This window comes from Artibeus jamaicensis, unplaced genomic scaffold, assembly GCF_021234435.1.
Source record: "Artibeus jamaicensis isolate MK-2021 breed Jamaican fruit bat unplaced genomic scaffold, CSHL_Jam_final contig_233, whole genome shotgun sequence".
NCBI classification, from domain to species: domain Eukaryota; kingdom Metazoa; phylum Chordata; class Mammalia; order Chiroptera; family Phyllostomidae; genus Artibeus; species Artibeus jamaicensis.
The window spans coordinates 16,532,540-17,685,972 of NW_026521486.1; the positions used below are offsets into that span (position 1 = coordinate 16,532,540).

Sequence of the window (1,153,433 nt, forward strand, 5' to 3'; positions counted from 1 at the left end):
AACATCTTTGCTTGGATGCTTCACAGACATGTCACACTTACAAGTTTCAAAATAGAGCTTTTGGTCCTGCTTTCCCTTCTCCTCTGCCCGTGTTAACATCAAACATGATCACCTTCCGGTGTTTCTCATTTTAGTAAATGGCACTACCATCCACGTAGCCAAAAGCTCGGATCTTTGTACAGTTTCTCTCAAACTCGTGGACATGCAATCCACCAACTTGTCCTATTGAGTCTCTGTACATGTATTTTCAATATATAAATTGCTCACCGTTTTCACACTCCCTCCCAGTCCAAGCGACATAATTTCTTACCTTCAGTAGCCGCTTAACTTCCATCCTGGCTCCCCTCCCATCTGTCTTTTTAAAGAGCAACCAGGATGATCTTCTTAAAATAGAATGCAGATATATCACTTTACTTAAAATACATCAATTGCTTTTCAATATACTTAAAATAGAACTCCAAATCCCTAACACGTCTCATAAGGCTCAGCACCATCTGACTTCTGCCTAAGCTATCTTGTGCTTACCTCTACTCCAGCCTTAAGCAAGTGCTCACGTGTTGTACCTTCTATTTGTAATGCTCTTCTCCCAGTTCTTCACCGTCTAAATATGTCTCAGATTCAGGTCCCTGCTTAAATGTCACTTAAGTGTTTGGTTTTTAACATAGTACACAGATATTAAAAACAAGTAGACTTAACTTTGTTTTACTGGTTTCATTGATTACTACTGGCTCTTTTATAACATGACTTAGTCCATTTGGAGTTGTTTGGATTCTCCTTTCAGTTATCTGTTCTATTTTTAAGAGAAATTTTCAGGAAGGATATATGGGCGATATAACATTTATTTTTAGTATTTTTATGTCTGAGAATATGTCCTCACAAAAAAAATGCTAGTGTAGTGGGTGTTCTCAGGTTATATATATATTTTTTGTCCTCTCATGAAAGAGGCACTGTTGGTTGCCTATGCAACAGCCATTTCCCCTTCTTACTAAGGGGACTCCGGTTTTGTTTGGTAATTCACCCTTCTCCACCCAGGCATGCACTTTATTAAGCCAGTTGCATTCTCCTTAAAAGTGTCTGGCTTTGGCATGGGCATGTGACATAAGTCTAGCCGGTGAGAGCTTTCTTCTGCTTAATATTGTCATTTCTACTTGCAGTGACTGCAACTGTGGGGTGACCTTATGAATAAAATAATGAGTAACTCAGGACAAGACTAGTCCCCTGAGCTTGGCAAAACGACATGATGGAAGGAACTCAGGTCCTTGAGCCACTAAGCTAACCAGTCTCGGAGTCAATTTAGAAATTCTTATGTGAGATAATACATCTGCTTTATTGCTTGTACCAGTCATGTTGGGTTTTTTATTTCTTGGAACTAAAAATCTCCTGGTATACAACTTTTAATTCTGCATGTTTTTCCATTGCTTCACTGGGGAAATATAAGGCCAGTGTGGTTCTTGTTCAGTTAACATATAACTTGTTTTTGTCAACTGTTTGCTAGCATATTTTAAAAAATATTTAAAGTTTAAAAATTCCTATAGTATGTATGACCATTGGTCTCTATTTTTCTTGACACTTGGCTTTTTAATTTGGCATATTCAAGTCTCATATTAAAAGTTTTCTTCATTTTTTTCAGCAATTCTTGCTTGTCCTGATCCTTCTCCTGATGCTCTTGCTTTAAATCAATGACTATCAAACATGACTAAATCTAGGGCTGTCCAGTAATATTTTTATACACACAGTCATACTCTTCAAGTCAACTCTTTTAGGATTTCTCTTTTTTCCACAAACCTTCAACACTCCTCCTTCTCTCCCCCAGCTCAAGTTCAGGACTTTGCTTAGTATTTCACTGGCAAGATGGAAGTAGTCAAAAGAGAATTTCTGTATCTTCTTACCCTAGGCCAGATGTATACCCACTCTTTATATCTGCTGTAGTTCCTTCAAGAAAGAACTAGCTGCTGAGTTGCTAGGTGTATGGTTGGCTGATAGCTTCCAACTATTAATGCTTTTAGGGTCCATTTCAACTTTCCAGCTGAGGCCATGGGCTTCTTGAGTGGCGTCCAGCCAATGACAAAGCAAGGTGGTGTGCAAGGATATGTACATTTCTGTTCAATGTGGGACTCCTCTAATGGGCAATGGTGACCTTGGACTTGGGCTGGCAGCGACTGCTTGGACAGCACTGCAGAAGTGAGGTTTACATCATGATGTAATGGCTTCTCTGACCCACGTTTTTTTCTTCCGTAGGTGTTACTTCCCAACCATCATTTTAGGCTCCTCGCTCTGTGTCAGTGTCTGCTTCTTGGAAAACTTACACACCCTCTGAACCTGAAACACCCCCAGATCCATTGACCTAACAATGTCTGTGCCTATATATATACAACCCTCCATGAGTGAAGTGGAGGACTGCTAACTCAGGCCAAATCCTCAATTTGTGTGAACAATATTGATTCTACATCACTCAAGGCTCTTCCTTCTGATATCTTTTCCTCTGTCTTCTATATCATCAGTTTTCCTCTTTCGATAGGATTATTTTTACCAGTGTGCAAACATGTTGTGAAATCTCTCAACCTAAGAAACAAAACATCTTCCCTTGACCGTACATTCCCCTTTGGGTTCTAATTTTTTGTTGTTGTTCACATCTCTTATTAAGCCATATACAATGACTTGTCCTCTGGTTTGTTGAAGCAATAGGTCGGACAGCGTTTGCCACAGTAATGTCTGTCCAAGTGGCTGGCCGTGAAAACTCCAGCTCCACGGTCATCCGAAGGGCACTCCCGACTGAGTTTTGCTCATCCGCTTTGTAGTATTAGTACAGCCAGCTTAACTTCTTTCTCTCACACTCATTCCTCTGGGGCATAGTGTAAGACTTCATCCTTTTCTTAGCACCACCACGAAGTCTCAACACAACATAAAGAGTGGACTTTTTTTGAATGTTGAAGTCAGAAAAAGTAGGCCAATCTTCTAGTTGCTTCCCAGCAAAGATCAGCATTTGCCGATCAGGAGGAATCCCTCCCTTATCCTGGCTCCTGGACTTTACGTTTTTTATTGTATCCAAGGGTTCAGCCTCAAGAGTGATGGTCTTCCCTGCAAGGGTTTTCATGAAAATCTGCATCTTGGCGGTGATTCCACTGCAGATGGTGGATGGGAAAAGCCAGCGTCTATTTTTTTCTGCTCCTCTCTGTAGAAAAATATTCAAAGTATTGTCTCTTGGTGTTTTTGTCCCTTCCCATTTTATCCGGAACCAACTCAATTAGATTTTATCCCTACCGTTCCACTGAACTGCTCTATCTTCAGTTTGCTTTAGCTCCCAGTCCTCATTATATCTGGTCTCAGAAGCAATTGACACAGTTGATCATGTCCTTGTTCTGCAACCACTTGCTTCATTTGGTTTTCAGGATTCACTCTCCCGTGTTTTTCTCCTACCCCACTAGCTGCCCCAGCTCACTCTTATTTTTTAATGAATCCTCCTCATATTCTTAAGTGTCCCAAGACTCAGTTTTCGGTCTTCTTGCTCCACACTTATTTCCTACATGGTCTCTTCCAGTCTCATGGCTTTAAATGCCACAAACACATTAACCAGTCCTAAATCCATATCTTCAGTTCTGACTTCTTACCTGCACTCAGACTCATGGATTTGACCCCTACCTCAGTATTTCTCAGTTTATACTTGGTGTCACTAGGCTTGCCATGCACGGGGGGGGGGGGAGGACATCGATTTTAATCATTTGAGATGAGTCTATTTCATCAAGATTTTTTTCACATGTGGATACATGGTATGAAAAAATAATTTTGTTTAGGTTTCATTGTTTTTTTACTTTATTTGTTTTATTTCTTTCCCTTCTATGTTTTCTCAGAGAAAGTTTTGAGGTTGTTTATTAAAAAAAAAACTATTTACTAATCACCATAAATCAGAATCTATGTTAGTCATTTTCAGGTGTATAATTTAAGTAATTTAGTTTGGTGAAAATTTGTATTTTCTAGTGATCACTTGAAAAGATGTTGATAAACTGTATGCTTCGTCTGTTCTCTAATTCTACCAGCTTTCAATATCATGCATATTAGCATTTACTTTCTGGGATTTGTTTTTTTATATTTCAGAAATGCAAACATCTGTGCATCTTCAGTCTCCTGGCAACTGTTGTGTTCTTCCCCATTTCTCAAAATTAGTGACAACGATTCTATCATTACATCACTTAATATTATGTTTTATATGCACGGATGTCATTCATCTGTGGCTAAAGACTTGAACCAGTTTAAAGGAAATATGTATATTCTTACCATGCTTCAATTATCTCTGAATCATGGCCATTTAACCCTCTTAAATTTGAATATAATGAATACAAGCAACATAGTATTTAATAATAGTTTACTACCTCACACATTAGGCTTTTACCTATCATTTTTTCAGATCCAGTAAAAAAAAATCCGAATGATCTAATTACCACTTTTGCTTTAAACTGTAAAGAATGCATTTTAAGAAAGATCAATCATTCTTGTTTGCCTATTACTGTATTTAAATTTTGATAAATTGTGTGCTTCCATGGAAGGTATTGAACATGATTATTTTTCTCTAAATGTTATCCTGTTCTACAGGATTAAAATGAAAGGATTCATGAGAATAGACATATAGATCAATGAAACAAAATTAAGAATCCAGAAGTGAACCCACGCTTAGGTGGTCAATTGATTTTCAGTAAAGGTGTCAAATTTAATAGAAGAAGAGTCTTTTTAAGAAATGTTTTTGGAACAACTGTATATCCACATGGAATAGAAATAAACTTTGATCCTTTAAAATAATATATACTAAAATTAATTAAAAATTATCATAGGCCTAAATGTAAGGGCAAGAACATAACATCCTATGGAACAAAGCACCAGAGAAAAATCCTTGTCACCTAGGGATAAGGTACAAAAAGCATGAACTGAGAATGAAAGAGCTGATAAAGTTTAAAAAAATTAAAATCTTTTGCTTGTTGAAACCATTCAGAAAATGAAAAGATGAGCTACAGCTTGGGAAAAAAATATTTGCAAAACATCTGACAAGATGTATCCAGATGTCATTAAAAACTTGCCACATAATAAGATAACTCAATATTAAGAAACAGGAAACCAATCTGTACAGGTACTTAAAAAATGCTCAATTTCATTGGTAATTAGGGAAAGGCAAATTAAAACCACAATGAGATACATACCTATTAGAATATCTTAAAAAGACTAAAATGCCAAGTGTTGGTGAATTGAAAAACAATTCGTCAGTGTCTTTCAAGTGGAAAAACACACCTTCGACACAGCCCAGCAATGCCACTCCTTGGTGTTTACCCATAAATGAAAATATATGTCCACACAAAGATCTGTACACAAATGCTCACAGCAGCATTATTCATAATAACCAAACAATAGAAACAAATATCCATCAGCTGGTCAATGTATAAACAAAATGTGGCATATGCATTCAACAGTATAATTTAGCAAATAAAACAATAAACTATTGATACACAGAACACTGTGGAAGAATTCCAAAAGCATCATTGTAAGTGAAGGAACCAGACACAAAAGACACAATATAAAGATGAAGTTCTGGAAAGAGCAAAAATACAGCAGCAGAAAGCAGGTCAGCGCTTGCTTTGTGGCTGGGGATGAAGGTCAGCGTGACTGCAAAGGGGCATAAGGGAATTTGCGAGTGAGTCCAGTGTTCTAAAGCTTGACTCTCGTGGTGGTGCAACCCTATATATTCACTGAAACTCATGTAAATTTAAAATGGGTGAATTTCATTGTATAACTACGCTTCAGTAATGATTTTAAGGGTGTGTACATTAAACCTCAAGGTGGTTTTTCTTAAAAAAGGGATTGCTATTCAGCAAATAAATCTTTGCTGACAAACATCAGTTTAAGATGCCTAACAGTCGCGGGCCTGCGAACCAGACAATCGCGGTTCGATTCCCAGTCAGGGCATATGCTGGGGTTGCAGGCAGGTTCCCTGCAGGCCAATTCCCAGCAGGGGACGCATAAAAGGCAACCATACATTGATGTTTCTCTCCCTCTCTCCTTCCCTTCCCCTCTAAAGATAAAATAAATAAAATCTTAAAAAAAAAAAAGATGCCTAACAGTTATAATATTAAAAGTCCTAATCATATTATAGATATTTTGATAGCAATCATGATTTGAGTTACAGAATTGTGAGATTATAAATTTAACATAATAGTAAAGTTTTCAGTAATACTCCATTGATTTTAAGTTAATTGACTGTAACAAATTCAGGAGTGTGTAAATAATCAAAAATATATTTTACAGCTGATTTTGAGAACACAAAGTCCACGCAACAATTTTAGACATTTTAAAGGTCAGTGAAGTCACTGTGAAAAATACAGTATATTACTTGCCAAAATAAACAGAATAATTTACATGGGGAATGAAAATGTATGAATGAATAAATATAATTATTATTTTTATTTTTTATTTATTTTAGCTAGATAGAGAGTAATGGAGAGAGAGAGAAAAAAACATCTATTTCTTGTTCTACTTATTTATGCATTCATTGGTTGATTCTTGTATGTGCCGTGACTGGGGATTGAACTCACAACCGTGACACATCAGGATGAGGCTCTACCCAACTGCATGGCCAGGGCCTTATTTTTCATCATTTTTTGCCACCACTGTTATCATCTACTATTAGAAGAAGGATACATTTTTTTATTTATTGTGATTTTGGACCAGAAGACTGTAGGAACTGTCCAAAGGAAGAGCAGAATGTTAATAAAGAAATGAACACATTGCCAACCATCAATACTGCATTTCACAAATAATTTTCTGGAATAATAGTTTATTACAGTGACAGTCATTTAGGAGGAAATGTAACAAACACAATTTAAAATAACAATTTTCAGGGCTGTACCCATAAAAACCATTTTCCCCTTTTAGCTAAATGTAACATAGATTAATATAAAATTAAATCTTATCTTCAAAATGCCATTTATTCTATGAGTATTGTCTTAAAGTCATTCGCCTCTTAGATCAAAGTATAAAACAAAGTTTAAAAATTAGTAAGATGATGGGAGGAAGATGGGAAGATGAAATACATCTACATTTAGTCCTGTAAGATACAAAGATGCTCAACATTTCTACTCATCAGAAAAATGCAATTTAAAGGCATGATGAAATATCACCTCTGAAAGGATATCATTGATAAATCAGCACACAGGTGTCTGCGAGAATGTGGAGAAAAAGGAACCCTGGTGCACTGATGGAAATGCAGATTGGCAGAGCCATTAAGGGAAACAGTGTGGAGATTTCTCAAAAAATTAAAAGTGAAACTGCCTGATGACCCTTGCCTTGATTCCACGACTGGCTATATTCTGAAGAACCCAAAACACTAATCTGAAAGAACATATGCACCCCTGTGTTCACTGCAGCATTAATTACAACGGCCAAGAAATGGAAGCAAGCCACCTGCCCATCAATAGGTGGAGAAGAAAAGACCTACAGCTCATCTATACAATGGAATATTACCTGACCATAAAAAAGAATAAAATCTATAAAATCTTACAGTTTGTGACAGCATGGATGGACCTCGTGAGTACTATGCTAAAAAAAATAAGCCACCCAGAAAAAGACAAGCACCCTGTGATTTCACTTATATGTGGAATCTAAAAGTGGAAACAGATATATCATAGATACATACAGAGAACAGATTAATGGATGCCAGACGGGAGTGGGGCTTGCGGGCTGAGTGAAAAAGGTGGAAGGATTAAGAAGTACTAATTAGTAGTTACAAAATAGTCCTGGGAATATAAAGTACTGCATAGGAAATATAGTCAATAATATTGTAATAGCTATGTGGGGTGCCAGGTGGGTACTTGAAATATTAGAAGCAACACTTTGTCAAGTATATGACTGACTAAAATCTAGTAAGTCAAATGCCTTTACTTCTTTTGTCTCATTTAATCTGGTCCCCAAAACATCCATCAACCCTGTCATTAGGGACTGACTTGTGTCCTCCCCAAATACATATGTTGAAGTTATTAGCCCTTATTACTAACCCCCAATACCTAAGAATGGGATTGTATTGGGGTGGCCAAAGTTCATTTGGTTTTTTCCATATGATGACTCTAGTAGTGCTTAGTTGTCTTTAATTTCATTCGCAACAATTTCTGTTAGACTGTGTTGTGACAGATGTCATATCAGCGTGCATTAAAAAAGCCTTACCAAAATTGGTGAATTTTTGTGCAGCCATTTTAATATTGAAGACAGAAGAAGATACATAACATGTTTGGCTTTATTTTTTCAAGAAAGGTAAATAGTGAAATGCAAAAAAATATTTGGGCAGTGTATGGAGAAAGTGCTATGACCGAATGTGCCAAAAGTGGTTTGCAAAGTTTCTTGGCACTATTGACATTTTGGCCAAATAATTCTTTGCTGTGGGGCTGGCTGATGCACTGGAAGATGTTTAGCAGCACCCTGGCCTCTACCCAATACGAAGCCAATAGCAGGAGATAGATGACATACTCGAAATATCCAAATTAATAAAATGATTGGTGAAAATGAAAACTCTGTCTTTTATTTTATGGAAAAAACATACATACCTTTTGGCCAACCCATTATTTGGACAGGGGATCTTTACAGATGTAGTTAAGTTAAAATGAGGTCATTAGAATCGGCCACAATCCATACAACTGGTGTCCTTATAACAAGGGAAAATTAGGCCACACGTGTGCATGTGAAGGAAGGACAAAGACCAGGCAAAGACGTTGGGAGAAGACAGTGGTCTACCACCAAGGAGAGAGGCCTCAAAAAAATAACCCCCCAAAATTCAAAAACCCAACCCTGCTGACGCCTTGATCTTAGACTGCTAGCCTCCAGAATTTTGAGGAAATAAATTTCTGCTGTTTAAGCCACTCAGTCTGTGGCACCGTGTTGTGGCAGCCCTAGCAATCTAATAGACCTGTAAAGGTGGGTGTCACACTTCTCTGTTGACCCTGATGGTTTCTGCAGGTTTTTTAAGTTAAAAGGAGGCTACACAAAGTCTTTTCAACACAATGCTAGTGCCTTTTCTTTTACAAAACCATAAGTTATGGTATAATGGAAAGAGTGCTTTGGAAAGCATTTACTTCCCAGTGTAGAAGATGACACATACATTTCAACAGATAATGTTAGCTACTCAGTCCAGGAAAATCTCACAATTAGTCCCCTTCAGTTCTTGGCTGCAGATCCAGCCCAGCTTGGTCCCCTGATTGGCAGGCCTGGACCTCAGCTGGGTGACAGGAAGAAGCAGGCCCATGAATATGAAAGGTGGGGGTGCTTTGGATTGTGGCAAATAAATAATTAGTTGCACGTGTTTCTTTGTGACCATATGAGAATTAAAAATCATATGTATGCTAGGCAGTTATAGTTAGAATTAACTATTTAATTTTTCATATTCAATGTAGCTTTGTTTTCATGTTGTTTTAAGCAATGAATTCCCTTTCCTATTCATTGATCCACAAAGTATACACAGACATTGAAAAAAGGTACAAGGTGTGGTTTACTTATTTGGGTTTTCTTCATATGGAGAAAGAGAGCTACTTCTCTGACATGGACTGCTATTAATTAAAAAAGGAACCAGAGGCCATATACAAGTGCAAAAGCAACTTTCTTTTTAGAAAGAGCATTTGTATAATACTTTACATAATTGAAATTAAGAACACTCAACAATAACAATAAACTTAAATTCCATAAAAACACAAACATGATCGGGAGATGTGTGTGAAGGAAAGAAAGCAGAAGGAAAGGTAAAGAAGAGATGGCAGGAGACGACGTGGGAATTTAGTTATGAGCCTGTGATTCCCAACTACCCCCGAAAGAGCAAAGTGTGGTGATTCCCAAACAGCTCTCTGCATGGAACATTCTCTCTCCATCTCCTGCTTCTCTTTGCCACTTATCTCTCAGGACTCAGTTTCATATCTCCTTTGGAGACAAATCTGCTCACCTCTGAGACTTAGGTGTCCCTGACATTCACACCTATAGCCCTTATGGTATCTTCTTTATAACACTTGGCACATTTGTGAGTACTTGTTCTATGTCTCCTTTCCTGAATAAAATGTGAGCTCCATCGCAGCTGTGACCCCATTTGCCTCATTCACTACTGAATCGCTGGCACCCACTGAGCTTCCTGGCATGTAGCAGACACTCAGCAAGTGTTGAGAGCAGGAAAAGATGAGAAACGTATACTTTATTTGTATCCGGAAAGCCCAAATAAATTGATTTCTTATCGTACTCTGTGGAGGAGAAACTAAGCTCCAAGATACTGTCTTTCCCTGATTGCATGTGAGAATAAGTGAAATAATTACAAAAAGAAATAGAGAATGGGGTACTTTTTTCCCTTAATTTCTGAAATGTTTTATCACTTTCGACTGAAGTTCCACGAGGAGGGAGAACATGTTTGTTTTGACTCATTATTCTACTGCCTAAAGCTATATCTGGCATATAGCAAATTCAATAATACAGCTACAAGCTCAATGACACAGATGCATATATATCTTGTAACAAAAACATATTGAACAAAGTACAACCGAATAGCAAAAAACATCAAAGCAAAACTATGTAAAGAGTAATGACCAGGATGCAAAAAGATCACAGATATGTCAAATCTTAAATTTGGCTTAGTTTCCTGAAAGCTGAAGTGGAAAGTCAATTTATTAGTATTATCAGAACATGAATGCCTTAAATGTAGCACAACTTTCTTGTATCGTTTAGTTACTTTGTAAATATTTGGTTCAATACAGAATTCGCTAAATAAGTAGTGGACAAAACTTCCAAGAACATCTCTACATCCCATTGATACCAGAAGTCATAACTGCTGATAAAAGTCAAGGACTTTGCATTACAATTCGATTCAATGAAAACATCTGCAAGGGGCAGAATTGGTCAAATGTATAGCCAGCTGGTTGCCCAAGGTTACCAAATGCAAATACTCTGAAGTTCCCTCCTGGAAGATACATGTGGGTGGGGTTATCTTGCTGTCTAAACAAGATTCTGGTTCAACTCTGGCTTTCTTTCTGTCTAGCTGTATCGTGAATCCCTAAGAAGGGCAGCACGCTTTCTTCCACTTCCTGCCCCAAGATGGTGGGCACACTTGGGTCAGGACCCGGGCACCTATCACTCTCTCCAGTCCTCTGACCCACTGTAGTCTGGCTGGGTATATATTTGTAGGTCTAACTCTCTCCATAGGTAGGTCTCGGGGTGCACATTTACAGAAAGGTAGGCCCTCGTCTCCTTTTCAGTCTAGTTTTAGTAGGGATACCTGCCTTTTGTGGGATATGAGATATTAACCTGACCTAGTAATAAAGAGGTTGCTCTAACGAGATGCTCATTAGGTTCCTGCGTCTATTCTCAGTTGGTTAGAACCCGGAGAGGATGGGCGATTGGCCTTCCATGGCCTTCAGCACTCACGGCCGTAAACTCAGAAAGACTGCAGACGTCGTGACATGCTGCATTTCTGGGTTTCCTTGGGAAGACGGCGACAGGCATGAGGAGACAAGTAAATGAACTGCAGCAGGCAAAATCTTGGTCTTCTATGTAGATGTTTAGTGTCTTCATATTCTCTAACCCGAAGCTGTTCACTTCCGTCCCCCAGCCTAGCATAGCCCCAGTTATGCAGAGTAACTGCAGAGCCCGAGACAAAGAAAGGAGGTATTTTCCAAACCCACTCCCTAAACCACAGGGTTATCCTATCTTAGCTCAGTTGGTAACTTGATGCTGTAGAAAATAATCTTTTGCTGTTTCTCACTGAAAAAGTCATGCAGACCTGGGTATATAGTTCTAAGATTGATGTAGATGCCTCTTCCTTTAATTTATGTCTCCAAAGGCTATTCTGTGGGTTTGCAAACACTTCTGTATTTGTTTTGTCTTTTGTTTTACCTCCCATTTGTAGTCTCAACCCCTAGTACCTTCTTCTTGTTTTTTTCATTGCTTTTAGAGAGAGAGGAAGGGATAGGGGGAAAGAGACAGACAGACAGACAGACATTGACTGATTAACTGCCATCTCATAAGTGCCCTGACCCGGGATCCAACATTCCACCTGGGTATGTGCCCTGAACAGAAATTGAACCCACGACCTGTTGGTCCATGGGATGATGCTCCGTTCAACTGAGCCACACCAGCCAGGCAGGACCCTTGTACTTCCTTTCATTAATCAACCCCAAGAGCAGTGACTTGCAATATGTGTGTATTGGAGCAATAACTCTCAACTTGCCCCAAAGTGTACACAATTAGGTGTGTGCACATCAGCATTAAAAATAGGGGATCCAGGGGTGCTTTGGGAATTATATCTGCCCCAAGGGTAGACAGCATATGGTTACATGTAATTTGCAGTGTGCATATATAAATATAATGCATATTATGTTTTTATGTCCCAGGAATGATACAAGATTCTTCACTTTGTCTCATTTCATCCTGACTGGGGTGTGTGTGTGTGTGTGTGTGTGTGTGTGTAATACAACAATAGATAATATATACACAATGATATACCTATATTATATGTACAGTATATATAAAATGAGGGAAAGAGTCTAGTATCATTCCTGGAATACGAGTATAACATAAACCTATAACTATTATTAATACTGTAAATTCAGAATAGCAAAGATAGATTTGATAAAAATATTCAATTAGCCATGGCTGATGAGGCTCAGTGGTTGAGCACCTGCCTGTGAATCAAAGGGTTGCTGGTTTGATTCCCAGTCTAGGGCCCATGCCTGGGTTGCAGGCCAGGTCGCCAGTAGGGGTATGTGAGAGGCAACCACACATTGATGTTTCTCCCCTTTTCTTTCTCTCTCCCTTCCCCTCTCTAAAAAATAAAATAAAATCTTTTTAAAAAGAATTATAAAAATTCGATATAACATTAAAAAATATTCAATCAGCAAAATATGGAGAAGAGCTAATCCATTTTTATTTTTGTAATTAAAAACAGAATAGAAATTGATCACACCTGGACCAGGGATTGAACCTGCAACCTGTAACCTCTTTGTTATGGGATGATGCTCCAACCATCTGAGCCACACCCCCCCAGGCATATGTTTACTTTTAATTTGCCTATTTGTTCCTCTGCAGCCAAACCTTTCTCCTTTCAATAAGAAGCTATGATGGAACTAAACACAATGAGTTTGGAGTTGAAAACTGGCTTTGAGTACCATATACCACTAGAGCTCCTGGAACTGTGGAACTGATTCTTAGAGTGAGTCCTTACTCATGGTTATCCCTTTGGGAGGCGATTCTGATAAGATGACTGAGGAGCCCCCCAGTCACTAAGTCAGTCACAAATAAAGGTGTGTTTGCTTAGGTGGCAACGTTAGGAAAACGGAAGTAAGGTTTCTGTATGGAATTTTCAAAATGAATTCAATAGCTTACTTCTTTAACTTGTCTGGTTATGTGATCCAGTAGGCCTAGGGTCATATTATTCTCACATCTAATATCATCTTATCATTACAACAGGTTGTAAAACATAAGCAAAACAAACAAAAACCACAGTAGCTCAAAAGCTACTTCCTTTAGGAAACCTCTCATGAGTAACCATAATTTACCTAATACTTTGAACCTTCCAAATGAAATCTCAGGATACTGAATTTCATAAAATTAAAAAAATATATACTTGTGCTGTTACTTACCTCTAAATGTCTTTTAAGTTTTCTCCAGTTATTTATTTTTAAATCCCTGCCCATAGCAGGCAGTCCTGGATTTGAGCCTTGGCTAACTTCCTTGAAATAGTTTCCTCATGTGCAAAATAGGGATAAGTATACTATGGTTCTCAGGGGGTGGTCACGAGGGTTGAGATAACAAACGGAAAGCACTTAGCATGGTGTCTGGCACCCAGTAATTGCTCATCAAATGACCGTGATCTTTACTGTCTATCCATTGTACTTTTTTTCACGGAGGCAGCATGGTATATTAGGAAGATCATAGGCTGTGCAGTGAGTCAGTTCTGGGGTTCAGTTGTCACCACTAGCTGGGAAATTTAATTGACTCTTTGTGCCACTACTTTCTCATCCCCCAAATGGATATAGCGCAATAATATCCAGATCACTGGGTTGCTGAGAGTGCCTCTCCGGTCCCTTTACTCCCAAGACATTTATGAAGTGTATCCCAAGGGCAAGGCAAAGCACAAGGTGTCACGGGAAGTTTCGAAAGAATCGCAGGTTCTCCACCACGGGCAAGGAGAGCGTGTAGCACAGTGCAGCCAGCCATGCACAGTGAGTTGGTGGTGGTATCTGCAAATTACAGCGCGCCTCTAGTCCATGCCCACTCGGACTGTCCCCGGCGTTCAGCGAGAGCCTTCTTTCCTGGTATTTCTACAAGTCAGCAGATGCTCAGACCCCTAGAAAAAACTGGAACAGCCGCAAACTGTTCAGTGCCACGGCAACTAGGATAAAGCAATTCTCTTCTTTCTAACCAAAGGCAGATTTCAGCCTCCTTAGGGCGAAACGAGGGTCGAGTTGCCCGGACGCTGAGGGGCCGCTTCCCGGCATCGCCGGCCTCCCCGCGCCCGTCATGGAGGATTTTCCTCGGGCGTCGTGACTGACCCGAGGTGTGGCGCCTGTCGGGCCGAGGAGGAGGTGCGGCGGCCGGGAGAACGCCAGTCATCACACGGTTAAGCCTCTCCCAAGGAGACTGGAGGAGGGAGGGTCCCCGCTCGCGAAAACGCGGATCGCGCCGTCCCGGGGCCCCGCCCCCACCCGGCCCGGCCTCCTCCCTCCGCGCCCCCCGCCCGACTCCGGACCCGCGGCGCCGCACCTGCCCGCGCGCACACGCCCCCCGCGCGCCGGCCCCCCGCGCGCCAGGCCTCCGAGCCGCCGCGGGCGCACCCGGGCGCCCGCCCGCCCTGCCCCGGCCCCTGCGCCGCCGCCCTCGGCACGCGCCCGCCGCGGCTCGTCCGCAGCGCCCTGCCTCTGCACGGCCACGGCCGCGGGAGCCTCCGCCGCCGCCGCGCTGCCCTTCGCAGCCCCTCCGCGGGGCCCGCGAGGCGAGACCCAGCCGGGGCGCTGGCGCGCGAGGGCCCTCGCCGTCGCGGTCGTGCACTGCGCTCCGCTCCGGCTCCAGCGTGGAAGCTCCTCGCCTCCTCCCGCTGCGACCTCTCAGAGCTCACCATCCAACGCCCGCTCCTCCAAAGCACCCGGGTCGCATTATTTTAGGGTGGGGCGGGAGGGCCCAGGATTTGGGGGTGTGAGGGTGGGCGGGGAGCAGGACCCGGAGGGGGAAAGGACTCTGCGAGGGAATCGGTGAGAGACTATGGGGAAGGACCAGGAGCTGCTGGAAGCTGCTCGCACTGGCAATGTGGCTCTGGTGGAGAAACTCCTGTCTGGCAGGAAAGGAGGGATCCTGGGCGGTGGATCCGGACCCCTGCCCCTGTCTAATCTGCTAAGGTAAGGACGGGCACCTGCTCTGGGATTGCATGCCTCCTTATGCATTGTGATGGGTACCTGCTGCTCCTCATGGTAATTGCACCTGCTGGCTGCCAGGGATTCATTCTTAAATGAGGCAGGAAAACAGCGTGTATGGAAAGGAGGCTTGAGCCTCTCAGTCAGATGGACGCCTCCAATTCTTGGAGTAATTTTAAAATAGCCTTCCATCCGTGCGTCAATAGATACTTTTCTCAGGGCTGTGGTGCAGAACTTGGACCTGTGCTAGTGTTGCTAGAGGAAAATCGGCGTTCCACATCCTTCCCTTCCATCAGTGTTTGTTATATATTTGCAGCCTCGAACCCAGCCTTTTTTTGTGTCTATTTAAATGAAATTGGCAGAGAGGCTATTGCGTGCATGCAATTACCCCGCAAGAGCCACTGCCTTTGGTTGCCGCTACCTTCTCTTGCAGAAGACATTTGCTCTGCTGTAGGTTATGATCCCACAGAATGAAGAAAGTGAATCTTCTGATGAGGTGGCATTAGTGCAGGGTGTGTATAAAACTTGATGAGGCGGCCCAGCAGCACTTTCAGTTACCTGGACATAGCCGAGTGAAAACTTATTTTGTGTCTTAGGATAAACGATGCCAGGTCAGGACTGGGATACCATATTTGGAGTATGGTAGAGGCCTTTCGATGGGAAGATGTTGCAGGTGAGACTGATATTGCTGAGAGACTCTAAGATGACATTTGTGAAAATTGTCAAGGTCCTTATTCAGCCAACAGTACCGTAGAAATAGCAGGGTTGGTTTGCGTATTTCAAAAACTATGCCTTTAAAGTTGAATTATGGACAAATGAAATCAGGCGGGAGGGAGGAGTCCTGAAGCATCTTCACTAGCTAAAATTCAAGGGAATTTCTTTAGTTTCTAAAGTCATGGCTTTCCCAATTATCCTGGATATTTTGGGAGGCATTATTCATGTCTTCTCCCTAAAACATCTCTTAGGCAACTCAGCTGTACTTGTGAAAAAAAAAAAAAAAAAAACAACGAAAAAGGCCCAGTGAGGCCCTGGCCAGGTAGCTGAGTTGGTTAGCACGCCTTGGTACACCTAGGTTGCGGGTTGGATCCCAAATCAGGGTACATGCAAGAAGCGACCAACGAGGGGAACAACATATTGATGTTTCCTTCTCTCTTTCTCTCTCTATCCCTTCCTCTCTGTCCCTCTCTCAAATTAATAAAAATTTTTAAAAAGTCCAAGTGACTTTGATTGTGTTAAAAAGCTGTTCTGTTCTAGTCTTAACGAGTGCTTAATACAAACTTTTGGAAGATGACATGTTCTTTACACAGTTCTCATGTTGTAGTGGTCAGACAATGCAGTTAATTACAGTCCTGGCTAATAGGGTTCATTCAAATATTTGTATTACAGTGAAATGAATTTGGTTGGAAATTAGTTGCTGGGATTTAAAAAAGCCTCCATATGTGATCATCTGTACTTGTGACAGTGATAGTTTATTGGAATGACAGTTGACTTGAGAACAATGAATATTTATGGGACTTTTTTTCAGTAGGTCTTAAAGTGATGACTGTTGGTGTACTCCCTTGTTAAATAATTTTCACTTCCATATACAAATAGACAAGTGTAGATATTTCAGATTATAGCTCCAGTAATTGCCCTTAGTCACAGGTAATTTATACAAAAGCAGTTTCTCTGTTTACAGTTTTAAGTTGAAGGTACAAGGTATATTTGCCAGCATATCCTATGTGATAAAAATGATTATGACCAGAAGCCCTTTTTTAAAAGAGGTTTCTAAAAATAATCAATTCCCTTGGAATAACATTAAATAATTATTTGAGAACAGTTCATTTCATTGAGCTATATAGTATTTTTTTTAAAAAACCTATTCTCGTGATAGACAAATATCTATTAAATACTTCCTCAGTTGCGCCATTTTAAAAATAGTGGTCCAATATTAGGAATAAAATATCAACTGTTTAATGTGAGTAAACATTAAATATCAAAATCATGCCCCGCTGTGTACTTCTTGAATGGGAGGTTTTCTCTGGCTGGTTTTATCAGAGGCAGCAGCAGTGGCTCTGCAAGAAGAATGCACATAGAAAACAATGAAACTAAAAAAGCATGTGTTTATGAGAGTAGTCTGAGCAGAGTTGTCAAAAGTCAAAGTCAAAACCAGTAACCTTAAAATTTGCATTTATATATCTCATACTGAATAAACAACTACAGCAGTGCCTTTGAAGAAAGTGGGAGTTGAAGTTGTGTTCTTTGGATGATCGTTTGCATAAAATGAAATTCCTAAGAGAAGGCACATTTTATTTAGTTGTCACTTTATTTCATCAATGACTGTCATCAGAAATTTATCTGCTGATAATGTGACCCTGTCCCCCCAAACATAACACCTCAAAATTTTAAAATCAATTGTGGAAAGTTTTATCGGTCCTGTAAACCCTTCCCCCAATTATTACTTGTGTTGAGTAATAATAATAGTATTAGATCCTGTGCTAAATGCTTACATGTATCATCTCATTCAATTCTCTGTATACAACAAAGCCCTGCCCGGTGTGGCCTGTGAACCAAAAGATTATGGGTTCAATTCCCAGTCAGGGTGTGCAGCAGGGTTGGGGGCCAGGGCCTGAGTTGGAGGCATGTGAGAGGCAACTGATTGATGTTTCTCTCCCTCTCTTTCTCTCTTCCTTCCCCTGTATCTAAAATAAATAAGTAAAATCTTAAAAAAAAACCTGTGTGGACCTTAAGTAGGTCGGTCCTCATCTCACAGATGAAGAACCAAAAAGACAGGAAGACTAAGAACTTGCCCAAAGTCACATGATTAGTACTGGCGAACATGTGAAGTTACGTGATTCACATGAATGCTACCACATCTTATGTCTTATTCATTGAATGTTGATTCTCCAAAGTTTAAGGTATATGGTTGAGAAAGTCTAATCTGAACATTTAGTTTTGCTATGAATAATTTGATTTAAAAATTCTTAATTCTTTTCTAATTAAAAAAAATATCTTACAACTGCCCTTTCAGGGATCACTAGTGGAGACATTTTGGGAAGATGCCTTTGATTACATATCACCCACTAAGTGAGCAGTGGCGATATGGTGGGGTGTGCCTGGCTGGCACTGCACATTTCTGCACAAGTAAGAATGGCCTTGAATAACTGTAAAGATCTCTCTGAGTCTCACTGTTCTTTTCTATAGAATGGAAATGGTAATAATAGCACCTACCATACAGGGTGGCTGTGTTCAATGAGGTGGTAAGCAGCGAATGCAAAGCATTCAGCACATTGGTGTTCACCATTAGTGTCATTATAATTTCTCATGAATATGTAAAGCCCTGGACTTGGTTTCTTAAGACCTTAATGACTATGGATTTGCTTCCTAGTGGACTGGGAGGAAACTTCTGTAGTAAGTTTTTCGTTAGAATCACAGAATCTTCAAATAGAATGCGACCTTCTACTTCAGCATCTCACCTAGAGGAATTACCTCTAACATCTTTTACCTGTTACTTGTTCCATCCCTGTTAAGCCACCCTCCAGTGACTAGACCCATTCCATTTTTTGACAGCTCTAATTATTTTAAAAGTCCTCTTTATTGAGTTGAAGTCCACCTCCCTTTAATTTCCAGAAACTGGTGTCGGTTTGGTGACATGGGTCAATACAAAGTAATTCATCTGCCAGGACAGTTCTTCAAGTGCATGCATTTAGCTACATTGTTTTTGTTATACATCTCCTATATTTTTTTTCATGGAAGTACCATTATTTCCATCAACCTTTTGTTATATGGCATTACAGATTAGATGAACCTAGATTTTCATATTTTTCACTACTCTACTTTTCCTTCTTTGTATACTATCAAATTTTACAATGACTCTCTTAAAGTGTAGTGAGCAGAAATGAACGAAATGCACTCCCTCTTGTTGGACCAGTGTAGAATGTACTGGCACTTGATGTACTGTTGAATCAAAAAGCGGAAACAAACAAACAAAAGAAACCAGTTACAAAATAGTCTTTGTAGTATGGTCCTATTTTTTTTTGAGAGAAAATAAGTGTGTGAACATTTATAATATGCATTAAGAAGTCTGGAATGATAGACTCCTAAATATAAATTGTATTCATTTTTTGAGTGGTAGAATTGTGGGTAACTGTAATTTTCTTCTTGTTCACGTACACTTCCCAGTATTCTCCAATGAACATGTATTATCTAAGTTAAAATAAAATAGCTATTTAAAACATGGTGCAGTGAAATTATCACTGTATTATTACTGATCTAAGACCTACCTTAACTCAAGTCAGTTTTTTCTAAGCTGTATAATGGCGTTGGTTCACATTGATCTGGTACTCAGAACTTCTGTGTATTTTTTTTTTTTTTCCGGTAATTTTTGGAGCCATGGTTCCCCGATCTGGTACTCGTAAATGTGTTGCTTGGACTTCAGTTCTTCCTATTACATTTAATCTTACTTGTTTTAGCCTATATTTATCATCTGTCTAGAACTTTGTGGCTCTTGCGTCTGCCTTCCATCATATCCGCTTCTCTCTGCTGCATCATCTGTAGATTTGATAGGCATGTTTTCTATAGCTGGAATTCAACACACCATGATATCTCTCTAAAGAACCTCTCTCCAGCTTACCATAGATTTAAAAGTAGCAGTCTTTGTGTGTGGTATTTCTACCAATATTGAAGCCACTTGATAGAACTGTCAGCTACTTTTTTCCAATATACTGGTGAGATTATTATGGGGTATTTTATCCACTGCCTTTCTAAATTCACTCTATATTCTGTTTGTAGCATTCTTTTAATCTACCCCTGTAGTAGGGAGTCTACAGTTTCCACCCAAATCAGGCTACTTTATTATAGCTCGTTTCTGGGAGTGAACCATTGATGATGCCTAGTATTCATGCATCTAATTCTTCTGGATTTGGATACTTACACTCATTTGAAGTAGCTAAGTGTCCCTTAGGATCTGTCTGTTTGGTGCTTCAGAAATCTCCTAACATTGTTTATCCTTTCTGGTTTGAAAATGATTCTCACTAGGGAAGATAGAAGCAATGTAGAAGTTGGGAAGAATCAGATTCTTGGCATCGTTCAATGTCAGAGGAAATACTCTTGTGGTCTAAAACCATCCATGGTTTTTTTTATTGTAACTCTGTAAGAGCTCAAGGTTACAGTAGCTGTCATAGCAGTGAACTTTTCTACTTTCCTTCTCTTTTTCAAACTTAGCTGAAAGGGACATTAGCATTTTCCAGGACAAGTATATACTGCTTTTTCTGCGTGTGTTTTCTGTTATACTCCTCACCACTCCCTTTCGTTCTTGTACTCATCAGGGTGCTGAAATTGAGTTGCCTTCCTCCTTTTTCTTCATCCACAATATATGAGAAATTTCATTCTATATAATGGAACTTTCATGAGATAGCTGCAAAACCTTTTAAAATCCATTCCTTTGGCACAACTGCCCTTTAAGCCAAATAAAAGTAATTCCCATTTAAAGTGTGTATTAAATTATTTCTTTTTTAGTGTGTCTAGATTAAGAGTTATTTGTATTTTAATAAAACAATTAAAAGTTTGTTAATGCTTCAAATTTACTAGATTTTCTTAATGCCTCAAAATGCTAAACACTATATAAAGAGTATTTAGTAAATTCTTGTTGAATGTCACGAATCGGGTTCTGAAGACCCCTAAGTAGATCAATAAATCAGATAGCTTATCCATTTTTTTTTCAGATTTGGCATACAGCTCTTGAAGTTTTCTGTTGATGGGCATGAGGAGATAAGAGACAACCTGGAAGCACTGTAATTTTCACAACTGTTTGGACAATTGTAGTCATTGGGACTCAGATATAAGATACTTCTAGGGAAACTGCATTGGTTAAGTGGAATAAATCACAAACAGAGCAGTTAAACTGCATGAAAAATGTTGTATCTATAAAAATAGTCAACTTGCAAGTGGGTTATCTATTTTAGATAGTAATGATGTTTGAAGTGGTGATTACACCATTATGTTCAGGGAGCCGTGTCTGCCAGAGAACAGTGCCAGCTGTGTGGTGGGGCGTGAGGAGGGAGGGGAGGGGATTTTGGTGCTGACCTCTTTCTCTACTGAGCAGGGTTTTCAGCTCCATCTTCAAAACAGGGAGGTGAGGCTGGTGTGTAGCAGGGAATTAGGACAGCCAGCCGGTGACCACTACGCATCTTGTCCATTCTTACGTTGCCCAATACCTCGCATGTCTCAGTGAGGAAGGGTGGAGCGGGCCTTCACTGACGTTAATGCAGAAGCTTGCAATATTCAGTAGTGAGGCTACTGACTTCAGCAATTTAACCTCTCAGGTGATGGTAAACAATCTGATTAGTTCTGTTGTTTACTGAAATAGTTTAATTATGCATTTGAGATAATTTTGGGAAATTCTTTCAAGGAGTCTGTTATAGAACTTTCTTCCTAAGTATTTAACTAGAAATGGAAGCTGACTGAAACTCAAATCAAGGATCAGAAAAGACTAATTTCATCCCGCAGAACCTGAAGATATTTAACATTTAATGCATTTTAGTCTGCCATCAGTTTCCATTTTGAACATACCGCAGCATAGTTTTAGTTCATTAAAATATGATGAGTTTTAGTTATTCATCATACGTTGATATGTGAGAATATTTAAATCTGAAAAAGCAGGCATTTGCACAGAAGAGTCATCTGTGTTCCAGTCCTTTCCTGTGTATGTAATGACGTGGTCAGGTAACGCACGTGGCAGGCAGAGGCGTAACGCCAGGTGAAGACCCGGCAACTTTCCTTGTGTAGTACATACAGGTCTGGGGATCTTTGCAGACTCCAGTTTTCTTCTTCCCCATCAGTAGGGCAGCAGGTGATCTCTACATTTGTGTTAAGCCTGGGCGAGGATGGAAACTGGGTGATCTATTTAACAGGACATCTTCATGAATCTATGAATCTGTCTGGAACTCGAACTTTGATTCAGTTGTGCTGTGGAGTTGTTGGGTTCCACGGCACTGTGAGAGCAGCTTTATTTAATGTGGCTAATTACTTCTGGTTAAGTGAGCTGAAACAATCGGCCTAGACTTGTCACTATTCTTTGAGCAAGTGCTATCAAATCTTAGGTGAAGGATGTGGGCATCAATGGCCAACCTCATTTCTTTCTGCCTGCTTGATGTTTCTGTTCCCCAGACCACATTCCCTTCGACTCTTCCTGCCCAAATCTTTTTCTAGAGAGAAAGCCTCGTCTTCATTCTGATTATTACAAGTTCACCTGGACTCTGTCTCCTGCAGGGAGGCAGGTTCTGTGTGACGTGTAGAGCTGGAATGGGCTGTGTAGTGAGAAGCAGATTAGGAAGAACTGATATTGAACCTTCAAACTTGAGTTTACAGAGTTTGCTTTCATCATCTCCGGTTTCCTGCCTCCGTTCATTTTAACTTTTAACTGCACGGACTCAGTATCATTTTTTTTCCAGCTTTACACCTCTACCAAAAACTACTTGTGGTAGCCGACAGTTAATTCATACTGAAACGTGACTTATTAGTAAATGCATTGAGGAAGAGGAAGCTCTTTTCATATTTTCATTGAAAGAGGAAACAAAACTTGAGGCTAAAATAGTTCAGCTTTGGAGCTCTGGCCAAAGAGCTGAGGGCCACCTCACGCTCAGCTGCCCCCGGGACGGACATTCCTCCCTGCTGGCTTGGTCTCTGATATTTCACTCTTTCCTCTAGTGAGGATGCCTACCTTTCTTTGCCCTACTTTATGGATTTAGGAACTGAATTGTGCAGGAAGAGAAAGGAAGGAGAAGAGGAAAAGAGAGTGGGAGCGGAAGCAGAAGAGGAGAGTAACAAAATGCTCTTATTCGCTAATGATGATGAAGATCGTGATGGTGGTGATGGTAACGGTGATGGGGAGAAATCTCTCCAAGTCAGTCACGCCTCTACTTTTGTGTTGGGCAATTAGGAATTCCAGGTGACATGAAGATTATGACCAAAGCTTGGACACTATGTGGCAGTTCTTTGTGGACACTGTTTCTCTTTGTGTTTTGGAGGAGAGATGATGATAATTTGATAGGCTGGTCTGCACTTAAATTTTTTATGAGCTTTTCCTTCATGTGTATTGTTGTGGATATGTATGTAGTCAGCCTCTAGAATGACTGAAAGACAAAGAAACCTTTATATAATTTTTGCTGTTTAGCTGAAAGTCTTTATCATAATTGTCAGTGAAATGCCTTCTCAAGATTTTTACTAAAATGATGATAATGCAGAAGAAGAGTTATAAAAGCACTGAGACAGTAACTGTCATTCACTGAGGACGTTGAGTTTGCAGAATGTGATAGAGACAAGGATTTCGGCAAGTAGGTTTTTCTTGTTATATGATATTCCCACTATGATTCGTTTTAATGTCACAAATACATTATGTCAGGAAATTGACCAAGTGTGTTATAAAATATGGTAAACCTGCACAGTTATTATAAAAATCATGATTGGTCCAAATGAACCAGGACAGTAAGTAATTTATCCCGGGGGGTTCCCAGACTTTAAGTTATTATCAAGAATCAATAATTTCTAGCAACAAATCTAAGAAAAGAAACTTCCTGGGAGCTCTTTAGTAAGCATTTGATATCGCTGAAAAACACCCGTTTTACTTGAAAAAAATTGGGAAAAATAGGATGGGAGCATTGCCACAAAAATTTATTGCAGTTGCAGTCTGTACTTTAAAAGACCATTCAGCTTTTCCTGACAAGTTGAAGAAAAAATAAACAGCAGGCAGTATTATCAATTGCTGCTGTCCTTTTCTGGGTCGAGAAAACAAGCTCAGTGGAAAGATGATGAAAATTTTGGTTTCACTACCTAAGGAGGGAATGAAATGGGCCTGGATTTAAACAGCACGCTTTATGTACAAGGTACCATCTAGGGGTCTAAGGGACTGTGGTTCCTACTCTCTTACCTCCTTACCTTTTCATCATCCACACTTCTGATGTGACCTCTTCACATGTGACCTCTTCAGGGTATTTATATTGTATCTTGTCTTTCTATATCTATGGAATCCTTGGGCTTTCGTAGAAATGGTTCTTAAACTTGGCAGTTGTTGTATTTGATAATGATTCGCAGAACAAGGGACCACACCGTATCAGTGCAACCCATTCCCTGTTCCCTTGAGTATCCTTCTAAAAGTCTTGATTGTGGGATTGGCAGTTACTGTTTTCTCAGAAATATATTCCACATGCTGTTTCTCTGATGGGAAAAGAGTACGTGACTCATGTCCGATGCGACCTTCCTCGGAAGTGTTGCTTGCTTGCTCTTTACCGGGAAATGGGGTTTTATAAGCCTACACAGATCTCATAGAATCAGGGAGAAGATGAATTGCCAGGAGTTGCAAAGACCAGGAACCAAGGCAGTGAGGATCGGGGGACAGGATCCTGTGGCATCTGTTAGGGGCTGCTGGATTGCTTTGGGCCCAACTTCATGGGTAGGGGAGAAAAGGGGACAAAAGTCTCAGAAAAGGGGCATGTGGAAAAATATAAAAAAAAGAAAAATATTTTTTGTGAACTTCATGAGAGAATACCCAAACCATAAGTCTTTCCTTTTCTTTCCCCACTTCCTCGTTGGTAGGCTTCTCTGAACCCCTTTAAAGAGCCAAACTATGCTGGGGTACAACTGAGCACCTCATCTGAGGTTACAGTGGTGTTGGTAGCACAGTTATAATTGTTGGGTTGTTTTCACTAGCAAAGTCCCTCAGAACGAATGCCTCCCCTCCCCTTTTCCCTGGTTACTGGCTATAAACATTTAGCCTCCTATCATTCTGTTTTTTTTTTTTTAAGAAATATGTATTTATTTTAGATCAGTGAGGAGCTCATTTAGAAAACCCTGGTGACCCTTACTTGACTGTGGGCCCTGATCTGAACTGAGGACATTAATGCAAGGTTACAAGTTTATAAAGATGCAGATGAAGTCCAAGCGTTTTCTGTTCCCTATCTAGTGAACATTTCTAGGCCCCCTTCTTCTTTACTCTCTGATCGCCTTCTTAAACGTTCAGCTGTTTTCCCTCGGCAACTCAGCTGTGTCAGCTTGTACTAGCAAACCCTGTGGTCAGGAAACTGGAAAATGCTCTGTGGCAAGAGAGGAATAGCGAGGTCAGGAAGCAACAAAACAAAAGTTAAAAGAAAGAAACACAGGTTGACAGTGGCTTTCTCAAAGTAATTTACGTGGCTAATTCAGGTAAATATCTATGAGGTCAGACACCTGCCTCCGAAGTGCGAAAGGGAACCTTACCCTGGGTAGGTGGTCACAGCCTTGAAAGAAGAGGGTCGAATTTGTCCTCAGGGACTCAGAGGGCTCTACCTTCGGCTTTCAGAGCTCGTTAGATGGATGGGCCTGTGCTTTTAATCTATGTCTTAGAAAGGTTATTTCCAAACACCCATACATGCGAATCTTAAAAGAATTCTCCACATTCCACATTTATACATCACACGTTTTGCTAATATTTCAAGAGTCTCCTGTTCTTTTTGCAAATAAAGTGCTCATTTTGGCTGTTTTCCAGATATGACAGTTGGTGGACATGCTTCAGTAGAGAAAAGGAAATTTTCCCTGCTTATCTGCTCTCTTCCGTCTGCCCAAGATAGTGTGTCTGTCTATTGTGACCTGATTTTGAAATAATTTATTACATAGAGGGATGCATGATGTTATTTAAAATTTTGGTATGACATTGACTTTTAGTCCTTTATGATAAGCTCTTCACTAGATTCTCTGGGTGAGGTTTATTGCTCCTGGGGCTTTAGAAATTTCTTAACTCCTTCAGTGACTTTGGACTCTGTTCAGTGTCAAGTATGAGTAATGTTTACTCAGGAAATTAAACATGCTGTTTATTCAGAAGATGAAGTGTGCAGTATTTTTTGGCTGTGAAACAGTGTTTTGGAAATATATTATTAGTTAGTAGACTGCTTAAGAAAACTGATAAATAAGTGATGGTAAAATATTTGTCTTTGGTAAGTATTTATATTTTTCATTAAATATGTTGATATCTTTTTTATGTTAACATTTAACATATGTGCAGTGGTGAGTAAATTAAGGTTTTTAATTTGTAATCTTTTCAGTTGAAGTTGGGAGAGAAGTCCAAACAAATCTCATTTCTTTTAAAAAGTATGTTTCTTTTTTTAAATAAAGATTTTTATTTATTTTTAGAGAGAGGGGAAGGGAGGGATAACGGGAGGGAAAGAAACAGCAGTGTGTTGCCCCCCCCAACTGGAGACCTGGCTGGCAACTCAGGCATGTGCCCTGACTGCGGATCGAACCCATGACCTTTTGGTTCATGGGCTGGCACTGCATCCACTGAGCCACATGAGCCAGGGCCCATCTTTTAAATTATTTCTGGTATTACGGTCGTTCCTGCTTTGAGAGTTAAAAAGATTGTTGCTCTTACATATCTATGTAGATATGTCTCTGTAATTCCGTCCTCTCTCCTGTGCTCTAGACGTGTTATTCCCGGTCACCCCCTCAGTGGAGATATTAAAGTTGCAACATTCATTGTTTTACCCACAGTTCTGCTCTGCCTCATGTATCACTCCTTTGCGTTAGTGGAACTACAGCGTCCCCTTCATCTAAACTAGAAACCCTAGTGCATCCTTGGCTGTTCCTTCTCATATACATCCACTCAGTATCCCACTTTTGTATCAGCCCTTCCAACTCCTTCCCCTGCCATTCAGGAATCATTCTAAAACATGTTACTTTCTGACTAGAAATCAGTGGCTTTTTAGTTCTTGAAGAATAAAGCCCAAACTCATTGGAATATTGTTTGAGATCTTTTGGGATGTAGCTCCTTCCCACCTGCCTCATTTTCTGCTAGTGTGCCACAACAGCATCCTCCAACCGTATAAGAACAACAAGGTGTTGTTGGCAGGCATCGTAGACTTCTACTACTGCTCCCCCTGGAATACCCATCTTCCCTTTGCGTGTTCCTTAAAGGCCTGTTTATCCCTTTAGTCTCATTTCAGCACCATCATATCTTTTGGGAAGCTTTGCCTGAGCTCTCTCTTCTGTGCATCCCTGTATCCCTTGTACATACCTTGATTTTTAGCACTTCAGATACTGCATTGTAATGATTTGTTTGTGTGTTTGCCTCCCCACTAGACCCTGAATTCCGTGAGGTCTGGAACCTTGGCTTGGTTATCTTTTAAAGTGCTGTACGAATGCCTAGAGTATGTAAGAACATATCATAAAACTCTTTGTTGAATAACTAAATGAGTGAATAACTGTGAAGCAGGGCGTACTAATGGTACCTAGTTTAGACTATGTATATCTTTTTGGATGACAGCTTTGAGAGCAATTGTTGACGGAGAACAGAAGTTTGATTAGCAACCTTGGTGTCGAGAAATATTAAATAATTTTTAGAGCATCTGCTATGTGCTCGTCACTGTGCTCATTTTCATACATGTATTAGTTTATAGGACATTAAGACTCAGAGCGATTTAGTAACTGGACCAAGTTAGTAACTTGACTAAGTAAGTAAGCGACATAGTTGGATTAGAATCCATGGCTTGACTCAAAGCCATTGTTTTTTTTATCAGTGCTAGAAAATTATCAGAGAAAGGGGCAGGGGAAAACACTTTAAAGTGTTTAAACACCAGGCAAAGAAGTGTTTTCAGAGTCAAGGCTAGTGTGGAGCCATAACTTTTACTTTTTACTATGAATTCAAGAGATGTTTGGACGATGTTTTGGGTGAGGCAGGGGCTCATGCTCTTTGTAGCTCTGAATAAATGAAATAATGATGGTTGATAAAGTGGAGGAAACTAAAGAAAATTAAGCAAAAAGAGATAAAAGAGGTAAGATAATCTGCTTGGGAAATTTAGATTAGATGACAGACAGGGAAGGCTAGGATTCACTGAGCACCTAGAATACCTCCTAGTCTTGTAGATTATCACCTTCTTACCAACTCTGACAGCAAGTCTCTAAAGTAAGTATTATTTTGCACATCTGCATGTGATGAAAGTCCCATACACACTGTGGTCTTAACATAGGTTAAACATCTTGTCGAAGGCCATGTAGACAGAGCCCACTGGAGCGAGGGTTCAAACCCGGCTCTGTACGACTCCATCTAATGAATGACGGAGGTCATACGGAGGTCATCTCAGCTGCAGCATCAGGTGTATCAGTGCAGCTGCAACGGAAATTGTCGTGATGAGCTAAGACGTCGTTCTACAGAGACAAAGTCAGTCCGTCCAGGTGGATCCTTCGTGCTGGCTCAGTTGGTAACTGGTATTCTTATACTTTTTGAGGGAAAAGAATGTAATAATGATCTTTTTTTTTTGAAAACCCTGTCTGCTGCTCTAAAACTGAGAGAATTACCAGTCAAACATGATGTTAAAACTGTTGAACAACTGATAAGACACGGACACTGACCAATTAGATGGAGGCCGGCTCTGAACTCACAGAGAGGGTGCATTCCAGCCCCGCATCCGTCTCGTCAGCACACAGACTGGAGGCTGCATCAGTTCAGAAGCTCCGTGTCTAGAAAGCTGAGCTACAAAGATTTTTTTTTAGCATGGATTATTTTATAGAATTATTCTACCACTAGATTAATTTGTTATACATGCTAGACCAATTAGCATTTGTAGCAAGAATGACATTTAAGGAAAGCGAAAGGAGGGGCAGTAGAATAATGATACTCTTGGTGGTGTGCTCTATCCACCACCTTGCCTGAGACCCCCAGAAAGCTTCAGTTGTTTGGCATTTAGTTCCTCATTTATCCATCTGCTTGTTCATTTGCTCTTTCACTCATTCTGCGTACATTTATTTTAAGACTGTTATTTCTGTCAATTCTGAGAAAGGATTTTTCTCTTTTTAAGCTATAGAATAGGATAATCTGGTTATAATCAGTCCAACTATGGATTATGTATTTAACTACCTGACTTATATTAAGCTTTAAGCTATTTAAGGACTGGGACTATAAATTATTTTATCCTTTCAACCCCCAATTCCTAATACAGTACTTCAGTAAATATTTTTGTAACTGAATGAAAGAATGCACAATTCAGTCAGTCTAAATGTATGTTTTGTGATTCAAGCCTGCAGGTTATTGGTCCATGTATTTCTTCAGTGACCATGTAATGAGCTCTTAAAACCTATAGTGGCTGTTCTAGGCATAGGCAGCAGCCCCTCAGGTAACTATAGAAACAAGAGATTAAATGCCCGAACTCCAGCGTTAGACAGGAGAAGACCTTTTAAAGGCCGCTCTGATGTGTCATGTCAAACCATATTGTCACCCTGGGATGTAGGGAAGTGATTAAGATTAGTCAGGTTGGACTGGAGACCAGACTGGGTAGAGATCCATATTCACAAAACCAGGGGTGAAAGTCTTCTCATTTTCCATAATGAGAAACAAGTCAGGGCGTTTTGGAACTAGATGGGAGGCAAGTGTCTTCTGGGTTAGATATCAGGAGGATCAGTATGTCATAGCATTGCTGGCACAAAAGCAAAGTCTCAATGGTCAAAGCAGACACAGGACCTGGGAACACAGCAAGTCAGGGAGTTCTATGGATCCTAACATAGGTTTTGATTGATTGTTGAGCTATTTGAAGGTCTTAGAATAAGAATGAAGTAGCTTTTGAGCAGGATTTCTCAACATTGACACAAGTGACATTTAGTTCTTTACTTGAGGTAGGGATGGGCCAAATAGTTCTTTACTTGAGATAGGGATGGGTTGTCCTTTGCATTGTAGGTTGCTGCACCCTTGGCCTATACCTGCTAGATGCCAAAAAATGTCTATAGACATTGCTAAGTGTTCCCTGGGAGGCAAAATTGCTCCTGGTTGAGAAGCAGTGTTTTAGAGGCATATGAACCAAGTGGCTGCTGTTGACTGAAGAAAGGGGAGGGGGACAGTGATTATCGTGACTCTAAATGTTACATCTTTTCATATGAATTCCAAAAGGAATCATGACTAAAATTAAACCCTAATCATGAACACAAATTTGCAGAGATGACATAAATACTAAAAAGAAAAAAAGCCTTTGTAATTGCAAATGCATGGAAATGTGAAGTATTTTAGATTGTAGTGGAGAAATAGTGTTTGGAGGAAGGGAATTGGAGTTGATATAGTTAGCCACAGTTTTGGGTGAACTTTGAAGATCATTTATAAGGTTTAATTAGCGTGGAATTAGGTTTGTTTAGTCTGAGATTAGCCAGGAATAATGTTAAAAGGCCTTTTGTATTAAACAAGTTCTTTTTTTAAAAAAAATTATTAGTTTTTGATTTTTGTTTTTGAAAGTAAAATAAGACAAGAAATCCATTAATTAAAATAATTTCAGACTCTGGAGACTTCCTGTCAAGATGGAGGCGTAGGTAAACATACCTTGCCTCTGTGCACAGCTACAGCAAAATATACAACTAGACTACAGAAAGAAATATTACCCAGGATTGTCAGAAAATTGAGTTGCATGGAAGACCAACATTTAAAGAGTTAAAGAAGCCACATTCACCCAGACTGGTAGAAGAGGCTGAGATGCAGAGGGGCGGACAAGGGTCCGGAGGGGTGGCGACAGGAATGGGTGGTCCCACATCCACGTGTGGTAGATAAAAACAGGGAGGGATCCTCAGGAGCAATGGATCCCAGCTCCAGGCCAGACCACCCATCCCAGGGTTCCAGTGCTAGGAAGGTAAGTCCCCATAACTTCTGGCTGTAAAAACCAGTGGGGCTAAGGGCAATGGAAGAAACCACAGGATTCTCAAGACACTCCTCTTAAAGGACCCACAATAAACATAGGACTTATGTAGAACACCCCCCCTCATCCCACCCTGGGATTCATCATTAATGCAATAGCTGGAAGGGCACCAGTGGCATGTGGGCAGAAATTGAAGTGATTGGCAACAGGGTAAATGCCAGGAGGCAGCTTCCTCCTGAGCAAAACTCCAGAGGCCAGGCAGTGGCATTGCCTCCTTTCTGAGCCCTGCCTACACAGAGCCACAGAGTGGTCACACAGGGCCAGAGTGGTGAAACAGGTTGCCTCACCCTGGTGATTACCTAAGGCTCTGCCCCATACAACTTAACAGGTACGCTTTTCTACAATAGGCTACACTACTAAGCAGGGAGTCAGAGCAGCTCTACCTAACATACAAAAGCACATGCAGGGAGGCTGACAAAACAAGGAGACAAAGAAATATGGCCCAAATGAAAGAACAGAGCAAAACTCCAGAAAAAGAACTAAGAGAAATGGAGATAAACGACTTATCAGATGCTCAGTTCAAAACACTGGTTATCAGAATGTTCCAGGAACTCATTGGGTACTTCAACAGCATAAAAAAGACCCAGGTAGAAATGAAGGATACACTAAGTGAAATAAAGGAAAATATATAGGGAACTAACAGGAGAGGATGAAGCCGAGAATCAAATCAAAGATTTGGAACACAAGCAAGGGAAAAGCATTGAATCAGAACATCAGGAAGAAAAAGAATTCAAAAGAACAAGGAAAGGCTTAGAAACCTCTGGGACAACTTTATTTTTATTATTTTTAAAACCATTTCATTCTTTCTAAAAAATATTTATTTATTTATTTATTTATTTATTTATTTATTTATTTATGTTGGGAGGTAAGGGTGGGAGAAAGAGAGGGAAAGAAACATCAATGTATGGTTGCTTCTCACATGTCCCCTACTAGTGACCTGGCCTGTAACCCAGGCATGTGTCCTGACTGGGAATTGAATCAGCTTCCCTCTGGTTTGGAGGCCGATGCTCAATCCTCTGAGCCACACCAGCCAGGGCTCCACTGGGACAACTTTAAATGTACCAACATCTGAATCAGAAGTTGATTCTGGGTGCCAGAAGGAGAAGAGGAAGAGCAAGAAATTGAAAACTTATTTGAAACAAAAATGAAAGAAAACTTTCCTAATTTGGCTTAGGAAATAGACATACAAGTCCAGAAAGCACAGAGAGTCTCATACAAGTTAGACCAATGGAGGACCAAACCAAGGCACATCATAATTAAAGTGCCAAAGATTAAAGATAAAGAGAGAACCTTAAAAGTAGCAAAAAAAAAAAAAAGCAGAGAGTTACCTACAAACGCTTTCCTGTTAAGACTGTCAGCTAATTTCTCAAAAAAAAAAACAAACAAAAAAACGCAAAACTTTGCAGGCTAGAAGGAACTGTCAAGAAGTATTCAAAGTGGTGAAAGGCAAGGACCTACAATTTAGATTACTCTATCTACCAAAGTTACCATTTAGCATTGAGTGTCAGATAAGGTGCTTCCCAGACAAGGTAAAACTAAATTACTTCATCGTCACCAAGCCATGATTATATGAAATGCTAAAGGGAATTGTATAAGAAAAAAAAGATCAAAATGATCATTAAAATGGCAATAAATTAATAACTATCAATAACTGAATCCAAATAACTAAGCAAACAAGCAGAACAGGAACAGAGTCATAGGTATGGAGATCATTTGGAGGGCCAATCAAATGGGATAGGGAAGGGGGAAAATGGGGAAAGAGGTGCAGGGATTAAGAAGCATAATTGGTAGGAACAAAATAGACGGGGGGGTGTCGAGAACAGTATAGGTGATGGGGAAGCCAAAGAACTTACATGCACGCCCCATGGACACAAACTAAGGGGTGGGGGTTGCTGGAGGGAAGGAGGGGGTACCAGGCAGAGGGGGACAGAGGGGGAAAACTGGGACAACTGTAATAGCCTAATCAATAAAATGTATTTTAAAAACATTTCAGGTTTTTAAAATTTGAGGGTATTTCGTGGTGACCACTTGACATTATCTACATCACAATTCAGCACACTCAAGATCTGACTAATAGGAGTTCCACTCATGAATCTGTGTATCCAAACCCTTTGTTTGTTTTTTAAAAATTTATTGGGACGACATTATTCAAGTCCTTTGGTGGGACATTTACTTTGGACTTGGCTCTGTGACTAAATTTGGCCAATGGGGCCATAGAAAATTTGATAAAAACAGAAGCTTAAATATATACTTCTGCTTTATCTCTGAAACCTCTGTGGTTATCATGAGAACATACTCTGGCTATTCTGCTAGTAGAGAATGAGACTCATGGAATAAGGGCCTATCTTTCCCAGGGATGTTTTATTTATTTTATTTTAATAAATTTAAAATTTCAATTATAGGTGATACACAATCTTTCATTAGTTTCAGGTGTACAACACAGTGATTAGACATTAGGTGTACAACCCAGTGATTGGAAGCGATCCAGTCACTTCCGGTAAGTCCAGTACCCATCTGACACCATACATGGTTATTACAATATTATTGACTATATTCCCTATGCTGTGCTTTATATCCCTATGTCCCGGTGCCACTTTAATTCAGCTAGTGTCCAGCCTCCCACGAATATGTGTGTGATGCTCAGCAAGGTCAGAAAGAACTGTCTAAACAAAGCAGCCAAGCGCAGCAGAAGTGCTTAGCTGACTGGTAAAATCCCGAGCAATCGTCAATGGTTATTGTTTAAGACACTGAGTTTTAAGATGGTTTCCTATGCATCGCTATTGTGGCAGTAGACAACTGATACCAATAGAGAAGAAAACATTTTGAAGGAAATTACCAAAGGAATATTATAAGAAAAATTTCTAGTACCAGCATATACAAGTCTCTAAACTGAAAAGGCCCCCTAAGTATCCGGCATAATGAATGAAAGAAGTCACTGGAGACACATAATTTTGAAATTTAAGAACATCTTGGATTAAAATAAAATCCTAAAATGTTTGTGGGGAGTGTAAAGGAAAGGGAAAAGAAACAAAGGAAAAGAAAACCTAAAAACAAGTCCCAGAGATGAATGGGAATCCAGATGACATTGAACTTGTTATAGCAATATTAGATTGTAGATGGCAGCGGGGCCATGCTTCCAAAATTATCAGGAAAAATCATTTTCAGCTTAGCTCTCTCTGTTCAGCCAAACTATCAATTGGATATGAGGATAGAATAAAGAAGTTCTAAGACATTGAAGTTCAAAGACATTTTATGTTTCTGTGTTTTTTGATAGGAAGCTCTGGAGGATGAACATGCATAAAACAAGGGAGGGAATCAATGAAGAGAAAGTCTATAGGATGCAGGGAAACAAAAGATTCAATATGGGAGCGCAGAGCAAAGAGGTTTCCTGGAAATAGCTGTTCCGGAGGCCTCGTGAGCAGCCAGTCCAGATTGTAGAAAAAGAATGGAGATTTCTGGGAGAGTTTTGGGAGAAACAAACAGAAACAATGAAGTATTTAGTATGTTTGAACATTTGGAAAAAAGTGACAGTTGACAAATTTGTTGCACTTGGAAAAAAATCAGTGATAGTCAATAGAAAACTAAACAAATGAGACAAATATTATTAACTTCAAAAGGACATCTTTTATAAGTATAGAAGCATAATCACATTATAGTACCTGGCTCCGGGAGCAAGAATATTTAGGTAGTCAAATGATGTTGTAAACACTGACTATTGATTAAATATATATCACTGCGTTGGGAGAGAAAAGTATGGGCGTGTGGGCAGGGGTCAGGAGAATGGGGAGGAAGAGAGTCCAATTCTCAATTGCTATAATAAGTATTAAAATGACAATCTTGGAAATTGATCAATCAAGAAATATCCCTATGTTTCATATTTATTTTTTTACTGTTATGCCATAATTTCTTTTTTATTGTTCAATGTTTTGCAGTTACAGTTTACATAAAATATTATTTTGTATTAGTTTCAGGTATATGGCCTAGCAGTTAGATAATCACTCTCTTTACAGGGTGTTCCCCCTGATATTTTTGGTTCCCAGCTGGTCCCACACATAGTTATTACAATGGCATTAAGAATATTCTCTATGCTGTACTTTTACAGCCCTATGACTGTTCTGTAATCACCAATCTGTACTTCTCAATCCCTTCGCCTTTTCCTCCCGGTCTTCCCAACCCCTCTCTGCCTTCTGGCATCCATCAATCTGTTCTCTGTATGTTAAGTTTGATATTTAGACCAGAACAAACTACTTAAAAAGTTGGAACAGTAGCTTATAAGATGCGGGACTAGAGCAAATGTTGGCAACTTTCTTTTTCTGTTAAGGGCTAGAAGGTAAATATCTTCAGTTTTGTGGGCCATATGTTTCTTGGCCATGGTACGGTGAAAGCAGTTGTGACAATTCATGAATGACTGGACATGGCCGTGTTCCAACAGCAATTTACAAAACCATATGGTGTTCTGAATTTGGCCTGTGGGCCGTGGTTGGCCACCCTCTTGACTGTAAGGTGAAGGGAAGTGGGACAAGGATATTTTTCCCTGCCTAACGCAAGCTCATTTTTTTTTTTTTAACTTTTCTTTCTTTTTTCCCTTTAAATATAGAGTAATTTCACCTCATCTCTCACATTCTCATAACAGTCCCCCTTCTCCCTTTATAACTGCGGAGATCATAGATTACACACCTGGACGGATACACTAATCTCTTCACCCCAATATTTGGCCCCTAAAGTGTGCATTCAGCTAAATATTTATTTGTAGAGACTTTATACTGTAGATTATCTGAGCGACTTACTGTTCTCCAAATGTTGACCCAGATTTCTTTCTACTTGTTTTATCCTCTTTCTCTGGAATTGTTCTCCTTCCTCAACATCTCAGCTTTTCAATAATAGTGTGTGTATCATTCCAAGTTCTACTGAAATGACTGCCTCTACAGTTTCTCTCCACTAGCCTCCAACTCCGCATGCAAGCAGCCAACCAGAGATGATTTTTCCCTCCTTTGGGAGAGACTGGGTTTTGGGGTCAGTCAGTCCTGAATTTGAATCTGTACCCTACCCCATACTTGCTACATGACCTGAAAAGATGCTTTTAATTTAGCTGAACATTTGTTTTTCTCCTCTGTAAATACTTCATTTGGTTCTCCCAGGGTGAAAAGTATTAATTTGATGTTGAATTCTTTCCTTCTAACACTTAGCATCACTCAACCTCACATTATAATCATTGTTGTACTTTACTTGCCCTTCACCCCTTTCTGATCTGAGCTCAGAGAGTGGCTTCCTCACCCTACATTTCTCTAAGCAGTGCCCGGTAAGCATCAGTGTGATTCACTTGAAATGAAAAAGGAAACAGCCCATTGTTGATCCTTAGCAGAAGTATTTCCATGTTATGATAAAAATCACAGAAATTTTGTATTCTGTAGTTTGTTCCCTTTGTTACACGGCCTATTTTTATTAGTTCACTTATGTTTTCTCCCACGTTACAGAGATGAATACAGAGACTCCATCTTTCCTTTGATAGGGAGCTGAGCCGTATGTTTGTACTGAGTCAGCTACTCCAGACTGTGGATTCTCAATCAGATGGTCAGCAGCGTGTAATTGAATCCCCGACATGCAAGGCTGTACTGGGTGTTGTCACTCCAGGGAGGTGTAACCATCTGGAAGAACTTTTTTAAAGAATTCAGAATATGAGAATATGTCTCGTTGTATCTAAATTAAAATGATGCTAATTTTGGCCAAGTAAATAGCTGGCATAAGTGCTGTCTTTTGCTTCCTCCCCCTCTCTTTTATATTTTTTTCTTCCAAAGTCCAAGAAAAGGCATTCTTATTTTTTTGCTATGACTAAGATCCTGTACTTTTTCCTTGATTTTTTTTCCTTCCTAATTATTAGTAATTTGTGTAATACGAGATTCTGATACTTAAAATATTCTTCAAGGTCGTCTTTTAGCTTTTGGACCCCTTTCTAACTTTAGATGTGTGTATGTGAAAGGCAGAATCCTAAAATGCCCCCCCAAAGATTTCCTCCCATAACCCCTAGGACTGTGCATATACTGGTTGTTACTCCCTCGATTACATTAGGTTATATAACAGAAGGGATTTTGAGTTGTAATTAAGGCCACTCATCAGCTGACCTTAAGATAGGAAGATTATCTAGATAGGACTGACACAGTCACAGGAGTTGTCTCTAGCTGGCACTGGATGAGGAAGCCAGAGAATCAAAACATGAGAAGGAACCATTGTGTTGTTGTTGGTTCGAACATGGGGGGAGTAGGAGCAGGACCTGGAGAGCAGCCTCCAGTTGACAGCAGCCCCCAGCCAATAGCCAACAGGGGAATGAGACCTCAGCTCTGCAGCTGCAGGAAACTGGATTCTGCCGGCAACCAGAATTAGCAAGGAAGTGGATTCTTCCCTAGCGCCTCCTGACAAGCGCTCAGCCTGGTGGACACCTGGATTTTGTCTTTGTGAGACTCTAAGCAGGGAACCTGGCTAAGCCCATGAGGACTTCTGGCCTATAGAATGGAGATAACAAGGTTGTGGTAATTTGTCACATAGCAACAGAATACTAATGCAGCCTAGGTCTTTCTTATTGAGATGAGTTTCAGTTCCTGCTCCACTAGTTGTTGCCCTGTTTCTTCTTTGCGTTATTAAGCAAAGTGATGGAAAGTCACTATCTCAGTTTACATGTAACTTACTCCTTTCTGAATTCTGTACCTCTGTCTCTCTAGGGTCCAAAATGACTTTCTGATGAACCAGCAACTTCTTCCTTACCAAACCGAGTATTTCTCCATTCTCATTTTTTGATGTTTTCTACTGCACTTGATTTTGATTTTCTCTCTTGAAATTGTTTTATTTTTATAACACTATCTGATTCTTTTTCCCCTCTCTTCTGTTTTTCCTTTTTTTTTAAGCAAATCTTACCGACCAGTATTGTAATTGAATTCAATAGCTATTGTAAGGAACCAAAAGAGGTGAATAAAGAAAGAAGGATTTGAAGAGAATAGTTGGGGCAGTTCAATTTAATTTTCCTGGGCATCTTTGTTAGCATAAGGCCCTTCCTGAAGAGCTAGGTGTTTCCTTTGGCCTGTGGATATTGTATGGGTGTTTTATCAAAACATGAGAAGTTAACTATTTTCCACAATAATGCTTTCTAACAAGCAACCCCCAAGCTCAGTGGCTTAAAAACATAGTCGTTTATTATCATTCAAGCATCTGCTGATTTAGGGGGGCCCAACGTGGTGGTCCGGGCTTGGTGGCTAGGTGGCTCTGCTCCTCATTGCAGAGCGTTACGGTGTGGGTTGGCTGTGCTGGTTGTGCACCTGATGTTTCTGTGCTCCTTGGTGGGGTGGTTCAGCCGTAGCCTGCTCTCCTCCTGGCTGTGACAGAGACGGGGAGGGCAAGTAGAAATGTGTCAGGGCGTTTTCAGGCCTGGCCTTGGAACCGGCACACACTGTCACCTCCACCTCATTTTGTTAGTCAAAGCATGTCACATGGCCAAAGCACAAACCGAAGGGTAGGAGGATATACATTGCCTTGGACCGAAAATCATGTCCTCTGGCCTAATCCATATATTGAAGCTCTAACCTCCATCATGATGGCATTTGGAGGTGGGCCTTTGGGAAATAACTAGGTTTAGGTGATGTCATGAAGGTAGGGCCCTCCTGCGGGATTAGTGCCCTATGAGAAGAGCTACTTACTGGAGGGCCCTGCTCTCTGACTGCTGTGTGAGAACACAGTGAGAGGGTGGCCATCCACAAGCCAGAAAGAGACTCCTGCCAGGATCCACCATGCTGGCACCCTGTTCTTGGGCTTCCAGCCTCCAGAACTGAGATAATACATTTCTTTGTTTAAGCTACCCAGTCTATGGTATTTTGTTATGGTAGCCCAAGTCGACTAATATATACTTCCTCCCGTTAGGAGGAGGAGCTGCAGTGTTACATATCTGATAGGGTCATTGATACAGGAAGAGATAGGGGATTGCAGTCTACCACGTGTAGAGATGTCCCTTATTCCAGTAAATCAAAGTCCCAGGTGTCATTCGGATAGGACCAACTTGGGTTCTCTGTCCATTCCCAAATCAAACACCCTGAAAAGGCAGATGATGATTTTGTTGGTTTTTGAGGCCACCCAGGATCAACCCCAGTTACTAGTGGTGGATTTGGTTCTGTCCAAACTGCATGGCTGTTACCGGAGAGGGAAGGGCTGGAGCGGATGTTAGGGAGGCATTGTACCGTGTGCACTGTGTCACTGTTTCCTCTGGGAGCTCAGGAGACGAACTGAGCTCCGTGAGGTCAGGACCGCAACTGACCTGTTCTCCAGTATGTATTCTGCAGTTTTGAGTTCTTGATGGGCACTCCGTAAATAGTTATTGAATGAATAAATGAAATAGTTTTATACATCTTTATCTCTTTACCAACTCCTCTTTGTGTCTCTCTAGTTATTTCCTATACCCCCCCCCCAAAAAAAAAACAGTTGCTCTTATTTTTTTGTCCACTTAATCCTTTTCCTCTAACTAAAGACATGGAAGTCGGTCATCTTTCCCTACCTAAAAGATCTTTCTCCTTCTTCTGAGATTTCCTTCACACTACTATCCCAAAATTTGCTTTTTCTTCACTGTCAGACTTCAAGAGAGAAGCTGGCTTTTGCTATCTCTATCGCCTCATCACTCACTAACACCTTAACTCCTTGCAAACAGAATCATCCCTTAACACTCTGCTACTCTCAGATGTCACGAGTACATTTCTTTTGTTCCCAAAGCCAGTGAGTGGCCTTTGCTGGTCCTAATTTTCCATGATTTCTTAGCAAATACTAATGCTGTTGATGGTCCATACCTCTGCAAACACTTCTTTGTCTTGACCATCCTTCTGCCTCTCCTCTAGCTTGTTTCTCTTCTTGGATTTGCACATCATGCTTCCTCTTCCTCTTACCCTCCATCCCTTTGAATGTAGATAAGTCTCCACGGTTCTACCTGTGCCATCCTACCTTATCTCTTCCAGCTCTGGACTTCAACTCTCATTTATGCTAGGTTTCCCAAACTATAAGACGCTACCTCTCTTCTGTTCTCCAGTCTTGAATTTGCAGCTGCCGTTTGAACATGCTCACTCGATTATTCCACCCAAAGCCAGAGCTGTCCGTAACTCCTACCCGCTTCCTTCTGATGTTTTCTGTTCCCTGAACGGTGTGATCATCCTCTTAGTCACCTAGACTGAAAACTGAAGAGTCTTTGATTTCTCCTTTCTGCATTCATCGTATCTGCCATCAGTTTTCCCTACTGCAATGACTCAGAGAAAGTGTGTGCTTTTGGAGGAAAAGGTCTGTGGCTTATTTATTTTCCCTGTCTCTAGCTCCTAGCACAGTGTCTGATAGACACCTAGCCTAGAGGTGTTTAAAAGATGTTTGAATGGATGACTGCCGGCCCTCTTGATATTATCTGTGTAATATCCCTGTGGTTATTATTTATTTATATTTTACCTTTCATTCCACTGCTTTTAATTTTAGTTCAGGTTGCTGTTATCTGTGGCCTGGGCTCCTGCAGTTGTCCCCTGATGGCCTTCACTGCCTCTGTTTTGGTTACTGGCTTCCAGACACACTTTCTCTGCGCAGCCCCGTCTGTGTCGCCGTGGTCCTCACAACCCTCGGGACTCCTTGCTGCCAGCCAGGTCAAGTGAAAATTCCTCAGTTTGAGTTTCCAGCTCTTCTGTGGTTTGGCCCTAAATAATCTTTTGATCTCTAGGTCCCCTTTTTCTTGATTTTCTAGGTGAGTTGTTACTTTCCTGCCTTTCTTTGTTATTCATTTGTTTAACAAATGTTTACTGAATGTTTACTATGTACCATAGATAGTTTACTAGGCACTGGAGAGATGATGGAAAAGTGAGTCTCAGCTCTCTCAGAACTCAGAGTCTAGTTGGGGAGAGAAATGTTAAAGGCATAATTGCACATATAATTATTTCATTGCAGTTACGAAGGCATATACGTTGCCTTTTTTTTAAAAAATGAAGCCCGCCATACTGCTGCATATTCTAAGGCTGTCCTTAAAACTCAGCTCACAGGCCCCTTCCTTGATAATGTCTTTCCTCATCTCAGCTGGAATTATTGTTCAAGCTCTGGTTCCACTTTATCTGTATCTTCTCATGACTCACCTCATTTTTTTGCTTTTTGTTATGTGTGAGTATTCTTTCTCTTACAAGCTCTTTAAACCATTACTGGGGAATATGAGCCACTTGAAGTCAATCTTGAATTTCTCAATATATTTTTCAGTACAAGTTGGTTGCATTAAGTAAGTTGTGTTGTGGATCAATCTGCTCAAGTTTTATTCTAAGTAGCACTTTTTAAGAGAAATGATAAAACTTATTTAGGACAAATCTAGTAGTATTAGAAAATTTAGCTTTCATTCAGGTTTGTCTATAGTCACATTATAACTTCAGTCTAACTATTGTATTTTAAGTGACTAATTTAAGTTTCTTTTATTTACTACATCATCTCATTTAACCTTCACAACAGGCCTACCAGGTGGAGTTGGGAGTCTTAATATTAATATGCAGGTTGCTGGAGTGGGGAAGGCAGAAGAATACAATCTAAATGTAAAAAACACAAAGAAAATCTGAATAGTCTCACAGAGACAGAGTTCTTGGATTATCAGTGTGGCCCATTTCTCTGTTAGCTGTTCTTCCTTCTACATTTTAATAACCCGAATCTAATTTTAGTTTCTATATGGCATCCTGCTGATTTTGTCATACGGAATCAGGGAGAGTTCATACATTTATTTAGTGATATTAACAATAATCGCGGTAACCAGTATGATGTAAATCATTATGCTTTTAGTGGTTATGCAATCCCAGCTTACCTTCCTGTCTCTTTTCTTCTCTCTCTGGAGTTTGTACCAGAAGCTATCAGATAAGGGGCGGCATTGCTATGCCTGTATTGGAAGGGCCATGGTTTTCTGCATGGACTCTACTCCTGCCAGGCTGGGCCCTACAGTGTTGCTCCCTTTGCTTCTCTGTGATTACCACTCACCTAACCTAACTGCATAGATAGACCCACGCAGTTCACGTGGCTTTAGTCTTTTATATAATTCCAGGGTATTGACTTTAAGTGTTGAGTGTCAAATAATTAAAGGATAATTATATTTTGGTGTCTTTAAAAAAAATCCAAGCCTTTACTATTTCACATGTGATAAGGTAGTAACATAAATGACGAAAGTATTATTCCTACAGGCCTATTCACTTTTAGCTTCATGTACGTGGCTTAGCTATTTTGGGTACCAGCCGAAGTGGGCTCTGGAGCAGTCGTTACCCATGGCCGATCCCTGTACACCTGCATCTCGGCTGCCTCTGGATCTGTTATTACCAGAGGTCAGAGGAGGTCCAGTGGCAGTGTTTTTTTTGCTTTTATGTAGGTTGTGGCACTTTTGCTCTCTGTATTGTATCTGTGTCATTAGAACTTTTTTAGGACATTTAAACAATTTTTAATAAGGTATAGCATATAGTGAAGTACCTACATTTTGCGAAGCCAGATCAAAATAGGGAACATTTCTAACACCAAAGAAAACTGCCTCATGCCCTTTCCCAGTCGCTGGGGAACCGTGGGGTGGTAACTACTGTTGTGACTTCTGTCTTCATGGTGGTTTGACTTAGTCTGTTCTCGAAGTTTATGTAAATGAAGTAGAATCACTGCGGGTCAGTTGGCTGCAGTCAGATCTTGGCTGTGGCCGTGGTCATCTGAAGGCTCAGCTGGGCTGGTTCACCCAGGTGGCTTCCTCGCATGGCTGTCCGCAGATGCGGACAGGTGGGTGCTTAGCTAAGCTGCTGATGGGAGTGCTTACCTGTCATTTGTGTAACGTGACACTATTGGAGTACTTGGATTTCCTCTGTGGCCCCAGAATGAGCATCTCAAGGGACACTGAAGTTGTTGCTCCTTTTCTGACTTAGCCTGAAATCATACACTGTCACCTCTGCTTCATTCTCATGATTATAAGCGACGTACTAAAGCTGACGCAGATCCGAGGCAAGGACACACAGCTTCTTCCTGTCCGGGGGAAGAATGTAAAAGAATTTGCAGATGTGTTTCAAAACCCACACAGTTACCATAATAGCCAGTTACTGAATGATTGTAATGTGTCACGTATTGTGATAAGCACTTTACATGGATTCCCTTATCTCTGCCTCACCACAACTTTATGATTTTTTTTTTTACTATTTTATAATCATTTTGTAGATAAGGAAGTAAAACTTGGAGAGGTTAAATCACTTGCCCAGTTACACAACTAATATGTGATGGAGTCTGGACTCACACTAAGTTCTCTGACCTCAGAGTCCACAGGCTTAACCATTGTTAAACCGGCAACTTATTTTAAGCAGAACAGAATTGTGTTTCAGAGCACTCATTGCCGGAAGCAGGGAGACTAATTAGGAAGCTATTACTACTGTCAGGTGCTTGTTTTATTAAATTTTACACAAGATAACACAGGGAGTGAAAAAGTAGGAGAAAGAAGGGGTATGTATTATTAAGTATTTGCAGAGAAAATATAACATTTTTAGGTCAGATAGATTTTCTATGGGTCTAATGATTTTCAACAACTATTTGCTTTTGGTTAAAATTACTGACCACATCCACTCTTCGTGTACCACGATGTTTTAGCTTGTTCACTCCGGGAGTCACACAGATCCCCAGGTCTGTGGCATAGCTAGTTTGTGCTTTTGGCCATTTAAAGGCCGAATAAAAATTATTTGGTTTCCTCTCTTCTTTATTTGCAGCTACTTACTAGACTTGAGGAAGATTTGAGGTGTGGGATGCTCTGAGAGTCCCTGTAGCTTGCTCTTTGTAGACAGAGTTTTACCAGAACACAGTCTTACCCACGAGCATACACTTTCTCTAAGGCTGCTTTAATGCCAGGTTGCTGGCTAGTGCTCGCAGAGGTTGCGTGGTCGTCAAAGCTTACCATGTTTACTGTGTGACACTTCACAGGAAAAGCCCGTAGCCCCTGTTCTACGTAATGTGACACCTGTTCAGGTTACTGTTTGATGTGCGAGATGCTGACTGCAGGTCAGGACACAGTCGGGAGGCAGACTGGGCATGTGTGTTATTGTTATGTCTTAGCAGGTATCACTGATTAAGTCAATTATCAGCATGTATCACAGGTCTTAAAAAAACAGATGTTCAGAGGCCTCTTAAAGGGATTCCAGCAAATATGGTAGAGCAGCTATTTTAGGATGAGGCCAGTGTCTCTACTTCTTTTGTACTGTGGGCTGGATGCTCACGAGTTTGGGTCACCAGGTTATCACTGACACTGGGAACCAGCAGGGGAAAGACCAGTCTGCAACTCTTGCCCCTCCCCGAGGCAAGAATAGATATCTGTAGGTCATCCTTCACTTCCTCTGCCTGTTTTTTTTTTCTTTCCTGGAAAGCCTTAGAAATATTTCTATGTTGTTTTGTTTTGGCTTCTGCGTGCTGGCTTTTAACATTGTTACAGTTAATGCCTCACTGTATCTGGGAAATGTGTTGGTTTACATTACTGTGTATTTCATTCACTCTCATGCGCCCTGTTTAGGACATTGTTGTTTCAGCCACTGGACTGACCCAGGTGTTCACACACAGGGCGTTGGGAGAGACGCCTTGAGGCACTGTGGGAGCGTGGAGCAGGTTATGCTTTGCACACTCACCTCAGGTCATGTCGTCAAGTTTTATTTAGAGAAAATGTTCATTCTTTCCAATTATTTTGCTTTAATTTCCTGCAATTTTGGAACTGTGATTATTCATTTACTAGTGTTATAGGGATGGTTTTCTCAGACAGCTGTGACGATAGTCAATGAAAATACTTCTAAACTATTAATGATTTGCAAAAAAGCCTTTTTTATTGTGTGTAATTAAAAGAGGTTAAAATAACTCTTAGATGTGCAGTAAACGTTAATTTTAGTAGCTGCCCATTTGATTAACTTTTCCTATGCATAGAAAAAATTACATGCAATAATGTAGCGAGTCTCCTTTTACGAAGAAAACTCCATTACTCTAAGTGTTTATTTTGCCACATAATTTGTGTTTTACAAGTAACCGGCTTTATTCTTTTAAACGTGAGCACTAAATAACTGCCGTAACAGTTGAATTCTTTTTCTCCATCTCCCTGTTGAAGAATGAAAAGAACTTGGGAGGGTGAACACACACTACAGTGGATGGATGATGGGTGTGGACCGTGCACCTGAAACCTGGACAATTTTGTTAACCGGTGTCACTCCAGTAAGTTCAATAAAAAGGAAAGAAATCTTAAAAATAACTCTGGTTACTGTTTGTTTTAGTTGAATTTATGGTCCTGACAAAATTATGCTAATACATCACTTCCACTCTGGGTTACATATCTGTGCCGCAGTGAACTCGTAATGGTGGGACGTCTCAGGGAATGATGGTGAGGACCTGCAGATGGTCAAGTGTCACTCTGGTTCTTTATAATGAATGCAGGTCCCCAAATGGGTTCCAATTGCCACTTAAGAAGAGATGGTTTTTTTTTTTTAGAAAAAGGTTAATATGTGAAGTGATGAATATGTTTATTAACTCATTTGTTCCCACAATACATTCTTTTAAAATGTATACACACATCAAATTATCATGCTTTATCATATATATACATCATACTATCATGAGTACCCTGTACATATAGTATAATTTTATTTGTCAGTTATACCTCAATAAAGCTGAAACAAAAATGGTGGCTTTCGAATACGAAAGAAGACAGCTGTATTTTACTGGGAGGCATACATTCTTTTCTTTCTTTGAGTAAGTGGGAATGAGATGTCTTCCATACTTTAAGCTTGTCATCTCTACCGGCCTCTGTGGAGTTTTCATTCATACTTAATAGGCGTGATGGCTCATTCTGATCATTTAGTCAGGAAATAAAAGCTGCTCGTTCTCTCAGAATAAGCAGCTGATCTTTAGTTTTTGATCTCTTAATCAATCAAACAGTCTGGTGCTTCTGGCAATGCTGGCAACAAATTGGAGCTTTGTGGGGGCGACTTTGCCTGCAAGCCCCCCACGTCCACTACGGATGAAAGTAAACACTTCCAAGACATGATCTGCTTGGGGAGGAGAGGTGGCCAGTTTCTCAAAGGAAAAAGGCCTAGAGCCACTTCCTCAAGGGGCTTTTATTGGGTTCCTTTGCGCAAGAATACAGGTAAGGATCAAACAACAGATAGCATTCAAAGAACTATGAGGGCTTATTCTCAGTCAGGGTCAGATAGCTAAAGAACCATAAAACTTCAAGGAACAATCTTCTTGCTTGGACCCTTATCATTTAAGTGAGACACATCCCAAACAAAGCAGGTTTCACAGGATTTTACCTATTCTTTCTTAGGCCTGATCACCCAGGGAACCTGCCCTTTCCAGCACAGGACTGCACCACCTTCCCCATCATAGGTTTTTAGGCTTAAGTGGATTAGAGCCAGGAAGCACTTCTCCCTGAGGACATGGGGACTTGGGCTATGTCAGAATAGCTGGCATGGGGTGGGGTGCAGGTGAGGGTTCATCACTCACTCTTTGTCGCAGCCCCCCAAGTCCTTCCATGATGGCCTCCCAAATGATTGTGTCTGGCTTAGGTTGTCCCTCCTCTGAGGAGTCATACCTGTTTCTCACTATCTGACCGTACATTGGGGGCAGGGGATGAAGCTGAGGCAGCGTTTGCTACCAGAGACAAGCTTTGTCTCCTGTGGCTCGCATTCTGGAGGTCGCTCACTCATCCTCAGCCATGGCAGGCAGTTACAATTCCTGAAACCAGGCAGAGTGGTTCCAACAGAGCTTAAGTCTTACAAGAGTGTGAGTGTGTGACTGATTCTGGTGTGTTGGCTAGGATTTCATGCCAGCAGTGAGCTGGTGTTTAGAATACTTAAGAAGAGTATTGAGATGATATTCTCCTCTTAGGATATATGAGCATATTAACATAAATTTAGTGGTTAAAGGAATCATTATTGTCTCATAGTTTGGGGGACAGCTTATCTGAGTCCTCTGCTAAAAGTCGCACAAAACTTCAGTCAGGGTTTTTTCTGGAACACAGTTTTCAACTGAGGTTTGACTGGCAAAGGAGCTGTTTCCAAACTTACTTTGGTTGTTGGCAGAATTCAGTTCCTTGTGGTTGCAGGACTGAAGGTTCCAGTTTCCTGCTGGCCATCCGCTGGGGCCAGGTTCAGCTCCTAGAAGCCTCTTGCAGTGAACTTGATAGAGGACCCCCCACTCCAGATGAAACCACACCCTGGCAGAAACTTTGATTTCAGACTAGTGACACAGCTCACCCAGACTCCTGAGCATAGAAACCGGGAGGTGATGAATTTGTGTTGATTTAAGCTGCTAACTGTATGGTAGTTTGTTATGCTATCTTAGAAAAAAGAATACGGCATCTTACCTGTAGCCTAAGCTTCTACATTAACACTGTCCTATCCCTTCCCAACTTCTTATCTACACTCAGGTCTTCTCTTTCCTGGAGCGATTTCGGTTATATGTCTGTGCTAGACACCATTCATGGCCCATCCCATGCGCTGTCTCCTTGTCGATAGTTTTCCTGTTTCCATGGGTAAATGATAGCTCTCTATCCTCCGAAACTCCAGTACATTTTGTATCTCTTTCATGTAACTGACATATTTTCCTTGCATAAGAATGATTTGTATTCATGGTTTATACTTTTTATTTTAAATTTGTTTATTGATTTGAACGGGAAATATATATTCAAATATTCCAAGTGTGGGAAAGAATATATCATGGAAAATAAATATTCTTAGCCTAGTTTACCAGCCCCCCTACTCTTCTGGTGCAGAGGTGACCATTATTTTAAACTATTCACGTGTCTGTCTACACAGAGTCTAATAGGCAAATGTATATGTATATACCTCCTCTCACTTTTATATACAAAACTGACATAGTTTTTACCTTTTCTCCTTCATTATAAATGTGAAGAACCCATGCCTTTTTCTTTCTTGTATTAATATTTCAAAGTACTATCTAAGTATGTAAGATCTACTGAATTAAATCTTTTCCATCAAACATTTCATTGATATTACTTATATTAACTCTAATATCATTTTGACAGACACTAGGATTAACATGCTTTCCGTAATTTGGACTCAAAACCTTTCTGAACATTTCACCATTTTGGGTGAACACTGTGTAGCAAAACGTGCTGAAGGCTCAGAAGTATAGCACCTGCTTTTTGGATTAGAACCACAAGGACAGATACTTAAGTGGATGTTGATATTAGCAGGTGCACCCTTTCTATCATCACTTACTTGTCCCTCTGTCCCTCTCTTGGCAGAGTGGTTGCAGTGTAACGGGTCTTAACAGGGATAGGACTGGGAACAGTGCAATGAGAAGAGAGGTTTTCAGTTATAAACAGATTTGTGAATCCTGGCTGGTGTGGCTCAGCTGGTTGGAGCATCGGCCTGTAACCAAAAGGTTGCAGGTTCCATCCCTGGTCGGGGAGCCTCCAAAAGGCCACCAGTCAGCGTTTCTCTCTCCCCACTCCCCTTCCTCTCTCTATAAAAACAATGAAAACATGTCCTCAGGTGAGGAATTGTGAAAAAGTAGTTCTTTGAACTGTACCTGAAATATTGCATTTATTACCTGTTGCCATGTTGCTGTTGGGCAAATGAAGCTCATAACATTTCCTGAAATTCTATAAAATTAAAACACTAGAACACCTAATCTTTCTGATCAGTGAGTATGATTCTGGTCCTTATATTTTGTTAAAGCTTTTACTAATGCGTTTACCTCTTAGCACCTAGCTGTTTTAAGAGCCTTATTAAAAGTATTGACTACTCCCAAGCTTGCTTTTCCTCTCTCGCCCATTCTGGGAGTATTGGATTCCCTTTCCTAATTGGTGAAATTAGAAGAAAAACGCTACCTGGAACTATGATCTTTGGAGGGTGTAAACCCCTCGGGACTAGGTTCTTATCAAGTTTGTTTTCGACATGTGTTCGTGTGTTGGCTTCTTCTTTCTTTCATGTTCTCACTCTTCACAGTTGCCCCGTTTAACACACCATTCAGGGAGATATATGGGGATAATAAGATTAGAGAAATCAGCCATTAAACCACTGTTAGCAACTGTAGAAAAGAGTAGATGGTTAGAAATGAATTTAGTACCAAACATTGCATGCTTATCTCTGAATTTTAGTTATCCACAACGCTGTCTTTCCTATTTTATAAGATGCCATTGATCTTGTGGAAGAGGAAATTCAGGATGAGAGTTTATTCTTCATATGACCTGTGTATTAATAACCATTTTATGATTAAATGCTTCCTCTGCACCAGGGATTCTGTGATCTATAAGAAGATAAGTTCAACCTCTAACCAAATCAGTACGAAAAACAATTAATTAATTAATTTTTAGTTTAAAGAACAGAAATTTATTTTTTTGACAGTTCTAGAGGCTGGAAGTCCAAGGTCAAGATGTCAGTACGTGAGGTTTCCTTAGAGACCTCTCTCCTTGGCTTGTAGATGGCTGCCCTTGCTCCCTTCTTCACATAATCTTCCTTCCGAGAAAGCACTGAGTTTAAAACTTTAAGTACCAAGAAAATATTTATTGATGACATCAATTGGTAAATATGTATGTTTTTTTTGAAAGATTCAGTGATTGTAGAATTTGTATAGTATTTTAAATTATAGTATTATGTTTGTGTAGTATTTTTAATGAGATTGCATAGTGTCCATCAGAGAGTATGGTGCTCTATGGTTTCTAACTGTGATTAATCATTTGGTAAGTCCTTTACATATGAAAGTAAGCAAACAGAGATTCTTCTTGGGAAACCTTTGCATTTTAAGTGGCTCCATTGTTAATGATATTTTAGGGCAAATATTGAACCCATTTAAATTTTTGAGCACTGAAAGACACTTGAAGTTAGTTTGATTCTGTTCAGTGCAATTACATACATTTCCATAGTGATTTGCACACACTAGGGATTTACTGTGTTTCCTCTGGTTGCAATGGACTGAAGCCTAATTCAAACCAGCTTAAGCCAAAAGGGAATTCACTGACGGTTGTAACGGAGACCTAGAGAGCAGGGGAGGCTGAGCTTCAGGAGGGGAGGGAACAAGGGAATTGGGTACCAACAGCAGGTCTCTTTGTTTTCGCTCCTACCTCTTTAGAGTTCGGTTCACTCTCTTAGGCCTGATTTCTACACATGGCGGTGGGCACAAAGGGACTTTAATAAATTCTCTTTTAGCTTCTAAATTTAAAAAAATATCTCATATACAGGTATGACCTCTGATTGGCCTGGTGTGGATCAGATGTTCCTGCTTCCCCCTTGGCCAAACCACTGTGGGCTGGAGAGCAGGCAGGGTTTTCAGGAGGATGCCAGCTCATGTTCCAACTACGACCCTGCAGAGGTGGGGCGGGAGGAGGGGGGAGATGCAAACGGGACAACAAACACAGCACCTTCAAAGCGGAGCCGTGTAGCTCTTTAGGAGGGTCTTCAGCAGGAGTCAGGAGGTGGTCATTTGGGATGTGTATTAACTGAGGTTCTCCAGAGAAGCAGGGCCAATGGGACAATATACACCTATGTATCCATATGAGGTTATGAGTTTAAAAAACACATCTGCTGAGTTAAGCAGCTAAAAATCTGCTCAAATGTTAGATGTAACTGGGGAGTACTTTCGTCTCTGAAAAATGAAGCTTGGCTTCAAACCAGCTCTACCACGGGAAGAAAGGGTACCTGTGAGGTGACAGTTTTGTGTTTCAACTTCCTATTAGGTTTTCAGAAGCAGATATTTTGTTTTATTATACTTAGTGAGTAAAAGCGGTTGTTTGAAATCATTGACCTTTTTTCTCAATGGGCTGATCAGCCTGGCCTCTTCAGGACTCTTTTGTAACACTTAACCTTGATTCATCAGGCACAAGAGAAGTGTTTATAGGGTCTGATTTATAGGATCTAATGCCACAACATAGGATGAAGAAGGGTAGATTTGGAGCTGAGAGTCAATACATTGATAACATAATACCCCAGCACCGATATTAATTTCAGTTTTTTGGCTTGAGATTCCTAGACCATGTAGGTAGTGTATGTTTAGAGCCAAAAGATTTGAGGGAAGTTTATATTAGGAATTCTCGGAGATCTACCAGTGGACACTTGGGCTGCTTCCAAATCTTGGCTATTAAAAACAGTGCTGTAATGAACATAGGGGTGCATATATTCTTTTGAGATAGTGTTTTGGTTTCTTCAGATAAATTCCCAGAAGTGGAAATGCTGGGTCACAAAGCTGTTCCTTTTAGATGAGTGGATTTAAAAAGCAGTGGTACATTTACACAGTGGAATAGTACTCAGCCATAAAAAAGAAGGGAATCTTACCTTTTTTCGACAGTATGGGTGGACCTGGAGAGCATTATGCCACATAAAATAAGCCAGTCAGAGAAAGACAAGTACCATATGGTTTTACTCATATGTGGAATCCAATAAACAAAGTGAACTAAAAAGGAAAATAGAGACTCATAGATTGAGAGCAGGAAAACAGCTGTCAGGCAGGGGGGTGGGTGTTGGAGCACTGGGTTGGGGGCAGTCAAGGAATTGAACAGAAAAGGAAAAAAAAAAGAAAACTCACAGACACGGACAACAGTGTGGTGATTGCTGGGGTGGGGGTGTGAGGTGGAAGAGGGTAAAGGGGTAAGTGGTGATGGTGGGAGACTTGACTTGGGGTGGTGAACACACAACACAGTGTACAGATGACAGTTGTGTGCCTGAAACCTCTATAATTTTTGTTAACCAGTGTTCCCCCAATATATTCAATGAAAAATGAATTCTCAGAGAAACTTTTCCGTGTTTCCAAGGCAAGTTTTCTCCCCCTCTTCTTGTATGTCAGTGGTACCTAAGCAAGTAGCCCTTTGAAGGTACCAGCTTTCTAAAGAGGTTTGGGTCTCATCTGTGTTCATCAAAGGCTGAAACACCCAAGCGCACTGGTTGCCTAACTGTAAAACCTCCCAAGGTGACCGCTCTGGTTAGTGATTGCATCTTTGTTTTTGGTCCCCAGGGGTTTTGGTTACATTCTTTTGAGCTGCTAGCTCCAGTGTGCTGTCCACACAGGGCATTGTTTCTTTTCTTTGTCCTCTTTCCGCACCAGTACAGTCTTCTTACAGCCATCCTTCCACCTCTGTCGTGGCTTTCAGGGGCATTTATTCTAAGTGCCGAGGATACAACCAGGAAAAACAAACAAACCAGTAGCCCCCCCCCCAAAAAAAACCCCAAAACCGAATCCTGTGTTCTAACAGATCTTATGTTTTAGAAAGGGGAAAGAAAAATAATAAGTATATACCATATCAGATGATACGAATTTGATGAGGAAGAATGGGCAGGGATAATGAAGTAAAGTAATGAGGTGTGTTTCTCACAGAGTGGTGAGATTAGGCCTCACCGATAAGAGTATTTGGTAGATAATGTCAAAGAACACAGGTATTATTGATACATTTGGATAAAGGACAGCTCATCATAGTGTCCTAAGTAGTGTGAACTCATACTCTGAGTTTAGAAATTGGATATTGCTGCAATATCTCAAATATTAATGTAAGGTTAAATGGATAATGGGGAAATATCCTGAGGACAATTCCTTAAGTACTGTCAGTCTTTACTGTAATTTCCTATTATAAATGCTGCCAGTGTTGAATAATGAATGAGTCTATAAGATAATACACCATGCAGTACCTCTGACATGCATTACAAACTCATCTTTTTCCAGTGTCTGTTGCTCCTCCCGCCTCCACCGGCTCTGTAAATGGCCACCACCATCTGTCTTGTTGCTCATGCCACTTGTTTGCTTTCCCTTCATTCAGTGGGCGCTTAGGTGCCTGCTTGTGTTGGCACTGAGAACTGGGGCAGGAACAAGGGCGAGTTAAGTGAGGCCCTTGCTTTGGGTAAGAGGGTGGCAAAAACCCAGTGATGCAAGTGAATATTTTAATGCAATATTTTATTTTATTTATTTTTAAATATATTTTATTGATTATAGCATTACAGTTGTTCTATTCCCCCCTTCATTCCCCTCCACCCTGCACACCCCTCCCCCACCATTCCCTCCCTTTAGTTTATGACCACGTGTCTCAAGTTCTTTAGATTCTATATTTCCCCTACTATTCTTACCCTCCCCCCATCTATTTTCTATCTACTGTACCTTCTGTACCTTCTTTTCTGTACCTTCTCCCCTCTTCTCCTTCTCCCACTCCCCTGTTGCTAACCCTCCATGTGATCTTCATTTCTATGGTTCTGCTCATGATCTAGCTGTCCTCTTAGTTTGCTTTTGTTTTAGGTGTGGTTGTTAATAACTGAGTTTGCTGTCCTTTCACTGTTCATCTTTTTTATCTTCTTTCTCTTAGGTAAGTCCCTTTAACATTTCATATAGTAAGGGCATGGTGATGATGAACTCCTTGAATTTGGTCTTATCTGAGAAGCACTTTATCTGTCCTTCCATTCTAAATGAAAGCTTTGCTGGGTAGAGCAATCTTGGTTGTAGGTCTTTGGTTTTCATGACTTGGAGTATTTCTTTCCAGCCCCTTCTTGCCTGTAAGGTCTCTTTTGAGAAATCCGCTAACAGTCTGATGGGAACTCCTTTGTAGGTGACTGTCCCCTTATCTCTTGCTGCTTTTAGGATGCTCTCCTTCATTTTAATCTTGGCTAATGTCATGATGATGTGTCTTGGTGTGTTTCTTCTTGGGTCCAACTTCTTTGGGACTCTCTGAGCTTCCTGGATTTCCTGGAAGTCTATTGCCTTTGCCAGATTGGGGAAGTTCTCCTTTATTATTTGTTCAAATAAGTTTTCCACTCATGGCTGTTCCTCTTCCCCTTCTGGTACCCCTATAATTCAGATGTTGGAGCATTTAAAGATGTCCTGGAAGTTCCTAAGCTTCTCCTCATTTTTTTGAATTCTTGTTTCTTCATCCTTTTCTGTTTGGTCATTTTTTACTTCCTTCTGGTCCACTCCCTTGATTTGAGTCCCAGTTTCCTTTCCATCACTATTGGTTTCCTGTGCATTTCCATTCACTTCAATTAGTTTAGCCTTCATATGTTCCTCTAATTTGTGGCTAAAATCAACCAGTTCTGTGAGCATCCTGATCACCAGTGTTTTGAACTGTGCCTTTGATAGGTTGGTAATTTCTTGGTTGCTTAGAGTTATGGGCTCTGGGACTTTGAGTTCCTGAGCCATGTTTGGTCTGCTCATGCCTGTTATGTATGAGGAGTGAGTGGAGCCTTAGTTCACCAGGGCGGGGCCACCCAGGTCACTGGTTTGTGATACTGTATGTGGGGGAGGGAGCAGTGGTGGTCCCCTCTGCTCCTTCCTGCTGCTGGGGCCCGCCTGGTCTGTCTCACTGCTCGCTCCTTTGCTGGTTTATCTGCACACAAATTGTGACCATGGTCAGCCAGCTGCCTTGCACCTTCACTGGGTCTGCCCGTCTCACTACCCCACACCTGGGATTCACCCTTGGCTGCCTGGGTCAGGGGATCTTTTTTGCCTGGCCTGCTCTGCTGCTGGCTCCCCCGCTCTTACCAGTCTAGCGGAGTGGTCCGTTGTTGTTGGACTCCATGTCTTTCGATTTTCTGTGGCTTGGCTGAGTTTATTGTTGCTAAAACTTTATTGTTTTTAGATTTGGTTGTGCAAGAAGGCAAAGTGTTTCCACCTATGCCTTCATCTTGATGGAAGTCTCAATGCAATATTTTTAAAAAATCAGAATGTATAAAAAATATCTATGATGAATGAAGTAGCAAACTTTTAAGTAAAGGAGGGATTCAGACTTGCACTGGCATGCACCCAACACGAGTGCTGATTTTCCTCATCTTATTCCTGTCCCTGCTGGTGATGGGAGGGGTGTAAGGTGCAATGTCTGCCCACAGTGAGTTTTACCAATAGAGGGAGAGAGACATGTGAAATAAAGAACCACAAAAAAAAGTTCATTAAGGTACAAATAAAATAGGGGTTCAAAGGAGATGTTTCTACTCAGGGGACATAGGGATTGGGAAAGGACCCAAGTCATCCTAGGTGTCTCTTTTTTTTTCCTTGCTTTGACCAAGTGTTAACCTCTTTCCAAAATCCCTGTTGCATTTATCCCTTCTTATTCTCTCTCCCCATAATTAATGCCATTTCTGTAGCTTTGTTTTTTCTTCTCCTGGATTATTCCTAACTGGCCTAATGTCAGAAAGGTTTTGCTAAGACACAGACCTGCTCATGACCCTCTCCTATTTATAATCCTTTTATTATAAAAGCCTTGCATCTGAAGTGTTTGATGACCCAGCCTCTGCCTTGATCTGGGCATCCTCCCATGAATTTAGACTTACCAAACTTTGTGTGATTCTCCAAATGGCTTTGCATATGCCACCTTCTCTTCCCTCCCCAGCTGACTCCTATTCATACATCAATACTCAGAACAGACATTGCCTCCCAGGGCTGTGGTTTCCATGTCTGTGTCTTTGGTGCATAACACATACAGGCAGTTAATATATCTAAAATAGCTCGACTTGCCTCAGTGAGTGAAAGTGCGTGTCCTCCATCCCTGCTACCACGGCCATTCTGTCCCCAGGCTCACTGTGTAAGTATTGAAGTGGCCAGGACTAGGGGCTGGCTGACATTCATTGGGTGAGTCAGCTTTTCTACCTGCATCAGTGCTGCTTCTGCTATAGACTCTCTGTCGAGTGTTTACACTCTGTGTCCACTTCTACAGTCATCCATATGCCTTCTTCTTCAGAGCTACTTGTGTCTGACCGCCCATTATTGTTTGTTACAGGCCCCTGATCAATTGGCAGAGCCATTAGCCACTGCCCAAGAACTCATATATATCCTTACCTCAAACCACTTCTTTCATACAAATTTGATGAAGCTCTGCCCGATGGTAGGATTTCCTTTCACTGCTGCCCTTTAGGACGTTGGTCCTCACACTGACCCATGAAGGACCTTTTTTGCTTTTTCATTTTCAGTTCATTACAACTGATCCTTTTGTAGAATGGAAAATTTCACGCTCAGTTATGGCAACAGCGTTAAACTGTTTCCAAATGTATACTCTTGCTTCCTATACTTGTTTTTGTATCTTGTGCAATGATAACAAAAACAGTTTGTGAACTTGCTCTAGTCTGTGGACTGCCTTTCCAGTAACAGTGGGTGAGTTCACTCCTGCGTGGGGCTACAGCGTGACTGCGGTGTTCACTTGCACCACGTATTGAGCTGACCCACCCAGGAGCTGCATGGTTTGGGAGGAGCCGCTCTTTGAGAGTTGCACAAATATGTGTTTGTTATTCCACCTGGCTGCAACGTTCCCTCTGCATGTTATCTGGGCCAGGAGACAGAGGAAGCAATAACTGAGGCTTCCTCTGTCCCTTTCTATCATAATGACCCTTCTTTCACAGGTCAGAAAACCAGGGTTTGTGTTCTGGCTGCTGCTAAGTATATCCACAGCAATGGTTTACTCAGGAACAAGGTCCATGACCAGATACTGAGTCTGTAGACATGTTGGGCCAGGCCTCCATAGGCCTCCACTCCACCTGGGAGGCCATGAAGGTACTTTGGGTACCAACATCATCCCAAACGTCAGCTTAGATTCAATATCCAACAGTCCCTGGAAGGGTTAGGTATTATTCTTTCATCAGTGTTGATTTACTTGGTTGGATGGCCACACATTCCCTTGGAGAATGATTGGAGCGACGTTGACTTTTTTGCTCAGGAGAACCCAGCTTGCCCTTACATCAGTGGATTCTATGTCTCTGAACTGGCTTACATCTGGAAACTGCACACAAATCTCATACACTCCAGTTCTTGGCCTTTTTAGGCCCCATAAGTCAAGAAATAGCCTCATTCACTGCTTGTTATGGGTTGAATTTTGTCCCCTCCGCAAATTCATATCTTGAAGTACTAAAACCTAATACTTCAGACGGTGACCTCATTAGGAAATAAGGTCAATGCAGATATAATTAGTTAAGATGAAGCCATACTGGAGTAGGGTGGGCCCCTAATTCACTATAATTGGTATTCTTATAAAAAAGGAGAAATTTGGGCACAAAAAACACATAGGGAGAATGCTAGGTGAAGATGAAGACATTGATCAGATGATGATTCTACAAGCCAATAAATGCTAAAGATTGCCAGCAAACCACCAGAAGATAAGAGAAGAGCGTGGAACAGATTCTTGCAGCTTCAGAAGGGACCAGCCCTGCTGTCACCTTGATCTTGGACTTCTAGTCTCCGGAATGCATTCCTTTAGTCTCTCAGCTTGTGGTACTTCGTTATAGCAGCCCTAGTAAACTAATATTCTAACCCACCTCTTTTGCCTCTACAAAACACAATGCTAATGATTTATTAGCTGTAGCTACAGATGCTTGCAGGTCCAAGTTCTCTGGTCGCTTCTTTGACCTTACTGCCTAGTATAGCAAATACACTCACCTTGTTTCCAATAGTTAAGTGCAACCTCTGGGCCTGCTCTTTTGAAATGCTGTGTTTTAGGACCTCCTTAAAGGTTCCTTGCTAGAAGTTAAATTCTGTGTCAGAAGAGTGCCTCCATATTGGTGCATTTTCCTCTCTCTACTGTTCCCGCCCCTGCCTCAGCTGAACACTCTCACAGTCCACTTTCATGTGTGTGCCCTCCGGTCTTGATGACACGCCAGAGGGGCTCAGCAGCTCTTCTGGTGCATAACTTGTTTCTTCTCATAGCAGGGACTGTACCTCACAACTGGAGCTGTTATGTGTAGATTGACCCTAGTTTTGGGTCTAGAGGCAATGAAGGGAGGCAGAGCAGATCTTGAAGAGGAGGTCTTCCTCAGGTATGGCCTTTGCAAAGTCTCCAGGCATCTGCGAGCTGCTGGTATTTATAAAAGGGATGGGGATGGATCCTTCCAGGTTAGAGGGTCGGCAGAAACTGAGCATTCATGTGCTTATGGACACCCACCCAAATATCGTCATCCTGCATCTCACTCCTACTCTCTCCCTATCGGAGCCCTAATGGCAGTGTGGGAGACCTGCTGGGGCAGTGCATTCAGTGTCCTTTGAACTCAGCTACTCAGTTGAGTTGTAGACCTGATTTTAAGTATTGCCTGCTCTCTGGAGGCAGGTTCACTTAAATGCTGACATGGACTTTCTCTGGTTTGCCCTAAATAAATAGATGGCTTACCCAAGCCTGCCAGTTCCATACTTCAAAGCTCCAAGAGTAGTTAACCAGTACTAAATCCAAAATCTTTATAGTCATGATTAGCCCCTATCTTTCAAGTATAAGCTTGTTTTTAACTCCTTCTGCCCGGACCAGTTCCAGTGCACCTCGGGTAAAAGTTTTAGTGATGATACTGCTATTACATGTTATGGGTTATTGCTACTCATTTATCATTAGACATTGAATCCTTTGCTGCCCCTTGACCAGCAAGTGAGAGAATTCCGGCATTGCATTCTGAGCATCTGTTTTCTAATACCATGTTTATTACCAACACTCCTGATTAGAGTTTTCTCCAAAAGAAGGCCCTGAAATAAGGATTTAGGTGCAGGTAATGTATTTGTGAGGTAATCTCAGGAAGCGTTGGTAGGAAGTGGGGAAAGAGCTGTGGGTCCTTTCGGTGGGAAGCTGCCAGCATCACTGAGACTATCCAAAGGAACGCAGATGAGTCAAGGGCATGTGGTGTGGACATGGACAGTCGCCTACATGGCCAAATACGGTTGGAATGAGAAGTACAGATGTAAGGCAAGAGCATAGAAACCAGCACATAATAAGCACCTAGTCAATTTAGCTATTATTTTTTATTGGTGCTTAATTATAATACACATAGTTTTTATATGTTATGTTTGCTTTTGCACTATGAGAGGATTCATTTCTGGGTCCCTTTAATTGGTGGACTCGCCTAATATATTTGAAGTATGATCTGATTTGTGAATGTTTGCAAACGTTTCCAACTTCCCCAAATCCATCCACTTTGTGAAGTGAGGGTCTGCGTGAGTCCTGGCTCGTGACTGAACTACGACAGTGAGGGTGACCAACGCTTATTTCGTTTTGTTGAGCTGCATGTGCAGCACTTGGGTCCTGCAGTGCAGTTATTTTGAAGCTAATCTCTTCACCCCAGCTTTTGTAATCTCTTTCACGTCTCGTTAACATGATGAAAGAAAATGAAAATTTCTATTCTTTTCTATTTCAGAAGAAACTGTGTTATTTATGGGTCTCTTAGACCTCAGGAAAATCCTTACTTAAGGTGAAAGTGGTAATTATAGCTCTTTCTCAGAGGATATGTCTATTGTGCGAGTGAAACACTGATGTAAATTTAGAACATGAAATATATCTTCTGTTTTGGAATTATTTTCTTTCTACTTTGTTTGACTTCATCATGATTTTATCATCAGCTAGATTGAGGAAATGAAATTAATTTTTTATTTTTTTCAATAAATTTTTCAAAGAAGCACTTTAAGGTGTAGAACTCTTAAGGAGTTCCATAAAACTATCAGCTGATTTCTCAAAAGAAAACTTACAGGCAAGAAGAGGCTGGAAAGAAATATTCAGTCATGAAAGGCAAAGACTTACATCCAAGACTGCTCTATCCAGCAAAGCTATCATTTGGAATGGAAGGGCAGAAAAAGTGCTTCCCAGACAAGGTAAAACAAAAGGATTTCATCATCACCAAAGCCTTATTGTATGAAATATTAAAAGAACTTATGTAAGAAAAAGAGGAAGATCAAAAACTATGAACAGTAAAATGACAACAAACTCACAACTATCAACAACTGAACCTAAAACAGAAACAAAAACAAACTGAGCAAATGACTAGAACAGGAACAGAATTGCAAAAATGGAGATCGTATGGAGGGTTATCAGTGGGGAAAGGGAGATGGGAGAAAGGGGAATAATGGTACAGGGAGTAAGAAGCATAGACGGTAGGTAGAAAATAGACAGGGGAGGTTAAGAATAGTATGGCAAATGGAGAAGCCAAAGAACTTACATGTAAGACCCATGGACATGAACTAAGATGGTGGAATGCTGATGGGAGGTGGGGTGCAGGGCAGAAGGGAATAAAGGGGAGGAAAAATGGAACAACCGTAATAGCATAATCAATAAGATATATTTGAAGAAGAAGAAGGGAGTCAGCCTCAGCTGGTGTGGTTCAATTGGCTGGGCAACTTTCCATGAACCAAAAGGTTTCCAGTTCGATTCCTGGTTGGGACACCTGCCTGGGACATCAACCAATGAATATTTCTCTCACACATTAATGTTTCTTGCCCTCTCTAAAATAAAAAAATATATATAATGAAATGTTAAAAAAAGTATGGAGTCCTTGTCTTTTAAACATACATACTGAAATATTTACAAAACTGCTTTGATATCAGGGATTTCCTTCAAAGTGGAGGGGTATATAGATTAAACAAAATTGGCCATGAGTTAGTGATTTTTGAAGATGGGTGTATGTACTGTTCTCTCTACTTTTGAATATGTTTAACATTGCTTCAAATTAAAACCACAATGAGATACCACTTTACACCAGTCAGGATGGCTATAATAGACAAAGCAACAAACAACAAATGTTGGAGAGGGTGTGGGGAAAAGGGGACCTTAGTACACTGTTGGTGGGATTGTAGACTGGTACAACCATTATGGAAAACAGTATGGAATTTTCTCAGAAAAATAAAAATTGACCTGCCTTTTGACCCAGCAATTCCACTGCTAGGATTATACCCCAAGAATCCTAAAACGTCAATTTCAAAGAACCTATGCACCACAATGTTCATAGCAGCACAATTTACAATAGCCAAGAGTTGGAAGCAACCTAGGTGCCCATCAGTAAATGAATGGATCCAAAAATTGTGGTACATATACACCATGGAATTTTATGCAGCAGAGAGAAAGAAGGAGCTACTACCTTTTTGCAACAACATGGATGGAACTGGAAAGCATTATGCTGAGTGAAATAGGCCAGGCATTGAAGGACAAATACCATATGATCTCACCTTTGACAGGAAGCTAAAGAATAAAACAAACAAGCAAACAGAATAAAAACAAAGACGCTGAAATAGAGAACAAGTGGGCAGTGACCAGAGGGGAGAGGGAAGGGAACTTAAGGGGAAAAAGGGGGAGGGATTTTGAGAAACAAGTATGAAAGACACAGAGATGAGGACTGGGGGGGGGGAATGGGAGGGAGGGGGGAGATCGGGAGGGGGGGGAGAGAAAAAAAATGTACTTGAAAAGTAACCAAATAATAAAAAAAAATAATAATAAAAAAATATTTTTAAGAAAAAACAATGATCATTCTACAAAACATAATTCTTGTTTCAATAAACTTTACTATTCCAAAAATAAAAAAAATATTGCTTCATAATAAAAAAGTTAATAAATCATGAGATTTATTGCTAATTTATAGTATCAAACTTCATAAATAGATTTTAATTATGCCTTCTTTTCCCAGTGACAGTCATAAAGACACAGGGAAGGAAATAAACCATTTATTTTGGCAAAATTGTGGGCAGAAGACTCGATTTTAAGTATTTCATGGACTAAATGGATTTTTAAGCTAAAAGGACCTAGAAAGCTCTCTGGTCCAATTTTTAAACTCACAGACGAAGCAGTTGGAATTTGGGTGTCCTGGTTAGTTTGTGTTGTGACTCATACTGGGTCTGGTTGTCAGCTATTGTTGTAGTGGGAATTTTTCCCACTACACCAGATGTCTGTCCACAAATGTAAGGTTAATTGCTTTCCATTAAATTATATTTAATTTTTAAAATCTTTTCGAGTCACTTGACACTTTCCTATCTTTCTAATCTGGGTGAATGGGAGAATTCTACACTGTTTTCAGGGATTGTAATTGTAGCCTGAATCATCCACAGTAACCCATTGTGATTTACCTTGAGAAGCATAGATGAAGGAGAGCAGAAAGAGAGAAAGAGTAAGGGAATTAAGATGTGGGAAGAAAGAAAAAGAGGCAGTGGGAATATTTCAGCAGAGGCTAAACAGTTAAGCTTTAGGGAAGCTCTTAGAAATTCCTGCAGTAGGTGAGAGAATAGCATTAACTCCTTACCATCTTGAAAAATTGAAACATCTATTAAATCATACTTTAATTTGGTCATGTTTGCTACATGTTTTTGAGCATTTGCACAGATTTTGTCCTTAACTGACACAGAAGAAATAAAATACAGTTCTCAGGAATTTAATAACTCTACATTCATTGAATTGCAAAATTTTTACAACTTCAAAACTATTCCTTCACAACTATTTTTTAAATGATTTGGGGAGTATGAGAATGATATTACTCTGATTTCAACTTTCAGGGTTATAATTCTACTCTTTGCTACATTTTTACCTGGGATACAGATAATTAGTACCAGCAGGTCCTTATTAATCTGAACTTTAAAGGAACCATGACTTTTTAAACACACCACTGAATTCTCTCTTGAGGCCTTTCGAGTCTAAATTTCTATGATTTTCTATTATGTTGCTTTACTTGTTATTCTTTGGGGTGAGCTTTAAGGCTAAAACCCTATTAACTAAACAAAGTGTATAGAAGGAAAATCGGGTGTTTTAAGTTTCCATTTAAGAGTGTCTGCAGAGAAAAGAAAAATTATTGCTATGAGGCATCAAAAGCAAGATGGGATGTTTTACCAACTCTCTCCTTAAAATTAAAGTTTGGTTTTAAAAGGAAGAAATCTAAATAAAACAAAAATAGCAAAGAACACCATTTAAAATGTTATCACATTCCACCCAACTTCTCCTGGAAAGTGGATGGAAAGTGTCCTTCCCTGCTCGTGGTTACAAGGATGTACCAGATGTACAACAAACACGTTAAACTTCTCTTTGAGACAACAGGGCAGTAAGTGAAAATTTTAGTTTGTTTTTTTTTGGGGGGGGGTTGCCTCCAGAACACAGGTGTCATGAAAACCACCACTAAATTAAAACCAAAATGGAAAAGGAAAAGACTCACATCAACATTGAGGTCATCGGACACATAGATTCTGACAAGTCCACCACTACTGGCCATCTGATCTACAAATGTTATGAGATCGACAAAAGAACCATTGAAAAATTTGAGAAGGAGGCTGCTGAGATGGGGGCGGGCTCTTTTAAGTGTGCCTGGGTCTTGGATAAACTGAAAGCTGAACATGACTGTGGTATCACCATTGATATCTCCCTGTGGAAATTTGAAAGCAGCCAAGTATTGTGTGACCATCATTGATACTCTGGGACACAGAGACTTCATCAAAAACATGATGACAGGGACATCTCAGGCTGAACTGTGCTGTCCTGATTGTTGCTGCTGGTGTGAGCGTGCCCTCTGGCTTACACACTGGGTTTAAAACAGCTGGTTGTTGGTGTTAACAAAAACGAAATCCACTGGGCTGCTCTACAGCAAGAAGAGATACAAGGAAATTGTTAAGGAAGTCAGCACATGCACTAAGAAAATTGGCTTCAACCCTGACACAGTAGCATTTGTGCCAATTTCTAGTTGGAATGGCGACAGCGTGCTGGAGCCAAGTGCTAACATGCCTTGGTTTAAGGGATGGAAAGCTCAGTAAATATGGCAGTACCAGTGGGACCACGCTGCTTGAAGCTCTGGAGTGCATTCTGCCACCAGCTCATCCAACTCATAAGCCCCTGCTTTTGCCCCTCCAAAATGTATACAAAATGGGTGGCATTGGTACTGTCCCTGTGGGCCGGATGGAGACTGGGGTTCTCAAACCCTGCATGGTCATCACCTTTGCTCCAGTCAACGTTACAACTTTAGTAAAGTCTGTTGAAATGCACCATGAAGCTTCAAGTGAAGTGCTTCCTGGGGACAATGTGGGCTTCAATGTCAAGAACGTGTCTGTCAAAGATGTTTGTTGTGGCACTGTGGCTGGTGACAGCAAAAATGACCCACCAATGGAAGCAGCTGGCTTCACAGCTTAGGGGATTATCCTGAACCATCCAGGCCAAATCAGTGCTGGATGTGCACCTGTGCTGGACTGTCACACAGTTCACACTGCTTGTAGATTTGCTGAGCTCAGGGAGAAGATTGATCGTTGTTCTGGGAAAAGGCTGGAAGATGGCCCAAAGTTTTTGAAATCTGGTGATGCTGCCATCGTTGATATGGTTCCTGGCAGGCACATGTGTGTTGAGAGCTTCTCTGACCATCCTCTTCTAGTCCACTTCACTGTGACGTGAGACAGACAGTCGCTGTTGGTGTCATCAAAGCAGGGGACAGGAAGGCAGCTGGAGCTGGCAAAGTCACCAAGTCTGCCCAGAAAGCTCAGAAGGCTAAATGAATATTATCCCCAACACCTGCCACCCCAGTCTTAATCAGTGGTGGGAAAACAGTCTCAGAACTGTTTGTCTCAAATGGCCACTTAAGTTTAATAGCAAAGGACTGGTTAGGGATTACAATGCATCGTAATGGCTTCAAAAGGAAAGGAGACTGTGTGTGTGTGTGTGTGGCAGTGTTTCTGTTACTAGTTTTTAAAATCAGTACTTTTTAATGGAAACAACTTGACCAAAAATCTGTCACAGAATTTTGAGATCCATTAAAACAAAGTTTAATAGAGGGTGGGGGGAGAAAAAATTTAGAGAACATGAATGGTCCAGTATTTCTCTTAATTGTTGGTAATTCCGTCATCGAGCTGCTGTCACTGGACTTTCCACACCTTCTGATGTTCCTCAGTTCACATGGTTGACATTAGCAGCCCTGAGAACAAACACGGCATATTTAGAGAACAGCAAGTACCTCTGACTGCTGCAGCACAGGCAGCATGGGGCTGGGGGGGCAGGGCTGGGGGCTTTGGAGAGGAGAATAGCTGCGTGGAAAGGTGGGAGCAGAGGCAAGTCTTGGGAGAATTTTACACCTTGGGGAACTTAAACACAGTACTGATGATGCTTAAAAAAACTCAATGACTTCCTTGGATAGATTATTTAGCATAGCATAGAAGGCCCACCGTAATTCCCACCGCTGTTATTAACAGCCACCATCGTATTTTCTGTTTCCTAAGTGTGTCTTGCATTTTCTCGGTTTTATGCCTGTGCTTTACTGTATCCTTGCCAGGATACTCGACTATACCCTTCGTTCTATATTTGGAAGCTCTGCCTTCAGGCAATATTGGTTTTCTTCTCTGTGCTCCGTAGCACCTTGCGGATATCTTGCTATGTGGACATATAGCATATTCCCTTGTGGTTATTGTTTACACAATTATTCCCTAGACTTTGCTGCCCTGAATGGTGGGGATTATGTTTTATTTATTGTTATATTTTACATTCCTAGCACTGTTTGTGGCCTATAAAAATATTTGGTAGATGGAAGGCAGAGATAGAATATTCAATTGCATGAAGGATTAAATATAAAAATAAAGTATGTTATTTTATTTATTTTTTTTTGAGGTAAGTTATTTTAAAAACAATTGCACCACATTGTTTTGCTGGGTTTTACTTTGAATCCAGTACTGTTGAATGATGTAAAGAAATATAATTCTGCAGATATTATTAGTGAACTATAAGACTAGAGATTTATGACAATGTATAGCAGGCTCTTCCAGAGGCAGCTTGAAGCAGAGGGAAAGAAGATGAGATGAACATGGCCCAGGTCTTTGAATCCATAGGTATGAAGCCAATGATCAGCATCTGTGAGTCACTCCAGCCCTCCCCTTAACCACACATTTCTGCTCATTATGCATTACTTCTCTAGAAAGGCTTTGTTTGGACGGAAGTCACAACAGTAATGTCGTATCAGAGTGAATTTTTAATAATAATTATTAGTAATATTAATCTTTATCAATATCATTAATTTTAAATATTTTATTTATCATTTTTAGGGAGAGGGGGAAGGAGAGAAAGAGAGAGGGAGAGAAATATCAATGTATGGCTGCCTCTCACATGCCCCCTACTGGGGACCTGGCCTGCAACCCAGGCATGTGCTCTGAATGGGAATAGAACTGGTGATCCTTTGGTTCACAGGCTGGCACTCAATCCACTGAGCCACACCAGCGAGGGCTAATAATATTTATTATTTATAATCTTTAATGATAAAGAGAACATAGTGATGCACATATTTATTGTAGATAATTTACTTAAGTTCTCTTCTCCTTCTTTGCCAATCCTGTTCTGCCACATTTCTGGCTCTCTGGATGGACATGCCCTTCAGGCTGAGACATGACAGGTTCATTCCAGGCTACAAAAAATTTATGAAACTGTTCATCCAGGTTGTAGTCCAGTTGTTGTCAATTGGTGTATGCAATAATCCTTAAGAAGCTTGATAAAAAATAATATGGATGTCTGGACTACTCTTAAGAATTCTGAGGAGGGACTTCTGGCCAAGATGGAGGTGTAAGTAAATACAGTTTGCTTCCTTGCACAACCAAAAGAAGGGCAACAACCAATTCAAAAACAAACAAACAAAAAACCAACCAGAACTGCCAGAAAATGGACTGTATGGGAGTTGGACAACCAAGGAGTTAAAGAAACATTCATCCAGACCGGTAGGAGGGACACAGAGGATGAGCGGCAAGGTGCTGGACCAGGCAAGCAGCAGAGTGGACTATCGCACATTCGCATGTGGATAAGCTGCAAGGAGCAACCGGGGAGTGAAATGGGCTGTGCAACCCAGGGTTCCAGCACAGGGAAATAAAGCCTCAAAAATTCTGGCTGTAAAAAGCTGTGGGAATTGCAGTGGTGGGAAAAACCACCAGCCTCACAGAGAGTTTGTTGAAGAGACCCATGCAGTCCTAGAATATACACAAACACACCTTCCTGGAAATCAGCACCAGAATGGCCCAATTTGCTGTGGTTAGCGGGGGAGGTGACTGAAAGCGGGACAAGAATTGAGCAACTAGCATTGTTCCCTCTCTTTCCCCTCTCCCAGCATACGTAGGACGTTCAATTCTGTGTTTAAAAAGTTTCCTTCTGGTTTGAGTTTACACGTCTCATGCTCACCAAGGCTGGAACAGAGAGGTCTAATGGCTTTTAACTGTAGTGTGTGTGCAAAGTGGAAGTTGACACCGAAATTGGAAGACAGGTGATAGTTCATGTGCTAAGCATTGCCGAATCAGTTTTCAGAGTACAATGTACTCTGTGACTTTAAACATATTATTAGTGTCTCAAGACGTAAATGGAGTAAATGAAATAATGTTGTTAGTCAAACTAAGGACTCTCAGAGGTAAGTGACAGAAACCCAGCTCAAATTAGCATAATCCTAGAAGGACACACATTGGCTCATGGCACAAGAAGGGGTGGAGTAGGGCCTCCAAACCAGGACTTATTCAATACAGTAACCACTAGTCCAATATGGCTATTGGTCCCTGGATTTTAAAGACTTACACATACAAAAATATACTCTATCTTATTAATTTTACACCAAATACATTTTGACATGACGATATTTGGATAGATTGAGTTAAACAAAAATGAAAATTTTATGTTTTCTTCTTTGTAATATGGCCATGTATGTGGCTCACGTGTTTCCGTTGGACAGCACTGCTCTGCAATCTTTGGAAACAGAAGCTCTGTTCCTCCAGGACTGTCTTTCGTCTCTGCTTCTCTCTCTGGGTGTCGGCCTCATTCCCTCCAATTACAGAGGGGAGAGCTCTGTGTCTGCTAAATGGGGTATGGAAAATGCTGGGGAAGAATTTCAAGTGGCACAGCTGAAATCATGAACCAATCTCTGTAGCTAAAAGAATGGGCTGTTATGACTGGCTGAATCTGGGCCAGGGGCCAAGACAAAGTTGTCAGTTATTACAAGAACCACACAGGTAGTCTAGGGATGAAATTTCTATTTTCCCAAACAGCAATATTAACTAACTTATTGAGTGCTTACTATGCGCTAGGCATTGTATTAAGCATTTTTATGTAGATTACCTCATTTAATATGTATAACAGTTGTTTTGAGGTAGTTTGATAGGCATCTCAGATATAATAAATCTTGAAACCCAATCTTCTACTGTTCTTTCCAATCTTAAGAAATGGACCAACATTCACTCACCTAGTTACTCAAGCCAAATAACCCAGGAATCAGGCCTGATTCACTCCCTCTTCTTTTCATTTATTTATCCTTCTTAGTTAATTCTACCATAGCCATTCTTACATATGAGCCAGAATAATCTATTTTAAGTGTATTGTATTGATTATGCTATTACAGCTGTCCCATTTTCTTCTCTCCCTCCACTCTGCAACTCCCTCCCATCAGCATTCCCTCCCCTGCCACATTAGTTCATGTCCATGGGTCATACATATAAGTTCTTTGGCTTCTCCATTTTCAATACTATACTTAACTACCCCCTGTCTATTTTGTACCTACTATTATGCTTCTTATTCCCTGTACCTTTTCCCCCATTCTCTCCCCTCCATTTCCCTGCTGATAACCCTCCATGTGATCTTCATTTCTGTGATTCTGTTCCTAGTCTAGTTGTTTGCTTAGTTTGTTTTTCTTTTTAGGTTCGGTTGTTGATAGTTGTGAGCTCATTGTCATTTTATTGTTCATAGTTTTGATCTTCTTTTTCTTAGGTAATTCCCTTTAACATTTCATATAATAAGGGATTGGTGATGACCAACTTCTTTAACTGTACCGTATCTGGGAAGCACTTTATCTGCCCTCCCATTCTAAATGAGAGCTTTGCTAAATAGAGTAATCATGGATGTAAATCCTTGCCTTTCATGACTAGGAATATTTCTTTTCAGCCCCTTCTTGTCTGCAAGGTTTCTTTTGAGAAATCAGCTGGTAGTCTTATGGGCACTCCTTTGTAGGTAACTGTCTCCTCTTCTCTTGCTGTTTTTAAGATTCTCTCTTTATCTTTAACATTGGGTAATTTAATAATGATGTGCCTTGGTGTGTTCCTCTTTGGGTCCAACTTCTTTGGGACTCTCTTAGCTTCCTGGACTCCCTGGAAGTCTATTTCCTTTGCCAGATTGGGGAAGTTCTTCATTATTTTTTCAATAAGTTTTCGATTTCTTGTTCTTCTTCTCCTTCTGGCACCCTTATGATTTGTGTGTTGGAACATTTTAAGTTGTCCCAGAGGTGCCTAAGCCTCTCCTCATTTTTTTTGAATTCTTTTTTCTTTATTCTGTTCCAGTTGAATGTTTATTTCTTCCTTCTATTCCAAATCATTGATTTGAATCCAGGATTCCTTCACTGTTGATTCCCTGTATATTTTTCTTTATTTCATTTTGCATAGCCTTCACATCTTTCTTTATTTTGCATCCATACCCAATCATTTCTGTGAGCATCCTGATTACCAGTGTTTTGAACTCTGCATTAGGTAGGTTGTCTATCTCGTCGCTTAGTTCTTTTTCTGGAGTTTTGCTCTCTTGTTTCATTTGGGCCATATTTCTTTGTCTTGGTGTACCTGTTACACTGTAAGTGGTGGAGCCTTAGGTATTCACCAGGGTGGGGCAACCCACTTTTCTGCATTGTGGCATTGTGTGTGGGGGAGGGTCAGAGAGGAAACAATGTCACTTGCTTAGCTCTTACTGGCTTTCAGTCACTTCTCCCACTACCCACAAGCAAACTGGTCCCTTCTGGCGCTGATTCCCAGGTGAGTGGGCATGTGTACATTCTAGGACCCCATGGGTCTCTCCCACAAACTCTCTGTGAGGCTGGGAGTTTCTCCCACTGTACACCCCCCATAGGTTTTTACAGTAAGAGGTTTTGAGGCTTTAGGTTTCCATGCTGGAACCCTGGTTGGGCATTGTGTCTCACTCCCTTGTTCCTACGGGCTTATCCACACACGAATGTGGGACTGCCCAGTCTTCCAGCTGCTGCCTCACCCAGCTCAGTGGCCTTCCCGCATGTCCTCTCTGCCCCTGCTGCCCGTCTCTGCCCCTCCTACCAGGCTGGATGAATGTTTCTTCTTTAACTTCTTGGTTGTCAGACTTCCTGACAGTTCAGTTTATTCACAGTTATGGTTGTTTTCAGTACATTTAAATTGGTTGTTATCCTTCTTTTGGTTGTGCAAGGAAGCAAAGCATATCTACCTATGCCTCCATCATAGCTGGACCAGAATACTCTTTTAGAAGCATAAAGCATAAATAAATCACTTCAATGAATGAAATTCAAACTCCCTGCGGTAACCTGCAAGGCCCAGCATGATCTGTTTGTTTAGTTTTCCACCTTTATCTTGTGCTGTACCCCTGCTCACTCACTAGGCTTCAGTTACTTACGTCTCTGTTCATGCCAAGCTCTAATCCATCTCTGGTGTTCCCCTTTGCTGGAATGCTTTTCTAGTTCTCCCAATGGCTAGCTTATTCTTCTCCTTTTTGTCTGAGTTTAAATGTCACCTCTTCACAGAGGCTTCATTCTGAACACTCTTTAGAAAGTGGATTTTCACTGTAGCTTTTGCTACCTCATCACACTGTTTCTTTTATAGCACTTATCATAATCCGTCCTTCTCTTGTTTATTTATCATCCGATTCCTTTCCCGCAATATATAAGCCTCATGATCGCATCAGCCTTTTTTTATCTTATTTACACTGTTCTATCTCAAGCACCTGTGTAATGTCTGGGAACATAGTAAGTGTTCAACAAATAGTCACTGAATATGTGAGTGAATCTTTATTTTTCAGATGAGAGAACTGAGGCTGAGAGAAGGTAAATAACTGACTCGAGTCATGTTGTATGCAATGGTAGAAACAGGTGTCAAACTCGGGCAGTTTGATTGAAGAGCCCCCACTCTGAAATGCCACGCCAGAAGAAGGGAATGTTGTAGTGGGCAGAGAAAACAATAAAAGTCTGGTAGACACCCTAATGTACTACAAGCACTGGTCTTGGTATCGGAAGTCTTGTGTTCATTTCTGGCTCTGTTGACTGGGGTGAGGAGATTCCATCCAGTCCACATGACTCAGAGTGGAGGAGGGATGTTACCCAACAGTAATTGGGAGCTGTATGTGAGAACTGGAATAATGTGGTAGTGGTAAAGGAAAGTAAGAAGAGGCCACCACAGGATTCTAGAATGTTCCCACTGTCCACTGAGAGGCTACCCATACTTTTTCTTCGGAGGCTGTTTCTCTCGTCACTGTCCTTTGCAGGTCACTTGAAGTTTTGAAATGTAGTAATTTCTAAGGGATGTTAAATTCAGAATGAAATTGTGGGGACAGCTGGCATTAAGATACTTGCTAAATGTGAAATCTCACAGCACAGACTGACAGTTGTGAGCATATGATAATATTTTCTTCTTTAATAGATGCAAAATCCTGGATGGACTGGATGTTGGGATTTTTTTCTCTCAGTATAATTGACTTTTCCCCATTCATTTCCAAATGTATGTAGGATGTACAGAAATCATTCTCCAGCTATACTGTACACTAGCATTTGGTTTTCTTGGTGCAAGATATTTTTAAGAACATCTGTTTTTTAATTTGTGATTTTTATCTAGATAAAAATAATAAGGATATTTGTCCACCAGCTGTCTATCATCTTACGGGCTCAAAGATAATTTACTTTTTCCAGAAGATAATTATGCTTTAGAAGGGAAAACCTCATTATTTAGAAATAGAGGGAAAATTATATGTAATGGTAAAATGTGGGCCTGGAACTTAGAGATTCAGCATTTCTTTCTGATGAGATCTGATTTACTCATTCATTATATACATTCATTTGTCAAACATTAACTGAATGTTTCTTTTACATGAAAAATAAGGGTCAAGTATCAAGTAGGGTATAAAGTATACAGGACCCAGGAGTCAGAGGACCAAAGCTCTAACCCTGGCTCTTACTGTTGGTAACTATGATTTCTGTGGAGGCAAGTATCCTTTATGAGCCATGGTTCCTCTTTGACTCTAGGGTGGTGATAATACAATCTGACTGGCTTGCCTTTCAGGATTATGGTAAGGACTGAAAGAGTTCTGTAAATTATAGCTCTCTGAATAAGTGTTAAATATTTTTGCCATTATTTGTATACATGGGACGACTTCATCAAGAAGATTTTTTAAAATTAAAAAAAATTTTACTATACTTTGATTTACTAATCCATTTCCTGGAATCATTTCTTAAAAGTCTTTACTTTTTTAGAGTAGTTTTAGATTTACAACAAAATTGAGAGGGAGCTACGGCAATTTTCCAGATACCCCCGGCTTCTACACATGCAGAAACTCCCCCATTATCAATATCGTTCACCAGAATGGATTTTTTTCTTACCAAGGATGAGCCTACACTGATAATTCATAATCACCCAAAGTCCATGGTTTTACCTTAATTGGGGTTCACTTGGTGTTGCACATTCTATGAAAGCGGACAAATATATGATGATATATGTCCATTGTTACAGTATCACACAGAATATTTTCCTTGCCCCAAGACTCCTCAGTGTTCTGCCTTCCTCACCCTTCTCCCTCAGCAACCACTGGTCTTATCACCCTGATAGTTTTGCCTTTCCCAGAATGTTATGTAGTTGAAATCATAAAGTAAGTAGCCTTTTCATGTTGGCTTCTTTCACTTAGTAATATGCCCTTAAGGTTACTCTGTCTTTTCATGGTTGGTAGCTCATTTCTTTTTAGGTGCTGAATAATATTCCATTATCAGGAGGCACTACAGTTTATCTGTTCACCCACTAAAGGATGTCTTGGTTACTTCCAAGTTTTGGCAATTATGAATAAAGCTGCCATAAACAACCATGTGCAGGTTTCTTGTGGATGTAAGTTTTTAGTTCCTTTGGGCAAATGCTGAGGAGTGATTGCTGAACCTTATGCCAAGAGTATGTTTAGTTTTGTCAGATTGCCAAGCAAACATCTTCCAAGGTGGCTGTACCATTTAACCTCAACACTGGCAATGCATGAGAGTTCCTGTTACCTACATACTTGTCAGCATTTGGTGTTGTCAGTGTTCTGAATTTGGCCATTCTGGGAGATGTGTAGGGGGGTCGCATTGTTGTTTTAATTTGCACTTCCTGATGACATATGGTGTGGACCATCTTTTCATATGCTTATTTGCCATTTCTACATCTTCTTTGGTGAGGTGTCTGTTAGAGCCTCTGGCCCAGTTTTTAATTGGATTGTGTTTCCTTATTGTTGAGTTTCAAGACTTCTTTGTATATGTTGGGCAACAGTTCTTTATCACATGCTTCTTTTGCAAATGTTTTTTTTTTCCCAGTCCGAGCTTGTCTTCTCATTCTCTTGACATTGCCTTTCACAGAGTTGTAGATTTTAATTTTAATGAAGTCTACTCTAAAGTAGTTACTTCTTCCATGCATCATGTTTTCGGGTGATGTAACAGGCATCACCAGACCTAAGTTCAGCTATGTTTCCTCCTATGCTCTTTTCTAGGAGTTTTATAGTTTTGCATTTTGCATTTATGTCTGTGATCCGTTTTGAGTTGATTTTTGTGAAGGGTGTAAGTTCTGTGTCTAGATTTGCTTTTTCACTCAGGGATTTCCAATTGGTTTAGCACCACCTGTTAGAGACTACCTTTGCTACATTGTATTGCATTTATTCCTTTATCAAAGATTAGTTGTCTATTTTTATAGAGCTTTATGTCTAGGCTTTCTATTCTGTTCTATCGATTTATTTGTCTATTCTTTTGCCAATGCCACACTGTCTTGATTAGTGTAGCTTTATAGTAGGTCTTGAAGTCAGATAGTATCAGTCCTCCAACTTTTTTCTCATTTGGTACTGTGTTGGCTACTCTGCATCTTTTGCCTCTTCATTAAACTTTAGGATTGGCTTAATGACATCTACAAAATTGCCTGTCGGGATTTTGATTTTGATTGTGTTAAATCTGTAGATCAAGTTAGGAAGAGCTGACATCTTGACAACATTGAATCTTTCTATCCATGAACATAATGTCTAATTACTTAGCTCTAATTTGATTCCATTCACCAGAGTTTTGTTGTTTTTTTCATATAGCTCTTGCACATGTTTTCTTAGATTTATACCTAAGTATCTCATTTGGGCAGTACTATCATAAATGGCATTGTGTGTTTAATTTCAAGTTCTATTTGTTTATCATTGGTATACAGGAAAACAATTTACTTTTGTATATCAATCTTGTATCCTGCAATCTTGGTATAATAATTTAGTGGTAACAGGATATTTTCTAGTTGGTTGTTCTGTATTTTCTTTGTAGATTATTATGTCATCTGCAAACAAAATTAGTTTTTTAAACATATATAGTCATCTTTATTATAATTCATAAATACAATAGAAATGGACATATTTAATAAAATACATTTAGGTCCTTATGGGCTTCTGCTTTTAAAAAATGATTTTATTTATCTATCTATAGAGAGAAGGGAAGAAAGAGAGAAAGAGAGGGAGAAAATCTTTCATGTGTGATGGATATATTGATTGGTTGCCTTTCTCATGCCCCAAATGGGAACCTGTCCCACAGCCCAGGCATGTGCCCTGAGTGGGAATTGAACCTGCAGCCTTTCGGTTTGCAGGCTGGCACTCAGTCCAGTGAACCACACCAGCCAGGGCAGGCTTCTGGTTTCTGTTCATTCAGTTATGAAATTAGAATCCCCAATTTACTTGAAAATGGTGAAAAATGCCAAGTAACATCTTAGTTTTATTATGGCAATTTTTTGCCTCATAGGCATTCTGAAAGGGTCTTTGGGCTTCCTAGGTTCAAGGACCATGCTGTCTTAATAGATCTGCCTGTACTTAGTGCTCTCTACAATTCCTTATAAATTTCAGTGGGCTACCTGGCCAATGAAGCATTTTGTTTCTCAGCTGGTTCTTAATTCGGTTCTTGGTCTGTGCCTGTGAATTTGTATTTTCATCTTGCTATTCCCCTTTGATTTACTCTAATGGCAGTTACTTATCTTCTAAAAATAGTACTATTATTGACTTTACCAATTCCTTGTCAAATAAAGGTCTCAAAAGCATTGATGGTTTCCAAAAAGTTAGGTGAGGCTCCTCTTTTCTCCTAAAAGAAAACAAACAAAAAAAGGATTTGACTCATAGTTATCATCATATTAAAATTTCAGATTTCAGTATATCAGATGTTTTCTGCTTGGTTTGTCCCTTTAGTCATTGTCCATAAGACTCTGAGAAATTGCAGAATTATGCAGGTGCTACAAAGACAGTTTTATTTCTTCCTTCCCAATAAGCACCATTTACTTACTTTTCTTATCTTATTGCATCAGCCAGGACTCCTAGTACACTGTAGGAAAGGAGTGGTAAGAAGGGGCATCCTTGACTTGTATGTGATCTTAGTGGCAAAGCTTTGAGTTACTCACTATCAAGTATGATGTTACCTGTAGGTTTTTTGTAGACTTTTTCCATGAAGTTGAGAATGATTTCATCTGTTTCTAGTTTACAGAGCATGTTCATCATGGTGTTGGATTTTGTCACATGCTTTTTCTGTATCTGTTGATCATGTGATTTTTCTTTTTAGCCTGTTGATAATGATAGATTACATCAATTGTACCTGATCTGAATAAGACTATATGTTAAAGAAACTGAATCATGTTTTAAAGCAGGAGAACAAGTATTATAAAATATACTACATCTTTTTAAGATGTGTGATTTTATTGAGGAACATAAATTGTTTTGTATTAAATGACTTTTGAGAGCCCGCATCAGATTTTATGAGTCTTTTGCCAAGTTTTGAAATTTTTTCATGTACTGTGGATGGAACTTGAGCTATGAGTGAAGGGGTGTAAATAAGACTTGCTGTATCTAAATTGTAGATATGAAGATTTGAAATCTTTTGTACTTTGATTATTTTTATTCCTTATATACTTTTAAAAATATTGCTATCCTGCCTACAATTTAAAAAAATGTACTTTGGAACTTAAAAAAAAAAGAAATTCAATCAATAACTAATAACTTTCCAAAACAGAAAGCACCTGGTTCACATAGGTTCACTGGTAAATTCTACCAAACATTTAAGGAAGAGATTATACCAATTTTCTACCATCTATTTCATAATAAAAGTAAAGAAAATCCTTCCCAGTTCATTTTATGAGGCCAGCATTATGCTGTTACATAGTCTGCATTTAAATAAATGATATCTGTACTGAGAATCAGAATTGATAGGACATACACACAGGGAGAGGGTGAGAGATTTTTTTTAAGGAATTGGCTCATGCAACTGTGGGGGCTGGCAAGTAACTTGTAGGGTGGGTAGGCATATGGGAAATTAGGTAAGTGTTGATGTCTGAAATTTGAAATGTATGGAGCACACCAGGTAGGCTGGGGATTCAGGCAGGGTTTCTATGGCACAGTCCAGAGGCTGACTTTCTTCTTCCAGAAACCTCAAATTTTCCTCTTAAGGCCTTCACTTCTATTGGATGAGCACCACCCACATTTTCGAGGGTTAACTGCTTTATTAGTGTCTACTGACTTAAATGTTAATAACATTTAAAAATATTATCCCTGGGACATGTAGACTCAGCACATTAGAATCATCTGGGAAGATTTTAAAACTATGAGATTGGGCTTTATCATGAGCCAGCCAACACACAAGTGATTTTTATTGGATTGAGCTGAGAACCTCTGGGCTAGATACAACCTGGTCCTTTGCTGCTCATGCATCACCTGGAAGCCTGGCATAATGCATTCTCAGTCCCCCCAGAGTAAGATTCTGGAAGAGTTAATGACGTGCCATACTTCCATTCTGATATTTGGGTTCCAGTTTTAATGTTTGGTAAGATACTAAAATATAAAATGTTTGGTAAGATACTACGGTGAACTTTGGTTCATTGTAGACTATTAGTGATTTTATCAGTAAGTTTCTTTCTTTTAACATGTCATGGCAGTATAAAGAATTGAGCACAAATTTATATTGTTTTGGATTATTTCTTTTTAAAAAAGATTTTATTTATTTATCTCTTAGAGAGGGGATGGGAGGGAAAAAGAGAGGGAGAGAAACATTGATGTGTGGTTGCCTTTCGTACGCCCTCCCTCCTGGGAACCTGGCTTGCAACCCAGGCATGTGCCCTGACTGGAAACTGAACCAGCCCACCTTTGGTTCACAGGCCCGTGCTCAGTCCACTGAGCTACACCAGCCAGGGCTGTGTTGGATTTTTTCTGAAATGAAATATTGTTAGTGTTTTGGTCAGTACTTTGCCTTTACTTATGGACTTTTTCAGCAAGCAGAGTCATCATATGGATTTGGGGGAAATGAGTGTTTAACTATTCTTAGACCTTCCTTAATTGATAGAAATTGTATTTAGAATTTATACTGTTAGAAAAATAAATGTTGGTTGATTTTGGATCCTAGATCAGAAGGTCTTTCTTGAAATAAGAAAGTCAGTGAGACATATACAGGAAAGACTAATTTTTCTAAAGCTTACTTCTTCTTTTAAAAAAATTTTAATTGTATTTTTCCATTATGATTTAACCCCCTTAAACTCCATTCCCCCCTTGCAATCACCACAGTGTTGTCCATGTCCATGAATCCATTTTTTTATGGTAGAAATATTTTTAAATTTTTATTTATTATTTTTTTCTACTTTTCATTAACAAATATTTTGCCTCTTTAAAAAATTTATTTAATTATTGTTCAAGTACAGTTTTCTGTTTTTTGCTCCCATTCCAGCCTAGCCCCCAGCCTTCCCCACCTCCCTCCCATTTCCACCCCCCCTAGTTATTGTCCATGTGTCCTTTATACTTGTCCCTGTAGACCCTTCCCCTTTTCCCCTGAAATTCCCTCCCCTCTCCCCTCTGGTCACTGCCAACCTGTTCTCTATTTTAGTGTCTTTGGTTATATTTTGTTTGCTTGTTTGTTTTGTGGTTTAGGTTATGAATCCTTTTTTTATTGTTTGATCCCTCTACCCCTAGCCCCCACCCCCATAGCTGTCATCCTGTTCTCTATCTGTGAATGTCTCTATTGTGCCTGTTAGTTCAGTTTTTCCATCAGATTCCGCATTTGAGTGAAATAATATGGTATTTATCTTTCTATGACTGGCTTATTTCACTTAGCATAATATTCTCCATGTTCATTCATGCTGTTGCAAAAGGTAAATTTTTCTTTTCTTCTTTTTTTTTACTGAATAGTATTCCATTTTGTAATTGTCCCATAGTAGTTTTACTCATTTATCTACTGATGGGCACTTGGGCTGCTTCCATATCTTGATGATTGTAAATAATGCAGCAACGAATGTAAGGTTGCTTATGTTCTTTTGACTTAGTTCCTTTGGATAAAGTCCCAGAAGTGGAATCACTCAGTCATAAGGCAGTTCCATTTTTAATTTTTTTGAGCTATCTCCACATTGCTTTCCACAGTGGCTGCACCCGTCTGCATTCCCTCCAACAGTGCAGAGGGGCTCCCCTTTCTCCACAGCCTTGCCAGCACTCGTTTGTTAATTTATTGATGATAGACATTCTGACTGGTGTAAAGTGGTATCATTGTGATTTTAATTTGCGTTTCTCTGATGATTACTGACATTGAGCATCTTTTCACATGTCTATTGGCCATCTGAATGTCCTTTTGGAGAAATGTCTATTCAGGTGCTTTGCCCATTTTTTAAAATTGGGTATTTTGGGTATTTTTGGTGTTGAGTTTTATAAATTCTTTATAAATTTTGGATATTAACCCCTTATCATATGTATTGGTAAATATGTTCTTCCATTCAGTGGGTTGTCTTTTTATTTTGTTGATGGTTTCCTTTGCTGTGCAAGATCTTTTTAGTTTGATGTGGTCCCAGTTGTTTATTTTTTCTTAGAGACTTGAATAGACCTGGAAATGTAGTGCTGGGTCCTCACTGATAAGGGTCAGGCTGCCCTAGGTCAGATCCCATACTTCGGCATTTGCTTGCTTGAGAATCTTGAACAAATAAATTACTTTTCTGATATTCAGTTGTCGTACTTTAAAGTAGGATCTTACAACCTACTTCACATGATTTTTCATAGGGATGAAAATAATAACCTATTCAAAGTGCTTGGTACAGAGTAAGTGCTTAGCAGTGCTTCCTTAGAGTGAGTGCGACGATGTGGCTGGCGAGAATAATCGTTTGTGGTGACAAAAACCAGCATTGTGTGCTTAGTGTGCTGATTCTTGCATATAATTATAAAGCAAATTTACTTTTTAATAAGTAAATACATTTTGGTTTACCATTAGTCTCTTGTGCCTTTTGCCAAGAGGAACCATTTCCAAGTGCTGGAACTTTGGAGCTAAGAAACCAAATCCTGTACACCTGCCGAAATCACTGAGATATTGTATCCAAAAAAAAGGTGCAATTAAAAAAGAACTACTTGCTCAGCAAAGTGGGAGTAGAGGGAATATACCTAAATATAATAAAGCTATATATGGCAAACCCACTGCCACCATTATTCTACATTAAGGCCATAGTAATCCAAACAGTGTAGATAGAGAGCAGGATGACAGCTAAGGGCAGTGGGAAACTAGGGGGTGGAGGGATTGAGCAAAAAGGAAAAAGCGCTTATAGACATGGACAACAGTGTGGTGATTGTGGGGGGGAGGCTGGGTATAAGGGGATGAAATGGTAATAGGAAAAATACAATTAAGAATATAATTAAACAAAATAAAAATAAAAACAACTAGTTGTTCTCGCCTATTACATAACTACAGTTCTGGCCTGGACTTCAAGCCTGTTCCATGATATATTGCAGTGAAGAAACATCTACCTCCCTTGCCTTACAATCCCAAATTATTTTAGTGAGGTCCATACACTCCCCTGCAGAAAGTGGTCAGGGACTCTGATGCAGTGAATTACATTTGTGTTAGTGAAAAAGTCTTTTGTGAGAACTGATAGTCTGTATTTGTAGTTGGCAGACATTTTTTTCTTTTTCTGGCCTACGTGTTTCTATGCAGTGGAGGAAAGATACTTAAAAGCATATTTCTGGTGGTGATTGTTACATAAAAGAAAATTTAGGGTCAGTGCTCCTTCCCATTCCCTCTCGTCATTTTCCGTTGTGTCTACCAGTTTTAGGGAAAGATATAACACACTTTGAGGAGGAACCTTTTTTCATTTGAGCTATTACCTAGGGCAAGACATTTATCTTTAAAAAAGAAAAACTAACAAAAAGCCACTTTTGTGTGCCTTCCCTTGTGAAATGGTGTCAGATCATTTTGGTTTCAAGGAACAGAGAGCTTTAACCCATCCATCTTAAGACAGAAAAAAAGAGAAATTATAGAGAGAAATATGTACTGAAAGTAGAAGGGTCTCTTAAAGCTCCAGGAATTCATCCCTGTCTTAATGACTCTAGAATCACATAGCATGTAATAAATAGACAATCTGTATCTTTTGGAATGAACGAATGGCTTTACTCTTGTTCTGCCTCTTTCTCCATGTCTGCTTCATGATCCTCTTGTTACTAACTGGTCTGTGTCTATTGCTAGGATGAATTTCATATAGAGAAAATATTACTGATTTAGCAAATTATCATTGATCCACTATTTGGGTCCATTGTATCATACTACGCATTTGCTAGACTTTAGAGGGTCATACTTGAGTTAAATGTCCATCTTGGACTAATTAGTGATCACCAGACAGTATCAGCTTTTCTGGTCATGGGGTCTGTGTTAACCCCAATCAAGACACTGGGGAGGATAAGCATTGGGACTGACGTGTCCACCACAGATGTTTAACTCCAGCTTAAATTAATAGGGAAATGGGCTGGGAAAGAGGAGGAAAAAAAATGAACATAGAGTGGCTGTTAATTGGAGGACACATTATTAGACCTTTATGTATCATTTAAACTCTTAATAGTACTGTATTACCAATTTAGTATTTGAAGATTAAATGCAAGAAAATTCATTTCAGGGATGTTAACTAATCTTCTGCAAAGTCACTCTGTAAGTACGTGGTGAAGTCTGAGATACAAATTTAAGCCTCTTGCCTCCAAATATCTCATACTGTTCAGCCACACTGCTCTAGGAGTGCTGTGTCCAATGCCAGCGAAAACATGATGCAAACAGCATAATATAAACTTTTCAAGTAATTACATTAAAAATAAAAAGAAACAGGTGAAATTAGTTTTAGTACAGTTTATTTAATCTAACATATGTAAAATACTTGTATTGAATTTATTGGGTTGGCATTGGTTAATAAAATTATATAGGATTTAGGGGTACAATTCTATAATACCTCATCTGTATATGGTGTGATGTGTTCACCACCCAAGTCAAGTCTCCTTCTATCACTGTTTATCCCCCCCTTACCCTAACCTACTTCCCCCACACACCTTTCCCTATGGTAATTGCCATAAAATATCTCAACATGTAATCAGTATAAACAATTGCTAATGATGTGTTATACATTCTTTACATCAGACCAAAATTCAATATCTGGTATATATTGGGTTGGTCAAAAAGTTTGTTTGTTTGTTTTCTGTAAGGTGTCTCTAGTAGCATTTAGTTGTCTTTAACTTCATTCAGAACATTTTTATTAGATTGTATTGTGACAGCTGTCATATCAGCATGCATTAAAAATTATCAAAATTGGTAAATTTTTGCGTAGTCATTTTAATATTGAAGATGGAATAAAATATATAATATTTTTGGCATATTATGCTTTATTACTTCAAGAAATATAAAAATACACCTGAAAGGCAAAAAAAAAAAAAGATTTGTGCAATGTATGGAGAAGGTGCTGTGACTGACAGAACATGTCAAAAGTGATTTGTGAAGTTTGGTACGGGAAATTTCTCACTGGACGATGCTCCACAGTCAGGTAGACTAGTTGAAGTTGATAGCAATCAAATAAAGACATTAATGGAAAATAATCATTGTTATATATACCACACAGGAGATAGCTGACATACTCAAAATATCCAAATCAATAAAGTTATTGGTGAAAATGAAAACTGTGTCTTTCATTGCACGGGAAAAAAACATATGGACTTTTTGGCCAACCCGATATGTTATGCCTACGGTATAGTCCCACTCTGGGTGCTCAGTAGCCACATGTGGCTAGTGGCTACCATATTGGACAGCATGGCAGTAGTTGAGCCATTTGTTGAGCCATTTGCTCATGTTGTGGTTTGCATTAAGCCTTTCAGGGTATCAGTTACTGAGTTACTAAATGGGGGATATTAATACCTTACACGCCTGGATTTTAAAGGTGCTACACTAGATAATTTATATAAGGCCAAGTATAAAGATGTAAAATGGCTTCTGGGGATTTATTTTGAGGAGTATAAAAAACTGAGATCCAGCTAATTATTAATACTGCAAAGCCACTCTAGAATGGCTATGTATACTCTATATACACTCTATAGTGTCTATAAGGTAATCTATAAGTAAAGATTTGAGTTTCTTGAATATCACATTTTTAACATTTTTGACAGCTTCTATAATAAACAGGTTTGGTTCCCAAGTGCTTTTTTTTCATGTATATTTGGATGTGTGTGCAACAATGATCTGCAAATTAGTGTGTGTGCCTCATGATGTATGCCTGGCAGTTATCTGATATATATAATATACATTTACAAGGTCTGTCCAGAGTATCCAGCTTTGCACTATGAAAAAGAGAGACATTTATTGAAGAAGATAGAAGATACAAAAAAAATTGTACATAGGACAATGATGCCTCAGTCCCCTTCAAAGTAGGCACCTTGGGACCTCATACAGTTCTCCAAATTGCCATCAGCTGCCTTGTTGTATTTTCCTGAATCTCATCAAAGGGTCTGAAATCTCTTCCCTTTCAGAAGTGATTTCACTTTTGGAAAAGCCAGATTTGCAGGGTGCCGAATCTGGGCTGTTGCGGAGCTGAGTCATCTGAGCAATTTGATGTTTCATCAAAAAACTCTGCCTGAGACATAATGCATGAGCGGGTGCGTTGTCATGATGAAGCTGCAAATCAACAGTTGCCCATATCTGCGGCCTTTTGAATCATCTGAATAGTTTCCGTGGAGGAATGTTCAAGCTTACTGCAAAATCTGATACAGATTCTACTTTACTTGCTCAGTCATTTTGAATGCAAATGCTACACGGTGCACATGTCTACTCAGCCGTCATCTACTGCTCCCACTGACTAGTACAGTGGGATCATCATAGTTCACTTATGCACATTCCAGTCCACTCTCCTTGGCCGCCAGGTTACATTGACGTAGCACAAACCATTCTTGTTACATTAACAATGACTGGATTTTTTCTGGACGGACCTCAGTGTCCAAGTAATTTGTTAATTTAACTTAGGCATATATAGTAGGTCAGTCACATTGTCATTTTTGTCAGTTTCAGTTAATGCTAATAATTACAAATAAGGAAAAGTTAGTAAAAATATTAGCCTAGGTATAATCATATATTTCTTCTGGTGAAAATTCACTAGGAGCTTTGTTGATGGTATATATGTTATATACCATATGTATATGTATGTAGAGGGAGAAAGAGAAAAACTAAGATATGTTTGCAGGTAAATATATACATATATAATGAGAAAGATAAAAATATTAAGAAGGATTAAGAAGAAAACAGAAAATGCTCTTTGTATTGATCTTTGCACATTGGTCTTAAAGTATTTATGGAACACAAACCAGTGTTCTAGGCACTCTGGTTGCATGGATTCTGATAAAAGCAATTCAAACAGTCCTCTTTCTTATGGAGTTAACCATTTTGTGAAAGAGACATTGATAACAATTATTTAAATATAGATGTGAGGTATTATGAAATAAAAGTACACTCTGCTAGTATGAGGAATAATATTTAAATTGAGACCTAAAGGATCAATAGGAATTAGCCATGCAAAGTAGGAAAGAGAGGAAGGGAAGAGACATTCAGAAAGAAGGCATAGGAAATGCAGGATCTCAGAACCTTCAAAGAACTGCACATAACAAAGACCAGTGAGATGTGAATAATAATTTTTCATTTTAAAAATTAGAGAACTGAAGCTCTTTGATATTGAGTCACAGTCTTAAGATCACATATTAAATAATGGAGGCATAGAGGAACCTAAGTTGCCCCTATCTTTGTTTTTTTTTTAAATAGAAAAAAATTAACATACAATAAAATGTACCATTTTTGGTGTACAGCTGTATGAGTTTGGACAAATGCATATCATGTAACCACTACAGTCAAAATATGGAAGAGTTTCATCACCTCTCAAAATACCTTCATTCTGCTTTTTTTGTTGGCCAGCCCTTCTCCCCAGCCCTAACCCCGGCAACTAGTGATCTTTCTTTCTCCCTGTATTTTTGCTTTTGTTAGAATGTCATGTAATGGAATCATACAGTATATGATGTTTTGTGTTTGGCATCTTTGACTTAACATAACCATTGTAATTCATTCTTATTGGATCAATAGTTCACTCATTTTCATTGGCAAATGGTATTCTTTTGTACCAATGTTACAGGGTTTATTTATTCACCTGTTTAAGGACATTTGCTTTTTTTTTTGTATGTTTTGATATTTATGAATAAAGCCACTATAAATATTTCTATACAGACTTATGTGAAAATATTTATTTCTCTTGGTTAAATACCTAAAAGTGGAATTACTGGGTCATACGTGAGTATATGTTTATCATAAGGTATGTTTCACATTATTAGACACTTCCAAACTGGTTTTCTTTTTTTTAATATATTTTATTGATTATGCCATTACAGTTCTATTCCCCCCTTCATTCCCCTCCACCCTGCACACCCCCTCCCCCACCATTCCCCCCCCTTTAGTTTATGACCATGTGTTTCAAGTTCTTTAGATTCTATATCTCCCCTACTATTCTTGCCCTCCCCCTATCTATTTTCTACCTACCATCTATGCTACTTATCCTCTGTACCTTCTTCCCCCTTCTCCTACTCCCACTCCCCTGTTGCTAACCCTCCATGAGATCTTCATTTCTATGGTTCTGCTCCTGATCTAACTATCCTCTTAGTTTACTTTTGTTTTAGGTGTGGTTGTTAATAACTGAGTTTGCTGTCCTTTCACTGTTCATCTTTTTTATCTTCTTTTTCTTAGGTAAGTCCCTTTAACATTTCATATAGTAAGGGCTTGGTGATGATGAACTCCTTGAATTTTTTTTTTTTTTAATTTATTTTTTAATTTTATTTAGTTATTTTTCAAGTACAGTTTTTTGTCTATTTTTCCCATCCCAGCCTCCCCTGCCCCTTGCTCCCCACCTCCCTCCCATTTCCTCCCGAACTCCTTGAATTTGATCTTATCTGAGAAGCACTTTATCTGGCCTTCCATTCTAAATGAAAGCTTTGCTGGGTAGAGCAATCTTGGTTGTAGGTCTTTGGATTTCATGAGTTGGAATACTTCTTTCCAGCCCCTTCTTGCATGTAAGGTGTCTTTTGAGAAATCCTCTGACAGTCTGATGGGAAGTCCTTTGTAGGTGACTGTCCCCCTATCTCTTGCTGCTTCTAGGATTCTCTCCTTCATTTTAATCTTGGCTAATGTAATGATGATGTGCCTTGGTGTGTTCCTTCTTGGGTCCAACTTCTTTGGGACTCTCTGAGCTTCTTGGACTTCCTGGAAGTCTATTTCCTTTGCCAGATTGGGGAAGTTCTCTTTTATTATTTGTTCAGATAAGTTTTCCACTCGTGGCTGTTCCTCTTCCCCTTCTGGTACCCCTATAATTCAGATGTTGGAACATTTAAAGATGTCCTGGAGGTTCTTAAGCCTCTCCTCATTTTTTTGAATTCTTGTTTCTACATTCTTTTTTGTTTGGTCATTTTTTTCCTTTTTTTTTAAATTTGATTTGATTTGAGTCCCAGTTTCCTTTCCATTACTATTGGTTTCCTGTGCATTTCCATTCATTTTGATTAGTTTAGCCTTCATATGTTCCTCTAATTTGTGACTAAAATCAACCAGTTCTGTGAGCATCCTGATCACCAGTGTTTTGAACTGTGCATCTGAAAGTTTGGCTATTTCTTGGTTACTTAGATTTACTGGCTCTGGGGCTCTGAGTTGTTTTTGAGCCATGTTTTGATCTGTTTGTGCCTGTTAGGTATGAGGAGCGGAGCCGTAGTTGTTCACCAGGGCGGGGCCACCCAGGTCCCTGGTTTGTGACGCTGTAGGTGGGGGCGGGGTCAGAGAGGGACAATGGCGGTCCCCTCTGCTGTTTCCTGCCATTGGGGCCTGCATGGTCTGTCTCACCGCTTCTTCCTTCACCGGTTTATCTGCACACAAATGTGTGACCGTGGTCAGCCTTCAGTGAGTCCACCGCCTTGCGCCCTCAGTGGGTCTGCCCGCTTCCCCACACCTGGGATCCACCTATGGCTGCAGGCGCACCTGGGTCGCGCGCCTGGGTCGGTCTGGTGGATCTTTCCTGCCTGACCTGCTCTGCTGCTGGCTCTGCCCCTCTTACCAGTTTGGCTGAAGGGTTCATTGTTGTCAGACTTCCGTGAAGTTCAATTTTCCGTGGTTTTGGCTGTGTTTTTGTTGCTAAAACTTTGTTGTTTTTAAATTTGGTTGTGGGAGGAGGCACAGTGCTTCCACCTATGCCTCCATCTTGGCAGAAGTCCCCCAAACTGGTTTTCAAAGTGTCTGTACTAGTTTGCATTCCCACCAGCCGTGTCTGAGTGTTTTCAGTTGCTCTGTATCCTTGTTAGCACTTTGAAATATTAGGTTTGTTTTTCTCATTCTAATAGGTGTGTAATGGCTTCTCAATGTGAATTTATTTTCATTTGCATTTTTTTCAGTGACTAATAATGTTGAGCATCTTTTCATGTGCTTATTTACCATCTGTGTATCATCTTTTGTGAAGTTATCTCTTCAAATCTTTGTCCATTTTTAAAGTGAATTTTTCATTTTTTAAATTAAGTTATGGAAGTTTTAAAAATTCTGAATACAAGTCTTTTCTCTGATATAGGATATACAGATTTTTTTCTTCTCAGTCCATGGCTTATCCTTTCACTGTCTTAATAGTGTCTTGGCAGAGCAAAAGTTTCTCATTTTGATTAAGTTTGGTTTATTAAAAATATTTATGGATCATGTTTTTGATGTCTTATCTCTACCTAAAGCAATGTTATAAAGATTGTTTCCAATGTTTTCTCTAAAAACTGTATAACAGTTTTATGTTTTACATTCAGGTCTATGATGTACTTTTAGTTACCTTTTTGTATAAGGAATGAACCATGGTTTGAGGTTCTTTTGTTTGTTTTTTGCTTAGAGATGTTTATTTTTTGTCCCAGCATCTCTTATGAAAAAGACTGTCATCTCTCCATTGATTTGCCTTTGCACCTTTGTCAAAAGTCAGTTGATCATACTGATGTGAGTCTTTTTGTGGACTCTATTTAAACGTTGAAAACTCCATCAGACAATACTATATTTTTTTTAATTTTAATTCTCACATATATTTTAAAGAGCTGAAGATTGAAAAATAGTCTAGTATATTTACTTAGAATTTGCCATTTCTTTTGTTCTTTATTTCTGATGTTTCAAGTTTTCTTCTGATATCATCTCCTCTGTCTCAAAACTTCCTTTTTAGCAGTTCTTTTAGAGAAGTCATTTGTTAGTGGATTCTTTTAGTTTCTCTTCATAAGAATGTTGAGAGAGAGAGAGAGAGACAGACAGAGAGAGGGAGAGAGGGAGAGGTTTGTTCCATGTATTTATGCATTCATTGGTTGCTTCTTACATGTGCCCCAACCGGAGCTCAAACCACAACCTTGATACACTGGGACGACATTAACCAACCGAGCTCCCTGGCCAGGGCTCATTGTGGGTATTTTGAATCCTGATCTTTTTTCTAATCCCTGTTATTGTTTACTCTTTGGAGCTCTCAAATACCTGCTCTATGTATTCTGTTCAGGCTTTATATCTGCACTCAGTAGGAGAGACAGGGTGGAATATACTTCATCTGACTCAGAACCAGACCCAGAGGATGCTCACTATAAATTCCAGCTAGTGGTTTTGGTGGAAGAAAAACAATCACAAAAATAAATAAAATTATTTTAGCTGTCACTTGTCCTGACTAATTGCTTGGTTAAGAACCTTTTTTTTTTTTTGATGGGGGCTCTTGGCAGAGGAAGGTGAGTTTTCACTTTTATAAATCTTCCAATTCATACAAAGAAGATAGACTTAGAAAACACATTTCCATATCATAAAGGGTATAATCACAGTGAATAATTTGGAAACAATAGGTTTAAAATCTGCATGGTATTTTTATATTTGTGTTCTTTACAAATTATGGAAGTGAGTATCACATATACACAACCATTGCTACTGCCTTTACATAGGAGGTAGTTTAATGGAGAAATAATTTGACTCAGATTTTGCAGTGTTATTTGTAATATGTCTTTAAGTCTGTGGTACCAAAGATAATGTAACTGCCATTCCATAGAGAACTAAGGAGACCCTGGGGACTCAAATTTGAATGATGCTGTCCATGGGCTGCATAGTATAAGTTATTAAGATAATGTTTCTAGGACCAGTTTCCTTGAAATTAAACCCCAGTTATGGACCTTTGACTGTGTGATTTTGGGCAAGTTATCTATGTATGCATCATTTTCATCCTTGGTAAAACTGGCCTGGCAATACTACCTATCTCATAGTATTGCTTCCACGATTTAGTAATTTAATACCTGCAAGGCACTTAGAACAGTGCTGGTCATTCTAACTAATTTGGACAGTTGGATCTGTTGGCGTTATAATAGTAACTAGTATTTATCGATTATTTATGTGCTGAGTACTTTCTTCATTAAATTCTCACCACCACTCCACATTATTCAGATTAGGAGCTTGATGGAAAGAGAATTTGTCCAAGACCATATGGAGAGTAAAATGAAGACAGAATTTAAAGCTAGGTGGTTTGACCTCAGAGCTTATGCTCCTATATCATATTAACAGAAATGGAAAATCAACAGTATAATAGCCTTTCTAAGCTGATACTGTAGGATCACCAATACTATCTGTTATTAGCAGGTAGAGTTTTGCTATGGGACATGTTTTGTTTATATCTATAAATGTTTTTAAGTTTTAAATTCATAACTGGAGATTTACCTGTTTAAAAATGGCAAGAAAAAAATACTTCTGTCCTTTATCAGAAATTGCTTTAAAACAAACAGTAATGATAGATATACATATTTCATATTTAGTAAAATTATGAGGCATCTCTAATGCCTACCTACAGGATAGGAAGATGGAGAGAAGAATTTTGAAAATTTATCATTCCTTTTTATTAATGGCCCTAACATTGTGATTTAAAACTATGTATAAAGACTATTGCTCATATATTTTATCCTTCCTAGCTCTTACTGCAGTTTGTAATTATTCTGTGTCTTCACTTTTTCTTTTTACATTTAAAAAAAATTTTTATTTATTTATTTTTAGACAGAGGGGAAGGGAGGGAAAAAAAGAGTGAGAGAAACATCAGTGTGTGGTTGCCTCTCATGCGCCCCCCCCCCCCCCCCCACTGGGGACCTGGCCTGCAACCCAGGCATGTGCCCCAACTAAATTGATCTGGCGACCTTTGGTTGCAAGCTGGCGCCCAATCCACTGAGCCACACCAGCCAGGGCACTGTATTTTAAATCTATTTTCTCTATAGATTGAAGCTTTCAGCAGACAAGGCCATGTCTGTCCTGTCCAACATTGTGTCTCAGTGTTTGTTAGAGAAACTTGCATGTGGAGATGCATGGTGACATTTGTTTGCACCCTGACAGTAAATTTGCAGATGCTCCGAAGATCCGGTTGTTCTTCCAGACATTTTAAGAAAAAAATATTTAAGTCAAAATCCAATAACTGAGACTTGCATGTGGTCCTTGTCGCCCATTATGTAACACCACTTTTGTCTGCATACTTGGAGTGGCTTTCCATTTCCCGTGTGTTCCGAGCTATTCTACCCCTTTAATTACCTCTTCAAAATTTCTTTCTTTCATAAGGCCTTTCTGAGTTAATCTTTTTTTCCAAGTCTCAGCAATTTAGTGTATGAGAGCTGCGGTTTATGTAAGGCTTTCTTTTCTCTGAATTAAACTGTAAATGATTTGGGGCAGAGTTTCTGTGGCTTGATAAAGCACACTATACATTTTAATGAGTCACATCTCAATGATTCAAATCTACAAGCTGGCTTTCCCTTTAATACATGCAAGTAGAAAAAGTCTAGGACTTGGCAAAATTTATTTTAGAATTTGCTAAATCCAACATTTTGAAATGCAATTTAAATATTTAACCAAATTCTAAACATCACAGCTTTTATGCCTCTCTGGCTAGAAGTTGTAATTTGCCAAGAGACTAAACAAAAGTATTTTTCGAAACTATTGGATATCTTCTAAAGAATCTGAAGCCTTTAACTGTAGTTACTTATTTGCCCTGGCCAGGTGGCTCAGTTGGTTGGAGCATCATTCTGTGCGCCAAAAGTTGCAGGTTCGATTCCCAGTTAGGGCACAGACCTCGGTTGCAGTTTCTGTCTCTGGTTGGGGCACACATGGGGCCACCGATTCATGTTTCTTACACTGATGTTTCTCTCTTTCTCCCCACCCCCTTGCTGTCTCTCTAAAATCAACAAACACATATCCTTGGGTGAGGATTAAAAAAAACCCCAAAACAGTAGTCACCTATTTCTTTGGAGGTATGTCTAAATTCCAAAGGATTCATTGTCGTTATTCCAACTTTGCGTGGCAACTTGAAATCATTCATCCGTCTGAATCTCCTTCCCTCTCTCTTCCTCCTTCAGTGCCCGGAGTGGCTAAGCGCTTGAGGCTACAGGCTGATCCAAGGCCGTGTGAACCTGGGAAGGATCTGACTGGTTCTGAGTACTTACTCTGTGTTTAAAAGGAGACACGTCAAATACTTGGTGTGTGCTAGGCATTGAGTGAAGTACCCTGCGTGTATTTTCATCCTCACAGCAATCCTGTGATGTGAGCTTTATTCCTCCCATTTCACTGAAAAGGAAATGGACACTCTTTGAAGAATAAGCCGTGTGTCGTGTCCAGTTACAGAACTCGTGAGCTTAGTGGCAGCTCTCGGAACCAGGCCTTTCGGAGCAATGCACTCTGCTTTCCTAGCACATCACTCTCCGAGAACCCCAATAGTAGCTTATTTATGTCAGAACTATTTGGATTAAGGCTTCATTTAAGGGTGACGATGTCAAGGACTTCTCTTGATCTCAGCTATGTCTTTTTTTAGCTTGATAAAGACCAGTAGTTTATTAATATTAATATAAAGGTAAGTATTTATAAATATATTGAATGAGAGAATAAAGTTTCTAAAAGTATTCGACGGCATTTAGTGAAATACTAAACTTCAAAGAATAAAATTCAGTAGGAACAAATGTTAGGTGTTGTGTGTCACACCCCCTCCCCCCCAATAATTGCACAAATGCAGAAATTGTGGGATGTGGCTTGGCAACAGTTCTTATGGGAAGCTGACATGGTGTTTTATCACCGTGTGCTCACTGTAGGTAATGATGCACCTAGGCTGCTCTTTGGGTGCGTGAAAGAAACAGTAGTAACTAGAATTAGGGAGGTGAAAATCTGTTTCTCTTGTTCTAACTTCTTGTCTAACTGCATTTGAAATAGTTGGCATGGTTTAGGCAGAATTAAAGAGCTACATGGGCATTATGAAGTGAATTTAGATTGGGAGATTCACAAAGCTGGGTAGTGTGTCCTACTGATGGTCCTGGAACATAACTGTATTAGTCAAGGCTCTTTAGAAAAACAGAACTAACAGGATGTATGAATATAGAGAGAGAAGTTTATTTTAAGAAATCGGTGCTTGTGAAGGCTTGGCAAGACCAAAATCTTCAGGATAGACCAGCGTGCTGGAGACTCAGAGAGGAGTTGGTTTGCTGAAAGAATTCCCATTTCTTCCTGGGAGGTCAGTCTTTTTCTATTAAGGCCTTCCGTTGATTGGAGGAGACCTCCCCACATTGAGAAGGGTAATCTGCTTCACTTAAAGACTACTGATTTAAATGCTAATGTCATCTAAAAAATACATTCACGAAACATCTAGAATACTCTGACAAAATATGGCTTAGTCAATACATAGTATTAACTGTCACAAGAAATATCTCTATCTCTTGAATGAAATCATTAATTAAAAAATGAATGAACGGTATGTAGACAGTTAAAGGAGATGGCTATGTCCAGCTGGAGAAGTTAAGCCTCACAAAGAAAATAATCACTACCTTTAAGTCTGAAGGGCTTAGAGATAGACACCAGATATACCTGAGGGGAGGGGATGAGTCTCGGGCCAGAAAACAAGGGGAGAGAGACAGTTCATATACAGAACAATTGAACCCTCCTTTCCATTTCTTTGCATAACATCAACAACCAGACGGCTACATTCAAGGTAGGAGATCAATATATTCTTCTCTGAAAGAATTGAATGACCAGAGAAAAGCTTTTAGATACCAATATCTGGAAGTCCTTTAATGCAAAGTTGCCTCTCAAACCAGTCACCTAAAGTGAAGCCCTTGCATCATCCATTTCCCTATGCTCACAAAGCATCTAATCAGCATTATTAGTGTTTCATTAAAAAGATAAGCAGATGGGCAAAGATAAGTTATCCAACATTTAGACATAGTGCCAAGGGATTCACTTATGTATTGTGATACTAACGTATTACTGCATTTATATGAGGTAGGTTACTAGTAACATCATCTCCATTTTCCAGATGTAGAAACTGAAGCACAGATTCAGAAACTTGCCCACGGTCACACAGTGTGTATGTGATTAAGCTAAGGTTTCAATCCTGACAGATGGACTAACAAGGAACATGGATTGGGAGTTAGGTGGGAAAAACTTCAGATTATAATATATCCTCTGTTAGGAAGGATTGAAAATAAGATCTTAATGGTTTTCTTTTAAAGTGTTACTTCGGTGTGGTATACTTATTTTCCTAAAGAGGTAATTTTCAATATAAGACTAACAAATAGTTTACCAAGAGGCAAAATTTATGAATTTTTTGGCCAGTAATTGGATTTCTTTTCAGACTAGAGCACTGATTTCAAATCCAGGATCTGTGAATGCCAAGGGGTAACAAATAAAATGAACCTTTTAAAATTGTTTTCAGTATTCCAGAAAGTCTAATGAAATTACATATGTACCTGTTTACTAAGGGGATAAAGATGAATTGAAACATCAAATTGTTGCTTTTGCCTAAATATGAGCTCCCTATTTTATTACTAGATGGTTTATGCCAAGAAAGATGTTTATGAGGTTGCTGTTGTATGGATATTTCTGATTTTTTTCACATTGGTGATTTTTCTCCTCCCAATTTCCTCCCACCTTCTTTTTTCTTCTCCTGATTTATTTAAGTTGAATTATATTATACATATAGAAAAGGGTCCTCATCATACATGTACAAGTTTATGAATTACGATGAAGGAAAAAAAAACTCATGCAACTACCACCCAGAATAAGAACCAGAACATTGCCAGAACTCAGAATCACCTCTCATGCTTCCTTTCAGTAGGTTCCAAATACATATATATGTGTATATGTGTGTGTGTGTGTATGTATGTAAGACACACCCATACACATACCTACAGTTCACCCTTCAATAACACAGGCTTGAACTGTGCAGGTCCACTTATATGGAGAATTTTACAGTAAGTTCTTTAAATGTGCTGTCTTTTTTCTCTAGCTTGCTTTACTGTAAGAATACAGTATATAATACATCCAACATACAAAATACATGTTAATCAACTCTGTTATCAGATGTCAGGTTATTTCTTTTTCTGCTTTGCCTAAAAAGGATTACTGAACATATTTGATTATTGTCTTCTTCCTTAAACCACCTTTAATGAAAGAAGAACTACAAAAACAAAAATAAATTAATGGTGATGTTGGAAATCAAGGAGAATGGCTTAAGGAGACCATAATTTTCTTATCCGTATAATAATAGACTTACATTAGATGATCACGACATTTTTCAGATTTCTAAACTTATATTAATTACATACACCAAATTACAAATGTAGTTATTCTTATGGTAATTTATTTCATAGAAGAGACTTGAGAGAGCAAGTACTATTATATCTTTGACAGTCTTTTTCACAAATAAGTCTTTTTTTTATTGTTGTTCAAGTACAGTTGTCTCCATTTCCCCCACCACTCCCCCTGCCCCATCTATCACCACCTCCCATCCTTGATCCCACCCCCTTTGGTTTTGTCCCTGTGTCCTTTAAACATGTTCCTTGATGACCCTTCCCCACTTTTTCCGCATAATCTCCCTCCCCTCTGGTTACTGTCAGTTTGTTCTTTATTCCAATGTCTCTTGTTCTATTTTGCTCACTTGTTTGTTTTGTTTATTATGTTCCACTTATAGGTGAGATTATATGGTATTTGTCTTTCACTGCCTGGCTTATTTCACTTAGCATAATGCTCTCTACATTAATCTTAATACAATACTGCATTTTGGGAAATATTATTGTACAAAGTGGCAATGGTATTAAAAATACTAAGAAAATGATCAACATGAAACGAGAATATGAGCCACTTAAATTACTTAACTGCTCGGGAGAGCAAATGCCAAACAAATCAATGCAGCTAACTTTGATAGTGTAAATCTTGGCCCAAATGTGAAGAAATTGAATACTAGAGAAATATGGCAGGGAAGAGTGGGAACAAATGAACTCTGGTAAAAGTGAGTAAGAGTAGGTAAGCAAAAAAAAAAACCCTCCTATAAATTTTATATGTTTGATACATGTACGCTAGGTACTTCTGTAATAGAGCCATTAAAAAAAACTAGTACAGGCTAGTTTCCTTGAAAATATTTGTATTTTTCAGTTGGGAAGATTAGGCACAAAGGTCAGCAAAATGGCTTCAACTCCACATTAAGTGTTCTTAGGTTGCCAGCAATAGAAACCAGCTTTGGCTGCAGAAGGAGAAAAGGAATGTATTGGGGTGGTGGTGTGTGTTTCACAGAACTCAGGGAAGAGCTAGAGAGCAGGCTCAGGGCAGCCGGGTCTCCCCAATGGTCTGGTCAGAGCCCCAGTTCTGGGAATTCGTCTTCTCATTCTTAAGCCACTCTACTTTCGATCTAAATTTTGGAGGGAGTTTCATTGGCATAGCAAGCTTGCATTTAGGTGGAAGGCAGGGCATGTTGACTTATTGCCCCACGAAGAGTGCATGCACTAGAGGGGGTTCCCTCCAAAACAAGCTGAGATGAAGCGAGGGCACCGTTACCAACAGAAGGAAGCAATGGATTCTAAGCAGCCAGGTCTCTATAAACGTTCACTATGTAGCCCAAGTTAAGGTGTAGGTCTAAGTAAAAGAATTTCTGACTTAAGTTTGGATAAAGATGAAAAAAACTCTCCTTTTTTAGATGGTTACTAAACTAAATTTTGCCTTTTTTGAGCTTTTACTGATTAAATAGTTGAGTTCAAAAGTGGCTTTACACAAAGCCCATTTCCTCTGCTTCTTACTTCCCTTCAGAGCTACAGTTAAATGCAAATAAATTTTCCCAAACTATGGCTCTCAGCCTTCTCTTGGATTCTGAGCGTTCATAGCTGCCAGACTGTACCAACTCCTCTTCTCCACTGTGTCCAGGGGGTCTTGTCATTCACTGCTTCTGGAATTACGACCGACACTATTGGACATCTTCAACACTAGATAAAGTAACCCATATTTTTCTGGACTGACTTTACATATACAGACTTGAATGAAGGGCAGTGAGGAGTTCAGGAGGCCAGTCTGTGAAGGGTGCTAACACATCAATGGAGTAGGTTAGAAAGATGGCACTAGTCAGCTCAGTTTTCTATAATGTGGCAAAAATCTAAAAATGTCCCTTTTTCACCAAAGTAGACAATATCTTGGAGTGGAAAAAACATTCATTGGGCCGTGTCCTTCCATTATGAAGTAAGCTTTGAACCTTATTTAAAGAATATAGGTTTGAAGGGGGAAACCAAATTATTTGCCTAAGATATCCCTGTACAATCTGGCTCTGCCAACCAGTTTCTCAGGGCAATTGCTAATTTCCTTGCCTGAAACTGTCTGGTGTTGGATGGTGTGAAAAAAACCACAGAACTAAGAATCAAGAGGTGTATACTGTGGGCTTTGCCTTAGTTGTCTCTGCAGATTCCATATTTGTAGAAAAGATATATAGGAAAGCCACAGTTGCTCTCTATGTGCAGTAAGTCAGGATCTGGGCAGGTCAGAGCTACAATTAGTGACTCCTATGCATTCTGCTTTGGGAAGCTAATGATGATAGCTAAGGATGGAGACTTTCCTATGTGCAACATACTACTTCAGGCTTTTAAAATATGTCATTTAAATCTCCTCACCACCCTCCGAGGTAAATAATGTTTCTCTCATTTCACATGTCAAGAAGCAGTCGCAAAGGTTAAGAACTTGCCCAAAGTTATACAGTGAGTCACTGCAAAAATCTAAATTCACCCCACTGAGCAGTTCTGTCTAACTCCAAAGCCCAGGCTTCGTCTTTCTCCAAGAAGCTTAGAATTTGTGTAAGATCTTTGTATCTTACTGACTCACTAAGAGGGAAGATTAATGCAGGAAACTATGGACAAAGGCACAAGGTATGAAGGCTCCAGTAGAGTTCACTTAATACTATGTGGTCCAGCGGTTTGAACAGGCCTGTACAGAGGAGATTATGTGGTGCCATTTTGAAAGTTAGACTGAGGGTGGATCATGAAACCCTTTGATGATTAAGTCCAAGGACTTTAAATATTTTCATTAATCAGCGTGACACTCCTGAGGACGTTTTAGCTTGGGTTGGCAGGATCCCTGCTGTGCTGTAGTGGATAGGATGAATTTGGGGTAAGAGATTAAAGGGAGGGGGGACGGTTAGATATTTTAAACTAATTAAGTGAGAGGTCTTGGGAATCCAGAGTTGGGGATGCATTAGAGTGGAAAAAAGGGGATAAACACTTGATAAATCTTTTGCTATTAGACTTTGTGTAATTTAATTATACCATGGTATGATGGCAGGGAGAGAGGGAAACTTAGTGATCGCTTTGAAATTTAAAGCTCAAAGGACTGGGAGTATGTCGTTGCCAGCCACAGGAAAAAAGTAAAGTAGTGGACCGCTTTTTCCAGGTTAGGGGAACATGAGTTTTGTTTTGGGGGATGTTGAGTCAGATGGGTCAAGGAAATCGTTGGCAGTGCCTGGAAATGCATGATTGGCATTTGGGGAGAGGTCAAGGATTGATACAGAAATCTGAGAGGCATCCACATATAAAACCACAAAAGAAAAAAAATTACCATCAAGAGGTCAGCCTACATATGAATGAATGATATAGCCCATGTGAAAGATGGTATTAAGTGTCAGTTTCTAACAAAGATTGCCTCTTCTTTCCTTATGATAGCTGGGTCTAGGGATAGAGAGTACGAGAGTACTGTACTGCATGCTCTGTCCTTTGCCTCTGGTCTAGGATTCCTAGGTGAACTCTCTGGACACATGAGTTAAGAATTGATAACTGAGCCCCAGCTGGTGTAGCTCAGTGGATTGAGCATGGGCCTACAAACCAGAGGATCGTGGTTTGATTCCCAGTCAGGGCACATCCCTGGGTTGCGATCCAGTTCCCAGCAGGAGACGCATGAGAGGCAACCGTACATTGATATTTCTCTCCCCCTCCCCTTCCCTTCCCCTCTAAAGATAAATAAACAAAATACCTAAAATAAATAATAAAAGCTTTTTTAAAAAAAAGAATTGATCACTGAATCAAAAGGAGAGGAATCCTATTTTACTTCTGCACCTTTACACTATCTCTCACTCCTCTCTCTTCCCTGACTGGATTCTGTAGTCTCACCCTCACTGCTGCAATAAAAAAAATTTGGTGCTATGCTGTAAACAAAAAATAAAATGGACTGTAGCAGTTAGATGTTAGTGGTAGGATGAAAGCAATGCATGGAGATGATTTGTTATTATTTTGACATTTGCCTATGCTTGAACGGTACTTTATATCTTTGGTAACTGAATAACATTCATAGTATTTTTAGATGCGTGTTGAGCAAGACATATGAACAAGCTGGACTAGTCAGCATCACAGAAAACAGGAGACAATTTTTAGGACACATTTGCCTTGGCAGAAATACAGTACCCTTGCTCAGGTGATTGTTAGACAAAAAAAAAAAAACAACAAAAAGTATTTCATAGCATAGTAGCTGGGTTCTTTAGCTGTCTTAAGTATACCTTTGTGCTTTTTCTTATTGTTGATACTGTGGGAATAACACAGATGCCCTGCTTTAAATGTTGCTTTAGAAAAAAACCCAGTGCTGATTTTGGCTATAGGAGAGCCTTTCATAATTTTCCATTCTGAAACTTGCTCTGTGTTTTTTTAATAATCCTTCTGAAATGCTTTGTTTCCTTTTTAAGCACAAGAGCAGACTCATTGGAAGCATATTGTACGTGAAGATTGTCACTTGTTCAATTTTGTGCACCGATGGTGAGCACAAAATCTTTTTAGCTTCCTTTTTGTAAAAATGATTTATAAAACACCACTCTAAAAATTCAGTGTTAACAGTGAAATTACTTCTTGAGCTATTACAGTGAAGAATAACAGAAAACCTACTATGTTAAAAATGAATAATGCATTTTTTCCATCTTTGGCTTTACTCCCCACCAGCTTCCTATTTGGCTACTAAAAGGGATGCAGTAAAAATCCCCCCAAATGTTAATTTTTTTTCTGGAGCTACTCCAGTAGTATGTCAAAAGGAGTTTGAAAAGAACATTCACTTATGTGTAACGAGCTTGAGAATACACAATAGGATACATTAGTGTGCTTTTAAAATGGGTAGGGGGAGATAAAGGAGGACATAAAAGAAGTGTGTGAACTTCTTCATTGTCAGTCATGATCAAACCGAAGTTGTTTGCCTGTCAGCAGATTTAATTGTTCACAAAATCTGCATTACACCGTCTACAGAGTGGGGTGGTAGGGGAGGGAGATCATGATTCATAGAGGTTCCTCTAATAAATAGCTTTCACCAAATATAATCGGGAAGAAACATGGAAGTGAAAACAATTAGTTACTTATGCACAACTAAGAATAATTCTATGGAGTCCATTTTTTAAAAAAATTTTATTTTTAGAGAGAGGGGATGGGAAGGAGAAAGAGTGGGAGAGAAACATCAATACGTGGTTGCCTCTAATGTATCCCCTACTGGGGACCTGGCCTGCAACCCAGGCATATGCCCCGACTAGAAATCGAACCAGTGACCCTTTGCTTCACAGGCCAGTACTCAACAACTGAGCTACATGAGCCAGGGTGAGACCTCTTTTTCAAGGAAATTATGCTTCTTAACGATGACTTATTAGTCAAAGGATTTTAAAAAAACATTGATTTTATTTTTTTTATTTTAACTGATTAATAAAGAAATAGGATTTTGTTTGTTTGTTTTTGGTCACGGCAGCTCAGCTGCAGACAGTTGAGTTTATCACACTTCTCAGTTTAGCTACAATCAACATCATTATTCTGTTTGTCTTTTAAAAAAATCTGTCGGTTGTTACTTTATCCTTTACAACTTCCCACTTCTGTTCAGTTCCTCTCACCGGTTTTCACTGTGCAGCGGTTGGATATGCCTGGGTCTTTAACACACATGCAGGGTCCAGCGGAAGTACCACCACCGAATGTGGTTGGTAGGGCACATGAATGTCTCACTCGAGATGGACAGCAGTTGAACATTTCACCCAAAATGTCATGTAGTGTGCTTGAGTGTGACATTGCTATGTTACACAATTCCATGCTTATGATTTTGTGATAGAAGATTTTGATGTGATAAAAAGGGGTGTTGTTGTACTGGACCCTGTTGGTGGTCTTGTTTAGGGATGTGCCTGACTCCTGTGGTGGTCTGAGAGCTGCACTGATCGCCAGTCTCGCACACTTTGAAACGACTCTCCATGTGTCCTCTGGGGGGATTTTTTCTAAAGTGTAAATCAGATCATGTAGTCAACTAGGTAAGATTCTTGAGGGGCTTTTTTGTTCATTGACTCTCCATAAGTTACATCCCTTTCTCACTGAATTTTTGCTGAACAGCCTGAGTGCTGCTGCATGAGGCCAGCCTTTGCACAAAGGCTTCTCTCTGTATTGCCTGTTAGCAAGCCCATCCTGAGACAGGAGAGTAAGAAGCTATAGGAAAATTCCTGGGCAAGTGGGATGGGGAAACAGACCAGGAAATTAAACAAGGCCAAACAGTTTTAGCAACTTACACCCAGCCGGTGAATCGAAAGACCTTATCTCCCCTAACCAAGGACTTTTGAGAGCAAAAGGTTTATACCTTTTCTCCCCATCCAGAGAATATGTAGTTTAGCTGGCTATACACCACAGGTATCAGGAAGAGAATGATATTGCAAACGAGGACAGAGAACACCGGAACAAAGGGAGCCAGCTTGGGAAGAAGCTGCATGACTCCCCTTTCAGCTCCCCCCACCCTTTCTCCCAGGGTAAGCAGCACGTCTGCCCCCCCCCAGGAGTTTCCCCTCCCAGATTCCTGCATTTCCTCTATATAACTTGCTTCTGAAAGCTCAACGGAAGGTGGATGTTAAGGTTTTTACCCATCACCTTTTCAGATTGCAGGTCTCCAATGTTCATAAAAGCGCAATTATAATCCAATCTCTGTCTGGTTTTTGGCTGAGTGGTGACAGGCAGCATGAGCCCTGGACTTGGATGCCCTCCAGTTTCAATGCCTCCTTGTGCTGTACCTGAAAAATACATTTCTTTTTGTCTTCAGGACACAGTTCAGGGCTTCTAACTTCTACGGGCCATCTTTTGCCTTTGTGCCTTCCCTCTTTCTTAAATAGAATTTTATCATAACACCTGTAATATTGTTCTTGATTTCCATGTTTTTGACCCTGTCTAAGCTCTGAACTTCAAAGACAGGAAACTCTCTTAGTCAACTTTAAAAAAAAAGATTTTATTTATTTATTTTTAGACAGAAGGAAAGGGAAGGAGAAAGAGAGGGAGAGACATGTCAGTGTGTGGTTGCCTCTTGCACACCCTTACTGGAGACCTGGCCTGCAACCCAGGCACATTGTGCCCTGACTGGGAATTGAACTGGCAACCCTATGGTTCAGAGGTTGGCGCTCAATACACTGAGCCACACCAACCAGGGCTCTTAGTCAACTTTTTAATCCCAGTACTATTTCCAAATCCTCAATAAATATTAATCTTTGAGAATCAGAAACAAGAAATAATAATTCCTAGAAATTTGGGGGGATTCCCGAAATCATGTTAGTCTTAAAAATACTTCTGACAGTTTTTATATGCTATATTCATTATTATAAATATCTAAAAAATTTTAATATATAACAAATATTAATACAGTAGTATGTATAAAGAACTGTAGCCTATATTCAAACACGAGAAAACACCGGTGAGTAGTTACTGGGCAGTATTTGAATTACATAACATTCAGACCTCTTGAAAGGCCAGTAGCACCACACAGGATTATGTACCAGAACTGCCAATGGAAGCACTGTTTTGCATCCCAAACCTCTTATTTATTGAAACATCACTCATAGGATTTGTATAAAGTACATTACATATATAATCATGCTAATATATAGTTTATTTGCAAGAGTGATTCACTGTTAGCAGCAGACAGGGCTGTGAACACACATTTGTAACTTGACAACTTCAAACAAGAGCAACTGATTAAATTGTGACTACTTTGTTCCTTCCCTGCTATCCTGGTTGCTGGAAATGTTGACCTTGGCCTTCCACTCCACGTGTTGTGTCAGCACTTCCTGCTCTTGCTTTCAGTTTGCCATCAGTACATTCCTCTGAACCAGTAATGTTTCCGTATTGTTAAGCTTTCATTCTCACAGAAGAATGACAGTATTTTCCTGTTTTTGATTTTCTTTATTTCTTACCTAATTTTTCTTAGGACTTGGAATTTAGAAAATTTAGAAAATTTTCTGAGAAGAACTAGAAACTAACTCTCGTATGGAAACAATCCCCAATGCCTAGCATATTGGACATTCAAGAAAATATCTTGGAATATTTCTTAAATGAATATTTCTTTGTAGTCCCGAAGCATCTGAAATAGTGTCTGGTACATAGAGATACTTAAGTTACTTTAATGATTGAATTTGTGGTTCTTTTGAATAAATGTTGTGATAAAGTAGGGCATGAGAGTTTAGATTTTTGTTGTTAACACCAAGAATGCCAGGTTAACTTACATGATTTTGGTGACTTGTAACCTGTATTTAGCTAAAAATCTATGAGAAAGCCTGTAAAATGACTAAAACTCATCAAAGACCCCCGTTACATGCTTTTGTAGCACTCTATGCCTATATTTTATCATGTTTATACCTATGGACATTAATTACTTTTATGATTATTTGCTAGATGTTTCTCTTCTTGACTAAACTCCCTGAGGGCAGAAATTATTTCTGTTTTCACAGGTGGGATCCCAGAAGGTGCTAGTTAACCACAGGGCAAGCATGCAATGGGAAGCTTGATAAGTATTGATAGTATACGTAAGTGAGTGAATAGCAACCGGAATGAACCAGAGTATCACTGAATGTGAGCCTGCTTGACCTGAGGTCTCTGGGAGGTTCTGAAGAACATAGTCTAAAAACCAGTACTGTATTCCTTGATGCAGACTCCATAGTTAATTATGTCACATGGTCTTGCAAAAGATTTTTTATCTATATGACTGGTAGTAAAACATTATTACTCCAGCTGTATGTCTGGTAGCCTGTCTGGGTGAGCAACATCATTGTTCATTATGAGAGTAGTACCTTATGAACACTGTTATTATTTATCCCATTATTTACTTCCTCATGGCCTCTTTAGAAAGGACATTCCACTGCTTCCAACTTACTAAATATTTTTGCTTGAATAATTCCCAGGATATCATATGTTCTAAATTCTGAAGATTAAACAAAGGCCTTACATTTTGGTATCTCCTCCTTAATTAATATGCCTACATTTATGAAATGGAGTAGTAGATCTATTAGTTCTTGGGACATTTTACTCCCATCCTAGTTTCATTGTGGCGACTGGGTACAGGTAAGGCGAGTGCCGAAAACTTAATTTGGAAGAATGGAACTAGAAAGGACGGTGATGTTGCAGGGCACAAGAGGGCATCAAGTCTTCCAAACAAATATTTTAGATAAGAATTCCATGCCCTTGCTGGTGTAGCTCACTGGATTGAGCACATGCCTGTGAAACTAAGGATTGCCAGTTCGATTCCCAGCCAGGGCATATGCCTGGGTTGCAGGCCAGGTCCCCAGTAGGGGACACATGAGAGGCAACCACACATTGATGTTTCTCTCCCACTCTTTCTCCTTCCCTTCCCCTCTCTCTAAAAATAAATAAATAAAATATTTTAAAAAAAGAATTCCCCGAACATGTTCTTTCCTCAAATTGTTTTCAATATTTCTGTTATAGAAGACCAAGCCAACATAGTAGTTTTCTGTATGTTGATGATTTCCAGGGTTTCAGAAGGTTGGGGTCCAAAAGCCCCACAGTCCAGTTCTACACAGGACTAGTCCATGGAGACGGGAACTATGCGGTTGGAGAGTGGCTACCGAGACAGAACATTTGGTCATTGTCCTGCCACAGGGAACTAAAACATACTTAGTGCCAAAACACAGATGTCTCCTATTAGTGTAGATTTTTATGGAAAGTCAGACGGAAAGGAAATAGAAAGGAGGAGCATATTATTGAGTTTTCTTGTACCCTTTCATTTCTATCACACTAGTTCTCAGATTTTTATAAGGTGTTTTTAACTATTTTTAGTTGTGGGAAACTTGGACTAATTTTTATATTTGTGGCTGACTTGGAGTGTATTGAACTAGCTGAGGAAAATTTCTCCCATATGTCTTTGTCAAAGGCAAATAAAGCTATCGGTTTGAAATTTGATGTTACCACCATCTTCACTGAAAAAGAGCAATCAAGCAAATTTAATCTATTCATACAAAATTAACTCTATCCCTTGAGTCACTTAACATAATTGAGGTATTTCTGCTTGGGATTGAAATGTTTCCAACCATTTTGTAGGGATATAAAAGGAGGACAAAAATAGCTATCTTATGTTTATAAGAACCTGGAATTATTGTTGTGTTTAAGATATTGAACATTTGAGTTAGATGCAAATGGTTTACTTTGAATTTAGCAAATATAATAAAGGCTACAGCAAGAGGATGGAACTTTCAAGTAGCTAGAAAATTTAGCAAGTTACAAAAAAGTTTATAAAAATAAGTAAATCAGAGACAATGAATAAGTAGACATTAAAAAAAATTAAACAATGAGAAGTTCTGGCCAAGATGGAGGCATGGGTAGAAATGCTTTGCTACCCTGAACAATCAGAAGAAGGATAACAACCAATTAAAAAAAATAACCAGAACTGCCAGAAAATTAAACTGCATGGAAGTCCAACAACCAAGGAATTAAAGAAACATTCATCTAGACAGACAGCATAATAACACAGTGAAGAGGATTGCCTCACCTTGGCGAATACCTAAGGCTCTGCCCCTACAATGTAACAGATGAGTCAAGATAAAGAAATATTGCCCAAATGAAAGAACAGATCAAAACTCCAGAAAAAGAACCAAGCAATGAGGAGATAGACAACCTGTTGGATGCACAGTTTAAAACACTGATAATCGACTTCCGCCAAGATGGAGGCATAGGTGGATGTGCCGTGCCTTCTCACACAACCAAGATTAGAGAAAACTAAATATTAGCAACAGAAAACACAGCCAGAACACGGAAAATTGAACTTTTCGGAAGTCCGTTAACAACAAATTCTTCAGCCTGACCGGTAAGGGGCGAAACCAGCAGCTGGCGGAGCAGGGTTGCACAGGAGGACTCGGCCAGACACACTCAGGCCGGCGAAATCCAGGTGCAGGGTCAGACCTAGTGAGCGACCCAGCGAGCAACCAGGCGAGCGATTGCGGGGGAGACAGCCGGGCCCGGGGCTGCGTGTTGACTGAGGTCGCGCATTTGTGCGAGGGTGGACAGGCGAGGGAGTGGGCGGTTGGACCGGGCCGGCAGGTCCCCACAGCAAGCGGCAGTGGAGGGCGCCGCCATTTCCCTGCTCTGACCCCACCTCCACATACAGCGTCATAACCCAGCGACTCTGAGCGGCCCGGCCCAGGTGAACCACCTAAGGCTCTGCTCCTCCGCACCCAGCTGTGAGAAGCGGCAGAGGGGGTCGCCATTTCCCCGCTCGGGCCACGCCCCCACATACAGCGTCACAACCCAGCGACCTGGGAATCCAAGGCACCACTTCTTAAAGGGCCCGAACAGACCAAGAATGGTGCAGGAGGATCTCAGAGCCCCAGAGCCAATAAATCTAAGCGATGAAGAAATAGCAAAACTCACAGATGCACAGTTTAAAACACTGGTCATCAGGATCCTCACAGAACTGGTTGATTATACCGACAAATTAGACAAACATATGAAGGCGAAACTAATTGAAATGAATGGAATTACACAGGACACCAATAGCAATGAAAAGGAAACTGGGACTCAAATCAATGGAGTGGACCAGAAGAAAGCAAATAATGGCCAAACAGAAAAGAGTGAAGAAGCAAGAATTCAAAGAAATGAGGAGAGTCTTAGGAACCTCCAGGACATCTTTAAACGCTCCAACATCCGAATTATAGGGGTTCCAGAAGGGGGAAAGGCACAGCCACCAGTGGAAAACTTATTTGAACAAATAATAAAGGAGAATTTCCCCAAGCTGGCAAAGGAAATAGACTTCCAGGAAATCCAGGAAGCTCAGAGAGTACCAAAGAAGTTGGACCCAAGAAGGAACACACCAAGGCACATCGTAATTACATTAGCCAAAATTAAAATGAAGGAGAGAATCCTAGAAGCAGCAAGAGCTAAGGGGACAGTCACCTACAAAGGAGTCCCCATCAGACTGTCAGCGGATTTTTCAAAAGAGACCTTACAGGCAAGAAGGGGCTGGAAAGAGGTATTCCAAGTCATGAAAACCGAAGACCTACAACCAAGATTGCTCTATCCAGCAAAACTTTCATTTAAAATGGAAGGACAGATAAGGTGCTTCTCAGATAAGATCAAATTCAAGGAGTTCATCATCACCAAGCCCTTATTATATGAAATGTTAAAGGGACTTATCTAAGAAAAAGAAGTTAAAGAAACATGAACAGTGAAAGGACAACAAACTCACAGTTATTAACAACCACACCTAAAATGAAAGCAAACTAAAAGGACAGCTAGATCAGGAGTGGAAACAGAGAAATGAAGATCTCAAGGAGGGTTAGCAACAGGGGAGCGGGAGGAGGAGAAGGGGGGAGAAGGTACAGAAAATAAGTAGCATAGACAGTAGATAGAAAATAGAAGGGGGGCAAGAATAGCATGGGAAATATAGAATCTAAAGGACTTGAGACACATGGTCATAAACTAAAGGGGGGGTGATGGTGGGGATGAGGGGTAGGGTGGAGGGGAATAAAGGGGGAATAGAACAACTGTAACAGCATAATCAATAAAAAAAATTTTAAAAAAAAAATAAAACACTGATAATCAGGATGCTCACAGAATTGGCTGAGTTTGGTCACAAAATGAAGGAAGATATGAAGGCTATACAAAGTGAAATGAAAGAAAATATACAGGGAACCAATAGTGAAGGGAAGAGAACCAGGACTCAAATTAAATATTTGGAACAAAAGGAAGAAATAATCATCCATTAGAAAAAAATGAAGAAATAAGAATTTGAAACAAATGAGGAGAGGCTTAGGCAACTACTCTTAGGCAACTACTCTTGTACAACTTTAAATGCTCCAACATCCAAATCATAGGGGTGCCAGAGAGAGAAGAGGAAGAGCAAGAAATTGAAAACTTATTTGAACAAATAATTAAGGAAAACTTCCCCAATCTGGCAAAGGAATTAGACTTCTGGGGAGTCCAGGAAATCCAGAGAGTCCCAAATAAATTTGATCCAAGAAGAAACTCACAAAGATACATCACAATTACCTTACCCAATATTAAAGATAAGGAGAGAATCTTAAAAGCAGCAAGAGGAAAGGAGAGAGTTACCTACAAAGAAGTACCCATAAGGCTATTAGCTGATTTCTCAAAAGAAACCTTACAAGCAAGAGGGGGCTGGAAAGAGGTATTCAAAGTCATGAAAGGAAAGGACCTACATCCAAGATTGCTCTATCCAGCAAAGCTATCATTTGGAATGGAAGGGCAGATAAAATGCTTCCCACATAAGGTCAAATCGAAGGAGTTGATCATCACCAAGGCTTATTATATGAAATGTTAAAGGGACTTACCTAAGAAAAAGAAGATTGAAACCTGTGAACAGTAAAATGACAACAAATTCACAACTATCAACAACTAAACCTAAAAAACACAAATAAAAACTAAGCAAACAACTAGAACAGTAACAAAATCACGGAAATGGAGATCACGTGGAGGGTCATTGGGAGGGGAGAATGCAGGGGAAGGTGCAGGGAATAAGAAGCATAACGGGTAGGCACAAAATAGACAGGGGAGGTTAAGAATAGTATAGGAAATGGAGAAACCAAAGAACTTAAAGTACAACCCATGGACATGAACTAAGAGGTGGGGTGGATGCTGGAAGTGAGTGCAGGGTGGAGGGGGATAAAGAGGAGAAAGGCAATGGGACAACTGTAATTACATAATCAATAAAATATACTTAAAAATCAGTGATTAGAATACAATCGAAAGAGCCCTGGCTGGTGTGGCTCAGAGAATTGAGTGCTGGTCCGTGAACCAAAGGGTTGCCAGTTTGAGTCCCAGTCAAAACACATGTGTGGGTTGTGGGCCAAGTCCCCAGTAGTGGGTACTTGTGAGGCAACCACACATTGATACTTCTCTCCCTCTCTTCCTCCCTTCCTCTCTGTCTAAAAATAAAGAAATAAGATCTTTAAGAAAAAAATACATTGCAAAGAATTATTTCAGACAATAGGGAAAAAATACAGAGAGAGAAAACTGAGGAGAAAAAAAGATGATATGGTATATCCAGGGGCTCTAATATTCTAGTAATGTATGTTCTAGGAAGGGAAATTAAGTAGTTACAGGAAACAACAATAAAAACAAAATAAAATAACATTTCTCTGAGAAGACAAATTTAAATCTTTCTATTGAGAAAGCAGAGAACGTGGTGACTAAAACTATTGAGGGGAAAAAGATCTGCAGTTAGATAAATCCTGGCAGAATTTCTGAATTCCATGGACCATGACCATTTTACAAGATTCTAGGGAGACAAAGCAGGTGTTGTCCAAAAGGAGAGAGAATGAAATTGACATGGGTCTTCTTGTCCATGTGGTTTCTAGATGATGATGGAGCAGTGTATTCCAAGTTCCAAGGGGAAAAATTTCTACTGTTATATATGCATTCAACTTACAGATGTGCGGCTATTCCTTGTGGCACCAAGACAGATATTTCCTCAAGGAAGTTCTCTGGATGAAAGAAGTTGAATCAGAATTAATATCTGAAGTAAATATTAATATAACCAAAATGAGGTATAAACCTCATGTCATGAGGTGTAAACACAAAACAATTGTTTTTTTCAATTTCTACTACCACCGTGTTTTATAGAAATTTTCTTTCTTACTGAATAGCATATTCTTTAATGACATCTAGATCTAATTCAATAAGTTTAATTTCTATTATTAAAATAGTCATATTTTAGCTATTAAGACTCATTCTTGCTCATTTTGTTTAAATAAACCCATATAAATAAGTGTAAAAACACAATGAATTTTTAGTCATTACACTTCTGTAGCCAGAATCTAAATAAAGAAATAGAATATTGCTAACACTCCAGAAACACTAGTTTTACCTGTTACTATTACCTTCCTCCAAGGGCATTTCTTGTCTTGACTTTAACTTAGTAGTAGATTAGTTTTCTTCTTTCTGAAGCTGTTTAGATAGAACTTAGTGTATATATTTTTTTGTATATGACTTCTTTTGTCTAACTTTATGTTTGTAAAACTTTTTTATTTTAGTTAGATAAAAATTTGCTGTTTTTCTGGCTGCATAGTATTCTACTTTGGAAATATACTACATTTTATTCTTTCTGCTATTGTTGAACAATTTTTGGCTATTATGAATAGTGCATTTCTTGCTTGTACAAGTCTGTTGCTGAACACAGATAAGAATACCTGAATTTCTGGTCATAGTATATGCATATGATTTAATAAACATATGAAGTTTTAGCAAATACTGCTAAATAGCTTTTCCATGTTCTTACCAGTTTACATTTCCACTCATAGTATAGAGGATTTTCTAGTTGCTTCATGTCTTTGCCCATACTTGGTATTTTTTTTTTCATTATGGTAAATTTGTAGTAGTATTTCCTTCTGATATTAATTTGCATTTTTTAAAACTTTTTACTTTATTGATTATGCCATTACAGTTGTTCTATTTCCCCCCCTTCATTCCCCTCCACCCTGCACCCCTTCACCATTCCCCCCCTTTATGACCACTTGTCTCAAGTTCTTTAGATTCTATACTTCCCATACTATTCTTGCCCTCCCCCCTATCTATTTTCTACCTACCACCTATGCTACTTATTTTCTGTACCTTCTCCCCCCTTCTCCTCCTCCCACTCCCCTGTTGCTAACCCTCCATGAGATCTTCATTTCTATGGTTCTGCTCCTGATCTAGCTGTCCTCTTAGTTTGCTTTTGTTTTAGGTGTGGTTGTTAATAACTGTGAGTTTGCTGTCCTTTCACTGTTCATCTTTTTTATCTTCTTTTTCTTAGGTAAGTCCCTTTAACATTTCATATAATAAGGGCTTGGTGGTGAGGAACTCCTTGAATTTGATCTTATCTGAGAAGCACTCTATCTGGCCTTCCATTGTAAATGAAAGCTTTGCTGGGTAGATCAATCTTGGTTGTAGGTCTTTGGATTTCCTGACTTGGAATACTTCTTTTCAGCCCCTTCTTGCCTGTAAGGTCTCTTTTGAGAAATGAGCTGACAGTCTAATGGGAACTCCTTTGTAGGTGACTGTCCCCTTATCTCTTGCTGCTTCTAGGATTCTCTCCTTCATTTTCATCTTGGCTAATGTAATGATGATGTGCCTTGGTGTGTTTCTTCATGGGTCCAACTTCTTTGGAACTCTCTGAGCTTCCTGGATTTCCTGGAAGTCTATTTCCTTTGCCAGATTGGGGAAGTTCTCCTTAATTATTTGTTCAAATAAGTTTTCCACTCGTGGCTGTTCCTCTTCCCCTTCTGGTACCCCTATAATTCAAATGTTGGAACATTTAAAGATGTCCTGGAGGTTCCTAAGCCTCTCCTCATTTTTTAAAAATTCTTGTTTCTTCATATTCTTCTGTTTGGTCACTTTTTTCTTCCTTCTGGTCCACTCCGTTGATTTGAGTCCCAGTTTCCTTTCCATCACTGTTGGTTTCCTGTGCATTTCCCTTCATTTCAATTAGTTTCACCTTCATTTGTTCCTCTAATGTGTGACTAAAATCAACCAGTTCTGTGAGCATCCTGATCACCAGTGTTTTGAACTGTGCATGTGAAAGTTTAGCTATTGGTGCTTAGAGTTATGGGCTCTGGGGTTTGAGTTCTTCTTGAGCCATGTTTTGGTCTGTTCGCGCTTGTTACATATGAGGAGTGAAGTCTTAGGTGTTCACCAGGGTGGGGCCACCCAGATTGCTGTTTTGTGATGCTGTATGTAGGGGGCAGGGTCAGAGAGGGAGCAGTAGTGGTCCCCTCTGCTGCTTCCTGCTGCTGGGGCCTGTGAGGTCTGTCTCAATGCTGCTCCTTTGCTGGTTTATCTGTGTGCGCAAATGTGTCACTGCAGTCAGCCTGCTGCCTTGCACACTCACTGGGTCTGCCCTTTGTAACCGCACGCCTGGGATCCGCCAACTGCCACTTGAGTGCCTGGATCGGTCCAGCAGTTTTCCTGCCTGACCCCACTCTGCCAGTTGCTGGCTCCACTCCTCTTACTGGTCTAGCTGAAGGGTTTGTTGTTGTCGGACTTCCATATAGTTCAATTTTTCTGTGTTTTGGCTGCGTTTTTTGTTACTGAAACTTTGTTGTCTTTAAACTTGGTTGTACAAGAAGGCAGTGTTTCCACCTATGCCCCCATCCTGGCGGAAGTCCTAATTTACATTTTTCTTAATGACTAATGAAGTTGAGCAACTATTACTGATTTTGCTGTGTATAATGTACACTCCTGTTTTTGTGCACATTATGCATGGGATTGTTATGCCCATTACTATACCAATGGTATGTAATCATTATACCCATGTATACTATGCATCCTTATTTTCCCCTCAAAAATTTAGGCAAAAAAGTGCTCATTATATACTGCAAAATACAGTATGTATGTTTGTGTGTGTGTGTGTGTGTGTGTGTGTGTACATATATGTTTATTATATAACTAACAGGGAAACTCAAGAGTTAAAAATTTTGGCTGTAGTTATGGTTGGTAGGCTTAAGTGGTTAATATGTGTGGAAAGCTGTTATTCCAAGAACTGGAATACATGACCCGTGTGACTCCAGGAGGTCCACAAGCAATTCAACCTTAGAGCCTCCGTGGGTGGAAGCAATCCATCGAGATGGTGTCTGAGCCATTGTTTTCCAGGGATTATCAGTGATGCAGGTAAAGGGTTGTTGATTAGTAGATTCTTCCTAAAGAAGTATTAGGAAACTCACTGTGGACTGCAGCTCTTACTTGATTAACCATTTTTCCAACCCCCTCAGTTACCCTTTCTTCTCCTTATAAAAACATTTGTTTAGAAGGTGTTTGAAGGTACATAACCTGCTGTCTACTCGGATCTCTGGCATCTGAATAAAGCTCCCATAAAGACTTATTCCTTGTCTCTACTTGGTTCTGGTAGTGATAGGTGGCACAAATGCTGACTTTTCTGGTTTTATAACTGTTTTTTTAAAATTTTTGTTCAAATATTTGCCCATTTTTATATTGGGTTAAATGCCTTGATATTTTTCAACATCGATTGGTAGGAGTTCTTTTATGTGTACTCTTTACAAGTGGCTTGTCAGATAACACACACACTGAATCTTCTCTTACTCCTCTGTTTTTTTATTGTTAATGGTGTCTATTGATGTAAAACAGTTTTTCCTTTCAGTATTGTTTGGTTGATCAAATCTTTTTCTTTTTTTAAATTATTTAGTTATCTTTAGAGGGGAAGGGAAGGGGATAGGGAGAAAAATATCAATGTATGATTGCCTCTCGTATGTTCCCTGCTGGGAACTGGCTTGCAACCCAAGCATGTACCCTGACTGGGAATTGAACCATGATACTCTGGTTTGCAGGCCCGTGCTCAATCCACTGAGCTACACCAGCCAGGGCTCAAATCTTTATCTTAATGGTGCTTTTTGTACATTAAATATTTGCCTACTTGAAGGTCATGAATATATTCTATTTTCTTATGAAAGTTTTATCTTTCATATTTATACCTGTAATCCATCTAGACCTTAGTTTTACACATGGCAGGAGTTGAGATTCATTTTCTTTCATGTGGATATCAGATTGACTCTGCATCATTTAATAAAGAGACCATCTTTGTCCCACTGTACTTTCACACCACCTTTGTCATGAATAAAGGGGCCATGTAGATTAGGATCTGTTTATGAGCTCTATTCTATTCCATGGATATATTTATGTATTTTTGCGTCAGTATCTCACTGTCTGAGCTATGCTTCTTTCCCACTGAGTCTTGAGATATGCTAGCTGAAGTCTTCCCATTTCGCTGGTCTTGTTCATTTGAAAACTTTATCCTCATGTTGTTACAGAAACACACACTGGGACAAGGGGGGTCACGGTATACTATTACCGAAAGGACCCCCTATAAGGTTTGTTATGTCCACCACCAGACAGGAAAGACGTCTCTCAATGCCAGAGATTTGTGAAAAGGAAAGGAAATGTTTATTTAATGCTACACGACTTAAAGTAGTGACCTGATGTCTTCATTAAAACATCAAAGTCCTTTTGGATACCCACAGATGCCCACAGTGTATCCTTATTCCCCTGCTCTAATTCAGGGTACTGTAACTCCGGAAAAGAAGTAAATGTCTGTGTCTCAGGCCACTGGCACCATCAGCTGTGTTGCCATCCAGGCAGGATCTCTAATTAATTCAAAGCCATGTGGCACATTCTCATGACCTACTGGCAGGAGTTCTTTCACCCTTCTTACAGGGAAAGTCTCCCCTGCTTCCCAGGCCACTTGGCCAAAGGGAGCACCCCAAAGCCACGTGGTCCTCTTCTACCAAAGCTGCATGGTTCCCCACTCTGGCCAAAACAGCATGGTTCTTCTCTTGGCAAAGCTGCAGGAAGGGGAGGGGTCACCACTCTGCCAAAGCCAAGTGGCGGTTCTCTGCTAAAGCCGTATGGTGACTCTCTCCACCCAGGCTACTGGGGTCCCTACTCTGAACAAAACCATGTGGTTCCCTCAGCACTGTCACAGCTACATGGCTTTCTTCCCTACCAAAGCTGTGCATGGCTCTCTCCCTTACATGGCTGTGGGGGTCCCCACTGTGCCAGAAGTGTGTGGCCCTCTCCACAAAGCTATGCACGGCTTTCTCCGCACTGCCACAGCCATGTGATCCTCTCCCTTACCAAAGCTGCAGGGGTCTGCACTCTGGAGAAACCACATGGCTCTCCCATTCACTGCCACAGCTGTGCGCTCCTCTGTCTCTCAGTGGCTGCTTTGTCTGAGTTTAAATCCCCGCGCCAGTCTTCCTCTATACCACATTTCCAACTCCTCCCACAATCAGCTACACTTGCCAGCATTCCTGTATTATTCCAAGTTTACTGAGCTGCCATCGTGAGTCTGGGCAGGTGTGTCCCCATGTCACGGGGCCAATCTTCTCCAAGCTCTCATGCAGCTCAGGGGGAACCTGCCCCCCAGTTACATCTTGTGGGGAAGTCCCTTAACATCCCCCTGGCTCAGAGCAAGGCCACAGCTATTTAACATATCTATGCAATCAGTTAAAGGTTATAGATATGTTAAATGACCATGTCAAAGGTTAGTTGCAAAGCCGTCAATGACCCTGCTTCATTTGTCTCTTTCCCCAACTCACAACCTGTTGGGGGGAAGGGGTAAGGACATCTTATATGTCTTTCTAATATTTCCTAGACACCCCGAGTTCTGGACCCCATTCCAAATCCCTATTTGGACCCCCCTCTTAGCTGCATCCTGTTTCAATGTTTTGTTCAAAATTAGATTTTCCCATTTCATAAACAGCCTGGTGTAGAGTGGAATACATAGGCTGCTCCAATCTACCCATGTCCTGGCCTTCCCATTTTCTCTGCCTCTGACTCCCTCTCCCACCTTGCAGGGAGGAGGGCAAAGGGCAAAAAGATGCCTTTTTATACAAACTGACAGCCCTGGGCCAGGTTGCTGACCCTTTTCTTTTTATCCTTTCTCCTAAACTGGTTTGTCACCAGCCTTCCACAGATAGACGCTGTCACACCCAACAGGCTGCCTCAGGCTGTATTCCTCTGGTGCCTTTTTACCTCCTGCTGAAGTGACAGCTACCCTTCATGCTGCCCCCTGGGTCTGACAGATTCCATACTCCACAGTTTCAGAAAATACGCTTTCCAAGGAACAATTTGCCATTGTAGTCTCTCCTCATCTCTCTTCCTCCCCTCCCCCCTGGCCTCAACTCCCGTAGCTCTGGAGTAGGCCAGCAAAACGAATGTCTGGCCATGGAGGAATTTGTCAGTCTTTTCTGCAGATCCTCCACATCTGCTTCTTGGCCCCCATTTCCCAGGGCTTTGGGGAGCGAAATCAGGAAGTCTGTCTACACAAAGGTTGCCTTCCTCTACACGTGACCTCATCACATCCTTAGTTCTTCTTTCTTATCCCTCAAAGCTGCCTGGAAGCTCTGGGGTGGGAGAATTTTATTCCAGTACCTACGCCTTGTATGAACACAGCTATCTTTGTTGTCATTTCTGTGACTTTTGGTTATATCAAGGCAGGAAACGTGATCAGTCATATCTCATATAATTCTGTTACATATATAAGAAATCATGGTGAGCAGTAAAATTAGTAAAACCTAAATCACTTTTACCCTGACCAGTGTGGCTCTGTTGATTGGGTATCATCTCACAAACCGAAAGGTCGCCAGTTCATCATCAGTTCAACTCCTGATCAGGGAATGTGCCTGGGTTGCAGGTTTGGTCCATGGGCGGAGTACATATGAGAGGCAACCCATACATTTTCTCTCCCTCTCTTGCCCTTCCTTCCCCATCTCTAAAAATAAATTAAAAAAATTTAAAAAACTGAATCACTTTTTATAATATGGCTGTAAAATATAACACTAAAATTAAGAAATGGTTCTGAAATAAAAGTCATAAAGTGAAATAATAATAATACAACATTAAAATTTCACAAAATGATCAAGCCTGTGGAGCAAAAGTAAGAAAAGATAGATGGAAATGATATTTCATTAAGAATGGACATAGTTGGAATTTAATTTTTTACCTTAACAAAACATATTGGTATTTGTAAAAAGGAAAGTGTTGTAGACGATCGGCGGGTAAATACACACTCTCGGAGTCCGGAACCGAATTGATAAAAATTTTAATGGCCAAAGATTTTCCTGCACAGGGGCGAACTTCCCCAACTGTGACCGGAGTCACGTAGCTACTCAGAGCTACAAAATGGAAGTCGCCTCTGGCTTACAGACTACTGGGCATTTATATTTTCTAGCAAGCAAGCAAAGGCATACAGAAGCAGAGGTGGCGGTTAGCTATTGGCTTATTTAAAAACGGCGAGGGTCCCTGATTGGTGGGTGCTGCTGCTGGCGGGCACTTTCTGGCGGCCGGTTAGTTACCTTATTTGGCTAGAATTTTAAACCCAATTGTTCCCGGATGTTTGTTCATTACCCTGTTCCAGGAACTGCAGATTTAGGGTTGGGTAATGCCCTAGCTGTAATTTTCCTAGCTGGGTATAACAGAAAGGACTAATAGTAATAAAACATGAAGGGAAAATGTCTAGAGAGGAATAAAGAAATGAAGAACACTTGATCATGAAAACAGAAGAAGATAAAGAAGACAAAAAAAAGAGCAGTAATAAAGACACTACATAAAATTCAGAAATAATACCAAATGTGAACACATTGAAAGACAAAGCTTCTAAGGTTATAAAACAAAAAAATGCCAACTGCAGCTATGGCAGTTTCTAGGAGATATAGCCAAGATAAAAAGACAGAAATAGAAGGAAAAAATTGATAGTCAAAACTATGCCAGTTAAATGTAAACATAGTAAGAGAAAGTTGAAGTGGTGATCTAACAGACAAAATGTAATTAAAGATGAAGAGCATTATATGGAATTAAGCTGAATTTTTTTGATAATAAAATATATACTCCTTACAGATGATAGATTTTGCTTAACATAATGACAAAACACATGAAGCACATTTAGGTATACAAAGAAAATTTGATAATATTTCAGTCACAACGATACCCAGGTATATGGTAGTATCTTTCAGAATTTGATGATGAAGCAGACAAACTAAATAGGGTTATAGATGATGGTATTGAGGAGGAGAAACAAACTTTCCTTTACCCTCAAGTTTTTCCAAATAAATATAAGACAGGTCAGCAAGAGAAAATAACCAAACTTAATACACACATATGTATGGGACCACCACAAACGTGAGAGAGTCAAGAGACCGCACATGTGTGAGAGGTTCAGAGATGAAAAGATAACACTGACACCTAAGACATCCTGACCTAGGGATGGGGTACGGTGCCTTGGGGGCTTGAAAGGGTCACTATGGGATGATAAGAAGACCAAATGCTTAGTACAGAGGAGTTTGTCCTGTCCTACAGATAGGTCAAAAGAGGTTATTGATGATAATTACTGATTTTGGGCAAGGTCCCTAATTCAGGTTCTTCTAGGTAGTTGAGGGAGGGGCAGAAGTTTCTCTTGAGCCTGCAGCTAAAGTTGCCTTTAGCTCAAAACAATCTGCATGCCAGCGTGGCACATCTTGGGGTGACTTTTAAACCCTCACAGTATGAATTATGCAGTTAATAAGCTTGAAAAATAGGCAGTTCACCTTTGAACACAGAGAGTACACTTTTCAGTGCTTGCGTAATATAACTACATACTAGTTTTCAAAGAAAATCTAAAGAAATTATTTGAGGTTAAATAATTATTTTTTGATTATAATGTGGTAAAACTAGAAAGGTGTCATTAGGAGACAACAAACCTAAGCACTTAAAAATTTAAAAACAAGTACTAATTTTTATGGTACAAATGAAATCAAAACTGAATTACAGACTGTATATATAACGATTGAAATGAAAATAGGACTTGTCGAAACCTAAGTGATGTGGACAAAATCATACTCAGTAAAAATGTCATAGCTTGTAATGCTCTTAACTTTTAAATAAGAAAGAATATAATTAAATGACTTGAGCATTCAACTCAAAGAGCTAGGAAAATGAATGTAACAGATGATTGAATTTTTATAGTTAAGAACAGAAAGCAACAAATTAGAAAGTAAACAAATAGATGAATAGATAACACATCCAATAAATATTTGATAAAACTAAAGTTAACTGAATCTTTGAATATGAGAATAAAACAGAACCACTTAGGCAAAACCAAGAAGATAAACATAATATGGAACATTATGAATGAAAATGGCGATAGATCTGCAAATACAGAAGGTAATAATTATAATAAAATATGTATAGTGTTTGTTCAATAAGTTAGAGAATGAAAATGGAAATAATTGACTTCCTGGAAAACATAAATTACAGCAATATAAATTTGGTGCAAGACAAAGCCAACTATTGATAGGTCAGTAATCACAGAATAAAAGTCAAATAGGACATTTTAAGGATTTATTGCACTAAAGTGTTAGTCCTAGATGATTTTATATGTTTGCTTTTTCAGATATTCAAATAATAGCAAATATCTATGTAAATTGATTGATTCTGGAAATTAGAAAAAGGCATAAAGCTCTTCAGTTTACGTAACTCTGACACTAAAACTGAAATAAATGAGAAAACTGGAGACTGATTTTACTTATGACTATGGATGCCAAATTCCATATTCCAAGTAGCAATCCAGGATTATATTTAAAAATATAATCCAAACATAGACAAATTTACCTCCATGAGTATAAATGTTATTCTCATCAGGAATTAAGTATATTAATGTATGAAAAGGGGAAGCTGTTTGATCATCCTGAATGATGTCCTAGGTAACCTGAACATGCCAGAGGAACATTCTGGATTGCTCTTCTGCAGAATTAATGATGATGCTGGGTGTCAGCACTGTGCTAGCACTTTGCATGGACTGTCTGATGTAATCTTCATAACAACCCTACAAAGTAGCTATTACTGGTATGTTCAGTTTATAGATGAGGAAACTGCGGTACAGATAGAATTTTCTCAAGGTCATGCAGCCAGAGATGGAACCAGCATTTGGACTTAGGCGGTTTGAATCCTGACTCTGTGCTTTTATTCATTATGCTATTCTGCCTATTTTTGTTGATTACTGAAGGAATAAAAACCTATTTAATTTGGTGAAAAAGGAAGGTATCTATGGGAGTCTACTAGCAAACATCATACTAAATAGTGAAGATGACCAGGCTTGTCATCAAATTCATCTAGACAAGAACTATCCCCTCATTATTTTAGTGGTTCTAGCCAATGCAGGTGTGTAAGAAAAAAATGCAGGATAAGGTCAGGTGATTAGCAATTTAATTCCATCTGCAACCATAATACCCCCTTGCTGTGCAATATAACATATTCACAGATTGCAGGGATTAGGATGTGACTGACTATTTTTGGGATACCATTGTTCTGCTTACCACAGTACCCTTGGAAATACTGTTACTAAGCAAAGAATATGTGGATAAGAAGAATTGCTACCAAAATCAGTATTTGCATAATAATGCAACATTAATCTGCCTTGCCTTTGGTTTATTTTTCAGGAATTATATCCAGGTAGAGAAGAAAAGATGAGGCTGGGAGGAATATGTTCTACGCTTTTAGCACTAGCAACAAAGTTGAAACTGGGTTGAAATTAGATGCTCTAGTTTTCCTCTTATGTTTTCTTAATTCTGTCATTCCCTGCACAGTTACAAATTCCTTCTCATAGTCTAAAATTCTGTTTTGCAGCATGTACTGCATATATTGTAGAGAGATTTTAAGTTGTATGATTATAATTTAAGAAGTTATTTCACAGTTATTCAGTTCTGGTTTGCTGTGTGAGCCCATGTTATGGGCATTGTATGAGGCAACTCGTGTGTGTGTGTGTGTGTGTGTGTGTGTGTGTGTGTATTTAACAATTTTATTTATTTTTAGACAGAGGGTAAGGGTGGGAGAAAGAGAAGGAGAGAAACATCAATGTGTGGTTGCTTCTCGTGTGCCCCCTACTGGGGACCTGGCACACAACCCAGGCATGTGCCCTGACTGGGAATGCAACCAGTGACCCTTTGGTTTCCAGGCTGGTGCTCAATCCACTGAGCCACACCCGCCAGGGCAAGATGTTGTCTTCAGCCTGGCAGAGATCTACCCTGTGACCATTAGTTAGGTCTGCCTACTGTCTTCTGTGGCCTTTGGATTGCTGATTTTGGGGGAAAGGCTAGGTATCTAAGGGGTTTATATAGAGAGGTATGAATGATTTCTAGAGCCAGGATTTAAAACTAAATTTAATCAAAGCCATAAGGACCCTTGGTTTTACTTACAGTAATCAATAGCTTATGCATGTCTGTTCAGTCCTGCAAACACAGAGAAGCCAACAATGAAAGTTCAAATAGAAAAGAATAGGGACTTTGCTTTGCATTGCTTGAAATTATCAATTTGTCAGAAGACCATTCCTACATACTCTGACCCTGCCTGGGGCACTTGATGCACCTTCTGCATGAGCTTTTGTATCTGGAGCCCTGAAGGGATCTCAAGTGTCAAGAGTCGGATGAGAATCAAGAGCTGAAACACTCTTGTGTTGCTCCTGATGGTTATTGCACATAGGTTGGTAGAAGGCATAAAGGTGATCCATTGTGGAGTAGCTGTGCCTCAGTCTTATTTTCTCTACATGTGAGTATAGAAACTCAAGTTTACAATTTAAATAAATGTAAATTGTAAATTTACATTTATTGAAATTTATAATTTAAATAAATTTGAGGAACAATCTTTAATATGTGAAAACTCAGGAAATCATGTCCTGGTTATTTGAAAGTTTTATGGAAAACCTGTTTTGTTTATATCTGTTCTAAAACAAAGTCGATTTGTCATATTAGTATAAATAGTATAACAAAATTGAATTTTGGGTAATTACGGATCTCAGACTATCTCAGAGCATTCATTCTTGGAAAGAATTCTTAATAGAGTTTAAAAACATTGACAAGTAGGTATAAGAGGTGAGATTGAGTGTATGTTAGAATAAAATTAGGGATCTAAAAATTGCCTTTTTTGGATAAATAGGTAATTAATCAGTTAAAACTTCTTTGAGATGTCCTTTAAAGTTACTTAGAACTCTGACATTTTATACAACAATCTTTTAAGTTGACAGAGACCAGCCTTTTAAGTTGACAGAGACCCTCCTTTTAAGTTTGAAGACTATCAAAAATGAGAGGCAAGCAGTGCAAAAAGTTGGAATGAAATAGAACGTTAGCTCACACATTGAGCTTTTAAACAGCAAGGTTTATTTTTTAGATTAAGTTTTTGATTGGAAGGTTTGGGTCTGGCTTATTTATAGTGTTTCGAATGTGTGCGGATGTTCTATGAATATGTGGATTCTGCCTAGAGCTTCTGTCAATAGGTGCAGTCAAATGTATTTATATATATGTGTTGAATTTCTATTCTAAACCTCCTTGTTTAAAAAAAGATATATCTGCTTCAATTCTGTTTAGGAAAGGAGATGTACATTGGAGATTTTTTCATGCTGTTATAATTAATTCCTTTTTTTTTCTAATAATGGCGAATTGAAATGGTATAGGTAAGGGAAATCTCTCGACCCTGAATCTATTTTAGTTATGAATATCAATATCTTTCCTTACTAAATATTTATAAGGTCTAATAATGTACAGGAAAATTTTTAAATCACCTGAGTTAATTTACAGTATTTTCTTCTTTTCTGTCCTGTGCCTGAGGTATTCCCAAGCAACCCAGTGTTCTAGTCAGTTTTGGTGGAAACTTGGCTTTCCTCATAGGACATCACTGGTCTGAGGGAGCTATCCCATCATCCATGCATTTCATTTATGGCAGAAACCTTGGTCATTCTTGTACTCTTACCTTACCGTATGGGTACCATTTTTCTACAGATTTTCTTTTAAGCATATCTGTTTGAGTGTTTTGTTCTTCTTTATCCACCACTGTGTCTTCATGTTCAAATTTCTTTGTTTCTTGTCGAGACTGTTAAAGCAGACTATGAACCTGACCCCCTGCCACCATTCTGTTCCCTGTTTCCCTTCCAACTGTCGCTGGAGCTCTCACCTGAACCACTGACCTCACCGTGTCAGAAACACGTTTAATATCTTTGTCATAAACCTCTCAATCCAAGTTGCCTACAGAATAAAGATAAAGTTTCCCGGCATGTTACAGGCTCTTCACAACCTGGAGCAGACCTGCACTTTCTCCCCTTGTGATTTATTGTCATTTTGGTTTTTCCTTGAAGAATTACATGACAATTTTACTATTCAGACATTATAGAGGTAAATAACATATTTTCTCTATTAATGCAAACCTTTCTCATCTATATACTTGGAATAAGAATAGTACCTGTTTTATAGTTGTGTGGATATGAGTTAATAGATGTACATAAAACATTTAGAATAGTAACACATATAGTATTCTGCAGTTTACTTTTTTAACTTAATATGTTTTGATTAACTTTCAAGGTCACTACATATAGATCAAACTTATTTTTTATAATAGTTCCATAATATCCATGGTCTAGGTGAGTCCTAATTAAATTTTTCTCTTAAAAAAGATTTCATTTATTTATTTATTTATTTTTAGAGAGAGGGTAAGGGAGGAAGAAAGAGGGAGAGAAATATCAATGTGTGGTTGCCTCTTGTACACCCCGCACTAGGGACCTGGCCTGCAACCCGGGCATGTGCCTTGACTGGGAATTGAACTGGCCATCCTCTGGTTCACAGGCTGGCACTCAATCCACTGAGCCACACCAGCCAGGGCCAATTTTTCCTTTTTTGGAATTTTTCCTTTTTGATGGCCATTCCTGAGCTTTCTCTTTTTATACTATTAAATTTATACAATAAATAATTTGTGTCTAGAGTCTATCACCAGTTATAAACTGTGCTAAAAAAATATGGTTCCAGAGCCAGAATAGAGAAATCAGTGAATACAAGAGAACTCCTAAATCGACTAGCAGTACAACACTAATTGACTTTTAGTGTAAGATAAAGTTGACATTTGAAATAAGCAGCAAATGAAAAACACAATTCAATATATAGTCCTGAAAAATTGCTTCAATTATTGTGTATGGAGGGAGTTCAGTCCTCTACCTCATACCATTTAATGCCCTTGTCTTCCACTTTGCTTGTTATCCTCTGGTGCAGTGATTTTTAACCAGTGCACAGAAAGAATTTTTAAAATGTGCACTACTTGACTATTTAGTCAGGGCACCGACTGTTTTCTTGTTATCACATAGAAAAATGACAACAGCCAACTCAGCAATGGTTATGTAGTACAAATGAATCAAAGTTATAGCTAATTTTTTGTCAGATTGGCCAAAAGTATAATGTGTTTCTTGATGTGCTGCAGAATTTTAGTAAGTAGTTTATGTGTGCCATGAGTTGAAAAAAACTTGAAAATTGCTGCTCTAGTCTAGAGACCATGCATTTCATCCATTCCAGAAAATGTGTCTCCCAAGAGATAGCATAATTCTCTTGGAATTATGCTATTCCAAGAAGAGGAAGAGGGATCTGAGAGTCTGATTTAGATATTCTAGTGATGCTGTTGGAAACTTCAGTATCCCATTCCTTTTTCCTTCTGAGTAGTACTCCATTGCATGGATATATAGACAGTTTGTTTATCCATTTGCCCACGAAGGGATATTTGGGTTGTTTCAGTTTGGGGCTATGATAAATAACGCTGTAATGAGTATTTTCTGTATAAGTCTTGATGTGGACATATGCTGTCATGTCTCTTGACTTGAATACCTAGAGCGACATGGCTGGATTGCAGGGTAGGTGTGTATTTAACTTTTTAAGAAATGGCTGAACTTTTTCCCAACATGGTCGTACTATTTTATGTATGCACCTGCAGTGTGTGAGTTGTAGTTGATCTGTATGGCCGTGAACATTGGTGTTTGCAGTCTTTTTAATTGCATTCTCATGGTAGTGTCTCATGATTTTAATTTCCATTTCTCTAAAGACAAATGATGTGAGCACCTTTTCGTGTTCCTACTTGCCATCTGTATGTCTGCTTTGTTATATCTGTTCAAATCTTTGCTCACTTTTAAATTAGATTGCTGATTTTCTTATTAATGGAATTGAGGATTTAAAATTCTATTCTGGATGAAAGAATATGTTAGAAAATGTGATTTGCAATTTTTTTCTTCCAGTTCAGCTCCTTTTCATTCTCTTAATAGCATCTTCCAAGAGCAGACACTGTTCGTTTTGATGAAGTCTAATTTGTCAGATTTTCTTATGGAGTCTGTGCTTTTGGTGTCATATCTAAGAAATCTTTACTTAACTCAAGGTCACAAAAATTTTTCTCTTACATTTTCTTTGTAGAAGTTTTACAGTGTCAGGTTTTACTTTTTAAATCTATGATACACTTCAAAGTTATTTTTTTGTATATGATATGACTGGATATGGATCAAGACACTTTTTACTTATTGTGGCCTGAGGGCATTCATTTGTCCCAGAACACTTTTTTGACCATTCATTTCTTTAATGAATTGCCATTGCGCCTTTGTCAACATCGACTAGATGTGTGTGTAGGTCTAAATTGACTTTCTATTTCTTTATCTGCTCTGTTGATCTATTTTAACTCTAAGACCGTACTATCTGTTTTGTTTACTAGAGCTTTATCATAGTCTTACAGTCAGGTAGTGCCCATTCACAATAATGTGGATGGACCCAGAGGGTACTATGCTAAGGAAATAAGTCAGGCAGAGAAAGACAAATACCATATGATTTCACTTGTATGTGGAATCTAAAGAACAAAATAAATAAAAGAAAACAGGAACAGGCTCATAGATATAAAGAACAAAGTGAGGGTTGACAGATAGCACAGGTTGCGGGTGTTGGGTGGAAAAGGTGAAGGATTAAGAAGCTACAGAATAGTCATAGGAATGTAAAGTACATCACAGGGAATGCGGTCAGTAATATTATAGTAACTGTGTATGGGACCAGGTGGGTACTGGAATTATCAGGGGGATCACTTCATAAATTATATAATTGTCTAACCACTATCCTGGACATTTGAAACAAATATAAAATAATATTGAATGTCAACTTGAAAAAATAAAAAAAGTTTATCTTTTCAATTAACATTTGAATAAGCACATTCCACTCATTTTTATTGCCTGTCCCACCTTAATTTAAGTCAGTTATGATCTCTCATTCAGAATGGCTACTTATATCTTCTCGGAGAACCTGTGTGTTCTCTGGCACTTCAATCATCTGACCACTTTGTAATTGTTGTTGTATGTCCATCTTCCCCATTAGACTCTGTTCTTGTAAAGAAGTTTGAGTTACGATTTTGTACTCTCAGTGTTTAGCTTACCAATGTGACATGCATTTGGGGTACAATAAATATTTTGTGAATACATGAATTAGCTTATCACTAGATGTTAGTTTTGATGGCTTTAGTATCATCAGGAACATTAGATAAAGTCATTTTTTTGGCCTACTTCTAGAAAAGGGTCTTTCAATGACTTATTTATTCAAAAGCTACAAATAGTTTCTGCAATTTTAGTCATGAAGGATAAAATGGGCTTTTGTATAGTTACATATTATCTCCAGAGAATTCTTCCTATCATGTAAAAATATCCTAAAAATTCTTCAAATCGCTGCTGTCTCAGTGAATGAGTGTTAATAGGGAAGAAACAGATGTCATAAATCTTTATTCTTTAGTATATAATATACTAAAGTACATACTGTAGTAGCTGAATATACTAAAGTAGCTGAATTTTAATTGCTCCCAATAATTAAGTAACGACATAAATAGGGAAGTGTTGGATCCAGCTTTTAATATATGGCAGGGGGCCTGTATTTGCTAATAATTTCTGAAGTTAGTTATATTCTCTAATAATTTCCCTGCATCGAATAAATGAAGTTTTTGTTCCGAGGGTGGGGTGTGTGAAAGATGGCGACCGTTTTTTACAGGACGGGAATCTTCCTACGTGACCTGCTGCTGGTGGTGGGACCATCAGGTGTCTGTGTGTGTAAAGCACTGTCCTGCTTAACGTTAACTCTGCGCTTGTGCTCTGTTTGCAGCATCTGGCGAGGCCCCAATGTGAACTGCACAGACAGTTCGGGTTACACTGCTTTACACCATGCGGCCTTAAATGGACATAAGTAAGTGCCACTTATTTGGACTGGAATCCTTGTATTTAGTTACATGTGATGAAGTTAATTGTGTCTGATGATAGTTGTCTCTTGTTGCCCTACGTCCCCTGAGCTTCCAACAAGTTTGGAGCAGCATTAGGTAGCAACACCTGCAAGTTCAACGCCGTAGCAGTGTTGCTGAGGATGATTATGTGCAGACTATGAACTGAGAGAATTGCTCTGAGATCATCAGATGTCACCCAGGGAGTGTGAAGGAAGTGACAGGACATGTCACTCCTGTGTAGCTTTGGGGAGGGGTGGGATAAAGCCATTTGATACCACCCGACCTTTGATGTCCTCACCTCACATGGAATTATTCTCTAGGAGTAAAATCTTAATTGATTCCTATTATGAGCTATTATGAGCCATGGGTGCTTTTATGAACCACTTCAGAATCCTTCAAATTGAGATAAAATGCCTTTTTTTTTTTTTTTTTTGCATTCATGATAGCCTTTCTGTTTTTAATCTTGTTTAACCTATGGGATTATGTTTCAAATAATGTGATAGTATACAGTATGAAGAGTGAAGGAATGTGTAACCATAGCAACCATTTCATTTCCAGTGTTTTAGCTGGGTAACCTTGTGGCTTAGTGACAGAGTCGAAGTGGGAGGTGTCCTCTGGATGATTCAGATGTCCTGTCCTTCCCCTTCAGAAAAAAGGGACACTTTTCAAGTGTCTCTTCCTCCTATATTTTCTTTGTTCTAATAACCCAATTTGGTCCTTCCAGATCAGGATTATTTCATTTCACTTCAGTTTTTCACATGTGGTAATTACTGCCTTGACAATGCTACTTGTCTTTTGCCCTGACCGGTGTGATGTGGTTGGGCGTTGTCCAGCAAAGCAAAGGGTCACTGGTTGGATTCCCGGTCAGGGCACATGCCTGGGTTGCAGGACCTCCCCTTTGGGCGCGTGCAAGAGGCGACAGATCTGTTTCTCACATCGATGTTTCTGTCCCTCTCTCTCTCCCTCCCTTCCTCTCTCTCTAACAATAAAAACATAAAATCTAAAAGAAAGTAATGTAAGAAATGCTTCTTACCTTTTGCTTTCCCATGTAAAATTTTATTTTACTTTGAATTGAGACGCAAGGGACTTAATCATACTTGATCACCTTTTATGACCCTAAAGTTCTCACTCCAGAAACTTATCATATTTGTTGTTATTTATCACTATACCTTTTCAATCTTAAACCTTACTGCATAAATCTAAAATTATTATTCTCTTTAAAGAGCCATCTGAATTACATAAACTTAATGTTTCATCCCATGGATTCTTAGTATCAGAATTTCCAAATTACATGTTTTTTCATCCACTTCCTATTCTGTATCACCTCATGTCATCTGACTTAGAACGATTTTGTTTTGCCAGGTCTTTTTCAACTAGCAGAGTGGAAAATGTGTACAGACCCCTACCATCTGAACATTTTTCCTTGTGCCTGGGTCATCAGGAGCAAAGCCAAATTAGATCAGTCCGAGGTTTACAACGCTGATGGCTCTGGCATCTTAGGTTTGATTCCCTGAAGCTCCAGTTGGGATCATGAGCCAGCAAATAACGGACAAAAGATCTCAGGCCTGACCATTTGACTTACATTACTTTGCTTTTTTCCTCTCAGAGTGGCAATATAAGCACTTCTTAAAATAATGTTGTCCCAAAATGGATTAGCATTCATATCCCTCCTTGATCTGAAATGCTTAGTAAATGTTATTGATTTATCCATAATGGCTTAAGAAGTTCTAGCCATTGAGGTATGTTTCCCTGTGGCCTAATTATGGCCTAATGCACAATTTTTAGTTTCTGTTGGTTACATACAAGGTGAAGCTAATTTAAGTGAATTGAAGGGCATTCATTAAGATCATCACAAAGAGATTGGGGATTTTACTGGATACTTTTTTAAGATCACTTTAATTGCAGATACTCCCTGAGAATTCTGTATTCTCTGCTTTGCCTATCTGAAGATCTCATTTATCTTTTTAACACTTTCTAGAGAGATTTTACTTGGTGTCATTCTATAGGCATTAAAAAAAAAGCAGGAAGTTTCTAATCTTGTTTCATCTCTGCTAGTTATATGACCTCAAGCCATTTAATTAACTTCTCTAGGCCTCAGTTTAATGCACTGTATATAGAGACTGAATATTTTTCTTTGTTTCTCCCAGTTGTACTATTTTCTACTGTACTGTTTTAGTACTGTTTGTGGGTCAGTTATGCACTAAGGTGCTACAACTCTGAAATCTGGATTTTCATCTAGAGTATGAGATTGTTTTATTATAAATCATTGAAACTACCCATGGACTTTAAAAATCAGAGATAATCTGTTCTATCCTACCGTCCTCACTTCTTTCATTTATAGATGGAGAAACAAGGTCATTCTGGATAAGTGACTGAGTGGCCACTTAGACATGAGGTGGGGGGGATGTCTAGACTCCGGAGTGTTCTAGTTCAAAGTGTATGACTTTGACAATGCTCTGCATTCTCTCCCTTTTGTGGCTGCTTGCACATCAGTTTCCAAAACTCTTGCTGGCTTTTCTCTGTCACATTATGTATTTCTGGGCTGCCTCCCTTTGTCATCAACTGCTGTTTTCAATAGTAAAATTAATGGAATGCTAATTTTACTGTTGTCTTAAGAAAAGATACTTGAAGGAGGAAAAAAATGTGATAGAATATATCTCAGAGCAAGAGAAGAATGGTTTTTCTTTTTTTTTTTGTCTTCGCTATTTTTGCTTAGCATAGGTAATGAACAATTTATTGTGTTGTATTCTTTCCAAAGAAGCCTTAGCAGTCAGCATAGAAACACATCATTTCCATGTTTGTTGCTATTATTGTAGCTATTGGCTCTAGATTGTTTCCATAAGCATTATGATTTCTAGGTTAAAGTTTATGGAATCATAGAGCTAGAAGCAATGTTACAGTTCCCGTAGTTAATTCTTTTGCTTTGAACACAGGCTTCTTTTTTAAGAAAATTTTATTTAGTTATTTTTCAAGTACAGTTTTTTGTCTATTTCTCCCATCCAGCCCCCCCCAGCCCCGTGCTCCCCCCCTGCCCATTACCCCTCCCCCCCCCCCGCCCCAGTCCTCATCCCTGTGTCTTTCATACTTGTTCCTCCAAATCCCTCCCCTTTTTCCCCCCTTAAATTCCCTTCCCTATCCCATCTGGTCACTGACCACTTGTTCTCTATTTCAGTGTCTTTTTTTTTATTCTGCTTGCTTGTTTGTTTTGTTGTTTAGCTTCCTGTTAAAGGTGAGATCATATGGTATTTGTCTTTCAACACCTGGCCTATTTCACTCAGCATAATGCTTTCCAGTTCCATCCATGTTGTTGCAAAGGGTAGTAACTCCTTTTTTCTCTCTGCTGCATAGAATTCTATTGTGTATATGTACCACAATTTTTGGATCCATTCATTTACTGATGGGCACCTAGGTTGCTTCCAACTCTTGGCTATTGTAAATTGTGCTGCTATGAACATTGTGGTGCACAGGTTCTTTGATATTGATGTTTTAGGAGTCTTAGGATATAATCCTAGCAATGGAATTGCTGGGTCAAAAGGCAGGTCGATTTTTATTTTTCTGAGAAAATTCCATATTGTTTTCCATAATGGTTGTACCAGTCTGCAGTCCCACCAACAGTGAACTAAGGCCCCCTTTTCCCCACACCCTCTCCAACATTTGTTGTTTGTTGCTTTGTTTATGATAGCCATCCTGACTGGTGTAAAGTGGTATCTCACTGTGGTTTTAATTTGCATCTCTCTGATAGCTAGTGATATTGAGCATCTCTTCATGTGTCTCTGGATCCTCTGTATGTCCTCCTTGGAGAAGTGTCTGTTCAAGCCCTTTGTCCATTTTTTAATTGGGTTAGATGTCTTCTGAGAGTGGAGTCATGTAAGTGCTTTGTATATTTTGGAGATTAAAGCTTTGTCTGAGGTATCATTGGCAAATATGTTTTCCCATACAGTTGGTTGTCTTGCTAATTTAATACTGTTTTCTTTAGCCATGCAGAAGCTTTATATTTTGATGAGATCCCATTTGTTTATTCTTTCCTTTATATTCCTTGGTCTAGGGGACATATCAGTAAATATGCTGCTGTGTGAATTATCTGAGATTTTCCTGCCAATATTGTCCTCTAGGACTTTAATGGTTTCAAGGCTTATATTTAAGTCTTTTATCCACCTTGAATTTATTTTGGTGTATGGTGTAAGTTGGTGCTCAAGTTTCATTTTTTTGCATGTAGCTGTCCAGTTCTCCCAACACCATTTGTTGAAGAGGCTATCTTGACTCCATTTTATGTTACTGCCCCCTTTGTTGAATATTAATTGACTGTAGAGAGTTGGGTTGATTTCTGGGCTCTCTGTTCTGTTCCATTGGTCTATGTGCCTGTTTTTATGCCAGTACCAGGCTGTTTTGATTACAGTGGCCTTGTAATACAGTTTGATATCAGGTATTGTGATCCCTCCTACTTTGTTCTTCTTTCTCAAAAGTGAAGCTGCTATTCGGGGTTATTTATGGTTCCATATAAATTTTTGAAGTGTTTGTTCTATGTCTGTGAAATATGCCATTGGTACTTTAATAGGTATTGCATTGAATCTGTATATTGCTTTGGGTAGTATGGACATTTTGATGATGTTAATTCTTCCAATCCATGAACACGGTATATATTTCCATTTGTTTGTGTCTTCCCTGATTTCTTTCTTCAGTGCTGTGTAGTTTTCTGCATACAGATCTTTTACCTCCTTGGTTAGGTTTATTCCCAGATATTTTATTTTTCTTTTTGCTATATTGAATGGGATTTTTTCCTCAATTTCTGCTTCTGCTGATTCATTGTTGGTATACAAAAATGCCTTTGATTTCTGGATATTGACTTTGTAACCCGCTGTTTTGCCAAATTCATTAATTAATTCGAGCAGTTTTTTTGGTAGAGTCTATAGGATTTTCCATGTACACTATTATGTCATCTGCAAACAGTGACAGTTTTGAACACAGGCTTCTTTCCTGCTGCCAACCTATTGTCTAAATACTTCATATTGTATATTAAGCCCATTTTCTCTTATTTTATATGTTTTATTGGGAGTATTTCTTTATTAACACTAATTAATCCACAGTGAAGCAGCATTTGATACCCAAAATACATTATTTTAAATTGGACAATTCATTTCTGCTTAGCCATATCAATACACAGTAGAAAATATACTCTATTGATGATTTCTTGCGTTAATTGTAATTGCATATTAGAATATTATTACCTTTAAATGATACAAAAATCATGGTCAGTGGAGCGAAGTCCACTAGCAACAATTATAGATAGGTCATTTCAGTAGATAGGTTGCAGACCTATCTATTATCGGCTCTCTCTTTTACTATGGAGAATCCATTGTCTGTCTCATGTATTTCTACATTCTCTTCTGAACAGTAATTCATTAACCAGCATCGGGGAGGAAGAAATTTTACTCTACCATTCTATATTCTTCTGGCTCGTCTAATAATCAAATCAACATGAGACAAAGGATTAACGAGAGAAAATAGCCAAATTTACTGCACAAATACATATGGGAACCCCACATATGTGAGAGGCTCGAAGACAGAAGGTTAAAGTGAGGTCTGTGTGACTTTGAGCTAAGGCTGATGCAAGGTGCCTGGGGCTTCAGAGGGGGGTTGTAGGCAGGATGATAAGAAGAGCAGATATCTCAGTAGGTAGAAGTTTGCTCTGCCTTATTGATAGATCATAAGTTATTTCTGGTAATAATTCTTATTACAGATACATCCCCTAATTTAAATTTTTAAAATTTGCCACTTGATTACTGTTAGGAAGAAGTAAATCTTCAAGAAAGTTTGAAATCAGCAGAGCCTTCATGAATTTGAGAATTTCATTAGTTTTATTAATATTGTATCTATATAATGGTGATTTGCACTTACTTCAAAGTTCTTTTGACTACCAATGAGCAAGGGAGGATGGGACAAAATAAATATGTTTGGTAGTGATTTAATTGTAGGGAAACTTGCTGTTGTGGTAAAAGAAAATTGAATTTTGAATTTTCTCAATTAGTTTAATTTCACTCAGACCATATATTGAAACTTCTTAAAAAACACTTAATATTAATCAGCAGTATATTTATACCTGTCAGAAAATGAAACAAATTAAATATAGTAGCAAAAATCAATACTTTTTAAATTCCTATTTTTACCCAAACTTATATATATTAGCCTCAATCTGTAAAATGTTGCAATGATTTAAATTGGATTATTATTAAATTTATTTGATATTTTATTTAGCTTCTGGGAAATGAAATTGTTTTTCCTATGATCCCATCAATCACATTTACTTTAGAATTTTACATCATTTCTTACTTATCAAATGCTGCAGGTAAGAAAAAGTTCCAGCCCTGGCTGGTGTGGTTCAGTGGATTGAGTGCTGGCCTGCAAACCAAAAGATAGCCAGTTTGATTCTCAGTTGGGGCACATGCCTGGGTTGTGGGCCAGGTCCCCAGTTGGGGGCATTTGAGAAGCAACCACACACTGATGTTTCTGTCCCTCTCTTTCTTTCTCCCTTCCCCTCTCTCTAAAAATAAATACCTAAGAAAAATCTTTTTTAAAAAAGAAAAAGTACCATTTTATATTTAAGATAAATAGGGATTACTTCTCTGCTTGCTATTCTATAGGCATTGTTTTTCTTTTTTTAAATTTATTTTATTTTATTTTTTAAATTTTATTTAGTTATTTTTCAAGTACAGTTTTTTTTGGTCTATTTTTCCCATCCCAGCCTCCCCTGCCCCTTGCTCCCCACCTCCCTCCCATTTCCACCCCCCTTAGTTCTCGTCCCTGTGTCCTTCCTATTTGTTCCTCCAAATCCCTCCCCCTTTTTCCCCTAAACTTCCCTTCCTTCTCCCCTCTGGTCACTGTCCCCTTGTTCTCTATTTCAGTGTCTTTATTTTCTTTTTTCTGCTTGCATTGTTTTTCAATATAACTTAATATTTTATACCAGATAGCCAAGCATACTCAACATGTTTATTTGTTGGTACTTCCAAAGTATATAACGTGCAACTTAAATAAAAATTAAGAAAATATGTATTTCGTGGGGTCCTAGTGTTAAGTACTCCTCTAGTGTAGATGTTACCAAACAACAGGTCCGAGGGGGCAGCAGTATTTGGCCCACCTAGGGATGCCAAAAACTGCTACAGAACAACAGGGGTCCCTCCCAAGGATGAATACTAATATCTACTGGGCTCTTCTGTCTGCCACCAATTGGAAAGAGATATCTCAGTGCCAGAGATTTGTGAAAAGGAAACAAAATGTTTATTTAATGCTATTCAGGCTTAACGCCTCCACTAAAATATCAAAGTCGTTTAGGGTATACACCTACACACACACAGCTCTCCCTTCTCCCACTGTCCCAACTCCGGGTACCATAAATCAGGAAAAGAGCACACGTCCGTTTTTCAGGCCACTGGTATTGTCAGCTGTGTTTCTGTCCGGGCAGAATCTCTAATTAATTCAAAGTCATGTAGTACCCTCTCATGGTCCACTGGCAAGAGTTCTTTGTACCAAGTTCCAGTCAAAGTCTCTTCTGCTTTCCAGGCCATGCAGCCAAAGGGGGCACCCCAAAGCCATGTGGGCCTCTTCTACCAAAGCTGCAGGGGTCCGCACTCCACCAAAAGCATGTGTCTTTCTTCTTCACCTGGCTGCAGGGATCTCCATTCTGGCAAAGCGGTGTGGTTTTCCCTTTCATCTGGGAAAGAGGGGGTCTGCACTCTGGCCAAAACCACATGGTTCTCTCTTTCATGGCTGCCTCATCTGGGTTTAAATCTCTGTGCCCATCCTCCTTTGCAGCCCCATTTCTGACTCCTTCTACAATCAGTTACACTTGCCAGTATTTCTGTATTATTACAAATTTACTGGGCTGCCATCATTAGTCTGGGCAGGTATGGCCCCATGTCCAGGAGCCAATCAACTCCAGGCTCCCACGCAGGCACTGTAACTTGGGGGGACCTGCCCCCAGTTACATCCTGGGTAGAAGCCACTCCCTTCTCCCTGGCTCAAAGCATGGCCACAGCTATTTAACATATCTATGAAACCAGTTAAAGGTTATAGATATGTTAAATGACCATGCCAGAGGTCAGCTGTGAAACTGTTGCTATGCAAAATAACTCTCATAGCCTTGCTCTATTTGTCCCTTTCCCCAACTGACACCTGGAGGGGGGTGTGAAGACATCTTAATATTTCCCGGACACCCTGAGTTCTGCTCCCCATTCCTAATTCATTTTGGGGACCTTCCTCTTGGCTGCGCCCTGTTACATAGATACTATATGAAGAACCTGAAATTTAATTTGAATGATTCTATATAAAAAAGCCTGTATAATTCATTTTACATGGGGTACACATAGATACAGCAGAAGAAAGATTAATGACAACTTGTTGTTATGATTCAGTAAGCCCAGCACTTACTTAATTAGAGCTATAACTTTATATTTCATACATACATTTTCACATTAGAAATCTGAGACCAGCCAGTTCATTGCCTTATATCTCTGAGTAAGATGAAAAGCTGAACTTAAATAAAAATTTAAAAATAGGTTTATACTTAAAGACGAACAAATTTAATAAAGTGAATAAATTTTTAAAAACTTAAAATAAAAATAATAGTATTTAATTAGAATCTAAATACCATTAAATAGTATTTAATTAGAATCATTATTTAATTAGAATCTAATTAAATAGTATTTAATATGAAATCTAATTATAATATTTAATTTAAAAAATTAAATAGTATTTAATAATATTAAATAGAATCATTGTTTACCAAAGGCCATTACATAAACATACATGTCTTTTTTTTAAATTTAGATATTAGATAGTGGTATAGGTATGGAGAAATATTTTTTCTTCCTTTCTAGGTTATTTGGCTTGTCTAAGAATTAAGTTGATGTAAGAGAGATTAACAGGAAGAAAAACAAATTTAATGACATAGGTACAGGAGCTCCATAAAAATATGAGATGCAAAAGGCAGCCAGGTAATTGAGGCTTGTATAACACCTTGTGCTACATAAGGGGTGGAGATACGTGGGGAGGAAGGACCTTTATAGGAAGGTGAGAGGAGATGTTTGGAAAACAAAGGTTGCCCTGTTATGCAGAAAAAGATTCTTAGGTCAGAAGGTATCTTTGCTAATAGCTCTCTTTCTGGTGTAAGCCCCCTTTCCAATTCAGATTTGGGCAGTTGAGAGGTTTTCCTGAATCTGTTGGGCTTTAATAGCCTTTAACTCAAAATAATGCACAATAGAATACACATATATACAAAGTAATGCACAATATAAATGATCGGTAAGTTAGCTTTTTCACTATATCTTAAATCTTTCTGACAAAGAATGAATGCATATCACATACATTATTTGGAAAGGCCTACAAAAAAATGAGCGAAAGAACAAATGAAATTCTGAATGAGAATGAAGGAAAATAGGATTGGTGATCTTGTGAAATGTTCCTCTTCACCCTTTGAATGGAAATACTTTTAGAAGTTTCAGAGTATATATACTTTAGTTTTCTTAGGCATAAGAATTCAAACCCGCCCTGACTGGTGTAGCTCAGTGGGTTGAGCGCGGGCCTGCAGACTACACACAATTGGGAGTCAGTTCCCAGTCAGGGCACATGCCTGGGTTGCAGGCCAGTTCCCAGCAGGGGACTCATGAGAGGCAACCATACATTGATATTTCTCTCCTTCTCTCCTTCCCTTCCTCTCTAAAAATGAACAAACAAATAAATAAATAAATAGAATCTTAAAAAAATTCAAACCCTTCACATAATTATATTTCTCTAATACATAAATTTAGAGAAGGCTCTTTTGTGGTAGGAAAAAGTCTATCTTTCGGATCCAGGTCTATAATTTAACTGTGCTTCCTTTGGTATTATTTTATCTTTTATTTAAATTCTGAAATATGTCTGTTAAAAAAAGTTGCTTGATATTGCAGTAGTCTGCTTTGAGAATAGTGATCGATTGTGTGAGATTTTACAGTCATATCTGTTTCTCATTTAATTCACGCCACAACCACTTGAAACTGGCAAAGAGATGTAGAATTTAAATCCCATTTCAACAATATCTGAGAGACAGGTAGACATTATTCGATTTGCCCAAAGAAACCAAGGTAGTAAGTAATAGAGAGCTGGTACTTCAAACCAGACCTTCTGATTTTTGTCTGCTTTTACTATTCATAGGTATTGAATTCTTTTATCTCATTACAGTTATTTATCTCAGAATGCAAGGCCCTATATAATAGCTCTTACATGGCCCAGGCCAGGAGAAGTATATGAATTGGACAACCTTCAAGTGCCCTTCTGATTTGCAGATTCTTTTCTGTGAAGGTGATTTCCGGGAAGGCATTTTCACTTTTACAGGATTTTAATTTTACTTGGGGCAAGAACTAATATTTGTAAAGTGCTTTACTATTTATCAAGTGGCTTCTGTTCTATTGATCTTATTTAAAAATCTCAACCAGTCTTGATTAGTAGGCATTATCATTATGGCAATATCCCCCACAGAAAAGAAGAAAAATTAGGCTAAATAATTTTTTAGGGTCATATTATTAGATAGTTTGTAGAGATGGGACTCAAATTCAGATTTTCTAAAATGAGATTTAAAATAATACTGGTTTTTAAATAGAATTTAAGAAAACTTATTTTCTCTGAAATCTTAATAGAAAAAATTGAGGACTCCTTGAAACTTCCTAAATATTTTAACCACATATTCTTGATTATTTCCTCATGACTGCATGCATTTATCAATTAAGTCTAATGTTCTAAGTGTGTGGAAGAAAAAATAATTTTCACTCTATCTTTCTACGTTCTTGGCTAAGACTTCCTCTTTCACACCCCTCCCCCCCAATAAAAAGACAGAGTAACAGGAGGGAGAGAAAACAGAAGCCTAACAGCATGTATATTTCCTGTGTATGTGGTAGAGACCCAGGGAGACTGGGTAACTCCCCCCACATGTCCAAGCCACCAGCTCAAATACCATTCCCAGCTAAGGGCAAAAGAAGGTGTTGGGAGTGAGGGGGAGGCCAGTTACAGGCGGTTGTCAGAAAAAGCACAGTACAAACAAGGTGTGGGTTGCCTTCTCCATTGATAAACAATTTCTAGAGACTGAGTTATCTTTCTCCTCTTAGTACACAGAGGGAGGCACCCTGACAAATAGAGATTTCCCGTGTAAATGTCAAGTCTCTTACAAAAGAGCAACTTACAAGTTTTCAGAGCCCCTCCCCATTCTTAAAAGTGATCAGCCTAAAATAATCCTTATGTCAAACAGGCATATTCTGGGGCCATATATTCTGTTCCCTTTCACAAGATTAGGCCACGTTCAAGGCAATGTCTTATCATTCACTGTAATTCGGTGTTGTATCATGTCATGTGTGTGTGTGGTATGGGGGAGGAAGAAATGCTTTCCTACCATCATACGTTCTTTCAACGGATCTAATCAAATTTACATGAGACAGATTAACAAGAGAAAATAACCAAATTTAATTATAGATGTATGTATGGAAACCTGACATACAGGAGAGTCGGAGACTCCACACACAGGAGAGGTTTAGCAACAGACAGGCAAAATGAAGTATATGTGACATCCTGGGCTGAGGAATGTGGTGAGACTCCTGAGGCTTTAGAAGGGAAGAGGGACATTGGCTGGTCCGAAAAGCAGACCAGATGTTCAGTGATGAGATGTTTGTCCTGTTGTATAGACAGGTCAAAATAATAACTCTCATTATGGGAAAGGCCCCTCATTTAAATTCCTCTAGTTAGGTGGGGGCGTGGTGGGGCAGTAGTTCCTCTTAGGCCCACAGGGTCTCGATTAATCTTAGGTCCAAACAATACACACGCCACAAAGGCACATCTTGGGTGACTTGTTCTAAATGCCTACAGTGGGCTGTCAGAATTCTAACTTAACTTTTATTCAAACTTCCTCCACCTATTCTCACTTGTTACATTTAAAGCCTGGCCTTATGAAATACTGAAATTTTGCTCTTTTGTTACATTCGTTTTCACCACTGGTAATTTAATATATATAAAAAACAACTTTTGAATATATTGTAATTTTCTATATGTACATATGTATGAGTTTGTTTATTTATCTAGAATTTCTTTTAGAAAGTAATACAATTTGCTTTTTAAATGTATCCAAGTGAAAATAAAGTTTTTCAGAATGATTGTTTTTGATTGTTACAAAGTTCGATATACTAGTAATTATGAATTAATTCATCTGGAGCTTGAGTATTATAATTCACAATTTCTACTTTGAAAACCTAGTGGGGATTGAGCACAAAATCCTGTAGGTAGGATATATTGAGTATGCACTGAAATTGTGTCAGAGGTGGAACTTTCTCTTAAACGAATTTCCCTCTTGAAGTGATTTCTTAGGCTTCAGAGGACAGAGGGGAAGGAGCAGAGAAGTGTGAACAGTACACGTTCAACGTACTGTGTGCCATGGCTGAAAAGTCGTGAAACCTTTTTTTAACCTTGGCCTGTACTGAAGATAGACTGTAAGGGTCCCTTTTGTATTGTGCCATCTGCTCTGTCTGCACCCTCATTTTTGTATTCCACTTTTCAATAGGAAGCAGGCATAAACTTTCTAAAGGTCTTTTGGTAGTATAATAACTTTTTTATATAAAAATAAAGCAGTTGTGCCTCTCAAATTTTTCTCTAGGCTAAATCTCAAATATGAGATATCTGAAAAGAAGTACTTTTTAAAAATTGGGAAGAGGTAGGCTTTAAAAGTTTTTACTTAATTCATTCAGTTATATATATATCTATGTATATATATATGTATATTTATATATGTGTCTATGTGCATATATATGTGTATATGTGTAATTTTTCCCAAGTGAATTCTATTAAGTACTTTCATTGGTTAGTCAGTGCTGTATTTGTGTGTCTGAGGTGGTGCTGATTTTTCAGGTAAGTTAGCAAAATGAGTAAGCAGATCTTTAAACCCAGTTTTACATCTCAGTACATTGAAAGATTACTCTAAACTGCCAGCCAGCATCTAGTGTAGTTTTACAATGATCTATTTAATAAAATCTGTGTTGTTCAGCCTCTTTTCTTTTCTGTATGTGTTTTTAAAATTTTTCTCTTTTTTTTCCTTCTTAGAGAAATAGTGGTCAAACTACTTCAGTATGAGGCATCTACAAATGTAGCAGACAACAAAGGTTATTTTCCCATTCACCTGGCTGCCTGGAAGGGAGATGAGGAAATTGTGAAGATTCTTATTCATCACGGACCATCACATTCCCGAGTCAATGAACAGGTGCACTTGTGAAATGTTTGTTCATGCTCCAATTTTTCTAGATTTTTGAAAATGCAAAGCTACAGTGAAAAATTGATTATATCTGTCTTTACTCTGCCAAGGACCTTTCCACTGCTGAATTTCCTGCAGGAAATTTTGAAAAATGCTTTGGCATTTGTATGCAGTACAGAGGCACTAAGTTGGGCATTTGTAAAGATACTTGTTAGCTAGAAAATCCCACTTAAAGGAAGTAGTTGTGATATTTTTTTTGCCTGCCTTACCTAAGCAACCATTTTGTAGTTGCTGAATGTTTAAAGATAGAATGGAATTCACATTTGGAATGTGAATGAGAGCTTTTCTTAATAAAATTTTAAATGCTAAGGAAAGATAGTAGCTATTATTTGTTATAGTGCTTTAACATTTACATAGCCCTTTCACATTAAGTACAATTCTGTGAATCAAAATGCAAAATACAGTATATACAGTTGCTAGTCACAAACTAAGTTAAAAATTTTGTGTATGTGTATATGCTCAGAGTAAGTTGAGTAAAGCACAGTAGCAGTTGATACTGACAAAAGTCATAATATTTGCAAGTAGATAATATCCACATTACACATGACAGACATATTAAAAAAGGAAAGCTATTGTCAGTATTCTAAATAAATAAGGCCACAGATTCCATAAATAAAATAAGGTCCCCTAAACAGTGTGATAACAAACATCTTGAGCTCTGCATGCCCCCTACTGTTCCCATTTTGTAAAACTGTATTTGAAAACCAGCATGCAGTCCAGCAATTGAATTTCAGCCAGGGCATTAAGCCGCAGGTTGGCAGTGGTCCAATGTCAATGCAAGTAGGTTACTCTAGGGCAAGCACATCTAATAAAGTATAATTAGCATGTTGTTCAAATAGATACAGACTTCGCAGGCCTCTCGCTGAAATTCAGACTACAGAATAAAAAGGAATAGTAGCACTAGCTATAAAAGAGCAAAGGGAAGAAAAATATTTGTTTTCCAAAAATGCAGTTGTAGAAATAACTCATTAAGAAAGATATTTTATTACTTGGAAGTCTTATTGATATTTATCACAATAAAATGCCTGTACAGGTTATAAAATGCAGAATATTTTTATGAGAGTAAACTTATAAATTTGATCTTTAAAAAAGGACAGATGTGACTATTTTTATCAGCATAGTGTGGTAAAAGGAAATTTACGAGAAGGCTGTTCTATTCTTCAGAACACCAAAAGTTAACAAATCATTTGTGGTTTGAGCCATCTGGTGGCTATTCTTAAAACTGACTGAGTGCCCCAGAGCAAACCTGAAATAATAAAGATGGGAAAACAATCCAAGGTTAAACAAGATGTCAGCTTTTTTTTTTTCCTTAAGATTTTATTTACTTATTTTTAGAGAGAGGAGAAGGGAGGGAGAAAGAGATGGAGAGAAGCACTGATGCCAGAGAGAAACATCAATCAGTTGCCTCTAGCATCCGCCCCAGGACCTGAAAAGGAACCAGAGTATCCAAATATTTTTTAAGTGACATGAAAACAAAAAAATTTTAAAAACCGTCTACAATTTATTCAAATTTGAAACAAAGGTTTTTAGTGGCATTAAGACTGTAATGGTATGTCTTAAACAGAAATACTTTGTTTTTGATGCTGAACAGTCAATTAAAATTTTAAAAAAGGTCTTTTGTAAAGAGATTCTTTTTTCATTTCTATTACTTTGTGTTTTGGTTTCTATTTGCTTTCTTCTTAGGGCACCAGTCTGTCTTCATGCTCTTACTTATATGGAAAATGAAACAAACTTAATTTGGGAGACCTCTCTTCAAGTCTGTCATTGTCAAGAATTTACTAATTAGTGGGGGACACAGGTCAGTGTGGCAGAGTAGGTAAATGCTGTCCTGTGACCACATCAAAATTACAACTACATTATATAGAACAGTCCACCTGGAGAGCCATCTGAAACTAGCTGAACAGAAGAAGTCTTAAAACTAAGGATATAAAGAAGTGGCCACGTTGAAACTTCATCCGTGTACCTAAGAAAAATAAAGAAAGAATTCACGAATCATTTGTCTTTTGGGAAGCCAGTCTGTCGAGAATGTGTTGTTGTAATTGTTATTAATCTCTCTTATTAACGGATACCTTGGAGGCGTGGTATGCAGTGCAGATGGCATTAACCGTCTGGGCCCAGCAGGGCCGGCGACTAACATGGCAAAGTGATTTATCACTCTTGAAAAATGGGATGAATAATGTAGGGAAAAGTTAGATATTTGTTTTCCTATCGAAGTGATAACAATCAAATGTGATATTTTTGGTGTAATAAATGATACATACTTTTTATCAGATATAAAATTCTACGAGGAATACTTATCAAAATCGGTAAACTCATATTTTCAAAGCGTGCCAGGTCTAGAACTGTTCAGTTTTAAAGGTTGCTATCTGACTGAATTTCTGAAAACTTGCATTTTCCATGTCTCTCTTAACAGAACAACGAAAACGAAACCGCCCTGCACTGTGCGGCTCAGTACGGACACTCGGAGGTAGTCGCGGTTCTCCTAGAGGAGCTCACTGACCCCACCATCAGGAACAGCAAGCTGGAAACACCTCTGGACCTGGCTGCGCTCTACGGACGGCTCCGCGTGGTCAAGATGATCATCAGCGCGCACCCTAACTTAATGAGCTGCAACACTCGCAAGCACACACCTCTGCACCTGGCTGCGCGCAACGGCCACAAAGCGGTGGTTCAAGTGCTGCTGGAGGCGGGGATGGATGTGAGCTGTCAGGTGCGTATTCTTTGAGCTCGGCTTTCAAAGGGACGTTGTCCTTGCTTTGCTTTGAGGTACACACGTGAAAAGTTACATGTAGAAATCTAATCACTTTTTGATTAGTCAAATTGTCCACAAGTATTTTCGTAACTACCTAAGTTCAAGGTGCTGTGTCACACACTGTTGGGTAATATGTGTATAGCTATAAGGCATAATCTCTAACTTCATTCTAACTCAAAGGCTATACACAGGAAAAATTATTACCTGTTGGCAGTTGTGCGTGGTATCATTAGTAACTGCTGCCTTTATTCCAGTAGCCAGCACACACTAGGAATCCAAAGTTGAATGAATGAATGAATGAATGAATGAAACAAGATTCTCTTGAACACATGAGTGTGTACCTTGTATTTAATATGTCATCACATTAGAATCCAATTCTCACAAATGTCTGTGGGATTGAGGGCTACTAAGTTCCAATTAAGAGATGATGAAGTGGGCAAAGATTTAAGAAGCTTGCCAAAGGACACATAGCTGATAAACCCAGAATATGAATTTAGACTTACTGATTAAGGTCCAGGCCTCTTTCCACAGTAATGAGCTGTATTTACACGACTAATAAAGGAACAATCACTATAGCTAAGGGCTATTAGAAAGAAGTTATTGTGGACATGTGGTTTGAGTTGAACTTTGAAGGATAGATAATATTAGGATAATAGATTTTGTTTCTTCACAAGGAAAAAGCAACCTGCTTTTATCTGTCTCAAGTTAGCCACATTTTTAAAAGCTATTTTATTTTTTTTTAATTTTTATTTTCTGTAGTTTTTTTCTATTACCATTTAGTCCCCTTATTGCCCTCTCTGCAATTATCACCACAGTGCTGTCCATTTTCCTCTTTGCTCAATCCCTCTGTCCTTCCAGTCACCCGCTTAGCTGTCATCTTGTTCTCTATGAGTCTGTCTGTTTTGCTGTCAGTTCAATTTGTTCATTAGATTCCACATATGAGTGAAATCATAGGGTATTTGTCTTTCTCTGACTGGCTTATTTCACTTAGCATAATGTTCTCCAGGTCCATCCATACTGTGGCAAAGGGTAAAACTTTCTTCTTTTTTATGGCCAAGTAGTATTCCATTGTGTAAATGTCCCATAGTTGTTTTATCCATTCATCTGCTTATGGACACTTGGGCTGTTTTCATATCTTTTTAAAAAATATTTTATTGATTATGCCATTACAGTTGTCCAATTTCCCCCCATTCCCCCCACCCTGCACACCTCCTTCCCTACTATTCGTCCTTCTTTAGTTTATGTCCACGTGTTTCAAGTTCTTTAGATTCTATATTTCCCCTACTATTCTTGCCCTCCCCCTATCTATTTTCTACCTACCATCTATGCTACTTATCCTCTGTACCTTCTTCCCACTTTTCATCCTCCCACTCCCCTGTTGCTAACCCTCCATGTGATCTTCATTTCTATGGTTCTGCTCCTGATCTAGCTGTCCTCTTAGTTTGCTTTTGTTTTAGGTGTGGTTCTTAGTAACTGTGAGTTTGCTGTCCTTTCACTGTTCATCTTTTTTATCTTCTTTTTCCTAGATAAGTCCCTTTAACCTTTCATGTAATAAGGGCTTGGTGGTGAGGAACTCCTTGAATTTGATCTTATCTGAGAAGCACTTTATCTGGCCTTCCATTCTAAATGAAAGCTTTGCTGGATAGATCAATCTTGGTTGTAGGTCTTTGGATTTCATGACTTGGAATACTTCTTTCCAGCCCCTTCTTGCCTGTAAGGTCTCTTTTGAGAAATCAGCTGACAGTCTAATGGGAACTCCTTTGTAGGTGACTATCCCCTTATCTCTTGCTGCTTCTAGGATTCTCTCCTTCATTTTAATCTTGGCTAATGTAATGATGATGTGCCTTGGTGTGTTCCTTCTTGGGTCCAACTTCTTTGGGTTTCTCTGAGCTTCCTGGATTTTCTGGAAGTCTATTTCCTTTGCCAGATTATGGAAATTCTCCTTTATTATTTGTTCAAATAAGTTTTTCACTGGTGGCTGTTCCTCTTTCCCTTCTGGTACCCCTATAATTCAGATGTTGGAACATTTAAAGATGTCCTGGAGGTTCCTAAGCCTCTCCTCTTTTTTTTGAATTCTTGTTTCTTCATTCTTTTCTGTTTGGTCACTTTTTTCTTCCTTCTGGTCTACTCCCTTGATTTGAGTCCCAGTTTCCTTTCCATCACTATTGGTTTCCTGTGCATTTCCCTTCATTTCAATTAGTTTCGCCTTCATTTGTTCCTCTAATGTGTGACTAAAATCAGCCAGTTCTGTGAGCATCCTGATCACCAGTGTTTTGAACTGTGCATGTGAAAGTTTAGCTATGGGTGCTTAGAGTTATGGGCTCTGGGGTTTGAGTTCTTCTTGAGCCATGTTTTGGTCTGTTTCCACCTGTTACATTTGAGGAGTGGAGCCTTAGATGTTCACCAGGGCAGGGCTACCCAGGTCGCTGGGTTGTGACGCTGTATGTGGGGGCGGGGTCAGAGAGGGGCAGTAGCGGTCCCTTCTGCTGCTTCCTGCTGCTGGGGCCTGTGAGGTCTGTCTCACTGCTGCTCCTTTGCTGGTTTATCTGTGTGCGCAAATGTGTGATTGCAGTCAGCCTGCCACCTTGCGCCCTCACTGGGTCCGCCTGTTGCCATCTCACACCTGGGATCTGCCAACGGCTGCCTGCGAGCCTGGGTTGGTCCGGTGGATCGTTCGTGCCCGACCCGGCTCCGCCGCTGGCTCTGCCCTTTTTACCGGTCTGGCTAAATAGTTCCTTGTTGTTGGACTTCCATATAGTTCAATTTTCTGTGTTTTGGCTGCGTTTTTGTTACTAAAACTTTGTTGTCTTTAAACTTAATTGTGCAAGGAGGCACAGTGTTTCTACCTACACCTCCATCTTGGCCGGAAGTCACCTGCTTTCATATCTTAACAATTATAAATAATGCTGCAATAAATGTAGGGGTGCTTATGTTCTTTCAAATTAGTGTTTTGGATTCCTTCTCACATATTCTCAGAAGTGGGACTGCTGGTTCAAAACAGAGATCCATTTTTAATTTTTTGAGGTTTCCCCATACTGCTTTCCACAGTGGCTGTGTCAGTCCCCATTCCCACCGACAGTGCACAGGGGCTCCCCTTTCTCCACATCCTTGCCAGCACTTGTTGTTTGTTGATTTATTGACGGTAGCTCTTCTGAAAGGTATGAGATGATACCTCTTTGTGGTTTTAATTTGCATTTCTCTGATGATTGGTGATGTTGAGCATCTTTTCATATGTCTGTTGACCATCTGTATGTCCCCTTTGGCAAAGTGTGTATTCAGGTCCTTTGCCAATTTTTTAATTGTTTTTTTTGTTTGTTTGTTTTTTGGGGGTATTGAGTTTTATACGTTTTTAAAAAATATATTTTATTTATTTATTTTTCGAGACAGGGGAAGGGAAGGAGAAAGAGTGGGAGAGAAATATCAATGTATGGTTACCTCTCGTGCGTCCCCTGCTGGGAACTGGCCTGCAACCCCAGCATGTGCCCTGACTGGGAATCGAACCTCAATACTCTGGTTCGCAGGCCCGCGCTCAATCCACTGAGCTACATCAGCCAGGGATGAGTTTTATAAGTTCTTTATAAATTTTGTATATTAACCCCTTCTCAGATGTGTTGTTGAATATGTTTTCCCATTCTCTAGGTTGTTTTTTAATTTTGTTGATGTTTTCCTTTGCTCTACAAAACCTTTTTAGTTTGATGTAGGCCCATTTGTCTATTTTTTCTTTTGTTTCCCTTGCCTGGGGAGATATATCTGATAAATTATTGCTATGTGCTATGTCTGAGATTTTGCTGCCTGTGTTTTCTTCTATGATTTTTATGGTTTGGGGCTTATCATTTAAGTCTTTAATCCATTTCGCACTCATTATTGTCTGTGGTGTAAGAAGGTGGTTGGGGGCTGGTGATTTAATCTGAACTTAGCTAGGTAGTTCTTCCGTCTGGGCTGGATTCTCTCATGCATCTGGGGTCAACTCTAGGTCAGGTAGGTGGCTGTGCATCCAGGATTGACTGGATGTCGCTTGGTATAATGGGCGAGACTGGACTGTTTTCTTTAGTCTGCACTATCTTTCTCTCAAGGAGTGCTGATATCACAGAGAATATGTATGGATGTGTAAAATGACAGAATTTTGTTGACCTGTTCCTAACGCACCTGTGCTTTCTTCCTTTTTCTTTTTTTCCAGACAGAAAAGGGGAGTGCACTCCACGAAGCAGCTTTGTTTGGGAAGGTGGACGTTGTGCGAGTTCTGTTAGAAACAGGTAACCGTCCTGGCCTCCCGCGGAGGCCGTTCTGCCAAGTTCTACTCGTATTTCAGGAGGGAAGGAGTGAAAAGAAATCTCTACCTTTTACAAGAGGAAGGAACTGATCCCATGAAGTTATGACAGTGGCTTTGTTTACTAAAGAACACAACACTTCCCTAGGTTTTTGTATTGTGAACTATGGTAAACAGAAATGAGAATTGCCTGCCCTTAGGCAGATCCTCCTGGTTATTTTGACAACTGAGTCACTGTGTCCGTCAGCTGCAGTGACGTAAAAGGGACCTTTCAGAGGGATTGCTTTGAAGGAACAAAGTACAGTTATTTGTGTTCATATGTATATTGTGATTAAAATGAAATCAAATTGGAACTGAGGTTTGATTTTCTTTTAGGTTGAAAGGAATGAGTTCAAATTCATACTTGGAAATGATTTTTGATGTTATGGGTATATTTGCTATATTTCTTTTCCTCTGCAAAGAACAAAGTAAAACAATGGCAAAGTATTGCATTTTGATTGTGTTTATGCAAAGTTAAAATTTCATGTATATTGAACCTGACATGTAACACAGTGATGTAATGAATGATTTGAGGCAACCAATGAAATATTTGCTAGTCACACACCCCTACACAAATGAAAAAAATAATATAAATAATACACGATCTTACTATGGTAAACTAACATTTAAGGCCAGATCCTGAAAAGTGGCTTTGTTTGTGATGTTTGAAAATTTATAAACTTTTTCGTGGTGATGAAAGCTATTTGCTACATTATAGTAAGTTTTTTAATACAATATATATTTTCAGAATTAAAATAATTTCAAAAGTGTTTCAGATATACAGTTCAAGAAGTTTGCTCACCAGGTAGGTGATGAGTGTTGCCGACACTGATTATAAACTTGCATAAATAAGTATGATGTGTTTGACTTTGGTATTTGGACTAAAGTTCAAAACAATCATGCTCTTTCAACTTTTGTGAATATTCAACTATCTTAAGACTTCTTACATTCCTCACATAGTACATTATTATAATTTTAAAAGTATTTTTATGACATTATCCAGAATCTATAAATCACATGACCACTATGCTTTAGGAATTCATATTCTAAATCAATATTTTCAGCTTTTGCTATTTAGTTTACAAGCCAAAATAGCTATAATCCTAAAACATATTCTTAAGAGATAATTCACTATCAACATTGTTCCTACTATTTGGTAGCAGTAAACCCCACCTTTTGCTTTACTAAAGTCCTGTGTGTGATCACACACACGTGTAACTTAATTTTTAAAAAGTGACCGTCAGCACTGAGGCTGCGTAAGTGGAAGTAGTTGTATGTGAACTGTGTCTTCCAGTGGCACTCCGGTGCTGTGCATACAGAGGGTTTTCTCTTTCTTTCAGGAATTGATGCCAACATAAAGGATAGCTTAGGGAGAACTGTCTTAGATGTTCTGAAAGAACATCCATCTCAGAAGTCTCTCCAGATTGCGACACTCCTACAAGGTAAACAATACAGAATGACGGATGAGTGTGCCTTCCGGTTAAGACTAAATGAAAACCATTCTAGTTTTTTCTTAGGGTTTGAGTTAATGTTTACCTTTGAATGAACTTTTTGCATTTGTTTTTCTGGTAAACTTTTAAGCTAACTAAAATACTTTTTAATGTTTTATTTTGATTTTTCAATTACTGGGTATTTTAAGAAAAGCTCAAATATTTTTTCATGCCGTTGATATTAGTCTTTTAATGTGCACTTATGAACTTGAAGGTAATAAGGCTGTAAAGTGATGATGTTTAAGTATTATCTTACATTTGAATAATTCTTTAAGAGTTTTCAGGGAATTTCTATGGTTTTTTTCTTATTTTTACATGTTTCTGAAACTCTGAGAGTCTAAGTGACTTGCTCCAACTCATGTGTACTATTCTAAGTGGTAGAACTGGTACGTAAATGCTGATTAACAATAACTTATAATTATTTCCTTTCTAATCTAGTTGTACAAAATAGTTTAGTCTTTCCAGAATTTTTTAAATGTTTTATTTTTTATTTTTATTTTCTTAGAGAGAGGGGAAGGGGGGAGAAAGAGAGGAAGAGAAACATCAGTTGGTTGCCTCTCGCACACCCACAACCAGGAACCTGGCCTGCAACCCAGGCATGTGCCCTGACCTGGAATTGAACTGGCAACCCTTCCGTTCATAGGCTGGCACTCAAGCCACTGAGCCACACCAGCCAGGGCACTGGCCTTTGTTTTTGATAAAAGTCATCTAGGTACCTTTACAGATGGTTGCAGTCATTAGGTATACTGAAGGCGTGACAACCATTTAAGTGCTGCTTTTTTTGTTTGCAGAATTACATACTTCCCCATTTGATCTCTAAAACTTTTATGGAAAATTTAGATTTAAATGTTTTCTCCTTTTCTACTTGGTGACTAGGCCCGGCATGTAGCACGTTCCCTTAAAAACCCATGTAGCTCATTTCCTTTTTAACCCATTCCATTGAGCTCAGACACCAGCAGTAGTGGTTTCTCCCTATAATTGTTACAGATTGGCCGCAAGGGTAATGGAGGAGGGAGGGAGATGGGTTCCACTGGGTATCAGCTGGGAAGCTGAAAACAGATTTGTCCTGCGGGGAGATAAATGAATTAAAACCAAGTGGGCAGGAGACGTGTAGATACAGGAATCAGAAAGGCCAAAGAGGGATAAAGAGAATAGATCATTAGGCTCTTTTCTCTCAGCATTTCTGACACCTCTCAGGGAGGTTCAGGCCTCTACACCTTTCTTCTCAGTAAAGGAGTTAATTTTATGTCAAGTGCTTATAGAGACAAGTCAAAAGAGAATACAAGAGTGGCCCTTCATCTCAATTCAAATTAAAATCAAGCTGATTAAAAGCTAAAGCATAAAAGTAGTACACAGCATTTGTATAAGGCTTTTCCCTCTCAGTGCTGTGTATTTCATATTGCGTTTTTGCCTCTACCTGGACTTGAAAAAAAAAGAAAAAATGCAGGCTTTTGCATAATGTCTGTTGGACAAAGCAAATTGATATCATCTACTCAAAAGCGGGCATGACATAATTACAGACACTTTTCATGATATCCTGCATTAGTTCAACATAGGTAAAAATATTATTATGGAGGAGCAACTACCTGTGTGCTTTTAAATGATCAAGATTCATGAGGCAAGACAGTTTGTAATAGGGTATATGGGACATCTTTGAATTTTTTACAGTACTGGAAAATTTTAGAATGTGAGCATGTTATCTATATTCTTTACATTCCTGGATTTCAAGTCACTGGTGCATTTTAAATCGTATGGAAAAGTTTGCTACAGCAATAAAGCCAGTTTATAGTAGATACAATTACTATTTGTGTCCCGAGGGGGAGGAATTCCATTTACATAATTACTGCCTGGCTCCAAACTTTTAATGATAGAAGCCCATAGGTTGTCTTCTTTTTCAGCAGAGTCCTCGGAGTAGAATTGCCCGTAGGTAGAAACTGTGGGAGTCCAATGAGGACACAAGTGGTTGGCAGGATTTCTTAACTGGACTGTAAGAAAAAGGTTCCTTCTGAATAAAGAAATGCAAGGAAAAGATCCCCGTGGGGAGGGGCCTGTTGATTTAACCCTGACACATACTGCCAAAATGCTTGTAGCAGATAATAAATAGCAGGTATGTTTTGTTTACATGACACGTTTTTGGCCCACATTTGTTTCCACAAAAAATGAAATTGAGTTAGCTTTCAACATCGAAAAATCTAGTATTTCAGTTAAAACTCCGGGGTTTTGGTTTCTCAACAATGCAGGCCTTCGTTCCGCTCCATTTCCTAACTCTGGATGGGGTGCCCGCTGTCTGGGAACTCGGGGTCCATGCTTTGTGTTCTGTCTGCAGCCTTGAGGCTGAATAGTGATGGACATTTATCCCTGCTTTCAGGGGCTGTGTTCTTCATGCTTACAAGTGAGGCGTTTTCTTGTCCGAGGCCTGTTTGGCTCTGCACTTAGCAGCTGTATCAACAGTGCCAAGTTGAACTCCTCCTCCTTTGGCCATCATCTTTAACACTGAGATAGGAATAGTGCCTGGGCATAGATTTGGGAGGACTAAGTGAACTCATTTATATTAAATACTTGGAGCACCAGTGCGCACATAGGAAGCAAAATTTTCATTTTTAGCTCCTGTTCCTATTTATGATACCTTCAAAGTTGGAAAAATGAGAGATAGATGGAGTGTGGACATTGCTTTAAGAATAACGGGAAAGAACGTTATTTTTGTGTAATTAAAGTTTATGCAATTATCCTTATCTTACAAGATGATGACACCACTGTATCCTAAACTTGTCCTGTTTCATTCATCGTGTTACCTGACTGGTTGTTGTGCATTGAATTTGACTTTCCTCTTTAGGGACCAAGTCTATGCAAAGCATCTTTCAGTTTCAAATCTTCAGGTAGAATAAATTTAAGGGACTATGGGTGCTATTGTCTTTTCAACAGGTGAGTTCATTTTTAAGGAAAGAATGGGTCAACTTTAGTTGTCAGAGAAGGGGTTCATGAATCCCTTCTAACATATCTTTTTTCATTTTAACTAAAAAGCTTTAAATGAATAGCTCATCATGAAGTTCTTTGGGTTTCTTGGTTTTATGAAGTTCTTTTCAAAACTTAGCGTCTGTTGAGGCTATGAGGAAATAAACGAAAGGTGATTGCCAGAGGTGAAACAAAGTTCAGTTACATGTTTTAAAATAAATGAATTCAAGTAAGTAATTTTAAAAACTTATACACACAGAATATTTAGAAGGCGTGGGAAGACCAACTGTCCTTGAAGAACGTGTACCGGAGGATACAACGCAGGAAACACACATTTCATCTCTGGAGTCTCCTCTGGAGTCTCCTTCCCAAATTACCAAGAGTGAGTAGCTACCTAGGAATCCCTTGAAACGATGGTGGACTTTCTGTACAAATTTTTCCTATAGGTACAAAATTGCAAAGGCTTATGAAAATTTCAAGTCCAGTAAGTTGTCTTCTGCTCTTCTATTTTATCTGTTTGTACAACCAACAGTCCCAGAGCCCCACTCTCTGCCAGGCCGGCTCTTGGCCCAGCCTCACAGAGAGCGGTCCCTGCTGCCACAGAGTTGCATGCAGTGTCTATTTCATAGTAGGTTTCTTTCCTAAAATGTGTTTTTAATGCACCATAAAAATACTGATATCTGGATTGCAACTGCTGGATTTTTTTTCCAGAATTAATTAGAATGATTAGAAAAATAAATATTTGTATGCAACCTACAAAAATACCCTTGTTTGTTTTTTTTTTAAGATTTTATTTATTTATTTTTAGAGGACAAGGGAAGGTGAAAGAGAGGGAGAGAAATATCAGTGTGTGGTTGCCTCTTGTGCACCCCCTACAGGGGCCCTGGCCTGCAACCTAGGCATGTGCCCTGACTGGGAATTAAACTGGCAACCCTTTGCTTTGCAGTCCAGTGCTCAATTCACTGAGCCACACCAGCCAGGGCAAATATCCTTGTTTTGACAGATGATGCATATTATTTATTTGTTCCTTCTGTGTCTTCCTTTGATATCGCATGATAATTCTAATTCGGTCGTAACTTATATAATTATATGTTTAAATACATTCTAGTAGTTTTTTAAATTAAACTTAGGAAGTACTCTCCTAGTGCCATTTTAAATTTGCTAAAGAATTGTTGAATGAATGCTATCAGCGAAGTTTATCACTACCATCTTTTAAAATTAAAAGATAGTAGTGATAAAAGTTTGTGGTAGAGTAAATGCTATAATAAATAAAGTTTTAGAAATCGTAATTTCAGATGCTTTTGTGTACTATGTACATGTAAACCTTCACTACTTAGTTACATTTTGAAAAAAAGAATTACAGGCAAAATTGGAATCTCTATTGTACTAAAAGTCTTGTACTAATTATAGTTTAGTATTTTGTCTTCGGCAGAATATTTTTTAAATACTTTGACTTCTGTTACCATGCTAGTCATATTTTTATTATTTAACATTATGTTTTATCAGTGGCCTGTCTTGAAACTTTGAAAAAATTCCCTGTCTTCTCACAGATGAAACCGTAACTGGAGAATTATCAAAACTCTTGGACGAAATAAAACTCTGTCAAGAAAAGGATTATTCTTTTGAAGATTTGTGCCACACCATATCAGACCACTACTTAGATAATCTGAGCAAGATTTCAGAAGAAGAACTTGGGAAAAATGGAAGCCAGAGTGTAGTAAGTAAGGGGGGAAGAAGACACTTTGTTGTCTTTGCCAGTTCCCTCTGTACCTAGGGGGCATTTGTGGGTGGTCTTACCTTCAGACCCTGCCCGTGTCGAATGTCAAGCTCCCTATTGCTCTTCTCCTGACCGTTCACTGTGTTTTAGTCTCTGTGTGTGTAGGGGAAGTGATGCTTTGATAAAACACCTGTAGTTTGTGATGATCTTGTCGCTTAGTCTTTTGTAGTTTCATACTTTCTTCGATTGTGTTCTTTTAGTTATCCTGGGCATGATGATACCGGTGTCCACAGAAAGCAGAAAACTTCCCTTGTGTCTTCTTCCCCATTTTGTCTGTGGACCGAGGCTAACCCATCTCGAAGAAGAAAGACTGAGCTGTGTGTGTGTAGTCACTTCGTCTGTCGTTGTAGGAGAGAGATGTTGTGGGAAGTCCAACCTCCGTATTTTTACAATCCCAGGGGCTTTGCCTGTCACTGCTAAGCTGAGAACGTAAATCATGAGTTAGGGAGTCTGGCTCATTGGATCGTTACATCAACACAATAGCAAGAAAAACTGTTGAGAATCGAGCAACTTACAATCAAGGTTTAGGTCCCTATTGTGTGTCCCATAGAAGAAGGTTTATAGGCTACTCTGGCATGAAAGGAAAGATATTGTTGTGACACGTTTATACGTGTAACTTAATTCATTTTGGAAATATTTTTTTCTGAAGTCAGTAATAGAGTGGATTGTGTTAAAGGTATGTCATATTATTTATGAAAACAAAAGATAGCTAAGTATAGTGACTGCTAGGAGAACATTTGCTCCGTTTCATTACTGGACGTGAGCTGCGACCCTTTCCAGGGCCGGGCACGCCCGTCTGAAGTGCTGTGGCCCGTCTCACCACACAGGCCGGGTTTTGTTTTTTGTGCTGCGCTGTCTTTTGTAAAATGTCATTTTTGGCCCCCTTAAAAGGTCTTTATGAATAATGATTAATTATACATATGCTGAAGTAAATACTTGTTGGTTTTACCAAAAGAAACTTTTATATTAATGAAATACTTATGCTGGGTGACGCAATTTGGGGAAATGATGGCCCCCCATTTTTTGGAAAGCTAAAGACTGTATTGTGATAGTAGCATGAGGGAAATTAATGCTCATCAATTGAAATGAAGTTCTTCAAATTTGAGTTCACATTTTCACATAAGCAATCACTCTTTGTTCCTGTGACAGACCTTTATATTTTATTTCTTAAAAATATTGTCATTTTAAATACTAAAGGTCACATGAGGCAGAAAAGCAGATTGTATGGATGAGTAGGAGCAAGTAGTTCTTTATTGGAATCATAGAGTTTATAAGGGGGGAAGATGGGAGGTGAGATTAGGGGAGGTGGAGGCCAGGACATGGATGATTTTGAATGTCAGGCTGAGAATTTTGGTATTTATTTGTTAGGAAATGTGAAAACTAAATGAATTTGGGCCGGTAAGACATCGATGGAAGTGGCCTTTCAGAAGAGTAATCTAATAGCAGTTGTTATTGAATGTTTAAAAAGTAATCCAATTGTTCTGGCCCTCCTCTGCAGCCTGTATTTTATTTGGGTTCATTCCCTGTTCTCTTGAATATTTGTTTCTATTTATCAAAAATGCTTTTCCAGAACTTTGTTATGCATTATACTCTCAAATTATGCAAAATTTAGTCAGGTACTTACAGATCACCTAATACAGATGGCCATGACCAGGCTGTGAGCTTCAGCATTTATAATAGCAATAAGGAGAGATACTTCCCAACTTCAAGGAATTCAAAACACTTTTTCCAAGGAGTCTTTAGTCACACAGTGCGCAGACAGTGCTAACATATAAAACGACAGATGTGGATCATTAGGGCTGCATTACTAGGCGCTTCCTATTTGCTGTTCCAATGTTTTCTATAATTTAAGCTGCTTTAATCCTCCTAGTCATCCTCATGAGTTAGAGACTTGGGAAATGACTCAGTAAGTGGCAGATCGAGAATTCAAGCTTAGAGCCAATGTCTAGAATTCCCCACTGCATTTCTCATAAGAAACTATCCTGTGGTCCCAAAACAAATTTTTTAATAAAGGAAAAATTAGTGAAGATTTATTGGCATTCATTAAAGACTTTACGGAGGTAGGAGCAGACCGGGCCCTGGAGGAAGAGATGCACCTGTACTTGTGTCGGAATGAGTGGGTGCATAGGAGAGAGCTCCAGCCTGCAGAAACACGACGTGCGAAGCAATGAGGTGCAACACAGCATCTCGTTTAAGGAGAGTGGTTCCCCCTGAAAGTCGATGTGAGAAAGTAATGGGAAACAAGTTTACCTGAGTAATGGTCATACCTGACTGGGCACTTTATTCCTATTAACTGATTTAATCCTCACTAGAACCCTACGAGATAGGTTGTATTGTTCCTCCTGTTCTACTGCTGAGAACTCAGGGGTGCAGAGAACCTTCATGGTTTTCTCAAGTATACACAGCAGATACCAGAACCAGGCTTTGAACAGAGACAGTTGTGGGCTGACTCATACATCCCCCTACCACTTCACACTTTGGTAGGGGCAGATAATGGGATTTGGAAAGCCAGTCAGAAGTTTAGTATTGAAGCTGAGGAGAATAAACCCTTGAGAAGAGGAGTTGTATTATAAAGTGACATTTTTGGGAAGCCGAGAGTGGTAACTGAATGTCAGATGTTCTGGGGAAAAGTGTAAATATGAATCTATGTTAGACTTACCTGTTGAGGCTTCAGGAAATGCTGAGGCCCTCAGATGCCTTCTTGGACCCACCAGATCAGGACCGCTTCGGGGGGGCTGTAAGCACTCTTCTTCTAAAAAGATTATTCTAACATGCACACTATTGGTCTAGAGGACCACAGGTCTGCCAGGACCTTACTGAGGTACTTCAGGCCTGAGATGTGGATCCTGAATCGAGGTTTTGAAAACACCACAAACCCACAGACATTTAGAGGTGGACTAAATCTTGCAGATCTTCTGGTATCCAGCCTCATTCTGCCACTCTCCGGCGCAAGAGCTCTAAAAAGCTCTCGATTTAGGGGCATTTTAAGGTTCTCATCAAACAAGATTCCAGCTATAGTTCAGCAGTAATCCTAAATTAAAATTATTTCTTTTATTTTGGGATGTTAAATGTGGACAAACATGTTTGTTTATTATTCATATCACTGGCCAAAGGACAGACATTTGGGTTCAGTTTAAATTTAATTTTAGATGATATGAAACATCTCATTTGCTCATTGTAATATGAAAGATAAATCCAAAAGTAATTTAGGATGCATTAAAATATAAGGAAATATGTTGTGTGGCATTCATATTATTGATAAATATATTTACCTATTAATGACATAGCTTGAATTTGGGGTTGTTTGAACTACTTAGTTCAGTTTAGCTTTTATTGCCTTTTTCTTCCAATAGAGGGCACTCTAATTCAGTAATTTAAAATACAAAGTCCGTCATCTTATGTAAGGACTTTTATTTTTGAATTGGAGGTTTTTGGTTTTATTAAAACATAGAATTAGCCTTGAGGTGGTAGTTTGAACAATTTTACTAATCTAAGTGATTAAAGTCTTATTAAATTTTTAGTGCAATTGAATGTATTCAATTGAAGATTTTGCATTTAATGTGAAAATCAGCTCAAGTTAAAATTACATTTTCTCTTGCATAAATTTTAATTCAAAAGTTAGTCTGTTTTAAATGCTTTTATATTATGCATGTGGAGCCATTTTCCAAGTGGAATTAGAATATTATATAATCTGGAGTGTAAATTTTGAAGAAATATAAATATCTTCACATTCTTTCCAACCCACAAGATTTAGGTTTTTGAAAGAATATAAAATAACCTGAAAAAAATTATATTCTTTTCACTTATTTTTCCAACTCCTATATTCAGTTTCTTTCTTCCATGTGTATAAACACTGTAAACAAGTCTTGAATGTGAATGTATCACAACACAGAGAAATTTGGGGATGACCTAAAGATCATTGCAGTAGATTTCAGAGTCTACAGTTCAGCAGTGCATGTTTTTAAGATTTAAAATGGAAAAAGCATTATTACCTTATCAGCCTATGTCTCTAAGAGATAAATAGGAAGCTTCAGGGATGTGTTTATATATTTTTTCTTCTGAGGAGGAAAAAACCTAAAAATAAGCAGCATCTAAGACTAATTATTTGAAAGTGGTTGTGCAATTTCAGGTTTTATGTGATTTTTCTCAGTCAGTACACCTCTTTTCTGTTATTTCACTTTATTTTTCAAGGCAAAATTCTAAATTACACGTAAACCTTCTGAAGTGTGAGATATTTTACTTTAGTATTTCATGATTTCAAGATTCAACTTCTCTGTTTTTAATACCAAGCTTCTATATACTGTTTGAGAACACTCTTGGTGGCGGGGTGGGGGTAAGGAGTCTCTATAGGAAAATATACTTATTTTGGTGCCAGAGTTCAATTCTTAAGAGTCAGGAGAATCAAATTAGGTTGCCTCAAATCCGAATGGTTTTTTGAAACAAAGTTTACTTTCAAACCCATTTAATGCAGTATCTAGCCCTCAAGATCAAGAATGCACCAATTTCATAATTGTGAGAAACTTGACTGGCTGTCTCATCCAATTCCCATGAGATTCAGAACACTCTGGGAAATGAATTTTCTGAAACACAAACTGGTTCTTCTTATAGGATTATAACTGATGCTTTAGCATATATGAGTTTTGGGGTGTTTTTTTTTAAATAATGGAGCTGAGTCTTAAGCAGTGGTAACTATTGTCTTATTGGCACGATAGTGTTCAGAGAGTACTCTAACTTCAGTAATTTATTTCTTACATAGTTGAACAAATTTGGGGGAAGTAGTGACTCAGGCCTGCTGTATTCTAAGCCCAGGTTTGAATCGTCCTAATCGATTTTTCAGGATTTAGGGAATGTGTAGATCCTGTTGACCTATATTAACATTTTAAAACTGATATCCTTCACTACGTCTATGTACTATATGTACATGCCAGGAAAAATCCAGAATCCAAACAGGGAAATTCTTGTCCCTTCTGTCCCCTGAGAAAGAACTTTTGGCACCTGTAGTGAATCTAGGAGGATCCTTGAGATAAATAGCTGCTGGGAGAAGAGCGTCGTTATCTGAACTTGCAGCACAGTTGCTTTTACCTTTCATGACACATCTCTATTCTGCGCTATCTGGTAGGCATGCACATTTTTATATTACTTCTTACAGACTCCTGGATGGCAGACTCTGTATTTGATTGATCTCTGTAAATCACATCCTACCTAGCACAGTGCCTCGCTTGTAGTGATCTCTCGTGAAAGTTCACTGAAGGAATAAATGCATAAAAAGACAAACACTGCACGGAAGAGTGCATGCAAACAATTGCTGTAATTAAACCATTTCCAGGGAAACACATGTTTAATTATTTGGAGATGAAGCACAGAGTCTAAGACAGGTTTTTCTCATCAAGCATGGAGTCTCAACCATCTCTCAGGGAAGCAACTTAGTCTGGTCGTTACGGGCGTGGGACTGGGAGTTACACAGGCGTGGGGTTGGGTCCCTGTTCTGCCACTTACTAGTAGGTGGCTTTTGGAAGTTGCTTGATATTTCCAAGAATTATTTTCCTCATTAGTTAAAAAGAGTTTAATATGGCTTTCTGTCAGTCACAGAAAGAGAGCTGTTCTCTTTTGCATTGCTGAAGATAGGTCATCTTGAATTTTTTTGTTTCATAGATTTTGTTCACCTTTGTCCAGACTTTCAATAATCACTCAATGTAGAAGTGGAAGGGATTTCTCTAGTGAGATACTAAATAATCGGTTCTAGGATTGCTCTTAGTCAATGTTTTCCTTTGTGAAAAACAGTCATGTGTTACAGTCAGGTTTGCCACATATCAGGGAGAGAAAACATGGCAAATCATTGAACTCACATGAAAAATTTCTCAATAAACTAAGACTCTTGGTACAAAGAAAAAACACAAAATTCAATGGAAGTTATAATAAAATCTTATATTTAGATTCCTAAAAATTCAATGGTATAAACATAAGATGGGAGAGATTTAACTGGCCGAGTAGTTCACGCAGAAAAGTCTGGGCTATTGAAATGATCACAACTGCAGTGCCAGCCAACAGTGGGAGGTGGCTTCTGAAAAGGAATCAACAGTTGTCAAACTACGGTCTCTGGAAATAATTATAATCCTAGAAGCTAGATTAGTATTATACTATGAGTTAATTATGTGCTAGATATTGTGGTAAGCATTTCAAAATCATTCTCTCTTGTATTTCTCACGACAGTGCCATGAGACGGGTTTTAGCACCCTCGGTGTAGAAATCGAGGGTAGAATGGCTTGCCCAGTGTCAGAGAGATACCAGAAGGGAAAGCTGATCTAAACTTAGGTCTGATGTCTCACAAGGTCATGATCCTAACCTTTAGGTCATTCTGTCTGTCATTAAATGTCTTCCAGATTAATCCCCTCCTCTCTTCATCATTTCTGTCATTTTACAGCTTCAGACTCTCACTACTTTTCACCTGAATGATTGCAGGAGCCTCTTACCATGTTTACCTGCTCCTAGTCTCTCCTCTTCACCTTCTACAGTTCCTTCTTAACACTGCTGCCCAGTGTGCCCTACATGTAATTCTGCTCACGTCACTCTCCTTCTCAGAACCAGACTGGTCCTAGGTGTAAAAATCCGACACAGACTTTCAGTGCTGCCATTCAAAGCCTTTCATGTTCTTGTTTCATCATGTATTTCCAGCTTCCTTCCATAAATGCCTCAGATGGATACATTTTGGTAAAATGGATCACTCTCAAGTATACCTGTTTTTCTTGATCTCTGCCCATGTTCCCAAGATTAGTGGACATTTGGTCCTGTCCACAATGTCAACAGAGACATTTAACCCAAAATGCCTGTGGAGACATTCGGTCCACAGTTAATAAAATCTCGCTTCTGCAGTATTTGAACCTGCTTAACCCCATGTGTCATTACGCAGCTAGGCCACCAAGGCAAGAGGGGTTTTTGTTGCCAACGCAGTCACAACACAGTTATAGCACCAATAAAGCATGATAGTATTTTTAATATATTAATTCTGTAAACCAAAAGTGAAGTAAATGTTATGAACTAGTTGAACTCAGGGACATCTTCTGAGGCCGGAGGTTTTGGATAAGGTTAAATATCAAGGACCCTCCCACACGGACCAGATATCTCTGGCACATTTTGGACAGGACCAGATGTCTTGCCATGGTTCACCATGTCTTATTCATATACAATTATTTTCCCTGTTGTCTCTACTGGTGAAAACCATTATTTAAAATACCTTCGTTTCTCCTATTTAGATGCAACTATTGAAATCAGATAGCATCTTAAACTTTAAATATTATTATATAATTTCATAGTCTGTTCTGTAGTTTTTACGCATGTATTTTTGGTTTTGGTTTTGCTTGGAAGCCCCCTGATGACATGGGATCACTATAATGATCTCTCTGTCTGTGTCCTTAGCATAGTGTCCTCACTCACAGGCTTAATAAACATTTGTTGGATGGATTCGATAGGCCATGGACATGAAAAAGTCTGGTAACTGAGCTTGGGTGCAAACCTATGGGAAGAGCTCAAAGGTAGAGTCATTCTAGTTCCAGAAGAACTTCCTCTCTTGGTCAGTGTTTCAAATAATGCATGTCTCACCTTTTGTTTTGAAAATGAAATATCTCACTTCATCCTCAAGTGAATTGAGGATGAAATGAAATTGAGGATTCATTAAATTTATTAAATTAATTGAGGATTAATTTAAAATATATTGTAAACTTCCCCACAACCTAAAATCATCAACATCTTAGGTCAAATTATATCTTTTTTAGGTAGTAATACATTTCTTTCAGTGATAATTAGGAAATCTTATATTAAAAATACTATGTTTGCCCTGACCAGTGTAGCTCGGTTGGTTGGGCATTGTTCTACAAAGTGAAAGATCACCGGTTCGATTCCGGGTTGGGGCACGTGGCTAGGTTATGGGTTTGGTCCCCAGTCAGGGCACATACAAGAGGCAACCAATCGGTGTTTTGTTCCCTCTCTCTCTCCTTTCCCCTCTCTTTAAAAAAATAAAGTATTTTAAAAAATACTGTGTTTGCCCTGTGGCTCAGTGTGGCTTAGTTGGTTGGAGCATAGCCCCATAGAGAGAAGGGTCGTGGGTTTGATTCCCTGTCAGGGGTGGGTTTCAGGTTCTGTCCCTGGTCCTGGTGTGTGCGAGAGGCGACTGGCCAAAGTTTGTCTTTCACACTGATGTTTCTCCTCTTCTCTCTCTCCCTCCCTTCCCCTCTTCCTAAAATCAATAAGCATGTCCTTGGGTGAGGATAAAAAAATGTTTGATTCCTGATAACACATATAATGGAAATCTACTGTAAGGATATAGGAACATGTTGCGTATCATTCATTTTCAAATTCTTCACTGTTTTGTGATAAACATTTTAAGTGAATCCATTATTTCTGTACAAGTTGAGTTTTGAAGTAGGTTTCTTTTTTCAGTTAATCATAAAGAAAATGGGCCTCAGCCAACACCCTGTTTCTTTGTCCCGATTGCTAAAGATTGTTGATGGTGATGATGTGTCCAGGTGGTGCACTGTGCTGTTATGGGCATGTCCTTAAACTGCGTTTGACACTGTGACGTCTCTCAGCATGATGAGCATTCTGTACGTTATCCAAGGGCAGTAAGCTTCCCTTCCAAAAATGTTTAAACTTTTATGTATTTGAATTTTCTGAAGTTTGGGATGCTATTATTTTATCTACTCTGCAGCTATAACATCAGCCAGTTTTTGTTTTGATATTTTCATTCTCCCTGATCTCTGTAATTTCTAACCTGAATTGAATTCCTAACAGAAGAACACAGAAATTATGATTTCCCCAAGAAGCCAGGCTTTACACTCAGGAACTAATTTTGATCTCTCTTTGAAAGCTGAGTAAGAATTCTGTGTTCTTCTAGCCATGCTTTTCAGGTAATGGTGAAGTTCATTTTTGACAGCTTTCAGCCTCCTGCCACATTTACCCTGTTCATTTGCCATAAAGCGCCTGATTTGTAATTCTGTGTCAAGGTACACATTTGACAATTGTTGATTCTCTTTTGGAGTGGAGGCCTTGGGCAGCCTGCTATCATAAAAGAATCCCATTTTGCTTCCTAAGGCCAGAGTAAATCAGTCTGGAGCCTGAGCTTAAAGGAGCATGTCAGTGGCAGTAATCACTTATCTCTGTGTTCAGGGAAATGTTTTCACCTTGAAGAGCAAATTGATTCTAATGCAACTGTGCACTAGTAACCCAGAAAAAATTACTGAAGTCCTCACACATCTACCATTTTTTATTGTGAGATCACTAGGGACATGACTACTGAATATTGGCATTCATTTAGCCTCTTACTGGTGAAGAATTAGGATTCCCTATGACACAGTCAAAGTCACTAACAGCAGATGGAAAAGGTGCTAATGCGGCCTGCTTCAATCTCAGGCTTAGATTTTAAAAGTTTTCTGGCTTTATTTTCACTTTCCTTTGCCAACATTTTTTAAAAAGATTTTATTTATTTATCTGTAGAGAGAGGGGAGGGAGGGAGAAAGAGAGGGAGAGAAACATCAATGTGTGGTTGCCTCTTGTGCATCCCCTACTGGGGACCTGGCCCACAAATCAGGCATGTGCCTTGACTGGGAATTGAACCAGCGAGTCTTTGGTTCACAAGCTCAATCTGCTGCACCACACCAGTCAGGACCCTTTGCCAGAATTTTTATTTCAACCATCTATGCTTTTTAACACTCAAATGTTTTGCTTCCAGTTTCACAACAGTTCCCGTTTAGTTGATGGCTGCCAGTTCATGCTATCAAATAACTAATAATGGGAAACAAAGTCTTAATCTGGAGAAAGGATGAGGTAGTCAAAAAGATGCATTCGACAGGAAATGAAAAGCTCTGCAATGAAAAATGATAATGAACCAGTGAGAAGTGTGTATCAGTAAAGTGGAAATAGCTTTCCCCCAAAATAAATGAGACAAACATTGGCATGTTATACTTTTTCTTATAATCATCCATTCTGTGTTGCTGAAATAAATCTATTCCAGCCTTGAATAAGATTTTTTAACCCTAAAATACTACTTTTTCTTAGCCTGGAGCCAGTTTTCTAAACATTTAAAGTATCTTTAGTGTCATGTTATTATCATCTTCACCAATTTACCAAGTCACCCTGCATTAAAGAATTATACTAATTGTTTCAGTACCATGCGTTTGTAACTTGGAGTGCTATTATGGTACAGAGAATCAGGGTTTTGAAGTCGAACAGACTTGTTTGGATCCCGGTTCTACTCCTTAGAGAAATACTACTCCGATCTTTATATTTCTCATCTGAGGAATAGTTTCTAAAAAGTCTGACCTTGACCTATTGAGCCAGAATAATAAACTCCCCAGGTAATTAATGCTTATTTCTACTCAATCATTTATACTCACTGCAATGGAAAATTTAAAAGATATTAATTTCATAGGTACTCAAATACTCAGACCTGCTTTCTTTTTGCCCACACACACAGATCTGTGGATCTCAGGTTCCAGTGATTTGACCCTCATTTGCCTTTGCCTTTCTTTTGTGCTCTCATGGATGCAAATTTGATTGGTCATTAAGGCAAAATAACTTATATTTTAAGGGTGTTTTTTCCATTTCTGTGAAAAATGCCATTGGAATTTTGCTAGGAATTGCATTGAATCTGTAGATGGCTTTGCATAGTGTGGAACTGTTTCTGTTTGGTAGCTACATGCCTGGGTTAGTTGCTTGCTTTCTCTGATCGTAAGTTTCCTCCTCTGTAAAATGACATAGCAATTCCTGCCTGAAAGAGTTGTTGTGAGGACCAATGGGAAGATGTGTAAAAAGTGTTTAGCAGTGTGTCGGACACAGAATGTGCCAAACCAATTTCTTTCTTTCTTCGTAGTCAGTCTTTTTAAATTTTGACCCATACCTGTATCACACTGCCAGATAAGCCTTCCTGTAATGGGGTTTTTCTTCCATGACATCTATGGTCAAAAAATAGATGGGAACCTTAGTTTGACTACTATATCACAGCCAAGTTTATGCTCTTGCATTTCAAGAATGTCAAGATCTTCCCACTCTGCTCCTGCCCTTCCTTATTTGATGGTATTTCTTACTATTCTCCCACCTCCTACCAAAATACTCTATTCTTTGTCATTTACCTAAATTTCTTCTTTGGTGCCGTTGCTTGTTCTCTTATCTTTCCTGTTTGTTTAAATGCTGTTCATTTTACAGGATGTAGTTTAAGAGTTTATCGGTATAGTTAATCTCCTTGCTTAATCCAGCTCAGACCAATTTCTTTTTGAACAAATGGAGAATCTTAGAGGAGAAATGGGAACCATTACTTAGAAATAGGATGTCGAGTGTCATTATTTTTTACCACGGGGTCTGACTAGGGCTTAAATTGAGGCATATTTTACTTATTACATAATTATTATCATTTTCATAACACTGATGTATAAATGGTACGCAATTCACATAGTATTTGGCCTTGCAAATAACAAATGTTCAGTAAATATTTTTTGTGTGGACAAGAATTCTATTCATATCTTTTAGTAACACTGAGTGAGGTTTAAATACAAATATGTGTTTAGAGATTATCAAAATTATAAGTCATGACTACAAAGGTATTGGGAAAGGTAAATGCTACAGTAGGAAAATATTTACCAATAAATTAGTGTAAATATTCTGAAAAATATAAAATACACATTTTCATATTCTTGAAAAGCCTCATCATATAAAAAAGTAAGATGATAGCATTTTGTTTTCATTACTTCAGTTCATTCACTAAAACATAAACATTTATTATGCCTTTACTGTGCACCAGCTACTGCCTTAGGGCAGATAAAAAAATGAATGAGGCATTTGTCTTGTTTTTAGGAGCTTGCAGTTTGGCGGAGAAAACAAACACCTCACTAAATGATAGAACTATGGAGTGATAAATTATTTTATGGAACAATCTAGTTACAGGGATGTCTAACCTGTGGCCCACGGGCTACGCGTAGCCCAGGGGCTGTGTTCAGCCCAACACAAAATCGTAAATTTTCTTAAAACCTTATGAGATTTTTTTGTGATTACGTGTTGCATTGTATTTAACATGTGGCCCAAGATAACTCTCTTCTTGCAGTGTGGCCCAGAGATGCCAAAAGGATGGGCACCCCTGAAGGTGATAGAAGAACTATTTATTTTTATAACCTCGGAATTTAGTATCTTTCTTGACACACTTCAGCTGTTCAGTAAAAGTGTATTGAAAACAGAAATAGCTGGGTTTTAGCCAGTGACAGTGAAGAGGTGATTCTGAGTGTGGGGGACGTTACAGAGTGGACGACAATGACTGTTTGGTTCTGCAGTAGGAGGGTGTATCATGAGCTGACTCCAGTGTGGTTCTGTGTTTTCCTCTCTCATGACTGTCCCTACTAGTCAGTGCTTCTATGAGTTTTCTATGCTCCTTCCCACCTGTCTTTGCCTGTCTGAAGTTCTCACCTTCTCCTTCACTCTGCATTAATTTCATTATTTTTACAGACATCAAAACCTGAATCTGCTGTGACCTTCTTCCAGTGTCAGCCCGTCCCTGACCTCTGGCCTGGTCTGGGGCAGACTCTCCTTCGGTGCTCCCCAGTGCGCTGCAGTGGTTCTTATTGTGATTGCAAGTGTAGCGAGTAATTCTACATTTTGTTGGTTTCTTGTTTTTGAAATCACTAGGATATGCATTCTTCAAGGACATTATATATGTATGGATATTTCATCTTTATATTAGCAAATTCTAATACAATGCCTGTCACATAAGAGGAGACCAGTATAGTTTAATTGAATCAGTGAGGAAAAGAATGAATAAATCCATGGATGGATGGATAGATAGAGAAATGTTAGAAGGGTGAGCACTAATGCTTGCGTGAAACTTCCTCTACTTCAAAATCTTGTTTAAGATTTTTGTTGTTTTTGTTGGTTTGTTTTGAACAAATGCACACTTGTCCTTACCAAATGAGAGCTAGTCTGGTGGGACCATTTTTACTTCTTTTAAAGTTCTGTAAAGTTATTTCGGGGTAGTGTTCTCAGAGCATTTTGTTCCTTTTCAGATGCTTTAGAGGAATGTGATGAAACTGTTAAGACTGGTTCTTGTTTTTTTTAGGATTTTATTTATTTATTTTTAGAGAACATAAAAGGAGAAAAAGGGAGAGAAACATCAATGTACAAGAGATACTATCACCTCTCACATGCCCCCAACCGTGGTTCCACCTCGCAACCCAGGCATGTGCCCTGACCGCGAGTTGAACTGGTGACCTGCTGGTTCACAGGTTGGCACTCAGTGCACTAAGCCACACCAGCCAGGGTTGGTTCTTGTTTTTATTTTTTGTTTTAGTAGAAGAGGTTACATTATCTGATTTTTTAAAAAGAAGACAATTTTCTTGGCTAAAGACTTAATTGCTCACTAAAGCCATTCATAAAGTTAATGATAATTAAATGTTCAAGAAAGTTTAGGATTTGCTGAGATTAAACAAAGAATAAACTTTGAAAAACAATTTTACTTAAAATGTAGACTGCTCATGAAAATTAAAATATTTCTCAATTGAATTTAATATATGTGTATTGTGTTTTTGAGATACTAAAATTTTAAACTAGTAGGATAACAAAACAAATCACCCATGTTAATGATCCTATGTTAGTGATATAATAAGTCATATTAAGCTAGCTCTCTTAGAAAAAATTAAGACAAATCATATAGTAATAGCTAAAATATAATCCACATAAATTTGTCACTCCTTCAAAATCCATAGTAGGTGTTCCTGATCAGCAAGAGGCTGTCTTCCTGGGAATTCAGGAACCTAGATTCCTTCTTTCTAGTGGCTCTGCCATCTTGAGCACAGGGCTCCAAGATCACCTGGCTCATCTGTAAAAAATTGCAAAGGGCAAACGTAATGGAGGATGCGGGCAGGAGGTGTTAGGGGATGGATCTAGGGACAGTAACATCACTTCTATTAGTACCCAGTCATATGGTCACATGGCCATTTTAATCAGCATGGGAAGTTAAAAAGTATAGTCTAGTTATGTGTCCAAGTAGGAAAAACAGGTTGGTAATTGCCTAACCAGATTTGGCTGCATGAGGTCTCTTATAATTTAAATAATTTTCTCTATATACATACTGATTTTTGTAGTTCTAATTCATAGAATTTTTCTATAGTTATAGGTAGTTTCATAAATCTAAGTGATGAAGAAATAGCAAAACTCTCAGACGCACAGTTTAAAACACTGGTGATCAGGATGCTCACAGATCTGGTTGATTATAGCCACAAATTAGAGAAACATATGAAGGTGAAACTAATTGAAATGAATGGAATTGCACAGGAAACCAATAGCGATGAAAAGGAAACTAGGACTCAAATCAATGGAGTGGACCAGAAGAAAGCAAATAATGGCCAAACAGAAAAGAGTGAAGAAGCAAGAATTCAAAGAAATGAGGAGAGTCTTAGGAACCTCCAGGACATCTTTAAACGCTCCAACATCCAAATTATAGGGGTACCAGAAGGGGGAAAGGCACAGCCACCAGTGGAAAACTTATTTGAACAAATAATTAAGGACAATTTCCCCAATCTGGCAAAGGCAATAGACTTCCAGGAAATCCAGGAAGCTCAGAGAGTCCCAAAGAAGTTGGACCCATGAAGAAATACACCAAGGCACATCATCATTACATTAGCCAAGATTACAATGAAGGAGAGAATCCTAGAAGCAGCAAGAGCTAAGGGGACAGTCGCCTACAAAGGAGTTCCCATCAGACTGTCAGCAGATTTCTCAAAAGAGACCTTACAGGCAAGAAGGGGCTGGAAAGAGGTGTTCCAAGTCATGAAATCCAAAGACCTACATCCAAGATTGATCTATCCAGCAAAGCTTTCATTTAGAATGGAAGGGCAGATAAAGTGCTTCTCAGATAAGGTCAAATTCAAGGAGTTCATCATCACCAAGCCCTTATTATATGAAATGTTAAAGGGACTTACCTAAGAAAAAGAAGTTAAAGAAACATGAACAGTGAAAGGACAGCAAACTCACAGTTACTAAGAACCACACCTAAAACAAAAGCAAACTAAAAGGACAGCTAGATCAGGAGTGGAAACATAGAAACGAAGATCATGTGGACGATTAGCAACAGGGGAGTGGGAGGAGGAGAAGGGGGGAGAAGGTACAGAAAATAAGTAGCATAGACAGTAGATAGAAAATAGATGGGGGGGCAGGAATAGTATGGGAAATATAGAATCTAAAGAACTTGAGACACATGGTCATAAACTAAAGGGGGGTAATGGTGGGGACGGGGGGGGTAGGGTGGAGGGGAATGAAGGGGGGAATAGAACAACTGTAATGGCATAATCAATAAAAATAAATTAAATTTAAAAAAATTATATTGTTTTTCAAGTACAGTTTTCTACCTTTTCCTTCCACCTCTCCCCCCCACCCTAGCCATCCCCACCTCCCTCTCCTGATTCTACTTCCCCTCCGCTTGGTTTTGTCCTCGTGTCCTTTATAGTTGTTCCTGAAAACTCTTCTAAGAAAAATGGATCTGCCTTTTGACCTGGTAATTCCACTGCTAGGATTATATTCTAAGGGAAAGGGAACTTTTAAGCAACATCGTATAAGTGGGACTGCATGCTGTGTTGATTGGATTGGATGGCTGATATATGGGAGGTGAGGAGAAAAAGGGTTGGAGAGGAGGGTCCAATGTGAACTTTGAATATTTGGTTAAGTGGTGTGAGTGATATTTTATAGATAGTAGGGAGTCATTAAAGTCATTTTTGAACAAGAAGTTAAGTGTGATGTAGTTTGGACTGAGGGAGAGAGAGATATAGTTTGCATAGAAATCAGTTAGGCAACAATTGCATTTTTCTGTGTAGGAGGGGCCAGGCAAGAGTGGGAGTGGTCAGGAAAGAAATTTATGAAGCCCGATGTGGATACAGGAGGGTGGGGGAAGAGAGGTTTCAGGGATTAACTCTTGCAGCTCAGGAAAAAACGAAAAAGAAAGAAAGAGAGAGAGAGAGGGAGGGAGGAAGGGAGGGAGTAAGAGAGGAAGGAAGGAAGGAAGGAAGGAAGGAAGGAAGGAAGGAAGGAAGGAAGGAAGGAAGGAAGGGAAGAAAGAAAGAAAAAAGAGGAGAGGAGAGAAAGAAAAGAAAAGAAAAAAGAAAAGAAAAGAAAAGAAAAGAAAAGAAAAGAAAAGAAAAGAAAAGAAAAGAAAAGAAAAAATAGGAGGCCAAAGAGGAAACTGGCTTTTTTGCAGAAGAGCAAGTCCAATTTCAGACACGCAAACCCTGAGGTGGCTGCAGCATTTCAAGGTGGTGACACCTGGTGCAGGTAGAATTTCCAGAAGGAAGCTTGGTAAAGAAAATTGACTTTGGAATTAAAAACACAAGAGTAAAAGCTCGATATTTTGGAGGAACAAGAGAAGGGAGCTGAGACATGAACCTTTTAAGAGCCCCACCATTAGGGAATATGAGGAATACAGTGAATATGGAACATATATGGAAGAGATTAAAACTGATTATGTAGCATCACTCGCTGAGATGTCTTGTTCCAGGTCCATGACGCTGAATTTAGGAATTTACATGGCTAGGCTTTACTAAACTATTGAGTCTGAGGATGAGAACTAAGGATTTTTAAGAAATGCTTGATTGTATCATATGTAGTACTCTTGCAGTCATGATAAATGTTTCATGACTTGGAGACTGAAGAGATGGACCTGTCTCAGACTGTGGGTGGAACACTACTGCTTCCTCAGGGTCTGAGCCATTGCGACCATCTCTAGTAGAGTCATCCATAATGGTGCGTCTCTTCCTGAGAAACTTGGGGCCTGGAGTTCACACCTCTTTCTGCCTTGGGTAATGTTGCCGACTGCCACATTTTTGCTGCAGTGATATCTTCCATAACACTTATATTCCATTTAACGAGCAGTGTCTGCACCTGGGGTTTCTGTCAGTCTGACTTTGACTAATACTATTTGTGACTGATACAAAGAAATAAAGAGGTAGGGGAAAGTGCAGGATGGTTTAATATGACAGGAACCAAATAAGAACATTCCAGGGGAGATGACCCACTGCTGAAGTCAAAAGCAATGAAAACTAAAAGTTCTTCAAAGGTGATGTTGGGTGGCATCAGGAAAGGAAATTTTAGTTTTGATTTTTGGGTGTGATGTGGATAGTGATTAGAGACAATATTAACTACACTGAATTATTTATTATATGATTATCATTATTTGATGATAGCTCAATAAAGCTCTCTGCTGACTATGGAAGTAATTTATTCAGAAACCTTAGGAATATAGAAATTACTCATTGATCTCATGATTTTATAAAATAAACCTAGAGTCTCATAGCCCTGATTTATATCCTAAAACTAGTTTTGCCACTCACCAGCTATGTTGCCTCCTAGAAAATTACTTCTATTTCTGAGTCTTTTTGTCATTACTGGTAGAATGGAAAGAATCATGCTTGTTTGAAAGTGGACTTTTCCAACCTTATATTCCTTGTGAACTTCTATTATGCTTCTGCGTGGTTTCTTGAACACCATTAAGTATTTAGAAAATTCAAAAATAGGAATGGATGTATGTTCGATCAGTAGTTAAATCTTATATATCATGAAGTTAATTTAAGTATAATTATGAGTATTAAAGGTAAATTTATATATTTTTGATATGACATATGATACATGCAGTTACTTTAAATTAGATTTTTGAAGGCTGAAATGACAGGTCATTTATTATTAAAATGTAAATTATAATTTTGTTTTTACTTATAGCATCAAAATACTTTTGCAATCTGATGCTTACATCTTGTGCATACCAAATGAACAGTTAAAAAATTATTCTAGTGTGTTTTTCTGTGTGACAAGACAGAAAATTGAGACTGCTATTTTGTACTCGTCTGCAAATTGCAAGCATGGAGAAACTTTATTCTCATTAAGTGAAAAGCCACATGGATGGAGTACCCACCATATATTTCTTTTCAAAATATTTTTTTAGGTGTTAGAGATACCTTTTATATACCGTTAATGACTTCTGAGCAGAACAGTGTATCCTAAATTATGGTGAAGTTGAGCTTATGACAAATTTGTACGATGTTTATTGTTATTTACTTACTTATTTGTTTTTCATTTTTTATTGAGTTTATGGGGGTGTCATTGATTCAAAAAACCATACAAGTTTCAAGTGTACAACTCATAAAACATCAATAGAAGGTGAAGGGACTGAAAAAACAAAAACATTATTTATTGTTTTTATGCTTCTCTTTGTTATATTTCAACATAAATGTTGCATAAGCTTTTGTCTTTAATAATTGGCTCTTTATGGTATAAGTTAGCTAATAGTACTTACTTGAAACACACTTAGAAACTACCTAAAAGTGAAAAGTTCTGCAGTGAGTAGCAGGGTTCTAGTGAGAAATGAATCAACTGAGTGGCAGAGTCACAAGTTCACTTGTCAGATCTCAACAACATAGTGCATGCTCCTTCGATATACCCTATAGGATTTTTCAATTTCCACTTTAAAGTGGAAAGTTACTCATATAATTGTTTCATTAATTAATTATTATGCAAATAAAACACAAAACAGACATATTCATTTTTAAGTGTATTTTATTGATTATGCTGTTACAGTTGTCCCATTTTTCCCCCCATTACCCCTCTGCTTGGTTCCCCATTTCCCTCCAGCAATCTCCCCTTTAGTTCATGTCCATGGGTCATGCATGTAAGTTCTCTGGCTTCTCCATTTCCTACACTGTTCTTATTCCCCTGTCTATTCTGTACTTACCCAATTATTCTTCTAAATCCCTATACCTTTTCTCCCATTCTCCCTCTTCTCCCTCCCAGCTGATAACCCTCCATGTGATCTCCGTATCTATGATTCATATTCCTGTTCTAGTTGTTTGCTTAGTTTTTTTGTTTGTTTTTTTGATTCACTTGTTGATAGTTGTGAATTTGTTGCCATGTAATGTTCATAGTTTTGATATTCTTTTTCCTAAATAAGTTCCTTTAATGTTTCATATAATAAGGGCTTTGTGATGATGAGCTCCTTTAACTTTGCCTTGTCTGGGGAGCTCTTTATCTACCCTTCAATTCTGAATGACAGTTTTGCTGAATAGAGTAATCTTGGATATAGGTCACTGCTTCTCATCACTTGGAATACTTCTTGCCAGTCCCTTGCAGCCTACAAAGTTTTTTTTGAGAAATCAGCTTGCAGTCTTATGGGAACTTCTTTGTAAGAACTCTCTGCTTTTCCCTTGATGCTTTTAAGATTCTCTCTTTATCTTTAATCTTTGACATTTTAATTATGATGTGTCTTGGTGTGGACCTCTTTGGGTTCAACTTGTTGGGGACTCTCTGTGCTTCCTGGACTTGTATGAAAACAGACATATTCATTTTAACAATATAACCCCCTTTGAACTCCTTTGGGCATCTGTGGAATTAATAAATCTATGTTATTGGATTGTTACAGATTATCACAATGCTGGCATATATTAAGCATGCTAATTATTAATTATTATTCCTTAATAAATATTAATATTTGAATCTCACTGCATTTCATTATAATTACTTATTGTGTCAACTACACATAAGGCATATACAGCTTCTCTATGTAAAGGCTTCTCTGTATAATTCTATATACTGAGTAATATTGAGTACTATACCAGAGACTTCTGGTTGAAAATGGTGGATTGAGTACAGATGTTTATGTATATTAACTCATTAACCTTCACGTTATCTCTATGAGAGAAGTACTATGATTATTCCATCTTGTAGGTGAAAATTGGAGTACAGAGAAGTTACTTAATTTGCCAAAGTCAAAAAGCTGGCAAATTGAAGCGCTGAGATGCAAACTCTGGCTCCAGCCCTTGACCATTACGCTAAATCACTTTTCATGCCCTTGAGGCCCTTTATAGGCTTGAAGTTCTAAAAATATATAATGTTAATATTGTTACTGTTTGTATATTGATGTACGTTTATTACACGATAAGTTCCATTATATTATACTTTGGTTATAAATGGAGAAAATGATCTTGTTTCGTTAGGACATATCATGGACATGGTTCTCTTTACCAAATTTATGGGATGATCACTGACTTTAGTTTTTAGTAATTTTCCTTATGATTCCAAAAGTACAGTGTATATATCAAAGAATTGAATAGAGTTTTACTTATTTTCCTGTAGGAAATCCCAAGTTCATCAACAACAAGTTATCAGACAGAAGTGTTACAATAGATGGTAATAGAGGATGCCATGTTGAGGACACTTTCCGAAGATTAAAGGAAAATTAGAAAACAAAGAAAACTTCATAAATTCCATTACTCTGACACAGCTGTTTGTTTGTGTGTTCTATTCTGAGCCCTGTGTCTCTGTGCATTTGTACTCATACACAATTGCAATGACCATTTATCTAACTTATGTTCTCTTTGTTTATTTAATTAGACATTAGACGTTAGTAATACTTTAATGTTAAAAAAATGTTTCAAATGTTTGAAAATCCTAACTTTCTGCAAAGACCTTCTTCATAAATGGCTGTGCGTTTTCTTTAGAAGAGCTCTTTGGGTTCTTAAGGGAGCTTTTTAAGCATCTTCTTAACTTATTGTTTTATTTATACTATTTTTCCATTTGGGATTTCTAGTTTTTCAAGGATAGAGCATTTACTTGGGATATGAAGCGGTTCTATAGCTTTAATTATAGTAGTGAAAACAGAGGAACTGAGCACAGTGAGAAGGGAATACCTGCAGCCGTAGTGGTATATTTAATGAATCCAGGTTGCCTTCAGGAGTTAATCGGAATGTAGAGGGAGAGGGGACACAGGGACTTACAGATGACAATGTGAAGAATGCAGCAGAGTTTGCCTTGTGTTGCTGTGGCTTGGGGTCGCAGTTGGTAGTGAAATTTTTACTTTAAGTTGACCAAGTCCAGGGAATTTGTGCCTTATATCAAATTCTATACTATTTGGTGTGTGCTGAGAAATCTTATGCTGAGGGTATCATATGATTGACTCTCAAAATGGAGAAATTAGTCTATTCATGTGGATTTTTGAAAGTAAAAATCCACTTAAAACATCACCCCCACCTTCTTTTGCTTTTGTCACTTCCACTGTATTTTTTTCTATTGTATTTTTTCCAGATGTTTTAATATTTTTTCCAGTGTCACCATTTTGCTCATTAGGATTGTTAATGACATACCTTTCTGAATAAACATAATTAAAACTAGGGAAGTTATCAAGATGCAGGAAGTGTTTCTAAAACGCATTATGTGAATGAAGATGCATTGGTGGACACATTTCTCTCTAAGACATCCTTCACTCTGGAGAACTTCAGTTGAGATTAACACTGCTTTGGGCTCACCTCAACAGCACATAGATTAAAATGGAATAATATAGAGTGGATTAGCATGGCCCCTGTGCAAGGATGACACGCAAATTCGTGAAACATTCCACATTTTTTTTTAAAAGAAATGAACACTGCTTTATTTTCTAATGGCCGTCATCTTGGGAAATGCCCACCAAATACATCTATTTGATACCAGTTTAGTGTTTGTGCTATTACTATTTTAATCATTTTTATATTGATGACAAATACTTTAACTGCTGTCAGAGTCTCACAGAGGTAGAAAATTGCAGGAAAAGTTACAGAAAACTTGAAAATTATTCAGCACAAATGTACTGCTAGAGCCACACACAGATCCTCATTTGCATGGTAATAAGATTTACTTAATTAATCCTCTTCCTCTGCATGTCATAAAAGGTTAAAGTTATATTTTGAATTGCATTCTGAGAGAAAAGATCACATGTCTTTCCAAAAAAAGTGATTTTAGAAATAGACCTGCACAAATCTACTCACGCCCTGACTGATGAGGCTCAGCGGGGTGGGCATCGTCCCACCAACTGGAAGTTGCTGGTTCTGTTCCTGGTTGGAGCGCATGCCAGGGTTGTGGGCCAGGTCCTCAGTCGGAGGTGTGTGAGAAACAACTGATTGATGATTCTCTTCCTCTCTGTCCCCCTCCCTTCTCCTCTCTCTAAAAATAAATAAAGTTTTGAAATATATATTCATAATGAAGATGAATATTATACTTAGAAAAATGTCCTTACTACCCAAAGCAGTTTACAGATTCAATGCAATACCTATTAAAGTACCAATGGCATATTTCACAGACATAAAATAAACACTTCAAAAATTTATATGGAACCATAAATGACCCTGAATAGCAGCTGCACTCTTGAGGAAGAAGAACAAAGTAGGAGGAATCACAATACCTGATATCAAATTGTATTACAAAGCCTGGTCCTGGCATAAAAACAGGCACATAGACCAGTGGAACAGAACAGAGAGCCCAGAAATCAACCCAACTCTCTACAGTCAATTAATATTCGAAAAAGGGGGCAGTAACATAAAATGGAGTAAAGATAGCTTCTTCAACAAATGGTGTTGGGAGAACTGGACAGCTACATGCAAAAAAATGAAACTTGAGCACCGACTTACACCATACACCAAAATGAATTCAAGGTGGATAAAAGACTTAAATATAAGCCTTGAAACCATTAAAGTCCCTGAGGACAATATTGGCAGGAAAATCTCAGATATTTCACACAGCAGCATATTTACTGATATGTCCCCTAGAGCAAGGAATATAAAGAAAAGAATAAACAAATGGGATCTCATCAAAATAAAAAGCTTCTGCCTGGCTAAAGAAAGCAGTATTAAATTAGCAAGACAACCAACTGTATGGGAAAACATATTTGCCAATGATACCACAGACAAAGGTTTAATCTCCAAAATATACAAAGAACTTACACGACTCCACTCTAAGACAACCAACCCAGTTAAAAAATGGGCAAAGGACTTGAACAGACACTTCATCAAGGAGGACACACAGAGAATCCAGAGACACATGAAGAGATGCTCAATATCGCTAGCTATCAGAGAGATGCAAATTAAAACCATAATGAGATACCACTTTACACCAGTCAGGATGGCTATCATAAACAAAGCAACAAACAACAAATGTTGGAGAGGTTGTGGGGAAAAGGGGTCCTTAGTTCACTGCTGGTGGGATTGCAGACTGGTACAACCATTATGGAAAACAGTATGGAATTTTCTCAGAAAAATAAAAATTGACCTGCCTTTTGAACCAGCAATTCCACTGCTAGGATTATATCCTAAGAATCCTAAAACATCAATATCAAAGAAACTATGCACCACAATGTTCATAGCAGCACAATTTACAATAGCCAAGAGTTGGAAGCAACCTAGGTGCCCATCAGTAAAGGGATGGATCAAAAAAATTGTGGTACATATACACAATGGAATTCTATGCAGCAGAGAGAAAGGAGGAGCTCCTACCCTTTGCAACAACATGGTTGGAACTAGAAAGCATTATGCTGAGTGAAGTAGGCCAGGTGTTGAAAAACAAATACCACATAATCTTACCTTTAACAGGAAGCTAAACAACAAAACAAACAAGCAAGCAGAGTAAAAACCAAGACACTGAAATAGAGAACAAGGGGACAGTGACCAGAGGGGCGAGGGAATGGAATTTAAGGGGAAAAAGGGGGAGGGATTTGGAGGAACAACTATGAAGGACACAAGGACAAGAACTAAGGGAGGTGGAAATGGGAGAGAAGTGGGGAGCACGAGGTGGGGTGGGCTGGGATGGGAGAAATAGACAGAAAACTGTACTTGAAAAATAACTAAATAAAAATTTTTCAAAAACTACCAAAAAACCCCCACTTTATAAAGAATGAATGCCTATAGTAAGTTATGTAATACCTAATCACTGTGGTATACACCTGAAACTAATATAATAATGTGTCTCAACTGTAATTGAAAGTGAAAAAAATGATAAATGAAGTGAAACAAAAAAATGAGTGACTAGATTAGTGGTAAATTGCATATACATTATAGTTCACGAAATGTACCCATAGGGCCTAAGAGGTGTCCTGTTACTGTAGGCTTCCAGTAACAAGACCCTCTGTAGAGAGATTTTGACAAATCACCACTTATTATAATTAAGTACCTGCTCAGAAGAGGTTGTTTAAATCAGATACTATCTGAACAATGAAGGCAGAGTTTCTACCAGCAAGGCTGTAAATGAAGGGAAGCACTTACAGGAAGCCGATACGTTATCCTGAGGTCAAAGATTTGTTAGCAAGGCTTGGCCAGTTTGGATGAAGGAAGACACTGATAGCTATTGCCTGGAAAAGTTCAAGGATGTGAAGATATGCTTGAAAATAGGTCCTAATATCTCATTGAAAAAAGAAAAAGCAGTTTGAGGATAAGAACTTAAACACTGATGCATTTTAATGTATATTTTTCAGGGGTGTTTTTTTTTGCCAATTTAGTAAACAGCAAAATACTTAGACTTTATTATGCAGCCTCCATAACACAGATCTTGTCATATTGCCCCCTCCATCAATTGACAAAAATCTCATTTTTTAAAAAGATTTTATTTATCTTTAGAGGGGAAGGGAAGGAGAGGGGGAGGTAGGGAGAGAAATATCAATGTATGGTTGCCTCTCACGGGTTCCCTGCTGGGACCTGACCTGCAACCCAGGCATGTGCCCTGACTGGGAACCTAACTGCAGTTATTTGGTTTGCAGGTCCACACTCAATCCACTGAGCTACAACAGCCAGGGTGACAAAATCTCATTTTTAATGCACTCAGTTTGTTTTAACATTTTTCTCTCCTACACCAGCCTGCAAATCTATGGTTTATCTTCTAAACAATCAAATCTATAATAAAACACATAAATTCTCATCACAATTTGTAGAGCCTTGGGCTTCTGACATTTAAAAATCAATTTTTAGATTTGCTCAAATATCTATTTAGAAAATATACACACTGCTCAATATTTAAAACTTGAACTTGATCAATTACTTTCTTCAATTAGAAAAATATAGGGAAGAAATGAGCTCAACATAAATTGATAGGCTTCAAGAAAATTTTTTTCTGCCTGCCATATAATTTCTGGCTCCTCTAATTTTGAGATAAAAACTTCATAAATTCACCATTTTTGTGACTTTATTGCTTCATTAAAAGTAAACATGTTTCTCTGGAAAAATGCCAGTACATGTTAGACACTTTGGAAATGCAAACATATGTTAGATACAGCCTCTGGCTCAAAGAAACTTAAATTCTCAGTACAAGTAATGACATATATCCAAATAAATATTTGTGGCCATGTTTGTTAGTTCAAAGATTCTATTTCCAAGTAGCTGTAGTCTTTTGGGGATGACCTGGTTATAATAGAGACTGGGGTAGTTAATGCTTCTTTGAGTATTTCTGTAAATATTTTTAAAAAACAACCCTTTCCATAGTGGGTACCTCTGACAAAGAGGATAAGTTTCATTACATGCATTTTTTTAAAAAATCACATTCATATATTACCTTTTAAAAGAAAAATTATCTTAAGTAAAAGGGAGAAATTGTATCCACGCAGCCTCCATCGCCACTTGAATCAGTGTGGTAGAAAGATCGTGCCAGAGGCATATGATGTCTGCTCGGCCTCTCCCTCTTCGCAGTATCACGGTGTGCTCTCTGCCACCCACTGGCTAGTCGTGCCCAGCCTCCTCAGTTACCGCTCCAGCCAGATCCTGCAGTGTGCTCACAAAGCCTGTGTGTACCACTCACGTTTAGATGTTCTGTGATATTTTCATGATGTCATCTAAACTTCAAGGGAAATTTAGATGCACTCTTTGTCATCTTTAGTTTCTAATTTTCCTCCTTTCTCCTAGTCTATGTATCTGTATTGAGATTGAGGTTTTAGAGGTAATACATCACCCTTGAGACACTCTTTTCATCTTCTTGGAACAAATTCTTACCCCTAGAAAAATAAACCTACGAAACTGTGTGTGGGAGGAAAGTACTAGAACTGGGTCTTGAATAATGGCCATAAAGAACTGGAGAAAATTAGGGGGAGACAGTCCACTTGGAGGAAATAAACAAAGAAAAAGAACATGTTGTATGTGGATAATCACGAGTGGTTTTCTGGAACAGAGAAGGTAAATGTAGGGATATGTGGGCATTAATCTCTCTAGTAGTTATCTAACTGTGCTAATATTTGTTGCTGTTTCATTTTTTTAATTTTTAAGTTTTTAAAATTGTTGACCCTGTTAATGATCTCCCCATTTTCTCCCCCTTTTCCCACCTCCACTGGAAGGCATTTCCTCTGGAAACATTTTCCTCCATTCTTGTATCTGATACCAGGCTTCCTTCTCTCCTTTATCAAACTGTGTACTTTTTGTTGAATTACCCTTTAAACTTAGATGGTTTAGCTTGGTGATTTCTCTACTGCTGTGGCTTGGACGACTACTTCTGTATCAAATATCCCACTTCTGTATCACTAGCCACAGCCTTCTCATTCACACTTCCAAGTCTACGCTGGACCTGCTGACCTGGATGCTTTGCAGGCATCCAGCATTTCTGAAACCCAGCTCAACCTGTCCTGCTTTTCCTCGTTTGATTCTAGTTCAGACAAGGTTTTGTCCAAGCTGGAACTCTGACAGTAATTCTCTAGTTTCTCCTTTCCCATGTGCAGTCATCTTGCTAAGTCTTACTGGGTTTAAAACTGTGTTGTACTTCACATATTTAGTTTTGTTTGGAAAAAGGCCTGTGATTTTCCCTGCGATTTCTGTGTGATAGTCATCTTTTTGTCATAATTTAGTGTGGTGTTTATTTTTTGTTCCCAATTGTTATTGCTTGTCTTTGCTTCACAAAACAGTTTCCTCTTCAATCAGGCTGAGAGCACATTATTTTATGTGTTCAAATGTTTTTTCCTATTTCTTAAATGACCTTGATTCGGGGGGACAATGTTTATCTTACTCGCACACTGACTCTTTCCTTGTGAATTACAGTGTGCTCTCGTGTTGGCCAGTAATCTGCTTGTCTGGCACGCCTTTTAATCTGGTGTTTTATGTGCAAGTCAGGAACAGCACTGCTGTGGGACCCGGTTCCTGAAATATTTCCTAAAGGCTCTGCATTATAGTGTTTATTGTCACAACAAGAGCCAATAGTTATTGATAATATTCTTCATGTTATTGGAGAATATTCATCATAATCTTCTTTAGTCACACTTAAGTTGTAGGAGACAGAAAAGAAACAAAATAAAAATGTGGAATAGTATGACAGAAGATGGTAAGTGCTGTGGGGGACCATAAAGCAGGGAAGGGGCCGAAGGAGGTGGAGTGAGGGGTTGAAGCTCACTCTGCCTACTCAGGGATGGGTGTCACCGAGAGAGTGACGTGCGTCACAGACCCGAAGGAGTTGGAGAAGTGAGCCATCCAATTCCTGAGGGGTGAATTGGAGGTGAAAGAGTGAAGGGAGCTGATGCAGATGGCTTTTTCCAGAAGTTTGATGGTGACAGCAAGGGGAAATAGGAGTTGGTTGTTTGTTGGGGAATAGAGTTGGTGGGGAGGTTGGTCTAAGATATGGGAGAAATGAGTGTGTAGGTTTCCCAGTAGAAAGACAAACAGAAACATGTTAAATAGATACAGCAAGGTAGAGATAGGGAGACAGAGAATCAAGGATATGGGTGTGGAATTAGTCACCTGAGACAGGAGAGTAAGGGGTAATGAGAGGGAAGACGATATAAGGGCGAGAGGAAAAAAGTTGATACATTTAGGGCCTCATGAAATATTCTTTCTCTGTGCAATCGAAGGCAGGTTTTCTAAGAGGAAGAAATAATACTGAAGTTAGGGGTTATGCTAGTGATTAAAGTTAGGAATGGATATTGTGGGGAATGAAAAAGGGAGTGGACGTGGATAAATATAACATGGGCAAAGCAATATGGAGATTCCCTTTGACACTTTGAATGATAACTCTTTAGTGAAGTCAAGGCAGGGCAGTCTTCTTCCCAGGCACCTCCAACCCGGGACCTGGGGTACAGTCAACACATGGTCATTTAGCTGCAGATATGAAGACTGGAGGGTTAAGTGAAGGAAAGAGTGTGGGGATTGAAAAGCATTATTAACCATTAGTTTAAAATGTTACTGACTATTAGCTAGAAGGATAGAATTTTTAAACCCATTTTTTGTACACAAAAACCCTTTTTTCCAAAAAAACACTTTCCCTCAACGCCCCCCACAATTCCTCCACAACCCTCTCTCACCCCCCCCCATTTGCATCATCCCCCACCCATCCTCGGCCGCTCCCCCCCACTCTCGCGGGCGCCGCCCGCCCGCTCTCACAGGGGAGCTGCCCCCCCGCACCCCCTGTGCGCCCCCCCCCCCCCCCCGCCCCTCCCACCTTCTTGCCACCATTTCTTGAAAATTAGTGCATTCACTACAGTCTGATAATTAGCTCTTTTCTTATGTATGGAAAATACCATCTTGAAAATATAATTTGGTTTCCAAATGACTGATGACACTCACTCTGCGGTACATTTTGGGCACTGATTAAATGATTCATCAAGCTTATGGAGCACAGAGAATAGGAGAGTAAGTACTAGAGTTATAATGTCCTAGGTTTAAATCCTTCTTGGTGAGTTACTAGCTCTGAGACTTTGGGTAATGAATTTATCTTCTTTGTGCTTCAGTGTTTTATCATGGGTTTAAAAAAGACAATCAAAAATATGTTGCCTTGCAGATTCTTTGTGATGATGAAATGGGTAGTGCATCTAAAGTTTTTAGCTCAGTGCTCATTGTACATTCTCCACAATGTTAGCTACTGCGTTAGTCAGCTGGTGCCACACAAATGTGTAACAAACCTCCACCAAACTCATCATCATACCAAGCCAAACTTAACTTTCTCATAAGTAACTCTGCTTTAGGCTGTGGTTCAGTTCCAAGTTTTGAGGCAAGGTCAGGTTTGTTCCTGGTGCCTCATTCTGAGGGTCAATGCAAAGGGGCCTGCGGGATGCCTGAGTTGTGTCCATATGTTGTTGTATGAGTTCAAGAGCATACTCTGCAGGCACCTTTAAATCCTGCACACATCCTACTTTATATTCTAGTGTCCAAATGGCCAAACACAAAGGCAGTGGTGGTGGGAAGTGTACTCTATTTTGTGGTGGGGGTGGCGGTGGGGGAGTAAGTGGGAGTAAGTAACTTTTATCTGCTGAATAAAACTTAACTTTCTTTCTTAGTTTTGACATTTCAATACCTTTTTTTTAATCTGCAAGGAAAAAATAACACTCAGCTGAAATAATATGATTATTTTTAAACCTAATTTTCACAAATCTTTTTAAGTGAAATGTTGTTCTTATAACTGGAAGAAAATGACTGACAAAAGAAAATTTACTTATCTGCTAACATAATTGCCGAATCTTTAGTATGTTAGTTTATTCAGTGTATGGGGACTGAGTGTTTCAATCTTGCTGGTCTTTTTCCACTTAGCTATTCAGCCTTCTGTTGTTCTTTTTTAAAAAAATGTATTGAGATATAATTTACATACAATAACATTTATCCACTTAAAGGGTACAGTGAGGGAGTTTGACAGATAAGTATTAATATACCCAGAAATATAATAATGACATAGAGTATTTCCATCTCACCAAAGATCCTTTGTCTCTCTTTGCAACCAATTTCTACCCAACAGCCCCACCCTAGGTAGCCATCAGTTTGCTTCCTATTACTTCGTCTTTTCTAGAATTTTATATAAATAGAAATGTGCACTCCTTTATGTCTGGATTCTCTCACTTATATACTTTTCCTTTTTATTGCTGATTAATATTCAATTATATAGATATACCACCATATATTTATACATTCATCTGTTGGGAGGCATTTGGCTACAATTACTATACTCAATAAAGTTATGAACAGCAGCATGCAAGTTTTCATATTGTTTTTTGTTATGTAGGAGTGGTAAACATGTGAGAGTTGGATTGTTATGTCAGATGGTACATATATGTTTAACGTTTAAAGAACTTTCCAAATTGCTTTCCAAAATGGCTGTGACTTCTTAATCTCCTACCAATAGTGTATAAATATTCCAGTTGCTCCACATCCTTGCATGAATGGTATCACCATTTTTTAAATTTATAATCATTCTAGTTGGTATATATGGGTATCTCATTTTGGTTTTAATTTGCATTTCTCTGGAGATAAATGATATTAAGCATCATTTCATTTGCTTACTTGCCATTTATATGTTTTCTTTGAAGTATCTGTTCAAACTTTTGCCCATTTCAGTTGTTTATGTTCTTAATATTGAGTTGAAATTGTTCTTTATATATTTTGAAAACAAGTTTCTATCATATTTACAGTTCGAAAATTATTTTCACAATCTTTGGCTTGCTCTTTTAGTTTTTCTAACACTGCCTTTTGAAGGACATGCTCTAATAAATTTTGGTGAAGTCCCTATTAACAGTTTTGGGGTGTATGATTCATGCTTTCTGTGTTCTAATTAAGAACTTTTTGCTTATCCCAAAGTCACAGTCACAAAGAATTTTTCCTATGTTTCATTCTAGAGGTTTTACTGTTTTACACTTTGGGATATAATTTATTTAAAATTATTTTGTATGTGATTTGAGAAAGGTTGAATTTAATTTTTTTCCATCTCTACTGTCCAGCTCATACTTCGAAAAAGACTCTGGTTTCCTCACTGAATTACTTCACCACTTTTGTTAATTAGTTGACCAGAGACACTTCTGGCATGACTGCCTGGGGAACTCAGTGGACCTATGCCCCAGCAAAACTAGGGGAAATCATTTATTTAAAAAAATGATGTCTCTGTGAATGGTCCTAAGGGTATACAGTAAATAAAGGAATGTTTATTCAAGAGCAATATCTATATTTTGGTAAGACTAGTGAGACTCTGTGGTATCTGAACGGAGACCCACTGTCTTCCTCCTCCTTCTCAACTTGGTACGATGGAAATCAACACTGGTGAAACCAAAAACCCAGGCCTCCCTCTCCATCCAGCTCCCAGTCAGAGGTCTATTTTCTGGCAGAGGCAGGAGTATCACCCTTTCTCACCCTTCTCCAACTGCCTGCTGAGGCTAAATTCTGTGTATGTAGCCAGAAGTGTGGGTCCCTTCTTCTGCTCAGTCCCCACTCATGGGGTGAACTTCTTGTCCTGGATGTGGCACTGCTGTGAATACTGGGGTCCTGATCACTCTTGCCATGGCCTATAAGGTGATGGTTTCCTTCTGGGAGAAGTAACTCAAGAAGATTGGAAGCTACTGTCCACCCAGACCTCTCTCTGCCCATGCCCCATCCCTACCCCCAGTGACTGCTCAGCTTCTAAAGTAGAACTGCCACACAGATGTGAGCCATTGTCCATATCCCCAGCTCCATGACCTAGGCTCAGAGAGTTTTCCTGGGAGGAGAAACAGATAACCTGGGAGATAAATAGTCTGGGAGAGCCTGCATGGGGCCAGAGCAAGTCTTAACCACTGATTTTGGGAATTACTCCTTTAAGGAGTCTGAATTTAATGACTCCTTCAAGAGCAATTTAGGCATCAGGGCGTTTTTGGAAACAGCTGGGTGTCGTAAAAAAAAGACAGTCAAAAAGAATTTTGTCAAAATCACAGTCATACCAGAGTGAGTGTGGGCATACATATGCAAAGCTGTACCTCCTTCGGGAGCAGCATCTGACACTTAACTCTCTAGGGGTGAGATAAACTTCACTAATCCATCCAGTCACTAAAAAATCATGCAAATGACAGTTTTACAAGCACAGGGGTAGAACAGTGCTTAGAAGTTTCACTATATATTATCTAAAATGTCCAGTTCCAAATGAAAAATTATAAGCCATGCAAAGAAGCAGGAAAACATGACCCATATACTGTAAATCAGATGGGCAAAATGTAATATCTGTGGAAAAGATTAGATGTCATATTAATGGACAAAGACTTCAAAGTGGCCTTGCGAATAGGTTCGAAGAACCAAAGGAAACTATTACGTAATTAAAGGAAGGTATGATGACAATTTCACAACAAATAGAGACTATCTAAGGAAATAGAAATAGTAAACAATCAAATGGAAATCCTGGAATTGAAAAGTAAAAATAAACTGCAATAAAAATTTCACTAGAGGGGCTGTTCAGTAGATGGGAACTATCAGAAGAAAGAACTAGTGAATCTGAAGATTGATCAATAGATTATGCAGTCTGAAGAGCAGAGAGAAGAGGAATGAAGAAAAGTGAATAGACCCTCAGAGAAATGTGGAATACCATTAACTACACCAACATACATCGGCATACCAGAAGGAGAGGAGAGAAAAGAGCAGAAGAATATTTGAAAACTGAGTGTCCGAAATTCCCCAAATGTCTTAATAATCATCTACATATCCAGAAAACTCAAAAATCCCAAGTAGGACAAACACGCGGTTGTCCACGGACATATCATAGTAAAAATGCTGAACACCAAAGGCAAGGAGATTGTGAAAGAAGCAAGAGAGAAATGACTTGTTACTATAACTAATATAACAAAAAGTATAAATATATAATTTTTCTCCTCTCGACTTCTTTAAAAGACATAAAATTATAAAAAATAATAATTAGAATAGTGTCTTGATGGATCTATACTATTATAGCTAACATATATGTAATCATATCACAAAAATGGGAGGAAAGAAATAGGAGCATTATTTTCACATAGGAGAGACCTTTCTGTATCTCACTGGTATTTAATACAAATTGAAGTTGATTTCCATAAGTTAAGATGTATATGGTAAGCCTTAAAGCAACCAGTAGGAAATATTTTTTCAAATATAGTGAAAAAATCATTAAAGACATTAAAATGCTTCATCAGAAAATATTTGCTCAATGCAAAAAAAAAATCCATAGAGGCAGAATAAAGAAACAAAAAACATGAGTCATATAAGAAAAAAGTAAATGGCAGTAATGAATATACTTGCAATGAACATTTGAAGAAAATAATTTTATTAATGGTAGCTTCAAAAGGATAAAATACTTAGAAATAAATTGTGAGAATATTTAAATCTACAAATTTAAGTACTTTTATAGGTACAGAACTATACATTTTATCTATTTTCCACTTGAGTAGTTATTTCCTCTTGAAATTCTCTGTAGACACCGCCTTAGCTATAGACCTGCAGATTTGACACACTGTGTTTTTTATTTTTATTAAGTACACAATCATTTCTAACTTCTTCTGTGATTTCTTCTCTAACCTATGGCTTATTTAAAAGCATGTTGTTTAATTTTTATGTGTTTTGTGATTTCTGAAATACTTTTTTGTTGGTTTGTGTTGTCAGAGAGCACACCCTGTAGAATATCAGTGGTTTTAAATCTTAGGTGTGTTGTATTGAATTACCGTATGGCTCCCTTCAGTGAACACTACCTGTGCACTTGAGCAGATATATCTTCGTTTGTTGGGTAGAATGCTATGTAAATGGTGTAACATACATATAATTGACGTCCCAGTGGGATGGGAAACAAAAATACTATTTGAAGAAATAGTGGCTCAAGCTTTTCAGATTTGATGAAAATTATAAATCCATAGATTCAAGAGGCTCAGTAAATCATAAGTAGAAGAGGTAGAAAGAAAAATGTCCCAAGGTACAACATATTCAATGGTCTGAAAACTAGTGATACAGTGAAAAACTTAAATGCAAAAAGAGAAAAATACTCATTGGTTAGAGAAAGGAAACTAAGTGGCCTTCTCTTAAAAACTGTGTAAGCCAGAAGTTAATGGGATGTCTTTAAATGCTAAAAAAACCCAAAACAAAAAAAAAACTGTTGATCTATAATTTTATATTCAGAAAAAAATATTTCAAAGATAAAGACAAAAATAAAAACTATTTCATAATAAAAAGTGAGGGATTTCTTTATATTTCCTTCCCAAATATGTCCATACCCCAAGCCCCAGAGAATTTACTACTTTCTATAGTAAAAGATGTGATTAAGGTTCTTGAAATGTGGTGATTATCCTGGATTACCTGGGTAGGCTCAGTGTAATCACAGGGTCCTTGGAGAAGGAGGCAGGAGGGGCGGTGTGTGAAAGGCGAGGTGGTGCCAAGCACAGATCTGAGCGATGTGGCTCCAGCTGAGAACGTGGTCAGCCTTTTGCAGCTGGGAAAAGCAAGAGATGGATTCTCTCCTGCATCCAGAGGAATGCCTGCCTTTGGAAACCCCTGTGTTAGCCTGGTAAGATTTATGAATATCATTATGTCTTCAAATTCATTTTGCTGTTTTAAGCTTCAGAAAAGTCAGCTAAATTTGCGTTGTTTTAAGTCAAGTTTGTGATGATTTCATCAGAGCAGAAATAAGAAATGCATGTAAATTTTGGTACCAGGTGGTGAGATGCTGCTCTGAAGAAATGCCTAGAACCATGAATGGGGTTTGGCCAGTGGGGAGAGGCTGGATGAACTTTGAGGAGCGTGATAGGAGGAGCCTAGATTTCCTTGAGAAGTACGGATATTAAAGCTTGTACCAGTGAGGGCTCAGAAGGGAGTGAGAAACATGGTAGGAAAACTTACATTGTCTTAGAGAACACTTAAGTAACTATAAGCAAACTGTTGGTATAAATATAGGCGTTGAAGGAACGCTAATGAGGGCTCAGAAGGCAGCAGGGGTCTCTGTTATCTAGTGGCAGAAAGCATAGTAGATTTCGTCCTAGGATTATGTGGAAAATAGGACTTGTAAGCCACGAATTTAGATATTTAGCTGAAATTTCCAAGCAAAGTGTTGAAGGTGTGGCCTGGTGTCTTCTTGCTGCTTAAAGTAAACTGTGAGAGTAAAGAGATATATCGAGGGAAGAACTGTGAAACAAAAAGGAACCAGGACTTGAAGGTTTGGGAAATTCTCTGTCTATCCAGCTTTCAAAAGATGCTCAAGTTAGAGGATTTAATGTCAGGAAAGTATGCTCTGGAGAGAAAGCCAAGGGTGTGGCTAAACAGTGCCTTGGAAGGTAAAGGTCAGAGTTTTAATCACAAAGAGGGGTGTTGGGAGAGATTAACCGTAAACCTAATGGATCTCTGGGCACATCTCGGTGGAAACCAGGAGTAAAGCTGGGATTATCTTGCAAGTGTCTGTGGAAGAGCCTCTTGTTTAATGGAGTGAATCCTGGTCACAAACCCTGAAGGCCCACAAGGTTGTTGAGAATGGCAGTATCAGCAGAAATACTGCCAGTGTGGACTAAAAGGGGCAAAGAAGGAACGAAATGAAAAAAGGCTGTTGGACTTCCAAAATCCAACGGGCAGTAAACAGACTAACAAAACTACTCAGCCAAAAACACAAGCTACCCTTCATGAACAGAGATGACTCTGAGGTCAGAGCCATGGGCCTGGAAGGTCCAGCCTTCAGCTACAGATTATTCTTACGTCTTGAAACCCAAAATGGCTTGGAACTAGTGACCCCCTTTCTTTCTTCCTCTTTTCTCCCTGTCTGAATAGAAATGACCACATTGATTATCCTTTGCCTGAGCTACCAGGGAGAGATGACTTGTAGTTTCACAGAGCACAGCCGGAGAGGTAATTCGTCCCAGGAAGGATTATATCTAGAGCCACACTCATAGATAATTTAGATGATGAGATTTGTGTCTTTTGATCTGATAAAATTTTGATCTAGATACGATTTTGGACTTGATGCTGTAATTGGTTGAGGCTTTTGGGGTGCTCACCTTCTCATTACCTTCTTTGACTGGGACCCTTCTTTCTCCCTTTTATATAAGGACCTGATTATATTGCACCTCCCCAGCTCATCTAAATAACCTCAAAATCCTAATCTTAACTTGAAAAAGTCCTTTTGCCATGTAAGGTAAAATATTTACAGGGTAGGTAAATATTCAGATATGGACATTCTCAGAGGGTTGTTATTCAGCCCATCACCGGCCCCAAAGTGGAAGCAACCCAAATGTCCATCAACAGATGAATGGATAAATTATTGTGATACTCTATCAACAATCAAAAAGAATGAACTATCGATACATATAACAGCATGGGTGAACCTCAAAATAATGTTTTATTTTCAAAATTAGAAGGCAAAGAGGAGTCCATAGTATATAATGTCATTTATGTAAAATTCTAGAAAACAGAAAGTCACCTACACTGACAGTCAATCAGTGATTGTGGACGCAGAGTTGAAAGAGGAGCTGGGAGGGAGAGAGGAAGAGATCACAAGGAGACACAGGAAACTCGGGGGGGTGGTATGTTTATTAAGTTGATTGTAGTAGTGGTTTGCACCCAATGTCAACGCTTATCAAATTGAACACTTCACACCTGTGCTATTCCTGGGTGTCAGTTATGTCTTAGTAAAACTATTAATAACAGAGAAACACAACATGTGCATGTATTGGCTAGCTTTGGTTAGAGAATTTGGCATTGTTTTATCTCTAGTTAGAAGATATGCATAAATATACATGGTATGTCTAAATTTCAGACACATCGTATCATTTGGCAGATACCACTTATTCATTATATTCTCTAACTTGGTCTTTCAAACAAGAGCTTCTTCTCTAAAAAGTCCTTATAAAATGCAGATACTATTGAATTTTCCATTTTATCTGTACCTCCAAATCCTGTATTTTATTTTTGGGGGTATTTAAATGAACTAATTTATGTATGCTTTTATTTTATTTGTATTGTTGACACTATGACAGATGTCCTCAACCCCGCCCCCACCCCGCTTTGCCCACTGCTGCCCAACTCTCACCCCCGGTCCCTCTGGCCATCACCCCACTATTGTCTATGTCTGTGGGTTATGCATATATGCTCTTTGGCTAATAGCTTCACCTTTTTCCAGTCAGTTCCCCTGCCCCCTCCCCTCTGACAGCTGTCAGTCTGTTCAATGTATCTATGTCTCTGGTTTTACAAATCTGGTATGTTACACTGAGGAGATCAATGAATACTTTTCAAGTAAAGATAAGAACATTAGCACAGTGCTCTCCAGTTTATCAGATTATTTCTTTCTTTTTTTTTTTTTGTGCTGTGGAGAAAAAAATCTTTATTATTAATGTCAACATGTGTCACACTTGTTCCTGTGTTATTTACTAATCTCAAAAGTGTAGTGGGCACTGTAGTTATTCATTCACTCCGGAACATACCATATGCCAGAGACTGTTTTAGGTGTATAGGAGGAGGCTTTAGTGGATAAATTCTGTCCTTGTGGAGCTTATATTCTAGGAATATAATTCTATATTATATTGCTGATTCTATATTAGATTGCTTAGTATTCTGTTGTATGGGCGTTTATCCATTCAGTAGCTGATAGACATTTGGGTTGTTTCCAGTTTTTAACTATATATATGTATATATATATGATATATATATATATATATATATATATATATATGATATATATATATATCATTATTGTACAGGTTTTGTGTGTAGACATTTGTCTTAATTTTTCTTGGGTCAATGCCTAGAAGTCGAACTTCTGGGTCTTAGGGTAAGTGTTTACTTTTGTAAGAAACTGGAAACTGTTCCTAAGTGGCTGTAACATTTTGCATTCCTATCAACAATACATGACAGTTCTGGTTGTTCCACATCTTTTCCAGCACTTGGTATTGTACTGTACATTTTTTTAATTCAAGCCATTCTAATAGAGGTATACAGTAGTGGGATCTCACTGTGGTTTTAATATGCCTTTCCCTAATGGTTAATGATGTTGAGCATCTTTTCATGAATTTATTTAAGCATCCCGATCTTTTCCCCATTTTAAAATTGAGCTGTTTTCTTATTATTGAGTTTTGAAAGTTATTTATATATTCTAATTACTAGTCTTTTTTTAATTTTTTTATTTTTTATTTTATTTTTTTTAAATTTATTTTTTTAAATTGATTATGCTGTTACAGTTGTTCTATTCCCCCTTCATTCCCCTCCACCCTGCCCCCCATCCCCACCATTACCCCCCTTTAGTTTATGTCCATGTGTCTCAAGTCCTTTAGGTTCTATATTTCCCATGCTATTCTTGCCCCCCCCCCCATCTATTTTCTATCTACTGTCTATGCTACTTATTTTCTGTACCTTCTCCCCCCCATCTCCTCCTCCCACTCCCCTGTTGCTAACCCTCCTTGAGATCTTCATTTCTATGTTTCCACTCCTGATCTACCTGTCCTTTTAGTTTGCTTTCGTTTTAGGTGTGGTTGTTAATAACTGTGAGCTTGTTGTCCTTTCACTGTTTATGTTTCTTTAACTCTTTTTCTTAGATAAGTCCCTTTAACATTTCATATAATAAGGGCTTGGTAATGATGAACTCCTTGAATTTGATCTTTTCTGAGAAGCACCTTATCTGTCCTTCCATTCTAAATGAAAGTTTTGCTGGGTAGAGCAATCTTGGTTGTAGGTCTTTAGATTTCATGACTTGGAATATTTCTTTCCAGCCCCTTCTTGCCTGTAAGGTCTCTTTTGAGAAATCTGCTGACAGTCTGATGGGGACTCCTTTGTAGGTGATTGTCCCCTTAGCTCTTGCTGCTTCTAGGATTCTCTCCTTCATTTTAATTTTAGCTAATGTAATTATGATGTGCCTTGGTGTGTTTCTTCTTGAGTCCAACTTTTTTGGTACTCTCTGAGCTTCTTGGATTTCTTGGAAGTCTATTTCCTTTGCCAGATTGGGGAAATTTTCTTTTATTATTTGTTCAAATAAGTTTTCCACTGGTGGCTGTGCCTTTCCCCCTTCTGGTACCCCTATAATTCGGACATTGGAGCATTTAAAGATGTCCTGGAGGTTCCTCAGACTCTCCTCATTTCTTTGAATTCTTGCTCATTGACTCTTTTCTGTTTGGCCATTATTTGCTTTCTTCTGGTCCACTCCATTGATTTGAGTCCCAGTTTCCTTTTCATCGCTATGGCTTTCCTGTGGAATTCCATTCATTTCCCTTAGTTTAGCCTTCATATGTTTCTCTAATTTGTGGCTATAATCAACCAGATCTGTGAGGATCCTGATGACCAGTGTTTTAAACTGTGTGTCTGAGAGTTTTGCTATTTCTTCGTCGCTTAGATTTATCTCTGGGGCTTTGAGGTCTTCCTGCGACATTTTTGGTCTGTTCTGGCCCTTTAAATGTGAGAAGCGGCGCCTTGGACTCCCAGGTCGCTGGGTTTTGACGCTGTATGTGGGGGCGTGGTCAGAGCGGGGAAATGGCAGCCCCCTCTATGCCGAGGTCGGTCCAACCGCCCACTCCCTCGCCTGTCCGCTTGCACGCAAATAGGCGACCGCAGTCAACATGCAGCACCGCCTCCCCACTGTCTTCTCAGCAGTCGCTCACCCGGTGGGTTGCTCGGTCGCTCACTAGGTCCAATCCTGCGTTTGGAACCCGTGCGGCTGGATTCGTGCATCTGGATTCCACGCCCGGGTCCGACTGAGTCCTCCTGTGCAACCCCTCACCAGACGCCGGTTTCGCCCCTTACCGGTCAGGCTGAAGAATTTGTTGTTAACGGAGTTCCGAAAAGTTCAATTTTCCGTGTTCTGGTTGTGTTTTCTGATGCTAATATTTAGTTGTCTCTAAACTTGGTTGTGTGAGAAGGCACGGCACATCCACCTATACCTCCATCTTGGCGGAAGTCCTCTCAGATTATTTCATTATAACAATATTAGCTTGTTTCTTGGCTTTATGATAGATACAACTCCATGAAGACCTGAGAAAGAAGGGTAAGGAAGTTGTAGATTCTGTTGGACCAGTCATTGCTTTGTCGATTTCTGGAGTGTTCAGCCTGGGTGGTTTGGGCAGTGGTGATATCATTCACATAGGAATTAGGAGGTTATAAAAATGGTGATTAACATAAAGCCAGCTGAATTACAATAGAAGGACATGGGAGAAAGATGGAGATTAATCAGCAAAGCTCCAATAAATGGGCTCTTGTTGATTGTGATGCACCCTGGAGGCCTGCGGGTACGAGTGACATTTATCTCAGATTGCTTTTCGTCTGTGTGAGTCTAAAGGCACACCTGCAAATAACATGACATTGAACAGGGATTATGGGAAGCAATTCAACTTGCATTGGGTTTTCAGCTCTTATGAGGTGTTGACTGAAAGGACCATAGTTGTATTCTTCCTTACGACTACGCAGAGTATGAAAGGTCCCTTCTTTGTAAGGGGGGTGACTTTTGCTATTGGGGCATTATAAAGAAAGAAAAATTGTTCTGCATTCTTGTTTTCCATTCTGAAATGAATGTAGTTCATGTCTTCATTCCAAAATGAAATCCTTCTTCATCCGAGGAGGTTGGATGCCTTAACTAACCCATTCCTAATGAAACACATACCCACAGGTACCTAAACTTGAGGTCTCAGTCAAGGCTTCGCTTGGATTTGCCCCCTGAGTCTGTCTCTTCTCTCCAATAAAGTTTAGATTAGTCAAGCAGAATACAAATTCAGTCACTTCTTTAATTGCTTCTGGAGGGATGGACCCTAAAGCTTTGTTTGCACCAAGAAATTAGTTATCTGTATATTGATGGTTTTATCTTCACTGTTCCTGCAGTTAATGAGTTGCAAATATTTCGTCAAAGCATGCTGGGTCTAAAGTCAAAGGGTGGTCCGATGAAGCGACCGTAAGGATGAGGCCTTACCTTCTTCCTGGCTCATGCCAGCATCATGAGTAAAGTGCGTTCTTATTGTGGCAATGGCTCAGATTCCTGTCGATCAAGTTTTGAGCCATCCTCTCTATAGTAGCCTGATCTGGACTAGCAGATCTCAGTTAAATAAGCTTTAGAAAGTAGATACTGTAGTAGGGAAAAATGCAGGGACTCCACTATGGAAAACCCGTGCAGTTCATCTCCGTTCAATGCAAGGTGTAAGTTAAGAGAGGGTGGGTCAGAACCGGGACACTGGGACCACTGGGACCCAGGAGTGGGAAACACTCTTTAGAGGTGTGTGTTGTGCTGTTATGAGCACATGGGGTCCGACGCATGGTCATGCAGCCATTCTGAGCTGCTGTTGTCAGCTCGCGGAGTGTGTGACAATATTTCTTTTTTCAGCCGGGAGGCTCTTCTGATACAATCAGTATTGTTTTCTTGACTCCTGACCTCTTCTGTGTGTAAAATAAAGTGTGCCGACAAAGCCCACGATGGACTTTTAGATGTCAACAAACGTAAGTTTGGATATAGGTATACCAGCTTGCAAACTTGAGAAAGTTACCTAATTCTTTCTAGGAATTACTTCTCTCTTCTTTAAAAACCCACCTCATCTGGCGTTTCGACCCTCAACTGTGTTAACATTAACCTTTGTAAAGCCTGTGGCTTTGTGCTGCAGACATAGTAGCCATTTAATAAAAGTTACTTCCTTCTCCTCTCCACATCCCACACAACTTTAAACATAGTTACATCCTCAGGTGTTGGAGCAACTGCCTTCAGAATCTGCCAAAAGTATTTATTTTGGGCTAAAAATGCCTCCCAGCACCAACAGTGGTTATTATGGTGTGAATCACATGAATCATTCCATGCATGCAGCTCACAGGTATCATTGGAATCCTTCAAGTATTCATCTCTAAAGTAATACTGACCCTTAATTTGCACTTGTTTAGTTTTCTACATTGTGCTTACCAAGAGGAATGAATCATAAAGTTTCCAGAACGATTTATTAAAGAGTTTGGGAGACTAAGTAATATGGATTCAGAAGTTTCAATCAATGTAAATTTGCTGTATTTTGGATGGCTTTGTATGGAGTAACAAGTCACTTTATGATAGACAAACAGCTTCTTAGTAAGACATTTATAAGACGAGGACCTCGGATAGGCCGAATAATGACTCTCGAAAATATCCAGGTCTGAGTTCCTAGAGGCTGTGAATGCTACTTTATACTTTATATTAAAAGCAAAAGGGGTTTGCAGGTGTGATGTACATACATTAAGGATATTAGTACATGGCGATTAGGTTGTATTTTGTGACTGGCTTTAAATGTCATCCCAACTGTTTTAAGCAGGGGGTGCAGAGGGAGAGTAGACCATGGAAGGAAGGATGCAGTGTGATGATTGGTGGACAGAGATTAGGAGGGACCAAGAGCCACAGACGGCAAGGAATTCCTAGAGCCTCTCGAAGTTGGAAGAGGCAAGGGACAGGTTCTCCCTTGAAGCCCCCAATGGAAGCAGTCTCGCTGCTTGACCTTAGCCCAGGGAAACCAATGGTGGATTTCCGACCTCCAGGACAGTAAGAGAGTAAATTTTCTGTTTTAAGCCAACAAGTTTGTGGTGATTTATTACAGTAGCAAAGTAAAGCAGGGTCTCAATTGTCCCTGTTGAGAACAACGGAAGCCTGAGAGAAGAACAATATGTTTACTTACTTGCTCCTTATGCTCCACGACGTGAAGTCATTAAAGAGAGACTTCCACCCTGATGTATTCTGTCATTTCCAGCTTGTTGCCACCGACTTGATCATATAGCCATGCAGAGAGCAAGGCTGCTGCTGTCGGATTTCAGATTCTCCTTATGAGTCCCACTCAGCTGGATGTGACTCACAGGCATTGTGATGGAGACGGCTCATCCAGTTGTGACAGCTGCAAGAACCCGGGGGCTGACAGATCCAGACCCCCATGTTCACCTTCGCATCCCTCCCTGGAGTCTCCAGAAGTGACATTCTGCCAGTGACTGCCCGTTCAGTGCATTGTTCTTCAGGTGAATGATTCACAGCCGTGCAGGGAGCCTCTTTGGAGCATTTTAACACTCACACATGCAGTTTCTGAGTCAGTGTGATACGGTTTTTCTTGAACAATGTGGTTGTGACAACTCGGTAGCAAGAATGTCCCGGGGAGCTCGTAGGTGGACTCCCAGGGCCACCTCTCCAGCCTTGTTGTCACACCAAGCTCCCTGCTCGGATTGCAGCCCCCTGCCCTGGGTGTTCCCGTGCAACAATGCACGCTCTGTCGGCCTCACCTTTTTGCAACCCACATGCCACCTTTTATTCTAGATTAAAAGCAAAGGAAATTTCACTTCCATTTACCCTGAAACCAGATCTTGTGAAATATTCAACATCTTAGAATTCGAGTGTATACTTTTTGGACAGTGAAAAACTTGAGTTTTGTTTTTTTTTTAATGGTACATTTTATTAAATAGAAGATTTCTACCGGTGTGTCACCTCTTAAGGCCTTCCCCTGTAAAACACTGCAGTGGATATTACTTTGTGACATTTGACTGGCACTGCTAAAAATCACAATTTGCTCAAATGCTCTAGTAGTTGGGAGATGGTTTTATGACTTGCTGATGATTAGATGACCGTCGTCCAGAAGGGAGCCAGCCGGGGTGGCGGTGCTGATCCTGCCGGCCACGGGTTCTGCTCATCAGGCTGGATGCTGCACACTGGCTGGAGCTCAGGCCTCTGCAGTCAAGGCTCATGCCTCTGGGACAAGCAGAAGTCAACAGTCCTCGTTTTCTATCACTTAAGAGTCCATGAGGCGCAGAAGTCACGGTCTCTTCCGGTGGGTCCTTTATTAATCTACTGTTGGGAGTATTACCACAAACCTAGTGCCTTAAAGCAAAACAAAATTATGGTGTCACAGTTTTGGGGTCTCAGGAATGTAATTGGAGGGTCTCTCACAAGGCTGTGATCACCGTGTCAGATGAGACCAGCATCTTATCCACGGCCCCGCTGGGGAAGGGTCCACTGGGGAAGGGTCCGCGTCCAAGGGCTAGTTTGTTGGCAGGATTCAGTTCTCTGTGGTTGGTCAGTGGAGGGTCTGGGTTCCTGGCTGGCTGCTGCCTTTGAGGAAAGAGTGCAGATTGGAGGCTTCTTTCCACTTCTTGCCATGTGGATCTCTCCCTAAGGTGGTTTACTTCCTCAAAGCCAGGAAGGAGGAGAAATACTACCCAAAACAGAAGTTACAATTAGGTGTAACCTGCCAGGGAGGTGATGTCCCATCAGCTTTGCCAGATTCTGTTGGTCAGAAGCACATCACAAGTTTTGCCTACACTGCAGGGGATGGATTTGCACAAGGACCCGAATACTGCGAGTCAGGGACAACAAGGGGTCGCCTTAGACTCTAAGGCTTGGAGTCTCCCTGCCACTGGTCCCCCAAACAGAAGGGAGTTTGGGGGGATGGCCAAGTACTCAATATTTTAGCTTACCCAAGAGTATTCATGAACACGAATCGACACTTTAAATTTAGGCAAATTGTATAACAATGTATGAAGGGAAATAATAATGTTAACCACGCCTGATACGGGGTAGGGACTCAATAAGTAGTTGAGGGGTAAAACGTATGCTATCTTCACAAATCTGTTTATACATGAAGAGTTTTCACGGACATTATTTTATTTCTTCTTCACAAGAGCTCAGTGAGAGAGGTAAAGCAGGCATTTCTGTGTTAGAGAAGTAGATAACACCGGTAACAACGCTAGTGCGTGTTAACCCTTTCACCGTAGGTTTTTTCCCTTGAATTCTTTGGAGATGTGAGAGACCGATGTGAATTTTCAGTGGGCTCGAACCAGGCTGGATGTCTCAGGCCCTCTCTGCCATGACAGTTATAGAATACTTTTTGTTAAGTCAAAATGATGAGTTTTAAAGGATATGTCAAATACATCTATAAAATTTAGTATTATTAAAACAGCTTTCTCTTGACCATCTTCCTCTCATCTCCCAATCACGTTACCTCTTTTATCTGATTATCCCAGTATTTATTCTTTATGTTCTAACCTGGTTGTTTTGCTTTTTAGCTTTTTCAGTTTTGCGTATGATCCGTAGACCTCCCCCTATAGGATATGAACATTCATCTCCCTTCCCACACACCACACAAGCCACATATGTGTGCACATGTGCCCGATTACTATCTCTGCAATGTTAATTGCATAATTTCATTTAGATTGATTTTCTCCATTTACCTTATTATGGTTGTTGACAAGCACTATAGTGTTTGCTGATTCATGATTCCTTTTTCTTTCCTTTACAATTTCTTTGTTTTCCCTACAGTTAATGAATGTCCTTTTTTAATTGTGGTTTTCTATGCATATGCAAGGCTGGGCAAAACTAGGTTTACAGTTGTTCGTGAGGGAAAAGACATGCAGGTTACGATTGTCACCACAGCTTTCGTCAATCGAGAAAGCATCACAGTGCAACGGCAAACCTGCTTTTGCCTGTCCCTGCGTAGTCAGTACAGTTCCAGTCTCATCTTCCCAGTATATTCAGATCCATCTAGTATTCTTACATGTTATATCTTTGAAGAATGTCACCCAAGACATTCTATTTGCTCAAATCTGCGCTAATCACCTTCTCCTCCTGCACAGGGATCAGACAGGGGGCCTCGTCACCGCCACGTGGGGGCTCCTGGTGCCTCTCCCGTATGCTGGACCCCAGCTTTCTGTGTCCCCTGCCTTCGTGATGGGGCACATCTCCCAGTCATTTCCTGAAAATATCTTTATTCTACTCCTACCTCTGATTGGGAGTTAGACTGGGCACATGATTTTAAAATTGGAAATAGGTTTCCTGCAGAAACTGAAGGTGATTACTGGGTGATCACTGTCTTGTCTTCCAGATACTGTTGCCACGCGAGCCTTGCTTCAAGAACAGAGCTGTTTTGTTCGGGGGACTTCGATGCCAGTGTCATTAGATCTTTACCTTTGAGCTCGACAGACATCCTAGAAGATTGCTCTTTCAAAGTCCTAATGGGGTGTTATTAGGGCCAGTTAGGGAAAGTGGGCTCCGCAGGCCTGTGTGTCCTCAGATGCCTGTTTTCAGTATGTCGCCTTACCCTAAACTTCGACTGGTGTAGACACCGAGTTTACTCTTTCCAGGGAGTAAAGCGACAGTCTTCCGCACGACTGAGGGAGAAATAGTCATCTGGCTGTAAAACAGTGGGGAAAGCAGCTGGGAATCTGACTGCCATTTAAATGTTCTTTCAAATTAGTTCTACGGTGTTTTGCCCTTTTCTACACTGTTGCTTTTAGACATATCCCCCAGACATGTCTGGGAGGAAGTTGGTGGGACTTTCGTGGCGCCGTCAGGTTGAGTGTTAATTTTGCCCACAGCCTGCTCTGAACTGTTTTCTCCTGTTCGTTTACTCATTTGTCGCATGGGCAGCCTTCAGAATTTTGCCGCTGCAGTTTCCTCTCGTTCTCCTTGTATCATGTGCTTGTGCCTGTACACGTGCATTTCTGTTATTTTAATGGCAGTTTGGGAGACAAGGGAGGTAGGTGAGTGTGTGTGTGTGTGTGTGTGTGTGTGTGTGCATGTGTTCAATCTGCCATTTCCCCCCCTATCAAGTCATGGAAATGTCCTCTCATGTGAAGAAATGTCAGACATATATTATGCTTCTAGGGATTTAACTGGAGAGATTCCAGACAGCTTCTTAGTTTCCAGTGTCTGGCCTGGGCTTGGGAATGCCAATCTTAAGCTAGAGAACTTCATTTCCTTATTAGAGGAGCCAGAATTGAAATCTAATTTGACTTTATTTAGAAACTGGCACCATTTCAATTAGAAAATATATGTGTATACATATTTGATATTTATATTTACATATCCATGTTAGTACCTGTGGTGTGCATAGTAACAGGGAAATGAATTTAGCAACGAAAATGTCTTGTCGTGGGTTAGTTCTCCCTGGGGATACGCATTTAATTCTGTTTTTTTAATCGAAGCCAAATACTATGCTTGTCCCACACAAGCACCCCGATCACCCCTCCTCACTGCATTCTCAGAGACGATGCAGGGGAAAAATGCCTCCATCTGCCTACGGAGAGGGGAAGCCAAATTATCCCTCCACATTAGCCCAGAGAGGACTTTCCTTTCTGTTTTGTACATCCCAGCCTCCAGCCCACCTGCCAGAGAATTGGGCTGGTTATGATCACACTTGCTGTTCTTATTTACATATCTATTTTGCTATTACTTGACATCGGTTTAGGAGCAAGTAATAAACTTTGGGTTGGCCTACAATAAAGTAAAGCTTGAAATTAACTCCTTTAAAGGCCCAAATTGTGCTGCTGAGTTGAGCAATTATTTTTCTTGATTCATTATCCTTTGTAATTTAAATGTTAATACACTTTGCCAAATGAAATGGCTGTTATTCAGAGACTAATCACAGAAATAATAGTACACAATACTTTATGCCTGAAGCCAAGTTAAAAATATTTCTACTTTAGCTTTCTCATTCAATTTATCAAACTTTTAGGGTGGGCTTACCCTGTGCCTGGCTTTGTTAACAACAGGAAATACAAATATGTGGCTTCTCTACCTTTTGGGATAGCAAGGAGACACACTTGTAAAGAAGTTATTATAGGACAGGATTAATGAGGTAAAGGGAAAAATATATCCTGGGAATAGAGCACCAAACAGGGGATTTCCTAGTTGAGGACAGGGTTCAGAATGACCTCACAAAAGTGGCGACGGAGCTGAGTTCAAGTGACATGTGAACAAGGGGGGGCCAGGGGGAATAGAACGTGCAAAGACATGAGGCATAAACAGGATATATATTTTGGGAACATTGAAGCTAAAAGGAGGTACTTATAACACTTGGTAAACACCAGTTAAAATAGAGAAACATTTTGAGAAGAGTAATAGAAGCCAGTTAGTTAGCCGTTCTATTTGAAAAGATTCTAAGCACTCTGAAAACATTAGACACTATGTTACGTTACATTCCCTAATGCAAGTAACCAACTGCAATGTGTAACATACTCCCCTATATTTTGTTTAAAACAGCAACCATTTTTAAGCTTCCTTTCTGCAGTTTGTTCATCGAGGCTAAGATAAGCTGGGTAGTTCTTCAAGTGTGGGCTGATCGAGCAGATCTTGGCTGGACTCATTCGTGTGACATTAGCCAGCGGGTGCATCGGCTGGGGCTGCCAAATCAATGATAGCCTCAGCAGAGCGGGGGTGCCTAGGATTGCGCTCACACAGCCTTGTGCCCTCCAGTGGGTTGACCAGGGATGGCTCACACTGTAGGCTCAGGTCTTGAGACAGTGATAAATGTATCAAAGCCTTCAAGGGGACTGGCTTGGAACTAACACAGCGTTGCTTTGGGCCAAACCATGTCCTAAGGCTAACCTGCCCTTTAGGGTAGAGAAATAGGTTCTACCTCTTAATTACAGTAAACCCAAAGAACTGTGGCCAATTTTGTAATCTACCACAGCCCATCAATAGAATTTGAAATTAGTGAATATCTATAGCCTCGTCTGTCTCATTGTAGCAATTTCTCACTACCCTACCTCTCCCTCCCTTATAACAGAAACATCAACCTCAGTACCTGACTTAGGGTGACCCACCGTGTACCCACTAACGTTCAGCTTTGCAGGAAAAAACTCAGAATAGTGGAGTTTGTAGGTTTCTTGCATTATTCATAGATACTGCAAGTAAACGATAAGCATGAATTCAGCAGATAGAGAATGGCAGAGTGCTCTGTAGTTTCCTAAGGAAATCTCTTTCTGCCTCAAGCCAATGGTCTGAGACTGTCAGGGCTGGGTTTTACCAACCACAAGAGATAAATTCTCTGGTCTACTCTGACGTTAATTTCTGATTAGGAGCTATGACTCTTAGCAATTAGAATGGCAATATCTTGGAAATACCAGGATTATCAGGGATTTCCTAAATTCATTCCAAGACTCCTTTTGTGAAATGTCCTTTTTGGACAGTATTAAAAAATCAAACAATAAAATATTGTAACATTAAAAATTATTTTTTGTACAAACTTTGGTAAACTCACAATATATTAAAAAATAGACCTGGGTAACATAGCTCAGTGGATTGAGTGCGGGCTGTGAACCAAAGTGTCGCTGGTTCGATTCCTAGTCAGGGCACATGCCTGGTTTGCAGGCAAGTAAGTCCCCACTTGGGGGTACACAAGAGGCAACCACACACTGATGTTTCTCTCCTTCCCTCCCCCCTCTCTCTAAATATAAATAAAAATAAAATCTTAAAAAATAAATAAATAAAAATAAAAGAAAATAAAACATGAATTATTGAGTCAGGAGGCAGTGTAGCCCTGTAGGCAGAAAATAATTCTTTTTTTAAAATTTTTTATTGATTATGCTGTTACAGTTGTTCTATTCCCCCCCTTCATTCCCCTCCACCCTACCCCCCCGTCCCCACCATTACCCCCCTTTAGTTTATGACCATGTGTGCCAAGTTCTTTAGATTCTATATTTCCCATACTATTCTTGCCCCCCCATCTATTTTCTATCTACTGTCTATGCTACTTATTTTCTGTACCTTCTCCCCCCTTCTCCTCCTTCCACTCCCCTGTTGCTAACCCTCCTTGAGATCTTCATTTCTATGTTTCCACTCCTGCTCTAGCTGTCCTCTTAGTTTGCTTTTGTTTTAGGTGTGGTTATTAATAACTGTGAGTTTGCTGTCCTTTCACTGTCCATATTTTTTAAACTTCTTTTTCTTGGATAAGTCCCTTTAACATTTCATATAATAAGGGCTTGGTGATGATGAACTCCTTGAATTTGATCTTATCTGAGAAGCACTTTATCTGGCCTTCCATTCTAAATGAAAGTTTTGCTGGATAGAGCAATCTTGGTTGTAGGTCTTTGGATTTCATGACTTGGAATACCTCTTTCCAGCCCCTTCTTGCCTGTAAGGTCTCTTTTGAGAAATCTGCTGACAGTCTGATGGGGACTCCTTTGTAGGTGACTGTCCCCTTAGCTCTTGCTGCTTCTAGGATTCTCTCCTTCATTTTAATCTTGGCTAATGTAATGATGATGTGCCTTGGTGTGTTCCTTCTTGGGTCCAACTTCTTTGGGACTCTCTGAGCTTCCTGGATTTCCTGGAAGTCTATTGCCTTTGCCAGATTGGGGAAATTCCCCTTAATTATTTGTTCAAATAAGTTTTCCAGTGGTGGCTGTGCCTTTCCCCCTTCTGGTACCCCTATAATTTGGATGTTGGAGCGTTTAAAGATGTCCTGCAGGTTCCTAAGACTCTCCTCATTTTTTTGAATTCTTGCTTCTTGACTCTTTTCTGTTTGGCCATTATTTGCTTTCTTCTGGTCCACTCCATTGATTTGAGTCCTAGTTTCCTTTTCATCGCTTTTGGTTTCCTGTGTAATTCCATTCATTTCAATTAGTTTCACCTTTATATGTTTGTCTAATTTGTGGCTATAATCAACCAGATCTGTGAGGAAGCTGATGACCAGTGTTTTAAACTGTGCGTCTGAGAGTTTTGCTATTTCTGCATCACTTAAATTTATAGGCTCTGGGGCTTTGAGATCTTCTTGAGCCATTTTTGGTCTGTTTGCACCCGTTAAGTGTGAGGAGCAGAGCCTTGGACTCCCAGGTCGCTGGGTTGTGACTCTGTATGTGGATGCGGGGTCAGAGCAGGGAAATGGCGGCCCCCTCTGCTGTTTCTCACCGCTGGGTGAAGAGCAGAGCCTTAGGTTGTTCACCGGGGCGGGGCCACTTAGGTCGCTGGATTATGACGCTGTATGTGGAGGCGGGGTTAGAGCGGGAAATGGCGGCGCCCTCCGCTGCTGATTGCCACTGGGGCTGCTGGCTTTCGTCCAATTGCTCATTCCCTCGCTTGTCTATCCGCGCACAAGTGGGCGACCACAGTCAACCCGCAGCCCTGCTCCCTCGCTGTTTCCCCGCGGTTGCTGGTTGCTCGCTGAGTTGCCCACCAGGTCCAACCCTGCGCACCTGAGGGGGGATTCCGAGCACCTGAGTCCGTCTGACCGAGTTTTCCTGTGCAACCCCGCTCTGCCAGCTGCTGGTTTCGCCCCTCTTACCGGTCAGGCTGAAGAATTTGTTGTTATCAGACTTCCGAAAAGTTCAATTTTCTGTGTTCTGGCTATGTTTTCTGTTGCTATTATTTAGTTGTCTCTAAACTTGGTTGTGTGAGGAAGCACAGCATCTCCACCTATGCCTCCATCTTGGCGGAAGTCCAGAAAATAATTCTATTACCTCAGTTTCTTATTTACTAAAGACTGGGGGAAAAACTCTTTCAGTTTCATTTTAAAGCAGCTGGATTTATAATTCACATTTAAAAGGTGCTTTCGGGGTTAGAATAATCATATGCAGAAAAATGCAAGCAGCTTCTTTTAAATACGCCTGAAGGAGAAGATTTCCCTGAATTAAATCTCCAGGTTACATTTATCAGTGCCTGCACCTGTGTGTTGAAATTAAAATGGAATAACTTGATCCAAATCCTTTCATTTTACTGGATGATGTTTCGGTTACTTGCACTGATGAATATACACTCTCTTCCCCAAAGTACAAAATCACGAGCAAGTCGTGCCAGTTATTTCTTTTGCATCTTATAGCAAGGGAAGGAATTTGACCAGATGTTATAGGGCATTTAAAACTGCAGTACAAGAAGGCCCACCCTTCCGCATTTATCAAGGGTATTATTTCCATTCTGTCAGTCAGCTTTTATTGTGCTATCCCTGTGCACAGTGTTGCAATATCATTATTGTCAAGTATTGACGAAAGTCTTCCCAGTGGTGGGGTAAAGACTAAGGGGATAGAAAGGCATATTTTTTATTGTCTAGGATTTTGTTGTTTAAGACGGGCCGTCCTGAGGAGACAAAGTCAGCAATCCTAGATGAGTATATGAATTAAATAAGTAATTTAAATACTGATCAAAGGAATGTCGGAGAGTTAGAGTCAAGGGTGATGCAGTGTTAGAAGAAAGCACATGGGAAAGACGTGGTTTCATTAATCAGAGAAGATTTTCTGGGCGGAGTGGAATTTTAGAAGGTGCATGTACATACGTTCTGTCTGTTGTATGTGGACACCCAAGCATGTGTGTGTCCATGGTGAATGGGGGGCATTGGTGCATTTCCAGTGGATGAAACTGGGGAGAGTCACGAGCATGCTGCCTGTGTTGTTGAATGAATTTGAATTAACAAAGGAGCCAATAAATAAACTTTGAAGAATAAGCAACTATGTTTGGGACAGTAAAAAGAACAAAGGCAGCAGGGAAACGAGCTATGGACCAGCGTAGTCTCATGAAACGCTGGGCAGAACGTGTGTCTCTGGAGACCTATGGAGTAGTTAAGAAACCATCATGAGGCCTCGAAACTATAAACGGATGGTCATTTATTATATCCAGAAGCAGTCATACTTAGCTGAGACATTAAGAATGAGTAAGCATCAAACAGGTTAAAAAAAAAAAAAAGAAAAGAATTTCTTTTTCAAGGAACAGTGTCTCACTGCAGGTAGAGGAGCCCCATGTTATCCAGCTTCTGTCTGGAGGAAGTTTATAGGCAACAGGGAGTTGCAAACTAAAGCTCATTGTTCTCTGCTCCATGAGTGGCAAAGATGGAGTTTAGTTTTCAGGTCGGTCAAAGGTGCTGGGGTTTGTAGGACAGAGTACTGGAGATGCAGGAAGTGCGTACAGTGAGAGACCTAAAGATGTGTCCAGAAGGTCCATCAACTCTTTTACTCAAAGTGAACAAGATATTTATCTTCCAAAAAAACATAATAAAGTTACCTAGTTATTTAAAAAAAGAGTGTATTAAGTACTATTCTATCATTCTTGCACAAGTACTACATAGTGTTTTGCTTTTTATAGTACTTATCTTTTTCATAATTTCCTTAAAAATTTTCTTTAAAAATTTTTTCCTAGTGGATTTTTAATTTATTTTGCTTTTTCCTTAGACCCAGCTAAAATCAATTTATTGATTTAACCATTCATCAAAAAAATTTGTTGTTCAACTACTGTCTTTTATGTACAATTCTCATCTTATGTAATTACATACTATACGACTCAGTTGTCAACTTACTTATAATCTACAAAAAAAGTCTATGGAGATTTTAATTTTGATTGTAACTAACACTTTTATCTGAAGATGACTTACCATCTCTGGAACATTCAACCTCCTTGATGAAGATTTTCTCTATTTCTCTATTTAAACCTAGTCTTCCTTTGTTTCCCATACATGTGCTTTTATAGTTTACAATCTTCCAGTTTTATTTACCTAGGGACCCCACATGTCTCAGTAAGTTTATTGCCAGCTGTTTTGATTATGATTTTAATATTTTGATTATAATTTTAATATCTTTATATTCTATTTTCTATTCTAGCAACTTTTGATTACATATAGACTGTTTTTATGTTTATTTTGTAATCAGTAGCCATATTTTACCCTTCTAAATCATTGAGTTTTATAACTATGTAATTTTTTTCACTTGAAAAAATGATAATGTGATTTTTTTATTATACATCTATCATTTAGAATACAATTTTATTATTTTTTTGTCTTTTGCATTGGCTAGAATTTTCAAGATATTAGATAATAGTGATGAACATTGTTTTCTAACTTTCATCTTATTATATATTGTTGAGTCTTTATATTGAGTATGCTTCTTTTCCTATTTTACTATAGATTCTATATATTTTTGTGAAGAGGTTTTTTTCTTTTTTAGTTTTAAATATTTCCTTTATTCTCACCCAGGGCTTTTAGAGAGAGAAGAAGGTGGGGGAGAGGAAGAGGGAGAAAGAGAAACATTGATGTAAGAAACAATGACTGGTTGTCTTCTCACCTGATCAAAACTGTAACCTGGGTACGTGCCCTGACTGGAAATTGTATGCACAACCTTTGGGTCTATGGAATGATACTCCAACCAGCTGAGCCACAATGGCTACAACTTTTTTTTTTAGTTTTATTAAATAACTTTTTGACATCTATTGAAACAGTTCACATTTTATTTGACCTACTGCATTCTTAGCTTATATTTCTGTTCCTCACTATTATTACTTAAACATGCTGTTGGATTTTTCATATTATTATTTTATTTAGGGTTTTTGAATGTGCAGTCATTTTACACTTTGTTGTTTAATAACAAAGATGCTTTTAACATAAATTTATCATTGAGCTTTTCTTTAGCAGTTTATTATAGGTTATAACATAAGTTTCTCTTATATGTAATTCTTAAAAACTACTTAATCAGTGCCAGTTTTATTCTTCCTCCTATGCTCAACAGTTACCACATAGGTATTTTTAAAAGTGTTTTAGAATCTGTGGTTGGTAGGGTCTTTTCAATTTTAAGTTTTATTATTAATTGTAGGGCTCTTATTTTGTTTTGCTTTGGCATTATAATGAGAGAATATAAAATTTATCCTCTTAAGAAATGAAGTCTTGCCCTGGCTGGTGTAGCTCAGTGGATTGAGCGCGGGCCTGCGAACCACACGATCGCGGTTCGATTCCCAGTCAGGGCACATGCCTGGGTTGCAGGCCGGTTCCCTGCAGGCCAGTTCCCAGCAGGCCAGTTCCCAGCAGGGGACGCACAAAAGGCAACCATACATTGATGTTTCTCTCCCTCTCTCCTTCCCCCCCTTCCCCTCTAAAGATAAATAAATAATAAAATATTTAAAAAAAAAAAAAAAAAAGAGGACCCAAAAAGAAAACACAACGACACGGAAACTTTGACCCGCCCGCGAGGGGCGCGGACGCAACGGGGGGGCGGGCCGGGGGCGGGCAGTACGCCGGGGGGGGGACGCGGGCGCAGCGACCTGGGACTCCAAGGCGCCGCTTCTCTCACTTAAAGGGCCAGAACAGACCAAAAATGTCGCAGGGGGACCTCAAAGTCCCGGAGATAAATCTAAGTGACGAAGAAATAGCAAATCTCTCAGCCGCACAGTTTAAAACACTGGTCGTCAGCTTCCTCACAGATCTGGTGGACTATAGCCACAAATTAGAGAAATATATGAAGGCTAAATTAAGGGAAATGAATGGAATTCCACAGGAAACCCATAGAGATGAAAAAAAAACTGGGACTCAACTCAATGGAGTGAACCAGAAGGAAGAAAAAAATGATCAATCAGAAAGGAATGAAGAAATAAGAATTCAGAAAAATGAGGAGAAGCTTAGGAACTTCCAGGACATCTATAAACGCTCCAATATCCGAATTATAGGGGGTACCAGAAGGGGGAAAGACACAACCACCAGTGGAAAAACTATTTGAACAAATAATAAAAGAAAATTTCCCCAATCTGGCAAAGGAAACAGACTTCCAAGAAATCCAAGAAGCTCAGAGAGTACCAAAAAAGTTGGACTCAAGAAGAAACACACCAAGGCATATCATAATTACATTAGCCAAAATTAAAACGAAGGAGAGAATCCTGGAAGCAGCAAGAGCTAAGGGGACAATCACCTACAAAGGAGTCCCCATCAGGCTGTCAGCAGATTTCTCAAAAGAGACCTTACAGGCAAGAAGGGGCTGGAAAGAAATATTCCAAGTCATGAAAACTAAAGACCTACAACCAAGATTGCTCTACCCAGCAAAACTTTCATTTAGAACAAGAAGGACAGATAAGGTGCTTCTCAGATAAGACCAAATTCAAGGAGTTCATCATCACCAAGCCCTTATTATATGAAATGTTAAAGGGACTTATCTAAGAAAAAGAAGTTAAAGAAACATGAACAGTGAAAGGACAACAAGCTCACAGTTATTAACAACCACACCTAAAACGAAAGCAAACTAAAAGAACAGCTAGATCAGGAGTGGAAACATAGAAATGAAGATCTCAAGTAGGGGTTAGCAACAGGGGAGTGGGAGGAGGTAGAAAAAAGAAATGAAGTCTTTAATAGTATATTCTAAGGTAAATTTTGTAAGCATTCCATAAATTTTGAAAAAGAGGTTTTGATCTTTGCAACATATATTTTTATAAATGTGGTTAAGTTTTATTATTAATCTACAACTATGGTTATTTCTCTCTGTTATATCTATGTATTTCACAGTTTTGCTTTATATTTTGATGTTGTGTTATTTGACTAAGAGGACAATTTTTAGTTAAACTTGTAACAGAGGTAAGAGAATCTGAGTCTTAGTTTCTTCATCCTTAAACGCAAGCATCATGTTTCTATAATATAATATGTGGCTTTTTTAAGATTAAATATGACAACAAACTTAAAGAATTTAAGCCCTGGCTGGTGTGGCCCAGTCGATTGAGTGCCAGCCTATAAACAAAAGGATTATCTGGTTTGATTCCCAGTCAGGCCACATGCCTGGGTTGTGAGCCAGGTCCCCAGTTGGGGACATGCAAGAGGCAACCACATATTGATGTTTCTCTCCCTTTCTTTCTCCCTCCCTTTCTCTACAAATAAATAAAATCTTTTTTAAAAAGCACTTAGCACATGTCTTATACATGTTAATCAGTCATAAGCAGTAGCTTTGGAGCCTGATGTTCAGGATTGCTCTTTATAATTTTTAACCGTTACTAGCATGCAATAATTATTTCTTTATTTAAGTCTTTTTAAAAAAAACTGTGATTTCTACTTGATTTATTTTTATTCTCACCTGAGGAGAGGCTTATTGATTTTAGAGATAGGAAGAGAGGGGGAGAGAGAGGGAGAAACACTGATGTGAGAGAGAAACATTGATCGGTTGTTTTTTGCAGGCACCCCAACCGGGGACTAAACCCACAATCCAGGCATGTGCCCTGGCTGGGAATTGAACCTGCAGCCTTTCATTTCATAGATGATGCTCCAACCAATTGACCCTCGCTGGCCAGGGCTCTGCTTCATTTTTAATTAATATGCACAAAATATTTTTGCTGTTTTGGTTCCTATTGTAATTTGTGAGTTTTAATGCTGCCTGACTTTTTTTTTTTGCCTCTCACTACATAGGGTGTTTTATTTATTTTGTTTTTATAGTGAACAAGAATATAGAAAATTACTGTTTTAACTTAAATTGTTATCGGCTTAAAGTTTATCTAATTTTCTCTTCAAACTATGTTTTCCAGTTATTAAGTTTATAAACAAAACTATAAATTTGATTATGATGAGAAATTTAGTTTCCTTTAACTTGCCTTATTTGTAGTCCCTAGTTACTGTTAATCAGATCTGAGGCTACAGTTTTTAAAATATAAATGTTATTTTAATCTTATACACCTTTCCTTTTTGGCTTTCATATTTAATATTATAACTGTCATAACAAACATTATTATACTTAGAACTTTGTATTAAATTCATTTAAATATTCACTGTTGCATGTTTTTAAATCTCCAATTTGTATCTTGGTGGACAGAATTTATCCTGAAATAGAATAAATTTGTCCTCTCAAGAATTATTTATGAGAGCTGTATTTTGTAAATCTTGCTTTCAAACATAATTAGTAACTTTGCTAGTATAAAATTCTTGAATTATAGCTGTGCATCATGAATAATCTGTTGATATTTTAAAGTATTTTATGCTTTTATTGTGGCAAATAGTGCAAAAATATGTCAGCATGATGTGTTCCATGTATGGTAGATGTGGTAGATGTTGGGTTCTTAAATTTTCTTTGTTTTCTGAGTGCTTAGGATGTGAAACCCTTCCTACTGGCAGAGACTTCCGGTTTACATGCTACAGTTTTAGCAGAGTTGAGATCTCAGTGGTGCGTTCTCAGTGCCTGAGTTTTAGGCCCCTTACTGATTCTGAGAGCTACTTCATACTTACGTTAATGTTTTTGCTGCTTTACCTATCAGAGTCAGTTTCTGTTATTTGCATTCAAAATTTTGATGAAAAGGTAATCTGAATGCTCATTCTAGAAATTTGAAGTTTATTCTTTTTCCTTAGAATTAAAAGATTTTGCCAGAATGTATCTAGATATGAACCCTTTCCATTACTTTTTCCAGGCATTTGCTGGAGACCTGCTTTTTCTTGATTCTAGAAAGTTTTCTTCTATTTATTATTATTTTTTCTGTATCCACTGCTCAGGTTTATTTGTCTAGGATTATCTGTTCTTGGATCTGCATCTGTTGCTGCACCAAATTTCCTGACATACTTTTATCTTTGTGTGTGAATTTGGGCTAGTTTTTTCAGTTTGGTGATGAAAAACATTCATTTGATTTTATGTAACATCACTTTGGCTCTTGGAGACTTCCAAAAAGAATTTAAACTTTATACTGCATTATTCTCCGATTTCAACAAATTTGACTTGCGTTGTTGCCTCATCCTTAGCCTCTTCGTTCCTTACCACTTCCTGCCTGTGTGTTTGTGTTGAAGATCCCCACGTCCACGTCCAGGTTTGATGATTTACTAGGAAGACTTGCAGGATTCAGCAAATAGTTGTACCCAGAGATGTGACATTACAATGAAAGGATAGAAAGCAAAAGAAAGTGGATGGAGGGGAGTCTGGAGTAAGCAGGGACATGCTTCTGAGGGCCCTTTCCGGTGAAGTCAGGCCGGAGGCACTTAATTGTGTCAACAGCGAGTTGCCACGGCACTTTGGAAGTATTGCTGGTCCAGGAAGCTCATTGAAGACTCATGTCCCAGATTTTTATTGGGGGCTAGTCATGTAGACACCCATTGCATAGTGTGTATGAAGTTCCAGGCTCCCGGGAAGGAAATCGGGTGGTCAGCATACACCATTGTTCTCACTAACGACTTAGGCACAGCGAACCAGTCACGTCAGAGTGAGAGGAATTCTTCAGAAATCCAGGTCCCCAGATGCCAGCCAAGGGCTGCACTCGTAAGCGGACCTTTCAAAGGACAGGCAGGCACACTGTGAGAGCTCTTTTCTGCAGTTTCATATTGGCTATTTTTAAACTCTTTTTGAAAATACCAAACAGAGCTAAAATTTCCTTTTGTTATATAAAATTAATTTTAGAGCTAAGCATGTATCCTAGAAACTATTTCCCTTTCCTTGTGCTGAAGCATCTTGTAATAGTCTTGTATTTGAGAACTTTTTGCTGTTTGCTTATTGTTAAATGGAGTCTATATAGGCCTTGTATTTCCAAGAGGTTATTAATTTTCTTAATACTCTCTTACTTTTGTATCTGATAGGTTCCCACTCTCCCATCTAAACTTTAAAAATAGGTTCATATGAGCACTCAATTTGTGATGCCAAGCAAGCCTCCGTTCATGGAGATATCTAGAATGAAGTGTGACCTCTTACTCTGACTTTTGTGTTTTTCTGGCCAAGCTAGGGAATCAAATACAGTTGTATGTCCTTTGAAAAATGTCGTGCCTTAAGTAATATATCCCTTGGTGTGAAACGCTCTAGTTACTCAGCCTACTTTTCAGTAGCCGACTACACTTTCTAGGATTCAGCACCATTCGCTGCTTTCTGCTTTCAGCCATGTGCATTCTTGGCTCTGTCCTTCCAAAAGGTATTGCTTCAGTCTGGATCAGGTGGAAGACAGATGCCACCTAGTAATTCAAGAAGGCAAAGCTTGAAATAAAGGATTTTAGAACTCTGAAAGGAGAGTCATCATGAAGATGTAAACTAAAATATAATAGTATTTATTTTATTTTGGTTATTGACACCATTACAGATGTCCCTATGTCCTTCCCCACCTTCGCCCACCTCCACTCAGGCCCTGCCTCCTCTTCCCTCTGGCCATCACCACACTGTTGTCTGTGTCAGCGAAAATACACAAGTATTCTATGGCTGAGGGAGGGCACCCAAGGAAGGACAAACTTGGAGCAGAGACCCTTCCCACAGGGTTGTGATGCAGACTTCACTGGAGAAGGTGTTAGTTGCTGCCCGCTAAAAGGTCCCTCTCTGCTCGGCGAGGTGGCCCTTCAGAATTGTCATAGACTGGGAGGAGGCGGCTGGACGTCAGTGACCAGATTTTACATGCAGGCTGCTCCAGGAAGAGGCTGTGACTTTTGGCAATGACAGGACAGAACTTCTGATGATGTCAGAGACAGATTCACTGGTACGGGGTCAGATCTGCTTGGAGTGGTTCTTTTTGGTCAGAGCTGTGTCTACGGATGGGGTTTTCAGGTGATGGAAATCCATGGCTTGGGAGCAAAGCAATTTTGTTTCTTCCAGATGAAATTAGTTTTCTATTAGGATGATTGAGGTGGAGGACTGGGGAAGGCATCCGGGGCAGCAGCTGGTAAATCAGAAATTGCGGATGATTTGATTGTCCTGGGTACCTCCCAATTTAGTATCTCAGACAAATGGCCTGTCCAGCACGGGTCTGATGCCTCAGCTAGACAGGATGTGGCTCAGGTGTTGGATGTTGGATTTGGGAGAGTTTATTAAATATTGGCAAGTGGCAAGAGCATGGCACAGGCTAAAGGCTATTGCCCTGCTTTTCAACTTGTCTTGGTGCATCTGGAAGGTTACTTTCTACTTTAAAAAGTTATCTCAAATAAGTGAAAGGTTTTTAAAAATACTCAGCATTGCTATGCTGGTTATTAATTAATGGTAGTTTTTGGGGGGAGAAAATATTATCAGTTTCGATTTCCTTTGCTAGTGTAAAGTAGCAAAATATTTCAATCAGAAACATTTATTGGTGCTGCTAAGTATATAAAAGAAGCATATTAAACTCAGCATGCCACACATCACTGTAGATGCCAGGGATGCGGGCATATAGGCGAGATACAGACCCCCCCTTTACCAGCTGCTACTGCACGGAAAGAATACTACACGTTTTTTTTATTCTCACTGGACATCTTTTTTTTTCATTGTGTTTAAGGAAGGAAGAGGGGAGGGAAGGAGAGAGAGAGAGAAACATCAGTGTCAGAAAGAAACATTGACTTGGTGGACTTCTCGTACACCCCTCCCCCTACTAGAGAGCAAACTCACAGCCTTGGTATGTGCCCTGACCTGGAATTGAACCCACAGTCTTTTGATCTACAGGACAGTGCTTCAACCCATGCAGCCACCGTGGCCAGGGCAGAAAGAATACTATTTTAGACAGTGTTGTTTATTTATTTAAATCAGTTCAGAGTTGGACTTTGAAGTGAGAAGTTATCCTCCGAGATTTGCCCTTGAAGTTTTCATTTCGACCCTCTCCTCCTCTCCCTATGCATGCTCTCATGTTCATTGTGACAGACAAAATTTGTGAAGGTGCTTTTAGGATCAGAAATTAACCTAAATCTGAACTTATTCTGGTTATAAGTCAAGTACAAGCCAAGACCAAAGACCTGGAAAATTTCTGTCAGGACACAACAGCTTTTAAAACTTAGTAAACAATTGAACTTCTCTTCATTGGAAAACAAACTCACCAGGCATACTTAACATACACAAGTAAGTTTTATATACTTAGCAGGTACACAAAACTAGCAATAAAAATACCTTCTGTGGAGACCTAATTTCTTATATTGCAATGTTGTGTATATTCTAAAAGAAAGTTCATATCTTTTAAAAAATGAATTTGAGTATTTTTAAATATTCAAAAATTCCTCAATTTTTTTCCTCCTAGTTTTCACCTCTTGAGCCATGGTTACTAAAATGTGATCTAGATCCCAGTTTTGTTTGCATTTATGACCTTCATGTACCATGGACCATGTACATACTTCACTCTGTGGCTTAGTGTGACCAGGCTTTGTGTGTGTGAACTGGGGGAGATGGAGATCACAGCTATGCTTGAGGAGGCCTTGAGATTTATTTTGTTAGTGCTTGTAAAAGCCATTAAGGTTCAGCAGAATGCTCTGATTGGGAAGGGGTCATTTAGACATATGGTTGTTGCAATCCTGTTGTTACAAAGAAAATTTGACTTGTTCTTTTGCAATTATTTAAATTTTAATTTTATTCATTCTTTATGCAAATTGACACATTAGTTCTAAAGTTATGTAAGTTAAAGCAATGGTTGTTTTTAAAATCAAAAGTGCCATAGGTGAATAACACATCAATACATAGCAATTTGTAGCACACACACCTTATCAGGGTTTTTATGATTTCACTTCATTAGGTTAAAAATATTTAGTAATTGTTAATGAAAGTACTTGCGAATAAGAAACATTTAAAATCTTATTTTATTTTTAATTAAAGTTGACATTTAATATTACTTTATATTACTTTCAGATATATAGCAAAGTGTTTCCCTTGATATTTCCAGTACCCACCCAGCTCCATACATGGTTATTACAATATTATTGACTGTATTCCCTATGCTGTACTTGACATCCTGATGACTATTCTGTAACCACCAACTTGTACTTCTTAATCCCTTCATCTTTTTCATAAGATAATACCCAATCCACTGAGCTACCTCAGCCACGGCAAATTTCTTTCTTTTTTATGGTTGAGTGATACTCCATTGTATATCTGTACCCCTACTTTTTTATCCACTTGTCTGTTGATTCACACTTGGGTTGCTCCCATATGTTGGCTACTGTACATTATGCTGCAGTGAACATAGGGGTGCATGCAGGGTGGGACAGAAGTAGGTTTATGGTTGTTCATATGGAAAAATCATACAATAATTAACAAGTGGGGATATAAGACTAAACTATCCTAGTACTCACAACTGTAAACCTATTTTGGTATCCCCCTGTGTATCTTTTGGAATTAGTGTTTTGGGTGTCTTTGGAGATATACCCAGAAGTGGAATGGCTGGGTCATCAGGCAGTTCCATTTTTAATTTTCTGAAGAAACTGCATACTGTTTTCCACAGTGGCTGCACCAGTCTGCATTCCCACCAACAGTGCACCAGGGTTCCCTTTTTCTCCATACCCTTCCCAACACTTGTTTGTTGATTTACTGATGAAGTGATTCTCACAGGTGTGAGGCGATACTTCATTGTGGTTTTAGTTTACGTTTCTCTATGATCAGTGATGTTGGGCATCTTTTCAGATCTCTGTTGGCCATTTGTATGTCCTCTTTGGAAAATTGTCCCTTCGGGTCGTCTGCCCTTTTTTAAATTGGATTGTTTTTTTCAGTGTTGAGTTGTGTGATATTAACCCTTTGTTGGATGTATCATTGGCAAATATCTTTTCCCATTCATTAGGTTGTCTTTTCCTTTTGTTTTTGCTTGCATTTGCTGTGCAAAAAACTTCATTTAATGTAGTTTGATTTGTTCATTTTTTCTTTTGTTTCCTTTGTCTAGGGATATAGCAAATAAAATATTACTAAGAAAAATATCTGGCCCTGGCTGGTGTAGCTCAGTGGATTGCACACAGGCCTGCAAACCTGAAAATCGCAGTTCAAATCCCAGTCAGGGCACATGCTTGGGTTGCAGGCCGGTTCCCTGCAGGCCAGTTCCCTGCAGGGGATGCACAAAAGGCAACCATACATTGATGTTCCTCTCCCTCTCTCCTTCCCCTCTAAAGATAAATAAATAAATAAAATCTTTTAAAAAATATTTGAAATTTTACTGCTTATGTTTTCTTTGATGAGTTTTTTGGGTTTTGAGTCTTAATATTTGTCTTTAATCCATTTTGAGTTTATTTTTGTCATGATGTAAAAAATGTTTTAATTGGGTACATTTAAAACATTCTGTATCAGTTGTTTTGACCACATACAGTTTTCCTTTACTATGTTCTCCATGCATTTTTTAAACTTACTAGTTTTTTTTCCTTGGACTTTGTCCACTGTTGTTAAGAGACTGTTTTGATCCTGCAGTAAAATTTGCAAATACTAACATATCTAACATCTGCTGTAATTTTAAAGTGGGATTTAATATTTTAGTCTTACTTCTTTGGCTTTATTGTTTTTATGAACTCAAGCTGATTGTATTAGTTCTTTATTTCTATCCTCCTTTGAGATTATAAAGTTAAGAATTTATATTCTCCTGTAGACTTGTAGTAAAATATATTTCCTCATTAAAAAAACCTGAGGACCCTTTCTTATTGTGTAATTTTCTCGATCAAATAATGTGAATCATGGAAGTTACCCCAAAGTGTCAAATCATTAGCCTAAACCATCCATTTCACATCTCTTATGTCTTATGTCCTTAACATACCCTTGGCTCTATTAATATTAATAGACTGTGCAAAATCCCTATTTCTACTTCTATTTTATTTATTCTACTTTGATTTCATGTCAGTATGACCTACCTCGAATTAATCAGTTTCGTGCTAATCTAACAGACTTAATTTCCAATTTGTATTCATTTACTTTTCAATATAAAATGCTTCCATTGTTACTTTTTGATGTTTTAATTATTATACCTTTCAATCACATTCATTGCTATTCCAAAATGTTATTTTCATGTAACTGAACAATTGCTTCTCCTGAAAATGGATGAAAATATAGTATAATAGAAATGACTATATGTAATATAAAGAGGAGTAATGCAAGCAATATGCTGCTATGTATTGAATGGTAAAATAATGCCATTTAAGAAGGATAATTTTTATTTTTTGATTGTGGAGTTATCAAAGGTTTTTTTCCACAGGTTTTTCTGATCAAGCATACCTTTTATTTTCTGTTTTTTGGTCACATACACACACAAACATATAACTCTTTGCATGCACACCGGCACTGAGGGCCTTTCTACTTTGTAACTGGTAAAAGAGGATATAGAAAATGAGAACAGACCAGGGATGGCTAGTAAAAAATATATGTGTATAATGTGCCTAGAACAGTGCTAGTCATTTTAAAGTTTATACAAATAGAAAACGCAGCAGGGCGCAACAAGCCGATCCCTCCAAAAAAAAAAAAAGAAAAAGAAAATACTGTCCCTAAATCATGAAGATAACGTATACTTCAGTGACAAGTAGCAAATAGTTCAAAACCATAGATTTGAGTTGCCAAGCCCATCTGTACTATGGGAGTTTGGAGAAGAGAAGCACTGTCCAATTCACTGTGCCAAGATGCACGGGAGCTTCTTGTTCGTAATCATTACAAAATTAACAGGAGAAAATCATGCCTGGGCAAATGGTGAATCGGCCCCAACCCATCCATTTTCCATGGTAGAGCCCCAACTTAATGGTGTCCCTCTCATCTTCTCACTGTTCCTTCCTGACCCCAATTTGCCACGCACAATAAGCACATCTGCACAGCCGCAATCGCATGATCCCCCCACCTTGTTCTCTTCCCCCGCTTTCCCGCAGAACTTTTTTTTAATGAGGGGCTGTTGCTTAGATGCAGGTGCTTCTCTGAATTCTCTCCTTTTCAAACCTCAGTTGGAAGTAATTGATCCATCTTTATGTTTTCCCAACACCTAAATTCTGAATCTCTGTAATGCTCATAACTTTGGCCTAGTTTTACTGTCTAATTACTTAACTATACAACTCTTCCTACCTTGAGTTCAGAGTTCATGACATGTTTATCATTCTTTTCCCACACCCTCAAGTTTAGTCTTCTAGACAGCAGTTGTTGATCAATAGATAACTAAAAATTTTTAATGAGTTTGTTTGGAATAGTGGCTATAAACAACATAGTTTTAATTAGGTTAGGAGGGGATTAATTAATTTTATATTAACGAAAATCTTCCCCACAAGGGAACTTCAAGCCCAGATGGTTTACTGTTGAAGACCCTTTTTTAAAGTCAAGAGTGAGGGCTGTTTCCAAGTTATTACAAGACATCAGCATTACTATATTATTAAAGACATTTTACATGCTTATAAACTATACATCAGTACCACTCATAAAAACGGTATCAAAAATCCTTAACAAAATAGTAGTAAACCAAGACCTGCAATGCATTAAAATATTATACATAATAACCAAATGGTATATATGCCAGAAAGGCAAGGTTATTTTAACAACTGAAAATCAATTAAGTGTAATTCACCATATTAATAGAATAAAGAAGTAAAAATATCATATAAATAGTTGTAGGAAAAGCTTTTATTCATGATACTAATTCTAGGCAATCAGAATAGAAGGAACTTCCTCAGCTACAAAATGGGCCACTACAAAAATGCTTCAGCTTCCCTGGCTGGGTTGCTCAGTTGGTTGGAGTGCCGTCCCGTATACCAGAAGGTTGTGGGTTTGATCCCTGGTCAGGCTGCGTACCTGCATCGCGGGACCCATCCCCAGTCTGCTCGTATGGGAGGGAACTGACTGATGTTTCTCTGTCAAATTGATGCCTCTCTCTCTGTCTATCTCTCTCCCTCTTCCTTGCTCTCTCTCTAAAATCAATAAACATGTCCCTGAGTGAGGATTAAACAAGTAAAGGATACTTGTGACTTTTTATTTTCATGAGGCTTCTTTCTCATATATAATTGAAGATTATGTTTAATTTGATAAAACCTTTCTCAGGCATCTTTAATTGTAAAGCAGCGAAGTGGAAAATTATGGTTTTAAACAGCTAATTTACATACTATCTTTAGGGGGCAGTACTAAACCACTGAAAAATCTGTTATTTCTGCTAATGCTATTGGTAATGGCTACCATAAAATAAAATTAAAATAACAAAATGAGATTTGTGATGCAATTATGTATACCGCTTAATATTTGCACAAATTTCTAGGTTGTCAAATGAGAATGATAGTTTGCAATTCATTTAATAATTCATTCAACAATTATTAAATTCCATTATGCTCAACAACACATTGTAAAATGTACAAGTGTGAATAAGTCCATGTCGGCTTTCAGATAACTTACAATTACTGAGGATAAGTAAGCCATACTTGCGTGTGTGTGTGCTACATACATATACACTCCTCTTTTAGGATAAAGATAATAATAATTAAAATAGCAGTATTTATTGATTATTTTTTACATGTCCATCACTAACAAGCAATTCATTCTGTCCTCATACAGCCCTATTGAATAGTGATTGCTTTTAGGCATACTTTGCAGGTAAGGAAGCAGAGTATTAATAAGATTATGTGACATAATGGGAGATTTATGAATAGGGAAGAGACATAGAGTTTTTCTTTGGGAAGGAGAAAGAGCCAGAGGAAGAGAAGAGCTGGTTAAACCCGTGAAATGTGGACAGTTTCTCACCAGGAACACAGTGGTCGGTAGCGCCACGCCCTGTCAACCTTGCCGGTCCCCCCAACAACTGATCAGGAGGTGGTGGACCAGACGCCTCGCTGATCATTCCATTCATTTGTGTAGACAGCTTTGATCACATCGATGCTCTTGCTATATTAAAGTTTTACACATCTCCCAATTTTCTCACCCAGGCGATCTGCAGGATCAAAAATCCCAGTGATAATCATCTTCTGTTACTGATTTGAGAAATGTGTACTTAAGCGAGAATGGGCTGCTGTGTACCAAACTACAGAAGTTTTCACTGGCTGTCACAGATAACAAAATGCTTTTGGATTATCATCAGACAGTAGAACTACATTAACAAATGTGCTTCTTCAATTTAGACTGCAATTGCATCAGCTTGGTTGTTCGGTATACTGCCTCTGACAGATTATTGTGCTGAATGAGAGCCCATGTAACACAATGGTTAAGGGGGAAAGCTCTTGAGTCAGGCAGTTTGGGTGGGAATCCTTCTGCCACGTATTAGCTCTGTGAACTTGGATTTTACATGACCCCTTTCTCTGTGCCTTAGTTTAGTATTTGCCTCAGGAAGTGATTGTATGAATTAAAATAGCATAAGGTTGTAGCAATTATTATGTTGTATTTTACAGACAGTAACTAATTGGGAGGCTATTTAATTTCATAATTTCTCAGCTATTGAAAATTTATAAGGGGAAATTCAAGATGGGAATGCCAAGAATAGTTTTATATTATAGTTTTAAAAGCAATGACTTTGGGGGGAAGTACAATTCAATATATGAAATATTTTTGCTAACTTTAGTAGTCATGATCTGTCAGTATTGTGCTGAACATTACATTCTAAAGATTTTTAGATGAGCTGGTTTTCTTTTTTTTTTCCCTAGGAAAAAAGATTCACCTAGCCGAGCTTTCAGCAGGCTCTTTGAATTAAGAATTTTTCTCTAGTTCTGAAAAAATTTTTTGCATTATTTCTTTCATAATGTCCTACCACCTCTATATGGAACTCTTAGTTTGATCTTCTACTTTTAACTTCTTTTCATCTTTGGTTCTATCTTCTGGGAAATTTCCTTACACTTATTTTCCAACTGGTCTATTGGATTTTATGCATTTGTTTCATAGCACTCTGTTCTTATTTCAGGGATGCAAATATCTTCTCTTTCTCTGAGGCAACTATTTATAACTTTTTTCTATATATTTTTATCTGTGTTAAAGGCTTTGTTTAGCTACGTGGTGATCTTTGGGTTCTTGCTCAAATTTAAAAAAATTAGAAACCGTTTATGTGGGTGGAGTTTGTTGAGATATGGGCTTCATAGTAGGTGTTAAGGTATAGAACCCCACAATTTTCCTAGGTACTTACAAATCTTTTTGCATATCAGGTTAGTTTTGTAGAGAGGAATATAGTCTACTTTCCTATCTGCAGGGACATAACCCTAGCTGCCATATTCTCTCAGGTAGATATGAGTAGGCACTGGGGTGGGGTGGAAATCTTCATGTCTCACACAGATATTCACTTAGGTCCTTTGTTTTTAGAGATACCTCTCTGCTCCCTGTGCATGGTTTCTTAGAATTCATAATCCCTCTCCTTCAGCCTCACCAGAAAGTAAACCTCCAGTTTCTTATCAGGTTTAGTCTCTTAACTGGGTGAGGAGGAGACAGTCTAGGATGGGGTGTCAAACTCATTTCACTAGGGGCCACCCTCATGGTTGCGTTCAAAGGGCCGAATGTAATTTTAGAACTGCATAAATGTAACTACTCCGTAACAGTTAAGCGAGAGCTCACACTGCTGCTGGCTAGAAACAAGGTGGAGGGCCGGATTCGGCCTGCGGGCCTTTTTGTTTGCCATCAATGCTCTAGGAGGTCTGACGGTCTCTGAAATACAGGGTCCCTCCTGTTTTAGCCCCATCTGCACCTGTACTTTCAGGGGCAGTGAGTCTCTCCAGCTGAGAAGCCCCTCTGAGGATGCTGAGTTATGAACAGGCCTGCCTCTTATTCTTTCCTCATGTGGTACTTTGTTTTCCGTTTTCTCAAATTTGCTAAATCAGGTAACATCTACGCATCTGTTTTTTATTATCCAATACTTGTCTTGATATTGCTCATCTGCTTTTAATCTCTCTCCTTTTGTCCGTGTTCTGATGGTTAAACCATGTTCAAAGGGAAGTCCTATGATTAACTTGAAAAGTATCACCCCTCCTTATGTGTATAATATAAAATTTTATGAATCATTTTTTTCCAAAAAGAAGGCTACATTTTGGTGATAGTGTGAAAAATGGGTTTTTTACTAATTTCAAAAAAAGAATTTGCATATTGTTCCTCTGGTTTACATTTAGAAATCATAAGATTTTTTCCTCATTTGTTGCTGTTCAGCTATTTCTTGGGTCATTTTCATGTCCTAATGCTTGTTACAAATTTTGTATCTTATCAATCTTCCTCACCCACTTTTTTCACTTTCAACTCAAAAATTGAATTACACATGTTTTCTGGCTAATGGCATGTATACATGGCTACAGCCCCATGGCTGTGGCTAGACTTAAGCTAACTTGCTTGCTAAAGTACACCATAGAAACTTAAATTTAATTCATGTTCAGATACCTAAATAACATGGATATAATATATTGGTATAATATAAATTTAATTTCAGAGAACTTCATCTACAATAAATTTGTCACCAGGAGAAGTGGAAGAAGAGGATGACGATGAGAACACCTGCGGGCCCTCCGGACTCTGGGAAGCGCTGACCCCCTGTAATGGATGCAGGAACCTCGGCTTCCCCATTCTGGCACAGGTAACGGTTCGCTTCCCTTCAGGTATAATGTGACCTGAAGAGGGCTGCCTGTATTTTGCAGCAAATCCTTTTTTCCCCTCTGGCATTCCAATTACTCTCTTCTTCACTTTGTAGTTTTCCTTTGGTTAAGGTCAGTAATATATTTATGTAACTTGCTCTCCATATATGCATATGCAAACACATACTTTACATAATTTTATGTGGTTGTTTTATTTTGGTCATAATGCCAGTTCCAGAAAACTTGAGTTGCTTATGTGATTTTAATTTTATGATTCACAAATATTTCATTAAAAAATGCTATTTTGAAATCAAATCACAATTTTTATGAAAATAGTAGTAATAGCCCTGGCTGGTGTAGCTCAGTGGATTGAACATGGGCTGCAAACCAAAGGGTCGCCAGTTTGATTTCTAGTCAGGGCGCATACCTGGGTTGCGGGCCAGGTCCCCAGTCGGGGCCATGTGAGAGGCAACCACACACTGATGTTTAACTCTCTCTTTCTTCCTCCCGCCCCCTCTCTCTAAAAATAAATAAATAAATCTTTTTAAAAAAGAAAATGATAGTAATAAATGATTTACAGAGAAATATATTAGGACTCTTTGAAAGCATACCAATTTTTTTTTCTTGGCACAATGGAACATTGTAGAATAATGTGTGGTATTATTCAGTACAACCCCAATATGAGAGGTGAACACTAAAGCTTTGACTATACCTTTGAAACCAATTTGCTATTAAGTCAATTTTAATTCTATTGTCTGACTTTCAAATTCCTGTTGTATGCTGTGGACCACAAGCCCTTAGGGGAGTTTCAGAAATAAGCAAAATAGGCCAAACAGAGTTAGGATATTAGAAATACAATGAAATATTTCTACACAAAAATGAAAAAGCACCTAATAATAATTAAAAAATACAGTGTAATGGCAAAGGTATGTATGTGTACCTCCATAAAGCATGGGTGGAAAAGTAGCCCAGGATAGGAAATAATTCACAGTGATTGTCAAGAATAGTGTTATATCTCAAAAATATTATTTTCTGTTTTGTAACAAATATGAAGCAATTGTGTCTAAGTAAGCATATTTTTTATGCCCACGCATATTTTTTATGCCTAAGCATATTTTTTATGCCCACGTCATGGATAATTTGATGATGTCTACTCTAATTCCAATATTAATTTATTGTGGAGAGCTAAATAGAATAATCAAATCAGCATGTAGTACTTAAAGAATCTCTTCACCTTAATATGAACTGTTTATAGGACTTTAGGATAATTTATCATGACCATTACATAGTTGTTATCAATATGTACTTGACCCTGAGTTCCATAAAGGTAGAAACCTTGTATTGCTCCCCATCCCTGGTATAATGCCAATGTAGTTCCTGGTGTGTTGTCAGAATTGAGTAATAGTTAGATAAAGCAGTGTACAAATGTATGTATTCTGGGGTTTCATTTCTTCACTTATGGTTTTTGCATACAGGGTTTTACTTCACATCTTTAAGCATATAGGAGAAAGGAAATTAAGAAACATAGATTTTATTTTAGTAACAGACCCTCATCTGCTTAAACGTTTGGTGATAATTGAATACCTTTACTTACATATTTTTTGTTTCATAAAATTAACTTGTTTATATTTTATATTAAAGAATAGAATTCTTGAAAAGTATTAGGGCTGTAACCCATCAATGATATATGAGCATATTTGGTTCTTCACCACTTTACTAACAATTAATTTTAATTTTAATTTATTTTATTTTCTTAGACTTGGTAGTAAGATTGGTAGTAACCTAGTTTTGGTTTAAAAATCTTTGGCCATTTTTCTGTGAAGACTGGTATTGCTTCAATCAATGCTGTATATTCATATTGAAGTAGTTATATTTGGTACAAAATGCTTCCCAGACTGCAGTGTTTTTCTCTTAATTTGTATGTATGTATGTATGTATGTATGTGTATGTTGTGTCATTTTTAAACTAGCAAATTCATTAAACTCTTTCAGTGTCTTCTGTTTAATTCATCTCATCTAGAAGTCCTTTTAACAAATTCCACACCTGGCTCTACATTTGTTCTCCTTGTTGATGCCTAGTTTTTCTGTGACTTTCCTTTGGACACATTCCCCATTGCACTTCATCCACTTTGGGTTGTGTTTTCCTGAGTCTCTTGTCTCCACTTTTCTACTTTCAAAACCCCATGACTCAGTTATGATATTTTTTATATATAATGTGGGATGGAAGAAATCATTATTACATTAAAACTATAAGCTGGCATGACTGTTTGCTTTAAAAAATTTGTTTATAATTGCTATGTCAAATTAAAAAATTTTAATTAAAACCTCTTGTTGGGATTTTAATTGTTAATGCATTAGATCTATACATTTACTTGGGGTGCAGTATCCTTTTTTATTTTTTTTACTGTATTTAATCTAACAAACAAGTTTCGGATGCTTGACCGATATTCTCATCTAGTCTTCTTTTACTAATGATCAGTTTGTGGATTTTCTTTGAACATTTATACATGTTTATATGTATATGTATGTATATATAGTTATAATAAAATTGTTCAATGTGTGATGGAACTAAATTATAAAAATACTTTTACATTTCACAATAGAATTAATTAATGGCTAATTCCTTTAATATAGTTTTTTTATTTGTTATGACCTGGGAGGTATGATATCAACTGTGATTTATCCTATAACTGTCAACAGCTTTGAACTCAGGATTTTCTAGACATCTGATTTTGTTATTTATGAAATTTAAAAAAAATTTTGTCTTAAGGGCATTTTTTTTCAGATCTAAAGTATTTTGTGAGGCCACCGACAATCACTAAAGCCATAAGCACTGTGCATAGTGGGCCACTGCCTTACAGTGTGTGCAGGAGACTTGGGGGTGAGTGGAGTTAGTGCAGTGCTGTGCAGACTTCTGTGTGCTCAGGTTTGCTGGATTGGAAGAAATTGGATTTATTTCACATTTATGACTCTTAACTGAATTGGACCCAGCACACATGTGTCAAATGTCTTCTGTATGCAAAGCCCAGTGTTGAGCTTCTGAAGCATGAGGGTTGTGAAAATCCAATCATCATGGGGGCCCAGTTACCCATGCCCTCTGCTTCTGGCTTGGAAAACTATATGGTGTATCACTTCTAGACTCTTCTATTTTTTTTCAAATGAACTGGTTTAATTCCAGATGGTACAGAATTCTGAGTAGAACAGAGACTGGAGAACACACTTTGACAGGATTCTGGGCTGGGTGCACTCTGACCTCACAGCCAAGGCTGAGATGGCAGAGTGAGAAGAGCTAAGATGATGAGCCACTGCATGACTGTTGTTGTGATTACTTTTTATAAGAGTTTGTTCTTAAACGTACAACAGACTCCCAGACAATACTTCATTCTATCTATAGGTGCCAAGAGATGTTATGACAGGGAGTCTAGATGTTAAAACGGAAATGGAGTGAAGGATCACCAGTGCCCCAGTCCCGAGAACAGCTCACTTTTTGCCAGATTTCTTAACTCCACCCATGGCCAGGGGGCCCTTCCCCACGGCCTTCACTTTTAGCTCCTCAAGTTTCTTCTGCTTCTCTTTTTGCTTCTGCTTCAATGCCGTATCTTTCTTGTCCATTTCCTTGGCCTGCTTCTTGGGCTGTTTCAAGGGCTTCTCCTTGCCACCATTGTGGCCAGACATAGCGCCTCTAGACTCTTAAATAGATTTTTTACTTGCAATTATCTTATACTTCTAAGACTTAATTTCCATTTTTTTGCCTAGATACTGAATTGATCTCATATTCAGGTTTTATCCAACGTTTCATGTTTTTCTAGTTTTTATATGACATTTTATGCTTCCACTGTGACTGGATTATTGAAGTTTTTACAGGAAGCAATTCCTTTTAAATCCATGAAAATTTAGAATTCTAAGTAACATCAAGAGATTAAAATTAATAGAATATGTTGAGAACTTTAGTTTAATTTCAAAGCAGTTTAGCAAGATTAAGTTAGGCAAAGAATTAGAGGAGAATTCAAGAATGAAGAGACTGGGAGAATGAAGCCTTTTCCAGAAAGTATAATTTGACTCAAATTTGCTTTTCAACACCCCTGACAATGGTAATCACTAACATTTCCACAGTGCCTATTATGTGCCAGAGATTTCACACATATCATGTCTAATTCTCAAAGTAACCACTGAAAAAAGGAAACAGGTGATCTGTTTGAGGCCATAATGTTAAAATAGTAAAAAAGCTATTTGTCATGTTGCTTTCCTGGCTTCATGTACATCATTCTGCTTCCTGTTGGTTGCTTCTGTCCCTGGGGATGTATTTTGGGATTTTTAGAGTTTTATTTGGCTAATAGATATAGATCATAAATGAATGAGGACCTTTGAGAGGGAGCAGTCTTTAGCATTTTATTATCATCTGCTATTTAATTACAAATATCAAGTTAAGATACTTCAGAGCCTGAAGTTCTTGCCAGTCGTCTCTGCCCCTGCAGCCACCATGCTCCCGCTGCCCCAAGGGGAGAGGCCGGCAGCTCTTAAGGATGTGCTGGGAGCACCCTCTGAGGACAAGAAGAGTTGAAAGCACCCAGGTTGGCCGTGCTGGCTGCACTTCTTCCAGATCCCGGAAGGCTGCTCCTGTTAGTGCTGTGGTTCTCTTCTGAGTCTGCCAACTGCCTCTTGTAACCCCTGCTCCTGCTGCCAGTCCTGCCCTCTCCCCAGGCACTACAGGCTTTGGGACTAAAGAATGGGAAGTCTTGAATGCCATATTATGTGGGAGGCAGACGTTGAATTCCTTCCTCCCCAGCATAACCACACTAGGTGGTCCCAAACACTTAACGGTTCATGTGAAGGTTCCTGGTGCTGACTTGATCTTGATCTTTTCCATAGAAATGAAAGGCGTTTGCCTAGGAAGAAGACAAAGATGTGAGATACAGTGAGACCAGGAAGGTCTGCTCCCTTCAATTCCTACAGCTAAACAAGGGCTTATAATAAGAGTTTTGAAGCCATTTGATGCAGGAATCCCTTCTCCAGCTTTGCTCGAACCCTGCTAGTACCAGAGAGAGCACTATTATAATCCACCAGGGAATATCCTCACACACTTTAAAAATACACTTGTGTTACTATTTCTGCTGGTACACGGCAGTCCTGGAGGGACGTGACATCCCCCAGCATGTCAGCCAGCCTGTCAGCTTGGAGTTGTGCATGTTCAAGAAGAGATTGGATGGTGAGGATGCGGCAGTGGCGATACAATGTTGACTATGAAATTAAGAGTTGCCAAGAGCTAAGAAATCTCTGAAATATGGCCTTGGGGAACACTTTGGAAAAGCATTAGGAACCTCTCCAATGCAGCCTGGCCTCCAGACTGAGGCTCATTTGGCCTTGAACATTTCCAAACAGAATGCATTTTCAAATGAGCCTCAGTACTGAAAACTCTGTGGGAACTTCAGCTGGTCTCGCAAAGCACCCTGGCCCTTCAGAGATTCTGCAAAGGCTTACCTCTGGGCTGTTTTCTTCTTCAAAGTATGTCCGTGTACCATCGGCCAGAATGGTGTGGGTACTGCTATAAACCTCCACTGGTGGTTTTAATGTGTAAACGAGGTCTTCCCACTGAGCAAGAAGATCTCATATGTGAACAGGGACACAGTTGAAAGTAAAAAGAGTTGCCAGTGGTGAGCTTCAGGTGGAGCTGTTGTTTTTGTTGTTATGAATGGATACCTTTACAAATGTCAAGGGAAGCAGCCTCATTAGCTCTCAGATCTGTGTAGGCTTGTTACTTCTCTTCTGGGTGGCCAGAGGCATGATTTCAAGTAGTACGAGGTAGGGGCTGGTGCAAATGGTGCCCACTGTCACCATTTGGACACCATTGTGCACATCAGTCACTTCTCTTTTGCTCACCTGCATGGAGTTGCTCCCAGATATCGGTGCATACTTGAGCATAGCATGTACTCCCCCTTGTACAGTGTCGCTGCAGTTCCCCCGTGGGGGCATTAGACATGCCCTGTGCCGGGCTGCTTTTGGCTGTGTGATACAGTAGCAGGGGTGGGCTGTCCATGGCTCTCTTTTATCAGGACAGCTCCCAGGGGCCCCTCCATACCTTCCTTACCATGCGTCACAGAGCATCCTGTTCCCCACAGCTCTGTAGCAGGTGGGCTAGTGGTGGTCTTCTATACTATTTTTATTGGAATTATTATTTCTGTTAATACAAAGAATAAAACTGTTTTTATTAGCAATGTCTATTTTTATAGCCATGATAATTTTGATACTTTGACACATCTTGAATTGCTGATGAAATTTTTAACCTTTTTCCTAACCTTTTAACCTTTAACCTGTACTGTATGCAGAGGAAGAAACCTCAAACATCAGTGCTATGCTCTATTCTTTTTTAAAAAAAATTTATTGTATTTTTTCATTATTATTTAGCCCCTTATATCCCTCTTCCCCCTGCAACCAACACACTGTTGTCCATGAGTCCCTTTTCCTTTTTGCTCAGTCCCTTCCCCCCCAACACCTGCTCCCTGATAGCTGTCATCCTGCTCTTCATCTATGGGTCTGTCTCTGTTTTGCTTGTTAGTTCAGTGTGTTCATTAGATTCCACATATGAGTGAGATCATATGGTACTTGTCTTTCTATGGTACTGGCTTATTTCACTTAGCATAATGTTCTCCAGGTCCATCCATGCTGTTGCATATGTTCTATTCTTCACTCACTTTCAGATTTTATATATAAAAAAAGGTCTGAAAAATTTTGCCAACTGTTATAAACATTATTAATTCAATAAGACTAAAATATCTTTATTGGCACAACAATGTACCCAACACATACACACATACATAAGGCCATAGTTTTAAATTTGTTGAGGTGACATTGGTTAATAAAAAGATCAGTTGAAAGTCAATTCTATAATTATCATCAGTATATTGCATTGTATGTTCACCCCCCCCAAATCAAATCTCCTTCATCACCATATATTTGACCCCCTTTACCTTTGACTAACTTCCCTCCTTTACCTTTGACTAACTTCCCTCCTACCCATTTCCCTCTGGTCATCACCTTACTGTTGTCTGTGCCTATGAGTTTGTGTTTGTTTGTTTGTTCATGTGTTGCTTTCAGCTTTGTATTTTACATATAAGTGAAGTCATCTGGTTCTTGATTTTTTTCTGTCTGACTTATGTTGCTTAGCACATGGAGATTCTCAAGATCTCTCCATGTTTTTACAAATTACAGTATTTCATCTTTTTTATGGCTGTGCAGTACTCCATATGTGGACCCCATCTTCTTTATCCAATCATCTATTGAAAGACACTTTGGTTGTTTCCGTGTCTTGGCCCCCATGAATAATGCTGCAATGAACATAGGGATTTGAGTTGTCAACAGAACTTTATTCACTGAAAACTGGCCAGAAGACCCCTCAGGGGTCTGCATGTCCCTAGTCTCTGGCCCCTGCTGTGTTCAGAACCTAAGGAGGGTACATATATTTTTATGACTAAATGTTTTCAAATTATCTGGGTAGAAACCCAGGAGAGGGGTTACTTGATCATGTGGTAACTCTGTTCTTAATTTTTTCAGGGACCTCTATGCTGTTTTCCACAGGGGCTGTGCCGGTGTACGTTCCCACCACCACTGAATGACAATTCTTTCTTCTCCACAATCTTCCCTGCACTTGTTATTATTACTTGACTTGTTGAGAATAGTTACTCTAACAGGTGTGAGGTGGTATCTCATTATGGTTTGGATTTGCATTTCCCTAATGGCTAGTGAAGTTGAGCATCTTTTCATATGTCTGTTGCTCATTTGTCTTCTTGGGAGAAGTGTCTGTTCAGGTCCTCTGCCCATTTTTAACCTAGGTTGTTTGTTTTTTGTTGTTCTTAGGTTGTATGCGTTTTATATAGTTTGAATATGAACCTTTACCCAAGGTATTGTTTGCAAAATGTCGTCTCCCATTCAGTTGGTTGGCTTTTTGTTTTGTTTGAAGTTTCTTCTGCTATGCAGAAGATTTTTAGTTCCATATAGTCCCATTCATTTATTTTGTTTTTACTTTCCTTGCTTTTGAGGTCAAATTCGTAAAATACTTTCAAGGTTCATAAGTTTAGTGCCCATGCACCCATCTCCACTCCTGTCCCTCTCCCCCTGTTCACTCCGACTCACCCACATTCAACTGTTGCAGTGCACAGACATTTCTGCCAGGTTTTTGTGTTGAGCAGGAAGTCCTTTGTCGAATTATAGCTGTTCCACTTGTTGCAACTCAAAGGGGAGAGACCAGGGAACCTCTCATGCCACCTTCTTCTAATGGCAGCCTAAAGTTACAGTTTCCGAGTCTTCAGTGTGTTCTAGAGGTCAAAATGAACATATTTTTTCCCTTCATATTATTTCTGGTTATTTATGGTAATGTGAGTATTTTTCCTTTATTTATTGAAAGGCCTATTCACACATCAATAGTAATTCTTACTGGCCTGTTTAAAATCCTTTAAGTAAAAAAAAAGTCCTTGTTAACTTCATTTTCACTATATATATATATATATATATATATATATATATATATATATATATATATTTTTTTTTGATTATGCCACTACAGTTGTCCTAGTCCCCCCTTCATTTCCCTCCACCCTATACACCCCTCCCCCACCTTCCCCCCTTTCATTTATGTCCATGTGTCATAAGTTCTTTAGATTCTATATTTCCCATACTGCTCTTGCCCTCCCCCCTATCTATTTTCTATCTACTGTCTATGCTACTTATTTTCTGTACCTTCTCCCCCCTCTCCTCCTCCCACTCCCCTGTTGCTAACCCTCCATGTGATCTCCATTTCTATGGTTCTGCTCCTGATCTAGCTGTCCTCTTAGTTTGCTTTTGTTTTAGGTGTGGTTGTTAATAACTGTGAGTTTGCTGTCCTTTCACTGTCATGCTTTTTTTGACTTCTTTTTCTTAGATAAGTCCCTTTAACATTTCATATAATAAGGGCTTGGTGGTGATGAACTCCTTGAATTTGATCTTATTTGAGAAGCACTTTATCTGTCCTTCCATTCTAAATGAAAGTTTTGCTAGATAGAGCAATCTTGGATGTAGGTCTTTAAATTTCATGACTTGGAATACTTCTTTTCAGCCCCTTCTTGCCTGTAAGGTCTCTTTTGAGAAATCCGCTGACAGTCTGATGGGAAGTCCTTTGTAGGTGACTGTCCCCTTATCTCTTGCTGCTTCTAGGATTCTCTCCTTCATTTTCATCTTGGCTAATGTAATGATGATGTGCCTTGGTGTGTTTCTTCTTGGGTCCAACTTCTTTGGGACCCTCTGAGCTTCCTGGATTTCCTGGAAGTCTATTGCCTTTTCCAGATTGTGGAAATTCTTCTTTATTATTTGTTCAAATAAGTTTTCCACTCATGGCTGTTCTTCTTCCCCTTCTGGTACCCCTATAATTCAGATGTTGGAGTGTTTAAAGATGTCCTGGAGGTTCCTAAGCTTCTCCTCATTTTTTTGAATTCTTGTTTCTTCATCTTTTTCTGTTTGGTCATTTTTTCCTTCCTTCTGGTCCACTCAATTGATTTGAGTCCCAGTTTCCTTTCCATCACTATTGGTCCTCATCATTTCAATTAGTTTAGCCCTCATTTGTTCCTCTAATTTGTGACAAAAATCAACCAGTTCTGTGAGTATCCTGATCACCAGTGTTTTGAACTGTGCATCTGAAAGATTAGCTATCTCTTGGTCGCTTAGATTTATTGGCTCTGGGGCTTTGAGTTTTTCTTAAGCCATAACATTTTGGTCTGTTCGCACCTGTTATATATGAGGGGTGGAGCCTTAGATGTTCACCTGGGCGGGGCAACCCAGGTCGCTGAGTTGTGATGCTGTATGTGGGGGCAAAGTCAGAGAAGGGCAATGGCATTTGTTCCACTGTCTCTCAGATTTTGGTCCCCTCTGCCACTTCCCACAAACAAATTGGATCCTTCTGATGCTGGTTCCCAGGTGTGTGGGCTTATGCACCTTCCAGGACCCTGTGGGTCTCTCCCATGAACTCTCTATGAGCCTGGGAGCTTCTCCCAGCACCTCGACCCTGAAAGTTTTCCCAATTGGTGCTTTCAGGCTCTAATTCACGTCACTGGGGCCCTGGTCTGAGTGGTCTGTCTCACTGCTTGCTCCCTCGCTTGCTTTATCTACGTGTGAATATGTGACCATGGTCAGCCAGCCGCCTTGCACCCTCACTGGGTCTACCCGTTGCCATCCCACACCTGGGGTCTGCCAACTGCCACCTGCACACTGTGCTCCTGGATGAGTCTGGCTGATCTTTCCTGCCTTATCTGCTCCACCTCTGACTCTGCCCCTCTTACCCGTCTGGATGAACTGTTTGTTGTCATCGAACTTCCATACAGTTCAATTTTCTGTGTTTTGTTACTAAAACTTTGTTGTCTTTAAACTTGGTTGTGCGAGGAGGTACAGTGTTTCCACCTACGCCTCCATCTTGGCCGGAAGTCGTTCCACTTTATATTACTTATTTTTACCAAAAGCTAATATTTTAATCAAAGTAACATCTTAAAAGTATTCAAGTGGTTTTGTTTCTTTTTCTCTTTGAAAGAAATAGCATTGGGCACAGTTTAATTTAATTTAGGTGCTTTTTTAACAAATGAAGTGACAATAAACCAATTTGCTTTAAAACACTCTTATTCCACACACATTTATTACCAGAAGTTTATCTTAGGTTTCCATTAAAGCACCGAATTAATTGCCTTGTATCCAAGGAAACCAGAAACTATTTTACTTGTAGGGCCTATGGACTTTCAGAATTTTTTTCCAGTCTAGTCATTAGGCCAACAGCAGCAGAACCCCTGTTATTTGGCTTGATAACCATCATGTGCAGCTTTCTAGGCGAGTATATCTCTATTCATGAATCTTATCTGAATTCGTCTAGCTGTTCAGAAAACTATCTTATTAGTATTTGCCTCAACACTTAAGGAGCTCAGGTGGCTAAATAAAAGTCTACTTTAACCTGAGATTAAGAAATTCTTTTTATGTAAACACAGCAGTTTTCTTTCTGTATGATTGCTCTTAGAACAGATTTCTCTACAGTCAGTCATTAGACAGTATAAAGTGTGTTACCTTCCTCTGCATTAGAGTTTAAGTCACTGGGTAAGTCATTTTACCTCCCTAGGTCCCATTTTCATCATTCTTGACATTGAGATGATTCTTGAGGTATCTTTTAACTGCAGAATAGTTATGGTTTTGTGAGAGGGGTCTAAATGCTCCAAACAATAATTATGAGTCAAGGAATTATTCAGATATTAACCACTTTAGGAATTGTGATTCAACATCTAGTCTTATTTTATTGCTGTATTTCTTCTTGCTGAAACTTTTTAAAAGAACCAGCATTTGAAATGTGGAAATGACAGAAATGGTACTTTAGTAAGCTTGGCAGTCAGTGGGGACAGTGCTCAAAACTATGTAATTGAAAATATATGTTAAATATTTTAAACAGAACTCAGTGAACAACAAATGTGGCTGTGGCAGGCAGATAAATCCCCCTCAAATTGTCCCCATCCTCATTTTCACAGTCTGTGGATAGGTGACCTTTCAAAGCAAAGGGATTTTATAGGGGTGATTAACTTAAGGATCCTGAGATGGGGAGATATCCTGGGTTATCAGGAGGACCCAATTTAGTCATTATGGTCCTTGCAAGAGAAAAGCAGGAGGGCCAGAGTCAGAGAAGGATGTGGGATGATGGGAGCAGAGGCTGAAGTGATGCATCCCTGAACCAAGGGGATGGAGCTGGCTCAAAATTAGGAAATGGATTCTTCCCTAGGATCTCTAGAAGGAACCAACCCTGCCAGCTCCTTGATTTTAACCCAGTGAGAATCCTTTTGAACTTTTGACATGTGGAACTATAAGAGAACAGATCTGTGGGTTTTTTTGTAGGTATCGACATAGTTTATTTTTATTTTAATTGTTGTTCAGGTACAGTTTTCTGCTTTTTACCCCTATCCCAGGCTACCCCCCCAGACCTCCCGACCTCCCTCCCATTTCCACTACCCCCCTTGTTATTGTCCATGTGTTGTTTTAAGCTGTTAAGTTTGTGGTAATTTGTTTCAGCAGCCCTGGAAAGCTAACACAGATTTTGGCACCAGGAAGTGGGATACTGCCATAACAAATGCATTCAAATGTGGAAGTTGCTTTGGAATTGTGCAGTGGGTAGAGGATGGGAGAATTTTGAGGAGTGTGGTAGAACAGGACTAGACTTCCTCTTAAAGATACTGCCAGTGAGGGATCAGAAGGAGGTGACGTGGAAGAGAAAACCCATTTTGTCTTAGAGAGCACCTAAATTGTCATAAACAGAATGTTTGTAAAAATATGGATATGAAAGGTGTTGCTGACTGTGAGTTTGCTGTCCTTTCACTGTTCAACTTTTTTATCTTCTTTTTCTTAGCTAAGTCCCTTTAACATTTCATATAATAAGGGCTTGGTGATGATGAACTCCCTGAACTTGACCTTATCTGAGAAGCACTTTATCGGTCCTTCCATTCTAAATGAAAGCTTTGCTGGATCTATCAATCTTGGATGTAGGTCTTTGGATTTCATGACTTGGAATACCTCTTTCCAGCACCTTCTTGCTTGCAAGGTCTCTTTTGAGAAATCTGCTGACAGTCTGATGGGAACTCCTTTGTAGGTGACTGTCCCCTTATCTCTTGCTGCTTCTAGGATTCTCTCCTTCATTTTCATCTTGGCTAATGTAATTATGATATGCCTTGGTGTGTTCCTTCTTGGGTCCAACAAACCACACCTAAAACAAAAGCAAATTAAGAGGACAGCTAGATCAGGAGTGAATCATAGAAATGAAGATCACGTGGAGGATTAGCAAGAGGGGAGTGGGAGAAGGAGAAGGTACAGAAAATAAGTAGCATAGACAGTAGAGAGAAAATAGATGGGGGGAGGGCAAGAATAGTAGGGGAAATACAGAATCTGAAGAACTTGAGACACGTGTTCATGAACTAAAGGGGGGAATGGTGGGGGAGGGGTATGCAGGGTGGAGGGGAACGGAGGGGGGGAATAGAACAAATGTAATGGCATAATCAATAAAAAATGTTAAAAAAAAAAAGAAAAATAACATAAAAAAATAAAGGTGTTGCTGTGCAGGTTCAAAGAAAGTGAGAATGGTCAAAAACCTGTAGTAGCTTAGAGAATAGCTAAACAGTCATAGAGAGAATGCTAAAGATGCTTCTGGTAAGGACCGAAAAGTAAAAGAGGGACATGTCATAGAAAACTGAAGGAAAGGAGATACTTGTTATACAACAGCAGAAAGCCTAACAGAATCATGTCCCATACTGATGTGGAAAGCAGAACTAGTTAGTGATGGACTTGGATATTTAGCTCAGTAGACTTCCAAACAAAATTTTGAAGGTTTGGCTTGGTGGTTCTTCTTCTGGCAAAACATGAGAGGGAAGATAAATTGAATGAAGAACTTTTGAGCAAAAAGGAACAAGGACTTGATGATTTGGGATTTCATTAGCCTATCCAGACTAAAAAAGGATGTTGAAATTTCTATGTTAACTGTCAAGAAAGTGTGTTCTAGAGAAGACCAGTGTTGCTGGATGACTTTTTTCTAGTGAAAAAAGTCATCAAAATAGCAGATTATTCAGTCACATGGAGGGCTCTTCGGAGAGAGTAGGCATGTGTCCCATAGGCCTCTTCATTCATTTTAGCACAGTTTAGGGATGGGGTTAACCAGGCATGACCTGCGGAGGTATTTTGTTCACTGGAATGAATTCCTGTGACATGCACGAGGTGCCCACAAGGTTTTCGAATTTGGTGTGATTAGTAAAGCACTGGCAGCTTGGAATCAGAGGAATAGGAAAAAGACAAAATAAAAGAAGGCAATTAGATTCCTAAAGGAATGGATTCTTACAGACAAGAAATAGGTTTATAAAACCTATTCGCTACTCAGTAGCGAAGGTACATGCTCTGGCATAAGTAACGCCTGCTTGAGCGTGGTGCGTAAATGTCTCGCGTGAGATGGACAGCAATTTGAACATTTCATCTACAGTGGCATATGGTGTGCTTGAGTGTGATATAGTTATGTTTAAGAATTACATGCTTATGATTTTGTAATAAAAGATTTTGTAATAAAAAGGAGCTTTATTTGTGCCACATTCTGCACATTAACCTTTACAAAATAGGAAGTGAGACTCAGAGGATGGAGCTGAGAACTACAGAGGGTCATCCCTAGGCCTGGAACCTGAAAGGGTGTGCCCAGTTTGTGTTCTAAATTTCTCATGACTGTTGACTCCCCTTTTCCCTATTATTTCTCCCACTTTGAAGGGAGGGTCCGTAATTGCTTTCCTATTCCTACCATTGTGTTTTGGGAGCACATAACTTGATTTCTAGTCTCAAAGATCTATAGATGAAGAGGAATTTTATCTCAGGATAACATGGAGTTTCATCCTGATTGAGATGATGAGATTTTGGACTTCTGAGCTGATGAAATCTAGTTGAGAATTTCAGTTTAATTGATGTTGTATTCTCAATATCGTGTCAACCCTGGGGGGATGTTGAGATGGGTGGATAGATGTGAATCTTGGGGGAACAGAGGGAGGGTGGGCCATGAGAGACAGAATAATGTCTTCCTCCTTCCCTCCATAAATGTCTGATGTTATGGTTTCAAGAACCTGTGAATAATGTTGGCAAAAGGGACTTTGCAGATGCAATTAATATACAGATATTGAGATGGAGAGATTTTCCTGGGTTGTGTAGATGGACCCAATGTAATCATTGGGGTCCTTATAATAATAGGAGATGACTTGATCGGGAAAGCCAAGAGAAATGTTAAAATGTTATGTTGCTGGCTTTGAAGACAGGGAAAGGAGCTATGAGCCAAGGTATGTGGGTGGTCTCTTGAATATGGAAAAGGCAGGAAACAGTTTCTCTCCTAGAACCTCTGGAAGTAGTCAATTTTGCTGACACCTTGATTTTAGCTGTTTAAAACTCCTTTCCAACTTCTGATCTCGATAACCGTCAGCATTTAAATTCTTGTTGTGTTTAGCCTGCTAAGTTCATGGTGATTGGTTACAGTGGCGAAAGGAAGCTCATGCACTGGCTCTGGCCATTAGGTCTGTGGACATTTTATTATGTAGTCATTCAGGGAGCAGATGCCGGTCGGCTGATCCAGGCGGATACAGGCATTCACCGAAGAATGCATTTTTGCTTTGCTGTCAAGCATTCATTGGATCTAGGTTTTTATGCGGGTATTTTTTAGAGCTTGTGAAGTAACAACTCAAACTTTATCATTGGAAAGGGTCCATTTCATGTACTTTAGCAGAGTATTATGATAATGATAATAATGTTAACAATGATATCTACCATTTATTGAGTCCCTAGCATATGTCAGGTATAGCGATAAACACTTAGCTGTCCTTACCTCACTTTAATTTCACCACAACCCTGTGAAATATTTTCACTTGACCTTGAGAAAATTGAGTTTCAACAGATTAATTTGCCCAAGTTTGCCTACAATGTTTGATCCAAAACTCATGTGAATGCTTTTCTATGAAATTAAAAGAAACTTTTTTGAAGAGGGCCCACTTTCTCACAGTAAGGTAAACTTTTATATTGTCTACTGTATAAAATTATGTTTCACTGTAGCATTTCTTTGTTAAAGAGGATAAAAATCACTCAGGTCAAGTGTGTTTTCAATTTTACATTGTGCTTCCAGGATGGTTGAATATATTATTTATCCTACAGGTTAAAAAAAAAAAGCGATGGCCTGATAAGAATCTCAATTCATTTAGAATCCTTCCACATTTCCCTATTCTATGCATTCACCCACCCATTTGTACCACAAATATTTTCTGACTATTTGTTATATGTAGGGTACAGAGCAGAAAACAGTGTGAGCATTCATCATACCCTTATATGTCTTATAACATTGTGCCAGGTACTGTGAATGACTTAAAACAAGAATTATACTATATGTTTTTTTCTCTGATGAGCCTTTACTTTATTTGAAATAATTGTTCTGACTGCTTATTTGTTTTCTGTATAAGCCTGGGCAAGTAATTTACCCTCTGCTTCCTATTTTTTAACAAGAAGAAGCTGGCTCTTATTTCTAGGATTGTGATGAAGATCTTACAATATGAATGCAACTTTCTATATAAATTCCTTGCTATGCGAATTGATCTTTTTTCTCTTAGGTTTTGTTGGCCTCTGGAAATTTTGGTAGTATTCACAGGTTAAAGAACACTGTGCATAGTACAAACCAACCTCATGTAAGTGCCTTAAATTCCATGTAATATTTATTTGTGTGTGTTTGGAAAATCTGTAAGTGTATATATTATGATGTTAATAACTGATATCTAAGGCTCAATATTCCAGGGAATTGTAACTTCCTACTGCATTTACTTACACATTGTTTGAATTATTTAAAACAGGTCTAATTTTGTAATAAAGATTTTATATTTTGTGCAAACAATAAATGCCGTGAGTTATAAAAAACCATGGTGACTTATTTTGTGAGTTGAATTAACCCCTTATCAGATACGTGATTTGTGAGTATATTTTCCTACTCTGTAGGTACCATTTCACTTCCAACTGTGTCCTTTGATGCCCAGAGGTTTTTTATTTTGATTCAGCACAAATTATCTATTTTTATATTTGTTGCCAGTGCTTTTGGCAAGAAATTATTATCAATTGATTGTCATAAAGATTTTCCCTTATGTTTTCTTCTAAGATTTTTATACTTTTACACCTCACCTATCGAGCTTTTTACATTAGAGCAATGTCAAATTTGAGATCAATTAGGAGAAAATTGTCTATTATTATAATATTGATTCTTTTCACTCAGGAGCACGATGTAAGTTTGTATGTTTTCAAGTCCCTTTTTTGGTTGTCAAGTAGTTGTATAGTTACTTAAAATACACACTTATCTATATTTGTATTTTTTCTGATTTCACAATATTTGTTTCTCTTGTGAACAGATATTTTTCCTATTGTATTTTCTAACTGGTTCTTGCTGGTACATAAGAAAGTTGTTGACTTTTGTATACTTACCCCATGCTTTGTTATCTGATGAATTATATTGCAGTTTATAAAAATGCTCAAGATGCCTTTTTAGTTAGGCTATTATATTATCTGGAAAGATGAGTTATCATGCCTCTGACTTTTCAATGCTCATAATCATTTGGTTTTTCTCTCCTATTGAATTGGTTGGATCTACCATTACACTGTTGCGTATTGGCAGTGTGGACTTAGCAGTCTGAAGACTGGTGATCTTCAGACATATTTAAATAGTGTCTCTAATATCACTTCTAAATTCTCTTCTATCTCTGTTCTTCTACATGGGTTTTGGGTTTTAGAACATAAGTTTCAGAATCTCAGTTCTTTTTCCCTCTACGCTGTGTATTTAGTTTGTATGATAACAGCACCCTTTAACGTCCTTGCTAATTTGTTGCTTAATGAATTATGTTAATTCTCTGATTGGAAGACTAAGCGTTCTACATTACGCAATGTTTTATAGTTACCTATCAGTCTATGAGCCCATCACTGAGCCTGTGTTACAGTGCACAGTGTCACACCTTGCAGTGAGTCTCGGGCTTGTCAGACCTGCAAATACACGTGTCTGCATTCTTGGTTCATCAACTTCATTTTCTTGTATTGTTTAAAAATTATTTTCCTATTACAGTTTACATTTAATATTATTTTGTATTAGTTTCAAGTGTCCAACACAGTGTTTAATTTAGACAATGAGACACTTTACAGAGTGGTCCCCCCGTATTTCACATACTCACCCAGCACCTTGCATCATTATATCTTACTTCTCTGAGAGTAAGGATAATTCACTTACATTATCTTTATCTCTCTTCTCATCTCCTCTAAGTGTTGGTTATTTTTATGATAAGTTTTAGTTTTTACTGGTTAGCTAGGTGGCTTTCAATAATATTATAATGAAATAAACTTACATTGTGTTTTTATAGCTTTATGTTATGTTGCATCATTTTCAGACAGTACCTCTTGACTTCCTGTTTTGGAAAATGAGGATATTGGCTCCTGGGCTCTTTCTTCTTGTTCTCATTCCCCACTTTACCCACTGTCTTCTTTTAGCTTCACTTCTACTGGTACTTGTTAAGCTAGTAGACATTTATTTTTGTTCTATTCTGTGACATTGACCACGTGGTTCATAGGTTGGCCCTGTACAATATGACCAGTGAGTCACATTTAATATTTATGTATATAGATGGTATGTGGCTATTAATTATTTTTGGTATTAAGACCCTGTGCCAGTGGAAAGAGAATGGAAAGTCTTCTATTATTTTACACTCCATTAATTGCTTAATACCTTTTCACTGTGTATTTTTCTATTTGGATCATGGTATTGGTTAGATTAACCTCAATGGCTCTGTAGCTGTCCTAATAATCTTTTTTTTTTCTGCTCTGAACTTTGCTCTGAAGCCTTGTGGTTCAAATTCCCAGGCCATGAAGACTGTCATATGGCTCATGTTCTTGAGATGCTCTAGAGACCAAACGCTTCTTAGATCCTAATTTTTAAAAATTTCAGTGGCTATGCAGGCTGAGATGTGTAAGCCATCATTTGGTTTCACAAACTGATGCTGGAGAGGCCAGCTGGGACCAGAGCCAGTGATAAGAGAGGGAGGGAACCAGAAAGTTTCAGACTCACATTTGGAGTCTTACTAATATCATCACACACGGTTCGTTAAAACCCTAAAGATGATTTGTTTGATACTAATACTCAGGTCCTAAGCAGCTCCTCCCCTTTTCCTCTAGATTATACATTAATTAAATTTTCTTATCCCATTACATGGACATATCGTATTTATACTTCGCAGAGACATGTTTCCAGGATACCACTGACAGATCAGCCTGGGGGAACACACCACCATGACCATTACCTGGTAGCACAACCAGGAAGGTATGTAAGGATGCGGGAGAACATCTCTCTTCCTAATGCAGATAGACACTTAAAACCATGTGGATGGGATGATGGCCCTGTGATTGTTTTGTTTCTTTCATTTTAATCAACCTGCTTGTTTAACATTTTCATGAAGATTTTCAACCTAACAACTTTCTACTCAGAATTTTGGGGGGAGAGTTTTTAGTTGCCTTTCCTTTTATTATATCCTCATTACATTTCTAAATTCCACTTCCCATCCATGGAGTCCCTGTCTTTTAAATTTTTTTCCTGGATATCTCAATACAAACATTGTCAGTTCCTCTGCTTCAGCCTCTGCCCTTTGCTCTCTGGCCTTGCTGGAAGAATCTTTCACTGTTTTCCTCATGATAGGATCTCTTGTTCTTGGCTTCATATCCTGTGCTTGCTTTATTTCTTGAGTGCACTTATTGTTGAGTAATTTATCAAGGCCAAGCTTTTTCAGTCTTTGAGTGATGGAAACGTGTATCTTTCTCTTATTTGTCAGTTTAACTGATTATAGACTTCTAGGTTAAATTATATTTCCCCGCATGAATTGGAAAGCTTTGGACAGCTTTCTTTTAGTATCTATTACTATTATGCCTCAGCATGGTTTTTGTTTTTTCTCTCTTGATGTTTTTAAAGTCTGATATTTACATTTTTAGCGTTCTAAAATTTTATGTCTAATTATAGGATTGAAAAAGGCATCATGGTGCATATAAGTTGTCCCTTTTAATGTCAAGATTTATTTTCAGCTGTGGGGAAATCCTTTTTTATTTTTTAAAAATTTGTTTCTTCCTTTCATCTTCATCCTTCTCTTTCCAGAGTATCTATTAATTAACTGCTGAGGCTCTTACAATCATCTTTTTCATCTTTTAACTTTTTCCATGTTTTTGGTTTTTTATTCTCCAATTTATTTTTCAGTCCATTGATTTTTATGTTTTAGCAATCATAATTTTACTTTCAAAGAGCTTTTTTTCTTATTCCCTGATTGTGTCATTCTGAAGGCATTCCATTCTGTACTTTTCTGACTATGTGAAATAGCTACTTGTAAGAAGTATTGTTAGACTCTATTTCAAATCTCATAAAATTAGTCCTATTGCAGAAAGGGATGCTTTCATGTCTACCAGGGAAAGCCAAGCCATGAAGTGAAGTCAGGAGGACTCTGGTCAGTCAGCTGGTAAAGGAAGAAACCGTTTGGTTAGGTTAGAGGTGACAAGTGCATGACCACAGAATAATTTTTGACAGGGTAGAATACTGCAAGTTCTTAGTTATATTCAGGATGTGGTCATTTTTACCAAGGTCCTGATTCATTACCAGGGTGTTTGAGACTTGTCCACCATCTGGCTCCTGTTACTCCCCGCCTCTGCCATACTGCATCTAGTGTGATTGCCAAGACTGGAACACACATTTATTTTCCAGATGTTAAGTGCTACCATAGGTCCTTTTGGGTACCTGCAATGCCCTCCCTTATTTCAGCATCTGTGAGCCCACCCATTCATAGCAGGTAAAAATATTCCTTCTCAAACCTTTCAAACCACAGAGACATCTGGGGTTTATATGCATAGTGGCAGAGGGCATAAGTGACAAAATAATATTTTCTCTTGAAGCCTTTCCTTCAGGAAAAAGGATGATAACTGAAAGAATACTAATTCCCCGGGCTGGATGTGTTTTAAGGGGGCAGAATGTCCCTGCAGCATCTCTCACAAGCAGCCATTTAGATGAGGAAACAGGTGCAGAGAGGTCAATTAGCTTGTGTGCGGTGACAGTTCTGAAGTAGCTGAGATGAGTTATTCCAACTCAGATCTGTTTGGACTTATTGTCTAGGGCCCTGTGTTTTGTTTTGTTTTAACACTGAGTCATGCCTCCTAAGAGAAAAGTGTTGTTCACATTCACATCTTCAGATGTTTCTTCAACAATAGTGTGTAAATGGGTCGACCAGGCACCTCTCCCTTGGGAAAAGGGATATTAATCATGTCAGAGACATATGCTAAATTTGAATGCATCATCATTTGTATTAGAAGAAATAATGAAGGTTTCCAGTTCTTTTAGTGATTCCAGCAAATTATGTTGTGGCTTATTCTGAATTTGATCTTAGCTGCAATTAGGAACAGATTCTTTATTTACATTTAGAAATGTATTTTTTATTTTTCTCATTGCCATTTTAATTGCAGAGCTTATTTCTTACCTGCCCCTGCCTGATACTTCATTGTTTAGCTATTGAATATCTGTTGCTTTTGTTTTTAAATGTGGTTCCTTTTCATGCACTGTAGAGGTACACCTAGGAGTTTTTTTTTAAAATGAAAATAGTTTGGTATAATTGAAAGTCAGGTAGACCTCATTTTAATCTTAGCTTTGCAACTTACACATATGCCTTTGGTAAATCAAATAACCTGTCTATATTATTTAATCATTTGTACCAGAGGTAATTTATTCCTGCATTGTTTGGTGATATGAAAATTAGAGAATGTATTTAAAACAAATAGAACAATGGCAAACCCATATTAGCTTCTAAGTAAATGATAGGCATTTTTTTGCTCCCTTTTCAAAGTATAAACCATTATAGCTTTGCAGAAATCATTCAGTCTCTGCCTGAATATTTCACCGAGGATGAAAGCATGTTCTGTTAAGTCCCAGCTGTGGGACCTTAGAAATAATTCACTTTGACTCTAAATTTCATCATTTGTAAAATGAGGATTGATATTAGTACCTACATCCTAGGGTTGTAATGAGGAATTACTGGTATATACTGTTATGCTGTGCTTATGGCATTGTCTAGCACTACTAGTAAATGCTCACTAAATGTTCACTAGCAGTAGAAGTAGTAAGGGTAGAGAATTTCCTAAAAATGCTGTATTTTGTCACCTGCTGTGTTTTTCCTACAGCAAAAGTTGTTTCAGTTTTTCCTTATCTGTGATAACTAATCATAATGAAGAATACAATGCATTGTGCATTAATTTTTAACTTGGTTTAATGGGGCTACAGTCTTTAGCTAGCAATGCACTCTAGCTGCCTACCAGCCACCTACCTTGTAAGTCTTTAAATATTTGTTGAACAAATTATCTATGGCAGGGGTCTGCAAACTCTCTCTTGTGAAGTGTCAGATAGTAAATATTTTAGGTTTGATGCCATATGGTCTTTGTTGCAATTACTCAACATAGCATGAAAGCAGCTATATAAAATATGAAAATGAGTGGGCAGGGCTGTGTTTTAAGAAAGCCTTATTTATGAAAATGGGCAGTAGGTTAGATTACTGCTGAAGTTTACTGACCTTGGGTCTAGAGAGTACAGAAATTAGACCCCTCATGCTTACAGTGAAATCCACATCAATGTGGATCTAATCGGAAATATTTTCAGGTGTGAAAATGTTTAATCCTGCACAGAAAAAATTGGAAGATTAGAGAAAAATCCATTCTCCATGTGTAACAAGACTCCAAAGTGCCAGTTTCTGAACTTTCATGCTCAAAGCATAATTTCACGGAAATCATTTTAGATGTTCAGCTTAAACACATTTCTAAGCAACTGAAACCAGATGAGAGTTCACATAGAGCCACTCTGGATTTTTAAGAGCTCAGTTCTAAATGAGATGGATACCCTCTGTGGCATGTGAGATGGGTACTCCTTCTAAATGTTAGTGAGCATCTAGCTGGTACAAAACTACTAAATCTGTAGGATTTAAGGCCTCAAATGCTACATCCTTCCTGAGGTCTTTTTCAGTCCTCCTATGCCAGAAGCAGTCTCCTTTCTCTGATAGTCAAGTAACTTATTTTTTACCTCTGTGGATTTTTTTCTTATATTATAGTCACATAGTTATGGAATACCTAGTCTTTGAGCCTGCAAGGTGCCTGAGGGCAGTGTCTCTCCAATAGATGCGTGTGTTTGGTCTGGTACACCCTGCTCATGTCTTGTACACAGTAGGCACTTGGGCTGTGCTTGCTGATTTCTGAATTTTTCTTTCACTCTCATCATAAGGAAAGCAGCTGGAAGGGTGTAAAAACCATTCTGTTTGGCAATCTGAGTTCTAATTCTGACTTGATCACTGGCTGACAATATACTCAAACTATGAATCGGCCTCAGTTTCCTCATCTCTAGAATGAGGGTAATTCCAACATTGCATTGTTTAGTGAGGATTAAATGAGTTGAGATATGTCAAGTGCCCAACAGAAAACCTAATACATGAACAGTGGCCTTTATTATATCTAAAGGATGTATTCAATTTCTTTTTGTTTTACCCATTATATGATGTAATTGGTTTTAAAATGACTAATTAATAGCCTGTTCAAAAGTAGACGTCATCAATATTTAAAAGGCAAGTAACATCTCCTTTGAGTATGAATTAGTGAAATATTATGTTTTCTGCATCTCTCAACTAGTATTTCATCCATTGCATTGTAGAAGTTACCATAGTAGTGAAAAACAAAGCTATGTTTAATTTGAATGAACTTCTAGAAGGAATTCTATTTCTTGCTTTGATCCTATGGCTAAACTGAGATTTGGTTCTACTTATTAGGTTTCTTCATTCTGAAAACAGGAAGCATGAATAGGAACTATAACAGACTTGTTGGAGAAAAGAGAGAGTGGTGTCTATGTTCCTTTCATATACTAATAATGACCAGTACATATTATATATACTGGAAGGAAGAAACAACCATAAAGAGATGAAATAAGGAACAAAGTTCCTTATTTCTGGCACTTCTGTGTCTCTAGATATGGTACTACAACACGACTCTTCTGTGGGACTCTGCGACCCAGCGCTGCTCTCACTGGGTCATGGATCCCCCCTTTTCTGTGCCTCTTTCCCTGCTCCTTACCACACCCAGCCTGCTACGATGGTTTTCCATTCACCCCAGGCTGTGTCAGTCAGTCCCTGGGCCTCCTAGCTTAAGCTATTAAAAAAGTGAGTAAAAAAAATTCTTGTTGGAAACCTTGCAGGCAAGAGGAGGCTGGAAAGAAGTATTCAGGGTCATGAAAGGCAAGGACCTACATCCAAGGTTACTCTATCCAGCAAAGCTTTCATTTAGAATGGAAGGGCAGATAAAGCGCCTCTCAGATAAGTTCAAGTTAAAAGAGTTCATCATCACCAAGCTCTTATTACATGAAATGTTAAAGGGACTTTTCTAAGAAAAAGATGATAAAAAATATGAACAGTAAAGTGGTATCTCATTGTGGTTTTAATTTGCATCTCTCTGATAGCTAATGATATTGAGCATCTCTTCATGTGTCTCTGAATGTTCTGTATGTCCTCCTTGGAGAAGTGTTTGTTCAAGTCCTTTTCTCATTTTTTAATTGGGTTGGGTGTCTTCTTAGAGTGGAGTCGTGTAAGTTCTTTGTATATTTTGGAGATTAAACCTTTGTCTGAGGTATCATTGGCAAATATGTATAGCCAAGAGTTGGAAGCAACCTAGGTGCCCATCAGTAAATGAATGGATAAAAAAAACTGTGGTACATATACACAATGGAATTCTATGCTGCAGAGAGAAAGAAGGAGCTACTACCCTTTGCAACAACATGGATGGAACTGGAAAGCATTATGCTGAGTGAAATAGGCCAGGTGCTGAAAGACAAATACCATATGATCTTACCTTTAACAGGAAGCTAAACAACAAAACAAACAAGCAAGCAGAAAAAAAAAAAAGACACTGAAATAGAGAACAAGGAGATAGTGACCAGAGGGGAGAAGGGGGAAGTTAAGGGGAAAAAGGGGGAGGGATTTGGAGGAACAAATAGGAAGGACACAGGGATGAGCACTAAGGGGGGTGGAAATGGGAGGGAGGTGGGGAGCAAGGGGCGGGGGAGGCTGGGATGGGAAAAATAGACAAAAAACTGTACTTGAAAAATAACTAAGTAAAATTAATTTTAAAAATATGAACAGTAAAATGACAACAAACTGACAACTATCAACAACTGAACCTAAAAAACCAAAAACAAAAATAAACTAAGCAAAAACTGGAACAATAACAGAATCACAGAAACAGAGATCACATAGAGGGTTATCAGTGGGGAGGTGGGGGGGAGAGAGAGGAGGAGAAGGTAAGAGAATAAGTAGCATAAATGGTAGGTAGAAAATAGACGGGGGGGGTATTAAATAGTATAGCAAATGGAGAAGCCAAAGAACTTATATGTATGACCCATGCACATGAATTAAAGGGGGGCAATGCAGGTGAGAGGGGGTATGCTGGGCAGAGGGACATACAGGGAAGAAAAAAATGGGACAACTGTAATAGCATAATCATTAAAATATATTTTAAAAATCACACACAAAACATTTCTTGTTGGGTACAAGGGTGAGGACTTGGGGGTGGTCATTCAGGTGACACATACAGATTTAGGGAAAGAACAAATGAAAAGGGAGAGGAAAAATGGGTGGATAATACTGAGAGGGGAATGGTAGGATCGATGGAGAAGAAAACAGAGAAATGAAAAGGAAGCACGTGGGTTGCATTTGTAATCTTTGCCTACAAGTGAGGTATCAGTTTTTCAAACATGTAATGATGATGGGAATACAAGGCAGAAACTTGAGCAATTTGTCATCGTCACCTGAATGTATAGAAGAAATTACAGAATGTTGTATACCTTTGGTGAGCCATTTTTCCAAAAATGCCACTTTTGCGAAAAGTGGAGAGTTGGCTACCTAAAATACATTGAAAAAGTACTATTTTAGTGGCTGATCACTTTATGATAATTAAGTTTATAATTTACTCTTAAATTGTTTTATACTTTAGCAACATATATTTAGCTTAGAAACCAAAAATATATATTTCAGTTCTTAATTTAACCTGATTTTCTCAGGTCAAAGTATTTCAAAGACTATTCATACAGCTTCTCAGACACAGTAAGGCTGATTTGTTTTAATGCCTCAGTTTCTTCATCTGTATGCAGTGAGGATTATACCTACTCAGGCAGTTCTTGTGTATTTAAACTCCTCTCCTAAAGAGCTTGGCATCTTATAAGAGTTTTTATTGAGGGTGGTTTTGTTTTCTGCCTCAAAAGAATGAACAGTAGACAATATTACATTTTTGCTGGGTTTCTTAAATGATTTCATTTTTACCAGTTTCAAATACCTCCCTGAAGCCTTGCTTTTAGGGCACCGGACAAGATTAATTCTGGGAACCTTAAGCATCATCTAACTCTGGGAAAGACCTATCTTGTGAACTATAAGAAATAAGTTATATCATTTTTTACTGTGTTGTTCTGTTTAATGACATGTTTATATAGAAGAAAATAGATCATTATATAGTCATAAACCTTAAGGAAGGAATCCTTTAATTGGGATCCTAAATGTCCCCACTTCAGCCATTCCTCTGGGAGGCATCTGAGCAGGAGGCTGCCTGCAGCATGGGTGACTGGCACTGGCGTTCCTCCACAAAGAGACACCCCCCCCTCCTCTTACTGTCCTTCAGTGACCACGTAAGCCTGTTACCTCAGGTTACCAGCCTCTGCCCAGCTGGCATCTCTGATGTAAAAGGACTGAATCTTCTAAATGCATGTTTCAAATTAGGATGCTTTATTGTTTTTGTGTAAAGCAAATTGTATTTGTAAAATACCACAAAAGCAATCTTTTAGTTACTTTGGGGGTTTTCCTTTAATGTATTAATATAATGAAATACTGTGTAAATTAATCTGGAGGTACAATCTTATTCTGGAAAATCATCCTTTTTTTGGGTGGTATTAAAATTGGACAGATGGAGTAGAGTCATTAAGGGAAATACAGCAAGGAAATCTCATTTATGAAAATAAAGCTATTTGTTAGAAGGAGGTGGAAATTTTAATTGGTAAAGTTTAGACAGAATAAAACATTTGGTAAAGAATTAAAAAGTTATATTCGTAGCCTAGAGTGGAAGGCTGACATATGACATTTTGGAGTCTGCTTTTAGGTGACCTTTATCATTATCATCCCCTCAGCCCCACTGGACCCTGGTACCACAATGCGATGTTCTATGCTGACTCTGCCCAAAGAGCTTGTGATCTAACTAGAGGGATAGAACGGATACAGAAAAGAAATGCAGGACAACATTTGCTAAGTTCTAGATTTTACAGTTATAGCAGAAACATGGAAGAGATATTATGGTCTCAACAAATTTCCGTAAATTAAGTAGAACCCAATCTGAAGGCTAAACTTTAAAAGCAGCAAAAAAGGAAGACTTTCCCAGGTAGAAGGAGTGATGAGAGGAGATGAGCAGGACTTCTTATGTTATATTGGGAGCAATCCATAAATTATTTACGTTGAGACTAGATCTGTACCTGAAACATATAAGTGGTGAAAATAGGACTGGAGATGCAGAGAGGGAAGTGGGAAAACTCTTGTTCCCAACCATAAAGCTGCCATTACATTAGTAAGAGCAGAGGGCCAGCCTTCAAGTATTATAACACGCTCTGCTTCTTCACAGAGGCTCTTTGGAAATGTGGACCTATTGTCAGTCCAGTTGAGTGCTAGTTGAAATAAGTATACACATTTTTTATTTGTTTATGAAATGTCATTGTAGATATGAGGGTCTCTATGCCATTTGCATAGAGACTCTCTGCCTCTTTGTCCCAGAGAACCCTTGTCAAATTTGTGCCACCATTCACATCTGGGCCTGGAATGGTACAGCCAAGAACTATTCCTCACCCTTAAGGATGGAGAAAAGAATGTTAAAAGGGTTTTATGATCTTAATATTGACCAAAATAACAATCCTAATTGCTTTGGAGACAGGGCACTTACACTCTGTTAAGAGAGCTCCATACTCAGGAAAAATAATTACTCTTAGAAGCTCATTGCTGTTGGATTGATAAATAATTTTAAATATTTTGTTGCAGTATGAAAGGAAGGTTAATGAAAACCAGATTTTATTTATAAGGATAGGTTATTATTTTAACCAACACAAAGAGTGTGAAAATAACACTTGTTATGTACTGAAAATGGTAGTCATGGTTACTTAGAGATCGTCCAAATTTTTTTCTTCCTCTATATCCTGGAAAGAACTCAAAACATCTGTTTCTGAGATTTTAGAATAATGAATAGTATTGATTTTTTTCAATTCAAGTATAAACTATGTACATCAAATGAAATAATTTTTCAACAAAGATATGTAAAAGGAAATTTAGTAATTCTTTTTATCTAGTTCTGCAAAGTCATTGTAACAATAACTAGCCACCATATAATACCAGAATTGTAGGTTTCATAGGTTCAGTTACTATCTATTTCCATGTGTATAAATTATTTAACTAGGGTTTAAGTACATATTGGGTACACAGCATGGTACCAGTGCTATAGAATAGGGGCCCCAAACTTCTGAGCCACAGGAGGAGATCACCCAATAAGTCAGAGGTTTTATATCTACTGTGTTCAGAACATTGTTTTGTTTTTTTTTACCACCACAAAAACATATGTTCACTGAAAAAAATGTGAGAAGGAAATTGCCTGTATACCCTTTCCCTGAAATAACCCTTGTTTGCTTTTATGAATTGAGCTACCACTTTTTTCTTTTACCTGTAGCAATTTTCTACATGGAACAATCTTCCCAACCCTCTTCACCTGGCTAATTCTTATTCATCCTTCAGGACCTTATTTTAAATGACCTTATTTTAAATTCTTATTCATCCTTCAGGACCTTATTTTTGCCTCAAGAAACTTTTGAAACTTCCCGAGTTATTTCAGGTCTTCCTGCTAATATGCTCCTGTGTAGTCTGTGAGTTTCCTCTACATTCATCATGTATTTATAATCCTGGGCTCTGGCAAAGGCTGGGAATACAGTGACAAACATACACAGGATCACTGCCATCATGGAGTTGACAATAACAGTGCACAAATAAGAAACAAACAAACAGAGTGTATATATATAATTTTGCTGTAATTACTTATAAATATATCATCTCTACTAGACCATTATCTCCATAAAGTAAGGACCATTTCTGTTTTGTTTAGACAAGTTAGGTAGTAAATAAATGTGTATGTGTTTTAAATGAATGAACAAAGGAGTGAACAAATAACTGTGCATTTTTTCATATTCATATATATAACATACAGTTTTCATATATAATACCTAAAATTGGAATCTTTCTATATGCATATTGTATTTTTTTATTTAACATTATGTCTTGAACACTTTCCAGTATGACTAGATGTTTTAATGGTTGTGTAATATTCCATTACAAGAATGTATTAGGATAACTATTTAACCATCCCCTATTGTAATTCTTATTTTTTAAAAAATTTTTAAAAGATTTTATTTATTTATCTTTAGAGAGGAAGGGAAGGAAAGAAGGAGAGAAATATCAATGTATGGTTGCCTCTCACGAGTCCCCTGCTGGGAACTGGCCCGCAACCCAGGCATGTGCCCTGATTGGGAATTGAACTGTGATCGTGTGGTTCGCAGGCCCGCGCTCAATCCACTGAGCTACACCAGCCAGGGTGCAATTCTTTTTTTTACTATAATCCTGAATCAGAACTACACATTCATTTAGATTGTTTCCAGTCATTTAGTGTTATGAATTATGTTTGGATGAAAAATTTTAGAATAAGTCTTTATATTTTTTATTATATTTGCTTAGAAAAATTGAATCTCTGAACAGAGGTATTATCTTTTTTAAGGCTTGTGTGTACATAGTCAAATTGAATTCCAGTAAAGTAAGTTATCCTTCATTAAGAGACTAGTTTGGGACTTCCAGCCAAGATGGAGGCATAGGTAGATACACTTTGTTTCCTTGTACAACCAAAAGAAGGACAACAACAGAGTTAAAAATAAAAACCAACCAGAACTTCCAGGAAATCAAACTATTAAGGAAGTCTAACAACCAAGGAGTTAAAGAAGAAACATTCATCCAGACTGGTAGGAGGGGCAGAGATGGGAAGCAAGGGCAGAGAGGATTGACAGCAAGGCAGTGACTGGAGGACGAGCCAGGTGATGCAGCAGCTGCTGGTCCCACATTTGTGTACAGATAAACTGGGAGGAACAACTGGGAAGCAAGACAGACTGTATAACCCAGGGTTCCAGTGCAGGAAAATAAAACCTGAAAACCTCTGGCTGTAAAAACTGGTAGAGGTTTTGGCAGTGGGAGAAACTCTCAGCCTCACAGGAGAGTTAATTGGGGAGACCCACAGGGTCCTAGAACCTACACAAGCCCACCCATCCAGGTATCAGCACCAGAAGGGCCCAATGTGCTTGTGGTTAGCAGGAGAAGTGACTGAAGGCCTTAGAGAGCTGAGCAGGTGGCATTATTCTCTCTCTGACACCTCCCCCACATACCATGCCACAACCCAGAGATGTGGGTTGCCACACCCTGGCACATACCTAAGACTCTGCCCTTTATGAAGTAACAGGTGTGCTGAGACAAAGAAGTATGCCCCAAATGAAAGAACAGATCAAAATTCCAAAAATAGACTAAGCAATGAAGAGATAGCCAGCATATCAGATGTGGAGTTCAAAACACTGGTAATCAGGATGCTCATAGAAGTGGTTGAGTATGGTTGCAAAATGGAGGAAAAAATGAAGGCTATGACAAGTGAAGTAAAGAAAAATATATAGGGAACCAGAGAATGGAAGGAAACTGGGACTCAAATCAATGGTTTGGAGCAGAAGGAAGATATAAACATTCAACCAGGACAAAAATGAAGAAACAAGAGTTCAAAAAAATTAGGAGAGGCTTAGGAACTTCTGTGACAACTTTAAACATTCCAATATCCAAATCATAGGGGTGCCAGAAGGAGAAGAGAAAGAGCAAGAAATTGAAAACTTATTTGAAAAAATAGTGAAGGAGAACTTCCCTAATCTGGCAAAGGAAACAGCCTTCCAGAAAGTCCAGGAAGCTCAGAGAGTTCCAAAGAAGTTGGACCCAAGGAAGAACACACCAAGGCACAATCACATTATCCAAGTGTAAAGATAAAGAGAGAATCTTAAAAGCAGCAAGAGAAAAGGAGACAGTTACTTACAAAGGCATTCCCATAAAACTGTCAACTGATTTCTCAAAATTAACCTTCCAGGCAAGAAAGGGCTGGAAAGAAGTATTCAAGGTCAGGAAAGGCAAGGAACTACATCCAAGATGATTCTATCCAGCAAAGCTATCATTTAGCATGGAAGGGCAGATAAAATGCTTCCTAGATAAGGTCAAGTGAAAGGAATTCATCATCACCAAGCCCTTATTATATGAAATGTCAAAGGGGCTTTTCCAAGAAAAAGATGATGAAAAATGTGAACAGTAAAATAATAACAAACTGACAACTATCAACAACTGAACTTAAAACAAAAACAAAAACACACTAAGCAAACAATTAGAACAAGAACAGGATCACAGAAATGGAGATCACATGTAGGGTTATCAGCAGGGGAGTGGGAGGGGGAGAGAGGGGGAAAAGGTACAAAGAATAAGTAGCATAAATGGTAGGTAGAAAATAGACAGGGGAAGGTTAAGAATAGTGTAGGAAACAGAGAATCTAAGGAACTTATACATATGACCCCTGGGTATGAACTAAAGGGGGGTGAATGCTGGTAGGATGGAGGGGAATAAAGGGGAGAAAAAAATGGAACAGCTGTAATGGAATAATCAATAAAATATATTAAGAAAAATAGACAAGTTAGGTAATTTCATTAGGTTTTGAAACTAGAAATGCATATGACCTAATCCAAAGAAGGCCAGTAGGACCAAAGGGCATTGAAGCTATCAAATGTTGAACAACAATTGAGGAAAGAAGTAGTCCATGTGTTTTGCTGTGGAGTGAAGCATTCTTTATTTGTTTGCTTTTACTATAGTTTTGATTTTCCAGATTTTCGTATTAATAGAATCATACAGCATGCATTCTTTTGTGCCTTGGCTTTATTCACTTAGCATAATGCTTTTGAAATCTATCCATGTAACAGTTGTTTGTTCTTTTTATTGCTCAGTAGCATTGCTTTTTGTGGATATAGTACACTTTGTTTTTGTGTGGACCTGCGTTTTGAAGTCCCTTGGGCAAATACCAAGAAGCATGATTGCTTAATCATATGGTAAGAATATGTTTTATTTTGTGAGAAGCTACCAAACTGTCTTCAAAAGTGGCTGTACCATTTTGCATTCCCACCAGTGATGAATGAGAGATCCTATGTGTTACATATCCTCCTCACCTCTTGGTATTGTCAGTCTTCTGCATGCTATTAGGTATTTCATTCTAAATTTTAATAAAGTCAGTTTATCGATTCTTTCTTTCTTGGATTGTGCCTTTCATGTTATTTTTAACTTGTAGGTGTTTAATAGTTTTGTGTTTCATATTTAGATCTATCCATTTTGATTTAATTTTTGTGAAGGGTATAGGATCTGTGCCTAGATTTATTTTTTTGCATAGGGATGTCCAGTTGTTCCAACATCATTTGTTGAAGAGACTGTCTTTGCACCATTGTATTAACTGTGTTCCTTTGTCAATAGGAACAGTTGACTATATTTACATGGGTCTATTTCTGTACTTTCTCTTCTGTTCCATTGACATATTTACCTATTATTATTACCATACTTTCTTTTTCTTTTTTATCTTAAATATATGACCTTTATATTATTTTTTCCATTACCATTTAGTCCCCTTATACTCCCCTCCCCCAGAAATCACCAACCATACTGTCTTGATTACCATAAGTTTGCAGTAATTTTTAACATCAGGTAGTGTCAGCTCTTCAACTACGGTAGTTCTCTCAATATTGTGTAGATTATTCTGGGTCTTTTGAATCTGCATATAAACTTATGATCAGTATCAATATCCACAAAATAACTTGCTGCAATTTTGAGTTGGAAATATTAAATCTACAGGTCAAGTTAGGAAGAGTTATCTTGATAATATTGAGTCTTTCTATATATGAAAGTGATCTCCATTTATTTCTTTTTTATTCCTTTCATCAAAATTTAGTATTTTCCCCATATAAGTATTATATATTTTATTAGATTTATATCTAAGTTATTTTTAGTATTTAGTCTAGTATTTCAAGGTTTATATCTAGTATTTTGGGGATTGCTAACATAAATGGTATTGTGTTTTTAATTTCAAATTCCACTGTTCATTGCTGTTTTATAAGAAAAGCAATTAACTTTTGCATGTTAACCTTGCATCCTGCAACCTTGCCATAATCACTTGTTAGTTTCAGGAGTTTGTGTTGCTTCTTTTATATTTCCTACATAGACAAATATGTCATCCACAAATAAAGACAGTTTTAATTCTTCCTTTTCCCCCAAATAGCTTTTGTTTCCTTTTCTTGCCTAATTACATTAGTAAGAACTTCCAGTTCGATGCTGATGATATGAGAATCATTCTTGCCTTGTTCCTTATACTAATGGGAAAGGTTTATGTATTTTCACTGTTAAATATAGGTCTTTTATAGATATTCTATATAAGAAGTTGAGGAAGTTGCTTTCTAGTCCTAGGTTACTGAGAGTACTAATCATGATTAGATGCTTCATTGCTTTTCATTTCAGGTTCACTAAATCTTATTTATATAAAGAATACCTGGATATAATAATAACTTGGCTACGGAAAGACCTTAGGGTATCTCTCTGATTTTTGAAAAGATCATGTTTTTTTAAGCAGAATCATTTTCTGAATGAAGGTATTCCCCAAAGTGTTGGATCAAATCACCTCAAATGAATGAGACCTCAGACCTCAAAATTCAGAAAGACATTGGATGTAGAAGAATGCAAAGATGGGAAATGGATTTGTGTAGAAAACACCTTGTGGGTTTTCTCATCACAGCATACATCAACATTTGAGAGTTAGGCAAAAAGTACCACTTTACACAAACTGAGTACTTGCCTCAGGCACTACCTTCTTTTATTGTGATTCTTACTTGTTAATCATTATTATATATAAATATAGAACAGAATTATTTTGACCAAAATTTAAATAGCATAGGTAGCACCATTTGTTGAGCCTTCAAGGTATTTTTAGGCTAAATTTATAAATGTTATAATAATTCACATTTAAAACAACACATGGAAAGTTGAGCATTTTAAAATTGAAATAATTTGCATGATAAAGTCTTTATAATCTAAAAGTCTGTATAATTGCAGAACAGCTTTAGGTTATATAATACTTTAATAAAAAGTAAATCTCTTAAAATATAAATTTAGTTTGAAATGCCTTGTGGGTTTGGTTTTAAGTAAAGCCTCAGCAATTTTTTAAAAAGAAATCTGAAAACTCGTTAGTGAGATGCTTAACAAGCTCTATTTTTATCTGCTTTGGAAAATATAAAATTTTCCCACATTTTGATGAATTTAGATGTTATTAAACCCATCTTAAAATTGATTATCAAAGTACATTATTTGTACATACAGTGCATTATATGTAGTTTAATAATGTATATGCATGTACTTTTGTTAAGGCATGTTAATATCCAGTTCTTTTTATTACTGACAAGTTCAGAGCACACTTTCCACCAAAGACTACATTTCCCCAGTTAGACCTGAAATAGTGAAGATGTCTCACGGGAGCAGAGTGGGGCAGTTGGCTGTCATGGCGGAGCTCAGAGCACAGAGCAGACCACTGACTGATGAGCAGAACTCTCTGGCTGGAAAGGGCCGTGTTGCCCCCGGAGCTTTTCCACGGCCGCACTGTTTTCACAGCCACGCGGCGCTGCAGCGCTGTTGAGCTGTCCCACAGCTGTGTTTTCACAGCCACGCTGTATCACTGCGCTGAGTCAAGTTTCCTTCTCCACTGCACCCTCAAACAGGGGGTTCTGGTTGGCAGTTGACTTGGTGCTTACAACCTCAGTGGCACCATGTTTGGGGAATTACCAGCTCAGGTGGATCAGTCCTTGTCAGGAAAGGAATCGGAAAAGACAAACATGTTTGATATCTTAAAAGGGAAGAGAAGGCAGAAAAAGAATGCAGCATGGTGGTAAAAAAAAAAAAAACACCTCATTTTCAAAGAAGATTTAATTAAGTAAAGTAAGCCCAGTTAAATTTAAAATATTTCATAAACCTTTTGAATTACAGGCAGGAGAGGGAGTAGGAGGAGGGCCACAAAAACAAAAAGGACACTTTAAAAGGAAATATATTTATAATGACAATAAATGTGGTTAAATTTTTTTAAAAGTTCAAACCCATACAAAAGAGAATAGTATAATGAGCTCATGTACTAATCACCCAGCTTCATCAGTGATTAATACTTTGCCAGTCTTGTTTCATTTATCCTCTATTGTTTTCTGGGTTATTTTAAAGCAAACCTCAGACAACGATATTAATAATTATTAATTAATATAATTCACTACAGAAATAATATTAAAATTTTCTCAGTTGTGAGATTAGCAACATTTCTGATGTTAACAGGCTGCATCTTCATACAAACTGGTGACTGAACCATGTTCAGAAGGTGTAAATAGAGCCAGGGCAAAGGGTTCATATTTATTTTGGCTTCTTGGTAAACAACAGTAGAAGTAATGTCCAAGCCTTAAGAATCCTTCTTCTGCAATTCCTGTGAAAACAGCGCAAGGATGCTTGCATGTGTCACGTGCACTGGTGTTTTCGTGGGGAATGATGACAGGGAGGTCCACAAGAGAGGCTTAGCACCATCCCCTCCAACATTGTTCCTGGATGGGTTTCCCTGGGAAACTGACTTCCAGCTCTAGGGTAGAAGAGGCTTCTAGGGAGTGCTGTTGAGATCAATGCCTATGAAGGGAAAGTGAAAGAAGAAAGCATGAGGGAGGAGATGAGCTGGTAAGTAGTCTCAACAGAGGTCTCTGCCAACCCTATGGCAAATTCTGCTCAGAGCTGACGGACCTCTGATCTGTCCCGGAAGGGGTGGACATTAGATGAGGAGGCTCTCTGCAGCTAGGGCAGTCCTCATGGGGGCTGGCAACAAACAGCTGCCCTTCAGGGCCACTTGCAGCACCTTGGAGCATAAACCCTTCCTCCCCAAGTGGAATCTGGGCAGCACATGGAGCATCACTCCAATTATTTTTAGTGGGAAAATCTGATCCTACATTTTTTGGCTTTTCCTAAGTTGGAAACTTATTAAATGCTTTTGCATACTAGGTATTTTATATACATAATCTTTCATCTTCACATCAGCTCTGTAAAATAGCTTTATTTTTGAGATGGGGGATCTGAGAGGGCAGGTAGCTCATCCAGGGTTACACAGCTGGTGTGCGTGGAAGAACCGAGATTTCAACCCAGTTCTGTCTCACTCTCCTGCTCTCTCCTCCAGCACAGCCATTCTCCATGACTGTGTTGGTCTGCTAGGAATTAAAGCTCTCAGACAGCACACCCATTGTTCCTTTACTTTTCATTCTTGTCTATCAGTTAGATTAGCATTGTATGTTTTAAACATTTAAAGCCATGTTTATTAAAGGCTTTCTGACCTTACTTGAAATTCAAGTGAGATGATGGGTTGGAACATGATCTCTCTACTTCTTTAGAGCTTTGTTGAAACTGTGAGGTTAGAGAAAAATAAATTAACCAAAGGCATGTTAATGTCTCTGTGATGATTTTTCTTTTAGATTTTCTGTGCTTTGAAGAAGAGACCCTAGATAATCAGTATGAATCATTGTAACTATTATTTATTCCTAACCTTTTTAGCTACTGAATGGGAATGGGAGAAACTGAGTTCTATTCATAACTCCTCCAGCATTCCTCCCTGAGTGATCTGGAGAAAACCACTTAACCACTGTGGGCTCTAGTTTCCTTACTTGAAAATTACTGTAACGATACCCACCTTTCTCTTACTTTAAATGACAATTGTAAGAATAGCATAGATGCTTTGTGCATGCTTTAAAACAGCTCCTCAAGAACATGATGTTTTTGAATACTTTCAGTAAGCTAATCAAATGTGTTCATTACAGTTCTTCTATTAACTTTTGTAGAGAATATTAAAAAATCTATAGAAAGATATTGCAAATGAACTTAAACTCATTCATATATTACTGGGTATTTTTGTCAGCAGCCAAATGAACTGATTGAATTTGAGTGTTAGACATACATTCGACAGGTATGGTAAGCAGAATAATAGCCCCCAGAGATGCCCACATCTTAATCTCCCAAACCTGTGAAATATTACCTTACGTGACCGAAGGGACTTTGTAGATGTGAATAAGCTAAGGATTTTGAGATGGGAATATTATCCTGGGTGAGCCCAATGTAATTATAAATGTTCCTGTAGAATGGAGATAGGAATATCAGAGTAGAAGAGAGATTTTAAGATGCAGTGTTGCTGGTTTTGAAGGCAGAGGAAGGGACCATGAGCCAAAAAATGTAGTGTACCTCTAGAAGCTTGAAAAGGCAAGAAAATAAAATCTCCTAGAGCATCTGGAAGGGATGGAGTCTTGATGACACCATTTTAGTCCAGTCAGAGTTCTGACTTACCAAACGATAAAAACACAATACATGTGCATTTTTTAAGCCAATAAATTGTGGTAATTTATCACAGCAGTAATAGTCATTTCATTTAACCCCTGGATCTTGGTCCATGTGAAATAACAAATTGTCCTGTTGTCAAGTCTAAGAACCACACCTGCATGGTGGCGTGGGCGTGCCTTGGGATGCCTCTGTCCATCTCCAGATGAAGTGCAGTCTGTTGGTGAGCTCTTCCCTAGGTTTGTCCGAATACCACTTCTTGGCAACCAGTCCAGGTGCAGGGTATGAGCAGTTACACTCCTCTAAGAACTTCTTAGGAAAGCCTTCCCGTTGAGATTTCTGTTCCACTTACACTGCAGGATGATTGGCTGCCCATTAGTGTCCTTGTCTTGGTCCCAGTGTTTTTAACTACTCAGTGTCTGAGGGAGACCTCGCTTCCTCCTTTCAGTATCTCCTGCTGCTTCACACTGAGAATCCTTTAGGGACTTTTTATCCACTTTCCTTGAATTAGTTCTACTATCAGCATCTACTGCTGCTAAACCAAGGCTGTTTAGCACCATGGGAAAAAAATCATACAATTGAATGGGTGTATTTTAGGAAAACTTAATAATCTACAACTAGGTGTGTGTTTGTGTATGTATGTATGTATGTATAGGTATGTCATGATAGGAGAGTGGGAGGATAGTAATATTTTTTAACTCAATGGAATATATACATTTAAAAGGATTTTCAGAAGTAATTAAAGACACTAATCAGTTGACTTTGAGTTAATCAAAGGAGAGATTTTACTAGATGTACTTGACCTAATCAATAAGCCCTTTAAAGAGAAATGTTCTCCTTCTGACCTAGAAGAAATGAGTCAGATTGTAAATTGCCTATGACTAGGAGAAGGGAACCTATAGAGACTGAGAGCCTCAGTCCTACAGCCACAAGGAACTGAATTCTTCCAAAGACCTGGGTGAGCTTGGAAGAGAACCCTATGCTCCAGATGATAATCACAGAGCTGTTACCCACACTTTGAAGGGAGCCTTGGAGTCCCTGAGCAGAAGATTGATCTTAGTCATGCCCAACTTCCTGAGTCACAAAAACTGGGAGAAAGTAACTGGGTGTTGTTTTAAGCTGCTAAGTTAGTGATAATTTGTTATGCAGTAATAGAAAAGTAATACAGAAATGAAAGGAAATAGAAAAGAGAGAAAGAAGGGAGGGAGGGACAGAAGGAGGAAAGAAGGGAGGGCGAGAAGAAGAAGGAAATATGTTATGTTAACATGATTTAGCAAATTCCATTGGTTTTCATGAATACCTATTTATTTACTAAGACCTCAAAATCCATCTGCTTAACTCAAAGAATTTTGGCAGGGACTGATCACAAACTTCCTACTCTTTTTGTCTCAATTTCTATTTTAAAAATTGGAGTAAAGATTTTCCCATATCTAGTCTTCTGTCATCTATCACATTCACTGTGATTTTTGATGTATCACAGAAAATTCACAATGCTCAGTTCTTTTAGTGCCATGAGGCATATAGTGTGTATAAGCTAGAGTCTTGGACTTCATTTATGTGGGCTGATGCTTTCAAATTATTGTATGACCATCTCGGGTTTTAGTTTCTTCTTTATAGCAAATGATATTCTGTTTCCAGTTTGAAGAGCATTCTTCTCATTGGAACAGATAGAAGCATAATTGAATATGGTTGATTCTGCCTGCTGCGTGTCATTTGTTAAAATCAAATTATTTTTCATTTCCCCTGGGTGAGGAATATCTGAGAGTAAGAAATACTGGGTGGATATATGCTAAATTCTTTTTTATTTTAAAGAGTTTTCTTGAAATGTAAGGTACTGTCATAAATTCACTCATTTAATGTGCAATTTGTTGATTTTTTTTTGGAAACGTGCTGTCGTGTGACTGTCACAGTCCCCTGTAGGGTAACTCCACCACTGTGCCATGTCCCTCGATCTTCACTCTGTCAGCTGCATTGGACAAAGTCAGGCCCTCCTCCTGACCTGCTTTCAGACCTAGTTTCTAATTCAGTAATTTCTACGCTCTTTATAGTAGTTTTGTTGTTAGTTTGTGTATTTTCCTGGTGTCAGAGGCCTTTTCTTCTCTGTCTCCATTGCCGATTTCTATTTTTCTCTCAACCTTCTCACCATTAGTTTTGACCAGGATTATAGTACTTGCACTGCTTGTGACCTCAGCACCTCGTCGAGTTGGAACAAAATTGTTTTGTTCCAACAGTTGGGTGGTCAATACAAGCCTCTCCTGTTCCGATAGCTGTGGTTATAGCCAGGGTAACAGTGGCATTTGTCACTCCTGTTATTTTTTTGTCAGTTATATAAATAGCACGGAGGTTTCAGATGCTTGAAGAAAATAGTTTGGGAGGCAGAATATAGCATTAAACTCTGTTTTCAGAATATTTTATAAAACAACCTTAAGTTTTATCTGTCTCACCTCCTAAAAGTCATCTACCGCCTTTGTTAATATAATGATTCTTGCACTGGACACATTGCTGAAAATTTACGTGTCACTTTTCTTGAAGAAGTCATATTTAACTATGTAATGGTAACTTTTTATCTGAAAGATATTTCTAAATAAAAATTTCCACATAATATGGCTAATAAATCTGGATTTTTATATATTTAATTTTACATATTATGTCACGCAGTTTGGGTATGGGCATCTGATAACCTGTTATGTGAACTAGAAACTCAGATACTGTGGGGCAAAAGGAGAAAAAGAAATAGTCCATTGGGGCTGGAGGGCATGTTAGGCAAGGACTGAAGGGTTTGCACTGATAGACATGACATAGGAACAATATCTGGTAAAGAAGACGCAGGTAAACTGTTACCTACGCGTGATCGCTAAGCTCCACCCTCAGGTCTGCTTTTCTGCTGCCGATCCCTTCATGACTTGTTCCCCTGTCAGTTCTCCATTACTGTCATCACACCTGGAATTATTTTTGGAGTGTGCTTGTAATTCTGGCGAGGCAGTGTTGTTCCCTACACAGATGTGTCTGGCCTGTCATGGGAATCCAATAACGTGTAGAATGAGTAGTTTCCCAGCATCTAATAATCAGAATCTGTATTCCTACTATGTGTGGGAACTGATGAATGGGCGCCTGTTAGCAAGGACAGAGGCGAAGGGCACTATTTTTCTCAGAGCCCTTTTATTTTCTTTCTCTGCTACTTTTTCTTTTCACACATTTGCTTCCCTTCTCTTGTTCTGGCTCCAAAATTTCTTTTTTGGAGAGTATTGATGAGGTCCTTGCTTTGCTAATATCAACCCTCCAAGAATATTTATGTTTTTAAGGATGTTACTGCCAGAAAGATGGTATATCATTCATGAAAAAATTCCATCTACTCATCAGAGATGGAAAAGGTATTGTGTGCAATGGAGAGGGGATTCCTATATTACCCAGCAGCACAGTTACAGCTTTGCCTCTCCCTCTCTTTTCTCCTTATTTCCACAGATACTCCTGGAGCATCTAATGTGCTAACCTGTTGGGGATTAGAAAGCAGACCACTAAGAGGGGGAGGGAGTGGGCCACCTGGTGGAGGGCTTTCCAGACAGGGCAGAGGAGTTTGCATTGGATGTTCTGTGCCAAGGAGGTACTGCCCTTGTCAGTGAGAGGGCGATAACAAAATTTTCAGGTTATTTAGCCAAAGTCAATGGGACAGATTCTGATGACATGCTTTTATATATTTAGTGCTTAACTTTTAGAAGACAAAAGCTAGACCAATTGTTTTAGCTAAACAGTAGGAAGTTCAGTATTGTTTTGCACAATCAACCTGATGCTTTGATTATTTAAGGCAAACTTTGTGGCTGTTACAGATTCATAGTCCATAATATTTAACTATGATTGTTGTTTTAGGTTTTCGCAGCCTAGGAAAACATCAGACAAGGGCATAAGATTATAAATCTAAAAATAAAACCAAACTCTCCTACAAACATTTTTGCAATTTGTAATTCCTTATTTATTTTGCATGAAGGTAGTCATTATAATAAATATAGAATAACCTCTTCTGCCTTCTACTTTTAAGGCCTGCATCTGGAATGGGATTCTGAGAGATACAGGTGTTAGGGTAAAGAGAAAGGAAGTACTTTATATTTTAGAATATGAACGATGTATTTCTAATAGATTCTTTATGCACACAGGACATGAGGATTATTCACTTACTCGACACTTAGCTCAATTCAACCTGACACTGAAGTGTTAGTATATTGAACTTAGTATGTTAGTATGTTGAGCATAAAATGCTCTCTGCCAGGGATATGCTTTCAGAGTCCCAGCACCCCATGTGGAGTCTCTGAACAGACTAGGGAAAGGAGCTCCACTTTGCATGAATCCAACCCCTGGCCAGTATTATTGCCTGGTTTGGAATTAGGGCAAGAATTGCAGCCCCAAATTGCCTTTGAGGCCTGGTACCTCATGATCAGACACAGCCCCTCTGGGTGTTTAAGTTCCTATGTTCTTCCTGTTTTTGCTTTTGCTTTTGTTTTTGTTTTTAATGAACTGGAAGTTGGGTCATACATAACTCCTGGGCAGAAAGATACATTTTGTAAGTATTTTACATAAGAAGAAAGGAAAAGAAAAATGGTATGAATAATTGAACAGTAGCAGTCATTTTTCATGTGTTATCTTAAATAATCCTTATTAGAGTCCTTTGATGTAAATATTACCATGTTGATGCAAAGTTAATGCTTAAGAAAATGATATTTAGTGTTTAGAAGGCTTGCTTAAAGTAGCAAAGCTGGAAAGCAAATGGACAAATGCAGATGCAAGGATCCTGCCTGTGGTTTAATTCTGTCATCAAACAGCAAACAACCTTCAACAGCCCACTGGCCCCTTTGCCTGCAAGTCATACGGTTCCCTAAAAAAACACCCTAAACCCATCCAGCTGCACGAGGCACCCACCAGGAGGAGGAGGAGCACGGGGAGAGGAAGGCTAGGGGTTGGCTATTCGAATAATTTAAGGGAACATTTCCTGTATTTTGTTTCCCTTTCTAAGTTGTTTATATCCTGAGGGGAAAAATTCAAGAAACAAAAGATAGGAAAAATTCTGGCCTTCCTTTAGTCCCTTCTAAAATAGAGGAATCAATAAATGTTGGTTGAATGTTGAATACATTTGCTATGTTCCATCAGAACTCAAGCATGTGATATAACACTTTTCCTGGGAAAGAGAAAAGTCCAGTTGCTCCTTCAGATGGAGAAATGAGGCTAGTTCATGGGAGCCTAGTGCGACCTGTTTTTGTCCTTTCAAGAAGACAGGATCAAATAATTAAAGTGTCCTGTGCATTAACAGTATCTTAGGAGTACATCAATAACTCCATGAACTACAGTAACCTTCTCTCTCACTTCCAGTAAGTTCACCCGATGATAAATGGACCCACTTTACCAAAGAGACAGCCAGATAATTTAGCTAAGGCTCAAAGGAGAACAAGAATAAACAAATACTTAGACAGTATTTTGCAGAGGAAGGGTTAACAATGCAGGCTTTTTCAACCTGAGGAAGAAAACAACAGTTTTATAAAGAGTATTACTGAAAAGTAGAAAAGACTTTCATGCAGTAGGGAGGTTAGCAGCACGGGCCCATAGCGCATCGATATCAGATGTGGAGCTTTGCAAACATACAGATGTTTTGGTTTCCACCTCACCGCAGAGCTCCTGAGTTAGAATTTCAGTGGGGGTCGAGGGTGGGTGGGGCTCCGAGGCTACACTTTGTAAAAGCTTCCCTAATGTTCCAGACTCACAGCTAGAGCTGGGAACAGTTGCTCTTGTCACTTAGTCTCCCATCACGGCCGACTAAGTATGTAGGTGTTTTTGAGTCCTTGTATTCCAGGGTCTCTTGTCATGCAGTGATGAATACGGCTCATACGTAGGTAGTGGTAATGACGCTTTCCTAGAGGGGAGGTCATGCCGTGTTCCAGGAGAGCTATTAGATCTTTCACATGAGATATTTTATCTCATTCTCAAAACAACCTTTTCAGAAAGGTATTGTCGTCTCCAGTTAATTAAAGAAGAAAAGAAGCTCACAGGGTTTCAGTGATTTGTGACACATACTAACACCATAGTAACCAGGACTTTGATACAGGGCTGTTGGACTTCAAAGCCTGCTCCAGAAAGTGGGTGTGGAAAAAAATTTAAAGCAGATTGGAATTTTAAAAAATGAATCTGATGGAGTGTAACTGATATCAGAATTGAGAAGAGAGAATTGAAGTAATTGATAACTGACATTATTTACTGATTTCAATATTTTGCCATGGCAACAGACTATATATACTTTTATATATTATCCACATTTATTCTGACATTGTTATGCAGTGGGTGGCACAATCCAAATACAAAGTAGTTTAAGGAAAGAATTTGCTTCTTTTTCTTTTTTCTTAACATTTAAAATTTTATAGTCATTATTTTACACACACACACACACACACACACACACACACACGCCCATGCACGCAGTGGCAGCATCTTTAACTTCAACTACCAAAGCTTGAGGCCTAGTGAAGTTCTGGTTTTACTTTTCTTTTCATGTCATTTGATTTTGGCCTCGCTAATGCTATAGGCTCCTCCTGTGTTTACTAGACTGATCATTTTATTTTACTGTCGCTTATCAGCTTGGGTAGCCCGTGTTGGTGGTTTTTTTCCCCACCCAGGAGGTTGGCCTTTGCCTTTACATGGTCCAGGAAAAAGTGATTTCGTGCCCTGAGACTGTTTTTGACTGGACTGCCATGCCTGCTATAGTCCTCACCTGAGGGTATCTTTTATTATTCATTTTAAAGTGGTAGGAAAGGAAGAAAGAGACAGAGGAGAGAGGGGAGAAACAGAGAGAGAGAGACATAGATGTGAGAGAGAAATGCTGATTGCCTCTCGTGCACACCCCAGGTGGGGATTGAACCTGCAACCTAGGTATGTGCTCTGACTGGGGATTGAACCCATAAACTGTTGGTGTGTTAGGATGACATTCCAAACAACTGAGCCACCAGGCCAGGTCTAGCCATTTTGTTGATTACTCACATATATATACATTTACAGAAATACATTGGAGAAGAACCACTTTATATAATGCTTTTGATTAATTAAATCTATCTTTTGAAATTTTCTTGGGACTGGGGCCTATACATTATAGTTGCTCTTGAGTATATATAGTTTAGTGATCAATTTATCCTCTCGGTGCCATGCTTTTTCTTAAGGGGGATATTCTTACTTGTTAGTGATTTATGGAAGACTGTGCTGTTCAGGTGAGGGGGCATGGCGATAAGTGTGGTTTTTGTTACCAGGGAGAAGATTTAACTCTGTGACTATAGCAGTGGAGATTTGTATCCTGCTCTTAACGTTCTTCTAGTTTTTGATAGTTTTACCATTTTAATTTTTAGTGTTCAGCCTTCAGGAACGTAATATAGATTTTTGAAGGAATCCATCTATAATACCTGTTCTCTGCCTCCTAAGGAGTTATTTCACACAGATTCTTAACTGAATTTTTAAGTATCTTTTTTTCTCATAAGCCAAAGCTAAGGTCAGTAATCACTTACACAGCTCATTGTCCATGAGTAGCTTGAAAATGAATGTCCCTGTGTTCATAAATCTGGGATGGAATAGTTGTAAATTGCTGAAAATGACTCCTAAGCAGAGGTAGATGCTGCTTTTTTTTTTTTTACTGAAATCTACCTTCAGAAAGAAAACGTGCATTTATGACAGTATAATTCTGGTTATTCTGTTGCATGTATGAATGATTCTCAGGTCACTGAGACAATGATTCCAGAGACAATAAAACAACTCAGGGATTCTAGGTCTTGTGAGAGGAAAGTTAACTCTTTCACAGAAGTGTGTGGGAGTTCTAAAACTATTCACTTTAACAAATTACATGATTTTCTGGCATGAACACAGTATAATTCTTAATTTCTAAATTTTAATAGTTCATTATTTCATGGTTTTGGGCAAGAAAAGCACATTTTGCTCATATCAGATATATATATATATATTAGATGTATTAGGTATGTCTAATACATTAGATTCCTCTAGTAACTCAGTTATGCCAATTTACTCCTTATTTCTATTAGTTTTTTAGATTCCATATATATAAGTGAGATCAAACAGTACTTGTTTCTCTCTGACTTATCTCACTTAGCATGACATCCTCAAGCTTCACCCATGTTGTTGCAGGATTGCCTTCTTTTTCTGTGGCAGCACAGTTGTGAGCATGCAGATGCAAAACACAGAATGTATTCTTGTATTATGCTTATGAAATGATTGTATTATTTTCCATACAAACAACTGTGAACCTAGTTGTGCCCCATGCTTTGTGTGGTGTGTGTATATGTGTGTGTGGTGTATATTCACACACATACATACATACACATACATGTACACACATATATAATAAATCTAAATTAATTTAAGTTAGCCTTGGCTGTCGTGGCTCAGTGGATTGAGTGCTGGCCTACAAATCAAGGGGTTGTCAGTTCAGTTCCCAGTCAGGGCACATGCCTTGGTTGCGGCCCAGGTTCCCTGTGGGGGGTGTGTGAGAGGCAATCACACATTGGTGTTTCTCTCCCTTTCCCTTCTCTCCTTTCCCCTCTCTAGAAAAAAATTTAAAAATCACTAAAAAACCTCAAAAGACAACAAAAAAATTAAATTAATTAAACAAGGAGGCAAATAGACTGAGGAGGCTCTAATGTCCTGGCAGCCTAAATAAGAAAACAAAAATCTAAGCCTGTAAATGCCTCAAGGTTATGAGATTGAACACTAAGGGCATCAAAGGGCAAGAAGCCAACAAGGCTTGTTTCTATAGCCAATTAGTCATCCCATTATTCCTGGAAGTCTTTTCTTAGCATTTTAGTATTTCTTTTCGGGCACATCTACTAGCAATAAATTCTCTCAATTTCTACTTATTCGGGAATGCCTTATTTTATAGTTTCTGAAGGATAGTTTTGCTGAATATAGAACTCTTGGTTGATGTTTTTTCCTTTTAGCACTTTGAATATTCCGCTCACTGCCTTCTGGGCTGCAAGATGTCCAAAAAGTGAGGTGTGATCATCCTTCTCTTTCTACTGTCATGATTCTCTCTTTGTCTTTGTTTTTAACACTGTGTGTGTCCATGTGTGGTGGATTCCTCTGAATTTGCCTCCATGGAGTTTGTCGAGTTTTTTTGGTATGCAGATTAAATGTTTCTTTCATCAAATTTAGGAAGTTTTTGGCCATCATTTCTTCAGATATTACTTTTTCCTTTATCTTTCTCTTCCCTTCTAAAACTCCCAGAATGCATATGTTGGTGTACTTGTTGGTGCCGAACAATTTTCTAATGCTCTGTTATTTTTATTTGCTTTCTCTTTTTTCTGTTTATTAGACTGAAAAATTTCAATGGACTTATCTTTAAGTTTGCCGACTCACTTTTTTTGCCAGTTTAAATCTAATATTGAGTCCCTCTAGCAAATGTTTCATATAATTATTATATTTACAACTCAGAATGTTTGCTTTTTTATTTTATAATTTATATCTATTATAAATTGATGTTCTCTATTTTTAAAATCCATTCTCTTACTTTTAATTTTTACACATAGTTCATTTCATTATTTGAACATATTTATAGTATATGACTTAGAATCTTTAGTTAGCTGAAAATCTTTATATCATGAGGGATGGTTGCTATTGACTTTTTTTCTATAAATGGGCTAGAGTTTTATATTTCTTTATATGTCTTGTAATTTTTGTTGAAAATTAGACTTTTGAAATAAAATAAAATGGCAACTCTAGAAATCAGATTCTTCTCTTCCCAGGGTTTTGTTGTTATTTTTGTTGTTTTGCTCTTTATTTGGTTTGTGACTCTCCTGACTTAATTCTGTCAAGTCTGAATTGTTTTTTATTTGTGGCAAGTCAAATATCTGCTTGGTTTCCTTATGATTTCACAGAGTTTTCCTTAAATATCTTGAGACAATAAACCCCCCTATGCCAGGGACTTTGTGTGTCAAGACATGTCATTGAGTTCTGACAGTTTACCTGTTTGCCATAGCCTCATTTTCTCCTTTACAGAGCCTCAAGTTTAAGCAGTCGTGAGAGATTAGAATGTTTTCAGATATTTCCTGGGCCTGCACATGTATGCGATCTTTCTGGTCTGTAGAAGTATATTGAAACTTTTCAGAGACCTATGTGGATATATCATTTTGCGGATTTTCTTTTTAAGCTTTTTAGACAACCTTTTTTACAAAAGTTTATTGATTGGTGTTAGAGAGAGAGAATGAATCATCTATTTGTTGTTCCACTTATTTATGCATTCATTGGTTAATATGCATTTTTCTCTTTAACATCTTTATTTAAATTGCCTAGGAATGGAATGCTGCTTAGGTTGAAATAGAGCCTTTACTTCGGAGGCAGAGTAACGTACCCCGAAGATGTCAATGCCTTAACCCCTGAAATTTGTGAGCATGTGTGCCTGACTGGGGGTGGAACATACATTCTTTGTGTATCAGGACAGTGCTTTAACCAACTCAGCTACCCAGCCCAGATGGACAACCTTTTGTTTGCTGCTACTGTTATCACTGACTCTGGCTGCTATGATATGAAATGGCTGGAACATTAAGCAATTGCTGCTTATTCATTTTAACAAACATCTAGAGGATAAGGCCTTACTCACTGAGTGAGCTCTGCTTGAGGTCAAATAAAAACAAGCCCTGTAAATGGGCCTTTCCAGTGGCCCGCTGAACACGTTAATTCATGAGAATTTTTCATGGGTGCGATGTTTTCAGTGCTCAAGACCCACTCATCCCCACCCTACCCCACCCCAGGAGCTTCCAGGCTGCAGTTTTTAAGATTCATTCCCGTCGTGAGGCTGCTAGTTTTCTTCATGTGGAACTAGAGAGTGGGAATGGAAATGGGGTGAGTTAAAGTGCCACGATGCTTACTCTTGGAGCAAAGATGCTGCTGATTTTCTGGAATACATTCCACACAGATTGTTGCACACCTTTGTCTAACTTTTAAAGTTCTGAAAAAGTTGACTTAGACCATTTTTTTGTGGCTGTTCTTGTCGCTTTTATGGATCAATGGGTTTTCAGCGATGCTTACAATTTCCAGAAGTGCTTCTTCACCATTCTTTAAAGAGGTGGAGAGAAAGTCATGTTCAAATTCACTGTGAAGTTGAACCAGTGAGCAGATGAACTCATGTGAAGCAGATTGCTGGCATAGGGTTGACTTCTGAAAAGTGACATAAAATAGTTTTGAATAAAAAGTGTTTAGAAGGCACTTGAGTTCTTGGACCATGAATAATGTGAGAATAATGATGTTTGAGATTATTCTAATGGTTATGATAGAATGAAATAAAGCTGTATGAGAAGGAAAATGCATTCATAGGCAGCAGTAATATCTACATGGGTGATGCTGAGGCCTAGCTTAACATGGCAGCTATGGATACAGAAATGTAAGGGTGAATCAATCATGGGACAGGGTGATAGACTGGATCCGAGGAATAAGGGTATAGAGTAGTTTCAAAAGGCATAAGTGTTGCTGTTCTGCTTTGCAGAGATGCTGGTAGAGTAATGATAATGTTAACGAGCAGACTGGGCCTGTCCACTTGGCACCTTGGTGAATGAGCCAACAATGAATGCTCTAAGAAGCAGATCTTTATTTACAGCATCCCAACCTCGGGGGGCAGGGCTCAGAGCACCTCAGCCCAGAGCCTTCCTTTCCCAGAAGACCCAGAACTTCATAGGCTCCCTACCAGGCTACAAGCCAGAAGCATCCCTCAAAGTTTCCCATGTCCTTATCTGTGCAGGATCTGGAATATGTTGCCATCAGCCTCTATATAATAGTCCAGAAAGGAATGCACCCTGTTATTCTGGATCATGGTGAAACTCAGGAAAGGCACAGGTCTTAAAAGTCCAGGTAAAATCCAGGTGCAGGGGGACAGGATCTTGCAAGGAAGTCCTTTGCAGCTCCAGAGTCAGCTAGAGCAGGCAGGACCACAGCAGCAGAATCTCCTTTCTTACTTGTCCAGGCTGCATGGCCTCCTTCCTTACTATAAGCTACATAGCTGCTAGTTTACTTCTCTCTTCCAACTGCTCTCTTTCAAACCACAAGGCAAAAATCCTTTACTACAGGCAGCATGTCTCTTCCCTCACTACTACTCCCTGCATGGCCAAGAGCATGAATGGCTGTCACACTTGAGTGTGAATCGCAGCCTGAATCTTCCTTCGAAACTCCATTTCTGACTCCACCCACAACTGGGTGCATCTGCATTCCTCTGGTATCTTCTGCTTTTCTCCAGCTGGCATTGCTACTCTGGGCAGGCGTGGCCTGGAGACCCCAGCTGCCTTCCTGCTTCCTGCCCAGGCTCAGCGAGCTCCTCCAGTTTCATCACCAGTCAAAGTCATGCCCATCTCCCCATTCCCAGTGGGCAGACTCAGCTATTTAGCATAACTATAACACTGGCCAGCTGCTATTGATATGCAAAGTAGCTTTCAACAGGCTCACATGCTTCCTCATCCCCAGCCATGGCTGTGGAGGCTTTGGAATTTTTCTTCTTTTTTCTATATTGGGGGAGGGGTTGGGGGAACTTCTTGGCCTGCACCCCATCGTGAACCTTGTTCCACACCCGTTACAATAATGAAGATGATGGAAGGCATGTGGCAGACTTTTATTTCGATATCTTAGAGATTCCTTCATTTAACTAAGTCTCTTCTTAATCTCTTTGCAGACATGTGATCATAAAGTTCAAATGAATAGGTGTTGGTTATTAAAACCAGGGTTTCATGCTATTGAAAGCTAAATAGCATCAAGAGGCCTCCTAAATCACATTAATTTAGAAACAGAAGGACAAGGAAAGGGCTTTTTTTTCAAGACTAAAGATATTCCAAAATGTTAATTATGTTAATTTCTAATATGTGGTTCTCTGGAAAAGCAGCTGTCAGAATGTTGAGGTTTTGTATTCAAGGGATTTAATTAATGTGTGTGGCAGTGGTAGGTTCACAGCCCTGAATGCACGTTAATAGAATGTGTATTAGTAGTGTATCGTTTATAAGTAAAAGAGTCCTGTGTTTAAGCACTTCTTGTTTTTTAGAACAGTGTTCTGTCAGTCAGCATTTAGAGTCATCATTTTTCAAATCATTTCCCTCCTTTATCTTTCCATAGTCCTTGAAGAAAGAAAGCAGTAAATTAAAAATAAGGTAATGATCAATGATACCACTTTAATTCACATTATTGAGAATCAAATTCGTATGTTGGATCAAAGTCAGATTTCTGGACTCTTCTTAACCTATGAACATTCAATCGTTTACTTCTGTGAGTAATTCTAACAAGGCCAAAACCAGAGACAACAGTACACATTTCCACATTACCATTGCATCATAGTCTTCAATATTTTAATATCAACGTTGGTATTTCTCCAGATTTTTTTAAAGCATTGACTCACAGATTTGTATCATTTACCTTTATTTAGAAGCTAATAGAACAAAACTCAATCATGGTATTATCTTACTTGTCTTTATGGATAGACAAGTAAATGATTACAAAGGAGTCTTTGTATAATTAATGTTTTTGTTAAAGTAGCACAGGGATGGGAAAGCTTTGGGAGGCCATTCAAGTTGTTTTCTGTATTCTGAAGGTTTAATTTTTCTTAATCATTATTTATTTATTCGACCCTTTAATTCACTGACTCAAACCATTAATATAAACGATTTTTGAGACTGCAAGGACTACTGTGTCGGGTTCTGTGAACATATGAGGAAGCACTATAGAGGGCACGAGTGCTCTGAGAAGACTGAATTTGGAAGGAGCTCACAATAGAAATATTGAGTATGAATATTGGCTCTGAAAAATCTAGTGTGTTGTGAGATACTGAATTATTAATACAGAGTATTCTTTTTGTATTTCAATCAGAGAGGAAAGGAAACCATGTAAGCAAGCATGGTCATTAAATGCGCCATTGGCTAAGTGGAATTTGTGATTGGTTGTGAAAGAAAAGAAGGATGTCGATATCCCTAGAAGAGCCTCCTGATGCCTGAAGGGATGGAGACACTGTAAGAAAAAGACATTTGGGATGGGGACCACTGAGTACATTAGTCTTATGGGAGCGGAGTGTTGAGAGGTATTCTTGGGGAGGCATCAGAATTTGAAAAATTGGATAATAATTATCAAATTTGTATTTTATTCAACAAATATTTATTGAATGATTATTATTATCTTCTAATATTACTATAATCTGAGGCCGTAATACACCCTTTTTAGGAATGGGATGAAGCTATAGACCTGACACTGGCCCACTCTCTAGAGGGATGGCTCGTAAAGGGCTTGTGATTTCATACCAGCACCAAGCCTTGGCCTTAGATTACATCAATAATAGATCTTTCATTTCCATATCCATATTTATTATTTTCAAATGTGCGTGAGTTTTGCTATGATTAATAAAATAGTAATTTATCATTGCTTTTTTTTTTCTCATGCATTTTTTTTAAGCAACAAATTCAAAACATGTAACCTCTGCATTGGAGCTTGGTAGAGAGTGCAGGGTTCTTTTTTGGGTATCATATTTTCACGTGGAGAGATACTAATTACTTTAACTGAGCTTCTTTCTGATCATACTCACACCTATGGGAGTTAACTGATGTGTAAATTTGGAAGCAGGAACTTAGCATGTGTCGCTAATATTCTTTATGCTCTTCTCACCTGCAGAGAGTATGATCCTTACATTTAGCACTGAAGGACCTGCTCAGGCTTGGGAGACCTGATGCTAGTGCTCTCCATTTAATCCTGGAATAAAGTCGTAGGAAGTCTATATTCCCTTCCACTAGAGAACCACATTTTCTAGTATCTGCTCTGTCACTCACCTCATTGACATTTTAATCCATTTGCTTGAACCTTTTGTTTTATTCATGGGCTGGCTACAGTGGGAGCATTGACTAGTTCCAACAGAGGGAATCAGGGATGGGAGCTTGGAGGCTAGTCAATCAAGAGTATGAGCCAATGAGGTTGGAACTAGTGTGGTAATTATGGAAATAGAAAAGTAATACAGGGTCTAGCAATTATCATGAAGTGCAAATTTTACAGAAGTTGATGACTGCTCCTTCACTAAGAGTAAGCATGATGGGATAGGAGGAAAGCAAAGTGTCTCCAGGAGTTCAAGCCTCATTCGCTGGGAGCAGTTGATAATGTGCTTGTTATTCTGTCAGCCTTGCCTCTGCCCCTTCAGGTCACACATTCACCGACATCAGGAATAAAGGCTCCAGGACTAGTTCCATTATCACCCAGGACCTCTCACTGTCACTAGACCTACCAACCCAGGACAGTTGTCTGTGGAACTTCATCCGTCTAGCATTTTGTTCTTATGAACTTGGCAATGCCCTTTGTCTTACCAATTATTAAGTTACATCTCAGTATTTTTCTAATAGACACACAGTTGACCACTTAGCTCTCTATACCTAGCTGTGAAGTCTGTTTATACAAATGTTTGAATATTCAAGTGTTTAGTTTATTTATTTGTGCAGTATTAATCCATACTTTCTTTTCCAATAAAGAATATGAGGCATTGGACTCCTCAAATTATAAAGAACTTTATTTAAAATTCAGTTTATTTTAAAACATCACTTTATTTCAAATTCATATAAGCAATCTTTGTGTCTTTTTCTTCTCTTCTCTTTTTGACTCTCACTTCTTTGTTCTTTAGCCTCGAGGTTGTTTCCCATTATTTAGTCTTCCTCTTTGTCACCTTGTTATTGTCAAACTATATTTCATTTCTTTTGGCTTCTTATGTAGTTTATCTAGATCTTTTCTTGAGGATTTGCGCTGAGCTGATTCCTGTTTAGTTTCACTTCGCATTTGGCATATATTGTGTTGCATTTGTGTGATTTATTAAGGAGATTATCTCTGGCATTTTACCATTAAGTTTCACCTGGGGTATGCAAATTCCCACACAATAGTATACCAGAAATAAAAATCAAAGTTCATTTATATTTGAAATGGTATCATCACTCTCCCCAGGTGGTATTTAGACATGTAGAACTTTTCCCCTGAAAGTAACATGTATATATAGTTCTAAAAAAAGTCAAATAAAACAAAGGAGGATCTTGTCTCATTCCCTGATGGTGATCACCAAGTTTTTCATCATTCCTTTCCAAAATAGTGCATGCAAATATTATAACCATACATACTTTCTTTTCACACAGACGTGAACATCACATTATATATGGTTTCTCCCTTTGTTTTAGCTTCACCATATCAATTCCTACGCGTGTATCTCATTTAGGGGGGAAATGACTGAATAGTAGTAATGGCTACATTTCTTAGTTAGGAAATAGGTACTACACTAAGCACTTTGTAACATTTATTTCACTTTATTTTGAATTCGTCTCATTGATTTTGTTCTGTCCATCATAACCAACAACAACCTTTGAAATAGATACTGTTGGTATTCTGATCCTGCGGATGAGGATACTGAGACTTACCCAAGGCAGCTTTGCCGAAATGGCAGAGCTCGGGTTCTGAAGCCATGCTCTTTACTGTCTTCTTCAAGTGCATTTCGCCAGTCATTGCCATCAACGTGGTCTGGGGTATTTGTGAAACATAGACCTTCAGGTTCCATCTCAGAGATTCTGATTTAGTAAATATTTGGGTGGGGGCGGTGGTTACAGATCTCAATTATTAACCAATAAGCCAAGTAGTTTTACGCAGTGTAAAATTTGTGGACTTCTATGTTATACTATTATATTGCGCCTCCTTGTATGAATGCTAGTTGTTTATTAAACATTCTCTTAATGATAAATCTGAGAAATAATGTATAGTCCTTTGCTATTATAGTCAATGCCCCAATACACATCCTTACAGGTACATTTTTATTTACATTTGTGAGTAATGTGGGAAAGCTTTCTAAAAGTAGAATTCCTGGATAAAAGAGTATGTGCACTTAAAATTTGGAAAAATTTTGGAAATTTTATCAAGAACAGAGACAATCCTCTTTTCCTTGCTAGTCCTTGGTTAATTATTACGTATTTTCCAAGGAGAAAGATTGTAGAACACTAAAAGAAATTAGTCAAAGGTATTTTTCAGCCAGTTCATTTTATTTATTTATCTTTTACCCTGTGCTAGGCTGCTGGGTTGTCTCAATAAAGTACCAGCACCCGGGTGGTTTACACCACACAGATTCATTGTCTCAACGGTTCTGGAGGTAGGAAGTCGAAAATCGAGGTGCAGACAGGGCTGGTTGTTTCTTCCTAAGGGCTGAGAGAAGGAATCTGTTCTGTGCCTTTGCCCTGACTTCCAGTGTTTGCGCCAGCCTTCGGCGATCCTTAGCTTCTGTCAGCGTGACTTCAGTCTTCACCATATATACAGGTCTGTGGATATGCCTGTCTCCGGATTTCCCCTCTTTTTCAGGATACCAGTCATTGAGTTAGAGGCTCACCCTTATGACTTCCTCTTAATTTCGCTAATTACATCTGCAACCTTATTTCCAAGTGAGATCACATTTTGAGGAAGTGGGGATAGGACTCTGTCACATGGATTTTGGGGAGACACAACTCAACCCATAATATACCCAAAGTAAAGTTTCTTGGGTAGTACTTACACAAGTTTCTCACTGCTCTGCTGTGAGAGTTCTGCTGTGGTTTTAAGTGTGTAAGTGACACCTCCAAGTTTGAAGTGGCCAATCCAGAAAGGATTCACTAAGAATCAAGCTCTGTGGACACTAATTGGTAACCTTTCCCAGAGGGGGAAATATCCTGACACCCATTCAGATCTCAGGTGATTGACATTGGTAAGATCTGACTACAACCTTTCTCATTCATGGTGGTAAGAGGCAAGCTTCCCTCCATGGACCTTCCCCCCATTTCATTATTTAATAGAAGATTTAAAAGATCTTGGAGTATCATCTAAACAAAATAAGTCAGGTGGAAAAAGTCAAGAACCATGTGACTTCACTCTTATGTGAGATATAAAAGTGAAGGCAACAAATATATGGACAAGACAAATAAGCAAACGGAAATTCATGGACACAGTGAAAAGTGTGGTGGGCACCAGAGGGGGTGGGAGAGGGGAGGAGGTGGTAAAAGGCACAGGGGCTCAAATATGTGGTGACGCAGAGAGGCTTCACTGTGGGTGATAAACATGCAATGCAATATACAGATGATGTATCATAGAATTGTACACTTCAGACCTATCTAATTTTATCAACCAATGACACCCCAATAAATGTAATAAAATACTTTCAAGTAGCAAGTGTACATAATTTTCTAGGAAGAGTGATGATTGTGCAATGCATATATAAATAGTGCCTCACAGTACTGTGTTCCTGGAATAATGGTGACAGTTTATTGATCCCATCTGTTTCCAGGTGAGGGAAGAACATTTTTATCATGGGAAAGTCCTAAAATTTCTTGCAATCTAAAGACCTGCTTTCTAAAAGTCTCCTGTAACCAGCAAATTAGCCTAAAAGGAGCTCAGACCAATTCACACTTCCCCTAATGGTACCCATTTTTCCAAATCGTCTCTAACACTGTCTTTATCTACAGCAACTTGATCAAGAATGCTGTATCATGTGTTATTTTAATTTGCATATATTTAATTATAAATGAGATCAAGCATCTGTTCACATGAGAAAATTCTAGCTCTTCATCGTGAACTGCTTCTATCCTTTGTTCACCTTTTCCCTTACTGATTTCTTTCATTTCAGTTTTTAATTCTCTTTATATGATACACTCACCTTTTGTCATATGTGTCAGAGAATTTCCCCAAATCTGTCATTTGTCTCCATATTTGATATCTTGGCAGCTTTATAGAAATTTAATATTCATATGTACTCCAATTCAGCAGCTCTTTTCTCTGCACAGTTCTGGCTACGTGTCTGGTTATACCTCCTGGTCAAAGGTCATTTCTAATATAAGATGATTATTAAAAGCATATTTCTTTATTATTTAAATATTATTCTGTAATTTTCTTTGAGGTAAGAAATGACATATTTACTCGGCTTTGTCATTTTTTCTCAAATGACTAGTCGGTTACCTCACTGGCAGCTGTTACATAATCGATGGTTCCTCTACTTGCTGGAAATGCCACCTTTGTAATGTAATAAATTTCCACAAGCATTGAGCTTTATTTTTTTAATTTCTCTCTTTTATTCCATTGCCTTTCAATTATTTTACCACAGCCATTTATAATTTATTTAAATGTTTGGTAAAGGCTGATCCATATCACCTGTTACTTTTCTCTTTTCTAATTGATAACCTGACTATTGCAGGCATATATTTCTCCAAATTCATTTCAGGAATACTTGTCAAGATCCAAGATGGAGTGCGAGGGAAACTCCCTGGCATTACTACTGCATTAAATTCAAGTCCAAGTGCAAGTGAAAGAATTACTATCTTTAAAATACTGAGTCACATCAGAACAAGGTGTATTTTTTCAGTTGGACTTGAATTTTCATGTCCCTCACTCAACCATTAATAGTCTTTCTTGCCTCCTTCTGTGATGCCTTCTGTTGATATTACTGTGTTAGTTTTCTATTGCTGCAGTAACCAGTCACCACAACCTAGTGGCTTAAAAACACATGCCTTCATTATTTTACGGTTCTGGAAGTACAGAGTGGGTCCCACTAAACTAAAGTCAGGGTGTTCTAAGGGAGAATTCACCTTCTTGATTCTCTAACTTCCAGGACCCGCACCCCTTCCTCAGCTCATGGTGTTTTCTGTCCTCAAAGCCAGCCATGGCCAGTCAAATCCCTGCCTCTCCTGTTCTCTGTCACTTGTAAGTGGATACTCCAGGGTGATCTTTTCGTCTCAAGATCCCTAACATAGTCACCTCTGCAAAGTCCCTTTGGCCATGTGACATAACATATTCACCTGTTCCAGGGTGGGGCCTCAGACATCTTTGAGAGGCCATCATTCTGCCTCCCACTGTGATCGATGTGTCTTCCCCCGGGACTGTCCTGCTGCCTCTCAGTCTTCTTGTCCCCTTAAAGACTCGCCTGATAATTTTCTTATTTTTCCTAGTATTTCTTATTTTTCTTAGTATTTCCTTAAATGTCATTGTAAATCTTTAGGGTGTCCTTTTCTTGATATTGAAGGACATGTCAGTGTAGTCAGACCACTCCCCCAGAACTTGCACCTATTTTGAGTCATCACTGACTGGAACTGTGAGTCATCACTGACTTCAAAAGTGTGATAAACCCACACTCCTTTGTGTTAGTATTATTTTTCTCATTGTTGGAAGAAGAATTCGAGAAGCAGCGAAATGATGCAGGTAGCTTGCATCTCATTCTGTCACATTACTTCTATTCCTACCTTCTTATTCAACTACCATCTTAAAATCCATCTAAGTCAAACCACCATCTTCTATCCTCAGGAGATGCCTTGTGTTGATTACACTGGGCTCGAACTTGCCACCTGCTAAGGAGCCAATTTCATACTGCAAAGCTCTAATTTTTGGAAAGCTCATCTCGAGCTAAAGTCCTCCTCCTTGTTACCATCTCTCCGTCTGCACTATCTACACTCACTTAGAGACAGAGCACAGTTCACATCACCTGTTTACTTCTCAAATACTCGGGATACATGTTTCCCTGCACCTTTCCTACTTCATTCTTTTCTCACATGACACAGGTTGGATACTCAACACTTTCCTTACCCACGTCCAGAGAAAATGGTCCATTTCACCTTTGTGCCTCCTCAGATGGGGTACTTGTGCCCCAGTACCTGCATGCTGAGGGTGCAGGTGCGTCTCACTGTGGTGGTGATTAAGCCACTTTGGTTCTCCCCGGTGGTCAGTAAAACAGCTGTGTTGGAGGGCAATTTCACAGAGGTGCCCTGTCAAAGTGGTCTCAGTCACCTTACTGATCAGAAAAGAAACAAAACAAAACCCACATCACTGGTACTTTTGAGAAATAGCTGTGCCCATACCTGGATCCCTGATTGTGGCTAAGGTTTTTCATGAGTCAGAAGAAGGCCAAGTATCCTTCAGCCCCTTTGAGGGATAAAATCTTGCACTACCTTACACAGGGTGGTCAAGCCTGTGTTTGTGAAAATCAGATCATTGCCAGCTCTAATTAGCACAGAGGAAAGGAGGCCTATCACGTTCCCTAGTGCAATGATCATACCTGCATTCAGTTAGCCTGTGTAACATTATGTCCTTCACTGGTGTATTACACTCTGATTCATTCTGTCAGCTGTAACTCTTAATTTTTTTCCAGGATATTGCTAATCTGTATACTCCCATACCAAATTTTTATCACTCATTTTAGTTTTGAATGATAGAACCTCATGTTTAGTCACTAATAAACTTTGACTTGTTTGATTTAGCCTAGCCTTGAAAATCTTAAACTTTTATAAGAGCACAGTATAAACAACATGGGAGAACATATTTAACTGCTAATATTTATTTTTGGGCGGGAGCATAATGTTCTTTTGATTTATTCAGTGCTTTCAGTGTCATCTTTTTGAAGAAGTGCTATTTGATCCATGCATTGCATGATCAACTACACCAGGTAGGGTGAAGCCAACTCAGTTAAGGTTAAGTCTATGTCTCTAAGATGAACGTTCCCCCAGGAACTGGGAAGTTAGGCATTCAGGGCCTTGGGAACCAGTTGAAGATTCAAAAACAGGATTATTAGTCCCTTAGAAGAGAGCTGGCAAAGGCCAAGGCAGAGAACACAACCTCGGGCATGCTACTGTTTAAATTAATCAAGCACAGAGACACATCTGAGATCCTGGAATCAGGCCTTAACCTGCAAACCAAAATCCAAGACTTCTACTATAAGGAAGAGGGCTAAATTTTAACAACAATCCAGGGAGTTATAAACTAACTTTAGAACAGGATTTAGCTCTGTCTGTGGGGAGCGGGTGAGGGGGCTGGAATGGGGAACATGGGTGGGAGGGGGGCCAATTTCGATGCTAATGTTCTGTCTCTTAAACTGAGTAGTGGACACATGTAATCCAAATAATAAAATAGGTACATTTTATTATTTGAATGAGCTCACGTATCCATCCTCTTTTGAGAGATACTTGTCAGGTATTTGGTTGAATGCCCTCCTTTTTGACAATATGATTACAAAAGCATAGTTTCTCTATTTTCATTTTACCATCTCTTTCCTTAGGGTTCTCACCCTTTCTGAAGAAACCATGCACTACAGACTTTTATTCCAATGAGAAATGATGGCCCTCCTATTGGAAGCAGAAGAGGGTGCACTTCATTCTTGTTCAAAACCTTTTTTCTCTGTTGTTCACACATCTCCGCACACACTCACACATCCACACACACTTACAGAGAAAAGCTGTCAGAGGACATTGCCACCAAGATGTTGAAAGTAGTTATCTGAGCATGCTGGGTATAATGCAACTTTTTTCTCTTTCTCTATAGTTTCTAATATTTCTCTAGTAAGTGTATATACTTTCTCGTCAAAGGGAAAGCAAACCAATTCATTCTATATGGTTTGATTTCAGAGTCTTTTTCAAGACCTTTAAAAAGGTACTCATAATTCTTTATAACCATAGTAGAATTCCAACTTAACTAAATTCATGAACGGTGAGTTGCTCTAACTAATTTAATTTTTAGGATGAACTAGGGTTTGAACTGGAAACTCTCTTCTTCATAGACTTGATCATTTTATTGTAGTCTCAGTTTTTTACTTTTGATATATGATAACAGTAAGCAATAAACAATAACAGTAAATAATAACAATAACCCAACAGAAGAGCCAAGAAATGTGCATGTTAAAGAGGCATAATCATTTCCCTAGCTGGTAGTTAGATTTGTTGAAGAGGACATAGGGACTTCAGTTGGTTAGTAAATGTTTATTGAGCCTCCACTATGTGGTGGCCCCTCTATTAGATTCTGGGGGCCGACTGGTGAACAAGACAAAATCAAGCCTTCACGGAGCTTATAGTCTTCTGGTGTGTGCCCTGTACAATATATTTTATATGTGATTTTATCAATGTGTAGTTCTGCTGAAAGATTTCTAGTAATGAGAAGTTCCTTCTGTTGCCTTCTAATGCTATTTTTAGCTAATTATTATATTAGTGAACTTTTATTTTAAGAGATTAGCATTATTATTAATTCACAGAAAGTTGGATTTTTGTATTGACCCAAATTTGCCCTTCTCGACTTAGAACCATGGGTACCTTTAAAAACTTAAGAATAAATCTACCACAGCAGCCTCTCTTCTCGCCCACTCCGTGGGGTGGTTCTTGAGGGGAGCCTTTCACATAAGCTGAGAACACCATTACCCCACCTGCTGCCAGGCGTCTCTGGACTGGAACACTGCAGTTCCTTTCATCAAATCTTCTGTGACATGGTTTTTCAGTCCTATATCATCCTGATGGCTTTCCTTGGGATGCTTTCTCTTTTGTCACCCTTTGTTGTTAAAAATAAATTACTCCCAATTTCCTGCTTTCAGTGGAGTAGAGTGAACATAATTGACTCTTTGATGTGTGAGGGTCTGGTATGATGTGAAAGCAATTGCACTGACCTTGAATACTTATTCTCTGTACTGTAAATATCATTATGGGGAAAATGGAAGCTTGTACTAAATCTTCAGTAACCTTTGAATAGATCTTGGAAGACTTTTTGAAAATGAGTTTTATTTCCCTTGTCTTTTCCCTTTGATAGTGAATTATAATTTAAATTCATCAAGCAGTTAATCAGTTTTTCTTCGCTAGTAAACTGAACTTTCTGAGGGCAAGAATTATTTCGTATTAGTTTTAAAAATCTTCAGCACTTAGCACAGTCCTAAATGGATGTGATGATGCCCAACAAATGGCTGTTGCTCAGTTAATGCCTGGCCAAGAAGTTAAGATATTTCAAAATACAATAAATCCTAACTTTTTATGTATATTAAAGAATCAGTAGTCTGGAATTGGACCTTGATTTTTATCCTAAGTTGAAAAGTTAACCTGAGCATATTAGTTAATGGTATTTACAAAGAAAAATACTAGTGGGTTATGTGGGAATACTTTTACCTCTCAATGACAGAAAACCCAAATTGTAATGGCTGTAACAATAAGAACTTTATCATTTAATTAAGAAGCCTGGAGAAAATGGCCCTGGAGCTGTGTGAGTAGCTCAATGATGCCATCCAGGTCCCAGGCTCTTTTTATCCTTCTGTTGCCTGTCTTGGCCTGTTAATCATTTTGACTTTAGGCTATTGCCTTATGGTTACATCATGCCTGTCCTATCTCTAGACATCAAAACTGTCTCTGAGAGGGACCTGAAGGCCAAGGTTCTGAAACAGCCTCCTCGCCTTCTCTGGGGAAGAATTATTTTTTCAGAAGCCTTCTAACAGACTTACCCTTGTATCTTACCAAAATTAAGTCTAGTGGCTATCTCAAGAAAGCAGGCAAAGCAGAAGGGTCCTGGGAATGACCATTGATTAAACACTTGTTTAGGCTGTGACTAGAAAATAGACACATTATAAAAATAGATCATGGCAAGAGATAATGAACTTTAGTAGTTCAGTGATAAATTCAAGAGAACCAAATTGTAAAGACCCTTCTAGAAAGATCACTGATAAAATGGAAGTAACATGACGCATGGCTTATTCAAACAGATGAATCATAACCTGTCGATCACTTTTGGGTGTACTGATGAACCTGGTTGTCTGTGCTAGTTTTTATAAATGAAATGAGTTGTGTCTTTACCACAAAGCTATTTTTATTTTCCCTCCTTCCTTTAAGGAATCCTATCCAAAGAAGAGGAATTACGCTATGGAAATTTTACCATCTGCTTCTCTGGATACATTTCCTTCAGAAAATGAGAACTTCCTATGTGATCTCACGGACACAGCAGTTACAAAGAAACCTTGCTCCTTAGAAATTGCAAGAGCCCCTTCCCCAAGAACTGGTAATATTTCTTAAAATTTGATTTCCATGCTTGTATATGTGAAGATGTATCATTAATATTTTGATTTGCCACAGCATTTTCAGAATGAAAATTCCCCGATATAGTCACAATAATCTTTTTTCCTCCCCATTTTGAAGTAAGTCCAGGTAAGTCAGATACAAAGCTTTGGGTCCTTCAGAACATCATAGCAGATTTGGTAGCAAGAGTCTTTCAATATGCTTTTCTGTCTCCTATCTGTTTTCATGGTATCAAAGTGTACTCAGCTACTTTTGTGTAGTTTATATCTTTGATGCTGGTTGATCCTTATTTTATTTATATGTTGTGTAAACTGGTGAACAAAGCAAGCAAAAATTACATCCATTTACTGATGAAGAAATTGGAGCTAAGTGTCTTATTTAAGATCCATACTTGGTGGAGCCTTTTCTCGAACATGAGTGACTGACGACCATCATATTTGCTGATGTCACTGCACCACTGTGTCCAGGAAAGGCTGCAGGGTAGTTATACAAAAGCTCATGAGGGAGGGAAGTTACAAGTGGATGGCCAACATGTTCACTGCTGCAGAGGAGTCGTAACAGAAGTCCTGAAGAGAGGTTTTTGGACAATCTAATTGCTGCTTACTTTTGAAAAGTAAGGTTTAGCAATGATGGGATAACACCAGATATCTGGAAGTTAATAGGAAATAAGAAAATGGGACTGGAGAGTACAGATCACCTTTCAAGAAGATTAGAAGAAGAGACATAGTCATAACCTGAGAAGTAACAGGTACAAGGGAGAAATGGCTAGTTTATTTTAGGATAAGTAATCCTTGTTCAAGTTTACATTTTGGAGGAATTTGCTGATGGAGAGCAAGAGGCTAAAGGTAAAGAATAAAAGAGAGAACAGCATGAGGAGAAGTTAAGACTGAGCAAACCTAAGGAAACAGGCATCGCTGCCCCTTTGGAGAAGAGGTCGTAGAGCATGGTCATGAATATACAGAATTCTTACATGTGTGTTTCCAAATGGATCGAATTTCTGCATTAAGAGAAAAGGCCACTGGCTGAAAAGAAGAGCTATATCTTGAGAAGTGTTAAAATAAAAGTCAGAAATGCCATCTTAGAGAAAAAGCTAGGGGATTTTATAGAAGTGAACACATAGGTTTTCGAGCAACATTGAGCAATACTGAGGTGTTGTATGAATAATAAGCCTGTAGAAGGAAGATTTTTAAGATGAGGTAAGAGCATAATGAAAGTAGTTAAATTTCGTTGAGCATTTACTATGTGCCAGATACTGTTCTGAGTGCTCTATAGACATTATTTCATACAATCCTTACCATGCTGTGTGGTACTAGTATCATCATTTCCACTTCACCGATGGAGAAACTGAGGCCGTGAAATATTAGGTAACTTCCCAGGTGTACATATTAATAAGGAGTGGATCTGGGGCTTGAACTTGGTTTGTTCAACTGTGCTCCTAAGTACTCTTGTTATACTGCTGAATTATTTTAGGGGATGAAGTAGAGTAGAAATTGTGAACCAAGGACTGAAACTCCCAAGAAATGTAGAGCCATGACTGAAAGTCCACTTTTGATAGTAATAAAATCAGAAAAAGGATGTTAGGATAGGATAGCATAGTCTTCAGAAGAGCAGCAGATTTCGGGGGAGGGCAGAAGGAGAGTGAACAATCCTGAAGCAGCCGCTGAGAGTGAAGACAATGCTGATCCCAAACTGTGGGGGTTGATGGGAACAAAGAATCCTCCACAAGAGAGGGAATGAGGACATAAAGGGAAGATAGGAAGAAAGGTCCATTATTGTAGGAAAATAGAAAGCATATATGTATGAAAACGTAAAAGAGCTTTAATTAAGGCCCAGGGGGTAGAGATGTGCCAGGGGTGATGGACACAGGAATTAAAAGGTCAGATATATTCATCAAACAATAAGAAAGTAATTGAGTTCATGTGCCAGTCACTGTGCTGTATGTGGAGGACACAGAGATGAAAACCAACAATGACGACAACAACAATGAAAAAAACATGGGTAGGGTGACGGAGGATTCGGCTCTGAGCAACTCTCCCGCTTAAAGTAAGTAAATGTGGTGGATAAAAATACAGAAAAGGAAGACTTTGTAAGCGCAGCAAAAAGATGACAGGAAAATTATATAAACTGAATAACATTCAAATTAGGAAGTTTTTAAAATCAGTGGGTAAGGAAGAAATAATCAAGCCAAAACATTGGTGAGGATGGGAAACCAGTAGAGCATCAAAGCCACTTTTGTCTGGAGGGAATTGTTTGAACCTTCTGTTGAACTTTGGTGCCTTTGTGGGTTTGTTTGTAGAATACGTTTCTCTGTGCCTGCCCAGCATTAAGGTTCAAAAAAGAATCCTTCCTCCATAGAACTGGGACTACAAGGGCTATACCTCAGAGTTATCAGAAATAGTTCTGCCCCACAACCAGCAACCCAAGGAGACTGCAAGGGAGAATAATTTGCTGTGAACAGAACAATGGGGAAAATTTCTGAGACGTTATGACCACAAACTAGTCTTCATATAGGTTTGCACCCAAAATTTATATCACTTTAGACCAGGGGTGTCAAACTCATTTTTGCCAGGGGCCACATCAGCTGCGTGGTTACCTTCAAAGGGACGAATGTAATTTGAGGAGTGTATGGATGTAACTACTCCTTGACTAAGGGCAGGGAGCTTGGTGCTGCTGCTGGGTAGAAACAAGGTGCCAGGCGAGATAAAACAAGGTGGAGGGCTGTGTTTGGTCCTCAGGCCTTGTGTTTGCTGCCTGTGCCTTAGATGGTCCAAAAAAAAAATCAGTCTGTGAATTTAGTTTAAAGCAGTATACTCTCAGACATCGAGTAGAAGCCACTATGATCCCTGTAAAGGGGCATGACCCTCTTTCTAGGCCCAGATAACTCCTATAAATAATCTTCCAATTAAAATGAGCAGTTTACAATCATTAAGCGCACTAGGAAAGAAACCCCCAGCAGGAATCAACAGAAACAAGAAAGAACAGATCCACACCTGCAAAGACTTCAAATTTAGAATTACCAGATGGACACTATAAAATGACTATGCTATTGTAAGTAAAAAAAAAATCTTGAAGGTATTTTGAGAAATAGAAACTATATAAAATTACCTAGCATCTACGAGAGGGGGAAAGCCCTAATACCTCACACATGCACATCCAAAAAAAAACAACCCCAGATCCGAATGGGACAGCAGACGAGATTCAGTTAAAGAGATACTTAGTGAGCTGAAAATTAGATCAGAAGAAATTTTTCAGAACATTGCACAGAGAGGTAAAGAGATGGAAACCAGGAAAGAGAAGCTAAGAGACTTGGAGGATGCACTAAAAAATTCTAACTTGCCTAACCAAAGTTCCAGAGTAGAGGGGAGAGAGAATGGGGCAAAAGTTATATATATGGCTGATTTCCCAGAAATCACAAGCCTGCCTTGTGTCCATAGGGAGACAGACAAATGAACGGCTAATTTCAACAGAGTGTAGTAAGTGCTAAGATGATGCTCCACAGAGTGCTTTGGAAGCAGAAAAGAAGGGAATTTTACCCAACTTGGGACCTTGAGGAACACTTCATAAAGGAGAGGTCTGTGTCACCTATCTCTTGCTATTTAACAAGCTGCCCCTAATCATATTGAGTTAGAGGAACACCAGTCATATATTTCGCTGACAATCTGCAAGTTTGGCAGAGTTTATTGGACAAGGCAGCTTGTTGGGGCCACACTGCATGAGCTGGGGGTGCTCAACGATGGAGTATAGGGCTTGCTTTCAAGATGGCCCACTCCATGGCTGTTGGTGATGGCTGAGGGCATGAGCTGGGGACCATTCATTCTCAGTGGACTATCTGAGTTTCTTCATGAAATGCTGGCTTGGTTCTGAGAGTGAAAATCCCCAATAAGAGCCAGGTAAAAGCTGTTTCATTTTTACTACATAGCCTTAGAAGTCCCTTCTGCTTTTTTTACTGGCCCACTCAGATTCAAGGGGAAGGAACATGGACCCCAGCTCTTTAAGAAAAGAGTATCAGTTACTTTGTAATAAGAGAATATAGGATGGGAGATGCTTTGCTGTCATTTTTGGAAAGTACAGTTTGCCACCGTCTGCCCTCTGCACACAGTGATTTATATCCTCTCCTATGCAAATACACCCATTTCTTCTTTCAGGGTCCCCAAACATCAACCCATTCCAGCGTGAGCTCCAAGTCTAAGTTCAGGCGTGCAGGAGCCTCTGGTGCAGTTCTCACGGTCCAGGCCCTTGATTACCTTCGTTCTCAGCAGCGGTGACCTGTGAACTAAAGAGATGATCTGTCCTCTCCTACACACCCAGCATGGAAGAGTGGAAGGAGCATAGGAAAGCCACTGTTGTCATTCCTCTTCAAAGGCAGCAAAAACAGGGCACACAGCAGTCACGGCCTGTGGCAATTATGCACCTAAATCAGGCACAGCTCCTTGAGTGATGGTCAGCCCTGTGACATAGGAATTGTTCTCTGGGGCTCCCGGTTCCAGCTTCTGAGTCATACTTTCTCTTCCATAAAAAGTAACCCATCTTTACAGCCGGGTTTCTTTCTCACCTGTTTTCTGCCTATAAAATCTGAGAGATCAAAAGATCTCGTTTCATTGTGTCCCATCTCTGTTCCTTCCAGGTCAAGCTGATATAATTTCTTTTAAAACTTTGTAGACTTTTTGTGTTCCAATTTATATAACACTCCATTATTTTGCGTAAGCTCTTCTGAATATTGGGTGACTTCTGTGACACACTGTCCTTGGCATCCTTAGAAATCCTGTCACTAAACAGGGAGGATCTGAGTTGTTCCCTTAAAAATCCTTATAGGGTCTTCTTGTTTGGCTTAAAGTTTCTATGCGGCTCCACATGAGTGCTTGCTTAGGTGTTAATGGATGATCCTGTGGTGCCACCCAGATCTGAACCTTGGCCTTCCTAATTTTATAATTTCTTTGTTGCCATTTGGAGCAGCTGGAAATAAGAAACCCATTTTGTTTTTATGCCCAGAAATTTCTGGCTTCTTCTAATGCAACAGGCCATTCTTCAGTTCTCGCTGCATTTTATCATAGGCAGCCAGATGAAGCTAAGTTGCACTTTAAATATTCTGCCTGGAATCTCCTTAGCTAGATCACAGAGTTCATTTGGTTCATTTTCCATTTGCCACGTTACTGCAGATGTCAACGTTGCCAAATTTTCCCCTACTACACGACAAAGGATTCCTTGCTCTGAGCTGCCAATTTCATTTGCTGCCCTTTAAGTCTTTACCAACAGCTTTCTCGTGCGCTTTGGGCTTCCACGAATCCTCGCCTACAGGCCATTTAGCTTTCACAGTCGCTCACTTTGATGCCCTTCCAGCCTCTGCCTGCTGTCCAATGACTAAGTTAATGTGGTTGTGTTTAGATGTTTGTAAGGGCAGCACCCCATTTCTAAGTACCCGAATCTGTTCTGGTTACTGACTGCAACATTTAGTGACTTAAAACAACAGTCAGTTATTTTGCTCATCAATCTGAAATTTAGAGAAGGCTCAGAGAGGGTGACTTCTTTCTGCCCTAAATGATAGCAACTGGAGCAAGTTCTCCAGGGGCTGGAGGATTCATTCTCAAGGCCAATCCTTATTCATATGGCTGATGACATGGCCTATTTTGGACTTCCTTGTGGTGTGTGATGCAAACTAAGAGTGAGCACCCTTAGAGGTTGAGGCAGAGCTCTGCTACTTTGTATGACTTAGCTCGGAAGTCAACATCACTTCCAGTGTAGTCAACAAGCTGCCTTTACCTAACTGGAAGGAATTTAATTCACCTCCAAAAGTGCTACCAAAGTTGCATTATAAGAACATATTCTTGCAACAACATTTGGAAAATACAAAATCCCCACAATGACTGAGTTGTTCATTGTTGTGGAGCAAGAATTAATTTTCATGAATATGTGATTTTCCCCAATTGTGTTCAGTCATCTGGATTCAGTGCAAAAGAAGCCAGTTGGCTCAAATGACCCAGGCTTAGTTCATAATTATTGGTCATCTTTGCACTTTGGGCTGTGATGGTGAATTCTAGGGGTGAGGAAACCCAGTATTAAAATGGAAGAAAATGTTTTTTAATGTTAGGAATAGAAATGAATACAAGTCAGAGCAGTTTCTGGTCCAATTACATGTAGAACCTTTCTGGAATTTCATAGAATTTGCCTCCTCGAGTGCCATAGCAAGGAGAAGAGCATCAGTACAACTGTCTTCTGGCTGGATGGGACACAGTTTGGGTCTTTTCCTCCATTGATTCCATTAACCTATAGCTTAGGTTTTACATGAATTCAATGATTAATCCTTCCAAGTCTTTCACTCTGCTGTGCCTACTCCCTCGATTTTCCTTGTACCCTCAGGACCAACAAAGTAAGCTGATGAACTCAGGGAACTTACCTCTCTCAGAATTAACTGATGTTTTTCCTTTGCTACCAAGTCCTCTATTGACTCAAAGTAGGACTTTTGTTTACGGAGACATCTCTTGATGCGCCTGAGTCTTTTACAAGCACTCAAATTGAGCTGGGTGGGTAACCATCCTGCAGTTCCTCATTCACTCAGTTACATTTACTGCGTGCCTCTCGTGTTCTAGACATTGTGCTACTACACGTCATAGAAGAAACAGAGTGAAAGCTTCAGCCTTGATATTTAGAGCTTAGAATGTGTTAAAGTTAAGGGTAATAAGTGCAATGAGAAAGGTGAACATGAGGTGCTCTGGGAGGGCGAACAAGTGAAAGCTTATTGGAGGACGTGCTATCTGATCCGAGCCTCAAAGGAGGAATCGAGGGGGTGAATGGGATTGCGTGGCTCTCTAGGCTATGGAACAGCGTGTCCCATGGAAGAGCATAATCATTTAGGGACTACGCCCCACCTAGCCTGGTTAGAGCTTAGAAGGCTTTTGTAGAAAATACATAACACAACAAGAAATGGCATGCAGGAGTTTGGATTTTACTGGACAGCAGGAGTGAACCGCTGATAGACTCTGAGTGGGGATGCGACATGATAGGTTTGTGTTTTGCAATGATCTGTCTGGAAGCAATGTGACGAAACTGAACAGAGATGAGGCTAGAGGGCAGGAAGATTAGTGAGGAGATCAGTGTGCAGTCTCAGCCAGAAATGATGGTGGCCAGGACAACCGCAATGCTGGCCAGAGAGGGAAGGGGGGAACAAAGCTGAGAGTGGTGCTCATCCCATTCCTCCTTAAGGATTCTGACTTTTGGGAAACAAGTAGTCAAGGGGACTAAAGAAGCTGTATTTTAAGGAATGTGGTTTATAGTTTTTGCTTAGCTGTGTTGGACGACACCACTTAGGTTTACAGATAAAATGGAGATTTGTACATTCATAGTAATTGCATTCCAACGCTTATGGCGGGGGGAGAGAGAGAGAAGGGAAGAGAAGAGAAGAGACAGGGTATGGGTATGATGAAGGGATGATCAGATCGTCAGAGGGACTGTTGTGGTTGAACTGTGACTTCCTGTTTTACTTTTGGACTCCTAACTCCAGTACTTCAGAATGTGACCTTAAGTGGAGAATTTGGGGCTAGGTCCTTACTGAGATAATCAAGTTAAAATAAAGTCATCGATGAGCCCTAATCCAGCATGGCTGGCGTCCTTATAAAAAGGGGCAAATTTGTACACAAGGGATATTCAGAGAGGAAAGATGATGCAGAGAGACACAGGGAAAAGGTGGCCACTTGCAAGCCAAGGAGAGAGCCTAGAACAGAGTCGTCTCTCCCAGCCCTCAGGGGGAATGAATCCTGCCAAAAAAAAACCCCCTTGATTTTAGATGTAGCATCTAGATACTATTCTGTGAGATAATGTCTGTTGTTTAAGATACACAGTTAGTAGTACTTTGTGACAGCAGCTGCAGGGAATGACCAAAACCAAGCACACAAACTCAGCACTACATAGAAGGGAGGGGTGAGAGAGGATGCTGGACCCAGGAGCACAGACTGCCTGTCCTGCTTATCTCAGAGGCTGAGCAGCTTGAGGGTCTCTGCTGTGACCCAGTGCCATTCACTGGTAAAGACTATGTAGTTTCTCAGAAAAATCACAGTTACATATGCATGTTAGTTACCTTTCTGTGGGCTCTCCTACTTATTAACTAGATGAGCGATCACAAAACATATTTCATCCCGACCACGAAAAACACAAAACAATTCCACATATCCACTGGTTTGATTTAAATATGAAGGAACTTATTAGCAAATCTGTATTCAACAAGATTTTGCAATTCAGCCAGAAAATGAGGGATATTTTTTCGAAGGAGTAACTTAACTAACACCTCAGTGACTACAGATTTCACACGGAGTAAAAATGAAATTGCTCAAGTACTAGGCTCATTAAATAAAGATCAAGAGAAGTATCTATAGTACTTCCTTGGTAATTTGCTGTCTAAGAGTCATTTTTATTCAGTCAGTGTTGAATCATATTTTTCCCTTATTGTATCAGGAAAAAGACCTGTATATAATCATAAAGGTGACTCAGTTGCATGTAAGAATGAATAATTAAATGAGTGAATGAATGAATGAAAAGTATCTTTAAAATAAAATGGCCATAATGGCAGAAAAAGCCCTTATGAAATAGTCACGCCATCAAAAATAATGTGTTCTTATCTGTCTTTCCTTTAATTTTAACCTTCACAGGGGAATTTTTCCATTTCATGGTAACTAGGCAACCTGTTATTTTGAGTCACTTAGTACAGGCTTTGCACACCATGGATGCTCAATAAATCCATTTTGATTAATGAGCAATTTATAACAACACTAGCGAAGACTGCATCCAATCTTGTTGGAAGAGAGGAAATGATCTCTGATCAGAAGGACTCCATCGCAGTTCCGTGCCAGGATAGTGTGAGTCTGGTCACCTGTGTTCGAGTGGCCAATGTGCTTACTGGCTGTGGTCAACCTTAAATGGGAAGGTCACCTGGTGAACGATGCTCCACGCCCCCACTACACTTCCCCCAGTGTCCTGAAGTAGGGTGTTGTGATGGTGACTCTGTAACTTTTTTATACCGAAATATTTCTGGAAATGGTGAAGCTTTTTGAATTCCAGTGCCAAAATTTTAAAATTAAAAGAATTCAGACTGAACCAGGAGTAATGTTTATCTCTGCTTAGCTAGTGGGTAATGTCAACATAATTTCTGTGGGTATGTTTAACTCATCTGAGAGAGCAAATATTTTTAAGCCCCTTGGAATCATTCTCTTATATACAAATACTGGCTTTGCTGATAAGAACCATTTTTATCAAACAGCAATTATTTATTTGGCATTTGTTCTTGCTCAGTGCTGTCTTTGCCATTTATCAGAGCAGACTGGGACTTGGTAAAAATCGTAACCCAGGGTTAGTTTATAGAAAGGCAAAGAGAGGAGTCTTGAGGGTTGCAGTACCCGCAGTGAAATCCTGGTAAATTTGCCATTTCACCCATGTGGACAATTTACCTATTTGAAAATGAATCATCTCAGTTTGCTCAAATTGGTGGAATTTGGCTATCTGTGGAAAATAACATCCTGGACAAAGGAAAATTATACTCTTTTTCTCTCAGATCAATTTTACTTATATATGAATAATATGAATTGTAGAATATTTCAAAATATACAACAAACTCATTAAAGTGATTATGTTGGGGATGTAGGCTTCTTATGATGACATTTATGGCATCCTGTGGAACAGAGCTTCTCCTACAATGTCAGACTGTGTGTAATAACGAGGTTAACATTCATTAATTCATAAATCCATGCTCACCAAATTCAAGCAGGCCCTCCACTGTCCCTCCCCTTTACTCTTCTCAAACCCCACATACTTTCTCCTACCTTGTCTCTCACTCTCAGCATATGGTCTCATATTTTAATTAATAAAGAAAAGGGCAGCCACCAGATGGAACTTTATTAGCATCCTCCATGACAGCTGACATTTTTCTGCAAGTTCTAGAAGTTGGGAGTTCCTTGAGGCTCCAAGTTCTCCCTATTCTTTTTACTTTTGTCTCTTCATAACTGATCTCATCCATAGTACGGCTTCTGTTACAATCAACATGCTAAGGACTCCCAAATACTTTTTTCTGGTCCAGACCATTTATCTAGTCCAGCCTAATCCATTCTTCATTTTATCTATCCATCTGTTCCTTTATCCATCCACCCATCCATCCATCCATCCATCCATCCATCCATTCATCCATCCACTGAATATCTTTACCTGTATGTCTCAAAAGGCACCCTGTCCCTAACATATCCTAAACTAAAGTCATCTATCCCCTCAAACTTATTCTTCATGCAGGGTTTATCTCAGTAAATGATTTAACCACTCATCTGATTTCAGAAACCCAGGTGTTCTTGCCATCTCCATCTCCATCTCCATGAACTCCTATATGCGATCAATCACCAGGTCTTGTGATTCTTAACTGTAGCAGGTAGGAGGATGAGGGTAATTCTGTAACTTATTATATATCCCCAACTATTTCTCAAATCTGTCTTCTCTTCTGGACCATTTTGATAATAAAATATTAACTGTCCTATTTGCCTTCCTTACATGTATTATTTATGTTGCAGCCAAAGTAATCTTAAAAATCACAAATCTGAGTGCATCACTGCTCTCAATGAAAACTTTGGTGATTTGTTGTTTTGTCATTGTTCTTAGAAGAAAGACCCAAATCTGTAATAAGATTCAAAAGGCTCTGGGTGATGTGCTTTTGCTTTTCTTTTCATATTCAGCCTCATCTCTCCCCAGTCTCCACCTCCCCAACTGGCTCTCTCTACTCCTCCATTCCTTTTAGTTCTGTAATAGGGGCAAGCGCCTTTCTACCTGTGGGCCTTTACATACCTGAACAGATAATCTGCTCCTTCTACCTTCATTCCTTTTACTTTCTCCAAATAGTTTAATTTGCACTCTTCCTCACGGAAACCCACTTTGTGGACATGCACGCACCATGCCCCAGAGTAAGTATATGGATGGATGCCCCTGTTTTCCACTCTTTTAGCACCTGCTAATATTACTTTTCTTTGTAACCCTTATTATGATTGAAACGATATAATTATTTGGGGGTTATTTTAATATCAGTTCCAGTTGTTTTGTGGAGGTAAAAATCTTGCTTGTCTGTTTACATTTGTAACCATAACTTCTAGCAAAATCTCTGCCACATGAAAAACACTAAATAAATATTCATGAAAAATAATAGTTAATGTTATTAAATACTTTCTTTATGCATATTAATTGATTTAATCTTAAGCTATTTATGAAGTAGCTGGTATTATCAGACAAATTTACAGATAAAGGAAACAAGCCAGAAAGGGGTCTAGCGCTTGCTAAACAGTGGCAGTGCTGAACCTTGAAGCCATGTTATTTAGATCTAGAGACCATAATCTTTTTTTTTTATCCTCATCAAAAGACATGCTTATTGATTTTGAGAGAGAGAGGAATAAAGGGACAGAGAGAAAAACATCACTGTGAGAGAGAAACGTTGATCTGCCCTCACACAGCCCCCAACTGGGGACTGGACCCACAACCTAAATATGTTCCCTGCCCAGAAATCAAACCTGTGACCTTATGGGATGATGCTCCCACCAACTGAGCCGCACCAGCCAGGGCAAAAAATCATATAAGCTGGGTTTTTTTTTTTAGAGACATATTCTTAGCTACATTCACAATTCATGAACTAATTATTTAATTATATAAGATACAATTTTGAGATGTTGATTTTGACAGGCTAAATCTTGATTTTTTTTCCTTTCAAACAAAATAGGAAGAGTTGGAAACTTGTGTAGTGGATTGTAATAAGTCTGTATTGTGCTTGCCTATCTTTGGAGAAATACTGGGGGGTGGTCTAACCAATCTAAACTCAGTGGATGAATTGGAGACAACCCAAAAGACAACATGCATGAATGGTTAAGTAGTATTGTTATGCAAAGGTTAGAATCACCTACAATCATTAAAAACAGTATTTTCAAATTATATCTAATTATTCAAATTCTCATAATGGCATATAGCTATCCTTTGATAAATATCTGTTGAATGAATGAATATATGTTTACCATTTGATATAAATTTGGTTGAAAACTAATATTATATGTAGCTGCATAGGATAAAAGACCAGAAAGATGTATTAATAGTGCTATCCTTAGATGCTGGGGTTACATGTGATTTTTTTCATACTTTTCTGTTTTGCCTAAACTTTCTACAGTTAATGTATATTGCTTTTATAATTTGAAAAAAATTAAAAATATCCATCAAAATAATTTACATCTAATTAATTAATGTTAAATATTAAGTGATTTCCCTCTTTGAAGAAAGCCAAATAGGCCAAAGATAGATATTATCTATAAAATACTGAAACTTCTCCTGGAATAAAAATCTATGAAAAATATAGGATTTTAACTTCTGTTTTTGCTTGTACTTCAGCATATTTTAATTTAGATTACTTTGTTTCATGTACTAGTTGAACACTTGACAAGAGTCATTCTCAATGTTCCTAAAGAGACGCAATATCAGCTCTGGCTGGTGTAGCTCAGTGGACTGAGCACCAGCCTATGAACCAAATGGTCATCGGTTCCATTCCCAGCACAGGGCACATGCCTGGTTCGTGGCCCAGGTCCCTAGTAAGGGGTGTGCATGATGCAACCACACATTGAGTTTTCTCTCCCTCTTTTTCTCCCTCCCTCCCTTCCCCTCTCTAAAAATAAATAAAATCTTTTAAAAAAGAGACAATATCATTAAAGCTCATGGTTATGTACACTTGTGTAACTTCAGGCCGTGCTAGTGATTAAGCTGTTATTTCATGGACTCATTAATTTTCTTATGCTTAGGAGTTGCTACATATAGCATTAAAGTGGAAGTAACCATATCCTAAAAATGCAGTCCTAAAGAAACCTTTCACAATGCTGTAGTCTCCTGTTTACCACCCTGTTCCCCCTCATTGCACTACCTGGCCCTGTCACATGTACCTACTGGTGCGCTCACTAATTCATTGTATGTTCTTTTCCACAGATACTGCATTATTAATGTAATATTGTACTAAGACTACTAATTCTCCCTTTAGGCACTCCTCTGCTCTTAATTACGTAATGTTCAAAAATTAACTAACACTCAACTACAGTTACACTATACATTTGAAAATAATATCTTTACACGAATATACTTTATTGTAGATTTTATATAATTTTACACACTACATTTTGCATTTATATTAGATTACACAAATTCAAGGATCTCATAATAGATTGTCTTTCCACTGGGCTCACAGAGATAATTTGTTAGAAATGGCAAAGATAAGAGTAACTTATTCATAGGTATGACTTTTGGATATTAATAGATTAGGTTTGAATAGTTAAAAAATAGAGAATTAAAAGTAATTTCAACATTTAATTTCAGCATAGAATTAATGCACAAAAATTTCTAGATCTATCATTTTATCACACTTATCATTATGTCTTCTATGGTAATCAAGAAAACTAAATAAATATAGATGAATAGGTTGTTGAAAGAGATGAGAAGTCAAAAGCCTCAGTGCTTCATTGTGCTGTTTCAAGCTGTTTCTTTCATCCATTCACATATTCATTCACTTGTTCCACAACTGTTTGTTGACAATTTACTATTTCCCCGGTCCTTAGGTACATGAGACATAAGAAAAAGAAAACATATTAGACATAAGGTAATAGAGGTTTTATCCACTGTACTTTGCTAAATAGAAGTTTAAAGCATTCCAGATATTGGGAGTCGAGAGGGCTCATGTAGACCAGAGTCATGTATTGTACTGACACTTGGCCACATTCATTCTCCATGGGAGATCCTATTTGGCTATTTCTACACAGAACCCAGAGAAGGAACAGCAGGTGTTATTTAATCGCATGGGTTTTCTCATGCTTTTAAATTCTATGGAACATTTCAATTCATTACCAAAGAGCCATCTAGTATCTTCTGTGTCTCTCACCTGTGAATAGAGAAAATGAAAACAGAATAATGAAAGGCTAAAAACAAGGCCATAAACAAGTCAAGAGCAGTGAGCGAGCTAGTATTTCTTTCCTTAGGAAACTTAGAAGTAAGTAGACATTAAGTCACAGAAAATATGAGAATCCTGGATCATTTCAACTGAAGTATATGTAGTCTGTCCAGAAGGTACCCAGCCATGTAATATGAAAAATAGAGGCATTTATTGAGGAAGATACAAGAAACATTGTAAATGGGACAAGTCACCTGAGTCTTCTTCAGAGTTGGCAACTTGGGACTTCACATAGTTCTCCCAATCACCCTCAGCTACCCCATTGTATTTTCCTGAATCTCACTGAGAGTGTGAAATCTCTTCTCTTTCAAGGGTGATTTTAGTTTTGGGAAAAGCCAGAAGTCACAGGGCACCAAATCTGAGCTGTAGGGGGGCTGAGTCACCTCTATAACTGTGTGATTTGATGTTTCACCAAAAAATTCTGCATGGGACGTGATGTATGAGTGGGCGCATTGTCACGATGAAGCTGCCGATCACCAGTTGCCCATAGCTGTGGCCTTCTGAATCATCTGACTGGTTTGGGCAGATGAACATTGAAGCTTAACACAAAATTTGATGCAGATTCATTGCTCTACTCCATTGTTTGCTTTTAATGCAATAGTCACACTGTTCACATGCTCACTCAACAGTGTCTACTGCCCCCCCCCCGACTAGTACAGTGAAGTCATCACACTTCACACATGTGCATTCCAGTCCACTCCCCTTGGCTGGCAGATTACATTGGTGTCACACAAACTGTTCTTGTTATATTAACAATGGCTGGACTTTTTCTGGACAGACTTTGCGCTTCAATTACTCTGACCAAGTGTAGAAAACAGTGATTTGTCTAAAATCTGAGACATTGTAACACAGAAAACTTTCTGAATGGATGAGTTCATTTTTAATATCTTTTAACTAACTGTATCCCTTAGGAAACCCTGTTGGATTGGTATAATTTTGTAGTATAACAATAATTAATATAGCAACTTATATAATTTACTTTTACTTGTAGTAGCTTTAAAAAATAGGTTTATATTCTCATAGACATGAATAAATTATTTTAGTAAAAAATTACAAAATATTTTTTCCAAATTCTATCAGAGAAATTAATGTGGTTTATTTCTACCCCCACACTCTTTTTATTTTTTGCCATACATAGCTTTTACATAACTGAGAATGAATATTTGGTGTACATACATTTATATTATATTTATTTTTAAATCAATTATATATTTTTCTGATTATAGAAGTATAATATGACATCATCTTGGCAAGGTCTGTGAGGTTTATTATAAAGCGATGATTGCCCTGTTTTTCCATGCATCAAAAAAATGCCGAGGGATAAAATGCAAAATAAGAAAATGATAAATTCTGGCTACACTGAAAAACAAAGACAATTATCTTCATGCTCAACTGTATCAGAAACACATAATTGGAAGAGGAATCTGAATGGCAGTCTGGCTGGTGACTGGGCCCTGAAAGGGCAGTGTCCGCAGGGGATGGCACCCTTCTGGATGGCGGAGTCTCGGAGACCTTCACCGGAAGTGGGAGCCCGAGGCAGGCATAGTGCTGGAAATGTACAACCGAGGGGGCTTACATTTCCAGACAACAAAAATGGGCTAGAGAGAGGTTTGCATCCAGAGACAAAACTAGAGAAACAAAGGTACTCACTGACTTTTCTTTTTTTTATTATTAAAAATGTTTCTAGTATATTTTTGTGAGAAGTCACTAAAAATTAGAAACGTAATTTATATCTTCCATAACGTACATCTTTTATTTTTCTTCAGTAATGGAAAATAAAGAATAAAGGAATCTTTCATGAAAATGTATCTAAGTCTGTAGAAGAAAGAAGCGCAGCAAAGAATAAGCATGAAAAGTCAAAAATACAAAATAGGAAATAATTAATGAAAGACCAAATGAATCATATTGGATGCGATTTGTAAGAATCATGCTGTGTGCTTTTGACAGGAGTCGAACCTGAATCAAAATAACATCAGGGGGTCAAAAACTCAACACCAAGCAAAATGAACCTAGAGAAAAGCATTGAGGCAACATCATTAATCAAAATATAACTGAAAGTTAAAAACCTTCAAAGCTATAAAGAGGGACACTAGGCAATGATAAGGGGTAAAACACAATACCAAGAAGACATGAAAGTCATACATTCTTCCACACACAACAATGCCTTGATATATTAAAAGCCCCAAACTGATTGTACTTTGAAGGAAAACTGAAATTCACAATTTGTACAAGATTGTACTATAATGTATTTCATTGAGAACGTTGCCAAATGAAGAAACAATATTAAACCTGTAGAATGTTGAATAATACAATTAACAACCTTGATTAGTAGACATCTAGAACTCTGTACCCATCAATCAGGAGTGTATATGTTTTTTTCTCCAGATAGATAGATAGAGTTGTAGTTAGATAGGTATAGTTTGGTATATAGTTTGATTGGTTTTTTCATTGTTAATCACTATTTTTCCCTTTTATACATCATCTATCTTGAAGTCCCTGTTCAATTCTGAGTTCTTTCTTAAGTATTTTCCTCAGATAATAATTCATTATCTTTTAGTTTTCACCGTTGCAGATGAAAACTTTAATCAGTGTCTCAGTTCTCTTGAAAGGATGTGTGACTTCCCTCTGGAAGCTCGTGTGATAACCCTTTTATCCTCGGCACACAGAGGTTTCTCCAGTGTATGATTATGTATGTGTATCTTTTTATTAATCTCGCCTGGAACTTCAACATGCAGACGAAAGATTTTAATTCACTAAGGGAATTTTTAACTGTGCTTTTTAATCATTGCTTTGTCTCCATCTGTTTCTTTTTCTTTTTCTGGAATTTCTATTATTTGCATAATAGATCTCCTGGGTCTCTGCCTTCGTAAATGCCTTTTTCTTTTTCTTTTTCTTTGTGGCTTGAGACACTTCTTTCACTTTGCATTCTAGGACACTAATTCGATTTTCAACAATAAACCAATCTCACTTTCAAGTCATTCTCATTTTTTTATTGGTTAATTTTTTCCACAAAGTTTTTTATATGCTGACTTTTAGTATTTTTAAGCTCTCTTATTATTATTTGCATTAAAAATTCTTTTGTCTCTATGAGCATCTCCATGTTTTGTAGAGATTAATTCTCAATTTTTTGTTTGTTTTTTTCTAGTTGCTAGGCTCTCTTAAGTCCTTGTTTGTTTTGTGTTTGCTTGTTTGTTCGTTTCTTGGTCTGCTCCTTAAGGCTCAGTTGCTTCATGCCTTAAGGAGTGGCAGTGTCTAGTACTGTGGGAGTTAGAACTCGGTCATGGTCAGCAGCATAGCAACAGGCAGACACCGGAAGAAAGCCTGCGTGTCGGCTTCCCAGCACTTCAGGTGAACACAATGTAGAACGCCTGTTCCACGTGTCCTTGGCCCCTTGGGGTCATGGACATGCTGCACACATTCCTGTGCCCTGTGTAGGCCAATGCCACCATTTCCCGTGGGGTACCACAGTCTCTGCTGGGCAAATTCTCTCTGGAATTAGGGCATTCTGTGCCTTGCTGACGGGCCTTTCTACACTAGTTCTGAGACTCTCACTGATCCCAGAGAGAAAACGGCCCTGTGACAGCTTTCTTGTTCTTCTCTCCTGACACCATTTGTGTCCAGTCGGCTGCAGGAGCCGCAGGGCTTGGCCTACCTGAACGGGCTGCAGGAAACTAAGGGAGTACAGAAAGACAGAAATTAAGCTACTCTCTTTCCAGAACCCTCAGCCATGTATTTGGAAAGGAAAAAGGAATACATTTCAAAGTAACTCAGGGATTAAAACAAAATCATAATGGAAATTAATATTTTAAAAGGTAATTCTATAAATACATTCCTAGCAAGGCTGATCAAGAGAAGATAGAAATAATTATTGTTGAGAAAAATGGAGGATACGACTGAAGACTCAAGAGAAGTTTTAAGGCAACATAAGATAATATTATGAACAATTTTGTTATAGAAAATTTTGACATAGATCAAATACACAAGTTTGTGGAAAAATACACATGACCAATCGTAACTCAACACACTGGTACACATTGACAGAAGAGCAGTGATATCAAAAACAGATGGTCAGGATGGCTTGGTAGCAGAGCTGTACTGAACCGGAACGAACAGAGAACATCAAGGCCGGCCAGTTGCTCCCCAGAGCTCACAAAGAGGCACACGTCCAGCTGCATGCTTATACGACTTGGATAAGAAAACTGGACAGAGAGTGCACAAAAAATATGTGGATTAATCTTTGGTGTGGAAATAATGTGCAGTTTCTAAACAAAATATTGCCACATTGAATCCAACAATGTATTAAAAAGTACACCTTGACTAAGTAGGATTTACCTCACTTTTCGAGGGTATTTCAGCCATCAGAAAAATCTTTCAATATTTCCTCAATTTAACAAATTAGGAGGGACAATTTGCATGACTATTTTAGTATAAGGGGAGGATATCTTTTTTTAAAATTTTAATTGTTGTTCAAGTACAGTTTTCTGTCTTTTACTCCCATCCCATCCCAGCCAAGCCCCCAGCCCTCCCATTTCCACCCCCCGCCCCCAGTTTTTGTCCATGTGTCCTTTATACTTATTCCTGTAAACTCTTCCCCTTTTCCCCTGAAATTCCCTCCCCTCTCCCCTCTGGACACTGTCAGCCTATTCTCTATTTCAGTGTCTTTCGTTATATTTTGATTGTTTTGTTGTTTAGGTTCCTGTTAAAGGTGAGATCATGTGGTATTTGTCTTTTACCACCTGGTTTATTTCCCTTAGCATAATGCTTTCCAGTTCCATAAGGGAAGATATCTTAAGACAGAAATATATACCATTAAGAAAAAGACTGGTAACACTGACTACATTAAATTTAAAAATAAAATCCATGCTTACCGTAAGATGCCACAAAATATATTTAAAAGGATGACGGACTAGGAGAGATGTTTACAATTCACTATGTGTTTACAGCACTGAAAAGGAAATGGTATTACAAATAAGAAAAAGACAAAAACACAAAGAACAAACAAAAACACTGAAACAATCAGCAAAGCCAATTAACTGAAGGCAAACTTTGAATGGACAATAAACATAGTTAATACCAGTAACAGAAAAATTTAAAATAAGACCACTGTGGAATTCCAGTTTATAACCATCCACAGGGATGATGCAAACATTCTGACAATGTCAAGTATCGCAAAGATACAGAAAAACAGGGACGCTCGTACACAGCTAATAGGATTGCAAATCAGTAGCTCACAGTGGAGGACAAGGGAAGAACATTTTTAAAGGTTTGAAATGCACATACAGTCCTATCCAGCAAATGTACTAGGTGTAGTTCTTTAAAACAAAACTCTTAAGACTCTGATGGATGTTCATTGCCACATTGTTTGTGAGAAAAAAAATTGGAAAAAATAAAATCTCCGTAAGAAAACCAAAGAGTAAATTTTAGTAAAATGAAACACTGTGCATCGACTAAAATGAAAGCCCTAGGTTTACAAACATCTACATGGATGTATCTGGAAAACAATGTTAAGTGAAAAAACCAAGATTCAGCATTGTACACATAATATATTATTTATGTAAATGTAAAATAACATAACATATTGTAATACATAATGAACAGAGAGGTAAGTATGCACATCAGTAGTAGAATTATAAAGGCATAAATGGAGGATTCATATGAACTTGGAGAGGATGATTAACTCTCAAAAGGGCAGCAGGGGAACAGGTTTCCCGACAGGCTAAAGTGAGATTTTAGATGCACCCGTAATGCTTTTTTAAAAAAGTATTCAATATGTGAAACAATATAAAGTAGATAAAAGTAATATATGCTTATTGAAGAATATTTGAGAAATAGAAAAATATTTTTAAAATAAAAATAATCCATAATCTCACCAGCCAGAGATGAACATTATTAATAGCCTTCTAGGGTGAGGGTGTTTTTTTTTTTCATGCACAATTTTATATGGTTAAAACCAAATGTATATCTCAATCATGTTAATGCAGAAACCTTCATAAATATTACCAGAAAGCTGGCTTTAGGGGAGCTTGGTAATAACAGCATGATTGCTATAATGCTCAGTGACTTGTTGATATCTGGATATCTTTTTTAAAAATTCTAAAATGGGATTGAAATTCTTTTCACTTAAAATATGCAATTAAGATTATTTACTGCTTCACTATTCTGAGGTATCTAATCAATCGATAGGGTACCTTGTATACATTTATTAATTTAACCCTAGTACTTAGGTCTGAGGACATTTTTATGGGGAGACTGATACGTGGATAATTATAATGTGAGGAGCAGAAGCTTAGACAGATGGGGAAATGAGGTGGGGGATTTTGGAGGGTTACTGACTGCTGACAGTCAGTAACCCTCAGACAGATGACTGATGACTGAGAGAAGACAGACCTCACTGAGAAGGCCGCATTTGAGTTGAGTGTGGCAGTATATTCAGTGAATGGTCCTACAAGGGGAAAAAGGACCTCCACGTCAGAGGAAAGGTAGGTGTTGTCTAGGAACTGGCGTGCTGTATGCAGAGGAAAGGATGAGCGAGAGGCAGTGGGACAAGGTGAGGGAGCGTAGTTGTGTATAAGTTACGATGAGTCCTGCCTACCAGCCGGCAGAGTGAAAGGCCAGGAGTACAGGAATCAGACACCTACTTTGGAAAAATAACAGGAAATATCACTTTATGCTTTTTCAATAGATCCATAAAGAAGGGAGAAGAGAGACTTTTTAAAAAAAAGAATAAGCTCCTCATTTTTTAGGGGCAAAGACAAATTTATCTCAGCTCATGACATATTATAAAGTCCAATTATAATATACTATGATGACCATGCTTGTGCATTTAGTTGAATTAATGGCACTAAAATTTGTTATATAGCACCCCCCTTTACAGAAAAATTTTGCACTTTGTACTATCTATTCTAAGGGCATTTATTGTAGGGACTATGAAATATTTTACCAATAGATTGTGGGAACACGAAAAGCAGAGGACTTCACACTGGTCCATTTTCTACGTAAGTTTGTCTCCACTTTTAGTAGAATGATAGTTGTTTATTTTTTTAGAAAAGCAGGGATTTCACAGATTTTAGCAAAACCTATATTATATCATAGAGTTTTAAGTATATGGGAACATCAATATATTGCTCCAAAAGGGTACTCGCTTTAAAATGTGTGTGTGTGTGTGTGTGTGTATGAGTGTGGTGTCTGTGTATATGTTTTTTGTGTCTACCCAATGCTAATCTGTGCTTTGACACACACATTCACACATCAGTTCAGACATGCCAGCCGTGCATGAACTGGGAACATCCCTCATCCTGGCGCTGCAGGCCAGAAACAGGGATGAGCATGAGCAATTACAAGAGAACTTCTGGTTGCTTGTGAAAGGATCCCTAAGATGAATATTCAATTTATAACATGTTCATTAGAAGCCCTGAGACCTTTTGTGACACCTATTTTTTTCTTAAAGACAAGAATACAAGACTTCTGGCCTTCTGAAGTGCCAATCATTAGATACTTTTGCACCTATAAATAGATATGACTTTGTAGCTAGTAGTTAGGCAGTATATTATTAACAAGAAAAATAATGTCCTTAAGTCTCAAATGAAAATTGTGTATAATGTGTAGCAAATGGATCACTGATTTTACGGGGGCATATTAATAATTTACTGAATATTAGGAGCTAGGGATTGATAGTATTTGAAAGTATCTTTAGGCAATGGGACTGAAGAACATTCGTCTGTCTTTAGTGATGCTGATCTGGCCAGAGAGAGTCTTCAGTGAGGGAGAAATGAAGAGAATGGTGTGAACACTGAAGTATCTCTAGAATAGGAAAAATTGGAAATCCTGGCTCCCAGTTAAGTTTTATTCCTACTGTGAGTCTAAAAGAGAAGGAGACATGAGTTAGGATTAAATAATACTTGGGTTCCAATTTATTATCTGGGAATCTAGAGACATTTGAATCTGATGTATGAAAGCATATGAAATGGAATCTAACTTTTTCCAAAGTTGATCTAAACAAATTATAATCGGATACAATGTATTTCTCCCTAAAATGTGAAGTCTGTCATCATGAAGATTCCCATAATGTGAAGGGCATAATAACACACCAGAGGAATATAAACTCAGATGTTAGTAATAGAGTGAGCTGATTCGTGGCTACATATTCTACCAAAATACCAGATAACCAAAGTAGGTACGGTTTCCTGACTGATGTAGCTATCACACAAAACTCTGTCTGTATAGGTGGTGATTTCCATCTGGTTTTCCTATAACCTGCTGACATTAGTGTGTTTTGAGTAAAACTCACTAATTCCTGAAATACTCCACACATATTTAATTTACATGAAAATATATTTTCAGAACTATACTGTATGTGTGCACACAGGGCAAGTTACTCCACAACTTGTGGCTGAAAACAATAAATATTTATTATCTCAGTTGTTGTGGGACAGGAATCCAGAAGGGACTCAGGGGGTGGTTCTAGGTTCAGGCTCCTCTGTGGCCGGAACTGCAGTCACTTCAAGGCTTGACTGGCCTCAAAGATCTATGCCTAAGCTGATGCACTTGGCTGTTCACAAATTCCGGTCCCAGGTGGGTTACCAAACTGGGGGTTTCGGTTCCTTGCCATGCAGCGGGGCCCCTCCAAAAGGCTGTTCACGGTGCAGTTTACTGGCTTTCCTCAGTGCACGGTATCTCTGAGAGGGAGAGCACAGGGTTCACACCCAAGACAGGAGCCGCAGTCTGTTCATAACTGACTCCCAGAAGCGATGTCTCTTCTCTTCTTATTTGTCAGAAGCTCATCAACATGTTCTCTCACTCTAGGGGTGGGGCTTTATTGAAAATGTGGATGCCCTGAGGTAGGGAGGGATCAGTCAGGACCATCTTAGAAGCTGCTGCTAGGTTATGCCTGTGGAATGCGAAGAGCTGCTGCCGTGGGTGATAGTAATGAAGGTTCAAGTGTTTTCCGTTTTTCAGCACATTTAAAAGAATCGCTAATTCTTAACCCATTGCTAGGAGAAAGTAAACATGTAGTAACTATCTGGAATATGAAATAATACTCTAAAACAATTGTTAATTTAACTCCCTCGACTAGTACATAGTAAACGCTTTTTCACTGAAAATATTGAAACAGAAGATATTTGGACTATTTTACTTGTGATTTTTATACTGTTGTCCCAGAGATGATGGCCATGCTCCATGACTAAAAGTTACTTTAAAATACAAAGATTCAATTGGTTGTTCATTTATTTATGTCCCCATCCAATGAGCATCTGTTGAACACTTCTTGTGGACAAGGTACAGCCCTTGTGTTAGATATAATGGTATCTTTTTGAATAAATTATAAATACGTTTCTACTTTTATAATGAAACCCTTAGTTTTCAGTTACATAGTGAGGAGAACGTTCATTAATGTGAATATGGAAAAGTAAATGTACGATGTAGCATTGTTCTAGGTCTGTCCACAAGAGAGGAAACATTTCTGTAGGAAGTATGGTGACAGGGGTCTACAAACTGTCTGGTCCACACTCGTGTTGGTCAAGTTTTCTTGGAACACAGCCACACACGTTTGCTTACGTGTTGTCTGTGGCTGCTGTAGGGCTACACCAGCAGGGCTGAGTGGTTATGGAAGAGACCACATGGTTGATAGAGCTTAAGATATTAACTACGTAGCCCTTGCAAAAAAAAGTTTGCCAACTTCTGACTTAAGGCCCATAATTAAAATTATACTTCATGAATTGCTAGACTAATAATTATGAAATACCTACTTGATTATTACTTAGTGTTACATTCAAGACTTCCCACAATAACACTTCAAGCCATCTCTCTAGTTATATTTATTATTATGATACATGATAATAATAGCAAAAGCTACTTTTATTTGAGCACCTACTACGTGCCAGGCAATAGCTTAAGCACACATACATACACAGGTGCTTTGTTTTTATACAACACTGTGAGAACACACTTTCACAGGTGAGGAAACTGAGGTTAAATATGCCAGAATTGCAGTTTAGGTTTGTCTAACTCCAAAGCCTGAATCTGTAGCATATGTCTCCCCCATTTTGTAGTGTTACTTCCATGACCACTATATTTTATTCCAACTGAACTCTTTCTTATTCCTCCGATGTGCCTAACTCTTTCCAGTCACTCTGCTCTTTTACTTACTCCATTTCCAACTCTTGAAATCCTCTTCCCACCCATTTCTTCATGTCTAAATTTTACTCATGTCAGAGACCTCCTGAATCACTGCCTCTTCCATGACACCTCTCCTGGGTCTCCAGCCAGAAGAGACCTCAGTCCTGTTTTCAGCTACACAGCAGCTAACGAGGTCTCTGGTGTACTTACACTGTTCAGTACATGGTAGAGAATTATGTCAAAATTCTACACAGTAACACGGTTCATGAATTGTCTTGTAGTCACAGAATGCTTTTCTTTTAAAAGCTCAAGCGAACTTAGAAGGTTTGTTTTTTTTTTGCCCCTAAGCTTATTATTATAGAAGAAGCTGATGATCATAATGCATAACCTAATGCATAGTAATGAAATCTGACTAGAAATAAGTTTCCTATTTCAATCTAAAATTACAATATATTCAGTAATTTTCTCTAAGCAGTTTTTACACACCTCATTTCACTTTCATCAGCAATGTTTTGTAGCTGCAGGTGTGAAATGTAGGTTGATCATATAAAACTACCTTCAGCACAGGCTGTCATTTTACAAAGTCCACTGGATAATTGGTACTTTATAAAAATAATATAATAAAGGCTATTTTAGGAATGAATCAGTTTCCTAAGACTCTTATGTATGTTCTATGCTTTTCACTTGGATTTTCTCTCAAAGGGGAAAAACCAGATCACCTTGCTCAGTGTAATTAAGGGTATTGTGATGGTTGCCATTGACACACAGGTTTGGCTTTATTCACTTTATTTCACTTAATATTTTTAAAGGACTGCATTGAGCTAAGAGCTAAGTTTCCTAAGACTTTAAAGGACTGTGTTGAGCTAAGAGCTATCAAGGAAATAAGGGAAATATAAGACTCTGAGAAAATATAACCAAGTCTGGAAGAGATAATGAAGAATGCGAGGTGGTATAAAATCAAATTATCAGTGTGATAGTACAGATCGTGGATTCAGAAGATGGAGACACTTACAGGCTTTTCTAAATAATTAAGTACTTTATTACCCACTGTCTTGTACTGTATATTAAATTACTTACAAGGAACATTCATAAGCTTTTGCCTTGTGGTCTGCAAGGAGTAACCAGCAGTGTTTCTGGCTGTCATGCAGAAACAGTTACCTCGCCCAGCCCTTGCAGTAACTGGTGCCTCAAAAGATCATCCCTTGTTCCTGGAATTAAATTATGTTTTCTACCAATCTGTGTTAATAGCTTAAAGGTACTGGTCTCAAATCCTGCTCAATTATCCGCACTCATTACTCTAGATGTAATATCTACAAAGCATTACTAATTCTTTTTTGCTTCACCTCTGTATTTTCTTTCCACTTCCATATTTTATTTTAATTCTGATAATATTTAGTTTGATAGGGAAAACAAAACTCAAATTTATTACACTTAATAACATGATAGTTATTTTTCCTATGTTTTATCTCATTTCATCTGTGTACACAAACCCTATAAATTAGTGATTAATCATTCTCATTTTTAAAGTGAAAGAAACAGAAATGTAGAGAAGTTAAATAAATTCTCTATAACATTGAACAGGTTTTCTGTAGACTTCAGCATCTGGTATTAGAATTTAAGTTTGGATGCTTCTTTGAATTAATATTTACTGGAGACAAAGAGTTACATTTTAATGTTGTAAATCTTATTCTGTCAAAAAGTTCAGTGACACATAGCAAAGAATGAAAGATGAGACAGATAATGGAACACTGTATATAGAAACAGATTTTTGAAGACTTAGGGTTATTAGAATGATTAGACTCAGATTTAAGAAAAACAAAAACAAACTTGACATTTTCTGATAAATAAAAGCACCAAAAGTTGGCAAATAGTGACAGTATATTTGAAAAAGAACCAAATAGAAATTTTAGAGCTAAAAAATATAATTGAAGTAAAAAAGTAGCTTTCACAGCATACTAGACACAGCTAAAGAAAGAACCAGTAAACTGGAAAATGGCTATAAGAAGTTAGGCAGATAATGTCTCATTGACTTGTACACTTGAAACCTGTATGGTTTTGTGAACCAATGTCAACCCCAATAAATTTGATTAAAAAAAGAAACTATTCAGAATGCAACTCAGAGAAAAAACAATGATAACTGCAAAAGAGAGCATCAGTGACAAATTATAAGAAAAATAAACTCCAACCTCATTTCATTGTAGTCTAATAAATATTGGCTACTATTATGACTATGACCCATTGCTTAAATATCTTCAATATTTCTTACCTATAGAATTAAGTATAAACTCTTGTACTAATCAACTTCTTCTTATTCATTTATGCTTATCTCCAACTTGTTTCTAACCTGAAATAGCTTTCCCTGGTTCTTTCTTCCATTATGCCGTTATATTTTATGTTCTATTCCAGCTTTCCTGCCTGAAAGTGGAAGGAAGCCTTTCACAACTGTCTTCCTCTCCAGCCACAGTCTTCCCTGGCTTCTTCATTCATGCTTCATTTATCACTTATTGGTTCTCAAGATGAATCACATTACAGATTGCATGTCTGATGCCACATTTGATTGATTGCACACTTGTCATGGGCAGAGATTAAAAAAAACATTTTCAGGCTTTATTTTTAGAGCAGTTGTAGGATCACAGCAAAATTGAGTAGAATCACAAAGAGTTCCCATATATGCTATGTGTCAAAATGGGCACAGCCTCCCCGACCCATTGACATCCCCCACCAGAGTGGTACATGTGTTACAATGATCCTACAGTGAGACATCATTATCACCCAAAGACCGTAGTTTACATTAGGGTTGACGCTGAGTGATGTACATTCTGTGGGTTTGGACAAATGAAAATGACATATATCCACCATTATAGTATCATACAGAACAGTTTTACTGTCCAGAAAATTCTTCATGCTCTACCCATTTATCCCTTTCTCCCCCTTTCCTCTGGATAGAGATTCTTTTTAATTTATCTTTGGAATGAAATGTAATAACTGACATGCTTGCCCACAAATACATGTTTTTAGATGTATGGTTGAATGAACAAAAGAAGGAAATAGACAAATTAGAGAGAATCAGGGTGTCTTTGTCATTTTCTCTTTCAGTATTTACTCACACTATTCTCTTCTACGCAGAAGATCACCCACAAAAACCTGCCTGTTATTGAGATACTAATTCCTACCTTTTCCATTAAACCAAAGTCAAGAGTGAGCTCTGGATACTTTTAAGACATATTTTATGAGTAATCTATATAATTCCATGTGCCACACTTATATATTTCACCCTATGTCTGGATTCCTTAGGGGGTGGAATTATATTTTTATGTGGTGGGTAGTTTTTTTTTTTTTTTAAAGATTTTACTTATTTATCTTTAGAGGGGAAAGGAAGGAGATAGGGAGAGAAATATCAGTGTATGGTTGCCTCTCGTGTGTCCCCTATTGGGAACTGGCCTGCAACCCAGGCATGTGCCCTGAATGGGAATCAAACCACGATACTCTGGTTCGCAGGCCTGTGCTCAATCCACTGAGCTACACCAGCCAGGGCTTTGTGGTGGGTAGTTTTTATTCCCTCACTTTTTTAATGAGCAAGAAGTACCTTCTAAATACTGCTTTTCACTTTGGTTGTGGCCAGGAAACAGACAGTGGCCAGGGAACAGAAAGATTTGCTGGTCAATAAACAATTCACAGTCTTGGTCTCTTTTGCATCAATTCAGCTGTCTAGGGAAAAAATTATTGGGAACTAATTAAAAACATAGCAAGGAAGTACATTTTTTACAGATTTGAACTTGCAGTAGTTTCCATAAAAAGCCATAGAAGGTTGCCAAATTGTTGTTAAAATAATCTAACTTCTCTTTGAGCTAGCAGAAGTTATTTATAAAACACTTATCATCCTTTTTCAAGTATTATACATTCCCAACTGCATCCTTGGTGTTATTTCGTTTTCATGTAAACCTAAGAAGAAAATGTTACATGGTTACTGATTTTGAATACATCACAGTTCCTTATTCCCCCCCCCAAAAAATAGTTACCATAAGGGAAGATTAATTTACGTTTTAAAAAAAATTCATTCATTTAGTTTTGACCATATAGGAAGATATGTTTATCTGTGGGATAATGGTTTTGTGTTTGTGTACATTATAAAACTGTTTAGCATAAATGGCAGTTTTTCATCAAGGTTAATTCACTGGGACACTTTTCTATAGCTTGAGGGATTTCTGGGAAAAAGTGCTTCGAGGAGGCTCATATTTGGGTTTTATGAATCAGGAGCAATGAAACACCTGCTTTAATAGTGATCAGCACCCATTTGAATGATGATGGAGAACCTTAGCCCCAAAATATTTAAAAATCATGTTCTTTTTTTTGGTTAAGGTAAGGTTCTTGTCATTCATATAATGGTGGCAATTTTAACAGCTATGCTGGATAATCTGTCAATATCCATTGAGTAATAATACTCTCCCTTCTTGAAATAATACTACAGAGGGTAATATTCTGAAAGAAAATAGTGCATTCAGTAAACAATATCTGTAAAATATACTGCTGAGCATATTCCTCATTATGATCTTGTAACTGATACCCGTTTTAAGTTGCCATCTCGATTCATGTTCACTAAACTCATTTCAGGTCTTAAAAGGTAAACTGAGTGATTAGGTTCATGGCGGTTCTATTTTTATTCACAGATAATGCCTCTGAGGTAGCAATTACTGCTCCAGGAACTAGTAACCATAGAAACAGCTCCACAGGCCCAACACCTGACTGCTCACCTCCATCCCCCGACACTGCCCTCAAAAATATTGTAAAAGTTATTCGACCCCAGGTAAGTGCCCAGAATGACATTATCTGCACTATAATGTATTTTGTTTTCGAATCAGTGCATGTGAAACTTACAATGCAATGCCTGGCCTATTTTATGATCTATAAATTGATTTTTTTAGGTTAAAAGAAGGGACTTAGAAGGGGATGTGTTCTTTCCTTAGAGTTGATGGTAGACATTGAAATGTGTATTAGATTTTGGAAAAATGAATTGGCACATTATGTGAAAAAACAAGTGAAGCTTAGAAAAAGGGCTGTTTCACACCATTTTCCTTTCATAACATTTTAATAATTATGCTCCAATTATTGGGCCATCACCTGTTATTTGGCTCCTTTTGTCTGCATTTCTCTAAACACGCTTCATTATTCGTAGTCATTTTTCTGAACTCCAGCCCAATTTGCTTTTCCATACGTCTTTAAATTTTCTATTCCCTATAGTTTCTAACTAATTTTGCCCACGTTTGATATTGTACATCTCATTGCTTCTTATTTCCCTCCAGTGCGCACTTTCACCTCACGGCCTCCCTCTGCCCTTTGTTCTTTTTTCCCCTTCCTGTCATTTGTCTGCATGCATTTCTTTCTCTTCCCTCTTCCTTTTTTGTTGGATTCCCCAGTAGGCGGTTTGCAGGCAAGCTTTAGAAATATCATTGGGACAAGCTGTTCTGTGATATTTCATTGAAAATAGCACTTATAAAGCTGTTAGCATTATATTTTTGCCAACAGAAGAACTCAGAACATGGACTTGGTGGTGTTCTCAACCTGGCTCCTTCTGAATGGGCCTCGTGAAATCCAGGATAGGGAGGCTTTGGATCCAATCAGTGCCGTTCACCATCTACTTAGCTATAGAGTAGGAACAAACCCTTTGAGCTAATTTGCAGGACAAATATATCTGTAAAGACTGTTTTGTGAATGAGCAATGATTTCCTTTAATATCATATCTTCTTTAATATAGCTCCTTTTGGATTATTTTTATTAAAATCAACATCCTCATCCATAAAATGGCATTTGAACTTTCTATATCTGCTATGGCATTTAAACTTTCTGTATCCACCTCAATTTATAGAACACTGTCATATAGATTGTTTCATTTAACCTTCCATAAGTCCAGGGGGTTGTATATTCTATTGTTATGGATAAGGATGTTCACTCCAGAGGACCTCAGTTGTACAAGTAATTTGAAGTTCCTTTCTTTCTTTAGTACAATTGCTTTCTTTCTCTTCTGGTCCTGTTCAGAGGTGAGAAAAATCCTCATGAGGTTGACAACTTGACACTTCTTTATGAGGCACTCAGGGGTTCAGGATCAGTTGGGCACAGGACCATTTTACAAGTGTTCCAATGAACGGAGGAGAAAAATGTCTTCAAAAATGCTTTCATTCTCTTCAGGGAAATTTCATTTAGTTCATTTGCTTTAAGAAATAACCTCAATAACCCCAGAGTTAGCTGCTAAATGCCATCTATTGTCACCGGTTCTCTCATTGTATAAAGCTGTTTTGGGGGTTACTGTGCAGCTACTTCACTCCCAGGATTTTCAACTACTTAGGGAGGAGATTGTCCTACACATGAGTCCATAAACTCCATTATCAAACACACTTATTTTTTAATGTTAATGTAAATTCTCTAATGTAATTGCATTAGGTCATTCAGTGAACAAAAAACAGATTTATTTCTACATATATGTAATCTAAGCAACACTAAAAATACTTACTCCATAAATCCTTCTTTGCATATTTTTTTAAATTTTGAAAGATTATGTTTTGATAAATTTTGGAGAAAAGCAAAGGTGTCATTAAAGCCAGAAATTCCACCTTGACTCTATTCCTCAGTTTTGTCTATTATTAAATGTTTATGAAGGTAACTAATTCCACCTTCCTTGCTTAGCTGGTATAGTAATGATTTGAGGAGGAAAAAAAGTCAGGAAACTAAGCATTATGGCATTTACATTAGAACTGGTACACCCTGTAAGTATACAGGCAGTAGAACAATGGCAGCTAAGGTATGTTACTGGGAAAGGATACAACCTCAGTCGGTCTACTTTTCTTTTCACTTCAGAGGCTTTGGTGCATTACTTATCTCTCCTTGTGACTCCTGATCTCCTGGGGTTTCTTATTCATTGTAGAGAGCAGGGAACAGAGACTTTAATTGGAAATAATTATGAGGGAGAATTGGAGTAGGACTCGTCGTGACTTTGGGAGAGGGTTTGGAGACTAGAGAGTATGGGTGGGGGCAGCCAGTTGGATAAAACAAGGGGCTCCCTGGTGTGTTCTGATGAGTCCAAGTGTGTTAGCGATCAAGAATGGTCCAAAGCTAACTGTTCCAAAGAAAAGATAATTATTGGTTGGCTTATATAAAAGCCGATATTTTGATCACAAGTTTAATCCTCTAAAGTGTTTGCTAACTCTGGCTTTCTGTATGGAAACTCAAGAAATAGGGGAGCTAGATTGACTTGTAGGTATTAAAACACTTTTTAAATTTACTAGAGATTAATAACATAGTTGAAATGATCATTTCACTCTTAAAACTGGCTATGAGCCTTGCCAATAAAAGTGTAAATGCTGCTGTATTCGTGAGTCTACATTCATTTGCCAGGGCATTGGCGCATGTGTCCAGTCTCATCGTGAGAATGATACAGAGTCCATGAGAGAGAAAACATCACTTTCATCTCATTCACTGCATATAGGTACTACTTAGAGCAAGTTCGGTTACTTTCCCTTTGCCTTTTGCCTGCCTTTATCTAGTCTACTTTCCATCACTCTACCTATACACAGAAAATATCCATTGTAGCCAGGACTTCAGCAAGGAGTCCTTGTGTTCAGTAGGAGGTTGGGCTGATTATACATTGCGTGTTTCTAATTTCTGTGTAAATTACTTGGAAGCTACAGACTTTGCAGTGTTTTGTTGAGTTTGATTTTATTTGGCATGTTTATTAACTCACTAAGTCACAGCTGTTAGTTCTGCGTCTCGTGTTTGATCTTACCTTTGCTTCTTTGGACTCTTTCATGTCTTAACATTTTCCATCTTGTGAAACATTCTATTTTGAATTCATAGAGACTGAAATGTTTATATACTTACTGGTTTCTCTTTGTTTTTCTCTTGTATATTAACCCCCAGGGCTGAGTTCCTCTATTAGGATGAATTCACAGGGCTGTGTTTATTGACTTATACTTGAAAATTAAATTGTTTTTAAACTTGAAAAAACATTACCTTTGACATAAAATTTCAGGTAGGTCTATTGACATGCCAGTCTTCTTCTTCCTACTAAATAATATGTTACTTGCAATGGCTTTTTTAGTGTTGTTCTATTTCTAGTGAAGCATCTATATAGCTCCCTCGTTGAAGAAGAAAATGCAGTCTAATGAATTTTGACAGTTGCATGTCTACATATAACCCCATGCAAAACAAGACATAGGACATTCACCTCACCCTAGAAAATTGTCTCTCAGCTCTTTCCAATGGATTGCCCTAATTCCCACCAAGAGGGAGCTTTTTTTCTGATTTTTATCACCACAGATTAGGATTTCCTGTTCTTGTTTACTCTATAGAAATGAAATCCTACAGTGTGTTTGTGTGTTTTGAATGTCAGTGTCTGGCTTCTCTCACTGAATATGTTTTGGGAATTCACGTATTTTTTGTTTGTTTGTTTGTTTGCTTGTTCTAAGTAGTATTCTAGGGGGTTAATATGATACTATTTATCCATTTTCCTGTTGCTTGATAGTTGTGTTGCTTTGTGTTGCTGGCTATTTTGAATGAATGTGCTGTGAATGATAGGCTTTTTTTATATAAGTTTTCTTATAAATGCCAGAGTGAAATTGTTCACTCACAGGGTAGACCAGTAGCTAACTTTAAAAGAAACTGCCCAGGGGTTTTCCAAAGTAGTTGTTGCACTGTATAATCCCCAACAGAAGTGTGTGAGAATTTCAGTTTCTCCACATTTTTGTGAACATTTGGTATATTAGACATTTTTTAAATTTTAGTTATTGGTATGGGTGTGAAAAGATTTCTCATTATGATTTTAATTTGCATTTTTCTGGTGACTAATGGTGTTGAGTACCTTTCTCACAGTTATTGACCATTCTTATATGTTCTCTTAAAAAATGTCTGTTCAAGTCTCTTTAGTGGGATTATTCAACTTTCTAATTGTTGATTTGTACTAATTCTTTGTAAATTCTCCTATAATTCCAAAAGACATAGGTCCTTTGTGAGTTGTATGCACTGCAAATATTTTTTTGTGGTCTGTGATTTGCCTGTGTGTTTTTAATGGTGGCTTTTGATAGAGTATTTTAATTTTTATGAGATCCAGTTTATCAATTTTTATTTCACGGTTTGCACTTTCTGTGTTTTGTCCAGGTTGTGAGTATGTGCTCCCATATTTTTTCTAAATACTTTCTGGTCCTGGCCTTTACACTTACTTTTACGATCTATCTCAAATTGTTTTTGTAGGGTGTGATGTAAGAGTTGAGATTCATGTTTTTCCTGCATGGAAAAAGACTTTCCACATTGGGTTGACTTAATGCTTCACTATTGTATATTACTTTCCCTTTCGATTGTTCACTGTTGGTGTATACAAATGCAGTGGAATTATTCTTGTGTCCTGCCACCTGCATAATTTTATTAAAAAATTATATTAGTTCCCTTTAAAATTAATTTTTAATGGTTCTCTCTTGTCATCTGAGAAAATGATGGTCTTATATTTTCTTTTTTTAGTCTTTGGGTTATTTATTTATTTATAATTTTACTGCTGTGCCTGCAGTGCACCTGTGCATGAAACTGGTAAAACCCCAAATCTCTGCCTTATCTGCTAACTTTGGGGGAAAACATTTAGTACTTCAGCGTTAAGTATGATATAACCTGTTTTTATTGTATGTATCCTTCTCCTGTAGTTTGCTGAGAGTTTGTAGCATAAAGAGGTGTTGAAGTTTCTGGGTTTTTTCTATGTGTAATTAGATGACCATATGATTTTTCCTTCTTTGTTCTGTTGATGTGATAAATTACATTGTTTTATTCTTTTTAATGTTAACCCAACTTTGCATTTCTGGGATAAATATAACTTGGTTATGATTTTTATTCTTTTTGTATAATACTTGATGTAAGAGACACTCTGGATAAAGTGTAAAGCAATGGGCTAGAGATGGATTAGATATCAGGGAAATGGATTAGAGGGATTAGATATATGAGATTTAAAGATGACTAATAACCTGGTCGTGGTTGGCTGGGATTTTGAAATGACCCTAAAAAACACAAGAAAAACTTGGGCAGAAATTAATTTTGATGAGAAGAGGGTGGCATGATAAAAAATTTTAATGAAGTTATTGAACATGAGCCATGATATACAAATTAGAAATATTGGGTCTATGGTGAAAGGCAAAAGCTTAATAAGGTGAAGATTTTAGTCATTTATACAATGAGATGGTAAAGGGAGACAGTATTAAAGATAGAATGCTGGAAATACTTACACTTAAGGAACATAGTTAATATTTATCAAGATTATAATATAACTTAATTGTCATGATTCTTTTGGAGTGGATATTATCTTTATTTTATATATGAGGAAATTAGGAATCAGTACATTTATATAACTTCTTTCAATATACTTTAGAAAGAAGACTTTAGCAAAGAGCATTCAGAGATATAAAACAAGGAAGACAAAACATTATTATAAATATAAAGAAAGAAGAGAAAAATTAAAGAAGAGATTAATCAACATTGTCAAAACTTGTTAGGATGCAGAGCTGAAGGGAGCTCAAAATGCCATTTCATTTGATGGCCCTAAGGACAAAGACCTTCAAGAAAGCAATTTAACTCAAGTGGAGAAGGTAGAAGCTGAAGATGCAAAGAGTCGAAGCATTGGAGAAAAAACAATGCACTGATTGTAGATTAATCTTTTGAATAACCTGGTGGTAAGTAGTATGGTGGGAAGTTGAAGGACAGGCAGAATTGAAGAAACTGGTTGTTTTTTTTTTAAGTTTCAGGATGCAGGAAATTAAATGTGGGTATAGAGGATGGGAAAGTGAAGACTAAAAGTTGATGGGGGAAATGTAAGTGATGGGGTCTGAAATGTCAAATTCATAATAATTAGCTGTGAAGTTTAACCACTGACATTCCTGGAGTATTTGGATAAGGAATGAACTGATAAAGCACTGGATTTGGGGGCTGCATCCTTGATGGTGGTTCTAGGTAGATGGATTTTTCTGCTCCTTTCTCCTTTTCCATGACACACATTAAGTCTAAAATAACAGTAGAGGATGCTTGAGAAGTGACCATGGTCAAGGCAGGAAAGAGAGCCTATTTTGACACAGTATCACAGATAAATCATCGAAGTAGGTGCTTAATACTGAACATTGTAATTACATATTTTAATGAATGTAGATGGAGACTACCAGAAGGCCCACCTGGAGAACTTGGAAATTCCAATAATCCTGAGGGTCAGATCCCACCACATACTTTAAATCTCAGCCATAGTAGAATCAGACAAAGTCAAGGGACCTGGCTGCACTCTTCCACAGCTAAGGAGGGACCCTGTCAAAAAGAAGCAAAGAGGCCATAGGGGTACAGAAAAGAGAAGAAAAGTCAAGGGCCAAGTTCTCCAGGAGTCCAAGGGAGATGATCTGAAGAAAGATGGGCTGCCCCTGAACTGTCCACAATGGACTCTGTTTAAATGAGGCAAGAGCTCAACATGAAGGAAATAAATATTTTGGATATTCTGCTGGACTTTTTGTGTGTTTAATGAGCTAACAATAGAGCAATTTCATGATAATTCACACAATTTCTCTCTTTCATTATTAAGAGTTTAGAACTTGGGTTATACACAAATCTTGCCAAACCTAGAATAACATTTTACTGGGCACCGTGGGGTTATAGAGTACATATGCTAAATGTTAAAATTAGAAATGAGAGTGGCTATGTAAAAAGCAGAAGCATATAACTCAGAAAGCGTACAGAATATTGCATCAGGTTGCAGCAAAAAAATAGATGAGGAATAAAAAAGAACTTTTAAAAGACAATCTTTTCAAATATTTTTATTATTGAGAACCAAGCCACTTATTTCTATTATTGAGCACGTGTTTCATTTATTTCTTATAAAAACACTACAAGGTAGGTGCTTTTAAAAATTTTACTGATTGGGTCTGAGACTTGAAGAAGTTGAATAATTTTCCCCGTGTTACACAGCCACTGACTGGAAGAACTCTGGTCTCCTAGCTCTGGTCATCTGTTCATGTTAATTAGCTCATCAGGGAGAAAATAATGAAGAGAGAATGTTTGTATTCCAGAGGGATGAAGTTGGAGAGGAGACTAATAGATTGGAGAAAGGAAGAAGAGCAGAAGCATAGATGGCAGTAGTTTATAACCTAAAGGAGGAAACCCAAGAAGACTACATCCAGTAATTTGGAGCCTCGCAACCAAAGCTAAGTGAGAAGTGGGGGCTAAAAACAGAAAAATAATAAAATAGCAGCAACCAATTGTAGATGAAACAAAGAACAATTTGGAAAGGAGACAAAAATTGTCACTGGCTCCAACAATCGACCAGTAGTTCTCAACAAATTAGAATTTCCTGGGCAGCTTTTTAAAAAAATGCCTGGGCCATACCCCAGACTAAGTAATCAGTATCTCTAAATATTTATTTTAGTATTTCTGGTATTCTCAAATAGGATGGTCTACAAAACTCATGAAACATATGCAAAATGTTGCTGGATGGGCCTTTTTCTAGGAATTCATTTCTCACCAGGCTTCTATCACACACCCTCCGTGTAACCTTTCTGACTCTTCGTCAGCCAAGTGGGGATGGTGTTGGCTGTGCTTCCTTCTCAGGGATGGAGCAAAGCTCAGCTCTGATAAAATGTGCCATGGTGCTGTGTAAACTGTAAAGCCCCATAGCAACCCAACCTCCTATCCTAGTGGCAATTAGAAAAGTAGTGTTTGCCCACATTTGAAATAGGACTTTTGAGAGACAATCCTCTCACTCTCGCTCTGTCTCTCATCCACAAGTGGCTCACTGTGACCGTGGCAACTTTGGCTTTTAGGAAATGTATTTGGAAGCCTTTTTTAAGTTGCTCAAATCATCCGAATCTACCTAAAATGATGCTGGTCAGCTGTGGAGTGGTTCCAACCCCCAGCATTTCATTCCTTAGAGGTGTCCGTGTAAGAGAGCTAAAGGGATATGAGCTCCTGATATTTGGGGTGTGAGAGAAGCCAATGAAGATAAAAGACACAGAACTGGATCAGGCCAAGCTAACATGGGGAAGGGAAGAGCCAGAATCCCGAAAGCACCCAGTACCATCTGCATCATTTATTGATGAATATAGTCCCCATCATTCTTCATACATATGCCAGTGGAATATTATTCATCTTCATTTATTCTGATGAAGCTCAGCTGGATTTATCCACTAGGAAAATGGGGAATTATTGTTATTGACGCTTGCTAGATGTAAAAACAAAACCATCTCCTTTTCTAAGCATAAACTACAGTTCTCTGAATTTTGGGCACACAGTGTTATTGACAGCAGCAGACCTTGTTAAGTAGGTGTTTTTTAGGTTTTTTCTTCTACATACATAAACATCTCCGTGAATGCCATTCCTTGGCCTTTCTCCCCAGAACATCTCGAGGCAGTTGGAATAAGAATGCATAAATGGAAATTTCTCTGGGAAAAAATTTTCTTAGAAAATAAAATGTCCAGAAAGTAGAGTTGGTGTTACTGTTTTAAATGTCTTAGTGGGAACTAGCATTTAAGTCTAACATCACCCCTCCTGGTGGTTAGTTATTGCCTCGCACGGGGTAAAGGTTAAAGCCCACAACTGCCTCTGCCTCTAAATTCATGGAAACCTGTTTGATCACATGATGAATAGTATGCCCAGTGTGTGACTCTGAAACTGATCACTTCAACTTCCTAATCTTGCCTGTTCTAAACTATGGGAGTTAGCTGTGAACGTACCACAGAGTACATTGTTCCTTTGTTTATTCATTCATTCAGCAAACAGAGTTGAGTGTCTGCTTTATGCTGGACATCATAAGAGGGTATTCACAGGTAAAAATGACCTAAAACCACCTTTAGTCAGCTGAGGGAGACTGTGCTCTAAACAGATAACATTTGGAATTTCACTGGTGGAATTCAATGATTGAATGATTAATCCCAGGGATTATCCTCAGACTTCTTCCTGAAATCTACACTCACTCCCCAGGTGCTCACATCCAGTTCCACAGCTTTAAATGCTTTTAAATGCTGAGGACTCCTAATTTGTATTTTCAGCCCGACTGCTTCCCTGAACTCTAGGCTTACATTGAGCCAGCAACTCCAGATCTCAGGCGAATGTCTCAAAATCATCTTAAACTAAACATGTGTAGCACTGAGCTCTATATTCCAGTTAGTGGCAGCTCAGGCTGGTAGACATGACCCTGTCCTTGATTCTTTTTTCTCACACTCTCCCATCTGATCCATCAGAAAACCTTCCAGGTCAACAATTCTCAAGTATGGTTCCAGACCCCTTGGCAGTCTCAAAGAGCCTTTCAGAAGACCTGCGAGGTCAAAACTGTTTTCATAATAATACAGACACGTTGCTTCTTCCACTTTTACTTGTGATTGCTGGATAAAGTTCTCTGTCGTGTGGGTGGGGGAGGGGAGGTGCAGTGACCTCATAGCTTTGATGGCTAATGAAACGTGCACTTGTATTCTTATGTTTTGAAAGTATCTCAGTTTTAATTTTAACACACTAAATATTTACAGGTATAAGCGTCATGTACAAAGACTCTTTAGTGTTCTCAATAATTTTTCAGGGTATGACATAGCCCTGAGTTCAAAAAGTTTAAAAATCGCCCCTCTGGCCTGTTTTAAAAAGTATGTCTTGAATCATGACCTTCTTACCATCTCTCTGTTGTCACTCATATAAGCCATTAATTTCCCCTGCCTTGACTGTTGAAAGAGCCTCTCACCCTGTTTCCAGGCCATGACTGCTGTGCCCTTATTATCCTTCCACAAATTGGCAGGTGGACCTACATGAGTATAAATCAGATCGTGTTATTCTTCCGCTCAAACTTCCAGGGTCTTCCCACCTCACTCAGATTAAAGCCTTACATCTCTTTATATAATCTGCCTCTCTACCCTCTCAGTCGACCCGCTGACATTCTCTGCCGAGCTCATTTTACTCCGGCCATGCCATCTTTTCTACATCGCCTCAACTAAACCAAGCAGTTCCTGCCTTAGATTTTTTCTTTTTATGCTCATTGAATTGTCTGGAATGCCCTTCTCCTAGACACTTACATGGCTCGTTATCTTCCTTCCTTCAGGTCATTATTCGGATGCCACCTTATGAGCGAGGCCTTCTCTGACCACTGAATATAAAGTAGCCACCACCTCACTTCCCATCTCCTTTATGCTAGTTTTCCTTTACAGTATATTTTAAACCTGAATTAGTATTTATGTGTGGATTTGTTCAGTGTCTTTATTTCCCACTGAAATTGATGTTCCATAAGAATAAGAACAATGTCATATTACAACGATTATTGTATGTAAAACAGCACTTAGGACATAACTGGTGCTCAGTAAGGATTATTTGTATTGATTCATTGAGTATGGTGGGGTAAAAGTCAGGGAAGACTGTTCTAGGAAGGGGTTTGCCAGAGATGGGACAGAGAGAAAAAAAACTTTTATTAATGTGCATTTTGATAAGTTTTAGAAAAATACTTAACATCTGAACGAGTTGAAATTATTAGCTAAAATTAATTCAAATATGTTATCTTCATTTAAAAAGTCCCTAATAATAATTCTCTAATAATTCTCTTATTAATAAAACTGATAATGTTTTATTCCAAGGGAAGTTCTATGTACTTATTCTTGAAACTTCCTATCATCTTAAATTTATCCCTATAAGTACTTGGAATGTCACAGCTTTCTGCCTTAACCTTTAACTTCTTTCTTCGATCTACTCTTCACTTTCTTTGTGGTGATAACCTCCATCACAATTGCTTTTACTTACGTACACTTAGGGTAAAATGTTTTAAACTGTAATCTTCTTACTTAACAAGCCAAAAAAAGGCACCATTACTTTTACTACATAGAAAGACACTTGGAGTAATTATAGAAAAAGAAATACAGTATGGAAAGGGTGTGCATTGCTCTGAAGTGTTGAGAGAGCTAGGTTGTAAAAGTGTCTGTGAAAGTTACTGAGTATCCTTTGAAAGGTCTCAATTTCCCAATCTGGAAAAATGTAGTAAATAATATTCACTTTTGCAGTTGTTGTATTTGCATGAAAAGCATATTGTAGGATTCCTGACACAGCATGTGTTTAATGAAAGGTATTATTAGTAAAGTAATGATGCAAAGTAAGAATTGGAAAGCAGAATGACTTTTAGTAGGTTAAAAAGCAATACATACTGCACATTTATTTATTAAAAAAGTTGCTCTCATGCACACATTGACATATGCTTCCTGTTTGGCTTCTCAAAACATATCTTCTATAAATCATTATATAATTACCTCCTGCTGTTCTTAAACAGAAATTGAAACGAGAGACAAAGACACAAATTGCCTGTACCAGAAACGAAACATGGACTATCACTACAGACATCAAAAGATTAATAAAGGAATATTGCAAACCATTCTACCCACATAAATTCGACAATTTAGCTTACATGAATCACAAACTAGCACAATTCACCCAATATAAAAAAGAGAGCATTAATAGTCCTATAACTATTAAGGAAATTGAATTCATAATTTACAAATCTTTGAGAAAAGCAATGATTTTGCTGGAGAATTATAACAAACACTTAAGGAAGATTTAAGTCCAATTTTAAACAGTCTTTTCCTGAAACAAGAGAGGAATTTTGCATTTCATTTTATGAAACTAGTATTTCCCAAATGCCAAAACCAGACAGTACAGAAAACCAAAACCAAACAAACAAACAAAAAACCCAACAACACAAAAAGCAAATACCACAGAGCAATACTCATCATGAATATGGACACAAAAATTCTTAATATATCGGTAAGTAGAATTCAGCAAGATATGGAGAGAATTATGCACCATGACCAAGTGCAGCCTATTCCAGCAATATAAGACTGGTTCAATGTTTGAAAAGTAAGAAGGAAGGCCTGGCTGGTGTAGCTCAGTGGATTGAGCGCGGGCCTTCGAACCAGACAATTGCGGTTCAATTCCCAGTCAGGGCACATACCGGGGTTGCAGGTTGGTTCCCTGCTGGCCAGTTCCCAGCAGGGGACACATGAAAGGCAACCATACATTGATATTTCTCTCCCTCTTTCCTTCCCCTCTAAAGATAAATAAATAAAATCTTAAATAAAATAAATCAATTCTGTTTCTATGATCTAGCAATAATCATGTGGACACTGGAATTTAAAATATAATACCATTTATAATCACATGTGAAAGAAATAAACTTAAATAAGTATAAAGAAAGTGTTTATGGATTAGAAAACTGAATATAATAAAGATGTGAAATTTCCCCCAACTGATATACAAGTTTAATGTAATTTTTATCAAAATTCCAGCAGGATTATTTGAAGATATATATAAGATTATTCTAAAATTCACATGGAAATGTAAAGGAACTAGGGTAAAACAATTTTGGAAACAAGAATAAACTGCAAGGAATTAGTCTACCCAATCTGAAGGTTTGGTTTATACTTACAGTACTCATGTTATACTCATATTACTTTATATATAGAATATATAAAGAACACTCAAAACTAAACAATATAAAAACAAACAACCCACTTAGAAAATGAGAAAAAAGCATGAAGAGACATTTCTCTGCAGAGGATGTACAAATGGCAAACAACCACATGCATACTGGAGAAATGCAAATGAAAACCACAGTGGGCTGTCACCACACACTTATCAAAATGACTTAAAAAAAGTACTGACAACACCAAATGCTGGCACGTATATAGAGAAACACATACCATTGCTGGTGGGAAATAAAATGGTACAGCAACTCTGGAAAACAGTTGGGTAGCTTCTTAAAACATTAAGCCCTTTACAACCAAAGCACCCACTACTCACACTACTGTTTATCCCAGATAAGAGGAAACTTTAGTTTACCCAAAAAACTCCTACATGAATATGGCAGGATTATTCATAAAAGCTGAAAATTGGAACAACCCAAATGCCCTCCAGTGGGTGGATGATTAAAAAAACTGCGCTCCATCCATACCATGGAATGCTACCCAGCACAAATAGGAACAGGCTATAGATACACACAACCGCTTGGATGAATTTGCACAAAATTATGCCAACAAAAGTGAATCTCAGAGGGTAACTTGCTGTGTTATTCTATTTATATATCACTCTTAATGTGACAGAATTTTAGAAATAGAGACTAGATTGGTGGCTGCCCGGAGGAGGGGGTGGCAGTAGAAAGTAGGTGTGGCTATGATTGGCGACAGGAAGGATCCTTGGGGGAGGAAATTGTTCTGATTCTTGGCTGTATCGGTGTCCATCTCTGGGCTGTAATCTTGTACTATAATTTTGCAAGACTTACCACTGGGGAAACATGAGATTTCTCTGTATTATTTCTTACAACTGCATGTGAATCTATAATTTTCTCAAAAATTCAAAAAAAAATTAAAAAATTAAGTTGTAAAAAAAACGCAACATGCATCTTTATTTGTAAAAATGTCTTTCTTCCACCCACACTGTGATAGGAGCTTTCTATTTTGTCTGCTCAGAACATTTCTTCTATAATCCTTTGCATAATTACTTCCTCCTGTTCTTAAACTGGAAAAAAATTTAAATATTTTTAATATATTTTAAAACATTTTAAAAAAATTTTAAAAGAAATTGGGATATAAAGCTGGTCTTAATTTTAATTTTGGACACATTTGAATTTTACATGAGCATCTTTGGTATAACAATGCATAAATATTTGAAATGCCTAATTCAAAAACTATTCTTTGCAAGAAAGTCATGACAATTTAAAGCTGAGAGAAGCTTCTGTGAGAATAAACTATGATTTGGAGGTAAAAATGCTCTCTCTGTTTTTAATATCTACATTCAGTCCAGAGCAACTTAACACTTTTGTTGAATAAAACTAGAATAAGAACCAAAACTTTTATTACCCTCTCATGTCTGTATGTAGTCTTTCCAATTCAGATTTGAATAATGTGTATGCAGAAATAGAGAAGCATATATTAAATATCTTCTACTTTAAAAATCTTAACATGTATGCTTATATATTAAATACTAGGGATATTACTATTTTATAATTTGTCTCTTTTAATAGAAGATGAGTATACATGTTAATCCACAGCCAAATATCTTTATATAAAATGAAATGAATTGAGATAAAAGCATAAAATATAAAGGTATAAAAAATGTCTGCCTTTCAACACTGCGTGACTGCAGGGTTTGATATTAATACAAAGTAGAATTAGATTCCATTTGTTCCTGTTTTCCACCCACTTGTATTTTCTTCAACAGCCTTTAAAACAATGATGTTTTAAAAAATGCTGTCGGTAGCGGGAAGAGTAGGAAAATGGCTCACTGATAAAAATGTGGGAAACTCAGCAGCTATTAGGCTCCAGCTCAGGTAGACCCTGTACTTTGTTACTTCTTCTTGCTTTATCCATAGTGTGGTGTCCTAGGGGGAAAATACAACTTAAAATTCTTTACAACTTTTAATTTCAGCTCTCCAATCTGTTAACTGTGAGACTGTCTCTAAATCTCAAGTCCACCATAGAATGAAAAGAGTAATAGCTACTTTTAATACCAATGTTATAGGATTAAATGAGGTAACAAATCTGGGGGTTCCTAAAAGTATGTCACCTCCCCTAAATACTCCGTACTTACTCACCCCCACATTAGCTTTTCTTAGGTGGTTGTGCATTTCTCTCCCTGTTTGTGTCTGTCTAGAATCTGTACTATAGAAGAATGGTATTTTGCCTACCTGAAGATAAAAATTGCTCAATCTTTGGAACAAGTCTTAATCATATCAACTATTATATTGGTAACCCCGAATAAGTGAGTAAATAAATAAATAACTGCATGCCACATTAAAGGTATTTTTCCTTTTACTGAAAAAGGAAAAAAATATATAAATCATTTTCTATTTGTATAACATTTATAATAAAAGTTTAATAACATTTACTCCTACTGAGTTTTTGTCTAGACGCCTTCAAATCCCTTCTCTATACTTTTTAAAAAGTGATCAAGACAGAAAAATAAGATAAATTGTAACTCAAGTTGGTGAACTAATCCCAGCTGTTTACATCTCCTCCTTCCTGACACCCAACTAAAATGGTAAAACACATATAGATAGTGACCAGAGGGGAGAGGGGAGGGAATTTAAGGGGAAAAAAGAGGAGGGATTTGGAGGAACAAGTATGAAGGACACAAGGACAAGAACTAAGGGGGGTGGAAATGGGAGGGAGGTGGGGAGCATGGGGTGGGGTGGGCTGGGATGGGAGAAATAGACAGAAAACTGTACTTGAAAAATAACTAAATAAAATTAAAAAAAAAGAAATAAGAATAATTCATAGCAGTGATGAAAAGTAGAAAGTGGTAGTATTAGAGGCACTCAGGAACTCCTGAAACTTCAACCAGAAAGAGAGGAACCAAATGCGATGGACAAGTAAATGACCTCTAGGAAAACAGTTAATACAAGAAAAAGACTGTAATCAGTATCCTCAGAATGACGTGAGAGGTTATTGAATTCATGAAATTAAGAGGCTCTTTTTAAAGTGGAATTCCTTTCCGAAAAATAAAAATGGATTACACCCAAAGTCACAATAAAACGCTTAGAAGTTTCATGCCCTGTCTTATTTGTTTACTGATGTGTCCCCGGAGCCTAGGATAGTGGCTGAAACATGGCTCATGGTCAATAGTATTTGTAAAAACAAATTAACAGAAGTTAGAACACCAAATGTAGAATACTCCCAAAATGTAAAATAAGAAGGACCAGAGAAATCCCATATCCATTTACTAGAAGCTCTAGAAGTAGGCGAAGCCACAGCAGTAAACTGAGAGAGTAGGGTTTGGCAGAGTCCAAAAATGGAAAGCCAGTCTGTCTTTGGAAATTTAGTATAATAAAGGCGGCTTTTCGGATCAGTGAAGGAATGATGGTATTAGGACAATGTGCTATCTTTGAGGAAAAATACTTCAAATTATTTTTTTTCACTGTATACCATATACACAAAATATTCTAGGTTGATTGACATTCTAAAAGAAAATAGCACTGGTCTAGTTTGCAATTTTTACCACTCACCTCCATCACAGTTTTTAAAAGTATTTAAGCAAGCATCTAATTTATTACCATTGACTGGAAAGAATATTGACTTAATATTGATATCATTTATCAATGGGCCAGTGTCTGGGAAGTGTATCATTTCCAAATATTTCTGTTGATGTCACTTGCTAATTTTCTGACATCCATCCAGCTTCCCTTGGAACCCATTCTGAACTTTAGTTTTGCTTGAATAATTTAATACCGCTGTTAATTTTGCCAGCACCACTTTTCCTTTGTACTGACAACAGAATATTTCTCTAGTCCTACTTGACATTTTATTAGGAGGTTGATGAGGTTTCTTCATAATTAAATTAAGTGAATTCAAATGATTTGAAATCCAAGTAAGTGGGTTTTTAAATATCCATTAGTTTAAATAATTTGAAAATAACACAGGAGGAAACATGAAAGTGGATACTTGAAACTTACATTCCGATCTAGAAAAAAACTTGGAAATAAATATACACATTACCTAGATGGCATCTTAGTCAGGAGCTGAGGGTTCTCTTCTCATTTTACTCATAAATTAATCATAATTACCTGGGTTGCAAAATGCCATGAAATTCTTAGTGCTGTATCAGAATATATTATTTCATGTATATCTTTACAGAACATAAGGATATCCTTACAATTGATTCTAATGAAGAGAATCTAAAGAAAGGGAAGGATATGCATGCCATCCTGTGTGTGACTCCAGTAAATTTGCACATCAGCCCCTTTCAGGCAATAACTTAAAGCACTGGCTTTATGGAGATGGGTCCAGTGCAGTCTCCTTCGGTACCACCCTCGGAAGGGCCTCATTCCTGCAGTTAATGCTTCTGGTCACCTATCTGAACGTTTAATGAATTTGTTTTCTAAGTGAAGTCTGGGAAAATGAAGCATGTGCTGGGGCTTAGAGCCTTGGATCATCTGTGGTTCACCTGCCACCATCTACCCACCTTATTGAGTGAGTTTCTTAGTCACCTGGGCTCCCAACCAGTCTAGCAACTGCTGCCATGGCAGCGAGACCTGGAGCATGAGGAGGATGGAGGCCAGGTATATATACAAAGTTGTTGCAGGGCGGAGCCCTCGGGTGCCTGTGGGAGTCTGCTCATCCTGTGACTGTCCCCATTTTTCCTGTAAAGGACCAGAGAATAAAATAGTTCAGACTCTGTGGTTATACTGTCTTTGCTGCAACTAGTCAACTCTGCTGCGAGAGTATGAAAGCAGCCATAGACCACATATAAACACATGGGTGAGTATGTAGTCCCATGAAGTTTTACTTATGGACACTGAAATTTGAGTTTTATACAATATTTACCTGTTGCTAATATTATCTTCCCTTTTCTTTTTTCTCCAATCATTAAAAAACATAAAAACTTTTAGCTCATATTTCTTTACAAAAACAGTCAGAAGCCTGGATTTGGCCCCTGATCTATAGTTCGCTAACTCTGGTTAAGCAAACCTGGGAGCAAGTTCATGGGAAAGGAGAGAGATAGGAGTGCTGGACCCCAGGCAAGGGGGATAGTTTAAAGGACTCACAGTGAACACAAGTGCAACCCATTTACACACTGAAACTTGAAAAATTCCACTTGTAAGCTCATCGTTTTTGTGGAAACACTTCACTCTTCTACTGAATGACGTGGCAGGATGCTATCAGGATAGTTTTTTAAAAAGAATGTATTAAAACAAAAGCAAATATTCCAGTTCCATCTCCATTTTTAATAACACTACTGCCTCTTTGTTCTTTTGTCCCTCTGCTGTTATTTCGTTTCTCTACATGGGCATCTCTTCAGTTCCATCCCTGTGCTTCATGTGCTGAGGCACCCTTCACTCGTATCTGGATGGGAACACAGGACCCTTCCTTCTGTTTGAAGACCTTCTGCTTGCTACTTGATGTAGTCCTGAGTAAATCATGTCACCTCTCGGAGCCACTGCTCTCTGTGCTAGTGGGGCTACGTAGTGTTAGCTGACACAGCAGACAAACCCAGAACCTCAGCGGTATTACTTCAACCTCTATAAGGTCCAGTGTGGGTTGCATGACCTCATCCATTTTGGAACTACATCACCTGAAGAGTGAGAGAGGCATGGAGACGGCTCACTTCTGCTGCCCATCAGTTGGTCAGAATTAGTTACACGTCTGCAACCCACATGCACTGAGGCTGGGAAATAAAAGGGAACCTATGCGTATGGTTTTGTTGAGCACTAGGATGCTGTGTAGAATGATCTCTTAGAACAGGAGTTGACCAGTGTTTGTCTCTAAAGCACCAGCGAGTAGATATTTTAGGTTCTGGATAATATGGCCTTCATCACTACTTCTCTACTCTGCTATTATAATGTGAGAAAAAAAAGTAAATGAATGGGCATAGATGTGTTCCAATAAAACTTTATTTTCAGAACCAATAGGCAGGCCACAGGCTATAGTTTGCTAATCTTTTTAAAAAGCATAATTAACATATAATGATTCTCATTTTTCATCATCTCAGATACTTAGAGAACTTTGGACAATGACTCTCTCCTCTGTGTTCCTTAAACTGGCTAGTAACTGACAGACAGTTCTGAAGAAGCAAATAAAAAAAGAATGAAGTCAAATGATCGTTGATCAATGGTTTCTTCCCTTCCAATTTCTATTGGCCTTCCTCCAGATATTTTATTTGAAGCTATGCTGCAGTGTGGTCATACCACTCTGCTCAAAGAAAGAGAAATATAATTTAGATTTGCATAACCATGTATTAGACGGTCTGTACTGAGTTCCAAGAGCATGCAAGCATATATTTTTCAGGCTTCTGAATAGGAGTTTGTACATTTGTGTTTCCTATTAAAAAAACTTACCTTCTTGCATTTACCCAAATCAGAAATCTGTGAGTCACCCTAGACTCCTTCCTTAAAAATCAACCTTCCCATCCAATCAGATGCCAGAGCTAACCTCATTTGCATGTCCTAAAAACATCTGCTATCTCTACTCTATTGCCACTGTTTTACTTCAGGACCTCATTATGTCATGGCTGGAATTCTGTAACATCCTTCTAATTAGTCTTTCTTCCTCAAGTCCAGGCCTGGCCACTCTATTCTCTAGATTGCTATGGTAAGTTTATTAAAATGCCAACTCAACTATGAAACCCTTGCTTAAAAATCATTCAGTGTTTTTATATTATTATTATTATTATTATTATTATTATTATTATTTTAATTGAATTTACTGAGGTGACAGTTAATAAAATAATACAAGTTTCAGGTGTACAATTTTATAGTACATCATCTGTACTTTGTATTCTGTGTTCACCACCCCAAGTCAAGTCTCCTTCCATCACCATTTATCCCCCCATGCTCTCTTCTATCTCCTCCACCCTGTTTCCCTCTGGTAAGCACCTTACTGTTGTCTGTGTCTATGAGAATTTTTTTTGTTTTTTTATTCAGTGGTTTAGTAAATTGTTCAGGTTAAAGACCAAACTTATTAACATGGCATTCAAAGGCCTTTGTGATTTGGCCCTTGCAACTTGCCGTATCTCACATCCCGAGCCCAGCACTGCCTTGCACACTCTGCACTTTGCCGTCCTGCACTCTTTACAGTTTGTGCTTTCCTTCTCCACATCCTCTTTCTTCTGCCTACTACATGCCTACCGCCTCTGCTCCATCAGGGTTCGCTCAGCCATCAGGCACCTCCTCATGCGGGCCTTTCTCGATCCCCTCCCTAAACTGGAGACCCACCTTTGGGCCCCCTCTGTATGCTGTGCCCTTTCCACTGCACTGTCCTGTGCTGTGCTGAAACATAGTTCTTGGATGGCTGGTCCCTCCCCTCCCCTCATGCCCCATTCCTCCTCCAATTAAACTCTGTTTTCACCTGGACAACAGAAACAATGTCTTATATATCTGTTCTTTTCACAGGGCTTACCATGGTATTTGCAGATTGGTTACGAAAGCAAATATTTGTAGAATGAATTAATGTAGCAAAAAAAAAAATAACCTATTCACTTTCATGCTTGCATAACAAATTGTGTTCTTAATGTAAATAGAACTTTAGGTGGTCGGGGTTCAGAAACATGTATTTAAGAAATATTTAGAAGCAAAGGAGTCATATACATCAGTGAGCTTGAACTTTATAAAATTTATGAGAAGGAAAATTATATAAATTTGGTTTTTGCCTATGTACAAAATGAAACAAATATACAACACAATAAAACAAAACCAGGGTGATAGACATACCTGTATTTTCACTGCAGCCAGTGTCATAGTTCATGACTTTGATGGCTGTTAGTCTAGTGGAAAGAACACTGAATGTAAAACTGAGATTCAGTAGCCTCAAGGACAGACATTTCATGAGAAATCAGGACTGACATCGAACCCTGTTATTTTATACTTGAAAAGCACGTGAGTCCTGTGGGTACTGATTTGAATTCTATTACTTAGTTGATGTGTCACAGTAATAAATGACTTGCATTTTCTCGTATAACAATATTTATGCCTCTCAACCTCTTTCATTAAAAATATTGCATTGGTGACAGAACAAAGCACAATGTGATAGTTTGTACCCTTTATGTAAAAAATAACTGTAAAATATATATATTTTCAATATCATTGTCTATTTTAGATTATAGGCTAGATGATTTCTACTTAAAAAAAAATGACCTATAAGAGACCAGGTAACTTGAATATTATGCAGGGAAATAATCTGTGAAATAAAGTGATTAAATTAACAAGTATTTGAAGGCAGTGGAAATGTTAATAAACCAAAAGTTAATTATACTTTGGGGAAATAAATACTGTAAAGAAATTAGAGCTCACCTCTCTTAATTATTGTGAGATTGTTAATATTTCAGCAATATGAATGAGAAGAATAAAAAGTAAAAATACTTGGATTGATTCTTGGGAAGTGTACACAATTCTGAGAACCAAAAAGACTGCAAATTTTTTTTTGAAGGACTAGGTTAGAAGCTGTGTTAGGCATCAAAAAGAGGGAACATAATTAGAACTATGGGAAAAAGTAGAAAACTGCTATAGGAAACAATCCATTACTGACAAAGGGTATAGATTTCCTCTGACATCACTCCATGACTTTAACTCTACTTGCTATTTGGGGATTAATTAAAATCTTTAAAAAAGAAAATTAAAGTTTACTACAAATACCAAGTAGATTGTTAGATCTCGGAAAATGTTCTGTATAACTTTACTTAATTCTGATGATAAAATTTCACCATCTGGTACTGGGGACAGTATCAAATGTCACCACCAATTCCTTGGGCTATACAATGAATCAAAAAAATGGAACTGCTTTAATAATGCTTCAGTGTTGTGAGGGCCCTTTTATTGTTAGATTTTATATCTTTGGTTTTTTTTTAATGTTATTTATTTTTTAAATTTATTTTATTTTTTTATTGATTATGCCATTACAGTTGTTCTATTCCCCCTTTCCTTCCCCTCCACCCTACCCCTCCGTCCCCACCATTACCCCCCCTTTAGTTTATGACCATGTGTCTCAAGTTCTTTAGATTCTATATTTCCCATACTATTCTTGCCCCCCCCATCTATTTTCTATCTACTGTCTATGCTACTTATTTTCTGTACCTTCTCCCCCCCTTCTCCTCCTCCCACTCCCCTGTTGCTAACCCTCCTTGAGATCTTCATTTCTGTTTCCACTCCTGCTCTAGCTGTCCTCTTAGTTTGCTTTTGTTTTAGGTGTGGTTGTTAATAACTGTGAGTTTGTTGTCCTTTCACTGTTCATGTTTCTTTAACTTCTTTTTCTTAGATAAGTCCCTTTAACATTTCATATAATAAGGGCTTGGTGATGATGAACTCCTTGAATTTGATCTTATCTGAGAAGCACTTTATCTGTCCTTCCATTCTAAATGAAAGTTTTGCTGGATAGAGCAATCTTGGTTGTAGGTGTTTGGATTTCATGACTTGGAATACCTCTTTCCAGCCCCTTCTTGCCTGTAAGGTCTCTTTTGAGAAATCCGCTGACAGTCTGATGGGGACTCCTTTGTATGTGACTGTCCCCTTAGCTCTTGCTGCTTCTAGGATTCTCTCCTTCATTTTAATCTTGGCTAATTATGATGTGCCTTGGTGTGTTCCTTCTTGGGTCCAACTTCTTTGGTACTCTCTGAGCTTCCTGGATTTCCTGAAAGTCTATTTCCTTTGCCAGATTGGGGAAATTCTCCTTTATTATTTGTTCAAATAAGTTTTCCACTGGTGGCTGTGCCTTTCCCCCTTCTGGTACTCCTATAATTCGGATGTTGGAGCATTTAAAGATGTCCTGGAGGTTCCTAAGACTCTCCTCATTTTTTGAATTCTTGCTTCTTGACTCTTTTCTGTTTGGCCATTATTTGCTTTCTTCTGGTCCACTCCATTGATTTGAGTCCCAGTTTCCTTTTCATCGCTATTGGTTTCCTGTGCAATTCCATTCATTTCAATTAGTTTCGCCTTCATATATTTGTCTAATTTGTGGCTATAATCAACCAGTTCTGTGAGGATCCTGATCACCAGTGTTTTAAACTGTGCGTCTGAGAGTTTAGCTATTTCTTCATCGCTTAGATTTATAGGCTCTGGGGCTTTAAGATCTTCTTGAGCCATTTTTGTTCTGTTCGCGCCCTTTAAGTACGAGGAGTGGAGCCTTGGACTCCCAGGTCGCTGGGTTATGACGTTGTATGTGGAGGCGGGGTCAGAGCGGGGAAATGGCGGCGCCCCACTGGGCCTGTTGGCTCCTGTCCTATCGCCCACTCCCTCGCTTGTTTATCCTCGCACAAATGAGCGACACCAGTCAACCCGCAGCCCTGCTCCCTCGCTGTTTCCCCGAGGTCGCTCGCTGAGTTGCCCACCAGGTCCAACCCTGCTCCTGGGTTCCGCGTGCCTGAGTCTGTCTGACCGAGTTTTCCTGTGCTACCTCACTCCGCCAGCTGCTGGTTTCGCCCCTCTTACCGGTCAGGCTGAAGAATTTGTTATCAGACTTCCGAAAAGTTCAATTTTCTGTGTTCTGGCTATGTTTTCTGTTGCTAATATTTAGTTGTCTCTAAACTTGGTTGTGTGAGGAAGCACAGCGTCTCCACCTATGCCTCCATCTTGGCGGAAGTTTTAAACATTATTTATTTTTAGAGAGAGGGGAAGGGAGGGAGAAAGAGAGGGAGAAAAAAATGTCAATATGAGAAACATTGATCAGTTGCCTCTCGGTTGCACCCCAACTGGGGACTAAACCCACAACCCAGGCATGTGCCCTGACTGGGAACAGAATGGGTGGCCTTTTCCCTTTGCAGGATGATGTTCAAGCAACTGAGCCACACAGGTCAGGGCAGGTTTATGTTTAATAAATGTTAGTTGATTGAAAGGTGACTTATAATAGTAACTTTCCAAATTGGTCACTAGGAGAAAATCTGTGCACTATAGTTTTACATTCTTCTGGGGAAATCTAACAAAAAGTCAAAATTATTTTATCAACTATGCCATAATATTTTTGATCAAATATTTTTTATTATTTAACTTATTAAGGGACTCTTTAGCATTTCTCTGTAAAACACAGTTATATTTTAAATATGAAAACCAGATAGTTTAACTAAGAAAGTAACCCCTTAGATTATTACATTGATGGGGAGATTGGGCTGAAGATGAACATGATCATATTAATACTGTCGTCACGCTCATTTATTTTAGCCTAAACAACGAACCTCTATTGTGTCTTCTCTGGACTTTCATCGAACGAATCACAACCAAGAATATTTTGAAATCAACACATCTGCAGGGTGTACAAGCTTTCCTTCCAGCTCTCCTGTTAGTCCACCCACCTCTTCTGTGGGGACCACAGAGGTCAAGAACGAGGGAACTGGCCACCCAGGTAAAGCAGTTCACTTTATGCAGCTATATTTTTGAATTTTTAAGGCTAAAGCCTTTATGTGTGAATTAAGAGGAATTTTTCATACAAACTGTGTTCTTCATTTACCTACACATGTGGCAATGTAGTGCTTTATGATTTTTGTCAGTTTCGGTATAATATTCCTTGTGGATACATGAATGGCCTTTTAGGTATTAGATATTAAAGATGAGTATAACCTAGAGATGTTTTGCTGCTGCTGCTATCTACCTCTCTTCACAGAGTGGTATCAACTCATCAACGTATGACATCTAGCTCTGAGGCTAGAGAGCCTGTTTCAAGGTTATCTGGTAAGATGAAGTTGGACCATGTGGCCTAAGTGGACTATCAGTCTACTCGAACCAAAGTGAACTTAGAGAAGAGGGGTGAGAAGCACTAAGGCTGGGGGTGAGGGGAAGATTGGAAGAGTAGCCATACCCACTAGTAAAACATGCCTGGTTCCATCCAATCGGATTTGCAATGCTTCCCTTCCCTGGGGGCCAGGAGCTAATAACTGGTGACCAGAAATATGAGAATATGGCCTAAAGAATATTTTCTCTTTATACCTAATTTAAAGTAAATTAGCCATCTAACTACATTTCTTCAAAGAGACATGATTTTAAAATCCTGTAAAAATGATTACTGTAAATTTTAGAATAAGAAATCATTGTGTGTATTCCATATAATTATTGTTCAGAATGAGTGTGTGTATGACTATGTGAAAGTATATACCTGTACTTACTTACATCCTCTACTCTGACTCTACTTTAAAGAACACTGATAAAAGCATTCCAAAAACATAGCCAGAGAATTATTTTTCCCTAGGAAAAGCACTAAGATTTTTTAAAAAATAATGATGAGTGGAAGTGGCGAGACTGCTATTCAGTGGAAGCTATAATCCAGTCTTTCTATGGCAACCAGAGGGATATTCATAAAATGTAAATCAAAGTATGTCACTGTCATGCCTAAAATGCTGAATGGCTTCTCGTGGAACTTGGAGTAAAATCTAGCTCCTTACTACGGCAGCGAAGTTCAGTATAACCTTGCTGCTGACTAGCTCTTTAACCTAACCATTGGCAAACTCATCCCGGTCACCCCGGCCTTCTTTGCTAGGCCTTCTGGCCCTGTAGCTTTTGTACTTTGGTCTCTGTCTTCAAACTTTCATGTGACTAAGTGTTATTTGGGTTTTGGCTCATAAGCACTTCCTCATAGTTGCTTTCCCAGGGTACCATATCTTAAGGAGAACCTTCAATGTGATGATAATTATAGTAACAAAGATGTGAAAAGAACAATAATAATATTAATAAACAATGCCTATTTAAGCAAATGCTTAAATAGCTTTTCTGTTTTAATATTAAATTTCATTTATAAATTTTAAATACTTAATATATTGAGTGTAATGTATTCAATATTATTAAGCAATAAGTACACAAATACTTAACACTATGCTTATGTTTTAGGCACTTTATATATATTAACTCATTTAAACCTTATAACTGTTACATGAACTAGGTTCTGGTATTTGTAGACAAGGAAACATAGAAATAGGATAAATAACTAAGTAATAGTCCATAATAGCAGAGCCGGGATTCAAATTTAATGGTAGTCCCCATGTTCTTAACCATTTCCAACATTGCTCCAACTCCTTTGGTCAAATCATCCTGTTTTCTTTTTTCCAGAGTCTGTTTACTAAGTAAAATTATATTGTTCACTTGTTTACTTATTTATTGTCTTCTCTCCTCTTTCTAGAATTGTTCGCTAGAATGGATGGGTCCCTGACACAGTGTAGGCTAAGTCTGTTTACTAACTATGAGATTGAACTTCTTACCTAGCTCTGAACCTTCATCTCTTTGTGCTATAGCTTTCTTATCTATAGAAATAAGTTAACAATTAATTATATTAGCTTACCCTGTAGTGCAGTAATGCATGTAAAGTGAGTAGTACTGTGTCTGCTACATAGTGTGAAATAAATGTGGTTAACTATTAGTAGTATGCAGTATGATATTAATGGAGCCTAGCGTGTGTGTCTAGTGCATGTCTGCCACGCAGCAGATACAGTTTTACAGGAAAGGAAAGGTGGGGCATGATTAGTAAATAAAAGTGGTATGTGAACCCCAGCAGGGGTTGTAGGCATGTAACTCTTAATTAGTACTTATTTGAGTGTCTCATTCCAGATTAAAATCCTAAAATGGGAGAAATGACTCTGGTACTTGCATTTAGGAAAATCTTTCTCAGCTTTAGTTAGTGTACTAATTGTTTTTGGGGGGTTTGGATGATTAATTTGAAAATTTTCAACAATCTGTTGAGGTAGATAATATTTATTTGTAAATTAAGAGTAGAGAAATGTATAGGTCTAGTGCCCTCTTTTCACCCTGACCGCCTGAGACACAGGACAAGAACACACACTTGACCGCTGTCAGGGCTTCAGTGGCACCACCTGAAATGTGTGGAGAAACTGTCATCTTACACACATTTCAAAATTGGTCTTTTCAGGTCTGACCTTTGAACAGAACCCAAATCCAACCTTTAATGGATGAAATAGTTTCAAATCGCATGTTACTTTGGTTTCCTAATATAATATGTCACCTGCATGGTGCATCAAAAATTTTACAGTGAACTGATATTTATTATTAATGTGGGGAGACCAGGCTGATCTGTTTCACATCAGGAAGGGGAACTGTTCAGGTAGGTATTTATCTACTTGAAAAAGTAGCATTGTATCGTCCTGCACGCAGGTGTTTTATCACACTTTGCATTTGAGGACCTGTATGTGCCAGCACCCACCACAAGGTATACCCTGAAAGAAGACGAGCTCCAGAGTCAGTTCTGTCACTGGTTTCCTAGGTATTTTCCACCAAGTCACTTAATTTTCTGATATTCAAGTTGCTCCTCTGAAAAGGAAAATAATATCTACCCTTTGGGTAGTTGGAGTAAAAATGACCTTATTTATCTGAATGGGTTTGTAAACTATGAAAACTAAAATTCTTCTTTAATACTAACATTATTGTTAAATATTACTAACATTGCTGTTTAATATTACAAATAATATTATTACTTGAAATTTATAGTTGTTTTAAGATAGAAAAAACCTGGTATAGGTCTGTACTTATGGCAGGGTAGCTGACCTTTTCTTCGGTTAAAAGTATAATCTTAGTTAACAGATAAATCTACATTTTATAAGTGATTGCATGCCCAAAATAATTAATTCTGACAAAATATTGTTTAATAGAATGAAGACCAATACTCACTCCAATGTGAATTGTATGCTGTAAAAACAGTTTAAGTAAGTGACCCAGTGAATTTAAGTAACAGAGGGTAATTTCAAAAGTAGTTTGAATTGTAATTAAACTTCCCACTTATAAGGCACTATGTTGTGTAATTTGAGTATCAATTTATGAGTTATCCAAAAATGATGGTTAAAAGGGAAGACCTTTGGGGTTACACAGACTTGGGGATGAGATGAAGGGGTTGCATTTAACTAAAAAGATCACTTTACTATTAACATGTAGTAGATAGACTCGAGATGAGGCAAAACTGGGGTGTGGAGAAACAGTGTCATCAGCAATGAAAACATGTAAACGGATTTGAGAGATACAAGGGAAGAGTGATCCACAGGTTACAGCAGCTGATTGGATGCATGACGGTGACGGTGAAAAGTTCAAGGAAGGACTTAAAGTTTCTGCTTTAACCAGAGGAGTCAAATTGAACCGCCATTCCCTGAAATGCGGAATATTTGTTAAGTAAGAAGGAGGGAGCTAGCTCATATAGGACCTAGCAGGCTGTTTTAAGGACTTTGGCTTTCATTCAAGTGAAATAAAGAGCTAATTATAAAGGTCTTTCAGAAAAGTGACATGATCCAACTTCTCCTTAAGAGGACTACTCTGTTGCATTGAGAATGGACTCTGAAAGGGGAGCAAGAGTGGGAGCAGGACAGCCCCTTAGGAGGCTATGGAAGTAAGATGCTGTGTTAAGTAAGGGGGTTATGGAAGTAAGTAAGCACTCCGCTGCAGTAAGATGGCAGGTGCGGGAAGCTCAGGTTGCGGGTGAACAACAGTGGAGGCATAGAGGAACGGATGGACCTTAGACAAGTTTTTAAGGTAGATCCAATAGGATCTTATGGTGAAGTGGTTATAGTGTGTGAGGAAAAAAAGAATGAAGGGAAACTGCCAGATTTTTGTCCTAAACAGCTATGAGAATGGATTTGCGATCATCTAACATGTGAGAGATTGTCAGAAGAGCACATTTGCTGAACAGGGAGAAATGCCGGGAGTTCATTTTGTTTGAGATGCTCATTAGGTATCTGAATAGATGTGTCAGTGAGGCAACTGAAGGTGCAGACGGAAGCGGTAAGTGTGAATATCATCACTATACAGGTGATTTGGAGTGTGTGTGGATACAGAAGCAAAACCCGAGCTTCATGGGAGAGGGTATAACAGGAAACACTGGCCGAAGAGACTGAGCAGGAACAACCTGTGGGGCAGGAAGAAATCTGGTGAAGGTCACGCCCTAAATTCAGATGAGAAAAGCTATTAAGAAGGAGGGAGTGATCAACTTTGTCAGGTGTAGCTAGTAATGGAGTAGGTTGTAGACCGAGTTAGGATTGACTAGCAGATTTAACAATGAGGAGGTCGCTGCTGACCTTGACTAGAGAAATTTGGTTGAAATTGATTGGTCAAAAGCCCAACACAATGGGTTTAAGAGAGAGAAGAGGACTTAGAGCAAATATAAACTGCCTTTTCAAAAAATGTCCAAAAAAAGGAAAATTATAAAATTACAATGAAAGAGGAGAAAGAATGAGTTCTATTAACTGGGAAGAGAGACTGGCTTTAGACTGGAGCATGTGAAAGAGGAGAGATATTTCTGGTTTGTGTACAAATGCTGGAAAGGGACCCACATAGTGAGAATCAGTGGAAGATCTGCTTGTTCTGATAGTTTCCATCAGTTGAGAACAAAGATGGCGGAGGAGGTGTGGGGAATGAAAGCGTTGTTTAGGATAGAGACAATGAATAGGGGGGATGGTGTGATTGCCCAGCATCAGTAAGGGCCCATATGAGGTTTATGTTAATAAAGTTAGGTTAGCCTGTGTTGTTCTGTGTTTCTCTGCAACCCACTTCAGATGGCAGGGGGCGCGGGTGCAGAGTATTCAGGGAGTTGAACTTCACGTAGGTTGTGCTTTTGTCAGGTGGGTGTATTGAAGTGATTAAAGGGCAAGAAATAAGAATGCAATAGAATGAGAGTAATGTTTGACCATAGAAGTTGAGACACAGAAGTAGGTGAAAAAGGATCACAAAGGGAAAAGATTAACAGGGGGAAATCAAGAGGATCCTTGGATTGGAGATTCCAGCAGGTCACAGGACTGCTGGAGTCAAGGTATTAAGGAACTGGGCTGGGTGGAAAAGGTGCCGGGCATCAGAAGTACAAATTGCCAGTCACAAAATAGTCATGAGGATTAATAGGGAATATAGTCAGTTATACTGTAATAACTATGTATGGTGCTACATGGGTTAATAGAATTATTCAGGGGTTGGGAGATCACTTCATAAATTATATAAAGTCTAACTGCTATGTTATACACCTGAAACTAATATAAAATAATATTGAATGTCAACTGTAATTGAAAAAATAAAAACTAAAAAAATAAGTGGGCTGAAATGATAGGAGGTGGATTCAGAGAGAGGGATGCACAGTAATCACAGGATCTTACGACCATGGGAGTGAGCAGCTGAGTGAGCCTCCCCCCACACAAATTACTCTTAACTACTGTAGTTAAATAAGTAGTTTTTAGCAGGATCATTTGCTATAAAGAACCGTATTTATTTCTACATCAATCTCCATTGAAAACATTTAAATTAATCTTTCCATTTACTTAACAAATTATGAAACAGATGAACTTTACCTGAGTTTACCTCCTTTACACTTTGTTCCACTCTTCCTCGAAGTGGCGTTTGGCTGCTTCTCGCCTTGATACACGACCCAAAGATCTGTGTTGAAGGAAATGGGGTGGGTGCGGGGAGGCTGAGAGCACTCCTGCTCTGAGCCCCTGTCCCCCAGGAGACTTAAAACTTCTCTTGCTCCCCAAAAGTCTATAAGCCAAAACCGTACCCAGAAGTTCCCCATTTCCTTATCTGCCCTTAAGCTGGTCGTGCAAACAGTTCTCCGTCCTCTCTGGAATGTGCACTCCTGGATTTGAGTCACCATCTTCTTGCAGCAGCTCTCCCCGTCCGGATCTGAGGTGCACTGCCCTCGGTCTCCATGTGGCAGATCAGGAGGCATGTGCTGCGCTGCACTGGATCATAGTGTCGCAGAGACTGCAGCTCAGGGAGAGCTGCCTCCAGGAGTGGTCTTCCATCCATGTGGGATCTAAGGCCCTGGTGGGCCTGGCATCTTCCTGGTCCCACAAGTGCTCCTGTCCATTTAGGGAGCACAGGCCAGAGACCAGAGCACCCAAGCACACCTGTGACCAAAAGTCTCAAGCCAAAACTTCATGAGCCAAGAGCCAAGAGAGAACCAAGAGCCTGTACCCAGTGCCAAAAACCAGAGCAGATTTCTCCACACCTCTTGTTTAAAATGTCCTCTCTCCTGGAATCCTATGCACTCCAGAAGCCAGTGGGACTGCTCAACTTTTTAACCGATGGCCATGTTTGTCTTTGCCCCCTTTTCCAGGCTTGGGCAGAAGCCTGCAGTCACCCAGGCAGGTCGACGAGCTCCCGCAGCTCACACAAACACAGAGTAGCTGAGTCACAGGCTAGTACCCCCAAGGCTGTGTGTGGACTATTAAGCCCTGTCTCTGGTTTCAATTTGAGGAGCTCTCTGCCCCACCTCCTGTAAACTGCCTCTTGCCTTGGGCGCTTCCCCCTTTTTAGGCAGCTCCTCCTTTCAGAAGGCAAACTGCTTTGATCTGCTACCTTGGCATCCTTTCCACCCCCTGCCTTTCCCAGCAAGAAGGGGAGCAGTCTCTGTGCTAGATTTGGGGGTCACCTGCCCAAATTGGGGTCTCTTGCTTTCCACTGAGTTCTGCTCTGACCCATCCCATTACAGTTCCAAGATTTCTCATGTTGTTCCCCAGATGCTAAGGGCCTCCGGAGAGTGGTGTTTCATTCAGGGTCACGCCTCATAGGTCCTCTGTGATCTTGACCACCATGCATCTCCTTCCCATGTGAACTCTGAATGACCTGAGAGCCTAGCTGATAAGGTATTTCAGTCTATCGCTTACCCCAGTGGTTGCCAATATGTTCTTTTTTCTCCGGTAACAGTTTTTTAAAATAGAGGTGGTGGAATTCTGGATCTATTTTAACGGTGGAGGGAACATTTTTTTGGATGGATTGAGTTGTAGGGTATGAGAAAATGAAAGACACCAAAGATGTGACTCACGATTTTTGGCCCATTCTGCCTTCGAAAAGGATGGACTTGATACCAGTTGAGATGAGGAAGCTCGGCTTTGGACTTTTTAATTTGAAACACTCTTGGATATCCAAGTAGATAAACTGAGTAGATAGTTAAGACAATGATTTTTTTTAGTGGGATAGAGTAGGATGGGAGGAAGCTATTTGATACTTTTATATGTATCCAAGTAAAGGGTATCAGCTTTAACAGACTGAGAAACACATACACAGTAAAATGACAGCAAATTCACAATTATTAACAACCACACCTAAAACATAAACAGAAACAAACTAAGCAAACAACTAGAACAGGAACAGAACCACAGAAATGGAGATCACATGGAGGGTTAGCAACAGGGTAGCGGGAAGGGAAGAGAGGGGAAAAGGTACAGAGAATAAGTAGCATAGACGGTAGGTAGAAAATAGGGGGAGGGTAAGAATAATATGGGAAATGTAGAAGCTAAAGAACTTATATGTATGACACATGGACATGAACTAAGGGGGGCGGGAATATGGATGGGAGGGGGTGTGCAGGGTGGAGGGGAATGAAGGGGGGAAATGGGACAACTGTAATAGCATAATCGATAAAATATATTTTAAAAATAAAAAAAGACTGAGAAACAGTGCTTTAGCCCACAATGAGTGACTTATGAGTTTCGAGTTCCTCAGTGAAAATGTCCCAAAGAGGTGTGCTGTGAATTACTGAGGGGAAGAAGCTGAAGATCACCAGTAGTGAAATATGCTTTCCCCTTATAGAAAGTTGTTTCCAGAAAGCTCTATGGATATCAAGCATTTTGTTGGCTAGCACCTTTGGCCACCTGCTAAGGAATTTAACTATTCCGGGTACACAATTATCTCCAGTCTCCCTAGTAGTTTCAAACCATCACCTTCTGCGGGAGAAAACTGATGGGAGAGGGGAGATCTAAAAAGGGTAGTGGAAAAGTACTTCTTTCTAAATAGGAGCAATAACAAAAACAAAAGCTTTTCAGGGCTTAGCAGCCTAGGATGCTTTTCTGAAAAGGGAGAAGAAACATGAGAAAAGAACTAAAATTAGAACAGGGAAGGTGGCACGGACCTTTCAGGGACTGCCAGAAAGGCAAATGAAGGCCTTCTTTTAACTAGTTCACGAGGACAGGAAATAGACCTCCTGGAGCTGGGACAGCGTTGTGCCGGCAGCCACTGGGTGCAGGCAGCTGGGTTGGGGGCAGGGGGCGGGGGGTGGCTTTGGTCTTTGGCCAGCAGGAAGGCCAAAACCAGGTGCTGAGATGATCTTTAAGCCCCAAGCTCAGATTCAGGGTGAGCTGATATGGAGGAAGTTAAGGATTAGTGACAATTATGTGTTTCTTGAATTATGCCTTCAAGCTTTAGGGTTTTTAAAAAAATGATGTGCAATAAATAAGTTATCTGAATTATTTATTGTCATGTTCAGTCCTTTAAATGGACTGTTTTAGATAGCCAAAACAAAGCATTTTTATAGCAAATATCATATATATGTGTATATATATAATAGTAGAAATATCTTCTTATCAGTTCTTGATAATACATGAAATGCCTCTTCCATTTCCTGGTCCCCTCTGGTGTCATGTGACTCTCTTCAATGCCTTTCTGTGCACATTTTACATCATCTAGAAGACAAGACAGAGGTTAGTAAATGCCTGACAAAAAAAGAAAACCTGCACTGTTTTTAACACTTAAAAATATGCAAATATATTACATAGTTAGATGTTGGAGTGATATGATTGAATTAATACATACAGTCTGGTGGGAACCTGTTATTCTGAGTGGAATTAGTCGAAATAAGACTGTGGGTTTATTGGGGCAGCATAGAAGCAGCATGTTTACTCAGTGTGCGGCATTGTGAGAAAGTCCGTGGTGCGGTGAGAGTATCCGAGAGTCTGATCTCACGTGGGGGTCTGCAAAGTTTGCAGAGAGGAAACACATGTATTTGTCCAAATACGGCCATACTGAGGCCACAGAGGGAGTGACAGTCCAGTTGTGCAACGCCTTGAGCGGGTGTTCAGGATTTTGGTCTGTATCCTGGTGAGATAAAGCCTTAAGAGCAACGAGAATTCATTGGCAGGTTTGTAAGCAGAGAGAAATCATCTACTTTCCTTTTACTGTCTGATCTCTCCTGGGGTTTTTTTTTTTTTTCTGTGAACTAAAATGAAAATCTTCCTTGGAGAGTGACCAGTGAGGGCAAAGATCAGACAATTAAGGAGAGACAGGTGAGGAGAAAGTTTGAATTAGCTTTTTGTTGAAACTCCTGTGAAATGGTTAGTGGAGGGGGCCTGAGGATAGCATGGAAGAAGGGAGGGTCGTGGGAGGGTCCAGCCAGAGCCAGCTCTCTTTGGCGGGTTCACTTCACCTTATCTGTCATTGGTAAGGTGGGCTCTCTGTGTCTGCCACATCTGCCGCCCGGGCGCCCTAACACCTGAGGACCCCTCTAGAGGCCACACGAATCTCTGGGTCTCCTTCATAACTAAGGAAAATACACAAGGCTCAGAGAAATTGATACTCAAGACCTTGCTAGTCCATACCATGTGGCACCACCAAGTTTACTCAGAAGTGACCGTGCCCAGAATCTCACTGGGATTTGGAGCGTGGGTCCCTCTTTCCTTATGTTCTCCTGTCACCTATTTATTTCACTATAAGCGCTCCAGGCGAAAGCCCAGAAAGGAAAGTTTAAAACACCCATGCAGAACTATTTCCCTACCCCTCCTATTAAAAATTTTCAGAATCTTGTTTCCTGCCTATTCTGAGCATTAAGTCTCCAGTGTAGACCTAGGGGAAGACAGGTTTCCAAAAGAACTCAACTTAGAATGGAAACATACTAATATCTTTTTAAAGAAATACTATCCCTATGACACTGAGCCACTACCACTTTAATAAAAATTTCATGAACGTGAACAGTGCAGTTTCATAAATGCTTAGCAAACGTGACCATTAGGATGATGGGCATGGCTGTTATTTCTGGGCAGAGCACAGAGCCCAGACCCTAAGAATTCAGAAGAAACACAGAGCAGCCAGGGGCTGGAGGTCCAGCCAGGAAACCAGAATCAAATCCACAAAGTTGCTGGGAACAAGCAGGCCAACCTGTGGACGAGCAGAGCTGGAATTTCTGTTTGTTCTGTGCTCCAGTTTTCTGTGTCCTGGGGTGGGAGGGAGGTGAAACCTGAAAGTTGCGTCCCCGTGGGGGAGAGCCAGACTTGTGCATGTGCCAATCTGTCCAAAGTGAACAGCAGAAGTGGGAGAGGAACCACTTGGAAGTTTTTGTGTTCTAAGTCTTTTTTTTTTAAATTTAATCTTTTATTAACTCAATTTTCTCTTGCTTTTACCTTCCGTTAATTTGTGTGAAAATATAACTGCTTTGTTAGCTGGAATTTTCTTTGCAATTCAAATTCAGTGCCGCATATATCTTCTCTCTAATTATCTTGTCTCCTTTGGTTTGCTCAATAGTTTTTCTCTCCTGATTTTCTCTGTCAGACTGCTTATAGCTCTTGAAAAATCTCCCTGTTATCCCTTATATCCATGTGATAGATGAATGATCATTAGAGCTAAATGTAAAATGGTGAAAGAAAAGCTGACCACGTCTATGAAAAAGCTTGGTATTTCCAGGTCTCTGCTACCCTCAGCTGAAAACAGTTTCCAAACTGCTAGGCCTTTTCCTCTGTTTACATCTTCTGTCTCAACAGTCTTCTCTTGGGAGATCACTTCATCCGCCAGCGTCAGGCTGGCGCATTGCGTGGTGTCTACCCGGGCCGAGCAGGCTTCCATTTCGTGTGTCCTGCCACAGTGAGCCAGCCCAGGGCAGAACTTGGTCCAGACATTCCCCCGGTGAACTTCCTCCCTACCTGATAACCCGACTGCCCTCTGTCTGCCTGGCTCTGGACTGTAGTGATTTCAACTTTTCTACTTGACTCTTGCTTGGCATCTGAGATAGGTAGAAGTCCAAGATGGATCCATACCTTTGTGTGAATCCCCTCCCTCCACCTTTGAGTGTGTGTGAGACCTGTCACTAGCCAATGGCAAAGGTGATAGGGTATCGCTCGCATAACCATGATAGGTTTTATGGCAAAGGTAAAGGAATTCAGAGGGTATAATCAAGGTCTTTAATTACTTTACTTAAAAGAGAGGTTTTCTTCTGTGGCTTGAAATAAACAAGTGATTCCTTTAAATAAGGGTCTTGCAATTAGCAACCTAAAGCCGCAGAGTCTGTCTCCATGGCGGACTTTGTTATCCAACCACCCAGCCACCACCAGTGCCAGGGCCGCACCCTGAGGCCCCTGGGGGCTCCCTGCCTGGCTGACACCTACATGGCAGCTAGATGAGATGACCCCTCGTGGAAGAACCAGTTAAGACGTGCCCAGACTCCCAGCTCTGTGAGATAATAGAAGATTTTGTTGGGAGCCACTAAGTTTATTGTAATTTTTCCCTCAGAGATAGAAAATGAACACAATGTCTAATGTTCACCTGATTTGGAAGAAAGACTTTCTCTCTAACCGCTTTGGCCTAAGGGACCTCCCTGATCAGCACTGGTCCCTTGCTGTCACTGAGAATACAGGCAAAATTGAGAAAGAGGAATTTGAGAAGTGTCTCCTTCACCCCACCTCCCCAAGCCCACCTTGGTTAACACAGTTGTGCATATCCATCCCACCATTTTTAATAGGTACTAAATTGAGAAACTGAAGCTCTAGGTGTGAAATCTTAAGGCAAAGCCGACGGTAGGAAACTACATTAGGACATACAGACTTGAAATCCTTGAATGATTGATGGTTCCCAGCTGGGCCTGCCTCCTCCAGGACTGGGCTTTTTCTCAAAGCCTGCGGGGTTAGTTTTCTCAAGCAGGTACCTGATCGTGCCGCTCCACTGCCTTACAGCCTCCTACGTCTCATCTCTGTACAGAATGCCCAGATGCCTTAGCATGCCCCACAAAGTCCCTGATAATCTAGCTGTACCTTTCTCTTTGCTTCCACCCAAATCCCTCGTGTACTCCTGAGCGCATTGTCCTTGGAGTTCATGGTTCCTGATTTTGAGTATACTTCCGTCAGTTTGAACTGCCTCTCCGTCTAATTGAACTGGTAAACTTCAGTTCTCGTATGGAATTTGGCTAAAGATCATCACATTGGTGGAGCCTTCTGTAGCTACAGAAAGTCTTTCATCCCTGTGCCTCCCTCTGCACTCTTAACACACTTATACTATTATATATATTTATTAAAATATTTATATAAAATATTTGTTTATGTGTCTGTGAGGTCCTTAAATGCAGGGACCCTTTCTCAGTGAAGATGTAGCCCCAGCACCTAGTATACAATAGATGGCCAATAAGTGGTATGTGATTGAGTGAACACTTGCTTCGCTGGACTTGTGTCACGTACTGTGTGCCTATTTCCATCTACGCAGTAAGGGCAGACCAGCTTTCTGCTTAACGCTATTGCTTTCTTCTGAGCCATGAAGCCCACTTTTCATTGGTCATTTCCTAAACTGCCTCAGAGAGAAATGCCATCTTTAATGTAAAATTTTTGTTATATAATTGGTCTCATTTCACAGATGAAAAGATTGCAGTTATTTACATTGGGAGGCTCTTCAGTTTTTGTAGATAATTATAGAGTAGTTGACCCAGCATTGCCAAAATTATTTGTATCCCTCTAGAAAGCATTGTATCTTCAATGTGCACCAATTTCCTTGCCCTATTTATTCTAGTGGACCAATGTCTAAGGCTTAATTTTTTAAATGACAGGAAAACCTTCAGTGATCTGTCCTTTCGCAAGGTCAAAGCAAGTGTCTTCCTTCCCAGAACTGCCCTTTTTCCACCACTGCTTTTACTAGCTCCTGCACTAGCCATGTATGAGCTTGAGAATCTATTAGGGCCTGGAGCCTTGAGAACAAGAGCTTTTAACGTATTGGTAATGATCAAAATACAATGTGCAGAGTGGATACCACTGACAGAATTCTCACCTCTGGTGAGCACAGGGTTGAGAGTGACCTCTCAACTTGCGTATGTTTGCGTTTTTCCAAAGCATTGTTCTCCTTCCTCAGAAAAACTGACGGCATATAGGAGGAAGCCAAATATGTTGCAAAGAAGCAACATTTATTCCAGAGTCAAGGATGTAATTTTTGTATTACCCACCCTTTTAGGTCTGAAACAAATCTATTGTATGTCTGTGCTCTTTCTGTTAGCACAGATGTCTGGTGTCTCTTCATTAACTCAGATAAGCAAGAGTTGGCTAATAATAGATTTCAGATTTCCTTCTAGAAAGCACATAGCACATGTGAAAGGAAGCATTATTAACTAAACAAATCTCTCAGTTCCTAACAATTAGCATTTTGACAAGCTGTTGTCTTAGATGAAAAATTTAGATCATATAGTACATCAGTTCAAAGTGCTTTTTATATTTTTTATTGATTTGAATATCAAGTAAATAGTTCTTATTTTCATGAAAATGTAAAGGAAACCTTCAGTTCTATTTCAGTCTCCTAATCCATCGATGTGCTGGAGGCCATTAATTTGTAACTGGGTTTTGTTTCTACTATTAATTATAAATAACATGTCAAGTTCTATAAGCTAAATAGTTTGCTATGCACTAACGATATATTTGTTCCCTGAAGTTTCCATACAGAAAATTAAGGCCAAAATATCAAATTTGAAATGAACCTGAACCATTCCCTCATTCATCATATTTGGCATATGGCCTTTCAGGAAATTATTAGCTATTCTTTAAAATGTATCTTTAATACATTTATCTAAAACCAGGTGTTTATTACTGGATAAGAGCTGGTGTCATTTGTTCGCTGTTTACTGGCTTAGCAACCTCAAGCATATGAGCCATTGTCGTTGAGACCTTAATGATAGTTGGTTAGAAGTAAATATAAAAGTGTACATAAAATTAAACGAAAGTCATATTACCAAATTTATTAATAATACTAGATAAAGTTCATTCATTCATTTAACAAATACTCATTCAGTACTTACAAAGTACTAACACCCAGGTGAGATACTAGGTATATAATAGTGAAAAAGACATGGTCCCTTCTCTGAAAAACTTTGTGGCAAGCAAATGATTAAAATGTAATGTTATTCATTAGTATAATGTGAACTTCGAGACAAGGGCATATAAATCTGCCTAGAAAAGTCAGAGTTGGTTTCACAGAACAAGTAATGCTTGCCCTATGGCTTGAATAATTAGTCAAATGGATGTTAATGCAGTATGGCTAGAAGGGAAAGAAAATGAGAAAAGAAAAGAAAGCAGAGCCTTTGGAACCAGAGAAGTTTGGACTTAAGTCCTTGTTTCATCACATACTATAATATTTAGGTAAATGATAACCTTTCAGAGACACGTTTTTGTTTTTTTTCTTTTGCAATAATGTAGGTGGCCAAACCTAGCATAGGACTTTGGACATGGTAGGCAATCAGTACATATTGTCCCTTCGTCCTAGCCAGTGTGGCTCAGTTGGTTGGAACATTGTCCCATAAATCAAAATGTCATGGGTTTAATTTCTAGTCAGGGCACATGCCTGGGTTGCAGGTTCAGTACCCAGTTGGGGCACATATGAGAGGCAACTGATTAATGTTTCTCATGTTGATGTTTTTCTCCCTCCCTTTCCCTATCTCTAAAATCAACTAGCATGTCCTCGGGTGAGGATTAAAATAATAATAATAATAATAATAATAATAATATCCCTTTTCACCTACTTTCAGTCTCTTGACAATCATGTAGGTAAAGTAGTGTGATAACCACTTTAATGATGAGGAAAGTAGGTTCACAATGGTTAAGGAAACTTGCTTAATTAGTAAGTTAGTGGTGGAGCTGGGACTAGAACCTACATCTCCTGACAAAATCTTTTCTACCATGCAACAAGGACTCCAGGCTTTTCCCATGCATTTAGTGATATATTCAGCCAAGAAATCTTGAGCATCTACTATGTGCCAGATATGTCACTGTACACAGATAACACAGGGGGGGTCAAGTAAATAAGGTCTGCCCTCATTGAGCAAGGAGGCCATCAGAGAAGGCAGACTTTCTGCCACCAATTCCATTATGTCCTAATGATGCAATGCAGGGGCACAGTTAAGTGCTCTAGGGTATGTGTGGCAAGAAAACTGACTCTAATTGAGGAGGTCTGAGAAGTCCTGTGATGGGAAGTAATATTTCTGTCGAGATCTGAACAGTGAGCAGGAGTTATCAGGACAGAGAAGATTTTTCCAACAGCAGGAGGTTTGGCAAAGATGTAACTGAGAACACGCTATGTTCAAGGAACTGGAACCGATCCAAGACAGCAGGATCAGAGAGCGTGAGTGAAAGATTGGCGTGAGGTTGGCGGAGACAGGCTGCCGGTCTGCACGGCCATCTTAAAGAGCCTGCATTCCCTTCTAAGGGCAGAGGGCATTGCTGTTTCCTCACTGTGCAAAAAGCCCAACCTGGGGGAAGTCGGGTCTGAAATCTGACTCATTCTTTGCTTATCTCAGAGCAGGCATGGAAGCTCACACAGGCTTGCTGTGGCCCTAGTGGGAAACCACCCAGGGTTTTAAGCAGCAGAATGATGTCTGGTTTGCATTTGTCCAAGTTCACTATAGCCATGCTGTGACTTCTCTCAGAGGGGGCAAGGCAGTAGAAGTGAGGCTTGGCATAGGTGAGTCAACAGCAGCTTAGACCCGGGCTGTGGCTCTGGGGAAGAAGAGAAATGAGGTATTTGAGATGTAGAATTTATAGGGCTTATGAGGACCATGGGAGGTAGAGGCGAAGGGCCTGGGAGGAGACAGGGATGTTTCTCAGTCTTCTGCTGGAGCAGGAAACCATGGAAGCCTTGGGCACAATATCTAAGACTTTTATGTTGAGAAAAAGCTCCTGGAATTATTCCATGGTGTGAAGGTGCCAAAGTCAGCTGGAATAGAGGGCACGGTAACAGCATTTAAAAGTCCTTGGGGCCAGCAGGCACAACATTAACACAAAGTAGTTTCCTTCCTCCCTCCCTCCCTCCCTCCCTCCCTCCCTCCCTCCCTCCCTCCCTCCCTCCCTCCCTCCCTCCCTTTCTCTCTCTCTTTCTCTCTTTTCTCTTGCCTCCCTCCCTCCCTCCTTCCCTGCCTTCTTTCTTTCTGGAAAAGCTGCATCCCATTTTACTTTCATTGTACTTCTTAGGCCTTTGTATATCCCCATTTGGCTGAATTTGTTCTACAGAGACATTAGTTGTTACCTTACTTTGGTTTTAATTTAAAAGGGGATAAAATCTGTAATTATGATGAAGGTTGGGCATGTGGGCACCTGATTCATTTCCCTGGGTGACACCATGACTCACCTCATTAAAGTGGATTTGCTTTGAGATGACTGATGTTTTATCGGCTTTGAATGTTCTCTGCCCTGTATGTAAACAATAAGGTGAATTTCTATCATGGGTCACTCACTGCTCTTCATCTCCTCTATGAGTCAGACCTTTTGCATTTCAAAACATTATCCTGCCTATAACTTTCCTTTTTATAAGTTATGCAGAAGATTTGTACCAACAACAGATTTTCATTTACTGACTTTTCAGATTAGTATCTGTAAAATATGTTCTGGTTGTTTTGCTATAATTTAGTGAGCAGTTTTATGACCCACAATAAGATACTGTTTTATTTGTTTTATTGTCACTATCTAAACATCAAGGTGTCTCATGAGATAAAAACACATTTATCTGTAATGAAATTCAGATACTGATGGTTAAGTCACAGAAAAAGCCTCCCCTTCCCCTCTCCCCCCCCCATCCCTTAATCTCTGCCTGCCTCTAGTTGCAGTAGGATTCCACCTTTCACATTCAACCTCCTGGGGGGAGCTGTCTGCTCTTCATTTTTTCACCTGTCGGTCACTCCCCCCAAACCATGCCACCAATTGCCCCCAAATCTCAGTTAGGTTCCTAGGATTGTCTATTCCTAAACATAATGGATGAAGTCTTTATCTTACTTGACAAAACTGCTTCACTTAACCTGTGGGACCCTCTTTGCATTTGGCTCTGTGATACCACACTCTTTGCCCATCTTCCTTCCGCCTCTGTAGTCTTTATCCCGTTCTTCCTTTGTGAGTACCTATCCCACCCACTCCTACACGGTGACTGTTCCTCAGGGTTCAGATCTGGACTAGCTCCCCTTCTCCTCTCACTCCACAGATGGCCCTTCGATGATCTTGGCCACACCTGGGGCTTTGTTGCTCAATCATATGCGGACGTTCCTCAAAGTTGTATCTCCAGCCCGAACCGGAGTGTGTACCTCTAAATTCATCTTTCATTTTGACACTCCACTTAGATGTGCCACCAGTGCTTCAAAGTCAACATGGCTGTGTTAGTGTCCCAGGGCTGCTGCAAAACAGCCTCACAGACCAGGTCTCCTAAAACAATAGAAATCACTGTTCAATTTTCTCACTGTTCTGGATGCTAGTTGTTTGAAATCAAAGTGTGAGCAGGGAGGGCCGTTCTACCATGATTCTTTCAGAAGAAGCCGGCCTTGTCTCTTGAGTTGCTAGGTGCTCCTTGGTTTGTAGCAGCACGATCTCAACCTCTGTTTCCATCTACTCATGGCCTTCTTCTCTGTGTCCCTGTGTCCTTTCCTCTCCTTATAAACCCAGCAGCCATTGGGTTTGGGGCCCATTCTAAGTGCCTCTGGGTGTTCTGTTTTTACTCTGTCGTGAGCTTAATGATTATAGAGATGATACCTTTCTGCTGGAATCTCTGGCACTAAGTCCAGTGTCAGTAAATGAATTGTTACCTAATTTTTTAAAAGAAGAATGAAGAAAAGAAGTAAAGCAATTAACAAAACTAATCTGAAAAAAAAATTAAGCAACCTAAAGTACGTTTAAGTGTGAATTTGTAAAATGTGGTCAAAAAGAATTTTTCTGGCCCTGACTGGTGTAGCTCAGTGGATTGAGTGCAGGCCTGTGAAGCAAAGGATCTTGGTTCGATTCCCAGTCAGGGCACATTCCTAGGTTGCGGGCCAGGTCCCAGTGGGGGATACATGAAAGGCAACCACACATTGATATTTCCCTCTCTCTCTCCTTCCCTTCCCCTCTCTCTGAAAATAAATAAATAAAATATTTTAAAAAAAGAATTTTTCTGGTTAGTATACTAACAAAATACATTCAGAATCAGTCAAACTTTAAGTTCACTCAAGACCTTCTTTTCTATTGTAACAAATATCCATGATTCCATGGATGCTGGAAAGTACAATTACGATGCTCACAGTCTATTTCATGACTGGCTCACAGCCTAGTTCGTAACTTGTTCTTTCTACCCCTTCTTTATTAGAGAAAAGGTTTTGCTTTTTTGATATTACCAGACATGACATGGTTTCCTAAATTTTCTTAACATATCTCCTAAAAGACAAAGTTAAGCAATTACCATCATTTTAATTACAAAAAAGAAGAAAAGAAAGGGGGAAAAACTACATCCTAACAAAATGTCTTTATTTTTTCACTTATCAAATTCTGCTAATTTTTTATTAAATATTTTTATTTTTGTTGTATTACAGGTTATTGTCACAATTTCCCCCCTTTGTTCTCCTCTGCCCAGGTCCCCCCAGCCCCACGCCCACAGTGAATCCCCACACTGTTGTCCATGTCCATGTCCATGTCCATGGATCAGTCATACAGGTTCCTTGACTAGCCCCTCCCCTTCTTTCCACCCATATCTCCCTCAATGCTCCCCTCTGGTTGCTGTCAATCTGTTCCTTGTTTCTGTGCCTCTGGTTCTATTGTTTGTTTTGTTCATTAGGTTCCTCCTATAGGTGAGACCATATGGTATTTGTCTTTCACCACCTGACTTACTTCACTTAGCATAATATTCTCCAGTTTCATCCATGCTGTCACAAAGGATAGGAGCTCCTTTCTTCCTGCTGCATAGTATTCCATTATGTAAACACACCACAGTTTTCTGATCCACTCATTTACTGATGGGCACTTAGGCTGTTTCCAGCACTTGGCTATTGTAAATAACACTGCTATGAACATTGGAGTGCATAGGTTCTTTCGAATTGGTGTCTCATGATTCTTAGGCTATAATCCGAGCAGTGGAATTGCCGGGTCATAAGGCAGTTCCATTTTTAGTTTTCTGAAGAAATTCCATACTGCTTTCCACAGTGGCTGCACCCGTCTGCATTCCCACCAACAGTGCACCAGGGTTCCCTTTTCTCCACATCCTCGCCAGCACGTGTCATTTGTTGATTTGTTCGTGATGGCCATTCTGACCAGTGTATCCGAATAAAATGTCTTAAGATAGCCTGAAAGAAAGCATTGTCTGTAATGTGTATCTGCTCAGTGTTGTAAAACATTTAGAGCTCTCTACAGTGGACGAAAGCTCTGAATTAGTATTAAGGCGACCAAGAACTAACACGAGATCAGACATGCTGTATTACATTGACTTTGCCTACATTAACAAATTTTCTCCCATGAGAGGATCTGTGCTAGACCCCCATGCCTGCAACTGTTGGAAATGTCCTGGCTTTAGCTCAGTCAGACTAGTTCCCATAGACGCTGATGAGAGAGAAGCGGAACTGTCTCCCTGTCTTGCAGCGCTCATTGTGCAGGCCATCAAGCATGCCTCCAGGGTGCTCATTGTATTCTTTACAGGAAGGCGAGTCCTCAGAAGAAATTCTAAGTATTAGTAGTTCTCTATTCTTTGCTTTAGTGCTACTGGATGGTATGAAATTCATACAACTTTTAGAACACATAATTATGATCCTCAGTAATTAAACAGAAAAAGTCAACTGCATTAGATTTAGTTAGGAAAATGTCTTGGCGTAACAGTGAGTCGGCTTAGATTTATTGGCACTAAATTATCTTAAGTAGACACTAGCATTTACAGCTCAGCATTTATTATTCTTCATCTATTTTTAGTTCATTTTGACAAATTCAAGACGGAAGATTCTAGCTTTACCGTATTGTGTCTTGTGTGGGGCCCTTATGCAACTGCTTTTAAAGCCTTAGGTAGCAATTTTCTTCACTCAACAAGAGGCATTTCTGAATTTCAAATAACTTTAGAGTACTTGAAATGGATCCTTTTATTTCAGCAATGAAAGTTGTCATTTTTCAGTCAGACTTGTATAGGTAAATCATCTCCATTATTATTATGAAGTGTTCTACATGTTTTTGCATGTATTAACTAATTTAATCCTTACAACAATAGTGCCTAGGTAAGAACACCTGTGATCTGTGATTTCTAAATGGGTCAGCAAAGCGCAGAGCCTTTAACTGCCTTGCCCACATTCATGTGGTTGAAAGAGAATGGTATGGGATTGTCTTCCATACATGCTGACTGGGAGGTCTGTGCTCTTAACATCATGTTATCCTGCATCTCAGTGATCTCATTATGTATAATTGTAAAATACTTTACAAAGTTTGTACCGCTTTTACTTATTATATTTACTATTAGTTCCCATAAACTTGATCCCTTAACTGAAGAATTCTTAACAGTGTAAGTGGGTCTTGAGAAGCAGACCTTTTGTTCTTCTGATTTTCCCCAAATGCTGGTCGTGTTTTTGTGTATTTAGGAAGTGTGTTACAGAGTGTTTTCCCCTTCATTCAGCCTGTGTTTACTTCTTTTGCTTCAGTCACTGTTAGTCACTGAGATACAGACATTAAAGTCTCAGCCCTTACCTGAAAGAAATTCAAGAGTCCATCAAGTTTTGCTTAGTAGAGAGAGGGATAAAATGGTGTCTCTAGCTTGTTTTTGTTTTGTTTTGTTTTGTTTTTCCTTTTTGCTTTGTTTTGTTTTTTACAAATGAGTTCAGGCTCATATGTTACTCCACTGAGTTCAGGTTCATATATTACTCCATTTGTTCATTCAAAAAGTGCTTGCTAAGTACTTCAGCTGTGCCTGGCACTGTGCTAAGGGCTGGGCATAGTGTTGAGCCCGAGTCTCGCTTGTGGCTGTCAGAGTGCAGGGAAGAACTGTCTGCTAGCTTCACAAAAGGGAAAAGGTACTATGCCAGTTTTCTGATGAAATGCCACTGCTTCCATTCTTCTTCTGCACTGCGTATACTGTCCTGATGGCACGTGCTTTTTGCTCAGAAATATCCGTATGGGTTGCCACCAGGTAGGTCCAGAACTAAGTCAGGCAGTTACATGTCAGACAACATATAGGGGTCTTTCCCATGTATTAACTCATTCAGCTTAATCCATACATTAATTCTTTCATAGGCATTATCACTGATTAACAGATGGGAAAACAAAAAGATTAAGTAACTTTTGATGGTCCACGGTAATACGCGATGATTTTTAAAAGAAGGCAAACCTGTTTTGCTCTCAAATGTAGACCTTCTGGTGGCAGCTGGCTAGTTATTTTTTTCTTACTCTTATGTACAGACAGAAATAAAGCTGAGTAATGAGGGTCCAGGATCTGTGTGCTCTTCTGTTAAAAAAGTAGAATTAAATGCAAAGTCTCTTTTCAGAAGAGATGTTTCTGTTATCATTTCCATGCAACAAAGCATCCCAAAACTTAAACAGATTAAACTAACAGGAATAATGATAACATCTTATAGTTTTCGTGACTCAGAAATTCTCACGCAGTCATAGTCAGACAGTAGCTGGAGCTGAAACAGGGTGGGGCTGTAGAAGTTGGAGACAGGCCCTGCATCTCTCTCTTTTAGGTAGTTCCTGGGCATCTCCATGAGGTCTCCCTGCAGGGGCCAGCCTGAGTTTCTGCAGAGCATGTTGCTGTCAGGGCAGCTGACTACTTGCACGGTGGTGCCGGGCTCTGTTGTGAGTGTTCTAAATGCAAGGGGGCAGTAACATTGCCTTTCTGACTTGGCCTCAGAAGGCATACCAGCATCACTTACCACATTCTGTTGGTTATCAGTGAGTCACTTCCTCCTAGACACAGACAACAGTGTGGTGATTACCAGAGGAAAAGGGGGGTGTGGGAGGTAGAAGAGGGTAGAGGGGAAATAATGGTGATGGAAGGAAACTCGACTTGCGGTGGTGAACACGCAATACAACATGCAGATCGTTTTTTACACAATAGAATCGTACACCAGAAACCTATGTACTTTTATTAACCTATGTTGCCCTAATAAATTCAGTAACAACTTAAAAAAAAAAAAGGCAAACTTTTGGCTTCTCTGTGAGTCTGCTAAGGGGCTACATCCTTAAGATGCTTAAAAGCCCCATATTATTTAAGGTCTTATGAGGCTTGCCTTCGAGATCCTCAAGAGCCTTTTTTTATTTCTTAAAGATTCTATGAAGTAATAGCCTTAGATCTTTTTGAAGTCTTACCAAGTGATCTGACAGTCTTCCCTGGATCTGATCTTTGGCTTGAGGCTTTCTTAATTAGAGAATTGCTGGCCATACAGAGAGGCTGGAAGTGGCCGAGTGTACCAGTGCCCATGAAGTTGCACCGCATTTCCTTACCTGGCTGGGGAAGTTGCGGGTCCTCACAAGCGAGCCACAAACTTGCCCAGTTTTAAGGGAACAGGACAGGGCTGTAGGTATTAATGGGAACTCTGCAAAATTCTGGAAGAGTCTATAGAATGGGCAACATTATTGTAACCATCTGTGGAAAATGCAATGTAATACAACATGATGAAGCATTTTTAAAAAACGAACTAGTATTTAAACGTGCAACTATCTTAAAAGTAGTTACTTTGGAAAGATATATGCTTTTTCTTAATAGTTTGTTTTTCTGTAAATCATTTTTGGGAACTTAATTTTTGGAGTTAATTTAGAAAAGTTTGAAAAGGTTCGTTACGGCCGAATACTACAAACTACTATTACAATTTGTTGATAAAGAAGAACCCTTTTTATGATAGTTTACTTTTCCTTGCCCTGATTTCAGTTTCCAGACTCTGGAATTTTCATGGATGATCTCTTTGTGTCCCAGGGAATGCAGTCTACAGTGCTTGCCTCAAGTGTTTCTTCAGATGCCAGCCAAACAAAAGCCAGGGGACAATTAGCTTGCTTTGTTCAAGAATGATATCCTAGAGAACAATGACCAAGTGCTCTACCCATTCAACTCTGAGCTCATTCAAAAGTTAAATAAAGATATATGTGTGGGTGGCACATGTTGAGTTAAGAATGTCTTAGATTAAATGAACATGTAAACTTCTCTCACCAAAACAATCGACATGCCCATGATTAAATGATCCAACCCGCAGCCGCAGTGGGATTCGGCAATGAGTTTCCTGGAAAAACTCTGCAATCAAATAGCTGTGTGATTTTTCTTTCTGGGTTTTTGTTTTGTTTTGTTTTTCTTCTTTTTGTGTGACTTTTCAAAAGCCTTTGCAACTTCATTTTAACTTGCTGAAGTGAGTGGAGATAAAATTTCCATCAAGAATTATTTGTTGAATATCTCCTACTTACAAGGCATGCTTGTGCAATTTAATGTTACAGCAATTTTAATCATGGCATGGCTTGTTGTAGAAAAGGAGTGCATTGCTTGGACCATGCAATTTACTTGTATAGAGAAGATTTCTGAGATTACTTGCTGTGATCTGGATGCACAGGTGACATACTTCTGAGAGGCCCTGTCACTGACACACTTGAACGTAGAATGAAGTAATCAGGATTCCTTTTCTGAGCAGAAACTTCTAACAAGATAATTTGAGTCTTTCATATCTTACCCTTTCTACAACCTCCACAAATCAAAGCACTATCCGAACATCCCCAGACAAAGCAAACTGGGAATTAAAATAACTGGTCCCTTCCAAACAACCATTTGTTTATGGTTAACAGCTGTACTCACCTGAGTGCGCACCAGAGTCTGGGGAAAAGCACATTAAATTCCCAGATGGATGAATTTAATGCTAATGGATTTAATGCAGCATTTCAAAATGTCATTCCACCCATAGAATATTTTTTAGCAGCCTCAAAGTTTGGCATGAAATTGCTTTTTCATATGCATTAAGTTCTGATGAATGTTTGAGGTCATAATTGAGTCAAGAAAGAAAGGATTTTCTATTAAGCAAAATGCTAAAGTTCAGAAGTTTATTTTTGTACAGCAAGTGGCTTGACAATCCATGTATTCACCTGTCATTTCTCTAATTTTGCAGTTGAGAGCATTTGAAATGCACATGTATGAAATTCCTCCGTTTAAATTTTTTCTTTGGTTGTGCTTCATATCTTACTTCCAAGTGACAATATTCCACAGTACAGTTCCTCATTTTCTTGGTATCTTTCACAGCTAACACCTAAGGACTTAGAGGAACAAGGAGGAAGTTAAGTTCTCTTCTTAGGTCCTGGAGCTTTGGATGTATTACTTGATTTCAGTTTTCTCTTTCCTATTTTTACTTTCTTCAGCTGTCATGTGTGGAAAGCAAGACTACTCCATTCATTTCTCTGGAAATAGTTTCAAGTTCAAAGAGTTAATTACGAAGTCCATCTCTGTCCCACTGAGGAGTTATCTTATTTAAAGCTTAGTTTAGTTATATTAGTGTTTCAGTTTATTATACAACTTTGCAAAACAACTGGAAATGTGATTAGTCATTATTTTGCAGATTTGAGTCAGGGAATTTGCATTTAGGATTTAGGAACTATGATTCTATTGCTATTAATAACAATGGTTCCTGTTATTGAGTTTTCACTATGGGTGAATCACCAGGCTCATTGAATTGTCTTATCTCATCTCTCCCACAATCTAGGGGGTGTGCTGTACTAAAAGCTACATTTCACAGATAAGAATAATGAGACATTCCCCAGGTCAATAGTGTGAAAGTGGCAGACCTGAGAGGGAGTTCAGATTTGTCAGGCTCTAAAACCATGCCCTTCACCACGATGGCATGTATGTGCAGTACTCAGCTGGGAGGGAGTGTGCCCTCTCTCCCCAGGGAGACTTGGACAACTGAGGGGGTTGCAACTGGTATCTAGTGACTGCAGATCAGGGATGCCAAAAACGTCCTATGCAGGACAGCCACCCTCAGCTAAGAAGTATCCGGCTTCTCGAGTCAGTAGCTCCAAGGTGGAAATACCCTGATATATCCAAACACTCTTCTGAGTCAACTAATGGATTGTCCTGAAACTTTGCCTTTGTTTACCTTGTAGCCTTCAAGATAAAGACTATCCAAATTTGTAGATTCCAGCTGAACTTGAGCTTATTGACTCCAGAAAACAAGAGTATGTACCATTGTAAAGTAGCTGTCTTTATTGTGTGACAACAGAAAATATATTTTTAAAAATGTATAAACCTTTATGACTTGCAATTTAATCAAGTTTCCAAGTCAAATTTGTATTAAACTTATATTCAAAACCCACAAGCAACAAAACAGCATATCAGAAAGATAAAAAGTTATGTGAATTTATGTCTTTTAAAATGAAGTTAAGTGTTCATTGCTGCACTTTCTTTTTACAGCCAGAAAAATGACTGTTTTTTTCCATTGATTTAGGTATTTTCCAGAATCCTCTATACTTGTGTAGGTCATATGATTAGTTCTAGATATTCCAACCAGTGGTCTCAATCAGCACAATCTTTGGATTAAAACAACCCTGTTTAGATCAGAGTTTCTCTCAAGCACTGGCAGCCGAATGCAAGTACAAATGTCATAGTAAATGTACAAGTTTGCAAAGCTGGCATTTTTTGTTTTGATTAAAAAAATTTTAATTGCCATGGCCACTTTTCTGCCACTGCCTGCCCTCTCCCCCTTCCCTCTGGCCACCACCACACTGTTGTCTGTGTCTGTGGGTCATGCACATGTGTTCTTTGGCTGATCCCTTCACCTTCTTTCATCCGGTCCTGCCCCTCTCCCCTCCGACAGCTGTCAGTCTGTTCCATGTGTCCCTGCCTCTGGTTCTATTTTGTTCACCAGTTTGTTTTGTTCATTAGATTCTATGACTTTATCAACTGAGGAAACAGCACACTGATTTATATTCTGGTTTAGTATTCTTATCTCAGGTGGCCCAGAGGTCCAGTCCTTTTCTGATCAAAGTCCTTCTCCACCATTTTGCAGAAAGTCTCCATTCTTTAATCCTGTGTACACTTTATCAAAGTCAGAGTTTTCTTTCTTACTTTTCCAGATCACAAAAGAGACCTACTCTTTGGTCTGAATGTATCAGTTAGGGTTGTAATATTACAAGCAATGACATCACGAGGCTTCAAAAGGAAGAGTAACTAGAGCAACTAGAGACATCTATGGAGCCTAGACTGACAAAAAAAAGAATCTTCAAAACCCTCCCAGTTGATTGTTGAGATAAATCAACTTCAAAACCTCCCATCTTTGTGTCACTCAGTTCCCATTCCACGGAGCATCTGGTTTTCCTGGGTTGGGCCAAATCTGCGCGCTTGGCCGGGGGCAGGACAGAGCAGTGTGTCCGAGACCCTCACCCATCTCCCAGGGAAGGGGGCAATTCTCAGACAGAAATCACGATGTCGTCACCAGATAAAGGAAGCTTCTAGTCAAGCAGAAACAGTAGCTGTCCACTACATGGGCGCTCCTTTTCTTTTCTCCCAATTATTTTTAAACCCTGAGAAATATGTTTTGCATCTTCTAATTTTCATACTTTAGTTCTCAGTGCTTTTATTCTACCAATTCTTCACTACCACAGCACATAACACCCCATTTCTGCCCTCCCCGTGTGTTACCCCCAGTCGCTCCTTTTCCCCACTACCTCCTCCTCTATGGAAATCCAGGGGTAGGCACTGGGTGGAAGTAAAATGTGTATAATGAAGGTAAAGCTGCAGGTGGCATTTAATCATTGCCTTCCTACATATTTGAGATGTTTTTCACACTATGTTTTGGGGTGCTTCAGAATGCCTTGCAGCATCTTACAGATTATGTTTGCTTTCAGTATAGACCCTCCCTATTATATCCATGACTGATTCCAACATCACTCAGGAATTAGGGAATGAAATCAGAGAAAGAGCGCAGCCAGAATCATGTAGAAGGCACGCACCATGGGAATGCAGACGTTCAAATATTCTGATGAGACATAATTCTTAATTTCACAATCACCACTAAAATGGCAAAAACTGAAGGCAATAATAGTGCATCAGAACCCCCCAGCCACAGCACCAGAGCAGAAATGCAAAAAGCTGAGAAAAATCCGACACACTGTACTTTTTCAGTAACACCTTAGGCAGAACCAGAAACTGTTATAAAAATAAAGTGAGTTCTGTGTGTGTGTGTTTAGAAGGAAACTAATATGTAGTGATTTGTCCATGTATGGTAAAACCCTCTTTAACAACCTTGTTTAGGATTTGAAATGATGAGAAAACATATCATAAAATACCATTTACAAAGAAAGGAATTTTAAAAAGCAGAGATAATGAAACATTTTCTCTCTATAAACATCTTATTCTTCCCTGAAATCACAAACAGCTGCAGTATATTCTGACTAATTACAACTGAATCATAAGAAGCTCAGCATGATAAGAAGCCTATGTGGTATCAGTATGGTGCAAGTTGATTTGAAATGCTCAAGTTGTATGTAATTCGGGTGTTACACTCGGGTCATCAATTTGAGAGAAATAATGCTAGTGTTAATTTGGGTCATTCGTTAATGGAGCTAAATGTCTTTAGCACTGTGAAATATTTTAATAAATAGCCAAGCATTATTAGTTCAGATGCTGCTTGTTAAGAGTTTATGATTATTATATTCTGGTGGAGTTTACTTTTGCATTATCAGTGGAAATGGAAAATATTTTTCAGAGAAATGTTTTGTTACTAATAAGGACCGACTATTTTCAGAAACCAATCTAGCAGCACACATCTGTTCTTTACATATGAAATTATAAAAATGAAGAATTTGGAAGGTCCTTACAGATGAAGAAGTATATCAAGAGGGTAAATTTACTTCTCTGGTCAATAGACTAGCAACCAATTCATCTGATCCTTGTCCTTGCCTTTGTTAATGTATTTCTTCTCCTGAATCTTATCTCTGATGTTGTGAATTTATAGGCTCAGGGACTAAGCAACATTTAGTTGTACTCTCCCTTGTTCATCAAGCTGTCACCAAGGGTCCAGGATGCCCGTGAACCCAAGCTTGTGATAAAGAGGTAGAGAGAACACACAGTACCATACATTACCCTCAGGGCCTATGCTGCATAGATAAAGACAACTGGAGTTGAACCTGGAAAAGAATACATAGCCCTATGTAGGTAGGAGGTCGATTAGGACAGACAGTCTCTAAATGCCACCTAGAGTGAGCTAACTCTGAAAAGGCACCAGGGTCATTTCACAGAGAACCACTTCAGCTACCTTCAGAGTTTTCCTGCGATCCACAGCCAGACACTGGACTGCAAAACATGAGGACATCAAGGAACTCTTAAACCCAGTTTATCCTTGTCACTTAGACGAATCTTCTTTTTCACTTAAACTTCAAAACACCTAGGTATTTTTGTCTCTTCTCAACCTTAGAATCAGTTATATCCCTGTACTTATGTTATTTTAATACACAGCCCCTGTGTATTAAATTATGGTCATTGTAAAAGGCACTAAAATGTTATGAGACTGTGATAATTACATTTCGGACCTGCGAAATGTGCAGCTAGTCCATTAAAGTAATATTTCCTTTTCACCCTGAGGTGAGTGTGTGGTGAGGCTGGGTATTATTTATTAGCAGACCATTCCCTTCCACCCAGAGGGTGAAGACAGTCTGGGACTGGGAAAGTGAACTTTGACTATATAATTTTAAATGAATTTGCTGACTATCTGTTGCCGGTATTTTAAAGAGATTCTTAGAACTCAGCTGGATTTATTAGCCTTCCTAGGTTTCTGTCTGGTTCTTTAATGCCCTTTTGCTTGGATCTCAGCCTGAATCCTTCCCAGAAATGTGTCTCCTCAGTGGCATTTGCTTCTCCTCTGGATTTCTCTGTGTTCTCCCTTTTACCATGTTCCATAAGCCATAATGTTAATAGCTAAGGTAGACTCTCCATGGCCAACATCACTGCTCACTGCTACCTGTTTTTTGAAGTCATGATCCAATGCTCTAGATCCATAGATCTTAGTGTAGCTGGCTTCATTGTCAGCAACGACATCCAAGACAGCTCCCCAGTGCCGTGCCTTTCAGCTCTGGAAGGTGAATCTAGAACCACCCTCTCATCTCCACACCATCAGCTGACTCAGACTAAGCACTTTGTGGGCCTCTTTAAATAGTCTTAAGACAGAATAATTGTGTCCCACTAACCCCCTACATGCTCAAATCTTCTTTAGGCTCAGCAATATCTCATCTTACATTTGTACAATGCTTTTAACCACACTTTTATTACAAAAACATTTAAACAGAAAAGTTAAAAAGTAGTGTAACGAATGTGGGCCCACCATCCAACAGCCTATACTCAACAGCTAACATTTGCCATATTTGCTTTATCATCTATCTGTCTATCTATCTGTTTGTCTATCTATCTGTCATCTATCTTATTGAATCATTTAAAAATAAATTTCAGAGATAATGTTATTCTTAAATATTTCAGTATGCATACAGAAAAAGGTTATTCTCCTACATAACTGTAATACTCTTTAACACATAAGATAATTAGTAATAATTTTTTAATCAACTAGTACCTATTAATTTATCTAATCAACCAATCTACCCAATTTACCCAGTTTTCCCTAAAATACTCTTACAACTAGTTTTTGCAAACCAGGATTCAATCAAAATTTACATATTTGGGGGGGGGTTGCTACATCACTTTTACTTCTAATGTAGAACAATCCCCCAGCATTATTTTTCATAATATTGACTTTTTTAATGAGATTTAGCTGACTGCTTTATAAAATATCTGACATTATTTTTGTCTGATTGTTTTCTTGTTGGGCTTTGATAACATGGTCATTTATACCTGTATTTCCTATAACCTAGAAGTTAGATCTAAGGTCTTATTCAGGTTAAAATTTTTGCAAGAATATTTCTTAGGTGAGTCTGAGCATCTTACATTGCATCACATCAGGAGGCACATAAATGTCAGGTTTCCCCTCTACTGGTCATGCAGAATTGATCATTTTGGCAGTTATCACCAGATCTCTGGTGATATCAGCAGACCATTGTCAAGGTCTGCTTTTCCCTTTGCAGTTAGCAAGTAAACTGTGGGATGAATGAACTTTTGGGAGTGGCACCATGCGTTTTTGAATGATATTTTACATAAGAGTTTATTATGCTTTGATGACCCTTTATGGGCCCTATTGTTTCAATGGGATTGCAGAATTGTGATTCTCTTATAGTATCATTTCTTCTGCATTTATGCAGCAGTCCCAGCCTTTTTGACACTAGGGACCAGTTTCATGGAAGACAGTTTTGCGACGGGTGGGGGGAGGCAAGCAGGGATGGTTTCAGGATGATTCAAGCTTATTACATTCAAGTTCACCTCCTGCTGTTCAGCCCAGACTGGTCCATGGCCTGGGGATTGAGGACCCCTGATTAATTTGTATAGAGGCTGTTAATTTTTTATAGAGAGCTTTCCACAGTAAAGTGCACATGGACAACAGCTTCTCCCAAAAAGGAAGAGAAGCTCTGAATTATTTTCTTTAATTATTATCAACTTTTAAGGTAAACAGTTGGTATGTTAGTTATCACCAGTAGTGATAAACATATTCCTCCTTTACCTTCCCCCAAATGACAGTGTTTTCTCTCTCTCTCTCATTTTCTTTATCTTTCTTTCTCTGAGAACCACTGTAGACTTGTGAAGTTTTATATATTTAGTGTTTTACAATAATAGTGGGTAATAGCAGTAAAATTTTAAAATTATATATATGCATATACACATATATATACATGAAGTATGTAATATTTCATATGATGTTTCCAATGAAAATTAATATTGTAGGATTTTAATTTTTATTTATAATGAGAATTTTGGTTCCTAAGATATTTACTTATTTGTCTTACCCTATTATATAAAATAGGTTCTAAGTTACAATACTAATGATTACTACTAATAATAAAACCATTGAGTGAACTTTAACATTTACTCGAAGTGCTTTTTGAGCTTAGGATATATTTTAAGATGAAAGTCTTAAAAATATAATTAGAATACCCTGGCTGGTGTAGCTCAGTGGATTGAGTGTGGGCCTGTGAACCAAAGGATCATGGTTTGATTCCCAGTCGGCACATGGCTGGATTGCAGGCCAGTTTCCAGCAGGGGACGCATGAGAGGCAACCATACATTGATATTTCTCTCCCTCTCTCCTTCCCTTCCCCTCTTTAGATAAGTAAATAAAATCTTAAAAAATATATATATATGTATATATATAATCAGAATATACTATGTGAAAAATCACTTGAAATTATTTTCTTTCTGAGTTGTATTACTAATTTAAAATAGAGTTAGGCTTATTTATTTTTGTTTCTTTTCAATTTCAGGGTTTAACTTTTTCTATATTTAATAACTTTTAATAACTAAGATCTCTACATAGTTCACAAGTCAAAATCATCTAAAAAGAAAGATGTACTCAGGAAATTCTTTCTGCCATCTACTCTCTGCTTCATTCTTCCTCTTCATTTGCTATAGGTCATTATTTTTTACAGTTTGATCTTCACCACACGTATGTACACATTGACGTGCACACACACTGACATGCTCAGGCACACCTATGCCTACGCACAGCGTTCTGCACCTTGCCTTTTCAACCTCACGACACATCCTGAGTGCTACACCACGTCCGTGCAGAGTGGCAGTCTTCATTTCCTTCAGGGTCCGCAGCGTGCGTCACTGGGCGTGTGTGTCACAGTTTATTCCGCCATCCCCACTGACAGATGTCTGAACTCCTTCAGCCTTCTGCTGTTACAAAAAAAAATCGGTAGATAACCTCGTGCATATGTTGTTGCATATATGTGGAACTATGTCTCTTTGAGAAGATTCCTAGAAATAAGATTCTGAGGTCAAAGAGAAACATGAAGGCAATTGTGTTAGGTGTTGTTAAACCCCCCTCACAAGGGTTGTGCCGGTCTGCACTCCCATCAGGAATGCACGCCTGACCGAGTTGTTTTAAATGTTTGCGTATGTGCCAGTCTGACAGGTGAGAAATTTCTCAATGTAGCAAGAGCCATTTGTCTCTCCTTTTATCCATGTATTTGGTCCAATTTCCTATTTAGGTCTTGAACTTTCCTTCAGTAATTTTCTGGTCCTCTTATGTATCAGAACAGAGTAGTGGTTCTCAGCTGGGGAGGATTTTGCCACCCTTGCTGCTCCCCTGCCTGGACCGTTTGGCAATGTCTGGAAGCATTTTCGGTTGTCACACCTGGAGAGGAGGTGCTGCTGGGTGCATGGAGGCCAAAGATGCTGCTATGCGTTCTGCAATGCACAGGACAGCCCCGCAACAAAGAGTTATCTAGCCCCAGGTGTTACTAGTGTTGAGACGGAGAAACACTGGGCTGGGCCTGTGTCTGTGATACAAACTGCAAATATTTGTCCTCTGGTTTTGCTTTTAATAGAATGCTTTTTCTTTTCTAAGTAGTGCAATTTCTCACTCTTTCCCGTCATTGCTTCTGTATTTTAAGTCATAGTTAGAAAGGCCCTGCCAACTCTCAGGTTATAATAGAATTCACTGTGTTTCCTTTTTAGAACTTGGGTGCTTTATATTTCATATTTATGCAGAATTAATCTGAGAATTAATTTTGATATAATAATGGGTCAGAGAGGATTCAGTTTTTTTGTTTTTTTCTAAATGGCTATCAAGCTGCACCAATATCACTTATTCTAAAGGTCACCTCTGACCCCAGTGATTTGAGATGCCAACTTTATCATGTAACCAATTTCCATATATACCTGACTCTGTTCCTGGGCTTTCTATTTTTCATTGTCCTTCTGTCTATTCGTGGGCCAATACTGCACTGTTTTAATTATAGAAGCTTTACAACAGGGGGAACATGAAGCAGAGGGTGGGTTGGTTATGTAGATGATGGAAGAGGAGAAAAGCCAGATGGGGTAGGGGGTGCAGCAAGGTGACGTAGAGACTAGCAAAGGCAGGAGGAAGCCATCAGCTTTGCTAAGCTGAAAGACAAAAGGAGATGGTGGTGTTCTTCAAGCCTGGGGACCAACAGAACCATAGATATAATAATGTAACTATAAAAAAGAAATAGTCACTAATGAGGATACTTCCCATGGCAGTAAGAGAGGGGTAGAAATACCCCTGGCTTCTCCTTACCTTACACTTTCCAGTCTCTCATAAGAGCTTCCCATTAGCTAATCAAGTCTACCTGGAAACCAGCTGACCTGGCATTTGGGAGAAACAGCCTGTGTATTCTCACTCATGTCAAACACAAGACAAGTTTCAGAGCTCTGGGCTACCAACTGTCTTGTCACTCACCTGTAGGCATGAGCTGTGGGCCTGTGCCAGCTCTCACTGGTACGGGTTTGATCACTGTGCCACCTCTAGTCTGCAGCACTTGGGAATGGCAGAGACCTCAGGAAGCTTCCCTGGCCCTGGGCACTCCCTGCCACTGGCACCCAGGATGCTCACCTCAGTCCCTCTGCAGGCCCCATGCCACAGGTCAGGCGGTCTTCTGGGGATAGCCATGCTGCCATCCTCCAAGATCTTTGAAGACTCCTGCTCAGCCATGGCAGTGGGCCCTTCTGACCAATGGTCTCCAACTGATGCAGTGATACTGGGCTCCCCAGGGGCAGGTTTAAGCCATGCTGAAGGAAGGATGGCCTTTTTTTTGTACTTCCCTTCTCATATCTCCCCCGGGTCCCTTGCTCATCTTCCCCATGGGCACAAATTTGCAGGAGGTGAGAGTAGAGACAACATCAAAAGTAATCCGACTTTGAAGAATGCAGGATTTCTGCCTAAATAGTTCAAGAGAAATATGGTTAGAAGCCATGTTGAGCTTGTGCTGTAAAATTGAAATTAACATGACCAGAAAATATGATTCTCATTTTCTGGAACAATCTGGGAATGACTTGCCTTTGTGGTCATTGTTAATGGAGCATGGTGACAACTTTGAGAGAGTCAATGGAGTCAGAATCCACAGGTGGCCTGGTAAGTGTCGGAAGCAGTAATGCAGCCGCATTAAGTGGGATTAGGACCACAGGTACAAGGGGTATGTGTTGGTGAAATATATACAGGTTCGAAAGGGCTATGACAATAGCAACAACCATATTGGCACTCTTTTCTCATGCTGGGAGACATGAAATTGGCTAGTAATGGCACATAGGATAATAAAGAACATGGAAATAGGAGTCTGACCAGGTAGAGGTAGTGCCCAGACACCATAATGAATTTTTATGTGCATGGCTTGTACAATAAACAAAAATGTATTACCTTTCCTCCACCCATTATTTCTTTGTTAAATCACTATCCTTCACACAGCTCCATGCCGTTTGAAATACATTTAAATCAAACTCTTTACATAGACAGGAGTCCCACAGAAACAGCGTATTTTCCTGGGGCCTTGCATACCTTATGGGTAATCCTGGTAGAACCTTCTTTTGGGTCAAAATGCTTGTCAATTCCTTGTGTTTTCCTATTATGGGAAACTTGCCTCACTTCCTCTTGTAGGTGCAGTTTTCCTTCTCTCCACCTTGTTGGTTTTGGATTATTGTTTTTCCCACTTAGATGTGAGTTGACTCAGTCCAAATTGTGCTCTGGCATAATCTGGCATGAGAATTTTATTGGCACTCCTTGATTTGATCTAAAATGTCCATTGAATGATGATGGAGTGATTCAGTTAGGATGCTCAGGTTATCCTATGAGAATTGAAACTCAAGGGTAAATTCAGACTTTTGTGGGACTTGGAGTTTGTATAACATTGGAGGCCTGTTTGAGAAGAATAGTCAGTGCGGGACTCTGGGCGGTTTTGGTAAATCAGAGGCCCTGAAGCTTAAGCAACATGAGTTTCAGGAATGATGATTAAAAATATGCTGTTCCAGGAATGATGATTAAAAAATAATTCAATGCAAAATATTATCTATCTCTTCTAAATTGCACCTTATTAAATTTCAACCTCCAAGGTCCCATATTTGTTACACTAACAATATTATTCATTCCTCTTTGGTTCATGTCATTTGTAAATTAGGATTATGACCTATATTATGTTTAAGTCACTATAAACAATAATGAGTAAGTCAGTTGAAAATGTTACCAAATAGGTTTTATTGAAGCATTTGTTACTGAGGGAAATAATCTCTTCCCTCCTTCCCAACCCAGTTCATATTTTCTCCTTTTAAGTTGAACTTCCTGCCGTACTACACTCATCTTTTTTACTAAAAGTGGAAACTGGGAAGTCTACTAAAGATTTATTATAAGCTAGGTAAATGAACATATCCTTTATCTGTATTAGCGATAAAGAGATGAGAGGAAAATTCACTTAATCTTTGTAAAATATTTAATAATTTAAGAGAAGATTTGACAGTTTCTAATAATTCTCCCAGTTTCTAATAACCCTCAGACATCTTTGAGATGTACATTTTGACTCTAGTAGAATATATAATTATTTAATCTAAGATCAACTTACTTTGGTTATGTGTCTGACAATTCCCTTAATTTGATAATGAAATATGAATAAGATAACAAAAACATCTTAGGAGTTCATTATTTTCATCCTCCCGGGCCCTTACTGTGATAAAATGTATCTTTTAGAGGTTATTGAACTCTTCAGAGGAGAAAATGTAGAAATTAGCAGATAAATTAATTCTATTAAGGTATGTGACTATAAAAATTACACTGAGGCTCGGTAGAAAAAAGTGCCTACTTAGAAATAAACTTTCAAGGACTTAATAGAAATTGCATTTTAAAATATGTAATACAATGTGTTAGAAGACCATGTTAATAAGAAAAACTCATGTTCTTGTTTAATTTCTGTTTCTAGCGAGCTGTGTAACTTTGGACATGATATTTAGTATTTTTAAATCCTTGGCTACGGCCTGAAAGGATGTTTTCCTTCCTTCCATTCATTAGAATGTGCTTTAACCTGAAAAGTTTGAATTATGGAGTCATATTCCCTGACCTTCACTCACCTGCTTTGGGCCAAGAATTTTATGTCTGGTAGGCCTCAGTTATCTTTGCTATAAGGACTGGCAGGTAATTAAAACTCATCCGCTGTGGGCAGTTATGAGGTTTATTGTGTCATTTTCCAGGCACAGATAAGGTTGCTAAGCGTGAATAGTGCTCTCCACTTCCGAACACACTGATAGATTTCAGCAATACGCCCTTTCATTTCACCAAGTTGTACAATCAGGGTCCTGCTGGTGCTTTAGGGTATTGTCTATGGTGATGCTGGTTATTAGGATTTTCTTTATAAATAGTCCAGATTTATGATATTCTTAATAAATATCTAATTATCATATTCATTGCATGATGTACATTTAAAAAATTTATTGTTGTTCAGTTACAGTTGTGCTGCCTTTTTCCCCATTGCTCACTCCTACCCCATCCCCCCTCTCCCACAGTCAATCCCCCCCATTGTTTGTGTCCAGGAGTCCTCTATTTTGTTCTTTTGCTTGCTTTGCCTTTTTTCTTGCATTTGGAATTTGCATGGAAGCTTTTATGTATTGACATAGGTGCTTAGATGATCATCTTTTTATTCCATATGTTAATATAAAGGAAATGTGAAGATAAAATTTAGAACACAGAATTTAACATTAAATTGTCTTTTGAAATTAAATGTAGTCAAATGCATAGCATTTCTCCCATTCCCAGTGTTGTTATAAAGCATAAATAATTCACCAGTTATCCCAAAGATTATGTAATTTTACAGATTTTTAATAATGAATTTTATCCAATTTAATTAGAAGATACCATACAGATATTTAAATTTGACCATTCAGACAGACAGAATTCACCATATCATATATCAGCTAATTTATCCACCAAAATATATTGGCCGTATATTGACAAGTACAAGATGAATGACTCCAAACTTCCCCTCTGTTTGTACCATTAACACTGGCATTCTTTATCACTTAGTTCTTAGAAATAGCTTCAGACGCATCTGTTAACTTCCCTACAAACATACCTTTCCCTCCCTTTTTTTCTATGTCCTATTTTAGCTGATCCAGTACAATGACAGGCCTCCAGGAAAGAACAAAGGCCCTGACAATAAGGAATTGGTTGCTTAATAAAAAGTACAACTAGTACTTGATTAGCCAGGTATTGCTGTGAGAACAAACCACAAAATCCTAATAACTTACAACAATGCAGATTTATTTCTTGCTCATAGGTTTGCAGGTTGGCTGGGCAAGAAGGGGCTCAGCTGGGCTTGGGTCAGTTGTTCTGTTCCACGGTCTGTTTCCTCGAGGACTAGGCTCAAGAAGCAGCCCCCGTTTGGGGCATGCTGTGTATGGCTGAGAGATAATGTTAAGAGAGTGAGAAGAGGCATGAGGGACCTCTTCAAGCCTCCCCTTGAATCACCACAGTGGCCCTCCTACCACATTCTGTCGGTCAAAGCATGTCACCCGGCCAGGACCGTGTCACTGGGGCAGAGATTGTACTTCATCCTTGGGAAGTGATCATTACTTTTTCATGCACAAGGTAGACTCAGAGAATTTTAGCAGTTTAGAGGTGAAGGGACTGGGAAAAGTTGGTAATCTTGTTGCTTCATTCATTGTACAGATAAAATAATGTGACATCCAGTGACTCTTGCCCATAATTAGACTGTCTTAATGGTAAAGACAGATGTGCAACTTAGCCAACTATTCCTCACAAGCCATGCATTATGCTGCCAGTTGGTTAATTATTTCATCCAGACTAGGTACTCTCTGAGAGGTGGGAAAGAAAGAAAATTCCAATTTGGAGTAGACAAGCTAAGAGTTCATCATAGCTCTCTCTCTCTCTCTCAGCCTGGAGAAATTTAATAAGTCAATTTTATTTCTACTAAAATTGATCGACCACTTACAGTGAGGAGTTCTCTAAAAATCAGTAGGAAAAGCACCTATATGTCAGTAGAAAATTGGGTAAATAAAATAGACTATTTGAAGAACATATTTAATTGGACAAACATATTCTATCTCACTAATAAATACAAATTAAAGCAACAATAGAATATAATATATTAAAATTAGAAAATTTAAAAATTATTGTACTTGGTGATAAGAGTTGGCAAATGCATTCTTACCATGTACTGTGTTTGGAATGTGAACCCATACTTTTCTGTAATAATGTAACTTAGAAAGTATTGAGATCTTTAAAAAAGGTTATACTCTAAACTAGCAGATCCACTTACAGGAATTCATTCTATAACCAGAGATCTGGTTTATAAATGAGGGTTTTTTAGTGTAATTTATTGTATTAATATTTATTAAAATCCAACTCTGAATGAGACACTGCGCTGGGTGTTAGGGATAAACCAATGGTAAACCAAACAAGACACTTGTATCGCTAGGGACCATAAGACACATAAATAGTTGGTAAGTAGAAGAGTCAATATTTAAATAAGTTACACTTGCAGTCACTGTTCTAGGTGCTTTCCATACATTAACTATTTTATTCTCCCAAATGACCTAAGAAAGTATTATTGCAATCTTATCAAAGACAGATTGTGATTTTTCTCAAGGTCACTCAGCCCACATTGGGGATGGGATTCAAACTCAGGAGTTTAGTTAGATCCATACTGTAAACCACCGTGTAGGGATGGCTATAATGCAGGGTGCATTATTTATAATGCAGGGCACTATTTATAGTGCCGAGAAGTTGTTCACAGTTAGAAAAAAAGTTAAAGAAATTAAGCTTCGTTTAAATGATAGAATGTTATTTAGCCATGAAAAAAGAGATACTTTTCAAAAACTTTTAGGGATATGGGAAATATTGATAACATAATATTAAACAAAGATGAATAAAATCAGCATACATAAAATAAATCCAATTCTATTATTAAAAAGTATTATACATGTGTACTATATATGTATGTATATAGAAACACATTTCCATATACATATTCATTTAATGCTTGTTTCACTCACAAGATTCTGAGTTGATGAGTTGGTGCTTGGTTGGTTTACACCTGTATACCTAATATTACCACAGCACCTAGACCTAATGAATACCAGATAAGTTTAATTAAGTGAATGGCAAAAAACCTCTAGAAGAATATGCACCAAAAATGCTAGTAGTAATTCTCTCTCTTAATTCTAGAATTGTGGGTTATTTTAATTTTCTTTGTTATACTTTTAGGTATTTCCAAAATTCCCTCTAGTTAACATGTATGGAATTAACTGACCTGCAGGTTATAGTGAAGCAGGTTGTAAAAGGAACCTGTGTTTAATGGTACTAACACCCACCTGCCTTAGATGCTTAGACATCCATGGCTGGAAGATAGAATATTAAACCATGTGATCCTCAGGGCTTCATATGAGGTACAGGTTACCTGATGTATCAGGTATGGACTTACTATTTCTCAGCTGCAAATTTCTACCCCATTGCCTGTTCCCCCAGAGTAGAAGTGAGCCCTTTAACTGTTTTCCCTTGCTAGCCTGAATGATGTTAAGCTTTGTCAGTTGAGGACACTGGAGACACATAATAGGAAAGCGGGGGCTTCTCTTCCTGGTTCAGGTGTGCACATTAGGAGGCTTCAAAGTGCGTGGTAGTCAGCAGTACCAGCAGCCTGAGTTTACCCCAGTGCCTACCTTGGGCAGTTGCATAGTGGAGTGACTCCATTGAGACACGTCCCATGAACAGCTTGCTCCGTAATCCTAGACAGCAGATATCCACCACATTCTGGAGAGCAGATCTTCATCAGCTTACTCTGGCATGGCACTTACCCAGTGCCTGCCATGCAGTGAGCCATGACTGTGCCCTCCCCGACCTGTCTGGATCGGGCTTGCGGGGTAGGGGACATCGTCTGCCTTAGGCATAGGGTAGTGGCTGCTCCTTATATCTGCTATTCCTATACTCTATCAAATCCCTTTTACTCCTTACTAGCCATCCCTCGATATGCCAGTCCCCTGAAAATGGTTCTTTACATATTAAACTATTTCTGTTCTCATTAGTACGTGATTTCTGTCTCCCAGATAGGCCCTGATTGATACACCTGCATTTTATGAATTTCACTACTTTTATCATACTTCTATCCTGCTTTCTTCACTAAAAACGGTAAATGCTATAACTCAAATGTTGCAAGGGGTGTTATTCAAACATGGGAAAGGAGATATAAGGAAAGTCTCCTCAAAGCATATAAAATTCCAAATGAGCAGGTCCATAGTGTAAGCTGGGTAAACATCTCTAAAGCAGTAAAGGAGGAAGTGTAAGGTATGTAAGAAAAAGAGCCCCTTCTGCAATGGTAAACAGCATGAAAGCAGAGCTATTAGCAAACAAGGAATTATAGGAGGAAAACTATCAGAAGACTAAATGATATATGCAAATGAGGAATAAAATTTGAATCTCCATACAGAGGCTACCACAGCAGAAAGCCGAGCAAACAGAAGTAAAAGCTCCTTTTTTTTTTTTCAGGGCAGTGGTGCCTATCTAATTCTGAATAATACGATTCTTTCAAATTAGCATTACTCACCTTTTATTCAACAAGTTATAAAAATAGAATTAACCCAAACTTTTGTTGAGGAATAAATTTGCCACAGAAATAAAATAAATAAGACTTTGCAAATGCAGATCTGCAATAATTTTAAAATGAATTACACAGAGAAATTTGCATGGAAACCAGGAAAATAATTCTAGCACATTTCAATCTGTTTCTACCAACTCTGAAAGCTGAAGCACATTTACCTCATTTTACAGGAATTATTGAGAGGATGTAGAAATTCCAGCGACTTAGGCCTGGATTTAAAATTGGGGTAGTAGAGGGAGGCAAATGGAGACAGTTGTACTTGAACAACAATAAACAAAAGTTTAAAAAGTTGGGGATACAAAGAAATTGTTATTTGCAAAGTTTTTGAGGTAAAATTTTATCAGTTAAAGGAAATATTACATGTAAAACATTTACCATATTATATTGCATGGAGTAAGCACACAATAATTTTAGATATCACATTGTTATTAATATAACTATGGCCAAAGTTTATATTGACCTTTTATTGGCATCACATATTATTTATTTGTTCAAAATGCCTTTGAGTTTTTTTCCAATAAAGAAACTACTCTACAGAGAATGGTGGAAGATATGAAGGTTGTTGGATATGCTGGTACCCTTCCAACTTTCTAATTCCCTCTTCCAAAGACTTTAAATCATGCACTTAGCTTTTACTCAACTTGAAGTCAACAAAAGCTTGAGGGTTTTTTTGTGTGTGCCAACTACTGTTATCTCACAGGACCCCTAGAGTCAGCTTATGCCATTGATTTTGCAACCTAACCCCCTGGATAATCTTATCCGTGTTAATATTGTGGGTGTTTGGCCCAGTGGCCCAGGACTCAAGGCCATTTTGGCATTCGTTGTATTAGTTCTCGTTCCTAGTGTTGTGGCAACCATGGATTTGACAGGCATTTCTCTGGGACACTCATTCAACGTAAAGATAAGTGGCTCCTATTTAATGAGTGCCTGTTACATGCCAGACACTATACATATGTCACCTTGCTTAATGCTCACCATGAAGAAACGCTGAGGCCCAGAGAGGTTCAACATCACATACAAAGAAAGAAAGAGAGACAAACTTTGAATCTAAATCTTTGATTTTGAAGCACATGCTATCACTATTATTTGTATGGTTCCTAGAGTATCAGAAATCACATGAGAAACAATTGTGTATTTCCTAGGCTTTACCCAAGAGTATGTGGTTCATTAGGTCCAGAGAAGAACCCAGGAATCTGTATTCGAGAATTGCTATACTACTTATGATGCCCCTAATGATCAGGAAAGGGTCTAATGGTTCATATCAGACCCCTGTGACATATTACTAAAGATCTCCTTCCTGGCTATGTAGATCCACTTATCAACATTCTCTGGATACAGTGCATCACACTGTGCTGTTATTGAATTTGTATGTGGTATTTAGTTCATGAGATGTTTGAGACACTTCTTTTCTCTTGCATGAAGCAGAAGAGAACCCAGTGCACCTGTAAGGAATTTAGCTGAGATCAAGATAATCTGCACAAACATAAATTCATCCTTTCTTTGGACTAGAATTCTAGTAACTTCAGTGGAAAAGCAAATTACTTTAATATTTAACTGGTAGTCTTCAGGACAGTAGAAAGTGGCTGCCTGAAGTGGTGGAATTATATAGAAAGAAGAGCAGGAAAAAAAAAAAGCCCTGGCTGGTGTAGCTCAGTGGATTGAGCGCGGGCCTGTGAACCAGACAATCGTGGTTCGATTCCTAGTCAGGGCATATGCCTGGGTTGTAGGCCAGTTCCCTGCAGGCCAGTTCCCAGCAGGGGATGCACAAAAGGCAACCATACATTGATGTTTCTGTCCCTCTCTCCTTCCCTTCCCCTCTAAAGATAAATAAAAAAAATAAAAAATAAAAAAAAGAAGAACAGGCTCTGATAGGGAAAATGGGAGTACATGACAGGCTATCCATCCTTTCCCCGGTTTCTCTGAGAGCTGGCATTAGGAACAAGTGACGAAAGCAATAGGTTCCATTCATCAAGGATTCATGTTCTGAAACCATAAGGAATGGGCAGGCCCTGGCGGAAGGATGGAGGATAAAGCAAGCAAAAAGAAAAGAACAATGACAACATCCAGGGATTGACATGCTGCATAAAAGAGGACAAAAGGAAATGAGACTGACCCCAGTTGTGGTGTATGACCTGGGGTCCTGGGAGAGGACATGACATTGGACCAGAATAGAGAAAGCATTGGAAGCACAATTGAAGAGATTAAATTTAATTTGATGTGGCCAGAGGGACTCATTATAGGTTTTTGAGTAGAAAGTAACATGAGAATGTAATGCGTTGAAGGTGATTATAATTAATAGTCACTGCTATTTATTATGTTCCTACTGCATGCCAGGATTTTTATAGACAATACATGCATTTACTCTCCTCCATAAATTATATGATCAATATTAGCTCAGTTTTGCCAATAAGGAAATTGAGACTTAGGAGAGATAAGAGATTCACTGAAGGGTTCAAAGTAAAATGGAGAGAACCCCACATTATACCCATACGTGTCTGAATCTGAAGATGACATTGTCCCGGGCTGCCATGAATCAAACTGCTCTGGTGTCCTTGTGTAATATCTACTGGCAAGAAGCAAAATTCCACTTAGGAGAAAGGTCGCCTGGGCTTGAGAACTGCCGTTCAGGGTTATATAAGATCCCTCTTTGGGAGTGGGTGTTGATTTACAATTTGAATTATAATGTGAAGAAATTACAAGGTCAAATCTATCCCTTCATATGAATGTATTATGAAGTAAGTTTTTAAGAATTACTGAGGATCTTTAGCTATAGCTATAATAAACTATATCTAGGATATTTATGGGAAAAAGTCTAGATTCTCAAGAAAAACAGCTTTCATTTACCTCAGGAAACATTTTAGGAGACCAATAGCCAAAAAAACTAAAATTGCCAGTGAGGGTTAAGAAACTTAGTCTCTGGATGCTTATTCTTTCAAATGGATAGTTAATGGACTTGTGAGATATCTCTAAGATTTCTATAAATGGTGTGATTTTTATCTTCAGATGAGTCTTTTGCCTAATGGGCGTGGCCTCTCAAGATACCTGGATTCCTTGATAATCTATCCTTTTAGATTTCATGTAACACAAATTACAAAAGATAATGGAAGTAAGAAATCAGGTTATGATAAAATTCCAGCCTAGCCATTAAAGACAGAGCAGAATTTTTGGTGGCTGCAGGAAGGTATGGCCTTCCTGCTTCCTGCTTCCTGCTTCCTGCTTCCAAGTCTGTACTTTTTTTCTGAAGCCTTTCAGTACTTCTCTGCCTGAGTGAGCTGTTCTCTAGCACAGATTCCCCCATTCCAGACGGCCACCACAGTGTCTGATGTTTACGCCAATTCTTATTTCTGCTTTTGTTTTAAGCACCACGGCTCAATAACATTATGGAAACATGCACATTTGTTAAAACTGAATTATGTACCATGGGGCATCCAAGTCAGTAGCAGAAAAATGTTTCCCAAGCCAAGTGAGGTAGAATGATCCAAAAAATAATGCCCGATGCCACATTTTACAAGCTCTGTGTAGCTCTTAGGCCATTTCCACCCAGGCACAAAAAAGGACAGGTGTGAAGTAATTTAAAAGCAAACACGAACTAATTTTATGAAGGTTATTCATACACAAAAGGAAAACTTATAAAGCACAGTTTGCTGGCCTAGCCCAGGTACAAGAACCACAGCATTTGGTTCAGCTCTGCAGGTAACGCCAGGTGTTTTTTTAAAGGTCTGCGCACCCTTTTGAAGAATTTGCATTTTTGGATCAGAATGAAAAGAGACCCACTTCCTTTCTTTCTCTTATATGTTTGTCCCCATCCACCATAGAAACCCAGGGACACTATTTTCACTAACTCTTTCTGTTGCCTGGGTCAAGTGATTTAACCTTTTCAAAGGTCAGGTTTCTCTCCTTTAAAATGAAAGGGTTGAGTTAAAAATGATGCCTCTCTAAAGTCCCTTATACTCTTCAAGCCCCATGATTCTTTCTGACACAGTTTAGAATCTTTGTATTCTTCTGTTCTCTTTATATCTATTTCACGACTTGAACCTCTACCTCATAAACTAAACTAACATCACTTTCCATTGTTCCTCTAAACTATCCCTTGAATCACAACCCACTTTCTAAACTGTCCTCTCTCTTCCAATGAACATGACCTTGCCTAAAAGAAGTGTCCTGCATTTCCTCCTGTCATCACGTGCCCAGGTTAGACAGGACTGGAGAGAAAGGAGCGAACCCTAAGGCCCCCGGATCTTGCCCATCCGATGCTTCATCTTCCTCTGTGGAGCCATCGGCACAGGGATGATTTGACTCTACCCCAACCAGTGCCTCTGGCAGAGACCTTTGAGAGGAGGTGAATTAAGATCATCTTATCTGGCACCTAAAAGTGGTTCTCTTTTTAAATCACCCCTAAAGGTATTGAAATTATTTGTTCCAAACACAGACATTTCCAGGTTGTCTTTTTTGGGAACTGAAAGGACATGGTCCACAGCCCACAAATGTCAAAATAAACAATTTCATCTGTTCTAAGAATTAGCTTAAATGCTTTGCTTCTTTTGAATCCCACTTGAAAACAGTAGTGATTACCATGAGAAAAGTGCTGCCTATTTAAGGGGTAATTATAAGGATATGAAATTGACAACAAAATTAGTGCCCTTAGTTTTTTTTTTAAATCATATCACCACTTGCACAGTAGACTGGATAAATCTCTTTCCTATTGCTTATAGCTAATTAAAATATACATTTGGAATACAAAAAAGTGACTGATCATATGCAAATATTATTCGCAGGAGATAAAATTATTGTGTATAGAAAATCACCTCTAAGAAAATTAGATACAGGGGTTTATTTAGTTCATGTAGTTGCCCAAAGTAATCTTTAAAACCAGTGGTAGGTACGAGTTTATTTTTCAGGAAGTTATAAATTTTTAATAGCTAGGGCTCAACTAAAGGAAAACAAAATATAAAATGAATGTGTTTGTCTTTGCCAGAATCTAATGTTCTTATAAAATTTTATTTTTAGGGGACCAGTATTTATCGTTTTGACCTGCTCTCACACAGCATGCCTGCACTTCTTCAAATTCCTATGTTCCATAAACCTAAGATCCTCCGAGCATGTGGCAGACATAATGCTAGGCAGTGACAGTACTATTGCAAATACATGGTGTTTGCCCAAAAACATTCAATTGAGGACAGAAAACAACTGATATATTGTTATGAGTACCACAGCAGAGGGGTGTCTTAGTCAGCTCAGGCTCCGGCTGCTAGGAATAACACTGTAAACTGGATGAGTAATGAACAAATTTATCTCACATTTCTGGAGGCTGGGAAGTCCAAGATCAGGGTGCCAGCAGATTGGGTGTCTGGTGAGAGTGTACTTCCTAGTTCACAGACAGAAGTCTTTCCACTGTGTTCTCCTATGGCAGAAGGGCAAGGAGCTCTCCGAAATCTCTATTATAAGGTACAAATTCCACTCATGAGGACTTCTCCCTCTTTACCTCACTACTTCCCAAAGACCTCACCTCTACATACTACCATATTGAGGGAATAGTTTTCAACATAAGAATTTTGGGGATACAAATATTTAGTCCATAGTCAGGGGTATATATGAGGTGCAATGGGAGTAACTATGCTTGTCAGGAATGGGGAAACTTTCTCAGCAGTGGTAAGTGAGGCTAAAAGAACGAATGTGTCAACGGGAAAGGGAGAAAGTAATTAAGAACAGCGAGGACAACTGCACACACACATATATGCACATGCATACAACGTACTTTGTATGGCTAGGAAGTGGAATTTGCAGGAATGATGACGATGGTTGAGGCAAATCAGGGAGACCAGATAAGGAATGACCTAATTAGATTCATGTGTTTACCAGGGTAAAAAAATGTTAGACACTACAAAAATTCACAAGCCCCTATGGCTTAACACAACTTTATTTCTCGCACACGTAATAGTTCAGTTGAGTGCAAGGTGAGCACCCTTGCATGTGGTGATTTGGGGAACCTGGCTTATTTCTCCTCATAGCACCATCAGATTCAAGAAGTGTCTAGTTAATATCGAAGGCTGTGAGGAGGTCAACCCCAAAAGACCTGAAAAGTGCCCACACTGAGTCAGGCAATGAAGAGGTCGCTGGTGAGGCTTTCAGAAGCAGTTTTTGTTAGAGGGTTGGGGCAGAAGCCAGACTGCAGTTGGGAGGTGAAAGGAAGGTGCAAAAGAAGAGCCAGTACATACCAACTAATCTTTAAAAATCTCGGATGCAAAGACCAGAGAAAACAAAGTTTGCAGATCAAGGGAGACATGTTTGAGAAATTATTGCATGATGTGTTTTTGTCTATTTCTATCACAAGAGAGAATTGGGCATCATTATCTGCTGAGGGGAAAGAAGTAGTTTAGAGGAAGAGGTTGTAGATACTCAGAAGAAAGTGGAGTGCCAGCGTGGTCAGGGGGCTGTGACCTTCAGAGGGCAGATAAAGGGATCAGCCTTACACTGGAGTCCCTCTGCTTGTCCAGTAACCTGGGCGGCAAGCAGATAAGAAAAACAGTACCTGTAAGGCCATTTCATGAATGTGGTGTGACCCTTGCTCCTTGAATGTTCCTGAACAGCGAGACATTCCATATAGACTTAAAAGATATCCATGTCACTTAATATGTGAGTTTAACCATTACTTTGGGTTGTATAATATTGTAAATCTTTGAAAAGTTAGGAAACCTATACTAGATATTGATGGAGTCATTTTGAGGATTCTTCCTACAAACAAATGAAATAGAATTGCATTTTTTATTTGACAAAATAGGTCAATTTGACTTTTTATTTGATTAAAACCATATTAAGGAACAAATTACAGTGTTCTTAATGTAAGCATCATGTGCATTTCCATTGTTTGAGAAAAAGCTTTAGACAAAGTTCTAAAGATTGGTGTTTATTCATCAGGACACAATGTTAGCTCAATGGCCATTTAAATGCTGTCTCAAAAACCAAGTTAACTGTCTGCTTAATTTTAACTATAGTAAGTTATTCTCTTCATTTTACCATGTTACTTTCAGGTGTTAGATAATTGGGCCCATTCTACTTTTCTGCATATAGAATCCACCGCATCCACAAAAGTGATTAATTCTAAAGTGTTAAGGTAGACTACCAATATATTCTAATTAGTTCAGGGCAGTTTTTCACTCAGGCCTCACTTTTCCTTTTTTTAAAAAATACCATTTACTGGCTTGATTGGGTACTACAGAATTTCAGTATAAAAGGCAGGCTTCTGACCTGCGCTGGTGCATGCACCCTTTACTCAGGGGCCATGCGATGAGCTCCCGCCTCTCCCGTCTTATCCCGGGTCAGTTTCCTCCTTACTGCCTGTATTCCAGCCTCGTGGACTTCTTTCTTTTCCTCACTTCCTTTCATCCTCAGGCCTTCTCACACTCTATGTATTTAGTCCATGTGTCTGGTACTCTCGTCCCAGAATCTGCCCCCTACTCTCGCCGGTACCTACTCATTTGACAAGTCTCTATAATTCAAGTCACACCTAAAGGAAACGTTCTTTGCCTGTCTCCAAAAATTAGATTAAATCCCCCCACTTATATACTCTCTTATTCTCATGTATATTTTGGTCATATCACATGTAATAAACATTGTTTCATTGATGTGCAATTTTTTAATCTAATGACTGCTGCTAAATGCTAATCCTCATGTGATTAAGATTTTTATCTATTTTGTTCATTTCTGTATTCCTAGGCTCCTAAAAGAGTACCTGAGACATAGTAAACATTCAGTAAAAAGTTGTTGAATAAAAGAAAATGGCACCCAGTAATTCATAATGAAAAAATACTGATTCAGAAAGAGTCTTATTCCTCAGAAACTCATACTCTACTAAAAGAGAGGTCATGTAAGCAAGTAACTATTAATATCATAGTGACTAAGAAGGCAGAAGTTGGATTAGAATGCCTGGGTTGAAATCCTCCCATACTAACTGCTTAGCAAATCCCCCAATACTAACACTTTGCAAAGAACAAAATTTACTTGAGGCTCAGGTTCCTCATGTATAAAATAGGAAAAGTTATGCTATCAACTTGCAGATAATACAGATTTCCTTACCCATTTCTCATTCCAGTTGCATTAAATCTCACCTTCTTACCACAGAGCCTCAAAAAAAAAAACAAAAAACCCCAAAACAAAATGAAACAAAAAAACCAACCACATTTTATTTCTAGATTTTCTTGAAGCTAAGTTTCTACTTGGAACTTGGTTCTACTGATCAAACTTAGAGGTAGAAGGAAGCTGAGAAGGCAGCTGCATTACATAACAATCATAGTGGCAGTGATATCTGGTTCGTTTAGGACAATTTCAGTGGAATGTCAAGACTCCAGGCTTGGGTACTGATCCTCAGAGGTGACACCAATGAGTAGTTCTTCTAGAATGGTCAGGTAGTGGCTTGGTTTCTGGATGCCTTGTTTCTTTCAGCTTGGTCCTCTAGCCTCCCAAAGATTCTGTGAGCTACTTAATACCTTGTATAAACTCATTTGTGTTTCAGACGCTAAAAGGGATTCTGTAGTAAGCAACAATGACTTCTGGGACAGCTACTCTCTAACAGATTGCTGAAAGTGTTCAGTGTAAATGGAAGCTCTGTCCTTGAGATGTGAATGTAAAGACTGTAGCACATCAAACTAAGACAACCAATGCATTTGTTAAACAACCTGATATTACTTTCTCTGATTTTATATCAATGTCCTTCCCCCAAATTCCTCAAGGAGTCAGTTTTTTCATTGATGACACGTATATATAGGTATAGGTAAAGTTTTGACAAGTGCCCAATTAAGTTGCTGCAAGAGAGAGAGAGAGAAATCTGGAAAAAATACACTGCTTATGTTACAGATTATTTTTTTCTTTATATATATCTGTAATTTATTATTTCTCAGAAGTAAATGATACTTATGTATCTTTTAAAAGACAAGTCTTTCAGCCATAAGTCTTTCCACATTTGTATTCAGCTACAAATCTTTCCACATTTGTATTGTCCTTTCATTTTTATAAAAAAAGTCCTCACATGCACTAATCTCATGACAACCCCAGAAGGTACTTAGTGATATTGCCATTATACAACATACAGACTGAAACCAAGAGGGACTACTTGTTTGCAGAGTGAGAACCTGAATGCAAGTCTTTGGCCTCTAAGTCACATGCTCTCTTGCTTTGCCACAGTTGATCAGTGGTTCATTGAGAGCAGCTCACTGTAAAATGAAATAAATTTTGGTTATCAGGGACAAATGAGAGAGTTAAGAGGCTTGGTTTTCTAGGTTTAGGTTTTCATATGCTATAAGTCCATGTTCCCTAGCAACACCACACAGATCCACATAAAGGAACGTGCGATAACTATTTATAGTAAGTTATTTTTCCCCCTACGGTGCCACTTCAGTCTAAAGTCATGATTACTGAAGAGAAAATGAGCTTTAAATATTTTAAGTAATGTTTCTAAGAGGACACCATGGTATTTAGCCAAATGAATGTTGTTCATAATATTGCTTAGACTTATTTAAAATTCTGTAGAGCCTCGTTTTATTTTTTTCTCACTGCTACACTGATTATAAAATATGGTTATTATCAATGGCTGTTAGAATTCACTGTTCCTATCAATGAGAACATTAGCAATTGTCCTGAAATAAAATGAACACAGTATTTAAAAATTTTTTCTATATGTGTATATATACATTTGTTCATGTGTGAGTATATATATATATATTTGTGTTTATATAAGTTTATGTGTATGCCTTTGCACACACACACATGTACATTAAGATGCAGTGTTTGATTCCTAATGGCAAGATTTATACATTATGCATTCTAGTTAGAAAGTCCTTTCTCTAAGCAAGACTTTTAGCTAATAATATCTGAACTCAGAGGGCTATAAAAATTAACTGGTCATTATCATAGTAATACAAGAATGTTTCAAGATGTAGAAATTTATTAATGTCAACAAATTGGAGGAGAAAATGTATATTTATTCTGGTAGGGATAATAAGATGCATTTGATAAAATTCCACACTTATAAGATTAAAAATAGGTTTAACAAGCTGTGAATAAAAGATAATATCTTTAAACAGATAAAAATTACCTGTCTAAAACATACAGAAAAATACATTACTGCTTAAATTCAAATATACTAGGGTCATGACCAATGCAATAAGATAAGAAGAAGAAGTAAGAAGCATCACAGTTGTAGGGGAGACACAAACTGAAATTACATGTGGTATATATGATTGTATCCATAGAATGTCCAAAGGAAAATGCAAACTATTATGGAGTTCAGCAAAATTGCTAGATTAAAGAATGATACACAAAGACTAATTAAATTTCTACAGACCATTTCTTAATATGAAATACCCCTACTTCACAACAATAATAAACCTATAAATGCCTAAGCACACAAGATGTGCAAGATCATTGTGGAAAAAAATGACAAAACCTTTGTGAAAGATATGAAAGATGTGAACAAGTTAAGCAATGGGCTATATCCAAAATGTGCTAAGTCAATAGCATTCAGATGGCATTTATCTCCAACTTAAACTCTAAAACATTTAAACTTTAAAAAATTTAAACTTTAAAGCCATTGTAGTCATTCAGCAGAATCTTTTGTGGGATGTGACAAGCAGATATTAAAATTAATGAAAAAGACATGAAGAGCCACATACCAAATCTTATCCTGAAACCATAGCAATAGAGATGACATGGAGTTGATGGAAATATAGACAAAGTGATGATGACATGGAAAAGGGAGCTTGGGAGCAAAAGTGTGCAGAAGTGGAAATTTAAGAATAAATACTTGCATAGCCCTTAGTCAGTATAACCAAACATTATTTTATAATATTTGCCCAATTAAATAAAAATAAAGCTGCACATGAAACTCTTTTCCAATCCAGTTCATGGAAAATGATAGACAACAACTTCAGGGATGGAGGTAGGGGAAATAAATTTGAAGGTGATGCACGGGAAGCTGTCAATGTCTGTAATATATTTTATATTAATAATCTCAGGCAAATTCATAAAGTTGTGTAACAGCTGTATTGATTCTTTCTATATTTTTCTACAGAATTATAATAATTAAATCTTTTTATAAAGTGTTCATGTAAAAACAAATTAAATAGTTCCCATATGGTTAACTGAGCCGTAAGTATTCATTTGGTCATTCGATCATTTGTTTAATACACTGCCAGCAGGGGGTGAGCTAGGTGGATAGAGAGCAAGGTCTAGTTGATGCTAAGTTGTTTGATGCTAAGTTGTCTTGGGATTTCTCCATAGGAAAGAGTGCTGAACCAGTGATTGACAAACATGGGTTTTCTAGTCTCACCTCTGACATAGATTGATTATGTGACTGACCTTGGGGCAATACTTAGCCTCGAGAACTCACCTTCCACTAAAGTTAAATAAAAAGGTTGGATTAGATCATCTTTGAGGCAGTAACCCCAATGTGTACCTCATGAGGCTGTGGAGGGCACAGTACACAAAAAACAATAGCAGGATGGGAATAAAGAACCACTTAATTAACAGCTCCATATGAATACCCATTAACTGTTGGTGAAGAATTTCAAGAAATTCTTCTGGATTAGAGCACAAGACTGCCTCTTGTTCTTCCCACCTTGCCCTCACAACACCCTCCAAATGTCTAAATTATGGGTCTAGAATCTAAATTATGGCTCCAAAAATGCTTGTGTGTAGTTAAAATGTAACATGAAAATAGAAATGGTGTCCCAAAGTGTGGTTCTCTATCTGTTATGGAAATAGAAGTTAAAGAGAAATGGATTTCCACTCAATATCTGTTATGGAAATAGAAGTTAAAGAGAAATGGATTTCCACTCAACAAGTGAGGACGCTTTGACAGTTATATAGGCTTCCATTAAAGAAATTCACTGCCCCAGGAAGAAATGGGTTCTCCATTGCTGGTGTCTGAATATTTACGGCTGAGAAGCTGCCCAGTGATTCAGATTTTAAAGGGAAACTTTGACTGGTTGATTTTTAAGGTTCTTTTCCACACCAGACTTCTTTGAGTGTAGGAAAATTTTCTTGGTTTCCCAAACTTTATTGAGTACTAATGCATGCAGAGAGAATGCCTTAAGACAGAGAAGTGACTTATTTTTTATTTATTTAAAAAATGGAATTTATTGGGGTGGCATGGGTTAATAAAACTAAATAGGTTTCAGTTGTACAGTTCTACTCGTATTGTGTGTTTATCACCTCAAGTCAAGTCTCCTTCCATCACCATTTATCCCCCCTTTACCCTCTTCTACTCCCCCATCCCTGTTTCTCTCTGGTAATCACCACACTGTTGTCTGTGTCTACGAGGGTTTTTTTGTTGTTGTTTTTTCTTAATCCCTTCATCTTTTTCACCAGCCCTGCCACTCCAGTCCCTGTTGAGAGCTGTCATACGGAGAACTAACTTCTGATTTCAGCTGTAATATATTCCTTAGTTTCCCAAGAAGAATTTCAGTGAAACAAAAGTTCTTTGTTGTGTCTGTATTTTCAAGGACTCTGAGAGTTTAAATCATCACATTATTCTCTTTCTCTTTAGAGATATTGAGAGTTTTTAATCTGTCCTTGTAACTGCAAGGAACTACTTCTTTCTGATCTAAGATATTGCCACAGGTTTTCGTGCTATTGCTAGTAGGCATCACAATTCTAGGTAAATAGTTCTTCATGACTGTTACATTCTCCAAAAGCTTTTGCCATCGATTTAGTGATAGTCATTGAAACATGAGTTAAAGAATTAGGAAACAATTTACTTTCATTAAATTGAAAATTTATGCACAATCTACCCAGAAAAAAATAGAAAGACATTCTCAGAAAATGTGCAATATGTAAAATAGGTACATGAACCTTTTTGAGAATTCAAGGGAATCTGAATACAAAAATTTTTTTGGGGGGGTGCTAAAGATTCAAGATGAATTCCTAGCAAATTTAGAAATGAGCAAATTAAAACAGACAACTAAACTATAACATTTAATACATTATAAATGACCAGTGCTAGACATATTCCCTGCGCCTAGATAGGCTGAGGTCATGCAGAAAAACCAGGCAGCTCTCAATTATCTATTGATACATGAGCCCAGGGTGGCATTTAAAAAAGTGTATTGTTAGAATCCAAGAATATCTCATTTTATCCATTATTGTCATTGTCCTTTGAACCAAATCTCTCTGTAGAGCTGTCAGCAAAAACAGCATCGTCATACGCTATTTTCACTTCCCAACTCATTCTTTCTGAAAGGCAAAAGCTAAGTAAAACTAAATATTGAGAGGAAGAGAGAAGTCAGGCATCAGTACTGCACAGGAAGTGCTCAGCTAACAGAAAAAACGAGAGAGAGATCAGGGAGAGCAAGAAAGAGCCCTCTGCTCAAGAAGGCCCGTCCTGGCCCCTTAACTTCACATAGTCTCCATCTTCTACTTCGAATTCTTTTTTATCAACTTATCAATATTGAAATTGTTCTATTACTTTTTTATTGTCGATTTACCCCTCTAGTGTGAGTATAGGCACCTTGTGTAGTCACTGCTGAGACCCCAGTGGGGGTCAGTACAGAACAACACTGATATACAGTAAATGCTCAAAATTCTAAGTAGAAAGATATATTTATTGAAATGATGTCTGGATAGATTAATTGATGGGTGGCTAGAGCCCCCACATAAGAGTTGGCTAAGAATGTAATTCCACTGTTTTTCTTCTTGGAACAAGAGACCTAATCTAGGATGAATGGCCAGGTGACTGACAGAAGCCACATTCCATCTATGATGGGGTCTATAAGTTTTCCAAGTGTAAAGTATTTCAGATCAGAAATAACCGAAGTGCACATTTTCTGTGCTATGGCTCTCTCAGGGGTTGCTTTATTGCCGCATAAAAATGTTAGGTGACTTTTATTCAAACATAACCATTCTGAGCAGTGCGTGCATTTGCTAAGATTGCTTAATAACCAGGTGGCTCTTCTGCGCATTTCACAGAGGCAAATGTTGGAACCCAGTGAGCCTAAAGGACCTGATGACTGATCTCTGGGCCTCTCGTGGCACTAATTCTGTGATTCAGAATTATAGATAGCTTTTAATTCATCTTCACTCTTAGCATGGTTTGTATTCTATGAAATGTGTTTTATGAATTAGATGAGTGACAAGAGACAAGTTTGACTAAACTAGTTTGTATCCATAACTTCATACTTTATTATGTAAGAGAGGGGAACCCAAATCTATATTGCCCAATTTGATTCTTTCCGTTAATGACTAGGTTTTTGTTGTTGTTGTTTTGCTTGAAATATTTGATAGGTGACACTAGAAAAGCCATTGAATGAAGGGGAATTAGAAGGATGCTTAGATGAGATTTTTCTCCCAAGCCATTGCAATAACTTGTATACCTGATATGTCATTGGAAAACAGTGTTGCACTCACTCTTCATCCATTCCCTCTGTAAAAATCTGTATAGCATAACCTTGCAGTGACATCTGAAAAGTGTTTTCAAGGGGAATTAGAAAAACTTACTTTAATTGAGCCTTCTTGACATTAATTGTCAAATAAAATGAAGTGGTAGGGTTTCCATTGTTTTATTGGAGGTCAGATGGATACATTTTCTGTACAATATATGCATTCCCAGGAGAAAAAGATATAAAGCACATTTTAGAAAAGAGTTTCATATTTTTCATGTGTGAAAGAATGTTACTATTTAAATAACAATGCTGTGGCAAAATTTCTGTGGTAAATCAAGCAATTCATTTGTCATGTAAATAGTCAACACCTCATTTGTTCTGAAAAATCTGATAGAATGTTTTCACGGTGGAATGAATCTTCACTGTTCAATCATCAGAATGAGAAATCTCGTTGATAGACACCATGTGACTCTTCTCTGTACAGAGATTGATGCAGAGTTAAGAACTCAGTACCTTCTTTACGCTAAAAAAACTTTCACTTGCACAAGTCTCTCCTACCTGTTCGGCCTGCCTTTCCCATTGCACTTGAACAGATTCTGCCTTTTCTCCATTTTAAAGGCCATTTCCTACTTGGCTTCCTCAAACTAACTTTATTTGACCCTACTCTCTTTTATGCCTCATTCTTTGTTTATATTTTTATACAACATTGAACCCTTCTTTATACTAGTACTACAAAACAGTTTTCATAGTTTCTGTGAATTTTGATGTTTCCTTTTTACTGTCATGGTTATGTTTTCTTTTCCCCAAGACTTTATCTTCTCCTCTATCTGATTTTTAAACTTCATCAAGGTAAATATAAGTCTATTTGGTTCACCCAGTGCCTGGCTCATAGTATATATTCAATGGTTTTGAATTAACCAACGACTGAGTAAATATATTATGTACATTTAATACATATATGTATTGTAATACATTATACACCTTTTAGTAAATACATACATGTATTAATAGATACATGTTTTCATAGACACATACCTGTATTTTAATAAATACACGGTATAAGTCTTTTATCCCATGATCTCCCATGACTTCATTTTCATAATCCTGAAACGGTACACCAAACACATTGTAATACGTAACTCCTATTAGTATCTCTTTGTTCCCTCACTATATGAGTGACAGCTCTACCCATACAGTGAGGAGAAAGCTCAGTGTTTCATGGATTTTTTGATCTGGTTACCACCTAGCACTCACTTTTTCATTTTTCCCAGCCTTTATTTCTACATCGAACTCTCAAACAAAACTACACAACCAAAGTATGCATCCAAATTCTCACATCATGCACCAAACCAGACCAAGACTCACCCACAGGCAGAACAAGCAAAAGGAAAATTGTGTACATTTTAATTCCCTCTTGTACCTCCTCAGTTTGGAACACATTTTACTTCCTAAAATTCTTCACAACGGATGGGTATGAACCATTTTATTTCTCTCTAGCTTCCATTTAATGGGAAAGTAATTTCTAAATGTGTAAGTAAAACAAAATTCTACAGCCACCAAAATGTAGATGCTCCATGAGGTTTATTATAATTGGCTTTGATCTGTGTATTTTGTTTTTTATGGGGTTTTTCTCTTGCAAGGCTGAACTCCTGCGAAACTCTAATCTCAGCAGGTGCTTAATAAACAGGAGAAATAAAAAACCCAATATAATGTGTCATCACTTACATTTTGTGTTGGGATGATAGTTTATGTATAATTACCTTTAATTCATGGCCTTCCAAGATGACAATGCACTGCATTTGTCGCTGTTAACAACCTCTCATTAGGCCTATCCGCAGGTCCGTATGAGAAGTATCTGGGCATCTTGCAGGAATTCCTTTCTCAGGCCTAACTTTTTTGGAGATTTCAATACTCCATTAGATTTTTAATTTTGCTCCTCTTAATATAGATTTCTTCCTCCTAATAAGTTAAGACATTTTCATTTTCCTAAAGCACACTCACTGTCACACTGTTACCTGGATTCCACCATCTGTAGGCTGAACTGTTTCCACCACACTGTTGGCATGCATTGTGACTTCCCTTCGAATTGATTTGATTACAGCCATCTCCACTGACCAGAAAGGCAGACTCAACCAACAGATCGAAGGAACTGTGATTTTCCCACTAAGTAACAGCAATAAATTCAGATCCTTTATTGTCCCTCTTGAGGAAAGGCAAGAAAACAAAGCAAGTGCCTATTACTGTACCTGCATAGCCTGCAGGATGTCAAATATCAAAAAGAAAATACCGTATACTTACCAAAAAAAAGCAAAAAAATTTTTTAATTACTTATGAGGAAAACTTGGGTTTTTTTTAGTCGATTAATCATTTTTTCCTAAATATGGGCATGCATATGTTCTAAATTCACTTTGAAAGTTTGATCTTTGGAAAGTTGGGCAATTGCTTACTCTGAAAGGTAGAGTTTATAGAATGAACAACAACAATCACATACAAACAAACCCATTATTCAGAAAGAGTAGACGCTTAGGAACAAGAAAAAGTAACTATAGTTTTTTAAAATTAAATTTATTATTGTTTTTCAGTTACAGTTGTCCCACCTTTTTCCACATTGTTCTCCCCTGTCTGGCCCCCCCCTCTGCTCCCAGTCAACACCCCTCCCCCCATTGTCTGTACTCATGGGTCTTCTATTCACTTTTATTACAGTTTAAAAAAAAGAGTGCAGTAATTTGTAGAAAGTATGCTATGAAAATTATACCTTTATTTCATATGATATTGACATTTTTATGTTGTGTATTAACGTATAAGCTCACCTTCTCACTCTGCAGAAGCTACAAACATGAAATAGAGTAAAACGGCCTGTGGTCAAAATTTCAAAATAACTGAAAGGTCAGCTAGAGCCTTGTTTCCAGACTCACAAAGGCAGAAATTTCACACTAACAGCGTGTTTTAAAGAACAGAAATGTCTATGAAGGCATTAAATGAACAGTTTCAGTTTCATTTCCCTGGTTACTAAAAGCCTAGAAAATGGGGTTGGAGAAAATATAGAAACCATTCTTTTTTAATATTAGTATTTTCTAACTTTAAAGTATATGTTTATGTTAACACAGTGGCCAAGTATATATAGGCTAAGACTAAACAGTCAGGGTTAAAATAAAATTGTATTCTCTTCACTTACTAATGTACTGGAGGCCAAATTATTCATCCTGTCTGGGTCTGTTTGATAAAATGCGGAAGTGAGACTCCCCACATCACAGGATTAATGCAGATAAAATGAAAGCAGTCATCTTGCCTGTGCCTGGTACATAAGAAACATTCAATAAATGTTAGCTGCTATCATTATACAAACCGTGAGTTATGAGTTGTTATATGAACATCCTGACAACTTTAACTCTAGAGCCTCTGGACAGTGCAGCAGGAATGCGGGCAAAGAGGAAGACTGCCCAGAAAGGCCAAAGGTCTTTATTTCGAGTCTCTGTCTAAGACTTAAGTGTGAAAGGACATACAGACACACACTCACACACATGCATGCCAGCACGTGCCTCCACACACAAATCCCTTACATGGTAAAGTACCCAAATATCATAAAAATGTAGATTAATGTTTTAAAAGGGCAGTCTTTAAGCTACGGGGAGACTTGGTTAAAAATCTGGAGATTTAGACTGATTGATCATGGAAAGTTATATTTAAACACGATTACCATGTTGCCAGTGGGAAAGCACTGCTTCGAATGATCAGATTTAGGAAGGCTAATAATAGAACGCTGCCTCGTGGTTGCCTGTGAGTCACTTGGCTGAGGAAGGGGAAAGCTAAGCCCACCATGCACAGTAAGTATTGAATGAAAGCCACTGAAAAGCCATGCTGGGAAGAAATCACCATTTTCATGATTTCCAGTTCCTTCCGTTGTGGGTTTTTTTTTTCCTTCAGTCAGTGAAATGATGAAATCTATGGCTTCTTAAAGGATCGGGACTCTGTTTTAGTCAATTCTTTTCCCCATTGCCTAGCCCTGCTCCCAGCACATAGTTGGCGCTCAGCACAAGGTCAGTGTGTTAAATGAATGAAAGTTCTGAAAGCAGAAAATAGCACAATGAGGAAAATTCTGTATATTACTACTAGAAATCTTGACCCAGCTTTCAATTTTATATTTCTGTTGTATGAGCTTCATAAGGATGGAATTCTGTTTGTACATTTGAAACTTGGGCAGGGCTCAGGACATTGATTTTGTTTTCCTTTGTTATTTTAAAGCATTCTAGCACATAAATAAAATACTTTCTAATTGTTGCCTCTATTGTATAAAAACTAAGACTAGTTTCCTTTCTTTTTAAATCAAATATTTTGAAAATACCTGTAATTTTTTATGGACCTGAAAGTTTCTACTTTTTATCTGTATAACGTTTGGGAAAGATTTTGTTTTTCTAGTTTATTCATCTTATCTTCCTCTTATGTAAGATTTCCTTTAAACTCTAATAACAAAGCTAATGAGCCAAATTAAATATGTGTGGGTTTTTTTAAATCTATATTTTTGAAATAGCATAATCTAGCCCAACAGACATAATTGACAGCCATAGAAAGAATGATGACTTTAAGTGACATAGATGTCCCACAGTACACCCAGAAAAGTAGTTTATGGCAAGTTAATATGTGCTAGTTAATATTATGATGTTTCCGTACTAGTTGAATATTTACTTAGAGGCACTTTTGTCAAATAGCCAATCATTCATTTGACAAATATTGTCAGAAGCACTGCTCAGTTTTAGGTATACAAACTAAATAAGACAAGCAAGGTCTCACATTCTAAACTTGGAGAGTCAGCTAATAAGCAACCAACAAAACTAATGAACAAGATTAATTTCAGATGGCAATTAGTGCTGGGAAGTCAGTGAAACAGAACGTTTGAGGTAGAGAATGATAGAGAATGAGGGGTGTTCATTTAAATTGAGTAGTCAGGGAAAGTTATCTCTTAGGATACTATTTCTGAGCTGAAACCTGAGTAGTACAAAGGACCCCATTATGGGGAAATCTGTGTAAAGAGAAAACAAAAAAATTAAAGGTCTTAAAGTTGTAATAAACATTTATTTTAAAAAAAACTGAAAAATGTCATCTTAATCAAAACCCCAGCAGGTTTTATTACAGAAACTAGCAGGCAGATCTTCAAATTATGTAAGTGTAAAGGGTGCATAATAGTTCAAAACAACTTTGAAAAAGTTAAAGGTGCAAGACTTATACTAACCAACTTTAAGACTTATTATAAAGTCACAATCTCAAATATTGCCCAAATGAAAGAATAGATCAAAACTCCAGATCAAGAAGGATGTGAAATGGTGATAACCAACCTAGCAGATGCAGAGTTAACGCTGGTGATAGAGATCTCACTCAGTCCAACAAATGCATAAGGAAAGAAATGAAGGCTACACTAAGTAAAATAAGGAAAAACCCACAGGGAACCAACAGTAAAGGGAAGGAAACCAGGGTTCAAATCAATAATTTGGAACATATGTAAGAAGTAAACAATCAACCAGAACAGAATGAAGAAAGAAGAATTAAAAAAAAAAATAAGGAGAGAATTAGAAGACTCTGGGACATCTCCAAATGTGCCAACATCCAAATCATAGGGATGTCAGAAGAAGAGGAAGAGCAAGAAAATGAACACTTATTTGAAAAAATTATGAAGGAAAACTTATGCAATTTGGTGAAGGAAATAGACATACAAGTCCAGGAAGCACATAGAGCCCCAAACAAGTTGGACCCAAAGAGGGCCACACCAAGACACATCATAATTAAAATGTAAAAGGTTAAAGATAAAGAGAGCATCTTAAAATCAGCAAAAGAAAACAAGAAAGTTACCTACAAAAGAGTTCCCATAAGACTATCAGCTCTTCTCAAAAGAAATTTTGTAGGCAAGAAGGGACTGATGAGAAGTAGTCAAAGTACTGAAAAGCAAGGACCTATGACCAAGATTACTCTATCCAGCAAAGCTATCATTTAGAATTGAAGGGCACCGTCGGTTTGTTTTTAATTTAAAAAATGGAGACAACTGTACTTGAACAACTATATATATATAGTTCAAGATACAAATAAGTAGAAGCATATACTGTGTTCATGGATAGAAAGAATGAACATCATTAAAATATCCATAATACCCAAAGCAATCTATAGATTGAGCACAATGCCTATAAAATACCAATGACATATCTCAAAGAACTAGAACAAATATTCCAAAAAATTTATATGAAATCACAAAAGACCCCAAATAATCTTGGAGTCAATAATCTTGGGGAAAAAACAAAGTTGGATGTATCATACTACCCGATATCAAACTATACCACAAGTCCATAGTAATCAAAACAGCATGATACTGGCATAAAAACAGGCATATAGATCAATGGAACAGAATGGAGCCCAGAAATAAACCCACCCCTTTATAGTCAATTAATATTTGACAAATGAGGCAAGAACATGTAATGGGGTAAAGACAGTCTATTCAATAAATGGTGTTGGGAAAATTAGACAGATACATGCAAATAAATGAAACTAGACCACCTTCTCACACCATACACAAGAATAAACTCAAAATGGGTTAAAGACTTACATGTAAGTTGCATAACCATAAAAATCCTAGAAGAAAACATTGGTAGTAAAATAATTCTGGCGTTTCTCATAGCAATATATTTTTCTGACTTATTTTTTGGGGCAAAAGAAACAAAACAAAAAATAAACATATGGGACTACATGAAACTAAAAAGTTTTTGAACAGCAAAGGAAACCATCAACAAAATGAAAGGACAACCCCTGAATGGGGGAATATATTGGCCAATCATAAATCTGATAAGGGGTTAATTTCTAAAATTTATAAAGAACTTATACAATTCAACACTGAGGAAACAATCCAATTTAAAAATGAGCAAAGGACATGAATGGATACTTCTTCAAAGAGGACATACAAATAGCCAATGGGTATATATATAAAGATGCTCAATGTTACTAATCATCAGAGAAATGCAAATTCAAACCACAATGAGATATGACCTCATACCTGTCAGAATGGCTGTCATCAATAAATCGACAAAGAACAAGTATTAGTGAGGATGGTGATGGAGAAAAGGGAACCCTAGTGCACTGTTGGTGGGAATGCAGATTGGTGCAGCCACTGTGGAAAGCAGTATAGAGTTTCCTCAAAAAATAGAAAAGGTAACCACCTTTGACCCAGCAATTTCACTTCTGGAAATATATCCGAAGAAACCTGAAACACTAATTCAAAAGAATATATGCACCCCTATATTCATTGCAGTGTTGTTTACAATCGCCAAGATTTGGAACTAGCCCAAATGCTCATCTGTAGATGAGCAGATCAAAAAACTGTGGTACATTTACACAATGGAATACAAGTTGGCCTTAAAAAAGGAAAAAAGAAATCTTACTTTTTGTGACACCATGGATAGACCTGGAGAGTACTAAGCTAAGTGAAATAAACCAGTCAGAGAAAGATAAATACCTATGATTTCACTTATATGTGGAATCTAATGAATAAAATTGACAAAATGAGAAAGAGACTCATAGATACAGAGAACAGACTGACAGCTGTCAGAGGGGAGGGTGTTAGGGGGCTGGGTGGAAAAGGTGAAGGGATTAAGAACTAAAAAACAGACACAGACAGTAGTGTGGTGATTACCAGAGAGGAACAGGGCACGGAGGAGGTGGAAGATAATGAAGACGGGATAAATGGTGGTGGAAAGACTCGACTTTGGGTGGTGAGCAAGTGTTTGATAGGGTATACAGATGATGATTATAGAATTCTACACTTGAAACATGTATGGTTTTATTAACCAGTGTCACCCCAATAAATTCATTAAATATATTTTTCAAAACCTCAGCAAATGGTTTTACTTCAAATGTGTTCCATTTACTATATGCCAATTATAATAAAGATATATGTCTTGTTTATTGTGTGTATTATATCTCTATATATGTGGAAATATAAAATCTCACTAATATGAATGGCTTTTTGGATGAAAAAAATTTAAGGATGTGTGGTTTGGAGTATTCTTTGCAAAGCACTCTTGTAGTTTAGGCCTCAGCTGACTTGACATATTGGTTCCATTTTCCACAATCTTACTAGTAGCCTAGATGTTCTAGATGCCCTACTCTGGACACTGAAGTACTAGCACTGGGTTAAATCACATAGGTCTTCCTTCTCTCCTTACTGCTGCTCAGTTCTTCCCTTCCAAAAAAAGCTTTATATAATTTGAATCCATTTCTGTGGGGTGGAGGAAGGAAGGAGGGATAAAAACTTGGAAAAAAATCTGCTTAAGCCAGATGCCAGGATCAAAGGACACCTCAAGATGCCTTACAGGCAGCTTACTTCCTTAGTAGGTCAGTTTTGGATTTACTCTGCTGTTTATCGCTTAAGAAACAGTATCCCTATTTAGTGATTCTCATTGTAAAGGACAGACCCCAGCATATCCAGAATTTATGCAGAATTATTTAGGAGGATTCTGACCAGAGAAAAAATAGAAAGTCCATTCATTAATCCATTAATTCATTCACTATTTTTTTTCATTCATTCTTTCAATGAGCATTTAATGGCACATGTTGAAAGCAGAGAAGTGAAATAAAAGCAAGTGATTGTGGCTGAGTATTCTTTCAGCTGCCCCTCATTTATTCAGTTAACACTTTCTTTATCAATCCTAAGTAAAACTGCTTTTTTTCATAGCTAAAAGAACCCACATCTGCATCAAAGAAAGCATAGACTTTCTCCAAAGATAAATGATCTTGAATCACTACAAGGTGTCTAGCTACAACAATAGGTTTGAACAGCTGCAGCGAAAGGTCTACTTAACCCAGCTATTTATATACAGATAGCTCTTCCACAGCACTGAAAAAAATCCTCTGAAAATAAATTATTCAGTGCGTAGTTAAATGTTGAAATAATGGGACACTAATGCCAGCTTATAAAGAACCCATCAGCAACCCCCATCTCCCCAACCTACCTCATCCCCATCCTAGTGGTCACTCCCTCTCTAACCCTGAGTCCACTTACAAAACAGAGGAAGGGAGGGAGAAACAAAGACAAGTACCTAATAATAGCTCTGTAATTGAAAAATGTACAGCTAATAATTGAAGAAAAATGAGGCTGTTGTTCCCATAGCCAACCCTGTTGAAACACGGGATTCACATCTCAGGATCTTACTGAGAGGCAAGAAATGGAGGGGGCCAAAAGAGATCTGACATTTGTGCAGAATTTCACCAAAGGTCTGAAATGAACATCTAGTGAGGACATTGCCAGCCTTGGGTATGATTCCCCATCCGACCTCTTGTCATCCTTTTGCAATCTTGTGATCTAGGAATTATAATTTATGTTCTTTCATGTGTAGAAATAGAAACTTGAAGAAGTCACACAAAAATGGAGACTTGCACTCAAAATACTGTGGCTCTTCTCTGACCTAACCAGCTGTCCCATCTCTTTTGCTGGTTATTTTACCCATAAGCACTGAAGTGCCCTGGACTTAGTTTTTGACGGTCTTCTCTATCTCTTTCTAGGTCTCAGTCAGCCTCAACAGTTAACTGTGATACATGCTGAGGTCTCCAAGGACTGTCTCTCTACTCTGGCCCTCTCTCCTCTTTTTATATCCAGCTGCCTACCTGACATCTCCATTTGAATGTTTAATAGGCGTCTCAACATTTTACACACCCAAAACCAAACTCCTAATTCTCCCAGTCTCAAAACCTGTTTCTCCTACATTTTTCCTGGTGAATGACAAATGCATCCTTTCCACTGCTCTTAACATCCTCAGAGCCTCTATTTCTTTTATCCTTCACATGTCTTTATCAGCAAATGTTGTTATTCGTACCTTCAAAACATAACAAAATCTAATGATTTCTCACAAGCGACATAACTAATACCATAGACCAAGCTGTAATCTTCTCTCACTTGTTGCACTAATTTCTAAATGCACAGGTAAAAAAAAAAAAAAAAAAAAAAACTCCTCAAAGGCAAACATTTTACCAGTGTGGAAGAGGTGAAACAAAAAAATGGCAGAAGCACTAAAAAGCATCAAAATCAACGAGTTCTAAAACTGTTTTGAACAGTGGAAAAACACCTCGATAGGTGTATTGCATCAAATAGGGAGAACCTTGATGGTGACCGATGTTTAAACATGTCAGAATAAATACACAATTTTTTATAAATAAATTCCAGCTTTCACCCCCCTGCCTCCTCATATAACACGTGCTTATACAACTTCTGCTCACATTCTGTGGCCCAGAACTGAGTAAGAGCCACATAACCATGAGCGACCCAGGGGAAGGGTTCAACTCTGCGTCCAGGACAAGGAGATGACATGCACTGGTGAGCAGGGGCAGACCCTGACAAACTGCACAGCTGCTTGTTTTCTTGCTAGTGTTCCTCAGTGTCAGCGCTTATAAAATTTGGCAAAATCGATCTGCAAAAAAAAAAAAAAAAAGAGAATTTTATAGCACTTGGAGAACATATCGATTATTAGAATTACTGATGCTAAAACTTCAACTGCTGGGTCTTTTCACTGTTATTTCTAAGCAATTCAGCCACTTATAAAAAACCCCATCCTGTTTGTATTTTGGTTAATTTTAAGAACATAGTTTCACATAGTCAAGTTCATGTTAAAAAGATATCAGCAGTTTTCAAAATATAAAATTTTATTTTTAAAAACCACCACAGATTGCATGATTCTGTTTACATGGGATGTCCAGAATAGGCAAATATAGAGAGATAGAAACTAGTTTAGTGGTTGCTTAGAGTTTAGGGTGAGAAGAAGTGAATGAGGAGTAATCGCTATAAAGCTCCTTTTCTGGGTTATGGAAATGTTCTAAAATTAGTTTATTGGAATGGCTGCACAGTTTTTTAAACATACTAAGAATCATTGAACTGTATATTTTAAACAGATGAATTTTATGGTACATAGATTATATCTCAATAGTTTTTTTCTTATAGTGGAGATCATCTAGTTCACTTAACTTTTCTTACTGGTAAAGACTTTGAGATGACCTCTTAAACTTTGTCAGTCAGCCATTGACCAAGTCAGCACGCCCATCAGCGGGCATCTGGGGAGGGCCTACACTATTCCAGGCACCGTGCGAGGACTGGAAATAGAAACACGAATGAAACCATGGCCTCTGCCCTCAAGAAGCTGACAGCCTAGTGAAGGAGTTGGACTTGTGTGAAATACAATGTGCTATACTTTAGGTTAAAATAAGGTAATATAGAGCAGGGTTCAAAAGGCTTCTCATACCTAGGTAATATTTAGGACACTGCTCTTTCCACAACTGGTAGAGATTTTTACTTTCTTTGTGTCAAGAAGGGCTATACTTTTCACAGTTGTGCTCGAGTCAAAGTACTTCCATTCTCCATTTGTTTCATTAGTTTATTTATTAAACACATACATGGTAGTTAGATTTTTAGATCTTTGGAGATGATCATGTACACACAGAATTAGAGCCCATCACATGAGTTACATATGTCACTTGGGAAAGTCTCAATGATTTCTTGGAGGAACAGATACCTGATCTTGGTCTTGAAGGGTAGCTAAGAATGAGGAGGGGAGTAAAGACAGAGGAGGGTGCATAAAAGCATCAAGAAACAACCTGTATGTGGAGAACTTTCTTTGTCTCCTTCCATATTAATGAAAATAAATCTTAGCTGTGGGATGGGGTACATCCCCCAGATGTTAGTGCCTGAACATAAAAGCAATGTTGTTCTTGTTCATGTAATGTCCAAACGACAGTGCCTGGTCATAGGGTTTTCTGTAATTTTTGACATGTTGCTGCCAGAGTCACCTCTTGGTGTTGATATCCACACAGCCAATGGGAAGGGGTGGAGGACTACCTGAGAGATTCCCCCACCCCTGACCAGGCCTGGGTGTGGTGTGCATCGCCTCATCGCCTCCTCCTGCCTTCTCTTGGCCTGATCTCAGTTACCTGGTCCCATCTGAATACATGGGGACTTGGAAAAAGTAACTCCTGGATAGGTAGCTACCCCTAGCAACACAACCACTCTATTCCATGGAAGAAAACATAAATCTTTTGTGGACAGCTTTATTGCTGACATTCTCACTTAAATAGTTGATCTTCTATGTCATAAAGTATAAAATTACATTTACAGATTATTCTCACTTTCATCACGATGCTTGCGAATCAAGTGAATCTGTTGAGAATGACCACAGAGCATGTTCAGATTACCTCCTGAGTAGGAAAGACAACTATGTCCCTTGTGCAGGCTCCGAGAGGAGACCTGTTTGGGAAGAGTTTCTAGAGCAAAATTTTACCATGGTCTGTTCCACCTTCTGAAATGTGTATTCAGTCTCACAGTGACCCATAAGTCACTTCTCTATCCGAGTTCAAACAAAACCCGACACCAATGAATTACACATACCAACTTGAAGGCACTGAGCACCTTCAACAGCATCCTGATTGCCTGGGGTCTAATTTTCCTTCTCAAACTTTCAAACAACACTAAGAACTCAGAGATCTTCTATATACCCCGATGCCTTCAGAAGTAAAGGGAAGACATCTTTACTAAGCTGTAAGTGTCTCTTTGGTTCTGTTTCCCACGTTCCAGGTATACTTGTTACAGAACACCCTCCCTCCCATATTATTACCTTAGGTTACCCTTAGAAACACAATTCCTTCAAGTCCCTACTGCTGGCAAAATTCACATTTCCTTGGCTTCTCAGCTGCCATCATGCTCTGTGGCATCAAAATAGCTTTGATAATGTTGCAGTTGTTATGTGGTCTGCAAAGGAATCCAATGATGCTGTTTTTATTTTTGTGTTTGCTTTTAATTCAGGTCATAGTAAGAGTAAGTACGAATGAAATAAACCGACTCTAAAGTAAGACTTTGCCAGTTACAAAAAGGGGCAGGCAGAGAGGAATGGCAGAGGAGGCGTGCTCAGATGCAGTGGGGAGACCGCACCCCAGTTCCTCAGCACATCACAGTTACAGGTTCTCTTTTGAATGTGAATATGTCCCGTGAGCCCTTTCAAGAATTGCCTCGTGGTCATCAAGGGAGGAGAATCTTCATGACAGGTAGGGGAGAAGGGATCTAGTAATCTTCATCAAGGAAAGGAAATAGAGACCCAAGGAGCCAACTTCAATAAAAGTGACAGTAATAACCCCAAAACATCAATTTCAAAGAACCTATGTGCCACAATGTTCATAGCAGCACAATTTACAATAGCCAAGAGCTAGAAGCAACCTAGGTGCCTGTCAGTAAATTAATGGATCAAAAAATTGTGGTACATATACACAATGGAATTCTATGCAGCAGAGAGAAAGAAGGAGCTACTACCCTTTGCAACAACATGGATGAAACTGGAAAGCATTATGCTGAGTGAAATAAGCCAGGGGTTGGAAGACAAATACCATATGATCTCATCTTTAACAGGAAGCTAAACAACAAAACAGACAAGCAAGCAAAATAAAAACAAAGACACTGAAATAGAGAATAAGGGGACAGTGACCAGAGGGGAGAGGGGAGGGAATTTAAGGGGAAAAAATGGGAGGGATTTAGAGGAACAAGTATAAAGGACACAGGGACAATAACTAAGGGAGGTGGGGTGCATGGGGGAGGGGTGGGCTGGAATGGGAGAAATAAACAGAAAACTTTACTTGAAAAATAACTAAATAAAATTTAAAAAAAAAAGAAGTGACAGTGTTTCCCAGGCTGGTGTGGCTCAGGGGATTGAGCACTGGCCTGTCAACCAAAGAGTCACTGGTTCAATTCCCAGTCTGGGCACATGCCTGGGTTGTGGGCCAGGTCCCCAGGGTGGCGCTCGTGAAAGGCAACCACATATGGATGCTTCTCTCCCTCGCTTTCTCGCTTTCTTCCCCTCTGTCTAAAAACAAACAAACAAATAAATAAATAAAATCTTTTTTTAAAAAAAGGTCACAGTGTTAAGCCAGTAAAAATGTTAAGGAATTATAAAGAGGTCATATAACTTATCCAAAGAAGTAAACATAGAAAACTATAAAAGGCTCTCAGTACTTGTTGATACTTCAACTTTATTTCTCTAACTACAGATATGTGGCCCAATCTTACCACAGAGGAGGTGATTTCTTCATTTGGTCCCTATAGAATGACAAACAATGTTTGATGTTTTTTAAATGTCTGATTTAATAGTCAGAGTAACCATATGAAGTAGGTATTATTATGCTAATTTATTTATTTTTAATATTTTTTAATTTTCAGAGAGAGGAGAAGGGAGGAAGAAAGAGAGGGAGAGAAACATTGTGTGCAAGAGAAACATCAATTGCTCGCCTCTTGCACACCCTCACCTGGGGACCTGGTCCATAACCCATTAATGTGCCCTGACAGTGAATCAAACCAGTGATCTTTTGGTCCACAGGCCAGCACTCAGTCCACTGAGTCACATCAGGTGGGACTATTATGCTCTTTTAAAGTTGCAGTATCAGTTTGCTAGGCTGCCATAACAAAACACCACAGACTGGATGTTTTAAACAGCAGAAATGAATTTTCTCACTATTCTGGAAGCAGAAAGTCCAAGATCAAGGTATTGGCAAAGTTGCTTTCTTCCAAGGCCTCTCTCCTTGGCTTACAGATGCCCACCCTCCATCTGCCTCTTCGCATGGTCATCCCTCTGTGCATGTCACTCAGTGTCTCCCCGTATCCTTTTCTTATAAGACTAGTGATTACATTGGATTAGGGCCCACCCTCCCAGCCTCACTGGAACTTCATTTCCTCTATAAAGGCCCTAAGTCCGAGTAGAGTCACAGGGCTTAGGTACTGGCAGAGGAGGGCCTTCAATGTATGAATTTGGAAGGAATGCAATTCATCCCATCAGTGGTAGGGAAACTGCAGTTCAGGGAAATTAATTTTCTTACCTACAGATCATAACTTATAAGAGGCAGAACTGAAATTCCTACTCAAGTGCGTGTGTCCTCCAAGCCTCTTTTCACTCCACCAATCACAGTCCGGCACTTTATGTGCAATGAGTAGATAGGTGAGGTGATTTAACACCTGAAATGTAATGCTCCAAGCCATCTAGTGAAATTAAGGTTTCACTCTGAGCTTCTGCAACTCTACTTCCATTCATCAAAGACTAATAAACCTCATCTTTTGTTTGCCACATAAGGACTCGCTGTGATCCAGCATAGCAAGCATGCTAAATAATTCAGGCATAGAGAGCAGACATTATTTCATCTCTTATTGTTTTGGATCCAGGACACAGTTGTCTCTTAGTAAGTTTACTTAATCAGTTAATTCTAGTGTTCTCATGAAAGCATCATCAAGTTCATTTTAATTTTTAAAATGTGTTAGTGACCTAGGGAGCCAGCGTCACCAAAAGTCGAGATGAATTAGGAAGTTAGCTACATCAGCCTGTGACAGACTGTATTTTGATGACCACAGTGAGGTCTTTCCACATATGTACAATGCTGTGTTGACATTTCTCCCATGAAAAAGTGGGTATTATATTTCATCTGTAGGAAAATGGCATAGCCAGTAACTATAGGTGACCTAGGCGAGGTCATAAAACGCAATGTAGATTCCTCTTGGCTTCCCTGGGAGGCTCCCTGTCAGGACCCAGCTACCATGCTGTGGGGCAGCCAAAAGGCCAAGTGGACAAGCCATATGTCGGTGTCCTAGCTGACAGCCCCCGTGGAGTTCCAGTGGAATGCCTGCACCACTGCCAGACACGTGAGAAAACCTTCAAAATGATTCCAGTCCCACCTACAGCCCAACTGAAACAGAATTGTTAAGGTATTATTTTATAAAGCAGTAGATAACTATAGAAGATTTTAATGGTTAGAAATATGGGACTATCATCACAGAATCTTAAACATATGACATTAGCCTTTGAACCAAGAAGGAGGCAGAAACTGGAAGAGTAGTGAAGGACTCCAAGAAGAATGTTGGTGAAAGTCAAAAAGAGCAAGTGTTAGCAGGTCTGAAGCACCTTGAGTACCCACAGGCTCGGTAGGAGTTTAAGGGAAAATGGAGCCAATGTGGTGGGAAGCTGGAGAAGAGGAGACCTTTGCAACACTGTTCCCTGGGGTAACACAGGAAATAGTAGTTGTGTCCAATGATGATCCCACTAAATTTCCAGGTAGAACATTGAAAGTGCCACCTCTATGGCCCAATGTCAGGGGACAGAGATAACCAAAGGAATGAACTGTTAAATTTAAAGGAAACAGGGCTCTCTGTGTTAAAATGCAAAACTGGTTTTCATTCTCAGTCTCTCCAGATGTCAAATGAATCTAAAATAAAAAAAGGGTTCCTGGGGAGAGTTAAAACTGAAAGCACTATCAGGGGATTGTGGTCTATGGGCGAATCCCAGGATGTGATTATAAAACCCTTTATTAAGTCCTCAAAGAGCTTCAAGACAGTGCCTCGTGGAAACAGTCAAGAGGTCCAGGACCCTAAGGACATGCCTGGAGGCTCCTCCCCACTAAACACTGGGACTTCTGAGAATCTCAAGGGCATCACAGAGAGTCCACAGCGGCCTCACAGGAAGAAAAAGACAAGAGCTCTTTCAAAGAGATTGGTAGCTTTTATCTAATGGTATGAGTTATAAATTAATAAACACAAGCCCCATAATGTGTTTGAGATAATTATTCCAGTGGAAGCGCCCCCAGTTCAGACTAAAAGAGATGAAGAACACACAAAAAAGGAGCCTTTGGGGCCCCAAAGCATTTCTGGACAGAAAGCAGGCAGGAGAGCTTTCTCGTATGTAAAGAAGGATAAAACGCAAGGAGGAGCCCAGAGCCCAGAGAGTAGAACCAGGAGCAACAGTGTGTAACTCCAGTGCAATAGGATTGGGATGGAACCAAGAAACTGGCGACCTCTCTCTGGCTGGATGTCAGAATTTCTGCAGACCAGAAATTTCAGCATTCTGGGTACATTCTGCTTTCCTCCTTTTTAAATGCAGTGTTTCTAGTAGTTAGTTATCCTACGCCTGGCCCCAAATTATATGCTGCGTGTTAGAGGCGGGGGAAAGGTGGACTCCAGTGCACAGGTGTTTAGGTAGAAATGAATGACACTCCAGAAGCTCTACCGCAGGAAGTGCACGTGAAGACCTGATTTAGATGGAGACACCCTGAATTTCAAGTTGATGTTAAAATGGGATTAATGCTCAGGTTCTTCAGGGAGGGGATGGATGTGTTTTGCAAAGGGGAGGAGCGTGAAGTACTGTAGACAGGGGGTAAGCTGACAGATTGTATTTTGCAGGAAGGTCTGTACTATCACCTCCCCCATGCTCTTCTTACAATGTGAGATTGAAAAATCTCCTGTTGAGAAGAACGTTCTGGGTTCCCTCTCCTAATGTCTGGGTGGGTCTGTGGCTGGGGCAGAGGTGGCACTATGACGTGACTAAGGCTGGGTTGTAAAAGGCAATACAGCTTCTGCCTTTCTCTAGGTATGCACTGGTACGTGGTACCCAGCTGCCGTGCTGTGCGGAAGGAAAGCAGAGACAGACAGGTCACATTGAATTGTTTCGATAGACATGGAAGGAAACATGACTTCATCCTACCACACCTGTGTGCGAGACCCCCAGTGAGAGCCGCCTTGTCCAGCCCAGTCTGCAACCAGAACCATGAGTGAAAGTAATACAATTTTTGTTTAAACCACCAGGTCTTAGGGGTGATTTGTTAAATAGCAATAAATAACCAGAACACAATCTTTTCTTATAGTATTTTTCTTTTCTATTCTTTGGCTGTGGGTTTGTCATATATGGACAGAAAGTATCCAGCTGTGTAATATGAAAAATAGACATTTATTGAAGAAGGTACAAGAAACATTGTATGTAGGACAATGATGTCTCAGTCCCTTCATAGGTGTGGAGAACAAGGTGACTTCCATTCGACCAACTGGGCCTTCCTTTTCAGATCACAGCCATAGACCCACGATTCATCTCTGGTTATGAGCTTCTTGAGGAAATCTGGTTTATTGGTAGCAGTTTGAATTAAGTCATTAGCAGCTGCAGCACAGTGTGCCTTCTCTTCTGGTAGCAGAGGCCACGGAACTAATTTTGCCATGGCATATTTTATTTTGCCAAGATCCTGTGTCAAAATCTTGGACATGGTAGGTTTTGGAACCCCCAGATGAGCTTTTAGTTTTCACATTGTCAGTCATCAATCTTTGTTGATTGCAGCCCATACACATTCAACATTCTCAAGCGTTCTGCTTGTTGCAGGCCTTCCAGAATGTGGATCACTTTCAACAGATTCTTGACCACGTTTGAAATGTTTGTGCCACACTTTTATTTGCACTGCACTCCTTGCATCATCCCCGAAAGCCTTCTGAATTATCCAAATAGTTTCCGCAGAGGAATGTTCAAGCTCAATGCAAAATTTGATGCAGATTTGTTGCTCTACTCACTTAGTCATTTTGAATGTGACAGCCACACAGTGCATGTGCTCATTCAACAGTGTCTACTGCCCCCACTGACTGGTACTGTTAAGTGGTCATTGTTCCTGCATGTATATTCCAGTCTGTTCTCCTTGGCTACCAGGTTGCATCAATGTTGTGCAAACCATTCTCATTATATTAATAATGTTTGGACTTTTTCCAGACAGACTTTTTCATATGTCCCCTCTATTCCTACTTTGCTAAGAGGTTTTTTTTTATCATAAATGGGTGCTGGATTTCTATCAAATGCTTTTATTTGGCATCTATTGATATGATCATGTGATTTTTATCCTTCACTTTGTTCGTGTGGCATATCACATTTATTGATCTGTAGATATTATACCAGTCTTCATCCCCAGAATAAATCCCACTTGATCATGCTGTATGACCTTTTTTATGTATTGCTACATCTGGTTTGCTAGTACTTGTTGAGAATGTTAGCCTCTATGTTCATCAGGGATATTGGCCTATAATTTTCTTTCTTTGTAGTATGTTATCTGGTTTAGAATTAGGATAATCCTGGCCTTGTAAAATAAGCTTGGGAGTCTTCCCTCCTCTTGAATTTTTTCCAATAGCTTAAGAAAGATAGAATGTTTGGCAAAATTCGCCTATGAAGCCATCCAATGCAGAACTTTTGCGTTGATGGATGCTGTGGTTGCAACCATATCTTGGTTATTGTAAATAAGGCTGCAATGAACATAGGGGTGCATATACCTTTTTGAATTAGTGTTTTGTATTTCTTAGTATAAATATGTAGAAGTAGAACTGCTGGGTCATAAGGTAGCTTTATTTTTATTGTTTAGAGGAACCTCCATATTATTTTCTACAGAGGCTGCACCAATTTGCAATCCTACCAACAACACACAAGGGTTAGGATTGTTAATTTTAAAGAAGACATTCACCAGAATCATGGGAATCCATGGATGACTTGGGAGGATAGACACAGAAATAATTATTTTACAATGCAGACAGTGTAAAGATAAAAGCTTTCATGAGATATTAAGAGAGCAGAAAGAAGGAGTACCAACCAGCCTAAGAAAGGTGAAACTAAAGGCAGGCTTGATCTGAGAGTGGTGATCCATGAGCTGAGTCTAACAGTGAGCAGATTTAACCACGTGATAGAAAGCAACGAGGGGGCAAACCAGGGGTATTCTAGACACAGGATTGATAGCTGAACTAAAGGCACAGAGGTGATAAAAATGTGATGAATGGGGAGAGCTGCAAGTACTTTGAAATCACCCGGACAGTGTAAGGCAAGGGGAAGTGGATATTATGCCAAGACAGACAGGCAGGGACTAGATGACGGGAGGCCTAGGGCTTCATCCTTCAGATCACTGTATTCAAAACTCTCCTGAGGACACTTTCATTATTTTTTACATGTCTGTGAATGTATTTCCAGTTTTTCTTTTTTTCTCATCTTCAGCAATAATATCTGTGAAACCATGAGCTTACTATACAATTTATTGATGGTTTGTTGGAAGTATTATTAAAATAAATGAAAAATAGTTATCAAATTAAAGTTCTCTTTCTTGAACTACTTAAAATGATACCACATCTGCTCTGTGCACTTTGGGATTGCTCACCTGGACCATGAAGGACCACTGAACAGCTTTGAGTGGTGGAGTGATATAATTAGACTGCGTTATAGAAAAGAGCCCAGCAATAGTGAGGAAAATGGGTTTGAGGAAGATGAGTCTGATGTCAAGGAGACCAATTATGAAACTCTTACAGTTACCCAGGCAAGATATTTTAAGAGTTCGAATTGGGACACTGGAGGTAGGTATTATTTCAAGCACTTGCCAGATACCAGGTAAAAGTCTAGGTACTATGGATTCAGTAGTATCATTGCTGACAAACTTGCGGCCCCCATAAAGCTACATTTTAGTTGAGGTGGGGGTAGGGAAGAGACAGACAATATGCAAGAAAAAAAGGTGAGCTCTCTTAAGTAAGCAGGAAGACCATACACTGGAGACTAATTGACTGGAGGAGTGGGGGCAGTGAGGGATAGGAGGGGTGAGGGTCGGAGAGTTTGATTACTTTAAACTAGGGATCAGAATAGGCTTTTCGGAAGTGGTAATGTGTGAGCTGAGACCTCAGTAATGAGAAGGAGCTAGTCATGAATAGGAAAGTGAGATCACTGGAGTTTAGAAATATTTAGTAGGTCCAGTCAGATGGGCTAAGATACTGAGTAAGTAAGACAGAAGATGTTAAAGATTACCTAATTTTAAAGTTATATTTTAAATTGGAATCCTGTTGGGTCCAATTGAACTTTTTTCAAGTTCTGTTTAGCTTTACTTCATTTTCACTCCAATTCTCTATTATTTGGAGAACTTGATTATCTGTTATATGTTTGAATATTAAAGCTATATCTTTAAACATTTCTACCATTTATTATGCTTTGGTTTAATGTCAAAAAATTCTTATCTAAAATGTCTCTATCTTTCTATCTCAAATAAAACAATGGCCATTGGGTTATCAAGTCCCCCCCTCATGACTTTTAAAAATCATATTTTTAAAAGTCATGACCAAAGCTTTTGAATTGATGAATTTAAAAGAAAGTTTTGACCAAAAAAATCTGCTGATTTTATCCCAAATAAATTAATAAAATCCTTAAGGGTTTGTTGAATGCAATGTTATGCTAAATGTATTCAATATTATGTTAGAGTGATGAATTCCTTTAGCAGTGTTGGAGACTGCATACCAAAAGCATTTAATTATGAATGCCATAATTTGCTCAATTGATGCTTCTCTTTCATCTGCAAACCATAGATAATCTTCCCTAAATAAATGCAACCATGAAAATAATATTTAAAACAGGAAAATGAAAAATGCATTTGCTTGCTACAAGCCAAACTTGCTTCATCAAAATTAGCAACCTTAGTGGCAAATAAGCATCCCATAAATTCCAATTGCAAAGGTATTATCTGCTCATTAGTTGCTATTTCCCGGATAAGAATCAGAGGGTTTATTCTTTATAAATAACTTGGGGATTGTATTTTTAATCTTAAGTTGGTTTGAAAGCAATATTAAAATGGTACTCATCCGTGTATTTTAATACTCCTAAGCAAGCCATTATGTAACAACCAATGGCACCTGCTTTTATGCATAATGAATTTATAATGAGTGTAAATTTCATTCTCCTCCCCAAGCTAGGTTTTATTCCAAAGACAGAGCTTATTGTTTCAAAAGGAGTTTCCCAATGGAAAAGATAATTAAAGTAGAGAATATTTGAAATATTCAACCATCCTTTCTTTTTGTCTTGAATGAATCCATGGCCTCGACTCTCATAATTGTTGAAGTTTGCACTTCTAAACCAAATCAAGTTTTTGGATTCTCTTTTACCATATCCTCATACCTATTGTTCAACTTTATTGAGCTATACCATGTTAATACACATGAAAGATCACTCCCTAAAGGAGCTGGATGATGATTGGAAGAGCTCCAACATCAGAGTAATGGAACCCGTTTTGAGTTCCACTCCCGTTGATGACTTTGGTTAGATTACTTACACCCTTAGACATTGGAACCGACTTTTGCACCTTATTCTCCTCTATTCCTCTCCAGGTATCTCCCAGCAATGAAATGATAGCTACTCCATTTTCCCGTGACATGCAGACTTTCCTTTCTGTATGGCTTTGCTTGTATATGTTTTCTCTGCATGCAATATGTTAGTCACGTCTACATATCTAAGTCTTACCCATTTTGCGAGGCTCAAATCTTTTACCAGAGCTTATTCTTCCTCTGAAGCCCATGACACTTCTTTAGTGGTGTATGTGTAATAGTGTATGCACTATAATCTCCTCAACAGAATGGACCTTATTTGATTAATTTTTGGTACTGCAGTGCCTTGGTATGATACATGTATTTGTTGAAAGATATGGATGGATGGATGGATGGATGGATGGATGGATGGATGGATGGATGGACGGACAAAGCCAAAAGAATATTTTCCTTTTGATAAAATGGTGGGGAAAGTGCCTCCCACACAGATTATCCTGAATATTACCTTTAATTAGATATTGTAAATGAAGATCCTCTATAAAAATTTTTCTACAAAAATGTACTTTTATCTATCTTATGAGAGGAATTAAAGTAGAACTGACTGATCCTAACTTGGAGGCAAGGGAGAAAATTAGTATCAGGAGTGAAAGTACCCCTCTGTGTAATGAGTCAGGCCTCAGGGAGAACCCCTTTGATCTTGACTGTTGAAACACGCATTGTGAGGAACATTCATTGTTTGGTCGGTTGTAAGCAATTCTTCCATCTCTGAATCATTCCTGATGAACTGGGGTGGACAGTAAGGGCTGACACTTGTCCCCAGTAGATGTGCATTATCTGAATGGTAGCAATTTGGAGGTGGCGTTCTCTCTTTTTAAATGTGCAGCTGCAAAGCCACAGAGTCTCTCAGAGGTGACTTCAAACTGCCTATTTGTTTCAAAGGCTCCTTGATAATTCTTTATTTAAAGTGCTATTGAAGTTTCAAGTGAATGGTAATGGTAACAAAGGCAGGTTAGCAGGAGAGTTTAGCAGGAGCCAGGCCATTTTCCAAACCTTTAGTCAGGGCCATCACTCTGCAATCTTGCAAACACCAGGAACACGGCACCCAGCACAGTGGCTGGCATGCAACAGATTACGCAATAAACAGTGAAGTGAATGGGAGGTGGAAGTCAGGATTTGCATCGTTTCAGGGATTCGAGTCAGAATAACAGAAAATAAACCAAAGATTAAAATTACAACAGGTTAATGGTTTTCTCTCTATTAACTACTAGCCACATGACTGTGAACTTGGTAGCAGTGTAGAAAATAAATGGTGAAATATGAAGAAGCTCTCTGAAAACATAATACTCTTTACTTTTCACAGGCCATTTGATTGCTCTCCAGGCTAGGAAACCAGTGTCGTACAGGCAGGAAGAACACAAAGTCAGACAGACCAGGGCCTGAAAACTGGCACTTTTACTGACTGGTTGTGTAGGCCGAACAAGTTATTTAAATGAGTTTGCCATCATCTGGGAAGTGGAAATAGTGATAGCATTGTTTTAAGGGTTAAAAAATATAATCTATATGAAGCACTTAATGTAATGCTGATCCATAAGAAAAATCGAGTAAATGGAAGCCGTCACTTTCCACTTGTCAGGGACCCTTACGAAGCAGATACTCACACCATTTCTTTTGCCCAGATTATTTAAACTGTCTAAGCCTCAGTTGTCTTATCTGTAGCGTGGGAATAATAACGCTCACATCAGAGGAATATTGGGAGATCAAATAAGATGATACATTTGAAAGAACACTCTAAAATTATATGAAAAACTGAGGTATTTAGAGGGATACAAAAGATTGTGGGGTTTGGGTTTTTGTTGTTTTTTTTGAAAACAAGATTGCATTCTCTGGTTCATCTCCTTCCATGTCACCTCAGAAATGACTAAGAGATATAAAATAAGGAGGAATAAACCTGTATCGGCATGAGAAATGAGTAATGGGTGACATCCACATATCGTAATTTAAGAATTTGTGCAAAATAGAAGGCTAAGTGAGTAAATCTAAAGACATACAACATCCGCAACTTCCTGTGAGAAGCAGCAACTTGCTAAGGTAGTAAAATGGAGAAGACTCAGAAAGTACAGGGCAAGAATCAGAAACATACATGGGTGGTGAGTGGATATCATTGGATCCTACCAAGTGCCGCAGGGAAGCAGGCCAAGTGCCAAAACTCAGCAAGCAAGGATCAGGCAACAGGCTCAGTCCTGACTTACACTTAGGGGAGACATTGTCACAGTTAGTTCCTAATGAGGACAACTGTGACAAGTAAAGAATGAGGACACTGTCCTAGTTAGCTCCTGGCTGCTAACCTCAAATACAGAGAAGAGACACTGGAACAGAGAGCCAACTCCCTCTTGTGACTGCCGTTAGTTCTGTCCTCTCCTAGTGTGCAGTCAGTAGGTCTGTGGTTCTCAGTTCTTTTCACAGAACCATGTGGAGGGTTGGTTAAATGTAGATTGGTGGGCCTCACCCCTAGATGTCCTAGAACGGAACCCGAGGATTTGCATGTTTAATACTTTACCTGGCGATGCTGGCTCTGGACTTCCTCTGCCCTTTACAAAAGCTGCTGCCACGTGTGACTTCTTAAGATTAATACAGTTAAATGAAGCCGGAAGTTCAGTTCTTGATTTGCACCAGCTTTCTTTCAAATGCATAGTAGCCATATGTGGCCAGCAGCTACCCCATTGGACAGCATAGATGTAGGATGTTTTTAGACGCTAAAGATGGAAAGAAGGACTCCCTCAATGTCTGACAGAACTCCTGTCAATTCCCCATAGTACACGAGCCAAACCTACCTCTGAGGGAGTGAACAAGTAGCGAAACAACTAGATATAGTGAATGATACCTCAAAAAAGGAGCTTATTCTGAAGAATCAAAACAGTGCTCTCTTACAAAATCAAATCACTCTGAAGAAAAAGGAGTTTTCCCAAACTACAAATATCAAAATGGACCCCAACAGTATTCAGCAGATTAAAAGACAGAGGCAGCAGTTATGAAGAGTCAGTTATAAAATTGTAAAGATACAATTGAATTTATGTCAAATTCAAAACTATAATGGAGGTAAAAATACATGGATCATGAGAATGCCAAGTTAATAAAGTAAAAGATAACTCAACACCTTCAGTAGACAGAAGATGTGTATAGAGGAAAAATTATAAGAGGTAAAACAGAGAGGAAAATTTCAAGAAATCCAAAATGCATATGATATAGGAATTTCAGGAATAAGAGCATCAATAAAAGGGAAAATGGAAGAAAACTTTCCTGAACTAAAGAAAGTCTTGAACAATAAATCACAGGAGATTTCCTGAATTTAGGTAAAATTTCTAGAAGAAACAAACTCATACTGGAAATTTTGAAATTTCATTAATTTCAAGGATAAGGGAAAAATCCCTATAAGGATCTAGACAGACATTACCAAAGCAAAATGAGTTACCTACAGAGGAGTAAAACTTAATCCGACATCAGACACTCCTCAACTCTAAGTGCCCAGAAGACAATGGAGAAGAGTCTATAGAATCGTTAAAGAAATGGGTTAGTACTCCAGACTCAAGAATTATGGCCTCGCCAAGGGATGCAAGGTCATAGAAAGTAAATCATTATCAGATATGTATTTCAGAAAACGATGTTTTTGAAATAATTGGTCAAAGATATACTTCAGTTGATTAAGGGATGAATAAAAATCTCAAGAATGGGCAAGGAAAATGTCAGTATAAAAGATTCTGGAGCATAAAATGAAACTTGTAACACATAGAAAATATTTTCAAATAATCTCAATAGGGTTTTAAAACAATATATAAAGTTAATTTTTTTTAAGAAATGATATAAAATATAGAATAATATAGTATAGACTTCTATTTAAACCTCAGATTAATTTAATATAAATTGGGAAGAGTGGGAGAGTTTGGAGAAGTGAGATGAGAATGCTGATTTTCTCATTTTAGGAAGGCAAAATGGTTTAACAGTCAAGGGCATAATTACCTGGTTCATATGCTGCTCCACCCATTAGTGGCTATGTAACCTTGGGGAGTTACTTACCATTTCCAAGCATTAGGCTCCTCACCTATAAAGTAAAAATATTATAATACCCCAGAGTTCTGTGTGAATGAAACCAGATACTGCATGTATGTACTTAGCAACTGTAAGCCTGTAAAATATTCGTTATTAACTTACAAAGAGAAAAATCAAAAATAATCTTGATAAAAGGAAGAAATAGATCTGGAGGTAAGTTTTGTGACATAAATGTAATCATTACAAGAACACATCCATGCACACACAGACACACACCCTCCAAATCATTGTCAAAGACCATATATACCAGAAAAAAGAAACAAGATCAAATGTATTAGATAGTAGAATATGTCAAAAATTAATACTCTAGAGCCATGAAAATAAACATGTTCTTATTGTTTGGGTGATATTTATTTTTTAATTCAAAAAATATATAGTTTTTTTGAAGTTTTGGAGGGAGAAATTATACGTGCATAGAAAAAAGGCAAAATATACATACATCTAAATCAATGTTAATAATCACTGCTAGGCATTGGAATTAAGAGTGCCCTTTTCTTCTCTATTTTCACTAATATGTATAGTTTCTTTTATTTCTAAATAGCTTTACTATTAACCACTGTTAACATTTAAGTGCATACTACTGTAGAATTTTTCTTTATATACAAATATGTTTAGTGCATTCAAAGGATATTTATTGATTGCCTACTATGTTCCAGTCTTTGTTCTAAGCTCTGGATATAACAGTAAAGAAAGAAAGGAAGGAAGGAAGTTAGGAAGGAAGGGAGGAAGGAAGAAAAAAAAAGAAAATCTCTGCTTTTCTGGAACTTAGCAGGGGGAGAAAGCAGTAGGTAAAATACTGCCTACTACTTGTATTTTAATAGGTAAAATACATGTTCTTGATATTGATAGGTAGATGCAGAAAATACAAAGCAGGGGACAAGAAGGGGGTGAGGATTAATAGTTGCCATTTAAACAGGGTGGTCTGTGCAGGCCCCATTGAGAAGATAATGAAATAGGCCTCACTAGCCGTAGACATTTAAAAAGGGTGTCAGAGGGGCCAGCCATGAGGCTCCTTAAGAGAAGACAGTCCCAGGCAGAGGGGGCTACAAGTGCAGAGGCAGTTATACAAAAGATTGCCTACTGTGCTGCAGACAAGCAGGGAGCAAGCTGGCCAGCAGTGAGTAAAAGGAGTAGTCTGGGAGCTTGGGGGACAGAACTGGGGTAGACTGTGCACAGGGCTGGGACACCAAATGGCCCTCAGAGACAATTGTCAGGGTATCAGATTAAACTGAGAGTGAATTGGGTTTCCCGTGGAGAGTTTTGAGCAGAGGGGTGATATAATCTGACTTGGTTTCACTAGTATTACTCTGGTGTCCCTGCTGAGAAGTGTATGAAGAGGCACACACACGGGTGGAAACTGGGAAACCAGTTAGGAGAGTATTGCAATGACCTAGGGGAAAGACAGTGGGTGAGAAATAGGCAGGTTACAGGTGTATTTTAAAGGTAAAGCCACCAGGAGTCACTGTATGATTGGGAAAATGAGGCAAAAGAATGACTAAGTCATCTGGACAGACAATTCTTGTTTTCATGGGAGAAGTCACATTGAAAATAGAAAATTGGGTGTTATCATTGTTTAGGTGATATTTTAGGCCCTTGAGACTGAATGAACCCAGCAAGGAAATAAACAGAGAAGGGAAGAGGTCCAATGGGGCCACATCTGGGGCACTGCAGCACTGAGGCAGTGGGAAGGAGCAAAGGAGAATACGGAGGAGCAGCCTGTGAGTTGGGATGAACACCAGAGGAGGGCGGTATCTCGGGAGCTCCGTGAAAGTCTTACATACAGGAGGGACAGTAATCTGCGTTTGCTGTATGGCTGGAAGGTCAGGTAGGATAAGGATAAAGGTGCGTTCACCTTAGCAGTGTGGAGATTTTGCTGCTGTTGACAAGGGACATTTTCAGTGGAGGAGTATGGAACAGAAGCCTATCTGGAGTGGATCGAAGAGCCTAGAAGGAGAGAAATGCGAACCAGCTCCTCTCTTGCAGAGCAGGAACACTGCTTTCCATATTTCATTACTTTTTTAAAAAAATTGTTCAGGTACAGTTGTTTTCATTTTCCTGCCACCACTTTCCCCTGCCCCACCCACCCCCACCTCCCACCATCAGTCCCCCCCAACTTTGGCTTTGTCCATGAGTCCTTTATACATGTTCCTTGATGACCCTTTCTCTTCTTTCTCCCATCATTCCCCTGCCCCCTCCCCTCTGGTTACTATCAGTTTATTCTTTATTCCAATGTCTCTGGTTCTGTTTTGCTCACTTGTTTGCTTTGTTGATTAGGTTCCACTTATAAGTAAGATCATATGGTATTTGTCTTTCACCTGCTGGATTACCTCACTTAGCACAGTGGTCTCCAGATCCATCCATGCTGTCTTGGCAGGTAGAAGCTTCTTCTTTCTTTCTGCTGCATAGTATTCCATTGTGTAAATGTACCACAGTTTTTTGATCCACTCATTTACTGATGGACACCTAGATTGCTTCCAGCACTTGGTTATTGTAAATTGTGCTGCTGTGAACATTGGGGTGCATAGGTTCTTTTGGATTGGTGTTTCTGGGTTCTTAAGGAACAATCCCAGCAGTGGAATTTCTGGGTCCAAAGGCAGTTCCATTTTTAGTTTTCTAAGGAAATTCTATACTGTTTTCCACAGTGGCTATGCCAGTCTGCCTTCCCACCAACAATGTACTAGGGTTCCCTTTAATCTACAACCTCACCAACACTTATGGTTTGTTGGTTTGTTTATGATGGCTATTCTGACCAGTGTGAAGTGGTATCTCACTGTGGTTTTAATTTGCATCTCTCTGGTGGCTAATAATGCTAAGCATCCTTTCACATGTCTCTGGGTCCTCTGTATGTTCTCCTTGGAAAAGTGTCTGTTCAGGTCCTTTGCCCATTTTTTCATTGGATTGTTTGTCTTCCTGGAGTAGAGTCTTGTGAGTTCTTTTTGTATTTTGGAGATCAAACCCTTGTCCAAAATATCATTGACAAATATATTTTCCCAAATGGTTGGTTCCTTTTTTTTTTTTTTCATTTTGCTGATGTTTTCTTTAGCTGTGCAGAAGCTTTTTATTTTGATGATATTTCCTTACTTTTAAGTTAGCATTTCTCTTTCTGTGTTACAGTGGTGGAAATTGCGATTTGATTGTGTTTCATTTTTTCCCATCCATGGAAAATGACATGCTGCCCCCAACTTGAAAAATGCTGGGAGGCGTTTTGTGAAATGAGTATGCCATTTTCAACACTTAGCTCAAGTGGATGTGTCCTGCTTTCATAACCAGGAGAAACCTGGGCACTCAGACCCTTGCTGAGGCTGCCTGACTACTATTTTTGCAATGCTTTCTTTAATCAGTCCAGGGATCATATGAAAGACATCCATAAACGGTCAATTTTCTAAGCCATTTTACATACATTCAAAGCACATCTTGTTCTTGGTCTGGATCAGATGGAAACAGGAGCAGAGAGGAATGGTGCTACAATCATCATCTTCTCGTTGCCATGGCTATGGCTCCCAACCCTTATAGAGGATTTTTATTTTACATGAAATATTCCTTACCATAGCAACAGCAATGTTGATTTAAACTATAACTCGCTAGATGTCATTTATCTTGAACATTGCTGTATATTTTCCGTGGTGTGTCCTGTTATTAGGATCGCACTTTTGATGACTGTCCTGTTCTTTGGAAAGGAGACATCTCTTGGGGTGCATGTGACAAAACTCTAGGCTGCTCATTGCTTGGAGGAATAGAAAATTTACAGGATACATTTGAATACATTACCTTCCCAGAGCTTCTATTGAGGGTGTTTGGGAGACTTTGAGTTCATACTTAGGATACTCCATTTGAAAATGGAGTCAGAGTGATTATTCATTTTAGAGAAATAAAACATAATTTCCATCCTTTTTATATTTCAAAATTACTTTCTTTTTATTTAAAGATTATAGATTCTATGTAGATCTATTTTTTGTTTGTTTCATTTCTCCAGGTCAATTCTTCAGTTCAATTTCATAACCAGTTGGGAGACTCTCAAAACAAAAAGTGTTTTTAAAATGGTAAAAACCAAAGGATCAACACACTTGAAAGCAATAGCCTTGAGTTAAAGGGGTTCTTTTCTCTCTTCCCCCAATACAGACTCTTCTGTTTGGGAAAATACATGGATACAGTGGCTGCCGTATTACAAAGAAATACATTTTGGTAAGAGGAACAAAACCTCTTGGTTCCAAACGTAGTTACTCACTATAGGCCATTTATTCATCTGGCTCTAGGCTATGGGAATTGCTCCTAGCACAGAACTCTCTTTGAAATCCCTAGCTCCCTAGGGAGTCCAAGATAGATGAGAAACTGCCCCTTTGAATTTGGCTTCTACATAGGAAACAAAGAGGTTAGTGGTTGCGGGTAATAGAGGAAAGGCGTGTGGGGAAGGGTGAATGTAGCTAGCTTCCTTTGCCTGCAACAGGAGCTTCTTTCAATGCAAAGCGCGTGCCAAGACAGATCAGGCATGCTACCAAAAAGATACAATAATTTAGTAATACAGTCTGCCCAGGCAGTTTAGCAGCTGGAAACGCGGGAGCCTTGGGATTTGCTATAAATGGTGGGGAAATTGGCCCATAGCCCCTCTCCTATACTGAGCAAAGGGAGCAAGAGAGAAGATTATAAATGTGTGAAATCAGAGCCCAACAGCCTGGTCTGTTCTACTCTGGGAGTTGCCAGAACTCCAGCATTCTCTGGCTTCTACACAACGTGCTGACTTTGGCAGAGTGTGGGGCTACTAGGGCAGGAAATAGCAGGCTTTTACCTGGATGCATTTTCCAAAAGGCAGCTGGTGATCTTAAGTTGTTCGGGGGAGGGACTTTTATCACATGCTGTATCCAAAGTCATAGAGCCTCCAAGCATTTCAACACCATTTGGGCTAATCGTGCAATCAGAAAAAATACCCACTGGTGACAAAGGTCACCACTGGTACCTTCAAAAGGGCACACTGGGTGTCCTCCGAGTATTACTGAGTACCCAGTGATACTGAGTAGTATTCAGCAATACTCTGATAAGACACCCCAGGGTATAGAATGTTGTGAACCATAAGCACAAGCCTTGGAATGGAATGGAACAAGGCAGGCTTCAGACTAGCCAGATTTGTGGTCCACACAGGCTCCTGTATTTACTTGCTATGTGACTCATTTTCATTTTACAGGCCATAAGAGAGTAGTCCCCTTCTTATCCACAGGGTATATGTTCCAAAACCCTCATTGGCATGTACAGTGCCGAACTCTATATACAACGTTTTCTTCTGTACGTACATACTTATGCTAAAGTTTAATTTATAAATTACGCAGTTTCACAGATCAATGATTCCTTCTTACCTTAGATCTTAGCAACCTCAGCTTGTAATTTTTTTTATTAAGTCAAGAACTTTTACCTTTTCACTTCAAGGAAGCACTTCATGGCTTCTCTTTGGCGTGTGGCTGACATCACTTGTCTTGTACTTTGGGACCTTCACTAAGTAGAATAAGAGTGACTTCAACACAAGCACTGCAATACTGTCCAGTTCATCTGATGGCCAGGACGGCCACTGAGAGGTCAAAGCATGTGTTGTTTATACAGCATCGATATGCTGGGTGAAGGGGCGATTCACCACCTGGGTGAAATGGAACAGGACAGCCCAATATTTCATCAAGCTTCTCAGAGCACTGCACAATTTAAAACTTAAGAATTGTTTGTTTCTGGGATTTTCCATTATATTTTCAAACCATGGAAAGGGAAAACACAGATAAGAGGGGCTACTGTAATACCTACATCAGAGACTTATATGAAGATTAAAGTGATAAAATGACCTTGAACATAGAAAGCACACAATAAATGTTCATTCTGTGCACCTGGTATGGAATCTTAGCCTTTATAATTTTTTTAAGTAATTCCTCTCCAGGACTTTGCATTTACTCAATTTATTTTTATGTATTTTTGGAAACTTTACTTGATCTTTGACTTTACAGAATTTAGGAAATATAAATTCTGTATGGTTGCCTCTGTGACTCCTTGTTTGTTTGACTCTCAGTACTAGCTCAGTGTGCAGGTGAGCTGGAACCACATTCTTCATATTCAGGTGTAAACGGACGTAGTAGCCAGAGCACAGTAGTTACGTGACTAGGAGAGCAAGGCAGAGAAACAAGCTCCAATAAGTTCATATAATTTACATTATAAATGAATAAAAGCACTTCTCCCCAATTTTTCTGATGACACTCAGCACTTCTTTGAAAACTTTTTGAGACATGTTAATAGTGTATATTATGAAAGTTTAGCTCCTCCTTCTCTTTAGTTGACCTAGAATTTAAATATAAAACATGATCAATGATTCATTTGCATAGTATCTTTTTTAGTGAATATCATAAACTAGTTGATATACTTTAAAAATGACCAAACCCCCATGAATTTCAGTACTGTTCTTTATATACATTTTAGAAGGATCTTATTTTAAAAGGATTAGCTTTACTTGAGTTCATAATTACAGGAAGCTTGTTCTTCATTTACATAATTCTCAAGATAATTTATTGATTTGTGTACTGCATCATACATTACACAATACTAACATGCATGGCAAGCAATTTAGTACTAACTCTACCTACTTTAGTAAGGTACAAATCATTTAAAGAGTCACATTTAAAACTTTCAAGTCCTGATTAACTGGGATTTTAAAAAATTGGAATCTTTATGACTGTATATTTTAACAGTAAAAAGTTTCGCTACAAAGTTATGGCAGACTGAGAAATATTTATTCAGGAGAACAATAGGACATATTCTTTGAGACACTGCCTGCTCTAACAACTTTTGCTCTCTTAAAGAAAGGATATTAGAAGACGAGAGAGTCAATGTTGTTCTGAGTTCAGATGTCAATAATGGCCATACTGGGTGGACATGCACCTTGGTTCAGTGCTGCGGTTGAGAGTCTGCGTCAGGACCATTCAGGGAAACTGAAGGCAAATGTGAATCTTTTTTTAAAAGATTTTATTTATTTATCTTTAGGGGGGAAGGGAAGGAGAAAGGGAGAGAAATATCAATGTATGGTTGCCTCTCATGCATCCCCTGCTAGGGGCTGGCCTGCAACCCAGGCATGTGCCCTGACTGGGAATCAAACCACGATCCTTTGGTTCGCAGGCCCGAGCTCAATCCACTGAGCTACAGTAGCCAGGGCACAAATGTAAATCTTCTATGGAAGAAACAGTCTCTGCCCAGACTGACAAGCTTCCATAAGTTAAGATCAATTTATGGAGTAACAATAAGTCATTTCTAATCACCTCAGATAGCAAACCATTGTAAGTAGATATCAGAAAAACTAACCAAGGCATATCTATTACCCTAAGACTATTGAATTGTTACTGAAAATTGAAAATAAAGCAGATCTGTAGAAAATGTTTAAAGAAGTAAGATGCCCTATCATGAAGATGAGTAAACACAAAGACTATCAGCCCTGGCCAGTGTGGTTCAGTTGATTGGAGCATCGTCCCGTAAACCTAAAGGTCTCAGGTTGGATTCCCAATCAGCGCACATAGCCAGGTTGGGAGTTCGTCCCCAATTGGGGAGCATATGAAAAGGCAACTGATTGATGTTTCTCTTTCACATTGATGTCTCTCTCTCTCTCCTTTTTCCTTTCTCTCTGAAAGGAATGAAAAAAAATGTCCTTAGATGAGGATTAAAAAAAAAACAATGACTATTAGTAAATAGTAGGCAAGCTTCAAAAATAAATGCCATATCTAAATATAAAAAATACAACATTCGAAAATATTTTTGAAACTCTAAATGAGAAAACAGTAGAGTGGGAAGAGATGAAGAAGTAATTGGGGGGATAAAAAATTAAGTTGAAGAAATTACCTATCATATAGCAGAGAAAGCCAAAGAGACAAGAACTATGGAAGACACGAAGAGAAATGGAGGATGGGGAGAAGAAGGTTAATACATGTCTAATGAGACTTGGGATGAAAAGTCTATATAGGAGAGGAAATAGTTCAGTAGATAATAGCTGGATTTTTTCCATAACTGATAAAAATGTGAATTCATAGGTCCAGGAAACACACTGTGTTCCAAACAGGCTAAAAACCAGATAAATCCATACTAAAATACACTTTGTAAAACTGAAAGATACGGAAGAAAGTTTCAAAGCAGCTGGCAAAATGATGGGTCACCTGCAACAAGAACACAGGTATAATGAGAACTGACTTACCAAGTGATGGCCAGACAGAAAATAAAGTGCGGAAGAAAATAACCATCTGCCTAAAATTGTGAGTTTAAAGAATGATTTTTTATAAATGAAATTAAAAGATACTAGTAAAAGGAGATTTATATAATCTGAAGAGAAACCAGAGTTACAGGAACCAGTATAAAGGACACATGGTCAACAACTAGGGGGGATGGAAATGGGAGGGAGGTGGGGAGCACTGGGGGCTGGGCTGGGATGGGAGTAAAAAACAGAAAACTGTACTTGAACAATAATTAAATAAATTTTTTAAAAAGATATTTAAACCTAAAAAAAGAAATTAAAAGATAAAGATATTTATAATTGAAAACTGAAAGCGCCACCAAGAGATTTTTTCTAAAAAAAATTTTAAAATGCCAAGGATTACTTCAAAAAGAAAAAAGATCTGGGCCATTCTGAGAAAAAAAAGTGGATAAATAAAATAGTAAACATGTATGCAAATGAAATAAAAAATAATAACTTCTAATTTGGAAAGCTAATAAGCAGAATGAAAATACAACAATAGTATTTATTAGAGAAAAAGTCATTGAATTTCAAGTAATCTAAAGTCTTAAAATTGTTCAGGAAATGGGCGGATAAGGTGTTACTCCACTTTGGACTTTGTTAAATTAAAAATGGAAAATACAACAATAGTATTTATTAGAGAAAAAGTCACTGAATTTCAAGTGATCTAAAGTCTTAAAATTGTTCAGGAAATGGGCAGATAAGGTGTTACTCCACTTTGGACTTTGTTAAATTAAAAATGGATGGTAAAATTTTAAGGTAACTAAAGAATAAAAATATATAAATTCTAATCCATAAAGAGAAAAAATTTTTAAAAAGAAGAAAAGAGGAAATAGACAGAAAAGAACATTAAAGATAAATCAATGAATAGATTTCAAAATGTGAAATGCAGATCCAAGTCCAAATATGTAAATCATCAAAATAAACATAAATTAGCTCAACTCACCAGTTAGAAGAAGGAGATTGTTACATGGTAGGAAAATAAATTCCAGCTTTAGCTCTTTCAAGTAGACACATCTGTAGCTCAGGGCACACACATAAACACCCACACAAAGGTAAATGAAAGACCTTATACTGGAGACATATTAGCCCAGCAAAAGCTGGGGCAATTGAATCAGTACCAAGCCAGACTTCACCAGTGAAGGCAATACCGGGATATAGAGAGATACCATGAAGTGACTCAAGGTTCAGTTCACTAGAAAAATATAAAAATTCTAAATATGTGTGTACTTAAAAATTATATATAATATACATGTACATATACATGTATGTATATATTAATATACATAGATTTAATGGAACTATATAGGAAAAATTATAAGTCCTCTAAAGCTGTTAGATTATATTGTGAATGAATAGAATGTTTTAACAGCTCAATTAATAAACTTAATCTCATAAAATGCACAGAGCTTCATACCTAATAATTGGGGAATACATGTTATTCTCATGAAACATTGATAAAAGTAGATCTTGACTTGGCTATACCTAAATTTCAGCACATGTCAAAGACGCAGATTTATACATGCTATGTTTTCTGACAATTCAATTACGTTAAAGATTTCCATATGGGTCCCCATAAATCTGTGAACCTAAATACACATTTCTAAACCACTCATGAAAAATGCATTAGGAGACAGCACAATTCTAACTTTAAAATGTTTAGAATTAAACAAAAATGTAAATACTGAATATCAAACATGGTGGGAGCAGCATAAGTGAAACTTAAGAAATAAAATTTAAATCCTTATATTAGAAAAAAGGAAATGCTGAGAACTAATGAGCTCCATGCAAATTTGAGAAATTTTATGAGAAACTGTAGAAGAAACCCAGAAAAGCAGCAGAAAAGAAATGATGAAAAACAGAAATGAATGAAATACAAAGCTAATATGCAAAGTCAGAAGTCAAAAGCAGAACATAAAAATGGATGCACTGGTGAAGGGATGGAGAAGCACAGATTGGTAGTTACGAACAGTCATGGGGATGTAAAGTATGGCATAGGGAATGAAATCAATAATGTTGTAATAACTATAATGGTGCCAGATGGGTACTAGATTTATCATGGTGATCACTTTGTAAGTTATATAAATGTCTAATCGTGGGGTTGTACACCTGAAACTTATATACTATTATACATCAACTATATATTTTTTCAATTTAAAAATAGAATTACAAACAAATTATCCATGTGTTAATTACAGCTATTGTAAAAACTAAGAAGAGGAAAGTAGTAAGGGAATTAGCTAATGAATGACGGATGTTAACAAGACTTACTACAGTGATCATTTTGCAGTATATACAAATATCAACTCATTATGTTGTACACCTGAAGCTAATATAATGTTACATAAATCATACCTCAATAAAAAAAGAATGGCAAAAACCTTATATTATTGTAGCCCTTGTTTTGATTTATGCAAATATCAGCATATAGAAAATGATTCAGAAATCATTTAGAAATGATTCAGAAAAACTGTGCTATAACTTTCATTATAATCTCCACAATGGTCAAACCCTTTAGAATCGTAATGTGTGTAGATTTATCCCAAGTGTTACAAAAGTAAATTGCCAAAATGGGAAAAACTTTAAAAACAGCATGAACGTTAAAAATGGCTATACTTTCTTGTGAAAGTATTAAAGAAAAAGGGAGAATGTATAAATAAACTGTATTGGGAATGATAAGAGACATAACTACAGATATATAAAAAGATTCAAAAGACAGCAAATTTTATGAATGACTTTGTGCTAAGAAATTATAATGCTGAGAGAAATGGACATTTTTTTTTTGTTATTGATAAGTATTTTATGGGGAGGCGATTTGAAATAGTTAAATTTCCATTTCTTTTTTTTTTCAATTATTTTATTGTTGTTCAATTACAGTTGTCTGCATTTACCCTCCATGACTCGCCCTCACCCCAGCCAACCCCAGCTCCCTCCCCTCCTCCCCCTTGGTTTTGTCCATGTGTCCTTTATAGTTGTTCCTGAAAACCCGTCTCCCCTTTGCCCCATTATCCTCTCCCACCTCTCCTCTGGTTACTGTCAGATTGTTCTAAATGTCCATTTCTAATGGGCTCATGTTTTTCTATTTTATTCGATGCATTATAATACAATTGCAGTTATTATTTATTTTGTTTTTATGATTGTCCTCAGTTTAACCACTTGGAGCCCATTGAAGCCGACTTCTGTCCTCTCGATGTGCCTCATCATTCTTGGAGCACTTCCTTGCTTTCTGGCACAACAAGATGTGCCAGGCTCACCTCGCACTTGCTCTGCACTGGCCCTGATGCCAGTCATTTCTCAATAGACCCTTGTTTATTTTCATGGAAAATATATTTAGTGGCCAAAATCTGGGCTTTGCTTATCCCTATTGGGATGTCAATTTCCCAGGCCCTCTCAGTGGACATAGTTAGATGTGCTACATGTATGTATATACAAACATGTAAATACATATTACATCTATATCCTCATCTCTGTCTGGAAAACATTGATATCTTCCATTCCAGTCTACCATCATGAGGTTCACTCTAGCTTTTCTTCTTATTTATAAATCCCTCCTTCAGCAGTGAGAAATCTGGCTCCCACGAACCTTAATGTAGTTGCTTTTGATCAACCCCCATGTTAGTAACCATTTCCCGCATCCACAGCCACCTCCTTCCCACTCCAGTATCTTTCTCATCCTGACCCAGATTTGCTCCCCTAGGCCAGCTTATCTCTCTGTGCAAGCTCCCTGCTCACCCTCCCGGGACTCTGCACCTTCCAGCAGGCCATGCCCACACGTGGACACCCTCCTTTCCCCTACAGGGCTTTGACATCTCATGCCAGGCCACCCCGTGCAATGCTTCCCCTTCTTGCATTCCCTCCTCCCCCTTTCTGGGCCCTGACTGTCCATGTTGCACCACTGTCCTCTCAATCCTGCTCGTGTTCAGATGTGAGCACCACCATTATCCTGCTCGGGCTGGGATACCCTGCTCTGGGCCACTGCAAATCCCCATCCATGGAAGGTATGGATGTCATCTCACTCCTCTCTGATTTTAGGACTGAATTGTTCATGGACGGGAAAGGGAAGGGGAAAGAGACTGACCAGTTGTCTCATGTCTGAGCTCTCCTACTTATAGTTTAGGTTGTTCTATCAAAACCTGGATCATTTAAAAATTTCTCTGAAATAATTTTGAATTTTAGGTTACAGCTTTCAGATTTCTTGGGGCTCCATTTTTTAGTTTGTTTTCATTAGCTGTTAGACATTCAGTTCATGTCTTTCTCTTGCAATGTCTTTAAATGGGATTCCATCGACATTTTTTTTTGTCCCCCATGATTGAAGAGAAGAAATGTCCTGGACTATTAAGAAGTTTCTATGTGAGAACAGGCCGGAGCCACAGCAGCTTTCGCTGCCTCAGGGCTCAAGGACTTGCTCCTTTGTTATTACCATGAAGTGTTAAGGAACATGGATACTTCCCTGCTTAATTCAGAATGGCTTCCTGCCATTAACCTCAGTATTCTCGAGTACCATGCACCTTGCCTTCCAAAATTGTGCTCTCACAACCGAACACTGCTTCGCTGTTATTACATTCCAGGTCCCCCATCTCTGGACCTCTGCCTGGCCTGCCACTCTTGCCTCCTCATTATCTGAAATACGTTGCTCCCTTGCCCTGCTGTTTTTACCCTGCTCAATTTGGATTCTGCTTCTGCACGTTTTTCTTCGGCGTGAGTCTCTAGTCGACGAAATCATGCTTTTGCTGGATATTCTTTTTTAAAAATTGTATTTCACTGATTATGCTATGACAGTTACCCTGATCTTTTCCCTTTTCGTGCCCCTCCACCCAGTGTCCCCACTCCCTCAGGCAATCCCTCCCCTATTGTTCACGTCCAAGGGTCATGAATACAAGTTCTTTAGCTACTTTAAATGGAATATTAGTTCTGTTTCCTATGTTGTACTTCCCCATGGTTATTCTGTAACTACCTACTTCTACTTCTTAATCCCCTCACCTCTTTGTGCATTCTCCCCTTCCCCCATCCTATCTGGCAACCATTGGGTAACTTCTCTTGCTGATCTTAAGCATCTCCCTTTTCCTGGCTTGTGTGGCTCAGCGGATCAAGTGCTGGCCTGCAAACTGAAAGGTTACTGGTTCAATTCCCAGTCAGGGCACAATCCTGGGCTGTAGGTCAAGTCTCCAGCTGGGGGTGTTTGAGAGGCAACAAATTGATATATCTCTCACACACTGATGTTTCTCTTCCTCTTTTTCTCCCTTTCTTCTCTCTCTAAAAGTAAATAAATAATTTTTTTAAAGTCTTTATCTTTGACCTTTGGCTTTCTAACTAGGACATGTCTCGGAGTGGGCCTCTTTGCATCCATCATAATTGGGACTCTGTGCGCTTCTTGGACTTGCATATAGTTCCTTTGCCAGATTAAGCAAGTTTTCTTTCACTATTTTTTCAGATCAATTTCTTGCTCTTCTCTTTTCCTGTCACTCAATGAGGTGAATGTTGAACCTCTTGAAGTTGTCCCAGAGGCTGCTTACGCTATCCTCATTTTTCTGGATTCTATTATCTTCTTGTTTGGCATGGTTGTTTTTTGCTTCCTTATGTTAGATTTAATTCTCGGCTTCATCCACTCTACTGTTGTTTCCATATAAATTGTTCTTTATTTCAATTAGTGTACCCTTCATTTCTGACTGGGTCTTTTTTATGCTGCCGAGGTCCTCACTAAGTTCTTTCAGCATCTTATCAAAACAGTGTTTTGAACTCTGCATCTGATAGATTGCTTATCTCCATTTCATTGAGCCCTTTTTCTGGAGTTTTGATCTGTTCTTTCATTTGGGCCATGTTCTTTGTCTGCTTGTTTTGGCAGCCTCCCGGTGTTTGTTTCTATGTATTAGGTAGAACTGCTTTGCCTCCAAGTCTTGGTAGTGTGGCCTAATGTAATATGTGTCCTGTAGGGTCTGGTGGCACAGCCTTCCCTACTATCCAAGGTGAGTACTCGAGGTGCACCCTTCATGTGGGCTGAGTACACCCATCTCTTGTAGTTGAGTCTTGGTTGCTGTTGGCAGATCAATGGGGGGGGTTTAACCAGGTCAGCCAGCTACAAGGACTGGCTGTAACCAGTGACCACCAACCTCCACCCTCCATGGAGGATCAGCTGTGCAGGGACCAGGTGGTGGTGCTCCAACTTGGTCTGTAGCTGTCCACTGGGTGCACTGGCCCTGGGGTTTCCCAGGTGGTGCAGGCCAAGGTCTGCCCCCACCTATGTTTTTCCTGGGGCACCCTGCCTGAGCTATAAAGCAATCCGAGATGGCTGCTACTTGTGCTGAACTTGGAAATTCCCAGCCAAAGCCAAGCTGTAAATCTAATCTGGCTGCCACTAGGGCTGGCTGAAGCTAGCTGTTGCTTGTTTGATAGGATTGACAAGCCAAGACCAGCCATTCTTATGGAAAAGCAGCTTGAATGCACCCATAAATTGGGTGGGGCAGAATCTCTTGGGATCTCTAAGGCAGGTCAAAGAGTCCAGTTGATGGAGAGCCCAGTTGATGGAGTCTCAGATATGGCACCAGCTTGCCGGCTCTGTGGGAGGAGTGTTTAGCAAATGGACAATGCCTCTGCTCATCTTGATGCAAGGCACTTCAGTTCCTCTCTTTATGCCACTGATACCTTTCAAGCTGCTACGCCAATACTGGAGCTCAGAGGGACTGAGTCTGAGTAGGTGAGTCCTACTCAGGTGTGGAGGTGTGGAGGCTCTTCAAGAGGAACTGCTTGGGGCTCCAGAAGTTTTTTCTACAAGCTCCATTCCTGCTAGATTTTGAATCTAAAAGTTGTGGGGGCTTATCTTCCTGGCACTGGAATCCTGGGTTGGGGGGGCCTCATGTGGGCCTGGGACTCCTCATTCCCAAGATATACCTCCTGAAATTTTATCTACGTGCGTGTGAAACAAAGCTGTTCCTCATCTGTGCCCCTCCTGCCAGTCTGGATAGATGTGGTTTCTTTAATTTTGTAGTTGTCAGACTTCCATTCAGCTTGATTTCGTAGTTTTCAGACTTCCATTCAGTTTGATTTCTGACAATCCTGAGTCATGGCTGTTTTATATTTTAGTTGTAATTTTGATATCATTGTGCGAAGACGGAGCCTTGCCTGCCTATGCCGCCATCTTGCTGAATATTTCCGAGAACTGTAATGGTTTATGCTACTTCTCATTGTCTTCTTCAGGATTTTGTAAGGTTTGCTGCTTTTTCTCAGTATCCTGCTTAGTGCCAGATCTCCTTTTTTGGAATCAGTCTGCTGGCAGTTTCTGGGTCTCTTGGCTCACAGGCTCCATCGAATTTCCTTTTCTTTTTACTTTCACAGCTGCACAGCTGCTGGGTTAGCTCTGGGCCCAGCTGCCATCACAGAGTTTGGCTGTGCCACCCTTTTTCCAGGACCATGGGGATTCCTTGATCCCTGCTGTACTGAAGATACCACCTGTAGTTGGTTTGTGGGATTTCGTTGTTGTTGTTTGATATCATGTGCTCACATTGTATTCTTTCACTTTCGTATGTTCTGTTTTTATGAGAGGACTAGGGGAGATTAGTGTTTTCTTAAATACTACACTATAGTCATATTTTGGCCATCAGAAATAGCAGGTGATCTTCTAAAGTATAAATCATATCATATAAACCCTACCCGTACCTTAATCTGTGACCTCATCTTCAACCATTCTACCCACCGGTCATGATTAATCTTGTATGTCACCTTCATTGGGCCATGGGGTGCTGAGATATTTGGACAAGCATTATTCTAGATAATTCTATGTAGTGTTTTTGGGTGAGATTAACATTTAAACTGGTAGACTGAGTAAATCCAATTTCCCCCCTTAATACGGGTGGGCCTTATCCAACCAGTTGAAGGCCTGGATACAACCAAATGACTGACCCCCACCAAAGAGCAAAAGAAAATTCTTACCATCTGACACTCTTTGAACTAGTACATAGCTTTTTTCCTGCCTGGACTCAGCCCAAAACATTAGCTTCAGCTAACTCCATGAACTGGAGCCTGTCAGCCTTCACACTAGAACCACCTGCCTACACCATCAATTTCCTGGTTCTCAGGCCTTTGGATCCAGACTGCAACTACACTTTCTCTCTCTCTGTCTCTCTGACTCTCTCGCTCCCTAAGAACCCTGGCTCATACACCACCCTTCACCACTGTTGTAGTTACACTGGCCTTCAGAACAGCCTCAGAGGACTTCCATTCCTCCACTGACAATAACAAACAAGTCCTACCTCACTACGTGGCTTTGCTCTCTTTCTAGAATTTATGATCATTAGAAACTATACAATTTTGACTGGACCGCAATTGTGTCCTTGACTGGACTGTAATCACCCTGAGAGCAGGACCTTGGTTTGGCACTGCAGAAACTTTGATACCGGACGGGGCCTGGTTCACAGCAGGCATTTTATACATATTTGTGAAGTGAATTTAGAATTCCTGCAATATCAACATCAGCACTAGAATGCCTGAAAATGGGGACTTGAGAAACCAGTCTTTCTGAAGAGGAATGTAATGACCCAATACACAAAGGCTGTGGTCTATAATGGAAGAAGACATCGCTGTTTTCTAGAATTTGTTTTCATCTGAACATGAAATGTTTGATAAATAATGTTTTATTATTATTCAGGTACTTATATGGTGATAAAGATCAAAGGCAAAGATGGGTAAAAAGAGATGGAACTGCTTACTACTGGATACTTACTGACATTTCTTTGAAATGCTAATGATACTTTGAATAACTATCAGACTGGAATTCACACGTTTAGTTCTGTACTTTGGCATGAAATAACCACTTATCAAAAGGGAAGTGTGAAATTCAGTGAGACAAGTTATAAAAACAGTTCAATCTGTACACCTTTCCTCAGTTTAATCTAAAGAAGTAGTAAGAAAATGCAATTTTTCCAAATATACATTTAAAAATATGCAAGCCGAAAATAAGGTGTAAACCCCATATGTTTGCCATGTCAAAATACCAATCTGTATTAAGTACCTAATACAATTAAGTACTACTGCCTTTCTTTGTGAAAATAGAACCCTCTAGGTTAAAAACTGTTGTTCTAACCATAGAAACATGTATTTCATGTATTCTGTTCCACCAGCATCATTCTGCTTTACTTCTATTATTTCACTCAGTCTTCACAACACTTATAGGTATTAACTATTACAATTACCATTTCTAGATGTGAAAACAAATATTTCTGGTATTTATTTTGTAAAACGTATTAATTCTTCTTTAAAACTAGGAATACAGGCTGGATCAGTTAGCATTGCTACGTATGAAACTACCCCAAAACTTAATGGTTTAAAATAGCAGCCGTTTGTTTAGCTCATGGTTCTGCTGGGTGTTTTCTTCTGGTTCAGGTCGGCCTCCACTCATCGGGGCTGCGCCTGCGCATGCGCTGCGGTCAGTAGGCTGCCCCGCCTGGGGTTGGGTCGATGGTCCTGGAGGCCCTCACTCGCGTATTTGGAAGCGTGTCCTATAGTTTGGCAGTAAACACCTTTGAGGCAAGCATGTTTCCCGTGTAACTAAGTGGTCATAAAGTAATCTGTGGTCAAAGATAAGATGCCGAAAGTAAGAGAAATATTAAAGAGGGCATAATGGAACATGAAAAATTAATAACAAAATTGAAAAGACTACTGAGAAAACTGAAAATACACTGTCTTTGAAGTTTTTTGTTCATTGTATTATACTTTTCTTTTTCTTGTTTTCTTTTTTGCTTATAGATTTGTCTCCTCTCTCAGCATTGCACTTTTTTCCCCTAAATTTCTTCCTTTATTAAAAGAGGTGTCCTTTTCCAACTACCGAATTAATCATTAGTACTCTGAAAGACTGCTGTGGATCAGTGCCCACCTCTTTTATATTCGCCACAGCTTGGTAAGCTTTTGACAGGTGAGACGGATGTCTGTGCTCACCAAAGGATTTGCAAAAACTCCTATGGTATCATTTTCTAGGATGGTGTGTTATCTGGCTTTACACAGAGCTTTCAGTCTGGTTTTAGATGTAGTTGTTAACCTCCACTATTCTAAGACTGCCATGTCCACTCACCATAGACCATTTTGAGGGCTGAGACTTGTACTCGTGCAGTATACAGATGGGAGTGCTGAGAGAACTCACCAGTGGAGAAGGAAACCACATTGACAAAACACATGAAGTCTGCCACATGGAAACAAACCATCAACCAGTTATTTTATCTTTTATGGCAAAATTGCCTTATGTCCAATTAATTGTGTTGCAAAAATGTTTGTAGCAAATGCGCTTGTGGCAAGAATGTTTATGGAAAAACTACCTGGAACCATCTGGAAGTTTGCTGACTGTGAACAGAGGTGGGTGGAGGGGAGTTGCTGGTGTACTAACCATACCTTTTTTATTTTTTGTTTGTTTGTTTGATGCTTTGACATCTTCGGACCTTGTTAACTCTGGAGCAGCGGCCCATCCCAGGGGTTGCTAATTCTTAGAGACAGAAAACTCACCTGAATACATGCCTTTCTTATGCAAACCTGCCAATCCAGAGTTTAGCACAGCAACATCCTCTATCAGGCTGTCACTCAGAGCCACCATCCACCTGCCCTAATCACCCCAACACCTCACACCAGGCCACTAGGAATAGCCCCTGTGCCCTAGCATCCACTGAAATGATTCCCAATACCCAATTCTAAATCTGCCTATGGAGCTTCCACCTTTCCTTCCCATAGAAGCCACAATAAAGGCTCTTGCCCATCCTTTCCTTCACTCCTGCTGCCCCCCATCTAATCACAGTGTTTCCCTCTGTGCCCCACCTAACCTGTCCTTCCTCCCCCACCCTGAGGCCTTTCCCGTCACTGCACAGCATGCTCCTTCCTCTTAGAATCTATGAGCATAACAATCTGTTTTCCTAGTGGCAACTGCTAATCTGTTAGCATCTTTACTACTTGAAAAATAATAAAGCCTCCAGTTTCAAACAGCTGGGCAGTGTACCATGTCATCATCCAGCAGGCCAGCCTGGGCTTGCTCCCTGGGCAGCAAGAGGACAAGCCCCAATGCACAAGTGCTTTTCAATGCTCTGCTCACATCACCTTTGCTATCATCTCATTGACCAAAGCAACTCACAAGGCCACACCAGGATCATGTGGGAGTGAAACCTGAAAAGCCAGCATTCATGCTGCCTGTCACCTACCAGACCCAATAAGCAGTGACAGGGATTGAATCTTCATGGGTACTTTGTTCAGATGGCTGGAGACATGAGAAGATATTGGGTTGGGACCCTAACAGATTGTCTTAAATTTCCTTTCAAGTCAGCCTTTTTAATAAGGGGGCAGAAGTGTAGGTAAGGGATTTGGTATTCAAGAGAAAAAAGTATAGGTAATGATTTGGAATTCAGGAAAGAGGTTAATCAGCTAAAAGCTGCAGCCCAGCTATTTCCCTAACATCCTTTCATCTGCTGACTGGTCATTTTATTTATCTGTGTCCTGTGTCCTGGGTGGCAGACTGTCCCTCCCTGGAACACAATGGCTCAGATACCCACTGGAGTACAGAGGTTAATCGCTTGTGGTCTCCAGGAGTCAGGGTGGGCCTTATCTGCAGTTCCTGAAACAGTAGCTTTTACATGCATTAACTACCAGGCTTAGTAACTATTACCTTAAACTAAAATTTTCCAACTTTTGCGTGTCCATCCCATCGGGAGGAATGGCTGCAGCAGCCACCGCAGTCTGGGGCCATTTCTGCAGTCAGTCCACCACCCCTGTGTTTCAGGAGGGTTTGTGTCAACTTCGCTTTGTCTTTGACTTGAGTAATCCTTAGAGTTTGGCCACTGGAATAAACAAATAGTTGCCTTTTCATAACTCTTAGCAAAAACGTTACCAACTGTCACAATGCTAAAAACTATTATTCAGCCCTGGCTGGTGTGGCTCAGTGCATTGAGTGGCAGCTTGCAAACCAAAGGTTTCCATTTCGATTCCCAGTCAGGGTACATGCCTGGGTTGTGGGCCAGGTCCCCAGCAGGGGCGTGTGAAAGGCAACAGATCAATGTATCTCTCGCACATCAGTGTTTCTCTCCCACTCTTTCTCTCTCCCTTTCCCTTTTCCCCTCTCCCTAAAAATATATAAATAAAATCTTTAAAATAAAAGAACTGGTATTCAAAAGACTCACCTCATAAGCTCCCTAAATTTTCTTTGACTTGGGATGAGAGGACGTGGAGAATGCAAAGCATTTTGTGCTGACGAGTCCAGTCATTTCTGTCAAAAGGCAGAGGGGCTTGTAGCCTAATCGTCACTGGAAACTGTATTGCGCGGCTCCCAAAACTCTCATTATCATGAACGTGGTCAGAAATCCCGAGATGTCTGAGACTGAGAAATCGGAGAAGTTGCTGAGATTTCTGTAGACTGAGATTTGCACAACCTTCTTCTCACCCCAGGCTGATTCTCTTCACTTTTCCTTCGAAACTCAAACTCTTTAGCCTTCTCCGCAACTTCCAAATAAAATTCTAAACTTCCTTTTCAGAATTCCTCTTTCCATACACAATTATTTACCCATTACTGTCACTCCATACCAACCTGCTTATGCTGTAAAGCACTGTGGGGAGCCAAGTAGCCCAGGAAGAAAAAAGGGAAAATAAATTGGAACAGATGCCAGGTTTATTTGCTCGTAGCATGAGCTTACTTCCATGAAGCAGAAAATAATCTTGCAGTCCAACCATCCCAGATTCCAGGAACAGTCATAAACAAGAGAAATATGACCCTCCTCACAAAGAGCCTGCTTGCTTAACCTTGAACAATAGATTATTCTTTTTGCCTTAATAGTGAAATATTTTTCAGGACAATTCAATATGGGAATATGATGGGCCTTAATTTGAATCCCAGCTTAATTTACTGGCTGGGGAAACTGCAGCAATTTAAGGTGTCTGTGCTAATTTTGACTTCTAAAAAATGTATATAATAGGCCATAAACACTAGCCTTTCGAGAGGTCGAAGCTGCCTTGCCTCACTCCCCACCCACTATTCTACTCTTAAAAGGGTCCCTGTTGCAAGGGGGAGACAAAATGCCATTCCCTCAAAGACCTAGTGTTGCTACACTAGACAGAGACAGAGTTTTGTGGGAAGATAAAGTGGTTAGAGCAATACTGGATGGGTGCAAACTGTTTCCCTGTTAGACTCTGATCTCTTGGATTCCTCTTCCTGTCACTCTTCTGTCTTCCATCACAGGACCCCGGTACAGTAGGTCTGGGCAGAGGGACACCTTCCTTTTGCAAAAGCCAAGTAGGAACAAGGGTAAAGTCTAGGGATATGCTTCCATTGAATCCAAGGGAGAGAACAGTCCAAGGACCTGGAACCAAATTCAATAAAGAAACCATTTGTCTGTAGCATCCTCTGGGCAAATATCTATTGTGGTTGCTGATTTGTGTAAACATGTGAATTCAATATTCTGGCCATGTTTTCTTCTATCAGAAAGTTATGGTAATTATTGATCACCTCACAGGATTATTATGAGGTCAAATGAGATGATGTAAGTATAATCCCTAATTAAGTACCTCATAAAGAATGTATACCTATTAAATGTTATCTGTTCATTTATAAAAACTTTGGTATTTGGGGCTTGTAATGATAACTAACTTCTTTAAAGTATGAGTCAGCAAGTCAGCTTTGGATTTGTAGTTGTTGTCTACCACATTGGCTTTACAGTATTTTATTTACAAGATTGGGTTATGGGCCTATTGGGTAATTTTGTAGCAAATATTTAGCTATACGAATTAAAACAACCAGTCAAAAGTTAACTGACTTTTTTTGCTAAATTCTTTGGCCAAGTTCTTACCCAATATCTTTAAAACACAAATTAGGTCATTAGAAAGCATGTCATGTTTTAAATTTCAGAGAACACTTGTGATTTATTTTAGACAAAAATGTAAAGTGATAAAAAATTAGCATTCTTCTTTGGTTTCCTTTATGCATTACATTTTCAGAGACCTGAAGAAATTCAAAAATAACTAATATTATTTCAGAGAAGAAAGGAAAAAAGGAGCTTTGCGTTAAAAGCTCAACATCAGTTTCTTGTAAGAGCGTCTTGCTTTTCAGTGATTCTGGATCATGCTGTTTGTCTGTGTTAAGCCTGAGCAAATTCTTTTTATCTTAACTATATAATCTGGGTAGAATTATTCTTAATTTTATATTTAAAGTAACACTATTAGGATTATTGACCTTAAATTACTCCTAATAATACTTCTTTTCAAGATTTTGTTTATGGATGTATTTGCTGGGAGAAGGACAGAGGGATGTCTTGTACATGACCTTGATTTACCTGCCTTATATCCTACTGAACAGTGACTCACTTACTGCGAGGGTTTGGACGTGGGTGTCTCATGTTAAGAAAACCCAATTTTGTTATTTAATATAAAACACAGATGCCCTAGGGACAAGGAATAAGGGTATACAATTACTCAATACCTGATTTATACCTTTGAAGTGCACCCTAAGCTATATCAGAAAGATTTGGTAAACACATACACACACACACAGACACACACATTTGTTTTATATGCAGCACTGTAGAGTCATGGGTATTTCATAAAGTGAGGATGTCATTGCGTAGCAATAAATCAAATATCGAAATATAGCGTAAGTTGAAAAGAGCACTGCTATTCTATCTGGGCTTCTAGTCCTTTATAAACCAGTGTCCTGACATCCTTCTTTTCTTTTGCAGATGACCCCTCTCAACAGGAGGACAGTGATCCCCCCAAAGAATATGACCCTGGGCAATTCGCAGGCCTTCTCCATGGATCCTCTCCAGCCTGTGAGTCTCCTGAAAATCCATTTCATCTCTATGGGAAAAGAGATGAACGTGAAAGACAAGATGAAGTCAGTCTGGCAAACAGTCCTTTGCCTTTCAAGCAGTCTCCAATAGAAAATAACTCAGAACCTTTGGTAAAGAAAATTAAACCTAAAGTGGTCAGTAGGACAATTTTTCACAAAAAAACGAACCAAGTCGAAAACCATACCATTGTTGGTACAAGAACAAGTAGGAGTGGATCCCGGAATGGGGACCAATGGATTGTGAACACAGGGGGATTTGTGGAAAGGGCCTGTACCCTGGGGAGAATAAGGTCATTGCCAAAAGCCTTGATTGACATGCATTTGTCAAAAAGTGTGTCTAAATCAGATTCTGATCTCATTGCCTACCCTTCAAATGAGAAAACATCAAGAGTTAACTGGAGTGAATCTTCAACAGCTGAACAGAGTTCTAAAGGGAATTCTGAAAGAACGCCATCCTTCACTTCTGAATGGGAAGAAGTAAGCCTTGTTCTTCTTTATTTAAGGCTTTGGAATCAAGGAAGGTTTGGGGGGAGGATTTTCAGCTTTTTAAGTCTTTCAGAGGCAAAAAGAAAAGAGAAAATTAACACACGGCTCCAAGTGGAAGGGAAAGGTTCTAGGGGTGATACATGATAATTTCACAGCAAGGGTAAAAACAAACACATTTCCACACATGGAGAAATCTATTGTTTCCATGGAAATTGATATCAAGCAGAAGTAATAACTAGCTATGAGGTTCAAGAGAATGTTCACATTATGTACTACTAGCCCGTGCAGCTGACACAGGGAGAAAAGTCTTTGTGCTTTTGCTGTTCTGTATCATTTTGCTGCTTGCTAACCTCTTCGTTAGCTCGTCTCTCTTTTTTTAAATACATTTTCCGAGACTCTCCTTATAATCTTACAAATTACTGAATATTTCCCTTTTACAACTGTCAGAGAAATGTTGAAGAAAACATGTGTTGGGGGCGAGTATCACCAAATCAAGGTCTACCGAAAGACAGTCTTTAATTTCATGCAATTACTCAGAATGTAAGGGCCCTTATAAGATTATAAAATATCATCCTTTGTCCCTAAAAAGGATTACATCATAAAATAATGACAGTTCTTGCTTTTTCTTGAATTTCTTCAAAGAATAGATAGCACTCTCCCTTGACATTTCATTCTAACATGTCATATTTTGTCTCTTGAAAGACTGTGCCAATTGGATTGGGCTTTGAAACTCAGTAGATCACCATAGCATTCTGAGAACTAGAAACGAAAATGGTTCTGATATTGACATTCCAAATTGAGCTGTTTGGGGAAAATCACTCAATCTCTCTGCTTCTGTGCCGGGGTGAACAAAATGAAACATTTATGTAATGCTTATTGCCCTTTCTCAAACCTGTTGTCTTACTAGGGATGCTAGAATGATGCATAGGGGATTAAACCATTAATGGCTAAACCTTCAATGGTCATTTCTTCCTGTGAATCCCTTACTGCTAGACTGATAGTCTATCCAGTACTTCTTTTTAAAAATTTTATATTGTTGTTTAGGTACAGTTGTCTCTATTTTCCCTCTACCACTCTTCCCAGCCCCACCCATCTCCACTTCCCACCCACAATCCTACCCACTTTGGCTTTGTCCATGGGTCCTTTATACATGTGCCTAGATGATATTTCCCCTTTTATCCTCCATTATCCCTCTCCCCCTCCTCTCTGGTCACTGTCATTTTGTTCTTTATTTCCATGTCTCTGGTTCTGTTTTGTTTTCTTGTTGGTTTTGTTGTTTAGGTTCCTGTTAAAGGTGAGATCATATGGTATTTGTCTTTCACCACCTGGCTTATTTCACTTAGCATAATGCTCTCCAGTTCCATCCATGCTGTCGCAAAGGGTAGGAGCTCCTTCTTTCTTTCTGTTGCTTAGTATTCCATTGTGTAAATGTACCACAGTTTTTGATCCACTCATTTACTGATGGGCACTTAGGTTGCTTCCAGTACTTGGCTATTGTAAGTTGTGCTGCCATGAACATGGGGATGCATAGGTTCTTTTGAATTGGTGTTTAACATCATCAAAATGTCCATACCACCTTAAGCAATTTATAGATTCAACACAATCTCTATTAAAACACCAATGACTTGTTTCACAGACATAGAACAAACATCTCAAAAATTTATATGGAACCATAACTTCTATTTGTTAACTCTGTGAATGACATTTGTAATTCTTTTTGGAAAGAGGTAGGATTAATGAACATTTAACTTCTCGTTTAGAATTAAGTTGTTCCTATTCCTCAATTCTTGTGACTGGTCAAACCATTTGGTAAGAACTGGTTCTAGTGGCTGTACCTACAAACTGAACCCCACTGCTTCGTCAGTCAGATGAGACACATGCCCTACAGGGTAGAGATCCTCGCATGAACTTATTCTGAACCCTTCCCCTTCCAAGTTGAAAGAATAACTGTTCCTTATTCACAGGACCAACCCATGTCAGTCCAAAGTTTATTTTAGGAAATACAAAGAAAAGTCACGTTGATTTTGAAAGCTTAAGAAAAAGAATTTGTATTTTTGCAAAAAATACAAATTTGTATTTGTACAAATACAAATTTGTATTTTTTGCATTTTTAAAAGCAATTCAAAAGATGTCTGCTTTTCTTTAACCTTTCTCTGTCAGTCTCTTAATTGTGGTATTGCAATGGTAATAATACCAAGAAAAATACAGGGTGGGACAAAAGTAGGTTTACAGTTGTTCACATGGAAAATAATATAATAATTAATAAATAATAATACAAGAATAAATGCTGTGCTTTTGCATTCTCAGAACTGTAAACCTATTTTTGCCCCACCCTATATATTCTTCTGGCATTTGAAAGTCATTTAAAAATGCAACACTAAAGATGAATATAATAATTCACTTATATGGTTTTTGTTTCTTGCAGATTGACAAAATAATGAGCTCGATAGATGTTGGAATTAACAGTGAACTCAAAGAAATGAATGCTGAGACCACAAGTAAGGAAACCTCTCCTGTATGTTTTAATGAATAAATGGGCTCAAGAACTAGCTAGAAAATAATAGGAGGTTTTTAGATAATTTTGTGTTTTATTGTAATAACAGCACCTGTAAATGATTTCCTTCTATTCATACCAAACAACCATGAGCTCTAAACAATGTCAATTATAAATATATTGATTTAACAAACTGAGATATTTTTTCACATGTGCTATGTTACAATGCCAGTTAACATTAATGGAGTTTCAACTTCAGATAGAGCTAATTTTAAAGCACTTCAAAGTGTTATAGAAAATGCTGACTTAATATATTACCATTCCTCATTCAATGAAATGTCCCGTTTATCCTGGTGAAAATGATTAACAACTTCAAAGCTGTAAGCTCCAGTATAGCAAGAATTATGTGTTACTTATCTTCATGTGTTCTAGACTGCCTAGAAGGTATCTCACAAATAGTCACTTTTGTAATCACTATTTAATGTATTACAATTATGAAATATTCTTTTTCTCACTGTGATTAAGAGTAAAAAAGTACTCAGGGTAAAAGGCCTTTCAAAACTTTCTCTGAAGACCTTTGCTTAATACTGATTGGATGATGTAAAATACCTAAAAAAGTAGTAATAATAGTCATACTAAAGAAACTACTATTCTGGAAAGAGTCAAAAAATCTGCCTCCATCTTTATCCTGACACTAAGTAGAGGTGTAACTGTAGATTAAGCAGGTCTATAGAGTTTGGAGTTAAAACAGGTGATTTCTACGCTCCCAGAAAAACTTGTGTTAAGTTAGCAGTACTAGTTGATGTTTCTGCAGAAATAATAAGATTAAGATTTGTGTGAGAAAAGCCCAAATATATCATAGGGCCCACAGTGACCTTTTAACTAGTCACGAGGAAGGACCTTTGCAATAGAACTCCAAGTGACTCTTGAGCACAGGTATGTTGGCGAATGGTTCTTGCATGGGGCACGAGGCCTCGGTAGATAAGAAGTGACATTGAAATCTTGGGTTTCAGTCACTAGAGGGAATATTCAGGTCTAAATGACACTCTAGTAGGAGCACCTCATTCCTTTCACATGTTCCAGGGCCAGGAAAAACTTAAATAATTTTAATATGACTGGTCCCCATGCTAATTAAACGATAATTTTTTAAAAGGTTAAACAACAGCCCTGGCTGGTGTGGCTCAATGGATTGAGTGCTGGCCTGCGAATGGAGATGCTGTCAGTTTGATTCCTGGCCGGGGCATGTGCTTGGCCTGCAGTCCTGGGTGGGGTGGGTGAAAGGTATCTGATCAATGTGTCTCTTCCACATTGATGTTTCTCCCTATCTTTCTCCCTCCCTTCCCCTCTCTCTAAAAGTAAACAAATAAAATATTTTTTTTAAAGGTTAAACAATTTTTTATGAAATGCATAATTGTTTTAGATGTTGAAAACGGAAACATTCTGAAAAAGTACCAGAATTGTGTTCGCATGTTTAGGGACACATCAAGTATGATACTAGTTCAGTGGCAGCATGTGCCACCAGGTCCCTCACCCAGAAATGCTGATGGACATGAAAGACTTTTCTGGTGTGCAAAGAACTAGTGCATATTGTCACATAGTTCTTTCAAATGCGCTTACATAATACTTTCAAGTTAGCCAAAGGAATGCCAATTGTTGGTTGATATAAAAGTAAGAATTTATTTTCTTTTAAATAGTAAGTTCCTTGGTACTGAGAATGTTCAAAGACTTAGGTGACTTTGAACATTAATGTTGTAAAATTCTTCATTCACGTGGTACCATAAAAGTGTAATATGGTTATAAACATGATTAAAATGAAAATAAGGGTAAATGTTCAAAATGCCACTCAGGCAAAGCTGCCTTTGCAGGGCATTTTAATGGTAAGCAAACCACAGATTATTTTCCCTTAATTCTCTTCCTTCCACCTCTCATGCTGCCACCCTACCCACTGCCTTTACTTACTGTTTTACTACAGCGATGATGAAAATGAAAGGAGAGACTCAGTCCCTAAGACTGTGTACTGTATGCGCCTCAATTTCCACCTCTTAACCATATACCTATGATGCAATTGACCATAACAACTAGCATTCCAGTTGGCCATTAGGCCATTTGTGAATTACAACTTTCCTGGTCTGCAGGCTTTTCCTTCTGGAGGCCTCACAGAACTAGAGGGTGATAACCCAATGAAGAAGACATTCCATAAACAAGATATCAGATACTGCGTGTGGTAGATAGCATGGTGAAATGAACAGTCAGACCAACATGAATTCAAATCTTAGCTCTACTCAGTTTCCTCACCAACAGAAATGGGGATATTAATATCATGGGGATGATATTAATGGGGATATTAGTGGTAGAGAGATGCAAAGGAATGCATATAGAGTCTGATACATGTAGATATGCATTATATTCTAGCTTCCCCCTTGCCCTACCATGAGGGAGATGTTGTGTTTGACATTGTGGGCACATCAAGACATACAGGAAAAAAGAAAAAGAAAGGCATCCACATCATCAGCCCTTTCCTCAATAACTTCATGATGTGGGCTGGTCTCAAGGTCTTCAAGTTAAATTCGCTGTATTCCCTGGAATTGTAGTGTGTTGATCATAAAACAGGTAGCAAGCCCAGCAGTTAAGTGGTACCAGAGAAGAGTAGTTACTAAAAGAGAACATAAAACTCTAGGGTACCCTCTCAAAGAAAAGAGAGAGATCTAGAATGTATTGACTCAAATAGTCTAAACTATCTTTCTGAAATCTGAGTGCTCTTTTTTTGCTTGACGATGAAGAAGAGATGTGTGATGAAATCAGCAGGAAGTAAATTTAGAATGAGCAAGAGGAAACTACTCTTGCCACTGTCTGGAATTTGGCTGGAAGGCCACAGAGCCCAGCACTATGTCTTTAACAGAGCTGTGTGGTTTCGTAAGCATTCATGATGTTTGTTACTAAAAACCTTGGAAAGTGATTAGGAGCAATGGAAGTACAGGAAGGATTACAGATCATCATTTAATTTTTCATGCCCTTCCCATTTTGTGTTAGTGTTTTTGTTTGCCCTCCCTTTAACCTGCATATTTGCAATTTCAGCTATTTTGTAAACATTTGGAATACTCTCATCTTTACTCCTGTTTGAGCAGTCTCTATGAATCATATAACTAATTCCACTCATAGAAACCACTGTCTTCTTTTTAAAAAATTTCCTCAGCAATTACATAATTAGTTTGAACCTTACCCAGCAACCTCAACTGTCCAGGACTAAGATAGAAATAAAATTAAAGAAAAAAATTTACTGGATTTATTTTCGGGTCAGTCCCTTAGGTTCTCACTCAGAATAGTATGAAAGCATAATTTTCACAAACGTAATTTCTACTTTCTCACTTTGGATCAGATTTAAATGCCAAACAAACTAGCATTGGCAGCAGGATTCAACTATATTGCATACCTCATGTTATGGGGAACATCCTATTATTGGGTGATGTCAGATATGTAACATGATAGTATATTCTGCATAATCATGAAATCCCATGTGTAGGATTTTTTCAGAGAAGAAGTATTGAAATTATATGGACTTGGATTGAGATCCCAGCTTCATTTTGTGATCTCTTTGATGTCAACTTCGTCACCTATAAATTCAGATTTTTTTACAGTCACCTCATAAGATTGCTGCAAGATTAAATCACACAGTTGTACTACTACAGCCTAAAATGTAGCAGGTGATCCATAAACATAAATTCTCTTGCATCTTGTCCAGGTATGCACAGCTGTCTTACCAGTTAGAGTGTACACCATGCAGGAAGATACGTGGAAAATCTTGCCTATCTTTTTGATCAGTGAGGATTGCAGTTAAGAGACAGCTACTCACATTCTAAGGTGCTTTCATGTAGAGTCTTTTCTGAAGTTTCATTTCTTCACCATTGTCCTTGCATCATAAGGAAACACTTTCAAGTTAGAAAATTTACCATGTTCATTGAAAGTACTGCTTCAAATTGCCACACTAAGAATCAGTTCGATGATCTTCTTGATGAGACTGAGGATCATATAAGTAAAGAGGAGGCAGTGATTGGCTTCAGAGGACTAGTGTGTTATTGCACAGCAGCAAATATGCAGAGTAGTCAAGTGCCTGAACTTCCCAATACAGGGGTGGCAGATAATCTTAGAAATACCCTCCTATCTCTAAACGGGCTTGAATAATCTCCTGTTGTACTAAACACACTTCAGGTGTATGGACTGTATTAGGTTGATCTCAAGTACATGAATGGAAAAAATATTTAGTTAAGATGTTTTCTAAGGCTGGGATTTTTTTCTTGTACTTAAGGTTAAATTGTATTCAAGGAGAAGTATTCTACAGTCTTATCTTTTAAAAACCTGTTTGCCATCATATGAATTCCATCTAAATTTTCACTATAAACAAAAGCTATTAAAATGAATTTGTACAGAATTCTTAACCTAGGCTGCACTGTCTGTATTGGATAAAGACTACCCATAGTTCCCAAGCCATTTGCTGGAAAAGGCATAGCTCTAAAAACAGTAGCTAACATTAGACCCACAACGCCACATACTAAGCTGTTGCTCTTCTTCCTCCAAGAGTCTGGAGGTCAAGCTAGAGTTTAGAGTGCCTCGTAGCTGTGGAGACCCTGCATGCAGAGTTTCTGGGGTCTAGGAACTCACTAAAGCAGAGCAGCGTTCCCTCTCCTGCTGGCCTAAGCCCAGTTTCTCCTTAATCCAAAGGAAGAGAGAGTTCCTGTAGCCCTTTCCAAAGAAGGGCCGGCTGGGGCAGGTATCTGTCTCCACAGCCCCAGGAGCTGCTCCGCCCTCACAGAGACCTTGTTTCCAGGCCTCTGGTTTGTGCTGTCTAGCTCTGGATCAGGAAGTACTGGGCTACCGATGCAGCTGATAGCTGTCCTCCTGCTGAGACCGCTGATGGGAAGATCATTTCTCAAACTCTAGGAGAACACTTTTTAAAGATGTGTTTACAGTTTCCCAGAGTTACTGCTCTATTACAGAAATGACAAAGAGGGAAGACAGTGAAATGTGTTCCATGGTTACTGTGTGTCAGATGCTGTGCAGTTTACTCCTGTGAACATTTTTGCATTCATCTCTCAAAATAACTTGGTGATGTGTTATTAGACCCACGTTATTGATGAAGGAAGGCTAAAAAATTTAAGTAACTTGCTGAGTCAGCTTCTTCAAAGGTAGTTTTTCTTCTTCCTGAAGTTCATACTCCTTTCAAGAAATTAAACAGAACAGCAGAAGCCAGCTCTTTGCCTCTTTCTCTTTAGTTCAAGTCATACTCACATGCACTAGGAGGAGCCATCTGGGGAGGGTGGGGGTGGATGTAGAAACAATCACTTCTTTTTAGCAAAGCTCAGCTATTGGTGTGGAAGGGTTTAGCTCAAACCCCAGGCACAGGCCACATGGTCATATATTTAATGGATCACAGCTCTGAGTATCTTCTACTTCTCAAGAGTGAATGCCTAAAATAAATGCTAATAATGACCTGGGTTTCACTTCTTTTCAGAGGAAGAATTTTCCCTACCTTCAGTAATATTCTTTTTTCCATGAGCTGTTAAATTGCACATAAAAGCCTTTCTGTGAAATGCTTTGCAATAGGCATGATTTATTTTGATTTTTATTTCTTCTTACAACACTATTTTTAATAGAACCACCTGGGGGAAGTGGGAGGGGAATATGTTAGCACACAAGCTTACTATTTTGTCTAAATCACACTATTTTTGTTATCATTTTATATAACACTACACTGAGTGACTTAGTTATTTTTTAGATGGATTAAATCTAAGAAATCCCTGAATAATAGAATAGCTATATAGGAATGTGAATTACAGTAACTGTTAGGCTAGCATGAGCTAACTCATATTTATTAAGGGATAGTGTTTAATCAACCAAACAATGGTGCTTTTAGCACTGGAGACACTAAAATTTGTTTCATTCCAGATACATAATCATTTAAAACTAAAATAACCTATATAATATAGATTTTGTTTATTTAAGTATGGCTGAGATCCTCTGGTTTTGAAATTACAAGTAATATTTATATGTGAAGTTAGATTTCTCTTTAGTATGAAATAGTCAAGTATCATTCTATGGCCTAACATCAATAGTTATAAGAATTCCATTGTTATCAGTTCAACAAAATATTTAACCTTTTAGATGAAGCCTAGAGAAGTGACCAAATACTCTCTTCCACTTGTACTGGAATAGTTTCTATAACATCTTTCATGCCTGATCAACCATCTGATTCCATATCTCCCATGATGATAAACTCACTACTTGCAGCAACAATATAATCACTAGGAAACTCAGATTATTAAAGACTTATTTTTTGAGGCAAAATATGTTACCCACATACATAGGTTTCAATATCTACTTGCAATGGGACCTTGTGAAATTTATTTCATCAACCTAAACCTCACTGTTTCATACAAAATGCAGGTATAACAATAGTATCTACCTCTCCCCAGTATCATGGGCAATATCTAAGGAATTACTACATGAGAAAGTAGTTAGCTACATTCCTGGTACATAGTGGACCATAATAGATGATATCCCTTTCTATCCATTTTTCTATTTAAAAAAAAATTCCAAAGAAACAAAGGATGGATATTAGGTCATTGTTTCAAATAAACAGGGGTGGGCAAAATTAGGTTTACAGTTGTGAGTCAGCAAAACAGAGTTTATTTTTCTATTATTACTTATTAATGATTGTATGATTTTCTGTATAAACAACTGTAAACCTACATTTGCCCACCCTTGTATATACGTTCTTAGGAATATGGATGCTATTTTATATTTTATTTATTGATTTGAGAGAGAGAAAGATCAATTTGTCATTCCACTTACTTATGCATTCATTGGTTGATTCTTGTATATGCCCTGACCAGGGATCAAACCCACAACCTTGGTGTATTGGGACAACGCTCTAACTAACTGAGCTACCCAGCCAGGGCTCTGGATGATATTTTTGATAGGATATTACCCCTTGCACATTCAACGTAAAGTTGAAAACAGTTGCAAAGAGTCTTTTTTGTGGACACTTTAAAAATAGTTGAATACCTACTATCTAAATGTCAGTGCATTTTACAAAGCTCACCATTAATGGCTTCATACTGGTAAGAAAGTAGGAGCTAAAAATAATTAGGAATAATTTGAAGTATAGATAGTATGCCTTCCTGATGGATCATCATCATGAGTGCTCTTAGATAGATACAAATTTGTTCTCCTAAAGTATAGCGAAGCATTCAGTGACAACACGGGCCACTCCCCCACGAGAAAAGCTGTGCAGCTTATGCTGGTCATGTCTGCAATGCACACTGTCCTGATCACAGAGGGCTTCTCATATGTTCGTGTTTTTGATACACAAGCAGAGACTTTAGGAGAGTTAGGAAATGAAAGGTTTTGTACATTTAAAACCAGCCGTACTCAGCAATACCTCTCAGGAGTGTTTCCGAAGAAAGCAACAGGACCGGAGTCAAAAATGTGCCTGTCAAGCTGGTCAGTTCAGCATTATGATCATTTAAACAACAAAGTCAAATGAAATGGCCATTAACAGAAAATTTGTAGAATGAATTACCATCATTTTCTATGATGAAATGTTAACTATCTAATTTAAAATGATCTTGCATTTGTATTTGCTACCATGGAAATATAGCCATAATATATTAACTAAGTAAAAAAAGAGATAAAGTAAAGTACAATCCCATTTTCAAATCCCACATATAAAAAGATCTGGAAGGAGAGATGTAAAAACATTAAGGATAGATATCTTTGGATAAGATTATCACTGATTTTTATTTTCTGCTTTGCTAAAGTTCCTGTAAATTTTACAGTAAATATATACATTACTTTCCATTGTCCAAACCACTCAATAAAAAGTAGATGCCTACTTAAAAACCAAATATATATTTATATGGAGGCATATATACAAACACATACATGTAAACATTTGTATGTAAAACATAAAATGTTATAGCTATCAATGCTGATAAAAGCTTTCCCAGCAAATACTGTAAATAAGAATATAACTAAGTCTTTTTATCAGACTTGAGTTTAAATAGGTGTAATTGAATGGTTTTAGAAAAGGCATTCATTTGACTTTTTTTAATTTTTATATTTCTAAAAATACTATTTAAAGATAACTACACAATTTAAAAAATATCCACCCAGCTCCTGATCAAAATTATTTTTCCTTGTCCATGTTCTGCTCTGCATACATGTTCCAGTGACTTTCTCGTCATTGTCTATGTGCACATTTAATTTCCATGTACTAATAATCTTATAGGTAGAGTTTTGCAATCTTTATTTTCATATACCATTTCAAACACTTTATTTTATTACATTTTTTTCTTATCCCCTTGTTTAATCCTTCTCTGATTAGCTGTTGTTAGCCTGGTGCATATACTTCCAATCTTTTCTCCAATTATATGTGATCACACACAGGAGATAGGTAGGTAGGTAGATAGACAGATGGATAGACAGCTGTTATTTTTTTCCTTTTTTTTCTCTTTATTGATTATGCTACTACAGTTGTCCCATTTCCCCTCCTTCATTCCCCTCCACCCTGCACACCCACTCCCCCACTATCCCCCCCTTTAGTTTATGTCCATGGGTCACAAGTTCTTTAGATTCTATATTTCCCATACTATTCTTGCCCTCCCCCCTATCTATTTTCTACCTACCATCTATGCTACTTATCCTCTGTACCTTCTCCCCCCTTCTCCTCCCTTCTCCTCCTTCCACTCCCCTGTTGCTAATCCTCCACGTGATCTTCATTTCTATGGTTCATTCCTGATCTAGCTGTCCTCTTAGTTTGCTTTTGTTTTAGGTGTAGTTGTTAATAACTGTGAGTTTGCTGTCCTTTCACTGTTCATCTTTTTTATCTTCTTTTACTTAGGTAAGTCCCTTTAACATTTAATAAAATAAGGGCTTGGTGATGAACTCCTTGAACTTGATCTTATCTGAGAAGCACTTTATCTGCCCTCCCATTCTAAATGAAAGCTTGGCTGGATAGAACAATCTTGGATGTAGGTCTTTGGATTTCATGACTTGGAATACTTCTTTCCAGCCCCTTCTTGCCTGTAAGGTCTCTTTTGAGAAATCAGCTGACAGTCTGATGGAAACTCCTTTGTAGGTGACTGTCCCCTTAGCTCTTGCTGCTTCTAGGATTCTCTCCTTCATTTTAATCTTGGCTAATGTAATGATGATGTGCCTTGGTATGTTCCTTGTTGGGTCCAACTTCTTTGGGACTCTCTGAGCTTCCTGGATTTCCTGGCAGTCTCTTTCCTTTGCCAGATTGGGGAAGTTCTCCTTTATTATTTGTTCAAATAAGGTTTCTACTCATTGCTCTTCCTCTTCCTCTTCTGGTACCCCTATAACTTGAATGTTGGGGTGTTTAAAGATGTCCTGGAGGTTCCTAAGCCTCTCCTCATTTTTTTGAATTCTTGTTTCTTTATTTTCTGTTTGGTCATTTTTTTTCTGGACCACTCCCTTGATTTGAGTCCCAGTTTCCTTCCCCTCACTATTGGTTTCCTGTACATTTCCCTTCATTTCAATTAGTTTAGCTTTCATTTGTTCCTCTAATTTGTGACTAAAATCAACCAGTTCTGTGAGCATCCTGATCACCAGTGTTTTGAACTGTGCATCTGATAGGTGGGCTATCTCTTGGTTGCTTAGAAGTATTGACTCTGGGGTTTTGAGCTCTTTTTCTGGTTGAGCCATAATGTTTTGGTCAGGTCGAGCCTGTTACTTATGAGGGGCAGAGCCTTAGGTGATCACCTGGGCAGGGCAACCCAGTCACTGGGTTGTGACGCTGTATGTGGGGGCGAGGTCAGAGAGGGGTAATGGCATTCCACTCTGTCTCTGACTTTAGTCTCCTCTGCTGCTTCCTAAAAGCAAACCGGGCTCCCCTGGAGTGGGCTCCTGGGTGTGTGGGCCTGTGCACCCTCCAGGACCCCGTGGGTCTCTCCAACAAACTCTCTGTGAGTCTGGGAGCTTCTCCTGGCACCTCGACCCCGGAAGTTTTTCCAATTGGTGCTTTTTCCAATTGGTTGTGCTTTTAGGCTTTAATTCCCATTGCTGGGGCCTTGGTTTGCGCGGTGTGTCTCACTGCTTGCTCCTCTGCCTGGTTTATCTGCATACAAATAAGACCTCGGTCAGCCAGCTGCCTTGCACCCTCACTGGGTCTTCTCATTGCCACCCCAAGCCTGGGATCTGCCAACCACCACCCGTGTGCCTAAGTCAGTCTGGCTGAATTTTCCTGTGTGACCCCACTCTGCCAGCCGCTGGTTCGGCCCCTCTTACTGGTAAGGCTGAACGGTTCATTGTTGTCAGACTTCCGACTTCCATACAGTTCCATTTTCTGTGTTTTGGTTGCATTTTTGTTACTAAAATTTTGTTGTCTTTAAACTTGGTTGTGCGAGGAGGCACAATGTTTCCACCTATGCTTCCATCTTGGCCGGAAGTCCCCTAGACAGCTGTTCTGCTTTAGAAACATGAAATCATGCTCTACACATTCCTCTCCAATTTGTTCTTCTCATTCAACAATATATCATAGCTTTACCTTGTTTCTACAATCAGTCTATGAAAGAAAATTTCACTGGGGAAGTTCATCCTCAGGGAGGAAAAGAGCCCTGATCTGATTGCTGCTCTGCCCTCCTCACTAATTTGCTGTGTGACTTGGAAATGACACCTCACAATTAGCCTCGGTTTCCTTATTCGAAGATGAAAAGGTGGCACTAGGTTCTTTCCAACTCTGCAGTTCTGTGACTCATACTTTTATCTCCGGTTTAATGGGTTATGCTTTGGCAGAAGGTCCTCCTCGAAAGCTTTCTGCTTCTTAATTTCTGAAGGACAAATGACCAATAAATCTCAAGCATGTATAATTCAACTAGGTTCTTCTAGGAACGTTGCCAGATCCTCATTTAACAATGGTTTTAAAATATATTAATATAAAAATGCATACTTTAATTGATAAATGCCTTTAAAATAAGTTCTTTGCTTTTACTGTATACAAAACTCACTTTTTCCTAAGCCTCTTAGCTGTCTTAATAAATCATATGCTGATTTGTCAGACTTAAATGACCTACTGAAATCATGTGTACTTTAGTGATGTAAATGGGAATAAATTAAGAATTTCTGATGCAGTAGTCCCTCCCTTATCCATGGGAGGTACATTCTGAGACCCCCAATGGATGCCTGAAACCATGGATAGTACTAAAGCATATATGTACATCTATACTACTATTTTCTACATATACATACCTAGGATAAAGAGTTATAGCAGTAGGCTCAATACTTTCTGGTGCTGCTGTTTGGTTAATGAGAACACATTTTCTGTTCATGTCTTCCACCCACAAATTTAATGTCTTTTTTTGTGTTAACTAGGCCCTTACCACACACTGTGGCGTTAATTTCTACAGCTTGAAATGCAATAGCAAAACTGGCAAGAATTTCTTTTGTCCTGGCCAGATGGCATCACCTCCCACACCAAAAGGTTGTGGGTTCAATCCCAGGTCAGGGCACATACCTAGGTTGCAGGTTTGTTTCCCAGGGCGCATGCAGGAGGCAACCAATCAATGTTTCTCTCTTACATTGATGTTTCTTTCTCCCCCCCCCCCCCCCACAAATCAATAAAACATTTTAAACATTTTTAAAGAATTTTTTTTCTCCTTCACAATTTTGCAGATAGCAGATTTGTTCTTATTTGATGTTAGTAACCTCAGCATACAGTTATTTTTCTTTTATTATTAAGTCAAGATCTTTTACCTTTTCATAACTTGAGCGCTTTACAACTTCTCTTTGGCACACCCAGATCGCCAGCATCACTGCCCTTGTGCTTGGAGGCCATTATTACTGAAAATCAGGGTGACTCACACACAAGCACTGAGACTGCTCGGCCATCGACCTGATAACCGAGACAGTTACCGAGTGACCAACGGGTGGGTAGTAAATGCAGTGTGCAGACACCAGATAAGGGGACAATCTGTGTCCTGGGTGGGATGAAGCAGGACGACATGAGGTTTTATCATGCCACTCAGAACAGTGCGCCATTTAAAACATATGAATTGTTCTTCTGGAATTTTCCAATGAATATATTTGGACTGCAGGTAACTGAAGTGCAGAAAGCAAAACTTCAGATAAGGCAGGGCTACTATAGTATACTTTAACAAAATTTGTTTTCACATTTTTTATTGTTCGGGTACAGTTGTCTTCTATTCCCTTCACCACTCCCCCCTACCCTGGCCATCCCTACTTTCAACCCTTGATCCTACCCCTCTTTGCTATACTTAGCCTATTTCTTGAATCTACTAAACTCCTTATAAAATTTTATCTCCCTGAAGAACTAAAATAAAAGTAAAAATAAAATCTAAAATACATATACAGATTTTATGAGAATTTTTAATGGCAGAAAAATGTAGTTAACATTTCAATCATGTATGCTTTTCATTAAGTTGCTTGTACTAAGTGCTCACAGTTGCCCATTTATTACCCATTGACTTGGCCTGACTGAAGTGTAGCCGCATCTCTTCTCTCCAGGGGCTGCTGTACTTGGCTTGCCACAAATCTGAGCAATGACTAGAAGGCAGACTAGACCATCTACCCTTAACAGTTCCCTTTGAACCAGCCAGTCAGAGAGAAACATTTCCTGTTAGACCACCTCGCTCTTGCTGTCTGCCAGGCTCCACCTGCTTGTTCCATTTCCCCTTAAAGTTCCTGCAAGTCCTGCTTCTCTGTTTGACTTTGAGATGCCCGGAAATCCTGAGGGAGGAGCGTTGGTCCTGTCATAATCTTTTTAAGTCTCTCCTTGCCTAGGTCTGGATTTGTTTTTATTCAACAGTGCCAAAAAATTTTTAGACCTATTTGGGTTTACCTCTTAACTGCTCAGGCAGTTCTCTTTTCCTCTTTTAGTATTAATCAGTCCATAAAAAAAATTTCCCTAGTGTGGTTCCTCCTTACTGATTTCCTCTACATAGCCATTGTTTTGGAAAATGTGTACTTGCTTATATGTATGTGTGACATGTGGATTATATTCCTACAATAATCAGAATTGTAGATGTGACATAATTATGTATGTGAGATATATACAGATTCATTTCTGTGTGAATTTTTGATACAATTATGTATCAACCATACATTTCCTTAGAAAATTTTGTCATTATCTCTTTGTGTTATACCAAATGTGCATAAACATAAAACATAACTAAAATACAAAAACTTATTTTTAAATAAAAGTATAACACACAATACCAAATACCTTCTCACCTACAGTTGCTGAAATATAAAATGCTTTTTAGGGTGACACTGAGTCTTTATTATAAAAATAAAGAAACAATTTCTTTCTAAAATGTTGAATAATATTCTATTCTTGTGTGTATATATAGCGCATTTTCTTTTTCTATTGATCTGTCAATGGACATTTAAGTTGCTTCCATATCTTGGCTAGTGTGAGTAATGCTACAGTGAACATGGGTGTGCAGGTATCTCTTCGAGATCCTGGTTTCAGTTCTTTTGGGTATGTGTCCATATGTGAGGTTGCTGGGTCATATGGTAGTTCTGACTTTGAATTTTTTCAGGAGCCTCCATACTGTTTTGCACAGCAGCTGCACCACTTTATATTCCCACCAGCAGTGCACATGGGTTACAGTGTCTCCACATCCTCACCAACACTTTAAAAAATATGTATAGTAGCCACCCTAACAGGGTGAGATGATCTTATTGTGCTTTTGATTTACATTTCCGTGGTAGTAAGTGACATTGAACATCTTTTCATGTACCTCTTGACCTGGAGGACATTGTGCTTAGTGAAATAAGTAACCACAGAAGCATGAACTGCATGTGTGATGGCTTAGTCCATTCTACTGTGTGATGGCTTAGTCCATTCAGGGTTCGCTAAAAGAATGCCCAGACTGGGTATTAATAGTGAACATCAAATTATTAATCACAGTTCTGCAGTCTGGGAAGTCTAAGATCGAGGTACCAGTAGGTGTTGTGTCTGATGAGGACTGACTTCCCAGTTCATGGTCTTCTCACTGTGTCTTCACAGGGCAGAAGGGGCCAAGGGACCTCCCCGGGATTTTTTTGTAAGGGCACTAATCCCATTCATGAAGGTTCTGCCCTCACGACTTAATCACCTTCCAAAGCCTCTGCCTCCCCAAACTAGCATACTGGGGATTAGATCATAACATATGAATGTCGAGGGGTCACTAGCATTTAGCCTGTAGCATATGAGGCACCCACCAGAGCCAAACTTGTAGAAACAGAGGATAGAATGGTGGTTGCCAGGGGTTAGGGGGAGGGAGAAATAAAGAGTCCCTGTTCAGTGAGCATAAAATTTTGGTTACGCCAGGAGTATAAATTCTACAACACTGTGCTTATCATTACCAGTACTGTAGTGTGCACTGAAAAATTTATGAAGAAGGAAATTTCATGTTAAGTGTTCTTACACCAATAAAAAATAGAAACAAAGAATAAAGGAAACAAAACAGGACTCTACTACCATATGCATTTACAAAAAAAAAATCTCTTCTATGTGAGTTTCTCAAGTATTTAAATACTACTGGCACCTGGTATATTCTTGTTATTTCTTCAAAGGAGGAAGTGCTCATATTCTTGCTAGAATTACTACTTAGAGTGGGACTTTGTATCTTTGTACTCTGCCTATCTTCAAAAAAGGTTTGAGAAGGCTTATAATAAAATGTATAACTACAGTAAGATATAACCCAATTAAAACAATAGTAAAAGACACTGTCATCAGAGGAGGACCTGAAAAGGGACCCCCAAACACTCCATGATCTGCGGGTTCTTGACTCCACACAGGAAAGAAGTCAAACACAAGCCTGAGTGAAAAAGCAAGGGCAAGCTTTATTTAGGTTGAGAGAAAGAAGGAGGCCAGGCTGCAGGTTCCTGGAGACAGGATCAGGGGTTTGGACGCCCCCCTGCTCCCAGGGTTGCGCGCCTCCCAGGGCACCTCCGTGAAAGACACAGAAGCACGTGTCTGAGTCATGGGCGAACTCGCTAGTTGCGTGCAGTGCCATAGTCAGTTCTCGGGATGTTATGTGTTTCCCGGGGTGGGTTGTTCCGAGCTTTTTACCAGTAAATTCTGTCTTTGCCTTCTGGTTGGGAGGGGTCTTGTTCCTAATATGGTCCATTCTGGAGGTTTCATGGCATTTGTCCTTCTTGGTTCCCCTTCTACTTGTGGTGTCAATTCTCATTATAACGATGGTATAATGAGATTCGGGGTCACTTTCCAGTTAATTTTTACTCCATCCTGGATTGATCTGGTTCTAGCCAGTTCTCTTTCTTGGCTTCTGTGACCACCACAGTCATTTCCTGCCATAAACTGTGATTGTGTGGGGGTTCTGGTGAGAGGACCTCAGGCCTTTATCTGCCGGTGGTGTTTGTTCTTGCTGCTTTACTCCACCAGTCTGGAGCTTTCCCTAACTTCTGTCTCTCCTGCCTCAATATGAACCAAATAGCTTCTAAGAGAAAAAAATTAAAGGGACAAAAAGGAAGACTCCAGCAAACCTAAACTAAGAGAATGACTGCTACTAAACATACAGCTTGGCTCCAAGCTTCTTGGCAACAAAAATCAAAAGTGGCTACAGAATTGTCATTGTAGGGAAAGTATTATTGTCCAGCAGAGAAAGGAAGTCTTCCAACCTTGAAACTCTAGAAGGAATTGTCCACAGGGGTTATTTTGTAAAAGATACGTAGCTAGATTAGAAATAGTGCTTTCATTATAATGCAGAGCAAAGGGACTATTCTACCCACGATTTATACAGAGGGACTCTTCTACCCATGATGTGTGCAGTGATGAGGTGGTGCCTCTGGAAAGACCTTCCTCCCTGTGACCTCTAGCTTTCTCCGTGATGTAAACAACACTCATTCTAAAGTGTCACTAGTTTTTTTTTCCTTATTCTTTCCAAAAGGCCCTCTTTATTTAACCTGTGATTTGAGTACCAAGATTTCAGAGGTACATAATAAAATTACAAAAATTGCATGACAAGGAAATTGGAGAATTATTGGAAAATGTAAATTAGAGTCCAAGTTCCACCTCTTATTTGTTGTGTAGACTTGGATGAGTTACTTCATCATTCTGAGCTTTCATTTCCTTATTCTTTGAAATGAGAATAGTAATAAGTTTCTTTGTGCTATAATTAAATGAAATAATTTATATGAAAGCATTTGTAACCTGTAAAGGTCTGACGGTTATTATGATGTTGTCTTCCCAGAAAGCTCTTTACTTTTAAATTAGAGGTCATTGTGTTCATTTTTCTCTCCAGGCAATTAAATGCAGTATATAGTACGTTCTCAATGAGACCATTCACCCGCTGCAAGATTTTAGAAAAATCTTTCTAAAAAGGTTTTTTAACTAAGCTTTTCTTCTTGAAGAAGTGACCAGTAAAGTAGATTTTCTAATTCAGTGTTATATATTAAAGAAAAAATTGTTTACTCTATGAGTATAATAAATTAGGCAATTTAATGTACTAATAAAAAAGGAATATGCATGATTACAGTATAATTGTTGTTCATCTTACAATCAAACTCTCCTCAAAAACCTTGATAAAGTAGGCTGTAAGTTATCTTAACAATGATCGTGCCAACAATGGGCTGGCTGAGTACATAGTGCGAAGCTTAGGGAGGCCAAATGTCAACTGTGCTGCTGTCTGGGTCATCCAGACCCAAGGAAAACTCACAGCCTAAACTTCAGTAGCCGTAGGAAAAGGGAAAGCAATGTCTGTGAGCGATAATGGCCATTACTTGCTGATATTTAACCCTTTCTCAGTCACTAATGCTTTGAGAATCTCATGGAAGCTATGAGGCCCCTTGCAGGAAAAAGGCAAATACACTTCAAAAAATTTTTATTTTCAATTCCTTCCATAAATATATGTGTGTGTATGTGTGTATAGATATCTGTGTGTCCATATACATTCATCTTGAGGTAGTTAAAATGCTGGCAGGCAAAGAAAATCTAAGCATAAATGAAGAATTCACAATTTTAAGATTTCCTAAACTCCAGAGAGTACTCCAGATTTTGATTTCTGGAGTTGAATGTTTTCATATCCACAATTAGTGCTAAATACATCACCAAAGTCTCTCAGAAAAGTACAGAGCCTCTGTTCCATTTGGAAAGATCTTACCTTTACAGATGACTGCCCAATTGCCCTTATATCATTTAATTAATTAATAATCCATGTGATCCTCACTGAACTGAGATATACATTTATTATATACATAGATGTCCAATGGTATTTTGTTTCATTCATTTTCTCTTGCATTTTGCTTTGGTATCTGTAACTTTTCTCAGTTGGCACCACACTGTTTTAATTATTTGCACTTTACAATGTATCTTAATATCCAGTTTCAGGGTTCACATTTTCCTACCCAGTAAAGACATGCTGGTGAGCTAATGCTTTAAAAAATGTCTGAACAGCACCCACTACCACTCTGTTTCATCGAGACTCTGAAATGCCTAGTTTATCCTCGCAGGGCATGTGAATGACCTCAGCTCTGCAGACTCAGACATCAGCCAAGATTTTCTTCCCAGCTGACAGCTGTGCTCAAAGCCTGGCATCTCTGAGAGAGGCTTTCTAGGCAGGTGGAAGATCTCTGCACTCTCCTAGGCCTTTAGATGGTTGGTCTTCACATGAGCTTTAGAAAACGAGGCATTCCCTGGAGAGTTGAGTTGCCTGTCATTGTGAGAGAAGTCTTTTTGTGGTCTATAACTTTGAGACTTTCTCCAGTCTTCTCAAAGCCCAACCAAGTTCTAAGAAGTGAACATATATTGTAACTTCTTCATAGTGACTGTAATTGATCTTCTGCTGGAGTCTGAGCCACACTCAGTGCTCCCTACAGTTCACTTCTTTCCTACCCCTTTACTCTAAAGCAAAACCTTGTTTGTTGGTTTTGTTTGTTGGTCTGTTTCTTTGCTGGCAGGCAGCTGGGGAGGAGGGACAAGGGGCTTCTTTTATTTTTTATTTCCACTTTTATATCACCGCCATTCCTTATGCCTAGAAACATTTGTTTCACAATTGCATTCTACCCACTGATTCAAAGACAAATTGCACTGGATGTAGCTAAATAGTCAAGAAAGACTTATCAGGACTATTGCACAGGGAGAGATTGAACTCAACTCTCCTGAAACAAAGGTGGGAGGGTTTTCAGTGTTGGCATGAGCTACTGGAAAAGTACCGAAGGACAGTTATGGGGGAAGATTGGTCAGTGTAATTAGACCATCTGTGTTTACTAATTGTGCTTATTGAAATTAGACTCCTACCCTCCCACAGAGCCTTGGGAGATTAGGGCAGTATCTTCTTTGATGATTACATTTCCAAGGGATGGCTTCCAGTTTCTTGGGAAAGACTTTCCTGGGTTATAAAAACCAGCAAGAGACTAGGAGACTTAAGTGTCAAAAAAGCAGAGAAAGAACTTACAATGGTAAGTTTTCTAAAGTAAATGCTCTAAGAAAAGAAAGATCAGGGGCCCATAGTGAGGAAGAAAACTGTCTAGAGTTCAGTCGCACTAAGGGAGACATTAACCCACAGTGAATCTGTTCACTGGTAAGTCATTCTGCCATTCATCCAGGAGCTTATTCTGCCTGTAACTACCAGATCCCCTAATGAGGATTCTCTTTGTTGAGAGAATCATCTGGTCGTTCAAGACATTTCCATGGGGTGTGGTCTATTTGTCATCCGAGCTGAGCTAGAGGAATCATACATACTAGTAAGTACAATGGTTTCATGTGATTTTATATACCTGAGTGTTCACATACATGGACCAGAAAATGCCTATGAAGTGCATGGAAACTTTCACATGCTATGGTATTTTATACCAGGTTTCATAGGACTCTCACTGACTGCCAATTGTAAGAGAAATAAGTAATTAGCTTTTTAAGGAGGCACTTAATATGAGCCAGGCACTGTTCTAAGCACCTTACTTATATTAATTTACATATTCCTCACAAATGCTCTGTGAGGTCACTATATTGCCCCCACTTTATAGACCATAAAACAGAGGACAGAGAGAACAAGGTCATTCAGAGAGAGGCCGTGAGATTTAAACCCAGTCTGATTCTACAACTGAAGATCTTAACTTCTTTGTTAAAATACTTCACTTTCAAACCTCTGAAGAGGTTTTTGCCAGGGGCCCAGGGACAGTGTTTTATTTTAGGAACTGTTCAGGGGGTGGTAGAACAGGGCCAACTGTGTGTGTCTGGAGTTTAGGTGGTTTACTTTATTCTGAACCTGTGGGCAGCAGGTCAGAATGTGACTCAGGGGCTCCCCAGCCTGAACACCATGGTGGCAGCCACTTAGCAGAGAATCTCATAATCATCTGTTCTATGAATTAGTAATCAGATGTTTTCCATAAAATACTGTGAAAGAATTCAATAAAGACACCTAGGGAAATTAAAATTAAGCCATATTACTCCATAACAATTCAGAGAACTTCGGGAGAAACATCTGTCAAGGTCAGAGAAGTAGAATAATCATAGGGGAGAAAAATTGTTTTAAAAAAATTCAAAAAGGGCTCTGGCTGGTGTAACTCAGTGGATTGAGTGTGGGCTATGAACCAAAGGGTCACTGGTTCAATTCTCAGTCAGGGCACATGCCTGGGTTGCAGGCCAGGTCCCCAGTGGGGGCCATGTGAGAGGCAGCCACACATTGATGTTTCTCTCCCTCTTTCTCCATTCCTTCTCCTCTCCCTGAAAATAAATGAATAAAATGTTTTTAAAAAAAATCCAAAAAGGTAAAAGCTAGAAGTAAAACACCCTTTTTTGCTGAGCAGCTTTGAAATGTTAATCTTAGCATCCTGGTGTCAATACGGCTTCTAGAGCAGGGCACTAGGCAGTCCCTTCATCTTTCAAGTCTGTGTGCCTGTGCCGGGACTTAATCACTAACAGATTCCTCTTTCTTCTTTTCAAATGAGCCCTCATCTTGGGACCCTTGTCTTATCACTAGACTTGGGTGATAATATGGATAGAGGAAGGATTACAGATTTTTTTAAATGAAGATTCATTACTTATTAGATGAGGCATTTTGGGCAAAAACATGAGAACATCAGTGTTCTCATCTGTGTGGTAAAGATAACCCTTTTTAGAGTCGCTATGAAGACAATATATTGAAGAGTTTCACTTACACAATAGCACTCAACATCATGAATATTGGTATGCTTTAGTAAGCGCCTTCTGGTCACGTGTAGCTGAAGAGCTCAGAGGAAAGGTGGAAGAGATTTGAAGCAGGGACTCAGTCCTATTTGGGAGCTATAGAAACTGTTGTCTGTGGACTTCATGGTGGTAGGGGATGAACCAAAGGGTCACATAGACAAAGTAAGGAAAAAGCATCCTAAGGTTATAGTCGGCATTGAGTCCTCCTTAAGGAAGTTGAAGATCTTGAGCAGAGACAGGCAACGTAACAGAATCCAGGGAGTCAGAATGCATATGGACCAGATTTTGAGAGACAATTTCTAGAAACATTGGGGCCCAGCTTTAAGGCAGGATTCTAATCACTAGAGAGGAGTTCTGATAACTCCAAGACACCCAGATTTCAAGAAAACTTAAGCAGTGCTCTGATTAAGAGCCCCAAGAAGCGCTGTGGGAGATGGGCATGTGTGAGTAGAGAGAGGCAGGAGCGGAGAGGGTGAGCGGGACAGGGCAGCGGAAGGGGAGCAGCTAACATCATTTTTTTTGTCTGCTGTAACAGGGAGAGACCAAAAATAATAGTGGCTTTAACAAGACAAAAATTTACTTCTCTCACACATTAGTCTGGATCAGTGGTCTAAGGTGATAGAGCAAAAACCGTCCAAAATCATCAGGGCTTGCGTTCTGTCTCGTTGTCCTGCTACCATTAACACAGAGCTTCCACTCTGACCCAGGACAGTGTCCCAGCTTTCCCCAGGTCATTCCCATTTCAAACAATCACAGGGAAAGAGGAAGCACCTTCATTTAAGGGACACGAACCAGAGTTGCGCATTTCACATCTCCTCACAGACCATTAGCCAAACTGAGTCACATGGCCACACCAAGCTGCTAGCTGTAGTCTGTGGCTGGACAGCCATTAGCCCGCCAAAATTTTTGTTACTGTTAATTAAAATGATTAAACTAGTCATCCCATGGGTGGTACCAAAACGAAATTCAGTTGTGAGATAGCAGCACCACAGTGTTGTGTCAAACCACGCCTTCTTAAAGGGAGCAAGTCAGGGCCTCGTCAGAGGCTCTATTTCCACTAGCGCTTAGCAGAAACCTCCCAGCCTCCACCAAGACTTTGGACTCAACCTGACCCCCTGGACTGCTGTTTTGTTTTCACTCTTTTAAGTGACAGCAAAGTTCATTATAAAAAATGTGCTACTATATTGAAACTACAAAATCAACCAGCAAAGAAAGCTATGGTTTTTTTAAAGAAATATATCGTTTGACTCTTTGTAAAAATTTAAAAAAGTAAAACTAAGTATTTACGAAGTCCTAGCAAGTGAAAGCAATGATTTAATAAGTCATTAAATGCTTGCAGAATACCAATTATTAGCCACATTTTATGAATTTTAATGTCAGTGAGACCTGGAAACATACCCAGCGTTCCAGTGCTAGTAAGTGGTAAACCAGAATTTAAACTCAAACACAAGCCAGTCTGATGAAAAAGTACTAGTTATTTCCCCTGTGTACTTAAACATTTTGATAAACTGCATCAGAGAAAACGCTATCATTTTGACTATGACACATGGTATTTTATCATGTAGAATTTTTATATTTACTAAAAGAGCTCTAATATGCTTAGGCATTTTAAAAATCATATACCATTCTTAGGCAAAGATAAAGAAAATATAAACAAAAATAAATCGGTTCGGATTTTTGTAAAATTTTCTCGAGGTCTAAATCTAACTCTTCTAAGTAGTTTTGCTTTGGATTCGGTCATTTAAAGGCCAAGTTCTCCTCAGTATCATCTTCTGTGCCACCAAGAGTCCTGGTGAGGAAGCATTTCCCAAAAGAAACCATCAAAGAACTAAAAGCTTTTGAAGTTGGCTTTGCAATGATGTAAAGTTGGTCTACTGTTCCCACCCGTTCTGCAAAATTCCGATGCTAGTGCGTCAGGTGATTACTCACTTAAAGGCAATGAATGACAACTGTCTTAGTCCCCGTTTGGCCAACAATGGTTGCACCACTATCGATGACTGGTGAGCCACACTCCAATTACAGGGATGTCCAAATTTTTTTTTAAAGTGCATCTTACAATCGATGAAATAAATTTCTATTTCAGTGGACATTTTGGTGCTTGCACATGAGTTCTCTCTCAATTTAGAGTTCCTCTCCCATTTTCTCCCCACATCTGACTCTATCATGAGTCTCCTCAGGGCTCAGAAAACCATTTCCTCACAGGCAGTTCAAAGGTAATCTTCATTTGATGAGTCTCAGTGGAACTTCCCCACATCCTAATTGTGAAGACTGACGCAATGGTTTCTGCCCTTCCCTGATGCTGTGTGGAGCTGCCGCAACTGTGACGTACAGGCCTCTGAGATGGACTGAAGGGAACATGAAGGTGAGGTTCAGGGCAGGTGAGGGAGGAATCACAGAGGAGCTTGAAACAAGCAGTTTGGGTTGATGGGGGCAGAAACCAGAGGCGGGGATGACCCGCTGCCCAGCTGCCAAGGCCTCCTGGCTGCCTGCACTGGGTAGAGGGAAGCAGCCCACGCACACACTGCAATGGGGCCCCAGGCCTCAGAAATTCTATTAGAGGAAGCAGGTCACCTGCAGGCATAATTGGCCTTTTGTGAAGCCATGGGAGTGGGAAGTGAACCTCAGACAAGAGACAGAGAAATAGCAGAACCTCCCCTAGAACCTGCTGTGCAGTTTAATTAGGACAATGGGGATAAAAAGCTAGATTTGGAGCCAAACAGACTCCTGTTTGTGTAAATCCTGGCTCTGGCACGCACTCACGATGAGACTGTGAGCAAGGGTGTGGATCTTACAGGATTATTCATTTGTCTTCTCCAGAAAGGAGATGGACCTCATCAGCATGTCATCATGCTGATGACGGGAGGACTAGGGGTGTGTGTGTGCTGTGAATCAGCACACAGTAGGCACTCAGGGAATTGTCCACATTAACATTATTCGGTGTCATCTGCCGGTAACAGGAAAGTTGCAAGGTTACCCTAGTACAGCACTGGACCCTGCCAGCTTTAAGGGGACTCCAGAGCCCTCAGTTCTTGAAAACTGGAATTACCATTGACCCTTGACAATGATGAGTGTATGGAAATTTTATATGTATTTGGTTTCCGAAAAGACCATCAATGTAGAGGCCATATAAGTAAAAAAAAAAAATCTATATTTGTTCAACAAATACTTATCGAATGTCTGTGATGTGCTAGCACTGGACTGCATTTGCAGAGTGTACAACCACGAGCCAGACAAGAAAAAATCCAAGTGCCACGAGAAAACCATTGTTAGCAGAGGAGGCAATATTCCAGCCAACAGGCATAGTCAGAGTTGGTTCCTACAGTGCGGCAAGTGAGCTGCTGGAATTGGAAACATAGCCAGGCTTTCAATATCCAAGCGAAGAAAACCTTGTGCATATAAAGACATAGAAAAGTGTAGAATAAAGACAGGAGATTATTGGTTTCAGGAGGCAGAGCTAGCGCAGGCTCCATCCACTGAGCAGGGTTTGGGAAGGATGAATCCAGCAGCGGCAGCAGCAGGGAAGAACTGTGGCCACCACCCCCCGCCCGTGTACAAATGCCACATCAGACAAAATCAGTATGCAGAATGGACTTTTTTCTTTTCTGTTTGCTTGTTTTCCCCTGTAGCGTGATGCTCTGAATTGTACTTTATGGCAGGTTGGGTTGCCTGGGAAGGATGAAGAGAGCCAGCACTCTGCCTAAGGCCTCCTTGGGAAGATGCACCCTGGGGTGGACATTGCTTGTCACCTCACCAAGGGGTTTGGGGTTTGCCTGGCAGAAGGAAGCTGTCTGCCTGGGTTGCTAATCCCCCAGGAAAAGATGAATAACATGGCGGAAGAGCTCCAGGTCTGCTCTGACCCAAGGCGGTAATTCTGCCTCATTACCACTTCAGTGGGCCAGTCAACAAAAATTAGCGAGGCTTGCCCTCCCCTTCATCTCATCGGTTTTCCTTTGTTCTTGCCTTTCACACTGCCAGAGAATTCGAAGGGAAGGTGAGAAGGATCAACCAGCAGGCAGATTGAGGAGCCTCTCCTTGGAGGGGACTTTACCCCAGAAAACGACTGGAATATTTCTAAGGACTCACTGTATGCAGAGATTCTTGAAGGACAGAAGAAATCGAAGAGAATTTTTGTTTTGTCCTTAGGAAGATTAAGGCTTAATTGAGGAAAATGGCATGTACCCAAATAATAAAGAGACAAGACAGTGTTTGACAAATTCCCATGGGTTACCTGTAAAAAGAATACAAGCAGAGCCACTTCAAAGTGGAGTCAGAGTTCCCATCCCAGAGGAACTGCTTTGCAGGTCTTCTCAGGCCTTTGGAATGTTAAAACTGGGCAAAATAGCCTTTGGACTGGGCTGAGAGCAGCATTGTGCTTTAAACGCTTTGCAAAGCTGGCAGGAAAGCAGACCTAATAATGACTACAGGACTGAAAATGAAAGGTATTCTTTAGAATTAACATCATTATTCGCTTAGCTGCACCTATAGAACTTCCTTCCTTAAATTACTAACACCTATGGAAATGCCTTCCTTCTATTCATGTGATTCTTCCCTCTCCCTTCTTCATAAATACCCTTTGCCTTCCCCTCCTGGATCCAGTTGTGTTGACAGTCCCATTGATTACAAAGTCAGAGCAAAGAGAGAGCGGGAAGGCAGGTAATTTAAGCAATTAGTCTGTGATCTCCTGACTCCTAATCAGTTGTGTGTACATTATTATTGGAGGCAGGATCATGGGGCTGGGCGTCACAGACAAAGGTGTTAGCAAAGCGAAGTTTGTAGGCCCGATGCCTCCAAAGGCCAAGATTCAAAATATCAGGATTTGGAGTGAGGAAAGGCTTACTGATCAAGAAGGTGCCAACTGACAAGATGGGAGACTGAGGGGTGCCTCATATCCATCTTGCTCACAAGACCAAGCCAAGGGCTCTTAGGGGATGCGGGAAGAGGTATGCAGAAGTGCTGGTGGGGCAAGGTTTAACTGGAGGGCCTTGGAACTTGGCCATTTACGGTAAAGACCTGCCAACACATCATCTTCCTGTACAACGCATCCTTGGCTTCTGAAAGGATTCTGGTGTTCACGTTTCAGTTATATCCTGCTCCTTTGGTTCTGTGTGTGAAGGGTTGGGGGCACGAGACTTTGGTTCCAGGTGTAGCTGGAGGCCGAAGCTCTCGCCTCTGTCTGTGCTATGGCTGAATAGTTTGCAGTCTGTTTCTGAAAAACAGCTCAGCACCTCATCAAACAGGATAGAGCCATTTTGAGTTGATTTTGCGGTTACAAAGGTACCAGCCAAAAACTCTTAATAGCTTAGGTTGTGAACATGATTTAGAAAAATAAAGTTTAACAATCATCCTAATTTCTAAAAGGCACTAAGGTCATAGACTGTAGGAAGTCAAATATTCTTAAGGAAAAGATAGCAGACATCTAGAAGGAGGTTTTTTTTTCCTCTCTCTAGTAGTGTTTTATTGGTGAGGATTCATATAAACCCACAGAGGTCAGATGACTAGTTTAGAGTCTCAAGACTAAGAGTAGCAGAGCCATACTTAGAACCCAACCTTTCTGCCTTCTAATCAGGAGTTCTTGACACTATATCCCTTTCTATGAGAACAACAGATTCTAAAAGCAGGAAAACGATGGTAGCTGGAGAATATGTTTGTGACATTTCATTGCCTTGACAATGGTGTATCACATTCAATCACTGTGAGTCGCCTGGTAATCCAACCCCCTGCATCATCTCTGCTTTTGAGCTTTAGAGGAAAAATTGTCAAATACAGGCATACAACTCACCACAAAGTACTCTAAAGGAAGAGAGGCCAGTCAATGCAGGCATGTTCTTGAGTGGCACCCTGTCGGTATCCCACTTGTTTAGGGCTTTCAGGGAGCTGAAATCATTGCCAATAATTCATTTTCTGTACAGCACAAAGCTTTATCTACAGGTTTCATGCTTCATGAAACAGGGGGATGGTTTTAGGGTGAAGACTTGGTTTCCCTCACCTCATTGTAACTCCTGGTGTTTGCCTCCAAAACCCATTGATTTATATTATCTCTTGCTCTGTAGCAGTTTGGATTTGTCACACTTAGTGAAGTAGTTTGGGTTCCTACAGGTTTTATTCTGTTTTATAAAAGCAAGGGAACAGTTTTTTTGTTTGGTAGCATGAATGCATGCCCTCAGACTTTTAGCCAGCTTCTTTAGAAGGACACGAATTTATATTTAGCTATGTCCCCACCTGAAAGGTCTGTGCTGTTGAACATTGATATTTCTTGAAAAGCTATGCCCAAGGCACATTGCTTCTTCCTTCTAAGCTAAGATTTGACATTTTTATGAAGCTTACTGAAAATCCACGACGTCATTGAACTCAGAGTTTTGTCTCTTACATAGCAACTAAGAGAGATAGATTTATTTATACAATTAGCCAACCATGTTTATGAAACCACTGATATGCACATTGCATTATTCTGGATGACTTGGTGATGTTGGAGCACACAAATGCATTCCTATGGTCCCGATTCCACTTTAACATATTGTTACTGGAGCTTACAAAGTGACAAGAATCATATTAATAAAACTCAGGCCCTGCCTTTAGGTAGTTGATAGTTTATCTTGGGAAACAAACTCATGAAACAAATTTCCAGACACTTAATACAATACGATAAGTTCTATCAAAGAGAGGCTGGAAGCTCAGAAGCATGGAGCTAACAGAACCTGAGAGCATCAGGCCAAGTGCCCTGGAAAATGTAGTGCTTGAGCTGGAACTTGCAGGACAGACTTTGCCAGATGTCAAAAGTAGGGGAGGCAAAAGGTCAGAATAATGAAAGAAAATAGGACTTCCAGAAGTTAATTGTTTTCGAAACCATGGCATATGAAACAGATAGGATCAGAGTCATCGAGAACTAGTACCCCTTTGCCTTGCTAAGTAGCTCACCTCTACCATCCTAAAATTCCCTTTCAACCTGAGTACGTAATATGGGTTTACAGACTACTCAGTTCAAGGTAGGTGTTACTGTTAATTAGAGGTCTCCAGTGAACCATGCCTCTGAGTATTGGTACCTTGTGTGGTTCTCTACTTTGAATCTGGTTCACTCCATGACTCTCTTTCACTCCTAATAGAATGTAGTGAAAGTGATGTGTTTTAGGTCTAGGGCTAAGACTCATTAAGTCCTGTGATTCTTGAGGGCTCTGAAGCTGTGTGGAGAAAGCTGTCCAACCTGAGTGAGACAGTGCAGAGACGAGCCAATGCAGAGAGGACACAGCACACGTGGAGAGAGAGGAGGCTGAGACTACATGAGCCAGAGGGAAGCACAACTGTCTCAAAGTTACACAGTGGCACTAAGAGCTGAATCCACCCACACCACCGACCTCCAGAGAAGTCCTTGGCAAAGCCCCACCCAGAGTACAATATCATGACAAAATAAAAGATTTATTGTTTTAATGCTCTAAGATTTGGGGTTGTTACATAGCAACAGGTAACTGAAACCTATGTGTGTGTATATATATATATATATATATATATATATATATATATATGTGTGTGTGTGTGTGTGTGTGTGCGCACGTATATGTATATATGTGTGTGTGTATGTATATATATATGTGTGTATATATATATAGTCATATGAATACTAGAGACAGTAATATGAGAGATGTCTGTGGGCTAGAGAAGGTATTATCCTTCCATTGCCGTCTTAATCTACCTGGACTTGGGTAGATTAAGGACTTGGTCCAGCTGAGGGGTCGGGATGGAGTGGAATGCTTCCAAATTACAAAGCAAGAGCAAGCTAATTGCCTCATGTCAAGTACTGAAGTGAGAGCTGATCATCGTTGTAGTCTCATACACTTTCTCTACTAACAGAGATAAGGCTCTTCAGGAGGTAGCTGGTGTGCACACATGGGAAGAACACAAAAGGATTAAGGATGGTAAACCACTTAAATGAGCTCTACTTCCCTTCAGAGGGTGAGCACAAGGGGACAGAAGGCAGTCATCTAAACTGACCATGAGAATCGGGCGTTTGTCTGGTTGGATTCTCATCTATGGATCCGGTTGTGTTGACAGTCCCATTGATTACAAAGTCAGAGCAAAGAGAGAGAGAGAGTAAATCCAAGGAGATTAGCAGTCTGTTGTCAGTTGTCTTAACTGTGAACAAATATGCTGACTCTATCTTCATTTAGAATTAGAAGAAGCCACTGTTACTCTGTTGAGTTCTTACTAGACTATTAATTTTTTTTGTTAAAATTAAAACTTTTTCTTCTATTTTTGCTCCTAGCATAGTAACTAGTACCTGATACATGGTACATGCATGATTGATGTTAATCGACTTGAATAAATGAGTGAAGAATAAATGAATAAGTGAGTGAATAAATGAGGTCCATAATTTGACCACCTTCCTATGCCACCTGGCAGTGTTTATTTTACCTAACAACCCTTCATAAATACCTGTTTGTTGAGTAATTGGAAATAGCCAGCCATGTTGTTTCCTCCAGATTAAAAATTTTGGCATAAACTATAGATCTAGTCTTCCTATCATCCTCTCCTTATCAACAGTCCCAGGTGATGTGCCTGTTGTAAATATTTGTGTTGCTTTGTTAAACCCTCTACTGAGAAAGAATATTTATTACTTGGCTTTCTTTGCAACAAAGGAGAGAGGAAATATATTCATGCAAAATTTATTATGCAAATTCCCTGCTCACCTGAAAGATCGCCTAAGTGGAAATTGCAAAGTATTGGCAGAGCACTATAAAACTCTCCTCTGAAGGATGAGGTCTATGTAAAATATGATCAATTTATTCAACTTCTTAAAAACTAAGAAGCTTTCTTTAAAAAACTGAATCAATACTCATTATGATAGTTTAAACAGTAACACAGTGTGTTCCTTATTAATCATTTTCAAACACATTCGCCTACTAATGAATTAAGAGTATTTGTTCAGTGCTCATGAGATAGTTGACTGTATCTTCAGAACTCCTAGTTTTTTTTTCCTACTCAGGAAATAACATGTTTCAAAGACAGCCTGTAACTCCCATGGATTGGGAATACTTATTCTGGCTCCCTTGACCATGTTCTTTAATCAGTAACATCTTCCTGTCACTTCAGAATACAGCAAAATTCCTACAATGACCTAGAAGACCCTGCACAATCTGGCTCCCAGCTGGTTCTCCTACCCGTTCCTGCCACTCACCCTTTCCTTGCTCTGCCCCACAACATAGGCATCATTGCTCTTCAACCCACCAAGCTCACCACTGCATCAGGCCCTTAACTCCATGGCTCAACTTCCTTTCAGATATCTTCTTAAATGGCATATCCAGGCAGACCATCCCCTTCTAAATTCCTCTGTTGAGTAGTAGGTCTTAACTTTTTATGGGTCACAGATTACTTCAAGAACCTAATGAAACTCAGAAAAATGTGTGATTGCATACCAAATTTTACATATCATTTTGGGGTATTTACTGACAACCTGAAGCTTTTCCATATACCTCTTTGGAGTCTATAGACCCAAAAATAAAACACTAACCTAGCAGTGATACCAAATAAGTGTTCTCTTGCTACAAAGTTCAAAAGCCAGTTCAAGACAGGAGCCAAGGAGCAAGTCCCCGAGCTGTTGAGAATCCCTGCCTCCCATAGGTGCCATTTCTTTATGTGACTTCCTTCTTCCAAGCATCCCCTAGCACCTTCAAACACTCAAGAAAGGCTCATTGAATGCATCAGTGCTCCTGCTTGATCGAGAAGGAAAAGGCTGAAAGATCTCTGCCCTTGTGAAACTTACATTTATATCCTAAGAACTGCCTAGAATCCTCACTCTATTGTAGTAAGGTTGTACCTTTTCCATTCTCCAGTGACTTCCCTCAATTTAGACAAGCTGAGAAGATAACACTAGGTCTTGGCTACACCCCATTAAGTCCCGCTGTCATGCTTCAGAGGTCACTAGCTTCCCCATCTATGCACAGAACAAGGGGGAAAATGACTTCTGCAGCCTGATAAACAGATACTTATAAAACTGAAATACTAATGGCATGCTAGCAGTCATATAATGACAAAAATAATAATTTGAAATCACTGTGCCATTCCTGCTTAGAAAGACTGAAATCTTCTACACGACTCTACTATTAAATTGCAGGATACTAAAGACAAGAATCTAGCTGTTCTCTCTAAATTGAAGCAATTTTATAGCAAGGCTGCAAAAAATGCTCTAATTGCCTTGTGAGTGGTGGTGGCAGTAAACCTTAGGCTTGACATTTATACATCCATGTGAAAACGTTTGCCAGAGTCGTAAATATTTATCTGATTCAAAATTTACAGTATGAATCAGAAGCTTTTCTGTTACTTTCTCAGGATTGAATAAGGTAAGCTGGAATGCCAGCCTTTTTCTTCTACTTGCCCATCTTGCCCTTTTGCAGAAGCCACTTCCTTTAGAACTAACCTGTTTCATTTAATTTGTCTTCTTTCAGGCACTAACCTGAGTGTCTTTGGCTGTGTTAACTCAGATAGCCAAGGGGCGATTCTGACCTGTGCCTGAACCAGTTCATTGTTTTCTGTGTCCACACATTTAGGCTGATGCTGTTCTTCCTTCGCCCTTCATCACTCTCTTCCTCCTACCGCTCCCCTCTCCCTGCCTGAAACGTCATCTCTGCTTCTGATGTGACATCAAGGCATTGTTCTGTTCTCTGATGGTCACATAGAACAGCTGTCATAGAGGCACCCTGAGTACGTGGCCATTCACACACTTTCTAAAATAGGAAAAATACAGTGAACCCCAAGAATATCAGACCTGAAAGATGGCAAGCAGTTTTTAAACCTTCTCAGTTTTTTCCCTCAGGAAAATAGAGGAGCCCACAAGTTCTGTTTCTTTCCTGAACATGTCATGTGCAAGACTTACAGTGGGACATGTCTTTCTGATTTCAGGAAGTCACATTAGAAGTCAATATCTGTGTGAGTCAGAGTTTTCCAGGAAAAAAAAACAGAACCAATGAGAGATATAGGTAGATTACACACACACACACACACACACACACACACACACACACACACACACATTTATTATAAAGAATTGGCTCATACATGGCTTGAGAAATTTCAAGATCTGCAGTTGACAAGCTGGAGACCCAGGACAGCTGCTGTGTAGGTCCAGTCCAAGTCTGAAGGTCATCAGGCTCAAGACCAAAAAAGACATGATGTTTTTGTCTGAGTCGGAAGTTCAGAAAAGACCCATGATCCAGCTCAAACAGCAGCCAGGAGAAGTTCCTTCTTACTTAGCCTCTTTTTTTTATTCAGGTCATCAATGGATTCAGTGATACCCACACTAGGAAGAGAAATGTGCCTTATTCCATCTACCAATTCAAATATTAATCTCATCCTCACAGACACATCCACAGAATAATGTTTGGTCTGGATAGTGTCTGGGCACCTCATAGACAAGTCAAATTGACACATAAAATTAACCATCATATCATTCAACTTCATATCCTCCAATAGTAAAAAGGAGTCTAGGGACAGGGTCAGAGGTGATCAATTTTCAGCACTAAACACTGATTACTGAGAACTGGCAGTGCAGTATCAAGACTGGTACTCCTCCCCCCCTTACCCCTCCTCCTCCCCTTACCCCTCCTCCTCCCCTTACCCCTCCTTCTCCCCAGCCCTCCTTCTCCCCCTCCTCTTCTCCCTTTTCTTCTTAGTATAAAATTTAAAAGAAACAGAGGTGCCCTGAGATTATCTTTCTTAAGTGATAAGACTGGTAAATAACTTTTTTTAAATCCATAGCTAAAGTAGAAGTGCTTTATGGTGATTATTATCTATATATTCTAGTCTAAGGTTATATTTTACATAGATAGTTCTTATCTGTTGCTCTATAACAAACTACCCCAAAACTCAATGGCTTAAACCAGTAGACTTTTATTATCTCTCCCAGTTTCTATAGGTGAGGATTTGAGAGCAGCTTAGCCAAATAGTTAGCATTCAGAATCTCTCATGAGGTTGCACTCAAGAAATTGGCCAGGGATGCAGTCATCGGAGAATTTAACTGGGGCCTGAGGATGTGCTTTTAAAGTGGCCTCACTAAACAGCTGGCAGTTTGGTGCTAGTTGCTGCTGGTAGACCTCAGCTCTTCTCATATTGGCTCCTCTAAAGGGCCACTTGAGTAGCCTCACAGCATGGAGTTATCTTTTCCCAGAACGAGCAAGAGGATGCGCTAGAAGCAGCACTGGCACTTATGATCTAGCCTCAGAAGTCATACATTGCCATTTTTGCAAAGTCCTGTTGGTCACATAGGTTGGCCCTATTCAGTATGGGAGGGCACTACCGAAGGGAATGCATTTTAGAAGGCAAGAATCATTTGGGAACCATCTTGCAGGTTGGCTCATTGTGAATGTATTGGTCAGATTCCATGCGATAACATTAGGTATTATTAATTAATGTCATTAGAGAAAAGACTACCTGTTCCAATTCACTGAAGTACAGGATTCAATGCAAAGCCTTTTGACATCAATTAAGATTGATTATAACTCATTCCTACCTCCAAATTTATCAGTTCAGTCATCATATAGGGAAAGACTATATTAATTAAGATTTGCTTATAATAAAAATATGCCTTCTATCCTCAAGATATTTGAAAACTGACCTGCTGTTGATTGATTTCCGGCATTTTTATGGCAGGAAAAGTTAAATTTATAATAATACATTCATTTTGTCTTTTTATAATGTAGATGTTCTCCAGTCTTCAATGCTTTCTCATACTTGTGTGAATTTCAAAGTGCATGATCAATGCAGTGGCTTTTTATGCATTTACCAACATTCATTACAATCTACCGTAAGCCCCAAACTGTATGAACTGTGGTGTACCCAGGGGAATAGGATACACTCTCTGGCCTAAAAGCCATTTACAATGCCATGGGAGGGGTATACCTGTTCTGAGACAGTGTGAGTACTGTGTGTTAAATGCTAGAGCAGAAGTACGCATAGAGAGCACCTGTGGCCACTGGACCTCAGTCCCAGGGGCTGAAGCTAAGAAAGGCTTCGGAGAAGGGCTAATACCTGAGTAACATCTAAACAATAGTAGGAGGTCAACAAATGGGCTGGGATTGAGTGGGGTAGATCAGGAGGGAAGGCATTTTCCATGAAATGGCAAAAATGTACAAAAACAAGAAAATGATGGGGTTCAGGACATGCAAACCCAAAGTATAGCACTTGGCATATTGAATGTGTTAAGCTGAAGAAGTCTGAGCAAATGGCAGAAGCAGCCAGGTCACTCTGACCTCCTACCTACTCACCCTTATTCCCTGGAACAGGTCAAACAATCCACCCGTGAGAGGTGCCCTCCCTACACCCGGAGGAAAGGAGCATCCTTATTTCCAAAGACAAAGGGACTCTGGGAAGAATCCAAAAACGGGCCTGGCTGTTTCTCCCAGTTTACTGCACTTACTCCACACTCCTCAACCTGTCGCATTCCCACACGACGGTGCATAAAATAGCTCAGTCTATTGTCTCTTTGGGTCTTCACTGCCTTGTGAAGGCTTCCGCATCATAGTGAATAAATGTGTATGCTTTTCTTCTGTTAATATGTCTTTGTCAGCTTAACTCTCCGATCCAGCCAGGGACCTTAAGAGGATCAAGGGAAATTTTTCCTTCCCTACAAAAGCACAAACTAGCACGGGCCTGTGCATTACTTTCTTGTTACTGTAACAAATCACAAACGCGGTGGCTTTACCAACACCAGTCTGCTGTGTTTCAGTCCTGTAACAAGGGCCAAAGTCTTACACAGTATTCACCGGGCTGAAATCGCAATCTCAGCAGGACTGCAGGAGGCTCTAGCAGAGAACCCATTCCTTCGTGTTTTCTGGCATCTATAGGCTGCCCTCACTCCCCACTTCCTGCCCCTTCTGCTGTCTTCAGAGTCAGCAGAGGTGGGTCCGGCCCTTCTCACTCACACTGTCGTCTGTCTGGTTCTGTGTGTCCGGGAAAGGTTCTTTCCTCTCTGAGGCTCCTATAAGGGGAGACCAAAAAAAAAAACAACCCTGGAATTTATTTATAAAAATTGTGTATTTATTTTTACATGTTTCACCATCAATTGCCTTCAACATACTCTCCATTTGATGGAATACGCCTATGGAGATGTTTTTTCCACTGCTCGAAACAGTTTTTGAACTTGTCAATTTTAATGCCCTTTAGTGCTTTTGCCATTTTTTTTCTTTCACTTCTTTCACATCAGCAAAATGTTTCCCATTGAGGACTTTTTCCATCCAGGGAAACAAACAAAAAAAAGTGTTCTGAGTGAGACGGATGGAATAGGGAGGGTGGGACACAGCGGTGTTGTGCCATTTTTGGTCCCAAACTACTAACCACTCAGCACAGTGTAGGTAGTTACACTCGTAAATCATCCATCATGAAATAGGCAAAAGTGTCCATTTTTCAAGTCTTCAAAAAAATTCACTGAAGCTGAATGCAGCTTCTCACCACAATGCCAGCTAGTACACTGATGCAGGTGGATTCCCGGACCTCTCATCTAGTGCTGGAAGCCTGTGCTACAAGGGGCCTGCCCACCAGAGGATAATTCCAGGGTTTTTTGGGTCCCCTCTCATATGATGATATTGAGCTGACCTGAATAATTCAGGTTAATTTCCCAAGTCAAGGTCCTTAATCTTAATCACATCTCAGTGGACCTTTTGTCCTGGAAGATAATATTTGCAGGTTCTAACAGTTAGGGTATGGACATCTTTGGGACCCAGAGCCAAGAGTGTAGCATGGTTAGATTTCAGGGTTCTTGGGAGTAAATGGCAAAAGATTAGGCTACAGAAGTCTGAAGAGGCCAGACCAAGAAAGCCCAAGAGCGGATTGGACCTGTGACTCGGGCCTGCCCTCTTGGCCTAGAGATATTGTTTGAACAGAAACTTTGTCTTGGATTTCCTACACAGATACTGGCAGAGAAGGTGTCTCTCCTGGCTTTGAGGTTGCTAGCTGGGATGATACAAGTCTCAATTGTGATTCTGCTCTCAAATCCCAGCAGCTGGGAGGAAGCTTATAAGAGAGGCAACTTCCTGACAAAGAAAAGCAAGAAACAGAGATCTGAGGACTAATTTAAATCCTTGGACCTAAAGCTGTCCTTTTCTTCTTAGTGGCCCTTTCTTCACTTGCAACTGAAAGAATACTAAGTAATTCACCTTATGTGCTGTGAAAAGTCTTCCAAGGATGAAAGCAATGGATGGATGAGGTCGGGTTTGCCCTGGAGCAATGTACTGAATGGCTTTTAGTAAAGACAGAGGCCCTAGCAGTCTTTCAGGTGGCAGCTGATGTGTGATTAAATTAAACCGCCAAGCCAGGGGAACATAGCACTTTAGCAGGGGGTGGCGAACAATGTCAAATGTTGCCGGGAACCAGAGAATAAAAGCAAAGAGCATCCATTTGATTTGCTGGTTAAACCTTAACAAGGGTTAGTTAAATAGGCTAGTAGGAGTTGAATTGTAGGAGATTGAGGAAGATGGTGCTTTAAACAATATTTTCATTGTTATATCTGATTATAAAAGTAAGTCTCATTGTAGAATATCCAACAAATGCACAAATAGATGAAGAAAATAAAAATCAATAACCTCATCTGTATTAAGTAACTGTTGATGATTTAATCTTTCCCTTCCAGACAATAATATGATTCTGCATTTATCACATGGTATAATATTATTAACAATTTCTCTTGACATGAAGTCTCCTTGAAAACACAACTTTTGTTGGCTGCATAATATTCCATCATATGTCAATGCTTTAGATGGCTTTGAATATCAAGTACAAGATCATAATAGTAAATTATCACAGAATAACTTTAAAATGATTTTTTCCTCTTCTTACCTTAAGTTGGTACCTCTCAATCAACAATGCCTTAGCAATTCTGCTTCAAGTTCTTTATTTCAAAGATTGTTTAAAACTACCAATTGCATATGCATTTTTACTATCAATAGCCTCATTGGTTTTCCCTCTTTCTCTCTCTACAGAGGGAGCAAAATGTGTCATTTAGCTTTCTTTTGTTCCTGAAATAGTAGAAGAGTTCTTTTTTTTCTGTTTCCTTTTATGTCTCTCAGATGTGGCATCCTGGTTCCTACTGAGCTTTTCTGACCCAACTCCTACAAGCTTCTGCCAGTCCTCTGTGATCTCCTCAGGCATTTGCCCTACATTCCACTTCATGTGGCATTTCCATTTGTGCTTCATCTCCTTGTGAAGTTCTTTCCTAAGTAACTTTTATAACCCTTGCCAGTTTTTCCTCTTTGCAAATGTAACAGATTGCGCTGCTGCTGCTGCTGTGTTTTGGGAAGTGTTTTGCTTGAACCAGTCAAAAGCAGCATTTTGACCAAATCAACATTTGACACTATGACATTCAGCTATTAGAAGTTCATGTTCAAAATCACCAATAAGGTAGCTACTCAGAAGAGATTTATATATACAAGGGAATTAACATTTTTGTTATGTTATTGGAGTTCTGTAACTTGTCAAACTAAGTACTGTATCTATGAGGAACATACAATCAATAAAATTGGTAAAGTTTTAAAATCTTTGCAAGATCATGATTCCACCATTTAATATGTTGATTTACCTAACTGGGAATTCAGTAATATAGAGAGTAAAAATATTTAAATAAAATTCATCAATTCAAACATTTAGGGAACAAAGCATGACATTTTATTTTGTGCCATATTTTTCTTGAAAGATCAAAAATAGAATGTTTTCAGCATTTCTCCTATTGTTTTACCAACCTGACTATAAAAAGCCTTTCCATTATGGAAAATTTTAAACATATACAAAAATAAAGAGAATAGTATTATAAGCACTCATATACCCATCACCCAGCTTCAAAACCTATCAACATTGCTTTGCTCTGTCCCAACTTTTCATTTCCTATACACACCCAGAATAATTTTGAATAAAATGTCAGACATTACATCTTATCATCTGTTAATATTTTGTGTAAAACTCTAAAACTCTACATACTTAAGAATATAACAAAAATTACTACCACAACACCTAAAGAAAAAAATCTAAGAGTGATTTTTTTGTTGTTCTATTATAGTTGTCCTAATTTTCCCCCATTGCTCTCCCCTGTCCGCCCCCCCCCCCCCGTTCCCCTACTTCCACAGTGAGTCCCACCCTGTTGTCCATGTCCATAGGTCATTTATACCTGTTCCTTGACTGGACCCTTCCCCTTCTTTCCCCACTTTTCCCCCTTCCTCCTCCCCTTTGGTCACTGTCAGTCTGTTCCTTGTTCCCATGCCTCTGGTGCTATTTTGCTCATTTGTTTGTCTTGTTCATTAGGTTCTTCTTATAGATGAGATCATATGATATTTGTCTTTTGCCACCTGGCTTAACTTAGCATAATATTCTCCAGTTGTTTCCATGCTGTCACAAAAGGTAGGAGCTCCTTCTCTCTTTCTGCTGTGGAGTATTCCATTGTGTAAATGTACCACAGTTTTTGGACCCAGTCATTTACTGTTGGGCACTTAGCCTGTTACCAACACTTGGCATTGTAAATAATGCTGCTATGAACACAGGAGTGCATAAGTCCTTTTGAATTGGTATTTCAGGATTCTTAGGGTATAATCACAGCTCAAGTAATGATTTTTAATGTCACTCAAGATACACTTGGTTTTTAAAGGTCTCCAATTGTCTCATAATTTATTTTTTAAACTTTGGTTCATTTGAATCAGGTTGTTATTAAATATATTATGGTTGGCTTATAGGTCTCTTAAGACTCTTTTAAGATATAAGTTAACACTCCATTTCTTTTTATCTTATTCTTTGACATTTATTTGTTGATGAAGTCATGCCAAAACATTTAAAAATCTTCTTTTTGAGTTCAATAATCTGTTATGTAAAACTTGACTTCTCTCAAAATATGAGAATCTATTTTAAAAATAATTAAATCTGTTTAAACTAAAGGCAGTACCATAGCAGTAAGCTGAATGAAGGAAAGTGTGGAGTCTGTCTTCGCTCCTGAAATCCTAGCACCTAGCATTTAGCTAGGTGCTAGGTGTAACATATATTTTATTCCAGGTGTAACATAAAAAGGAGAATCAAAGGAAAGGTCAGATTTGCAGAACTAAGAAGATATGTCAAAATTGGATGACAGATTTCCTAAGAAATGAAAACAGGAAAGAGTAAGGATTAATTCCAAAATTTTAGCTTTCAATACTAGAAGAGTAAAGTAGTACTGTATGCAATTGCTATGTAAAATAGCATAGAAATTTTTCAAAATATCGTGCCCAAATTCTATTATTGTATTACATTTCAAAAACAAGGACAGAAAACTTTTTAATGATTTTAAAAGTATGACTATTAGAATAATTTGGCAATTTTTGACAGAACAGGCATTATAATTTCAAGCCACAATTTAAGCAGATGCAACTTTATATTATAAACAGATGGTTTATGTCACACTTTACTTTGACTAAAATGTATTTAAATATATTTTCCAATTATTTCAAATGTGATATTATGAGCACTTCTTTGTAGCATGCCTTGTGCAGTGGTTAACTTTTTGTTATTGGAAATGAGCCTATTTATATTTGTAAAATGCCTAAAAAGGAAATAATTATGCACCCAAATCTGGGTTTTAGGAGCAGATAATCTAACTTTACTAATGTATTGAATGGGACTGAACTTAACTTTTAGACAATACAAATGTGTTCCTTAGAACAAGTCATAAACACCTGAGTTAATGTGCTACTGACAGCTTCACGGCCTGAAGAAACAAATAGGTTCTTACCAGATAATAAGATAATCTACGTATCTTATTAATTTATTGAGCCCACCTCAAAATACTTCAAAAATAGTATAAAATCATAGAAGGAAAGTTTCAAATGAATTCAATATTTTTAACCATAAAATTTCTATCAAGTCAATGAATGGATGTGTCTCAGAATTGTCAGGTACCACCTCAAACATCTATTGTTATAATGTCATGTTATATAGCATTCTCTTTGACTCCCAGTAGTAGTCAAACCAATTTACAAATGTATAAAACAATGAAGATTATTACCGCTGAGCTGTATTATTATCCCTATACCATCCTTGTGATAAAATATCGTTTCAGTTTATTATATTCATTGTTTTAAAGCCTAGTATACAATAGACATATGTATTTTTGAATTCTGATTTTATTTCACGTATTTTTAATGGCATAATAATCTAGGGTCCTTATTAAGAATTAAAGTCAATTACTTGATTGTTTCTAAACCCACAGTCTTAGTGATGCTATTGGATGTATTATGTGCCACTCCTTCATTCTGTGCAGCTGTTGGACCAAAAGCAACAAGTCACAACTGCATATTGGATATGCCATTATAACTTCTCTTCCATTTGATAGTTTCTATTATAAACACAATTGCCATGCTTTATATTCACTGAGTACCCATAAATTGTCCCATTTATAAAATGTATATGTATTAAAGAGTACGTACCTATCAACTTCTATGTATAGGCCCTTTTATGAGTTATTTCTATTTAACCACAAAACAATCCTATAATATAAGCATAGTTTTTAACCCTCATTTTAGAGAAAAAAAACTTAAGATTCGGGATGGCTCAGTGATTTGACTAAGATCACTCAGCTACTAACTGGTGCAAAAGATTCAGGTCAATCTAACTTCATTCTTCTAGTTATTCTTTCATGAAAAAAGTATTTAGGGAGGCACGTTGTATTGCAATGCTTTGCACTAGACCTTGATGTAATTAAAGAGGTGAATAGCTTAGAGCCCTGAGTCTTAACATAGATTGCTATGCAGTATACAGGTGTTCCTCCTGACAGTGCTTGAAAGTAGGCAGAATAGGCATTATTCTCCATAATCTGTAGACAAGAAAACTAAAGCATGTCTCATAGCACATGACTTTCAATTGGAATTTAAATCTCTAACTCCACATCCAGGAGATTTTTCTACCATGCACTTGGGACACTGAATCTCTTCTTTATTCTGGACATATTCTACACTTGAGCCCAAATAGAGTTTATAAACTGTAAGTCTTCTCTAGTTTCCTAGGCCAAACTCAAGACTCACATCCTCCATGAAACATTCTCCTCTCTCTCATTTGATCTTTGACTTCTTTAATCTTTGATGGTTTAATGAAGTATTGGTAGATTCTTGACATATTTTTAACTATTTTGCAATCTAAATGTGAAGATATACTGTTTTACCATCTTTTATTTATTATGGTATTGAACACAGTGTTTATCTTAAAGAAGGTGAAAACAGATTACTTGTTTAATGAATAATCACAAAACAACAGAATTTATACCCGAATGCTGTAAAACAACTCCTTGTTCTTTAGGGAACACCCCCACTTAAGATGATAAAGCACATTTTATTTCAGGACTGTGCCCTTTAGATATGTCACTATAAATAAAATGTGCTTATGAGCATTGCATTTGACATATTTGATGTCCCATTGAATGTTGCCATTAACATTCTTTGGGCAATACTAGGGATAAATTTCCCAAAATGTGTTTCATAGATCCTTAGTCCCTCACAGTGTCTAATAAAAATGTGGAGAGTAACCCAAGGCTACATAAGGTCAGGCAACATCAATGCTATATGCCCTTTCTTACACATTCATGAAGCACATCAATATTTCAAAGATTTTTAGAAAATCTGTATTAAAGAAACCTGTTTAACTTCTTATCCTTGTATTTCTCAAACTTACTTGACTGGAACCTTAGTACGCATTATTCCTTTTATTATAGCATAGAATTTTATAAACTTGGACACCCCTTGTGTTAGCCCCAATCCAGTCCTTGAAGATGACCTGCAATAGTTTCTTTTACTCTCTGACAACATCTAGATCACCTGTAACAGTGGTAGTAGATGCAGTCGTCATCATCACTGTCCCTAAATCCTTCAGTTTTGGATGCAACTCTTGTTTTTTATTCTTTCCAAATATTTCATGTAATTAACTAAAAGTTTCTCCTGAGAAAGTCTCTTTCTTTCCCTCAGTAGACAAATTAAATTTGTTTCAATCTTCAGTTTTCAAATATGTAAATATTATTTTGAAAAGTAAAATTTACTTTGTGAAGGGCACCTTGATTTTTTTTAACACATTTAAGATAAAACCAAAGGAAAATACTTTTGCTTATTGACCTGCTGTTTATAATCTTTCACTCTGAGGCTGTGAAGCCAGTTCCCTTTGATCATTGCCCAAATGAAAGCTAAAATTTCCTACAACATTAATCCTGCAGAAACAAATCATAGGTTTCAAGTTCAGTGAGTGGTTGGAACTTAGGAAGGCAACATGCCAGCCTGAAAAAAGGATAAAGTTTTGCTCTAAGAGCAGAGCATTGGAAATTTTTAAATAGTTCAAGGTTCCTTTCAACTCAGAAATTCATATTCTACATTTCGTTCAACTCCATTGAAATCAAGAAGCATTCATTCTGCCTAAATGATAGGAGGATGGGGGAAAATTCTCTTGCCCTCAAGGAACTTCCTTTAATTTAAGACTGCAGCTTCAATCCTGGGAAAATCAGAAGAATCCAGTAACCAGAAAATATCCAGCTTTGGATATCTGAGAAATAAATCTCCAGCAATGAGTCTCTATTCTGCTATGGGGGGGGGGGGGAATTAAGTGCTTCTTAGACGTGTCATTTAGAAAGCTTTCCTAATGAAGCTAAAGTTATGTATCTGATTTCTATAAGCATTTATTCCTCCATTCAAAAATGTTTGTTTGAGTAAAACAGTAAGAAAAGTAAAGCTTTGTGCAGGGCTCGCCCCTGGGATAGAGGTGATTAAGACATGGCTTCCACCACTTAGGTGTTTAAAGTCTGGTGAAAAATATAATATGTATACATAAATATTACACAGTATCAACAGTGAAAAGTGCCATGAAAGAGACACAGATAAGGTGCTGTGGGAATTTATAGGAGGAAGTTATTTCCTCCTTGGAGTATCCTTATGGAGGACATGGAAGGACCTTAAAGAACCAATAGAATAAAGCATTTAGGAAATTGGGAATGAGGATGGGGGTGGCCATAGGTTGTGGCAGGTAGAGAGGGTAGCATGAGCAAAACTGGGACAAGAAGGCATGAGGCAGGCAACGAGTACAAGAAGGTATTTACTTAAACATGGAGTGGGACATATGAATGAATGTGAGGTAGAGTAAACCCAAATAATGGAGACCCTAGAAAGCCATGTAATGATGATGATGATGCTAATACTAAATAAAAATAGTCACAGTAGTAATAGTAATAGTGGAAGTTAACATTCATTGTGAATATATCGTATGGCAAGTACTGTTCTAAGTATTATTTAATTTCTCAACAATCGTATGAGGTAAAAGCTCCTTATACAGATTCTTCTAATATTATAGATGAAGACATGGCCTCACAGAGACATTTTGACCATAATTGCATAGGGCTTAACTCTTCTTAAATTTAGAAAAGTTGTTAGGGCTCATATGTTAGGTCAGCTGTTGCATGACCCTAAACTACTTGCTAATTACAAAATGCTATTGAAATCAAGGATGGGAGAAAAGAGAATGCACAATTGTCTTCTAGATTATGTATCAAGTTAAAATAGACAACTCTACTAATAGTAAGCATGTGTTTTCACTAAACCTATTTCTTATCATCATGTTTAGTTAACCTAGAACGTGCATTTGATTAAGAGGATCACTTTGGTTCATATAAATGAGCACTACAACCTAAGCTTCATTACATTATTGTTAACATCTTTTTCTACATTGTCTTTATATTTGGTATTCCTTTGTAATGCTGAACCATTATTTTTATTACCCTGATATGAGGTTAGTCATTCATAGTTCAAAAGATTATGAATGAGTTGACAAGACTGTGAATGAAGGTTTTAGATCTACAATTAACTGGCACTTGGCCTTGACAAGATAAATTTTTGTTCCATTTTACTTAAACTACATCTAAAACTACAAAAAAATGTTGTGGTTATTTTATTACATATATGGTCCTAAGTTACTTATCTGTGATCCATTAGGGAACTATGTATATAAAGTTATTTTCAATTAAACCATGTTTCATATAGCCCATAGCAGGCCACTTTTGTTAAAATCCATAGAGAAAAGAAATAGAAGCTCAAGATAAAATACTATAGTATATCAATGAAAGAAACCAAAATTCATTAAATAAAACATACTTATTGAGATTGAAAACACAGATACAATTTATGTAATATTTTAGGATCTGATTATAAAATAGGAAGGATATATTCACATATTAAAACAACTACAGTAGAACCTGGGTAGACTTTGCTTAATGTTGATAGAAGTTAACGATGTTATTTAGCTGCTAAAAGAATTCAACATAGAACAAAATGATTTGTGGAGTAGAAGCAACATATTAGAAATTTAATTGTTATACTTAAAAACAAATTACATAATGATTATAGAATTTAAAGCAGTATCAGTCTTATTCTAGCTAATATCAGCTAGCTACATGAATGCCACTGAGATTTGTAATATTTTATTTTTTAAAATTTATCTTAGAATCTAGAGGTGCTGAAGAAGAGATTTTCTTTATTAACCATCAATTTAAAAAATTTTTTAATTTAATTATTTTTCAAGTATAGTTTTCTGTCTTTTACTCCCATCCCAGCCCACCCCCCCTTAGCTGCTGTCCATGTGTCCTTTATACTAGTTCCTCTAAATCCCTCCCCTTTTCCTCTGAAATTCCCTCCCCCTCCCCTCTGGTCATTGCCCCCCGGTTCTCTATTTCAGTGTCATTGTTTTTATTTAGCTTGCTTGTTTGTTTTGTTGTTTAGCTTCCTGTTAAAGATGAGATCATATGGTATTTGTCTTTCAACACCTGGCTTATTTCACTCAGCATAATGCTTTCTAGTTCCATCCATGCTGTTGCAAAGGTTAGGAACTCCTTTCTTTCTGCTGCATAGAATTCCATTGTGTATATGTACCATAATTTTTTGATCCATTCATTTACTGATGGGCATCTAGGTTGCTTCCAACTCTTGGCTATTGTAAATTGTGCTGCTGTGAACATTGGGGTGTGTAGGTTCTTTTGGATTGGTGTTTTAGGGTTCTTAGGATATAATTTCAGCAGTGGAATTGCTGGGTCAAAAGGCAGGTCCATTTTTATTTTTCTGAGAAAATTCCATACTGTTTTCCATAATGGTTGTACCAGTCTGCAATCCCACCAACAGTGAACTAGGGTCCCCTTTTCCTCACAACCTCTCCAACATTTGTTGTTTGTTGCTTTGTTTATGATAGCCATCCTGACTGGTGTAAAGTGGTATCTCATTGTGGTTTTAATTTGCATCTCTCTGATAGCTAGCGATATTGAGCATCTTTTCATGTATCTCTGGATTCTCTGTATGTCCTCCTTGGAGAAGTGTCTATTCAAGTCCTTTTTCCATTTTTTAATTGGGTTAGTTGTCTTCTTAGAGTGAAGTTGTGTGAGTTCTTTATATATTTTGAGATTAAAGCTTTGTCTAAGGTAGCATTGGCAAATACATTTTCCCATACAGTTGGTTGTCTTTTTATTTTAATACTGTTTTCTTCAGCCATGCAGAAGCTTTTTATTTTGATGAGATCCCATTTGTTTATTCTTTCCTTTATATTCCTTGCTCTAGGGGACATATCAGTAAAAATGTTGCTGCCTGAAATATCTGAGATTTTCCTGCCAATGTTCTCCTCTAGGACTTTAGTGGTGTCACGGCTTATATTTAAGACTTTTATCCACCTTGAATTTATTTTGGTGTATGGTGTAAGTCGGTGCTCAAGTTTCATTTTTTTGCACGTAGCCGTCCAGTTCTCCCAACACCATTTGTTGAAGAGGCTATCTTTACTCCATTTTATGTTACTGCCCCCTTTGTCGAATATTAATTGACCATAGAGAGTTGGGTTTATTTCTAGGTTCTCTGTTCTGTTCCATTGGTCTATGTGCCTGTTTTTATGCCACTACCAGGCTGTTTTGATTGCAGTGGCCTTGTAATACTGTTTGATATCAGGTATTGTAATCCCTCCTACTTTGTTCTTCTTTCTCAAAATTGGAGCTGCTATTTGGGGTCATTTCTTGTTCCATATAAATTTTTGAAGTGTTTGTTCTATGTCTGTGAAATATGCCATTGGTACTTTAATAGGTCTTGCATTGAATCTGTAAATTGCTTTGGGTAGTATGGACACTTTGATGATGTTAATTCTTCCAATCCATGAACACAGTATATGTTTCCATTTGCTGTGTCTCCCTTGATTTCTTTCTTCAGTGTTATGTAGTTTTCTGCATACAGGTCTTTTACCTCCTTGGTTAGGTTTATTCCCAGATATCTTATTTTTCTTTTTACTATATCGAATGGGATTTTTTCTTGATTTCTGTTTCTGCTGATTCATTGTTAGTATACAAAAATGCCTTTGATTTCTGGATATTGACTTTGTAACCCACTGTTTTGCCAAATTTATTTATTAGTTTGAGCAGTTTTTGAGTAGAGTCTATAGGATTTTCCATGTACACTATCATGTCATCTGCAAACAATGACAGTTTTGTTTCCTCCTTTCTAGTTTGGATGTCTTTTATTTCCTTTTCTTGTTCACTGTGGCTAAAACTTCCAATACTATATTGAATAGAAGTGGTGAAAGTGAACAATTTTGTCTTGTTCCTGATCTTAGTGGAAAAGCTTTTAGTTTTTGTCCATTGAGTATGATGTTGGCTTTAGGTCTCTCATATATGGCCTTTATTATATTGAGGAATGCTCCCTTTATTCCCACTTTGCTGAGTGTTTTTATCATAAATGGGTGCTGTATCTTAACAAAGCTTTATCCGAGTCTATTGATATGATCATGTGGTTTTTGTCTTTGCTTTTGTTTATGTGATGTATTACATGTACTGATTTGCAAATATTGAACCATCCTTGCATTCCTGGGATGAATCCCACTTGGTCATGGTGTATGATCTTTTTGATATATTGTTGGATGCAATTTGCCAATATTTTGTTGAGGATTTTAGCATCTATGTTCATCGGTGATATTGGCCTGAAGTTTTCTTTCTTTGTTGTGTCTCTATCTGGTTTTGGAATTAGGATGATGCTGGCTTCATTAAAAGAGTTTGGGAGTTTTCCATCCTTTTGGATCTTTTGGAATAGTCTGTGAAAGATAGGAGTCAGCTCTTCCTTAAATGCATTGTAGAATTCTCCTGTGGAACCATCTGGTCCAGCTCTTTTTTGTGATAAGAGTTTTTTGATTACTGCTTCAATTTCATCTGTTGGTCTGTTCAGGTTTTCTGCTTTTTTATTGAGTTTTGGAAGATTACATTTTTCTAGAAATGTGTCCATTTCCCCTAGGTTTTCAAATTTCTTGGCATACAGTTCTTCATAGTAATTTCTTCACTTGATCTTAGCCAAAAGGCCGAGAAGCGATTCATAGTAATTTCTTACAATCCCTTCTATTTCTGTGGTATCAGTTGTAATCTCTCCTCTTTCATTTCTGATTGTGTTTGTTTGTGTCCTCTCTCTTCTTTTCTTGATGAGCCTACTTAAAGGTTTGTCTATTTTGTTTACCTTTTCAAAGAACCAACTCCTGGATTCATTGATCCTTAGAATTGTGCTTTTAGTCTCTATGTCATTTAATTCTGCTCTGATCTTGGTTATTTCCTTCCTTCTACTTGCTCTGGGCTGTCTTTGTTGTTGTTCCTCAAGCTCTTGCAGGTGTAGGGTGAGGTTGTTTATTTGAAATGTTTCTATCTTTTTTAGGTAGGCCTGTATTGCTATAAACTTCCCTCTCAGGACTGCCTTCGCTGTGTCCCATAAGTTTTGGGTTGTTTTGAGTTTTGACCATCAATTTTCTTAGCTCTATCAACAAACCCTGTTTTATACAGAGAGTAAAATATTATTTACAAACCAAAAACAAGGAAAGAAATGAAATTACTATTTTATGGAGTATCTTGGATCTGAAAGCTCAAGTTGACTCAAGCATAAAGGTATATTTCTAAAACATACAACATATTTTTAATGTTTATAAAATATAAAGGAGATATATAAAAAAAGCCAAGGAAAATTCAAGTTTCCAGTGCTGTTTGGTCCTGAGGCTTCACAACAGTTTATTTGGACACAGCTCCTTCCCATTTCTCTGCTCTATCCTTCTTATTGGCTTTATCCTCAGCTTCCAAAGTGGTGGAAATAAGACTGCCAACACCACCGAGCCTAAGTGTTCACCATATTTTGTCCTGTGTGTATGGCAGGGGTAAGGTAGATTAACGAAATTCTCTGGTTTTAAGTCTAACTTTCATTCCCTTGAATTTTGGTCATATGCTTAACCTTGAGTGAAATACTCTGGCCAGAGGTACATAAATAGCCAGATGAATTATGAGTAATAGTATTAGATATCTATTGATGTGTAACAAATTACCACAAAATTTAGCATCTTAAAACACACATTTTTTTTTTTAATCTCACGGTTTCTGTGGTCAGGAACCTGGTATGGCTTACTGGGCTCTTGCTTCAGGCTTTCTCACAACACTGCAGTCTATGTGTTGGCCAGGGCTGGAGCTCATCCAAAGGCTCAACTGAAGAAGGGTCCACTTCCAAGCTCACTCACGTGATCATTGGCAGAATTCAGTTCCTTTGGGTATTGGACTGTGGGCCTCTTTTCCCAGCTAGACATTGGTATTCCTCAGTTCCTTGCCACAGGACTCTATATAGCAACTTGTTTCATCAAAGACAGCAAATGTGAGGATCTCTTAGTAAAATGAAGTCTGAATTTCTGCAATCTAACCTTCGAGGTGACATGATGACAATGTTGAGGTATTCTGTTGGTTAGAAGCAAGTTACTGAAGGATCTGTGTACAGATTTGAGTTATATGTCCATCCCTGATGATGGGGTGCAAGATACTCTTTCCAAAGCACAGGAACTGAGAGCTAGTGAAGGGTTAAGAACCCCACCCCCCAAAGAAAATGGAAAATTGGGTCATTATGGGAAGAAAGGAATGGATGCTGGGTGGTGAAAACAACTGTTCATGACATATTTCCAGGTCTGGTTCTGGGTTTTTTAGAAAACAAGATAAAGCTTTTTCTATCCCCATGACTTTGAGTCATTATTAATCTCAATGTTTGTTTTAAATTCCTAATTATATGTTTATGTTATGGAATGAAGTTGTTTTGGTCTGTTAATTCAACATTTCTAAGCCAACTCTATTTCTTTTTTATTTTGGGTTTATATTCTAATTTTTAGCCAGAGCCTCTATCTGAAATAGATGAACATTTCTGCTTGTGAAATTGCTGAGATTGTCTTGCACTGAGGATTACATGCATTCTTGAGGCTCAGTTTCTCTCAAAACTCATCCCACTTTATCACAAAAGAGACATTTTGTGGTTGCTGAGACAATGAAGTAAAACCATGTCTTTAGGCTTGACTTCACGATTTTAGTAGAAAATGGAAATTAACCTTGAGGTTAAAAATATTTTGAAGGAGCTTCTGTTTTATAGAAATCATAGATTTACTAGTTGATTTTATCAGTGAGAAAGTAAACGAGTCTTCATCTCAGTGGGTAGTTACTGGGGAGATTTTATAATAGTTAAAATTGTCAGGCTAAGACGATTAAATGAATTCAGTGCCTTATCTGTTTTCATACTTAATCACAAGGCATCTGTTAGAGTGATGGGTATTAAATCTGACCCAGAGTTTCTTGATGAGTTCTTCCAAAATTGTGGATTTCATGGATTTTAGACAATGTTTGAATGACTCAGCAAGTTGATTTTTTGAAATTTGCTAATGGCTCACAAGCCAATTAATATTAATTACAGTCCTGGTCAGGGTGCTCAGTTGGTTGGAGCATTATCTTGCACACCACAAGCTTGCAAATTTGATTCCTGCTCAAGGCACGTACTTAGGTTGTAGGTTCCATCCCCTCTCAGGGTACATGCAGGAGACAGCCAGTCACTGTCTCTCTTTCTCTCTGCCCCACCCTCTCTCTCTTTCCCTTCTTCTCTCTCTACAAGGAATGTCTAACCTTTTGGCATCTCTGGACCATACTGGAAGAACAGTTGTCCTTGGCCACACATTAAATCCAAAAATACTAATGAAAACTGATGAGCATTTAAAAAAGTTTTAGTAAATTTACAATTTTCTATTGGGCCAAATTCATAGCCACCTGGGCCACATGCAGCCCACGGGCCACGGTTGGACACCCCCGCTTAACCCAATAAACATATCCTCCGGTGAGGATTCATATTTATATCTGAAACATTATTATATGTGTTGTTTATGGTGAATAAATACTACTATAGCTGATAATATATAACTAATAGTTATTACATAGTGAATATTTTCACCTTTTCACTAATATTTGTTCAACGCATGATTTATGCCAAGTGCTAATCTAAGCATTTTCCAGATTTATCACTTCTTTTAATCTTCACACCAGTCATGTTTTTAAACGTTATCCCGTGTTCATTTCCTTTTTACCATTTTGTAATACATGCACAGACCACTTGGAATTTTGATCTCCTCCTGTCCAGAGTTTTCATTTGCTATGAGTATGGAGCTAGGTTTGAACCAATTAGATGAGGTGTCTCTGAGAAGAACCAACCCCACGTCTGACTTCTGTGGTTGAGGCGTGGCAGGCCAAGTTCCTTCGACAGGAAATTCAGTCACTGAACCGGGCCTTACTGTGGAGGGTTCGAAGAGCCTGAGGATATTCAGAATTTCCTCTACTTAGAGACTAACCCAAAAATACTTGGTTGTGTCACTTAGTCTGTTTGCTGGATAAGAAAGAAAGCCTTACAGGCTTCCTGTGCCTCCCTACTTCCTGCTCCTTCCGTGCATTTGTCTGTCTCTCATGTCCTCCCAGATATTGTTTGGACAACACAAATTTGATTATATCTCTCTGTTAGTGAGAAAGGAGGTACTCCTTTTCTTGGCATACAGGTTTCTTGATTATCTGTCTTCTGCCTATCTGTCTCTGGCACTTCCCTCCTGAGACATGTACATACAGCCTTTGAATTCCCATAGTAATGAACTATTTGCACCATTTTTTACTCAAATATACTTTTCACTCATGTAATTCCCTCTGCCTGGAATACCCTTGTATTAGTCAGGATTCTCCAGAGAAACAAAACCAATAGGATATATATATATATATATATATATATATATATATATATATATATAGAGAGAGAGAGAGAGAGAGAGAGAGAGAGAGAGAGAGAGAGACATAAGAGGAGATTTATTATAGGAATTGGCCCACACCATTACGGAGACTGAGAAGTTTTATACTCTGCCATCTGCAAGCTGGAGAACCAGGAAAGCTGACAGTGTAATTCAGTCTGAGTCCAAAGCCCTGACAAGCTCAGATGCTGACTGTGGAAGTCCTGGTCCCAGTTTGAAGGCTCCAGAAGCAGGAGTTCCAGGGTCAAAGTGCAGGAGAAGATGGATATAGCATCATAAGCTGAGAGTACAATTCACTCTTCCCCTGACTTCATTCTAATAAGCCCTCTACACATTGGGCGATACCCCCCAACACTGGCGAGGGTGGTCTTCTTTACTTAGTCTACAGACTCAGATGTGAATCTCCTCTGGAAACAGCCTCACAGACACACAAGAAATAATTGTTTTACCAGCTCTCTCAGCATCCCTTATCCCAGTCAAGTTGACACATAAAATAAACTGTTATAACCATCCTTCTTTCATTTGCCCCACAAACTCCTACTAAATCTTCAAGTCACAGATCAATCAAACTCTTCTGTAAACTCTCTTAAGCCCTTTACCTAAGGCAAATTAAGCACCCTTTCCTTTTTTCTTCCTTTTTATATTTGGTACACACCACCCTTATAGTGTGGGGGCAACTTTGCCCGCAAGTCCCCCCACACTGTCCGCCACAGATGAAAGTGAAACTACCAAGACATGATCTGCTTGGGGAGGAGAGGTGGTCAGTCTCTCAGATGAGAAAGACCGAGAGCCCCTTCCTCAATGGCTTTTACTGGGTTCTAATACACAGGAATAGAGGTAAAGTTCATCGATCAATGTCAGGTGGCAAGGATCAAACAGTAGATAACATTTCAAAGAAATCTGAGAGCTTAGTCTGAGTCAGTGTCTGTCAGGTAAGGGGGTTGCAAAAACTTTGGGAGACATACTCATTTCCTGCTCAAACCCTTATCATATGAATGAAAGCATCTTAGCAAAGCAGGCTTCACAGGACTTTGTGAATTCTTATGCCCCATCACCCCAGATCCCACTCTAGCTGGCAAAGGGCTGCACTGTCATAGGTTTTTAGGCATAAGTGGATTAGAGCCAGAAAGTGCTTTTCCCAGATGGAAATGGGGACTGGGCTTTGTCAGAATAGCTGGGGGGGGCGGTGAGTGCCCATCACTCCCTCTTTGTTGCAGCCCCCGGAGTCCTTCCTTGGTGGCCTCCCAATTGATCTTGTCTGGCTTAGGTCGCCCCTCCTCTGAGGGGTCGTACCTGTCATAGACTAAGTGACCAAGCATTGAGGGCAGGGGTGAAGCAGAAGCAGTGTTGTTGCCAGAGATAAGCTTTATCTCCTTAGTGACTTGCATTCCAGAGGTCACTTACTCAGCCTTAGCCATGGGGGGGCAGTTACAACTCCTGAAACTAGGCAGAGCAGTTCCCAACATTATAGCATTTGTCATTTTCCACAGTACTCTTCTCCCCGCTGGGCTGTGGGTCCTGGGGGACAGGACAGGTGTCTTTCCCCCAGCCTGACACAGTCACTGGCACACAGGAGGTCTTGATGATTCGGGTCTCAAAGATTCAAACATTTGCCAGAAGCCTTAAAGGAAAGATAAATGAGAATTAAATCATGGAATTACTATTTCTTAAAATTAGGTGTGCCCTGATTAAAAAATACACACACACACACACACACATACATACATACATACATATATGTCTGCCAGAAGATTTTAGACTTAAATTTCATTTCCTATTTTAGACCATACCCCAGTGCATAAGTTGTCAGATCTGTTTTGTAAAGCCTGGTATTTTTTCAGTGTTTCATGAAGTTTTTAGTTCAAAATAAAATTCAAGGCTGTAGGGAAGAGTGAATCTGAGCTCCTCATTTCCCTTAGCATTTAAACACCAAAGTATAAATCTTGGAACATTTTCCTAGTTAAATCTTGGCTTCATGACCTAGAACTCCGTTGACCCACAATGTCGCACAGTTCTCGGAACAACTCATCGCTTTCCTCTTTCCTCGGCCCCCACCTCTGCTGTGTGTTTCTGTTTGTGTTGCTGAATGGCTGCCCTTTTATTTGTGGAAGAAGCATTGTTCTTATTGCATTATCTCTCGTCTTGCTAATTTTTATTGTCACTTTTTCTCTGTAAGGAAAATAGATATGTAACTTATGTTTCTCAGCTCAGAGGGCTTTTTTTAGAACAGAAAAAAAAAGAGAAACTGTTGCATTTTAGTTAAAAATAGAATCATTGGGGTCTTTCTTTCACTATCCCACAGGAGCAAACACTGTTCACCCCCAGCACCTGCACCTGTATTACAAGCTTTAAAAGACAGGAAAGTAGGCTCACATAGAGATCATTGCTGTTGTTATTAGTTGAATGTGCAAACATCTCCAAAATATGTGTCTAGCCTTTTTATTTAAGTGGGCTTTTTTACCAGCCTCTTCAAAATGACCAGTCTTTATCTGAAACATGTTGGAATAAGTAACCAGTAGTCCCTTTTTTCACTTTTGAAGCTGGGCATAGAACCATTCCTTCTCGCTGTGGCCGCCACAGCTCCCTCTTCTCTGCTCTTGCTGAGACCTGCTCTTGATGCATCAGATAAGACAAAGCCACTAATGATATGATGGGTTTTGGGATTCTGATCACTTCACAGTACAATGTGCTCTCCTCTGTTATTTGGCCAGACGGCTGACTCCATGTGTTGTTGTCTGCCTGCAACAAAGAGAACTGGGCAAGAAAAAGCACTGATGGGTCAGGACCAGTGCCTCTGATTGAGGGACGAATGAGCAACACATGTATATATTTTACTGACAGCAAAGATAATAGCCTTTGAATGGCGCTTTGTGAGTCCTAGTGATTTTCCCGCATGTGTTAGTTCATTTTAGCGACAAACAAAACCAGAAGGTTGGTGGGGTGAGGTGTCACCCTCGCTTCACCAAAGGGAAATGAGGCCGAGGAGACTTGCCCAAGCAGAACGGTGCCCTTTCAATTGCTCCATCTCAAGCACAGAAACAGCAAATATTTATATAATGAGGAAGAGCCAAAATCCAAAGCCATTGCCGCCTGTCTCCAGGGTCTGGGCTTTTGACCACCGTGCTGTACTGGCTGTCAATGAGGCAGCCTTGCCCTGGACACACAGCACTGCCGTCCATGCACAGCAGACCAGAGGCTGAGCGCCTATGTGGAAACGACACTGAAGTGGCTGTTTTCTAGAATCACAGGAAAGCCCTTTGTGAGGGTGGAATAAAAATATCCACTGATAGGTTCTACCCTTCTCCCACCTCTCATTATTCCCTCCTGCCTTACCCCATTGCTTTACACTGTGGAATCCACGGATAATGAACATAAGATGGAGAGTGGGAAGAAGAACAAACAGAAAAACTGGGACAAGCTTTCAAGACAAACCTGCCGGCTGTGGACGGGCACGCATGCTCCCTCCCGCAGGAGGGCTGGTTTCCCACCCTCCGCACCTGGCACAGAGGAGCAGTACTGAGTCGTGGCTAAAAGCTACAGCCTTGGAACCAGGATACCAGGGATTTTGTCTAACGGGGTAACTTTACACAACTGAGGACCCCATGTAGCTTATTTTCCTCCCCCGTGAAGGGGAGCTGACAACAATTGTACGTCACAAAGTTGTCATGAAAGTAATATGAGCTAATACATGCAGAACATTTAGAATCTGACCAGAGTAAATGAATGTTTGCTGTTAGGTCAGACACATGGTAGGTACTCAGTCAGCACAAACTCCCTATTTTTTCATTATTATTCTATTACAGTTGTCCTACCTTCCCCCTCAGCCCCCACACCACCCCCCCAGTGGCTCTCCTGTGCCCCGCCCACCCCCTCACTTTCTTTATTTATGGTTTAGATCACTCAGAAGACTCACATTCATTGAAAAATATGTGCCTTTTGTTAGTTACCTTGGTACTATGATAAGTAGGCACTTACAACATTTTTGAGTGGTTAGTCAGTTTTGGGTTTTTTTTACTCTTTTCCAGTGGCTCTTCTTCATTCCTTCCTAAATGCCATTTTCCTATTCAAAACAGGTAGGAAATCAGCAACCTGGGCCAAATAGGTTACCCACATTAACCAGTTTGTCTAGTAGAAGCTATTAAAACGTGTGTCAGGTTTCTGTTCATGGGACCTGGCAGTTTTCTCCAATTCATTTCTTCTTTCTATATGGCCACAATAAACAATCATATTTCTAAGTTTTAACTCTAATCTCAAATGACATTTTCTGGATAATAAACCAGTTTTCTCCACTAGCCTATAAATTTCATATGTGCGAGTATATTCAAAGCTAAATCCCACCTCCTAGCAAAAATGCATAGAACCAGAGGTACTTAGTATTTGCTGAAGATGTCAGTCAACCCTGAAGGCGTGAATATAATGTAAAAGGAAGCATCCTCCTCCCACAATAACTGAGACCTAATTAAGAGATGTCTGAAATTAATCAGAGTATTAGTTACCTTATGCTTTTAAAAGAGAAAATTAATTTTAGAAACCTAATCTGATGCCATGGATTTAATTTAATAACCGTTATAACAGTTTTCAGACAGTATCCCTGAGTAAGTCCACATTCTTCTCAGTCGCCAAGACCTTCAATGGCGACATGATATACAGTGAGAACAGTTAAGAACATGTCAAAATTAAGCTAGTCCTCCACTTTCCAGTATCACCAGGCCATTACAATAGAGGGCAGGATATTGGAGTTTGGGCTCACTATTCCCACTGCCTCAAATTCCTTTTTCACAGAAACAGAATGGCTTGCTCCCTCACTGTGTTCTAGTCTCTGTTCAAATGTCCCTTTTTCAGAGAGGCATTCCCTGGTAATTTTGGCTAAAATAAGTTACTTCCTTCCCCCACCATTTTTTATTTCCTTTTCCTTCTTTTTAAAAAAATATTTTATTTATTTATTTTTAAAGAGAAAAGAAGGAGAAAGAGTGGGAGAGAAACATCAATGTGTGGTTGCCTCTCATGCCTGCAACCCAGGCATGTTCCCTGATGGGGAATCAAACCGGCAACCCTTTGCCTCACAGGCTTGTGCTCAATCCACTGAGCTACACCAGCCAGGGCCCTTTTCCTTCTTTAAAAAAAAAAACATTTAAAACTAGGTTTATTCAGGTATGATGACCTTCAATAAATTGCACAAACTTGAAGTGTACAGTGTGATGATTGACGGATGGAGACACCTGTGAAACATCACCCTAATCAACAAAATAAACATCCACCCCCTCCAAAAGTTTCCTCATGTCCCATGGTCACCTCTGCCACTGTCCTTCTCCCCATCCCCAGGTAGTCATTGATCCATTATCCATCACTGTAGGTAAGTGTGCAGTCTCTAGAATTTTATATAAATGGTATCATACAAAATGCAGTGTTTTAGAGGGGTGGATTCTAGTTTCTTTTACTCTGCAGAATTATTTTTACATTCATCTATGTGATGCATGCATGAATTTGTTCCTTTTTATTGCTGAGTAATAATCCATTGCATGAATAGGCCATAATTTGCTGATCCATTCATCTGTTGGTGGACATTTAGGCTGTTTCCAACTGCTATGAACATTCACATACAAGTCTCTGGATGGCATTTGCTTTCATTTTTCTTGGGTAAATGCCCAGCAGTAGTATACCTGGGCCATGTAGTAGATGTATATTGACTTTTTAAGAAATGCTGCATTTCCTGTGGTGGCTGGACCATTTTACATTCCCACTGGCCCTGTCCGAGAATCCCACTTGATCCACGTCACTGTCAACACTTGGTGTGGTCAGTGTTTTGACTTTTATGCATGCTAATAAGTGGTATCACTTTATGGTTTTCATTTGCAGTTTTTAAATATCAAATGATGGTTTTAATTTGCATGTGCTTATTTGCTGGGTATATGTCTTCCTTGGTAAAGTGTCTGTTTAAATCTTTAGCTTATTTAAAATAATTGATTTGTTGCACCCTTGTTACTGTTGAGAGGTTTTTTAATATATATGATACAAATCTATTATCAGATATAATTTGCAAATGCTTTCTTCTCATCAGCAGTTTGTCTTTTAATTCTCATAAGAGTGCCTTTCAAAGAGTAGAATTTTAAAATTTTGATGAATTCTAATGACTGTTTTTTCTTTTAGAATTGTGCTTTTGTTGCCTAACCCAAGTTCAAGATTTTCACCAAATTTTTTTTCCAAATTTTCTTCTAGAAGTTTTATAGTTTTAGATTTTACACTTAGAACTGTGATTATTTGTTGTTTGTTGCTTTGTTTATCCTGGAAAGCATTATGCTGAGTGAAATAGGCCAGGTGCTGAAAGACAAATACCATATGATCTCACCTTTAACAGGAAGCTAAACAACAAAACAAACAAGCAAGCAGAAAAAAAACAAAAACAAAGACACTGAAATAGAGAACAAGGGGACAGTGACCAGAGGGGAGAAGGAAGGGAAGTTAAGGGGAAAAAGAGGGAGGGATTTGGAGGAACAAATAGGAAGGACACAGAGACGAGAAATAAGGGGGGGTGGAAATGGGAGGGAGGTGGGGAGCAAGGGGCGGGGGGAGGCTGGGATGGGAAAAACAGACAAAAACTGTACTTGAAAAATAACTAAATAAAATTAAATTTTAAAAAAATGGAAAAAATAAAGAAAAATAAATAAAATAAATTTAAAAAAAGAACTGTGATTATTATATAAAGTGCAAGATAGGGATTGAAATCCCTTTTTTGTATATGGATCTCCAGTTGTCATAGCACCGTCCGTGGATACGTTTCTCCTTTCTTCACAGAATTGCCTTTTCACCTTAGTCAGAAACCGGTGGGGTCTCGGTGTGTCGGTTTGTTTCCAAACCCTTTATTCTGTTCCATGTATCTCTTTGTCTACCTTAAGACTGATATACCACTGTGTTAATGACCCTAGCTTCATATGGCCATAACTTCAAATAGCATTCCTTCTCCAGTTTTGTTCTTTTTCAAAGTTATTTGGATTATTCCTGGTCCTTTGCATTTCCATAGAAATTTTAGGAAAAGTTTGACAATTTACACACACACACACAAATTTAAGCCTCTTGGAATTATGAGTGAGATTACAATAAATCTATCAACTTTTTGTAAAAATGACATGTTAATAATGTTGAGTCCTTCAATCCATAAATATGCTTTATTGTTCAACTTACTGAGGTCTTATATGATTTCTTCCAACAGTGTTTTATAGTTTTAAGTATATAGGTCTGATGAGTTTTTTTGACAGATTTACTCCTTAAAATTTCCCATTTTCTATGCCATTGTAAATTATGCAATTTTTATTTCAAGTTCTGATTGTTCATTGTTAGTGTCTAGAAATACAATGGACTTCTATATATTGATCTTGTACCCAGCAACCTTGCTAAACGCGTTATTCTGGTAGCTTTTTATGTGTATCTCATAGAATTTTATATAAAGATAATCATGTCCTGTGCAAACAGAAACAGTTGAACTTTATCCTTTCAATCTAGACACACTATCTCTTTTTCACGATCCGTTGTCCTGACTAGAATTCCAGGACGATGTTAGATGGAAATGGGAAGAGTGGGCATCCTTGCCTGGCTCCCTGAACTTAGCAGCAAAGCGTTCAGTCTTTCACAAGCAGGTTGTTTATAGATGCCTTTTTATGAGGTTTGAGAAACCCCTTTCTAGTTTGCTGAGAGTTTTTAGGAGGAATGGATGTTGGGGTTTTTCAAACGATTTTTTTTCTGCATCTACTGAGAGGATCATATGGTTTTTCTTTAGTAATTAATATGGTAAATTATATTAGTTGGGTTTTGAGTATTCAAGAAAGGTGGCATTATTGGGATAAACCCAACTTGGGCATGTTTTATTATTTTTATATGGCAGTGAATGTATTTGTTGAGATTTAAAGAATTGTTACATCTGTGTGCATGACAAACATTGACCTGTCATTTTCTCTTCTCACATGGTTTTGTCTGGTTTGGGTATCAGAGTAATGCTAACTTCACATTTTGAATTATTAAAAATTTTAAGTATAAATATAATTACTTTAATAGAAAGATATCCAGTTAGGAAACTCTTCATGAGTGAGCTTTGATAGTTGTGTCTTTCAATGAATGCATCCATTTCACTTAAGCTGTTGAACTTTTTAGCATAAAATTATTCATAGTATGTCTTTATCATCCTTATTAATGTCTAGAGTCTCTGTAGGGCTGTCACTCCTGTCATTGTTAATATTGGTAAATTATTTATTTGGGTTTTTTTCCCAGTTAGCCTGAACAGTGCTTTATCAATTTTATTGGTTATCTTCAATAATAGTTTTTTGTTTCATTGATTTATTCTATTTATTTTTCTTTTTTCTATTTTATTTATTTTTAATTTTTATTTTATTTCTGCTTACTTTTAGGATTTCTTGGTTTTCTCATTTCTTAAACTGAATGACAAAATTATTGATTTGACATTTTCTTTATTTCTAATATAGATATTTAATGTTATAAATTTCTATTTAAGTACCACTTTGGCTAAAGCCAGATATTTTGATATGCTATACTATTTTCACTTAGTCTACAATGTTTCTGAGTATATGAGAATGTATTTTAAAAAACAGAAATCCCAAGATGGAGAAAGTTGAGGATATAATACAACAGTGATCAAAAAATCTTTACAATAATTAAATCTAAACTGATATGATAAACACAGTGTGAGAGTTCTACATACATATTGAATAAGGGATTATTAAATAGAAGGAATATCCTATAAGTAAAATGCTAGTAATAGACTAGCACAAAGTTTTAAAAATGACTATCAGCAAAACCTAAGAATAGGTTGGGAAAGGGTAAAGGAAAAGCGTTTTAGAAATTACAACACCCGGGAGAATAGAGAAGAAAAAATATTCCAAAAGCCTAATTTGACTGAAGTAGGTAAGAAATTGACTGTATTAAAGAAGGAAAGAATTAGTACTTTATTTTCAAATAATTCTAGAAAAGCATGTCTGATATTTAGAGCAGGAAAAAGAAAAGTAATCATGAATGAAGTGGAGAAGTATCACAAAATCTCAAATTTCAAAAGGCAAAAATAGAATGAGTAGGAATATCATGAGACCAACAAAACTGAAGAAAAGGAAAATAAGGAAACAAAGTTGTAGGTAAATATAAACATAAAATAATATGAAATGGTTAAAATCAAGCATGATTTTCATTACCCTAGATGCATTTGTCCATTCAAATGTAAACCACCAGATTGTAGGGATTTTTAAATAATTCCAGATTAAAAATAATTCATTATAGGCTATTTAATACAGACATATTTTTAAATGCTCATTTTTAAAAGTTAAAAACAGGCTAGACACCAAAAACATGATCATTAAGGGAAAAATTGATACATTGATTTCATCAAAATTAAAAACTTTAGCTCTGCAAAAATCTGGAAAACCAAAGACAGACGACAGACCAGGAGCAAATATTTGTGAATAAAAAATCTACAAAGACCTCATATTGATAATATAGAGAGCCCTCAAGATTCAACAATACCAAAACCAAACCAGTTAGAAAATAAGCAAAAGACATGAACAGACATTTTACCAAAAAGGATGTGTGGATACCAAATAAACACATAAAACTATGTTCAACATCAGCAGCCATGAGAGAAATGCAAATTAAAACCACCATGAAGTACTGCTACTCACCTATCAGAACAGCTAACATTTCCTAAATAATAGCAATTGCACCAAATTCTGGTGAAGGTGAAAAGAAACTTTCTTATACATTTCTAAGTAAATGTAAAATGGTACAACCACTCTGGAAAATAGTATGACAGTTTATTATAAAATGAAACATGCATTTACTGCATGACCCAGCAATTACACTCTTGGACATTCATCCTAGAAAAAAGGAAACTTGTGTTCACAGAGAAACCTATACACTAATAATCATAAAAGCTTTATTTGTAACAGCTAAAAGCTGCAAATGACTGGAATGTCTTTCAGTGGGTGAATTATTAATCAAACTCTAGTACATCTGTACCATGGAAAACTACTCAGCAATAAGAAGAAATGAGCTACTGATACACAGAATAAGTTGTATGGGTTTCCAGGGAATTAGGCTGAGTGGAAAAAGACCATTCCAAGCTTGCATACTGTATGACTCCATGCATCTAACAGTCTTGAAACGACAATATAATAGAGGTGGAGAACAGATTAGTAGTTGCTAGTGGGAGAGGAAGCGAGATGACTATGGGTATGAAAGGATACCAAGAAGGATCCTTGGGAGCTAGTATATTTATCTTGACCTTGATTATGGCCACATGGTCTACATGTGATAAAATTGCAAAGAACTAAACACGTACAACACATACATGCACACACATGCACAAATAAGCACCTGTAAAACTGGTGAAATCTAAATAAGATTGAAGGATCTTGCCAATGCCAGTTATCTGATTGTGATTCCATGCTATAGATGTACAAGGGGCTACCACTGGGGAAAACAGTGAAGCCTACACAAAATCTCTTTCTTATTATTTCTTACAACTGCAGGTGAATCTACAATGAACTCAAAATACAAAGTTTTTAAAAAGAAAATAAAGGACTGGGCCTGGAGATAACATGCAAAGAAATGAATAAAATACAGTGTATCAAAATTGTGGACTACTAAAGTTTAAAGAATAAATTATAGCTTATCATTTACTTGGTAGAATTTCTATCAGGCTTTGTTGAAAAAGTAAGGTTCAGAAAAGTGAGTGTGATATGATTATATTTTTATGAAAAACTGTCCAAAGTAACCCTCGCATTTATATATCATACCCATATGCATGCATATATATTTGTACATATCTGTGTCTGTGCCAATGTGCATGAAAGATACACACTAGTTTGTTATCATGAATTACCTTAAGGAGAGGACGGATGACATAAATGGTATGGAGGGACTGGGGGAAGAAGTACAAAAAATGGAAGAAGAACAAAACTAGAGAGCACTAAAAATAGCATACAGAAAACAATAACAATGTACACATATCCAGTTGTGTGTATTTTGTTCTTATAAATGTAAAGAAAATTAAAAATTATTTTTATTATTATTCAATAATTGTAAATTGATTGAGTTATAATTTATATATCATTCAACTCACCCATTTAAAGTGCATAATTCAGTGGGTTTTAGTATATTTACAGAGCTGTGCAACTACCACCACAATTTTTTTAAAATATTTTATTTATTTATTTTTAGAGAAAGGGGAAGAAGAAAGAGTGGGAAAGAAACATTAATGGGAGAGAAACATCAATGTGTGATTGCCTCTCATGTGTCCCCTACTGGGGCCCTGGTCCACAACCCAGGCATGTGCCCTGACTGGGAATCGAACCAGCGACCCTTCACTTCACAGGCCCTCAGTCCACTGAGCTACACCAGCCAGGGCCAATTTTAAACCATTTTATCACCTTAAAAAGAAACCCCAAAACTATTAACAGTCACTGACTTTTAACCCCCAAGCCTCTCTCCCTACCGCTAGGCAACTACTAATCTACATTCTGTTCCTATAGATTTGCCTTTTCTGGATATTTCATATAAATGAAATCATACAAAATATATGATATTTTGCAAATGGCTTAAGGGAGATACTAGTCAGTCTTCCTTTTAATTGCTTATCATAAAAATCTTTGTTGTTTTCAATAACCCACTTAGGTTTGAACATCCCCATACTCTATTTCAAATACAGTCAATTTCTTGGGGTAGAGCTTTACAGAACTCTCTGCTTAGGGATGGACTCTCCCCTTTGGCAAGAGCTCTGACCTGCTCTTCTGGGCTCTGGGCAGAGATGGTAGCCCCATCTCCTCAGCTTGACTTTCTGGGCCTGGGGCCTCAGGCCTTCAGTCAAGCTGGATGAGGGCACTGAGGGCCTCGCTGCTCCCAGCCTTCTGCAGTGGGTGGAGCCTCCACTCTATGAATGGGGGTCGGGAGGGCAAAGGGAACCCATGGCATCACAGCTACACATGCACAGAAATTTAACCTCTGCAGCTTGGAGTTAGGGGAAGTTTCTATGATTTCATTTAGGAGTTAGGAGAACTGGCCCGCCTCTTTTGATAAGACACCATGTGCTATGGGTAGGGGCTGAGGAGAGACACAGTGCCGTCCTCTATGGCCCAGCCACCCAGAGTGGAGTTTCTTTCCTGCTGATCTGGGAGGGAACCAGTCATGGCTCCAGCGCCATAAATTCTCTCTGTTCTTAACAAGATTTTAATAGGTATTCTTGAGTAAATATTTCTTCATCCTCTGTATGTTTCTGAGACAATTTCCAGAGACTCTAAATGGTGGTTTCATTTTCCTATACAATTATGCTTGCTTGGCTTGGGATAGGGTCTATGGAGCTCTTGACATTGCCATTTTGGAAGTGGAACCCTCAGGATTATTTTTTTAAAGACTGTGTCAAAGAAAATTCCCGGTTTCATCACACACTATGAGCTTCAATTCCCTTATCTATAAATGGGGATAATAATCCACTCCACACTGCTTCAGACATAGTAGCCCAGAATAACTTTTAGTTTTTTCCTTCCCTCCTCTTATCTCACTTTTGGGACTTAGAGAAGTTCTAGTTGAATAAAGGTGCCCACCCACTATGCGTTGTTATGCTTTAAGAATTTTAAGACTCCAAGAAAGTGTTTCAAGAAAACATAGACTTAAACAGTATTAAAAATTACCTTCATACCTGGACCAGGTTTCTTTTAGAGGTTTGGCTCATGAGAAAATACTTTAACTAAATAACTTTAACAACATGACTCAAGGTCCCTTCTTCTTCCTCTCTCTGCCTCACCGTCTTTCCCTATCCAATTGTCTCGTAACTCACTTCACTCTGGCGTTGTAACCGTTCACCAAAATACGAGAACTTCTGAGTATAAACTGAATCATGGAACAGTTCAAAGAATAAAATTCAATCAGTCTATAAAATAATTTGTCAAGTGATTAGTACCCAGCATTCTCTCTGAGCTATTTTTGTATAGCATCCCAGACCTTGAAATGCCCCTTGGTAGATAAATGAGAGATACAGATCTCTCTCTCTTTCTATTAAGAAACAAAAATCCTATGAAAGTCATTTCCATTGTCATTCATTTATGTAACAAAGATGATTTAATTCGTTGGATGTGTGTGGCACTCTTCCCTGTACTTCAGCCCCGTTTTGCATCTCAAGAGAGGAGATGGGATTTGAGGAGCTGGTCAATCAGCATATGTCTTACCAAGTCCAATCATTATTGCGCTTTTGGCTCACTCTTTATGTAGCTTATTCACCTACTCCCAGCTTATAATGATCAAGGGGAACACTGTGGATGTGAGCCTAGGAGAGGCTGTAATTAACACTTCATTCCGCCTCGTATTGGCATTAACAGACAGGTTGTGTTTTGTTCTCAACATCTCATACAGGTAACATTGTGAACCAGAATTTCTTAGAATGGATTTCTACACAGCTACAAACTTTCTGACCTTCTTAAAAGACCTGGACCCAATCAAGGATAAATTATAATAAAGTAAAAGACAGGATGAAGATAATAAACAAAAATTCACCTGAAAATTCTGTTTAGAAACCCAACTATCTTCTTTTGTAAAGACTTCACGTACTTGGGAAAGATTTAAAAACAAACAAAAAATTTAAATAAAAACTAGGAGGATTTTCTGTACTTTGGATTATGAAAATAAAGTGCCATGATTTGGGTTAGCAGAGTCATTCTGATTCCTTACTGTGTGCAATATTAGGAGGACATTCCTACATTCAAGAATAAGTCTTATACACCAATAACTTTAATGTTAGACAGAAAATACATGTCATAATAAAGTCTAAAAATGTCACGATACATAAGGAAGAGATTTATTCCCATTAGGGGGGATTAGAGGAGGTTTCATAAAGAAAGTGTCACCTGATTCTAAGCCAATGACGGGGCAGAAATGTAGGGATGTAATAAAGCCAACCAACATATGTTACAGGCTGCCTTTAGAGACCAGCCAGTAATCCCAACTAATGGGAACACTGGAGAGAGGGAAATAAAGGTGAATTATTTGTAGCTGATCATAAAGAGGCCCCAAAATATCATCAAAGAAGTTGAGGGTTTATTTTGAAGCCAACTGAAAACCATGAAAGAGTTTTGGAAAAGGGAGTAATAATCAAAATAGTACTTTAGAGAACTTGTTCTGACACCTACATATAAAATAGATTTTTGAAATATCAGGGGTGGGAAGACCAATGTCACAGGCACCGCTGCCTGAGGCCAGGGGGCCTTAATGAGGAAAGCAGGATGAAAGCCAGTCGAAGTTCCATAAATGAGAGCCAGGAAATAGAATCAAGGAACTAAAAGCTTGGAGACTCTACAGTGAGGAAGGACAAGAACTTGGAAACTGATGTCAGCAGAGAAGAAGAGAGCGTGCAAGACATTTTCAAGTTTAATGTCTGTGTTCTGGGAGGTTGACGATGTTTTTAAAAAGAGGAATGAAATGGAAAGATATGATTTTGGGGAAAAGAGAAAAATGATGTTTCATTTATTCAATAAATACTTAGTGAGCATTTACTATGCATTGGGCCCTGTTCCAGATTGGGGGTGGGGGGTGGTGATGAGAGTTATTTTTAATTTTTAAAACACCTGTGGGAAAAAGGCACTGTCCCCACTCTGGGACTCCAAGGGCAGAGCTGGAGCCGGTGAGCAAGGTCAGGTAGGAAGTAAAACGTCTTTCTAATAAATGGAATCTTCTTGATAAGTAGTAAGAGCTCTGTTACAGGCAGCGTTCAAGCATAAATTAGATGATATTTTTCCAGGAACACTGACAAGGGGTTCATGTGGCTAGGGGTGGTGGGAGCAGGGCTGAGGGGGCAGGTGGACTAACCTGTTTCCAAGTTCTTTACCAATCTGAAGTAAGAGTCTTATTCTTTCTGATGATCTGGCCCTATGGGTTCTATTATTATTCTCTCCTTCCTCTTAATTATTAAATTAATTACTCAATCTGGCTGCCATTCAGTAAAACTCACACATTTACATCTGTTATTCTTGAATTATTTTTGGTTAGGGCTGCTCTTCCTTATTTAAAAATTCTACCCAGTAATGTTACCTTTATAGCTAATTTAGAATGGTAACCCTGGTAGACATGGGTTATAAATATCAGAGGGGAAAAGGATCTCTCCTGCTTGGTAATACTTTTGTTTGAAAGAAGCCATGCAAACAAGAAATGAATTATCTTGACTTCAAGATTGCGAAGCAGTTTCTGTATTTTGCAGTAATTCAAAAATGAAAAAAAAAAAACCCTCAGAGAAGTTCCTCTTGATGCGGTGTGGTAGAGAAAGAGAATCATTATTCTCCAAACACTGTAACGCTTTAGATCGGCAACGTTTATCTGTGCTGCATTTTAGAAAGAAGAAGAAAGGGAAGGAAAGAAAGGGGAAAAGGGAACCTGTAGGGAGCTCCGCTATAAGCTATAGTTAAAGCTTTGCATTTCCTGGTGTCTTTTGAAACGTAAAATTCCACAACAAATAGCTCTGTAACGCATAACCGGTATGAAGATTCAATTCAGATTTAAGCACTTTGGTTTGCTTTTGAATCTTGCTATTTTCTGCATTTGTTTTGACTGCTCTCATCATTCAAGATTGACGCTTGGATGGGTGTGTAGGAGGAAGCAGCTTACAGCTTGCAGACGAAAAAAAAATCTGCCTTATCTGATGGCTATTATTGAAAATGCGAGGTGTAGCCTGGGCTGGGTAATGAAGGGGAGCGAGCGAGGGGGAGCAGGGAGCAGGGAGCTGCATACTGATGAGTGTAGGAGTACTTGATAAAAAGAATTCTGGCTGCTGGCCGTGCATTGCTCATTGTGGAGTACTCCAACAATCACATAGAACGCAGACCAGCCTAAGCCGACAGCTTGATGTGCCTTCCTCTGCTGCCCGGTTTTGGGGGCTGTGTGACGTACTGGTCGGTAGTAAAGATTAATATGTAAGAAATGTGGAGCTAGGATCAAGTCATACTCCGCAGCCTGCCTGGCAAACTATGTTTTACTTCTGACTTTGCTCTCTCGCTGAGAACATTAATCTGTCAAGCTGGCGGGCTCCTTTGATAGCAACTTTCCCAGGAGCATGATGTGGCAATGCCACCTCTCAGCCCAGGACTACCGCTATTACCCCGTGGACGGCTACTCCCTGCTTAAACGCTTCCCTCTTCATCCTCTTACAGGACCCAGATGCCCTGTCCAAACAGTGGGACAATGGTTGGAAAGCATTGGGCTACCTCAGTACGAGAACCACCTGATGGCTAATGGATTTGACAGTGTGCAGTTTATGGTAAGACGCTCTCTGTGTCCACGGAGCTGCCTTTTGTCTGTCTTTGCTTCTTCTGTGTCTGACAGGGCGCACAGGCAGCCTGATGTGCAACCAGAACCGGTCAGTTGTGTATATGTAGCTGCATCAGAAAATCGGATGCCCTTAGGACTGAACTTGCTGTGTACGTATAGACACTTGCTGAGAAATGATGTCTCTAGGCACCCGTATACATATGTATTATATGAATGAACCGGTGAGAGTGCTATTTATAGACAGGGGGAGAAGATTAACATTTATATTCTCCCTGTCATTCTTCCTGTGGTTTTTATAAATTTGTTATCTCAGAATATTCAGTTCGATTACAGCACTCTTCAGCTGATTCTAGATTCCTAAAAACATGTCTTTCCTTTGAGCATCAGCATTTAGTGATTAATTAGACAATTTGTTCTATTTATGGTGTGAAGCTCATTTTTTCCCTGGTAATTGTTTGATAAGCAAGCTTAAATCGGGTGGACGACCTTCAGTTCGTTAGCAAACTGCTTCAGATGGACAGTTACAGAGAGCATTCACTGACTTCTCTATGTGGATGGTGGAGCATTGAAGTATTGTATATTTAGGTAGAAGATAAACACTTCCATCAATTAGCTGTCAGTATTGAGAAAGAGAGGCGAATGGACCGAGTACATTCATGTACTTCTGAACACTGGCGTGCATGCAGTCTTGACCTGCTGTGGGCCAACTTCTCAGGATGGGGATTAGAAGGAGGCAGGAGGATCAGGCGATGTGCAGACCCGTGATACAGCTTTCTAATCATGCAGATACCTCCCCCAGTGCTCATCAGTTTCCCTCGTTAAGTTCTGTCACTGCCCTTATTACCTTTCCTGGCTTGTAAAGGTCCCACCACACACACTGCCTACCCCTAAATTTAGAGAGAGCTTCATAACACAGGCATGTGGCCCGCAAATGGCTCCTGGAAATCATTAATAGCTACTTCTAAGTAAAATGCTGGGGCTGACGCCTGAAGCTTATTCATACCAGAATTGATCACCAAATACTGAGAGCTAGTCATGTCCTTTTATCTCCATTGGAGATTATTTTTCTCCAAGCCTGACTTGACTGTTGTAGATTTGAAAATCACCCCAATTGTTAAACTTCTGCTTTTCCCCCCCAAAATATTTATACCCCATGAGCTTTTGTAAAAAGCTACATAAATGCATCAAAACATATGCGCTCTAAGTAATTGTATACATAGAAGTCTTTATGAACCTATTTTTTTACAGTGAAATACACAGCTACTGTTATTGTTCTGGTGTTTTAGAATACCATCACTAATCAGACAGGCAAGATATTGCGGGTGTTGAAATAGGAAAAAAGTAAGATTTCTTCAGTTGCTCTCAGAGTCTTAGGGTGCTGAGCAGATTTAGGACAGATTTAGGACACTAAACAGATGACATCAGGAATCAGAGGAGCAGAATGAAAGTCTTTGCGCCGCTGCTCATGTTTGGGGCACGTTTTGCAGAGTGCTCCCCCTCCCATCTCTACTGGAGATAAGACCTGCTCACTCCTGTTCCTCAAACCCTCGTCCATGTTTATTCTGCTCCCATGAGAACTTAGGTAGCTTTTTGGATTCTCTGGAATATTTGGCTGCTTTGAAAAAATTTAATGAAGCATAATTTTCTTCTGCATTTTAAACACTTTCCAGCAACTATAATCATTTTTTTTCTTTTTGAGAGCCTAGAATGGAATGGCTAATCAAACAGGTTTCAAATAAGCATTTAGAGATCGTAACAAACATTCATGAGTGAAGTATGTGCAAGCATGCAGAAACCCTGCACATACATGGCAAAACCAGGGTCTGAGCTGCCCCATAGATTGTTGTTTTTAGTTTTCCAGTCCCAAGTGTTCCGAGTAGTGTGTATAATTTCCCAGAAATTAAGAAAACATGGTTAATTCAGACAAGTCAGTCAAACACTTTCTTCATGAGACAGGATCAATTTTTTTAAAACTTTGAATTATCATTTAGAGGAATTTGTTATTCTGAAATGAAACAAATCATAGAATACTGTTGTCGATTATTGCTTTATATCTGCCACCCAGCAATTTATTTGCTACTACTGTCATAAAAGTCAATTTGTCTCTATAAAAATTATTTATTGATCTCCATAATCCAATTTATTTCATTATGAACTTAGTTTAAGTAACACTAATATGATCAGCCCACGTTAAGAAACAGATTTCATGGAAGTGATGAAAAGTCCGTTAGAGCTGTTCAGTCTCCACTCAGTATCATATTCTAGCTTTTGTTTTTCCTGAAGCGCATTCTGACCTGCATTTATTCATCCTGTTGCCTAAGCAACAAGCATCACACTCCTGTTAACTATGATGTAGTGCAGGTCTTATCTGTTTTTTTAGAGCAAGTCAGTAGAGACATCAAAGAGGTAGAATTAATGTTAGTTAAAACATCATAGTACCTCTGTGTGTAGATATACTTCATTGAGGAAATATTTTCAAGAGTTAACTTTTCACTTAATCAATAGTCTATTAATGAATGGGAGTTTTAAAGGATCCATGTGATCCTTTAAATACTTGCAAAGTATTTCTTGAAATCTTTAACAAAATTTTTTGCTCATTTTGTTCTACATATTCTCACATATGTGCATGATCTATGGATAGTTTGTCTACCTTGCTATGATTAACTTTAATAAAGATTCTTACATCAATTTCTACACATAGTTAGAAAAGAAGGACCACCCCCATTTTCTTTTTAAATATCTGTCAGTTATTCTCCTTTGGCTCTCTTGTACTTAACCTTCATTTTATTGTTGTGTGAATCTGAAAGGGAGAATTTCACACTATTTCTTTATGTATCTAGTTCTGGGTTGCAAAATGGTTGTGCATACAGCTGGGACCCTTCTAAATCCTTAAATATATAAAATAAATGGAAACTGATACAATCAGTGAATAGCTACAAAAGCACATCAGGTCACATAAGACTTGGGGAAGTCAGATCTATGCTGCAATCCCAAGCTCCTTCAACACAGAATGCAGGCCGCACTCTGCCTGTTCATGCCCCCAGAAATCATACCTCAGCTCCCTCCTTTTTAGGCACGTCAGCCTGCTACTCGCTAGTCCCTGGGCATGTAGCTGTAGTCCTCTGGTATCCCACCTGTTTGCCCAAGTTTGCAACATATACAATGTATCTAAGTTTCAGAGTTACTTTTGTTTTTCCACCAAGGAGTTGAGGTATGTAACAATTACCATACAAAATGCACATACACTGTGCTTATTTACTTCCTTACTATATATGTTTCTATCATCTCTTTTTTCAAAGTCTGATGATGACTGCTTCCTTAATTTTAAGTCTCAAACTATCTGTTCTTGTCTGAATGGCTGCTCATTTGTAGTCTCCCCTCTCATGAACAGCTATTTCCTTTCCCTCCCCTCTGTCTTTTCTCCTCCGAGGTCTAACTCAATTCCTGTCTTGTTTGTGTAGCTTTCCTTAATGACTCCAGTCCTCAGCAGCCTCTCTCTTCTCTGAACTCATGTAGTGGCTGTATGTGGCATGACAAATTACCTTTGGCATGCCATTATTCACTCTCTGGAATTGGGAGTTAAGTTTTCACTTACATAGATCTTGTCTCCTCAATTAGACTGGAAGCTTTTCACGTCCAAGTTCTGTGTATTCAGTTTTCTTTCTTGGTTCTTTTCCTGAATGATTTGTCAGTCTTATTTTTATTTATTTGTTTTTCCTTTGAATTTTATTTTGTAGTGGTTTCAGGTGTATAGCTTAGTGGTTAGACAATCATATCCTTCACATAGTGTTTCCCTCGATATTTCTGGTGCCCCACACACAGTTATTGCAGCATTACTGACCATAATTCCTATGTGTCCCTGTGACTATCTTGTAACAACAACTTGTCTTTCTCAGTCCCTTCGCCTCCTTCACCCAGTCCCCAATCCCCTTCCCTGCATTCACTTCCCTTGCCTCTCTCACAACCCCTAGCATAATGCTGTACACATGGAAATCACCTATAAATACCGATGCACAGTGGATTGTTGTACATGTGCAACATTTTCTATGTTCTAGGAACAGTGTTAATTGCTAGGGATACAACAATGAATAATATATGATCCTTGACCTCAAGCACATTACAGGATTGCCCTCAGACCTATCATATTATCTGCATGAACATTGCACACATATTCCTTCATTTGCTCACACGTGTGTGCACACATACTATATCCTGGGGATCTCACCCCTCACCCTTCCATATAATCACCAGCCTTCCACATATTACTTACAATTGTTTTCCCAGCAACAAATTACAGTAGGCAATGGAAGACATAAAATCTATGAGAGTGTGGAGCAAAGGAAGATAAAGATACGATAACGTCAAAACACTGGCAGTGTTACGGTACATTTATAGGCCCAAGATTGAATTAAGAAGTTTATGTTGTACTTGGAGGAGGGCTGACTCATGGCCTCACCGGAGTAACTAGCTGACAGTTATATTTGTAAACTCTAATCAGAAGGGGGAAAAATGAAATTATACCAAATTACCTTTTTTTTTTTTTTTAGCAGCTACTGTGTGTCTAGCAATTGCCATCTATGTTGACTAGGAATATTTTGACCATTATGAAAACGTTCAAAATGCAGCCCTTACAGAGTGCAAAATAAAAACAATAGCAGGAGCCTTGTGTGAATTGGCATTTTTGTGCACTTGCCCCAAGGTCAGAGGGGGTAGTGCCATTTAGACTCTGAAGTGGAACTACAGGGCTCTTGGAAGTCATCCATTTGAACAAAAGATTTGAGCCAGAATTGTGTTACAAGTATTTAGCTTGAAATTTTCTCCATTTTCCTGGTGCATTTTACATGCTAATGGACTTACTTCTCTTCATCTTTTACATAACTTTTCTGTAATAACAGCGCCATTTGTGGCTGACCTGATAAAATGACCTTTTAAGTATCTTAGCATCAAATCATGATCCAAGTAAGAAGTTAAACTTGTGAAGCAGAAAAATAAATTGTCCCTACAGGGTAGGACTAATAATCCCCATAATGATTTCTTATTTCAAATATTGTTTAAGAAAATTTTATAAAGTTACTGAGACTTAAAGGTACAAGAGAAAAAACACCTTCCACATTCTCTATACCTTCCTGTCTCCACAACAGGCAAGACTCTGATTTGAGTAGTTTGTTTTATGTTGAAAGTGCAGCTATAATTTTTCAAACTCATTTAGACCAGTAGTTACATACCCACTTTAAAAAAAAAAAAAGACATTGTGTTTTTCAACTTCAGGCATTTAAAACCTACTGGTATCCAAAAGAAGGGATAAGTGATGATGGAAGGAACATACAATAGAATTATGTATAATAGAGTTGTATACCAGAAACCTATATGATTTTTTAAACCAATGTCACCCCAATCCATGCAGTAAACATTTTAAAAAAGAAAAGAAAATCTGTTGGTCTCCAAGAGTCAAAGCCAGGAGGCAGTTCCTCTTTTTCTTGATAACAGCTCAATTACAAATCTGATAGGCAGCAGCCTTGCTGTGGGGTCCGAGAGAAGTAAGACTTCTCATGTCTACTGTCTGGCTTTTCTGATTCAGTTTACTCATCTGTAAAATCAGTCTAATGAGGATCAGGGAGGAATGTTCCTTGGGCTCGTTATTTAATATTTTGAGCTCTTTAAAGATGCAGAGTACAATACTGGTGCTGGCAGGGCTATTAATTCTTCGTGTAGGTCTCATTAGCCTTGGAAGGACACTGACTGCTTGTGCAGGAGGAAGTCAGATGGGAGGGCATGATCAGGGGTGACCATCTCTGAAGAACGGCTTTCAGAAGCCCTTCTGAAACAATGTGATGTTTGCCACAGTGTTAATCTGGTGATACTAAGGAGAGCCTTTCCTTCCACCTGGAAGTTATCCCGATTGCATTGTGAAGCATTAAAAGATGCTGCCCTGTTTTCTGATAATGCACTACTACAACTCCCATTACTAACTGAGGCCCACGTGCTTTGTCCTCTGATTTAGTCACGTGGCAGATTTGCATATTGTGGTCTTCACTGGTGCTGCCAATGAGCAGTTATTGGGGATGAGGAGTTTACTTCATGAATCAGAAAATGAATGAAAACTGCTGAGTTACGACTCATTTTGAAGAAATCCGGCCACCATCCTATTTCTTTGCTTCTTTATGAAGACAGTCTCTCAAACAAGTACTCCGTGACAATGACCTTCCTTTTCTCCCTTCTGCTCACCTCTGTAACCCTTATAATCCTGTCTGCTTCCCAGCTCTTCTGCTAAAATTGTTCTGATTCAGCTGTGACCTGCTTCTTGCCAAACCTCAACCCCCCTGTTCTTCCTCACTTCATCTCTCTTTGCCTCTTTGACAGGGTCTGGCTTTTACTATCCACTCCTTATTCGTATGTACTCCCTTATTGATATTTATTGGGGTCAGAGACATTCTACTGCCCTTTCCAATCACTTCCACTCTCTTCCTCCTCCTCCTGCCTCTCAGTGTGGGTGGGGCTCTGCCTGTCCATCACTAGGGAGATTATTGGTCCTCAGAGACCCAGAACAATCCCTGCTCTTCCCCTCTCTCTTCCTGGCTCCCAGGGCTGTCCAGTGACTTAACAAATATTTCCATATACCTGTACGCATGCAAAACATTTAGCACAGAGTCGTCATAGAATAAATGCCCCAACAAATGTTAAGTATTACCACAGCCAGAATGATCTTTCTGAAGCACACATCTGCTTTCGCACTACCCTGCATAAAATCCTTCAGTGATTCACAATTACCTATGGGAAATTGTATTTCTGAAATCCTGAGTATGATTTTCACGTCCAGGAGAGATTATGACATGCCTGAGCCCAACTTAGGTTGCAGCCTCATCTGGTACCACTTCCTCTCTGAACAGTTCTAGAAACTTGTTTGTTTTTCTTTCCTTGCCTGGCCTTTGCATGTGCTGCTTTCTCTGCCAGGAATGACCTTCCTTCCCCCTCCTAACTCCTTACTGTTCTTTAGTTCTTAGCCTAGTTGTCCCTTTTAGCTGACACTTCCTCCCTGACCCTCCGAGTATGGGTTATGGACCCTTCTTCTGGAGTTTCCTGTCTGACCACTTCTCTTACCATGTTCACCTACCCTACCACCTCCACCACACCAATACTGGGACAGGGGTTGGCAGACTTGTTCTGTAAAGGGCCAGATAGTAAATACTTTAGGCTGTGGGAGCTCTGTGGTCTCTGTTGCAACTGTCTGATTCTGCTGTTTTAGCCTGAAAGCTGCCCTAGAAAATAAATACATAAATGATGGGCATGGCTGTTTTCCAATACGACTTTATTTACTTTGAAAACTGGCAGATTTGGTCAATGGGTCATAGTTTGCTGCCTCTGCCCAGATTTTTAACTCCTGGAGTATTAGAAATGCGCTATGATCCTCTCTGTCTTCAGGTACGACCCGTGGCTTACATGTGTAGACACAGTAAACTTTGGATGAGAGGAGGAAAGAAGAAAGCAAATAAGGAGGAGGGAAGGAGGGAAGGAAAGAGGGAAGGAGAAAGGAACTGAAGGAAGCTGGCAGGTGGCCACAGCGAGGTTCCTGAAGGCCCCTTAGTTAAAAAAACCCAGACAACAGCTGAGGGTATTCAGATTTCAAGATCCAGCCTTCAGGAGTGTGACAGGAGCTGGAGAGGGTGTCTTTGCTCTAACCAATCAGACTGGAGTATATTTTCAGCAAGGGAACTGCACAGGCACAGGAACTAGGAAAACACAGCTGCGGAGGAAGCCCGTTGTCCCCTCTGTTTGGAAATCCTTTCGTTTCCTCTTCACCTAATTGTGCACTATTGTTCACGATTCAGCTTAAGTGCCATTTCCTCCAGGAAGTATTCCCTTATACCAGGGGTCTCCACCCCCCTGCCCTTCATCCCCCATCCCTCCATAGCAGGCAAGCCATCGAAGCTCCCCCGAGTTCAGCTTCCCCATCTTCCTGTCTTCCAGGAAACCGGTCCCTGGTGCCAGAAAGGTTGAGGACTGCTGTCTTATACCATCCTGTTATGTAGCTGGCATAACTGCCCCATTTCCGTGCACTCTCTGCCCTATGCTTGTCCTTACTGGATTGCATTGCAATTATGTTACCTGTTCAGATGTCTGCCTTCCAATCTGGAAAGTAGGTTCCTTAGATTGAGGTTTTGTTTGTCTTTGTATTCCTAAAGCCTACCACAGTGCCTGGCATGTAGTAGCATCTCAATAAAGATTGATTGGATGGAATTCTGAAGTTCTATTCGGTTTCATATAAATTACCCCATGAAATTCTTACCACATCCCTGCCACTAAGTATCATTATTCCCATATTTATAAATGAAGAGAATGAGACTCAAAAAGGTTAAAAACATGTTGCCCTGCACAGCCTGGATTTTAAAAACAAGCCAAATAGGATCCTAAAAGTCTCTGCTCAATTCACTGAGACCACTTAATTTCATCATTCCACCCTCCATTCATTCATTCAGCAAGGGTTTATACAGCCCCTGCTAGAGGGCAGACACTGAGCAGGACACTGGCCCTCCCTCAAGCACTCCCAGTTTGTCATACTCCTGGTCCTTTGAGGGACTTCTTTAGCCTTCTTCTCCCTACCTTTCTGCTTCATCCCTGCCACTTCTCCAGAGGTCCTCTGCTTTTATCAGATCAGAACTCTCCCTGTCAAACAAACCTGTGCCTGCACTTTTGTTCACGCATCCCCCCCCACACACACACACATACCTAACGTAGTCTACATCCTCTGAATACCTATTCAAGAAAGACCCACTCCTCAAGGTCTCGGCGCCTCCACCTGCTTGGTGGAGCCTTTCTCTACTGATTTGGACCCTGCCCACCTCTCCAGCTTCATCTCTTCCCCTCTTAAACTCTGACCATGTGAAGTGGCTCCCAGTCCTGCAGTTGTGCCACACTTGCTCACAAATCTGTGTCTTTGCACACATTGTGTGTTATGCACACTGTCCTCTGCCTAGAACTAACTCCTCCTTCCTGTACCCACTCTGACCCAGGGTAACTCTTATCTTCCAAATCCCACCTCAAAGGTTCCTTCTGGACACAGGCTTTAACAAATTCTTTGGTATTGCTCAACTGTCCCTCACCGGCCTCCGACGGCACCCTGTACTCACCAGCTATAGGAGCGGGCTCACCGTGCAGGGCTGAGCTATCTGCCTCTTCACCCAACTCCCCCTGAGAGAAACTGCAGTGTCTTGTGTGTGTGCTTTCCCAGCACATTATAGGTCTTTGAACAGGTGCTAGGGCCACCATAACAAAGTGCCACAAACTGGGTGCTGTAAACAACAGAAACCTATCGTCCCACAGTTCTAAAGGCTAGAAGTTCAAAATCAAGCTGTTGGCAAGGTTGGTCCCTCTAAGGGATGTGAGGGGAGGGTCTATTCCAGGTCTGTCTCCTTGACTTGGAGACGCTGTCTTCTCTTTGTGTTCTCACATCCACATGTCACATCATCTCTGTGTGTCTGTGTCCAAATCTCCTCTTACAACGTACCAATTGTATGGGATCACCCTAGTGACTTCATTTTTAATGTGATTACCTCTGTAAAGACCTTATCTCCAAATAAGTTCACATTCTGGGGTATGGGGGATTAGGACTTCAACCTGTAATTTCGGGAGGAACCCAGTTCAGCCACAACAGTCCTCAATAAATTTGTGTGCATAGGGATCCTTTGTTCATTATCCCTCATGTTGCCAAACACAGTCCCTAATGGACACACAGTAAATACTTAATCTAATTAAGATTTACATGAAATTTAATATATTTAAAAAATCTGATGTTACTGTTTCATTAATGATAAATGTGATCTTCCTGATAACTGATAGTTTCACACATGTGAGTAGCCACGTACAAGGGCACACTGCTAGTTAACAGGAGAACCAGCAAGGCCAGAGCCAAGAACTTCCTACCTCTCTAGCCCAATGTTCTTTCCCATCTGCTATGCAGCTCTGCCGATTTCCAGATAAATCATGTTAACTAGATATGGTTCTTTGTTTTCCATCCTTATGGCTGATAACTATCGGGTAGAAGAGTCCCAAGGGAATAGAGAATTAGATCAGTAGTATTTTATAGAAAGGAAAGGAAATGTAACCCACTTAATAAAATAACTACTGTTTGTCAGAACTCGTTCCTTACTTTTTTACATACGTTGTATTAACTCTCCTGTAAGTGTTATGAAGCATGTAGTGTTATTCTAGTTTTACAAATGATATAACTTAGAGACTAAATACCTGGCCCAAAGCACTCAATGTTTCAAACCCAGGCCAATCTGAGTCCAAGGGGAAAAATATATTTTATTGAATATGTTGCTGGGGCCCAATAATGTAGGTGAGCTGTGAAAAGTGTGTGTTCTGGACAGACAAAAGTAGCATCAGCATTTCTCTTTTTTGGAGGGATGACGATTCTGAGGAGTACCAAGAGGAAAGGTCAAAAGAGAAGAAAAACCTTGCCTCCTGCAGGGATTAGTCAGTCCCGACTCAGAAAATGCCCCTCCGCACACAGGGTTCCAAAAATACAGATGCACCTCTAGGTCAGATCTGTCCTCAGAGTGTGACCTCTGAGTGGGAGTCGCTCAGTGTATATAGGAGGTACTGCATCAAACAGGACCAGTGTGTATGGGAGACAGTACTCGCCCTTCTTCGGTCTCATCCTTTCCAAGGCATGATGCGTTGTCATTAAAAGTGGCTACAGAATTTTATCCACAAGAAAACTCAAGCTAGAGAGACACAGAAACAATACAAGTCATGGCACGTGCATCCCTGCCTCCATCCCAGACTTCTGGGCCTAGTCTGTGGGTACCACGTACATCATAGATGCTGAGAACTCTCCATCCATTTAAGAGCACATGATTTCAAAAACTATTGAGAAAGAAGAGCCCTTATGTCTCTACTTAAAAATCATAGAGGCATATTTGCAGAAGAGAAAAATACAGTGAATAATTAATATAGACCTCTTAATATCAGGTCATGGACTCTTGCCCCTTGAGTCCACAAAATTAAATTTCAGATTGCTAAACTTTTACCTTCTGTCAGACTGAGTAAAGATGATTAGGATTCACATCCAAGCATTGTGCAACACCTTGGGTTTTATAAGCCACTGTCTGTTTAGATGGCTGGCAAGAAGAATTAGGTTTGTCCTTCCAGAGTTTTGAAGGAGATCTTGGAATAAGAGGCCTAGAATCTAAAGTAGCTCAAGTTATTTGACAGGATTTATATGTTCTTTTATCAGAAAGGAGTCATCCTGTAAAGAAGGAGCTGAGCAGTTAGTATTCACGAGGCCTATATAATGATACAACCCATGTAATGGTTCACCAGCTCAGAACAAGGGAACAGAAGCAGACAGGCTGGCCGAGAGCTGCTCCAGGAACCCCTCACTCTTCCCAAAGGAAGCAAGCAAAACCTCATTCACCACAAATCATTTACAAACTTCAGAGTACATATCAATGAAGTTCTTTAGAGGAGGATTTGAAGGAAAGCTGTATTATACAGTCAAAAAATAAAATCTTTCCTGTAATTATTCTTAGTGGAAATAAGAATACCATATTAAATTCCTGTTGTACTTTATCATCTTTGAATCTCTTACACAGCGTATGTTATCTCAATTGATTCAGGACACAGAATGAATAAGTCCTATTTTCAGTTCCAGTGCAAGTGGTATGGCATGAGGTAAGCCTTCTCTGCAGTCTCTGAACAAGCCAGATATTACCTGATTTTTTTCAACTCCCTCCCTCAATCCTGTGTCTGTTCTGCACGCCACCTGCTCACTCTTCTTCCCTTCACGGCCAACCTTCTCCAATGTCTGCACTTGCCGGCTTGCCCTTCTGTTCAGTACAGCCAGGCCTCAGTACAGTTAGCCTCTGTCAGTATCCTGAAATTATTTATAAATGGTGGCTAGTGAACACCTAACTCCCAAATACAATATGCCCTTTCCAGTCCTTATATACTCCATCGTTCTGTGGTCTGGATTCAACTGATCATTCCCTTCCTTCTTGGCATCACTTGACCCAGCAGCCACCACTTCTGCAGCTTCTTTGTGAACCCCCTGCCTTTGCCCATCCCCTAGGAATTGGCCATTTCCCTCTTCTCTTCTCTTCTCTTCTCTTCTCTTCTCTTCTCTTCTCTTCTCTTCTCTTCTCTTCTCTTCTCTTCTCACTCCACATGTTCACCTTAGGCGACCTCCTTTATACTCAGCATAGACAAAAGTTCTCTACTTCCTCTGTTGTGCTGACTGCTCCAATGTCAAGTGTCTAAACGTGGAAAGATCTTTCCCCCAAAACTTGTTTCATGAGGAAGCAGTCAATAGGGGAAAGTGATGCTGACAGACTGAGTGAGATGAGGACAGAGAGGCGAGGCAAGAACTGGATTCGCAGTGTAGAGGCCACGAGAGCACATCCAGTGGAGTGACAGGTACAGAGACCACAGTGCACTGGGTTGAAGGGGGAATAGACTGCCCCAGAAAGAAGTTTTGCTGAGAATGGAAGCAGAAATAAGCAAGTAATTAAAGGTGAGTGACTTGGAGGTCAAAGGGGAAAGTTTTGAAACAGGAGCACTTGGAGTGATATTTGACTATGAAGAGGAATAATCAGGTAGAAAGGGAGATGTTGCTGTTGCAAAAGAAAGAGGGACTGGCTGAATGAATAGCAGTGAGACCGTTTTTTTTGGATCCAGAGTCAAGTAACAGGAGGGAAGGCAGAAGGAGTGGGGACTACATGATTTGTATATCGGGTGATAAGAATTTGGAGGTATGTTTCCTCCAGTGGATTCTATTTCCTGGCAAATTCCGAGACAAGGGTGTGGAAGATTTAAAGATACAGAAGATATTAAAGATATACAGTTCAGAAAGTGGGACACGGAATTCACTAGGAAAAGGGTGTGGAATTACAGGGCCATGTTGAGGGCTTATTTGAGATTTGTAACCATTCTGCTCAACAGGAATTAGCAAGATGACTGCCCTCTGAATCGCTCTCATAGTCCGGCCCCTCCTGCCTGGGCTGGTCACTTCACCTCCATGAGCATCAGTTCCCCAGGTACAAACCGGGGAGAACGCCACCTGGTTCACAGAGGTCTGGTGGGAATTCGATTAAGGCTGGCTGTGTGCTCTTGGCAGGCAATGAATCATGACGGTGACACGATTGCTCGTGCCATTCAGCTGGTAAAGCCACCTCTCAATTACTGGCAGCACAATGATACACAGAAGTTGCTACGAGACATTACTGCCCTGGCCCTCATGCCATGTTGCATACAAGGAAAATGCTTATGTGATTTATGCTGTGAACATTGAAATACCCCAGACCCTCCTACCTCTGTGACCTTCTACCAAATAACTCTAAAGGATTCTGGAGATTTATGTCACCTTGATTCACGCTCCTCACCACAGACGTTGATGAATCGACTGCACATGCACTCAGAACGGAGCCTTTCAGGGCAGGGGGCTGTGCAGGGGGCCGTGCTGTCGGCACAGCACTGTGGGACCCCAGGGAACTAGGTCGCATTTAGTGCTTTCTCCAGAAATACCCCAAAACACCCACCTGCTCACAGACATAAACAGCTCCATTAACTATGGTTAATAAAATTGTGATAATTGATTTTCATAAGAATATTTTAATACCCAAGAGTATAATAGTTTTGTCCTCAAGAATAACTAGTAAACATGCGTCCAGACTATATAAAAAGTATATTAACCAACACTATAAAGTGTATTAACAAACACAGACGATGAAGATGTTAGCATTTTAAATATATGAGTCTGTGTTTTAAATCTACATCTTTTATTCTTAAACATGTGTTGACAGTGTAAAGTAGAAAATAGATAAACATCAGTGAACAGCTCTCAGGAAAATCTTTTTTAATGGATTCCTGGAAGATTCATCTATTCTTTCCTAAGGAGACACCTGTAGAGTACCTACTATTCTCATCAAATTGTGCCAATGCGCTGGAGACCACACAGAGGCTCCTAATCAAAAGCTCCTATGGAAGATCCTGTAGTCTGTTCAGGAAGCTAAGGCTAGCACACATACCAGCTAAACAGCAGGACACATTCGAGTAGCAAGAAAGAACAACAGTGTAAATGTTTTCACAGCATAGACCATAACTATGGGAGAAGTAAGTGTTAGAATTTCTGAATTTCTGTGAGTGCTGAGAAGGAGGAGATGTTTATGAGCTGGGTTGATCAGGGAGGCCCCACTGGAGGAAGTGGGCGTCTGTGGGTTTTGTGTAAATTGTAAAGAACAAGGCCAATGATACAGTATTGAATAGAATCAAACAAAGATGGTGAGACTGGAAATGCATGGAGGGCTCAAAGTATAAGAGAGGCTGTCCTGACCACAGTCCTAGCAATCATGTAACACCACCGTAGAAGTGTTACCTGCCTGGGAAATAACTGTTCAGAAACTACACAGGCACCATATGGAGAGGCAGATTACTGATCCACCACTGGGCCCAGACAGGTTCACCCATCGGCAGCACACATGTGCACATCACGTGTACAGGCGGCAGGGGAGGGTGAGCGTGGGAACATCAGTTGGACCACCTGGCCTCCCATTTCTAGAGAATCCTGAAGAAAATGAAGTCACCTGCGTCACATTAGGTATTTCTCCAGGCAAGCCCGTATTTCTGTGGGCTAGTGCATTGTCTCAAAGCCAACAAACAACAAGTCTGTTATCAACAGTTTCGTGCCATCTTAGACACCTTCCTACCCTCTCAAACTAAATGTATTCACCTATTAGATCCTTTGCTTCTTCAAAGACACTGCTCTCCGCAGTATCTAAAGGAACCATTCTCACTTTTACCTTGGGACCGTGACTACACCAACCTCCTCATCTTTAAAAGTCTGCTTGTTTGAAATGTTCCAAAGATTCAATTGAAGAAGCATTTGCTTACTGCCATTGGTACGTGCCAGTCCTTATGCTAGGTGCCTGAACACAAAGATTGATGATGATGATGGTGGTGGTGGTGACAAACACTTCTATAGTGCTTATATTCCAGGTACTATTGTTCCAAGTGTTTTTACAATGACTTTGGAATGAATATATACCCAGTCCCTCCTCTCAGGAAGCTCACAATGTATTGGAGAAGTAAACATGGAAACAGCCAAATCCCTTCAGCTTTCTAACTGATTGGAACTATAATTCAGGGTAGGGAGGAGACATTCAAAACCAGTGACTCAGACAGAGTTCCCCAGAGGAGGTCAGGTTTACACTAACTTGATGGATTGGGAAAGTTCCCAGCCTGACAAAGGCTGAGTGACAGGGCAGCCTTTCAGGCCGAGGGAACAGCGTGTGATTCGCAGAGAGAGATATGCAGTAACCTGGGTCCAGCTGGGCAAGACCAAAAGAGCCAGAGCCTAAAACCAGGGAGGTCGTCATGGGCCAGATCAGAGAGAGTCAGTTCCAATCCAGCCTGGATCTCCAGGGCCTGCTCTGTGGAACTGAGAGTGATATGTCTATTCATTAGTCTTGGGGCATGTGTGAATCTCTGCTTTCTTTCCCCCTCTGCACCCTCCACCCCTTTTCATTTGAAGTGCCTTGAGGAAAGGCCATCACAGGGCCCTCTCTCCCCATGCCCCCCGCACAGAACTTCCCAGTGAGCACTCAGTGTGCACTGACTGACTGGCTAATCATCAGACTGCAGCGGTAGGTGATTATGTGTGCCACCTGGCAAAGCCGAGCCCAGGGACGACAATTACACTGGTGTCAGTGGTGACTTCTGGTGTCCCAGATCCCACTAGAGAACATTTATTTTACGGATACTACTTCAGAAAACCTTTCTCGGTTCAGGGAAAACAGTGCACTTGAAGAAGCTGCAATCAGAGCCTACCATTTCAATATCATTCTTCAAACCCAAAGTCCAGATGCTGAAAATTAAGGCTCCTCTGCTTCCTGTTACCCTGTAAGCGATGAAGACAATGGCAGCACTGAAGAGGGTGTCCCTCCCCTGTGTTCTAGAGAGCAGTCTTGGAAATGAGAAGGGGGAAGTGGATGCCTGTGACTGGTTAATGATTTGATTTGTTAACCCTGTTCTAAGGTGGTTTACAGCTGACGCAAGGACAATTTTAACAGCTACACTCTAGCAAGGAACTTGGACATTAGAATCAACGGGAGCATACTTCTTAAAAAGTTCTTAAGTAATACATGTATTTTTTAAAACATCAAAACAAATGGACCTGCAGATGATTTTCTGCACTCTTCCCCTCATTCCCAGCCCCCCTCTCCAGAGGCAAATGCCTTGAACAGTTCTGTACTTGGTCCTTCCAGGGGTTCTCTCCGTATGATACGCATGTGTCCTTAGTTCTCACTCTGTCTACTTCATAGCTCATCTACTGACATCCTGATGTGAGAGATGAGGTTTTAGCTCATTTAGGCCATCATCTTCTCTCTCTCCTACCTGTCCCCATCCCCGGTCGAGTTGCAGACTGAATCTTAGCCCATAAACTCAGATGCTATGAAATATAACTTTTTAATGTTTTAAAATCAGCTTACTTTTGACTCCATGCCAGAGCTAGCATGAAATTCCACTGCTGTCAGTATTGGCTTCTGTCATCATCCCGTAATACTAGAGACCCGGGTGTTGCAAACAGGGGAACCTGGGCCCTGTCGTGGTCCCTGCTGCCGTCCTCATCGTCCAACCTTGCGGTGGTGAAGTCCAGTGTTTCTCTGCCTCCATGCCGCTCATGCAGTGTGGGAGCATTTATTAGGATGAATATCCCAGACCTGGGCTGCGACTCCCACCCCAATGAGTCTGGGCATCGATGAGATGGCCACACACCCAGGCACGCAGTTACCTGAGCTACAAACACGAGAGTTATCCTACTCATTTTTAGTAATTTTCTCCCTGTCATTTCTGATTCTTTTTCCTTTCTCTTAAATTTCTGCCTTTATGTTCTCCTTAGGTTTTCCATGGTCTCCATCATACCATCTATTGTTCTGATGTACGTTTCCCACGGACCCCTCCTCCCAAGTCTTCCTGTCCCAAGCTGCACTTGGTCCCTGAGACTGACTGCCTCTTCTTTGCACTCTGGGTGGAACCCACTGTTTCTTGGATGTTTTTTTCTCTCTTGATTTGATTTCTCATATTGCTGGAGCACACACTCAAACAACTTTTTTTTAAAAAAGAAAAAGCAGAGAAATACATGAGAGGTGAATTTCAAAGCCCTTATGAATCTAAAAACACCTCTATTCTGCCCCCATGGCTGATTGATACTGTATTTTAACATGCAGTTCCAGCTGAATCCCAGTTTTCTGAGAGCTCGGCACATGGTACTCCACCATGTTTGTAGTGGTGGACATGGTTGTTGAGAAGTCTGACCTTGGCCCCTTGACGGGTGTCTTCTTTCTCTCTGCAAGTTCTCAGGATCTTTATTCTTTCCGTCCTGATATGTCACTGACCTGTGACTAAGTGGGTGTCCTTTCCATCCTGTTCCATACTTGTCAGACACTTTAAATATAAATATTCATTCTGGGGCAATCTCTTTAATTATTTAATTACTTCTATCCCTTCATTTTTTCTGTTGTCTTTTTGCAAATAAGACATTGTTTACAAATTAGACATTAGACATTGGACTTCCTCAATCATTTCTTAATGTCTCTTGTCCTTTCTCTCACATTTACCATCCTTTTCTATTTTTATTTTATACTCTAAGAGATTCCATCCAGTCTTTAGTTAATTTTTTTTAGTTTTGACAATAATATGTTTATTTTCACAAAGCACTTTCTTCTTTTCTACTCCTTTTTTCATAACACCCTGCTCTTTTTCCTTATATGTAACATTATTTGAGATTCGTCAAGGGATATCAGTTAGAGGTTAGTTGTTTTTATTTTGAAATTCTCTTTGTCAAATCATCTCTACAGTTAGTTTTTCTCTTGCGCTTTGTTTTTAACTCAATTGCTCCTTGTCATGCCTACAATGATCGGTAGCTTGTGGTGTTCTGTTCACGTTTCAGGAAGAGGTGATGGGAAGGCTGACTGAAAACTCTGGGTACCTAGGAACATTTTTTTACATCTAGGCATTCTTTACTTTGGAGTGAACAGTGTGTCCCTAGAATGAGCAGGGTGTCCTAAATACCACCTCACTAACGGATCTAATTATCCCCAGAAAGGTTTTTTTCAAATGTCTTAAGAGAATAAGCATCTATTTTCTTTTTGGCATGAGGAGAGAAATAAATGCCTGGTGTGTGTGTGTAAGAGAGAGAATACGAGTATGCAGGTTGGGGGGAAGGAGGCATCTGTTGCATAAATAGACCTCTGATTTGTCTCCATTTTCGGTCCACTTCTCAGTCTCTCCCTTTCCCCTACCTTCCTTCTCTCAGGCTGGAACCTTTAGGGTTCCGATGGACAACTTGGGCTCCTTGTTTTGATTCAGGCAACAGCCCAAACTAAAGCTGCCTCCACGTCACTGCCCCATTCAGTACATCTCTAAGCTCCTTATGATTTTCGAAATTTTCTATAAGGTTGTCTCCAGTTATATTTGTTATTGTGAGATCATGAGACTTTATTCCTTTTCCAAATTTTTACTGGAATCTAGGAGGATAAAAGATAAACCAATGGACTCAGTGCACATCCTGAAATAGAAACCAAGGGCACATTCTCACATTCCTGCTTTATTCATTAAATGATATCAAGTGAGCAAAAAAACCCAGTTATCTCTAAAAAGCAGTAGTAATATCACTGAGCCCCAATTCCTGAAGGAGGCCAGATATTCCTCCGATAGACAAGTATAGTAAATAGACTCTGCCTTGATTCACTCCCCAGCCTGGAGATTTACAAGCTAGTTTAACTTTGGGTAAATTTCTGAACGTCTCTGCACTTCAGTTCCCATATGTGGGAGAAGACATGGTAGTAACTGCGACCAAGTCCCATTGGGTTAAGGTGAGGTTTGTGAGTCCATTCACGTAAAGCACTTGGAACAGCATGCTCAAGTATTAGTCATCATCGTCTCTATAACTGTCCCAGTGTCAGGACAGGGAGGCGTGGAGGGGACAAGTCCCTGTGGTGCTTCCATGTCCTTCTTCTAAGAGAGCAAGGACAGCCGGGAGCAAACCGGCTTCCAGGCATCTCTGGTTAGGGCACAACTCTTCTCGCTCTTCTTGCCTTGGAGTCCTGAAGAAAATGACGGCCCAGCCCTTCATGCAGTAGAGGCTGATGGGCCACTGTCGACGTGACAGTGAACATGGAATACTGTCTCTGCAGCCACCTCTTGACCTAAGGGGAGAGAAGAGAAATGAGAGGTTATGAGAGCAGTAGTGTCCCACCTGTATAGGAGAGGAAGTGAGCAAGTATTAAAGAAGAGCTTTTGAAAGCACAGACAGAAAATTTATGAGGAAAAGGATGGCTCCCTTTGCACGAGCAAAGGGGCTGAAACTCAGAATTGCAATGGTGCGGTGTCCTCAGGTATGTTACTACAACGCCATCTGCTCAGGAGATAGGGGAAATTGAAATAAATACCCAAAGGAAACGTACAACAATGCACAGCTTTCACTGAATTCTAACTTAAAATATCCAGCCCAAGTCCCCTTTGAAATACTATTCTTCAACCTCAAACACTGATTTAAGAAAATAGCTACCTTACTTACTATAAGTGACCACTTCATGGGCTTTGCTTTACTTGATTCTCACAATTCCTTAAAATAGGTATCAATAACTCTATTAATAGATGGCAAGCAGAGGAGTGAACTAAGGCTCAGAGAAGATGAGTAACACATGACCCTTAAGCCGAGGTGCCAGTTTACAAGTCCAGGTACACTACCCTTACTTTTACATACTATTATTAAGCTCTCACGCCCCTGTTTTCTGTCGCCGCACTATTGCCTCACACTACTCACCTTTGAACTAAAAATCACCTATTCCCAGCTTGTTACCTGACATAACCTCTCCATCGATCACAATACATAGAATCCCCCATTAGTGTCTGAGTCTTTCCTCCCCTTTCTTCCTCTGATCTTACTTTTCTGGCCACAGTGATTTTCGCTTACCAGTGCACCTTCCCCTGCCCCCAGCCTCCCTGCCCTTCTTTCCTTAAAAGGCTCTTCACCTGGCCTCGCTCTCCCCTGTTCGCACCTGAGTGCTGCCCTCTCTGCAGCCTGCAGGCCCACATTTCACCTCCTCCTCCCAGCCCCAACGCCAGTTGCAGTGCAGCATTTCTGCTTCCCACCAACATTATCTGTTGCTATGGAAACCTCCCCCTGGAAGGAGGGGGAGTCTTGGAGCACAGTCACTGCTGGCCTTGGTGTGGGAGGGAGATGGTAGGCAGCTGGGGTGGGGGGGAGGAGAGTCTAGAGAACTTGGGGATGGGAACCCAAGCACTTCCTGATGGAGCAAGGGACGTCTGTGCTCCCCCTGTGAGAGGGAGAGGCAGGGGGAGAGCAGCCCAAGGCTGGCTGGCTTAGCAGCTGCATCTTTTGGATGGCTGAACAGAAGGAGGCTGAGTGGGCGGCCCCCCGTGGTAACGGAGCCTGCTTCCCAGGCTGCTTGTAATCTGTCCTTAAGTTGCCACCGAGGAAGTTAACTTTATGTAGCTGAGAAAAAGGAAGGCTCAGGGGAGCCATCATCACAGAAAATAAATATGTTCCCATTACAAATAAAGTAACAGGATAATTTACAGTCTCGGAAGATGAGATGGGGAAACAATGGCCTGCCTCTAATAAAAAGGTTAAGCTAAAAATTAGCAAAAAGTTTTATGGGAAGGTTATTCTGCAAGCACAAGTGAAACAAAGTACAGAGCATTTCACTGGCAGATAATATAGTCCATGCCTTCAAGAAATGTTTTATTTGTTCTGGGCAGTGGTGCTAGGACCCTCAAACCTTCTCAGTAATTTGAAGAATAAGGCTCCAGCAGACACTGCACAATTAGCTTTCTGCCAGCAGGGAGAAATGACTGAGAACTGGAATCAAAAAGTCAGTAAGGTAACGTGGCAGTGAATTTACCTTAATAAGCACTAAGTAAGTAAAGAAAGCAAAACTCCAGGGACTCCTGAAATCCCATACACTATCATCACTCATTCTTTAAACCAACAAGCCTTGGTTGTTTATTGTGGGTCAGGGACTGTACTAAACTCCGGAGGTTGGGAGAGCAGGTGGGGAAGCAGGAGGAAGAATAAAGCAAAGCTGAGTGAGCAACAAGCCCCAGTTTCCTGAGGCTCCCAACTGAGAGGAAGAGCCAGACCCATAAACAAAGCATCACCATGTGATAGAGCTCCTTTTCAGCACAGATGTGCCCCATATGCTGCGGAGCATCAGAGGTCTTGCTTCACCCAGACTGGAAATCAGGGGCTCTTTCACAGAGGTGGTTTTTGCATCGGTCCTTAAAGGATGAGTTGGAGGGGTCCACAGGTATAGAAAGCCCAGGAGAACTTCTGGGCAGAGGAAACAGCACGTACCGAGAGGCATGAGGACGGGGCAGAGCATATTCAGAAAAGATGGGGAGGGATGCTGCTGGAGGCTCAGTGTGAGGGCTTCAGGAGGGGAAGAAGCAGGACTCGAGGTTGAGAGATCAATTAGGACCAGATTACCAGCCCTCACACACCGTTCTATGGGTTGTGAACTCTCACAGTGTCATAAGATTTTTGTATTAATACTCTGACTTTGGTGGCAATACAGAGGATGAGAGAAAGTCACTGGCCCTAGTGACAGACAAAAGGAGTCAGATTCATATGCTCTGGCAGAAAAATGGATGCGGCATGGTAAGACTTGGGTTTAGGAGTAAGCGAAACAGAGGAAGCAAGGATGACTGAAGCTCATCAATATAAATTCAATTCAGCCTAAGCAACTAAAATATCCTTTTACAAAAATATGTATATTGCCACTGAATGGGGGTTCACATCCTATTTCTTCAAGAGTTGCAGGGGAAAAAATCAATTAAATTTTACTCAACCAGCTTCCCTACCACATGGTTCATAAGTATAAGGTCAATCTTTTGTGTTTGGAAAAGCAACATCACATGCTAAGATCCGAAAGATAAACAAATGGCTGAGGATTATTTTTAAAGTTAGCAAGCAAGTGACAACCATCAGTGTACCTGGATGTTGCCCCTGGAGCATGTCACCCTGTGTCACGTGGCAGAGGTCATACAACAGCGTGGGGAAAACCAGACAATGAATTGACCAAATTGATGTCACTGGCCAGAAGATAAAAATAAACATTGTCATGTCTCTTTAAAATTAACCATGCCTAAAATTGCAAATTAGATAAGGCTCAAGTCTTGTTATTTCCTCAAAGGATGAACACAGGAATAAATCCTGGATGAGCAGTGATCCTGTTCATGTGAATTTGTCGCTGTAAAAGTTTTTGCATTTTTCATTTTTGACACAGTCATTACTTGAAATCCAAACGTTTTACTGAACATCTTTCCAGAGGTTGAGGAGGTGAACAATGACGGATAGTCTTCAGTAAGATAATCAATAGCATTTTGATAGCTTTTTCCCCTATTTAACCAGACAGTGTTACCTTGTTTATCTCTACATCCAAGTTGCTGCAGCAGGAGGCAAGAGAACTACCTTCCAGCTTCTCTGCTCCCCTTTGGGTCCTGATTTTGAGCATACTTCCCCCTCACCACAGTTGAAATCATTACCCCTCCACCTCAAGACCGAGCCCACTTCTAAGTTCAAGACACACCTAAAGCGGCAGATATTTAAAGTCTACCCCACTTTGTAGGACTACCCATCAGACAGTTCTTGTGGCTAAGCCAGCCCTGTTGCCCTGTCCTAGCTCTGATCACCGTAGTTGCCCTGTTTCTTTCCCAAGGCTCTCTCCATGAGTCACCATCCACTCTCCATATCATGTGGCCTATTTCTTCTTATCAAAGGCTTTAGCCAATGGTTTTCTCTGAGCTAAATGATGGAGTCCTGCTCCCCACTCACAGACTTATTCTCTTCTGCTTGGAACTGTGAGTGTCACCTAACACCAAATCCCCCATACCATTGGGAAAGAAACACCACTCGTGCACATGCACTTGAGTGCCTCTTTGTCTGGGACTGGCCATCAGAACTGTCTACTTGAATCATGCTCTGCTACTGTTCTTCCCTCCTTGGGCACCATGCTCTACCCTCAGACTGGGCCTCCTCTAGCCACAGCTGCAACCAGATGAGTTGCTTAGCCCTTGTTCTATCGCCATAGGAGGAAGGGCCACGTTTCCTGGCCCCGAAACAGCGCCACCTGCTCCATCCTGCTGCAGGACCCTATCATGCTCAGAAGAATCCAGAAACAAGGCATTCTGCTCTTTAACTGTCCTCCAAGATCCCAGCCAAAGACCTGCTCTGTTCCCTGGGACCTTCTATCTTTTGGCTTTCTCTGTCCCTTCCAGCTCCATTTCTCCAGATTGCTGCTACATGATGCCACTTCTGCTAAGCCTCAGAACTTTTCTTGTTTTCTTGGATCCTGCTTCTGTACTCTCTCTCCCTTCTACCACAAACAGTGGCAGAATTGGATCACTTCCACCTAACAGACTGGAAAATTTTTCATAATGCCAGGTCCCATGCTGGTGCTGAGTGGCTGAGAATCAGATCAGAACATCAAATGTCGAGGATTTCTTTCAGCCAATTTGAGAGGAATGTCCAGATGAATGGGCCAGTTCCTGTTGACTAATTGGAATCCTTGCAGCTCTTCAAACAGGTTGAAATTAGCCATCAGTGTAGCTAGCCAAGGGCTCCACCCCAATTCTAAGCATACACAGCAGCATTCTGATAGGAAATAGGAAGAGCTTAGGTAACGACTTCCTTCTCTGTTGCTTGGTCATCTGAATCAGAGTCCCAGACAACCCGTTTATGGTCTGTGTGCTAATTTCAGCAGCCATGGCAGCTGGGACAGGACACTAATGATGCCGTCTCCTCGAACAGCAAGCCACGGCATTATTTATAGTATCCTAGCATTTGAATGAGGCATTTCTAGAATCCAATACAGTATTTAGCTACTGTGTGGCTTTTAACTAGTTATTCCCATGAAACAAGGAAGTATTATGCACATCTTATAGATGACAAAATAGATTCTGAGAGGTTAAACAACTTGCCCAAGGTCATTCAACCAGCTGGTAGAAGGACTTAGAATTTCTACATAGGTGATGTTAGTTTTTAGTTTTCAAGGTGTGGTTTGCATATATCATCTTTTGTTTTATATTTAATGTGTCTTGTTAAATAAATTGTGTTCATCAGTTTTATAAAAGTATGATCTGTGGAGGGAAATGGCAGTCATGGTCAAAAAAGAAAGCTTTCTCAAGTATGGCACATCCCAGGAGACCCTGAAGGAAGCCAACATGCCTGTCGGGGATCAGCAAGTCTTCAAAGTTTCTAGGGAGAACAGAAGGCCAGCCAAATAGTTCCACCATAGTCCTTTGTATAGTCAGGTTTGTCTATTGGGCCTTGCTCATGAATTCCCTTCAAAAAGCAAACAATTCCCTATGAGAGGCAATCCTTTCTGGATAATGTTATGTTATGTTGAAATACTATTATTATGCCATACTGTCATAAGTCTTCATTGGGTTGAGCATCATGTACCCTTTGCTTTTCTGATTCTAGGATTTTTTCCCCCTACTAAGTCATAGCTCACTGTTTTCTCCTTTGTGAATGCTGACAAATGATGAGAATCTATCTGGATCATTGTTGTTATTCCAAGATATGCAAGCATCAGTATTATTGGGGTCATAATTTTTTAAAAAATTAGTTGAGCAAGAGAAGTACTTGAGAGTGGAATGGTGCAAAGTGGCGGACCACCCTAAGGTTTCAAATTGCCTTTGCCCTCTTCCATGTGTCTCCATCATATTCAGCATGCTAATCCCAACGTGATGTTTTACAGGCAAATTATTCAGTCTCCTGAAGTGGGAGTTTGCCTGTGGGCTTGCTGAGTGTGCCTTGGGGGGTTGATATTTTTTCAGCAGAAAGTTGCAATTCTATTTCTCAAGAAATAAGCTCTTTTTATAACACATGTCAAGTATATGGATTCTATGCTATAATCATCTCCCAAGGTTAGGGATTTGTTTTTAATTCAAAGTTTCCATTATCACTCAAGTCTTAGCTGAATCTTCATTTTTTCCCCAAAATATTCAATGGCTCTTCTAATGCACATTTGATGCCACCATCCACTGACCCTGTCTAAATTTTATTTGGGCCATGGGGGACTAGGTTCTTGGTCTGTTAGAAGGAAATTTGAAGATCATGTAGAATAACTCCCTTGTGTGTGTAAAGAAGGAGACCACAGTACAGAGTGATTGTGATTTTCCAAAAGTCACACAGCTACTCCAAATTCCTATCGGAAATAAATAGGTAGAAATTAAATTAAAACTAAATGGAGAACTGGGATAGATGAGGACAGGCCTGAAACTCTGTGTTGTTTTCTTTCTCTTGGGGCTCTCAACATTTCCAGGGGAGAGTGGCAAGACATAGGGATGAATTCAGAGTCATCAGATAGAACATGACAAATCTTTCCAATGCATCTGTTGTACTCAGTGATTTGAGGCAGGGCAAGGTGGGAGAAGGAGTAGAATCTATTATTTTTATGTGAAAGGCAATGGATATTTTATGGACCCGAATATAAAATTTGTTTAAATGTTAACATTCCAATACCAGACTTCAAAGAAATTTCATGTATGCACTGCTTGCTTCGGGTTACAGGTTCAGACGCCCCCTTTCCTCAGCCGCTATCAGGGGTGCTCACTCTCATCCCACTGGCAGTGGGAGGCCTTGAGTGGGCACTCGGGCTTGAAAAGCTGTGCATGGCACCATGAAGCTTCCTGCCTGGAGGAGTTAACCTGAAAGAAGGTGCCTTGATCTGTACCATTCTCTTATCCCCAAACTCCAAGAGTACTCAGAATTTCCATAGGGCTCATACAGTCTGTGAACTGTGAATTGCAATTATATGTTTCAATTAACTTGCACTGAATTTCTCAAGCTATTTTGTGTAAAAATAAAGACATCAGTCCAGGAACTCTGAGTTTATTTAACAGAGTCTCTTCTGTAGTGTCAAAAAGTATTTTAGAAGCTTTCCTGTCTTATTTTTCTTTTGTGTTTGTGACATCACAAAAAAAGAGCAGGTCTTTTTTTTTTCTTTTTGTCTCTTTAAAGGAGACAGAAATATCTGACTCCTTTAAAGCTTTTCGAAAGTGTCATGTACACCTTAATTTTTTGTTTAAAAGAAAGGCCCCAGCATCTTCTCATCCGTCCACACTACCTGTTAGAAATGAGCTGCTCAGCAGCCATACCTCCAGGATCCTGGGCGTGAGAAACCCAGCAGGTATCCTTGACTGTCCCTCTTCTGTACCTAACCCCAGATGAGCCGGTCACCAAGCATTTCTTTAATTGCTCACCTCAAATTGGTGCCACAGCAACAATTCATACTCAGCTCTCTTGCCTGAATCAGTCCAATCGGTAGTATAACCCGGAATGTGTCCTTGCATGATCGAAATGAAGACCTTGCACCTTGGCTTACAGTGACATGGTAGCCCAAGGATCAATGTGCCATGATGAAAAGCACACAGAACAAAGCCCTTGGCATGCTTCTCAGACATTACTGTTGCTGCAGTGAATATGAATGATTGGTTCAAAAAATGCTTCTTCCCTCTTTCCATCCAGAAAATGACCTCTTTGATAATGGGAACCACGTTTTATCCTTTTATGTGTCCCAGTACTTAGCTGTATATCTGTTACATGATAGATGTGTGTTTAATTCTTTCAAATTTATGAATGGAAACTGTCACATTTAAATGATGTGGCTTCTCTTGGCCCCTATTCCCTCTCTGTCCCACTTCATCAGTTTTCCCCTGTTTGATGATTATCCCCATAAACATGCAAACATGTCATAACAGATCCTAACTCAAATTTAAAACTCTCTTTACCCCACATTGCCTCAGTTACTGCCCCATTTTTCAGCTCTCTTTTTAGCTAAATCCCTCGAAAGATCTGTCAGTAATCACTGTCGCCCCTTCTGTTCTCTCCTGAAAAAGAGTTGTTTCTCCTTATCACTCTGTCAAAACTGCTCTGAAACAGACTCCAATGACTTCTTCATTGCCAAGTCTAACGTCAGGTCTCAGTTCTCATTTTATGTGGCCTTTCAGAAGTATTGACTCAGCTAGTAAGTTTCTTCGTCTTGAAATCATTTTCTTCCAGTTCTTTATTATCTCTTGGTTCTTCTCCTTTGCTGGCCATTTGTCCTCGTTCTCTCCTGCTGGGCACCCCACATCTTTCCCGCCTCTGACATTGGGATGGTCGATGTCTCAGTCCTGTGTCCCCTTTTCTCTGTCCATGTTCACTCCCAGGTGGTCCCATTCGGCACCAGGCCCTAATGTTCCATCTATACACCGATGACTGTCAAAGTTACACTTTCAGCCAGCTCTCTCTTCTGAACTCTGAAATCTATAAAGGATTTGATTTTTTATATCCAATTGCCTACCTGATGTATTTACTTTGATGTCTCACATAAATCTTAAAATTAATAGACCAGAACTCCACTCTAAGTTTTACTTCACATATACACATACACACACACACACACACACAGGAGCTTGCTTTAATTTCAGTCTTCCCCTGAAAAAAAATACTATCTTCATTTTTCCCCTGTTCCAGATTAAAAAAACCTCAGAGTCACCTTTGAATTCACTCCTCCTCTCCTTCATCTGTACTCCACCAGCAATTCCCTGGCTCTGTCGCCAAAGTACATCTAGAGTCTGATGATGACGTCTCACCACTTGCCGCCTGCTCTGAGCCATCATCACCTGTCCCCTGTGTCATTGCCATAGTTGCCTAATTGGTCTCCCATCTTGACCTCCTGCAGTCTTGATGCAGCAGCTAAAATGATCTTCCCCAAAACATAGATCAGATGTTACCCCGCTGCTCCTAATCCTATATTGATTCTCCATTTCACTCACAATAGAATCAAGAATCTTTACAGTGGCTTCCAGACCCCATTTGAACAGCTTCTAGGATCATCTCTGATTTTACCAGCTGCCTGACTGCCATTCTTCCCCTGGGTGCTGCACTGCTATCACCCAGGTGCCCTGCTGATCTGGGCGCGGCTGAGCGCACACCCACCTCGGGGCCTACGTGCTCACTCTCCTCTGAAATGATCTCCTGCACATTATCTACATTTCTTACTCTGTTTGTCCACATCTTTACTCAAATATCACCACATCAAGAGTGCCACTTCCCTCTTTCCCTACTTCCTTTGCCTTCCCTGTACACATGACCCTGTGTATATCCCTACATATGTATGTATTGTTGCTTGTTTAGTGTTTTTCTCCCCCTGCCCCTCACACCTGACTGTAAGCATCACAACATTTCTCATGATTTTTTGTTTGTCTGTTTGTTTTGTTGTTCTTTTACTGTTTCATCCCTAGTACCAAGAACAGTCTGGCATATGGCAGGCATTCAATAAATATTTTTGATTGAATGAAGTGAATGAATGAACAAGTTGCTTTGGGAGAGAGACTTTTGCTGCTAATGTATACTGCTAAGTCTTCTACCTTGGCTTTATTAATGCCATGCTTTAAAGGATTGAGCAATTGGGCCCAGAAATGATATTTAGTAAAAAATAAGAATTAAAAAGCCACTAAGATCTCAGCATGCCAAGGCTGCTGAGGAGACTTATGGTTGTTATAGCAACTCTCAAAGTCAGGCAAGTTGGCAGGCAGAGTGCATTTATGAAAGCATGTTTATGGGGCTTCCTAAACATTTTTATAAATTAATTAGACAGACACTTTGTTTGTTGTCTTATATTAGGAGTTATTTACCTTGCATGCACAGCAAGTGAAAGTGCCCTGCAATGTGCCCTAGGAAAGGATTTCATTAGTTATCTTAGATACATACCCACATCTCTGCATCATCCAACTGGAAGTTGAATGGAAGTTAGAAGAAAGCCTGCTGATTAGAAATCCTTGATGAATAATGTAAATAAGAAAATGTCTCCATACTTGTAACAATCCACATCAAGTAACTTCTGCAAACTTTTGTATTTTGTTTCTTAAGGATTTTCCTTCCATTTTCCCTGGATTGATTTCCTTCTCAAAGTCTTTGATATATTCTCAGTGAAGATTTTGACGGAACCTCAAATATGGAAGAGAGCTAACATTTATTATATCTCTATTAAGTCTGGGCTTTCCATAGATTATTTTACTAAATTTTCACAAAATCTCTTCTCATCCCCATTTTGTCTGAGCCTTAAGGAGACTAGGTGATTTTGTCAAGATCACAGAATGGTAAGAGTGGCACTCAAATCCTGGTTTGTCTGCCTCCAAAAAGTATATTTCTACTATCTCACGCTGCCTTACGACTTTTAAAAATATCTCAGAAATCCCCGTTACCTGCAGAACTACCTGGAATGCCTTTCCTAGGACATTCTTAAGCCCTCATCAACTCTTGGCTAAGACCGAAGATGATAGTAAGCCCTCCAAGATCAAGGAAACCATGTTCATCACTCACATCAGCTCAGCAATGACTACAGGAAGCAAACCGCCAAATAATACTGTTGCCCTTGGACTTGGCCATTCATTGTGTCAACTGTGCTTCATTTGTCAGCATCTCCATACAGGAAACAAAGCAATAATTCTTTCCATGTACTTCTTGTGCCCTTAGCATCATGCTTGGTGAGCGGCCCCCAGCTCTCCTGAGGAGACAGTTATTATTAACTTTCCTCTCAACTGCCAGGAGACAGCACTGCTTGTCCCACTGATCCTTGTCCACCAAGTTTAACTGGGTCAGGCCATACACCGAATTTCCCCCCGTAACTTAGGACTTTCCTCTCTTTCTACCTTTTAATACAAAATGCAAGACTTTTAACACAGACATGACCACTTGCAGGTGTGCCTTTGATGCCAATTTTATTTGGTATATTTGGGACTTCTTCCCGGATCTCACCACCTCTTCTCTTAGACTGTCACATTAACCTTTCAGCTGAACTCCTTGCCCTCAGCCTTTGCTCTCCAATGTCCATCCTCACACTCCCCTGGGTTCATCTTACAAAGCACAACTCTAATCAGATTGGCCCCCTGAGCAAAACACTAACTATTACATATGGAAACAAGGTCTAAACTTTGAGTTTGGCACTTAAGGCCACCCTCATTGAACAGACTTTTTCTGTTGCAGTCCTATCAGGCGCCTTTAAATTCTCTAATGGGTGTGGTCATCATTCTCTTAATCTGCCACATGCTTTATGAGCCCTACACCTTTTCCTCAGGCCTCTCTTCTCCTGGAACACAGTGTCCAGGGCCCATCAGTCCCATGCCCAGGACTGGAATCAGCTCCAGTGTCCAGATAATTCCCAAATCTATAACTTCACCCTAGATCTAGTTGGTAAAGCCAGACCTGTTTTTCCCATGCGGATGCTCCATGTGGACCTCGGGCCCATCACGCTTCCCAAATTGGCTCCTTCTCTCATAGTGTCCATGACAGTGAGTGACTCCATTGCGTTTTCGGTTACCCAAGCAGAACACCCAAGTCGGCCTTGTCCCTGTTCCCTTCTGACGGCGCTTCCCTGCCCTGCTTGTCATGATTTGTGACTTGGTGTTACTTCTTTTTATCTCAACAAGAAGTTAAGTGAGGTCAGGAAACCGGTCATGTTTATCACTAAATCTCTACTGCCTAAGTCAATGTCCTACACATAGTTTCTTAACCTTTGCTAGCACACACACAAAAAAAGATAAATCCATTTCTTATGCATTATAGTCACAGATAGTTCTATCGTAACTATCAGCAGACTCAAAATGTTTAAATAAATAAAATTAAATAAGAAACATTGAAAAAACAGGATTTGTGGTGCTGCGTCTAAGAAAATCCACTGAGGGAAAAACAAGCCATTTTTTGTCAGACTGACTCACCTAAGTGTCAATTCCAGCCCTATAAGTGGGTAGGGCTGACAATGGAAGAGATTTTACAAAAATGTCAGCAAGTGATGCTTCACATTGGAAGGATGCATTCATAGCTCTATTCTTACCACCAGCAGCCCCCACAGAACAAAGGAATCAAGAATTTGGGAGTTTGGTGAAAGAATATCAGCAGTATTCTGATATTTCTTCGATGGTTAGATGCTTAAAATCTCCATCAGTTCCTTGTGGCTGCTGTAGCAAATAACCACAAACTGGGTAGCTTAAAACAAAACCAATTTATCCACCCAAAGTTCTGTAGGCTGGAGTCTGAAATCAGTGTCCCTGGGCCAGAACCAAGGTCTAGAAAGGATCTCTCTACTCTCTGGGGCATGGGATTCTGCTCCTTACCTCCTCCAGCTTCTGGCCCCCGTCCGCATTCCTCGACCTGTGGCTCCTCGCGCTCCAGTCTCTGTCCCCACGGCCATATTGCTTCCTCTCTTCTGTCTGTCCCATAGCCCTCTGTCTGTGTTTTACAAAAGAACAAGGGATTGCAGTTAGGGCCCACTCAGATTATCCAGGATAATCTCCCCATCTCAAGACCCTTAATTTAATCCGATGTATAAAAATCTATTATCCAAATAAAGTAATATTTACAGACTCCAGGGCTGCAAACCTGACATCTTTGAGGGCCATACTCCTCCTACAGCAGAAGTCTCAGACCTGAACGCCCAGCCAATGGCAGTTGCTGTTTTTGTTTTGTTGTTGCTACTGTTGTTACCCTGAGAACAAAAGCTGTGATCCGGGACTTCTGAACAAAATGAGAAAATCCCAGGAACTTCTGCCAGCCCCTGAGTCTCATAGTAATTTCAAACTGAATATTTGTCAAAACCATTCAATCTGCTATTGTTAGAGTCGCCTGCCATACTTTCGAAGTGTGGCATACTCTCATTCGTTTTCTTCATTCCCTTCTTCGTGCATATGTGCAGTTGCTTTCGACAGTGAACCAGAAGTGGGCATAGTACTTAATACGAGCCCATGAATAGTGGCCGATCTGCAGTCTCAGGGGTGGGTGGGCTCACAACATCGAAACATAATATTTCATTTTAATTTGCTAAGTGGAATATTAACTTCACTCCTGAAACCTCTTTATAGAAGTGAAGAGGTCTGAGTTAGTGACTGCATTTGGCACTAGACCCAGTACAGTCACTTTTAGGGAAGGATGCTATATAAAGCCGCATGTAAAAAATTACTGCATTAAAATGTTCTCATATGCAGCCTAACCAACTCCATTCCTCACTGAGATATGCCAGTTTATAGAAGGAAAGTTTCAAACTTTTTGATAAAATCTATGTCTATATCTTTACCTATGTCTGTAGATATATATACTTATACATTTTTCACACAAGATAATAGAATTTTTGTAATCTAAACTAACATTATATATTGCATTTGCATTTTCCAGACAACTACTACATCTCTATTATGTAATGATTAGAACAGATATTTTATTTTTTAATTTTTAAAAAATTTTTATTTAGTTATTTTTCAAGTACAGTTTTTTTGTCTATTTCTCCCTTCCCAGCCTCCCCCACCCCTTGCTCCCCACCTCCCTCCCATTTCCACCCCCCCTTAGTTCTCGTCCCTGTGTCCTTCCTATTTGTTCCTCCAAATCCCTCCCCCCTTTTCCTCTTAACTTCCCTAAAAGGTAGCTTTCTCTAGAATTGAACATTTTTGTATTTGAATCCTAGTATGTATCAACTTAGAATTTGAGATTTTTCTCTACATAAGTTTTTATATCTTTCTATTTAAATCATGTTTATGTAAAAATCCCTTGTATCTACATGTTCCTTTTTAAAAAATATATGTAGGAAAAATAAAGATAGGAGTAAATATAACAAAAAAGAGACAGCCGCCAACCACGAGAAATTAAAAATAGCATGCGTGAAACAGTTCTGAGTAATGGGACCGTGGCCACATCGCACCGAGCACTCGCAGCAGGCCAGGCACTCGGTGTTGCACTGACGTGGTCTAGCTAACTATATCATCCCCACGGCCCCCACGACATAAATACTGCGGTCATCCTGGTGTTCCCAGATGTCAAACGAGACACTGAGTGACTAGTCCCAATAAGGAGTAGATGCAAGCTTTCTGAGTTCACCCCGAGCCAATGCCCTGACGCAGCTACAGTGTCCACTGGACGGAAGAGACAGAGCAAGGGGCTCCTGGAGCACCTGGGAGGAAGCAATTTTAATTTTTGCTTCTTGAGATCAGGGAATCCTCCAAAGAAGTTCTTATGATATACCTTTGAGGCTACCAGCAACAACATTTGGGAGCCTCTACTATGTGTCAGGCATAATTCTAAGACTTTACACATAATAAACTCACTCTACCCTTAAATTAATCCTATACAGTAGAGATTACTGGTATCCCCATTATGATAATGAGCACACTGAACGACGGAATGACAAAGTCTGCTTACAACTTATCTAAGACCACAGCTAGGGAATAGTAGAACCAGGATTCCTATCCAGGCAGTTGGGCTTCAGCCGTTATTAGCCTCTGTGCTAAAGAGCTGAACAAAAGTCAAGCATTAACATTTTGAAGTCGCAGTTGTGATTTTAAATATTTTGATTTATTCTATTCAACAATCATCACAGCCACAAATATTTTGTCATCATGAGTCTCAGAACAGTTATGATGATCAGAATCATTTAACCTCTGACTCTAAATTTCCTGATCAGTGAGTGAAATGCTACCACAGAATTTTTGTGACATTTCAATCTATACGCACATCTGAATTCTTTAAAATTGCAAAGCATGTGCGTAGTGATACAGAGCTATTACCATTCAACTAATTAAGCATAAAGACAAAATTTTTTAAAAGTCCAAAAGCATGCTTAGGGAGGTGAAAAGCTAAAACTTAGGGTGTGTAAAGGCAGATGATTATAAATGGAACCGAAGGTCACCATTGGAACAATTCCAATAGCCATGCTAAAATGTTTCTTAACTAGAATAAAAGAGTAAACAAAACATTTCTGAGCAGATATACAATCTTATTTACACTTTAAAGATAACAGTTTGAGCAATGATTTGGAATAGGAGAGCAAGGAAGAGAGAACTTCAGACAAGAACTTCCCACAAAAGTCTAGCTGAGCAAGGGTGGGGGCTAAACAGAGGCTCGGCATTGGATGGAAGGAAGGGAACAAACCCGAGAGTTAGCATGGGTGAAATAGCTGGGACTGCATGGTATGGAGACCGAGAAAAGAGAAGTAAAGATATTCAGAAGTTTTTGTCTTGACAGTCAAGGATGTTGCAGGAAATGGATCTAATCGTATGTGGTGAGCCCATTCACTTATTTACAAATGTTTATTAATGCTAACACAGTTCCGGGTATCACTATTACATGTTGTTATTTAAATCCTCATTGGCAAATTGTTCAGGAACTATTTTGAACACCGTGTTTTGTGCCAAGTAGGAATTAGAAATGAAGAAACACCTGTAGAGTGTTTATGTAGCAGACCCAAGGTGACAAATACAGGCAGGAGAATCTAACCTTACTTACCTGCCACTTTCTGCTGCACCCCATTTGTGTGGGACAGATCCTAGGTCTCCTTTCAGACGCATCGAGTTTGGGGATTCTGTTACAAGTTGGGAATGCCGATTTCTCAATCAAAAAGAAAAATCAAGACATAGAATTAGTACTTGATTTTATATTGGTGATGGCTCAAGGCTTGTCTGGTTCTAACACTTTACATGAAAGGGTAGGAATTGAAATGTATTCTAAACATACTGTCTTAAAGAGCCAGCTAGGTTATGAAATAATTGAAATGCACACTTACGGTTCCTCATAAGGTTTTATTTTTACCTGCCTGTCCAGGCAGAGCGTTATCTGCAATACCTGTAACCCCTGTGATGGTGAAGACTGTCTCACTCATTTCTGTATCCCATCATCTATAGTGGTCTTGCAATATAAGATGCAACCAGCAAATATTTGAGGACAGAAGAGAGGTAGACAGGGATGAAGGAAGCAAGCAAAGAAGCAAAGGAGATGATGTGGAAAGAACACATGCCTGGGATTAGGAGAATTAATTTTCCTATCATTATATCTGTCATCCCTATTTACTTATTATTAAAATGGTGGATCATAATGCCCACTGTACGTGCTTCCTGGAGTTGTGTGAGAAAAGTCAGATAAGTTAACTTGAACAAGCAGCAAGCACTTAGGGTGCATTTATTCTGTGCCAGCCACTGTGCCAGGAACAGGGGCCTGCTGAAGATGAATAATATGGTTCCTGCCTTCAAGAAACTCACAGTGGAAAAACTAAGGCAACTAATAATAATGTCTTTAAAAAGGCTATGGTCAATGGACAGAGGGACGGGGAAGCATCTATGTAAGTGTATGGTGGCAGGGAAGCCTTAGAAGATGAGGTCGCCATGGTGTGAAGCATTGCCCAAATATAAAAGAGTGGTATTTTCACACTGGTAGTTGTCATCATACACGTGTTTAAATTATTTTAATTCTGTGGTCTAACCTGTGCACCTAAGAAAATTTTCCTAACACCCATTGATTCTCACCAGGGGCACAGGAGAAGTGTTGTGGTTCTGAGTGGCAGAAGCCTCAAGTTGAAGTTTCAGGCACAGAGTTGCTTTGCTACCTTACGCAAGCACGTTGCAGGAGCCTTTATTTCTTCTTCTACAGAGTGGGGTTAACAATATCTTTCCTGCCTAATGAAAATCAAAGTAGATATGTCATGTAAGAGTTCTTTATATATCTTGGTATACCATATACGATGTCATGTAGAGAAGAATGTTAACCTTGGTGAACATGCTTCTAGGAGCGTGTAGGGCTATAATTGTTCCATATATCCAGCAAACCAATCAAATGCTAATAAATCCTGAATCTATAACTGAAACTTATTGTCAAAATTATCCTCAAGCATGATGATCTGATGCTGTTGACACAAGGCACATGAGATCATATTACTGCCACCACCATCTTGTTGCCATGGTAACCATAGCAGGCTGGTGAGAAAGCTCCCTGACAGTTGAATTGGAAAGAACAAGAAAACTCAGCCCACTTCCTGCATTAAATGAATTACAAGGACATGTAAAGAAAGAAAAAAACATTGCTAACCCTTAATCAACTTTTTTTATTCTTTTTTATACTTATAAGAAACGCAGAGCAAGTAAGGGACCTCATTTTCCCACATACTGGGCTTCAGCACTGCCATAAGGTTGGAAGGTAGCATGTAGGTACTATCTATGGGGGGAAGAACACCTTAAAATACACATTAGCTTATATAATAGTCTTCTCTCCCAGGCTTGTGCAGTATTAAGCGGCAGCTGAGTCAAACCTCTTTCATGTCTCTGGATTCAGAGCCAAAATAGAAAGCTATGAGGACACTAGCAGAAGTATCCTTCTAGCCCGAGAAGTAGAAATGATGCCTTAAAGAAATACCTTTTAGTATTATATAAGCCAATTAGTGAGGACCTGGAAAATCAGACTCACTTTTTCTTTCACTTGCAAGTCTTGGATGCCATTAGAAAAGGACATTTTCAATATACCTGAGACACTGGAAACAGTGATACGTGAGTAGAGGGAGCACTCCCACAGTCAGGTCATTTTCCAATTCAGCGCTGCTCAGTAAACATTTTCCAAGCTCTGGCCCTGAGCCAGGTGCTGAGGACATTAGGTGAATAGAGACATGGTCCTTGTCCGGGTCATCTCCTGAGGACGCAGATGCGGAGACAGAGAGCACCTGGACAGGGTGCGGAGGGCAGTGATGGATGGTGGTCTGTGTGGAGGGCCCCCAGACACAGAGGCCAGGCATCTTAATTAAGGTGGAACGTCACCACAGGCCACGTGCAGAAGGCACCGAGTCGGGGCCGGAAAGAAGGGTGATGGGGTGATCGATAAGAGTGAAGCAATGGCCATTTTTATTGGTCTTGTCATGCTCTCCCTCTTGAAATAGTTAAGTCGCAGGAAGCTGCCCCTCAAAAAGTAAAAATTTCATGGCCTACCCGGATAAAATTCAACATCCCTCTTCAACGACAAAAGTCATATTTCTGAAAGAACATTTTGGTGTTTGATATTTCTTGGAAATGCTATTATATTCCCAACCAAAGAACAGAGAAGCTTTCTACTTTATATTAATGTATAAAAATAAAATGAATTTATTTTCTTTGCTTTTAAGCTCAGCCCAGTGGCACAAAAGAAATGAGCATTAAAGGGGTAAGTGAATAAATGACCTAGAATGACGATAAATATTTTAGAACTCCTCATAACATAAATGCCCAATCAGGGCTCCCACTTCTTTCTCTGCAGCAGAAAATGTCAGTGTTCATCCAGGAAGCTCTTGGCATGGTTTCCTGGCTGTCTCTGGTACCAGGCAGGATGTATTTCTATGATAGAGTTTATTCCCAACTGCAGTAGGCTTGTCTGATTTTTTCAGTGGCTATTTTGCACTTTCTAAAAATCTAGATTGTGTAATCCTGAGGTGGTATCACCCCTCAGTAAGAGATACTTGACCAGTACCCCTGCAGGAAGGAGTTCAAATCTGTGCATGAACTCATTCGTTTACTTTTCATTTCTCATCTGTCTCCTGGTATCTAGCCAGATCTCAGCTTTGCTCAGGTTTGCTGCATGGGAAAGCAATGCAGACAACCACTGAGATAAACAGCGGTGATGCGGGTACCTCCCCTGTACCCAACGTGGGCTCTCTTTCTTATATTTATATTTATGGACATAAATCCTGCACGTGACTTCAAGTTGTGCTGCCCTTTGGTTATTTGGGCGTGGGCTAGTGAGTTACATGCTCTGGGCTTCATTTTCGTCACCTTAAAGTAAAGGTAATTGTGCTGTGCAAGAGTGCTGTGCGGGTTAAACAGGATTAGTGAGCATCGGAGTGTTTCACCACTGTGAGAGGCTGTACAGACAGTCACGGTCATGGGAGATGGAGACATCTGTTCACCTACGTGACTTTGTACATTTGTTAACACGAACAACTTCCTGGTCCTGAACGCTGCCTCTGGAACTTCCCAAGTGCGTGACCTTGGTCCTGCCTCCTTGCTTCTTTGTGCCTCAACCTTCCCCTTGTAAGGGGGATAAACGCATAAAGAAACAAATAAAGAGCGAATAGCATTATCATCTGCACCTATTTTGATTCCTAAAAACAACCCTGCAGCGTAGGTAACATTGTGTCTGTTTCATGGAGGAGGAAATTCCAGATGAAGGATCATTTCCTTACAGGGAAAGAATTGGATAAAGAATCCAGGAAAGACAGCTCCCCCAAGTACATGGGTAGGAAACTGTCTGTTGGGCATCTCTGTTCGGTGTCCGTCTCCAAAGCCCATGTGCTTCCCCACCATACTCCGCGGCATCTAACTCGGGGCCTGACGCACAAGGAATTCCATTCATTCATTAACTTGATTTTAATTTCACTGCTGTTATATGTGAAAGGCGAGGTAACCATTAGCTAGCTAAGCCTGTACTAGCAATTACTTTACTTGAACCAATTAGCTTTTATTTTTCTTTTCTCTTTTTTAGAAACAGGTGTCCCAAGAGAACCAGGCAGAGTCTGATGGTTGAAAACTGCAGGGAAAGAAAGCTCTATAGTTATTTTGCTAACCTCTGGGGGTATTAGAGAGACATGGAGTTTTTACCCTCCAGCCACACAGTCTAGTTGAAAACACAGAGACCTGGACCACTGGCTAAAATCCACTGTGATCAGGGCATGGAGGTTTGCCCAGAGAACATTTTCTGTCATAGTGAGTTACCTTCATGAACAGAGGTTACTGTAGTTATTTCAGAATTATCATCCATGATGGTGCAATGGAACGAGTATCAGTGTAGCAGTCAGAGGGGTTATAAATACTGCTCTTGCAATTATTTGTGTTGTTACCAAGATGAGGTCATTTGACTTTACTGAACCTCACAGCTCATCTATAAGGGACTAGACCAATTCTTGATTTCTTTATATTCTTCCTGGGAGGCCTGGGGAAATTTTCAACGAGCAGTAGAGAGAGAGAGCTATCTTTGATCTTAAAGGATGAGTTATGTTTAATATCTCCACAGTTAGAAATATTTTTAAATCATTGTGTGTTTTCATTTCTTCCTCTAGCTTCTATTCTCTAGATATCTGTGTTATTTATATGCTCAGGTCTCCCTGTGCCTTTTTGAGAGTACTTTCTTGCAGGAATTAATCTTTTTAAAGCAGCCTCAAAAACAGGAAGAAACTGAGTCCCACAATGATTGTGGCTAACTTCCAATGGAGTCTTCTGTGTTGGAACTCCCTCCAGTGTTCTGGTCTGCAACCTGGGCCTGGCAACTCCTGGCAGGCTCCATCGTATTTAGTTACGAGCTTCTGCTGAACCCTCTGAGTGTAAAAATAATTAACATTGCCTAAGGCATTTATGTTTTCATTATCCCATACTTTGATCTAATATAATAAAAAGGAATGCCAGGTAGTCTTTCTATAGAGGTATATATCCCCAAAGACACAGTCGTTGTGAAGTTATGGGATGTCAGGTACAGCTAGCTAAACATTTTCATTTGGGCTTCCTTTATAAGCCTGAAGCAGCATGGTCAAGGTTCCTGATTTGTCACCTGGTATTCCAATTGGCTCCTCTGGGCAGGAGTAGGCCAGTTTCTCGTTACTTTTTTGGAGCATCATTACTCAAATAGTTAGGGTGTGACTGGTACCCTTCAAAAAAGAAGAAGGGGTTCCTGAGAAATAGGTGTAAAAGTGGAGTGATGGGCTTACCACCCATCATATTTTCCAATATGTTCATTTATTTTAATATACTGAGTTTATTGTAATTATTTCAGCCATAGCATCCCTCATCATCATGTAGCGAAGGTGGAGGGAGAGCTACCGCCAAAACAGATATCTGGATTATGGTCCTTGCTCTAACAGTGATTAGGAGGATGGCCAGCGCCAAGCCAGCCAGCCTAGCAGCCTTTGCTAGCCAGTAGAATAATGTAACTGAAAGCTCAATGGAAAAATGCTCTGCAGGATACAATTACAATTCTATTATTATCAATGAAATGTTAACAACAAAAGACAACTTTGGAAACTGGCAACAACTTCAAAGGCACTGCTTGCCCAGTCCTACCACACATAGTATTTCTGTTGTTTAATTACATTGCATCAGCACGTGAAAAATATTGTCTATTAAGTTGCAATCCAAAATGTGATTTAGAAGCTTATAGTGTGTTAGGCCACTCAAATGTAGGAGAAGAGACTCCTCTGATTCTTGTCTTAAGCTTCGATTTTAACAGTGGGCTAGTGTCCTCTCAGTCACTTTCGGAGCTGGCCCCTGGAGCACCTCACGGCATCTAAGCGGTGGGACTTCCAATCCAGGCCGTCATAGCTGGGATTTTCTTTGTCAATTGCTCCACGAAGGTGGCTGATCCTGCTAAAGAAAACACAGTAGACTTTGGCTCTGGCAATCCTAGAACAATGGGAAATTTCTGTACCTGGAAGCTAGGGCTGCCAGTAATCACTGATCCCCTTGCAGTGCCTGGTGGGAAAATCACCCCCAGATGATAACATGGAGCATCTGTCCCGAAGCAAAGACCTGAGCCCTTGCAGGGGTACCCAGTAAAGGGTCTGTCAGGGAGTTACACTCCCAAGTCATAGCCTATCTCAGGGATGTGAATCTGTGCACAGCTACGTTCCCAGAAAGCATTTATCTTCTTGTGGACTGTAGGGTAAACGGAGTCACGCAGGCTCCCTCACCCAGACATCTGGGCAAATAAGATAAGCACTATTCCCATAGCCTTGAGACTTGGCACGCATGCGCAGAATCATGCTCTGTAATACAATCCAATGTGGATCGCTCCACCCCAGAGTAAAGGCCTGTCAGGCATCCCTGGAGGAGCTGTGCGCATGCTCCTCTGTCTGCCCAAATCCCCTGTGCATGTGTGTGGCCTCACCAAACAGGGTGAACGCTCACCAAACAGGGACCACTTCCAAAACTGGGTCTCGATCTGAATCAACCTCCTAATCATCAGGTTACCCCCGATTCTTATCTTTCTTAACACTAAGTTCCATGAGAACAAGGTTCGTGCCTGATTTTCTTAATACCTCTGTTTCTGAAGCCTAAAATGGTACCAGGCCGTAGCAAGTAAAATTCAGTCGTTTGCCTAAATTAAAAAAAAAAAAATGCCCCAGATCAGAGGACTTTGCCGTCCATGGCCTTGGATTGTGTGCAGAACACCGCAGCTACACCTCTTGAGGCTTTCTAGAGTGGAATATGACTTTCTGATTTCGTTCTATTTTTGCTGCCAGATTTGTTGTCTGATTCTGAGATGCTTGCTGTTCCTGCCCCACAGAAACTTACAAACCCAAAGTGATAGTGTTTACACCTGAGAAAGTGGGCCCCTGAGCAGATATTTGGGTGCTCTTGGGGAGCAGTGCAGAGAGGTGGCCCTTGAGCTGTCCCAGTGTCTCCAGAATTTCATTTGCATAAAAAGCCCTCAAAAACGTAAGTGCTTCTTCAGTTTCTACTCACTCACTTTAAGAGCACAGTGAATGAGAATCCTTTCCTGCATGGTCTCCCATCACTGTTTTGCACTGGATGAATCTAGAGCTTTGTCTCCAGCTATTTGAATATTCAGATTTCGAAATGTTCAGAGCTACAGATAGGTCCCCGCGCAGCCAGGTTCGTTTAGTGAGTACTTCCTGAGCGAGCAGCACAGTGCCTCTGTGCCAGGAGCTGCGCTCCAAATGGGGATAAAGCAGCCGGCATATTACCAAAGCCCCTCTGCCTGTGCGGGGCAGACAGGGAGATGAGCACCGCGTTTTTCGGACCATAAGACTCACCTAGGTTTTAGAGGAGGAAAATAGGCAAAAAAATGTTTGAAGCAAAAAAATGTGGTGAAATATTTAATAACAACATATTTCACCTGTGTAAATATACTGTAACTTAAGTAACTTATATTTACATGTAAATGTAAATGTAACTTACTGTTCAAAAAATACAGTAAGTTAATAGACAGTGTGCTACTTAGCAAAAGTACTTAACCCAGTGTAGACAAATCAATCAAGAAATCCTGGAGGAAGTGATGAAAAAGAGTAAATGAGGCGAAGCCAGGTACAGATAATAGAGAGAGGCCAGGGAGTGGGAGGGCATATGGCTTTCAGGATGTCCCAAGTGCTATCATTCAATCCAAAGTAACAGGTATTTTTTTTAATCCACTATGTGGCTGACCCACTGCCAAAAACCATGAAAAGTACAAAAGATGCATACTATCACATATGCAGGGTATGTGAGCTTATAGGGTACTCAAAAGTTAAGACCTGAATTAAGACAAGAATGTTTGGTCATTTAGGATAAAGTGTCAACATCAAGCCCAGAGGATAATCCTTGGTAAAGAAGGACAGATATCGACATTGCCTGTGGCTGATTCTAGATAAATGTATTACAGAGTATATAATAAGTTATAGTCATCGCTGTATTTGTCATTTAATGTCTTTTAAAAAGGAAGGTCAACAAATAATTTCCGGGCACTTATTCAACCTTGTTCACCACTTCCCCTCTCAACTAAATCTCTCTCCATCTTTAACCTGTAATGGAGTTGCCCTTGCTAGACTTCGATCATCTTTCACCTAAACTATAACAAACCTCTAGTTATAAGAAAAAAGTCACTGGGATGTAATGTACAGCATTGTGACAACGGTTAATGATAACACATTGCATAGTTGAAGTTTGCTAAGAGAGTAGATCTTAAATGTTTTTGTCACAAGAAAAAAAACTTTTGAAACTATGTATGTTGACTGATATTAACTAGAATTATTGTAGTGATCATTTCGCAACATATACAAATATCAAATCATTGCACTGTACACCTGAAACTAATATAACATTACACGTTATTATACCCCAAGGGAAAAAAAAGAAGCCTTCTCATAAATCTGCCTACTTAGAATCTCATTCTTTTCAAATTGTCTGTCAGTTATCTTTTAAAAACACATATTCAATAATGTTCTCTGCCTAAAACCTGTGCAGGCTCCCAGATTTCTGACACAGTCAAGTGCAATTTCATCAGCATGTCACTCAAGCTGTCTTGCTCTCTGGCTCCAGACCTCATTTCCAGCCCTTTCCTCTCACCCTGCCTTCCAGCCGTGGTCTTTCACAGATTTGCACTTCTTCATACTCTGCCTTCTGCCTCTTAAAGCCCTATTCACACTAAAAGCGATTTCCCAATATTTATTTGTGTTTACGTAGGGGTGTTACATACATGTCAGAATCCCCTACTGGATTTTGCATCCTTCAGAAACAGAAACTGTGTTTTGTTTTGTTTTGTTCTGGTATACCCCTAATTGCTAACAAGTAAGTGTACAATAAGTATTGAATTTAATTGCTTTAGAGAACAATAATATATATCTGCATATGAATATCTGTCTGTCTTTCTGTCCTTTTCATGTATCCTCCTGGAACTTATAATCCACTAATTATAGTAGGTAGCTATTATTTACAATGCATTGTCACTGCTAAAACAGATTTTTAAAAATGTACCTGCCCTTAAGGGATCTGATAGTTTAGTAGGGGAATGATCTAAGAGTGAGCCAAAGAGAGAAAGAAGATGACAAGAAGACAAGATTTCTTAAAAAGGCACCAGGGCAGTTGGTTGGTCCGTTGAATCCCTTTTTTGTTCTACAAATATTTCAAATAGCTTATAAAATAACATAAAAGACATCGAATAACTTAAACGTATATGTAAACTGAACACAAAACAGAGGTAAGGGGTATCGCTTGAGATGGACCTTGAAAGATCAACTGCATTTCGAATATCGGAAGAAAAAACACTGAGATGAAGGTGAGGACCTAAGACAGCGAGGCAGAAAGCAGAGATGTGGGAGGGGTTCATAACGGACAACTTCGAAGCCCCCAGAACAAGAGGGGATCTTATAAGACGGAGGGATTGAAAGATAACATTAGAGACTTGGAGAACTGCTGTCGGGAAATGTCTATAGGCGTCCCCAAAAAGGAATTGTCCTAAAGGGCAGTCTATTTGTAGTTTAGAAACAGGATTCTGGAGAACTCACTCAGCATGGCCACCTGATGTTTGGCAGCTCTGCGTTGGGAACAGGGACAGTCTGAGGAGTGGACGCGGGCGGCGACGGCAGAGGGAGGACCCCCGAGTACAGGGTCCGCATCCTCAGCTGTCCTCACATTTTCCTCCAGGTGGAGCTCAAGGAGCCTGCCCTCCCTGCCTGCAGCAGTTCCCTTCCCTCCTGCGTTGCAGGCTTTCCTTCTTTTTTTTTTTTTAAAAAAAAATATTAAATTTTTTTTAGTTACTTTTCAAGTACATTTTTTTTTATCTATTTCTCCCATCCCACCCCACCACCCCCCGCCCGGTCTCCCCCCCTCCCTCCCATTCCCCCCCCCCAGTCCTCATCTCTGTGTCTTTCATACTTGTTCCTCAAAATCCCTCCCCCTTTTTCCCCTTAAGTTCCCTTCCCTCTCCCCTCTGGTCGCTGCCCACTTGTTCTCTATGTCCCTTTCTTGTGCCTGTAAATTTGTGTGTCTCCTGTTGTAAAGAGAAAAAAAGGAAGAAGGAAATAAAGCAACTCTCTCTCGATCCTGTTTCTTCTCCAAATGTTCTCCTCTCTCACCCTAACTTCTCCAAAAGTCATCTGTATTCACTGTCCCCACTCCTTCCACCCCACAGCCCACTTCGATCTGGCCTTTGTTCCCCCAGTTTTCCTAAAAACCCTCCCTGTGGTCCTCTGAGCTGCTCTATATTACCAAATCAAAGGACCTTTTCCACTTTTTTTAGGATCTCGCTGCCATACTTAACAGCTGGTTCCTGTCCTCATTTGGGAACTCTTTGCCCTCTTGGCTTCTGTGATAACACACTCACCTCTTTTCCTCATTATCTTCCTCTTTTCCTGCCCTTTCTCACAGTCTCCCCTGTAGGTGCTTCCGTCCATCTCACACTCACAGCTACCACCACCTAGATTCTGATCGTCCCCAAATTGACGACCGCAGCCTCCTCCACCAGCTGCCATCTCCACCTGCCATTTCCATAGGCCCCCAACCACATCCCCAACAGATCGCACCGTTCTTCCCCACTGCACTCCAGAATCGCCACCTCCCCCGGAGGTCTGTTTCTCCCCTGACCCCTGCACCCTCGCTCCCCCAAACAGGAGACCTAGCAGTCATCCTTGCTCCGCCCTTCCGCTGCCTCCTACCTACATGCCGTAGTAAGTCCAGTCAGTTTTAACTCTTTAGTATTTCTTTAAAACAGAACCACCCTTGCTACTAACTGCCCTAATTTAGTCCATCATTTTTGTCTCTTGTATTAATTGTTCTAAGAGCATCTTAAACCGGCCCCTCACTTCTGACCTCCAGTGTTATCCCTTCAAATCCACACTTCTCCCTTTCAGGCACAGAACCGCTCTTTGACCTGCTGTTCAGAGCTACAGGATGAAGCCCATTAGGAATGCAGCAATACGAGTTTTACAAGGCTCACTACTTCGTGTTTCCCTCTCGTTTCTCCAGCTGAATCAACAGGGCCCTGCTTGCTGCTTTGCACTCTCCCCACACTGTGCCTGGTCTCATTACCTCTGGGCTGTAACCAAGCCACACGATGCCCTGTCCTCCCGGCCTCTACCATGTTCCATGTCCCGGCTCACCACTTGGTGTGTGTCAGACATGTCGCCCTCCCCCAAATGCCTTTCCTGATCCATGACTATGTACTTCAGGAATCCTTTCTCTGTGCAACCATAACTGCACTTCCTGTCATAAAAAAAAATGATGCTCTACTTATGTGTCTCCTTCCTTCCTGCCTCCACCCTCCTTGACTTCAAGCTCCTTTAAGAGAGACAATGTCTTAAGCACTTTTAAATTCTTAATGTTTCACAAAATGTGCGCAGTGTGGTAAGTTGTAAAATGACACTACAAGTGAATGAGAGAATAAGTGACTGACTGGCTAAATGAATAGCCCCAGAAGACCAAGCAAGTTACGATATTTCTCATTATTCTCATAGCTTTAAGCCCACCCACAGGCTTACAAATGGAAAATTATGTCTAGTTGTTGTCTAGCGAAGCATTGCCCTTGTTAGGGTTAAATGGTGTTCAGAGTTTCCAAAGACAGGGCCTTTATTTCTCCTTTTCTACTCTCTCAGGGAGATACAGATAGAATCAGAGATAACTGGATAGAGCATGAGCTATTATTCGTGCTTCCTCACTGAGCTTACAGACCTGATGCAGGTGTACCTGTGGAGTGAGGCAGGTACCAGATGACTCGACAAAGCTCACATGCTGGGAGCATCCCCAGCTACATAATTTGTGGCACTCAGTTTAAAATGGAAATGTAGGGCCCTTTATTCAAGAAGCAGGGGTAAATGTACCACCAAAATTACATATAAAGCTTTTTTCTTTCTTCCTCAGTCTCTCTCTGGATTTGCCATGCTGTTTTTTATTTTACCGTTTAATGTTCTGAGTTAAAAGAAAGTGAAAACTTAATGTTATTAGCATAAATGTTACCATTTCTAATATTGTACAATGTCAAATTTAAATGCAAACGTGAGAACATCTAACTCACATGCAGAATCAGCAAATTTGCACGATTCCTTTTTCATGACATCCGAATGATGCCTTGAGCATCGTTGAGCAAAAGAGACAAAGGTAAGCCAAACTCAAGAAGGCTAAAGGTTAGAGGGAGGGAGGGAGAAGGCCCCCAGGTGCAGCACCAGCCAAGGGAGCCAGGCCCAGATACTTGCTGGGGGAGGCAAACCCTCACAGATGTCTGGGACCCCGCCTCCTAATGCAGACACAGGTGCCTCAGGGCAGACCCTGACTCAGGCTGACTCAGGCTGAGCTCCGCCTCCCACCAGCACCTGACCAATGAGCAGCCCCTCAGCCTGAGCAGGGTCTGGGGAAGTCAAGCCTTTCTCAGGGGCCTGTCATTCCAATCCACGGGAGACAGGGGACCTCCGAGGATTTTTAAATGTCTCTGTCTGTTTCAGAATATGTTTGGTACCCAGACTGAAGGTAGACTTGAGCCCTCCACCCAGGAGGTGTTCCAGAGACCTGCCAGCATTGGGGACAGGGGGTAGACAGGGAATACCACTCCTCACCCCGGGATGCAATCAAGTGTGAATGCCCGATTCCGACCCACCCTGTGTCAGTCCCTGGACCCATACTGGGAGCGGGGAGAGGAGCAGCAGCAGTTTGGAGACTCGGGGAAGTCCAAGCAGCACTCAGGGACCAGAAGCAGTGATGGGGTTTTCAGGGGAACCCATCCCAGGAAGAGGTGAGAAACCCCTCTAGACCACATAGTGCGGTGTCCAAACAGTCTTCACATACAGAATACAAATTCAAAGGAAAAAGTGCGAAGAATTTCAAGGCAGTAACCACAGAGTATTATCCCCCATACGTTAAACCCCTTCTAAGCCTGGGGCCCTATGGGATGCCCAAGGAAGCATCTTGCCCATGGCCACAAACCTAAGGAAGTGGCAGTGCTAGGAATAAAACCTAAGTTTGTTTTCCACCACACATGCTGCCTCTTTCAGAATAGACTGTTTCTGGCAAAAACAACATAAAACTAGATTTATAGCTCTATGTACTTAACAGTGGGGAAAAAGTAGTTCCTAGCAGGCATGCTTTATTTTTAGCAATTTTCCCTTATAGTTTATAAAGCAATTTCATAAGCATTGTGCACCACATCCCTAAAGGGAGGCGTTACCCACAGTTTACAGATGAAGATAGGAAGCTTAGCTGTCCAGAGTCAGTCTGCGACTGAAGAGCAAGACTGTAATGAGAACCCGGGAGCCCCAAATTCCATGTTCTTTTTCATAATCTCCAAGCCCTTAGTAGAGATTGTGGGGAAGGGGTGAGTGCAGACCACCCCGGACTAGCAGGGAGAGACTGCATCCACCTGCATCCAATCCGAGTGGAAGACAAGGTGTCCAGACACCACAAGACGTGGCGATACCTGATCCTTTGCTCTCATTATCCTCTTCATTGTCACTACACCAGCTCTACCACTTACTTTGTGATCTCTGTCAAGTTCCTAGGTGACAATAAGCTTCAGTTTTCTCATATATAAAATGGGGGTATTAATAGTAATATTTATTTCATAGAATTTTTCTGAGGATTAAAGTGGTGTCTGGCCCACAGTCAATACTCAGTGGATATTAAAAGCTGCTATTATTATTGTCATTATTATGAATTCAGTTGGTGCAGTTGGCTGAACCCATGTCATTGTCCTCTGTCATCATTATTGGAATGTGTCTCTGAGCACTCGTTTAAAGAAAATCCTCCAAACAAGAAGAATTAGTCTTCAGACAATATAAGTACATGAGTAGATTTAGTTTCTGCTCAAGAACAGGTGTTATGTTAGAGGCAACATCTGGGCCAACTTCATCATTGTTTAGTTGAGAAAATTAAGACCAAGAAAGTTAAATGACTTTCCCAAGTTTACACAATTAGTTAGTGATAAGCCCGGACTCCTAATTCAGTGCTTATTTCAGATGAATGCTGCTTCTGTAAGAGAAGACATAACTTCATTACTATTGTTCCTTTGGAATGTACTTCTACATTTTCATAACACAGCATTGATTATGATAATTGTATATTTGTCTTATGTACTTCATTGTAATTGATCTTGATGGTCATTATGATGGCTCTTATACCATAAATAATGATTTAAATTCATTTGTGCTTCTTGTATATATAAATTGAAGGCTATTCAAGTATTATTTTCACAGTAAGATCTATTTTTCCCTGCCGGATAGGAAATATTTTTGAGCCATATGGGATCCTAATTCTCTAAATGCTTTTAGACTATCAGATGTCTCAACTGACAGTCCTGGATGAAACTCAAATCATGAGAATTTGCAACACTGAAAAGAAATTAAGAACATTTTGGTGTTATCATGTACCAGAAATTCCATCTTTATATTTCCTTCAATTAAAGAAAATTTTTGACATCCTAAATATTAGAATTGTCAGCTCAAACTTTTTAAGCCATTTCATACAAACTTACTTAGTTTTCTTTAGACTGTGTTTTTATAAAGCTGTGCTTCATGTTTTTATTTATGCATTCTTTTTTCAAGTTTTTATTTTAGTTAAAATTTAGCAAACAAGTGATGGGGAAGATACAGAAATACTTAAGGCATGGTCATTTCTCCCAAAAGTTAGCTATCCAATGAAGAACACAGGACATGTAACACCAAATAGAAAGAAATAAGAGACTCTGTGGCCTATTTAACAACAGCTTTAACCTAGACAAGATGTGTTCATCTTTGATAATGCTCAACTTAGTGTGAAGGGCTTTATGAGGTACCAGTTGAATATTTCAGAAGTAAAACCCAAGAACTTCTCTCTTTAATTAGAAAAACTTGGCAAGGAGATATTGCCAAACTCACTAGGAGAAAAGCTGTCTCCCTTCTCTCCACTCTCTCTGTTCTGGTCAGCTAGTATTATTTAGTGAAAAAAAAATATTGGGAGAAAATGAGGCAAGAGTATTCTTCATGGTATAGATGCTAAACAATGGAAAGGGGTATTTATGTGCCTTGCACCAATTTGCCCTTTATATTCAACCCCGGGCCAAATGGTGGAGCCAGACAGCTCCACAAAGCTCAAGGGACTCTTTTTGTTGTGATTTTGCTCTGCTTTCAGTTTAACCCCATGGTTGGCATAGCCTCCTGCCTGTCTAACCCACAGCGACCATCTCCTCACACTTAATTCCAATGTTGTTGTATGTCCTAGTCCATTTGTGCTGCTATTACAAAAAGCCTTAGGCAGGCTCATAGACAACGGAAGTTTCTCACAGTTCTGGAGGCTGGAAGTCCCAGATCAAGGCACTGGCAGATGAGGCAGATTGACAGCCCACTCCTGGAAGAGGCAGTTTTATGGATTGACACCTCCCCCTCCTAATTTCTATTCTTTCTAATATCCCTTCTCTGTTCTTTGTGGTCATCATGCTCAGGTGTGTCTAAGGTAAATTTTAAATACCCTGCTGCTTCCATTAGGACTCAACTGCATGCCATAGTAACATCACTGACATTTTCAGTGACAGATCAACAGTGGTCAGAGCAGCTTGGGTGCAACAGATGGAGCTTTAAACGGCCTTTCTCACAGTCAGTGCTGGGCCTCTTACAGATATCCAGTGGGGGCATTTGTTTTTGGTGACCACGGTCTGTGAACCCATCTCTGATACTTTGTATAAACCATTGCCCCCCCTCAACCTGGGGGAAGTCCACAGACACTTTCATATGGACACTGGAGGGTATCAGGTGAATTTCTCCCTTTTAATCAGAAAAGCAAGAGCTTTTCTAGAAGTTTCCCAGTGGGCAAATACTGCCACATGTCCAACCACAGCTTCGAGGCAGACTGAGAACTTTCAGCCCGTCCAGCTTCCATAGCAGGAGGCAGCTGAGGAGAAGGCCAGCAGGGTCTGCCACATCCTAGAAAGAAAATTGCTGCATCCATGGAGTGTGAACGTTTACATTTTAATAGCAGTTACTCAATCTCCATCTACAGTCGTATCAGTTTATACCCTATATCAAAGACCATTCTGACTTTCAGCTTTGCCGTCTGGCTTTTCTTCTTAATTCAAGTGAAAAATTATATTTAGTTCAGGAACTTGATTCCCCGTTCCCATGGCTCTCAACGAGTCATCTTTCATCACGTTCCCCTCAGATTTAGGTGTTTCTGAGCTATCACTTCAATCTGGGTTGTTGCGCTTAACTTCCATATTGCCTAGTTCCTGCATCCGTTCTTCACACCACAGCCAGGTAGAAGTGTGAGCCAGCTTACGTCCTCCCGTGCTTCCCGCTGCACTTAGACTAATGTCAAAGTCCTTATGGGGTCCTCAAGGCCCTGCGTCACCTACTGTCCTGTTTCCCTCTCAGTCACCAAAACCAAGTCTCACGAGCCTTCTGTCTGTTTCTAGAATAGGCCTGGCTCTTTGCTCACGTCATTGCTTGTGCACCTGCTGTTTCCTCCGCCCTCCATGCTCTTCCGATGGCTCTGATCCTGGTTGGGCTGCTTCTTCCGATTTCTCACAACTCAGCTTACATGTCACTTTCCCAGAGGGGCCTTCCAGACTGGTCTTTCTAACATAGTCTCGCTACAAAGGAAACCTGGTAATTTTTTAAACCACATCACTGTATTAATTTCCTGTAGAGTGCTTTTTACTAGCTGTATAATCTCGGGCAGATTATTAGGTCCTCTGGGTCTTCAATTCTTCATTTGTAAATAAGGGTGATAATTGTACCAACCTTGAGAGTTGTTTTGAGCAGTAAACAAGGTAAAGTGCTTAATACGGCTTGGCATGTATAAAACATTGCTAAATGATAATTACCTGTGTTATTTTCTATTTGGTTATTTTCCTGTTTTCTCCACTAGACTACAGACTTTAAAAGGAGAGGGGCCTTTACTATTACTGTTCTCAGTGTGCCCCCAGACCTAGCCCAGTGCCTGGTACATAGTAAATGCTCATAAAATATTAACTGAACAAGTATATGTTGAATAAGTGAAAGAGTGGCAGCTCATTTTCAGCATTTAGTGGCCTCTTCTCAAAGGCTTTCAGATTAAGTGCATACACACACACACACACACACACACACACCCCACGATTCCAGATAAATTTCAACTTCTGTATTGTGTCTGGCAATACTTCCTCCCTCACTACCAACTCCATCCTTAATAAACAACATTTTCTCTCTCTCCTGCCTTTCTCATCCTCTCTGCTCCTCTCCCGTTACGTTTATATGGCCATGTCTGAATCTGTCAGGCTACCTCATTGCCCTTAAATCTCAGGGAGCCTGTTCCTGGAGGACAACCATCTCCTGGAGGCACTAATGAGCCGCCTTTATGCTGGTCTGCCAGTTCCCAGGGGTCTGCCCTGTGTGCCGTCACTGACACAGGCTCCTTCAGCCTCAATGGCCTCCCGGGGACTGCAACCGATTCTCTTTTCTCTGGACATCACAGCCCATTAAGTTAGAGACACACATGTCCTTAATTTGTTTCCAGAGATACTCTGCCTTATTAACTCATTTTCACAAGTCCTCCATCTTAAATCTGTGCTTGGAAAGACACTGAAACATGGTCCTGACTGTGAGGACCCCACGTTCCCAGGGGGTCATGCAGACGGTTTGACAGGGTTCTACAGAAGAGCTGAGACGTGCCCACTCCACACTGTGCCATTATCTCCCACCTCCCTCCCCAGTCCCAGCTCAGAACAGGGCAGGTTACTTGGTACTTTAGCCATAAATGTCCTGGGTCACTTATCTTAATGGTCTTGGCTCTGGATGACATTAAGGTGGTTGGAAGAACTAACCACTTAATTCTTCAGAAGGTGATTCATTTGAAATGAAATGTGTTGGAGAAATGGTGGCAGTCACTCTCAGGGGTCGGTGCATCAACAGCTGTCAGGCTGTGTGTGTGAAAATTGGGCAATGGGAGTTACTTCTGGGCACTGCTGCACATCTACTGAGTCCGTCCTGCACCTTCGTTCCCTTTCTGCAACACAGGAAGGATGAGCATTGGTGTCAGACAGAAGCAAACACCAGTCCCAGGTCCATCACATACTAACTGTGTGCACGTGGCTAAGTTGTTCTACAGCTCTAGACTCAGTTTCCTTGTCTACAACATGAAGATGCCATTACTTATCTTACAAGATCATTGTATGATTTATAAGTGAGATGGACAAAGTATCCGCTACTCAGTAAAGGTTCACGGCTGGTAGTTAATCATTTCAGGCTCTCTTTCCTGCTTTATCACCTGTGCTGTGTTGGTCATGCCCAGGGGAAGTTCCTCTTGCTTCTCCAAAGAGGAGCCCTTCCTTTTGGAGATCAGTGTCGCCGGCGACAGGTCATTTGCAGGAGGAGCCTGTTGTAAATGCAAAGGTGCCTTATTCCTCTTCTCTTAATGTCAGGGTGTGGCACAGACATGGACAACAGTATGGTGACAGGCAGAGAGAGAGGTGTGGGGGAGGTAGAAATGGACAAGGCAGGGACAAGTGGGATGGAAAGAAACTTTACTTTGGGTGATCAGCATACAATACAGTGTGCAGCTGATGCTTTACTGAGTTGTACACTTGAACACTATGTTTTTATAAACCAGTATCCCGCTCAATAAATTCAACTTAAAAAAATCAAGGTGTTCAAACTAACCTAATTGCTGCTCAGTTTTCTCTTGTGAGACACTGAGAAATGTTCAGCATATTAGATGCAAGAACAAAATCGGATGCCCGCCAAGATTTGGGGCGGCCGACCCAAGGAAAATTCCTGTACAATACTTCACAGCTTGTGGTTGGGAAAAAACCCAGGAGAGCTGCTCACTGTTTTTCTTTCGTCTCCACTTTTGGCAAATCATTCTAATAGCTCTCCTGGCACACCCAATCTGAAGCACAGTGGGAGCTCACAGAGTGGGACTGCGGTGTCCCCCAATCCCCTCTTCACCCCCTGCTCAGACTAAGCTGCTGGGGAGACCATTTAAGGCATTTATTTAATATCCACCCCACCCCTTCTGGGGGTGGTGTAACCCAACCTGGACATCAGGCTTCAAAAGAGAGGAGAGTTAAAGCTCCGTGGTTAGTGAGGAATCGTTTAGACTAGGAAGGCCCCCAGGTTCCTGCCAACCCTGATTCTGGGACTCAGTGAGCAGAAAAGACTGGAGCAGAGGAGGGAAGAATAGACCCGACAGCTGTCCAAATTCTCTTCGATGTAAAGGGAGTCATTGTTGCTTAACACTGTGAAATCAGACATAAAGGAAGTTGGAACACCGGCTTTCAAATGTGATTTTCATATGGCTCTAAAGTGAGATATAAATGATTCAGATCCAGCCACATTTTTTTACTGAAACCTTCCACTCCTACTCCAATTTCCCTGGAGGCTGTATCAGGTAAGAGTTACGAGAAAGACTCTATTCAGCTATGGGAGCAAGTCCTTTAACTACCTACCTCATAGAGGTATTGAGAGAATTTAAAAAGCTGATGGTTGTGATATACTGGGAACAGTGTCTGGCAGAGGATGAGAAGTCAGTACGTATGCACTTTATGCTACCTTATACCAGCCACTCTAAGTGCGAAAACTGAAAGAAGGCAGTAGGTGTTGATGAGCTTTTTACTTTCATGTGTACGTATCTAGAGAAAAATAAGAGCATAAAAATAAGTTTTGTTCACATCAGCTTTTCTTCTCATCGGGCTTGTTGGTTAACATTCTTAAAAATAAACAGACAGGCTTCCTCTCTTGTAGCTGTGAAACTTTTGACCAAGACGGTACAAATTACTCTGTAAATGACTTTACGGTCTTTTATAAGTTTAGATAATCCTAAAATCCACAGGAATACATGTCTGAAAGGAATCATAGTTGTAATTTATGATATCACCAAGCCTCATTCAACAAATGAATACTTCAACAAATAAATACCTGATTACTTAAATGTGCCCCCTTAGCTCTAATAGAAGCTAAGAGATAGCATTGTTACTTCAAGAATATTATATATGCAACATTTCTCTGCTATCCAAAAATAGAGTGTACCTGTGGAAACTTTTTTAAGTGGAAGTGATATAAAGCAGAGAAGCAACTATCATTAATTTATATGGGAAAATGTCTGAGCATCTCCAGACCCCAAGTCCAGCACAGGTATAATGCCTTCCTTTTGTTCACCATCATTGAAATGCTTAATTATGTTCAGTTCTACATTAAGTGTAACACCCTTACGAGCTCTCTTATACCTCAGAACATGTCTTGCTAAGGGATAGGCAGATACTTGAATGAAGCCCAGATGCCCCCAGAGTTCAAAGCCGTGGCAGGCTGACGCTGAGACGCTGGGTGTGGTTCCGGGGAAGGAGCTTGGTGGGGGCTCTCTGGCTACTCGGGTGCAGCTGCCTCTCTAATGGTTCCCTACAAAACAAACAGCACTATTTTTGCTTTTTGCTCTTTTTCTTGTAATCAAAACTACGTTTCGGATTTCTTTTGGTTAGCAAACAGAGGTACTAATGTAGGTCTTTCATAAAAGCCCGTGGTGTAATGTGAATTTTTGAAAAGCCAGGGCATACTTATAGTTTTATACCACCCTGTCATTTAGACTGTAAAAATTATATTAAAATATACCAGAATGTGTTTTTCCATGTGCGAGCTTGCAAGATCTTAGTGTTGTTTTATTATACAAACATTCTGCCTTAAATATTTAAATACTTAAGGTCACACAAACTGGGGAGAAGAATCTAACTTAGTTCACTATAGAGCAAAAGAAATTTTTTCCAATAATAGCATCCTCTTGATAGTTTTTCAGTCTTGGACCAAAAAAGAGACTAAATGACATCCAGCTCAAGCTTATATTAAGAAGAAAATAGTTCTCTATGATCCTTCAATATGTTTTGCTAGCATTTGATATAATATGCAATGTGAAGGGAAGGTTTCTAAATGAATATGATACATATGGTACTAAGGTGGCTAAAAATAAGAGAAGTTTTAGAGCTGGAGTTCTAGGAGACAGAAGCAGTCAGCTCTGATATTGTTGAAAGAAGATTTCAATAATAGCTGTCCTATTTCAAATGTATTGTTGAGTGCAAAATACTGCTTTTTATTCCATTTGGTCATCTTATTAGTTTGTCATGGCTGAAAAAAACATAGTATCTAAATCACTCTCCACATGGTCAGAGAAACTTCAGCTTCTAGCTCTCAGTACACCAATATTTGATTGTTTTTCTTTACTCCATAATTTAAGAAAGCAATAAAGACCCCCTAGATTAGATATTTCTTGTCAGTATAGGAACATCTGTTCTAAAAACACTGCCTTGGGCCTTTGACCCTTCTAGTAAGTCATTAACTTAACAACTTCATCTACTGATAAATATTCCCTAAACATGCTGTGCCACATGCCTGGTACCATGCTAAAAAAAATAAAAAGTAATTTTTCAATTTGATTTGTCATTTTGGTAGCGTAGATTTCTAACCCCATAATAAAGGAACACTAATGAAAGTAGAACTACTTGCTAGTTTGTTTTAATGGCTGAAAGATTAGGAGAGAATTTGCTGAAGACCATAAATTTAATGTTCATGAACTCTGACTAAGACACACATCAGTTGTATCCTGAGACTGATGCATGAGTGTTTCTGAGTCCCTGTGTTTGAGTCCCTGTTACCCGACCACTGTTGCCACTCTGTGTGATTCAGCCAGCTTCAATGCCTTCAGGTGCAGAGAAGCACTGTGGGAAAGAACTTGCTACACTGAGGGAAAGGTCCTGTATTTGTGCTGTCTAGTATGGTAGCCAGCAGCCACATGCAGCCAATGAGCCCTTGAAATGTGAATGGAAAGATTCAGCTACATATGGCACTTGAGAGGCCATTGTTAACCCTGGGCAGAGACATTCTATGGATTAATGGAGGTAAATGCTTATGGTGGTGGGCTAAGGGGCCTTTGGGAGATGAGGAAGTAGAGACAGCGCATGTGCTATAAAGCGGAGGTACAGTGCAGCAGGGTAGGTGGTTAAGCGGAAGATGGGCAGATCAGAGCTCTACTCCCAAACCCATTGATCTGGCAGCCATGTGAAAAATGAATGGAGGAGGGAGAAAGCTAGAGCTTATGTTCAGTTTTATTTTGTTGTTCAATTACAGTTGTCCCAATTCCCCCCCTTGATGTTCAGTTTTATCAAGAAAAAAAATGAGTTAAGCTGAGATTGTCTAACATTTAGTGAAGGCAAGTGATAATGTGAGAATAAATTTCCCCTCCCTCGGAAAAAACGGAAATGTTTATTGTCCCTGATGGTGTGACTGTTACCCAAGAACAAACAAAATGGTTAGCTGTAAGACTTGAAACATTTAATTTTTTTTCTCTGGAAAGCTGTGAGAATCCATGACATTATAAAAATAAAGTATTCTCTCATTGCCTAATAAAAAATTTTGTAAGTTCCTCATACTGAGATGAATTTGTCAAAATAAATGTATTCTTGCACTTCTCTATAATTACTTCTTGAAGCTAACTTTAGGTTACAAGTTTTAAAACAATAAAATGTAACTTCAAATTATACAACCTATTCTTATATCCAATGATACTCATCAAAAGTTGGACGTTACTGAAATCATGGCATTTAGAACTGGAAGGATGTTCACTAAGGTGCTTCATTTTATGGGCAGAACAAGAGGCTCACAAGCAATAAATGACTTAAAGTTTACGCAGACAAGACTCAGATCCGCATCTTCAGATTCCAAGCCTGGTGCTGTTTTGAACAAAAGACTGGCTAGGTGATGGACCAGGATATTTTTGGTAACCCTAGGTATTAAAATAAGAGCAAAAATAGAAAATTTGTAACATGTCTCATCGGGGCAGTGAATCATTTTCTTTACATTTCTACAATTAGTACCATCTCCCCCAGGCACGTTCTTACCATTTGCATTTTGCTCCCATCATTTTCACTCATTTTCCAAAAATGCTTGGTAATTATTCTGTGTGCTAAGAAATTTGACCCAAGGAGAAGTCTAACTTCCCCTCAGTTCTTCTGAAAGATTCCTCTCTTACTGAAGATAAAGAAGATGGTATATTGGTAGGTAAGAGACAGAAAAGTGGTCTTTAAATTCTCAATTCTTCCAATCGTTTCAGTATTCAAACCCTGAAATCAAGTTTTCGGGATTACCTCTAGGTAGTAGCTAGTTCAGACTATAGGATCCTGGTGTGCCTTGCATCTGTACAAAGAAACCAGGTTCTATATTTTCTGAGCTGAACTTGAAGGCTGGTGATATAGTCCATGGAAAACCTGGTCATTTTCTAAAACATAAAGGCGCCAAAGGGTTTTTGTTACTATTTTTTTGTTTTAAGAGCTGGGTAACTCCTTTTGGAAAATCCCTCAAAGCGTAAAAGTCAAATGTGAGTTGTTCCATATATCCCGCTTATGGCACAGTAGTCCATTTCTGAAAATAATAACGCCATTTCAAAATGAAGTCATTTGTATTCTGAGCCATGCTCTGCTGTGTGCACTGAGTAATTTCTTGAGAGCAGTGTTTCCTATGGCGTATTGCCAAGACTGGTTTTATTTGTTTTTCATTAGGCTTTTCATTATCAAGCTGCTATGTACCTGGATCTCTCGGCCTCCTCCAGGAACTCCGGGGTCGCTTAAGCATAGGAATGACACTAGGAGTAGGTAGATGTCCATGTTAAATCCCTGGCTATGGCACAATTCTAATGGCCTCCATTTTTCTAAGACCAGTCATTGATCCATTTATAATGTAGCCTAACATTACATTGTTTACATCCATCTATTCTGTCCCTGTCCAGGGAAAGATGTTAGCCTCATTTTGCAGCACACAAGACTGGCCCTCTCTCCTTTATCAGCTCAAGAAAAGCCACCGTGAACCACCCTCTTGCCCAAGCCTGGAAGCAACATGCATTCTGCTCATCTCCGTCATTCCACATATTCAACAAGTCATGCCTCTTGCTAGTGTTCAAGTCCGCTTACTTCTTTCTGTCTCCCATGATCACTACCTCAGTCTAGTCCCACATCCTCTAAAACAACTGCAGTGGCCTCCTAATGGTCTCCCAGCCCCCTGGGTTGGCCTGTCCAACTCATTTTCTTCTGCTGTAAATGTTCATAAGTACCCACCTCCACAAATTCTTTAATTTCTATTTGTGTTTTTGTGTTACACATTAAGACAAAAGAGTTTGATTTGTCAAAAAAAAATAGTGATCTGAATTTTTGAACTTTTCTGTAGACGCCTCAATTTAAAGAGAAACTAGCTTACAAACCCCAAAAGACAAAAAATAAGCATTCTATAAAATTTTATACATTAATCAGAAGTGTAAAAAAAGTCAGTGACATCAGAGAATTTCAGGACTGGCTTGTCCTTGCAGACTGTGTAGCTCAACTTCATCATTTTATAGGTAAGCAAATCGAGGCCCAGCCACAGAAACCAAAGTGATCTTTCTAAATTTGGGATCTCATGATGCAATTCCTTAAAATCTGTCCATGGATCCCCACCTGGGCAGGATGAGGGCTGCATTCCTCCGCATGCCATGCAGTGTCTGTATGTCCGGCCTTGACTGACCTTTCCACTATGACCTTTTGCTCCTCTCTTCAACTTATCCCAGAACTTGATGCTTCCAAGGACACTCTGTTCTTTCTTAGCCATAGGACCATAATCTCTCCCCTGTCTTTTCTCTTTGGAATGCCAAGTCCTCACCATCCTTCAGATACCTGATTAGACATCATCTCCTCTGAATCATTCCCCTGATCCCTCCAGGCTCTCCAGTATGTGTCACTGTCATAGCACATTTATTCCAACTGCCTTCGAACAGGCTGTTTCCATCACTGCACTAGGAATAAAGACAGCTGTGGGCAGGGGCCTGCGTCTTATTCACTGTTCTATTCCCACGTCTTGACCAGGTGTCTGGTATTCAATATTTTAAGATTAGTTCGCACTTTAACTTGCCTTGTATATGCAATTTTTCCATCTGCTCACAGTATCTATTTTTCTGGGGGGGGGGGGACAAAACTGATTCATTCCCATCAATGTATAGGTCGCTGATAGTTCTAAATGGCAACACTTCCTAGAAGAATTTACATTTTTAAAGGGACAGAGTTTTAAATCTTTGGAATGAATCCCTTGTGCAGAAAATCCAATCGGAAATAGTAAGCCAGGAGAGTCTTGGTGAGGGAAAGAAAGTTTTCCCAGAGCTTTCAACATGGGGGACCTCCTCTAACCTCACCCTCACAGAAAAATGACTTCATGTTTGTCTATAAAACTCATGTCACATGTTAGCTATTTGTCTCTGTATTAAATAAATCATTATTTGCCATAATAAAAGTTCTCGATTTAACCTATAACATTTCTGGCTTTGTTTCAGGGAAGCAATGTTATGGAAGATCAGGATTTATTGGAAATTGGAATCCTTAATTCTGGGCATAGACAAAGAATTCTACAGGCAATCCAGCTTCTTCCAAAGGTGAGCAACACTTTGGTGCCCTCACCCTAAGTACATCACTGTGATTGAAGTCCAGATATACAAGGGGTGTTGGTATTTAGGACAACCTGTCTATAGATTGATGCTACCCCCAAAGCATGTCTTCTTAGGTTCAAGTACACAGCATCACAAGACTGCTATGGGGTATACTCAGCTTTAGATTTTACCTATGAAGATGCAATACAGGAAGCTCCACTAGCCAGCAGGGCAACTACAGAGTCTCTCTTCAATGGGATTCTTATTCAGTACAAACACTGGTCCAGGCCCTTTGGGCACAAGAGGGAAAGATCAATATTGGGTGGATTTAGAAATATTCCTGGATTAGAAACCTCATGATCAGTAAGAAGCACTATCTCTTTTTTTAACATAATCTTTATTGTATTTTTTCATTACTATTTAATCTCCTTATACACCTCTCCCCCCAGCAACCACCATGCTGTTATCCATGAGTCCTTTTGCCTTTTTTCTCAATGCCTCAACTCTGTAACATCCCCTAACCCCTAGCTGTCATCCTGCTCTCGATCTCTTGCAAAAACTCCAGAGGCTTAGCCTCCAGGGACAAGGGACCTGCCTAATTACAGGAGTCATTATTCCGGAAGTCCACCAGCCCCATCAGGTATTTATAGTTCATGTATAAATCTTCCCAGTCCAGATGCCTTTTGTAAGCAGTATGTTACCTAGCAACAGAGTTGACCCTCTGTGTCCAGATAAGGTTTCATAGGAGCCTAAAGCAAGAGGTAGGATCTGAGCACTGGTCTTCCAGACGGAAGGATTTTAATTGGTAATGCAAGGAAAAGGCATTTCAGGGGCCAGCAGAAAGCATAGGAATACAGGTAGGGCCAGGCAACAAATTGCCAGAAGCATTAGGGGAATAATGATACTGTGTGACTTAAAATCCGATGGAGTTCACACAACGATGTGAATGTACTTAATGCCACTAAACTGTACATGTAAATATGGTTAAGGTGGAAAATTTTAGGTTTTGTGATATTTTTCAGCACAATTTGAAAGATAACTTTTCAAAAAAGAAGAAAAATCCAACTTTATCAAAAACAGTTGGAGAGTAAAGTTAGAGATAAAACAGAAAATGTAGGTTGGGTCTGTTGGTGTCAGACTAAGGAGCTGGAAATGTATTCTGTAAGCACTGGGGAGCAGACATGACTGGAATGCTTTAGGTTGGTTAATTCTGAAGAAGTATACAATAGGAATTAGGAGGAGGGAAAGTCAAAGTGGGGTCACCCATCTGGGGAAAGATTCGGGTGGGGTGGGCAGCTTTGAGGCAAGGTAGCAGAATGGGAAAGATAAATATTAACTACTGTTCTAAGGAAGTGATCTGATGAAATTTGCCAACTGACAATCAACTGAGTTTCTACTGATAGAAACTTTACACTTTTGCAAAATCAAGGTGAGCCGAGCATGCAAAGGAGTTTAATCATACAGTTTTCTACACTAAAAGGAAAAAAATAAAGCATCCTTAGAAGTAATTCTAGAAGTAATTCTTATGTGTATTGTTTACCTCACTACTTTTGTACCCTTACTTAAAACATTACTTTCTTGGCAAGTTTTCTCCTTATTGTGAGCAAGGGCTCTGCACTACTATATCCCCAGCGCCCCAACCAGTGCCCAGCCCATGGTAGGCACTCAATACAAAAATCAATGAACAACTGCCCCCCTTGTCACAGCGCTGCCCATCACTGAGGTTCAGCTCAAATAGTTCCATATCACCTCCTTTGTGAAACTTCTGCCGAAGTGGAACTGCCTCTCACCACCTTGGTAATTATCCCTCTGCTTCAAACCAACTGCCTCTAACTGGACTACACTAGATTCTAATCTGTCACCTCTAGGTTAGGCTACTTGGGTCCATCTTTCCTTGGTTCTCTCTAGCCTGGGCAGTTCATGGGTGCTTCATTTATGCCCCAGCTGAGTTTCTACACAGCATCAGAACAATCATGCCACAGGCCACAGTCTGCTCAAAATCTCCAATGGCCTACCAAACTCAATAACATCTGGCCCCTTCCCACACCTATGACCTCATCTCTCCCCTTCTCCTGCCCTCTGGTCATGTGTGTGTTGTTCCCAAACATGCCAAGCCCATTTTGCCTCAAGGTCTTTCCACATTGGTCTCTGCCTAGGAAGCCTTAACTTCAGATCTTTAGTCATTTGCTTCTATGCGTTATTGCATCTGTATTCAGCCACCACCTCCTCACAGAGGCCTCATGAGCTCAAAGCCACACTCCTTGCTCATAATCACTGTGCTTTGTATTGTCCTTCTTCAGTTTTTCCTCCATAGCACTTATGGCTGCCCAAGTTATATTATTTGCTTGTCGTCTTTCTTATTTTCCATTTCTCCCCAAGGATGCCAGGTCCAGAAGGTCAGGGACCGTGACTGTCATACTTCCTTCCACACACCCACTTCCTGGAACGGTGCCTGGCGCAGAGTAGGTGGTCAACAATATTGTGGAATGAAGGAATACGATGCTCTCTCTTTCCTCTGAGATTTGATAGCTCTATACTTGTTCTGTCTGAAGGTACTGATAATATTATTAAAAGCATCCTGAGGGCAGAAACAATGTCACACCCATCCTTGAATTTTCCATTGTGCTTACACATTAAAAGAATGAAAGAATGATCGATTGAGTAAATGGATATTTTCCCCCCATGTTATTCAAATGTAATTTTTTTAAATCAAAGAGTGCCTCAATGTAAAAATATATCTGTAAGCCTATACATGCCATTTGATGTGAAACAAAAGAACTCGAACATAGAATTAGTGGGAGAATAAACCAAGTGTTTACTCATAAGACTGAATATCATTCCCATTAGAGAAAAACAATGTAATGGAAACAATACAAAATTAAGCTTTCATCAGGAAGCTGGTGCAAAGTGCTCACATGCACCCAGATGCACAGGGAACAGATGAAAACATTCAGACACGTGCTCAGCAGCACAAACAGAATGTTACAGTGCTACAAATTGATGCTTTGCTTTCTCAGGTAATGAGCCCAATCTTCAGATGGTTAATAGCGTAATTTTACTGCCAGCACATTCATTTGCACTCACTCTGACTTTGCACTGCCAGGAAAAGGACAAAATGCCTTCTCATTTTGTCTGTGCACTTTGGGTCTTCAGAGTACACATGTTCTTTGTCTGTCGTGGAAAATATTCTGTGATTGCTACCTGAGATCCTTTAATTAACATATTGTATTTTGGAACCGGGGAGATTGTTCCTTAACAGAGAAAAGGTGATTTTCTAAGTGCAATCTTGATCTGTTAGCACACTTCAAAGCATGTGTTTCATGCTTTAGATGTATTTATTATTTCAAGTTTCAAAGACAGAAGTTTATTTCTTTGGTAAGAATGGTTGTGCTGTAATATGCCCTTTTCATATTGAAATACCACTGTGAAGATCTGCATATCCTCAAGTACACTGGATACATTGAACATGTAGAAGGCACTCGATATGTTGTAAGGATAGACACCTTTACAACAATAAGCACATTAATTCCCTCTCCATCCATTCTTTCCCTTTGTCTTTTGCAATACTTAACCTTTAGTAGCAGTGCTTAATGTCAATTTTCACCCTGCATCCACTTCTTTCAACCACCCTCAACTCAGTCTTTATGTCTAAAAGTTTCCCTGGACTCCTGAAGATCAAACTTCACTCTTCTCACTTTTTAAGAAAAGTAACATACCAAAAGTCCCATGAGAAGATGGCTTATTTTTTACTCTCTGAGTAACTGCAAGCATAATGGGCTTTTCTCTGTCCCTTTGACCCAGGGAAATTATCTGATTACTTATTTGCAACATATAATTTACCTTTTACCAGATAAGAATTCTCTGTGGCCAGGTCTTTGGCTAATCCTTTAAAATCTTTTTTAAAAGGTCATAATCTCTTTTGTCTTTTGACAGTATAACAGCTGGAGGTCAGGAACTCAAGAGGGTATTCATTTTGAAGGTTTGTGGGATTTCACATCCAGGCCCATATTTATCTGCTCTCTTAATAGCTCTCATCCTGAACTGAAAATGTATTTCAACATCCTAGCAACTTCAAGGTCACATGCTCACTTCATTCTTCAGCATTTCCTTTTCTAATATTTTCCTGTTTTATACTATCTTTTGGAATTATTGAGTAGTTGTCTAAATACTTGGCAGCAAGTTGTCTCCTCACTATCCTCCTTTCCGCCCACTTAGGTTTTCATCTACTTGAGTCGAACTAGTTCCTTGGCTGCCACACCACCCAACTAGTGCTAAGGTCACCAGTGACCAGCAGAGAAGAAATTCATAAGCCCCTTTTCACCTTTGTAACCAAACCCAGTTCTGGCTGCTTGCCATAACCAAAGCCAAATTCAGGAGACAGGTGCTTGTGAAAAGGAAAGTGATTTATTCAAGTGCCAGTCCCCTGAGAAGATGGGGGACTCTCTTCTCAAAGCCCATGTTAACATCTCAGTGCAGGCAGAGGTTTTTATAAGGAGGGAGTGGGAGAGAAGAACAAAGAGATCAAGGGGTGGGTGTTGAAAAGTTCTGTACCTGCAGACCAGCACAGTCCCTTCCAATAAGGACCTCAAAACTAGTCAAGTGATGGTCTGGTGTGTGTCATCCTGGTTTTATGGCTGAAGGTCAGCAAATCTTCCAGAGCTGGGATGCCTGAAGGTCAGAGTCTATATTTTTTGAAGTTAGTTCCTGGGATTCTTATATAAATGTGTTGTCTATCTTCAAGCTGCATATTAATCAGAGTCAGCATTTACAGAAACAATGTCAAAAGAATGGTGGGGTGGGTTACAATTCTCCACTGTTACACCTTTACCTCGCTTTGTGTTTGGTAGATTCTGATACTCTTGTTGCCTGTCAACACTGACTTCTTTGGGCTTCCACAATACCTGGTGTCTTCCTGTCTCTCTGATATTTTCTCTCCTTGCCTATTCATTCTCTTCAGTTAATCGTTGCAGTTCCTCAAAGCTCAAACTCAAAAATATTTGATGACTACTGAATGGTGTCCTCACAGGATTCCTGGTCATAGTACAGTTTCTGGTATGCATTGTTTTGGTCATTGCCACTCTAGTTCCACTTTACTGCATAATAAACACCTGCATTTTAGCTGCCTCTTATTTCTTAGTGCAGTTCAACATAACCAATCTTTGATGGCCACATAGTTTTATTTATTTTTTTCACTGAACACCTCTGATTGGATTAAATTACCCCCCTTCTAATTCTCAGTTTGAGATATTAGTTTTTTATAAGTTATTTGTTATTCCAGTAGAAAAACAGTATCCTATGTTTGTTATCTATTGCTGAACAAATTACCCCCAAATCTTGATGGTATTTAATAAAAAGATTTGTTATTTCACAGTTTCTGTGTGTCAGGAATCCAGGCAGAGCTTAGCTGGGTTCTCAGGCTCTGGGTCTCTATCAGAGCTACAGTTCCCTCAAGACTCGACTGGAAAGAAACCACTTTCCAGGTCACTCATATGGATGTAGCAGGATTCTGTTCCATGGGGCCTTTTGGACCGACCTCTCGGTACCTCACGAGCTGTTGGCTGGAGGCCTCCCTCAGTCCAGTGTCACATGGGCCTCCTCTTAAAGCATCTCACAACAGGCATCGGGCTTCAGCAGCACAAGCAAGAGAGAGAGCCAGAGGGCGCCAGCAAGATGGAAGTCACTGTCTTTCACAACATCCCATCCGTTCTTTTATTCTCTTCTTTCTAGTTTTACTGACAAATAATTGACATACATCACTATGTAAATGTAAACTGTACAGCATGATGGTTTGACTTAAATATATTGTGAAATGATTATCACTATAGGTTCAGCTAACAGCCATCTTCTCATACCGAGAGAAAAGTAAAGAAAGAAAAACCATTTTCTTCCTGAGATAAGAACTATTCTTTCTCATATTTTATTTATGAGAATCGAGTCAGTAGACCCACTCCCACACAACAGAAGGGGTTTGCATAGGATGCGAGTGCCAGCAGGTGGGATCATTGGGGATAACCTCAGAGGTTTGCCACTGTCTACATTTGTGGTTACACTGGAATAACCCATTAACAACAGCAACAGCAAAAGCATCTCATTTCCATGGTCCATCTTCATGGGACTGCATCATTCATATTTAGATAATTCAGGAGCCACATTTGACATCACTCACAAAAGAGGCACATGCCTCTAGTCTGTAGAATGATATATAAGGTAGCTTGATATGATACAATCATACAGGAATTAGACATGTTAGAGATGTGTCAATTGCACATAAAGCCTTCATGATCTGAACACCACCAGGCTAAGTATTTCACACAAATAATTTCATAAAACACACAAAAAATTATAAACATGTTTTTTCCTCATTGGTGCCTCATTACTGAAAATAGCACATTTCCATCCATATTAGGGAAGTAAATTAATCAAAGTATATTGGACAAGGCTTTAAGGATGTTAGCAAAGAAAATACATTTTAAAAAGCTAACAAAGTGAGAAAAAAAGGGGGACTATTTAACTTTAGATCTGATTAGAGCAAATAAAGACGACAGTTAACCCAGACCAAAGCTGTGAGCAGGGATCTAAAGACACACTGGCAGGGGTTGGGAATGCAAGCATTGTTAAAGGCAAGATAACAGGGAGTGGTGGAGACTGGCGGACTGAAGAGCACAAACTTGCCCTCAAAAAAAGGCTGCCTTTGTTTCCAAACACTTTATAATAAAGCAAAACGTTGGGGACCAGATTTGGGCATGGCTGTCACTCTGCTACCCCTGTGTCACAGAGGAAAAGAAGTGAAAGTCTCAGTATAATGGGACCACAAATTATTTCAGAGTTCAATGGGAGTATTACAAAAGTGGCATTATCTCAATATGGCTTCCTGTTCAAGGCAATATTCCTAAAGACTCTGCTTCTTCCAGTGTCCTTCCAACTCAGATGTTAGTTAATTCTAGTCCTGATGGCTGGTGAAGATGTGTGCTAGCTTTAGGGGGCAAGGGGACGCTCAATGTCATTCCTTTAAGAGTCTAGAAAAGAAGATTCAGTCTTATTTCCCTGTCACTTAGAAAAATGATAGAGACTTACTCCTATTTCTACTATTTTTCAAAAGGGCAATGATGAAATGTAGTCTTCAGGCACAGATGCTCTCAGGGTACTTCCTGACAAGGTAACTTTTCATTCTCTCATGCCATCCCTCACTTTCCATCTACCCTCATTGTTTTTACTCACATTTCTTGCTTTTCACCATCTGGTATCTTTAACTTAGAGCCACGCAATGTAGACCTACCACCCTGTGAACATCTAATTAGAGATATACTCACAAACAAAATCTCACACACGCGTACCACCATTAAGATGAGGGATTTAACCTAGAGTTAATACACGATTGGACACACAGTCTAACTGAGCGCATCGGACATTCCCCTTCCTGTACATGTAGTCTTTGATGAGATGAGCCGCAGTGTTCCTGGAGTCCTTTCAAGCTTTATTCTGTTCTGAAAAATGTCTCGTGGTTCTGGGACAAACAGATATGCTCACTTAGATCATTTAGATCAGTGGAAAAGATTACTTGTTTTTCTGGGGACATGTTGGTGCCATTGGAGAGTAGGGAAGGACAGAAGAGTAATTGACCTTAAGGTAAAAAAGCTTAGATAATTTAGGGTATATAAATTTTGAAGTGACAACAAGTCTTTCAGATCTTTTTTATTATTCTCCCTTAGCCTGGCACACTCTACAATCAGGTAATAAACTCCAGCTGCTATAACAAACAACTATAAAACTTCAGTGGCTTAACACTATTCCATTTTTTTCTCACTTACACTAAATCCAGTGAGGGGTCAGGCAGCTCTCCTCCAATCGGTGACTCAGGGATCCAGGCTTCTTTGTTCATGTGGCTCTCCCATCTCAGAGTTCACTGAGGGCTTCATAAAGGCAGGATAGAGAAGAGCTCAGAACCCCGGAGGGTCTGTTGCCAGGCGTGGAAGTGCATCACTCGGTTTAGACCACGCTTGATTCACCAGGACTCAGCTGCATGACGCTCACTAAACTGCGAGGAGAGCAAAGACATGTAGTCTGCCTTCCCAGGAAGAGGTAACAGAATTCCTGGGAAGTCAGCCATTCCGTGCCAGAAAACCCTTCTCCTTTCTGTGCTTCACCTGCTGCCTTTTTTCAAATGGGTGACTCCTATTCATTCCTTAAGATGTACTCCTTGGAGAAACATTGTATAATATTCTCTGCGTAGGCTACATTGCTGCTATAACTCTTCTGTGCTCCCTTTACATCCTATCAAATTGCCAATTAACTAGATTGTCTCTCTCACTCAAGATTAAGATCTTCATCACATTCATCTTTGTTTCCTAAGCATGAAGTACTCAGTACCTGGACATAGTAATGCTCACTTAATGTTTATTAAACTGGACTGGGCCAAACAAGAATGCAGATTAGAGGTCAACCCTGAATTGGTCAGGGTTAGTACTCCCAAAGACATTTCCCAGCCGAGCACCTTTATATTTAAATGTTTTAGAAAGGAAGAAGACAGGTCCTTCAGAAATATAACACCCACAATCCTAGAGGCCTGCATTTTCCCAGAGTGACATCTTCCCCATGTCTCATGCTTTCTGTTTACAAAGTGGAGACCAATAACTAGTCTGTTTTTCAAGTGTATATTGGTGGAAGGAATAGCCAGTTCCTATAACATTCTTTGGGTTCTTTGGAGTGACAAAATCCGGCCCACACAAAATAGCTCTAGGTGTTTGAGATGAATAGTTATCCAAACAACAGCCAGGTGTGAAATTGATGCAGTGCCCTTGTACTTGCCAATGCTCTGTCCCCAGGTTTTATGCGATATCAGAAAGCAAGAGGGCTGCTGCCTTCTTCCTCAATGAAAGAGGGAGGATTTTCAGTGTTTTATTTTAAATGAATTTATCTTGTATTAGTTTATTATATAGACCAGAAGGCTGAAATATTGGTTTACTCATTATTTCCCCTGAATATGTACAGAGAAATAGGGAGGAATCCTGCAGGTAACTTGGTTCTGATCTATTACAATCCACAGCAGCTGTCATCCTTCAACTTTGAAAAGTTTACCCCCATTTAGTAAAGAACAGTGGCTCCCTTGGAGCAATACTTCAATCAGTAGGAAGAGTAAAGAAATTTAGATATCTGAGCACTTCTGTAAGTAATTGTACCAAGAAAGGCACAGTGTAGAGCTGGAAAGGACCTTAAAAGTCCTCCTCTCACCTGAGTCGTTTGACAAATGATGAAACCAAATCCAGGTCATATCCAATGACCTGCCCCAAGACAGATTGTCCCTTAGCGACAGAGCAGAAATGAAATCCCAGGTGTCTCTGCTCGTGACAGTTGCCTCCTGAGGGGATGTTGTGCTATGTCAGACTCACGGCTCTGAGGATGCTTGTGTATTTGTGAGAAAAACTGTAAGAGGACAGGAAAGGACCAAATGGCAATTTAGTCATGCAAAAGGAGGAACTGTTTATAAAATCGGGCTTCCTTTTTTTTTTTTTAATTGATTATGCCATTACATTTGCTCTATTCCCCCCCTCCCTTCCCCTCCACCCTGCATACCCCCCCCCCCACCATTTCCCCCTTTAGTTCATGAACATGTGTCTCAAATTCTTTAGATTCTGTATTTCCCCCTACTATTCTTACCCTCCCCCCTATCTATTTTCTATCTACTGTCTATACTACTTATTTTCTGTACCTTCTCCCCCCTTCCCCCTCCTCCCACTCCCCTGTTGCTAACCCTCCCTGTGATCTTCATTTCTATGGTTCTGCTCCTGATCTAGCTATCCTCTTAGTTTGCTTTTGTTTTAGGTGTGGTTGTTAATAACTGTGAGTTTGCTGTCCTTTCACTGTTCATCTTTTTTATCTTCTTTTTCTTAGGTAAGTCCCTTTAACATTTCATATAGTAAGGGCTTGGTGATGATGAACTCCTTGAATTTGACCTTATCTGAGAAGCACTTTATCTGTCCTTCCATTCTAAATGAAAGTTTTGCTGGGTAGAGAAATCTTGGTTGTAGATCTTTGGTTTTCATGACTTGGAATACCTCTGTCCAGCCCCTTCTTGCCTGTAAGGTCTCTTTTGAGAAATCAGCTGACAGTCTGATGGGAACTCCTTTGTAGGTGACTGTCCCCTTAGCTCTTGCTGCTTCTAGGATTCTCTCCTTCATTTTAATCTTGGCTAATGTAATTATGATGTGCCTTGGTGTGTTCCTTCCCGGGTCCAACTTCCTCGGGACTCTCCGAGCTTCCTGGATCTCTCGGAAGTCTATTTCCTTTGCCATCTTGGGGAAATTCTCCTTTATTATTTGTTCAAATAATTTTTCAACTGGTGGTTGTACCTTTTCCCCCTTCTGGTACCCCTATAATTCGGATGTTGGAACGTTTAAAGATGTCCTGGAGTTTCCCAAGCCTCTCCTCATTTTTCTGAATTCTTATTTCTTCATTCCTTTCTGCTTGATCATCTTTTTCTTCTGTCTGGTCCTCTCCCTTGATTTGAGTCCCAATTTTCTTTCCATCACTATTGGTATCTTTTGTATCAGCATTCATTTCAATTAATTTAGCTTCCATATGTTTCTCTAATTTGTGACTAAAATCTACCAGTTCTGTAAGGATCTTTATAACCAGTGTTTTGAACTGTGCATCTGAAAGACTGGCTATTTCTTCCTCACTTAGGTCTATCGGTTCTGGGGCTCTGAGTTGTTCTAGAGCCATTTTTGGTTCCTTTTAAGTTTTGGTTTTAAAGGGAAGTTGTTGCCACCTCCACAGACCACTAACCTCCCTTCTCAAGGATGGGAAGGGCTGTGGCAGGAGTCTCAAGGCCCTGGAGAAGCAGGAAGGAGACAGACATGGGAGAAAAAGGTACATGTAGACCATGTCAGTTGTCCAGTGGCCAGTGGGGTCAAACCCTTGCCCGTCCTTGAATGTGGCCTGAGAGAAGCTTCACTAACAGTAGGCATTGCTGTTTCAAAGAAGAAAAGACACAATGGCATGAACTAAAACCACTTATTTATTTTCTTCTTTAATCTGGGTGGAGAGGAAGGAAAGATGGGCAAGATGGAAGGGCATTTTGTAGGAGAGAATGAAGACACATCTTGTGAGCATTAAACTCCATGGAGATGACATTTTTATGAGAGTTAGCCAGGAAGCAGCATGGTGTAATGGTTGAGAACATGAACAGACTCCCTGAGTTTGATTTTACCTACCCCATAGGGTTGCTGTAAGAGTTAAATGAGTCAGTATTTATAAAGCACTTAAAATGAGCCTTGACACATTGTATGTACTATGTACTAAGTACTGTACATTAATTAAAAATTTTAAAGAAGATTGAAGGTAATCCAAGAAAAAAGTGAGGTTCCTTCAGTCCATTAAGTATAACTGAAAATTACTACTTCATGCATAAACAATAGGCAAAATGAGTCTCTTATTTATTCACTCAATAGATATTTTATGAAATTATGCCCTGACCAGTGTGGCTTAGTTGGGTGGGCATCGTCCTGCAAGTAGAAAGGTCGCTGGTTCGATTTCTAGTGGGCACATGCCTGGATTGCAGGTTCAGTCCTGGCTGGGGTATGTACAAGAGGCAACCAATCAATGTTTCTCATGCACATTGATATTTCTCTCCCTCTCATTCTCCCTCCCTTTGCCTCTCTCTAAAAATAATTAAAAATAAAAATAATCTAACATAACTTAATCCTGTGTTAGCCACCAAGTACTTGTGTTACCAAGCACAAGTCACTGAAATTCTCTAATTCTGTTTCCTCATTTGTAAAATGGAGATAACAGTGGAACCTACCACATTAGGTTATTGTAAGCTATAAACCTAAAAATGCATATGAAGTGCCTGGCCCTTACGAGGACTAAGTATTAGTTACAACTACTTGTATTTGTTCAATAAACACTCACTGAATTAACAAAGCTCAATGAATTTTTGATGTCGCTTTTACCTGGGCCAAAAAAATAACCCAAAGTCCTTCAATGACTGAATTAAAAGAGCCTGAGACTAAGAATGCCCAGGACCACATTGCTCAGTGAGCTTTCCATCCTCTCCAAGTGGGTTACTCACAGATATTTCTTTTCCAGATAATAGATAAAAAAGGCAAAAATTTTAAACCTGATTATCAGCCACAAAATTATCTTTAATACAATTGATATTATGGTTTAACCCATCAGGCACTGGAAAAGAAGTCGTTTGAAATCATGGCTAAGATCTTCTTAGCTAAGAGATTAAATGAGCAAGTATAATAATGAGAGGATGTCCTCTCTTAGAGGTGCAGGTCTGCATGTCTTAGACGTAATCTAATCAACTGCCCACACAAAGAGGAAAGTGGGAGAAGAGTGGGAATGAAGGGAGTACTTCAAGCAGCAAGGGCTCTATAAATGTACGGGCACAGAATGCAATGAAAGTGACCTGAAAAGCTGAGCGGTCAGATCTGGACAGTACAGTTCCGTTCAGTCCCCAGCGGCATTGTGATTTCATAGAAAAGCAGAATGTGTTGATTTGCACAAAAGCTCTGAAACATCTCCACCATTTTGAATGAGCCCTTGTTCCCTCCCTTTACAATTAAGTTCTCATTTAATGGGTGAATATAATTTGGCTGTATTTCTTATTTTTCATCAAAAGCACTCAAGTGAGAATCCTCTCTGTTCAGCTATATTTACAAGTGCATTGAGTATCTACTTATGTCTCAGACACAGTGCAAGGAGAAAAAAGATGAAATCACACAGTGGCTGCCTTCAAAGAGATCCAGTCTAGCAGAGAAAGTTTGACCAATAGTCTAGTGATTTTAATACAAAGCAAAGCATGGAAAAGCTATAACAGAGGTAAAAACACAAGCTTTGCAAGTGGAATGGAAGGGAAGGTCTCCTTTGTTGAGAGACAGGTTTCTGGAAGAGGAAGAGGTCAATCAAAAGACTGTCCCTGTGCACCTTTGAAACTTCTTCGGTGTGGGGAGCATTTGTTTAGCTTATTCAGACTGATGGATATGCTCCTTTTTTTCTTATTTGTAATACCCATCTCCCGAAATACAGCTAATGCCATCAGTCCAGCTATGAATGTCATCCATCACTTTGCCCTTTAAGCGATAATGAGTCAAATTCTTCAAGCCCAAGCAGATACCTGTAGTCAGCTTCAATGGGCTGAGTTAATATCATTCCTGCCCCTAAGCTAAGCACTTTTTCATTACATCGTATTTCTTTGTAATTACTCTTTTTGTTGATGATCAATGGGGCTTTAGATTTCCATCTTTTGGCTTTCAGTTCTAACCTGATGGTTGATCTTCTGTGGACCTAAAATCCATATTCCCTCAAGGCCTTCCTGAGCATGCTCAGAAAGCTACTGCCAGACAAACCCCTGTGTTAGGTGTCAACACTCGTTTTTTATTTCATGTTCTCAATTACTGTTAACATACAATATTATATTAGTTTCAGGTGTTCACCATAGTGGTTAGATGTTTATATAACTTATGAAGTATCACCCCATTCAGTCTAGTACCCATCTGACACCATATTATAATGTAATACATAGTTATGACAATATTAAAATAGTCAACACTCAAACAAATTTACTACATGCCAGGCACTGTTCCAAGTCTTACCAGGTTAGCTATAACGTAACTCATTTAGATCTTAAACTTAATGCTCTAGGTTACAGATGAAGAAACTCAGGCACATAAAAGTTACGTAACTTGCCTAAGGCCACGCAGAGAGTCGCCGGCAAAGACAAGATTCAACCCAGGCAGCTGAGCTCAGGTGTCCGTGCTGTGAGCTGCTTTCCTCCACTGCCCCTGTCCCTGCAGTGTCTGCTCTCTATGAATAGCCTCTGCAAGCTTGTGCCTTTGGGAAATGACTAGCCCTCTTCACTGTCTCCCACAGAGCTGGCATTCTTCTACTTTAGTAAGTAGAAGTTCAGCTCCATTTTTTTTTTTTTTTTTTTTTAGTTAACAGGTAGCCACTGCTCTTATAAGAGAAAATTAGTACTCAGGAAACTGTCAGATCCTTTCTTTCATGTCTCCAGGAGAAAATACATTTTGGCTCTCCTTGTTCTATGAATTCATGAAGTCTAAATGCTAACTAAATACAATTTAAATAATTTTCAGGCTAAAATTCATGAATCCTAGAATCGCAACTGGTTCAAGCTTTTTCTTCAGTGCCTCATTAGTTTTAACCCTCAGTGCCTTCTGTACTTGCGGCCACTGCCTAATGGGAAAATACTATATTTACAATTTTCTAATACTAAGAAGTATAGGAATTTTCAAATGCAAAAATTTGTTCCATGAATGCACAATAGATTATTGCAGTAAATGTGCAGAAGATTGATTGTCCTGCCTCTCACCTCTTGAACTCAATTATGTCCTCATTTATCAACATTTCCAGTGTTCACCTTTGACAAAACCCATTTCTAAATACTACTAATGTATACATAGAATAACAGCTGACCTTACATCCCAAGATCTTAGCAAGGATGGGAGCCAGGTGGGAGAGAACTAGTGCAACTCCAGATGTAGAATGTCTGCAAACACCCACGTGCCAGATGTTCATTGCTGAATCCCTGATTCGTTCATACATTCAATCAGTCAGTTCACTTGGGCCCTATGCTGGGTTCAGAGATGGGGATGCAAAAAATGGGTAAGACTTGGTCCCTGTATCAAGAAGTTCTGACCTACATTTTAGAGACAGATATGTCAAAAACTAAACTGCTGTGGGAGGAAAAAGCTATAAAAGGAGGCAGAGCTAAGTACATGAGGGTCAAAGAAGGTTTTCTAAATAACTAGATGACGCTTTAACTCAATCTCAAAGAATTCATTGCTATTTTTAGCCAAACAGAACATTTAGGGAGTTGCTTCAGACAGAACGTGCTGTCTGTACTCCTGCACGTCCAGAGACAGTAAGGAGTTGAGGCCCTTCCATCCATCCTCTTCTCTGTCTCTCTCTGTCCCTGTCACTCTCTCTCTCCCCATCTCTTTCTCACGCGTGCTCACTTTCACATACAAACAGCACACACACACACTCTCACAGGTGTCCATTCACTTCCCAGTATGTCAACCCCAAGAGAAACTATAGAAGAAACTCTTCTCAAATCTCTCCAGCCCACTCAGTTTCTTTTCTTTCCTAGAACTTATAAAAATGTTGGCACTTAACAATTTTCTTATATTTATATATATTTCAAAAGCATACCCAAGGAAATTCCATATTCTTGGAAGGAGGGAACCCTAGACCCTTTTACATGTTTACAATACAATAGGATGGCATTACATGTATGATTTGTGCTGTAAAATACTTGTTGGATTAGGTAAATGAAACTACTAAAATTATTGTGAGAGCTGACTACTGGGATTCACTTAAGTAGAACTAAAAATTCACTTTGATGCCTAAGGCAAATAAAACTTCTGAACTGAAGGAAGGAAGGAAGGAAGGAAGGAAGGAAGGAAGGAAGGAAGGAAGGAAGGAAGGAAGGGAGGGAGGGAGGGAGGGAGGGAGGGAGGGAGGGAGGGAGGGAGGGAGGGGGAAGGAAGGAAGGGGGAAAGGAAGGAAGGAAGGAAGGAAAGAAAGAAGAAAGAAAGAAAGAAGGAAGGAAGGAAGGAAGGAAGGAAGGAAGGAAGGAAGGAAGGAAGGAAGGAAGGAAGGAAGGAAGGAAGGAAGGAAAAACCAAAAACATGCAAAACCCACGAAACCATGAGCCTGGAAACATTTTCCTAAGAGCCAAACTATTGTTAATTATGGCTGCTCTTCTCTCCCCCAAGGTGGTGAAACAGTCTAGGTCACTCCCTTACTGTGGACATAAACGCGGCTCTCTAGAACTCCAGGCAGAGCTCCTGAGTGGGATTACACTGCTTTGAACATTCCAGACCTTACTGTAGTTCCTCCTCATGATTTTCTAGGTGTCTCACATCACGTGTGTGCCATTAACCAGACCATTCGCTGAGCGTGTGACATCTGCCCCTTTCTGCCTTTCGTGCTTTAGTTTATTGTGGTTGATGGCTCCTGTCACCAAAGCTTAAAATAATGCCACCAGAATTTACCAAAAGTGCTCTCAGTGCTGCTAATGCCCACTAAGGGAACCAGTTCTGTTACTAATGACTGCAGGGGCTGCATCAGGAAAAGGCACTGAGGTCCGTGCTACTGGCTACAACACCCACCCTCTTCCCATCAAGGGTACCTTAACCAGTGCCAACTGAGTGTCCTGCCAATGTCACGGAAGCCTGCCAGTGTGAGCAGCATTGCCAACTGCAGGTGCCGATATCGAGGGCACCGATGTTTGCAACATGGCACCATATCTGCTTGCTGATGAAGTTGCTGGTGCCAATTCTGCTGACTGCTTTTGTTTCTAATGTCCCCCAAATGTTTCATGATAACTATTCTTTTATTGATGCCTTTTCTTCTTAAGGCATGGTTCATGGGAGCAGGGCCAGGGGCCAGTCAATGCACCTGATCCTGATATCTATTCAGAATCACCCTTCCCCTCTGACACTTGTCTATTGTCCCTTGAATCAGATACATATGTGCCTTGACCACCTTCTTTGAGCAGAAGAGTCTTCCGAGGCCATGGATTCCTCCTTGAAAACAGACCCAGCCAAGACCAACCTAGCCTGCCAGTCATCCAGATATTCCCACACAGGATAGATGAACACAGTTCCATTCAAGCTGAGACCCGTGCCACACAGCTGCAGCCATCAGGCTGACAGATGCCCCGTCTGTTACAGAACAGGACCATTTTACTTTGTGTTTCAGGAACTTATCCTAAATCTGACCACGTCCCACCACGCCTACTTTGGCACCCCGTCCAAGCTGCATCCTCTTTCCGCTGGATAACTTCCACAGCCTCTGAACAGGCCTCCCTGCTCCCAGCCTTGACTCCCTGTTAACTATTCTCAGCACTGCACCCAGACTGATTTTGCCGAAACGTAAGCCAGATCATGTCATCTCTGCTCAAATTCTTGCACTGACTCCCCACTTCCCTCAAAATAAAAGTCAAGGTCCTTAGAAGGCTCTCAAAGCTTTACCTTCTCTGAGCCCTAATTACCTCTCTAACCTGCTCCCCAGTCCTCTCCGCCTGCACAAGCTGCTCCAACCCCACTGGCTTCGTTGTTATTCTGTGAACAGGCTCCAGGCTCACTCCGTCCTGAGGCCCTTTGCTCTGCCTGGTCCCTCTACTTGGAATTCTCTCCCCCTTAGTTGCCAGCACAGCCCATTCACCATCTTAAAATCTGTGTTCAAATCTTGCCTTCTGAATGAAGCTCCTCCTAGCCCCCATAGTCAGTACCGCACTGTCCTGCCTGCACACACACACTCCAGCATCTCCAACCCTCCTGTACTTTCTCTTTTGTTTTCATAGCACTTATCACCTTTGGACATAATTTCCTTATTCATGATGCTTGTTAATTGTTCTCTCTCTCCCCCACTAGAATGTAAGCTCCACAGGGACTGGCACCTGTATATGTTTTGTTTCCTGATGCATCCAGAACAGCACTACAGTATAGTAGACATGCTCTAAGTATTTGTTGAATCAATGAATGAATGAGTAGATTAAGTGGATAGGCAGACTAAAGAATGGGGTGGTAGGTTCTCCTTTTTGTAACTCCTTTACTAATTTTAGGGTACCATGTGAATAGCTTTCACACTGCCCTACCACCAAGTCAGAATGTAAGTTATTCATTTCTAAACTGCTAACTTTGGTTTTATGGTAGATCGATCTGTTTGAAGTGCTTCAGTGGATGATAGTATGCACATGCCTGGAGACTCTGAGAAAGGGCATGGTTTGTAACTATCAAATAAATAGAATTGACATTCAGAGCATTCATTATCTTCTGAGGATGCAAGATTGAGGATTTCTTTTAGTGGAGACTAATAACATGCAAAACTTCTTCCTGATTAATAGTAGCACTTAAAATGTTAAAAGCAAAACAGTGTGCTGTTTAACCACTGAATAACTACGTGAGCATCAGAAAACATGTACTGTCAGAGGGAAAAAGAGACCCCGTGTCTTTTTCTAAATATAGTTCACATCACTGATGGAGCTTGAGAAATGTGAATGACTGCGAGCACTGCTCAGCACCTTATTCGAGTCTCAATAAACCCTCTCATCTTTCATCTGAGGCCGTTTCATAAAAGTGCTTTGAGACAAGGAAATGAATCAAAACAAATAGTGATATTTAACAAAGGGCTTTAGAGGCAGCATTATCGCAGTAAGGATTTTAGAAATGAAAACATGGTAAAAAAAACAAAAACACATGTCCTTTTATTGAATTTTTAAAAGCACCCCTTTTACCAAAAGCTTCAGGGAAAAATACAGTAAAGGCATTCAACAAAACCACTGAACCCCAAGGGCCATGTTTGTGTATCTTTTCATCCACATCCTGGCAGATCTCACCTATCAGATTCTCAGGTGAAGCTGAGAGACCAGTGCCTGGCTAGCAGTCTCCTCACAGAGCCACAAAGAAAGAGATTGTTTTGGAGTTGCTGTTGGTTTTTGTTTTGTTTGCTATGACTTATAGAACTTGCTTGTCTTGGTAGCTGCGCTTCTTTAACTTGTGATGAGCCCAGCACCTTTGAGGAAAGAGGGCATTCCCTTCCCCTGATGCCTCCGGGCTACATTAGTCTGGTTTGTGCTTCTGTTTTGTTCACTACCTGACTATTCTGTGCTGCCAGAAGTTGATAAGAAATGTTTGCAACATTTCTTATCTGTGTGCTGGTTGTGGTCCATTGCTTTCCTTTCAGTTTACTCCAGGATCTAAGACTTGTAAAAATAAGGGATACCTCAGGTCCTCTCTGAGATAGACCTTCATAGTTTCTTTCACTTGTAAAATAGGAATCACAGGGCATTATGGGACAGAGCCCAGTCCAAAGCACTTTACTTTCCCTTTATGCCTCCCAAATGTAGTGCCAAGTAATATCCAAATACCACCTCTCTGCTGTTCTTGCCTTTACCTAAAGCTGGGAGTTTGCCATTGTCTGAACTCACCAGGAAACCCAAGTCAGTGAGGCTCAGTTGGTCGTGGGAAAAAGGGAAGAAGGTACCAATCTCTGCAACTGTAAATCCATAGTGACAGCCAAACACAATTCACCTACCTTGGGAGGTTTAGATTTCCTCCCTATTCTTTGATAGCAATCCTATCCATTACAGTCTAATTCTAAACAAAGGGGCTTCCAGGAACAGATTTGTACATGTTGCTTGTCTCCCTCCCTTGCAGTAGATACCCAACACCTTATCATTCCTTGCTTGCCAACAATAGTCACAGTGTATTAATCCTTTCAATTCCCACAGAAAGAATATCATTACACGGACGAGCCAAGATGTCATAAAGGGCATTTTCCCAAAGATCACCTAAAACCTCTCCCTGGTGGGATGATACACATGAAAACACTCTGAGATCTTCCAAGTCTCATATGGTTATTAGGTGATGTTCTTACTGATGCCCTATCTGTTTTGCAGAAACTTCTCTCCCAGCAAAGTTGCACTGCGACAGCACCTAGATGGGGATGGATAGACTTCTTTCTGGGGCCCCGTGCTCAGTGGATCTGCCTTTCTCTTTTATGTTCAATCAGTCTTTTAAGAGCCACTCTTAAAATAGCACAGTGATGTCTAAGCCCAGGTCTCAAAGCCCGTATGTGATTTGATCCTTGCACTACTTGATAGACCTGCATTTGGACTTGGCAGCACACTGGCTGCTAGCACCGCTTGTCCTGGTTTATTTTGAGGGCTGCTGTTAGTCCAAGTCTTTGGGTAGCAGCAGGACAGAGCAGAAAAGGCTAGAACAAGGAGCAGGAATAGAGGGAAGTACCCGACAATATCAGCTATCTGTATTACAAAAGTCATATCAGGGAGTCTGGGAGTTTTTAAGTACGTTCAGGTCGGGGAAGAGAAGCCACAGTTTGTTGCAGCTTTGTAACCAAATTTAAGTAACTGAGCCTGGTACACCAGGGCTATTGTACAGGTTGACATACACGGCAGGTTTGTGTGTTGGTATCTAGGGAATGGCACACCACATAGATGGCTGTCCTTGCCTACGTGAGGATCACCTCTAGGTCCCATACCAGAATCTAGCTGTCACCAAGTCCAAGCCACATAGCTTTCTAGATGCTTACAACTTTTCACCGAAAGATTACTAACCCCAAATCCCTCCACCCCGCCCTAATCTCCATTACACTCTTAGATTCTTATTCCTTTGTATCTCTGACCTTCCTCGAGCCTAACTCCTTATGCCTCACCCCTTTCCATGCCTTTACCATGCACCTTCTAAAATCTTCATCTTCCTCTTTTTCTTCCCATGTGAACTCATGAACAGAGTGCTCTTGCTCCTCCCCTATCCCTAACTCACACCTAAAACCAGCACCACCTCACTTCTGGGCTCCTGTCTGTGAGTCCTAGCAAGGAATTTGCTAGATCCCATGAACACCTCTCCTTCCTTGTCTTGTTAGCCCTCTCTGCAGCGTCTGCTCACTGCTGACCTTGCCCCTTTGAAGCTCTATTTCCCGCCCTTCTCATCTTGATGACTTCTTTTTTGGCCTCCTGGGACTAATAACTTGTGTTAAGAACTATTTTTATTTAAACCCAACTTTATTGTAATACAATATCATCTTTCCCTCTTTTCTATTTCCTTTACCAATTTTTATTGAATTTACTGGGGTGGCATTGGTTAATAAATTATATAGGCTTTAAGTGTACAATTCTATAATCCGTCATCTGTGTGTTTACCTCAAAGTCAAATCTCCTTTTGTCACCATATGTTTGACCCCCTCCACCCCTTACTCCCTTCCCTGCAACCCCCTTTCCCTCTGGTAAACCATCCTACTGTTTTCTGTGCTGGTGAGTTTTGTTTGTAGGTTTGCTTGTTTGTTCATTTGTGTTTTGTTTTTTCATTTTATTGCCCACATAAGAGTTCAGGTGTATGGTTCTTGACTTTTTCTATATGACTTATTTCCCTTAGCATGGTATGCTCAAGATTCATCCATGCCGTTGCAAATGGCAGTACGTCATCTTTTCTTATGGCCAAGTAGTTTTCTATTGTGTATCTTTTACCAATATTTGCTGCCTTCCATCTATGGCTCCTTCATTTTGTAAGGTATTATCCTTGTCTGAATAGACAAAGCAGGCTTCAAGTAGAGATAAATAACGACACAGTACATATATGTATATACATATGTGAGACACCCAAGTTATTTCAAATAAAACTAAGAAATTAAGAGAACATAAAAGTATAGTAATGTTGTAATCTTGCAAAATCTTCTAGATTAGTGATTTTCAAACATTTTGTTTTAAAGCAGAGGAAGCCTTTCTTTCTCTTCTTACCTGAATAAAACACTTAAAATATGGGTTGCACTGGTTGGAGTAGATTTGGCAGTCTCAGAGCCTGAGCTGTTTGGCTGCCCAAAACTGGCCCCCTGGAAACCCCGGGACGCTGCAAGCACTGTCTGGGGTTAGGGGTCAGAGACCTGTCCCTGCCCTATCATCCTTGATGTTAACAATATGACTGCTCTGAGGTCAGGTTTGCTTCAAAAGGCCCTTGGGGGAGAGTCAATGCATGCTTGGGTAGAACAACAAAACACCAAGAGCAATAAAGAAGGTGTTTAGTAAAACATATCAATGCCTGTTTTCCTGAGACTGAAGTTTCCTTCACTATTACCCCAGCTTAAGTTTTTCCTAGACATTGGGATTCAACTAGTGGAATCAGATTGCCTCTTGTAAACTCCTTATGAATGCCTACCACGCCCCTGCCTCTCAGATTACCAACAGCGCCTGACTGCCATTTGTGTCCACAGCAGCACTGCCAGCCTGAAAGGGCCCTGGAGCTGCCTCTGCCTAACCCTGTCCTACCTCATGTTCCTGCTGGAAAGAGAGTGTCATTAGTGCTGATTTGAAAGAGGAACCATAGTGCTGAAGACTCATGAAACGATTGTGGATGCCATCTGATCCTTATACTGAATGTCCTATCTTGCCATTTTTTTACAGTTTTATCTCTTAGGGAAGGCTTCTTTTTTTAACTTTATTGATAAATATGACACTAATTTAATGACAATTTATCAGTTATAGAATTATAAGATTTTGGAATTATGAAGGAACTTTAAGATCATTGGCCCCATGCCTGCAGTTGTAAAACAAAACCAAAACATAGATGCAACAATACATGTTCAAATGCAATTGGCAAGACAGCACCAGAGCTAACACACGGATTTTTCAGGGGGGGGAAACAAAAACAAAAATAAAACAGGATAAAAAAACCAACAAAAAAAAGGTAGTGTTTAAACAAGACCTTTCAAGAATGGATAGAATTTTAGCAGCAGGACAGGGAAAACAGCATTCCCAGTAGAGGGAACATGTGAGCAAAGGTATAGAGGTATAGAAGATATGCAATGGATTATGCCCCAACAATCATCTTCAATTCAAATAAAGAATTGATTTAGGGTTAGTAGGAATGCAATGCCTAGGTGTTTACTACATGACAGATAGCTTGGGAAGGATGTCGTTAGCTAAGCTTAGCATCTCTAGTCTTTCTCCAACTCATGGAAATGCACTTGCCAGGGGATTCATAAACTAAGGAGTGGATTATTTTATGTGTCAACTTGACCGAAACACAATACACAGATATTCGGCCGAACACTAGTGTAGATGTTGCTATGAAGGATGGAAGGATGGTTTTTAGATGGAATCAACATTTTTTAAATTATTTTATTGTTGTTCAGTTACAGTTGTCTGCATTTACCCCCCACCCCACCTCCCTCCCTTGCTTCCACCCCACTTTGGTTTTGTCCATATGTCCTTTATAGTTGTCCCTGAAAACTCTTCCCCAATAAAGCAGCTGAACCTCTATATTGTGGGGACCTTAAAAGAGAAAAGCAAAGGTCCTCTAAAGAAGAGAGATTTCTGCCTCCAGACTGCCTTCAGGCTTGAGCTGCAACGTCAGTTTTCCCTGCCTGTCCTGCAAAGCTCAGACTTGCCAGACCCCACAACTATATGAGCAAATTGCTTAAAATAAATCCACATAGATAACTACATTGGTATAAATGTGTGTGAGGGTATGTGTGTGTATTCCATTGGTTCCACTTCTCTGGAGAACCCTGACCACGGGTTTTAAAACAAGGAGTGACTCTATTAGTCAGTTTTTCCCCACGTATCAAAATTTCAGTGGTTTACAATGTGTGTGTGCATGCGCATGTGTCTGTGTGCGTAATGGGTCAGCTGTGGTTCAGCTAATTTAAGTGGGATGTTCATGACCATCACTGAACTAGGGTAGACGCCAAGCTTTGGATTAGATTTAGATTTGCCCCACAAGTCTTCATCTTTCCCCTAGGACCACCAGTTCTGCAACTACTCAGCACTTGTTATTCCGATGGTAGAGCCTAAGAATACGAAAGGATGAGTAGATCAAAGGAGCATAGAGGCCTCATCTATGACTGCCACACTGACACTTCCACATATTCCATTGACCAAGCAAGTACATGGCCAACATGAGTGGGACAGAAAACTTAGTGCAGCCTCCAGTGGGATACAATGCAGATACCTTGGCAAAGAGCACAGAGGCATAGCTCAAATATGGGGAGAAAGCAGAGAAATGAGAACAATTCAGTCTACTTGAATGATCTGGTTAGATATGTTATATTTCTGAAAAATAACTGTTATCTTGGGGAAGGAGGAGTATGAAGGGGTGAATAGAAATGAACTCTTTCTAAAACAAGATGGAGAAGGAAGGGAACAAGGCAAGGAGAAAGGAATGAGAGAAGAAAGAAGAGTTTTGATTGGAAGTTTAAAGGATTAGCAGCTATCCCTGGCTGGTGTGGCTTAGTGGGCTGAGTGCAGCCCTACAAACCAAAAGGTCACTGGTTTAATTCCCAATTATAGCACATGCCTGGGTTGCAGGCCAGGTCCCCAGTTGGGGGCGTGGGAGAGGCAGCTGATTGATGTATCTCTCGCACATCAATATTTCTCCTTCTCCCTCCCTTCTCCTCTCTCTAAAAATAAATAAATAAAATATTTTAATAAAAAGAGAAAAGATTGACATCCAAAGGATTCAGTATTATTTCAAAATAAGCATGAATCTAATTTAGGGCAGAGGAAAGAGAAAAGAGCGAAGTTATTGCAGACCTATTATATTCGAAGCACTCTGCTAGGCAATATACATACTCTATGAGGTCTGTCCAGAAGCCATGTAATATGAAAAATACACACATTTATTAAGCAAGATACAAGAAACATTATACATAGTACGATGATGCCTGAGTCCCTTTCAAAGTAGGCACTTGGGACCTCGCACAGTTCTCCCAATCACCATCATCTGCCCCATCAAATTTTCCTGAATCTCATTGATGGTCTTAAATCTTTTCTCTTTCAAAAGTGATTTTAGTTTGGGAAAAGCCAGAAGTCACAGGGCACCAAATCTGGGATGTAGGGAGGTTGAGTCACCTATGTGATTTGATATGTCACCAAAAAACTCTGCACAAGATGTGAGGCATGAGCGGAATGTTGTCCTGATGAAGTTGCCAATCATCAGTCGCCCGAAGCTGTGGCCTTCTGAATCATTCAAATACTTTTCAAGGAGCAATGTTCAAGCTTAACACGAAATTTGATGTAGATTCTTTGTTTTATTCGTTCAGTCATTTTGAGTACAATGGCCACACAGCATACATGTTCACCCAACAGTGTCTCCCACCCCCCACTGACTAGTATAGCCAAGTCATCACTGTTCATGCATGCGCATTCCAGTCCACTCTCCTCGGCTGCCAAGTTACATCGACTATGTGCAGACCATTGTCATTATATTGACAATAGCCAGACCTTTTCTGGACAGACCTCATATTTCATATAATTCTTACAACACTTGGGGTAGAAACCATTGTCAGAATCCAAAGTTCACTTTGAAAGGGGAGAACTGAATTGAGAGACATTTTGGAGATCAAATCTGTAAGACTTGTTGGCCTCACCTGACATGGCGGTAAAACAGAGAAAGGAAAGTAAGGGGACTTGCACACATCTACACGGTCAGTGGTGTGACGGTCCCTGTTAACCAAAATGGGAAACATGGGGGGAGGGTCAGTTTGTGAGTTGAAGGAGATAAACTTGTTTTCGACTAGTGTTCGTGATAGCTATAGGACATCTAAGAGCCTACAACTGATTGGGAATTTGTGTCTGAGAGCACGAGAAGGGAAGGCAGTCTTGCAGAAACATTCCAGAAGTAGAGACAAAAGGATTCCAAGTATGGAAAATGAACTTAGCAAAGATATGAATGTGTCTTGCACAGTTCATGTTCATGGAACAGCTAGCAAGTTAGCATACTGTTTAGACATACACGTGTCTAATCATATGTATTAGGCATGTAGTGTGAGCTTAGGATGAAAAGATAAGTTTGTACCTGATTACCACTGTTCTAGAATGCTAGAAGACATTTGGGCTTTTCCCAAGGTGGAGCCATGATAGGGTTTTGTGCAAAGGTTGATGTAGGAGCCTGGATTTTTGGAAGACTCGATGGAGCAGCAAGATGCAGGCTGAACCGAAGGTGGGAGGCCGAGTGGAGGCTATGGCATTAGTTTTTGTAAATGCTAATGAGAACCTAAACAGGGTAGTGACAGTAGGAACAGAAATGAAGGAACAGATGGGAGAATTGCTTTGAAAGAAATTGTGCGGCACAGTAACCATTCTGCATATCATTGAATACGTGTCGAGTTAATTTTGGAACTTCATATGGCTCTAATGGTTTCCTCTCTGCAGGTATGCAGAGCCTGTATAATTTATTGGTCATCTGTTCATATATTTTTTTAAATCAAGAGTTATAATCTTCATGAAGGAAAGACTATAACTGTTTTGTTCCCTACTATTTCCACAACATGCGTCAGAATAGGTACTGACTCCATACTTCTGAATGAGTGTGTAGAGGGCCGCTGCCCCTGCAGACAGCGATGTACCCCTTCCCAGGGTCTTCACTCTTGCTCTCTGCCTGCCCATCTCTCACAACCCCAGCAAACAGTTCACTCTCTCTCACCTCTTTAACGATGAGCTTCGAGAACTTGCCTCAGGAATAACCAGAAGACGGAGCCATCTGCATTCATTGAGATACTAATGGGATTTTTTCTCTAATCCTGCCTTCCACTAAACTCAATTGATTCTCACATTATTAACTTTTGCATTATTGCAAACATAACCAATAACTTCCAGTTATATAAAAGATTAAAAATTCAGTGCCAACCCATCAAAGCCTCTAGTTTTATTTTCTTTGGCCACCCCTCTCCCCACCACCAAATTTAGGCTTTCCCTGGGGACCTGGCACCTCTCTCTCTTTTTTATTCTAAATTCCCTGGCACTGGGCAAGAAGGAAGGATTGGGAGACAGGCAAACACATCTACATTTCCTTCAGTTTGCTTTGCAGAGCTCTGGCGGGCATCCCTGCCACTGTTCTTTGGCTCACAGACCATCAACAATCTCTGTACAGCAGGTGGACAGAGATTGCTCTCTCAAAGACTGATGTGTCACTTGGGGTGACCTGTGTGAACCAACCTGCACACATCTGACTCTGCCTGAACTGGATTCATCAGAACTCCCTAAGTTTGTCCCCAGTATCCACTGCTGGGGTGATTGGGTTTTTTTTGAATGGCTAACAGCAAGACCTCCCTGCCAAGGTGTTCATTTCCACTCCAATGAGTTTCCCTCCCTCCTTTCCATTTCTCCAGTTATTTCTTGTATCAGCTGGGACAGCCAAGGAGTTTCTGGGACTGGGGTGATTGTTCAAGTTAGTATGTGGTTCAACCACCTCTTGATAAATCCTGGAGAATACACTTAGCCTGATATTTTTGTAACTCTCTAAAGAATGTGAAGGTACTTCACACCTCTAGCCTCTGCTTTGGGACCTAGTCTCCAGTGTTACACATGCATGACATCTGGTAATTTGGAAATGCCACTCAACTGCATTTGCAAACCCTGAGTTGTCCTGTAATTTGTAGCTACTGTGTAATAAACACTGAGCTGAGTATTACATGAGCAAACATTTAAGGAGTAGCTCAAATGGGTTAGTCACTGTAAAAGTGATGTACAAAGGTCTGAGGCAGTTCAGACTCTCACGCAAATAATGAATTACACTGTAACTTTAAAATACAGGACATTTCAACCTCAACGTGGAAAATAGATCAGGAAGTGAAACAATGAGGAGGAGGAAAAGAGAAAAAGTAACTTTAAAATAAAGGAGTAAGGGAGAATCCTAAAAATGAGAACACCGCCAAGTGACAGAAAGTCTAACATGTTTAATATTAAAGCCTGAATCCCTGACACCCAGGCTAATCTTTTCTCTGCTCACAGATCAAAGGCCTATAGATTTCCATTAATATTTATCTCCTTGAATCTGAAGGAAGAGGAAAATCTATTTTGTATTTTGCCCTGTTTTGCTCTTCTCGTCATGAATTCCACTGAAGGATCGCATCAGGGGATGAGGTACAGACTGTCCTTAATCCCCGAAGTATCAGATAGAATTAGATAGGTAGTGTCGCATGCAAAGCAGCACAAGTCTGGACATGAGTTCCTTCGAAACCGAGAACCGCGAATTCACCTAGAATTTCAACTAAATTTTGTATGGATTATTTCGACTGAAATAATTCATACGAAATTCCAAACCCTGAAGTTTCTCTTGCTCAGATAAATGTCACACTCCAATGTAAACTCAGAAATGTTATGTTGCTGTCACACTTCTTTGTTCTCCCAAAATTTAAAAAATATAGATCTGTACATAGCTGACAAAAAAAATAAGAACCTATCTGCCAGCCCAGCAATTCTCTACTCCTGTCTAACATACGGTGCATTCCATGTACAATAGAACACGTGGTCTTCAAACACTAAAAAGCCTTTCTTTACTGGCTTGACACGGCAGTATGTTCCCCAGCATATTTGCACTACCTACTGTACATGTCTTGTATAAGGATACATTCCTTTGGTTGTTTGAGTCAAGTTATGCAGTATTTTCACATGCTTTGATGTTGTGCATATGAAAATTATCATCTACATTTTGGGAGTATAGCTCCTTCTGCCTTCAGCATTGAATTTCATGCTGCTTGACTGGCATCTTTTTATATTCCATCCAACAGAATGCCGATAATGTCTGTAACAGAAGTTCGACACATTTCGTTTTTTCAGAGATGGAGTTGACAGAGCAGCTATGTTGGAAAATTGGGGGTGCATTTTTGAAATCTGATTCAGTGTGAAGATTATCAATGCATTCAGGGTATGCATGAAGTATTTTGGTTTTCCTCATTTCCCTATCCAGAAAGATCTCTTGCTTCATATCAGATAAATTTCCAAGTGGCAAGACATGTTCTGGTTTTGGAACACAGAGTATACAGGATAGATTAACCCTAACTCCCCTTTCTTAATTCCAGATGAGACCCATTGGCCATGACGGCTACCATCCCACCTCTGTTGCAGAGTGGCTGGACTCCATTGAACTGGGTGACTACACCAAAGCCTTTCTAATAAACGGCTACACGTCGATGGACCTGTTGAAAAAAATCTGGGAGGTTGAACTTATTAATGTAAGTTGGTCTCTTTTAGACACCTCAGTCATTCATCCCTTAACAAGTGAAATTCTTATTGTACATGGGCAGTTGTTTTCTTTCTTTGTGTTTGGACATCCAAGGCATTTCAGATATGCCTCGTGTTTTAAATACCCATCCCTCTTGGCTCCAGTCAAGCCCTGCAGTCACTGTCTTTTGAGGTTGTGAGCTGGAGAACCAAGAGGACCCTCAGGGCATTCTGCATTATCTAAAAGAAGAAAACCTTCCACACACTCCTGGATTTTCCATTTTAGCAAATTTCGTCATTTTAGGATATGGATGTAATAACAAATAGGCTCAAATTTTGATCTTTGCTCATATTCATTTCTAAAGATGACAGTTATCATTTTTAGTTGTCTGTTATGTTTCTGTCTCTACTCCTTAATTGCATACATAATAGCCTATGTTTAAAGAACTGCCTTTGTTCTTATTGAATAGGCTGCTGTAATATCAAAATTTTATTTTCCACCATTTATATCTAATCTTGTCTCTGTTTTATTCATACACATGGCACAGATTTTCTATATAAACTGGCCAACATGTGTTGCCATGTATTCAAGTCCAAAGAAATCAACTCGATGTGCACAAATGTTTTTGTTACTGAATCTTTTCTCATTTCATTTGTACCCTGATTTTACTTCTAATGGCAGAAGGTAATATAAGGGATAAAAAGACAATTTATAATGATCATGTTTTTGCATTATATCTGGCATCAGATGGAAAGAGATGAAAAGACAATGTATAATGAGATGAAAAGACTATAAAATGATTATGTCTTTGCATTATATTTGGCATCACAAACATTTCTTTTTGAAGAAATCATTTAATCTTTTAGAGAATTTGTTAGATTTAAGTTCCATATTCCAGTAACTGAAAAAGTATTCATAAGCTAAAAGACAAAGCAAGTAAATTTCTGCCAGTTCAGAGTACTCTGTTCTTCTCTTTTTGCCACTTTGTCTCTGAAAGTCCAGTCTCTACAGAATCCATGTCATTATTTTAAGTGATGGTCATTAGTAGTAACTAATTATCCTTTGCTTTTAAATGTCTGTCTTAAAAATAAGACCCTTTCTAGAACATCTCATAAAAACAGTTCTTTAATCTAAAAACCACTTTAAGTGGACAAATTCTTGGCTCCTTCTAATTTGCTGTCATCTATACTTAGCTTTCTGCCCTCTACCCCTCACAAAAGCAATCATTATTTCAGAAGAAACTCACAGAAAGCCTCTGATTATTGTGCTCTTAGACTGTGTGGCAATGTAATTAGTGAAACTGTATTGCTGTTTGGTTGCATCAAGCAGACTTCAGTTCTTCCCTGAGAACTCGATACTCTCTCACAGCTAGTCTTAGCCATTGGTTAAAGGGGTACCTTCCATAGATCCAACAGGCACAGTTCCAATTACGCTGCCCTCTAGCCAATGAGGCAATTGACAAATATCTCTGGGTAACATCTTCTGAATAATGTCACTCCCCACTGGAGAATGAGTAGGATAGAGGACACAGGAGTCACTCACCTCACTGGCCATGGCGGCAATCCCTCACTGAAAAGAATGGATTTCAGTAGGACTCTATTACCAGATGTTTGAAGCAAGTGTCACTGAAGCAAGATTATGTTGTCTCAAAACCCAAATGCTAAGGCTGGTGTTTTGAACCCACACCTTCCCCAGTGCTGGGGGCACCCTCAGCCTAGAGATGCCTCTTCCATCCCAGTCACCGTGCCTTGTGTCATTTACAATGACTGCACAGCGAATGGGGCCAGAAGGTTTATTGCCAAGGCTCAGGGACTGATCCACCACCATCATCCACAGGGCCAGCCTGGAGTTGGGACAGAAAGAGAACCTTTTGCAGCCCCAGCGGATCTTTAAGGGTTCTCCCTTCAGCTGTGTTTGCTATGGTGCACTGTGACTTCAGTCTGGAGAGCAGAAGTGCCTGTCATGGGCATTGTGTCAGAGGGGGGGAAACATAGTCCCCGTGTCATAGACCTTGAAGCCAAATTCCTCTGCATCTAACCAACCTCTTTAGTTATTTACTTTAATTTCATTTATTGTCCTGAAAATAAATGGGTAAAATTAGATGTTCCTCGTACAATCTTTATGAACACGTTTACACTCTTGAGGAGGAGGCTTTGCAGATCATTGAACTCAGTAGATATATTTATTGTGAACAAACACTGAGCCTTACTTTCATATTTGAACATCAAAGAAGGAAAATGTTTGTGTCCATCAGAGCTGCTGTAATAGGGGTTCATTGGATGGTTTAGGGTCATTGGGTTTTTAAATAAAAGAAAGACACAATGTGCCTTCTGGCTTTCTGTGCTCTTGACTGGTCTCAAAGTCATGACTTTTATTTATTACAACTAATGAGGGAAGGTATCCAAATATAAGATAATGTCATATATAGTACATGGGCCCAGTAAGTCTATACTAAGTACCCATAATTTATGTTCTGGCCCCAAGGGAGTGCACAGTCGCCTTGAGGTAGAGCAAAGCCTATTAGGGAAATTCGCATCTGGAATCTTGGTGATGCCTGGCCATTCTGAAGGGAACAGAATGGCTCCATTGACTGTTGTTCTGTGTAAACTGAAGAGATGTGCACAAGCAGTGTCTTTGACAGAGGTCAGCTGGTGCCAAGAAAGGGGATAGAGGGCAAGGAGGCCAGGGGCTGACATGACTTACAAGTAACATCAGCAACACGACATAATATTGATTAAGCCTCCAGTTTGACATGGTACTGAGCTTGATATTAGACAAGTAACATAGTCTTAGAGAACATAATAAGTCTATTCAAAGAATTTTCATGATGAAATGAAAACTACACAAAGTCATGACTTAAAAAGTGCAAAAACACTTTGAAAATATAATCTTTGAAAAAGTCTCCAAAGATCTTTTTCTTGGTGGAGAACACTATTGTCTGAAAAACAAGGTTATCTGAGTGACCTGAGAAGGGTTTGGGTCACAAAGCTGCTCTAGTGGACAGGCTAGGGAGAGTAGCAGAAATCTCAGGCCTTACTACCAGCACTGTTAGCAGGGGAAATAAAGCAATAGAGAAACCTATAAGGCATCAGGTATTGTCAATTTTACAGGCCATGTGTGTGTAGACATAGGGAATGATGTATATGACAATAATTGTTCTCTTATTCCCTAATCCATGCTTTCTATTCAGAAACTGAGGTTATTAATATCTGTTCTGTCCCAGTGTCTGCCATTATATCATTAAATAACATCATTAACATCACTTTTGCATTGATATTTTAGGGTTACAATGTGAGTATGTTGGGAGAGATTATCAGGCAAATTGTTCCCTCTGCAGATGCTAGCTGGATGAAACTCTAGCTTGAATCACAGTCCTCTGCACAGGTTTGTCAAGAGACTTAAAGATAAGTTAACAGAGCAGAAGTCCATTGATGTGTTTAAGTCAGAAGGTGCTTCTGGCCTTGTGTGTGGTATCATCAAGTTTGCACAGTGGTTTCCACTGCTATTGGCAACCTCAATAGTCCTGCATGGCGGGGGGGGTATATAGAAGGGCTACAATCGGTGCTTGTATTTTCCACATGGCATATGCATGGATAATGATTAAATCTTCATAAAATTATTCATTTTTTAGATAAAGAAACATATTGCAATTATGAAAAACAATGTTAATTTACTTTATCGCTGTGTATCTACTAAGGGAATTTTGGTAAGGCCAAATAAATTTGAACTGACTGATTTATTAAGTTGTAAACCTCAGTGGAGAGCATATCATTAATTTCTTCCCAGTGGATTTAGCAAGGAACTAATTCTAGCTTAGGCTTATGATGCCCCACAGTACTGATGACAACAAACATACACGTTAAATGGACGAAATAAAAGTCAGACTTCTCTGCATTCTTAAATCTCTGTTTTGAAAGACAAAAATAGCTGTGAAAATTTCACCGCAGTGATTGGCTGTGTTTTCAGTATCTTTGGGTAGAAACAAACAACCATGGGGAGTGATACCCACATGTCCCGTGAAAACTGTTGGGAGGTATTTTGCAACCGTAATTGATTAGAAGATCATCTGCTTCTTGGCTGACAGCTGCTGGAACTACACGCGCCTCACCCTTTTGTTTAGGACTGTCAGGGTTTGTGGGGGTTTTTTTCCCTCTTGTGCAATGCTGTTGATTTAATTTCTATCTTTCTAGGGGAAATATTGTGGTAATCCAATTACTTAGAGATGTACGGAGAAACTTTTAGAGGAAACGTTCCAATTTGGTGTTAAATTGGTGATTGTGTGACTTTATTTGCTTAAATGCTGTAGAAATATAGTCCTATTAGTATCACATTTAGACTCATGACTTGCTTTCATGTTTCTACTAAAGTAGAATCAGTATTACAAACTCACACCCCTCTCTACGCTCATCGCTATAACAGCAATAAAATGTACTCCCTGTAAGTCTGTCTCTGTACCATGTATGTGAGCATGTGCACACGCATATGTGTGTGCACACTGGATAAAGGCTGATGGTAATAATGTACACTCCCAACCAAGAATAATAATCTGCAGACCCACAACTTATAGGGGAGGAGTGGGGAGGACGAATGTTAGAATTCCATTCTAAGCCAATTATTTTCAGTAAAAGGTTATGCCTTCACTACAGGACATTAATAAATGAGAAAAATATTCATTTTTCCTCACCAGGGAAGCTACATCAGTCAACACTTCAAATGTTAAAAACTTTAATCAAAGCCAAAGACTTTAACTAAGTAACTGGATATGAGTATTCAAGTGGAAAGCAAACTTCCTCAATTATCTTTGGATTTAAGCATTTCATCTATCCCCACGCACGGATAGCTCCTCGCAAGCCTCAGGGCAGCTGGACCCGGTGTCTGAGCTTCAGGCCTGTCCAGCCTGTGTTGCAGGGGAAGTTCCTGGGCTTCACCGCCCCACGCATCTAAAGTGCGAACTCCTCCAATCAGCCTCTTCCTTAGCTTGTGCTTTGGAAATAAACGTCCTTTTGCCTTCCTCACATGAGATGGACAGCCTTCTCTCAAGTAAACACTCACCTTCCAGTGTTTTCCCCCCTTTTCACATATGGCCCGGAGGCTGGTGATGGACTAGAACTGGCATTACTGACCCCACTGTCCTTCAGCAGGTTTTGTAACATGGTCGCACCTATTACATTGCTCTCAGTTAGGGAGCCTTGACCTAAACTGGGAATTATACCACAATAAAATGCACCTAAACACTAAATCTTCATGGGAAGGAATGTTACTTTTCTCCCCATTGGAAGTGAATTTGTTGGCATTGCTGTTAGTAAAACACACACACAAATGAAAGTGAACAAGGTGTTCGGCCTGAGCAGGCCGTCCTGAGCACTCAGCATAGCCACCTGTGTGCAAAAAAGAAAACCATGTTCTGGTTTTGCAGAAATTTCTCCCTCTAAGACATTATTTTAGTGGCATCTGTTTCTTCCTCACCCAGATTCCATTTACTCTTCCGCTGATTACAGTGTAAGCATTCAAAATTTCCTCTGAGAGACACCAACCACTTCCAGCCCTCCCCCCATTCCATGCCTGAGCATCTGACCTCGGTTGCAGCCAAGCTCGGCATTCCAGCCTTCCCCCCACCCCCATGGCTCCCGAGTATTTCTCGTCGGGGTCCGTATTCATTCTTCCTAATTTGGGGATCCAGGGCAAAATGAAAATATGGAGCCCCTCGTCCAACAATTCCTAAAGAGTTTAGGTCGCTGACATCAGAACATTAAACCAAACACAGGACTCTCAGGAAGGAAAGTTGGGGGGCCCTGAGCGCCCGCATGAATCACACACCCAAGAAGCCACACCTCCTCCCCTTTGTGTTTGCCCTAATTTCCACCTGCTGTCACTTTCCTTCTACCTGACCATCTTCCTTTAACTCTTTTATAGTGTGAGGCTGCTGGTAAAAAGGATTTTATTTTGCCTTCCTCTTTGAAATCCATTTTTGTTAGGTATGGAATTCTCGGGAAATAGTTCTTTAGAGACGTTGATCCACCGTTCTCTCTTCTGCATGTTTCTGACAAGGGATCTCCTATCATCCTCTCTTGTTGTTCCTCCTCTGTACGTAACGTGTCTTTTTTCCCTCTGTCTGCACTCCAGGTATTCTCTTTATCACTGCTTTTTAGCCCTTATGATGTACCTTGATAATAGTTGTTTTCATATTTCTTGTGTATGAAGTTTTACTGAGCTTCTGATGAAGTTATCATTTTCATCAACTTTGAAAAAAATTTGGTCATTATTTCTTTTCCTTTCATAGTTTTCCATGAAATAGTTATATTTCTTTGTTTCTCTTGAACTTTTCGAAACACTTTTTAAAGATTTTATTTCTTTTTAGAGTGGGGGGAGGAAGGGAGAAAAAGAGGGAGAGAAACATTGATGTGTGAGAGATACCTCGATCATCAATTGGCTGCTTCTCACATGCCCCCTACTGGGGACCTGTCCCACAACCCTGGCATGTGCCCTGGCATGTGCCCTGGCTGGGAATCAAACCAGTGACTTTTTGGTTTGCAGGCCAGTGCTCAATCCACTGAGCCACACCAGCCAGGGCTAACTTTTCAAAGCATTTATATAGAATAATAGCATACATTTAAAAATCTGTGTACATATATTCATATCATAAGTACACAGCTTAATAATTTTACACAAACAAACCACACATATGTAACTAGCATCCTCCAAAAAAAATTACCAGCATCCAAAAGGTCATTCATGGCCCCTTCCAGAGACTGGTTTTCCCATGACCTCCAAGGCAACTACCACCCTTACTCCGAACAGCAAAGCTCAGTTTGCTTGTTTTGAGTAGAGTCTTTCTCCGTATAGCTCCTGTCATTCCCGTCACACTGCATGTAGTTGAGGGCTGTCCTTTCTCTCTCATTGCTGTATATTATCCTCAGCTTGTCTCTCTAGCTTTACTGAAACATAATTCACATGCTGTACAATTCACCCAGTGGTTAGTGTACAATTCAATCATTTTCAGTATATACACCGTTATATAATCATCACCAAAATCTTTTTTGTTAGAGGCAAAAAACACAGAACAGAACATGTGCATACTGACCATTTTAACTAGACAGTATAGTGGTATTAATATTATTGTATAGCAGAGCTCTAGAACTTTTTCATCTTAAACCAAAATTCTGTGTCCATGGAACAATGCCCCCTTTTCCCCTGCACCCAGCCCTGGGCAGCCACCATCCTACTTCCTGTTCCTGAGAGTTTGGCTGCTTTAACTGCCTCACCTAAGTGAGATGATGCTGTATATGTCTCTTTGAGACGGGTTTATTTCACTGAGGATAAAGCCCTCAAAGTCATCCATGCTGTGTAGCATATGGCAGGAGTTCCTTCTTTCTAAGTCTGAATAATATTTAATTGTATGTTTACAGCACATTTGTTTTCTCTACTCACCTGTTGATAGACATCTAGGTTGCTCTCATCTCTCGCCTATTATGGGAAATGCTGCTATATCTCCTTGAAAGATATAGGTGAACGTAGGTGTATAAATATCTCCTTGAGATTCTGTTTTCAATTATATTGGCTCTGTACCTAGAAATAGGATGGCTGGATCATATATTAGTTCTACTTTTAAAATTTGGAGGAACCTCCCTAATGGCTGCCCCATGGTCATTATTTCTTAAAGTATTGTTTTCTGTCTTGCTTTTTCTCTCCTCTCCGTGGAAACTCCAGTCACAGGTATACGAAGCCATGGAAGTTGGGCCACAGCTCACCAGTGCTCTATTAGTTTTTTCAAGATTGTTTTTCTCTGTAATTCATTTGCATAGTTTCTATTGCTATGTTTTCAGGTTCACTAACATTTTCTTCTTGTAATATCTAATCTGCCATTACTCCTATTGAGCGTATTTTGCCTTTCACAGACTATAGTTTCCATCTCCAGTGGTTAGAGTTGAGTCCTTTTTATGTTTCCCATGTCTCTATCTAACTGCTCAATCTTTTCTCTAACTTGTTGAACACATGGAATGCAGTCATAATAACTGTTTTAATGCCCTTATACTCTAGTTTCCAGTTTGTCTTCTAACTTGCTGAATGTATGGCATGTGGTTATAATAACTGTTTTTAATGCTCTCGTCTTCTAACTCCAACATTATATCAGTTCAGGGTTGGTTTTGATTGACTGACTTATTCTCATCATTTACGTCATGCTTGGGAATCTTCACTGTGTGCCAGACAGTATGAATGTTACATTGTTAGGTGCTGGATATTTTTGTATTGCTGTACATGTTCTCGAGCTCTGTTCTGGGACACAGAGAAGCTCCTTGTATATGCTTTGATCTTGTCAGGCTTTGTTTTTCTGGTCTTGATTTGTTAGGCAAAACCAGGGCACCCTTTGGTCTACGGCCAGTGCTGACTTCCCCACAACTGAGGCAAGAGGCTCTGAGCACTCTAACAGCGCCCTGTGAGTTTCCAAGCCCCCCAGTGCAAATAGTGCACACTGTCCCCAACCCTGCTTGAATTCTAAGTACTATTCCCACTCATCTTCTCAGTTGGGTTGTTTTTTTTTTTTTTTTTTTCAGTCTGGCCTCACCTCCCTCACATTCAGGTGCTGATTAGTACTGTCTCCTGTCCAGCACTCTGCCCTGTAAACTGGAGCCACTTAGTCTCCCTGGACTCTCACCTCTGTCTTCTCAATTCAGAACTTTGTCCAGGCTCCCTGGGTTCCTTCCTGCACGTGGTCTGGGAGTTCCCTCAAGGCAATAACCTAGGGCAACTGTGGGGCTGACTTTGCTTGCTTCTCATCTCTCAGGGATTAATGTTTTCCATCGTCTCGTGAACAGGGTCTTGAAAACCAGTGTTTCGTTTACACTGTCGATATTTTTCACTGTGTCAAGTGGGAGGTTAAATGCAACCTCTGCTACACCATCTTGACCGGAAAGAAGCCCAAGCCCATGCAGCCTGTGATGAATCCTGTGGGCCAGGGGCCTGCACCTAGGCGGTTGAAGCAGAATCTTCAGTGGTGGCACCTGAGCACTGAGAGGTTCTTTTTCAAAGCTCCCCAGGATATTTTAATGTGCAGCCTGGGATTTAAAAAAGGCTGCTGTAATCAGTGGGGATCCATTAAGAGGATTTTAATCAGGGGAGTGACAGGATCAGAAGCAGTAGGCAGGGGCAGAAGCCACTTACTAAGGTAGAGCTGAGAGTGAGGGAAGAAGCGGCTGAGTCAGCCGGTTCTGCTCTGCAGCTATTTCTAGCCACGAATGTGTTCGGCATGACAGCACTAAAATCGATACGCCCCGTGAGAACCGGACGGTATCCCTGATTGGAAGTCCATACATACTGACTCGATTTTCCTCATTTTAACCCTATGTATCAAGAAGGTAAAATACAGTCAGTATTCAAGGACAAGTATAATACACTTCAGAAATTGCTTTTCAACAGTGCCTAAAATTATTTCAGTTTGGCCCTTAAAAGGCTAAGCCTTGGTTATGTGAAAAGCTGACTTCCTATTTATAAAAAGGAGTAGGACATATGGTGTGTTTCAGTGCTTCCAACGCACCCTGTCTTCTTTCATCTTTTTCTTGGAATCAGGTCACTTGATTTGGAATCTTAGGTCTGCCACTCAGTATGTGGCCTTTGAGAAGTCATTGACTCTGGGCCTCAGTTTCTTGTTTATAGAGGACAATAATATCTGCCCTGCTGGTTTCCTGTGAGTCTCAAAATCCCATGAAAGCTTTTTATTATCCATGCCATTCTCTGCTCTTCCTGTTTTATTTTTATGTTGCCTCTACCTTTTTCTTTATCTCTTCCCCAGATCCCTCTCCCAGCATTAGGCTGGGAGCTGGTCTGCTTCTTTGTGGCCTCATTTTCACAGTTTAGGTGCCATTTTCTCCTCCCTCTCAGTTCTCGCTGGTGAGAACAAGGATAGCCCTGTGCCTCGAGGAATCACGGCTCAAATTCCCCAGTCCCCACTCCAGACCTCATGCCTTTTCTCCTGGCTTGGCCTCTCCCATCTTGCCCGACAGGTGTCATCTTTTCCTACCAGGTCTCCTTACTGCTTAGTGCTGCTCAGGGCACTTCCACCCCAGCAGTAGGTGAGTGTGAGAGGCAATGATTCCCTGTTGTGGAGCAACATCCTGGACACAACTGTGGGGTCTCTGCACCCCACCCCCACCCCTCCCCAACCCGACTGCTGTTTTTTCTGGCTGCGTTTAGATGTGGAATTGCTAGTGTCTTTTTCTCACAACTGCACAGCTTTCCCCTTGACTCTCAGTCCCCCAGTTCCTTTTTGTTCTTGAAGCAGAAGACTTCAAGACTTGGGGTAGAGCAGGGTAATAGCTCAGACTTTAGGGGCATACTCATCTTCAATTTATTTGCCATAAACTTCAACCTTACCAGAATCTGTTCCAAAGTTTCAGCTTGATGATCCATAAGACTAGAAACTTCTGAAGGCTTTTTGAAGTAGCTCAGTCTTCCCTTTTCATTGAAACGGCTCCCTTAAAATAGTATCATTAATTATAATGAAGCTTTTTATTCTTTATTTTGCTCAGATTTCTAATATGGCATGAGGACTTTTGTTTCTTTAAGAACACTGTTCTGGAGATATTTAGGGCAGAGCCCGTTGCTAAGGAGACCCATTTCCGCTGCAGTTAAATAGGTAAATGCAGCACACAGGCTCTGTGCTTCCAGTGGCTTTGAGAGGGGAAACATTCTAATGGATGATTCCATAGTGTAAAAAAAAAGAAAAGAAAAAGTTCTCCATAAAATGCAAACACATTTTTCATGCTTTTCTGATGGAGAAGTGCTTTGGGTCTTCCTAGGGAGAGGATTTGAGTTCAAATTGATAAGATAAGCCTCTACCTTTGTAGATGAAATGGAAGCCAGAGGATGTTTTTGTTAGGGGGGAAAAAGAACTATTAAGAATTTTGAAGCCTGACATAGGAGCAGCTGTGGCAATGCCATGATAACAAATAATAACTCAGTAAATCATAATGGCTAACAGCACCACCCAAATGAGTATTCAAGATTGTTGTTAGAATCATCCCATTCTGAAAATACTTCAGAGCCAGAGAGGAGAGAGACAAGGCAGGTGATTGTGTAGCTTAGGACTTATATCTGCTTGCAAGATGCTTAAGGCTGATTTAGAGTTTAAGTTTAGCTATTTTACTAAAGAGATGTAATATGTTAAATTAAATCTCTGTGGTCTCTATTTTTGAACTCGGGGAAAGAACTTCTACTTGGAACCTCAGAAAAGCACAGAAATTCCTTAGTGTGCAGACCTTATGTCTGGCATCCTGTCGCCACCTGCTGGCAGGATACCTAAAATACAGTGACTAAATCATAAAACAGTAATTTAAGTGCAGAGAGTAATTGCAAAAATAGAAATTATTTCATACTAGTTTTATATCAGTCCTATTTTTTAAATTAATTAATTTATTTTTAAATTTATTTTTCAACTACAGTATTCTTTCTTTTAGTCCCTTCCCAGACCACCTCAGTCCCTATTTTTAATATTTAGCTAATAAAATGTGAGTCGAGAGTTTCATTTTTGTAGACACAAAATTCAAACACCCTATACCTAAAACTATTTACAACAATGGAAAAAACTCTCTACTGCGCATTCCACCAAATAAATTAATATGGGATAATGGTGCTTTTTAAAATAAATATATGCTTAAATATATATTCCATAGTAATTTTTCTCTACTTTTGCATAAGTTGTTTTGGGGGGGATAATTAGATTTTCTTAAACTTGAATAGGATCATTACTTTTTATTTTTTTATTTTTTTTAATTTATTTATTTTTTTGAATTGATTATGCTGTTACAGTTGTTCTATTCCCCCCTTCATTCCCCTCCACCCTGCCCCCCCAACCCCACCATTACCCCCCTTTAGTTTATGTCCATGTGTCTCAAGTCCTTTAGGTTCTATATTTCCCATACTATTCTTGCCCCCCCCCATCTATTTTCTATCTACTGTCTATGCTACTTGTTTTCTGTACCTTCTCCCCCCATCTCCTCCTCCCACTCCCCTGTTGCTAACCCTCCTTGAGATCTTCATTTCTATGTTTCCACTCCTGATCTAGCTGTCCTTTTAGTTTGCTTTCGTTTTAGGTGTGGTTGTTAATAACTATGAGTTTGTTGTCCTTTCACTGTTCATGTTTCTTTAACTTCTTTTTCTTCGATAAGTCCCTTTAACATTTCATATAATAAGGGCTTGGTGATGATGAACTCCTTGAATTTGATCTTATCTGAGAAGCACCTTATCTGTCCTTCCGTTCTAAATGAAAGTTTTGCTGGGTAGAGCAATCTTGGTTGTAGGTCTTTAGATTTCATGACTTGGAATATTTCTTTCCAGCCCCTTCTTGCCTGTAAGGTCTCTTTTGAGAAATCTGCTGACAGCCTGATGGGGAATCCTTTGTAGGTGATTGTCTCCTTAGCTCTTGCTGCTTCCAGGATTCTCTCCTTCATTTTAATTTTGGCTAATGTAATTATGATATGCCTTGGTGTGTTTCTTCTTGAGTCCAACTTTTTTGGTACTCTCTGTGTTTCTTGGATTTCTTGGAAGTCTATTTCCTTTGCCAGATTGGGGAAATTTTCTTTTATTATTTGTTCAAATAGTTTTTCCACTGGTGGTTGTGTCTTTCCCCCTTCTGGTACCCCTATAATTCGGATATTGGAGCGTTTAAAGATGTCCTGGAGGTTCCTAAGACTCTCCTCATTTCTTTGAATTCTTGCTCCTTGACTCTTTTCTGTTTGGCCCTTATTTGGTTTCTTCTGGTCCACTCCATTGATTTGAGTCCGTTTCCTTTTCATCTCTATGGGTTTCCTGTGGAATTCCATTCATTTCCCTTAATTTAGCCTTCATATGTTTCTCTAATTTGTGGCTATAATCCACCAGATCTGTGAGGAAGCTGATGACCAGTGTTTTAAACTGTGCGTCTGAGAGTTTTGCTATTTCTTCGTCACTTAGATTTATCTCTGGGGCTTTGAGGTCTCCCTGCGACATTTTTGGTCTGTTCGGGCCCTTTAAGTGGGAGAAGCGACGCCTTGGAGTCCCAGGTCGCTGGGTTGTGACGCTGTATGTGGAGGCGTGGTCAGAGCGGGGAAATGGCGGCGCCCTGTATTGCCGCCACGGCCGCCGCTATCGCCGCCGCCGGTCCAACCGCTCGCTCCCTCACTCGCGCGCAATTAGGCAACCACAGTCATCACGATGCACCGCCTCCCCACTGTCTCCTCTGCAGTCGCTCACCCGGTGGGTTGCTCGGTCGCTCACTAGGTCCAATCCTGGGTTTGGAACCCGTGCGACTGGATTCCGCGCCCAGGTCCGACCGAGCCCTCCTTTGTAACTCCTCACCCGACGCCGGTTTCGCCCCTTACCGGTCGGGCTGAAGAATTTGTTGTTAGCGGACTTCCGAAAAGTTAAGTTTTCCATGTTCTGGTTGTGTTTTCTGATGCTAATATTTAGTTGTCCCTAAACTTGGTTGTGTGAGGAGGCACGGCACATCCACCTAAACCTCCATCTTGGCGGAAGTGAGGATCATTACTTTTTAAAACTTCTATTTCAGAGTAGCTGTGGGTAGGGGAAACAGTAAGTATCTTACTGTCCTTACCCTAAAAAGAACCCCCAGACTAATGGGGAAGACAAATGTTTACACTAGCTGTGCCAGGGGTCGTATTAAGGGGAGCTAAGTATAAATAAGTGGCCTCGAAATCCCAGGTGGGAGCACAGGGTGTTTTCCTCACGGGAGGGCGGAGGTGTGGGAGGGAGGGGCCGTGGAGCGAACAGCCAGCACCAATGGTGGGAGCGCAGAGGCTGGACGTGCGGTCTCCCAGCTCTGTTTCCTGTAGTTCCCTCCCTTGGACATTTAACCTTCTCTGAGCTTCCATTCCCTTGCCTCTAAATTTTGGACAATAACATTATCTATCTTCTAGATCATATTGCTGTCAGGATTAAATAAAATAATCTAGGAAAGCCTTTTGCACAATGCTTGGCTAATAGAAGGCACTCCAATTTTGTTTAACAGAAGCCCAGTGGAAGACAGCTTCCCAGTTCCCACCATCTGTGATAAGCACGATCCGTTGTCTGTGGCCGCAGCAATGCTGGCCTACACACTGGCTGAAAATGCAGGGACTGAGCGCAGTGCACCCTCGTGCAGCCTGCGAGTCTGCGGGGCAGAGGTCGTGGCAGTGCTTGACTGGACATTTCTTCTGCTCCTCTGGCTCCCTCACATCTAGCAGTTGGCTCTGGTCTGTTGGGGTGTGAGAGTCCACTGACCTGGGGTAGTCTCAGCTCAGACACTGAGGGCAATATGGCTCTGCTCACGTGTCCTGTCCCATAATATGCTCCCCCAGGCACATCCTGTGGCAGAGACAGAGAAATGAAAATGTGCAAGTGCTTTTTCCAAGCCTGTGTTTGCTAATGTGCCTGCTAACCAGGGCCCAAAGGAAGCTACCGGACCAACAGAGAATCAAGCTGCAGGGTATATTTTGCCCTTTGGTTGGGGAAACTGAAAACTCACATGTAAATGACTTAGATGCAGGCCACAATGACGTATTAAGGCCATTAGTACAATCCACCCATCACAAAAGAGAAGTATTGATTAGAGTAAAGAAGAGAGAATTTTAAAATTATGGGTGGTCTTATTGTTTCTAAGCCTCCAAATAGAATACGTGAGCTCAAAACCATCCCAGAGCGTCAACAGTGATCGGTGATGCAGAAGTGAGGGGTCTGGGGGTGGGGGCAGAGAGCTTGGATAGGGCCCTGCACTGGAGGGCCTAAATGGAGCTGTCTGGAAAGTTGAGGGGCAGGAGCTACCCCCCAACCAACACTGTGCGATAATGGACTTGCTAGATATATAAAAAGCTGAAAATGTGTTTGTTGAATTAACTGACCATCAGACTAAATTATTTTAGAAAATTAAACACTAAAGTATCTAATGGAAAATTGTCTCCTTGCCTTTCTCAAACATTTGGTGCATACCTACTCTGTGCTCAGAGTGGGTATGCAGCAAATGTTTTTTTAAATTCAATGTGGTTCCCTAGGTTAGTTTTTTAAAATTGAATGTGGTTCCTTAGGTTAGTTGACTCCCCAGGCAGGCACTGGGGATGCTAGTAATAAATAATCACAATAGTAGAAGTTTCAATACCTTCTTCTTTATCTTCCCCTTCATTAAATGGCAGTCTTGCTCAAGATGTTGCCCTCAAACCTTCTTTCCCCAATGCTATGCTCTTGGAGAGGATCAGCTACAGAAGTGCTTCACCTGCCTCCCCCAAGGAGACAGTTGCCAAGGACACGTCTGTGGCGGGATTCCTGAGGTCCAGACACAGTTCACAAAGCATCTCAAGTGTATTATCTGACTGCTGGGATTTGCATCCTGTCTCTGCCTTTGTTACCAAGATCGTTAACTACTGTGGGCTCCATCAGGGTGTAGCATCCACATGCACACACATGTAGAGAGGGGGGAGAGGGAAGAAAAAGGAGCAAGGGAACAGAGAGGTGCCTCTTTTACCACCTCCCAACGCTAAAAATGAAATAGCCACTTCCGTTCAGGAAATGTACTAAAAAAGGAGGGGGGGAGAAGCCCAGGCGTGACCTACTTTATGCTTTGGTCCTTGGAAGCCTAGATGGGAAGGTTCTGTGTAAGTACAAAGACCCCAGAATCCCTCCAGAAAAATAGATGAACAGATCACCCCTCACACATGTATCCTTGAGACTGGCTGAAGCAGAGAAGACCAAGTCACTGTGCCAATGCCGCTGAAGAGTCTCGATCTACTAGTCATTCTCCCTCACCACCAACTGCTGTGATCAGCTGATGTAGAACTTCGCCAGCAAGTGCAGGATTTAGGGGTTTGAAGAGAGAGGAGAGGGAGGGCATCCAGAACAAATTCACAAACACAGGGACGCACCAGAGGGAAAGCAGGCTTGGGTGGCTGAGTGGGGAAGAAGCGGGACTTGAAGTTACTGAGCCAAATTCAAGTTCTGGTTCTTACTTCCTCTGGGGCAAGAAGACACTTAACCTTTTATTTATCTTTGGTTCCTCCTTATTACCCACAACCCTGCCAGACACCAAGCTCCTTGAGGACCTCACCTCAGAAGGCTCAGCTGTCTGTCCACCCCCAGTGCCCTGTACAAAGCGGGTCCTTAAAAATGCTCACCGACCACATGCTGCCAGGGGACAGCGGGGAAAGGAAGACACAGAGGAGCCACCCAAGACCAGGTGTCAGAGACACATTTCTCTTACTTGGCAAGTGGAAGGCCCAGGAAAGGAACCATTTGTGTGCCCATACCCATCTCGGTGCCCCCACAGGGTGCTGCCATCAGCTGGGGGTGCCAGGCATGTTGGGTGGGAATGCTTAAGTCGAAAGGCAGACCACCCTAGATCAGTTTTTGTAGGGCCTCAGAGGGTCTAGAATGTGTATAACTGGGCATCTGACATATGAAGAACTCCATGCAGTATTGATGTCAAATGGAATTATTTGTTGAACAACTACTATATGCCAGGCACTGTTCTAGGCTCTAGAAATACAGCAAGAAACAAAACAGGTGACAAAGCCCCTGCTGTCATGGAGTTTACCTTCTGGAGAGGGAGACAGCTAATATGACATCAGATAGTGGCACAGGAAGAAACGTAAAGCAGGGTAAGAGGACAGGAAGTGACTGTATCTTACAGAGGATGGTCAGAATGACCTTTTTGAGAAGGTGCCATTTGGGCAGAGGTCGGAATGAAATGCAGGAATAAGTTATGCAAGGATCAGCATTCCCAGCTGGGAGAACAGCAAATGCAAATGCCCTGAGACAGGACCATGCTATAATAGAATAAGCAATGGGAAAGGCTGGTGGAAAATGATGTTAAAGACATAGCCAAGGACCAGGCAGTGAGGGTCATGGAGGAGATCAAACTGTATTCCAGTGTGGGTAGAAGCCATAGAGGTGGTTTGAGTAAGAGAGTGTGACATTGTTTGGTTGATGTGTTCAAGGCTCACTTTCACTGTTGTGGGAAGGACAGGGTGGGGACGGGGGGTAGGTGACAGGGGTGGGGAGATAGTGAAAGTCTAGCTGAGAAACTCCCCTAGTAGTGAAGACAAGAGATGTTGGTTCCTTGTCCTAATGTGACCGTGGTGAAGATGAACCATAATGCACAGTGGAGACTGACCTGATGAATTAGATATTCACTGTGAGAGAAATGAGGGTTTGAGGGTGAGTCCAAGGTTTTTGGCCTGAGCTACTTCTTGAGATTGGGAATATTTGGGTGGAAAAATTAGAGAGTAGAAATGAATAGTTCTGTTGAATGTGATAAGTTTGGACAACCCATCACGTATTTCAAGTAGAAATGTCTGAAAGAAATTATATATGTGTATATGTATATATATAGCATTTCAGCTTTCCTCTTTGCATTTGAAATAAATATTTATGATCCATGCCTCAGAAAAACCAAAGTGTGTATTAAAAACATTTCTGCACTCTGCCCCCTACAAAGAGCTACACTTCTGCGCAGAAGCTCTTTCTCCTTAGAACCTGCTGTTGCAACAAACACCCAGCCTGGGGTTCGGGGCACAGAGGTGCACCTGTTCTCCACCTCCACACACCGGGCAGCCCGTTCTCAGCTATCGACCTGCTATTTGCCAGGGCACTTGACTACATCTTTAGGGCGGTAGCCTTCAGTAGAAGTAGAAGAACAACTAGGGGCTGTAAAATATACCAGGACGGGCTTCACACTCAGTGATTGACAACCTGCCCCCAGCGGGCCTGTGAGTCATTCCATAGCTTTGCCAGTGGCTCTCTCCCCTGTCTGCCCTTCCACACTGATGTGAGAACACCCCAGAGGCAAAAAGAAACAAAACCTCAGGGCCCTTAGTCCTGGCTTTTCAGAGTCAGACATGAAAACACAGTGACCTTCTTAAATGGAATTTTAAATAACTGCCGAAGCAAAATTATCGTATTTTTTCATTAAGGCTATTTAGTTCACAATCAGCTACCTGTCCTTTGTATTTTATTGGAGTGCCTAGATGCTTTTGACTAGATTCGGCTCAGTAGCCAAGGGTATCCAGTTGCCCTAAGAATGTTTTATTCAGTCTATCACAGGCATGAGATGCAATCGTGAGTTATAAGGTTTCAAGTGGACAGACCTTTGGTAAGGTGTGAATGGGCCTGCGTGAGACATTTCAAATGTAATGGGATCTTGTGTTTGCATAAGCCTAGTCATCTAAAGACAAAACATCTGTTCTCTGCTCCTGTATTTATGGAATGGGTGCCATCTATAAATGCATCATCTATTATACAATGTACCATTATTGTAAAATGCACCATTATTTTCTACATCCTTAAGAAAGGGGGAAATGCTGCAAATCAAACTAAGACACAGTGCCTTGTGGTGATTCTGTCCAACACACGAACCCAGCACAACAGCCTCCCTGGCTTGGACGCTCCTTTCCTGCAGAGGGCTTTGTGGGTCTCTCCTGACCTTGTTGAGCTCCTGGGCATGTAATGTGTCATTTTTCTCAAGTAGCAGAGTAACAAAGCATAATATGACTCCATGTATTTATGGATAGCTTTTTTTCAGTCCCATCATACACATGGTTGCTGCTTTTAAAGAAAATATGTTAATTGCCATCTCTTCTCTATTGAAGTTACTTGCTTCACAAATATCGAATTATCCTTTCTTCTCTATTGATACCTAAGCACCAAGTAACTTTTCATGTGCATACTAAAATATAGTGTAATCTTTTAAACATGGTGTAAATGCCCAGTACCCATGGGCTCAATGGACAGCGTGGACATCTATGACCACATGTGTGTGCAGGGGAGGCCAGTCGTGTCCCAGTGACTGTGAGGCACCATTGATGGTGAGGGGCATGGTGAGGTCAGAGATGGCGAAACAAAGGTAAAGCCTGTGTCTTGAAATCAATGAAATATAGTACGAGCAAGGTATTCTGGGAGAGTATGCCATGAAGAAAACAAAATTTAGGTCTTGAGTTAATAACTCACAGTTATTAAGAACCACACCTAAAACAAAAGCAAACTAAGAGGACAGCTAGATCAGGAGCAGAACCATAGAAATGAAGATCTCATGGAGGGTTAGCAACAGGGGAGGGGGAGAAGGGAGGAGAAGGTACAGAAAATAAGTAGCATAGACGGTAGGTAGAAAATAGGGGGAGGGCAAGAATAGTAGGGGAAATATAGAATCCAAAGAACTTGAGACACATGGTCATAAACTAAAGGGAGGGAATGGTGGGGGTGGGGGGGTGCAGGGTGGAGGGGAATGAAGGGAGGGAAATAGAACAACTGTAATGGCATAATCAATAAAATATTAAAAAAAAAAACAACCTGCCCTTCTTTTTCATTCCATAGACCTGAGATGACATTGTGCTCTTACACCAAGAAAGACTCAGATTCTGTCAGGCAGTGGCAGAGTGATTGAAGTCACTTCGGGAATCTGACGTTTTCAGTCACGGTGGTTGTCAGGGGTTGACATCACCGACTTATGCTACCGCAGTCCCTCATGTAGCTCCTGCTTTAAAAATCACAGCGCATGTAGTGAAACTATTAAACTCCCCCGGGGAATGGAGGTGCAGGCCCTGTGTGCTTGGAACCGCAGCACCAGTGAGCTCCCTCATTACAGCTGGGAGGTTAACATCGCAGCTGTCAGAGCTGACAGGCTGTCTGCATGGGGGCAGCCGAGAGCTCACCCAGAGGGACCTCGGTTCCTTTCCGACCAGAACAAGAAGACCTCACCCTGACCTTTCCAGAGGCTCAGCACCTCCTCATCATCAGACTCAGTTGCCTTTTCCACTTCTTCCTGACATGCCCTTGCCCTGATTCCAGGCTGGAAATTGTCCACTGCCTTGCAAGCTCCACACACGTTCCAGCGCAGGGCTGTTGACAGTGGCTGTTCTCTCAGCCTGGGTCGATTCATACACATCTTACCCTTCCTCTTCCTCATCATCTCAGCTTGAACACCACCTCCCGAGGTCAAGGCCTCCTTCTACCACCCAACCTAAGGTAGTATTTCTCCCTTCTCCATCAGTTTCCATCACATGACTTGGAATATAGGTGTGTTTGTTTATTTGTTTGTTTGTTTGTTTTATAACCCCGAAATCTCATTTATCTGCCTGGTCAGTATCCCTCAGTAGAACATGTGCTCACCTCTGTATCTCCAAAAGGTGCTCAAGAAACATTTGATCGATGTAGAATAAATAAACCCAACTTGATTCCTATGTCACCAGTAGTTTTATTAATATTTGGCTTAATGCCTGGTTCCCCGATCCCCTCCTTCCTCCTGTCTCAGAAAACAATGGATCCTCTGAAAAGGCCTCATACTATTTATTAATAATATGGCATTTGAATGTAAAACATTCAAGCCCTGAATTTCTGGGTACATGATGTATAATTAAAAAAGAAGAAGCAAGTTTCTTTAATCATTTTGACTTGGAGTACTCCTAGAAGGTACTGAATGATTTCCAAACTTTCCGTATAACCCCATCAAATTTACAGCTATCCAAGTCTTTTATCCACATAGAGACTGTTAGGCATTTTAAATTAAGAACATCGGAGAAAGCAAAATCTTTAAATTCCTTTGGAAAGTCAAAACAGAGGATAAAGGAAAAGACCAAGAAGGACTACTTTGATTTGTGATGGATTCTGTTTCCCTTTTGCTGCCCTGACGTTGTTTTCTCTGTGGTCCTTCTCGTGGAGGGATACAGAAAGGGGCACCCACAATGCTGGAGAGAGGTGTTTATCTTTATTGCATTGCGTCCTCAGAGTGACCCTTCCTTTGCATCCGTGTAACTATAAGTCAGTGGGGAGCAGACCGTCTAGTCACTTTAGCTCGATAGCCATTAACCATCTACTGTATGTGAAGCCCAGTGCTGGGTTCTGGAGGGACCCTGGGGTGTAAGACGCAGCTCTTACCTGTGAAGAGCTCACATTCAGGGGGGGAGGTAAAAAAGTAAACAGTTACAATACAGGGTGGTAGGTGTTGTGTTTAAGGTTTGCATAGGGACACAGTTAGCTGAGACCTTGAAACAAGCCTGGGGCCGGGCACAGGATCAGGCCTGTCTTCCCAGGAGAGGCACACAGTGCACAGAGGAGGAAAGGAGCATTCTGCTTGGTTGGGAGAAAGCTGCAGCTGTCTCGGATGCGGGGACAAGACTAACTCCTTTTGGACAGGAGAGGGGAAGGAGCAGGGAGAAGGCACCGCCGGGTGGACAGCGGGGAGGGGGTGGGGAAGTGGGCTGTTGGCCCCTCACACAACCACAAGGATCCAGTATGGAGGGTCAGAAGCAGGAGGACCAGCTGCCTGCACCGTCATGTGGCCAGAGCAGCACAAGGCAACACGAGGCCGCAGCACCCTCCTCGGCCCCTGTGCGGTGACCGCAGCCATGAACAACCGTGGGAGTGCTTTTTGCAACGTGCCCAAGCTGACGACAGTCATACCATACCCTCAGTATGAGCCAGAAGTGAGCCAATGATTGTGAGACCCAGGAGAAAAGCCCCTCCATCTGGGGGAAGAAAATGCGAGGACTGGGAACAGCATACTGTTCTGTTTCCTGAGGCTGGTGTCTGGGATCAATTCCTGTTACTTTCTGGAAGCATTCTGATAGTGCTTTGTACGTGACAAGGATTTTGCCGATCTCAGAAGGCTGCTACCTCGTAATGGGGCAATGAGGTGGGAGTTATCATCCCCATTTTACTGCAGAGGACAGGGAGGCGCAGGGGACCCCAGGGAACGGATGCACGTTCACACGTTTAGAACGTGGGAGAGCTGGAACTGGAGCCGGTCTGATTGAATCCAAGCCTCTTTCCAAAGAGACACTGCATCCCTAGAGTTAGTATTCTTTTCCACTTAAGCTCATCGTATTTAAGGCTGCCTCTCCCAGAACTTCTGTTAGACATAAGTACACCTCACGCTTCTGGGTTTCTTGCCAAAGACAGAAAGAATATCCTTCATAGCATTGCCAGCTTTCTGTTGGGAAGCCTTCCTCTGCTCATATTTTCACAATCTACCTCCCGCAGATGATAATTGCCTTTCCCACCTCTCACCCTGATGGGTGAGGACTGTAGACTGTGATGGGAGAAAGGAAACCGGGCCCCAAAGCATGAGCAATTTACCTTCCTACTTTTTTCACAGCCTCCCAATGCGCCCCCCAGCGCCAGTCCTGGCCACTTGCTCTGCCTGACCACTGCCCCCCTCTTCTCCGTGGGGATCAGGTGGGTGGTTCAGCTCTTCCCCAGTGGAAAGGAAGTCCAGCACTTCATTTAATATACAGCCTGTGGCTCAAGATGAGAGCAAATGGAAAGAAAAGGTGGTGTTGTTGGCTACTGCCCATGTCAACAATGCATCTCTGTCTCGTACAGTCTGTACCTTGCCAGGGATCTTTCTTTTACAATTTGGATAATCGCACCTCAGAAGAGAAGCAGCATGAATCAGTGCACAGCCGCCCACTCTCATGTCATGAAATGCCCACCGTTGGTTAAGGCAGCAAAACGCTCCATTTCTCTTTTTATTAAGAAAATAATTATGCATATTTGCAAGTAGGCTTGACTTGCTGAGCACAGATAATAACTACACCCCCCAGTTTGGCTTTTCCCTGGTTTCCTTATATTTTTTTTCTGCCTCCTGCATGAAATTTTTTATTTTAATGAACTTGGTTGCAATTACCAGCACACACAGTGCCTTTTAAAGGTAAAATGTCATTTAGTGTTTGTTAAGGCAGTTCTCCAAATCCCGTGGTTGCACCTCTTCTTCTAATTGTTCTTTCTTTAAAAATTAATTGATGTTCATACTGAAACAAATGTGTGGCATACAGAAGTAGCTGTGCTGACCATGAATATGGAGCCTTTTGCCTGCTTCCTTGCCACCTTGCATAAGGACAAATCTAGAGAATGTAGGTAACTTCTCGTACGTCACTTAAGTTCTGTTTTCCTTTTGTACAGATGTGGTTATTATCTCCCTTATCTAACAATCCTTTTTATTGAAGTAAATAACCTTCCTAGGTGGCCATATTCTAAAATTCCAGAAAGAAATAATTCAGTAGGAAGAGGCTTATTTATAATTTTTAACTCAGTAGTGAAATTGTCTCTCTAACCTTTGGTCTCATCACTTCCCTGACATCTAGACCCATAAACAGAATAAGGCCCAGAGGGTGTCTCAGCACTTTTGTAGCAGAAGCAGAATGACAGGAAAGGTATAACACACACCTGTACTTTAAGAACACCCCATCTTTTGAATCTATAGCCATTGATATAAACAATGCTTCCCAAATGCATTTACTCCCTAAAGCAACGCCTTGTTCTTTCCAGTGAGCAAAGGCAATACTCGAGTCGTTGGTCACCCACGATCTTTGTCATCTCAGACAATGGAAAATGAAATTCAGTCAAGTTATGTTCAGCTTTCACAACTGAGGGAGGGCTAGGTAGGTATGAGGACATAAATAACCATAACAACAAATGTTTAACAACCTTCTGTTAGGTGCAAATCACTCTTCTAATTGCTTTACTTGTAGTCATCATTTTTAATTACTTAAGTAAGCTACTTAGACAAGTATTGCAAATGGTGTTGGACACAGTTCTGAATTATAAAAAGCTTTTTGAAATAAAGGTTGAGTCTAAATTTCTGTTTATTACTTCTGCAAAAAAGATTAGTAACTTATTTCTTGATTGCATTGCAGAATATTTGTGAAGTCCGGAAACCTTTTGATGGATGTCTATTCTAGAATAGAGATAGCAATAATTATAACAATTTGCATTTTAAAGCCCTCAGAGCTTGTAAAGTATATTTCATGTAATCATGTTTATTTCTAACAATACACTGTCAGGAAGACAAGATGAGCATAGATGTTCTGCTTTGTTATGGGGAAGCTGTGGCTCAGACCAAGTTAGATAAGTTGCCTAAGGCCACTGCAAGAAGAGCAGATACAAACCCGCCAGACTCCTCATCTCTGCTCAGCATCGAGCCACAGCCCTGCCTGGCACCCAGTGGGGGTGAATTGTGGTCCTCTGGCATAAATTTTTCATGCATGGAGTTGAAAACCTCTTTCACTTAAAGAAACATTTCACTTTAGTGAAGAAAGCAGTAGAGTATGCTAAAACAAGCCCTGCACCTACAGTCCCCTAAGTACCCATGAAATTGGTTAGCAGGTCAGTTGACCTCACTAGGTTGCTCATCTGGATGAATGAGATCTAGGGGTCTCCGACTGATTGGCACCTGGAAGCACTCAAATCGGTAGATTTCACTGTGTTATTTCTGACTTCTTCCTTACTACGTCTTTGCCTATCAATAATAAAGGTGATTAAGGAAGGAACTGACACTGGAGAGATGTCCCAATTATTTTTGAAGGTCAAATTGGAGTCAAGGTGAACAAACAACGAAAGAGTAGCGCAGACACAGTGAACAGCCACTGGTTGTATGGACTTGGGGAACAACAGAGGCAACACTAAGCTTCCAATATTGCTAAAACGTCAAGTGCAAGGAGGCTGGCTGCTGCCAAGTGCTGAGGGTGAAGGAGAGTGAAGATCTCAACTGTATTCAACTCCCCTGACTAGAGGCTCCTCCATGCAAGGCAGGTCCAAGGTGGAAAGGAGAGAAGCCTCCACTTTACATCAAGATTGATGCTTTTCTCCATTACATGGGGTGGACATTTGCGATTACTAAATTGAGATTTATTTTCCTACCTAAAGTGATCACGGTATTTTTTCTTAACCTAAGAGTGAGTAAGACTGCACAAGTTTTTATTCAGCATCAGGGAAACACTGGCCATACTGAACAATTTTTAAAGTAATAGTTGGGGAGAATAGGTGCCTGGTGATTACAAACATGAATCAGTCCTGCTTAATGTACTATATCTGTCCAGTTCTGTCCAGAAAAAGTCCAGCCATTGTTAATATAATGAGAACAGTTTACACAACATCCATGTAACCTGGCAGCCAAGGAGAGTGGACTGGAAGGCACGTGTGTGAACAATGACAACTTCACTGTACCAGTCAGTGGGGACAGTAGACGCTGTTGAGTGAACATGTGTCCTGTGTGACTGTTGCATTCAAAACGACTGAGCAAGTAGAGCAATGGATCTGCATCAAATTTTGCATTAAGTTTGAACATTCCTCTAAGAAGACCATTTGGATGATTCAGGTTTTCAGAGACGATGCAATGAGTGCAGTGCAAATAAAAGTTCAGCACAAACACTTCAAAAATGGCTGAGAATCTGTTGAAAGTGGTGCACGTTCTGGAAGGCCTGCAACAAGCAGAGCACCTGAGAATGTTGAATGTGTACGGGCTGCAATCCACAAAGACCAGTGACTGACAGTGTGAGAACTAGAAGCTGATCTGGGGATTCCAAAAACTACTGTGTCTGAGATTCTGACGCAAGATCTTGGCTTGAAATGTGTCGTGGCAAAATTTGCTCCACAGCTTCTGCTCCCAGAGCAGGAGGACCATCATGCTGCAGTTGCTAATGACCTGATTGAAACCGCTACCTGCCACGTCCACTGCCGCGTCCACTGTTGGATCCCTCTCTCCGTGACAAGGTCCTGAGAGGGGGTGTAAGACTTCAAGGAAGCAGTTTCCAACCTGGTGGACGTGGCATGGAAGGCCTTGCAATACCTATTGTGATTGTGCTTGCTTTAGAGATCATGACCCTTTTACTTTAATCACTATGAATACCCTGGCAGTGATTCAGATAGTGTGCCTGGACCTTTCCCGGCTCAATAAACAGAACAATAATATCATACTAGAACGTCAGGGAATATAGGCACAAGGAAATAATCAGAACAATCTGAGAATTCAGGCTTAATCAATAACAATCATTAGAAAAACACCCAAGATAAGATAGAATACTCTAGGAAATCAGGAGATGATCTCACTACTTTCTTAAAAGGAATTAAAGTACAAAACATGTTTATAAAAAGAACTCCTAGAGAAACTTAAAAGAAGTACCCTTGAAAGCCCCCTGCTACATAGGAACAGCCCCTCCTTTACCTTGAATAAGAATATATATCAACTAGACAGGCAAAGAAATAACAAAAGCTAGTTAGTTATTACAAACTAAACAGTCACTAGGGAGTCAGAATTTATGGTACACAGAAAAAACATTTTAAGCAAAAAAGGTAGATAGCTAAGTTAGACATCACGAGGGCTTCATAATAAATCTCCTATTTTCTCTACTCAGTCTAGCGTATCCTTATACCCTATACCAAATTCTGAGAAACTTTGGTATACAATAAGATATTTTTAACTGTCTGATTAATGGCTCTCCTAGTTAAAATAATTTTTAACTGAATCTATAGGAACTTTTGTACTTTTACTGATTGCCTTTGTGTTGATTTTTTCTGCTTAAATGATCATGTTATACTGCAAATATTAATCACTACCTGAAATGAAAACTATAAAAACCTGCTTGTACTTTCAATAAACGGAACAGAGCTTCACTGTCCTTTGAGGCGTGTTGTCATCTGTTACCCAGCGCCGACGCCTACCCTCACCTGTGGGACCCCCTGACCCGCTGCGGCTGGACCGCGGCAGCTACCAATGGACCAGACTTCTTCAAGAAGCTCATAATCAGAGATGAATCATGGGTCTACGGCTGTGATCTGAAAAGGAAGGCCCGGTCAGCTCACCGTCCTATGTATAATGTTTCTTATGTCCTGGGTCTTCTTCAATAAATGTCTCTAGTTTAATGTGTGGCTGGATATTTTCTGGACAGACCACATACATGAGCCAGCCACCTAATAAAAAGTAAAACAAAATCAAAGCTCTTTTTACTGATACATGATGGAATGGTAGTACCTCCTTGTCACTCTTCTCTGGCACTATCTTCATCTAGTATTGTAAGTGCCGAAGTGTTTGATAGGTGGAACCTCACTTCAGGTCATGCTTAAAAGCAAATTTTAGAATAGCTGTCTGACATAAACTTCTTCCGTGATTTTTCTTCTTTTTAAAAACAGAATTCAGTTCTGCAGCCCAGTCCATCGTTTCTCTTCCCCGGTGCCAGTTCATTGAGAGTTCTGAGTAGGTGGTTTGAGTAATTGGGGTTTTACTCTATTAGTGGTTCTTACCTCTGGCTGCACTTTAGTCTCCTAATGCCAGGCTGCCCCCCAGGACAATTAAACCAGAGTCTCCAGAATTGGAGGCAGTAGTTTTTTAAAGTTCCCCTGCTGATTCCAATGTACAGCCAAGCTTGAGAACCAGAGCTATTTTTTAACCAGAAAAGCCAGTATAAAATCAGCTGCCTATTTCCCATAGAACTTTTATATACTACCCTATTAATCTAATCTACCCTATCATCTAATGGTTATCAAACTAAACTCTTTGAAGACTATGAGAAGAACTTTGCAATCATCATGCTCAGTTTAGATAAAAGTAGTAAATAATTTTATTCAGTGTTTATCAGTACTGTTACTTCCAGTAAAGAGTGAAGGAAATCCATGTGCATGCAATGTAGTAACAGTTTAGTACGCGATTCAATAAATAATGTTGAACACAGGGAATTAAAAATTATTGTTTCTGGTCAAGATTTCTTGTTACTATGTGTTTATGCAAATATACCAGAAAATCAGTTATTATGTGGAGAATATGTCTTCAACATATTTCTAATAACAAGACCCATGGGAAATTGTATAGAAATGCTCATATTAAATAAATATTTGATGTACCTTATGATTCCATTCTTTAAATATGTACCTTGCTTTGATTATTTTATGGTAATATAGAAAAAACAGGGGAGTTAAACCTGAACTCTGTAAAAATGACTTTCTCAAGATCTCTATTAAAAGTCAAATGACAGACCCAGACACACAGAGACCCAACTTGTTAACTTACAAATTAAAGACTGATCATTCGCAGTCCAAAAAGGACTTTCAGCTTTACAAAAGGTTTCATCCTAGCATTTCTGTGACTACAGGTCAGATAGCATCACACGATACACGCGCTCCTAGATGCACTGTATGATGCTAGCTATTTCAGTAGTCCTCTGATGAATCTTTTTGTCATGCAGATTCATTCCTCTCATTGACCTGTTTTGTACATTTGTAATTTTTTTTTTTCGGTAAACCTGAATTTGCTTAAACTATCCTTTACTTGTAGAAGAGGTCTGCATTTAAGTTGTTGTTTGCAGACACATGGATTTCCTGTTCAGGTGATGTGGCAGAATAGTTCACCTGAAAATGTCTGCCAACCATGATGAGTCTGTTTCATTCAAGAAACTCATCTGTGCACTGGAGAAGGAAAAACAATGGCATGACCACATCAGGGGCGCCGTGGGTACTAGTTCATAATTTTCTCAAGGATCCTTCATAACAAATGCCAGCAAAGTTGTCTATTAGCTATAGTTTTGGGGGTGTAATTCACTTGCTCCTAGGCACTGATATCATCCTTCTAATTAGCTGGATTTCAACATTCTGGAATGAGTTCCTAAATTATAAAATAAATTTGTGCAAGAGGTATCTTTTAGGTGGTTATCTTTTTAATAAATTGATGAATATAATTATATAATCAATACTGGCATAATCAATGAATCAAAATACAACCAAATTGCAGGGAAAATTAGATTGAAATAAAGAAAGATAGGTTATGAAAAAATACAATCAATCACTAAAAAAGAAAGAAAAAACTAGAGTAAAACTTTGAAATAGGTTTTGAGTTGCATCATAATCATTATAGTAGAAATGACTAATAAAAATTGCAAATCTCTTAACATATCAGTTTTATTTATTTTTGTATTAACAAAAATAGAATTTTGTCTTTTAGAGGAACTCTCCCTGGCTGGGAGGATATCACCTTCTGAATCAATATACTTCTAGGAGGTAAAAGAAATGTCTAACTGAAAACTTGAAGTCTTTAAAATTGGACTGTTGAAAGTATTGCCTTATGCAGGTTCCAAACATTCCAGACTGGGAGCTTGGCTGGTGTGGTACTGGGGGCAATGTGCAGAATCTGGAGGGCTGTTTACTAGCTGCTTTTCCCCTCATTTGCAGCTCAGCTTCCTCATCTCTATTACCTCCCTGTTTCTCGCTGTTATTTTAAGATTCAGCACTGGTTGAAATGGCTCAGTGGATTAAGCATGGGTTTGCAAGTTTGATTCCCAGTCAGGGTACATGCCTGGGTTTGAGCCAGTGGGAGGCATGTGAGAGGCAACCACACATTGATGTTTCTCTCCCTCTCTTTCTCCTTCTTTTCTCCTCTCTCTAAACATAAATAAATAAAAAATTTTTAATTATTTTAAAGATTCAAATAAAGTAATGTATAGTCAATTATGCAATAAGACTTGCTTTGAAGACAGAAGTTTTGCCAAAATGATTAACATATTATTAGAGAACAATTTGGGGGTAATTTCAGTTAGTTGATGCACTGTTAGTCCATGAACTACACAATATGAACACAGGAACTTGCACCCAGCTGAACCCAGCCGCTTGGGAATGTAGAAAACAGACTCTTACACACCTCAAACCTTTACTACCTGCCCCAGGTCACCTCCTGTGTTATGAGCCACACCCATCCACCTCTGGAGATACAACTTTCCCTCCATTCACATCATCTTCCTCCCACCACTTCACAAAAACTCACAAGCTGCACCCTCTTCTGACTTGCACTTCAACAAGCAAACTTAAGGTCTTTTTCAAGGGAAAGTGCTATGTTCATTGTAGAATATATACATATATCCTGTGGGTTTTGCTTTACTTCTAAAAACACAATGATTTTTGAGACATATATGTTGCATAATGACTGAAATGTCTGTATGAAAGTGCTTCGTAATTTCTAACATATTCATTGGCTATTGATAGTACAATGAATAATGTCTATTATTTCAAGAGAGAAAAAAGGCTATATTTTCTGGCTATATTTTCTTTATAGCCAGAGTTTCAGCTTTTCCTACATTTATAGGAAATAAATCTTGAGACTTTAGAATCACTTATTATATCCATAACCTTGATACTCCTTCAATCAAGTGTTTTAGTAATAGACTTCCAAAATAGCTACTCTGAGGTATTTCAATAATACTTGATGCCTCACTGAAAACTCCAAATCTTCTAACTCAAATATGTATTGATTCTTTCACTTCTACAACCAATTTTTAATACTTCAGGATATTTAATAATTATTTAAGAATTCAGGATCTGATGACTTTGTAAATATTTTAGTTTTATTGTTGAGTAACACATTATTATCAACTTAGCATCTTAAAACAACATAAATTTATTTTCCATTGCTTGCATGGGTTCATGTCCTCTGTGAGTCTGGGCCCAACTTAGCCTGGTCCTCTGCTCAGGGACTCGTGGGCTGTCACCATGGGGACAAGCTGCTGCTGAGCTCTCCTCTGAGGCTCAGAGATGCATCCAGGCAGAGTTCAGTTCCTTGTGGTTGCCAGACTGGGGTTCTCAGCTCCTAGAAGCCACTACTCTCCACAGGTAGTTCACAACATAGATGTCTGGTTTTTTCTTCTAAACAGAATAATTCCCACTAATGACTCATGTTCTTTTAGATGGCTCACCTTACGGGGTCAGGCCCACCCAAGATAATCTCCCTTGTGATGAACTCGAAGTCAACTGATTCAGGACCTAATTTCACCAGCAAAACCTCTTTGTCTTTGGGTGTAACCTAGTCAAAGTGTGACAATTCCATCATATTCACAGCTCCTTCCCATACTCAAGGACAGGTGACTATGCAGAGAGGTGACTGTGCAGGGTGTACTTGCCAGGGGCAAGGATCTTGGAGGCCATCCAACAATTTTGCTACCGTGGTAATTAAATAATCCAGGCTCTTTGCTTCTTCCTGCAAAGTGTTCATAGATGTTTATTCTTTTTTTTCATATGATGAATTTTTATTATGTAATTTTATTTTATTTTTTATTTTTATTTTATCGATTATGCCATTACAATTGTTCTATTCCCCCCTTCATTCCCCTCCACCCTGCACCCCTCCACCCCTACCATTCCCTCCCTTTAGTTTATGACTATGTGTCTCAACTTTTTTGGATTCCATATTTTCCATACTATTCTTTCCCTCCCCCCTATCTATTTTCTACCTACCGTCTATGCTACTTATTCTCTGTACCTTCTCCCCCCTTCTCCTCCCACTCCCCTATTGCTAACCCTCCATGTGATCTTCATTTCTATGGTTCTGCTCCTGATCTAGCTGTCCTTTTAGCTTGCTTTTGTTTTAGATGTGGTTGTTAATAACTGTGCGTTTGCTGTCCTTTCACTGTTCATATTTTTATCTTTTTTTCTTAGATAAGTCCCTTTAACATTCCATTTCATATAATAAGGGCTTGGTGATGATGAACTCCTTGAATTTGATCTTATCTGAGAAGCACTTTATCTGCCCTTCCATTCTAAATGAAAGTTTTTCTGGATAGAGCAATCTTGGTTGTAGGTCTTTGGATTTCATGACTTGGAATACCTCTTTCCAGCCCCTTCTTGCCTATAAAGTCTCTTTTGAGAAATCAGCTGACAGTCTGATATTTATTCTTGTTATCATCCATGATGTAGTGAGGAAACAAGCCCATCAATTTCCTCAAACTGTGGTTCTGGTAGAAATTATAATGGGATTTCCTAGCACACTTCAATTCTCTTCACGTATTTCAAGTTTTCATCCTACCCACCGTTGGCCCTGCACCATCTGCAGAACTAGGAGGCAGGGAGAAAAATCCTTAACACCTGACCACAGGAGACACTGAACTAGAAAACTACATAAAGCAAAAAATATGCACCCCCCTCTCCAGAACAGAGGTTCAATGAGTGAGAGAGAGTCCTAGATGGATGCTGAGTCCGGGAGGGACCATAACTAACGGAAGAAGTTTGTAGGACATAGAACCAGGAATTGAGAATCAGTTCCCCACATTGACCCTCTTCCTGTGAACTGCAGACTCTTTCAGACATCCAGCCCCTGCTCTCTGCTTGCTCACCCTTTCAAAGATTCCAGTATTTGCAATCGATTCTACTGGGACATTGTGTTCAAAACTTTTAGGTTGTTGGGGGAGAAATTTTCTCTCTACCCTTCTTAGTTCTCTTTGCAAGTCTAATTAATAAATTGACCCTAGACTGATTAACAAGAGAAAAATTAATTCATACATACAGAGTTCTCATAAAAATAAGACCTAAATAAATGACTGAAGCAGGCAATTTTTATAGTTTTTAGACAAAGAAGCCATAAATTCTGGCAGAACTGCTGCTAGAACTTTCTGACACTTGTTTGTCTTGTTAGTTCTTCACAAATTTACAGCTTCTAGCTTGTGAACAACACCCTTCCTTAGTTTCTATAAGTTTTTTTCTTTTATATTTTTGGAGCATTTCAATAGCAATCGTAAGGCGGCTGATGTGAGTTCAGCATGTCGACTCAAATTACACTCTTAGACCAGTAATCAAGCATTCAGAACTGGAAAGCCCCAATCCAAATAAAAGCAGGTTGAGCTCAGAGTGCAAGAAAGCCCTAGCAGCTGATCGCCATGTCAAGCAGAGGCATCCCAGGAGTGGAAAAGTACAGACCAGGCTTGGAGCAGGTAGAGATAGCGCAGAACTTCTCAGGAAACTAAGATCGCTCCTGTCTTCTGATATTTCACATCCTCTGTTATGTTCAAGTTTGCTCATTAAGATGTACTGATTATCTGGGCTTTTTTATTCTTTACGTTGTAGTTTATGTGGTGGTTATTTGTAAGAAAGGGGGAAGGAAGGGTGAGAGGAAAGAAGGGAGGAAGGAAATAAGAGAGAAACATCTTGCTGCTTTCTTATTGAAGTTTCGATCAAAGTTTATTATTATGATAGGATGTGAAGGAGAATTGTTTTTTCATCTGAAAAAGTTCTTTGGTGCCTAGGGACCAAAGCTGGGGGGGAAAGGGTATAAATCTCTCACATTACAAACTGAGCACCCACCAAATACCTTCTTCAGGGCTCACTAAGAAGTAGCAAAACGCTTCCTAGTACATCCAACACTTCTCCAGCCCCACAACCCATGTGGTAAAAGGCACCTACCAGGCAGGAAAAGGCAGGTAGTGCAGTTACAGCTGATAGGGTGGCCAAAGTAATTGAGGGAGCTCAGTGCACTTGAGCCAGAGCTATATATCTCCTGTGAGGGACCCCCAAGAATCTACAGATGTCCCTGGGAGGGCTAACACCTAAGACGTCTAACCCCCAGAGACTCTCATGGGTCATGGGTGTGACTACAGAGAAGCAGCAAAAGCAATGGAACCAGCAAAGAACTGTTAACTCATCTCATCCTCTCTCCCAACCTCCAAAATGAGAAACTGGGTTTTGTGGAGGAGGAAGGGGGTAACCTAGAACCACAGAAGCTTCGTACCACACTCCAAAGTGGAAGAGTCGCCCTGGGACACCTCTGAGTCACAAGTTTAACCATCCCTGGAGCAGTGGAAAATCTGTAACTGGTTGTCAGGTTACAGTATGGAACTGGGCTGGACTTTCAATGACCGTCGGTGCCTCCCCAGAATGTCATTAAAATATGGTCGTTCAGAAAGGATGGAGGATTGGATGCTGCCGAGTCAGCAGCAGCAGCTAGAGAAAGAAACGTGTTTCTAGCTTGCCTCTTGCCATGGTCAGACTCCTCGATAAACAGGTTACAAAACTGTAGAAAACAGGTTATGAAACTGCTGTCTTCATGAAAAGTCTAACGGAACTAATGTTCGCTTGAATCTTCACATCTGTTTCCATAGAGACGTCACTTCTGCCTACGTATTTTCTAACTCTCCAGGTCTGTGGTTCTCAAGTACTGCATTAAACAATGTGTTTCTTTCAGAACGAGTTCCCGTTCACCCTCCTTTAAACACAGCAGGTGGGGAGGTGGACAGCTCCAGCTCCCACGTCACCTTCTTAAGGTGACTGTGTTGTAAAGCAGCAGCCCCAGTGTTTTTGACACCAAGGACCCGTTCATGGAAGACAACCCCTACCATGGTCCAGGGTGGTGGTTTATGGCAGTGTTTATACCTAAATAATAGAGGAACGAGTGAGACATTTAAAGTGCTCAGAACAGTGCCTGGGATATAAGAACATAATATTTGCTTTACTGTGTTAACTAATATCATCGTCATCATCATTGTCGTCATCATTATCATGGTTATCAAAATCTACAGGCAGATCTCCAAGCATATTTGAGACTCTCAGCCTCCACTCATTTCTGAGATTTCAAAAGCAACTTGGGGCTGATTCCACGCATGGCCACAGCAGCCGCAAAAGCGAGGAGGCCCGTATCTGATTATGAGTCCCTGGGCTGTTGAATAGGACTGCTGCCCGTCGGCCTTGCCCCCGGCGCAGCCCACATGCAGATGGGCCCCAGACAAATGTTTACAGGACTGAGGAGGGAGGGGGAATAAACCTCTCGGACATGCCCACCTGTAGGACTGTACTGTTGTTCTAATATGGAATCGAATCTGAATTAATTTACCCAGGGCAGTGTTCTGGTTAGCTGTGAATTCCTCGTGGGCAGGCACCCAGTACACATTTGTGGAATGAATGAACCGGTTAATTTCTCAAAGTGCAGGGGCTGCAGGATGGGGTGAGTTCCAGCTAAAGGAGACAAGGCCCCGGCAGGACAGACTTAAAGAGACAAAGCTCTGGTCAAAGCCCCGTGATTTTGAGGGGTGTGCTTCCTTCTTCCCTGCAGCTCTCATGTAGTTTGTCTTAAGTGCTCCTGAGTTGGAATGTGACCCAGATGACAGAGCATGACCTAGGAGACTATGTGACCCTCGTATTTAGAAAATCCTAGTTTTATAAGTTTTATCTATAGGGCTGTGTTTGGAGGGGGTAGAGGAGATGCTGATTTCTATTTATTCAGTTGTTGGAAGAAGATTCTCAGCACCATTGTTTATCCCAGCTATTTATTTATTCCCACGAAGAGTTACTACCCCAGACCCTTCAGCTGTACTGAGTAGGCTCACTACTCAGAATGCCAACAGCAGATCAAAAGTATCTGCGTACGGTTTTGACTCCCATGTGCTTTGAGGATGTGTGTTTCTCATCTGTATTAGGCTTTATTTTATGAGTCTCATCCTTATAGTGCCCACAGGCAAATATGTGTTTCTAAACAGCAATGCAAGTCCATCCACTATTTGAATGGGACCTTGCTTTCTGTTTACTTACCACCAATGCGTGCAAAATCCAAGCAGAAGTTATCCAGAAGGAGAAGGTGAGACAGGGGAGGGGGACAGCAGAGAAAAAAAGCACTAGATATGAGGCATTCGTGTTAAGATGTGATATAAATAATGTTCAGAAACATAGCCATCAAACAATCCTTGGCCTGGAAGCACCCACTCTATAGTCCCATGACTAAGCCTTTTATACGTTTCCAATTTCCATTACTTTCTGCACATGTTTTTAGGAAGGATTAGAAATGCACTGAGCCTCCTCCGAGCAGGCTTGGGTGAACACAGCTGCGAGCGGGCCGTGTGTGCAGGGCGATTCTGACACGCCAGCCTGGCCGTGAAAGTGATGCTCTTCCCAGGGCTCTCCGGTCCCAGCTCAGGGGACCGGGATGGAGCCGGCCAGAAGCCCACCTTAGCCTTTGTTCCCAATTTAAGAACGGCTGGCTCCTGGTGGGAAACTTTGGAGACATGTGCCTGTGAGGAGTACCTGCTTCTCTTCTTTAGGTCCCCCTTTTCATTTTCTCGTTGGTTACAGCAGGGGGCTCTGATGACAACCGAATATTTTACTCTGCGGGAAATCTGTTCCTTCTGCTTCTGCGTCTGCCCCCACCGGATGTTCTTATCTGCTCCTCGCGAGGGCACAGGCAATTACAGAGCAGTACATCTTCACCCACGTAATTTCAGGCAAATGTTGGAGAAGACGTGCAGATGGCGCTGGAGGAAAACCTTCTGTTGCTTCTATCTCTCTAGTTTAAAGGAAGAGATAACAATTTCTCTTTTAGTAAACCCCCTAATGGTTCATTCACTTGTTCAGTGAGCCAACAAATGTTTATTCAGTGTCTACTTGATGCTGGTGCGCGTGGGCCACGCATTTGTACTCAGCACCGAGACACCCATCCTCCCCCGTGGGAGGTTTCCCAGGGCCCACCGCAGCCCACACAGCACCCACCTGGCCCCTCGTTAGCCCCCCTCATTTTCACCCTTCCTTTCATCTGTCCCCCCTTCTCTCGTTTTTCTCAAGTGGAACAACTGAGTTGTTCTGTTGCTACTTGATTCAAGTCCATACCCTTTGGGTCTGACCTTCTACTCCACTCATTTACTCACTCAACCAAGACTTATTGAAAGCCCACCATCAAAACAGTAATAAAAGTATTAATTTACCTTTACATAGTATTTACTGTATTCTCTCTCTAGATGTAATATATAAATACGTATATATTATATATGTGTGTATATAATATATATAAAATACATATATTATATATAGCATCTCATTTAATCTTTGCAACCATCCTATAAGGAAGCTATTGCTACAATCTTCATTTTCAAATAAGAATATTGAAAAGTAATTTGATCAAAGTCACATAACTGTTCTAACAGGCATGTTTTTCTCTAAAAGTAACCGAAAGTCTAACTGCCAGTGATTGAAACAAATAGACATTTATTTCTCTCACATAACAGTAAGCTGGGGGTCATTGGTTCCTAGCATTGGTTCCAGGGCTCGGCAGTGTCAGGGTAGCATCTCTGAGAACTGCCTCCCCTTCTCCCTTTCACCTTCTCCCATGTGAGTGCACAATGACTGGCCTGTACCCTAAGGCATCACGTCCACATTTATGTTAAGAGGAAGGGATAAAGGGTAGTGTCTTCTGCTCTTGTCCTTGTCAAGACTTTCCAGAATCCCTTGCTGCTTTTTCCTCACTTCTCATTGGCCAGGTCTATGTCACGTGATCACCCTTAGCAGCAAGAGAAGTCTGGGGAAAGTGAAATTCAAGTGTTGGTTTTTTTTTCAAGCCTGTATAATGGAAGTCAGGAGGCAAAAGAGGTCTTGATGTTTGTGAGGTCAGCCAACTGGCAGCCTATGTGTCATGGAGAGGAAGTGGTTAAAGCAGCCTGGGAACCCAGGGACCGAGCTGCCTTGTGCAGGCTTAACCCTCAGACTCCCCTCCACAACTGGTGCTGGTTCCTCCATGGTGAGCAAAGGAGACGCACTTCTGCCTTCCTGGAGCCATAAAACAAAGAAGCACACAAACAAATTTATAATTGCAACTACCTGTAAGTGGTAAAAGATAGAGTAACAGGCTTTTCAAAATATTAAGAGCAGCTAACAATCATCTCATTGACCATGAGAAGTCTAGCAGCCTATCTTGGGGGGAAAGAGCTGTTTTCAATAAAAGCCCTTCCCCTTGACTTGTCTGAAATTTTAGGCTTACCTTTCTCTCCACTGCATTCTGTTTCTTCTTGTTGTTACTATTTATGTTCATCATCTTTTTCTACTTTTCCAATTTTTTTTCACTTTGTGCTCTCCTCAAGGCCCCTCATCCTTCTGTTCTCTTCTACTCATTTATTTCTTAGCATTTTACTGGATACTCCAACAAGAAGAGGAATTGGGTTTTATTCCTATGTACAGAAATTGCTCCTATCCTAATTTCTGAAGTTAGGGAGGATCGGCATGCATGTAAAAATCACAGTTTGAAATTTCAACCTTAGGAAGCTGTCCACCTGTAGGAGGAAGAGATCAAATGGGAGTTGTTCGTAGACCAGGAGAGCAGTGGTTCCAGCCCCTGCAGACTTATGCTGATGGCACCCACCCCAGCGTGCAGCCCTGGGAGAGCCCGGCCCACCCACATGCCCTTCACACGTGGTGCTTGGTCGGCTGAGAGGCACTAACCTCATAGCCCAAAGCCTACCAACTGCTTAACAGTTAAACTACCTGTGCACAGGTTAGCACATCATCGACCTTCCTATCTCCTTAGATCTTAGTGTTTTTTTTTCTTCTGATGCCAGTAAGTCATGATATGTAATTAACCTTTGACTCGGCATCAGAACATAATAAAATTTGGCATTTTATAACCTTTTGCATGTCACCAATGTGTCTGTTCCCAGAACGTTTGTTATTTCTCTGACCATCATCTCAAATTCTAAAATAATACACGAAACATCTGTCACCGCCCCCAAGATGGCTCAGCCATGGGATGCAGCAACGGCCAGGGCACATGCAGCAGCTGCTTTGCTCCAGAAACAAAACCGATTAGAGACCGCACTCTGTGTGACCACAGACTTGGACAAAGGTCAGCCGCCGGAGTCACCCCTTGACCACGCTCTGCAACACTCTCTAGTCTTGCTCTCCTCTGCCACAAGTGCAGATGAACCTCTGCCGTTCGCCTTGCTTGTTGACTTTCAGGGAAAATTCGAAGCGTCATCCATCTCTGCCTATCTCAGCAGTCAGTGTTTAAGTGTGCTTTTGATTTTTGTTTTTTATTGTTGTTCATGTACAGTTGTCTCCATCCCCCACCCCTTTGAATGCAGCAGTGTGCTAGTTGGTGAGTGTTTGGTAGGCAGGGACTTCTGCTCAGAGAATCTTCAGGGACAGCTTCTGCTGAAGAGTAACAATGACTGTTTCTATTATAAAGGCATCAAGAGATCAGAACCACCTGTTACACTTGAGGGCTTACTCACAGCGATTACAATTTAGCAACAGGAAAGCATAAGGATTGTGCAGTAAAGGAAACATCCACTAGGTGGTTCTGGTGTTCTTCAAACCAGAAGCCAGCAGTGCTAAATCTCCCACTCCAACCCTTTATATTCCAAAGGCAGAGAAAAATGTAAAAATGAAATATTTTGTTGCTGTTATTCAGTATTGGCTCTAGATTAGATGTGAGTGGATTAGTCTTTGTGACGGTTGATCAGAGATTGAACTTCTCCAGAGTATAGGGATGTTTCTTTCTGCCCCTTTTACATGGACATGTGGAGGCTACCTTTTAACCCTTTAACTTTATTTTTATGGTTAATAAAACCTGTTTCCGTAGGTACCTATGCTCTCATGGCATGTATGTCCCATTTTCCCACCACCCCGTTGGCACCCTCTCTCCTATAAGGACTCGTGTTTCTGAAGGATGGAAGGTATGATCACATGTGCAGCTTTCCTTCAACTCAGAACAGGAAGATTCCCATTTTTAACATCCTCAGTGATTGTCTTCATTATTATTTTCAATAACCTTATATAAGCATGACCGAGGTTTACAAGTTCCTCTTAGAATCCTTACTGGAAGATCTTCTTGCATGTTTTGGAATATAATAATAAATAGAGATGACTTTAAAATATGCTCATATCCTCCTGTCCCCCTATTCCTCTCAATCTTCATCATCTGTCAGAGTTCCCTTTCATCCCCGAGTTCCAGTGTCTTTCTGGTGCACAGTTACAATGATCCTGAAGTATCAGATGTTTTCCTGCAAAGCAGCCTGGGTAAATTCCCACGGTGCCAGACTCTGGGCCGAATTCCCAGAAGGACAGATGACAGCTGTTCCTTTCCCGTCACACTGGAAGAGTGGCACAAGGACAGGGTGCACACAGAACACCAGACAAATGTACATTTGCCCTTGAGCAGGTTCCAGACCAGGAGACAGGCCAAGACTCTGTGCATGAACATTATCAGAGGTAGTTATAGTAACCGAACTTTTTCATTTTAAAATGAAAAAAAAGTGACCCAATCTAAAATGAATGCAAACTCCAAAGCACTTTGAAATGTACCTTTTTAACAAAAGAAATTAGGAATATTTCAATAATGATTATACCAATACCTCAGAATGCATTTTAAATATCAAAAGATTGGACAAGAGTGTAGTTGTCCGAGATGGCAGGAATAACAAATGAGCATATTCCAAGTGTTTGCTGGTTACTTACTATGCTACTTAAATGTTTTCAAATTCTAACATAGGAAGATTGTAGTCCTTAATATCTGGTTTTATTTCCAATGAAAAGTAATAATAATTTTGTTTCATTAATTCAAACAATGCAGAAATATGTAGGATACAAGATGAAAGACTTTCCTTTCCATTTTCTTACTTCTTCCTACCTGCCCCATGCCAGTCTCCAGAGAAAGAGGTGCCTGTTACTAAAAAATAGTTGGGAATATAGCCTTCTAATAATTTACAATGGCTATTAGCATATAATGATATATGGTACATTTTTGGCATAGCAATTATATTTTGGAGTACATTTTAGCATATTTCTTGGTATTTTTCTTTTAAAAAAATATAGTATAAATTGTTCTAGTCCTTGCATTTACACACTTAACTTTTTTACAAAGGGGCATGCCATTTTTGCATTAATTTCCTCCAGTTTACATTCTTTAAAAATTTTTGTTTACTTAAAAATGTTGTACAGACCTCCAGTCAAAATGGAGGCATAGGTAAACACAACTCACCTCCTCACACAACCACAGCAAAAGTTACAACTAGACCCCATAAGTTACAATAAGTCCCCATAACTTCTGGCTGTAAAAATCAATGGGAGTTGGGGCAGTGGAAGAACTTGTGGGATTCTCAGGAGTCTCCTCTTAAAGGGCCCAAAATGGACTTAGGACCTATGCAAACTCACTCCCTCAGGACTTCAGCACTGAGGCAGCAGCTAGAAGGGTATCACTGGCATATGGGAAAAAACTGAAGTGTCTGGCATCAGGGCAAGTGTTGGGGAATAGCTTCCTCCTGGACAAAACTACGGAGGCCAAGCAGCTGCAATGTCCCCTTTCTGAGCTGTCACCCACACAGAGCCACAGAGCAGTGACAGGGTATTGGAGACGCCATCAAGATGGTTCACACAGGTTGCCCTGCCCTGGCAATAAGGCTCCACCCCATACAACTTATGTGTGTGCTATTCTATAATAGTCCATGGTACTAAGAGAGTCAAAGCAGCTCTAACTAATACATAGAAACAAACACAGGGAAGCTACCAAAATGAGGAGACAAAGAAACATGGCCAAATGAAGGAACAGAACAAAACTCCAGACAAAGAACTAAAAAAAATAAAGATAAACAATCTATCAGATGCAGAGCCCAAAACACCGATTATTAGGATGTTTCGGGAACTCATTGGGTACTTCAACAGCACGAAAAAGACCCAGGCAGAAATGAAGTTTACACTAAGTGAAAAAAAAAAGAAAAATTTACAGAGAACCAACAGTGGAGTGGATGAAAACAAGAATCAAATCTGTGATTTGTAACATAAGGAAGAAAAAACTTTCAATCATAACAGCAAGAAAAAAGAATCCTAAAAAACAAGGGTTGACTAAGGAGCCTCCAGGACAACTTCAAATGTACCAACATTTGAATATATGGGTGTTGGCAGAAGAGGAGGAACAAGAAATTGAAAACTTATTTGAAAAAATAATGAAAGAAAATTTCCCTCATTTGGTGAAGTAAATAGACATATACATCCAGGAAACACAAAGAGTTCCAAACAAGTTGGACCCAAAGAGGACCACACCAAGACATACCATAATTAAAATGCCAAAAGTTGAAGATAAAGAGAGAATCTTAAAAGCAGCAAGGGAAAAGCAGAGAGTTACCTACAAAGGAGTTCCCATAAGACTCTCAGCTGATTTCTCAAAAGAATCTTTGCAGGCTGCAAGGGGCTGGCAAGAAGTTTTCAAAGTGATGAAAACCAAGGACCTACAATCTAGATGACTCCAACCAGCAGAACTATCATTTCTGGAAAGCAGAAATGGAAAGCAGATAAAGTACTTCCCAGACAATGTTAGTTCATCATCACCAAGCCATTATTACATGAAATGTTAAAGGGACTTATTTAAGAAGAAGATCAAAGCCATGAACATTAAAGTGGCAATAAATTCATAATTATTGACAACTGAATCTGAAAAACAAAATAAACAAGAAGAACAGAAACAGAATCATAGATATGAAGAAAAATTGGAGAGGTCAGTTGGAAGGGGGCAGGAGAAGAATGAGGGAAAAGGTGTAGGGATTAAAAAAATACAAATTGGTAGGTACAGAATTGACAGGAGGAATATTAAGAACAGTATAGGAAGTGGAGTAGCCAAAGAACCTATATGCATGACTCATGGACATGAACTAAGGGTGGGAGTGCAGGGTACCAGGTGGAGGGTGGCAAAGAGGGGAAAATTGAGACAACTGCAATAGCGTAATTAATAATATATTAAATAAATAAATAATGTTGTACATAATTAATGTATACAACCCAATGAGTTTGAACATAATCTACACCCATGAAACTATCACCACAATCCATGCTGTAAACCTCCTAAAATTCCTTCCTTCCCTCTTATTTACTGTTATTATTACCATCTTCATTAATGATGAGAACACATCACAAAAAATCTGCCCTTACCAAATTTTAAGTATAAAATACAGTATTGTTCATTATAGGCACTATGCTGTACAGTAGATCTCTAGGACTTATTCATCTAGTACAACTGAAACTTTGTCCTATTTTCCTAAACCTCCTTGTTTCCCTTTCCCCCAATTCCTTAGCAACCACCATTCTGCTCTGCTTCTATGAGTCTGACTACTTTAAACTCATCATATAAGTGATATTATGTATATTTGTTCTGTGTGTGGCTTATTTCATCAGCAAAATGTCCTACAGCTTTATTCATGCTGTTGCAAGTGGCAGGGTTTTCTTTTTTAAGGCTGAATAATATGCCATTGTATGTATATAGCACATTTTCTTTATCCATTTCATCCATGAATGGACATTTAGATTGCTTCTATGTCTTAGCTATTCTGGGTATCACTTCAGTGAACATGGGAGTGCAGATATTCCTTTGAAATCCTAATTCTAATTCCTTTGGATATATACCGAGGAGTAGGATTGCTAGATCATATACTAATTCTATTTTTAATTTTTTTAATTAATTTATTTTTTTAAATTGATTATGCTGTTACAGTTGTTCTATTCCCCCCCTTCATTCCCCTCCACCCTGCCCCCCCAACCCCACCATTACCCCCCTTTAGTTTATGTCCATGTGTCTCAAGTCCTTTAGGTTCTATATTTCCCATGCTATTCTTGCCCCCCCCATCTATTTTCTATCTACTGTCTATGCTACTTGTTTTCTGTACCTTCTCCCCCCATCTCCTCCTCCCACTCCCCTGTTGCTAACCCTCCTTGAGATCTTCATTTCTATGTTTCCACTCCTGATCTAGCTGTCCTTTTAGTTTGCTTTCGTTTTAGGTGTGGTTGTTAATAACTGTGAGTTTGTTGTCCTTTCACTGTTCATGTTTCTTTAACTTCTTTTTCTTCGACAAGTCCCTTTAACATCCAGCAAAACTTTCATTTAGAATGGAAGGACAGATAAGGTGCTTCTATTTTTAATTTTTTGAGGAACTTCATACTGCTTTGTGGCTGCATCAATTTCCATTCTCACCAACACTGTGCAAAGGCTCCCCTTTCTCCTCCTCATCAGCAATATTTGTTATCTTTCAGGATTTTTTATATATAAAGCCATCTTGATTGATGTCAGATGATATCTCATGATTTTAATTTGCACTTCCTTAGTGATTAGTGATATTGATCCACTTTTCATGTATTTGTTGGCCATTCTATATCTTCTTTGCAGAAGTTATTATTTAGTTCCTTTGCCCAATTTTAATTGGGTTATTTGACTGTTTGTTATTGATACGTAGGAGTTTTTATATATTCTGTGTTCTCTTCCACTGATCTATCTGCCTGTTCTTATGCCTGTACCATACTGTTTTGATTACCATAACTTGCATTATATTTTAAAATTAGAAATTATGGTTCCTCAGCCTTGTTCTTCTTGCTCCAATTGCTTTGGCTATTTACAGTCTTTTGTGGTTCCATATGAGTTTTAGAATTGTTTTTTCTATTTCTGTAAAAAAATGCCATTGGGATTTGATAGGAATTTCAAAGGATCTGTACATTGCTTTGTGTACTGTGGCCATTTTAACAATATGAATTCTTCCAATCTATGAACACAGGATGTATTTCTGTTTATTATTATTTGATTTAATTTCTTTGATCAGTGTCTTAGTTTTCAGTTTACCCTTAATTTTCATACCCTTGGTTATCTTTATTCCTAAGTATTCTATTCATTTTAAACCCTTGTATAGGGGTCATTTTCTTAATTTCCTTTTTGGATAATTTGTTATTAGCGTATAGAAATACAACCAATTTCTGTATGTTATTTTGTATCCTGCAACTTTGCCAAATTTGTTTATTAATTCTAATGGTTTGGAGTTGTGTGTGTCAGTGCCTGTGTGTGTGCAGTCTCTGGAGTTTCCTGGGTGGTGCAGGCCAAGGTCAGCCTCCACCTGTGTTCTGTCTGGGGCCCCTTGATGTAAGCTATAAAGTGGTCTGCAGATGGCTGCTGCTAGTGCCAGCCCTGAGGCCACTCAGCGAGAGGGATGGGAGCTCGGCTCAGCTGTTGCTTGTTTGAGCACATTTAGGAAGGTCTGAAGCCTGTACCCAGTGCAGCCCTTCATATGAAAAAGCCACTGTTAACAGGGAGGGAGGGTTGCTTGGGTGGGCCTGTAAGTTGGATGGGGCAGACCCTTAGGTAATCATTGGGGGGGTGCTTATCACGTGAGCCAGGTTAATGGAGATTCGGATATGGTGTTGCTGCTCTGTGGCTTGGTGTTGACGAGGGCTCAGCAAAGGTACAGTGGCCTCTGTCAGCAGTTCCGTCTGGGAGGAAGCTGTCCCCAGCTCTTGTCCTGATGTCAGGCACTTCAGTTCCTCCCATCAGTGTGCCACTGGTGCCCTTCAAGCTGCCGCCCTGGTGCTGGAGCCCAGAGGAAGTGAGTCTGAGTAAGTCTGTGTGCAATGCAAGGTCATTTAAGAGGAGAGGCCCGAGAATCCTGCAGTTTCTTCCACGACCTAACCCCCCCTGGTTTTGACAAACAGAAGTTATGGGGACTTATCTGCCCGGCTCTGGAACCCTGGGCTGGGTGGTCTGGTGTGGGGCTGGGATCCCTCATTCCTGAGGTACCCACGACATGTGGGATTGGGACCAGCTGGTTCCACGTCTCCATCCCTCCTGCCTGTCCGGATCGATGTGGCTTCTTTAATTCTTTAGTTGTTGGACTTCCATACAGCTCAATATTCTGGTGGTTTTGAGTGATGGTTTTTCTATATTATACTTGTGATTTTTCTGTGGTTATGTGAAAAGGCTAGCCGCATTTACCTATACCTCCATCTTGACCAAAGTCTGGATTAAAATTTTAAGAAACAATACCAACTTTTTGCTGTCTATGAAAAAAATCTACTTTAAATATAAAGACATAAATAGGTTAAAACAAATTGGCCTATGGTTTTTCTGGTATGGGAATTTAAGTTCTTTATAGATATTTGATTTCTTTGCCATATGCTGTAATGTGTCCTAATTTGATGAGCTCATCAATTATAACTGTATTTGAATGCTATTGATCTATATCAATCTCAGCAGTCAGTCACCAAGTTCTTTCTATAGCTACCAATAATGTCTATTGACTACATGTATGTGAAGTATAAACTGCTAGTTCCAATTAGAATTTTAGATGCAAACACTTTATCCCTATACTTAGATTCTCTAATCTCATCTGATCTATAATATCCATCAAGAATAGTATCCTACTTTCCTCAAAGCATGAGATATTTTTGTTCTTTTATGATGGCCAATATTTGGTATCAGATCTGACTATTTCACTAACTATAGGCCAGCCTCTTTTTAAATTTGATTTTTCAATGTGAAATCAGTTTGGTGATCACATCTTACAGAGTTTTCATTATAATATGTGGCATTTAAGCACATGAAAATGAAGCTTGCATTTTCATGTTTATATATGAATGGATAAATGCTTTCAGTTTTTCAAACTAAATTTAAACTTTCTGGAATCTTTGCCTTTAGAATGTGCTAATCATATACCACAAAACAGCACTGACTTCTATAAAAAAATAACTCATCCAAGGATGCTATGTTCCATCTTTGCGGTGAAATGCAAATTTCTCAAAAGATGGAACAAGATTTTCTTAATAAAATCATTTTAAGCTTTACATTTAGGCACAGAAAGCATACTGAAAATATTCTCTGAGCTGCTGAATTTTCAAGTGTTAGAACTGATAGTTTTTATTCTCTTTTAAACCTTTGCCTCTCAGAATTTTATTGTACCAAAGTGAATACATACTATAAATAGCAATGATGCTGTCTCATTTGCTTACATTATTTCCATTGTATTATCACCAGCTGAATATGTTTTTACATGCTGACATTTTCATGATTGATTAAGAAATGTCTATTTTTCATTTGACTTCTTTGTACATTTCCTTTCTATCCAAGTTTGACTTGACTTTGAAGCCATTGCATACCTGACATGAAAAAATAATACCTTAGTAGGTCTAATAGCTAATTACTTTAAGGCAAAACAAAAAAATGAATAAATTAAATGCCTTTAAATCCCAAACTACAAGTGAACAACTTTTCCAATTGAGAACCTTTATCAGTTCAGATTCTGCTATTGTTTATCAGAATGAATGTGATGTAGTGTAAGCCTTACCATGGTTACATTTTGATAAATGTTTTCCTGAACAGTGTGCACTTTTTTACTAGTGAAATTTTGTGGCACTTCCATAAACTACATTTCCAGTCTTTGTCAGTAACGTGTCTGCTAGACACAAGTTTTCTTGTTTTGTTTTTGTTTTTAATGTGAGTCTTTGTCACAGTGGCCTCTCCTCTCCCAACACCCACAGTTTGGTGAGTTTATCCCATTGGTATCTTTGTAATTGCAAAAGAGGAGGAATACCTACCAGGCTCAATTTTAGTCTATCTTGTACATGTTCCACTTTGACTCAAAACTCCCTGGCTATACAAGGTCCCTAAGGTAAATATTTCTCACTGAACAGGTTAGCCTCGGCATGATTTCTTTGTTGTGTTTTCTGAACCAAATGAAAAAAAAATCAAGGAAATTCAAGTAACTGCTTTTTCAAGGACCTCTAGAAGCATCAGACTGGACTCGGTGTGCCCACTCCCAGTCAGTCACTATGTCTCTGGGGAGTGCCTATGTGGATGCATTTCTGCACCGCCCCAAACCCCGCCCTTACCTCCACCTGTACTGCCAGTCTGCTGCTTCAAAAATAGGTGACTCAGCTTGAATTAGCAGCAGCCAATAGTGTAGTATGTTTAACGTGTTTTTAACATGAATATCAGGCACACGGAGCATCTCAAATGTATTTCCTTCAGTTTCTTACAGCCTCAACTATTTTTCACTCAGGCATGCAGAAGTTGGCTGATGGATATTGTTATTAAGGTGTCTACACTCCATTTAGTTGTATGGAGCAGCAACTGTCCACGACATCCTTCGGAAGTGGGGTAGATTAGTGAGCTGGACCCAGAATGCACATGGTTTGGTGGACAAATGAACTTTCCCTACATTTCATTCTACATGCCTCGTTCAACAGGCACGAGATGACCTGGCCCTTCTCTGTACTCCCCACTCTCACTATCTCAACCACACGGGCCTTCTTGCTCTTCTGCAAATCTCACCCAGCTTTCTAACCCCAGGTTTGGGTTTGGGGTTGCCTTTGCCTCAGTCTGGAATAATATTCTTTCCCCAGACAGTCATATGGCTGATTCCTCCACTTCATTCAGATCTCTACTCAAATGGCACCTCCTCAGAGAAGCACCCCCTTGACCACAACAAAACAAAATCGCACTCCCCGTGACTTTCTGCCCTTTCATAGCACTTTCTCCTCTATCCCGTATTTGTATCTTTGCTGATCATCTGTCTCCCCTACTAGAGAATAAGCTCCATGAATATAGAAACTTTATTTCATGGACCATTATATTACTGCCTGGCACATAGCAGTCACTCAAAACATTTGGTGAGTAGAGGACAGGAAAGAAAGCAAGAAGAGAGGTGGGGGTGGTTGGGAATGATGACCCAGGTTCGGAGTGGAAGGTTATCTTCAGTTCCTAGCACAGCTCTGCCAGGGCGAATGCTGGTTTGCACTCCTCGGCTACCCCATCTGGGATCAGCCTGTGAATCCTTAGGTGCTAAGTCCCCGAGGAATTTACTCTGTAGGTTGTGTGCCAACCCCTCACCACCTCTACAGAGAAACTTTATGATCCTCTTAAAGAAAAGTTTGCCTTTTTATACTACTTACACTGTTTGTCCTTTAATTCAACCACTCCAGAGCTACTACATTAGGCCTGGGCCTTAGGAGACAATATGAGGATAACACTAGCTAACACATTAAGTGTTTAACATGGGGCAAGCACTAATCTAAGCACTTTGCAAGTACTGACTCCATCAACCCTCTGAGGTACTATTATCTTCATATTATTACAGTTGAGTAAACTGAGATCCAGAGAGGGTAGGTAATGTTCCCCAATCATTCAGCCGCAGTTCGAGCACAGAGAGTGTCATTCTAAAGCCCACATGCTTAACGATGACTCATACTGATGTAACCAACACCACTGAGCTGGGATTTAAAAAACACAGATGCTTGTCTATATGACATTAGAGGATTTTCTTTACTTCTCTGAGTCAGGAACTCAGAGCTAAGGTATACTCTTCTCACTGTAAAACCAGAAGATGGGACTACATACTCTATAAAGGCTCTCCAATTCTAACATTCTGTGATTACCTGCCCCAAGAAAGATGCAGGTGGAAATAGCTTAAAAGATCATCTTTGTGTACATTCTGCACTGTTCACATCACCTTCCGTGGCTCCTATCATCTGATGTGGCAGCATCACAAAATGAAAAGAACATGAAATGGGTTCAAATCCTAGCTTTTTCATGTCTCAGCGGTGCAACTTTGGGTAACTTACTTGACCCCACTGAATGTTTTGTTTATTTGTTTGCTTTTGTTTTTGTCTAAAAATCTAATACTACTGAACTTACAGGATTTCCCCAAGGGTTTAAAGAGATAAAGTATACAAACATGACTGGTAAATTTTAGGTGCCCAATAGAAGTTAATTTCCCTCTCACTTTTGCTCTTACACAAGTCTTGAGTGTTTTACACAGATGCTCATGTTTCCAGACCCCAGAAATGAAGTAGATGCCAAGAAATGTTGAGGTCTCTTTTCAACTTTTATTTGTGACTATACAGTGGCTTTATAAAATAAAATAAGAGAATCTAAGTTCCTCCATACTTTTGGAACAGTAGTGAACACACACATTTTTCACCTGCTCTCTGAAAATGCTTAAAATGACCTACATTAGAATCACCAGGGATCACAAAAGCATCCAGGCTGCATTTTGGAGCAGATGATATTAAGAGGCACCCACATCAAGCTAATACCAGTCTTCCTGTTACATAATACTAAAGTCTAGACTTCCATTTCTAATAATGTCTTTAGTACTTGTTTTGGTCTCCTTCCGGCTGCCAGAATGCCATCAAAAAAATACCATCCTGTTACACAAATGCACAACATAGTAAAGAGCAATGGAAAAATGGACTCAGAAGCCCCAGGTGTGCATTTCAGTTTCACCGCTCACCAGCTGTGGGCATTTGGATGATGTTCTCAACTTGCAAACCCCTCTGACCCTGTTTCCGTATCTGGTAAATGAAGATCATGATGCAGTCAACCTTACCACGTTGTTATGAAGCTTAAATGAAAGCATGTGTAGGCCTGACACAGTAGCCGCAGGATGAAAGCTGCTCAAGTCTGACTCAGCCACACCATTGGGACCATTCATTCCCCTGCCCAACTGAAGGAAAACACAACTCAAAACCATAAAAAAGTTTTTTAACTCAAAAACAGTAAGATTATTATTTCAATGTGAGTACACCTAATTTATCTAACTTGCCACTTGTCAGCAGAATGCAATGAAACAGCTCATATCTGAATCACATTCCTTTTTTTCTCCCTACGCTGAAATGACCCAAAGGAGCCAGGCAAGCCTCCTCTCTGTTGAGCTGTAAAGCCATTCCTCTTCTGCAGATGAACAATAGCTGGATCTCCTTTGTTCCATGGTGGCCTGTTCTTTTGCCTTTGGTTCAGGCCACGGACAAACATAACTAACATTGGACCCTGATACCTGCCGAATCCTGGCAGAATGGGAGTTTCATATATCTAGGAGCAAATGATGCATGTAAATAAATCCTGTGTATAAAGACTAGAAGACTCCCACAGCCCAGCCCTTCACTTTATTGTTAGGTGACATTGTTATCCACCCCCTGTCAAAACTATAGCATAAACTTACCCCAGATTTACTGAAATCTCCTTACTTTTTAATTATCCAAACTTAACAATGTTTTACCCAATTCCTTTCCCTAATTTTGGAGTTAGTTTTATAGTCTCAATGACAAACATTTTTAACTCGAACACTTCTTAAATCAGACAAAGAGGATCTTTTAGAGATGCTTTTTCATCTTTTTGTCTTTTTGTTGTTGTTGTTGTTGCTTTAACAAATATTCACTGTGTGCCTACTCCATACCAGGCACTCCACACTGACTACCTCATTTAATTACAGCAAGACAATCGTTGTTAAGAACATGAGCTCGAGAGACAGAAATAAGAAATCTGTGGACTTTATTCCCAGAAACTACATATAATCTCAAGAGTTAACAGTTTCTTTGAAATCCAGCCTCTGGAGCCCCATAAAAGTTAGGTTCAGAATGTTGCTGCTAAGCTGTGGCAGTTGTCATAGTGTGTCCAGACATAGTGTCTTCTCAATGATGGTTAACCTTTCAGGAAGTGATAACAAATTATGACCCACACATAGAAGGCAATCCATTTGTAGTCATTCTGTGTGTACTTGCTGGGCATCTCCTCTTTGCCAGTCACTTTTACAATTACTGAGCACATAGCAAAATGAAACAAATGAAAATAGTTGCTCTCCCAGGAGCTTATATCCTCACTGGTGTGTTTTTTATGTGCTCGCTCTCCACGCACTAATGGAGTTCACAAGTTTTTTACCCCTTATGTTAAAATCTGGATATACCTTTGTCCTACCATAGTATATAGACTCAGTTTTGATCCATATGAATCACATAAAAAATCAGTAAAGTTAACTTGAAGGAATTTATCTCAACACAATAAAGGCTATGTGTGGAAAGCCCACAGCTAACATCATACTCAAAAGTGAGAAAATGAGGGCTTTTCCTCTAAGCTCTGGCCCATTCTTGCCACATCTTTTTAGCATAGTACTGGAAATACGAGCCATGGCAATTAGACAAGAAAAATAAATAGAAGGCATCCAAATCAAAAGTAAAACTATCTCTGCAGATGATATGATCTTATATGCAGAAAAGTCTAAAAATCCACACATAGCAAAAAACATTTGAACTGATAAATGAATTCAACAGAGTGGCAGGATATAAAATCAAGATATAAAAATTAATTGCATTACTATAATAACAGTAAATTGTTCAAAAAGTTAAATTAAGAAAATAACTTTATTTATGATAGCATCAAAAAGAATAAAATTCTTAGGAATAGACTTAACCAAGGAAGCAAGACTTGTACACTAAAAACTGTAAAGTTTTTATCAAAAAAATTAAAGCTATTTATTTATACAAATAAATGGAAAGACATTGCATGTTCATGTACTGGAAGAATTACTGTTGTTCAAATTTCTATAGTACCCAAAGCAATCTACACATTCAGTACAATCCTTATCAAAATTCCAATGGCTTTTTTTACAGAAATAGAAAAACAACTCCAAAATTTATACAAAACTACAAAAGACCTTGAATAGCCAAAGCAATTTTGAGCAAGAACAAAACTGAAGGCCTCACACTTCCTAATTTTAAAATATAATACAAAGCTACATGAACCAAAAAAGTATGGTACACACATTTTTAAAAAAAGACCTAGCATTTGATGGAACCGAATAGAGAGCCCAGAAATAAACCCACACAAATGCAGTCAACTGATCTTTGGCAAGGATGCCAAGAATGCATGATGGGGAAAAATTGTCTCTTTATTAAATGGTTGTGGAAAACTGGATAGCCACATGTAAAAAATAAATAAATTTGGACTTATACCATACACAAAAATCAACTTGTAGTTTAAAAACTTAAATGTAAGTCCTGAAAACATAAAAGTTCGAGAAGGAAAAACAGAAGAGAGAAGTTTCATGATGTTTGTCTTGACAATGGTTTCTTGTATAGGACCCTAAAGCATAGCCAACAAAAACAAGAAAATCAACAAGCAGGATTATTTCAAACTAAAAATCTTCTGCATAGCAAAGGAAAAAAATCAACAAAATGGAAAGGAAACATACAAAATGGAAGAAAATATTTGCAAACCATGTATCTGATAAAGGTTAATATCCAAATACATAAAGAACTCCTGCAACATAAGACAGGAAAATATTCCCAAATAACTTAATTAAAAACCTCAGATTACCGGTCACAAAATGAATAGACACATCTCCAGAGAAGACATACAGATGGTCAGCAGACTCATGATAAGGTGCTCAACACTACTGATCACCAGGAAAGTGCAAATGAAAACCACAATGAGACATCACCTCATACCTATCGAAATGGCTATCATATATATTTTAAAAGACAAGTGTTGGTGAGGATGTAGAGGAATTGAAACTCTTATACACTATTTTTGGAAATGCAAAATGGTGCAGCTGCTATGAAAAACAGCATGAGTTTCCTCAAAAAATTAAGAATACAATGATCATATGACCCAGCAGTCCCACTTCTGAGTGTTTATCCAGAGGAAATGAAATCGGGATCTCCAGAAGTTACTAGCACCCCCATGACCCTAACAGCACAATTCCCCATGGCTGGCAGGTGGAAATAACCTATATGTCCATTGACAGATGAACTTAGAACAAAAATGCAGTGTATACACACAATGGAATATTATTTAGCCTTAAAAAGAAGGAAATCCTGCCATTTGTGACAACATGGATGACCCAGGGGGACATTATACGAGCAGAATAAGCCAGACACAGAGGGAAAAATACTCCATGGTACCACTCATGACTAAAATATTTAAACTCATGGAAGCAAAGAGTAGAACAGTGGTTGCCAGGGGATGGGGGGAGGGGAAAACAGGGAGCTGTTGGTCAAAGGGTTCAGAGTTTTATTTATACACGATCTGTGCAGCATCATGCCTGTAGTTCACAATACTAAACTTAAAAATTTGCCAAGAGGGTAGATCTTATATTAAATATTTTTATTACAAAAATAACAACAATAAAGAAGGTAGGAGGACACTTTTGGAGGTGATGGATACATTTATGTCATCAATTGTGATAGTTTCACAGATGTCTGCCTATCTCCAGACTCATCAAATTATTTTGCATTAAAGCTGCATATATACAGCTTTTTTCCCCAATAACACTGCAATACAGTGGTTTAACAGAAAAAAGTTAAGTTGACACACATTTGAAGAAGTAGAAGGTATTAGGTCATTATTTTACTTAAGAGGGTTCTAAAAATATATTGATGTCATTTCTATTTTCACTCATCGAGGCAGTCATTGAATAGATATTGAGTGCCTACTATGTGCCAGGTACTATGCCAGCCCCAACCAGCCTGATATTGGCAAGTCTGAAGGCCCTTTCTATGCTACAGTTGTTTGTATGAAAAAAAGGATAGGAAACCTAAAAGCATTCTAGAGAATAACGTTAAGTGAGGGAAGAGGTATCACGGAGGAAAATAAGAACCAGAGTAAGAGTATAAAAATGCAACAAACAAAATTTAAATAAAGAAAAATCCAGTGAAAAACAAAGAGATGATGAACCTTACATGAAGAAATAACAAAATGTAATATATATTGAAAATTATTGTTACTGGTCTTGAAACAAAACGCCATCAGAGAAACCGAGGGCAGTAATGGAACATAACAGTAACCAGATTGAACAGAGTGGGTAATGAACAGTATCTGGGAAAGGAGGAGGGGTAAAGACCGGAGGGTCTGAGCGCCAGTTTCCAGTGGCTGGGTATGTGTCTGTGAGAATAACTTCCTGTTTCTCATTTTCCTTCCCCAACTCTCTTATTTTGGAAATCCAGAAGAGCTGGCTGTCTAGTTAGGTAGCCAGAGCCTGGGTCATAGAGTAGCCTATTTCATGACAAGTACACTGAGTGGGATTCCATTTTTCTCTCGGAGCCCAGTGAGGTCCATCATGTACAGGATTGAAAGCATGTCTCTGAACAATAATTTCCAGAAGTGCATTTCACAGCCTTTATTCAAATGAAATTAGTAGCTAATTTACAGCCCCAGAAAGTTTACCAGACACTCTGTAAATGCGATGTGTTTTTCAAATAATGATCCCATGGGGTATTTGTTTTTACATAAAGCAAACTTAAAAGTAAATGCAAAAAGATACTTTTGTTCCACAAAATCAATTATCTGGGATTTGGTTGAGGTTCTTTATTTATTTACATTTGATTCATCTATAGTGGTTCATTTGGTTTACTTTGTTTATTGGTTGGTAAAGGCATATTTTTGCAGAATGTATGAGACAAAAAGATAATTAAAGTAAACAACAAAAAATACACTTCAAGTGTTGGGCCCACATTTGATCAACTTGTCAGTGTTTCAGCTCAAATTCCATTATGTCTGTTTACCAGGAGGGGACACTGTGAGGCTGTGCAGTTTTTTTCTCTCCCACTTGGCTGTGACACCCAGCCCTGTGCCGATCACTCAAACACTCCAGTTCACGCGGGTGGTTCCTGGCATTTGCTGCTGAGGAAACTGAAGTCTAGAAGGCCCAGTTGCTTCCCTTCATTCCTGTCTAAGTCAGTAGCAGAGCTGGGTTCCAATTCACAGGCACATCTGTCACCGCCCAGGCGGCAGCAGCCCAGACTGTCAGCTTTGTTCCAGGTTTATTCACCAGGACAGGAGAGTGTGGGTGCCTCTGGAAACTGTTCTGGGGGCTGGATGTGACGGTGAGAAAACCAACGCGTTGATAGAACGAGTTCTTCTGCAGTTCTCGTCTCGTACGGAAAACTCAGCACAGGGGAGGTTATTCAGTTTTATTAACATATCAGTGCTGTGCCCCCCAAAATGAAAATCACAGCCTTCATGAAAGAAAAGGAAAAAGTAAAGCAAAGTTCAGTTTTAATGACTTTCTTCTCTTTTTATTTTTAGGTTATTCTTCCCTGGTCCGGAAAGCCCTTACCCTCCCACTCACCCCCCACCCCCACCCCAGGTACAAGGGCCAACTGTCTCGTCTAGTGGTCAGACAGCTTTTCATTATTGGTCTCTGCAGTTTATTTAAAATCACATCCCAGTTGGAACCGAGTGGTCTATGGTTCCTTCCTAGGAGCTTTGAGAGTGAGCAAGCCACAGAGTTCAATCCTCTTCTCCTCTCAAACACCGTATGAGAATGGGAATGCATGTTTTTTTATTATTTTCTGTAAGCGCAAAAGAAAAATTGTCCCTCAATGGACTTCCATCCTGAGCTATTGTAGCCTAACTGCATTTCTGATTTTCTTGTGTGACGTGACTTATCTAGAACACTGGTTCTCAGACTTGAGTGAGCATCCAGATCACCTGGCGGTTTGGTTAAACTATAGGTTGCTGAGTTCCACCCCAAGTTTCCGATTCAGTAGGTTAGGGGCAGGGCTTGAGCACTTGCATTGCTACGAATGCCCAGGTGATGCTGGTCTAGGGCTTATCCTTTGAGAATTCTGACCTAAAGCAGTGGTTGTTTGTGTGTTTGTTTGTTTGTTTGTTTGTTTTAATCTTTGGGAGAGTTTGTTTTGTTGTGGTGGTGGTGATGGTTGTTTTAGAGACCAGTACTGGACTCCAGATCCAGAGATAGTCATTAGTTGGCCTGGGGGTGAGCAATGGACAATGGCATTTTAAAAACTTTTCCAGGTGATTCTTCCAATGGTGCTTCCAACCCTACGAGACACGCCCAGTGTCAGGATCCCATTTTGATCCGGCTTCTCTTCCTGTTGAATGTCCTTGGAATTCAGCCTGACCTGGCACTTTCTGTGTCTTCCACCATCAGCTCTCTGGCCCCACCTTCTGTTTTCCTCTCGACTAGCTTTTAGTCTGCAGTGGGTAGAATGCAATGATGCCCTCCACTGTCTTTCAGATGGGGCCCAGCCACTGACCTAGAAAAACAATCCGTGCTCCTTGGGACTGTGTGGTGTGTGCTACTAACTCGGTAGGCCCCAACTTTTGGGCACCAGGGACCAGTTTCATGGAAGACAAATTTTCCACGGACCAAGGTGGGGGGATGGCTTTATAGCCTGCCACCAGATGCAACTTAATTGTCACTTGCCACTCACTGATAGGGTTTTGATGTGAGTCTGGAAGCAGTTGGTTTATTAGGCTCTCTGTTCAGTCAAACCTCTCTGCTAATGATCTGTTTTTGCAGCCGCTCCCCAGAGCTAGCATCACTGCCTCAACTCCGCTGCCTCAGCTCACCAGGCATTGGATTCTTATAAGGAGCACACTACTTAGGTCCCTTGCCTGCGAAGGGTTCATGCTCCTATGAGAATGAATCTAAGACCTCCACTGATCTGACAGGAGGCGGAGCTCAGGCTGCAATGCGAGCAATGGGAAGTAGCTGTAAATACAGATGAGGCTTCCCTTGCTGGCTTATTGCTCACCTCCTGCTGGGCAGCCCGGTTCCTAACAGGCCACGGACCAGTACCAGTCCTCTGTACTAACCAATCTCCAGCCCGGTTTCCAGGCATTTTGATAAAACAGCACCTGATTTAGGTGATCAATTCGGGGCTTCTTTTCAACACTTCAAAGTGCCTCATGGTTTTTGATTGAACTACTCCATCATTAAGGAACATCCCGCAGTTCGATAGTTAATTGGATCTTTACAACCAGATTCTTGTGTCCTTTTCTCAGGTTCTTTCAAGGACAAGATAAAATGAAACTTCCTTGGCCCAAGGCCTTTAATGCCACAGCTTTAACGTTTAAACGAAATATTATCCTGTGGGGTTTCTTTCTTTCTAATTTTGTGTCCCCTGCAGTGTGTACACAGCTCTTAGAAAAATCATCTTCTATTCTTACTCTCAGTGCCCTGAAGGGAAAGGATGTTGGGTATTTATTTCATGTGTGTTACCTGAAGGGCAAACCATTATTAGGAAAGCCGTAGTAATACTCCCATTGTCTCATGGTCATTGCTGTATTGTAAATGATGCTCAGACTAGACTCAAAGGCAAAAAGGAGTCAGAGTCATTTCAGCTGATAGATCACATTCACATTCACTAACTTTGTGGTAGAAATACATCCTGCATCTGACCTTCGCCCAACAATAAAAATAACTGACCTTGGCCATGCGCTGGGCACAATGGTGAGTGTGTTGTGTACGTTGCCTCAGTGAGTTCTCCCCACAGATGGGAGTCTGCTACAAAGTAGGAGACTAAAGCTCAGAGAGCAAAACATCTTGCCCAAGGTGAAGAGGTAGAGTCAGGACTGAACCTAAGCAATCATTACAATAGGTAAAGGTGTCAAACTCATTTTCACCGGGGGCCACATCAGCCTCATGGTTGCCTCCAAAGGGCCAAGATAATTTTAGGACTGTATAAATGTAACCACTCCTTAACAGTTACGGAGTTGAAATTACATTTGGCCCTTCGAAGGCAACCACGAGACTAATGTGGCCCCCGATGAAAATGAGTTTGACACCCCGAAGTCAGGATCACTGTAGTATTCCCAGCACCTGAAAAGATACCTGGCACTTAGGCACTCGGTGAGTATCTTTTGAGTGACAGAATAAATAAATGCATCTGACTGTTATCATCCACCAGGTGCTCCTGCCCAGATGACTGGCCTTGGAGCAGATGCCTAAATCCTGGCTAAGGGGCTCTGCCACCCAGCCTCTGCCAGATGAGAGGCAGGACCACCCTCCCTTCAGCTAGGCATGTGTCTGAGACATGTACAGAAGTCCGTGGCTTGACTTACTGAACAGAGATGGAAGAAGGGAAAAGCTTGCAATCTCAGTCTGGAGTCCGAGTCATCAGTGCTGGGTTCTGGCTGTGACCATACCCCAAAGTTTAATGTGTCTCGTACACAGCCAGTAAAACCACTAACCTGCAGTAAGAGAGACTGACAACCATGAAAATATTTACAGCAAGGAAATTTCATACATCAATTCAACAGGAATCTAATTCAAAGCTTCAGAATCAACACCTTTTTCTTGTCTGTTCACTACATACAGGCCCTTCCCATGTCATATCATGCAGTTTTTGTCATAGTAGGACCACAGGAGCCGCCGAGCCATTATGATTATTAAACAAGGCTCTCACAATGACTGTCTAACTAACTGTACATCTTCAGGACCTGGGGATTCCTCTTCCTTTGATAGGATTTTGAATTTTTAAAATGCTGCATTGATGTATCTAAATATTATGGCAAATTAATAATCAGCTACATGTTGCTATAACTATATTTTAAGTAATAACAGAGCAGGCATCTCTTTGAATAAATTAAACCTATTACCAGGGGATGCGCTAGCTCTTCTGTGCAGCAAATTGTGCCCTTCCTAGATTATTTAAAGTATTTATTGCTTATAAATATATTCATGATCTTATACCTCTGATTGACAATCACTGATGACATACCATGTGCAAATGTTCAGTACCATACAGAAGACAAAGAAGAATCTGGTTCCAGTAGTTAGATGTGTGTATTTGGGTGTGCACGTGTGTGAGCAAACACGTGAGAGCAGGCATCCTGGAAGGTTCACCCCACTATCCCACTTTGGGGCTGCGGTTTTATATCATAGCTCAAGTGACCGAGCTAGTCTTCAAAATGCCTTCACGGTGATAATCAGATTGTTAACTGCCTAATCACACTAAACACGAGGCAAGAAAGCATCAGATACCCATTTTTACACCTCCATGGTAAGACATACTTCCACGTGCAACCTCTGGGTAAGTCAGAGGGAGGGAACAGAGAGGTGGGGAGGGGTTTTAGGGTTTTTTACTAGAGTATTTGTTTTTAGTGCTGTTGCATGTTGATGAAATATAGATATTCCCCAAGGAGCTTTCTAAAATCATCTAAGGGGTGTCAGCCTCATCTTCACCAGGGGCCACGTCAGCCTCGAGGTTGCCATCAGAAGGCCGAATGGAATTTTAGGACTGTATAAATGTAACTACTCCCTAACAGTTAAGTGAGCTTGGCACTGCCACTGGGAAGAAACAAGGTGGAGGGCCAGATTTAGCCCTCGGGCCTGGTGTTTGCCACCTGTGATCTAAGTGTATACACATGAATATCCAGATAGAGGTGGGGAAGTACAGAGACAAAGAGAAATGCAAGAGAGAAGAGATGTGGATGGAGGTTGGGACCGGAGTTTCTAAGATTCCCCAGCCTGAGCAAAATGCCCACTCATATACTGAAGCACCGTTTAGGTGATGGGTGCAGATATCTCCTCTGGAACTGCAAACAAGGGCAGATCAGACGGCATGGGCAGGTGGGTATAAGGCAGTCATTCTGTCCTCTTGCTGTACAGCGGTGGCACTAAACATTGACTTAAAAGGGAGTTCTAATCCCCCTTTTTGTGAGTCCCCCAATATATGTTAATCTAAGTATAAACTGTGAACTTGCTGCACAAACTCAACATTAAGACAAGTTCCCCAGCACCACCACCCTACATAAGGGTCACCATCCCTAAGACCTTCTATATTAACATTCTGGAATATCTGTATATATAATCCCGTGCATTTGAATTCACTCACTCGGTAGCAAGTGAAGTGTTCGTTACCCCATTTCTAGAGCCTAAAAACAGGGGGACAAAGCCAGAAAAAGGAGGCTTTTCTGCCTCCTCAGATCAAAAAGAAAATCCTGTTCCCTGAGCTATAATCTCCTGGTATAAAATATAATATTTTGAACCGAACCTGAAATGTATTTAGAAATATCCCCACTTTTAGAGTTACTAACTTATTCAGTAATACCTCTCAAAGGAGGAAACATTTTAGAAGACAGAAGGAGATTAAGAAAAGTGCTGATACAAGGAACTTATGTGAGCTGAATCTTAAAAGGTGAGTTGGTGTTCTCTAAGTGGAGTGCGGTGCAGAGCCAAGAAGGTAGTGGAAATTCAAAGCAGAGGGACCAGAGAGCAAAGGCATGGAAATCTAGAGATTGGCTTCACCAGAGCCTCATCCAGCATTGCAGCCCCAGAGCTGTGCATAGGGGGCACTCCATTTATATGGATGAATAAATCAGTTAGCTTCTGGTGGTTCAGCCAACGAATGGAAGTGACTGCTAGTATGTGTGTGTGTATGTGGAACAGTAAATCTGAGCAATGAGCAGAGCTGTATTATGATGGTCCTTATAGGTTAAGCTCTTTGAGAAAATTTTAAGCAAACCAGTAATGTGGCCACAGTTGCATTTTAGACTGTCATTCTGGGAGCTGATGGATTGGAGACTGGGAAATCGAGTAGGAGAAGATTGACGTGTAATGTGGGTGAAAGGTGATGAGAACACAATCATCAAAGCAGTAGCAATGAAGAGTGAAGGGAGAAATGAATTCTAGAGATGGTGTGCAAATCGTACTGGTAACATTTGGTGACCAAAAGGCATAGGCATGAGAAATGGGAGGAATTAAATGGGACTCTTGCTTGCATGCCTGGTGGTGCCATTGACTACATTCACAAAGGATACCAGGTTCGTGAGAAAAAGGACGAGGTCCATGTTAGATAGGCCAAGGGTCTAGGGAACATTCAAGGGGAGATAGTCAGGTGTCCAGGACTGGAATTCAGGCAGATCTGGTATTGGTCAGAAGGGTCTACCTTCCTATGTCACTTCCCAAAATGTTTTGCATTTCAAGAAAATAGTTAGAGAAATATATTGATTTATACTGAGGGGCATTAAACATTTGATTAAGATCCTGCTTATTCATTCATTCCACAAATATGCAACTGCCTCCTTAACATTTTCACTTGTCAAAAAAAATATGTCAAACTCAACATGGTTCTAAGTTTCTCATCTTCCCTAAAAGCTCCCCCACCCACAGCCTTCCCACATCTCATTTGATGGCAACTCTATCTTTCTAGTTGCTCAGGCCAAAAATCTTCAATGCCTGGGTCCTGGACGCCTCTCTGATGATCATACTCCAAACCCAGTTACCAGCAAAGCCTGCTGGGCCTGCCCTCAGAATAGACCCAGTGTCCAGACACTTCTCACCTCTTCCGCTGCTGCCTCTCTGATCCAAGGCACCGTCATCTCTTGTTTGTGTCACTGCAGTGGCCTTCTAATTGGTCTCCTGCCTCCACCCTTATTTCCCTTCAGGCTTTTCTCAATATAGCAGTTAGCAAATTCTGGTCTCATCTCTCCAATCATTGCCCACCAAGCTCCTTGTAATCCCAAGAAAACTTTCTTGCTGTTCCCTGTTCATTTCAGCACATACCTACCTTGCGGCCTTTGCACTTGCTGTTCCACTCTCTGAAATGGCATTCCCCCATGTGACTACATAATCCTCCCCCTTCAGGGCCTTCCATAAATCTCTCCTTCTTGAAGGAGGCCTTCTCTGACTCCTTATTTAAAAGTATGCTTCCCCAAATCTCTAACATCCTTATCTAATGTTTTTTCTACAGTGCATATTATGATCTAACTATATATTTTACTTATGTTATTATATTTTATAAATAGAATATATTAGTCACTCAATAAACACAGGAAGGAAGGACAAAAGGAAGGAAAGAAGAAAGGAAGGGGCAAAGGGAGGGAAGGAGGAAATGGGGGAAGATAGGGTTGAAGCTCTATGTGCTGAGCATTGCCAATATGTATAGAATTACAATATACGTGTGCCTACCCTTCTCACAGTCTGTTGTCAGAAATAAGACACAGTCTCATGAAAAAAGTGAAATAAAAATACAAGTGCATGCCGGAGTTATCTCTAGCTCTGTTGTATTCTTTGGGCTTTTATGAACCTAGGCTAGTGGAAGAATGTAGTGATACTAACTGTTCTCAGATTTCATTTTGCCTTTCATTTTGCTTCACTGATGGACAAGACCTGCCACAAATCACACATGTCTCTACAAAGCTCAGCAAAACCTCATATGTTTTTTAGACACAAAATGAAATTGTGAACTAACATGCACCATCCAGCTACACAAACACCACATTGTTCTAAGTCCTTTACCTTATCACTCCTTTTTGTTTGATGAACTTGTTAAAGAGAACATTTTGTGATGTGAATATTGAGACATTTTTTGAAAAAGTTCTGTTCTTCAAGGCTTCTTTTAAGTCATTGACATTTGAATGTATTATACTCTGCACATAATATTATTTCATTTCTGTCCTGCTTCTACTTTCAGCCTTCGTATTTCTCCTCTTCACTCCTTAGAACTGGAAATATGGTGGCAAAGAAGTGAAAACAGTGAAGCAGATCCCTGGTTTGGAGAGGCTTGTCAGTCTCTCTGGCATGTGGACTGTGCTGACGAACATACACTAGCCTAGGTTCAATCTCTCTGACTTATTCATGTGATAAGTTACTGATTCCTTTCCGTATTAATTCAAGCCAATAAACATTTATTGAATGTCTACTCTGAGTGGGTGAGATGCTGTTGATGAAAGGGTCTCTGCCCTCAAGGAGCTCCCTGTCTGGGTGGTGGGAAGGGCATGCACACAGCTGTAATGCAGGAGGAGAGGTGTTACCAGTGTTGGGGGGGAGCAGCCCACGCACTACAGCAACAGAAGAAGATCATCACATAAGGGACCTGCCACTGCTGTCTTTGCCAAGTTTAGTTGGAATCAATCCACCTTCTCTTCCATCACAACAATAACCATGGCTTGTATTCAGTTTTTAGGTGTCTTGGGCTCTTTTTTTCCTTCTTACTAGGAAAATTAAGGGAAGGACACTAAAATTTCTTTAGTGAGTGCCTGCTTTGCCATGAAATTGTGCTTGAAAGAGATGCAAAAGAAAGGATACAAGCTGCTGGGCTTCAAGCATCTTGAGGAGTACGTTTAAGTGTGTAAATCAGTGTATAATTATTATCTACATGTCTAAATGAGGTAGACCAGTGTGTCTCAGCCTTCATGAATCACTTCAAAGATGTCGCCAAAATGCAAATTTGGATTCAGTAGGTCTGAGGGTAGGGGCCTGGATTCTGTATTTCCAACCAGCCCCCAGGTGGTGCCGGTGCTGCTGGCCATTTGACAGCACTTTGAGTGGCAAGGATGTGGACCATAGGGGCCAAAGAACTGAAAAGGTGTGGACTTAAACATTCAGGAAAAGCCATATCAAACGATGAGACATGAGTTGGGCCTAGAAGAATGAGAGGGATCTGAAGAGGTAGAGCAAAAAAAGAAAGAAGCTGAGGACCAAAGCAAGGCAGGGAAAGGTACATTCTGCAGGAGTGAACAGAAGCTGTCCTGGGGCGAGAATTACTAGAGGGAAGTATGTGATGAAACAGACAAAATGATCAGCCAGGCCTCATGGTGGGACTCGGTGTGCCAGGGAGAAGGCTGTAAGTCTTGTCCCATTAAAACGACAGCAATGGAATCAGGGGCAGGGGAGGGTGTGAGAAGTACACCCTTTGATTTATATTTTAGGAATATTAATCAGGCAAAAATCACTGCAGTGGTTAAAGGATGAGGCAACAGATCGCCCAGATTAGAATGTAATGATGAAAACAGAAGGGAAAGAATGGGTGTGAGGTGAGCGGCTCTCTGGAAAGATGTGATCCTTGCCCAAAAGTCTTTAGATTCTTGAATAGACGTGACAGACATTTTGAAGGAAGACTGGATAAGACGTAATGAATAAACCATGAAGAATGAAGAAGCTAAAGATAACAATAATCTTGGACTTGGGTCATTAGAACAATGATGAGAAAATATAGATTGAGAACATGCAAGTTTGGTCAGAGAGCAGACGATGAGACTGGATATAGATTTCAGGAGTTTAAAGTGTCAGCAGAACTCCAAGTGCAGACGTCTGGCAAACCCAAAGGAGTGTGAGGGGTAGGTCCGGGGAGAGGTCATCACAGCAAAGATGTTAGAAAAGTTGGCAGAGTGGTAAGAATTGAAACCATGAGACGGGGCAGGTCCCCGAGAGAGGCAGTGGAGTGGGATGGAGGCAGAAGGCGGACTGGGTTACAGGCCTGTCCTGCCTTAGGGAACTTAAAGGCAATGTTAAGCCAGCAGTGCCAAATAGACTGGTAAAAAGAATAATTTTCAAACAGTCCATTACCTATACTATCTACATTAAACCAATTTTTTTTACCCATAGGATTGTCTTAATTGCCTTTGGCAGTGTGCGGACATATTTGTGTTACCTTCTCAGCAAAGTCAATGCTACACTTTGCCGGTACATCCTCAGGGGTCTGGGCTGCAGCCCTAGTGTTGCCTCCTGCCTGCTCTGTGGCCTTGGGGGACTCCCTTAACCTCTCACTGCAGTATAATCGCCAGTCAGTCAAAAGGAGAACAAAATGCTACACTACCAAACTCCCAGGTGTTATGAAACATGAAATTACAAATATTTTTGAAGTGTGCATTTCAACGAAGTCATCGGGTTTCTTTTCAAATTCATCAAAAATAAATGCAGTTTATATGCCATTCTTAAGCTACTATCCAATTTGGACTGCTGAAAGACAAACAGGGTCATTTTTCAAAGGTAACACGGCCGTGTCCAGGTTTTTTCCCTGCATTCAGCAGATTTTACCCAGGGCTTGCGCTCTGCTCAGTCCTGTGACACAGCATTCCCCACACAGAGTCAGCGACAACATGGGCCCTGCGGTGAAAGGAAAAAGAGAAACACAAGTCATGAATAATGGAACATGAATCAATATGTAATGAGTGCCACACAAACAAGAGAAGAGGAATTACTGGCTGAAGGACAGGTAGGAGGAAGGCCTTGAACGAGGGTAAAACTGTGACAGATGGGGAGGCAGGGAAGGCACCCCGTGTAGGCCCAGAGGGAAGAGGGCACAGACAGGGCTTGGGCAACGGCAAGGAGCACAGCCAGCTTGGAACATGGAACAATTAGGGGAGCAGCAGGAGACAGTCGGATTGTAAAGGGACAGATGCCAGGCCAAGGAGTCAGGGCTTTGTTCTGTGGGCAGTAGGACACATGAGGGCAACAAAGAACCTCCACAAGCAAAGTGGTGCAACTGGGACTGTACTTAGGATGGCTTAGCACAGAGGTCAGCTTCAAGGAAACACTGGAGACCATAGAATTTCGGTGACATAAATTTTTTTAAGTGGCTCATTAAAATGGCACAGCAGTATTCTATGTACACCGTCGCAGGTATGTCCTTCCCAAGGAAATTAATTTCAGTAGAAGCATGGACATTCCCTTAAATCTTTCCCAATTTGTCCTGTGTTTCATAGTTGAATGCAAAGTTCCAAGATAGAAGAAAGTACACTGTCCACTGGAACAAGGAAGCCTGGCCTGGGCAGGAAGCCATGTACCAGCCCCAGGGAAATGGGGGCAGGGAAGAGATGGGCACAGCAGCTGAAGTGGTGGCTCTAAGTCCTTTGGGGACCATAGATTCCTTTGGGACTTTGCACATAGCTCATATGTATATGAAAATCTGCATACAATTTCAGGGGTTCATGGACCCCCAAGCCCTATCCACTGGGCCTAAAAACTCAGATTTAGAATCACAGAGCTGAAAAAGACAAAACTAAAAACATTCTGGAAGCACCATAAGTAGCAGCACATAGATACCCACAATTCCAGAAGGTGGGGTCACCCACCCCAGCTATTTCCAATGAGAACCCCTGCTAGAATTACCTGAAAGCTATTCCCACAGATGAGTCAGGCTTTCTGGAGGCAGAGCTAAGATCTGAATTTTTAATTAACTGAGGTCATTGCAATTAGGAGGCAGGTTCTGAAACCTCTAACCTCATTTCTTTGGGCCCCCAGATATAACCCTTTGTAGGTAGATACAACACCCTGCTAACTCTGAATGTCTTAGTAGAGAGCCTTCAATATGGCACTGTGGAGGCCAGCTCTCTGGGAGTTGCTCCTTAAACCTTACCTCAGGTCTTAATGCATCTTCATTTGCTATTCTCACTTCACCCCTCACTTGACACGGTCGCCCTCTTGAAAGACAGCCACCCCTTCCTTCAGCCTTTCACAGTCTCAACCTTTCCCACTGTCCTTGCAGATAGAGTTCCTAATGCCATCATCATCATTATGACTCTTGACTTTTCGTGGCATAATGCCAATGCCAGCGTTCCTGGAGCTATCTCTGGAGAATGAAGTATATTGGGGTTCCTACCAAATGACCTCCTGCCATCAATGGGGACTCATTGAGAGAGCACACAGAGCAGAAAATCAGTAGATTCTCTTAATGGATACTTGACCTCCATCCTGTTTTCTGATCTTGATTCTCCAGCTATTTCTCTGTTTCTGCAGTGGCAGTGGAAATAGCTTAAAAACTAAAGGACTACAGAATAAGAAGACAGTCATTTCACTCCTGCCTCCAATGCCCAGGACTTCAGGTTATTTCAGGAAGAGAGCCCATTGTAGAGTCCAGCCCTCTTACTCACCTGACAGGCAACCCCCAGCTGTGTCCTTTTCTGAAGAGATGTAGACGCCATGTCTTCTTTTCCAGCTCCTTCCTCCTCTAGCCCTCCACCCCGCCCACGTATCCGCCACCAGCCAAGAGCCACATTAAAACACATGGACCAATGAGGTGCAACACAACCTCAAAGAGTTAAAACTCATCATTTGTGGGCCCTGACTGGTGTAGCTCAGTGGATTGAGCTCGAGCCTGAGAACCACACAATCGCGGTTCAATTCCCAGTCAGAGCACATGCCTGGGTTGCAGACCAGTTCCCAGCAGGGGACTCACGAGAAGCAACCATACACTGATATTTCTCTCCTTCTCTCCTTCCCTTCCCCTCTAAAGATAAATAAATAAAATCTTAAAAAAAAACCCTCATCATTTGTGTATTGAGCAAATACTCACTCTGGCTTCCTGAGTCCCAGTTTTTGAGTTTTCTTTTTTAATATTTGGGGGGCATTGCTTAGCTGGGTCTGCTCAGGACAAGATAATGGAGTCAGCTGCCCAGACCAGAGGAAGTGGCCCGTATTGTGAGGTAGCATGTCTAACACTATCTTCACATTTTCCCAAACACTTTAGGTTCTCAGGCCACCTTAAAAGTGGCCCATGCTTGCACCTCACCCTTTAAAAGTAAGACACTACAGTGTGCAAATAATGCATTGTGGAATTGTGCACCTGAAACCTGTATAATTTTGTTAACCAGTGTTGCCCCAATAAAATCAGTAAAAAGAATAAAGGGAAAAAAATAGAATAACAAAAATAGCTCATGCTGCTTGTACCTCAACAGTTCAGAATATTAGCTATTATTCTGTTCCTGATGTAGTAGGAAAGGAAAGATGGAACGTCAAGTAGACCAGGTTAATTACTGTCTGTGTGCTCCGGGACCTGTTGCTTAATCTTCCAAGAGCCTCATTTTTTTTTTCATTGAAATAGGTATAATGATTTCTTTCGCATCGGGTTGCTGTGGACATTAATGTGATCTGTGATGCAAAGCACCTGGTGCAATGTCTGCCTCAGAAGCAGCACACAGGGTCACATCCCTCCCACCCAGCTCTGTTGCCCAGATCATTGCTAATTGGTTTAAACTGCAAGTTGCCAAGATTTAAAATGTCCTTGAACATATCCATACCTGCTACTTCCAAGCATAACCCAGCGATAAGAAACTAGGTGAACATGAGCAAATTCACTCAACCTCTCAGAACCTGTTCCTTCATCCCTGAAATGAATGATCTCCAAAGTTTAGTCCAGCTCTTTCCCTCACTGGTTCTACCCCAGACATGAACCAGTGTGGGCCCGCCCCCCACCAAGTTATCATGAGGCAACCAGGGTTGATGCAGCTGTTTCCTAGCTGCAACCACAGAAAACAGCCCAGGAAGATTCAGAACAGAGGGGAAAGTATTTACGGGTAAACAGCAGGAGACCCAACCATTACAACCAGGTAGAAAGAGAGAGAGAGAGTAAGGATAATGTTAAATTACAACTGAAGTGCAGGTGGAAATTACAGCAACAAAAGCAATACCCACACAGGAGACTAACAGCAAGTTCTGTGATGTGAGACAAAATGTCATTTCAGAAGGTTTTTCATAATTGTGCTTCTGCTAGAAGATTCGTAATTACAAACATGAATAATCCCCGGCATGTATCATTTCTAAAGATAGAGGCTGTAATTCTGTTCCAGATGAACAGCTAAAGACTATCTCACACCAGTTGGTAAGTGACAAGGCAGTAACAACCAGACAATTAAGATGATGCATCAGCAAAATTGCAGGGGAAACATCCCATCACAGAGGCTGAGTCCATCAGTGAGGAAGGGACACCATCATCACATCCAGCAGCAAAAGGCTCCGGATAAAAAGAAACCACACCATGCAAAGATAAAGGACAAGGACATTACTGCCCAGGGCAGAAGTCATCCCTTCAGTCTATCTGAGTAATGAGGATAATTTTTACTTTTACGAGCAGCCAAGAAGGAGACTTTTTTATGTGGGGGAGAGGGTTGACAGAAAATGCAAAGCCCTCCATATCGAATGACTGGTTTGCGCATGGCTTTTCCAGGATTTGTAGCACACGCTGTTTATACATCAGTGACAGGCCAGCCAGGAAGATTTGAGTGAATGAGTTAGACTGCTTGCAGGGGGAGTCGTCCTTGACTCCGTTCTTTCTCTCTCACCCCACATGCACTGTCAGAATATCCTGCCCACCAGACACACCCAGAATCAGAACCACTCGCCATCACCTTCATCATCACTACCCTGGGGCCGGACTGTGACCTCCCAGTGAGCTTCCTGCACCTCCGGCTCCTCTTCAAAGCCTTCCCTGAAGGTGGCCTCTGCTCTGCTCTAAACCCTCAGTGGTTCCTCATTGTACTCAGAATAAAAGCCAAAATCCTCCATTGTCCTGCAAGACCCCCAGGGCTGCCTGTGGAACTCTGCCGGCCTTTCTCTCCCTCCACCATCCCGATGTCCTCACTTCTCCCTCACTCCAGGGGAGCTCCCAACCTAGAGTCTTTGCTTCAGCTACCACCTCTGCCTACAAGGTTCTTCCCCAGACACCCACAGGGGCTCACTTCATCCGTGGGGCTGCATCAGCTACTCCCTTCTGTCCCGGGGGCTCCTTTTGTCACCTAGTTGTCCCTCATCTGGCTCTACTTCCTGCCACTACTATACATCTGAGTTTCCCGATTTATTATATTATCTTCTTGTTTATGTCCTCATACTAGATGACAAGGGCCTTTGTTTTGTCCCCTGATGGAACACAAACACCTAGAACAGTGTTGAGTACACAGTAGACATGTGTAAGTATTTGTGGAATGAGTGAGTAAATGTAACAGACAACCCATCTCAAACTGGCTTAAACCGAAAAGCAACGCTGTCCCGCGTAAATGGAAGTTCAGAGGTGTGGGGAGGCGGGGTGGGCAGGGAGTGCTACTTCCCTATCGTCCTGCTAGGCCGGTTCCTTTGTCAGGCTGGTAACAAGGTGGCTGGAAGGCTTCCAGGGTCCATATCGGGTGGAGAAGGAGGACTCTCTGGAGCTCTCTGTAAGTAAGAGTAAGTGCACACATTAACTACAGGCCCCAGCAAACTTCTGCTAGCATCTCATTGGCCCAAATGGAGGCTTTGTTGCCAGGGAAATGATGTGCAATGCTCTGCCTCACAGAGAAGAGAGATGGAAAAAGCACGATGGACTTAGTGAAGATTAATCAAAATTCGCCCCACCCACATGGTGACCTCACAAGGCGGGAGGAGTGGGGTAGGTGGAGGAGAGGAGGCAAAGCCGGGTCCAGTCCTCACAGTAGCCGGGTAGGGAGACAGGCAGACAGAGGGTGGGAAAGGGATTTGATGAAGAGAGAGAAGGTGGAAAACTGAACATTCTGCAGGCATCTCGACTGAGGTTGCTGGTGGCGCTCCGACTTCGGGAGCACGTGAGCTGCGGAAGGGTTGGTGTGGGCCGCGCAGAAGCCCTGCTGGAGTGTGGCAGCCTCGCTCCTTCCCTGCTGATCCACATCCACTCCGTAAACGCGTATAGGAATGCGTGACCCAAACTTTGTACTGATTCTCGTTTCACTCAAAACCGGATATAACAAATATGCTTGCAGTTTGTAGCCGGCAAGGGCGGGGGGGCGCCGGGGAAGGTGGCCAGAGTATGGACTGCTGCTAGTTGTTACTTTTTGTGTGTCACCTGTGTGATGTGGGGAGGATGGGGACACACGGGGCACGGAATCTGCAGTGTGCGCCTCCTGCATAAACCACACGGAAAAGCTGCTCGCTGGAGCCGATTCCCAGGCACTGAGCACTCTTCCTGGGACGGGCCGGGGTCCATCTCTGCGCTTCCTGTGGAAAATCGCGGTGGGGGTGGGAAAGCCTTGCATGGCCAAATTAGAAAGATGAACCAAATTCCTGAGAGAGGAATGATTAAGAAGAGAAGTTTTAGACTAGTTTGTATGCACACATTCGGGCAAACAGTGGGCAGATTGTAACAGGATCATCTGAGTTCACTTCATGGAAATAACTTAGGAGCAGTTAAATTCCTGCACATAAACACCCACACAAGAGATACTATGAATCTTAATGTCTTAAATGCATATAACAAAAGCAGAACTTAACTTGACTTTTTAAACTCCAAATTTTTTTTCTTTCTGTAGTTTGATTCTTTTAATAGTTTTTCTGTTTCTTTTGGGGGGGGGAGATGGGGAAGCAGATTTGGGAAAGAGGCACAGTTTTTTTGACTTACTATATTTCTTAGATTTTGTGTGTGTGTGTGTGTGTGTGTGTGTGTGTGTACATAATGACTTGTATATATAGTTGTAGCAGGCAGAATAATGGCCCCAAAGATGTCCACGTTTTCATCCACCAACTTGTGAGCATATGAGGTAATATGGCAAAGATAAATTAAGTTTGCAGATGGAAATCAGGTTGCTAAACAGTTGACTTTAAAGTAGATTAAGCCCTGGCTGGTGTGGCTCAGTGGATTGAGCACTGGCCTACAAACTAAAGGGTCACAGATTTGATTCCCAGTCAGGGCATATGCCTGGGTTGCAGGCCGGGCGCTCAGTTGGGGGTGTGGAAGAGGCAACTGATTGATGTTTCTCTCCTCTCTTTCTCCTTCCCTCCCCCTCTCCCAATGGGCCCAATGTGTCACAAGGGTCCTTGACAATGGAAGAGAGTATCAGAAGAGGGAACAGATAGAAGGCAGCTTGAGAACCAGCCTGGTTTGGGTGGCTTTGGAGATGAGAGGAGATGGGCAGGAGCCAAGGAAATCAGGCAGCCTCTTATGATGGAAAACGCAAGGAAATCGAGAATAGAATGCACCTTGTTGACACCTTGATCTTTGTTGTAGACCACTCTGCCTGATTTTAGGAATTGTATCTCTACCCTTTGAGTCTAAGGGCGAGAGATGACCTTTGGAATGTCAGCCACAGGAGACAAAGCCTGTCTCTAGTAGCAAACGCTGCCTCAGTTCCTCTCCCTACCCCCAAAACTTGGTCAGAAGTCAATGACAGGTAAGACCCCTCACAGCGGGGGGCAACCTAAGGCAGACTCGATCACTTGGGAGGCGTTCATGGAAGGACTGGTGGGGGGCTGTAACAAAGAGCAATAGACTCTCCCCCCCCCGCCCCCCCCCCCCCCCCCCGGCTTTGACAAAGCCCGAGTCCCCAAGTTCTCTGGGAAAAGCACTTCCTGGCTCTAATCTCCTTAAGCCTGAATACCTGTTGGGGAGAGGTGCAGCTCCTTGCCTTGCTAGAGTGTGTCCTGAGGAAAAATCTAACATCACAAAGACTTGCTGATAAACCTGTGAAATCTTCTCTACTAAGAGTGCTTTCATTCATATGATAAGGGTCCGAGAGGAAATGAGTATGTCTCTCAAAGTTTCTGCAACTCTCTTCCTGACACACTGACTCAGACTCTGAAGCCCTCAGATTTCTTTGAAATGTTGTCTACTGTTTGATCCTTGCTGCCCTGTATTCCTGTGTATTACAACCCAATAAAAGGCTATGGAGCAGGGCGCTCGGGGCCTTTTTCTCCTCGGAGAAACTGGCTGCTGCTGGCCTTTGTCTCCCCCAAGAAACTGGCCACAGCCCACTTCTCCACCCCAAACAGATTGCAGCATGATTCAGCCATACTCATTCACTCATGTCCGTGGCACTTGAGGGCACTTGTGAGAAGTCACCCCCACAGATCTTTGCCCAGTGAGACCCATACAGGACTTCTGATCTATATAACTGTAAGATAATAAATGTGTTAAGCCATTAGTTTTGTAGTAACTTGTTACAGCAGCCATAGAAAATTAATATAGCAATCATTTTATAAAATCACACATTGCAAATAGAAAGCTATTGAAATAACCTTGAGTTTGGAACACTCAGTTGCCTAAGGAAATAAACTGAAGGCTGAACAAGATCCAGTCCCATCTGCCTTATCAAACAGGTGCACACTTCAGGAATTGTGCTCTGCTATCTGTGTTTACGGACACGTCAAGAAATAGCTGTGTACTCCCCAGTAATCACAAACCAGAGGACTACTGAACAGAATGTACAATTGTAGGAATGTAAAAGGAAGCAAGAACCTTATTTGCTTTTCATTCTGAGACAGATTCTTATTTCCATAGCCTCTGTCTGCCTAAATATAAGAAAGCTTGTCCTTTTTTTTTAAGTCTATAAAATCTTCTCATTTGAACTGTTCATCGTCTCTGGATGAGATTTTGATGTTTCAGATGTAAAGATGACCACTGACAAGAGTCACTGTCACCTGAAGTGCTTGGCACAGGATCATTCCACCCGCATCAATTATGATGCTCACTGTGTGCAAAGCAGGGCGCTAGCCGGTGGAATGCAAGAGTGAAGAAGCTACTCTCAGCCCTTGCCCTCACGGAACTTAAAGTCTGGGTGGCAATGCAGACACATACAAAGGTCATTCCAACACAGTGTGGGAAGTGCTGTGGAACACAGGACACTTTGCTGAGGGTCACCCAGCCCAGACTCAGCAAAGAGTGGGGATTCCCAGAGAAAGCATCCCTGTTGCATTGCCTGGCCGCTGGGGGATGACTGAGTGATGTTTGCAGGGCTGCGTGTTATTCTTTTTCTGTCTCTTGCTCTTGGTCAGTTTGAAGCCCTGCTCTTGACTGCTGAACACTGGCCAGTCAAAAACATCGTGTAAAGGGGAATTCCAAATGTCTTTCAAAATTATGGCTCAGTATGTTTTTTAAACTAACACATGGGTATAGTTTTGGCTTTTTATTTTTAAACTTGCTATGCAACAGCTGCCCAAATAACTAACCTTTTGCTAAACTTTCTATATATCCTGCCCACCACATTTTGCTAATTCTTTTTTTTATTTTAATTGTTGTTCAAGTACAATTTTCTTTCACTCTCATCCCAGCCCTCCTCCTCCCTCCCATTACATTGCTAAATCTTAATATAAGAAAGATAATGTTTATTGTTATAGCTATAAAATAATGTTTATTTATAGAGCTATAAAGTATCACAAGTTCTGATACTGTCTTTAATCTATATGTCACAGAAGACAAGTTCATGTTTGAAATTTGGAAAATTGTAGAAAAGCACTAAGAAAAAAAGTGTTTTTCATCATAATCCTACTTCCTGGGGACATTTTTGCCCTCGGTTGTTTTCTGTTTTGTTGTTTTGTTTTGAGTACATACGGTCACAGCTCACCATTACAGAGTCCACGTTTCTGAATTCACCTACAACTAAAACGTAATTACTACCTGGAATCAGTTCTCACAGTGCGGCCCTGGCCACGTGGACCTTCCCGGAGCGGGGGTAAGTCTGAGTCTCCGTCCGCATCCGCTCCCAGCACCGCACCCTGCCTTCCGGCTCCTGCTCCTGTGCTGTGAGCAAAATGTCCTTTTCGCAGCCTACCTGGAGGCACGTTTTCCTCAATTTTGTGCTTTTCTTGGCAATTTCATTGTTTAAAAGGACCCCCAGTTACAGTGCCCAAGTGCTGTCTAGCGCCTCCAAGCGCAAGGCTGTGACGGGCCTGCGGGAAAATGCACGTTAGGTAAGCTTCATGCAGACGTGAGTTGTAGTGCCGTTGGCGGGGCATTCAGTATTAATGAAACAACATTGTAGGGGAAAGAAGGTGTCTTTAAACAGAAACACGCATGAAAGAAGGTATACATTATTCAGTTGACAAATATGGGACCAAAAGCTGTATTTCCCCTAGGAGTGATGAGTCAGTATCTGCTAATTCAGTGTTCCTGGTGGCTTTAGAGAACGTACCTACCACAAATCGTAAGAATCTGCTCTATAGCCTTTGTGCCAAAAAAAGAAAAAAGAAGTTATGCCATGTATTAATTTTTGTACCCTAGGGTTTTTTTTCACTTACCCTTACATTATGGACACTTCTCAATGTCATATATTTTTTATTGTTGACACTATTAGATACATCTCCCATGTTCCCCCCACTTTGCCCACCTCCACCCAGCCCCTGCCCCCTTCCTCTGGCCTTCACACGTTTTTGATGATGTATTTGACCAAATGGGTCTCCACAATTTATTTATTTTTCTTCCTAGATGTTAGGTTACTTTCAAAGATCATTTTTGTGCTTTTCATTCCATTTAACAAATGTTTATTGAGCACCAACTGTATTTCAGGCTTCATGCATAAGGATACAAAATTAAATAGGACAGACACCAGTCTCTGCCCTCCTGAAGTTTATAATCAATTGAGAGAGATGATAATGAACAAGTAATTGGTTATAATAGTAATAAGTGCTGCAAGGGACAAGTACAGGAAGCTATGCAAGCATGTAAGAGAGCATAACCTTGACGACCAAGCGCCTTGAAAACATGACACTGTCCGCTGAACCCCAAGAGAGCCCAGGACTGGCACACACTTGACCCCTAGATTGGAGGAGGAGGGAAGGGGTCTTTCTTCTCTCATACTCTGTTTCCCCCTCAACACAGGCTAAATGGTGTGTCAGTGGGCTGCGCCCTCTGTGTGTGTGTGACCACAGGGTCAGGCTCCCATCTGGCCGCCTGCCCACACCCACGGCCACCCTCTGTTCCACCCTCACCACAGAGGGAGCAAAGACAGGAGCACAGGGGCCACGGGGCTAGGCTGAGGACACCTGTGAGGGTAGGATACAGCACTTACCAGCCAGGGGACCCCACAGGACCTGGCTGGCAGAAGAGAGGGGTCAGATATAACCACAGGCCTGCCGGGGTGGGGCCTGGGCTCCACTGTGAGATGCACCACACATAGAATCAGAACCCTCTCCCCCTTCCTTTCCCCCAGTGGCCCCACTGCTCAAAATCATCCTTGGCTGTTCTTTCAAAGATCAGATTCCAAGTACAAATGGCTGCTTAGGGATAGTAGTGTACTGCCTGAGAACAAGTTGGTAGTAGTCGAGTCAGTAATCAATCAAAAACCTTAGCTAACTTGGTTCCATGCTTCAAAGACAGCATTACTTCAAGAGGTCCAAGTAACCATTTTGCCAGGGAATCTTTGAAACTGTTTGCTTTGACAGAACTCCCCCAAGAAATGTGTACGCAGAACTCAATACAATCTGAACACCTAGGAATTGGAACAGATGAAGCTTAATTGTTTGGGAATTGTTAGGGGGTATTAACCTGATTATACAAGAAGAATGTAAAAGAAATACAATTTGTACTTTCGAAAATGTGAACATCAAGTCTAACTGCTAACCAGCCGCAGCCACTAGAGGTCCCGCTGGCCCAACTTCAGTGAACAGATAAGAGTCCTTTGTAGCTAGTTCCTTAGTGGTGTGATTTGTAACACACATCACTTAAGTGCTTAGAAATACTTATTTCCTTTCAGAGATTAACTGCAGTGATCTGGCAGATCACAAATGTGCTTAGCCAATTATTTCTGAATACAAAAGAAACTCAGTGGGTGTATAGGCTGCAAAGCAGCAATGCCCAAATTAATATACAATGCAAAAGTTCGTTTCTATCTAGAAGGACTTGAGGTCCAATATGCAAATTATAATGGCTTACTTACCAGATGTACACTGTGATCCTCTAAAAAACATACATTGGCAACATTTGCACCAATCCTAATAAGATTTCTCAAAAACATCCTTGCATGGGCTTGTATTAGCTGATATTCACCTGAAGTTGTCACCCCACAATGCAATTTGAAGCTAATTTGACACCTCACTCACTTCTCTTACATCCCAAGGTGGAAAAGAGAGGGAGGAAAAAAGTATTAGCTACAAAATCAGGATCAGACTTAATAAACTTTGCCTTTTTGTTTTCTATGTAGTCTAATTGAGATACTCTCTTCCTCAGAGAGTATTAGAGTGCATCTGCCCTTACTATAATATTAATAAAAAATAACTCCTTATGGGTGTGTCATCCTTTAGAGCTCTCAGAATAGTTTCCTACAAGTTGTCTTTAAAACTCAACACAATTTAGTACCATTAACCCCGACCACCTTCTCACCGAGGCCTTTTTTATTCCATTACCATGGGCAAGTATATCTTCACCTGGTTCACCCCTCATGTTCTGTAAGTGACCCCACAAAAGGTTTTGCCTCTGCTCTGCCTTTGTCAGTATCTTCAGCTATGCCTTTCAAGAAACTGTTCCAGTTTCCGTGACACGGTCTGTTCCTAGTGAAGCCATGCTGGGGAGTCTTAAAGTCTCACATTTTCATCCAAGTAACTCAGTAGTTTGGTCTCAATGAATAACTGCAATTTGTGTGTTTTCCACCCAAGGAAGGATTCTAATCTTACAAAAACAGGGTGCTGAAGGCTCTTTCATAACTGCAGTTGCATTTTTAGGAGAAGCACTCACTCTGTCTCAGGTTTGCCCCTGGTACTTGGAGCAGAGGTCTCAGCCCTGGCTGCTCATGAAAACCATCTGGGGACCTTTTAAGAAGCACAGGCACCTGGACCTTATCCCCTACCAACTGAATCAAAACACCAGTAGGGCCTGGGCATTGGAATTTTTTATAGCTCCCGGGTAAAAAGTGCAGCAGAGCTGAGAAGCAGTGCCTACAAATATCAAATTGTTTTGTTCACATCGCCTGATCAGAAATTTTAAGCAAGATGTTCCATGGAAATCCATCAGTATTTATTAAGTGTTACTAGTAATGGCTCTTTGCATTTGCCTGCAGATTTTAACACTTTAGAGTACTACTCTTACAACTCATTTGCTATTTTCATAATTAATCAATATTTATAAAACACTAATGAAGAGACATACTAGGTGCTAGAACAAAAGAAGAAAATATGGCCCTTTCCCTTCAGAGACATACAGACTAGTAAATGAAGTCAAACAAATATACTCCCAGACAAGTTGCAGGTTCTGTGTAGAGAGTCCAATGAAAGTCTAAGCTGGAGTCATCTGGTATACCTGGGAGGTTTGGGAAAGGACTCATCCTGGAAGTAATTCCATTCCTTAATCTTGAAAGATGAATAGAAGATTCCTTTGCTTTGTCTTGAAAGTGGGGGGCTGAGAGAGGTTTCAGAAATATCATGCAGAGGAAATAATAGTATACACAAAGACAACAAAGCTATGAAGCATTATGGGGTGTTTGGTTAGTTAGGAGAGGCAGACAGAAGACATGAGGCTAGAGAGTTCACAAGGGACATAAATTATTAAGTGTATTTTATTGATTATGCTATTGCAGTTGTCTCAGTTTTTTCTCCCTTTTATTCCTTTATGCCCTGCACCCTGCCCCACTCTCCAGCATCCCCCCACCTTGGTTCATGTCCATGGGTTGTACATATAAGTTCTTTGACTTCTCCATTTTCTATACTATTATTAACCTTCCCCTGTCTAATTTGTACCTGCCATTTATGCTTCTTATTCCCTGTACCTTTTCCCCATTCTTCCCCTCCCTGTCCCTACTGAAAGCCCTCCATGTGATCTCCATTTCTCTGGTTTCGTTCCTGTTCTACTTGTTTGCTTAGTTTTGTTTTTTTGGGTTCAGTTATTAATAGTTGTGAGTTTGTTGTCATTTTACTGTTCATATTTTTTTATCATCTTCTTTTTCTTAGATAAGTCCCTTTAACATTTTGTATAAGGGCTTGGTAATGATGAACTCCTTCAACTTGACCATATCCGGGAAGTACTTTATCTGCCCTTCCATTCTAAATGATAGTTGTGCTGGATAGAGTAATCTTGGATTAGGTCCTTGCTTTTCATGACTTCAAATACTTCTTTCCAGTGCCTTCTTGCCTGTAAGGTTTCTTTTGAGAAATCAGCTGATAGTCTTATGAAATATTCCTTGTTAGGTAACTCCTTTTCTCTTGCTGCTTTTAAGATTCTCTCCTTATCTTTAATCTTAACTTAATTATACTGTGCCTTTGTGTGTTTCTTCTTGGGTCCAATTTCTCTGGGAGTCTCTGGGATTCCTGGACTTCCTGGAAGTCTATTTTCTTCACCAGATTGGGAAAGTTTTCCTTCATTATTTGTTCAAATAAGTTTTTAATATCTTGTTCTTCCTTTTCTCTTCCTGGCACACCTAGATTGAACATTTGAACAATGAAACATTTGAAGTTGTCCCAGAGGTTCTTAAGCCTCTCCTCATATTTTTGAATTTTTATTTCTTCATTCTGTCCCAGTGGGATGTTTATTTCTTCCTCTTGTTCCAAATCATTGATCTGAGTCCCAGTTTCCTTCCTTGTATATTTTCCTTTATTTCACTTGGAAAGCCTTCATTTCTTCCTTCATTTTTGCAACTGAACTCAGTCATTTCTGTGAGCATCCTGATTACCAGTTTTGAGCTCTGCATCTGACAGGTTGTCTATCTCCTCACTGCTTCGTTCTTCTTCGGGAGTTTTGATCTGTTCTTTCATTTGGGCCATATTTTTTTTGTCTCAGTGTACCTGTTAGGTTGTAAGGGAAAGAGCCTTAGTTATTAGCCAGGGTGGGGCAACCTTCTTTGCTGCATTATGGTGCTATCTATAGGGGAGGGAACAATACTTCTTGCTCAGCTCTTGCCCTACTTTCTGTCACTTTCCTTACTTCCCACAAGCAGATTGTGCCCTTTCAGGTGTTGATTCCCAGGTGGTTGGGTTCATGTACATTCTAGGATCCCGTGGGCCTCTCCAACAAACTGTCCTGTGAGACTGGATTTTTCTCCTGCCTTCACAACCCCCACAGGATTTTGCAGCCAGAAGTTTTGAGTCTTTAGTTTCCCAGTCAGCCAGGCTCCGCCTTGCCTCTATGGCCCACCCCCTTGCTGCTTGTCCTCCCCATCCAGACTGCCTATCTCCACCCCTCCTACCAGTCTGGATGAATGTTTCTTGGGGGGAGGGCGGGTATTTATTTTTTTCAATTACAGTTTACTTTCAATATTATTTTGTATTATTTCTCAAGTGTACAGTATAGTGGTTAGACAATCATATACTTTACAATATATTTCTTCCAATATTTTCATTACCTACCTGGTACTATACATAGTTATTACAATATTATTGACTGTATTTTCTATGCTGTACTTTACATCCCCATGGCTGTTTTGTAACTAGCAATTTGTATTTCTCAATCTCTTCTCCTTTTTTATGCAGTACATTATGTTGGTTTCTCCAACATGTTTTGTATTGTTTCACTTTCAATAATGAAAACTATGATGTAGGCATTTAAGCATAGTATATTTGTGATGTGCCTAACTCCTTGTTTATTGGAGTTCCATGCAGTTTTATTTTCTGGCAGTTCTGGTTGTTTTTTGCTTTTAAATTGGTTGTTATTCTTCTTTTGGCTGTGTAAGAAAGTGTAGCATTTCTACCTACATCATCATCTTGGCCAGAACTCTGTGTGGTGGAACTTGAATTCTATACTACAGAGTTTGAGGTTTAGCCTGGAGGCCACTGGCCACCAACATTTTTATTGCATTCGCCTATGAATTAAAAATTCTAGCATGATATCCAACAATTGTTTGATTGTTTATAATTTGCCTAAATATAATGCTGTTATATTATAAAACATATGCAAAAATTAAACATTTTAAGATGAACAATTACTATAAATGGAAGTTCTGATATTGTCCTCCTAACTCCAATGAATCACCTTGCACAACCCTGGAGTATGTATAACCCACTTTGGGACAACTACACAGACATGGAGACACAGTTACGGACTTAATCTATACATCACACAACCTGGGAGGTAGGTAGGGCCAAAGTAGGAAAACTAAGCCCCAGAGATACAGAATGACTTGTCAAGGTCAAGCAACTAATTATAGCCTAGAGAGGACAGGAATTCACACCTAAGACCCAGGCTGATGTTCTCCTACTACCTCCCATCACCTCCCCCGTACTCCTCACCACAATTTTATGTGAAGTCAGGAGGCTTTGGACAAGATATAGCTGGGTGTTCAATTATGTGAACCTTCTGTATCTTACCAGAATATGAGAGAAATTTTGACAAAGGTGTCATGGAATGATATTGAATTAGGATCACCATGTTAAGATCTAGGGGGGGAGTGATTTGTCTGGAATGAAGAAGAAGAGGTCTCAGTTAACAGAGAGCTACCATGTATCTACAATTATCAATTTTTAAAGAAGGTGTTATGACATACTACCTGGAGAGAGCACAGCTTTGGAGTCAGGAGACCTGAGTTTGGATCTTAACTCTGCCGTATAATATGCTCCATATAAACTTGGGTAACTCACCTAAGCTTGCCAGTAAAGTGGGGCTAGATAATTTCTACTCTATAAAACTGATGTGAGTACTAAGTAAACCCTCAAGACACGTTCTTTTCCCTCTCATCCTCGACAAATAGCATACCACAGATTGTGCTAATTACTAAAATTGGACTTAAAATTAAATATAATTTCATCCTTCTTGTATCACGCCAAAGGTATTTCAGGAACTTCTACTAAATTATCACTCTAAATTAAATAAATGCTTGCTTCTCATTGGAAAAAAAGGGTTGACAACTCATTTTTTTCTATGCATAGTAATAGCTCCCATTTATTTAAAACCTGCTAGGGACTTGGGATTTTATTAGCTAGTATACATGTAATATTTTCTTGAATTTTCACAATACTATTGGCAGCGAGTATTACTGTCTTTCTTTCATAAATGAAGTTAATTGGTAGAGGGCCCACAAGTAGAATCTAGTCCCAAAAATCTTCTCCCTTAATTACCACATTAAATTAAAGGGTATGAATCTAAAGCATTTCACAAACTCTTTCACAGACCACTAACTCCTTGAGATATAAGTATGCATTCCAGACAAAACTGTTTACCATCGCTGCATCTGAGAAGTTAAAAAACCACATTAGTGTTATTAAAGATTCTGTGAAGCCCTTCAGGAAGGAAATCAGTTTATTTCTATTTAACCTAAATTTTCAAATATATTTAATCATGAAAGCCTTTCTGGTACTATAAGACTAGTTCCATTTGATATGTTATTTGGTTTTATCAGAAAGCCAAAGAAGATGAAATATTGTTTTTCTTACCCTTGGGAAGATTTAGTACGTCCAGAAGAAGGGAGATACATGGCTCTTTTCTATGGCAACAGTTTCACACAGCTCAGTCTTCACTGCTTGCTACTCATCAAACTCGGTCCCTTTCACAAACATAAAATTTGTTTTGGAAACACAAAACTAAAGGCACTGTTGTTCTGAACATCCTGGAATTGCACCATCCTATTCAGGGTGAGCTTTGCAGAATGGAAGCAATGATTGTACTGCATATCAAACAACTCATGAAAGAAAACATCTCTTCTTATACAAGTGGCTATGACTAAGGAAAGCGTGCCCTTTATAAAGAATTCTCCATGGTGGAGCTGCAGGGCTGATTGATGAGTACTGCCTACCAGAGCAGGGAGATTGCAAAAGATGCTGCACACAAAACCAGAAAGGGTGTGCTGTGCTAATCTGCAATTCCCTGTGGTCCCCTGCCTGGTGTGGAGACTGTGGGAGAGGGACACGGTAATGAGGAAAAGGCAGAGAGGGGTAGGAGGGGACTGTTGCCAGTGAAAGCCAGGAAAGCGGAGGTTGGTGCATTTTTCGGCTCTTGGACTCAGCTCTGTCAGGCAGCTGCAGAACAACACAACGTAGATTTAGAGTTAGTAAGGTCAGATGCACAGGTGTGTCCAATCCCAGTAATCCACAGAAGGCTTTGAGAATGTACAGCTTGAGGCAACAATTTCTTTCTGGGAAAAGTGCTCCCTTAGGTTTTCCTTAAAGAAATAGAATTTTGGTTTGGAATGTTGAGAAGCCAATCAGAAGATAGAGAGGTAAGCTTGAGGAAGCAAATGCACTGGTGAAGGTCAGGCAGTATTAATTGAGAAAGAAACTGTGATTTTCCTTCCTATCCTATACAAAAATGGCTAGGAAATATAAGACAACATAGCGACCTGAGTTTGAGTCCTTTCCCCATGCCCTCACCCCCTCCCAGAGGCAAAAAAAAAAAATGGTTGTAACAGGATATCAATATAAATATTTAAACAGCAAGACAGGTGTTCTATTTCAGATTTTAAAGAATTAACCTACCTTTGAGGTATACAGAACCACTATTTGAAGACATACTATCCCCAAATATTATTCTAATAGAAAAAGTGGAGAAAGCAGAAATTGTTGCTTCGTATTCACCCAGAACCTCAGACTTAGTTATTTTGCCCCTTCCTCATTTTCATCTAAAGAAGTCATTTTATTTTGAGACCACATACATTTTCAGGTAATAAAAATGATATTTCCCTCTTTGGCCCATGACCAGAGGGACTCAAGTTCCTTTCATTTTAAAGTTCTACTTCAGTCGTGTTCAAAATAGCCCGAGCTTGAAAGGAGTTGTTGATTAGACTCTATATTTAAAGTACACAGGGACTTTAAACTTTACAGAGCATTTGTCAACAACTCCAGTCACCAGTGACCGTGATGGACAGAATCAGGTTGATTTTACTTCCCAGGGTAGGAGAGTAGCCTAACAGCTCTGATTATTCTCGGGCTGTTGCTCTTGGTGCTTTAAAAGCCATTTCTGAAATGTCATTTGTTGTCATTTTCTACTAGGGGTGCCAGCATGTTAACCTCTAAATTGTCCCACTAGCGAATAATAGTTATAATAAAGACAAAAACTAAAAGCACCCAAATTTTATTATAGCTTTATTGAGATATAATTCACATACCATTGAATTCATTTTTAAGAGGTATAACTCAATGGTTTTTAATGTATTCACAGAACTGGGTAACTATCACCACTATTAATTATAGAACTTTTTGCCACCCCTAAAAGGAATCCTGAACCCATTAACAGTCACTCTCATTCTTTTTTCTCCCATCCCTACACTAGACATTCTATAAATAGAATCATACAATATGTAGTAATTTTTATTAGTTTTTCCCTTACACAGTGTTTTCAAGGTTCATCCAGGTTGTAGCATGTGCATTTACTTCTTTCTTTTAACTGATAAGTTTTTATTTCATTGTATTGATATACCACATTTTATGTATCCATTCATCAGTTGATGAACATTTAGGTTATCTTCACATTTTGGCTGTTATGAATAACGCTTCTAGAAATCTTCATGTACAAATTTTGTGTAGATATGTTTTTATTTTTCTTGAGTATATACATAGGCATGGAATTGCTGGATCATATGAGAAATCTAAGTTTAATCTTTTGAGGAACTGCCAAACTATTTTCCGAAGAGGCTGTGCCATTTTACAATCTCACTAGTAATATACAATGGTTAAAATTTCTCTAGACCTTTGTTCACACTTGTTATTGTCTTTTTATTTTAGTCATCTTAATAAGTGCAAAGTGGTATTTCATTGTATTATTGGTTCCCATTTCCCAATGACTAGTGAAGTTGAGCATCTTTTTATGTGTTTATTGGCTATTTGTATATCTTCTTTGGAGGAATGTTTATTCAAATTCTCTGCTCATTTTTATTTATCTTTTTATTGTTGAGTTATAACTATTAGTTATATTCTGAAAAGCCTCTTATAAGATATATATTTGAAAATATTTTCTCCATTTCTGTAGGTTTTTTACTTTCTTGATGATATCTTTTGAAGCAAAAGGTTTTAGTTTTGATGAAGTCCAATTTATTATTTTCTTTTGTCATTCATGCTTTTGATGTCATGTCTGAGAAGCCATTGCCTAATTCAAGATCATGAGGATTTCTTCCTATGTTTTGTTTAGGAGTTTGAAAATGTTAGCTCTCCCATTTAAGCCTATGATTTATTTTGAATTAATTTTTGTATATTGTGTGAGATGGGGATCCAACTTTATTCTTTTGAATATGAATATCCAATTGTCCCCGGGCCATTTGTTGAGGACTCTGTTAGCCTTGATTAGGTTGTCTTGGTACCTTGTCAAAAATCAATTGACAATGTAAGAGTTTATTTCTGGTCTCCCTATTCTATTCCATTAACCTATATTTCTAGTCTTCTGCCAATACAACACTGTCTTGATCACTGTAGCTTTGTAGTAAGTTTTGAAATTAGGAAGTGTGAATTCCTCCAATTTTATTTTTCTTATTCAAGAATTTTGTTTTTACTTTGAAGTCATTTTTAAAATTTTTTTAACTTTGAAAAAATTGGAGGGATAAAAAATATAGTTTGGGGGATTTTTCTTTGGCTTAATTTCTTTATATTTTTCACCCAGTCCTTTGAATTTCTATGTGATTTTTAGAATCAGCTAGTCAATTTCTACAAATAAAAGCAGCTGAAATTTTGAGAATCATTACACTGAATCTGTTGATCAATTTGGAAAGTATTGCCATCTTAATATTGAGTCTTCTGACACATGAACATGAGTTATCTTTCCATTTATTTAAGTCTTTCTTAATTTCTTTGAACGGTGTTTTGTAGTTTTCAGTATAAAAGTATTTCATTTCTTTTTTTATATCTGATATTTTAAAATTAAGTTTATTAGGCTGACATTGGTTAATAAAATTATATAGGTTTCAAGTGTACAATTCTATAATACATCATCTGTATATTGCACTGTGTTTCTTTCTAAACTTTATTTCTAAGTATTATACTCTTCTTGATGCTGTTGTGTAAAGAATTTTTTCTTAATTTCATTTCTGAATTGGTCATTGTTAATATACAGAAATGCAACTAATGTTTGTATATTTATCTTATACCAGGCCATCTTCCTGAACTTGTTGATTAGTTCTTATAATTTATATGTATATTTCTTAGGATTTTCTATATATAAGATAATGTAATTTGCAAAGAGATTATTTACTTCTGGACACATTTTTATTTCTTTTTCTTGAGTAATTACTCTGTTTAGAATCTCCGGTGAAATGTTGAATAGAAGTGACAAAAGCAGATATCTGTGTTTTGCTCTGGATCTTAAGGGGGAAAGCATGCAGTTTTTCACCATTAAGAATGATTTTAGCTGTGCAGCTCTTGTATATGGCTGGCCTTTATAAGTTTAAGGAAGTTTCCCTTTTTTCTAGTTTATCAAATAATTTTGTCATGAAAGAGTGTTGGACCATATCAAATGCTTTTTCTGCATCTACCGAGTTAATTATATCACTTTTGTCCTTTAATCTAAATATGTTGGTTGATGTTTGTATGCTGAACAATCTTGCATTCTTAGGATACATTCCTCTTGTTTATCATGTAGAATCCTCTTATGTTACTAGATTCAGTTTGATAGTGTTTTCTTGAGAATTTTTGCCTCTATATTTGTAAGAGATATTGGTCTGGAATTTTCTTTTCTTCTGATGTGTTTGTCTTACTTTGGTCTCAGGGTAATATTGGCTTCATAGAAATAGTCCAGAAGTATTCCCTCCTCTTCTGTTTTTTTGGAAGAGCATGTGAGGATTAGTGTTAATTCTCTTTTAAGTACTCGGTAGAATTCACAGTGAAGTCATTTCGACCTGGGCTTTTCTTCCTGGGAAGTTTTTTTTTTTAAATTACTAATCTGATCTCTATACTTACATATTCAAATTTTGAATCTTCCTTGAATTCATTTAGATAGTTGTGCCTTTCTGAGAATTTATTTATTTCATCTTGATTATCTAATCTGTTGGCATGAATGTATATAGAACTTACTTATAGTGGTTCTTATTTCTGTATGGTCAGTGTCCTGTTCCTTATTCATAATTTGGTAATTTCATTCTTTTGTTTTGATGAGTATAAATAATTATTTTTTAATCTTGAAATTTGTAAAGAATATACTTTGAATTTTATTGATTTTCTCTATTGTTTTACTATTCTTTATATTAGTTATTTCTATTCTAACATTTATTACTTTCTTTTTTCTTCTTTGGGTTGTTTGCTCTTTTTAATTTTTATTAAATTTATTGGAGTGACATTGGTTAATAAAATTGTATGGGCTTAAGTATACGATTCTATAATACATCATCTGTATATTGTATTATGTTCACCACCCAAAGTCAAGTCTCTTACATTACCTTTTACCCCCCCTTTACCATCTTCTGCCTCCTCCCACTCCCCTTTCCCTCTGGTAATCACCAGTGTTTGTGTTTATGGGTTTGTTTAGTTTGGGGGATATTTTTTGTGCTTAATTTCTTTACCTTCCTCCCTCAGTCCCCCAAACCCCTCACCCCTCAGACAGCTGTCAGTCTTTTCTCTATCTATGAATCTGTTTTTATGTTTTGTGTTTATTTTGTTCATTAGATTCCACGTATAAGTGAAATTACATGCGATTTGCCTTCCTCTGCTTTTTCCAGGTCTTAAGGTTATTGATTTTGTATTTTTACTTCTTTTTTGAAGTAGGTATTTATAACCATAAATTTTTCTCTAATTATTGCTTTAGCTATATCTCATAAGCTTTAGTACAATGTATCTTCGCTTTCACTACCCCTGCTTTTACAGAGGTGAGAGATTAGAGCCTTCTCGGGTCTTTCCTGGGCATGTACACAGCCCTGTACATGTGCATGACCTTCTAGGTTACTAGGAACATGTTGGAGCTCTTCAAAGCCCCCTGTGGACATATCATTCTCCACTTTTTTCTATAAAGTTCTTGGTCATCCTCTATTTAGCTTTCATTAGCATCACTGCTTCTGGCAGCTATGATGTTAAACAATTTCTGCTGATTGTTTAAACAAATTTGCTGGGGATGTGGTATTTATTATCATAAATATGTTAATAAATTGATGGGAATAATCAACTTAATGCAAGGCAATGATATAAGAGCTGGACATGACTGATGAGTCATAATTTGCCACACAGAGAAGCAGGGCAGGCATCCAGGAAAAAAGGCCATCCCTGGCCTAGAGCCTATAAAGTTTTGGGATCTGGAAATACAAGGTGACTAATGCCCAGGAAGCAAGTATGGCTGGATAGGGGCCATGAAGTAAGACAATGAGGGACTGGCTAAGGAAGGCCTTAGCTAACGAAGACTAAGAAATTTGAGCTTTAATTCTTTGAGTAATGGAAAGTGATAGAAAGTTTTTAAGTACAGAAATCAATCATCCACTTATTCAATATATTTATTGATTATTTTATGTGTTGGGGAGGCAGCAGTGAACCACACAATAGCCCTGATCTCATAGAGCTTATTTTCTTGAGGAAAAGAAATACAATGAAAAATATTAAATATAGATTATAGATTCAGGTTGAGATAAGTACTATGAATTAAAACAAGAGAAGGCAATGCAGGGTTAGAGAGAGCTTTGAGGGCAGGAGTAGGAGGTGGCTGTGTAGCGGTAGCCAAGGGAAGCCATCCCTGAGGAGGGCCCAATCACTGAAATAAGAGCAAGACATCCAAAGATTTAAGGAGCAGCAAATCCAGGAAGGACAATGGCAAGTTTAAACACCCTGAGGCCAGAATAGAACTGAGTTTTTTCAATGAAGCACAAGAAAATGTGGGAATAAAGTTAGGGAGTGATAAGAGTTGAGATCTAACAAAGAAGCATAGGTTAGATAATGGCCTTGTAGACCAGGGTGAGGAGCTTTAGCTGTAAGTAAGGGTAAGGAAAGCTATTGGAGAAACTTAAGCGGGGAAGTAACATGATCTGATTTACATTCTCCAAATGTAAATGCCCGTGTGAAAATGGACAGTAGAGGGACATCTGAGAGATTATGGTGGTATGGAAGAGATAGTGCCAGCAGAGCTAAGTGAAATGTGCTTGGATTTAAGCTATATTTTAAAGGTAAAGCAACAGAACTTGCTGAGGAAATGCTAGGAGAAAGAAAAAACATCAAGGGTGAGTCCTAGGTTGTTAGCTTCTGCAACTGAGTGAATGGTGGTGCCAATAATGGAGAAGGAAAAGAGGAGCAGAGGGAAAAATCAGGGGTTTGGTCTGGGGCATATTAAATTTGAGATGTCTGTTAGCTCTATTAGCACAGATGTCAAGTGAGCAGTTGGAAATTCGAGTCTAGTGCTTACGAGAGAATTCAGAACTGGGTATAAAAATCTGAGAGCCACCAGGTTAGAGATGAGATTTGAAGAGTCACCTCTAGGGAACATTCACTACAGTGAACCAATTTGTCATTTATGAATAAAATATCAAGATTAAGTTACATTTAAGCATCATTTTTATGCAGCCTGAATATAGATTTTTATTTCTCCCTCTGCATATCCCAATCTCACGTCAGTATTTTTTGCTGCTTCATTATAAACCAATTAACTTTATATTGTTACTATTAACAGTAATTGCTATTAAGTGCCTCCTCAAGGCAAGCAGTAGACACAGAACTGCTTCAAGAAATGTTCTCTTTCTGTTCTTATGCAGAAAGCTTATCAGCTATGGAGTTCTACGTTATGCCATTCTGTTATAGTTCATTATTCTTAACAAAGAAAGTGTCAGTTGCACATAATGGAACTATATTTTGTGTGCTATAGGTCACTCTGGTTCAGAAGATTGTTAAGCAATCACTTTTTTTGTCTCCTTATCCCGCACAGACTTTGAATATTAAATTTTGGGGAATAGCCTCGGAGTTTGCATTGTCAAATAATATCCTATGCCTTCCTACTAGATGAACTATGGAAATTAGTCTGCTCTATTATTTGATAATCAAAAGACTGCCTCAGCTGGGGGGAGGAAATAATTTCTCTATGTGATGGAAGCTATTTAATGCATTGATTAAGAAACAAAAGGGACCAGCCTAGATTACGAATTCCTCTCCAGAAGTCTGGAAAGCCTCACTACAGACGGATATCTTCTCCCAGCACCATGAGACATACCAAGATTGCATGACCTCAAAATAAAACTCACTCTACCAGGGCCACCTGTGTGTCCCTAAGGCAATGTCTCTGGGTTGGTGGTGTACACGAACAAGGTAAAATTGGCCTCTGGGGAACGAAAGAGAGAGAGATAGGGTGACTTGAGAGAAGCTACTTAGATTTCCTGAGGTTAAATTCACAACAAAACACTTGAAGCTAGTATGTATGTTCAAGAATATTAATAAGTGCAGCCTTTTTTGTATATAGAGAGAAAGAGGAGTGGAATCCCATGAGGGAAAAAAATTATATTCTTAAAACCTGTATCATCTACCTTACTGAGCAGAGAAATAAATGACAGTGAAAATGGCACTACTTTTTTTCTTTTTAAATTTTTATTTAATTTTTAGAGAGGGGAAAAGAGGGAGAAGAAGAGAGAGAGAAACATCAATGTGTGGTTGCCTCTCACACATCCCCTACTGGGGACCTGGCCCACAACCCAGGCATGTGCCCTAGACTGGGAATAGAACTGGCAAACCTTTGATTCTCAAGCCAGTACTCAATCCACTGAGTCATACTAGCCTGGGCAAGAAAATGGCACTTCTTTTAGACACTGGAAGGTCACTGTCTAAATGTGTGACCTTCCCTGGCTATTGTGTGGATAATCACAACATGGAGGGGCTATTGGTATATTTAATCTTGAAATTACATTGCACCCTTTTCTATACATGTAGTTCTGGCACATAGCAGTGAGTGTTCCCTAAGTGTTTGTCGAGTAAGTGGAAAGCATGAAAGGAAAGAAGGAAAGGGGGAGGAAGGGAATTTAAGAAACAAAAAAGAGAGAGGAGACTAGATGGCAGGAACAGGAGAAAGAAATACTTTTAACAAGACCTCATAATTATTTTTTGTCTCCCTGGGATAGCCAAGTACATTATATATGCACACTAAAACTGGTTTGAAAATTGAAGTTTGTATTAACTTACTGCCATCCACAGCTTCCACCAGCAGATGAAATTGCTCTCTAACTCTTGTGGAATTTAATTTACTTAGCACTTAGTAAAGCGCCAGACTTTCAAGAAGAAGTATGCATTGAGATCAATGGTGTGAATATACCTCCAAGGAGAGTTCACTTGCAAGTCAGCCAGCTGTTTCTGGCTGCAAGCAGTTGGGAGGTAGTTGGACCAGGACTCGTTAAGTATTCTGTGTGCTTAGTGATTCTCAAGGCTTTTTTGAGTCAGGCATCTTCACGCTCAACCTCAAACAACAGTCCCTCCAGCCCACAGAGCTGTATCTAGATCTAGAAGCCCAGCCTTTGAAATATATCAGGAAGGGCTTCCATCAAACAATCTGAACAAACAGCATGGTTTTATTCCTCTGTTGTTCAAGCTGTGAAACTTGTAAGGAAGCTAAAACAGAGTTAGCAGACACAGACGTGATGCATCTCACCCCAGTACTCATCAGATGATAACTTTCATTCCTGTCTAGCTCTTGGGGCCAAGCTAGTGCATGTGTTAAAAGTTATTGTATGAAAAACATGGATCACAGAGCACCAAACAGGAAAAAATGGGCTTAATATGAGCAAAAGTGAGAGGCAAAGCAGATGCTATAAAATCTTTAGACCTATCCCTGAGGATCTTCTGAAAACAGCACCCATCCAATACGTTGGGGTTGCTGTGGAATGTTTAGATAAATTAAGCAGGAGGCAAGAAATTAGGCATCACCGGACTGAGTTTGAATCAGGCTCCACTATGCATTACCTGTGTTACCTTGAAAATCTTCCTTGCCTCACCTCCTCTGTGAAATGATAGTAAAAATAGAAATAGAATTTTTTAATTCACTCATTTAATAAACATGAACTGCACGTATTTAGAGATCATCTCATCACGTGCACTTCACTGTAAACAAGGACTTGGTCTTGACCACCACATATCCTCAGACCTAGAACAGTGTGTGGCACATGGGAAGAACCCAAATCGTGGTGTTAAATGATATTGTATAATAGTATAGTAGAAAAAACAGGCTCTGGGTTTGAAATCCAGCTCCTCCACTCAGCTGCATGACCTCAGAGCAAGTGACTTTACCTCCCTGCACCTCAGTTTTCTCCTCTGAGAAATGGGATGCTGGGAATGGAATCTACCTCATTGGGTTATTTGAGGATAACCCAATGAGGTAGAACTATGTATGAACTACTTAGAATAGTCTGGCACAGTGCTCAAAATGCCAATTGCTTTTAAAATGATGATGATCATCATTAAATTATCTATTAATTATTGGTTGTTACTGTTAATTAATAGCTGTTGCTATTATTATTCAGCTGGGTACTGGGAATATAAAGATAAAAAGACATGACTCCTGTCCTCAACGAGTTTTACTGGAAGACCAACGAATAAGCAAAACTGTTTGTTGTAATACAGATACAATATTAGTGCCTCCCCTGGTGACCATGGAACCAAAGCGAGTGTGTCACCATACAACTGGTGGGGTCCCTCAGTGCTCCCTAGAGAAATTGGCACATGTTTCCCTAGAGAAACATGTCCTAAACCAGTTTCTACAACTAGAGCCTCCCACCTAATAGAAAAAAACCCTGCGTGTAAGTCATCAGAAATCATTGCTAGAATTTCCAGGTGAACTGTACAACGTGGGTACCCAGGTTGCTCCCTTTCCTCCTTGACGCCACCTCCTGTGATTCTTACTTTGTGACAGCACGTAGAGTGTGGAAGACCAGGTTGGCAGGATGCCTTCTTTGCTCCTGTGAGGACCAGGCTCTGACACAGTGACTCTCCCATTGTGTTCCAGGGAGCCCTGAGGCTCCACAGACGCCCCTTGGTTACAGCTCCTCTAAGTCACAGGAAAACCACACAAAGAAAAGATATCTAGAACCTCCACCTTGCACTGACCATAATTATGGGAATTTGTGCACAATTTCTTTGGAAAAAGAGCACTCCCCTGTGAAAGTTAATAATTTTTAAAAGTTTGAAAACCACTGCCTTAGACATTCTTTGAAGAAGCATCTTATCAGGAAAAAACAAGATAAAACAAAATTCTCTGTTCCCAGAAAAAACAAGTGCTTACTTGGCAAAAAAAGAGATTTTTGACAGGCTTCTCTAAACAAGGAATTTTCTCCCTGGCTTATTTCCAAGTTCACCATGGAGAATCAAGCAAGGTATTTCTTGTTAATGCACTACTGGAGGAAACATGGTCCAGTGAAGAAAACATGAAATTTAGTGAATGGTGCAATGTTACAAATCCTCTTGAAGTATTGATTCATGATTTTATACTTGACTTCAAAGTGGATCACATAGTCCAAAGAATAAACATAAGTTCCCAGAAAAAAATTGCAGTTACGGTTTCATCTATATTAAGAAAAAATGGATCTATCCATTGAGTCCTTGTCCTTTGTGTCCTTTTGCATGTGAAGGCTATTTTTCATGCCTTAGAAAGTGTGAGGAGTCATTATGTGATGAGGGATATCAGGAGTCTCCACCCTCATTACTCGACAACAAGTGAATGTGCTACCAAATCTGAAATGCCCCCAACGCCTGTCAGACTTAAATCGTTCCATCATAAACATATAGATACACCTTATTCATAAAAACCATTTAAAAAAATTTTCCCATTACAGTTTAATTTCATTAAATATGTAGGTTAGCACTATCCTCTCTCAGATTATTCTAATGACTTAAGTGTGTACAAGAAAAGAAAAACAATACACGTGACTGTGTATTATACACTTGACATTTTATATATAACTGATGTGTTATGGTGCAATTGTTTGTTGAATTAATGAGTAAATCCTTACCATAACCCAGCTCTCTCTTTATAGTCGAGGACACTAGTTCAAGATTTCCTAATGTTCCAGGTCCAGTAAGAGCCAGGATTGAAACTCAGCTTGTCTGCTGGGATGCCAGTATTCTATCCAGTACATTGGAGTAACTGGTACAATAACTGTTGTATTACCTATCTGTAATGGGTTGAACGGTGTCCTCCCACATTCCTATGTTGGAGTTCTAACCCTCAGAACCTCAGAATATGACCTTATTTGAGGCTAACATAAGGGAATTGGACTGGTGTCCTTAGAAATGGGGGAATTTAGAAACAGACATGCACGGAGGGAGAACACCTTGTAAAGATGAAAGCAGAGATAAAGGTGTTGCTTCTGGAAACCAAGAAATGCCAGACAATACCAGCAAACCACCCTGAGCTAGGCAAGAGAACGGAACAGATTTTCTCTCACAGCCTCAGAAGGAACCAACCCTGAGCACACAGCTTCATGTGGGACTTGCAGCTGCTAGAACTGTGAGAAGAAAGTTCTCTGTTGCTTAAGCCACCCAGCTTTGTCACAGCAACCCTAGAAAACCAATACACCATTACTTTCAGAGAATTAGGCATTGAGTTAGTAGACTTTTCCCAATTCCTGAAGTTGACCATTGTTGAAATGGGAAGTCTGGAGGGTTGTCATTCTTTAGAGTGCTCCCCTGCCTTTTACTCCCCTGTGGAAATTGCTGTTTGTTATGTATATTCATAATTGCATATTTTTTAGAAATATAGCCAACTAACTATTGCACCAATCAGCTTTTATCCAATCACCACCTTTTGAAAGAGGCCCTCTGAAAATATAAGTTGAAGTTGCCCTGAACACTAAGTACAAGCTGAAAAATAAAAGAAAAAAATTTCCCAAATGACCAAGTGCCTTGTTCTTGAAGACATATAAGTATAGTTTTGAAAGACAGGCAGCTGGAAAGTGGGTGTTCGAGTCCAGGTGGTGCAGCGTATCTGTCCCTGTGTGAATCAGTACAGATCCAGGTTAAGAATGGAGGGTTTCCGACTCTTTTTGTAAGAGTCAGAGTAGGTTGACTTATTTCCATTCATTAACCAAGAATTCCACTGAGTAAGAGAAGGTGCTGTACAGAGCATGTCAAGATGGCATCCCCTCCCTGGATCATATGCTCGCCCTCATGATGTACGTGAATGGGCCTGCTGTGGCTCACGTTCCTGCATTGGTCATTGAAAGCTACTGATGGCTGACTCTACTGAAGGACAAGCATTCACACAGCTGAGATTTTTCTGGCACAGGATCACACAATTCTGTCTTTACAATTTTGTTCATAAAGAGTCAAATGCGCCAAAATGAATTCTAAATGAAGTAGAAGTTAAATGTAAAAACAAAAACATTTATTGAAATTAAGAGAAGAAAAAACGGTGCCAAGTGTTTTCCTGATCTAGAAAAGAGAAAAATATTTTATCAGCAAAAATAAATAGATAAATAAACACACAAACAAACCAGTAAATTTTACTACTGGAAAAATGTAAAGCTTCTGTGTCTTAAGTAAGAATTAAAAGGCAAACAACAATGCACAGGGAAGTATTTGCAAAATAGGTCTGTGGCATAGGTCTTGTTATGTGAAGAGTTATTTTTTAGTTTTTTTTCTTTATTTCTTATTTCTTTTTAAATTGTTGTTCAAGTACAGTTGTCTGCATTTACCCCCCACTACCTCTCCTCCACTGCAGCCATTCCTGCCTCCCTCCCTTGCTTCCATACCCCCCTTGGTTTTGTCCATGTGTCCTTTATAGTTGTTCCTGAAAACCCTTCTCCCCTTCCCCCCATTATCCCCTCCCACCTTCCTTCTGGTTACTGTCAGTCTGTTCCTTATTCCAATGCCTCTGGTTATATTTTTGCTTGCTTGTTTGTTTTGTTGATTAGGTTCCACTTATAGGTGAGATCATATGGTATTTGTCTTTCACCACCTGGCTTATTTCACTCAGCATAATGCTCTCCAGTTTTATCCATATGAAGGATTTTTATACATCAATAAGTAAAGTATAAGTTCCCCCATAAACAAAATTAACAAAAGACATTAACAAGCTCAGCTCATAAGAAAATACAAATGTCCCATAGCATACAAAAGTATGCAAATAATTGAAAAAATAAAAATTAAAAGGGTCAAGTGCCCCGACCCAGACCCAGTGTTGGTACAATGTGCTAACATAGACCCTCCCTCACATACTACTGAAAGGATGAAAATCAGTGCTGTCTGCAAAGAGAAATTCATGCTTGTCTCAAGAGCTTCAAAATGTGCATACCCTTTGATCCAAGAACATATTAAAGAAAATAATATGCTACAAATATTGACGTCCAAGGATACTCATCATAGGGTTCCTTGTCATGCAGAAAAAGAATGAAAACAATTAATGTTAGGGGTAGGGTTAAATATATGATGGGACATAGCTCCTGGCATGCTCTGCTTCAGTACAGTCTCTTCCTTCTACCAACTAGCTTCTTCATGCCGACTCCATGTTCCCTGAGCCTCACAGCTTCTGTTTACTCATAGCTTCTGCTTCCTCATTCTTACTTCTGCTTGCCTCTGGTCTCTCCTGGCCTCTTTCTTCTCTATTCAGACTCATTTTTGATCAACTCAGTTTCTGTCTCTACAATCAGATTTCTGATTCTATCTCCACCTCCAAATGCAAACTCCTAAGAGAGAGAATCTCACTCATCAGGCCCATTTATCACCTTCTCTGGGAAGAGGTCAGGAGGGCAGCAGAGGAGAGCAGTGTGGGATCCCCAGGACCAGAGCACAGCTGTTCTGTCAAGAAAGAGTCCTTGATGAGGAGACTGTAAGCCCAGTAGGTGTCCTCTTGGCCTCTGTACCATAGTTCCACTGGCTGTGTGTACTCACATCAAAATAATGTCACACCAAACTCAAATAGCTGCTCTGCTTCTTTCCTTTCTTCACTTTATTTAGAAGGGCAGGGACCATGATTTGTTTGATTTGGTAACCCCAGCACCTGTTATGATGCCTGGCATTCACTGAGCATTTGCTGAGCGAAAGAGATACTGTAAGAACAACTGGAAATAATGAGGGCAAGCGCCAAGCGTGCTGCCTGGCGTGAGCTCAACAAATGCTCATTCTCTCCTGCCTCTGTTCCTCATCCTCCAAAATCCCATTCCTCCCTTGTTCATTCAGGATTTGCTTCACTAAGTGGTCTCCAGACAAGAGCTACTCACTAAGCTCAGATCTGTAAGACATTTATGTTATCATGAGATTCATTACCTGGGATAAATAACTCTTGGCCCTGAATGCTTATGGTGGTTCAGCTGAAGCTAAATTTAAAAAAAAACTTCCTAAACTATGATCTTCCCTTTATATTAATTTGACTGTTTGGGGTTTTGTTTGTTTATTTGTTTGTATTTTACTCTCTTCATGCCTCTGGAAGCTGAGCAGATATATAAAGAAAGGCTAAACTACCAAGCACCAGACAGAAACGTACTGACCACTTTCCTTTAACAGAGACTTAGAGTCAATAAAACTTCATTTTCAGAAGACACTGGCTCTCCGAGCATGGAGCAGGAAGGAGCAGCTCTGACATTCATGGGGTAGCCTAGGGAGGAGATTGAGCCCTGGGGATCCAGGCTGCCAGTTCCAAACACCCAGTCTGGCCACTTGTTAGCAGTGTGACATTGAGAAAGTTGCTTGACCTCTCTATACATCAGTTTCTCCACCTGTTGAATGGTGAAAATAATAGTTGGTTCTCAAAGTAGGTGTTAAGGAAATTAACATTTGCCTGTCTGTGCCTTCTAAATCATAAGAACATATAAGCATTTGCTATTATTATTGAGGGACTGATAGGTGCAAAGCAGTCTCACAAACATGCTCTCTTGGTCTTCATAAAAAATACTGAGAAATGGAAGGTGGCTCCTCACTGTCTGATAAAGAAACTAAGCCTAGTGTCCAAGATCTTAAGAGCATCTCAGCCACTCTGATGAGTATCACCAAGAACCACATTCAACTACCATGTACTGATAAGGCTTTGCTAGTAGCTGATGGCCTATGCTGATGACATTTTGTTAAATATCTTCAATACCACCCCTGATGGCCCTCATCAATTTTTCATGCCCAAGGTCACACTGTAATCCCATTCTGAAAAGAAAGCACTGTTTCTGACCTGTTTGGTACATGTGCAAACATGTTTGACTCCTTTCCGAGTGTTCCTGTATATCTGATGCTCATTTACTTGGTAGCAATGTGGAGTCATTTCTTCCTCCCTGGAGTATGTTGCTAGATTGCTGACTCCCACCACCTCCTCTTATTGCCTCTCCTTAACTGTGGCTGTCAGAAAGGAAAGTAGCTCTTCACAGATGTAGAGGAGTGCTCAGCTGCAAGCTGATTTAATTGTGATGTTCTTCTGGCTCAGCCCACTGAGGTATTTGTATATTCCACTGTGACATCATCGTGACTTATCTTAGCTGACTGTCTACTCTAAACCTTGGATTGCTGCTCCCTGTGGCTCCGTGAATCATTTTCTCCCTATATAGTATGACTAACTTTTGTTACTTCCTGAATAAAGGAAGAGTCATGCACAGAGCAGAATGCTTAGCAAACATACATCAGTAGCTGTCCAGCAAGGATATGTAATGGTGGAGGAGGCGTTAAGTAGAAAAGCAGACAAGATGAGATGTGAGACATGGTGAGAGAGCTTCAGAGATCTCCTTCACACTCACCACACTATTGTTTAGTGTGTGCCAGACACACTAGACTTGCATCGAGACGTGGCAGCTGGGAGCTGAGTGGGGAGGTAGGGAAGCTGGGCTTGGGTTCTGCCTGTTTACCCCTGTATGTTTCTCGTAAGTTACTTAACCTTACTGGACTTCATTTTTTTTTCCACTGGAAAAATTAATTCACTCATTTAGTCACCCATACATTTTTCTTAAGTATATTTTTGAGACCCCTATTAGCTTGCCAGGGTTACCATAACAAGGTACCACCAACTGGGGCTCCTTTAAAAACAGGAATCTATTGTCTCACAGTTCTGGAAGCTAAAGTCCAAAATCAAAATGTCAATAAAGGGAGGCTCCTTCTGAGGACTGTAAGAGAAGGGTCTGATCCAGGCTTCCCTCCTTGACTTATAGAGGGCCATCTTCTCCCTGTGTCTCTCTACGTTGTATTCCTTCTACGTTTATATCTTTCTCTTCACAAAAACTTTATTTTAACAAGTACACCAACCATATTGGATTAGCAGCCTACCCTACTCCAACTCAACTAACTACATGTGAAAGGACCCTCTTTGCAAATAAGGTCACATTCTGAAGTACTGAGGGTTAGGCTTTAACATATGAATGGAGGAGTACACGATTCAATCCATAACAAGCCCCTACTATGTCCTGAGCACTATTCTGTTGCTGGGCATATAACAGTGGAAAAGAAAGACAAAAATGCCTGCCCTCATTGAGTTTCTATTCTAATAGGGAAAGACAGGCAAGTAGACTAAGTAAATAAATTATACAGCATGCTAAAGGATAATAAAATGCTTTAGAGAAAAATAAAGCAGATAGGGTTTGGAAGGTAAAGAATTCTGGTATATTGGAGTCCATTTTAAATAGGATGGGTCTAGGAAAGCCCCAATGAGGAGATCCATTTCTATAGTCATGAAGGGAGTGAGGGAGATACCCATGGAGATAGCTGGGGGATGGGAGAAGGTTGGAGTGGGCATGTTCCAGGCAGAGGAAATGGGAAATGCAAGGACCTAGAGGCAGGGGCAGCCTGGAATATTCAGTGGACAGTGGGGAGACCAGTGTGGCTGAGGCTGGTCAGTCAGGGAGATTGTGGTAGGAAACAGGGTCAGAGAATTAAGGTAGGGGGTGGGATAGGATGGGGGCGGCATATCAAAGTTCCTGTGCACCACAACAAAGACTATCTTTGGCCTTAAATCTGAAAGAACTGGGGAGAGGATGGAGATTTGAGTAGAGAAGTGATTGCCAAGGATTTCAATTTGCCCTATAAGAGTAAGGGAGCAAGAAGAGATGACCTCATGGGTGTTGACCTGAGCAGCTGGTCATATGGATATACCCACAGCTGACATGAGGAAGACCATAAGGAGAGCAGATTTGGGGTAGAAATTAAGAGTTTGTTTTTAATTTGCCCAGGCCCATGAGACAACCAAGTGGGCTACAGGTACATATTGAGGAAGTGTCAGCACTTTGACAGTCTCTAATGCCATGTGCCTGTACAAGATCACAAGAGAATGAGAGCAGATTGAGAACAGAAGCAAGCCAAGCAAGGGCTGCCCCTTGGGCCATCCAATATTTAGAGGTCAGGGGTATGAAGAGGAATCAGCAAAGGAGACAGAGAAGGAGAAGCCAGAGAAGTAGGAGGAAAGCCAGAAGAGTGTGGTTCTGAAAATCAAGGAGGAGGTTCTCAGGTGAGAGCCAGAACTGGATTTGGCAAGAATGAAGTCATTGGTCCCTTGGACATATCAGTAAAGGGTGGAATGAGTTAATGAGAGAATTAGGAACCATAAACATAGGCTTAAAGGGTTTGGCTGTCAAAGGGGACCAAAAATGGGTTGGACTTAAGTCAAATATTTCAGACTCAAATGCCTTAAAGGGTCAGGCAGATGATATCAATAAGCGAAGTGGTATTTTATGATAGGATATGGTGCAGAACGCGGAGAAATAAAGAGCAAATAAATGTCCAGCCTATCAGTATTCTGATACAAATAGAAACAAATAATAACATGCCAAATAAAACATTTCTCAATGCCACCAGTCCGTAATGCCTGCACTAAATGATCTCCAAGGGCCCTTCCAGTCTGAAGTTACAAATCTAAGCCACGAAGAAAAATTAAGGCGAGGTCATGTAATGCTGAGCCACTGAGCTATAAATAACCTAGCCTCTTTCTGAACTGGAGTTAAGCATTTGTCATGATTTTCCCATGGGGTTGGTGATAGAATCCCTTTTGTTCTTAATCTGCTTGTAAAAGCTGGAAACCAGAAAATAAAGATGTCCATCCATTGAGCAGATCATTATGTATTAGCAACAGCTCTATATTCCAGGCACTGTATTACTTACCATAATATTTGAGACCATCCCTGGATGGATTGATGGGAGAGACAGGGAAGTAAATAGACACACGGTGCTGGGTGGAGGGAACCCACACCCAGGCTGGGGGAGCAGGATCAGGAAGGCTTAAGGAAAAGAGGAAATGATGCTCGGGCTGAATGGTGAAGGAGTCACTGGAGTTAGCACAGGAAGAAGGGAGGGGGCCAGGCAGGTAGTGTGTGCTCAGGCTGCTATGGCAGGCTCTAGGAACCATGGTACACAGAGTAGTGGTGAAGAACAGACATTCAAACACCTGCCTGCCTCAGTTCACAATCTCAGTGACCTTGAATAGTACACTTCTTAACCTCTCTGCCTTTCAGTTTCTACATCTCTAAAATGAATATTATAATGGTACCTACTTAGTAGGGCTAGAAGTGTACCTGGTACCAAGTAAGTGGACATGTTTGCTGTTATGATCAGAATAAGCTTTTTGGAGGAGGTAAGGTATCAAGGAAAAGCAGTGTTCCAGGCAGAGAACTAGTGGAAGGATGTTCAAGGTGAAGAGGGTCCCACAAGCAAAGGCACCAAGTCATGGCATCCCTACAGGTGCATCAAAGGATTCAAGTGAAGAGCGACCACCGTTGAGGCTAGAGAGGAAGATAAAGCCAGGATCATATGCTTCTTCCTTATGCCTAAATGACTTAGGCAAGGAGAACTTAAAAGTTAGCTGTGACCACACCACCATTTGTGGGGGTGGGTAGGAAGAAGGGGAGCTGATTTTCTAAAGCAGTAACTAGATCCAATGTTCCTGGGGGCCATAGAACAGACTCGTGACCTCATCAGTTTCACATACATAAGACTATAGGAAGCATTATGGAGAATTATCATTTGGCATGAATCCAGCGGCTCCCTCACCCTGGAGAAATTGCTCTCTTCTCAAAGGACTGCAATCCTGAAATTGATTATACTCCAGTGTAGTGCATTAATTTCTTACAATAATTTTTTACAGCAAAAGTCATTCAACCCAGTCCCTGCTCCTCCTAGGGAATTACACACTATGCTTTCACTCAGTAACTATCTGGGGAAAGATTTGTGCTCATGATCTCAACATGTGGGTTCATTTCTTGGGGCAATACAGTTTATATTATAGTCAGTACACCTCCATCTCCTCAGGCGGGTAATGCTGTCTTTCCTTAGGTCTCTGAAGGCCCTGGAATCATCACCAGCTTCCTCATCTTAAGTCATTGGTTCTACAAATACAATGATAGCTGTTCCTATCATTGTATGGTACATCAAAGAGGCATAAATCTGTTTTTTTTTTCACTCCAGAATTAAGCAGTAAACAGTATGTAAACCAAGGGAGACCTTGGCAAGAGTCTTGTCATTAATATTAAGTTCATCGGTAAGATATCACAGTTAAAAGAAAATCTACTGCAGGGTTCTGTCTCCAGATGGTGGTGATGGGGTGTCGCTGAAATCCTGTAGCCCTTCCTCAATTCTCCATATGTTGAGAGAGCTCATGCAGACATCTCCATAAATGTTACCTCTGTGTCTTAAGATGTCTGCCAGGATCCTGCCTTACCATCCTCCGAGATTTTCAGATTTGGCTTCTTCAAGGACTAGAACACTTCCTTGTGACGTCTCCAGATCACATATTGGCCCTTCTCCACTGGAGGTTATTGGATCCATGATAAACAAAGCCATACTCAAGTCAGAAATATTGAACTAATTGGCTGTAGATTGCTTCTCTTGTGTCAATGAACACATTTGGAATGATGTTGGCTTCCTTGATTGTTGATTCTATTTTACCGTTTGATCAGCACATTCAAACTGACTTTAAATGCACTATTTAAAATGAGTTTCTACAATTTTATTAAAATCCACTGGATTCTTTCCTCTGCTGATTTACACATTGGTTTTTCAGCCTGGTAATTCACAGTAACAGTATTTCTGATGTTCTCCATCTCCTTCATCTCTAATCATACTAATTAAAGTATGATTTACACTTTTCTGGACTCTCAAGATGTTCTCCATATTTCCTATTGAAGCCAGTTCTGTTTCCTCTGCTCTTTTGGGATCCTGTTGATTAAATGCATTTGAGATGCCAAAAAGCTGTGTCTTCTGCTCTTTTGTAATTCTGGTCCATTTCCTCCTTTTGTTTATTTATGTTTTGAATATCTTTATCAACAAGAACAAACATCTTTGAATGTCCATTCTATGTGGATGATGTTATGCTAAGTAAAATGAAGACATTCTATATAGAATGGGGAAAATCACTATGTACATACTATATGTTTGTGTCAAAGTTTCCTTCATTTTCTTAGTCTCTCTTATCTTAAGTAAACCTTTATTTCCTTATATCCTGCCCCCTTTTGAATTTCAAATGCTTTTTTTGTGTATGTGTGTGCTCTTTCTGATAGAACCTTGTTCAATGAGCAGGAAGAGACAGTCACAGAGTCTATCAAGAAAAGAGTTAAAAACCTTTACCTTCCCATCTAACAGTGGCCCACAGGCTGCTAATTAGTTTGATGGATCAGCACCTGGTCTGGTTATGAATGCTCAGAAGCCCATTGGCTGCTGGCAGCTGATTCCCGACTCCCTGAGGTTTGGAGATGTATCAACCTGAGCAGAGAGAGCTGGCACTTGCTTAAAGGGTAGCGGTAGCCAATTATTCATGCACTCCTTTGGAGTTGACTTGGCTGAAGGAACAACCATGCTTCTAGCTACATTTGAATGAGCCTTTTCTTGCACAATAGGTTGCACCTACCAGGCACACTCTGGTGTCATTGCAGCGCAATGACTAATATTGGTACAATCCTACAATTGTTTGAGGGATGACTGAGTTATGCTCTATATTTCTTCTTATGCTCTTGTTCTTTCTCCACCTATTTAAAAATAACACTTTTTATTCTGTAGAAATGTTTTTGAAGTCAATTTGTCTTATTTCTCTGATTTCATTGGGGTTTTAGAACATATATGTATGAGTAATCTTAGTTTATATGAAACCAAAACTCTAAATGGTCTGCTAAAGTTTCACTGACTGGAAGACATTAAATATTGAGCATAGACTTGTATCTCTGCTTTGCATTTAGTAGCTGTGTGATGCCAGGCAAGTATCTTAGCCTCTCTGAGCCTCAGATACCTCATCTGTAAACTGGACAGATTAATTTCTATGTCAAACAGTCATTGAAATTATTATGAAAAATCATATCAGTTTCCTTCCCTTAGTAATTACTACTGATGTTGATCAGCCCTCAACATTTGAGTGTACACTGTGTGCAGAGCCTGGTGGTCAGGCTTGTGGAAAAACACAAACTAAACGGAACATACATAGCTACTGTCATGCCACCCAAAATAGCTGGCCTGAACAAAAAGTGAGCTCACTCAAAGGAAACAATCAAAGAATGATGCCATAACCTCAGCATCAGCTCTACACTTGCCTTCTGACACATGCTTCCATTCATGCTGCCTTCTTTTTTAAATAAACATGTTTACTGATTGTAGAGAAATAGGAAAGGAAATAGAGAAAAACATTAATGTGAGAGAGAAACATCAGTTGGTTGCCTCCCATACACACACTGATAGGAGACCAAATCTGCAACCCAGGCATGTGCCCTAACAAGAAATTGAACCCCTAACATTTTGGTAAACAGGACAATGCTCCAACCAACTAAGCGCACTAGGCAGGGCATCATGCTGCCTCTTCATTTGTGCCAACATGGATGTGAACTTCAGTACCTCTTGAAGATTCCCATGCCCCCACATTAATCTAATCACGCACAAAAGTATTAGTCACTGCTTTTGTCTTCAGTGAGGATTTTGTAAAGATGGGGAGGTGGGCTGTTCACAGCACAAACCCAACACAGACAATTTGTTTAAAGCCCCATTCAACATTACTGTTCTCTAAAAGGCATGTGATCACTAGTGTTCTCTTTCCCCACTATGCCTTTGCCCCCAGTGATTCCTCTTTCTTTACCACCTTCTTTCTGGGAACAGTGTGGACTCCTTGCTTGTCATAAGTGCAAAAGTTAAGCAACTTCTTGAGTTACCTGCGTGTGTCCAGGGGGTCAGGGGGGTGTCCTCACCCTTCTTCTCCTGCAGCTTATCAAAATATTTCTCCCACACAATCACAGTGCTAGAGTGACGCAGGTGAATAAAATTTGCATCCCTCTATACACACAGCCTCTTAATTCTCACAATATCTGTGTGAAGGGGGCATCATTTTACCAGTTTTACAGAGGAGAAAACAAAATCAGAGAAGTCAGGGGAGCGCCCAATGAATAAGCACTACCTTGTATTTGAGTTGCGAAAACTAAAGAGGATGACACACTAATCAGTGCCTGCTCTGGTGCAAGTCAGAGGACACAGTGGTGGCCTCTACCAGCAGGAGCAATAACAGCAGAAGATGTAACAGTAGTGACCTCCTTGTCCTATCTAGGTTGTTTGGCTGTCATATGAGTGTCAATGACAGGCTGGCTACACAGTTTGCAGGACCCAGTACAAAATGAAATTGTGGGGTGTGGCCAGAAACAGGGAAGTCAATCTCCCCTTCCCACAGCCCCACCACCTCAACCTTCAACAGACAAGGGACCACCCACGCCAAGGGGTAACAGCCTCTAAGCCAGAATGTGCTGTGAGTGAGAGGATTTTGCCAAGTGACCCACCATGCCACCCAACAAACACGCCATGAGTTGCAGGTTGGGGCAGGGATGGCTGTTACCTCACCTACCCCTAAAAGCCACAGGGTGCTGAAACCCACCACCATCACTGCCACTAAGGGAGCGGGGAGGATAAGGGCTGAATAAAGGCTAGCCCCGCCCACATGGCATCAGTGCCACCTGATTGCTCCCCCAGGCAAGGGGCAGCAGTGGTTGTGGGGGGAGCCAGAGAGGGAGTGCAAGCAGACCCCTGGGCAGCAAGAGGTAGGGAAGCAGACAGTTAAAAACTCATCCCAGGAAAGCAAGACCATATGTGAGCTGAGGGTCGAATCTCCAGCAAATACAACATAGTCCTATCAGACTTCACTTACAAAACATAAATTTGAAGTTAAAACTATTTAGAAGTGCAAGTCTGCAACTGAAGAGCATTTCACCAAACGTGGGGCCCTTCTGAGAGCCAGACCCTGTGGGATAGCACTAATCACATGCCCGTGAAGCCAGGCCTGGGCAACAATGAATATGCAAATGCTTCAGAAACTTTTCATGCTACTTAAATGTGAAGCTTATTGTTGTAATCACCATAATCATGCACCCTAGCAACTCTGTTGGGCATTTACTAAGTAACTCCAGATCTGCAGGAACAGAGGAGAATTCTGATATATTTGTTTTCGCCCCAAGGAGGAAAAATGGTCCCAGCTCCTTCAGCTAACGGTGGTCATGCGTTTTGAGTGAGCAGGTAAGACCAGCATTTTCAGGGAACATCCTTGCCCCTCCCAGGAATCTCCCTTGAAACAGACATGCCAAGGAAGAGACCCCATGTCCTCCTCAGATTGGAATTGTGAATGCTCCCTTCTAAGCAGGAGAAAGGAACTCCTAGCTTGTAGCTTCCCACCACAACTGCTTTCCCCGCCCACCACCCTAGGCCCCTGGCCTATATGAGGTTCTCTTCCAACATCTCACACACCTTTCATCAACTCAGAACTTGAAAATCAGGAATGTCCTGGTGCCTTGGGCCACTCTCCAGTCCTATGGGTGCTGGGCTGCAGCCCCTACACATTAATTTGATTCCACACATTTCAATATAGCAGATCTGCAGGGGCACTTTTGATATCTATAAGAGCATCTAGTGATTCAGAATAAAGCAGTTACTATACACATTCTTGGTCTACATCATAATTAGAAAAAGCAGCTGAGAGAAAGAAGAGAACAGAAATATAATATTCTCATCCTCCAGAACCAGTAGGGACCCACTTAGAGCAAAGCATAATTTACTAAATGATAACCTAATGACCTGAAAGAGTTCTCGTGGCCTCCTACTTTCTGTCTTACCAGAGTTATTCCTGCCCTGGAGCTATGCAGGTTGATCCTGTCCTAGGTCCTGACAGTGTCTAGACCTGGCAGGTCCAGTGCATTCTCACAGCACCGCACTGTAGACCGTACCCTAGTGTTCCACACAAAGGGAGTGGGCTAAAGGCTCTTGAGGAGTATCCTGTCCTCTCCCTCACCCTCTACCCCTACGTTCCCTCTGGGGTCTTCCTCCTGCGAGCCAGTGAGGGTGGCAGCAGGCACTACCACCGTGTGTCAGGCTGAGCATTGATCTTCCAGGATGGGGGTGTTGCAGAGCAGAGCTGCTCTTTCTCTTTGACAAAGCCCCACTTCACAGCAGCTTGCCCCGTCAGCAGCTGCACAGTTGTTGGAAAAGATTAGACTGCAGTTAGGAGTTTCGGATTCCAGCCATGGTTCTGGTACTAACTAGCTATGTGACCTTGAACAAGTTGGTGAACCTCTCAGGGACTTGGCTTCTTCATCCATAAAATAGGAAACCTCTAGGTTGTTGTTTTGAGGATTAATTGAGGTAACGTTTGAATATATTTTGTCAATGAGGCAGTGTCTAATAATTTCAGTCAGGACTGGACCCAGAACCTCAAAAGCCATCACTGGAACCTCTTGGCCTCTCTCTCCAAAGCTCTGCTCTGCTTCCTCTGCACTGCAGCTGGGCAGACCCTCCACACAGTGTGGCCCTCAGCAGTTCCAGGCACCAATTCGGCACTCTGGCAACTCAGACCCTCTGTGAAAACAGAACACGACTTTCCTAATATTTCCAGCAGAGTCCTGGTCCTGACCCTCCCTGAACAAACCACTGTGACTGAGCGGTGGAAAGCTCTGACTGGCCAGTGGATCAGGGGTTCATTCCATGGTCAGATATTCTAGGATTTCCTAGGATTTCATGGCAGAGGGCTGGAAGGTGGGTCCCCAGTGAAAAATCAGACAATTGGTAACAGAAGTGGGGCAGCCGGGTGTTGAGCAGGAAAAAAGACAGTGAGCATCAACCACACCTTCCTATCCCAGATTCAATTATTCCAACCTAAAATGATTTTTAATATTTATTATAAAATTCTTTCTCCCTTTGTCCCTCCAGTATTTTCAACACCCCTGATGTTTATTGCTGGAGAATTAGTATAATTTCATGAAATTATATAACTCATATATAAAAATTTTATATATACATACATATACACACACACACACATATATATATACCATCAAAGATAGACCATTTTGTCCTCCACACTTTCCTGTGGGGGGAAAAACAAACCTTTTTTATGAGCCTACAAGGCAAAAATAAAAGTTACTTTCCACTTGTTTACACAACTGACAAGCACGCTAGAAGGTGCTGTGGGTCAGCTTTGTTGTTCAGTTCAGTTGATAAGATGGTGTGGCCTGTTGCTTCTAAGGGCTTATGAATTCATATGAGGGTGCCCTTCATTCTCTTGATGATTATTGTGCTCCACATATTAACAATCTTTTTACATGGACACACTCATTCAACCCTTAAAGAACAATTACCCCTATTTTACTGATACAGAAACTGAGGTGCAGCAAGGTGCAGCAGCTCACTCAGGGTCTACAACTAGGAAATGATAGAGTCAGCCTTGAACCCAGGCCTGAGCCCACAGCCTTTTTTCTATGCATTTTACTGCCTCCTTGAGGACTCTACATATGAGTCCCTAAAATGCTACAAACCATTTTTTTCTCCAAACTAAAATCAGATCTTGTGGTCTGACTTGTTCAAAGAGGGCCACCCTGGGAAATCTGGAATGGACAGGCACTTAGAGAACAGACATCCAGATCAGGTCACTGGAGTATTCCCCTCTCCTGGCGAACCTTGGAAGTTGCTGTGAGTGGCTAGCACAGCTGCTCTGTTGGTTAAAGGTGTTAGAAGGACAAGGTACTTAACACCTGTGCTGTGAGGCTATAATAAATTCTCAGGGGCTGGTTGTAAGCAAAGACTGCAAGTAAAAACATCTTAGCTATGGCTCACTGAAGCTGTGTGTGGCTCAGGACTTGAACATTGTTAACATCCAAAAAAAAAAGTCTCTGGGTCTTACTTAATTCAGAAGACTGGGGCAGAACATTCCTGGCAGATGGGCCTCAGTGTTTATCATTCCCCTTGGATTCCAAGCCTGCTTGCCTTCAGGAAAAAGTATACCTCCTTCCTGCTCACTCTGGGTTGTGTTAGCTTGGTAGTTAGATCCGTAAATATGCCCATGGTTAGTAGGCACTCTATAAGTTGTTTTAAATTTGCAATTCAAACAAAGGAATGACTCCACAGTGAAAGTGTGGTCATGCAATAAAATCTCTAAGTTTTGGAAGTTGGCCTATGCCTGTCTGACCTGTCTTGTTAATGACTGGCAAGCCCTGAGTTTAAGGGAGAACCATACTGTTTCTATGGCGGACAAACACCAATAGGCACACAGACCTGTTCACCACGCAGTGCCTTTCCGGATGCCCTACTCTCACAGACCACCTTAATTCTCTGGCCTCAACATTACATCAACTCTCTCTCTCTGATTCGTACCCTGTTTCTTTTAACTTGCTAACTACATATTCCACCTTTTATTTTTTCAAAACTCAAGATACTGCTCTCTACTTTATTGGAAGGGAAATTTCACAACATTGGGACCATAAATCCATAATCATAGTGCTCCTATCTCTAAAATAGCTTAGATACCTGCCAATTAGAAACTTGTCCACATGGTTCAAAAACTCTGTGGGGAAGTTTCCCAACACTTTTCTGTGCTAGACAGTGGGCCAGAGATCCTCCTACAGCGTAAAATTGAAACATGGGCATTGTCCAGGGTGCTGACCTCAAAGCCCTTTCACAATTCTACTTGCGGTTCTAGTTCATGACAGTTCACTCCCACGCCTTCCAACTACCAGGAATAAACTGATCGCAGATCTGCATCTCTCGCCCTCGCGTAAGCTCCATATTAATATTCCCTCTGTTTTCTGCATGTGTCTATTTGGAGGGCAACTAAAATTCAACATGCCCCTGGCTTGCTTTCACTTGTTCAATAAATGTTTACCTATGCCTGTTGGGAGTAAGAAGGTGAGCATAAATGGAGCATTAGACTTGAACGAGTCCCTGACCTCATGCACTCATATGGGTATATCCATAACTAAACAAGTAATTACCAAAAAATGAGAAGTGCTCTATTAGAAGAAGCAAAGTTGCTGTAAAAACAAAATAATTTTACTGAGACCAGTGCAGGGCAAGGGACACATACAAACTTTCCTGGAGTAAATCCCATGTTAGTCACCTCCCTAGGATAAACTGGAGTTACCCAGAGGAAGATTTTCATAAAGCAAGAGTCCATCTCTAACCTACCTCCCTAAGCCTCCGCACCAGCTCAGAGTTTGACCTCACAGGCATTCAGCAAATCTTAGCAAAGTAAATGCTGACTGGTGTGGCTCAGTGGGTTGGGCATTGTCCCACAAAGAAAAAGGTCACTGGTCTGATTCACATGCCAGGGTTGTGGGTTCAGGGACCGTTTAAGAGGCAACCAGTCGATGTTTCTCTCTCACATCAATGTTTCTCTCCCTCCCTCCCTCCCTCCCTTTCCCTCTCTCTAGCAGTCAATAAATAAAATATTTTTTAATTCTTAGCATAATGGATAGAAGTAATTTTATATCACTACCTTTTGTAAAAATTAGTAACATGGTAGAAAGGATTGTGGGACAGGTCTTTCTAGCAAATACACATGCGTGCACAGGCACAGATACACAATTTAAACCATGTACTTCGGAAAACTAACTCCAAGTTATCAGAGCTTTAATATAAAGTAAAAATGTTTTTTCTCTCCCTTAATTCCTTATCACTTTTTAATTCTATTTATATCTGAGACCACTTCACTGGACTTTGTTTACTGTTCTGAGATATTTCTGGAAGTTATCATCCTAAAGGACAGAGACAACTTCTATAAGTAGATATGTTTTATGCCTGCTTTTTAATTGTATTTTTTAATATATTTTCTTTGCTTAAAGATGCTCAAATGTAGAATACTAAGATAAGCTAGCAATGAGACAAGAAAGATCTTCTACTTTAGTATTCTTAAATATAAAACTATTCCTTTCTCTAAGGTTCTCAAAGCAGGTCTCCTAAATATATAATTCTAGTTGGCTTAAGACCAAAGTCTTTGATGAATTTGTATTACATCATGAATTTCCTGGTGATCCATGAAAACTGATGCTCCCAGTTTCTGGTGCTAAATTGAGATGCTGTGTTCCTCACCCAGGAAGCAGTCCTCAGACTGGATTTGCATAATTCCCCTACATAGCTCCAGAAGGAATAATCAACCTTGTTGGCACTTTTCTCTTGTTTTTCTAGACATTTTACTAAAGCATTCTATCCCTTCCTGGTTGAGGTTACCAGCACTGAAGATATGAAGTGTCTCTTTCCACTTTCAGATGTTTTTATCAGAGAGTCAGGTATGCCCCAGTGCTAAAAATGTGAGAAATGTTCAATTAAAGCTTCTGACAGGCATTTTAGCTAACATTTTGGTATGCTTATGATGTGCCGGATAGTGCTGTTAATGCTTTGCAAAGCGCATCAGTTAGGGTTCAATGAGAGAAACAGAACCAGTGGGAGATATATTCTAAGAGATTTATTGTGAGGAATGGATGGCATGATTGCAAGTCTGAAACCTGTAGGGTGGGCCAGGCCTTCAGGAAGGGCAGGATGGAGCTGTTCCTTGGGTGGGGGCTGAAATGCACAGATGAAGTTTCTTTTCCTTTGGGGAAGCCTCAGTTGCGCTCCTAGGCCTTTCAGCTGATTGAATCAGCTTATCTAGGGTAAATTCCCTTAGTTAAAGCTGGCTGATTATGGACTTGAAACCCATCTACAAAGTACCTTCACAGTAACCCTAGATTCGTGTGTGTTTGTGCACCCAGGGACTGTAACCTAGCCCAACTGGCACATCCAAGAAGCTACCACATGGGTAATCTCCTTTCCTCCTAACCACAACTCTGTGAAGTTTTTTATTATCATATTTATTTCACAAATTGGAAAGGTGAGGCTTGAAAAGGCTAACTTAATCCAGATCACAAAAGTATTAAGTGCAATAGCCATTTCTCTCTCTCTCTTTTTTTTGCTTTATTTATTATTTTTTTCCATTATAGTTTACATTCCATTCTATTTTGTGTAAGTTTCAGGTGTACAGCATCTTGGTTAGGCAATAATATATTTTACAAAATGTTCCTCTTGATATTTCCAGTACCCACCTGGCACCATGCATAATTATTACAATATTATTAACTATATTTCCTATGCTGTACTTTATATCCCCATGACACAAAACTATTATTAATTGCCATTTCTTGAAATCATGAGTCTGATTTCTTGGTTAGACAAACAAATGAATAAATTCTTGTAATTCTATTTCCCTAAATCTGTACAAAAATGACTGATATTGGTGTTTTGCATCTCTTTTAAAAGTTACCACCATATTTAAAGTTTATGAGACTGGAATATTTGACTTGACCTGTTGGATAGTTTTTTGGTACAAAAGAAGAATGCAGGCATTGGGGAATCCCAAATGTTAGTCCTTTCTAATATAAAATTGCTGTTCTTAAATAAGCAGTTTATGTTGGAGAGGGTTGTGCTCTTGATTATCTGTAATGGAATGGATGCTTTACTTTTCACTGAGGATATAGGGACATTGGAAATTGGTGCTATAAGCATTTTTCTAAATTGCATCACTTTTAAGGAGCAATATATTACTTAATATAATCAGAGTATTAAAAAATAAGATGTAGATACCCTCCAAGCTAAAGAACATGAGGCTATTTTAGTCACATTTTAAATAACATAAATTGGAACTTGACTGATTTTTTGCAAAAAAAAAAATTACTGAAGGAAAAAAGAATTCGGACAGTGAATATTCCAGGTCATGATACCATCATGATGTCTGAATAAGAGGCAAGAATTCATGGTTTTGCTCCTCCAATTCAAGCAGGTCCTTGGGCAAGTGACCTTATCTTTATAGGCATCAGCTTTCTTTTCTACAATATTTCAAAATATGATTCCTTCTATCCTTTCTACTGCCCTAGAACAATGAAATGTCTACAATTTCAACTATAAGTAGAGGCTATGCTAGTACCAAAGAGTAAAAAGTCATTTTTCTGGGAACTACTTAATGTCTTTACACCAACCCATAGGAGATTACACTGACAAGAGCTTTGGTTTCAATCCTCATATCTTTAGGTTGTCACCAAATTTCATTAGTGCCGAGTTGAAGTTAATTTCCAGGATTATAATACTTAATGTGGGAGCTGATTGTGCTGAATTGGAGCGCCAGTAACAGACACCATGGACAGCGACTTCCCCTCCCAGCGCCCTCCAGCTTTCAGAAGCCAAGCTGGCAGAGAACTAGGTTTCCGTCATTCTCCAGAGGTGGTGCAGACATAAAATGGCCTACAGACCCCCAAATAAGTCCAGAGTGCACAGGACACAACGCCACACAAAAGTGACAGCACGCCTTGCTTCTAAACAGCCTGTCATTCACTGCTAACCAATGACCTCTCTTTGAGATACCCAATATTGTTGCCAGAGAGCAATATCCAAAAGAGAGTGAGGCTCTTCAGTCATTCATGTGATGGGAAACCAAGAAAACACATATTCTGCCTCAAGTCACATACATTTGGATTGCAGACTGAGAAACAGAACTTGATGGCCTGACTTCCAAACCCATGTCTGACCACACACACACACACACACAAACACACAAAATAGAGATACCCCAACATGCTCCAGTCAGGAAGGCAGGACATGTCCAATCTGTTTCTCTCTTTCTTTACATGTAAGACATACAATTAAAAAGCATGACATCCTTATGGAATGAGAAATGGTTTCTGCGCAGTTCAAGGCTCACACTCTGCAGCCTGACAGACCCGAGTTTATGTCCCGGTCCTGCCCCTTGCTAGCAGGGCTGGCCTCGGGGTACATTGTCAACCTGAACTGCACAAAAGCAGACGATGCCATGAAGGTAGACACAACAGCGGACCTTTCGTGTTTCTTATTTCAGGGAGTGTTGTTCTGTAACTACTAGATGCAGATCTGAGCTTCTTTTGTTCATCTGAAAAGTGAGGATAATAACAAAACTTACCTCACAGATGTGTGAGAATTAAATAATTCACAGATGCCTCACAAAACCTTAAAGTGTCCCGTAAAGGTTACCTGTATGCAAGAATTGCTTCACACTTCTGTTTTAGTGTCTGCTGTTGTGCCATTGATGAAAATTTTTGTTTTATTTGGTTTTAAGGCAATGAATGTATAGCAGGTCCTTGAATAATGTCCTTTTTGTATTGTAAATGAGATGCCACAGGAATTTAATTGTTGTTTATGTCAGTTAGCCTACGGTAAAATCGATGGTGTTACGCATCCCTTCAGTACAGGTCCGAGAACCCATCCACAGTGTTCAGTGAGGACTTACTGTACGCTCTCAGAGTTTAGACTCGAAAGCACCCTAAACAATGGGTTATTAGTGCTGTTTGGAGTTCATCATGATATACACATTTCCTTAAGTACTTTTACTTAAAGTACCTTTATCCCAATCTATTTTTTCACAGACCGTTTGGGTGTTGTTGCCTTGTTTTCAGATGTTGGTTATCCTCCGTGGAAATCTGTGGTTCTTATCTCAGGCTAAGTGGGCAACTCACACTTTGGATGGAATGTTGAAAACACCCAAAGACTGAGGCTCGTGGGTCGCCAGTACGTTCATTCAAATACTGCGGTGTGAAGTATTAGTATGTAAGCCACACATTACATTTATTTGTTTATAGCAAGGAAAAACCATTGGGGTTTCTGTAAAGGGGGAAGGAAAGCCTTGTCATTTCAAATCAGATCTACTTCATTTAATTGGCATAATTTTGAAGAGAACCCTCTGCCAGAGTAGATGTCTGCACCTAGTGAAGGGTGCCGGGTGTTAGAGCCATATCAGAATTGACTCCACGCCTTAAGTCTGTTGGGGGCCGATCATCCCCCTCCGGGAACCACTCGGACGCAGTCGCTCGCGGTGGTGCCACCAGTCCGTACGTGTGGAGGATTGCTGTGGCTTCTCTTGCGTGGAGAACTCGGAGCACCTTGGTTAGTAGAAGGAAACTCAAAGCAGCCTCGGGGGGTAGAGCAGGACCTGCCTTTTGCCCTCTTCCAACCCCTCCTCTCCCCACCGGCTGTGGCGGCTGCTGCCACCGCTGCTGCCGCTGCCGAGCTGGTCACCTGCGCGCCTGCGGAGCTGCCCGACTGCGGCCTCTGCGGCGGCCTGTCGGAGTGCGGGGAGGGGGCGGCGAGGAACGAGATATCCATAGTAACACAGGATGCGCCGGGCGCCGGGCGGGAGCGAGTGCGGGAGGAGGAAGCCCCCGCGCGTCCACAGCCCGCGGTGCTAGGCACCCCACAGCCCCCGCGCGCCGCGCCCGGGCCGGCGTCGCTCTCTCAGCCTCCGTCCGTCTGAGCGGTAAGCCCTCCCGGGCACCTGTGCAGACACCTCCCACCCTCCCCCGCCGCCCACCCTTGGGACGCGGCGGCAGAACAATGGAGAGCGCCGCCAGCAGCCCTGGAGACGGCGGACGGGGGTGGACGCGCCGCTGCCTCTACCGCTGGCGCCGCCGCCTGGGCTGGCGCACGCTGCGTGGGGCCGGACGCGGGCGGGCGAGGGCGCGCCGAGGGGCGGGTGGGGGAGCGCGGCGGGGGGCGCGCGCGCGGGAGGCGGGGAGCTCGCGGGGAGAGCCCGGCGCTCGGCGCAGCGCGGCGCGTCCAGGCTTGGCGCCTCTCCCGCCCCTCCGCGGCGCGCTCGCCCTCGCCCGGTCGCTCGCGTCTGCTGGGGCTCCCGGAAAGATGCTCAGAGGCGAGGGCTAGGGGAGCGGAGGTTCCAGCCACATGTCCGCGTCCTCGGGGGCCGGACCCCGCCAGCCCTCGCGGATCCCGGCTCGCAGCCAGCCCGCGGCCGCTGCCGTCGCTAGCGCCGAGCGGCTCGGGTAAGTAGCGGCGCGGCTGCTGGCGACACGGGGCACCGCTTCCCCCCGCGGTCCACGGCCCGGCTCGCCGAGATGCGGTCGCGAGAAGTGGTGCTGCAGCCGGGGCAGAGGGAAAAAAGAGGAAGCCGAGTCGGAAAATACAGGAGGCTGCGGAAAGGGTTTGTCCGGGCATTTGTTGCAGCATAGGCATTTGGTCTCTACTGTGTGGGATGCTTTTTAAACAATAATAATAATTTATTTTTTAATGTGATTTGGTTACTGGTTTCCCCTCTCAGGTTGAGTGCATTTTCCCTTTCCTTTCCTCTCCTCCTCTTCGGGGTTGCAAGGAGTTTGAAGCGGCACATTGCCGGATGTCTCTCCAAATGGTTTGACTTTCATGAGTGTATATTTTTCAAAGGTCATTTTTGTCTTCAGCGTCAGAAAGCCACGCCAATCCGTGTCATTTCCAGGTGAGTTTTGAATCGCCGTTCGGGAGTAGCAGGAGGATGGGCGCCGGAAGGGTTGGTGTCCATCGTGCCCTCTCTCCGCGTATTTTCACGCCTTGATTAATCGGAGGGGGAGTGGGCATGGACTTCCAGGGCTGCGCCTCCAGCTGTAACAGCGCAGCGGAGGCTGCAATTCGCCGCTTTCGTGAAGGTCGGGTCAGCATTTCCACCGAAATTCCAATTTCCGTGGTTGTGACTTGGGTGTAATTTTACTCCAGGCTAAAACTTGCTAAAGCCAAAAGCGGTCTTGTTTTTATAAGGATGCTGCCACCTCCGCAGGTCTTTATGATTGTTATTATTATCATTAGTATTTGATTTGTTTTCCTTCAGGAAAACCAGCTGCCTGTAATCACGAGCCCCTAAAACCAATCAGCTGTTCACTTGAAGGCTTTGCATTTTCAGAGGTTGGCGGGGAAGCCTCGCCCTCGCTGCAGTTGCCGTTTCTCGTCTAGCAGCGCCTGCGACGCTAGTTTCCAAAGACGAAAAATCTAGTCCCCTTGCTGCATGTCTGCACCTAACGTGTTGTGTGGGTAGATTGGGGGCGTATGAACTTTGGGGTCCTTAATGATGCTTAGACGCTTAGGAGATTGCTGTGCTCGCTCTGGGGACTCTTTTATCTGGAAAGACGGAACTAAAGGAAGCAGTGCTGGAAGAACAATGCCAGGAATTTAGGTACAACTTTAGACTCTTCTGAATATTGACATGTTGCCAAGGGGAGTCTGTAATCCTCCTCTTTGGGACTCCTGGGATAGGGTAGGTTCATGTTGAAGTTCAGAGCCGGTTCGGAGCTGGAGGGGAGATGAGAAAGCCTCTCTGAGGTTCCTTCCAGACCTGTGTTCTCTGGACTCTGCAGATGTGCTTGGGCAAGAAGGTGCTGGTGGCGTCGGGGTTATGTGAGTCCACAGTGTTCAGGGATGTGACAAAATAGGGTGCGATGACTGGCACTGGTGTTATTCCACCGTAAAGCCTTCGGACTCAAAGTGCTCTGTCCTGTTGGTGTGTCGGTGCTGGGGAGTGCTTGGTGCGATGGCCGTGACCCCCCTGGACTCAGATGGAGGACACGGGAGTACGTGGCACAGACAAAATTAAAACACACACTCTGCCTGGGGTGCTTGTGACAGTGTCACACAAATGCATCGATGCAAGTCTTCTTTCAGACTTCAGAGTGTTGGGGCGGGGAATGGGATGCTGGAGAAATGGCCGTGAAGAGGCAGTTGGGGCTCCTCGTCCAGGCAGTTGCTGATGGTCAGAGCTGCTTTGACTGCGCTGCTTGGTGCACCTGCAGTGGGGGAGTATTTGTTTCTTAGTCAGTGACAGTGGAGTATGACTCTAGAGCCCTCTGTGTGAGGAACAGGAGACTCTCTATCGTTAGGGCTCTGCTCAGGGGACCAGAGAGAAGAAAGTGCTTTGCCTCTACTTGAAAACGAAGTCGCTAGTAAAATAATTTTGAAATATAGACCCAGCATGCTACAATATTTAATAAGATATTTGGGGGTAACTCGTTTTTCACAAAACTGTGTAAGTGCATGTATCCGTCAGCAATTTAAAATGATCATCACGGAGTAGTTATTAACAATCTAAAAGTTTGCCGTTTTAATCACATTTGTATACATGGACTGAATTCTGATCCATTTATTGCCTGTTGATGAACTGTGTACAGTACAGTAGTCTGGCGTGTTAAGGAGTTGCTTTCTTTAAAAGAGTAGTGTCTGTTTAAAGTTATTCTGCATATTCTAAACGGGGTGTCAGTCAGCCAGCAGACAGTTCGTTCCACAGGAAAGGTCCTCCCAGCAATCGTTGTGAAGTTATTCGTCTCTTCCACGTATTCAGGTAGATGTCCTCCAGTTTATCGGCAAGTCACTCTCACTGAGTCACTCACTGAATGAGCATCTCCGGGCACCGTGTGTTTTGAAGCGGGTCTCCCTTTTCTCTAAATGGAAGTCAGATGTGTTCTCTAAACATCATATTGAAATGAGTGCTTTGGCTTCGTCAGTGTGCCCAGTACGGGCACGGTCTGCAGACACACCAGGCAGCGGTTGCTGATGCCCCTATTTCTGACCCAATGCTAGTGTCAACATATGTCACGGTGATATCCATTGGGCCAGTTAATGTCCCAGGAGGAGAGAACAATTAGCAAAATTAATTAGGAGGTCTGCTTGATTAAACTCATTAATAGCCATGAGTAAAATATTTGTATTTCCATAGAGATGTTTAATTCTTACACATTTTTATTTATAGTAGTAACTCAGACTTGGTTAGCATTTGCAGGTACCAATACCAGTAATCAAAGTACAAGGTCTTCTGTAGGCCACTAGTAATTAAGAGAAGTGTTGGCAGAATCCGAATTTATCAATTGGTTACTTACATTTTTCTTTCCATGGACAAAAGCTTTCCATGAACAAAGCATACATGTTTGCCATTGAGCTTAATAGCAGAGTATATCAATAAGCCTTAGAAAAATGGTTGTATGCGTATTTCTTTGAGTGGAAGATTTATTAGTTATGATGTGTTTGCACTTGTATTAATATTTGATTTCTTTAAAATGATTGTTTTCAAAATGTAGTACTGTCAATATATTTAATAACTCGCTTGAAAAAGGACATTTGCAGGAGTACATTTATCTTCCCACATAATTGTCAATAATGCATTGTTCCAGAATCCTATTTTTATGTCGATGTAATTTTCATATAAAAATTCACGTTTCTTACAAATCTAGCATGAGATAAAAACCATGCTTGTTCATCTGATTTTTGCTTTCTCTTTCTGGAATCATGAAATGGTTTTTTTTAGAAATCATATATGGTTAAGCTGAGTCATTTTTTTCTTTAAAAAATTGGAGAACATATTAGCCTGTTTAGATGAAAATCCAAGATTAATTTCCTAAAAAAAATTATGGTTAGTCAGTGCCTCTCAATTCCGGTATTTACAGAGCAAAGACTTCTTGGGAGTTTTCTCAGATGGCAGCTGGAAGAAATGCAGAGATCAAAACAAGACTTAAATTGCAAGAAGCAAAAAATGCACATTCTTATCTCCTCTGCTATGATGCTTTATAGTGTGTGTTCATGTAAATCTCAAAACAGAATTGCTCTATCAACGGCTATAATGGATACATGTCTTTGGGGCTTGGACTAATGTAACTAAACTGGAATTACTAACTTCACAGGACTAACCACAAGGACTTGCTCTGGAAAATCAGTGACTGCACTGATATTTTCCTGGACACCCATGTTCACCGTGTTTTAGCTCCTTCGTCACAGCAGACAGTCGCCTTTGAAGTGCATGTTGGACGACTTTGTTGGAATTGCTGGCACCTCCAGCATAATCGCAGGGTTGCTTGACCATATGTTTAAACGGCGCTCAGCCCCGTAGCTCTAGCAACATTGGTCAGGGCCATTTTCAAACCAAGACACTTGGCAAAAGAAAACTATATTTTAAGACTGTTTGAGCATCCTGTCATTTTAGCACATTTCAGTTAGAACAATGTTTTGGTAACCATAAGTTTTATGGTCTGTTTTCGGTTTTAAGGCTTGAAAGCAACTTGTACATATTTGTAACTGCAACAGGTGGTGTATTTTGTGTTGTATAACGTTCATAAAAGTTTCATTTCCCTATGTTTAGAAACCATGTTGTAGTTATTTTTCTAGAAGTATGAAATATGACTGTAAAAATAAGCTCCTTCTCTTCATCTTCATGATTCATTTCTCCAGAAAGACTTGCAGGCCATATGCAGTATCTCCTGGCTCTTAATACATTTTTTTTCTGTCTTAACTGTCAACTTAGTGTAAAAATAATGGGCTCAAATTGTTTGCTCGTAGTAAAGCTTTCCCTCCGGAAGGAGAGGTCTGGCATAGTCTCCTAAACATCTTCCAAGGGCTGGTTCGTACTCCTGATATGAACGATGCTATTTATTTCACCCTACTGGTCATAAAAACTCATGGCAAGCCAAATTTGGGACAGAGCTTCAAATTAGAAAGATAGAGTCCCTCCCAAGTTTTCATATTATTTACACACTGGCTCTCCTTCCTTTTCCCCACCCAGAACCACTCTAGTCGGGAAGCAAGCTGTCTAGAAGATGCAATTCCCTGTTAACTAGCAGGGGAGTTTCTTCTTCCCCGTCTTCAAGTCCTGAGAGTTTCTTCCTCCCCGTCTTCAAGTCCTGAGCACTCATCACTGATTTGTTTTCTCTCCTCTGTGCACTGCTCTTAACACGAATATCTTTCAAAGCACACATCCTCTTTAACCCTTTCCTTAGTCCCCTCGCTTCTAACGGCTCCAGAAAAATAGCTGTGCTTTCTTTTTTACGTTTTTGACACAGTGAGCCAAGTCATGGCTGATAAGTGTCCAGGGTGGCACGAATGATATGTCCGTTGTCAAAAGAGTAGAAAGCCATCAGTTTTAAAGTGAGGTTTTATGTCATTAAAAAACCAGGACCCAAAAGCTCTACAGCCCTTGAAGTGCTCTGATGTCCCCTTCAGATGCTTGTGAGCACCTCTACCAATATGAAAGTTAAATAATAACTGTTCACATTTAAATGCATTTAGATTATTCTTTTTGATTGTATATATCATGCAGCTGATAGTTCCTTAAGTTGATTTTCTAGTATTTTCGTTGCATTTGTACAGAATTTTAGCCTCTTATGGACCCAGTAGACTTTTGTGAGCTAATCTTGATATTTAATCATTATTTTTACTGTGGCTTATTTGAAAGAATGTGCATTTTGAATTCTAAACAACTGACCTAAAAGACAGCTTGACAAACACAACCCTTATTTGAAGCTGAGAAACAGTCTCCGAGCGTATTCATTCCCTTGAGAAACATTTATTCACTGTCTGCTACCTGCTAGGCACTGTTCTTAGGGCAGGAGATATAACAGCAAACAAAACAGACGAGGTCCCTGTTTTCTAGAGCGCATACTTAGTGAGGGGAGGAGCACCCCAAAACCAGTTAAGGGGCAAATGGAAAAGATAATATCAGGTGGTGGTAAGTGCTATGAGGGCCACGTAACAGGGTGAAGTGCTCGAGGGGGTTCTAATGGGGGAGGGTGCCACTCTTAAAAGTTGTTCAGAGAGCGTGTCCCTGAGAAGGTGCCCCTCAAACAGACCTGAATGGTGGGCAGGAGCCAACCGTGCCGAGCTAGCGGGCAAGAGCTTCCAGGTGCAGGGAAGCCCCCTGGGTAAAAGCCCTCCGGGGAACAGAGCAGTGGGTTTGGGCAACCAAGGGAGCCGTCTGGTGGTGCTGCATCCTGGCCGACTCAGGTCATCCTTGCTGGTCATGGCAAAGGGTTTTATTCTGAAAGCAGTGTGAGGCCCGTGGAGGATTTCAAGCAGACGTACAGTAGTTCTTCCTTTGGAAAGAATACACCGGCCTCTGTGTGAGGACTGGGTGTTACTAACTCAAGAACGGAGTCGGGAGACCACGCAGAAGGCTGTTAAAGCAGTGCAGGGGCTGAGTGGTAATAGTCTGGCTGAGGGCAGTGGCAGTCAACAAAGAAGAGCCCTAATGTCAGAGTGCAGACAGCATTCGGGAAATTGTATAGACACCGGAAAGTACAAAGAGGAAAATCACAGCTCTCCATCGTTCTGACCACCCAAAGTAGTATCTGTAACTATCTTGGCATTTTTAAGCAAAAATAATCACTATATTATTTTTGATATTTGATATGTGATCGTAGTATATAATTCAGGCCATGCACATAATACGGATATTAAATTTTTACAATTACCCTAATTCCCATCACCCAGTAATAACCATGTTTAACATTAGGCTATATTGTTTAAGGTATCTTTCTGTACATACACCCAAAAGGATTGATAAATGAAAGCATAAATGCAACAAAATACTTTTATAACAATGGGATTACATTGGAGATGCTATTTTTAAGTAAAAAGCATTAAAACCAGTTTTCTCATATTTAACAGTAGAAAAAACAGAAGTGAGAAAAGCTAAGTAACTGTTGAACCTCAAGCGAATGTCTCCTTACTGCAAGAGCTAGTTCCTGAGAAAGCCCCCATCACGGTGAGAGAAATGCCCATGAACAACGGTGACAGTTCTGAGCAGGAGTGGACTGAGATTTCGTGGGAAGACTGTGCAGTGGGGACTCCTTTTCAAGAACGTGGCATGTATTTTACAAATTTTACGAAAACAAGATCATGTGAATGGCGGGACACCTCCCACGGCCGGGGGGGGAAGCAAATTGCCCCAGTTGTAGGGGCTTGATGCTTAAGCTTCAGTAACTTGACCAGAGGGGAGAGGGGAGGGAATTTCAGGGGAAAAAGGGAAAGGATTTACAGAAACTAGTATAAAGGACACATGGGCAACAGCTAAGGGGGGTGGAACTGGGAGGGAGTTGGGGAGCATCGGGGAGGGATGGGCTGGGATGGGAGTAAAAGACAGAAAACTGTACTTGAACAACAATTAAATAAAATTTTTAAAAAACTATAGTGTAAAAAAAAATCCACCTGAGGACTAGCACCATCGTGTTTTTTAAATTACATCCAATTTTAAATACATTAGATTGATTCTTGGCTATAAACATGTCACTTCATTGCTTATCACCTGTTCCGCACTAATACTTTTAATTAACATATTGATCATGTTTACAACACTTTCTATTCTGTAAGCATTATTACTAAGATTAGTTAGTATAAATTCTTCTATTAAAATAGACCCAGGGGGTTCCATTTCCAGTCCTTTAGAATATCTTCTCCATTTCTGACTGAGTTCTTCGATTAATTACTTAGTTGCCTAGATTTCATTGTCAATTGTTTTTTGTTCTTATCCCAGGAACGATTCATTCATGGCTACTGTACTTCTGAGGGCTTTTAAAATAAAATATTTGAAGATGTCTTTCTGTTCCTTTAAAACTGAACAATATCCTGACTGAGTATACAATTCTTGGGTTGTGCTTTTTCTCCCTCATAATTTTGCAGCCATTGCTCCATCGTCTATTATCATTCACTGTTGCAGTGCAGTCTGAGACCGTCCTTTGCAGGTAATTTGCTTTTCCTGCCTGGATCCCAGCGAATTCCTTTTTCTACCCCATGTCTCAGGAGCACAGCTAAGTTATGCCTACGTGTTGAATGTTCTGTTTCAAATTTTTCTGCAACATAATATGCTCTTTAAATCTGATGACATTGTATCATATCTTTAAAGATACCTATTATTCCATGGGCATTGTTACCTACTTAGGGACACCAATTATTCTTATTTTGGATCATCTTTGTTTCTTTTTTGTATCTCTGAGTTTCTTTATAATTGAATCTTTTTGTCATTTTCATCTGCATTCATGGGGAGGATGTCCATTCCCTCTTCTGTGCCAGTAATTCAATTTTCAGGAGAGTCTGCTCTGTTTCTTGATGTTTCTGATTTATTTATTGATTTTAAAAGGATGTCTCAGTCCTTCATTTGTTCCATGGGTCCACAATGTCCCTTTTCATTTCATTCAATTGTTTCATTATTCTGCCTTTAAGCTTTAATTTTTACTAAAGTTATTCTTGCATAGTAGGAAGTTTGTGTGAGGATTTTCTTCATTTTATCTGAATAAAGTTCTTCCAGACTTCATTCCTTATGCTGTGACCGTGCGTTATATATTCGTCCCTTTCCTCTCTTCCTCCCTCCCTTCTTTCTTCTTTCCTCCTTTCTCCTCACATACCTGCCATGCTAATTTTTTTTTCATATTGCTGGTGCTTGGGCAGCTTTGCCCAGACATAGTGTAATTTCTTAAATCTCACCCCACCTTTTTTTGGGGGGGCAGTTTGCTTTCTTCTTTGAGTTGTGTTGTTGCCTAAACCTATCCACTTTTCTGCAATGTAAAGTTGCAGAAGGAGACAGAAATTGCACAGAGAGGTATTTCGAGCTCTATGCAGTGTTGGTTAGATATTCCGGGCTGTGCTTTCCCAGGTTTTGAGGAATATCCCTCTTACCAGCATTCATTTCGCTAACTGGGGAGGGGAAATAGGAGATACCAAGGATGGCCTTTTTGTAACTAACTAAAGGGTTTCATATGAACTAGTAGCTACGCTGGAGATAATCTAGGACTTCGAGGGCTTCCTCCTTGTGGTGGGGCCCTGGAGTCTTCAGTTACACAACTGCATTCATGCTCACTTCCTCCCATGTTTCATTGCTCCTTAGTAGAGGGAGGAAATAGATAAGACTGTTGGTGAGTGTGCTTTTCTCTACATTTAGGGTTATTCGTGAAAATTCTCAGAAGTGTGTTCATCGCCTGTACGGGCAGTGAGAGCAGGTTAAGAACTGAGCAACTGCTCCGCCTCCTCACCTTGCTCCAGGGTCCTCTGTCTCCTTCCCTGGCCGTCAGCTTCGCTTCGAAGTTTATTTCTATTTGCCTATGTTTCTTTCCTTGTCTTGTTACTAATGGGCTTTTTTTTTTTACTAATGTTTACTAATTTTTTTTAACATTTTGTGAGGCATTTAGGAAGGGAAGTTCTGTGAGGCAGTTAAAATGTGTCATTTTAAATCAGACGCTGGGATGTGTGTGGAGATAGAACTTAGACGTCTTGCTAATGAATTGATCTGAAAGGTGGGACAGAGAGGAGTTATGGGCGAGTCTTGAATGTTTGGCCTTAGCAACTGGGTGGATGATGAACAGATTGAGCTAGAGGTGGGAGGAGGAGCCAGGAGTTTCACTTTAGCATCCTGAGTTTGAGAAACTTAACATCCCCATGGAAATGTCAAGCAGGTGGTTGGATCTGCTAGTCTGAAACTCACAGGAAAGCCACAGAGCAGATAGATGGCGTCTGAAGGCACGTGGCCGGATGCGACCACCTGGGGAGAGAGGGTAGGTGTAGGGAAGTGTATGAGACATGAATAATGGAAACGTGTGGATGTACACACTCTCCAGACTCAGAGGAAACTGTCCTTAATCTAACCACTGTCTGATAGCTTTCAGGGTAAATGTATCAGGTTAATGATTGGTGTGAGTTAGTGAGAAATGTAGATCGGAGAACATTTTCGAAGATGGGAGATTTTACATTCCTATGTCTATACAGTAACACTAGTAAAGTGTGGCCTTTTGGAGATCATTAGACTTACTTTTAGCTATTCACACATCAATTACATACAAGTATGTAATTGATGTTTGAAGATGATAAAATTAGTTTTTAAGCAAGTAGCTGTAAATTATTAGTTATGGAGACTCATTTTTTCTCTTTCCAATGTGAATTTATGTGTACATTTTTAACTTAATACATACTTTTACAGTCAAAGGCAGCTTCTGCTCATAGAAGATGGACTTTGTACATTTCAAAGCACCTGCCATATTATGAGAGAATGTGTGTAATGAGAAGAACACGGCTCAGGAAATCAAGGAATAGATTCTAGATCCAGCTCTGCCAGTGGTGATTACAGTAATAAGAAATACCAAACAGGCCTCGTCCTTCCAATGCGACCGGCACTGTCTGCGGCACTTTACGTATATTTACTCTCTCGAGAGGTTGGGTAGTTACACAGCTTTTAGCTACTGAATCTCTCTGGACTTGCAGCTCCTCGTTTGGGAAGCCACTCTCCCTCTGGCTCTGAAATGGAGCATAATTTATCTTAATTGTACAATTTTATCAAATAATATGAGGATGTTTTAATGATCTTGTTAACCAAGCAAATGGAAATAGATTCTTTCATAGTCGGGGGAAGATGCACCGTTATATAACCAGGGCTAAGCAGCCTCAGGCAGGAATCACAGAGATTTCGGTTGATTGGGACTACATCACACATGTATCTTCCCTCGTGCTTGTGCCCGCACTGCCTCAGATCCTGCGCTTAGTCCCAGGTCATGTCTGTCACTTTCTCCTTGCAGTCCTCCAACTGGAAATAACCAGCTGTCCCCCAAACACCCAGTTTTGTGCGCCTTATGATTGGGTGCCTGCCTATATCGTTAACGTCGTTATAGTCTCAGTGAGGCCTCGGTGAGGCACAGACGACAACCCTCAGGATTTCATTCATCAGTTTTTAAATTCAGTTGTCTTTCTGTGTACAGAGTACATACAGCAACTGAAATCCAGGCTTCTCTATACAAGGTGAAACAATTTTACTCAAAGGAAAAGCACAATAATAAATGGTGAGAGATGTCGACCTGGGAATCGGGCCATGAGTCCCAGCTCTGTTGCTGACCAGCCTCTATGGCCTTCAGTGGCCAGTCTCCTAGCTTTGGTCCCCCATGAGTCAGGTGGCAAGATCGGTATGCACATCCCCTGGGTGACAGACCTGAGGCCACTGGACGGGATAATGTGTTTGAAGCACTTGCTTCAGAGAAAACCAGCGTAGCCAGATGAAACAGTCCAATGGCTCTCCAGCCAGGTGTGGGGCACAAGGCCAGCCATCTTCCACCCATTCTCAGAGATGGGGGTGCTGCATGAGCTGCTGCCTTCTCACCGAGCCTGCACCTCGAGCTCTAACAGCTGGTTTTCTACACTCCTGCTGATTTGGAGTAAATATGATCGATTTGGCTCATGCAATGCTGCTTCCTTCTCAAGTCAAAGGAGATGGGCCTGGTGGCGATGTGAGAATCAAAACAATGTGGCCGGTCCCGCTACCAAGTACACACTTCATTTACAGCTTCACCCATCCCCACGCATGCTGCTTTATATTGATTGCATGTCAGCATCCGAAGGCCTTTTCTCAGTTGTGTCTCTGTGGGCGCAAGCACAGGGACAGCGTCATGCGTGGCACAGGCCCAGGAGTCCATGTCAGCCGTGGGTTTGAGGTGCTCTGAAGACCTTGGCGGTCACACCTATGTCTGCACCCAGAGCAGTCGTTGCCTGTTGCAGAGTGGCACACAGTGCCCCCATTCTCACATGGCCACCGTCCTGCGGGCCTTGGCCAGTCCGCCCACATCCCACACTGGGAGGAACTGCTTTCTCACGGGGACTTGAAGACAGGCCACGTGCTGAATTCTGTAGACTTCGGAAATCAATGGTGTAATTGTCACAAATACCGATTGCTCTTACAGAGAGATTTTAGGCACAGACAGTCCTGGAATCCAGACTTTTAGCAAAATTGAAACAGAATTTAGATTAACTGGCAAGTCAGACTCCCCCAAATGATATAAATCTAATGCCTTAAGCTGTTACATGAAATGTAAGCAGTAATTGGGGTCCCCAACGGTGAACTAATTAAGAATAATTTTATTGTGTTTTAAACAACTAAGCCCCATCCTTTCAGTAAATAGAAATCAGTACATAAGACCTTGCTGGAATTTTTTTGTCTATGAAATAATACAAATAAAAATTAGTAATGTATGGTGATTCTTATAAAAAAACTGTTCAGTGTTATTGTATGTGACCAGTTGAAATAATAGATCTAAATATTGACTGTTTTCATTACTGCATGGTATTTCAAATGTAGATCATGGATGTATCTAAAATAGTTTGCAGTTGTACCTTAATGTGTGTTTTGACTTTATTAATGTCTTAATGTGGAATCTTATTAACATTCTCTCTACCTAAAAAATAAGGATTTTTTTTTTGCAGTATGGCAGTTACATGCCCAGTTGCTAGGTAACAGGCCAGCTCTCTATAGCTTTATCTGAACACACAGAAGATTATTTTTTAGTGACAATTATTTGTATCCAATATAGTAAATTATGCTGTATTGGTGATTAGACAAACTGTTGATTTACTTACTGTGTATTTGCAAGAAAGCATGCAATGATTCACAAAGCTAGGTTTGTTCTCATCTTTTTAAAAAGCGATTGTTAATATTCACCACTAAGAAGGACCAGTGTTCTAGCAAACCAGCAATAGCTAGATTGTTTATTTGATCATCTTTCCAACTGGCTGAACATGACCAGAAGCATTGCCACAGCGAGTCACAGTGCCCTCCTCAGAGGAGGACCGTTTCATTCTTCCCTGGTCTCCTTGCCAATGTTGTAAAGTTTGATTTCTGTGAAAAGTGATATTACTCTTCATATCATTTGTCGTTTCTCATACCCCGGTTGTTCAGAGATCTAGCTCTACACTGAGAAGTGGCAGTTGACTAGGACGATAGTCTCATTTGAGAACATTCAAATGTATTTCTTTAATCTTTTAGTACAAAGCCGAGAAGTCAGTGTTCACAGTGTTGCGTCAGCAGACACGTGTCTTGTTAGAGATCTTCTAACCAGACTTACCATCGAAAAAGATCTGTGAATTTCCATAGTAAGGAAGGAAAAAAATAATCTCTTCCCATTGTTTGTGGATTTTATCTGTAATATTTGGCTTTAATCCAGTGGATTTGTTTGCTTGAATGCTTCTTCATATATGCCAGGAACCGTGTAAAGGTCTCACTTATTGCACACTCAATTTCTTCCTATCATTCTTATTGATACATTTAGATCATTATTGGATAGAATTTATGCATTGAATTCATCGTCATTTGTTGCAGTCTTTTAAAAATAAAAGTCAAAATGGTATTTTATACTCTAGTGGAGAAAAGGTATTTATTGAATGTGCACTTTTGTAGTAGATTGGCTATAATTAGTCCATCAGCCATCAGATAATTAAAAATTATGGTACGGTTTTCTTTATAGTATAAGAAATGTCACAATATGTAATGTTAGTACTCAGGTTAGTCTTAGAAGGTTTCGTTTATAGGGCAGTAACATAGGAAAAATCTTGAGGAATGTTTGTTCAGAGACTCTTGTTTTCATGATGCCCAAGAGAATGCATTCTGTCGTATCAGAAAACACAGAGACAAGAAATGAATTAGTATTACCTGCCTGTTGGGTGAACCCGAGATAACCTTGTCTTTACAAAGTCACCATACCAGGAAGCTAATTTATATAGGAAATAGTTTAATATGGAAATTGCATTTTAATAATACCTACTAATTAAATGCCTGCATTCAGCAAACACAGCTCTCAATGCCCAGAAAGCTGTACAAGCCACCTGGAATGATTGATAACCCTGAATTTCTGCGGTCTTGAATGAAACACCAGCAGCGCATGTATTTTATTGACTGTGGACTGAAGGCCTGAGCAATTGACAAGATAATTGAACAATAATTCATTGGACTCTTTACACTACAGAATTCAGTTATCACTGTGGCATTTAGATACCAAAAATAAAATGAATATCACCCTTCTGTATTTTTCTCCATTTTCCGTATTCACAGTGACACACAGGTTTGCTTCAGTTTTAGAAAACATGCTGTTGTACAAATCATCCTTTAATATAAATTTTTAAAAATCTTTTCAGGCAGGGAATCAAAGCAGATGTCTGTTTGCCATTTAACAGTATTTCTCTGCTTATAGAGAAATTTACTGCAAGATTTCATTATGTTCTTTTGTCTCCGTATTTATGGGGGGGAAACTGTTTTTTGGTTTTTTTTTACACTGAACTTCTTAGGAACCTATCCATCTTGTGAAGCTAGGTTTACCTGTGAATTCCAGTTAAGGTTGATTCATTTGACATTCTTTTTTTCCAATTGGCACATTGTTACAAAACCCAGCTCCTGTGACTGACACCTTCCTTTGTGTCTTATTTTAGATGCTTGTTATTTAAATGGACCCTCACCATCGCCTCTGGCTTTTGTGGTGGTGAGGACTAAATCATTTTAAGTGATTTTAGTGGAGGTCTTTTTTCTCCTCTTGATACCTGAGCCTGTCTTCTACAGATGTATTCCTAAGTATGAGCCGTTATTGTCTCACTTTTAGGCTGTAATAAAAAAAAAAGAGGGAGCACCGTAGCCATAGAAAATGAAAGTCAGGGGTGCGTCAGAGGTTGGCCTCCCAGGACACCAGGGCTTCATTCTGAAAAGCATCAGAGATGGTTCTGTTGTGTGTTGTTAACATATACTTTATACTTTTAGTCATTGATTATAATACTCTACAAAAAAGAAAAGCTGAAGAGTCTCAGTACTTAGCCCCTTTTTGTTCATCCAGATATTTAAAAGTCTTGACTGAAGGTAAAAGTAATATCGATATTCATTTTAAAAGCAAATGTCGTTTCTGATTTAAAAAATGATTTTTGTTTGTAAGAATAAGATTCAAAGAAAATTACTTGTCCAATATTCAGGGTTCAGGAAAGCCTAAATGTATTTATCCGTGCTCTGTGGATTACAGATTATTTTTAAGAATTCAAAGATTCCTTTATGGCACTTTTTCTCAGAAGACCTGCAGGCACTGTTTAACGAATTTAAAACTAAGGTTTATCAAATGCCACAAAAACATAGAAAAAACAGGAATTGAAATGGTGGGGGGTGGGAACAAGAAGCAGGAAAAATACATACAGTAAATAAGGACGAGCAAGAAGGCTAAACGCGTGCAACATGTCAGCAAAATCCCCGATACCAGTTGCTGCACTTCTTCAGTGGAATGGAGAGGAAGAATGAGCTCTCTGTTGCTCAGCAGACCTTGAATTACATCTCAGCTCCCCCACTAATTAGCTGTGTGTGCTTTTTGGAAGAGTGCCTAGCCATTCAGAACCTTATTCTCCTCATCTATAAAATGGTGACATGTCTAGCCTGCACAGTTATTCTGAGGACTAAAAGGTAGATAGGTGGACTATAGCCCTCTCATGCACAGTAGGCTCTGAATAAACACTAGTTGCTATTTTCTGAAGGTTCCTATGTTCCTTACAGACACTTGCCTTCAGCCTTAACCTCCCAATGCCAGTACATCACCAAAGTTAGGACTACGATCAGTGGACATTTTTAACCCGTACAGATCTGAAAAATCATTGCCAAGACCAGAATTTGGACCCCAAGCAAGCCTAGCTAGAGTGGCTATAGCCTCACAAGCACAGGTTACCCTCTGCGCGGCGCCAGGGGGCGCCACATACACAGTGTGCGCGGTGGGATGCCCGGTTCATTAGATCTGCTTTGTTAGTCTCTGCTTTTTGAAAAAGCATAAAAATGAAGGCATGAAAGGTAACATTTTCATTTCTAAAACAACTTAGATTTTGAAAATCCCCTTGTATAAAAGGGGAAACAACCTGCTTCCAGGTTTATTGTCTCAGGCACCGTCATAGAAGCTGTCATCTCTCAAGGGGGCGCTCTTGCCGACAGTGGAGTTGATTGAACAGAAAAAAAGTATTGGTCCTCATACCAAGTTACGTCATCTACGAGCCTCCAGTCTGTTTAAGTGATTTTTAAAAGATTTTATTTATTTAATTTTAGAGAGGGGAAGGGAGAGAGAAAGAGAGAGAGAGAAACATCAATGTGTGGTTGCCTCTCACATGCCCCCTTACTGGGGATCTGACCTGCAACCCAGGCATGTGCCCTAGACTGGGAATTGAACCGGCAGCCTTTTAGTTCACAGGCCTGCACTCAATCCACTGAGCTACACCGGCCAGAGCTGTTTAAGTGATTTTGTTTCGCCAAAATGATTACATTAACTGCTCATTTCCATAAAGCCCTTAGAAACGCTCGCCTCCAGCGTTTCCCCACCTTCCTGCTCTCCTGTCACCCAGTCGGCTTCCCCGTGTGTTGATCACATGTCTACAGTGGGCCTCAGTCCGTATGAGGCATTAGGTCTAACAACAGAGGCAGGTGCCTGGCCCTCAAGGAGCTTCCTCACTCATGGGGGAGAAGCAGACAAGTAGACCAGCAATTATAATAGATTTTGTCATCAACACAACTTTCGGTTGGCTTTTCCCGAGTATAGGCAGCAAGACTACATAAGTGATCAAAAGTAGGACAAGAAAGAAGGCTTACCTAGAATGGGATATTTTTTCTGAAACATCTTTATGTGCCTTTTTACACAAGTAATACATCCTCATTATAGGAAACAATGTTGGAAAATATAGAGAAGCATAAAGAATAAAATCATTTGCTTCCCTCTACCAGATGACATTTTAGTGAGTACCCTTCCAGATTTTTATATATGCAATTTGAATTAAAACATTATGGTATATGTACCTTGAATATACTCAAGCCATATGGAGTAGAAAATAAAGATTGGGTGACAGATTTGGTTCCTCTGGGGTTGGACTGTAAGCAGTTTAAAGGCAGGTACTGAACCCCCACACCCTCATGTCCCCACCGAGACCTCGTATACGAATGTTCAGTAAATGTGTGTGGAATAAGTCATGTTGGGAATTGATAGAGGGGGGGTTGTGAATACATGGCAAGATTTTTTTACTCTCTTAAAAAATTAAGATTCAAAATACATCATTGCCATCTTAGCAAGTTTACTAGATTCTCCTTGATGAACATATGCGAAACTGGACACTTTTGACAGGAGGCCTCTTCATTCACTTTCTAGCTCAAATCCTTCCCAAACTGGAATGCTTCCATATTTTAAGCAAGCAAGCAAAACCAAAATCACCCGCCCCAAAAAAAATAAAACACAAAAACAACAAACCTTGATTACTAAAACATAACATTTCTTGTTTGTGACTTTATTAATTCTCTCGTGCTTGACACACATCAATTATTGAAGAAGAAGGAAGAAGGCTAAATAATTTACGCTTCCTCTGCCACTGGTTTTCACCTACTGAATATTCATCCATTTTACCGCCCGAGTCATGAGGCAGGAAGTGTTTCTTCAAGTTGATTGAAAATAAGCTGTTCATTAATCTTGTTTTTCTATTATTTCTAGTAACGGAGAGTCAGCCTGATAATACTGACAGCAGAATGTTTGGAAAGGTTTCCTGACTCATTAGAAGTTTTGGATAGTAAGAACAAGATGGCACCCAAACTCCTTCTTGGGCAGAATCTCCAGGGATATGTCTCATCTCTAAATCTTTCTTTCTATTATCTCTTTGGTTGCAGGAGGGACTGGTGAGGCTGTAGGTAGACTGCAATCCAGTGTTCTCATAGGTGCCTATACTTAACTGCATAATGTTTTTATGAGTCACTCAGACAGAAACTGGCCCCATTAGATTGGCTCTGTTGCTATTCTGGTTAATTACATGTCACCTAATTGCATAATTTAGCTATATATGCATAGTGACCCAAAGGCCAAGTACTTTTCTTTATTGTACAATTACACTGAATAAACTCACAGTGAAAATAGAATCTAAATACCTGTTGCAATATACCACTTTTAGAAAAAGCTGGATTTTGGCTTTTCACAGTGCTTTTTTTAAAGAAAAAAGTGCATCTTTAAAGAAATTGGTCTAAAACTATCATTTCGTTTCTACCTGTACTCTAAAGCCAGTAAATGTTATTTTCTGTTTCTATGCTCTTGTCTTCAAGGTATTTAACTGAAGAGTCTGGCATCCTTATAGTTTCTGATTGCGAAGACCTTTTTGCAAATTCACGATCATTGCCATTCGTTCTAACGATGTGCCCTATTGTCAAATGAAACAAAAGATTAACCACTGTTCAGGCTCTAAATAAGTGTCCTTTTCCACTTGAATTCAACAAATTCAATTAAACACATAATTGATTAAGTTCTTAATCGGGGTGGGGCATTATGCTAGAATCCCAGAATATAAAGATAGATACCTAAGGTCTGCCATGTGGGGGAAGAACCATCAGGGGTGTCCAACCTTTTGGCATCTCTGGCCCACACTAGAAGAAAAAGGGTTGTCTTGGACCACACATTAAATACATTGCAACATGTAATCACAAAGAAAATCTCATAAAGTTTTAAGTAAATTTGTGATTTTGTGTTGGGCCACAAGTTGGACCCACCCTAATATGTGAACAGTCTATTCAGTAAGGTTGGTAGATTACAAGGTGCCCTAGAAGCACCATGAAGGCGCATGCTCAGCTCTACCTATAGAGGACATGGCAGGCGTCTCAGAGGAAGTGACAATTAGGATGAGTCGTCAGGGATGATCGGGAGTTTACCAGGAAAACCTAAGAAGAAGGTGAGGGGAGGGGCTCCTTAGGTAGAGAAACAGCATGAGCAAAGGTGCAGGGTGCACCAGGAATCAGTGGTAATATAGTGTGGGTGGGTATGAGGGAGAGGAGGAGAGAAATGAGGCTGTTAGACTTCAGCCTTCCAGCGATAGGAAGGCATTGAAGGGGCCTTACACAGAGTGGTAGTGTGGGTAGATTTGCAGGAGGGAAAGGTCACATTAGGGCATTCCAGGTCAATATGACCCATGGTGAAGGTCAACCTGATAATATCGACAGCAAAATGTTTGGATTGACTTCCTGACTCATTAGAAGTTTTGGATAGTAAGAATAACAGCACCTTAGCTCTTCTTCTTGGGCAGAATTTCCAGATGATATGCCCCATCTCTAAGTCTCTCCATTATCTCTTTAGTTGCTGTGTTGTTTATATTTAAAGACCAGCCTCTCCTTCCATTTTTGTTATAGTTCCTGGTAGGGCTTGATCTAAATAAGCCAGATGAACTGGGGAAGGCTAAATTTAAGGACCACCGGCCAACAGATTGCCTGCTCCAGTTATCCTCTGGCTAGTTATACCAATGTTTAGGTTGTCTCTTCAGGATAGTCTTTTTGTGGGCCATTTTCATCTCCTGTGCACTGCTCACAAAACCAGTGATTACAAGCCCAGACTTGCGCTCATACTGGATGCAGTCCTTACGTGTGTTGATGGTCTAAGTCCATTCATTCAGCATATGCCTATTGGCCTGTAGACAGGTCCTGCCTTCCACCATTTGCAGACATGTAAACAAATCCAATAGAGTGCAATAAATGCCATAGTAAAGGAACTGAAGGAGCAAAAAGGAGGGAGAAGGGACCAGAAAGGCTTCCTGCAGGAGATGACATCTACATCTCTCAAAAGAGGAGGCAAACAGGTGGACAGGAACGTCCAAGTGCAAGAGAAGCAGACAGAAGAGCTGTTGAGAACCGGAAGCTCCTCCGGCCAGCTTGTGGAAGGAGGAGAGGAGAGGGTGATTAGAGAAGAGATCAGGGGAGACCAGAGCCTCCAGGGGGTGCACACCAGGAAGTCTAAACAGAGAGAATAAACACGGTCAGCTTTGCAGAAAGAGTGTTCTGAAAGCAAAGAGAGTGGATCCCAGAGGAATAAGCTGGAGACAGGGAAACGGCCTCTGTTTCCCTCTGTTACTGAGCTCTGAAAGCGATTCGGGTAAGAAAGAATGAGAGCTATAACCCAGGTAGCATCTGTGCAACAGAGAGACAAAGGGGTCGAGAGAAAAGGCAAGGAAGCAAAATGACCAGAGAGAGGTTGGGGATCAGTTCATGGAAAGGTGAATAAGAGGGTGAAGTCAAAGCCGAAGAAAGGAGTCCACAGATGGTACAGGTTTTCAATGGGTGCCACTCTTGTGATAGGAATTGCACTTCTGTGTGCCTTTGAGGGCCATGCTGCTCTTACCTACCCTTAATGTGCATCCTCCTTGGTTCATTTTTACATTTTTGTCAAAAAACATATCTCCTTTCATAAGCTTTATATAGCACTGCATGTTTCCACCTCTTTTATATTGTTTTTTTCTCTGAAGCCTCTGAGGAAGGTTAAGGTTAGATAATGGCAACATCCTCATTGTGTAGCTGCAGATCCATCATGTGCAGAAGCCCCTGTGGCAGAGCAGGATTAGAATCCACGCCCTGTCTCTTCTTTCTAGGCTGTATTGTATGCTGGGCAGATAACTCATCAGATTATGTCATCCTAACAAAAAGGAATTCATTTTTTTATTTTCAGCAAATTGTCATTGCCCAGCCCCTAGAGCTGAATATAGTTTTTCTCCGAAGCGTCTTTTACATTTGTTAGGTGTTCACAGAGAGTCTGTTGGGGAATAGCCCACGTCTATAGAGGCCTCACTCTGTGCTTTACCTAGTGTTAATTCGTGGAATCATTTAACCCTATGAAGTAGGCATTACCATTAGCCCCCTTTTAGATGAGGAAACTAAGGCACCACAATGGTAGTCACTTGCCTGAGGTCAACAAGCCACCGGCAGTTGAGCCAGGGATGGAACCCAGGCATAAGGCTTCAGAGCTTCTCCCTTAGCTCAACAAATGCAGGAAGTTAAGAGTGGGTAAGTCCAGGACATAATCGTTACTTTTTCAAAACCTGCTGAGGAGCATTTGTTTAAGAGATTTTTTTTTTAACTTTGAAGCGAGATTTCTGAAAGCAGCAGCAGCAGAAGCAAACCTTCGCGGGGCTGCTCGGGAGGCTTTCAGAATCGGTCATGACCGCCCTGGAGAAGGCTCATTTTTCCAGAAATAGCCTCCGCCCAGCTGGGCCTCACCGAGGATCAGATCAAAAGCAAGACTGCATCTCAGAGAAAGACGGGACGAGTCGTCCCTGCCCCAGAATAGTTCGTTTAATCTGTTTTAATAGTCTTATCGCGAAACTCGAGGGATAAAATTCATAATGATAAAATCCAAAGATGAGTAGAAAATCAGCTCTTTTGCACCTAAAAATTTTACTTGGGGGCAAGATACAAAATGTGCTTTCGTTATAGCATGGTATAAGTCATTAAAATCCCTGTTTTCTATCTGTGTTACAGTTCAAGTGGACAGCAAAGAGAGCTCGTAGGTTCTTTTTCACTGTTATTAATGTCTAGTTTCCCTCTCCTTTTATGCGTGCACTTTTGCAAATATTTTCCAAGTACATTTACTTTTCTAAATATCTTTGTGAGCTTTCTTTCTTGTTTCTATATTCAGATGGTTTTAACCAACTTCCTAATTCCTTTGTTTAGTAACTCCCCATGTTTCTGATCGACCACTATCATCCTTCTGTTTTCACGGATCATTAAAAAGAGTGTTCTATGCACCCTAAACAGTGGGAGCCCCGTGTCACCCCTAAGCACCTTCCTCCCCACGAGACTGATTGTAAAGTTTTGTTACCCTTCAGTTATGATCCCCTGAGTCCATGTTCAAGCTAAAGTCACTTAGTTTTGCCAAGGAAATTGCATGAGATATTCTTCCAAATGTTCTAATAAAACTCAGATATATCACATCTGCTCCGTTCCCTTAAACTAGTAATCTTGTAATTCTATCAGAAAAAGCAATCAAATTTAGCATGCCTTTTTTTAAAAAAATGTGTTTCCTTCATAAAGCTCAGCTTCTTATTACTTTGGGGTTTATTTCATCTAGACATTAACAGATTTTTTTTATTATTCACAATACTGCAACCTTGCCAAATGATTTCTAGGGTCACTTTTATTGCTTGAAAAATCAGGACTCACTCGCTTTTCCTTCTGCCTCATTTGGCCACGGCTGAGTTCTTGGATTTCTTGATTCTACGTGTCTTACAGTGAGCGGATTCTTTATTTTTGGAGGACAGTGGTGATGGGGAGGGGAGGCCTGCAAAAGGCGATCCCCCTGCTGCCTGTTACCTGGGGCTCCGCGCGCACACCGTTCCCAAGTCATCCTGACCGACCCCATCTCCTTCTCACCAGCCAGCGGGCCTCTGCTCCACCCCTGGGCGCCATGATGGATCACGTCCTTTCCCCCTTCTGTGACCCATTAACACGAGCTCATCTGCCTTTGCTGCCCTTTAGAAGAGAATTCACGCATAGTTCACTTTTATCTGCTGGCTCAGTATTCTCTCATGATGCCACTTACTAGAGAGTAAAATTATTGTTGCCTCCAGGATTATGAGCATCTGTTTGTTCTACCTGCACATGGAGTATTCTTTGAACCTTTGCTTCTTGAACTTCATGATGAGGGTTCGGCTCAGACCAGCTGCCTCCTTTAATTCCTTTTCTCGCTGGATACAGTACTATTACATCACAGTGTCCTGTCCCAAGGCCTCTGCTTCTACCTTTGTCATGATCTCATCCTCAGTTACAGTTGACCCTTGAACAACATGGGCTTGAACTGCATAGATCCACTCATACTCAATTTTTTTTCAATTGACCACAGTTCACTTGGCCCATTCAGTTCAAATCAGCATTGTTCTAGGATCAGCCGGCAGTTGGGAATTTGGGTATTGGAGAGGTGTGGGTGACTTACGTTATACCTGGGTTTTCAACTGCACAGGTGGTCAGTGCCTCTTATTCCACATTGTTCAAGGGTCAGCTGTACTTTTCATTAAACTCGTCAGTAGGTACTTGCTTTCTGTAGATTCTGTTACATTTTTTGAGCTTCATATCACCTAATACTTTGATCAACAAATTCAGCTATACTATTGTGTTGCGACTTAATTATTCCAGGCTTACACCAAGAGTAGTGGAAATCTTTTTCTTTCATTTATGCACCCATTAAACCAACATTTAATGAGGTGTCAATTCTGGGGTACAAAGAGGAGTCCCTCCCTTCCAAGCACTCACAAGGGGGAAAGGCATCAGCAATGGAAACAATTCTAACCGGGTGTGATGGGTGCTGTGATGGGTGTACAAGGTGTAGCAGGGGCTCCATCCCAGGAGGGGAAGGCTCTGAAGAAGAATCCACTGTAAGTCTAGGGAGTCAGGATGGGTTTTCTGGGCGGACAAGGGGGAAATGGCGTTTCCTATAGTCTTACAAGATGGGTATTCTCACCTTGTCCGGATTCCTCCTTCCAGATCTGCCCATCTTTGTATTGTTGGCAGAAAGAAGAAACCAAAAGCCTATGGAAACACAAGACCAGAGGCTGGAGTGAGAAAATAAGTATTAGAGCTACAACAAGCAAGTACCACAGACGGGTGGCTTAAACAACAGAAACGTATTTTCTCACAGTTCTGGAGGGTCCAGATCAAAGTGTCAGAATGTTTGCTTTCTTCCGAGGTGCTCTCCTTGGTTTCTGGATGGCCACTTTCTCACTGTGTCGTAGCAAGTTCATCCCTCTGTGATGTCTGTGTCCTGATGTCTTCTTATAAGAGAACATCAGTCATATTGGATTAGGTCCCACCCTAATAAGACCATTTTAACTCAGTTACCTCTTTCGAATCCCTGTCTTCAAACAGAATTACATTCAGAGGTACAGAGCATTATGGGGCACAACATAGGAATTGCTAGGTGAGGGGGCGGGCACACGATTCAGCCTATACCATTGTGCAGTCTTGGGTGGTGTCGGAACTATCGGCATACCCAGCCTTCAGAATCACTTGGCTTCGCTAAAAGGATATAATGAGCTATATTTGCTGAGCAAAGCTATTTAAATGTTTTAAATTTATACTAAACGTTACTATAAATGCCCTAGATTTCCCATGTAGCTCTGTTTAGAATTAAAATATTATAGAAGCATACCTCATTAAATACTGAACCTCATCCCTAAAGACCCAGGATGCGTGACAGTGTATGAACCCTTTCAATTCTGCGGCAAAAGTCACACCACATTCATCTGCATGGATAACATGGTTAGGCTTTCAATTTCTTCATTTCCAGTATTTTTTCCCCACTGTGGAGCTAAATTAATTTATCTGGATTGAGATGGATCCCTGTATAGAATTTCAGTGTAGATAAGAATTTAGTTTAAAAAAATACTCCTCCAAAAAAGATACCTGGTCCTTCAATCTCCTTTATATTAAAATATTTATTTATTTATTTATTTTGTTGAATACGAAAGAGTTTGCAATGTCTGAAACACCTGGCATGCACAGTTTTCCGAGTGTATCTTTCTGTGGTCCACGGAGGAGCTGTGGTGGTCAGATGTCGGTGCTGATGTCCGTGGGGCTGCTCTCCCTCCCTGACGGGTGCAGGGCATTCATTTCTCTGGGCTTTTGGCTCCTCCTTGGTCAAGGGCAGATGACTATATTTACATGGGGCTTATTTAATATTTTATATTTTTCTGCATTTTTCAGCATAGGTTTTTTAATTAATATGCAAGTCAATGTTTAGATTTTTAGGTATCAGACGTATTTTTTAAATATAAATCATACTCAGTGGTAGAAGGGAGAAAATTGCAGACAACAGTATTTATATGGGCAGAAAGTCATAATGCCTTGCCCAGAAGGAAATGATTTAGGAAAAAATGTCAAGTTCAAAAGGTGTAAGATATAAGAAACCTCACAGATTCACTTCTATTACATGAAGAAATGGTTTAGAAAAAAATAGACCATTAAAGTTCATTCGTAAGGTAAAATGAAAAAGATGTCTGTGAGGCAGATTTTTAAAAAGAAAAAGACCTGGGTCCGGTTCAGAGAGGTGAGAGGGGATTTTGTTCGTTGAGAAAGGAAGAAATGAAATGGCGACACCTTGCCTGCCCCTACCCCGAGTCTGAGTAATGACAGGAGTGACCCACAGAAAGACGGAATTAAGTCTCCTCTTATAAAATCTCCCCTAAGGGACCGTTCCTGTTTGGCCCTGTGAAAGGAGCCTTGCCCAGCACTGACCCCGGCCCCACGGAGGCTGGGGTGGTGTGGTCCTGGGCCCGCCTCCCGGTGCACAGGCAGCAAGGAGGCTGCTGGCCCCTCACAGCCAGTGTTTGCATTTGCATAGTAGAGGGAAACGGGACTCAGCTAGGGGGTCACCCCCTTGCTGCCACTAATTGGGGCAGAATGGAGTGGATGGGGTGGAATGGCAGGGGCTTGGCCCTCTTCCCTCATCATCTCCCAGCTGGACTCCCAGCTGGACTCCCAGCTGCCCAGCGGCTCCTCCCGGGCAGTCCGCAATTCTGTGGCTTATTTAAATAGGAAGAAAGGGGAAAATGGAAGGAAATAAGGAAGAAAATGTGGAAGGGAAGGAGAGAGGAAAAGGAAACACCCACCCCAAAAGCTCTTGTATGCGGTTCCTCTCTGGCAAGGCAACTTCCCAACGACCACATTTTCGGGTTGAGGGCCCCCCTTTCCTGCCCACCCCTCACACCAGCTAGTTACTGAGGACAGCTGCCAGCAATTCCTTCTACTCCTCAGGAAGCTTTACATTGACCAGAGTTGACATTCGTACCCTGATCCCAAAAGCAAAGTAATAACCACAGCTTACTTTTTTTTTTAAAGCATTTCTCTTGTGCTGGGGCTCTTGTAAGCGCTTTAGGTGCGTGTTCTCATCGACTCTCCCTAACAGCTCTAGAAGCTGGGTACATTATCACCCTTCTGTTTCAGATACAGAAACTGAGTCAGAGGCTCCCCTAAACTCTCTCAAGGGCACAGGTTGTTGAGCCAGGGCTGGGGCTCAGGCCGCTCACCTCTCCCACCCGCAGAGTGAAAACCGTAGGCACAGCCCCGCTGCTGATGAGACTGCTTCATGGTTTTCAGGGCGTGCTTTTGCCTATTTCATTGCGTGTCCTTTGTATGAAGCAGACGGTGTTTTTGCAGAAAGCAGTTAGGCTCAACGCAGTTAAATGACGGTGAGTGGCTGAATAACCGCATTATTAGGAAAGTAGAAATGGTTTCTATTTGTTTGAACCTTGAATTTCCCACATAAGACAGAGGCTGGCAAATCTATGTGTGTGTGTATGTACATAGGCACCTGCACATTCTATCCTGTGCTGTTGTACCTCGAAATCAGAATATTGCAAAACTGAAATTAGATTGTTGATTGTTAAACCCATTATAGGTGGTTGCCACAATTCTGGGAACCTCTGGAGTTCTGGCATTTTAGTTATTTTAATTGTCATCCAAACTGGGAATTAAACACGAAAAGACCGACCCTCAGACCTGTCTCAGGATGTGACTCCCTCCAGGGGCTGCCAGTTCCTTTGTCATCTCGGTTGACACACACGCCTTGCCCTGAGTCGGGAGTCCCTAACTTCCCAGTAAAAGCTTCCTCCCGGGGACTGTTCAGGCTCACTCCTGGCCGTCCTAAGGGTAGGTCTCACTGTCGCATGAACGAAGGCTGTGCTGGAGAAAGACAGCTGTTCTCCAGACCCCAGATCTGTTCATTTCTCAATAAACATTTGTTGAGCGCCAACCATGCAGCAAGCACTGTAGAAGGCACTGTAGATATAATTAGCCATGAAGAAAAAACATAAAAATTCCTGTTCTCGTGGCACTGACAGTCGGAGAGTGTTTGGGGACGTGGCACAAGAGAAGGGCAAGATGGGGTGCTTGTTCTGCAGAAGAATAAGCCACTCTGACCACGTGCAGCTCCGGACCGACTTGGGAGTCCAGCGCATGCGTCCATGGCTTCGCTCTCCACCAGCCTTCCTTGTGCCCTTGGACACACTTGACAGCTCGAGAGCCTTCGTGAATTTCTTCTACAAAGCACATAGGCAGACAGTCTCTGAAAGGGCTATTTAGAAGATGGAGTGACCCTGACCATGTAGCTCAGCTGGTTAGAGCATCATCCTAATACACCAACGTCTTGGGTTTGATCCCCAGTCAGGGCACGTACAATAATCAACCAATAAATGAATAAATAAGCAGAATGACAAAAATCAATGTTTCTTTCTCCTTTCCTCCCTCCTCTCCTTCACCTTCCCCCACCCTCTCCCTTCCCTCTCTCTCTAAAGTCAATAAATTTTTTAAATTTTTAAAGAAGATAAAGTGAAAACAACACATTTAGCATCCAGCAGTGCCTGAGACACACAGCAAAGGTTAGTTCTCTGGCTGGAATCCCCCCAGCCCTTCTCTTGTTCAAGTGCAGATGCCTTTCCCACCCCAGGGCTCAGCTGGTGGGAGGCTGGCAAACAGTAATAAATTACGATAATAATCACCCTAAATGATAGTAATAATCACCCCATTGTTTGGCATGTGTCCTGTAGGGCGAGGTACCATGCTATCTCATCTCTTCATCTCATTTTTTGTGTACCTACTTGGGTGATTTCAACTTGCTGGGGTTCTCCTCTCCCTTCCAAGATAAACAGCCCAGTCAGGGCAGTCTGTTTTTCATGGTATGTTTTTCCTAGGAACAATTAGTTGTGCCATCAGTATTTGAGATCATTTAAGAGACATCTTGTCTACACAGTCAAAGGTTAATGTCTGAATGCTCTGGGCTCATTTAAGCCATTAGAGGGGTTTGTTCGATTGCTGTTTGTTTGTTGAGGACGAATTTCCTAATGTGAGCATCCTGCAGAAGGTTTTGATACCGCGTCTGTGCAGAGTGCAGCATCCACGGATTCCTCCACCTCCAGACAGCTGCATCCCTAGTCTGGTCCACGAGGCAAGCACCCCTGAGACGTTCCAAGCAGCCCACACCTAACACCCGTGTTCCGTTCTCCCGTTCCATGCACAGCCCACTCTTGGCACCTGTCCTCCAGCCTCCCCGGGCCCCGGGCACACTCTGCCTTGAATTGCAGCATTTTGTATCCAAAACTAGGCCTTTTTCCCTGTAGACTCAGAGCGCAGAGCTGCAGAAACATGTTTATTAATCAGTGCAGGATGTGTTTTAATCAGTGGTTTGATAGGAGACCAAAGGAGAAGACTGTCAGGCTTGGAAGTGTTTGGGGAAGACGCCGTGGTGAGAAAGGGTGGACTGTAATGAGTACAACTCCTTAGTGGGAGTCAGAGGCAGCTTCCCACTTGGGGAGTGGAGAGAACGCTTTACCTCCCACAGATGGCAGAAGCATTAAGAAGTAATAGCCGGGAAGAAAACTGACTCAAAGTTCAGGAAGAAATAATTTGCTTTAAGAAGTTTATGAAAGGACCGAAGATGACAGCTGCCTTTTTCCTCCCGTTAGTCTCTGATTGCATTTGGTTGTATTTCGTGGTGAATCCGCCCCTTCCTGTCTGTATGATATGGCCATTATATTTTTATGCCATTTTAGATTTCCTTTTGTTGTCACGTGTAGGGAATGGATTTCTTTCTTCCTGTCTGTGAAACCAGAGAGACTGTTTGTTTGGAGATGGCCTCACACTGTGTGGACTAAAGAGATCAGATGCCGGCAGAGTCTGTTTGAGATGAGGCTCATTGTAATTGCTCTAAAGAGGGATCAAGGTAATCCATTGGACCCGAAATCTCATCCCAGCCCATAGTGACAGAAGCAGCCCAGGTCATTGCTCCGTTCCTCTGTCAGCCCGTGGTGACAGAGTCTGCTGCTATAACAAAGTCCTTTTTAGAGAAGGTTATACATTTATTTTTCCCTATCTTGTCCACATGGGGATTATTCATTAATTTAACAGTTATTTATGTAGCACTTCTTACATGTCAAGCCAGGTGCTGGGCTATAAAAAAAAAAGCATCAGCTGCCTAGGCTGGTGTGGCTCAGTGGATTGAGTGCTGGCCTGGGAACCAAGGGATCACAGGTTTGATTCCCAGTCAGGGCACATGCCTGGGTTGCAGGCCAGGTCCCCAGTAGGGGGTGCATGAGAGGCAACCACACATTTAAGTTTCTCTCCCTCTTTTTCTTCTTCCCTTCTCCGCTCTAAAAATAAATAAATAAAATCTTTTTTTTAAAAAAAGCATCATCCTCACCCTTGCTGAAAGCCTAGTGGGGAGACCAAGAGAAAAAATTCTGTGGAGCTGTGCCACAGCTTTTATGGAAGCACAGTGAAGGGAGACCCGAGAAGGGAAGGCCCAGAGAAACGTTCTACAAGAAGTGACGTTTTAAGAAGAAAAGGAGGTGAAACTGAGCTGAGAAGGCCATACTTCTTAGCATGAGGAAGGTTGCCAACGTGGTGATGGAGGGTGGGGGGAGGTGTTTTGGGAAGAGGACCCGCAAAGACGTGGGGGCCAGAGACAACGTGGCATGTTCTGAGCACATCATATGGGGGCATGTGGATGAATGTCGAGAATGGGGTGACATGACAAGAGATGGCATTGGAGCACTGGGCTGGAGCCAGGTGGGAGGGGGTCCCTGAGCCCTGCTTCAGGACCGTGCACATCAGTTCGTGGGCAATGGGGAGCCATGAGAGAATTCTGAGCAGGTGATGACTGCATTTCTGAAAGTTCATTCTGGCTGCAGTGTAGGAAATAGGTGGACGTGGGAGAAGACTGAACAAAGAAAACCACCTAGAAAGTCGGCGTATTAACGCAGGTGAGAACAGACAGGGCCTGGACTGAGGCAGCCGTCACACGGACACACTGGTGTTCGTCTGAGTGCCGTGAGTGGGGGAGCGTGGTGACTCCGCTCGGCCACGCCGGCCTCTTCGCTGCCCTTCAAATGTGCCAGTGACCTTCCCACCATGGGCCTTCCTACTAGCTGTTCTCTCAGCCTGAAGTGACTTGCACCCAGATATCTGTGTGGCTCTCTCCTAAGCTTCTCAAATGTTGTCCCCAGTGCCATCCTGTCATCCAGGCCTACTCCGCATTCCAAACTGTACCCACCTCCCTCCGCACAGCTGAATTCTTGTCACCCCATTCACCCTGTCATTTATTCACCGCCTAATAGCCTCTGTAAATTCAATTGCTTTTATGTTCATTGTTTATGATCTTTATCCCCTGCTAGAATAGAATATTTTTGAGGGCAGGGGTGTTTTGGTTTGGTTTTATTTTGTTTGTCCACTCTTGTATCCCAAGTTCTAGAACAATGCCAGGTTCATAGTAGCCACTCAGCAATTGGTTGAATGCATAAGTGGGTAAATGTTGGGGCTGAATATGAAAGAAGGGGCATGAGTGATACCCAGTTTTCTTCTGGCCTGGGCAGAGCAATGGGGAGAGTAGGTAGAGTATTCATCAAAATGGGGGAGAAAGAAGAACAGGAAATGGGGAAGATAACACGTTCTGCTTGAAACATTTCACCAAGAGGTCTCAAGATAAAAATGCAGGACCCGAGGAAGAGCCGAAGGTTTGGTGCAGAGCACAGGGGCTGCCTAAATGCCATGGAAGGTGTGGCGAGTGGTCCGAGGGACCAGCCACAGGTAGCTGTCATGAATCTCAAGTGGCTGGTGGCAGGACTTTTCTCCAGAAGAAGGTCATCAGGCTGACGACTCAGGGAAGAGCCGGTGTTGCAGTCCAGTCCCAGAGGCCCTCGGCAGGCAGGATGCCCTCTCCTTTGGAGGAGGTCAGCCTTTCTCCCAGTCGGGTCTGTAGTTGATAGGCTGAGGCCCACCCACATTACAGAGGGCAATTTGCTTTGCTCAAAGTCCACCAGTTTATATGTTGATGTCATCTGAAAACACCCTCCCAGAAACATCCCGGCTAATGTCTGACCGCATATCTGGGCACCGACTAGGGATCTAGCTGTCCGGAGGTGGAAGAGTATGGGCGGTGCATATTACAGAGACAAATCTTTTTCAAAAATCTTTAGCAGGATGAACATGTTAGAAAAGAGCCTCAAAAAAAAGGCTCTTTAGTGGATTTATTCAGATATTACCATATATTTTGGACTATAAGACTGAGCGCCCCCCCCAAGTTTGGGAGGAATAATGGTTGTTAATGTCGCTGTTGAGTTCTGTTTACATTTACATGGGTGAACTATTTTTATGTTATTACATATTTTACCACACTTTTTGCTTCAAAATTTTTTTCCTGTTTTCCTCCTCTAAAACCTACGTGCATCTTATGGTCTGAAAAATACAGTAATCCTTGGCTGTGTAGACAAGGGTTTTTCCAAATTATGTCAAATACTGATGGCATATCTCTGTGTCCCTTGGAAAAAAACAGTAAATACATGAAAATCAGACTTCCCTGGATGTATTGGTTATCTTTGGGTAGGAAGAGAAGAACCTGAGCAGAGTTGACACTGGAAATTAGCTATTACAGGTACCTGTTATGAGCCATATCTTATTGGGGTTACAGTAAGGACAAGATAGTTCCTTTGAGCAACATAAAGTCTGGAGTAAGATACTGGCTCTTTTTTTATGTTTTTTTAAAAAAAATTTATTGAATGTATTGGGGTGACATTGGTTAATAAAATTATATAGGTCTCAAGTGTACAATTCTATAATATATCATCTGTACATTGTATGTTCACCATTCAAAGTCAAGTCTCTTTCCCTCACCATTTATCATCCCTTTATCCTCTTCTCCCTCCCCCCACCTCCCTTTCTCTGTTGTAATCACCTTACTGTTGTCTGAGTCTATGAGGGTTTGGTTTTGGTTTTGGTTTTGGGTTTTTTTGCTTAATCACTTTATGTTTTTTCCAGTAAAGTGATTTTTTTCCCAGTAAAGTTTTTCCCAGCTGAGGGTCCCAGACTCCCAACCCCCATCAGTCTGTTTTCTGTATCTGTGAGTCTGTTTCTATTTTGTTTATTTCATTCATTAGATTCCACATATGAGTGAAATCATATGGTACTTTTACTTCCTTGACTGGCTTAATCACATAGCTTAATACTCTCCAGGGCTATTCATGCTGTCTCAAAGGGTAAGATTCCCTTCTTTTTATAGCTGAGTAGTGTTCCAGTGAGTAAATGTACCACTGCTTTTTTATCCATTCATATACTGATGGAAACATGGGCTGTTTCTAAATCTTGGCTGTTGTAAATAATGCTGCGATTAACGTAGGGATTCTTGCAGTCTTTCAAATCAGTGTTTCAAGTTTCCTCAGGTATAATCCCAGAAGTGAAATTATTGGGTCATAGGCTGTTCCATTTTAATTATTTGAGGAAACTTCATACTGTTTTCCACAGTGGCTGCACCAGTCTGCATTCCCACCAACAGTGCATGAGGGTTCACTTTTCTCCACATCCTCACCAGTATTTGCTGTTTGTTGATTTACTGATGATAGCCATTCTGACTGGTGTGAGGTGCTGTCTCATTGTGGTTTTAACTTGCATTTCCCTGATGATTGGTGACTTTGAGCATCTTTTCATAAATCCATTGGCCATCTGTATGTCCTCTTTGGAAAAGTATTTATTCAGATTCTTTGCCTATTTTTAACTGGATTGTTGGGGAGGTGGTTGGTATTGAGTTGTGTAAGTTTTTATAAATTTTGGAAATTAACCTTTTGTCAAATGTATCATTGACAAATTTGTTTTCCCCTTTAGTGAGTTGTCTTTTCATTTTGTTGATGGTTTTCTTGCCTATGCAAAACCTTTTTAGTTTGATGTAGTCTAATTTGTTTATTTTTTTTATTTTTGCTTCCCTTGTCTGAGAAGATATAGCAGGAAAAACTATTACTATGAGAAATGTCCAAAATTTTACTGTCTATGTTTTCTCCTGGGATTTTTACAGTTTTGTGATTTTCATTTAAGTCTTAAATTTATTTCGAATTTATTCTTGTTCATGGTGTGTGATCTTAATGTATTGCTGGATGCAGTTTGCTAGTATTTTGTAGAGAAGTTTAGCATCTTTGTGCATCAGGATACTAGCCTATAGTTTTCTTTCTTTGTATTTTCTTTATCTGGTTTGGAATTAGGGTAATGCTGGTCTCATTAAATGAGCTTGGGAGTCTTCTCTCTTGAATTTTTTGCAATAGTTCGGGAAGGATAGGTGTTAGTTCTTTGAATGTTTGGTAAAGTTCACCTGTGAAGCCGTCTGGTCCAGGACTTTTGTTGGGAGTTTTTTTTATTACTGCCTCTATTTCTTTATTTATAATCAGTCTATTAAGATTTTCTGGTTCTTCCTGGTTCAGTTTCAGAAGATTGTCTATTTCTAGGAATTTATCCATTCCTTCCTAATTGTCCAATGTATAGGCGTATAGTTGTTCATAACATGTGCTTGCAATCGTTAGTGTTTCCACAACGTCAGTTGTCAGTTGTTACTTCCCCTCTTCATTTCTGATTGTATTTATTCTGGCACTGTCTCTTTTTTCCTTGATGAATCTGGTTAAAGATTTGTCAATCTTGTTTATCTTTTCAAAGAAGCACCTCTTGGTTTAATTGATACTTTGTATTACTTTTAGACTCTATTTTATTTCTCCTCTGATCTTGATTATTTCTTTCCTTCTAATCACTTTGGGCTTTGTTTGTTGTTCTTTTTCTAGCTCCTTTAAGTGTGAATTTAGATTATTTATTTGAGCTTTTCCTTATTTTTTTTTTTAGATAGGCCAGCAATGCTAGGAATGTCCCTCTTAGGATTGCTTTCCCAGTGTCCTATGGATTTCAGGTTCTGTTCTCCTTTACATTTGCTTCAAGATATCTTTAGATTTCTTCCTTCATCTCATTGTTAACACATTCATTGTTTAATAACATGTTATTTAGTCTCCATGTCTTTGTTTTTCAGGTTTTTTCTTGTGGTTGATTTCTAGTTCATAGCATTGTGTTCAGAGAAGATGCCTGACATGATTTCAGATGATCTTAAATTTACTGAGACTTGTTTTGCATCCTAACATGTGGTCTATCCTAGAAACTGTTCCATGTGCACTTGAAAAGTATGTATGTTCTGCTGCTTCATTGTGGGATGCTCTAAAGATATCAATTAAATCCATGTGATCTAATGTCTCTTTTGAGGCTGCTGTTCCCTTGTCAGTCTTCTGTCCAGAAAATCTATCCATTGATGTCAGTGGGCTGTTAAAATCCTCTGTGATGACCGTTACTGTTGATCTCCCCCTTTATATTCACCAAGTTTGCTTTATATATTTAGGTGCTACTGTGTTGGGTGCATAAATGTTTACAATGTTATATCCTCTTGCTGGATTGATCCCTTTATCATAATGTAATGTCCTTTTTGTCTCTTATTATAGCCTTTGTTTTAAAGGCTATTTTGTTAGATATAAGTATTGCTATCCCAGTTTTTTTCAATATCCATTTTCATTGAATATCTTTTTCCATCTCTTTACTTTTAGTGGGATGTGAAGAGTAACACATTTTATTTATATATAAGAATGCCTTCTTTCGCTCCACTCCCTAAAAAGTGAACCTGTACAACAGCACACTTTATTCAATCCCTCCTTTAGAAAAGAGGTTAATAGTTTCCATGCATCCCATCGAGGAATTAAAATGTGTTGCCATAGTTGGACTAATCAGGGTCCCCACCTAACCAGATACAGGCCACAGAAATGCCTCCATGGCTCGCATTCAGAGCCATCCAGTTTTGCAGCCTCTGCAAACATCAGGACTCCAGTTTGCATAGCTCGTGTCTCCCCTGCCTGTGGAGAGCCCGCCAGCAGCAGAGGTCACAGAGGCTGGGGTCCCGCGGAGCTGCAGGGAAACCCTGCTGCTCCGTTCTGCCCAGGTGAGAGAGGGCAGAACCTCTTTAGCACCTGTCATTATGGTTCATAAACATTTACTAACAGGGTAAGGAGGTGAAGCCCACTTACTGAGCCTAAAAAAAAACACACACATTATTATGCAGGGCATGACTGCAATTGCTTGTATCCCTGAAAGTATCTGAAAAAGCTTGTGTTTGTGAAGAGGGCCTCCCAGTCACGGAGCAGTCAAGGACCTAAAAGCTGGCGACAACCCCAGTTTCATGAATGGGTTTGAGATTGCGTGGCAAATTGCAAATGTGTTGGAGGTCTACTTGAATGATTTGTCAGTTTTTAATGTAGGGACTGTACCGGACCATTAAATGCAACTGTCTATGGTAGAGATTTATTATTTGCTGCTGAGGCCAAAAAAAAGTTCTTTAGGAACATATTTCAACAAAACGCTCACTTTGCACTTCACATCTGAGAACCCTAAATGATTCTTGAATGTGTGTATCAGTGTGTATAATATGCAAGGCCAAAGTTGTCCCGAACATTTCAGGGTGTGGGGGAATGTGCATTATTCATTCACACTTGAGAGTGAGCACCTGGGTTATATACATAATGTCGGGACTATATTAGTTTTCAATGAACAATTCGCAGACTGCCAGATTCATTTGTATGAATACATTTCCCCAATATTTAAAAGTCAGTCATTATAGAACATTATTTGGGCAAGTGTTAAAATGTCTCTTCAGAATTAATGATAAAATTTCATGTTCTTCTAGTGTGTTGTAAAGCTGAGTTCCCATTACTCATATGAAGAATAATTATATAAAATAATCTGTTAATTTTTGTGTTCTAATAATAATAAAAGCTGCTAACAGTATTGAGTACTTACTATGTTCTAGTCACTGTTTCAATACTGTGTGTATATCAATTCATTTGATTCTCACCCATACAGCCCTTTGAGAAAGAACTTATTCCCATTTTACAGAGGAGAAGACTGATACGCAGGTCAATTTAAGGATTCTCCCATGGCTACTCTGCTGGGAAGTTGTAGGACGGGGTCTGAACTCAGCCAGACTGACCCCAGAGCCTATGCTCTTCTGCCATGTCAAGGTCATTAGTTTGTACTTCAAGAAGAAGGAACTTTAATGTCAGCATAACCACACCACAGTCTTCTTAACACCGAGAGATGACTACAGCAATTTAGAATAAAAGAGAATGGACATAAATTCTTAAGCTTTAGAAATTGATACAGCAAATTTGTCTTTCAAAAATCATTAATGAATTTTAAAAAGAAAGAAAATGAAATTTAAAATATTAAAGCATTTCAAACATGTGGAGACAGGAAGGCTGAGATTTTTCTTTTAAACCATCTGTCACCTGTCACAGGGGAAACTAACTCCAGAATGACAGCGTTAGTTCATGTCATTCTTTTTCAACATGTGAATCTCAAAAGCTGTGATTTGCGGTAGAAAAGCAGCATATCGGAACTCAGAAGACCCAGGTTCTCCATGGACTTTTTTGTTCATTCTGGGTGACCTTGAACATGACATCCTCTGAGCCTCAGTTTCCACAACCTTAAAGTCCTTTTCTTCTAGTAATCACCAGAGCTCATACCAGCTCTATTATTTTATGAATATCTTCAAACTAGAAATTCATTTAGAACTTTTGTTATCTTAGAATTAAAACTAGTTAAACTCTGTTCTAAGATGATGTCGTGGGATTTGTTTCCCCCTGGTTCTGGTCGATTGACAACTAGGCAGCCTTTTTTTTTTTTTCAAACATAGTGAATTGATCACATCAACTCCACTACTACAATGGATCTTTCACCATTTGCTAAAGCAGGTGAACTCTTCTGTCCCTCCTCCCAGATGGCACTGTCGTGTCTCCTCCACACAGCAGTCCAGAGCCCCGCGGAACCATCGGAACAACAAGCAGCATGGATGATCTACTAGATAAGCGACACTCTCTCTTCCCTCTTTTCCTTCCTCCTTCCTGCTTTCTCTTCCTCCTCCTCCTGGTCTTCTTTTTTATTTTTAATTTTTGGAGAGACACTAAATTGTTTTTCTATCAGAAATTGGGCCGCAGGAAAGTCTCCTCAGAAATTGATACGAGGAATGCTAAAATCAAGACAAAAGCCTGATCAGTCTCTATGAGCAACATCTCCATTCAGAGCTGGAAATGGTGAAACAGTAGCACAACCTCTGAAGAAGTCGAGATTTTATCATAAGAGTATCTAGTATGAAAATGTACAGCCCTTCCCATTTCACCTAACCGTGGAGAGGGAGAGGGGGTGGGGTGGGAATAGATGAACTGTGAAGTGGGTCTTTGAGTTTGCCACAAATCTGTCAATGAGCTTTTCACGAACTTAAAACCACTCTGTTCCAGCCCCGTGGCTCAGTTGATTAGGCATCGGCCCGCAAAACAAAAGGTCACTGGTTCAATCCCCGGTCAGGGCACAGGGCTGGGCTGGGGGTTCTGTCCCTGGCCTGGGCACCAGGCAACCAACTCATGTTTCTCCCCCTCTCTCTTTCCCTTCCCCACGTTGTAAAAATATAAATAAATAAAATCTTTAAAAAAATAAAACCACTCTGTTCCTGTTGTCCCTTCACCTCTAAAAAAGAAAAATTAAAAAAATACTCATGTCAATGAAAGGGAAATGAGAGCAATTTTCATTTTAGGGCGGTTAGTGGGAAGCAGCCTGAGGAAGTCCTTTCGGTGCACCGCTGACAGCTGACAGTTGCTGTCCTCTTCCTTTGCTGCGCCTGCAACATCCTGCCCTGGTCACCCTCCTTCCGTGCATATTTTAAGTGAGGGTTTTCGTGTGCTTCTCTGTGAAGGTTTAATTAAGACATTAGTGTCCACCCAGCAAGCACAAGGCATACTTGTATCTCTAAGGACAAGTAGACAACAAAATGTCAAACTTACTGAAATAAAAGTATGGCTTATTTTCTTAAAATTCATATGCCCTGAGTTCAGCATCTCTGTGAAGAGCTGACACAGGACAGCTTCAGCACGCAATGAGAAATTCCTGGGCCTTCCAGATTCCTTTGTTTGTCTGTGTTCCGCATCCAGGTGCGGAAGATATGTGTCTTACAATATTCAAGACTGTGAAAACTTGTAGGTTTTTAAATCATTAAGATTGCAGAAATCGCATACATATATTAACAGAACAGGTGTTTAAAATCATCCTGGAATGAGGGGAAAACGTGAGTAGCCTACGTGAAACATATGGTAAGAACTGCTCGTTCCATTTGCATTTGTCTCTGGGAGCTGTACTTACGGCAGCTTATAAAATCAATTCAATTTAGCTGCTGTTTGTGCAATAAATTATTCTGTGTAATAAAGAAGACATGGGCCCAAAATATGAGTGGGGAAATGTTTTCTGTCACACATCAAGATGTCAGTATGTTGACCCAAAAATCTGCAAGACTGACCGGAAATCCTGCCTTCTGAAAAGCTGCAATGTTAGGAAGCTTTTTCCATTTCGCTTACAACAATCTTAAGAAAAATAGAATATATAGATGCCAGCTGTTTACAAGACCACAGAAGCCTGTACTTGTACATCTCCTGGGCTGTATTGATTTAAACGTTGTCTCATGCATTATCAATTTGAATTGGATCAACTAAAATGCATTATGTAAAAGATCATTTATTTTCCCTGTTGTTACCAGTGATAACACTGAATCAACATCCAAATTATACTTTTCTAATAAATTTCTTAATCTAATGAGTCTTCTCTGTTGCCATTCACAGCTTTCCTTCTGATTCATTATTAATCACAGCTCCTGTGTTCAATCATCATAAACTGCTCATAATGGCTTTATTTGTAGCTCTTAGGTTACTTTTCATCTCCCTACAGTGAGTTACAGTAGAACTCATTTCATTTGTTGGCATTATTACATACTTGATTAGTGCCCAGGTTTTAAATTGTTAGTCTTTTCTTATTTTTGTAAAGAACTGAAAAATCAGCATTTGCTGCTCTTGCCAGAAACCAGGGCAAAATTTCAAAATATTTCTCTCTGAGGACTTGGGCTCAGATACCCTCGCACATGTGAGAATGTTCTGTTGAAGTCATTTTCTGTCGCGTGAGCTCCCATAACTGTCTGTTCTTATTTGTGGGCTTGGAAATCCTGGCATCAGACCCAAAAGCTCTTCTAGAACCCAGGCCTTGTTTTCCTCGGGAACCAAATTAGTTCACGGCAATGAGGATGTCTTTGGCAAAATGTTTCACCACAAACTAGACACAACATTCTTTAGCAAATAGGAAGTCCGTGAAAATGAGCATTTTACTCACTTGCCTGAGATTCCCGAAAGAGACAATAAGCCTGAGAGCAGCCAGAAGTCTACTTAATATAATTGGAGAATCTATGCTCCTCTCTCTTCCCACGGGAAACAGATGGCTCTCAAGACGCCTCCTCGAGGGAAATTGGGAGAAGTGCTAAGGTTGTGTTTAGTTGGATCTCTCAGAGGTTGGACATCACAGTTCCCAGCAGTGCAAGAGGCACATGCCAGCCCTGTCCCATGGGTCCTACGGCCCGTGGAGTAAAGGTCAGAGTGTCTAGCACAGCATCAAGATGTGGAGTCTAACCCTACCCAGCCTCCCTCTTCTGCTCTGAATGATGCTTTTTCATTGATTCGAGAGCTTTCTTCTTCAGGGTTTCAATCTAGTGCTGTCTTCTCAGTGAAATCCTCTCCTATCACCCCCATCTGCTTACGGGGAGCACTATGGTATAATAGGTCCCAAACCAACCCGAAGACCCCAGGAATGGCAGGTCGGGGCCCAGGGAGTAGGTGGAGAAGCCATTGAATTACTAAAACTGCCCAAGTCTGCCTAGGCAACAAACATTGTCAGGAACCTGAATACAACTAAAAGTATAATTACTGTCACGTGGGTGAGCTATTTTTTTCTTACTGTTGTTCTATTACAGTTTTCCAATTTCCCCCCATTGCTCTGCCCTGCCCGCCCACCCCCCACCCCCACCCCCTCAGTCAGTCCCCACCGTGTTATCCATGTCCATGGGTCATTTATACGTGTTTTTAGCTAGGCCCTTCCTTTTCTTCCTCCCTTATCCTATATATTTTTTAACATTAAGAAGAGAACACCCCCCTAAAGTAGGATACACCATAACGTATTATGCAAAATGTAGCTACAGTCTTCTTTATCAGTGAATTCATAAATGTACTTTTCCCTTTGAACGCTGTTAATGTATGAACCATTTACTTCACTTTGCTTTGAAAATATTTTTGATGTCCTTATAAATAAGGTTTATATATAAAGTTTTTTAACTTACTTGCAAATACCTGCAACCAGAAGGCATGCCTTCTTCATTTCGTGTGTACTGATCCCCATAAACAGCTCTTCAAACCTTTATTTTCTTTCCTAAGCCTCTGCCACAAGCAGTTTCATTCATTCAGTCAACCACAGTGCCTCCCACCACACCAACAACAGGAATGTAGACATCCTCTCTTAGAACGTATAGCCAGAGGGTGGGAGGAAACTTTTGGAGGTGATGGATTTGTTTATGGCATAAATTGTGATAACGGTCTTGTGGGTGTATATGAATCAAGTTATATGCATTGAATATGAGCAGCTTTTTAATAGGTTAATCATACCTCAATGCAGTAGTTTTTCAAAACTCAAGTTTCTTCACCTTTAGACTCACTTACCCAAGCAACACCCAGATTCGCCTGCTCAGAGAAACATGTTCCTCCATGTCTCCAAAGCTACCTATTGTGTCTGTGTTCTGGATCCATCCCCACCCTCCCTCTCCAAATTCCATCAGCTCTTTTCTTCTGCCTCAAGATTCCGTGCGATGTCACCCCGACACCCCTCTGCTGAGGTCACTGTGCTGCGGCAGCGTCAGAGTATCCACGGCTCTCCAAGCGCCGCTCACACCATCCCCCATTCCTAACTCCTGTGGGTGCCCTGACATCCCGCCTTCTCTGTGAACATCCTGGAGCCTCTCCAAGACATGGCTTAGAACACCCCCATCTTCCTGAAGATGTCCTGGGTCCTCTCAGGTCCTCCTGTGACACACTTTTTTTTAATACCGGGCCAGCCACAGCCTGTCAGAGGAGTTTCTCGTGCATATACACACTTCCCATTACATCAAGAACTCGCTGCAGGATAGGTTGTGTCTAATGAATCGTTGTATCTTGTTGTAGGGTTTTCTCACATGGTTGAGGTTTTAATCAATGTTTGCGGAGTAATTTACCTTTCATCCCTCTCACCAGCTAGGACTTAATAAAAGTAAACACTCATATTATGTGACTAGTGTTCTCGAATAGGAACTTCTTTTGATGACGTGTCTTTCTAATGATTCCTCTAGACAGAGAAGAAAGCTTTAAAAACTGTTTTGGCTTTTTCTCTTTTGTCCACTTAGGCTTGCAGAGGTGACCCAGGGTCTGCCTGAGGCCGCCCTCCCCCTTACGCTTCCTCTCTGACCTCTCCAAGGAAGAGGCAGCGATAGCACTGACCACTGACTTGCAGTCATATTTCTAAAAATAGGGTTTAAGGGAAAGGCAGCACTTACTAGTCCTGTACCGAACGCATGCACATGTGTGTGCGTGCACACACACACACAATCATCTCATTTAATGACACATCACTTTACACACATAAAATCCTTTCGGTAAACCTGTTTCACAAATGCAGCAACTGAAACTAGGCAAGGTGACTACCTCCCTGAGATCCAGCCTCTAAACATTAGCGCCAGGAATCAAATTCGGTCTGCTTCACATCAAAGCCAGTGCACTTTCTGTTACTCCTGGGGCTTCAAAAATAGGGAGAATTGATTAACATTAATGATTGTATAGCTGGTACGTATGACTGTGGTAGATTATTTATACCTATACTTTATACATCACAAAAATATAAATTATTCACTAAACTGTGATGGATCAGGCTCAGATGTGTTCTTAACTGCTGATACCTGCACTTCACAAAACATGATTTACTGAGGAATTATTTGCCTTTGCAACTTTTACTCAGAACAGAGGACTCTCCCTGATTTAGGTAAGAAAACCAAGGCCCAGAGAAGAGCAGACCCTTCTGAAAGTCAGAAAGTCCGAGTTCCAGAGCATAGCCCCACCCTGGACGTTAAAGTATAGGTCTGCCTACCTGTGCTTTTGAGAAACATGGTGCCCCTCTGAGGGAACGAGGTTGGAACTCCCCATACTTCAGGACCCCAGATGACAGGCTAATTTGCAATGGATGCCAAGATCACTGACAATGCCAGGTGTAAAGAGGGGATGGGAAGGGCAGCAAAGACATTTGCAGTTCAGAAATATTCGAAGACATTGTTTTTTATAAGTCATTGGCCAAGAGCCACTTTTGAATTCTTCATCCTTTTTTCCCAAACTTTTCACACCAACTGCAAATGCAGCTTTTGAGTCAGTGCAATCCAAGAAACTATATATTATTTTAATTGGATACAGTTATTTTTAAAAGAACCTTTTAACCTCCATTTATGCTCTTCATTTAGTAATAATGTATTACTGATCGCCTACTCTATGCCATGTACCCTATGTAGTTTGGGTGAAGACCAGAAGTGGTCATTTTCAACAGCTAAAAATTAAATATGTTCCAGAATGTGCTTCTATTTTCAAAAATTCATGAATAAGCACATTAAGCAGCAATAAATGACGTGTGGGGATATTTTGGGCACCAAAGCCTTTCAGGATGAGCAGATCAGCAAAACGCAACATCGGAACAGGTCTGGGGACTGAAAGATGGCTACTGCATATTTCAACTCTCCTGACAACAATAGCTTGTGTGTGGAATTCATGTACCTTTCTTAAGAATTGGCAAGAGAAGATATTGACCAAAAAATAATTATTTTGCGAGGAGAACGTTTTGAAGGATGTAGTTTCTTAGAAAAGAACTGTTTCAAAAAATCAAAATCATTCGGTGGGAAGCAGGTGACATTCTCCATGGCTGCCGTTTTAGTTCACACTGAGGAAGCAAAATCATTGTTGCCCTAATTGTGTTTCCAAATGGAGAATGCATCCCGTCACTGGGAAGCCACCATTTTTGCAGTGCCGTCAGAAATATATTCCTAGTATCTAAAAGGTGTGTAAGAAACAACATTGCAGCCCTAGCTGATGTGGCTCAGTGGATTGAGTGCTGACCTGCCAACCACAGGGTCACTAGTTTGATTCCCAGTCAGGGCACATGCCTGGGTTGTGGGCCAGGTCCCTGATTGGGGGTGCATGAGAGGCAACCACACATTAATGTGTGTGATTAATGTGTGATTAATGTTTCTCTCCTTCTCCCTCCCTCTCCCTCTCTCTAAAAATAAACAAAATCTGTTTAAGAAAAAATTTTTTAAAGAAATGACACTGCAATAAGGAACTGAGAACTATGTCCTAAACAGTTACCCAGCTTTGGCTCCATGGTAAAGAAAAGTGCAAGTGTTGAAATCTAACAGACTTAGTTGCTTGTATAACCTGCCTGAACCTGGTTCCTCATTTGTAGAATAGAGGATTATATTACTTTCAATACAGGCTATAAGGCTCTGACATGGTAAATTGTGCATAAGGCCTCGCCTGTAAACCAGTCCTCATGTCGCTTTCCAGCCACGTCACTACCTGTCATCCACTCATTTTAAGTCTTAACAGTTTAATTCAGGGATGGAGATGCCAGGGAACAAACGCAGTTCCAGAACTCCGCGTGCCCTGAAATGTGTCCGTCGTTTCCTGCAGTGCCGTTTTCTGGAGTAGTTTCCATCCCCGCCCCTGGCGCCTTCCCAACTCCCCTGGCGCTCTCACCGCCCACTGCGCGGCTCCAACGCATCCCTGGTCTGCACTGAACAACTGTGAGCCCTTCTGTCTGTACCAATATTTTTACATACCATGCATATTTACTGGGAGAGACTGCAAGGAAACTCCTGCAGGGTTGGGGAGATAGTGATACCTGTGTGCTTCTCCTTGGGGCCATGTGTGTGGACCAGTCCCTTTATTTGGCTGCCATGTCTTGTTGATGAGACCAGAGAGGTGGCCTCAGTGCACACATGAGCCAGTCCATTGTTCCACTCCTGGGCCCAGACCGTCCATAACCAAGGCTGACTATGGAGCAAGATCCCCCAGGGGCAGAGTGGCCCTCCGCTCTGCGGTCACTTGCCTCACCATCTCAGAGTTTGCAACACTTGTTCATTAAAAAAACCAAATAGGTTCTAATGTCCTACGACAATCCAGGCCCATGCTGGGTGCTGGGCTGAACCGAGTGGACATGCTCCCTGACCTTGTGGGGCCTACATTCTAGTTTGAGAGGGAGGCGTTAAGTAAGCAGACAAGCAGATGTGTAATTATAAATTCTAAAAAGAACCGTGTGAGAGATGAACACAGTGCAGTAAGTGAGAGTTGCAGGAAGGACCTGCTTAGAGAGGGTGGCCGTGGAAGGCCTCTCTAAGTCGAGACCAGCCCTTTGAAGAGTAAAGGGAAGAGTGTACACAACACAACGTATGTTTTAATGACATACAGCGACATCATTTAGTGCTAGGCGCTGTGGCTACCATGAGACTGTGGGTGCGGCCTCTGCTCAGTCTGCCAACACCGATGGGACCAACGACCGTGCTCTCCACAGTCCCGCCACGGCGTGCAGCGGCCTCACCCTGCCCCCGAAGAAGTCACATCCCAGCCACGGCCCCACCCAGTCCCTGAGGGAATTTGGCAGGCACAGTAGTACGAGTTTAGGCTGATTCAGAACCAAACCTTTTTAAAAATTTCTCTCTATCTTTTTAAATTGTTGTTCAAGTACAGTTGTCTCCATTGGCCCCCCACCAACACCCCACCACCACCCCAGCCATCCAACCCCCACCCTCAAGCCTAACCCCCTTTGGCTTTGTCCATGTGTCCTTTATACATGTTCCTTAATGACCTTACGCCCTTTCCCTCCCATTATCCTCTCCTGCCTCCCCTCTGGTTATTGTCAGTTTGCAGAATCAAGCCTTCTTGAAAAAACATTGAAAACAATAGAATTGTCAACTTATCTTACTATGGAAGGCAAAATTCATTCTTTTCCCACCTCTCCATTCCAGATTTTCATATTTCAGCAAAATTGACCCTTCACAACTCAATCAGTTCTCTGAATCACGGTTGGAAACGATGCCTTTGCCCAGCAACCCTAATTCAGCATCCAGCTTCCGTCATCTCCTGCACTTTTCTAGGATTCCTTAACAAGAATCTGAACGTATTTTCTTCTCGTTTCTTAGATCACCTGATTTTTATAGAATGCTTTATAATTCTTAAAGGATGTTCACACCCCTTTTTGGTTCCTTATAACAACTCTGTGAATAGGGAAGGCGTGTTTGGAGTCCTGATGAAGCAGGTTGATGAAAGTCATGCTTTCGTTTCTTCACAAAGTACCTCCCTCTCCAGGCACGAGCTTCCTGAATGTGGAGCAAACCTTATTCCAAATGTTCGTTTTAACAGGGGAGGCAGGATGGTGGAGTGAAAACAGCCACCTAATTAATGCGTCACCTTAAGCCTCAGTTCCCCCACTTGTAAACAAGAATAACAATACCAAACTCAGAGATAATTTGTGGGGATTACATGAGGTAGCAGGAAATCACCCAGCTCGGGGCCTGTGTGAGGGTCCTTTGCCCACCCTTGGCCACTTTTTCTCAACATTTGGGAGAGAATGAACCCAGCAGCTGCATGGACAGTAGGATCACAGAGCCTTGTCCCCCCCATGCCCCGAACCTGTTCCCCTCCTTTCTGCAACACCATTCTCCCAAGTCCCATTTCCTCCCCTTTACCACCACGTGTAATACTCACCATCCCTGCCCTTTCTGCCACCTCGATACTCCTACGATGTGCTCCTTTCCCTCTGCCATTCACTTACTCAATAACTATTTATTGAGTACCTACTATGTGCAGCCACTACACTGCACTCTGGGAATACAGTGGTGAACAGGATTTAATTCTCGACCATCATCCTTACTCACTTTAATTATTGTAACTTAACGAATCTGTGGACAAGCTCTCCTTACTCCAATTCATTCTCAACAGTGACATCAAAGTTATTGTTATAAACAATCCAGATCTCTGATGTCATCAACTCTGATCTCATCATTTTCCTTCTTTAAAACCTGAGTGGTTTCCCAAGGGTCTCAGAATAATAAAAAGAAACCACATTGAATTTATGGCAAGTATTGTTGGAAGCACTTTATATGTATTGTCTACTTTAATTAAGTTGGAAGGTAAATTAGTCTACAATGCCCTGAAATCTGCTGTAGTCCGCCTTCACACCTTCCCCTCCTGCCACTCACACATGCAGTTCTTGCCAAAACTAAACAGGGACATAAATAAAATGTTAAGACCATAAACAGACGTGTCATGTTGCACACCTCTGTGCTTTTGAACATGGCACCTCCTCTGCCTGGAATTCCCTTCACTTTGTTCTGTACCTGGAAACTCCTGCTCATCCCTGCCAGCCTGTCTCCTACCCATGAAGCCAACCAACTGCCACTCCCCCAGGCTAAGATCACCACTCCTCACTCTGCCCTTTCACTGAATGAACTCCCTTGGGGCAGCTGTCTCTTTGTCCGGTAATTTCTTGTCTTCCCCACTAGACAGGAAACTCTACAAGGCAATAATTATGTCCATTCACTTCTATGCCCCTAAGCCACCTAGCACGGCTGACACAGTCCATCCCCAAAGCATATTTGCCAATGAGTAACTGTGTCGCACAGGTGCCTTGTAAGGGTCCCCACCATGGGGCCACTCTCCAAACAGGAGCTTCCAGTGGGGACCTAGAACTTAGAACTATAACAACTCTGTTAAGGACACAGTGACCAACTTTTATTAAATGTGCTGTGGTCCCTTAATCTGCTTTCTTTCTGGAGTGATTTTCACTTCCAGGAACAAGCAATAGAACTCCATGCTCAGTTAGAGCGCTGTACCCTTGTCCGGTGTCAGGGTGGGTCGTGGTGGGCCCGGGCGCTGGGGAGAAGGAAGTGTTGGCAGGAATTGGAGAGAATCTTTCTTTTTTCCTCCTTTAATGTTGTCTCTATGGTCCCCGTACTTACATTATGTGGCAAATACCTTACAAAGGAAGCATTTTGCCTAAATTTTAACAAAGAGCAACTAAGCACTTAGAAAAGGAGTATTTGCTAACAGAAAACCAGGCACTTATAATTTCTGATATTTCATACCCAAATTACCCATCTTCCCAAAAGTCCCCGGCTGTGGGGACTAAGACAATAGGGCAGAAACTATGGCAATGGCATATATACCCCTTCCACTTCCTGAGAGGTAATTCAGCAAAGACATGAGCAACAAAACATGCTTAGTGCTGAGCTTTAGGAAATTGATTTTTTTAATTTAATTGAGATAGGGCTCTAAATACTAAGTATGCCATGGGAATGTCTGTTTGTCTCATTTGGAAGCTTAGTAAATTTTCTGCACACATGATGATTTAATCATCAAGTAAACTGCACTAATCAGACAAAGCCCATTTGTTCTGTTGTTTTTATAATCAATTCAGATCCCCCAGCTTCCTAATACATTGCTTGTGGTCAATTCAAATTAACTGGAGACATACATCTATCTGACCTTGCATATAGACAAGATATTAGCCACCGGGCTATTGCAGGGAATAAATTCAAATTCTAAGTGTAAACACTCCTGAATTATGTCTTTTTATATTGAGATGAATGGTTTATAAAACCTTTCTCCCCATAAAAATCCTCATAAATGAGTGCAGTGTTGCTATTTTAAAATTAAAACCATCTTTTTTAGCATCATGACTAGAGATTTTGCAGATAGCCATGTAAATGATTATAAAATAGGAAAAAATGTTTGAGAAGTTGCATTTTATTAAATTCCTACCTGGGTGAAATTTTTTTCTCTCAGATTCACTATTCAAATGATTCAGATTTTGGTTTGCCCTAATGCTGTCTTTTTTTAGGAAACAAAAATAAGCCATACTTATGTAAGGTTCACGTGCTTCATGAAACCACGGTGTTAACAACACTTGTCTTTTCACTGTTGTGTGTGGAAAGGTAGCACCTCTTTTCTCCCAGGCTCCTTAATTAGCATTTCTCATACGCGACGTTTTTCTGAGAGACACCTCAGTTAAGTAGTTAAGGATTCTGAGCTGGTTTCTACCTCTGCTCCTGGCTTTTCCGCAGGGAGCCTTCAACACATTCTGTCCATGTTCGTGAGAAATAAACCTCATTTTTTATGAACCTTGATGAGAGAAGAGATTAAACCTGCTAAATAAAAACAAGAAATGCTGGGGAAAGGAAAGCCATTTTTTCTCAAGGAATTGAAATATGGCCTCTCAACATTTGAGGCATTTGGCCTGAAACAGTGTTCATAAATTTCTTAAAAAGTTGACATTAAGCCCTGGCTGGCATAGCTCAGTGGATTGAGCATGGACCTGCGAACCAAGGGAGCATGGTTGGACTCTCAGTCAGGGCACATGCCTGGGTTGCAGGCCGGTTCCCAGCCAGGACACATGAGAGGCAACCATACATTGATGTTTCTCTCCTTCTCTCCTTCCCTTCTCCTCTAAAAATAAATAAATAAAATCTTAAAAAAAAAAGTCAAGATTAAAATACTTCTAATTGGCAAACAATTATTCTTTCATATATTGGAAGTAAACTTTGGCATCGAAATTCTTCATCTTTTTCATTTCTTCACGAATTACTTGAATTCCATAAAGATTAAATCAGAAATTTCAGTAAGATTTAATTTAAGCATGGGTGGAAAAAATTTGGTGTAATCAGTAGATATGATATTAATACTGTGGCATTTTCGTCATTAATTATGCATTTCATGGATACCAAGTACCCGCTACATGAATAACATTATAGTAATTAATTAATGACATGCCCCATATTTTCATCATTCTAGGGCAATATAAGAATAAATTACCAATTTTTCATCATGTGTTTTTCTGGCTGGCTTAGTATTACCATTATCTTGAAGTAAAAAATGAATAATTTCTCACTGTGCAAGTGACATTACATGTAGGTAATGAGTTTAGTGACGATTGCATATTAAGCCTTGTTTTCTGCCAAATGCTAAAACACTGCTTATTGCTTGTTTTCATTAGAAACCTGTTATTTTATTGAATTGCATTTGCAAGGAGGGAATATTACTTTTCCATGTGACTGTCGTGCGTCTAATTTGGGGGAAGCATTGTTTTTCTCACGTTTTTGTTTTGAGCCCAGGAATTTGGTCAACCAGCTTGCAAACCTGATACAAACCTGACACTTCACTTTTCATACAGTGTGCTAAGTAGCATTTTTCCTGTTGGAGCATGACTAGATGGGTACTGTCATTTAAAAGGTCTGTTGCTAAGACTATACTTTCAGGGATCATTTCTATAGTTTGTTACTAACCGGTCTGTTACTGTTATTTTTTGGAGATTTCTTTGTTTTGGTCTGCTTAGATTTAAGGGGTTTTTTTTAATTGTTACCTGAGGATATGTTTATTGATATTAGAGAGAGAGAGACATCGATATGAAGGAGAAAAATTGACCAGATGCCTCCCGTATGCGCCCTAACCGGGGATCAAACCTGCAGTGTGGGTGCGTGCCCTGAGCAGAAATCAAACCCCAGCCTTCTGATGTTCAGGACCGCAATCCAGCCAACTGAGCCCCCCTGCCAGAGCTGCTGGGGCTTCGTTTTGAGCCACCTTCTGGTATACTACATGCTAGGAAGACAAAGAAATAAGCTTGTTTTTAACATGTTCACAAGAAGATTTTGGTCCAGAGAAGGAAACGTGTGAACACCTGGCTTTAGCACCGTATGGTAGGTCGCAGGGGCTTGATGACAAGGGTTTGGCAGAAGTTTCATCTTTCACAAATGTAGTAATTGAACTTGGTCTTGAATTATTGAGAGGTGAGTAGAGTTCACCTGTTAGAGAAGAGAGGAAGGATGTTCCAAAAAGAAGGCAAAGCTCCTGTGCCTGAACCACTCGAAGGGAGTGTCCCACTTTATCACAGATTAAGTGCTCCGGCCCCCGAGGAATCCTCCATCTCCGGACACATCGCTTCTTTCCACATCTGTGTGAGGCAGCTCACGGCAGAGGTTCTCAGCTCGTCCACTGCCCAGGGCAACCCGGTCACTCACCAAGGCCGGCCCTCTGTTTGCCAGGATGGGGGACAGGCCCAGCATGGGCAGCAGCAAATGGCTCCGTCTTTGTAAGGACCCTCCATTCTCCCCATTCTCCCACTTTGTGGATCACGGCGAGCCAAGGCAAAGAGAAGGAAGGAAAGTTAAAAGGAGCTCACCACCCCCCCAAAAAATAATTATACATTTTACTATAAACCCTCCACTAACTGGAATTTTTACGTAGCTAATGTTGTCAGCCCTTACTCTTAATGGAAAAGACTATGACAAACAACTGCTCCTAAGTTTTTATTTAAAAGAGCAAAACCTGGGATGATGCTGAGGCCAGAGTACCTCTCTCAGCTTCCTTTGGCAGCAATAGTGTGGCCCAGGGACTCATGGTCCTCACAGAACATGGCTCAGATATCAGGCGGGTCTCCCGATACCCAGGAAAGAATCAAGGGCCATCGGTAAACAGCATTTAGGTAGGGGAGGGGCAAGTGTCTGTATGTGTATATATTAGCTATATAGAGATTATATGTTATGTATTGTATATAATATTTATAATTCTTCCTAAATATTTATATATTATATTTTGGCTCTATATAGAGATCTATGGACACTATATATTATGTACAATATATTTGAAATTCTTCCTAAATATATTTTAATATATTTATGTATTCTATTTATAAATATATACATATTTAGGAAAAATTCCAAATGTTATATAATACAGATAAGACATTTTATATATTTAAGAAGAATTCTATAAACACTCCAACAACAATGAGGGGAAAAAGCATTTAACCATAGAATATACTAATTAAATCATCGAATTAAGTAAAAATTTTGTACATTCTACATGCATATCATTATACTAAGGTTACATAACACACCACCTCATTACCTAAAGGTAATTGAGGTTTTTTTCATGTAAATATGCAACATTAAACCACTAATGCAGCCCTTGTGAATTACCTTAATTTAAGAAAAAAAGTTTTCATTATCTGGGAATCATTACTGACTGACAGATTTCAGATTGCCCTCAAATTCCCACTACCTTTTTCCCCGGCCAGAGCTTTCTCTGGTGGAATTCTGCATTTTGGAATAATATTGTAAGAGCAAAAGGAATATTTAAAAATTGACAAGAGTAAGACTTTGAGTAAACTGCAGGTCTCCTACTATAATAAAGTACCAGTCGTTTAGATATAAGCACACAGCCTTACAACCAAATGTGTCCCCGAGAACAGACCAGTTTTTTAAATTTTTATTTGTTTTAGGAAGGGGAGAAGGGAGGGAGAGAGCGAGGGAGAGAAACAGCGCTGTGAGAGAAAAACATCTATCGGTTGCCTCTTGGACACGCCACCAGGGACCATACCTGCAACCCAGGCCTGTATCCTGACCAGGAATCAGACCGATGGTTCTCCGTTTTGTAGGACAATGCCCAACCCACTGAGCCACATGGGTCAGGGCCAGACCAAGCACTTTTGAACAGAGGATATGTGCCGGGCACTGCGCCGGGCACCTCTGTTAAAAATTGTCTCCGTGGAGCCTCTCAGCATCTCCAGGAGAAAAGTGGCAGCGGAGCACAATGAAGACACAGAGCATGAATTTTGGAAGTCAGGCCTGGACTCACATCCTGGCTGTCACCTACTCTGGCAAGTTTCTAAACTTCCTGAGCCCCAGTTTATTACTTTATATAAGAGAGATAATGACCAGCCTTTAAGTCTAGGTGGTAAGGTAAATGAGATTATTCGTTTTGCAAAGTCATTTTACACAGGTGTGTTCCCTGCCCCTTCTGACCCTTAGTCATGCGTTCTTTCCACTAAACCTCTCCTCGGGTCCAAATGAGAACTCAGATGTTTCTTGAAACTCTGGTGAAGCCATGTCTTCTTCCATCTTGAACTTGCACAACAGATTTCTTCTGGAGCGGTAATGTAGGCCATTACCATTTATCCCTCGTAAGTTGCATCTTTTTGGTGTTGGCATGGCCTTTCGGCCTGGCCAGGGGGGGAAGGGGAGCCTTGAATTTTGCCTTGGCCTGTTACCATATTAAATATACTTCAGAGCTTTATGTCATTGAAAAACCTGATAACCATTCCTCTTATATCTGCTTTGATGTCATTAGTGATGTCTATTGAATAGAGTAGAATGTAGAAGAAGAGAACCCTGTGGTCCCCCTACAGGCTGTGACAGCGTCATTTATCAAGTCTCTTGGGTGTAGATGGACACCCAGCTGTGATCCCACTTAATTTTTCTCTCACAGAGCCCCCCTGCCATCTTAGAGATCATGAAAGATTTTACCGAGGGCTTTATTGGAATCAAAAATTATATCCATGGCATTCTCCTGTTCTATTAACCTTATACTAAGAACCCTGTCAAAAAAAGGGAAATTAATATAGTACAGCAAAAACTTATTTTTAATGAGACCACTGAAGTTTGAAAAGACGAGTGGCTGACGGCACAGGGGTTGTGTCAGGGAAAGGTGTCTGACCAGTGGCTGCCGTGTCTCTGGCTGTGGCGTTGATGTACGGTGGGCTCAGCCCTTCGGTGCAAAGCACCGGGCTGAAGGAGCTGAATGAGTTCCCACTTACTGAGACTCATCTGAAGCAAAGCACTATGCTAAGTACTTTTCATGTATCTCATTTAATCCCAACACTGAAGCAGTAGACACACTATTTGTAACCCCATTATTTTGGATGGGTTAGGTGAAGCTCAGAGAGGTTAAGTAATTGACCCAAAGTCACGCACAGTGTCAGAGTCAGGCTCACCCAAGTCGCCTTGACACTGAGCCCTGCTCCTAATCACCGTGCCTGTGGAGCAGATTCTAGTGCTTTGATGGTGCCGAATTCATTGATGAGAGAAGAGGGTTTCAAGATCTCTGATCTGGGCCCTGGCCAGGTAGCTCAGTTGCTTACAGCATCGTCCCAATACGCTAAGGTTGCAGGTTTGATATCCTATCACAGCACCTAAAGGAATCAACCAGTCAGTGCATGTATCAGTGGAACAAGTCAGTGTTTCTTTCTCTGTCTCTCTTCTCTTTTTTCTCTCTTACTCTCTCTCTCTAAAAATCAATAAATAAAAATTTTATTTAAAACGAATCTCAATCTGGCCTGGCTGCTGTGGCTCAGTTGGTTGGGTGTCATCTCACAAACCAGAAGGTCATGGATTCAATTCCTGGTCAGGGCACATGCCTAGGTTACGGGTTCAGTCCCCGGTCAAGGCTTGTGCGAGAGGCAACTGATGTTTCTCTCTCACATCGCTGTTTCTCTCCCTTTCTCCCTCCCTTCTCCTCTCTCTAGAATCAGTAGAAGGAAAAAAAAAGATTTTCAGTCTGTTATTGAAGGGTGGGAAGAATTTTCTAACTGTGACGAAGGCCCCCCACATCCCCATCTTCAGCCCTTCCACACCTGGTATGGAAAAACTGACTCTGGGATGACTGCTTCCTGATGCACATGGACTAGGAGGAAAGAGAAGTTTGAGGGATGTCTCATTAGGATCAATACAAGGCCTAGCAAAATAGCCGTGTCCAAGGGCAGAGAATACCTCTTAAGTGATCACAGAGTTTACTTCCTCCAGATTCAAGCACTCTCTCCCATTGATACTGCCAGCACTTGGCTCTCCAGTCCTTTTATTTATAGTTTCATTGCCCAAATCTGCCCTCAACTCTCGCTTCCAGGCCCACCCCACCCTGACACTGTACCTTCTTTGTTTAGCTGGGTTTCAGTATCACTGACTAAACTGTAGTCACATTGCCAGTCTATTCCATTGGCTCTTTCTGGGCCAGAAAGTCATTCTGTCTCCGTGCACCCTGTGGAAGTGATTAGTGCTTAAAATGCAACCTTATTCTCTAGCACTTGAGGTAATCTCCTTATCACCACCCATTCATTACGTCTGTAGAGCCTGTGTTGGCTCCCAGAGATCCCTACACTCCTTTCATACACTCACAAACCATTTGCTGTAAGCATTTAGAAAGCATAAACATCTTACCAAAGTGTCATGGCTAGGAGGATTAAGACTCAAAAATATGTATGGGAAGTCATAGGTACTAATTTAGTGTACACATATAAGAAAAAATATCTTGCTTCCCCATGAACCTATAGCTAAACAACACCAGGGAGCCAGAGCAGAGCTTCCCTCTGAGTCACATTTCTCTTGAAATATACTGGACACCGTGCAGTTTCTGCATTGCCCACCCTTCAGTCCAGCTGGTAAAGGGCACCTTCCAGGAGGCCAGCAGTTTCTGTCTGGAGCAACCTGAGTTATAGACTCAGGAATGGCCTTGTTCATCCTGCACTTACCGAGTGCTGGATACTGGATGCTTTCTCCCCACATTATTCATTTTTAACAGTTTTATTGCAGTATAATTACAGATCATAAAAATCACCCATTTTAAGTAGATAGTTCAGTGCATTTTAGTAAATTTATACAGTTTCGGAACATTTCCTTTACCCTAAAAAGTTTCCTGATGGCCATGCAGTCAGTCTTCACTCTGCAGGGCCATCTGCCCTAGACAACCATTCATCTGATCTGCTTTCCCTGGGCAGAGTTTTATAGTTTCTAGAGACATCATGTGAGTGGGATCATACAACATGTGATCTTGCGTGCCCGGCTTTGTCCCTGCCATAGCATGTGCCTGCAGTCCATTGCCTTGAACTACTGCCTTGTAATTATCTATTCACTAGCTCATGGGACATTAGAATCATGTCCAGTTCTCAGCTGTGAGGAAAGTTGCCACGTGAGAATGCATTTACAGATCTTCGTGTGGTTATATGTTTTCATTTCTCTCTCGGGTTGCTAACTGGGAGTGGATGTGCTGGGTTGTATGGTAAGAAAGTGGGTCATAGTGTGAGATATTGGCAATCCTCCCAAAAATAGATTATTAGTTGCATCCCCACTAGCAATATGAGGGTTCCGGTTGCTCCACATCCTCGCCACCACCTGGCATTGTCAGTCTTCTTCATTTCAGCCATTCTAACGGGTAAATGGTGAGTCCCAGTTTTATGTGATTCTCCAAGAGATAAGGAAGAAGACAGCCAATGAGGGTAGGGGGAACAATGGAAGAAAAGGGATTATTAAAAATCTGTCTCCCACTGTCATCCTGCTCCCTCATCCTGAGCCCGTCCTTGGGACTAACGGCAACATCGGCTTTCCTTAGAAATGCTTCCTTAAGCCCTTCCCATCCTTCTCCCTCCACACACTGGCCAAAGTGTGCTAACACCCAGGCCTAAAGAGCAGTAGTAACTTTCTGGGCTAGTAAAATACACGGATTTTTTTAAACCTTAATTTTAGCTCGTTTTAGATAGATTTTTGCCTCCTCCCACGCCACATTCTTTTATCACAGCTGCTGACAAAAAGAAAAGAGAAAAAAAACAGAATTGACTTGTTTGAATTCATTGCCTCTCTCCCTCTTTTACCCTCTGATGGAGGGTGTTATGTGGCATTGAAGTAGCTAAACAGCAAGAAGAAGGCAGCAAAAGAGCAGAAAAGGAGACCATTTATGATCCAAACATTGAATAATCAGGCCTTCACTTAACTAGGATTGTCTCTTGAGATTGATTGTCTTAAAGCTTCTCCTTACAAATATGGGTATATTTATGAAAAAAATAAAATAAAATGTGCACTTATTTGATTAAAAATATATGGGTATATTTATGCATTTTGCATATTTCAGTTTAATTTATAATATGTAGACATAAGTTAATACTGAATTTTGCTAAAGGTAATCTTATTTACATTATTGACCACATCGGTCATATAATAAGGATCCTAAGTTTTATGATCTCAGAATGAAAAAAACCCTCAATAACAATAAATAACCTCTGTAGTTAGCAAAATATAAGCAAAACTGAGGCCTCTCTACTTCTTAAACTGCAGAGCACTTTTTAAATTTATATTTATTGATTTTAGAGAGAGAAAGAAAAATTGATTTGTTGTTGCACTTATTTATGCATTCACTGGTTGATTCTTGTATGTGTCCTAACCAGGGATCAAACCTGCAACCTTGGTGTATCAACACGAGGCTCTCACCAACTGAGCTATTAGGCTAAGGTTTGCAGAGCATTTTTATGTATCAATAATAGTGCAAAGCGATTGCAGATTTTAAATTCTATTCACCCATCATCACATTTCCAAGAATAACTTCAGATGTGGATTATATAGCACGTATTTCTCATTTTCTTTTGTAAAAAAATTTTTCTTAAGTGATCCCGATGATTGGCTTATGAACAATGCAAACCAAATTTTTCTTAAGAAAAACTGAATTTGCAGCAAGGTGTACTTAAAAGTAACTTCAGAGGGAAATTGGTTAAGAACTGATTGGTTGGTTGGTTTGAATTTTTTTAATCTTCTGGAGTAATGTTTATGTGAAAATATAATCAGAAAATTAGTACCTTCATCAAGAGGTAATTCAGAGAGCTTTACAAATAAACCTAAGATTCTCCTTGATTACAAAAGAAGCCTTTCTACCTCCGAAACCCTTAAATGTGCAGAGGCAATTATACAATTAAGGTCTCTCTTTCCATCAAAGGTTTTCTCATTTCTTCATGATTAGTATTTCTTGTTTATTGAAACAGACCATCCTCAGAACACACACGCCCCTACCTGCCCACCCCCCTCATTCCCATCATCCTTCGCTTTCTCTGGAGCTGTTTAACTTGGAACCTCTTTTCCTCCCCATAAATTAACACAAGTGCCTTTGGATGACATCTGTCATATAAACAACGATTTGCTGATTATTTAGTAGTAGTTTCTTTGAAAAGTAATAGCTGAAGGAAAAGAACATTTGGAAAATCTAGTCAGAGTGATTTTTTTTTCTTAGATGAAATGTTTGAGGTAAAGGGAAGGAGTTACAGACGGTAGGAGGTAAGGAAGTTTTACATCGCCCTCAGCAACCGAGGTAAAGGAACGGAGGTACTGCAGCTCAGAAGGAATAGAAAACTCTCGAGAGTCAAAAGGAAAAGAGACAGGGTATGGGCGCTTTTGGCTTGTCCTGTTTGCCTTCCAGAGACATCTCCCCTGCTTCATTTGTTGTCCATGCATACGGGGTGATGTCCGAGATTTCAGGGATGCCCCTGGAAGGGTGGACCCATGTGCTAGGTGCTGTGAGGGGCCCTATGATGCAGCGACACTGTGTCTGACCTTCCAGAGCTGACAGTCCAGTCAACTACTACAGAATTTCGGAGAAAGAGGTTGCTGTAGTCCAGGGGGAGCAAGGAAGGCTTTCGGTGGATCTTGATGTCATGCTTGCAAGAGTGTGATGAAAAGAGGAGCAAAGTCTCCAGAATATGCAAAGATGTTGTGTATGTGGGTCAGGGAGACCTACATGACATGGTTGGAGATGGGGAGACTGGCTGGATTCGAAGGCATTTTAGGTAATAGGAGAGAGGGCTGGAGAAATGAAAGGCATGGTTCTTAATCTAAAATCTACGCAGAGATATCCATAAAATCATACATTTACATAGCAAAGATAGTATTCAAAATTTTGCAGTTAGGGTTATTCAAGGAGAGAGTAAGAAAGTTTTAAGTTTCTGTTATACTTAAGAGGGAAATAATGCCTTAGTTCAGTGCTTTATAATTTCCAGCACAGCTTCCTAGTTATTCTTAGTCAATATACAGAAATTTCCTTTAGTCTTGGAAGGCTGTGTAGACATGTATTTGTTAGATGGATGGGTGGATGGATGGATGGATATGGATATATAATAGATAGAAATATACATACACACTTTGAAAACATTTTCCCAATGACTGGATTGACAGCCTTAGAAAACTGGATATTTTTTCTTTTGTGGCTCACAAATTACATAGCATGATGGTATATGTGAAAGACCTTCAATAAATGTTTGTTGAATGAGATTATCATTGACCCTCTAACATCACAATGCAAAGGTGTAAAAGATCACTTAGCTAGAAGAGTGAGAGGAAAAAACAAATATCGTGACCTTCCACTTCCACCATACCACTGCCAGACATGGATTATTACAGTCCAAGAAATAAGAGAGAAAATGTCACAGTCGGAATTAGATGCCATTTCAAACTAGGATTCCTGGAATTGTGGGAGTGGAAATTGGATGACACATGGGCACTTCTGCCTGGATGCTCTCAGGTGGGAAATGTTTAAAAATTGTACCCAAGGAGGGGGGAAATCCTTCCCACTTCATTGCAGTTTGAGTCCTGTAGAAGCGAACAAAGAGGGTAAACTTCCACTTCCACTTCCGTCTGGGCATTCCAGACGAGCAGAAATCCAGAGAACACTGGCAGTTTTGTTGGAAGAGGCCACTCAGAAGCCAGACAAGCCGTGGAGGCTTGCACGGGAGCTGCTGTCCTTAGTTGACAAGTACCTAGAAAGGGAAAGCAGGGACAGTCTACCCCCGTAAAACGGAAGGGGGATTCCAAATGCAGACAAAGCTGTTCCATCCTGAGGCCATTTAAATAAAAACAAGGTGAAAATCGCCCTCTCAGTAAAACGCAGAAATGGGACGGATGTGCCGTGATGACGGAGAGCCCAAGTGCTCGGCGGTGCCGCACGTGTAATGTCTGTGGGACTCCCGCTACATGTGTTATTTCACGTCTGTCAGCTAAATCTGAACTCCAGAATAGCACAGATGCGGAATGTGACACTGAGGGCGGTTATGTGGATGTGCCATTTCCCCTGGAGGCCTTGGTCCAGCCGGCAGTAAACAGATTGAGATTTCAGGCGGAACACAGAGACATGACTTTCCTTCCTGACTCATGTGCCTCCTCGCAGTTTTCATTGGTGATTTTCATATCGTGTCTAAGCAAACGTGGCCATGAAAATGGAAATCGTAGGATGATAGGGTTTTTTTAAAGGCATGTTTGATATCCAGAAAAGAATCACAAACCAAATTTCCGACAGCAAGGGGGAACGGTTAGTGAATTATGACATGCTTCTCTAAAGCGATAATATGCTAATACAGAGTTACTTAAAATGTCTGCTGAGAGTTGAATATGTAGGAAAGCTCTTTAGCTTTAATATTGGGCAAAAAAAATTAAGGACAAAATTGTACTTACAGTATGACCACTGTGCTTACAGTAGTATGACCATTGTATTTACAGTATAAAGCATAATCATGGGGACAAAATGAAAGGAAATGTACCCAAATGCAAATAGCCTGTGGATACCTCATTCTCTTGTTTGCTTTTCTGTATTTTCTGTCTCTACCATGGGAAAGCAGTATTATTATTATAATCAAAACATTGTTCAATTTTTAAAGAACAGATGAAGTAGAAAAATAATGGTTAATTTACATCACCTTAAATTGAACATGTTTAATTTATAGCACATTAAATTTTAAAAGGAAAAAATAGAAGTCTAGGTACCCTGGCTTTCGGCATTGCTGTTCTGATGTGAACTATTCAGGGCAAGGATAGCGTCAAGGAATTGTCTAGCAGAATTCCCACAGCTGAACCCAGAGACATAAATGATAGTGCCATAATATTATAGCATTGTCACTGTGCAAAGTCATTTTCCTAGTGCTGGAATTTGCGATGGGGTTTCTGCAGTTCTTCCGTTTAATTGACACTGCAGGAAATTTGTGGAGATAGCTACTGCTCTGACAGACAGGCACCAACATGCGGCAGGCCCGTGCTGGTTCAGTAACATTCTTTGCCTTTGACCCGCATTTCTCGTGATCATTGTAGTAAAAATCATTAAGAAAACATGCAGTAACTTTTATCTATTGGGACTGGGCAGTTGGAACCCTGTTCTTATGCTCATGTGTATAATAATTTTTTCTTGGTTAATGGTTGGACACTGTAGTTATTTGTATGCAATCTCTACAAGTTTCCTCTTTGAGTTCTCCAAATAATTTGTGACAGAAATTCAATAGTGTTTTTTGAGTTGAACTGAATTTTGTCAATATCTTAGAATAACCAAATCCCCAATATATCACCATAGCTTTACCTTTTCCTCCCGCTGGGCTCCTCGTGCGTGTGGTACACCCACACAACAATGAAAACCGCACAGATTTTCTCTCTACCACAGTCACCGTGGCTCTGGCTTCCCCTTCCCCCCAAGCCCCAGCTTTTTGAAAACTGAATGTTTGTAAACTGATTAGTCATCAGTCATGGTACCTGGGGTGGTAGGATTTCACTACTTCCCTACCACGTATAATAATGACAGTGATGGTCAAATGTTAAGCTGCTCTCACTCAAGGCAAACCCAACTGTCCTTGGACTTGACTTTCCCATAATGGCTATCTTTCTTTGGAATCCTCTCTGAGACAGTCTTGCTGATTGGATTTCATATTGTAGAGCTGGAAGTTTTGAGGCTAAATGTCACCCTCCCTACCACTCATACTACTAGCCAACTGGGACTGACTCCTGAGTCGATGAGGCCTTCCTGGTCTCTGTCTATACAGGGGTCCCCCACTATCTGAAAGTAGAGTGTTCTTATGAGCCGAAATGGCACAAAGCAAAGAAGAAATGACCCTCGGACACATCTTACTACTAACAGATGCACAAAATAAATGGAGATAGAGCACAGATGCTCACAGAGTCCAAAGCTGCTGCGGGTTGATGCTAAGATGCGGAGTGTGGTTCCTGGGGGGAGGAGCTTGGCGGGCCACCATCGCCACTTGGGGTGTGGCCACCTCTCTAACAGCTCCCTGCAAAACAAACACTTTTGGTTTTCACCTTCTTATGTAAAAGTAAAAATCCTCTTCAGATTTCTTAGCGATAACAGGCATGAATGTAGGTCTGTCATGAAAGCAAAGTGGTGTAAAGCGAACTTTTCAAAAAGCCGTGGATACATGTCTATGCATTTCACAGGGAATTCTGCAGGGCACTTGCCTGCGCTCTTCTGGTCTGGCTTTAGCACTGATGTAGGCCTCATCCAAAACTGAAACTCTATGATTTTAATGTTTCTCAGATGGTCAAGACCCAGTTTAAATGTTTTGAACATGACAACTCAAAATAAAAAGCACCACCTTAAGACTCATCATAACGATATAAGCAGCGGTGTAGCTGAGGCAGAGGGGTTAATACCGAGAGGAAGAACATGGTGAGTGGGAAAGAGCAGACTAGGAATCAGGTGCAGTCCTGGCCCTGACCTGTCAGCAACGTGACCACAGGCAAGGTACCCAGTGTTCCTGAGTCTCGGGGTCTGCATCTCTAAGATGGGAATGATAATGTTACCCACCACTTGGTGCAGTTTCTAACCCAATTAGAACATAGCAAATGTTTAGTAATAGTTATCATTATCTTTTGTGATATGTGATCATTTCTAATAATTAAGGAGTTACCCAAATGTTCTTGATATGAATCATCACTCTGTGTTCAGTTTTTCATTTTATCTATCTACCTACCCATCCATCCTCTTCTGGGTAGTTCTGTGGAAGATACAGGAATGGGGCTCCAGCAGATGGCTCGGATTACTTCCTGTCACAGGTGAAATGGTGTGCACAGAAGAACAGCATACATTCTTTCAGATTAGGTCTAGTATTAAACCAATAGCTAGAAACTGGATCCATTCCCATCAGTACATGTCACTTCAATGAGGGCTCGTCCAAGGTTCGCCATGTCTCTTCCTGCAAAGCACAAGCGAATTTGTTTGACATGATCAGCTAGGAAAATGACCAAGTCTCTGTTTTTCTGGCTCAGGGTTTCTGTGCCTCCTTTGAGTCCGTTAGCTGGAATAAGCACACCAGTAAGGTCGCATCTTCTCTGGGCCAGGCACTCTGCTGGTTATTCTCACAATTTCATTCTTCATCTTCCCAGCAACATTTGAGATTGGCATTAACCTTCTCACTTTATAGGTGAGAAAATGGAGACCCAAGGAGTCAGGTCACTTGCCTCCAACTGAGCTGTGAGAGAGGAAACCAGAAGTGGTGCAGAGGTCGCCCCAGCTCAGTTCCACCAGTTATTTGTTGTTTAGTGTCCATTGCTTGTCAGGGTAATTTTGAATGTCTGTATTACTCTAAAAGGCATTTCTTAGCAGGACCCAGATAGCACCCTCAGCATCAGATCCAATTACCTGCTGGGAGAAAGGCAGTTTTTCTGGAAGGAATTTACCGGTATCTCCAATAGGAGCCTTTGGCAAAATCATAAAAAATGTGGTGTTTTTAGACTTACATTACCCTTTTCAAATGTATTTTGTATTTTTCCGAAATGAGGAAGTTCTTTGATCTTAATGCTTAAAAAAAAAAAAGAAACAATGCAAAAATACAAAGGCATTTATCTGGATCATATAAACAGCATTCCCTGCAAAGTAAGCAGCACCAGGATCACGTTACTTAGTGTAAATCATCTGAAAGAAGGAGTTTATGATGAAATTCCAGGTTTGCAAAAACTGCCAAGCTCCTCCAGGTAGTGAAATGCCAGGCTGACTAATATAAATGCAGAAAGAATACACAGGGCTATGTGGGTAGGCAGAAGGATGGCAGATGGGCTTCTGTGTGGACGACTGTAAGATAAGGAATTTAGGGAGAAATAATTCAGACCATCTTTCCAAGATTAAAGGGCTTTGAACTATCAGCTCTAACAAAATTAAGAGATTTTACAGTGTGTGTGTTTGTCCCCCTCGGCCAGCCTTTTAGCTATCATAGGAAACCAAAAGTGGCTAAGGAGTCAAAAGTGGTTAAGAGGGACATTTGAAAAGGAAATTAAAAGCAGAAAATAGTATCCTGTTCAAATGCAAAGCCATGGTTCACTTATACCTGGAATATTGTGAGTGTTTTTTTTTTAACAAACTTGAAGCGGTTGTGTGAGGGCAGGAGGGGACACAGAGAAAGAGAACCACAAATGGCTCAAGGGAAAGAGGACCTGCTCTGTGGAAACAAACCGCAAAGATGGGGGTGTTCATGAGCCTGGGAGGGTGACAGTTTGGAAAATCATTGGGATGCGGTGCATGTGGACAGTTTATGTGCTTATGTAAAATCTAAATAAATGTAGGCAGAAAAGTCAATATGCTAATTGGCAGACAGGCAAATAAAAATGCAATGTTAGTATAGGATGAAATGCTCACCCCACCCTCTTGAAAAGAAAGAAAAATTTTTAAATCATTTACCCAGTGGGTAGTATACTTTAGGAACCAGTTACCCAGAAATAGTTGCTATCTCCTGAAATGGCATAGGAGCAGGAGAAGGGTAAAAACATTTCTTGTGAATGTATTTATACATTGTATTAATATTTGGAGATCTGCCCCAACTTTGCAGATTACCTTGGAGTAAGTAGAATAAGCTTTGAAATCAGCAAACCTGATGCAAATCCCAGCACCACCTCATCCTGGCTCTGGGACAGGCAACTTAACCCGTCTGACCGGCCCCCTGTCTCCTCATCTGTAAAGCAAGAAGAGCCCCTTCCAGATGGGGGGGGGGGAGGATTTCGAGGGGCAGCGCAGGCCGAGTCCCAGGAAGGGCAGGAACGGAGGCTCTGTTCGAATCTTGATTCTCTTTGTCATCTTTTCTACAAGGTGCCCTATGCTGAGCTGTCAGACATAAAATCCCATCTTAGGGAGACTCAGAGTCCCCCAAGTAGGCAGTGCTTGATTATAACCCTACTTTGCTACTTGTATCTATATTAACATTCATTCTTTCCTACTCACTGAACCCATTATTTCAGGCGTTGCTTTAGCAGTTGGGGACATAAGCAATAAAGGCACACCATGGCCCTGCTCTCAGGAAGCTCCCTGGGGGGAGAGAGCCACACAAACGCTGCCCTGTAAATAATCTCAGAGGGTGAAAAAAAGAGAAACACAAAGCAGAGCGCAATGGTATCGGGGCCGGGCGCTTTCAGTGAGGACGTATGGGAAGGCCTTTGTGGGGACTCAACACCTGAGCAGTCCCCAGAGGGCCGAGGAGGCCTCCTGTGACAATCTCAGGACCAGCATTCTAGGCAGATGGACAAGCAGTGGCAGAGGCCCCAAGGCGAGAGAACGCATACTGAACAAACAAACAGTCAAGGAAAAGAGAAGGCTGGTGCGACCGAGCATCCTGAATGGAGGAGAGGGAGGCAGGGACACAGACGGACAGTGGGCAAGCAGCCCTGTGGGGCCTCGAGGCCAGGTGAGGACTCAGGTTTTATTCTAAGAGCAATAGCAAGCTATGGGAGACTTCAGCTGGTTAGGGAGAAGGCTCGACTTGGGCTTTTGAAGGGTCTTGCGTCTGCTGGGTAGAGGACGGAACTCTCGGGCAGCCTGGGGAATGGGCACCGTCTCTCCATTCTCTTCCTGCCCCCAGTTCTCTGCCGTTCCAGACTGTCTCAAGAGGTTATTTCTTTCCAGACTCAAAGGTTCACAGTGACCTCACACATCTTTCATGGTGCAGAGGTAGCTTTGCATAAGTCTCCTTTTGTTCCCTCATCTATTAGGACATATCAAAATTGCTTTTCTCCAGTGAAATATTTGACCCAAATGTATGTTTGTTTCAGGTTTTAAAAATCAATTTGATTGGCCACAGGAAACGTATCCTGGCATCTCTGGGAGACAGGCTGCACGAGGACCCACCACAGAAGCCCCCTCGGTCCATCACCCTCAGGGTAAGTGCTCAGGATATTCCTTTTCTTCTCCACTCGTACACCTCAAATTTATCCTGGGCCATAGAATGAAGTGACGGAAGCAATGGATCAGGAAGCGCAGGCTGCTTTCCATAGAGCTTGCCTTACCTTATTAAAAACAGTCTCACTTCTGACTGTGTTTGGTAAGACAAGATTTTTTTTCTTTTTTTGGTTAAATGTGTATTTTTGAGATCTAGATACACATCAGACAAACCTCCACCTTTAAAGAACCCCTCCCGCTACTCCATCCTACACTCCCACGCTGAGAGAGAGGAAATGAGATTTCTGTCAAACTTCTCAAACCCACAGAAAGAAAATCATTCAGAGGCCACAGTTAAGTAAAGATCAATTTAAAATTAACCTTAGGGTCTTCTGGAGGTTTTTTTTAAGAAGTTAATTTCCCAGCTTTGCCCACTTCAAAAAATTAAAGATAGAGAAGCTAGAACTTTATTGAATAAACTGTTTCAGCAATATATTTTTTAAGATTTTATTTATTTACTTTTTTAGAGAGAGAGGAAGGGAGGGAGAAAGAGAGGGAAAGAAACATCAATGTGCGGTTGCCTCTTGCACGCCTCCTACTGGGGATCTGGCCCACAACCCAGACATGTGCCCTGACTGGGAATTGAACTGGTGACCATTTGGTTGAGCAGGCCAGTGCTCCATCCACTGAGCCACACCAGCCAGGGCTCAGTTATATTTTAATATTATTGGTTAGCAAATCTAGAGAGAAACCTTAGGTGGGGGAGAGAGAAATATAGCGGAAAGGGAAGGAAGGCAAGACGGAAGATATGGAGGGAAAGAATGAGAGAGAGGGCTGTGGGCAGAATGGAGCAGTCAGTGGTCAGCGGATTGCAGAGGCCTGTAAGAACTTTCCTAAAACTCATCCAAGAAGCTGGGGTCTCTGGGAGCAGTTGGGGAGTACCAGCTCTGTTCTCTTTACTGAGTCCTGCACTTGTTTGCTTCCGATCCCCTCTCTGCAAGTGTTAGAAGAGGCGGTGATGATAAACAGTGAGCACAGCGTGGCACAGAGACATAACGGCCAGCAATGAGATGCAGTGCAATGCCTCTTATCAGTGAACTTCAGCAAAGTGCAACACCACTGCCAAGCAGAGGGGAGGAGGGGAGCTGTTTCGATTTGAGTCTGGTTCACTTTTAAAGAACAAAGTGCAGATAGATTTCAGGACACCCGAGAGAACTGGCTCCAGGAGGTAGCCCTTAGGAAAAGTGATTATTGTGGCAATTGGGATACCCTGGGACATTTGGAAGCTAGTTAAGGGCTTTGGAGACAGTAAGAGTAGACATGGGACCTATTTTTCTCCCTCAATAAGAAAAGCTTCAAATAAATTGGGAGAAAAATGAGGCTTTCTAGTCTTGCCTTCATTTAGCTACACAAGAGGGGAAGAAGGTGTAGGCACTGGCAGTATAACCATCCTAAAATGACTGCTTATAGGACCCTCTTTCCTTCCCCTCCTGCGCCCGTCCCTCTGACTCCCTGGGAGAGATTTAGGAGAACAATACACAGAGATTCCCAAGAAAAAGTTCAGAACCTTCATTTGTCAAAGGAGGTCCAGAACGTCTGGGCCGGTGTGGGAATCAGTACCATCCAACCCTCCTCTTTTTCGCAAACACTAGAGCCCAGCCGCAAGCTGCCCCTTGTCTGACTTCTGACCAGTTGCCCCAGCCTGGGTCATCTGTGCCACTGAAGGTCATTGTGTGTGTCACCCTGCCCTCTGCACATGCAACATACTCCCTGTCCCTACTGTGTCCTGTGCCCCACCTGACTGCCAGACCACTCCCTGATGGAGGATCAAGCCCCACCCTTCCAATTTTAGCATCCTCATCAAGGAATCTTCCAGGGGGAGGACTCTGTCCACATGAGGACACGGCTCCTTCCCTTGTAACACACAGGACAGTGTCCAGGCTGCCTGACACCCATGTCCTCTCCCCTGAGATAACCGATTTTGCTGATGTAAGAAAACACCTGATTCTTTATGCTTTAAGCCTTTGGCCTGAGATCCTTAGGGGGGGAAGTATTATCTAGATAACACCATTCATAAAATGGTAGACCGTCACCCATTCCTCCGCAACTGATGCAAAAATGAGTCCCCAGCCCCGCTATGTGTCTTGTTCAGTATTTCACAATTTTGCAACCAAAGCTTAGCCGCAAAAACGTGGTATTTACTTGGTGATGTATTTCCATTCAGGAACCCAGTGGTAATCACACTCCTCCTCAGTTGTCTCCATCACTTAGCCAAAGCACTTACACCACTGGTGGCTCCCTAGACGTTCCTCACATTATCATGCAGGGCGATGCAAGGAGGAGAAGAAATGAAAACTACTTTGATGATATTCCCCGATCAAAACTGGAGAGGCAGATGGCCCAGGTAAGGTGTTAAAAGCCTCCGTGATGTGTTTGCCTTTCACCCATACCGAGTAATGCTTTCTAGTACTGAACGGTGCCTCCTGTCCACACCTGCTGGAATTTTACCATTTTGTGCCATGGCTTTCATTCCCGGCTCATTTAAACTAGACCGAATCGGACCTTTCTGGGACTGGAAGGTATACGCAGGTTCTTGCTGTTGATTCCTACTGAAGAAATTATGTCCGATCCCCTTGCGTCCAGAAAGTCTTGGCCCTAAGGGGAATAATTACTGTGCAAGAATCAAATCATAATGAACGGGAATAAGAAAAACCTAGATTATAAAATGTAAATCGGCTGGATGACAGGGCAGAAGTCGGGGGAAAGTACTAACTCCAGTGATGTCAGTTTCCTCCCAAGTTTACACATTTGTTTGGGGTTTTACCTTTGGGACCAGCTGCGCCATCTCGTGTGGTCACCTTCAGTAGCTGAAGGTGACGCTGCTGCCCAGCACACGTAATGGAAAAGAGAGATCTGCCACGTTTGGACCTTTCCGTGTTTGGGTACGGATGTCCGTGTCTGGCCTGTCCTGACACGGCTGCCCAGAAACTTGAGTCAGCCATCGCCAAACGGTGGCGCTGTTTGTAGGAGCACATTCAGACAGACAGCTGGCCCTGCCGTTTCACTCTGAGATTCAAAGACATGGTTTTATTGACAGTGATTGGCAGATTCAACTCTTTTCGCCCTCATTCTAGGTTCAGACCAGTGTGTTAAGAGGCTTCTCTCTACCTCCCACACCTAAGATGAAAATCTCTAGGTGAAAATTTGACTGTAATTGCTTCGCCTTGGTTGTTAAATATTTTTCCCAACTGTTTGGTGAGATTCTGTTTTTAAAAGCCTTTGGTAAACATTCTGCGTTGCCACTCACAAAGGAAAAATGTGAAGAGAATGTTCTGGAAACCATGGCTGTTCTGCCTGCACATGCCCTGGGAAGAAAAGGCCTGATACATGGTGTCTCCTTTTAGCTGTCTCAATTCCGAATTGTTCTCGGAGTTCTTTGTGCAAGGAATGGTAATGTCGGGATTATGGAGAATCCTTTACTGAGGGGAAATGGAAAATGTAGGAGAGACAAGAAAAGAATAATTTTTCCTTTCTCTCTTGTTAAGTATTGTCTTTTAATCCTTATGACTGTTTTCACTGATGTTCTTCTAAATAAAGAGTCTAAAAGCTTTTTTTCCTCAAGCTGTTCATATATTTCCTGCTACTTGTTAGGATTTGTGAATCACACATGTGCTTAAATCTCTGTACTGAGCACATTTCAGACATTGTACGTTTTGACCTTGAACCACATAGTCTCTATGTATTAATACAAATGGGGGTCTTTTCTGAACCCTGCTCTTCTCTGGGTAAGGAAAGATCATACGCCAATGAACATTAACTACGACAGACTGTGCTGACTTCAGGAACAGAATCACCTATCTCAGTTGCTCATATCATTTATGAAATTTCTCCACATACTAGTTTTTTCAGAGAGGAAATTAATTACTCTTTCTCCCAGGTTTGCGCATTTGGAGGTAGTCTAGCAAGATTGCTCACTTACTTTCTTTGAGATTCAGAAGATGCGGCAGGAGTACCTTACAAGTAGCCTAGATTTTTTTCTTGGCACGCCAGTCAGGATGCATCATGTTCAGGAATCATCTTGCCCTTGAGAAAATTGAAGGAACTTGTATCTGACCAGGTGAGAAAGGCTCCAAAGCAGGAAGAGGGGGCGGATAAGCTGGTGGGTGGGATGCAGTGAGCCATGGAAGGGCTGTGTGAAGGTGCTTCTTCACCTCACGTGTACTGCTCACAGTGACAGAATGACCGATGGTGGACACAGGCCTCCGTCAGCAACCAGGAACGAATTAAAAACTTTCTAAGACCATACTGTTCAATACAGCACTTTGGCCGCGGAGAAGACAGGAGATAGCACCACAGAAATCTGATTGATAGGAAAAAGGGATTCTGGGATTGCATCTCTTTGGGTTGTATTAATTGCAGCCTTTTATTGGTTGGCTTCAAGTGTGTTTCCTAATCCAGAAATGCCAGAATCTCATGGAGAAATGAACTCTTATGTACCTCTTTAAAAGAGCTCCATTTCTGACCTGTCAGGGTATTAAATACTCAATAATTTGGCTGCCGAACAATTTTATTTATGTGACTTTTCTGCCATTCAACCACTCCATTGATTTTTTCTATTTTTTCTTTTTTTATATTTTGGGTCATTTGCTATAATAATTTTAAAAAATCACTTGCTTTTTAAAACCTATCGTACTCTCTCTAGACCACATTCTTCCTCAAAGTTATGCGCTTAGCCAATAAGGTCAAGCCTTCGTGAAGACTTGCGTTAGCAGTTAAAATCCCAGCGCGCAGGAAGCCAGTTGTTACACCTCCGTCCCGCCAGGGGCCCAGTCCCAGCCGTTCCTCCCGAGGGGTATCTCCCCACAGGCTGACTGGGCTTTGGTTATTGCATTGCCCAACCAGTCAGTTTCTTGTGAGCCGCTGAAGTCCATCTTCAGAGTTTCTTTCCTGTAGCTAAAAGACAGGAAGGTGCAGTTAAACAGAATCACCAAGACAGACTGTGTTTTCAGAAAACACCCTGTTGCGTCAGGTCTACCTGAGTCCCCAGCAAAGGGTTCTGGACCTCCAGCCATAGGCTCTTGGTGGCCGCAGTGATTCATAGGCATTTTGGCTTCTTAAGGTCTGCTCAACAGATGTTTGGAAATATTTGCTTAATTTGGGAAACCAATGCTGAGAGTTAAATTAAGATAAATTTAATGTCTGTTCCACATATTAAGTTCATTAGTGGGCAAATATTTTTTAAAAGGTAACACTGGCGTGGTATTTAATTACTTGCTTTCAATTTAAACAAGTATTGAAAATACCTGCCTTGGAATACAAGGGATTTGCAGATAGCATGGCTACTGCTTGCATTTATTCTGATAAAAGCAACATTTTGCCTCAAACTGTCTTAACTGAATATGTGAGGAACAAGATTGAGTTTAGTACTAATAGCATTTTTTAACCACTAAGATTAATGGTGTAAACACATCTAAAAAATGGGTTTCCCATTATGGCAAAAACATAGCTTTTCAAGCCTCTAATTCTAACGTGGGTGCATTAGCTCAGAAGTTCTGAAGTGCTCCCCTATTTCCATGCACCTAAGAAATAAGCGTTGCACTCACATGCACATACTAATACCTTAACGCATAGAGAGCGTTTCAACTTTCAAAGTACTTTCACATCCGTTGCCTCATTCCAGCATGAACAAGAAAGTCACGTGGAAGATCAGCGCTTGAATCGAGTGCTGTGGAGATGAAGCAGTAAATGAAAATGTGGAAAATATGTCAGAAGGAGGAAAAAAATACTTCCAGTATTTGCAGCCTAATATTAATCTTCAGAAATTTTCTTGAATGACATTTAGTAGAAGTCAAAGTCTTCCTACGATGAATACTAAAGGAGAGTAATGGAATTAATAAAGTCTAGAGACCCCATTCTTCAGAGTTATGAAAAGAGTCCCCCCCGGTGTGAAACTCAACACCATTTATAGAACTCCTCCATTTATAGAAAATATTTATGGGAAAATGAAATAATACTTCTATTTTTACAAAATAAAATAAGTCTAAAGAGGAAGAGAAGTACATATTTTTGTACACACTTGAGCTTAATATTAGTGAGGAAAATGCATAATGTAGAAGTCCTTGTGCTTTGAATACTCTCTTCCAAATAAAAATATTAATATTCCGAGGGCAGTGACCTTATCAGATGCACACAAACCTGCAGCAGGTGCGATCCACATTTTAAAGACATGGAACCTGAGAAACCACATAACCGGGTCTGGTAGCACAGCCAAAGAAAAACCAAATTAGATCTTGCCTGGAGCAGTATGTTGGGTTCTATAAAGGCTTTGTCTAAACTGCTTCTAAATCATAGAAAGTTGATCCAGTTCAAAGTCTAATATTTTCTCATCCAAACAGTAGTACTTAATGAGTAGGACTAGATGAATTCCTTTGTTATTTGAAAGCATTTTGCCTCTTGTATTAGTTATTCAAATATTCTTTTTTTATATTGTTAAAGGAAGAGAAGTGGGAAGTGCGCCAGGTAGAAGCCCTGCCCTGGCCAGATCTGTGCCGGGTTCCCGGTGTGATGTTTTAGTGAATCCTCACAATGGCGCACTCTGGGCAGAGGAAGCCGGGCTGGGTGAGCGCTCTGCTCGCCACTGGTGCCCAGCAGAGCCAGCACTCTGACCCCACTGTCCTGGTCCTTTCCTAGGTCCTCCATGGTCCTGATGTCCCGTGGGCTGCCTCTGTTTAAAATGATACAAAGTGTTTTAATAACAGCTCAGCTAACACTAATTTCTTGTGAGCTAGAAAAGATGACACTTACAGAGACCTAGTGAGCAGATCGGGGATCAAATCTCTAGCAGTTGAGTGGAAACTGATTCAGCTCATGGTTATCACACGAAACCCTTTACACGCAGAACAGCAATGGTTACATGTTGATCTTTTCAGTGGGAACCTGCCCTGCACTTCCAGGTAGAACTCTGCCCTTCTCCTGTGTTGGCAGAGAGCTTTGCACCTCGGTGTGGGGATGGCTGCCTTTACAGACTTCTTGCATGTGGGGTTTTTCCAAATAATGGGGCCTGTTTCCTTCATGGCTTCTTCAGTTGCATTTCTGTTTTGGTTTCTTTCTGGCTGTACCAGGGGGTCACGTGGACTCTCTGAACTTCTGTTTTCTTGTCATAGACAACCACGTCATGCCTGCATCTCAGATTTGTGTGTATCAGATAAGATAATTCATATGAAAGCATATTTCAAACATTAAATCACTATATATATATATATGTATAAATGATATGGCTAGCAATTCAGATATATCACCCATCAGTTCCTAATTCCAAGGCCCTAATTTATTGTGAGGCCAGTCAATGCCAAAGCTATCAGATGGCTTATAGCATTCTGTAAAAACAATCTTTTTGTTCTAGTGTTATCCATGCTTAGAATGCATATTGAGAATGGAATTGGAATTTTTCTCTTTGTTATTTTGCTTGTATGAATAGGAAAGCTGCCAGGGCACATCTACCATGATGGAGAAGGGGTCTCTGCAGGGGGGTCATCAAAGCCAGGGAAAGCAGGGGGGATGGAATCAGAGCCAGCACTCTGACCCCGCTGTCCTGGTCCTCTCCTGGCTCCTCCACGATCCTGATGTCCCATGGGCTGCCTCTGTTTAAAATGATTCAAAGTGTTTTAATAACAGGGGGGTCATCAAAGTCAGGGAAAGCAGGGGGGATGGAATCGTTCCCTGCAAATACAGGTTCTCAAAGTGTGCGGCAAAGGGAATCTCATAGAATTAGCATGCTGTCCCTGTGCAGGGTGAGACAACACATTGAAAAAGAAAGGATTAGGTTTTTCTTTTCCTTAAATGAAATTTAGAACTTTTTGGAAATACACAGTACACACAAGTGTTAGCTACACAAGCATGGCCATCTTCGGAAGCCACGAGGCAAATGCTCACCCATCTCTGGAAAACAGGGAAGCTTGTTAGTTATTCTTTGATACTTTCCCTGGGAGGGAAAGCCTGTTGTTCCTAGAAATTCTTCCCACTGTTCCGACGTTGTGGGGATTTGCAGGCTGAACCTTCAGAAAATAGCACGACTACGTTAAAATCAGCTGCGTTTTGAGTAATTTCCACCCCCCCCCAAACTAGACAAGTTTTCTTATCACTGTGTTATATCAGATTTTTTAAGTGCCCATAAGTTAGTGGCTATTTTCTCATTTAGATTTTCACTACCTGGCCACTTCTTAGAAAGGCCCAGCCCATCCATGGCTTCAACATTTCCTTCCATGAAGGTCTAAAGAGCAACCTATGATACTTCAGCACAGACGGGTGATATGTAACCAGAAGAAAAAGACGAAGGGTAAACTCAGTAAGCCCTTCCATCAGGAAATCCCAGTTTGACAGTGTGTGGAGTCGGCCAGCTGACACGCCAGCTTCAGGGGTGACTTGGGACGTGGGTGAAATCTGAGCCCCATTTCAAGCCAGGAACTCTAGACTGCCGGCCACCTGTTCCTTAAAGCCCAAGTGGAAAACGTTGCTTTTGGACTTGGAACTTAGACCCAATGGGTTGTCTACCTTGTTTATTAATGTAGACAGTTAATTGCTTTTTCTCAAAATCTGCATTGCTCTCCCTGTGACAACTTTGGGAGTGGAAATTCTAATATGATGAGTGTCCTTCAGGCCACATGTTACTCTCTGTCCTGTTCATGGGTCTTTAAAAAGTAGTGGGAAGAAGCGGGAGCTTTTTTTAAGGTTTTGATGCTTTTCCTGAAAGTCTTGGTTTCTTTATTCTCCATCAAGCCCCTCAGTGAGGCAAATTAGACGTCCAGTTTATTCTGACAGAGGCTGGACAGACCGAAACGCCACGGGTCATTCTGCTAACCTTCCTCCACGCTCTGGGACTTAACCAAGGCGAATGTTTCCAATTAAAACCAGACCATGGGGTTTTTTTTTTTTAATTCAGTAGAAAAGATTCTATTTTCAACCAAATAAATAAAAAATCTGACAATGTGTAAAAGCCTTATGTCAGTGCCCCTGACCTTGTGGTATTTCGTGGTGCCTTAGGCTGACGTGGAGCAGCTTGTTCACAAAGAGGCACACCAGGCCCTTTTTCCACTTGTTACATTTTTGGAATGTTTCTCGTTATATTCAGTCCAGTTCTTGGGTCCACAGGTCAGAGTTTTGGTTGATATAATCTGACCTTTCTCAATTTCCAAGGGTAGGAAAATTCTCTTATTCTCCTTCTCCTGCTTCCTTTTCTTCTTTCAGTGTTAAAAAAGATAGAGGCTTTTTGAATGTCTACAGGAAATAGGGCTGATTATGCAGAGCTATCTGAGTTAATTCCGCTTGTATATGACTGTTCTGGATGCATGCAAGTAACAAGAGTTCGACTCAAGATGTCTTAAGCACAAAAGGACGTGTATTTGAATCATTTCCCTGCAAAGTCCAGGTAGGCCTGATCCCAGGGCTCGGGTGCTGTCTTGCCCTCTGGCTCTCTCTCCTCTGGGTTGGCTCTTTTCCCAGACAAGCTTTCTGTACATGAGGGGAATTTTAAATCCAATTCTGGTTAAACCTGAAACAATGAGAACGAGAACTTATCTTTCTAAGAGTTCCCCGCAAAGTCCTGAGATTGAGTCCCACAGGTTCAGATTTGCCTGGTTTGGATCACTTATCTGCCCTGAGCTGATCACAAAGGGGTGTGTGTGTGTTGGGGATGGGTAATTAACCAGGCAGAGGTCCTGTACCTGCGGGTGGTTTTAGCTCCACCTGAACCACGTGCACTGAGGGGTGAGAAGGGAGCCCCTCCCATAGAGCCAAAGGGCCATGGCCAGAAATGGATATAGTTTCTAGGCAGACAGAGAGAGCAATAGTGGTACCTGAATAAACCGACTTGGCCTTTGAATGAGAATATGTGATAGAACATCGTTACGTCACACAGGTATCAACTCCATTTTTTCCTACTCAATTTGATGCGATTTTTTAAATACCTGATTTGAAGGAATGAGATCAGGGTGCAAATTTCCCATCTCTGGTATCTGTTACCTCCATAATTTTGAACAGGCCTTTTAGCTCCTTGGGGCCTCGGTTTTCTCTTCCCAAAGTGAGATTAATGCCCACCTTACGTCACTGTTTTGAGGCGCAAATAAAGGAATATCCATCAAGGTAGTTTACAAACTACAAAGCTGTATATTGGGGTTGCTTTAGAAATTATTATTATTATTATTTTGAAATAATGTCTAGCTTTCTTCTACACCGTGGTTTTTCAACTGCAACTGGGAATAAATGTATTTTCAAGGAAAGCTCATAATATTTAGCTCTGTTCTACAAAACCATGGCTATTTTCCAACTTGTAAGCCCAAAGCAATCCTTCTCCACCGTGGGTACAGAAACAGCAGCTCTCAGGAATGCGCAGGCTCCTCTCCTGTTAGCGCCTAGTTAGCCCTGCAGCTCCTTGGAAAGGCTTTCTGGAGGGTACTCGGATACTTTCAAATACTTTCTGAGTTAGCATGTGTCACTACATTTTATGTCAAAATATTTTATTTCTCTTTAAATGTCTGTGTACAGGCAAGGCCTGACTGACTCTTCCTTGGTCATTTTTTAATTCCCTGTGATGAGCACCACTCCGTAAACTCCCGTGGACCAGATTACTCACACAGGGCTCAGGTTGGAAGCAGAGCCGGGAGTCAAACCCAGGCAGTCTAGCTTCACAGCCTGCACAATAACTGCTGTCTCTCTAAACTAGGTACACAACATATTCGGGAAATTCTAGAACCCCAAAGCTTCAGTGCAATATTTCAAGTCCTTTGACAAATTCTATTAATATCTAAAGCTCGAGGTAAGTGCAAGGTTAGTAGACAGTTGAACCTCTAAAGTAGCATGCGTAAGCATTGTATTTGAAGAAAATCCTTTGCTCTTGACATCCGATTTTTCATTCTTTACAAATCAAGGACAGCAAACAATGGCTGCATGTCAACAGCTGTGAAATGAGGTGACTTCCGTTCTGTACAGGTCTCTGATTTAAAGAGGTTTGGATACAGCATCACACGAGACTGTGTTTTTATATGCCTTAATGCCCCCTGGACAATTCTTCTGTTCTCCTGTTAAAAAAAGGGGGGGTGGATTTTAGAGTGGGAAGGGGCCAGAAAAATGTATCTAGTCCTGTCTCATGATGAGCACCCTTTGTAATGCATACTTAACAGACACCCACAAGTTTCCACTTAAATGTGTCACTAGAAAGGTGGCCCCCACTTTGTGAGGCGTCCCCATCATTGGGAAAGTTCTAATTGCTAGAACTTTCATCTTGTATTGAATTGACGTAAGTCTTCCTTAAACTCCTGCTGTCTTCTGAAACAACTGAGAAGAAACCTGCTCCGTCTAGCTGAGAACAGTTCCTTTAAGACAATATGTTGTCTCCCCTTCACTGTATTTCCCACATCCAGCTCCTTGCCAGTATCACTCTGATGAGTGGGCTGTGGGATTCACAGCATGCTGATCCCCCAACTTGGGAAGTTTTCTGGCCTTTATTAATGGCCATGAGTCATGCCTCCCTTCTCAGCCCTCAGCCGTGGGGGGTGGAGGAGGGTGTTTAAACTTAATGCAGGATTTTACATTAAAGTTATTACTTTCCAGCTAAAATATAGTTTTGTCAAGCTTAGTTAATCCTAGTCTACCTTCTTAAAACGTGGTCAGCATTCTGTGTATCAGCGATCCTTCCTGATGATGTAATGTGCTCATTTGAAAAGCTTACCTCAAAAAAGCATGCCTTTCAAGTAACCCACGATTTATTGATTTCAGTGCTGAACAGACAGAACTGAGGGGAACACTGTAACCTACCAGATAATTGTTCAGTTTGACCTTTTCCCCCCTATATTTCCCACACAGATAAAATGAGGAAATAATGGGGGTCTCGATAAACATCACTGAATGAAGGGCTTTATCCGATGCCTCTTTTTTCACCAGAGGCAGGAAGCAATGTTGAGTGTATGGCTAATAAGTGGGTTTAAACAAAGAAAATGACAGCTTCAGTTTGCAAGAAAGCAACATAATGTGTATTGTAAAGAGATGTTAAAGGCAAAGAACATTACTTTGCAAAATCAAGTTTCTTCGCAGCAATTCGTGTTATGATAAAAAGCTGCTGCTTTTCTGAATGTAATTAATATTTCTGCTTTTTAGTCATCCTGAAAAATGATAGTGGCAGCATCCAATCCTTGCAGTAGAGCAGGTAAAGCAGTCCATATTGTGATAAATAGCCTGCTCCCAGTTGCCTTAAATTCCCTGCAGTACCCAGAGAACCTGGGGACAGGAGGACTGTAGTTTAGTGTCTCACTTTTTTTCTTTGCTCTATTTTTTTCCCTGTGAAAAAATTTCATAAATAATTGTGCAATGTCACTTAGGGCTACAACTGTCATGTTAGGGGATACAGGTTATATATAATCTCTACAAATGAATAACAGGAATCTCATAGCCAGTAGTTCTCTCCTGCTTTGGCAGCTAAGGGCTTATTTTATGTGCTGTCAGTACCAGAATGAGAGAAGGAAGGAAGAAAGGAAGGAAGGGAGGGAGGGAGGGTCGACTGTAATTGAAAGACTAAAAACATATTTTAATCTTGACAATAATAAATGAACGAATGAATAAACAAATAAATAAAAGGGTCAGTGGTAAGAAACCCTGAACTTGAGTCATTCACAGTGCACTTGGAGAGAAGAATCACACACAGTTGGTTGGAGGGCCATGTAAGTATCACAAAACACGCCTGAAAGGAGAGAAGGAGGGTCGTTCCTGTACCTACAACAGAAGAAATGATAAGATGCTGGGCCTGGGGGTAACTGGGTAGAGACAGAAGGTGGTGACGTTCGCATTTCCAGGCCGGGTTCAGTTAGCACCATGAAAGAAGAGGCCACGGGGCGGTTACTGCTGGAAGAGATGCAGCCGAGGTGCCTGACTGAACTGAATCTGTCTGACCCCGTCCTTTGACAGCCCTCATCTCGGTTCAGTCTCCCTCCAGGAGCCGCGGAGTCCGCGGGCCCCCGACTGAGGCCCCCTCGGCTGGCGTGCCTTGTTTCCTTTTGCCTTTGAAGTTGTTTTGTTCACTCTTCAAGTTTGTTTTTGTTTTATTACAGAAGCCCTGTCATCCAACAGGAGGAATGGACTTTATTATTCCTTTAGCTTTTGCTCAGAACCTTTCTTGTTTCTTGTTGGATTTTTTCTGGTCAATATCTGAACACCCCTCAATGGGAAAGAATTATGACGAACATAAGGAAGACACAGAAAAAGCCCACTTTTTTTCAGAGCTACAACAAGGCAGACAATTTCGTCTCTGATAAAATCTGACTGGAGGGCTCTATTCATACAAGTTTCTTTATTAAACTAGCGACACAGCATCGGCCAACTCCCAGAAGGTCTTCAGGGCCTAAGCGGTGTTGACGTGATGGAGGTGTCTTTAGCTTGCTCCGTTCCAAGGCCCACCGTCAGCCTCTGAATCCCAGTTTACTGCTGGTTCTAACAACAGAGAAAAGATGGTGCCCATAGCAATTACCATCCCATAGACATCAACTAAAAGCAGGATGGATCCTTACTCGCTTTGCAACCAAGTCTCACACCCAGTTGATGAGCAGTAACTATCTTTGAATAAATGTCCAGGTACCAGGAGACAGGTTCTTATGCTGTAAAGTTTTTTTTTTTCACATTTTCAATTTCTGCTCAAAAGAGTAATCCCTTGGCAGTGGGGACAGCACAATCTTGATTTGGATATAAAGTGCTGGGTGCTCAGAGCAAGTGACGTTGAAAGAAGTGAGGGAGCCAGTCCCGCAGTGTGTGAAGGGAGACCTTTTCCGTCAGGGGGAGAAGCACGTGAAGCAAGGGTGTGCTGTGCTGTTCAGAACCGAGCGAGCAGGAGGAAGGACTGTAGCGAGGAGGGCAGCGAGGGAAGGCAGAGATACTGCCAGAGGGTGGTGACCCTGGCAGGCTTGGTTAGGACTCTGAATTTTCTTCTGAGTTAAATGGAGCAAAGTAGCACGATATGGCTTACACACTGAATGAAGCATGTTGGCTATTGTGTTGTGGATAAGGACTAAGGGAGCAAAGATGAAAGCAAACCGAGCCAGTTTAGAAGCTAATGAAATGATCCAAGCAAAAAAAACTTGGGCCAGATAATGATAGGAGGGTGAGAAGATTTTAGAAGTAGATTCAATAAGGTTTCCTGAGGGGTTGAGTGCGAAACGTGAGTAAAAGGAAGACTCCAGCCGGAAGAAAGGGGTTGACATTTGCTGAGGCAGGAAAGCTTAAAGCAGAAGTGAGGTCATCAGCAGCTTAGTTTCAGGCATTCAGTTTAAAGGTTAAGATGCCTATTATTCATCAAAATATAGGTGTCAGGAGAGCAACTGGATGCCCACGTCTGGAGTTCAGAAGACAGGTCTGGGCTGGAGACACAAGTTTGAGAGTTGGGACTAGAGGAGGCCTCCTAATCCACCCTTGGGGGGGGGGAGGCTTGAGCACTGACACTCCAGGAATCAGAGGGTGATAGGATCAAGGGGACCAGCAAAGAAGGCTGTGAAATGAAAGGCGTGATCACGTGTGTCAGATAGGTCCGGGCAGATGGGCAGCCCGGTGTGGCAGAGTGGAGGGTACTGAGAAGAGCAGTTTCAGCAGAGTAGGCTCAGGTAAGGACCAGAAAAGGGGAGGTGGAGGTTGCATGGATACTTCTTGGAGCATGTAGCCTCCTAAAGAAGAACAGAAATTGAGCAGGGCCTCAAGGAGGGTGTTGGGTCAAGGGAAGAAGCCTGTTTGCTTTGAGTAGGAGATGTTACAGCACTTTTGGGGACTGCTCCAGCAAAGCAGGGGGTGGAGGGGACAGGATGATGGACAGGAGAGAGCTTACTGTAAGCTACTGGCTTGCTACCAATTGAGCAAAAAACAAGCTCACCTTTAGGAGGAAAGCTGTGGGGACAGGCAGATGTACTTCTGTTTTATTCTTAGATTTCAGTGCAAATATGTCGTAGTTTCTGAACTGAGTTCATGATAACCTGCGATACAGGTGATAACAAGAGCAAGATGTATGTTGTATTTTAAGAAACCATTTCCAGAGTTCAGGAGACAGGTGTGAAGTAAAGATAAAATTAGACACCTTCGAATTTCTATTAACTTCATCGTCAAAGAAATAACCATTATTAATTATATCTGTTATAAGACTACTAGATTTTTATTGAACCCCCATTTATGTGGATTCCATCATAATTCAGGCTCAGATAATCTACATTAGCCTTTGCAGGAAATGTGGAGAAGGGAGTGAGAAGATATTAATGAACGAATGACATCGCAAAGGGGGTTTTAACGTCCTTTTGTAGGATCATTTCCAAGCAGCCCTGTAACACCCAGGCAGGCTGATTACAAATGTTCCTGTTCTCTTCGACCAAGCTGGCTGCGCTTTTTCAAACCCTTATCCGGAAAAGTGAGAACTTTTCTAACAAGAAGTCCGCAGGGTTGGTTGCTGCTGCATTTTACCAGAACTGAGTCTGCAGTGACCAGTTTAAAGGCACAAGTGGTGACAGCAACAACCTGGACCGACGACGGGTGGTAATGAAGGAATGACATTACCGAATGTTCCTGCAGCGCTTCGTTATCAACCAGGACATTTCTAAACACAGTCTGGGATTCTGTTCGTTCAGTGAAGGCATTTGACGGCCGTCTGTGTTCCAGAGGTCCCAGAAATTTGGGTCCTAGAAGCCGTGAAAAAAGTTGAGATCATTGCCTCTGTCAGGAAGCTTCCCAGGAGCCGCAGAACAACCCCGTGAAATATGTAGGCCCAGCACCGTTACTGTTCGTCTTTAGATGAAGACATCCCAAGGCTTAATTAAAACTGAGACTTAAATCACTTCTGTTCTAGGAGTTGGGGCCCCAGGTGACGTTTTATTACTTGCATTATATTTACTTTCTCAAAACTTTTTCAAAGCTCAGTACTTCAAGCCATGTTAGACCCTGAAATAGTATCTTCTTAAATATAATGAAATTCTGCAGTGGAAATTTCTGTCTTTAAAAAATTTTTACCCCAGCATTCAGCCTAATAACCACGCACCTGGAGGTGCCATTTCATGGTATAAAGGCACCGGTTAGAACTGCCCTGCCTGAGTCACTGCCGCATGGGCCTGCCAGATCCTTTACTGCCTGCGGGGTCACTGGGAGGTCGGGGACGTATCGGCGTTTTTTAAAAACAGCCTTCATAACTAAAATACAATTAGACTTTTTTTTTAAAAAAGGATTTTTACCATTTGCACTGAGTCACTTAAGTATTAGAAGTAATAGGGGTGTTACTTGTTCTAGAGTTTAAAATATAGCTCATAAATGGAAATTGTCACCGTAACTTCTGTAACAGAGATGTAAGCCACATGTGAGCTCTCTGCAGTGCATTTGACTAGAGGTGGGTTTTTCTTCATGAGAAAAATTTTATATGAATTTTTTAAATGTACGTATGTTGTGAGACCTTCTTTTCCCCCCTCAACTCCCTGGTAACTTTCCGTGACTGTTGGGAGACGCATTCACACACCAGAATGCTCAGTGGGAATTTTCCTGTAAATACCACGCATTCTGAAGAGAAGGGTGCACCCTGGCCAGAGGTGACCCGGGGGTGGCCGCCCTGCTCGGCCACACTCGCTACCAGTCTGTGCACACAGCAGAGGCTGATGCCGGGGGAGCGCAGGGAACTGTCTGAGCCGCTGTGGAAAGGGGCGAGGCTTCTCCTCCCTCCCGTGGGAGGGGAGAGAGCCTGTCCCCATGCACTCCAAGCCCGGTGAGAAGGACCCCATGAGGAACACCCATCCAGGCTGGGGGAGCCCTGAGAAGGGGAGACACATCGTTTTCCACCGTTGGACCCCGGGCAGCAGGTGCACGTAGCACCAACCTGAGCTGAAGAATAGAGACGTGGAGGGAGATGCCCTGGCAGAGAGGAGAGTGACCACCCGGCAGCCTGCCCTGCGTGACAAGGGTGTGTCCGTGGGATGCGAGTGGGCCTGCAGACGGAGGCTGGGCTTCCGCATTCTCCCCAGCATCCCACCCGAGGTGCGTTCCTGTGTGTGCTTGAGGAGGGCTCAGGGCAGGCAGCCAAGCTAGAGGCAGATCTCGAAAGACAGGAACTGCACAGTGTGGCCGGCGCCCCTCCCCTGCAGAGGACTTCGAAGAGCTCACGTGGCTACAGTCCCACTGGGGCAGGGCTGTTCCTGCAAGGGGGCATCAGAGGCCAAGGTGCTGTTCCCCTGACAACCAGTGACAACCATCAGACACAACTCACCACTGCCGGATGAGAAAAACACCCAGGTCCTTCTGTTCGCTCCTCCCCAGCTAAGCAGATTTGGAGAAGGTGGAGCTTGGGGCTGGGGACATCCAAAGTTGTCCATGACCCCAAGGTTTTTAAGGCCCAGGTGAGGGAGAACAATGTTGGAATCACGTATGACACTGGAGTTTCATACAGAACGGATTCTTCAAGACCCAGAGTGACCAAGAAGTCATGCAGTCCTCCCAAAATGTCAGTTGGCCTGTGGCCATCAGGGAGGAGTGACGGGAATGGCCCACGTAGGAGTGTCAATGCGAAACAATAAGACTTCCAGCCAGTTGAACCCCAGAGGCCTTGAGACTGTTCCATGAACAGTAAAAGGAGTTCCATGTAACAGGAGAGTCCCTCTGCCCCCTGGTGAGGTCAGCAGCAGGCTGGCACTCCTTCCCAGCTCTCCCAGCCAGCCGGCACTCCCTGTGTGACCTGAGCATGCCACTTCGCTTCTCCGAATGTCAGTGTCCTCACCCGTCAGGTGACAGGTGGTCCCTGCGTTACTTCTAGCACTAAAAGTCTGCAGACGCTGACGTAGAAGAGGTGGCTCAGAGTGGGCGAGGGCGTGGAGAAGGTCAAGTGTGCCCTGGGAGTGCGTGCATGCCTGTGAGGCTGGTGTTCCCACGAAAGCACGGGCTTAGTCTATCTAATTCAGGTGGCAGCTGTTGGGAGCTGAGGCTGGGGCAGTAATGGGCCCAAGACTGAGCTTGCTAGAGACTTCGTTTCTGAAAAGTAGGGAAAGGAAGATGCCCCTGTGGAGAAAATGGCATGAAGTTTAGAGAGGGAATTGGGAAGAGCATAGCTGGTTTACATGGGAGGTGGTCGGAGGTGCTTGGAGGTACCTCTTGGTCAGACCCCAGGGATCTTTCTTGCTTAATAGAATGCCTGTAACCTGACAATCTGTCCCCAACAAGCCATCTAGATGACAGGAGGGATGGAAAGCAAAGATGTAGGTGTGTGTGGAGATGCCATCGTACCTGGAGAGAAATGTTAAATTTCTGGTGGGCGTTTCTGGGAGGGTGGAGGAGAGGGAAACACTTAGCCAGGGAGAAGCTTTCTGCTCCTTAAGTCGTTTGCAGGTAATACGGTTCTTTGCTGGGTTTCCAAGCAGTATCGCACGTGTGTTTTCATCTCCCTCCTGCACTGATCCCTGCACTGTCTGCTCATGAATTCTCAGGATGTTCACAGGGCTTGCTGAATACTTCAGGCGCTCTGCCATTTTCTGATTCAATTTCACGGTGCCTTTTAGAATGATAGAATTCAGGAAAAGAGCTCCGTAAAGGTCAGCGAGGAGTCTCGTCAGTTTATTTGGTGGTTTCTACTCTAACTTCTGGGAGGGGGCGTTGCTTGGTTTGGCATTTGGGCCTAAGCAGACCTTATTGCCTGCTACTTGTTAGTTAGGAGGTTGGCGGCGGCACGGCGAGAGAGCAAAGGGCGGGCCTGATTCTTGGGGCGCGCCACCGCCATTCCCCAAAGTTTCTGCTTCAGCAGCAGAGCTGAGCTTCCCCCACCCCAACCCAGCCTCCTTCCCGCCACCTCTGCCACCACACACTCCCCGACGCTGGCACTTCTCCCCTGGTGAGCCACAGAGATTTGCCCTTGAGAACACTAGAGGGAAAAATATTCCCTAGGTTTATCAATGAAGCAGTGACTGAATTACGAAAGTCATTTCACTGTGTTGCTTGCTCATGGTCATCTGAAGATAAGAAAATAAAGATGTTTGACCCGTGTTAAAGGCTTTTTCCCAGCTTTCTTGAAAATATTGATCCTCTGAAATGAATGATGTGAGGAGGGAAGCTATTTCTGTTCTCTTTGGCAAATGTAAACCATGGCTTGCTTTTCCCAGCATGACTGGTAATTTCCATGATACAAAGCTAATACAGAAATGGCCTTTTTTTTTCTTTCTTTCTAGCCAACCCAGAATGTTTTTAAGCAAAAGAATGGCTTAGAAGTCAATTATTAAATCTTTGGGCAGTTTTTGAGCTTTCTTTTTTTTTTTTAAGAAATGTGATTCCTTGCTTTTTATTATTTTCCTCTTTCCTTTCCTCAATGCTACCTTGGTAGCTGCCATGTTTTAAATATTGACAAGATGAGATAGTTTTCTGTTTATATCAGCAGTCGTCTGTCTGTGAGATATGGACCAATCAGAACGCTGGATTTCCTTTCTCAGCCATCCACCAGGTTCATAATGTAAGGTTACAAATGGTTATTTGCTTGTGCTGACCTTGCGCTATGTAATGTGTTGCAAAGTGTTGTCGGTGGCCATAGGGGCTGTGTCCTGGCCAAGCAGGAAATCTGTGATGTCCAGTGACTCCTGAGACTCTGTGTGTGTGTGTGTGTGTGTGTGTGTGTGCGCGTGTGTCTATTATACTTCATTCACTGTGCCTCGTGACCAGTTGACATGCAAACATTGTCCTGAAAATGAGAAACATACTTGGTTTTGAAGTGTACGTGTGATTTTTGCTTTCGTCCCAAGTGTCTGTTTCACTTGCTTTTACAGGAAGAAGGAAAAGGGTAAATTGATATATATGTATACACATGTATATATCGGTGTTTTTCTTTCCCATTTTTGTACTTCCCCGTGTCTATGGGCTATTCAACGCATTGCGCCTAACAGTTCTCAAAGGCTCACGTGCTTTTCTCATGAGAAATATTTGATTTGCATGATAGACTGCATAAATTTTACGCAAAGGCGGAAGCAGTGTAGCCTGGAGAGGCGCTGTCACAGCTGAAAGTGGTTCTCAGCCTTTTTCCATCTGACATCCCGAACGGGTCTTTGGAACTCGTGTGAAATCGTGACCCATTTTACTCTGAGCTGCTTGATAGTATTCAAATGTTCACATTTCACCTTCACATACTTTTGAAAAGTTCATTTGTGTTTGGAAACTAAACACTGCAATGTTTGGGAATTTTCCATTTTGTAGTTTAAAAACGATCCTATTTCCACATCCTGTTAAATTTTTCCCATTGGATAGCCTCCTGTCAGAGAGGCTGAGACATTTGGTTGAGAATCGCTAAGCAGAGCTTTGGGGCGGCACGCGGAGGGTGACCTCAGGCATTGCCCCTCCTCCTGTGCATGGGACTTCTGGCTCTTGGGGACCCTGAGGTCCATCCATTGCCTGCTGCTGGCGCTCCGTGATCCGGCGGTTTCTCCTGAACCTGGAAATGCTACGGCGTGCTCTTTATCGTGAAAAGAGACAAAAGCTCATTAGAACCAACTGCATTTGACCAAACTAGCATTCTTTACGCGTGAGGATTTGTCAAAGGAACCACTGCAGCAGCCTGCTTTTGTGCGTGTGTGCGTGAGTGTCCAAGGAGGCTTTTCCTTACCTTCACATCCCAGTGTCCATATACATATTTATAAGCAGAGAGCTATATGTATCACGCTTCAAAGCCTTAGAGATAACAGAAAGTAAATGTAATCCCATGAATCTTGTGTCTGATTGTTTGGAGAGCCCTTCTCTGATATTTGTCAGAATTATTGAAAGTGAAACCTTAAAATAACAACTGTCATTTAAAATCATTTTAGTTTTTCATTAAGTGTTCTGAAGAAATAGGAAACAATGTTTGTTAATATTTGGATCTAAATATACAAGCAGGTAGGTGGGATCAGTTCCTAGGAGAAAAGATTTAAAAGCCTCAGTTTTAAAAGATCAGTTAAATCCTAATTACAAAAAAAATGTTTAAAAAATAATAGAAGGCTCCGATAAGATCATACCTTACCGTTCATGTTAGAAAGCTAAGTCATAACCATGGCTTTTGTTTACCGACATCCTTAAGCCATAGATGTTTCCTCAAGAAGAAAACAGGGATATAGACAGTGTTCCCCTTTGTCTTCTCAGAGCGTATAGGATATGCAGCATCATCGGGTTCCCTTTTGCAGGGGAAGATTGTACAACAAAACGTTTCAGCACCTGCCTTTGGTATCCGGCACCTATGAACCAAAACCACGCAGCTTCACCGCCTTTGGAAATCACACACAGTTTAAAAGCTGCATTTTGGACTCTGCCATCCAATAAAGTCTTGTCTATAGACTTTTCTGAATTTCTTTCTGTGCTATAACTAAATTCACCTAGTGGTTTTATATTTTTCAGCTGGTGGTATAAGAGGCATTTAATCTAATTACATCCCACTGGGTATGACCCAGTTATAATCCTCCAAACTCAGCCAGACTGTGAATTTCTAGTGGGCCGTTGGTGAATACCTATTACACAGAATCGGTTCTCTGTTTAAAACTCTAATCTCAAGTCATGTTTTGTCTTTATAGCAAATGATTAATTTTTATTTGAGTTTGAAGGGGTAGTTAATAAAGTACATTTCCCTCTGTGTAACTGAGACAGCCTAAAGGAAATAATACCTATGTGCCAAGTCAATGAGGTCCGAAGCCAGGACCAAGTGAGTAAGACCATTCAGTACACGAACCTACAGGAAAGGCTTTCTCTAAGTATTTTAGGCTCTACAGAGATAGCCCGAACACATTTGGTAAGAGTGGCTTCAATCATTTTCATTTTATTTCTGTAATTACGTTAGCTCTTTAAAGAGTACCGTTAGTAATAGTTTTAAAAACTGACAAATTTTACCCCGAGCATTCCCTGTTTTACTTTTCATTCTAATACCACGTCACTGTTCCCATGTTTGGATCCACTTTTTATTAAAGATAACATTTTATTATGAACCACTTTCTGAGGCAAAAGACCTTTGAGGTCTCTTTGCTTCGACTTTATATTTAATAAACATTGTTAACTGAAAGGTTATTAATTTTTTTAATTTACCCGAAAAAAATAGATGTGTTATGTGGCTATGAATGCACTATTTAATGGAAGCTAATGGTGGGCTTCCCCGTTTGAACTTGTTTCATAAATAAGGCAAAACCCCATGTAGTCACTCCGCCTAGTTCATTCCCACCGTGACCCAGCCTACAGGGGGGCCAAGACCTAGCGCAACCTTGTTCTCTGAACGCTTTTGTTTTTATTGTCAGTCAACCAGGTGGAGATGAGTCCCACCCACAGGCCAAGGCCACAGGCGCCCTTTACAACAGTGTGACGCCAAGTCCCTCCATTCCTGAGGATTAATTCCAAAGAGAAAACTCGACACCTAAGCTGAGTCTTCTAAATATTCTTAGATCGAAGGCTTAAAACAAATAAGTTGATGAATATCCAGGAAGAAAATACATGTATTTCCTTATCAATTCAGTCTTAAGAATCCCTCTATTTGAAAACGAATTTCTGGAAATAGCATGAAGTATAACAAAATTCAGTTTCTATTTCCAGAAAGCAAGCTTCAGCCACAGTAGGGAATTTTTAAATATTTGGACTGGAGCCATGTTTCAAGGAGCCAGAAAGAAAATAAAGTAAGGATTCTATTTCTCTTCCTTATAATGATCTCCCCCAAACACAAAGGGGAGGTCCTGCCGGGTCACTGTGGATGCAAAGCCAGTGGTTCGTGACTCCTGGGCAAAGTGGAGTCATAGGCGAGCAGATGATGATGTCGCCCAGAGTTAAAGGGATGCACCACTCATTGCTTCAAGTGGTTATCACATGCGAGATCCAAGATCCAGTGATTTCCAGACGGAGGTGCTATGTGCTGGGGGCTGTTGTTCCCCAAATGGCTGCTAAAAGCTTTTGGGAGTCATCTGGGTGACGTAATACTTGGATCAGCATTCGACTATAGTTCTTCTTTTAGTGTATGGAACTCACATGGACGTTTAAGTGCCTGAGTTCGTTAAATGATTAGAGAATGAGTTTGCATATGATTTGCATGCTTAATCTACTAACACCTGAAATGTCCCCATGGCCCCAGCTTCACCCCACCCATCCCCTCGTCCTGCAACCTCTGGTGCCCCCACCTCCTGCCACGTCTGTCTAGGCTGTTGTGAAAACTGCCTGTTGAGTTCGGCCGAGACACCGCAGCTAAACTGTGCCAAGGCCAACGTGAAGATCCGGTGCTTGGCTTGAATTGTCTCATCAGCAGACACTGGATTGAAGGATATTTTAATGTCAACAATCTCCTTTGTATCATTCCACAGAGTTGCGTGCAAACTTCTGTTGTTCTGTTAACAATGTTACCTGTGACTTAAATGTGGAACGCCTGTTTGCTATGTTGTTGTTGCTTTATGGGGAAGGGGGGGAAGAAAGTTAATGGGGGAGATGAGAGGTGAATTGCTGGATGTTGGGAGTGCTTTTCATTAAAAACACATAGCTGCATGTTTCCACAGTCGTAACAATGATCACTTAACAGTTATTACACTCAGCTTCAAAACAGTATTGAAATCCATATAGCCTACATTTTGAATCTTATACTGGATTTTTTTTTAGAGCAAATCACAGCCAGTTGAAGACTGGAGAAATAATAAAGATCCACATGATTGAGAAAGAGGGAAAAGATCAAAATAGGAAGTTAGAGGAAAACTTAATCCTAAAATTAATTGTTGTCACTTATTGCTTTTACATAATGAACATTCATATAACTATAAAGAGAAAACTCAAAAATGAGTCAAAAATAGGTCATCAAACAGACAAAAACGCTAAAATAGGTATCCAAAGTGAAGACATAACAGTATCCCCAAAGGGAAGAAGAACCACACCATAGGCAAGTAAACCAGCAACCAGAAGAAAACTGATGCGCAGAGTAGCTCAGCCCAGAGCAGGAGAGAGGAGAGGGCGTCCGAGGAGCCAGGGAATGGCATGGTGCTTCAGGGGAAACTTCAGGCTCTCTGCCTCTATGAAGAGACCTGTGCATTCCCAAGCTGCTCTAGAACTTTCTTCTGGTTTTTCAAAGCCAGTTAGAAACTTCCAGAAGGCCTAGCCATATGACATTTTAGGCAAAATGTTCAAGTTAAAAGTATAAATTATTATACCCATATAATTACCCTACCAACCACTCAAGCAGGCGTTATTTCTGCCAGACCCTGTATTCCACCTATAAAAGCAATTCAAACTTAAAATTTCACGATCAAGTTTAAAAACAGAAAATTCTTTTGATGATTGGATGTCCTTTTCTCTTGTAACACAAAAATATGAATTAGTAAATTGTTATTAATATCTTAACTATATTTTTAATTACTTAGAGCATCATTCTAAAAAGAAAATAATTCAGCTTCCTTTACACCTCAAAAAAGTAACTCGGCCATGGGAAACAGGCTAATGCATATAAACCTATAAAAAGGGAAAGTATTCATAAACACATAATCCACACAAATACATTTGCACATTCACAGCACATGTGGGTAAGAGAACTCAGGCTAGCTGCAGGGAATGAACTTGGCCGACTGCTCGTGTCACCTCTAGAATAAATGTGGTTTTCAGACAGGAGACTGGGGAGAGCCTTCCATCACCTTGCGGCCCCCAAATGAAGCTACAGCCTCCACCCCGGTCCAGTACTGGCAGCACCACCCAGAAAAGCTCATCTTCCAGTCCTGCGACTACAAGGCCTTTGTGAGTTACCTGGACTCGGTGTCTGGGGGGAGTGGGATAGAGGGTGTATTTCTGGCACCTTTACTTTTATACTGAAACTATACCAAAATGCCCATCTTACTCAAATATTCTCCCCTTCTATTTTTTTTTCAAGTAGCCTTCTCTCCACAGAAAAAGTCCAAATAAATAGAGCTTTATGACCCTTTTAGTCCTATAAGCTTAAGATCTGTTTTTCCTTCTTATATAGTTGTATATTTTAAGTGAAATGTCATAAAATGAAATCTTAAAGTGGAAATGAGTATAGATATGCTCATAAACATAGCACTATAGACATCTCTATTTAGCAGGGGTCTCCAAGCTTTGGGCCTGCTGCCTTGTCTGAATTCCAGATTCTTTTTCTTGTGATCAGTAGGATTCTATTACTAGCTGTTATTTTTTTTAATAGAACAGGGAGTCAAGCTTAGCTGAGAGTTGTGAGTAATATGAGCAGGTAAATGTTCAAAACAATACCATAGTTCTGGGGGCAGTGGTTGTCATGGCTACAGCAGGAGCAGCAGCTGAACTTCTGCAGTTCACTGAAACTGCCTCTCCTGAGTGTTTCTATGAGGACAGATGTTCCTGATCCCTTAAAAGATAAGGATTTCACCAGGATCATATTCCTTAATTAAGATGTGGGCGTTCTGGTTATCGCATAGCAGTTTAGACCTTTTTTTTTTTTTTCATTTTGTGCTATCCACACCTCTTTTACTGCTTACTTATCTTGAAGCATGGGATATGTCTCAGTAGTCACCTCCCCAAACCTGTAGGATGGAAATGCCTCTTCCTTCCTCCAAAGCTCGACCACCAAATCCAAGACGTTCTTTATGAACTCGCCTTTCTTGAGAGCCTTTGACCCAGCTCTGCCACTGTGCCCCTGCCCCTCCTCTTCTGGTTGGGGACCCCCAGGTTGACAGGACTGATGGACAAGCCTGTTTGCACAGAGTGCCAGGGTCTCCTCAGTCAATTCAGGAGAATAATTATTTTAATTCACTTGCTAAAAAAAAAAAACCCAAAAAACATAAACCTCTTTTTATTTATTTATTTGTTTGTTTGTTTATTTATTTATTATTGAAGGAAATCGGAGAAGGAAAAATGACAGTTGGAAGGAACCCTACTGAAACTTTGAAAAGTGGAGGAGCAGTCCATTGATTGAAAGGCAAAATAGACATTTTGCTAAAAATTGTTTACCCCAGCCAGAACCTAGAGCCTGAGTGGCGTTCGTCGCGAAGGCGGTATTGGCCAAGGGGCGGCGATGCTGGGGAGGAGAGTGTCTCAACCCTCTCGCACCCCATTCAGCCCTCCTCTGTCAGCGTGCACCAGGGACCCAGCCCCCTCCGCTGTGGGACAACTGAGGCTCCCTCCCCACACATTCCCATCCCCTTCTCAGGTGGCTCAGCCGTCATAGGGGCTGCAGCTGTGAAGGAAAAAGGTCCAGAATGGCACCTCCGCCTCGGAACAGCGGCCTCATGTTAATTACTTGCACAGCCAACGGAGCCCAAACGGGGTGCCTGTCGCTCGGTTCCTCAGCTGTCTTCATACAACCCTGCAATTACATAGACGGCAGCGCGCTTTATTTTTGCAGACACTGCTGCCTCAAAAAATAAAAAATAAAAACAGGGACAACATTTTTAGATGCCCCCATTTTTGCAGTTAAATATGATTTGAAAGATGGCGTCTTTAGAAAATGCTGCCGTTTTATTTTAAAGAGCAATTTACAGCTTTCAGGACTGCGGTTAACTCTGCCGTGTTCTCTATACAGAAGCGTGTGTTCGTTAGGGTTAGTGACTGTTCTTTTTTTTTTTTTTTAAGTTGTGCACCAGCTTACAGCCAGGAAACATAGCCAGTGATACTTTCACAATGTGTTTTTTAAATTGCTGTTCATATTTATACTTAAACATCGTTGAATTTTTCTGTATTTTAGTATTTAGGTTCTATGCTGATAAAAGAGCTCAGGGGGACAGAGTCAACCCAAGATGCTTGTGCAAAAATGCGGGTAAGTTTGCCAGACGATTTTATTTCTAGTCACTGCAATACTAAATGCTGGGTATGGAGACAAATTGCCGCTTTCCAAATTACTACTTTCTTCATCTGTTGGTCTGCTGAATCACACTGGCAGTGCATGAAAAGGTGTTTGGGCTTTGTTCCTGTTTATACTTGATCCTGTCTCACTGGAGTTTGAGCTGATGTCTTTTTGATATGTTTAGACCATGTTACATTTACTTTTATTTTTAAATATCTGAAATGAATTGTATGTACATGGATTGCTCTCCAGATTAGGAGAAAAACGATCTTTAGGTTATTACCAGGAAATGTTCTAAGCACCATTTGACAGTCTATGCAATGAAATATTTCTGCAAAGACTGCCAGTTAACTAAAATTTATCCAATGCAGGAGTGCTGAGAGCATATTACATAAAGCTGATATTCTTTATGAAGCTTCTGAATTATTCCTTTTTTAGTGTTAGAAACACATGCAGATCAGAACTGAATCATAGCACAACAGTCAGTGTTGACAAAAATGGCCGCTCCAAACACGTGTAATGTCTTCGTACCGTGTTAGCCAGACCAAACCTCACGCTGCGGGAGCTCACTCACCTCTTCTTTCCTGTGTGTCTTAGTCTTGCTTCCTCTGAAGCAGATGTGTAGGGATTATAGCAACATCTGACTGACAGTACAAACCAAGAGTGTTAGATGTATTCCATGTAGCACCTAAGCGGAGTCAAATTTAAGATCATTAGGGAGGGAACCCTAACTTTTATTTGTGGCCAGGTACCTTGTCATTTATTTGATATGACCAGCTTTTGGTTGGAGATGTTTAAAAGCACTTAATAGAATTAAAGCAGTTATGAAGGTAAATATGTTATATCCATGGCTAAAGGGAGAACTAAATGTGCATGACTCTTCATGAAATTGAGACCTCAGTCAGTGATCACCAATTTACTATTTTGATCAATTCAGTAGCAGAAAGCCTGAAGTCGTTTTCTTTCTGTTTGATGTAGAGCTATCCTTAAATTGTCAACACCAGTGAGTCTTTATCCCAGGCACCGTGTCTAGATGGAAGAAGCTCAGATGTGTTTTGGGAACTCTTAAGTCTCGTTGTGTTGCTGCTGACTTGGCTTAGGGGTCACTTTTCAGTCATTATCCTAACGGCTAACATTTACTGAGTAGTTAAAATGTGCCAGTCTTTGTGCCGCGTCCTGTGCATGTTTGTCTTATTTAATCTTTACAACAAACCTGTGAGGTCAGCACGATTATTATCCCCCTTATACGAGTGAAGAAACGGAACTTCAGTTGAGTAACTGTCCCCAGCTCACACAGGGAATGATTTACCAGTCTGGAGCTGGAACTCAGATCTGTCCCCAGAGCCCAAGTATTCACTCCATTCCCTGGCTTCTCCTGGGCCTCATGTTCTTCCTGAGAAAACGAGAACATTGGATGAGATGCCCTTCAGGCTTCTTATAATTCTGGAAACCCTGTGTTCTAAATACATATATATGATCTAACTTATGTCACCAGTGCACAATAAGAAAATAGGAACGTTTTTCAATCATCAAGCCCTGTCATAATTTTAGAGCTATTTGTGAATGTACCTAAAAAATTAATTTGGCATTTCTCATTTAGCACTATTAAGTCAATTATCTGAGTCCAGCTACTTCAATGCTGCAATCAGCATAAATAGTGGTTAGAGCACATACCATCATTTAACACACACCCGATCTGTGATTTGAATTTTAGTCAATTTCTTGAAATTAAGTGGATCTGAAATTCTGTTCCTGCTAGCAATAGCAAAGCCATTTTAATAGTCTCAGTGGAGAATAATTTAGTTAAACACTTCTCTGTTGCTTAAAATGAAACAGAAAAGGCTGTCTATTTACAAGCCATTCTGCTTTGGGGCATTTTTCTGGTTTGCTGCTCTGGGTGTTTATTTTGAATAGTTTACATGAAAATAGGATCTTTATTGCTTCTTAGAATACCACAAACCCCTATTTCCCATCTTGATTAAATAAGCATCAGTCTTCAACGCAGGAGCTAACACGGGCACTCGCTGGATTCACCGAAGCCTTTCCAAACCAGAGGGTGGGTTTGGTGTCGTCTGTGACTATCGGATTGTCACGTAGATGAGAACCTGCACCAACTACAAGTGGTGTGCAGTTCTTGCTCCTTTGAACCTTATGTGGCTGGTTTCTCTGTTTTCCAGGAGTTCAGCTCCAAGTCCCAGTATAATCAGTCTCCTCAGGGGAAATACTTCAGGACATAGATGATCTTAAAAGTTGATACACAGTAAGATCATTAAGCCAAAGTATTCTAGATTCAAACTTTACCTGGCTTACTGCCTTTTTTTTTAAGATTTTATTTCATTACTTTTAGAGGGAGGGGGAGGGAAGGAGAAGGAGGGAGAAAGAGAGGGAGAGAAACATCTATGTGACAGAGAAACATCGATTGGTTACCCCTTGCTCACACCCCAGATGAGAACCCAACCGCATCCCAGGCGTGTGCCCTGACCAGGAATCAGCCTTTCAGTTTGCAGGACAACTCCCAGCCCGCCGAGTGAGCCACACCGGTCACGGCAACCTGGCTTGCTCCCTTAATTGAAAACACAAGTTTTAAATTCAGCAGTATGCATCTTAGCTGAAATTAACATTTCTTTCCCAGGAGGAAGTAAACTAGTGTGGCTCCTTCTTCTGATAAATATTTTCTTACATACAGTTCAATAACAAAGAAAAGTGAGATTTGGCTCCTGCTCTTGCTGAGTTCACAGCCCAGTAGTCCAGCACATGTAATTAACCCAGAGTAGCAGAGGTATCACCTTAGAGGTAGCTTCATGTGGCCATCACCCTGAGGGATCATCATAGATGGCCCCCAAAAATGACGTACAGGAATGGTCTCCTAAAACCAGTTTCTTAGGACTAAGAACAGTTAACACTGGAGACCTCCCATGGGCCAGGCAGGCCCTACACAAATGACCGTGTGTGTTAATTCATTTAGTCACGAGGTATTGCTATTGTTCTCCCTGTACATAATGGGGAAGCAGAGGCTCGCTCAGGGTCACCCAGCCAAGTGGTGGAACTGAGATTTGAACCTGGACAGTCCCATACTCCACCACCCACACCCGGAACCCCAGGCCGCACCGCCTCTCTGATGAGTCAGTACCACCTTTATTGTCCTGAGTTTTACAATTGTTGAAAAAAAAATGGATCATTTGCATTGATAAAGAAATGGCTTGAGGAACCCTCAAAGACCCTATAAGGTTAACACAGGCTAAATTAAACCATTTAGGAACCGACATATATAGTCATTTGGGCTGTATTCCAATATGTTAACATAAAAATTGCAGCAAGTTTTTATTACATCTGTTGAGACTGGAAAAATGTGTTGTTGGGTTGTTTTTTCCCACATCACTTACTTTAACAAACTCACTTTGCCCCAGCAAAAACTAAACACAGTTTTCTCTTCTCAGAATCATTTGGAGTGTTTGATAGTCACAGTTGGATAATTTCTGAGTTTATCTAAACCTGTTTATTCATCCTTAAGGTCCCCTTCAATTCTGGAATAAAGTTAATTCTACACTAATCTCCTGGTGTTTCATTATACACATATTATTTCAATTAAGAATATGCCATAACACACTAACATGTGTGAGGTGATAGTAATTCACCTCATTCTATAATATGGAATTACCTCTCTGTTCGTTCAGTCTGTCTTCTCTGAGACTGTCTTAAGATTTTTTAATAGACTTTTTTAGAGCAATTAGCAGAAAAATTGGGCATAAAGCACAGAGAGTTCTCATATGTACAGTCCTATCACCAGCACCCCCCCCAGTCGCCCGCATTCCTGACACCTCACATTAGCGTGATTCATTTGTCACAGTCAATACTGGGGTGTTATTATTAGCCGAAGCCTGTGGTGTGCATTCGAATTCACTCTTCACGTTACACCGTGTCTGGGTATTTCACACGTGCATAATTGCACGTATCCACCACGACAAGATCACAGAAAAGCACCCCCCCCTGCAAGAACCCCCTCTGCTTTCCCTGTTCATCCCTTTTCTCCCCGTCTCCCTAACCTCTGGCAACCACCAACCTTTTTACTCTCTCTGTAGTTCTGCCTTTTCCAGAACCTCGTACAGTTGGAATTCCTGCAGGGTGGTCCCTTTTCACACTGGCTTCTTTGACGTAGCAATATGCACTTCAGGTTTCTCCATGTCTTCTGTGGCTTGATAGCTCTTTTTTTTTTTTTTAATCACTGAATATTCATCGTGTGGAGGTACCACAGTTTGTTTTTCTGTGAACTTATTGAAGGACTCCTTAGTCGCGTGTGGGCTTTGACAATGATGAATGTAACTGCTAGGAACATTTGCATGCAGGTTCTCATCTTAAGGTTTTTCCCCCGCTGCATTCAAAACCCTAAGTAAGGGTCCTCTTAAAATTATCTTCTGAATTGTGTCTAGTGAAGAAGAATCAATAGAAACTTGCATTAAGCCCTGACCATTTTTTTTAAGTAAAACTGCAGCTTTTGCCTTATCTTTTAGAGTTTTCATTAATAAAAGCCTCAGAGCTGGGATATGCCTCCATCCTGAGGCACACTTTCCAGAATGATTTCTGTGAATCATGTATTTTGCTCCTTGGTAGTACAACTTGGCTGCTTTTTTCCTTTACTATGACAGCTTGGGAGACATTTCCATTTAAAATTAAAATCTAAAAACATTTATTAGTAATGTGTGAGGAATTTTAAAAGATATTTATTTAATCTGAGCAGAGTCACTTAGTGATGCCTGTATGTTGCCGGTCAGGTTTTCCAGCTAAATTGGTGCTCAGAGGCAGTTTTTATGTCTTTTATTTATAAATATATAAATTCAAAGACCTTTCAAAGACCAAATGTTTATTTTTATTTATTTTTTTAAATTTTTATTATCATTTTTCTTTATCGTTCAAGTACAGTGGTCTCCACGTTCCCCCCACCACCCATCCCCATCTCCCGCCCTCCCTCCTGCCCCCTTTGGCTTTGCCTCTGCGAAGATTTCTGAGAGGAAGCATTAGCTCTGGGGTCCCGAATACAATGCCCCATAATTTGCTCCTTAGAACACAGGACTCCCCTCTGTAGCAGCTCACCTCACACTGCACGCACAGACCTCACTTTACGGCACACTGCTTGTCCATGCTTCACAGGTGTTGCATTTGTTTTACCAATGGAAGGCGGGACCCTCCACCTGCAAAAAGATCAGGACTCTCTTCATTGCCGTGGTCTGGCATGGCACCCCCAGCATCTCCGTGCCCGTGTAAGGATGCTGGGCCCACACCCCTGAGAAGGCAGGAGCGCGGATGTGGCATCCCCAGGGCCTCCTGTGCAATAGCTGCCTTGTGAGGTGGTTGTAATGGTTCTGTGAAGTGTAGTGCCTGTGACGGGCCTGGTTTGGTACAGTCTCAAAACACGTGGACCTCTTCCTCCAGATGTTTGAAAAGCAAGGAAATTGATGGATAGATTCGCTCTGGATTACTTCCTTTGCTTTTCTCCAGCCATAATGCTGGTGTTCCAATTATTACCCTGGTGTTCTCTGTCCACAGCGTGGCATAGAGTGTTATAAACTCAGGGACCCCACAACCCCCTTTCCAATTGTTAAAGGCCGTTGCCCAGTGAGAGAAAAAAAAATCAAGGAAAACTGTAGATTACATGGTGTATGTAATTTTGCAGTTCTATATTTTGGGGCGGTAATTTGCCCCTAAATCAATTGGGAGCTGCCTCTAATAAACGATGTGTCCACAGAACAGAACTTTACAAAGTGATGAATTGGTTGCTGTGGCCTCTCAGCATCCTCTTTGGTGGAGTAGCTCCCACTTCGAAGGCTGTGCAACGTACAGCGCTGGGTGCCAGAGGACACCCTGCCTTTCCAGTTCGCCTCCTTAGATTTACCCGTAGCCCAGCCCCCGTCCTGAATTTTGCCCCTGGACATAATTATCACTAATATACAGTACTCTGCTGCTTCCCTAGTTAAATATATTATTAGGAGGCATCTGCGGCTATAAGAGGTGGGCCATTATATTCCGTTTAATACTCTCTGAAATATGACATTCTCTGACTCCATAGTTGATGGTTAGGGTTGTTTACGGGTGTTTCTACTCAAAGAAATTTCTCTTTAGAAAAAAGAGCGAGCCCTGGATGGTGTGGCTCAGTGGACTGAGTGCTGGCCTGTGGGCCAAGGGATCACTGATTCCATTCCCAGTCAGGGCACATGCCTGGGTTGTGGGCCAGGTCTCCAGTGGGGGGTGCGTGAGAGGCAACCACACATTGATGTTTTTCTTCCTTTCTCCTTCCCTTCTCTCTCTAGAAATAAATGAATAAAATCTTTGCAAAATAATAAAAAATAGAAAAGAGAAAAAATATCCGTTTTCAACACAGTAAAGCTGAACTCTGCCTTCCCAAGAAAGGAAATATTTTTAAATTATTTCTGAAGTCAGGAATAAGCAAATCTTCCAGTGTATTTAGGTTTCAGAACCATTATTTCCCAAAGGGCTCAGATAGCTTTATTGTACTTTGGACTTCTTGTTGAGTCCGTTCCCTGTAATTTGTGTGCTTTTTAAACTTTCAATCTAGAAGCAGTTCTGGTTGAATTTTCCAACATATATAATCCCAAGTGATTGTGCCTTGGTTGAAGTGGGAAGACCCTTCTTTCTATGCTTATAAGGAAACAAATTAATGGTGGAGAATGGATTGGAAAGCTTGAAAGAAGTTAGATTTTAGAATCAGATGGAAATGTTAAATTAAGATGCCTCTTTTCCCTCTGAGAAGAGACTCAAATGAAAATCATGTTTAGTTCTGTGCTTATGCAGATCTCTCAAATCCCTTCTATGAGGAACTGTCACTTTCAGACATAATTTTAGGGACTACTTAGGAAGCAGGCGGGGAAGAACCCATAAACAACATGCATTTTTAAGTTTCGTTGCCCAAGCATCAAGGGGCAATCGAATATCGGGTCGTCACTCTCCCCAGCGCTACACAACCCAGACTGATACAGGTCTAGGCCCGTAACTGTGTGTCTTGGGGGTTAAAATGGGCATGTGTTACAATAGCGTTGCACACAAAGCAACAACCACATTTCTGACTCGGTCGTGTGTGCTTTTTGCTCTTCATACCCTAGTTCTCCCTACTTTTTATTTTTGTTTTTATTGCTCTTGTTAATGGCTCTTCTCCCATATACCACCCACTCCTGTCTTTAATTCCCACCTGTCTTAAACTCTCTTTCTAAATGTGTTGAGTCAGGGGTCGCTGGTCCAGATAGATTGCTCTGCTGCATGTTCGTTGTTGCAGCCGCTCCTACTTCACTGCCATGCTCGCATGTAGCCTAGAGACTGTTAAGTTATGCTCACGTTTTCATTCTCCTTCTGCTCTCTTTCGCCAGTGGGATGCTGTGGTTTCAAATGCTACGTGAAAGCATTCATTCTCACAGTAACAATAATAGCTAAAATCTGTTAGTATTCCCTGCATGCTCAGCACTGAATTCTGTAACCCGCACAACAGCCCTACAGAGTAGATGCTGTATTAATGTATCCATTTTACAGATGAAAGTAACTAAGACCGAGAGGTAAATACGTAGCCACACAGCTCAGACAGGGTGGCGCAGAGACAGGAACCCAGACGGGCCATCCTGGGCTCCTACTCACTGCACCACAGTGTGTCCTGCAGGAAGGGGGTATCGGCAGACCCCTTCGCAGATTCAAGATGGTCACACACAGAGGCACACACACACACACACACACACACACACACACACACACACTTTTTAGTTGTACTTACAAGTGATGTGTTGAAAAGTCAGTGTGCTTTTTCACACATGTACAATTCTCTTTTTTAACTAAAAAAATAAATGTTTAAGCCTTTACATTGTCTAATTACAGAAGCAATACATGATCATTGCTACCCAAGTTTAAAATAGATACAGAAAGAAGAAATAAAAGCCACTGTAAATTTATCACCCAGAAGTGGTAAACACCTCTCTGTTAACACCTTTTTCGTATGTTATTCTTCAGACTAATTATTTATGCATTTGTAGGCATCACTTTTCTACAAAAAAAGGAAGTATTCTGTGCATACTGTCTTATAACCTATTTTTAAACACGATATAATTTGAAATATTTTTATTTTGATAAATGTTCACCCTCAATATTATTCGTGGTAGTCGATCAGTAGTCCAATTTATAACTGAACCAAACTCAATTTAACCAGTTTTTGTTAGTCATTAGGTCATTTCAAATTTTTTCAAACTATAACCAGTACTATGGATGATAGCCCTGTACTTAAATCTTTTAAACTGGTCTGATTACTTCCTTACAGTAAGCCATGAAATGTGTAATGGCTGTGTCAAAGGGTATCCACATCCTGAAACTGGGTAAGAATTGCCAAATTACCTTCCAAAACCCTCATTCTGGTTCAGACGCCCAGAAGCAGGACATGGGAACATGTTGACATTTGCAGGTCGCCTCCCTCGGGGCACACACTTAACATCCCGGGCACACTGCCCGCTGAGGGAGAACAGGGGAGCTTTTACGATGAACCGCACACCCTCAGCACGAACCCTGGGCTTACCAACTGTATCTGACTGACACCAATTCTAGGTGTAACTCTACAGTCTGTCTTTACAACCTGAACTCTATATTTTATATGAAGAATGCTTTATACTTTCATAGTCCCTGAGAGATCATGGGAGAATTCAATAATTCCTAATTGCTCAGAAGACTAAGAGCTGTAGTTAAATGCTAACTAAAGATTTTTAGAAATCCCCTGTCAAGTGGAGATGCATCTGTTTTGACCAGTTACCCTCTCCCTGAATTAATGTGGGGTGCAGCGCATCTGACTTTACCTGCGCAGCAGCAGAGAGTGGTTCTGACAGTGACTTTCCATCAAACTGATTGACTGCCCTTCTAGGGCAGAAGTTCTCAAAGTGTGGTCCCCAGATTGGCAGCATCTGGAAATGTACTGGAATTGGAAAACCTTAGGCCCTTCCTCAGGCTTAGTCCATTCAGGGTACTGTAACAAAAATACTGCACACTGGGAGGAATTCATTTCTCACAGTGCCGGAGTCCCGGAAGACCAAGGTCAAGGGACTGGCAGGTTCGCAGTCTGGTGGGAGCTCTTCAGGTTCACGGAGAGCGGACTTTTCACTGTGCCCTTAAGTGGCAGGAGCAGCACCGGAGCTCTGTGGGGTCTCTTCTAAGCACACTAATCCCATTCATGAGGGCTGCACCATCACGCCATAATCACCTCCCAAAAGCCCCACCTCCGAAGGCTACCACATCGGGTGTTAGAATTCAATGTAGGAATTTTGGAGAGACAACAATACTCAGTTCACAGCACTTACCAAACCAGAGACTCCAGGGGTGAATCCCTACAGTCTATTATTTACCAAGCCCTCCTCATGATTCGAATGCCCCGGAAAGTTTGAGAACCACAGCCTTGGTGCTCTGGGCATTCCAGTAAGGTTGCTGTGTAGACAGGCTGCCCGGGTCAAATTGTCCTACCACACTGCCTGGGAGCCAGCTAGGGGGACAGAGATGCAGGGCACCACTTTGTGCTGCTCCAGATTTGGCCAGGGTGTGAGCTACCCTGAGGGGAGAGCAGCCGTGGCTAATGCCGGAGGAGGAGTTTGAATGGCAGCTTGCCCAAGGTCTGTTCCCGTCACATGGTCTTCCACGGACTCTGCTCACCCGGCCTTTTTATCAGAGTTCCTAGGACCAGAAAAGCCCTTGAGAGGTCATTTGGCCTTATTTCCCAGCCAAATGAGACTTACCCCTAAGTCATTAGTGACAGATGAAAGTCCAGACTATTTTTAAAGTATGCTGAGGGAGAAACTTCCAGCTGCCCCTAGTAATCACTCTGCCCTCTCAAGAAGCCTTTCCTCAGCTCAGGCCTTGCAATTTGAGCTGGGTTTCTGTTGCAGAAATGAAGGCTTCTCACCTTGAGGCTGCGATCTGTGAAGTTTTTGCCACTCCAGTAGGAGTCTCTCGGTGCATCTTCACTCACATCTGTGGTTCACCGAGTTCTTTGAAGGCCTCCCTGCCTGGCTCTGGGCACTGGGTTCCCTGGAAAGTTTGCTGAGCTCTGTGCGTGTCAAGAGGTTGGCACTGTTGGTGGTGCTGGCATCAAGCTCATTACCATCAACAGTCACAGGTGTCAGCAGCTGTCAGATTGAACCCTATGAAATTGCCGATATTCAGCCCTTTTTGACCCAAAAAAGTGGCAATTTCACGGGGTCCAACATAAAACCATGTGCTAGTCATTATGGGGGAGACAAACTGAGAAAGGTGTGGGCCATCCTCAAGGAACTTCCATGTAGTGAGGGAAACAGACAACCCTGAGACCCAGGGCAGAGGTCACGGGGCACATGGGGGGAGCAAGAGGTAAGCCATCCTATTAGGCTCTCCCCAGAAAGTGACCTTTCAACTGAGTTCCGAAAGGTGAGAGTTCATGTCTAGTGGCTGACCTGTGGTCTGCTTTTTGTCTCTGATCACCCCTGGAGCAGACGCAGTTCCTGCGCATGGAACCACCGCAGGAGCACTTGTCTTGTGTATTGTTCTTAATCATTTGCAAGTCACCTAGGGCTACCAAACGTCATTGTTTGATCCTGTTTTCATTTAATTTCTAAAACTGAGTATAATAATTTAGTGTTGAAACTAAGGGAAGTGTTCCATGGCAAAATTAACTGTAACGACTCAGCACTGAATATCTAACTAAAAAGGGTTCTCAAGGTAGCCACACGTAGGTTAAAATTATACTCCAAGCTGGATGGCAGTACACCATCCGGAAAGCTATTGCCCAGTCTGTGCTCAAAAAACACTGGAAATGATCAGGGCATTGAAGGAGTGAAGGGACGGCGACATGATCCCCACAGACCACCTCGCTTTGTCCTTCTCCTTACTGGTTATGGGGCGCAAACGATTCGAATCAGGAACGCAAACATCAAACCCAGCACTACAGCTCATGACGTGGTGCTCTGGGCCGTCGGCCTGTTTGTACTTCACCACCCTTGTGGCCGGAGGCATGTCCCTGCGGTCTCACAAGGATCCCCTTGTACTGTGGACTTTGCATTAGAAGATGAGAAACTCTTCGTAATGTTTGGGACATGTGAAGCTAAAATAAAAGCACCAGTGGTCATTTCTGACCTGATACAAAAATTCCAAGCTGTTAAGATTAGTAAATAAAAAGGAAAAGAAAGAAGATGGTGATTTCTATCCTTGCTAAATCCAAAAATATCTCTTTAAAAAAATGCTCTAAAAGGGTTTAATCACTTTACCTGTTAAGAGCAATAGTCTGGGTGTCTAGCTCCAGATGGGAAATTCTGATCCCTGTTCTGAGCAATGAACGCTTCCAGACAACATAACCCCAAGTGGTAAACGTAAGGCTGTCTCCAGATTTGAGCTTCAGAAGTTGCGTTTATTTTAGGTTTCAGAAATGAACACTACCTGGATGAAAGAAGGTGAAGGGATTAGCCAAAGGACACATAGGCATGACCCACGGACACAGACAACAGGGTGGTGACGGCCACAGGGAAAGGCCGGGAAGTAGGGTTTGGGTGGATAAAGATAAAAAAATGTAACATTAGTTCTATAAACTAAATGTTTCTCTTGGAAAAGCAAAAGGATGGACCTTGATTTGGGAAACTGTGAACAAGGTGGCTGAACAGTACTCTGACTCTCTCGGCGGGAGCCAGGCTGCTGTGGCCCAGGATGGCTGGGAATGCGGCCCAAAGGAAAACCATAAATTGACTTAAAACAGTATGAGATTTTTTTCTGTGAATGTGTCACAATGTATTTAATGTGTGGCCCAAGACAACTCTTCAGTGTGGTTCAGAGATGCCAAAAGGCTGGACACCCCTGCTAGAGGTTAGGTGAATTGGGGGCGTCACCCACGAGCTGCCTAGGTACCCAGAGGTCCTTATGACAGACGAGACTGTGCTGTAAAGTTGTCACTGAAGACAGAGAGTTCCAGGGCTCTGGGAAACCTTCAAAATGCACAGACGATGGGGGAGGGAAAGCAGCCGGAAACAAAAGGCTCCACAACACTGGGTTTGCCCAGAGCCTCTGAGAACAGGGGCCTGATGAGGAGAATTCAGGTTCTGCAGATAAATCAGGCCTGAGTTTTAACCTCACATGTGGGAGTCCGGGCTCTGCAGCAGAGCTGCAGGGAGGTCCTAGCAACCAGTTGCCTGGCAGTGCGCGCTCCCTAACTCAAGCGGTGGGGTCCGAGCAGGTGTTGGACAGGCATGCAAGGCCACCCCCCACTGCCATTCACAGACGCCCGTGCACGGCCTGCGTCATTGGTGCCCGCCGCCGCCTCCAGTGAAGGGAGCGGGGGTTCTTGGCACCTCAAAAGAAAAAGACACGACCACCCTCCACTTTTCTTCTGTGCCCAGCTTGGCTGAGCCTATGGTGTGCAATCTAATGAAAGTTGCAACTCCTCCCTGTGCCAGCCACTGAGCTGGGCACAGATTTGTTGGCTGTTTTAGTCCTCAGGGCAACGGGCACTGTTCCCACCTTCTAAGGAATCTTCTTCACATCCAGCTCTCAGCCTTCTTCCACCTGTGTCTCAGGTTCCTTCATTGACTCTTCTTCCCGCCCCAGCCCTGACGCAGTCACCTTTTCCCCGAGGGGTGGTTCTCCGACCTCCTTTCATTCACTCCTTGAGCCCCTTCCTCTGCTCCCATCTCCTCAGCCACCCCGTCTATGTGGGTGGACTTCCAGATCTAATTCTTGTTTCCAGTTTCCCACTGGACATCTCTACCTCCTCATCCAACCGAGCACATTCAAAAGGATTTTGTGCAAAAGCATGCTCCCTCCCGTATTCCTTATCTCAGTGGATACTCTCTCTACCTGTGACGTCCTTCTGCTCACTCATCTTCAGTGGTGGATCGTGTAGCAGATCCTCCTGATCTTCCCCATTGGAACCATGGCTCCCTATTCCATCTGCAGCGCCTCTACTTCCACCCCGGGGGCTTAGGGTCTCTCGTCTAAGCCTGCACCACAGCTTCCCACCTTCCCTGCACTCAGCTTCTTGTGGTTCCTTACCATCCAACCGCCAGAGCTCTTTCTCCACAACACAGGTTTGACTGTATCCCTCCCTACGCAAAAGCTGCCAGTGACCCCTAGCTTAGCAAAGCAAGTCGCGGCTTTCCAAACCCACTGCACCAGCCTCATCTCCCACCAGTCCCCCACACCCTCCACAGTCTTTCTTATTTCCAGGTGTATGTGTGTGTGCATGCTGATTCTGCCGCTACAACAGCCTCTTTGGTCCTCTTTTGCCACCTGGAAAATTCTTATGCAATTTTTTTAAAAGCCAGTGGCTCTGGAGACACTCTGTTCATATCTCTGTCACATTGTCAATATTTGTATTATAGCTGTTCATTGCATCAGCCCCAGCCAGGACTGTGCTGCTCCTCCTCATCCTCTTTCCCACCCAGGCCAGGCACAGGCTCAGAATCCTTCCCGAGCAGCAGACGGCAGCTTGCACGCAGTCTGAGGTCTGTGTCATGTCCCCTGGGGTACCCCCCGAGTTTCTCCAACACGAAGCTCAGTGAGCTGCCTGAGTGGGCTTTTCTTTTTTCGATGTTTAATTTGGGGGCGAATCACTAAATAAACATTGGTACTTTAACCTTACATTAGCTATACGTTGTTTCATGTCACCTACTAGTAGGTCTGCTCAGGAAGGCACATTCATGGCAGGAGATGAGCCAGGTGTTCTGCTGCCTTCATCGTTACTCTCGGCAAAGGAGTCCTCAGGACACGTGTTCCATCCACAGAGCCTTCCTGCCTGTGCCGGCCACAGACCCCTCTCTCTGCAGAATTCAGCCCATTTCTTCTAGCCTTGCCATTGACTTATCTTGCACATTCTTACGAGTGGGTTGGATAAAGCATTAAAAAGATAAAAATATCTAACCTTACATTCCAATTTCATAATATCTCTTTTAAGAAAATTGGTGAGTTTGGGTAGTTTTAAAACTAGTTAAAAAGCCCTTCAAAGGGGCTGCTTTTTTTTCAATCCTGCATGAAACACCTAATAAATATTAAGTAGTAATCCTTTATCTTTGATAAGGGTATAGCAACTATCAAAAAGATGTCAAAATGATCAGGACCATGTGAAACACCTCTCGGTGGCTCGTGTCAAAGAGGCAATAAAGTCCTCATTATTGAGTTCAGTGGCTGCCTGTTCACACTATCCGACTGAGAGCCTTCTTTGGTTCGGGCCACATGTCAGAATTTAAAAATGGGAAATTGGGTGATATGCATAAATGAAGAAATTTTTTAAGTTCCTATTTTCTCCCAAGTCCCTTAATACAAGACAGCTGGTTGAGGGATGCTCCAAGTAGAAGGTTCTTGCGTGTCAGTCATCAGAGTGTGAGAAGCAGTGAACAGAACGATGAGAAAGAGAACAGTGTGGGGGGGTGGGAGGGGTCTGCAGAAGCCCGCCGCCTTGCTCAGCTCCAGCAACCATTCCCCACAGAGCTGTGAAGCCTGTTCAGTTTACTTTTTAATCAATGTATGATGTCAGTGAATTATTGAAATGGTTTCCACTCACCTTTTTATGTGTTTTCTTTCCTGTTATGTTCTCACCTGTCTCGTCTGGAACACCCATCAGGCTAACTGTCAGGTAGGTTCTCCTGGAGGTTTAATGTGGTTATCAGGGGATTATCCGTAGCGGGGAGTGAAGCCATCTGACGGCTGGTGGCCCGGGTGTGTGGAAAAACTGACCCAAACAGGCACACGCTAAAGCATGGGACACTCTGTGCAGATGCACAGAGCTGGAGAAGCTGCCAGCTCCAAGCACAGCGAGCCTGTCTGCGCATCTGTAATGAGAACTTAGCCTAAGAGAGCAGAGCAGTGCGCAACGGTGAAGCGAGTTACCTGGACTGGCTGCTTTTGCTGTGGCTCAGAACTCAGGCTGCGCCCACAGAGCTTAATTGTTATGGTCCGTGTTATATCCCACATGGTCACAGTGATTCTGCTGTAAATAGACTATCGGCTTTCATGGATTTGGCCAGGTTCAAGAAAAATTGACAGCGATGTAGTTCAAATCCCCCTTTTAAGTATGTATGTAGACATCCCGTGCCCCTGGACGAAAGCGAGCGACTAGGAATGAAAGAGTGGTCGCGTATGTTTTGTTAATGCTAAACTCACCCTTGGAGTCAATCCAACATGGTTTAACTCGAGTCAAAAGAATCGTCGCTTGAAATTGCAGTAGGAGATAGAGCGGCTCGTTCTCCCTTTGGAGACGGGGAAAAGGGGTATTCCTGCACCCTCGCAAAGCAGCAGGAAGAGCTCCTTGTAGATCCTGAAGTGCAAGACAGACTCTTTACGAGCCCAAACCATAGCTAAGCCCAGGGGAAGGTAGGCACTCACTTAAAGTGTGTTTGGCGGGGGGGGGGGGGGGGGGGGGGGGTTGTTGTTGAGATCATTTTTCTCTTTCAAGAGAGAAAAATTATGTACTTTAGTTGCCATGCAACACAAACTGCTCTGACAGCTTTCTAATTTTAATTTCAGAAGTCTACAGAGCAAATGAAGAAGGTCCCTACTATTATCCTTTCAGTCTCATATAAAGGAGTCAAGTTTATTGACGCAACAAATAAGGTGGGTGCCGCACCTTAGACCCCTACGTCTAGACTCTGACATCCTTCGTTTCCCATCATGCCCTACGCGCCCCGTTTTAATGACGCCCCGCCCCCAAGCTCCCTAAACACAACTGTAGACGCACACAGTGTATGCAGGACGCGCTTCGTTTGGGGGTTGATCTGGGTTCCTATACGTACTCTGCTTTCACTTTTCCGTGGTGTCTTCTCTAGTAGACTGTGGCCACCTACTGTCTGGCATGTCCCTTTGGACCTAGAGGACATTAGGACAGGGAAAAGTTGTATGAAGGATAAAAATGCAGCCGTGTCCTCATTCCTCCCTGCGAGGAAACGTCACCAGGTGGAGCGCCAGAACAGTCGTCTGTCCCTTTCTCCAGAGATGCACATGTCCTTTCTTCCGATACGTGCAGTGAATACCTCCCACAAGGAACACATCCTCTGCCTTTGATATTTTATAATTGCGTTTAATTCTCAGTTACTGAGTGGAAAAGAGAATTTCAACTGTATTGTTTTCTTAAGAGACATAGTCAGAAAAGAAGCCCAGGCCGTGCTGAGACTCTGCTGGGATGTTGTCCTCACAGTGGGAAGAGTGGGGGGACCCTAAGGTCAAGGGTGGTCAGCTGCGTTGCATTTTACATAAAACGTGTCCCAGGGTTCCTTTCTTGGCAAAGATGACAGAGCACCAGAAAGCTTGGGGGTGCACTCTCACTCTCCATAAACCCACAGCTGACTGGCTTCTCCTGAGAAAATGCCCCAACATCCATGTGTTTTATTGTTACACCTTCCAGCTGGTACAGTATAGAAAGAGGGGAAAGGAGGTGATGCCCACTGGCAATACCATGTATTTTCTGGACTCCCCACCCACACCTCCCCCTGGACCCACTCCATTTGGGAGAAAGGGTGCAGATAGTCATGAAACAGATGAACTTGAACAATGGGAACTCGGGACCGGAGCAGCTAGATTCAGATACGGGGTTGGGGGCTGGGGGCAGGGGTGGGGAAGTCCAATGGGCAATGATGCCTGGGTGTCTATAATAAACCCGAGCATCTGAATCAACCAATTCAAGGTTTTCTTGATTTTTTTGGTAATGAAGAAGATTGCCACATCAGCAGTCAGGTATGCCAAAGCTTCCCAATCTACTTAGGTAAACAACCTCCCAGTCTTAGAAACAGTTCAGAAAGCCAAGCAGAAAGCTTACACCCTGGCGTGGCCGTGCTGGCTGATGATACCCAAAGCACATGGGACACTGGCTTTGACTCTGCAACGTGCTGGTGCCGGCTGTGGCTGTCAGGTCACAGTTTTGGAGACTTAATCAGAAAAAACCCAGGGACTGCATGCTTTTTTATTTCTTGGAAGCATTTTTGCTCATGCATAAATTTACATTATCCTTAAATTATAGTCATTTGGTTTAAAAAGTTCCAAAACTCTAGAATGCTCATTGAAGATACCATGGCTATTGCTGTATCTAAATTTCAAGAAAGGCTTTGGCATTGGGCGTGGGGAGGTTCCTAACCTGAGGCAACTGTCTCCACCTTATTTGCATTTGAAAACCATGAAGAGCGATGTATTTCAGTGTATGACTTTGACATTCTCCTAGATGAGCCACCTTAGCAAGCTCGGGTTCTAACAGTTTCTAAACAAGCAGTATTTGCCCTGCAAAGTTCTGAGGGTCTTCAGGCTGTCATTCCAGGGAGTGGTTGGTATTACCGCATGTATGTGTATTAATAGCATCCTCTGTGTTCCACTCTCCGTGATCAGAGGAATGAGAGAGAGCTTTGTCAGTTCTGTTGCATTCTGCTTATGGACACATCAAGGGTTGTACAACTAGATCTTTATACCTTGAGGAGACACTCCTTCTTCAGTCGCCAATAATTGGTAGATCTCTGCCCACAGATGACTGCTCTTTGGAAGTAGAAGCATCAGAAGATATGAAAAAGACAATTTTGTGTGAATAAAGACACTAAATAAAGAAGGCCAGCATATCTTTTAAGTCCCTAAGGCAGCCCTCTGCATAATTTGAAATCTAGAGCAAAGGCAAAGTGCATATGATGGTGATGACGAGTGTAACCAACCTCTTCATGACCATATGACATGTGCCTGGATTTTGCACTAATGTGGAGACATTGACCTCAACTGATGGCGATCCAGGGTCCCCCTCCCAGTGTCTGGCAGTGTAGCTCATGGGCCCCAATCTGACAGTGGACAGTAAGCGAGCAGTGACTCAGGGAACCAGGCTGGTGGCTGCTGTGTGAGAAGCCAAAGTAGAGAGATTATATATATATTTTTAAATGGTGCAAAGCTACCCCGCGGGGTTTGACTGTAGGAGGCTGAGAAATGCTGCCACCAACCAGGCTGCAGAAGGGGTGGAGGACCCATGGCTGAAGGGTTGCGGCCCCTCAAGTTGTGGCGTGGAGGGAGTGGTGCTCCGACACCTGGACTGTAGCAGCGTCTGCAGTGGCATGTTTGTCACTTTCTTCTGTAGCAAAGACCGGCCTCTAATGCCCTCAGCGGGAAAGGAGCAGATGGACAAACCCCAGAGTCCTGCCGTTGGTCTGTACCAGAGATTTCTCCCCTGGGAAGCGTTGTCTTGGTGGCCACTCTGATTTGAAGTGAAGGATGGGGGACATGTAGACCGTTTGGAAGACTTTGCCACTTTAGTTACTAGTGGCCACTAGGACTGTCATAAGACACAACCGAAGTCACACCTGCACATTCCCGTTCATATTTTCATTGTGTTTTCTTCAAAGAGGGCCTTCCCTTTAACCCTGCTCTGGCACAATAGAGAGGGTTGTTCAACCTGCCCTGGACAGGTGGAGTCCCCAAGGTTGCAGACCCCTTGCTAAGTTGGCCTTGGAGAAGGACTAACACTTGACTTTCCCATCCCCTAACCTAACACTTGCTCTGTTTCTCCACAGATGCCTTCCACCAACTAGTTTGAGGTGTAAGGGATAATTGTGTCGACTTCTCTTCCATTCCTCTCACCCCCCCCATTAGACTATGTGAAGGTCTAACACAAAGCATTGCTTCCCTTTACTCTAATAAATAAGTGGCTTTGGCCAAGTTCAAGGGAAAGGGTTAGGTGCCTAGTTGCAAACTCAGATGTATTGCCTAGTAACTCAGGAAATGAATCACTAACCCCGATTCAAGGAGGAAGAAGCGGGAAATGATCTTGAATTAGAAATGGAGCCTGGCATTGACGTAGCACAAAAATGTGGTAGAGGGAGCACAGCAGCTTCCACACGCGCCGCTCACAGCCAGCTCAGCACGACATTCGGCCCAGAGGACCGGGACCGTTTAGGTGCAGACCCGTCTTCAGCTCAGCAGGGTCTTCCAGAGGTGGCACGTGCCCACGTCCAAGCCTGGGGTGCAGGTGGGCTGCCTTTAGCCTCCCTGCTCGGCCCCCTCCTCCGTCTTCCCACCCTGCTAAGTTAGGAACCACGTGGTACCAGGGCTTGATTTTTGTTTGCTTGCTTGTTTTGAATACCAACCTCAAACAGGGCTGGCTCATGCTGATTTTTAGACAAACAATTTGGAAGATTTGCCAAAACTAGTGGCTATTGTTTTTTGGAGTCAAGTAAAGAGCCCTGTAAGCCTGCGTGCTTGTGAGGAGCGTCACCCACTCTGTGGTTGTCGGGAGTCGGCCTGGGGTTCTTCCTCCACCGGGACCCTACCTGTCGGAGTCCAGAACAAGGAAAGTGGGGAGAGGCCAGTTTCTGGGCTCCATTATTTCTTTACCACAACCAAAAATCCTCCATCGTTCCTCCTCAGAACCAAAAATTCTACTCTACGCCTGCCAACCAGACATCCCTTTAGCTGTTTCTCAATGTAATAAAACGCAACAGATGGAAAAGCCACCTCTTCTTGTTGAAAGATGCTGCCCAAGTTTCTATCCTAAAGAAGTGGCAAGGCCAGCCCTTCCCTTGAGCTTGAAAAGCTCTAGACTCCTTAGAACTGGGTTAGATATGGAGGCTGAGCAGCGTAACGGGTTCACTCTGAACCAGGTGTGTCCCCTGTCCCCGTGATGACGTCAGCGTGACAGCAGCATGTCAGGAGTGAGATCCTAAACCCTCACCGTATTCTAGCACTGCAGGTGCATCAGGTTCTACCCAAAAACACCTCCCTGCACAAGCCATTGGTGTACATTCATTTAACATGTTTTCCACTTACAGTTCCTATATTCAATGTTATTTTGTGTTAGTTTCAGGTGCACAGCATGCTGGCTAGACAGTCACACACTTTACAAAGTGCTCCCCCCACCCTGGTATTTCCAGTACCCACCTGGCACCATCCGCAGTTATTACAGTATTATCGACTGTATTCCCTACGCTGTACTGACATTCCCATGGCTATTTTATAACTACCAACTTGTATTTCTCAGTCCCTTCACCTTTTTCACCCAGGCCCCCAAGTTCCCTCCCCTCTGGCGATCATCAGTCTGTTCTCTGTGTCTGTGAGTCTTACCAGCATATTTTAAGTGCCAGTTAGGATGGTAAAATATCAGTTACCCTTAATTGGGTACAGAATATTTTTACCAGCCCACCTTTCCCGCAATTTAGACTGTGGGAAGAAAGAAAATAAAAGTTTCAAAAGTGGGAGATGAGGCTAATTTCAGAACATGGAGCAGCGCAGAGGAGAGGAGGCTGGATGAGCAGTTAAAAGACATCCCTGGGCCCCTAGTAAATAGAGAAGTGGGGGGTGGGGTCCAGAAAATCAGGGGGAGATCAAGAAGACGTGAGGAATGTCTTAGATGGGGTTGCTAAACAATAAATACTTATTCCCCATAGTCTGGAAGCTGGGAAGTCCAAGGCCCAGCGGCCAGCAGATTCGGTGTGAGGGGAACCCATTGCCCGGCTCAGACAGATGGCTGTCTTCCTGCCTTGTCCTCACAGGGCAGAGAAAGCGAGCTGGCTCAGCACACGGGTGCGCACCCCATTCGAGAGGGCTCTACCCTCGTCACCCAGTCGCCTCCCAAAGACCTCACTCCAAACACCATCACAAGGGGGCTTAAGCTTCCCAGGCGTGAGCTGGGGAGGACACAGCCCTGCGGTCCCTAATACAGATCTCCGAAGACACGCTTTATCTACTTCACCCTTTGCCCAGGGCCACGATGCCGTCACACCCGTTGAAAATCATCAAGCATGGCGTCTTATGATTTGGGAAGATTTGGGGAACTGGGCTCCATGAAAGCCACAAGGCATTTTTCACTGCAACGCTTTCCCAAAGGAGTTCACCCACCTGCTGCTGAAATTGCTGAAGAACACGAAATTCCAGTGGAGTTAACAGCTGGGGCCAATGCGCTGTTTCCAGCAACAGCGGAGAAGGGGTAGGGGGGACCCAAACCCGCAGAGTCTTCCCGAGCCATTCACAGCCCCCAGGGAACACCATGGGGGGGCTCTCAGCGCCTCTTTCCTTGTACCTGTGAAGGCTTCGTAGGTCTTACTAGCCTCACTCCTGCCTAATTTAGAACTCGCCTTGAAGAAATGCTCTCCGCACGCCAGAAGAGGATCGTGACCTTCTGTTCGAAACCACATCTTGCAGCAGAGTGTTGCTTGTTTGCGGGATTCCAGTTTGCATTGGAGTTATTTTCGACAGAGTGCTGCCTGTAGTGTCGCTGGACAGGCCCCGGTGAAGAGTGTCCTCATTTCATTTTCTTTGACATGTTAATTCTCTAAGTGCTTCCCAGCCATTCTGCTCAGCAGAGTGAGGGCCATGAAGCTGTTGCGGGGGAGGGGGCGCTGGCAGGGAAGGGCGTTCTGACGCCTTTTCAGGCGTTGATGGGTGTACCTGGAACATTGTATTACCGACAGGTTATTTAAAACCGTTCAGTTAACAGTAATTAGGGTAACTAACATGTTGAGGGTACCAGCTGCAAAAACATAAGTGGGTTATTATTTTAAAAATTATCACACAATTATGTGAAATGTTTTGCTTTTTATATCCATTTCTGTATCAAAAGAAGTTTCTAGCAGGGGTTTGCAGCCAGTGATGCTCCTTGGTCATTTTGTGCTTCACAGTAATGGTACTTAAACGTTTCCTCCCTCACCTTCCATCAGTTATTCTCAGAGGCAGGTTGGGATGAGGCGGTCCGGGAGAGAAAGGGCGTAAGGACATGCCACCGAGAAAGAAATGGAGTGCGAGCTGTGTGGGGCGGAGGGACATTGTGGTTATGAGCCCAGACTCCCAGCCAGGCAACCCCAAATTTCAGTCCCTACACCACCATGTGCCTTGCGTGAGGCACTTCCATGCTCTGTGGTCCAAGTCCCCAACCTGTGTGTTGATGACACCCTGGCACTGCTCTTAGTTGTGCACAGTGGGTACAGCTAGTAAAGTGTCACCGGGACCCACCTCAAGCGAGGATCCAGGGCCTGGATAGTGCAGGCTGCTGTTGCCTTCATCCCTGCCCGGCACCTTTGCCTCCACGGAGTCTCCAAGAGACAGCCTCTGATGCTTCCACCTGCCTGCTGCCCACTTCTGCACCTGCCTTAGCTCTGGGGGAGGTGGGGCTGGGAGCAAGACCATGGGCAGGAAGACAGGGGCAAATTCCGCCTCCTTGGGACAGAGCTCCTCGCTGCATGCAGGGTGTGGCAGGTGACCCTTCCCAGACAGACGCAGCGGAGGCAGCCCTGCCCATCTCCTGGCGTATGTTGGGAATGGAAACAGTAAAGTGGTTAGTAATTACTTTTTCTAAACAGGTGCCTGATGAGCAGACTGCTCCTGTGTGCGGGCAGTACCGGGTGAGCACCTGGTGAGCCCTGCTGCTCCAGGGTGTGACTATTTTAGATTATTTTTAATTAAACGAAAACATCCCTTTCAGACCTGGCATTCATACCCACGAATAACACATTGGATCCTTTTGAATGTTGCTGGTCTAGAACATTCTAGGAAGGGAAGAAAGCAGCTGCTTCTCAGGTCACTGCCCTGGTTCTAAAATACGCTGGTTTGCAAAGGAAAACATCAGTCATTCGTGCCATTTCTTCCAGAACATAATTGCCGAGCATGAAATCCGGAACATCTCCTGTGCCGCCCAGGACCCAGAAGACCTCTCGACATTCGCGTACATCACGAAAGACCTGAAGTCCAACCACCACTACTGCCATGTGTTCACTGCCTTCGACGTGGTGAGTGCCCGCCCCCTTCCGACGGGTTAGCTGTTCCCCCAAACGGACCTGAGTGTTACTGAACGCCCAACTTGCAGTGAAGATACTTGGCATGTTTACCAAGTATCGGGTTGGCCAAAAAGCTCCTTTGGTGTTTTTTCTGTGAAACGGCTCTAGTGGCACTTAGTTGTCTTTAACATCATTTGAAACAATTTTGTCAGACTGCATTGTGACAGCTGTCATATCAGCATGTGTTTTTAAAAAGCTTACCAAAATTGGTGGATTTTTGCGTAGCCATGTTAACATTGAAGATGGAAGAAAATATGCAACATTTTCAGCATATTCTTTATTTTTTCAAGAAAGGTAAAAACACAGCTGAAACACAAAAAAGATTTGTGCAGTGTATGGAGAAGGTGCTGTGACTGATCACATGTGTCAAAAGTGGTTTGTGAAGTTACGTGCTAGAGATTTCTCACTGGACGATGCTCCACAATCGGGTAGACCAGTTGAAGTTGATAGCGATCAAACTGAGACATTAATTGAGAACTATCAGTGTTATACCACTTGAGAGATAGCCGAACTCAAAATATCCAAATCAATAAAGTTATTGGTGAAAATGCAATGTGAAAATGTGTCTTTAGCTTTATGAAAAAAACTAAATGAACTTTTTGGCCAACCCGATATTAAGGAACACCTGGTGTAAGGTAATTTGCAGACTCAGTGTCCTGAGCTTTTTCTGTAGAACTCTGCATCTTCCTGGCGTCTGAAATGTCACTGGTCGACTGCTAACTTCACTTTTCAGACTGGACGAACTCATTCTTTCACTGGGATCTGCCTTCCGGCCGCCTTGTTCCTTCACTGTGTCTGTCGGCTCCTCTGGTTGCCTTTTCTAAATAGTAGGACATAAAGGTCTGGGTTTGTGTGGAAGGAAAATAAATCCCAATGCCTCATCCAGTATTTTTGGTTTTCTATATTGAATAGCAATCAAATTAGACACCTACAAAAAATAACTGGGGACATCAAGGTTTGGTTTATTTGTTTTTTCCGATGTTAGTCTCATAGTGCTGTTCTTATGGTGTTATACCATGCATAGTCTTATTTGTCCTCAAGTCTAAAAACTAACCCATATATTACAAACCTGGACAATGGAAGTGATTCTAGAAAACAAGTGTTCCTTTAACACACACATGCACACACCCTCACGATGGTACGAATTGATTGGGGATGGCGCTAACACAGTGCATCTGGGCATTCAGGATTTGAAGCGGGCGGAACAGATATGGCTGTGACCGGGAAATAATTTGTAATCAGGAGAACTCCAAAATGTCACTTTAATTTGACAATTCTTCTCCCTTCAATGGGTTTGAAGTATACATAATTAAAGAATTGTATAAATATTGCCATGTAATGTACTCTTGGGAGTTCAATGTCATGGGCGGGACTGACTGCAACAGCCTATCTGAGTTCTGACAAACATGCACAGACCAGGGATCACCATAATGCAAAATGCACACCATTCCAAGGCCTGTGAGACTTGTGTTCGGAGCACTGGCATCATTCTGCACGTGGCTCATCCCTTTGAAAACAGGAAGGAGTGTTCGCATGCCTTTAAAAGTCTCCCTCTATTCTGGGAGGCATGAGGAGCATAATGGAAACGTGACCCAGGGTAGCAGTAAGGGCTGCAAAGGAAAGGTCGCTCTCAGTATCTCTGGATGCGTTTCTTGGCAGGGGATCAACAGTGTTGATCAAAGTTATCTCAGTGTTAGGTTTCTGGTGACTTGAGCATAACTTGCCATTCTTCTCAAATGCAGTTGTTTGTTTAAACAGCAAAATTCCTTTCTGTCCATGTGTGTTTTGGCCTGTGTGAAACACCTCTCTGCGTGGCAGTGGGCTGGGGGTCGTGGCAGGAACGTGCAGGTCAGAGCTCACACCCCAGTACAGCTACTTGCTCCCTGATGGTGGACCAACTGCAGGGCTTCCCTGCGTTGGTTTCCTTTGTGTGTAAGACACGTCCGAGGATTTACACCTCACAGGTCTTCAGTGGGATAGAAATGAAGGAACATATGGAGAGCGCCTCATAGACAACCGGTGTTCCGTGTTAGCTCCATCCCCTTCCGCTCTCTCCCCCTTGCCTCCTGACATCCCTGTTGGCAGCCCGGCCCCTTTTCTGCTAAGAGACATGGGACAGATTGGCCCGAAGTGCATTTATGGCCCAGCATTTTCCACTGCCCTTGTGAAAGAACTGAAAAAACAGAAAGCAATAAATAAATAAAATAGAAATACTGGAAAGAAAACATTGACTCCCATCGGTATGTGACCTCTATGCAGTGTTTTCACTGAATGTCAATATCAACATCCTGGTACCTTTCAGGCTGAATTCCAGCCTTTCCCTGAGTATTGCAGCATTTCTTTCTAACTTGGTTTTTATGGTACTGTATGATTTGCCTTCACAAGAGTGTCCAAATGTTATCGAAACACAACAATACTAGCATGAAATATGGGGGGAAATAGTCAAGTTTTTAGTTTTCATGTCACCACGATATCCCAGATGCTTTTGGAAATCACGGGGAGAATCACCTCATCTTCTACGTTTTCATCCAGAAGCTTGATTTCAAGTAGACATTCGCTAGCTTAGGAATCTGGTATCAGCACCAAACGATTCTCATCTGAGAACACAAATCCACCATTTTCATCCTCTCCAGATGAACAGTTTGTCTAACCTCAAAAATAGTAACAAAGGCCACCAGTTGTGACCTGGGCCTTTGAGCGATTTTGAGATGCAACAAGCTTTGCTGGTGTAGAAAAAAAAAAAGAGCCTCTTTGAGCAGGGATTTTGTTTCTTTATATAGGGCAATTCAGTATTCAGTCCAGTCTTGAAGCCTTAAAATTCTTTTGATACAGGTCAATCCCCTGGGCCACCCAAATGGCAAAAGAGAGAGAGAAAGAAGGAAGAAGGGAAAGTAGAAAGGAGGGAAGCAGGAAGGGAGGAAGGAAGGGAGGGAGGGAGGGAAGAAAATATGTTAAGTAGACATTTAATCTTTTAACTGACTTGTATAAATACATAGACATTTTTAATTGCAAAGTTATTGCCACTTTGACCTTGGAGAGCTTTTATGGGTCACAATATGTTTTTATGAGTGTCTGCTACCATCAAGAAGATTCAATGATGTCTAGAATGCTCCCAGGTTATGGAGCGTTAGATTTGAAATTCAGACCATTTCCCCACAGAAATCCTGTGACCTTTAGGGAGGCCCAAGCACCCCTACAAGAACTGGCATGTGAGTTTAGCATCGTTCACTTACTACGGGACACTACTGAGTCTAATGTGCTCAGACTCCAGGGCGGGGGCTGTGGGTGTTGCAGTGACCCGCTCCCCGAGTTCATTAGCCATCATAGCCTTTTTGGGAGAGCACCCTGCAGAGGTGGCATTCTGCAGAACACACTTTGGGAATTGTTATACTTTATGATCTCGAAGCCTGTCTCCATTTCTTAGTGTCTATGCTGAGTTCAGCTTGTGATATTTTCAGTTTTAGATGACAGGTAGATGACAGTGAAAACACTAAGCAAAAATGGAATTGGGGTTCCCAAGGAAAAGAAGCCAGCATGTCCCTACCGGCAAGCTCCAGGCCTCCTCTGCCTTCTAGACTCGCAGCCTTGTGGCGGCTGATTTCTATTCACACGTCTAATATGCCAGGGCCCAGAACACACCTCTTAGAATGAAAGGCTTCCCCAGTTCCGCCGTCCAGGCAGTGAAAACTGGGGGGAAGAGCGAGCGGTAGGATTGGGTAGAAACAGAGGCTGTGTTATAAGTCTAGAAGTTGTGGGGTTAGAAATAGATTCAGCGGTGCTCTCCACCTCTCTCATCTCAAATGAATGAAGAGAAATTCTGCTGCTAGGATTACAAGGGGTTGGGGGGAGGGGTAGTGAGTATTTCAGTGGCCACCAGATCCGAGGACTACAGTGTTCCTCTTACCATCATAAGAGACGTAGGTACCATATTTTACAGGCGGCATATAAATGCCATGATGGCACACACCCATGCTTCCGTGAGCATTATACACAGGATGATTACACCCACAGTGTGTACTCATGATACCCATAGATAATGTACATTCATACTTTTCTCTCAAAAATTTTGGGAAAATGGTGAGCACTATACATGGCAAAATATGGCAATAACCAAGGTGACTTGGCAGCTATCATCTTCTATACGTTATTTACTCGGTTAGTCTAGATTTCTAAGTCATAGAATTGAGGCGGGTAGATCAGAAAGAGTTTGATGCCTTCTCTGTGGGAGTACCGGAGCTATTTTAAAATCTGGAAGGACCTCATTCAGTAGTTTTAAAACAGGAAAGGTTTTGTTGGGTTTTTGTTTCTTGGGGTTTTTTGTTTTTTGTTTTGAAATAGCATTAAAGCCATGACTGACGCTAGACCCTTGCTAATTCTCACTTCTCTCTAAAAGAATATGTTGGCAGGGCTGGGTATTTTTAACTTCACTCACTCTTCTCCTACTGGCAGCTCCCAGGTTTGGTCATCCTCAGGGTGCAGCAAGTGTTGGCGTGGCTCAGACGGGCGCAGGAACATGTAGGGGATGTCGGAGTCATGTGCTGGTGGGCGTGCAGGAGGGAGATGCGCTCCCTGTTGTTTGGGCTCTCTCGGCTGAATGTGGGCCATGAAAGGAGCTCAGCTGGGGAAACAAACGGCAAAATGCAGGAAAACGTGGTCGGCAGGCGTTTGGTAGTACTCTACCCTCAGTACATAACAGCAAGCCGAAGGAGAGGAAGGACTCTGTGCTTGAGTTGACCAGGATCAACCACATGGCCGTGTTCAGTGAGACCTCTCCCTGATTCCGACTTTGACTCTGCTACAGGTTTCTATCTTGGTTTTCTTATCAGTTTAATGAAATTAGAATTCCTGAGCCCTTTATATTTTTCCAGTTGGAATGAGATATAATTGACATAGAACATCGTATTCATTTTAGTTGTACGACATAAAGATTTGATACAGTTATGAGGTCTGTCCAGAAGGTATCCAACCACATAATATCAAACATAGAGACATTTATTGAAGAAGATACAAGAAACATTGCACATAGGACAATGACGCCTCAGTCCCCATCAAAGTAGGCACCTTGGGACTGCACACAGTTCTCCCAATCACCCTCAGCTGCCCCAGTATATTTTCCTGAATCTCACTGGTGGTCTGAAATCTCTTTCAGAGAGGATTTTAATTTGGGGAAGAGCTAGGTGGCAGGGCGCCAAATCTAGGCTGTACGTGGGCTGAGTCATCTGGGTGATTTGATGTTTTGCCAAAACACTCTTCACGAGACCTGATGCATGGGCGGGCGTGTGGCCTTCTGAATCATCCGAATAGTTTCCATGGAGGAATGTTCAAGCTTAATACAAAATTTAATGCTGATTCATTGCTCTACTCACTCAGTCATTTTGCATGTGATGGCCACACAGTACACATGCTCACTCAATGTCGTCTACTGCCCCCACTGACTAGTACCATGAAGTCCTCATTATTTACACATGTACATTCCAGTCCATTCTTCTTGGCTGCCAGGTTGAATTGACGTTATATAAACCAACCTCATGTGAACAATGGCTAGACTCCCCGCCCCCGACCCCAACAGACCTCATATATGTTGCAAAATGATCACCACAATAAGTTAACATCCATCACCTCACATAGTTGCAAATTTTATGCCTTATGATGAGAACTTTAAGAGCTACTCTTAGAGCAACTTCCAAATATACAGCCCAGGGTCGTTTGCTGTGGTCACACCATGCTGTACATCATGTCCCCAGAACTTACTGTCTCGTAATGGGAAGTTTGTACCTTTTGACTACCTCCACCCATTTCACTCTTTCTTAAACTCTGAGGTTCTTTCCCTGGAGTGGTTTGAGGTTCCTGACAAAAGGTATGTATGGCTCATGTTGCAGAGGTTGTGCACAAAGTGGGAACTTAGAGACGCAGAAGAACTCGGTTGTTGATGTTAGTTGACCTCTGATGATGAAGTCGATATTGTGTACCTGGAGCTCGGTGGACTCTTTCACTCTTTTTCTCATTTTCTCTACCCGAAAATGGCCCTCAGCCTATTTCATTAGGATACTCTGAAAGTACACGGCAATGAAGATAATGTGAAAGTGCATAGAATCCTGAAGATGGAAGTGTAACACTCGGCCCTCTGTAGTCTCTCCCACTTACCACGTAGCAACGACAGATAAAGCAAAGCCCTGCCCTGCCTTGTGCAGCCGGCTGGAACTCGTCAACAAGGTCTTGTAGCAGGAGGCACCCAAGACGCCAGGGGCAGCAAATGGCCCTGTTTGAATAAAACAGGCAGCACCCCCAGCCCATAGTCTTACCCCATAGTCCCCCTCCCCCACCAAAAAAGAGAGAGAGAAAATTAGCACTGCTGGGTTGCATCTATCCATGCTAGTTCATTGGCGTAAACCATCTCGAATTAACCAAGCTGTAACGCCAAACATGTGTGGATATTCAGAGAATCATGACCACTGTTTTTCTCATCCCTTTTTTGGAGGAAAGGTGGGGGGCGGGGGAGAAGAGATGTTTTAAGTGCCTTAAAACGATCCTTTTTTTTTTTTTTTTTTTGTAAAGTTAGAAGGTAGGCATGCTGAATTGTTTTATAGGTTGTTTTGCAGCATTCCTACATGTATTCCTTAGAATTCCCTCTTGAATACCTAAAAATCAAGCTCCACGCTTAGGGGTGTGGCCTGTAGAATCAGCCTGGTTTTCAATCCCAGGTCAGCACTTCTCAGCTTTATTGCCTGGGCGGGGAACACCTCCAGTCCTCAGCTTCCTCACCTGCAACCGCTAGAGGACAACAGCACCCACCACCTGCAGCTGTTGCAGAGATTCCGTGCCAGGGCACGAGCGTCTGCAGCACCTGGTGCTCATTCTGTCCTAAGTGCTGAGAACAGGAGAGCAGTGCCGTATACTTCTCGTCAGACCTCGCGTGGGGATGCATGCCTCCGTTTTTGGTTTCCGTGTTTGCTGCAGCAGTCTTCCACCCCTGAGGAAAACCTCAGAGTCCGTACAAAACACGCTGACTGAGTGCCGACCCCGAGCCGGCCCGGTGCTTGCTCTCCAGGGCTCACAGTTCGGTAAGTGAAGTGCAGACGTGACCAATAGTTGCAGTGGAATGTTTTCTGCGCTCTTCTGGAGCTGTGCTGGCACCCGGCACCCGGAGGAGTGCCAGGTAGAGTGCCACCCAGAGCTGTGCTGGCCCCCGGAGGAGGCGCACTCAGACTAGGAGCTGAGCGTTTAGTTTGCGCGAAGGTGGGGTTAGTTTGGAATCATGACACCTCATTAATTCCCTTCGGAACGGTGAGCTTAGACAAGCATGTGCAATAATACAAGAAAAAGTCATTCGTGTTTACTGTGTTTGCTAAGCCAAGGAAATGGACGTGTCCATTTGAGAAAGAGTTTCGGCAACAGGGTTACAAAGGGGGGTTTGATGTTGACGAGGGCCCCGTCGCAAGGCATCACGCGTTAGCAAAGGGCTGGCTGTCGCTTCCACGGGGAGCTTTTACTTTTGAAAAGCGGCAAGAGGGTGAAATCCAGCAAATCTCTCCCCTGCATGTCCTTGCCCCAAACCCCTGCCAAGGACAGGGTTAGGTTCATTAGGTCATGTTTCCCTTCGGCCCTGGACAGCCAGTGTCTCCAGGACGGGTGCTGTCCAGCCAGGTCCCTGAGGCTGCGGGTCCGTGAGGACAGGTGACCACGGAGCACAAGTGGGTGACCTGCATGGGGAACCTGGAATTTGATATTTCTAAAAAAGCAAGTCCTGGTTTAGTGAGCAGGACCCACCGCCTTTCCCAGTCTTTCACAGGGACGATGGGCAGGGACGTACCCTGCGTGAGGCGTGAGGGCAAAACTTAGCGGGCACAGTGGGACGCCCTGCCCCCTTTGAAGATCCAGTCTCTGCAGAGCCTTTCACGGCACACAGAAACCACTCATGATTCGATGTCATGTGAAAAAGCCACTTGTGAAACTGCACAGAAAGTCTGCTTCTAATTTTGTTTGTAAATTCACACATATAAATATTCATATAGCACATGGAAGGATTTGTGTGTACATACAAATATAAAAAGAAAATACACCAGGATGTCACAGTACCTATCCCAGCAGTAAATTTTTATTTTTTTTAAGATTGTATTTATTTACTTTAGAGAGAGGGAAAGAAAAGAGGGGAAGAGAAACATCAACGTGTGGTTGCCTCTCCCACGCCCCCTACTGGGGACCTGGCCCGCAACCCATGTATGTGCCCTGACTGGGAGTCAAACTGGCAACTTTTCGGTTCACAGGCCAGCACTCAATCCACTAAACCACTCCAGCCAGGGCCCAGCAGTAGAATTATATAGGTAATTTTTTATTTTCTTCTTTGTGTATTTTTAATATTTTCTACATGTACCCCTGTTATCATTGGGAGGAGATATTAATTTCGTGATTCTTTTAGTTAACTGAAATTAGCCCTAAATTAGCCCTAAAGATGTCTATCTCAAATGGGGGGTGGGGGGAGGCAGCTATGTGAATGCCAGCCAGTTGACATGTCTGCTCCGGACCAGACAGGCATCTCAGCAGAACGCCTGGTGTTTACGTCTACATGCTGAAGGCCTGTGATTGGGCAATGTTTCTTTCTATAGATGTAATTGATAAAGATTAATTTCTGGCTCCCACTTGAGAGAACTAACTATAGGTAGAGCTAAGGAGATGTCAATGAATTCTGTGAATATGCCCAGAATATTCTCAGTTATTTTTGCCTCAAGACGTGGGTGAAACAAGTTGTAGATGAAGCTTACCCTAGCTCTTAAAAAACAAAAAGTATAAGCAAAACACAGTCAAGAGAGAAATGTGGCTCCTTTCTGCAGACCTCTCAGAGGATCCAAATCAAAAAACATTCTCCTTTGCCTTCAGCGCTCCCCCCACCCAAGCCACAGTGGCATGGCCTGCATTTGTTCATCTGGATCTGCCTGTGGGAGAGGGGACAGCAGGAAAGGGGTGACTCTGGCCATCCAGCCACCCTTATCTTATATGTAAGGTGCAAGTCCTCTGATCTTAGGGACCAATCAGGCAGCTTGCTTTTCTAAATGCCTCCAACAAACATTCACTGAGCACCTAAGCCCTGGAGAGACAAAGTCGGGTGAAAGGAGAGCCCTCATGGAGCTCAGTCCACTGGCGGGGAGGGAGGACCAGTAAAGAGAAAACCCTAATAAATGCCGCGTGGTGAGCAGAGCTGAGCCCAAGGCACGGTGGAGCCACCTGCGGAGGGGCTCCTGACTGAGCCCCGGGGATGGGGCACTGGGCTACAGGGAAGGCTCCTGGAAGATAGGAGGCCTCGGGTGAGTCTTCGAGGATGAGCAGTAACTCACCAGGCAAAGGTGACAGGTGGCAGAAGGGCATGCTGCTAAAAACAAACGCCAGTGTGTGATAGGCCAGATGTTTGGCTCTTTAGAACAGTTTGGGGGTGGACATTGTTGCACTGAGGACATTCCCTGAGATGGAGGCCAGACCCTTGGTGCTGACACCACTGAGCCCGGGCTGGAGGATCGCTGGGCCCCACAGCCTGGCCATTGTGTGATGCGCTGCTGTTTAACACGCACCCACTACACACATCTCCAAACTGAGTCTCTAGTTGGCTGGGGGAAAACAGACATTAGCTTCCAGTCAGAGGATCTGGAGCTCCCTGGGTGGAAAGGACCCTTGGACCAGACCCCCTTCTCCATGGCATCTCCTCCGTGGCAGTGATGGGTGCCGTAGGCAGGAAGCCAGGCGTGGCCTCGATCCACCAGCACTGGTGTGGTGAACCGCTGAGGCTCCTCATGACGCGGCTGGTTTCTCCGCCTCGCCTCGCCCAGCGCATCCCTGCACGGGCACAGCTCTTGCCTCGAGTGCCCGTGTTTGTGCCCTCCTCGGGTGTGGGTCGGAGTGGCCTCTGCTGACGCCCGGAGCCCAGAGAATAGCCAGGTCTGGGCTGTAGCTTCTCAAGTCAGTGGAATGAACACACGTATTTGTTCCTTGAATTCCAGTCACTAAAATGAGGTGGTGGGGTTTTTTTTATCTCATGGAAGTGCTAGCAGACAGGTGAGAACGGTCTACTTGTAAACAGCAGCCTCCCAGCCCGGGCCTGCAGGGCCCTCTCCCCCTATCGAGTCCCCTCCCCTCTCAGCTCACTTCCTGTCTTGTCGCTCCCACCAGGTGATATAGAGCCTTGTGTCTGATGTACCTTTGCAGCCACTCAGGGGTGTCCAACCTTTTGGCATCTCTGGGTCACACTGAAAGAAGAGTTGTCTTGGGCCACACACGAAATACGTTGCAACCCATAATCGCAAAAACATCTCATAACGTTTGAAGTAAATTTGTGATTTTGCGTTGGGCCGCATTCACAGCCGGCCTGGGCCACAGATTGGACACCCTGCGAGTGAGCTCATGAATAGATGTTTATGCGGACAACTGGGCGCTGTTTCTGCCCTGCCTCCCTCCATAAAGGGCTTAGACAGCCTGCACAGGTAGGTCTGATCAGCCTGGAAAGAGAGGCTCACAGATCTTAATTAGGGAAACAGACTAAAAGGAAGATCAACACCAAGGGAAAAATTTTAACGTCAACATGCAGGCGGCAGGTTCTATATCCTCATTAAAGCTGAGCCACAAATTTGGCTCTCAGCTTCCTGAAGGTTGCAGCCAATGCGAAATACAGTCATTACCCATGCTGGGTACTTTGTTGTCGAGTATACTGCATCCTCTCCAAAAAAAAAAAAAAAAAACTTCAGTGTGACAGCTTTTTGACCTGGGTCCCCATGAGGGGTTATCGTATCTTACCCAGCATTCATTCAGTGCCTGTCCCGAACATGAGGTGGTTCTTTGGAGGGTCCTTCAGTGAAGGTGGGGGGCAGAACACCAGCAGACTTCTGAAAGCATAGCCCAGGCGCCCAAAACACTGGCTCATCAGAAGTCAGATCTGGGTTTGAATTCTGACTCTGCCCCTTACCAGCTGGGTGAACCTGGCCAAGTTAATCAACCTCATGAACGGTGAGCTTCTCATGTGTGAAATAGGGATGATAATTCCTCCTCTGCTAAGTTGGAGGTTTAATCACATCAGGCACTCAGTTGGCCCCTGGGTGTAGTGGGCAGTGTCATGTGGTCATTGCCACGAGTACCGCTTCATTAACCCTCTGAGAGGAGATAGAATGGGTTCAAGTTCACAGGAGGTCTGGCTTGGTGCAGAGATCAAACCTAACACAGCTACAAGGGTGGACTGACTGCATGTCTATAAGTCGCTGTCCACAGACAGCTTTCTCCATCCGGGCTGGGGAGACCTTGTACGGGAGAGGGGTCGACTCGCAGCTCAGTACCTGGGGTAGAGGTGTTGGGTCCCAGGTTGAAGGAGGAGTTGGGTGTTCTAAAATTCAGCTGAGCAGGTGTTAGACTTGACATCCAATGTGAAAACTGAAGTGTCTAGACAAGATTCCTGGCCAAACGAGTGGCCAGCCCGCTGGCGCGAGGAGGTGAGCCATGGTAACCCTGTGAAGTGGGCGTGGAGTTTGCCCGGGAGGCAGGGCCCAGCCTCGTCCACCAAAGGAGGAGGCGGCCCTGAGAACCCCGAGGCGGCAAATAAAGAACAAATAAGATTCTTTGGAGCTGGAAGATTTTTCTCCTATTTTTAATTATCAAAATGAAAAAGGCTTATTTTTCAGATTGTAAAATTATTCATCTTCATTTGAAGAAAATTCAAAGCATCCAAAGAAGCATAAATAGAGAAAAATCGCCCACGGCTCCCCCACACAGTGATGACCACTAGTAACATTTTGACGTATAGTATCTGTGTTTTCTATGCACACAGTCAGAAACCACCTGTTTGTATATATACATGTATTTTTACTTAGTCTTCCAACTAGTTTTTCCTTGATGGTCTTTTCTTGTAACTAGTTTCTCAGATGACTCAATGTTCATTTTAAAAGGCTGCTTAGTGTTCCACCACGAGTCTCTATGTAGAGTACTTAATCAGCCCCATATTAATGAAAATTTTAAACACTGTAATGAATATTCTTGCAAATGTGCCATTGAGCCCCCGAGCCAAAAAGATTTTCAAACCAGGAGTTTCCAACACAGAAAAATCCTAGTGACGCACCAGTTAATATAGATTAATTGCCTAGTGGGCAGAGCTTGCCCCAGGGGACAGACTTCCCACAAACTGTGCTGCAGTCTCTCTAATCCCGCGCTGGTGAGTGTGCCAGCACAGCCTTCGAGGGGAGGCAGGAGGGCAGTGGGAACAGGCCTCTGTCTCTCCAGGAGCCTCCCTGCCCCACACCATTCAGTGGGCACTTCCTGGACACTCCCTGCCGGCCGGGCACCAGGGATCAGCCCACGGCGTGGTGATGGTCGGTGCAGTGCTGGCTGCCGCTAATGGGCCCACAGTAAATACAGCTGCCTACACAAGTCTCCAGTTAGCATCACAAAAACAAGGTTGCCTCCCTGGATTACCATCAGGATCTATCCTTAAATAGGCTCCCCGGCTTGTCCGCAGATTAAAATTCCTGGTGGGGAGAGTCGGGGCTTCCAGGGCAACTGTGACTTCCTGCCTCCACCCTAGAGAGCCAGAGCTGGAGAGGGAGTGTGGCTTGCCTCCCTCTTGTCATCCTCATGTCACTGACAGGTCACCATGGGGTGAGAATCTCTGTGCTGACGGTTCAGGTCAAGCCACCAAGGGCAGCCATGGCCTGGAGGCTGCCTCTCCTATAGTTCTGATGTGTGACCAAGGCCACCTCACCCCCAGCTAGATCCATCCATCCCCCAGGAGCTTCTGCAGCCAGTGTTTTTTAGTTGTTTGTTTTTTAACAGTTTGCAGGAGTCTTGCATCTTAAGTGTGGTTCTAAGGTGGAGCTGCCGAGAGTACGGCCCCTCAGAACACCTGAACTCCAGCCCCAGCACAGCCAGGTGCTGGCTTCACGAGCGAGTTACTGCCTCCCAGGCAAACCAGGAATAATAATAGCCCCAGGCACAGACTGTTGCCAGGACTAAAAGAGAGTCCTTACAGAGCACAAGGTAAATAATAAATGTCGGCAGTACTGTCCTTGGGCTGTTATTCTGAGCGATTCTCAGAACAGGCCAGTAAGGAAGGTACTGAGTAAGCTGTTCCCCCCGTGTTAGGGTAAAACTGAGGCTCAGAGGATGCTCTTCCCAGCAATCACCCCCCACACCTGCACCAGCACCCACGCACTGACCGCCACACCCTTGGGCCACCTTCTTTCACTGGGGCTCCATGTAAGGTGGAAAATACTCAAGGCTTCTTGCCATAATAAGTGTGATTCTAGAAATTCTGAGCCTCATGCTGGAAAGGCCAAGGCAGGAATTTTCCAGTAAGCAAGGAGGGACCGAAGGGGCCGAGGTCAGAGCGCATCTCAGGGTTTGAGAGGTGAGGTCAGCAAGTTTGAATTTACACCCGAGACAGTGACGACGCGGAAGTACCAAGGTGCCACCTGCCTGAAGAGGACATCCCAGCACTGTGGTTTGGGATGGCCTGTGTGAAGGGCCCCTTAGTGCTTCCTGTGGCCTGCGACCAGGACAGGCCGGGGTCTCAGACACTTCCCCACGGCCAGGGCTGCAGGGCGGCTCCAGGGTTGGCGTCCTGTGACTGCACCGGTTCGTCCCGGCTCCTGCAGCCTGAACAAGGGTGCAGCCAGGCTTCCTTAGGGTCCCACGGTGTCCAGGTGCTTTACAAACCACCCCAACACTCGGTGGTGTAAAACCACACCCATTTTATTATCTTTACAGCTCTGTGAGTCAGGAATTTGGGCAGAACGCGACGGTTTGCTCTCTTCCTCCCAACAATGCCAGGGCCTCCGCTGGGGTGGGTCAGATGGCTGCGGATGCTGGGACAGCTGGCCTGCCGCCATCGGTCTAAGCCTCAGACCCTCCCTCTCCAGGTGGAGTCTCCTGGAGCCTGAAAGTCCAGGCTGACTCCTCCCCTCCATATCGGGAGCCTGGGCCAGGCTGGCTGCTGTTGCTCCCCAGGCAGCCGCCCCTGCAGCCAGCTCGGGCATCTCTGCAACGGGGTGGTCTCAGGGGGGCCAGACTTCTGATGGAGGGCTAGCTGCCCTCGGAGCGAATGTTCCGAGAGGCCCAGTTGGGAGCTGCAGGACTCCCGGCGATCTGATCTTGGAGGTCCCGGCATGGCATTTCTGCCCCATTCTGCTGTCGGGAAGTCGGTAAAGCCAATCCAGGTTCAGGAGGTGGAGCAGCAGATTCGCCCCCTCACCAGGGAGCACGGCAGCCACCTTGGAGACAGGCTACCACCCACGGGGACAGCTGGTAACTTTCCAGCTCTGTGATGTCAGGCAAGTTACTCAACCTCTCTGAGCCTCGATTTCCTTATCTACAAAATTTGGATAATGATATTCTGCTGCTGATGGTTATGGTTAAGACTTAAATGAGACGAATTTAGGCCCTGACCAGGTGACTCAGTTTACTGGAGTTATCTTTTCCACCAAATGGTTGCAGGTTCAATCCCCAGTCAGGGTGCAGCTGGGAGGCAACTGATCAGTGTTTGTCTCTCACAGTCTCTTTCATCAATAAACATCCTCAGGTGAGGATCTGAAAAGAGAGAGAGAAGTTTAGTGCACTGCCGATAGCAGTAACTTAGTCGTGCTATTACTCTAGCTTGTCATTTGTTCAGCAAGCGTCTACTCAGTGCCTGTATTGTCAGACTGTGCCAGGCACAGTCTCAGGCTCCAGCCTCCCCACAGTGTCAAGGATGCTCTACTGAAAGCAAGGACTAGTTGGGCCCTCAGGTTTTTTCAGGGGCCTCACTGGGCTGGTCTGTGCCAGCCAGCGCCGTTGGGGTCGGGGAGCCTGGCTCGGCAGAGGGAGCAAGGACTTGTCCCCTGAGCCTCTGATATCTCTTTGTCTTCGTCACACTAGAATCTCCTGCTACGATAACAACGCTCTCCCCGTTTGAAAAAGTGGGGCTGTTACTAAGGAGAAGCAGGAAAAGTGACCCTTCCTCCCAGGTCAGACTGTGTCCCGGGTCCCATCTGACCAGCGTGTGTCCCTCAGGGCCCTGGTATTGGTGGCACAGCACTGAGCACACAGCCAGCAGCTCCTGCATCTCGTGTCTGTGGGCCTCCCTGACGTCCAGCATCGAAGACACCTCGGTGAGGTGACAACGTGTAGGGAAGGTAACAATGTCCCATTTTTTACTCTCCATAACCATAAAAGAAGAATTCTGTGAAGCTTTTGAAATAAAACAGGAAGACGTCGAGGAGGAGGAAGGCCAGACCAGGAGAGGCCAGTGGGCAGGCGGCTCAGCCCCACAGTCTGCAGTCGCTTCCTGACCCCGCACTCGCTGCAGACCGAGGGGCGGAGCTTCTCTCCCGGCACCTTTCACGTCCTTTACGCTTCCCACAATAGTCATGTGAAAAGTCTCACTTGCTCAAATGAGCCTCTTCGACTTTTCACTTGCAGACACTCAAGCTTTAGGTAAATCTCACCGAGGAACTTGTTTTCAGGTGAACGATACAGGAATTCACACTCATTAAGCGCCCTCCCTGTTCCAGCCCCGAAAAGCTGTGCGATGTAGAACCACTGACCCTGCCGTCTTAGTCCAGTTGTGCCCGCGCCCCAGAGAGCCTGCTACGTATCCCTGACAGATGGACGCCAACAACCTCCACGGCAGGCGACCACGACCAACAGCCGTGACTCCCCGTGGAGACTGCAGAAGCCAGAAGCCCCCGTCTGCCTCCCAGAGGGGACCCCTGGCTCAGAGCCGACGATGACGTGGGTGTGAGGGTAGGCAGCCGGGGGCTCTGCCCTCCCGCGCAGTGACGGCCAGGGCCGTCTGCCAGCCACCCCCCCACTCGGTTGTTGGTGCCTCACCAGTTTACCGGTCTGACTCATCCCAGGAGGCAACCACCACCGGCCCAGTGTTCACTACAGGAAGAAGCGTCTGGCTGGCTGTGCAAGGTGCGGTGTCTCCAAGAGGCCCTCGCCTGTCGTGTGGGGCCATCATTTCCCGACAAGGAGCTCAAAGAGAAGACACGTCTTTGTCAAACCAAATCCCACGTCAAAGGTGTTTTCCCTGTTGGGTCTCAGACCATGTCCGTCTGGCATTGACTGAAAATCTGGTCCATCCAGAATCCCACGGGCCCCTTCCACTCAGCCTCTGAGCATCTGCCCGCCCCTCCCACCCCGTCTTCGTCAAGTGGGATCAGGCCACACCATTCTTGTGAGAATCGGGGCAGCCAAGCTGTTCCGTGGGCTTGACTCAGGTGGACGGGGCAGCAGGCCAAGGGCACGGCCTGCAGAGTAATCTTCGTGGTTTTGAAAAACTACCTGCGGACGGAATCCAGGGACACTTAAAAAAGAAAACCCGGGACAGACCACGCCTCCTTGGGGGTCAATGTCATGTTTTCTCAGTGAGAGGACAGCCTGGAGCTCTTCTCAGAAGAGAAGGCAGAAATCGAAGGTGTGAATCGAGAAGAGGGAAACTGGAAGTCGTCCTGAGAGGAGTGATTGAAAGTCTGAAGAAAAGAGCCTTTCTCCCAGGCACGGCTTGGCACACAGAATCTCCTGCCTCTTGCTGATTTGATGATAAAATATGGAGTGGACCCACCGGGAGAGCAAATGCCTCAAGAAATAGATGGATAATTGGCTCTGTTTGCATGCTTGCTGCTGCAACTAGGAGACGCCACGCCAGCATGACTAATGCCTCTCCCCTCCGCCTAAATTAGATTTTGATTGTGTTTCACCAGTGTTCGCTGAATCACAGATGTTTGAGGTAAAAAGACCCAACCTTCTGAGGAACGCCTCCCGCCGGCGTGTGTGGCATTGCCACCCTGCAAATGCAGTGGGGGCGCTCTCAGGGCCGGGGGGCCGGGGCCCTGCTCCCCTCGGGGTGGGGTGTGATGCAGGCTCCCCAGCTCGGCTGTGAGCAAGCAGGTCGCCTCATGACTAATGACCCTTCCAGACTCTGAGTTAGACCTCGAGTGTCCCCTTCCTCTCTGCCTTCCATGGACTCACTGCCCCCGCAGGTGGAGTAGTTCAAGGTCCTCGCTGGTTCACCCCTCACGGGTTCCTCAGCCACTGGGCCCTTTTGATCCACAGGGTGCCACAGTGAACGCCTTCTCGTTTCTCTTGCAGAATCTAGCCTATGAAATCATCCTGACACTGGGACAGGCGTTTGAAGTCGCTTACCAGCTGGCACTACAAGCCAGGAAAGGGGGGCACTCCTCCACACTGCCAGAGAGCTTTGAAAACAAACCCTCCAAGCCCATCCCCAAGCCCCGCGTTAGCATTCGCAAGTCAGTGGTAAGTAGAAGACACAGCTGCTGGGAGGGCCTTGGCCGGGAGGGAAAGGGGGCTGCCGCCGACCCGGGCCCTTGCGGGGTGTGGGGGCCACTCTTCTTCATCTTGTCCTTGGCTTCCTCCTGGCTTGTGTCTGTCATCCACCCCACCCAGTTCCTGAAAAGCATAGGAGACCATGTGCCTGAACCTGGAGGCTCCCATGCACATTCCGTTTCCGGTTTCCTGCAGCCGGTTTCCGGTTTCAGGAAGAAGTGGCTGGCTGTGCAAGGTGCGGTGTCTCCGAGGCCCCCCCTCGGAGGGGGCCTGGGCACTGCTGCTGTCCTTGGTGAAGGACTTCCCGAGGTCCCAGCTTTGGGGGCAGAGCCCCTGGCCCACAGAGGTTGACAGAGGTTCACCGTGAAGGTGACGGTACCCAGGGGAAGCGAGAGGCACAGGCCACAGGCGGCCGGAGCAGAGCTGCCCCGTGGTGCGCAGGTCAGGCAGCCGGGCCAGGTGCTGGGTCCCAGCCGAGGCTTCCTGCAGAGCGGAGACTCTTCCGAAGCCCCTCCAGGAACTTCCTCCCCCGCCTCCCACCAGCTCCGCAGACATCCTGTCTTAGCAGACTTCCATGACTTCAGAGCGGGCTCCTCTGTAGTAGCAACACCCCGAAGCTGGAATGCTCCCCAGCAGCGCCTGCTCCGGCTGCCTGCCATCTGGCACCCCAGGAACGCTGGGACTCGGGCGGGCAGGCCTACCCTTCCATCTGTAAGTCTCTCCTCCTCCCCCCAACCCCGGTGTTTTTAACGTTGGTGACCTCATGGCTCCTTGTCAACTTACTTCTTTTTGGCCTTTACTCCTGTCACCATCCTCGGCAACTTCACCATTCATTGGATGGTCCCCGCCCGTAGTGCCTGGCCTCTGTGTCCCTTGCCAGCTTGGCTCACTCCTGGGATCTTCACCCCGCCCACCTCAGCCATTCACTCCACACTCGTCTCTCGTGGCTAAGCCACAGTGACCGAGCGGCCCCTGAAAATCTTTCCCTCAAACCCCACGCTCTGCCGCCCCCACCCAGCTTATACCCAGACCCCCACTCCCAGTCCTGACACACTCCCAGAACCCACACTCGCACGCACTGACTTTGCCTTTGGTGTTTAACTGACACCAAAAACGTAGTGTGTCCAGAACAGAATCGTTGGTTTGCCCTGTTTCTCTCGCTCCAGCTTTCCCAGCTCAGTCGACAATACAACCATTCCCCATGTTCTCAACATAAATCTAGAAGTCATCCCCGATTCCTGCCCCCCCCCGCACCCCACCCATGGGCGGCTTCTGTCCACTCAGCCTCTGGAACGAACCTTGGATCCGTCTGCTCCCCTCCTTCCCTCCGTCACTCTTCTCACCCAGGGAAGGTTCCCGCACCCTGCCCTCCAAACCCACAGAAGTGCACCTCCTAGCAGCCTCCCTTCCTCCTCACAGCACCCGGGGCGTCTTCTCAACACAGACCAGACCATGGCCCCACTGCCCACTCCCTGAAGGCCACTCCCCCACCGCACTTCTCCTTGACACTCAGGCCTTCCTGTTCCTGAAAGTCACATCTTGCTCCTGCCTGGGGCCTTTGTCCCACCTGTCCCCACCACATGGCACTGTGTCCCCTGATTTCCACATGGCCGACTCTGCCGTTCAGGTCTCAGCCACAGGAAGCAGCTTTTTCTGGGCCACGCTCGTTGCACTCAGGCATATCACCTGCTTCTCATTCTGTGCAGCAGTGTAAGTGGAGATTTAGTGTCTTCCCCTACAAAAAATATGAGTTAACTCTCCGGGAATTTCCGGAGTCCTTTGTGAGTTCTCTTAGACAGTTGTATTCATTCTCGGGTGGGCTGGGGAATCTGTTCAGGGCAGGTGCCTGTCTCACGTCACTCTGGTCCCCCAGACTCTGCCAGAGGGTGCTGAGGGTCGGGCGCTGGAGCAGCTCCTAGAAACTAATCTTAGAGGCCTCGGTGAGAAATGTGAGAACATGCAGAGAATAAGGACACTGATGTGCTGCCGCAGACCCCGATCCCTCGACTGGTGTCTGCATTCCATTCCCTCCGTTCCCATTGTTTGTTGCTGAGAAATTGTTTATTGTGATTCCTGAAAATCCGCAAAATGCTCCCTGCAGCCTTATGGCGATACAACCAAACCGCGTTGGAGGGTAGCTGATGGGCACGGATCTCACAGGCTTCTGGAAGGTTCCAAACTCACTGTGCAAGAGAGACGGGGGAGGCCTCTCTCCACCCCCTTGCCCAGTGTTCCTGGGGACCGGGGCCAAGGCAGACATGGGAACACCCAAGGATGAGGCACCAGCTGGGCGAGAATGTGCCCAGGCCCGCCTCAGAGGTCGGGCTTGTGTGCACAGGGGCGGGAACAGCTTAATCACTCCACAGCTCAGTTAGGCTCAAGGCTCCACCTGCCAGAGCCCCGCTCACCTCGTCTCTCCTCCCCTCTGTGAACTGATTACGAACCCTAAATGGGCCACTTTCCCTCCCCGCCCTCACCCAGCACACTCTTGCTCCCCTTCAGCTCCCCGTTCAGACACCACTGCATTCTTGGGGTGCTGCCTAGTCAACAAGCATTCACTGTGTGCCTACTAGTTACTGGGTTGCCAGGAACTTTTTGAAGTTTGGGTGAACAGAACAGACAAAGCGACACCTTCGCGCACACACTTTGGAGCGGAGGATGAACAAATAAACAAATGGTTTGCGTGGTACATGGATTATACAGAGCAGGAGGAGGGCAGGAAAGCCGGGGCACTGTTTTGCACAGCACAAGGGAGGTGGTGCTGTCTGAGCCACCACCTGAAGGACACTAGGGCACAGAGTGTGCAGGGGTCTGGGACAAGAGTGCCCCTCAGAGCAGGGGCCTCAGGCGTGGGCTGGGTGCCCAAGGACAGCAGAGGGGCCGGTGTGGCTGCAGTGAAGAGAGGCAGGCAGGCCCATCCTAGGTCACCTTGAAGACTTGGGATTTATTCTGGGATGGAAACCATTAGAGGCCTGAGATGCAGGGAGTTTCATCACCTGGTGCACCGCCTCCTGGAAGCCCCCCTGGCTCCCTGACGTGGGGTCAGTGGCTTTCCTGCGCACCCCCGCCCCCTCTCCCTCCCATCTCACTTCTCATATCCAAATGTTTGAGTCTGCTCCCCATCCATGTGCCTTCAAGAGCAAGCGCTGTGTCCCATTCACTGCCCCTTCTGCAGGTCCATGTGCAATAAATATGGTCAAAAGAACAAACAAATGATTCTCACAACCAATACCCCTGAAGTCCGGCCAGGGCGGCAGGCCGGTCTCTGAGCAGCGTAGGTTGCATGCCCGCACCCCCGTACAGGTACCACATAACAGGCATTAGCCTTTCTCTCTTAAAGCAGATCGACCCATCTGAGCAAAAGACTCTGGCCAACCTGCCGTGGATCGTGGAGCCGGGACAAGAAGCCAAGAGGGGAATTAACACCAAGTATGAGACCACGATTTTCTGATACTCACCATCCTCCCGCCCTCGTGGTGCCTTGCACGCCGAGCAGTCCGGAGCAGGCTTTCCTTCCCGCCTCGTTTCCACCCAGCCCAGGAGGAAGACTGCTGTTGTGTGGCCTTGTTGTAGGGGACAGGCCACTGGCCATTCCTGGGGACGTTCTTTCTGCAGCAGCGACAGAAAGCGCAACCAAGACTTTCCAGCCGTAAACCCTGAGAAGCATGAGGTGAGATTTTCGCTGACTCCAGACTCCCCTCCCTGCTGCCGCCCAAGGTATTTCTAATGACCTGGCCCCAACATTTGCTTTGCTGTGGCTGGGGATAACACCTAAAAAAAAAAAAGTACAAGGGTTCTCTAATACTGCCGAAAAGTATAAAAACTGTGGGTTTTTCACTGTCAGCAGTTTTAAAGGTAGAATCAGAACAGAGCCCCCCCCCCATTCAGCATCTGTAAAATCCTTTATCACTGAGTAGAGTTTCATGCAACAAGACAAAAACCACCCCCACAGTGGCCAGGAAATCCTTCCTCCCGATTTCTATCTTTGTGGGGATTTTTTAAACGTAATCAACTCTGTCAGATACAGAAAACCTTTACATCTATGGACTGATTCAAAATTTACAAATGCTTTCAAACAGAGGAATTTATTATGCACAAAAAATGTGTCTTGTATTAAATATTTTTACTAAAAGAATGTTTCATTAATGCATTGATAAGAAAACTAGATTAGTCATGAGGGATGTTTCTGGTTTCATTTCAAATAACTCCATTTCCACTGTTCCTGTGACGAGGACAGGCTGGGGCATGGGGAGGTCCGGGCGACCCTCACCAGAGCCGGAGACCGGGGCAAGCAGATGCGTCCGACCCACAGGGCTGGCGCAGCCACGAGCCTGCAAAGATTGCTTTTTTAATCTTCACCGTGTTTTAAAGAACATGTTTAAAAAAAAATCTAGGGCTCCTGCTGTCAAGATTTCTGTCACGGAAACCTTATTTGAGAAAGGTGTTAATAAAATTCTATTGCAAAAATTTGTTTTCTAGAAAAAAGTAAATACAAAAAAAAAAAGAGAGAGATTCCAAAGTAATAAATTCTTTTCTTGAAACAGAAGAATAAATAAATGTTTGCTTACTATTTGATTAAATAAAATTTACTTACATTTCATTAAGGTATTTTAATTTTTTTAATGTCTCTGTGGAGTATTTGTATGATAAATACCATAATGTATATTTATGTAGAATCAAATTATATAAACAGTACGAATATCACTATAGGAAAAAAGTAACATTTTAATGTATACTGTTCTAACCGATCATATTGTGAATCATTTGAAGTTCATTATAGCGATATTGAAAAATTGTGGGGTTGTCTTAATGTTGTTTTTTTTAATTAACCAACATTATTTTAAACTTGAGACTATCAGTTACATTCATCATTTGGTGAGTTTTGAAAGATAATTAAATTTTATTTCAAACTGACAAATGTATGTGGTTTAGTTCAGTGTGGAAGAATTTTAATACGATATTAAATTACTTGAACTGAACAGTTCCTTGTACATATTTTGCCTATTCACTGTTGATATGTATGTAGTAAATGGAGAGTAAAATAACACATATATGGTACCAAGAGGAAACTGTATAGGAGCAAAGTGAATAGTAGCTTTGCTGAAACAGAAATATATGTGTAAATATGCTTGGGCTTCCAGTTATAAATTTTGTAATTTTTGTCATTATTTATATCCTATAAAAAAGCACACAAAATAAAAAGGAAATTGTACAGCCACTGGTGCTCAGCATCATTCTGTGAGCTTTCTGCTTCCCTTTAGGACCAGAATCAAAGGACCAGCCTTCACAGCATGCATAGCTAAAGGGATCTTTTAGTTGGCAAAATTGTGGAGAAAATTTGCTCATTTCCAAGTTCAACCTGTCTAAGAAAGATACAGTGGCCATTAAAGCTTGAATTTCAGCCAAAATGCCCCCATTGTCTTTGTTGGAATATTAAAGTGGGCTATGAGGAGGAATTGCCGAAACAGGGATTTCTGAGAGGCGGGACCACAGCCAACCTGGATCACTTGCACAGGTGACATAGGCAGCGGCTTGTGTAAAACACCTGTATGTCTGTCCAGCTCAGGCCGCCGTATCAGAATATCAGAGACTAAGAGGCCTAAACAACAAATGTATGTCTCACCGTTCTGGAGGCTGGCAGGTCCCAGACAGCAAGGTGGGTCTCATTCCAAGGCCTTTTCTCTTGGCTTGCAGGTGGCCGCCGTCTTGCTGGGTGCTCACGTGACCTCTTCTTTGTGTGTATGAGCCAGGGATGGGGAGCAGCAAGCTTTCTGGGGTCACTTCTTAGAAGGGCATGAATGCCATCATGAGTGCCCCACCCTTATGACTCCAACCCCAATTGTCTCCCATAGGCCCATTATGGCTCCAACATAGGAATTGTGAGGGGGACACAAACATTCCAGAGCAACACTCATTAATCCTTTCGTTTTTCCTAAAATGCATGTGCCAGCTGTGAACCGAGTGACAATAGGGCCATGGTAACACCGGGAAGACCAGTGACTCACATTCTCTACCTACCCTGTGGCTTCCAGAACATGCCCCCGCTGCTGGAGCCAAGCCTGTTACTCTACAAAGCACATGCCAAAGCCACCTCGGGGTGCTCCCAGCCCGACATCCAGGGCCCAGGGATTTAAATCCCAAAGAGGTAAAACCAGCCTGTGATGGCGTGACCTTCACAGAGGCAGACGGGTGGGTTTCCTGAAGGGATGGAAGGTTTGGGTTGGAAATTTGGATTTTTTTTTCTTTCTTTTTTTATTCATGTACTTTCATTTAAAAAAAATTTTTTTGTTTATGCTATTACCATTATCCCAATTTTTCCCCCTCTGCCTCTGTCCACATGGTGTGGATGGAACTGGAGACTCTTAAGCTAAGTGAAACAAGCCAGTTGGTGAAAGACAAATACCATATGATCTCACTTATAAAAGGAACCTAATGAACAAAATAAACTAAGGAACAAAATAGAACCAGAGGCATGGAAACAAGGAAGAGACTGACAGCTGTAAAAGGGGAGGAGGGAGGCGGGGACTGACTGAAAGAAGGCAAAGGGCTCAGTCAGTGAACACACAGGAAGGACCCAGGGACAGGGCCCCTTATCTTCGCTAACCACCAAAAGGTCAGCAATCCCCTTATTTGTTATCGCTGTAGACCAAAAGCTTATTTGCATCAGTTACAGCCCAGCACAAAGCAGATGGCACATTCCATTAGGATAATTTAGGAGTTTAATAAATAGACCGCTAGCATAGGTGTTGGCAGCCTGCAGGGCAATGGAGGGGCTCACACAGGTGGCGGCACGGGACCAGGAAGAGGGGCCCTCGTCGAGGGGGCCAGGGACTAAAATACCCTGATCTCACCCTCTCCCTCCCATTCTGCATTACCTGAACCCACGGAAGCCAGAGAGCCAGGAGACCGCCGACATGGTCCACACAGGGCAGCCTCCGGTCACCGATCAGGGCTGGGAGGGGGGTGGATCTGCAGAGCAAACAGGAGAGACAGCCCACAGGCAGGAGAAGGGCTTTGCTGCTCATTTTCTTGAAGGGGAAATTTGACACGTTGGTAATTGCAATATCCATGGGGGTGGGAATCCTTGAATGCTAATATTATTCCAAAAAGGACTTCAGTTCTATTACTCCATTAATTTTTCATCTTAAATGATATTCTATGATAAATTTGGTGAATGAACGCTGTGAAAATTATGCCTAGTTAGATCATTAATAAGTCATGGGTGCGATTCTTTCTGAAGACACACCAGACTTTTTTGTGGGAACACGGGAAGACGGCCGGCGCGCGGTGTCTGGATGTGACAGGACAGAGCGGGCAGGCTTAAAGAACACACGCCAGTTCTCAAAAATCAACAGAAATTCACACTGGGACCAAACAGCATTGCTCCTAAGCCATTGCTGAAAAGAAATGAAAATCTGATAAGTGGGTTAGCCTCCGCACTTCTTCCACAGAATTGGAACTCAATGACCGTGGCCAGAAGTCTGTATGGAATAAAGCCTTTTTATTAGACATTAAGTTTTTCAGTTCTCTTGTTATGCAAGCTCTTCACTATGTTTCTTGTGAAAACTAAGCAATCTGACAGTGATAACCACATTTCTTGAAATAAAATTGGGTAAGCAGCCAACTAGGCCAACAGAGCCTCGCTGTACCAAGGCTCCCATCAGGCTGCCCCACACACACCCCATCCCCATCCCTCCTCGCCCGGCCGGCCCACATCCATTCACTGCTGGCAGAGCAGACACAGAAGCCAGGCCCTGTGGGTCCAGGCACAGAATCTTGCTTCCCACAGAAACCAGTTCCAAAGCAGGCAGAGAATTTCCTTAGGCCTGTTGCACAATCCGCATCCTGCATCCTGAGAGATTCCCTTAGGACCCATGGACCAGAACTTACTTTTGATGGTGAAATTAACCCCAAGACTTTGGTGCTGACCTGGGGGACACCAGTTATACCCAACTGTTCCCTGTCTTCACCCCGAGCCAACATACTCACTGAACACTCACTCTGTGCTCGATGCCATTTTACTCGAGTTGCTAATGCAAAACTGATCCTCCCCACCCAACATAATGCACCCTGTTTGTAAGTCATAATGAATCATAGCTACAAATTATTTCCTGCCAGAACAGTTTTTGTTTTTCTCTCCCAAACCCCTGAGCCTTACATTTGTAAAAGCTGCACAGACATTTAACCAAGAGTAATGACCAGTGATGCAAAGACCTACACATAAATCAGATTGAAATGGGGGGGGGTCACCCCAGTGGAAGGTGATGCCACAGCAGCTGAGGTTTTCTCAGGGCTCTCTGCTTGATTCAGAGGAGCTGAGGGGCACGTGTGTTGCACAGCAGACTTCACAAGTGCAGTGGAGCTAACACGCACCTTCCAAGTCTGCCAATCAGGAAAACTCTGAGTTATGTCTCGGTGCCACAGTTAAGAGCAAGCTGAGAGGGAGTCACTCTTACGGCCAAAGTCAGCTCACAACATGGTAATTAATGAGAGCCGTTCAAAGCAGGCCATATTCAATACTCCACCGAATGATCCTCTGGATGTCTCAGTGTCTCAATCGAGTATCCCTGCAGCGGCCCCCGGGGAGCCTGCGGCTCTCCAGCTCACTGCCTCTTGTCAGTAAGACCTGTGAGGAGGGAAAGTCAAGGTGCCTTCCACTAAGCAGCAACATCAGCTCTTTTCTGATGTGTGAGAAGTCGATATCTTGCCACTTCTCAAAACTGCATGCTCAGTTTTTGGAGACAAAACAAACAAAATCCCAACATGATAAGTGTTAAATCAGGGGAGACTGGGAAAGACAAAGGTCACAGGAAATTCTGGAATTCTGTTTTAGCAGACTATTTCTGGGGTGCTGGGCTGGGGCTGGGGAGAGGCTGCAAAGTCAGGAAGCTGCAGGGACTCAAGGGCAACGTGAGTGAAGGGAGGGCTGTGATGAGCCACAGAGCACCTGCCACATCACAGGGGCAGCTGCTACTCAGTTCCTGCTAACTGCTGTGAGGCAAAAAGGAAGACCCTGGGTCAAAAGACTTTCTAATAAATCAGTTTTTATGTGAAATCACCAAATTTCCCAATGCTGGCAACAAATTCAGAGTTTTAAAAAATAAGTCTGGGCCAAACAAAACTCAACTGTGGGCTACCTGGGCTTGGTCCATGTACCATGTGTTGGAGATTTTCTGAGAATCCACCAAGTTTCAATGGCCTCACAGTTAGAGCTCCAGTTACTCAGAAGAAGAACAGTGTGTCTATGGCTGAGTTGAGGGGGTGGAGGAGGGAGGGATACAGGGTCACTGACTGACATTTGCTGAACTGATCTTATACACCAAATGAGTTTATGAGAGTATCAGGAACTGAAAGACCAGAATTAAAAGTCTCTTAAAAAAGGGAGGGGTTGACCTTTTTCTAATGTAACATGAACTTCAGCAGTAGTACAGTGGTGGAATCATAGCTACATAGTTGTCATCAAAATCCCAAGCTCCTTCAATATTTCTACTCTGCCATCCTTAGCACATAGCATCCAACTGTGCAAGGTCACCTCTTGATCACAAAATGGCTGCTGGAGCACCATCTAGCACATACCCATTCCAGGCACGAAAAAGAATGGTGAAGACCAAAGGGCTCCTGCCTCCCAGCTGAGTAAAGCAAATGTTTAGGAGCGTCCCTGGAAGCTTCAACCCACAACTTCTGCTTACATCTCACTGGCCACTCTAGATAGGAGGCTAAAATTAAATATGTAGAAAGTGCCCAGCACAGGGTCTGGCACATAAGAAGCCTGTTTTTGTTTTTTTTTAAAGTTGTAGCTCCCCCTTCCTTCCTCCTAAAAATGATTTATTATCACAGAAAATTACTTGATAGAGTGGGGTATGTCTACATAGGAAACATCCAAACCTGTAGAGAATTTTCGTAACAGTTTATTTGAGCTAAATTGACAACATATGTCAAGGAGCAAGATCTCAAATGCTCTGGAGAATAACAGTTTTGCAGCTTCTTTTATGCTTCTGAAATTAAGGAGGGAATGTAAGGAAGATTGCACAGAGGTGGAAGAAAGCAGGGTGGGGACTGGATTACAAAATAGTTAGGATCATGTGCTCCTTTGAAACCTAGGCTCACTGAAGCAATGGACAGGGCTTGCTTAAGGCAAACGTAAACCTTTTACTAAAAACTTATGTGCCTGGGGCAGGACTACCCACCATGACCAGTCCAGTTAGGAATTTATGGTTAGATCTCCCTTTGAGGTTACTTTCCCTAGAATCCCTTTTTTCATCCACAGGCAAACAAACCCAAGGTGAAGGGTTTAGTTAGAGTCACTGCTAATTGAAGATGAATCAAAAATGAGACCAACATCTCCAGCTGCTGAAACCCAAGCCTTGACCCCTACACTGGTGTCCATCTGCCATGAACCTAAGAGGATTCCACTTCCAACTGCAACTAACACTCAACTTGTAGCCCAATGGACTGGGTGCTTATATAAAAAAAAAATCATCTTTCCATCCCCTGAACTCCAAGGGCCCTTCTTTTACTTCCATAACTGGTTTCCTGAGCCCATGTAGACCAGCTGGCTTACTTTTTCTGCCTCTCTGACTTTCTAATAAACTTGCACTTGTATCTGAAAAAGAAAATATCAGATTTGTATTCTGGCCCTCACTTTGTCACTGACCAACTACCTGGGGTGTGGTTCTTCCTCTATAAACTAGAACTGCACAGTCTGCAAATCCACCCCACTGCTGTGCAGATAAAATAGGAGGCTGGGTGGTGCCTAGCGTGGGGAGCTGATATTCATTCAGATGAACGTGAATGTTTGCTCCAGCTCCTCAGAATGGCCACCTAGATTCTAAGCAGGAGTCATCACCCACCTGCGGGGTGTTCTCCAGTTCAATCAGTTGCTCAGAACCGACAAGCACAAGCTCAGCTTTGGAATGCTCTCTAGTTGCTTATTCTAGCCTCGGGTGATGGGAAATCAGAGGCGGGTTTTCCTCTTCACTTCTGTGTGATAAGCGGTATTCCCAGCTCTGAAAGCCTGACCTCATAAATGAATTGACAGTGAATACCCTCAACTCATTTTCCTGAAACATAATTGAAATGAAAATTCCCCAACTTTTGGCCTCCTCACAACACCATCTTATTCAGAAGTAAGTCACTGTTGACACCAAAGGACTTCAAAGCCCTGGCCTCTGATGAGTCCCAGACTTGATACAAATTCTCCCGCCCCTTCCACGTGAACGTACACAATGACACAGCAATTCTGGGGTTAAACGCACAGCCCAACAGCAGCTGATTTCCTTTGCAGATATTTTAATAACTGTATATCTGTGTTCTTAAGAGGAAGGACTATGTGCAAGGAAATTTGTTCAACTGACAACATTCAGAGACTAAGAATTATCAGAAAATCATTTTCTCTTTCTCTAAAGGTCAGTAAATTATAACACAAAACATTTGTTGAGATTGCCACACTTGACAACTTAAACGCTCCAGAGATATGTTAATTCATTTTATATAATATGGAAGAAGAATCTTTTCTATCCAAAAGAAATTTGACTTTTCCCTAAAACTGCCCGACAATAAAAGGCCAAACTAAAATGGGAAGGAAGGTGAAGGAAAGGCCGGTGACGTGCTGCATCTTAATCCGACCGCCTGGCACTACCCCAGTGCAGAGAAGAACACAGAACACGCCTCGGCACGCGGGCACACCAGAGTTTCAATCACGCACAAATACTTACTGAGGCTCCGGCTGGAGCCAGGCTTCTGTGAGGCTCTGGTATAAAAGGCACAGACCAGACTTTCACAAAACTTCTGCTCTAATGCAAGACTCCAATAAGCAAAGGACACAGGGCACTGAGGGACACGTAAGAGAAGAGAAGGTGCTACCAGACAGCACAGGGGTCACCTCAAGGGACATAGGGAAAATAAGAAGAAATTGAGAGGAAACAAACGAGGTGGGGGTGAGGGTGGCAGTATGGAAGAGAGATCACTGTATACGAAGCCACAGAAGCAAGAGAGCATGCAGCACGTCCAGCGTTTGGTGGCAGAGATGGCAGCTGGCGACCTGCTGCCAGGCCGAAGATGACAGGACTCAATCACCACCGAGCATTTCTCACCAAGCACTTCCTTGGTCCCAGTACTGAGATACGTACTTTATGAGCATTGTCTTATTAAATCCTTACAACCACCCCAAGAAGCATCTCACAGATAAGACAGCTGCTGCTATCTTCTTGTTTTCTTATTATCTGCTGTCTCCCGTCTCCCCCACAACTAAAATGTACTCATTTATTGCCTCGGCTGCTGCTTAAAATAGTGCTTGGCACACAGTAGACATGCAAGGCATGTGGGATCGGTGGCTGAACAAACAAGCCATTAAAGAAGTTTTGCCCAAGGTCACAGTGAGTGAAGGAACCCACCCCACTGTACTCACCATGTGTACCACACGAACTTGTGGTTTCTGGTCTTTGCTGGTCCTTCTCCGTGCTGGTCTCTCATCTCACCAACTGGGACCTAGTCTCAGGCCTCCTTTTGCACCCATTTCACTGCTGCTGTCTTCTGGTTTTATGGTTTCAAGAGCCACTGATTCACCCATGACCCTTGCGATTCCTATCTCCATCACAGATTTTCCCCCTGAACTCCAGACCCCATGATCCAACCAGCTACTCAACAGCTCTACTTGGATGCCGAACGACCACCTCACACTTACTATGCCCGAAAATCTGCTCCTTTCATTGTTCTTCATCTCAGTTAATGGCAACTAAATTCTTCTAGTTACTCAAGTCAAACAGGCCAAAACCTTGGGTATCGTTCTTCAATTGTCTTTCTCTCACAACCTCTGTCCAATCCATTACCTCTTATCTTCAAAATACATCCAGAATCCAGCTTACCACAACCTCTACTGTTGCTACTCTAGTCTGGCTGCCTTCGTTTTTGCAAAGATTATTGCAAAAGCTTCTCACTGGTCTCCCTGCTCCCTGCTTCCAGCCTGTCAATTGGCTCCCACAAGTCAAATCACCCCACTGCTGCAAGCCATCCACGAGCTCCTTGAGGCCCTCCAGCGTGCACCTCCTATTACCTTCCCCCTCGAGGTCTCCTCCAGCCACACTGGCTCCTGGCCAGTTCCAGACAGACCAACCCATCCCACACCGAAGTCTTTGCACTTGCTGCGCTCTCCCTTGGGCATGCTCTCCGGATACCTGCACGACTCATTCCCTCACCTGTCAGGTCTACACTCAAGTGTCACCTTCTCCCTGAGCAACTCCCTCTAAAACTGTAACCCTCCCCCTCCCCAATTACACACAATATTGCAACTGATATTACTACAACGAACACACTACACATTTTACTTTTTTACTCTGTGTCCACCTCTCCCTAGCACCAAACTGCAACAGGGCAAGGGCTTTGTTTTGCTCACTGCTATTACCTACAAAAATGCCAGGCACATGGTAGAGTTCAGTAAACATTTACAGAAAGGAAGAATGAATAAATGAATTCTGTTTTTTACAGAGTCTTCACCATGCCAGCTACACCAGGCAGCAATCACACAGACTGGGGAGACAGAAAATTTGATAGAACTGAATTACACATAGCTGATAAAATATCCTAGAAAGGTTGATGGATTTATTTTGAAGACTCTTTCTCGTTTGTTTTCTAACCAACAGAGGACGAGCAGGGAGTCTGAAACAATCTGAAAATGTTTTTCAAAAGTATCTTTGGAATTTTATTTTTATAAATGTTTTTAATTCATGTATTAAAATGTATACCAAGGCAAAAAAAACATGTAAACTGTATCGTAAATACAAAACAGTTATCCAAACATATGGGACACATACAATGTAAAAAAAACTTAACATGTATATAAAATGCAATATAATTCCCAGCCCAGCACGTGAACATGCCGATCTGCAAGCACCGGGCAACACCCCCTGGACTGACCACCCAGCTGCTGGGAAGCGTGCGCTGCGGCGGTAGCCTCCTCCTCACTCCCTATGTGGCCTGGTCTTTCTTCCCATTTTTCCTTTTCATTTCTTTTTCAGACAAAGGCTACTCAAGGCCTTTTAAAAGCTGATGGTGTTTGTTAACGGTCAAGTATGGCTAATTCCAAAAGATAACACTTCATACTCTGAGCTGTAAATGAGCTCCTAAACATTGTATGCAGATCAAGTTATGATGGGGATACTCTAAGCAAAACATACCACTTACAGAAATTTCTTTTATAAAGTTAAGATTTCACATTATATTTGCTTAAATCACAGTAGATCTGTAACTAGTTCCTCCCATCATTAAAAAACAAAAACCCTCCCTAACAATGTAAAAGATTTTATTCACTCTATTTATGGTTCTCTGAAGTGTGAAATAGGAATAGCTAATCTAAAATACATCTGCAGTGGTCTATCCCCCACCCACCCATAGCTACCAATATGCAATAACAATAAAAATTGGTTCACAGGCTTTGGTTGGGTGTTTCAGTTGGTTAAAGCATTATCCCAATATACCAAGGTTGTGGGTTCAATTCCCACTCAGGGCACCAATGAATGCATAAATAACTAGAAAAACAAATCAATGTGTCTCTCTCTGTCTCTTTCTCCCTTCCTCTCTCAAATCAATTTTAAAATAAAAATGTAAATAAAATAAAAAAGTGGTTCACAGCCTACCTGCTCTTAACCCTAATACCCTGTTACAGCAAAAAAAATGTTTTGAGTTCTGGTTGTTTTTTTAATGAGACAACCACATCTACTGTTAATTTACCAGCATTTCCCTTAATAAATATCTAGAAAAATGTTTAGCTCTAAGCTGCAATTAAGGTTCCTAATCAAGAGATCAGAAAAACTGATGATTGATGCTGCTGGACTTCTCCCCTGTCACAGCCATCTTTTCTGATGAACCAGGGAGGGAGGGAAAGGAAGTGGATTAGGAGAGAAGGGAAGGAAGACAGATTGGTCAGGGGTTAAAGGTGACACCATCCAAAGTCACAGTGACTTCTGGTTCTGAAATTCACTAAGAGAACAGCATTGGCAATGCCATTCATCTAAAAGTAAATGGAATTAGAAGAAAATGATTTCTTACTATTTTATATTTCTTAGAAAAAAATCTGTTATTAAAACTTATTACAATTGGCTTCTCCCCAATTAATTTGGTTTACCAATATTTTACTGTGGAGAAATTGCTTTTAAAAAAAGAGAAAAAAGTGAAGGTTAAGAAAAAGGTCTCGTACATAAAAAAAAATCAGCAGGAGAGCATGCAGCTCAGAGACTGACCGCTGGAGTCCACTTGGGGCACCAACTGCCCTCAGCCAGTGAGAAAAAGATAGACTGATAAAATCTACTCTCTCCAACACACACAATTTTTATTGCACAGAAGGAACCTCTGAAATCCAAGACTCACTTATCTAGTGAATTAAAGGAAATATTGCAAATTCTGCACACAGACACAATATTTTTAACGCAAATTTAAGGGCTGCAAATAAGCTCCCAGATTGTATTTGGGAAACTGTACCCCAGGGGGTACGTGTGGCCGGAAAGCAGGCCACTGCCAGTCTGAGGCCCAGGCCTCATGGAGAGCACATTAAAACCACATGTTTCCTTCAAATTATCCTCATTAATTATGTCAACCAATTTGAATGTATCAAGAGATCATTTTGCCAACAGTATAATAAGGAACATATTTACATTTTCATTTGCATCTTAAAGACAAATTGTTAAAAATAATGATGATGATTATGAAAAACAAGATTAAAAGTGTGTTCATTTGGGAAAAAGCTACATTAGTATTACTCACCCAGCCACGAAGACTTCTGTAGTGAATACAATACTGCAAAACAATTCACAGCTTCATAAAAAGTCGGAATACAAGTTCATCACGATTTTTTCCAAGTCAAAATTTAAAAGGTTCAACTTACATTAATGCTTAACTATTTTACTCTAAAGTCTGTAAAATATATAAAATACCGAGATTATCAACAGTCACATATGTCTTGAAGTCAGGGGCCACATGTATTTTCTTCAGGTTGGTTCCATTTGTGTAGAAGGTCTGTGAGGATTCCCCAGTGACGACGCTCCACCACTGTGCAGAGAAGGAAAATCCCCGTTAGACTGGTGATTACACCACACAACGGGCTGTGGTGCCAGCCCGAGAGGGTGCATCCTGCGCCCCATCGCATTCCCGTGCCCAAACTTACACAAACAGCAGGAAAGCAGTCTAAGGTTTAATGCTGAATACGGTTACTACCAATCAGATCAGCCTTTCCCGATCAAGCCTGGTGACTGCCTCCCAGCTACCCTACACCGACCTGCACCCGAGGCGTGAAGAAACATGCAGCCAGTCAAGAGCGTCAGACACGAAGCCACACGAAGTCCACTAGGGCCATGGCTGGACTGAGCTCTCCTGTCTGCAGGCCTCAGTGGAATGGACAGAAGAATGCCTTCTCTAAAAATGGCCCTTTGCAGACAAGAACTGGCATTCTGGCAGACACCAAGACCATTCATAATCTGGGCTACAGGACAGACTGTGCTCTCTACTGAATCTTCCCTTTCACCAGGAGTGACTCAAGAGCCAATGACTAAGTTTCAATATAAAATATTGCATGCATGTGCTAAACAAACAGTGAACACCTCAAACATGGCAGGTACTCTGGCGAAGTCCTTCCTTTCTCCTCCCAATCACTGAATTCACTAGAACTGTAACAATATTTATATTCATTTATCAAATGGAGATTATAAAGCTCACTCATATACATCACAGCTAAAATGAGGGCAAAAGAGACACCATATACCTTTTGAAAAGGGCTCGGGTACATCCAGATTCTGGGCACTATTTATAAGTGCTTTAATCCTCCCAACCCTATAGGTAGAAATTGTGCCCATTTTACAGATAAAAAAATAGACGCACCTCGAGTTGAAATAATCTTGTGATTAGTAAGAATATTAACAGAGCGAATGAGCAGCAGAGCCAGGCTCTGGTCTCGGGCGGTGGCCCCCAGGCTCACTCTCCGGACCAGCCCCTCTGCTGCCTCTAAGTACGGACAACCCTGCATTCCCTGCCATGCAGTCCGTATTTTAAATCCGCTTTTCTCCTCATGAGTATGAATCTATGTGGGTTTCTTGTCATTCTAACAGAGTATATACCCTGTGGCATAACACAAGTAAACAGCTAAATTACAGTACTTTTTAAATTTACAAGTAGGAACAATTTTGAAAGTTAAGAGCTTTTTAGCTACTGGATACCTACTTTATCTTATTGACATTCAATTTATACACCTTGGATTCTCAAGTAAACAGACTCAAAAGGCCTACTTACTTGGACACTGCAGCAGCTGCTCCTTTTTTTACTTTTAATTTGCTCTGTGCATTGGATGTCTCATTAACATGCTGGGTGGAGGCTGGCAGAGCTCTGTCACCACCGCCTTCACCAGAGGGAGGGGCAGCCTGACTGTCACAAGCAGAGACCAAATACACAGGTGACAGGCTCTTCCTCCCTTAAGGCATTAACCTCTACAATACAGCTATCTATTCTGCTACTTTATTTCAAGGTTCTCCAAAAACTCTGGAAATCTGGTCATTGATCTCTGTCACATCTTGTAAACCGGACTCCGAATTATGGAACAGCCTTTGAGGGGCCCCAGAGCATCAAATGACATGGTCTCTAGAAGCTCAGTGTCTCAGCAGTTTTTTAGCTGCTAATGAAGAGCAGGCAAGACTCCCAGCTCCCTCCACAAACAGAGCAAAGCCGCCATTCTAAGCACCATCCTCAGAGCCGACTAAATTCATCCTTATGTTACAGAAGGACAAGTGGTGACAGCCTCCCAATTCCCTAGTGAGTCAGGCATGCCAAAGAAAGAGAGGTTAATGCAACAGGCTGTACAGTGTTGTATTTTAAATGTAAACTTGTACCTAATGCACATCCTCCCATAGAGCTAAAAACTGCTCTCTTATTTATCTTTACTGATAAACTAAATTTTCATGTTGAGTAAAATTACGATTACATGGGTCTCATATTATCAAAAACTTCAACCAATTCATGCAAAACATCCACACTGTGTTAGACAATTAGAACCATCTCCTACACTTGAATGTCTTCAATAAGAGGTAACAGTATCATAAGATCTACTTTACTAGGGATCTATTTGAAGTGGTCAGCACCACATACAGCATCATCTTCGACCCCTTTCCTAAGCGAACCACTATTCCAAACTCCCACCTCAAGCGTCTCCCTCCACAGACAGCCTCTGCAAACTCCCGGAGGTGGAATGTTAGCTCCTCTCCTTTGTGCCTTTACGCTCCATATGCAAATGTTCCCAGAACCCCTCCTACACTTCAGGGATTTTGTTTACTGTCTGCTTCCCCCAAAGACTGTAAGGCAGCAGCTGGCAGGAACCAAATTTAAAACTTGTGCCACACAGCAGTGTCTTGGCACACAGCAGACACTTAACATCTTATTGGGTGGATGGATTAATAGACACAAGGGCCCAAAAACGACCCTGAGGCACCATGACATTCGAGCCTCGGCCACTGCAGTCACTCCTGAGTTTGTATGCACCAATTTACTACGCAATTCTAGGGAAGACACAACTCTCCATGAACATCACATTTCTCATCTATAAACCAAAGATAATAAAATTTAAGCCTCACAAAACTGGCTAATGAGATGATGTAAGTAAAGCACTTTGTAAACTATAAAAGCAATATGCTCCTGCCAGTGTTATTAATACCACCATTACTATTAATACTTAAAAGCTCAGAAAATTTTGTAAAGACTTTCAACCCAAATAGTTAATAATTATGAGGTAGAAATAAAATGATGTTAAACATCCCACTCTCCAGTCATTCTTATCATCTAAGACTTTGTACAGGGCAGCCTGAGAGCTCCGGACCTACAACATCCCAACACTGCCACCAAAACCTCCCCGAGATCGGAGGAAAGCGGCCTTGCACACAACAGGGACAAGGGGAGCCGCCCTTGCCCTCTGCAGGGATGTACGAGGACCAGCTGAGACACAGGAAGTAAAAACAGCTTGGAAAATGGGACACCGGCTGTTCCTTCCTCTCACAGTCTTTAGCACACGCTTACCTTAAGATAGCCCCCAGCAGAGACGAGCATTTTGCTATCTGGAGAAAAGCAGAGGTCGGTCACCCAGCCTCCGTGAGTAGCGGCTCCTTCTTCTACGGAAATCGGAGCACATAAATGAAGCAGCTCCCCGTTTGACACATTCCATATCTACACAGACATGAAACACAGATCATTACCAGCATTACCCAGAAATTCGTTATATATTTCCATCTCATATGAAACATCTTTGGAAATCAAGTTAGTGATACCTTAGGAATTTTTTTTAGATTGTAATCTCTCCCATTCACTTTACTTACAATATTTATCATTGACTATACTTCAAAAAATAATACTGTGGCTCTTTTCATCTAATAAAGAGAGGATGATAAGAGAAATAAGAAATAAACAAGACCTAACATATAAACTACCTCAAAAAAAAAAAAAAAACAAAGAAAGCCTGGATGGTGTAGCTCAGTGGACTGAGTGCAGGGTAGGAACCAAAGGATCACTGGTTCGACTCCCAGTCAGGGCACAGGCCTGGGTTGCAGGCCAGGTCCCCAATGTGGGGCATGTGAGAGGTAACCACACACTGATGTTTCTCTCCTTCTCTTTCTCCTTCCCTTCTCCTCTAAAAATAAATAAATAAAATCTTTTTTAAATGTTGCCCAATAAATTTAATTTTTAAAAAAGAAATTCTAGTCTAAGATCTACCACTTAGAATATGGCAAATGTCATTCAAACATGTTAAGTATGCATTTTAAACACTAAGTTAAAAAAAAAAATCTAGAAGTCCCAGCATGGACATGTACATACAGAGAGAGATAGTATTGTACTAAACTCTCATAAGCAACCTAATTACAGATGCTAATATTCCTATTTATTTCCAGTGACAATATATAAGCAGTACTCTAATTTCTCAAAGAAATGCCTGTCCGATTAAAAACAGAGGCATAAAAATATCAAAGTCATCCTTTGTAAATGTATTAGAAAATCCAAAAGAATGGCATGCTGCAAATTCATAAGACAGAAAATTGAATGGTGATCGTCAGGGGCTAAGAGGAAGAGAATATGGGGAGGTTACAGCCAAAGGATGCAAAGTTTGTTATGCAAGACATATATACTATATTGTATATTTCAAATTTTCTGTTTTTTCAATATTTTATTTCTTTTTAGAGAGATGGGAAAGGAGGGAGAAAGAGAAGAAGAGAAATGTCAGTGTGCAAGAGATGTATCAACCAGCTGTCCTGGTCAGCAACCCAGGCATGTGCCCTGACTGGGAACCGAACCAGTGAGGCTTCTGTGCACAGGCTGGTGCTCAATCCACCGAGTCACACCAGCGAGGGCATGTGCATTTAAAGTTTTCTAAGATGAAGGTACATCTTATATGAAAAGTTATTATCGCAGACAAAAATAATAATAAAAAGGATGGAGGGGAACTTTGGGAGGTGATGAAGATGTCCATGGCCTGACAAGGGATGGTTTCGCGGGTGTACACTTATCACTAAACTCACTGAATTGGAGTAACATTAATGAACAGATGAGGAATGAATGAGTGAATGAATAAGGCCATAAAAGTACAAAACAATAAAGAATCAAGTGGCAAAACTCATTAGAAAGAATTCAGTAAGACGGCTGGATACGAGGTAGAGAGGCGATTTTCTCCTTCAGGGTTTCTGAAAAATGAAACCCTGCCTCACAACCAGGAAAGAAGCCCTTTCATCGAAGATGAGAGCTTAGCAAAAGGAATGTTCCCAAAACAGCCCTGCCACTTCAGAGGACGTGGCATTTACAAGGATGGTGCAGAGACTGCGTAGTCCTCAAGCAGGAGAGTCTTCTTCCCCGAAAGCCTAGCTGCTAACGCCTGTGTTCCTGCCAGCTACACGCTCTCCCATTCTTCAGTATTACATACCTACTCCTTGAATTTTATATCCTTTGTTTAAAAAAAAAAAAAAAAACAAAAAACAACAAGACTCTCCTCCCATCAAGTGTCCGACCCTCTGACAGACCCGAAGGCGGGTGGGCCCACAGGGACGGCCACTGGCCCCACTGTGAGTGTGGACCAGCTGATGGGTCTGGTGCTTAAAGAGAGGTTTTTTTTCAGTGCTGAAAGTGGCAGAATATGCACTTCATTTATAATCTACATAATGATTTACAAAATTATTTTCCTCATATTCTGCCACTAAAAACAACTTTTGGCTCAGGTCCAAGAATTAAGATGACTCATTCTCAAGCTAACAGCAGAGAACCAACTGCTAATAACTAGGGCATCTGCCTCCGCACATACATAGGAAGTGCTTCACTCTAACACGAATTCTTCTCTGCAGCTGAGCACAGCTATGAACCTAACGTGCACACGAACCGAAACAAAGAATGCCTCCTCCTTGCAGAACCCAGGGCTGGGGCTTCCTTGTCACTCACGTTAACGGAGGTCCCCAAGCAGTGCAGAGGGCTCGCCCAAGCTACATACTCGAAGGGCAGTTCTTAATGTCCCCAAACCCCCTACCCTGATTTCTCCATTGTCATCTCCAGTTGCCAGCAGGGTACCATCCACAGAGAAGGCAGAGCAGCGCACACAGCCTTTGTGGCCCTCCAATTCATGAAGAGGGGACGGGAGTTCGAAACTCCAAATCTGGAAGACAATCAGGATTGTTTAGGAGCAGTAAACACATTCAAAATAAGCCTCTGCAAACCCTGCCTAGAATGCCAGGTGGCCACCAAGTCAATCACATAGAAGTTCCAGCTTCCGACAGTTCATAAACTTCCATGGGAGGCCCATCTCCCCACCAATTAAAGAGAAACTCAAAAACCTTGTTCATTTTTGAGTTTCTCGTTAATTACTCAAGTTCACTTCAGCTCAAGGTTCTTAACTTCCCGTTTAGAAGGATGAACAGTAAATGCGTTAAGAATGGCCAGTGGTGCTGAAGCAGACTTGACTGTGAGTCCCAGCTCCACTATTCACTAGTTCCTTGTGGCCTAGACAACCCACGTAAGATGCTGCAGCTTCAGTTTCTGCATCTGTGAACTGAGGACATTTCACAACAGCACCTACGATGTGAAGATTAAATAATAGAGACTGAAATTCCTAGCACAGGGCCTAACACATGGCAAGTGTTCCTTAAAGGGCAGGGACACTATACCACCCTACCATCCTGGCGGTCAAATGTAGTTCTTTCCCTTCCAACACCCTCCCTTACAGTTTTGTCACCACCATCCAACACGCATGTGCTGGAAACAACCATCTTCCAGGCACTGTGCACTAAGATCTGGTGGCAAAAGATGAACTGGGTGCAGTCCCTGTCCTTGAAAAGTGTGTAATTTAGTCAGGAATACTGGCTTATGAATGGTTAAGCGAACAGCTGTAAGAAGTAAATGCTCTAATAAGTGTGAGTAATCTGTAACGGGCACAGTGACGTGAAGCAGCTAATCCTGCCTGAGGGCCAGAACGGGTTCACTGAAGAGCTGACATCATATCTGGGTCTGGAAGAATGAGTCATAATGCTTCGGGGTAAAAAAGGAAAAGAAGACTGCCTTGAGCTACAGTTAACAGTGGGCACAAAAAAGACGGAGGGAGCAGGAGCCTGACATGAAGGGAACGAGGTAGCAGAAAGAGACAGTGATGAGCTGCAACTCCGGCTGAGACTGGCTTACAAACTATCAGGCCACAGAAGTGTTTCAGCAGGGATGCAGACAGCAGTGCCAGGGGATACACTGGAAGAGGTTCAGACCACCAGCGAAGGAAGTGAGCATGGTTTTAAGGGAGCAAGGAGAAGAGGAGGAGCCAAGAGACACTGAGAAGTGATGAACACAGCACAGAAGACCGTATAGAGTCCCAGGCAATTCCACGGTTTGTAGTTTGGAAAGATGGGTCAATAATAATGTCATTAACAAAGACGGATAAAATAGAAGAGAATGGACTATTCAACATCCCCAAAAGGCAGAATCATTTCACTGGAATGTTATTTCTCAGAAGTATCAACTTCATATCAATTATATAAACACTTACTATGAATACACAATTAAATGTAAACCCCCCTCAATGCTTTTATTGACTATAATATGCCTTCGATTGCATCTGATTAGTAACAAACAAAGAGCAAATCAAGTAAGGGAGAAATCAAAAGTCCTTAATGTCATTCATTTAATCTATTTGACACCAACTAAATTGCCAATGGGAATCCTCCAAAAACTCACAAAATATGACAGACATGCAAAGAGAAACTCATTATTCACTTTGTACACTATTGGACCCAGAACTCATAACCAATTCCAAAGTTTCATGCATGCACATTTCAACCGACCAACCTACCTTTGCAGTCTTGTCAGCAGAGGTAGATGAAAACTTGGTAGCATCTGGAGAAATATCACAAGAAAGGACTGTATCCTGGTGACAGGCAAAGTCTTTCTCTACTTTCCCAGTAGTGATATTCCATACCTTCAAAGAAAAACTCAGAAGCTGACACTTAAGAACATTTTGTGTTACTGAACAGAATCAGCTAGAACACAGACTTATAAAACAAGAGCCTTAGCAGAGTTGTGGTTTGACCTCTTTATGTGCCCTTTTAGTACAGAAGCTCATGCACACAAAGCAGATACAGGTGACTGCAGGAAACTTACAACCAGCATGAGAAAACAAATGTGAACATGTAAGTAGTGACTTATCATCCACATGCTTTTGGCTGTCACGATATAATCACTGCAACATTAGAATACTTTTTAAAAAAGAAATGTGCTCTTCAAATTACCTTCACCGTGCCATCAAATGACCAGGAAAGCAGTCTTGAATTTTTCAAGAGCCTAAAGTCTTTCACAGTTTCCTGGTGGGCTTGCAGGGAGATATAGTCCTCTGATTGCCAATTCCATACCTGAATATCAAAGAAGTAAGTGTTATAACCCTCTCTCCATAATATCCCACTGGAGGTGTAGGGAAGAATGTGTTCACTGTCCGAAGTCCTTTTTTATTATTATGAGTTTATCTGAGTCAAACTGAAGACATATGCCTGGGAGCAAGATCTCAAATGCTCCCGCTTAAAGTCTTTTATCCTCACTGCATTTCAGTGAAACAAAGAGTACCAAGAAAGAATATGGTGTCCTGTTTTACAGACAGAGAAGAGAAAATGACTGAAGGTTAAATAAGTTGACTAGGGGTAAAATAAAGTACTTTTCTTCCTAAATAAAATTTGTTTTCTTTATTTTCTTGGAGAGTAGTTAATTACACCAGAAGATGGAGAAAAGCCACAATATGCTAGTGAGCTCACACCTGATTACATTTTCCAGGGAAGATTATCTCAATCACATATTCACAGATTTCACAAGCCAGGCAAGTCTGCAGATTCCAGCTCAGCTAAAGCTACCGAATCCTACTGGCCCTCGCCTGACAAGGTCAACTGAACAAGAGCAGCTTCAAACAAGGTCATGGAATTTCCCAGCTTCAGAGATCTTAGCTAAAACCTAAAGCAACACTTGAAAATGACAAAAGAGGTGATACAGTGCATTATTCTTCACAAGGAGTTCTCCAGGAAGAACTCCTCAGGCAAAAGGGAAGAAGAAACTGAAATAATACAAGTGACTGGCACAAAATAAGCCATACAAACATGCGTGAGGCACACAGGTGAACAGTTTATTTCTATGTCATGTCCATGTACAAAACCCTTAACTACTAAATGAAAACAATTACATTTAGAGCCTTTTTAATTCTTGACTTGAAATTAATTTAACAAATATTTATTTAGCATCTATATGTGAGGCAAATATGAATGAAACAAGAATCTAGCATTAAGAAACTTAAGGGTCTAGCAGAGAAAATGAGATATGCCAAAAACAAGCAACAGAAGCTCTAACGACACCAGTAAAAGTTCTGTGGAATGCAAAAAAGCAATTCCTTGGAGAAGACTTCACTGAGGGAACACATGCAAAGCAGGCTTGAGGAATAGACTGAAAGTGTGATTCACACACTGTGGAGGGCGTTCAAAAAAAGGAAATGATCGCTAACTGTTAAAACACAGGAGGAGGAAATATGGAAATATTACATAGGCCAAAATCTGGCTGGAATACAGGACATGAAAAAGGAGCAGTAGGGAAAAATCTGTTGGGAAGATATTTGATAAAACAGCCCAGAGAGTCCAATAAAGTTTGATCTGTGGGATGTGGACGACCAGGCAGGCTCCAACAGAATTTTCGTCCTTCCACTTTTAAAAATCAGCCACCATCATAGGTACACATATTAGTAATATTCTAGATCTGGTTGTGACTCGTGCAGGCTAAACAGCAGAAATGTCTTCAAGGTTTTTCCTAACAGGCTTAGGCAAAATTGCAAAAGAAACACCACCGCCGCCACCCACCGCACCCCCGCCCCACTCTCAGACTCTCTCCATCTCTGCCACTGCAGTGCTCGCTCCCAGAAGCAGGGAAGCAGGAGCAGGGAATCTTCTATGAGAGCAAGGGAGCTGGAAGTGAGGACCACTTAAAGGGAATGAATTGGGCATCTCAGTATTTTAAGACCGGTGAGATATATCAGGGGGAAGGGAAGAAAGAGAGGCTTTTCTGCAACTCCCCCGCCAAAATCATATCAGAAAGAAAAGGCGCTTGTGCAAAGGAACATAAAATACCCGACCTAGACCACTCCCACTAGGAACTTTCCAGTTCCCTCCTCCTACCTTCTGGGCTTTACTGGACTAGAGGATGAACACAACTCATACTTCTAAAAATAATCTAACACCAATCCTGAAAATACTCCTAGAAATTATTTTTCCCTCTAGCTGAGAATATCTGATCTTCAGGCAGGTCATAAAACCTACGAATTTAGCTTCTGACAGAAATGCTACACAGTATACAATGTCTTGGCAGAATTTCATCAGATGTAGTTTAGTTTCACCCATTTCAAAGCCATCTGGAAAGGAAGAAAGATGAATATCACACTGAGTGCCACAGCTAATACCTCAGTATCATGGGAGCCTATAATAAATAAGTTTCTATACTGAAGCCAAATTTCTTTCAAATCATATAGGCTCACAAAGACATAATATAGTTTTATTTCAAAATAGTTTTTAATAGTGCAAGTCATTTTTCTTATTATTATCACCACAATAAGAAAAAAATATATATTAACATTATACACATATATAGATACTAAACTAAAAATATATAGTAACTTCCACTGCACATATGTGTTCATCTCCTTCACTTCTAAAACCTTACAAAAGAGACAAAGACAAGAGAATGGCAAAGAAGATAAAATGTTGGAGCTGCAAAGCAGAAGACAACTGACTTAGCAGAACCAAGAAAACAGAAAACTAAAAGTATTAAAGGAAGACTAAAGCAATGAAATTAACACTATGGAACTCCCAAGTACTCAGAAATCCAGGTCACTAAGTACACCTAGGGTGTACCTCTAGGACGGGAATGAGGGTGGGGCTAAGAACAGAAGTATTAGAAATTCTGGGAAAATGGCAGCAGGGTAGGCAGTTTTCTTTTTTTAATCTCCCCAAAGCCTCTACTGAAAGCTGACAAAGCAACTAAAAAAGCAAAACCAAATGCACAGACCACATTAACAAGATCGTGTTACATGACGAAGTATCCCCACAAACCCCAAGGTGCAAGAGAGAGAGGCAAACTGAGAGCTCCCAGATGTACGTGGTAATAGCATCTGCGTGGGAAGGAGCAGAGGGAAGCTTAGGGAGCCTGACAGATCTAAGAGAGAAAAGTCAGAAAAGAACCAAGTGACATTCACCAAGAAGTGCAGTGGACCAACAGAAAAGCAGCAGAAACTAAGTGCAAGGCCACTGTGGTTAGTCGGGAAGGGCCAAGCAGTCTGGGCCCTATGAACTCTCAAAATTAACCCGGCCGGTCCTACCATGAGAAGAAACTACTGGGAATAGAATCCAAATTGAATAGGACGAGGATGATGGCAGCAAAGAAAAGAGAAGGCCTAAATAAACTGAGGGAAGGGAACAGAGCAAAGAGGTCTCAAAAGACCAGGCCCTATATTTATTTAATGCTTTGGGAAAACACAGGAGGAGGAGCTACAGAGCTATGCTGACCTCCCCACTCCTTCAAAGAGTTCGGGAACGTTACTTTGTGCAAAAGAGAAAAAAAATCCTAGTTGAATCCCAAAGTTTTTTCACTATGAGGAAAAAAACACAATAAAGTGTAGAATAATGCTCCTACAGACATGGAAAGCAAACCAGAAAAACAATCTCTGGATTAAAGGGTGCCAGCATAACTAAGGGCAGCATTACAGGTAAGAACAGGGGTCAAGTGAAGGTTTACACTAAACCTTGAGACCCTACCCCCACCCCGTTCTCTTCCTCCACTTGGCTCTAAGAACCTTCAGCCACGTCTGACAAGACCTAGACAAAAGATCTAAAGATACTGACAATAAAGGTTTCTCATTCAAATCACCATTCAGAGAAGGTCTCAGTCAACACACAAAATTTTCAGTCAGCCTTTCAGTGCCTATCTCTGGTAGCAAATGATCACTACACAGATGAAGATGGCCTTTAAAATAAAAGGCCAGCTGTTGGAAACCGCCCTGCCTGGTTTCAGAAGCTATAACTTCCCCATGGCTAAGGCTGAGTGAGTGACCTTCAGAGCAGAAGCCACTAAGGATACAAAGCTTACCTCCCTGGCAGGGGCACTGCCTCTGCCCCCTTCACTTCACCCTGCCTGGCCCCCAATGCTTGATCAGTTAGCAAATAATGGGTAAGATTCCTCAAGGGAGGGACAGCCTAAAACAGGCGTGATCACAGGGAGACCCCAGGGAAGGACTTGGGGGGTTATAGCAAAAGGAGGTGATGGACCCTGGCCCCTTGGCTTTGACATAGCCTGAGTACTCATTCTGTTTGCGAGAAGTCTCCTAACCTCTTGGCTGCCCTATTTCCCCTGCTGGACCTAAGCCTGAAACAATGACAGAGGGTGGTGCAGCCCTGTGCTGGAAGGGGTGGGTTCCCCAGGTGATCAGGCCTAAGAAAGAATATATAAAATCCTGTGAAATCTGCTTTGCTAAGAATGTCCCCAATTAAATGATAAGGGTCCGAACAGGAAATGAGTTTGTTTCCCAAAGTTTTGTAGACCCTTAGCTAACCGACTCTGACTCTGACTAAGCCCTCGTAGTTCTTTGTATGTTATCTATTGTTTGATCCTTACTGCCTGACAATGATTAATGAACTTTACCTGTATTCCTGTGCAAAATGAACCCAATAAAAGCCCACTAAGGAAAAGGCTCTTGGCCCTTCTTCTTTGAAAGAATGGCCACCTTTCCGTCCCAAACAGATCATGTCCTGGTAGACTTATTCTTATCTGTGGCAGCTGGTAGGGGGTGGAAGAGGTTTGGCTCTATGGGCGGAGCATCCCCACAGCCAGCCCTGACTGGTGTGGGTCACTGGGTTGGGTGTCGTCCCGCAATCCAAAAGGTCGCAGGTTCGATTCCTACTCAGGGCACATGCCTAGGTTGAGGGTTCAATCCCCAGTTGGAGGTGTGCGAGAGCAACCAATCAATGTTTCTCTCCCTTTCTTTCTCCTTCTCTTCCACGCTCTAAAAATAAATAAAAATTAAAAGTCCAAAACAACCAAACAGAAGAAAACTAGGATAGGAGGGAATAGCAACTATGCAGAAAAAATGAAATTTTCAGGAGAAAGCTTAGATATAATTACACTATATCCAAGTACCAATTTATGTATTTTATATATCCATCCACCCTCAGGGAACATAGTTCATCTATGAAATGAAACACAGTGCTCTTCAAAGGAAAAAAATACAAATGGGCTTTCCAACATTAAACATGTAAGGGGAGAAATAAAAAACTTAGTGAAAGGAGTAGAAGATAAAGCTGAGAAAAATTCTCAGAAAATAAAGCACAGTATAAAAAAATGCAATGCAGAAAGAGAAAACTAGAATCTTCCAAACAAAAACATTAGGAATCAGAATTGCTTCAGACTTAATGTGCATTGATACGTCAATAAAAATAAATTATAAAAGACCACAGAGTAGGCTTAAGGCCTCTATATCCACAATCCTTCATTATGATAAACTCTTCGTTTTCCACAAGACTTCGTCCCTGTAATAAACATCTTATCCTTTAAAAAAATGAAATTATTTCAATGGGATTTTGCTACTGTAAAATTACTTAAATGTAGCAAAAGGTATATTTATTGATACAAATCCAAATATCCAGGCAGATGGGAGAATTCAAATAAATCCTTGATTTACAAAATAAAAAACTTTCCAGTAGAAGGTAGTCAAACTGCCTGCCTCACCCACAGAGAATATGAAACACAAAGGGGTTTTATCTAAACCCACATGCAGACATGACTGTGTGCCCCAAGTAATACCACGTTGAAGAAATGTTTCCAGTACACACCAGTTTTGAGCCATAATCGAAGCATTCCTTTGCTAGAGTTAGCATTGCCTGTGTTAAGAGTTCACCTTCCCTCTCACCTGAATTGTAGAATCATCAGAGCTTGAGATTAGAGTCTTTCCATCAGCTGTGAACTGCAGGTGCCATACAGTGTTCTTGTGCCTGATGCTGGATCGAAATATCCTTGTGTTGAGAAGTTCTAAAATCTTCAAAGTAGAAAACCACAGAAAATTAATAGAAAGAAAATCAGCAAGACCCATGCATTATACCCTAAACATATTAAATTAAAGACACACAAATGGATGGTACACATACATACACACACATCTACAGGCAAACAAGAACACCCTAAAAAACTCACTGGAATGCCCCCATGGCAGTAGGAGCCAGGGGTCCTTCTGAGTACTCAACTACCCAATTCACCACACAAGTGGTAGCCTGGGTTCAGCCTCCAAAAAGAATATGACACTTAAGATGGATCAAAGAAGTGAAAAAAAAAACATCCTGGATGAGAAACAAGGCAAGTTCTTTATGAAACAGTACAGAGACAAGGTAAGATAAAGGATACTAAGGGAGACAGGTAAAGAAAAGGAGGGTATGGACTTCCAGCCAAGATGGAGGCGTAGGTGGAAACACTGTGCCTCCTCGCACAACCAAGTTTAAAGACAACAAAGTTTTAGTAACAAAAATGCAGCCAAAACACAGAAAACTGAACTGTACGGAAGTCCGACAACAACAAAACATTCAGCTAAACCAGTAAGAGGGGCAGAGCCAGAGAGGGAGCTGTGCAGAAAAGATCCACCAACCCACCAAGGCATGAGAGACCCAAACGCGCAGGCAGCTGTGGGCGGATCCCAGGTGTGGGGTGGCAAGGGGCAGATCCCAGTGAGGGTGCAAGGCGGCTGGCTGACCATGGTCACACATTCGCACGCGGATAAAACAGGCAAAGGAGTAAGCAGTGAGATGGACTGCGCAGGCCCCAGCGGTGGGAAGCAGCAGAGGGGACCACTATTGCCCCTCTTTGACCCCGCCCACACATCCAGCATCACAAACCAGCGACCTGGGTCGCCCCACCCTGGTGAACACCTAGGGCTCTGCCCCTCATATGTAACAGACTTGAACAGGCCAAAACATGGCTCAAGAAGAACTCAAAGCCCCAGAGCCCATAACTCTAAGAGACGAAGAAATAGCCAACCTATCAGATGCACAGTTCAAAATACTGGTGATCAGGATGCTCACAGAACTGGTTGATTTTAGTCACAAATTAGAGGAACAAATGAAAGCTAAACTAATTGAAATGAAGGGAAATGCACAGGAAACCAATAGTGATGGAGAGGAAACTGGGACTCAAATCAAAGGAGTGGACCAGAAGGAAGAAAAAAATGACCAAACAGAAAAGGATGAAGAAACAAGAATTCAGAAAAATGAGGAGAGGCTTAGGAACCTCCAGGACATCTTTAAACGTTCCAACATCTGAATTATAGGGGTACCATAAGGAGAAGAGGAAGAGCGACAAGTAGAAAACTTATCTGAACAAATAATGGAGGAGAACTTCCCCAATCTGGTGAAGGAAATGGACTTCCAGGAAATCCAGGAAGCTCAGAGAGTACCAAAGAAGTTGGACCCAAGAAGGATCACACCAAGGCACATTATCATTACATTAGCCAAGATTATAATGAAGGAGAGAATCCTAGAAGCAGCAAGAGATAAGGGGACAGTCACCTACAAAGGAGTTCCCACCAGACTGTCAGCTGATTTCTCAAAAGACACCTTACAGGCAAGAAGGGGCTGGAAAGAAGTGTTCCAAGTCATGAAATCCAAAGACCTACATCCAAGATTGCTCTATCCAGCAAAGTTTTCATTTAGAATGGAAGGGCAGATAAAGTGTTTCTCAGATAAGGTCAAGTTCAAGGAGTACATCATCACCAAGCCCTTATTATATGAAATGTTAAAGGGACTTATCTAAGAAAAAGATAAAAAAGATTGACAGTGAAAGGACAGCAAATTCACAGTTATTAAGAACCACACCTAAAACAAAAGTAAACTAAGAGGACAGCTAGATCAGGAGCGGAACCACAGAAATGAAGATCACATGGAGGGTTAGTAACAGGGGAGGGGGAGTGAGAGAAGGAGAAGGGGGGAGAAGGTACAGAAAATAAGTAGCATAGACGGCAGGTAGAAAATAGATAGGGGGGAGGGCAAGAATAGTAGGGGAAATATAGAATCTAAAGAACTTGTGACACATGGGCATAAACAAAAGGGGGGGAATGGTGGGGGAAGGGCTGTGCAGGGTGGAGGGGAATGAAGGGGGGAATAGAACAACTGTAACAGCACAATCAATAAAAAAAACTTAAAAAAAAAAAAAAGAATCTCAGGTGGTGAATAGATGTACTTCCAATACCAAAGGTAGAAGAGCAAGGAGTGGGGAAGCAGGTAAACACAGACAACCCTGCACCAATACTCCCAATGAACCTTATCAGTACCAAAATGCAAACAACTTATCCCCTAAATGCCTGAGCGTCAAAGAAAAGAAAAAAATGCTCTTTGCATAGTCAGCTTAAGCTCTGATATACTTGGAAAATAGCAACTGAGCATGGACTAAGGAACACAAAAAGACAAAAAGTATGAAAAACAGTAGTAAAGGCAATGTGAAAAATATACAACAAGGATTGCAAGCGTATCTTTAGTCTAACAGAGTGACTAATAAATCACAGATTTATACAGTGTAGGTCTACAATGCCAGACACATATTCATTTTAAATAAATAACCATACTGCACAGAATGACTGAAGACTAGAATTGAATACCGCAATGGTTCCACCGCTGTCTCCAAATGCAACGTACTCAAGATTCGGACTTAAGCAACAGCAACTAACTTGAGCTTCAGTCAGATAATCAATCTGACCTGTTTTTCCATTAATGAGCTAATGAAAAATAAGGCACAATCAGTTATTAGGCTGTAAGAGCTGTTTTTGTTCTTTAGAACAGACACTTCAATTGAAAAAATAATAATAAAACAGAGAAAATAACCAACAAGTGCGCCCAGGGGAACAACAAAGCCCTTTCCTAGTCTCAGCAGCTGCATTTAGCACTTCATGCTTTCGTTTCACTTCACTTTTGTGGTTCAAATACATTTTTATAAAGAAAAACAGGCTATAAAAATTTTAAAAAGCAGCTGCAGTGCCCGCCACCCCAGACACATAGGTCTGATCTTCAATTCCACGGCAACTCCACAACCTGTTTTCCACTTCTGCCCATTTTTCCACAAAGCCCATTTCAACAGGGCTCTTGTTTGTAAAAACACACTTTTCTGATATTATTCAGGGGAGTTAGTGATTTGAGACTGAGACAAGTAGTATATAAATTAAAATTAAAATGGGTTTTATATCCTCCAAATCACTTACAAAACAGTATAAATTAAGATTTTTACCATTTTGGGGGGTAGAGGAGGGCATTGGAGAAGAACCCATAAACATAATTTGGGTGGCTGGACTTGAAATGCTGAAACTAAGATTACCCAACTTGATAATATGGACCATTTCTAAAAATTCCACTAATGAAGTTAGCTTATCACTCAACTAAAACATGTGACCTAGGAAAATATTTCTCAAGCTTAAATCAATGGTCAGATACCTTTCTCTAAGTGTTACCATCTACAAATCTTGGATTATTTTTCAACATGAAGTGAGTGGTCATCTTTGTTTTCCGGTACAAGAATACAGGGTCAGTCAATCAGGGTAGTTTCTCTTTACACTTCACCCAGCATGTCCTGACCTATTAGATGTTCAAAATGAAGACCGAACTACTAAAAGTGGAATATCTTCTCTCAAAAATCAATTTCCATATTTTTTAAAGAAGTGACTAAAAAATGTTTTGTTCACTTAAACCAAACTATTATTCGTCAGTTTATGTTCGACAGTCTCCCACAATCATTGACATAGAATAAAATTAATACTTTTATAGTCAGATGACTTCTTTTTAAGTCTGAGTTATAACAACTGTTAAAGATTGCACAATTTTTTTTCTTTTTTCTTTTAAGTATCTTATTGTTTATGTTATTACAGTTGTCCCACTTTCTCCCCCTTTGGTTGCACAAATTTAAGAAGGTAGTATAAGCACGAAGACACTGAACTTGACAAGAAAACTGCAGTGGACAATATCTCAAGTGGAAGAGTAAGTCTGCTAAAAATCAGTAACGAAGAATTCACATTCAATCCCACATCCCAATTCATCTCAGAAATGCAGGGCATCCGGAGCTCCTGATTGACACATTACGGACTACTGTAAAACTTGCAAAATATAGAACAAGCTGTATTTAGAAGTGTTCCACAGCTTGACTATGAACCCCCACAACAGACAGGGAAAAACAACCATAGGCCATAGACAATTTACCCCCAGGTATTTGTCTCCTGAATTTCATTCCACCTTGACCGTATAACCAGCTCGCAGACTTATAAAGATGTCAAGGACCTTGTAGGTGAAGAAAGTGAGGCTCAGACAAGTGAGGCAATTTACTCAGCATCACAGAACTAACGGAACTTAAAGCCAGAACGTGTACCTGGGTCTCCTGAGTGAAGTCACTGTTCTCTCCACTACATCAGGCTGAACTTCGCAGCTTTATAACTTGTTCAGCTCTTCCCTACTCAAACCAGTCTGTCTCAAACCCTTGCTATCTCTCATATCCTCAATATGCATGCCCCTCAGTTTCTCTCTTCTCTACTGTTTCTCTCTTGGTTCTTGCACTGCTTCACTATCTCCCTCCATGCTTTCATGTTTCTTGCTCCCTATCTTAAGCCCTAGTGAGCCTTAAGGCATCTGCTCTCTGTTACCACCACTCAAAACTCCAACTATCAATCCTCTGCCAATGGACCTGACTCCGGGGCTCCTTTCCTCTTCAGCCAGTCAACACATGCCTTCCTTTTATGCATCCGTCAGCTTTTTGTTGAGGGGCAGGGTCTACGGTACAACTGTTTGGATCCCTAAATGATACATACGGACCTTTCAATTTTACCTCAAAAACTTTTTCCTTCTCTGAGAATGTAAGAAGCATGCAAGAACCATTTCTTGAATAAATGTATGAGTAAATAAGTGAATAAACAGCGGTGTTTCAGTACATAAAGCCCAGCTCCTTCCACCTCAGTTCCAACAGGTCAGACTCCTTCCTCACTTAAGGTGACTTGTTCTTTCGAAGACCCTGTTATCATTTCCCTGCAATAATGCTTCCTTTGCACACTCCGACAAGTCTAAATCACTACTGTGACAAGTTCAAATCTGTCCTCATGATATCTTAGACTCCATGCACATCAAGGCATGTGATCACTGATACCACCAGAAGATGAGGTAAGGCAAGGTATCACCTTTTTATTTCTAAATACTAGCCTATCTGAGCCTCAGCTCAAGACCAATATATTCAGCTGACACCTACTGAGAGTATCTGCTGGATACTAAATGACTGTGCCTCATCCCAAGTCCAAAGGCAAACCAGAAAAAAACTGTGAATTGTGAGTTCAATCAAAACAATGTTTCCAATTGTTTTCTAAGAAATACTCACTTGCAGACGTCTTATATTGTCAACTGCAAGAACCATCACTTCATTTTCTTGAAATACAACATCTATTTCTTGCTTTAAAACTATAGCAGAGTCCTCACACACTTTCTTTGTCTCCCAGAGCTGATTAAAAGATTTAAAAAAATGAGATTACTATACCCTCCAAAATATCCTAAAGACAAGTCCCAGCAAGATACAAACCAAGCTTCAAACTCAAAATGCCCAGGACACTAAAAATTTGTCAATTATAGATTATAACTCAACAATAACTATTTGTTAATTACATGCTATGGTAACAAGCAGTTAGTGTTAAAAGTAATGGGCACTACAGCCAAAATTGCTTAGTATAAATTCTAATTCTACCTGTAACTATGGGCAAGTTATGTAAGCCAGTGCTATTCAAAGATAAGGACCTTCTGCTGGTTCTCAAACTGTTTGTACCAGAATGTAAATTAACTATATTACGAAACGCACTGTTAACAGTATACTTAGTGATAAAGTTGTTTTTTGTTTTTTTTTTTAACAAGACTTCTTGATGAAAGAAGCAGTGCATTGATTTACATTCTGGCTCAGGCTTATGGAGCCTGCACTTTAAGTAGCACCGACTTAACCTTTTCTGTGTCTGTTTTCTCAACTGCAAAAAGGACTGTTGTGAGAATAAGCAGATCCGTGGACAGCAGTTTGCACAACATCAGGCATATAGTAAATACTAAATTTTAGCTACAATTTGTAAAAACACTGCATTAGATGCTACAGGGACAAACCAAGGTCCCTCAACAAGTTTATAATTTAAAATGTATGAACATGTCAGAAGAGCAATATAGCATTAGAGATCGGGAGTAAATCAAATCTATACTTAAATCCAGGGCATAATTTGATAAGTGCCCTAAGAAAATGACAGCTGTGGCTGGTGTGGCTCAGTGGATTGAGTGCCAGCCTACAAACCAAAGCATCACAAGTTAGATCCCAGTCAGGGCACATGCCTGGGTTGCAGGCCAGGTCCCAAGTAGAGAACATGAGAGGCAACCACACACTGATGTTTCTCTCCCTCTCTTTCTCCCTCCCTTCCCCCATTTCTGAAAATAAGTAAATATAATCTTTAAAAAAGAAAATGACAAAGTTATATGGCATTAAAATGAGAGGCATCCCCCAAATAAAATACAAGAAAATACAAAAGTTGTGGTGGCTTGTGGGACTGTTAGGATTTCAACAAGGAGAGGTATGAAGAAGTAGGTTATTCCAAACATAAGAAGCCACATAAATAAAAGTACAGAGGCAGGGAACAACAGGATATCTGGGAAAATGTGAGCAGTTCAGTGTCGGTTACCTGCAGAAATAAACTAGAAGACAGACTGCAGCAGGAAGAGGCCGTACTGTGGAGAAGTCTGATGGGAGACTTGGGAGAATTTATTTACTTTGGCAGGCAAAGGAGCCATTATCTGTTTTTGAGCAAAAGTGACATGACTGTACATACATGAGAAAAATATCTTGGAAGCAACATGTAGAAAACCAAGAAAGACAAGACTTATGGCAGAAACTAATGCAAGAGAAGCAAGAGGTAATGAGCACCTCAACTTGAAATGGAAAAGCACAAATAAATGATAGAAAAGGAAAAGGTAGAATCTATTAGATTTGACAAGTAACTGGGTGTGGAATTCAAGGTAGAGGAAAGAGTCAATGCTACTCTAAGAATTCAAATGTAATATCTAAGTTGACCAAATACAGTCTAACCATTGGACTTCTCCAGCACCTGGTCCACGGTGATATTCGACGAGCATGTTCTGAATGAATGAGACTGTTATAGTCCATATAATCGCAATTTCCAAGGACAAATATGAACCTAATAGTTTTCTGTTTTATTTTTCCCGATACTGCCCATTAGTTTCTTAGTTTGTAGGAGGCTTAGCTTACCATCCATAAATGTTTAAAATGAAAAGCTCAACATTTCTCACCCTGATTGTCTGGTCATCAGAAGATGTCAAAAATGATGATCCATCAGGAGAAAACATCACACAATGAACCCAACTTAAATGTCCTCTGCAATCAGCTACTTTTACACATGAGTCCACATTCCACAGCTATAGAATAAACACAGCATATAGGAAATCATTCATTAGCATTTTATATATATATACACACGCACACTAAATGTTTTGTGCAGAAGATTGTTCACTGTATCAATATTTTTAATAGTAAAAAACTGGAAACAACCCAAATGACCATCAGTAGGACCAACTGAATAAACTACATGTATAATACATATAATGAATTACTATGAGGCCATAAAAAATAATAGAAAAACACCTTGACAGTGACTAGTTGCTGGGCCATATTATTTACAAAGAAAGCAGAGTCTATATATTTTGCAGAAGACTATACATACTAAATTATACCATATCATACTATATTATACCATATTATACCATATATACATAAATCCACTATACCATGTGAATTTATGTATATATACACATTATTATGTAATATAAAAAAAGAGAAACATGTAAATGCATATATGGATGCAAATGTGCAGATAAATAATACATGTGAATACTTATATATGCAAAAAGAAACATTGGACCATGAAACAAAACCTCATATGGTGGGAAAGGGTGAAAAGGAAGGGATAGTGATGAAAGCAAGACTTCTCTGATCATACTTATTATAAAGCTTTTGATTTAGAACCATGCAAATGTTTTATGTATTTTCTTAAAAATGATAAAAATAGCTGAACGCAAGAAGCTTCCATATTCAGACTATTTTCCACTGTCATCTAATCCTCATTTCCACTGATTGCAAAGCCCTGTAATAAATGAGTGTACTAACTGTACATGTACACACTTCTCCTGTTATTCATGCTTATTTCAAATCACCAGTGTCTGCCACCAGCCTGGCTATATTTTGTCCTCAGCACTGCTGTAAATGACTCAAATATATTCCAGTCTAATGAAGTACCATATGTGCCTGAGTTCCTCTCATTACACTCTGAATTACAGACCTACTTTATGATTTCGGAACTAGCATGGACAAACAAGTGCTTCATCACATGCCCAGTGGTTTTCAATCAGCGAGTTCTATGGTTACAAATTAAGTACATGAAATTTTCTCTACCTTATCTCTGGAGTCCAAAGTGGGCATCCAGAGCTGAAGCACTGAAATGAAAGTGCTTCCACTACCGGAATATCTCCCTGGAAATCCTTCCCTCTCTTCCCTTCTGGTTCTCCCCCTCCATCATTTCCTTGTCACCCAGAGTCTCCAAAACCAAGTCCCCGTATTTCTAGAAGAAAGACAATATTTCCAAGAGCTTTCTAAGAATAGGATAAAGATTTTAGAAGTATAGGAAAAGCAGGAAGAGGGGTTACACCTCCATACCTCCTAAACACCTTGACAAAAATCCAGAAAAGGGGAATTTCCAACTACACCGAACTTGAGGCTGTATCTACTGTAAGGTGCAATATGCCCTAGCAGATCTGAATCACTTAGTCCAAGGCCTCAGCCAAAGAGAACACTGCCCACAGCACTCTATTTCTTCCCACTGTTTCAAACGGGACTGGATTTTGTTCACATTCACTGCCTTGGCTTCCAATGGAATGGTTTATGGCAGGGACATTCTTCAGTATTAGCTGCACTGCTGTACTTAGAATTAGGAGGAGCTGACGGAGCTCCCCTGCTCACTCTCATTTGATGGGTCTCCGCATGAAGGCCCATCCATGGCTCAGCAACTCTCCCCCTCCCTACACGTACCTTCATAGTAAGGGGCTAGGTGGCAAACTCACTAAAAATGGCTGAAATGAGCACAGAACACTGAGGAAGTGCTTGCAGTAGTCAAGCTTCGTTTGAGGAGAGCCTGTGAACCAAAAGAATTTTCCTATCTTCCAGATAAAGGCCCATCCCCATTTTCCTGGGCTGTAATCACAAGGGGCTTCAAACTACCTGGTGGCAAAATGCACTCAAGGAATGAGTAGTAACAAAGCCTGGAAAAACAAATCCATCCTTGGAGGAAAAATATCCGGGAATTCATTGCTTTCTTAAGAAAATTAATATAGCTATTCACTTGGTGGGGTTCTTCCAGAGCCAGTGAGATACAGACTCTGAGTAGAAACTGTTACAATTTGTAAGTCACTTTATTCATTAGTGCTTAGCGATGAACGTCCTGGGTTAACCAATTCCAAATTTACCTTCCATCTTATCCTTCTCAGTGATCTAAGAAATATGATCTGGACTCACCTCCCATCATTTCTCGCACAGAAGAGTCTGCCTCCGTCGTTTAAGAGACGCCACATTTCTGCTTGGAAACCAGTGGTCGTCCCGTTTCCTCAGACCGTGGCACACACTAGCCTCCCAGCCAGCTCTCGGCGACTGACACTGTCACCCCCAACAGGATGTGTCATACCGTCAAAGCAAGCCTTTCACCACTGCTAGCGTAATAAGGCTGCTTATCTAGTTAACATCCTAAAGCTCTAAGTTATTAAGCTATGAAAACATATTACATAATTTCCCACGCAAACATCTTCAGCAGTTAACGGTTTAGCAGCCCATTCCCCATCATCCTTATACCTCTGGAGACACAGACTTCACAGAGTAAATTCACCTGCTCACCTCCACACAGTACTGGGACAAAGCCACCAGTGCCAAATGGTTATGGGAGGAGAAGTCACAGTATTGGATGGTGCTGTGATGGCCCATGTGGATTTCTGCCAATAGACCACTGGTCTGAATGTCAAAAAGCTGTCAAAATAAGAGAGAGAGATCTATGGAAGTAAAGTATTTTTTTAAATTAACCTGTACCCAAACTGAACCTACATTTATTTCTAAAATAATATCCATATCAAATATAAAATATAAATCCTGGAAAAATATAATTACTGATAACTGGCATATTATTGACAGTCATAAGTAAGAAATAAATCAACATATATACACTTTTAAAATATTGCTCATCTTGAAACATGTTTCCTATAAAGGAAAATTTACCACAGACAATCCCTCAAGTTGGCCTAGAGAGAAATCAAACCTCAGTGAAGAAATGAATGGAGTACCCCAATTAACAAACCAAGCAGTTCTCCCCAGTGCTTGTTTATTCAAAAGAAAAAATAGATACTCAAAAATAAAGATGATCGAACTAATATAGAGCAGAGGCTTGATAACATGAAATTAGCTCAATTATTTCTAGTTCTCTTCAGAGCTACCAAATTATTCCATTATGAGCAATCATTTCCCCATTTTTGAACCAAAAAGAGCTATTTTTGAGTAATTCAAGTTTCATTCCAATTTCTGAAAGATTTTAAAATGCTGAATCTACTCTTCCAAAGACTTTTGCCAAATGATAAACTACCTTTCTCCCAACATACAGTATAGGGATTCAAGACCAAGACAGTCTTAATGAAGGAAAAAAGGAGGTTCAGTGGGAGCCACGCAAATGTTCGGAAAGTGCCTGATCTGCAAGCATGCGCACTGCAGCACAGCATCTGGGGTCAGCCAAAAGGACAGGAAATCACACGTAAAATGCTCTCCAGGACAAGTCATTCTTAAAAAATCAGTGGCTGCGAGTGACAGAGGAAACTTGGCCAATGTGGAATCGGCAGCTGTCCCAATTATGGGGTAGCCAGAAGAAAACACCTAATGACAGGAGCGCACTAACAACACAGAAGAGTTAGAAAGAAATAGGAGGAGAATGGAGAGACCAAAAGTAGGAAATTAGGACCTACATATAGTGAAGGGTAATCTTAGCTTTATTTAATAGGTAAAATAAGGAGCTGGTCTAGATTTTTAAAATCAGAAGGCGTTTCATGCAATATAAAAAACTATTTTCCTCCCTCACTAGAACATATCTTTTAAAATGTTCAAATTCTCCTCAACACCATTAGTCATTAGGGAAGTGCAAATCAATCTACAATGAAATTCTACTTCACACCTAATTGGATGATTATAACGCAATAAAGGAAAATAACAAGTGTTGACAAGAAGGCGGAGACACTAGAACTCTTACACATTGCCAGTAGGGATATAAAATGGTACAGACGCTACGGGAAAATTTGGTGGTTCCTCAAAAAGCTGAATGCAGAATTGCCGTACGGCCCAGCAATGCCGCCCCCAAGTATATACACAGAAGAACTGAAAGCAGGGGCTCAGATACTTGCGTACCAGTGTTCACTGCATTACTCACAATAGCTGAAAGGTGAAAACAATCCAAATGTCCATCAAGAGACGAAAGGATAAACAAAATGTGGGTGTATCCAAATAGTGGAGTATTATGTAGCTGTAAAAATTCTGATACACGCTCCAATAGGGATGAACCTTGAAAACAGTATGCTAAATGAAATAAGCCAGACACATAAGGTCCAGTATTCTATGATTCCACCTACATGAAATATCTAGAATAGGTAAATTCATAGATTAAATTAGAAGTCATAGGGGATTCTGCAGAGAAGGGAATGTGGAGCTTTTACTTACTAGTTACAGAGTTTCTGTTTGGGATGATAAAAACATTTTCAGGGTAGTGGTAACAGTTGTACAACACTGTGAATATGACTAATGCCGCTACATTGTACATTTTTAAATGGTTAAAGGGGCTAACTTTACATCTATACATTTTACAACAAAAAACAGTTTAAATCTTCAAATCTTGTATATGCAGCAGTTCCTTTTCTGTTCTTACAGCCTTGCACAAATTTAAGACAAAAGGAGATATTTTCCTGATAAAGGTATAAACCATTAAGCAGCCCAGATCCAAAGGGCATAGCTACAGATCAATAACAATAACATAAACAGTCCCTCAGTGAGTTTTTATATAACTATATTGTATATTTCTGTTGTGTTCTCTAAAATATACTATCTAGGGTGAGAGAATAGGAAGAAATTGGTAAGAGGATACACACTTTCAGCTGTAAGATGAATAAGATCTGAGGACATAATGTGCCACATGGTGACTAGAGACAAGAACACTGCATTGCACGGGCGGCAAACGGAAGGCACACGGGCCGGATCCGGCCTCCACCTTGCTTTGTCTGGCCGGGCACCTTGTTTCTACCCGGCAGCAGCACCGAGCTCCTTGCCCCTAGTTAAGGAGTAGTTACATTTATACACTCCTAAAATTACATTCGTCCCCTTGCAGGCAACCTCGAGGCTGATGTGGCCCCCAGTAAAATGAATTTGACACCCAATTGCATAATGGAAATTCCCAGAGTAGAACTTACATGTTCTCATCAAAAAAAGGTAAATCTGTGAGGCGACAGTTGTGCTTATTAAACTGATCGGGGGAATCGTTTCATAATGCGCACATATATCAAAACATCATATTATATGCTTTAAATATCTTACAGTTTTGTCAACTATACCTCAATAAAGCTAAAAATAAAATAAAACTGTAGTATCTCTTATTCAAGTCTTTTAAAATCACGGCTAGAATGGAACGTTGCTGAGCCATAAATCAGAAAAGTTAGCTCTCCAAATCATGGTGTAACTTTGAATAAATTACTTGGCTGCTCTGAACCTCAGTCACCTCATTATTATCACAGTCACTGCAATCTTTCTGTCCCTTGGATGTTTACATCAAAAGAAATTATATATGAGAGCATGCTGAATGGTACAAATGTAAGCTATTATTAGATTTGAAAAAAGGAAGGCATTTCATTGTCATTTACTTTTTTGCATAACTTCCTCATTTATTTCATTGAAATCCCACAATCGTCTTCAGTCATTGAGTATTTCTCACAAAATCATAAAATTTTAGGGGTAAGAAAGCACTTTGGAAATCACCTAAACCAATGTACTCAAAAACTGTAGAACAACAACAAAAACAACTGATGCAGAAAGTATTCCGTGTTCTTAATAAATCTGAGAAACACTGGATTAAACAACATAAATTGCTTCTGTATTGTAGGACTTCTTGGGGCCTTAAATATGTTAGCACACACTGAGTACCTCTCCTGGAGAAAGCGATACATGACACTTCCCAAACCTGCATGGCCACAGGAACCGCTTCTCACAAGGCCAAGACATTCCCTACAGCGCAGTCCCGAGAACTGTGAGAGATTATGGAGCCTGCCCCAAACCATCCAGCTGTACTCCATTTATATCAGTAACAAGGTACAATGCAAAAAATTAAGCATCTAATTGTGTTTGAATTAGACTACATTTGGCTTTTTAAAACACTGGCACTTACAAAGATTTTATTTTTGGCAGCCACCATTATCCTGGAGCCATCAGAAGACCACGAACAACACTTCACTATCACTTCCATGTCCTCCTGAGGCTCCTCTGAGCTTAGGAAAAACTGCTTCACGTTAATGGTTTTCCTCTCATTTGCTGATTTCACATCCCAAAGCTGTAAATTGCAAAAATAATTTTAAAAAAGATTTCTTTATTTTAATCGCAAATCACACCTCTAGAATTTCATCTGGGTCAAATATCCCACAAATTATTCACTTTACCTAATGGATTATTTTTACTTATGCATGACATTTTTATAGAACTTTTAAATGAACAACTCCAGTTTCATTTGGTACATTCCTGAAAAGAAAACAATTACAAGCCCTGCCTGAAATGCAGAATGCAAAACTAAATGAAGTGCTGAAAGAGCACGGTATGGAGGAAGGCTGACAGTGAGGATGAGCTGGGAGGAAAGGCAGGATGAAGGGACTCACGACTGGCCACTGCTGCCCTCTGCTGTGCCAGGCATGAAGTGCGACGCCTCACATCTACCGTATGCACAGCATGGACACTGCACAGGACCCAATCCAAGCGGAATGATAATCCAGCACAGCATCCAGAGACGTGAGGAGTCTCTGAAAATGGACAACAAAGAATATGCTGAAAGGAAGCAAGACATGGTGTGTGCGTGGCAGGGCCAGATGGGCTGCAAAACAACCGGGCCCTGAGGAGTGGGATACAAAAGCCTAAACCTACTCAGCAGAGCCCCTGGGCAGCGCAAAGGACGGAGGCTTTCCAGAAGATCCACCTTCACTGCCCCGGGCTTTCAGCAGTGTCCCAGCTCCACAGGGCGGGCAGTGGCTGCCAGGCCCAGACCAAGGGTTGGCCAAAACCAAGAGCTGCTTCTCCAGCTTTAAGTCAGCTTTCGATGACCAACTAACTCCAAGGTAAAACCTGATTTTTCTAGCCAGGCACATTTTTAAATCTTTCTTGAGGTTAGAGAATTACTATGTACACTAAGAAATATAGCCAAAACCAAAACCTTTCCCCTTGCAACAACTGTGGGTGAGTTGGATGAAGCAAGAGACACATCAGGTACTAAAAGTTTTTCTTGATACTAAAGAGAAAAAAACATCTAAATATAAATGCCAGAAGCTTCAGTCCCATCAGCCAGAATATATGAGAAATCACACTCTGCTCCCCTCTTAATATGAAAAACAAAGCAACTACTGCCTGGATACAGGAAAGAAAAATAAAACTAATGCAACTCAATTTTATTGCATCTGTCTAAACTGCATCGTCTGCATCTGGACCTGACTCTAGCTCCTCTCCAAGGAGTGATGCAATTCGACATGTCGAGGGAACCAAGTAAGTGCCAGTGTTCCATTTTGAGCAAGTCACTGCACTGTACTTAGGGACCCTCGTGCACCCTAGCCCTTGTAGAGTTCCAATGGCAATTTCTAAATAAAGCTTGTACTTTGAAACAGTTTATCCTCAGGGTCTAAAAAACACACGTTTATCAACATGATAGTCCAACAAAACGCCTGGAAGATTATAGAGCTATTCAAGACAGGAAATAATTTTAGAGTTCTCCATCCTCTCAGAAAGTGAAAGCTTTGACCTTGAAATGCTGTTATCCAACATCATTTTGCAGGACCACTGCTTATTATGCATCACTGTATCAGTGCGAACCAGCCAGTGACACTGGCTAATAGCACTGTGGGAAAGCTGCCACAACAAGGCAGTTCTCACCAAGAGTACGGTAAAGTCCATCCCTGCTGTGAGTGCTCTACAATCACATTTAAAGCTCACACATGAAATAAAAGCCCTGTCCCTGACAACTTTAAATCTTTTTTTCTCTTGAGTTGGAGAAGGCTTAATTTGAGTGGACACAGCAAAGGTTTATCATCTTAAACACATTATAACCACTGTGCTGGTCACTCTGAGACTGTATCAGTAAATCAGATACAGAGTTCACATGCTAGTAAGGAGGTGAGACAAGCACAGACATGGCTTTAACACCAGATACGTCAGACATGCCATTTGAGAGGTAAAGGTCCAGCACAGTGGGCTGGAGGGCCCGCTTTTGCAGAGCTGGCCAGCTCACTCTCCTCCCTGAAGATCAGCCTACTTTACACCACCTTAAGATGAACAGAATTTCAATACTAAGAAGAAAGGAGGAAAATTCTAGGACCTGGACTTTACCAGGTCCGATATGACCTAAGGGGTCAGATATGCTCAAGTACAAAATGGGAAAGCAAGGACGATGAAAAGAAAGAACAAGTTCAGTGTGGGCGCAGCATCGGGTGCCTGACCTTCCTTCCCCACAGAGTCAGCTGCTCTCAGAGCACCTTCTACAGACTTCGACCATTTTCATGGTGTGTCCATTCAGTTCCCTTCCTTCCCAGCTGGATACTAAACAACTTCAGGCCAGGAATTATACATTTTTTTAAGCATTTAAAATCCAAATACCTAGTACATAATAAGTACTCGGTAAGTGACCGATAAATATATTTAAAGTGAAAAGACAGATAATTCCCACGTTTCGGGCACAGGGGAGCGGAGGCAATACCATTACTGAATAAATAGGGTTCAGGTTAAAGGTGTGGACGAAACACACATTCATCTCCTCACCCTCCCAAAACCCATGTGAAACAACAGTGAAGAGAATTTCTCTCTAGGCATAGGCCACAAGGTGAAGGAGGAAGAGGGAAGACTTAACAGCAACAAAACTCTAAAGGCTAAAAAGCAGAAAGAGTGAAGGAGACTCCTAAAAATTGAACCCTGAGCCCACAGTGTGGAAAGCCAACAAACTGACCCAATTCACACCATGGAATTCCAAAGTGCTCAGCAAGTGCTGTACCTGGTACCTTCTGGAAACAGCGGCATTGATCAGGAGGAATTATTGAAGTCCCTTGAAATACGCTCTGCTACTATGCAATCCCTGTTGCTATGCCCCTCCTCTGGCTGAAGAACAGAGGGCTATTCCACACCCAACACGACTGACAGCAGGGTCACCACTCTGGGAACAGGGACCTGGACAGGGAACTGGAGAGAGTCTATATTCCAGGTGCGGAGAGCTCTGCCAGACTCACCCTACAGGAAGGAGACGAAAGATTTTTCTCTGACCACCCCACCAGATCAACACAAAAAAAACCTAAAGAGCCTGACATCAGAAGTTCACCATGGAAAATGACAGCCAGATAACCCTACAGGGAAACCCACAATAGAGTTCACAATTCCCTATCAATTTGTGGGTGCTGTACTCAGAAATAAAGCAGATGTCCAAATATATCTCTAAAATGGAGACCGAAATCAAAACTACCAGAAAGAACAAGTATACAGAGATACGAAAACTTCAAAAAAAAACTATTAATACCTGCAAAAGATAAAAAATATTGCATAAATGAAACAAGGAGAATATTAAAGAGGGAATTGGTCATAAAAATGGGTTGTTAAATGATATGACAGCAGAAATTTAAAACTCAATAGAAAGATTGGAAAATAGAGCTAAAGAAATCAGTAGGACAATCATACAAAGAAGAAAAGAGGAAAAAAATAAGAAAACATCCAAAACAAACAGGTACTCCCAGAAGAGAAAGTAGAAAATAATAAATCAAATAATTTAGAGGAAATCTCCAGAACTGGAGTTTCCCAATTGAAAGAAGCCACCAAGTACCAAGCACAACACATGAAGACGAACCTAAACCACGCACCTTGTCATAGCAGTTTAAAGAGGAAAAATACTGGAGTCAAAGAGATCTTAAAAGTTCCAGTACAGGAAAACAGATCTCATATGAATCAGAATGGCTTCAAATGTTATCAAGAGCAACTGTGGAACCTAGATACAAAGGAGCAATGTCCCCAAAATTCTAAGGAAAAATTCTTTCCAACACATAGAATTTTATATGCAGTCAAAAATATCAATTAAGTATGAAGCTAGAAAAAGACACTTTAAGATAGGCAAGGTCTTTAAAATTGACCTTCCAAACAAAAGATTCTTTCTTAGGAAGATAGAGGAGTTCTCCACCAAGATGAGAAAATAAACTAAGACAAGGAATCCAGGAAAAGGGGTTTCAACTAAAGAGAAAAACAAAAGGAATTCCCGGGAGAGTAAAGGGAGACCCCAGAAGGACAGCTGGGCACTGGGCACAGTATTACCAATCAGAATGGAGCAAGACCAAACCCTCCAAGAAAGTTATTTCTAACAAATACCTGGTAAGTTTGAATGATATAAGAAGTAATTTAGACAAGGGATAGTTTGAAGACACTAGTCTAGATAAGCACATATAAAAAATAAGCAAACAAAAAAACAAAACTACAATGTTAAATGTACTACACATTGACTCACAAAGAAAACAAAACGTTGTATGACAAAGGAAAAAATATTTATCATACGTTACATGGCTCAACTGTGCTCAGTCAGAATGGCATAAGTCTCAAACTCTGATCAAAATCCTGAAATACACAGAAGCCATAAAAAGTGGGTCAGGTTTAGAGAGAAAAAAAACAATTAGTTCAGTTTGGAGTACAGAAAGTATGAAGCAAGGAGTTTTACTTAAGAGATAACGAGCAGCAGGTGGTTAGGGATCCGGACACAGCACACAAGAGAAACGAGGGCTGGAGATAATCATCCAAAAGTCACTCACAGAAGAGACGAGAGCTGAAGCCATGAGACTGGATGAACTGGGAGGGAAGGCAGGTGCTGGAAGTGGCTGTCAGTGTTACATGTTAGAGGAACAGCTCTATTTCGGTGGGCAGGAAAAAGAGGTAAAGAAGGGGTTAGAGAGATAAAAGGGAAAGAAGAAACACTGACGTCAAACAACAGTTTCAAAAATAAAATACCAGTGGTCAATGGGGAGGATGAAAACAGGTGATAAAACAAAAAGAATAAAGACTGTACACAAATTCACAAAGATTGTACACAAATCCAAAGAACAATAGACTAAAAAAAAAAAAAAAAAGGCGACTCACTTCCGCCAAGATGGAGGCATAGGTGGAGACGCCTTGCTTTCTCACACAACCAAGTTTAGAGACAACTAAATATTAAAAACAGAAAACACATCCAGAACACAGAAAATTGAACTTTTCAGAAGTCTGATAACAACAAATTCTTCAGCCTGACCGGTAACAGGGGCGAAACCAGCAGCTGGCGGAGCGGGGTTGCACAGGAAAACGCCATCAGACAGACTCGGGTGCGCGGATCCCAGGTGTGGGGTTGCAACGGGTGGACCTAGTGAGCGACCCAGCGAGCGACCTCGAGGAACCAGCGAGGGAGCAGGGCCGAGATTTGACTGTGGTCGCACATTTGTGCGCAGATAGACCAGAGAGGGAGTGGGCGGTTAGACGGAACCCAGCAGGCCCCAGCAGTGAGCAGCAGCAGAGGGTACCGCCATTTCCCCGCTCTGACCCCGCCTCCACGTACAGCGTCATAACCCAGAGACACTGAGTGGCCCCACCCTGGTGAACCATCTAAGGCTCTGCTCCTCACCCAGCGATGAGAAACAGCAGAGGGGGCTGCCATTTCCCTGCTCTGACCATGCCCCCACATACAGCGTCACAACCCAGCGACCTGGGAGTCCAAGGCTCCGCTCCTCATATTTAACAGGTGTGAACAGACCAAAAATGGCTCAAGAAGATCTCAAAGCCCCAGAGCCTATAAATCTAAGCGATGAAAAAATAGCAAAACTCTCAGATGCACAGTTTAAAACACTGGTGATCAGGATCCTCACAGAACTGGTTGATTATAGCCACAAATTAGACAAACATATGAAGGCGAAACTAATTGAAATGAATGGAATTGCACAGGACACCAATAGCGATGAAAAGGAAACTGGGACTCAAATCAATGGAGTGGACCAGAAGAAAGCAAATAATAGCCAAACAGAAAAGAGTCAAGAAGCAAGAATTCAAAAAAAACGAGGAGAGTCTTAGGAACCTCCAGGACATCTTTAAACGCTCCAACATCCAAATTATAGGGGTACCAGAAGGGGGAAAGGCACAGCCACCAGTGGAAAACTTATTTGAACAAATAATAAAGGAGAATTTCCCCAATCTGGCAAAGGAAATAGACTTCCAGGAAATCCAGGAAGCTCAGAGAGTACCAAAGAAGTTGGACCCAAGAAGGAACACACCAAGGCACATCATTACATTAACCAAGATTAAAATGAAGGAGAGAATCCTAGAAGCAGATAAGGGGACAGTCACCTACAAAAAGGTTCCCATCAGACTGTCAGCGGATTTCTCAAAAGAGACCTTACAGGCAAGAAGGGGCTGGAAAGAGGTATTCCAAGTCATGAAATCCAAAGACCTACAACCAAGATTGCTCTATCCAGCAAAGCTTCCATTTAGAATGGAAGGACAGATAAAGTGCTTCTCAGATAAGATCAAATTCAAGGAGTTCATCATCACCAAGCCCTTATTCTATGAAATGTTAAAGGGACTTACCTAAGAAAAAGAAGATAAAAAAGATGAACAGTGAAAGGACAGCAAACGCACAGTTATTAACAACTACACTTAAAACAAAAGCAAACTAAAAGGACAACTAGATCAGGAGTGGAAACATAGAAATGAAGATCTCAAGGAGGGTTAGCAACAGGGAAGTAGGAGGAGGAGAAGAGGGGAGAAGGTACAGAAAATAAGTAGCATAGACGGGGGGGGGGCAAAAATAGCATGGGAAATATAGAATCTAAAGAACTTGAGACACATGGTCACAAACTAAAGGGGGGTAATGGTGGGGACGGGGGGTAGGGTGGAGGGGAATGAAGGGGGGTAATAGAACAACTGTAATGGCATAATCAATTAAAAAAATAAATGGAAAAACTGGGAAAAAAAAAGACAACTAAAAATAAAACTGCATTTTAGTCTCCCAAGGAATACAGAGAAGATGGGACCAGGCTAAAAAAAGGGTTAAGTAGTCCTAGCCAGTGTGGCTCGGTTGGTTAGAGTCTTTTAGTAAACCAAAAAGGTCATGGGTTCAATTCCTGGTCAGGGAACATGCCTAGGTTGAAGGTTCAGTCCCCCTCTAACCCCCCACCAGGGCACATATAAGAGACAACAGATCAATGTTTCTCTCTCTCCCTCCCTACCCTTCTAAAAATTTTTTTAAAAAATGTTTTTTTAAAGATTTAAGGAGAAAGTATTTAGGGGTTTTCTTTCTTAGAACTATAATTCCAGGGGGCTTAAATAAGCATTTTTCCCTAGCCCTGGGTTTTTCCCCAATATGACTTGTCAAAAACAGGTAAATAAAAACATAAAAGGTAGAACAAATAAATGATAAATAAAAGCAAGACCTGCCCAGCTAGTGTAGCTCAGTGGATTGAGTGCCGGCCTACAAATCAAAGTGTCACTGGTTTGATTCCCAGTCAAGGCACATGCCTGGGATAGGGGCCAGGTCCCCAGTGGGGGGGCACATGAGAGGCAACCACACATTGATGCTCCTCTCCCTCACTTCCTTCCCCTCTCTCAAAAAAATAAAATAATATCTTTAAAAGAAAAGAAAAAAGCAAGACCTTTACAAATTGGACCCTCATTGATCTCAAAAGATTTTATGAAGTCATAAAATAAAATACATGCTTAAAATTAAGAATTCAAAATGATGAACTTAAAAGCATAAGGTAGCAAACCATTAGTAAACAATCACTGTAATAGGCAGCTACAGTTACATGGATATGCTCCCGGAAGATGAAGCTCTTCCTGCAGAAATGTGAAAAACAGAAGCCTAATTTCATAATCCAATCCTAAGGCCATAAAATTACAACCTATTTTAATAACAAACAAAAGCATACCTTTAATGTCCCATCAGCTGAACAACTAGCCAAAAGCTTATCGTCTGGTGAAAATCTGCAGTGATTGGCTGAATTGTTATGGCCTAACAAGGTATTTCGACAAGGTTCTTGATTCAAATCCCAGAGCTGTTTGAGAAAGATAAAAAGATAACTAAAAAACTAGTACTAAATGGGAAAAAGCTAAAAATAATGTAAAGTTCTTTCTTCCCTCTCATTTGAACTTTTTCAGTTACAGGCAGATGTTCAATTCACAGTAACGTAACAATGTCAAATACAAAGGTGAACTTGTGATTAAGAAGTAATGGGGCAGCTCTTAAATCAGCACCTCAATCTACTGAGGGACTCAGGGGCTCACCTAGGCTTTTAGTCTAAGCACTAAATAACTGAACAATTGCTGATATTTCAAAAGGTAGTTTGGAGTCATTATTATATTTTACTCAGCTCTATAATAAATAATATGCAACGTCCCATTACAAAAATGGTGCGACATTTAAAAATAAAGGGCACAAACCAGGCCAAAAAGAATCCAAAAGAAGTTAGCAAATATTTCTGAGATCCAAAAAAGTTTAATCTAACCATCTTTAGTATGCCACTTAAGTGGAAAAAAAGGTAATCTTGTATAATTTTAAATTATAAAGCATTATCAAACATGCGAAATGAATATCTATTTTTGATTTTGGCTTTCTTTTTATTTTTTACATTTTTTTCCTACCTGCACCTTTTCCCCTCCTTCTTCAGATAACAAAATCTCTCTTCTGAATCAAACCCCACTTACAATTCAAGTGAAGCTGACCTCCCCTCATCGGCCTGATTTCTACACGACTAAACTTGCAACCCTTTGTTCATCCACGGATTCCATCCTCCTGACCAGTAGGGTTATTTCGCAATGAGTATATAACCCAAACCAGGTCGACTAGAGTTTTCTCTGAAATTAAATCTACAGGATCTGGGGAAGAGCAAGTTTCTCTTCCTCTGTGAGTATGAGCAATAGGCCTATATAAGCCAAGCTGAGAAAAGCCACACTTCCTGTCACACAGAGAGAACAGGCCTAAACCAACAAAGAAGGAAGCAGTGTCTAGACCTGGAGAGGGAACTCAAGGCTGAGAACAGAGTTAAAGCATTTGGAATCAGCTCTGCCCAAAGCTACACTCCCCCGAGTCTTTCCAGTTACACGAGTCAGTAGTATCTTCTTCGTTGTTGTTGTTGCCTAAGCTAATATGCAAGTCTGTATTATACAACCAGAAGAGCCCTGATGAATACAATGTATGAGAAAACCAAAGGCGATGTTCTGGTGTGTCTACAAAACTATGTAATTCCCACGATCCACACTTACTTTGAGGACGCCGTCACTGGACCCAGTGGCTAAGAGAAGGGGATGACTGTTGTGGGTGAAGTGGCAACAGTTGACTTGCTCTGAGTGTTCATCATAGCTGTGCACTTGTTGCCCGGTCACAGAATTCCAAATCTAAAGAGAAGAGAGAACAAAATTTACAACTATCCCTTATTTTCCATAAAACAAAGAAAATGCTTTGTGGATGCCATCCATCTTGTCTTCCAGATGTTCCCAGTTGAACATGATGCTAATGAATACCTTTGGTTTCCCTAAAATATTTCAGTATTTTGGCAAAATTTTTTTTAAACTTTACTTGCAAATCTACACGTGTGTGAACTTCCTATAGCATAACTGGGATCTCCTGAGAACATTACATTCTTCAAGGGCAAGATTTCAGGTGTCCACATGAATGAAAGTAGGCAGAGAAATGCCACACGGGGATGGAACACTGAACTTCAGCTGGGAAGGAGGAAATCTAAGACCTGACTGTACCACTTTTAACTTGTGTGTCCTTGGTCAAGCCCTTAAGTTTACCTCAGTTCCCTCCTCTGTAAAATGGGGATACTCATAGCTGTCCTACATAAGATGGTATCAAATGAGATAAAGGACATGCTAAGAGTTCTGTTGACTTCAGGGTACCAAATAAGTAAGTAAAGGCAGATGGCTCAATGGAAAAAAAGGTTTTAGATTCTGAGGGAAACCTAACTTTCAACCCTTCCTCCATTAGTTATTAGTTAGTATGACTTTGGGCAAATGACTTCATCTCTGAACCTATTTCTTCATTTGAAAAATGAGATCAATAATTATTTCACAAATTATAGTGTGAAATTGATAACGTGAATATGAGACAGTATATAGTATAAAGCCTCCTACAGTATTGAGTTCACGATAAAAAGTAATCACCATCTAATTACTAGGTAAGACAACTAACTAAGCAGTCTATTGCATCTAACAACAAAGGAAAGAAGTAAATTACCTAATAAATCTCCCCAGAGATTAGGCTCTGGGTTTCTCAGAGGCTCTAGTGTCCCCCCACAGCACTTTCTTTTCATCTCGTCAAAGCACTCCCCAGAGGTCCAGAGAGTTTCCTTTACTCTGAAGCTCTTTTAATTTCTGCCTCTTGCTTTAAATTTTGGATTCTTAGAAAACAAAAACTTAGTATTATTTCCTTTTAATCCATACAACTTTGACTTTGGAACTGCTCAGAGTGATCAGCTCCATGCCTCACTCAAAAGAGTAGAGTCTATAGAGTGAATTAACTAGTTGCTTGTAAAATCACGTAAGGGAGCCAATATATCAAGGAGTAGATTTTTCTAAGATCTCAATTTAGTCTGGATACTGCAGAGCCTTCTTCCAGTGGGTACAAACTCCAGGAAAACTTCCAAGCTAGCTGTCTTGTCCCCAGGCCCATGAAGGCCCACCCCACCTCACCAGGTTTAGCACTCCATTATCCCTTTGTAAAAAGCCTGAAGTGAAATCTCCCCTCCATTTATCTCATAAAACATGACCCTGGACTTCAGTTTCTCTTAAATTCTGCAAAATTCTCTGGCTAAAAGCCAAATTTAGGGATAAAAGACATGAAAGAAAAATTAACAAAGATAAAAATTACCCTACATTGCCCTGGCTGGTGTAGCTCAGTGAATTGAGCACCGGCCTGCAAACCAAAGGGCTGTTGGTTCCATTCCCAGTCAGGGCACATGCCTGGGTTGTGGGCAGGTCATTGGTAAAGGGTGCACAAGAGGCAGCTACACATTGATGCTTCTCTCCCTCTTTCTTCCTCCCTTCCCCTCTGTTGAAAAATAAACAAACAGAATCTTTTTTTAAAATTACCCTATATTTTTTCTCTATTTACTGTTTAGACTAGTAACCTAATTAATTATTAATTTGTCCATCCATCTGGTTTTGCACTGAATATAAGCCAGTTCATAAAGGTAAAAAATTGGGCTGCACTTCAGAAATTTATATTTTACAATAGAATCCAACCTCAGATAATAATTTTGTGTGGCAATACTTCCAATCACAGTGCACTCAAAGGTTTCCACTGATATGTAACCCACGAACCAGTCGACAGATGGCAGGCAAATTTATTAATTTGTAATTGTTTTTCCCAGCTGCCTAGTAAATATCTCAAACTAATCAACCTAGATATTTTTGCTGGGGCTTAAAAACAAGGAGTTTTCAGACAGTGTTATTTTATAATCAAGAAAAACTGATTTGCCTAAGTTAGTGGATCAACAGGTAAGCACCCTTGAAGCCTATTTACCCTATTCCCTCTATTATGGTAAAGAAAACAAATTCTGTGGTGATTACAACTCAAGAGGAAAATGTTTCCCTACCTTCACTTTTTTATCCCCTGAACAGGTTGCTATAAATTTGCCATCTGCAGAGAATGCACAGCAAAGCACTTCATCTTCATGAGCCTTGATTTCTAGAAGTTTCTCTCCTGTTTCAGCTTTGAACACCTATACAAACAACAATAAAATCTTTTTTACTATATACCACTTAACCATAAACCATTACTCAATTAATATCTTTCCTTAAAAGTTCTTAACTACTGTTATTTTGCAACAGAAGTGAACCTTGGCAAAATCACTCCAAAAATTAGAATTTCAGTCACAATTCACATGCTTTAACATAAATACAGAACTACCCATTGTTAAATTTTATAATAGTAATAAAATGAACTAACAGGGTATATAGCTTTAGTTCCTGAAAATAGTTTGGCAAATTCTCAACAATGAAATAGAAAATATTTCATGGAATATAATTTCTTTCTGGGGCTCAAAGGGCCAAAATTAATAAAGTTAGTAATAAAGCACACATATAGAAATAAGGGTTATAGTCATAAACTTACAAAGACTAAAACTATCCTAATTATAAGTTTTAACTAATTTGATCCTGATTACCCTCAAAACCAAGTTAGAGCACAAGTTTAAAGAAAAGCGCTCATTCATATTTTCTGAAAGCAAATGAGAACTTACAGGAAATTCCTTCAAGCACCTTAGGAAATAACCTAGCCCAATTCCATTTACTGTCAGAAGTCTATGCCTGAGCTGGTAATAAAACAGGTATTCTACTTAATTACTTTGCTTTAGTCACAGCCCTGTTCACTGAGCCAGGAAGTCCTATGTCTTCCAACAATTATCATTTCCTCATTACCTTTAGCTGGCACATGGGTGATGCTAACCGACCAGCAGGGTAAAAGGCACTTCTATGTTGCCTAGTAAGTTTAGAATTATGAAAACACACAACTATATCTTTAAAATCTTTAGAGAAAGCCTTCATAAAATGTTCAAGAGATTTGAAGTTCTCTATTTCTAATGTGCAATTTACTTGAACTTTAGGATTTAAATATATTCTAACACGCACGGTATTGGGCACATGTCCTTTTCACTTTTTCTCATGACAGAGATGTTACCTGTAAGGTTTTATCGGCTCCACAGGAAGCTATTCTGTGACCATCCGCAGAAAAGCAAGCATGGTAAACAGTGTCTGTATGGGGGCGGACAACCAAGCGTGACAGATTCTTGATGGTTTTTTTGTTTCTAAGGATGAGGAAAAAAGTGAACAGAAACCCAATAAATGAGAGCAAAAGCAATTCTTTCAGTAATAAACTGTCTTTTAATTTAGTTATATTTCCAAAAATAAAAAATTCTTAAATTACCAACATGTAAATGACCGCACAGATCATTTACGTGTTGGTAATTACATGTAATTACCTTTACATGTAAAGAAAAAAAGCATAATATAACAAAACCGACATTTTAAGAAAAGTGCTACCCTATATCAAGAAACCTGTCATGTGTCATAAATGTCACTAAGTTGGAAGAAATCTAGTTAATCAGATACATGCACTTTGTATTTTTCCTTTGATACTTTAATAATATGTGCAGAAAAAACGTTATATAAGAATACTCTCAAAAAACTCCCTATTTTTTAAAAAGGAAGCCAGCAAAATGAAGCTCATTTCCTAGCTAAAGTACGACACCACACCCCCCATTATGATGATATACTTTATAACTGTTCTTCTCGAACTGTAATTTTCACATAAAGAGAAAAAACTAAAGGAATGTTAATTTTCTTTGTAACTTAATCTACTGAATGTTAACTGTCCCACAGGTATAAATATAATATTATTTCTCGTGGGCTAAAGGGTAAAGGACCCTAAAGTACACTTAAAATGAGAGAAGTATCTAACTGTGTCAGATTTTCAGTCAGTCACTTTGAGTACAAGTACATGTATTAAATGGTATCATGCTTAATTTAAAAAGTCAAAGGTTAGGAGTCAGATAAACTTAAAAAGCAACCTCACTTCTACTACTTATTAGGTGTGTAAACTTAAGCAAATGAATTAGCCTACTAAGTTTTCTTTCCTCATGTGTAAAATAGGAGTAATGATATCTGCTTTAAATACTGCCAGGCACATATAGATGTCAATGTTGTTATTATTTTAAAAATTACCCACTCATAAGACAGAACAAAAGAAAAAGGAAACACAATGGTAAATCAGACTTCACCCTTATCTGGAAGGTATTATACTTTACTGGAAGTAATAAAACAAAGAACTATAATACAAGAATGAGTGATAAAAGCCTGGAAGGAAAACAAGTTAAGTTACTAGCAAAGGTAGAGAATTAGATTAAGAAACTACTCTTTCTTTCCCCTTGACTTATCTCCTCAATTCCCCAAACAAAACTCAGAAAGTGACCTATCCATGATGGGCAGAGTAGATGCCCAAAATGTATTCAATAACAAATGAATTCATAAAAACATAATTTCTTTCAAAGCTGAAACTCGGTTAAATTAAGCTTATTCCAACCAAAAATCTTTCTTTAAAAAAAAAAAGGGCTTTCCAGGTCTGGGGAAAAAGCATTCTTTGAATACAAGTTGGTCAAACCCAGTTAAAAAAATACAGCTAAAAAAATGACTATTCTATGAAAGACAATCACAGATTGAAATGAAGTTGTGATAGAATGGAAAAAAATAAACAGCATAAAAAAGTAAAAATAATAAACAATAACTTATAAAAGAAAACTTTGCCCATTTATTATCAAGTATTAAAATTCTATTTCAGCCACTGATTAAAACATGAATTCCATCAATCTCCCACAAATTTCTAGAGAATACTAACTATACAGTATTCTCTAGAATAGGCAAAATGACATTCTTAATGACAACAACTTTTACTGAGCACTTCCTATGACCTAGGTACTATTCTAGGCACACTACATATGTGTGCATGTTTGTATACACACAATGTTATTTAATCCTCATGACAATGCGATGAAATAGTACTAGTAGGTGAGGGAAGCTAAATAACTTTCCCTAGTTACACACAACTAATAAATATCAGAAGTGGGATTCAAGCCCAGGCAGTCTAGAGCCAGCCTGTTATTTTAACCTCCACATAATTCTATACTTCAGAACGCATGGACTTTTATGGGACACAAGCAAGTCAACAGGACAGTTACCATAAACGGAGACCATGCTATCATATGGGTAACAAGTCTTCTAGACTCTAGACAGATCTAACCCAGCCTCAGTGAGTTAGGGGCTGCTTCCAGGGAAAGTAAAACCTCTCCCACCGAAAGTGTTCAAGAGTGGTTAACTCTGAGAAGTTGGAAGGCGAGGTAAGCTGAGTAGTCTTCGACTTTTCATTTTACATTCCTCTAATATTGAAAAGTTTTTGATTGATTTTTTAAAACTCAGGAACATGGATTATTTTTAAATAAAAATAGAATAAACAAAAAAATTAAATTTTAACTTTAAACAAAAGTTTTTTAAGAAACTCTTTCCTTGCCCTGACCAGTGTGGTTCAGTTTGGTTGGGTTTCATCACACAGAGCAAAGGACGGCTGGTCCGATCCTGGGTCAGAACACATGCTTGGGCTGCAGGTTTCGCCCTGGTTGGGGCCTGTGCAAGGGGCAATTAACCAATGTCTCTCTCTCACATCGATGTTTCTCTTCCTCTCTTCCTCTCTTCCTCCCTCCCTTCCCCCCTCTCTAAAAATAATAAAATATTTTTTTTAAAAGGAAGGGTGGAGGGATTGAGCAAAAAGGAGCCTTAGCACTTAGTAGTAATGCTTACTTAGCACATTAGAGAAATCCAAACGTTTGGTGAAGTAAACTAAATTAGGGGAATCAGCCATAGCAACCTGACTTATTTCAAAAGGGAGAGACAGAGCTTTAGAGATCACTGACATCAACCTAAAGTTCAATGCAGATATAAATTATACTTGTGAAAAGACACCCATTCTCACTTATTTCCAGCTGTAAGAGTAGCCTGGGGGCCCCGGCTGGTGTGGGTCAGTGGACTGAGCACTGGTCTATGAAGCAAAAGGTCACTGGTTTGATGCCCAGTCGGGGCACATGCCTGGGTTGCAGACCAGGTCCCCGCTTAGGGGATTGCAAGAGGCAAATGGATGGACATATCTCTTGCACATTGATGTTTTTCTCTCCCTCTTTTTCTCCCTCCCTTTGCCACTCTCCTAAAATAAATAAAATCTTAAAAAAAAATAAAAAGAGCCCTGGCTGGTATAGCTCAGTGGATTGAGCGCGGGCCTGCGAACCATGCGATTGAGGTTCAATTCCCAGTCAGGGCACATGCCTGGGTTGCAGGCCAGTTCCCAGTGGGGGACACATGAGAGGCAACCACACATTGATGTTTCTCTCCCTCTCTTTCTCCTTCCCTTCCCCTCTCTCTGAAAATAAATAAATAAATAAAATAAAAAGAGTAGCACGGGGGGGTCGGGAGAGAAAAGGAAAAATAGTAGCATGGCACACAGAAAGAACGTGGGAAACGAAGCTCCACTGACCTGGGGTTTAAATCCCTTTCAGGCCGCATGAGCTTAATCAAGTTTCCACCTCTCTGTGCCCCAGTTTTCTCATGTGTCAATTTTCTCATGTGTAAAACAGGGCAAGTGACATTTACCTTACAAGGTTGTTTTGAAGACAAAATAAGTAACATGTCAGCCTATTATGTACACAACAGGCATTAAAAAGATGGTAGCTTAGCTCCCCTTTTAGTAATTGGTAAGATTAAGGTAAAAGCTAAACTGGACGGCCTCTTTAAGGAGTCAGAAGGATCAGAACCCAGGGGAAGTTCAATGAGGGCCATGTGCAAGACAATGTGCTAACTGCTTTATATCCAATATCTCATTTAATCTTCACAAAATAGTACGTGCCTCAAAGGACTGTTACCTCTACTTTACGTAAGAGAAAAGAGAGGAACCTGTCACTTGTTCAAAATTACAAAACTGTCAGGTTTCAGAACTGAGTCTCAAATACAGGTTTGTGGCTTCAAAGGCCACACTCTTCACCACTTACTCATTTATTATAATAGGTAAAGCATTTGGTGTTAATATTTAGAATGACTTGTCAAAATGCCATACAGGCAATCATCTGTTTTCTATGGACCCTTGAAACATGTATATTTCTCTTACTTCTCTAAAACTTTTTGATAAGTAAGAATGCTTATTAAAAGTCCCAGCCTTTTCCAAAGAACTGTAGCTAAATCTTCCTGGAGTGAACTTACTCACTCCTGAAAAAATAATGATACAGTCAGAACAGTGCTCCCTTTGGTCTCTCCTAACCTACTTACGTCCACTCCAGGTAAAGCATTCCATTATCGACCTCCTGCTTGGCCTGCAGCTTAGCTTGCTGATACACTTCTGAAGTTTCCGGTTCACAGAGACCCAGCTGTACAATATTAGGAAATGGTTGTCGTCCAAGAAGATGTCCGTTTAAAGATAAAAACTCCTGGAAATTCTCACAGACGGCACAGTCCTACGGACAAACTGAAATCTCTTAGAAACATAAGCAGAGCCAAGATCTGACATTTTTCTGTTTCTGTGATCTTGTTACTTTAAAGGCTTAAATGAGATAGTCTCTGTATGAGCTAAAATTGAATAACCAACCACTTAGGTAACAAATATAGAGTGACCCTCTTCAAACTTTAAACATAGGATAAAAACCTTATTATCAAAGTATTAATTTATTAACACATTGTTTTTAAAAAATACTTGAACACTTTACTTCAACTTTCAAACTTCAATCCTATTCACATTCCCAGTAGGCCAGGAAACAAAATAATTAGAATAATCAAAGGTCGAAAGAAGAAAATCATCTCTCTTCGCCTCTTCTGCTCATCCCCACTATTAAACCTAGAAATAAATGTCAAAAAAGCATGTCCTTGCAGGACTTATTTTTCAGATGAATATATACCTTTTCATCCAGTATATGCCGGTATTCCACAAATTCATGAATCAGATGAGCAGGGCCTACGAGTTCCGTTTTTGCTGTAATCCAATCCAGGGAAAACATTAAAGCACGAAGTTCCTTTTTAAAAATACATAAATAAATAAGATCAGGACTGTTACAGAGATCAAAATATTTTAAGTCTACCATCACTACTGGGAGAAACTTGGCAGACAACTCAAATTGAAGGACAAAAAGGAACATACAAATAGTTCCAAAGCAACATAAAATGGACCTCACACCTTAGCTCAAGGTAAATTTTAGTTGGATTAAAGATTTAAGTATAAAATCAATAACTTCAAAAAATTCTAGAAGTTAAGGCATTTCTGTAAGCTTGAGGTGAAGGAAATGTTTGTAAACATGACACCAAAGCAAAATACCAAAAAGAAAAATAGCCCTGGCTGGTGTGGTTCAGTGGATTGAGTGCAGCCTGAAAACCAAAAGGTCGCTGCTTTGATTCCCAGTCGGGGCACAGGCCTGCGTTGCAGGCCAGGTCCCCGTTTACAAGAGGCAACCAATCAATATATCTCTCACACATCCATGTTTCTCTCCTTCTCTTTCTCTCTTCCTTCCCCTCTCTCTAAAAATAAATAAAATCCTTAAAGAAAATCAAAAAAAAGAAAAATAGTGGTGTATTAAACAACATAAAAACTAAAATCTTCATTACAGTAGGAACCAATCTAAATAAAATTTAAGGCAAAAAAGAAACCAGGAAAAAAATTTCATAGCAGGTATGATAGATGATAATATTGTTACAATAAAAATGAACAATGCTTACTATTCATTTTTATAGAAAATACTTAAAAAAAACAGGAAGATATACACCCCAATGTAAGAATAGATAAAGGCAGTGGATGAGAACCAATTCACAAAATAAAAGTACAAATGGCCAAAAACCATACCTGCGATCAAAGTGAAACAGTAAGATTTACTATTTTTTAATATCAGATTTTTTAAGAAGAAATGATAAAAATATTGGCTGGAGTCAGAGGAAATGAACACTCTCATACTGGCAGTGATATAAATCAAAGGAACCCTTCTGGAGGACAGTTTGACAATCTGTATTAACATTCCAACTGTATGCACCATTTGACCCAGAGATGACACTTCGATCTAACTGTTCATGACCAACTGGTTAATCATAATGTAGCTACACAATGAAATAGTATGCAGCTTTAAAAACTATGTTGCTCTATATAAACTGACATAAAAAGATAACCATGAAATACCATTAAATGGAAAAATACAAGATATAAGATGATTTCAATGGTATTATGATCCTATTTTGGTTTTAGAGGACAAGTGTGTATATAGGAGCAACAAAATGATCTAGAAAAGTATCCACAAAAGCATTAACTGTTGCTAATTGTGACCTTCATTTGCTTATTTTAGTTTTTCTAAATTTTTCCAATGAAAATAAATCATTATCTTTAACTATCAGGGGAAAAAAGACTTAAAAAGTGAGAGGAAACTGAATCCTGCCACACTATCACGCGTATCAAAAGTTTGGTTTTTTTCTACTTGTTTTTTTTTTTAATGCATGCACCCATTAATTCCACTTCAAGGAATTTCAAAAAAATAATATAGGTATAAAGATAACCAAGAATATTCATTACAGCATCATAAGGTCAAAAAGACAGAAAACAACCTAAATATTCAACAATTACAGTTTAGTAAATAAATTAAGGCGCTGATATTTTTGGAATATCTTCACTCCAATATAGATTATTAAACATTAAGTGTATTATTAAACAGGCTACAACACCATTTTTGTAACCAAGAAATAATGTACCTAAATATAGAGAAATTATTCAAAGTACATACGGTTTTTCAAAATTTTAACTACCAACTACACTTCTGGTAGTTGGTAGTTATGACTTCAAATATCATCTACGTGTTAATAATTCCCAAATGTTATCTTTAGTGCCTAATCTCCAGAAATCTACATTTATATGTCCAACTAAATGCTCAATACTTCTAGTTAAATGTTTTAATGTGTATCAGACTTATACTTAAAATGAGTTCCTAACCTTCTCCCCATCCCCAAAAAAATACTTGTTCTACCCACAGACATAGCAACTCTAACCCTTCCTCTGCACGAGCCTCAAGTCATCTTTGACTCTTCTCTTGTAATGCATGTCAAATACATCAGCAAATCATGATTCTACTCCCATACATCGCTCTCTTTATCCTTCCATGCTTTTTTCTTCTTCTGAGCACTTACTACCCCCTGGCATAGTGTGAATTTATTTGTCCACTGTCAGTCTCCCCCACAAAATGTAAGTTCAATGACAGGTGGGACTTCGTGGCTATAGCATCCTCGTAATGAATAACAATGCCAGTTCATAACAAGCACTCAATACATATTTGTTGAATGAATGAATATACTTTCCTCTCTACACTCAAAAACAAACTCACACTGCCTACAAAGAAAAGCTGCTGGTGAGAACACAGTGAATCTTCAGGTGGTTCATTTATTGCAGTTAAAAGGTTTTAAGGTACCTTATTAAATCACTGCAGGTAAAAATATTAACAAAACCAAAAATACATAGGCTGTAATTCTATTTTTTCCTAATAAAAATTTCTAAACAGAACTAAATAAAAGTGAGATAAAACAAGTTAATTTTTAAACGGGTCGTCTTACTTTGTGCATATTGGCACTAGCCATGTGATAGGCCAGATAATTGTACCAGTACATGCAGTCCTCCTGCTCTAACGAGAGAGTGCGTGGCTGGTGGTATCTCTGGAACTGAGTGATTATCTTCTTGTGTAGATCCTGAAACCCAGATGGTACGTTTCAGAGGAGAGGAACAATTTCATAACCTAAACAGTACAGTAACTCCAGCTTCCAAAGCTATTTAAGAATGTACATAGAATCTCCCAGCAACAAACCTATATCAAAAGGAAAAAATAGCAACTTTACAGTAAAGATAATGCTAGATATCATTTTAACCAAGTGATCAATGGTAACATCACTGATAATATATATCAACACCCTGATATGATGCACTGAGAACAATACAACATTATTTCTTTGGTATCCTTGCCAAAATTATATAACCTTGATCTAGTCAGGAGAAAAATATCAGGTGAACCCAAACTAAGGGACGCTGTACAAAATAACCAGCTAGGTCAACAGGTCAAAAGTGACCATGAAAGATCATGAAAGCTGAGGAATTTTCAGAGTTGAGGAAACTAAGGAAACATGACAAGTATATGCAATATGGAATCCTGAATTGGATTTGGACCACAAAAAAAACACCAGTGGGAAAGGCGGCAAACGTCAAAGTCTGTAGACTCGTCGCATTGCAGTTACATACGACGTTGACACTGGGGGGAGCTGAGTGAAAGGTAGAGGCACGGAAACTGTACTATTTTACAACTTTTCTGTGTCTAAAATTAACTTCAAAATAGAGTTTTATAAGAAAGAGAGAGAGAGAGTGTACAGAGGTACAAGTACCTGAAGCTGGGTGCGGTTCTTCTCTGTAAGGAAATCAACTTGAAGATCGTGCAAATAATACCAAAATGATTTTCCATTCCGATCACAGAATAAGAGGGACTTATTAACAAACTCCTGCAGTATGTCTTCAACTTCTTCAGTCTCCATGTCCCAGAGGACACATAACACCTAGGAATCATTTTAAGCATTTAATGTGCCACAGACGTACACTGACCAGGACTGCAGACAAGGTGTTGTTAACACACACCAAAAAATTTTATCTCAAAGCCCTGAACAAGAATCTCTATTTCATAAGAAGGAGCTCAATCATTCCCCAAGATAGAACAGAATAGAGAGAGAAAGAAGTTGGATGCTTCCTAGCTTCACTTAGAGCCACCGAGAAACAGGTAACTCATCCCCAGTTCTCCATCAAGCCCTTGATGGAGACTGAGAGCAGTGGGACCTTCCATCCCAACACCTCAGTCACACGGGTCTTATCTTCCCATTTCCTCCGTAAAAATATTCTTGACACTTTATTAAAGGTACAGGCCATAAATACCCAGGGATGAGGATTCTTGGTCCTTCTATTACCTTTGTAGGCACCTTAACATCCTTCTGAAAGATGGAGAGATCTGTGTAATAATCTTTGATATCTTCTCTGAGCATGTCAACACTTATAGACATGGCTTCATCCAGGGCCTCATAATCATAAGATGAAGATTTCCTTATCCTCTTAAACTGCTTATTCTGAAGTTGCCTGAGGTAGTACTCCCAGCGGTTGGGAAAGTCACGTAAAAGAGCACCAATTAAAGACACTACAAGAGGAGAACCTGAAGAACCAAACAAAGTCAATGTGTTAACATTGTCTCATTTCAGAATTACCTCTAAGTTAAGAGGTAATTTATTGCTGCATGGTTCCCAGAGCCTTAAAATATTTATTTTAAGGAAACCATTAGAAATAAGAAATATTTCATTTATGGATATTCATCACAGATTTAAAATAATGAAAAATCTTAAACAATAATAGAAATGACTGGATTAATGTATATCACAATATTATGCCCTTGGTCAACTTTTTTCAAACGACATTTAATGGCATGGGAAAATAGTCAAGACTTGCATGAAAAGGACAAGATTTTAAATTATGTATATCACATTATAATCTCAATTTTTTTCCAAAGTTTTATATGTCCTAAAAGACTGGAAGAAATACTCTCATGATACTAATAATTAATTATCAGATTATGAGTAGTTTCTATTTTTTCTTTATAGTACGGATATGCATCATCTTTATAATGAATACAAATTACCTTATTTTTTAGATGATAAGACACACCTAGGTTCTAGAGGAAAATAGGAAAAAATTTTTGAAGCAAAAAAATGTGGTAAAATATTTAATAACATAACTAACATAATATTTCACCAATGTAAATGTAAATAGAACCCAACAGCAACATTAACAACCATTATTCCTCCCAAATTTGGGGGGGACGATGCATCTTATAGTCCAAAAAATACAGTAAGCATTTTCTCTAAGTTTACGATTTTTTTAAAAAGACAATTAACTCAAAACCAAGTATCTACTTGATAGCAGAAAGGAAAAAAAGGTTTTTCCATGTGCATTAACAACAACGAAAAAAGTAATCTTAACTGCTGATAGATTTGACTGCATAAAAAGTTTAAATTTCTGTATTCCAGAAAGACTGCATATGAAATTTAAAAGCAGATAAAAAACTGGGGGAAAATATTTGAAAATAATGAAAAATGGCTAACAGCTTCAATAGAGTACCTAAAAGTCAACTAAAGATACTTACACCACAAAAGGGAAGTGAGTCAAGGATAATGTCTCAAAATGCAAGAATTAAATAAGTAAAAAGTTTAACTTTACTAGTAAAAAATGCAAATTAAGACAAAACCAACTTTTACTTATCAAATTAGAATACTAGTTTTATAGAATCCCAACCAAAAAAATGGAATACTCTCACCACATTTTTTACTCTTTGACGGCAGAGGCCATGCCTTCATGTTAACATGGTGAGGGTATTCGTTTAACATTACCTTCATGAATGAATACCAAATACTACTTTACATTTACGGTATCAGAGAACAACCTAGAATACTAGCAAAGTATTCTAGCAAGCTTTTTGGATATTCATATGCTAAACTGCCATATTCATTAACTTAATTTACAACAGGATAAATTAACATCATTATAACCCCCTCACACACAAAATAAATAACTATACCTTTACATTCTTTTATAATACTATGTGCTTGTTCTGGCAAATCTGATTTCTTCATATTAACAAAAAGGGATAAAATTTCAAGTCCTTTTTCTTTTCCTAAGCCACTCTCCACAGGAACGACATATTTAGGACCTGCAAAATCGTAAGATATTGTAAGTAATTCAGTATGCCACATACTTACATGTAACTGAGTTAAAACATAAAGGTACAAAAAAGTAAATTAATAATCCTTACCCATCACTGAATCTGTAACACTCTTGTCTCTGGTTGTAAGAAGAATCTGACACTGATTGTCAAAAGCTTTTAACACCCAAGGATCCCAAACATCATCCAAGATCAACAGAGACCTAATTAAAAGAACTGTATTGAGTCACCAATGACATTTATTTTAAGCTTCCTTTAAAAAATATTAAAAAAGAGAATGCCACCACTGGTTTTTTAATTTCCTCTTTTCTTTGCTATATACATTTCATAATACTCACATACTCACAGCATACTCACAGCTGTAAACCTGCTTTTGCCCACCCCTGTATATTGATCCCCAAAAAAAAGAAAAATGAGCATCCCTCCCACCTGAAATCAATGCATACTAAAGTTAAAGGACTATAAAAAGAGGGCTAGAAGTATCAGAAATCAGCCACCTGGAGTCTATCCATGTAATGAGATGTTTTTGCAATTCGGTCATTAAGCACCAAAACCAAATGAGAACTGGGCTGAGGTTAGCATTAGAATGAATCATAGAACAATGATGATTTTAACCATATTTACCCACAAAACTAAAAATTTCATGTTTTGACCTAAAAGAATGCACTGGCAATATTACTTTTCATTTGATATACTCATGGGGTGTTTTCCACCCAAGAAATCAGTTTATAAATGATGGAAAAAATCTCTGTATCAATTCCTGACTGGTCTCTCCAAAACCTTTTTAAAACTTACCAGAACAAATGAGAAAAAAATACAACTAAAACCTGACAGCATAATTACATACTAGTGTTTTCACCTAATGCCACACTACTTCTGAACACGACCAAAAAAGACTCTAGGCACATACACAGGTTGGAACATTGCAAAAGTACAAACCAAAAATGACTGGCATTGTAAGCCATGGTTTGATATATGAGAGTGGTTACAGTATTTTGCTAAACAGAAATCGCTTTTATTTTGCAAAGAAGGGAAGTTGGATTAGGGAGAAGTTACTGAGCAAGAAAAAGGAGAATGGTTAGCAGTCTCAATTCTACTTCCTCCAGGAAAATGGATACCAGTGACTCCCTAGGGGAAGGGGAGATGATGGAGGGGTTCAGAGGACAGGACCACCAGAGAAAGGGGAGCTTCCCTCTATAGTGAGCACCCATCATAATCATCTAAAGGAGGCTTTTCCCAAAAAGTCCTCCTCTCACTCGATGTTCTGATATGAATCCCCATACCAATCACCAGGGCGCAGCAGTGAAATCATCTAATTCTTGCCCAATTTATTGTTACACTCCCAAGGGACGCTATACTCATCGTTGTGCTTGCAGCACTGACACCCAACACCCATTGCTACTTAAATGAGCAAGTGAAAACAATGGCCGCTACATCGTGGAAATCAAAGTACTGACTGAATCCCCGATTATACCCTTAACACAAGCAGCAACTAAGCTGCTGTCTCCCATTGAGCTTAGTGGAAATTGTGAAACAGCTGGTAACAGAGCCTGGCACAGAATTGGATCAGTATTCATTGAATAAATTAATGAAATAAACAAATAAAACAAATCAAAGTACATTGAAATAGAAGAGTTACATGTATATCTAAAAACTAAGACAACACAATAGAAGGAACCCAGTAAATGAAAAAGCCTTCCTGACTCTGTCTTTCACTAGTTGCCTATATTTAATCTCTCTTGTTCCATGTTAATCCATTAGAAACAGTGGATTCAAGGTAATAGCTTGCATCTTCTACCAAAGATCACTCACCTACTTGCCGCATTTCTTACGAGCCTACAATGGTGCATAAGAGGTGATGGGGTAGGTAAGAGGCAAAGAGAAGAGCAGCAGTTTTAGGCCAGTGGAAGCCCCTTTTTTTTAATACGAGCGAGAATGCAATGGTTTATTCTTACACCCTCTACTGAACAGTGACAAAAGGGTATGATGCTCTCAAGGTTTCAGGAGTTAGGGCTCATTGGGACTTCATATGCCAACTAAATCCGACCATCTGTACCTTGGGTGTTTGCGCAGCATCAGAATGCGGAGACGGTCTTTAGCCTCTTCAATATTAAGTGGAAGCCTGTGGGAGAAACTCTCGTCCTGATCCAATCGTGTACAAAGGTTCTGTAGTTTCATCAGAAGACCAGATTTGTCTTGTTTCCCAACCGAAATCCAATGCACACCGCCTGGGAAACAAACTGGTGAGAAAAAAATAATAAACTCAAGGCCTTTGAACAGGAGTCCTGCTTTCAAAGATTGTACTAATAAGCAGATCTATTTCAACCTTCAATCTCGTCATATCTTCAACTTCTTCTGAATTAAGGGCATAAGTTTTATGCCCTGGCTAGTGTGGCTCAGTGGACTAAGTGCCTGCCAGCCTGCAAACCAAAAGTCACGAGGTCAATTCGATTCCCAGTCACAGGGCACATGCCTGGGTTGCAGGCCAGGTCCCCAGATGGGGGCATATGAGAAGCAACCAATTAATGTACCTCACACATATTAATATTTCCCTCCCTTTCTTTCTCCCTTCCTTCCCCCCTCTCTAAAAATAAATAAATAAATAAATAATTTTTTTTAAATGTTAGCCCTGGGAGACTTCCGCCAAGATGGAGGCATAAGTGGATGTGCCGTGCCTTCTCACACAACCAAGTTTAGAGACAACTAAATATTAGCAACAGAAAACACAGCCAGAACACAGAAAATTGAACTTTTCGGAAGTCCGTTAACAACAAATTCTTCAGCCTGACTGGTAAGAGGGGCAAAACCAGCGGCTGGTAAAGCGGGGTTGCACAGGAAAACTCGGTCGGACGGACTCAGGCGCGCGGAATCCATATGCGCAGAATCCAGGCGCAGGGTTGGACCTAGTGAGCGACCAAGCGAGCTACCAGGCGAGTGACCTCGGGGGAGACAGCGGGGGAGCGGTGCTGTGTGTTGACTGTGGTCGCGCATTTGTGCGCGGGCGGACAGGCGAGGGAGTGGGCGGTTGGACCGGGGCCGGGTGGGTCCCCGCCGCAAGCGGCAGTGGAGGGCGCCGCCATTTCCCTGCTCTGACCCCACCTCCACATACAGCGTCATAACCCAGCGACTCTGAGTGGCCCGGCCCAGGTGAACCACCTAAGGCGCTGATCCTCACCCAGCTGTGAGAAACAGCAGAGGGGGTCGCCATTTCCCCGCTCTGACCACGCCCCCACATACAGCGTCACAACCCAGTGACCTGGGAGTCCAAGGCTCCGCTTCTCACACTTAAAGGGCGCGAACAGACCAAAAATGTCGCAAGAAGATCTCAAAGCCCCAGAGCCCATAGATCTAAGCGATGAAGAAATAGCAAAACTCTCAGGCGCACAGTTTAAAACACTGGTCATCAGGATCCTCACAGAACTGATTGATTATACCGACAAATTAGACAAATATATGAAGGCGAAACTAATTGAAATGAATGGAATTGCACAGGACACCAATAGCAATGAAAAGGAAACTGGGACTCAAATCAATGGAGTGGACCAGAAGAAAGCAAATAATGGCCAAACAGAAAACAGTCAAGAAGCAAGAATTCAAAGAAATGAGGAGAGTCTTAGGAACCTCCAGGACATCTTTAAACGCTCCAACATCCAAATTATAGGGGTACCAGAGGGGGAAAGGCACAGCCACCAATGGAAAACTTATTTGAACAAATAATAAAGGAGAATTTCCCCAATCTGGCAAAGGAAATAGACTTCCAGGAAATCCAGGAAGCTCAGAGAGTACCAAAGAAGTTGGACCCAAGAAGGAACACACCAAGGCACATCATCATTACATTAGCCAAAATTAAAATGAAGGAGAGAATCCTAGAAGCAGCAAGAGCTAAGGGGACAGTCACCTACAAAGGAGTCCCCACCACTGTCAGCGGATTTCTCAAAAGACATTTTACAGGCAAGAAGGGGCTGGAAAGAAGTATTCCAAGTCATGAAATCCAAAGACCTACAACCAAGATTGCTCTATCCAGCAAAACTTTCATTTAGAATGGAAGGACAGATAAAGTGCTTCTCAGATAAGATCAAATTCAAGGAGTTCATCATCACCAAGCCCTTATTATATAAAATGTTAAAGGGACTTATCTAAGAAAAAGAAGTTAAAGAAACATGAACAGTGAAAGGACAGCAAACTCACAGTTATTAAGAACCACACCTAAAGCAAAAGCAAACTAAAAGGACAGCTAGATCAGGAGTGGAAACATAGAAATGAAGATCTCAAGGAGGGTTAGCAACAGGGGAGTGGGAGGAGGAGAAGGGGGGAGAAGGTACAGAAAATAAGTAGCATAGACAGTAGATAGAAAATAGATGGGGGGACAAGAATAGCATGGGAAATATAGAATCTAAAGAACTTGAGACACATGATCATAAACTAAAGGGGGGGTAATGGTGGGGATGGGGGGTAGGGTGGAGGGGAATGAAAGGGGGAATAGAACAACTGTAACAGCATAATCAATAAAAAAAATTTTTTAATAAAAATAAAATAAAATAAATAAATAAATAAATAAATGTTAGCCCTGGCTGGTGTAGCTCAGTCCTACGAACCAAGAGATAGCGGTTCCATTCCCAGTCAGGGCACATGCCTGGGTTGCAGGCCAGTTCCCAGTGGGGGAATGCATGAAAGGCAACCATACATTGATATTTCTCTTCCTCTCTCCTTCCCTTCCCTCTAAAGATAAATAATAAAATCTTTAAAAAAAATTTTTTACTTGTAGGGTATTACTGAGCTTTACAGCCTGAATCTAAGGCATTGAAGTCTGGAGTAAATATGGTTTTTATCAGTAAAAATTTTACTGAACAAAACTTCATAATCTTGGCCCTATGTCATCAATCATCACTTACAGCAGTTTCTCAACCTAAGCACTATGCACATTCCAGCCCAGATAACTCATTGCTGTAAGAGACTGTCCTGTGCACTGTAGGGTGTTTAACAGCCTCCCTGGCTTCTCTACTCACTAGATTCCAGGAGTATACCCCTCCCCAGCTCTGACAACCAAAAGTGTCTCCAGACATGGCCAGTGTCAGTTGGGGGAGAGGGGCAAAATCACCTCTGAGAACCATAATGTCTAGAAACATGTAACTCTCTCATTATGGTTCATGCACAGAGACTTAAAGTAAGAAGTTAGGTTCAAGTCTGCCTCTACTATTAGCTGTGCAATGTCTGGCAAAGCATTCAGCCTCAGCCTCATCTATTATACTGAAATATGACTGTTTACCCAACCTATTTTAGAGTTGCTCTGTGAAATTAATGCTATCAAATATGTGAATTTGCTATGTTAACTGCAAAGGGTTATAAAAGACTTCCTAGTGATAGGGATCTGAGAGCACCTTACACATATTAAGCTCTGAACTAACGAGCACTGTATCAGGAGCCAAAAATCTTAAGCCTTCATAGACTATCCTAAATCAGCTCCCCACAGATAGAAAAAAATGTAAGAGGGGTCCCTATGGGTAAAATATGGTGGACGGCAACATTAGATCATACCAGTGGCATTAATCATGAATATTTCTATTACGTGATCATAAAAGTGTAAGAACAAGCAAAAAATAGATACAAAGATAAATGAGTTATATTACACCAAAGGCAATTTATTTACCAGTATTCAAAAATAATTAAGTACTGCCCTGGCTAGTGTGGCTCAGTAGATTGAGTGCCAGCCTCAGTAGATTGAGGTCACCAGTTTGATTCCCAGACAGGGCACATGCCTGGGTTGTGGGCCAGGCACCCAGTAAGGGGCACACAAGAGGCAAGGACACACTCATGTTTCTCTCCCTCTCTTTCTCCCTCCCCCTCTCTCTGAAAATAAATAAATAAAATCTTTTTAAAAAAAATAACTAAATACAAAAATAAATCATTTTAAAAACTTAATCATCCAAAAGAATTATTTGTATATATGCATGAAGATGTACTTATGACATATTTTTTGAGCACTATGCTAACAGTTCTCCACATTAATCTACATTTAATCCTCACAGCAGACTATCAAGCAGACACTATTGTTATCCCCCACTTTGCAGATGAGGAACTGAGGTATAGAAAGGTTGAGTAATTTGTCTACCATTACACAGCTTACTAAGCAGAGATGGGATTTCAAAACCCCAGCCTCAATGCTCAACTTCTAAACCGTTCTTCCACCACAAGGATCTTCACGGCAACATAGTTTGCAACAGGAAACAGCTGGAGACCGCCAGCAACGTCCATCTGAACCACCTCTTCCCCTACAGGCTTCCAAAGCCTGAAGCAGGCTCCACTGAAGAAGGGTAGAACTTCATGTATAAAGCAAGTTTGGAGTACTAAATAGAACTTGACGTTTTAATCATTGAAATGAAACTTTTTTTAATTTACTGATTTTAGAGAAAGAGAGGAAAGGAGAGAGAGGAGGAGAGACAGATACATCAGTTTGTTGTTCCACTTATTTATGCATTCATTGGTTGCTTCTTGTATGTGCCCTGACTGGGATTGAACCCAGAACCTTAGCATATTATGGCGACACTCTAACCAACTGAGCTACCTGGCCTGAGCAAAATGAAACTTTTTTAAAAATTTGAAGTGACCTGGGGATGCTGAACCTCTACAAGGTCAGTCAAAGAATCAGTCCCAGAGAGGAGTTTTTAACAGGCAATGAGGGAAAAGAGTAAAGTTGTTTTCTGATTACACCCAACAAACCCCAACACAATGATTACACATTCACTAAATAAACCCAATAAAACTGCCAAGGTTTGTAACTATGAATATAAATTGAAACTCAGTTGGGTGATTTGCTCCAGCAAAAGGAAGCAGGTAATGATCTGCATGAGCAACAGGGGGTAAGAACGAATACCTACTCCATCTCCTAACATAAAGAAGGAATCAGCTTTCACCCAAGATAAGGAGAGAAACTAAGAGCCAAGAGTATGTGCTAAGGAGCAACCAAATGATGGGCAATAAAAATCTAGACCCAAGCGTAAGAGGAGACTGACAGGATAAATAATAAGGATATTATGGAATCAATGAATATTTCTTGACAGGTCAGAAAACTACAGTAGTGGACTTAGAGAACAGAATAGGCAGAGGTAGGCAAAGCATAGAATAGAATGTTTATATCAAGATTTCAAAATTGGTATCCCTTCTGGTAGTGCCAAGGACCAGGGTTCAGGCCAAGGTCCAAGGAAACATATGGCTGAAGTGTAGTGAAGAAAACATCACTGAAGATAAAGAACTCAAGGAAATGAGAGGCTAAGATTTTAGATGATCATTCACTGAGACATTAAAATTACTAAGTGTGCCAAAAAAGAAGAGCTTAAGTTCGCAATTAAGAACTCCAGCCCTGACTGGTATGGCTCAGTGGATTCAGCACCGCCAGCCTGTGAACCGAGAGGTCACCAGTTTGATACCCAGTCAGGGCACGTTCCTAGATTGCCAGCCAGGTCCCCATTTGGGGGTGAGAGGCAACCAATTGATGTTTCTCTCCCTCTCTTTCTCCCTTTCTTCCCCTATATCTAAAAATAAATAAAATTAAAATTAAAAAGTAGTAAGAAAAAATAAATGAGCTCTGACTAGAAGATTTTAACATTAAAAATAAAGTTAAAAAACTCGATTGATCAATGAATGAGAGTACACACCTGGGAAAGATTAAAGACATGAGCGTCAAAGGACAAACAATTTAGCTGAGGAAACAGTATCAATAGTTTGAATGAGGCAACACAGAACGAGAACAACATCTACCCATTTCCTGGTGATAAAAGTATGTGGGATATAAATGAGAAAAAGTTGTTACACCAGTGAAGAAGGCTATGGAAAAGGTGGTACTCTCAGGAAACTGCCCAGTTTCAGTAAGACAAAAAGGTAACCATTAAAAGAAGGGGTTGATGACATCGAGGAGTTTCCTGGTCACAGAGGGGGAAGTCTACAGGGAACGGCAGAAAGGTTGGGAACGAGAGAGGAGACCTAGATCAGAATTTGGCAATGTACTAAGTAGTAACTGCCATGAGAAAATCTAAAACATAACATATGACCAAGAGACAGAGAACTCTGTGATAACTAAGGTAAAAAGCTTCCTGAAGTTCCCTTTGGCTTCTTCACTGTGAGTCAACAGTTACAAAGCAGAAAATCGCTGATTTCTGTTTCAGTTTCTGGCTCCACCTAGTGTTGGAACACTGTAGGTGTACATGTTTGTAAGTGCGCTGGAAAGAGTTTGAAACAATTCGCTCTCAACTGTTAATTAACCATGCTACCTATGGCAAAGAATTTAGGAGAAAGGGGAGAAGGGCAAGGGAAGAGAATTTTATTTTCTTTGTAAATGGAAATATCACACCTGTAACATTTAAAACAAAATTTTAAACTACCTGTTGCTCCTAAGGTGCTTTTTATTTTTTAACTTGTGCTTTCTATTTAAAAAAAATTTTGAATCATTCCAGAATTAAAGACAAGGCAAAGAAAGGATCCTGATATAGCTAGCTAGTAAATTCTTTAGATTTAAATTTAAGTAACTATTACCTAAATAAAGTCTTTCTCGTCTAAATTTAAAACTAATAAACAAGAGCATTATAAACATATGCAAAAAGTAAATAGAGGCCCTGGCTGGTGTAGCTCAGTGGATTGAGCGTGGGCCTGCGAACCAGACAATCACGGTTTGATTCCCAGTCAGGGCACATGCCTGGGTTGCAGGGCGGTTCCCTGCAGGCCAGTTCCCAGCAGGGGACGCACGAAAGGCAACTATACATTGATGTTTCTCCACCTCTCTCCTTCCCTTCCCCTCTAAAGATAAATAAATAAAAATCTTTAAAAAAAAAAAAGTAAATAGAACACTACTAGCTTTAAAATAATGACAGACCAAATGACTTACTGATCTGCAAAAATCCTACCACCACAAAATGCCAATTCAACACTGATGCATTAATTCCACATTTTGGGAAGAATCTAAACACTCTGACTATGGGCACAAGAGGGAGCAATTTAGTCTTGAATGATTTCTATAATTCAGACCAACTTAATCAGAAGAAAAACTGCCTTTATTCAAAGAAAATTAACCCCATCCTACTTTCATATGAGGTTTATCCTGGGAGCAATTAATAATCTAACAGCACACAGCAAACCTTCGGAAGGACAGGAACAAATAGAGTCTGGAGAGAGCTTCCATTCTTTAAAACCTCGGGGAGAGAGGTTTGAGAATGAGTTCAATCCCCAGTGATTAATGATTTAATCAATCATGGCTGTGATAGGAGGCCTCCACAAAAACCCAAAAGGGTGGGGTTCTCAGAGTTTTGGGGCTGGTGACCACAAGGAAGCATGGAGAGAATAATCACTCAGGGAGGCCATGGAAGCTCCACACCCTTCCCACATACGTTGTTAGGCATCACTTTCATCTGGCTATTCCTGAGTTATGTCCTTTTCTAATAAACCAGTGATCTAGTAAATAAAATGTTTTCCTGAGTTTTGCAAGCAGCTGTAGCAAATTAATCAAATCTGCCCTGGCTGGTATGGCTCAGTGGATTGAGTACTGGCCTATGAACCAAAGGGTTACCAGTTCCATTCCCAGTCAGGACATGTGCCTGGGTTGCAGGCCAAGTCCCCGATTGTGGGTGTGCGAGAAGCAACCAATCGATGTATCTCTCGCACATCAGTGTTTCTATCCCTCTCATTCTCCCTACCTTCCTCTCTCTCTAAAAATAAATAAATGAAATCTTAAAAAAAAAATCAAACCCAAGAAGAGGGAACCACTGGTCAGAAGCACAGTAATGATCAGGGACTGTGCCTGGCCTCAAAAGAAGGTGGGGTGAGGGGCAGTCTGTGAGACTGGACCCTTAGCCAGTGGGATCTGACACTACCTCCAGAGAGTGTCCGAATGCAGTTTAAATCGTAGGGTACCCAGCTGATGTTAAAGAATTGCTGCATGTGTGGAAATTCCACACCCGTGGTGTCAGAAATGAAGCAGTATTGTAGTTGTGAAGAGGAGACACACAGGAGGAATGTTTTTCCTTAGAGGAGTGGAAGGGAAATGAGAATGGGAAATTTTTAAAAGAAAATACACACAGCAAGAAGCCAGGTCTTATACAGACTCAATATGGCAAAGACTGAACTAAAAAATATGATTAGCTCAATCCTCTGTACTTAAGGTCTCATAAAAACATATGAGGAATACGAATTACACTCCCTACGCACCAGAAAATTGCTACAACCTCTGACATTTTCTCAAAACAAAATAGTTAAAATCTATTCCAAGAACACAATTTACACAATATGATTCCTGGGTAATTAATTCCATAAGTTGTTGGTTAACTGTAACCACTAAAATTAAAAATTCACCCCAAGAGCCCTGGCTAGTACGGCTCAGTGGATTGCGTACCAGCCTGTGAACCAAAGGGTCACTGGTTTGATTCCCAGTCAGAGCACACACTAATAGAAGGGGTGGTGTGAGACACAACCACATATTGATGTTTCTTTCCCTTTCTCCCTCCCTTCCCTTCTGTCTAAAAATAATAAATAAATAAAATCTTTTAAAATTTTTTCATCCAATAACCCTGGCCAGTGTGACTTGGTTGGGCATCATCCAGCAAAACAAAAGGTTGCTGCTTGGATTCCCAGTCAGGGCACATGCCTAGGTACAGGTTCGGTTCCTGGCCAGGGAGCATACGAGAGACAACCAATCAATGTTTCTCTCACATCAATGTTTCTCTCCCTTTTTTTCTCCCTCCCTTCCCCTCTGTCTACAAGAAATTTTTAAATAATATACCCTAATAATCAAGAATGACTTAAACTGAGTTGAGGTACACACTTTTGACTCTAAATCAGTACATTATAAATGTATATTTTAGGTCAATCTCTACTCAGAGTTGGCCCACTGCCATCTTCTGTGGAGTGTATTATGGTTAATAAATCTCTCTCTATGCTATATAAAAAATGTATATTTTATTAATAATTCATCATAATATTGAAAGAAAAACCCATTTATACTAAAGTAACAAACCAATTTCACCCCGAAATATCCTTAGTGATCAACTTTGCAATAGAAGTAAAAATAAATAAAAATAAATTCTACACACAGGACTTCCACCAAGATGGAGGCATAGGTAGAGATGCCGTGCTTCCTCACACAACCAAGTTTAGAGACAACTAAATAATAGCAACAGAAAACACAGCCAGAACACAGAAAATTGAACTTTTCGGAAGTCTGATAACACCAAAGTCTTCAGCCTGACCGGTAAGAGGGGCGAAACCAGCAGCTGGCAGAGCGAGGTAGCACAGGAAAACTCGGTCGGACGGACTCAGGTGTACGGAATCCAGGCGCAGGGTTGGACCTGGTGGGCAACTCAGCGAGCGACCTCGGGGAAACAGCGAGGGAGCAGGGCTGCGGGTTGACTGTGGTCTCGCATTGGTGGAAACAGCGAGGGAGCAGGGCTGCGGGTTGACTGTGGTCTCGCATTGGTGTGCGGATAGACAAGCGAGGGAGTGGGCAATTGGACGAGAGCCTGCAGCCCCAGCGCAAGTGGCTGCGGAGGGAACCACCATTTCCCTGCTCTAACCCCGCCTCCACATACAGCGTCATAATCCAGCGACTCTGAGTGGCCCCGCCCTGGTGAACCACCTGAAGCTCTGCTCTTCACCCAGCTGCAAGAAACAGCAGAGGGGGCCGCCATTTCCCCGCTCTGACCACACCCCCACATACAGCGTCACAACCCAACCACCCGGGAGTCCAAGGCACCGCTTCTCACACTTAAAGGGCGCGAACAGACCAAAAATGTCGCAAGAAGATCTCAAAGCCCCAGAGCCCATAGATCTAAGCGATGAAGAAATAGCAAAACTCTCAGACGCACAGTTTAAAACACTGGTCATCAGGATCCTCACAGAACTGGTTGATTATACCGACAAATTAGACAAATATATGAAGGCGAAACTAATTGAAATGAATGGAATTGCACAGGACACCAATAGCAATGAAAAGGAAACTGGGACTCAAATCAATGGAGTGGACCAGAAGAAAGCAAATAATGGCCAAACAGAAAACAGTCAAGAAGCAAGAATTCAAAAAAACGAGGACAGTCTTAGGAACCTCCAGGACATCTTTAAACGCTCCAACATCCGAATTATAGGGGTACCAGAAGGGGGAAAGGAACAGCCACCAGTGGAAAACTTATTTGAACAAATAATTAAGGAGAACTTCCCCAATCTGGCAAAGGAAATAGACTTCCAGGAAATCCAGGAAGCTCAGAGAGTCCCAAAGAAGTTGGACCCAAGAAGGAACACACCAAGGCACATCATAATTACATTAGCCAAGATTAAAATGAAGGAGAGAATCCTAGAAGCAGCAAGAGATAAGGGGACAGTCACCTACAAAGGAGTCCCCACCAGACTGTCAGCGGATTTCTCAAAAGAGACCTTACAGGCAAGAAGGGGCTGGAAAGAGGTATTCCAAGTCATGAAATACAAAGACCTACAACCAAGATTGCTCTATCCAGCAAACTTTCATTTAGAATGGAAGGACAGATAAAGTGCTTCTCAGATAAGATCAAATTCAAGGAGTTCATCATCACCAAGCCCTTATTATATGAAATGTTAAAGGGACTTATATAAGAAAAAGAAGTTTAAAAAATATGAACAGTGAAAGGACAACAAACTCACAGTTATTAACAACCACACCTAAAACAAAAGCAAACTAAAAGGACAACTAGATCAGGAGTGGAAACATAGAAATGAAGATCTCAAGGAGGGTTAGCAACAGGGGAGTGAGAGGGAGGAGAAGGGGGGAGAAGGTACAGAAAATAAGTAGCATAGACAGTAGATAGAAAATAGATCGGGGGGGCAAGAATAGTATGGGAAATATAGAATCTAAAGAACTTGAGACACATGGTCATAAACTAAAGGGGGGTAATGGTGGGGACAGGGGGGTAGGGTGGAGGGGAATGAAGGGGGGAATAGAACAACTGTAATGGCATAATCAATAAAAAGTAAATTTTTTATAAATAAATAAATAAATTCTTAGCCCTGAGATTTGCATAGAGCTGAGTCTGAGGAAACTTCTCTACAATAATAGCAGGGGGAAATCAGGCTTTAGGAACTGGGCAACTTAAACAAGAGTAAGACCAATACTACTGACAACAGCTTGAAGTATAAACAAAGCCACTGTGCACAACAGACGTGCCCTGACCTCCACCTTTCTGAGTCTCTTAGAGGTTTAATATTTATTCCATTCATCCTGTTATCTCATCACAAAGGGTCTTAACAACTAATTATGTATTATAAATAAGTTATTAACAACTCGAAGTCAGGCACTATCCTTAAATTCCCCTAGACCTCAGTAACGAAGAGAGGAAACCAAAGACTGAGGGAGCTATACAACTATTCCCGACAAATACCCTGAGGACCTACCAGACCCATTAAGGTCAGGAGTAGCCCTGTCAAGTGCCCTAAATCCTCTTCTGCACAGCAGGACCTTCCCCATGCCCATAACTATCCATTACCCTGCCCACCTACAATAGTCTCCCATCCCTACCTAGTCTGCCTGGCAAACTTCTAGTCTTCCTCCAAACTCGAGCTAAAATGTCACCTCATTTAGCTCTGACCATACTGACTAGTATGGTCCAGTTTTTCGGAGCACTGTCCCATAACTGAAGGGTTGTGGGTCTGATTCCCAGTCAGGGCACACACCTAGGTTACAGACCAGTGCCCAGTCCTGCTATGAACGATCCCAGGTCCAGAGGCATGTGGGAGACAGCCAATCGCTGCTTCTCTCTCGCACTGATGTTTCTCTTTCCCTGTCTCTCTTCCACCCTCTCTCTAAAAGCAATGAAAAAACGTCCTCAGGTGATAATGAAAAAAAATTTTTTGAGTCATCTCATTCAGGAAGCCTATCCTGTCCATCCTCTTTTCCTAGAGAGATAACACTTCCTTCCTTTGTTCTAACTTTGTGCCTTACACTTGTTTCTGCTGTTCAATTTATCACACATATCATAATTTGTCTACATATCCATCTCCCCTGCTGGAATGTAAGTGAATCCCTTAGGTGCACAGACTGCGCCTTCCTGTTGGACCCCCAGTGCCCCAGGCGGTGCTGGAGCCCCACGAGAGGCTCTCCAACATTTAGCGACTCTGTCAACACCTGAAACAAGTCATTCAATCACCAGATATTGAATGACTCTGTAAAACCCACCTACAAAAACCTATTAGTTGCTATAGTCAACTCCCCATTTTTCTTTTTCTTGGGGCTTACCATAAAATAGACAAATTACTAAAGATTTTTATTTTTAAAGACAAGCAACTAATAAAATTAATTACAGAAATGGAATTCATAGAACTGAGCTCCCAAGAATCTCCTTCCCCACAGGACTCTATGCCAAAACAGACACTCAACTTACAGGAAGGTCTGAGCCTAATACTGCCTGAAAGGCAGGGATATAACTTTTTGAGATTTTTTTTCAACTCAACAATCCCTTCAATTACTAAGATATAAGGGAACTAGTTCAATTCCAGTAATAATAAGTGCCATCTGATAACATATGAATTTACCTGCCTGGCTGGCCAAGTCACACTGTGCCAGGCTAGGATGAAAATAAATTTAAAATTTCATCATACCTACAGTAGGCAGAATAATTGACCCCTCAAAGATGTCCACGTCCCATTCCACAGAATTTGTAAATGTTACCTTCCATGGCAAATGGGATTCTGCAGATGCAATTAAATTAAGGATGTTGAGATGAGACTATCTCGGATTATCTTTGTGGTAATATAATCATAAAGGCCTTTATAAGAGGGAGGCAAGAACGTAAGAGTCAGAGAAGGAGATGTGATTAGAGACACAAAGATCAGAGAGAAAGAGAAAGATGTGCAAATGCTATATGCACTGCCAGCTTTGAAAATGGAGGAAGGGACCATGAGTTAAGGAATGCAGGCCACCCTAGAAGCTACGAGGAAAATAATTCTCCCCAGAGCCTCCCAGAAGAAACTCAGTCCTGCCTATGCCTTGAAATTAGTGAGTGAGATTTCTTTTGGACTTCTGACCTCCAGAACTATAGGATAATAAATTTGTGTTATTTTAAACCACCAAATTTTTGGTAACTTGTTATAATAGGAAACTAATATAATGCCTAAAGAATATCTCCTTAGCCAGCAACATATGGTAATCAAAACTTACCTTCTAAGAAGACATGATCTCTGACAGCTTCTGCAGCTAATACAGACTTCCCACAACCTGCCATTCCATATACAGTGACCCATCCTGGTTCACCATTCAGTTTGAAGAGCTTTTGCTGAATTGCATTCACCAGCTTCTTCCTAGTAACGAAAACAACTGGCCTCTGGGGTACTCCTCCTTCACACAGGACTGTCCTCACTGAAATCCAAAACAAAATGAGTATGAATAAAACTTTGAAGTGGTTACTCAAATAATATCATAACCAACGAGAATAAGGCTGAGAGGCTCTGGCTCCAGAATTTCCAAGAGAAGAAAATGTGGCCAGCATATTAACTTCAACTGATTTCTCAGGAAAAAAAGCAGAATAAAAGCAAACATATGCCTTCCAAGGTGACTACAGACAATGGAAATCTCCATCTATATACCCCTGTACCCTACTCTTCTCTGACTCCAATCTTTCTCTCATATTAAAGATTGAAAAGGAGAATATAAAGGGAGGAATATGGAATTCCTTTCAACAACTTAGATTTCTAAACATTTTTATTCTTTCCTATGCATAAACTTGATAAACACAGAATTGAGGAACTTAAATAAAGGCCTATATATTGTCTTGTTATCTCTAAAAATTAGGATATATCTATTAGTACCTAGGTAGCAGATAGCTCACTGGGCAAGAAAAGTGAGTTAATACAGAAGCAGATAAAAATATTCAGATTGGAAACCACAACTTTTTCACATGCATTCTTCAGTGAACTGCTCAGTGTCTTCAACAGACTCCATCAAGAATAAGACAAAACTGTAGCAATTAGCCATTGCGATTGCCATTTGAGAGAAGTATTATCCATACAAACCATATGAAGTTATTCCACCAACTGAATCTTTGCCATTGGAAGAAGAGATGACAGGAAGGCCACCATGGAGAAGGACGGCAAGATCTTTATAGCCTTCATGTAGTAAAGCATTGTAGAATGATATGTAGGAATAATTATCTTTTTTTAGTATCATTTTAATTAGCAATGCTGCTCGTTGCTGTTGAGTAGGCTAAAAAAAAAAGTAGTAGTTTAGCATAATGCAAACAATATGTTTGCAACAAATTAGTAGAGACCAGTGCAAATGCTAAAATAAATTCAAAGAAAAAAATTTTTAATCTTCACACGAGCATATGTTTATTGATTTTTAGAGAGAAAGGAGGGGGGAGAGAGAGAAACATTAATGTGAGGGAAATATTAAAAGGCTGCCTCCCATACACATTCCAACAGGGGATCGAACACTCAACCGAAATAAAACCCACAACCTTCTGGTGTGTAGGATGATACTCCAACCCAGCCAACCAACCAAGACATAAATTATAAAAATTTGGATGAAAGCACAGAGGGCTTTACCTCATTTTTTACTTTTTCCTCCTCCGAGGGCGTTAAAACTCCATCACTAATCATGTGATCCATTATGTAGGATGTTTTGATGTCCTTTTCCAGAGCTTCTCTATGTTGAAGCAAACAATTTCGAGCTTTTGCATCCATCCTCCCTCAAATGTTTCTCTCTCTGAGCTGTTAACCATGAGCTACAGGCAAACATCAAAATACATGTCAGGCCAACAGAGATATGAAAAATGTATACCTCACTGGTAATCAGAAAATATTTTTTAAATTGTTTTTGTGAAGATTTTTTTAAATGGACAAAAACCAATGCCTTCAAAGGTGTGAGAAAATGGGTATTCTTATGCGTTACTTAAGGTGAGCACAAAATGGATGCAACTTTCTTGGAAGTCAATATATAGGATACAAAAGTGTTAAAAGTAAGCATTCTCTTTAACCCAGCAGTGTCGCTTCTAGGAATTTACCCTGGGGAAACATTCACACGTACATGCAAAAAACATCCACAAAAAAGTGGTAATAGAGTGCTTAGGTGAGAAAGAAAAATGAAAACAACCAAACTGCCCGCCATTTGAGTATGGATTAAAAAACGGGTATGTATTTAGGATGGAATATTATATACCCATTCAAAATAAAACACACCTCCATGAACAGACATGGAAAGATGCTAATGTCACACTGCTGATTGAAAAATTTAGAAAGATGACCCCATGTACAGCACAAAAGACGTGCTGGGCAATATGTAAGCACACAGGGAGATCGTTAAGAGGTTTGTTCCCAACAACATGTTGGGGTTACTTTTAAGTAGCAAGACTTGAAAGTTGTTTCCTTGTCTACTTTGTGTACTGTTCTATAGTGTTTTAATTTTTTCAATATACACTGTCACTTTTACAATAAAAACTTCCTTTTTAAAAAAATGTATAAACAGTGGTCATACTTAAGTCCTAATGTTTAAAAACTCCCTGTTTTCTTTATTCAACATAAGACTAAATAGAACACTGTTGGTTAAATATTAGTTCTCATTCGAGGTCTGCATCAGCTCTACATCTTCAATGGTAAACACATTTCTCATATGCTCACTCCACTAACGTTTCAGCTGAGGTGCTAAGAATGACAAAGCGACAGAAAATACCCTCTGGTGTCACTTCTTAGATTAAGAGACCACGAAGAAAAAATCATATTCTTTACAGTGTAATACTCTAAGTTTCTACCAACTTTATTTCAAAGAGAATGCAATTTGTTCCATGGATATACAACCCAGATCAGAATGTTTGCAAGTTTTTAAAACAGTAACTCTATCCAATGTATTTATTAAAAGGAGTATGTAAATGTGTTTATTAGTTTATTCATTCAGTGAACATTTGAGCCTCTCCTATGAGCCAGGCCCTGACAGAAAAGGATAAATCATATCCCTGATGGAATTCACAATCTAGTGAAAAAAAATAAAGAGATAATTAGAATGTAATGTCTAAGTGCAAAAACCGAGATAAGCACAAGAAATTTAAATTGCACAGAAAAGGAGCAATAATCATGAAGCTTCAATGATGACATTTTCAAAGTGCCACCAAACATGGCACTTGCAAACATAGGGAAGTAGAGCATTTGCCTATGTTTGTTGAGGTTCACAGAATGCCCTGCCCTGGCATGAAACTGACAAAAGAAAAAGTTATGAGCATAATGTTTTCACGTGTTAATAATATTTTTATTATCTCAATTTAAACATAAAACATCCCTTAATTTTTAGTAATAAAAATATGACTAAACAAATGAACTTTTCAAATTATGCCCAATTGCCTAGCAAATAGATACTATGAACTCTGACAATCTGAAACTAATTTCCAACTTTTCCTAGCCCTATTAAAAATGCGTAAGTTTCAAAGTGCACAAACTGAAATACCCGGAACGAATTCTCAGTGTCCCATCTTTTGTAGCCACATCAAAATGCAAAGTCCAAAGTCTTCAGAGATGTAAAATATATTTTTCTTTCTAAAAAAGTGGCAATTTCATCCAGGAAAACCGTCAATAGTCAACTACTTCCTCTTTAGATAATTTCTCTTCCTGGTAGAAGAGGTACCTTGTCCCCCAATTCTGAGTCCCTGAAATCGATACAGAACCACCGAAGAACCGGCTCGGGAAGAAAAACGAGGCGTAAACTTACCCAAACCTTTGCACCAAGATCTTACTGGGATAAGCAGCCCTGTGGGGACAGACTTGGAAATCAAATTTGGGAGTGGATAACGGGCACTTGCGAAAGGCAGCAGGACTTGGGGCGCAGCCCCTGGACAAGTCCAAGTCTCCCAGGTGCCTCACCTGGGCTTCCGCAGCCCAGGGTGCCCGAAGACTCCCAGGGACCTCGGAACCGCGGAAAGGTAGGCGTGACCTCCACAAGCGGACAACACAGTTCCGGGGCGCCGAGGCAAGGCCTGGTCCCTGGGTCGCCCTCTAGGTGGACCCCACCCTAGACACAAAGAAACGAGGGCCACTCGGACTGTCCCTCCTCCCCTCAGGCGGCAGCTGCACCCTGGGTGCCCGGTGCCACTCCCGACGCTACGGCGGCTGCTTTAAGTGCCCGCGGGGAGGTGACGACCCAGACCCCTGCCTCACCTTGGCGGGCTAGGTATAAGGCATTCGCGCCTACTTCACACCACCTCTTCTTTGGCTGGAGACCGCGGAGCGGACAAATTCCGCCGAGCCCGCCCAGCCGGACTGAGCGCGCCGGCGCATGCAAATAAACACACTCGAAGCCCTGTTTAGGGTGGCCGCCGCCGCGCGCGCTCCCGCTTCGGCTTTGTGCCCGCGCGCGCAAAAGCTCCCCGCGCCCTAGCCCACGGCAGGGGCGTGGCTAAACCAATGGGGCGCGCCGCGCTCTGGACAAGGCCAGCGCTGCCCTACCCTGCGCCCCGGCGATCCCGCGGCTTGCCAGGGCCTGGCGGCTAAGATTTCCTGGGGCTTGAATCCTTAACGCAGAGGGAGAAGGAGGTTGGGTGAACCTCCTCCTATCTCTGCTGGAAGATGGAAGAACTCAGTGAAGCAGCGGGGATGGCCAGAAGAGAAAGAGGGCTGATTTCTGGGCGGTGCTAAATCTGGGCGGGGACGTGGTCACCACCAAGGCTCCCAGCGGAGGCTAGGGCGGCCACGTACCGCTCCCTGACAGTGTGGGGTCCGCCCCGGCTTTGCTATCCTCTGGGCCTCCTAACATGTCCGAGGTGAAGAACCGGAAGAAGTCGGGGCCCAAGGGAGCCCCCGCGGATCCCGGGAAGCGGAGCGAAAGCGGGAAGAGCCCAGAGTCCCGGGACAGTGGAAGTGGGGGCTGGGTGGACCCCCGGACTGGCGTGAGTCTCCTGTCACTGGGGATGTGCCTAGGCCTGGCCTGGTAAGTGGACGCTAGGCCGCATGGGCCCCTTGTCCGGCCTCCGGTGGTCGCCCTGCTCTTGTCTTGGTCCCCCTCCGGCCCCACCCGGCTCGGCATCCTCTCATCTCCACCCCAGCATCAGACCTGCGGCTTCTGTTTCTCTGCCTCGACCTCCAAGAAGGGACACCCAACTTCTTTTTTTCTTTCTCTTTTTTTCTTGTAACTCATTTTACATTTGTACTAGTACCTTGCCCGGTTTGCTCAACTGGAGTTGAGACGAAGATTTGGAACGAGTCAGCCATTTCTTAAGAGATGCAGATTCGACCAAACTTTATTAAAGTGCCTGTGACACGTCTGAAGCTTTCCCGTTTTTATTACCCGTTATTTCCAGTCTGCTGTGCATTTGTCGGGTAGAAATTTGCCCCACCCCATAAATGCCTAATGGCAACGTTTTGCAACCTTAAAAGGGTTCATTATGATCTCAAAGCAACAAACGTTAATGATTATATCAAAGTTTGGAGGATTTCTGTTTTGATCCATGTGCATGCATTTATGAATTCAGTCTGTTCCTAAGCTACAGATTGCATTTGAGTACTGGAACGCTACAAAAACATAGCACTTGTGATAAGACGTTTTAAATTAGACTCTCCCTCCATTTTTCACTGATTTTAAAGTACTCAGAAAAATAATTATTCATCTTCAAAACTGAATTCTAAAAGGAACCCTGTATGTCCTCTAGTCAAGAACATTTTTATGCTAGTAAATTTTGAATTATACTTTACTGATGACTCATCCCGAGTCAAACTTAAGACTTGTTACAGTGATGTAAAGTGTTGATTATTAAATGTTCTCTTCAAAGATATGAAAGTTGTTATTTTACTAATGTTATTTTTGTTTATGGAATATTTTGATCTTGATCACAAAAGAATAAATGTACTGAATTTACTGTTTTGAATAAACTGCTCTTATATCTTAAAACACATGACCTTCTTTAGGTAAGTTAAACCTATTTGTATTGGAGAAGTTACTCAGTAATAGAATTTAGTGTCCTCAAAGATATATGTTGCTTTTCCCTGGAACCTAAGACAACTGGTTTTAGTTACTGAATTTATTCTCATTAATTATCCAAAGATGCACATTCATGTGAGATAAATTATATCACAAAATGTTCGGCTTCCCCAAAATTTAGTTACTGTCCTGGGAAAAAGCACTAATAGTAATCTGTCAACATAAGAAATGTCCAAAACTGTAGCGAATTTTTATTAATAGTTTATTTGAACCCAAACTGATGACAGTCGTCAGGAAGCAAGATGTAAAATGCTCCAGAGAATAATGGCTTTGTCCTCTCAGAATACTGGAATTATAATAAAGCCATAGAGATTTTTACCTCTAGAACACATACTTCATCAGCATCTAAAGGTCAGTTTGTCAGATATTGAATGCTTACTAGTCTGACACTGTCCATAATTGTTAAAATACAACATTGAAGTATATGTGCCTATCAACACAGCTTATCCATCCTTTTACACTTAAATTGGGAGAGGGAGTTTAAACCCTTGCACTGCCCAAGGAGGATTTGAAGAGATCAGTATCTCAGTGTCTTCAGGCCTTTAGTCTTGGGAGTCAGGTTCAGGGAGCAAGCAAAGATAATGTGTAACGGATAAAGTCCTTATGTGTCTGTCAGTTTAACAAAAAGACATTGGAGATAACAGTTGCCCAAAACTACTTGGCTTTGAGTGCTAGTTTGCAGACTTTGTTTATAAACTCTTAAGGAAATTTTTCAGATAAGAGGATTGAAGAAATTCCATTTTCAAAAAGTTTAAGTTGTAAAATTACTAAACAAGTCACAAATAATATTTTACTAGTTTATTTAATAATAAATTGAAAACCAGAAGTTCCATTTTTAAAAATGTAAGTTTCTTCTGGAAATTTCAATAGATCCTAAATTGCCTTTATAAATGTTTCTCATCATATTTGAGATAATTATATATAAAAAGTCAAAAGCTCTTTAAACAATCAGGTAACTCACTTTTTTGTTAACTAACACACTGTAAGTCATTTATACAGTAAAAGTGCGGCTAACCCCATTTTTCAGCGTTTTGTTGTTGGTAATGGAGTTTTATTTAAGACAGAGTTATTCTTTAAATGTCCTGCTTTTTAAAAATGGAATATAGTCAGTGTTTTTCAGAACATTCGATATTACGCCAAAAATTAAGCTGTAGTACAAAACTGGACTACCTGGTTTACTGAAACCATTGGTGGCCCTGGAACTTCTTTTCTTGCCAAAGTTCCATTATAACAGCTTTGTTATTTGCGTCTTTTTCATTAAGTTGAAACAGCCAGACAAACTCCTATAATATACTGGCCCTCAATCAGCTGTCTGCCACCATCTAAGATTCCTAAAGGAGCTGTGCAGAGGCAACACTCCAGGGGGATACACAGTTTAATACCACCAGGCCCTGAACCCATGTGAGGTCTATAGACTGCAATGGATTATGGAGTCAAAAGGATGCCTTCTGGAAACCCTACTATGGTAGCCATTTAACTTTGTCTTTTTCTCCTATACCCAAGCCTTCAAGGCCTTTACTTATATGATAATGGGAAGAAACCCCAAAACAGGATAAGAAAATAGTTGTCTTGTGAGTGGTATCATCCATTCATTGCACTGCATCCTTCATTTGCATTATAAACCCATCCCTGGTTTCAAAGGGGCACAGGCCTGGAGCTTCCATCAACCACTCACTATAGGCATGACAGGATGGCAGAGCAGCTGCCAAAGCAGTGCACAAAGCAGTCCGAGAAAAAAAGAACAAAACAAAAACAAAAAAAAAAAAAAAAAAAAAAAAAAGAAAAGGCAGGGCACTTAAAGAAGAGTAGCTGAGGTGCAACCCTCTAGGCATTGTCTGGGAGCTTTGTAAATAAGAGCCTATTTATCTGTACGACAACCCTGTGAACTAAGTGGTAGTATCCCCTTTTTGCAGATGAGAAAACTCTAGCAAAGATAAGTTAAATAACTTGCCCAAGGTGGTTTTACAGAGAGTGAATGAATGGCAGAGCCAAAGTTGCCCAGCTCCTTACTCAACCACTATGATATGCTGCCTCCTCTTTGATATTAATCCAGAAAGAGGCAGGGCCCTAGAAATAGAATCCTTGCTGCAGAACTACTTAGAGCTCTTTTCTTTCTTCGACTACAAGATGTAGCCCTAATTCTTTGTCTCATCTAAATTTGGGAAGATGAATGTGAAGAGACTTTGAGTTACTGTTGAAATATTCCTCTGATATCTAAAAAGAAAATGAAGCACCTTGGGTGCTAATCTGGATACCTGTTTTAAAAATTAGCTTTTCAGAATTGAAGCCACCTTGTCTCATTGTACATTTTTGGTTTCTAGAAAATCTTCCTTAATGCTAAAGAGTTAATATTTTTAAAGATTTTATTTATTTATTTTTAGAGAGGGGAAGGAAGAGAGAAAGAGAGGGAGAGAAACATCGATGTGTGAGAGATACATTGACCAGTAGCCTCTCATACATCCCCAACCAGGGACCTGGCCCGCAACCCAGGCATGTGCTCTGACTGGGAACTGAACCAGCGACCCTTTGGTTCTCAGGCTGGCACTCAATCCACTGAGCCACATCAGTAAGGATGTAAACGTTTATTCAAATAAACTAACAAAAGCTCCACTGTCCATACCAGAATTTATGCTGTCCCTACCAGAACTGGGTATAAAGTACTGTTTTAAAATTCAGACTTAAATAGATTTGAATTAGGTGATAGTGATTCTTTTTCTTTTCCAGGTTTGTATTTCAGCAGATGGAAAAGTTTGCAAAGGTGGAAAGCCAATACCAGTTGCTGAAAATAGAAACCCATGAATTCCAAGGACTAAGAAGTAAAATCAGTTTAATTTCAGAAAAGGTAATCATTAATTGACTTATTTAGGAAGATTTTTTCATTTTTCTTCCTCACTATCACCATTGTATCCCAGTCCATAAATTCTTTTTTCCTACCTTTCAGACAATGCTGTTTGAACTCTCATAGCTTTTCCTATAGCCTTACAGTGTCCCTTCAATCCAATTTAGACTTAAGCTATATTTTGAAAGGACAAAGATTTTTTTACTGTAACTAATGTTATTGTTTGAAAAGACAAATGTGCTCATATTGAGGTGACCTTAATTTTCTATTTATATATCAAGTGGCTAGATAGAGCACTGAAAATATGATTGATCTTTAGCTGTAAAATTAGAGTAGGAAAAGTGTTTGTTGAGCAAAGATCCATCAGTATTTACTTCTCTTCTTTCTACTTGGTAAGCATATGTACATGTGCATATAAGACTGACTGACCTAAAAAATTATTTTGTAGCCAAATGAAAATTAAAATCCATGTCTTTGTTGTGTTTCTTCAACCTGTGAATGCAGATGCATTATTTCTGAGATTCTTAGAAATGTGAGACAAAAAATTTTAACTTCCTCACTTCTCAGGAGAGGGTCTGCTGTAATCAATAAGGCATCATGTGGGCCTTGCCCGGCTACTAGGGACCAAGATGTCATCAGGAAACCTGTCTTGTTGGTTCATTTATTCATCCAGTAAATCTTTACTCGTGTCCTAAGGTAGACAGGACTTGTGATTGGCACCAGGGCAAGCAAGGACGTTATAAAAATAAACATAAATGAAACACAGGGTCCCACTTCCTGCAGCCGTGTGCACAGGATGAGCATATACTCCCTCAGAAGATAAAGACCGCAATGAAAATTCCATATCCCCTTAAATGCACCAGGGGATCGAACGTGAGCTTAGGGGCCTCTGGGAAGGAGCTGCAAGAATTGACATTTTGACAAGTTGGAACCTGGTTATGATTGTTGGGGACCATCTAATCAGAAGCAACATAATGATAAAAAAACAATCCAGGAGACAAAGTTTATGAGCTTAAAAGCTATTGAAAGCAAATTGTGAAGAAAGGTTGCCCTTTTAAATGAAAATTTTGGTAGCAATTGAAATGCTTTTTTTTTTTTTCTTGAAATTTTATTTATTTATTTTTAAAGAGGGGGAGGGAGGGAGGGAGAAAGAGAGAGAAACATCAACATGTGGTTGACTTTCAAGTGCCCCCTATTAGGGGCCTGGTCTGCAACCCAGGCACGTGCCCTGACTGGGAGTCCAACGGGACCCTTCGCAGGCTGGCACTCAGTCCACTGAGCCACACCAGCCAGGGCTAAAATGCTCTTTGAAGCAGATGTTTAAAATACCATAGGATCCAAAAAATATTCAGACTTTGATAGTTCTTTCTGTCCTACTCCGCCCCTGGAATAGTTTAACAATAGCTGCAGTTTGGCGAAGCTGACCCTAATGAGCAGCACGCGCAGTAGGAAGGGAAAGCAAGTAAGATGGGCTCCCATCACGACTGCGTCACCTTGGGAAAAATCGCTTCAGCTTCTCTTGGCCTCCATTTCCGTATTCATTAAGCGAGAGTAACAAGTTTTTCTCTAAAGATCAGATGAGATAAAATATATATGTAAACTCTATGAACACTTTCAAGCAGTAATAAATTTAAGGTATTAACTTTTTTTTCCAAATGAAAGACTATTAGAATATATGGCAGTCCATAAGTGCTAACTATTGGTTACTAGGCACCATATACAGAATGGGGTAAAAGTGGTTTACAGTTGTGAGTACACAAAACAAAGTTTATTCTTGTATTATTATTTATTAATTATCATATTATTTTCAATATGAACAACTGTAAGCTTACTTTCCCCCACCTCCGATTTGCAGATTAAATCTTGAGACCTTATTATCTTGCAGAGTTGATCTTCTCAACCTTTGGGGTCTACTGCATCAGGTTATACTCTGATGAGCAGCCCAGACAGGGGTTACCTTAGGTGAAGACAGGCTTGCCTCTTCCAAATGCTGCTAATAAGACAGCTAAACCTAGCAGTGCTACCAATGTGCACATATTTCTCAGAATTGCTTTTTAAAGGACCTTGTGTTAGGGGTGCATGTGCACATTAAAAACAACTTGTAAACAAGGTCTCAGCACTGTCTTATTGTACTGTCACACATTTGTTCCCACTGTCACCTGGAACTGCTTCAGGTATGATTGGGGTTGGGGCAGAGGATTTATGGCCATTTTTCTTCTTAAAAATCAGTAAACATGTTCTGTACACCCCAAGATACAGGGACTACAAAAATGCATAAGACATGGTCTCTTCCCCTAAAGAATTTGGAAGCTCTCCTGTCTTTACCTGGCTAACTCATCAGTCTGTTGAAGGGTCGGATTTCAGAGTCACTTCTCAGTCTTTCCTCACTGACACCCAGAGTCTGACCTTGCCTCCAAGCATCCGTTCTCCCGTGCTATTTCTGTCATGACACGAATCATAACCTATTGTGATCTTTTGACATTGTTAATTTGTCTCCTTTACTGATCTTTAGGACAAACGCGGTATCTCTTATGATTATATCCCTACTGCCTAATAATGAAACAGAGGACACTTAATAAGTCTTACTGGAACTCTAGAATATAGGATGTAAAAGGTCCAAGGCACTATCTCCCTTAACCCAGTTGTGAAGCCAGGAACTATACTGTATCTATATTTTTATACCCAGAGTCTATCTAGCACAGGTCTGGCACGGAGTGATCACTCAAAAATTCTTGAATTATGTACACTCAATGGAAAACAGATGGCAAATGCACAATACGGTATGTGCTGCATGAGTTCGAACTGTCAGCTCAGGGCTATGGCAGAACGCTCCGCTGGCAAGCTGAGATCTGGTCTGAGCCATGAAGGAAGGACAGAACTCAGCTAAGCAAAGAGGAAGGAAGACGAGCATAGAAAGAGGTTATAGAATTTGGCACTTGATCCCAGAAGTATTAGGAAACATTGTGGAATTTTTTATGTCGTACTATGATGTACATCGCAGTTTCTAAAAGCTTAATCTGGCTGTAGTGTGTAGAATAATTTAGAGGAAGTAACTGGAAGCAGAGATTAAATAATGCTTCTAGAATATTTTCCTTGGTCATCGAAGTTCTGTTTGGGTGCCGCATGTCTGTGCTTCCATAGTTCTTCCCCTGTCATATAGACTTGGCTTTCTCCCCAGTTAAACTATGCCATTGAAGGGCAGAACTGTGTCTTATACAGTAACTGCCTTCAACACAAGGCTTCAAACATTTGATAAGTTGACGTTCATTTCTAGGCCTTCCTGTGCCTCTGAGGCTGTTATCTATGTGAGTGTAGACTAAGAGAGGTCCACAGCCTGGCCCATGTATGTTCCAGACATATATTGGAACATGCCAGGAGCTTACCATAATTTGCAGCTACATAGAACACTTTACTCTCTGATGTAAGTTGTCTCATTAAACTGTGGGGTTTTTTAAATTCATTTTGCCTTTGTGATATCTGTTTCTGTTAATAAGTTTTGTAACTATTTACAGTGTCTAAAAAAGCCAAATAGCCATTTAAATGACAACTAAGTTGCTTTCTATTGGAGTGAAAAAAGAAAGAAATGTAATAAACTTCAGGTTCCTTTAGCATTATTTTTCACTTGAATAGCCCTCCATAAAAGTGTGCCAATATTTAGGATTATAAATTCAGGTGTGTATTTTTCTGCTATAGTGTTGACCTACTAAATCTGTTTTGAGTATTTTAAGACAGCATTAAAGTAACAAATGTATTTGTCAGTATGGTTCTGATATATTGGTATTTTAGACATCTTCAGAATTTGAACTTGGCACATGCTTGTTAAAGTGTGTTTCCCTAATATAAAACTTATTAAGTGGCCTTGGGAATTGTTTTGTGTTATAAATGCAGCTTGAGTCTACTGAAAGTATCCTGCAGGAAGCTACATCATCCATTTCTTTGGTGACCCAGTTTGAGCAGGAAGTGTCCAGCCTCCAGCATGTCATGCATGACATTCAAAATAATGAAGAGATGCTCACTCAAGAGATGCAAAGCCTTAATGAGAAATTCCACAATGTTACGAATCTCTGGAAGAGAAGCCTAGAAGAAATGAATGTTAATACAGACATTTTCAAGTCGGAATCAAAGCATATACATTCTCAAGTTACTGTCCAAATTAACTCAGCTGAACAAGGAATAAAATTGCTCACTGAAAGGCTAAAAGATTTAGAAGACAGCACACTCAGAAATATTAGAACAGTGAAAAGACAAGAAGAAGAGGATCTTCTGCGGGTCGAGGAGCAGCTGGGCTCTGATACAAGAGCAGTGGAAAAGCTGGAAGAGGAACAGCATGCCCTCTTTGCCAGAGATGAAGACCTGACCAACAAGCTTTCCAGCTACGGACCCAATGTGGAAGAATGCAAGACACATTTGCCAACCATAGAAAGTGCAATTCGCTCTGTTCTCAAAGTTTCTCAGGATCTGATAGGGACAGAAAAGAAAATGGAAGACTTAACTATTCAGATGTTTAATATGGAAGACGATATGCTCAAAGCAGTATCTGAGATCATGGAGATGCAGAAAACCCTTGAAGGACTTCAGTATGATAACAGCATGTTAAAGATGCAAAATGAACTGGATGTTCTGAAAGGAAAAGTTCATGACTTTATAGTACATTCGAATACAAGAGAAAAGGGGGCTTTAGAAGAACGTAATCTGGAAAATAAAGGAATCGATAGTGATTTCTAAATGCACTGCACCTATTCTGATGAACCATATTACTATGCATCAATTGATTGGTTCCACACTTCGGCGTTGTGTGATGGTGTCTCACATCATCATCGTCCTACGTTATGGGGAAAGAAGTGAGATGTCCACACAGATGGATTATCCCGATGCTCAAAGCCGATCTCTTTAAGCAATAAAACTTATTTCATTTTAACCAGAAATATTTTTAAAATATATATTTCTCTACTTTTTAAGAAGCAATATACTTAATATTTTTAAATGTTTTTCTTATCATTAATAGTCATCATTGTGAATTTCACCTATTTTTATTAATATACAAACATATTAATGTCTCTAGGAGCCAGGGAGGATTACCTACTCACTAAATGACCCCAGTGTGCTATTTTTCAAACCTTATATCTATCGTACTTGTTCTACCATTTCTGTCACCCAAAAAGGTGACCTGACCTGATCTTTCTGTCAGGTCAGTTGGTAAAATGCCAGTTGCAGCCAGGTCTTCATTTTTTTTTTTTCGTAATTTACTACTGGCTAAGAATCCAGACAGTGGAGTTCATAGAAATTTTCTCTAAAATAAAAGATATCAGGCCCAAGGGCAAGCTGGGGTGCTTTGCTATGAATTAATATGCACTTTTTGAAAACTATGGAGTCTTGGAAACTTTTTTTTTTTTTTACTTTTTGTTAAGGTTCTAAACTGTGTTACAGACACTTGTGAGAATTTTTAAATAGTAGTAAATACAGAGTCAGGTGAAAGTAGTTTACAGTTGTGAGTACATGGAACAGTATATTCTTATATTATTACTTATTAATTACTGTATTCTCTTCCTTATGAGTAACTGTAGGCCTACTTTTGCCCCTCCATGTACATTTTTACTGAAGGTTTTTCCTATGAATTAAGTGTGTATGCTTCGAAGTACGGACTTTTGGAATATCTCTGCATAGCTGGGTTTTTTTTTTAAAGGTTCTAAGTGTATTACAGAGTCTTGAGTTTACTAGATACAGGATCTCCAGAGAAACCACACACCAAAAGCCTGTGGCCTACTTTAAAGAGGAAAAAGCAGCAAAATGAGAAAAAATGAGAGCCAACCTGCTACCTCCCTAACTCTCCAGCCTCACCTCTTTCCACACTTTCCCTCCTTCCTTGCTCACACTCTTAACACCAATTTTCTGCCTAGAATGTTCCTGTCCTTGAGGGTCTTTCTCAAATATTACCTTCCCTTAACCCTCTACCTGTACCACCCCCATCTAAAACTGTAAACTTCCAACTCTCTATCCCCTTAACAAACTTTCTGTGTACCAAGTTTTATGAACTATTATCCCCAGTATAAGTTCTAGGAATGCAAGGATTTATCTCTTCTGTTCACTACTATACCCCCAAGGACCAGAATGGTGCCATTTACCTGACAAGAGTTAAGTCAATATTCGTGGATAATGACACTTAAGAGATATTTATTTGCCGGGCAGTCTGCTTGTGCTGTTTGTTAAAGTCAAGACAAGTTAAGCCTTTAACGCACCAGCTGGGAACTGCACCACAAACAGAAATGTGCGACATGGGGCTGCAAACTAAGGCCACAGGCAGATGTGCCAAATGCTCAGAGGACGAGGCCTCAGGGCTTTACCTTTCCCAGGGCCAATTCAGCTTCCCCCAACTCTGGGCTCTCCTCTGGGTTCCTGGTGCAGAGTGCAGGGGTTGGGGGGTAGGTGCATGTGCTTGGGGTTAGGGTTAGGTTACTCATCCAGAGGTACAAACTTCCTGCCTCTCCAATTTAGGCTCAGGATTTAATGAAACCAATTTAAAAGGCTCTGCTCTTCAGCCCTTGCCCTCTCTCCTTTGCCCCAGGGTCACTCCCCACGGTGGGCTGAGTACACATAAACACAAAAATAAAACTGAAAAAAGAGATGATGAAAATTAAGGTAATTAAAAGTCCATCATTTTAAAGAGTCTCCAAACTAATTGCCCAACCAAGGTTGTTTCATACAGTGATTTTATTTTACTCAAAACTCTGTAACAGAGTCACAAGGAATAAGATATGATTAAGCAGAGATCCAGCTGTATTTTTTGAATAATGATAATCAGAAATGTGCAGGGTTGGGGGAGGCCTTGGGACTTTTATTGGTAAACGGATGTGTCAAGAGTGTCCAAACTTGGCACTGAAAACTGAGTCAACTGCATGTGGAAGTCCTGTTCCTTCTTGTTTATTCTTAACAATAATCAACTGAAGTCCCGGTTTTATAATGCAATTTCAGTGGAATTAAGCACAAGGAACTTGAAAGCACTTGGCTACAAAAGGCAGTTGTGGTCATGTAGATTTACTATGTAAATCTGCACATTTTTTGAAACATTCCAAACATGTTCTTCTATGGTAGACAGCCATTGATCATAAAAATGGAAGTGTGCTACTATTAAAAAGGCATAGCATTAATTGCTGGAATCCTAACATTAAATTGCTTAAAGTCTGAATTTGTAAGTTCATGTCTATGTGCACTGACAAAATTGTATTTGTTTGCTTCTATTTTCATGCTAATAAAATAGATTATAAAGTGAGCTGGAACTTTGTTCTTTCAACATCCATCCTGTAAGATGAGATGCTGATCTCTTGTATTCTTCACTTCCACTTTTTTTTTCTGGTCTAGCACTGTATTTGATACCTCATTATTATTATTAACTTGTGTATATCATAGTAAAATAAATATTTACAGAAAATAAAAGGAAACAGTGTGGCCACTGTGCTCTATGGTGGCAGTTACAAGGGAAACAAAAACTGCCCTTCTACAGGATTTCGTGAGAAAACTATTTTGTGCATATATTCCTTTATGCACAGGTTTTGCTATTTAAAAATGTTATTAGAGAGTTTTAGATGTACTCGATTTATCTTCCTCTGTTTCTTACATTCATTTATTTAACAGAAATACTTGAAATTTCAACAACTTCCCTATATATCAAATACTGAATTTCATTGTTGATCTTTCCTTAAGGAAGATTACCATATTCTTTTTTTGTATTTCACTTTATTTTTAGATGGAGGAGAACAGAGGAAAACAAAGAAGGAGAGAAATATCAATGTGTGGTTGCCTCTCACACACCCGCTACTGGGGACCTGGCCTACAACCTAGGCATGTACCCTGACTAGGAATCGAACCAGCGACCCTTTTTTTTGGTCACAGGCCGGTATTCAATCCACTGAGTCACACCAGCCAGGGCAAATTACCCTATTCTGACACACTTTTATATCTTTGTAATTGATAATTGATTTTATATGAATTGGTTTCTGATACAGAATACTGGACTCATTTAAAAAAGAACATTTACAAAGGATCGCAGTTTGATTCCCAGTCAGGGCACATACCTGGGTTGCAGGCCAGTTCCCAGCGGGGGATGCACAAGAGGCAACCATACGTTGATATTTCTCTCCCTCTCTTTCCCTTCCCCTCTAAAGATAAGTAAATAGAATCTTTAAAAAATTAAACTAAAAAGAACATTTAGCACACATATAATTCACTTTTATAAAACAAACACCTAATTTTTTTAAACTCTTGGATGTAAATTTCCAAAGTATATTTATGCTTTCATCTCTTTAATTTTTTATTAGAAGCTGTTGACTAGTCATACTTTTCTTTTTTATAGTGAAAAAATGTTGATTTATTCATTTGCATGGTTTCATAGAAAAGTAAACTTGTAAGTTACAAAGTTAATGGCATTATTTTTAATCTCAACCTACTTGTAAACCTTTGACAGAATCTATTATCTTTTTTTATTTTAGAGAGAGAGGAAGGGAGAGGGAGAGAGAAAAACATCAATTTGTTTTTCCACTTATTTATACATACATTGGTTGATTTTTGTTTGCGTCATGGCCAAGGATCAAACCCACAGCCTTGTCTTATCGGGATGATGCTCACACCTACTGAACTACCCAGCCGGAGCTGAATCTATAATCTTGATCAAAGCTTAATATGATCTCATTGTATAATAATGATGCTGTAAATTCACCAAATGCACAAACCAAAACAAACAAACAAACCCCCCTTTTTTCTATAGCCTTACCTCTCATATTCGCAGTTGGCAAAAGCTATACAAATTCACCCAGCATCTGTGTATTTCAGTTCAGCTATGAACTGTCAATGTAATACAAATCAAAATGCTCCATCCCAGCTTTACATGCAGGGGAGGAGATAAGTAACACACTGTCACACTGCTAGGAGGTCTCCATTCATCATTATCCTCCCAACAACTCTCTGTTGAGTACCTGCTGGATCTCAGACATTGTGTAGGGCATTTTGTATGTCTCACCATGAACGTTCACCACAGCTTTGCTAGCTATGAGACCCATTTTACAAATGAGGAAGTTGAGACTCAGCAAGGTTAGGAATCTTGCAGTCAAGCTGCTGGGTCTGTCCAACTCCAGTAGGTACTGACCTCACACTGTTCAATGCAACCTGATGCTGTTCAACCAGGGGAGGGAAAGAATCCCAAGGAATCTGTCAGGAGAACATCCCTGAAGATTCAAAAAGCTGTCATTCAGCTAACTTTGATGGTATGTGATGACTGCCATGTCACCATTAAACTAGACTGTAAGTCACTCAAAAGTTGTAACTGTGAAGAAAAATTGGGTCTTGGGCATGAGAATGAATTAAGGAATGCTTCAGGAAGAGCTGGGAAGCAGTGGTGGGGGAAGAACAGTTCTGACCTAGGCCTTGCCACTAACTGTGTGTTTTGGGGCCCTTGATTTTAGGGCTGTTTTTAATTTGTAAAATGCGGGAATTGTACCAAATAATGTGATATTCCTTCCTCCTCCCGTCTCTAGCAGCTGAAAAAGAAGTCACTGTCATTTGGTCACTACAGAGGATTGATAGTACAAAAATAATAACTGAAAAGTGTTGTTTCCAGTAACATTTTATATTTCCTTAATGTTATCCTCCTTATTCATTAGGAATACACTTAATACATCTTTTACCAAATGCTTTCCAGAGGAGCAGTGAAGTTATGGTTAAAACTAATAAAACTTAAGTTGAATTTCAAGTTAAGCTTTTAGCCAATTTAATTATTGTGGTATTGTATTTTCTTATAGTGTCAGAAGTCTGAAGCTATCATGGAACAACTGAAGTCTTTTCAAATAATTGCTCATCTAAAGCGGCTACAAGAGGAAGTTTCCGAGCTGAAAGCTTGGTCCAACAAGATAACTGAAAAACAGGATACGCTGAACAACAATTTGACAACTCTTTCTCAAGATATTACAGAAGTAGACCAAAATACAATTTCCATGGCAAAAGATATTAGTCTCAAGACTACAACTATAAAAACAGATATACGACGTATTTCAGGCTTAGTAACTGAGATAACATCATTGAAAGATTCTGTGCAAGAACTTGAAAACAAAATAGAAAAAGTAGAGAAAAATACAGTAAAAAACATAGGTGATCTTCTTTCAAGTAGCATTGACCGAACAGCAGTGCTCCGAAAGACAGCATCAGAAAATTCACAGAGAATTAACTCTGTTAAGAAGGTGCTTTCAGAGCTCAAGAGTGATTTCAACAAGCACACAGATAGGTTTTTAAGCTTAGAAAGTGATAGAGCTAAAGTTCTGAAGACAGTGACTTTTGCTAATGATCTAAAGCCAAAGGTGTATAATCTAAAGAAGGATTTTTCCCGTTTGGAACCATTGGTAAACGATTTAACACTACGCATTGGGAGACTGGTTGCTGACTTACTACAAAGAGAGAAAGAAATTGCTTTCTTAAATGAAAAAATATCTAATTTCACCACAGTCCAAGCTGAGATTAAGAATATAAAAGATGAAATAACACACATTTCAGATATGGATTAGCTTGAAACTATTTAGATTAGATTGAAGTGACTTGATTTTTAATGGGACCTCTGTCATTTTATGAAAAGATGACAAGTTAGAAATAATGAAATTCTGGAGTAAATACCATTTTGTACATGATTCTATTTTGGACAGTAAAAATAAAATTTTGTAAAGTGTCAAAGACTTGATTTTTCAAAATAAGTGAGCTAAAACATACCCTTGAAACTTTCTTTAGCAAGAACCTTATACATCAGAGAGGAAGAGAAAGAGAAAAGTAGGGAGAAGCAGGATCTGCCGGTGTAGCAGTGGGAAACCCAGATGGGGCAGCCTCTGAGTCCCTGGGACTTGCCCTCGCTGACTGCCAGGGAGCATACTATACGGGGTTGGGGTCCTCACCGGATCCTGCCATCGGGATCGGGGCTGTTGCATTCATTATCCACTTATGGGGTACTTCATAGGTGCCAAGCACATGTGTAGGAGCTTCAAGGGATACGTCGCTGGACAACAAGTACCCCCTGATCTTACAGAACTTACAGCTGGCTACTAGGGGGTTTATCAGAGCTCTCTGGTTGCAAGAAACGGTAGTCCAAATAATCTCATGGGAAAAATAAAGAGGGTTTGTTAATCTTATCAGTATCCCAAGGGAAGGATTGTGGTATAATGTAGGGGACCAGTTTGTTTTGATCTGGCAAATGTGACTCAGTCAGCTCTGCATGGAAAACCTACAGCAGGAGCCAGACCTTCAAACCGAGTTTTCCTGTGGGAATAAGGCCTAGAAAATGCATACAGACTGTTATGGCTTGCTCTTGCTAAAACTCCATCACCCTGGTCTAAAACAACAAATGTGTATTGTCTATCTTCAAGGTAATATCCAAAGCCTGTATGAGTTTTCCCAAGGACAGAGCTAATGAGCTCATCGTCATTCCCCTTTTCATATTATTTTCATTTTCTTGATTGACCTAGAATGTAGACAATAATATTCTATGTGATAGATAATAAATCTTTCTATAGTGTAAGACTCCAGGAAAACAATAAAAGCCTCTCTAGGCAAGGGTCGGGGCGCTCCCCTCTTGAGGGAGTGGGCAAGGCACCATAGGCACTTTCCCCTTGAGAGAGTAGCTGTGCTATTCCCTTTCTCCACACAGGACTGTTGTCGCCTGTGCATTCATTCTCGTCATCAGCCACAACAGGCAGACTCTGCTGGCCAGAGTCCACCACAGTATAACCAATACTCATGGATTCTGGAACCGGAAGGCCAGTACTGACAGAGACAGAGCCCTCTTCTCCCCTCAAGGGGGCCAGAGCACTGACCTCACCGAGACACTCATTAGAAATGCAGACTCTCAGGCTGTACCTCAGAGCTACTGAATCAGAATCTGTGTAATAAAATCCCAAGGAAATCTTTTGGACGTTGTCATTTGAGAAAGATTGCTGTAAGAGAAACTCGAAGGAGGAATATGTCCTTGTAAGCTTTTCTATGAATGTGTGAATTTTTTAAAGATTAAGTCTAATCCCACAACGTCGGGAACCGCTCTGCCTGGTTTCAGGAGTTGTAACTGCCTCCCATGGCTAAGGATGAGTGAGCAACCTCCGGAATGCGAGCCACTAGGAGACAAAGCTTGTCTCTGGTAGCAAACGCTGCCTCTGCTTCCTCCCCTGCCCCCAATGCATGGTCGGATCGCCCATGACGGGTAAGACTCCTCAGAGGAGGGGCGACCTAAGCCAGACACGATCACTTGGGAGGCCATCATGGAAGGACTGGGGAGGGGGACTGTGACAAAGGGAGCGATGAACCCTTACCCCCCAGCTGTTCTGACATGTCCTCTGGGAGAAGTGCTTCCTGGCTCTAATCCACTTAAACCTAAAAACCTACAATGGGGAAGGCGGTGCAGCCCTGTGCTGGAAAGAGCAGGTTCCCTGGGTGACCAGGCCTAAGAAAGAATAGGTAAAAATCCTGTGAAACCTGCTTTGTTTAGAATGTGTCTCATTTAAATAAGGGTCCAAGCAAGAAGTTTGTTCCTCAAAGTTTTATGGCTCCTTAGCTATCTGACCATGACTGAGAATAAGCCCTCATGGTTCTTTGAATACTATCTATTGTTTGATCCTTACCTGTATTCTTGTGCAAACAAACCCAATAAAAGCCCCTTGAGCAGGGGGCTCTTGGCCCTTCTCCATTGATGGATCGGCCACCTCTCCTCCCCAAGCAGATCACGTCTTGGTAGTACTTACTTTCATCCATGGCGGATAGGGGGACTTGAGGGCAAAGTTGCCCCCACACCACAAAGTTAGCCACTCTGATTAATATTAAAATTGACTCACATTAATTCCAAACTGAGCCCAAAGAAAGTTTCTTCCTGCTTCTTGAATTCCCTGTTATTCTCTTTCCTGAACTGCTATTCCACTTGAAGTTTCCCTCACAATTTTATTGCTTTATTTTTAAAGATTAAAAAAAAAATTATTTTTAGAGAGGGGGAGGAGGGAAAAAAGCAAGGGAGAGAAACATCAATGTGAGAAACTACACCAACAGGGGACCTGGCCCACAACCCAGGCCTGTGCCCTGACTGGGAATCAAACCAGCAACCTTTTGGTTCACAGGCCTGCACTCAATCCACTGAGCCACACCAGCCAGAGCTTATTGCTTCAATTTTACTTAAGTATTAGGTATCCATCATATTTTCAAATGGTTTCATAGTTGTCTGAAACTAGATTTTGAGTTTCTGGATCACTCAAATTGTATCTTTTTTTTAAAGATATCCCTTTGCACCTAGCACATAGCTGAGATAGAGTAGGCACTTGTGTTTGCCTTAAATACTAAGACTAGAATCCATTATATACAGTAACTCTTACTAAAATACAGCAACTACTAGAATTTGGGGTATTTGAGTTTTCTTATTCCAAAGTACAATGATTTCTTACCGTAGATTTTCCATAATTACAGTGGCAAAAGACGGGTTTGTTGAAGACTTTGATTTAACATAGAAAGACTCCATTTTAACATAATAGAAACTATAAGGAACACTGAAAGCAGAGATATCTGGGTTCTAGTCCTGGCTGTACCACCACTTAGTTCTGTGACCTTAGACAAATTTAGTTACCTGTGAACTTTAATTTCTTCATCTGTAAATAAGAATAATAATACCTACCTTACAGGGCTGCTGTGAATATCAGCATTAGCATATCTAAAGTGCCTGGCACATCAAATAAAGGGCAAAACCATTAAATAATATAACAGAAAGTTACAGAATGGGACATCTTTGTAAACAGCTGTGTATCACAAAGGGAGATCACTGTAGTACAGTATATCCTAATGTAGTATTTGTTCGTGATGATACCAGATGAAATGTAAATGATGTTCCATGCGATCAACCTTAATAAAACATTTTTGACATGAAAAAATATAAAAACTTCAGCACTTAAAAATACATATATTTAATCTGAAAACTCATGTATGAGGAATATTTTTCTATCAATGCCAAAAAAAATGAGGGGCTCATCTTATTTGGTTCTAGGTCTACTCATTGAAATAATGCTTCACAAATCCGTCAGTAGTTTGGTAGCTGTGCTGAGAAGGAATCCTAAAATCTGGAGTGTTACCAGGCTCCTGGTCACAGTTTTGTCTTCAAGTCAGATAGCTTTTGCAGCAAATACAAGAGGATGGAAAACTTTCAATCTGTTCCCCAACAGTAGGAAATGTAAAATTATTTCAATAATAAATATGATCTCTTATGGGCGAGTCATCTTCGGCTATGAAATTTCCCAGCACTAATATCATTTAAAGTCTAACCAACTGTGCAGTCAGTAAAATCTGTAAATAATTATTTATCCCTAAGTAAAAGTGGGGTACAACATATTTTCAGATGTTAATGGTGTCTTAATAGTTTTAACCTTGGTTAATACAGCCCTCTGAGATTGACTCATGGGTCTTAAATAAAGACACTTCTCCTCGTATGAATTCTCTATCTTCAGATCTTGCATACACGTTCCACAAAGCCAGCTGATTTGTATATCAAAGCACAGTATTAGATAGGAATTACAGTATGTCCCGTGTGGGAGACACACTCCCTAGGTTTTTATTCAGTATAGCCAGTGTTTATGAAGTGACTGCTGCATGTGTGGCGTGTTAGAGTCTATAAAAACACATGAAAACTTTGGAATAGTTGCTTCCTATGAAACTCAAGTCCTATTGTAATAACCAAAAGATTCATGAACTCTATCAGTGGTGAAGTTAACATTTCACATACTCCTATGAACATTACCAAGAATGTGAAGTCAGAGTTGCCATTTTAAAGAAAGATAAATGATTTGCCCTGGCCGGGTGGCTTACTTGCTTGGAATGTTGTCCCATATACCAAAAGTTGCAGGTTCGATTCCTTGTCAGGGCACATACCTAGGTTGTGGGTTCAATCCTCAGCTGGGGTGCAAATGGGAAGCAACTGACTAGCCTCTCTCTCTCTCTTGTACCCCTTTTGCTCATTAAAAAATAAGTTTAAAAATGTACCTCAATCTTTATAAAATAAAAAGATTAAGAGATCATTGATTCTAACTGAGTAAGAGCTGTTAGGAGTAGCTGACTTATTAAGGTACCACATTATTTGATATATCAAGAGAGGCACAGCATTTAGCTGAACTACAGATTCCCCCAGGTTTGGAATCAGTTTGCTCCTTAACCATGTGATATCTAAAATTAAACAATTATTTTGTGATTTATCTCATAAAGAACAAAAATTCTATATTATTATAGACAAAGAATATTATATAATCATTATATAATCTTATGCTAAAGAAACCATATATAACTCAAATTAACAGCAAGACTGCCATATACCAGGCTTCATGAACATATGGACACTTCTATCCCAAAAATAGTATCACAGACAAGTTAAACTCATTTTAAAATATGGTTGAAACATTTCATGAAGCTTTCACAAAATGAAGATTTGTTTAAGCTTTTACTTCTTTTTCTGTTTATTTTACATGTCACTAGGTATGCATAATTTAGGAAAATAGGCTGTTTTAAAAAAAATTTATTTATTGACTTTGATCCCCCTGGCCTGGTGGCTCAGATGGTTGGAGCACTGTCCACCAGTGGAGGGTTTGATTCTTGGTCAGGGCACATACCTAGGTTGCAGGTTCAGGCCTCCAATTTGTTTCTCTCTTACATTGATGTTTTCTTTCTTTCTCCCCCTCTAAGAATCAATAAACATATCTTCAGATGAGATTTTTTTTTAAATTTTTTTTTATTTTGAGAGAGACAATTAGTTGTTCTATTTACTTATGCACTCATTGGTTGCTTCCTGTTTTTTGTCCTGACGAGAGACTGAACCCACCACCTCACTGTATTGGGCCAGTGCTCCAACTTAGCTACCTGGCCAGGGTCAGGGTTTGTTTTCTTGATCTTTAAAACTATTTGACCCATATATGATCCCTCTGAAAGCTACTATGCAATGCTATCTTGTTCTAGCATTGTGACATAATGCAGTTAGAGAATTAATTGAGCCTTAGCTGGTGTGGCTCAGCGCCTGAGTGCCAGTCTGAGAGAGGATCGCCAGTTCGATTCCCAGTCTAGGGCACATGCCTGGGTTGTAGGCCAGGTCCCCAGTAAGGGGTCACAAGAGGGAACCACACATTCATGTTTCTCTGCCGGTTTCTCCCTCCCTTCCTCCCCATAAAAATAAAATCTTTTAAAAAAAACATCATAAGCATATATTCATTCTACTGGGCTCTAATTTATAAACTTACAATTATACCAAGTGTGAAAAGCCAGTTATTAAAATTTCCTTATTCGGACCTTCATTTTAATTGTAAAATTTAAAATGTGAAATGGAACACACAAAATTTTAAGTGGGTATTTTACTTAAATTTTGAGGATGAAATGGTTTTTCGAAAGCTTTGCAATATCTAACTACAGATATTACAGATATTAATAGACAGCTTGAACACAGGACATTTTTAACAATATCCACAAATAAAACCAATTGTCTCTCTTGAAAATAAAACTCAAATCCTAAGAGCCTGGCAGAAGTGTCTCATAGTGAAGGCAAGCTGACCTGCACTTCTGGTCTTCAAACGCAGTCCTGCTTTGGATTGGTTCAATACGCATATATACCCAATCACACAGGCTGTTCTTACACTGCGACTGATACTCCTTCCAGCAAGAAGTGGTGTCTGTGTTCCTTTCCCCTGAAGCTGAGATTTCATCTTCTGAGAATTCCAATGCTGTGACCCGAAACATATAAATATGTACGTGATGCAGTTATCTTCCAAGACTGAATCCCCTGCCAAAAATTCAGCTTCTGTCTGGCTCTACTTTGGAGTCCTACAGTAAGTTCAGCTGCCCTGAGCCACCAGGCTGTGAATGTTGAAGAAAAACCAAGCCGCTAACAGGGAGCTGCTAAGAATTCTCTCTCCAAGCTAGATAAGTGAAAGCCTTTGGAGATGACCCCATGGCTACCATCTGATTGCAACTTCAGGAAACCCAGAACTGAGAGGATCCAATCCATACTCCTGAATTCCTGACCCACAGCAAGATTGAGGTTATAAACAGTCTCAAGCTATTTCATATTTGCACAGCAGTAACTAAGGCAGAGCGCTCATAATTTACTACAGCCATTGCTTGCTTGGGCTGACACTCTGCCTTTTAACAGTTTGGCTCTAATTTGTACCCATAACGCTTCCTTTCTGTGTCCAACACAAGTAAAATGAGACTGACACCGTGAGACCAAATGGTAGGGCAGTTAATAAGCAACTAGATGCAGCAAGTTCCTAAACTCACAAAATGGATTTGTAATGAAATCATCTCTGCCTGGTGAGAGTCCTTGAAAATTATTTTCATGGAGTCCCACCTGTATACTTCAGGGATTGTCAACCCAACCCAGGTATTTATAACCAAAGGCCTCAAGGTTAACTCATTGTCAGATTGGGGAAACATTTTAACTATATTGTACATTGGACTTTGATACTCTCTAAGGGAAAACAGGAGTGGTTTACTTCTTGGAAGCTTTTAAGATACCACTTTGGGCTCAAACCTACAACCAAATTTCAGTGCTCAAGTTCACCCAAGTGCCTTCCCAGGGGCACTCGCCCACGGCAGTTGTTAAGCAGTTATATTTCTTAGAAACAAAACTGACAATGGCTTATGGAAACTTTTTTGAAAATGTAAGTCAGGTTTTTGTGGAACAGAGTTAATTACCCAAAATTGTTTGTAACTAACAAGTGCTTTGTTCCTTTTAAAAACTGTTGTTCTATCCCTGACTGGTGTGGCCTAGTGGATTGAGTGGGCCGCAAACCAAAGGGTCACAGGCCAGGTCCCAGTTGGGGGCATGCAAGAGGCAACCACACATCAATGCTTCTCTCTTCCCTTTTTCCTTCCCTCCCCCTCTCCCTAAAAATAAAATCTTTAATAAGTAAATAAAAGCTATCATTCTAAGAATTGGCCTGGTTTAGATTACATTTTACAATTAAAGATGACCGAATTCACAGGGATTTTAAAAAGCAGAGTACACAATACAAAAATTCAATCATATGATGAAATCAACTTGTCAAAATATAATCACAAATACTTATCCATAGTTAACAATTAAATCACATTTTTGAAAATTTAGGGTGTTTAGGGTGCTAAAATTGTAGCAACTCTGAGTGACAAAAACTTGAACCATATGACAATTTATAAGTAGGGGTCAGAGTGCTGAATGAACAGTGGTTCAAAGATTTTATTTGAGCCATACCAGTCAGGGCAGGGTGAAATCTTTAAAAACTAGTTTTAAAAATAACTATCAAGTCATAGACAAATCATGAACAGTTGGGTTTATTTCAACAACGAATTTGAAACTCCTGCCTGCGGCAAGAGTACTACAGTAATTGTATCGGAAATAGACAATTTCCTACACTGTCATATATATATATAAAAGTTCCATTAGCACTTTCCTCAACACTGACCAACAAGCAGATTCAGTCCATATTTGCTTTGCTCTGTCTACTGAGTTAACCCAAGCTTCTTCTTCAGAGACTCTGGCATCTCGGGTGGAGGAGGGCGTGGCAGCCTGAAGTAGACCTTCACGGAGTCATAGATGAACCACTGCAGCGCAGTCAGAGTGCCGATCATGATGATACGGGCAAAGAGTCCCTTCCACACCCCTGGTTGAATAGATGAGACGTGAATGAAAAAATGGAATATACCCCAAAGTGTTAACACCTTTCTTTAGAGGAAAAAACAATCCTACCTTTAAACCCAAGTCTCTTGAGGACCTGAGAAGCAGTGCTACCTTTCTCTTTATTCAACACAGACACCACGGAATCAGCAGGGTGAGAAACAATTGCACAGAAGACTCCAGCTGAAAGAAGCCAAGAAATATAATTCGATATGGGGTCAGTTAAAAAAAAATTACATCACAACCAACAATCTTGTCATAACCAATTAATAAAACTTTAGTTCTTAGGGAAAAAATTAGATTTGGAGTAAGATCGACAAGAAATGTTATAAAGTCTATTTAATCTTTTAAAAGTTTTTATATCCAATTTTAATCAACATTTTCTCTTGTATTAAAACTTTTCTTGAAAAACTAAACAACAAAAACACCACAAATAGTATAGCAGTCAAATTAATACATCTCCAAGCTTAACCACGCAAACCACAAACCAATTCTACCAGGAACTAATAATTAGTAAGTATTTATGAATTCTGAAGGGCATATGAAATGCTATGGGAAGATCTACTCTGGGATATATTTTCTTCAAAATACAGTTCCATAATGGAAATGATTATTTGCCCTAAATTTCACAGACAAGCACGTCCTAATTAATTCATACCTATGTAACCCGCCACAAATGTCACAACCAGCTGCTCTGCCTTTGTACATTCACTTCGGGGCTTAGGAACCACAAACTTGTACAATGCTTCCACAGTACGTTCGAAGCAAGCGAACTTCATCATGGTGTACGGTATCTGTCTCATCCAAAGAGGAGCAACCCCCTTGTAGAATCTAGGAAATCAGAAAACTTATTTTACTCAGTTGCTTATGCTCATCCAGCAGAATTTCCACCATTACCAGAAATGTCCGCACACCAGTCAAGTCCTGATAGTGAAAAATGGCAGCACAATTGCATGTCATTTCCATCAGGACCCAAGACTAACATGCAGGTATATTTATCTCACATGCCAATGACTCAAGCACCTTCGACTGTACAACCGGAAAAGTTGCTGGATGTGTCTTGACTGGAACTACAAGAAACAGTAAGTTTACAAGTAGAACTCAGATCAAGACTGGCATCCACGAAGGTGGATCTAAGGAAGCATGTTGTGGCCTGACTATAAATGCAAGTTCTTAACTGTGAACACAAATAACAAGAATTGTAATAAACCCTCCCCAAAAGTTAATGGTTAATGTTTAGGTCAAATATCAAGTCATCTGTTGACTGAGAAATGGTTCCTACTTTAGAGAAAAAAAATCTTAATTCAGTACTCAAGCCATGCTAGCAAACTTATTCTTGTCCTGGAATTTATGTTCTATGCAAAAAGGCAGGGGGTGAGGGGAAGGTGGCAGTGATAGACATGAAACAAAAACATTTTTTTAAAGTCTGGTAGGATTAATGCTAACAAATGCAGCTGGCATAGTATTTTATACTATAAATTTTAGGCAAATGTTTACTTACGCATTTAAGCCTTCTTCCTTATACATTTTGGGAGCTGCATCCCTCAGAGTGTTAGCATAACCTGGCTGGGTTTGAATTCGAACCTTAGCAGCTTCCATAGGAGCCAGAGCAATGTCAGCAAAGAATTCAGCACTGGCAGAGGCGGCCAAATACAGTGATGTGCGCCAGAGATAGGTGTTCTCCTAATTGAAACACATAAGGAGTAACATGAATTGGCTGTTTTCAACTTCACCTTAAGAGACAGTTCTAGGAAGCAGTTAAATTTCAGACATTTTTTAAGAGTGTTTAGCATACAGTCCATGGATGACACACGAGATTGACTCTATGTCTCTTTCATAACTTCATCAATCACACATTTGAAATATGAAGGTTTTTTTTTTCGTTGTTTTTAAACGTCTAGGCACCATGGAACTATACAAAGAAATCTATGGAGGAGATACTATTCCATGAGTGACTATCACCCATTAGACCCTGGTCAGAACAGGTTGCTTCCAGAAAATCCCCTCAGGAACTGCCTGATCGACTGTCCCCTATGCCCCAGGTGTGCTGGTTCGGTTGGCCTGCCACAGGCAAGCACGCAAGGCAGTCTCCCCTTATCTGGGGTGGGTCACCTGCAATTACCACCCCCACCCATCTTTCCCTGTCTTGTACAACCCCTTAGTGCCTGCCATGTGGTACAGAGGATACTTATGTCTTGTCTTGCTGCCACACAAGACATGCCTCATATGTAAGTCCCCTTAATAAATTCTTGATATAAACTCAAAATCCAACTTAGTTGGAAAGCAGCAGTCTAATAAAAAAGGAACACTGAAATCTATATACATTTTCTTTTTTTCATCCTGTGGTTGCTAAAACATACTCATTATTTGAAACATGTTGCTCTTCCTGAGGCCATTTCCTCAATTGTAAAATGAGGTGGGTCAGACAAAAATCTAAAATCCTTTTTGGGTTTAAATTTTAAGTTAAAAGCTCAGGACTTTCCATTTCAAACTCACATACCTCTCCAAGTATGTTGCTGTAGAAGATTTTGAAGACTTCATAAAAGCCAAACTTGCAGAGCCCCTGCATAGAGTAGCCAATGAAAGTCGGAGCCCACCCTTTAGCCAAACCACGAACACCATCCTCTTTAAGTGTGACTGAGAATCCATTAAATATGCCTTTATACTTCTGGGGGTCCACCTATATTTAAAACAAGAAAAAAAAAGTAAACAAATACACCAAAAAGCTAGTACTTCTCATAAATATTTATTAGTTTTTCCTTTTGGTTCTAAAATAAACTTCGTAACTACACAAAAGGTAGGTAAATACAAGCTCGCTGCCTGATAACAGCTTAATATCTGTAATTATCTCTGTAAATATGTACTTAGCTTTCTTTCCGTTAGACTTAAGTCTAGGAGTAGGTTAGTTCAAAGGGTAAAATTCATACAAAAATACAGAATAAAACTGATTCCTAAATAGATTTTTCACCACCCAACTTTACCACTCTCAAAGAATTAGTTTTAATGCTACTCCTAAATAACAGATAACTCTACAGGCATGCCTTGGAGATACTGCAGGTTCGGTTCCAGACAACTACAATAAAGGTAATATTACAATAAAGCAAGTCACACAACTTTTTTAGTTTCCCAGAGTATATAAAAGTTACATTTACACTATACCATACTCTAGTAAATATAACATTATATCTAAAAAACAATGTATATAACTTAAATAAAAACACTTCACAGATTAAAATATGCTAAGCAGCATCTGAGCCAGGAAGTCATAATCTCTTTGCTAGAGAAGGTTCTTGCCTTCAATTTGTAAAAAAACACAGTATCTCTGAAGTACTATGAAGCAAAGCAAAATATAGCAAAGTATGCCTGTATGACTGAAAAGACTAGCCTATTAAGTAGATTATACTATAAAGTTTTGTGAACTTAAACTAAATACAAGTTTAAAAAGTACATTAACATAGTACGAATTGTCTTTTGACTTAAATTCACTTCAAGAGACATGCATAAGAAGTTTAGAGAAGGTATATTTCATATCCATTCTGTTAACTAAATGGGAAAAAATATCTTATATCTTATCTCACTGTTTCTGCCAGTACTAAAAAGGCTGGTATACGTCACCTTCCTCTCCCTGCTAATTATTTCACCTTCCTTTCTCTTTTACGTAAGTAGACTTCTAATCCTGTTTGGGACAAATAAATTTTTGAGGTTTGGTTATTTTTGTTTCAACAATTCTAATAAGATATTCTAATTGTTAAAAAAAAAAAACTACCTTTATGTAAGTGAATAAACAAGCTATATACCTACAAAATTTTAACCCCAAGATACTAAAAGTACATTTTTTAATATACACAAAGGTCTCTGCCTTCATCTTTATCAATTAACAGATGTGAAGTTACTTCACATAGTGAACAATGAATGATTACCCACTCTCACACATAACTTCTTATAGAATGACTAAAGAGCTCTGGCTGGTGTAGCTCAGTGGACTGAGTGTCGACCTATGAACCAAAAGGTCGCTGGTTAGGTTCCCAGTCTGGGTACATGCCTGGGCTGCAGCCAGTTCCCAGCTGGCCCCAGATGGGGGCATTCGAGAGGCAACTGTATAGATGCATCTCTTGCACAGGGATGTTTCCCTTTCTTTCTCCCTCCCTCTAAAAATAAATAAAATCTTAAAAAAAAAAAAAGACTAAAGAAATCAGGTTTGCTTTCCTAACCTGAAAGCAGTTGTTACGTGCTCAAATTCTTCTCATTTGTAAAGTCCCTCAAGATTATCTGTAATTAGGTCCCACACGAATACTTTCAACAGTCATCTCAACACAAACCTGCATGCGGCATTTCACTAAATCCAGGGGAACCACAGCAGTGTGTGTCAGACCACAGCTTAAGACCCCACCAAAGCCACACAGTGCATAAAACTTCAGGGAGCCATATTCACAACTGTACTCTGCAATAAGACAAGACACACCATGCATTTTAGTATAAAACTCATGTTATTACTGGTTATCAACTTACCTCCCCGAAAGTTAGGTTTCCACACAGCTTGTTAGTAGATGACTACATCTTACAACCTAACAGCCATGCTTCAACAATATACTTTATTCAGTCCAACGTGCAAAACAAACCTGCATTCTGCATTTAACCAGATCTAGAGGAACCAATGCTGTATGTGTTGTGCCACAGCTAATAATTCCTCCAAATCCACACAGGAGAAAGAATCTGCCAGATCCATATTCACAGCTATACTGCTCTGTTTGATTGAAAAAAAAAATCAGTTAAGTGTTTCTTCAGACGACGAAGGCCCCGGGAATGAAAAGAGAATGGTTTCCCTGGGAAACAGTACTATCACAACTGAACAGCTTTGGGCCCGTTAAGTTGACAGATGAGTTTCCACCTAGTGCATGTAACTGCCAAAATCAAAACAATAACTGAAAGATTATGAAGGTTCTATCTGTGAGTTAACCAGCTCTTATTTTGTCACATTAGAAAGTTCTTCTATATTAAAGATTAAAATCAACGTGCAAATTATTAACCACTGATAAGAAAACACTTCAGAGTACAAATGAAACTCAGGAGCACTCAGCTTGTAAACTTGTAGATTTAGCCCAGCCATTAACCAATACAATGTCTACTTACACATTCCTATAGCAAACTAGAGAAACGTAAATTCCTGCAATCAAACACTACACAAATGACATTAGCTTTAACTTTCTAAATTCAAGTACAGAATGTGCAAGGACTTTAACCCACATTAACACATAACAGAAACACATACCATACGTGATGTTTCTCTGTACATCCCCTCCAGTAGGATTTGATTTAGAGTACCCACAATTCATTTAAATTGGGTCTAATCACCAAGAATCCCAAGAAATAAGGCCGAAGGTATCCCTACCAATTACTATGTCCTTTCTATGGCCTATCTGAGGCTGCAAGTCGCCTTCTTCACAACATGTATTAAAAGACATCTAGTTATCTTATACTCTAGGTCAACTAATATCAGACTTCGGAAATACCTAAGGGAGGGGGTAATATTTTTGAGAAAAAAAATTAAAACCTGATCAAAGAACACAGAGTTAGAACTGCAGGTGGCCAGCAGTTAGGAAGGACTTTACCCAATACTTAGTCTGCTGACCAATCGGGCTCACGACGGAGAAGATAAAGAGCTAGTCAAGGCCTCTATGTCTCTACACCCTTGAGGACGTGGAGGTCACGGAGGGATCTGTGCCTAGGCGCTCCGCGCCCTTGAGGGAGGGCTAAGGATCCGACACCTGGGCAGAGTGGGCTGGTATTTTCAGGCAAGCAACTGGGCGCCGTCCTGCGGCGAGGCGGGCAGGGCACGTCCTTCCTTGCCCTCCAGGCCCGGCGCAGGCAAAGGTCTGGCCTCACCTTCCACAGCAGCGGCTGCAAGGTTGCGGGAGCGGCGGGGCGGGCCCGGCGGCCCAGCGGGGCTGCTGCTGGGGCCCGCGAGACCATCGTACACGAGCTGCAAGTGGGGTGCGTTGAAGGGGTTCGCCCGCGCCAAGTGCGCCACGGACGAAAACATACTCCTAAGAAAAGAGGGGCCGGCGGTCAGATAAAAGGCAAAAGGGGGGCGTCAGGCCGGCCAAAGTCACAGGACCCTGGGACCCCGACCCGGCCTTCTTTTTCTCACCCTCGCGCCCTTGAGGTCACCGAGGCCTCCCTAAAACAGAAGGCCAAGTGGGCCTACAGCTAAAGCATCGTCCCATAGAAGCTCCGCTCCCCGCTCCCCGCACCTGCTGTAGGGAAGGCCCAAGCACACTCACTCCCTAAGATGGCGAACACACCAACGCTCTTGGGGAACGCTGCGGCTCACAGAGGCCGAATGTCCTCCGAGCCCTTAGAAGTGTGCCCTTCGCGCGTCGTCAGCGTGACGTACACCGCCAGTCACTACAGGCAGACGGCACCCATTGGCGGAGAGACGGCCACGGCTGTAGCGTCATTACGTTCTCCTAGCAACCCTATCCCCGCCCCCGTCGCCCCAGCCCTTCCGGCCCAACTTCAGCGCCGGAGGATTTGTTCTGCGCAGGCGCGCATTCTAGGCCAGGTTCTAGAGTAGTGTGGGAGTTGACCTCCTCTTTTTGTCCCTTCACCTTGAAGAGTCAGTCTCTCCTTGATACTGAGCGTTCAGTTCTTTGCATTTAAGTGAGTCTCAATATAACAGTCACTTAAAAGAAAACAGGAATGCTTGATGTTAATCTGGGAGTTGTGGTTAGGATGTGAGTGCAGTGTTTTGTGTGGAGACTTCCGCCGTTCTGGTACTTTTTTTTCTTTTAGTTCCATCCATTGACACAACATACAGACCTGTCTGCGTTTTTCATCAGACTTTAGGAGAGGATTTTAAAAGGAAATGTGTAGCAAGAATTCTAAAGATGGACAAGACAGCTTGCTGCCTCACAGTATTTTATACAGCATATTTAAAACATTCAATAAATGCTTCATTAAGCATTCAATAACCTGACCAAGAGACGAACTAAAGTGGAAGTGACTGGCAGAAGATTTTGTGTGTTTAATACGTTTCGAAAATCTTAATTAGATTCAGTTCAACAGAGAAGGGCCTACTTTAATTAGGGAGAGTTTAGTAAAGGTCAAACCTCCCAGGAAAGAGTTAAGGAATATATAAAATGGAGTCACTTTAACCAGGGTGCTAAAATTAACATTATGAAGGTTGCAGCGTGAGGAACCGATCTGATTCTTCTAGCTAGCCTGGGAACTTAAATTTTTGAACTCTTCAGTCCTGTAACCAGATATATGTTTCTGGACATATACCAGACCTCTGATTACCCCCTGAAGGACTCATTATCCAGAACCTGACATCCATCATTCAGACTGTTAGACATTTGACTGATAATCCCCTGGGACCAATGCTAAACCTGAGGATGCAGAACTGATCATTCCCAAGAATGTACATTGAACTACATACAAGAACTCTTAACTTCCCCAAGGTTACTTTATCAGGAGCTGGGAAAAATGTCAGAGCCAGAATGCTAACAGAGGTGTAGAAAATCTCAAAAAAACCCCAAAACAAGTCTGGAGACTTTGACTAGAAATAAATGATAAAGATTTATTCAAGGGACTTTAAATAGAGCCAGGCAACCCCCCTAAGCGTTCCAGTATCATCTGAATCTGCCCATATGTTCCCATTCTGATGTTCAGAGGCTCACTGCTGCTCAAATAAATTTCCTAACTTTAACAGGAGAACTGTAAGATTGGAAATTCAATTGCATTGTGATTCAGGATTAAATTTGGGTTTTTTTGTTTTTTTTTTTAATTACAGCCTTGCTGTTAAGGAAGGCAGTCATAAACTTTCTGGTCCTTTATCTCATCTTGAGCTGAGACTTTTTAAAGCCCTAAATTCATCATCTCTTGGGGGAAAATAACTAACTTCACTGTATTTCTTATTTTCACTTAAATATACTATGGAAGCACCTACTTGGTAACCTGAAACCTTGAGTTCTTTAGCCTTTTGAAAGAATGGCCACTTTTGGCTAATGCATGCCATGGACAACCAGTGTCACATTGACAATTGGTCACCAGTGCTTTTAAATTCAATCGGATCAGATAACCCAAATTCAGAGAACCCAATATTAATATTTGGTTCTCCTGGAATTATTTCCAATATCATTGTCTGTATCAGATTTTTTAAAAGATTTTATTTACTTATTTTTAGAGAGAGGGGAAAGGAGGGAAAAAGAGAAACATCAGTGTGTGGTTGCCTCTTGTATACCCTCTGTTGGGGACCTGGCCCACAACCCAGGCATGTGCCCTGACTGGGAATTGAATCAGTGACCCTTTGGTTCGAAGGCTGGCACTCAATCCACTGAGGCACACCAAGCCAGGGCTGTATCAGATTTGTTTTTTAAAGATTTTATTTATCTTTAGAGGGGGAGGGAAGGAGAGAGGGAGAGAAATACCAATGTATGGTTGCCTCTCTTGCGTCCCCCTGCTGGGAATTGGCCTGCAACCCAGGCATGTGCCCTGACTGGGAATTGAACCGTGGTTGTTTGGTTTGCAGGCCCGCACTCAATCCACTGAGCCAGGGCTCAGATTTTGATCAAAGCAAAACTGTATGATATTGTATATCATATACAATATCAGAGTTACTTTAGGGATTAGGCCTTAAGAAATTGTGAGAGCTGGAGAAGTTGCCTCTGTTTCTGGAAATGGACTTAAAATTGCTATAAATTGCTAGGGCTTACAGTCAGGCAGGAGAGCTGGACATGAAGTGGGGGTGAGGAGAGGCAAAATGGAACCCACCAAGACTAGCCAGACCCCTGAGTGTATACTACACTGTATCTCGGTCTCTTACCACCTACAACATCAATGATGCAGGTATCTGCAGGAGCCATGGTGCTTGCACAGGCATCTGGCCTAGGACTCAGAGAAACTGAAAAAGAAGGTCTAGCAGTTGCTGAAGGAGCTCCACACCTGGCCACTGCCCCACTCCTAGGTGAGCCAGCTGATCAGCAACAATGTGCATGAGTTGCCATAACACCGCATGTCCTGAACTAACTTTGAAAGTGTAACGACTGCCACTTCACTTTTGCCTTTGAAATGTTCCACAAATTTCTGTTGTGGCCAATCCTAACCCAGAACCATATTTGGAAGATAAACAGAATTTGAGATGTTAGAAAGGTAGAACATTCAAGTGGAACTTTCTAACAGGCTATTGTAAACTTAGAGCTAGAGGTTGAGTTTGCATTTAGGATTATCCCTTTCACAGGGAATCACACGAAAATCCTTAAATAATTCCTAGCACAGCCATGTACTAGAGGATTATAATAAATTATGCGAAGGACACTAAATCCTTTTTCATATCTGCCCTGAGGAAAAAAGAATAACATCCACTTAATTGTTGTTTCTTTTTATTAGAAATCTTGTTCACTTTTTTTTAATGTTTCTATAAGTATAGTAGGGAGAAAATTGTCTCTACAATAAGATAAAATGAACTTGATCATGGGGCCATAATTTTCATTCTGAAAAGTCTTAAAAGGTCAAACCATCCCCATTTTCTTTGGAAGGGTATCCTAGGTTGAGACTAGAGTACCTTGGGTGTAAGTGGTAAAGATGAAGCTTAGGAACCAATTTTCTATTTTTGAAAAAATATAACTAAACACGTGAAGTCTGTAAATGGAAATTTGATTACTCTTAGAACTAAGTTTCTGTACATTGTGCTGATGGAGTCTGGGATTCTTTATACTGTGTTCTTGCACATGAACAATATGATTCATTCCAATATCACTACTGTCTTTCAGACAAATTGTACCCAACCTGAATTGTTTTTATGTATTACTGTTTTCATAACTTTCATTACATAAATGAACCTCCATCTTAGTTATATGAAAAAGCTTCAGTCTTAAACATTAAGAACGTCTTGTACTTTATTCTGCCATGCCCTAGTCCTGTTGGCTACTTGTAGACATTGTTTTTCTTAAGACAATCTCCCAGTTAGGTCCAATCGTTTGGAAAGTCTCTAAGCATCCTTCCTTCTTGCCTATTTGTCAGGATGTGTATATTGAAATTGCTATATGTAATAGTAATCTAGACCAGCTATTTCAACCTTTTTCTCATGGCACACATAAACTAATTACTATAATTCTGTGACACACCAAAAAATACCTTATTTTTTGCCAGTCTGACAAAAAAGTAGGTATAATTTTGATTCATTTACACTGGATGGCTATTGTTGTGTTGGCCATTGTCATTTTTTATCTGACAATCTAAGGGAAAGGGGGTAAGTGCCCCTGACTAAATAGTCAGGTGTTGCATGTTTTAAAAATTCTTGCAGCACCCCAGTTGGAAATTGTTGATCTAGACAACTTCAAAGTGTTTGGAATACCATTCGCTCTAAGGAATATTGTTAAAAAAAATAAGAACAAGGCAAAGTAATATCACATATTTTTAAATATTGTTGAAACATTTGAGAGATTGCCTTAGCTTAGTACAATGGATTCAAGGGTAATCGAAAAATACATAGGCATGTTTCAACTGTGAAAATGTCTAGTGTAATATGATTATGCAGATATGTGTAGGAAAAGTAGAAGTGTCTTAGTACATTAATTTTAAAAAGCAGTATAATAGCGAGATTAGTTTAGGCTGTCTTAAAATTACTTAATGTCTGTCGGACATGGAGTTTAGGGTACCATGAGTACTTCCCAAGCTCTGTCTTTGGCCTCTCTTTTATATTCTCTTCCCAGGAAAGTCTTTTACTACCATGGAAGTTGGCTTTATGCTTTATAAAAATAAAAAACGTTCAACATTTTGTTTTCATATTTTCTGGTTGTGCTTATTTGTTTCGTTTTTTAAATTTTAAATTTACAAAAAAGATGTAAAAAATACTGCAAAGAACTTCTATATACCCTTCACTTAGGCTCCCCAATTGTTAACATTTTGCTGCATTGTTCTCTGTCTCTCTCACCGATTTTTATACAGACATATACATAGAAAGACGCACATATACATAATGTACATATATGTATGGGTTTATAGATTACATAGACACACATATACATTTACATGTTTTTCTGAATATACAGGATGCCTTGTTACTTCTTAATACTTCACTGTGCATTTCCTAAAAAAGAAACACAACCATCAAAATCAGGATATAATCAGGAATTATACCAGGATATGATATAATATCACCATCCACTTCTTAAATCCTATCCAAATTTCCCAATAATGTCATTAATAATAAAAAAAACAAATTAAAGCAAGCCAGAATTACTTTTTCTCCACATCCAGGAACACATTGCATTTAATTTTCATGTTTGTTTAAGCTTCCTCAGTCTGAACAGTTCTGTCTTTCTTTGTCAGTCATGACCTTGGCATTTTTTTAAGACAGTTATGTCATGGAGAATGTAACTCAATTTGAATTTGTCTGATGTTTTCTTGTGATTAGATTTAAACTAACCATTTAGGGCAAGAATATAGAAGAAGTGATTCTTTGTTGTTTTTCAAGTATCATAGAAGACATGTGATGTTGATTTTCCCGTTATTGGTAAAGTGAACTTGGATCACCTGATTAAGGTGGGGTTTGTCAGGTTTCTTTATTGTAACTTACTGTTTTTAATCTCTAATCAATATGTAATTTGTGGGAAGATGCTTTGAGACTACATAAGTATTCATGCATAAGTATTCTGTTCTTCAACAAACTTTCACCCACTGCTTTTTAAAAATATTTTATTTATTTATTTTTAAGGAGAAGGGAAGGGAGGGAGAGAGGTGAGAAATATCAATGTGTGAGAGATACATCAGTGGGTTGCCTCTCACATGCCCCCATCTGGGGTCCTGGCCTGCAACCCAGGCATGTACCCTGACTAGGAATTGAACCAGTGACCCTTCATTTCAGAGGATGGCACTCAATCCACTGAGCCACACCAGCCAGGGCTTCACCTACTAATTTTCGTGTCTATCAATGATTTTTGCCAGCACCAATTATTATTGAGATAATTGCCAGATGGTGGTTTTCTAACTCCACCAGTCCTACATTTATTAGTATTCTACTATAAGGAAGTACCTTCCTTTATCCTCATTTGTTTAGTCACTGAGTTATAATGTTAACATTCTTTCTTTTTTACTTATATTGTCCCAATTATTTGCCAATGGAAACCTCTTTAAGCTGATCTTGTATTCTTTTGACAAGTCCTTGTTATTTTTTGAGCATTTTGTTAGTTTCCGGTACAGCAAGATGTTCTAGGTTCAGCTTATACTTTTTCTTTGGAGAATCAGCCATTTCTCCAAAGAACTCTGATACTGTTTGGAGGAGATCTGGGAAAACAAACATCTGGGAGTGAAATATGCATATTGCTCCAAGTTATTATTGCCCCTGGGTCAGGGGTGTCAAACTCACTTTCACCTGGGGCCACATCAGCCTCCTGGTTGCCTTCAAAGGGCGGAAGGTAATGTTAGGACTGTATGAATGTAACTACTCAGCGCTGCCGGATACAAACAAGGTGGAAGTCTGGATTCGGCCTGGGGGCCTTGTGTGCGCCCCCTGTACTCTGGGTTTTCTCAGTACATACACATACACCCACACCTACACGTTTCCCTCCTCCCTCCCTCCCTCCTTTCCTTCTCTTTCTTTTCACCCATACAGCCATCTATTAATATCTTCTTTTAAAAACCATGAGTTCACACCAGTACCTCCAATTCCAAGTCAGAATACCATAGAATTCATTCTAGCCTTTCTTTTTCTTTCTACGTTTGTGACTACTTTCTCTGATAGAGATAAAACTGATGTTCATTACCTTCATTATACGTTGTCTCTTATTGTCTCATTCCAACAGTATAGAGGGGCAGGCTTGGAGCCAATAGACAATCTCTTAATAATAACCAGCACAGCAATTATAGAAGCTCTGTTGTTTTTTTAAATCCTCACCTGAGCATTTATTTATTGATCTTTTAGAGAGAGAAAAGTCAATCTGAGAAGGAAATATCTATCAGTTGCCTCTGAACCTGCACACCCCCCCCACTGGGAACTGAACCTGATTCCTATCAGGTGTAAGCCCTGATGGGAATCAAACCCACAACCTTTTGGTGCACAGGGCAATGTTCCAACCAATAGAGCCATGCCAGACGGGGCTAGAAGCAGTCTTTGATAGGCAATTAGAATATGCCTGGCTTGACCACTAAGTGTCAGACTTTTGAAGAGTCACTTTCCATCTCTCATGTTTGTTTAGCCACCATGCTGAATGGTGCGTGTGGAGTTTATCACCAGCATTATTTTTCCCTTCTCATGGCCATGCTGAAAGATAAATTGGACCCACCTCTGGAAAGGAGAGAGCATATGAAGACAAGGTTTTATTATCACCATAACTTTGAGCACCACTCTGCTGCCTACACAGAGAAAATTATTAATCATCCCTTAACTTTGACAGTTTCTCCTGTTGCAATCTGCAGGATTAAAAGGCACATGTTCCCGCTGACAATGCTGCCTTCTCTGTGATCATCACATGTCCTTGAGTAGTGTCCCTCATGGGAACTATGCCTGTGACAGCTGCCAGGACCCAGCCGAGCCACTGAGAAGCGAATCTGCTCTGTCTACAAGATCCTGGCACAGTGTTCCAGGAAGAGCACACCCAGCCTGTCCATGTCATTTGTTAGATGTGGTTTAATGAAGCAGAAGTGTCACTATGCAGGGGATGCACTCTCTCATCGTGATTTGTGAGATGGTTAAAATGTTTGGTAGCTCCTTTAAGAAGCCAGGTGGTAAAGTGAAGGAGCTGTTCACCTGAGTGATTACATTAGAAGTGGCTGAGCCCTGACTAGGGTGTCTCAGTTGGTTGGGCATTGTTCTGCAAAGTGAATGGTCACTGGTTTGATTCCTGGTCGGGACAGCCAATAAATGTTTCTCTCTCCCACTGATGTTTTTCTCCTTCTCTTTCTCCTTCCCTTCTCTTCTCTCTAAAAATAAGTAAATAAAAAATCATTTAAAAAAATAAAAAGAAGTGGCTGAGACACACAGCTTTGTTAAAAGCACTGGAATCTCCTGTGACGGGCTGGTGCCCTGGGTGGTGGCCCTCAGTTCCACCGACACCAGGCCCCCCAGGTGCTGCCTTATATCCAGCTCAGGCTCCAGCTGGGCCTACAGGCCAGAATCCCTGGGGATAGACATGGAAATCTAGATCTCCCCTGTGTTTTTTAAGCTTTTTAAATATATAAAATTGTAGATTCACATTGTAAGAAATAATAATATAGAGAGGGTCCACATACTCTGACCTAGTTTCCCTCAGTAATAACATCTTCTAAAAATCTCACAACCAGAATATTGACATTGGCACAAACCACCAATGTTGGGCAGGTTTCCTGGTTCTCTTTGTACTCATCTGAGTATTTAGTTATGGGGACTTTTATCACATGCATCTGCCATGTGGTGCAGAAAGAGAACAGTTCCACTGGTTCTCTGGCACCCAGGGCAGTGCCAGGCATGGGGTCAGGACTCCAGAGGTCTGTTGAATGAACTGTTCACCTGGTCCCACCCCCACTCTGCAGAGGCCTATTGGACTTTGGTGCCAAATCACAGAAGTGATTAGGAAGCATTTGTCAAAATATCAAAGACACTGCAGATGTCAAATCAGGCCCAGAACTTTGAAAGTGAGATGCAGTAAGCAAGTAGAACATGGTTGTTCTCTCCTGAGTGTTCTGCATGAGGCATGTGAAACAGGTACAGGTGTGTCTGCCACTAAACATTACATTGTAAAGATATTCAGATCATCTTTAGGTGTCTACCTGCAGCTCTAAATGGGCTTTTCTTGTTGCGTAGTTCTGAAGAGTGGGAATGGTTGCCAGAAGTGTTCTTACAGTACAGGGGAATGTTGTAGACACTCTATAGGATTCAGTCTTCAGATGCCACTTTCTGGGACACCTGTGAGAGGCCCGTGCAATCACACAAGCCTTGTGTTGCTTTGTACCACTTATGAAGCAACAGAGTCCAAGGGGCCAGAGGTCCGATACTGCAGCACCAGGGGATGTCTGGGTGGCTGGTGTGCAGCGAGTCACACGAGAACACACTGCTCAGGGACCCAGGTCAGACGTTCCTGGGGGGATCATGCCCACAAACTCGGTAGTGAGCTTGAGAGGGTGGGAAATGGGGGCCACAGAAGGCAGAGAATGAAGAAAAAAACACCGGCCACTTCAAATGGGACAGGAAGTTGTGAAGCAAGTATGAGGCCGCTGGTTCAACAAGAAGCAGCGTGAGGAAACCGTGCAGCTGAGCAGGCTCTGCAGGGCACAGCATTGTGGTGACGAGAGTTGGGATTTCTTCTCTCTCAACAAGGAAAGCCAACTAGAAATTGTAGGGAAATACTCCATAATATATGTACCACCCACTATGGTCCCATGAAAACAAGGATTGGTTTGAAAACTTGGTAAAGTATAAGGAACACTCACTTCTGGCCAGGACGGAGGCATAGGTAGACACACTGTGCCTCCTCATACAACCAAAGGAAGGACAACAACAACTTAAAAACAAAAACAACCAGAACTGACAGAAAATTGAACTGTATGGAGGTCCAACAATCAAGGAGTTAAAGAAGAAACATCCATCCAGACTGGTAGGAGGGGCAGAGATGGTCAGCAAGGTGGAGAGAACTCTTGGCAAGATGGTGGCTGGTAGACCCACTGAGGCAGCAGATTGTGGAGCAAGATGGGCAAGGCAGTAGCTGGCAGACAAAGCAGCAACGTGGGTTGACCTGCCCTGATGAACACCTAAGTCTCTGCCCCTTATACACAGCAGGTGTGCTGAGACAAAAAAAAAAAAAAAAAATCGGCCCAAATGAAAGAACAGATCAAAGCTCCAGAAAAAACACAACTAAGCGATGAAGAGATAACCAACCTATCAGATGCACAGTTCAAAGCACTGGTAATCAGGATGCTCACAGAATTGGTTGAATTTGGTTGCAAATTAGTTGAAAAAATGAAGGCAATGCTAAGTGAAATAAAGCAAAATGTACAGGGAACCAATACTGATGGAAAGGAAACTGGGAGTCTAATCAATGATGTGGACCCAAAGAAAGAAAGGAACATTCAATAAGAAAAGAATGAAGAAACAAGAATTCAAAAAAATAAGGAGAGACTTAGGAGCCTCCAGGACATCTTTAAACATTCCAGCATCTGAATTATAGGGGTCCCAGAAGGAGAAGAGGAAGAGCAACAAATTGAAAACTTACTTGAACAAATAATGGAGGAGAACTTCCCCAATCTGACAAAGGAAATAGACTTCCAGGAAGTCCAGGAAGCTCAGAGAGTCCCAAAGAAGTTGGACCCAAGGAGGAACACACCAAGGCACATCAGAATTACATTAGCCAAGATTAAAATGAAGGAGAGAATTCTAGAAGCAGCAAGAGATAAGGGGACAGTCACCTACAAAGGAGTTCCCATCAGACTGTCAGAGGATTTCTCAAAAGAGACCTTCCAGGCAAGAAGGGGCTGGAAAAAATATTCCATGTCATGAAAGACAAGGACCTACATCCAAGATTGCTCTATCCAGCAAAACTTTCATTTAAAATGGGAGGGCAGATAAAGTGCTTCTCAGATGAGGTTAAGTTAAAGGAGTTCATCATCACCAAGCCCTTATTATATTAAATGTTAAAGGGATCTATCTAAGAAAAAGAAGATAAAAAATATGAACAGTAAAATGACAGCAAACTCACAATCATTAACAACCACACCTAAAACAGAAAGAAAACAAACTAAGCAAACAACTAGAACAGGAACAGAACCACAGAAATGGAGATCACATGCAGGGTTAGCAATAGGGGAGTGGGAGGGGGATAGAGGGAGAAAAGCTACAGAGAGTAAGTAGCATAGATGGTAGGTAGAAAATAGACAGGGGGAGGGTAAGAATAGTATAGGAGATGTAGAAGCCAGAGAACTTATATGTACGACCCATGGACATGAAGTAAAGGTGGGGAGTGTGGGTGGGAGGGGATGTGCAGGGCGGAGGGGAATAAAGCAGAGGGAATGGGATGACTATAATCAATAATCATATATTCAATCAATAATTCAATAATCAACAATTATGATTATAATCATAATCAATATAATATATTTTTTAAGAGAAAACCTCTCCCAGTTTAGCACTAGGGAGCTCTCCTGTGAGTGGAAGAAGTTCGGCCCTGAGGCAGGTCTGGAACACAGTCCCTTGATGCAGGGGTGTGGGTGGGACAGACTGCAGGGTCGGCCAGTGAGGGGCTTCCTACCTGGGGTTCTCTGTGACTAGGTGCTCCCAACCCATAACTGGACTCTGCGCAGGTCCTCTGGGCTGTGGCTGAAATGACATGACCGAGGATGGCGTGGAAGTCACAGCATGAGGGTGGCAGAGCCTCACCCCTGGGGTCCTGAGTAGCTGCTGTTTACCTTCCCGAGCAGGTGCACAGGAAACAAATGATTGTGTTTGTGCCCCTCTTCACTTTGGGGTTCATCTGTTACAGTGATTAGCTAGGCTAACAAATTCAGGTTCATTGGTTTTCAACTTTCTAGACTCTACAGGCAAAGCACAAGAAAGTCAATTATGAGTAAAAACAAACTGTTTTTGACCTTAACAAGGTGAAGCATTTATCCACGGCAGAAGAGAGGATAGGTGGAGGAGGCTGACCACGCGGCCACCTTCATGTGCATGGCAGCGCATCAAGGACACCTCCCTTGTTAGGAGAAAGTGTATGAATCTATGATTGCTGCAGACTTTGACATGACTGTACTAGGAGCTGGGGTGATGGAAAAGGAGCCACGTCCTTACCCGTCAGCTGGACAAGCGCTGAAACTGATCGAGAAAGTGCAGTAGGTTTATAGAAAGGTGTGGGGGTGACTCAAGGAGATGTGACCTCAGAGCCAGTTGAAGTGGTTCCCTCCCAGGAGCAGGTCTGGGGGGTGGGGAGGTGGGCTGAAGACCCTCCCTTCCTCTCCTCTGTCTCCCTCCCTTCTTCCATTTCTGGACCTCTTCCTTCCTCTCTCTGCTTCCTCTTCTCTGCACTATTTTGTATGTAAACATGTGCATTTACTACTTTCATTCAAATTTAAAATATTTAAAGGTTTGCAAAGTAAGTAAACATTAGAATTAGGTTACTGAAGAGAACAAGATGTTTTTTGAATACTTGAGGAGCTCTGACTTATTAATTGATACACAACTTATGGACCTTTTTTTTTTTAATTAGAAAATTTTATGTATTTACTTCTAAGAGAGAAGGAAAGGGAGGGAGAAAGAGAGACAAAGATCAATGTGCAAGAGATACATCAATTGGTTGCCTCTCGTACACGCCCACCTAGGGAACCTGGACTACAACCCAGGCATGTGCCCTGACCATAAATTGATCCTGTGACCTTTTGGTTCAGGACTCAATCCACCGAACCACACCAGGCAGGGCCAGGCCATTCTTATCCATTTATTAAAGCAGCCCCCACGTTCCTGGCCTTGGGACATCCTTAATGCTAGCCATTGGGGATCACTGTCTGGCCTTAAAATACTGCAATCATCATCTCCTGAGAAGAATCCTGACTTAGAGAAAATGGAGAAGATGTACGGATGCTCTTTCCTCTACTGTAAATCACCTGCCATCCATCTGTCCATCTGTGTGTCCTGCCATTCTGCCAGTGATAGGGGACTGGGCCTCACTCAGTGTGCCAGGGACACAGGTCAGCAGTAGCTCATGGATCTGTGGGGGTGGGGTGCAGAGGAGACAGGAGGAAAGGCCTTCATCTGTGCACCAGTGTGGGGACGGAGCCAGACTCACTGGTGACAGGATGTGACCATATGTCCTGGCGGCTGACAGAGTGGTGTGGGACCAGGCATTTTGGCTGCTGTGAGGGCCACTGCCTGCTCCGTTCATGGTCTCACCCCCAGGAGCTCAGCCTCTTGCTCGGGGTGGTTAATTTTGAACACCCCACATCCCAGCCTCCACTGGGCCCTTCCTGAGCACCCACACACAGGAGCTGTGCCTCAGCGGAGGTGCTCAGGCTCCAGCCTCTGCGATTGACCTTGAGTGCAGCTTTACCACCTTGAGAAGGGTAATTAACCCTCAATTTCACATCTGAAAAATGGGATAATGACAACCACAACATAGGCTGTTTTGAAGTTAAATGACATTAAGTCAATTCATGGAAAGAAGTCCTTACTACTGACTACACTGGACACATAGTAAATGTCAGCAACTGTTTCATCTTTCTTGATATGATCACAGATGCATCAGTCTGCATTTGCTACAGTGACGCTGCAGGTGGCTATGCTGTGTCGGAAACGTGGTCCTACATCGGAGTCTTACAGCATTGACCTGCCTCAGGAAATTCGTGCAGAAGGAGATAGAGAGGGAGTCTGCCAGGGTGGCCTCCACCCTCATGGGCCTGTCCCCAGGAGGGAGCTAGGCTGCCTCACTTCCCTCCTGTCGGCTAGTGGCTCTAACTTTTTTCTCTTCTCTCATAAAAGATACATTTCATTCACATGACAGCCCGAAAGGGAAAGAAGAAAGTTATCCGTGAAGAAGAGGGAGGTTGGGACCTGAGGATCTGCAGAGCTCAGCATTTTTGTAAGAGCTCTTACTAATGGAGCCTATGAAATGTGGGTTTCATGACTAGCTTTCTGTTCCTTTCTTATCGTTTTGTGTCTGTCGTGCTGCTCGGCATCTGACAGAGTGGACTGACAGTCTGATGGGGGCGGGGCACGCAGCCATGCTGGGCTCCAGTGGAAAGGCTGCGCCAGGAGTGAGTTGGAGGAACCTGTGCATGACTTCCCACAAGTAGGAGATTTCGACTTTGGCCCAGAAATCGGGAGTGAGCAGGACAAATGCCCTGGGACCAGCGCCAGGTGCAGGCACACCAGGTGCCTTGTGGTGATGGGTGTCTACTCCATCCTGTCACACAGCTGGGTGTGTGTATTTGTGTGTGAATGGGCATGACTGTGGGTGAATATATGAATAAGTGTATGTGTGTGCTTGGCTGAATGGCAGTGTGTGAATGTGTGCATGTGTCTGTGTGTGTCACGGGAAGGCAGTTCTTTCACTGTAATCTCAAGACCTTAAATTTAGACCTTTGGTCTCATCTTCAGATGAAGTTAAAGTCACAGCAAGGGACTGATGACCTTGAATAATTATGCCATTTGCTTCTAATGTGTGTCCCATAGTGGACACACATCATCACAGTCTTATGAGTTAGTAATTTAGGAAGTAACTTCTGCAATTTTCTTTTGATAACACAATTATCATATGGAAGCAATTATTTGGGGTTTATTAATAATAAACATTAATAAAACAAATATTAATGTAAACATTTAAAATAGGTCACCATTTTAAGCCCTGTTTGGCATTTCTCAGCTGACTCCTTCATTGGGGACAGAGGGGAGGGGCCAGGCAGGGGATTGGGGGCAGCTCCGTGGTGCTGCTGGTGGGTAGAGTCACCACAGGCAGTTCCGTCCATCAGCTGCAGGTGGCTGTGTATCAGGCAGGGCTGCGTGGCTGTCTTCAAATGTGTGAGAAGTCAGAGGCTGGCCTGGGTGTGCACCCCTGTGCACTGGCACACACAATGGCAGCTCGCCACACACAGCATGTTTAGGTTGTAGTAATAGGCCGTGAGGTGGACAGGAGAGGACCGGGGCTTGTCCAGGGCCACTCCACGAACCTCAGACCCCAGGTCCTCTCATCTCTGCAAGCCCAGAGGCCTTGGGAGAGCAGGATTTCAGGCAGCCTGAGCAGGTCCCACTAAGCTTCTCTTTGTAAGACCTGGTCTTTTTCTTTTTTGGATACTTTTATCACAGTAAAATATAGACAATGAAATTTACCATTTTAACTGTTTTTCAGTGCACAGTTCAGTGGTGTTAAGTCCATTCACACTGTTGTGTGGCTGCCACCACCATCATCTCCATCACTGTTACCATCTTCTCCAACTGAAACGCTGTGCCCACTCAACAGCAACTCCCACCGCCCTCCGCCGCCCCTGGTGACCTCATCTTACCGTCTAAGACTCTGATGGCTCTATGGAGGTCATATGGGCAGAATCCCACAGTATTTGTCTTTTTGTGACTAGCTTATTTCACTGAGCACAATGTCTTCAAGGTCCATGCATTTTTTAGCATGTGTCACACTGTCCTTAAAACAAAACAAAACATGAATCCATTGGGGTGCCATTGGTTAATAAAACTATACAGGTTTCATGTGTATGGTTCTATAACACATCCTCTGTACACTGTATTGTATGTTCATCACCCCAGGTCAAGTCTCCTTCAGACTCCATGTATCCCCTCTTTACCCTCCACAGCACCCCCACCCACCTTTCCTGCTGGCTATCATTATATTGTTGTCTGGGTCTATGAGGATTTTGTTTTTGCTCAATCCCTTCACTGTTTTTCACCCAGCCCCCAACCCCCCTCCCCTCTGAGAGCTGTCAGCCCGTTCTGTGTCTGTAAGTCTGTTTCTATTTTCTTTATTAGTTTATTTTGTCCATTAGATTCTACATATAAGTATGTTTATCTTTCTCTCACCGGCTTATTTTACTTACCATGATACTCCCCAGGTCAATCTCTGCTGTCACGAATGGTAAGATTTCCTCCTCCTTTCATAGCTGAGTAGTATTCCATTGCATAAACACACCTTGGCTTTTTTATCCACTCATCTGTTGATGGGCACTTGAGCTGATTCCCAGTCTTGGGTATTGTACATAATGCTGCAGTGAACATATGGGTGTGGATATTCTTTCGAATTAGTGTTTTGGGTTTCTTCAAATATATTCCCACAAGTGAAACTGGTGGGTCATAAGGCAGTTCCACTTTTTAATTTTTTGAGGTATATCCACACTGCTTTCCACAGTGCCTGCACCAATCTGCATTCCCACCAACGAGGCACGAGGGTCCCCTTTTCTCCACGTCCTCACCAGCACCTGTTTGCTGATTTATTGATGATAGCCATTCTGACAGGTGTGAGTTGATATCTCCTTGTGATTTTTAACTTGTATTTCTTTGATGATTAGTAACTTTGAGCATCTTTTCTTATGTCTATTGGCCACCTATATGGCCTCTTTGGAGAAATGTCTACTGAGAAACTTTGCCCATTTTTTTTTAAATTTTTTAAAATTTATTTTTTATTATGCCATTACGGTTGTTCTATTCCCCCCTTCATTCCCCTCCACCCTATCTCCCCGTCCCCACCATTACCCCCCTTTAGTTTATGACCATGTGTCTCAAGTTCTTTAGATTCTATATTTCCCATACTATTCTTGCCCCCCCCCCATCTATTTTCTATCTACTGTCTATGCTACTTATTTTCTGTACCTTCTCCTCCCTTCTCCTCCTCCCACTCCCCTGTTGCTAACCCTCCACGTGATCTTCATTTCTATGTTTCCACTCCTGATCTAGCTGTCCTTTTAGTTTGCTTTTGCTTTAGGTGTGGTTCTTAATAACTGTGAGTTTGCTGTCCTTTCACTGTTCATCTTTTTTATCTTCTTTTTCTTAGGTAAGTCCCTTTAACATTTCTTATAATAAGGGCTTGGTGATGATGAACTCCTTGAATTTGATCTGATCTGAGAAGCACTTTATCTGTTCTTCCATTCTAAATGAAAGTTTGCTGGATAGAGCAATCTTGGTTGTAGGTCTGGATTTCATGACTTGGAATACCTCTTTCCAGCCCCTTCTTGCCTGTAAGGTCTCTTTTGAGAAATTCGCTGACAGTCTGATGGGAACTCCTTTGTAGGTGACTGTCCCCTTATCTCTTGCTGCTTCTAGGATTCTCTCCTTCATTTTAATCTTGGCTAATATAATGATGATGTGCCTTGGTGTGTTTCTTCTTGGGTCCAACTTCTTTGGGACTCTCTGAGCTTCCTGGATTTCCTGGAAGTCTGTTTCCTTTGCCAGAATGGGGAAGTTCTCTTCCATTATTTGTTCAAGTAAGTTTTCAATTTGTTGCTCTTCCTCTTCTCCTTCTGGGACCCCTATAATTCAGATGTTAGAACACTTAAAAGATATCCTGGAGGTTCTGAAGCCTCTCATTTTTTTGAATTCTTGTTTCTTCATTCTTCTCTGTTTGATCAATTTATTCTTCTTTGATTTGAGTCCCAGTTTCCTTTCCATCACTATGGTTTCCTGTGCATTTCCCTTCATTTCACTTAGTTTAGCCTTCATTTGTTCCTCTAATTTGTGACTAAAATCAACCAGTTCTGTGAGCATCCTGATCACCAGTGTTTTGAACTGTGCATCTGATAGGTTGGCTATCTCTTGATTGCTTAGAAGTATTGACTCTGGGGCTTTGAGCTGTTCTTGAGCCATAATGTTTTGATCTGTTCGTGCCTGCTACGTATGAGGGGCGGAGCCTTAGGTGTTCACACGGCAGGGCAACCCAGTCGCTGAGTTGTGACGTTTATGTTGGGGCGGGGTCAGAGAGGGGCAATGGCATTTGTTCTGCGCTTTCTCCGATATCGGTCCCCTCTGCTGCTTCCGGCAAGCAAACTGGGCCCCCCTGGTGCTGGCTCCCCAGTATGTGGGCCTGTGCACCCTCCAGGACCCCGTGGGTCTCTCCAACAAACTCTCTGTGAGCCTGGGAGCTTCTCCCAGCACCTTGATCCTGAAAGTTTTTTCCAAATGGTGCTTTTAGGCTTTAATTCCCATTGCTGGGGCCCTAGCCTGTGCGGTCTGTCTCACTTCTCACTCCTTCGCCTGGTTTATCCGAGTGTGAATGTGTGGCCGTGGTCAGCCAGCCGCCCTGCACCCCCACTGTGTCCACCTGTTGCCACCCCACGCCTGGGATCTACCAGCTGCCACCTGTGCACCTGGGTCTGCTTTGCCACTTTTTCCTGCGCAACCACGCTTCACGAGCTGCTGACTCCACCTCTTACCGGTAAGGCTGAAAGGTTCGTTGTCAGATTTCCGTACAGTTCAATTTTCTGTGTTTTGGTTGCATTTTTGTTACTAAAACTTTGTCGTCTTTAAACTTGGTTGTGCAAGGAAGCACAGCATTTCCACCTATGCCTCCATCTTGGCCGGAAGTCAGTAGTATGAACATTTGAATGATGTTATCTCTGCTTCCCCAAGAACACAGTATATTCATCCACTTATTCATATCCCTCAATTTCTTTCTATAGTGTCATGTAAGTTTCTGAGTACAGGTCTTTCATATCCGTGGTTAAACTTAGTCCTGGATATTTTATTTTGTTCATTCAATTTTTTAAAACATTTCATTTATTTACTTTTTGGAGATGGGAAGGGAGGGGGAAAGAGAGGGAGAGATACATCAATGTGTGGTTGCCTCTTACGCTTCTCCTACTGGGGACCTGTCCTGCACTCCAGGCATGTACCCTAGACTGGTATTAAACTGGTGACCCTTTGGTTCTCAGGCTGGCACTCAATCCACTGAACCCCATCAGCCAGGGCTGTTGATTCAATTTTAAATGGGATTGCTCTCTTAGCTTCCCTTTCTGATAGTTCATTATTGGTGTATAAAAATGAAACTGATTTCTGGATATTTATTTTGTATCCTGCTATTTACTCAATTCATGTGTCAGTTCTAGTAGCTTTTTGGAGAAGTCTTTAGGGTTCTCAATGTAAAGTATCATGTCGTTTGCAAACAATGACAGTTACACTTCTTTCTTTCCAATTTGGATGCCTTTTATTTCAACTTCATGTCCAATTGCTATGGCTAGGACTTCCAGTACTATGTTGAATAAGCATGGTAAAAGTGGATATCCCTGTCTTGTTCCTGGTTTTATGGGAAACAAGAGTTTTTACCAATTGATAATAATGTTGTCTGTGGTTTTGCCATATATGGCCTTTATTATGTTGAGGTATGTTGCTACTTTGTGAGAATTTTTATCATAAATTGGTGATTTTTGTTAAATGCTTTTTCTGCATCCGTTGATATGATTATGTGATTTTTTTATCCTTCATTTTGTTTATATGCTGTATAATGTTTATTGACTTGCAAATATTGTACCAATCTTGCACCACCACTTGATCCTGGTGCATGTTCTTCCTGATATATTGCTGTATTCAGTTTGATAATATTTTGTTGAGGATTTTTACCATCTGTGTTCATCAGGATGTTGGCTTATAATTTTTTTCTTTGTGGTGTCTTTATTTGGTTTTGGAATGAGGATAATACTGGCCTTGTAAAACCAGCATGGGGGGCTCCCCACCTCTTGAATTTTCTGGAATAGTTTGAGAATAGGTGTTTGTTCTTTGGATGTTTGGTAAAAATTTACCTGTGAAGCCATTCAGTCCAGGACTTTTGTTTATTGGGAGCTTTTTGATTATTGCTTCAATTTCACTAGTTGTAACCAGTCTATTCAGATTTTCTTCTTCCTGATTTGAGTGTTGGAAGATTGTATGTTTCTAGGAATTTATCCATTTTGTCCAGATTTTCTAGTTTGTTGGCATATAGTTATGTTTTAGTACAATCCTTTGTATTTCTGGGAAGCCAGTTGTTACTTCTCTTCTTTCATTACTGATTTTATTTATTTGGGTCCTCTCTCTTTTTTTCTTGATGAGTCTGGATAAAGGTTTGTCAATCTTGTTTATCTTTTCAAAGAACCAGCTCTTGGTTTCATTGATCTTTTGTATTATTTTTTAAGACTCCATTTTGTTTATTCTTTGGGCTTTATTTGTTGTTCTTTTTCTAGTTCCTCTAAGTGTGAAGTTAGATTGCTTATTTAACATTTTTCTTGTTTTCTGTGGTAAGCCTGTAATGCTATGAATTGTACTCTTGGAACTGCTTTTGCTGTGTCCCATAAATTTGGGGTTGCCCATTTTCATTTGTTTCAAGGTGTCCTTTGATTTCTTCCTTGATCTCATTGGAGTCAGTCATTGTTTAGTAACATGTTACTTAGCCTCCATGTCTTTGTGTGTTTTTCAGGTTTTTTCTTTTTAATTTTATAAACAGTGATTGTATTGTGGCAAAATACATATAAGACTTACAATTTTAACCATTTTTAAGTATTCAATTCAGTAGCATTAAGTACATTGATGTTGTACAACTATCACCAACATCCATCTCCAGAACTTCAATTGAACTTATTGGAGTGACATTGGTTAATAAAATATACAGGTTTCAGGTATACAGTTCTATAATACATTATCTGTATGTAAGGTTTTTTCTTGTGATCAATTTCTAGTTTCCTCCCATTATGGCCAGAGAAGATGCTTGATATGATTTCAGTTTCCTTAAAACTGGTCTGTCCTAGAAAATACTGCATGTACACTTGAAAAGAATGTATGTTCTGTTTCTTTGGGGTGAAATGCTCTGAGAATATCAATTAAATCCATCTAGTCCAGCGTGTCATTTAAGGTCTTTGTTTCCATGTTGGTTTTCTGTCAGGAAGATCTGTTGGTGGTAATGGCTGCTAAAATCTCCTGCTATGGCTGTATTACTGTCAGTCTCTTCCTTTACGTCCATCCAGATTGGCTTTATACATTTAGATGCTCCTATGTTGGATGCATAAGTGTTTATAAGCATTATGTCCTCTTTTGGATTGTTTCCTTTATCATTACGTAGTGTCCTTCTTTGTCTCTTACTACATCCTTTGTTTTAAAGTCTATTTTGTGAGATGTAGGTATTGCTACCACAGTTTTTTTTAATTTCCATTTACATAAAATACATTTTTCATCTAAGTCTGTGTGTCTTTCATTCTGATGTGGGTCCTTTGTAGACAGCATATATATATATATATACACATATATATCATATATATGTGTATATATCATATATATGTGTGTATATATATCATATATATGTGTATATATCATATATATGTGTATATATATATCATATATATTGAAAAAACAAGATATATATAAATATATAAAGCATGTATATAATATATATGTATATCTTGATTTTTTATCTATTCAGCTACAAGAATTTTTAAAATATACAATATCTGACTATTTAGTCAGGGCCACTGACCTCTTTTCAAGGCTGTCATTTTTTTTCTTTTGGAATTTTTTCCCTAGTTTTTTCATTTTTTTCTCTTTTCTCAGATGTTTGGTTTTTTTAAATTAATTAATTTATTTTTAAAATTATTTTTCAACTACAGTATTCTTTCCAGTACTCCCTTCCCAGCCCACCTCCCAGATGTTTGTTTCTAATGAATTGACCATTACATTTCCTAAGTTCTGAAATGGCCAACAGACCATACAAAGACATTTCTTTAGTAATTTGCAGATGTAATTATTAGAACAGATTATCCTGAATTACCCAGATGGGCCCACAATAATCACTGAGCCCTTACACACAGAAGAGGAAGGCAGAGATTCACAACAGAAGGACTGGGCCTGCCTTTGCTAGCTTGGAGTTGGAGGGGCCAGCTGCAAAACATGAGAAGGAAGTGAATTCTGCCATGACCCCAAGTTTGGATGCATCTTCTTCCCCGTGGCCTTCAGTAAACAATACAACTGGGCCAAACCCTTGATTTTGATGCTGAGGCCATAAGTGGAGAACTTGGCTGGGTCACTATGCCTGAATTTCTGACTCACTGAAAGTGTAAGACAATAAATGAGTATTGTTGCTAAATTTGTGGTAATTTGTTATGGTAATAATTGAAAACTCAGACAACATGCTTTCTGAATTTGTTGTATAAGGTGTTCTATTATTTGTTAGATCAGTTACGATATACCGTAACAATGAAACATATAAAACCTTGGTGCCTAAAACAATATAGGGTGCATTCAGAATAAAGAATTCTTACAACTAAATAAAACAAATAATCCCCCAAACAGGCAAAATATTTAAGCAAACAGTTCATAAAGACAATATGCAAATGCCCAATAAGAACATGAAAAGATGTTCAACATCACTAGTCATCAGGAGGAATACAAATTAAAACCACACTGAGATATTGCTACTCTCCTCGTAGCCAAAATTAAATAGACTCACAATACTAATGGCAGTATTTTCTGGTATAATTGCAAATGGTTTCAGCCATTTTAAAAGACTGGGACAATGTCTTGTAAAGTTAAACATAAACTCAGTCATTATACTTCTCAGTATTTACCCAAGAAATGAAAATGTACCTATCCGAATACTTGTCAGTGAAAGCTTATACCTAATCTGTTAATAACTGTACAGCAAGTGCAATTATTTGTGGGATATTCCAAGAAATTTAGAGAAACAAAATTTAAAAATTGTATGGAGGTAGGTATTAAAGATAAACAAAAATATGGGGAGGTATCACTGATAATTGAATTAATAAACATCTGTTACTTCCTTTTATTTTTTTCCTTTTTTAATCCTCACCTGAGGACATGTTTATTATTTTAGAGAAAGGGAAAGGGAGGAAGGGAGAGAAACACTGATGCAAGAGAGAAAGATCAGCTGGCTGCCTTTGCCTTTCATACGCACCCAAGTACCAAACCTACGACTTAGGCATGTGTCCTTCCGGTTGTGGAATGGCGTCCAACCGAGTCTTGCTCTGGAGACCAGACCTAACACAAAGGAAAGGCTTGGCCCAGGGACACCTGATGGGAGGTAGCTGATGGATGTGTATGAGGGATATGAGGGACTCTGTTCTGCTGGGACCCTGAATGATCTCAATTATCCAGTCCATGACCAGGGAATCACTGTTTGGTAGTTTAACCTGGAGCTATCTGCCAGTCACATCGATGTTCTGTGCTTCAGACCCTAGTCCCCACTCCTACCCCTGCCCTACCCAACAATTTTTGGCATACTCTTCAGCAAAGGGGAGATGGTACCAAAGGCCCAGATCCAGCTTGAGTTCAGCTTGAGTAGTTAAGGCTGTCCAAAGAGTTCTCCGTGACCTAAGGTTAACTGCTGCCTCAGGCAACTGGGCACTGAGAATATGTGTTCTAGACTAGGGTTCCAGGCCCATATCATACAACTATGGAATAGTCACACAGGGGTCCTGAGGGTGGGAGAAGGGACAGAGAGAGGAAGGTGAATGCACAATTCTGGCTCACCATGCAGCCTAGTAAATCCCTCTATCCTTTTCTGGGCCTTCCTAATATCATATGGTAATTTCTATTTACTCCAGCTATAAACCAGATATCTGCTGGATTATTTACTCCTTGGAGATCTCAGCTTGGCCCCACCAATTCCATAGTCTGAAGTTCTCCTAGGAGTTGTTTGCTAAATCCCAAAGACTTGTACTCTCTTGGTCTCTCCTGTCCTCTGTCCCAGCTTCTCTGTGTCATGCTGTGTCCTTCCTCAATCCAGAGAGCTCAGCTCCCATTTCAACTTCTCTCAAAATAATCTACTTTCACAAAAAGAAAAGTGGTGAGCAATGAAGCCTTTATTGAAGATACTTTTAGTGTGACAATGAAATTGCTGCAGAGCACTCTCCAGAGAAAATAAAGTAAAAATTTTCCTCCTGTCAGTCTTTCTCTGCCAAAGCCCCTTTTGGGCTGCTCTGTCCCTGAGAACTCCCAGCTCTTTTTCTTTGCATGCCAGGCCCCACTCTGCTGGTCCCTCTCATCTCTCCCTCCCAGGTCTCCTCCACTCTAACATTTTATATTCATGTCCTTTCTTTACACAGAACCAGTGACCATTCCCAAACTCATCACTTCCTGGTAGCCCCAAACCTATCCTGACTGGGAATGGGATGCCTTTTCCATAGCAGAACCCAAGCTCTTAGGAGAGGAATGGAATGATATGTACAATATCTTTTATTCATTTTCAGTAACTCCTAAGGTTACTTATGTATGAAAGATTTCTTGATGTTTTTCCAATCTTTCTTTTTCCCAAGTCCATATTGGCTTCTCAGTATTTTTAAAAGATTATGTATTTATGAAACAATTCTAATTTTCTAATCAATATTAAAAGATTGGGAAAAGTCAACAAATCTTGATATACTATATAAATTATATATACTATATACATTGCATATACTGTAAAATACATTCTCATGAAGTTAGATTCATATAGGATGGAGATAATTGTGCCTTGTAGACAGTTTGGCATTTTTTAAAAAGCCAGGTATTGTCCTGGCTGGTGTAGCTCAATGGATTGAGCTCGGGCTGCAAACCAAAAGTTCGCAGGTTCAATTCTCAGTCAGGACACATGTCCGGGTTGTGGGTCAGGTCCCCAGTAAGTGGCATGTGAAGGGCAACCACACATTGATGTTTCTCTCCCTCTCTTTCTCCCTCCTCCCCCCTTTCTAAAAATACATAAATAAAATTAAAAAACAAAAACAAAAAAACCCCAGTGCTCTGGCTTATTAAAAATAAATAAATAAATAAGCCAGATATTGATGTACAATTTAGATACAGGAAACTTCATCCCTTTAAGTTGTTGAGTTATTTTAATTCTGACAGTTACAGTCAACTACTTTTAAAATTGGTCAAAAGATTTAAACTCTTGAGCAAATAATACATACAAGTAGAAAATAAGCACATAAAAATCCTGTTTCAAGATAAAAGAAAGACTTCTGGTCAAGATGGAGGCACAGGCAGACATGGCTCACTTCTGTGCACAGCCATATCATAATTACAACTAAAATACAAAACCACCATCACTCAGAATTATCAAAAATTGAGTTGAATGGAAGTCTGACAACTACGGAATTAAAGAAACCACATTCATCCAGGCTGATAGGAGGAGTGCAGACACAGAACAGGCTGGTCCCACACCCACATGTGGTGGATAAAAATTTGGGAGGGATATCTCAGGACTGAGCAGTCCAAGCCCCACACCAGGCTCCCCAGCCCAGGGTTCCAGTGCCAGGAAGATTAAGTCCCCACAACTCCTCGCTGCAACGAAACTACTAGAGCCCTAGTAGTTCCTCTTAACCTACACATGGACTCACCTATCAGACTTATTCCTGAGTTTCAGCACCAGGATAGCAGCTTGACAGGTACTGGTGGCATAAAGGGAGACACTGGAAAGTGTCTGGCACCAAAGGTAAGCAGAAGCCATTTCCCTTTTCTAAGCCCTCCCCTCACAGAGCTGGCAGGCTGGTTCATTATCTCAGACTCCATCAACCTGGCTAACACTGCCCTGCTTTGGAGATTCCCTCCCACCCAATTTATGGACCCATCCAAGCTGCTTTTCCATAAGAATGGTTGGTCTTGGCTCATACTTCACAACTTCCTAAATCATATTAAATAAGCAACAGCTGGCCTCAGTCAGCCCCAGTACCAGCACTAGCAGCAGGAAGCCTAGATTCACAGCTTATGTTCTCCTGGGAAATCTCCAAGCCCAGAACAAGGAACAGCCATCAGGTAGGGTGGCCCTGGGCAAAAACATAGGTGGAGGCTCACCCTGGCCTACACCACCTGGGAAACCAGAGCCTGCACAGCCAGTGGACAGCTACAGACCACATCAGTGCACCATCACCCTGCCCCTCCGCATAGCTGATCCTCCACAGAGGGCAGAAGCTGGTGCTAAGTGGTCAGTCAGTCCTAGCAGCTGACTGGTCTGGATAAATGCTTCCCATTGATGTGTCAACAGCAATCAAGGCTCAACTACAAGAGGAGGGTGTAGTCAGCCTATATAAAGGGCATACCTCCAGTACCCAGCTTGGGTGATAGGAAAGGCTGTGCCACTGAACCCTACAAGAAATCTACTACCTTAGGACACACTACCAAGGAACAGAGTGAAGGCAGATCCGCCTAACAGAAATAAACTCAGGAAGCCTGCCAAAACAAGGAGACAAAGGAACATGGCCCAAATGAAAGATAAAAACTCCAGAGAGCTAAACAAAATGGAGATAAGCAATCTATCAGATGCAGAGTTCAAAACATTAGTTATAAGGATGCTCAAAGAACTTAGTGAGGACCTCAGCAGCATAAAGACCCAGTCAGAAACGAACAATGCACTTGAAATAAAGAATAATTTACAGGGAAACAACAGTAGAAGGAATGAAGTCGAGAATCTAATCAATGATTTGGAACATACAGAAGCAAAAATCAATCAGAACAAGAAAAAAAGAATGCAAAAAAAAAAAAGGTCCAACATCCAAATGATTAGGGGTGACAGGAGGAGAGAGAAGCAAGTAACTGGAAATCTATTAAAAAAAATAATGAAAGAAAACTTCCCTAATTTGGTGAGGGAAATAGACATGCAATTCCAGGAAGCACAGAGATTATCAAGAGACCAATCCAACTGACAGATTAAAAGAGACCCATGCCAAGAGACATAATTAAAATGTCAAGGGTTAAAGTGAAAAAGAACAGTCTTAAACACAGCAAGAGAAAAGAAGTTAGTTACCTAAAGGGAGTTCCCATAAAACTGTCAGCTGATTTCTCAAAAAAACAAAACAAAACAACAACAACAAACAAAACCAAAACCCAAATTTTGCAGGCTACACAGATTTGCAAGAAATATCAAAGTCATGAAAAGACCTACAGCCAAGACTGCTCTACCCAGCAAAGATATCATTTAGAATCAAAGGGCAAATAAAGAGCTCTCCAGACAAGAAGAAAACAAAGATTTCACCATCACCAAACCATTATTACATGAAATGTTACAGGGACTTGAGAAAAAGATCAAACTTATTAATAAAATTGCAAGAAATACATTATCCACAATTGAAATAAAAAACAAACTAAATAAATAAGAACAGAGACAGAATCAATGATACAGAAAGCGTTTTGATGGTTGCCAGATGGGGCGGGGGAGGGGGAGAATGGGTGAAGAGGAGAGAGGATTAAGAAGTACAAATAGATAATTACAGAATAGCCATGGGGATGTAATGTACAGTATAGGAAATAGAGTTGTTGAAGAACTTATACCTGTGACCCATGGACATGCACAATAGTGGGAGGACTGCCTGAGGGAGTGGGGAGTACTGGATAGAGGGGGTTAAGTGGGGAAAAAAATCAAGTCAACTATAATAGCATAGTCAATGAAATATAACTTAAAAAATAAAAAGAACAAACTGCTGATGTGACATTTTTAGAAACCTTATGCTAAGTCAAATCTCTCAACTTCAACACTATTGATATTTTAGGCCCTTTCTCATTTCCAAATCTGTGGATTTTTTTTTTAAAGAGGGGAAGGGTAGGAGAAAGGGAGAGAAACATCAGTGTGTGGTTGCCTCTCCTGTAGCCCTCAATGGGGATGTGGCCTGCAACCCAGGCATGTGCCCTGACTGGGAATCAAACCAGTAACCTCTTGATTCACAGCCCGTGCTCAATCCACTGAGCTACACCAGCCAGGGCCAGATCTGTAGATATTCTTACATCTTCCCATCATTTGGAGTATCTATTTGCTATGGGCTCCCAACTTTCTACTTTCTTTCCTAACCTTCAGTTACCTAAATGATTTATTCATACATCTAAGTGCTTACTATTTGTCAAGTATCATTAGGTGCTCAAATTTTTCATAGGGATATCACATTCAATGTATTCAAACCCAGGGTCTACCATATTTCCTCCATATTTACTCTTCCTTTAAAATTCTTTTAGTGACTGGCACCAACTTCCACTAGGCCAAGTAAAATACCTCTAGGTGATTTTTACTTATTCTTCTTTGCCTATACCATATTAATAAGCAAGGTGATTGAATTTACTTGTGAAAATTACTCAAACCTGTTGTCTCGTTATTCGTCCACAATTTCATATATAATCATTTTTGAAATGAACAGATCAAAGCTAACACCCAAAGGTACATATGAATTCCAAAACAATACTTACATTGTTTCCAATGCTATAGCATGACCAAGTTAAATACAGGAGTGCCCCCTACCATCCACATCTGCAGTTTTTCAGTTACCTGCAGTCTACAGCAGTCTAAAAATATTAAATGGGAAAGTACAGGAATAAACAATTCCAAGTTTTGAATTGTGCACTCTTCTGAGTAGTATGTCACCAAATGCCAGTTCAACTATGCCAGAATATAAAATCGATGTTTTGAGTCCCCCTGCACTCAAAACTCTGTGCCACCTCTTCTACTTTCTTCCCAAATCTTAGGGGGAGACTGGTATGTGAACTCTGAAAAGCGCTTAGCAACTGCTAATTCAAGGTGACAAATTACACATTTATAACCCTTCCTGTTGAGACTCTATTATTAAAATGGGAATTTTAAAATGTTTACATAACAACAGAGAATGGAAGTTAGACATCCAATGACAATATTTTTCAAAAAACTATGATAATGAAAAATGGATTAAAAAATAGAAAATGAATTAACAAAGCTAAAGGCTCAAACTTAAATGGCTATGGAGAAAGATTAAAACTGGAAGTGAACCTTAAAGTATCTCTAGGTTTGGAACTTAGAGGCACCCCCTAAGTCACATGGAGAGCAAGGCTGAGGAGAGCTGGTGTACAGCATGAATTCACCACTGTTTTAGGTCCCCTTATTTTCCAGCTGTGCAAACTTGGGCAAGTTTCTTAATCCCTCTTGAGCATTGTTTTCCTCATTTGTAAGAAGAGAATAAGAAAACACCAATTTCATAGGATTATCATGAGGATTATGCCAGTCTATACATATCAAGCACACAGGACAGTATTTGTACATGGTAAGCATGCGATAAAGCATACTTTGTTATTTTAAGTGTTTGATGCTGTTTTCTTTCTCATTAATTACTGTATCTATTACTGTGAGAATGACTAACAAACAAAATCACCTTTGGGGGACTCAAGAAAGATGAAGAGATAAAGGCACTTTGACCCTTGTGAACACAGCTCCACAATAAATATACACAGCAACATCTTTGTTTAGTCTGAAAGCAAGACCAACAATCATGAGTGCCACAGAAAAGTACCAAGACAGTAAAACGGGTGGGGTGGGGTGGAAGGGAGATGACTGAAAAGCTGTTACTATATATACTGTAGAACGGGAGAGGTGCCTCTGTAAGCTTCCCTGTATCATCCTCCAAGCATAAGGGCTATATATTACTTATCTATGAATAAACAAGGACCTGATTATTACAATGAGTAGAAGCAAAACATAAAGGAGTTGACTGAAATGAGAACTAAAACTCAACAATCCATAAATATCACATAAGAAATGTTGTTGGGATATCTTATTGTTTGTGCTACCTGAAAAGCATTTATTGCAATGACAAAACTAGAGGTTAATTACTTTTTATTGTTGAATTATATTGTCAAATCTACATCTACAGTTTAATCAGGAAAAAATGCTTTGCATTTACATCAAGGACGCATACTCTAGTGGAATAAAACAGACACGGACAAAAGACCAGATACACATTTAAAAAAAAAAAGACTACATGTTTTATCTGGTCCTACTTTTGCTATTTTGGACCATACCTTTCCTATTAGAAAACTGATCTTACATACATATTAAGTCTGATTTATCATCCCACATTTTTAAACATTAAATGCAGCTTCTCACAATTTCTATTTATAAACAAAAGATCGAAAACAAAATGGGAAACAGTTTACAAACAAAGCAACTGAAAGTAGACCGCTATTACCTTACAGCAGAAAAGTTGAGTAAAATGCGCCCTCTGTGTGGCTCATGTCAAAGAAACACTTTTACTCAGAGAGGCAGGCTTTTCTGATAGAGGAGTATGTCTCTCACTCCCTCTGCAGTACCGGGCCTATGAACATGTCTGGTAAATTGCCAAGTGAAAAATGTTTACAAAATCTCTAGAAGTTAAGTATCAGAATGGGGTTAATTCAAATCAAAGTTTTGTGATCTAAATACACCCCTTCAGCTTTTCCCCCCTTTTCAAAGTATCTTTTTATTTTGGATGATATTTAAAAATAACTTATATTTTTAGTGTGCTTTCTGGTCAAAGACTGTACAATTAATAACTCAAACGAGTAAGTTTAAAATTTATGTTTTACTTGATTCTGTTGAAATTTCAATTACTTAACCAGGTTATACATGAGGTAAAAGTTTTAGCAAAAGAAAAAAACCCACAAAAAATAAAGTTAACCAACTTCAAGAATACACAAAAATTATAATGCCCGCCTCACATTCAGAGTTTACAAATTCATGTATCAACTACTGTAGATCCAAGAAAAGTTACTATGTAATTTAAAAGCAAATACCTCCTGCACTTTCAAATCAAATTATATTGAGAATAGGGGGGCATAAAAACTTGGCAAAATTTGTTTTTTGTAACAGAAGACAATGCAATAAGGACTCCAAATGGAAGCTAAGACCAGTGTGTAAAGTTTCTAACTTCTAAACAGACACACACCTATTTATCTAAAAAATATTTTGGTAGCTAATTGAATTGACAATATTTTTTGCTGTAAATAAAAAGTACAGTTTTCAAATTACAGCCTTATAGCTAGCTAAACAGCTTTAAAAACATGTACAGCCAGCTAACGGTCCTCTAAAACATGTACATATGTTACACTCTAAGATCCCTGCTAAAATCCAACTGTATTTAAATGGGCCTTACTGAAATTGGACATTCATGATGCTAGAAATCTTTTAAAAAATGAGTACAGTAGGGCTACAATAATAGCATTACAATTAATAAAAGTTACAGAAGAGATTATTGCTGTACTTTCCCCCATAAACATCATGAAACTTTTTGCTCTTACAAAAAGTACAACCCCAAGTTAACTTTTTCTCTTACAATTTCATGTTTTACGTATCTCTAACGTTTTTATCCAGCAGAGAATTCTTAAATCTTTTCTGTAAGAATTCAAAGTATTTAAATGTATAGGTTCACATTATGCATTTTGCCCTTCTTGTTTCCCAAATACACAGAAACAATATACATTTTTCTCAAAAATGAAAAGATGTCCACATTAAAAAAATAAAGCCTACAAAAAAGTTCCAGAGCTAAAAAAGATTATTCATATGGCACGGAGTGATCTCCTATTAGTCCAAAGTCCAAAAACATTTAAATGAAGTCCATTTATATAGTATCTTGTTTGCTTTTCAATGGAACACTACATTTATTGAGGTGAAATCACATTATTTTAGCTCTTGAGTCAACAAGTGTACACAAATGTTTTTTTTTTTTTACACAGTTATTAAAAACAGGAGACCAAGTTGAGTGTGCCAAAGAGATATCATTCAGTTGGAGTTTCCAGAGTCATCAACAGGTGGAGAGAACGGATTTACCTGGTTGGTTTCCATAGCTTGGTAGACCAAAAACATAAAAATGACCACAATAACAAATAGCAAAATTTTTATCCACATGGGAATGGATCGTCCCTTTTTTGTCTTTTCTGACTTGACATCTGCCAAGGGAACATACTTAGGAATATATTTAGAGGAAAAAGATTCCTCCATCCTGAAATCACTGAGTTCTAACGGCCGGCCTGCAGCCCCTTTGATTGGTCTGCGGCAACTTGCACTGTTGGGAATGAAAGGACAAAGAGAAAAATAAATTTTAGATAAAGCCATAAGTTAAATAAATAATATAAAATGTCATTACCACTCCTAATTCCAAACACATTCTTTGAGGTCAGTCAAGTTATTTAAAACATCTATATAGTTTCCATTAAAAAAGTTAAATACTTATATGTTATTAGAAAATATAACAATGATAAATAGTCACTAAACTTGCCTTAAAGGCTTTTCAGAGCCAATATTATTAGGAGATAAGAGGAAAGAAGGGGTAGTCTGGTTGGGATTCCTTTATTCAGAAAACAGTGAAAAAGATACCTAAATATTCAGAAACTTTCAGGGAAAATAATGATTTCCTTCTTACCAGGTTTCCATTTAGACTTAAAAATGGAAATTAATAGTAGGTAAATGTTTTATTTACAACCCTTTAGTGTAACCAAGTTAATTTTTAAACTGACTCAATTTTCCAGAATATGGACTGGTAGCTTAGAAGAATTAAACAGGTCCCAAAAGAACAGTTTAATTCTAAGAACACATATATAATAACTTTGTAAAGGATTAAAAATTAAAATTTCCATTTATGTATATCATATAATCATGTTATATACCCTAAATACATACAACTGTGTCCATTATACCTCAAAAAAGGTGGAGATAAGTAAGTAAAAATGCCCCAGTAGAATACATGAATACTTGTTTCAATATATCAGAATACCTAATTCCTGTTGGTGTAGATGCTTCAAAGGGAAACATTTCCTTAAGAATATCCCTTTCTATTCTTCTTTCCTCTGTTTTTTCTCCCACCTAGTAAAAAACAAACAACCACAGTTAAAAATTTAGTGTAAATGTGCAACAATTAAAATATACTTTAAATAAACATTTCAGAGAAGAAAATGCACTTAGATCTATCCTAGCTTTTAACTGTCACTTCTAAATTCATTACCACCTAAGTATCCACAGGTTTTGAACGCTCTCCCTTCAAATTTCTTCAAAGTGAAGATAAGTTAACGTGACAATGGTAGAGAATAAAATCGCCTCACGTTAAAAATAAACTGAAGTAAAAAATCCCCAGACATTCAGTGAAGCTAATACAGCAGAATAAGTCTTCCTCCAACTCCTACCACTACCCTAGATTTCTCATGCTTATTGGAGAGTACTTTGTTTCTTCCTCCATTAAAAAGTAATCAAATTAACATGGATCTTTAACAAATTTTACTATATGTTTTTAAGTAGAGTCTATATAATCTTCTGAACTTAAAAAAAACATGTTATTTTTAAATAACCTGATTGTTTTTGCTGTTTACCTTTATGCACCAATCAAAAAACCTTTAGTAAAAATTCATTAAAACTATCATGCAGTTAGTACTTTAAAGCTTAATTATAGAAGAGTTAATCAAATGAAGCATCATACAAAGTCACTTTAAAGTCCCATTATTTGAACTTTCAGTGAAAGATAGTATAGCCTCCCCTACTGCCCAGTTACACTTCCCACTCACATCTATAAAAAAGAGAACAAGTTATAAGCAGCACACAAAGGACCACTCCCTTATAAACTGGAACTTAAGAGGCACAGCAGCAAGAGGATAGTTATTAGCACGGCATATTATGTTGGTTACTTTTTACTGTTACTAATAAAGTATGTCTTTAAATTAATATGCATATACACACCCACACACCCATACCACCCAGTAAAACTCTGCTCCTCCCACCCACTCCAAAAAACAAATAGAAATATTTCCTCTTTAAAAGATCAATGATAACATCGATCTAAATTTTATTCATTTACTTCAGCTCTTGTCAATGGTTTCTTTGGTGTTCTTCTGGGTATGTCTGAGAATTCAGTGATTGGCAGAATAGGAGCTGCATGCTTGAAATTTCCAGTCACCCTATTGACAACCTGCCAAGATTCAAATTATTCAGACTCAGAATTATCCAAACATAACAAAGACATGTAAAAAAATGAAATTTTATTTCTGCAATATATGAACTTTCCCTTAATAGAAATCTAGACAAAAGGACCCAGAAATGTACATATTCAGTGGTTCTCATGTGTGAAGCCTTATCATGCTTTAAATACATTAGCAAAAAAGTATCCTTATAATATATTTCGGATTCTTGTACAATGAATTAAATGTGTATACATAAATTGGCTATATTGAAAAAAACTAAAATTCAGAATTATATGGGGAAAATAAGATTAACATATGATGTTTAAAAAACGTAAGTTTGAGATTTGTCAAGATTCACCACCTCCCCAGTTCTAATTAGAGTGTAATTTATAAAGAATACCACTTGTATAGTTTATGAAACATATTTACTAAGGTTTCGTTGCTTGAAGCCATTATAGTTTCAGCTATGGGAGTACTCTCTGAAATTATTGCACCATCTATACGAAAATGTTCTGAAGTATCCACCTGTTAGTTTGAAAACAAAACAAAGACAATAAATATAAAATAATGACTAAAACCCTACCAATCTGAAAACCCAATTCTAAGCAATAAGCCTTGCATCACCCTTTTCCTCGGAGTTCTTCTTGACCCTCTTGTGGATTCCCTAGTTAATGCCTGCAGAGGTCCGCCTTTTGATGATCCACTTGTCCATTCAGTTTCAGTTATTCCAGCTTGAGAATAGCTCTAATCAAGCATTGACACATTAAAAAGTCATATTCTAACATCAAACACCTTAATAATGGCCATATTAGCACACTGAGAAGCCAGGAAGTCTCCAAATGCCAGCATGTGCAAACAATCTTATGCCCTCAATACATTTCTATGTGTATTGATTAAACTAATATGTAGGTATCAGAAAACACTTAACATATGGTAAAAACACACTCAAGAGTCCAACTATAGGAGCTCATAAATTATTATAATAAAAATGAGGGGAGAAAAAGGACATAAATTTATCACTGACTCCTTCTGTGACTGCTGTTTGGTATTTGGCTCTAGTATTGCAGTTGCGTCTCTGTCAAAACAATAAGCCAGCTCAGACTGAGCATGACTGACTTTATTTGACTTATAAGCAAGTCATCTGTTACAAGTCAGTTTCCTTTTAAAACAAAACACAAATGTTATAGTTGTTAAAATAGATTAATTATCATTCTTTTCACGTGGTCAGGATTATTTAAATAGAACCAGTCTAAATTATAATCCACACTTCCCAGGTTATCAAACTCTTCTTAGACAATAAAATACAACAGCAACAAACACCTGGTGTCGCCTCTTTCATAAACGTTCACGAATAGTGTCACTGTCAAAGCTCACTCAGTGCTACCCACTCCTCACTACAGAAAGACAGAAAGGTAATAATGATAGCCTATTGTTACCTTCCAGTCCACGATTTCTCCCCTATTTGAAAAATAAATTAGCAGTCCTTATAAAACAGCTTGAAAATCAATAGACTAGTGCTTCTCCAACTGTAATGTGCATATCAATCAACTGAAACTTTTATTAAAATGTAGATTCTACCCTGGCTGGTGCAGCTTAGTGGATTGAGCACAGGCCTGTGAACCAAAGGGTTGCTGGTTTGATTCCCAGTCAGGGCACCTGCCTGGGTTACAGGCCAGGTCCCCCAGTAGGAGGCATGTGAGAGGCAACCAAACATTGATGTTTCTCTCCCTCTCCTCCCTTTCCCCTTCTCTCCAAAGATAGATAGATAGATAGATAGATAGATAGATAGATAGATAGATAGATAGATAGATAAATAGATAGATGAGAGAGAGAGAGAGAAAGAAAGAGAAAGAAAGAAAGAAAGAAAGAAAGAAAGAAAGAAAGAAAGAAAGAAAGAAAGAAAGAAAGAAAGAAAGAAAGGAGAAACAGAGAGAGAAAGAAAGAGATTCTGATGCAGCAACCCTAGGGTGAGGCCTGAGATTCTGCATCCCAAGTAACAAGCTATTCAACTTTGGAGCCACTATTACCAGAGGATCCTTTTAAATTCTTTTAACTAGAAAGCAGTGATCCATGATTAGTATACTAGAGCGTGCTTATACTGTCACTTTTACTTTCAAGCTAGTATTTTATCTAGATAGCAGATTTTTTATATCCAAGTCAGTGTTTATTAATTTTAAAGAAAGACATATTTTACTCTTATCATGGGATAAGAATGGTCATTCAATAATGTATGCTTATTTGGCTAGAAGTATCAATACCAAGCCCCAGAAGGTACAGACATAAGTCTCATAGAACTGATTTGTAGTTTCCCTGACTCACAATTTGAATCACTGAGTTCCTTTGCCTGCTGCCAGTTAGGAAATTTTTGCTTAATGAAAACTTAATGTTGGTCAAAAGACAAATCTGTGAACAAATTACACACACATATAATAAATGCTTATTAACAGTTAAGTCCTCATTATTTGACTAGAAGGAAACAATAGTTTTCATCTCAATCCTGCAGCACAGCAGCATCTGGGAGCTTTTAAAAAAATACCAAGCCCTGGCTGGTGTGGCTCAGCAGATTAAGTGCAGGCCTGAGGACCAGGTCCTGGGTTGGGACAGGTGAGAAGTGACGGATCAATGTTTTTCTCCCTCCCTCTTTCCCCTCTCTCTAAAAATAAATAAAATCTTTAAAAAAAATTCCCCAACCCAAGACAGACCAATCAAGTCAGAATCTAGAAAGGCCTGTGCATAGTCAACTTTTATAGCTTTTGAAGAAATTCTAATGTGTGGTCAGAGTTGAGAACTACTAGTTAAAGATAACTGACTTATGATGCACCTCAAAGCCAAGTATTTTTTAAACTACTTTCAACACTGTTTTCTCTTCAATAATCAACTTCTCAATGCCAATAAAGTAATTAGAAGTATTTTTAAAAGACTCTAGCTTAAAATAGTGTATCTGGCATTATCAATGTAATATACTCAATATTGCTGTATACTTGCTATATGTTCAGTATCTTAAAAATCTTGAAAGAATTTAAAACTACATTGCTTGAAAGCTCCAATAAAGTTTCCATTTATGCAACTGACAACAGTATAAACACCATATATTTTACCTATGTCCACGAAGGAAGGCTTGCTGGGGAGAAGATGACGTTTTCCTTTAAAATTAGTTATCTACCAAATTCCAAGACTTCCCATGTTGTTTTATTTTGAATTAAATAAAATGAAATAATCCCTTTATTAAAAATTTTATCACACACCTATAAAAACTACTATAGTTAATTAAAAAAAAAGAAAGCTAAGTTCCATTTAGTGATTCTTTTCTTCTGCTGAAGAAACCACAATTAATTGGTCACCTGTGGGAACAGCTGGAAACAGGGGCAGGACAGACACTTTCCCTAGTAAGTTATTTATGCTTTCCTTTGTTCAGGTTTGTTAAATCCTTTACCTGAAGACTATCAATCAAATTTATTCTTGACCACCATTATCTAATTTAGAATTGATCATCTTCACAGAAAAATGACTGAAAACCCTTCACACAACCAGAAAAAATATTCTGAAAATTAAAAAGAATTTTTCTCTACCAGAACCCACTATAAACTAGAAACTTTAGGAAAACAAAATTAAAAAAAAAAAAAGAATTAAAAAGTTATAAAATAATTTAGTATTATAACTACTTAGAAAATGGACTAAGCAATTGCTGATTGAAAAGAAACTCACTGCTATATAGAATTAGTAGCTAATGTGCTTGCTATATGCTCTGTGGCCAAAATAGAAATTGTGCTGTCATCTCTTTTTCACAGCAAGATATTCTATAAAAGCCCTCACTGAATTTACCAAGGAGACAACATAGGGAAGAAATAAAAACCTTCTCACAGTGCCATGCAATAAGCTATCAGGCAAAAAGTTACTTAGAATCATATGATGAGGCAGCTGAATCATATGATGAAGAGGAAGCTGGGCAATTAAAGACTATAAATCCCTGGCTGGTGTAGCTCAGTGGATTGAACATGGGCCTGCGAACCACAGGATCGAGGTTTGATTCCCAGTCAGGGCACATGCCTGGGTTGCAGGCCAGTTCCCAGCAGAGGACTCACGAGAGGCAACCATACATTGGTATTTCTCTGCTTCTCTCCTTCCCTTCCTCTCTAAAAATAAATAAATAAATAAAATCTTAAAAAAAAAAAAAAAGACTATAAATCCCAGTGAGTAAAAAGCTGCACAAAATTTGCACAAAACTAAATAAAAAAAAGGAATAATCATGAAAGGAAAATGGAGACAACTGTATTTGAACAACAATAAATTTTTAAAAAACCCAAGAAAAGAAATAATCAGGTTAATTAAAAGCCATCTTTCTCTGAAGAATGATTTAAGTAAATCATGATCAATAAGGTTATTCATATTAACTTTTTTAAAAAGTAGCATAAAAAGCAGCAGCATATCTCTCTATGAGAGATAGATATATATACTGCTAGTAGGAATACAAAATGCTTTAACTATTATAGGGCAATTTGGTAACAACTTGTGGATCACCCAGCAATTTCACTTTTAGGTTTCCAGAAGATAAATTGGCTAAAATATTAAATGGTACATGTAGAAGGCTATTCATTGGTTCTCCTTTACATTATTGAAAATAGCATATAACTGAAAACAATTCAAATATTCACCAAAAGAGTGGCTAAATAAATTACAGTGCGTCCATTAAATGTGATACCAGATAGGTCTGCATTCATTAATTTGATGAATTCTTAATTTATTTTCTTTCAAAAAAATAAGTACTTCTAGCTCTACCCACTGCAAACGCCTAGAAGCAATGACAAACCAGTAGGAGTGAACACCCTAGTATCCAGATTGAAGGTAGCCTCCAAGTAATATTTTAATCAAAAGGACTAGAGTTTGCCCCGGCTGGCTGGAGTGTCATCCAGTACACTGAAAGGTTGTGGGTTTAATTCCCAGTCAGGGCATCAAGCAACTGATTGATGCTTCTCTCTCACATCAATGTTTCTCCCTCTCCTTTTCTTTAAAATCAATAAACATACTGAGTGAGGATTCAAAACAAAAGGGTTAGGGTTCTTTAGAAAAATGGTTGACGAGAGTCAGAAAATATGAGCGTGGGTCATCTTAATGTGCCAAAACCCAAGAAACTATTGTAGACAAACAAGGGCAAAAACAAGAAATAGGAACTAACTCAGTAATTGCCATGGGCTAAAGATGGCATAATTTGAACACACAGAAAAGAACTGCAACTTGTCATAAAATATATAAAACACATATTAAAAAACTTACCACCTTGGAAAATAAAAAGAAGCAAACGTTTTTCTGGCTCTCCTAATAAGTTTTATTTTAAGGTAACTAAGCAGTTCATGAGGTAAAAAAAGTTCTTGATTAAAAAAAATTCCACTTGTAGCCCTGGCTGGTGTGGCTCAGTGGATTGAACACTGGACTGCAAACTGAGAAGTCGCCAGTTCAATTTGCAGTCAGGGCATATGCCTGGGTTGGGTGGGCCAGGTTCCCATTTGGGAATGTGCAAGAGGCAACCGATTGATGTTTCCTTCCCCTCTCCCCTCCCTCTAAAAATAAATAATTAAAATCTTTAAAAAGCCACATTCTACTTATAGATATAAAGGAATGAGAGAATGAGAAAAATCATCTTACAACCTCAAATGAATGGATCTGACTATAATCATAAAGGGCTGCCATAACCATTTAATGAAAAAACAATATGGAGCTTTATAATGGATGGATTAGGCTTTTAACATTTGAACCTATTACAAAAGCTACAACACCATTTCTTGTCAAAGAACTCAACTTGAATCTAATCAACCCTATAATCTGTGCTGTCCAATATGGTAGTTACTAGCCTCATGTAGCAATTAAAATTAAAATTTTAGTTTCTCAGCCACACTAGTCACATTCCAAGTATTCAATACACAAATGTGGCTTGGGGCTACCATAACAGACAGCAGATACAAACATTTCCATCATCACAGAAAGTTCTATCACACTGCTCTACTGTAAATCTTAACTTCCAGACCACAGGAAATACAGGGCACAGAAGAGCAAATTAAATGACACTTGGAGCAATCTGCCAAATTCTGTAGCAAACAGACCTGATTTCTTTACCAAATAAATGGAGGGAGGGGCAATACTTAAATAGTGGAAATAGCTACAGATGTAAGAAACAACAACAACAAAAACCCCCAAAATAGTAGGTGGAGTGTGTCTGGGTCCTGATTTGAACAATTTAATCATGAGACATTTCTGAAACTTTTAGAATTATGAAAAATAACTTTATTACATATGAGATAGCATTGAGTGCATATATACCAAAATTGTACTGTGCCAGAGATTTACTTTTGTATACTCTAGCAAAACTCAAAACAAAACCAAACACTTAGAAAGGCTAAATGGTACAGGTGAAGATGGCACAAAGCTGGTAAAATGTTGACAGCTGTTGAGGCTCTGGGACTGAAGGGTCCGTTCAACACTTCCCTCCGCTTTTCTATGTTTTAAATTCTGTATATAAAGGCCACTATCTAATTCTGCCTGTTGCCGAATATTTATACTGTCCTTCAGTTTAACTTCCCCAACTGAAACAATTACCCATTAAACCATCTTTAAGCCCACCCTTCCTCCCTCCTTTTAACTTGTTATCTGACCAGTTGCACATTCTTGATAGCACCATATACCATCTTGCCTTAATACTCTGTGCCACAACTCTCCACACTTGTCTATTTCAGTGTCCTTCTCCAGATTTTCCTAGTTTCTGGATCGGCATTAAATGCTTCTTGCCTCACCCAAAATAAAAAAAGGTAAATTTTCATCGAGAACAAGGAAAGAAAATAGTGTGGTCTTATGACCAGACAAACTTCAAGAGTTGAGGGAAAAGTCACACAAGACAGGCCAAAATAAAAGCAAAACCAGAAATCTAGAGACAAACACGCAAATATAAAACCATTCCCCTGCCTTTTAAAGAAACTACTTCAAAATTGCTTGGGCATTTCCGCCTGTTAAAATATTTCTCTTAGACAAACACCATATAATTTCACTTTTAGGTGAAATCTAAAAAACAAAATAAACAAAACAGAAACAGACTCATAGATGCGGAGAACACAGCGATGGTTGCCAGGTGAGAGGCTTCAGGGGCTGTGTGAAAGAGGTGCAGGGACTGAGAAATACAAATTGGCAGTGACAAAACAGTCATGGGGATGTGAAGTACAGCATAGGGTATTAGAGTCAGTAATACTGTAATAATTATGTATGGTGCCAGGTGGGTACTAGTCTTGTCAACAGTATCACTTGGTCAATTATATGGCTAACCACTATGCTGTACACCTAAAACTAACAGAACAATGAACATCAACTGTATTGGAAAAACACAAATTAAAGATAAAAACTAAAAAACAAAAAAATTATCTTAAAAAGCAGTATGACTGACTTTGAACCATGCTTATTAGCACACAGATTCAAACACAAATGAGACATTTAACACTTGCTTTTGCAGTTAAGCACAGGTCACACTACTGACAAAACACACAAAATATAAGTTTCTAATACCATTTAATGAATGATGGAATGAACACTATTTAGTGCACTGGAATCTGAGTGTCAACTGTTAGCAAAAGGATTGGGACACAGGCAAATGAGTGCTGCCTGGATATTACTTATACCTGAATAAAGCGATCATAAAACTAAAGATACCTGATTGTGCTCAATTCTTCTTTGCTTGAGTGTTACTGGAGTCTTTGCTCTGCCCTTTAGTGGTTCTCTCTTCTCAAGCTTGAGCTCTATTTTAGAGTCTGGAAATAACAGAGAAACCATTACTCTCTGAAACATACGATAAACTACAACCACCTTAACACCAGTTTGGAATGCTGATTTTAGCCACATTACTAATTAAAGCAAGTTATCTATTGGTATTCGTCTTAACAGACCAAAAACTAACTGCAATTTCTAACTTAAAAAAATTTTTTTCTTTGCCATTTTTATTTTATTACATTTCTGTTTATTTCCCCCACTCCTTAATCTGATCAGGGCTTCTTATTCTCCTCCCCTTTTTCTAGGAGTTAACAGCCCGAAAAACAAAGCAAATTCAAAGTGCTCCCAAGGAGGCTTTTCACTAAAAACAATTTAGATGGGGAGGGGGCATTAAAATATGGTTGTTACCATTCTTTTCTCCATGCAGTGCAAAGGTTTTTTATTAAATTGGAATTTGGAATATGAAAGGAAAAATGCTATAGGGAGTTTTAAGATGTATGGTACCAAGCTTCCAATAATGGTAAGTGCAATGACGTTCATATACATGAAAGTACAGTTTGAGTCTCTCCTCCATTCTTTCTGATGTGATTATAAAAAACCTAGGTACAGTTAAGGAGGTAAGGAGGTAAGGAGGAATCTTGTTGACAGAAAAGTACAACTGATCACAGGCGACTTTTCTTCATCCCCATAATACAAATAACATTTCTCTGAAGAAAAGCTAGGGTATATGCATTACTTAGCATACCACCATAATAATTATTAACAACTCAGACATGTATATATTACGTTTTTATAGGCTCCAATATTCCATTCACCTAGTCTTGGTTATATCACCATTTGAAGAGCTAGATTTATTAAAAGACTGATAAAATTTTAGCTAACTTCCACATTTTGTGGTCATTTATCGTCATATTGCAAAATGTCAGTTGTTACTTCTAAAACTTGTTACCAAAACTTTATTTTCTCCAGAGGCAGAAACGGAGTCAATTGTTAAAGCTTAAATTTGCACGAACTCAATGCAGTTGTACTTAAAAGTAGTCAAGATAGCCGGCCACGTGTCTTGCTAGTTACCTAGCATTAGTCAGTCCAGCATCTACTTGCAAGTTTCCCAAAAATAAAGTGAATTTTTATCTTTAGCATGATAGTTCAATTAGTCTGATCTTTATTTAAGATTAAGGTACTCTATTTAGGATTGCTTTATTTAGGATTAAGCAACTCTAGCCCCCACCTCCCAAGGCTCCTATTAATAGATCCTATCAATATACCTATATTGGGACAATCCTTAGTATAATAAAATCATAAGCTTTGTTAACCCAGATTCTAAGAATTAGAAAGCATCCAAAGAACTCAATAGTAGTTGAATAGAAAATGATTTAAACAAATAAGATATCTGGTTACAGTTTAATTCCTCTTACAAATTTTAGATTCCAATAGCTAATAAAAAACATGGTCCTCAAATACAATAAAACAACAATATATAGAATATCTCCAAGTACACCGTTGTAATGTCAAGTGAGTTTCAATGATGAAATGATAAAGGAATGGTCATCCACAAACATCTAACTTATTTTAACTCCAGGAATAAAACACACATAAAACATGTTGCTAGAGACCACACAAAACTGTTCAAAATTAACAACTTTATTGAATTTGCAGAAGCATTCTACAGTAATACATTTTTAAAATCACATAGCACTTAGTAGGTACATGTATACATGTACATTACCGAAGACAAATAACAAATAAAATTACTCCCAGAAAGCTGCAAAGTGGAAAGTGGACATGCATAGTCTAAGAATATAGCTAGGAGTAACTACGGGCCCACTTAAACTTATATTTAATACTACTATTTCCATAAAAATACAAAGAAATTCGATTATCAAATGCCTCTACAGTTAGACTCTCATCTTACAATCATAGAAATGGAAACACAAGAGAATTTACTGTTTTATATAGACACAAAAACACTAGTATTATTTCTTGTAACTTTAAAAAAACTTCTAACTTAAATCTTAAATTTGCTTTTAGAATTTAGGTTAAACCTATGAACTACAACATACCTTGAAAGTGTTACATGAAAAGGCCCATCTTTCCAGTGCCTAGTTCACCTAATAAACTAGTGATTGTGAAAATGCACTATCCTAAAGAATTATGGTCTAGAGTAGTATTTATTTCTCCAAATGTGGTTCATAAACTATTTGCCACCAATCCACAAAGAAAAGAGGGCCTTAAGAACAAAATGTAAATCAGCACTGTTTTCTCTATCAATAAATTTTTACCAAAACAAAAAAGAAAACAAACAAAACTCCCCTATCATTAATCTAAAAGGTGTCTCTAGGTTCAAATTCTGGTGAATGCTTGTCTTGTCTGTGGATCAGTAACAATTCACAGACTGGGACACTGAGTTGCAATGATCTAGAATATTATGAATGATACTGTAGACATAAGTAAAAAACAAACAAAAGTGAGAAAATAAAAAGAAAAATGCAGACAACTTACACAGAAACTAAAAAGATATTAAGACCAGTGAAAACTCTATATCCTAGTTAAAAGAATTTTCTTAGTTTTGAAGAACTGTAAAATCTTAGGTAAAATAGGAAAGAGGGGACTACTTGAGATAAAAATGTGATCAACAAAGCTTTCAAGTTTATGAGGCTTTCTATCTGTACAACTTTCTTAAAAAGGCAGTTTTATGTGGGCAACTACTTTTAAACTATAATTCAACGGGCAGGAACTTGATGCTTTGAAATTAGCCCCATCTAGAAACTAAAAAAAAGGCCTTAAATTTTTTTTTGCTTTAAAAGTAGTACTTAAAATTTCCTAGGAAATCTGGTAAGATTTGTTTCAAAGATAAAATGGATACCTTTATTTTAAATATCATTAGTGCTTATTTCCACGCTTTTTAACTACTTTGCATACTTCTCCTCCAAATAATGTTCCACCTTTAAAGGGAGTAACAGCCAGTTTATTCTTAGAAGCTGGATTAATTTTGCAATTCTTTAGCCAGAGATAACGGCGACCTAAAGTAGAAGATCCCATGGTATGGGCAGCCATCTTTACTTCATCAAATGCAGCTTCACAAAGAAATGAAGCCGCATCATATGTTTTGCTCAGAATCCCAAGTGCCTGCTGGGTATTACTAGGATCGGAGCTAAGAATTTGTGCAGCCTGACTAATGTCAGCCTGCATAGCCCGAACTACAAAGGCAGTATGGGTTGCAATCTGCAATGCTGATGCTGCAGCTTCATATGCTCTACAAAGTGCTAAATCTACCTGTTTATCAGCTGAAGCTACCTGAGTACCTGCTGGTGGAGTGGCTTCAGAAATAAGCCCCAGGATTTCATCATCTACTTTTGGAACTGATAACAGCTGGGTTGCCTCTTTGGAAGAAACTGGATACTTGCATGCCAATGAAGGCGGCTGCCTGTCAATTAGCTGCCACTCCTCTTCAATTACTTTTAAAATAGACTCATGGAAAGGAAAAGACAGCTCTGGGGCATCTACTTCATCATGCTGTGATTGCTTAGACATTTCTATGCCTAAGGTAGCAAGTGAGTGAGAGACAACGGTTTGGGCAGAAGACATCAGTTCAGATTCATGTATATTTTGAAATGCCACACGGGAACCTGAATCCTTTTCCTCTGACTTTTTACTGAGTCTAGGCAATTTTCGTGGAGGAGACAGGGATTCGGTTTCTTGAAAATTAGATTGATTCATTCTCTTCCATATGTTTTCTACATCCAGTGAGGGTGTAGAGTTAGAAGTCCCAGGCAAACTACCTACCCCACTCTGGACCAACAGAGAATTGACATAATCCCTGATTGCCTGAGCAAGTGGTGGGGAAATTACTTGCGATCTCTCAGACCCTTCTAGCATTTTCCTTGAACTGGAGAGAATGGACTGACTTGAACCATGGGACCTCTCAGTACATAATGGTTGAATTCCACTTTTCTCTCCACAGTTAGTATTTTCTACTATGTCTTTATAGCAAGTAGTGGTGGTTTCTTTAATCAGTGAAGGAGAAGCTGCAGCAGAGACCAACATGGCAGCGAGTTCATGCTGAGAAGATGTTGAAGAACTTTTCTCTAAACATCTACCATGGCTAGAGATGGAGGACATATACAAATTCCCTCCAGAGGCTAACTTTTCCCTGACAGGCAAGGTTGTGGCAATAAGAGGTTCCCTAGGTGGGTCTCCCTTAGAAGTATGTACTTTCTTAGCTGCCTGTCGTTCAGTCCTGCCCAAAGGAGGGCCAGGGGAGATTTCAGGAAAAGAAATACCCTGAAAAAATCCACCAGAGGGAGTAGTTGGAAGTTCAGAAAAAGGAACAAAATCCCTAGTGGACTTCACTTTCTTGTGTTCTTTCTTCTTTCCTGTAGAGGCAAAAGAGGCAGGAAGTTTAAGCATTACTTGTGTTTAAGCTGATTTTATTCTTTGCCTCTTTGCTAACATAGTGCTGTTGAGGGAAAAGACTCTATATTTCATACTCTGAACAACCAATTTGATAGACTATGCCCTGGCAGGCAATGTTTATGGAAATATAAGCAACTTAAATCAAATTAAATAATCATGAAATCAACAAACATGTCATATAAACAAACTAAACATTTCTAAATATCAACCTGCTCTTAAAATAAATGTTAAAAAGTCGTTTATTTTTTGTACTATTTTCAAAAATATTTAAATATGGTCAAATTTTCTTATAATAGTCTACTAAAATATGTTAAAATATTTGCTCTACCTGAAATAAGATTATCTAGCAAAAAACTGTAAATATAAGTGCCTATCAATAGAGAACATAGAAAACATGCCACATGTAAATACTACCATTATATGAACTACAAGAAATGAAACAAGCACAATTAATCAATGAGATCTTGATTACATAACAAAATAATAAAAATGTGACAGGATTTAATATATGATTTATATGGACTTTCCAAAGTACAAAATAATATAATCTACTAAATAGATGCATATAAAAAGTTACTTTAAAAAATGAGCTTCTATGGAAATGATACTTGAAAAGAAGTAGAGGAACTTTGTCTTTATTTGTAATATTTTCTTAGAAAAATGAATTTGAAGCAAAAAAGACACAGGCACTTCGGTAATTTTAGGTGACAGATTAGACATTTGTACTTTTCTGTTTGAGTTCTCAACAAAAGCTGGTTAAATCAAATTACTTAGAAAATTAAGGATATGAACAAAAATTACATGTCTTGGTAATATTAAATTTTATCTTCTTCATGTTTACTGTATATTACGAGTCTGGGAAAAAAGTCACAACTATCTGATTAACATCATATAAATTTTTACCTTCCTCGTTGTCACTGTATCTGTCAGAGTCATTACTTCCGTTCTGTCTTGTATTTTCTGCTGAAGAAGAAATTGTTGGCAAAGGAGTAGAAGATCTTGATTCCGTTCCTTGTTCCCTCAGTTTCAACAGCTTTTTCTCATATAGCTTTCTGGTTGTTCCTGTTGTAAGGCAGAACTCACTTTAGTACTTCGTCTTATTTAAGATCCAGCTCAGATATTATTCTTTAGCGATTTTAAAATGTTACTTTCATTAAAAAAAAAAAAAAGCCAGGGAAATAATTACAACAATGTTTCTTTTATGGCATGAAATAGGTAGGACGTTGATATGGGTCTTATTAGATAACATACTGAAAAGCCACTTACAACTCAGTATTTTTTCCTGAAAAGTTCTGGATTTTATATATTTTCTCTAGTACTATATAACAGTACTTGTCTTTATTAAAACAACTATTTTTATTAACAGACTGTACCCCTCTCAATTACTGTGATTAAAACCTTGTAACTCTAGCCCTGGCTTGTGTGGCTCAGTGGAATGAGTGCCAGCCTGAAAACCAAAGGATCCCCAGTTCAATTCCCAGTCAGGGCACATGCGTGGGTTGGAGGACAGATACCAGGTAGGGATGCACGAGAGGCAATCACACGACAATGTTTCTTTCCCTCCCTTCCCCTCCCTCTAAAAATAAATAAAATCCTAAAAACAACCACCACCACCACCAGAACCAAAAAACCTTACAACTCTAAAAGATTAATACAACAATAAACAGCTACCCAGTTATGGGAAAAGTACTATAAATCACATTTTTGCAATTTAAATATATTTGACATGATGTTGGTCAGAAGAAACAAAATTTCAGTCATGCAAGAAAATAAAAATAAGCTCTGGAAATAAAATATATAAATATTGAGCACATTTTAAGGTATTAAATTACATTTATACATATATATATTTTTTGCAGCTAAATGACCTTTTATTAAAAAATGTATAAAAACCAGAAATTGCCCTGGCTAGTGTGGCTCAGTAGACTGAGCACTGGCCTGTGAACCGAAGGGTCTCGAGTTCAATTCCCAGTCAGGGCACATGCCTGGGTTGTGGGCTAGGTCCCCAGTAGGGAGGCACAAGAGAGGCAACCACACATTGATGTTTCTCTGCCTCTCTTTCTCCCTCCCATTCCCTCTATCTAAAACTAAATAAATAAAATCTTTTTTAAAACCAGAAATTATGTAACAATTAATGGCAAAGTAAAATTGAGTATAAACAAATTTCTAACACATTTCAACATCAATGACAGTTTAAAACCAAAAAGTAGCTTTTACTTTGCTTTATACTAGCTGCATGTCTTCTGATTTCTACAAGATGAATAAAATAATAAACCTATTTTGAAAAATCAACACAACTCAAAATTTTATGTAAGTAGTCTTAAGATGAACAGGTAGGGATGGAGATATGGGGAAATTGTCGGTCAGAGGGTACAAAATATCAGTTATGTGAGATAAGTAAGTTCTGGAAATCTATGTATAACATGAACCATAGTTAACGATACTGCACTATACGAGGTCTGTCCTAGAAAAGTCCAGCCATTGTTACTATAACAAGAACATTCACCCAGGTGACTCAGGCCCCCTACAGCCCAGACTTGGTACCCGGCAACTTCTGGCTTACCCCAAAACTAAAATCACCTTTGAAAGGGAAGAGGTTTCAGACCATCGATGAGATTCAGGAAAATATGATGGATGGGGCAGCTGATGCCAACTGGGAGAACTGTGTGAGGTCCCAAGGTGCCTACTTTTGAAAGGGACTCAGGATGATCCTTTTGAATCATTGTCCTGTGTACAATGTTTCTTATATCTTCTTCAATAAATGTTTCTATTTTTCACATTACATGACTGGATATTTTGTGGGCAGGCCTTGAACCCATGAAATTTGGTAAGAAGGTTGACCTTAAGCACTCTCACCACACACACAAAAAGAAAACTGTGAAGTGATGAATATGTTAATTAGTTTGATTATGGTTATTTCACCATGACTATGTGTATCAAAACATTAAGTTGCACATCTTCAATATATACAATTTTATCAATTATACCTCAACATAGCTGGGGAAAAATGAACAGCTAGTATACAAACATGTAATTTAATGTATGTTGATATTAATACACATTTTTTAACATCTCCCTTTTGGAATTTTAAATATTTAAATTTATAAAGGGTATCAAATGTCTGTTGGTAATTATATTAATAGGCAAATACTATCTATTTAGAGGCAGTTATTAAATAATGCAAAAGACAATATTCCACAATTTGTTTGCAACTACACTTGAGAGAAAACCAACCCACAACTCTCCAGTGTTCAAACTTTTAAATAACTCAGAAGATCAAAGTAGTAGACCTTCTTCATCCTGACATTTATTGCCAAGACCCTACAAAACTAAGGCATAAACAACTTTGCAAAATCACCAAAAGTAAGCAAAGGATGAAATTCCAAGTATATTTGGTTCCAAGTTTTCTCTTTTCAGTTTACTCTTCAGGATATCATTCTTGAATTCCAACCAAAATAAGACTTTTAATAAAAAAAAGGTACTTAGGAGCTTTGTTTTATGATCTGAGCATCATTTATCATCCTCCCATACACATATAACGATAACTGAAAATGCCGGGCATTGAGAAACCTGAGTATATTAACAAGTCTGTCACTAAATTACTGATTTGAATAAATCTGGCCAGCCATGTTAACTCAGATTTTCCTCAACTGACAAATAAGATCTATGTGTCTCATCAGTTAGTGTAATGTGAGCACCATATGAAGCAATCTTGATAAGAGAGGGAATCTTGGCAATTATCTAGTTCAATTCCTTCATTTTACTTTCCTCATTTATACAGTTAAGGAAACTAAGGTCCTGGTCATATAAATAATTAACGACAGGCTGACCCTTAGAACCCAAACAACTGCTAGATAAACAAGAGGGAAAAGCAATTTGGAGCACTGCTTCACAGAAAAGATATTCAAAATTTTATCACCTTACCCACAATAGGGCCAGGATTCACCCCATATTTCACAAGCTGATCCTGAAGATCTTCATTAGTGAGCTCTGTTACATCTAAATCATCTTTATCTTCCAGTCTGTGTTTATCAGTTTTCTTTGTAGCTTTCTGTAAACAAAGTCATTTCCATATGAATCAATGTTCACTTACTATATAAAGAACACTGTATACAATAAACATGAAAATTCACCTTCGAGTTGACTTAGAGTGATATTAAACCTTGGCAATTTGATTAAATTGAAAGTCTCACTCCGTGTTTGGGATATTTGTTAAGTTTGGTTATATTTATATGACCTTAATAGCCAAGCAAGTAACTCAAATTTTAAAGACATTATTGTTGCCCTGGCTGGCATTGCTCAGTGGATTGAGCAGGCCTGCGAACCAAAGGGTGGCAAGTTTGATTCCCAGTCTAGGGCACATGCCTGGGTTGTGGACCAGGTCCCCAGTAGTGGGCATGTGAGAGGCAACCACACATTAAGAGAGAGAGAGTACGTTTCTCTCCTTCTCTTTCTCCTTTCCTTCCCCTCTCTCTAAAAATAAATAAAAATATTTTTTAAAAAGACATTATTGTTAAAATATTCAGTTTTAGCTAACCTGTCTAAAGAGGAGATGATGGATAAAAATTTCAAATGAGCAGACTTTTACATATTTTCATCCAGATCATTATAAATCCTGTTCACTATTGACCTCTTTTAATATTTAAGAGTTTAAATTAACCTAGGAGTTTAAGACTTTTTGACAAAGATGTATGAAAATGATTTCCTTTAAGCTCATCAGAATTTACAAAGCCCAAATGAGTATTTTTGTAATATAGTGGACTCTGGTAGCCAGTTTTTGACCCACGCAGAAAGTCAGACGTATCATCTCTGACACAGCTTTGTTGCAACACTTAGTTCTATTGGGTTGGCCAAAAAGTTTTTTAGTTTTTTTCTACAGAATGGCTCTAGCGGTGCTTAGTAGTCTTTAACTTCATTTGGAACAATTTTGTTAGATTGTACTGTGATAGCTGTCATATATCAGTGTACATTTCTTTTAAAGATTTTATTTATTTATTTTTAGAGAGAGGAGAAGAGAGAAAGGGAGAGAGAAACATCAGTGCGTGAGAGATACACTGATTGGTTGCCTCTTGCACATCCCTAATTGGGGACCTGGCCTGTAACCCAGATACGTGCCCTGGGTGGGAATCGAATTAGCAAACTTTAGGTTAACTGGCTGGCACTGAACAGCAGAAGATAACCAACATACTCAAAATATAATCCATAAAGTTATTGGTGAAAATGAGAAATGTGTCTTTCATGGAAAAAAATGTAATGAACTTTTGGCTAAACCAATATATGACCACACTTCATTAGAACATGGTAGTCCGCCCCTATCCGAGGGTGGTATGGTCCAAGACCCCCCAGTAGCTGACCAAAACTGCAGACAGCACCGAACCCTACCTATATAGACCATGTTTTTCCCACACATACATACCCATAATAAAGTTTTACTTAAAAATTAAGCACGGTAAGAGATTAACAATAAATAAGAATGGGGCGATTCACATCCTGGATGGGACAGTGCAAGATTTTGTCACATTCCTCAAAACAGCACACAATATAAAACTTATGTATGAATTGTTAACTTCTGGAATTTTTCATTTAATGTTGTCAGACCAGTTGACCACGGGTAACTGACACCATGAATATGGGGAGGCACTACTGGAGCTGAAAGAACATGGAACTTTGAAAGAAATTACAAAGGAGGTTTTTAAAATAATTTAAGCAATGGCAGTATCTACTGATAAAACATTAACTTCCAAGGTAAATAAGAGAAGAGAGCAAAAGTATGGGTACCTTTCAGAATTGTGACAAATAACACTACAAATGCCTAGTAATCCTACGAAGCATTACAACACTGAAAAAAATGGCTGTTTAAATCATGACTACAAATACCAAAGTCAATTTAGGCCCAAATATTTAGGCAGAACAGTTAATACAATGTATATTTTATGCATAAGGGCAAAAATCATAAAGTTGTATGAAATGCTTACTTTCCAATGATGCTGGGGGGAAAGGGGAGGGGTCACATTATTTTTCCATGGATTAGAATTTTTAGTTTTTAACCAAATAAAAATTTAAGTAGTTCATAAGATTATGAGGCGTATATACAAAAGTGGGCAAACATAGGTTTACAATGGTATTAATACAAATTAATAATAAACATGCCCTGGCTGGTATGGCCCAGTGGATTGAGCATGGGCCTGCAAACCAAATGGGTCTGGTTCCTAGTCAGGGCACATGCCTGGGTTGCCCGCCAGGTACCCAGTACAGGGGTGGGGTGGGGTGTGTGTGTGTGTGTGTGTACACAAGAGGCAACCACACACTGATGTTTCTTTCCCTCTTTCTCCTTTCCTTCTCCTCTGTCTACAAAAAAATAAATAAAAATTAAAATAAATAAATACATACAGCATTGGCTGGTGTAGCTTAGTGGATTGAGCACGGGCCTGCAAACCAGAGAATCACAGTTCGATTCCCAGTCAGGGCACATACCAGGGTTCCAGGCTGGTTCCCTGCAGGCTAGTTCCCTGCAGGCCAGTTCCCTGCAGGGGACGCACGAAAGGCAACCATACATTGATGTTTCTCTCCCTCTCTCCTTTCCTTCCCCACTAAAGATAAACAAATAAAAATCTTAAAAAACAAAACAAAACAGCCCTGGCTGGTGTAGCTCAGTGGATTGAGCGCGGGCCTGCGAACCACACGATCGCGGTTCGATTCCCAGTCAGGGCACATGCCTGGGTTGCAGGCCGGTTCCCTGCAGGCCAGTTCCCTGCAGGGGACGCACAAAAGGCAACCATACATTGATGTTTCTCTCCCTCTCTCCTTTCCTTCCCCACTAAAGATAAACAAATAATAAAATATTTAAAAAAACAAAACAAAACAAAACATACATATGAGGATAAGTAATGATATAACTGTAAACCTATATTTGTCCAGCCCTGCAATATTGCACTTATCTAAGATCCTCAAACTCAAATCTTGAAGCAACCCACACCTTGATATCAAAATAGTTGCCTAGAATCTAAGAGTTCTATATTAAAGACTTGAGTTCTTCAGAGAAACTACTTATTTAAAAAAAAAATCAAACAGACCTAATATCATGTTAATGATCTACTTGAATTTTCCAAAATGTATGGATAGGCTGGAAAGAAAAACTCCATTGTAGAATATAAATACCTTAAATTAAAGGAAACCAATCAGGTACAGATTACTTGTAGATAATCCCTCCCACCATAAGAATGTTCAAACTCTACTACCAACAAAAACATCCAGGAGTTTCTTGCAATTTCAACTTCTTGCAACTACCTGGGGTTTTTAAGAAATCTTTCTTTGGCATTCACCACACTCAACCTACTTTTTATTAATTATTTGTATAAATGTTTTATCTTCCCCAGATGGTGAGCTAGTAGCTACTTGAGTAACAGTCCCTAAATCTGATTTGTTATCAAAACCTCTATATTCCATCCAGTCTTGAATCCTAATCTTAGGCCCAAGAATGTGTATTTTAATGGGTACCTCAGGTGATTTTGGATGCAGCATTTAATAAGGTAGCAGAAAGCAGGGGTCTTATCATAATCACATTTGTATCTCAAGCATCTAACAAAGAGTGTCTGACACTGGAATAGACAAATGATAAGCTGTTTTGTTGAATGAATGAATGAGTCAAAGTATCATCTGAGGAGCAAAAAGTCACTTATATTTTAAAAATCCATTTCTTGTTAAGAAATGATAAATCTTTATCAAATTGAAGCAGGAAACCAACACCCTTACACTTATTTTCTTGAAACAATGAAAAACTACAGCTGTACAAAGAAATATTAAGATGTCAATAAGTTGGAATAAATAGAGCAAGGTTTCATAAAGGCTGCTTGGTTTTTAACTTATAGGGAGAAAAAAATTCCAGAAAAGTAGTGCCATTTTACGAAATATCAAATTTAATAATAAAAATTGGAAGACAATGTGGCATACATAATTATTAAGTGAGCAGTTTCAATAGGGAACCATTAGTTGTACTGACTTCTGCCTCTAGAAAGCTGTTCCTTTAATTAAATCATATAATCTCTTAGTTTTATTCAGTAAAAATAGTCAGTACTTACTATGTGCCAGGCACTGTTCTCTAGTTTCTTCCCAACTGTCAGGTGCTCTCTAATATCTTTTTCAACTTTAAAATTCAACAGTGGTATGGTATAACCAATGAGTTGCTTACTTTAAAATTTCTATCATTAGTGGCAAAGATGCTGAAATATAACAATTATTGTTATGAAATAGATTTTAGGGAGTATTTATTATGTACATTATATTCTAAGTACTTTATATGTATGAAGTCAATGAACCCTAAAAACCCTAGGGTTCATTGATCCTAGGGTTAGTATGAAACAGATACTAATATCCCCATTTTACAAGAGAGGATACTTGAGGATACTTAAGTTCAAAGTTGCCTGGATAACTCAAGCAACCTGCATATTGTGCTGTATAGTAACATTTGAACAGACAATATATACATCACTTTCACAAACTTATCTCACCCAATTCCAAAAAAATATTTCAAAATTAACTACACTGCCTTGCATCTTGGAAGGAAAAGGCAGATCACCAACTCTGTAAATGTTTACTTCTGAGTTGATCATGGGTGTTCAACCTTTTGGTGTCTCTGGGCCACAATGGAAGAGTTATCTTGAACAGCACATTAAACCCACAAACACTAACAAAAACTGATGAGCAAAAAAAAAAAAAAAGGTTTTAAGTAAGTTTACGATTTTGTATTGGGCCTCATTCATAGCCATCATGGGCCACATGCAGCCCATGTGCTGGACACCCCTGATTATGATCTCAACATCTACAAATGTTGGTATCACCAAGATACACAAAATAAAAGCTTAGAAATATAAAAACTAACAACCAACTTTTGGACATGCGAAACATTTCTAAGAGTCCATGAAAATGACTGAAAAGAAACAATTTCTCCTTTCCTTAAAAATATTCCTTATAAACCCATGTTTAAATAGAAGATAGATGCTATGACTTTAGCCAAATCCACATTAATGTTTGATTTGTTTTAAAATGTTAAAAATTCACCACCTAAAAGATTTGCCTTTTCTGCAACTCTCAAACGTAATTTGGCTTTCTCCTAGATTGGAAATATTCTTTAAGAAATTGAGTCTATATCGTTACCATACACGGGCTAACAATAACTGGAACATAAAATGTTGTATATATAAAAGTAATGTTCTCTGTCTATTCAAAATATTTTTCCTATGCCTGATAAACTGTCTACTAAACTCCTAAATTAAATTACAACTCATTTTTACCGAATCTGCTTTAAAACAGACAATGATGCTACTGACCACATACCACTATTAACTTCTTCAAGTTGTTCACACTATAAAGCCTAGCCAAGGACACATTTTTTGAGCTTTAAGTACCCAAGCAGAGGCCGCAAATCTAGGGCTGTGAAATAGTTTTTTTCTCTGTATGTTTCAAAACAGTAAATGATATAAAAAGGGCTCAGAGTGCCACTGGACATAACAGGTTCTCTTAAAATGTTAATTCCTTTCACCCAGAACTTTTTTACCTAGTGCTGAACAAACAATATGAGGTATCTGTTGAGACGAGAACAAACATATCAACATATCAATTATCGGACAAAAATTTAAAAAATTAAATCATGGTGGTGGGCAGGGTTAGCAGAAATCCATCTCCTGTACTTAAAAGCATGTGGCAGAAACTACTTTCATGGCTCAAGAATAGTACGTTTGCACAGACCAAGATAGGATTCTATAGAAGACCTGTTAGTTTTAAAATGTGTGCAGCTTAAGTGGAAAATATTTCATTTTCAACCAAATCTTTATTGAAATAGGTTGAGCATTACTCTCTTCTTCAGAGAGGCTAGGGAAAAACAGATAAAGAAAATACTTTACAAGTAAATTTCGGTTTTTTATGGAAGAGTCCAATGGCTTTTCTCAAATCCACAGAAACAAGACATCAGAAACAATACGGTGCAGTAGCTCTTTTATATTTATTGAACAAATATTTATCTGGTACTACTATTTGCCAGGCATTGACTTAAAATATGATTTTCAAATTTCTAAAGTCCAAGCTAAGGTTTTCAATTAAATTTACATGTATCTATTACATTTTTCTTTCATTTCTATTTGGTAGTCCAGAAAGCACATCAGATAGATTTTTAAAAATTGAACAACCTAACTTTGAAATTACTTTCAAGTTATAGTAGTAATTAATAGTAACAAGTCCAAACTCCCTAGTCCAAGTCTTATCCCTTACACGGATCACTACTTTTAACTACGTCCTGCTAGGATATGAAGTTTTGGTAAGTGGACAGATTCATACCAGCAAAACAGTGTATAGAAACCCACTGAACAAAAAAACCCCAAACAGTTCTCAAACAAAATGTCCATTTGCTGGAGCCAATCTGAGATTTACCCGGGATTTAGATACTCCAAACTATGTTAATGACATATCAGAATGCCATGAAATAAACATTTCTCTTGATTCCGAAGTCTGCTTTCCTCATGCAAAATGTACCAAAAAAACCCCCCCCAAACTCATGCCCTTAATAACCAGAAATTTTCAAATGTTTAAGCGTGTATGATAACCGCTTAGTGATGTATTTTAAAATGACCATTTTAATTTAGGGTAATGTTCCCCCGTCCAAATATGGCCTGTTGCTGGAAAAAAAGTAACACAAACGAGAAAAACATAAACGGTTCAAAAAGCCCTCCAGATGAGAGGAGGGAAAAAAAACCATAAAAAGGCGGGAATTCGTTTCAAATTCTGATTAGAAATTAGCATGCACAAATTGCCCTCCAGGGAGCGCTCCGAGACCCAGTTAGTTTTCATTGCAGTTAAGAAAGCGGGAAAACGCTCGAACTGCCCGTTTCGGGCTGACCCCTCCGAAGCGCTTCCGAAAGGGGTACGCAGCACCTGTCTGAATACCCAGTCCTGGCGGCCGGCGGTCGAGCAACACCGAGCCACCCACTCGCGCCCTTCGCCCACGCTAACTTCACGCCTCCCAGACACATTCGGCCAAGACACGGCCCCTGCGGCCCCAACTTCGGACTCTCCTCTCCAGCGCCCTCCCCTTCCACGGCCTGCAAGCCCGCGGCGAAGAGCCGGAGTCCAGCCCCGCCGCCAAGGAGGCCCGAAGGGGCGCCTGGAGGGAGGACCGCAGGCGAACGGGGAGCGACAACCGCCAAACAGCCGCCTTTGTGGCCGGAGCCGGGCGTCCTTACCCTGCCGACGGAGGCTCGGCTGCGGCCCGCGGCGGAGGCCCCGGAGCCGAGGACTGGGGTGGGCTCGCGCTCTTCGTCGCTGGAGAAGTCTGGGGGCCCCTTGCTGTTGGCGCCGGCGGCGAGCGGCGGCCGGTTGCGCGCCGTGAGGTGCTGCAGGTAGAGCTGCACATATACGTCTTTGCGCTGCTCCCCCGGCGGGAGCGTCACGTTGTTGGCCACCAACTCACTCTTCAACTTCTCCTTCGTCAGGACCGAGGGGTCTTCCAGAAACTCCGGCATTTCGGCGGCGAATCCCCTTCCCCGCAGCCGTCACACCCGCGCTCACGCTGCCGCGCTCGCTCCTTGCCTGGAAGGGGGGGGGGGGACGCGTTGCCGCCTCTGAGCCTCAAGGCTCACAATCCGGATCAGCGCGCGGAGCGAAAAACAAAAAAAAAGAAGAAGAAAAAAACTCGCACACAGAAAGAAACGTAGAAGCTGGACACAAAAGCCCCGGAGCAGAACTGCAAACCAAGTGCAGCCCAAATAGGAGCTCGCACCAACCCCAGCCCACACACGACAGCCAAGGAGAGCAGCCTGCTTCGCCCACGCACCAAGAACGTGCGCCGCCATTGGCCGGGGCTCGGAGGAAACGCGGCGCTGATTGGCCCGACGCCTCGCGCGGGTTCCATTAGCCGAGGCGCCCTGCGAGAGGTTGTGGAAACGCAGTTTAAAAGCCGCTCGGGCGGGATCCACGGCGCCTGGTCCGTTTCTGTTTCCTTTTTCTCCACCCTTCCCCTTAGACGCTGATAAGGGACAAATCGTACTGCTTTTGTGCACGATTTCCTCTCCGCCCCCCCTTGCTGGGAAAGCAGCTTTCCTCCCCCGGGTCAGTTGCGGACCAGCTTCGAAGACCCGGGCTGGGCCTTTCTCAACCTCAGGACACTGAGCCACGGGAGAGTGGCCGCAACATTTCCTTCCCCAACCGTTATATCTGAAAGGAAGGAAAAGAAACGAGACGTGTTTGCAGACACTCATCGTCCTTGATTTGATTTACTTCAGAATACATTTAAAACAAACGCCTTCACGTCTTGGCTTGGAAACGCTTCTTTTGTTCCTGAAATTCAGGAAAAGCCAGACCTCGACTGCTGGGCACTTCAAACTCCTGGAATTTGTAACAAAATTGGATCGTCAAATACTCCATTTGCTTTTTACCCTACAGCCTGGGGCATTTCTAAATTATTACATTTGAATAGTTAGTTGGGAATCAACAGCATTTTTGTTGGAAGCTATTTCACAGAGTTGGATCCCTCCCTCTATCTTACCATATATAACCAAGCCTAATGTTTAAAACAACAAATTGAAACATTTAGGAATGGCTTAATGGGCAAATTGAGATAACTGAGGAAAGTACATAGTAGATTTTAACCATACAGAAAACCTAGTGGCCTATAATTAGGCCGGGAATCCTAATCACATTACTGATTCATATTACAACCTGGCAGAATCTCAGAAATTTGCTGCAATGTCTTCCAGAGAAAGATGCCATTGATAACAAATACTTGTATTTCTTAGGAATTTGTTTTACTATGCTTTCTTTCAAGAAAAGAAAGAAGCTGACCTTGAATCCTGGGTGTCTTAATCATTCCCCAGTTCTCATCTCCAAACTACTTTATAAGCTGCTTAAAAATGATTTTTAAACATTTATGTGATTTCTGCATGGTTGTTTAAGTTCCAGTAAATTTAAAATGTCCTCACTAAAACTGTCTCCTGTGAATTAAGCCATTTTATTTTGTTTAAATGAAAGGGACATTTCTTTTAATGATGGATTATTTTCATAAGACAATTTTATACTTTCTTCTCAAAAAACCTCAGATTTACATATATTTAAGCAATAGCATTAAGCTCAGTAATACCAATTAAAATTGTATTTTAATTAGCAAGCTTTGCTGAACACATAGGCAAGTGTATTGAACTTCAGAGGGAGGACTGAGCTGAGTGGCAAAGGACCATGCTTTTGCAGTACTTGTAACCCCACAAATGTAATTAATCCATGTGGGATGGTCCCAATGTGCCTGCCACAGTTCAGTTACTTCACATGTGGGAAACACAAGGCCCACAGGTCAGATCCAGCCCTCCACCTTGTTTTATCCATCATGGCACCTTATTTCTACTTGGTGGCAGCACCGAGCTCTCTGCCCTAGTTAAGGAGTAGTTACATTTATACAGTCCTAAAATTACATTTGGCCCTTTGAAGGCCACTGTGAGGTTGATGTGTTCCCCCCCCCCCCACGCCAGGGGAGGGGGAATGAGTTTGACATCCCTGAGTTACATCTACTATAGTCTCAAATGATAATGGGCAGAGCAGCCAAGTCCTTAGCATAGTAGCCACAACTTATCCTGTTAAATTGTTACCTTGATAGTTGCTGGGTTTGGTTTTGGCTTAACTGTACTAATAGTTTTAAGAGGCGGATTTAGCTACTCTAAGTGAAAAGGGTCAGGGTACCAGAGCTAGATTTGATCTGATTGGAAGGGTCTCCAGGCTCCTGTGGTCTGAGGATTGCTGGGCAGCTGGGTCCGAGGTGCATCCTCAAAGGAGGTTACATTACTGGCACATGAGGATAATATTCCTCTACCTTAACATAATGTGGATAGAGTACAATGATGGAATCACAGAGCCACCTGAGAGAACCACCCAAGGACATTGTACTAGAACTGTATTTTTCGTAGTGTCTTTGCACTAGAAATTCTCCAGGCAGTGTAATCGTTAGGGGCAATAATTCATCCTACATTCACCACAAGCAAAAAACAGCAAAAAATCTCTTGTTGCATCTGAAAATTGTTTTAAATAGACACAGTAGTATGCCCTACAGGCTAATATTAAAGACAATTCACAAAGAACTGCATTCTAGATGCCTGAAGTAAATGTTCCCTGAGCAAAAACATTTTCATTGATCATCTCTTTTCCAGGGACACTATGAGCAGGAGGTTACTTGCAGATTCTATACTTCTCAGGAGACGTGGTTGATGTCATAAACACAGACTGCCTTTCTGCATCCACAAACTCATGAGTTATCAAATTCAGATTGGTATCATCCTAGCTAGCACCAGGTATATCCTTAGCACTGCTATTTTTAGTGAAGTTAATTTTTGCTTTTGACTCTGCACTAAAGTAAAGGCTATTTTTTTTCTCATACTCTATGTTGAGTGTACAGTTTGGGTGGCCTCTGTTTCTGATTACTGTTTCCAAACTATTTCTTCTCTTTCCTCCTTCAAAAACATTCGAAGTTTGTATCATCTAGTTAATCACCCTCTACCGTCTTTACTGCTATAATTTATCAACCTGGGTACTCTCCCTCAGAAATTATAGACTTTTGCTTCTTGCTCTAGGTTTTTCTCATCATCCCTCTTGTCTACATTCTGTGTAAATTCACTATTCTTACAGCTGACCAATGCAACACCAACACTTGGCCTCTTAGATATCTGACCTCTTCTTCTCCAACAACTTGTTCCTCAATTTCATCACATCCATCCACTCCATTGATAAAAACTTGAACCTTGTCATCAATAACAGTTTTAACTTCTAAATCTCAATTTCAAGCATCCCAATTGTCAGTCACTATTCTTTCCCACTTGGCTCATTTAGTGTACTGGACCTAATTGAGAGCTCCAGTCCATTAACTCCAACACTTAAAAAAAATCTATTATCCTGCTTCTGCCGTCATATAATCATCTCCAACTCACCTGACTTAGATTAGATCCCCTGATCAATTCTTATCGTTAGTCCTTTACAAGGTTTCAACTCTGTTACTCCAATGTCTCTCTTTATCTTTCTTACTTGAAAGAACCTCAACCTTGCTTGGACTAACCCTGCTGGAACAAATTTGCTCCATGCCTGCAACCAAGCAGATATTACTGAAGAAAAATTGTACAGCAGGGCTGGCTGGTTTTACTTTATGTTGTCAGGTCTCATAGGAGAACTCAAAACTGGCTGGAAAAGCTGTTCATCTGGATTAACCATTCACACCTTCACTTGTCCCAGAAAATCACTCACGTTGCTTTCCCCCTCTTCTCCCCATTTTCACCTGGTGACCCTGCCTCATACTTGAGAAAAAACAAACCATCTGCGGGGAATGCTTCACTTGCAGATGGGTCAAATCCGCACTCCTACTCCCTTGCATCTTTCTTGTTCCAATGGAAGAGGTGTCCCTCTATCAGAGTGAATTCTACCACTTATACTCTGGATCTCATCCTCTTCTTTCTCAAGAATTTGACTCAGTCATCTGTGAAATTGCTGACTTAAAAAGACTGGTGTTTTGTGTTACACTTAATCCAATATAAAAAAATTTAAGTTATCTTTTACGTTGGAACGGGTATTAGGTTTTTTAATTTTTTTTACTTATTGATATTAGAGAGAGAAAGAAACATTGATTTATCGTTCCACTTATTTACGCATTCACTGGTTGCTTCTTACATGTGCCCTGACCAGAGACTGAACCCACAGCTTTGGTACATTGGAACAATGCTGTGACCAACCAAGCTACCAGGCTAAACCTTGTTACATCATTGGTACCTAAAACTTTAACAAACAATGGGAAGATATTTCTATGTGAAGACACAGCTTTAAAAAAAATGATATAATTACTTTGTCAGAAAACTCTTTCAAACTTTTTTTCCTAAATCACTTGGATAACTGCCTCCATTTTTGAAGTTCTTAATTGTAATCACATACAGCTGACATTTTTGTTCATTATCAAAACATTACATACAAAAGTAACGTTTCTGTTTTGCAGAGAACTTAGTTGTGAATTTAAGGATGTCACCTCAAAGAGTGGATGAAAAAATACTACATGGTCATAAAAATCATGCTCTTAGAGCTTTTTAATAATGTGAAAGAATATTCACCATACACCAATCAGTAAAAAGAAAACAGATGAAAATAGAGAACAATATTAGGGTGAGATCTCAGTTCTATAAAGAACTAAAGTACATTTGGTTATGTGTATATTTAAAAATATATACAAAGAAAAAAGACTAAATGAATGTAGACCAAGTGTCTATATTCATTACAATGTCTATAGTAATTTCTGCTAGGTGGTGGGGCACAGGTAATTTTTTTCTTTTTTACATATTTCTGTATTTCCCAAGATTTCTACAATGAAGACATGATTTTATAACCACAACTTCTCTTGGAAACAGTGTGAAAAATCAGGGAATCACTTGACTTCTTAGAATTCACTCTTACTAGTTTTACATTTCTAAAGGCTTCATTTTATCAGTTCATCCAGAGTATAGCAATTTTAGGTAACTGATTAAACATAACCTCAAAAAAGAAAACAAATTTATTAAACCGGTGAAATAAACGCTTAAAGCATTCTGTACTAATGAATAAATCCACTTGGAAGAATGACAGACTGGAAAATTTTTCATGAAACAGAATAAAATCACAGAGCTACTGTCAGTATTTGGTAACTCAAACACGGATCTGTCAATTCCAGAGCATCTTTCCTCACATCATTCCTACATAATGACTACAGAAGTTTAAGTTAAAATGAAGTGTTGGATTTAGTTTGTTTCCCAGTTATAGCAAGTCAGTAAATCATCTATTCTCAGAAACTACAGACATCCCAGTCTTGGGAAAGAAGCTGGAATCTGTAAAGTGATAGATTTAGAATTAGAGCAGTATTAATAATGATACGTATATACACTGCTTTACAACTTTATGTGTTTTGTTTGATTCTCTTAGCCACCCTGTGAATTAAGTTGAACTTCGAGTCTGGCCTTGCTGGGTAGGCCAGTGATTCTCAAACATTACCTTTTATCAGAATCACCTGGCAGGCCTGGTTAACACTCAGCTTGCTAGTCCCATCCCTAGGGTTTCCTCAGTGTGTAGGTCTAGGGTGCGACCTGAAAATTTGCACTGATTACTTGTTCCCAGAATGTAAACCTAGAAACGATAGCTCTAGGCTACTTTTTATATTTTTTGTAAAGCCACAGTCAATCTATTTCACATTCTTGAATAATAGCTCCAAGTTAGAATAAAAGCTAAATGAGTTAGAATGGCACACAAAGTCCTGCGTGATTTGAACTCCAATTTACCAGAAAACTGAAGAGACAGTTTTCTGTCTCTTCTTCTCCAGCCACACTAAAGAACAAGTAGTTCTCCAATAAAAGCTGTATTAGTTTCCTAGGGCTGCTGTAACAAAATAGTTCATGATGTAATACAACCCACTGGGTCTACTTCACAAGAGTATGATTTTGTACAAATGTGGTAACTTGCTTGGTCCAAGCTGAGATCAAGTAAGTACTGTTGCAGATATATGCTGTATGTGCAAAGGTTGCCAGGGGGGAGATAACGTAACTATTGTTACAGGCTAAATTGTGTCCCCCTGAAATCCGTATGTTGAACCCTAACCCCCCAGTACCTCGAAATGGGGCTCTTATTTGGAGATAAGGCCTTTTAAGAGGTGATTAAGGTAAAATGAGGCCATGAGAGTGGACCCTAATCCAGTATAACTGGTGTCTTTGTAAGAGGACACACAGAGAAACACCAGGGATGTGTCAGTCAGCAAAAGACCTTGTGAGGATACAGTAAAAAGGTGGTCTTGGGAGAATTCAACTCTGCTGTCGCCTAGATCTTGGACTTCTGCCTCCAGAACTACAAGACAATATGTTTCTACTGTTTAAAACAGCCAGTCTGTGGTATTTTGCTAAAGCAACCCTAGCAAACTAATTTAAAGCTCTACTTCTGTAGCTGAAGAAATCAGATCCCAGGAATAATAAGTAACAAGCACTTGATTCATAGAAGGCATTCAAATATGTTCACTGGATTTTAAAAAATACCTTAAAACTACAGAGCAAACTTATTTTTCAAGATCCTCCCCAAGAGGCCTCCTTGAACTACCCTGTGCAGAGTTAATGTCCCTATTTTAGCACATCACATCACTCTGTTTTCATGGCACTTATCCCAACATATCATGTATGGTATTCGTTACTTAACCTGTCTCCTGATGCTAAAAAGAAAACAAAAAACACCACCACCACAAACCCATTTTTACTCATTGTATCCTTCCCCTCCATGCTTTAGCACAGTATGCAGCTCATCAGAGTTGGAGGCTCATAAATATCTGTTGAAATGGATAATCTAATCTCAATCTAACCGGAGAGAGGAAGGAAGAACAAACAAAATGTGAATACAAGGTCCAGCTATACTGCTTGCTATGTTAGGTTGAATCCTAAGAAACTAACATTTGATATTTTCACAACACTGAACAGAAAAACTCAGGGAGTACGCAGGGAGTTTTATGGAACACATCCAATAAAAATAGAAAAATATTCATTTCTCAGCCTTGTTATTTTTTTGTACAACAAATATTCGACACCTGCCTGTACAGAACTATGTAGTAGGAGGGATTCTGAAGGTTACAAAGGTGACTGAGTAAACTTGGCTTCATACTATTAAAGTAGTTGCAAGTGGTGATCTGACTTGTCGGCACTAGTTCGAAATGGTGTAGCACTGAAATTCAAGGGCTTCTGGCACGTTCTTCCAAGTTTATTTCCCCCTTGACTACAGATCATTTAGTAAGGAGGGGGATCTGGAGTCAGTCTCCTGAACTGGAGTCGTGGGTGACCCTCGGTAGGTGACTGTTCCTCTGCGTGCCAGGTTCACCTTTACACGTGGGATACTAATTGCACGTTGTAAGGTGGCTTACAGTGCCTGGCACACAGGCTAAAACATGCAAACTATTATAATACCCAACGTTAGAAACTATATATTTTTCTCGTTTGCAAAACGCAAACGGATCTAAAACCACTTTTAAAAATATCTTGCACGGCAGATTACACATTTCCTGTCGAGGGCCACCGTGGACTGATGTGCCCACTAATGCACAACAGTTCACAGTCCTTATTTCCACGCACCACGCACGTTAAATGACAGAAAACTCACTTTCCAAGAGAAAACACTACAAAAAAAATCCGACTTAGAGCTACACACTAGATACTGAGCCTTGTCTTTCTGCAAATTAAGGATTTACTGAGATAATATTTGAACGAGGAATAATAAATCCTAAGATTAAACGCATATTCAAAAATGGCGGGAATACACAGAGGTTTACAGGGAATAATACGAAAGAAAAGCTTTGACCCCGACGTGATTCGAACACGCAGCCTTCTGATCTGGAGTCAGACGCGCTACCGTTGCGCCACGAGGTCCTGCTGGGCAGTGGCCTGCGCAGTTTCTTAGGACTCGGGTAACAATGGCGTCCCTTCCGGACACCCCCTGTGACCCGCCCATTTTTTCTCTTCGCCCCTCCGTGACGTATAGGTCACAGGGAAGCCTGATACCTTTACTTCCAAGATTTTCCTAACAGCCAGCCCTCTACCTAGGCTCGGACCTACTACCTGAGGCCAGAGAAACGGGTTTCCGTTTAGTCTAGTCCCCGCGTTCTGAGGAAATCCGTCCTTTCCTTCCACAAGCCATTTCCGCTCCTAGCCTCCCGCTCGGGGGCGGAGACTCCACTCTCTCCCTCCCCTCCCCCACACGTTCCTGCGCGCGGAGTTCGTGACCTCCAGCTGGAATCTGGCGGGGAGCGAGTGCGCACGCGCAGGCTTTGTCCGCCCCCGGCTGGAAGCGGGCCCGGAGGCCCGGAAGAGCGTTATCTTTCCCTCTCCCTCTGCCCGCAACGTAAAGCATTTGTTCTGTATGTAGACGTTTATTTTACGGTATCACTAAGTTAAGAATTATCATTTTGGAAAGACATACTAAAAAAAATTAACAGTGTTGTATTTGTCAGTAACGTCTTTCTGTTATTACCAAGAAAACGGTGATAGTGTTAGTAAGAAAAAAGGTGATGGCCTCCCCGTCGGGGAATTGAACCCCGGTCTCCCGCGTGACAGGCGGGGATACTAACCACTATACTAACGAGGAGCTGCTGCTCCAGTGTCTCATAAATGTTTCTTTAAAAGAAAACTTTCCTCCCCCCACCCCCGATTCTCGCTTATTTCCCCTTCTGCTTGCCACCCGGAAGTATGAAAACTCAAGACACATGAAGTCCTCTGCTCCGCTAATGACCCTCTCTCGGTACCTTGGAATCTCCGGTGAGAAGAGTTAGTAAATGATTCAGAATAAATGAAATAAAATGCGCTTTCGATTTTAGGGGTGGTGTATTGTTGAAAATAGTTTCCTGTGCTCTGTGTGGTCCGGCTACTTAGGCTTCTGGCTGGAGGTGTTTGTTTTAATAGTGACCAAGGGTATGTGAGTTGAAGCAGAGCTCGATTTTCACAAATTTACATTTCCATTCTGAAGTCGAAGTTCAAGAGTATCGCATGGTTGCCTGATGTCCGGAGCAGTCAGGGTTACCCCACAGTCCAGTGCCCCTTCAAACAATTTGTAAGCTTTTGTAACACGAAAGGGCTCATGATCTTGAAGCCAAACGAAATTTTATTAGCCATTTTTTCCTATATTACGGTCTTTTTCTGGAGGCGTCTACAGTTACTTGAAAATGACAAGTAAACACGTAAATTGTTAAGTAATAGTACATTTAAATAATTCAAAACAAGAATACACCATTGATTAAACATAGCATTAGGAAAGTGCACTAATGGAATAATTTGTATTATCTTGGACCTTTTCATAACAGTATCAGGCCTCTTCCCACAGGGACCAGGAGGGCCTAACATACAACTTTTTGACGTTGTCTTTATAAATAAGCAAATTCAGAGAAATAGACTGAGGTGATTGAAAGTTTTCAATATAGAAAAACCTGTGTTCTAAGCAATTCATCCTTTGTAGTGTACTATGAACTTATATATTTTTGTAGATCGTAGGCTACATTGTATTTTCCATCAAATGAATACGATTGTTTAATGCAGACATTAAAATATAGAGCAATTTTTGAAATCTGTTTTGGCATATTTTTTTCACTCTTAAATACACCAAAGCCTCAATTAAAACTCAGTGTCTGGGAGCCTCCTACTCTGATCTTCCAGTAACTTGTGAGTTCCAAAGGGCACTCCGATAACTGTGAGGATGTCCTTTTCCTGGTAGATTAGAGACTTGAAAGGACTTGCCCCAGGTTTCTCATTGGTCAAAGGCACAGGGCAGTGGGACCCAGGTCTCCGGATCGGCCCCTGCGCACCGAGTCCTCGACCCTATCCTCGCCCCGCCCCCGCAGTTCCTTGCTCTGGTAGAAGCTTAGTCTTAATCTTTGTCCCTTTACCATCGTTTTGACCTAAGCTTTGGTAAAGCGATGTCAATATTCATACACGTGTTGTTACTGCCCTTCTTTATTCTTCCCTGGGGAAATGAATATGCGGCCTGAGTCAGCGGGGACCTCAGCACCTGCTGTCCATCTTCCTAAAATGGAAAGTTAAAGAGAGTAATTAAGCTGAACAGGGTAGCGGAGCTGAGAGATTCCTCACTGTCAGCACTGGGAGAAAGTAAAGGTTAAAATCTGACTGGCAGTACAGAAAGCACAAAACTCTCTTTGGAAGTAAATAGCATGATGGCAACTGGCATGCAAAGTGTCAAATCTTGCTCCACCTAAATAACTGTTTGCATAGTTTATCACAGCTTTCAAAACCATTCACATTTCATTTTTTCAACAGCCCTGTGAGGTCAATAGGACACATATTTTACTCCTACTTTACAGGTGGAGTTGTAGAGTCGTACAGGTCAGAAGTGGCGAGAGACCAGGTATCACTCAAGCCACATACATACAAATACATAGTAACAAATAAATATGTGCTGTGGAGAAAAAAGTCTTTATTATTAATGTCAACATGTGTCACACTTGTTCCTGTGTTATTTACTAATCTCAGAAGTGTAGTGGGCCCTGTAGTTATTCATTCACTCCGGAACATACCATATGCCAGAGACTGTTTTAGGTGTATAGGAGGAGGCTTTAGTGGATAAATTCTGTCCTTGTGGAGCTTATATTCTAGGAATATAATTCTATATTATATTGCTGATTCTATATTAGATTGCTTAGTATTCTGTTGTATGGGCGTTTATCCATTCAGTAGCTGATAGACATTTGGGTTGTTTCCAGTTTTCAACTATAATATGTGTATATATATATGATATATATATAATTATTGTACAGGTTTTGTGTGTAGACATCTGTCTTAATTTTTCTTGGGTCAATGCCTAGAAGTCGAACTTCTGGGTCTTAGGGTAAGTGTTTACTTTTGTAAGAAACTGGAAACTGTTCCTAAGTGGCTGTAACATTTTGCATTCCTATCAACAATACATGACAGTTCTGGTTGTTCCACATCTTTTCCAGCACTTGGTATTGTACTGTACATTTTTTAAATTCAAGCCATTCTAATAGAGGTGTACAGTAGTGGGATCTCACTGTGGTTTTAATATGCCTTTCCCTAATGGTTAATGATGTTGAGCATCGTTTCATGAATTTATTTAAGCATCCCGATCTTTTCCCCATTTTAAAATTGAGCTGTTTTCTTATTATTGAGTTTTGAAAGTTATTTATATATTCTAATTACTAGTCTTTTTAAAAATCAGATATGTGTTCTAAACTGTATCTGACATGTATCTTACAATATATCAACACATAGATATCTTGAGAGACATATGTTCTTCTGAGCTGTGTCTTGTCTTTTCACTCTCTAAAGGAACTTTTTTTTCCATCACAGTGTACGTGACCTGATTTGTTGTATTTCTTCCCTTTTTTCTCTATGAGTGTCACTTCGCCAACCGAACCTTTGAACATAATGTAAACATGAACCTGGGCCAGCTCACTACACAATCTTCCTTCTCTCCTCCTCTCCTGCCCTCTAATTAAGGAAGAACCTAAATTGCTCTTGGGTAGGTTTGGATTCTGTAATCACTCATTCACAGAAACATTACTTACGTTTATTAAAGCGCAAAACTCCCTGAGCAAATACGGGAACTAAGCCTCCATAAACATTAAAATTCAAAAGTGAGTGTTTATGATTTGGGCCTGGAAGACAGACCTAGATGGGTACATGTTTGGATTATTAAAGGGAAAATAATCTACTGAGGGTGTTCATACTTCATTATTATTTTAATTTACTTAAGTTAAAATGGAGAGGCAAAAGCCCATCCCCTTCCACTTCAATCAACTCTTTACTCTTCTCATTAAAAACAAAAACAAAAACAACCCAAAATACTTTTTTGACTTATTCATTGTGCCAGGCATGGAGCTAGGCATTTGGGACAAAGATATGAGGAAGACTCACTTCCTGCATTCAAGGAAGCCAGATTTCAATGGGAAGGTGGGCCCTTTAACTGAGAGTTTTAATGCAGTTTGTCAAGTGCTATGGTGAAGGTATAGTCCATGCCTTATTGAGAGCCTACTACATACATTAATCATTGAATCTGTATTACAATTCTAGGACTTTGGTATAACATTGTAGTTTCATCCCATTTACAGATGATGAAACTGACACATGGGAGGGTTAAGGTTACACAAGTAGAAAGTGATGGATGTATGTGCAGAATACTATTGGACTACAGAGAAGGAAGGACTAGCTCTGCTGGGGGTGGTTGAAAACACCTACTCTTCAGCTGGGCCTTCGAAACATGAGACGAGCTTTGAAAGAGGAGGGGGAAATGTGAAATGTTCACCACTTTTAGGAGAGGGAAGCACTAATAAAGGCTCAGAGCTTGTGAAAGGGTATGTGGAGATTTGGAAACACCAAGTAGAGGGGCCGCTGTGTGTGGGATGAGATTGCACAAAGCAGGAAATGTCTTCACCGTTCATTATAATGTGCAGTCGGGGGTAATGAAAAGTCAGAGACTTTGAGCAGCTGGCAGGAACCTTTTATAAAGATCTTTCAGGCTCTTTCCTCATGCAGATACGGAAACTGAGGCCCAGAGAGCTCCGGTGATTTCCCTGCTGTTCTCAGGGCTGAGACCTTAGGTGTCCATCAGTGCTCCAGAGCACCAGATCTTGGCATCACCTTCCCTGCGGCTATCTGTCTCTGGGCTCGGCTCCGTTTCCTCTCCAACCTTCAAAGTCAGTGACCTTCCTGTTTTTGACTTTTTTAAAAGTCTTTCTGACCACCTGCTGGCTTGCTTGTGTCAGTAATTGTGCGGATGATCTGTAATGGCCCTAAGGGCAAGCACTGGCCCCACTGGGAGGACCGCTGGGTCCCGGTGACCTACACTCTCCCCTGGACCCCTGGGGTCAGTCCTCAGGCTCCTTCGAAGGGTAAATTCCTTCTGTTTATTTGGGGTGGGGTGAAATAGTTTCTACTTCTTTAGTACTTTACCTGTTTCATCTTCTAAATGCATAGCCACAGGAACATTCCTGCTTCAAATACATGACTTGGGTCTGACAGCTTGCTGCAGTCTTAGGAAGGAAGCTGCCGGTAGCACATATGGAATTTCTTTTACATCGGTGGTTCACTGATGTGATTAGCAAGGTTATGTTATCAGAGTTTATTGATAAAAATGAAGATGATACAATAAACGAGAAGAAACCCAGCATGAAATACCATGCAAAGCCCCATTTTTCTATCATTTATAAACACCGAAAGAAGTCTGGCAAGAAATATGGGCAGATATTCAAAAGAGTTCTAACTAGGTTAGAGTATGTTGACAATCTCTGTTCTTTTGCTTTCCTTTATTTTCTAAATTTTCTTCTTATGTGCATGGATTATTCCTGAACTTAGAAAAACAAACGGTTAAAATATTTTTAAAGTGGGAGGGAGGTGGGGAGCACTTTGGGGGGGGGGGGGGCTGGGATGGGAGTAAAAGATAGAAAACTGTACTTGAACAATTAAATAAATTTAAAAATTTTTTTTAAGTTATTAACATCAGGCCAGCAAATTGCTCAAATGCACACCTATGATAGTCTTCCCTAGACCTATGGTGACCATTAAGTAATCTATTCCACGCCGATTTTGCTTGTTAGTCAAACATTTCATTATGTTGTAGCTGAAGTTGTTTATTTCTATTTTCTTAGGCATGGAGGTGGAAGTGGGATGGGGACGCAACTTCAACTCCAGTAAAATAGGGTGTGCATGCAGCGTTTTTCTCCTGGTCCCTTTGTCTCTCGGCCCCTAGGTTTCCCGTCTTTTGTTGTTCCCCGCACGGAATGATACTGGATTTAAAGAAAAACAAGTGCAGCCCCTCCGCGCGCCCTCTGGTGTCCTAGTGAGGTATAACCAGACATAACCCACAAAGATCACTGCCATTTCCACACAACGCTCTCCCCACACGGTGAGGCCTGAGATGAGAATGTCTGGAATTTCAGGGGAAGGAATAACACACTAACAATCTTGGCAGGTTTACTCTTTGAAATTATAGAGGTGTGGATAGTGATTTTTAAAAAAATTTTAAAGCAAAGTCAGTTCTTAAAGCATGTGGCACAGGTTTTTGGGTTGTACTGTAAAACTCCGGTCAAATTTTATCCTATAATTTCAACGTGAATCAATACTTTGGATTAATTGCAGATAAAATATGTGAAAGGGTCTGGTTACGTAGGCTTTAGTGCTTCTACTGATAATAATTTCTGCCACTTGGAGCCTTAGGTGTAATGGGAGAGCTGCTGCTGAAGGCCCTTTATGTCTATATTTACTTCTCTGTATTGCATTTTCATCAGACTACATTTTTTTTGAAATTACATTTCCACTAAAAATCCCCACCCCAATAAAGACAAAGGACATTTTTGGTTTAAATGTCTAAGGATTGAGGAGTTCCCAGACATTACAGTTTTATTTACATAGGTGTTGGGAAGGCAAAACTTTCTCTCTACCCTTTGAGGGTCTCTTACTGGGCCAAAGGGTTAAATCGACATAAGACAGATGAACAGGAGACAAGCATACAGATTTTTACATGTACATGGAGCCCCACAGGAAAATGAAAACCCAAAGAAGTGGCGATAGACCTAACTGCTTTTTCACATTCGGTTGAACAAAGACAGGCAATTATGGAGAGGTAACCAAAATATATGGGAAGACCTAAGGAAGACAAGTTATTTTAACAAGGTCTGTTTGTGCAGAATTCTCCTGGCCTTGAGGTTTCGCCTCTGGTGCTAAGGATGTTCTGTTCCTCCTGGGAGAGGCAGGACTCCTTTCTCATGGGAGATTTATCTCCTGCTTTCTGGAAGAAAAAGGCAAGGTCGGAGCTCTCTTCTTCCACTTGCTATTTTCCAAGTGCCTTCTGCTTAAAATAACCCTTATGCCAAAGTGGCACACTCCAAGGTGGCATATTCGGCCACCCTTCAGAGGGGATCCGTGCATATGGTATGAAGTTTAAACAGTACAACAGGGCGTAAAGAAGAAAGTCTGTTTCCCCATCATTGACCTATCATAGTTCCAGTTCTCTGTCAGACTGGTCCTGCAGCTCCCCAAAGTCGTCTAGAGCTCTGGGTTCTTCTCTTTCCTCTGGGTCTTTCTTCTTGACAACCCTTAGCAAACTGACTTTTGGTTTCACAATTGTCACTTCATGGTTATAGGATAACTGTGGCAGGGGCAGGCATTGTGACCCCTCTCAACGCTGGAGCGTGAAGGGAACAGGCAGCTCCAACACACTTTCCTTTTGAATCCGTGCTTTTATCAGTGAGATAGCCTTCCCCAAAAGCACTGTGTCGGCCGCGTCCCTGTGTTTCTTTGGCCACTTTCAGTTCGGAAAGAGGCTGGTAAAGTGACTATCTGGTAAAAGGGAATGGCAAAGATCACAGAATAGGTTTTTAGTATTCTAGTGTTCTGTGCTGTTTTTAGAAACCGACATCTGGGTAGTATAATACTACTCTTTTTCCTTAATTTAACAGTGTTGTTTTAACCAGCCTTATTTCTGGAGTTATGCCCAGAAAATTATAGATTGCATTGAAATTTCACATCAAAGTTACTGGTGTTTTGAAAATATTCTGACCACAGCCTTTCTCTATATTTGATTCCTCACTATGATGATGTTGAATATCTTTTTCATATCTATCTGTCATTTGTACTTTCTCCAGAGCTAGTTTGGGTCCTAATTTTTTTTCCCTGAGAGTGGTCTGGGAGAGTCCTGGTAGCATGGCTTTAGGATGGAAGGCACTGTCACCACGGAGACAATGGTGCTGTCGTCATTTTCTCGGGATTACTGGGGCGACCATATGTCCCAGTTAGCCCCTGTGGTCCCCGTGTATTTTATTAACATTCACTCTCATAAATGTCTCAGTTTTAAGGAAAATTATATGGTCATCTATTATTTGACCTATGCATCAAAATACTCCAGTTGCCATTTTGCTCTGGAATCTCAATCAGTTGGCACAGAATTATTATAAAGACCAGGGTTTGGTCTTCCTCCTTCACTGTTGTATCTCCAGAGCCTAGAACAGTGCCTGCTACACAGCAAATGCTTAATAAATACAAATGAATCAATAAGTAAACTCATTGCCTAAGAGTTTGGCATGTGGCCACCTGAGCAACTGTTAGCAAGGAAAGTAGAGGAATGATTCTGGGTACACAACGAGGGGTGCCTGCCAGAATACAGGCTTTAGTCTTTGATGGGGATTGTCAAATTGTTCTCCCCAGGGTGTGAGCCACTCCACACTCGACCAACAATATGTGAGAGCATCTGTTTCTCTACCTTCATCCACATGGTGTTACCAAAATTTTTATCTGCCTATATGGTCGTTTTAATTTGCGTTTCTCTTCTTATAGAGAAGATTGAGCATATTTGTATATGTTTAAAAGCCATTTGAAAGTTTTTCCTGGGAACTGTCTGCTCATATCCTTTGCCTATTTTCAGTTGAGTTATTGGTCTTTTTCTTATTGACTTCTAGGTTTGCCCAGGTTTTCTTGCCTTTTGTTTTTGTTTATGGTATTTTTTATAAGCAGAATTAAAAAAGAATGTATATTTAGCTTCTTTCCTTTTATAGCTTCTGTGTTCTGTACCGTGCTCACAAAAACTTTCTCTACTCCCAGATTACAAAATAATTCTCCCATATTTTCTTCTCAAGCTCCCAGGTTTTCATTTTTTTTGCATAGAAATTTTGATCCATATAGAATTTATTTTGGTGTAATGTTTGGGGGTATGAATCCATTCTAATATTGTTTATTGACTATTTCACCTTTTCTCCACTAATGGAAACTCTAACGTGTTCCTGGTTTTTAGGGAGTCCATTTCCCAGTACCTTCAACACTCTAGTTGAAGTTCTGATCAAAGGAATTCAAAGGCAAGCAGTCTAGATGAAAACTGTATCTGCAGTTTCACCTCTAACACTACCTGTGCTAAGCACTTAGGTGTTAAAAGTAATATACCTAAAACTGTGTAAAACACATATGCAGAGTTTAAAGAGTAATTGTGAACTGACACTTATATGCTTATTTCCCAGGTCAACAAGTGAAACTTGGAATTCCTCTATGCACTCTACTCAATCATATTTTCCGCCCTCTTCAGCGAGAGGTAACCACTCTCCTGACTTTTGGTAATTATTCCCTGCTTTGCTTCCTATTCTTACTAGTTATTTGTACCTTTCCATAATATGTTGTTTTAAAAAAAAAAGATCTCTGAGTCACGTTTAGCTTCTCTGCTCCTGAGAGGATCCAAGAGCTGCTTCTGGGAAGTCAAGCGTCCAGATCCAGAGCAAGTTCTGGGAAACACAGGCTATACCACAGTTAGGACATGTGGTTGAGCTGTAGTTCGGTTCAGACAACAGACATCTGCAGAAGTACAGTCAAGGGGTGGGCTGCTCTCCACCTGCTGCTTTCAAGCTGTCTATGGCCCCCCTTCCACTCTCAAGAGGAAATCAAAGCCGACCCCTTTTGTGAGACAGTGAATTCCTTCAGCTCACCCAGACAGCAGGCCATGGGGGATGTGTTAGTTTTCTATTGCCCCATAATAAGTCTCTACGAATGTAGCAGCTTAAAATAGCACACTATGTTGTCCCACAGTATCCACCGGTTGGGATATTTTAGCTGGTCCCCTGCTCAGATCTCCTAATGCTGAAATCAAGGTGTCCACTGGCTGTAGCCTTCTCTGGAGGCTCAACTAGGAAACAGCTCCATTTCCAGGCTCCCTCCAGTTGCTAGAAGAATTCATTTCTCTGACTGGTAGGACTGATGTCCCCATTGTCTTGTTGGCTGTTTCTGGGGACTGCTCTCAGCTCTTACAGGTGGCCTTTAGGTCCTTCCTCAGCAGCTGGGATGAAAGTCACTGGCTTGCCTTACAGTGCTGAGATTTTTCCGTGGCTGGCAAGCGAAGTCCTGTGATTCACTGCTTCTGCTGGCTTCCCCTCTGACCTTCACCCTCTGAACCTTCAGTTGTTGAAGCCTTTGGTTCCCGCTGTGAAAACCCTTCCTATTTGTATACCCAGAGCGGCTTTTGTTTTCTTGGCCAAACCCCAACCGATATAGTTGTTTTGCTTTCAGTATTGCTGTTGGGCAATACGAAGCCATTTTGATTCCTAATACTTTATACGTGACCCCTTTTCCCTCTCTCCTGAGAGGGGCTGGTAGACTCATCTCCGTGACCCTCAGTGTCTCGTAATTCCACGATGAGGTGCCATGAATGGTTCTTCCATTCTTGGTGTGTGGTTTCCAGAGCATCCTTTCAACTGGTGATTTATGCCCCCCAGTTCTAGGATGTTTTTTCTAAGTTGAGTGTTTTCTCTGTTATTTTTCCTTTGTTTTATCTTTCTGGAACTTGTATCCTCTGGATGTTGGACTTTCTGGGCTAGTTCTCTAATTAAAAAAATTTAAATTGCTAGTTCACATAGCTTTTGTCTTTTTGTTGTATTTTGGGGAGATTTCTACAAATGTATTTTCCAACCTTTATTTTGAGGTGGTGTTTTTTTTTAAATTTTTAATTAAAACCCATTTTGACCTATATTCTGCTACTCAGTTGCTTTGTATTATCTTCTCCCCACATTTACAACTACTTGTACAATGAAAGAAACACACATGCCAAGGTATTTATAGGGACCATCTATGAGTTAGATTGTGGGAGTTCTTTCAATTATCTGTATTTTCTTTAGATTTTTTAAAAAATATTTTATTTATTTATCTTTAGAGGGGAAGGGAAGAAGAGAGGGAGAGAAACATCCATGTACGGTTGCCTTTTGTGCATCCCCTGCTGGGAACTGGCCTGCAACCCAGGGATGTGCCCTGACTGGGAATCGAACCGCGATTGTCTGGTTTGCAGGCCCATGCTCAATCCACTGAACTACACCAGCCAGGGCTTTATTTTGAGTTTTTGATTCTGTTAGCATATTTTAAAATTTTCCTGTGTTCCTTCTTACACTCAGACTATTTTTTTTAAATAGCATTTAGTTCTTGTTTTATAGAAACAAAATATTCTTTCAGAATATTTTAGAGAGTGTTTTCATTTTCCTTTCCCTTCTGTTTCCGGCAAGTTGCTTTATATTCCCCCCCTTCAGTTTGATTTCCCACGTCTGTGTTAGGGGCATTGCTCAGATGACTGGAAATCCTGGGTAGTCTGCTCCTGATTAAGAGCGAGAACCTGAAAGAAAGACAATTTGCACTTCTTCCATTCTTTTTGCTTATCTGTTTCTACATTTTATACTATTAGAAAGAAGAATAATTTACTTAACAGGATTACATTTCTTGAGCCGTATAATACAGATTTTTTGATATCAAATAATCCCAGGATGTAATTTTAACTACTGTGATACCATAGCAGTCAGTTAAATATTAGCATGTATTGCCAACAAAATGTTTAGGGTGGGTGTTGAAAAGAGTAGAGTTATAACCCAGTTTAACTGATTTTTTTCAGAGGCTAATGGAGTCACTGGAGGAAGAGCCAGTCCTGGTTCAGTTTGGAGGCAGGCCCTGGTTTAGGTTTTAGGTCAGTGGATCTTAACTCGCCTCCTCCTGAATCAGTCCCAGGTCAGAAGAATCCTAGGTGTCTAACCTGAAGCGATTGGTTTGCTCTAGGCTAGAAGTTTGGATCCTAGTCCATATTACAGGTCTGGTTCAAGCTCAGGGAAGATGGGGTCTGTTGTTCTTGGCAGCCGCTTCACCCAGAACACACTCTTGCTGCCAGGCTAACGTGCCTGTCCAGTATCATCTGTGAGAGAAGGCTGGCCTTTCTGGACAACCAAGCACAGAGAGAAAACCAGGACTCCCTGGGAAGTGACAATCGCCTTGAAAATGAAGGAGATTGTTAGGAGAGCTCTGGGCAAAGAGAATGTGTTGTGTGTGCATCTGTGCTTGTGGTTTTGCTTTTGTGTTTTACAGCCAGTCCTAAAGCTTGGAGAGCTTGAATAGGGAGGGTCACAGGGGCTTCCAGATTGCTGGAAGCTGTACAACACCAGGATTTAGCCAAGGGAGACTTCTAGGAGCACACCTTTTAAATAGAAAAGAAAAAGAAAAAGTATTTATTTTTCTTAAATAGATCTGTTGATTCAGGAATTTTTTTTTTTCAGGAACTGCAGACTAGCCTGTCTAAACAAAACTTAAATAGCATTTTGATTTCCAAAAGTTTCTGTTCACGGATTTTTTTTTTAAGTTTTAATAACGAGGAAAGTTGAAACATTTTTATTATCGTAAAAATCAACTGCAGGAAATTATATTAAGATAATTTCACTGTAGTGAGTTAATATTTTTTCCACCTCAAATTCCTGAAACTGTGAAAACACAATCCAATTTTTATTGTCTCAGCAATAAAGGAATAGTATTCAGAATAAATGTACTGCATTTACAGAGTTCTAAAGTTTGGATATTACAAAATAAAATGGTCAAAATTAAAATAATTCAATTGTTTTTAATAGTGTGCACTTCTTAAATGTACAGCATTATAGAACAAAGTCCAATGAGACAATTGTCTGGTGTCCGTGTTTACAGGGTAGGCCCCTAAGGGAAAATTTCACCGGGAGTCCTCATACCTTTGTTAACTGCAAAAGAGCCCCTGTTCTCCAGTGCGGGAGGGGCTGCCTCCTTCCCCCTGTGGTGTAGCAGTGGTGTAGCTATAACCCTATTTTTTTAGTTTTACTAAAAGAGGCTAAACAAACTACACGACTCTGAGAGAGCAGGGCCACGTGGTTTGTGTCTCTTCAGGTTTCAAAATGAAAATTACTTTCTGTTTGGCAGACTACTTCCACCTCCACCAGATGCCCACTAAATCCAATGTCTGATCACGAGAACAGGATAGACAAATACTACATCTTTCACTTTTCCTCTACAAGGGCTTTCTGGCCTATTCTCACAACTGATTATTGATGGAAAGTCTCTTATGAAGAATTGTGAACAATGTACCCGATGCCAACATAATGCTAAGTAAGACTTTTGGCAGGAGGTAAAGAACTTCACTGAGTTTGGCATGACCAGGGTTAAAACAGGGTCACGAATCAAGCACATTATTTCAAAATCTAGAACTGCTTGTTTGAGGCCAGTGCACAGGGCAGTGCTTTGATGCCAGCTCTCAGCTGCCTAGGTGAATCATGTGTCTTTCTTCCATAGGTTTGGAACAAACACAACCAGAAGGGCACCTGAACATCTTGAATAAGGAATATGCTGCTAGACTAAGGCCATCGAAACAGCCCACAGACACTATGACACCAGAAGAGAGTTCTGTATCATGTACTGGTGGTACGCCACTGTGTTCAAACTCTAAACTCCGAAAAAGAGAAAAAGAGGTTGGTAACTATGTCTCTTTTAGTGTCCACTCTTCTAACTGACGCTCATACTATAATGAAGGTTTTAGCTGCAAGTTGCAGTGTAAGAGGATTAATTTTGGCAATCAGATCTTGCAGGTCTGACTGGTCAGCCTGGTCAGGAGAGAATGCTTCCAGGTATTGAACGTTTTGGGCTGGTGGTTAACTTTTCTCCATGTCTCAGTTTTCTCACTGGCACATAGAGGTAATACAATGGTTGTAGAAAGATTAAATGAGATGATGCAGGAAAAGCACCGAAGGAGAGATTTCTATGTGCTGCTTGAAGCATTTCCTCTTCTTTCTGGGCACATCTACCTGGGCCATATTTTCCAGTGAGATGTGGTCACACAGTTGAGTTTTGTCCAGTGGGATGTGGGCAGGGGTGACGATTGTCACTTTCAGGTCCGTTCCATAAACACCTCTCCGGGGCAATCTTCCATGCCAGTTTCTTCTTCTTCGTGACTGGCTTGGAACCAACTTCTAGGGTTGAACTTGGGTGTCATATTCTAAAGATAGTGAAGCCACAGGAAGGAACTGGAGTGCCTATCACTGATGAAGGATAATTACTCCACCAGTTACACTTGTATTGATATGTGTCATGGGCTAGAAATTAGCTTTATGGCTACAATATTGATAGGGGATTCAAGACTTGGAAAATTTTAGCTTAAGGTAAAAAGTTATAAGTCTAGCAAGTAATGTGTATGTTAGACCTTTTGTTTCAGAAACTACAGATAGATAAGGTCTGTCCTGGCTCCTAGGAAAACAGCTGACCTTCTTGAGCAATGCTAGAGATTACTGCCTGGGGACAAGTGGAGGCATCCGGGCCTTTGTGTTCCAGGGAGAGACAGAGGACCACCGCCCCTGGGAACAGCTAACTGCCCAGGACAGGAATGTTGCAGCTTCTGTCACCTTATCCTCCCTGAATCTCAAAGCCCTCACCGCACCTTGTTTGTTTAGTCCCTGGTATGTCCCTGCGAATCTAGGGACTTTTAGTAGAAGATACCTAAAGTGTTAGGGACTTTTAGCTGCCACATACTGAGTTTAAGCACTGAGTTTAAGTATAGTCTTTCCCAGTGTGGGAAAAGAACCAAGATTAAAAAAGAATGATGATTAAATCTAGATAAGTAGAAATATGTATAAAGGATATGAAAATTTTAAACCTAGAGTAAAGGAAACCTCAACTACTTGTTTTCTGGTTTTGTGGGAAAAGAGCGAATTTCTCTGCCACTGGTTGTTTCTGATCAGAAACCCTGTGTATCTGAAGATCTAGAAAAGGTCACTGTAGCCGGTTGGAGAGGGCTTTTGCCACCCGGGACCCAGGAAGGGTCATTAGGGGCTGATAGGTATTTCAGCCTGAGGCAAAGCAGCATGTCTCTGCCATGAGACCGGGCCTGAAGGAGCATGTCTCTGTGAGGCACCAGTGGATGCACTGCTAAAAGAGAATGCCTCTACCTGTGTATTGTTTCAGAACTCTGTGTTTCGGGTTTTGCTCTGTATCTACTCTGAGAAAGGAAATTGAGGATTCCAGAAAAATTTAAAACTTCATACTTTGTAAAAAAAATGAACAATAGAAAATATAAGATTTATAAATAAAAAAGTATATAAAAAGATATAAAAGTTTTTTTAAATGTTGCTGAAAGTCTGTAGAAAGCTGTGCAGATAGAAGAAAATGTATAAAAAAATTATAAAAATTTACAAAAAATTAAAAAAGAATTATATAAAGTTAGTAATAAAAAGTATAAAGCATGGAGATACAATCTTAGTAGGTATCAAAAGGAAAAGGATTTGTATTTTTCTCCCTACCTAATCCCTCCAGAATTTGGCACTCTGAAATAATGAGTGATGACATAAGGTTTCTTTGCATAAAACCAATAAGACCAGTTATTAATAGTAGTTTTGTTAACCAGGACTTTGACTGGAATGTCGTGCCTGCAGGAGGCATATATAAGTTCTAGTTGTTACCAGAAAGCTCAGAGGAACTGGGATTGACCTGTGAAGGTAATGAAAGCCCACGAGAAAAGCCTGGTACTTTAGTTAGTTGTGCGGTTCATGCCAGTCTTTCCGGGGAAGGAATGAAGGTTGCTTTCCTGAAAGAAGGCTAAAAAGGAACCTGTAGGCACAATAGAGGCTCAAGGATTGGAGTAAAACAACTGGTACAGGCGAAGTCAGATGGCAGGTGTGTGGCTCTGCTTCTGTGCCCTGAGGGGCGGACTAAAAAGTCAATCTGAAGGTTCCCTGTGTGAATTCCAGCAAAGCAGACTTAAGGATCAAAAGTGATCCAGGCTGCTCTTGGTGTATTTATGCAAATGAACAGCCAAAATCAAAAGCAGGACCCAAAGTAGTCCCTGTAATAACAGTGAGGGTGATCTTAAGGAGAAAAATTGTAGTTCAAAGACAATCACAATGCTCAGTATTAAACATCAGAATAGTGCAGCTAACTGTCTTGAAAATTTGTTTTCATTAAAGAGTTAAAACCAAGTTTGTGATATCACTAAAAATATGCAATTTACAGGTGCAGAGGACCTTGCAATACAATGTCTTCCCAAAAGACAGTCTCACAGGCGCAGAGACTGGTTTGAAGATTGTTGTGTGAATTAACCTGTATGTTCTTCTGTTTTCATAGAGCGTATGCCTATGACCTGCCTATGCCTATGAATAATTAGTAGCAATATAAGCCTCACGTAAAGAGCCCATCTTCGTCATCGCCCTCCTGAGAATCAACGGTTTGGTTAAACTAAATAATTAAGTTAATAAAAGGTTGGGACAGTCTGTGGGCTTCACTTTAGAACTGATTTTCTCTTTTCTGTCTTGATAGCTTAGACAGAAAGGGCTGAGAAATCGGAAAGGAGGGAAATCTTAATGTATTTCCCCTCAGCCCGAGTAAAGTATAATAGGCCACAAGAGTCTTAGATAGGTATAGCATGCCTTGTGTACCTTCTACTAGATAAGCCATTCTTTACTGAAGTCCCTGCCTTTGTCAATTAATAGTTATGATTTAATTGTACTTCGAATTTCTTGCTTAATCTGTCGCCTCCAGAATACAACCTGACCAGTATGCCAACAGTCCAGTAATGCCAGCCTTTGGACACCAAGCCTGCGACTTCCTGGTGACAGCCAACTGACCAGGACCCTGTAAGGTCCTTCCTCTTACAGGAAGGACTCTCTCCATGCTGCACCCCCTTTTAGAGCACCCCTGACCCAGTAGTAGGTAGGACAGCATCCATTTCCAGCCAGAAGAAGTTACAAGAAGATGAGACCTTCGTGCATTGTCCTGTATATAATTCCAGAGAAGAAAGAAACCTCATTAATACTCTGAATCTAGGAACAAGGGGGACTTGTTTATTCCTACAAGAATATTGTTATGCTAAAACAAGCACTAGTGTTGTTTAGCATAAAAGGGGAGAATGATGTGGGAAGTTTTGAAAAACCTTTGCTCACCCAAAACCCCAGACGCCCTGGGAGAATGATAAGGCCGTCTGGGAAAAGCAAACAGCAGGATAGTCACAAGGACTGGGACTAGCACCCCCGCTGATAGAACTAATTTTCATATTTAGCCTTTGTACTCTGCTTCTGCCCCGTAGATAGACCTAATTACCTCATTCCGCTTCTGTATCTTGCTTTGCTACGTAGACAGGAAGACCCCATAGACTATATAAACCCCAAGAATCCTTTGTTTGGGGCTCAGAATTTGGAGACTGACTCCTCTGGGTCTGTGCACATTAATAAACCTTGTACTCCAGAATCCCTCAGTGTCTAGTTGCTTCATTTTCCTATAACATTAGGGTATGAACTGGCCATCTTCCGAAATCACCAGACATCCGAATAAAGCACCCACAAAAGATGCAATTGCTGTCATTGCTTATTGGGTTTGGTAGTGACAGGCAGTCCGAATGCCAGTGTCTTTTCTGGTTATAGTCTGTTTCAGATTTTAGGATTTATCTGTTATAGCAGCTACTGTTTAAGTTAACTAAGCCCAGTGCTTACCTGCTTGCCTGATAGTGTGTAAGCACTTACAGACCAGTTGCAGAAGGAAAAGACAGCCTTACTCCTTGTCTTGCGTTATAGGGAACTGTTCCACATGGCAGTGGGGAATATAGCCAAGCCCCTGATTTGGAAAACCAATGGGAAGTGAGGTCAGCACACAGGACCCACACCCATGGATAGGTTATCCTGCATTGCAGAATCAGGCCTGCATTGTACCTAGGCTGCTATGAGGCTTGCTTTTTGCTGAAACTCTCTCACCCTGAATTGAGGCAGCAAACATATACTGCATATCTTTAAAGTAACTTCCTAAAATCCATGCTAAACCTCCCAAGGACCAGTGTAACCAGTTCAACCATTTTTCCCTTTGCATTTGCAAATATCCTTCTTCTTTGATGTAATTAGCAACATCCTCTCCTTTGTTATCTGTAAAAGGTAACAATGCACAGGTTCAACCTGAATTGAACCTGTGCATAGTAAATGAGGACCATCCTCGATGTAATGTGCCCAGAAAAGCAATAAAAGCCTGTCCAGGCCGGGGTTGGGGCTCTCTCTCTCACTGAGTCCACGTGAATTTGTTCATCGCAGACACAACACACAGACCCTGTGGGCCGGAGCCGCATCATTGCACCACACCACGCTCTTCATTTCCTGGAAGGCTGACTCTGGATTCTAATCCAAGCTACTGCATTTTGATCATGAAGCCTATCCTAGCTCTGATATTTTAACAAACATATATTTCTGGCATGTAAATAAGTTGGATTTATGGGCCTGGAACTTAGCAGAGAATACTGAATTTAGAAACATATGGCAGTCATCATCTTTTGATGATATTTGCCAGCTGTTTTGGGTAATATCATCCAGGGAGACTGAGCGAGAACAGAAGAAATCCTGAGGAACCTTGAGGAGCCACAATATTTATGGGAAGAAAAAAGGGAAGGAGAAAATGGGTGAGTGTGGAATCATAGAAGCCCAGGGAATGGGGCTGATCCCCCCCCCCCCTCAGGGCAGAGAGGTGGCCCGGGTGTGGGGGGTTGAGCTGACCTCATTCTCCAGTTCTTGGCCCACTATGAACTGTTCATCAGCTTATGTAAGGTGTTGCTCTGCTTGCTGATTCATTCCTTTGTTGTCTCCACCACCACTCCCATTTGCATTCTAGTGCGTTTGTATGTATTTAAAAAACGTATATTGATGGCTGTGTGTATATGTTTAGTTTGTGTAAATGATGGGTTGGAGACCTCTTTCCATTTCTTACTTTTCTCACTGAACACTAAGTCTGAAGGCCCATCCATATCTGTTGTGAGGTGCACACATTTAACCCATAGTGTTTAATTGCTGTAAAGACTTCTTAGTGGGAGGGCTTTCCAAGAAGGTGGGAAGTGTTTGGCAGAAGTGGCAGAGAGAGTCAGGAAGGAAGGTTACAGTCTGGGGCATTTGGCAGCATGGAGGCCAGTAGTGACCTCTGCTGGGAACTTTCATCGGGGTTGTGGGTGCAGAAGGCCGTGGGTGGGTGGAGGAGGGTCTGGGAGGAGGGAGAGCAGACAGTGAGTGTAGACAGACTTTGAGAGAAGCCTGGCGGGAAAGGGAAGGAGCAAGGGGATGCCAAATCGAGGAAGGGTTTAGAATTTTTAAGCTCTTTTTGTCCACATAATCATGCTCATTGGAGAAAAATTAGAAAATTCAGATGAGCAAAAAGAAAACTAACAAAATGGGAAGTGTATTAGTCTCTTAGGGCTTCCACAAGAAATTACCACAGACTGGGTGACTTAAACCAACACATTTATTTGCATGGTTGTAGAGGCTAAATGTCTAAAATTAAGGTCTCAGCAGGGCCACGCTCTCTCTGACCACCCCAGGAAGGACTCTTCCTTGCTTCTTCCTAGCCTCTGGTGGTTGCTGCAATCCCTGGCATTCCGGGCCCGTAGACATCCCCCATCTCTGCCTCTGGGGGCACACGGTGTTCTCCCTGTGTCTCCTCAGGGTCTCGGTTTTCTCTTGTAAGGACACCCATCCCTAGATTAGGGCTCACCTGAATCCGGTACGATCTCATCTTAATTTAACTAATTATACATACGAGGAGTCTATTTCCGAACAAGGTTACATTCTGAGTTTCCAGGTAAACATGAATTTTGGGGGGATGCTATCGGATCCAGTACAAGAAGGTTTTCTTTTCTCTCTGTCTCTCGAAGGATGGGAAGCCATTTGAGCATGTTTGTAGATAACGTGGGAGAGTCAGGACAACAGAGGAGGCTGGAGAAGATGGGGGAAATCGTAGGGAGCTGGCAGATCGAGGTCCCAGCAGGGTATGAAAACACGGCTGGAGGGCACTGGAGAAGGGCTTGGCACCAGGGCCCAGGGGGATTAAGGGTCCGTCTGGGATCCCACAGCTTTGCCCAGTCTTTGGCTCACAGATGCAGAATCACTCTCCTCCAGGGCTCCCTGCCTAGGTCCGGCCTTCCATGGGGCCAGCTTTACAAAAGGCTGTGACCAGTGGAGGTGGAACACGCCCAAGGAGGGATCCAGTGCAGGGCTGTGGGGGAGAGTTCATCAGAACACCTGCGTCCTCCTTCCCCCAACCCCCAAGGGCCTTTCTTTGTTTTCTTCTGATGTTGAAGATCTTACCTCACCCCGCCACCAAAATTCTCATCTCATAACCTGGAAAGCCCCAGGAAATTTCTAAATTTTGTGTAGTAGGGAGTAGCCTCTGTCAGTTTTCAACATTCAAACTTAAGCTAGTGGATTTTTATTTGCTTGTGAGTAAGCCACACTCAAGTAAAGCATAGTAGATAGGGCAATTTTAAGTGCGGCTCACATTACAAGGCATTTCATGCTGCTAAGCTTTAGAATTACATACATTTCAGTCATTTTATAAATTCCTATGAACTCTATGTCCACCTGTTAAAACCATTTGGTCTACACTCACCGAGGGTCAGGGCTGAGGGAACAAGGAAACCCGTCCCAGACAGTAGTCTCCCCTCATCCGTGGATTCACTTCCCTGGAGTGCAGTCACCAGAGATCAACCAAGGTCTGAAAATATTAAATGGAAAACTCCAGAAATAAGCAATTCGTACGTTTTAAACTGCATACTGTTCAGAGTAGCGCGATGAAATCTCGTACCATCCGGCGCTGCCCGGTGTCTCCACTCAGTACACGCTCCCCAGCCATGTGTCACTTTGCAGCCATCCTGGTTATCAGCTCGCCTGTTGTGGCAAGTCGTCCTGATTTTGCTTAATAATGGCACCAAAGCGCTAGAGTAGTGATGCTGGCCATATGCTTAAGAGAAGCTGTAAAGTGCTTCCTTTAAGTGAAAAGGTAAAAGTTCTTCACTTAATAAGGAAAGAAAAAAAATTATATATGAGGTTGCTAAAGTCTATGGTAAGAACAACCCTTCTATGCGTGATATTGTGAAGAAGGAAAAACAAGCTGGTGCTAGTTTTGTTGTTGCACCTCAAACTGCGGAAGTGAGGGCCACAGAACGTGATGAGTGCTTCCATGAGCTGGAGAAGGCGTTGCATCTGTGGGCGGAGACACGAACAGAGAATGTGTTCCGACCACTGGCAATGTGTTGTGCCAGAAAGCACTGAGACACCGTGCAGAGACTCCAGCACGGGAGCCCCCCCGAAACGAGTGACACCAAGCCATTTACTGCAGGTCAGGGACGGCTACCCGGATTCAGACGCAGGTCGGGGGTTTTATCATCTCACATCGTCACAAGAAGAAGGGCAAGTATAGTATAGTAAGATACTTTGAGAGAGAGAACACATTCATATAACTTTTATTATAGTGTATTATTACAATTGTTCTATTATTAGTTATTGTTGTTAATCTCTTACTGTGCCTAATTGATAAATTAAACTTTATCTTAGATGTGCATGTATAAGTAAAATGTGCGTGTGTGTACACATACACACACATATAGTACATACACTATCTGTGGTTTCAGGTGCCCACTGGGGACCCTTATCCATGCAGGCAGTAGAGTGTGGCACACGGCTAGTTAGCCCTTATGTATTGGTTCACACCTTTTAGGTGTTCAGTACCATAAAACTGTACTCAAACTTATCTAACTTATTAAAGAGTTTATTGGCTCATGTCACTGCAAAGTCCAGAGGTAGAATGGCCTTTAGGGTTAGTTTGATCTAGGAGCTTGTTGATGTTACCCAGAACTTAGTTCATTTCCATTTTTCAACTGTGCCTTTCATGGTGTGAGGTTCGTCCAAAGGCTGCCTGTCCTCATGGGTGCAAGGTGGCTGCTAATAGCCTGGCATCACCAGTGCTGTGCTAGGGATGCACGGAGTTATGTGGGTATGGATTAGTCAAGATTCTTTTGGAAGCAAGGCTTAGAAACACAGCATAAAGCAATTTAGGCAAAAAGGAGAACTTACTGGAAGGTTCACACGGAGAAGAGTGAGGGTCAGGTGGTATCAGGGGTCACTGGATCCAGAGACTTCATTGCTACTAGATTTTTTTTTGCCTCTCAATCTTGCTTTTCTTTGGCAGCTCCTGAGTCTATATCTCTTGGTTTCACCACTAGAGAATAAATCTCTTTGCTTAGTTTCAGTTACAAAAATCCTGACAAATGCCCTTAATTGGCTTGGCTTTAGGTATGAGTCCATTGCTTAACCAATTAACTGTGTCTAGAGAAGTAGAAAAGTGTAAAAACATATTTTACACTGCAGCTTTATGATGGTTAAATGACACTCAAAATGACTGAGACCGAATGCTTTAATAGTCCCTGTACTAGTCATCTATTGCTGCATAAGAAGTTATCTCTGAACCTAGTGACTTCAAAAAACAATAAGAATTCATGATCTCCCATGGTCTCTGTGGTTTGAAATTCAGGACTGGCTTAGCTGGGTGGTTCTGGCCCAGGGTCTCTCCTGAGGTTGCAGTCAAGCTGTGAGCTGGGGCCGAAGTGACCATCTGGGGACTTGACTGGGCTGCAAGATTGGCGTCGACATCACGGCTCACCCACATGGTGCTCAGTTCCTCCCCAGGCAGCTGGAGTGCCCTCATGACCTGGCGGCTGGCTTTTCCCAGGGTGAACTATCCAAAAGAGTACCAAGGGAAAGTCACAGTGTCTTTGATGGACTCGCCTCAAAAGTCACACTCCCTCGTTTTTGCAGTATCATTTTCCTTATACAAATCAGCTCTGGGAGGGGACTATACAAGGCGGGCAGTCCCAGCAGGTGAGTACCACAGGGTCACCTGGGAGCTCTCTTAGGCTACCACATTCTCTGAAACACACCCTGGAGAACTGGGATGTTAAAGGTTGTTATATGAAGAAGGGGATCTGCGGTCAAGTCAGCTGGGGGAAGGATATGTTAACCAATCTCGTACAATGTTTCCACACAGCTTTTAGCAGCCGATACCTACTTTGAATTCCTGAAAGGGGAGTGAAGTAAATGATACCACAGTTTCTTTCTCATGCTCCAGCTTTTCCTCTTTTGGTCCCTGTGCCCCTCCCCCCGCCCCCACTTCCTTCCCTCTAAAAGCGTATCAGAAAGCTGCCTGTCTCTGTTAAAAATGTGTTTCTGGTAAAGCAATACATTTTCATCTGGAGTTGCTCAACCTCGACCCTCCAAGGCCTTCCCGTTCATTCAGACAATGCATGTGGTGAAAACCTAAGAGTGATTAAAAAGTAAAGGAACACATTTTCTGGTGAGGTGAGTGGTCAGTCTTTGAAGAGATTCTGCAGAAAAGTTTTACAAAGTTCAATATGTTGGCCATGGTATTGGGTGATACTGTGTCATATAATGACAAATATGATTTGAATTGGAGGCTGGGTGAAAAAGGTGAAGGGATTAAGAAGTATAAATTGGTAGTCACAAATCAGTCACGAGGCTGTCAAGTACAGCATAGGGAAGATAGTGAATAATTTTGCAATAACCGTGTATGTTGCTAGGTGAGTACTTGAAATATCGGGGGCACCACTTGGTAAGGTGTAAGATTGTCTAACCATTATGTGGTACACCTGAAACTAAAACAAAATAATATGGAATATAAACTGTAATTGAAACATTAAAAAAATACTGTTTGAAGGCCAGAAATCAGTTATACATGAAAGCTTGGGTCTTTAAGATATATTTCTTGGTGGAAACACAAGTTACAGGTTTGTAACATCTTGTCCTTTGAGCTTTTGCCAAGAAATACTAAAACTTTTGGTCTTGAGACCTTCCCCACCAGCTCCATCTGAATGATTTATTTTGGTGCTGTTGTCATTTCTCTTATTTCGTTGTTCGTTATGGCAAAGGCCCAATTTACCCAAGTGTTTCGTCACATTTCTGTGAGCAGTTACGCCATCTTGAATTATTTAAGTCAGTGTAAACACCGAGGTGGTTCGGATGGGAACGCTTCCCCGCCATATGTGTTTATGGAAATGCGCGTATTGAGATGTTTCCAAGCACAGCATCTGCGCTTATGCATCTTTTATAATATTTTGCATGGAGCCCACGCGGTAATTGATCTTCACCATCTGATCATTTTTCATTTACAACACTTGCCCCTCTTATGGTTTTGATAAACAGTAACCTTTCATATTTTGGAGCAAAAAAAAAGCATCTAAATTAAAAAGAAGAATGATCAATAGAAATGTCTTCCCGGAGATCTTTCATTTTCATTATTTGGTGCATATTTTTTAGAAACAGCTGAAATCGAATGCACTTAGAAGAGTAGATAATTGGGTATTATCTCGGATGGAAAACCAAGTTTATTCACCCTGAGATTCACATGGAAGTCTAGATCACATAAAGGCTGCTGAGGATAAGTTTCTCCTTTTCACTCCTTGAACTGAAAATTTAGGCCTACTTGGGGTTCTTGTTTATAGCGCTCTCTGGAATCCTGCCTTTGCGCTCAAAATGGAGTTCATAATACCCAGCACTACCCAGTGGCTTCTTATAAATTGCGAATCCACCTTAGGATCCTTTGGCTGTCTCTATGGAGAGGAGACAATAAATTCCCAACTACAACCCCTCAGAGACCTGTACTCACAGAGCTACTGGTTTCAGAAAATATGAGTCATGCAATAAGCTTGTGTTCACCTACTTGCTTGAAATAGCCCTCGAAACAATCTATTATTAATAACATTTTCTAAGTTCTCAAAACCAAAGAATTGACTCTGCCTAGGGAACCAACTCCTTGATTTACCAAAACATACATGGGTTCAAATACAGTAATGGAAGTAGAACCATCTTGACTATAAAAGCTGCTGGTTTCAAAACTAGGAGAGGTGCCCAAGGGCCTCCAGATATGTATTGTCTCCCAGCATGGTTTGCAAATTACTAGCCAGATGCAAGATGATTTTAGGGTGTGCATGGATTTTTTTCCCAAAAATCTGTAATCATTGTTTACTTGATGTAGTGGGTTGAATAGTGTCCCTCTCAAAATTTATGTCCACCCAGGACCTCATAATGTGACCTTATTTGAAAATAGGGTCCTCGCATCTGTGATTAGTTAAAGATCTTGAGATAAAATGATTTTCCATTTAGGGTGGGCCTTGAATCCAATGACTAGTATCTTTATATGAGAAAGAAGAGGGAGGTGTGGACACAGAGACATAGAGAGAAAAATGGTCATGGGAATATGAAGGTAGAGATTGGAATGACCTGTATGGAAGCCAAGGAATATCAAGAAACTAGGAGAGGTGTGTGGAGTAGTTTTCCCTACAGAAGGAACCCACCCTTCTGACACCTTTGTTTTGAACTCTGGCCTCCTGAACTGTGAAACAATCGATTTCTGTTGTTTTAACCTACCCAGTCCTGTAGTATGTTGTCATGGCAGCCCTAGGAAATGATTGCACTTAAAAATGTATTCTACAAACTTCTGGTCAAAAGGGAGGTATAGGTAGACACACTTTCGTCCTCGTGCAACCACAAGAAGAATTACAATTAACCTCAAGACAAAAACACCCAGAACTGCCAGAAAAGCAAACTGTATGACAAACAAGGTTTTAAAGAACCCATATTCATCCAGATGGGTAGCAGGGGTGGAGACTCGGAGTTGGGGTGCCGAGATGTGTCGATGGTGGGGGTGGAATGGATGGTCCCACATCCACATGTGGTGGATAAAAATTGGGAGGGATACAGTGGAACCGAGGGATACTATGGGAGTGAGTAATCCCAGCCCTAGCCCAGGCCAGACTGCACAGCCCAAGGCTCCAGCACTGGGAAGATAAAGCCTCATAACTTCTGGCTGTAAGAACCAGTGGGAGTTGGCACTGTGGGAGAAACTGCCAGTTTCTCAAGGGAGTCCATGTAAAGGGCCTGCACAGACTTAGAACAAAAGCAAACTCACCCACTCTGGGGATCACCACCAGGGCAACATCTAGGAAGGTGCTAGTCACACACTGGAAGTTGGTGAAGTGACCGGAAATGGGGCAAGTGCTGGGTAAACCTCCAGAAGCTAGGCAGTGGCATTGTCCCCTCTCTGACCTCTCCCACCACACAGAGCCACAAAATGATGAAGCCAGTTGTCTTGCTCTGATGAATACCTAAGGTTCTGCTTCATACAACCTAACAGGTGTGCTAAGACAGGGAGTCAAAGTAGCTCTACCTAACACACAGAAACAAACACAGGGAGACTGCCAAATTGAGGAGACAAAGAAATATGGCCCAAATTAAAAAATATAACAAAACCTCAGGAAAAGAACTAAATGAAACAGAGATAGTCAACATATTAGATACAGAGTTCAAAACACTCGTGATCAGGATGCTCACAGAACTCATTGAGTATGGCAAAAACATGTGGAAAGAAATGAAGGTTATACTAAGTGAAACAAAGAAAAATCCACAGGGAACCAACAGTGAGGGGGAGGAAGCTGGGATTCAAATCAACAATTTGGAATATAAGGAAGAATAAACATTAAATTACAATAGAAAGAAGAAACAAGAATTCAGAAAAATGAGGAGAGTTAAGAAGACTCTGGGACATCTCCAAAATTGCTAACATCCAAATCAGGAATGCCAGAAAGAAAGAGGAAGGGCAAGAAGTTGAAAACTTATTTGAAAAAATAATAAAACTTCCCTGATTTTGTTGAAGGAAATAGACAAGTCCAGGAAGCAAGAGAATCCCAAATTGAATCCAAAGAGGATCACACCATGACACATCATAATTAAAATGAGAAAAGTGAAAGATAAAGAATCTTAAAAGCAGGAAGAGATAAGTAGAGTTACTTACAAAGGAGCTTCCATAAGACTATCAGCTGATTTCTCAAAAGAAACTTTTCAGGCAAGAAGGGACTGGCAAGAAGTATTCAATGTGAGGGAAAAGCAAGGACTTACCACTAAGATTGTTCTATCCCACAAAGTTATTTAGAATTGAAGGACAGATAAAGTGCTTCCCAGACAAGGTAAAACTAAAGGAATTCATCATCATCAAGCCATTATTACTTGAAATGTTGAAGAGATTTATTTAAGAAAAAGAAGATCAATACTATGAACAATGAAAATGACAACAAACTCACAACTATGAACAACTGAATCTAAAAAACAAAACCAAAAACAAGCTAAGCAAACAATAGAACAAGAACAGAATTATAGATATGGAGATCCTTTGGAGGGTTATCAGCTGGGAGGGAGAAGGAGGAGAATGGGGGAAAAAATTGCAGGGATTAAGGAGTATAATCCCCTTAAGGGATTAAGGATTAGGTAGGTACAAAATAGGCAGGGGGAGGAAATGGAGAAGCCACAAAACTTATACGAATGATGTCTGGGCGTGAACGAAGAGGGGATTGATGGAAGGATGGGGGGTGTTGAGTGGAGAGGGGTCAAAGGGAGAACAATGGGACAACTGTAATAGTATAATCAATAAAGTATACATAAAAATGTATTCTACAAGCCCTGGCTGGTGTAGCTCAGTGGATTGAGTGTGGGCCTGAGAACTAAGGGATTGCGGTTTGATTCCCAGTCAGGGCACATGCCTGGGTTGCAGGCCAGTTCCCAGCGGGGGACACATGAAAGGCAACCATACACTGATATTTCTCTCTCTCTCCTTCCCTTCCCCTCTAAAGATAAATGAATAACGTTTTTTAAAAAATTAAAAAACGGTCAATTATGTACATTTAAAAAAATGTATTCTACAAAATACACATGGTGTACAAAACCTGTTATTTCACAGCTGTTACTGTTTAGACTGGTATTCCCTAATTTATTTGGGTAGCAAAAAGTGCATTCATTTTTAAAAATTAAGGAAATAATTCCACAGGAGGTAGAAAGATATTGCAAAACTGCTGTGGGTGGCATTTGGGTTGGGGACCAGTTTGGGGAGCATTGGGTTTGCCACAGGCTCCTTCCACATGGAGCAGCCCTGTGGGTGATCTGGGTCAACCCCCAGCTCCACACCTTATCAACTCTCTGACTGCGTAAAATGCAAATAGTAGCCCATCTTCCTCGCCAGTAAAATGGGGACAATAGCAAATATCTCACAGAAATTATGTGGGATGAGAAGTTCCTTTTCCCTCAGTGTTGATATACTGAGAGCTTGGTTATCTGAACCAATTCCAGGTGGGTGAGGGTCAGGGTGGGGGCTACTGGCTGCTGGGTTGATACACAAAAGAACCTTTTGTAATTCGTGCTCTAAATGTGAATTGCGGTCGAAAAATATATAGGGCTGAGCAGTATGGGGAGTGAGTTGTGGCGATGCAGTAGGAACTGATGCAAATAGCTTTCGATGAGTCACAGCTGAATCAGCTTTCTACTCTGTTTTATTGTCCATTTTTATGAGTTATGATGGCCTTTATTTTCCATCTTTTCAACCCTATCATTTTGGAGTTTATAAAGGTGAGGGGAAAAACTCTAGACACTGTCAGAAAGTATGTCTTTAAAGAATTTCAGAGATATTTTGTAATTTGATGCGGATCCCTGGAAATACTCTAGGATGGTTTTCTAAGCAAGCTTGTCTGGTACCAGCAAGAGGACCTGGAATGGGAATAACACAGCTGATGTCTATTGTGTACCAGCCAATGGGTAGGCACTGTGCTAAATGCTATCTTGTTTAATTAGTCCAGGAATCTTTGAGGTTGGTGTTTTTATTGAAATTCTCATTTTACAGGGGGAAAACTGAGGCTTGGAGAAATTAAGTGGCTTGTCTCAAGTCGTATATGTAGATACTAAGTAGCTTGTTCAAGTCACCAAACCAGGCAGTCTGCCCCTAGGGCTTTCACTCCTCATCTCCTTATTATCCTGTGTAAAGGCTTAAAATATGTAGATATACAGGAAGGGGAAGAATGCCTGTAAATGATGTAAGACAAAGAATTTGCTCTTTGAAGTCAGGAATGTCTGTTACAACACTGGCTCCGTTGCTACTTGACCTTGGGCAAGCTGCTTAGACTCTATGGCCCTCAGATTTCTCATCCATACACTGGGCTCAGTGATACCTACATCATAGCATTCCAGTGAGTATGAAGCAAGACGTGTTTAGTGGAATGTGAGATGCATGAGAAACAGTACATTTTGAAATATGGTGAAATGAGGGTTTTTTTTGTTGTTCTTTTTCTAAAAAATCTTGACTTTTTGGACACATCTCATAGATGAACTTTAGAATTAGCTTGCCAATTCTATAGAATATCCTGTTGGGATTTTGATTAAAATTGCATTGCACTTATTATTTAGTTTGGGGAGCATTAACATCGGTATGATATTGAACCTTTTTATCTAGAAATATCTTTCATGGCCACTAAAATTATATGGTTATCTTCCATAAATTTCATACTTTGAAGATTTTTTCCTAAGTAATTAAAGGTTTAATTGGAATTTAATATAGCTTTCTTCTCTATTAAATTTTCAAATAAGTTTTTGCTGATTATAGGGAAGGTGTAGATTTTTATGTTAATCTTGTTTCTACCTTTCTGAAAATTTTAATCAATCCATATAATTATTACTTGATAGCTGTGGATTTTCTATGTATACAAGGTATGTCCTGAAAAAGTCCAGCCATTGTTAATATAACAAGAATAGTTTGTGCAGCATGGATGTAACCTGGCAGCCAAGGAGAGTGGACTGGAATGTGCATGTGTGAGCAATGATGACTTCCCTGTACTAGTCAGTGGGGGCGGTAGAGACTGTTCAGTGAGCACGTGTACTGTGTGGCTGTTGCATCCAAAATGACTGAGCAAGTAGAGCAACAAATTTGCATCAAATTTTGTGTTAAGCTTGAGCATTCCTTCACGGAAAATATTCGGATGTTTGAGAAGGCCACAGCTAAGGCCAACTGGTGATTGGCAGCTTCATCATGACAATGCACCTGTTCATGCATCACTTCTGGTGCAGTTTTTTGGTGAAACATCAAATCACCCAGGTGACTCAGCCCCGCTACAGCCCAGATTTGGTGCCCTGTGACTTCTGGCTTCTCCCAAAACTAAACTCACTTTTGAAAAGGAAGAGATTTCAGACTGTGGATGAGATTTAGGAAAATACGGCAGAGCTGGTTTCTTCTGAGGGCTGTGAGGGACGGATCTGCTCCAGGCCTCTCTCCTTGGTTTGTAGATGCCCACCTTTTCCCTGTGTCTCTTCACATCAGCAGAGCAGCTGATGGCAACTGGGAGAACTGTGTGAGGTCCCAAGGTGCCTAATTGGAAGGAGACAGAGGCATCATTGTCCTGTGTACAATGTTTCTTGTATCTTCTTCAATAAATGTCTCTATTTTTCATACTATATGGCTGGATACCTTGTGGACAGACCTCATATGTCTATATTCCCAATATTCATATTTATTATTTTTTCTGATCTTTTTGACTAGTAACTGTAGAACAAAATTATTGACCATAAAAGTGGGCATCCTTATGTCTTGTTTCTGACTTTAATGGTGATGTGGTCTAATGTTTTACTCTTCAGAATGGTATTTGGAAATGGACTGATGTTGATAATTTTTGAAAAATGATTTTACTGTTGTTCAATTACAGTTGTCTGCATTTTCCCCCTACAACTCCCCCCACCCCAGCCAAGCCCACCTCCCTCCCTTGCTTCCAACCTCCCCCTTTAATGTTGGTAATTGTTAGAGGTGAGTGGTAGGAATCTAGAGCTCAGAATCTATTTTCTCTGTGTTTGTGCATGTTTTAAAAGTTCTATAATAAACTGTTAAATGAAAAAATAAAGTCAAATCACAAAAAATGGACAAGTTACAAAGTAGTCATGGAGATGTAAAGCACAGCATATAGGAAATACAGTCAATAGTACTGTAATCACTATTTGTGGTGTTGGGGGTACGAGACTTACCAGGGAGATCACTCTGAAAATTACACAAATATCTAATTGCTATGCACTACACCTAAAACTAATAAAATGTTGCGTGTCAACTATAATTGAAGAATAAAAAGAACAAGACTTGTTTTAAGTTTTCAGTAGTAACGTCTTTTTAAATGAAGGAAATATCTTTTTATCCCCCACTTATTAATACATTTTTTGTTTGGTATGGGTACAGAATTCTCAAAAATATTTTGGAACAAAAATCTGTAACAGGGTCCACCCGTCTTAAAAGACCAAGGGGGAAAATATGAGCTTCTCAATATAGAAACATGAGAACTCATTCACCAAATATTTAGATTGGCGTCACTCGCTTTTCATCGACTGACAGTTTTCAACAGGAGTAGACATGCCTCTAGGGCTGAGCACATGCTGGAAATACAGAAGGGACTAAATAAATAATGCATGGTTGCCAGACGGTTTTGGGGGGAGAAAGCTGTAGGCCATGGAAGCTGTATCGCACAGCGAGGGCCCCCTCCAGCACCGAAGGATGTATCCCCCCAGCACTGCTGGGATTATACCTGGCTGAGTCTTTCCAGCTGCCAGTCCTTCCCAGGGATTTCCCATGGCCGTGAGGAATCACCTTTCTCACATTCCCACCCCCATCCCAGGAACGGCTGTATCCATGGACTGGCCTGCACCCTTGCCCAACTCAGGACAGTCGTCACTGGCAGGGCTCATTCCTTCTGAGGCCTGTGAGGGAAGGATCTACCCTTGGCCTCTCTCCTTGGTTTTCAGATGCCCATCTTCTCCCTGTGTCTCTTCACATCAGCTTCTCTCTGCCTGTGTTTGTGTCTGTGTCCAAATATGACACTCGTTGTGAGGATTAAGATATATCTTACTCTACACCCTGGCTGGTGTAGCTCGGTGGATTGAGTGCTAGCCTGTGAACCAAATGGTTACCGTTCGATTCCCAGTCAGGGCACATGGCTGGGTAGTAGGTGCTCTCCCTAGTAGGGGTGTGCTAGAGACAACTGCACACTGATATTTCCCTCCCTCTCTCTCTAAAAATAAATGAATACAATATAAAAAATATATCTTACTCCAGTATGACCTCATTTTAATTTAACAAGTTACATTTGCAGGCACCCTATTTTCAAATAAGGCTGCATTCAGAGGTACTGGGTGTCAGGATTTCAATATATGAATTTTGGAGGGACACAATTTACCTAACAGCAATGTATCACATCAAGCTTTTTTTCTTATACTTTGGTCCCTCCTATATAATGTTTCTTTGGGCCCCAGATATCCTTTCTCTTCTAGTGGCAAGTTATCTCCTCATTTTATTGTATAACATTTGTGGACAGTTAAATTGGAATATGTATGGTCTTTCCTTCTTTTACTTTCTTATTTTTCTTTTACAATGATTTAACTTTTCTCTAGGGCCTTACCCTTTCCCCTAAGGAATTCGCTCTCTTCCTACTTGTGAGTCTAACTTATTCTAACATATCTTTTATCTTTTGTTTTTTATCCTCTGTTCTTACTCTGCTAATAAAACTGAAACGTATCTTTTCAAATCAATGCATTTCTTTCCTCATTTTCTGAGCAAGACAGAGGCCTTGTGCATTTTTTTCATTTGAAAACTTAATTGAAAACATTTAAAAATGTGAGAAAATAAATATAACATAAAATTTACTACCTTAGTAGTGTGTAGTTTAGTAGTGTTAAATATATTCATGTTGTTGCATTTAAATTATTCTTAACCTTTGCTTTATAATAATTTTATTGGGTTATTTCTGTTCCCCATATAGTCAATACTTATTCTTTTCTTTTCTAATTTTTTATTATGAAAATTTTTAGATATAAGGAAAAGTTGAAAGTACAATGAACACTCCTATACCTACATTCAACAATATTAATAAATCATATTTGCTTTGTCCATCTATATTTATACATTTATTTATATGCATGGTACATGCATATATTTACATATTTGTGTGTTTATGAATTCATATGTGTGCATGAAAAAATATGTATGTGTGCATCTTTTCTGTACCATCCTGAAAACAAATTACGGAAATCAAGACACTTGGCCTCTAATATTTCAGCATGTATCACATACAAAATAAGTATATTTTCCTATGTAACCACGATGACATTATCACACCAAAGAAGATGAACAAATTCCTTAATAACTAATACTCAATCCATATTCAAATTTCCCCCATTTTTCCCAAAATGTCATTTATAGCTTTTTTTGGTTGTTTTTTAAGAACCATCATGGATCATGCATTGCATTACAATTCTTTTTGTTTCCCCATTGAAATATGTTTTACTATTATTTCTTTTTACTCTTTTGTATTTGAAGCCAAAATTTGAGTACCCAGAACAAATTAATGTAATTAATACATTACAAGTGAAATGATTTCAAGAGACTTATACTCAAATTTTACCTTGCTGACGTTCGAAACAAGCAGGTCCTAGACCTGCTGAACTAGCGCCACCTATTAAAACCCGGATGCTACAGTTAAAGGGCCAGTCCCCCGTGGTCTATGTGCACTCAGCAGTCTTTTGTAATTTGTAGCTCTAGTCTACTGTCTTTTCCAATATATTATAGGGTGCAAAAATTATTCCACCAATGCATACTAATCTTATATAATGAAGTTTTGTAAGTCTTACATGGTATGAAAATACATTTTTTAGCAAACTAATGTTTGATTCAGTCACACCTGCTTAGATCTAAGCCTGCCAGAAAAACTTCTTACTAATGCCAGTGGAAACTGGCCTTGTGTCTGTAAACATCAGCCAACATATAATGAGTTGCTGCCTACAAGATTCCCTGATCAACATGGCCATATATTCGGGAGGTGGGGGGTGTTGGAATGATGATTCATTCCATCTCCTCTCTTACTCTGTGAATGTAAACACTTTGAGAGATGGATTTAGGGTCATTAAGGAGATGGACGCATCAGTCTTGTTATTGTAAAGTGGATTGAAAAATGCAGTTCGATCCACCATCATTAGGCTTCCTCTCTCCAAATTCTAGACCTTGGGTTGACCCACCTGCAGGAGAGTTTGAGTGTCTGGATCAGGTGCATGTACCCAGAATTGCTGCCTCATAGTCTGTGAGCCCAGAGAGTGCAAGAAGAAAAAGGGAAGAAACAAAACTAGGTACTATCTTTTTAAAAATTGAAATATCATTTACAGTAAAATTGACCATTTTCTTTTTTAAAAATGGAAAACTACAGTTGACATTTAGTATTATATTAATTTCAGGTGTACTGTAGAGTGGCTAGACATTTAAACAACTTACAAAGTCATCCCCTGATAAGTCTAGTACCCACCTGGCACCATACATATTTATTACAATGTTATTGACTGCATCCCCCACGCTGCACTTTACATCCCATGACTGTTTTGTAACCGCCCATTTGTACTTTTTAATCCCTTTACCCTTTTCACTCAGCCCCCTAACTCCACTCCTGTCTGGCAACCATCAGTTTGTTCTCTGTATCTATAAGTTTGTTTCTGTTTTGATTGTTTCTTAATTTTGTTTTTCAGATTCCACAAATAAGTGAAAACATATAAGATTTGTCTTTTCCTGTCTGACTTACTTCACTTTGCAAATTCCCTCCAGGTCCATTTGTGTTGTCGCAAATGGTAAGATTTCAGTCTTTTTAAAGGCCCAGTAATATTCCATCATGTGTATGCCCCACATCTTTATTCAACTGTCTGTCAGTGGACACGTAGGTTGCTTCTAGGTCCTGGCAATTGTATATGAAATGCCCTCCTTCGTCTCTGTTTTAAAGTCTGTTTTGTCTGAGTATGGCTATCCCAGCTTTTAAAAAATGTCCATTTGCCTGAAACATCTTTTTCTATCCCTTTACTTTCAGTCTCCGTGTGTCTTTCAGTCTGAAATGGGTCTCTTCAGTACACAGTGTGTGTGGGGTCTTGTCTTTGTCCAGCCACCCTATGCCTTTTGTTTGGAGCATTTAATCCATTTACACGTAAAGTAATTAAATTATTCATAGATATATAGTTATTGCCATTTTATTATTCATATTTTCATCTTTTTCCCTCTTCTTAAAGTAGACCCTTTAATATTTCTTGTAATACTGGCTTTGTGACAATAAACTCCTTTAGCTTTATCTTGTCTGGGGAAAATTCATAATTTTCAATGAGTAGCTGGGTGAGTTCTGACACACATGTAGAATTGTGCAACCGTCATCTCAGTCAATGTACAGAACATTTCCACCACCCGGGAAGCTCCCTCATGGGCCTTTGCAGTCAGTCCTCTCTCCTTTCACTCTTGTCTCCAGACCTTGGCAATCCTGACCAGACTTCTGTCCCTGTTTTGCTTGTAGAACGCTGCATAAGTGTACTTGTTACAGAGCAGACCGGGGTTGGGGGCGCTGAATGATATAAAAGATCCCCCCTTTTTCTCCAGGGGTTCCTCCCCCGTACTAGGTTCACTTTGCCTGCTGCCAGAGGAAAGACATCTCTCCATGCCAGAGATTGGTAAAAGGAAAGGAATTATTATTTATTTAAAAGTTATACAGACTAAAGTTCTTTAGAATACCCACAAATGCACACAGCCCTTCCTTCTCCCTCTGCTCAGGCTGGGGTATTGCATCTCAGGAAAGAAGTAGAAGTCTGTGATTCAGGCTCCCGGCACCATCCACATGGCAAAGGAGAGCACTTCCAAAGCCAAGTGGTCCCCAAAAAGACCCCAAATGGCTGCAGAGCCTGGGTTTAAATCCCTGCACCAATCTTCCTCTGCAGCCCCATTTCTGGCTCCTCCCACAATTGGCCACAGCTGCCAGCATTCCGGGCAGGTGTGACCCTGTGGGGAGGAGCCAATCATCTCCAAGCTCTTCTGGACCTCATTACAAGTCCCCATTTGGGGCCCCCCTCTTGGCTGCACCCTGTTACATAACTTGCGCAGTATGTAACATCCACGTTGTTGCATATACCAGTAGTGTGTTTCTTCTTACTGCTGAGTTTTCTTCCATTGCATTGATGTATTGCAGTTTGTTTATGCGTTCACCAGTTGCTGGACATTTGAGTCGACTCCTGTTTTGGGCTGTTATGGGTAAAGCTGCCCTAAGCATTCATCTACACGTGTTTGTGTGGACTTCATGTTTTCTCTTGAGTAAATTCCTAGGAATGTGGTTGTTGCATTATAAGGTAAGTAGTTGTTCAACTTTATAAAGAAATGGTATACTGCTTTTTAAAACATTAATTCTGTCCAGTGAAGGACATGAACCAAAGTATATTATGCTCCAAACACTCACAAGTCAGGTGACTTTCTCACCTGGGGATAAGTATGTGAGCAGTGGGAGGAGAAGATGGTAATGCGACTTTATTTTATTAACTCAACAGCCCTGGATAGTCAGAGTCTCCTAAGAAGGTTTTATGAAGTTTGATTCTAGTTCCCCACTCCCACCCCTTCAGAATTTGCATTTTTGGTGAAATCTTATGATGTCAGAGAGCCTCAGATAATTCTAATTACAGCAAAGATTGAGGAGCGCGCTGGTGGAATGCTCTTGTGGGAATGCAGTTGCCTCTCATGCGTCCTCTACTGGGGACCTGGCCTGCAACCCAGGCATGTGCCCTGACTGGGGATTGAACCAGCGACCCCTCGCTTCACAGGCCTGCGCTCAATCCACTAAGCTACACCAGCCAGGGCAAGAGACATGGCTTTTCAATAACAAAGAGGCCACTGCCTTGATGAAGGTGAATCAGTAATATAAAATCGGTGGTAACTGTCATGGTATTGTATGAGGTGGTATAAAACTAATAACATATTTGACTCTAAATATATATATTTTAAATGTTATATCTTGCGTGAGTTTTTAAAAATGAATGTAAGAAAACTATAATTCGGAAGTTCTTAGGCCAGTTAAATATTTTTGTGTTCTCACACAAAAACCTCAGGTCTACTCACTTTTTCAACGTTAAAATATAAGGAGACTAGCAATTTTTAAAAAATTAATTCTGCCCAGTCTTCTAAGGACATTGCCTTTCCTCACTGGTTGAATATACCCTGTTAGTTTAAAGGTGATTCAGTTTTAAATGGCACAATTTCCATGAGAAATTTTAAGCTAATTTTAGGCTATGATTTACAAAATAAACTACTATTTGGTGCTTTTGATTTGATTTGAAAAAAAAACTTTTAAAAGCAGCTTTATATATTATTGGACCCACTTGAAAAACTTCTTACATTTATCATGTTCTTTGGGCTTAGTTCTTAGTTCAGAATGTCAACTTTGCTCTAAAAAGTGGTGAATTGTCTACATAAAGTGATAATGATTCAAGAAAACATCTTTGCTTTTCACAGATAGCTTTCTTGTTGTATTTAGAAGTAAAATACAGACAGGATACTTCAGGGTGATTATTTCCAAAAACAAAACAAAATAAATTGACAGATAATAGAAAAATCAAGAGCCTCACTGGGCACAGGAAGCTCCAAATTGGTCGGTCTGGAGAGTTAAACTCTGGGGATAAATGAATGGATAGCATGTTTTGAAATGTTTTCCTGTGGAACGTCTACAGTGTAAACTGTGCATTAGTTTTGATTGTTTTAAATTGCCAATGCTACAGAACAGGGCAAAAGGAAAGAGGAAAGAAAAACAGTAAAGTTTTTTATCCTGGGTACTGTGGTAGTTCATCGATTAAGAAAGACATTACTTACAAACATTATTATAGCGACATCGATGGAACTTTAAATAAAAGAAACAAAATGCACTCACATTCCTGCTACCCCCAAATCAATCTCTTTTTCTTTTCCATTTCTTTAGGATTTTTTTGTCCCATTAATTAGGTGCAACATTGTTTATTCACCATTTCCTAGCCATAAGGCACAAAGCCCAGTATTTTGGTTTGTTTGTTTATTTGTTTTGGTATAAAAATATTGCCATGAAAGTTGTTATGTAAGTTTAGGAAAATTTTTTGGATTTCTTTTAGAATAAATGCATGGAAATAACATTTCTGAACCAAAGGACAACATTTAGATAATTTGTTATTATGTTAACTCTTCAAAATGTGTTATTGTACTCATTTATTCTACATAGGTACAGTGCACGCCCTCAACAGTCCTGGGTATTCTAACTTGAAATAAAATTGGGATAAAATGGTGCCTTGTTATTTTAATGATGATTTCTTTGCTTATGAGAGGGATTGAACATTTCCCCATATTTGTGTTTACTAATTTCTCTTTTTTGATGCAAATGGTTTGGTTATGTCCTGTATTCATTTGTGTCCAGGTTACTAATGCTCTTACTAACTTTTACAACTTCCTTTTAATGTAGGTATTAACCCTTTGCTTGTTTAATTACTATAAATATTATTTAGTACATTGCATTTCCTTCAGTTTAGTTGTTTGGCGCAAGTTTTGATTTTTGTTGATAAAATGATTTATCATTTTATTTGTAGTTTTTCCTATTGCTTCAGCACTTAGGCAGTTATTTCTTCTCCAGCGATCTGAGCTGAGCTCCATGCCAAACCCCATGCGGCCCTACTGTTGCTGCATGCTCAGAGCTTAGTGGTAGTTGGGGGTGAGTAAGGAAATCAGAGCAGACAGGGCTCAGGTTACGCAGTAGCTGTTTCGTTAAATGTTGTATGTGTGCGTGAAAAACATATTCCCACAAAGGCATTACATTATCTTTCCTGAGAAGTACAATATTAATGCCTTCAGTACAGCTGGTACCCACGGATCCAACTGTGTAACCAGAATGATGCAGCGAGTGTGCCACTTCATGGGAAATTCGGTGTCAGGTAGATGGTAGCTAAGTAGTTTATTCACACCCAGAATCATTTGTTTTGTTTTGGTCGTTTGAAGTGAATTGGTTGTAAATAGAAATGTAACTAAAGCATAGGTCCAGGAAAGAATGACATCTCACACCGGTGCAACTGCTGCTAAATAATTTCTGGCTGGCCCCTAGATTGACTGATTTTGGAAGGATTGGGGAGATCTCCTCTTACGACGTGCTATAACAAAGAAGGAGAGGTTAAGAAATCGTACTGCCTCATTGCCACCCGCCTGGAGTGCTTACAGTAACTAAAGACTTTCTGGGATGTCCTCAACTCAGATGTCCCCTTCTGCTGGTCTGTGTTCGCTGCTGCACTTGTCAGATCGCAGGCCTCAGCTTCTGTAGGAATTGACAACTGTTTCTTCGCTGGGGTTCTGAACCCCAATCTTATCTTTGAGTCCATTTTGCTTATTGTTATTTTTTAGAACACTGTTATGTGCCAATGCTTAGGTTTAGAAACTCTGATAGCTCTCTGTTACACACTATAACATGCTCAGACTTGTTTGTCCAGCTTTAAAGACCCTGCCCTACTTAGATGGTTTTCTTTCTCCTGCTTCCTGGACACTTGCCCTTTGCTTCAGCCAAGTGCCTCTGGTCTCTTCCTCGCAACTTCCCTATTCCTTCCCACCCTTATGCCTTTGCTTCCTTTCTGTTGTAGTGCATTTGGGCTGCTAAACCAGATTATGATAGACTGGGTGGTTTATCAGAAATGGAATTTTATTTCTCACATTTCTGGAGGCTGGGAAGTCCAAGATCAAGGCTCTGGCAGATTTAGTGCCTGATGAGGGCCTGCTTCCTGGGTCATCATGTTTTTACGTGGTGGAAGGTTCGAGGGCGCTCTCTGGGTCTCTTTCTAAAGGCACTAATCGCATTAATGAGTGTTTCACCCTCCTGACCTAATCACCTCCCACAGACCCCACATCCAGACACCATCACATAGATTTGGTTTCAACATATGGATTTTCGGGCAACACAAACATTCAGAATATAGCACCTCCCATGCCTAACGCTTTCGTCCTGGGATGCTTTCCTTTCTTCCTCACCTAAAACCAGGCTCATTGGTCAAATTCCGGCTCATGCCTGACATTAACAACAATAAAAATAACAACAACAACAAAGCATGTACAGAGCTCACCCTCCGAGAGAAGTTTTGGTGTCATTGTGTGGGGCAGGCTCTGGGCAGGCTCTCGTCAGTCAAAGGTTGCTTTAGCCTCTCGGAACTGGCTTCCTTTGCTGGTTCTCTTTGTGTGTCTACTGATTTTTGTTGCGTAAGTACACACCAGTTGGGTGGTACCCTGGTTCTTAAAGGGCCCTCGATGGGCCCCCACAAATGTGTTTACACTCATATAGTGAACGAACACGCTTTTTGTGTACATTCGGGTCTGTGCCAGGAGGAAACCACTTTATTCTTTATGGCCTTTAAATAAAACTCCATTCCTTACAAATGGAGAACCTATCCTGGCTGTCGTCAGTGAGAGAGATGGGACTACAGAGGAAGGGTCACAGATGTGACCCTAGAAGGAAGCTCTCCACCTTTGCTGTTTGAAGACGGAGGGAGGGGGCCACCAGCCGAGGAATGTGGGGACCTCTAGAAGCTGGGAATGGTCCTTAGCTCTAGCCAGCAAGAAAACAGGAACCCAAGTCCCACAACCACTGGGAACTGGGTTTTGCCAATAGCCTAAAGGAGCAGGAAATGGATTATTCCCTGAAGCCACCAAAAGATGAACTCAGCTTGCTGACCATTTGATTTTAGTCGGGTGAGATGCCTACTGTAAGGCTTCTACCCTACAGACTGTAAGATAATCAATTTGTGTTATTTTAAGACACTGAATTTGGAACCTCAGCTTTGGCAAGGTGGAAGGGACTCTGAGGATCAGCTGTCCCACTGCTTCTTTCCCCCACTTGTCACTCTGGAACCACCCTCCTCGCTCACCCACGCTATGCATGTGTGAGATGCACCACGGGTCTTACACCTGCTGGCAGCAGCTCTTTCCATCACGGAGATTGTCTTTGAGCAACTCGAAGGCAAGGACCTCATCCACTGCAGTCTCATCCACTGTGGCAACACCATCCCCAACTCAGAGCCTGGCACTCAGGCGGGGACCCAGTGAATGAGCAAGAGATTGGACAAACATTCCTGGCTTCCCTGAGTTGTCCAGAAAGCAGTCCTCTACTGTTGTTGCATAATAGCCTCCTAAGGAATGGTCACTTTTCTGGAATGTGGTTGTGTAACTATTGCAAAAGTCTGTGGTTCGAATCTTTCTGAAGGTCTTATCTCAGCAGCCCTGCCGCAGGACTCTGCCAATACTCGCAGCTTCTCCGTTTCCCACAGTGCAGTCTGCAGATAGCCCTGGGGAGGACGGGGGGTTATTTGGACGGCGTCAGGGTGTGCTTTAAGTGTAACAGGATATCGAATGGGACTTCTCCTGGTGTCCTCAAATTTCACCTGAAGCCCCAGGGCTGAGAGCAAAAGGGATTAAGTGTCTCTAGATTTCTGAATAGGATACTAGCAGTTAGACATACCACTGCAGAAATTGTGAAAAGACAGTAAAACTGGGGCAGTGGACAGTGTTGTGGCATTTCCTTTTCTGTTTTTATGAGGGTCCCTCATAAGAAGAGAATTGGGCCCCAAAGGTGCCCTTGGATTGGAATAGAGCAAGGTGAAAGGATTCGTGGAGATATGGATATGAATCGTCTGGAATTTAGGGCCAGAAAATGAATGGAAACTGGGGCTTACTTCCTGCCTAATGAGTCTGGAGTGTGGGAGGCTGGTCAGAACAACCTGTGAACCCCAAATGAGTGAAGAGGATAGCAGTGAGAGCTGTTTGCACAACCAGAATTTGTCATGGCTAGCTGGCTAGCATATGTGTTTCCCAGGAGTTGGAATGGGGGAGAGTTGGCTTCAAGCCAGGGGGTTGCTTCTAGGATAAAGGCACCCTAGCAATAAACTCTTTTATGGTATACTTCTGGGCAGGAGCTGAAAGGTTTGAAGGAAACCTGTGTTGGTTTGGAAGGGGGCTGCTTTTCAGCAGGTGGTCCCAATAGTGAACCTCTGTAAAGCTCACACTCATGCCTTTGGAGAGAGCCAGCATATGGTTCCTTCTACATCAAGGCCATGGTCTACCATATTGTAGTGGCACCTAATGCAAAAGACAGATTTCCGTCTTTTCCTCTAATCCCTCATCCCTATCTATGCCTTGATCCTGGAGAAACCTTAAGCAGCAGGCTGAGGGGGTTGGAGAATGAATTAGATGGAGGAAGGAGAGACAGTACTTCCTTACTGCACTATAGGGCTGTGGTCACCTTGCCACAGGTTGGGGTAGGGCTGGGTGGTGGTGGGCTCTGAATTGGGTATGTGATTGAAGTTTTAAATAAGATGTTTTAAGAAATTTTAATTCTTGAAAGTAACTTAAAAATCCGTGAGATATGCCTGACGTCTTGCCCAGAGCTGGGAGAGGGTGATTTGAAAGGGTGACTTATGCAGATTAGCATGAAGCGATTAAAGAAAGATAAGACTGTTTCTGTTTGTACAACAGTGAGTTTAGCTCCTTTGATAAACTGATTAGATAAACGGTAATTTTTGGCAAATTCCAGGGAGGCCAGGCCTGAAGGATAGGTGTGTTACAGAACAGAGCCCAAGGGGGTGTATGATATACTATTACCAAAAGGACCCTGGACTAGGTTTGCTATGCCTGCCACCAGAAGATGTCTTTCAATGCCAGAGATTTGTCAAAAGGAAAGAAAGTATTTATTTAAAGCTGTACAGACTTAAAGTAGTGACCTAATGTCTTCATTAAAATTAAAGTCCTTTAGGATACCCACAGACACACACAGTCCTTCCTTCTCCCTCTGCCCTAGTCTGGGGTGACAAATCTCAGGAAAAAAACAGAAGTCCGTGCTCCCAGCACCATCAGCTGTGCCGCTGCCAGGATCTCCAGCTAATCCAAAGCCATGTGGCACCTTCTCATGACCCTTCGGCAAGAGCCCTTTCACCCCTTTTCTTCCAGGCAAAGTCTCTCCTGCTTCCTAAGCCATGTGGCAAAAGGAAGCACCCCAAAGCCCTGTGATTCTCCTTTCTACTGCCATAGCCGCGTGGTCCTCTCTTGCCAAAGCTGTGGGTCCCCACTCTGCCAAAGCTGTGTGGTTCTCTCCCACATGGCTGCCGAGTCTGGGTTTAAATCCCCGCACCAACCTTCCTCTGCACCCCCATTTCCAACTCCTCCTACAGTCAGTTACACCTGCCAGCATTCCTGTATTTTTCCAGGTTTACTGGGCCACCATTGTAAATCTGGGCAGGTGTGGCCCCATGGCATAGAGCCAGTCTTCTCCAAGCTCTTATACAGGTGCTGTAACCAGGGGGAGCTGCCCCCCAGTTACATCTTGGGTGGAAGTCACTTCCATCCCCCTGGCTCAGAGCAGGCCCACAGCTATTTAACATATCCATGCAAACAGTTAAAGGTTATAAATATGTTAAATGACCATGCCAGAGGTTACCTGCAAAGCCCTTGCTGTACAAAACAGCTCTCAATGGCCCTGCTCCATTTGTCCCTTCCCCCAACTCACACCTGTGGCGGGATAGGGGTGAGGACATCTTAATATTTCCTGGAGACCTTGAGTTCTGGACCCCATTCCAAATCCCTATTTGGGCCCCCCCTCTTGGCTACACCCTGTTACAGGTGGGCAACAGACTATTCTCTGGAACTTTGGTATTACGGTATTATGGACTCTGTTTTTCTGGTGTTTGATATTATTATTTAATTTTGTATGTATTTTAATTTTGTATTTATTTTGAAATAAGGTTACAACTACAGAAAAGTTGCAGAAATAGTGGAGTTCCCTTGTACCCTTTCTCCAGCTGCCCCTAATGTTAACATCTTGGATAGCCATAGTCAAATGATCCAAACCAGGAAATTACTATTAACTGATCTACATATCTTATTCTGGGGTGGAATCTGGACAAAGTAAGTATGTTTTCAATATAAGAATGGACTGGAAAGATTCCAGTTGAAAATGGTGACTGGCTAGAGGATCCTGGTGTATCTTTTCAGAAAAAAAAGGTAGTATATTTGCAAAAGCTGAAACAAGCAGCTCTCAGAGTATTGGCGGAATCCAGCAGAGCTCCCACTGATTAAACAGCCAATGGAAACGAATTGAGAAACACAATGTCCCTGAAATAGAGAGAGGATTGTTGTTTAAAAAGAATTTTCAAATACTTTTATCAGTCTTCTACTGCCTGTACCCTTGTTTGAGATGCAGGGTATGTGTTGACCTTACCTATACAGTGTCGGTAATTCTGGGGTGGGGGGAGGGCTGGAGTACTCTTTTCACTGTTCCCATGGGAATCTCGCTTTCCTAACAGTCTCAGAGCCTGTACCTTCCAGAGATGAATGGCAAGAAGCACAAAGGGATTGGTGATGGCACATTTCATTTTGTCCAAGTTCAAACTAGAACACTTTGCTTTTGTTCAGTGAGTGAATGGAGGTAGAGAAATGTCTTCTCGATTTTGGGCATCAGCCCAAGAAGCAGTCAACCGAAGTGTTCCCTCTAGTGGCCGATTTCAGAGTAGAATTATACTAGCGCCTAAGTGATGAGAAAGAGAAAAGCAATCCTTGGCGTGCAGGGACTATAGATGGTGTAACAACTTGTTATTACTGGCCTGGGGCACAAGCTATGTCTTATGTATAGTTGAACATAACACATTTCACAGGACATCAACATCAGGCAAGGCCGCTCCTTGACCACAATGCTTCAAAGCCAAAAGAAGAGCACAGACAACAGATGGACGTCATCCAAGTCACAAAATACCAAACATTGTCTGCTGGCTAAAATGAGTAATGGCTGCTTCCTCGACAGTTACACATTTAACCTTGCTTGTAAATAAGACTTATTGAGATGCCCAATTATAAAATTGTCCCTGCTCTCTGACAGTGCCCAGTCCACCAAACATCCAGCCGAAGGCCAAATCCTGTGGTAGGTCCCTTCCAACGTTCTCTTCCTGAGACGCGTCCTCCTCCCATGGTGTGCAGTCTCTCTCACTGTGACTTGTAATGATTCTACTCTTTGAATGTGTTACTGATGGTCTTTGGCTTGACGATATTGACGGTGGACAGACAGTGGGCCAACACATATTTGGCACATACTAAATAAGGATTAATCTTCTTTCTTCCAGAGATAGGCAAACAGTGCAATGAAACAAAACGTGGAGTCTGGGAAAAAAATACTGCTGAAACAGGAAAAAAGAACACCAATGCTAGACTTGGTTGGAGCCCCTAGCTATACTTTTCCACGACTTTCACTTTTGTACCACTTATCACAGGATTCCAAGGACACTATTGTTTAGTAGGAGAATTAAAATGATAATTGGAAGTATAAAAGAGCCAATCTGATACTGTAGAAAACAGAAGGAGTAATATTGAAAAGAAACTTTAGAGGTTTTTCTGGAAGGCGGCGAAAGATAACGGGAAAGCACACTGTAGACATAAGGTGATTCAATCCAAGAAGTACTTGTGTTTGCAAAGAAGAAATGAGAGTGACTGTAATAGAAATAGTGCTGTGTGCTGTAGATTGGCTTGCTCAAAATGCTTCCGTATCCTCCAGCCATGCGCAAAGGCTGGAAAGCAAAACCCCTCTTCCTTGCATTGCTTGCAGCTTTGGAATGTGATTTAGGTTCTGCCAAGACGATGCGTTCAAGTGAGACTGGATTTAGAACTGAGCCACGTTGCAGAGAGGGAGGTCGTGGAGCATCCAGTTTGCTGGAGCTGTTTGTAGCAGAGACAACTCCAGAGGCAGCTTTCCAGTTCTGCCATCAGCTTCCGGGTGGGAGCCAGGGCCACAGAGCTCTGGAGACTCCTGACTCTGCGCTCCTTGAGTGGGGCTGGTGCAGCAGCCCTGCCAGTCACCCAGGTTTGCCTCTGGGAGTCACTCATGGAAGATCCAGCGAGAGCAATGCTGTCCCGTAGAAATGTAATGTGGCACATGTGTGATTGGAAAATTTCTAGCAGCTGCAGTTAAAGAAGTCATACAACAAAATAGGTGACATCAATTTTAATAATATATTTTATTTAACTCAACTAAAACATTATCATTTTTATTTGTAGTCAATGTATTACATTCTTCTTCTTTTTCTTTTCTTTTTTTTCTATTAAAGCACAGCTCATTTGAGAGTGGCCACATTTTAAGCCCTTGGTGGCTTCTGTATTGCCCAGCTCAGGTCTAAAGTCTGCTTTTCCGGTTCGTCTGGTGATTTAGTAAATTATTTACTACCTTGTAATAAATCTCCTCTGCTTAAACTTGTGGGTGGTGCTTTTTGCCACTGAGCACTGGCTGATAGAGAGGCAATAACCAGATAAGAATAAACATGAAAAGGATTCAATATTCACCAGGAAAATTAATGAAGAGAAAATTACACCTAGACACACTCAGACAATTTTTTTGAATTGCAAAGATAAAGAAACTGGAATGGCTCCAGACAATCTCCCCCGCCGCCTTGCAAATCTATGAAAAAACAATATACAGATTAGCTTCAGCCTTCATTTCTGCAAAGATAAATGGCAGAAGAAAATGGAACGATGGCTATGTATTTGGGGGATAGAAGGTCTGACTTGAGAATTTTATATTTGGTCAAGTTGTTTTTCAGGAGGAAATATAGCAGAATGACATTTAGATTTGCAAGGGCTCGTGAAATACCACATATAGAGCTTTCTTGAAAGATACACATTTTTCATATCAACCTCTTTCTGTTCTGTTTCTGCCTCTTGTGTTTTATATTTTTCTTTTTAAAGTGGTTATTTATATTTTTTATCTCTTTGTGGATACTAAAATATATCTATTATTTTTTTAAATGTAAAGTGTGTCCTTTTTATTTTCTTGTAATAGCGATTATAACCACGTTGGTTGTCTTTCTTAACGTTAGTAGTCTTCCTGTCTTCTGCATTTTAGTTTGCAGGCCTTCTTGAATGGAAGATTTCTTTTCTTTGTTACTCTATTTTCTCTCCTCACCCCCCACGGTGTTAAAGTTTGTCTCTGCCTGGGCCATGGAGTCCACGGGTCTTGTATTGGGTGCGTGGTGCTCCTGCTCCACAGTGATGCCGGGGATATGACACACGCAGCCGCGGAGCCCTTAGAGGACTCGTGTGGAAGCCAAGAGGAGAGGCTAAGGCTGCCTTCCTACTCCTGCAGCATCACACCCGGTTGCAGGCAGCAATGGGTAGCAGCTGTTCTCGATCTGCAGCCCCTCCCTTCAGCTGAGGGTCTCAAGCCAGGAGCCCAGTTTCCTGTAGGGTATTCCTTTTCCTGTCGCTAGAGGTGACAGTCAGCCCGTGCGATTTGGCGTGGCCGTATTGCTTGTTTCCAAATTTGGTTGCTGAATTTATTTTCTTTGTTGGGTGTCTGTGCTGGTCAGTGTCTGTGCTATGCTAGTTCTTAATATTATCAACATCAGCGAGTCCTGTTACCCCACAGTCACTGACTTCCTGGGCCCCTCAGATTGCTCCTGGCCTGGAGCCCAGTGGGCCTGCACCTCCCATGTCATTTACTGCTTTGCATCTTGGTGCCAGTTCTGGGCATATGTTCATCTTGGTTTTGAGCATGGCTATGACTTTTTTTCTTGTATTTTATCTTTTATGCAAAGAAGCAGAGGAGAGGACCTCAAAATAAATACATACTATGTCATTTTGATAAGAAGTTTCTTAAAGATGTCGTCCAGATGACCAAGATGTACATCGAAGTTAGAGTATTAAAGATTTGGTGGAGATTGCTGATATTATTAAAGTGCAACTAATTGACCAATTGTTGATATTTAAACAACTGAATGGGTGTTCTAGTTCTTTACAGTGAATACATATCATTACAAGTATATTTTCTCATAACAGTGTTATCTTAATGTGATATAATAGGAGACACTAAACAAGGGGGTGGGTGAAGGGAAATCAATGCTACATAATTAATATACACATATTAAACAAAACGTCTCATGCTCTTAGAAATGAGAAAAAAGAGGAAGAAGAAACAATTTATTTAAATAATTCCTGGTTTAAAGTGGAAATTAAAAGTCATGGTTACAGATTATTTAGTAAATATTGATAATAGGTCCTAAGGGATGAGGCCGAAGTTGTATTTAGAAGCATATTGATATTCTGAAGGGAATTCACAATCTAACAAGCAAACACTCAACTTAGGAAAACCAGCTGAAGAAATGCAGTGGTAAAAATGAAGTGTTAAATAAACTATTAATAGAAATCTTTGAACTCGAAAATGGAAACACTGTAGAATCAGTACATAACTCTAAGAGCTGATTCACTAAAATAATCACTATCATCTTTGTCAAGGGAACCTTGGGAAAATAAAGAAAAGAGATAAAATTATAGACAGAATATATTAAACTTTTGCATAAAAAGTTCTTTTCTTGCCCTGGCTGGTGTAGCTTAGTGGATTGAGTGGGGCTCTGTGAACCAAAGGGTTGCTGGTTCAATTCCCAGTCAGGGCACCTGCCTGGGTTGTGGGCCAGGTCCCCAGTAGGGGGTGTGTGAGAGGCAACCACACATTGATGTTTCTCTCCCTCTCTTTTTCTCTCCCTTCCGCTCTAAAAATAAAATAAAATAAAATCTTAAAAAGAAAGTTCTTTTCTCTAAGAAGAATTATTGAGGTTTATGTAGGTCAGATGATAGGAAGTTAGCATTAATTTTAAAATACAGTGCTTCCCTGACCAGTGTGGCTCTGTTGGTTGGGAGTCGCCCTGCAAAGTGAAGGGTCGCCAGTTTGATTCCTGGTCAGGGCAGGAGAGGCAACCCATCGATGTTTCTCTCTCACATCAATGTTTCTCTCCCCTTTGCTCTTCCCTTCCCCTCTCTCTAAAAATAAATAAAATCTTTAAAAAAATAAAACAAAACAAAACGTAATGCTCCTTGGCTATAAAGTGAAGAAGGTTTGGGGAGCTAATGCATAACATGGCGACCACAGTTGATAATACCATATTGTATAACTGGCATTTGCTCGGGGAGTAGAACTTCAACTTTTTCATCAGAAAAAATTTAAAAAGTATATGAGGTAATGGGTGTGTTAATTAAGTAAATGGGAGGATTCTGTCAGAATGAATATGTACATATAGCAAATCATGATGATGTCTACTTTGAATATCTTACAGTTTTGTCACACGCACCTGAATAAAACTGAAAAAATTGTTAATCCAGGGAAAGAGGAATAAATGAAGCAAGACTGGCAAAAATGTTGAAGCTGGATAATGGATATGTGAAGGTTCATTACACTATTCATTCTCCTTTATTGTATGCTTTAAAATATTCATAATTAAAGTGTGAAAATTTAGCAGAGAATGTAATGTCTGACTCTATGCTAATACATTTGGAAACCTCCCTAATGAAGTAGATGGTTTTCTAAGAAAACATGTTACTAAAACTGACTGAAGAAGTGGAAAATATGAACAGAACAACCCTGGGAGAAATTATGAAATAATTACCTCCAAAAGACACTCTAACATCTGATTCTTATGCTCTGTACAACATGTGGAGATAAATGATACTATCAGAATTATTCTATAAAGTTAGCACAACCTCACCAGTAGGACCTGATATAGAATATCACAGCTGAGAGCAGTTGTATGTGCAAATGTATGTGGGAAATGTTTAAGTGAAATAAAGAAATTAGATTCAGATGCATTCGGAAGACATTCTTCATGTAATCAAGTTACAAGGCTAAGAGAGGTTCATCATTTCCTTTGTAAAACGTACTGCCTGGTGGCCAGAGAAGGCTGAGAGCTCGTGACTGATTGGCTCCAGTGTGTTTTTGCAGTTTTGTTCCAGTAATAACAGGTTTCTAAACTAGTTTCCAAACCAATTATGTCATCAAATTAAATATTTATGTATACTAATGAAATATGAGTATAGAATAACAATTATTCCTGTGGCAGTTAAACTGACTGTGTTGTAAGAACTCAACACAAGTGTGTCACTGAAGAAAGAGGACAACTATAGAATTGGGAAAAGTCACAAAAGTATGGAAAATTTCTGCACTCATTGCTTTTTGAACGACTTAACAGTTCTCTTTAAAGAAACTAAATGGAAAATAGTAATGTGTTATGGATTTGATTTAGGTAAAAAGGAATACAGAATTCTAATCAGCACACTGATACTCAAGAGAAAGGCCACACTATGTATTTGGTAAGGAAACAATAGCAAGTTAAGGCAACGTTAGTCGCTGTGACACCCAAACCCCCAAACCTCAGTGGCTAATACACTAAGTGAAATTAAATCTTACTCAAACTAGTTTAATAATAAAAGATAATTACTGGCACATAGAGGGATAAGCATTTTTAATATATTGAACAACCTGTGCAGCATGGGTATTGACCGATTAGAAGGGACACCCGACTAGTAAGGAAGGATGGAAGCCGTGCCCAACCAGGTGGCTGTTCTGGTGTGCACAAGTGAATATCTGTATGCTGGGGCTCATGTAGTTAAAAATTTCTCAGACAGGCTTCCTCAGGAGGCTTGATGTGGCAGCTTAACAATATTCCAAAACACTCAGTCGGTCTCTGCTCTGCTCTGCTTTCTTTGCTGTGAGCTTCATCCTAAACTGATTCCCCAAGGTAGTTGACATCACTCCTGAAGTTATGTGCTTTACTGCTCTTGTTTAACAAGGAATGAGGTATATTTTTGTGTCAGCATTTATAGTCAGAGTCCTGAGATTCACCTTCATGAGACTGACTTGGGTCATCCTGCCTGCCATTAGGCACGGCTTGTGCTGATCGGCTTGGTCAAGGTCTATATCCCAGCTGTAGTTGGGGGTGGAGTCAACTTTTCTGGAACCATTTGGATCCCCTGAGAAGCACTAGTAGGCTACAGGGAAGGGTCTGAGTATAGATACTGGTCAGATAATACACAAATATCCTCTATATAAATGCAGAATATGTCATCAACATATCCAATGATAATAAAAGCAAGTGATAATAATGATGGAGCAAAAGATATTCTATATAAAAATATTTGACAAAGAGTAAGGCATTGATATCCATAAAGAAAAATGGGCAAAGTATGGATAGTAGAAAAATATTATAACTGACCATGTGAAAAGACATATAATTTCATCAGTGATAAAAAGAAACAAAAGTTATGTCATTCCAGTTTTTGCTTAATCAGTGGACTAAGTATTATGCAAGGAGGGTTCCAAATTACCCTGTGTGCTTACTTGGTTTTATGGGCTGAACTCCCTACTTCCCCCCAAGACTCATAGGTTGAAGCCCTAACTCTCCATGTGAAGGTATTTGGCAATGAGGCCTTTAAGAAGGTAATTACACCTGGCTGGTGTAGCTCAGTGGATTGAGTGCGGGCCTGAGAATCAATGGATCGCAGTTTGATTCCCAGTCAGGGCACATGCCTGGGTTGCAGGCCAGTTCCCAGCAGGGGACACATGAGAGGCAACCATGCATTGGTATTTCTCTCCCTCTCTCCTTCCCTTCCCCTCTAAAGATAAATAAAATATTAAAAAAAGAAGATAATTACAGTTAAATGAGGTCATAAAAGTGAGAGCTTAATCCAATAAGATCGTCCTTATAAGAAGAAGAAGCGACAGCAAGAGCACATGTGCACAGAGAACAGGTCCTGTGATGTCACAGTGAGAAGGAAGCCAAGGAGAGAGGCCTCAGGGGAAACAAACCCTGCCAACACCTCAGTCTCGGACTCCAGCCTCCAGAACTGTGAGAAGTACATTTCTGTTGTTTACACCACCCAGGCTGCAGCAGCCCTAGCTGACTAACATACCTGGGTGGCCTGGGCCAGAGGCTAACTAGGGCTCAGGCCCTGGCCCTTCTCTCAGCTGCAGAGGTAGTGTCCAAGCTCAGCTTTCTTAGGGAAATGGGCTTCCTCCCCCTGCCAAGGAGGGATCTGAACTGAAACATCCTGGGGCAGCAAAGTCTCCAGATGCCGGACAGCTGGCCTTCCAAGACAATTCCTATAAATGGTTTGGGGGACAAAACCAGACTGCTTAGCATCCTGATAAGGCTGTTCCCTCACGTTGTCATGTAAGAAGGAACAGGGCATGGGTGAGGGAGTGACTGTGGGCCCTCGTCGTGCTGACCCTGGCCTTGAACCTTGCTTCTATATCTTATTAGGCCTGTTTCTTAGGCCATGCCATGTGATGTGAAACTTCACCCAAACCCTGGTGCATTCCATGGCAATACTAGCTGCTATGCTAGACAAACCACCAAATTCTGTTCAAGGGAACATCTCACTCCAAAAAAGACTGAAAAATCATAGACTCCGTGATGCTCAAGTGCAGGACTGTCTCATTTCGTCTGTGAGCCTAAAGCTAGTTACGGTACTACCTCTTGTATCAATGTAGGATGCGTTTAAAGAGTTTTCAGTATAGCAATTAAAAAAATGGGAATATACTTATTAAATAGTGCATCCATTGCTATGCATGACGATACCCTGGAAATTTAGCAAAAGTACATAGTATTCACCAGAAACTTTTTGACTGTCACACTGGAGTTAAAAAAAATGCATAATATTCTATTTCTCTTCCACTGGAGACTCTGTACCTATGTTGGTATAAGTAACCCAGGTGAAAAATCTGGAGCACAACCGAAAAGCTGTCACTTCTGATCACGATTTCAGAGGCAGTCTTTAAAATACACCTCTGTGCTGGCCATCCTGCTTTGAGGATTAAAAAATTGCAACCCGAACGAGTCATGCCAGTCTGCATTGCGAGGCCATCTTGTGGCCACTTAGAAAAGTTTCCAATTTTTGACACCAGCCCTGTCTGTGTTGCTCCACTGCGCCCCCTAGCGCTGAGGCGTAGCCTTGAAAATGAACATGCTACACAGGGTGAGGACCTTTGGTATTTCGTGAATTAAATCTGGAAGGGGTCCAAGATTCAACTGCCAGGTCCAAATTCCATCAAATGTGGGCTGGCGAGTGTTGTAGAAGTTCACGCTGTGTGGTTAGTGCGTTTGCACACGTCCTGCCTGTCACCTGTTCACAGATAGGCTGACTTGTCTATTAATTACCTTGCGGAAGTGGAACGTTTTGAAACACGAAGATTCTGCTGGAAACATAATAATGAGGTACTGGCAGGGAAGCAGGGCCAAGGCTGGAAGGACAGCATACACACAGAGACAAACATCTCTCTGGACTCTTCCTAGTCGTAGCTCTTTGTGCGTTGTGTATATAGTCAGTTGCCCAAACATATTAACCCCCCACGTGGGTGAAAGAGAAATATTACTAAAATGTAAAGAACAAAGTGACCTGTATTTTCTAACAATTTCTCTTTCCTTGGACGAAGCTCTAGACAAAGATGAAAATCTCCTAGAATGATGATGACTTGTGTTGTAATAAGTAAATTTATCTTTGCTTAGCAATGATTTGCAAATACTTGGAAATACATTTCTTTGACCATTTTATCACTCAATGCTGAACTCACACACACCTTCTACTTGAGTCGACATTCCAAATTAGCTTTATAAATCTAATTTTCTTTTCCAATCACTCTTAAGTGCTTAAGGCAGCATTTTCCTTTCCAATTCTCAAGTTCCCTTGTTTTCCTGTTTTTTTTTTTTCACTTCTCCTCTATATCAAAGTGTACAATTTCCTTACAGATTAGAGAGACAAAAGCAAAAAGCATATTTTGAGCAAAAAAAGCATTCTTCCCTCTTTCTGGCCACTTAAGCTTTCTTGGACTATTTTTTTATTTTTTGGGTTGGAATGTCACATGCTGGCTTGAATAACTATGCGAATTATGAAACAAATGCAGACCTGTTCTTCGGCTACTTTGAGCGGCTGCAGGGAGATCAAAGGAACTGGAAGAAACAACGAAGACCAAAGAGTACAGCAATGCTTATAAATCTGTCTGAAAGACCTGGTGCAGACCTCAGAACGCTACACTGTAACATTAATAGCCTGTGCTTGCCCGGCGATTTCGTTTCCATTCTTTTCTGACCATTAGCTCAGGACCGCCTGAAAGAAACGCGCAAGGCAGGCATTTTGTTTTCTCGTTTCAAAGGAGAGCATCGACTCGGAGAGACTGAGGGCAAGTATGCAGCCTGTGGCAACCCACCCTGTGAGAAAGGTAAGTGGTATTTGAACCTGGGTCAGCTGACTCCAAGTCTTAGCCTCTTTCTGCTTCACCACAAATTCCACTGGCTTCGGTTAACCCTGGAAAAGTATCCTGTGTTCACATACCTTCAGCTAGTAAAACTCAAGGCGGTTGATCTTGCATCCCTGGGTCCCGTCCAGCCCCCTCCCTCTGTCTGCATACTGCAAATGTTTTTTCCATGGAACGACTCCAGATGGGGAACTATTTTGAAACTAGTCTGAGTTAAATACCAAACTCTGTAATTTCTGCTTAGGCTGTGACGTTTAAAGGTGTGACGATGTGACACAAAGCATGACAATTTTGAGTCCATTTGTTATCCCTTCTTGGAGCAATGGGGAAGGGGATGGCAAGTCAAAGGAAGTTAGCGTGCTCCAGTCCCAGCTGGACCCAGCTGCCAGGGTCTAAGCGGAACTGATAGTCAGAGAAGACCCAGCAGAGAGCTGGATAAATCGCTTTTCAGTGGTTCCACCTGGGATGGGATTTTCTCATGGGTCTTGAAAGAGCCATGCTGGATTTAAAGTGAAATTAAGCTGCAGGCTCCAGGGGACAGCACAGGAAATTACAAATGACAGCTGCTGGTCTCAATAGCTACATCTGGTCAAGAGGCCCCATCCCGGGCCCCTGTTATGCGAGGAATGGGGATACATCAGCATCCAGTTCTGAGGCCCTGGGGAAAGTTGTTTTACAGCAGAGCCCAGACTTAGGAGGTTGGCTCTATTTCTTTATTAGCCCAGTGATCCTGACCCAGGCATACAGCTTCTCCAAACCATGGTTTGCCAATCTGTAGGAGAGTAATTAGAGAATAACCTACAGGAGAGTAATAATGCCTGCCTCTCAGGTTTGTATGTGTGAAAATCATTTTGTAAATTGTAGAGTGTTCTAGAAATGCAGAATTTGTTTTATTTTTATTATTTACAGCTCTAAGTTTCCTCCAGGAAAAGGGAATAGAGGAGCATAGGAAATAATTGGGAGTACTGAAGAGAAGAGAAGAAAAAGGAATAGTGATAACACAATTAAAATCCATTTTTAAGTGTTTGTAGGCACCTGCAACCATGCTAAGAACTATAAAAATAACGTTACAGAGGCATAACTGTTAATGCAAGGTGGTTGCATGAGATGACGCTGGTATGGAGTTGGGTGGAGCTGGGCATAAGGGAGGAGCAGGCAGTAACATCCACGGAGCTCCTACGCTGTGCAAGGCCTTGTTGAAAATGCCATTATCTCCTTACGCCGCCTTCACACGAAGTATGCACCAACCTCATTTCAGAGAGGAGGAAACCGAGACTCAGAACATTGAGTAATTTGCTCAAGGCCATGTGGTTAGTACACGATAGAGCTGTGCCTCTAAAGCACATCCTCAGATGCTGACAGACAAATCAATAAAGTAGGTAATTCGCAGGACGTGTTATCAAAAGGGATGAGGGTCGAGAAACAACAGGGCAGCCCTGACAGCTAGAGCGACCGATACATCCCTGTTGTCCATGACTTTCTGCATTTTAGCCCTGAAAGTCCTGTGTTCCAGTCCTTCGGTCTGGGGTCTCCTCAGTCCAGGTAAATTGGGATAGTTGGTCACCCCACTAGCTGGTAGCTAGTAGCTGGCTTACTCCTATCAGTTGGGGCACTGCATTCCCTTGGTAAATATAAGCAATTTCACAACTGGCAACATCAGATGAGGACTTTCACGAATGTGGTGGAACAAAACTAAAGACCACTCCATAATTGTGCCTGAACCAAGGAAGACCTCATACAGCCACAAAAATGGCTGGACACCCTCATTTTCTGGCTAACAGGAGTGATTGTTGCTTTTTCCAAGATACCTCTAGCCCCACTTCTTCCTTCCTGCCTACTAGATAAAAGTTAAGATAATTAGTAAATTTCCCTACTTTCTTACAGCTCCAATGCACTTGCTTGAGCCCTCTCTTAAATCAACTAATGCAGACTCAACTCCTAGAACAAGCCCTTCCTGATACCCTGGTTCTGAGACACTTCCAGGATCTTCATAGTGTGAGGTATCCCCAAAGCACAGAGCAGCCTCAACTCTGTGTGACCTCAGGTACGTTCCTGGATGGTCTTTGACCAGAGGACATTGATGGGACTTAACACAAGGGCAATATGTGAGAGGGACCATCCTTCATATGTGGCTTTGTAATTTTCTCTCTGTGAGTCATCTCTAAAGCTAGACCAGATGCTCCTTCAAAGCAGAATCACTTACTAAAAATGGTAACTAGCATTTATTGAGGACTTCCACTCACCAGACACCATGCTAGGCTCTCTTCATGGACAGACTCATGTAAGGCTTACCTGCACTTTGAAGTAGTGCTGTGATTCTCACAGATGCCAAGGAAGAGGCTGAATGAAACTGTGTAAGCTGCCCAGAGTTAGTCAGTGGCAGAGCCAGGATTCAGAACCATTGAGTTGGACCCTGGAGCCCTGTGGGCAGCTACAAGACCTTCGGTGTTTGGAGAAATAAATCAATAACCAACTTGGGTCCAAACGGGCCACAGAAGGTCTTAGAATAATGGTAATACTAAGGTCTCCTGCCCTGAACCACACACTGTTTTGAACACTTTCTGTGTGTTAACTTACTTGACCCTTATTATACCTCCATCCCATTAGTTCCACTATTACCTTGACTTTACAGATGCGGAAACTGAGGCCCAAAGAAGCATATAAAACATCTATACAGAGCTTGTCATGAATAATATGTTTTTACAGTTGCATTGTCTAAGCTCTGTGATACTATAGTTCATTAACTGAGATTTCATTGATCATAAGGTGCACGATTATTTTATGTGTCACCACAAAAACATTGCCAATTAGGACTTATGAGAAGCCCTTGTTTATATCAAGTTTTCAGAGATGCTAAAATGCAAAGAAGACGTACATTTTAGAACAGATGGAATTGGTGTAGGTATTATTTATCCAGAGAAGCAGAACCTGAGGCTCAGAAATTAGTATGATTTTCAAGGTCACAAAAATGGCAAAAGAAGCACTTGAATCCAGGTCCACAAAATATGCTCTTTCTTTAGTGCCGTTCTGAACATTATGAGAATCTTGGGCCCTGGACTTTAAAGGAAAGCTGATTGTCTAGGGCTTCTGCCTATGGCGTCGCTGAAACAGAAGGTTTTTGGAGCAAGGGAACACTTTTTGTGAAGTTCACATCACCTCTTGAGGGCGGCCAAGTACTTCATCTAAATGCAAGGTGAGCTTTCCTTCTCTGTGTTTAACTTGGGCAAGACATTAGGTTTCTGTGGGACCTTTGGCCAAGGAGCTTCCACGCATGAGCTCCCGGGAGACACTCTCATTTCTACGACTCCCAGCAGGATTCTCTGTGGAATTCTCTCTCCCTCCTTCCCTGTGCTTTAGGTTTGAGACTGTCAGCCTGCTTTTGGCTGCCTCGGGTCAGAGGTCTTGCAAAGAGTCTGAGTCTGTTCTTGGTATTAGACAGGTGACAGCTCATGAGCCTCATCTCTTTCCCTCCCCATCTGCCCACAGGAGGGCAGGCTGTGAGAAGAAAGCCAGCGAGCTCTCTCCCTCAGCGCGGGTGGGAGATGAAAAGCATGCAAGCCCCTGCCAGCATGTGGGGGCCCTCTCGCTGGCCCCACCCCCTGTCCGCAACACGTAGTCCCAACCTGCCTCCTTTCCTTGTGTTCTCAGGACACTTTGGACCTGATTGGGTCGCCTGCCCTGTTTTCTCCAGAAAACTCTATTATGTAAACAATAAGCCTTTTCAGTGTATGTGAGGCATCATCAGTCTTGACTGCAAGCCAGAGTGTGTATGTTGAGAGGGGTACCCCGCTCAGAGCAGCTCAGCTGAAGGACGTATCATCTAAAAGTTTAAACATTTATTTTATTATATTTTTAGATTAGATTTATTTATTTTTAGAGAGGAGGGAAGGGAGGGAGAAAGAGAGGTAGAGAAACATTAATCGGTTGCTTCTTGAATGTGTCCCATCCGGGGACTGAACCTGCAACACAGGTATGTGCCCTGACTGGGAATTGAACCCGTGATTCCTAGAATTGCTTTGCAGAACAATGCCCAACCAACTGAGCCACACAAGTCAGGGCTAAACATTTATTAACAGAAAAAAAATCATTTGTACCTAGCTACTTTTTTATAATGAAGAGAGGCTGTATTCTGTGGATACCTTTGAACAGCATTTTGCTAGGACGGCTGGCAGGGAGGGATGGCTAAAGGCCGTTCGGCCATTCTCCCAGCCAGGACATGCAAGGTGAGGGCAGGTGAGGGAAGACGGTCCATATTCTCAGTCAAAACACTCAAGACTAGGAGACTCTGGATAGTTCGTGGAGCAAATGAGAGATGAATGGATACATCAGACAGAAAAAGAAAAAGGAGCCACCTAGACCAGGGAGCTAGAGGGAGAGAGAATAAAAACTTGAAGGAACACTAGAGAAGGAAATTAGAAATAAAAAGAACAAAACGCCAGCACTAACAAATCTCCAGAGAGGCCTGGTCCATTAAGAAATGGGAGGAGAAATAGACAAGGCATAATTGGGCAAGGAGGAGGCAGTAAATATCAATAAGATAAACTGTAATACAAGCAAATAATAATCCCATTGTGTGTAGGCTTTTAACCCAAAGCCAGAAAATCTAACTGCATTAGGGTTAAAGTACACCGGCTTCTGGGGGGAGGTATGAAGAGGGAAAGCTAGTTGCTGTTTGGACACAATTCACAAAGTAATTACAAAGTCTAACAATGCCGTTTCCAGAACGGAATCATTAATCACCATTTCCGATGATGTTGAAACCGTAATGAGAAAACCCATACCAATGCTTTCCAGATCAATTTTGAGCTGTTGTAAGAGGTATGGAGAGAAATCGATGGCATATTGTTTCCCAGATTCTGAGCCAACATTTCAAACAGCAGTGTGAAAATATAAAGTCAGTGCCCTTTTAAAGGTCAATAGTGATTTTCATTACAATTTTTGATTTATCATTTAGCCAGGAAGATTTATTCCGGGCTGGGATGTAACATAAGAGTTTGCTGTACAAGGGGAAAAACAACACAGAAAAAAAATTACTTAGTAGTTTTTAAGGGTCTTCCCCTACCACTTTCTTTACTTTTTGTCCTTTGATCTCTAAAGCCAGGTATAAAAGACCAAGTCTTCCAACATTTATATTTGAGTTTCTCTTGCACTGCTGCACAGAAGCTCTCTCTGCTCCCAGTTGCCTGAGGGACGTGGGAAAAATACTTCCTGGAGTTTCTTCTTCTGAGCATCCTGAAGAAGATTTCTTAGACAGAGGGGAAGGGAGTGAGAAAGAGAGGGAGAGAAACATCAATTTGTAAGAAATACATGGTTGCCTCTCACATGCCCCCACTGGGGATCTGGCCCACAACCCAGGAATGTGCCTTGCACTGGGAATTGAACAGGAAACCTTTCAGTTCATGGGTGGACACTCTATCCACTGAGCCACACCAGCCAAGGTGAAGAAGTATTCTTGAACAACGATCAGGGTCTCTTCCTTGCTCTCCACCTGCCTTCTTCGATCTGACTTTGCCCGCCCTGCTTCCGGAGGGTCCCTAAGGCCCTTTAAACCACCCAGGAAAGGAATGATTTCAAAACAGAGGATCTCAAATATTTTAGAAAGGGCTGTCTTCTGTGGCTTCTGCTGACAAGGGCAAGTTCTTACCTGCACGGGCAGCCCAGTGGCTGGGAGTGCTTAGGGCCAAATCAGAGCAAACTGGCTGGAGGCCCTATGACCACAGCTGGGTGGATGCAAGGTGATAGAAAGTAGTATTTTGTAGTTTTTTTTCTTGATTGATTTCTGGCCAGTAGTAGTCCTGTAGGTCCCCAAGCTGATGGAAAATGACTACATTAAGTAGGTTGCCTGGGCCTCTGGTTATTTTGTTGACTTGGGACTGATGCTATCTGCTATCTCTTCTAATCCTTAATCTTGACTTGGTGGGTTTAACACATGTCACCAAAATCAGAATCTTTATAGAATGAATCTGAAAGTTGGTGTATTTGGAGTTAAGGCTAGAGGTCTGTGGAAGAGGGGATAATGCCTCTCCACTCCTGCTGTTTTCCTCCCCAGGAGGGACTGGGAACTCTTAGTTCATTGGCCTCCTTGTTCTCTTCTTCACTCTATGCCACTGGGAAGTGTAGAGATGCCTGTGACGAGTGCCGTGGGGCCTAACCACTTTGTCCTTGGGGATGAATTGTCCACAGGGAACCTGTGTTCTCTGCTGTAATTTTTCTTTTTTTAATTTTTATTTTATTGATTATGCCATTACAGTTGTTCTATTCCCCCCTTCATTACCCTCCACCCTACCCCCCCATCCCCACAATTCCCCCCTTTAGTTTATGACCATGTGTCTCAACTTCTTTAGATTCTATATTTCCCATACTATTCTTGCCCCCCATCTATTTTCTACCTACCATCTATGCTACTTATTTTCTGTACCTTCTCCCCCCTTCTCCTCCCCCCACTCCCCTGTTGCTAACCCTCCATGAGATCTTCATTTCTATGTTTCTGCTCCTGATCTAGCTGTCCTTTTAGCTTGCTTTTGTTTTAGGTGTGGTTGTTAATAACTGAGTTTGCTGTCCTTTCACTGTTCATGTTTTTTTTAACTTCTTTTTCTTAGATAAGTCCCTTTAACATTTCATATAATAAGGGCTTGGTGGTGATGAACTCCTTGAATTTGATCTTATCTGAGAAGCACTTTATCTGTCCTTCCATTCTAAATGAAAGCTTTGCTGGATAAAGTAATCTAGGTTGTAGGTCTTTGGATTTCATGATTTGGAATACCTCTTTCCAGCCCCTTCTTGCCTGGAAGGTCTCTTTTGAGAAATCAGCTGACAGTCTGATGGGGACTCCTTTGTAGGCGACTGTCCCCTTATCTCTTGCTCCTTCTAGGATTCTCTCCTTCATTTTAATCTTGGCTAATGTAATTATGATGTGCCTTGGTGTGTTCTTTCTTGGGTCCAACTTCTTTGAGACTCTCTGAGCTTCCTGGATTTTCTGGAAGTCTATTTCCTTTGCCAGATTGGGGAAGTTCTCCTTTATTATTTGTTTAAATAAATTTTCCACTGGTGGCTGTTTCTCTTCCCCTTCTGGTACCCCTATAATTAGAATGTTGGGGTGTTTAAAGATGTCCTGGAGATTCCTAAGTCTCTCCTCATTTTTTTGAATTCTTGTTTCCTCATATTTTCCTGTTTGGTCATTTTTTCCTTCCTTCTGGTTCATTCCCTTGATTTGAGTCCCAGTTTCCTTTTCATCACTATTGGTTTCCTGTGCAATTCCCTTCATTTCAATTAGTTTAGCCTTCATATGTTCCTCTAATTTGTGACTAAAATCAACCAGTTCTGTGAGTATCCTGATCACCAGTATTTTGAACTGTGCATCTGAAAGTTTTGCTATTTCTTCGTTGCTTAGAGTTATGGGCTCTGGGGCTTTGAGATCTTCTTGAGCCATTTTTGATCTGTTTGTGCCCATTAAGTATGAGGAGCGGAGCCTTAGTTGTTCACCAGGGCGGGGCCACTCAGGTCACTGGGTTGTGAGGCTGTATGTGGGGGGTGAGGTCAGAGCGGGGAAATGGCGGCCTCCTCTGCTGCCTCCCACTGCTGGGGCCTGCTTGGTCTTGTCTCACTGCCCACTCCCTCGCAGGTCTATCTGCGCAGGAATGCTTGACCATAGTCAACCCGCTGCCCTGTGCCCTCACTGGGTCTGCTGGTCACTGTCACTCACTGAGTCACTCACTGGGTCTACTGGTTGCAACCGCATGCCTGGGATCTGCGCGCCTGAGTCCATCTGACCGAGTTTTCCTGTGCAATCCCGTTGCGCCAGCTGGTGGCTTCGCCCCTCTTATGGGTCAGGCTGAAGAATTTGTTGTTATCAGACTTCCGAAAAGTTCAATTTTCTGTGTTCTGGCTGTGTTTTCTGTTGCTAATATTTTGTTGTCTCTAAACTTGGTTGTGTGAGAAAGCACAGCGTCTCCACCTACGCCTCCATCTTGGTGGAAGTTCACTGTGATTTTTTTTGTGTGTGTTCTCTTCCCCTCCAATTTTTAAAAAATGAGGTAAAATAATACATCAAAATTGATCATCTTAACCATTTTTAATTGCATGAAGGTATGTCCAAAAAGTACCCAGTGATGTAATATGAAAAGTAGAGAGACATTTACTAAAGAAGATACAAGAAACATTTTACATAGGACAATGACACTCTAGTCCCCTTCAAAGTAGGCACTTCAGGACTTCACATGGTTCTCCCAACAGCAGCACCATGTTCCTTCTGCTCTGGTAGCAGAAGCCACAGATCAAATTTTGCCATGACACATTTTCATGCCAAGATCCTGCATCAAAATCTTGGACACAGTAGCTTTCGGAATCCCCAGATCAGCTTCTAGTGCTCACTCTGTCAGTCATGGATCTTTGTTGATTGCAGCCCGTACATGTTCAACACGGGCAGGTGCTCTGCTTATTGCAGGCCTTCCAGAACGTGGATCATTTTCAATAGATTCTCGACCATCTTTGAAACATTTGTGACACAATTTTATTTATGCTGCACTCATTGTATCATCTCCGAAAACCTTCTGAATCATCTGAATATTTTTTTCAGGGGGAGGTTCAAGCTTAATGTAAAATTTGGTGCAGACTCATTGCTCTACTTGCTCAGTCATTTTGAATGTGACGGCCACACAGGACACATGCTCACTCAACAGCATCTACCGCCTCCACTGACTAGCACAGTGAAGTCATCATTGTTCATGCAAGTACATTCCAGTCCACTCTCCTTGGTTGCTGGATCACATAGATGTCATGCCAACCATTCTCATTATATTAACAATGACTGGACTTTTTCTGGACAGACTTCATACAGTGTGGTGGCCTTAAATACATTCATGATGCTGTACAACCATCCCCATCATCCATCCTCTGAATCCTTTCATCTTGTAGAACTGAAACTCTGTACCCATTAAATAATAACTCCCATCACTTCTTTCCCCAGCCCCGGCAACCACCATTGTACTTTCTATCTTTCTGCCTTTGACTATTCAAGGTACCTGGTGTAAGTGGAATCATACAGTATTTGTCTTTGTTTGTAGCAGGTTAGTTCCCTTAGAATACTGTCCTCTAAATTTGTCCACGTTGTAGCACATGCCAGAATTTTTTAGGGAAGTTCACAGCCCCCCACGCAGAGGCTGCCCACAAATTAGGGGTTGAATTTCTATTATTCTGAGTTTCATACCATGGGGTCATTTGCCAACTTCCTTGAATTTAGCTTGATTGTTAATAAAAGTAAGATTTCTGATTCTCTAACTGTCAACTCTTTTCCCCCCTCAATTTTCAGCTGGTTCAGAAAGGAGAAAAGAGTGTAATTTACTGGGCTCCCTTTCAGCCCCAACAAAGTTGGAATTATGACTTTACTTAACCATTGTGAAAATTTAATACAAACAGCTGATAGAATGTGGAGATTTTGAAAGACAGTTTGTTCTTTATGTTTTGGCTTCACTCATTTCCTGAACAAATGGGTTTGAACACCTACTGTGTGCCAGGAGCTATGCCTCAGCCATGGGCAACACAGACCTTGTCCCCAGTCCCTGCCATCAAGAACTGCTAGTGGAAAAAAATAGCAGCAAGAAGAAGAAATTGTTATAAATTGTGATTATTCTGAGGCTGAAAATAAACAAAGGGCAAGAAAGAATAAGAGAGACTTTCGATAGAATGGATTTAATAAAAAAGAGAGCACCCCCTTGCATGTTCCACCATTAATTGGAGTTGCTCATGATGTGTCAATGGAGACAAAACCGTACACTTGGTATATGGTATTACAGTTTTTAGCCTCTCCAGAATTCACTAGACTTACTATATATTGTCGTGCATCCAATTATTCAGTCAGTGCACATTTTATGCCATGGAATCTTATACAGTATATAGGATATAAGAATTCTTGCTGCCCCAAGGAGTGACCTGCCTGGTTGAAAGAGCCAGTGCCATAATTAGTAGTCGTAGTATGGGGAGATAAGCTGTGGGAAGATCATGAACACAGAGTAGGGAGTGATGTGAAAACGGGAGTTTCAGGCTGAGTGGTCACATGCATCTGCAGAGGCACCAAAGCAATGAAAATCTGGCTCGTTTTCCGCAGGAGCGATGTGTATGGAGGAGACTGTGTGGCCGAGGTACCAGGGTTCTGGAGAAGTCAGAGCATGTCCGGCATCTCTCAGGTCCCATCACCTCCTTTTGCTTTTAAATTGCCCTTAAACCTTAGCTTAATTATTGTTCTCATTTTATATATGTACAGATGTATATCTTTTTTAAGTTAACATGATACCTTTTTATTTTTACGAGATACTAAGCAATAAAAACTATATTTGGACATTTATCTAAATTTTATTATAGACATTTTAAAGGCAGACAAATCAAACGTTAGGGGGATTAAGGGATTTGCCCAGGTCATGTGGTTTGTAGGGAGCAGAGCCAGGTTGGAATGACTAGAAACATAAAATGCATTTTTATTAGTATTGATTTATATAGTCTATGGAAAGTCAGAGTTAACATAGCTTTAAAAAAATATCTATCCCACAAAGTACACTTGCCTGTTTTGTGTAAAATTTCTGCTTAATCCACAGAAAAGTCTATACAAATCTCACAAGAATTTAATGGTTGTTGTTGATCATCCATGCATGCTAATAAAATTATAATTTGGGGAAGGGGGTGTTCTGTACTTAATATCTCAGCTGAAATATGAAAAAATTCTATTTAATTATTTTTCAAGTACAGTTTTCTGTCTATTTCTCCCATCCCAGCCCACCCCACCCTGTGCTCCCCACCTTCCTCCCATTTCCACCCCCCTTAGTTATTGTCCCTGTGTCCTTTATACTTGTTCCTCTAAATCCCTCCCCTTTTTGCCCTTAAATGAAATATGAAAATTTAAGAGCAAGAAAGGGAGTGAGCTTTAAAAACAAGGAAGAAAGTAATTTTCATTATTATTTTGTTTGGCCTGAGTACAAACAATTTCTTGCTTAAAATTTTTGTCATATACAGTAGAAAGATATTTTCTAAAATATCCAAAGCACCGGTTAGTGAGTTGGTCTTGGTATGTATTTAAGAGGATAACTGCAGTGAAGGAGGGGTTTAACAGCGCCTTGTGCACTGTTCCCACTAATTATTTTTATAAGGAGTGAGTCGCGAGGCAGGGCTCTATTTCCCCCCTTCCCTTTGCATGTCCAAAGCAGAAGCAATGCTGTGTGTCCTCTGAGGCATATCAAAGTCTGGCTGAGCCTTCCTTAGCAGGTCTGGTGGTTTGAGGTTAGTTCAAAGGAAACCTTCAAGCCCAAAGACTTTTTTTACATTCTTTTCTTCAGAATAAATTAAATGCAAAAAACTAATGTCAACCTTCCTATACCTCTGCACGGGAGCAATGTAACCAAATTGTTTCTCTCCAAAGTGTCCATTGGAAATGCATGCCTTTTTTTGTGCACAGCACATATTTATGTACATTCAAAATGAGACTCGATCTTGGGAAGATGGCCCAGGAGTACCGGGGCTGCTACTGAAGGCGGTTGTGCTCCCCTTCCCTGTGGCGGCTCAGGGCGGGGAGCTGTGGGGTGATGGATGCATGAAAGCTATGTAATAGTTCATTCCCCACACTGAAGTTTTCTGCAGCACACATGTAAGCATGTTACTCCTTCTCTCCTGGATGAATAAAGAAAACATTCTTCATTTGACCTATAGTTCTCACAAAATCTGGCTCTTTCCTTTCTTTTTAGCCCCACCTGGGACCATCTTTATTCTTGTGTTCCTTCAGCTCATCCTACCATGAAACCTGTCCATGACTATTCCCTTTTTCATGGAGTGTATTTTCCTACCTTCTTTTCATTGCATGACTCCTATTATCATTGAGGTCTCAGCTATCAGCATTGCTTTAGGCAAACCTTCTATTTATGTGCACACCGGACATTGTGATCTAACAAGAAATGTAGATTTTGTCTTTGTCCCCAGTCCCTGGCACAGAGCTCCTAAAACCCTTGGAATTTCTCAGTGGTTGAGCCAAGAGGTGTCTTTTGTGATGCTATTCCTGTCACTGTAGTTTTGCATTTATTTGTAAAAGGTGAAAGATTTATACAATCTGAAGAGACACCAGAGTATTGCATTTATTTGTGTGATCAGATAATTATTATATCAGTCTCCCCCTGCTAGACCGTGCTTTCCATGAGAGCTGAGATTGAGTCTTGTTTTGCTCATTATTACAGTGCCAAACACAGTAACATTGTAGGTGCTTAATTAATATTTTTTTTTGCATGAATAAGGAAAGGAATAACAAAGTCAACAGATTTCAGGAAAAGTTGGTTAGGAGCAGTGTGGCATAGTGGAAAGAGCACTGGGCTGGAGTCAAAGGCTCAGACCTTTACATTTATTAAGTCAATGAACCAATCAATTATTTATTTTATCTTCTTAGGGTCAGAGAATGCTTAGAATGGTGAGAAGGGTAAGACACCATCCTTTAGCCTGAGAACTTCAATCTACATAGAAACACAGGCATGTAAGTTATTCCTTAAAATACATTGCAGTTGGCACCATAAGGGAAGTATTCTTGTCTTTGCACATGTGTGTGCATAAGCAGTAGCATTAATCTTGACTCAGAGAGTGAGTTCAAACATGATAGAGGAGGCCCCTTTTGCTTGGGAGTTAAAGGACAATAAGAGCTTGTTTTTTGACTCTGCAAATCATTCATCCTCATTCATTCCACAGATACTTTTGAGAGCCAATCAACAGGGACTGTAACTTAACTTCCCTAAGATTCAGATTTATCATCTATAGACGTGGTGGTAATGCAAATTTTTCTGCCTACTTCAGAGGCCTGTAGTGTTTGGCAAGCTAGAACTTATTATTGATCATCTTATCCAACCTTTCTGTAGGGTGCCTTCCTTAACTACAGAAGTGAGAAAGTTAAATATGTTTCCCAGACTCCCTTGCAGCTAGAGCTACTCATGTGATTTAGGTTTCTCCAACTAGATCCAACAGCTTATGACTTGGAAGATGGAAGTTAGAAGGAAGCCTTCCTGGAGGGCAATTCCAAATTCTTGGTAGCATCTGTGGACTCATGATTGCTGTTGATACTGGTGATGCCTATGATCATCTTTCTGGGCTTCAGTTTTACCTATAAGTGACTTGAAACAGGTGGCCTATGATATCCCTTCTGATTAAGTGGAAAGAAAAATAGTAGGGTGACTAATAAAAGACAAGTACAACTGACATTTGTATATTTAATTCAGTTTGCAAGTCACTTTTATATAAAATTCTATTAAATTTTAGCAATTCTGTGAATAGGTGTCATTATCCTAATTTATAGATAAGGAACCTGAGGTCCAGAAGAGGTAGGTGATCTACTCAAGGGGTTAGCAAGTGGCATAATTGAAACTCATCTTTCCAACACAGCACTGGAAGAATTTAGGGTTCCCTGAAATATGTTTACAGTTGTACCACTATCTCTGCTCATCCCCTTTCCTTTTTCCTGAAATATGTTCTCCACTGAACTGTCTCCTTCCAGATTCTGTCAGTCACTTTTTGGTCCTCCTAGAGCATGGACTATGAACATGCCACATCACAGTATTTTTCTGGAAGAAGACATATGACTGTCTTGTTCCTTGCATTGGAAAGTCCTTTGAAACAGAAGCTAGTTTTTATTTCTTTTTTGTATTCCTAGTTCCTATAACATCATTCAGTACACAGTAGGTCCTCATTAAATTTTCAACCACTAAATGAGCATAGGTAATGCGCATTGCCCATCAGGCTGGCTGAGAAAAGAGATAGATTTGATATTGTATAAAAATATTGGAGGCTCAATCTGTTTTACAATGGTCCACATGAATCATCATATATATTTACAATACTTCTATCTTTGGAATTTGTATAACACTTATTAAAATTTATGGAAAATTACAATATACTTTCTTAGAACCTTTCACTGGTCAACATTTTCAAGGTAGCATTTGAAACCAATAATACACGTGAAGGGCTAAATTTGATGAGTTATCATTCGCTTCCAGATATACAACCAAAGGAGACCAACACAGTGATTTGTTGTGAGTGATGTGTTCAATAGAGACCTTGCTTCTTTAAGGCCTGTTTTTATTTCTTTCTTATCCTGGGCTTATGGGTCATTTATTTTATCCCCCAGAGGTTCAATCTGGTGCTTGTTTTAGACTACTTTGATAGGATTTTAAATGTCATGGCTCTGTGCAGGAGGAGGTAGTTCAAGGTTAATGAGAACCTAGATCACAGTGAGTGTAAATCTGGCCCTTCCAATTGACAGCCATGGGCGACAGAGACTGAAGATTTCTGTGCACAAACAATGGATGTGGTTTGACCTTTTCCTGGGGAAGGAAATGAGCTGACTCATTCTCAGCCAGGTGGGACTCTGCTGTGAATAAAGTTTCAGGAAGATCAATTTGAGAGCTAAAAGGGATCTTGAGGGCATCTCCCATGTATACATGTATGTATGTGTGTGTACGCATGTGCATCTGTGTGTGTGTTACCCATCCCCATTTCCTTCTATGCTTAAGGCAGTGGATTTGCAGAGACATACCTGCTATGGAATGAATGTTTGTGTTCCCCCCAACCCTGCCAAATTAAAATGTTGAAGGCCTAACCCCCCAATGTGATGGTGTCAAGAATTGGGGACTTTGGAAGGTAACCAGAGTTACATGATGTCAAGAGGGTGGAGCCCTTCTGGTGGAATGAGTGCTATCAGAAGAGACCAGAGAGCTAGTCTCTCTCTCTGCCATGGAAAAGTGTGAGGATACAGCAAGAAAGTGGCCATCTGCAAATGAGGAAGCAGGCTCTGACCAGATAGACACCAAATCAGAGGGCATTTTGATCTTGGCCTTCCCAGCCTCAAGAACTGTGAGAAATAAATGTCTGTTATCTAAGCTACCAGTTGATGGTGTTTTGCTTTAGCAGTTGGAGCTGGCACAGACAGTGCTCAAGGGATTTGTGAAGCCCATGGAAAAGTGCAAAATACAGCGTGCATCTGTATTACTTTCACTCTCTTCTCCGAATAGTTCTGCGAATGGCTCAGTTCTTCCTCAGTCTTCAGTTTCTGTTGAGGAGAAGGACAGGAGAGTCAGAGTGTGCTCCTCAAGAGCTCCCTGGGCTTTTTCTCCTTCTTTCTCATTGGAATCTACCTCCCACAGAGGTGGGGCCAGCATCATGGGAGTACAGCCTATGCCGTTGCACAGGGCCCTGTGCTCAGAAGGGCCCTGTACTTAGTTTAACGTTCTGCTCTTGCAATCTTGAAGTTACTAATAATTTTTGAGCAGGAGGCCTTGGATTTTTATTTTGCACTTGTCCTTGCAGATTATGCATCTGCTCCTGGAAAGAAGGCGTGTTCTCAGCTTTCCCTTAAGGGGAAGATTCTACACTTGCTAGAGGAGGCCTGTGGTTTTGGAGGGCAAATTTCAGTTTAGCAGGGATGTTTGTAGGAAGACCATCTGTCCACAGAGCCAGGGCTTACTGTCCAACCTCACTGGCAGGTTAAGGTGATCGGGAGGCAGTGTCACGTGGTGGTTGCGAGTGTGGGCCCTGGCACCACTGCCAGGCACCAATCTCGGCTGCCATTTACTGGTGACAGGACCATGGGCAAATGATTCAACCTCATGTTCCCCAGTTTCCTGTTGTGTACTACTCTGAAATGTCTAAGTGCTTATGGTTCCCAGAGCACAGTATTGTTAATAATTGTGACTATATTTTGAGCTTCATGACTCCTATACCCCTCTTCTCTCTCAATGGTAAATTAGAAGGGGAAACAAGACATTATTTATTGATTCTCTAAAATCTACATCTCAGAAAAGGTTAAGAACCACTGATACCACATTTTGGAAGAAGGGTCTTTTTCTGCCCTCTAGGAACTTGTAAATTCATAGTCTGAAAACTGGCCCTGTGTAATATGGGATAAGAGCTTTACAAGAGTTAAAAACAAAATTCTCTAGTATCGGCTGGTGACAGATGCACCCCTCTCATTTTTAAAACAAGGGTCTTTTATCACTGTCCTTGTAATATCCTCCAAGACACCATAAATGGGTATTTTTCCTTCCCTAAACAATAGCCACAAGCACACAGCTGAGAAGATGATGTGTCTATAAGAAATTTGGTTTCCAACTCAATAAATCAGTCCCAGTGCAGTAACTGGGTAGAGCTGTGAGCCCATGACTGGCTTAATGATTCTTCGGCATCAGCTCGATTGTTCTCTGAACTCCAAAGGGCGATGATTAGTTGTTCTTTCACGCCACCCCTGACTGCAAGGAGCTTATGGGCTAGTGAGGCCACCAGAATGTGGGTGGTCAGTGATTATGCAGGGTGTACAAGGGATGAGAGGGAGGGTCGTACTCGGTTTGGGCTGCTATAAGAAATTACCGCAGACTGGGTAGCTTAAACGACAATTTATTTTTTAAACAATTTTTTTCTTTTTCAATTACAGTTGGTATACAATGTTATATTAATTTTAGGTTTACAACTCACTGATTAGACATGTATATAACTTACAAAGTTGATCACCCTAATAAATCTAGTTCCCACCTGGCACCATACATATTTATTATAATATTTTGACTATATTCCTTATGCTACTTTACATCCCCATGACTATTATAACTACCAATTTATGCTTCTTAATCCCTTCACTTTTTGTCATCTATCCCCAAGCCTCTTCACTCTGGCAACTGTCAAAATGTTTTCGGAAGCTATGAGTCTGTTTCTGTTTTGTTTGTTCATTTATTTTGTTCTTTAGATTCTGCATATAAGTGAAATCATATGGTGTTTGTCTTTCCCCATCTGATTTATTTCACTCAGCATGATACCCTCTAGGTCCATCCATATTGTTGAAAATGGCAAGATTTCATTCTTTTTTATGGCTGAGTAATATTCCATTGTATATAAATACCACTTCTTTATTCATTTGCTTATTGACGGGCACTTAGGTTGCTTCCATATCTTGTCTATTATAAATAACGCTGCAATAAACATAGGGGTGCATATGTCTTTTCAAATGATTGTTTTGGGTTTCTTTGGATAAATATCCCAGAGTGGAATTGCTAGGTCCTTCTTTGTCTAGCCTTTGTTTTAAAGTCTATTTTGTCTGGTGCAAGTATTGGTACCCCAGCCTTTTCCCCCATTTTCATGAGGTGTCTTTTTCCATCCCTTTACTTTGAGTTTGTGTGTATCTTTCGATGTGAAATGGGTCTCTTGTAGACAGCATATGGAAGGGTCTTGTCTTTTTATTCATTCAACCACCCTATGCCTTTGGATTGGAACATTTAATCTATTTGCATTTAGAGTAATTGTTGTTAGATACGTATTTGTTGCCATTTTATTGTTCATATTTTTTTATTTTTTCTTTCTAAAGAAGATAATTTAACATTCTTTATAATGCTGGTTTGGTGGTAATGAACTCCTTTAGCTTTTCCTTGTCTGGGAAGCTCTTCATCTGCAGCTTTGATTTAAAATAATAGCTTTGCTGAGTAGAGCAATCTTCGTTTTAAGGCCTTGATTTTTATCACTCTGAATCTTTCAGTCACTCCGAATCTTTTGTGTCAGTCTCTTCTGGCCTGCAATGTTTTTGTTGAGAACTCAGCTGATAGTCTTATGGGAGTTTCCTTGTGGGTAACTAACTCTCTTTCTCTTGTTGCTTTTAAGATTCTCTCTTAGTCTTTAACTCTTAGCATTTTAGTTATGCTGTGTGTTGGTGTGGGTCTCTTTGGGTTCATCTTGTTTGGGATTCTCTGCACTTCCTGGACTTATACGTCAGAAAGTTAGGGAAATTTTCTGACATTATTTTTTCAAACAGGTTCTCAATTCTTTGTGCTCTCTTTTCTCTTTTTGGTACCCCTATGATGCAAACGTTAATATGCTTGATGTTGTCCCAGAGGCCCTTGAAGCTATCTTCATTTGTTTTTATTTTTTTATTCTTCTGACTGGATGTTTTCTGCTTCCTCAGTTTCTAAACTGCTGATTTGATCCTCTGTTCATCTACTCTACTGTTCATTCCTTCTAGTATAGTATTCACTTCAGGTATTGTATTCTTCATTTCTGAATAGTGATTTTAATGTTTTCTATTTCAATTTTTGTTTTCTTTTTCTTTGTTGAAGTTTTCACTGAGTTGATCTACTTTTCCTCTACGTCTGTTGAGCATCCTTATAACCAGTGTTTAAACTCTGCATCTGGTAGATTGCTTGTCTCCATTTTATTTATTTATTTTTTCTGAAATTTTCTCCTGTTCTTTCATTTGGGACATTTTTTTTGTCTTCTCATTTCTGCTCACCCCCTGTGTGTGTTTCTATGTACTAGGTAGAACTGCTATGTCCCCAGGCCTTGACAGAGTGGCCTTATGTGGTAGGTGCCCTGTGGGGCCCAGTGGCACAGCTTCCCTGGTCACCTGAGCTGGGTGCTCCAGGTGTGTACCCCATGCGGTCTGTGTGCAGCCTCCTGTTGTACTTTAGCCTTGATTGATGTTGGCACGTCAGTGGGAGGGAGTGGCTCCCAGGCCAACTGGATGTGAGGCCTGGCGGAGACTGCAGGGGAGGATGTGCTGTGCAGGGCCCGCCCCAGGAAGCGGAGTTGGCTTCAGCAGGGCTCTGGTGCCTGCAAAGTCCACCCCTGAGTGTGTCGCTCTGGAGCTAATTGAGTGGTGGTCTGGCATGGTCTGAAGCTGTCCACCAGGTGTGTTGGCTCTGGAGCCTCCCAGGCAGGCCGAGGTCAGCCCCCACTTGTGCCCTGCCTGGGGCCACCCAGAATGAGCTACAAAGTGATCTGCAGATGGTTGGTCCTTGTGCTGGGTTTGGAGGTTCCTGGGAAAGGCCATGCTGTGGACTGAGATCTGGGTGCGAGCATTGTTGGGTTCTGTGAGGACCCTCTTCTGGTTTACAGATAGCTGTCCTCTTACTTTGTCCTCATAGCTGAGTCCTAACTAATTCTTTGGTCCCTAGGGTCACTAATCTCATTCATGAAGGCTCCACCCTCCTGACCTAATAGTCTATCAAAGTCTCCACCTCCACATACTATTGCATTGGAATTAGGGTTTCAATACATGAATTTTGGGGGGATGCAAACATTTAGTTTGCTGCAGAGGAAGCGTACTTTGGCTCACCCCCGGGGCCACCTGGAAGAGCTTCACAGAGGTGCTTAGTGGTGAACTCTCCTGAAGTAAGAGTAGAGGTTTCATGGTAGGCAGAGGTGTATGTGTGTGTGTGATTGAGTGTGTGTGGTTGTGTGTGTGTGAGAGACAAGATAAATGTAAATGTATTAATATAGCCTGCTCTCATGCTGGCAGTTGCTTCAATTTTGGACTCACTGGTGCTATAAATGAAAATCTTAATTTAAATACTCTTCCCAATAAATACTCTTGCTCCTTCTTTCTCCTTAGAATGGCTCTATGTTTCGTTTGGGATTCATACCTAGTTTGACAAAACAGTTTTCTAGATGACCCTGATGGGGTAAGGTTTGGAAGGGCTCATCCTGAGGGGAGCTTGCCGCATGAGGAGTAGGAAGGAAGGCTGTCTCAGCAGAGCCCCCAGGTGCCTGTGGGGCGTGGAGAGGCCTGGCTGTGCAGGGGGCACCTTCCACGCTGGGCCCTGTAGGGAGAGCTCGCTCACAGCCTCGGAGGAAAAGGTTTGCTTTTCCTGTCCATGGACAGACAGTCAGGAGGCAAAGATGAAACGCCCTAAAATAAGTCTTGGATCAGAGCTCAGGACAACACCTCTTTTGGAACCATGTGTCTGGGAGTAAAATGTGGAGGGGGCCCTATCATGCCCACCTGCAGGAAGTTTTCTGGGTGTGAAGGCAGGGGGAGCTCATGGAGACCTGAGAGTGTGTCTGTGCTGCTACGGATTTTTAGTGTGACTGTGGGTAAGCTCTCCACGCCTGTCCAGGGTGCCCCGTCTCATGTTAATCCCACATGAGATTTTTGTAAACTCTGAGGTACTTTAGGTGTTATTCCACATCATTATGTATTTATATCACATAATAGAGTGTGCTCCGAAGCTACCTAAGTTCAGAAAGAAACTAGACCAAATCAAACAGAACAAAGTCAAGGAAAGAGTGGGGGATCTTTCTGAAGCTGCTGTAACAAAAATGCCATAGACTAGGGAGCTTTAATGACAGTCATTTATTTCTCACAGGTCTGGAGCCTGGGAAGTCCAAGATCAAGGTGCCAATTGATTGGGTTCCTGATGAGACCCTTCCTTCTAGTTTGCGGATGACTGACTGCCTTCTGGCTCTGTCCTCACCTGGGTCAGGGGAGTTCTCGTTGTTCTCCACTTTATGACTTAATTAACTCTCACAGGCCCTATCTTCCAATGGCATCACATTAGGGCATCGTACTTTAACCTATGAATTTTGGGGGGACACTGACATTCAGTCCCCAGCATAATGAATCAAAGAGATTTTGACTGTCATGTCCCCAGGGCCTCACGGCCTTGGAATAATAGCAGACACTCTGGCACCTAACAGGAGACCATTGGCCTGTGTTGAAACAGACAGAAGAAGTGGTTTCTATTGAAATTCCTTTAAAAAATCTTTATTATATATTTTTCCATTATCCTTTAGTCTCCTTATATCCCCTCCCCCCACAATCACCACACTGTTGTCCATGTCCTGGAGTCCTTTTTCCTTTTTGCTCAACCTCTCCCTTCCCCCACCAGCTGTCATCTGTTCTCCATCTGTGGGTCTGTCTCTGTTTTGCTTCTTAGTTCAGGTTGTTCATTAGATTCCACGTGTGAGTGAAATCATATGGTGTTTGTCTTCCTCTGACTGGTTTCTACTGCGATTTGCACCAACACTACAGTATAGATGAAGGCCTCCCTCTCCCTCCCTTCCGCCCTTCCCTCATTCCCTAAATTCCCTATTTCTCTTCCTCTCCCTCATCTATTATGTGGTAGTTATGGCGCCAGGCACATGGGGTCAAAAGCCTCCTCTGCAAGTTCACAGTCCGAGGGGACAGACATCCTTAAACCCGCCCATACTGCACGATGCAGAGTAGGGTGTTAGAGGTGTAACTGGACATCAAGGGATGGGCAACTTTGACTGGTGGTGGCTGTTAGGAGACTGTTGCTTTCATTGTGGACTATTCATGAAGGGTTTGAGCTTATATTTTGTTTGTCTATGAAAATTTGCTTCTGAACTTATTTACTGGATATTTGTAGAGTGCCAGAAACTGGATTTATATAGTAGTCTTGGGAGAACACATCTGATCACCATTTGAGCTGAGACACACACTATAGCTTGACTGTATGAGATCTTATCTGACTAAACTCTCTTCTTTTTCTTCTTTGTTTGTCTACTTTGTAAGTTTCGGGGAGAATGTAAGTTGCAGGGAAGATGTTACTTTTGGTCTAAAATATACAATGGGTTCAGGAGTAGGTCATCAAACCCTGGTCATTGTTTCAAACATGACCCTATCCATTCTATGCTCATGCACTTCACTTTGCTTAACTTTAATTTAATTCAATTCAATTTAGTTAAAAACATTTATGAACATTTGTTAGGTGCTAGAAATCGTCTTTGTACTTCCTTGTCTTGACAATTTTCATAATGGCCACCAGGTGGCAGTGTGTCCCATGAAATGAACATTTCGTGTGGCTGGTGCAGGGTTCCTCCCCCAATTCTAAGGCTCACAGATTGTTGCTCCTCACTTGGATTTGTTTAATGCACACTTCCAAATTGAACCGACAGCTTGTATTATAGCTGTGCGTGTGCAGTATATGTGCTTAATTATACTGTGGAATTAAATTCAAAAGGGTGAGAAAGTGGTTACACGTATACATTTCCAAAGCTTGCTCTGGTTCACAGCTTTTTCCTGGGGCTCAGGCAGGGATGATGGAACTGCAGGGGAAGCCTCTAACACAACAACAGGTGGTATCTACTGGGGCAAAGGCAACTGTACACATTTTGCTTCCTGGGTCCCAGACAGTCAGCCCCTGAGGTCCCTCTGCCGCCCACTTGCCGCCCCAGGTTCAGCTGCCCAGCCTCTGTGCTTTTCCTCTGCCCCCTCTGCTTCATGAGAGCTGGCCGTCAGAGGTCCAGCACCCTGCCCACACCTCCTCTCCTTGTCCCAGAATCATCTGCTTACTTCTATGCATCCACAGAGCTCTGCAAGCTTTTCTTTACTACGTGGACTATCAGTGACTTCAGAATGACATTCATTAGACAGGGCTTTAATATCCAGGGATGTCTCTAATGGTGTGCAATTCCAGCAACTGAAAAGGTCAATGGGAACAACTGCCAGAATTGAAAGGCCTTAAGGTTATCTCACAACATTCCCAGCAATTAGGTGGCCCATTGATGTTGAATACCACCAGTGATGGGGATCTCACTGCTTCACGAGCAGATCCTTTCCTTTCTGGTAGTTTTTAAAAAATTTTTTTACTCTTGTTCAATTACAGTTGTCCCCATCTTTCCCCCATTAGTCTCCCCTGCCCTGGCCAGCCCTCCTCTCCCACATTCAATGCTCCTCCCATGTTGTCCTTGTCCATGAGTCCTTCATACACGTCCCTTGACTTGACCCTTCCCCTTCTTTCCCCTGTTAGCCCCCTCCCCCACCCCTCTGGTCGCTGTCAGTTTGTCCTTTCTGTTAGTTTTAATGATCAAAAAATTTCTCATTGTCTTTGAGCTGAAATCTGGCCTCCTATAGCTTTCAAGTAGTGGTCTTCATTGTCTCCTCTAGGACCATATTGGTAAGACAGTGCATCTTGTTAAACTGCACATTTTGATCTGGTGGATTTGAGGTAGGCCAGAGATTCCGCATCTCTAAGGAGCTCCCAGTGAGGTGACCCTGTCCCTGCAGGTTCAGAAACCACAGTGTGAGTGGTAGCAAGGAAGTGGAGGAAAAACATTAGGCTTTGAAGTTACCCCTGGCATCCTACTAGCTCTGAGACCTTGGAAAAGTTACTCAAGTTCCAACCTGTAAAATGAGGATAATAAAGCCAAAGTAAGTAATGCCTAATCCATTTATTCTTTTGGGGACAAAACAAACTAAATGTAGTTTGTTAAGTGATGACCTTAGTTTGTCTGTGATGACCTACTCCTGAACCCATTGTATATTTTAGACCAAAAGTAACAGCCTCCCTGCAACTTACATTCTCCCCGAAACTTACAAAGTAGAAAAACAAAGAAGAAAAAGAAGAGAGTTTAATCAGATAAGATCTCATAAAGTCAAGCTATAGTGTGTCTCAGCTCAAATGGTGATCAGATGTGTTCTCCCAAGACTACTATATAAATCCTTGATAAACACTTCAGTGGTCCTGGGTAGGAAGTAGTGACTTCCTTTTCCAAGTGCTTTTAATACACCCCTTTCTGTTATAACCATATTAGACCGTTGTGGCTGGGCTTGAGATAAAAATCACAGAATCCGCCCCGTTTGGAAGAACTAGAATAACACTCACTTGTCGGCAGTCACTTGTCAATAACAGTAAGACCCACCCCCACCGTCCACTCCCTACTTCACCTTTGAAAACTTCTTTTGCTGTTCATTGCTTGTATTTACAAATAATTGGCTAAGTATTTTTCTTAATTTTAAAACCGTGAAAATTTTTTCTTTATTTGGTTAGAATTCTTGCACTTTGAATTTTTTCTATTAATATTTTTATGTGATCAACTCAGTCCATTTGGTAATCAGTTCGGGCCTCGCTTTGACTCCGCTGAGGCTGCTGAGCCAGTTAAGGTGCTGTGGTCGCAGCTCAAAAATTCCAAGCACCAGGTACAGAAAACACATCATGAACACCCAGATACCCGTTCTTTCTCTTTGGGTTTGTCTTCCTAATCTTATTCCCGTTCTTTTCTCCGTACTTCCTCAGAAAAACCATGGCCCTGAAGACGGTATTTGTCAATCTGTGCATTATTTTTTACCTAGGTATGCATGTATTCCTAAATGATATACAGTATTGCTATGGTTTAAAGTTCGATATAAATGGCATGATATTTTATTTGGCCTTTTGCACCCGCTCTGTCAACTCAACATTTGTTTTTGAGATGTAGCCATGTTACTGTGTGCAACTCTGCTTTTAGAACTAATGGGTGGCATTTCACTGCATGACTGCACCGCTCTGTATTAATCCACTTTCCTACCGATAAACGAAGTTGTGTTTTTATTCGTCTTTGGCCATTTTAAACAATTTTGGAGGTGTTACTCCATTATTTTTTAAATTTCCAGTGTCTAGAAGTCCAAAGCCATCGTAATTGCTGGGCCGCTGATGAACACTCTCCTGTCCCCCAAAGCTCTCCAGACCCCTCTTCGTCCCAGCTCTCTGTTTCCACGGAGCCGCGTGGCACTGCTGGGCACTCAGAAAGCCCTGGCAGCGGGCTTCTGTCCTGCAGCCCCCGGAAGTGTTCTCGTTTTATGCCTCTGATAGGTTTTTTCTTCCTATTTTCTCTGTGCTGAATTTCTGGAACTCCTGTTGCTTACTTAGTAGATTAACGCCCCTAGCATTCCTATCAATTTTCCCCCCAGCTTTCCCCTCTTTATCTTTTTTGTTTTGTTTTCTATGAGCTATTTTGACTTGATTGTCCAAACTCCTTGTTAAGTCTTTTTTCTTTTAATTTGCTTTCTTTTTTCAGCATCTAAGAACACTTTCTGGTTCTTTAATAAATTCCCTTTCCTAGCAGCCTACGTTATGTATACAATATTGCTCCGAGGATATAGTTTTGAGACTTCTTTCTCTTTCCCATGTTTTCTGTTGCCTCTGGTGCTTTTCATTTCGTTTTGTTTGTTCTTTGCTTTGTGCACATGCAATCTTTGCCTACAGGCATGATGGCTCCTTGTCCGTTTGTCCACATTGAAGAGGTGGGTGCAGAGAGCCAGGTTGTTGATGGGGGAGGGACTTTATGGAGGGTGACTGCAACACAGGATAAGCTTCTTTTTTTTTTAATGGGCTGTCCTCAAAGTCAAAATATCTAGGCCTTTATTCTAGGACCACTTCCAATTTGGTCTCCCTGGGACCTCCCAGTAGGTCTCTGGAGCATCAGGTTTCTGCACTGTTAACTCACTCATGTTTCTCAAGACGCCAAACTGCCCCAGGCCTCCGCTTCCTTGTCTATAGCCGCGTGGAACCCCGTTGGGTGTGACTCACAGGACTCCTTCCCCTCTATGGTTGTGCAGTATGATTCAGGGTAGAGATTAGTTAAGAGACGGAAGCATATTAGAGGGAATCAACTGTGCTCAAATATAACAACCCTTCGAAGCTGTCGGGAGATGGCTCCTAAAAATCTAATAAAAGATTTGACTCACTGGAGACATGACTCAGTGGGAGATAATTAGAAACAAACTTGGGAGGGAGGGCTCCAGGAGGGATAATATTTAGTGGCAATGCCGTAATTAATTTTGCCTCTGTCCTTGGGATGTTAAAGTCACTAGGTTCTGCTGCCTGCCTCTCGATGAATTGCACACAGAAGCTGGATGTTGCTGATTGAATGGGGCATTATAGATCCGGGGAGAAGGATGCAGTATTTATTAGATTTTAATTTATAATAACCCATCCCGGAACGTGGGCCTCAGGCTGACAGATCCCCACACAAAGGTCAACGTCTTGGAGGAGTTCTAAAATTATATTCTTGTTTACTCCTGGAATGAATCTGTGCTCTCCCCCCTGGGGCTGCAGGAACTTAAGGGACTCTCAGAGGAGGGAGGAGAAACATTGCTTGGAGCTTTCACAGATCTGCACAGGAATTGACTAGGATCTGTTGTGTGTGTATTCCAATGAAAACCCGAGTCTTAGTTTAGACTCTCTTTGCTTACTTAGACTGTAAACTCCTGCAAATTGGAGCCCATGTCCCCACTTTCTTCATGTGTCACTCACACAATGCGCGCAGTTGGTGTTTATGACACGTTGGAGTGAACGAATACATTGAGATGCAAACATGTACTAGAAATCTGCTTCCTTTTCATCCACCTCCAACTCGTGTTGAAATCCATAGGTCACCATTCAAGTTCAGCATACTCTAAGCAGGCCGAGCATTGGCACTGGGGCTTGTTGAAAAGATAAAGATACATTCAGCTCCATTTGACGGAATTCCAATGTCACACAATACCTTGAGGAATAATATCAGAGCCAATACTCCTTACTTCAGCAGCCTGGTTTGTCCTACAGTCACCTCCGCGTCTCATGGCCTGCGTAGAAATATAGCTAACCCGTCAGAATGGTATTTACACAGAGTGCAGGAGAGAGCGATAACGGGGGAGACATTTACGGGAGATTTCCTGGATTTACGGTATTGATTTTTGTTCTTTGTATGAGGAAGAAATTAACGTCCCTCCTCTTGGAAATATGTTCTCTGTAATGAGCCTGGTTAACTTCATGAAATACAGCTTACCATGCTAGTGTTTGCCAAGAAGGGGGTTTGGGCTGGGTTCAGAGAGGGGCAGGCGGTCTCACCCACAGGTGGGGTTCTAGGAAAGTGCAGGCAAAGCCGGAGGAGGCCTGGCGTGGCTCTGGTTTGGGGAAAGCTGACAAAAGACGAGCTTTAGTTGGGGAGACCTGTTTAAGACAGAGTTGGGGAGGGAGAGGACTGTGTATAGTAGCAGCACAGACTTGGTGGTGACTTTTTATGTTTTGTTTTGAATAAAGCCATTCATTCATCTATTCATTCAGAAACATTACCAAGGGCTAGGTTATAATCCTCAACACTTAGGGATGCAAGGAATTGCCTTTAGGGAGCTCAGAGACTGGGAGAGAAAAGCACCAAACCTGGCCTCATAGAGGTTGAGCACGGAGACTTGAACAGTTTAGGGGATTCAGAATCTCCTCTGAGCACTATAAAATGGGGGACTTAGTTTTGGGAAAGCCTGCCGTCTATGTATCATACCTGGTTCTCTGGCACCCAGCACAGCATCTGGCTCAAACTTTGAAATCGGTCTTCCTAAAAATATGCCTTTCATTGCTTTTTTTTTTCCTCTCTTAGGGATCCAGTGACTTCCTAGGCTGCCCGATGAATGCAAGAGCCAAAGCTTATGCCTGATTTTTTAGGCTTCTTATAATTTAGCTTATCTTCTTTCCCAACTGCAAGGGCATAGCCTCTGAGGGGCACCTTTCACCCCTGAGATTGTGCTCAGTCAGCTGGCATCCGCTGACAGAGTCTGCAGCTTGTTAGAATGTTGGCAGGCGGCTGCTGCCCAGAGGAGCACCCCTAGCCTCCAACCCCAGGTGCGTCTTTGCCTGGGAGCCGCCCGCTCGTCCACCACCCAGGCACCAAAGGGTTAATCTGATGCCTGGCAGTTCAGGGAACAGCAGGCCCAGCACCAAATGCTCTGCAGATCTGAGCCCAGCCTGCGCCGCTGGTGGAGTATTTTGCATCTACCTTGTGCAGTCCCGCGGGACCCACTCTGCACCCTCTCCACCCTCCATGCCTGCGTTTTCTGGTCTTGCCTGTTTGGATACAGGTCATTTTTCAAGACCCAACACAGCAAACTGCACCTGCGCCTTTAACAACTGTTTATCAAGGGTCCGAAGCGGACACAGTGGTACAAACAGGGATTGCTGGGCCCTCGTGGAGCCTGGCGCTCAGAGTGGGGACAGAAACATTCACCAAATAATCGTCCAATGCAGCATTGGTTGTGTGATGTGGGCCGCGCAGGGGCTGTGGTGGTGGGGTTTGTGGCAACCGCACCTGGGGACCTGACAGGGCCTCTGTAGCCAGGTGCTGGACCTGATCCAGGGCTGGGGGAGGGATAAGGAGGCCAGGGACAACGTCTCTGCGGTCTCGCTTTTGGGCTGAGGTCTGAAGTATGAGTGGATGTTAACTAGGCTTAGAAAGGGGAAGGGAGCATCACACAGTAAAAGTGGCACGTGCAAAGGTCCTGGGGTAGAGGAAGTGTGTTTGGGAAACTGACAAGAGCCAATGTGGTGGTCTGCAAGGCCCAGTTCTTCTTCGAGAACTCCTCAGAATTACATCCTTATATCCTCTTGTTGGATATATTAATAGACTCATTAATAGAGATTGGTGCTTCCACAAGCACTCATTTAGGACCTAGGATGTTCTGTGGAAGGCAATGGGAGCGAAAAGCCTCCTGTAAACGGTCATAGTACTTTTTAAAACTTCTCTGTTTCATGCAATGCTCTGCCCACTTTCAGGTGTGCATTGCTTATTCTCCCCTCCCTGGACCTCATCAGAAGCGGCGTTACATTCTGAAGTGATTGTCCGTCCACTTTATTAGGGTTTCTCTAGATCCTGGAACAGAGACCAGCTCATCATAGGCGTTCGGTACCTGTTTGTTGAATGAAAATTTGTGTCAAATTAAAGCATGATACAACGTGGTTGTGACTTTAAGGAGCTTCTGTCTGGTAACTGTTTTACATATTACTTTGCATTATTCTTTAGTTGCTTCATCTGCAGAAGTGTCTCCCACTAGACTGCGGCCTCTTAGAGAGCAGGACTGGTCAGTTAGGGGTCAGCTGTGCAGCCTTCGGTGAAGAACTTGTAAGAATAATAGGATGGGATTCAAGCCAGAATCCAGCAGTGGAGGGATAGAAGTTTGCCAAGTAGAATCCATCACAAGAAAACAAAGTCCTTTGGAATTTCCAGGAGAAATTACCATAAGAGGTAATGCTAATAGTCAGTTTTAACTCAGTTCTCTCAGTGCCATGGTGCTTTTCCTGTGAATTCCTGACTTCACACTACAGAGTCCTATCCTTATTGTGATGAGAGAAGGTATATAGCCTGCCAGGTAAGCACCATATATATGTTTTATTTTTGACATTGGAGAAGCAGGACAGAGAGATCTCACCTCTGGCCACTTCCCATAGGAACTTCCTAGGTCACCGCCTGAACTCTTACCTACAGAGGTGACATGGAAAGCCAAAAAGCTGATGGTGTTATTATTACCTCTCAGCAAGGTTTATTGCCTCTCTTAAAGAAAAAAATGGCCTGAGATGGGATCTTTCAGCAGGGGATCTGAGGAGGCTAGCCTCAACCCCTGGGGAGGGCCGGGGTCATTTTATATCACCGGGAGTCTGATGCGGAAAGTTCTTAGACGGAAATCTCATCAGGCACAGAATGAAATTCTATCTGGGGCTTTGCAGGTGTGGACTAACCCCTCCAGTGACCTTACCCAGACTCACAAATCGGCCGGTTATGCGGTGGTGGGCGGGCCTTCCCTCCGGTATTTCTGGCAGTGGCTCGGAGGGGGAGGAGAGGGCCTGGTACCGCAAGGAGTCCCTGCCAATTATGGCACCTGTCAGTGTTCAACAACAGATAAAATTAATTCAGAAACCCAAACAGTCTGCAGAAAACCGAACACAATTATCTAAGAAATTAAGTTATACCGTTGCCATGACCTTTCATCAATCATTCAACCGTTAATGTTAATTTTGTGATCTAAAAATCATAGTTCTATTTGCATTTTAATGGCTGCTAAATGAGTGTCATCAGGAGGAAATAATGACTGGGTGGCCTTTCGCAACAAATCCTTCCCTCCTGGTGGTGACGCGGAAAGCGAGGAACCGGTGCCGGTGCCGGGAATAGGTTTTGTTTCGCCTTCCAGCAGATGTATGGATCTGCCCTTCTCAAATGAGAAAACAAGCAGTTCCCCACAAATGCCACCACCTGTTGTTATAAATAAATCCAAGCGGTACCACGGAACACAGGCTTAATGGCAAAATCATTCCCGAACATCCCACCCTCCTCCCTCCAGCCCTTCGTGATAGCCTCTTAACAACTTGCTTCTCAGTCATCTACCTTTTCAAGCTTTCGACCGGCCATCGGGCCCCATCCCTAACCCAGAGAAATGGCCTGTGGATTTGTGGCTAAAAATAAAAAGTTACCAACCTCAGGGGGAATGATCACACATTCGTTTGCACAGTTTAAGCGGCTGGAAACTGGCTACATGCCACTCCACACTTTTAAATCTTAATCCAGACATCCAGTGGTATATTTCACAGCTAATGAACCTACCCTTCAAGGAGGAGCAAAAGACCTAATTAAATTGGGGCGCCGTGAGGTTATTGGCAGGTTGTTTATGATTTGGCAGAATCTTGCTTCTATGAGTAAGTATAGAAAAATTACAAAGCATTAGGACTGTGTTTTTTAATTATCCTCTTATCAATTTCCAAATTCCTTTGGCCTGCAATGGACTGTATCACTCCCTCTATAAATACGGACTGTTCAGCAGGCCCAGGATGTTATACTTACTAAAATATTGTGTCCCTTACTTGAAATGCAGCTTCTTTCCTTCTGTCTCCTGGGAGAAGATTTGTATGAATTAATTCTGCTGATGAAAGAGGCCTTGAACTTATACATTTGAAAAAAAACCTTTAAAAATAAAGAGCTTCAGAGATTTTTTGAGTACAGAAAATTCGAAGAGGGAAGGGAGGAGAAAATATTAGAAATGAATGCTTTTTTTTTCTTCCAAGGAAATGTGGAGGAGGGGGAATATTCCTGCAAAGACTGCAAAACTCCGTTCCACAAAAGATTTATTAGCAATGACAGAAGGAGATTGCTGAGTGGAACCCTGATAAATGCGGCACTTTTTTTTTTTGCTGCTTTAAAATTATGGGTTCTGTCCATAAAGTACTGATTAATTCATATTCACTCAGTGGCATACCTTCTTTTCCTCCCCCCAGAAGCAAAGATTGTAAGCATTTTACTTCAACAAATAAAGAACTCTGGGTGGGATGCATACTGATTCATTTAGCTCTGGAACTCACACTACAATGTATGCAGCTAATCACTGCAAAGCAGAAAAGAACCTTTTCTTTTCCTGTGTGACAAGGCTTGCCTACCTTTCAGCATTCCCTCCCCCCCAGCTATCATTAATCTCTAACCTTAACAAAATTGAAGACTTATCTAAGACCTTTTAAAACACAGTGGCGTCCCTCATATGTAGCCACTCCCAAAAAGAGAAGTTTCTTTGCTTTTCCAAAGCACTGACTGTACCAATTGGAATCTTTTCCTGTTTAAAGAATCCAGATATTATAACTGGTATCTGTTCTAAATATTTTGGATTTTATTAAATTTTTTTTATTGTCACTCAAAGACATTTTTTCATTGCTGTTAGAGAGAAAGAGAGGAAGGGAGAGGCAGAAACATGGATGTGAGAGACAAGCATCTATCGGTTGCCTCCCATATGCACAGAGCAGGGAAGGACCCACAGCTTAGGTGTGCGCCCCGATCAGGCATTGAAGCCGGAACCCTTCTGTTACAGGACAGGACAACCGAATGGTAACCCACTGAGTCACACCAGCCAGGGCAAATCGGTTGGATTTTAAACAACAGTATTTATTTTGGAATACTGGGTGGTTCAGGCCAAAAACTTGCAAAGTACATGTAGAGAAGAGAGTGTGTGTCAGCAGGTAAGAGAGAGCCAGCAGTGGCTGTTAGCTCAGGAGTTTCCCTGGGAGAAACACAACACTGTTGCAGTGACCACCCTGCTTCATTAAAGGCTAACGAATTACTCCTCAGTGGGTCAGCAAGTATTTTTCAACTGTAATGCATTCTTAAGAGTAATAGGCTTCCACTTAAAATACTGGAATAGAAAAGTCCTAGCAAAAGAGTTACGTCACAAGCCAGCACTGTGCTGGACACTGTCCTGGAGGAGAAACGAGCTCTGCACTGAAGCTCCCCACGTTCCAGGTGGTAACTCTGAACCTTCCTGGAGGGCGGGAGGCAGATCTGCCTTGTTCACATGGCCCAGTGCTGGGCAAGAGGTAGACGCTCTCTGTGTATTTGTTGTAATCCAACAGTAACAATTGTGCATGTTCGAATTTGCATTTTGGGTAATTTTGATTGAGAAACCTAAATATTGGGTTGGCCAAAAGTGTGTTTGTTTTTTTCTGTAAAATAAAAGACATTTTTAAATTTTTACTAGAAACTTTATTGATTTGGATATTTTGAGTATGTTGGCTATCTTCCGCATAGTATAATGTTGATTATTTTCAATTATTTTCTCAATTTGATCGCTATCAACTTCAAGAGGTCTACTCAACTGTAGAGCATCGTCCAGAGAGAAATTTCCAGCATGAAACTTTGCAAACCACTTTTAACATGTTTGATCAGTCACAGCATCTTCTCCATACACTGCACAAATATTTGTGTTTTATTTGCATTTTTACCTTCCTTGAAATAGTAAAGCACCTGTTGCGTATTTTCTGCCATCTTCAATATTAAAATGGCTACACAAAAATTTACCAATTTTGACAAGATTTTTAAAAAGATTTTATCTATCTATCTATCTATCATTTATTTATAGAGAGAGGGAAAGGGAGGAAGAAAGAAAGGGGGAGAAGCATCATTTGGCTGTCTCCTGTACGCCCCCAACCAGGGACCTAGCTGGCAATCTGGGCATGTGCCCTGACCAGGAACCAAACTGGCAACCTTTAGGTTCTCAGGCCGGTGCTTAATCCACTGAACCACACCAGCCAGGGCTTGATAAAATTTTTTTTAAATGCATGATGATATAACGGCTGTCACAATGCAATCTAACAAAATTGTTTCAAATGAAGTTAAAGACAAGTTAAGCACTACTATTGCCATCTTATGGAAAAACAAACAAACAAACAAACAAATTTTTTGGCCAGCCCAGTATATTGGCATGAGCAGCTATCTGGCTTTTGAGTAATTTCCAGGCAGTTTTGTTAAGGGTCTAGTTTAGTAGGTAGAGAATGGCCAGATGTCAAGTTGCAGTGAAGAGGGGAAATGCCACTTTCCATCAAAAATAATACTGACTTATTGAATGATTCTGTGTGCCAATTATGGAACCAAGTCTATTATATACCTCTTTCAACTCCACAGTAATTCAGGGAAGTATGCATTTTCCTCCTCATTTTATAATTTGCTTCAGAAAGCATTATTAGTGTTCAAGACCTCATAGCTAGTGAGTGGCAGACCTGGGACTTGAACTCTCCTTTGTGCAAATCCAGCACCATGTGCATAAGTGCCATGCTTTACAGTCTAGAGTCTGGGTCAGCCAAAGATGTTTAGAAGATCCACCACAGAGACTTCCACCAAGATGGAGGCATAGGTAGAGATACCGTGCTTTCTCCCACATCCAAGTTGAGAGACAACAAAATATTAGCAACAGAAAACATAGCCAGAACACAGAAAACTGAACTTTTTGGAAGTCTGATAACAACAAATTCTTCAGCCTGACCCGTAAGAGTGGTGAAGCCAACAGCTGGCGGAGCGGGGTTGCACAGGAAAACTCGGTCAGATGGACTCAGGCCTGCGGATCCCAGGCGTGGGGTTGCAAAGGGCCAACCCAGTGAGCAACCTAGTGAGCATGACCCAGTGAGCAATCGGCAGATCCGGCGACGGTGAAGGGTGGTGGGTTGACTGTACTGGCCCATTCCTGTGCAGATAGACCGCGAGAGAGTGGGCAGTGAGACAGAACCGAGGGGATCCCAGTGACGGGAGGCAGCAGAGAGGGCCGCCAGTTCCTGGCTCTGACCCCGCCCCCACATACAGCATCACAACCCAGCAACTCTGCCCTGGAGGCCCTGCCCCACCCCTAAGGCTCCGCTCCTTATACTTAATGGGCGCGAGCAGACCAAAAGTGGCTCAAGAAGATCTCAAAGTCCCAGAGCCCATAAATCTAAGCAATGAAAATAGCAAAACTTTCAGATGCACAGTTCAAAACACTGGTGATCAGGATGCTCACAGAACTGGTTGATTTTAGTCACAAATTAGAGGAACATATGAAGGCTAAACTAATTGAAATGAAGGGAATTGCACAGGAAACCAATAGTAATGGAAAGGAAACTGGGACTCAAATCAAAGGAGTGGACCAGAAGGAGGAAAAAAATGACCAACCAGAAAAGAATGAAGAAACAAGAATTCAAAAAAATGAGGAGAGACTTAGGAACCTCCAGGACATCTTTAAATGTTCCAACATCCGAATTATGGGGGTACCAGAAGGGGAAGAGGAACAGCCACCAGTGGAAAACTTATTTGAACAAATAATAAAGGAGAATTTCTCCAATCTGGCAAAGGAAATAGACTTCCAGGAAATCTAGGAAGCTCAGAGAGTCCCAAAGAAGTTGGACCCAAGAAGAAACACACCAAGGCACATTATCATTACATTAGCCAAGATTAAAATGAAGGAGAGAATCCTAGAAGCAGCAAGAGATAAGGGGACAGTCACCTACAAAGGAGTTCCCACCAGACTGTCAGCGGATTTCTCAAAAGAGACCTTACAGGCAAGAAGGGGCTGGAAAGAGGTATTCCAAGTCAGGAAATCCAAAGACCTACAACCAAAATTGCTCTATCCAGCAAAGCTTTCATTTAGAATGGAAGGACAGATAAAGTGCTTCTCAGATAAGATCAAATTCAAGGAGTTCATCACCACCAAGCCCTTATTATATGAAATGTTAAAGGGACTTATCTAAGAAAAAGAAGATAAAAAAGATGAACAGTGAAAGGACAGCAAACTCACAGTTAATAACAACCACGCCTAAAACAAAAGCAAGCTAAAAGGACAGCTAGATCAGGAGCAGAACCATAGAAATGAAGATCACATGGAGGGTTAGCAACAGGGGAGTGGGAGAAGGAGAAGGGGGGAGAGGGTACAGAAAATAAGTAGCATAGATGGTAGGTAGAAAATAGATAGGGGGGAGGGCAAGAATAGTATGGGAAATATAGAATCTAAAGAACTTGAGACACATGGTCATAAACTAAAGCGGGGGAATGGTAGGGGTGGGGGGTGCAGGGTGGAGGGGAATGAAGGGGGGAATAGAACAACTGTAATGGTATAATCAATAAAATAAAAAAAAAGAAGATCCACTACAAACAGTTAAGTCTAGAAGAAGAACGTGTGAGATCTACTGAGGATCCAAGATCTAGAAAATGACGCTGGGTTGAGACTCTCACAACTTTGAAGAGTCCGCGTTCTGATCATGTTGGTGGTGAGCACTGAGAAGGCCAGGGAACAGAGGTCTGGGAGCTGATGGCTGGCTCTGAGCGATGGGAAACACAGGCATCAAGGGCTGGGGCACAAGATCTTTAGCTACTGGAGAGCTTGGGATTTTACGTTGAAAATTTGAGATGCAAAATGGGGTCAGTCGTGACTGATTCCATAAGGCGCCTTGGTGACAAGAAAGATTATTTTATTTGTCTTATTTGCGGACAAAATGAGTACCAGTGCGTGGATTAGAACCAAAAGGAAACATGGCTGACTCCGTTACCAGGATTGGCAGGTGTGACTCAGAAGGTGGGACTCACTATCACATGTTTTCTCACCTCAGGAAATAGTTACTCCTAATACAGGAGACTCAGGTTCTGCCAAAATCAATTTAGGTGTTGCACATTTCAAGCGTTCCCTTTTAATAATAATGAGTGTTAATAATTACTGCACTTCTAGTACGTGTCAGGCGTAGTGCATAGCGCTTTACTCGTATTTTATTTAGTCTTCACAACAATTTTGGGTGGTAAGCACTGTGATCATCATTCTCTTTTTACAAATAGGTAGAATGAAGTTTTGGAAGGGCTAAATAATTTATGTAAGCTCCCCTATGTAGGAAGTGTGGAGCACATGTCTCAATGTACCAGGATAGTTGGACACATCATTCAAATACTGACGTTTTTCTATTCTAGTGGGTGAGTAGTCATGACAGCCCCCTGGAGTGTCTCCCCACCCAGGACGCTGCCCCTAGAGTGCCCCAGGGTTAGGGCGGCAGGGGTTCTTCCTCTGGGTCCAGTGTCTGCTCTCATCGGTCAGTCTCCCTGCTGGACCAGGTGCACATGTTTTGCTTCTCATCCCTGGGTGGAGGTAGCTTTCACGACACGCATCCCCCGGGGCAGGGAAGGGCCTACTAAGCCCAACCATTGCAGAAGAGAATGTGTGAGTCGGCGTGAGAAGGCGTCAGTTTCTAAGCTATTTCTGGGGTCCCTTCGTCAACAGTTGCTTCAGAGAGGGGCTGACGGGCTTTCCTGTCATTAACCTCACTTTTCTCAGCTTTTTGGACTTCGGCTTTTGTAAAGGTGCTGGGCCCGTTTAAAACCTGTTTATACTTCCTGCCATTGCTTTCGGTGGACCAGGAGGGGAAATATGGAGGGCAGGTATTGAACTTCAAGAATGTTGAATTATTTCAGTGCAGTGTAATGAAAAGACTGGAATCTGAAGGCAGCTGACTTGAGATCAAGGCTTGGCTCCATCAGTTATTATCTGTATGACCTTGTGTGGTCTACCAAACCTCTCTGAGTCTCTTCATTTGTAAAATGAGGGTAATTTTACCCATCCCTCTTAGATTCTTACCACCCTTTGAAACCTTTTAACCAGGGAAAGACATAAATTAAAATCACAATGGATTTAGTACTGCATAATGTAGTTGTCTAGTCCTCGGGGGGGGACTGAAAAATTGGCAGAGCAGGTTATTAATAGTTTCCAAGATAGAATTCACGCCAAATGCTGCACTATTTTCTGCCTCCAGAAAGCAGATAAGGGTTTTCTGTCTTATTTGTTGTGATGGGTTTGTTTACCGAAAGCTCTTCTTTTAGAACTGTCTAGAACTTGTCCAATTAAAGTGATTCTGAAATGACATTTCCAAAGCCAGCCTAAGACTTTTTCTCTGCTCTCCCTGGTCTCACCCCACATCCCCAGGAAGGCACACCCGGGCTTCATTACATTTACCGAGATAGACTCCAGTAAACCCTCCTGTAGATAAACAGCCCATAAAATTAACCAGGGGTGAGCAGACTGCCTCTGAATGCACTCTGCAAAGGGCATGCTCTTTAAGGGGAGAAACCAACCAGGGAATGGATTGGGAGATAATTTGTGTGCTGCGGGTCTGACCTGATAAGGCACTGAAAAGCTCAGCTTTATGACTGTAGAAATGCAGTTTGCCCACCATCGACGTAGCCTCCATAAGCAAAGTCATTTATTACAGCAAGATAAATAGCTCATTCTTTGTCAGGAGTGAAAAAGATTATAGGTATGAAAATTGTAAGTACTAGTTATATACAGTATTTCTTTTAGTCCTTAAAGCTACCCTGTGTGATAGGTATTACTAATCCTCTTTTACAAACAAGGAGATGAACCCCCACAGGGGTTTACTAATTCATCTTAGTTTCCATAGCTGAGAGTTGGATTACTGGCTCTTAACCCACAGGAGACATTTAACAATGTGTGGAGCTGTTTTTGGTTGTCACGACCTGGGGAAATGTTACTGGAATCTAGTGGGTAGAGGCTGGAGATATTGCTAAACATCCTGCAATGCACAGGACATCTCTCTTCCCTCCCCATCAAAGAATCATATGCCACCAAATGTCAATCAAGCTGAGGCTGAAAAACCCTGAGTTGGAGGGAGTGGCAATGAACCCAGGTTTTTTTGATCCTAAATTCAGTGCTTATTTCTCTGCAAGTTTTCAAAGGTCAAAATGTAGTAGAATTGTCATCGATCATAAGATTCTCCAGGCTGATGTTACTCTGGTATAGGCTGGTTTCAGCTGGCATTTAAAAATTTTTTTCAAATATTAAAAAATTTTATTATTAGAGAGAGGGGAAGAGAAGGAGAAAGAGAGGGAGAGAAACATTAATGTGTGCTTGCCTCTCACATGCCCCCTACTGGGAACCTGGCCTGCAACCCAGGCATGTGCCCTGACTGGGAACCAAACCCATGACCCTTTGCTTCTCAGGCCCATGCTGAATCCACTGAGCTACACCAGCCAAGGCAATCAGCCAGCATAATTTTGGTTGGTCATTGTGTCCATTTTGATGGGTTCAGCACAAAACTTGCACAGCAAGTTGTTAAATATTTTGAACATCACCTCTAGTGTCACATGACAAATTTGACAGCATCTAATCTTTAGGTGATAGAGGAGGAATCTCCTTGTCACACAGCAAAGAGAAACATTGAGGAGAAAAATGAACTGCGGATTTTGGTTTCAAGGCTCTCTTTGACTTACCCATGTAAATAATAATAATGCCATACCTCATGTATTTAATGCTTCATAATTTTGAAAGCATTTTCATGGTCCTTCAACAACTATTTATTAAGGAGAAAAGTAAGTGCCAGGTTCTTTTCTAGTTCTGAGCATACAGTAGTGACCAAAACAAAGAACTTGGCCTCTTGGAAATTACCTACACGGGGCAAGGGATACAGACATAGGAAACGAGTAAGTATGTTATGCCAGAGTAAGGCAAGTGCTGTGGGCAAGAATAAGCAGAGTAAGTGTAGTAGGGAGTGGGGTCCGACAGGTAAGGTGTCTCTGCAGAGCCATGAAGGATGGGCGAGAGCAAATCATGCAGATATCAGGTGAAGGAGAGTGTCAGGCAGAGGGAACAGCAAATGCTCTGGGATTGGCGTGTGTTTGACAAAGTCTAGGAACAGCGAGGGGGCCAGTGTGGCTGGAGCTGAGTACTGAGTGTGGAGTGGGAGGAGGTGGGATAGCAGCAGGGAGACCTTGTGAGTCACTGCAGGACTCAGATGAGGAGCCACTGAAGAGTTTTGGGCAGAGGGGTGACATGATCAGACATAATTAAAAAAAAATCAATCTGGCTGCTGTGTCGTGACTAAACTAGAGGGATGAAGCCCAGAAACCAGATCCCTGGCTGTTATCATCAGATGAAAGAAATGGGCGGCTGCCGCCAGAGATGCAGTATTGGAGGTGGTGAAATCAGTCTGACTTTGAGCTGCTTTTGAAGGTTGAGCCGACAGAATTTGTTTGCATCATTTGCAGGGAATGAGAGAAGGGGAGAGGAAAACAGGTGGCGCTAAGGATTCTGGCCTGAGAAACTTCCCCATTTTGAGACGGGAAGCTGTAGGAGGAGCTGGTTTGAGGTGAAAAATCAGGAGTTCTGGTTAGAACATGTTAAGTGTAAGGTGCTCACGAGGCATCTGAGTGGAGATGTATGTAGAGTTATGCCATGTCATGTAGTGTGTAGCATTTCCAATGTTCTATCATACCTTTGACCAAGGGCCAGTGTTGAATCAACATGCCCATGGCTACCATGTCATGGAGCTGGGGTGACATCACACTCTATTTGACTCTAAGTCCAATGTCCTCCTTCTGATGGCAATCAGCATAAAGAAAAAAGTTTTTAATGGCAACAGCTCATAAAAACTGTTTTTCAACCGTACAGCTTCTTTATGCACTTCTCTGAAAAACAAGAGATGGTCACATTTGGAGAGATGCACAGCACACATCAAAATATGGACTTCCTGGTGTGACACTTGGAATTATTATTAAAGACATGGAACTAGCAGAACAAATAGGCCCACCTAACTCGGGTTCTGCCTACTCCAAATTTCACATTTAAAAAAGCTTTCTTCTTCTTTACTCTTCTTTAGAGTTAACAAAAAATGAAATCTTACTCTGTGTACTTATTTGTTTTATTTTTGGTCAGCCTTTTATTTTATTTTTAAAGATTTTATTTATTTATTTTTAGAGAGTGGAGAAGGGAAGGAGAGAGGGAGAGAAACATCAATGTGTGGTTGCCTCTTGCACGCCCCCTACTGGGGACCTGGACTGCAACCCAGGCATGTGTCCTGACTGGGACTCGAGTCAGGCACATTTTGGTTCGAAGCCTGTGTTCAATCCACTGAGTTGCCCCAACCAGCACTCCAACCCTTTATTTCCCCCCCAAGTTTTTCTAGTAAAAGTTTTAGACATACAGAATTATTTATAAACACCCATATACCCACCTCCCAGCTTCTACAATTAATATTTTCCTGTATCTGCATTTTCACATATCTATCCACCCACACCTCTACCCATCCATTACTTTTATCCTTTTTTTGGGTGCATTGCTTGGTAAGTTGCAGCCATTGGTACACCTCACTCCTAAAGACTTCAGCATACTTACCAAGTTCCACATTAAACCCTTTAGTTTTTATACATGTAGATTATTTGGTTTTGAGGGGCTGTATGGTAAACAACATGTAGTTGAATTTTGAATTTAGATAAAATCTAAGAGTGTTTATCCTTCAAAGAGGCACCTCTAACTCTATCATATTGATTGTGATAGTGGAATCTCAGTTCTCATTTCTGTCTTCTAATTTTCTCTTTCTTTTTCCATGCCCCCTTAACATTTCCCCTTTTGTTCTTTTGTGGTCTTTCGTCATGTATTGAACTTCTCTTTGGTCTTTTCTCTCCAGTGAACATATTTCATTTTATTCCCTACCTTTAAATGAAAACAAATATCAAGTCTAAATTTTTGTATTCACATTAAGAATAAAGCAGCATGTTTCTTGTGAGATGAGATCGTTGAAAGTCCTTTGCTTTCCTCAGCTGTTGAACCATTTCAAAGTTTTGGCCCAAGGAATCACAGACTAAGAGCATGCCTGGCTCTCATTTTGCAAGAGGGGGAATGTGAGGCCCAGTGGGGGAAAGATTTTCTCCTTCCGAGAAGCCGCAGCTTCTGAAGGGAAGAATCAGAGGGCTGGCCTAAACACAGGGCATCTAGTCTACCCCCTTTGGCTCAGATGACAACCAACACTTAACAGCTTCCAGGCAGATGAGAAAATATACTAGTTTTAGAGGATTAAAGTAAATGGGTTTCTCAATTCCTTGTGGAAGTTTAAAAGCCTTCGAGGAAATCCTACCATCTTCATAATAAAAAAAAAATGTAGCTTATATTCTATTAAGCTTTATGTCCATAATGGAAAAAACCTTTTTCTTAATAACATCCCCTCAAATATTTGAAGACTATTCTTAAGTTTGCCTGTAGTCTCCTTTTCTTGAGAGTAAATAATCCAAATGCCTTTAAACTTTCCTCATGAATTTTTCTTCCCATTCTTTTATGAATCTTTATAACTTTTCACAAATTTTCTTCCCATTTTCTATCTTGCTTCTAAATTGTGAAACCAGGAAATAACAAAGGGCTCAATAATACTGATTATTGAGTTTACGCCAAAATGTGAGTCCCTTGAGGGCAGGGGTCATTTCTTACTCACCCTTGTTTCCCTATATTAGGGATCAGCACAGTTTTTTCTCTCAAAAGGGCCAGAGAAATATTTTAGGTTTTATAAGCTAAGAGGCAATGTCCTCTACTTTTTGAGTAGCTGTTCTCCCTTTATGTTTTACATTATAAAAAAGTAAAAATTATTCTCAGCTCGAGGGCCAGGCACAAACAGGTGTAGGCCAGATTTGGCCTGTAAGTGCTGTTTGATTCCTGCTGTAGAGTCAAGCACGTGTGTGGTACACAGCAGGCATCTAGTAAAGTGTGTTGAATAAAAGAATGCATGCATCTGTGAAAATGATGTTAAATTTCTGTCTTCTCTGCCCTTGTTTAGCACTTCTGCCACATTGCCGGCTCCATGAGCTGGTCCAGTAAGACCTTCAGATCTTCTGCCATGCACTGTCTGTGGGCAGTACTTTCACAAGCTGTTTGTGGTTGGGTCATTGTATTGGTCCTCCCTTAGACTAAGTTTTATTTTAACCTAGCCTTATTCTTCTTCCCTTAATCTAGGTTTTGTTTTAATCCAGTTTTATTGCTCTTCCCTGACTGTTACAATGTGGTAGGGGCACTCTGTTAACTTTCATTTGCTGGTGGCTTTGGATCTCACCTTTAATTTAGTGAAGCCATTTTGAACTTTTGTTTTTTCCAGTGTGTTCGGCAGCTGCCCTAGTTACAAATTACCTGTGAACTTAACAAGCTACCCCAGGCAACTGACAAAACCAAAATGCTGGACCCAGTTCAACCACCTCCACCGGAGGCCCCCAGCTCTATTTCCATTCTTATGGCTCCTACCTGCCCTGCAGGGGTTGGGAAAGCTCATTTCTACTTATTGTCCTGGAATAAATGGGAAGGAGTCAGACAGCCTCACAGAGAAGACTGGTACTTGTAGCAGAAGAAAAAAAAAACCCCTTTCTTTTTCCTGAGATTTCGGGCCCGTAGAGAAACCTTGTCACAGCCCGAGGGAGTGTGGAGTTTTGTACTAGTTAGAAGAATTACCATCCTGAGCTGAATTTGGATGAAGCAGTACAAAGCCATTGCATCAGGGGGATTTAGCTTCTCTGTGGGATGCCTGGAGGCTGATCCCGGAGGCTGAGACATTCCTGCCACCCTTTCTGTCCCACGCCTTGGCTCAGGTGAAGTGATTCCTAGGTCCACAGGTGCCTTTCTGATGCAAGCTTCCTGTTTATCTGCAGTGATCTTGTGTGGGTATCACTTGACCACGGGCCAGCAGAGCCACTTCTAAAACCTGATGGTGGGTCAACAAGGAGCCACGCCTCTTCAGTTCTCAGCATCCTGCCTTGAGAGTTGAAGGGGCTATTAGATTTAGGCAGATGGGACTTAAGTCTGATAGAAAACATGGCAGGGACGGCTCCTTTTCCTCCAAGCTCCAGGCTAGAGAGATAGTTACAATTGTCAATGCTTGACCTTGTTCCCTAAGGGTGATATGCATTGCCCATGGCCCTTTTTATTCAGTCTTCTTACCCCTCCCCTGCCCCTCCCTGTGGCTGAAATGTCTGTGATTGCTACCCTTAAAGGTGTCCAGGAAAGCTGCGTTTATTTACAATAACTTCCTTTTTAACCAGCTAGGGGAGGTTGCAAAGTAGCCAACCCAGTGGTGTATCAATCTTTAACATTTTTTTCAAGTGTTGAAGCACATAAAATGACAATTTTAAGGCTCTATTAGGTGGAAATGATCTACGAGGGATGGTGGACAGCTGAAGGTCACATATCAGGCGGCTGCCTTGGGCTCGGTGATGGAGAAGGAGTATGGAAAGCAATGGGAAGTGTGTTCTGTTCCTGAGTTTCATAAGAGCCTAAGTTCCGGAATTTATCAACTCGTGCCCGGGATTTGCTGTAATGAGCCTCTTTACTCCTCTCATAAAACAAACCAGTGTCTGATTATAAGGTGCTTGGCCTTCTGTAGATATGGAAATTAATTCACTTTGATATTAGAGGGGAAAGTATTATGCCTTTGTTTGGCTTACCTGATAAGTAGCCTCACCTGCATGTGGGGATCACGCAATTCCCCATCTGGTTAAAAGAACAATGTCGATGATGTCGCATTTGCACACTTTGCATCATTGTTGTTTGGAGAGACTTTTTCAAGACCTTCTGGATTCTAGGTATACAGATTTTTCTGTTTTTGTTACAGATCCTTGTTTACCCAATGTGTCAGTCAGGATGGGCTTGGCCATGCCTGGGGCGGCAAAACCACTTCAAAATCTCAGTGGCTTAAAACAACAAAGGTGCATTTCCTGCTCCTGTTACCTGCCCATCACCCCCAGTTTGGGCTGTGCTCCATGATTTTTTCTCTCAGGGATCCCACCATTCAGAGCACGGGCTGGCAAACTTTTTCCATAAAGGGCCATATTTTAGTCTTTGAGGGCCAAATGAACTCTGTTACGGCTACTCAACTCTGCTGTCATGATGTGCGAACAGCTGCAGGCAATATGAACAGCTGCAGACAATACTGCAAAAGGATGGACATGACTGTGTTGCAGTAAAACTTTATTTATAAGAACTGGCAGTGGGCTGGATTTAGTCTGTGGGCAGTATGTAGTGTGCCCACCCTGTGGTAGGGACAGGAAGGAGAAGTGGTGAATCTTGCACCAGTTCTTCAAGGCTTAACCTCCACTCACACTTCACTGGTCACAGCAAGCCACCTGGCCACACCTACCTTCAGTCTTCATTTGTACCCAGAACTGAAAATATTGATGAACAACACCAATGTCCACACGCCCCCTTCCTTATTCTTTTTAGAGACCACAGTATTTCCTCAGCTTCTAGACCACCACTTCCTAAGGCACTGAAAAACTGCAATCTATGTAGTTTATTTTATTACCCAGTTGCTTTGATGGGAGCTAATTAAATTCAGGAGATGAATAGGATCTAATTTCCAGCAGTCATCCTAAGCATTAAGGGTGTGACATTTCCCCTTTGAGCCCACCAAGGCTCCACCGGAGCCCCTGCACCAATCTGAAGCGAGATTAAATTCATCCAGCCAACTTTCTCAGCTGTTTAGATTTCTGGTTGTATGTCTGGCATCCAGACAGTGCCTGCATCCTCCTTTTGCCTTTTTTTTTCTTTATAGAAGTTGGGGCTCTCTCACCTTTCACTGGGGCAGTATTGGGCCCCGGTCGTGCTGACTACCCGGAGCCACCCCTCTCTGTGGCCCCAGGGAGGAGCAGCAATCCCCACCACACAGAGCTCCTGGAGCCTTCCTTCCCCAGTCTTTTTTGGCATCTGTTTCTTTAAGTTCTGCAGGGAAAGGAGAAGCCGCTTCAACCAGGAGAGGGCAGTGTGCGCAAACGCTAGAGCACTCAAAGCCGTTCCTTCTGGTAGAGGCACAAATTAAGGAGTAATAATGAAACCTGTCTGTATTCAAACGCTGCAACTATAGCACCTATCATAAAACATAAGCCAAAACACCGTGCTAGGAATGTACTCTATAAAAAAAGAAGAAATGCAATTTATTAATAACTTGTACATTTCACAAGGTACAAACTGCCTAGTTAAATCAAACATTTTTAGTAGCTGCTCCTCTTCTTTTCCTACAATATAGGAACTCATGCTCTTTGAAACAAAGCTAGCCCTTTGGCTGCTCAGAGAAGGTCCTAGTGACCTTGGGGGCTGAGGAGAGATAGGAAGGTAAGGTCCTATTGAAAAAAGAGTAATCTGGTTCTTTCAGGCATCTTCTCCCATAGGCAAGTGAACAATATTTCAGAAAAACTTAATGCTAAGTACGGGAAGCAAGGATGACTAAATGCTAATGGTTCCCTAACTGCTAAAATGAAAGATGCCAGCATTTCATAAATAGGAAAAATAGGAAGAGACAACTTGTCCCACCGTCTTGGGGGTGGGACATTTGTACCTATGCATCTATCTTTCTGAGGTGTGTTCTTGACAGAACCATTTAGAACTCTTTTTTTTTTTCTGTAAATTTCTACTTAGCTGCTAATCTTTTTCCCTGGATCCTTACAATGACCATCTGCCTCAGTCTTCTTGTCTGTAATACAGGTATAATCACAGGGCCTGTCTCAGAGGATGTCATGAGAGTCTTATTATCTTGTGTTCTTCTATTGTCTCTTCAGCAGCAAAGATGAAGGCAGCATGCAGTGACCAAAGCGGATGTTTGAGAGAACTGGAGGACAGGTCACCGAAGTAGCAAATTGGAACAGAACTAGTAAAAGCAATAGAAATTCAATTGACCAGTTTACATCCCCACAATGAACAATTTCAGACAGAGAGATTGAGAATTACCTGCAGCTGGAATGCCAACTCAGACACAAATAAAATGAAAAGACTAGTCAAACACAAGCCCGTGTAAATTAGCAAGAGAAGCAGATTGGTGTGGTGCATGAAAGAGAATTAGCATAGCCTGGAGAAAATTCATGGTGACCAGTGTGGACAAGCATGAGGGCTAATCACATGAGCACCAGCAAATGCTGTTTATTCAGAGCTTGCTGTACAGCAAGGGAGTCAGCCGCTCTCACCTGCACTTGGTAGGCCCAAAAGCAGGAGGAGGAGTGGGAAAGCTTTATAGTGAGGAAGGGAGCGGGGTGGATAGAGCTTCAGGATGCCCTGATTGAAGGCTTGTTAGCATGAGGAAGCTGTCGGCCCATTAACGGGAAGTGGGACGTCTTACGTGATTGGTTATGGGTGTACATTTGGCTCTTTCTAATTGGTTGTAGTAAGTTGGAAGTGGGGACAAAAATTGAGGGAGGGGTCAGTTATTAATCAAGTCTTGGCCATTTGGGGCATTGTTACTGGGGGTATTGTTTGGCTTCCTGGACCAGCCACTAGAGATAGTGTTTTGACTTCCTGTAAGTCTGACTTGTTGTCTTTTCCCACCATACAGAAACCTCTGCCTTGGGGCTACATCCTCATGCACAGGTCCAACGTCTGTCCTTCTTCTAGCCAGAAGCTGCCCCAGGGGTTGGTTAGAAACAATCCAGCTGCTGCTCACCATGGGATTTTTCTATCCAACTAGCTCTCAAGTGTCTTTAAGTACCACTAGGTGAAGATAAAATTAGTGTAAATCTGGGCAGGTAATATCTTAGCTAGAAAGTGTGGATTTAGCCCTGCGTTGCCTTATTTCTCAGTGAACCCACTCTTTACTCTGGGTTGTACAGAGCTGGTTTTGTAGTGTGGACTGCTTCATGGACACTCACAATGTGTCAGAAATTGCATTAGGGGCTAAGGAAACAAAAATGTATGAGACTGGGGTCTCCTGGTAGAGAGACATAGAAGGTAGGTGACAACATAAGGTCTTATGTTCTGAGTGTGGGATTAGCTACTCCTCTTTATGGGCACTAATGACCGTGGTCCTCAGCCTGTCCTAGGGCCTGTCACAGTGCTGTAAAACCAAAGGCATATTTCTGTTTACCCCACTGGACGGAGATCCCTCAAGGACAGGAATTTACACACCTGCTGTGTTGCCAACAACTCAGCCAGTACCTGGTTCATTGTAGGAAGATTATGATGTGAGCTATTTGTTCGAAAAAAAGCAGATTCAAGTCCTAGCTCTTCTACATATTACCTGCAAGAACTGGCACAAGTTACTTAACCTTTTTTAGGCCCTGTGCTTTTATCCATAAAATAGGATAATAATAATCATAACAACCTACCCTACCTCATAGATCATTTCTATATGATTGGCACATGTTAAACATCCAATAGATGTATCTTTTGCTACAATTATGAATTCAATGGCTTTGAAATTCCAGTGATACAACATTTACAAAATGGAATACTACTCAGCCATAAAAAAGGAAATCTTACCCTTTGCAACAGCATGGAGGGACCTGGAGAACATTTTGCTAAGTGAAATAAGCCAGTCAGAGAAAGACAAATACCATGTGATTTCACTCTTATGTGGAATCTAATGAACAAAATAGACTGACAAAGAAAATAGTTTAATAGATTGAAAGCAGACCGACAGCATCAGAGGGCAGGGAGGTTGCAGGGCTGGGCGTAAAAGGTTAAGGGATTAAGCAAAACAAGCAAAGAAACAACACAAAAGTCATAGACAGCAGTTGGTGATTATCATAGGGTAAAGAGATTGGGGGGAGGTAGAAGAGGGAAAAAAGGAAAAAAACCCTAATTTCAGTGGTCAGATGAAAATAATTTCAGAGCAGAGAGTAAGGAGGACTTGCCGGAGCATGTCCTGAAAACTGGGTCTTTTTTCTGGGGTGGAAGCCAAGGGAATCATTCCCACGTTATGTGGCACTAGAGCAAGCGATAGCCCTGTGGGGTGCTTTTGCACGGCACACAGTGAAATAAAACATGTCATTAATCACAAGCCATGAAGAACTTGAATTCATGACTTAAAGCAAGGATTGAAACGTTTGGGAATTTCTGTTCCACATCGCAAATATTGGCAATCACCTTTCCGCAGACACTTGGTGAAATCCTGACTTAATTATTGGTGCTTCAGAAAAAGGGTCTTGGCTGTGGGGAGAGTTGAATAGGGGTTGTTCATGGATTCTAAGGAGGAGAAGAATTATGTTAAATCCATTTCATAGGGGAGGAAACTAAGACAGGCTTTAAGCTGTAAACCTCAATTTCACCAAGTGTTAATAACACCTTGTAAAAATTGAATGATATACAAATATGAAAGCAGCAGTGGTAAGTAGTTTTTGAATACTGGAAATAGTCGAGCTTTATTTTCCTTTTTTATTCTTCTAGTAATTGAAAAAGTAACATTTGAAAAATTTATAGTATACTGTAATAGTTACCCAAGATGAAAAACGAATGTATAAAATAACATTATTTTACTTAGGAATAGTGTGGCTGAGTTTGCTGGTTACTGTGCCCCCAAATCCATTCTCCTTTTCTCCTGCTGTAATAGAATCTCCAGTTGTTAGACGGGTCCGTGGCTGCTTGGAATAATGACTATACTTTCCAGCTTCTTTTGAAGGAGGTGCGGCCATGGACGATGGGCTGTGATAAGAACTTTTTAAGATCTCTCTTAGCAAATTTCAAACATGCGATACATTACTATTAACTACAGCCACTATGCTGTACACGATATCCTTATGACTTACTATTTTATAGCTGGAGGTTTATACTTTTGACCCTCTTCAAGCATTTGTCCATCCTCTACCCCCAGACCTCTCCAGCAACCTTGAACCTTATCTCTGTATCTATGAACCCTCCCCCCTTTTTATTAGATTTCACATGAAATCATGTGGTGTTTGTCTTTCATTGTGTGACTTATTTTACTTAGCATAATGCCTTCAAGGTTCATCCACGTTATTGCAAATGACAACATTTAATTCTTTTTTTATGGCTGAATAACATTCCAGATTTTCATTCACCGATGGACCCTTAGGTTGTTTCCATAAGCATCGCTTAGTGAGGAGATCTATTAGAAGTGGGTCGAGCAGCTGATAGGGTTAGCTCTCCTTTCTGCTTCTCTTGTGAAGTCTTCCCTAGTCCTCCAGCTTTGAGGAGTTTTGAATGGCTTTTAACAGCTGTGGTTGGTACTACTCAACTTGCCCTGAAATGTAGGTATTTTTTTTTTTTTCTGCAGAAAGCTTTATTGTTCCTATTTGCTCCGCAGCATTGGAGAGGGCTCCCAGCTGGTTAAAAGGAGGCCCAGTGGTTTCAGGGAGAGGCTCAGGCAAAAGTCAGGCACCAGGGAATGCAGTGGGGTCCCTCAGAGGCCTCTAGGCTCCTAGTTGCGCTTGAGGGGGAGCCTTTCGAAGAGATACTCACTCATCCCTGCCTGGGAGCCAGCCAACTTGCAGAGGTTAGGCAGGTGGTCACCCAACTTCTTGATGAGTTTCACCTTCTAGCCCAGGAAGTGGCTCTCCAGGAAATCACAGAGATGATGGTCTGTGTGGACAGAACCCAGGGCATGCAGGTCCAAAAGGGCCTGGTCCAGGTTCTTATCCATGACCATGGTGGCTTCCATGGTGTCTGAGTTTTACCCTACTCACCTTGGGACAGCTTCAGCATGTCCTGGAAGTGGGTGAGGTTGCTGTGCTGATCTTGCATTTTAAAGAGACGCTCAGCAACCTTGCCCTGTAATTCTCCATGGCCAACTCAGGGAAGAAGTGGCTCACGCCCTCCGGACCACAGCATCCTGGCTGAAATCAAAGCCCAGAGAGAGGTAGGTGTAGGAGACCTGCAGATGCAGGGTGACTGGGCGGTTGATGGTGGCTTCCCCCTCAGTGGGATAATTCTGATGAATTCAGGAGCTCATGGTTGTTTGGCAATACGGAGTTAAACTCAGAAAACAGCGTTTGGTTGGTCTCAGAGGCCAAGGATGGCTGAGATGGTTCCGAAGGTGGTGACTGGAAAGCAGTTTGGTGGGTGGTTGGAGGCTGGAAGAAGGGGCTTCCTGGGTCTGTTCCATCCAAACACCGAAGCAGGGGACAGGACTGCGAGGGCACTCCCTAAACTTAATATTTTATAGTTCGAAATTTACATCCAGGGCTTTTTTTTTTGCTTCCTTGTATCCAATTCAGTGTCTTTCACATAGTAGGCACTTCATGCATTCTTATTTATTTATTACCCGGTGGCTGTGTTGACTCAGAATGGGTACTGGGGCAGACCAGGCTTGGCTGTAGTCATATCTTAAGTATAAGCTGATCCTCATTTTAGGGTGAGTTTTTTGAACAATGAACAGTTGACTTACCACAAATGTGACCAGGAAATAATCACCTACCAATTGAGTAAGGCAAATGGTTGATAACTGTTTGACTAGTAAATTCTTAGGATTTTCTTTAAAAAAATGTAAACTGAAGAGAATTAAATTAACCACACTTCTGAATTCTTGGTAAATTAGCACTGCTATTTCACGTAAGGCTGCTCTTGTTTGTCTGTATTTATTCCTTTCTATGTCGCACCTGTTCTGTTCCCTACGGACAGTTGTTCTAATGCGTTTGGCGTGTATTTGGATTGGTCACAAAGTTCGTTTAGATTTTTGTTCCATACGATGGCTCTAGTAGTGCGTAGTTGCCTTTAACTTCATTTGAAATAATTTTGTTAGATTGTATTGTGACAGCTGTCATATCACTGTGCATTTAGAAAACTATCAAAATTGGCGAATTTTTGTACAGCCATTTTAATATTGAAGATGGAAGAAAGTAGGCAACATTTTTGGTGTATTACGCTTTATTATTTCAAGAAAGGTAAAAACACAACTGAAATGCAAAAGACGGTTTGTGCAGTGTTTGGAGAAGGTGCTGGGACTGATCAGTGTGTCAAACGTTTGTGAAGTTTCTTAGAACTTTTGACATTTTGGCCAAAGAATTCTTTGCTGTGGGGCTCTCTTATGCACTGGGAGATGTTAGCAGCACCTCTGGTCTCTACCCACTAGAAGCCAATAGCGGGAGACAGCCCACATCCTCAAAGTATTCATATCAATAAAGTTACTGGTGAAAATAAAAACCATGTTTTTTACTTTACAAAAAAAACCCTAAATGGACTTTTTGGCCAACCCTGTATCTTTTCTTTGTATATGTTTTAAAAAATCTAGTAATAACAAATAACGCTTGTATAGAATTAACTACATGTCAGGCTCTGTTCTTAGGTCTTTAAATATAATCACTTAGTCTCCTAATTACCTTATGAGTTAAGCACCTTTACTAACCCCATTTAGTAGATGAAAGAACTGAGGCATAAAGTGGTTAAGTAAGTTGCCTAAGGTCACACAGCTGCTAAGCAATAAGGTTGGGATCTGACTCAGGCAGTTTAACTCCTGAATCTGGCTCTTATTACCAACCACACCCTGAAATGTGTGCTATGCTTTGTGCGCACGCATTTTTCATGTATGTAAATGGTACTACTGTGTGAATGGTCCTGCCGTCAATCCCATTCTGCTTCTTTCACTCAGTACTTTGCCTTTAAGAAGAACCCATGTTACTTTGTCCATTTATGATCCACTCTGCCCATGGCTGTACCCTGGGCGAACATCTATCATACAGTGCCTCTCTACTCTCCCAGTGATGATACTCCAATTTCCTGCCTCTATGAATAATCCTGCAATGAACATCCTCCCCCAGGACATGTGGGGTGATCTTTCTTTATGTGCTAAATCCCTGCCTCCTATGAAACAGGAAGCTGGTAGACTTAGAACCCTTTTCTGAAAAAGTCACTTCGGCTACTGCCGTTATTCTCAGGTACTGTTCCAGGGGTAGGATCATCTCAAGGTGGGACATAGGTATTCATATATGTGAACTCAGAATCCCTTTATTGACCAAGTAATCACCTTGTAAATGTTAATTCATGCTGCTTGTGTGCTAGTTGATGTTGGAGGTGACACAAGGATGGCCAAGACCTCCTTGGTCCCAACAGAGTGGAGGTGAAGGGCATGGACTTGAATTTGGAGTGACACAGATGCAGAGGTCACCCCCGTTAGCTGAACCTGTGTGACTTGCATGCAAGTTTCTTAAACCCTCCAAGGCCAATTTTCTCATGTTGAAAATGGAGATAATAGTAGGGTGTTATTGGAATTAAATTCATGTTTAAAATGGGAATAATTGTTGTTGGTTGTGAGGATTATCTTATGTATGTGGAGGGACTGGGACAGAGCATGGCCTGAGTGTTCATGTATATGGGAGAACTCCTGCCCTTGAGAAGATCCCAGCCTAGTGGAGGAGGCAGATAGGAACCCAAATATTCACGATGTGCTATAAAAGGACCTTGATAGCAACATGTACACAGTGTGATGGGTGCACAGAAGAGAGGACACTGAGGAAAATATTAATAGTTGCCATTAGTTCCTTGCCCACCTGTTCCAGACCTCTCTATATTTAATTTATTTTATCCTGGCCTTCTAAGGTGGATATTACTATTTCTATTTAATAGAAGTAGAAACCAAGGCTCAGTGACAATGTGCCACTGAAACTTGCTCAGCCACTTGAGGTGCAGGAAAGACTTGCATCCCTGTGTGGCTCACTCGAAAGCCTGTGTTTGTTTCAACTGCATTGAGGAGGAGCAAGCATTTGATCTGGATCATTAAGAATGAACAGGGGTTTTCTATGTGGACAGAGGATGCCAACATTTTCTGGCACCTTGACTTTAGGATCGTTCCAAAGAACCGTATTTTTAAAAATGTATTTATTGATAGCACACATGTTAACCCAGAATTTACTCTGGCTAGATGCTAGAAATGCAAAGACTAAGGGATAAGGTCTCTGTCATCCAGGGGTTTATAATCCCATCAGACCGATTAGCTACACACACACACACACACACAGACACACCATCCATACCAGATGCTACAAGCTTGCCTCTGTTACATTCCCAGAAAATGATGCAGGGATCCGGTGGGTCCAGAGGAGGAGGAGGTCACTGAGGGCTCTGTGCCAGAGGCAACACTGAGGACTAGATGGGGCTGCAACTGTGTATTCCCACAAAGAGGGCTGGGCACACACGTGAGGGCCAGCAGTGTCATGTCCCATGCCAGTGTTGCATGAGAAAGAGGGGCACAGACTTGTAAATTCATGGCAAGTATAGGTTCCTGTATTGATTCTGTAGGGTGCATGTTCAACACGGTCACTTTTCCCCTACAGAATTGGCACAAAGTGCTACTTCTCTGGACTACAGAGCCTCTTCCAGTCCTCACATTTCTATACTTGGCTTGTGTTTGGGATGGTACTGCACAAACACAACACTGCTTAAATGACTAAAGTCAAACCAGTGAGGAAAGATTCTTGTGGTACCGGGAATATGAGTCAACTGAAAGTTGTTGAAGTACAAGGAGGTGATCCTTTGCCTCTGTGGCCAGCCCTTCCGTGTTTCTAAGCTTTATCTCAATTTGTTGAGGGAAAGCCCAAGTGAGATCAAGAGTGGAGGAATGATCCCATCTACATTTCTGATGCCCGAGCTAATGTCATGAAAACATGCCCAATATCAAGGCACTAGGCTGAAGGGCTGGTGTTCAGTTGGAGGTGGAAAAATAGCCAGCAGTGGGGTGAGCTTCACTCCCAAGGAGATTCAGTCTATATATTTCCTGTGCACCACATGGTGGAATGGGGGACTGACCAGGGCAGTGGGAAGATTGCCTAATGCTGAATTCTTACTCGTTTAAGAGGTGATACTAGTGTAAAAGTGGAAAGGTAGGATTTAATGTGGGCATGTCTGAGTTTGTTGGGAGTAGAGGATTTGGGGGAAAACAGAGATAAACTTGGAAAGGGATGAGATGGTGGAAGACCATGGAATATAGGATAAGGAATTTGGGCTTAGTCCTCTCAGGTGATATTTGTCTGACTAAGGGATTGCCATTTTAAGGGAAAAGTGTCAAGAACACTAATAACCATGGCAATTATATGTAAGCTGGGTTTGTTAAGGACCCAACTAGTACTTTGGAGCCAGTTGGGGAATGGTGGCAAAAGTCTTGTGAAAGGCAATGAAGGCCTAGAAATGGGGTTGGAAAAGAATAGGAGGCAGCACAAGAGGTGTTCTGGAGAAATAGGAGGGCACATGAGCCTGTGTGGCACAGAGCAGTCACGCTGGCATCATAGTCACCAACTCCAACACAAATACAGGCTTGCCTTTCTTGCTCCTTAAGGCCCATGCAACTGGCATCTTGAGGTTGAAGTGGATCTCTGAGTCAAAAACCAACTGAGAAATAAATGTAGACCTTAGAAGGAGGCAACACCTTGGATTTTTTTGCTGGCATGTGGACTGGAGGACACGGCCTTGAACAGTGGACTTGCCTGACACTGCTGGACATAATTACAGTGGAGAATAGAATTGGGAGTGGAATTTGTGGCCTAGACTACCTCACAGGAATTATTTAAGAACTGTTGTTGCCTGTTTGAAGACAAAAGCAAAAGGGCACACCAGCGGTCTCAGGACAAGGTACGAAGTGTTGGTGACTGGTAAGGAGAGGGCCTCATGAGGGTGCCCTGGTTGACCTTCGATCTGTTCCCCCACGGCGACTCCACAGTCTCTTCACACACTTGTGGCTGACCACAGCCTGCATGCTTAAGGGAGAAAATCTTTGGAAGTGCAAGGGAAAGCATTTTCCTTTCTCCTCTTCTCTATTTCTTCTTGCCTTTATCCATGAAGTAGGAACTTCCACCTTGTGGGAGAATGAAAAACTTGGGAAGAAGCCTCTGTCCTCTTTTCCACCCCCTTCCCTGCCTGGGAAGACAGCTGTGGTGTGTGAGAGTCCAGCCCTGTGGGGTCTCCCTTTCCCAGCAGCCTGTCCTCACCACAGGGCCATTCTTTGCCTCTCTGGACTCTAAACTCGATAAGGCAGCTCTGCCGTGTGGAGGGAGGCCTGGTGTGCTGGTTGGAAGTCGGTTCTGGTTACAGGTGAAGGCAATTTCTCGAGGCAGCCTTACTGTCAGTAAAGCTGATCACTTTGACTCTGTAGATCTGAGTCTATCTCCTCAATGATTCAGAACCCACAAGGGATGGGATTACTTATCATCATCCCTTAAATCCTACTATCCACGTCAACATAAAAATCCCAATTTTGAAGTTCTTTGAAATTTTCTTCCTCTTTCTTTTTAAAAAAGTTACCAAACTGAGTGACACTCTGAGCTGTTTGCACTTAAATGCTTTGCCTTGTCTTTATAGCCATGGTTGGCCCTGGTATAATGTACCGGGCTGCAGATAGCTCAGATGGATACATGTACCCACAAATGTAATACATTTGTATATAATGAACACACTCAACTCCCAGGGTTTGTACAGGACTCTGCAGGTCATATGTGTATATGGGCATATGTGTGCACATTCATGTGTTCACAAACTCATCACAGGCACACACACTAGCACATGCATGCACTTATGCCACATGCAAACATACCCACATCACACACACCATGAACACACACCCAAATCACAACATGAATGCACACAATACACACCTACACGCCGAGTACAGATAACACATAAGTACATACCTCACATATGCACTCCACATGCACATACGCAGCACACAAACACTCCCCATGAATACAAGAACACACACCACACACACCATGTACACTACATACATACAGACCATGCACATAAACCCCCTACTCCACTGTACATGCATGGCCTCACAGATACAGCAACGCACATGCAGCCCCAGGGCCTGTTCAGACCTATAGAAAGTTCCCTGATGCATCCTCCCCCACCCCTGTGTATATATATTCTTTTCTCTCTTAATCCTGGGGTCCGTATAGATGGACCTATACAAAGCACACACACAGCCCAGAACAAACCTCTGGACTCATGTAAAAACAACCCCCAGGACCCTGGGAGGCCGAGCCTTTGTGTAGAAGCCACCACTCCCGTGGACCCCTCCCCCTCCCCCATGAAGGCGCTCCAACAAAGGAGCACCTGCACCCGGGCCTGACATCTTTATTTCTCTTCGCCTTCGATGAAGCCTCACAATAGAGTGGCACACCAAGGGGCTCGGCATGACAGTGTCATTAAAGTGAACATTGCACAAGGAGCGTTGCCTGAACTGAGATGCTTCTGATGTTTTTGTTTTCACTGAAGCGTTGAGGCCAGCAGAGGGAAAATTTACTGTGGCAAGAGCTCAAGGAGGCCAGCTGCATCCGAGAGGTGAGCTGGCCAGGCTGCCCTGAGCCCGGCCCTGGTTTCTTTAAGAAAAGGGAGAGGAGGGTGGTGCTCGGTGCAGGGCCAATAAATAAACAGGGCTCACAGGGTGGAATGCACACACCGTGCCAGACAGAATATTACTATAATTACAAAGAAAGTCAACCTAGTAAAGTGCGGGAACACAGCTCATTTTTTCTTCGTAATATATCTGCTTCTTAAGATGGTGGATTTCCCTGGTTTCCCTCTCAAACGTACGTACATATACACATTTCTACTTCAGTCGTTTTTCAAAGACAAATCTGGTCAGTCTGTTCTAAAGGAAATCTCTGAGTGTGTGTATTTAGTGAATTTGGAGATTTCCAGACCAAGTGCTTTTGCTAAAAATGGCCACTGCTCATAGATAAGACACTGCACTCCTGCTAATGTTATTAGCAGGCAGAGCAGCAGCGTCCACAAAGCTCAGAGGAGGGAAATGATACGGGGGGAAGTACGCAGTGCCAAATGAGTGCGAGGTGATTGAGTGTTTTCATCACTGCCTCCACAGTGGGCTGGAGCCTGTTCATAAGGGGCCGCCTGGTGTGGACAGGGAAGTCAGACAGTCCCAAGGCAGCTTCCATTGTCCTCAAAGACACATCATCTCCAGGGACAAAGCCTGGGGTCACACTGTTTGTCCTGATAAAACTCCTGATATTTTTTTCTTCTTTAAAAAGCCCTTCTTCTTTGGTTAGCCATAATAAAAGCGTTTCCTTCTAAACATATGTCCTTACATATCAATAAACTAAGATGAAAAATTCCTTGTCATTCACAAACAATTGTGTCTCCCTGTGACTTGTTATCTGTTGAACCAGATACTATAAAGTCTCTTTGAGGGCTGTGATGGAGATGGAATATTCTGGTGACAAACACAAGTGAAGGCATGATTATGGGGTGTGGGCTGGGGTGACGGGCACGTTCTCTCAGACTGACCAGATGGTCGTTGGGTTTGTGTATGCAGCACACTTCCTGTCCTTTACGTATGTTCAATGGAAATGGGGCTGGCCTCCAATAATAAGCTGCTCCTGTGGTGGGTTCTAGAAACTTCTGTCCTTGTGATCTGGTCTGGATTTGCAAACAGCTGTCTTCTGTTGTTCGATATTGTGCCGTTCATTCTAATATCAAAGTGAGAATGAGTTGCATAATATTTGAGTTCTTGAAAAGCTTTTAAATTGTAGTTAATTCTGTATTAAAAAACAAAAAAACAACTAAGTAGTTGGAAGAAATGATCCTGATTTAAAAAACATACTTGATTTAGAAATTATAATTCCAAGGCAGGAATTAGGGAGCTGTTCTGTAGCGGGCACAGAGTTTCAGCTCTGCAGGCTGGGAAGAGGTCAAGGCACAGGCAGTGGGGACGGTTACACAGCAGCGCGAACGTGCTCAGTGCTGCCGAACTGTAGCCTTACGCATGATGAAGACGGTAAGTGAAATGTTGTGTGTACTTCCGCACAATTACAAAACATGAAAAAAAAAATAATACCTAGGTAAGTGCTGGTGATAGAATAAATGCAGGTCTTTTTTTTCTTTTTTTTTTTTTTCTGGTGGGGAGAGGTGTACTGTGTTAAAAATCTCGCTCCCTAAATGTCCTGTTTCTTTTATCTGAGAGTAATAGGTTGGTGAGACTCCCTAAAGTTGACTTATTAATGCTGCTCTGTGGATAGAATACTGCACGTAAGCTTGTGCACTTGCTAATGTGATCTTTTGTTTTAACCTCATGTAAACTGTGGAACTCTAACCAAATCTTTGGAGATTTAATTATGCAGGAAAATATTCTTAACCCCTCTCATTTTAAGTCAGCTGGGTTGCTATTCATTTATCTTTTAAAGTAAAACCTTTAGCTTCCTTTAGCTTTTTTTGCTACTTTACTCAGTTGTGTGTCACAATACTCTCCTTCTTCATAAAACACTTTAACCTACACCCTTTCCATGTTGACTTTTTAAAGATAACTTGTGTGTGTGTGTGTGTGTGTGTGTGTGTGTGTCAGTGTAGAGGCTGCTGAGACGAGGGGAAAGAGCGGGAGCTGAACGTAGAGCCAGGAGACTGGATCCAGGTTTGCGAACTACTGGCTTATTTCTCGGGTCTCGGTTTCCTTATCTGTAAACGGAGGCAACCATTACCATACCCATAGGGCTGTTTGAAAGTTCAAGTCACATAATAATAAGAGCTCCTATTTACTGAGTGCTTGCTATGTGTTAAGGGCTATTGTAAGGTACTTGTAGGTATCAGCCAAAGTAGTTAGCCCTCTGAATAACATGATGGAACTATTTTTATGTCCATTTTACAGATGAGACGTGTAAGCCCAGGGCCGTGTGGAAACTATCCATAGTCACAAAGCCTGTCAGTGGTGGAGTGTGAGTTTGAGCCCAAGCAGCCCGATTGCTGAGGCTGCTCTTAATGACCGTACCCCTTTCCTCAATACAGGTGTGAAAATGCCAACTACTTTAACTACAATATAAGGTGGAATAAGTGGGCAGAGCTGACTTTTCCTAGGTGTACCTTCCATGTAGGATGTCAGTTCTGTGTTCACTAGATCACCTCAGTAAATCTCTCTTCAATCCAGAGGCCACCGTTTACCAAGATGTAAATAATCTGGAACATCTTCATAGCAATTATTGTTCCTGCAATACAAGTCATTATCTGTGTCATCATACATTTCATATTTCTTGCTTCTATATTGTAAACTCCATGAGACCAGAGACAATGTATAGCTATGACTTGCCAATAACTACTGCAATGCCAGAACATACTAGGAATTTAATTAATAATAATGAGAGTAAACATTTGTTGAGAGCTTATCACATGCCTAGTGCCAAGGACTTTACATACAGGGACTCATTTAATGCTTACAACAGCCCCATGAGGCAGGTACTGTGATTACTACCTCCATTTTACAGATGAAGAAATTGAGGCTCGTGGCACTTAAGTAACATGTTCAAGGTCATGCCATTGTAAATGGTAGAGTCTGGATTGTGACCAGGCTGTCTGACTCCAGGGCCTGCACCCTGTTTTAGTTCCTGACATAGTGAAGTAGCTGAAACCTGAATCCTTTCTAACCTGGAATTAGAACCCGGGATAAAACATTGCTCTAAAACTCCTAGAAATATGTGATCTTGATTTCCAGGGCAGGTACCCAGTTTCGGGCAGCAGGAATGAGGAGACTGCAGGCTGGGAAGCTGGTGACCCTTCTTACGATGCGGTAAAACATTTAGCAAACTATAGCCCCTGACAACCTTGAAAGTGAAACTGAGTGTCTCCTCAGCTTATTCCTCTAGGGGAAGTGGTGGAAAAAGGTCAGAATAGTGGCATTGGCTGTTTCTTGACAATTTCAGCAAAGTGCTGTAAGAAGAAATCTGGCCAGTGTGGAGCAAAGATGAAAGGTGCTTCAGCTGTGCCAGGGAAGGCTTTGCCTTCCCTGCCTGAGGCCTGTAGCCTGAATTGACCCAGGGTCTGCCCGCATGGAGCTCCTCAGGACTGAAACAGCCGATTGCTTCTGAACTCCAAAAAGCAGGAGATAAGATGCCATCCAAGCTCTTTTTGGAAACTCCCATTTCTTTCATTGCTCTTGGAAAGGTCTGATGTGGAATGGGCCAGACACATAAGTGCTGAGGCTTGGAAAATTCTAATTGTAGCTCCTACCTGCCAGCCTCGGGCAGAAATGCTTTACATTTACTCACTGATGCACTGCAGTGACCTCTGAGGTAAGTATTCTTACCCCCACATTAGAGATGGTGAGCGTGATGCTCAGGGAAGGTAAATAACCTGCCCTGAGTCATGCCGTGTAAATGGTGGAGCTAGGACTTGAACCCTGCTTGGACTGACTTTAAAATCTAGGCTTTCTCTCTCTGCTGGAATGGAGGTGTCTTTTCCTGGAGCAAGGCAGTGGTGTGGTGAGGTCAGGTTGCCATGCAAAGCAACATCTTGGTGGCCATAGCCCGAGAGGCTGTCCCCTCCGGCATCCTTTCTGTAGGGTCTCTGGGGCGGGCACTGGTCCCTGTCAGAAGCCGAGCTGCTGCCACTGCTCCTGCCTGAGGTGGCGAGGCCCCGCTGTGCTCGGAGCTGCCGAGGCGCAGTCACACTGCAGTTCACAGCAACCGCCGCGCCCCACGCTGAGCGCGGCAAGGCTCTGACGCTGGGATTTGCCAGGAGGGCTGAGTATTTTCTTCCTCAGGAAAAATAAACATTTTTATTGACACCTAGGAGAGAAACATGATGTTTGTATTCATAATTAAGGAGTTTATTTTCCATTTCAAGGACACACAGCAGAAGAATGGTTAGACCCGAAGGGTGTGGACCAGGTCGGGACAAGTGAAATGCAGCGAAGGAGCTCAGCCTTGTTTCCACACTGGCAGGTCCGAAAGGTAAACCTAAATGGTCATCCTTGGGACAAACACACACGTTTGCCGCTAATGTTTATTGTTCACTTAACTGCATATCAAGCTCTGTTCTTAGCAGTTTTCCATGGGAGTGTCTCATTCAGGCTTCATGAACTGGGACTGCCACTCCCCATTTTATAGATGCAGAAGCTGAAGCTCAGAGGGGTTAGGTGCTTGGCCAAAGCAACATAGCTGGGAAGTGGTAAAGTCAGACATACACCAGGCCCTGTGGCTTCAGGACTTCAACTCTCAGCTGCTATGTTATACACTCTTTACGTCATTCAACACCATGGCAGCATTCCTTAGCCTGTAATCATCAGGACTCAAGAATCGTGCATTTGTTGTCAGATCTTTCTATGCAATGATCTATTTAACCTCATAACAACATTAGCAGGTAGCTAGTATACTCTCCCATTTCAGAGATGAGGAAACTGAGGTCCCGAGAATCTAAGGGTGTTGTAGGAATGCTACAGCTGGGATCGGGATTCAGATCACATCTGTGGGAATTTCAGTCTGCTTTTAAAGCACAGCATCTGCCTTTCCTCCTCCACACATAGTCTTGTACCTGAAAAATATTTTAGAATATTAGTAATAGCTAAAATAATGCAAGTTTTAAATAGTTGCATTGATTCACATAGGAAGACATCTGAATTTTAGTTTCGTGAAGAAATCTGCTGCCTCATAATATTTACATTTATAACCGCACTTCTCTAGAACAATAGAATAACCTCTCGACATGGGTAATTAACGGAGCCATAAAACATTCCCACAAATGGCATCTGCAGAAACAAGGTGAAATGAGAGCTGTCACTGGAGCCAACCCCATTTGAAACTCATTTCAAAACATTTAACCAAAGGGAGATAAGGGAGACATGCGTGGCTGTTGGTTGCAGGATCATTTAACTAACAGCAGTGTGCTTCCAAATTAAACCTTCCATTTAGAAATGCTGTATGTGTGTGTGGGTGCATGTACATGCTCATGCACGTGTCTGAGCGACTCTCTGGCCACATGAGCCAGTTGCATTAATTATCTGGAAGTAGGTTTTTCAGCTCTTTTAAAGAAGGCAGCCTGTTTTCGCTGGTCCTATGGACATTGCCCATTAGGGACTTCTGTGCTGTAAAAATACCTTGGGCATATGTATCTCTCAGTCTCTCTGGGCTTTGGCTTCTTACTTTGTAGAATGTATTTCTGCAAACTTGTGAGGGCGATAGACAAGTAAACAGATGAAATATGACAGAGTACTTTTAGATGTGTGCCAGAACCCCATCCGAGTGGCTAAAATGACACAGACGACATCAAGTGTTGGAGCAAAGGAAACTCTGATTCACTGCTGGTGGGCATGCAAATTGGCACAGCAACTTTGCAAAGCTGTTGAGAATTGTCTACTAAAGACAAAAGAATACAGACCTTATGACCCAGTACCTCCATCACCAGGCATCACCAACAGAAACGTGCCTATATGTGCAACCGAAAGACTCGCACAAGAATGTTCATAGTAGCGCAGAACCCCCAAGTGGAAGCAAGGCAAAAATAATCTATGATTAATTGGAAAAACATATCAAGATGTATTCACTTAATGGAATACGGTGTGTACAGCAATGGGGAAAAATCAACTCCAGGAACATGGGTAAATCTCACAAAAAATAGTATTGAAGCAAAGCAGCCAGGCACAGGAAGTATGTACTCTATGAGTCCATTTATAGAGAATTCCAAAGCCGGCAAAACTAATCTCTTTGTTACAGGTCTGAACAGTAGCGATCATCAGAGACCTTGGTGGTGGGGTCTGGGGATGGTCTCTGAAAAGGGAATGAGTGACTTCTGGTATTCTGATAGTGTTTTATTTCTTAACCTGGCTGCTGGCTACATAGCTGTGCTTACTTGTAAGGACTCATTGAGATGTGCCTTATGCTCTCTACTCAACTGCATGGCACACTTTGGTGTATTACACAAAGCAGCATTCACATTATGTAATTACCAAAAAGGGACATTTAAGAACCGAGGTAACCAGGGAAGACTTCCTGTAGAAGGTAGTTCTTAATCTTTATCCTCTTACCTTTACCATATATCCTTGATTCTGTACTATAAATACACTGGAATTTGTTTTAGTTGGAAATTATTTCAATTACTCTGCTTTTCAAATTTTATTTGGTGTGTGAATATCACAGTCTTAAATTAGAAATGTTAGGTCAAGCATCTATTTATCACTCTTCATTTTAAAACTTTTCTCATCTGGTTGCTTCTGTTACTCATCCACATGAGGTTTAGAATAATCTTGTCAAGGTATATAAAACAAAATATCCTCCCATTAGAGTTTTGATTGGGAATTACCTAAATTATAGAGAGGACATTAATTGGCTAAGAAATAGATAACTTGACAATATTTAGTTTTATCAACCAGGAGCAGGGTTGGCTTCCCTACTGCTTACTCCATTTAAATCACATTTTCTTCTCTGTAGGATGTTTCTGATAAATGCTATTTCACCCCTGGGCCAGTCTTGGACTGACCAATTGCTTCTGATCATTGCAAAGGCATAATATCACAGCAAGAAAAAATAATTAAAAAAATTTTTATAATTAGGAGAGATGAAAGTATCAAAACAGGAGATGTCTTGAGTTCAGAAAAAATCTCCTTGTGAGAACATGGCTGGCTTGGGGGATGAGTCGGTCACCAGGAGAGTGGTGGCGCGCCCCATCTTCCTGCCGATTCCTGGGGAAGAGGGGACAAGAAAGACAGGTTGGTTTAGAATGGGGTAGAGGGTACTCCCTCACTGAGCCTGCATCAACTGCCTGCTCGTTTCTCTATCTCTAGAATTACTCGATGACTTCTGCCCCAGGAACTGAAGTAGGCTATGGTGTAGGAAGTCTGTGTTTGTCCATGTGTTAGTATCAATGCCTGCTCATTAGGATGCTCCCCAATAACTTAATCCTTGAGACCAGATGGATTTTCAATGGGTAAATCTATTCTGAGGATCACACCAGAGGCACAAATTGATGCAATGTAAGTAGAGGGACTCTCAAGTCTAGTGACTTGTTATAAATCTCAAAAATTATAACCCTTCCTGTGTGAGAAGTGCTGTACAACGGACAAAGCTATTCCTCAGCCATTAGATCATTTCAGGGCCCTCTGCCCCCACTACCTAATTTTTGGCCAATAATCATTTGAGGTAGAGAGAGAGGGCCAGGGCAGAGCTAATTGCATCGTTCTGTGCAGGGAAACAAACCCATAGAGGTGTAACCTCCTGTCCAGGTCCCATGGGTAGTAAATAACAGAGCAGAAGTTAGAATGAGGTTTGTCTGAGTCCAAAGCGCTTGCTTGCTTGCTCCTGTACTTTTGGGTACATCTTTTTAAATCTCTCAAATCAAGACTCCAGACAATGTTCTGCTGTGGGGAACAACATAATTTGAAAGTCATCATTCTTATTTGTATTAGTACCAAAGGTAGCATTAAAAACCATTTGATATATAGTTGTTCTAGTGCATAGTCTGAAATTAAAATTGTAAAGTAATTTCCTCTCCCGGTATTAGGGGCAGTTTCTTGCTGTGACTAATATTAGTGGGCTTTCAATATTATCACTGAAGTAGAGAGCCTTGCAAATCCAGCAGTGAGTCACTGCAAATGAGCGAGAGACTAAATAACGCTGCCATGTGTCGCACTTGTCAGGGGCCTCGGGAAGTCTAGACACCCCAAATGGGTTGTTTTCCCACAGACAGAGCAGCTCATCTTCCCCAGGGGGCACAGCTCCTGTCTGGAACCAGGACATCTAAACCCCAGGGAAGGAAGTGACTGGCTTGCTCTGTGTCATCCCCCATGACCTTAGCCTCCAGAGCAGGGATCAGGGAACCACAGCCCCCAGGCCAAATATGGCCCACCCCATTTTTACAGGTATAACTGGAAGCAGACATACGGGCGTGTAGACTATGGCTGATGGCTGCTTTCTTGCTACAATGGCAGCATTATAGTTGCCAGGAAAGCTGAAAATATAGATCATCCGGCCCTTTATAGCAGAAGTTTGCCAGCCACTGCTCGAGACTCTTTGTCAAATGCAGTCATTAAAATGCCTGCTTACAAAAAGGATCAGTTAAATGTGTATCAACTTTTGAAAGAAATTGGAACACAAATAAATGATCATACAAGGACTGTAGCATAGAACACGTCAGGCAGATTAAAACCTTGCTACAGACTTGGGTTTTGACTTCTCCAGGTTTATTTTTTTCCTTGTGCGCATTTTGTGGTGGTGGTTCTTGGCAGGGCTCTCTCTAAGGGTCTGTCTGCTTGCGAGGAATCGGCAAGCTGCTTGCCGATTCCTCTCAGTGTGTTTGGGAGTGATCTATCCTGCCCTCCGCACGGGGTTGTTAGTAGTTTACCTTAATTACCAGAGTCATCTGCCAAAAAAGAAAATGAATATTTGCTGGTTTCAGCATTTGCACATATGGAAGTTTCTGGAGTCATTAAAATTTCCCCCTTTTCTTTTCTCACACAGCTGAGTGAGTGACAATGAGATTGGGAGTTTGTAATTGATTTATAAAGCTGGTCTTAGGATGAGCCGGACACCCTTTCCAAGGGGACGCTGGCCTCCGGAGGTGGATGGCCTTGTCTGAAAGCAGCCATATGGAGTCCTTGAAATAGGCAGCAACCATATCATGTTTATTTTTCTGCTTTGTAGAAATGTGCTCATCACCCAAAAAGCCTCTGGCTGAATGTACTCAAACATCTATTGCAATAAAGAAAGGACTGATAGCTAAATACAGGGAAGAGGATAATGGTCTAAAGGCCTGTCCAGGGCAGTTGGGATTTAGATCTGAGCTCTGGCAGGAATGCCCCCTCCCCCAGACCCGTGCAGGAAGGTTATCTCTCTTTACGGGAATGGTAATTTAGCCGTCAGCGTTTCCCTCCCACACTTCGCTATCCCTTTCCTATTTGAGTTTTTAATTTCTTGCTATGAGTAAGTCATCTGACTTTTTTTTTACACAGTTAATCTTGGTAGGGCTTAATTGTTTTGCTTTGCTGCTATCTCACCTCACGGATACTTGGTTGCTTTGACTTCTGTTTTTCCCAAGCCCAATGAACCTGTTTAAGACAAATGTGGAAATTCAAATGAGCGATCAGAGCCCAAGGTGAGGTACCCCCACCCCCCAATTTTGTATAGCCCATTACAAAATACTTCACCCATCTGAGGAGATGAAGAGGCTGCAGAGAAAGCATACGGTCAATGGAACACATCCCAGACGCGAGTGCCAAATGACCAGAACACAGTGTGAGAAGCCTGGATCACTGCCTTCAAAAGCTTGGCGGAAGGAAGAAAGTTAAAAAAGAAAAAGGCAACCCCCAAACCTATGGACTAGCGATGCTGCTAAATGAGCTGACAGCAGAAGTCATTTAAAAGAGCAAAGCTGGAGCCAATGTTCCAACACGAGGGGAAGAACAGCCCCTGCATTGGCAGTTGGGGAACGAGGGAAGCACAGGAGAAGCAGCCAGAGAACCAAATTCTGCAAACATTAGCGATTTATAAAATACCCACAGTGCATAACAAATAAAAACAGACAGAGGAGTGAATTGCTGAACATCCTGCCAGGAAAAAAGACCTCATGCTCTTCTTAGCTTTGCAGACCCAGGCCAGGAGAGCCTGCAATTTCTGGGAACCAAGCGGCTGCAGGGGAATAGCAACTAGGGCTGGGAGGACATTCAGAAAGAAATATTTGGAATTTGTAGAGCCACCTGAGCATATGGAGGCTTAGTGGAATGCCCTCTACAAGCCGGGTCTTATTTATTATTGCCTGGGAGAGTCCTGGGATGTGCCCCTTTGTAAGCCGCTTGGTATGACCAGGCTCAGGCACTGTGGCCCTACGCTGGGGAATAATAGTTGAGGATCTCAAGTGTCATCACTGCCCCCAGTACTCCAAGGTGTTTTTCATCTCTGTATTCCCTGTTCTTCCAGTACGGTGCCTAGTGTATATTTGATGTTTGAAAAACGTGTGTTGAATGAAGGACTAAATGCTTTAGGAGGAAACGACCGTGAGTAAGCACAGTGGTTAAGAGGACCAGACAGGTGGGTACAAATTCTGGTTGTATCGCTTACCAGCCATGTGACCTTAAGCATGTTAATTGTATTCTCTGACCTTTGGTTGTCCCATCTGTGTAACAATGCCACCTCCTAGTGCCGGGAGGATTACACGGGAGAGTGTTTACAGCATGCCTGACACAGTGTCTGGGGCCTGAAAAGTACTCAATAAATGGTAGACTTTGTTAGGTAACAAGGCATTACACCTCCCAGGGTGTTTGCAATTTAACAGAGCAACTTAAAGGGAACTAGTTCTGCTGTTAGAGTTGAAGAAATGTGATAATGGGAAGAGGCAATGGGTTGAAAGAGGAGCTCCAATTGGGTCAAGGAAGGTAGTTGGGGACCAAGATAATGACTCCTAAGGTAAATGTGGAGATCTGCTGGGTAGCGTTGGGATGAGTCTGAGCTTAAATGAGTCACCGAGAATCCAGGAGCCTGGCTCTGAGCTAGTGCCTTAAGCTAACTGAGCCTTGGTTTCTTCACTTAAAAACAAGGGAATTTGATTACCAGGTTGTCTCTAATACTTCATGGTTCTAGGATAAAATTAAAATGAGACAGATTTTAAAGTGTGGGTTAATAAATCCACAGATCAATGATAGGACTAGAACTGGAATTCCGTCTTCTCACCCCTGAACTAGCACTGGAGGTGAAGGGCATTTAATCTTTCATGCATTCCTCGTGTAATTATCTTAAAGCTGTTTGAGGGATAATGAGCAACAAGCCGGGAATCCTTTTCTCTTACCCACATCTTTCCAAGATGGGCATTACTATTAGGTTGATGGAAAGAAATACTGCCTCTGCCCTGCTGGTCCCCAGGCTCAGATACTCCCTAGAATTCAGTCTTGAGAAAGACAGTGCCCCTCACACAGGAAGTAAGTAGTATGATCATTAAAAAGTAATCATCTTGCATTTTTGATGGTGCTCTGCTTGTTTGCAATTTTCTTATTCCTATGTTACCGTTGCAATTACAGAACAGGTGGTTGGTATTTTGAGTGGATTCTGACATCAAATTTGGTTTGCCAGTAGGAATGATGAATGTGCCAAGGAAAAGAGGACAATGACGACAGATACAATCCCATTTGGTTTCTATAGCTAATAGTCTTGCTCTGAGCACAAGATATTTGAACACTGTAATGCGATTTTTGCATTACAAGCACATCCTTGTCAATTCAGAAATTAAGTAAATAAAGCAGAGGCATACAGTTATACTAATCCACCAGTGTCATAAATTTAATGATTTTAGCAGCTCAAGGAAAACAGGTATTGTAAAACTTCACATCCAAATGTGTTATTGCCTCGAACAATGATTATCTGTAATTTATCTGATACCAGTGGTGTGAGCTGTACATTATAGGAGTCAAAGGTTTTGCATAAAACAAAACGAAGCCTCTATCCCAGGCGTACACTCATGAAGTTGTGTCAGAGAACCAATGAGAGCCTTTGGGCTAACATATCTGGAGTTGGCCTTGGAAAGGATACATTTTTCATAAGGCGGAGATCAGGAATGCTACATGTACAAACTATTAAACCTTTTTAAGATGAAGTGAGTTTTGGAAAAATCTGGAATCTTCCTGGGCCACCAACCATTCATGATACAAAATGGTCTCTGACACTGTACATTCCTGTACTATTTCTTCCAGCATCTAGCAAAGCTTTGGAAGAATAATGCAAAGGCACGCATTTTAATCTGACTTATCTGCGGAAGAATTAGGTTTTTAAGCATATTTCTTAGTAAGTTAGTGAAGGTTTTGTGATAAATCTTATATTCAGCACTATCAATTTAAAAATATTACTTATTTAATATGTAATGAAGCCAGTTCAGGAAGTCAAACAGAAACGAGGCTTGTTCAGGAAGAGCTCATGCTGCGTACATTCTCCTCTGGGGACCAGAATTTTTAGAGCAATTTTCCGTTGGGTCTGATCACTGATAGTGACAGCTGTAGGAGCGATACCCCAGTTTCTGGTGCTTCTCTCTGATCTGGAGTGGCTCTTGGAACAGGGAACTCTAAAAGATCACTGCTGATTATGTAAGAATGGCTGAATCTACACTAAAAAAAAGAATGATATAGTCCACATAACAGTACATTAAGCAGCTAACAAATTACACCAATAAACATACCAATAGCACCTTAGTCTAGAGCTATTGGTATTTCCTAGCAATCCTTCTACTCTAAGGTTTTAACAGAATCCCTAAGGGCAACATCCTGGTTCTGTTTGGATCCTCTCCTCCTGCTGGCACCTTGGTGCCCCACTCTGGTGGTGTTGCACTTATCCAAGCTGATATATGAAGTGGACTTACCAGTCTTTCGGTCTGTAGATTTTTACTAATTAGATGGAGTCTTAATCAGCTGCCTTTCTATAATGCTAGTTATATTCCTGTTCCCATCAGCCACTGCATTAATCTATGTAACACTGGCACTGCAGTTAAGTTCCCATTTTGTGAAGATGTCTGCCTTTTATGGCTGCCTGAGGGTGGGAGAGAACAGTCTTACACTGCTTGTCCATTGAGGTGAAGGCATTGGCTGTCTGTGTACACATTTCTAAATAGTTCCAGAGACGCAGTGTGGTAGCAGAAGGTGCACCGGTCAGAAAGGTTACTAGGCTGTAGCTGTTACTCACCACAGTCAAGCTCAAGTGTCTTCTGTTCCCTCTTCTTTAAAATGGGACGACTAACATTTCGTGGGATTTAATAGGTTTAAGTGAAATAATGAGAATTAAAGTTTCTTGTTTAGAATTTACTATTTAGTAGACATTCAATAACTGGTCTCACTTTCTGGGCCTGCATGTAGACACTGAAAAGTAAAGGATGGTTTTGAGAAGTGACGTTTTGGGTTTTTTCCCCTCAGGGTGCAGAATGAATCTATATCTGTCAAGTAGATTCCAGCTTCATCTAAAAGGGGGCCATCTAGGGGGAAAACTTGTGATAAAAAGGATAAATAAAAAATAAATGCATCATGTGTCAACTGTATCTCAACAAAACTGGGGAAAAAGGAAATAAGTGTGACAAAATGGAGGCTCACACTACTAAACAGAATGCGTCCTTGTGGCTAAATTGTACAGTATGTCTTTGCAGTGGTCTGGTTGGTCCCACAGGCCACTCTGAGGGCTGTTTGCACAGGGCAAGAATATCAGAAATCTCCTTTCCCGGGCTCCGAGGAAAAGGCTGCTGGTTCACTTCCTTTTTTAAAATTTTTTTTTATTGTTGTTCAAGTACAGTTTTCTGCCTTTCCCCCCCTACCTTTCTACCCCAGTCATCCCCACCTCCCTCCCCTGATCCCACCCCCCACTTGGTTTATCCATGGGTCCTTTATAATTGTTCCTGAAAACCCTTCACACTTTTTGCCTCATTACCTCCTCCCACTTCCCCTCTGGTTACTGTCCAATTGTTCTTAATTTCAATGTCTCTGGTTATATATTGCTTGCTTGTTTGTTTTGTCGATTAGTTTCCACTTTAAGGTGAGATCATATGGTATTTGTCTTTCACTGCCTGGCTTATTTTACTTAGCATAAGTAAATGCTAAGTTTGCCTGGCTCTAGTTCCAACCAAGCTGTCACAAAGGGTGGGAGTTCCTTCTTTCTTTCTGCTGCGTAGTATTCCATTGGTTCACTTTCGAATGGACATATTTGAACATCAGCGCTCAGAATTTTCATCGTTGTGAACTGTAATTGTCCAGCATCTGGTCTTCGAACTTGAAAGCACTGCCCACATTTTCTTATTTTTTCTTTCACTTCTTGAGCCCTTCTCATGTTGAATTAATAAGTAGAAAAAAAGGCAAAGAGAGGGACTGATAGGATAATAGAGAAAATAGTGCCCAGTCAGTGACAATAGAGGTGATTATTGTGTAAAATATTTTAAGCTCCTGATGGCAAAGAGAACTTTTTTTGCAGAACTCTGGTTTTTCTTTTTCTTTCTTAATGAAAACTTTAAGAGCATTTGTCATGGAGAGTATTTGTCAGTAAATGTCATTGGTTGAAGCTTCCACAGCCAACTCAGCAAAATGAAAGAGACACATGGGCTGCTTTCCTTCCAAAAGCACAATAATTGAGAAAACGTCCATGTTTATGTGAATAAATTCTACATAAAATTGACACATCTTGAATTCTGCACACATAGTACCTGGCAGAGAGACATTAGACTTGGTGCCTAAAATCAAAGCAGCTGCAGAGACATGATGAAAAAACCCTGGCATTTATTTTTCAGTGATCTTGACACACGGGATTATGAGTAGACATGAAAATATCGACCCAGCCGTTGGCAACCACTGTCAGCAGCTGAGAAATAACCTGGCAGAAGAAGTTTCATTAGTGACTTGGGAGAATGACATCCTCGAATTCTAAGTTGCATTTTGGGTAATGAAACCTGACACATGAACCTTCAAGTACCCTAAAAAAGTGTGGAAATACACATCTGTTTATCCCCCACCCACATCCCACTCCTGACTTCCCTAGTCTGAGGTGATGCTGGGTGAGCTGCTGGTAGTCTGGTTAAGACCAAGATCTTCAGAGCCAGAGGGTCTGATGGGTCTTGACCTTGGCCCTGCCACCTACTAGCTTTGGCAAAGTGATTTAACCTGTTTTCGTGCCTCACTCTCCTCATTTCTAAAATGGGCTTAAAACCCCCTACCAACTAGCTCATGGGACTGTTGTGAGGGTTAAATAAATCAAAATGTGTAAAGTGCTTAGGAGAGTTCCTGGCACACAGTAAATACCATGTAAGTCTTAGCTTTGCCATTATTGGGAGGCTGAGATCCGAGTGTCGTGCTCAAAAACTCTAGATAGGAGAGGAAACAGAATACTTTTGGTTGCAATGAACAAAAACTGTAATTGAAATTGGCCTATTTTTCCCATCCCAGCCTGATGGGAAAAATAGACAAAAAACTGTACTTGAAAAATAACTAAATAAAATTAAAAAAAAAAAAAGACCTAAAACAAAAAAAAAAATAAAAGAAGGAATATAATAAACTAAAAAAAAAAAAAATTAGTTTCCAAAAAATCCAATCTATCACTGTAACTACATGAAGTGTAAAGTGCTGTGTAAATACTAATGTCACATATATGTAACTTAGTCCATAAGCTCATGTACAAAGAAATCTATTTTTAAATTTTTCTTTAAATTTTCAAAAAAAAAAAAACTGTAATTGAAATTGGCCTAAACAACAAAAAGGAATTCGTTAGCTCATGTGTTTGGAAAGTTGGGAGGAAGAACAGATTTAGGGTAAGACTTGACCCAGTATATCAGTGATGTCCTCAAGGAGTCAGACCCTAAGTCTCTCCCCGGTCCCTACCCATGTCTTTGTTTCATCTTCTGTCCACATGAGGTCGGCTTCGTCTCAAGACTAGATTGCCTCCAGATCCCAAGATGGCTGTTTAACAAGCGGCCACCATGACCCTGTGGTTCCTCAGTTCCATCTAGTGTGAGATTGTGTTCATCTTAGAAGCTGCAATAGGAGAGATTGAACTCAACTCTACTGAAACAAAAGATGGGAGAACATTTAAGTACTGGGATGAGCTAGTGGAAAAGTACTGCAGGACATTAGTAGAGAGGTTGGTCAGTGTGATTAGGCCACCTGTGTTTGCTGCTCAGCCTTGACTCAGGTTAGACTCCCACCTTCCCACAGAGATGGGGAGACAGGAGCTCTCTCAGCTCTACATTTGAAAGAGATGTCTCCCCGGTCCATCAGAAAGGCACTTCTGGGTTGTAGAAGATTTACAATCACAAGTCTTTTCAAGTAAAGAAAAGGAAGAAAAAAGAAAAGAAAAGTCTCTAAGAAAAAGAGGCCAGGGTCCTAGAGCCATGAAGCCTGCCTACAGGTTAGTGAAACTGACAGAAATAGTAAGGCTGGTTTGGTCAAGAGCCAGTCTCATTGGACAGTCTCTGAGTCACTCACATCTTGTAGGGCTGACCCTAAGTCACATGTCCTACCATTCAAGCTGTGGGTGAAACCGCATCTCTGGAACCACATGGGTCTCCAGGGGACATGGGGAGTTCTGGGGAAGCTGGAAGGGAGGGTTGCACGCTGGGGAAGCAATAACAGTGTCTGGAATAGGGGATGTTTGTGCACAGCCTTTGGTAACCCACGCTGAGGGTTTTGACTTAGTTTGAGAGGGAAGGAAGGGTCATGATGGCAAGGACACAGGAATGTTACTGGGACACATTTTCTCTTGCTCAGCTCCACCCAGACCGAGGCCTCCCTCCAGGTGAGCCTCCGCCTCTGCAGCAACTGAGGCAGAGGGTAGGCTGCTGGGAACCCTTCTGCTTACATGCCTTTTGCCAACTCTGGTGTTCATTTCACATGGTCTAAAAGAACAGAGGACAAAGCTAGGAAACTGGATGGGAAGATCTGGAAGTGGAGGTCTCAGAAAAGACTCTGGTGGTGGCCAGGAAAGCAGGCGTGTGAGCAGGAGGCCCCAGGTTGGAATCCCAGGCCCTTCCCGCAGTGGCGTGATCCTGGACAAGTCACAAACTCGCCCTAAACCTCACCCCCTTGTTTGGAAAATAAGAGAAACAACAGTATCTTCTTCATATGGTTGCTATGAAGATTAAATGAGGTAATATATTAATACCTTGCTGTCTACAAAAAATGCTTAATAAATATTAACTATGATCTTTGTTACCAGTGTTATTTTACTGGTAGCAAACATAGTCAGAGGCCTTGGTGCCCGGCCCAGGCAGGAAGAGGTGCTGACCCTTTGGAAATGGTAAGCAAAACAGGAAACATTAGGCTCAGGGCGGGGACTCAGAGAACAGTTTCCATTTTTCCTCTATTGAATTAGAATTTGTTATATTGTTTTCTGTCAAGAAATATCAAGGATATTTTAGCAATATCCTTGTTGCTAAATCCCTATGTAAATCTATGATTATTTTGTTATGATATATTCCTAAATAATTCCTACTCAAGTGGGATAACTAAACCCAGTATACCTCTTCCTTCCATATTCTGGGTTTAGTTATCCCACTTGAGTAGGAATTATTTAGGAATATATCATAACAAAATAATCATAGATTTACATAGGGATTTAGCAACAAGGATATTCCTTGTAGTATTTTGTTGGGGCTGGGGAACAAAAAAAATTTTAATCACTAAAACATCCCATACTCCAGGACTGATTGTATCAGTCACTGTGAGACATTGTATAGGTCAGCATACTTTTGGCTACAATCAGAATAATTGTGCCCCTCCGCTGCTCCTTGACCACAACTGAGAACACTGATTATCTAAGTAACCACAAGGGCACAGGTAGGACTGGCTGGGCCATTTCAGGGTCTAGTTCTGTTTCTCTTGATTGTTCTTGTTCAGCCCTTGCTGGCTTAGCTTCCTTGTGAAGCACCATTTCCAGTATCCCAAGCAGACAAAACAATCTCCAGGGGAAGAAGGTCCCCCTTTTCTCTCTTAGGCACCCAGATAATCCCTCTGCTCCTAGCGTAATACACTGAGTGGGGAAAAAAAAACAGATTATAAAACTAAAGGGCAAGTTTCTTTGCCTTTTATTAAGAAATATTTGCCAGTTCTTGTTTGTCTTCTCTTCCAGATGGACTTTAGAATTAGCTTATCAATTTTCATAAAATATCCTATTAGATTTTTGGCTCAGTTATTTTGAATTTATAGATTCATCTGGGGAGAAATGGCCCTAAACACTTTTAATTTAGATACCAAAGTGATAGCAGTGTTTATATTATTGAAAGATAGGCGAGAATTTCCTATCTATCAATAGGAAAACAGATGAATAAAGTACAGTATAGTCATACACAAGAATATCAGATAGCAGTTAAAAGGACGGAACTGGCAGGGTAGGGTTGCATTTAAAGGTATGACACCATTGATGTGAGTTACAAAAAGCACACAGTACGAAAAACTCCCTGTGGTCCACCGATACATGCATATGTATGCAGGAACCATAAAAAGGCATTGGAAAGTGCATCAAATTCATGATAATGGTTGTCTCTAGGGAGCACTGAAAGAGAATGGGAAAAAGGAGACTTCGGCTATATCTATAATGTTTTATTTCTTTGATTTTACAACTATTTAAAACACAGTAGCCTCTGGGGGCAGAGAGCTGGATGTCTGGGCAACAGTGGATGGGAGGAGATTTTTCACCATCTATCCTTTCTTAACTTTTATATTTTGAATCATGGGGATGTCTTAACCAGCTTAGCATCCATAAAATCACAAAACAAGACTGTAAGGCACCCAGAATATATTAATGGTGATCTATTTTCCATAGGACTTTTATTCTCTATATTTTTCATATTTTAAAAATTTTCTTTGATGAGGGAAAAAATAGTAGCTAGCACCTAGGTGGTGGTGGCCGCTGGTGGCAGCTGAGGAGGAAGTGGAGGTGTGGAGGGTTGGTTGGCGGAGCTTGTAAGTGCTGCGTCCCTGGTGTGGTATGTGTTCTCAGGAACCTTCTGTGTGAACTTGGCATATGAAATGAGCTTGTTCCTCAGTTACTCCCAATCCAGACTTGTGCAAGAGTTTTGGAACATGAGAAGGGGGACATGTCGTAGGAGAGTGCTTTGCATTCTGTGTCACTGGAGTGGTGATGCTTAGTGATCCAGTCTCACTGGTTTCCTCTCCCTACACTACTGACAATCTCATTCCTCTCAAATTACTCAATCCTGGACCATATACAATGTGATTAAAACCACAGCTCATCCCCCCCCCTTTGCTTTCTTAACTCCCCTCCATCTCCTTCCAGGAAAAGACCAAAAACTTTAGGTGGAGTCTCATGAGAATAGCAGTCAGAAGCCTAGGAGAATGACAGGAGTCTAGTGGGAGACAAGAGCGCCAACAACTTGCACCTTGATGCCAAGGAGGAGAGAGGCTACTGAGGCACCAGGCTAGTGGGGATGGCTGGTACAGATGAGAAAGGGGAAACTCTTAGAGAAGTGGAGAGAGGTATTGCCCGGAGTCTGATGGTTCTTGTGGCTACTTAATATTTGAAGAAGAAAAGAGTGAAGATAAGAAACTCCTGGGCTTTGCTTCTTTAAACATGATGCTGCTCCGAGGTTGTAATGTAAAGCATTATATGCATTATGATTATAATGGACTGACCTATGGGGCAGGCAGTGGTCACAGAGCTTTTTTTCTTTTTTTGACTCATTTTATTGCAAATGCAATTCCAGAGCTGTGCCAGGGTTTCCGCTGTGCCTCTGGATGGGTCCACAGTGAGAGTTCCTGCCTTCCCCTTCCGTCTTCACCTATTCAGAGGAGGCAGTCCCTAGAAATCTGTGGGAACAGCAAATGGGAAGACAGATGCAACCAGAAAGTCACGTGCTCTGTTAACAAACACAGCAGGCGCATTAGTGGATGGCATGAAGAGAAAACTGAAACAAAGAGGGCATTATAGACTGAATGTGTCCCCACCAAATTCTTTAGTTTTAACTATATTTTATTGATTATGCCATTACGGTTGTCCCATTCCCCCCCCCTTTATTCCCCTCCACCATGTACACCCCCTCCCACCCGCATTCCCCTCCTCCCCCAAAATTCTTGTGTTGAAAACCATCCCCAGTGTAATGGTATTAGGAGGTAGGCTTTTGGCAGGTGATAAGGTTATGTGGATGAAGACTTTGTGAATGAAATTAGTTCCCATTTAAAGGAGACACCAGCGAGCTCCCTTGGGCATGTGAGGACACAGCTGGAAGGTGGCATCCATGAACCAGGAAGTAGGCTCTCTCCAGAAACTGAATCTACCAGCACCTTGATCTTGGACTTCCAGCCTCCAGACCTGTGAGAAATAAATGGTTTTTAAGACACCCAGTCTGTGGTATTTTGTCATAGCAGCCAAACAAAGACAGTGGGTCTGTCAGCTCTTCAGTTTTTGCTTTAGCTCTTTTATCCATACCAGAAATTATTTTTTTTTTGCCAAATTCTTCCCATCCTAATTCAGATGGGTGTTGTTGCCATGTTTGAAAATCCACTTGAAACAATAATTGGTGTTATTCTGCAAGCACTTACTAAGAATGACAAAATTATTTACATGCTGGGAATACTGTGCCAAAAAATTACTAAACAAATCATATTGTTTTTCTTCCACAAAATCAGAGCTGCAAAGAGCAATAAATTAGCCTTTTTTTTTCTTGGCAAAGAATGTGAGCGACAATGTTCTGCTTCTTTAAAATTCTTATTAATGACCTTGGACATTGTGTTTACAAGGGAAGAACTGTTTGCAACATTTTTTAATGTCGAACCTGGGTGTTTCCGTGTTGAATTTACTTAAAAATCTAGCCTCTACAGTTTGATTTCAATCATGTAAAAATATATAGCAGGAAGGCTGCTGGGACAGGCACTGAAATGGTTTTTATTTTCTCTAGGCGTTGACATTCTGAGTGATTTTATTTTTTCATATTTCTTTCCATTTTGTGAATATTTTACAAGCTGCATTCATAACTTGAAAAATAAAAATAGTTCTTTTTAACAATTGCTCTCCATAAGTTTATTACCTTCCGTGTGATTGCAAGGCCTTAAAAAATGTATGGAGCAGAGACTGGAAGTTGAAAATACCAAAATATTAACCGTGATTCTTACTGAGTTATAATCCTTTTTTATCTTGCAATTATTTTATAATGAACAGCAGCTACTTTCATAATAGGAAAAACTTATTTTAAGAACGAATTCATTAGACTTGATCCAAAGAAATGCCAAAAGGGTCAGGAGATCTTAGCATTCTCTCTCCCCCCAGTGGCATTCTAGAATGCTTTTGCAAAGGGCATATTTTCCCCCGATATCAATCTCAGTAGGTCGAAGGACATACCCTAAACACCTCTAGCTTCACTTAATAACTGATTTGAATGTGTTAGCCTCATATTTTTAGAAATTATTCTGAAATCTCCCTGTGACTCAAGCTGAAGGAGAAAATGCATTTGAGTCCAGCTTTAACAGAAGTCTTGTGTTGGTGTCCATGAGTTCTTTTTCTTTTCTTGTTTCCTTTTTGCTCAATCCCTCTACCCCTGTACCCCCTCCACCCTGAGCCGTCAGCGGGTGGAGTTGGAAAAGGGTGAGAGGGGATAAATGGTGATGAAAAAAATACAGTAAGAAAGTCTTATGGAAGCTATGATTGAATTAATGTCTAATTTTGTGTTGCGAGGAAGCCCCAGCAGGGCTACTAGTCGTACGTATTCACCGTGGGCGAGAGCCAAGGAAGCTTGGGGAAATGGTCCATTTTCTCGAGGGTCCATTTCCCAGTGGTGGGAGGAAAGAGTGAGAGTGCAGACTATAGCCGGGAAGGGAGACAAGTTCCATGTTCAGAAAGCAGCACTTGTGTGAGCTCCAAGGGAGAGGCAGGAATCGGAAGGGGAGTAAGTCAGAGGACAGGGTTTAAGCCAGGTGGACCTTGGCCCAGACTTTGTTCAGCCACGAATCTAGCTTTGGGCAGGTCACTTGATCACTTTAACCCTCTGTTTCCCATCTTGAAAACAGTCCCAATTCAGATGTTAGCTGAGGTCATCCTAGTTTTTGACCCTAAGTGAGATTGGCTTCTGGGTAAAGTTCCATTCCCTCTCCTATCAGTTAGAAAGGATTGGCTGTGATTAATAGAGACTTGGAGATAAAATGAGAGGAATTTTTTCTTTCCCCTTAAAAATTAGAGATGGCTGGCGTGGTGGGTCCAACCACCAGGGATTCAGGCGGCTTCCGGCTTTCCCCTCCGCCCCCTGCTGGGTTCCGCGCCTGCTCTCCTTACCCCAGCGCAGTCCCAGCGTCATTCCAAGCTCCAAGCAGCAGAAAGGAGGGAAGAAGAAATAAGAAAAAGGAGAATAAGGTGTATATTATCTATCTTTTATGGAAATGGCCATTAACTAAGGCAGAGGTCTGCTAATGGAGAGAACCCTGACTCGTTCTCCCACACTGGAACAGTAACGTCCACCTTACAGTGTTATGGCAGGCATGTAGTACGGGGCCTGGCACCACAGCACTTCGCAGGGAATCAAGGTTTCTTATTAGTAACTAATACTGATTACACGACTATTAAGTTCACGTGAATATATTAATACTAAATTATAACTCACTGTGAAACTGAAAACAGGCTTGGAATAATTTCAAAGTGCCATGCCTGTGCTTTTGTGGGGTGCTGTATGGCCTCCAAAAACAATCACATTTTTGATAGGTTCATATTAGGCATGGATTTCTCTAGTTTTCTTTTGAAAGAGTGTTTTAAGTAACTGTCATTATGTTAACGCAGCCTGAAATAGCAGTAGCAAATGACAGCAAGCACCCACTTAGCTCATGGGCGTGTAGGGTAGAGGGAGCCCAGCCCGGCTGGCTGGGTTCAGCTGGGTGCCAACTGCCACACTGCAGTGTCTGGGGTGGCCCTGCTTCTCACTGTAGGCCTGGGCTAAGTCGGCTCCACGTGTCTCTCATCCTCCCTGGAGCAGCTGTCTAGCCAATCAAGAGGGGCAAGTTCTTCCTGTGGCAAGAGCAGAGGAGTAAGATGGCAAATAGAAATATTGGTGTCTAGGCTTTGACCTTTGCTCCTTTCCTTCTGCCACTGGTGAA

The 1,153,433-nt window shown here is 40.6% G+C and overlaps 6 protein-coding genes, 4 non-coding genes and 2 pseudogenes across 27 annotated transcripts; 4 read left to right on the forward strand and 8 right to left on the reverse strand.

The window, feature by feature from the left end:
- Positions 1 to 2,639: 2,639 nt before the first annotated feature.
- LOC119060487 (ubiquitin-40S ribosomal protein S27a-like) lies at positions 2,640 to 3,106 on the reverse strand (annotated as a pseudogene).
- A 12,143-nt stretch (positions 3,107 to 15,249) lies between these two features.
- ANKS1B (ankyrin repeat and sterile alpha motif domain containing 1B) lies at positions 15,250 to 845,775 on the forward strand. 7 transcript variants are annotated; one of them, XM_037160668.2, is made up of 27 exons: positions 15,250 to 15,383; positions 124,973 to 125,053; positions 138,192 to 138,348; positions 140,813 to 141,109; positions 145,329 to 145,404; positions 146,798 to 146,899; positions 150,159 to 150,281; positions 151,450 to 151,616; positions 220,527 to 220,670; positions 282,448 to 282,613; positions 311,392 to 311,528; positions 335,367 to 335,547; positions 439,592 to 440,178; positions 442,613 to 442,685; positions 509,102 to 509,208; positions 568,803 to 568,901; positions 597,246 to 597,398; positions 775,410 to 775,517; positions 777,740 to 777,919; positions 794,918 to 794,992; positions 800,107 to 800,235; positions 802,175 to 802,246; positions 816,873 to 816,884; positions 817,775 to 817,861; positions 824,842 to 824,979; positions 842,119 to 842,286; positions 845,657 to 845,775. In XM_037160668.2, exons 1-27 carry the CDS (start codon positions 15,250 to 15,252, stop codon positions 845,765 to 845,767), a joined length of 3,864 nt encoding a protein of 1,287 aa, XP_037016563.1. In that variant the 3' UTR covers positions 845,768 to 845,775. The 7 variants fall into 7 exon arrangements, with proteins under 7 accessions (XP_037016563.1, XP_037016564.1, XP_037016565.1 ...); XM_037160669.2 differs by having other exon boundaries at positions 794,921 to 794,992; positions 845,660 to 845,775; XM_037160670.2 differs by lacking the exon at positions 794,918 to 794,992.
- On the forward strand, positions 62,890 to 64,319 carry LOC119060514 (elongation factor 1-alpha 1-like; annotated as a pseudogene).
- On the forward strand, positions 172,974 to 173,079 carry LOC119060623 (U6 spliceosomal RNA). Its single transcript, XR_005084621.2, has one exon. It is a non-coding gene; the product is annotated as a U6 spliceosomal RNA (small nuclear RNA).
- Positions 224,148 to 224,342, reverse strand: LOC119060516 (translation machinery-associated protein 7-like). Its single transcript, XM_037160677.2, has one exon. It carries the CDS (start codon positions 224,340 to 224,342, stop codon positions 224,148 to 224,150), a length of 195 nt encoding a protein of 64 aa, XP_037016572.2.
- Positions 845,776 to 845,851: 76 nt separating the features above from the next.
- APAF1 (apoptotic peptidase activating factor 1) lies at positions 845,852 to 927,969 on the reverse strand. Of its 4 annotated transcripts, XR_008390995.1 has the most exons (28): positions 927,726 to 927,969; positions 925,131 to 925,309; positions 924,600 to 924,789; positions 923,749 to 923,946; positions 910,648 to 910,831; positions 908,682 to 908,794; positions 908,448 to 908,579; positions 906,793 to 907,031; positions 906,223 to 906,390; positions 905,407 to 905,538; positions 902,730 to 902,843; positions 902,107 to 902,291; positions 897,926 to 898,052; positions 896,844 to 896,969; positions 894,508 to 894,639; positions 893,175 to 893,300; positions 885,401 to 885,562; positions 881,836 to 881,964; positions 879,189 to 879,314; positions 877,240 to 877,359; positions 874,496 to 874,612; positions 871,769 to 871,894; positions 866,079 to 866,198; positions 865,643 to 865,768; positions 863,840 to 863,965; positions 861,358 to 861,504; positions 847,940 to 858,354; positions 845,852 to 845,925 (listed from the first exon to the last, which is right to left on the reverse strand). XR_008390995.1 is itself a non-coding variant. In XM_053662063.1 (27 exons), exons 2-27 carry the CDS (start codon positions 925,266 to 925,268, stop codon positions 858,208 to 858,210), a joined length of 3,750 nt encoding a protein of 1,249 aa, XP_053518038.1. In that variant the 5' UTR covers positions 925,269 to 925,309; positions 927,726 to 927,969; the 3' UTR covers positions 847,079 to 858,207. The 4 variants fall into 4 exon arrangements, 3 of the variants coding, with proteins under 3 accessions (XP_053518038.1, XP_053518039.1, XP_053518040.1); XM_053662063.1 differs by lacking the exon at positions 845,852 to 845,925 and having other exon boundaries at positions 847,079 to 858,354; XM_053662064.1 differs by lacking the exons at positions 845,852 to 845,925; positions 927,726 to 927,969 and adding an exon at positions 927,280 to 927,611.
- Positions 927,970 to 928,000: 31 nt separating this feature from the next.
- On the forward strand, positions 928,001 to 945,112 carry IKBIP (IKBKB interacting protein). 2 transcript variants are annotated; one of them, XM_037160676.2, is made up of 3 exons: positions 928,001 to 928,494; positions 932,266 to 932,383; positions 942,169 to 945,112. In XM_037160676.2, exons 1-3 carry the CDS (start codon positions 928,319 to 928,321, stop codon positions 942,922 to 942,924), a joined length of 1,050 nt encoding a protein of 349 aa, XP_037016571.1. In that variant the 5' UTR covers positions 928,001 to 928,318; the 3' UTR covers positions 942,925 to 945,112. The 2 variants fall into 2 exon arrangements, with proteins under 2 accessions (XP_037016571.1, XP_037016570.2); XM_037160675.2 differs by lacking the exon at positions 942,169 to 945,112 and adding an exon at positions 936,269 to 939,848 and having other exon boundaries at positions 928,008 to 928,494.
- A 5,582-nt stretch (positions 945,113 to 950,694) lies between these two features.
- Positions 950,695 to 957,441, reverse strand: SLC25A3 (solute carrier family 25 member 3). Of its 4 annotated transcripts, none has more exons than XM_037160378.2 (8): positions 957,335 to 957,441; positions 956,937 to 957,097; positions 955,673 to 955,797; positions 953,554 to 953,733; positions 952,555 to 952,736; positions 951,712 to 951,884; positions 951,126 to 951,236; positions 950,695 to 951,039 (listed from the first exon to the last, which is right to left on the reverse strand). In XM_037160378.2, exons 2-8 carry the CDS (start codon positions 957,091 to 957,093, stop codon positions 950,879 to 950,881), a joined length of 1,089 nt encoding a protein of 362 aa, XP_037016273.1. In that variant the 5' UTR covers positions 957,094 to 957,097; positions 957,335 to 957,441; the 3' UTR covers positions 950,695 to 950,878. The 4 variants fall into 4 exon arrangements, with proteins under 4 accessions (XP_037016273.1, XP_037016277.1, XP_037016274.1 ...); XM_037160382.2 differs by lacking the exon at positions 955,673 to 955,797 and adding an exon at positions 955,373 to 955,494 and having other exon boundaries at positions 957,335 to 957,437; XM_037160379.2 differs by having other exon boundaries at positions 957,305 to 957,389.
- On the reverse strand, positions 951,955 to 952,201 carry LOC119060633 (small nucleolar RNA SNORA53). The gene has a single exon (XR_005084629.2). It is a non-coding gene; the product is annotated as a small nucleolar RNA SNORA53 (small nucleolar RNA).
- Positions 957,442 to 985,994: 28,553 nt separating the features above from the next.
- On the reverse strand, positions 985,995 to 1,014,142 carry TMPO (thymopoietin). 5 transcript variants are annotated; one of them, XM_037160158.2, is made up of 9 exons: positions 1,013,484 to 1,014,076; positions 1,006,177 to 1,006,303; positions 1,003,156 to 1,003,314; positions 997,783 to 997,880; positions 990,721 to 990,840; positions 990,526 to 990,621; positions 989,994 to 990,104; positions 988,923 to 989,011; positions 985,995 to 988,214 (listed from the first exon to the last, which is right to left on the reverse strand). In XM_037160158.2, exons 1-9 carry the CDS (start codon positions 1,013,760 to 1,013,762, stop codon positions 987,932 to 987,934), a joined length of 1,362 nt encoding a protein of 453 aa, XP_037016053.1. In that variant the 5' UTR covers positions 1,013,763 to 1,014,076; the 3' UTR covers positions 985,995 to 987,931. The 5 variants fall into 5 exon arrangements, with proteins under 5 accessions (XP_037016053.1, XP_037016054.1, XP_037016056.1 ...); XM_037160159.2 differs by lacking the exon at positions 990,721 to 990,840 and having other exon boundaries at positions 1,013,484 to 1,014,077; XM_037160161.2 differs by lacking the exons at positions 990,526 to 990,621; positions 990,721 to 990,840.
- Positions 1,014,143 to 1,021,601: 7,459 nt separating this feature from the next.
- Positions 1,021,602 to 1,021,673, reverse strand: TRNAW-CCA (transfer RNA tryptophan (anticodon CCA)). Its single transcript has one exon. It is a non-coding gene; the product is annotated as a tRNA-Trp (tRNA).
- A 643-nt stretch (positions 1,021,674 to 1,022,316) lies between these two features.
- On the reverse strand, positions 1,022,317 to 1,022,388 carry TRNAD-GUC (transfer RNA aspartic acid (anticodon GUC)). The gene has a single exon. It is a non-coding gene; the product is annotated as a tRNA-Asp (tRNA).
- Between the last annotated feature and the right edge of the window lie 131,045 nt (positions 1,022,389 to 1,153,433).

Bases quoted from the DNA above. Each gene is read 5' to 3' on its own strand.
- TMPO (XM_037160157.2), bottom strand. From the start codon at position 1,013,762: ATGCCGGAGTTTCTGGAAGACCCCTCGGTCCTGACGAAGGAGAAGTTG. The intron at 1,006,304-1,013,483 runs GTAAGGACGCCC...CTTTGTTTACAG, and splicing joins GCCGAGCCTCCGTCGGCAGG to AAAGCTACAAAGAAAACTGA. The intron at 1,002,213-1,003,155 runs GTAAAAATTTAT...TTGCCTCTACAG, and splicing joins ATACAGTGACAACGAGGAAG to GAAAGAAGAAAGAACACAAG.
- APAF1 (XM_053662063.1), bottom strand. From the start codon at position 925,268: ATGGATGCAAAAGCTCGAAATTGTTTGCTTCAACATAGAGAAGCTCTG. The intron at 923,947-924,599 runs GTTTGTATGGAT...TTTGGATTTCAG, and splicing joins TGGTGGAATAACTTCATATG to TGAGGACAGTCCTGTGTGAA. The intron at 865,769-866,078 runs GTAATTTGAAGA...TTTTCTTTGAAG, and splicing joins CATTTGATGGCACGGTGAAG to GTATGGAATATCACTACTGG.
- SLC25A3 (XM_037160378.2), bottom strand. From the start codon at position 957,093: ATGTTTTCGTCCGTGGCGCACTTGGCGCGGGCGAACCCCTTCAACGCA. The intron at 951,237-951,711 runs GTATGAATTAAT...GGCTTCTTTCAG, and splicing joins ATTTGTGGCGGGTTACATAG to CTGGAGTCTTCTGTGCAATT. The intron at 951,040-951,125 runs GTAGGATTGTTT...CTATTCAACCAG, and splicing joins CAAGAGACTTGGGTTTAAAG to GGGTGTGGAAGGGACTCTTT.
- IKBIP (XM_037160675.2), top strand. From the start codon at position 928,319: ATGTCCGAGGTGAAGAACCGGAAGAAGTCGGGGCCCAAGGGAGCCCCC. The intron at 928,495-932,265 runs GTAAGTGGACGC...TTTCTTTTCCAG, and splicing joins ATGTGCCTAGGCCTGGCCTG to GTTTGTATTTCAGCAGATGG. The intron at 932,384-936,268 runs GTAATCATTAAT...TTATAAATGCAG, and splicing joins TCAGTTTAATTTCAGAAAAG to CTTGAGTCTACTGAAAGTAT.
- LOC119060516 (XM_037160677.2), bottom strand. From the start codon at position 224,342: ATGTCTGGCCACAATGGTGGCAAGGAGAAGCCCTTGAAACAGCCCAAG.
- ANKS1B (XM_037160668.2), top strand. From the start codon at position 15,250: ATGGGGAAGGACCAGGAGCTGCTGGAAGCTGCTCGCACTGGCAATGTG. The intron at 141,110-145,328 runs GTGCGTATTCTT...CTTTTTTTCCAG, and splicing joins GGATGGATGTGAGCTGTCAG to ACAGAAAAGGGGAGTGCACT. The intron at 568,902-597,245 runs GTGAGCAACACT...TCTTAATTCCAG, and splicing joins CAATCCAGCTTCTTCCAAAG to ATGAGACCCATTGGCCATGA.